Below are 1,066,102 nucleotides of genomic sequence, written 5' to 3' on the forward strand. Positions count from 1 at the left end.
CAGCCCAGTGTTTCGTTGGTTCGAATCCTGGATGCAGACATGGCACTGCTCATCTAAGCCACATGCCACAACTAGGTGGACTCACAACAAAGAATATACAACTATGTACCCGGGGGCCTTTGGGGAGAAAAAGGAAAAAAATAAAAAAATAAAAATCTTAAAAAAAAAAAAATAATAATAATGAAAGAGCTCTCACATACAAAGCCTTTGCTTTCTCAGGGGTTGCTGACAGAACAGAGGTGGAGGGTTCTGTAGGTGCTTTTTCAGTTTTGTGTTTGAAGGGACTCTTTTCTCAACAAAAAGCAAGTTCATTAATAAGTCATTTTTAAAAATAAGAGTGTCCAGAAAGTAATACTGTCATGAACTTTACTCAGGCAAGGTTTAAAAAGCGTAAGGCTAACACAGAGACTTTCAGACATGCCTGACCTCATACTGCTGTGACTCAGAATGAAGAACCATCCTCAGGGTAAGCAATTGATTCCTGAAATCGCCTGGAATCAGAGTGGAGTTGCTGGCAATGGTGTTTTTCTCCCCAGGGGGATGCTGAAGTGCCATCCAGCTCTGACTACCCCTGAAAACATGTGTTCTATCACCATGGCAGCAAGGCTGATCCTCTCATCTTGATTAAAGAGTTTCTGCTCTCAATCCCGTGAGGGTAAAATCAGCACTTCCAGGCGCAGAGTGAGTCAGTGCTTTGGGTCTCATTAGCGTTGTGTAGCCCTTCCATCTGCTAACAACCCAATTTTTTAAAAAACAAAAAACAATTAACCAAATGAGTAAAATGATGCAGCCAGGCAGTGAGAATTCCAGCAAGTAATTCCAAGTCCCAACTTTGCTTTGGAAGAAGAGAAAGTAAACTAAAAAAACCCAAAAACAACTCCAGAAAACTACAATTAACCCTTTAATTTTACATATTCTTCAAAGAGCCAGAATCACCTGGTTGTTAGAAGAAAACATCGATTAAAGTATACACAGTGCATAGAAACCAAAAACAGTCTTCCCCCTAGTCCTGAAGAATAGACAAGGTTATTGCGATGCAGAATTCCTGGTTAAATGGGCTTCTTTGGCAGCAAGCTGGAGCCAGAGGAGAGGGCGTGTCTTCCTGCCGCTGAGACGGAGGGTTGAGTGGACGGGGAAATCGAAACCCCAGTGGCAGCTTTGTATGGAGAGGAGCCAGGGAGGAACATTCTGAAGCAACCATGTGGCTTTTGGAACAGTAGACATGTTTCATTAAGAGAAGGGACATGAAAGAGACTGAGCTGGACCATAAGAAGAAAATGCAACTATTCAACTCCCATTTGACTAAGCAAGGATTCACGATCAAGTTTTCCCAGGGTTAAACACACACAGCATAGAAAATACAGAGATCAAACTAGAATTTTTTCCTCTTTTTCCCTGCCAAATGTACAGGTAGCTTTCAGTACAAATAGCTAATTGAAGCACCATTATTTTTCTTGTAAAGATGACATTCTAAGATTTAACGATCTTTAGTACAGCAATCATGACAATATTATTATGTAGAGACTATTCCCGATGATTTTGTTTCCAAAGAGAGCCTCTTGTGGGGTAAAATGACAGCAGCAAGACTACTCCATAGGATGAAAGGAGAGGCTAATAATTTCTCAGTAAGAGTTCTGAAGAGCTAGGAACATCTTTAAAGAGTCCAGTGAACACGATCTCATTGTTAAGAACTTTACAATGTAGAACACATTGGTAAAATGACAGCAAAACTGGAGGAAATAGACGTCCAGGAATGCACTGAGAGCTGAAATATACAGCTCATGTGCAACTGGAGAGCACCTTAGGGGGTCTCATAAGGCCAAAGGTGCATGGTGGATGGATCATAGCAAGTAAGTTCCGTTGCTTTGAGCAAAAGCGATCTTGATTTCTCAGAACAAAGCATTGGAAGAAATCCAATAAAGTAAACAGACTAGATTCAGGTTCCAGAGACCTCTAAGAAAATGGGGTTACTGCGGAGTAAATACTCAAATGTGAATTTTAAACTAAATAAGGACAGGAAATAAAGAGCCAGTGACTATATTTAGTCTGAAATGTGCTAGTCAATTGAATTTCACATTTCCTAAAGCGGTCTGATTCTCCTTGGGTTGGGTGGATACATGATTTCCCACAGAAAAGAGCATGGCAGTGGTCAACAGTAGAGGGTATATTAACAAGGCAAGATTGATGGCAAAATACTTGTAGAGATTATACGATTGTCTTTAAAAATCTGTGGTACTTCAGATCTACTAACAGCCCATTGTCCTGGTCAAAGGCTACCGGCCAACCTCTTTCTAATTGCCTGGGATGTCTGCCATACTTAGGAATTCAGACAAGTAACTGTTCATCAGCATTCTCTCTCTCTGCCTGCCCCTCTCCCCTTCTCTCTTTCTCAAAGTTACCTTAAATCAGGACTTCAGAGCAGAACAGATGTTCTGACTAAATCATGGATATGGAATTTGTTTCATACTCGACCTTAGATACAGCATGTTTAAAGATGAAGGAAAGAAATCCCTTTTCATCCATGAGATATATTAAAAGTTCAGATGAATAATTAGTTAATTGTCTAAAATCTTCACTTTGTTTCTTCACAAAAAGAACTATAAGCCCTCAGTGAAGCAGTTCAGAGAATCTGAGACAAGTTCAGATAATCTTTATATTTTTCTCTCTTGGTAAATGTCTAGATAGGATAATGTGGGTCAATAGAACCAGGATTAGGAGGTTTGGGAAGTCAAGTAATATTGAACTTCTACTTTGTCAAGGATTATTCTGTAGGATAGCAAATGCTTGAGTAAAAGTCAATCTGTTCTCAGATTTATCCTTTGAACTTTCCAGGGCCTTTGTTTTGTTTTGTTTTTAGTCACATTGCCATTAGATATATGAGAACCTCTTTCTCTGAAATATCTCATATCTACTTTTTACCAAGGGCCATAAAATGCCACCACTGGATTTCTCAGTTTTATGATTCCAAAGCAATCCTGGAACCAATGGACTAGAGATAGGAAGGACTCATGATCATCATCATCAAATGATCAGTGTCATTAGTTCTTTCCCAACACCATCCCCATCCAGGAATGTTCCAGGTTGGATTACCAATGAGGAGATGGAGTTGGGCACAAGATGTTTATTACCTATCACCACCTGTAAAGTAAAAGGGAGGAAGCAGGACTGGGCACAGGAAGAAGTCAGACTACAATGGAGCGCCAACAAACCTTGGCCAGCCAGACTGGAAGTTCTTGAGCGAGTGTGGCCTGTCAAGAGTCTCATACATTGAATTGAAATGGCTTGCCTTTGCATTCTTTCTCTGGTCAGCCCTTCTGTGTGGGGGCGCCCTGGGAAGGGCATGAACTTCAGTGAGGTGATTCTCTGCAGCTGAGGCAGACTTTGAAGGAGCTGACAGCTGGAGGTTTGCTGATAATCACGCCACAAGCTGAGCAGTGAGCCTTTCTTTAAAGGGGATCTGGGCAGTGCTTCTTCACGTGTATCAGAGGGGATTTTAAAATGTCCTCTTAAAAATGGTCACCACTCATAGGTCCACACAAAAACTTCTGTATGAATGTTTAGAGCAGTATTACTCATAATAGCCAAAAAGTGGAAACAACGCAATGTCCCTCAAGTAACGATTGGGTAAATACAAGGTGATCATCCATCCAGGGGAGTATCGTTTGGCGATACAAAGGAATGAAGTGCTGACAGATGCTACAACGTGGAATAACCTTGAAAGCACAATGCTAAGGGAAAAGCCAGTTACAAAAGGCAGCATATTGTATTCTTTCTTTTATATAAATGTCTAGAATAGGCAAATCTACGTGCACAGAAAGCAGATAAGTGTTTGCTTAGGACTTGAGGTGTGGGTGGAGAGAGATGACTGCTAATGGACATGGGGTTTCTCTTGGGGATGACGAAAATACTCTAAACTTAGATGGTGGTGATGTACAACTCTGCAAATATGCTAAAACCATCGAATTCACCACTTTAAATCAGTGAATTTTATAGTATATGTGAGGTAGATTTCAACAAATATGTTTTTAAAAGGGTCACCACTGAAGTAAGGTAGGCAATGTACTTCCTGCTCTCCTCTGAATATGTTTGACTAATCATCATTGACAACATTATTATTGTCATTAATATTAATAGGTACTTGTACCAGGCACTCTTCTAAAATGCTTTGCATGCATTATCTCATTTGTACATCAACCAACGATGATGACATGCTTCCCCGTTTTATCTATGATAAAATTGAGGTTTAAAGAGATTTAAGTAATTTGTCTAAGACTGCAGAGTTAGTGATACCAGAACTATGATTCAGTCTCTTTCTGCTTTCAGACCTGCTTAATGACTGTATTACCTATGTTTTAGAAATAGATCAAAATACCTGTTTTGATTTAGTGGCACTGTCCTAAAACTAACCCTGTTTGATGACATGATGATTTTACATTTTACATGCCCTGCCCTCTATGAAGTTTGAGAGTTTAAATCACCTCCTAATTATTCATTTTGATTATATTTTAATAATTAAGTTTTAATCTATTTCTCTACTTCTGGAAGCAGATTACCACTTCCTTATAATAAAATAATTATTTACTGGCATCTATAGAAATCGGAGGAGGATCAGGCAGTGGTATAAGGTTTTCTATTGGAAGATAGTACATTTTCTTTGCATGCGGCTATAATGAAGTTTACGAGGAGACAGAGACTGAGAATGGGGTGACAGTAACGTTTACACAGAAGATTGTCAGATCTGTATAAACTTGTAGACTAGTCTTTTTTTTATAGACAGTTGCGAAGCTTTGGAGGCATGGCATGGGAACATTCTTTTCAGTATGATTTAATATGCCAGGAAGTAGGACTGAAAACAAATGACCTCATGGGATACAGTCTCAAAAAAATGTGCCCTGACCACTTTACTAAAGGCCTTGGGCTATTTATCTGTGATGCTTCTTCAGTTAGGTGGGATATTAGTCTATTGTAGATTAGAAAATGTGAGTCTCAAATCCATCTCTGGTGGATGCTCCTGGCCCTGGTGCAAAGTGATATTGAAGAACTATGCATCTCATCAGGAGGAAATCATTCCAATATATACCAAGGAAGTTCATTTTAAAAATAAGACAAATTTTGATGATAAAGGTGAATAACTAATGATTTATTGGATAGAAGCCAATTTAAGAATTCAGAGATTTAAAAAGTTATTACTTTTAAGTTGTTAACCAAGAAGAAAAGAGAAAAGATGCAAATTACTGATATCATAAATGAAAGAGTGGTTACTACTACTGATCCCATGGACATCAAAAGGATAATAAAGGAAAACTATAAACAGCTCTATGATCAGAAATTTGATAACTTAGATGAAATGGACTAACCTCTTGAAAGAAACAAACTACCAAAACTCACACAAGGAGAATAAATCATTTGAATAGGTCTGTACCTATTAAAGTAACTGAATCAATAATTAGTTAACTTCCAGAAAAAGAAATCACCAGGCCTATTTCACTGATGAAGTCTACCAAACACTTAAGGAAGAAAAAATTGCAAATTTTCCACAATTTCTTCCAGAAAATAGAAGAAGAGTGCACATATTCTAACATGTTCTATGAGACTAGCATTACCCTAGTATCAAAACCAGATAAAGACACTATAAGAAAGGAAAACTATAGATCAGTATTTCTCATAGACATAGATGTAAAAATCCTCAACAAAATATTAGCAAGTTGAATCCAACAGTGTATAAAAAGAATTATATACCATGACCAAATGATTTATTCTGAATATGCAAGACCGGTTCAACATTTGAAAATCAATTAATGTGATCCATCACGTCAATAGGTAAAAAAAAAGAAAAATCATATGATCATATCAGTTGCAGAAAAAGCATACAACCAAATTCAATACTCATTTATGATAATAACTCAGCAAACTAGAGAGAGAAATGGCCTTCCTTAAGTGACATCAGCAAGATGGTGGAATTGGGAGATATGAGCCTTTGTTCCCCTGCGAAAACCAACAATTAGCTATCCATGAATAAAAATAGCCCTAGGAGGGCTCAAGAGTCCAATAAGGACGTGCAGCAACACAGTGAAGCAAAAAACAGAATAACTACTCACAAAGTATCACCGGGAAGATTGGCATAACTGAGATGTCTGGAGATGGCTAGGAACAAAGAAGAAGGGTGGGAACCCTCAGTATCAGCCATATGTCAGGTGCCACCACTGTCCCCAGTGGCCCTTCTGGCAGCTGACAGCTGTGGACTCCCCACAGCTTTCGTATCAGAGGGTTCCATAGTGTTCATCAGCATGGACCTCAGTAGCCTGCTCCATAGAGGATATCAGCAGCTTTTGCCACTGAGGAACCAACGTCCATCACTGCAGCAGACTCCTGGAGAGGCAGACATTGCAGCACACCCCTCCTCCTAAGAAGGAGCCCCTGTTGCACCACCCCAGGACAAGGGCTGTCATGCCTCTCACCCAGCCCTGCAACCCTGCACATGCCCCAGGTCCAAAGCTGCCACCTCTCTGTGGTACCTATACTCCAGACCTCAGCTCTATAGCGGCTCTGCTTATGCCCATGCTCCAGATCCGGACTCAGCAGCCACTCCATGAACACCTGCACCTAGGACACCAGAATAAGAGCTCTGTAGCAAGACTGCCCATATCCCTGACCTGTAGCCTTACTGATGGAGCTGCATGGAGACTATGCTGCTGCACCCTCTCCAGAGTTGGAACAATCAGACTCCACTCAGCCAGCACCCTCACACCCACTGGTAGGTGAGCTCTTTCCCTACCAAAAGCAGTCCATCAAATGTGACTGCTCCATCAAATGTGCAGGCAACAATGCAAGTGAATAAGAAACATGGAAAATCAAGGAAAAATGACACCACCAAAGGAACACAATTTTCCAGTAACCATTCCCAAAGAAATGGAGATCTAAGAGTTGCTGGACAAAGTATTCAAAATGATTGTTTTAAGGAAGCTCAGTAAACTACAAGAGAGTACAGACAGATAAAGCAAAATGAAATCAGGAAAACAGAATATGAACAAAACAAGAACTTCAACAAATTATAAAAAAAGAACCAAACAGGGGCTGGCTCTGTGACTTAGTGGTTAAGTACAGTGTGCTCCACTTCAGCAGCCTATGTTTGTGGGTTTGGATCCCAGGTGCAGAGCTATACCACTTGTTAGCCATGCTGTGGCAGCAACTCACGTATAAAGTGGAGGAAAATTGGCACAGATGTTAGCTCAGCACTAATGTTCCTCAAGAGAAAAATGAGCAAGATTGGCAACAGAAGTTAGCTCAGGGTGAATCTTCCTCAGCAAAAAAATAAAAACAGAACCAAACAGAAATCCTGGAGCTGAAGAATACAATGAATGAAATGAAAACCGCAATGGAGAGCATCAACAAAAGACTTGATCAACAGAAGAAAGAACCTGTGAACAGAAAGACAGCCATTTGAAATTACCCAGTTAAAAGAACAAAGAAAAATGAAAAAGAATGAAGAAAACCTATGGAATTTATGGGACAACATCCAGTGAAACACATTATGGGAGTCCAAGAAGTAAAACAGCAAGAGAAAGGGGCAGAAAGCTTATTTAAAGAAATAATGGCTGATAACATCTCGAATCTGAGGACAGACATGGACATCCAGGTACACGATTTATAGGTCCCAAAATTCAATCCAAAGAGGACTTCACCAAGACACATTATAATAAAACTGTCAACAATCAAAGACAAAGAAAAAATTTTGAAAGCACCAAGAGAAAAAAAAAAAACCCTTCACATACAAGGGAACCCCATTAGGCCATCAGTGGATTTCTCAACAGAAACTTTGTAGGCCAGGAGATATGGAATGGTATATTCAAAGTGCACAAAGAAACTGCCAACCAAGAATAATTTACCTGGCAAAGCTGTCCTTCCAAAATGAAGGAGAGATAAAAACTTTCTTAGACAAACAAAAGCTGAGGGATTTCATCACCATGAGACCTGCCTTACAAGAAATGCTAAAGGAAGTTCTTCAAGCTGAAACAAAATACATTAATTAATAACGTGAAACATGAAAGTATAAAACTCACTGGTAAAGGTAAAGATATAGTCTAATTTAGAATATTCTAATACTGTCATGGTGGTGTGTAAATTACTGTTAACTCTAGTATAAATTAAGGCAAGTATTAAAGACAACCAAAAAGACAGAAATATTAAAAATATCTATAGCTATAATAATTTGTTAATGGATACACAATATAAGAAGTAACTTGTGACATCAAAAAATGTAAAATGTGAGTAGTGGAGTAAAAGTGTATGGTTTTGTATGTAATCAAAATCATTATCAGCTTTAAATAGAGTGTCATAACTGTAAGATGTTTTATGTAAGCCTTATAGCAACCACAAAGCAAAAACCTACAGTAGATACACAAAAGATAAAGAAAAAGAAATCAAAGCATACTAATACAGAAAATCATCAAATAACAAAGGAAGACAGCAAGAGAGGAAGAAAGGAACAAAGAAACTACAGAACAGTCGGAAAATGATTAACAAAACCACAATATTAAGTCTTAACCTATTAATAATTATTTTAAAGATACATAGATTAAGTAGCCAATCAAGATATAGAGTGAGGACTCCCTTGGCCCATACCTGCACCCATGCACACTCCCATGCCAGCCATTCTGTCAGGGCAACCCTAACACAGAGTGCCCCAGGACACCCCAAGCCTACACCCACTCCAGCTCTAGCCATCCCACCAAGGCAGCCCTGGTGCAGCATGCCCCAGGACCTCCTGGCCCATGCCTGCTCTAGCTGCAGTCTTCCCACCAAGGTGGTCCAGATGTGGCATGCCTTGCGATTCCCCCAGGCTACACCCACTACAGCTCCAGCCAGTCTGCCAAAGCCACCCAGCACATGCAATCTAAACAGGGGATGCCCCTACACAAGCCCACTCCTCTAAGACCAGGAGATGTAGCTGTTTCACCTAATTCATAGAAACAAACACAGAAAGTCAAACAAAATGAGACAAAGGAATATGCTCCAAATGAAAGAACAAGATAAAACCCCAGAAAAATATCCTAAAGAAAAGGAGATAAGTAATTTACCTGATAAAGAGTTCAAAGTAATGGCCATAAAGATGTGTACTGAACTCTAGAGAATGGAGGAACACAGCGAGAACTTCAACAAAAAGTTGAAAAATCTACAAAAGAACCAATCAAACCTGAAGAATATAGTAACTGAAAAATACACTAGAAGGGAGCAGCAGCATATTAGATGATATAGAAGAATGGAACAGAGATCTTGGAGAAAAACTAGTGGAAATCACTCTATCAGAATAGAAAAAAGAAAGAATTTTTTAAAATGAGGATAGTTTAAGGGACCTCTGGGACAACATCCAGCATACTAACATTCATATTACAGGTGTCCAAGAAGTAGATGAAAGAGAGAAAGGGGCAGAACACTTATTTGAATAAATAATAGCTGAAAACTTCCTTAACCTGGGGAAGGAAACAGACATCCAGGTCCAGAAAGCACAGAGAGTCCCAAGCAAGGTGAACAAGGTAAAGATAAAGAGAAAATCTTAATAGCAGCAAGAGAAAAACAGTAAGTCACATGCAAGGGAACCCTTTTAAGAATATCAGTTGATTTTTCAGCAGATATTTGCAGGCCAGAAGAGAGTGGTATGACATAGCTAAAGTGCTGAAAGGAAAAAACTTACAACCAAGACCACTCTATTGGATAATTCACAACTGAAGAAGAGATAAGGAGTTTCCCAGAGAAGCGAAAATAAAGGAGTTCAGCACCACTGAACTGGACTTACAAGAAATGTTAAAGGGTCTTAACTTTAAGTAGAAAAGAAAAGACCGTAACTACAAATAAGAAAATATAAGAAAGAAAAAATCTCAGTGGTAAAGGCAAATATTTACTACAGGCAATGGTCAGCCACTTAAAAAGCTAGTATGGAGGTTAAAAGACAAAAGTAGTAAAATCAACTACAATAGTAGTTAAGGAATACATAAAATAAAAAGATATAAAATAGGACACTAAAATCAAACCAGGGGAGGGAAGTAAAAATGTAGTGCTTTTAGAATGTGTTCAAACTTAAGTAACTGTCACCTTAACATAGACTGCTATATATATAGGTCAATATATGTGAACTTCTTGGTAACCACAAACTGAAAACCAACAGTAGATACACAAAAAGTAAAGAGAAAAGAACCCAAATGTAACACTAAAGAAAACCATAAACCATAAGAGATCAAAAGAAGAAGAAAAGAACAGAGAAGAATCACAAAAACAACCATAAAACAACTAACAAATGGCCATAAGTACACACTTATCAATAATTACTTTAAATGTAAATGGACTAAATGCTTCAATCAAAAGACATAGGGTGGCTGAATGGAAAAATAAAAAAAAAGACCCACCTATATACTGCCAACAAGAGAGTCAGTTCAGACCTATAGACACACACAGACTGAAAGTGAAGGGATGGAAAAAGATATTTCATGCAAATGGAGACCAAAAGAAACTTGGGGTAGGGATACTCATATCAAACAAAACAGACTTTAAAACAAAGCCTAGCTGGCCCAGTGGTTAAGTGTGCACGTTCTGCTTTGGCGGCCTGGGGTTCACTGGTTTGGATCCCAGGTGTGGACATGGCACTGCTTGGCACGTCCTGTCTTGGTAGGCGTCCCACATATAAATTAGAGGAAGACGGGCACAGATGTTAGCTCAGGGCCAGTCTTCCTCAGCAAAAAGAGGAGGATTGGCAGCAGATGTTAGCTCAGGGCTAATCTTCCTCAAAATAAATAAATAAATAAATAAATAAAATAAAAAATAAAACAAAGGCTAAAGACGGAGAAAGGCATTACATGATAAAAGAGTCAATCCAAGAAGAGATATAACATTCATAAATATGCATGCAGCCAACAAAGGAGCAGCTAAATATATAAAGCAAGTATTTACAGACATAAAGGGAGAAATTGACAGTAATACAATAATAGGAGGAGACTTAAAACTCCACTTACCTCAATGGATAGATCATCCAGACAGAAAATCAATAAGGAAACACTGGCCTTAAATGGCGCATTAGACCAAATGGACTTGATAGATGTGCACAGACCATTCCATCCGAAAACTGCAGAATAAACATGTTTTAAGTGCACATGGAACAGTTTCCAGGATAAGTAATGTCAGGCCACAAAACAAGTCTCAACAAATTTAAGAAGATTGAAATTATATCAAGCATATTTTCCAACCACACAGTATGGAACTAGAAATCAATTACAAGAAGAAAAGCGGAAAAAAATACAAACAGGTAGAGACCAAACAATATACTATTAAACAACCAATGGGCCAATTAAGAAATCCAAAAGGAAATCCAAAAATACCTTGAGACAAATGAAAATGGAAACAAAACTTTCCAAAATCTATGGGACTCAGCAAAAGCAGTTCTAAGAGGGAAGTTCAAAGCTATACAAGCCTACCTCGAGAAACAAGAAAAATCTCAAATAAACAATCTAACTTTACACCTAAAGGAACTAGAAAAAGGAGAACAAAGCCCAAAGTTAGTAGAAGGAAGGAAATAATAAAGATCAGAGCTGATATAAATGAAATAGACACACTCAAAAAATAGAAAAGATCAATGAAAGTAACAGCTGGTTCTTTGTAAAGATAAACAAAATTGATAAACCTTTAGCCAGTGTCATCAAGAAAAAAAGACAGAGGGCCCAAATAAATCCGAAGTAGAAGAGGAGAAATTAAAACTGACACCACAGAGTTACAAAGGATTAAGAAACTGCTATAAACAACTGTAAGCCAAAAAATTGAAAACCTATAGGAAATACATAAATTCCTAGACACACACGACTTTCCAAGACTGAATCATGAAGAAATAGAAAATTTGAATAGACTCATTACAAGTTTAGTCATGCATTGGTTAACTACAGGGCTATGTTCTGAGAAACGCATTATTAGGTGATTTCATTGTTGTACAAACATCATAGAGTGTACCTACACAAACCTAGATGCTTGAAAAAATAATTTGAAGAAATAGCCTACTATATACCTAAGCTATATGGTACTAAAATTATGGGGCCACTGTCATATATGCAGTACATCATTGACCACAACGTCATTACGCAATGCATGACTCTAGTGAAATTGAATCAGTAATTTAAAAACTCCCCACAAACAAAAGCCCAGGACCAGATGGCTCTACCAGTGAATTCTACCAAACATTTAAAGAGTTAATACCTATCCTTCTCAATTTATTCCAAAAATGCAAGAGGAAGGAACCTTCCAAACTCATTTTACGAGGCCAGCTTACCCCAATACCAAAACCAGACAAAGATGCTACAAAAAAAAGAAACTTATAGGCTAATATCCTTGATGAGCATAGATGTGAAAATCCTCACCAAAACATTAGGAAACCAAATTCAACAATACATTTAAAAAATCATAAACTACAATCAAGTCAGATTTATTCTAAGGATGTAAGGATAGTTCAACATCACAAAATCAATGTAATACACCACATTAACAAAACAAAGGATAAAAATCATACAACCATTTCAATAGATGCAGAAAAAGCATTTGACAAAATTCAACATCTATTTATGATAAAAGCTCTCAACAAAGTGGGTATATAAGAAACATAGCTCAACATAAGAAAGGCTATGTATAACAAACCCCCTGCTAACATCATACTTACCAGTGAAAAGCTGAGAGCTTTTCCTCTAAGATCAGGAACAAGACAAGAGTGCCCACTCTCACCACTCTTATCCAACAACTGTGTTGGATTGGAAGATCAAGAAGATATAACAATTGTAAATATACATGCGCCCAACATCAGAGCACCTAAATATATTAATATGTTAAATAAGGAGAGTGAATCAGTAGTCAAAAATCCCCCAACAAAGAAAAGTCCAGGACCAGAGAGCTTCACTGGTGAATTCTACCAAACATTTAAAGAAGAATTAACGCCAATCCTTTTCAAACACTTCCGAAAAACTGAAGACAAGGGAACATTTCCAAACTCACTTTACGAGGCCAGCATTACCCTTATACCATAGCCAGATAAGTACACTACAAGAAAAGAAAATCATAGGCCAATATCCCTGATGAACATACATGCAAAAATCCTCAGCAAACTATTAGCAAACCAAATTCAACAGCACATTAAAAGGATCATACACCATGGCCAAGTTTGATTTACCCCGGGGATGCCAGGACATTGTTTCAAAATAATAAAAATCAATAAATGTGATACACCACATTAACAAAATGAAGGAAAAAATCATATGATCATCTCACTCAATGCAGAAAAGTTTGCTAAATTCAACATCTCTTTATAATAAAAACTGTCAACAAATTAGTTATAAAAGGAATGTACCTCAATATAATAAAGCCCATTTAGACAAGCCCATAGCTAGCATCATACCTAACAGTGAAAAGCTGAAAGTTTTTCTTCCAAGATCAGGGATGAGACAAGCATGCCCTCTCTCTCCACTTTTATTCAACATCACACTGGAAGTCCAAGCCAGAGCAATTAGGCAAGAAAAAGAAATCAAAGGCATCTAAACTGAAAAGGAAGAAGTAATATTGCCTATATTTGCAGATAATATGATCCTGTATATAGACCTAAAGACTTGACAAAAAAACTGTTAAAATAAACAAATTCAGTAAAATTGCAGAATACAAAATCAGTTTGCAAAAATCAGTTAGATTTTTATATGCTAACAACAAATTATCTGAAAAAGAAAAAAACAATATCATTTACAAGAGCATCAAAAAGAATAAAGTACTTAGGAATAAATTTAACCAAGTAGATGAAAGATTTGTACGCTGAAAACTATAACACATTGATGAAAGAAATTGAAGAAGATGCAAATAAATGAAAGAATATCCTCTGTTTATAGATTGCAAGAATTTATATTGTGAAAATGTCCATACCACCCAAAGAGATCTACAGATTCAATGCAATCCCTATCAAAATTCCAATGGAATTTTCCACAGGAAAAAAATCCTAAAATTTGTATGGAATCACAAAAGACCCCAAATAGGTAAAGCAAGCTTAAGCAAGAAAAGCAAAGCTAGAGGCACCACACTTCCTGATTTCAAATTATATTACAGAGCTATAGTAATCAAAACAGTACAGTTCTGGGTGTCGGCCAGTAGCACAGTGGTTAAGTTCACACGTTCTGCTTTGGTGGCCCGGGGTTCACCAGTTTGGATCCCGGGTGTGGACCTATGCACCCCTTGGCAAGCTATGCCGTGGCAGGTGTCCCACATAAAACAGAGGAAGATGAGCACGGATGTTAGCTCAGGGCCAGTCTTCCTCAGCATAAAGAGGAGGATTGGCTGCAGATGTTAGCTCAGGGCTAATCCTCCTCCAAAAATCCCCACAAAAAACAGTATAGTTCTGGCATAAACACAGATACATAGACCAATAGAACAGAATAGAGAGCCTAGAAATAAATCTTTGCTTTAACGGTTAAATAGGCAAAAACACCAGACATCTCACCAAAGAATATAGACAGATGGTAAATAAGCATATGAAAAGATCATATGTCATTAGGGAATTGCAAATCAAAACTGCAAAGTGATAGCATTGCACACTCATTAGATTGATTCAAATCCAAAAAACTGACGATACCAATTGTTGGCGAGGATATGAAGCAACAGGAACTCTCATTCTTTGTTGGTGGGAATGTAAAGTGGTACAGCCAATTTAGAAGACAGTTGGCAATTTCTTTCAAAGCTAAACATCGTCGTACCATAGAATCCAGCAATCACACTCCTATGCATTTACTCAAATGGATTAAAACGTATATCCACTCAAAAATCTGTATTAGAATGTTTATAGCAGTATTCATACCCCAAACTAGAAGCAACCAAAATGTCCTTCAAAAGTCAAATGGGTAAACAAACTGGTACATCCATACAATGGAATGTTTTTCAGTGAAAAAAGAAAAATCTATTAAATCACAAAAAGCTGTGTCTGAATCTTAAATCCATATTGCTAAGTGAGAGAAGCCAGTCTGGAAAAGATACGTACTCCATGATTCCAATTATATGACATTCTGGAAAAGAAAACTCTAGTAATGGTTAAAAAAATAATCAATAGTAGGCAGACCCTTGCAGATGGGGGACACAGTGAATAGATGTAACATAGGGCATTTTTTAAAGAAGTTTGTAAAACAATCTTTTATGATACTGTCATTGGGAATACATGACACCAAATTTGTGAAAACCCATAAAATGTTACAGTGCAAAGAATGAATCTTAATAATATAAATTTCTAAAATATCACATAGGAGGTCAGGGGATCCAAGGATGGAATGCAGAATATGACAAGACAATCTGACTGTATCACAAATGCATGAAACAACCTCACAGAAGAGGTGAGGGAAAAGGTACTGACCTTGTAACTTTGAAAAGAGCGGAGTCTGTAAGACTGAAAGCAGAAGAAACTGTGTATAAGCACTGTAATTGACAAAGTTGTTTCCTGTGGGGACATGGGTCAATAATTCTGATACCACTATACACATATACTGGAAGCAAACATTGTGTAGATGAAAAGTGGATGGTTTGAATGAGAGTTTACAGGTAAGTAAGGGGAAGAGGTTAGAATGATCCATGTAGTAATGGATTAAAGTCGGAGACCTCAGTCTGAACTTATATTTAGCCTAATGGAAGTACAGATGGTTACATATAATAGTATTTTTCAATATATGTCTATCTGTGGGTTATTATACACACACACACACACACACACACATTTCCTTGCTCTGTTAGCTGAGAGGGCTTAGAAGAAACAATACCCCAGCAGCAATGGGCATACTTGGTGCCTAGATCTTTTTTTTTTTTGAGGAAGATTAGCCCTGAGCTAACATCTGCCACCAATCCTCCTCTTTTTTTTTTTTTTTCCGCTGAGGAAGACTGGCCTTGAGCTAACATCCTTGCTCATCTTCCTCCACTTTATATGTGGGATGCCTACCATAGCATGGCTTGCCAAGCGGTGCCATGTCTGCACCAGGGATCCAAACCAGCGAACCCCAGGCCTCCAAAGCAGAACATGCGAACTTAACCGCTGCGCCAGGGGCCTGGCCCCTGTGCCCAGATCTTTTATACCATCCTCCAAAGAAAGGAACCAGAGCTCGGAGAAAAGGCTGGTTCTAGGACTGGAGCAGGAAAAAAAATAAGATGAGCATGGGGTATCTAGAGTGCCAGAAAGCAAGAAGTGCTTAAAAAAGAAAAGCCCACAATGATGGGAATGCATCAAAGGGAACGCTGGAGCCACCTGAAAGAGCTCCCAATGGCCAAAGCTGACATAATTGGATTAACAAGATAAAGTCATATTGGATTATAAACCAAGATATAAAATACATATTCCTGAGTCCATTCTGGTATGAGTAAATGAATAAATTAGTAAATGAAGAAAATAGACAAATCTCCTGTGTATAAGAATTAAAAATAATTCTTGTAGCTGTCTCCTTCAAGGAGGTGGAGCAGAACCACCCACTCCTTCAGTGTGGGCTGTGCAAAATGACTTTCTTCCAAAGGGGACAATTGCAAAACGTGGGGGAAGGGGTAACTTTATGGTGGTGAAGCCTGACAAGCACTAGCTCAGCCAGGTGATCAAGGTTAAACATCAACAGTGCTGTCGTGGTGAGATGGGTACTCTGTACTCTTGAAATGATATGACAAAAATGGCGACTTCCCTCTGGAGTCTTTCTCCCCCCAAACACGTAATTCCAGTCTAATCATGAGAAAAACAACAGACAAATCCCAGAGGGACATTCTCTGACCACTACTTCTCAAAACTGTCAAAGTCATCAAAAACAAGAAAGTCTGAGAAACTGTCCCTGTCCATAAGGGCATGAGGAGATGTGACAACTAAATGTTACATGTTATCCTGGGACAGAAAAAAGACATTATGTAATAACTAAGGAAATCTGAGTAAAGGATGAAGTTTAGTTATTAATAATGTGTTGATATTGTTCATTAATTGTAACAAACGTACCATACATTAGTACCTTACATTAGTAGGTAAGATACTAATAATAGACAAAATTGGATGTGGGGTATATGAGAACTCCTTGTACCATCTTCACAATTTTTCTATAAATCTAAAATAAGTTTTTAAGTTACTGTTAGAGAGTGGTTATGAAATCTTACTTTGATTTAAAAAAGTTGACAGAAGTACAGCATCTTTGCCCTAGTCATATCTGTTTATGTGTGTAATTATCAGCGAATACCATGATCAGCGAGAAGGCCAACCTGAAAAGTATATTTCTTGTAGCATAGCTACTACAAATTAGAGCCAACCGATAAGGTTAGGTGACATGTGACAGTTATAAGATTTTCTCAGAAAAACCACTCAATGACATACCAGCACAGTTTATGAACATTAGCATTTAGTTCAGAAGTGAAGTCACTGTCCCAACAAATTATGGTTCTTGCATCCTGCAACAATGTCCGACAAGTCCTTCCAAACATGGAGGCCTCCATAACCGAGGCTCACTTTCAACTATAGTATTAAAGATTTCCTGTTTTTCCTTGCTGTGTCTAACAACCATCCAGCCTGAGACCTTACAAAGAGATTCTTATACTGTTTCCATGAATGTTAATTGATTCTGAAACAATTCCTGCTTATCACCTAATGATGGGAGAGAGGGAGAAAGGGCGGGAGAGAGTCTGATAAGCATTTTTTCCAGGTTCAGTAGACATTACTTGATTATCTTGCATACTATCTTCAAACCATATAATAAGAGCGGTGAGGGTGGCAATGCTTATTACCCTGCCCCTTAAAAGCTTGATTTCTTTCCTCCTTTCAGGTGAGTAACATAGTGCGCAGCTATGCACTGGCGGAAACTTTCCCAGAAGAAATTTAATGCCCTCCCTCCTAAGCCGAGGCGGGATTCTGGAATCATATTGGCAGACAATGATGCCTGTCTCTGAGTTAATTATTTTATGTAATAAAGTATACGGAATAGATTCTGGCATGTCAAGCTTCTGTTCATGTATTCAATGCGACAGCCTTGTAAGCGAAAAACTATTGTTTGGCCAAATAATTTAACTGCCTTGGGCCTCAATTTCCACATGTGACAAGGGGAGCTAGTGCCAGATTACAAGGGCCCTCTCAGCTATCAGTCTGTACAGAGCTGCCTGAGGAGGACTTGAAACCCAGGACTTTTGGACTTTGTCCCTATTATTTAGCACATGGTAATTCTATTTCTATCTTTATTATTTTTCAGAAAACTTGACTTCAACTTCTTGAGTACAACCTTGCCTATCAATCTTACTTGCCCACTCTCATTTATCAATCCATTTACCAACCCAGAAAACTGCTCAGAAAGTTCTCATGTCCCATAACGCAAATTTCTACATCTTGATGATATTCTAATTTGTTCTTTGTAATTCTTAAATATCATTTTCTAGAAGTATACTCATTTCCTGGGGTGGCCATAACAAAGTACCAGAAACTGGATGGTTTAACCAACAAAAATGTATTGTCTCCTAGTTTTGGTGGCTGGAAGTCAGAAATCAAAGTGTTGGAAGGGCTGGTTCCTTCTGTGCTCTCCGAGAGAGAATGTGTTCCGTGCCTCTCCCCCGGTTTCTGGTAGCCTCAGCCATTCCTTCATTGCAGATGGCGTTCTCCCTGTGTCTTTACATCGCTTTTCCTCTATCTGTGTCTATTTCTGTTACCAAATTTCCTCTTTTTATAAAGACATCAGTCATACTGGATAGGACCCACCCTAATGATCTCGTTCATTTAATCATCTGCAAAGACCCTATTTCCAAATAGGTTCGCGTTCACAGGAACTGGGGTTAGGATTTCAACATCTTTTGGGAGGACACAATTCTACCCATAATAAGAAGGAAAAGAAATGACCTTACTCCAAATAATAGGTAAAAATGTTTCCTCCTCTATGTTTAACTTTTATAAAATGATGCTGTCATCTGAAGTTTCTAGTTGGCATAATCTCACTTTCTTTTCATATTTGCATAATTCTCTCCTCCTCCTCTCCTTTTTCATTTCCTCATCAATCTTTCTTTCTTCCTATGCAATGTGAAAATCTAAGAACTTGATGCAAACTTTTGAACCTTCTGTTTTTGTTCCAATTATCTCATTCATCAAATTAGCTTTAACCAATATGGATCATAATCTGGAATTATTTGTTTAGCAGGGATTGCTGGGAATATTGTGGTACTTACACCCAGGAAAGAGGGAGAGGTCTGAGCAAGGGAGGCAGGAATCAGCATCCACAATGAGATGAATAATGGCCAAGGAAAGGTGAGATTCTGAATCTGCAAATCCACTAACATAGGCTTGAATAATTAAGAAAATTGCTTGTAAAGCTGTGGATAAAATTTGTGTAAGTTTTCTTGGTTGTGAGAGGACACCTCCCCTACCCCAGATCCTGGCTATTATCATGGAATAAAGTTGGCTCTGGTTTGAAATTTGCATTTATGCCTATGAAATGGTACTTGAACTTACCACTAACAAGATACACATAGTACAAAAGCCAATTAAGCCTGCCAGAAAATTTATCTAAAATTCCTGGATCTGAGACGGTCAGCAATTGGCATCTCTGTGCTTAACACTTATTAGCAAGAAGGGTTCTAATGCTGGATTATTTAGACACAGAAGAGGCACATGTGCTTGGACGGCTCACAGGTCATCCCTGCAACTCCGTCCTCACCGTGGTAAACCTTATCTGAGCCTCCTGCCACTTATATATGTGATATGTCTAGAATATGACTATGTCACATGGATGGAACTGTTTTACAATTCAACAAATTTGGGAAGGAGTGGTTTTTAGCCTAACTCTTTTGAAGTCCAGCTAAAAGATATATATTTTTGGTAATCTTAGCAGGTCCAACAAGAGTACACTCTGAACCACCACTTTGTCTTCATGCATTTTTGCTCAACATCAATTGTGTTTCAGTGGTTTCTGGGACTGCAATGTCATGAGTATTATTCCCTCTCTTTTGATCCACATTTATTTTTGGGAGTTAAATGTATTCCTTATTTCTATTTCCTGACTTCATATGTATGTCTAGTCCAGATTGCATTCTAAGATTGTAAACTGCCACAGCAGTACTGCCTGAGCTGTGTTGTGCATAAAAATCACTAAGAAATTTACTTTTAAAAATGCAGGTTTGGAGTTTTTAGCTAACGAGATTCTCAATCAGTAGATCTGGAAGAGAGACCCGAGACCTGTGCCTGTACCAAGCACCTTGTGGGGTCCTGATGCAGCTCGTCCTTGGAGCCCACTTTAGGAAACCAAGGGAGAGGATGGGGACAATCCCACCTAAGATGATTTATATCATTCACGGAGATAGCCCCACGCCGGTAGATAGTTAACTAACTCTGATTGTTGACTGCTGAAAACTGCCTTGTAAGCACTCCTTATAGCCAACTTGCTGGGCAGAAATAGAATGTTAAGTAGTTCATTAGCCACTGAGAAACAGAAGGACTCAGGGAGTTTTTTCCCCAAGTACTAGAGATGGCCACTAATTCTTAGACCAAGTTACTAAAACTCCCTCTTTCTTTGGTGCATGCAATTCCTGTGACCACAACAGTTCTTATGGATGGCTATGCTCTCTTTGGTTGACAACATATAAATGGAAAGTGTTTATAGTTATAGAGATGTACTCATTTCTCCTTTTCTTTTTTTTTTTTTTGAGGAAGATTAGCCCTAAGCTAACCGCTGCCAATCCTCCTCTTTTTGCTGAGGAAGACTGGCCCTGAGCTAACATCCATGCCCATCTTCCTCTACTTTATATGTGGGAAGCCTACTACAGCATGGCTTTTGCCAAGCAGTCCCATGTCCGCACTCGGGATCCGAATCAGTGAATCCTGGGCCGCCAAGAAGCAGAACGTGTGGCCTTAAGTGCTGTGCCACTGGGCTGGCCCCTCATTTCTCCTTTTCTGCTGTCCCTCAGCATGTCACCTCTCTTCACATTTGTCTGATATCAGTTGAGGAAGATGCATTTATTTTACCAATTACAAAAATATTGCACAAGGAAAAAAAAAGTACTCCATTCAGGCCAGAAGCACTGTGCCCTAAATAAATAAATTTTCATCCAGTAGGCAATACTGTCCCAGTAGGGCTAAGGTTTCCGAGACAGACAGCCCTGTAACTCCAGCACTTCCAGTAGACGCTGGCTCTGACTCCCCCTGGTGCAGTTGAGCACCCCGTGCCCCCCTCAAGCCTGTGTAGCCTCCTACACCACTGTGTCATTGACAGTTTACTTGTCTGAATCCCATTGTCGTTTCTCCTGGAGGGTAGGAATTATGTCGAAACCATCTGTGTAGCCACAGCACTTGGCAAAGTGCCTGACATAAAGTAGGCAATGAAAAAACAATAGTCTAAGGAATGAATCGACCATCTAACTCCCTGGAAAAGCAGAGCTGGTTTCTACCACAGTCTTCCAGGAAATTCTTAGTTTCTCCAGGGGTGTCGGATCCACGCTGGTTCTCACGCCGGCAGCCTAGCCACTTCCCCACATCTCAAGCGTGCATTGCATCTACTTCACCAGATTTGTTCTAGAAGGATTGGTTGGGAAGAGATTAAAAATAAATCTAGCTTAAGCTCCTCAATGTGAAATGTCCAAGGTGAAGGGCAAGCTTAGACACAGGAAGGGGGCATGTGTGTGCGTGGGGGCAGGAGGTTCAAGGCATTCTCACAGCTTAGAAAGCTTCTGAATCTAACCCTTCACAACTGAACCCACCTATTATAGATTTGTTCAAGGCCTTAAAAACTTTCTTAAAGCCTTTTCTTTCCCTTTTTTTCACACTGTGTCCCTTCTTATAACATCTGCATTTTTATTTTTTAAAATATGAACTGGAAAAAAGCTGGAAAACGAAATATGGTGATTTGGGAGAATTTATCACTCGCCATCTCCTAAAAGGTGCTTAGTGCATCAGGACCCTGCAGTGAAACAGACATTGATCCCACCCAGAAAGGGGAAAGGAAGATCCCTTCCTCCTTAGCATCCTCATGTCCCATTCGTATCCATCCATAGCTCTCACGGCTGAGCTATTTTCTAGTTTTGATGCATTCTTGGTAGAAAAATAAGCAATGGCATTCATAACTCAGACTCTAACGGTAAATAAAAGAGTCTAATCTTTGAAGTAGAGAAGGAAATGGAAGGATTTCTTTTAAAATCTGCATGACTCTGACACCTGGTGGTTTAAAATTCTGACATACAGAGAAAAAAAGTCGTCTGAAAAACAGAAACACTGTAGAACTTGCTGTTGGATGTAGATTCTTTCTCAATAATACAAAGAGCAGAGCTCCCACAAAACTCCCCAGCACCTGGACTTTCTCCTGCTTTCTGGTCACAAGACAAAAGGGCACAATGATTCAGAGCAGAAATTTTAGAATCAGACAAAACTAGACTCGAATATTGTCTGGCCTTGAGAAAGTTATGTCAATTCTAGGAACTTCGATTCCCTCATCCATAAAAATGAAGACAAAAATACCTCACAGGTTATTGACAACATGAATAATGGATCTCTAGACAGCAGGCATTGATCACATGGAGATCAGCTAGCGGAGTGCCTGGCTCACTGTACGTGGTCCACAGAGCGGGCAGCAGTAAATTCTGAACCAATGCACAAGAGCTCCCGTATGGAGAATCAGACCCCCGCTGCCCAGGTGCTCTGTGTTACCCTTCAGATCCTTCTCTCCCACTTCTCCCGGTCTTTGTATGGATCTAGGTCACTCTATATATTTTTTTTAACTTCTATCATTTTGAGTCTTCTCTTAAGTTAGATTCTACAAAATTACTGATGTTCCACCATTTTTGACCTGCAAAAACCAGCTATTTCATAGGGTTCAACCAAAAACCTCTCCATTGGTTAAAAGTCATTGTCCATTGTTAGAGGCTTTTCCAAGCGAATAAACAGTTGGGGAAAATGATTTTCCACAGGGTGAAATCAAAGCCTTGTGGTTAGTTCGCCCACTGAACTTAAAGGGGTCTGAAGAGAAGCGATTCCGCCTATAAAATCTCCCTTTTCTATAGGCTTTCCATTAAAGCACCTGTGATTGCTTCCATTAAAAGGCTCTCTGTGTTTCACAATAAGAATTTTAGAGGAAATTATATACTATGTAACTGAGGATTTTAAAGACAGTTTTTTCTGCATGTAATCCAAAATTGCTTTCTTTTTTACCATCTATGAAATCAAGAAACAACAAAAACTGTGGTTACTGAAAATAAAAGCCTGCTAGGCAACAAGCTCACACAATACAAAAATAATCTAATGCTGGCAGAAACGGTCCCTGGGAATAGCGGCTCATTTGTTTAGAGTTCTCCTGTTATTAACTTCGGGTGAGCGGGGAGGGAGAATGGAAAGGATGCCACGGAGAATCATTAAGAACAAAACACCAGATAGCGATAACCCATTTAGCTGACAAGCCACATGATGCAGTTTGGATTAAAAGCAAACCAACATACAAAAACAAAGGAAAAATTTAAAACCACTGCTGGAGAGCAGGAAGTCCCTGAAAATCCTGGCAGATTCCTGACATCTCTACAAAGGAAGGCCATTTCAATGTTATTGTCCCAAACCAATAACCAATGCTGAAAGTGTTTAAAAGGAGCTAAGAAAATGGAAAAGAGAAATTCTTAGCTGGAAGTTGGTAATATTTGAATGAGAGATTTAAAGTGGCCAGTGTCTCTTAACATTTTGTGGCCTTAAATGCACAGATGCGTCTGCAGGGGCAGAGTCTACACACGGTCAGGCCTAACCTGAGTGCAGAGCCTTCTCTGGAACATTCTGTGCATTGCCAGAGATTCTTGATCCCATTCCTTCACTTTTTTTCTTTTCTTTTTTTTTTTTTACTGCACTCTTTTGTTCTGTCACTTACTCAAAATAATAGAAGCAGCCTTTGAACTCTAAGATTAAATTAATCATTGTGTCCACATTGAAGAGTTTCCTGAACTCTTGCTGAGCGCAGAAACCATGTGACCTTCAAAGAGTTGGCCGATGTGATGCGTCCACTGCAAGTCCAGAGCAGACTGGAGCCCCCTCTGACAGAGGAAACAACGAGGATGCTTATCTTCCCTTCCTGGGTCTTTGACAATGTCACCCTTGAGCTAAAGGGTTATAGCATCCTTGCTTTCTTACCACTTCTTTCCCTATATTTTCTCATATTGGAAAACAGGATAATAATCGCATAGGCACTGAAGGATTTCCCTGTGTGGTTATCAAGATATGCATGGGATCGGGGAAATTTTTACTTTCACACACAAAAATAGTTTAGGGATATTCTCAGTCATTAACAGAAGATTCAGAGATGTGGATCCTATCAGGCTTGCAAAATGAAAAGCTTTCAAATTGTTAGATTTATTTGATTGATAAACAGAAGCTGGAAAATCAAGTCAGATTTGCCCTTGAAGAAAGACTTTCTCTGCATTTATTGATCATTGCCTCACACCATCACTTTTCCTCTCTACAGAGAACTTTTCCCTTACTTGCCATAAAAATAATTGCCTCAAAATGAAATGCAGTTAAATCAATTGTTAAGATAGTTTTGTTTTGTCTGAATCCAACGATGCTTTAAAATAAAACAGTCAAATCTGTTAAACACAGCCATTTTAAACCAAGTCTTCTGAGATTTCTTCACAATGTTTTATTCCTCCAAACCAATTAGTTAATTTTATCGATGTCTCAGTCCATTCAGGCTGCTATAACAAATTACCATAGTCTAGGTGGCTTATAAATGCTAGAAATTTATTTCTCACAGCTCTGGAGGCGAGGGTCCGAGATGAGGGAGCCAGCACGGTTGGGTTCTCACGAGAGCCCTCGTCCAGGTTGCAGACTGCAGACTTCTAGCGTGTCCTCACAGGAAGGGGTGAGAGCTCTCTAGCTCTTATAAGGCACTAATCCCACCCATGACGGCTCCACCCTCATCACCTAATACTTCCGAAAGGCCCCATCTCCAGATACCATCACATTTGGATAGAGTTTCACCACATGAATTTTGAGGGAACACCAACATGCAACCCACTGCGATGGCTTTTAGTCACAAACACAGCCAGTTGCTGTATAACTATTATCTCCCTTTGCAATACAAGGACCAAAAAGAATCAGTCAATATATAAATAACCACTCACTCTTCTCTCTGACCAGCCACTCCCCACCCACCATAGCTGTAAGTCTTTACTCAAGTGTCACCTTCATAAGACAGTCCCTGCCCAACTGGTTCAAAATCACAGTCCGAAGTCTACACCCTAGCTCCTATTGCGCTTCCCTGATTTATTCACCTCAGGACCTTTACCATCTGCATTGTTACATATTTTATTCATTTAATTTATTTAGGAAGGTCTTCTACTTCTATGAGAGAGGGTTACCTTTGCCTCTTACCTGCGGGTATACCTCAGGGTCTAAAAGAGAGCAGGCACATAGTGCGCGGTAAACACTTACTGCGTCAAGGAAGGAGAGGCTTGGGTGATGGAAAATTTACTTTGCAGTCATCTCTGAAGCCACTTTGCTACGAATGGAATTGATTTATATATCCAGGAAAAATACCTCCTGAAAAGTCTCTGCAGGGCAAATCAAACATATTCAAACAAATAGTGATAGTAAATGTGACATGTTATTTTTAGATGTTACACACTGGAACACAGGAAAGGGCGAGATCTGTGGGGCAAAACCCATAAAAATTCTATGCATGAGTAGAGAAACTAATTCTCCAAGCTTTACGATGCTTAGAAGTCTACAATAGTGCACGTGGCCCTAACTATTACAAATGAGTGAATTGGCTGCATCTTACAATGGAGTTTCAGTTCCTTCACAGGTGACTGAAGGGGTTGCTAAAGCTTGTAAACTGAAAGCAAAAGAAAGATTTCCCTGCGCTGCTGACAGGCTCACCTGCCAGGGGTCTGAAGTTTCTGAGCTGCAGGTGCAGTTGAACAGCACAAGATAACTTCCTGTAGCTAATGAGACTTTTGCAGGTGCTTTGCATTGCTGAGGCCGCACGAAAGTCAACACCGCATCAAGGATTGTTCAAGGGAACTTTCTGGAGCCTAATTGGGCTTTCCAATACGGTTATTAAGCACAGCTATTGGCGTGTCCCCAGGCGACCTGAGCTGCCTGCTCCATACTCATTGCTACGTTCTTCGGCACTTGCTAGAGAGATGTTTACAATTTGCCGAGTTACAGAACAGAAAGAGCAGAAAAGGATTTAGTGTGATGTGTAATGGCAGCCCATGGTTCATATTTAACCTCACAGGTCTCCTCCATAAACTAGGTAGACTAGTCAACAGGCACTGGCACCGGCAGCATCTATTCTGTCCTTTATGTGGGGGACAGGGGCACACAGTGTGGCTCCCTCCCTCTGCCTTCCATTTTCATTTGCTGTTCCTTTCTTCTGCCCTTCAGTAGTCTGGGGTGTGTGGGTCATCTAAGTTCCACCATAGCTTATTGCCCATGAGTTTCTGAAGACTGTTAGGGAGTGTTGCTTTAATGAGAGAGTTATCAACATGGAATGGGGATCTCAGCCCTCAATTAGGTATCTCACTCCATTCTAACCTCAGGGAGGAAAAAAGAATTTCACAGATTAATTCACTTTCTCAAAAGAAAAATATACTCACCATACTTTCTTTAAAAAGGAGCATGCCATAGTTTGCTCCTGGAGTCAGGAGGGTGACTAGTGCAAAGGTTTGGCTCTTGCGCTCTGCAGTCAGATGGCATCACCTCTGTCGCTCATCAGGCATGTGTGCTTGGCTGTGGCCCAGTTTCTTGACTATGAAATGAGGGTAATATAAGGACCCACCACTCAGGGTTGTAGTGAGAATTAAATGAAACCATGTACATAAAGTATTTAAGACTGTGCTGGACACGTAATCTCTCTATAAACATTCGCTGTTATAATTATTGCTTGCTACACCTTTGAAAAGAAAAACCTACAGTTCTCTACTGAGTAGGAAAAAGCCCACTCGTTCCTCCTGTGAGTCTGTTTTTCTTTCCTGTAAGTCTCCTTTACTTCTCACATTGAACGCTTCATTTTTTTTTTTTTAATTTTTTGGTGAAGTTCCATTTATGGTTTTTTTTTTTTTTTTTTAAAGATTTTATTCTTTCCTTTTTCTCCCCAAAGCCCCCCAGTACATAGCTGTATATTTCTCGTTGTGGGTTCTTCTAGTTGTGGTATGTGGGACGCTGCCTCAGCGTGGTCTGACGAGCAGTCCATGTCCGCGCCCAGGATTCGAACCAGCGAAACACTGGGACGCCTGCAGCGGAGCGCGCGAACTTAACCACTCGGCCACGGGGCCAGCCCCTGAACGCTTCATTTTTGACACCCCTGGTCACCAAATGTGTTGGGGGTGTTTCCCCCATACCAGGCAGTCCTCCACACCAGCTGAGTGTCCTACAATTTAACTCAATTCTAGCACTATTTATCTGGAGACAGCATCAGATCCCACCAGACTGCCCCCCCCCACACACTTCAGACGCCTACTGCAAACTCAGGTTGTCACCTGCACTTCTGACCCACCAGCTATAGACTGGAGCTTCCAACAACCCCCCTTCCAGTTCATGTAATTTGCTAGAGCTGCTCACAGAGCTCTGAGAAACATTTTACTTACCTTCAGCAGTTTGTTATAAAAGGATATGATACAGGATACAGATGAACATCCACATGGAAGAGATTTGTAGGGCAAGGTATGTGGAAAGGCACATGGAGCTTCCAAGCCCTATCCCGGAGCACCAGTCTCCCAGCACCTCCGCATATCCACAAACCAGGACGTTCTCTAAACACTGTCCTTTTGGGTTTTTATGCAGGCTTCATCACACAGGTGTGATTACTTGACTCTTTGGCCATTGGTGATTGACTCAACCTCCAACCCCTCTCTCCTTCCTGAAGGTCAGGGTGTCGGAATCAAAGTTTCAATTCTCTAATCACTCCCCCCATACTTAGAAGCTTCCAAAAGTCACCTCATTAGCATAACAAGACACCTTTGTCGCTCTCATCTCTTAAGAAATTCCAAGGGTTTTAGGAGCTCTGTGCCAGGAACCAGGTCGAAGCTCAAATACATATTTCTTATTATGAATCCCATCACAATGTCACACTGAAAAAAATGCATTAAACTCTTCTTAACGTGAATATGTGATAAATTTAGAGTGTTAACTAATATCACAGACCCTTCTCAAGTATCTGTGCTTATGAGGCCAGAAGGAGATAAAGGATGATTATCCACAGTTCTTATTGCTTTTCAGCTGCAACCGGTCAACAACATTCTCACCAGCTTTAAAAAGTAATTAACAGGCTTCTGTTTACTTCACTATCTCTGTCTCTTTCTCTTCACCGTTGGGTTCAGGTGCAGATCAGCAGGGAAATGGTTGAGGGTCTTTCCCTGACCCAAACAGCCATTTTCAAATGACTTCAATTTAGTAGAACAGCATTTGCGGAGTACCCACAATGTGCTGGGAAGTGGGTATTTGCTGGGGCACAAACTTCCCTATTTTTCCTTTAAGATGAAGAATTTTACCCCTGTGTACACATCTGCCTGTGTTCTGGGAGATTTAAATGCAGAAGAACAGGGTCGACGTTCGTGAATGCAGGAGCTGAGGGTGAAGGAGGAGATGAGCCCTGGCGGAGACCAGACCAGAGGAGCCTCCCTTCTTCAGCTCCGCCCACCTTCCTCCCCACCCAGGAGTGGACTTTGACCTTTCCTCAGCTCTTACTCTTGATTCAAATTGGCTCCTATTTCAAAAGACTGGATCGACACCAAGCTTGATTCTCTGTACAAAATCTTGGAAGATTATTGAGGAATCCAGGCCAGAAATAAATAAAGCCTCTATTCGTCAGTTCCCATTTGCTGCAGGACTCCGGGCTGTTCAGGCACAGCTCAGTTATCTGATCCTCCCCTGACAGGGAAGAGCACGATGCCATCATGATCTGTTGACTCCTATCATTCCTCAGCCAAACAGGAAGACCAATAAACATTGCTGTTAGCTCTTCTCGAAACCAAAATCTTATTTTAAAAATCCTCATGATCGATTCGCTTCATTTTGGTGATCATTAAGTCCACTCATTCAATTGAAATGAAGGAAATATATTAAATCCTAAGTAAACCACTATGAAAATAACCACCGTGGACATTGTAGGGGCAACCCACTAATCACTCATTTCATCTACAGAGTCCTACATTTTTAACCATGGGAGAAAAGAATTCAGACATGTTCAGTAGGAAGCCATTTGTTACCTCATTCCTCATATTGCTAAGAGGGGAGCTCTATTCCCCAAGAATGAACAATTTTGGGAGAAAACCGTTTTTTTTTCCTCACCATGCTTGGGCGGGTCCACACAGCTCACAGGACACATAGGCTGCTACCACATGACAGGGAAAGTGCTCAGGGCCAAGCCTCTCCAACCACCCTGGAAATGGGTGGGAAAGTCAGTACAAAAGAGTGGGAACAGAGAAGGATGCCCAATTTTGGCTCCAAATCTATGCCTAATCCTATTGTATGTTTACTTACCCAAATAAAGCTGGTATTTGCTCCTGTAACTTCTCCCCATCTGGTGGAGGGTCATCTTCTGATCCCATCGTAAGAGGAAGATAATTAAGGAAAAATATTAACTTCCTTATACGTATACCCAGGTTCAGATTCCATTTATAAAAATTGTTTTCAAAACTTTATTTTGGAAGTGGAAATACCAATATCTCTTTCAAATGATTTGTTGAGTTTGGTATTGATCAGGGTCACCTGTGAATCTCACCAGTGATGTCAAGGTGACTGACTGTGACGCATGAGGTGAAAACCTGAGGACATTCAGAACTCTCAGTCTGTGATGAGATAAACAGGGGTGGGACCAAGTCTGCTGATGTCACGTGTGTGACTCTGAGCTTGTGTGTGATTGTCTGAAGGAAAGGAGGAACATTCATGTCATGCATTAATTAGATTTTCTAAATAAAGATTTATGAGCGACAACAGCTTCTAATGCATATAAAGCCCCAAACTGAACCTTCAACCAAATGTGAAGTCAGCACAATTGTAGGTACAATTTTAAGGTACAATAACTTAAAATATACAAACATTTTGCTGATTTTGTTACATAAATTAGTAAGGATTTCTGCAAGGTAAGGAACACAACCATAAAGTTTCACAAACATAAAGAGCCCAGTGGGTCATTAGACGTGTTAGAGAGGAAATATTCTTTCTCCGAGGAGTTTTATTAAGTTGGAGCAGATGATATATAAAATTTATTGTGCTTATAATTTATTTTACAATGTTTACATTTTGTTACTTGTAAACGTAATATATTTTTGAGGTGGAGATTTTGGAAAACACAGAAAAATACAAAGAAAAAGATGGAGAGCTAATTCTTATACTCACAGATAACTGTGTTCCATCAAGTGCTTCCTCCATGTGTGAGCGTGTGTGAGAGCCTGTGAGTGTGTGAGCATGTGCCTGTGTGTGTGTGTGAGATGCTACATGATACTGTTCCTGCGGATTCAGAGCGTGGAGCTTTGGCGAGCCCCAGAGGACAGGAACTATAGTGCTTGACGACCCCTCCATGCAAGACAGGTGGAGTTTGTAAAACCAGTTTGGCACCTAGCTCATGACTGACTTTGCAAGAACCGAACAGAAAGGAGAGGGTGGAGGAAGAGCCAGGGGGCCTGGTGAGGAGTGCTTTGCAGAAGCTCTGATGTCCTGTGGATTCCCCCTTTACTCCTCCAGCTAAGCATGTGGAGCTTCAAGGAAGCCACTTGCAAAGATAAGCAAGTGTCCTCTGAAATTTGGGAGATGGAGATAGCCTGACTCAGGCCGGAAGAGTCCAGAATGATCTGTGGTGGCAGAGCAGGGATGAGAAACAGGTCTGCTTTGGTACGGCCTGAACTTGCAGATATCAGCACAGCCAGAATGCACAAGATCCAGGTGGATGAGAAAAGGTGATTGGCCTTGAGTTGGCCTGAGAAGGACCCAATATAAGGACATGGCAGAGTGAGGTAACCCCCAAAACAGACTGTTGGTAGCTGGGGCTAAGCAGCGGGGGTTGCAAGCAGCCAGGCAAAGGGCTCCAGAGATGGGGAGATGCAGCCAGAGGGAGAGGGGGATGGAGGTAGGGCCCCAAGGCCAGTCTCACACACACACACACACACACACACACATACTTGGAAGACCCTGTCCTTCCTAATCCCCCTTACTTAGGTTTTTTCCAAACATTAGTTATGCATGTGTGTGTTTGTACATGCGTTTCTCCTTTGCAAAATAACACTTTACTTCACATGCTAGTAACAGTCATTTAAAATTTTCAACTGTATAAGTCCTGCGTATAAACACATTTTTGAATATCAGTTACTGTTTTATTTAAAAAAACCTGGTCCTTGGTAAATTATATTCTATTTTCCAACAATCTTATTTTTGAAAAGTTTGATCTTGATAGTGTCATCAGGCTTTGACTTTCGTTTCAGTGTTTGTGAGGACCTTGTTCCTAGACCACACCACAGCTGTCTGTCTCCTGTCTGCCCCCGAAACTCTTTCCACCCAGAGCTTTCCTGATCAAATATCTGCTATGGTTGTACATGGCCAACCGCATAACATCCACACTCCACAGCTTGGCAGTCAAGATTTTCCGAATTTAATTTGAAAAATCTTTTCAGATTTACTTCTCTTCATTCCCCAAAACCAACTTCCTGCATCAGGGAAACGGATCTATTCACGCTCCCTGAATATGCCTGACATGCTCCCTCCTCCCGGCTTGTGCTCATACAATTCCTCTGGGCTCTTCTCCACCTTTCTAGGAATGTCAGTTGAAAATTTTGGCCTGAAAGGAGAGAGCGATGGAATGTATTTCAGGGAAGGAGCAGATTCTAATGAAGTTTAAGTTAGGTTAGAAAGAGTTTAAGCATATTTATAGTCTAGGAGAGTGAACTGCATGTTTCCTGAGACAGAAGGACTACGAGGATATTGCGATAGGATGCTAGAAACACACGGGTCCACAAGGGAGATTTCTACATGCCAAAAATTGTGGCAGGATGAAGTAGTTTGAGGACATTGATTCCATGTATCTTTGTAAATAGAAGGGCATCCATTTAGAATGGGCAAAAAAGACCCAAAGGTTGGATGCAGACAGGTCTAAAGACTGTTTTAAAACCAAACAAAAGCTAGCAGAGCTGACCCAAGAGGCCACAAATGACCACCCCCAGACACCGTCCCTGGCCTGAATCCTGAGCACCTGTGAGGAGAAACTATCTAGTTTTAGAGTCAGCAAGAATGTTCTCATTCGAGCGACCCCTCAAGTGGATAAGGCGCTTCTAGATGGAAGTTACCTGGTTCTGACTTGAGTTTATTCAGAAGTTGGTAAGTAGTTACTTCTCCACAGCATCAGATGGTTACATGCCGCTCCATGCGGGACTCTCCCACACTGACTGGTTTTGCAATCCTGCCTCCCTGTGATTAAGAACTAATGCTGCTCCTCAGAATTACTGGGCATTCCAGCTCGTACCTGGAGATTATTAATATAGTTTTCAGCCTCCAAATACTTGGGAACAATGATTTCAAAGACAAAGCAAAACAAAAGAAATGTCACTGCAAATTTACGGAACAATTAAGTGAACCAAGTCAGATAATTACTTTAAGTTATTCAAAACAATTAAGGTCATTGGCAGGAAAAAAAAAATCTATGCAAAAGGTGGATCGATTAAAAGTCCTCAAAGGATGTGTTTGGAAAAATCTGCATTCATTCATTCATTTATTCCTTCAAAGAATAATTGTTATGTACTATATCTCAAGTACTGTGCTAGACCTTACGGGACAAAGATGAAAATTTAGAGAAAGGGTCTGATCTAATAGAGTTTAAATCTAGTTGGGAAAAAACAACAAAATAAACAAATATAGTACAAGGAGATTGTTGCTGAAGTAGAGATATGCAGGAAAGAGCACCGAGACTGCCCTGGAGGGTCAGGAAAAGCTCTGCAGGGAGACTGCATGTGAGGGAGCTCCTGGAAGCGTCTCCTGTGGGGATGGGGAAGTGTGAGCTGCAGTGGGGCGAGAGTCAGCAAAGCTGTGGAGTGGCGGGCGGGGAGGGGTTAGCTCAGAGACCAACAGCTGTTGCAATGGACAGATTACAATGTTTTTATGGTAACAAAATACCTCTCAAGTAACAAGGTATAGGATGCGATTTTATGATTGGATGCCCTGGAAAGCTCCCAAGAAAGTCATTTACTATGAGCACACAACTGAACTGGCAGCCAGGTGCAATTATTAACATGTTATTAGACATTTGGGTGGCCTTTCATTACACTGGTGGTTCCCAGTATGATGGAGCATTTAAAAGCATGCATCTGCCATCAGAGCTCCCACATTCTGACCCTACCATACCTAGCTGTGAGAACTTGGGCAAGTTACTTTACCTCTCCGTGCCTCACCTTCCTCATCTGCAAAATGGGGGTGATAAATGCATTTACCTCAACAGGAGCATTGTGTAAATAACAAGACAAACAAAGTGCTTACAACAGTATCTGGCTCATAAGAAGCTCCTGATAACTACTAGCAATTTTTCAAAGAATAGACTAGCATCTAAACAGATTTGAGCTTAAATAGATTCTCTTTGTTTACTGGTTAAACTTTAACATGGTCAAATTTTAATTTAACAACAGTCATTCTGGTCACTCGGTGAGTCTGTGTGCTGCAATCACAGCCCGTGAGAGCTGGCAAAGTTCTTCGAGCCATCCAGTCCAGAACCCCTTCCGCATTTCACAGGTAAAATCGACGTCTACACAATTTCAGCAACTTTTCCCGTCGCAAAGCTTCTGAGCTGGCAGATTTTCGCTCCACTGTGGCAGCCGCCACGGGAGCTGTTGGGCAAATGACCGATCGTCTGCCGCCCTCTCGTGGCCAATCGGGGATATTTTCTTGTGTGCAATTCTAGAAACGGTGTCCCAAGAACCACTTATTTGCAGAGGACTCACGGGTCATGTAACAAAGTTTCTATGCGTTGTCTCTGTAGTGAAGTGAAAGTTAAAACTACTCGGTGTTTTTATTTCTACTTACAAGTAGCTAAAATTATTTCCATACAAATCGTATAAGGGATTGCTCTTTTTGAGTATTTGCGGTTTCCTTGCTTAAGCACCTCGACGTGTTTGAAACTCAAGCGTTGCTTCGGTGTTAACAGTATCTTATTACCAGTATCTATTTCTACTTGGGTTTAATCATCTATATAGTAACTATATCATTTCTCTCTGTCTCTCAATTAGCATGTGATGAATAAGAAGGAGGAAAAGGTGAGGAAAGAAATTAAACACAGCCAGAGGCTGCATAGCTCTGGGTTAGTCTCCCTAACACACCGTCAATAGACTCACACATCCGCACCTACACATAGAAGTTGTTTGACACAGATGTGGACACACTATTCTCCCTCCTCTGGACCTTACTTGTTCATATAAGACGTACTTGAGATAACAGCCTCATACCATTCCACTATGCATCCTATTAAAGATATAAAATTTTTCATTTTTTACTATTTTCAAAAAAAGGGTGCAATATTTTCCTTTCTCATGGAGTTTATCAATAAATCCCTTAAAGCAGAGCGGCTGAGTCAAAGGATTTGTAAGTATTTCATTCTGAGAGACATTGCCTTTATATGTTACTTCTCACGCCCACAGGTCTGTGAATGCCCCTTGTTCCCACACTTGGGGTAACACTTGGTCTTATGAAAATTGTAGTTGCTTCCAAATTGATACGCTTAAAAATAGCATCCTATTGTTTTAATATATAATTAGTCTTTTAATTTGTGATTGTTTTAATTTGTGATTAGTCTCACCTACTAATTGTCGGTGAGGCTGGGCTATTTTCCTGCGCCTGTGTGAACAGTCTGTGCACATCCTCTGCTGTTTCCATATTAACTTGTTGACATACGCGATCTCTTTACATAATCAATAAATTCATACTTTTCCATTTATCTTTTAATTTTGCTTATAACATTTTTCCATGTGGAAATTTAAAATATTTTTATAGTCAACTGTATGGGGTTTTCTTCCACCCAGGCTTGTAGGTTTATTTCTCATCTGCAAAGATCTTCCTCATTGAAAGTAATAAACAATTTGTCTCTGCTTCCTTTTATTACTTTTACAGTTTAAAAAAAAATTACATTTGAATAAGTGAGCTATCTGTAATTTGTTTTAGTGAAGGGAAGAAATACGGATTTACTTTTATTTCCTCCCCAAAATAAGTAGTCATTTGACCTAAGACTATATAGAATAGTCTGCTCTTTTCTGGTTGGTTTGAAAGGCTATATTTATCATATGCCAAATTTCCATTTATTTTGGATCAGTTTCTCCTTCTGGAGTCCCCATTCTATTTCACGGCTCGCACTCTCAGTGGCTACACTAATACTAAACTCTTTCAAAAACAGTAGCTTCAAATAGTCTTAATATCTGGTAGGGCTCCCTTGCTACAAACATTTCTTTTTTTTTTGACCCCTAGAATCTTCTTGATTAATTTCACATGCTTGTTATTCATCATATAAACTCAACTTAAAATAAAATTCTATAAGCAATTTTATTGTGATCATTAGGAAATAAATTAATGAAGAATTGACAGCTTTACAGTATTTTCATGATTATATGTAAGACAGCATGTGTTCACCCAATTAAGTAAAACTTTTAAACAGTTTTTAATAGGCCCCGTACATTCCTTGTTAAATTTTTAACTAGGCATTTAATCTCTTTGGTTGCTATTGTAAATTATATGCACTGTTTCTTCCATTTTTAATTTGGAGATTTTCTATGTTAAGGAAAGTTACAGATTTTCTATGTTAATTTTGAAAAGAGTGACAAAATTGTTGACTAATTTTTCTTTCAGTTTGATTTCCTTTGGTTTTTCTGGTTCACAAACATATTATCTGCATAAATTGATGTTTGCCTCTTCTTTTCCAATTTTTATGCTTTATTTCTTTGGCTTTCCCCCCCAAATTTGTATTTATTAATGCTTCTTAATTCTGGCTAATAATGAAAATAATGGACTTCTTTTGGTCTTGTTTACAGTTTTAAAATAGAAATGTCCCCAGTGTTCATTATGAAGCAGGATGAATTTTGGTGTGAGGAGCACATGTCCCTTCCCCTAGTGCCCTCAATTTACTTAAAAAAAAGAAAATCTAGGTTACAAGGCAAAAAGGCATAAAGTAAGAGTTATTGCCTATAAAGCACAAATTTTAGCTAAAATTGCAGCATCGCTTGTGAACTGCATCCTAAAAGTAAATTCTTTCTAATTGCATTACGTAAACAAACAAAAGACCCCTCTATTTGTTGTACATTCATTCTTTCTGTTCTCATGTTTTTAAAAAAAATAACTTAATGAATGTATTAGTTTTTAACTGTTTACATGAGAGGATTTATAAATATTCCATAGCTGATATTACCTTGCAAAGAGTCAAGGTGACAACCTTGGGTATGGATGAAAAAGGAATGGTCTAAAACTGATGATGCCAAGGGATAGCACAGGGTGGGGGGAGGGAAGTGGTTGTGGGTGGTGTGGAGTCAGAGATCAGGTTTTCTCTATTACTGCAAATTATTGCAAAAGCTTTGCTAAAATGGGCATAACTTAAATGCTCTTCACATAAATTTATTTGAACATTTGCTAAGGAAGTGCCGTCTGTACATACGCATGTATCATTAGATCATTTTAAGGAAGAATGTATTTCTTCTGATTTTCTTAAAAGGATACAAAGATCACAAATGTATGCTACATTTTTCCAAATGCTTCTTGACCATCTATGGGAATAATCATACATTGGTTTTCTCCCTTGACCTTTCAATGTAGGTAGTTATATTAACAGCTATTAGTAACGAACCATTTTACATCTTAGAAAGAAGCCACTAGGTCATAATTTATTATTTTTTAAAATGTGTGCCAAATTGTATTTGCTATTTTGTAATTTCTGCATAGCTATTCCTTGGTGAGTTTTTGTTGTTGTTATTTGGATGTTTTGGGGGTACGCTTTGTCCAGTTTTGGTACCAATGATATACTTGCTTTGTTAAAAAAAATATTGGGAACTTTTGTTTTCTTCCAGGGCCCTGTGGCAGTCCAAATGGCATTGAAATCATCTGTTTATTGAAAGCTGAATAGAATCCATCTGTGACAGCACCTACCTCTGGGGCTTTCTTGTGATGTTAAATCCTTGATTACTGTCTTGATTTCTTCCATGGTTATCGGGTGTATTAATCAATGTTCTCCAGAGAAACAGAACCAATAGGATACACACAGGTAGATAGAAAGAGATTTATTGTGAGGAAATGGTTCCCGCAATTATGGAGGCTGAGAAGCCCCACGATCTTCTGTCTGTAAGCTGGATGCCCAGGCAAGCCAGTGGTGTAGTTCCAGTCCAAACCCGAAGGTCCTCGAACCAGGGGGCCCATGTCTAAGTCCCCCTCCAAGTCCCAAGAACCAGGAGCACTGATGTCCAAGGGCCAGAGAAGACAGATGCTCCAGCTCAAGCATGAGAGTAAATTTGCCCTTTCTCTACCTTTTTGTTCTCTTCTGGCCCTCAGTGGAATGGAAGATGCCCACCTGCATTGGTGAGGGCGGGTCTTCTCTACTCAGATTACCAATCAAATGCTAATCTCTTCCGGAAACAGCCACGCAGAGACACCCAGATACACAACGTTGTACTAGCTACCTGGGCACCTCTTAGCCCAGTCATGCTGAGAGATAAAATTAACCATCACCTTGGGATTTTCCTTTACTATCTCTTCTGTGGTAAATTTTAGTAATTTCCATTTAAACAAAATCATTTCCTTTATTCAGGTTTCTATATTTACTTACGTAAAATTAGGAAACATTTTCTTTTTTTTTTTTTTTTCTTTTTTTTCTTTTTTTTTTTTTAAAGATTTTATTTTTTCCTTTTTCTCCCCAAAGCCCCCCGGTACATAGTTGTGTATTCTTCGTTGTGGGTTCTTCTAGTTGTGGCATGTGGGACGCTGCCTCAGCGTGGTCTGATGAGCAGTGCCATGTCCGCACCCAGGATTCGAACTAACGAAACACTGGGCCGCCTGCAGCGGAGCGCGCGAACTTAACCACTCGGCCACGGGGCCAGCCCAGGAAACATTTTCTTATAACCATTTCCTCCCTGATTATTTCCCTAGAGGGGTTCTCTCCTAATTCCAGTGTGTGGCGTTTCCCCCCCACCCCCCGCCACCGACACACACACCAACAGGCAATTCTCTTGCACCAACTGGGTGTCCTAGAATTCAGCTCAATTGTGATACTATCCTCCTGGAGAGAGCATCGGATCCCACAGGTTAAGGGCTCAGTCCTACAGGGCTCCCCCTCCCCTTTCAGTGGAGAGCCCAGGTTGTCACGTGAGCTTCTGACTGACCAACTACAGATCAGGGATTCCAGTGACCTCTTTGATTTTGACCAATTTGCTAGAGCTGCTCACAGAACTCAGAGAAACATTCTACTTACTAGATCACTTACTAGATTTATTATTATGAAAAGCTATAACGCAGGAACAGCCAGATGGAAGAGATGCATAGGGCAAGGTGTGGGGAACGGACGCAGAGCCTCCATGCTCTCTCCAAGCACACCACTCTCCCCACATCTCCACACGTTCACCAACCCAGAAGCTCTCCAAGCCCCGTACTTTTGGGTTTCTATGGAGGCTTCATTACATGGCATGATTGATTAAACCACTGTGCGGTGGTGCTTGATTCAATCTCCAGCCCCTGTCCTTTGTCCAGTAATCAGCGGGGTGGGGTTGAAAGTTCCAGCCTTCTAATCACATGGTTGGTTTCCCTGGCAAACAGCCCCATCCTTAGGTGCGGTCAGAAACTCACCCGGTTCACATCAGCTCAAGTGTGGTGGAAAGGGGCTTGTTAGGAATAATAAGTCACCCATTTTACCTTTATGGCTCTGAAACCATTTCAGGAACTGAGGTCAAGAAACCAAAAATTATAACAAAAGATGCTCCCATTACACGTATCATTCAGGAAATTCGAATGGTTTTAGGAGCTCTGTGGCAGAAATGGATGAAGACCAAATACATATTTCTTATTATAAATCACAGTATCACACTCTCCATTCTCTTTTTTAGCATGGCACATTTCTGCTTTCTCTTTACCTCTTGTTTATGTTCGTGGCGATTATCTATATTATTATTTCAAAAGACAGCTCTTAGACATATTTTGTGTTTTTACCATTTTTCTAATTAATAGATTGATCCTCAAAGGTTTATATTTCTCTCAATAGATATATTAAATGTGCATGCTCTCTTAAGTTTAAGGGCTGCACTAGTTCTTATTTTCTATTTCTAGACAATTCATACATTATATTCCTGTCTGGTCACTCTGGGCAAAAGAATTATGACCCCTAGTTTAAGGCTTTAAGTTTTCCTGTGGCCTCTGCTTAGCCATATCTTGTAGCTTCCAACACGTCAAGTTTTTAGGTTTTTTGAAGCCAGACTTGAAGGAGGATTGAGAAATAAGAAACTGGGGAAACACACGTAGGGGAAAAAGAAAAAGAAAGGCAGAGAAAGAGAGAGAGAGAGATCATTAGTTAGATGCAAAGCCAGGATTGAAGGATAAATCTGTTTTTCTTGGAAACTAACAGAAACCTGAGTGGGTGCCTAGGCTGGGAGAGAGAGCCAGAAGAGAGCATTACGAGAGAGAGCAATGGGTTCTAGGGTGCATGTGGACATACGTAATTTGGGAGGTAGGAATAGGAAAGGCATTTGTGATGGTTAATTTTTTGTGTCAGCTTGACTGGGTAACGGGAAGCAGGTAGTTGTAAACATTATCCTCAGTATGTCTGTGAGAACATTTCTGGATGAGATTAACATTTGAACTGGTAGGCTGAGTAGAGCAAATTGCCCTCTCCAGTGTTGGTGTACCTTATCCAGTCAGTTGATAGAATAAAAAGAACAAAAAGGCTGGCCCTTCCTTTAGTAAGGGCGGACTCTTCCTGCCTGACTGCCTTGACCTGGGACATCAGTGTTTTTCTGCCTTGCAACTCGAACTGAAACATCAGCTCTTCTTCGGTCTGGAGCCTGCCGGCTTTAGGACTGGAACTACACCATCGCTCTCCTGGGTCTTCAGCTTGCTGACTGCGCATCTTGGGACTTCTCAGCCTCTAAAACCACATGAGCCAGTTCCTTATGATGTCTCTCTCTATATATATTCATCCTGTTGTTTCTGTTTCTCTTTAGAGCTCTAACCAATGCAGCATGCCACTGACATCTACTTTCTTATAAAACAGTCAAGGTCATCTGCTGAGCATGCGGTGGGTGAGGAAGAGAAAGCAGACTCTAGGAGAAAGAAAGAGATTTTGGAGAAGAATAGAGATGAGAATGGTACTGAACAGGGCTTGTTTCCTTATAAATAAGGCAACAAGGTATTTCTCTAGAAGACAAATGTTAAATTAATTAATTATTTGTGAAATCATTGGTTCCATATGCCTCTACTGCAAGATTATAAACTGAAGGGGCAGGGATGGTGTCTTTCAAAGATGGAGCATGGTTTACTGCAGGAGCCATTTGCTTGGGTTCTTATCCCAGCTTTGCAGTTTTCTAGCTGCATGATCTGGGCAAGTTACTCAACCTCTTTGCCCCTCAATTTCCTCGTTGTGTCTCCTTCATAGGTTTGTGGTAGAGACTAAAGAAGTTTCAAGGGCACTTTCAATGGTGACTGGCAATAGTGAAAACTCATGACCATCTTGGCCTCAATCTACCCTGAGCCCTTAGCACAATGCCTGGAATACAGTAGGTCTTGAATGTGTGAATTAGTGGATGGCTGAAGACTGTCATTCTGTGGCTCAAACCCTATGGTTAGTTGCTGCCCTACCTTGTTAATCAGCATCATTTCTGTCCTATTCTACATTTTTCCCTGCAGGTTGGGGGAAGATCCTCAGAACTATACTTCTTGGAATCCATTTCCAGTGGGGTTATGTGTTAGATCCTGCCAATGATACCTGTTTGCCCAAGGTTTGAAAAGAAAAGAGGAGGAAAGTAATTATTTGTTCAGGGGCAGCCAGGAAGAGTGCATGGACTTTGGCAGAAGACAGAGAAGGCTTCCTGCAGTTGCATCTGGGTATTCTCCTAAGAAGCATACACTTGGTTGCTGTGTGGAGCCAAACCCGCCAGCTCTAGCTTCTAGTTCTGATTTCTACACTTAGGGATATTTTTTTTTTTTTTTGAGGAAGATTAGCCCTGAACTAACATCCATGGCCAATCCTCCTCTTTTTTTTTTTTTTTTTTTTTTGCTGAGGAAGACTGGCCCTGGGCGACCATCTGTGCCCATCTTCCTCTACTTTATATGTGGGACGCCTACCACAGCATCACGTGCCAAGCTGTGCCATGTCTGCACCCAGGATCCAAACCGACGACCCATGGGCTGCTGAAAAGGAATGTGCAAACTTAACTGCTGTGCCACGGGGCCAGCCCCTGCACTTAGAGATTTCTTTAAAGCAGCAGTGGCTTCCCTGCCTTCCCTCTTTTGGCTCTTCCAACAATCGTACCATTTTCTAATTCCCTGACTCAATCTTTTCGCACTTGAAATACCTAGTGGGCTTGGGTTTTTGGACTAAATCCAATTGTTATGGGCCAAATTGTGTCCTCCCAAAATTCATATATTGAAGCACTAAACCTCTAGTACCTCAGAATGTGACTGTATTTGGAAACAGGGCCTTTAAAGAGGTGATTAAGGTAAAATGAGGCCATTTGGGTGGGGCCAATCGAATCTGACTGGTGTCCTAGTAAGAACAGGAAATGTGGACACAGGGACACCAGGGATGCACGTGCACTGAAGAAAGACCATGTGAGGACACAGCAAGAAGGTGGCAGGCCACAAGCCAAAGAGGGAGACCTCAGAAGAAACCAACTGCCAACGTTCAATCTCAGATTTCATCCTGCAGAACTGTGAGGAGATAAACTTCTGTCAGGTAAGCCCCCAGGCCGTGGGGTTTTGTTACAGCAGCCCGAGGAAACAAATACACCAATCTCAACCCCAACAGGATTGTTGGAACAGCAGACGCTCCGCACTGTCCCTCTGTCCTCCGGGTGGTAGTGTGGCTGGGGAGGGGTTCTCTAAGGAATCACATTTGGTGAGTCATTTGGAAAATTCACACAATGTCCAACTCCTCCAAAGTTGCTGCTACACCACGTCCCAGTCTAGATGAGGGCTGAGTTCTCATCAACGCTCAGGATAAACGGGCACGATGTGGAATTCGTGCAGTCGTGGTAACTCAGTTGTTCTGCACGTGCACAGGGACAGCTGCTGTGTTCACGTCCCCCTCCAGTCCAGCCCAGGGCCCTGCCAGCCCTTCTCTTCGCAGTGTCTGTGCTGGACCTGCTGCTGGAAGAGAACACTTAGTAGGGGTTGGCGTGGCTTTCTCCAATTCTGCAGTCAAGGCTGAGAGTGGAGAAAAAAGAAAACCCAAAATAGAGTATGCGTGGGAAGTTTGAAAAAGGAATGGAAACCAGAACTGAGTTATAAGCGCCAACTGAGAAAAAGAGATCCTGAACAGTCTTTCCTCAGAAGGGGAAGCAAATCCAAGGGCTTCACTGACAAGAAGTTCCTGTGAGTGCCTGTGGGAAGCGGGTCACTTTATTTTCTAACCTAGAGGGCTCAGATGAGGCCTGCAACACCTACCCAGAGGCTCTCTCCTCCCCGAAGAGGTGGAAGGTCACAAATAGGGCTCCATAACCAATGGCCTCCAAGGACACATAGGCCACCATGGCACTTCTAGCTGAAGGGAGGACACATGAGGCAGGACTTGCGGCCCTGCCCTGCCGCCTGGTGTGGCGAGAGGGTTCTGAGGCGAGGATTCTCTCTTATTTTACTATGAGGGAATTATGCTCCAGAGGAGGAACTTCCGCAAAGTCACATCAGTGTGGACAGAGCTGGAGTAGTTCCACTTCAGTCTTCCTGCAAGAGCACCTGTTTAACCGTCGTGTCATATTGCCTCACTGGAACGTTTCAAGGGCTTACCAACCAAACCTTTCCAGTGATTGAAGGATGACAAATACCCCTGTCAAATGTCTCGTCTGCCATACACCCCAGCTCTACCCAAGGATACTCATGCGTGTCGTTTACTCCAGACCACGGAGCTAGTTTAAAGCAAGGGAGTAGTTTTGTTTTTCCCAGGAAGTGTAGTATAACCAAAAAAGCATATTTTAGTTTGTGTGCAGGAGTTGGGAATGAAGGTTTTTCTTATGATATTTGAAAGATTTTCTTAAATGTTCTATTATTACAGCAAGAAAAAGTGTATTATGTATTTACTTGAGGGACTCATTCTAAGATTGTAATTCTAGCTTTAATTAGATCAGAAAGAGAAATCCTACCTTGACGAAAGGAGACGACAGTTTTTCAGCAAGGAGTGGCAACCGAAGACAAAGACTTTCAAACAACTTCTTTTTTTATAGCATAATGAAAACGAGCAGACCATGTGTATTCCATTACGTAAGAAAACCTTGTAGCGATTTTGGTTCTCATTAAATTTTGTTGAACTTCCCTTTATCTGTTTTACTCATGTGCTGTCTGCTTGCCCACACCCAGACCCTCCGTGCCGACATAAATCGAATGACACCAGCAGCCTAAGTTCATTCAATTCAAGCCTGTTTCAATGTGCTTGTCTGTATTTGCTCGTCTTTATGACTAATGCAAGTCATTTACGAGAGGAGCATCATCTTCCCGCGGTCTGAGGGTTCCCACCATCCCAGATTTTAAATACGGTTCTGTAAAGGGTGTATGACTCACTGTTCATTTTTTTAATGGGGTTTGCACACCACCTAATTAACCATGAGAAGACATTGAATACTCTCTGTTGCTTCAATCTCCTTAATCAAACCCAAGTCACTGGAAGCCCAGAGCTCCTGTTGACGGAAAGCACAGCTCCTGAAGCCCATGAGAGGAGGGAGAGCTACACACATCCTACTACAGAAACACTTTTCAACTTTGGCTCTACTTCCTTTGAAAAATTTCAAGCAGAATTGGTACTTGAATTTTGGAAGATCTTGTAAATCAACCAGGCAGATGGGACAGATCCTGTGAGCTTCCTATCTCACACTAGATAAGATTTAAATAAAGCCAATTCCATAAACCGAGCCTTTTTATTTTTGCAGTAAAAATATATTATAGCAACACTAAAGGGATTTTGTTTTTTGAAAAAAAAAAGTAACCTCTCCAAATACAACTGATTTCACTTTTGCACATTCCTGCCCTGTCTTTATTTATATTAATGTATCCATTTAATTTCTAATTCCTCTTCTCAGGCTATAAGAGATAAATAACTCCCACCCACCCAGTGAAATGCTGTTCCCAAAGGCAGGGCTGATTCTGAGAGCTAGCGTCTTATAGGAGAGAGCTGAAAGGGGCCCTGCCTCGTGGGCTCGCTGGGCTGCCGAACCCTGGCTACCCTCTCCTCATCTCCCTCAGGCCCCTGGATGCCTAGTGCTCATTTACTACTGGCCATCTCAAAACGAAAAATAAATCTTTGTTTTTCTCCCTTTTTTTGATTGGCCCCGAGCTAACGTGAACATCTGGTGCCAATCTTTCTTTTCCTCCTTCTTCTCCCCAAAGCCCCACAGTACATAGTTGGATATTCTAGTTGTGGGTCCTTCTAATTGTGGCATGTGGGATGCTGCCTCAGCGTGGCCTGATGAGCGGTGCCATGTCCGTGCTCAGGATCCAAACCAGCAAACCCCTAGGCCACCGAAGGCGAGCACACGAACTTAACCACTCAGCCAGCCCCTGTTTTTCTTCCTTTGAATGACAATAAAAGTTCTTTGATGGCAAGGACAAAATCTATTCATCCCAGTGCTTAACACGATGTTGGACCCAGCATGTTCAGTTACCAAATAAAAACAACAACAAAGGCAATTTGTTCTTTCTTTTGGCTTCAAATCTATGTTGTCTCTTTAATAATCTCGTTTCTCCTGAAATCACAGATTAGTGATAAAGAAGAACAAATCACTGTTGCCACATTTAACACTTGTACATTTTATTTAATTAAATCAGCCATTGTACACATTGCAGCTATGTATTGTTAGTGTTGTATTTTTTTCCATTAACTAATACATGCCCTCATAGATATATTCACTTAGTGTTATCACCATGGGAACAAGATGCTGATTCATCAACTGAAAATTCACTTCTTCTCACAGTATTCAAGTTTTTTGATTACACAGCAAAAATCAAAATCAAAAAAAAGGTGAATAACCATTATGCTGTTACACAGACATCATCTGCACTGCAAAGAACACAACAGAAATGCTTTTCTTGAGCTCCAGTGAAGGTTGTAACAAGAAGGCCATGGTGTGTCCCAGAAAGTTTCACCACGGGCCTCTCTCATTCTGGCTGCCAAAGAATGCTTGATTTCCTATCCAACTGCCAAAAAGTGCTAGCCTGTGAGGCTTCGAGAGTCGGCTTGTGGGAAACCTCCCTCCCAGGAAATTTTCTCTCTTGGCAACGTTCCTTGAAAATGATGAAGTGCCATTGTTTGTCCCGTTTGTTTTTGACATTCGGGGCAATGAGTCATTTTTTGCACAACAGGAAAAGACCAGATAGGAGTGGAAAACGTTCAATCCTTGGAGGATGGACTCTGGTGTGTGTGTTGTTTTTTTTTAAATTTCATCTTCATTGAATATACTTTTCTTTAACAAATAACTGATTCAAAATGTATACCGTTTATATGAATATATTTGTGAATATATATATATGTTAAAATGCTACACAGCTTCAACCACTAGAGGAATAAGGAACAGGACGTGGAACTCACTCAGATTATTAAAGTCCCTTCTTTGAAACAAACGAACAGGAAAGTGCACCAACGCACTTAAGAGTTTCCAAGGGAGTTTGGATTTCAAATAAATAAACCAAAAATTTTAACCAAAACCAAATTTTTAAGGATTTCTCAACCTTGTCTGCAAGCTAAAAAACAGACCTAGCTGAACAGTGAAAAGTGCTTGCTCAGGGTATAAAGAATGAAAACCATTAATGTGATCAGAAGAGGGGTTTTGACTGTGGTTTTGATTTTCAAACGCTACATGCACGTATTAGAGAAGATACAAACCTGGGGGAAAAAAAAGAAGAAGCCACTCCAACACGGTGAAGGAGTTTAACCTTTTGTGTAGTGGGTAAGTCTGGTTTCCAATGAGTTATCTACAGTGCAGTGGCCAGAAGAAAGTACCACCAATAAGACAGCGTGGTTTGCTTAAGCAGCAGTGAAAACTGGGGAACTACAGTAGTTATAGCTTTTTAAAATACCCTGCCAACGTGTCCAAAATCTAAAAGACCTGAAGATGCTAGAGTGCCACAGGATGCAGTGGCTAGCAACTGAGTATCTCCTTGTCTCATTCTCTTTGCCTTCTGCTCCCTCCCTCAGAGTGGCTTTAGGAGAGTCACAAATCACGGCTGGCCAGCACCAGCAATAAGTGCTTAGTTAAGACAGTTCCTCAAGGTTATTAACCCATCTTTTAACTAGGAGCAATGGCTACTCTGGAAGTTCTAAGGACGTGGTAGTCTGAAGTGCTTCTTTTGCAGTAGAACTGTGTTATCATTCGATTGTGTTAGCAATATCTTAAGTAACCATTGTTCAGCAACTCTAGAGGCCTTTTATTCCATGATGCCCAGTGTAGTTAGGATAGGCAGTGGTTTTAATTTTAATATGTTGTTCATCTGAGCATTTTAGCTATATACATACATGGATATCCCTTGGAAGGATTCCGATATCTCATCACGTGAAGAGGTCTGCAGGTGAAGTTCTTCTGATCAATGGATCTTCATGGAGCTTGTGCAGGAGCAAAGAAAAATGGAGGTGGCCAGTTCCCAGGTTAGCACAGACACAACAAAGTAGTGGATACAGCATCCAGAATGAAGGATGCTATCTTTGGTCACAAATTAGCTTACAGTTAAAGAGGACGGGGAAAAACTAAAACAAGATGCAGTGTATCTGCTGAAAGTGGAAATGTCAGGGTATCCCACTAGGTCAGTTAGGTCACTCTGCTAAAGAAATGGGAAGTTGCATATTGAGCGAATGCGTGGTTTCTGGGTTGAGAATTGAGCAGCCCCTCATTTGGCCTCTTGCTTCAAGTGCTCCTTGCAGAAATGCTGAAGGAGTTGCTGGAGGTCGCGCTGGAGGTCGCCCTGGTCTAGCGCTTCTGGTACGTCCTCCAGGTGCTCCAAGTGAATGTGTTTTCCGTGCTGGTCCTTCACCACAGCCCTGCTCCGTGTACTGGCTTTACTCATTACTGTCCTGGAGGAAAGCAGACAAGAGGAGATTATGCTCTCTCTTCACTGCTAAAAGGCAGCTACTGCCTTTGGTATGGGGGTAAGCATCCCACTAAAGTACTTACTGTCTTACCTCTAGATATTTCTACACTGAGTTATCAATGTAACAACTACAGCCATTTTTTCACGTCTTTCTTTAAACATGGCTCCCCTATCTGAAACGAGTCATGAGATGTTTTTAAAGTATTCTGAAACAAGGAGTATTTTTTAACACTTTAAGAAATATTTCAAATAAAGGCAACCAAGCTTTAATATGATTTTCTCAAAAAGTAACCATACAACCATTCATGTTTTAAGTTGCACTGATATAAAAGAGCTTGGCTCATCCTGAAATAGTGATTCCATGCATACTTTCTGACAAGCTAAAGAAAAAGTTGTTAATTTAATTTGTGTAAAACACTTTAGCTGCCAGCTTAATCCTTAGAGTCACATTCTGACTTAAACTTCCCAGACTGGTGCTTACTTGAGAAAAGGGGGCTGTGATGTAACATTATATTTTGCGCTATTATTTTCCTGTATCCCTACCTGCAAATCGTTATACTGTAATTTTCATTCTCATTTCTTCTGTCTACTCTTAAATACAATTCTTCATTCCACAAAAACACGGTGAACGTGTTTTATGTGCCAGGTACTATTAATATAACAAATAAGGAAACTGAATCTCAGAGAACTGAAGCAATGCTCCAAATAAAAAATAGCACAGTTAGTATCCGTGGGGCCAGAGCCAGAAGCCATCACCCCTCTGCCATGCATCTTCACTTAGAACCCCGGAGGGATAAGCAGTTTTCGTGGCTTTACGCAGCCTTTCCTTCTGGATTCCTAGTGTCCAGGAGTCGGAGGTTCTGCTCATGGCTGCCCTTTTCATCAGGATACCTTCCAACACCTCCATGCATTTGTTAAGGTCATCCTGACTTTTAAAAAATGACTTACTCCAGCCAGAATACTTTCAGCTCACTTTTGGACATCTCTGCTTCCTTCATCCTTCTCCTCTCACGTTCTCTTACTTCCCTCTGCCCTTTGATACCACATGAGTTATTTTCTATCTGAAAGCAAACTTAACTTTGTTTCTCTTGATAGCAAGGTCAACTTTGGTTCCAATGGTTGAAATCAGATTATATTCAGCATCCATATATCGTTTTTTCCCTCAAAAAGAGATATATCTGACTGTTTCTGCCAAGAGCTAGCAGAAGCCTTTATGGCATTGGCGTCGGGGGATCAGCTTCTATCGTAGGACGACAGGCCCTGTATGTTGTGCAGGTATATGTAGATGAAGGTGTTTATGTATATGACTCAGGAAATGGAATGAATTTACTCAGATGTGTATCGGGGAGCAGTGGGTGTGATAAAATGTCTCCAGGAACGTATAAGACAAAGTGTTGCACATCGCAGACAGAGTTTATAACTAAGTAGCTGTGGAACTTAATTGAGTTGTCTGCATCCCCGGCTTCAAATTCACCAGGTGTAAATGAGAACTTTGGATTCATTGATCTCTAAATCTATTCTAATTCGAAGATCTCATGACGCTAGGGTGTGCACGGTTTATGTGGTTTCATTGGAATAACTGGTAAAAGACTTAAAAGCTGAGAGTATAAAAAGTACTGTATCCTTCATTCGTGTAGCCCATTTACAGTTCTGTGAGCAATTACACTCTTTTTAAATTCCTAGCTGCTGCTGTTTTTCACATGTGATTGGAGGGTGGAATTGCGACAGAACCTTTAATTTTACCGTTGTAATTATTATGTTCTACAGGCTAAAAATAGCTTTGTAGAGTACTATAAATGACAATCTTTCTCTTCTTTTCAATGAAATGGAAGCACAATAGTAACTTGAATTTCCATTGTGTCTTTTCACTGAGAAGCTGAGAACATTTGATGAATACTTACAGTGCTGCTGGAGGACCAGGGAGGAGCAAGAGTCAACCAAGGTCACAGCGCTGGAGTTTATGCATCAATGGGTGATGGAGACGGGGCAGAGCAGAGAGCCTGCCAGTGAGGCCCCTCATAGGCACAAAATAAGCTGGTCACTGCTTTCATGACACTTTCTTAACTTCTCAAAGCACCTAGTTTCAGCATCACTAGATTTATTCAGTTCATGGGTATCAAACTCATGCTCATGTTATTTGCTACTCAAATGCAGAATCAAGAAGCATCTTATTTAAAAAAGCAAAAACAAAAAAACAAGCATGTACTATTCAAAGTAATAATTTATTAAGACTGAGCTGAAGGCAGCTGGTCACAAGATTAATCTGCAAGCAGTTACTTAGATTCCTCTCCCTGTGCTCCCCAAACCCAACAACACATGGAAGACCCCAGCTGGCCGGTCTCAAGAAATGAGGACTTGCTGAAACCCAGGGAGTGACTGTGTCAACAGGCCTCTCCGCATCATCACACCTTATACGACCTTGAAAGCATCCAGAGGACACTACAGGCGTGACACACCGACAGACCTAGCCCTTGACAAAAGTCTTACAAAACAGGGAGAGTGGCAGTTCCCAAGGGGTTTTAGGGCATATGTAGCGGCTCTATTTTCCTTAAAAATCAGAAAAAGCTTTCAGGTGTGTTAGTTGGCAAAGCATCACTCCATGCTAACCAAACCTTTTAATTACGGATCCATCCTCTTTCAGGATTTCTCTCTCTACTAAACTGGGGGAGTGGACTTTCATGTGGCTACCTGTGTAACTCAAAGCCTGAAGTAAGAAAAAAGAAAGCAAGACAAGACCCATCTTAAACCACAGACTTTAAAATAATCGATTACCTTGCTTAATTGATAGTCGGTATAAAAAGATATACTTGAAAGGATAAACAAAAACAATTCTTGGAGCAGATCTGAGAAGTGAGTTTTAATCACATGTCTCCCATTTGTGGGGGGATCTGTTCTGTGACTCCACAGACGCTGCTGAGTAACATCCACACTGGTTGACTTATGATTTCCTCCTCGCCTCACCCCCTCCCTTTCCACAGGGGAGACCCCAGCGACAGATATAATGAGCAGAGGCAGGAACAAGCAGCAAACACATAAGGCCCAAGTGTATAACCCAGATAATTCATCTTTTGATCATCCAAGGTCACCAGTTGTCAAAATGTGAAGAACTAGAAGTATTTAAATAAGGCATGCTTTTAATATCACAACGCACTCACGTATAATCTCAATGCATATTGTGGGTATAGAAGAGGACACACAGGTAACATTTAACTTCAAAATGTTTTATAGCAAAAAATGTTTTGTAGATGTTTGCACATGCCTGTGATCCCTTAGTTGAAACCTTCGGGGCCAAATGTGTTTCAGAATTCATATTTTTTTTCCTTTCGAATTTTAGAATGGTAATATGATGCATATACTGTATGCTCTAATACCCCAGGAGCAGGGACAGCATCCTGTAATCAAACTCATTGCTATATCAACAGCAAAACATACGAATATTCACTCTAGGTGGGACAGAAAGACTCCATGGCATAGCTCCATGTCAGTTCACATTAAGCTTTATTGCCAAATCAGCTTGCTACTAACTTGTAGCATTAGTTTAGGTTTTCAGAATTTTTGGATTTTTTAATCATCATAATAGTTTGTGGACCTGCCACTGTGGACCCATCTCCTAATTATTGGAAATCAGAACTTAAATAATTATAAATGCTTGTTTTATTTATGACTATAAAATATATCTGAATTTTCTTTAATGCCTACCATTGGAAACATTTGAGAATATTAGCTAGCAAAGGTAATTTGCAACCTCCTTCTTTCTTTCCCTTATTACTTGGGAGTGCGAGTCGCTTCTGGGACTTTTAAGCAAGATGTACAATCCTGCCCCAAACTGGATGTTCTGATTTGGATTCAGCTGAAGTGAGTCCTGATCACTGGATTTTTAACAGCTCTTGAGCTGACACTGATGAACACCATAGGCCGAGGTAATGGAACCTCACTGCACGAGTTATTCAAACAGGAGCCCTCCTCTCCTGAAGGATTCTGCACCCTCCATGGATACATATACGGAATGACACAATGATAAACCATTTTCTTTTCAAGCACAGAGCAAACAGAACATACACACACACAGAAGGACAAAGGGAGGGGTTCTATACCTCTTCAAAGTCATCTTTGGCTGAAGGAAGATCAGTGGCTAAACTAGAGTCCCCCAGATGCTTCTCCATCCTCTCTCCATGTACCATGGTTGTCTTAACAACTTTGCTGACTCTACGGCCTTCCACTGGTTCAGCCTCAAATTGTGAGGAACTGGACAAAATGCTGGGCTCAGACAAAGTCACCTAGTGAATGAAGGACACACAACACACAGTTTCTGACTGCCAGAACGTAACAATGATGAATTTGTGTATGTAAACAAACAAAGCAAAACAAAAACATCTACCATGTTATATACTGGCCTTCCAGGAAACCAGCCATTTCGGAAAAGAGAAGCAGTTAGAAAAAAAAACAACCCTATAATCAACTGGTAATGTCTACATAATGACTCTATCTAGACAGCACCCAATCAATCACTTAATTAGTCACTTAAACAAAAATTAGTCAGGAAGTTTCATGAATAAGGAACTGACTGCTCAGAGCCAGGCAGACATAACAACCTATGGATGAACTCTCTTTTCCCATGTTTAAATGGTTTGCTTTGGCATTGTGAAGATAAAATTAACCCCCAAAGGAGGAACTCTCAAAGACATGAGAAACGGAACAAGTAGATTTCTAGAGGACCTCATGTGGAACATAATAAAATTTTGAGGATGTGAACGAATGCAAAATGTTGAGAATGTCACAAACCATACATCAAAGAGAGTAAACGTGTTCCTCAAAGAGGGAAGTAAAAGAGAAAGAAAGAAAACCAGAAACCAAGGAGTTTCTGGATCCTGATTTTAGGGACTCTGAAATGGAGAAGTCTAAACAGCAGATACTCATCTAAAGGTCCCTACACAAGCTGCTGTGCTGACCAGGCACAAACACCACAGTGCATTTGCACAGCATCTTGTCCTAATGTCCTGCTTGCCCCCAAATAGGATTCTAGTCTTCTAAAATTTCACTTTTGGATTTCTGCTGTGGTCAACTGTGAATTAAATGGAAAACACAAATAAAAAGGACCAAACAAGCACAATGAGTATAATGGCTACAAATCTCCTCGATGGCTATTTTTAAATTCCACAAAATCATGGGGGAAAAAAATAAATGTGTAACTAAAAGCAGACTGCCATAAAGGGGGAGAAGGGAGGTCAATATGAATAAACATCCGCCCATCTCTTTTGAGCTCTATTTTACACTTCTCCATAAAACCAGGTGGGAGAATCAGAGGACCTCACCTCCGACAGTGCGGTGTCACTCTTCAGTACAACGCGCTTGATGACTTTGGAATAGCCATCCCCCTCCTCGACGTCCACGGGGTCCTGTGGCAATCCCTGCACTGTAATCTCTTCCTTCTCTGTGCCATCCGAGGATACATACCGCTTAATGATTTTCCTCGTAACCTGAAAGATAGTTTATTCCCGCATCCTGTTTGTGAGTGACCATACCAGGGAACTGATACATTTCAAACAGCAGGTTGCAAATCAACCATGTGAGAACACATCAGACAATACCTTCTTTACCACCGTGTGTCCGTGCTCATCAATGTATTCTTCTTCTGTGACTGATTCCGGGGGTATGTCAGGCATGTCATCTCCCTAAAGAGTTAAGAGAAAAGGGTCACTTCAGTGTTTGACACCAATTCTGAGGAACGTCTCCCCAGTGTTTATCACGTGAGCGATGTTAGAATGTTAAAGGAACTGTTGAGAAGCACAGCAGAGATGCCAAATCCTGTCAGGTAGTAAGTTTAAAAGAAAAAAAACCAACTGGTGGGTAATAACATGCTTAGGAGAAGTGGACCAAAGGCAGGTAAAACTCCAAACAAACAAACAAACAAAAATGGACAAGCGCGAGGTGAGGCGGGAGGAACTGAAGAAGCTAAGTCTTGCTCTTGGTGCTCGCTCTCTTGGAGGCAGGCTGCAGATCTCACACCACTGCGTTTCCTTACAAACACAGCTTAGGAGAGTGGAGGGGTCTGCTGTTGATGGCCATGCACGACCTCAGGAGCATGCCGCGCCCTCATTGCTCTGGGTCTATCACTCCCTAAGGGTTACGGGCACAGACCCGTCCCGGACGTGCAAGTCATTTAACAGCTGGTACCTGAATGATCACTCGCCGGCGGACAACCCTGGTGGTTACCGTCGCCTCGTCATCTGAGCTGGCCTCCAGCTCACCTAATTCCTCTGTTAGCTCCTGGTGGAAGCACAGAAGCACTGTTTCGTTTAACGTGCTAAGGACTGTCTTCACTACTGGTCTCTGCTCTAGCTCACACCGGTTTCTGAAAGTTTTATGCATGCAGGCTTTGGAGGAAAAACCGGCAGGGGAAACAAGTGCATGCTAGTCTCATACTTCAGTGGGGATAGAGCTTTTTGTTCAATGAATGAAAAAAAACATTCTGGAATTCTGAGAGCTGTCTCGCCCCCATTACTTCTTGGACTTAAACTCCTGATAAATAACTGAATGTCAACACAGAACCCAAGCAGCATGAGAAATGCCTGTGAGCCACTGCCTCCGGGCTTAGACTTGGAATGGTTAGCCCAAAGGAGGAGAAACGTCTTAGGCTTGTGGCAGAACTATCTGCAGGGACTCAAAAAAATTCCCTGTCGCTATTATCCAGCCAGTAGTGCATCCCCCTGGCACCAGGGAAGGCAGGCTCTGAATAGGATGAGACTCATTTTGCAGAGAAGCTGAGATGCAGAGGCCAGTCTGATTTCATGGGTCTGGCCCAAAGCCAGAGATGGAGCTAAGAGCATAATTTTAGATTAGAACATATGTCTGAGAGCCATATATTGAATCACTCTTTCCTAACGGAATGTTATTTTTAGAAAAAGACAACTAAATTTTCTCGACGTATTTTAAAATACTGGTTATATTTCTGTATTCTTTTCTGCTAAAGGAAAACACATAAATTCTAAACAAAATTACACTTTAAATACACTCAGGAGTCTGCTGTCTAGAAATATGATCAGCAAGAAAAGTGATTGAAATTGGATCCTCAAGTCAGGGTCATGAGAAGTTAAGGGTCAAAATAGAAAGATTTAAAGAGAGAGAATTGCATATTCATCAGGAATAAGTGGAACAGACCCGGATAAAGACCGTGGAAAACAGAATGACTTATCAAAATTTACTTACATGCAGAGAACAGATTAAACAATGTGAATTATCCAGATAATTGTTTCAATTCTATACTTCAATTAGCCTATGGATTCTTAGGTTAAATTTGGTAACTTTTAAGTCCAGACAGCATCTATAAAACATTTTTACTAGAATTCATTTAAAGCCAAGAATTTGAGAGATGAGTAATTCTGTGCAAAGACAAACTTGGAATACAACTCCATTCATGGGATGAATTCATTATTTCAGATAACCGCCAAAATCACGAACAGTTCTTATCTGCCTGGTCCTCTCCTAACTGTAGCTATGATTTTAGAGAAATCCTGCTAGCAGATGTCACACTCACAGTGAACAAAAATAAATGTAGGTCTTAAGCCCAAAGATACGTTGTATCACTTTTTTCCCCAAAGTTTTAATTCATTTATATGACTCATTCTTTCCTACTAAGATGTATATTGATACTTTAAAAATTTTTTGACATATAAAATGTTTTTAAATTCTAGGAGGAAAATATATATCTAATTTAACTTATATTAAAAGTTTAGTTCAAAAAGATTCTTAAGCTTTTTTATGAGAATCATCTAGGGAGTCATGGAAAATGCAGATTCTTGTCCCCCTCCCATCCCTGGGATTCATTCTGATTCAGGAGTTCTCAAGAGGGATCACACCGCCCCCCAGTCAATGTGCAGAAATATGAACCATTGAGACCAAATTTTGAGAATCAGTGGCCTAAATGCATTTCTTAAGATGGTCTCCACCTCTCTTCACAATGTCAAAACTTACTTAATGACAAAGGAAACCCTGTGAAGCAACGTCACGCTGCTCTCAGGGTCCTGACATATACAACCAGCAAGAAGTTTAGGTACAATGTCCCTTGTCTGAGTCATTCTGAAATAAATATCAGGGGTTCTAATTTGGAAATAATCCTTCCTCTAATGAGAAAAATTTGTTTTGGGAGATAAACACAACCCAACAGCCACAGTCTTTGTGCTTATCACCTGACAGCACAGACATAGACCTAACAAGAGTGCGGGTTCCAGCACTTTCCCACGGTTACCTGAGGCTCTGTTAATGCCTCTCACTAGTCTTCATGCCTAAGGTTACTAATTTTGAAAAGCTACATCAGGTATATTGTTTCACCTCAGGGTTCATTTTTCTTAGCAACAGAGTTTTCAATTATAAAATTAGGGATTATGGTCAAGTAGCTAGAATTGGAACTGTGTTTCAATTTTTCCTCGAGTCATTGGTTCCCGGGTTTCAAAAGGGATTGGGGGCTTCATGTGGCCCAGGTTAATTAATTTGGCAAAGCTTTTTGTTTTTCAGGGAAAAATAAGCCATCAGAGAAATGGAAACTAGGAGAAGCCTTGTAGTTTTGCTACACATGGGGAAGAAAATGGAGAAGGCAAGTCTTACCTTCTGAAAAGCTGCATCTTCCTCGAGTCTTTCAAAGGCCTGTGGCTGGTCGTCAGCAGACTCCACTATCACGAGGCTAGTTTTCCGAGGACTCTCCTCCCTCTGTGCTAGGGGCTCTTCGGGTTCCTGTACGATGGGAGAGTCACCCTGCTCACTCGGCGTCGGGGTCTGGAGGTACGGCCTCTCCTCCTCAGGAGGGGTAGTAATTTCCTCAGGCGTCTTGCTGGGAGACCCAGATGCTGCCGTAGCCTTTTGAGTCTCTGACACTTCTGTCCCTGGGGTTGTCACACTGAAATGGAAAAACCAAATTATATCACGAGAACCTATGCATTTCTCTTCCTACTGAATGAAGCTAGGGAATTAGAAGAGAAGATGGAACTCATCTTCATAGGCCGTGAGAGTCAAACAGATTTTGTAAATTTGGCCAAGAAATGAAAGTTGAATAAAAATTACATGTAAGATATAGTATAGAGTTACAGCTCATGGATCTAGCATTGACTGGGAAAGATGTATTCTACAGATAAAAATTATCCTAAAATGTATTACCATGTCCTAATCTCTACAAAGCACATACATCATAATTTCATCTCTTCTTTGATAACTCAAAGTAATACTGAAGATTTGAGGAGGTTTACATAACAAAGATCTGTAGATAATTAAGGCTTTTGAAGCGAGAATCAAAATTTGGCAAAATTTAGGAAAAGCAGTATATACACCCTATTTTAATATAGTAACCATATTGTAGACAGAGGGAGTTTCTTATTTTATCTCCTGAAAACTGTATTACTTGATAGAAAGACCTGTTGACATCGAAAGTTGTTCTACTGATAGAGTTTGGAGTTATTCCAATGCAATCTTTATAATCTCAATTTCTAAATAAGAAAATTCTCTGCCTTCTGCTCCTTTTTTCTATTTATTGCAATTCTCTGTCACTCCACAGCCATGAAATGCCCAGAGTGCCTCTCTGATGTTCCCTCTTTGCCTCCCATCCTTGCCTTTGTCCTTCTCTCTTTTCCTTACTTCTTCTTTACGTTCTCACTTAAAATCTAAAGGTAGATGGGGATAGGGTGGTGACCCTGCAGAAGAAAAGATCATTTTATTACCCATTTCACCCTCATCTCAAGTTCCAGGGAGCCCAGCACAAACCTCACTTTCACGACAAAGGCCACGCTGTGACACAATCTCCTGACACACTGCTCTCAGATTTCACATCTGCTTTTCTCATGATTGGTTTTCTTTTTCTAGACAAGTGCCATTTAAACAACTCTCTGTCTCCTTTTCTTCCCTAAAGCCCAGAACTTGAGTTCTAAGCTGCCTGTGCTCTGCAGCTTGCCTTAGCCAGAAGCTCTCTAGAAGGCTTCTCTTTATTCCCCCTCCAATCCCATCCCACCTCCTCTTAATGGTCTTTCATTCTGTGCGAATAATTTGTGTTGCATTTCTATTTTACTGTTAGCCACCTCCTAGCTTTGCTGAAATATGCGAGGGCTGAATCACCTCCAGCATCGCTGTTCATACTCTGAACCAATCATAGTACAGCGGGCACGTATCAGAAGCAGAGAAGCGAAGTGTAGCAATCTTACAGGCACTAACCATGTGGTCTACATGAAATTTTATAGTTTAAACAAAGCTTTCAAAGGCATATCCTTGACCCCCAACCCTGTGAGATGAATAAGGGGTATATTATTATCATAATTCATAGATGCAGAAACGAAGACTCAAAGGGGCTTTGGGACTTGCCCAAGGTCACAGAACTGGAGGCCAGTTCAAGCAGATCTGTGGCACACATCACCATCACAATCACGTCTCTGAAATATTTTGCTTTTTTCCGTAGCTCTGGCATTTGTTATTGGTGGTTTGTTATTCGAAAACTATCTGAGAATGATTTGTATGTGCCTGTACTTGTACACACTTGTATATGCCTGGCACCCTTGCCATATTGGCTTGTTTCTTTGGCATCACATTTGACGGGCTTTCTTTCGAAACTCACAAGTACTCCTGCTGATGGTCAGGAGGCGACTTTTCAGGCAGGTCTTGCATTTTCCCTGAGAAATCCTGTTGAACTTCCTCCTTGTGAGTCTGGGGAAGGAGCTCTGTTGTTGAGCTGTCCCCATCAGTTTTGGGGATGTAATCCTGAAAAGTGGAATAACCAACAGAAATGTCTTCCTCTGAGACGATGGGAGGCTGATCACAGGGCTCGCCTTCTTTGGAAGCAGCTTGCTCTTCTTCTTTCTGCTTCTGCTGTGCCAGGCACAGCTCCTCCTGAAGCACTGAGAACCCTACAGTGGAGAGCAGTTTAAATTAAGTATTTAACTGAAGCTCACCTATATTGAATGGGTATTTATTAAGTAACTACTACATGCCACATCCTGTGATAGGTCCATGGTTACAAAGCTAAACAACACACTGTGTCTGCCTTCAAGATGCTGATCATGCAGGGGATGAGCTTAGGCAAGGAACAGTCTGTTAAATTGCAGAGCGGCTGCGCCACAGGGTCAGTCAACGAATGTGGGGGTACCCGAGTCAGGGCTAAAGAATTAGGAGAGGAAATGCAGAGGGCATGACATCTTAAGGAGACCTAATGATAAACGGGCATCAACTGCAATAGCTGAGGCACAGAATCTAAGTGGTAAGAAGAGTCAGAGTTAATGATGATAATAATGATAGCTAATACATTCTGAATATTCACTATGTGTCAGGCACTGTTCTAGGCGCTTGGCAAGTAGTAACTTGTATTAAACAACACTCTGAGGTTAGCACTCTTCTTACAGAGGGGCTCTTACACCAGGCTAAGGCGTTTCATTATATCCAGGGCAATGATGCATCATCGAAAGATTTTTAGCAGAGGTGAGACTGACATTTATCTATTTATTTATTCACTCAACAGACACATATTGATTATCAACTACGTAGCAGGTGCTGTTTAAATGGTAGATGTATAGCAGTGAACAAGATAGAAAAAGCTTCTGTCCTCAGTGAACTTGCGTTTCTGCAGATACACATACAGTTGTGATAAATTTTAGGAGAAAAGGAAACCAGGGTAAAAGTATAGAGTAAATAGGACTAGCATCTTAGATAGACTGGTCAGGAAGGGCTCCCTGGAGGAGGTGATACTTGAGCAGAGCCCTGAATAAAGTGAAAGAAAAAGGTGCCTGACGATCTGAGGGAAGAACGCTCCAGAGTGGAGGCAACAGAAAGGACCAGGGCCCAGGAGCCCGAGAATGCATAGGGTGCCCAGGGCAGAGCAAGGAGGCCAGGTGTCCGGGGCTGATGAAAGACGGAGGGAGATGGGAGATGGGGCAAGCTCTGAGGCTCTCGTGAACAGTAACACACACCATCATTTAAATCAATGAAAAGTAAGAAGCTACAGCAAGAGACTGAGGAAGAATAGCCAGTTATACAGGAAAAAACAAAACAAAACAAGAAGCGAGGGTGCTGTGGAAAGTGAGTGAAGAAAATGTTTTAGGAAGGGATGAATTTTTCGTGTCAAATGCTCCTAAGGGGTACAGTAAGATGAAGACAGTTACCCACTGGATTTGGCAATGAGGAAACGACTGGCGAATTTTACAAGACTGTTTCCTTTGAGTGGTGATGACAAAAGCCTGACTGGTGTGGATTCTAGAGACAGTTCTAGAGAGAATGGGAAGAGAGGAAGTAGATACGGGAAATTAAGACTATTCTTCTGGGGGCCAGCCCTGTGGCGCAGCAGTTAAGTGCACACGTTCTGCTTCCGCGGCCCGGGGTTCACCGGTTTGGATCCCAGGTGCGGACATTGCACTGCTTGGCACGCCACGCTGTGGTAGGCATCCCACATAGAAAGCAGAGGAAGATGGGCATGGATGTTAGCTCAGGGCCACTCTTCCTCAGCAAAAAGAGGAGGATTGGCAACAGTTAGCTCAGGGCTAATCTTCCTCAAAAAAAAAAAAAAAAGACTATTCTTCTGAAGAGATTTCCTATAAAACGGAGGAGATACAGAGCAATCATACAGGTTGATTGCATGATTGGGTAAAGGAGCTATTTGCTTTGTTTAGTTTTTAAAGACAGGGTCCATTAAAGCAGGTTTTAATGCTGTTGAGCATGGTCCAGTTGTAGAAAGCCAGAGTGGATAATTGCAGGGTTGGATAATTAGTTGGATAAAAGGGGTCAAGATCTAGCACAAAAAAAGGAATGATGGTTTTAGCAAAGCAAGGAAATTTCAGATAGGAGGGAAGGTAGAGTGTAAATACTGAGATGCACTTAGGTTGGTACATTTTGTGCTGAAAGAATATGGACATTTGCTTATGATTATTCCTATTTTTTCTAAGAGATATGAAGTGTGGTCATCAGCTTGGAATAAATAAGGAGAAGAGAAATGTTGGAGGCTTGAAAGAAGAAGGGAAGGTGTAAAATAGAGATCAGAGAGATAAAAGGAGAAAGAAAGAGTGAGTGAGCGTGCAAACGCATGGGTTAAAGAAACTTTAATACTCAAAAGGATTGATAGGACCAACGACTGGAGGACCCAGATGGTTTGAAGAATTGATGGTATAAAAGCCAAAGAGGAAGTATAATGCTGCAAGTTAGGACCTGGAAGTAGTACAATCATTGATGATGATATAGTCTTGGTCACGAGCATAGAAATGGGTGGAGTAAACGACACAAGTATCAGAAGTGCCATCAAGGAACTGAGGAAAGGGCATCAGACGGATCATCCATGTCAATGGTTGTTATGAACTGAATGTGTCCCCTTAAAATCTAATCCCAATGTGATGGTATTTGGAGGTGGTGCCTTTGGGATGTAACTAGGTCATGAGGGTAATTAGGTCAAGCCCTCATGAATAGGATTAGTGCCCTTATAGGAAGAGGGCAGAGAGCTAGCTCGCTCTCCTTCTTCCATGTGAGGACACAGCAAGATGGCTGTCTGCATCCCAGAAGAGGGCCCTCAACCAGAACCTGACCGTGCTGTCACCCTGATCTCGAACTTTTAGTCTCTACAACTGTGAGAAATACATTTCTGTTGCTTAAGCCACCCAGTTTATGGTATTTTGTTATAGCAGCTCAAGCTGACTAAGACAATGGTGAAATAACAAAGAAGGAGCAGAATAGGGGTGCCTATAAAATGGGCAGGGAAGTCTCAGGGTAGCGAGGAGAAAAGTGTGTGATCACCAAAGGCCAGAGTCCACCCTCTAAAAAAGGAAGACAGGAGGTCCAGTTGCCTGAATTAACCATACATATAACACATAACACACACATAACACACACACACACACACACACACACAGTTTTACCTTCACTATGATCCAGTGTAATGGTCTGTTCAATTTCTGCATAGCTGTGACTCATGTGCTCCTGGAGAGGCTCTGTGCTGGTCTCCAGGAGATGAACAATATCCATTCGGTTGATCTTGGTGAGGCATTCAATGAGACTGGTATCTGGGATATTAGAGAAAAAGCATTTTACATCTGAGGGATACTCTTTTCAAAATCTCTTTCATTTAGTTGCCTTGCTAAAATTTTGATATTTGTACAGGGAACAACCGAAGCCCAATTAAGGGTCTTTGTAACAACAGCAAACAGATAAAGAAGAGGTATGCACAAAAAGGGTGACAGCATGGGCACAGCCCTAATAGCAGAGTTGTCAGATAATGTATAAGACACCCTGTCAAATTTGAATTTCAGATTAAAAAAACCTTTTTTGGCATAAATATCCCAAATATTGCATGGGATATACTTATACTAAAAAATTATTTGTTGACTACCGGAAATTTTGTTTTAGCTGGGTGCCTTCTACTTTTATTTGCTAAATGTGGTGAGCCTACCTAGAAGAATGGTCAGAGAAGGAAAGATAACTGCAGACTGGATGTAAATAAACGGGGTCTCTAGGTAGATCTTCAGAGAGACACTAAAGGGAGTGGCAAATTCAGACCAGCTGAGGGATGAGAAGCAGTTATGGTCTACATCACTTCCCATTTATTAGATGTAGTCAGAATAGCAGATATAAATCATTCTATAGAATAATCTACTTGACATTTTTTCCCCACTTAAGTTATTTGGGAGTAAGGGAAGTAGGAACTGAAGGTAATGCACTACCAATAAAACAATGACCAATAAAGTAATTGGGCCCACTGTCAGTATTTAGAAAATTTTAGGACTTTAATAACATTCCTGTTAGCAGCCAGTGCTGGTATCACTTTCCACTTAATGCTGCTCATGGGAATATAGAGTAAGACTCTTAGGCACCATGCATATTTTAGAAATATCATAGCTTGTTTTCATTTGCTTACAGTAGTACTTCAGATTGATGGCATTTTCTCTTTTGTTATTTTACTGAATTTGCAAGAAAGGGTTTGCGGAACAAGACTCATTTCCCCTCTAGCCTAACGCCTTTTACACACAGCCCCACCCACCTGTAGCATGTTTCCCATCCCTCTCCAGCCAGTACTTCAGTAGCGCATGACTCTGGTCTTGGAGGGAGTTAGGGTTCTCAATTCGAATTTGATGAATTTGCTCCTCAGTGAAATCCAGTTCTCTTGCTAATTCTAGAAGAGAAAATACTGCTCTGTAAACACAATGACTTCAACGTTTCAGTCTCCACATCGGCCTCGTGATTTTGTAAATGAAGTGTTCTTTGTATTGCTGAGTTATAGGGCTCCTTTTTCTGCTAACATATTAAAAGTAACTCTTATATGCCTTTGTTCTTCTAGCACTAATTTCAGATTTTTCCTTAAAATTGGGTATGGAATTGATCACTGTTATAGTGGAAATAATAGTACATTTGAGGTAATGATGATAAAATATGAATAATTAGGCCCATTTAATTCAAAAATGCAGGAGAGACTATTAACTCTGGCTCATACTCTTAACCAAGATAATGGAAAATAAATGACTGAAAACAGGAAAAACAGACCATTTCTCACTTTTAATCATCATTAGGTGACGGTTTAAGTACTATAAATCCTGTTTCCAGGTACTTGGATAAATATTGGTTGTGGATATAGTCTGGTGGTTGGATAAACTCCTTTCTTTGATTTGACATCACATGAATAAAAGGTCTGGGAAGCATTAATTGGCCTAGGTAAAAAGCCACAAAATTTTTCTTTAAAGTCTACCATTAACATTTTATATGGATAGTTATACATTGTGGTGTGCAAGAGTATGCATGTGTGTATGTAAATAAGATGCCCGCTTTGGAAGGCAAATTTGCCAATATCTTTCAAAACTAAAAATATGCATACTCTTTACCGAGCAATTCTACTTTGAGGAATATACCCAATAGATATACTCAAAAAAATACACCAGTACACAAGGATATTTATTGCCATTAACAGGAAACAACCTAAATATCCATCAATAAAGGTCATTGATAAAATTATGGTACCTCCGTACAGTAGAATAACAGCCATTTAAAAGAATGAGATACGCATGTCTATGCTGATGGAATATTTACGAGGAATATTAAGTAAAATTTTGCTTATTTTTAAATTATAGGCATAGATGTGGGCACTGCATATTTTTTTCTGAATACTTGAGAACGTGTTAGCAGCTACCTTTGAGGTAGGGGGCTAGAAGACCAGAGGAAGGTGTGAGACTTATTTACTTTCCATTCTACACCATTCTGTATGGTTGTATGGTTTGAGTTTTCAACAAGTATACAGATATCACATTTAATACATTTGTATACATAAAATATATTTACAAAACAAAATAAATAATTCTGAATGTTATCAATTTATTAAGTCAACCAGGGATATTTTGATGCTCTTCCTTCCCCCCAAATCCCTCAACTAAATAAATCTGATCAACATCTACAAATTACTTTAAAATGTTTAAAAGTGAGAAAATAGCTGTTCTTCTGGCTACCAGTCATTTTCTGCATTATCAATTATCTTATTTAAGGGTCCTATGAACACCTATTCATCACCAAATCTTTGAGAAACTGAAAGGAGAAGAATATTAACTTTATACTATTTCTTTCAATAAAGTAGTCACAAGTGATATAAAAGGAAGTCAGACCAAGAAAAAAAAACAGAAAGCCAGACTGACAATTTCACCTTAATATGTTAAGTCAAAGCTAAGATTTTGAAAGAGTAGCTTTTAAAACCTAAAAATTATTATTTATAAAGAAACCATATTCATTTTAGAATTCACTTTCCCTTAATAAATTAACATATATTATAAATTCTATACTTAAATATTCCCATTTCTCATAAAATTAGTGAAACATCTCATTCACATGTATTTCAACATTCATCCAAAGCAAATTTTAGTACTGAGCATGATGAAGATATCTGATATATGGTATCTAAAATAAGGAGCCCTGGTTAAATCTCAAATTAAATTTTACGACAATTACATCTAACGATGGTTTTGAAACACAGTAATCTCCCCAAAGTTTGGAAATCCACAGGTCTCAAAGGAAGGTGGTGAGGGTTGGTATATTCTCAAAATCTCCCAATCTAAAGTTCTATTATTCTAAATCCCACAGACAATAAAACACCTGCCCTGGTTCACACAGTGAGTTAATGCAGAGCCTGGATTTTCTAGTTTGTAGTTTATTTTTCTTTTCACTATTCCACGTGGTCTTCCTCAAGGAAAGAAAAAAAGGCATCTTTTCATTGTTAATGACACTTGGCTGATGCAATTACGTCATTTAAGCCCAGCAAGTTTTGTTGGAAAAAAGGGTCACTTCATTTTACCTGTCCAGCTGAAGCCAAGGTGATCAGCAATATAAGCCAGCCTTTCCTCAGTCCGTTCCTGCTCATCCTGTTGATCTATAGAAGGTCAAAAACAGAATGGCCAAAGGTTGTCTATGACAGGAGAGGAACCACAGTACCGACCATCCAAAGAAAGGAAGTCACTTGTCCAAATATTGGATGATAGCACTAATGAGCTATTACATTTTAAATCATATTAAATTGTGAGTTTGCCTGACTTTTGGAATGGAATGGGGGAATAAATCTAATTATGAATCATGAAAACCATCTGCTTCCATATCTCTTCAATTAAGACTCATCACTGGACATAATTATATAAGTTGCAGATTTCGAGTAATGGTAGGACTTTCCTGTTTAAATCATCTGAGAGAATACTGCCCAACAGAAGACAACCATCTTGTTCATTAAACACCAGAAAAATCATCACAAATGAGATGCAAAAGTGGAGTAACTGATTAGGACCTCTACTGTGGCAGTAGAGATCACTTTCAGATCATGTCCGCAAGAAATCACATCTGAGATGACCAGATTATGGGTTGATCAGACCATACTGGGTTTTTTCAGTGTGGCCAGAAATAACATTTTCCTTGGTCCTGGTGACCTTGGAAGAAAGGACAAAAGTGTATGTATTTGTCTGATGTATTAGTATCTATATACGTCTTTTGGGCAAACTTTCTGTCTGCTTACTACTAAGTAGGCTCATAGACTAGTCCCACAAACTACAATTTTCCCATTCATTTTTAAGCCCCATTAATTGATGGGTAGCATTTTAGATCATGGTATTTTTTATAACCCAAATATAAGATTAACAGTCTTTATTGTAGAGATATTGGAAGACCAGAGGCTACCTCTCAAAGCCATCTATGGTTTGCTTTTTTTTTTTTTTTTTAACTCAGCGAGTCATCATCCCCTCAGTCAACTTAAATCATGCAAAGTTTGAGTTTTTGTTGTCTGCCGCATCTAATTGGAGTACATTCTCCAACCATCTACCACTGAAACGAAAAGCATATTTTTACCTTATATTTGTTTGCTTAAAGTGTTTACCAATGTTATCTGAAATCCAATCTTTCTGAATCAAAAACAGATCCACAACAATTGAAATTTCATGATATGAGAAATCTTCTTGGGCAAATGGCTTCCTAGCAATTACAAAATTGTTAAGTACAAATTACTGTAAAGTACTCAAAGGTAAGAATAAAAAGCAATGAATCTTCATAATATGAAGCAAAACCCAATATATTTGTGTGCAAAAGCAAAAGGGCACAATTCAAGGCTAAGCCTGGGACTTCAGAACAACAAAACTCAAAGCTTGCATGGCCTGACGTGCAGTGGCTGGAGAAAGGCAACTTCACCATTGCCTGTTTATCGTGTTTATGTTTTCCATAAGCATTCTCATTACTCAATCTTGAGATTGTTTTCATAGACAAGAGTATACAGAGAAAGCACAAAACACAAAGGGCTTACACAAACACAGTAATCACTACAGAAAGCTTAAAGAAAATGAGACACAAATCACCAAATAAAACAGACATACAAAAAAACTCTATCAAATTTATGACATGCGTAGCACAGGGAATCCCAGTGGCTGGCAAATACCTTCAGCATGGTCATGGCCATTTTCATCAGGGATGCGTTCAATCAGAGTCTCAATGGACTCATCCCAAATGGGCCTTGTGTCAAAGATGTCCTCAGGAATTGAGTGCTCGGTCTCAACAGGCGGCAGATTTTCAATGACTGAAACTTCCAGGGCACTACTACTCTCATCATCTGAAACTAGTTCCTGCTCCCTTTCTGACTGTGTAAGTCTATCCACTAGCTTGGAAGCCTCATCGCTAATCTCCTCAAAGAACTCGATGGAGTTCCTATAAAGGTCAAGGAAGTGCTCCTTACTGTCTTTTGTGGGGCTCGTGTCCTCCCTGCAGGAAGATGTGGTGCTTTTGCTCTTAAATGGCAATCGGGACGCAAATATCTTTGTTCTTGTGGCCCCTTCTTCGGATTCTAACTCAAGCTCCTCTGCCTTCTCTCCGCTCTCTGTTTCTGTCTCAGTGTAACTTCTAGTTTTTACTGGACTTTTGGCCTTGGAGTCCAAAGGATCGGCATCAGATTCAGATTTGCTTCTATCATCTCGTGCTCTGCTTGTCACGTCCTGACCCTGAGGAGCCACTGTTTTCTGGAGAGATGAGTCTAGAACCAAAAGCTGCTGCTCTACTCTTTGGACGGGTGCTTTCACGGGGATTTTAGACTTTGGTTTTGTTTCATCCTCTTTACTTTCCTCATCCAGGCTGGGTGGAACATCTTCAGAAAGGGAATTCTCATCCTCCGCAGATGGAGGTGCTGGGGTTGAAGTGGGGATAGTCCTTATAGGAATTTTGGATTTGCTTTCAGTAGAAGGCACACTCTCCATGGGTGCAGTAGGGATTTCAATTACTGATTTCTGTTCCTCTGGGGAAGAATCAGGAGAATCATCTTCCCGATCTGAATACACAGACCTAGTGACTGTGGAAAAATCTAAGTGAACTTGCACAGCGGGCTCAGGGGAATCAGGGCAAGATGTCTGCTTCACACTGGACTTAGGAGGTGTGTCACTCACTTGTGTGGTGGGGAGGTCCTCAGGCTCTGCAGAAGTAGCATCTTCTGTTGATGTTTCAGCAGAGGCTGAAATTTCCATTTGGGAGTTAAGTTGAGCATCTGAAGAAGGTATTTCTTCTACTTCCTCACTCAGGTCGTCAGGAAGTAAGTCTGCCTCATCATCCACTGGTTCTTTTGATTGTGAAAGTGCTAGTGACTCAGCTGATGTCTCAAGCTGTGGAGGCTCAGCCCCAGTACTCACTCCTTTCATGTCTTCAGAGAGAGTTTCTTCGCTGGATTCTTGCCCAATTTGGAAAAAATGAAAACTTTCATCAGCATACGACCTTTTGGTCATATCAATAGCACCACTTCGGGTCATCTCAAACAATTTTCCCTCCTGAAAGAGGAATGGATTTTGCTCACTGGTTGGAGTCCCCTCTTCAGTTGGGGTCCTAGCAGGAGTGGTGTCAGGGGTGGTACCCTGTGACTGTCTGTCTACCATCAACCCAAATATCTTTTGCTCTTCCTCTTTCACTCGGGCCTCAAAGGCTTCATCATCCTCACGGATTTCACTCCAGGAATCAGAATCCACATCAGTTTTTGTGATGATGACCTTGCTTATTTTTTCACCAACAACTGCTGAAGTATTTGGTATAGTAGACTCTACAGATGAGGGAGCTCCATCTGACTGCATTTCCCACAAGGTACTTTCTTGTTTGGATTCTAGTTCCATGTTTTGGTCTTCAAAGTTAGATTCTTTGCTTGAAACAGTTCTACTAGAGGAGCTTTCCACTGCTACCTCTGCAACAGAGGACGTGACTGTAACAGAACACACTTCAGAAGAGTGAAAACTTGTGTGACTTGCATCTGTTTGGGTTTTGCTTTCCTCGCTAGAGAAAAAAGATTGGGAAGGAACATTTTCATAAGGGCTTATGGTTTGAGGATCAGAGATTTCATCAGTCTCAGCTGGGTCAGACACTGGTACATCCACAGACAATCTATCTGTTTGGGGGGTAATTGATGAGTCTTCAGTGGAAAAGTCCTTTGGTAAGCTCTCAAAAGCTTGGTCAGTTTTTGTGGCCTCAACTTTTGTAGGAGAAGAGGGAGAAACTAAGTCTTCATCTAATTCTTTTCTTTCAGATGCTAGACAACGAGGCAAAGAGGATGGAGAAGAAGAGCTTTCACTGGGGCCTTCTACTTGTGGAGATTCCAATCCAGAAACATCAAGCTCTCCTTCTGTGTCTTTTTCCTCAGCGTCTTGGAGAGGTAATGCTTCCTTATGGATAACTAGCTGCTCGCTGATATCATGAGCAGGGGAACTGTGGAGACCTGAAGAGATAGGAGTGGCTGGGCTGCTAGGACTCCCAGCCTCACAGCCATGGTCATCATAGATTTTTGGTTGATCATCATCTCTCTTTAGATCATCATAAGACATATCTGGGCCCTCAGTAGAAACAGTCTGACTGTCTTCAGGTAAATGGGATTCACAATCTTTTTCTTCTTCTGATTTACCTGATTCTTCCTGAGTATCTTCATTCATCTTGAAAGTGTACTGTTTGGAAACAATAGGTTGGAACTGTACTTCTTCAGGACTAGAATTGGAGTCTATGCTGGATGGAAGTGGGGAAGGAGGTTGCACTCGAATAACTGGCTCTGGTAAGAGGCCTGAGTCAGCACCTTTCTTCAGCTGTGTCAACTCAGGTTCACTTTCTGAGGAGGAAGAAGCCTTTCTGCTCTCTGATGTTACCACCACAGGGACCTCGCTTTCCTCCTCCGCACTCTCCATGTGTTTCGGTTCATCCACATCTGCTGAAGAGTCAGCATCCGGCTCAGAGGAGGAAGATGATTCTTCTTGCTTGGGCTCTTTTCTGTAGTCCCTTTTCTGCTTTGCTTCTTGTTCAAGTTCATCAAACGTTTTGATTTTGGTTACCATTTTGAACATTTCCTCTTCAGGTGTGAACCTCTTTTTCTCCCCATTTTCCAGGTCATCCTCCTCTGCACATTCATGAATCACAGCTGGTTTTGGTGTGCTTGCATCTGTGGCTTTGGGCGTGACCTCATAGCTAATTTCTTCAGAGCTCGGGGTGTCAGGAGAAAGGGGGCTCTTCCCTGAGCTCTCCATGAGCGACGTCTGCTCAAGACTGTCATCCTCAGCACTGCCATCCGGATCTCGGAGCAGCCGGGACCGCATAGAGGCCACTTCTGTAAAGAGTTCCGTTTTGGCTACGGCTGCAGGAAGAGGAAAGTGACTTGAGAGAATTCCAGCCTTCATCTTTGGTTCCACAGGGCTGCTTTCGAGAGAGTCACGGCAAGGGGACTCTTTCAGAGGACTCGGCTCCAGAGAGTCAGGGGTTTTGTGTGAGGAGTTATCCTCCAGCACAGGGCTGGCTTCCAGGGAGTCTTTGTGGCTTACTGCAAACGATTCATCAGCGCCAGGGCTGAAGACCTCACTATCGCGGCTAGGGAGTGCAAGTTCTAATCCTTGGGGACTTCTAACAACTCCCTGGGGCTTTGGTTCAGTCCCTGTGCCTGTCTTTACAGAAACATCAGGCAGCGGCGAGGCCTTTGTCTCATCTGAGGGCTTGGTGGTTGTGGATCCCTGAGCTTCAGTATCAGTTTGGGCCTTGAGGGCTGAACTAACGTATGTAGGCTGACCCTCATCACAGGAGGCTTCCTCAGCCAGTCCTTTGGGTGTTTCTTTTGCTAATGATACACTATTACTGTCAAGGTAATCACCTTCCTGTTTGGAGGATGTGTCTTTGGAAGGGTCTAGGGTGGCCTCCTTCAGCAGGCACTCAGCTGAGGGCTCTGTACCCTCAGTGACGGCAGCACCTGGCTCTTCAGAACCATCAGGCACGTCTTTGGTTGAGGGATGTTCTTTTTCTAAATGAATTTCTCTTGGTGTTTCTAACTTGGTAGTTTCATTTTCTTCCCTAACTGGCTCTTCACTTTTCTTTGGTGAGAAAGAAAGGCTTTCTGGGCTTGTCTCAGGGGTCTCTGCTAGGCCCTCATGCTTATAGCTTTCCTCCGAACTAATCTGAGGGGTCCCTTCCATCAGGCTGCCGCATGGAGAGCCTGCCACCCCCTCGTGCTTTGGGCTCTCAGAACTGCCGTCTAAAGCACCGCTCGGTAAAGAGAGAGCTGGAAGAAACTCATCTTTCACGTAATCTAGTGGAAACGTCGTGTTGAAAGGACTCGTGAGGACCTGGTCTAGGTGAAGTTGCGCCTTTTCCGGCTCTTCACTCAGGCGGAATTGTTGGTATTTCTCATTGTCTTCCAGTTCTTGCTTAATGACATCAGAGAAGTCAGTGGAGGCTTTCCTGTCTGGGCTGATCTGGAGATCCATGTCTCCCTGTTCCTCAGCCGGCTTTTCTTTGGGGACTTCGTTCTCTTTATGGCTTTCTTCTTCCGGTGCTGACCGAACAGGTTCCGGCGTTTTGTGGCTGACACCTTTCTCCTTTTCTCCAACTGTCTCTTCTTTCTTAAACCCTAAGGAGGAAGCACGGACCCCTCTTTTGGATTCTGAAGCTCCTGTTACCAGGATTTTCTGGCCTCGTTTGATGGTCTGACTCTCTGTTCTCTGTGTTTCTCTCTGGGTTAACATCTGCCCCTTTTCTTTTTCTACCCGAACCTTGCCTTTTTCCTGTGGCTGCTTTTGCTTTGCTGATTTGTGCTCAAAGAGTCCAGCCTTATGTTTAGATGGGTCCTGACCTGACTGGAAAGCTTTCATCAACTCCCGCACAGACATGGTCTCCTCGATTCTTTCTGTTTTTGAGGTGGGGGAGACAGGTGGTTGCTTTTCTGTTTTCCCAGAAGGCGACACAGGCAAGTGCTTCTCGGTCTTCCCCAAGGCTGACACAGGTGGATGCCTTTCTATTCTTCCAGCCGGCGATACAGGCGAGCGTTTCTCCGTTCTCCCAGGTGATACTGGCGAGTGTTTCTCCGGTCTCCCAGAGGGCGATATGGGTGGGCGCTTGTCTGTTTTACCTGAAGGCGAAACAGGTGGGTGTCTTTCTGTTTTTGTGGAAGATGACACAGGGGAGTGTCTTTCAGTTTTTGTCGAGGGTGATACAGGTGAGTGTTTCTCAGTTTTACTTGACGATGACACAGGTGAGTGCCTTTCAGTTTTTGCAGACGGTGACACAGGGGAGTGTTTCTCTGTTTTACTGGATGGTGATACCGGAGGATGCCTTTCAGTTTTTGCAGAGGAGGAGAGAGAAGAGTGTCTTTCGGTTTTCGAGGCGGGTGACGCTGGTGTGTGCTTTTCTGCCTTCAGAGAGGGTGACACAGCCGGATGTGTCCTGTGCACTATCTTTTTTGGCACATCCTCCTTGCCTTTGACTCTGATGGGCAACTTGCTTCGACCCTTCTGTTCATCTTCCACTCGTTTCTGAAGGGCCTTTACTTTGTCCTTTATGGAACCAATGGGAGTTTCTTCTATCAAAGGTGAAGTGGCCTTTACAGCGGGAACAGGCTCAGGGGCCAGACCCAGGTCTTCATCTAATGACTCTTCTGAACTACCTTTTTTAAGTTCGGTTTTTTCTGTACTAGCTTGTAAACTTTCCTCCTTTTGTTTCTGTTTTTCTTTTAATTTCCTTCTCACTGGCTTCTTTATTCCCAAGCTTGGTTTCTGCTGTTTCTGGGGAATCTGTGTCTCATCTGGGTGGGCATCTTTCCCTTCGTTTTCAGAGCTCCTGCCAACAGCTGGAGCCTGCGATGTCTCCCCTGCCATCTCCTGAGCTGGCTGCAGTTGCTCTCCATGAGGAGACACATAGGAATTGAGATCCTCAGTCAGGTAGTTCACTAGCCCAGTTGAGTCTTTCTCTACTTCCTCTTTGGTCTCTTTATCTATTCTAACTTCTACACATGGATATTCGGTGATTTCTAAAGGTGCTTTCTGCCTGGCCTCCTCTATTTCCTCATCGCTAATGATAACCCATTCCTCTTCCACTAATTCTCTCTCCGACCGAGCCCTCGGCGCACTGGCTTCATCTCTTGTGCAGGTTCCACTCCTCAGGATTTCATTCACTTTCTCTAAGTCCTCTTTAACTCTCTCAACGATTTCAAAGGGCTCTCCTGGCTCTTCCTCGGCAGCCTTCACCAGCTCCTTCACTTTGATAGAACCCGCCCTTTCAGATACATCTGTAGTCAAGATGGCGGTCATTTTGATCAAATCTTGTTTCATCTCGGAAACTTCAGAGAGCAAGTCCGGACTGGCTAGGACAGGAACTTCATTAACCAGGTGACTTTTCAGGACAGATGTTTCTGTAGATTCTGTCTCATCATCTTTGATGTGAATGAAAAACATTGAAAGTAAAATGGAAATCAAAAAAGATATTGGCAAATGTAATCAGGACTGAAACGACACAGTGTCTTTTCCTGTCGTGGTGGGAGGGACAACAAAATGGGCTGGGAATGGCAGATCCACAAGGTCTCAGGATACAAAAGCAAAGCAAGGCTAACGGAAAGAAAAACTGAAAAGAAAAAATGAGCAGGAAATAACTTGCTTAATTTTCTCACTTGTAGCACATCCACACATACAACAAAGCTATAAAAAATAACCAAGACACACACACACACAAAACCATCACAAATCAAAACAGAACGAACGCAGTGAAATTACACAGAGGTATCTCAAGATTGTTCAGATGTTACAGATCAATGTTGAAAAAAATAAACATGGGGAAAGAAAAGGAAAAAAGCATTAGAAATTGCAGAAAGTTGATTTCCGCTAGGAGAAAGCCAGTAGGAGCAAATTCAGAACACCTTCTAATGATGTATGTATATGTTTTTAATCATAGAAAAATCTGGATTTCGGTACGCTCAGTTCTGCCAATATATACAATGACAATATAAAAAATATATCTGAATCAGCTGCAAACCGGCATTTCATCTAAGGGAAACTCACACCTAACAATGAAACAAACGGTCTTGTGCTGAGAGGCATGCCCTTTCCTTGGAGCAACCTCCTTGTTTAGACACATAATGGACAGACCAAGGAGGGAAATAAAGGAAAGGAAAGGAAAACAACAAAAACAACAACTGTGATGAAACTACGTGAGTCCAAAGTTAAAATCTGATGCATGGCAACCCAAATCAGAGACAGTCACACGGGACACACGCACAGTTTATGTAAGCCAAGTTATTTCCATGCAAAGCAAAGGTGGAGTAAAACCGGTGGGAGAGGTGGCCTTGCTGAAAAGCACGGGCAGGGGGATGGGAATAAATTAGAACGAGTATGTAAAACCTTACTGTGGTGAAGCGTATTTATTTCCCTATATAAGATGCTGAATGCAGTACAGCCCGGGCCTAGGTAGCGGGGGCCTGCGCCCATGAAAAGCGAAAAGGAAAACTCAGTCAAATGCTTTCAGGATTTACTCGTGAAAAGACTGTAGGAGAGTCCCTTCAACAGAGCCAGCCCTTCTTTAGAGATTATTTTATACCTCGATGAAGATTCTTTAATGATTGTCTTTAAACCAAAAGAAAACCAAACACGAGTCTATATTTGAAGTTTTTAAAATATTCACAGCACCCAGGAGTCATTCAGGAGAATCCATGGCACTACAGGAACATAGTAACTTTTTTCTTTTTGTTTTAAATGATTGAGCCAGGTGGATATATTAAATTTTGATTTCTACTAGCTCCTATCCAAGGAAGAAAAGAAAGGGCCATGTAAATAAACACAGGAGTCCCGAAGGAGAAAGTGGGATAATAAAATAAAATCTCTTAAAAAAGAAAAAGGAATTAATGAAGGCAATGATAACTTCAGTATTTTAAATAAACAAAAGTGCCTTCTCTTGAGAGAATCAGTATTTGTTGAAGAGACATACTCTGTGAATATGCATATATAAAGATATATTTAAATAATTTATATCAATAAATATTTGCTCAAATATAAACCAATGCAGACGTCCAGAATTTCAAGGATTCTAGTCCTGAATACTGATTTAGCATGAGAGTAAGGACACTCTCCAGTAAAAGCATTCCAGTAACTTAGTAGTAAATTAAATTGTGCTAGGACTTCAAAATAAAGGGAAAAAAAGCCCTCAGGTCATTGATGGGCCAGATGACCATATTAAACATGGTTCTAAGTTTTCTCCTTTGGGGAATAGCACCCTGAAATACAGTGATTCAAAATAAATCTTAAAATGAATAAATATGAAAAATTTGAATTTTTTTCCTAAAGCATTTGGGGCATAAAAGCCAGAAAGATAGGCGAAAAATTCAACTACTTCTACACAGGAAGCCAGAGAGTCACCAGAAACAGGCCAACACACTAAAATGTTAATTGAATGTTACAGACCTGAAATGAGTTCTAAAATAGCTCTCTTAAGGTCTGTACAAACCAGTTCTCTCTTCAGTAGCTTATGCTTGGGATTTGCATATTATTTAAAATTAGCCCTGTAATGACACGCTGTTGTGATTAGCAATTTCATCCAGAAGGCTTTAATTTTTGCATTCTTGGTTCTTATTTTTTTCAGAAGGTTTTCACAAAAGTCCGTTAGACCTCAGCCCTAAACAAGTCAGTTACACTTCACCACAGTAAGGGTGGGGGATGGGGGATGGGGGGGTTGGGGGTGGGGGAGAGTTAGCGTTGGCTGACAGCTATTAAGACAGTATCACTTTCGCAGGTGCAGCCTACAAAAATAATGAGGGCTCTACCGAAGTCAGTGTCACTTGATATAAAAAGTGATACTGTCATGTCAGTGCTTGAAAAAAAATGAGATGACAATGTTATGCTAATAAATGCACAAAAACGGTAGGGTGGTCTCTAAACAAGCATAACAGCAATAGCAGGGTTAACAGGGATATCAAAAGAAAGTGAATGCTTAGATGAATAATCATTGCATTTTACTGCTAATTAGCTCATACATTAGATATATTTGTCATTTAACTGGCCAAGCTGCTTTTCTAAATACACATTAATCATTAATAAGGATAATATAAAAATATAATTATTATGGTGGTTAGTAATGGCAACTAGCTTGCATCTTAATTCATGCTTCTCTTTATTGTAGCCAGCTTTCAAACAAACTCAATTTAAAATCTTACTTTTTTCTGATGTCATATCGATCTGAAAGAAAACATACATAAATTGAATGGTTACAAATAGCATCTTGTGTCATAGCCCCTGATGCGTACAATAAGCTCATATTCATAATTACACACATTGGGAGACCCCATCGGCTAGAGCAAGGTCGGAGTAATTTGCTACAGTTCTTCCTGGGAGTCCCTTGATTCTTATCCCAACTTAGAAAAAATAAATCTCCTTTCTAGACACTATGGGTAGAAAGTCTTTCCGACGTGTTATTCCTGGGAAGATATGACTCAGGGTGTGTTTGATGTCAGAAATAATATTTATTAGGGAAAAGGCCAGGAAAAGAGGGAAGTGGGTATTAAACAGTAAGCGTCAATTTAGTTGAGAAACAGAAGGAAAGAACAAATAGCAGGCCAGGTTGATATGCTCTACAGAGGTAGTTTCATTATCGTTAATTACAAGCCAGAATGCCAAATCCTGAAAGAACACGAAGTGGATCTATTGCCCTGAACAGTTCCTGAAAATATTGAATAGAAAAACCATAAATCTAATGGGAAAAACTCATTTGAACTTAGCAAAGTTGGTTTTGTCATTGTATTGCTCTTTCAAGAAGTTGTGTAGGTATCATTTTGAAAAGCTTTGGTGATACAGCCACCAAGTGCAGGAAGGAAATTGAATACGTGAGGCAAAGAGTGACTGCACAGTTGAGGGAAAGAATGACCTCAGTCTGTCAGAAGTGTATCGTGTATCTGCTTACGCACGGCAGGATAACGAGTCTATAATCACGCCTCTTCTCCTGCTCCACTGCCAGGATATCAGTGAAAAAGTGAATTCATGGGGACTCTCTGAACTGATAAGGCCTTATATTTTAAGCTGGTGGGGACGAGGGTGCTCATTATACTTTTCTATGTTTTTGTATTTAAAATCCAACAGAACAACATTAAAAAAATAAAACCAGTATATTTGCAAACATTTAAATGTAACTAATAACAATTGCCTTTGTCTATCTTAGAAATAAAAACCAATATATTAATAGGTAAGAATAAGGAATTTTGCAATGATTTCTTCTATTTCTATACAATGTTTGGGCATTTTCAGATCCTTATAAGGGAAACAAACACATAGTTTAACTTCAAAGCAGGTATAATTCAAATGGCTACTTATTCAGGGTAAGCTCTCTAAGACCTGTTTTCTCCATCTACGATGTAGCATCTGTGATGGCACACACCTCATAGGGTGATTGTGAGTGATCAGCGCTGACGAGGTATGTGGAGCACTTAGTAAAGAGCCTACCTTATAAGAAGTGCTCATTGTCAGTAGAGTTCCGCATTATAATGTCATTACAGTCTAACGGGTGAACTACATGCTCCTTGAAGTTTTTGGAATCAGTGGTTCTCAAACTTTTTGGTCTTAAGACCAAAAAAATTACTGAGGAGCCCGAAAAATTTTTGTTAATGTTTGATATATATACATAAATAAATACCTGTATTATGAATTAAAGCTGATAAAACGATAGAACCCAAATACACAAGCACACATTCCAGAGTGTCATAGTGATGATATCACACACAATGTAGCCTCTGGAAAACTCTGTAGCTTGCGAGGATACGGGAGTTAAAAGGCAAATAATGTCTAAGTTCTATTTAAAAAAAGAGTTTTGACCTCCGGGCATCTCCAGACCAACCTTTGCGAACCACTGAGATAATAGTTTGATCTTCAGTAGTTGGTAGAGAAATATATGCTATTGCACAGAGACAGGATAACAATTTACAGGGAAACTTTACTGTTCTCTGAGGTCAGTCCACAAGATGAGAAAACAGGGGCTCAGAGAACTTACGTAAAATTGTGATGCTTTAGTTACTAAGAACAACTGTACAACCCTTCTGAGAACACAGGTAAACCACGGGCTTTTGTTAGTTATAGCCACGACAATGTCAAACAATTACCTCTTCCTCCTGTTCTTGATCTGACTCTGATTCCTGCAGCCCCAAGATGCCATGCAAGACGGGAAAAAAGAGAGCAGGAAGAGCAGAGAGCATTTAGAAGAAAAGAAAAGATTCAATACCCTGCCCCCAAACATCGACAGGCAAGCAAACAGTCAGGGCACCCTTATTTCTTCTTACTAATAGTTTACAGAAGACAGACACAAAAATTAAAAAGGCTTGACAAATGTAAAAGTCTGTAGGTTCAAGAGACAAAAGAGACAAAATTACAAATATACTAATTTATTACACCAAGGAAGTAAAATTATAAATATTCTAATTTCAGATGCTAGGTCACCAGCAGCCTCAAAGTTTGACACTCAAACTTTAATGGCATACATTACAGAAATGGAGATGATAACATCCCAGTCATTACAGATATTGGCTGAAAATGTTAAAAGCCACAAATAAGGATATGGTGAAATATTTTCAATACTTGGGCCATATTTAGGAGTTCTATTATAATAAATAGCTACTAAATTCTAAAGTATATCTGAAGTATACAAAGTTTGGCATGCTTTCTTTTCATTTTGGGTTACTCAATGAAAAGTTGTCCTGGACCACAGGGTATTAATAACTGTGTCTGATATGTCTTCATTGAGAAATATAATGTAATAATGAAGTAAACGCTTTCTTTTAGAGCACACTGAAGGCTCCCTGAAATCAGAGACAAAGCTCAAGCATCCCTCTCTATCACTTGGTGGACTGCCTGCAGCAGAACCTATTTCTTCCGGTCCTTAGGTGGCATTCGGTTCTGTGACTGACAAGTGAGCAGCCCTACCAACCCCATGCCTTCTGCAGCACTGGAGAGCAGTTAGTTTAAGCTCACTTGGGTCAAGAGACCTCTCGCTGTATTCTAATTCTTGGAAAATATGTAAATTTCCAGAGAGAGATGGTGCTTCATCTCATTTTTATCATTTAACAAGAATTCACGATGTTAAACTTGATGCTACAAGCTGTTCTCTCTGTGATTGATCTCTATTTACAAGAATAACTAATTAAGAAAAATATACCGTGGTGCATAAAAAGAAGTATAGGGAATGCTTTGCTTTGTGGAATCAAGATTTAGGATTTGAAATATATTTCTACTTCCCCAGGTCTCACCTACACCACTCACCCCAACCTCCCCAACCTCTAATACACACCCCAACAACTTGCTGCAAACTCCTATAGGCTGCCATGTGGGAGCTTTCTATTAAAAAGGGGGTGCCAGTTAAAAATTTTTGTAAATAATAAGAAAGAAGTTATCCCAACATTAAATTCTTCGATTTGATCAGGGTAATCAAGGAGTTTTGTAATGGGGAGAGGTTTGAAAAGGAAGTAATATCCGTAGGTAGACTGTGGCTCAGAAATTAATGAATTTATCTTTTTCAACAATGTTTAAAATCTACTCCTTATTTATACTCATCATGTTAAAATATCTGAAAAATTCACCTGATGCTCCTAAATATTACAGGTTATAAGATGAACAGGTACTTATTTTATCAATAAGATAAAATATCATGAGGTTGCTCAGAATTTAATAATATATAACTCGCCTGTGAATTGGTCGTAAACAAAAGCTAATGGCTCATAATATTTGGGAGGGCCAAATGCACTAGCATGGTCCCAGGAGGGTAAGTAAAAACAATAACGAAGACAAAGCCAATTATTTTATTTTTAAAAATTAGTCCAAAAAGTTAAACTTTAAATTCAAATTTTCTCTCTCCCATACCCAATATGTATTTATAGAAATTTTTCCATCAAAGTGAATTTAATGCAAAATAAGGTAGAGCAACTTTTTCCCTACTTAAATGGAAAATCATAAATTTGGCAGGGAATCAAATTTGTTTGATTTTTTTCATGCTTGCATTCAGTGTCTTTGCTTTTATTTCTTTTCAAGGCTTTGAAAATCAAATCTCACAGTGCCTAAACTGCACCCCAGCAGATTTTACAATACCTTTGTATAAACCGGCAGGGTGATGTTTAAGTTGCAGATAGCCTGATGCACCAGGCCTCTTGTGGATTTTGGCTCTTTCATAAATGATAGTCGTCCGCAAGGTTCCTGAGTCGTGTCACGTACCTTGAACAAGAAAGGAACACAGGCTTCACTCCTATCTGATGAATACTCTTTTTTTTTAATTAGATGATACTCAAAAGAATCAGGGAAAAATAAAATTCAATTGATAATGTAAAGTAAGGATTTAGAAGAGTTCCTTTTTCCTTTTCCTATTATCTTGAATGACTTAAAAAAATCATTCAGCTAAAAAAACCATTGTAGTAAAATATACATAACACAAAACTTACCCTTTTCACTGCTATACTTACCATTTTTAAGTGTACAATTCAATTCAGTGGCATTTTAAGCATACTCACTGAGTTGTGCAATCATCACTACTATGCAGAATGTTTCATTATCCCAAACAGAAACTCTGTTCCCATCAAACAGTAACTGCCCATTCTCCACTCCCCCAGCCCCTGGTAACCCCTATCCTACTTTCTGTCTCTAAAAATTTGTCTCTGCTAGGTGCTTCGTATAGATAGAGTTATACAATACTTGTCCTTTTGTGTCTGAGTTATTCACTTATTTTCAAGGCTCATTTATGTTGCAACATATATCAGAATTGCATTCCTTTTTTTTCTTGTGTTAAAATATGCTAACATAAAACTTATCATTTCAATCATTTTTACATGCACAGTTTAGTAGCATTGAGTGCATTCACAGTGTTGTACAACCATCACCACCATCCGTCTTCAGAACTTTTTCATCTTCACAAACTGAAACCCTGTTTCCACTAAAAAATAACTTCCCATTCCTCCCTTCCCCCAGTTCCTGGCAACCACCATTCTATATTCTGACTATGCATTTGACCACTCTAGCTCCCTCATACAAGTGGAAACACACAATATCATTTGTCGTTTTGTGTCTGGCTAATTTCACTTAGCATACATCTTCACGGTTCATCCATGTTGTAGCATGTATCACAATTTCATTCCTGTTTAAGGCTGAATAATATTCCATTGTATGTGTTTACTACATTTTGTTTATCCATTCATCTGTTGATGGATATTTGGGATGTTTCCACTTTTTGGATATTGTGAATAATTCTTTTATGAACATCGGTGTGCAAGTGACTGTTTTTTGGGGAGTCCCTGCATTCAATTCTTTGGGGCATATATACCCAGAAGTGGAATTGGTAGATCATATGCTAATTCTATGTTTAACTTTTTTGAGGAATCACCATAATATTTTCCACAGTGGCTGCAGCATTTTACATTCCCACCAGTAATGCATCAGGGTGCCAATTTCTCCACATCCTCACCAACATTTGTTATTTTCTGTTGTTTTTTTGGGTTTTTTTGTTTTTTGGTAATAGCCATCCTAACGGGTATGGAATGGTATCTCATTGTGGTTTGAATTTGAATGTCCCTAAGCTGTTGAGCATGTTTTCATGTGCTTACTGGCCATTTGTATACCTTCTTTGGAGAAATGTCTATTTGAGTCCTTTGCCCATTTTTGTATTGGTTTGTTTATAGAATGACTTTCGTACATCAACAATATCAGATATTAGCTTAATTATACAGCTGTTTGTGTTAAATGGATCCACTATCCCTCAGCAGTTACTGCTCAATGTGGTGATCTGACAGAACCTATCTTTAATAAGGCAAAACAATCGAACTTTCCAGAAATGGCTCAATGAAAGGCTCAGTGGAGATCTTGGGAAAACTTAATAGACTTAAAAAAACTTCAAAGAAATTTACAGACACATACAGAGAGATCACGAGGGGTTAAAAATAAAAGGCGTCATTGCTGATGGACTGTTCGGGAATGAGTATTCTGAAGCAGGACTAGTAAAATGCCGATGGAGACCAGCTGCTACCTTGTGAGGATCTTGTGAGAAGTGAGCATTAGGACCTCTAGACGAGAGAAACGACACTGGGAGAAACGGAAAAAATGAGTGGCTGGAGAAACAGAGAACAGAATTACTACTGCCTTTTTATTGGAATCTAGAATGAAACATGTATATATCACTGCCAAATTTGTAATTTGCATTAATATTCCTAAACAGAGACAACAAATTATTGGTGCATTAAAGTGTCTCTATAAATTTTTACTGAATGAATTTATGAAAGTATATCCAGTCTATAGCTCTATCTATGATAATCTCTTATTAGATTAAATGAGATCCTGGTTCTTTTTGAGAGCTTTTATTACAAAAAGTTGTCACTTAGAACTCTTTTGGTCTCCACATTTGTGAAATTCATTTTTAAAATTTAAGCATAAATATTTAAAAGATATAACAGTAAAAAAAAAAAAAAGAGAGACTTTTGGAATTTGGAAAAGAATTGCCAATTTTTCTAATTAATGAATTGGCTTTTTGTCCTCATTCTTGGTCTTAAACGCAGTCTATAACTAAAAACTAAGGTTGACTTTGAACTTCAAAAATAAAAATGATTGGTTTTCCAGGACTTCAAAATTTTACAGATATAGTTTAAAAAATCACGGGAAATGACTGAAAAGTAAATATTCTCTCCTGCTAAAGGAAGCAAAATCTTTACTTGATCTTGAATAAAATACATTATAAAATTCCATGTATATATTACCTTGACAAAGAGAGGAAGTCTGTTTTCTTTGAAGGCAAAAAAACTGAATATATGATGTTGGCCACTCTTGGTTAATGGCACCAGGTTGCCAAAACAGTCAACATAGATGGGTTTTCCTTCTAATACCTGATGAAAACAGAGAAAAATAACACAGAGTATAGTAGCTGCAATTATTACTTGTTATTTTCACAAACAAGTGTTGGTACTACTTGGAACACTAAAATTCTTTAAATATACAAACAACAATCTCTGCTGACTGACATTTTGTTTGTGACAAAGTGCATACGAGAACTCCCTCTTCTTATGAGTAAGGGGAATCTTCAAATGCACGATGCTATTTAATGTTAAAGTTCTCATTTCAACACTGTAGCATGTTATCCCCCAAAACGAATATATCTTTAAATCCTAAATTTAAATCTCTGATTAGGTAATTTTTGACATCACAATGAGCCAGGTTACTCGACTTCAATATCCAAAGGTCTACATTGATGGAAAATTCTGAAATAAGACAAAGTAATGTAGAAAAGCCCTGGATATTGTACTTTCACATTCACACAAAAAAATATACTTCCCAGATTGTTTTCTTTACTATTAAAAATAATAACAACAAGGAAAGATAAAAAAAATCTAAACTGTTATAGTCACTTACATACTTTATCAATAACTCATGATTTTTCCCAAAATAATCTTTAAGAGAGTCCTTTTCCTCTTCACATACACTGAGTCAACCCCTATAGGATAGGTCCAAACTGGCTAAAAATAGCTAATTTTGGACTTTGACCTAAATGATCAAAATGTGAACTGGTCTTTTTTTATCTATGACTCTACTTATTAAACATTATTTTAAATATGGTCTATTAATAAAGGTATAAACAACATATCAACATAATTGCTTTTAAATACAGCACCTCCACATCCCTGCTTCTGGCCACCTCTGCAAAGTTTTCCTGCTGCTCAAGGGTCTTATCCACTTTATCATCAGTCATGCAGAAACATCGCAACCTGGCTTCAATGGGGTCATGCGATTTGGCAAACACTACAAATTTGGCCATATACGGGACACAGATGATTTCTCTGTATACTTGGGATGCAAAGGTAACGGATTCCTGGATTTGTCGACAATCTATCAGCCAGAACCTAGAAAATGAAATACGGTCAGTTACTTGAAATTTAAAGTGTACCAGGTGAAAAAAAAAAAAAGGTCCTTCAACATGATTAAAGTAGGCATTAAATGCTTCTTGGAAAAAGAAGGTGAGAGAGGGAAGATGATGTGACAAAGTAAAAGTAAAGGGAAAGATAGCGAGGAGAGGCAGGAGGAGAGATGGGAAGGAAGAAGGGAGTGAGGGGAAGAGAGAAAGATGGTATCAGGCATTTACGATCAACGATTAAATACTGCATTTGTAACTTTCTTCCTTTGAAGCTCTTCTGAGTATTCAACCTTCCGAAATGTACCTTTAGTGTTTTGGAATCTTTTTACAGTGGTGTCCGCCCATATCAGACACTATGATAAATATCTCACTGGATGCGTTTCTATTTTCCTCAGTTCCCCCTCCTAGTCTTCATTTCATTTCCTGAAACTCTTTCCAATAAAATCTACCCAGCTTCTCCTCATCTCCTCATTCTTTTCCAAAAACCTCTCCAGTCACCCAGGTTGGATCAATCTAACCATTTTTAAAAATCTGCTTTTGCTCCAGAACTCCTAAATATTGCTGAATATAATTCATAGAAGAAATTATTGGTTTTGTGACTAATTTATGATTTCTAGCCTCAGCTGAGTCTGTGACGTTGCTTGGCAACTTTTTCCTCATATATCATTTTACTCAGCATAGTGACAACACTAAACCTTTATGACACTCCTCGAGCTTCCCCCTCATGTCAGGCCGTAAGAAAGATAACTCCACTGAGAAAGTAGAGGCCACCAGATGGACGTTTTTCCAATTTGCTATCTATACACTTCCAAAGGGTTATTCCAGAGCCTTGTGCTCTGAAACCTTTCTCCATCAACAGCCACCTCCTTCTCTTGACTCCTTTCCTACAATCTTCAAACATTCATGAGATGTCCTTGTCCTCTTGGCTTCTCTTTTCTTCAAATTCCTGATCCATCTCTCTTCTTGTTTTTTTTTCTTTCTGGCTTTTTGGTAAAGTGTACATAACATAAAATTTACTATTTTAACCATTTTTAAGTGTATGATTCATTGGCATTAAGTACATTTACAGTACTGTGCAACCATTACAGCTATCCATTTCCAGAACTTTTTTTTTTTTTTTGCAGGGGAAGATTCCCCGTAAGCTAACATCTGTTGCCAAACTTCCACCTTTCCCCACCCCCAAAGTCCCAGTACATAGCTATATATAGTTGTAAGTTCTTCTGGTTCTTCTGTGTGAGCTGCCACCACAGCATGGCTACTGACAGATGAGTGGTATGGTTCCGGGCCTGGGAACTGAACCTGGTACACCAAAGTGGAGCACACTGAACTTTAACCACTAAGCCATCAGAGCCGGCTCTCCTGAACTTTTTCCTCATCCCAAACAGAAACACTACACCCATTCAACAATGATTTTCAATTCTCCTCCTCACTCCAGACCCTGGTAACCTCTATTATACTTTCTGTCTCTATGAATGTGCCTTGTCTAGGTACCTCATATAGGTGGAATCGTGTAATATTTGTCCTTTTATGTCTGGCTTATTTCAGATGTCAAGGTTCAGCATAGTTCCCAGCTCTTGGCAGGCACTCAATACTCCCTTTCTCTTTATACTGATTCAACGATATTTTAGTCACTGTTTCTTCAGTTGTCTGGGAGTTAATTTATTAATACAATAACTAAAAAACTCCTGACTTCTCGGTCTGTCCTATAAGGCTTTCTCTAAACAATGTTGTCAACCAACATTCCAACATTATTTCTGAAGTATAGACCTCAAGATCATTGTTGCTATACCCCAATAACCTTTCTGCATGCTATCTCTGCATCTTTGCTCATGTGACTCTCTCTTCCGCTTTTATCTGCCTATTTTGTCCTACATGCCTCATGAGTCACCTCTTCTCAGACATCCTCTCTGAAAACCCCAACAAGAATGCCCTCCTCTGAATTCTTTTGGTGCCTCTGGTGTACCTCTCATTCAGAACTTGTCATTTTTCTCACCTTGGGGTGTGGGTGCATGAGTGGCCGAGCACACTGATGCACAGAACCAGAGACAACAATTGAGCCCTTGGGGTGGCTGGAACTACAAACATGTGCCACCACACCCAGTGATGGCTGTGCATTAGAACTGAATTCTTCATGCATTTCTATCTTTTCTTCCCCCCTAGAATAGGAATTTAAGCTTTAACCACTCTCATCTCCAGTTTTCTCATCTGTAAAACGGACATAATACCTCTTGCCCTACTTAAGTCACAAAGCTGTTGTAGTAATCAAATTAAATAAATGGGAAAATGCTTAGCTATCCATTAAAGATCATGCGAATGGGAACTAACATTAATAAATTGAGTTAGTGTGTGCATATGAAATAAAATTAGATAGCTTCAGCTTTTTAAAGATGTGTGATATTTAAATGGGTAATGTGTAAATGTGTTAGGACACCGAAGAGTCACTGAAACCTCCGAACCATTTAAGCAAACCACAGTGGGCTTTGTGTTTCTGTTATCGTTCGTTCTGTTGGAAAAAGTAGTTCAGGCCATTTTGTTGACAGCAGGAAACTGAGCATTCGTAAGACCTTCGGGGCTGGAAAAAGCGCTGGCTGCTAAAACCAGACACGGGGTCACACAGTCAAAGCCGACAATCACTGATTTTCCTTAGATTTTAACCTGACTCGTTGGACTTTATTACTGTATCATCATTATTACATTTGCTGGCAGGTCTAGTTTAAAACATGAAAGTAAATGCAGACCATATTTAAAACCAAATAAAAAAAATTCACTTTTAAAGAATGTAAGAAACAAAAGAAAACAAAACAAAAGACAGTTTAGGGGGAGGGGACAATATCATAGTGGCTTCTCTGTGCTGCATAACCATACCTGGCAGACACATTGGTTGTAAAGGAAACACATTCATTGACAAATGTTAATGGCGTAGTTCCTGTAATATCTTCCCACTGAGCAGGGGTGGTTCCACCTGAAATAATACAATTGTTGAAAAAAATCAGGCAAAACTCCAGACTCTGGATTGTAAAATAAAATCTCTGTGGTTCTGGCTGTGTTCACCAGCATATCCCATCCACCCCTCAAAATGACACACTGGAAACAAAATAACTAAAAACTATGTGCTAAAAAAATGACACATTGAAAATAAACAGCAGACACCACCTTCCAAGGAACTAAATTTAAGGGAGGTTATTTGAATAACTGCTTCAAATTACTAGGTGTTCTATTCTCTGCCTGACATTCTGAAGCTTTTATTGTAACTGCTAGGCTGTTAAGATAATTTTGAACTGTATACAGTTGATTATTTTAAAAGATCCTTTGACCAACCAAGGAGCTGAATACTTTGCTAAATTAATGAAAAGTACAAAAATTCTTTTGTTCCTGAACTTCATATTTTATGCAATTATTCTCTTATTTATTTATTTTTTTTGGTGAGGAAGATTGGGCCTGAGGTAACATCCATTGTCAATCTTCCTCTTTTACCTTAAGAAAGATAGTCTCTGAGCTAACATCTGTGCCAATCCTCCTCCACTTTGTATGTGGGATGCTGTCACAGCATGGCTTGAAGAGCAGTATGTGGGTCTGTGCCCGGAATCTGAGCCCACAAACCCCTGGCTGCCAAAGCGGAGTGTGTAAACTTAAGCACTATGCCACCAGGCCAGCCCCATGAACTTATTTTCAAGAAACAAAGTTTCCTCTCAGTTTACAACTGAAGGTTGGCAAAAAAGAGATGCTTGGAAAATATTAAGAGCTCAATAAGTCCTGCAGGGTGAATGAACAAATGAATGAATGCCAGAGGCTGGCCTCTGCACATAGGAAAATCACCACAAAGGCTGATGCCCACTTTCATTTCCACTGAAAAATTAAGCTGGTGTAGATTTAACAGCACAGGAGGAATATACAATTGAGATGAAGACAAATTTTGACTCTAAAGTTTCTTAAAGAAAGAAACGGGTTATCAAAGAAAGGTCATGGAAACTTATTCTAATAGGCCTTTAAAATAAAAATTCTTAGCAGAACTGTATAATATAACATAGCAAAACACAAAAATCCAAACACATAGGTTAAGCATGTTTTTTTAAACTTAATAAATAAATTTAAGAAATCGTTTGGTGCAAGCCCATCTGAAGACAGACAGCTAGAGTGACTAGATTAGATAGCATCTAGGCCCACCTGGTACCCACTTGACCATCTACAAGGGCAAGATGTGCCACAGACTCTTTTCAATCTTGTTTTGCTTCCATGCTATTATGTTGAGCATCATAGAAAAGTTAATCGTATATACATGGACCAAAAAGTATGGGAAAGACACCCAGGAACACTAGGTAATAACGAAAAATGAGCAACCAGGCAAGAGATCATAGGTGAAGCATGTGATTTCCCCCCACACTCACTTTAATCCATATATTTGAAAATTTTGTCATATTGATAAACCTATGGGGTAAAGTCTCAACAACTTGCTATCATAAGCATGGAAAAAATACTAATAAGAAAAAATACTACTACTAATAATAAAAATACTACTAATAATAATTAATTAATACTAAAATAAGGGTGAACATTCCTGCCAATATGAAGGAGAAACAACAAAAAAAATTCTAACAATACCTAAACAACCAGGGATGGTTATTATTCCTACCCAAAAACAAAATTTTTACTGAATGCCAGTACCATGTAGTTACTGTTCAATAGGGAAATTATCAGTCAAGTTGTGTAGCTTGAGCATAGGTTGCTTATATGGATTTTTCACCTGACACCATTTGTGATGGTATTATTGGGCAGAGACAACCAATGTTCTGGGAATGTCCTTCTGGAGTTTGGTAGTTGTCTGAAAGGTATTACAACTTCCAGTTGAAAAGACCAAAATTCAGTTAAATGTCAAAAATCTTTACTTTGTTTTTCCAAAGTTAGTTCAATAGATCAATGAGAAACACATAACCAATTCTTAGAAAAGTTTGGTTTGAACTACTGGGTATAATTATTCAAGACGCTATTTATTTTTCAAAAGCTACAAGATGATGTCTTCAATGAAAGCTTAAAGTTTGGCCTCTGAGGTATATGGGCTTGGACTGGAATCCCAACTCTGCCAAATATTTAGGGTATAATCTCAGGCAAGTTATACAACTTTTCTCAAACTTGATTTCCTTTTCAGTAAAATGGGGTTAAAGTTTCCTCATAGGACTAATGTGAAGATTAAAATGACAATGCAAATGATGTGTCTAATAGTTTGGCACACAGGCTTTATTTAGAAATATTAGCTCATTTCCCACCACCCTTCACTTCCCGAGTTAATTAGAATGTTTCTCTGAATCAATGCATATAACCCTGTAGGCATCTTATGACAAAGGTAATTTAACATTTGCAACGATCTAAGTTTCTTCTTTCAGAACATTTACTAACACAGTCCTACGTGACTCACCTGTTATGCTGCATAGTAATCTTAATGTTGGGGCATCTCCCCCAAAACCATTCAACATGACATCACTTGAAGCTTTGGGGACAGGAATGGTCATGGTAATTGGCTTGTGAAATTTTCTCCTTCTAGGTTCCAAAGTGACAATAGGGCTGAAGGTAGCTTTGTTGCCTAGGATCTTCTTAACCAGCTCGCTGTGCATAGGTTGAGCCTTTGTGAGGAAAAGAAAAGTATTAAAAATAACAACACATCATTATATTTCATGTCAAATTTCTTACTCAACGCATTGCTTTTTATCTCGTAAATCAGTTTGGGGGCTTCAAGTAAGATAACTGTGAGTTTAGTACTGTTTCTAAGCACTCCTCTAAAACTTTATAATGACAGCTTTTGCTCACCCAGGGATAAGTAGATTCTTTAACCATTTATTTCCCATTTGAAAAGCTGATTTGAAAAGGTGATTTTTTAATCACCAGAATGAAATCCATGTTGGGTGACCTTGAGTCTTAACACGGGCATACCTGCAGGCCTACGCGGATCCGCTTGGTCAGGGCCCCCTCTGGGAAGACGGCCTGCACCTGGGGCACCACCGTGCTGCTCAGCACGCCTCCCTCTGGGCCAATCAGGTTGCTGTCCTGTTTGATGCGAGACACCACTGCAAAGTACTGTGGGAAGTCGCGGGTGACGATGCGGCAGATGCGTTTCTTTTCTAGGTCTTCCGGGCTATCCAGCACTGCGGCAAGAAATGACCCATCTTCATACAGCAAGGGCTTCCTTCTGAAAGCATTCTAGCAAACTCACTGGCATGGCTAAGAGTGAACAGACGTGGCAGCAAAGCACTTTTTTCTTTTTAAATAATAGGAAAATTTTAAAAACAAGGCTATCCTAACAATACCAGAAAAAAAATTTGCAATCTTTCAAGACCCGTTAGTATTTATTTTGCATGTCTTATTTTTTTTTTGTGCAAACTAGGTTTTTCCAGGGCGCCGTGAAAGAAAAACATCTAGTTTGAGATGCAGTATTGCAGAGCTGCCTTGTAAAGGAGGGGGTTTGAGGGCAAACCTGGGATGAAAATGAACCTATTCTATTCTTGGTTCATGTGATAGGGAGGAAACTCTTTATGAACTCCCTTTCTTTGCAATTTCAAAATTAGCTCAAAAACTAGTTACTGTGGTTTTAAAAAGTAATAAAGCCCTTTCAGTTCTCAAGGGAATAGGCAGGAATAAAACCCGTCTTGAAGGGCAAGGTTTGTGTTTGTGTGTTTACTCCAGTAGGACAGTTTTTTGAGATAGTCACTGTGGATATAAAAAACGGTCAGTAATTATGAATCCAGGGTTTCAATATTCCCTGGAAACCATTAACTTATCAAACTTATCGTCCAGCATCAGGAGGACAGGACCATGGGCATTAGTGCAGATATGTAGGGCAATACAAAAATTCAGACTGGTTTAAAATGTAGAAAATTTGAACTAAGTGGATTACTGAATTTATTAAGAGATTATGGAAAGTTTTTCATTTTTAGAAATCATTTACAATTCATTACAGAGTCAGGAATAGCAACTATGTGGTGTTTTTGACTATTGAGTATAACTAGGTACCAAAAGCCAGAAGTCCTGGAATCTGATCGTGCATCACTGATGCTCTGGTAAACACTAGCATACGCTTACACAAGAATGCATTTCCAAACATAATGACTGTGAAAATACACAAATCTGAATCTTTGTTTTAAAACGAGCTTTTTACCTATGTAGAAAGTAACAACAGCAGGCCCCCGTCCAAGGACAAGATGCCAATGCTCATGGCAGTGTCAATGTCAGATAAATATCTCAGAGGAAAACATCCTAAAACTAAACGTGGGCAAAAGAAATGGTTCCAAGAAGCAGAGCAGCTAAATATTGCATGGAACAGGCTTTATCAGTAAGATTCCTGATCTTTGTATCTTGCTTGGAAGATACTGACCTATACATCTAGAGGGCATACTTTCTTCTTCCACCCACCCTGTGGATAGTGGAAGCCTGGTCTCTAATCTTATTCAATTTCAGCAGGATGCAGAAAGAAATATGAAAGCATCAGCTGTTGGTCTACTATCCACGAGCCACACCTGAAGCTACTGCAGCAATCCCAGAAGACAGAGAGACATGACAACAGCTGTGCAGCTGTGTGTCCAGCGCTATACAACATTTGGCATGCTCTTGGCATTTAGGCAAAGACCTTGCCCTATTTGTGTAGTTACTTAAAGTAGAACAGGTCTCCTGGTATTAGGACTGGACCTTGTCTCTGTGCAACCTAACGAGCCCAAGAATGAGCCACTTCCTTCTAGTCAAACAGATATTTCAACCTGTGGTAAAATGGCCCAAGCTGGATTTGGGATTTACAGAGTCTAAAGACATAATGAAAAAATAAGTTCCTTAACTATATGTGTACGTGTGTCTATGAAATTCGACCCTGGCTAACTTCCTGTGTGAATTGTATGTGGACGTTTGAATCCTTAATAATCGAAAGTTAAAAAATTATATTATCCCATGATGCACTAGTTATGGGATATGTAAGTTTTTCAATAGAAAAGCTGAGCACTTTTTACCAGTGTCTTAAATATCTAAATGTTCAAGTGAGGCATTTTTTAAAGTCACAGATTTATTATCCAGTATCAGCTTATTTTGTTACAAAACAATAATATCTATTCTATCTTGTGTCTTAGTTTTGAAAAAGTCTACACTAAAGATGGAGACATAGTATGTCTCGCTACTAAAATGAGATATTTGCTATTTAAAGGATTTTTTTTCCTGCATGCAAGAGAAGTTAAGACTAGGTAAATAAATTGTGCCTTCCATCTCAGCATCACTGGAACATGCCAGATTCCCCTAGGTCATAATGAAGTGCACTGTTTTCATGCCTCCACTTTAGAGTTCTTTGAAAACCCTCAGTATGAAGTACCTTCATCCATGCCATTAAGGATTTCATTCAATTCGTCTTCAGTGTATTCACAGTAATGCTCTTTCCAGCTGTCCCCGTTCTCACTGCGCAGGACCACCAGTTCCCTCTCCTTTCCTCGAAGGGCGGCAAAATGAGGGATCTCCACGATCACAGGCCTGTCATGGTAAGGCAGAAGGTTTAGTGTGGACAGGAGCTAACCAACAGCAAGACAAGCACCTTGACTCTGTCTGTCGCAAAGTGACCTGGAATTCTTCTCTTTCTGGGGACAGAGACAGAGTGGGCTGTCCTCTGGAGCTGTCGGCTAGCAGATGGTTGCACAGTAGCACTCCACCTCAGGGGCACCAATCCTCAGGGTCATGCTGCTACCTTAAGCCAAATGATGTTTCCCTGTGAGTGCATGTGGCATTCTGGAACTTCTCCTTTGATAAATGTAAGTAGAACACATTTAACCAAAAGAAATGTACATGCATATCTGGGATGTGTGCCAATCTCCTGAAACGTTTTCTACAAGGTGCAAAATGACAAAATGGTTTAAGAGGGAAAATGGCTCACGTGTTGCACAGTTTGATGTGTTGTAAATGAGGAGATGTCAGAAAAGTTGAAGACTTGGGAACTAAAGAGTCATGCACTCATGGTTTTTGTTTATATTTTCTTCATTTGGGGTAACAATAGGCATGTGCACACATGTGGCTTGAATCGAGCACCTCAGCAGACAGCCCAATTGTGTGCAATGCCTATTATATTCAGGATCCAGAACATGCGCCACCCCACTATTGTCAGGTTGCATTCACTCTCAGAATGTACAGAGGCTTTTGATTTTTCAGTCCAGGTTGCTTTGATACAGACTCCGAATTTATCATAACAACATCATAACTAGCACATAGTACAACTAGGCAGATCTCATGCTTTAAACGAAAATGAAGGTCACAGCACTTTAAGGGAAAAGATACAAAAACATCACTCAAAAATAAAAGTCACATACCACAAGGGTCAGAAATGGTCTACTAAAGATAGCTTATACAGAATTTAAATCATAGAGAGGGACATGTCATGGGCACAATGACAAAAAGAGAAATCATATTGCAGAAGAAGGAGAAGAATGGGGGCCAGCAGCCATCAATTTGTTTTAAGTCACTCCTACCCAAGGAATTTGGTTCCAGGAGGCCCCAGCTGAAGGATGCGGCTGACCAAACTTTCTCCCTCATTAAGTGGGGGAGGAGCCGTGGGCAGGTGAAGTTTACTGAGCACATCCAAGCAGCAGTAAAAGAAAGAACATAGGTCAGCTTCAGGCGTTGTTTCCCACAGAACCCCAGCGTCTCCAGCTGAGCAACAGGGTGAAGTGTGGTTTCACACTGCGTTTGGTTCTGCCCCTCCATTGGTCACAAAGAGCAAGGAACCGAGACCCAGAGTGTACAATGGAGGTGTGTGGAAGGAGAGCACTTGGGGGCTGGATCTGTCCCCATTTAGGTTCACTGCCAGGGCATGAGCCAAGAAAGAAAAGTAATATGCTCCACAAGAAAGACCAAGCTGTTGGGAATACAATAAAAACTCTGACTCGGTAGAGAGGCCAGATGTTTTCATGGATATTCCTTGACAGATCTGAAGATTACTAAAAAGCCTAAAAGCCTGAGCACGAGGGAGGGAAAAGGGCCTGGTCCAGAGCACAGAAGGACTTGTAGGGGAAGTGCTCCAACCATAACGGCATTTTCTGATGCAACCCAGAACTTCACAGGCTCCTTCTAGATCCCTGGTCTGTCTGATAAGAGGACACGGGAGGGGGTTTCCTTAGTTGGGAAATACAGACACACCCCTTTTCAGGTGTGAACATAATTTGGAGCAACCAGTTAAGAGTTTGCTCCAAATTACATAGCTTTAGAACATTTTCTGAATTCTAAAGCAAGAAATCCTCTCCCCAGTATGACATTGGAAAAGCAAAAGAGTTCATGATTCCTAGGATTTTCTCCCAGTTTTTAAGCACAAAGACTCGATATGACAAGACTTAAATACAATTGATTTGTTTCAAAGTATTTTGAAACTCGTCCCCGTCCAAAACTTCATCCTTTCGTCACTTTTCAGCGGTAGCTATTCATTTCTTGGGATATTGAGATACCACTTAACATAATAGCAGCCATACAAACAACAGAAGAAAGAAGAAATGCTAATTTCTGCTCAAAATTGCTAAAAAGAGCATGGCGGAAGTTAGTCTGGATTTTGTTGTCTTCATGAAAATTACGACTAAATAGACTCCCGGTGTAATTTTAAGACTCAAGGTAGCAATTTTGATAACAGAAAAGACAATCACATAGACTAAATTTTTGGATCTTCTATAAAGGCAACACTGCTTTCCAAAGTGAAGATAGTGACTCTGTTTCATAATGACATGAGGCTTTAAATTTATGTTTAGAATAGAGTAGTATTTTTTCTTTATGACTTTACCACTTAAGTCTCAGATGAAATAAAAAATACCTACCATGAGCTAAAACATGATTATTCACATTGGGAGTCTAGCAGCTATTATCACATCCAAAGAGAAAGAATAATAATTAACCTGAATGTTTAACTCATTAATGCCTTCAAAGAGAGGCATGTAAGTGTAGTCAAGCATTGAGGTGCTACTTCCAAGTTTTACACAATTTCATAGGGGCCAATCTTCTTTCAAAACGTTTTGACGTACCTTTTTCCACTCCATCCTAGTGATTTCATGTAGAGGACACAAGCTCACCGGTGACTAAGTGGGAGGTTTATCAGAAACCCTTACCCAAGGAACTGAGCACCAGAAGGTCCAACTTCGATCAGGCGACTGGCCAGGCCTTCTCCTTCCACCATTGGAGGCATTGTTGCCAGCCTATGGCGTTTGACCAGTCGGCAGGTGACTCGTGTCGGGGCAGTACATTTCCGAGGGGGAATAATGATACGGAGCCCATTGTGTCTGCATCCTCGCATAGCACCACCTCGGGCATCCACCATAAAACTAACCAGGAAACTAAAAATTAAAATAGAAGATTAGATGTGTTGTGAAATATCAGAGGCAGAGAGATAAGCTTTGTCAAGTTAATTTTTTTCCATAATGCTATGTTCCCCAAACACCTCTTTTCTATTTATATGCATAGTAGCAAAAACTTTGTCCTTAAAAGTTATTTTACTTTATAACAATGCCTTTATTTCTGTTTCATTATTGTTTCAATTTTTGTATTATTTTGAACTAGAACTAAAGAAGTCTGCTAATTCTTGTTAACAATAGTGATATTAAACATAAACTGTAAATTAATAATATGCCCAATTGACTTAGAAAGAAAGTGGAATGAAATTAAATTAAGAACATTGAGGAGTCTTCTTTTGTTACAAATGCAAAGGCTCCTGCTTCCTTCTAAGTGTGTCCTGAAAAATCCCCATATTGAAACAACATAAGGATAGAGCAGAGAGGAACGACCAAGCTGCAGTTTATCTAAGTTAACTCGACTTTTCTAAATTCCATCTTGTCTAGCTCATTTTAATACAATTCTATGACTTAGGAAAAAAAAAGATTCCCAGGCCTTCTCCCAAGATCTAACCTGTGTACATGCATCCTGCTCCAACATCTTACCCAGGATGCAGGTTTGTAACTGATTACATTTCAAAGAAGAGGAAAAGCAAAATAATTAAATGTTTTAGATAGAACCAATTTACTGGCTGAAAAGCACTTTTTCACTTCTTAAGTAGGAATCTCCCTGTCGTGCCATGCTAACTGAAACAAAGATGGGGTGGACAGGAAACAAGATTATAAACACCTTCTACTGTGTTTTGAAGTGGGAAACCCTGGGCTCATGTTGATGGAGGATATCTGTGCATCAAGATTTTCCCCAAATTATAGTAAATTGAACTATAACAGTGGGAAATCATAGCTAATAATTTAGAAATGTAAAGGGATCTCTATTATTTTTCCCAAGCTAACTGTTCATGGATCCAAGGTGACTCAGCCTGTTTATTTCAAATGTACCAAGAGGAAAGGTTTGATTTACTTTGAAGTTGTTTCCTTTGGGACAATCTTAACAGATCCTGATGCAGCTTTGTGTCAGTTCCTGTCACTTTGTTAGTCATAACACTCATTAATGTGTTGGAGGCACTCACTTTGTCAAGGAGCAAAAATTAAACCAGGCAATCTGACTGTTGTGCACATATACACAAGGACAGAAACAAACAGTGTGTACGCCCTTACACAAACTACATTACTGTCTTTCCCAGTTTTCATTGTATTTGTAAGATTTTTAGACCAAAACAGAAAGAGGAAAGCACCATATAGGTGTATTATGGATCTACTTATAGCTTCACCAGCGCAGAACTATACCAGATTCACCACACCTAGATACTGCATCCATGACAACATTTAAAACATTTAAAGCAATTTCATCAAAGTAAGTTATGGGATAGAAACACAATACATTTATGTTATTTTTAGACAAGTGAAGAAAAAATATCTTAGCATCCTCTTCACAGCAGAACACAGAGCGCATTATTAAGCATGCGATTAAACAGAAATCCTGTTGCTAGTATCAAAAACGGATGCGAAGGAGCCCAGAGTCCCTGTCTGAAGCACACCATGCAGGACGAGACCACAAGAAGAGGCATCAGAGTCCTTCCCACATGCAGGAGCCAGCCTAGACGGGCCATTCATGCCCCGCCCTATGTAACCAACAGTCCAGTACTGAGGTGTGGATGTTTCTGGTCTTTATCAAAACACAATGAGAAAATGTTGGCTGCTTTCCTACTACTAACTAGTCTTTAAGTATGAATTATTAAAAAAAATTCTTTCCTATTTGTTTTTTAAAATGTAACATTGCTCAAAAGATTGGAAGAACTGGTAAAACTTCTCCATGAATATAAAAGTTTCCATGCCATTGTATTATTTTTGACTAGTATTTTTATAAACACTAGAAAAGAGCTACTTAAGTTTTAACCAGTGCTGTTCCAAACTCATTGCAATATTTCTGACTTTCTCTAATTTTTTTTTTATCTTTTGGTTACTATCACCATTGGTGAGCAGAACAGGGACTCAGACTAGTAAGGAATTATTACAATACATCTGCTTAATATTATCAATCTTCAATACTATTTGTATCTTTTGAAGGCATTTAGGGAGTTTCCATACTCATGCTACGTGCTATTATATTTCCACTATATCCATTCCGGGGACGGCTTATAGCTTATACAATGCCTCCACCTAGAAGAGCATATAGGGCATCCTCTAGAGGTGCATTAATTGAAGTCGCTATGTTCTTGGCTGTAACAATGTTTGAGTAACTATATGTTTAATTACTTTCTCTGAGTTTGTATCATTGACTGTTCCTTTTGAAATTCTCTTTTGTTCTCATTTACTCCATAATTTCCATTTCCATGCTCCCCGTGCAATGTTTGTTACCCTAAAGTGTCAGGTGCCCTGCTAGAAACTGAGAACACAGAAAAGACATAATTGCTGCTGCCAAGATGGTCATAGTCTAAGCCCCAGATGTCACACGATGGTATCGCTTACTCAGAATCACTTACTTTCCTGGTCAATGAAAAATGAATTATAACCAAATACAAGAGTCATATACATGCCATAACGGCAGCGGCCTTGTTCTCCATATTTCTTCCTGTGTTCCCCCAAGGCCCAGCACAATGTGGATGGAGCACATAATAGGTAGTTGATAAATAATTGTTGAATAAGTGAATGAATGGAAGACTGAAAAGGGCAAGTTGTAAGAAGTTGTATATATTTCTGTCTAACAAAGAGAGAAGAAGGCTAAAGTAGAAGGCAATTTCATTTGGTCTCTGCACAACCGATCCAGTTAGAACTCATTCAAATTACTACACTCACATGTTTCAGCTCATAAAACAGCAAAATAGTTGGGAAGGAGTATCCTTAATATGAAATATTCTTCTACAGGCCTTTTCCTGCTCCAAAATGAGAGAACCAATAAATTTATTTCTCTTGATAGAGGACTAGCAAGAAATGAAAGTAAGCAAAAATCATTTGAATAGACCAAAGTAAACCATTTTCTTATGAGTGAAATTACATGAAGACAGACCAAAGATTGGGAAATCAAAATAAAAGAACTTAAAGACTGAAGCTGCAAGTAAATAAATTTAACTCTAAGTGTCTTTGTGTCATTATAGATCTGGAAAGTAATCCCTAAGTACTGCATCAGAACACAAAGCAAACTGGAAAAATTAAGGTGCAAATATGCATAATTCAGAGAAAAGAAAAATTAAATCTCCAAAGAAAATAAGCCTTTGCTTCTTTATCAAATAACCAAAGAAATCAGCACAGACTACAAACAGTGATGCTCTAGCGAGGGGATTTTCTTCAGCAAGAGAGAGAGAAAGAGATTGAGAATAAAGCGAAACAAAAAGATGTCAAGAAAGAAACAAGAGGATTGGAAGACATGGAAGAATTAAATAATAGTCATAATGAATAAAAATGTCTGTAAATTTAGCAAGAAAATACTCTAAACAAATTAGACTCAAATAATGTAATTGTAGAATAAACACCTAATAAAAAAGCCAAATACGTAAAATTGTATGCTAAAAGAAGTCTTGTCTTCAAATAAGAGGGAATAAGAGAAATAATGATTCAAGTTTATATCTAGGTACTGATGAAAATTCTTTTAGATAAAAGTTAACTAATATGCTAATCAGTTAACATGCTAATCAGTTAATCCCAATAGTTCGTAATACAAAATTGGGTACACATTTTCATTAAAAATATCAGACTATCGAAAGCTGTCATTATTTGGATTGGTAGTAGATTAGTGTACAGTTATTCTGCAATGTATCAAACAATTTCAAACAGCAAAAAGCAGATGGTAAGAGACCATGTACTTTTTTGTACCATAGGAAAAAGTGAAAGGTTGGAAGGCATGAGTCATGAGATGAATCAGTTCACATACTAGAGTTGATTAAATAAATATGACTTTCTCACCATTTCAGGGGATTAAAAATGGGACAAGATAATGCCTGCAAACATTTGGAGATGAAAGGAATTGAAGTAAAAACATGTAATTAAATAGGTACAGAGGAGATGGGATATGGATTGAAGCTCAGCTCTGTTGTTCATGAGTTGGAAGACTGAAGCATCATCTGTCAATGAGGGATAATCACGTCACCACTTACGGGTACAGTGAGGATTAAATCACAGGTGGGTAAAGCCTATAGAATTCAATAAATGCTCGTTCTCTTTCCCTGTACCCATATGATTTTTTATACTCTGAATGTCTTAAACATAATAGTACAATATCATGCAATGCCTAAAAAATAAATGGAGAAGCTAACATTTATTCAATACCTACAGTGAACTTGGAACTTTGCTAAAGCAATTTAATATACATGGAGTCTTTATTAGTTTATGAACCTAACTATTTAAATAAGATATAACAATACTACTATCACAGAGCACAAGACAATGCAGTAAGTACCATGCTCCTTCCTGGATCTATCTCTGTCTTGAGTTATTGCTCTAACCTTGGGCAAGTCGCTTAACATCATTAGGTTTCAATTTTCTCCTCCATAAAATGAGAGACTGTGACGAAATAAACTCCAAGATGGTCTGCTGGTGTTAAAATTCTCAGTACCATTTACTTGTTAACTAGGTTAGGAAGCCTACTGAAATGTTCCATTTCAGATGCTCTAGAAGAATGCCTATTTGGAAAATAAACTGCTACCACTCCAAGAAACGTATATTATTTTTGCTATGGTTATGATTTGTTATGGTTAAAACAGTCAACGAGTAGTTTCGCAGAAAATGTATACACACACTGCACTAAACATTGACTTCAGACTGTGCAGACAAAAAATACTACATAACATACTCGGCTTTAATTGCATATCTTACTCTCCAAATGAAACTCAGCAATCATGCAAAGTAGAAATTCTTGTTGAAGTTTTCTAAATTGTGAGATACAATGTTATCACAATTTAAAAAGGATAAAAGCAAAAGCGATCCACCATTATTATGCAGATGACTTGCCTACAGATTCACAGTTTGATTAGCTAAACAGGTACATGCTTCAGAGGAGGGGCAGAAAACAATGGTTCTGGTTTTTTGAGGACTACATCCTCCACCCCAAAAGTTACTCATCCTTAGGTTTACTCTTAATTCATCCAGGACCATGGGGTGGGATGGGAAGGAGATTGCAGCATTCAGAGTTAGTTCTTGGGTGAAAACAGGAAAAAATAAAGTCATCAGGGTGCTTCAGTGATCCACACATACATAGCAAGAGGGCTTTCCATGAAATCTGATTCCTGGGGTACTGTGAGAAAACCACATCATGAACTCTTTTTCCTCTATAATTCCTTTAATTCCTTCCTAACCCTTCAAATTCCATAAACTGAAAAACAGATAGAAAATGGCTTTGAAAAAAGTGGCTCAAGTTTATTAAAATCACCAAATAATTATTTACCACTCACTATGTTCATGTGTAGAAACATAATATTTAGTGTGTGTTTCAGAAAAAATAAAAGGATGGATAGAAAATTTTCAAAATTGGAAATATAAAATTGTCTTATTTGTAGACAATTGGTAGTGTCATGAGAGAGGACTGTGTAATAAAATTACTATCATCAGCAGTCTAATAAGAAGCTTTAAAAATAACTTTATCAAAGTAACATAGAAAAATGGATGTTTTAGAACATTGACCAGAATCATTCGACACCCAGTTGAATGATTCTAGTCAATGTTCCAAAATATTAAACAATTTCCAAAATATGAAAAAGATATCAAAACAATTTCCAAAATATCTAGACAATTTCCAAAATATGAAAAGTTTGCATTAAAAGCAGCAGTAGCAAGGAAATGCACTATTAATAAACTTTCAGCCTTTGGTTCACCTAGAATATAGTTTAAAAAGCCTCTGCTAAGTGACATTTAAAATCATAACCTTTAAAACAACTTTAAAGTAGCTCAACCGATTTGCACAATTGCTGGGAATAAAATTTTTCAGCTCCATGTAGCACTTTTTCTCACAAAAGAAGCTAAGTGGAGACCCATGACCAAGATAGGTGCTCACAGAGTAAGTCTACATTAATTTTGGCACAAAATTTCTCTTCACCATAGAGAAAGGGGAATTCAGCAATGGCCACAATCTGGAGAATATAAAGCGCTCTCTCTCTCTGGCTAGGTATCTTCACACTAAAGCATCCTGAGGCAGGTTTATGCAGAAGGAGATGGTAAAAGGGGAGAGGAATAGGCAACATGTTCAGAGAAGGAATTATGCAGAAGTTCACCTGCTGTTGTCACGATCAAGACATGGAGAGGTGCGGCTGCAACAGAATAGATACTTTAGCACAGAGAAAGAATGGATAAAGTGAAATATAAAGAAGGAAATCAGAGGTGACTTTCAACAGAAATATATTGCTTATATACCAATACAGTATTCATTGAAAAAAAGATGGAAATATAAATGAGATATAGCTCTATGCAAATGCTGAGAGAAGAGCAAGGGAGGAGGGCTCTGTGGTGACTCCCAGTTTAGGGAACTGGGGATGTTATAAAATCAATGGATATGGATTTGTAGCCCAATTCAATACTGGCTTGTGGGGACACTTAAAGTCTAAGTGTCCAAGAAGTTACCAAAGCTCAAGGGGCATTCTAATGAAAGTTACAAAGTCTTTGATTTGATGGACATAGTCTGTCTCCAAAGCTTTTCATTCATGCTTTTAATATGTTCACAATAATGGCAATGCCCTTTTGGGCTACTACAGAAGAAATGCACACAGAAAAGGCACAATTTAAAGAATAGCTTCAATGACAAACAGTAGCGTAAACTATGAGGCAAAGTAGGTAACATTAATTACCTACTAGTAGGTAACAAAACACTATGCGAACAGTCTGAGTGCTTTCTTCAAGATGTTCGCTCTCTGCTTTGGGAATTGCTGTCTTCCTCACTGGTCACACTGACTAATCCCCTTTATAGGCTTGCCTTTCATTCCTCTTCCACCTGAGTCTGCTCTTCCTCAAAACCCTCCATAAGTTTTCATACAGTTCTCTTGTGTTTTCAACACCTGATGATATACGAAAGGACACGTTTAATGGACCAGAAATCCGACCTTACTAAACTTGTTTTGCCACTTATAAAATAACTTTCTTCATCCAAAAAATTTACCTTCATGTACCTTAAAAAGACCTAGGGTGTTTGAAATACATGAAGAACTAAATTAACTGCTATAGGTATTTAGACAAATATTAATGTTGTCAAATGAGAAAATGCTTTGACTTCCTTGCATTTCAAATATCAACTTCCACTATTTGAGCTAATATCTTCGCATGTTTTTTAAAAATAGACTTGATGTTTTAGAGTAGCTTTAGCTTCACAGCAAAACTGCCTTCAACATGTTTTTATGAAAAATATGTCCTCTAAAACATCACTTTCTTATGGACTTCTAGTTACTATAATATCTTGTAGCATAACATCATGAATTTTCATTTAATTTTTGGTATTTGGCTATCATTAAAAAAACATAAAAATAAAGACCTTTGGAATAATAATATTTAAAATGAATCACAAAACTAGCTATTACTGGGAACTGTACCTTACATCTGCTAATTCATTATGCACTTATGAATTGGAGAAGAACCGTAAAATTCAAATTCTTACCCAAGCTATGTTGGTATATTTATAATTGGGATGCTAGAAATAACTGTTGGTTAGACTGTGAATCAATAATGCAACCTCTTAAAGAACAACAACGAAAATACTACTATCAGCCTTTCTTTTGCCAGACATTGGCTGTGTCTACTGGGCAGAACAGGTTTTTTAATCACCAATACCTATTCTCCTGTAGTCATGGACATTAGTCATTGGAAACTTAGAGGAGAGGTGAAAGCAAACACTAATACTACTTCTTGGTAGAAGCTATGTCTTCTATTAATCTAAGGTCCCTTTATAGAATCTAATGAACATTATACACAAAATTGCGACATGTGCATAAAAAAGCTAACTTTACTATCTCTTCTATCAAAAACCACTTTTTTCTTACATTTTGGGCAGATTTTGAAGTGGCTTACGAATTCACCCAGTTAATTAAAGAGAAACTTAGTTCCTTGAAAAATATATAAAAACTACTACTCAGGAACCTACCGTATAACGAATAAAACTACAAGAAATCATTGTTACATGATAGGATATTATGAACGTTATTCATATACATTAATATCACGGTGGCTTTCAAATACACTCAGAACCATTGAGTTTTCAATGGTAATTACCCATCTTATTAGAGTCATCTGTTGCACTGTTTGTTCAATACTATAGTAGAGACATTACTAGATGATAGACTATCTGATAAAGATAACAATAAATCAAACACTGCCATTATGAATTGTACCACATTGGTACTGGTATTTGAGGATTCAGAATACATTTTGCTGAACTGATTTGGAATTTATGAAAGATCTGGAAGATGTATGAGGATTGTATAAATTATAAATAAATTATAAACGTAATGGCTATGATTTATTGAGTACTTATTCTTTCTAAGCAAAATGCTACTTATATAAGCATTTTATCCCGCAAGCTCTCATATGGGATCCATAATATAACATTCGTCCTACAGATAAGTAAACTGAAACTCAGAGATTTTACATAACTTGCCCAGTGTCCTATATTGTGTGTCAGGGCCAGAACTGGAATTCTGATTGGTCAGACTCCAAAGCACGCTCTTAACCATCATGTTATCTTTCTTCTAAAGATTGTCTTTCAACTTCAAATAACAACATATAGATGCATTTCTTAAAGGTAAGGGTAGGTCTTACTTATCTATTTTCCTTAGTGCCTGGCACAAGGATTGGTACTTTGTAGAATTCAACAATATGTGAAAAATGAATACCCAAGTGAATGGAAGAGAGAAAAAATGTTTGAGAGAACTAGGTATACGTTAATTACCCAGGTCTCTCTAATAATCAAAGTTTTATTAGGCAAAGATCTTTCTTTCTAACAGTGTATATCAAATTCATATATTTGGATTATTGACACTTGCGGAAAATACCAACGCCAAGGCCCCAACAACAGAGACTCTGATGTAATTGATGTGAGTTGAGACCTGGGCATCAGTATTTTTTAAAGCTCCCAGGAGATTCTACTATACAGCCAGAGTTGAGAATTATTTAGAGTCAGTGATCATGTTTGAAGTTCACAGAAAAATTGGCTTATTAGAGACCAAGATTTTAAAGATCCTTATCTTAATAAGCAATTAATCTTTAGCCACTGGATGCTCTTGGTTCGTCATGGTTCATCATAAGCAAATAACTATAAGTACTTATATATGTATCTAGTTTTATACAATTGGTATGTATATGGATGTACTTAGTGACTGCATTTTACTGACCTTCAGTAGTTAAAAGACTTTTTTAAGAAATTCCTTCTTTAAAACAAATTATTTTGAAAACTGAAGTATTACCACAACACTTTGACTCTTTTATAAATTCAGCTATTAATAGTTGATCACATTTTGCTTAAAATAATCTTGTCACTTTGTAGGCTGGATACAGACTTCATAGACTTTATTATGGTTTCCAGATTCTGATCTATCATCCTTCAACACTCTAGTCCAAGCCTCTTTTCCTTCTTCTCATCATTGAGAAATTTAGTAGCAGATTGAAATGGTATGTTTTTTGAATAATTGATAGTTGTCAGATTTTATTTATCTCATTTTATACTTAAAAATATCAAAGTAAAGTTGGATGAGGTTTAATTTGGTTTCTATTCCCTTCAATAACTCTTGTATCAAGAATTAACTTTCACTTATATAACAAGGAAAAGAGCATTATGATTATTTTCAATATCTATATAACATTTTATATCCTATGAGACTTTAGTGAAAGATTAGACTAAGAGGTCCAAAGAAATTTTTTTTTTTAAAGATTGGCACCTGAGCTAACAACTGTTGCCAATCTTTTTCTTTTCTTTCTGCTTTTCTGCTTTTTCTCCCCCAATCTCCCCAGTACATAGTTGTATATTTTAATTGTGGGTCCTTCTAGTTGTGGCATGTGGGACGCCACCTCAACGTGGCCTGATGAGTGGTGCCATGTCCGTGCCCAGGATCCGAACCGATGAAACCCCGGGCCACCAAAGTGGAGCACGCAAACTTAAACACTCCGCCACGGGGCCGGCCCTGAGGTCCAAAATTTTTAACTATACTATCTTAGAATGCTTTCCTGAAAGGAGAATATTTTAGAATAATAAAAACAAGAAAGGATCCACTCCTCAAAATAGTTCTGAGGATTATGGATAAAGAGTTTGGGATAATAATTTAAACCAAAGTATCACATTTAGTTAGATAAAATATGGGTAGGGCTTTAAAAGTGATTAAATGAAAAAGTATTTTAAGGTTTACACATAATTATGAAATTACTATATAACTTGAAACTAAAATGTAAGGGAAAAGCCAATTTTCAAGAGTGTTACAATTTGAAACTCTTTAAGGAATTTATATTCCACATAATTAAATTCTTATACCTTAAGAACATCTTTAAGTATGTTTAAAATTATTTACTCAAAGTTCCACTTTTTACTGAGTTAAGACAAACAGGCAGCATGCCCTACGTAGCAGTGGCATATATATTACCTGGATGGCTTTTAAAGATGATTGAGAACCTGACTTGTTGCATTCAAATTTGCCTTTGCAGCATATCCCTACTTCAAATGGCATATGAACTCTTCTCCCTAACTGTGTGACTCAAACTCCTGAAAACATTATTTTAATTGCATTACCATGTGAGGAAAGGCATTTATTAAACTAGTCAGTTAATCTTAGTAAATAGAACTTTCTAGAAAGCAAATGATCCTGCACCTCTTTTTAAGATGTCTTAAAGACAAAATGTGAACAGTAAGGAGGTCATGGATATATTCTGGTTAGTTAGCAAGCTGTTCGACGGAATTCTACTAGGAATTTTAAAACAATCATCAGTTTTTCTATGCTCAATTCAACCCTTTTTGCTGGTTTGTTTTTGGAGATAGAGTCCACGTTGGATAAAGCAATGTTATTTACAAGTTTAAACAAAGGTCACTTCCCCTGTAAGCGAGCCATCAGCTAAAGCTACTGGACAAGGCTGTTATTTTCACTCTCATCTCTTTTTACCTCTTGATCTGGATACATAATATTGATTTACTCACCCTGAATGAATAGGGCTGGAAGAAAGAGCCACGTTGTCTAAGTTCTCAGTGCCCCAGCTGAGACGATAAGAATTCCTTTCTGCCTCCTTGGCTAGCGCTGACACCTAAACACAAAGAACACTGAATTTAATAACAAGACTTTCCTTCCATTGAAGCAAAATATAATGAACTGCAAAAAGTGGTACCACAGGAAGGTGTTATTACCTGGAAAAACTTTCATTTAAAAATATAAGACCAATGCATTAAAAAGGAATCTCTTATAATACATCCCTATTTCAATTATGTTATTGATATAAGATCACGTTTGTGTCATTGCCTTTGAGGAGAGCAGGGGTTCATCTATTTCCCTATATCCAATCAGCCAAAACAGATAAAATCAGTCCTAAAATTAAAATATTTCATAATAAATTTTACATCAATAACAATTGTAAACATTAAGATGTTTTTTAACTTGTACCACTCATCTTACACCTTGAAGGCATCCTACTTCGCTTTTTTCTTTATTAGGGACGTTATAAAGAAACAGATTTTTATATATAACATCCACAGAAGAATTCAGAATAACTGAAGAAAGAAGCAGTGTGTTACTTTAGAAAAACTTTGCTCATTTTAAAATCTACTGAACAGTTTTCAAGTTGTACGAAAACCCTCAAATCTCTTATCATAGTTTGTCAACAGAATTATGATAATCTTTTTTTTTTAGTGTAAAAATCTTTCTCTGGACATTTCCAGCATCAGGTAAGATTAAAAATCTCTCCAGAAAGCAGAAACGCGAAGGTAAAAAGTCACATACCTGGTGACTGGGGATCACAACCGTGTCGTCAATCATAGCACTGTCCCTCAGGTAGGAGGCATGGCTCAGGGTGTGAGACCTGTCGGAACTGAAGGATCGAAGGCTGGTAGGTTGGCAGGAGGCCATGGTCATATACCAACAGCAGGTAGGGTTGGGCGGATGAAATGAAGAGCAGAGCAGGAGAGTGAAAAAAGCGTGCTATTAGCTAACAGTGCAACTTCCAGGGGAACATAAATCACAACCGTGGGAGAAGAAAACACAGGTCTCTGTGTCGTCCTACCTCTCTGTCCAACAACTAAACTAACACACCTTTTGACTGGTTCCTACCACTCAATGGCAAGGACACAAGGGAATCCAGAAGTTAAAATTTGATACTCCTAATCTGATTCATTTTCTTCCCAGAAATGTCTGAAACCAGCAACTGTGGTTTACTTACTGCCAGTATAAGAAATTCACACTGGAAATAATTCCAGGATAGATTGCTTAAATCTGAGTTAAACGTTAATCCCCCTGAAACTAAGAAAAATATTAGGGGGAAAATAGTCTTCAGAGAGAACAAAATGAAAGCACAGGTTTCACTTTCACTCATTTTCCATTCTCTCCATGCTTCTTTCTCCTCCTCCCCAAGTGTGAATGACTGGATGTTGGTGCCTTCCCCTGGAAGCTACAGAGTGAAATGAACTGTGGCCAGATGCATGCTTCCTGCGGAAGTGGAGTTCCTCTTGTTTGTCTCTGGTGTCTCCAACAATGCTATTTCAAAGGACAGCACTGTTCCCTTTGCATGTCCTGTACGTGGTGAGTGAAGCACCAAAAGGTGCTGGCAATGAGATGCAAGAGCACAAGAAGCTGTTTCTAAGCACCAACCAAGAACACAGACACATCTGCCAGCACAAAAATAAACTGCCAGTGCACACTAACCAAAAACAAGGTTTGGCTTAAAAATGGGATTTAGGCCTTGACAATCAATGTTTTACATTTTTGATAAATCTGATTTCAAAGTTCTAAATTATATACTCAGATGGGTAAATGTGACATTTACAAAGATGAAATTTCATTCCTTCCTAATCAATTTGTACAATCAAATGACAAATAGGTTGATATCTTAAATAAACTATATTTTGTACACGTTAGTCCAAGAATTAAAGATCTGTATTCAAAATATTAGCCCAAAGCCCATAGGGGAAAATAAAGAACTCTGCAAGCTTTCACAACATTTATAGAGGCAAAGTTTGATTTACTTTAGCTAGTCAGTATTTGGCTAGTGAAGCATTGTAGAATTATGGACTAAATGTCAAGTTAGTGTATTTATTAGCAGGAACTATTTTCATCTTTCAAATATACCTAATTTTGTAAACCATATACTGTCATCTTTATGAGGTGTCAATATAGCCAACTTCAATGATCTTTGAGGAAACATCACTTGGTAGATAATTCATAGTAATTTAGCGCTTTCTCCCTCCTATTCTGTTGTAGGTTTTATGCCTAAAAACTAGACCCTGACTATTAGAGGGTAAGTGACATGAATCAACGGAGATGACTCTCTGATCCTATGTGTTTACACTATATAAATCTGGGTGTTGAAATGAAATCTACATATAATTTGGGAATTCGCTATTTCATGTTATACAGGCTTTTGGAGATGATAGAGGCTCCTGACAGGGCCAAGTCAGGAGCATCCTGGATCCCTTAGTAAACCCGTCCACAGGCATGTTAATCCTGGCCGTTGGAGCCAGCCTGTATTATGGCTGATTTTACAGTTGCACAGCTGGGTTTTGATGGTACACTTCATAAACAGGCTGTGGGCTGCTGTGACTAACCTCGGCCTGACCTTGAATTTGAGGATTAGAAATGGATTAAATTATTGGGGAAAAGGGTTTTTAATCTTAGCAAAAGCTTGCCTCAACTGAGGGACTGAACTATTTTTTTCCTGCTTTAAACCACAAAGAGAGTTAAGATTCACTTGTGTGTGTTTTGTACCAGGCAGCACTAGATTGCCAGCTCTTAAATTCTATTCTCCTTGATTTTGTTTTGAATTGGTCCACGGGAGGGAAAATAGTAGAAGGGTCAACCTCTGGAAATGATATGTCCATCTATGGGCTCAACCATCTTGCCCCATCAAGTTCTACTGGGCTGAGATTTGTTAATTACATAATCTCTATCCATGGCTTTAGAATTCAAAGATCCAGATTATAACATCACACATTTAAAGGTGCTAGATCTATAAGAATGAACAGTACAAAAGGAGCAAGAGGCATTGGGATACAAGACTAGAAATGCCTGCTCATAAAAGCAAGTGGGGACTCTGTCACCAGGTAGACCTTTAAATGTAGCACTGGGATAGCAGGCACACAGGTTTCAAAGGGAAATGGAAATTTAGCTTGGATGGGAACAAACCGAATGGTAAATAATGGTTCTTTAAATAAGACCTAGTGATGTGGTTGCCACCATTGTAAATGTCTAAACTTTGAAAGAAGGCAGCCGAGTCTCAATTTCCACTCTCAGGGAGATACCACAGGTGAGTGGATGTCTGTCTATTCTAGGAATTAGACTTGAAGGAGCTCATTTGGCTGCAAATATAAAGCCACATTTTGCAATCAATGCCTGAGTAATAAAGGTGGATTTTTGATCTCCATCTCCCTTTTCCCTGGGTCTATCTCTTAATTGGTTTTGAACCAAGAGGGCAGAAGGGCTTCGGTGTTATTTTTTTATCTTTCCTAAAGCACCAACAGAAAAGAAATACAGAGGAAGAAGAAGGAAAGAAAGAGACAAAGTGACTTACAACCACAAAAAGCAGATTAGGGGAGAGAAAGAAACATATTAGGATATGGAGACAGAGAGTAGGAAAAGTTGGAGAGACAAGGAGAATGAGTAAGTTGGAACCATGTGTCTAAATACCTCTGTCCTCTATGATTTTATTCTAGCTCACTGTTTACTGACTGCTAAAAGGCAAATTGGTTATTTCATCAATGCTTATAATTTCTAATTGCTCTTTTTTCTATGATGTCATACACTCTACTTAAATGAAATAAAGGTAGAATATCCCAGCAGCAAATTATTCTCTCTGAAGGAATAGTGAACGGCATAAAGGTGTGCAATAATTCAAGTCCTTGCATCAGAAATGTCCATCCTGATATAAAATATCACAAACACATTTAAGTACTTTACAATGGAGTTGCCATTTTTCAAATTAATTCAGAAGTCATTTAATTCAATAAATTTACAATAACACTGTCCATAGAAGTGTAAATTTTTACTTACAAATTTCAGCTAAGGGATGTGCCAAAAGTTTCATTATGGTCTTAAATTTATACTTTTTTCACTATGGTACAACTGCTTTATGGACACATAGGAGTTACTATCAAAGTCTGTAATTTCACTGGAAAGCATAATAATTACTATCTTAGTAACCTGTAATATTTAATAGACATTCAATTAATGGAGTTTTCAAACCCTACTGGACAAGTAAATATCCAAAATTTTCAATGTATTGACTTTGATACATGGAGAAGCATCTGTGGTTCGCTGTTATTTAGTGTTTTACATAGAATTTGGATAGCATTTTTAATTTGTAAGCAATAACAAAATAAAATGGACACAAAATCCAACTCATCAGAACTTGGTTGTGTTTTTATTCAATGTATCCTATATTGCCCCTACTTTTTTCCTTCTGCATCCATGTACATGTTAGGCATCAGAATCATTTCTCTATCATTCCCAACTATACATCAGCTAATTAGGTTCCTCATGGGGAAGCTTGCTAATGTTTTATCAACAACAAGGTGAAACTGTGACCATTAAGACAAAGTCATGCCTGGGGCATGTCACAGACTTTCATTTTAGTAATATATGCACCCTTTTAGCTCAAAAGCTATTTAATTTAATACATAAAAATCCTAATTTGAGAATAAATCCATAATTCTAGAATATGAGCACTCCCTGCCAACTCACACACATACACACACACACACACATTGAGCAGTGAGCAGAGAAATGTGGCTGCATCCAGGAAGGTCATGGTTTCATACTATATAATACCTACCTGGGCATGGTACTATTGAAAGCATACCAAATAAAGAAATAATGAGAAGGAAAAATGGTTACCGAAAATAGGTAACATATTGAAATGTCTAAGCAAAATAAATAAACAAAAAAACCATGAAAATGAAAGACTGCCTATAATTCTATCATGGAGATCACGAATATATCTAGTGTTCTAGAAACGCAAGTGTGGACCTGGAGAACCAACCATGTCTTCTTAGTTTCATACCCCCCGTGCTGACATGCTGATAAGTATTCGGTTCAAGTACAATCATCAGACCATAGAACCCTGCTTTATAGAAAGTATTATTCTAAATTCTTTCTCAACCTAAGTACTTTCAAAGAAGGAAAAAGGACCAAATCAAGCACTTATTCTTAAGAGAGACCACGCTGGAAATAAAGGCTTTTCGGCTGACAGTAATATGATTATTCATACATTATTATGAATTCATACAAAGCCACAAATATTTCATTTTAGTGAAATTTGAAGTCTTTTAAGAATCTCAGACTGTGAGGTCCAAATCTATCAGTGTGTCAAAACTCACCCCCTTCTTTCACCCACCTGAGCGGCTCTTCCTTCCGTACCCTGATCCCAAGAACCACCCTCCATCTAAGTCATTGAAGCCCAGGAGCCCAGCCAATCTTCTTCCTCTCCTTCACTCACCCTATGAAATCCAGTGCCAAATCTGGCCAGTTTTACCTTGCAGATATGCTCTCGATTTTTTCATTTCTCAAGTTGTCCCATGACTGCTACCACCAAGGCTGTAGTTCGAGTCTTCTCCTAACAACTTCAGCTAATATTAGCGCAATAATTTCTCAGACGGTGGCAACTGCCAGGATCAGCCCTTTGACAACTCTCCTCTCAAGTTCTTCCTCTAACTCACTGTCAGAGGGATCCATCCAAAATGCAAATATGATCCCACAGCAGTCATAGTTACCCTCCAGCAGCACTCACTAGTCTCTTTCTCACACACACCATGAACCTCTGCTCGTGATCTTATTAAGGCTTCAAACGCCCTCTCCGTCTTCCCTCACCATCGTTACTCATCATTCCATCTCAGTTTGGGCTCAACTTCTCCAGGAGCCTGAGCCTCAGGGTTCTAGCTGTACTCTGTGGGTACCACCAGCCTTGTGTCTCTCCCACCTCGATAGACTAAAAATTTAGCAATCATGTCTTAGTCATATTTGTAACTCCAGCATCTACCACAAAGCCAGCCTAAAAAGGTACTTATTACATGCATATTCAATTGTTTAAAAGAAAAACAAGGTAGGCGAGGGGGCACTGGTGCTCAATGAAAAATACCAAGAAAAGCTGGTTTTTGCTAATTACCCATTTAGAATTGACTACTCTTTTTGGGGGGGGGGGCAGGGGGGTTATTGGCCCTGAACTAACATCTGTTGACAATCTTCCTCTGTTTGCTTGAGGAACAAGCAAAAAGTGGGCTGCCAGAGTGGATGTGTGCACTTAACCATTACGCCACTGAGCCGGCCCTGAATTGACTACTCTTTAAAGTGTTTATTTCTTAGACTCCAAATAAGCTGGATACAGCTCAGAATAGAGCCAAGACTAAAACTCTAAATTTGAGATTATTGATTAGTGAAAGACGTGACACTATATGGACAACTACATGCTTAACCTAAATTAGCAGTCATACTTTTCATGAGGTACCATGGAATGTTCTTATTCAGCTTGCCTCAAAAAAATAACGCCAGTCCTGCTAGTTAGTAATAACCAAAAAATAACATGGATGTTTCGTTTCAGAATATTATAGAAACCTCCCCAGAGTTGTCGATAAAACCTGGGCTCCTGCAGATTTTTCTCAGATTGCCTTTATGTCCAGGCTCTTGTGCGATTCAGTTTTGATTCTTTTTCATGAAAAAGTCAGTTCCAACATAGCTTCCTTCTGAATTTTTCTTTTTAATCCCTCTTCACAGCATCCTTTTATTCACATACATTATGGCACTAACAAAAACCCCAAAGGGATTGGAAGTGTCTATAATTGCCACTTTATAAGACCGCCCATAAGGCAAAACTGTCCTTTTTATTTGCTTAGAGAACAATGTGGCAAATGATTAAAAACGTCATATTTAAAAGTAGAGAGCTCTTTATTTATCATGGCTCTGCTTCTTCCTAGTTGTTTGATTTTTATCGTTATTTAATCTCTCTAGGCCTCAGTTTCCCGTTCTTTAAAATGGGCACTTAAAGTTGTTAGAGATGCAGTAAGGTAACATGCCAAGTGCTGAGAGTAGTGAGGTACTTATGAAGTGTTAATAAATATGGCTACTTTTTTTATCATCATCATAAAAATGCGTTGCACCCACTTCCGGCTGGTAACAAACGTCAGTTTTGTGTGAATACCTGTCAGAGCGTCCTCCCTCTAAGCTGTACCGCAGGTAGTTCATGCCATCCAGGAACTGACTGCTGGGGAGAGAGTCGTCACCCAGTTCCTTCAGATCCTCAGGCCGAAGGTATTCTCCCCCGTCACCCGTCATTGTGTCATCACCTTGAAACAATCAGAGGAAGATGGAGAAAGAGTTGTTTGTTGGCTGTATTATCTGCTACAAAATGACTGATGGTGAAAAACATCAGCATCATAACACTGACGTCACTGAAACACTGCACGCTAGAAAACACAACACACGCAATTAAAAAGTGCTAAAACTTAGGAGAAACAATGTTTGACTAATTTTCCTATTGCTTATCAAGAAGAAATAATTACCTGAATTGTAATTCTTTCAATATCAGTCAATTTTCTTCACTCATTTCTTTACCATGATAGCTGGTTTATAGCTTATATTATTTAACTTAATTAGTATGACAGGCAGACTACTTGCTTCTATATGTAGTGTCAACAACTTTGTACCTAATGTCAAGCATCAACAGTCTCTTCATGTAATTGGCAATATTCTAAGAAATGTCTACCACTCTAAAACAAATAGGAGGAATGTTAAATGGAGTAATACGATTTATAAGATTAACAAAATATGCACATTAGGGCAAGAACACTGGAACAAAGTGAGCAGATTGTGACATTTTAATAAACAAACTGGAACTTAATTTTTAAACATTACAGAACATAAAAAGAATGTTTTCTTGGAAACTAGATGGCTCCCCAAAGGTGAAGTACATCGAAAAAAGTGAATTAGGTAACTAAGCAGTGGCAGGCAGAGATGACGAATGCTGTAGCTCACATCTGGAAGTCCAAATGGTAAGGGGACGTTCTCTGCCCTAGAACTGGAATAGCTCACTTTCAAAATAACAGATTTCAGGTAATTCAATAAATAATATCTTATTCACAGGCATGCCCTATATACCATTAGCATGCTGGAACGGAGGAATAACACAGCTGAGAGAAACTGTTTTTGATGACTTGTTAGGAGCGTTAACCACACACTGTAAGCCTGATAACCTCTATAAGGAGAAGCCCGAAGGAATGTGCTTCATTTCTATAAGGAAGGTAAATATCATGTATTTTAATCTCATTTGCTTACAATAATTCCTCTCAATCAACACTAATTTATTTACAAAGATACAGCCTGAGAGGGATACGTCTTAAACATTTCATTGCTTCCCTGTACATATGATGCTAAGAGCCTAGATATATATCAAAAGATTATTAGTGCTCTAAATTACTTAAAGCTAAAGGCAGAATGAACAAAAGACCATTCAGGAAACAGAGACGCAATTTACCCACCATTAGATTTTTGTCTCAAAATCAATGCATTTAATATTTCACAGTTATAGGGTCTCACGATTAAAATTAATTTTATAGTTCCTTCAGGGACATCATTAGATTTTTATTTAGTTTTGGCTGAATTAGGCTACAGAGAATAGCAATTACAAGTTGAGCCTTTAGAATTGGATAGACTTGGGTTCAAATTCTAATTCTGCTACTTACTTGCCAGTTAATCTTCCTGAGCCTCAGTTTCCACAACTGAAAAATGGGGATGATACTAATAATTGACCTTGCACTGATTACACGAATTAAATAACATAGAGAATGTGTAACAGAGTGCTGGAATTCCTAACTGCTAGCTATTATTTTTATTAATATAAAATGGTCAAAGTGTTGACACACCAACGAAACACGAGCTAAATTTCATTTACGCAAAAAATATTTTTTGAAAAAATGTATATATTAAAAAGAAATAAATATAATTTTACTCCACTGAAATATTTCATAAATCTAATACCGCTAATGAAAACATGAGTAAATTTTTTAAAATTAAGTTTGTTAAAGTGGTTCTCCCTGCCCTTGTGTACATTCTCTTCTTCAAAGTGTTCCCTCAGAAAGCAAGATACAACAACAATAGCATCCTATAGATACATAACAATATAGTCAAACACAAAATGCAGGGTGTTGGTCAACTTGAAAAACCAAAAAGGTTCAGAGGGGGGAGAGATCACTTTAGATGATATACTGGGTTGAGTAGTGTCCCCCCAAATTTCATGTCCACTCACGATGTGACCTTATTTGGAGATAGGGACTCCAATAATAAAGGTAAGGATATAATTAAGGTAAGGATTGAGATAAGAAAAATACTAAATAAATCCAATTATCATGTTTTTCTAAGAGACAGAGAAGGACACAGAGGAGAATGCCATGTGAAGGCAGAGGTTGGAGTGATGTATCTACAACCCAAGGAACACCAAGGATTGCTGACAGCCACTAGGAGCTGGAAGAGGCAAGAAAGGATTCTTGCCCAGAGCCAATAGAGGTTAGCATGGACCCACTTCTAACCTCCAGGACCGTGAGAGAATAAATTTAAGCCACCAAGGTTGTGGTAATTTGTTGTGGTAGCCCTAGGAAATTCCAGTGAAGCTGGAGAAGGAATCATTGAAGAAGGAATTGGAGCTGGTCATTTGTTTGGATGCAGTTTTAATGGGCAGAGATGATGGTATTTCAGGCAAGAGGCTGGTCTGTAAGGGGTCATGGAGAGCAGTAAAAATAGCGTGAATGAAAGAGTGCTATGCGATACTTATTTAGAGAACACTAAGTGGAATCGCTTGGCAATAGTAAATGTTCATGTTGGTGAGCAATGGCAGAAAGTGCGGGGAGAAAGCTGGTGTCTGAACATAGCAAGAAGATCAAGAAGCTCAGACAGTATAACATAGGCCTTGTAGTACTTATTTTTACTTTTGTTCCACCATTTCCACCTCTTGTTTAATTGGTATATCTTCACATAAGAGTGTTTGTAAGAGTCAAATGTTAGGATCCCCTTTGTTTATTTCTGGGAGAAAAAAATTCTAAGATCAATTCTAAGAATTGGTTTACCAAGACACAGGCACTATCTAGTTTGGATATAAGCCTAAATGATTTTCAGAAAAAAATACATGAGTTTTGTTAACAGTTGGGAAGACTAAGTCTATTCTAATTTATTAAAAAGTGAAGGGACTAGTTAAATGCAGGATCTGATATATAATATAAGCTATACTTCATGGATCCCTTGAGCAAGAGGCCAAAAAGATTATTTAAAACTCAAAAGTCTGCTTGAATATCCTCTTTCCCTATCCTCCACTGTCCTACCCCAACCCGCCCCCAACCTGCAAGAATTCAATGTAGCTGCTTTCTGGCATCAAATTCCTAATTCCACTCAGATTAGGGCATCCTGTCCCTCCTCAGAGTCAATTTGCTTTTGCCCTTCATCTTGCTTCTCCTAATCTGCCAGTTCCCATCACAGTCTCCTAGCAGCCAAGAGGGTCACAAGGAACAAACGTAACTCAAAATAAGCTTCAATTTCTTGGTTCTTAAAACTCCTTAATAAAATAGGGCCTACATTACAAGTTTTCTGTTTTATTCCTCTCAATTTCCCCTCTTGTCATCCCTCGGTAGAGAGAAGGTTTATAAGAGAGAAGGAAAGAGTGGAGAAAAAAGAAAGGAAGGAAGCCTCGCTGGAATGACTCTAAGGCTGAAGACAAGGCCAGTGTCGCAGCTGCATCTTGTAGAACACACAGATGAACCACCAGAACTCAGCCTTGCCCCTCTCGCGTATATGGAATCTTATTAGAAGACAGAAAGAAAGCAATCTGAAGAGCAAATTTTCATCACATGTATCAAATTTTGCAACTGGTGATGAGTCAAGGCACAATTTAAAAACCTCTGCTTACGCTGAGATCATGAGATAGGGGATGCCCGTATTTACAGTCTTCCTCATTTTCTGCATTTTGATGGTTTTGTGACAATGTTATCTAAGACAGCTGCTACATAAAAAATCCTCTCCTGGTTCAATGTTACTAAATGTGAAGTTCAGGGTTTCATAGACACCTGTGAGGGCCTTAGGTATAGACAGCCACGCTGCATAATGATATTTTGGTCAACAATGGACCACATATACAACGGTGCTCCCATAAGATTAGTACCATATAGCCTAGGTGTGTAGTAGGCTACACCATCTAGGTTTGTGTGACTACACTCTATGATGTTCCCAGAATGACGAAATCGCCTAACGATGCATTCCTCAGAATGTACCCCTGTTTTAAGCGATGTATGACTGTATCCTGGTGTCTTGATTACGTCTGAGAGAGAAATGGCCCAAAGAAGCAAAGTCCCTAAACGCTGGTATCAGGGGCCAGATCCCAACTCAATGTTAGATTTAGCTGGAAAGGCACATGTTTGGGTACTAATATTGCTGGTGCTACCGTAAAATTTCCCTCCCAGGGCACTTGTGTATAAAACATGCTATTCAGTAGTTCACATCAGCAGTGTGAGGTGGAAAACAGAAATGCCTGCAGAAATTACTAGAATATAAAATCAGTTTGGGGAAAAAATAAAATTGCCCAAGTTGGTCCATAACTAGGAAATTCTGCATACAGCTCAAAGTTTTAAATGTTTTTAATGTGCCCCCAAAATAAGACAATCATATCCTTGCCTCCCATCTTGGTAGGCGAGGTGATTTCTCCCAGTCCAAGGCTAGCCCACTCTTGCCTTTGGATCCTCTTCTTCTCCCATCTTCCTAGATACCTTGTCTGGTAGGCCCTTCATTTTCAACCTCCCCTCTCTGTCAGCCCTTTCTCTTCCACAGATAAAACATCCATCTTTCTGCCATCTTTGAAATACAATAACTTCTTCCCCCAACTCTTAGTCCTTCTTTATTTCACACTGACTCCTCTTCCTTTCATTGTCAAACCTACTAAACAGATGCTTGCTAATTTTACAAATTAACCAGTGGCCAAGAGGTGATTTCTTCTTTGGAAAACGACCCTCCTGAATTTCTCTGACACAAATCTCTCTTGACCTTCCCTCTATTTCTGGAGTCTTTCCTCCCAGTCTCCACTCTCCTTAAATGTTGATATTTCCCAAGTGACCTTTCTTCTTATTTGACATATTAGCACGTGTTTTTAAGACTTCAAGGACCACCGATATACTGACTATACACAAATCTGTATCCATCCCAGACCTCTCTCAAAAAACTCCCCATTTGTATTTTAATTGCCTCCTGGACTTCTCCACATCCTGGATTCAATTGCTTCGTGGATTTCTTATAATCATCTCAGATGTAGCATATCCAAAACAAGACTCATCTTCTTTTCCCACCTCACCCTCTGCCCATCTGCTTCTCTCTGCAAATTCCCTATATGAGCAAATAGTACAACCGCTGCCCTACCCAAGCCAATGAGGAAAGAGGGAGGAAGGAAGCTCTCCTTTAAAATACGATGTTGGATTAAGATTTTTAGCTCTTATTTGTTTGAGGTGAGTTCTATGAGACTTGGAAAGAATTCTGCACAACTCAGAGAGCTTGTGGAAGAATGGTTATACTCTAACATACGTTTTTTTTTGAGGAAGATTAGCCCTGAGCTAACATCTGCCACCAATCCTCCTCTTTTTGCTGAGGAAGACTGGCCCTGAGTTAACATCCATGCCCATCTTCCTCTCCTTTATATGTGGGATGCCTACCACAGCATGGCTTGCCAAGCGGTGCCATGTCCACACCCGGGATCTGAACCGGCGAACCCCGGGCCACCGAAGCAGAATGTGTGCACTTAACCTCTGCATCACTGGGCTGGCCCCTAACATACTTCCTTATATCAACTTACTTATTTGATGTAAAACAAATGAACAAAAGGCAAACCCTGTTTTCTTGCATCATAACAAACCTAAAAGGAACTTCCTTATTGTATCTTATACTTGGAACAACCCCTTCTCTGTCATTACCTATATATTCACTTAATAGAGTTCTGACTCCCAGGTTTTAGGACTTAACTTTTTTTTGTTGTATTCTCCAATTATTCCAATTCTGTGAAAAATCGTTCCTACTAACTGTATAGTGATGGTGTATTACTGGCTTTTTAAGTAAAGTTCATATTTTGATATCTGGAAACTACAAGATTCCTCAATGATAGTGGCACGTTTAGCTATGACCAGCCTCTGTAGGACACAGATCTCAAGAGCATGGGAATAAACCAAGATAAGCAAGTTAGCCTGAAAGGATATCTATACTTGGCTTCAATGCTATTTTGAGTATTGATACACACACTATCATTAAAATAGTAGACCTATAAAGAAAACAGGGATTGGCTAATACCTTCCAAACACATGCGGCTGCACTCTGTCCATATGAGTGACAGTAGTTTCCATGAAAACATTTTAATGGCACAAAACATTAAAGGGTTGGCAATGACAACCAGCCAAATCCCTTTATACTAATTCTTTGCACTAAAAAGTTGCTTCACAATATTCAAATATATCCTTTACATAAAAATTATTTAACTTGAATTTATTTCTGGGAAAAAAAATGTTAAGTTTTTGGCTATATCTAAAAATGGAAATTTTCTTCTCTCACCACAAAATTCTTGATCATTAGCCAGTATTCTTCTCAAATCAAGAGTTCTTATCACTAACAACTTTTAATATGTAACAGTTTTAATAAAAGTGTACAGAATGTTATAGATAGATCTTATATTATGCAACGGGCAGGTCCAAGAGGCTGTTTTATATAAATGGAATTTCTATAAACCCAGTAAATACTTTGAATGCATTAGCTATTGGAATCCTTTAACAATTATTTTGGAAATAAAAAATTATTTTTTAGTTAAATAATCACTATCTAATTTATCTGATTTATAAATTCAGATTTTCACGTAACAAGTTTGCTTAAAGTCATACCACATGTACATTGGAACCTACTTGCTAGATAGAATATTTTGTATTATCCATTTTCCCTATATGACAAAATTCTTTTTCATCATATAGGGAATAATTTTTAAATAATTTTTAAAGGTTACTTTATGTCTATTCCTAGCTACCTTAAAAAAATCACATTATAACTACTAATTTAATATATTTTTTTACCACACCTAAAATATACCTTCACCCAAGAATGATGTTAACTGCATTCATTTCAAGCTGTCATCAGATAATTTAATTGTGTTAATAGGTTTCATTAAGAGCATAAGCAATTCACGGCTTTAAGCTTCTAGGTTAATAGAATCCACACACTTAAATGCACACATACATATTTCCACCCACATTACACATGCTATTTCAAAAGAAACAGATTAGTATTAAGCAAGTTGCTTTTCCCCAGTTAAGAAAAACTAAAAGCAAACAAAAGTTCTCACTCCAACAATTTCCTCTAAAGGTACCTGAATCGCTAAGCACTTCCCCATCAATAAACTGGTCACCAAACTGTTTTAAAGCTGTTCGACATACAAGTGAAGATAAGAAAGATGAGCCCATGAAACAAAATGTAGTATGCACATATGAATGCTGAAACTAGCTGGCAAGTATTAGGATGGAACACAAAATTATTATAATAAATACTTGAAACTTCTGGCTTTGGCAATACCTTTTAATTTACTCAAAATCATACACTTGACCCAACATTTGTTCATTCTTGTCATAAGCTCTTTTAAAAGCTGAGATAATGCAACGCCTTTACCAACAGTTGATTTAACAAACTGGTTCCAAATAAGGACATCTCAGTGTAAAGTTTTTCCTTATGATTATATCTGGAAGAACCTAAAGAAATACCTTTACTAATTCTCCACAAAAGTAATTAGCATTGGGCCCAGTACCATCTTTTATGGCAATAATTTTTCAAATATATAGACTTAACTGAGAGCTGTACTATCGAAATTTGGTTGCATACTTTATGTGCTGCATTCATGATTTTTTAGCAGCAGATTTCTTTGGTCAAGAAGAGTCAACTACTGGATGGTAACTAGACTTATAGTGGTGATCATTTTGCAGTGTACAAAAATACCAAATCATTACGTTGTATACCTGAAACTAACATAACGTTAAATGTCAATTAAACCTCAAATAAAAAAAGAAAAGTCAACTACTCTAGTTGAAGTAGAGGTAGGGAGCCAGAAACCCTGCTAGGGGGACGTCTAACACAATGTTCCGTCTCCCTTGCCCCTCCCCCCAGGTCAGCCCCAGAGCAACAGGCTTCTCAGGACTTAGAAATCCACTCAATGCCTTAGAAAAGTTTTATCAATTCTAAAACTACAGGGGGCATATTTTCTGACTTAAAGAACCAAATTCTTATGTTGAATTTGTATGACTTACTGCCATGCTATTTTTAACTTTCTCTATGGCTCTTATCCTCTGGATGTAAAATATATTCTGTACATCTGAAGCAGTCAGAAAGCAGACATTTCTCAATATACCACAGATACTTTAAGGCACACTTTAGGGCATTTAATAAAAAATGTATTTAACATAATTAGAACATATATTATTAACAATCATATTATCAGGTAGAAATTTTAACACATGGCCAATCTCCAGTTTCTTCCCCTTTTCCCAGCCTTACTATTTAGTGAGACATTCAAGACAATACCGGTTGAAAACATTCTTGTTCAAATCCTCCCTCCCCCAAATGGCAAAAGTAGATCTATTGAAACAAAGGTGAAAAAGTGACTTTAAAGGTTAAGATGCTGTCATTCTCACCGACTGACCAGCCTAGTCACTGAAAAAAGAAAATGGCTTGCCCTTGTGTGAGACCACAGCAGATGTCACGGAAATTTGAATGAAAGTCTTACCTTCTTCATCAGAAACATCCAGAACCTCGGTCATCGTCTCAGGAACATTTAGCTTGTGTTTTTCAGTGATGGTCTGGAGAGAAAAAAATCATTAATGCCCAAGTTAAAAACAAAATCAAACAAAAGATCAAAAGAATCACAGAGGTAGTCCTCCTCTTTGCATCAGCAAGCCGCAGGGCCCTGAGCATCCCATCTCTTCCTCAAGTTTATTTTGGAAGCTTATTCTCTTTCAAGAACATTCATTTGTTCTCTCCGAAGATAAGTGATCATTTACTCCAGTAAAGTTGTACAAGCGAAAGTTCATTATTTTGAGTTCCCATTTGAAAAATAAATTCTTTAGCAAGGGCAAAAATAATTAGTCACACTGAGAAAGCAAATTATTTTCAGGGCTTCCCTAAAATGAACGAAGTAATGTCTCCAGAAAAAAGCTTTAAAAAGAAGCAATGAACATATGCAATTTATTAAAAACCAAGCCATTGGAGAAGTAGTTATAAACAATGTGAAAGACAAAAACTATTTGGGTGGAAAATGTAATGCATCTCTTCTGGGACAAGAGAATCAATCATCCTGACAGTGTTTCACTGGGCTGCAACTCGGGGTGTTGCTTATTTGCCTTCCGGGAGAGCACGGCAGAGTTGTCAAGTCACTGCTGTCCATTCCTGATATTCGACGTGAGGTTAAGGGACCGGGTTCTTGGAATCTGGCTGCCTGGGTGCAAGTCCTACCTTCAGCAGGTATTAGCTATGAGGCTTGGCAAGTCCCCTTGTTTCTCTATGCCTCAACTTCCTCAGCTGTAAAAGGGGGATAATACTACTACTTCATAAAATTGTTATGAAGATCAAATGAAATAATATATATAAGAGCTCTAAGAACAGTGCTTGGCATGTGTTAGTATTCAATAAATATTAGCTATTCTCCCTATTGTAATTCAATATTAAATTAATCTCAAAAATGAAGGGCCTCTGCGCTTTGTAGTTATTCAGCCACTCAAGAGACATTTTGAGTGCTTACTGCATGACAGGCATGATTTTAGACACCAGGGATACCACCGTGACAGAAAGATAAAAATCCAAATCTCATGACTTTAAATGTCACCCAAAAACAGTTGAGTCTCAATTCATATCTCTAGTTTCTGCACCGAAAATGTGTTAAGTGCATCTGCTGGCATTGTTAGGGGAACTTTAAAAAATGAATGTCTCAAAATAAGAGTAAAATCTTCAGCTAAAGCCACCGAAATACAACAAACACATTGTGTAGGTTTTTAGGCTTTGCCACACACATATTACAGACTTGTCTGAATGGCTGCAAGGACCCATCACTAATTTCTTTCTTTCCAAAAGCAGTAGAGAACTTCAAATATATTCACAGGGAAATTCAACTGATTAGTTTGAAAATATATACACATATACACGTATAATATCTGTGTGTTAAGAGGGACTCATTCAATCATAATGTGATATGCATTACTTTTCAGTGGCTCCCCATTTTCTTTAGGAAAAAAACAAAATAAACTGGTACAGAAGACCCCTGGTGACGCAGTAAGGAGAGCCAGGGTAACTTCACCTCTCACTCCACGCTACGACCATTTCACAGGTCATGCTTTCTCACGCCTCTGAGTTTTTCCATATATTCTTTCCTTTACTAGAAATATTCTTTCCCCTCTTTTCTTGGCTCATATCAGATGGAACTTCCTTGGAGAAACATTCCCTGATCCTCCCTGATGAAGTTATTTGTTTAACTGTGTTTATCTGCTGCTATGTACCCTACAGCTTGTGTATGCCACATCAAACACAACCGAATGTGTGAGTCATTAAAGAGTAAGATTGTTTCCACAGAACTCGAAACATAGTAGGTGCTTCTCAAATATATATCGAATAAATCAATGAGATAAAATTATGCAAAATTCACATAATGACTAAACAGATTTTCTTTTGGGTACTAGCACACTGAAGGAATAGGAAGAAAAATAGGACAAAGCCAAGAAAGTCACATGTTACCCAGACTAAGGCACTGTTGAAGACCAGAGTAATAAATTCAGCTCCCCTACATGTTATTTATGGTGTTTAAATAATTCCATAATGTCTTATTCACCAAAAACAAACTAGGAAAGACAAAAGCATCCACCCAAAGTTCTGGAGAATAATAGGCAGTCAATAAATATTTGTTGAATGAATAAACTTAAAAAGACAATTACAATACACCACTTTATTATTTTAATATTAATCTATAAATTTAACACAGATAAATTGCAACCTATGTTCTATATCAAAGGTTCTCAACTCAAACTGCATATTAAAATTATTAGAGGAATTTAAAAAATATTCTTGCTTGGGTCCCATCACAGACCAATTAAATCAGCATCCCTGAGGACAAAGCCCAGCGATGGGTATTTTGATTTTTTAATTTTTTATATTTTTTTGCTGAGGAAGATTAGCCATGAGCTAACATCTGTGCTAATCTTCCTCTATTTTATATGTGGGATACTGCCACAGCATGGCTCATGAGTGGTGTAGGTCTGTGCCTGGGATGTGAACCTGTGAACCTGAGCTGCCAAAGCAGAGTGCGTTGAACTTAACCACTATGCCATGGTGCCAGCCCCAAGAGGTATTTTTAAAAAGTTCCTCAGGTGGGTGTATTGTGTAGCTCAATTTGCAAATCATTTCCCTGGATTACGAAAGTGCATAAATCATAGAAAAGTGATTTGCATTTAAAATATAGGATAGAGACAGTGACATCCTATTAAACAATGACATCCTATTAAACTTTGACTTTTAAAATAAGTATCTAAGTGTAAATAAAATGACTTAAAAATGCAAAAGGATATCTACAAGAAAATCCATTTCTACCAGAAAATCCATTTTTGTAGAATTGTTCCAGAGCATCTGCCCTCCACAGGAAACATTTCCACAAGAGGATGCTCCTCCAATTGAAAATAATTGATGGAAATACTTTTTAAATGATTAAGTTATATTGCCTGACATTCTTAGTTTTTTATTTTCAAAGGCTAACAATGGGACTATATTTTCTTTGAACTTGTGAGAGTGGAAATAACTGCCTTAGTTTGGTCTCTGAATACTATCAAAGTTATTATCAGCAACTATAGGTGGCAACAGGAAAAGTAACACACAGTTATCATATTGGTCATGGACATTTTCTGTGTAGATATTAAAAATGCCCTCTATATGCAATGTAGTAAATATAGCATGCATTTGTACATGACGTCATGCTTGACCTTTAGAAGGCCATCGATAAATATTTGTTGAATGGACAACAAATAGGTCTTCCTACACATTAGTAATGTTACAAGAAATGAATATACGTTTTCCTTTTAAATAAAGTATCTTTTGAAAACTTGATTATCAGAAGATAAATATGGTTTTATGCAACTCCATCTGAATAGTATACAGAAAATAAGGATATAATTAAACGATCATGGGCATCTCCCTCTGCTATAGAATCTAAGATTCTGTGGTCAAGATTAGAAACTACTTTAAAAGTTAAAATGAGTCCTGCACCATGCACAAGTTTAACAGGATATAATTAAATCATATAATACAAACAAACAAATAGGATAAGCTAGATGGAAGAGTTAATAACGGGTTTTTAATATTTATCACAATGTGGGAAAGATGTAGAAAAAAAAGCATCCTTTAACATGCTGTTCTACAAATCATGGACAATATCTGGTCTGTTCTATGCAAAAGTAAAAGTCTGCTTTACTGACCTTTACTGAGGAATGGTTTACATCCCCTTGGTCAACCACTTCCTTTGTACCACATCCTCATCAAGCCACCAAAGCATGATGAGTGATCCTGGCTACTATGCCACCTTCTAATGCCCACACACGTTGGCTCCCATTGGTGGAGTGACAGGCCAAACTTGGTTTTGTACCCAAACCTATTTATACCAAGTGTACATGTTAATATAATTTTTGTAATAAATAGTATATAAATAGTATTTTTCTATAAAAACTAAGGTAAATGGTTTGGAAATTCTCAACAAAGGTGGGTCACCAAAAATAACTGCTACTCAATTAGGTGTGTTCAGACAATGATAACAGATTGGAAAAAAATGTGCCAAAAGTTTAAAAAGGTTTTGCACTCAGTATAGTGTCTCTTTAAGATAATACACAGAATATTATATAGATATGGATGTTATAAAATACATACACACACACAATATAGTATGTATTACTAATGTTCTTTATGCAAGAATGACAAATTAGCCTTCTGGTCAATGGACCTATGTTCAAAGAAAAGATCTTGACTCCACCTCAAAATGTGTCAAATGACTTTATGTGTATTTATTGCATTGCCATTTTAGGATTCCCATTTTAACTGACTTAAGGCATCAGATAAGATTTAGGACTTTGAATATTTACATTTTCTTAACTGCTTGTCAAAAAATTCCCCAATGGTTTAAATGATACTATAAATATAATATTTTTATTTTAGTAGTTTATTTGGTAATTTATGCTCTATATATCAATGATTATACACAACATGAAACATGATCACTTTAAAATTATGCAAATCATAGAAATAATTGATGATAGCTGATCAATAAGTAGAGGGATGAGTCATATCTCAGAGTTCTTCCAAACTGTATTAGGAGATTGAGCTTGTTGGCTTCTGCTGCCACAAATGTGTTCCTATCCCTTTGATGTCCATTCCAGCAAGTATACAATGACCGTAAGCCCAGGGGAAGGCTCACAGTCTCAGAGCCCCTGCTGGGTCTTTCAAAGTCGTCGGAAAGGCAGAGGTTAAGGAAACAAACCACAATTCCAAACTGTCTCAGAAATTTCTGTGGCAGTGACTTTTCCTTTACAAACCGCTGCCCGACCCTTCTCTCTACACAATGACTTTATTCATACTTTGAGAGAAAGAACTCTGGACGGAGCAAGAGCAAAGGAAACTTTCTCTGATGAAAGAGAACTCACTTGGCTGCCCAAATGGCACATTGTATGAAGCCAAGGATGTGAAATTCACGTTAGTTGTGCAGCTGTAGTTCAACGACTACACTGAAATGATAATAACATTAAATTTAATTTTACTAATTTTACATAATTATTAAATGGTCTTGTGCTACTTGCTTATCACCAGCAACTAGTTCCAAATTATTTTTAGTGAATCTGCAGACTTTAGAAAACGAAATTGAATAGGATGCTTTCATGAAAATCAATAAAGAACATTATCTAAGTGGAGTTTTTTTTAAGTTGAAAATTAGGTGAAAACATTTCTTTCACATGATTCCAGTTAAGCTGCTTGTAGCAAAGCCAAGAGCAGTTATGTCAGAGTGGTTAAGAACACGGACTTTGGGATCTGACAAGCTAGCTTTGAATGCTGGATCGGCCCTTCATGTCTGGCATATCTGTAATTACTAAATATTAATTATTGTTTTTAATATCCTTAATAACACCATTATGTGTGGGGAAAAAAAATAAAAATCTCTTCCCAGAGAGAGGAACTACAAAGTAAGAAGACTCACATAACAGACAGGAATAAGTTCCTATTTCCAATTCTTAACCCCAAATTCTGTTTCACAAAACGATAAAACTCATAATTCTAAGGAAAGGATCCAATCCTAAGAGAGGCAGAAAGTAAAGATAGGGCAGCACCAAAACATGTAACCAACAAATAAATAAGACCACCCATTTAGATAAAGGGGTGTTTGTTTAGTTAATATGGGCAATGATTTCTTATTACCCCTACTGAACGCAGGCATGCTACTATGTTCATATTTGTTTGTTGGCTTTTCACCTAGAAACTTGATTTCTAAGTAGAGTGGTTTTTGTTGGAGTCAGCTCAGCTAGACAGCGTAGAGAACAAGGTACCAGAAAAGCAAAAATCTCGCAGAGAGTTCTCAGAGGAGGTTTTGAATCCCCCTAGAGGTAGATGTGGTGGACATAGGACCACATGCCTCATTTCTGAACTTGTTTAGCAATAGTATTTAAAAAGCCAATTGCTCCTCTTTCAAAATATAGATCTGTATAGTTAAAGTCATTCACTTTAAGTAACAGCTGTGAGCCTGAGATCTCTTTGAAACTGGATGTGTAAGTTCTATAGTTTTGTTGATGTTAAAAGAATTTATTTTCGTACCAAACGTCAGTCTTATTCTCCACTCCCACTACATGTAAGTTGCTGGCGGGGAGGAGTACTGTTCTTCAGCAGTCAGCACAGAATCCAGCACGTATTTTACATCTAGTAAATACTGAAGGAATGAATTAGTTAATGAAATGAATGGAAGAAAAGTGGGTCAAGGTGGCAAAAAAGATGCAAGCTTGCCATCTGGTGGTAACTTGATAAAAATGTACAAACATGATTACCAGAGAATGGACAAGGTTACAAAGTTGACAGAAGACATGACTTTTAAAAACAGATGTGCTTGGCCACTAACGGCTTCACTTATCTGCGACGTACACATTCTTTCAAAGACACCACATTAGAGACATATATGTATAGATCCCTAATATGAAGATTTTCCTGGTATAAGAAATCATAGAGTAAGAAAAAGCCATTGATTCAGCCGTACCAAGTGACTCAGAAGTATAGTGCGAGGTAGTGACAAGACTTGTTTTTTTCCTGTATAATTTATTAAAGCTATACTTTAAAAACATTTTGGTGCGCTGGCCAAAGGTTCTGAAGAAAACAACCAGTGCTGTTCTCTCCCATCTAAATTCAGTCTGTGTCCTGCAGTTCATTAATAAATCATACTCCACTCTATTTAAAACTTCACATCAAACCAACTGTCTTGCATTTACCTCAATGTATGTCAACAGGGATTTGCTGTCAGCCTGAAGAATGAAATTTGTCTCTTTTTCCTCACATCTACCAAAAGAACTGAGTGTTCTAAAACTCTATGTGCATCATTCCCAGCATGGGGCATTTACTAGAACCTCATTCAGAATTGATTTGTTGATTTATGATCTTATTGTCTCTAAAGAACATCTAATGTTCTACTGTTGCTCCACTTTCCTACTTTACAAAGGGAAATTAAACAGCTGTTGTCCTTAGAGTTCAAGCTTAACGGGAAAAGTTAATGAACGCATAAATGCAAAGAGATGGCATTTCCACTGGAAGTCTCCCTCTCATGAGGCCTCTTTCAAGCTTTGCTCCAACTGAGTGGCAAGAGCATTAGCACTCATTATTATCACTTCTAGAGTTTCTCTGGCAAAGGCCAATGATGATCACTGTTCTCTCCTACAGAATCAGCATCGTATTCAAAACAGCAAAAAATTTAAAAAATTAAATATGTACTGTCATGATATAGAGTTTACCTACTAAACACATTCAGTTTTCTTTTTGAATAAAAAATAATAATCAGAACTAAGAAGAAAGTAAGGATGACCTGATCTCACGGGGACCCATCTGACCCCGTGTGAGCATAGCGTTCGGAGGTCAGGGTCTTTCCAGGGGCTGCCTGAGCTCCTGGTTAAGGTGAGAAGTTTGCTGTGGAGTGTTCCTACCCGCCAGCAGCAAGTGTCACACCCAACCACAGCAACAGCGCAGAGGAGCCAGAAAAAAAGAAGCCAGTCACAGAAAAAGGAACCAAGCATTATAAAATTTCACTCATACATTTTATATGGATTTATGTTGACTAAAGGAAGCTAAACCCCTGCATTAGTTGTGTGAATGCATTTACATCTGCATACCTCTATGCATGTTCTACAACATATTCACCAAAAGAAGTTCAAAACTAAAAGCTCAAAACATTTTGTAAGTGAAAAACTATGTGGCTTGAAAACCCACACACTGGAGCCGAAGCTGAGCAGAGCAGTCCCTCTTACTCACCGTGGTGGTGGTGGTGACCTCCTCCGTCACAACCTTCAGGGTGTCGACCACGGAGATGTAGCCCAGCCGCTTAGCAATCGCCAAGGCCGTGTTGCCATTCTGAAGAGAGTGAACGAGAGAAAGAGTGAGAACTGAGAGGGAGGACGGCGATGGGAGCCAATGAGCTCACCCGCGGCTCTGCATGAGCCAGCATTTCCTTCCAAAACAAGGCACAGCTTAGGAAAATCACTAGTTTTTACCATTACATCTGAATCGTCTTTGTAACTTCTCTAGACTAGAGCCCAGGTCACCATGGTAACACAACAAGCTGCATCTGCCTGCGCTTTCCAATAAGAAGCACTTGACGCTTTAACCCCGAGGTTGTCAAATAGCTCTACCAATACTGTATTCTGCTTAGGAAAGTACCTCTTGCACAGAGGATGGTGCCTCCAAAAACGATTAGCGAGCACCAAGAACGCGGATTCCTCAGCACAGGCCGAGCCATCTGCTGCAGGTAAGATGTCACCACAGGGGACACAGTAACATCTCTAACTACAGCTGTGCAGAGGCTCACTGTGCAGGGAAATAACACAAGCCAGCAATTCAGGCTCCCGCCCAGGCCACTCGGCATGCCGGTTTGTTTAATTGCACCGCTTAGTTTACATTTCAATGGCTCCACATCCCCAAGAGCTTTGTCTAAGCCTCGGAAACTGTGCGCCCTTAAGAAGGCCGGGCGGAGGGGTGGCCTTGCGCTCACATCTGAGAGCCAGCTGTAGTCAGAGCACGTTCCAGCGGCCGGAGTGCGGGGCCCCGCTCTCCCAAGAGACAACTGAGTCAGGCCGTACTCCCTCCCTGGCCAAGCACTCCCAGCAAGTCCTGCTGATTTCTGGAAAGGCCTTCCAGAAAGCCCGGGCTTTCCAGAGTGCGGGGGCGTACTTAAGGGGGCCGTATCTGAACTCAGCTCAGACAACGGGCGGCGTGGGCAGGGGCAGCCACGCCCCCTTACCGCGGTGGTGGCGTTGGGCTTGGCCCCGTGCTGCAGCAGGACATTGATGATGTGCGTGTGGCCCTGCTGGGCGGCCTGGTGCAAAGGCGTGTAGCCGTTCTGTCGATGACGGTGGCGGTGGACCGGGTGGAGATTTGCAGAAGGAGAAGGAAAATTAGGTTAGCCTTCGTTTGGAATTTCTTAAATCTTATTTACAACCAAATGGTCACGGATGCCTGTTTATCTGGAGCGCAGTCTCAGCAGCAGCCCGACACTCCCTCACACCTTATGGTGAGCTAAACAGAAAGAGACCAGCTTAGGAAAGAGCAAGACCGACAGATGCCACATTCTAACTGTTTGGTGTTTTCACCAATTAGCATTAAAAATGGGTATGCTGAGAGAAGATTTATAATGAGAAACAGTGTTATCAGAGTGAATTCTTCCCTGGGAAAGAGAAAGAGTAAAATGCGTTTAACTGAAAGCTGCAGAGGATCATAACACTGCTTGCTAGTCACGACCTCCCTGATAATCTTTGGGCTGGCTTTAGGGATGCTAAGTCAATGAAAGCAAACCTCAATCTTACATTCCTTTGAGAGCACAGCTTTGGCCAAAGAAGAGCACACTTAGAGAAAAGAAGGTTTCACTGGAAGCTGAGTGGTCCACTTTCAATTAAAAAGTCTTTAAAAATTAGGTTCTTTTTAACATTCTGGTCTAAACTTCCACTCAGATGAAACCCTGTAATCCATGCTTTGTGAGGCATTGCTGTCAAGGTTAGTGTGAAGCCAACCTTGCCCAGCACTCTAGTGGGGGGTCGGCATGGCACAGGTGGTTTGCATAATTACGTTAATTAATCAAGCTGCCCTGGAATCCTTGCAGGCACAACAAAATGTTAATAGCGACCATTTACTGAGCACTCGTTCTGTGCCAGGTACTGGACCTTATATTTATTGTCTCTCTTAATCTTTATTATCATTGTGAAAATGAGCGTGCTTGGGACATGGTAGGTGTTTCGTGAATAATGGGTGACTGAGTGAATGAACAAATGAGTTAATAAATGAATATTTTTCTCCCCATTTCAGAGATGAAACTGAAAATAACAGTTATATAATTTCTTCACAATCATTCTAGGTTCAGATCCTACGTACAAGATTATGATAGCCAATGGCTATCAGACTACTTTTTTATTATCTACCTGCCTCAGCCCTGATAAAAGCGTATGGATACATTTCAGACCCAATTGTCCTGGGCTGTAAGTTCTGGGTCACCCGTGCATACCTTAAACTTGTAAGAGTATGCATCCCTTTCATCTAGTGTCACTGCCACCTCGTGACCAACATGTCGACTTGCTTCTCCTGTCTACACGAAGCCTCTGTGCAAGGTGTCCAGGATTCCCTCTACGCTTTCACTGCAGCCCTTCAGTCCATGGGGATGCACCCATGTGTGTGAAAGTCTGTCAGTCCGAGTGTCCCTCGGTCTGGAACATCATCAGCTCTGCACGTCTGCTATACTCTACATCCCTACAACGGAACGACCCCAGAAAACCTGGACATAAAAATCTGAGAAATTTAGAGCTATCACAGGACTCTGCTCTCAAATCAGGTAATCCATGGACATTTGAGAAGCATAAAGTAAGTGATATTTCCTCTCCTAAAAATTCTCCCTTTCCACTGTGTTTACACATATTCTACCAACCAAACTTAATTCACCTCTTCAGTACCAGCCAAGTTAGTTCATTCAGCAAACATTTACTACCCACGGGCTATGTGCTAAATAAGAGGCGCTGTGCTCACATAAATTAATGATGCCATAGTCCCTTTCTTGCCCTCAATAGCCCACATTATACTGAGTCCTCAATGGACACTGTGGCCGGGAAGATGCCCCCCAGGCCTGATTTCATCTGACTTTTACCTGAAGCCTCGGGTGCGTGAGTGTATCTGTAGGGAAGTGGGGAGCAACTCAGAAGCTTTTACGTGACTATTCGGTTGAAGCTTAATCTTCCATCTTAGCCCCACCCTGCTAGGAACTGTAGACTCAGTTCTACAGAGTACTAGCCTCTCCCTAAACCCCTCTAACCCTCAATTTTCTCATTTATAAAATGGAAATGGCCAAGATTTCAAGTTTGGTGAAGGATCAAATATGTTGTCTGTGAAATATTTCTTTAATTTATCTAAAGTTATATGAAAATGCTAACATTATTTTTCTTTCTCATTGAAGAGCTCTATGATCTTTGTAGCATATTTTATAAAGAAAATTTTCCTTTTATATGCTGAAGTTCTAAACACTCTTTGCAAATTAATCATATAATTAACAAAATCTGGCTTGCCTCAAGCTGATGTTACAGGGTTTCATTCTAATTTTAAGCAATAGTCCCATAAAACAAGTTCACTTTTCCAAATTTTTAGACCAAGTCATGAATGTTTGAGGACCAAAGGCAACACATATGTTTACATTTTCATAGCAACCAAACAATTTTTCCGTAACTATGGTTACACATGAGATGTGATGAAGAAAACACAATTCCTTCTCCAAAGATGTCATTCTCTGTGAAAAAATTCTTGTGTTTATTAAAAGAACATTCTTTGAGGTATGTATCTATCCACTCCCCTGAAGATATATCAAAAGATATATTTACTTCCAAAAGCAAGTAAAATCTACATAGTTTACTTTAAAAAAAACTTGAAAGTTAAAATGAAATTTTTCTCTCAACCAAATGTCCATTTGAATGCAGACCACACCCCAGGGAGGCAAGTGATGTTATCTAGACAGTACGTTTGGCTTCTAAATATTATAACCATTTCAACAATCCAACACTTAAAAACATATGATAAACGTTTGCAAGTTCTGCCAAAGTCTCACTTATGCCTTGCAGGAGAATCCCTGGATTCCAATAAGAAGGTCTTGTCTGCAGTGCTTATGTGTGAGCTGAGTCAGCAAAAATGGTGCTAGGTGCTACCACCTGAGAATTCACATTTGAGAGTGTAAATAAGTCTCAAAGTGCAATTTCATGAGAACTCAAGAAGTCAGAAGCTAGGCAGCAGCTACTCTTGCTAGAGTCGGATTACAAGCTTTGAATCTCAAATGTTAATAGTATTATTTATAATTTTGAAAATAACTTTATTTTTAATTCACTTATAAATATGCTTATATAGAGACATGATTTTGTTTCGACTTCTAAAGGATATAAAAAAACTGACTCTTCCTAAACTTCATATGTTTCTAATTAGTAGCATCTTGAGTGACAACTTTGAAAATTCCTAAATGTGTTCACAGTAATTTACTTGAGCCCACTCATAGCTGCAGTTAGGGATACCTGATATATAACTTAAGAAAACAACATGCAATTACTTATTTCTTTGGACCAAGGAACCTGAGCTGAGTTATATTATGCCTGGCAGCAGTAGTTATCTTGCACATTTCTCTTCCCCTTGAAGAGAGTGCACAATTTGAGTACACTGAAGTGAGCTGTTACATTCCCACCTCGCCTTGCTGAATGCCACAGGAAAAAACAGTTGGGATCCAGTCAGCTCTGCATTATTCTTGAGAACTTCCCACCCAGGCCTTACACATTATTGCCTCACTGAGCATGACCACATGATATTCCAAATGTGAAAGAGTTGGCGGGAATGATGAGAATGTAATTTGGTGCGGTCACTATGGAAAACAGTATGGAGGTTCCTCAAAGAGTTAAAAATAGAGCTACCATATGATCCAGCAATTCCACTTCTGGGTATCTATCCAAACAAAACAAAAACACTAACTCAAAAAGATATATGCACTCCCATATTCATGGCAGCATTATTTACAACAGCCAATAGATGGAAACAACCTGAGTGCCCATCAGTGGATGAGTGGATACAGAAATAGTGGTATGTGTATATATATATTATGCTAAGTGAAATAAATCAGACAGAGAAAGACAAATACTGAAGGATCTCACTTGTATGTGGAATCTTAAACAAAATACAAAAAACTGAACTCATGGATACAGCAAATAGATTGGTGGTTGCCAGAGGCAGGGGGTGGGGGGTGGACAAACTGGGTGAAGGGGTTCAAAAGGTAAAAAGAAAAAAAAATGAAATAAAAAAATAAATTTAAAGTTTGCATTATTTTGGATGTCCTGTGTTCAGCTATCTCCTACTATTTTAGTGTGAAGAATCCTTTCCTCAGGGGTGAATAGGAGGTGATTAGAAAGAACATACATTATTTTTTATAATGAACCATCAATAAAAATAGAAAGACATTAAAAAGTATGTACTGGTAATTTTTAAATGTTTTATGAGTGAATTTAAAAAGGAAGCACTATTATTTTGGGGATATGGTAATCATAAAATGTTCAAGTAGTTGGAAAAGCATTATAGAGGTTGTAGTTTAAGGACAGATAAGATTTAAATAGACAAAAGAGGGAGCACCTTGGAAGAGGAAAGACTATGAGCAAAATGGGAAAATATTAGTTGGGAGAAAGTGAAGTATTAACAGGCTACAGTTTAGTTGTGGGAAAGTTACGGGGGGCCATCTGGAAAGTTGCATTAGGTCAGGTCCCATTACAGCGACTCAAGGAATGGAAGAGGATGAATAGGTCAGAGAACTCCTTAAGAGAGGGAAGCAACAGGATCTGATAGTGTGGAATAAATGTCAGGTAGGAAAGTGAATGATGACGGATAAGATTTTAGATGCAGTGAGTTGAGGTTACTGACTTGTAGCAACGTGGGAATCAGAACAGCATACGCAGCAGTAAGAGCGGCCCCTGACGCTGACTGCCTGGGACTGAATTCTGATTCTGCCGACTAATACTTTGTGACCTTAGACAAGTTCCTTAAAGTCACAGTGTAAAATAGAGGTAGTAATAGCATCTGACTATGATGTTACTTAAGGATTAAGTGATTTAATATACCTAAAGCCATATATAGTGTATATATGACTCATAGCATACATTTAATGGATATCAGTTTTAAAGAAATGAAAGGAATGCAGTCTGGGCTGCCTGTCTGTCTTTCCTCACAAGGGCGTCAGGGCTGGGGGAGGGAGCCAAGGCCCTGCAACGGTGTAAAGGTGGTGAGCCAGAACATCACGATGTTCTCCAGGTATCTACTGTATCCTGCAGTAAAGTTTAAATCCATGTCAGCTACCTGAACTTTGGAATAGAAGTAGTTCTGAAGTTAACCTACATAACCCATCAAAGGTTATTAGAATGAGAAGTCTCAAACAATTGTACAAACTGATATTACTTATTCAAAACTGCTTTAGAAGAACCAAAAAGAAAAAAAGATACATTTGTAGCTATGGTGAGCTAGCAAAGTGTGCATATGGCTGAACCTTTTTGCTTATGGAAAATGAAAATGAGTACAAGTATTTTACCTTGGTTTTTGCGTTGACATCTGCCCCCTGCTTCAGAAGAAAGTTGACCATTTTCACATTTCCATAGTGACAGGCCACAATTAAAGGAGTGTAACCAAGCTATAAATAATAATAAACAAATAAATTACCTCTCTAGTGGTTAATACTCAGGGGAGAGCGATTAGGTAGAATTTCATTTGCGATAAGATGGGAGAAATTCTATTTGTACATATATTACTTAGCAGATGATATAGACATAGAAATATGGATAGGAGCAGATCCCTGAACACAAGGTACTTAACACCAGCAAAGGAGATCAGATGTGTGTGACTTAATCTGACAAAGAGCTAAGAGAGAGGCACAAATAACAGGACCTGATAACAGGAGGAGAGACTGAGCCTGACAGGAGGATCTTGAGGAGGTGTGTGAAAAATGTAGCTATGGTGGGCTTGAAGAATTTAATGGCATAGAGAGGGAAAAGCTATTTCAAGACCAAGGGCATGGAGGCAAGCAAGTACAGGAAGAAAACAGCAAGCTGTCTTGACTAGCTGAAGCAATAAGGGAGGAGGGTAGACTTAAGTCTGCAAAACTGGAATCATTTTGTAAAGGGTCCTGATATCATGCTATCCATTTGAACTTGATTCCAGCCAAACTGGAGAACCATTATAGATTTATGAGCAGGAGAGAGTCATAATTAATTGAGAATGGACTCTTAAGGAGGGGGGACTTGGACTTGGGGTGACTGAATGGGGGCTACTGGGAATCATCCAAGTCAGAACCTGTCACAGTATTGAGAGCAATTGCTTTACCTTCGTGTGAGCATCCTGATCAGCCCCATTCTTGGTGAGAATATCAGCAACATTCACTTTATCTTCCTGGGCTGCAAGGTGTAAGGATGTGAGTCCGCTCTACAGAGAGAATGGAAGCCAAGGGGTACATTTGAAGAAGAAAATACATTGCATCCTCTATAATATCATGTCTTGAAAAAATCCTGGAAAATTCATAGCCTCCCCCCAGAAACTGTAACTTTTGATGGATCTTGGACTTTCCATCCAAGACATATTCTCTAAGTTAATCAACACTTGCAGCAAGTTACATTTTCTATATTGGGTACTTAAATTATGATGTAAGACTTTAAAATAACTCAGCTAATAAGCTTCCAAAAACATTCATTTCAAACCAATCTGTGCCTCCTGCTGAATCTATTTATCCAGTTAAATAATTGATCAACCAACTACTACTTCACACTTTATAACCATAGCACAGTCTATATTTTCATCAATAAAATAGCACATCAATGTAAAAAGTGTACAGAGTTACAGGAAATGCGTTCAGAATAATTTTCTCCAGCACCCAAAGATAGTATACTATTTTTTTTGGTTCCTCTAAATGGTAAATAAAAAGTAACTCCATCATTTATATATAGCACCATAAACTGGCCATTTTTATGTAAATTGCTTGGCATATATACATTGAGTAATTATTCCGGTTAGTTGAATATGTAATTAACATTCAGTAAGAATTAATAAAAGATGAAAGAATAGAGAAAGGAGGAAAAAGTGGTTTATTCTGCCATAGATAATCTAGCAGCTTTACTATATGTACAAGTAGCATCCATCAAGGAAAACTGAAATTTAAAGAATATCTTCAAAACCTAAATCATTTGTACGTTTGATAGTATTTTTTGAGTACTTTTCATATGCCAGGATGTGTTTTAGGCACTTGAATTTACCAGTGAACTGATTTCAGATATATATGTACCATTTTTATGAATTAAAAATAACACCATCAGAAACATTGCAAGATCAGTTTCATGTCCAGAATTTTCATTCTACTTAAAATTTTGCATGATTTGTTTATGAATTTCTTGTGTTTATTTTCAAATAAAGATGTGTTTTTAACAGGCAATAAACACTTACATGCCCCCTTCATAGACTGATGTTAAATGAAACATTCTACCATTGGTTTCATGGTAAGGATATCCCCAATAGGGCAAATGACCCCCTAAATGGCATGGTTTCAGTGGCCACAAACAAATCCATGCTCAGACTGTATTGACCATCTGGCTAATACACTGAATTTCACCATAAGGCTCCATCACGTTCATTCTGGTTAAAATGCAAGTATCTTTTGGAGGGCTAACTCTATCATTAGCTCTCACGATACTTTAAAACAGGATCTGTGGGACTTTGATAGAGAACAGAGAAGTGCATAAGGGCAAGTGATGTACTAGAATACTTCTGAGGGGAAAAAACAGAATAGCACGCTAAAGGCAGTCAAAACAACCTGTCTTTTTTATAGCTGTTTCCAAAGGACAGATGCTATATAATCTATTTACAAATGCTAAGAGCAATTTACAAGTGAGTCTCCAAAAGCACTAATTAACTCAACAGTGAGATGTAGAAAACATAGAATTGTATATTTGTGGAGAATCCTAAGAAACTTAATTTTCACTAAACCCACACCATGTGTTACAAAAAGCATTAAGAGATCTAAATTGTGAGCTAACATAAATATAGGCTCCCATTTTTAGTTTCTCAGCAGCTGGCTCTACTGGGGTAGATATAAGTGTAAGACAGATATAGAATAGATGAGATTGACAATAGATAGAGCTACAAATATATACGTAGAGAGAAAGACAGACAGACAGACATGTACTTGTAAAAACCTAGACATTTTTATATTTGAATAATATCTTTTCCCATATATGTCTGACTGTTATGCTCTTATAGTTAATATGCTTGCCCACAAAGGCTATTCTCTGGGGAAAGACTGACATGATTAGGGTGCTTTATTAAAAACACTGATTCTCTGACCACTACCACCACCACCATCCAAGACAAGCTGAAGATGGCTCGGAAATCTATATTTTACTGAGTTCCCTACCCCTACCCACAGGTGCCTCCGATGCTCAGCTGGGCTGGAGAACGACTGGGTGGTGGGCATGGCCCAGCAGCTTAGAAGCAGTTGTTTGGGTCAGACTCCAGATGAAACTGTCACCCCTCTCTCCTCTTTCTCTCACTCTCTCTCTCGCTCTCTGGGATGTGGAACCAGGCCCACCAGGTGCTGCAGCAATCTGGGCTGATGCTTGAACTGCGTGACATTAACTCTTGGGAGCTATGGGGTAGCCTCTTTGGTCACATATGCAGAGAAGCAGAGAAAGCAGATCTACCAAGAGGGGTAAAGGAAACTGACTTTCAGGGAAAAGTCAAGATGCAAAAATGCAGCCGTACAGACGGAGAGTCTGAGAGGCCCACTCCTCGCTTCCTTGTGGTTTCCCAGTCCTCATAAGGCTGGACTCCTTTACTGTCCTTGAATTCTGTAAGACATCTCTGTTGCCTTTTAATACAGCCCCTCTTTTTGGTCCAAGTTATCTTTGATTAGTTTCTGTTTACGTTCGTCCAAAAGACTCGACTAAAACAGGAGGTAAAAACAGAATACCTTGGTTGACATGTGGATATTGGCTCCCTTATCCAGAAGCAAGGTGACCATATCGGTGTGCCCCTCCTGGGAGGCCAGATGGAGTGGAGTTACTCCTTGTTTTGTCACAATGTTAGTCTCTGCTCCATAGTTCAAGAGTGTGGAAGCTATCTGCATTTGATTCTTCTTGGCAGCAATATGTAAAGGAGTATAGCCGTTCTAAAATAAATAAATAAGTAAATAAAACATGTATATATATATACACACACACACACACATATGAGGTGCTTACTATATATATATATATAGTAAGCTTAACAATTGCCCTAATATATACCTCTCAAGGAAATAAGAATTTCTAATCAGCAGAAAAGCTAAACACGTTAAAAGTGAGTTTGTAGTAAATCCAAATTCTTACTCGTCACGAGTTTCCATCCAACAATACCCAAATCTTTGCAACCAATGTCACAAGGCACCCCATCCTACTGTGAGACAGATAGAGACACAAAAGCCCCAAAACTTAAAGTCTCCCCCTAATATTGATTTTCTCCTGAAGAGCAGCATGAAGCAAGCCAGGTTCCTCTTCTTCATGACCATTCTTTAAACACCTGGAAATGGTGTTCCTATCTCCCTTTAGTCTTCTCTTTTCCAGGCTAAACTTCTCCATTCCTTCAACTATTCCTGACTGAAGCCCCATTGCTAGACCTCACTGAGGATGACTCGTTCTGAACTGATTCTAGTTTTCAGTGTTGCTGTTGAATGGTACTACCCGGAACCGAATGCTATATTTCAGAGATGGTTTTAATTACACAGGATAAAATGGAATTCTCTCTACGATCTTGTTATAACACTCCTTCTAATATGCTTCTGGTTCGATTGTACTTTTTTACTCATTCGACAGCTGTTTAGCGAGGACCCAGCATATGCCAGGCAGCATGCCAGGTGTGGGGGTACACAGGTGGACAAGACACAACCCCATCTTTAAGGGGTTGCATTCTACTGGAAAAGATATGAAACAACAAAATTGGCTTATATTAATCTTGTGGTCAGTTAAAATCCTGGATCTCCCCTTCGTCTCTACAACCTGCTGGCTCAAAAGCAGAAATATGAGGCTCCTAATTTTCTGTGAGAGTTCATGGAGAGGACCAGAGGAACTCGTACTTGCCTTACAAGAACCAAATTTTAGTCCCCATACTTCGCTAAGAGAAAAAACAAACAAAACTCTGGAACGAGGGTAAGTCTGGAAACTATATTGTTTCCTTTCCTTTTCTTTATCAAGCCTGGTAGAATTTTCCATGAAAAATGTGTGGTTGAAATAAAAAACAGTGGCTTTGCCATTAACTGTGACACGTTGAAGGGAAAGACAACATCATGATCAAATGCTTCTTGTGAGACAACCGTAAGAGGTCATTTTAGGTCATGTTATTTCCTGAAGTCTAGCTGCAAAGTGTACTAAAAAAAAAAAAAAAAAACAAACCCAACATTATCTATCTACTTTGTCCCCTTTGCTCCAAGCAAAAATAAGCATCTTTCAGTCCAGATGAATGCTATTTCTCTTTAAGCTGCTGAGGAAATCCAGCAGCTCTTCTTGGAAGTCTTTTCAGGGTCTGATCAGGCCCCAGATGCTCTAGGTAGTCTAGAACGTCAGAGCTGGACCATGGGCTCTATGAAGAGAAGGGCACACTGGCTTTTGTGGGGCCTGTAAGTTTAGGCATCATTTTTTTGCTACATTCTGTTTTCTTCAGTCCCGACTTTCCTCATTCCTGCAGCACAGGCTCTACAGAGGTTAGGTAAAGTATCAGAGGAAACCTACCAAGGCGGGGTAAAGTCAGAGACTCATGTGGAGGAGGACAGGGGCTTCTAACACACCAAAGCAAGCGGTCATCAAAGAGTGCCAAATTTGGCAATATAAGAGGTCTGACTCTCCAGCAGATAGTCGACCTGCAAGACCTGAAGAGCCCTCCTGCTCCATGTAGAGTAAAATTTTTTGGAATCAAATAACCAAAAAAATCCCCCAATGAAGATTATGAAAAAGTTCTGGACTCTGGTAGAAAGCAAAGTGGTTCTAGGGTCCAAAGGACCGTGAGTGTTGTGTGTGTGTTTTCGGGGGGAACTGTAGTGAATAGAGAGTCGAAAGTAGAGATGGGGCTGAGGGTTCAACCAACTAGACGCCTCTTAGAGCGGCCCCAGAGCTGAAGGACTCATGCTCACCGAGAGGCTGGGGCAGATGAGCGGGAGACACTAGAGGAGCCTCCTGAACACCTGCCCTACTGTGGGCTCTGGAGCAGAGGATTGCTCTGTCTCGTCTTCTGGACTTTGTCTGTGGCCCAAGAGTAAGGACCATACACTAAAGAGGCGAGAGATCAAGGCTACATTTGTCTCTTTGGGAAAACCACAAACATTATTGTATAATTTAGGTCTTCTCTCCCAAGTAGACTGAGAGTCCCTTGTGGGAGGAGAAAACGTGTTTTATAGTTTTTCTACAATCCTTTCCTTATACTAATAAGAGTTCAAATAAGTGTTGTGTTGGGTATCGATGAAGTCTTTTACAACTACGTTAAAAATGGTCAACCTGGAAAGCTAATGAAAAAAAATACTGGCATGTTAAGTGAGCAGGTATTTTTTATTCCATTGAAATAGTTGCTCAGTCTTCATTCTTTCATACAAACTTATTGAGAACCCACATAATATTGCATGAGACACCTCAGGGATATGCAAATGAACATGACATGATTACTGTCCTCAAGTAGTTTATAATCTAGTAAGAAGAAAGACATAAAATAAATGCAGAATTGATGAGATTACAGAGAAAAGGGTATAAAGGAGGAAGAATGGTATGTGCAATTATAAAAACTTTCCCTCCTTCTTTGACAGTTTAAATATTTTATTGTAAGTTGTATATTTGTACCAATAAAATATGCATATTTATGTATACATAGATGTATATATGTAGATGTATATGTAAGTATGTGCACAAAGTTGTATATATATTTATAATATTTTATTATATATAATGTGTTTACATACAAAATATATGGCATTATGCAGAATATACTTCTACATAGAGTATTCCATCTTACTAAGTATGTATAATTTAAATAGACATGTGAGTACACATGTAGATATTTACACAATAGAAATGGAATAATTCTCTCTCCCCTGCTCTGGGACACAGTGGACCTGGTGGTTAAGACTGCTGGCTGTAAAGTCAGGTTGCCTGAGGTCAGATCCTAGCTGTCACTTAGTCATGTGACTTTGGACAAACAAAATAACCTATTTAAATCTCACTTCTTCATCTATAAAATAGAAATCATTATAACACCAACCTCATGGGATTATTATGAGATCAAATGAGATATTTCATGTAAAGTGCTGGACACAGTGTTTGCCACATAAATGACAGTACCTGTTGTTTTATTACGTCATCTAATAGCATCAGTTTTTTCCCACCACAATACATACTTTTTCTTTCTAAATACACCCTGATATGCCCTCAATATACGTTTGCTGAATGAATCAGTGAAAGATGCAGTGATGACCTTATGTATTATACGACATTGATGTACACTTCCAGTGTAATGAGAAGGAAACCGGGAAAGGCCCTGACCAAGGGTACAAGTCTTAGCTGGAGCTGTTTCAGCAGTTGGTGCTACATAAACACCAAAAAGGCATTCCTAGCCTAGGAACTTAAAAGGATGTATGCTATAGTTACCATGGATAAAACCTTTAAAAGGCAAAGAAACAATGAGTCACTCACATAGCACAGTGAAAAATCTGAAGTCAAGGAATGAGCGAATCAAAGGGTATGTTATATCCTAACATGCTGTCTACAGGGGCAAGAAGAAACCTGCACTGCCTTTATTATGTTTCATTTCTCCAATTCATACTTCAGTCTCTAAACAACGAGTGTTGGTCACAAAGTCATCTCTACTGGTTCCTGGGCACATCCCCTTAATATCTACTGACTTTTAAAAAATCTTAAAAGGCTTTGTGGAAGCAACTGGTAGAAAGACAAAGAAAGAAAAAAGATGTCAATACCAAACATTTATTACTAGGACAGCTTGCAGTTATACCATTCCACGTGTTTAAAAAGCAGTTCCCTGCGCTGTCAGAGTATAGTTACACCCCATGTCTGTAAATCCTTTTCTGGGGTCCTCACCTTGGCAGTGGCATGAGGGGAAGCACCCTTCTCCAGTAAGAGCAGCGCCACCTTCTGGTTGTCATAATGAGCAGCAACATGGAGCGGGGTAAGGCCGTTCTGTAAAGGGTGTGTTTAAGTCTCAGCATTAATAAATAAGCGTTAGCTGCCCTGAAGCTACCAGGATGCACAGACACTGATATCGATTAAGTCCGTGTTAATTAATTAATACAGTGAATAGAAAAAAAATAATCAAAATAAATACCTAATGATTTTCATATTAGAAACTTAACTAAAACTGAAAATGACTGGTTGAGCTTATAATTAGCACACAGCATCTTTTTTTTTTGAGGAAGATTAGCCCTGAGCTAACTACTGCCAATCCTCCTCTTTTTGCTGAGGAAGACTGGCCCTGAGCTAACATCCATGACGATCTTCCTCTACTCTATACGTGGAATGCCTACCACAGCATGGCATGCCAAGTGGTGCCATGTCCCTACTGGGATCCAAGCCAGTGAGCCCCAGGCCACTGAGAAGCAGACCGCGTGCACTTAACCACTGCGCCAGCTGGCCGGCCCCCAGCACAGAGCATCTTGATGTCCACCATAAATAAAAGTCTAAAATGCTAAGTAAGAATTACTACAAGAATAATGCAGGGATTCTTCCTAATACAGGCAGGACCTGGGCCCCGTTGTGACAAGAGCACACATTTGTGGCACAGCTGTACACGCCGTCTGGATCGGTGTGTTTGTGGACAGGTCATGGACAGACATCTCCATCATGTCTATTTGAGATTATTTCATCAGTTACATTCATATTCCCTTCAGAAGAGTGAGAAAGACATCTTAAAATACAAACTTCCAAAGCTCCCAACTTGCCTGAGTTATATAACTAACAGTTTTTACTGAAAACCTTTACCTTCCCAGCGGAATCGGCAGCAGCACGGCGTTGCAAGAGAAGTTTTGCCACATCCAGGCTTCCATACTTGGCTGCCACGTGCAGCGGAGTAAAACCTTTCTGGAAATGTGAAGAACGAAAGTAAAATGCAGTATTTATTTTTGTGACTCCTAACAAAATCTTGTTTATTTGTTAACATGGTAAGCAAACTATGTTGATTCTCCATTTGGGAAAAATGCTGGAAGCATTAAGTCTCTTAGCCATAAACAAGGACTAGGGTAAAGAATGAAATTTAACATGCAAGAGTTTGGCTTGATAGACTAAACAGAAGAAATTTTATTTTAAGGGTTTGGAGACTGAAATTTTACTTTACGCATTTGGGATTTATAAAAGCCACTAGTGTCAGTAAAATGGCCCCAATTTGTGAGTGGCGGGAAAAAAAGCCTGTCTTTTTCTTGCCTCTGAAATTAACAGGATTGAGACCATAGCTGCCTTCTCTCCAATCCTTCTCTTTCTTTCTATCCTTTTTATAATACCTGAATTCCAAATTTCTTCATTTAAATTTTAGGATGTTTCAACAGCCATGGTAAAAAGAATCTAATTATTTGTAATTCAGTTGATTTGTATTTTCTGCAGAAATAGCAATGGTCAACAGAACAAAAAAATGTTTCCATGAAAAAGCACCTTTCATTCTGATTGTGACCGCCTTTCCCAGAAGACCCACACCGTATAAGAGACCAATTCCTTTTGTAAAACACGCTCTGCTTCTGGCGTGATGTTGAACTCATTAACGCTAGACTTTAAACACACTGCGGCTTTAAAGCTTTTTTAAAGACTGCTCTCCTGCACGTTTATATGTACAGAGTCAACGTTTTGTATGCCTATCCAACGCCCCTCTGTTGTTGCAGAGTGTGTTGCAGACACAGCCAAGTCCCTGGCCTCGGATCTCAAGGATGGCACAGTTCCTACACCATGATCTCAAATCCATCCTCGTGGCCGGACAGTCTCACCACATGCTCTTCTGGGCCTACGGTGGGAGCAGGAGAATTCGACAGCTGACCAGGGGCTATAAACACACAGCAACTACGCCTGGGTGAGGTGATCTGAGGTATGGCTTCTCCTCAGGACCATTGAAGCCCTCATTGTAACACAGAATATCCCCACGAAACAATATTGCCCTTGTGCAGGGTCACCACACTAATTATTTTTAACTAAGATGCCACTTTTCCTTTTTGCTTCTTTTGGAACATTTGGTACCAATAAGTCCTTGGAGGAGAGTGAATCTCCCGCTTTTTCCAAGTATGGGACACGTAGAGGAAAGATTTCCTCCTTCTTGCCTTAGTCCATGTCAACCAACACTTGTTGTTACTGCTCTCCTCCCCCACTCAGTGCACACAATGACTGGGGCAACACTCGACTTGAAGGAGAGTTCTTTGACACAAACCACGTGGTCGGGAAGAAAAAGTAAACTCCTTATCCTTGAAGTCCTGCCGGAATTGCGATCCAGCCCCTTTATAAATTTGGAAACTATTATTAGACAAAACTACATAGAATCTTTACTGTAAAATCACAAACTAGAGGTTGGAAAGCATCTCTTGAGTCACACATCTTCCTTCTTCCCCTGTGTTAATCTGAACAGGATTTCTTTTACCCGAGGATATTTATAAACACTTAAATAGCTTTCATGATGGTAAGTGAACTACTCTTCAGAACCCAGTCAGTTCCACTGCTGAAGTCCTTCTGTTTATTAGTTTCTTCCATTTTATTGCTCTAATTGACTATGGCTCCAGATATATTTTTTAAATCCTAAAAATCTTTGGAAGATAAGGAACTATGTTTTATTCTCTATTCTCTATTTCTATATTTTACATATCTGAATTTCAAGGATTTATCACCTTCGTCGGATGAGACCATCACCCAGTCTCTCTTGGGTAATTATTACTATTATTATTATATATTTGTTGCTTAGTTTATGACTTTTTAAAAATAAAATCCTTTGAACTCTTTGGATTTCAGTATTTGAATAATTACCAGTTTCTTACAGCATAACATGCTTTACAGCCACAGGCACCCAGATGAGCCTTAACTGCGGGTGGGCTGCTCCGACTGCTAAGAGGACAGGTGCCACGCCACCACTGTGGTTCAGACTTGCAAATGGGCTTCTCCCCAGATGCAGTATTTCTGCCTATTTATTTTGAGAAAATTGAAAATGTCTTTTAATGACCTGAATCACTGTTGTATTTGTGGGAATTATTTTGCCCTGTGAACCATTCACTCTTTCTAGGCCTAACGTGTCTCATTTTCCTGCTCTTCTGCACTCGTTCAATTACTCTTGCTCCACTTAGCCAAGTGTGTTCATGTTTCATTCTAAGTCACACCCAAATAGTGAATTTCAAATAGAATGTATCAAGTGGAGAAAAAATTACTCTGCCCTAGCAGGGAACTGTGAACATAAGTAGAATTCAGGCCGGTGTATATCCTTGGTTAGATGACAGTAATAATAAATAAAGTGTGACTCTCCAGCAAGCTCTGTGTAGACACTGTAAATACCCAGGCAAGAGTGTGGCTGGTAAAGATTAGAGAGCAGAACAGGGATGATAGCTGATACCAGGGTTGGGCAAATGCAAATTAAGTAAAGTGAACTTCTAGATACTACTAAAACTCTTAACAAATATTGTTCTGCCAATTTAATACATTTTCATTTTCCTTGTTAGTAATACTAGTTCAAAGTATTTGGGAATCTCCTTGGGAATACATCAGAGGTTTTATAATGGAAAGGAAGGAGAAAGTAGCCCTTGCTTTCTGGAAATCAGCTTAGTTAAAGCACCAGATACCTGTACTACAAACAATACTGGCATTCATTAGGGGAATGGAATCCAGCACTCTTTATTGAAGATATTATATGGACTCTTACAATCCCCTCTGATCATTTAGAAAATGAATCTAAAATATTCAAAGAGAAAGAAGTGAGTCAGAGGCCTAAAGGAGATGGACCCTTCTTAATGATCTGTGTAGGAAAGGAGAGGCACCCCACTTCAGATTCCTTGTGCTCCATGTTGCCATGAAGCCATTCCCCTTACCTTGGTAGCTAAGGAGTGGGCTGCTCCTGCTTCCAAGAGGACTGATGCCACATCTACCTGGCCTTCCCTGGCAGAGATGTGCAGTGGAGTGTACCCATTTGTAGTGGCCGCATCTGGATGAGCCATATGTTGTAGAAGCAGCTGGACAATTTCTGTCTTACCCAGGCGAGAGGCAATATGCAAAGGCGTCTGTTCCTCCTACAACTCAAGTCAAGTACAAAGTTAGTGCCGGGACAAACCAAACTTCACTGATAATGTATTTCACTCAGATGTTTCATGATGTCTTCTTGGCATCTCTAGGAACTCCTACCTAAAATGAAATTATTACTACTCTGCCCACAATTTATCTTATATTTTGCTATAGAAGTGACCTGTTTTGTCACAAAAATCTTCCTTAGGTTTTTTAAAAGTATGTACTTCCATGAACTCGGTCATTGTTTTCTGGCCAGACCAAAATGTTTCTCAACTCATTAAGGCTTCAGCTCTCACTTATGTTTAAATATAAACCAACTCATCGTTCTGAATAAGAAGGAAATCTAGTCCAGAAGTCCTAAGACCTAGATTTACATCCAAAGCTTTCATTAAGAGTCAGTATTTATTCCGGGAACCGTATCAAGAGAAAAAGAATGAGGAATGCTGGGAAAACTTTGTTCTTACTCCACTCAGCAAGCCAAGGATACAAATGCTGGTCATTTTGCTCAAGGAGAGACTGTGGATAAAGACGATAGTGTAATCTGATTTAAAAAGATGTTCCAGGAAACATTGCAGATGAGTCTGGGACTTGCATCCAGGACTTCAAAGATGAAATGGAACTCTGGCAAGAAGCAAATGGGGTTCACCATCTGCCAAGTGCTTTTCATTTAAAAACACAGAGAGGATATAGCTGGTATAAAGGACGGGAAGAACATGTTTGAGGAGGCTCAAGAAATCACCTGACTCTAATGTGTAGTCAAGAAAATGTTTTCAATATTAAGTAAACCAAGCAAACCACTGTCTTGTAAAAAGAAAATTGTGTACAACCTAAGTGATGAAAGAGGTATATCTTTATAATCTTCCCAAGGGCATGTCATGATAAAAGTGAGGAAGGCAAAGCTGGGCCAGCTCTCAGGGCTAAGAATGAGTGGAGAAAAGATGTAATAGAATCGGGAAGAGCTACTTGAATAAAAGCAGAATCTTAAAGTTAGAAGAAAGAAAAGTATTCGGAGGGAGCTACAGGAATAGATGAAATAGCATTGAATGAATTTCAGGGTGCTGAGGTATAAATAATAATATAATTATTTTAGTAATAGAATTGGAATTTTATAAAAATTTGTAATTTACAAACTTCCTTCATGTATGATGTATACTTGGTCCTATCCTTGTAATAGACCTGAAAAGAAGGCATAAAATGTATTATTAGACCATTTTCCAGAGGAGAATGATTAAGAGGAATTAAATGAGTTCTCCAGGATTGCCAAGGTCACTCAGCTATGAAAACAGGACTTGAATTCAGTTGTTGGATTCTAAAGACACTTATTTGCCTAAACATGCTACAGAAATAGACACAATAAAAATGGCAACTAACATAACTAGTAGGCCAAGGTGATCCTCAATAGAAAAGGAGACGCATAACACTTTAGGAGATGTACAGAGGAGAAAATAGAGGAATGCGGGAATTAACAGTTACAAAGATCAATGGATAGCAAAACAAACAAACAAACAGTAACAACAACAATTAAAAAACCAAAGAACTTGAGAATAGCTGTCCTGAACGTTTGTTGTGTCTGGGTCTCCCTTCTTGGACTTCTGCCCGGCAGAATTCGATGGAGGTGGGTATTACAAGTAACAAACTTGAAAATGTGTTTTCAACGAGTTTGGGCAATGATAACCCCTTAATCCATAGCTGAGAAATGGCAATCTCACCACTGATGGTAGCCAAGTAATTGTTTAAATTATCAACTAGTGTCCTTTAGTTCTCATACCATGGAGCATTAAGGTACTTGTCTAAAAAGAAGTTAAGAAATAATCTACCTTGCCCATTTTCTTCAACTTTTAGTACACTCCTATCCGAAAATGGAAAAGAGAAGAACATACAAATTTGATAAGAAAGTCTTTCCACCTGTAACCAGAGACATAAGATCTTTTGAGGTTTAGGTAATTTTTTTCCCTGTTGAATTCCAAAAGTTGAATTTGCTGCCCCAAGCTAAAGCTAAGTCAAGTCAAGGAAAAGAATTGGGAAAGCACAGAAGATAATATTCATGAGAAGGGTAAAAAAAAAAAAAAAAAAAATGGGAGGCAACTTGATTCCCTAGACCTCTTCCAAATATAAAGGGGCAATAATTCCTTCTTCATAAAGCATCAGTGACGGTGATACAGCCTGGACCATGAAGAGATGAGCTCAGGCTACTGTTTTACTTTGCTCCAAGGTCACCAAAATTAGGGAGACTTTGCTGAGCCCCAAACTCCTTTTACCAAGAGACAAAAATAGCAATGGCTAAGACAGAGTTAAAAGATTTGATAAAATGTCTGCTATTAGTTCTAGCTAATAGGATTCGCAGGAACCAGATCTGCTGGCAGCTAACTAAAGTTTTAAATGAGTTAAGTTTCAAGTGAGTGTAAGCCGAGGGGCCCTGTGATTGCTCAGTCCCTAAAGCAAATGCTGGACCTCCATATGGTGCCAACAGAACGTGGGCACCAGGGCTGGCCCCATGGCTGAGTGATTAAATTCGCGCGCTCTGCTTCAGTGGCCCAGCGTTTCATCAGTTTGGATCCTGGGTGTGGACATGGCACTGCTTATAGGGCCATGCTGAGGCGGTGTCCCACATGCCACAACTAGAAAGACCCACAACTAAAATATACAACTATGTACCGGGGCGCTTTGGGGAGAAGAAGAATGAAAAAAAAAAAGATTGGCAACAGTTGTTAGCTCGAGTGCCAATCTTTAAAAAAAAAAAAAGAATGTGGGCACCTAAAGCAGGAGAGCTCCCGGAAGGGCAGGTCCTGGTGGCCCTCAGTTATGTTCATGGAGGACACTGGCTGGACGAGGAAGGACCTTCCTGAGAGCAGGGTCTGGGGGCAAGCACACTGGCTGACCAAAGAATTTATACTCCTGCAGCCTCGGCTCTCCAGTCTGTCCAGCCAAGTATGACTTATGCTCTTGACTGGCGAATAGAGCAAGCTGCTTGCACATTTTAAATGAGATACTATTGTGATTATATGATTTTTTTCATTACATATTGGGAGTAGGCAAAAATATGACTTAGCCCCTTGATTATATAACCATGAGGTATTGTTTCTAAATCCGACTGAGAAGAATGCAGATTACCAGAAATCTCGACCTTGGAGCTCACTGCGGTAACTGGGCATAATTTGTGACTATCTCCTCTTTGGGAGAGAGTGGATAGCAGAGCAATAATGTTAGGTTAAGAGAGGGAGTTTTCAGGAGTGCATCATGTGCGGACGTGTGCTGGGAAACCCAGAGGTAAAATACAGCAGATAGATGGTTGTTTTCTGCCCAGTACCTCCTACCCCCTTCTTCTGAGAACAGCTTTCCCTCCTTTGGGGGAAGGGGACATCCCAGACTCCCTGTGGCTCTAGAGGGGCTGCCAATCATCTCACCCCACCTCATGTGGGGGCCACATGAATAGACATGGAGCCCAGGATTGATATTCTATCCTGGCCGTAGTGATCAGCTCAGGCAGGGAATGTGACTAATTAGAATTCAGTTGTTTGAATGAAAGAGAGAAGGGCTCTCTTTATATCTGAAATGGGAGATAATGATGTCATCAGAGAAGAGCTTGGAGAAAGATCCAGAACCAGAGGAGGAACACTCTTTCTTATCTGTTCTAACCCTTTGACCACAGGCATGTCAGCACAATCTTGACTTTTAGGATCCTAAGCCACTCTATAACACAGGGTTGTCCTGTGTGTCACAGTAAGATAATTTGTGTTAAAATGCTTTATGAATTAGAAACCACTGTACAAGTGTTAACTAAACCGAGTTCCAGGGAAACGTTAAAGGGTTAAGTGAGAATCAAAAATTCACAGTGAAAGTACAGCTTAAAATAGGACATGTGGAAAGGAGAAACCACAGCTCCTTGCTGCTCAATGTATAGTCCCAGGACCAGGGCATTGGCACCTCCTGTGAGATTGTAAGAAATGCAGAACGTGGGCCCCACCCTAGACCCTCTGAGTTACGGTCTGCATTCTACCAGGATCCCCAGTCATTTTTATGCGTCATGACCTTTGGGTAGCACCACTCTGTAAGGCTATGGTGGTTTCTCCTGTCCATAGTCAGAGGATGCTCTGGGGAAGGGATTTCAGTTGCCTCTAAGAATAGGTCGTAGAGCTGAACAAACAAACGAGCAAAGGAGGACATGAAATGTGATACTTAAATAAGGAGGGATGAAAAATTGAGATGTTTGTTTATATATGTAGACCATGAGACTAAATGTAGCTGCAAGAGAGAAGTAAAACAATAGAATTGATGGAATTTGTCTGAAATAAATAAATAAAGGTTATGATATTTCAAAGGAAAGAGTCTATAGCCGGTGGTGTTTTTGAGGAAGGGGTTTCAGATGGTATCCAAAAAGGTGTAAGGCAGTAATAATAGGTTAAATCAACAACATGAAAAAATTGGCAGAAAATGAGAAAATTTCCATTAAAAATAGAATAAATTAAAATTTGAACATTGAAAAGTATTAAGCAGTTTTATTTTGAGAGAGAAACGGGGAGCCTTTTATTATTAAATGTGGATTACAAATTATTTACCAAGATCACTATTATAATTTCTGGTAAAAATAGTGAAGTTCATGATCTTCAGATGCACTGATTGACCATAAAATTTTTTTTAAATAGCTGAATGCCAGGTAACCTTAAAAGGAAACAAGAATGGGCAGAGCACAGAGGATTTTTAGGGCAGTGAAACTACTCTGTATGATACTATAATGGTGGGTACATGTCATTATACATTTGTCTAAACCCACAGAATGTACACCAAGAGTGAACCTTAATGTAAAGGATGGACTCTTGGGAATTACGATGTATCAATGTAGGTTCATCAGTCATAATAAATACACCACACTGGTGGGGAATGCGTATAATGGGGGAGGCTGTGTGTGTGGGGGGTCAGGGGGCATGTGGGAACTCTCTGTACCCTCCTCTCAATTTTGTTCTGAACCTAAAACTGCTGGAAAAAAATAAAATCTTTAAGAAAAAGAGAAACAAGAAAAATGCCAAGGCAGGGGAGAATACAGTTTGAATAAGGAAAGCTCTAAATACATAAAAACATAAAATACCAGTGACGATTATGAAAGAACATAAATTACACTGCTTGTGCAATAGGGAAAGGCAGATAAAATCTAAAAACACAAGAGTGATGTCAAGGCTGCCCATGTATCACTGGATTCTGCATGAAGGGCTGTGGAAAAAATGCTATAAAATTCTTAGAGCCAGACAGTGTTAAGAAAGTCTGGAATGGAGTTTCAAGGTTTCTGAGCCCAATCTTCAAATTGTAATGATAAAGACCTGGAGGCAAAATGACTGGCCTGAAATGACAATTTGTGTGACTTGAGACAAATGCTTCCATTCCAATACAATACTGTTTCTAAAATGAAATCACGATTGTATGACTCAAGCTGAAGTGAGTTCTAGCTTAGGTATATCAAATATTGAAGAAGAGAAAGTGTTTAAGTACGCCATGAGAATCCCAAAGATGCTAGTGCGAAAGTTAATGGAACACGTGGAAGAAGAAGTAGAGGATACAGTACGTTGATACAAAATTACTGGTATATTTGGTGTAAAGGAAGATGTAGAAAGAAACCGGACAGTGAAATTTTTTAAAAAATGGAGAAAAAATCAACCTGTGGGGGAATTAGAAGCAATTAGAAACAGAAGTCCAATCAAGCCATCTCCAGGGCCCAAATTCCTCTATTCTGGGATAATGGAAGTACAGAATGTCTACATATGTAAAATCATATAAGAAGAACAGTAGAACTCATTATAGAAAAGAGGAAAGTGAAACAGATGAAGGTAACGCATTAAAACTTTCAGTACAATTTGTTTTTAAATAACTAGTAAGGAACGTCTGTGGAAATCTGATTGGCTTTGGTGGTCAGACATGAGTGTATAGTATCAATATAATATCTATATAGTATAGGTAAAGTTTTATAATTCAGGAAAATAAAGAGATATGTGAAAGTGCTCTTATAAGTAAAAAAAAATTAAAATGTTAGTCAATGCTGTATTTCTTAGATACTAAACTGTATATTTTTTCAAATGTCAATGTTTCTGAAATTGGGGTCTATTTTCCATTCTGTATATTTACTGTACCATTTATTTTTTGCCTGAAAAACTGTATTGAATTGATGCTTTCACTTACAGTCCCTGACCTATCCATGTCAAGGAAATGAAGATAGCACCCCTCGTAAGGATAGAACTCATGCCTACAATGAAAGAGACCCCAACACCAGACCTACCCTGGCTCTGGCATCGACAAGGGCGCCATTTCTCAGAAGGCATCGGACCACTTCCACCTGCCCCGCCCGGGCCGCCATGTGCAGTGCAGTCTCCCCGCGCTGCCGGGAAACAAAGATCGTTAAATCATGAGTAAACGCACTGCTCTAGATGGTGAAGAACAAAAATGTGCCTTTTTTGGTGACACTCAGCATTATATCCAAAGGTTTAAGAAATCTATGAAAAGGCATAATTAATTCAGAATTATTGCGTCTGGAAAAACACAGTTTTGTATCTTCTCTGTCTTCATAAGGATAAAACAAATGTTCTATTTTATTTTATTTTTTTAAGTCCGTGACAAACCAGTGAACTTACCCAAACATCCAGGACACCCTGAGGTTAGCTTCATAGTCAACCTCACATAACCTATGTTGTGTTTGGTGATACAAAGTTATCTTTTATGCTTCAAACCTGAAATCTGTCATTGTCACACTTAACTGTGTGATTACAACTTGACCCCATTTTAATGAGAAACTCTAGATGCTGAAGATTAAGCCAACCTGGTGCAAAAAAACTCATCATTTGTATCATACAAACGTCATTCCTTTCCAGAATTCAAAATTTACTTCTGAAGTAAACTACTATTTTGCATCTGCTTTGTCGTTGTGTTATGAGAGTAGACAATGACTGTTCATACAAGGAATCTGATTTGCCCAGCAGGTCCCCTATTTATTATTAATGAGCATTTTAATATAGACAGTTATTTGAGAGAACTACTGAGAGATGAGAAAAGCAACTGTTAACAGTGTCATCTGCTGACGTCATTCCCCAGGGATCTTCGGGCCACATCAAGGTGGGACACACTTATCAGGAAACGGTAGCTTAAGCTGCACCTTGAACGATGATGGTTAGATGTAGGAGAATTTTCTCACTGGGAAGACAGTTAATGACTAACTCTAAGAGAGGGGGTTGGTTGGTTTGCTTTAATCAACATAGTTTTAAACTACATGCAGTTCTGAAGAAGCCAGGGGTTCATTCTTTCAAACACTTCTGCAGTTAAAAATGAACAAGATACTGGAATAAAAGTTATTACTTTTAGTCATCACAACTATTCTAGAAAATAAGGCTGACTTCAATGAAGTAAACTATTCCAAATAAACTAAATTTATCCTAAAGTTGGTTATGGTAATTGGATAATTCTGATAAATTCCAGTGAATAATTTCTCCTGATTTCTTGCACAACAAACATTTACATCTAGAAAATGAACTTTATTTTAGTAGACAGCTCACAGTTCATTTTTTCCCAGTATTCACAGACCATTCCTTATTAAGTTATGAGAAATTTATTTCAAATGATTCGATTTTGAAAGCATTAAACTGGACATTTACTCTAATTTTCTCTTTTTTGTTGATGATTCATTTATCCTCTAATGGCCTTATTGTCTGATGACATATTTTGACTTCTGTAAAATAAATGTATCTGGAGTATGTTGTTTAATAAAATATATTATTGGAATAGTAATATTTGCCTTCAGACTTTGGGTGTATGGCAAGATTTTAGCTCTGTGGACAACCATGATTCGTGACTTGTTTTCTATATCACGGAAAACCTGCCTCTAAATAGATGAAGCAAAGATCTTCTAACTATTAAAAACAAAAAACAAATCCCCTCATCTTTACTCTATTTCTAGGTCTTATATAAGAATAGCAATTTTACTAATTTGATAGAAATGAAGACAAAAATAAATTTCCCTACTAGAAGTTAAGTTAAAGAGGCTCAGGAGTACTTACTCAATGATGAATTTATTATTTACTTTACAAGCCAAGTTTTATTAATAAGGTGTTTCAAAATGTAAAGTGTTTCCATTAGTAGTTTTAATATTTCCAATACCCTTATTTTATACTTAAATAAGTTATTTTTATGGTGTTTACACAGTTGAAATTGATGAGTTAGATATAACACCTAATCTAAAGTATTAAACACTATATTCAAAGAAAAGTTATATGTGCACACATGGTCTCTCCACCTTAAAGCAATGGTCTTGTTCAATTCTTATTTAATAGCTCTGGGGTAATCGACTTTTATTATAAATTGCCCTTACCCTTTTATATTTGTATTACCCTTGTTTATACATAAATTATAAATAAGAAATAAAAGAGAGTGGATATTATTTTGATCAATAACTCCCATTTCTTGATTGTTGGGCACATCATCTTATTCAACACCCTTGTTTTCCTTATCTTAAGCTAATTAACTTTAAGGATTGGGGAAATCCTTAAACATAATATGAAGTGTGAACTTAGCCATCAATCCATTGATTTGCTATAAGAAGAAAAACCTTGGTAATACCCACATTGTACTCTGGATAGCCCCCAAAATACTTGGGTTTCTACTCCCATGGTTGTCAGTAAATACTTTGCATTATGGATATATTACAACTCGCAGTTCAGCTTTCTAGGTTTTAAAGTGCATTTGTGAGCTTTCTGGAAAGGGAGCTTTGCAATAATAATATCTGCATGTGATTGAGTCATTGGTACACCTCACACTTGGAGTGAACTTTGACACAAAAACAAGACTGGCAAGAGAATGGGTATGCTCATGTCCAAAGCAGGTACTAAATTTCATGCCCCTCTTCTCAGTTGTTAAAACTGACTCTGCCGACAACTACATTGACTTCCACTTTGGCTGCATCAGTTGGAAAGCATCAAAGCACGACAGACAGCATTGCATTCAAAACTGCAACATGATTTCAGGCAACACACAAAGGCTCCAAGGGTGGGGTACATTGGGGTCAGGAAATGACCAGCTCTGACACAGCAAGCAGGCAGTCAGTATTCACACGGTCTCTTAATCAACCTGCGAAGTTTTGGATCCAGCTGCCATATCCTCATGTTCTAAGAATACAAAAGTTCATCGGCATCCCACGGCTAGAAAGTTAGATTCCTCTAAATATAGGGTTGCCAGATTTAGCAAATTAAAATACCGGATGGTCAGTTAAATTTGAATTCCAGGCAAACAACTAATAATTATTTTAGTATAAGTATGTCTCAACTATTGTATAGGATACACTTATATTAAAAACAATTATTCATTGTTTATCTGAAACTGAAATTTAACTGGGAGTCCTGTATTTTATCTGGCAACCCTGTATATATGGTATTTGCTTCCTGAAGGACACATCATACAAAAATCAAAATAAACAAACAAAAAAAACAACTAGGAAGCATCTGGAGGGAAGGTTTACAGTGGCAGGTGCCTCTCAAGTATTTGTTTGGAGGGGGCTGAAGGGAAAGAATACGTAATAGACAAATGAGAAGATAAAACAAAATGAAGAACTTTAAAATGACCAACTGGTGGAAGTTAAAGTTTAATATAGCGATTGTCAAATTTGGGAGTCTTTAAGAGCCTAAAGGATGTCAACATTTTTACTGTTTTAATTAATGTTTCATTTATCTTTATTTGAAAATCTGCATGTAGCCTATGTAACATTTTTTGTTGTTGTTGCAGAGAGGGGCATAACAATATGGAGTCATTTCTTAAGTGTCAAATGATTTGGAATTGGTCAGTTAAGAAGCAAATTAAAAGTAGCCACAGAATTATACAGCCATTTCATATGGATTTTCTTTGATGATTTCGAAAAAATCTCCCCTCTGAAAGATCAACCTAGGGGATTTCCATCAAGCATTGCATAGAATGTACTTGTAAATGTTATTATTATAACACAGTAACATAATTTAACATAGTATCACCATTGCTCCTGTGATCCTGTAGGCATTGAAATGAAATAAGGATAATACAGTATAGTAGGAAAGTGCACAGAGTACTTTTCTTGAAAGTTATTGGTTTGTACAGATCGCAAATAAAAAAAGGGAGGTGGTCATCTGTCAAGAAAAAAAGGATGATGTTGATTTTTTTTAAGTTCTGAGAAGGGACTAGAAATTAAACTCAAACTGACATGTTGTGAAATTACTCTTATCCTTAATGGAGTAATTAGAGATTAGCATATAATACTATTACTTTAGGACCAATAAAGTGTAATTAGGGAAATATAGACCATATTTCCGTTCTTTCATGGTTTTATGCTCCACTTGTGATTAATATGAATAGAGAGTATTAAATAATATTTAAAATCAAATAAATTTATTTCACATGGATTTTTTCCATGCATCAGAAACTTCAGCGCAGAAACAGTGTGTAAAATACAAAGAAATGAGAATATGAGAGGGAATACAAATAAAAAGTGAAATTGAACATTGTTGCACAACTCAAATGGAATGAGATACCAAAAATTAGCAACAATAGTCAATCAATTGCTTTTGAAAATATGATTCATTTTAATAATAAGCACTAATGTTTATTTGGGGAGAGTTATTCTGTGCATACTTATAAAAAATCTTAATATTCCAGTGGCCCCTGCTGAGCTTCAAATACATGGCCGCATCTTGGGGACAGCAGGTTCTCTTGCTCAGGAGAAAATCTGCATTTGATGATCAAAGTTTAAAGGGGCAGACTCCAAGATAATGAGAGAAATACAAGCAAATTGGAAGTAAAAGTCCTAATCTAGATTACATACAAGAATTCCGGGAGATCCAGTACTTAATGACAGGATGAAAGTTGTCTGAGACCAACATTCATTAAAGGATACGTGAAAAGGTTGCAATGGTATAATTATTTCAGGTAAGAGAGGACTCCACTCTAGCAAACAAAATCAAATCAAAATGAAAACTTGAAGGTTAGAAAATGAAAACTCCATGTAATTGAAGGAAGGAGAATTTGATATCAAGTAAAAATCCCTAATATTGGTCTGTCTCTGGTTATTTATTTGATATGATTGATTATGGTACTGACTTGATATTTTAACCAAAATTACCTGGAATACAATTCACTCAAGCAACTAGAGGGAGCCCTGAAGATTTTATTCCAACCAGTCATCCATTCATGTTCACAGGAGCTTTTAAAATGTACTTTGTTTCCATAAATGTATTTAAGATGCATGTTCAATCCGTGTGCACCAGGAAGCTGAAACAGTCTTACTCCACAGCTTCCATTTTATGTTTGAACACATTTCTCACCCTATTGAGGTTCTTCTCCACGAATTCTAGCAACTACTTCAATTGTTATCACTAGCACTCTTCTCAAAGCTCGGCCGCTGGCTTTGATGACATGCACACAACACCCCTGCACACTCCCACACTCTCTTCTCCTCTCGCTCTTTCTCCCTGCGGTTATTCTGACCCCAGCCATACTCACAATGTTAGTGACATCTGGAGAGGCTCCGTTCTGCAGCAGAAGGAGGACAATGTTCAAGTGGCCCATGAAGGCAGCCACATGTATTGGTGTGAGGCCAGACTGCGGAACAAAGCAACAGCAGTTTTACTCCTCTGCACGGTGAGAGCTTTGGGGCTTCTTCAGATACATACAACTTGAGTGAGGAGGACAGAGATGGGCGGAAGGAAGGGGAAGAAGGAGTAAGAGAAGCAATGTTTCGTGACAGGCTGAAACATTTTCTACCTCTGTGATAGCCTGGATTGAAGCCCCATATTTCACCAGCAGTTCCATGACTTTGATGCGGTTTTTCTTGCAGGCAATGTGCAGTGGAGTAAAACCGTTCTGTGCAAAAGACAATCAAGTTAGTTGAAGACATGCAGAAACGATTCTCACACAGCTCCATGCTGGCACATTGCAGGCAGTAACGTTACATCGTCACGTACTGTTACCATTTCTTCCAATGCTGTAGGTGTTGGAATTTGGGAAAAAAGGTGGTGGTGTGTTTCTGTAGACACTGAACTTTGCTTATATATGGTGGGCCTGCATATAATTCTGTTTGTGGGGGTTACAGAGAAAACAGAAGTAAAGAAAACTACATGGGTCTACTCTTCAAAGAAGGAAAAATAGAGGGGCAACTATCCTTTAGAAGTTCTAAGATGTTTTAAAATATACTTATTGGTCAGGTTATGAAATGGCTTGAAGACAAGAATGTATCTTTCTGATGAAGGACTATTTCTTAGAGCATAAAAACCGTTTATCTGTTTTACCTCAAAAGTCTAAGAACATGACTGCCTCTATAATAAATGTTTCTATAATAAATTTTGCTACCATTTTCTTCAGGGAGGAGATGTTGCAAATGAGCAGAAATCTTTATTTATGTTGATAATTTTTTATATCCAGAAGTTATGTATCTTATATTAAAAATTTTTTATAAAGAGTGTATATTAGCAGAAATCACTATGTTGATAATAATTTATATCCAAAAGTTATGTTTCTTATATTAAAAAGTTTTTATAACATTTGTCAATCAGATACATTTTATTTTATGAAGAAATGAGTCTTAAGTTCCTGAATATTTTCAAGAAAAGTATGGAGAATTTCTGGAATAATTGTTAGGAGATATCTCTCAGAGGCAAAGGAATGTGGAGAAGAAATCTTTAAGGCACTTTCTAACTTTTCAAACTAGGCTAATGTGTAAGAATTGTGGAAAATTACATAAAAATTTGTTAACTAGCCCCATGTTTAATCCTATGTGTTATATTTAAGTATTATATTTTTATGTGGAGAATGATCACTATATAGAGAATAGTTACATCTATTCTGCCAGTTAATAAGTTTGCATGTCCCAATGGGGTCTGATTGTCACTATTTTTCTACACTAGCAGTTCTCAGGAAAGCATATGGTCTTACTTAACCCAATGACTTAATATGCTTCACAATTTTTGTTAAATCATTTCCCCTTTATGAGCTATGTAATAAGCCAGATATAAATAGCCACATGTATATGCAGTACTTAAAGATTGCAATTATTAGATTGTGATATTTTATAAATGTACTGATCACTATCAGATTGAAAATGAGTATTTTCCTCCTTATGAGAAAATAAATATTGTCACATAATTGCACATAACTCTAAAAGTACATTTGCTTCCCAGGCAATTAGTAATAAATCGATTCAAATGGAAAATTTCTAATAAAAATAAGATTCAATATTTGATAATTCTAACAACATTTTCTTATCTTAAATATTGTCTGAAGACTAATTTAATGGACATAAACCATGTAAATGTATAGAAAAAAAGGATTTGCTTTTAGTTGGGGAATTAGGAAGCAAAAGGCATAAATTAGTACATGCCTAATACCTCCAATGATTATTGTTAGAATATCAGTGAAGCGAGGAAGATTTAATTCAATATTAGACCTTGGGAGACACAGAAGCTGCTCTAGGGGCAGCCTCTTGCAGATCTGAGCAGTTCCTGGAATGGTTTCTATAAAATGCTTCCTGAAGCAACAAGATGCTAGCATCATGTTTCTATTATCCCATGGTTGGGTAATCAGGTCAATAAGGAGAATCTCCAAGTGACGCTTCACAGGCTTAGATTTTAACTATCTTACATAATCAAATCTAATCACCGCTTTCAAACTTTTTTTCAAAAAGAGATTAATAAAGTTCACCTTTTTTACACCTTTATTCTGACTCTATATAGAGGTGTCTAGAACTTATTTTATAATTTCTTATTTTTTGATTTCTATTTTCCACTTAAAATTGCTTATCACTCCAGGTTTTTCATGTCTATCTGCAACTCGCTAGTTGTGGAAATGGTACCTTGGTGTTCTCTCAAATCTATCCTTGCTCACCATCGTTTAATAGCAAACCGTGAAGGCATGAAGTAGGCAGGCAGCTTGTGGGAGGTGACAAACTTAGCAGAATTAACTACATATCCATAACCATGCATTGCTGGTGTCTGCACCATTGGTCAATCAATGTGGGTTTGCTCGTCTTGATCTGTATTCAGTTAATGTGGACTGGGCCAGGTTTACCAGGGCTCTGGCGTTCGGATTGGCTCTCTTGTCCAGAAGGAGTTTGGTTACACGGTAGTGGCCACAGTGTGCAGCAACATGGAGGGCAGTCAGGTAGTCTAGGGTGACATCATCAACAGGGGCCTTGTGCTGTAACAGGTGCTTCACACATTCCACGTGGTCCCCCTGTGCAGCCATGTGAAGTGGAGACAGCCCATTCTGTGCATCAAAATAAAACAAAACCAAGTCCACATTTTCGTCATTACTTCCAGGTTCTGAAACTCAACAACGTCAATTCTTGATCTCTGGCACAGTTGGTAGCAGGGAAAAAAATAATTTCCATTTGACATCTAAATATAAGCAGATTATGTGTGTCAGAGAGGGAAGCTAAGAGAACACTTAATTTCATAATTATGCTATTCTTAGGTAAAACCACAAATTAATATGTCTTTCGTGAATGAATACAGAGTATGTGTGGCAATTCGATTGGACCTCATAATTATTAGGGAAATATTAGATATACAAAAACAAGCGACAGCTGATGCTTAAATTATTTTTATCCAATTCCGTACACGGAATCTATATTCAATTAATCTCTCTGCATGAATTTCTTTACTTCTAAATGGAAGAGGAGGTGGATGAAGGAGGAGGAAGTGGATGGGTCAGGGAGAGAAAGGACTTCGATCATCCACGCTGCTCTGAAATTCTATGATTCCTTTTTTCTATCATGAGAACTGAATTGGACTTGGAGAAAGTAGTGAGGTAAGAGCTAGAAAAGCATGAGGCAAATGTGCACCATGTGTCAATGATCTCCCAACTTTTAAATTTTGAGGATGATCTAAATTTATCATCATTGATACTGCTCCAAACAGCTTCACCTTATTTCTCAGAGGTCAACAGCAGGAATACAAAATATCAGGGTAATTCACTGATAATTATCAGTCTGGGTAAGATCCTCATTTTTTTTAAGTTAAATAAGCTTACAGGAAAAAATATGTAAAATTAGGAAAGAAACTAATTAGAAAAGATCTGCCCATTAAAGAGAGTGGACCGTTGTCTTTTCTTAATAGTCAATGAAAATAAGGTCACTAGAAAACCATTGTTGACCAAGTAACCAGTGTGGCAGTCATAACATTCAAAGAAGCAGAAACAGTGTCTAGAAAAGAAGCCAGAGTAGGCCCAAGGCTGAATACTCCCAACAAGGAAGGTGGTTTGAACAGTGAGGGACAGCTAAAAACAAAAGTGTCAAAATCTTAGTTGTGGTGGTTTGTGGGTGCATATGTGATTTTAAAGTTATTAGTGTATTTTTCCATGTTCTTGACATACTCTTTATTCATAATTATTGCTTATATATTGAGAAATCCATAAAATGAACTTAGAAAAGAAAAGCAGGTTGATGAGAATGTATTTATGCATTGGGGGAAGATAGTATAAAGCACAAAGTGTAGTAGAAATTCAGGCCATGGCAACATGTGGACTGGTGTGTTTCATGTTTTTCTGATATTCTACCCATCTTTAATGCTGTTTTATCCACTTAAAGATCATGTGGAAAATAAAATCTTCACTATTTAATCTTTTGTTCATTTTACAAACCCTTTCTTTCATATTTTCTGAGTGCCTACTCAGCTCTGTTTAGGTACTGAGGAGACAGCAGGGAACAGGATGGCAAGGAGCCCCTGTCTTCATGGAACTTCCATCCTAGTGTGGTGGGCAAACAATTCAGAAAGAGCAAAATGCAAATGCATAGTACATTGGAAGGCTGTCAATGTCAAGAAGAAAACCAAAGCATAGGATGGCCAAAGAAGATTGTGTATATGCATGTAATTCTGTATTGGGTGGCCAGAAGTGGCCTCACTGAGGTGAGTTTGGACGAAAGACATGATGATACTAAGAGAGCTGGTCCTGTTGATTTGAGGGGAGAGCATCTGAGGTGGAGGAGAAGCAAGTACAAACATGTTGTGTTGGGACCACACCTAGCATGACCGATTAACAGTAGGGAGGAGAATGCTGCTGAAGGCAAGTGATGAGGCGGGTGTATAAGGAGAGGAATTCAGAGGTAAGGACCCCAAGTCAGAGCAGGTGCTTTGACTTTTACTCTGAGTGAGATGGGGTGCTCTGGAAGGTTAGAACAACAAGATTACCCTGGCTGTTGTGTCGAGAATAGACTAACAGGGTGAAGAGAGAAGAAGCGAGGCCAATTAGGGCCTCCCGCAGTCATCCAGGTAAGAGTGATGGTGCTCTGGACCAGGGTGGTGGTAATGGGACTGTTGAGAAGTTGCTGAGTTAGTGATACATTTTGAAGGACGAGGAAACAAAGTTTAGTAACAGGATGTGGAAAGAGAGAGAAAGAGAAGAGTCTAGCATTATATGAGGCATTTCGTCTGAGAAACTGAAAGAATGGGATGGCCATTATTTGAGATAAGAGAGACTGCAAGGGGATTAGGAATAGGTGTGGGGGTAATATCAGGGGCTGAGCTTTTAACTTACTAAATTTGAGATGCCCAGTGGACATCTCAGCAGCAAAGGAGGGTTGACATCTACATATGGAATTCTGCAGGTACACATTTGTGTGTCATCAGGGTATAGGTAGTATTCAAAGATGAGACTAGATGAGATTTCTTAGCGAGTGAGTCAGACAAAGACACAGTGTGAGTTCTGGAAGTTCTAACATTCAGAGACCTGAGAGTGAGGAGGAACTACCAGAGGACACCGAGAAGTGACAGCTAGAACAGAAGGAAAGCCAGAAGAGTAGAATGTCCCGGAAGGCAAATAAGGAAAGTGTCCTGAGGAGCGAGGAGTAAACAGTTTTGTCAGATGACAGCAATGGGGGAGAACGTAAATGATACAGGCTCTGATGCATGTCATTGGAGAGTCGGAAGGTAGGAATCTGTAGAAATGCTCTTCTGATTGCTTCCATTTTCTCAGTGCTGTGGGAAGTGAAGACAAGGAAAGAAGTCCAAGAAATTTGGAGAAAAAAGGAAAAGTGCAGAATGGTCAGGTAGCAGGGAGTGAGAGTGACTAGACTTGGGAAATACACTGTGATTGTCAGGCAGATTAAAGGCAGACTTGAAGTTAGAGATCATGAATTTAAAACAAGCCCAGTCCACATGGTCAGGTATTTCCTGCGGTCACATTCAGCTGCAAGAGTGTGAGTTGTATTTAATTAGGGTGAAATGTAGGAAGTGAGTATGAATATATCAGGAGTGGTGTGAATAACTATGGAATTTGTGCTGGGCAGAGGTGAGGGCACAAAGTGAAGGACAGTGAAACAATGACTGACGGACCCAGCAAAATGAATGAGAGTTAGCTGAAACAGAGAAGGGGGTGGCTGGAGAGTGGGGAGGTTAGACACAGAAATTACAGAGGGTTGACAGTTACCAAACTGAGAGGCCAGCTAGAAGGATCACCTACTGCTCTTGCCAAGATCATTAAAGTCATCAGGAACTAGAATCGTGGTTCTAGAGAAGAGTCACAGTTTGCTGAGAGCTAGAATTTTCAAAGAATGAGGGGGAGTGACAACTAGATGGATGAGTATTTGCTTCAAGGAGGAACAATGGATGATTCAAAACTGGGAGTTCTTGTGGAGGGGGAGACAGAATAGTCTGGCATTATATGCCTTTTCCACTCAGGCTAGTGGCACCACTCACCAACCAGGTTAGTTCATCTTGTCTCTGTTCTTTACCCTATACATAGCTCTACTTTTAAGAATTATCTCCTTATCTATCTGAACCACTAAATTCCAAACTTCTTGAAAGTATAGACTGTGTATTATTTCTCTTGATAGTGCCTTAGTTATCAGAACACTGCCTGGCACATTGTAGCTAATTACTATGATAGCTGGATGCATGGATGAAGGGATAAATATAGTCATGTAGTCACAGACGGTTTATGCTGGATCCTTACACATGAATATTTGATTTCACAAGAAGGCCACTAAAAAAAATTCGATAAAGGTAATCCATGGTTTCCATTAGTGACATGACAATTACAGGCAAATTCTGTCGACAAGATTGTTTTATAGTTCATGGAAGAATATATCTACCTAGCCTCAATTTGATAGAGACTTTTCATTAGTTTTAACGTGGCTGGTGAGATTTTGTTATTTCCATTTAAATTTCAATCAGTTTCCTCAACAAAACTTTCCGCAATTATCTCTGCATTACCCAGCTCAAAATGTCACATTTCAAAGGCAGATTTCTCCAACACTCACAGTTTAAGTAAGAGAATGAAAATATATGATTTGAAGCCACCTTTTCACAGCCTGTGGGGCATATCTTTAAAGATTGAGTTCATTCTACACACATTTTAAATGTGTGGGCTGGTTTTTACTCCAAATAATTTCAATTAAATGTTCAGTTAAAATATTACATAAATTGAAAGATATTTGCTCATGTTGGCTTCCTTATTTTTCTCAGCTTACCCTTGTAACACCATCAGTTGATACCAACCCTGGTTGGGGGATTGAAACTGGGAGAAAATTTAGGAAGCGTCCTTTGTCTGAATTTTTGTTGTTGAAGGATTCAAGGGTCGCTGCATATCCTATTAAATAGCTCTGTGCGATTATCTTCAATTTGTGTCTCATGATCTTTTCTCGTAATCCAATGTATAGGTGGAAAATGGCAAATTGTACAGTAATAAAACTTTTAAAATACATTCTATAATGAAAACCTCCAAGAAATCAGCTCATCACGTGGGTTTTTTAAATACGGACAAGCGTTTTTCCCATGTTGAGTGTATTGATGAAATGAGACAATAAGTGCTAGATGTACTGTGCCATAGAGAACAACTTGCTTGTTTAATGGTTCTTTGTGGATGGGCTATCCTAACTCAGGCTTTCCATATCATCTACAAATCCTAATTATAATCAACCAACACCACTGGTGAGTAATTCTTTTTGCTAACATTGCCTAACAGAGAAAGATTGGAGAGCTAAAAGATTTATCTTCTATTACTAATTGTGCTGCTTTAAAAGACAATTTTATAGTATTTTATAGTCATCTCAGAGAATCATAAAAATATAGACTCACAGAATGTAAGAGAGTCTCATTTATATATAATATTCTCTTTTATATATAATACAAATATATTCAAATTTCCAACTGTAGTAAGAACAGCAGGTAAAAATATAGGAAGAACTTGAAGGTATACAACACATCTTAAAGATGCATTTATTAATTTTAAATAATTTTAAAACAGTTTGATGTATATTCCTCATTACTAGCACACAATTATTATGCAACTAGAAAATGCCTGGCTGATGCTTTGATTCCAAGAAGAATAGAGAGTGTAATAAAAAGTGGCTTAAAGCGTTGTTTGGATCCCTTCTTACCCATAATGCCTCACCTTAGTCCTTGCCAGCAAGGGAGCACCCCGTTCCAGCAGAAGTTCTACCACTTGGTCGTGCCCACTTCTTGCAGCACAATGAAGTGGTGTCAACCCATCCTGCCAAAAGAATTAAAGAATTAGGCCTGAGTTAAACTCTTTTTTTACAAAGCCAAGATTGTATCTATTGCTACCTCAAAGAGAGAGTTTCCTGAACTCAATCCTAGTGACTCAATAGGTCAGTAATAGAATTTCTACTAGTTAAATGAAAGAGAAAGAGAAGAGTGAGAGAGAAATCTTGACAGAGAGCCAGAGAGAGAAAGAGAAAGAGAGAGACAGGGATTGAGCAAGAGAGAACCCACATGTGGAGGTTCAATGTAAAAAGATCTGTTGCTGGTCCTCTGTTTGCATATTCAGGAAGATGGAAAAGCAGAGGATGCTGCATTTGTTGACCCTGAAAGCCCTACTTGCTGGGAACCACAACCAAAGATTAGATTGTTTACTGTTTTCATTTTGGATGTCCTAATACAACTTTTACTTAAAAATTCTTCTTAATCTAATTTGTACATTTATCTTCTCTCTTGAATTGTTGCTATTGTCATAAATTTTCCTACAATGCTCCCTGCTGCTCATAAAAGGGAAGAGCCATTTCTTCACATGCTTCTAAAGGTTTCTTCACATGTTTTACCACATTTTATAAACTACATAATTATTTCTCAAACATGAAAATTGTTATTAATAAATAGCATTAACACTGCCTCAAATAAAATTATATGTTATGTTATTTATAAAACTTTCTGACCTTGATACTTCATAGGTAGTTTCTGATTCCAGAGCAATTCCCAAATACCCTCTGTCTTTTGGATTTTATTTCCGTTTAGGTTGACATGGCCAGAAAACAGAGTTGGTGGGAAATATGAGGCAAAATGTAAGAACACTGAGCAAGAAGTGAGAGAGAAAATGAAATCCTGAGTACATAAGTTAGCTAGTGTTTTCAGTCTTAAGGAAAAAAAAGCAAAGATTGTCACAGGAAAAGAGATTGAGAGCTAGGCAGCAGTCAGAGAAAATGCGGGGTGCCGAGCCATTAAGAGGACTTCAGAAGCTTCTGATTTATCCAGAACTCAAATGGTCTATCTTCATGTCTCTGTTTCCAGGACCATCTTTCTGGGTTGTGCTTTCCTCCTAATAAATATAATTCCTCTGGATTACAACACTCTTCTTGATGCAGCATTCTGGGATTTCTATGCTAGATACCTTCCCTTGCCTCTCCACATCCATGTCCCACAGACAGAACTCTCTAGATTATATTTGTGGGCTACCTTGCCCCCTGGCTTCTGGTTGGGTTTGGTCAATGGGAAATGCAGCAAGATATGGGAGCGACTCCCTGAAGGCTCTCCTAATTCTGGCTGTGTCTCTTTAGCTCCTGCCAAAGCAGCCTGCTCCATACAATTCTCTCCTTTGAAGTTCTGGTAACCACTCTACTCACCTTTCGGGTCTGGGATCGGTAAGGCACCCTGTGGCCACTGGCCCCACGGATACTGCACCATCCCTTCTGCCTTCCCTTCACTCCACCCACAATGTTATAAATAGGCCCTTTAATAATCTCTATGCAAATTACCAAATTTGAGTGTGCCATCTGTTTTCCGCTAGGACCTTGACTGGTAATGATTCCTTGCTGTGTTAAATCTATTTAGCTAGTATTAAGAGACCAAGTAACCAAAACAGATCTTGCAGGTTTTTTTAATGTTGGAATTAGCATGAAAAGACTGCCTTTTCAGAAAAAAGTATTTAACTACTGCAATTGAGATGCCAAGTTATTTTAAAGTTTGCCAGAGAGGAGCCTAAAAAAGAAACTGAGCCGGCAAAGCGATTAAAATGATTATGCTTCTGTATCTTCATAACAGTACCTTGTGGTGGAACTACAGAGCACTAGTGGCTATATAAGGTATAAAGGTATTGTTTTATATGAATTAAATGAAATATTCATTGTGTAATCATGTTGAAACCTCCAACATATTCTCCGAATAGCAATAGGAAAATAGGGAGAACATGTAGTAAACGGACAAAAACATCAAGGGACAATAAGGACTAAATTGGTTCTAAATCTTACATTTCACTGATGCAATTTATCTGCCCTTATAAAGAATGTGTGAATTATATCAAATTTAAGTTGCCCATCATGCTTAATCTGCGATTTTGGATATTTTCTACAAAGAACAATATCTCGTTATTGCCCCAAAAAATTCTATCAAAGTTTTGTATTCAAAGACTTTTTTACTTAAATTTTCTTTTTCTTTGCTCTTAGGGGCAATGATCTGTTTGTTATCTTTTTTCTTTTTTTACTTAAATTCTTAAGGTGGTGTTTGAAGGTTACTTTTTTTTTTCCCTCCAGAATCCTTTTCCCTAAGTTCTCTTTCTCTCCTCACTAGAATCACTTCAAATCATACCATGATGTTGCTAATTCTTAAAAGGAAAATCAATCAACGTTAGAGGGACACCATTTATCTAGCTGGTAACCCACAGCATGAGCTTCTTACAAGCATTTCTTTCCCTACCTTTTCTTTCCTCCCTCTCTGGTTAGACTGTTCTTCCAGTGGTGCATCCCAAAGTCTGTAGATTAACATTGGCTCTGCTAATTACTAAGCTGTGTGTCCTAGGTCAAGTTACACAACTCCTCTGAAACTCATTTCTCCCTTTGGTAGTCTCATTTCTCAAATGAAGACCTCAATATTTTCTCAACAAGAAAGTCATACATACTTCATAAGTTATTAGGAAGTTGAAATAAGATGATATTTCTCGACAACTTAGCAGGGTGCTTAGAACATATGCTTACGACAATTGGTAGTCACTACTGTTTTTACTTTATTACTTCTAATAACAAGTAGCAAGTGTGATCTCTTTTTCTGATGGATTGTTTTTCATTCATTATCCTTTCATGTTTTTCATACACTTTTATTGTTTGCATTGAAATATGTATTTTAATACTTTAACCATAATCTTTATCTGGAGTATCTCCACAGTGAAATAATAAATAAATTTAAAAATAAAAAAGAATAGTGCCCTTAATAAAACTGAATTAATAATGTCATTTTTAACCAGCTATAAAGTTTCTGTTTTAACATTAAAATGAGGTTTTTTAGATACCAGAAAACCAAGGCTCTGTGAAAATGTCTCAGAGCGTCTCACTAGATCCTAGTCAATGGTGAGAATGCCAGGGAGATGCAGGATGTCCCCCTGAACGACAGTGCTGGGGAAAGTGGGGAGAAACTCTGGGAAAGATTATTTTTAATTATCCTAAAGCCTCTCTATATCTTGCTTTTCTACAGATAAAGAAAACTTCATACGTGAGAAAAATAATGGGAGGTTCGAGGAAAAACTCTTGATAGAATATACTAACTTCTGAATGTTTAAAACTAATCTGATTAGTAGGGGAAATTGAGACCTCTCTGATAAAAAAATGAAAGAATAATATTTATATTACTTTTACTTTCATATATAGAAGCTCTATTGTATTACCTAAAAGGATAGTCAAAAACAAAATAACATTTTTCTATTTTAAAATATATTTCAAAAGACAAAAGCAAACCATATTCCTTTGTTTTAGTAATGAAATATTATAGCTCCAGAACTCGCCCCACCATTCCAGACCAGTCCTTGTTTTCACTATTTACCTCCCGCTTGATTTTGCCTTTGGGAAGAAGGATATGTCTTTTAGTTATAGCCACAATTGAAAGAACCTAAGTGCTTTTAAAGTCCTGCTCCTTAGAGATGAGGAAATATTTTAACTTATGGGGGAAGAAGCTTAGTGCCACCATTCAATATTGCACCTCATCCTGGGGTGTGTTGGAACCAGCACACACAAACTAGTGAGAGCCAATTTTTTGCACATCTTTTCCCAATTCTGCATTCAGTTAAACCACACTGGTAGCTCTGATTGGCCATGAGGGAAGTATGGAGTATTTATACCATGGAAATCGGCAAAGGCAAGGGCTACAAATCAGGGCGTTTTTTTTTTTTTTAAAACCAATCATTAAACTCTTACCAACACACTGCCGTCTGATCCCTTGGGGACTGTTGACTTGAGTCTCTGAGGACAGGGACCTAGTCTGCCTTGTGAACTGTTCTATATCAAGAGTTCATAGCACCAAAGAGGAACTCAGTAACCATCTGTTTAAGGAAGGAATGAACAGAATGTCCACACCACGTATCCAATTAGAAAATCTATTTTTGCTTTATAAATTCTTGAATGAAATTCAATTTATTTGCTGTATCTAAAGGACTACTGCACTGGATGGGCTGTCTGCTAGACTGGATAAATACAGTCCAAAAAGTCCCTGTACAGAAGAAACCAAGCCTTACGTTTGATTGTCAGCTTGCTGAAGGATAAGGAGTTACTGGTAGAACTAGCATAAGCATCGATTTCTCTCCACTTCTTAGTACTCTTCTTATGAAAATACAATGCCTATTTGGAGTTAGACTTTTAAATTGTATAAGCAAATGGATGTAGGCCATGCAAATTAGAGCATCTTTTAAAGAACTAGAAAATGTGGTGATGATTAGTAAGAAAAAATCAACTGCCTCAATAATGAATGAATACTCCAGAAAAGCATTTGTAAGATCAATGTGAACCCTTAAGACACTAAGATAAGAACTTTTTCCATTTACAAAGTGCTGTCTTTCCATTGGTGCTCTCAATTATTAGAGCGCCTCAACAGAAATGGAAAGGTAACTGTAAAGGGAGACATTATGTTAGTAAGGTACTTCAAGGAAAAGATACCGAAACTCTTTCCTTTAAATATAAAGAACAAGTAAGCAAAACATGCAGCATTGTGCATAACTGTTCCAAATTCTGCATACCTACAGCATAGCAAGGGAAAAGGCGTGCTGACAAAGCAAAGGGTAGAAACCACATAAAACTATGATGCAAAGACATTGGACACCACAACAAAGATCTTGACACACAGAGCAAACTACTCCAGAACTCCCACATGATAATACGACACAGGTGCTGTGGACCAAACGTCTTAGAGAAATGAGATTAAGAGAGCAACATTTCCTGAGGTCATTAACAGCCAGAATATATAGTCTGGGGCTGGTGTGGTTTCTGGAAGCTCAAAGATGATAAGGCTTTGAACAAAAACATTTGCCAGCCTCAAGATTTGCAAGGGAACTCGATCTGATTCTGATTCCTTGGACTATGAGAACATGAAGTCTCAGAATTAAAATAAGTGAGGACAAAATATCACAAGGGATATATCCTATCTACCATCCTCATAGACTTCTTATACCATATATTTAAAAATTTTCATATTATAACAATGTTTAAAGTTTTGCTGAAGTATATCCAGGTCTGGGGATAATTAACCATGTCCACTCCAGAGAATTAACACTGAAGTACTAGTTTAATGTTTTAGCTAGTAACTGCATATAATTTCAGTAACATAATCACAAATTATTAGTACCTAAGTAATTTGCCCACCCCACTTAAAAAAAGACAAATAATAATACCTAAGTGTTAATTCTCCCACAACCTATGAGGTAGGTACTGTTATTAGCCTAAGTTCAGAGAAAGTAAGTAAACTGCCAATATCAAGCAGCTAGGAAGTAGTAGAAGCAGGATTTGAAATCAGGTCATCTGCCTTCAGAGTCTGCACTTTTAACAGTTGTTCTCTCCTGCTTATCTAATTATCTATCTGCTGGGAGTGCATAAAAACCCAGAACAGTATTTTACTTAACAAGATTGACATGAGTAGAAGTGCACTATAATAACTGTATGCCTTTTCTCCATAAGCATTATAGCAAAGCTCCTGCTTACGTCAGTACAGCATAACCACTTAAGAAAAATGATTTAGGGCCAGCCTGGTTGTGTATGGTTAGGTTCACATGCTCCACTTAGGCAGCCCCTGGTTCACGGATTTGGATCCCGGGAGAGGACCTACACACCACTCATCAAGCCATGCTGTTGCGGCACCACACATACAAAATAGAGGAAGATTGGCAAAGATATTAGCTCAGGGCCAATCTTCCTCACCAAAAAAAAAAAAAAAGAAGAATGAAAAATGATTTAGGAATTGAAAAGTTAGAAGCAAAAGATTTTCAACATGTATTAAAATATTTTACGTAAAAGCCACACTCTCATAGCTTAATGTATATTGATGAGTTTGAGTTCTTTATATTTACAGCTAACCACATGAGAGGTGTGTTAAGTCCAATCTTTGATCTTTGTTCGCAGAAAATCAATAAGCAAGGACTTGAAAAATCATCTCATTGAAGACCTAGCATTCTGTTTCTCCAGGAACTTATGAGAAAATATTAATTCCACTTTACAATGTGAAACCTCTAAATGCTGTATGAAGTTTCAATCAAATCTAAGAAAGCAATTTCCTTGAAAATTCATTGCCTATGTTTAGGACTGGTATTTTATTGTACCTACTAAAAGAATACAAGAAATAATAATGGTAGGAAAGTGAAAGAGCAGAGACACTCACCCTAGTTTTGGCATCGATCTGACCACCACGATCCAGTAGGAGCTTCACCATGTTTGTGTTCCCCCTTTTGGAAGCCACATGGAGAGGAGTGATTCCATTCTACACCATGGAAAGACCAAACAAGAGCATGTTGGGTAGGACAGGGCATGATGGTGAAGACCTTGTGTTAGAGGGCACAACGGAGGTTGTGACCTATGTGGTAATTTGATGCAAGGGTTCTAAAGTCTTAACGTCTTCAAAATTTCAGGAACAAAAAAGCACACAAACCACAAAGCACTATAGTTAAGGAATGAAAAATGGAATGAAACTGTATAACTAAGTTAGTCAATAACTACAACATAGGTATTGAATGTACACATTACAGTCAAGAGACAAAGGGAGCACTTTTGCATAATAGAAACAAAATTTCAGATTCTGTCTAGGATTGAGCCCAAGTCCAAAGTCTATCTTTCTTTCTGTAACACCCATGCACTTAAAGAATCTGGGATCTTAAAGTTGGCTATGCTTAAAAATAAAATATGCATATACATATCAATACCCAATGGAAAAATATTTCTGAAAAACACGTTCTTCAGAATAATTCAGTAGGAAAAACAACTTGAAAATAACTCAACATAGTTTCAGTGCAGAAGACTTCTAAGAACAAAGCACCGTATATACAAATTAAATTTATTTATTTTATTGGCTATCATATATCATCATCTTGACAAGGATATGTACCTCATTTTTTCTATGTCATAATTTTGCAAATATTCAAATGCTGCATTTACTGATTCATATTAAGTACACTGAGTATTATAATTATCATGTAAGTGTATTCTTTCCAATAAAAGCATACCATTTAACATATAACACAACATGATGTCTTTTTATGTATTTTGGTAAGACTCGTTATATAAGCAAATTCCTAATTCATTAAAAAAAATTCTCTGTCGAATTGTGTGCCCTATAATTATTGTTAAGACACTGTATAAATGTACTTATACATTTTATACTTAATGTTTTAACAGTTTCCAAGTTATTTATTGACTTGAAGCTGCCTATTCATGACTCATGGTGTGATCTTTAGATATAACTGCTCCTACTGAGGTCAGAATTAATATTCTCCTTAACCATTGCAAATGATTTGTGTGCTTCTGAATTTACACCTTCTTATTTTTCACTTATTGGGTCATGATGACTTCCTGTGACTTGAAGGAAAAAATGGAAAATCTAATAACTCCAGCACAGATCCAGTTAAGGAAAAAGAAATAAAACATTTATTGGTGTTCATTTTTACTTTAGTAAAATGCCCATTTATTGCTTTCTAAAATGAAAAAGTATTTGAATCCATACCCTGGCTGTGAAGTCCACAGCAGCTCCCCGGTTTAGAAGAAGAGTTGCCACGTTGACATTTCCATAATGGGCGGCAATGTGCAAAGGAGTAAAACCACTCTATGGAAAGCAAAGAAATTGAGTCAGTAAAGCATTTTACCTCCATATGTTGCAGTCACTGGATTAGTGAAGAAAATCACATGGTAACTGTCTACCTAATATGTGAGCAATACAATTCAGATAAATGCTTATAGCCTAGTGCTATAAGGTGGTAAATAAGCAAACATATAAACAGGTCAATAAATATCCTACATTTCTTGGCAACATTGTTTCTAATTACGTTAACAATTTATCTATTTATGAGATTTGTTGTTTATACAAAACCATGTTTCTTGAGTTGGTTTGGCTTTTCAGAAAAACAGAACTTGATTAAACAAGAAAGTTTCAGCCACGGGACTAATACAATTATGAATAAGAAATGTTTTCTCAAGAGAAAAAACCGAAACTTCTGTTTTTTTTGATTTTTGAGGTTTTTTTAAATGAGAAACAGCATTGGTTGGCATCGTATCTTTTGAACTATGAAAAATATTGTGAGAAATTCTTACAGAGGATGTACATTCATTCCACATCATTTAACACTGTCCTGATATTTCTATGCTCTTTAACAACTGTGTTTAGTCAGACTGTGTTACAGTGAAAAAACATACATTAAACAATATACTTGGCATCAATATGAATACAAAATAAAGAAAAAATTCAGCTGAACCCAGTTTTGAATATTAATTAAACCAAATTTCGTCAATAAAATACGATTGATATAAAATAAAATAAGCAGGTTAAATCAATTATCTGGGCATTAGAGAACTGTTTACTCTAAGAATGTTTAAAAACTGAGTCTCAAAGTCTTAAATGAAAGAAAAGTATACTTCCTTTCATTTCTTTTTCTGATTAAAATTTAGTTATAAATTTTTGCCATTTCATAATAGAAGCATATTAACTCTTATCATTCAAGTATGCAAAGACATATTATCTTTGCTCTCCATAATTTTCATTACTTAATAAAAAATTATAGGAACAATAAAGACTGTTCCTATAAAATTGGATGTCAGATCCTATAGTTCCGAAGTTATTTGTATTGTTCTCTTTAATCTGGAAATGGACTAGGATGTGCATAACATTGTTTTTAACAAATATCATCTACATTACAACCATTGCTTTTCTATCACTTGATATATAGGCTCTCGTGATTTTGTTTTGAAAATGGGCCCAAATATGCATTCAGACATGTTAGGTGACAGAAATTCCTCTGTGCTATCAGCCAAATTAGCTGCAAGTAATTTCTGGCTGCAGAGAACCAAGACATAAAATAAGAATAGTAACTTTTGATCCAAATCCCACGTTGGTGGTCAAGATGTTTTCATTTTGTGTCTACAGGATACCAAATATTCATGTCAATATGGAGGGAAAAAAATACGTCTACAACCTGGCTATTATCTTATAAAATGTCAAAATTTTATATTTTAGGAAATAATTGACTGGATGTTTTTCATTTTTATCTTGATATTTCCTGTCACCCAGACATGTCCTGAATGTGCGTCTGTAATTCAAGTCACAATTTAATTTCAGAAAAACATAGGGATTGCTGGTGAATCGTGTTCAAATTATCCAGCCATAATAATATTACTTTTCTCAATTTCAAAAGTAAACTAATTTATTGTCTGACACAGCCTCATTGACCATCCACAATGCTGCCTCGGGCTGTGACTCTTGGATCAACACGAGGCTGGAATAAGCCCCTGAGAGGAGCTCTCCCCTGATTAACACGGAGACAGAAGGCTCAGTTCACTTCCTACAGGATGATCAGGGCAGCGGCTTCCCCTCTTTGTTACTGTATTGTCCTCGAAGAAATATTTCTGATTCAGTCCCAATCTACCCTACCCACTGCTTTCAACACAATGTGGAAAGCCAATACTGCTTTCAGATATGTATCTTACACAATTACCAAAATTCACTTAAAAAATTAAAGGTATTAAAGTCAGTAATCAAGATACCAATTTGTACAGCTGCAGTCTTGAGCAATTTCACCGAGCAGTTGGCCTTTTTTTAAATCTCTGACCTAAGCTCCATGCACAGATATGGAACGGAAGAAGTGATATGAATAATTCACATATATTCACATCTCAATGGGTAAATTTGTCAATAAACAAGATATTAGTTTAGAAATATACTACTCTCAGTAAATTCGAAGTGTGTATGTTCCAAACCCCCACAGTGATCAGATGAGATGTTCGTCTCAAACTCCCCTCAACAAAGTGAAAATCAACCTACATTATTAGTCACTTGCCTTTGAATATTGGTTAATTTTTATAATATACTTTCAACAATGTTTGTGTTCATGCGTCTCAGGAGCAAAGGTCGAGAGACCACCAAACACACACACACAGACACACAGACACATGCACACACACACTATCCTGAGAGGCTTTTGCACTGAGTTTTCTTGTTGATCGACGTGACTTATCTTGGGATGTGGAAAATAGACGATTTCACGGCAAGTATTGTAAGACTTAGCAAGATAAAAGCAAATGCTTTGCTCCTGATATGCTCAATATCATTATTGATCACATACAATGTGGTTTAAAAAAATATGGAGAAAAAGGGCAACCATGAGACAAAAGGATTAAAACAGGGACCGAGAAATCTCCTTAAATTTCACTTTGCTAAACTCTAGCCTGAGAATTCTCATGAAGAGAAGTAAGTCACATCTCTTACTGGCAAAAAGCTAATAGTACAGCTCACTCAGTAAAATATATATTAATGAAGTTTCATTTCCTGCTCTACCCTAATAAGCTATTTAAATAGTTTCAATGATTAAATAATGCTTCAAATATATGTTACCTTAATTTTTTTGAACTATCCATTTGCCTCAATTATGGGAAAAGTTTCCAAATTAATTTCCTAATAATGGAAGTTCCAATCATTAGTACGAATTAGTGAGCATTTATTCTAATTGGGAAAAAAACTAAAATAAATAAAAACAAGGTATATTTTGGTTATAACCACAATACTGTACCTCGGTTGTCCTATTCACCATCATCTGAAGCAGTGTTGTGTGGGAAAAAGAGGGAAGATATTACACAGTGCAAAATGAAGGAAACAATCTTCTCACGGCAAGTGGATACACTGTTCCAACATGCCAAAATGCATTCTACCAAGAAAAGACATTCCTAATACAACACAATACAATTTTATCTTTCTAATTCTGTTTCTATTATTTCTGACTATAAATAGAATAAACAAACAGATTTCTAAAAAGCTGAACCTTATCTTTTAAAGAAAATTATCTTTAATTTTTTTTGATTACTGTACCCAATAGATAATCCCCTTTTTCCAAAATACCTCTGAAAGTACTTTATCTCTTTTGATGACCAGAAGTAATTTTGCATTATCACCATGGCCTACTTTGTCATCTCCCAGGAGGAGTCTGGCAGCGAAGAGCTCCTCTCCACAATGTGTTCAGCTTTTACCTTGGATTGCACGTCAGCATTGTGATCGTTCTGAAGCAGGAGTGCGGCAGACTTGGTGTCATCTTTCCTAGCTGCAATATGCAGAGCTGGCAGCCTCACTTTCCCTTTGGTGTCATTCTCCAAAAGGATGGCCACTGCCTGGTTGTGTCCTTGCTGGAGTGCCACAGCTAGAGGCGTAAAGCCGTCCTAGTAAAACAGAAGAAAAAAAATCTTTCATTAACTTTTGCAAGTGTGGGATTCGACGCTAAGCAATGATGTGTCTAATTTTTGAAGTAACGCTGAAAACTGGCAAGCAAAGCAAAAGGATTAAATATTACTTTGAAGACTAAAGCAGATTGTCATCAGTTATTTGCAGTACTATGGATTGACTTCATCAGATTGTTTTCTTAATTTCTATTCTATATGTTTTGAAAAACATTGGCATTCCCTAACGGAGCATATTGCATACTGGATGTGCTCAAATGTATGTTTAGAATGGAAAAATAAAAGTCAGAACCAACCCTAAGTAATGCCTGCTTATGGAAAGGAGAAAATGAGAAGGGTAGAAATAATGATGTCCAAGTCTGATTGGGAACCAAAGATATGGTAGCCAAGAGAGGGAAGTAAATTATATAATTAACTATGCAAGTTGCTAAATATCTCTGTTGCTAATTCTCTTTGTATTGATTAGGGAAAAGCAATAACAACTGTTAATGGAATGGTCTGTTACCAATTAATTTGGGAAGTCTGGGACATCATATGATCCCAAACTCCTCAGCAAATAAGGCTAATTCATTAATTTTGTACTTAGTTGAATTTTATATTATTTAGATCATTTAGATCTAAAATTACAAGTGCTAGGTAATGTGAAAAAAATCAGCTTAATTCTAAACTAAATTCTAAACTTAGAAAACAATAAAAAAAAAAATCAGTAGCACAGATCATCAGAGTTAGGAGTCTTAGGGCTAGATAGATGACCACGCTAGAAAACTTGGGAGCCATGATTTCTCTCCAGAAACAAGTATTCAGTTAACAGAAAGGTGACAAGTAAGTAGGAAAAATATATAAGACCTCCCTTACTGTACAAAAGCTTGAGAATAAGTTGCAGAGTTAGAAGTTTCCATTCATAGAGACAAGAGATGAGGGCAATAGAACGGCGCTTTCATGACTGCACTCTAGAGACAACGGCAGTCTACCTCAATCCAACTACTCTATTTGTTTTCAACAATAATTTTTAAAAAGGTAACTGTAGACTTTTGAGGGAAAATCATTTTCCTCAAACGCATTGTGTCATCTATGCACTACCACAAAAAGAACTGAATTGTTAAAATAAGAATTGAATTTTAAATAAACACCCTACTTGATAGAATGGAAGAGTAAAGTGTGTGGTGTCATAAGAGGACAAATAGCAGCCTTAACTGGGAACTTTGATTGGCACCAGTTAAGCACTCCATGGGTGAGGCAAGAACAGGCTCTCACCTACATCGTTCACGTGACTGCCCTGCAACAGTGGGATGGTTTATAACAGAGGAGTGTAGGACAAGGCATTTGCTGACAGTACAGAACCTAATTAAAAAGGGTTTAACCTTCAATTTTGGTAACATTGAAGAAGAAGGAAGAAAGTAGAGAATTCTACAAATGGTTGTGGAAGGACAGTGAATTCCCTTCCGAGAATTTAACTTTGATCTCCACCACTTGGATTTCATTCTAATCTATACTCCACAGAGGAAGGTAAATATCGAGAATGATTTTTTTCAAGTACTTCAACTAACTCTATGAAAAAGGAAACATATTAAAATTCAGTAGCTTCATTTTTCATCACTTATTTACCAATGCTAATTGCTATAATTATGGGAAATTTCAAAACTTTAAATATTCTTTTTCACACACGAGAGTCAATGCCATATGAAATGATTTCATAATTATTTGATTTTTAAAGTGGTCACAATATCTTGATCAGGAATTAATCTTTCTTTCTTTTTTTTTTTTTTTGAGGAAGCTTAGCCCTGAGCTAACATCTGCTACCAATCCTCCTCTTTTTGCTGAGGAAGACTGGCCCTGAGCTAATATCCATGCCCATCTTCCTCTACTTTATATGTGGGATGCCTCCCACAGCATGCCTTGACAAGGGGTTCGTAGGTCCGCACCCGGGATCCGAACCAGTGAATCCCGGGCCAGCGAAGTAGAAGGTGTGAACTTAACTGCTGCACCACAGGGCTGGCCTCGGGAATTAATTGTTGCAAATTGGGGCTACTAATGAGTTCAGAGTAAGTGTTATCTTTAGGCAGATTCACACATGTGCACCAAACTGTAGAAGGTACTTAGTGACAACCTAAAATCTCAAATAGTAATGAACTATAGAGCCCTATGAAGGTGTTATCTTTTACAGAATGATAGACTAAAAGGGAATGTGCAAAGCTTTGTCCGCATGCGTGTTTATTGATAATCATTAGGGCCAGCAGTGGAGGGTTAACCAAGTTCATATATGACCAGTCAGGAAAAATTCATTTTAGTTATTTAAATGATTAAAAGATGAAAACAAATAACAGGCAGACATACATATGTCAAAGCTGGGATTCAAAACCTCATATGATTCACTTGCAAAAGCCACATTTCTGTGAGAGTTTTAAATTTTCTGAGAATCACAGGGAAACATGGCCTCTGCCAATGTTATGTGCATAAAGGGGTATTTTTGGAACCAGACTGAAATGCTACAAAAGGCCAGACCGAAGGAGCCCTGAGACAGCTGAGAATGCCAGCAAGCTGAGTTTCCCTAAATCACACACTAGAAATATTAAGTCTATTTGGCAAGCAGAAGAACTCTGTAGTATAAAGATTTCTTTAGGTAAGTGATTCCACCTTTAAGGAAATAAAATAAAACAAACATAGATTTCCTTGTTTTGGTACATTTCTCAGAGGTCCTGATGCCGAGATACAGTCTCATATTGTCACTCAAGCTTTGCCTGAAGGTTTTCACAGGGTACTCATTGATAGAATTAGTGTCTCAGAAAAAAATGGTCCCAAATCATAACAATCACGCTGTAGCCTTCTGGTAAGAGTGTAAAATCTGTGTGTGCTGAATAGAGAACTTGAGATTATTTCATACTGGGCAGTTGTGTTTTCCACTCATAAGCAGGAAACATGGTCCCATTAATAGTGGTTTCTTAGAATTTCTTTTTCTTTTAAAGATTGGCAGCTGAGGTAACAACTGTTGCCAATCTTCTTTTTTGTATTTTTCCTTCTTTTTCTCCCTAAAGCCCCCCAGTACATAGTTGTATATTTTAGTTGTGGGTCCTTCCGGTTGTGGCATGTGGGCTGCCACCTCAGCATGGCCTGATGAGCAGTGCCATGTCCACATCCAGGATCCGAACCGGTGAAACCCTGGGCCGCTGAAGCGGAGTGAGCGAACTTACCACTCAGCCACGGGGCTGGACCTGGATTTTTTCTTTTTAACTAACGCGAATAAGCTGTCAGAAAGTTACTGTGATTGACTCCATAAAAATTTTTCTCCCAAAGGAACTGGAAATGGATTTAATAGATTATAATGACCTCTCCCCCCACAATGCAGGGTAGAAGGGAGTTCATGTTTATTTCACCTAAAGACTTAATTTCCAGAAAGAAAGTCATATTAAACATTAAAAATGATCAAGATAGTTTCTGAGTGACAAGAATCTACCAGTCATCTTTCACTCCAGCCCAGGAGTTTTAAAGTTTGATCATTGGAGGAGCAGAATATGAAATAGGAAAAACAAAGCCTGCATACTCTGGTTGAAAGGGGTGAGGAGAGGCATGTCCCAGTGGAACTCTCTTCCCCTTCTCTCTCACGTCACCCACTACCAACCTCCTACTCCCTGAGGCATTTTCTCCAAGCTCAAAGGCTTCTGGAGCATCCCTCAGAAATCACTGTTCTAAACAACATTGAACTTGCTTGTTAATCTGCCTAGGCAAAAATAAGAAGGAAAGTACACAGTAAGTTCTGCTTATTGGAGGACACGCATAGGAAAAGGCAAGTGATGTTCTCAGTTGGCCCATGCCAACCTCTTCTCATGTCCGGGTATCCTGAATGTTTGGATACTGGACTGACTTTGAACATTCTATTCAGCTGTCACCATAATCATAGTCACACAGCTACATGCCATAATTTGTGCTTCAGACAATAGGAACAGCTCTTTTTAGTGACATATTCCTCATAAAATTGTGCTAACACAAATATCTGTGAATTATTTCTGATCATTAAAAACTCTTCCCTTAAGGAATTGTATTGGATCCTAACAAAGGTAAAACATTGATGAATAGAGAAGGGTAAAACTTATAGTAATCTAATTTTGGAAAAGTACAAAGCTCCTCAAACCTAGAGAATGGCAAAATGATGGAAGCATGATTTCATGTAAGAATAAATGGACATGAATCACAAATCAAGGCATAAACTCCTTGAACTGTGTGCACGGGGCCATTCATTCATGGCCACTGTTGTCAACTGCGACAGTGATGGGAACATTCTTCGCATATTTTAGACAGGGTAATGGAGACCCTTAGCAGCTGGATATAAAGAATACAGACATTAAAATCAAAGAACTTGAACCTTCGACAGTCTTACCTCAGTAGCAGTGCTCTGATTAGCTCCATTCTCCAGCAGATACTTTACAACATCTATGTGGTTCTCTTGGGCAGCCATGTATAAAGGAGTAAAGCCATTCTGAAGACAAATAATAAAAAAGACACCTTCAATCATCTGTAAAGTTTAAACCAGGGCAGAATAGAAGGCAAGGAAAGAGAGAGTACTATAACATAGACGTTTGAAATGGTGAGGCATAGGACATGTCTTCACCCCGAAGAAGTAATACATATATTTACCAATTAAAACTAGACAAAATCGAAGTGAACCAGTTCCTACACACAATTCCTAAAAGAATGAGGAGAAAGGGAGAGGAAAGACGTTCCCTCATTTCCTGTCTTCATTTCAGCACCAGAGATTCACAGTTCTCATCATCGAACATTGTGTTAAAACTAAAGATCTTCAGTATCTTAACATCTACATAATTCTTAATATCTACATAATACATAGAATTATCACTATATATAGCATATATATAAAATAATATTTATTAAATATCTTCTGTATTTATCAATCCATAAACTATCTCAACAGACCACCATTATCTTGAATGTACACAGTGTGGTTAGCACCTTTAGAAGTATAAATTATTAGTCATTCCAGAATAGGCTAGGAGAGATTGCAAATCTGATTGAAAATTTAAAGAAATCTATATTTCAATGTTCTCATTGAAGTAACATTGTTTATACTCTATATCTTTGTATTACTTTTTTTAAACCATTCTGAAATTCTATCATTCATTAATTCTCACATTCATTTATTCAATTATTTACTGAAATCCAGACACTGGTAGCTGGGCCATCACACATACAGTGATAAACAAGGTAGACATCTGCCCTCATGGGGCACACACTATGATAAAATTAAAACATTAATATGTAGTCACAGATTGAAGAAAACCACTAAAATATTATAACGAGTTTAAAACGAAGTTTAAGTTGTCAAATTTTCTTTTCATTGGATCCTTTGCAATATGTAATATCTCACTAAGGAAAAAACCCACAAAACTTTGGGGACAAAAAGTGAAATTATTAATAAACTCTCAAATCTAACAATTCTCTCAAAACATAGTTGAGTCCCTTAAAAATTCAATGCAGCAATGAGAATAAGTAAAAACATAGATGATACTTCAGGGATTTTCAAAAACTTTAAAGGGGAGAAAAACAACTCTTTTCAAAAATTCTTCTATATACATTGTGTAAGTGTAGAAATATTATTCAAAATGGCCAAGATCCAGCAAAATATAAACACAGAGTATACAAGTAGAACAAGAGAAGAAATGTAAAATTTGATTATAAAAGCAAACCTGCAGGCTTCAAATGGCAGAGGAAAATTTCTAACAAAGAAATATAAGAGAATGAACTGAGCGTTTTGTAGGATCTGGATAACTTGCTAGCTGGGTAGCATGTTTTTTAAAACACACAAACAGGTGAGATCTTGTGTATTTTAAGAAGACTGAAGAGGTGGCGGAAGGATGGAATTAAAGTTTCAAGGGAAGGGAAAGCCAGTGAGGATGGTTAAAAACAATGAGTGGGTGTGCAGTAAGGCTCTTTCACGACAAGTAAAAGGCAGAGGTGCAAAAAGAGAAAAAGAACTTTTAATAGAATAAAACAATTTGCTTACATGTTTTCCTCTGATAGAATCTTAATCAGATCACGAGAAAGGGAAATAGACCGTGGTTGCCAGATCAATAAGGGAAAGGAGATGCGCCATCCTTGGGCTCCTGCCCTGGTTCCTGGGCTTTATAGGGACCTCCTCCAGCTGAGCAGGGCAGGATCCATCCAGAGGGACATGCCCACTCTGATCCTGCAGCTCCCCTGCTTCCAGACCACACCCCAGGCATGCGGCCACCAGAACCCCTGCTTAGGCAGCCCCAAGTGTGGTTCCAGTGCTTGCTCAGACTTCTTCCTTGGGTTCATCCTGCCAAGAGTCTGTTGCTATGTACACCCTGTAGTAGGTTGACTAATGGCCCCCAAATACGTCCACATCCTAGTGCCTGGAACCTATAAATCTTACCTTATATGGCAAAAGGAACTTTGCATGGGTGATAAATTAAAGATCTTGAGATGGGGAGATTACCCTGGATTATCCAGCTGGGCTTCATGTAATCACAAGGGATTTTATACGAGGGAGGCAGTAGGTCAGAGAGGAGAGAAGATACTACACTGCTGGCTTTGAAGATGGAAGGAGGCGGCATGACTCAAAGGAAAGAGATTCTCACTTGGAGCCTCCAGAAGGAGCCAGCAGCGCCAACACCTTGGTTTAGCCCCTGCAAGACTAATTTCAGACTTCCAAAATTATAATAGAATAAATGTGTGCTACTTTAAGCCACTGAATTTGTAGTAATTTGTTATAGCAGCAACAGGAATGTAATACACACCACTAGAGTTGTTTGCTAGGGAGGGTGGAAGTAGGAGATGAGCAGAGCTTGAATGTGTAGGTTGGGGTGTCTACATATTTACATATGATGCTTTGGTGGTGTGGATGGAGCCAAGGATGCGGAGAGAAGAGGGGCCAGCTGTAGGCCAGGGTCCAGAATCAGCCCTCCCCTCAGCCACCATCCTGCATGGAACTGCAAGGTTTCTCAGAAGTCTAAGTCTGGACTTGTCATGTCGTTATTATAATATATTTGTCAGGGTAGGAGGATAGGAGATACTTATTTAATAGTTAGCTTGATGTATAGCTTTTAATTTAAAAAAATATATTGTAAGTAGGCTTCTTTTACACTCTTGTCCTGGGCCCTGCAAGTTTAATGCTGGGCTATAGTGGTAGAGAAAGAAAAGGGAAAAACGTCAAGGCTGATGATGTGTAGTATATCGTGGGGAAAGGGCAGTGACAGAGAAACATTCACGATCTTGGTTAGAGCGCATCATGAACAAGTTTGTGCCTTGTGCCACAACCTGAGCATGCAAGGGCTTCCAGCAGAGTTGGAGAGGCACATATGAAGGACGATAAAAATAGAAATGCTCCATGCTACTCCCTGGGAGAGATGCTTTGAATATACCACCTCAGATTACTGGGACCACATGCCCCTGTTTGCCTGGGATAGTCAAAGTTTATGTATAGTATCGTGGAGTAATTATTAGTAGTGTCTCAGTTGGGATGATAAATTGGATGGCCGAATACTTAGAACAGTGCTGCAATATTGGTATCATTATCCCCATTTGAACTGAGGCAGCTGAGGCTCAAACACTTGGGTAACTTGGCCAAAGTCTCCCAGCTAATAAGTGAACTGGAAATGACAGACAGGAACCAGCCACGAATAGGCTTCTTCCCCTCAAGGAGCTGGGGATCAAGTGTGGTCCTCAGCCTGGCTGTGTGATAGACACTCCTGTGGAAACTTGCAAGACTGCCTACATACCACCCTGACACCAGACTGAACTGGAGTCTCCTCAAGCCGAAGCACATGCATTTTTTAAAAAGCTCGGTTTTTGAAATGACCTGGAGAACTTTGTAATAGGTGATTCAGAACAACTGAGTGGTTTTGGGCAGGGAGTACCATGACCACGTTTGCACTTCAGAAAGTTCACTCTGCTGACAACAGATGCCTTGGTTTGGGGTGGTGGGAAATAAGAACGGAAGTAGGGGTGAATCAGCTTTTGCAATATTTGCAAGAGTGAATTTACAAGATGAAAGAAACAGGAGCCAAGATAACATCTTGGCTAGGAGAAGGAGGGAGATATTTACTGTTACCAAATATATGTAGTAAGAAGGCAGAAGAGATTTACTACAGGTCCTAAAGATGTGGGAAATTATCCTTTCTTACCTCACTGATGCTATTTAACAAGAAATAGTCCAGCAGAGAATGGGAAACACGTGCTTGGGACAGGGCAAGGAGCACTGTGACACCACTGTCAGGTTTACGAGGAAGCTTTTATCTTCACACAGAGATAGGTTAACACCACAGGATTATTGGCCTCGGTGTCCATGCATCCAGGTACTTTCCAGGATATTATGTTTCTATGTTTTTCTAAAATAGCCTGGTTGCTTGTGGATATGAAAGGATATGTATTTTCTCCTTGTTGGTATCAAAAAGTCAAAGAGATCCACATCCCAGCTGACACTTGGAGAGTGTCAATGAGTACAGCATTGTCAGCTGTAACAGTAGTTCCAGCATGACCAATAGGTGCCCCTACTAACTGGTTATTAAATATTTTGAACATTATTCTTTCCATAGTAAATTATCATTTGCCCTTTATTTATACTTACTCAACAAAACTGTTTGGTGAGCCTTCACCGCGAGGCATCACGTGTTCACTTCTAGGGATTCAGAGATGAAAGGCAAAGTCTCTGTTTATGAGGAGCTCACGATCCAAGGCTGAGATGGGCAAGTCAGCAAACTATGGTACTACAGTCAGTGAACACATTTATAGTTAGTTTCCTATTTTTCAAAAAGAAGTTATGGGGCCGGCTCCATGGCCGAGTGGTTAAGTTCGTGCGCTCCGCTGCGGCAGCCCAGGGTTCGGATCCTGGGCGCGGACATGGCACTGCTCGTCAGGCCACGCTGAGGCGGCGTCCCACATCCCACAACTAGAAGGACCTGCAACTAAGATATACAACTATGTACTGGGGGGTTTGGGGAGATAAAGCAGGGAAAAAAAAAAAAAAGATGGGTAACAGTTGTTAGCTCAGATGCCAATCTTAAAAAAAACAAAAACAAAAAACTTCTTTAAAAAAATAAATAAAAAGAAATAAAAAAGAAGTTATGTGTTGGATATAAAGAGAACATAGCAGGACACAGAACTCAACTGGATGAGGAAATTATAGCCGAAGGAAGTCACTGGGAGTGAAGGCTGGAAGACACTGGGAATGATTCGGTTTGAACTAGTCACAAAAACACTGAAGTTAAGCTAGAAGCAGGAAAGGTTTTTCAAAGAGAGAAGAGAAAACCAACATATAGAGATTGTGAAGAATTCATCATGACTGGTGGGGAGAGGAGGCTGAGACAGATGGGCGTCCATCTCCACTTGCCCTGCTGAGAAGTCTGAATTTTATTCTGACGTCTTGCAAGTCACTGAAGGGTTTTAAGCAGGGGTTTGACATGGTCACATTTCCATTTGAAGGACATTAATTTGCCAGGGGTGGGGAGGATGAATTGGAAAATGACCAGAGTACACTCTGGAAGAGTAGAAAGAAGGTTTTGTAATAATCCAAATGAGAAGCGAGGATTCAAAATATGAATATAATTTTGATATTTAAAAAAGTAATTTGGTATTCATGTATTTATATTCTACTTCATGCCCTCCAAGATTAGCAGTGGTAACAGTCTACGATTTATTGATAATATTTCTCAGACTTATTAAAAAATTATAACATTTTCCTTCAAATCCAGTAGTTATGCTGCATTTTAGAGAATTCAAACACTGAAATATTACAAAAAATGTTTTTCCTATTTTCATTAGTGATATAACTGTGACTCAATCATCAGGTTTTAGCCCTTGGTGAGAATTCTTTTTGGTAATTGGATTATCTGGGAAAGCTGAATGAACAGGAGCTAATATTTTTATGTCTACCCATCAAATATAGATTTATTGAAGTTTTTGAGAACATTTTTAAAATAAGTAAATCTATTGATATTTATATGTCATTTCAAAAAAATTATAAAGAGACAATGTCAGTATGCAAAGTAATGAATGGTTTAGCATCAATGTATTGGATAAGGACCAAAACTCCAAGAATAATCATTATTACCAAGTTTTAAAGAATATTAACTTTTCAGCCTTAATTTTGCGGGTATGTATAACCTTATTCTTTCTTCATACAAGTGAATATTCATCAGTTGGATGACTTGAAATGATAGATCATATAAAATTACTTTTATCTTAACACAAGAGTCAATGTTACCATTCAATTCAGAAGGTTTTTTTTAAGGCACTAAATGTGTTCTAAAATTTTTCACCTAGGCACCAGACTAGGTATTTTGAGAGTAATACATGTAGATATTCATTGTTCCAGCCCTCAAGAGCAGGAAATATAAAGGAATTCACAGAATACACGTATAGAGAGTCATCTACAGCTCAATACATACTATAATCACTGAAAGAGAAGATAAATAAGATGCTGCCAGAGCACTAAAGAGTGATCACTTCACACCATGAAGAAGGGACTCTGGCCCAAGCACACAGATCTGAGGGGAAATGAGGATGCCTTAAGGAAATGAAGACAGTAGATCCAGAGAAAATGAAATGTTCTTTGCTGCTCTTTTCTCTTCTGGTTTCACTTGCCCCGTCCCTCAAGAGATGTGGTGTTTGTACGGGAAGTCTGACTGTGTTTGCTGCAGGCACATATTTCACTTGGGGAATTCTGTTCTCTAAGCCTAATAACGAGTCTAGTGAATAGTAAAAGAACAGTAAGGAAAATCACTGAACATGAGTAAAGCAAAGCAAGAATGAAACTTGAAAAGAATTCTTGCAGGTCAAAAATTAAAAACAGAAAAAATTCAAAGATCTCTTAGCCAGACTGGTAACATAGAAAATGTCAATTCATGCATAACACATTACCACCCAACTAAAGAGAAACCTGAGGTAATTTCATAGATCAAGCCTGAGCTAAAAGAGTGGAAACTGATTATGAAAACTTTAAGGGTGTATAAACTAATTTCTCTGTAAACTGCTCATTGTTATTTTATTTGTCATTACTTTCAGTCCTGTGCTGCTAAGTGTATTAAGTATATTTCAATGATTAAAAGAAATTGCCCTATTTTCCTAGATGAAAATGTTATAGCTAAAAGGGAACTCATCATTTTACATTTGAGGAAATTTTAGCCCAGAGACTGAGTGGACCACCAAGTGGACAGGCCAGTTACAAAGGTTGAGGTGAGAAGACGAAGTAAGCAGGCACAGCAGATGCAGAGATGCTGGGGACTCCTACCCTTTCCTTCTCATTTTTCAGGCCTTGACACAAGTCTCACACTCTCTGAGAGGGCTTATTCGGTGCCCATAACAACGTTTAGCATACAGTAGGTGTTCAATAAATATTTGTTAAATGGGTGAATGAACAAAGTAGAATAGGATCTAAGTTCCTTTTCATGCCTGTCGTGGTTTTAAAACATGACTGCAAATGCTTTGACACGCCTCCCTTCAAACAATGGAGCCTAATTCCCCTTCCCCTTGAATGCGGGCCAACTTAGTAATTCACTTCCACTGTATTGATTATGGTGGAATTGATGGTGTGTGATAGAGGCTAGGGTTTAAAGTCACTGCCTTATTGTCTCGCTCTCTCATGGATCACCTGTTCTGGAGGAAATGAGCTGCCACATCATGATGATATTCAAGCGGCCTGTGGAGAGACTCACAGGAGAAGGAACTGAGACCTCCCACCAACGATTAGCACCAACTTGTCTACCATGTGCAAAAGCACCTTAGGAGTGAATCTTAGGCCCAAGAAAGCCTTCAGATGGTTTTAGCCCTGGTCAACATCTTCACTACAACCTCATGAAAGAATGAGCCATAATGTCATAGCTTAGCCACTACTGAACTCCTGATCCAGGAAAACCGTGATGATAAATGTTTACTAATATTTTAAGCTACTAAGCTTTGGGATAATTTGTTATGCAGCAACAACTGACTAACACAATGTCCAACAAGGTCCTACATGATCTGGCCATGGCCTACCTTGCCAACCACACCTCTCACCATTCTTACCCTATGCTGCTTCCTTTTTCTTTAGGACAGGAATTCAGATCCTAGACAGTTACTTTCAAATTTTCTACTCATATAACTCTCTTCAAATGCTATCTAACCTAGAAACTCTCAAAATAAAATATTAAACATAGCTGCTCTGTTTGATGTTGACTGAGTGAGAACTATTCAGCAAAGTCTTCCCCATCCTCACACTACCAGGACAATAGTTTTTAAACTATGCTGTATTCCAAGGAGGTACATCAGGGATCCTTCTAGCAGAATGGAGAGTTTTAAGAGCTATGACTGTTTGAAAACACAAAGACAAAGCAGTATAACGTGGCAGTCATGTGTTACCCTTCTTTATAATGTTCTGCAATTGGAAAAGACATAGTCTTTGCATTAAGAAGAAGAAATGAGTGAAGTAGGTAGCTCGTATATAGTTGCTTAGATGGAGCAATCTACAGTCTAAGAGAGTTTGAAAACTACAGCTTTCAATCTTTATAAGACCCTTAATTTCATGTGCCATTTGTCAGTTTTCTAGGAGTATTACGTATACTCTCCATATCTACTGAAAGACTTATCAACAAATTACACAACCAATTCCAAATGTAGAAAATAGGAATGGTTACAGACAGCTCTGGATTTGAACTTAGCAAAAGTAGGAATACCCTTCTGACGAAGCCTTCTGTCCTTTGCAGGAAGGTCAGTGTCAAGACTAGGTTTTTTCACAGAGCAGAATTCTTCAGCAGCCTTAGCCATGACATGCTAGGAGGCTCTTCATCACACACCGGTTAGTGCTGTTTGGGTATTATCACGCTAGTTACATCCCAGATGCTGTGTATCATCTTCTTCCTTTGAATTAGCATTATGAGTGATAAGGTTGGAAAGTATCCCCAAACTATCACCCAGCTTTTAGGTCAGGATGATTCCAATTATTTCCCTAAATATATTGCAAATGCACAGCTGTAAAGCATGTAAAAAAAACCAATGGGTAGTAATTGTAGTCACAAAAATAGGCTATTTTGTGTACTCTGGGAGTCTACTTAGGGCAAAAGAAGAAGAGATAGATTTACGCACTTGCTTGGTAGATAAGAAGGCATTTTATTAATTAAAATGTCACACAAATTTTCTCAGATGATCTGAACTTGACAATTTTTTAAGAGGGTTAGGATATTATGAGTTATTTTAACCACCTTCTTCTCTCCAAATTGCTTTAAAGGATTATAGCTAAACTATTAAATGACATTAAAATAATTAATGTTCTAAATCTTTACAGGGAGGTTAAATTTCACGAAATGTTTACTTTATCATTTTGTTTCATCCCCAGGACCACACTATTAGGATCATTTAATGGATAAGTCTATGGCTCATAGTTATTCACCCAAGGACACACTCACAAGTGCTGTGATTGGGGCCTGAATCCTAAAGGACTCCGAACTCAGTGCTCCTTCCACTCCCCTCAGCTGTCCCCTTCAACCAGGATCAAATTGCCTCAGAGAACACCCACACTCTTATCTAGTAATTGGACAATTAATTAGCCTTTTTCTATTTTCTCCTAAGCCATTCACTAGAGATGAGCAGGGGACCTCTGACTAGTGACAGAATTGGAATTGTCATGACCTGTTTGATGAAGAATGTCCTAGTGTTCTCTAAGGTATAAAAATTCTTTTAGTTTTTATTTCCAGTGTGTAAGAAATTTAGGGTGGTAGTAGTGAGGAGAGAGAAGACTGCACACTTTATATTTATTTAACCCTAACAGCCAGGGGAAATAAGTAATATAGCGCTATATGACTCAAGGAAATTAACACTCACAGGGATTAAGAAGCATGCCTAAAGTTTCACACTGCTTCAAACGTGGAGCTGGGATTTGAACCCACATACAACTAATTCTAAAGCTCACGTTGTTTCTACTACATTATTCTGCCATGTGCTTTAGCAGCGAATTTGACAAAGTATTTTATCATGTCTGGGTATTTCTAGCAATCATAAACGACGCTGAAAATACTGTATTCCCATTGGGTCTACCATAACCCCTGCTTTCAGCTCTTGATGGATAAATTACCAGAAAGACATTTGAACTATTTTACATATTCCAAGTTACTCCCTCCAGTGCACCCTGTACAACAACTGAACTAATCTTCCTAAAAAGTATTTTCAACAAACTACTGTCCTACACTGTCATTTTACTGCCCACGATTGAGGATCAGTTTTCATAGACCATGGCTGAAGATCAATACCTTTTACACCCTCACTCCAGAGTCATAATAAGAACGAACCTTTAACACATGTTCTGACATTGCTCCAGACCAACTTGTCTCACCAATACTTCTACGCTCATCAAGCTCAACTGTACCTCCTAACATTGTTGTTACCAATTTTCCCATGTGGAAAGTCTTCCCCTTCAATTTCCCCTCTTATCTCTTTTTCAATGCCTGGCTCAAGTCCTCTGTGAATTTTTTCACGAACAGAGTTTAGTCAATTCCAACTTTCCTCTCTAAGACAGTCTGTTCCATACAATTTAGGAGCAAATCGTATAGGATCTTCTGTTGTTTGCTGTTGTTTTCTGTGTGTTTGTCTTGACTTTACACATAGGCTGTATACTTTTTAAAAGCAGCTTCCTGTCTGACACTGGTGGGGACTCCTCCACAGCAATCAGCACTGTGCCGAGTACACAGTAAACACCCGATGAACAGCTGCTGACTGACTAGCAGTTTACGCTTGGTTTTATTTTACTCAGTTCCTGACAATTATAGGTAACTTAGATCTATGCTTTTCTCCTTTATTCAAGTTTAAAATTTAAACTTAATAGGTAACTTATGACCACTGCATTCTACAGAGGAGTCAAGGTGGCTGGTGATGTTTTATTTACTCTCACATAACTCCAAAATGCTGAAACCATTTATCTCCATATTTCACTTTGCAAAAATGAATAAATACCTCATTAAACTTTTAAGCTAGGACTGAATAATTATATTTTTTATGTCTTTGGATTTGTAAACAAAATATGAGAAGCCAGATAAATTTTTAAAAAATCATAGAGAAAGCAAATGGATTTTAAGAGAAAAATGAAATTTTAAAAATGAACAAACCAAATTAATTTTTTAAATGGAACGCCTAAGATACAATAGTATGTGTTTGTTGATGTCCACCCAGGATCCTTCCTCTTTTTTGAAAGTATTCTGGTTTTTTCTTAATGTATCTATGCTTTCCCAGTGAAGCTGAACTCTCCTCGTCTTCTAGCTCCAGGCAGGGCATCTGATGACTGAAGCCAATCCACACATTCCATTCCCTTGGATACAATCACAGGTTCAAGATTGGGGAAGAGAATTAAGATGGTCCAATCAGTCAATACCAGGATTCTCTTTTAGAAAGCTGGGACAGACAAGTTCCCTTATCATGACTCTGAACACAAAAAGTATGGCTCTAATCTTAGGTCCACGAGGGAAGCTGGCCTAGAATAAAGCTGCACTGCAGAAATCATAGCAAAGAGGAGAGAATCTGAGACCTTGGTTATGAATAAGCCAGTGGGAGAAAAAAAAAAAAAAACCCACCAATATAGTAATGGAACTTACCTTACCTATTTGAACTTTGTATTAAAAAAAGCCTAGAAAGTCTCTTGTTTATTTATCCAAGTATGAGGTAAGTTTTTTCTTGTTTGCAGTTGAAGGCATCCTAGATGATACAGACATCTACACTAAGATATAGCTTATACTGCTGTCCTTAGTTTAAAATATTTTCCAGGAAATCTGGAGTATCACAACATGTATCACAAAAATAAAAGTATGAAAGCAAAATTAACTATTAATTTGTTAAAAATAAATTAGCCAGTGACCCTGGGACACATCTGCAGGAAAATATAAAATAGATTTTTTTTATTTTTTGAGGAAGATTAGCCCTGAGCTAACACCTGCTGCCAATTCTCCCCTTTTTCCTGAGGAAGACTGGCCCTGAGCTAACATCCATGGCCATCTTCCTCAGCTTTATATGTGAGATGCCTCCCACGGCATGGCTTGACAAGTGGTGTGTAGGTCTGCAGCTGGGATCCAAACCAGTGAACCCCGGGCTGCTGAAGTGGAACGTGTGAACTTAACTGCTGCACCACCAGGCCGGCCCCTAAAATAAATTTTTAAGAATGAGGTTGAACTACAAAAAAGTAGGTGGATCATTTTCAGTAAGGAAGTAAATTTCTCTTGCAAGTGATGAGAATTTAAAATAATTTTTTCTCTGTGAGTGGCAAATACAAAATAAGGTATTCAGTGGTAGGTTTTCTACCATTGTTATTTTTGCACATATAATGTGCAAAATATAATAACTTTTATTTAAGTTGTTAATAGAAATTGCCTTTACCTATCCATAGAGTAAATGTTTTGTTGCTATATCACATAAAATTTTATAATAATCTATATAAATGACTTTGTGTTGTATACGTAATAAATAATTTTAACGATAAAAAATAAATTTGCAGATGTTGTGCCCTGACTAATCCCTATAGAAGTAATGAAAATGTGTCAACATCAGAGATGAAACTTTAACATGAAGTTAATGAATATTTGAATATTGAAATTGGGTAGAAATTCATTTCCTGACAGATTTTCTTTAACGAAATTTTTCTAGACTTTTAAATTGCCGAACAGCACAGATTATTAGGTTCAGATCTTTAGTATGTAATACAATTTACTTGGATATATAGCAGCTGCTTTAAAAATGTGCATTTTTGAGCAACTTCAAAAATGACCCAGTGGCTTAGAAGCAAGAGGAAATGTGTCACCTCCAAAAGCAAAAATATTGACTACTGCGTATAGGTCCATGATATTGAGAAAATAAAGTCAATAACAATCACTGTGGGGTACTTTTATTTTCCCCCAATAGAGTAAAATCTGAAATCTGAGTAAAATATGAGTAAAATCATAAAACTGAAAACAATTATTTTGAATTAAGCCATAATACTAATGTAATTGGTTATTATTTTATTATTTTAAGGTTAAGTGTCATAACAGTCAAAGAATTTTGACTCTCCAGATTAAAATACTCAAAATACGCTATAACTCTTTTATTTCTCTCACATATTATGCCAAAAAAATTTTTTAAATTAATGATTAACCAAATATAATTCTTGTTTCTACCCAACTATCTTTGAGAAAATAAAATGCTACTCCAAGTCTTTAAAAACACATCTAACATCAAAATACTATATAGTTCATTTGGGCCAACTCATCTAAAGCCACACTTCTTATAATCCTGTCAACAACTGCAGCTAGTAGGCTTCACTTTGTTCATAAATAGAGAAGGTAATCCCATAGCATTTTTCTATTGCCCAAGACATGCATCCAGAAAGTCTAAATACTGGGGGGGGGGGTTAATTCATTCATTTTTAGCTTTTATTTAAAAAATTGAGGTTATGATAGTTTACAACATTGTGAAATTTCAGTTGTACATTATTATTTGTCAGTCACCATATAGGTGTGCCCCTTCACCCTTTGCGCCACCCTTCTCTCCCCTTCCCCCTGGTAGCCACTAAATACTTCTCTCTGTCCGTGTGTTTATCTGCCACATATGAGTGCTATCACACAGTGCTTGTCTTAGGAAGTCTAAATATTTAATGAGGGGCCGGCTCCGTGGCGGAGTGGTTACGTTCACAGGCTCTGCTGCGGCGGCCCAGGGTTCAGATCCTGGGCGCGGACATGGCACCACTCGTCAGGCCACGTTGAGGCGGCGTCCCATACCCCACAACTAGAAGGACCTGCAACTAAGATATACAACTGTGTACGAGGGGGAGGAGGGGGGTTTGGAGAGATAAAGCAGGAAAAAAAAAAAAAAAGAAGAAGATTGGCAACAGTTGTTAGCTCAGGTGCCAATCTTTGAATAAATAAATAAATATGTAATGAGATTAAATTATTGCTTCCTTCAGCAATGTCAATCTTTTTTTTTTTTTTTTTTGCCATTTAATGATTAGAGTACTTTGCATGCCAATCCAAAAATGAAAACATATAGTTGAAAGCATGCAAACACACAAACACACTCACACATTCCATTGGGATTCAAAGATTTTTTCTTAATTTTCCAAAGCAAAAGTTTCCTTTTCTTTGATTCTAGAATATTTGCTCTAAGTTTTCTCAGTCCTCAACAATAGTTAGAATTACAATGCTATTCTTACCTCTTGTCTGATATTGGCAGTTTGGGATACAAGCAAGGTCTCACTTCATGTCATTTTATACATATCATACCAATAGAAACTAGATCAAAGACCTGGGACTATAAAGAGGTTCAGTGCTGTCGGAGGAACAGAGCAGTGTAAGGGCAATAAAAGCTTAATATAGAACACTTCCCTTACTAAAGGTGGGTTATTCTCTGCGTTGATTTACCCTTATCTAAGCCCTTTCAAAAGTTGCTAGGGAGTTAGAGCAGGCAGTGCCCCCAGGCAGTGCTGAGACCAAGAAAGAAAATAGATCCATTAAAATAACCAGCCCCAAGCGATATTCTCAATACTTAACAGCTGCTTAATACATTCTAGTTCACAACTTGCCAAAGATATACCCTCAAAGAATAATACTCTCAATGTAATGATCCAAAAACTCATGTAGACAACACATGGGACCATTCATCACATACCCAGACTTAGTATCCTTTGGAGTACTCATTTATAATTTATATCTTGAAATATATTCACCTTCACAAAGAATTTAAGGTTACTTAAAACACTTTATATATACATACAGTTAACATATATATCTAAAGTGGAGATAAGGCTAAAGAGGCAGACCTAAGGAAACTTCAGTTGCAGAAACCTAGTGGGATGGCAGAACCCAGAATGAGCTAGGTGCAATAATTGAACACTTGGATTTTGGCAGCTATAGAAATAAGGGAAATGTGATAGATGATGGAGGTTGTCATATTTTTTAAAAAAGGAAACTTTCTGATTGCCATCTAGAATCTTGATTTCAAACAAGGGACAGAGAAGGCACGGAAGTTGTCTAAATGTGCCCGAGGGAAGAGTTCTCTCAGGCACATATATGTCAGAGAAGGAATCATCAGCAGATGGAGAGTGAGTTTTCATCCAGGGAAATAACCTTTAATTAGCATCTGAGGTGGCAAGGTTGATTCATCCTACTCCTGGAAACTATGAGTGTGACACATCCTTTCTGAGACAGAGGCTCCTTACTTTAACCTAGATGTACCTACAGCAACACTTCCCTTCAAAAAATGTGTTTGATCTGCTTAAAAAATCTGGGTGCATAGAGTTCTTAATCTCAAAATAGGAAAGATACAATTTGGACTCAAATAATTTTAAGGGAAGAGGTTACCCCTCAAAGCTCAGCTATAAAAGGACATAAATATGTCCCATCTATTCCTTATCCTCCCATTAAAAATCAGATTAAAAAATATATATATATATATATATTTTTGATAGTCCTGCCTGGATGTATTGGCTTCAAAATGTACCCAGAAACAACTAACTAAGCTGATCTGTCAGATGTGTTTTCTGGAGCATGCCTGCCCCAAACAACAACTGTCATGGGGGCTGAGATGATAATTATTATTATACTTTCAAATGAGGATGTCTTAACAGATCTAATTGCAAAAAGGATAACTCCCGGTTTGTGCTCAAGGCATTGTCATGGTATAGAATTCTTATCTTTATTTTGGCCGTGGCAAGCGAATATTTACTGAATCAGGTAAGTACAGAAACAGGTTGTTTAGATGTAAGCACCTTTAAAGGTCTAAAATCAGAATTCGGTCTGTGAATAGAAAATGCTTTCCTTTCCTGCTATTATCAGCGGCACTATTTGAGAAGGTTTGCATTGTCTGAGATTGCTGATGGCATCCTGGTAGCTTGGCCTCAAACTATTCCTAGCTAAAAAATCAGAAGGTGACAAAAGATTGGTAAATAGTTTACAAAAATTTACAGTTTTAATTATTTTCTCAGTAAATTGAAAGATTATGACAAATATTCGTAAGAAACAGTTTTGCCAGAAATTGCTTGCCCCTCACATAAAGTAATAGATTTAGTCTGGGATTTGAAATATACCAAGAAAATGTAAGGAGAATAGCTGGTTTAACAGCTGAAAGAGAAAAAACAAGGATTTTTCTAAGTAAGCAATCCTTTATCTTCAGCCTTCAAAATGTGTTTCTCATGTGTAAGAAGGGATAAAGAACAGCATATTCTTTTATTAAATCATATTTAAGTAAATTTGTTAAATAGTGGGATTAAAAATGTAAGTTATGTTAAAAGAACAGAAAATAGAAAAATTAATTATTAGATCAAGATAACAAGAAAAAGGGATGTTTTTTAGTTCGGTTGTTATAACTACCAGAAGTTAATAAGGCAAAGACTATCTCGGTGCATCCCCAGTGGCTAGCACAGTGCTTGGCCTACGATATGTGTTCAATGAATATTGTCAATTTTCTTTCTTGCTTTTGTAGGAACTGCTTTTTCTAATCATTCAGCTTCATGCTCTTTTTCCAAACCTAGGTTATAAGAAGGAAAAGTCACATATAGCTAATCCCTAAAGATGAAATTTCTGTATAATCTTTTCTCTACCTCTACCTCCAGATAATAACAGTCTCTCAGCTCCGATGGACAATCAGCCATAATTACAAATATGGTCCTCAATTGATGCACCAAACCATTTTTTACTTATTCAACAACTAAAGAAAATAACACCATTATATATAATAATTAGGAAAATAGCTAACATTATAGTCCATTTATTACATACCTGGCCCTGTTCTGAGCACTTTGCATGTACTAACCCATTTCCTCTTTATATTTACTCTGGCAGTCCATACTGTTACCCCTATTTTACAGATGGGGAAATGGGGTCACTGAGAGGTTAAGGAACAAGCCCAGGGTCACACAAATAGGAAGTGTAGAGTAGGGGTTCATACCCACTAGACTGTAGAGTCTCTCATGAAGTCTTCATCCCAGCAGGTAGTATTCTCAGATTAATTAAACTTCAATTAAACTAAATCAATTAAATTAATTATTTCATTGCCTTTCTTCTCTTGTTCAGAAGTAGTGGATCTGCCCTGCTCCTCTATTTGTCTCCACTTGCTGACGTCTTTGTCCTGCTCTCCTGAAAAGATGCACCTCAGTTGTTTGGTACTTTAACGTCAAGGTTTTATTCTACTGCTTATCTTTCCTGCTATTCGTGTCTTCAAGTCAATGCGTCATTGAAACTTAAAATTTTAAAGGGATACAATTTAAAATATTGTATCAAGTTATGTTCGGACAGCATTCAGGAGAACCTCTCGTACAATCAGATCATTAGCAAATGTCTTTTGATGACATTGTTGGTTCACGTGAGTTTCAATTCCTGAAAATACAAAATTTTAAAAGGCTGCTCTTTGCAAATGAAAGATACATACTTTCACAATGATGTGATTTTGTGACCTTTCAAAATCATTAAAAAACATTTCCCAATGATTTGAAAAGAACAGAAAATATAGTTGAAGTCGGTCATGCAAGCACACTCTGATGAAGCTCTACCCTGTGATTCACAAATCTAATTTCAGTATATTTAAAGTCCTACTCTACCGCTTTTAGATATGAAACTTACTACTTTTAGTGTTAACTGTTTAAGAGAATAATTCATTTCCTCTTTCAGACTGAAGAAAATCTTAGACAAATACCATGAAAGGACAACTCTGTGATTCATGGATAGAATTATGCAGGCAATAGGCTCTTAATAAATTAATAAATGTAAAAATATTTTAACAATTGATTCGTAGGTTCCTTTAGATTGTTTATTTAAATAATCATATCTTCTGTATAAAACAACATTTTTGTCTTTTCCTTTTCCATTCATATTCTTATTTTATTGCATTGGCTAGGGCTTGAATGCAAGCTTGAATAGTATCACTAACAAAAATCCCTTCCTTGTTACTGGCTTTAACGAGAATACTTCTAATATTTTGCCATTTAGACTGATGTTTACAGTGTTTTTTGGTATATTTCCTCTGGAAGCAGCCTGATGGTCCTAGTTGGGTAAATTTTTTATTATTTAAATTCAATCTATTAATTTAAATACATATTAGATACACCATTTAAAATAATATTAAAATATTGGATACAAAAATATGTGTAGTGGAGGACTAAAATTATCCATAAAATACTACCAATTAGTCTTTCAAAGAGGTAAACATATGCTCAAATAATAGATGTAGCATGGTACTTTATATTTAAAGAAAAGCAAACCATATCAATCCAGAACACTGATGTTTTTTAATTAGCAATTTAAAGTTGTTTCTCCATACCTTCAGCCTGTGACTTTAGACTCATTGATATCTTGTTCTATATAAGGTATATTAATGCTATATTTTAGTCACTTCAAAAATCTTTTTACTATTGTACCATAAGCAAAGATAAACAATACTTGTTAGGTTTATGATATTTTATTTAGAATTTTCCACAATTGGAATTACCCTCTAAAAGTGACTTTCAAAACTAGTATTTGGTTAAAACCACATTTTGTTAGTTGTACTTCAGTTTTCACCATCCAGAATGTAGGTATCTAAGATGAGAATTCTCATTCTTTTATCCATTAGCCTGAAGCTACAAGTGTCTCTAGGTGATCAATGTCTATACTCTAAAAGTCCTGATATTGAATTAGTTAAATGATTAAATTACTGTTGTGTCTGTGCTGAGGATAATGCAATTTCATGCACTCCAACTGACAGTGTTCTAAGGAGCGTGTGAAAAAAGCCAGTCAGAAGAACTACAGATTTCACTTTTAATAGCAATCTCTTAACCTACATCAGTGAACTGACTGTTACACTGCTCACTGTGCGAAGAACAGGCAGCAGTGGCCTGCAGAATGGCTGCTCTGGCACAAATGCACTATCACTGAGTCTGGTGATAATGACAGCTAACAGTCATTGAGTTCTCATGCCAGGCATTGTTCTAAGTGCTGCACATGGATTAACTAATTTAATGCTCAGGACAACTTCTATGAGGAAGGTACAATTATTATGATGTTCCTTTCATAGATGAAGACACTGAAGCATGGTTACATGAGTAGACAGTAGAAGAGTTTGAGAATCCAGCTTCAGAATCTGTATTCTTAGCCACTTCGCTATGCTGCCTACCTATGCAATGTCAAAAGGGATCACAGGTAATTTTAACATCTTAAAAATGTCTATTCTCTTTCATGGATTTAAGAGTAGAAATAATCAGAAGATTTCAGCTATAACACATAAATAGTTAGCTGTAGTTAACAGTCTAATTTATTTGCATACAAATTTATATTTACCATGGTCAGTCAATTACTGGGCACTGCAAATCTTCCCAAATAAGAAAGGAAATGCATACTAAAGAAATTGGTTAGAATAACGCTTGAGAAAAGAATCATAAGAAATTGCACCAAATATGAAAGTTAAAAAAAATTGTCATAATGCAGATGCTAATATTCATGTTTCAACAGGGTTACGTAATTAATCAATGTTTTGGGTATAAACAAAATCACTTTGGGTCCGTGAATTTCCTTTCTATAAAGTGGAGAAAGCAATGTCTGATTTCTGTGCAAATAAGGTAGCAAAGAGTAATGAAATAGTCTCAATAAATTCCCTTGTGCTTTTCAGAGTTTTAGACATATAAACCTAGAAAACTCCATTAAGGAAGAATAAAAATGTAATTGCTTATGAAACATCATGGTGTAGTATAAAGAGAATTTAATTGCATAGAAAGGAACTAGAAAAATGATTACTTCTGAATAAACGCATAGTAATTGGGAAGGGGAAAATTATACTTTTTGTTACATAAACTTGTGCATTGTTTTGATTAAAATAAGAATATATTCATATATTGCTGGTAAGTTAAGACAGACAGGTAGATAGATGATAGATAGAGAGATAGATAGACAGATAGATAGACAGACACTCAAATCACACTGAGTATTAACCAGATATCAGAAGACAGAGGTCATCAATAGGACTATGGCTACTTGACTCCGTGGACCTCAGATGCATATAGCAAGTGCTACAGACATGATGTCTCTAATACTCCCTTCCAGTTCATAACTACAATAATTTAGTGAAGGGCATAATACGGGGAGAATGCAAGGGACCCACACCCCTTAAATAAAGCAAAATAGTTAACAATCATCCATGGGAGATTTACTCTAAAAATAGTTAAAATACTGTTCACATCCTAGCCTCTACAACTTTTTGTTAAAACACAAAGCACAATGCTAATTTAGAAGGTCAAAAGCTTTTCCAACAACTTCAGAAAATAGGCAAAATATCAAAGTGTCCATATAAGATGACATAGTATATAGAACGTTGTTGCAAAATGCAAAGCTGTTTATTAATCAATGACATATTCGAATAAAGGAGGGAAAGAAAGGCCACCTGTAAAGTCTTTGCAGCTGGTCCAACTGTCAAATGCTAGTGAGTTTGTTTGTCATTAGCTCCAATACATGGTGTGCACCTTGAGACAAGAATCCTTTCCTAGTCAGACCAATTGAAATAGTGTAGGAATAGAAGTTGAAAATTCTGATCTGTTTAAAAGGCCTTGATATAGTTGGATATTTTGTTTTCTCTCCTGGCCTCTCTTTTTCATCCATTAAGTTCCCAGTTTCTTTCGCTGGTCTTCACACTGCTCTGCTCTCCTTTCCAATATTCTTGACTTGCAAATGCTAACTTAGATTGTCTTGCACTGCTATTCTTAAGAATCAATAAATATAATAAACAGGGAGGGAAAGTAATTCAGGACCTAAGGAATCAAAAACAACTGAACCAGTGCTTCCCACATAGATAGTAAAACAGCCTTCCCACGCCCATGCCCGTGAAGCTGACAACAAAAATAACAAAAATAACAACAGAAACTAACATAGAGTGCTTGCTGTGTGCCAAGGATTGTGCTCAGTATTTCCTTCAATCCTCACAATAACCCTAAACTTTATGTACTGTATCTACTCCTGTCTTACAGATGAGTAATCCAGGCACAGAGATGATAAGTCCCTTGCCCAAAGTCACAAGGCTAGTGGGTGGGTGATGGAGGTAGGATTCAGGATTCTAGGTTATCTGATTCTGGAGTCTGGCTCTCAACTCTGCTAAACCCAAGCCAGTCCAAGGTTAACTCAACGCTTTATTTCACGGTCTTGATTGGCTTTCATTCTAATTCTTCCAGGCTTGCTATTTTTCACTCACTTTACATTAAGGACTCAGAGACCTCTGGAGAATTACTATAACTTTTTCAATTTTTTTTTTTTGCCATATGTCCCAAATTTTCTTCATCACCTTATTTTCTTCAATACAAAAAACTTCCCATAAATAAAGTCATCCCATTTGTGACAACATAGATGGACCTTGAGGGTATTATGTTAAGCAAAATAAGCCAGAGAGAGAAAGACAAACACCATATGATTTCACTCATATGTGGAAAATAAACAAATACATGGATAAGGAAAACAGATTAGTGGTTACCAGAGGGGAAGAGGGGTGGGAGAAAGGCGAAAGAAGTAAAGGGTCACATATGTACAGTGACAGATAAAAACTAGACCACTCATGGTGAGCATGATGCAGTCTACACAGAAACTGATATACAACGATATACACCTTAAATTACACAGTGTTGTAAACCAATATGACCTCAATGAAATAATTTAAAAAATAACGAAATAAAAACTTTCCCTGCATCCTAGACCCTCTCCCACCTCTCCCAGGCTTCACTGCTTTGGCAGCCGCATTCAAGTCTAATGCTTCAACAACCAGTTACGCTGGATGACCCATAAATGTCTTCATTTCGTTCCAGAATTCTTCCGCAAGCTCTAGACCTGTAGCTTAAACGTCCCAATAAAATCTCCTCTTAGATGTCTAACAAGTACTTAAAATGCGACCCATGATCTCCACTCTCCTTTTCACCCAAAAAAAAAAAACCCCAAAACAAAACCCTGTCCTCATCCAGTGTTCTATCAGTGGACTGCATCACCATCTATACTGACAGTTAAGAGAAATCCAGAAGTCATCCTGTCACCTCTTCCTCACCTCCCATAGGCTATCAGTACCCAGTGCTCAGAAAGAGTTCCTACCTCTCTGTCAGAGCAGTCCCCTTTTCTCCAGCACACAAACCACCAGCTCTCCATGCTAAGCTAATATCACCTGTTGTCTAGAGTCAGCCACTGCAATTGTCTCCCAATAGTTTGCTTTGCATCCGCCCTGGCTTCCCTCCAAGTTGTTCTCCAAACTGCACCAGGGCAACCTTCTCCACATCCAAATCTTATCTCGTTCTACCTCCCACCTCCACCTCATATTAGGCTTAGGATAAACATCTTAAAACGAAAGCATTAACGTGGCTCACAGAGTCCTACAGGATCTGACTTCCTCTGTCAGGCCTCATATCTACCACATTTCCCCTTAATGTTTCAGCTCCCAGATGTCCTCAGGCTCCTGCGGGTACTATTTCATTTTCCTGTAGCACACTGCATCTCTTCTTACCCTGATTTTCATCTCAGTTCCTGTCTTCAAGAGAACAGTTCACTGGAGGGCATTACGCTCAGTGAAATAAACCAGAGGGAGAAAAACAAATACCGCATGGTATCACTTATACGTGAAATCTAAAAAAAAAAAAAATCGAACTCATAGAAACAAAGGGTAGAAAAGTGGTTGCCAGGGGCGGTGGGGGGTGGTACGTGGGGGAAATAGGGAGAGATTGGTCAAAGGGTACAAAGATTCAGCTATAAGATGAATAAGGTCTGAGGATTTAATGTATAAGACAGTGAGTATAGCTGATAACACTGTGTGGAATAATTGAAAATTGCTAAGAGAGTAGAACCTAAATGTTTTCACCAAAAAAGAAAGCAATATGTGAGGTGACGGATGTGTTAATTAATGTGACGGGGGGAGTCCTTTCACAACAGATACATACGTCAAATCATCACGATGTACACTTTAAATATCTTACAATTTTATTTGTCAATTATACCTCAATAAAGCTGGAAAAGGTAAATTAAAAAAATTAAATTATGAGTTAGAAGAAAGAGAGCAGTTCAGTTGTCACTTGCTCAGGCCTCCCCCCTCCCCGCATCGTTTTATCTCTAGCAGACATTAGAGAACACACATTGAATACCAGAGACCTGCTGAGGAGGGGAGGGTGGTGGGGGTGATTACTTCCAATAATTTTCTATTGGCAAGTTTTATTTAGCGTCATGTTTTCCCATTTTTGTTTCGTTTTGCGATCTTTGTCTCGAAGGGTCTTCCTGATGGGTTCATCCAGGGTCTCAGTGGCTGTGGAGTGTACACACTGTGCTGTGAGAGCTGAGGTAACCACTTTAACCATTTACTGCCACAGAAGCTTATCTTCCACTTTAACTCAGAAGGAGAGGAAAAGGAGGGTCTTCTGTATGAAATTTGAACTGTATTTCTACTAAGAGAAATTTAGAGCTATCGTTGCCATTTTTCTCTTCTCCCTATAAGTCGCATCTTACTCCAAATTTCGTTCCCTTAAAATGCAATAATATTGGACTTGGGTAGGCTTATGAAATGATAAATAAATGGGGGATCTACCAAAGATTTAGATTTGATGATGTTTATGCCTTAATTCATTCAAGTTTCAGAAAAAGTGACAACTAGCATTCTGTCTTTCCATACCACCTGTCCCCAGATAAATGAGCATAAAGTCAAAATATAAATATATTAATTTTATCTCAAAAATTGAAAAAATTACTTTATTGAAGACATTATCATGTCTTTTCAGAAATTCTGTGTACATATTTAGCAGACTAGTAATTTTGTGTGTGTGTGAGAGGAAGATCAGCTATGAGCTAACATCTGTGGCCAATTTTCCTCTTTTTCTTGAGGAAGAGTGACCCTGAGCTAACATCTATGCCAATCTTCCCCTATTTTGTATATGGGATGCTGCCACAGCATGGCTTAAGGAGTGGTATGTAGGTCCGCACCCAGGATCTGAACCTGAAAACCCTGGGCAACCAAAGCAGAGCACGCGAATTCAACCACACCACCAGGCTGGCCCTGCAGACTGGTAATTTTAATGCTGGAATTCTACTGGGATGTGAGACAATAATTCCATCCTATGCAAAATTTTAAAGACATCAATTCTCATCATTTCTTTAAGCATATCAAAGAATGGAGAATTGGAGAAAGCATACTTCCTTTAACTTGGAATGCTGAGGAACACAGATGTTCCTACAAACTTGTACTCACCCAATAAGCTGATTTTCAGAGTCAAAAAGACAACACAAGTATTCTGACTTCTTTCTTATGCCTGGACAGATGAAAGTACGTGCCTTCATCTTAACATCAGAGAATTTGTGTTACGATAGTAATTTTCCCAATTGAAAAAATCAAGAACCTTACTAAGAAAGAACCATACGTGTATATTTGGAGAAAAAAAAAAGCTGAAAACAAAACCTTTTTTTGAAATCTGTGATCACGGATTCCATTTTATACACTTTGTGTGTGTGTGACAGAACAGAATGTTCCATTATGAGTTTTTGTTTCGAGAGCCAAGGATGGCTCTATGGCCATATGGAAGCAATTCAGTGTAATGGGCATGCTGGCCAACTGTGTAGGCTTTCTTCCTCTTCACAGCCCAATTCAAATTATTTGTGACAATGGGTAAGGGCCAATGAAGAAAAAGCTATTGGATGCTACACCTGAAAAGACATTTATCCTTGCATATGGAGGGTATATGCACCTCTAAAATTCTGGGGTGTAATCAATGGTCATGAAATCTTGCAACTGTTGTTAATGGTCACAGTCTGAAACTGTGAAAGCTAATAAAATAACAGCCTAAATATGCTTGTGTTAAAAAGAGGAAAGTCTTCTTTTGGAATGAAATTTCCAGGATTGAAAGAACAAATGTCACCAACTAATTGCCCTGAGGAACTCAAGGGTGGGTTTGGAAGCATTTAACTGTTTAAGAGATGCAATCACCAATCACCCTGAACCAGACTAAGCCCCACCACAAGGGCGAGGTCTATGACCTTGGCCTTATATTTAATGCTAAGATCTCCTCTCCAGGAGGAGCATAGGCCTTATTACCATAACCTACAGTGTCTGTGGAAACATGTTTTCCATCTGAGCCTGCACCAGCGAACATCCACCTCTCCCTTTTGACTATTCATTCCCCATCCAAAATAAAAAGTCCTTGCTTCCCTTTGTTCAGGGACACCATGACTTTGGAAATGACTCCACGTGGCCTCCTATTTGCTGCAAATATACCCTACTTTGTGTAACAACTGTTTCCAGTGGAGAGTCTGATTTAACTCACCAGGAGGAAAACACACTTTGGTTTCAGTAACACAAAGAGTAGTGAGCACAAAACAGGCAAAAGGAGTCAAGAAAAACAGAAATAAATTTTCAGTAAAACATCAAGACTACCAAATCAGAGTATCTTATTTGGACTTAACCATTAAAATAAGATGAAAAGAAAAAATTCTTTCTGGAGTCCTCATAAAAGGAGTGAAACACAAGAAATTCCAAGAAAAAGTAAAACAGCGTAGACATAGATAAGAAAAATGAATCAAAAAAGACATGACAAACCACAGCTCAGAAAGCGTATTTAAGTCTTCCATGTGTTAAAAATTGTGTTTGGTGAAAGAACACTCTTAAGAGAATGGATGGCTGAGTGAAAAAGTCCCGACTACGGATGAGGCGTCACAGTGTACGTGAATCCCTTCACCTGGTAGTTGCCTACCTTTTACAGAACGCTCTTAGTTATTTCCACCATCTGAGCACTAGACCAGGAGTGAATGGATGGCGTCTGAACCAGGGACCCGGCTCTTGTGGAAGGTAAGTAGGGTCTTGGACCTCCCTAGTGGAGGCAGAAGGTGTAGAAACAGCTTTACGGGAAATAGTGAACTATACTGAGGATTATTGGAAGGTATGTTATTAAGGTATCCATACCAAACGGCCATGGGTTTGTGGCTCCATCACTAATTTGTTAGGAGATCTTGGTTTTCCTACGTGCCTCCGTTTTCCCCATATCCAAAATGAGAATAACCATCGCTGATTCACATCATCGTAAAGATAAAATGAGATTAAATAACACATGAAAATACACTGTAAGAGTGTGAGTGCAACATATCACTATTTGGCTGTACCTTTGTGGCATCTGGAATCTATTTCAACCCAGACTCAGCTCCCCAGACACATACTTCTTAAACAGGCTCATGGGAGCTTCTAGCCCATCCTTTCTTCTAATGAAATCACATTTTTCTTTCTCTATCAGGGAACTCAACCATCACAGGCTCCACTGCACAAGGTGGAAGATAGTGAGAAAGCCACAGCTGACCAGTTGTCCTGGCCCACGCACCACAGTTTCACCTAGTTTCTGCTGCACAGAGATTTTATCTATTCTGGGATCCATTTTGCTTTTTTTTTTTTTTTAATTGTAGTAAAGTATACATAACAGAAACCAGTTTGCTTTATAAAAACAAAAACCAGATATTTTTAAGGTACCCTTGCTTTATTTAAAATCATTCTGATTTTAATAATTTTATATAAGGAGAATATAATAAAGATCTAAAGGAAAAACTTTCTTAGATGAGGAACAAAAAGTCACATTTTTGTAGAGAAAATTAAAGGGGAGACATTCCTCAGGCCTGATTTCCTTGGCAGTGACAGCAAAATCTATTCACGTCTTGAACATTTCACAGAGCTATCGCACCTTGAACCTTCTGCACGGATTCTACTTCAGGAGAATCCACTTATTTGGACCTTAATATGGTTTTGGGCCAGAAGAAAAAGGAATTTTTAAAATTATTCTCCAAGGTCTGTAGTGAAGGTAGAACTGATGTGGGAACTGTGAGGAGCAGTTTTGCCTGGGGATGCAGATTATGAGCGAGTAAGTGAAATATCATTGTTTGTTTGTCATCGATAATGACAGAGTAAATGAAGATCAAAAGAGACAAGGCACACAATGCGCTGGAGACAGTGCCCGGCAGTCAGTATTATTATTTGTACTATTATTAATATTAACACCCACTGTTAGGAATGACAGGAATACATAACAAAGCTAATTCTTACAAATGAAGATCATACGTGCACATGTTTAGCCTCCGATCATATACGCACAAGGCTTTATGCCAAATCCCAAGACTATAAAGAAATGTGAGAAGAATGACCTGCTCTCCAGAAGTTAAAGACTTTGCAGAAATTGTAGATATACACTGAAAAAACAAACCTGAGATGGCTAAATTTCAACAGGCAAAAAGTGCTACAAGAATTTAAGGGAACTCATTTCTCTAAGAATATTTTTAATACTTTTTCAAAGTCTAATTTCTTTGATAATATGTAACTGGGACAATTTTTTAAAAGTCATCTCTCTGAGTCTCGTAGCTTTAAAGGTTATAAAAGTGACCAAAAAATGCCCGTACAGATAGCCAGAGCGCATCCCAGCAAGACTCATGGAAGACTGTTTGGAGGATGTTAAATGCCTAATAAGGATTTCCTGAAAGTATCTCTGTTTTCAGAAAGCAAGCAACCATCATCGAGGCAAATAGCATTCCTTAGATCACTCTAATTTGACTTCCAGCCCCATTATTCCATCAAAACAGCTTTCACTGAGGTCTTGATGAGATCCCCATGCCACTGAATCCAGGAGAGCCAAGAATCAAGCCGGAGAGACACAAGGTCAGGGCAATACTTAAAATCACACTGAGAACTGGCTGGGTGGGGCCCTCACTGCTACCACTGCTGAGCACAGAAACTTCAACGTTTGTTGACTGTTAACATATCAACCACATAATTCTATTTAAAATACTTAAATAGCTCCTGCTGGTGTTCTACAATTCTTCATGAAATAAGCACACTGCCTACCGAAATTGGCACTGTCATGTGAAGGTAAGCCTCCCGTGGATCTCGCAGTTTCTGTAGAGAATGCAGAAGAATCCACAGATGTGTACCTCTCCAGAACCTATGAGCCTGTAAATGTTGACTGAATGCTTATCCCTTCGAGCTTTCCAGAGAGTTTCTTACTTTCTTAATTCAACAAAAGCCTTAATGGTCCATTTCCAAATAACCCAGAAGCCTTCCAAAAGCAAAGTACTATGCAGCCACCAACGTTCCTGTAATAACAGACTATTCTGTACTTACCTTGCATTATGTTCTTAAAAAGATGCAGAAGGTATAATTTGAGTACAAAATTCAAAATCTATGTTGTGCATTTGGGATTCCTATGCTCTTTTTCTGGTTCTGAAAAGGAAGTGACAGTCCAACCATCATGAGCATGGCTCTTATCCATTCACCTGAGTCCACTGTTGTCACATAAGAAATCTGTATCTTAAACAGGACAGGGCCGACGAGAATCATTTATGCAGAAGGACTCATATCTACCCTCAACAGCCCTTAAAATCATGCCTTTGGAATTTACTTATACACAGAAGCAAAATTGTCAACCTGTTTTATATAAATTCCTGTATTTTAATCCTAATCATTAAATTATAAAATATCCTAAGTAATAATAATTTTTGTTAATTGGTAATGATGGCTACCTAAATTCAATATAGCAAAAAAAAGTCACTCTAAAACTTTCTCACAATATAAAAATCAGTTTGAAGCTATTTGTCAGGATTTCCTATAATGTAAATCTTAAATTGAGCTAATTGAATATAGTGCAGATAAAGATTATTTTAATCTCTTAATGATAATATAAATCTTCCTTTAAGACCTGTTATAATCTGGCATGATTATGACTATAAAGAACAGGCTCATTGACTCTGAAAGCAAATTACTGATTAAACGGTTTTAGCTGGTTCTCCTTGAAAAGTCTCCAAAGCATATAAGTTTCCAACAATCACTGTAATGACCGATGTAACTTTTAACAAGCATTTACCTTGCAGCATCTGCTACCTGTCAACTTTTATGAAATCACTATGTTCAACCAGTCAGTTGAAAAAAGTAACCAAGTTCTTTTTATAGATATTAATAGCACCAACGTATAGGTGAACTTCCCATCAAAAGGAACCTCCCGTGGGCAATTGAACTTGACCAGGCTCTCATTTCCATGCTTCTTAAGTACATAAACTATTGACTCATGCATGTAGTTGAATCTATATTTAGTGAATCTTACTACAATATTCTTATGCCAAATTTTCTCTTACATTCTCCAAAGCAGTGGTTCTCAAAGTGCGGTCCCTGGGCCAGCAGTATCAGCATTATCTGAGAACTTGTGAGAAATGAAAATTCTCAGGTCCTACCCCAGAACTGAACCAGAAATTCTGGGGTGGGGCCCAGAAGCACGTGTTTCAACAAGCCCTGCAGGTGATTACAATGCAAGCTAAAGTTTGAGCACCTCTGCTCTGCAGCGAAAAGATGTTCTCTTGCTATAAAGAAAAGTTTTTATCCCTTACTTTGGGGCAGTAGATTTTGTAGAGTCCTGTGTCTCCAAGCCCAAGATACCATCATACTTTATAGAATAAACAGGAGTTCTTTACAGATGGTACCAATTTTTTTAAAAATTTCATTTAATAAAGACTTTAGAATATGGCATATTCTTGATAAATGTGAAAATATTGATATGTATTTAACTAAAAATTTGTGTTGTAAGGGAAAAATGTGGTTATTTAAAACAGTATGATATTACAGATAAAAATGGATAATGTCTTGTCTGTTATAATTTCAACAGATTCTTCCCTATAATCAAAGTCAAAGAAAATACGGCTGATTCCAACCTTTGTCCTTAAGTATTTTATGGGTCCAGAACTCAGAGCTTGTGCCATTTCCACAACTAGAGCTGTGTCCTCATGACAAATGAATGAACAAAGTAGGTAACAGATATTCCTATATAAAGAACTTCAAGGGCAAACTGGTGAGGTTATCCCAACAAATGCATTGAGAAGGACTGGTTTATTTTCCCAATAACCCCCATGGTGTGGTCTGTGTTATCAGAAAGGCTAAAAACCTTAAAAAGTAGAGAAAATAAATGGAGTTGATTATAAAGATAGGCACCTCAATTTCTACACAAATGCATACTAGATACTAAGAGTAAAGCTTTGGGCAAAACAATATTTTCCCTCTTTTCCACCAGAAAAAAAAAATAGGGATCAAGTTTAGGGTATGATGTATTTTGATTATTCTTTTAAAATTTTTCTTAATTTCATTTTAATAACATGCATTTCCTACCTTATATAATTGTTATTCCATGCATCACAAGGCTGTGGGTCTCGAATTTTCCCGTTTCCCTTTGGGGTTTTGTAAAGCCCACATTTAGAGTGTGAAGTAACCAAGGTAGTGTGATTCCCACTTTACAGCAGATTTCCCACTGGAATGCTAATCTTTTGAGAATTTTTAAAATTTAAGGAAAGAAAATACTTTTATAGAGCAACACAGAACTTGCATGAATAATTCATATTTCACAGATGTCACTGTCATTCTGGATAAAACACTTTATATTCTTTTTTAATGCACTTCAAGACAATGATAGACTGTGCACTTGTCAAAGTTTCAGTTATCTTAAGAGGGAGGTCATGATGCATCAAAAAAATGAGAAACGTCATAGCCTGAGTTCATAAAATAATTTGGCTGAAATAAATAACAGCAGTACTTATACTAAATTTATCTACCCAACTGCTGACAAAACCCATTAAATCAACTTCACAAAGCTGTTCTAATTGAAATTTATTTACGTTAGAGGAAATCCGAGTGTAATACCTGAGACTGTGCATTGATATTGGCTCCTTCCTTAACCAGAACTTTGACAACTTCTGCTTGTCCAGCCAAAGACGCAATGTGAAGAGCAGTATTTCCCTTCTGTTTTGGAGAAACAAAGTAGAAAATGTTAGGTTTCCAAATTTTGTAGAAATTAAAAGGTACAGGCATTTTCAATTTTGCTGATTCTTTCAACTGGTTAAAACTTATCATTCTATCAAAACAGTAGCCCACCTTGGGAAGGGATAATTTTTTATGGTTAAAACCCATATAGTGTCTTTCTTTTCTATCCTTCACAATTCCAGTGTAGTGTTAAGAACATTCAAAGACTGAGTTCTCATTGAATCAAATAATTTGGGATGTGTGTGCATGAGTGTGTGTGTGACAATATCACCATTCATGTGATTTAACCAACAACTAAACAGTCCCATCCCAAGGTAAAGTTAACTAAAAAAAAACAACTTTACTGAACCATTGAGCTCATACCACCTTGCGGAGAAACCTACAGATTTTAAGTGGTAGAGAAACTGACTTAACTCACAGTTGTATTTCCAGCCACTAGAGCACATGGTTGTTCAAAATATTTGGGGAATGAAATACTACATTTTACAGAAACTATAACGTTACTGATGATTTCTACCATATGCTATATCAAAATTTACCATCCACAGGACCAAACATAAATGAAAAATAATTTAAACTTTTCATGAAAAGAAAATATAGATGAAAAGAAAATATAGAAAAAAAGAAAATTATGATGTGACTAAAATAAATAAAAGGAAAAAATGCAAAAAACAGAAATCTGTAGATTCAGAGCCATAAATCATGGACACTAGTTCTCTTTCTGTCACCAACTCACTATGGGGCCTTCAGCCACTCACTTCCTATTTTGAGGGCTCAGCTGCCTTCTTTTTAAATGAGATTTTTTTCCAGATCTAAAATTCTACAATTGTAATCTATGATGTAAAGTGAATCTATATTTCAAAATATCAATAGAGTTTAAAGGAAAGGAAATGATAAACAAGCAACCAAAAAGTAGTTGGTTTAATGAATATATTATACTAATTTGGGCAACTCAGAGGAAGCAAATAATTTGATACACATTCAAACTGATATTCTTTAAATATTCTTTTAACATTTATTTGACGTGTCCAAGAGAAATGTTAATAAAAGTGTTCATTCTGGTATTACTCATGGCTGAGACTAGCAAAGAAAAATTTATTTACCCTTTCCATACTTCTCATTTCTCATTTAGTATTGAGACAACGTTTTCCTTTGATGGTTCACAGGCATTAAGCTACATACATTCATACTCTCGGTTTGTACATTCAATCTAGAGGTTCTAGAGAAATAGCAACTTTTCATAAACTTTTTGGGTTATGACATACAATATGAGGGTTTAAATGTTTTGATACATTTGAGATTACCAAGAGAATTTCTTCAGTTGTAAAACAGAGCCCAGTTCAACATAATCATATATGCAAATATTTTAATCTATTGATTTCAAAATATTTTAAAATAATGATTTATCAACAAAATAAATGCACATACACACACACACACATTTGAAATGAAGTAGGAGACACAGAAATTTAAAATACAAGGCCAAGGGTCTGGCCTGGGATGTAGTGGTTAAGTTTGCACACTCTGCTTAGGCGGCCTGGGATTTTCAATACAGATCCCGGGAGTGGACCTACACACCACTCATCAAGCCATGCTGTGGCGGTGTCCCACATACAACGTAGAGGAAGACTGGCACAGATGTCAGCTCAGCAACAATCTTCCTCACCAAAGAAAAATGTTCATTCTCTTTTTATGTTCAAAGTAAGGAATTTATTGCATATCATGAACTTACATTTTGACTTCTTTGGAATTGCCAGAGAATTTTTGTTTGTTTTTGTTTTTAAATTTCCACTAGAATTGCTGTATACTACACTATACTGTAAGCAGGGCCAGTCCACATTTTGGCAATTATGCATGAGGTATTGGAAATCCAGGTTAACTGGCCATATTCTTAATTTATTCCAGTACTCTTTTTTCTTTCCTGCTTAGACTAAAGCCCCAGCTGGGGGCTGGAGTGCCTGTCACCTCTCTCTGCATCTCCCACAACCATATTATCACCCTCAGCCCTGGTCAGCAAGCTTGATTCTGACTGGCTGCCAGTTTTTTTTTTCAAATTAAAATTTCACCTTCTAAAGACAAAGACTTGTCACCATTGATGATATGTTTTAAAACATCTGTTGTTTCTGAAATGACTCCCCAAAGATGAGATTCAAATATATTTTAGCAAAAGCATTATCAACAAGGAAGCAACGGTTTCTAGTATACTGACCATCTTGTACATTTCTTTAAAAATGAGTCCAATTTCTTTACAAACCAAGTACAGTGACAAAAATCTAATTTTCCTTTAATTCAATCCATGATCTAAAAAATCTCTTTTCCACTAGAGTATAAAGGATTCTGTATATTCCTTTACCAACTTAAATGAATATATTAAAAGATATAACAATTTAATTAAAGCATGAAAATTACTTGCTCATTTCCACTGAGAAGCTTATTACATCAATTTATTTTTAAAATTGAATTAACTTTAGGAAAACAGGTGCTATCGTTTAAGGAGAATTATATTAATCTAGTCTCTATGTGAATCAAAGGAAAAAAGAAAATATTATACAGAATTCTTCAGTCTCATATCTGAGAAATCTCTAAATGAAACAATTCAAACTCTAAAAAGTTTAATGGAACGGGTTTCAATTTCAGTTCTGTATTGTTAAGAATCTTGGTGTTCCAGCAAACCTCTGAAATGTATAACCAGGGAAAAGAAACTTTAAATGATTTCTTCTTTTCCAGGGAAAAAAATTCTACCAGCACGAACCTTACCTTCGTGGCAGAATCCACGGAGGATCCTCTCCCCAGCAGCTCCTGCACCAGCCCCACGTGGCCCTCTTTGGCAGCCAGATGGAGCGCATTGAGTCCATTCTGAGGAGAGACAAACAAGGCCTCAGAAGTGGAGTAGCAATGAGAGAGACAGTTGCTCACCTAAGGCTAGCATATAACCGCGAGAACAGACAGACTCTGATCTCCTCATTGTTCTTTCTTTTTGTATAAGCTTGATGCTATTAAGTTCAATTCAGAGAGGCAAAGAGGTAAATATTCATCAGAAATGTGGTTTTGGCAACTTCATTCAACAAACTTTTTTTTTTAACTAAGAAACATCTAAATAGTTTTCTAATGAGAGAAAAAAAGAGCAACTCTATATTATTTATTGTGCTAGCCAGAAACAAAATTCTGTCCAGTTTCTAGACCATAGAGAGCTTTAAATCAATTTTTTAACAAATGGAAGAGAAATGTCCTTTTCATAAAAAGTGATTAAAAAGCCATAGGACAATTTCTAAAACAACATAACTTTGCAATGATAATACTATACTTAAAGGACATTTAGCATTATGTCACTAATTTGTCTTGAGATTATTTTTCAAAAATTTAAAATTTATCTTACAATCTCCGATAGTACTATAATATCTGGTTCCCATCTAGCTAAATTCCTAAAAAATTAATTACTCACCATAGCGTTGAAAAAACTCATTGAAAATTTCACTAAACATGATATCTACACATATTATACTGACATAAAGTTTGAAGGCAGATCTTGCCCTAAATACAAGGAGAACCAAATGCAGATGCAAGTTGCTATATGGTAAGTTTCCTGTTTGCGGTCATTGAACATCTTATATTTAATGATTTTCTTATGGAAAGTATTCAGGCTTTTATATTTGACTCAAAAATAAAGCATGGTGCCGGCCCGGTAGCACAGCAGTTAAGTTTGCACGTTCCACTTCAGCAGCCTTGGGTTTGCCTGTTTGGATCTCGGGTGTGGACATGGCACCGTTTGGCAAGCCATGCTGTGGCTGGCTTCCCACATATAAAGTAGAGGAAGATGGGCAGAGATGTTAGCTCAGGGCCAATCTTCCTCAGCAAAAAAAGGAGGATTGGCAGCAGATGTTAGCTCAGGGCTAATCTTCCTCAATAAATAAATAAAAAAATAAAGCAATATTTGTTTTTCTTCTTTGCAAAACGTGGTCCTGGTTTCTCACTAACAGACAACTTTGAGTAGGCGATACAGTTGTACTGTGAATACATGCCTGTCATGGTCTCTATATATTTACATGGTACAAAATAGTAAGAATTAAAGCACTTTTGAAATTTATTATTATATTCCTAGAAAATTTATCAAATGAATCAACAATATAGTAAAAACTTGAAAAAGATGGAATTTTATGATCCCTGGATTCTACCACTATGCAAATAATGTTAACTGTGTTAACTATACACAAATGATTCAACAACTAAAAATTATTTTCACTCCCTTTACCAGACCAAGGAAAGCATTACATTTTAAAGTTGTTTTCTGAGCTAATTATTCAACATCCACTCTCTTTGTAACAGGAAGCACTTAATTTAAATAGATGTAATCTACTTCACAAACAGTCAACTCATTCTGACAGACAGGGAAGAAAAAGCAATGTGGCCACAGGGTAGAAATTTTTAAGGAGATAATTAAGCCTGAAGATATTTAAGAGCCTTTAACTTCCCTGATAGCTTTTTATTCTATATATTCTTCAGCATGACATTTTATTGGTTTTCCTAAGTTGTTTACAGGAAGAAATCTTCAACTCTATATCATGAACGATCACTAAAATGTTTTGGGAGAGTGGATCCATTATTTCAGTCAGTAAGAATCAAATGTTCCAATCACTGGGAGTAGTCTAGATGGCCTAATATCGAAAGAATTTTGCATCTTAAGATGTTTATTGTAAGAAGTTGCCTTCCCTCTTCCTCAATTCCTACCTCTGCCTCCATCCGAGGTTTCAGAACCTGAGAGTTTGAAAAGATCTTTGAGACTGTTCAGGTCAGGGATTTACGGGTGCTCAGCCCCAGGCTGACACAGAGAATCTACTAGATAAATATTGTTGGACGAATGAAAGACTCTACAGAGAGCATAGAGGGAATATTTTGGTAAATATTACATTTGTAAATAATCAAAACTATTTAATATGTTTGAAAAAAGATTGAGTAGTCCCTACAGTTTATAAGCTTTCTGTATATCAGGATTTTTGTCCAAATGGGAATAGAGATAGCAGGTTTGGAGATATTTTTTTCCAGGTGCTTGAGGCCTGCCTGTGGAACAACTGGACTCATTTGCCCAGGAGTTGTTATCGTCTTTCTAAAATCTGATGCCATATAATTTGGTAAGCTCTAACTTGAGGGGCAAACATTTGGCTTGGTCAAATAACAGAATCTCTCCATGGATGACTCCGTGTTAACCCACTCTTTACAAAGTTCCTCTCCAAGACTGAAGAATGGGGAATCGTTTCATTTGCTCTTCTGCAAATCTATCTTTCAGTTTTTAAAAAAAGTTCCTTTTTGCTGACTTTTATATCCCACTAGAATTTTCCCAATAGATCAATTTTACTTTTTAGAAGTTATTTTATCTGATGTCAATGTTTATTTAACTTAAAAAAAAAGTTTAACCTGTAAATTAAAATCACATGTGGAGGGGACATGGAGGATGTCCCACCTTAAGTTCTCTGAAGCCCTTTAACCACCCCAAACAGAGCATGGACTAAGCCCATGGCTTCTGAGCTATAGCTAGTCGAAGGAGGAGAATGAAAAGGAAGAGAAGAAGAAAGCCTTGCCTCGATATGTGCCAGCGATTTCTCTCCTAGTTCTTTAATTTAATATTTCCCAATATCATGTCTCCCTTTCCTGTCATGGAAATATTTTACTATGCAAATCAGCAAATAATATATATCAGGGCTTTTTTGCCCCCCACTCCATCCAGTTGTTAAACATTTACCAGCAATATCACCAATATTAAAACATCAGCCATATTACAAATTTCGTAATGTGGGCAGCTTGTGGGATAAATCTATGGGGAATATTGTTTACATTTTTAATAAAGAATCAAGCATTATTAACTAATCATCAATCCATCATTGTTTAAAATGAATGCTCTAGACTGGCTTGAAAATGATCTCAACAGTACCATTCTGAATGTTACTTTCTACGAATTTAAAATAAAAGGTTTGAGAATGAAGATGTTTAAAAATGTGTAAAATTTTCTTTGATTCCATGAGTGATCAACTCTCTGAAGTTTAAAGGATTTACAATTCTCTTGCCAGCCTCCCCTCTGACAGATATTTCTCCTTTCACTCCACAGCATTAGCACCACCGAAAACTTGAACTTGCTGTAGAGCAGACTATGAGAACACTAGACTTCCGATTTTCCTATTTCAACAAATATCGACAAAAACTTTTAAAAAAATTGATGAAGGTAACAAGACAGTATCTCAAATAGAATAAAGCTTACACAATCTAAAAACTTACGGAATTCAAATATATACTTAAATTAAACAATTTCAGGAGAAGTTATCCTAAGGAGGACCCCAAGGCCAAACCTTCTTGGTTTACTCCACAGAATTTTCTTTTCATAAATTCATGAATGTTGCCAACCTCATTTTCACACACACACACACAAAAAAATTTAAATCTACAGAACAGGATAGAACATTTCCTTAATAATTGGCCAGCTTTCTTCTCAATTAATTACTAGGTTAAGTTAGAAGAATTTTACATGGAAAAAAATATCCTTTTGGGGGGCACAAAGTTCCCACTACAAATCACTGCACTATAGTTGCATTTGATTGAAAAAATCATCAAGAATAAGATTAAAATTTTCTATGTGAGGGAATAGTTCAGAAACCAAACTGCGCACAAGATATAAATGGAATTCAGGATATACATGTCTCTTCAAGATTTCTGTAACACCAGTACTACTCAAACTAGCGTGGTTATAAAGACACAGATGGTGGGTGAAATTCTACTCATAAATGCTGTTAAATTCTTAATCTGCCTTCTTTTAAAATGCAATGAGGGGGCCGGCCCCGTGGCCGAGTGGTTAAGTTCGAGCTCCACTTCGGTGGCCCAGGGTTTCGCCGGTTCCGATCCTGGACGCGGACGTGGCACCACTCATCAGGTCACCCTGAGGCGGCGTCCCACATGCCACAACTAGAAGGACCCACAACTAAAAAGAATACAACTATGTACTGGGGGAATTTGGGGGAGAAAAAGCAGAAAAAAAAAAAGAAGATTGGCAACAGTTGTTTGTTAGCTCAGGTGCCAATCTTTAAAAAAATAAAAAATACAATGCAATGAAATTGGGACTGCCATCATGTTATTGAATTCATGTCCTTCAGATGTAGGAAACAGAAGACAAGCAACTTTCTTTATGCTAATGTTTTGGTGTTGGAATTTCTAACCAAAAATAGATTTAATTAGCAGTTGAATACGTTGGGTAAGTGTCATCAGAAAAAGCAACTCAGCATCAACTGGACTTAAAACAAAAATGTTTTATCTTGTGAATATGAGCTTACATACAAATTAATTATGTTTAAAATGGAAAGTGATAAACAATCCCATTCAACAGTACAACTCAGCTAACTCCTCGAGAATATATCCTGTAGTTAACCCATTGGTGAGTTCTTCGGTCATATTTCCAAAAATCAAATTTCCCACAGGAGCCACACTATCAGTCTTTAGCTTACCGTAGTCAGTTAGTAATACTGGCCCACATTTCTAAGGATGTTTTGTTGGTGTTAGGTACTTTTCACTTTGTTGAGTGAGGGAGCAGGAAGGAGGCAGGCTTGAAGGGGTCAGACCCTTTATATTTGGGGGCAAATACAGGGCAGGTTCAAGTACTTTCTCAGTAGTGCCTCCCACACACACGGTGTCTGAGGCACACAGGCTCTTTCATATCAAAATATAAAATAGTGTCAGTTTCTGCATTTATTAGAACACTCATCATGGGGTCACTTAGTTCTGGCTGAAGAGTCTTCTGAGACAATTCATATACAACAGAAACATTAACTATTCCTTCTCCCAGATTACTATCAGGGTAGACATTCAGGTAGATCACCAGAAAGCAATGTACCTAGAGCATGTTATCTCTATTCCCTACAGAAATGGCTTCACTGAACTATGAAATATTACAATACGTTTGGTTTTACATAAGGTGGATATAAGAAATGTCCATTTGAGCAATATTTATGTCCTTGTGTCTGTCTTATATGGGTTCTCTTGGTTAACTATTGTTGAATTTAGTAACAGGAAAATGTTTAGTCACAGAGAAAGTCTCTATGCTTCTTTTTACTAACCTTTAATTTAGGAAAAATGCATAATTTAATGTGTTTCTCTTTTTCATACTTTCCAGGAAACATAGAATAAATTCAGTATCCACGGGAAATAAGTAACACGAGTCCTCTATTCCTCTCTTCTTTTTGCTTGGTTTTGCTTTTATATTGTTTGGTTTCATTTTTAATGATGTCAGAATCACAGGGCATGTGAGTGTGTATATGTACATGCTGTTCCACCAATACCTTATTGTAAACATTTTTTAGTCCTTTTGTATCTCAAAACAGCTCTATGCCACCTGCTATTCTCACTTAGTTTGATATATTCCCTACTTCAACGGATTTACAGACAGCAATTATACTTTGAACAATACGGCTGCTCACTCTAATTAGCTACTTAGAGACTCAACATAGTAACTAACACTTTGGAAAAACCTTAGAAGAAAATTTAAAATGATTTAAAAATAAAAAAAAATTTTAAGGGAAAATCTAAGAATTAATTAAACCTAAAAAATAGTAGGCTAAGCAGTGAATTAATATCCTCAGTATGCTTGGGAATAAAAAGCCATTGATGTTATTATCATTGAGTTAGAGAAGCCTGGAAATCTTTCCTTTAAAGGTTAAAGGTTAAATGTTTCTCATTTGATGCGACTGACTGAATGTGCTTTTTTTTCCTTTTTCTTTCTTTTGTTTTTCTTTCTTCCCTTCTGTTCTTCTTTCTTCTTTTTTAATACAGTATGGGCAACTGCAGGAATAATAACATGGTGTGGGGAATAATAAGAAACGCAATCTGGTCCTTGCCCTGCTGCTAACCAGAAGTGTGGCTTCTGCCAAATCACTTAACCTCTCTGTCCTCTAATGGTCTTATATACAAACAATAATAAGGATGACAATGAAAAGTGATGATGACTACGATAAAGAAATAAACATTTATGAGCACTAGTTATGTGCCAATCATTGCTTTAGCCTTTTTTTTTTTTTTTTTTGGAAATGAATGGAAATTTAATGAAACTGGTTTTGGGGAGGATGGGTGGGTGGATAGTTGGGGCTTTTCCAAAGAGAACTGTGGGGAGGAGCCAGCGCCCAGCCTGGAGGGAGCAGGAGCCTGGCCCCAGACCCCACCTCAGGCCCAATTTCCTCTCCTGCTGCTTCTCACGCACCACGTCCAGGTTCCAGTCTTTCCACAAGCTTTTGCTCAGCTTGATGGGGCGTGAGCCCATTCGTCTCACACATGGGGTGCACAGAGTCTCTGGGATCCTTAAAGATGATGAATTTAGCCCCTGGTCTTGCCCGCGCTTTTCTCAGATCCCTTTAGCCTTAAGGAAGGATGGGAAGTGGCCGAAGGTGCTGCCAAGATGCCATCGTTCACCTCATTGCCCAGATCCCCACAGAAGATCCGGAAGTCATCTGCATCCCACTCCAGCAGGCTGGGGTCCTCCCAGCTGCTCCCAGCTGCCCTGTGAATGCAGCATTTCAATTTCTCTGGCTTTCCTTTCTTCTTGTCCTCACCCAGGGGCTCTGGGACCTCGAGAGCCGTGAGGCCAGGGCAAGGAGGCCAGGACCACGGACGCAGAGACAGGAGCTCAGGGATGCACAGCAGGGGCAGTAGGCCTGGCACAGTGCTTGCAGCGGGAGGGGCAGGGACTCAGCCCAGGCCAAGGCATAGTCAGGGCCAGTGGTGGGCTGGGCCCTATGACTGCAGGGCCAGTTGGGGCACCCCTGTCGCCAAAGCCACCAGCGCACTAGCCTCCTCCAGCCCAGCTGCTGCTGCCACCACGGCCTCTTCTTTCTCTTCTAGGCCCAACCCCAGGCCTACGCCCAGCTCTCGGGGTGTAGCTGGCTCTTCCAGGGGAGGCCTGAGAGCAGCCATGGAGCCCAGGGGGACCCCAGGCCCAAGCCATTGGTGGCAGCATCATAGGTAGTCCCAAGGGGCCCAGGAAGCTGGGAAGGGGGAGGCCATCAGGGCCTGGTGAGAGGGCCACAGGGCCATAGGGCAGGAACCAGCTTCTGCAGAGGAAAGGGCAGAATCTGCTCTCTGTAGCCCTTGAGGGAGGAACGATAGACTCAGGATAGGAGCCCTCTGGGAACCACAGCTCTTCCCCGCAGGAACATGGCTTACCGAGCCCCTGCACTGTCCAGGTGACTCGGATCGCCAGGGCCAAAGCCAGCTAGGCCCACAAAGGAGGGCCACCCGCCATGCGAAGAACCACTGTGGCTGCAGCGGCTGCCGGGGCCTCCAGAGTCTGGTGCACCTGCTGGTAGGTGCTGGTCGCGAGGAGCTGCTGAGACGTGCATCGCTTCTACCATGGGGACCGTGGGGACCACAGGCGCAGCTCCTTACCGGAGCCCCTAGAACTTCCTGCTCAACCGGCGACATGTGCGCCTCCATTTCCTTCCCGCGTTCCTCGCCGCTCTTGCCCGGGATGCCGGCGCCAGGGCCCGGGAGCACGGATCCTCTGCCCCGAGAGTCCGGCGCTGGCCCGCCAGCCCCTGCTGTCGCTGCCGCAGCTTACTGAGCGGAAACCAACCAAAGCAGGCTACTACTGATAAGTCCTTGATACTGGCTTTATGTAAGTTAATGTTGATAAAACAATATGAACTTGAGTCTTACTCATTGACCTCTTATCGTGAGCAAGGTATCGATTGTGCTCATAGATCTGCAGTCCCAGGCAAGGTATCATCGTTGATTCTACAACTTTTGGAATAATGCTATTTCTATGTAATATCATTAAAATGATTAAATATACCAAGTAGTCAAAAAATAAGATCTTAACGCTACTTTGAAACAACCATGTACTCATGAATCAATTTTAAAGGGTAGAGTTATCTTTTTTGTTTAGCACTTCTATTAAATTTTTATAAGGCAGTATTATAACATTTTGTTTACAATCAGATTTTACAACAAGCTCTGTTCACCATTTCTCTTGCTGATTTCATGAGATATTTTGCCCACTGACTGCTTTTCTATGATCATGTAAATCTATTAGATGAAACCCAAGCTAAAATAGTCAATAAAAATTTTTATAGAGTCATTTGAGTATTAGTTACATTTCTGGCACACACAGAAAAGATAGAGTAGTCCATCTGGACAAGTTGAGGAAGAGATTCAAGAGGATACAGCTAAACACATAGGAAGGGTAAATGGTGGCATCAAAATCCGTCTTTCTGCATCTTAGTACAAATCCATAATCAATACATATTTATCAGTAAATCAACAAGCATTTGCTAGGTACCCACCAAGTGCTCAGCTCTAGGTACAAAGTTCTAAGGGAGAAGCAAAGGACACATGACATAGTTTCTTTCCCCAAAGTGCCCCCGAAGTATTTATTATTAAACAACCGAAAATCACCTCAGCACTAGCATGTACTTGTCTGTGATTTTTTTCAAATCTCTGGTTACTCTACTTTGCAAATCTTACAAATTAAGTTAAGGGTCCTCCAGTCCGTCTGATGCATATCAGAAAACTACAACCAGCTTATATAACTTCCTTAATTATACTAAAATGTGAACATTTGGAAGGAGGCAATTGAAATATATGTTCTTGAAAAATATTAGAAGAAAGAGATGGAGAGTGAATGGGCACATCAAAGGGCAAGAAGAAAGAAGAGAAAGTGAAAAATGGCCCCACCACCACCCCACCCCCGCTCTGCATGGGGCTTCGGTGTCAGAGAGGCCCTGGACCAGGAGCTCTTTTCAAGAGAAACTACATGCCCACATATAGATTTACAAATAAATGTGAAATACTCTTTACAGTTTTACTCTTCCATTAGCATCAATGACATTGGCAAAAGGAATCATCTCTACGATGGAGGGAAAAAATTGAAACTGAAAACAAAAACGACCTGTTTACATATTCCCATCCAAGTCCCACTCTTTATTCCCATCCATACTCTATGTGCACCTTTCCCACCTCTTTCACAGTGGCTGCTCTAAACTAAGAGTACTCACTGTGATGGACTGAAGGATTTATTTAGTTTTTATGAAGAACAGGAAAAGCAAAGTAAACAATGTGTTATCTTTGTCAGACACAATTTAACTGATTTTACCATGTCTTTGGCTGGTCTCCAAAGGTTTAATAAAGTAAATCAAACTATGGGTGACCCCGCAGGAAACTTGTTTTATTAGTGGATTATTCTTAAATCTTTAAGGCTTTCTTGTTAATTCTCAAATGATGAGTTTTTAATGAGCTATTTGCTAAGCCTTCAGCAATTTAAAAATATTTACAGTGAGGCTTGGAATTTGGTGGCTCATTGATCACGTCATAGGGAAAAGGCTTAGAATAAGAATGCTTTGATGATATCACTTTATATAGTCCACTTCTGGATTCCCATTTCAACTCATCTAGTGCCCCTCACTGGTAGCTCCCTCTTTGGCCAACGATCTTTCTCCCCTGTCTAGCTCCATCAATGTTTCTATCATGTAATCCACAAAATATAGAGAACAACATTAAATATGATAGTAAGTAAGCCTGGCAGAAGAAAGAGTTGTGAAAACTCTTCAAAATCTTACCAAGATCAAGAGGGATAAAGAGGTTATGCATACTGAGAAATAAACACTTGATGAATGAAAGAGTGAGAAACGTAATGACATAGATATCATTATTATACTTTATATTTTAGATCTATCACATCATTATATCTTACAGATAACAACACTAAAATGTTCAGAAGTCAAGTGATTTGCCTCAAAGATCCTTACCCCTAAAAAGAAGAAAAGCAAAAATTCAAACTTAGATCTATCTGATGTCCAAACTCATGCTATTTAAGATAAAATAATTAAGCTCTAAACTCATGTTTCAAACTCTAAATCATGATGCATGAGGAGGTCATAAAATCTACTTAATGGATTGCCAATCAATGTATTTCAAAACATGAAGTAGAGCAAAGAAAAACAGAATGTACTGTGGATGGTGAGTGTTGATTTTGTTTTTGGTTTATTTTGGGGGTGAAACTTTCCAAACATCCACATGCATACATGCACGTGTGTCTGTGTGTGTGTGCACACATGCTCTGAATTTCAAAATAAAATAAGGAAGTTTAAGCAGGATCTGAAACATAGGGCATCTTGGGGAAACTAGATGTCTTTTAAGACCAAGTAAGTAAAAAGCAACACTTACAAAGATCATTCTAAAAGAGGAATGATTTTTATGGTATGCTTATTTGAATTTTCTGAACTTAATAATTCCCACTTTAGACGAGTGTCGTGATGCAAATAAGAGGAGTGACAACGGGAGGAACAAGAATTCTTCATTTGAAATTGTTGGCTGCATCACTGTTAAATCATGTCCATAGCTGGGGTTCCAAGAGGGAGTGCTGACTGGTGCAGAACACACACTTTTGATGACACCTGAGCTCCCATCCTGTCTCTCACAGTAGCGACGCGAGTTAGAGCTTATTCACTAGTAAAAGGGCAAAAGTTCCCACTCTGCCCACTTTAGATAGTTATTTAAAAGAAAATAAAAAATAAAGTAGGTTTGTGCTATTTGAAAACTATAAAATAATGTACAAATGTAAGATATTGATGATTTCCTGGTTAGATGCAAGAAGTAATAAATTCATACGTTCCTAACTCTTGCCTTCTGTTTTCTGTCACTGAGATTTGGTTAAATATGATGAATTGAATTGAGCAGTTTTGAGTCTAACAAGTAATGTTTACCTGGGCTAGGGTAATTGTTAATTTATGCAGAAAAGATTTATTTTAAAAAGTATTTTGCATTCTAATAAAACCTGGGAAGCAGATGGGAACCTGGTCCATTTTAGTCATCCTTGTCAATAATTCAAAGAGCTGCTATTTTACTACTGAAAGTTTTAACTCTCCTAATTTAAATGTCACTTTCACATGGTCTCATTTCTTTGATTAAGTTAATTTTTATGAGAAATGATAGATAAATTTTTTCTTTAGTATTTGACTTAACATGTGCTAAAGCAAACATCATATGAAGCTCAAAGAAAGACAATTATTTGAGCTACTTATTGGAATAGCCATGCTTAAAGAGATTTAAACATTAAATTTAAAAGTTAGCAGCAAATTACTTAAATAATAGCTAAACTTATTAGAGTTTATTTCTATGTGTCAGGCTCGGTTCTAAGCTTTTAATTGCATTAACTCATTTAACCCTGAATTGAACATTATGAGTTATGAACTACCCAGTGATTCTAGCTCAGAAACTACACTCTTAAGCCCTACAATTTAAAGAAAAAAATCTAAGGACCTTGCATTGTAATCCTACTTTGCTTTCTTTAGACCTCAATTTCTCATTACCACTATTTGGTATTCTGTGGAATAGGAAATATCTCAGGCTCTGATAATAAGTCAGTAGTTAAGGAGAAAAATTATTTCCTTTAAGCCTCTAGACATATAATATCCAAATGTGTTCAAATTAGAAAGGGATTCTATAATGAATTCTAGAATGTTATGGTATCATACTCATGCCAAGCTTAGCTGGTTTTAATTTAAAGTAAAAATGGAGGAAAGGGGTTAGACTGATCCCTTAAGTTTCTCACAGTAATAAAATTCTGTGATTCTTAGATCAGATGACAAGTAATGACAGTATAATTTCCAGAAGATTTTGAAGAAAATATCCAGGAGACTGTCTTGTCTTTGTATATTTACCACTGACTCATCTGATATTTCAATCAACTCATTCAGAAAGAGAGCATTAAAAATCTGAACTTTCTCCTTCTAACCCAGAATTTGTCAAGACTGGCAAGCAGGGGAAGGAGCGTGTACCAGAATCAATCAGTAAACGTTTTTTTTTTTTAATGAAATGAGAGGAGTCTCTAGTAGGGTAGCCTGAAGTAGATGTGCCTCCAGGGGCCAAGGGTGAGATTGGAATGAGGGAGGGAAAGAGGTGCAGGATCTCAAAGGGAAGGAAGCAAGAAGGGACAATGGAGTCTAAAAACGTTCCACAGCTAACTCCCCCTACTTCTAGTGAGGCACAAGACAGGAAACAGTTCTGAACAAAATATTAAACTCGGATAAAAACATGGCACAGAGTTTTAAAATTAACATAGACCAGAGAAAGCTTAAATTCAATAATAATAATAATTGACTATCAATTATTCACATATTAAAACATTTATTGAACGTTTATTCTATGCCAAACATTCTGCTAGGAAGCAAGTCCACATTTCAAGGTACTCATACAAAAGTCTAGTGATGTTATTAGAGAATTACAATGACTTCTAATCTTTCCATTTTTTACAATTTTAATTAAGCGTAAGCCAAATTTGTCATGCTGGACTCTGGAAGTATATGGGAAAAGTGAGGAGGGAGCCATCCAACGACAAAAGTTGGCTTATAGGAGTATTCCAAGGAGCACAGCATGACTCTGCTGTCCATCATTATAACGTGATTCCTACAGATTGCATTTGGTACCAATTTCACGTCTGTCTGAGACACGCCAGCTGGCGTAGTCACTTTATCCTCTGAGAAATCACCAAATTTGGTTCTTTCCACAATTTATTGTATTTTGTGTTTCCTGTTTATCTTCCCAACAGGGCTTCTTATGGGCAAGAATCAAATCCTATTAACCTTTGTCACCTCCACACCTAATATAGCACCTAGCACAAGAAAAAGGATACTTCAACAACGTTTGTACAATGGGTGCGCTAATAAACAGCACGTACGGTATGGAGATAAACAGGAGTCTGCTTAATTCATCCAGTTACTCTGCATTTTGTCACTAAATGCAGTCAGTGTGTGGGGAAGTCAAGTACAAATATGTCCATCTCTAGCCTTTGGAAACCCATAAGGAAAGGTTCACTCTCTGAGGCTGGAGGTGGTTACTATTGACATTGATAACAGAAAAATAACCCCAAGATAACCACTGAATCTAAAACAGCTTTTCTCATCCTAGAATCCTTGGATGTGTTCTTAAAGGTCTCAGAATTCTGCGAGAATTTTTTAATTTGACATTTTCTTTTTAGTGACAATCTAAAAAAAAATTAATAGAAGTATATTCTAGATCATCTGGATAATCACATTTAGTTAACTATCATCTAGTAATTTCTTATTTTTGGTCATGTTTAAACTGTGTTGATTGATTCCAAGGGATCACTTAAGAGACCACTCAAATTTTAATGCAGTATTCTCCAACTGAAGCATGCGCAGGGGTCCAAAGACAAGTCGCCCTCTGCAAGGGGAAGAAATTGTCTTAAGAGATGGATTGTAAACATAACCTGACAAAACTTGGGTCTTTCCATCTAGAAGGCAGAATAGATGCTTGAGGAGGCATGAGTAGAACCTTCCTAAGTGTTAGAAGCTTTACTGAATCCCACACGATTACAAATTGTCTGACAGAAATTTTGATTAAATTGGAAGGAATAAACTTGTTAGTACTTGTCCATCCAGCCATTCTAGTTTGAGTGAAAACATTAATTGTGGCCAGCCCTACTTTTTCTTAATTAAATTTTATCTAGCTGCAATTGTCAGAGACATAATTTGGTCTCTTGAGTGAGTGTACGCAACACAATAGGTTTTCACATGTATCATTTGGGCCCCCCTTTGACGCAGAGAAGTATGTTGTGAAGATTATACGTATAAAGTATGTAGTACAGTGATGAGCACGTAGTAGGCATGCAATAAAGGTAACTATTATTTGATATCGTAGGTATTATCATTTCCCACTTCACAAATGGATAATTTGAGACTCAGAATGATTTAAGTGACTGGCCCAAAGTCCATGTTCATTCAATCATCCATTTATCAAATATTAATTGGATACCTATTATGTGCCAATCCTGGGTCTCATTCCTTCCAGCAGAGTACTGCCCTTTTCACTAAACAACACTGAAGCCTGAATCCTAGTTAACAAATCATCGTTTGTGAGCTGGTTCATGTAATTCAGTGCCAGCCTCCTTCCCCACTAAGTTTAATTTTGACCGTATTCCTATTGATACATTTCATGAACCTTTCTTTTTAAACCTTAATTTTCCAGTGTTGCCAATGTTCCAGGTTTCCAGTTTGTGGAACTTGCATTCCTTTCTGCATATTGCTAAATTGTTAGCTGTGAATGCAATTGGTTAATAAGGATCTGGTACCTTCTTTAGAGACACAAAAATCTCACTAACAGGAGTTGTTAAAAAGGACTGTAGAGATGGTTGATAGTTTGATGTCCAAACTATTAACTCGAAGGGAACTTGAATAACAAATCTCTTGATGAACTTCTGGTGCTTGCTTTGGATGAGAAAATACATTCTTGATTCTCATAAATTGCTTCTTTGTCTTCCTGCTTCCCTCCTCTGCCTCCCATGGGCACTACTGCTGTCTTCTCTCATTCCTCAAAGGAAATATTGCGCCATAAGTTTTCTAATAAATTTCTTTCCCAAGAGCAGTAGCATCCTTCATTCAGCCCAGCAACAACTCAGATACCCACTAAGGTACAGAGTTTCATTTCAGACTGTTTCCACTGCCCACTCCAACCTGCACAAAGAACTTTCTTCTTTTTATTGATGATAGCTTTTGGGAGGGAGGGGAGCCATGGATTACCTGCTCCAAGGTGTGCCCTTATGAGCTTTTGTTCATCCGCATTTCAGACTCCTTCATCCTACCCTGAGACCTTTCATTTGTGAGGGAAGAGGCTGAAAAGAAACGAGTAGGGGACTAATAACAACTGCCTACATCAAGTTATACACATGGACATACACAGGCTCATTAACAGACAAGTGACCCTTGATCATGCCCATCTCAACGGACAACCACTTCTTAGTACTGGACTGCTGAATTCTCTTCCACACATCTATTTCTTTCATTTCTAAGAATTTGAAGAAGTTACTATCTGAAAACAAGGTTTTATTTTCTCCTTATTCCAGGAGAGAGAAGGCCTCGAAAAAACTAGAGATCCTGAGATTTGGGTTACTCTGTTACAATCATTAAAACATGCATACACATACACTCACACACACACATGAAAAGAAAGGAGAAGAAATCCGTGAGGGCAGAGAGGGATGGGAAAGGACTGGGAAACTTCTGTAGAAGACAGGAAGACGACTGCTTAGAATAAATGGTCAGCAAAAGAAAGAGAATGTTGGACTATGAGTGGGGCAAAATCTCAGCTACTGCACAGGGGCTGGATATCGAATGGCACAAAGGAAACAACCAGGCAGAAAAATGACTAAGCTGGAATGGCAGCTACATCTCACCTTACACACTACCTGTGTCTGCTTGTAGTGTGTATCTGAAGAGCTGTGTGGAATACACATTTGGATCAAGATCTTTCCTCTGTTGACCTCCAACAGCAGAAATCAAGGTGAGACTCCAGAACTCTGCAGGCTCCAGGCTGGACTCCTCCCCATGTCTTCCCCCAGATGACTCCCACAAGCTAACCATCACCATCTGCTTGGGACCATGTGGACTAAATTTATCATACTCTTTATCCCTGTTTATGCAAGTCACCAGGTCAATCCTCATGCCTTCAAATGTCACCCCTGTATGCCTCTGTGTATCCCCTTTTCTGACTTTGTCTCTTAGAACTTCCCGTTTCCTGAAACTCTTACACTAAGTGCTCTAGAACAAATGATTGTAGTCATTAGCAACATCTCTGCATCCTAAATCTCTTCTCTAAACATTCCTCTCAAACTTCTTGCTCTAACTGAAACCTAAACCACTGCTTCCCTGAAATCTACTCAAATGGTAGATATTTACCCTTCACATCCCAATTAACCACTGGACTCGATGGAGCTGTACTTATGCTCCTGGCCCACCATCGCTCTTCCAAACTATTTCTTCTTCTCCTTTTTCATAAACTTCCAGATGATATCAGCCTGTATCCTCTAGATCCCAGCTCTCATCCCTTAAAGATTTTACCTTCTAGTTGATTGTCATTTTCTCCAATATACATGTAGGTGATTTTTCCAAAACTTTGGACTTTCGGGTTCCTGACTTCCTCTCTGCCAATCATTTGTCATTTTCTCTACTTGATCCACTTTCTTCCATGGTGACACTCTAGACCTTGTCATTATCAGTAATATAGTCTCCCTCCAGGATCTCAATTTCAAGCCTCCAATCCTTTGGCCACCATCTATTTTCTTGCCAATCTACTGATTCAACTCCAACAATCCCTGACAGCTAGAGTCTATTCATCTTTTCGCAGTGCCCGCTTCTCTCCTCACTCGGCCTAAAGTTCATGCATAATCTTTATAATCATTTTATTCATTTCCTTGTATGCAACGAATACATACAGTTTGTTTGCCTTCCTCTAACTATCTTATACATGCTGAGCTAAACCACATTCCTAGTTATATATAACTCTCCATCTGATCCCATGCCTGAATGTAGCTGCAGAAGAACACGCATACATGCTAACTGGTCACGATCCTTAAGTGGGCCTTTAATGCCACCTGGCAATCACACTCTGTTACCCTTAATCACTCTCTCCTTCACTCTCTTTGATGATTATTTCACATCTTCTCTCCTCGATCTCTATCATCTCCTCTCCCATCTTCACTCTCAGCTGATAACCTTGACTCATACTTCACTGAAAAAATAGAAGCAATTAAAAGAGAACTTCCACTCCACATCCAGCTCCCAGCACCACACCCACACAACTTCCTGCTCCTTTATCCACAAACCCTTCCATTTCCTGAACTATCCACGTTCCTAGCAAAGGCCAGTCTTCTCACTTGTGCACCAGGCCCCATCCCCTCTCATCTACTCAAGGACACCAACCAGCAATTCTCCCTTCTCTCTCTCTTGCATCATTGATTTTCACTCCTCTGCTGATTTTTTTCTAGCAATGAAACAAAAATGTTATTATTTCATATTTTTTTAAAAAAGCTTCTCTTGATTCCATTTCCTCTTCCAGCTACCTCCTCTGTTCTCTTTTTCCCTTTATAGAAAGAGTACTTGAAGTAGCATGTGGTCTGCCCATCATCTATTGAATCAACCCCAGTCAGACTTTCACCCACTACTCAACTGAAAATGCTTTTATCAAGGCACCAGGTACCATGACATTACTAAGCTGCTGTCACTTCCTCAGCTTGTTTGATCAACAGCATTTTATAGAGTTAATCATTTCCTCCACCTGAAAATAACTTTTGCTTGGCTTCCAAGACACCACACTCTCCAGATTCTCCTCCTACTTCTCTCAACACTCTTCCCCATCCTCCTTACTGGCTCCTCCTCATCTTCTTGACCTTTAAAAGCTGAAGCGCCCCAAGGCTCAGGCTTTGGACCTCTTCAATTTTTCATAAACACTCACTCTTTTGGTGACCTCATCCAATTTTATGATTTTAAATAACATTAACACTGAGGGCTCGAAAATACATCTCTCTGGTCAAAACCTCTTCTCTGAACTCCAGACTCACATCCAACTGCCTACTCAATATCTTGGGCATCAAATAGACAAATCAAGCTGAACATGTTCAAAACTCACCTGATTATTCCCTCAGATCTGCTTATCACACAGTCTTCCCCATCTCAGTTAATGAAACTTTAATTCTCATTAGTTTCCTTGTGACCCCAACCTTCATCCCTGACTCCTCTCTTTTGCTCTCATCCTACATTAAATCCTTCAACAAAATCTATCAGCTTTATCTTCAAGACAGATCCATAATCCAACCACTTCTCTCCATGTCTCCTGCCCGCTGCCCTAGTACATATAGGATGCCTCATCTCTCACCTGAAGCATTCCAGAGGCCTGCCTTCTTTCTGCCCGTGCTCTCTCACAAGTTGTCAGCTTCCATCACTTTTCTGCTAAAAACTCTCTAATCACTTCTCTTCTCACTCAGAATTAAAGCCACAGGTCTTAAAATAGCCTACAAGTGCTTCCCTGACCTGGGGGCCCTTTCTGCTCTGCCCCGACATCCTCCTTCTCTTCACCTCCGTGATCCTACTCTAGCTACGCTGGCCTTCTTTGTGGGCCTTGAGCACGCCAGGCTGCTCTCTCCCTGGGGCTTTCGCACATATCAAGCCTTCTTCTAAAATGTACCTCCTCCAAAAAGTGCAGGGCTTCCTTGCTCAGCTCCTTCAGGTCTTCTTCTGACCATCCTATCTAAAACGACACTCTGCGCCCCTTCTGCTCCTTCTCCTCCACGGCTGTATTTTTCTCCCTCTCACTTACTGCCATCTCTCCTTCTATATGTTTTACTTACTTCCTTGGTGACTGTCTGTCTCCTCTCAGGTTCTAGATTGTAAGCTGTTTGAGAGCAGAGTCTTTGCCTCTCTTATCACTGCTCCATCCCCCCAGCACCTAGGACAGTGCCTTCCGCATAGTAAAATAACAGCACACGTTTGAATAAATAGATGAACAAATGATGAGCCTGAGTTCATATTGGCAAAAGAATGCTGTGATTATAATATCTGAGATGAGTTAGGAAGAGTTGAGTGGCTGCCTGGGAGTTATATATTAAAATCCACATATTTCAGTCATAGAGAGCATTCCAGAGAATTCCCAGAAAATAAATTGTTCTCTGTTCCAATCTAAACCACTGCAGCAGAGCACTTAAGAAGACAGTCTCAGAAATAATTTGCATGAAGCAACCCCTACAGAGCAAGGACTGGTGTTAATGCCCGGAAGAAAATTAGAGAATAATACAGTCTCCAAAGGCAAACCAGAACCAGACAGCTGCACCACCTTTTGCGTCTTGTAAATGAGGGGTCAATAATAAACACATAGATATATAGCTCCATTATTTGTACATATATTTGTGCCTCATTTAACTGGTTAGAAAACAATACATAGTTCATTCCATATTCCATTAATTCCATGAATTCAATTCTCTGCTATTCCTTTTTGTTGCCATTAGAAAGTCCCAGGCTAACAGAATTGTTTTGGGCATTTTTAAAGAGAGGTCCAGACTAGATGGATCTAAATGGCATTTGTGAAAAAAAGACTTTAGTTTAACGCAACCCAGATAAACAGTAATTGCTACCAAATTGCTACTAACATGATCTTTCCTATTTGATGACACAGGCTGTGTTAATACCTTTTATGTTCTGTCCTGCCTATTAGAACCAGCATCACTCTTGCTAAAGTGGAGGTTGAGAATCAATATCCAAAGATTACAGTATTATAATAAGGGTTACCATTCGCTGATATTTATTGAATGCTTGCTCTGTTAAGCATTTTGCAAACATATAATTTAATCATCACAACAACCCTTTGACCTCAGTCTTTTTATGATCACTATTTCACAGCTGAGAAAAGTGAGTTTTGGAGAAGGTGATTGCCCGGGGTCACTCGGCTGGTAAGAGGATAAATGAGAATTTGGATTCCAGCACACACATTTTTAATGTGACCTCCAAAAATGCTTTTGTGGTCTGAGTCATAAGTATGTGAGCATATGCTAAAGTCATTGTTGGGTGTACCTTCTTGTTGCTAAAGGCCTGCAATTTGAGGAACATTAATATTATTTGGAAAATGGTGCTTTAGACCTTGCCTTCTGTTTTTGAGAAACAGGATCTAATTGATAATTTTGCATTTTTACACCTTCGCGGCAAAAAGTCAAGACCAAAAATCAGGACAATTTAAGAACCGTTAACCTTTAGTGTCATATCTAGAATTACGTCCAATAAATGATAAGTGATACCCTTTATTTTGAAGTCACTGCAGTAGAACTAATAAATTTTATACATGGTGAAAGTATCTGAACTCTCTGAGGCTTTTATCGACTTGTAACTGGCTATAAATTTTTTATGAACAAGTTATAGAGTCTATTTTTAATGTCTGGAAGTTAACCTTGTTTATAACATTATTAGATTATGAGGAAATACTGCATAAGTAAGAGAAGCATGAGTAGACATTAGTTTCAGAAACAGGAAGCAAATGCAAAGATTTAGCTTCTTTTCTGAATGTACAAGAGATGATAAGATAAATAAATTACCACTTTGATCTTTTAAAGAAAATAAAAGTTAACAGATTTATAACCATTTGGGGAAGAAAACTGAAAACTTGAAGCTGGTTTTATTTTTTTTTTTAAGAATAATATCTTCTGCCAAATTTATGAATTTTTCCCATAGCCTTTAAATGATTAGAAGCCAAATGGTATTTTTGGATTAAATTTCAAAATTCTCATGGTAGTTATGAGACCAATTTTATGAAGAAAAAAATTTTCATCCAAATATCAGTCTAAGGAATCTTAGCACGCCAACACAAGCGATATTTTTGGAAAGCCGGTGCAGCCCAGACTGCCTTTCGTTGAGAAATAACAAGGTCTGGAAAGTCCTGGTTTCTATGTTACATGTCATAAAGCTCCCCAGAAACTCGGGCTTACAAGCAAAAGAGAGGATACTTTTTCTTCTCTGCTTTCATATGCCATCATAGCTTTGAGCTTTTACATATTTAGAAATAGGAATACTTTGACTTACCAGTTGCTTCTTTTTCCCTCCTGGGTGTTCGGAAAATATTTTCTGTTCCCTATTCTATTTGACTTTTAGTAGTAATCCCGATGGTGATGCTCTTTGACTTAAAAGTTCCTCTAACTACCTACTATGTTAATCTAAGGATGAATAAAGATCTTTTTATATTAACAAAGGTAGATTAAAAATAAGATTTGAGCTTCCAGATAAAGGATACCACCACCGTACACTTTGAAGTGCAGCTCCGAATGTCTCAGGGAGATGTTCTGAAGTAGAGAAGAGGTGGACGTGGGCGACAGACAGACCTGAGTGAGCCTGGGAACATCACTGAACTGCTTGTGGGCTCAGTTTCTGCATTTGTAAACTCGGGCGAATGCCTACCTCATGACATTCGTCTGCGCTGACTGACGAAACGTCACATGGAACGCCCCAGCAGGAAGTCTGATACATAGTAGCTAATTAGTTAACTTCAGTGACTTTAATTCCCTAATCTCTATTTAATGTACATTCTTGAATAGTAATAATAAAGAACCAATACGAGACAACAACATTTACTTACTGCCTAGTAAATTCAGGTGATTGAAGAGAATCAATCTCATATTTTGTGTGGAAGTCAATTTTAACTTTTTTTATTCTTGGTGAATTATACACAGTAATGACAATTAGAACACATGCACTTTAGAAATTCCTTTCAGATTTCATAATTTAACCTACACTGCAACTCAATGATGTAAGCACTGAATGTATTGCTATTGTCCTGTTTTAGAAATTAGAAAAATGTCACTTTCTGAACTGGAATGATGTGACGAGAGTGGAGCTGGAACATAAACTTGAGCCTCTGGGCTCTAAGTTTTGTGTGGTTTCGTGACATCGTGTTGTCTTCTCACAGAAATAAATCTTCTTCCTTTTTATGATATGTTAGTGGACAGTTGGCCACTATTAGAAAAATATGTGAAGCTGCTAAAAACTTTTTGAGGTAACCCAAGAACTGAGGGTGGTCTGTAAAGCTGGTAAGAACTGAGTATTTACTGCTGAGAGACTATTTTTCCAAAAAAAACCCTAAGATCTTTCATACAATTAATACACTTGTTATACTTTAGGATGAAGTGGACTTAGTTTCACTTAGGTTAACTTCATTTTCCATGGGCTCCTTTTTTGGCATTATTTATCATAATTTTACCTAAATGATCTAATAATTTCACTGTCCATTCTCTAGCATACTGCAAATTTAGAAAGTTAATGAATTAACATTAAATTTGGGTAATATATAATAACACACTTTAAAAAACCTAAAGCAACATGTTAAAATTATAAAATATTTTATATTCCATTTCATAGGCATTTTTGGAAGATGTTCACATGTCCGTATGGGAATTTGGATGTTCTTTCTCTTTTAAAGTAACTAATGTACCTAAAGTTCAACTTGATTATTCAAAAGAGCACTAAAAACATGTCAAATAAAAAGATTTATAAGGGAAAATAAGTTTGATAAGGAATGGAGATGCAGAATATGAAGATCTTATATATTGGGATAAAGGAATTTGGCTTTATTCCATAGGTCAATGTCAAAAACTACAAAGGGCTGGGATTTTATCTTACCTACAAGCTAAAAAGCTAAACTGCTACTGTGTCACGATGCTGAATCTAGGAGACATGAGTCTCCTAGGTCAGAGACAAAGGACTTTATAATTCACAGCAAAAGCAGTGGCTAAGTGTACCAGTTCCCCACACCTGCCTCCCAATCCCATGGGAGTGATGCAAGGGACAATGGTTGATGCCTACACATGCAGTGGGGTTATATTAAAGAAGAACACTGAACTTGGGGATTCACAGCTTTTACAATAAGCAGAAACAAGTCTATTTTTCGTCTGAGAGGAGGTGTTATCTAATCCCTATTGCTCCCTGCAAGCACCACCCTCAGAAATGGCTCAGATGAAGTGCAATCAGGGCCTTTCATTCTTGTCACACCCCAAAGAATGTGCAGGGATTCTCAGGGTGACAGTAGATTGCCTTTCCCAACAGCAAGCAGCACTCCACATTTTTCAATGCTAAGAAATGCGCTCCTCTAAAGGATAAGAAATATTGCCATCAGTGGCAATGCCTTCTATGCTGGAAATCAGCAGGTGGGAATTAGAGAGGAGAGTAAGTTTAAGTATGAGAAGATATTGGGGGACTATAGATTGAACATAACTGGGCTCCATATATTCCAGGATACAAACAGGCATTCTGAAGATGACTTAGAATCCAACAACGAAATTTACCTCTTGTTAACTTAAAATTAGCCAGGATTATTCACTTTCCAGTTCACTCAGTCAAACACACACACACACACACACTCACCATCAACATTTAGCACACTATAGTAAATAGTGGAGTCCGCTAGACACTTTAATTCAGGGCGTAAAAATCTTCGTCAAAAATATAAAAATCTCAACATCCCTGGGTCCGAATAATATCCAAAATGTGTAATGTTGTCTAGTCATCATCAAACGGATGTGATGAATGAATAATGCAAACCCTTCACTTAAGCCCATAGTTTCAACCTCTTCCCATTCTAATCCATATTTTAAAACTAATTAAGAGAAAAAAGGATAAGTTTGATTTTATCCTCTTAGTTCTCTATCCCAAATTGTAATCAGTTACGCATGAGTAAAAGGCATACAGCAGAGAAGAAAAGAAGCCAGAGCCTGGAGAACTAGTTGGTGATAAATGAGAAGTAAAACATCATTCTTGGTCAACATTCCAGCTAAGGGTGGCCAAAGTCACTTCACAGACAAAGTGGAATTCCATTGTTATTTTTGACCTATCTACTTTGCCAGCAAAGTTAGCTCTATATGCAAACGTCTGAGGCTTCAAAAGTTATTAAAGGCGAGAAAATGGATTTTCATAAGTCTCAGTGACACTTTAATAAATTCAACGAGGACAAAAAATAACTTTGGGCTGCTGTAATACATCTGTGGGTAATGAGTGGTTCTTCTTTGTCTGATCCCAAGCCAGCTGCCATGCTCTCACCTGATTGCAGGTATTGATGTCTATGCCCCCCTTGAGATATTCCACGACTTTGTCCAGGTTGCCTGCTCTGGCAGCACGGAGGAAGCTTGCATTGCTGTCAGACTGGGAGAAAAAGAAAAGACTTTTAGTCAATTATTGATAAAACAAAGACACGTCGAAGACGAAAAGACAAGAATGATTATACTGCAAGGCAGAAAATATTAGCTCCTAAAAATTTCAATACTGAGTTTAAACATTGAATAATGGTTCATAGTATAAGGTAGCAACTTCACAATATTTCTAGAGAGTTATTTAAGGATATTAAAGTCAATAGGAAATACACTCTATTAAAGAATGCAAATGAACCATTAAAATGAAAATAATTGCTACTGACTTATTCTAAATCTTCAGCCACAGTGGAAGACGAATTTACACTATCCCCATATCCACTATGACCCTTTCGTTTTAGCTACAGGATGCTAGTGACTTTATACTGAGCCTAATGTCGAGCCTAACAGGAATCAGAAGACTAAAAGAAATGGGAGACGCTGGGTTTCTTCTTTCTCTCCTTCACTGTTTGGTTTTCAGATGAGTCTCAGGGAGAAGGCTGAGTAGGGGTCACTCAGCAGTCATCTGTCCTCATTAGAGGGGAATAACAGAAGGCTCCGAGGATGCTTTGAGGAAAGAGGATAGCACTACTTGGCAGGTGTGGACTGGGCTGATGCAAATTTTGTGATCCCAGTGATTTTGGAAAAACAAGATTAAATTTAAACAAGCTGACATAATACCAGACTAAAATGTCTTGGTAAAGATGATCACTCTTGATGTACACTGCTTTGTAAGTCCTTATCTCTCACCTACTCCTTTCAAAATCTGATCCGGGAAGAATTGGCTGAATTTTCCCCATGGAAGGTCCTGAGGAGAGCTGCTCGAGAGGCCCAGCGGCAGGCACCCTGCCCCTCCAGCTTGCTGCAAGAGCCTGACTTTCAAAGCTTAACACAATAGTGATGATAAACGTTTGTCAGGTTCTAAGACACTTGCATACTTTATAATTCTTCCTGTGATAGAATATCTGTTTAGAGAGAAAGCAGTAGCACGCAAGGGACGTCACTGCCCTACTAGGATGTGAGACAAGGTGTGAGGGCTCTGAACCCAACATTCTCCTCAGCAGGCCACACTGCCTCCCTCCCTCTGAGAACGCACTCAGCAGGGGCTCCTGGCACACTCTGTCAGAACTATTTATCACCACCGGTCACGATGCACAAAGATAGAAATGGAAGGACTTTCTCTGAGAGTCTCAAATATGGAATTACTTGATACTGTTAAAATGATTTACACATGGGAAGACTGAAAACCCTAGGACTAAATTAGCTCACATTTAACCGAAATACCACAATGGGTTACATGTTTACAAGTCAAAGAGATAACTGATGAAAAATTGAAGGGGATGCCTGAAATCTATACATCTGGAACTCATGCTGATTCCTTAGAAATGACTCATGGTGTGATTAATATCCCTCCCTCCCTGCACCACTCTGATGCCTCACTGTCGTCCTTCCTGAAAGCTGTGCCCGTGGCAGGTGCCCCGAGGGTATCTGCAATGCTGCAGGGACCCAATTGTGACTCATCTTTAAATGCCTAGTCTATGGAATTACTTTGCAGTTTGGGGCAAATTCTAAATTTCAGGGAGATTTTCCACCTTCAGTTTCTTGCTACAGCACTTAAAGGGGAAACATAATACTACTCACTATGTTATGTCAATATCTCACAGGAAATGTTATTTACCATAAGACAACAAAAATTAAATATTAGGTCACAGAAAGTTTGACAATATTATTTCCCATATATAGTTTTAAAAAATAAATCTATGTGCTATATCTTAACATTTGCGCCTAGAAAGTACTTCCAACTTGTATGTGAGGCATATTAATTATACGTGATATTTATTGAGTGTTTACTGCAAGCCAGGCACAGAGCTAAGTATGATATGTATAATATCATTAATGCTCACAGTAATACCATGAAGAAGGAACGATTATTATGCTCATGTAATAGGTGAGGAAACAAGTTTAGAAAGTTTCCAAGGTCACAAAACCATTCGGTGGAAAATCCACGATTTAACTCATGTTTATCAGCTTTGGAGCTAGTCTTATCTGCTCTTCTGCCTCACCCCTCCAAAGTGACAAGGCAGATGTTACTACAGATTCCTAACCTATGAGCTATAATCTATTTGGTTTCTGATAGCCATGGTTATCTGATGCCCTTGGTCTACATATTCACTCTGTAAATCATGGCACTTGCTAAATAGAGTGCTTCAGCTGGAGAGAGAATTCTCAGCTGACATCCTAGTCCTCACATTTATCACCCATGTATATACACCTAGAAAAATTAGGAGCTGGCCTGAGATAAACTACTTAGAAACATATTCATTTGGGAATGAGGAAAGAGGTGGTAAAGTACACTCTCGTGAAAAACCCAGTTGTCTGTCTCTCTGTACATGCCTAATATGATTAACCGTAGGACCTAAGATCAGGTTGCTGTATCTTTCTTGTAAAAAAAGAATGCCAAGAACAGGTAGAACAGAAGGAAGTATCTGACCCCAAAGGGATTAAGAGACACCCGGAGACACCACTGTGGAAGTTAAAGGGGGAGATGTTGGTCTGAAGGGAGCTGCAGACGTCACTGAGGAGCACCCAACAGATCCTCTCAGAGCCTTCTCTAGGGACTGGACGTGACATTAAGGACTGTTTTTGCTGTTACATAATAACATGTTTTCATCACTGGTTTTCTCTTTTCTGAATCAAACTTCTGAAGAGTAGATGCAAGTCAGAGACTTACAGCCAGTCCCTGAAATTTTAGCAAAAAATGTTCCCACTGTTCTTGAGGGGCTGGACCCAATGGAACTGTAACATCTGAGCCATCCTGCCAGGGAGCTCTTCAACAGCTGAGTCACAGGAGATTTCATAGTAGATTTGCTATAAGTTGGATTCTTCTGGAAGCATGGTAAGAGATTTAGTTTTCCCAAAGTGAGAAAATGCATTCAATGAAAGTGTGATTATAAATGGTTCATGAACATGGATTTCAAGAACAAAACTAAAATGAGACTTCAAAATTTAAGTACAGATATTGACATTATTGAAGGTCAAAAGTATAGATGTGCACAGAAATATATATTCTTCTCTCCCTGCCCCATAGACGCATGTACACACTATGCTACAACGAGGTCAATCTGGGATTAAAGCTCTTGACACAAGAGCTTAGGGTAAACAGTAGTCGATCTGGTTATCTTCGATCAACACAGAGAAGAAAGAGGATTGAGAAACTCATGGTGAGAGATGCAGCAATTTTGACCATGCTGTTTCCTTCTGAGCGTGAGAAAAGTCAGAATTTTAAAGTGAAGTATAAATAAGGGGAAAAGCATGCTTTCAAAATAGACTCTTGTCTCCTGGCTCAACCAGGAGATTTCACACATAAAAAGCACAATAAAGAGAAAATGAGGCAAGAGCAAGTCCTCTGGAGAAAGTGTCAGATGAATATAAGACCGCCCTCTTCCTGCTCTGCCGTTCTGTGTCCCTAGGACTCTCACTCCTAAAACCAATTGTACTGATGCCTGCAAAGTCGGACCCTGGACGAGGAATTCAAACACTGAGCCCCATGTATTTTAATCTGCAACAGATGGATGACATTAAAACTTGCCCCCTTTACAACCCTAGTGTGGCATCTCAAGCCAAGAAAGAAAAATTTCCTCTTAAATTCTTCTTGACACTGGTCTGTACATTTTTTTGTATCTGAATGTTAGAAAAACAGAATACTTTCTTAGCACCCAGCAGGGTGGACATGAAAGGCACAGAGGAATGTGCATTCACAGAGCTACATTATATCCCAAAGGAATGCTTCCCCAAAGGGTCTAGGGATCCACAGGGCTCCATTTTAAAAAAATTCTGTGCGTTCATTTCAATAATAACCTAATAAGGAAAATATAAGCATGTTCCAGGTCATCTAGATGGCTACCATTTAACTGAGTACAACCATGCAATTCTGGTATATGACTTTGTGTTTATAATTCAGTGCATAACAAGCGAAGTATAGATGACATATAGATGCATGATATGTACAAAGTTTTACCATGGTACAGAGAGTGATCAGAGAATCTGGTCATCATATGTGGCAGGATGGTAGAGACATGACGAGCCAAAAGAACCTGGGCACAGGGGGCTGACCCATGACCGAGTGGTTAAGCTCATGCTTTCTGCTTCCGTGGCCCGGGGTTCACTGGTTTGTATCCTGGGCGTGGAACTACAAATTGCTCATCAAGCCATGCCGTGGCAGCATCCCATGTAGAAGAACTAAAATGATTTACAACTAGGATATATACAACGTTGCCTGGGGCTTTGGGGAGGAAAACAAAAAGAGGAAGATTGGCAACAGATGTTAGCTCAGGGCCAATCTTCCTCACCAAATTTGAAAAAAAAACACAAAAGAACACAGTGCACAGTAATCAGCAGCAGCACATTAAAGCTGCAAATAAACATGAGGCTCTGTGTTATCTTTGTATGGTCCAACTTGCACCGACCATTAGCAGTGAGTGTACTAGAAAATCCACAGGGAAACATTTTTCAGCTCCCATTTTAGCTTTTAACGGATTAGGTATACATCTCTACCACAACACTAATTTCACCTCCAAGTAAATAAACAGAGCTTTAAGCGATTATCAAATGGCATGCCATTAAAATTGACATTAGCAAATTTCTCTGATAGCTTTCAGTCTTATAATTCTGAAGTAGGAAACAAAATCTTAAACATATTATAATGGTTTGTACAACATGCTAACAAAAAAAGGTTTTCTTTATATGGTTTCCCTTGAAGTCAAATTCAGAAGCATATTAAATTACAGAAATCGGAGATTAAATCTTTTTACTGTTAAACCCATTATCTATGATTTAGTTTTAGACAATTCTATCCATACTATTAGGTTGGTGTCATTTATTTGGATAATACTAATTTTGTAGTTTCATTTATGCTTAATTTGTAAAACTTTCTTTTTAGTAGTGGTCTAAGATTTTAAGCAGTTTTATGTAGTTTTATCTTTACATTTAATTAACACTATAACAAAAATAACAACACCAGAGGTCATGAACTTTGTTTATACTTTAAAAGAATGGATACATCATTCCAGTCTAAGAAGCACTCATCCGACGGTGGGAGTCAGCCAGCCGTCCTCCCAGCCCAGAGAGAGTGTGGCAGAGCCCCTCTCTTCACTGTCCCCGGCTTATAGCGCGCCTGCCACCAATATCTGCTGACTGATGAGCCCTAAGAAAAACACATGTTCCTTGTGGAATTTGAAGAATTTGTTTATTCTCTTAGGATGCAGTTTTTGCTTTGTAAAAACAGGGCCACTTACCTTCCTACCCCGAGATCCACATTTTTATAGCAATACAAAATAAATAAAATTTATCAAAATAAGTTGAGGGGAAAAACTTTAATATGAATATCATGAAATATGGAACATTTCTATAGTTCCTTGGGTCTTTCCTAGGAATGTGGGATAAGGTAAATCCACGTTCAGCAAATCGTGAGTTGCATGATCTCTGGTGTTTGTGGGTCTCAGTTTCCTTAGCAAAAATAAATGTACTTTATAGAGTTGCTGGAAGTATTAAATACAATGATTTGAAGGTGCTTAGCCCAATGACAGGCACAGAGGACACTTACTGAGTTTGTTTTATAATTGTGGTTTTTCTTGCAAATCATAAATGCAAAAAACAACAGCAAATCAAAGTACAGATGCACCCACGTGATCTTTTTAAAAATGAAGGTTGTTACCAGAGGACCAGAGTATTTGAAAATACTCTGATATTTGCAGGTGCAGGAGGACAAAGAGCTGGGTCTGTGTGGTCTGTCTCCACCAACGAAGATTTGTAGCACTCTCTGTGATATATCAATGCTTTTACTTAAATAATCATACTTTTGCTGGATTGTTTAAATAATTTAGCTCCTCTAGTAGCTCCAATTGTTATCATTATCTTGTCATAAAACAGAAATTTAGGGGCAAATGAGTACTGCACACTAGATGTACTGGAACTTTTTAAAAAGAATTCCACAAGTTGCCCTCCTCCAGTGAGAACACATAAACGACAGGTAAAACACCTTACACCACAAAATCCCACTTGATAATTTCCGTTCAGCCGCCACTAATAACAAAAACTGCTGTAAAGCAAAAGTTTGTTCCCTTTAGTTCAAACATGCAGACTAACACACATTTTCAGGTTCACTTCAATCGGTCTTTAGACTGCCACTAAATGAAAAATACTGACAGATGCTCTAATACTTAGAGAGTTAATGCAGCTTCCCCACAGATTATTTACTCCAGCAACCTATGTGCTAAGAAAATTGGTTCAGATATAGGCGTTCATGTTTTTCCTTTTAAAATATTATCTAAGATACTTATTAACAAATAAAATTGAGAATTGGGATCAGAACAATGTCTAAGTTTAACTAAACAGATAAATTATGCCTGAATATTTTAAGCAAATACCTTTTTGTTATGCAAGATCACTTGAAATGATATTTTTATAAAACAAGGATTTTTTTCTTTATCTTTATTACATTTTGACATTGATTTCCACTAGCACACTAAATTATTTCACTCATCATGCTTTCCCTAAGATTATCATCCATGAAATGTAAAAACTGCCTACAGCATACCAATTCCATCCTTTTCAAAGCATTATTTGCAATCCTCTATTGAGATTTGTGACTCCCTTGTACAATTCTTATACTTTAAAAGAGAGTAAAACTGGAATATTACACAACAATGGGAATAGGAATGAACGAACCCTATCTATATGCAACATCAACAGCTCTCACAAAAATAATACTAAGCAAAATAAATCAGACCCAAAAATGTACATCCTTATGATTCCATTTATCAAGGCTCAAAAACTGGCAAAACTAATCTGTACTGTTAGAAGTCAGAAGTTTCTGGAAAGAAAATGGAGTCTGGTTGCTGGAAATTTTGTAGTTTTGCTATCTAGTTCTGGGTGTTGTTAAATGGGCATGTAAACTTTGTGAGAAATATCAAATGAATATTATAATTTATGCATTTTTCTGTTTGTATGTTATAATTAAATGAAATGTTTACTTAAAAAAGATGGTGACACTGAAAAATAAGTTCCTAACTTATACAATGGTGACAAAAATCACTGAAGAGTAAATAGATGAAAACCTTAGTACTCAAAAGCCGTATCTTTTTCTCACAGTGGAGGCACGTTTTCTAATGCTGACTATTCATATTATGCAAGAGTTTTAATGAAAATTATATTTGCATATATTTAAGGTACTACACAGTCTATGAGACAACACAAACTACTAAATATCACAATTTTATTCTTTAACTGAAAAGAAGGGTTGCTAAGTCAAATTCTAGAGCATCTTTTCTTAGTTGCTCTGACGTCTATGAGGCTTTGTAATTATAAAAACTGCATGATTCTACTTGATCATACATTAATTATACTATTCATTTGGCATTAGTGAAATTTACTCCACTTCTCTTATCCTTTGTCCAAATTGTACGAATAATACTCCTCTGATATTCAAAATGTTTACTACTAATCCAGGAAGACCAGATTTGGTTCAGAGATCTCAGTTGTTAAATCTTCTAGGATAAACATAGGTGAAGTAAGTTGTTTGAGACAATTTTATATCTGAAAAAATTTTTGTATACTTATGTTTCTCTGACACTCACTTTTCTGAAAACTTAGTCAAATATTAATAATGTGATAATATGCTTCCTTAATGAATTAGAATTACTACCACAAGAACACAAAAAACCTAAACTAGTAGGAACAGAAACTCTAAACCAGGAAAGACAATCATCATGTACATTTGATAATTGTTTTTTGATGAATATTTTATACTTTAAATTCACTACATGATAATGAAATTTTCAAAAGTGTTTATATATATATATATATTTTAAAGAATTATTGAGCAGAAGGAATATGAATTTCCCAGTTAGCATTTCATGACACAGTAGAAGTCTGACGTGAAAAGTGACCATTTTGCTGACATTAGTTTGGCTTTATAAAATATTTCTATAACTAGGCTCATTACCAAGATGCTTATTACAATGAGATGCATTGAAACTTTCACTAAAATGGGAACTTTTACAAAGATTCGTGGAAACTTTCTTAAGCGTTTATCATTCTCAGTTTCCTATCGAACTTCATGGTGAATTGAAAATCTAAGAAACTTCCCACAAGGTAGAAAATCAAAAGGTTTTGATTGCTTGTATTCTAGGCATATGTTCTGCCTATGATTCTGAAACACCTGCGGAACTCAAAAATTCCATCATCAGATACAAAATGTCAGAGCCAGCCCTGATGGCCTCGTAGTTAAGTTTCAGCGCTCTCACTGCTCTGGCGGCCCAGTTCATTTCCCGGTTGCAGGACCACACCACCCGTCTGGCAGTTGCAGTGCTGTGGCAGCAGCTCACATTGAAGACCCAGAAGAACTTCCAACTAGGATATACAACTATCCAGTGGGGCTTTGGGGAGAACAGAAAAAATAGAGTAAGATTGGCAACAGATGTTAGTTCAGAGCGAATCCTTCCTTGCAAAAAAAAAAATTCACTAAAAAAAAAGTCAGTTTTTCCTGAATTTAAATGGGAAAATGGTAAGTTTGTAGATGGAAATATTTGTGGCTCCTTTCACAAATTTATAAATCTCTACCAAGAAAATCAGAATAATAAGAGAAACATTTTGCTATAGTTATAGGTCAGATGTAAGATTAAATAACTTGAGATTCATCTTAAAAACTTAAATGGAAGAACATTGCAATTGAATTCTTCTGATTTTTTTCAAGTGATGAGATACGCTTTGAGAGGCCTCAATTACATGAACAGATTTAAGACATTGCTGCTTCAGTTCAGTAAGTACTTTAATGATTGCTTTGGTTATTAAACTATTTATCAAGGGTTAATATTTCTTCCTAAAGAGCCTATCATCCTCCAGAGAATGATATATGACTAGGAGACCAGGATGCCCCACTTTTGTTACTGGTTCCTCTGGGTGTAGAGCTATCTTATAATATCATTGTTTAATTCCACACACAACCCCTAACACTAGGGGTTGCTTGAACTGATGTATTTGAAAAGTTCTGCTTATTTTTTTATGTTCAAAATGCTGACAGTGCAATACCAAGCAAACTATTCTACAAATCCTATACCAAATATTATAGTTTTCCCATAAAATTTCCTAATATTTTCAATAGCTAAAGTAACAAGGAAATCTGCATTTAACATGTTAACAATAAAAATAATGAAAATAATTGAAAACTTAGAGCTCCACAATAGAAGTTTAATAAGCCACACCACATCTATAAATGATTGAATTCTAAACAGTTCTCTATCACTGCTTTGGGATCTCCAACTGGTATTAATTGTGTGTAAAATAATGAAAACTTATTTTTAAAACAATCTGTATCCAAGACCTAATCTCTTTCCTAATTTCCAACTAGCTGGACATCTCTGTAAAATGTTCTGCCCGTATCCTAAACTCAACATACGCCAAATGAATATGGGTCAAAACATGGAAGAGCTTATCAAGCTTTTATGTACTGTTCACAAATTTCCAAAGGAATTTCCTTTTGGACTGTCACTGATCATAAAAGAAGTAGGTTTTATAAATGAATAACAACCAACTATAATAACATCTGGGTCAGGAGAAAAAAGACAAAGCTTTTGATATAATTGGTAGGAACAGTTTATTGAATTCTTTCATTAAGGGAGTTTCTCTACACAAAACTCTTTTCATTCCCTGACTAATCAGCGTCTTAAAATATTACAGGACATTTTGAGGGGAAAGATATATTAGAATTCATCCCACTGCTATACTTAAGGTCAGGATAAATAGACCTGAATTAGGTTTTAGTCTCCCTTGAAGGCCTTTAGAACTGTCAGGATATGAAAAAACAAACCCGAACAAGTGAAAATATATTTCATCAATTTTTTATTAGCGAGGCATCCTACAGTGTTAATTTACTATTGCCCCCTTGAGGTAAGCATCGCATTTTTATCCCCATTGGTCTGATTATTCTTCATCTTCAGACCATCTGCTCTGAGGCAGACATCACTCAAACAGAAGCAGCTTCGTGACAGAGCATAGAAGAGGTGCTGACCCCACCCTCATGGACAGCACACACTACAAAGTAGATTGCTTCTTTAGCACTGAATTATTCAGGATTGAAAAAAAAAAATGCATTCTTGCAATGACAGCTTCACAATGTCTTCTTTTATAATATGACCTCTATTTTCAAAGAACTTGCATATATTTTTCTGTCATGATACATATCCTTACATCGTTGATTTTCGTGGGGTCTGTTAAGATGCATATGGAAATATAGAAGGGCTTTTTGTTTACAACAGCCTGGAGTACATCTGTAAGTGTCAGTCAGACTGATTTTTCTAGGGAGTATCACTTAATTATAGCTTATCAACCACACACCATGACAACCTTACTCTACTTGTTTAAATGCAATTCTGAACTCATTTATACCATTTTCAAAAAAAGATCAATTCAGAGAAAATGCATAAGTTATTCAAATATTTTATTTTCATTTTTTTAGTAAAGTTCTACAATATTAATATCCACTCCAGAATAACATAGGAATTCAAATTCATTACATTCTGTATCATTTGTGGTCCAAAGACAATATTTTAATTTTCTAGGAAGAATAAACCCAAGAACTCTGTTTGTGCCGCCCTTGAAGTTTCTATTTTTTGGGGAAAATCTTTCTAATTATCAAGTGTCGGGAATTTCAGCATGATAATTATGTTGTTTATTAGAAATAATTTGTGTGTCTCTAGTCCCTTTCATTAAACTATTACGTTCATTGTCATCTGTAAGATCACAAGGGTTCATCTTTCTAATGTGCATATAATTTTTGAGAAGTTGTTTATTTACCCCATTCTCCAAAGTATGTGGGTTCCAAAAGGGCATGCACAGCTTTTAGACTCTTTTGAACATTTGTGTTTATCTACATGGACAGTGAGTGCAAACAATGAACTTTAGAAGGTGAAATTCCAATCCTAATTAAGTCAGCATTATGCTAAATGTAATATATAAAATTATTTTTACATCCATTTCCTGATCTCCATCATGCTGGCCTTGTGGTACACAGCAGAATGTCAACAAACTTTTTAAAATTAAATTAAAAAAAACTCTAAAGAATATGTAATATGCGTACCGTATAAGAAGGAAATCACGTCCCAGTTTGACTCACTGAAAAAATTACCGAAAAGATCTATAGTTGTGCCTGTCTAAAGGTGTACATATTGGAAAAATCATAGCTTCAGTTTGGAAAAAGTGGAATAAATTAGTCAAACAACAGGTTATTTTGCCAATAAATAGTTAAAATATTTAACCAGTCCTTTGCAACAATTTAGTTGAGAGTCAGACAAATACTTTTGAAGCACTGTGTGCCAAGCACTGTGTTAGATCAAGGAAGTGAATGTAGAAGAAATAAACATGATCCATCCCCTCAAAAGACTTTAAGATCTGCATTAAAAAATAATTTCAGGGGCCAGCCCCATGGCCGAGTGGTTAAGTTCGTGCACTCCACTTTGGCGGCCCAGGGTTTCTCTGGTTCTCATCCTGGGCGCACACCTCGCACAGCTCATCAGGCCATGTTGAGGCGGCGTCCTACATAGCAGAGCCAAAAGGACCTACAACTGGAATATACAACTACATAGTGGGGGGCTTTGGGGAGGAGAAAAAAAAAGGCAACAGATGCTAGCTCAGGTGCCAATCTCTAAAATAAAATAATAATGTCAGCTGCAATATGGTCCATGAATTAGAAGGGGCAAAAGTGGATCCAGAGAGATCCATTTAGAGGCAGTAGTCCAAGCAATAGACGCTTGCTTTGTTTTACAAACATATTTTATATTTAGATATAGAATAGGAACAGCAATATAGTGTTTGATAAAGTTGCTGGTGGAAAGTCAGGTGGAAAACATAGCAGGCACAGGGAACAGAAGATGCAACGTCACGGTGTTGTGAAAGAACGTAGTGTGTAGGAAACTGTAAGTAAATCAGTTGTATGTGAATTATAACGATCATGTTGGCAACAAGAAGTAAAATTCTGAGAGTCAGGCAGGGCCCGGACCATGAATGTTCTCGTATGCCGTAATAAGAAGATTGAGTATTATCCTGTAGGTGAAGGGACAGAAAAAGCCAAGATCAGATGTTGTTTTAAAATAATCCCTCTGGAACACATGGAGGATGAGTTAGAGGGGGAAGAGAAGGCAGTTGGTGAGACAATTTGGGATACTATTGCAATACACCTGGTGAGCAAGGTCGTCAGGGACAGCAATATGGGAAAAGAAGTGATTTATCATATATGTAGGGAAAAGAAGGTATAAAACTGGGGGAAATTGAATTTGAGGGTTTATGGAAAAGAAGAAATTAAAGAAAACTTGGAGACGTCTAGCTTTGGCATGTAATGAGTGACGCGTCTGATCAAGACCTGGAATCCAGGGGAACAGAAAAACCCTAAAATTGGAGAGAGCACAATAGTTTTGGACTGATTAAATTTGAAGAGCTATTGCTGCACAGTAGTGTGCTGAAAATGCAAGACTAAGAAGTCCAGGAGAGAGTGTGGACAAAGACACGGGCCACAGAGCAACTTTCACTCCTTACCGTTTCTCTGTCCATAAAACTCCTAGGAATCGGGAAATTCACCCATTAACATCTTGCATGAGATGCCAGGAAGTGCTGTTAAATAGAAATTGCAGTATATATATATACTGCAGTACATCTGTACATTGCAGTATGTATATACAGGTACATACATATATACATATGCATATGTATATACACGCAGTATGCATATATGTATATATATATACATACACACACATATATATGAGATATATATCAGTGAGACTGAAACAGAATTCTGTACAAGAGGTGTCTCATGAGCTCAGAATACTGATATCATGCAGCTGACATTTTCCCCTAAGACCCGGGCACAACTGAGATATCGCTTATATCCTCAATGGATGTGACCTGCTGTAACTTTCTAAATTTACCCTTGTGCTTTGAACTGCAATCATCAAGATGGTTTGAGCAATTCGATTCTAACTCTATACAAGGTATGCAGCTTATGAAATTTTACACTGAAATGTAAAAGATAGGATGGAAAACCGGCTAAAAAAATGTGTAATTGATTAATTACAGTACATGACACATGGCAGTGGAAAAAAGATTAGCGAATCAAGTATTGGTAGCTTGCACTGCCTTTTTCTTTCTTTTTTTTTTTTGTTTTTTTAACATTCTAACTTATACTACAAAATCCCACTGTTGGAAATCAGTCAATAAAAACCCCTCTAGTTATTACTGCATTTCAAAGAATATCTGAACTTCTTCTGAGGCAGCTTTCAAAGCACATTCTTGAGTTGTTGGGAGAAGAGCATTGGCATCAAATGTAAAGAAAGTTTTGAAAAGGAAACTCCTAATTCCAACATAACTAGAAACAAAAGCAGGGCTAATTCATCTCATGGAACTAAGCTTTGGTTCAGATGCCCAAGACCCTTTTAAAAGAAAAATCAGGCTTAAGCCAAGTTTAATGAAAAATGGAGAATTCTTACTAGTTGTTTTTTATTATCTGACTTCTACAAGAATTTGTATTAAGTGAAGCCTGTGGGTCTACTTCCCAGAGGCTTGGGATAGCTTCTCCAGAACACCCTCTCAACCTACCCTCTCTGCACAACTTTGAACACACTTCTTTACTCTGGGGTTCCCTAACACCCTGAGCATTCAATCACTCATAAATATTTGCTGACTTCTGGTGATAAGAGCACCATGTTGCACTAAGTGTTGTGCAGGGGCCCCAATTTATCTGTTTACGTGTCTATCTCCCCAACTAGCCTGGCCCTCCAGGGTAGATAGTCATGACCCACTCATCTTTGTGACTCTACTGCCCAGCACAGCACCCAACTCAGAGTAGATCAATAAATATTTGTGGAAATGAACAAAAATAAAGGAACAAGTTCAACAAAGTGAAGTTGGCCAAATAGGAGCACCAAGCAGCACTGGCCAATGTGAATTAAACTAGTGAAAAGTTTGGTGGATCAAGTAAATTTTGGCAGACTTGCTAAATTTTAAAACTTGGTGTCAAATCTTTTTTTTTTCATGCTTTTTCTCCCCAAATTCCCCCAGTACATAGTTGTATATTTTAGTTGTGGGTCCTTCTAGTTGTGGCATGTGGGACGCCGCCTCAGCGTGGCCTGATGAGCAGTGTCACGTCTGCACCCAGGATCTGAACCGGCGAAACCCTGGGCTGCTGAAGTGGAGAGCGAACTCAACCACTTGGCCATGGGGCTGGCCCCTGGTGTCAAATCTTGATTAGCAAAATTTATACTTGTTATATTAATTCACCTGAAACTCATTACTTAAGATTAAAATTGTTTTTCAAAGTCTCCTATATAATTCTATGAGATATCCACAATAAAACCAAATAATGCCTAACTCTTCCTAAGGGTGAATGAACAGAGTAATGGGCACGGATGGCCTCCACCAGTATCATTATTCTTTTACAGCTGAAGTCATGGGAAAACTACTGGACTGAGCAGTGGACTTGATGAGATAGGCTCTGGCTCAACACTCTCTGACTTTAATTAGGTTAACAGATAGTTGGCAATGATGACATTAGTAAAGAAATTAAATATAGAAAGAACAAGTATCTTATGGATACTAACTACACAGAACCATTAGTGTCCTGTTTCTTAGAAATAAGAAACTATAATTTTGCTCTTCTCTGGGGGAGAAAAAAAGACTTTATATAAAGTAATAACATAAGCTTTTATTACTGTATAAATCATACAAAGAAAAGAATTACTGACTATGCAGTATTTCTGAATGCATAACAGCATACAAGAATCCATTTCAATATCCCCAGTAGTTACAGTAAGACTAGTTAACTTTCTAAATAAAAGGGATCATTGGTATGTTTAACTTATTCTAACCAAGATATAGAGGAGAGAGGCTGTTTTCTCTTAGAATTATTAGGCATATAAACTATACTTCCCCTCAGTTATAAAGAACCTATATATTTAATTCCACCTTTACATTCTTATATAAATATCCACCTGAAATATGACATATAAAATTAAACTATATGTGTGTAAGTGGTGTGTTTGTGAATTTGTGTGTATGGTGTGTGTGTATGAGTGTGTGTATGGAGAAAGAGAGTCATATACCCACATATAACTTCCCTTGAAGGCAGAAAACAATGTCCTACAATTCTTAGAATTTCCAAATCCTAGTTAAAAGCCTACAATTATTAGCCAATAAATATATTATGATGATAATGGATCCTTGGGAAAAATATTATCATATATTTTACTCTTACGCAAAGCTGATAACAAGTAATATAAACGCAAGTTATTCTCGTTTTAATTGCTTGAAAGTTAAACTTAGAAAATTGCTATGCAAGAGCTGGGTTACTTTTGGACATATAAAAAGATAGCATTGGGACTTGCTGTGCAAAGCGGTAGTTAACTGTAGCCAATAAGACCTTGTTTGTCCAGCAAAATCAACTTAGTTAAAATGTCAAAATTTTTCTTAAATATTAACACCATAGATACTTATTACTGGTCTTTGACTAAGAACCAGGTGGCAGGCTACCTTTGTCTCAGTAAACAACAAAACTTGTGAAACTAAGAGATGTTGAGAATTTCATTTAAAAGATGTTTCGCTTGTGCCGTTTCTGATTCGCAGTCCTCTAGAGCAGGAAAGCTCCACTTCCACTTGGTTTCTTTTTCCCACATATAAGAAACATGGGGACTTTAGTAACTGAGTTTCTTTTGCTGATATCTTTTCACAGGTGTAACTATTCATTTAACCCTGATGATGTAAAGTAATCGTTACAAAGATTTAACCTAACCTAAAGCCTTTTTCTCCTGGTTATGGTTTCGAGTAAGAGAATTAATTATACGTGTTTTGATTGGGTTTACTTCACTTTTTTACCACCATATTTTAAGATAAGCAATTGTCAAAAGGTACATTGAGCAAAAAGTTAATTCTTCATCGTTTTCACACGATTCATGAATATTTATGTAGTTTTGGTGATTGCTTATTGAGATTTCTTAATATTTTCCTACAGAATATGGACTGACATACACACATTAGGATTCTACATGCCGCCTAGACTTGCTTTGTCCTTTAAGACGTCCGCCTACTTATGAGACTTGACAACATGCAGTTTGCTTTTGTGGGCATACACTCTGCTACGCAACCAGACCGCAGACTCCTTGAAGGAAGCAATAATGGTTTGCATTTTTTGTATTTCTTTCTCACGCTTTCTGCTACAATATTAATGACTAACGCTCCTGTATGCCAAACACTTTTATATTCTCATTTAATTCTCATATACCACCCAAATGAGGAAACTGAGGCTTAGTTAGATTAAACCACTTGTCCATGGATTTTTAGTAATAAATGCCAGAGCTGAGATTAGTGCCCAGTCAGTCTTACTCCATACTCCATAACCACAACTACCACGCATTACCACCACCCTGGCTCCCCGCAAAAGGGCCACATACCTTTTCATTGCCGACTGACTTATAGTAGCGTCTGCTGCTTCCTGCTCTGGGGGAAAGCTACTGTAGCCACGTTCCCGGCCCAGTGATCATGTTCTGATCTCCCTTGTTGCCCACTTCCCTTCCTTGTGTAGGGGCAAGGCCAGCGTTTGAACCATACAGCCCTGACACCTCTGGAATTCCAGATTTCTTGTCTTTAACACTGCTACCCCAAGAGTTGTGACTTTTAAAAACAAGTTATATTATTTCAAAATATGGCTGCATATTATCCTCAACAAGTGAATCTAGAGCAATGTTTCTATCACAATTGTCACTATCACCATGCAAGGAAAAAATTTTTCAAGCTCCACAGCATGGTAGGCTTCAAAGACAACATTTGTTCCTCTGTTTTCAAAGCAGCATGCAGACTTTTACTAGCTCATACTGACATATTTCCCTGAGTGGGATTGAAAGCTGGACTGCTTCCAAGATGGATGAAACTTCTCTCAGCTGTTCTTAATTAATCACCACACCTGCTAGTTAAATGTTGATTACACCTATAAGAAATGATAATAGTAATCCTATTTTCCTGGTGAAAAGGTACACACAAAAAGTCTTCTCTCCAAATTAAGTGAAAAGCTAAATAAGTGTAGAATATTAAATAAAATAATTTGTTATGAAACCTAGAGAATACAGAAATAAATACTCCATAAGAGTATTTGTCTAACACTATACAACTTTCTATGTTCTTTAACCCCTTTTTTGTTCTTACAAAAACTTTCTCTTAAAAAAGGTAGGGGGATCATTAAAAAATATATATATATATATTCTCATAATAGAACATCTGAAAATGAACGAAAAAGAAAACACAATCAGCCAGCAGCCATAACCCCATTAATCAAACTTGGCAGATTTTGATGCATTTTCTTCTAGAATTTTGCTATATACACTGTATAGTATATACACCCTGTATATGTGTGTATAGATAATGTTTCTACAAAGCTGGGGTAATAATACTCTGTCTTCTACTTTTAAAATCTAACGTTGCCAAATAACTTTTGCCTACACTATTCAAAGTTTGAAGGAAAGTCTAAATCTCCTAAGAGTTTACAGCTAGATTACAATTGTTTTTAACTTTCCCTAATCATTTGTAAAACTAGTGCATTTGATTTTGATTATTGTCAAGAATGTTGTGATAAAAAGTTTTGTACATAAGTCTTTGTTCCTGGCTTGATTATGTCCATTGTTTAAATTCCTAAAGGTGGAATAACCACGTCAAAGGATGTAGATTCTTGGCACATATTGTAATATTGCAAAACTGTCCTCAAGAGAGGCTGGATGAAAAGATACCACCACGGCTGTTTGTGGAAGAGCCTGTCTCAGCAGAACAGCATGCTCAAATTTGCTTTGTTTAATTGATGTGTATATCATTGTGGCTTTGATTTACCTGTTTCATTTTTAAAGAGTTTGAAAACTTAGTCAAACATTTATTGTTTATTACATTTTTTGTCTTCTTTGATTAGTTCACATTTTCTGTCCTCAGAGTTTCAAACGTCTTTTTTATTTTTAAAAATTTCATATAGGCAAGATAACATTTTGTCATATTTGTTGCACATTTTTCCAAATTTATTTTCTTTTTCGTATATCTTGACTTTCAGAAGTTTCAAGTTTCATAGACTAAAAAGTATAAATTTCTACTTTTGGATTTTTTTCCCATTGCTTTTATGCTTTCCAGTCCTGAAATCAATGAAATACTTCTCTTCATTTTCCTCTAGCTTTAAAAAGATTACTTTTTTTTTTTTGCATTTAACTTTTAATTACCTGAAATTTATCTTGGTAGGGGCCATAAGTGATAATCTGAAAATTTTCCAAGTGGGCAATTTTTCTCAATTGTTGAAAATTTTTCAACTCACTTTTAACTTTCTCTAATATCTCCTTTTTTTACATTTCTCTTTCCTTAAAAAGCCAGGATAACACGATGCACTTAGAACTACCTTTTCTATGCAGGTTCTATCACTTACCACAGGCTGTGTGACCTGGAGCAAATTACTGAACTCAAATAAGCCTCAGTTTACTCGTCTATAAAATGCATAGGATTATATGGATTAAATTAGGTAATATATGTAAAACCCCTAAGAGGAGAGTATCGGGATAAAAGACACTCAATAAAAGTAAATTTTAATACTTGACTCACAGAGCTATCACCAGGAGTAAATTAAATTGATACTCTGTGAATGGTATGCAGCACACCACTACAGAATCTGGCAAAAAATAGGGGCTTAGTAAATGATAGCCACAATTATTAATAATTAATATAGAATTCCCTCCTACATTCCTACATTTCTTTTATTTTCTTTCTTTTTTATTTTCCTGCTATTTTCCACATCTAAGTCATTTTTCATCCTGAGCAGACAAGACATAGTCCTAATGCCAGATCAAGTGGTTAGGGACAGTCCAGAATGCAGCCCAGGATCAATAACTTGACTGACAATGTCCAGGTGAGGCTCTGACACATGGCTCTAGCTGCATGGGCCATATTTTAAAAAGGAATGGAAGTTGGCTTGTCCATCTGGATCACTGCTTAATTCTTCAAAGAATTAACTGGTGAGTAAATACAAATCAACACCAAAGAAAAGGTTGATACTTCAATCTTCATTAATACATTATATAACAAAAGAAAGAAAGGAAGGAAGGAAGGACAGAAGGAAAGAAGGAGGAAGGAAGAAGCGTGTAGACTTACAGAATTCATTATTTACCTTCTTGGAAGAAACTGACAGCACTTAAATTTACAGATCTTTTGGAATGCATATATAATTTTAAAAATTGAAAAGACATGGAGTGAATACTTGACACTTCACATTAGTCGATGTACTAAGAAATTTTAATGAGGCCAGAACTTGTTAATGATTTCTCACATGCTACATGACTTTTTAGGCAGAAGTGGCATTCAGCCAGGATCTCGTACTGGACTTCAGTTCCAAGGAAGGATCAGATCATCCAGAAAAGCCTGCTGTTCAAGCTGGCTGATCAACAGCAGAATGAAATTCTGATTTTTAAAAGATTTGGGGACATATTTTCATAACAACGTCATAGAGGTCCTCAGTGCCTAGATTTCTGATGGGAGTTTACAAGGTTAAACAATGAATGAAAGGACTCTAGATAGGTATACTGTAGTTATTAGTTTTTGGAAGTGGAGCTTAAAATTACTCTAAGTGCTGTGGTTTAAAATTCCATTGCAATACAATGCAGACACTTTCTTACTTTTAAGACGATGCATAAGAACCTTAGGAGGGCCCCATTTGCTGGCAGAGCAGCCTCTGTTCCCATGTGTCCTGTGTGGTCTTAGTTTCTTTATTTACCACTAAATAGAATTTTGGCAATCAGCTGAATTAACCTGTGTTAGAAGAAGCTTAATAAAATGTGAAAGGTTTTTATTCTCTTAAGCACTGATGTTACATATTGAGCCCTGTCTCTTCAGTAAAGTCAACCTCTTAGAACACAGAGCAGTAGTTATCATACTTCAGTGCACTTAAGGGTTACTTAGAAATCATGCTTAATCTTGTTAAATAAATAATCTTGGCCCCCACCTTGGAGATTCTAATTCTAGAGTTCTGGAGGGAGGCTCAGCAATTCACAACACTTTAAAACACCCTAGGTGATTCTTCTGATGTGGCTGGTTCACAGAACACACTTCGGGAGTTGCTGACATAAAGGATTAACTTGACCTTTCATTCTATGTATTTATTACACAACCCAAATACTCTTTATCCCTGTGTCATCATCAATCATTTAGTTGGTCATAAGATGTAAGAATGCATAAAAAGCTGAATATGATAAGCTATTTTTTTAAAGAAATAATTATGTATTATAGACATATGGACAACTTTGTAAAACATACTCTTTATTAGTAGAAAATTGTTGAATCTTTTATTTCTGAAAAATATCCTTTTCCTTTCATAAATCTGCAAATAAAAAAATCTACACATGACAACCAGTGGTTTTCAAAAAGGAAAGAGTCACAAATTTTCTTATGTATTTCAGTTTTACTAGATGTCTTAGTAGATGCTTTCTAACTAATTTCCTTCAGAAGACCAACCACGTAGAAAGATGTGATACTCAGGTAGCAAAGCCAAAGAGACTAACTCTAGTTTTAATACACTGTTTCCGCCTGGAGAGATCCAATTTGTTGTATTTTTCCTTGATAAAATGAGACGTCTCCATTAGACAAATTATCAATCATAGAAATTTAATTTTAAGTACATGATGTGTTTATTTCGTAGAGTTGTTACATTAGAATGTAGAAATTGTTACAGTTTCAGGTAGAACATAAGATTATGCTTTAAAGCCCCCTTTTGTAACTCATTGATAACTTAGGTGGGTAAAGAGTACAAAAAAACCCCACCAAAATTTAAAATAAACAATATGTCAGCAACACTTATAATTCATCAAAAACACTGTTTCAACTCACATCTCTACTTTACTATACAACACGTGGCTTTCACATAGCTTTTAGATACAATTCCTTTGCTCAAAGACACCATTAAAACGATTACACTTCAAATGATCATTGTACGTCGTAAGATTTTTGCCCACACAAATATGATGTGAATGTAACTTTTGAAAAGCCAAACACTTAAAATGTTGACAATTAAATGTAATATAATATGCCCCAAATTTCACGAAGAAACCTTTAAATGAAAATGAACGAATCATAAAATGAGTAGATATTTCTTGCGGCATAATAAATTTTAAGTTTCACCCACTAAAAGGACATTAAATCCAAACAGCAACTGAAAGTGGATACGAAGCACGGCAGATGTCTGTGTGGGAAGGAAGCAAAATATGGTTGAAAAGACAGCTCTCTCCCCAGACTATTCTCAGCTCCATCATACATGTGACCTTGGAAGAGCCACTGTATGTACAGTGAAACTACTCTCATTAAATATAACAGAAGAAAGACTGTTAAAAATTATTAGACAGTTTAAATAAATAACTATGTTTGGTTTGGATGAACCTCACTGTAAGAAATATACAATAGACATATTATATTAGATATTGTTTATGTTGTAATTATTCCTCTTGTCACAACGTAAACTTTCACTAAATTTCTCTAAAAGGCAAGGATTGCATTTTATATACAACTTGATATAGGGAATGCATAATAATTCAAGAAAATATATGCTATTTTATATAGTAAATATGTCTTATAGAACTAATATTCCACAGCAGTAATGTGTGTGCACTTGCAGTAAGGGTACATTCCTTTTTTGAGCAGAAGGTTATAATTAAAACTTCTTAGTCGCTGAGTTCTTGAAATGTTTGAGCCATGTCTTTGGTATCTCTATCACTTTTTCATTTCACAGCCTCTGGTTTCATCTGTGGGCTGTCAGCAGCAGCTGGAAAATGCCCACAACTGGATATGCTACCTTGGGAGATTTCCTAGTCGTTCACTTATTTATATGGTCCACAAATATTTATTGAGCACCTATTAAGTGCTAGGTACTTTGTTAGGCATTGCAAAGAGAGTGGTGCTTCTGATATGCAAACCACAATCTAATTGATTCTCCTAAAATGGCCTTTGATCAGTGGTCTTTCACTGGAATAGAGTCCAAATTCTATAACTTGGCTTATCAAGATCTTGATAATCTGATCCCCATGCTTATTATACAAATTTCATGGGTTCTATACATGTCCAATACAAACTAGGTGTTATAGCCATGGGGATTTAGACACTGCTTCTCTATCATTCTATGTTACTGCGATTCCAAGACTGAATTTGTGATCTACCCATAACGCTGCAAGATTTGACTTTTCTGCCACCCTTTCAGACTGAGTTGTCATTCTTAGGTAATCCATAAGACCTTGTGATTTTTTACCACATTATATTGGGACTCCTGCTTTGTCCATCCCTGGATTGTGCTCCTTTAAGCCGAGGTTGTGTGCCTTATTGATCTGGGTACACCTAGGACCCGGCACTTAGCAGGTGTTCAGTAAATGCTTACTGAATGTATCTTCTTCCCAACAGGAACCAAGATTGTACTCTCCTGCCAAGATCTACTACAGGCTCCAACTTCTCCATTAACAGAAGAGAGATTCAAAACGTTTAACAACTGGTCTTAGTTTCTTTATTCATCATTAAATAGAATTTTGGCAGTCTTCTGAATTAACCTGCAACCAACCAATGACAACAGATGCTGGCTGTAGCGCTGGAGGAAGGTGGTCCTGGAGGCCCCTTGCTGCCAGGCATTACTCCTTTGTCTGCTCATTTTGGGGATGGAAGTGGACTGGGGAACCCTGGAGACAGGCTCCAGGCAGCTCACTCGAAGAGCAGCTTGGTGGGCTCACAGAAGCAGCTATTTAATTAGCCTGTGTGGAAGGAGGTCAACTCTAAATATTGGTAAATTGGTAAAGCTGTTGTGCTCCAGACTGGCTGAATATCAGCCCTGTGTATGAGGCATTCCCAAAACACTGGGCTGCACTGGTCCTCTGCTTCTTCAGCATCTCCTAGGTCCTCATTTCACCACTCACATTGCCACTGAAGTGTCTGCGGCCTTCTATAGTCAATTGATCACATGAGGATAAGTCCTATTTGTAAAACCAGCTTGAAAGTTCCTAGATGACAGAAGCTGTCTTATCTTCCTTCAATATTTATCTTTAAATAAATCATCCAAAAGTTACATAACTATGCCCAAATCATTTCATATTTTTTGAAATGCTTTATTAAAAGGATTTTCATTGTACTCTTGATTCTTTTTTGGGTTAATATCAAAACTAACTAAATGAAGAAAGTTTCCTTATAGCAGTTATAAAAAGGCTACTGAAGATAATGTTTACCGTATCATTTAAAGTCTCGTACATCTATCCTCTTAAACACAAAATTGAAGAAAAGTTTAACTCTCTTGACATACCGATGTGTTCCATACATAATGAATCATCTTTCTCTCACACAGATACACACACAAACACCACTCCACCTTAGTAAATAGCACTATCTTATACCCAGTTGCTTAAGCCAAAAACCCCTTCTCCTTCTCTTGTAACACCAAAACAATCCTTCAATAAAAACAAACATACGCCCTGAATCTGATCACTTGGCTCCTCCACTGTTAACACTCTAATCCAATCCTCCAGCATTGTTCGCCTCAGCGGTTTCAGGGACCACTAAATTGGCTCCCTCCTTCCTCTCTTGCCATGCTCACAAGCCATCCTCCACCAGAGAGAAAAAGACAGAGAGAGACAGAGAGAGAGAGAGAGAAAGTCAGAGAGAGAGAGAGCTCTTTCAAAGCACAGATGAGGTCCTATCATTCTCCTGACTAAAACCCTCCTGAGGTTTCCCACTGTACTTCGAATGAAACTCAAGCCGCTTTACCAAGACCCACTACATTTAGAAAGAAATCCAAACTGCTGCCAAGGTAGGCCCAGGCTCACCTCTCAGACCTTGCTGCCATACACTGTCTTCTTTGTTCACTCTGCATCAGCCACACTGTCCTGTCCCTTGACCACGCCCAGCACATTCCTGCCTCAGCTAGGCAGCACGCTCCCCCTGCCCCCCACCACAGGATCTCTGTCTTGTCACCAGGATATGACCAGCACTTAGAACTATACCTAGCTCAATAAATATTTGCCGATTGACTTACTATCTTTTGATTCAGCATAGCAGAAAAGTTCTGAATTGTGTTCACAGTGACACCAGAATTCACTGCTCATGGTGTAAAGTCACATGAAAATTTACAGAATAATGAAAAGGCTGATATAAGAAAGATAAAATTCTTTACTATAATTGGGGAAAAATGTTAAAGTAAATTAAATGAGAAATAAAAATCTCCGAGAATAAACTGATAAAAAGAGAAGGATGTACTAATTTAAAAACCAGCTAGGATAGATAAACTAAGGAATGTCTGTGACGAAACATCACATTTATGGTTTTGCTCTTGGGACAAAGCAAATTAATCTGATATGGTAAAGAAACTATAATAAAACATACATGATCTAGATGCAAAAAAAAATACAGACCGCACTTAGACCAATATGCAAATCTATAAATGATGCCATAACAAAAATGCAAACCAAGAAGAAGCACAGGAAATGAAGACATATTCCTGATGCTGTTCTAGATTGCACGTTACCAAAGCATGGTCAAGAAGCTGTCTCTCTGGAGCCTGCTAGGACCCTGCATGGCTTTGCTGACTCATGTCACGGACAGAGGTCCCCTAGAATCCAGGGCATCTCTGCACGGCATCTCTAAGAGATTCTCCTTTCATAAGTGAACTTGGACTATACATACCGCTGATCTGCATGAATGAAAATGTGTCTGAGAGATGATGCAGTTTTCCCTACTGTGATCCAAAGAAAAACTCAGGATTCTTACTAGACTTATTCTGAATCAGAATTTAAAAATAATTGAATTTTGTTCTTGACTCTCTCCTGCCCTACATGTTTCCTCCTTTTGGAACTGTCAGGCTGATTATGGTAACAGCAAATCTTTGAGTCCTTTAAAGACCAAAGTAAGAGGCAACAAAATTTCAGAGGAAAACTCTAACATATGCTCATGAGTCTTCCATCTTCTTTAGGAAGGCAGGTATTTTCTCAGTGGATTTGGAATAAGGTCTCTGGGGTAGAGTTCTCTCCCACCTGTAAAGTTTGAGTGAAGGGAGAGATGGGCTTGCGAATACATACAACAGAGAGATTGGAGTCCAGTCCAGTCCATTTTCTGAGGCTGGAGGTGAGAGTCTGCCCAGAAGATTTGCCTATTCTTTTTTCTCCATGAAATACCTCCCTGCTACTAGAGTCTTCACTGCACTAGCGAAACAAAATACAGAAATTGTAACTAGAATTTGAAATGTATTTCCAAATTGCTTTCCAAATAATTAGAAAAATTTACAGCATACCCAGGAATGTCTACCAGTCTCAATACAATCTTCTAAGACTAAGTATTATACTATTTTATTATTACAAATATTCAGTCTTAGAAGATTGGTATGATTGGTTCAGATAGAATAGTAGCTTATTATCATTTTAATTTATATCTTTCCAAAATAGAAAAATAGTAACTAAAATTAATATTTAGTGACTGAAAAATTTTGCAATTGAAACTTTAATAATAGAAAAATTTAGTAGTTGTTGGAACACAGCCAGGCCTACTTGTTTATCTATTGTATATCGCTGCTGTCGCCACAACAGCAGAGGTGGGCAGCTGCAACAGAGACCACATGGCCCACAACATCTGTAATAGTCACTCTCGGGCCCTTTGCAGAAGGAATTTGCTGAACTCTACTTTTATTAATTTGTATATACATTATAAAAACACCACATTGTTGGTCCAGTTCTAGAATTTGACATTTTTTTGGCATATTAGCTGTTCATCTTTTTTGCTATAATTGTCAAAGGTTGCCTTAAAACTTAGAAAATTATCATACTGCCAAAATAATGTTTAGTTTCATTTTCTATTTTTTTGGTATAATTTCTGTGTTTAGGTATGTAACATATCTGGAAATGATTCTGGTCTGATTTTCTTTATCTTTCTTATAAAAAACTTGTAAGCCTATAAGTGGAATTTCAAATACGGACATACAATAATATTGCTCAAGGAGAAATTATTTTTGTTTGCTTACTTCCAACACAATTTCTGACTATTGATTTATTCCTCATTGCTATAATTATCCGTAAGGATAAATGTGAGAATATTCAAAATTCTAAATAAAACTTATAAAAAAGAGTGAAGTATTAATTTACATAAAGTCCAGCAGTTGCATTACTTTAAATTATATTTTTTCCATGAGTTTAGTTCTGATTATGAATAAACCGGAAAATTTATTTATTTGAAATTTTTGGCCAAACAACACAATCAATGCTATAAAACATTTCTAAGTTTATTTCCAAAAGGAAAAAAGTGCCAAGGACCTCTGTTTCTGTTTTTTCCCCTCAAAAAAAGGATATTATAAAGATATAAGTTAATAAGTTCTGAAGCTCTTTATCATTAATTGTGATAAACATGAATGATGGAAAGGGACTAATTAAGGAAAGTATTTATCAGATGATTTAAGGAGTGAGTGACTCCAGTCTACTATAAGACCCCATTTAAAAGGAAAGAAAGATGATAGATTTTCTAAATTTGGGAAACCTAAGCTAGATAGAACCACATATTTTACTTAAGTCATCCTTGGTAGGAAGAATTAACTTTTTTTGCCCCATGGCCAAAGTGGAGAAATTCTGAGCAGAATGTTACTTTAGAAGATAGACAACAGGTGCATTTTCACTTTTACTGTCCCTTTCCACGTCACAGCAATCAGTACATGCTGCCATCTAGAAAATCTTTGACAGAAGAGATTATTCAATGATCAGCAGGTTATGAGTATGTTATTTAATTCAGAGAAATCAGATTATAATATTAAAAAAAACACTTTTTTTAGGGCCAACATCTATATTAATAGGATAAAAGGATTTTAACAAAGGAATGATATTGCTGTTGGTTATTTCTTTTAAAAAGTCTTTAATCGCTTTCTGAACTCTGAAGTTTTGAATGAATTTCTCATTCCAGCCCTTGGACCTCAAAACCATGTTGACACTTGCTCTTCTTTACCTAAAAGAACCTGTCAACACATCAAGATATCACCACTTCTATTCTCTACATTTATAAAATATGCTCTCATATTTAATTTTTAAAGCACCTCTTATTTTTACACATTACATTTTTCTTAATGACTTTTCAAAGATGAAAAAATGGAACACACTGTGTAATTTAAAAATACTGAAGGAATTTTTAACTAACATTTTAAAGAATGCCCTAAATTTCAAATTAATAAATATTCATAGAAACTATCTTTTAAATAAGGTAGTTACTTCCTAGGGAATATATTTTTGGATTGCAACTAAGCAAGCATGTAGAGTTACTAAAAAGTTACCCAAAAGTTCACCTTTTTTTTGTCTTCTCAGTCCAGAAATTGCATCAGAAGTGGCTGCTCAGAAATCTAGAGTGACTCTCCTGGTGGACGTGGGTCATTTAAACGGCAACCCAGAAGGAGAAATGCAACTGCTCTCGTTAGGAAGCTGGCCTGTGCGGTTGTCAAGGCAGGTGCTCTCCCTTCTCGCGGGGTTGCCTCCTCTCCACCTTTCTCTTTATTCCCCTGTCTGTGCTCATTTCCATTCCTGTTCCAGAATTGCTGTCCTCTTTTTCACTACAACGCTCACAGACTTTCTCTTCACTTCTGCTGACTGCAAACACTGGCTCAGCGTATTGTCTTTATTGATACGTTACGTTCTTAGTTTCTGTTTCAGTTTCGCTGTGGGCTGACAGAATTTCAATGCTATGAAATTATGAACTTCATCCAGGTCAGAGTAAAAGACAAAAAGAGTAGGGCACCACCCCAGCCTCCTCACAGACAAGCTGTTCTCACTCCTGGAAATAGAATCATCAGGCACGTACTTCCTCCAGGACCACCTCTCTGTCTCTCGTACTCAGAAATCCTACGTTGCTTACTTTCATGGTTTCACTCTGAAATAAATAACTTGTGCTAAGGTCAAATTCCTGGACCCGACAGATCAAAGATAAAACTTTATTCTCCAGAATATATGAAAATTGAATATTTCTGAAAGATTTTTGGCCCTCCTCCCCAAAAAATCACAATAAGCCTTTGTAACCATTTTAAGGAATATACCAAGACTACGTATTATTAAAATCTGAAAGTCAAGTTAAATATTTGATTGCTCAACTTTGAAGCCTCTGCACAAAATATTATTGTCATAAGCAGAACAGTATTTAAAGGCATTTTCACTGAAGTTCATCAAATATTAGACGTAAAACGCCTGTGCAGGCTCAAGCTGGGATCTGAAGTTAGCACAAGCTTAAATGCTCTGTGACCGAATGAAAAATGAACCGTATACGAACATGTAAACAGGCAGAAGAAAGTGACAGCCTGGATGGAGGTAAATCTCTGCAAGATTGCAACAGGTCACTCCATAATAAAATGTCCAGCTTTGGACAAAATTTCAAGTTAAAGAGACGGCATCATTGCTTATTCCCAAATGTCAGTTCACAGTTAAAGCCAGCTCAGAAGGAACAGACACGTGTCCCTGCAGAGTGCGCAGAGGAAGCCACAGCGTGCCACTGAACCAGAGGCAGTCAGGTGGCTGGATCACATTGGTTTTATTCTGTCAACTTCCTTCCAGGAAGTTTAGAAGTTTGACCAATGAGGTCCATTGTTGATTTTTATTCCACCATCCTCCTCCCCTCCTCGTCTGTGGCCTGGAACTTACCCGTGACCCAAGTTCTTTGGTGTCCTCGCTGTCACAGCCATAGTAGTCTGGGGTTTTATCCAGTTCCGGCATGTGTCCTTGTGCGCCTACGCTCTTACTGGCATGGCAGGACGGGCAGAGAGCTGCATTTCCCATCTCAGTTCTACAGTTCCTGCTGTCAGTGGGCCCGTCCTTGCCCTCTGTGCTGTGTCCAGGGTTCCCAGGGGGACACTAATGTGGACAATTCATCCAGATGATCCTTGGCTCCTCTGCTGGATTGCCCTACACGCCCCTCATCAGTTCTCCCCATCTGCTGGCTGGCCTGCTGGTGTCAGGGACAGCTCAAAACCCCAGCAACTGCAGGCTGCCTTCAGTGACCATTTCCAATTCAGGCGCTGCCAGTCTATTTTTACACCTACCAGGCCAGCTATGCATGTCAATGGAGTGAGGGGGGTGAGGCCGAGGGAGAGCAGGGGAGGGGGCGGTGATGTTTTGTTTTTCACCATGCAAGCAGCCTGCTTTACACACGGACTTAAGTTCCTGCTGTGTAAAATGTCTCCACATAGGAGAATTTTGCAGCACTCAATGAATGCCTTCGAAAACTTTGCTTTTTCCCCTCTCTGTCTTGCTGCTCACACAGAACACTAAATCTGCTAATGATCTCGCTTTACCAGCACAACAGGTAAAAATTATGTTTGTAACTGCTTAAACCAAGAGGCATCCACTCAGCTTACATACATTATTTTTTCATGATCATTTACAGAAAAGAATTAGCCATCCTTTCAGCATTTGAAATTCACTGGAACCACATCAATCAAAATGGCTCATTTTACACTGCTATGGATGTTTTACATTTTATCCACAGTTTTCCATTATTCGTGATTGTGCCACATAAGAGCAAACATTTTGATTCATTTATAATTTTTAATATTTTGAAAATGTTTCCCCCAGCTTTACAAAAAATACTCAAAAATGCCTTTCAACACCATACATACATACTATCTTAGGTGAAAGTTTCATAAAGATGAAGCTTCAATATCAGTAACAAGATTAAACTGGTAGCCGAGACGTATCAGGCAAAGGCTTTGTGTTGCCTGCATCATTTTTATATAGGCTAAACTAATGCTTTATCATAATATGGGAATTTCTCATCAAATCTTCCACATACTTGAACTGTGTACTCTAAGAATTAAGTCAGCTGTAACGTTTAATTATGTGTTTACAAACTCTTCTAAAAGAATGTGTTTTCAATTTTCCTATCTTCTTCTCTAAGGTTCTTACTGCGTTACATGGCCTTACAAAGTCACAACGGGTGTTTCTTCTTGAATATATGTGAACTATTTTATTCAGAATATAAGCCAAGATTTTGCCAGTTGTTGAAAGAAGGGGACTTTTTTCCTCACTTTGGAATCAGTCAGTTGATTATTTTTAAAACATGAAAATTTAATATTTGCCTTTTAATATAGAATCATGCAACTTAAAAACTGAAAGCAAGTCCTAAAAATTTTCTCTAGCCTCCTCCCTTCATTCTAGAGCTGAGATCTGAAACCCTGTACTTAACATGTGTAAAAGGAATAATTCACCACTCCAGATTAGGGAGAGACGTCCCCAGGTGCAAGATAAATAATTCTGCAGCGCTTTAACAGCACGAATTGCTTGCTGGCATCTTTCGGTCTTGTTAATATGTTACCCATTCTACCACCATGCCTTTAATTTTGTTTCCCCTCAGCCAAGCATGCAGCCCCTCCCCGACCAGTCCATCTTTACTGTCTCTTTCAAAGGTCATCTTAAAATTCACTTTCCCCTGAAAGTCTTAATTACTCCTACGTTAGTCCCTTAATCTGTTCTTTTTGAATAAAGTTGGGACTACTATCAGCTCTTACTCTTTTTACATAATATGCCTTGTCTCTCTCACTGACCTTCTCACAGATGTAAAATGCACACAGTGGTATTACATATTTGTTAAGTAAATGAATAAAAGGCAGCCACCGATCGGAGCAAAATTCATAAAGTCAATATTTAACTGGACTACACTGACCTAAACTTCTTTCTACGCATTAATAGTAACAAATTTAATAATTTTACACATTTTTAAAGATGACAAATCTTTTTTTTTAAAAAAGATTGGCACCTGTGCTAACAAATGTTGCCAATCTTCTTTTTTTTCCCTTCTCCCCAAAGCCCCCCAGTACATAGCTGTACACTCTAGTTGTGAGTGCCTCTGGCTGTGGTATGTGGGACACTGCCTCAGCATGGCTTGATGAGCGGTGCCACGTCCACGCCAAGGATCCGAACCAGTGAAACCCTGGGCCACTGAAGCGGAGCACGCGAACTTAACCACTCAGCCTTTGGGGCCGGCCCCTAAGCATGACAAATCTTTAATTTCATCTCCAGATTTTAGCCTTTGAAAAAATATTAATATTGTATGGGGTCAGGTTTTGTAGAAAATAATTCATTACAAAAGAAAAAAATGTTTATAAAGTACAGTGAGACTATGAACCAAAAAAGAAACACTGACAACTCTTAGAAGATACTTTTTCTGAATGACTAGCAATTACTCTTCTTCTATCCTTCTCTCTTCTCTTCATCCCAGGGAAATGGTCTTATTCTTTCCCTAACAGAGAACCTACCTGCTTGTGGACTGTAACATCCATGCTGCTATCCTCCAGGCTGCCCAAAATATGCCCCATAGTGGTTCTACTACAGAAGTTTAACCCCAAACAAGAATGGGAAAGGAAAGACAAATCCATCCGCCGGTGCTCCTATGATTGCCGAAATTTTCTATTTTCTGACTGAGCAGATTTAAATTATCAACCTGGAAGATATCAAAGCTGTGAAAACAGAACTTCCACTGGACAGCTTTACATTCATGATCACTCCACACTTTGCCAATGGTCTGATGCTTTCTGCCTAATCCTAAACGGGGTGAGAGGGGTCTGTGGAAGAGGGCGTAACTTCAGAAGTTAAAATACTGCTAGTTCTGTCTCCCAGTGGATAACTAAGAGTGGCCGCCAGACAGGTTTGTCACGAAAGCTTGGGGGATGTGACAACCTATATACTTAACATTTTGTCAACTAGAAGGCAAGGTTAACAAATACTGTGCAGCACCCATGCCATAATAATGTGTCGTAGACTGTTGGGATCTCTGTGGACATCTGACAAGGATATGCTTTCTGCCAGGGTGGAACAATGTCACCAGTGTTTCTCAAAAATGCTTCAAAGTCATTAGGACAAATTACTCAGAAAGCAAATATTTGCATGTTTGGCCACACTTACAGCAGGACACTTGAACTTGGTGCATGAGTTAGAAAGTGAAATTCAAAACTCCATGATGTGACATATTTGCAATATCTTCTTAAATTCCCAGGCGCTTTTACTGTTATTCTTTCATCTGAATAGCTGTGTTTCAAATCCATCAAAAGAGCACCATGATTAAGGACTGAGAATGCAGGCCAGCTTCTCAGCTATAATCTTCTGAAAGCAGCTGCTGAAGTCCCTATGACAGCAAATCTGAAAACTTCATCCACTGCAACTTCAAGTTTCACCTTTCAAATATGAAGCAATGATTAGAGAATCATCAGAACACTAACACCTTGGAGAGGAAATCACTGTCTCAGTCCTGTAACTTAACCTAGAGTTAGACCACAGCTCCTGTAGTGGAATGAAAAGACCTCTTCGCTAGGAGTAACTAATCCCAGATTTTGGTTCTACTACTAATTTACCTGTGTGGATTTGTGTAACCTTTATCAAAGCTCCGCTTTAATTTCCTCTTTTTTAAAATGAGGGCTTAGACTAGATGATTCTAGAGCCCTTTCAGCTCTGAAGTTCTTTACTTCTATGAAACAAAACTTCTTAACATTTGAACGCACATCTAACACAATGTAGTAGTTGAAGCTGAGCATCTATTTAGTTTGTTAGCATGAAATTTTTTAAAAAAGGATAAGAACCACTCGGTATCTTGCATCATGGGTCCCTAGTTCCAGGAGCTGACTATGCTCAGTAGCGTGTCCCTGGGAGATGCACAAGGGAAGATGAAAAGACCATTCTGTAAAATCTGATGAACTCTTTGTTGGTATCCAGGAGCTCTTTTCCAAGATGACGCCCCTTCTCTCTTTCTCCACCTTTCCTGAATATTAGCCCCACTGAAAAACTTGAAGAATTTTGGAAACCATACCTGTCAGTCTTCCACATCTCACAATTGTAAAACAACTTTCACCTGGAAATGGTCTTGCTCTCCAAAACCAACTTGTAGGACAGCTTCAGAGGACTTGGTAGGACAAGTTTTTGCAACTCAACTGCATAAGTCAGTAGGGGTTTTATTCTCCCTCAAATATTTCGATTTATTTGTTCTTAAAGGGCAAGTGCTATCATATTAAAAATACTGAAAAAAATATTTTGCTGGAAGTCTTTAAAGCGGCAAATTAGAAAGAAAGTTTCACTCGGAATCATGGAATTTAATTTTTCTCTCTCTTCCAAAGTTGTAAGGGTTATTCAAGAATATCTACCACACCAATGAAAAAAGCCATGTAGAGTCTCTGTTAATCTACACTATCGTGCAAAATAAACTGTCCTAAAAGGATATTTAGCTCGCACTTTGTATTTTGCAGACCATCATTCATATGTGAGATTTATGTACCTTTGCTGAATTTAGAAATCTGCTTAGATTACAATCCACTTCCCCTCTTTCCTTTTTTTTTTTTTTTTTTTTACAATGGTAGCCATAATTCAAGACTGATTATTTTGGGCTTTATCTGATTAAACTAATATTTTGTTACTCCTGTTACGTGCAAAATTCTCCATGCCAAATCACATGAGACCAAGGACAAGTTCTTCTCACTTTGAGAATCACTGACCTGTGAAAATAAAACTGGAACATTCTGTGCAACAACCGAGGCAGCACATCATTTTCTCCTGGGTTTGGGTACATTCGATATAATTTCTTCAGCTAAAAGTTAAACATGTAATGATTTTCTGCAGTTGGATCTGTTATATAATTGACCAGTCAGGAAAACTGTTGCATAATGTATAGATCTACACCGGATTCCCTCTATTAACACGTGGCATAACTTTTCTAATCAAGGTCAGTATAAATGAGTTTTACTGTTTACACTGTACACAAATGAATCAAAATGAATATTGCCAAGCTTTATGTGCCCACAAACATCAATTAACCAATTTAATTTTACATTCCTCCCAGCTATTATTTTCATTCCAGACTGCGGCCTCTTGACTTCTGGTACATAAAGGAGGACATTCTTTAATAAACAGTGCTACCAACTTGAGAAGTTTTCTAAATGCTACTGCACACAATGCCCAGCACAAAGTGGGCACTCAAGAAATGTCGTTGACTGACATTAAAGAGACTCTGAGGCAGGAAGTGTAGGGTGTCCAAAGCAAGCCAAAGGGCCATTTGACCAATTCTAAGCTCTGTCATATTGAACTGGACTTTGAAACACAACACGAATAAAACAATTTAGCCATTGTGCACTCCTACTTTTTCCGAAGAAAACTATGTGTGTGCATAGGACTCAGAAAGCGGTTAACTATGAAAGCAGGGGCTCCCCACAGGCTTTATTGCAGAAAGGGTCAAGTGATGAAAATACAAAAGCAGCAAGGGGGCTCCATGACACTCTGGCTTCACTAGTGACTTTTTGAAACCTAAGTCAGCGTTTTAGTTTACTAACATTTCTTGTAAGTTTCCATCTGTGAACCAGGGAGACAGCTGATAGAGGTGATCTGGAAAGTACTCGGTTAAGGTGATGTTATAATGAATGAATGGCGCATTGCACAGCTGTTGATCAGATAGTGGGGAAAGGTGAGTGCCCAAAGGAACAACATTCTTGGAGGAGATAACTCCTCACGGGCGGCTGAGGTGAAGGCTGACCAGCTATGTTTCATGTGCTGCATGCCACAGCTGTCTAGACCTATCTATCAAAGAGGTCACTCACCTGCTGCAGCAGCAGACACAGTGCTTGAGCATCAGGACAAGATAAAGGGGAGTGCTGAAGTGATGAGAACTTAGACTCAACCTCTCCAGATAACGCCTTCCTATTAAGCACATAGGAAACCCACCACCAAGCTCAAATGAATTACCCATGACTGAGAGTAGTGAAGAAAAATTCATTTACCATTTCCATACTTCTCAGTTCTCACTTAGTACTAGGACAATGTTTTCCTTTGGTGGTTCACAGACATTAAGCTACACACGTTTGTGCTCTCAGTTTGTACATTCATACAACATGAGGGTTTAAATGTTTTGATAAACTTGTCATTATCAAAAGAATTTCTTCAGCTGTAAAACAGAGCCCAGTTCAATGTAATCATATACTCAAATATTTTAATCTCTTGATTTCAAAGTGTATTAAAATACAAATTTCCCAATGAAAAAAACAATGCATGCACACACACACCATTTGAACTGAAGCAGGAGACACAGACATTTAAAGTGCATGGCCAGATTGCAGGCAGGCATTGATCAATCAAGAACAAATTCAAGTTCAGACTAAATATCTAATACTAGCTCAAACTGGTGCAGATATGAGTATTTATCAAAATGACCAATTAAACCTGATTTATTAAGAGGATGGTAACTGATTTCCTTGTACTACATTAAAATATTCAATGAAGTAGGTTCACCCAGTTGTGTAGCACCTACCTCAGTGAGCGGTTGTAAGCCATGGTATCATGAGTTTTTTTAAAACTGCATGTTGAGTGTGCATTCAATCAAAAATTAAATTAACTACAATTATGGAATGATAGAGTAAATTCAGTTTATTTCAAAGGCTGTGAAATCTTAGAGTGTCAAAAAGAACCCAAATTTCATAGTCCAAGTGGTAATTAATGTGGCTTCTATTTCAAGATCTTCCTAGAGTGAATTTATTCTATGCACCTTAAAGTATAAATAACTGTTTATAATCCTTCATATATTATTCATACTGGAAAAAAATATCTTGACTATATATCACCTGTTCTCCCTGGAAAATAGGAGAATTTTTAAAAAGTTTTTAATTGTGTCCTACAATTTTTTGAAGACAGAATCATTTTATAGGCAATCAAAAATCCTGGGAATATAAAAATAAAAATATTATAAAATCAATATCATTAATTCTTCTAAAACTGTGTCAGTGTGGTCTTACGTCCTCTGAGCTACAATGTTATTGGCTATATGTTCCTAAGGAATGAATGCTGGACAGAACACTGTCAGCTGTCATTTTGAACTCGAGTATTCCCTTCTGTATAATAATGAGCTACAGTAAACAGACTCTCATGCTAATGTTTGTGTGTCTTGAATCTTCAGAGTCCTAAGTTTATAAATCATGCTATGAGCTCAGCAAATGATCTTCTCTGCAGGAAGATAAGGAAGAAAGAAAGATGGAAAAAGGAAAGGAGAGAAGGAAGGAAAAAGGAAGTAAATATGATAAGAAAATAACATCTGTCTCTAAAACTGAAGGATTTTTCTCTTAAGAGCAGTTACTATAAAATATTTCTGATAAAAATGTTTTTCCTTTCTACTAGTTTTTTAGAGCTAGTATTAAACATGCTCAGGGCTTTCCTAGGTCAATAAAGAATCTCTCTCCTGGGGCCAGTCCCATGCAGAGTGGTTAAGTTCACATGCTCTGCCTTGGCAGCTTGTGATTTGCCGGTTCAGATCCTGGGCACAGACCTACACACCACTCATCAAGCCATGCTGTGGCAGCATCCCACACAGAACTAGAATGACTTACAACTAGGATATACAACCATGTAATGGGGCTTTGGGGAGGAAGAAAAAATCTCTCCCCTAAGCCAGTGTTCTCCCCAAACCTGCTCCTGGCCCTGTCCCCTGCAGCTCAACTGACTGGCACCCCATACACCATGCTGTTCAAGCTGGAAATGATGTTCTTAACATTCCCTTTCCTGTACACTCAGTCCTGAAGGGTCTACTTTTTTCCATCCCTTTGCCACTATTTAAGGTCAGGAATTCATCATTTCCTGACTGAATTACTGTAACCATCTCCTAAATAATTTCCTGCTTCGAGCTTGCTCTGTTCCAATCCATTCTCCACACTGCAACCAGAATGAGCTTTCCAAGGCTTAGACCTGTTCACGGCACTTCCTATACTCTTCACGATAAAAGGCAAAGTCTTTACTGTGGTATAGAGTCCTCTATGATCTGACCCTCCTGCCCCGTCTCATCTTTGCCTTTTCTCTCATAATTTCTTCTAGACTTTTATAAACAATTAATTCTCCATCTGGATCACCTCCCTCCCTCTCTCCATATTTACAAGACTTTTCTTGGAACCCTGCCTGGCCAACAGGATTAGGGCCTGTTGTGAACACAGAGCCATCAGAGTGATTGCTGTTCTGCGCTGTAAGCATCTTTTTACATGCTTGTCCCCTTCAGAGACTATGAGCTCGTGGTGGACAGACAGTACATTTTATCTGTCTGTTTATCACTGGTCCTTCTGAAAGTGTCTCTAATACAGCAGACACGCATAACTGATTACTGAATAAATAAACCATAAAACCTTCCTTAACACATTTAAAATGATTGGTTTTTACAAACATTTATTTCATTCATCCCCTAAATATTTATCCATCATTATATGCCAGGCTCAAATATATCATTTAAATAAAAAGAGGCAAATGTGTATTATTTCTGATGTACACACAGAAATGCTTCAATAAATCTCTGAGAATGGCAATCTGCAGCAATCCATTCAATTACTGGTAAATACTTCTCTGTTTTGTTCACATTGCTATTCTGTCAGCTCTCGTATGATTATTTTTTCAGATGTTTGATTTTGTTAAGAAATGGTCTTGGCATTCAACTTGTTGGTAATCACCTGAATATGAGGAGGAATGAAAAGAAGAACAAAAATGCAAATGGCTACAAGAGCCACAGAAGCCACAAACCAGAAGATGGTTTATTAAGTAAGGATACTACTCCTGATCACACCATGGATATTATAGCCAGGCCTAAAACCTACAGAGAGTAATCACTGCTAATGCCAGAGACATGTAGTGATTGTTCTCTAGAGGTACAAACAGATGACTCTTACAATGAATGTTCACAAGCAAACGCGCAAGCGCGCGCGCGCGCACACACACACACACACACACACCCTCTACCTCTGTGGCTTGGCCATCATGGGCCTCTAAGGTTTATGTGCGGTGGAAACCTCTTTTCATTCTGTCCTTTCCACCTGTAGAGCTGCTCTGTGTTCTTTCATTATTAGCTCCCTTTTTAATTGATGTTGACAGGTCATCAATAGGTCCCTGCCTTTACTGTCACATCTCATCCTCTTCACAGCCATCACCCCTATACGGCCAGGACCTTCTCTGACATTGCCTCTAATCTATGACACTCACTTCCTTCTCCTCCTTTCCACTGTTTTTCTTTATTTCTTCAATATGTACCTTTGCTTCTAACATCTTACCTTAAATGCAAACACTAAGCTTTTGTAGACAACACCAACCAATAATATAGCAAATTCATAAATGCAAAATACCTCACAGTTATCACCTAGAGTAAGTACTCATAGAAAAAAATGTGCATTTCCTACTTATGTCTATGATAAACAACCAATTAAACTGCACCTGGAACTCTCCAATCTTTGCCACTATTAGATCTCAGTAATCCAGATAGATGTTCTCTGCAGTGGTAGATCTTGAAGAAAGGAGCACCACAAAAATTCAGTCTTGCCTTCTTTTTTTAATGACACTTCTAATGTTTGAAATTAGAATTTCCAATTTCGAAATCCCTATGGCAATAACATTTATTTCTGACTTCCTATTTTGATAACTCATTAGACTATAAATGGCAAAGTACTAATCAGATTTTGTCAAATTTCACTAAACACATAGATCGTGTTCTATTTGTTCGACTAAGAAGTGTGTCACAACGATTTACTTTTATACTAAATTCTTCCTAAAAAAAGAATGATCAGTAAGAGTAAACGGAGCTTTCATTAACCACTGACATTTTAAAATGTCAACTTTACTGAAATATGTTCTTCCTATTTTAGTAACGTTCGATTTTAGCTGCTTTGGGGATCAAACTTCAAAGCCATTTCTGATAAGGTGGTTCTTTCTCTTTGCTCTGGACCCCGATATAGTTCAGTTGATTATCATTCCACACTGAGATAGGGAAGATCGATTTGTCTGTTACAGCGCTTCACGCAGATCCTTGACCTCATCGTTCTGCCAAGGAGAGATGGCATTCAAAGACCTTCACGTGCTGCCCACCTTTCTGGGTGTGTAGTCAAGAAGACCTCAGCAGTCGTCCTTTGCCAGTGTGCTTCGTATTTATGTCCTGGGGTTCCCTCTGTGGTCCAGTGAAAAAACGAACTTTCAGGAAATTTTAGAACTACCTCCATCTACAGTTTGCTAAACTGACTTCACATTAACCACCCATTTGACATTTGGGGTCTATGAAACCTACGTCATCTGTCCTCTACTCTCACAAGATTCCTGTTGAAGACATCTAGGATGTAGACATCTACTTGATGCTATTTTGATTGTTAGAGATGTGAGCAGTACAGGTGGTCTGAGCACTTGGTAAGGCTAACCATTCCATCCTTCTTCCTCCTATAATCTTGTTATTGGAGACCTTGATGTGGTGGAACCACATTACGACTGTTAAGAGGCTCTCCCATCCTGTTTGCTGTGTTCCTTGAAATGTTAGAAACATTTTTGTTTATCTTAATGATACACATTCTACATCACAGCTATTTTTATTGCTAGCATTATAAGGTAAGTTGGAGAAGTACAGATACAAGTTATTCAGAGTTTTATCTCTTTCTTCCTTCTTAAACCTCACTTTTTCCATTTAACAAAAGGGGGTTATAATCATTTCTGCCTCATGGTGGTGCCGAGAGATTAAGCAAACTGCTGCATCTTAAGCTGAGCACAGTGCCTGCACATGGCCTTGCTCGGGAAATGCTAGCTATGATTAGTTTTCCTCACCTTTACTCTTCTTTCACTTTTTGAATTGGATGGCCCCAAATTGTGTCTATTACTTGTCCTACCATGTAACTTAAAAGTACTACAAAATCAGAATTGTGTCACAGCATACGCCAGCATGGTTTAGAGAAAACGCATGGACTCTGGGATCAGACTCAAGGAATATATTTGCTGTGAGATTTGGGGCAAATGAATTAATCTTTCTAAGCCTCATTTTCCTCACCTGAAAAATGAGGTTAAAGATATCTACTTCAAGGGGCCGCCCCACGGCCAAGTGGTTAAGTTCACACATTCTGCTTCGGCGGCCCGGGGTTTCACCAGTTCGGATCCTGGGCGTGGACATGGCACCACTCATCAAGCCATGCTGAGGCGGCATCCCACATGCCACAACCAGAAGGACCTACAACTAGAATATACACCTATGTACTGGGGGGCTTCGGGGAGAAGAAGAAGAAGAAGAAGAAAAGAAGATTGGTAACAGATGTTAGCTCAGGTGCCAATCTTTTAAAAAAAAAAAAAAACTACCTCATTGTGAGAATTAAATGATATAATAAAAAAATCAGAAAGCCAAGTATAGAGACTACTGTTCTTATTTCTGTCTGCGTCAGTTCCTCGTGCCTGGCTGGGTCCGCGGATGCATCCCACTTGCTGCCTCCATTCATCCCTAATTTCAGAACAGATGGGTCAAACTTCCTCAGGCTTCCAGGCAGTGGTGGCTCACAATGAAGTCATCTTCAGAAAAAGTTCCGCCTGCTCTCCTGTTTTACTCATCATCCATTTAGGGGCAAGTCCTTGTATCTTTACCTATATCTAGCGACAACCAATAATTAAGTCACTCTCAAAGTATGACTTCATCTTCCTCTTCATGTTGTCACTGAAGAGGAGTAACCCTTACTTCTAAATTTAGGCTGTGTGACCAAAACCCTAGTGCCTCTCTCTGCCTAGAGGGCTGCCGTGAAGGGGTCTGTGGGTAGTACAACTTCCCAGGTATATTCATAATGTTTTTATTTCCCAGTACGGAAATTTAGTCCCATAATCAACATCAGGGGGTGGCATCATGCTGGCCAAGAATAGATGTGAAGCTCCTCTTTGCTTGATCCCCAATAGACAGCTGCTGGAACCCCTCATTGCTGTATTCCCCCTGCCCAATAAAAACCCCTATGTTGACTGTTTCCTACATGGTGGATGAGGCAATTATGTGATCCCATGCCTGGCATACCCTTCTGAGCCCAGACTCTGCAGCTAGATTGGTTCTGATGCCAGATCCCAAATGTTATCACTTAGTTCATGGGGTGCGTAGGCTGAGACAGTGCCATCGTGCTCAGGCTACAGTTGCAAGGTACAAAGTACAAATTTCAATACTCTTTAACTTAGAAAAGGTGTCTTCAATTTCACACACTTATGAAAGGATCCATCCCTTTGTTAAATCCTATTAAAATGGCCACTCCCTTAAGAACATTTGAAGGCCATACTCTAGGAAAACGGCAATACTGTAACTTCAATATATTGGAAACTCAGGGAAAAAAGTAAACAGAGAGACACTATTAAAACACACGTAAAAATGGAAATAAAATTTTGAGAAATATAGCTATATAGAATATAAAAATGTATGTCCACACATGCATACATTTATATATACAGACACATCATACCTTAAAATCGGAATTCCAAGGATGGGTTTTCTCACAGAAGAACCTACTTCACAATGAGCTAATTAGAAAAAACCCTTTAATCAAGTTGCGTAAGAGTTCATGGTCTGATAGTTGTGACATCTCAGAAGAATATTCTGTTTTTTCTTTTATATGGTAGAGACATTTTCCTAGTTAACTTTACTACTCTGTTAGGTCAAATTCTTGACCTATTTCCTCCATGGCGTTAAATGATAATTGAGCTCAAAGAGGAAAGGGAAGGGAAAAAAAAGCCTTTGAACTTTTAAAGCTTTTGTCTACACATTTCACTCTTATATCTTGCCCAGATGTGTTTTTATCCCTGAATCTTCCATGAAAATGCATGTGGTTTCACACAGAGAAAAACTGCTTCTTCAGGATATGTGGGATCACAAAGATCCCTTTTAACTCTGCTGTGCTTTAGTGCGTAGGAATGTTAGGCGGTTTTAGACTCAGTTACAATACACTGCTTGTTGCAACAGTGTGCCTTTGCTGTTCTGTTCTACAGGTTTGTCTGCACTTGAGTCTGTAAAACAGGCCTACACACCACAATCGGTTAATTAGTCTTCGAAGGCTAACTGGGCTTCACACTTCTACTCCCTTTGGCATTACAGTGATGTGCATGCTGTTAGCAGCTTTCAAGGGGGAGAAAACTACATATACCAGGGGATGATCCTTCAGAAGTTTTATAAATCATTGGCACACTGATACGTCTCACAAGGAATGGAATGCAGATTTCAGCAATGCAGCCTATATGCTTGGGTCACTGGCATGTAGGCACCTCATCACAGGAGCTTGAGTGACATTCATCAAAACAGAGCATGAAGAGAACAAGGAACGTTACTGAGTTTGGCCCTGCTTTCGGGCAGCTAAATATGCCATTAATACGCACTTATGAACAAGGATCATGGTGAAGGGGAGAAGCAGCACAGAGCAGTCATGAGAAGGTGTCACCAGCCTAACGCAGTCAACTTCATGGACCCCAGCGGAAAGCTTCAAGTCCCATGAAGATGAGGACATTTGTATTGAAAACAGTACAATTAGTAAAAAAAACTATTAACTAAAAGTTTTTAAACATCAGTTTGACTTTGAGATACAAACAGTGCATTAACGTTTAAAATTACTGGTACGATGGGAGATAAAAGATATTTCTCCATAAAATTTTTTGTCCTATCCTTCATAATGTCTTTAATTTTCTTGTTAATATATGCAGTTGAGAATAGCTGTTTGCAAAATGTTAAAAGCTCTGGTTCTCTTTCATTCCATAACAATGGCTGATGCTTGCTACGATCTAGCAGTTGCCCAAATAAATTTCTCCTTTTAAGTTTGACTCAGAAGACTAACCCATGACAAATTTGAGTTTAGGACACAAAAATGGTAATTGGATGTTTAGAATCAGTAGGTTATCTACAGTGTCTTAGGCAATGGTGACATGACATAGAAGGAAAATCAGTGGTAGTTATGGGCACAGCAAGCTGGTCAAGTCACATGACACCAGGGCATTGGGCTGTTCCAGGCAGAACACTGTTCTCATCTTGTGCATTAAAACTACAAACTACATGGGCTTAGGGAAAGAACCTCAAGTCCTCCTGGGTAAACACATTTAGTTAACACTATGTCATGTGGTCATTTATGTAGAGAACATGGATGTAGCATTAACAGAAGTACTTGTGTGGTCTCTAATCAGTGGTCAAGTGCTCTACAGAAGGTTAAAATACATGCTTAACTTACAATATCATTATACTTTTGATTATAACTAAGAATTTAGTGTCAAGTGAACCGACATTACATATCTAAATATTTTGCGAAGCTAAAATGTAGGCGGGCAAGTGAATTACTAACGGCGAAGAAAACAGAAGGAAGAATTTTACCGAGTTTGGCCATGAAGTAACAAAGTTAATTAAAATGAGAAGTTGAGCGCACCTTTGAGAAGGACCGGGGAGGGCTTCATCAGTTGTGAGAGTATTAACTGTATGTGGAGAGCAGCTGCCTGCTCGTGAAAATTATTAGAGACTCAAGTATGGCAAATAAAAGAGAAAGTTAATTCTCATAGCCAAACTGGAAAAAAAGAACAACTCAGTGGTACATTATCACCTCTGAAACAGAAGTAGCATATTGTACAGTTTCCTGCACAGATTCATGGTGTACCTTGGTGACAAAAAAGCAGAGAAATAAGACAATTACCCAAGTAATTCAAACTAATAAAAATGATAATTTTGCCCACCAGTAGGAAGATAAAAAAGGTTTAACAAAATGTTAGTGGCCAATGTTATTTTATATATTACATATTTAATGTCACCAGCAAATAAATAGATATACTTCTACCCATTATCAAAAAAAGATCTTTTAAATTACCATTTTATTCAAAATAGTTCAGGAATAAAATGGAAAAGTAAGAAAAGGATTGCATCAGTGCCAACATCATCTCTGCCAAGAGCGCAGTGTTCAGTACAAGGCAGACAGGTAATTCATACAGACCCACTTCAGATATTTGAAAAATACCACCATCATAAACAAAACACCGTCTGGTAATTTTGGTCATATCATTCAATACACTATACAGAAGTTCTTTGCATGTGCCATTTCTTTAAATATTAATTTATGTGAAAACATGCATAAATACATTTAAAACAAAAAAATGCATATGTCAATTATACTTCAAAAAAACAAAACTAAGAGAGCCGGCCCCCTGGCCAAGTGGTTAAGTTTGCACGCTCTGCTTCGGCGGCCCAGGGTTTCGCCAGTTCGAATCCCGGGCGCGGACATGGCACCGCTTGCCAGGCCACGTTAGGGCAGTGTCCCACATGCCACAACTAGAAGAATCCACAACTAAAAATACACAACTATGTACCAGGGGCCTTTGGGAGAAAAAGTAAAAATAAAGTCTTTAAAAAAAAAACCTAAAATAATTCTGTTTTGTATTTATAATTTCATGATATCTTTAAAATAAATAAATAAAAATATCATAACACCATACAAGTTATTCTAAACTCTACAAGGTAATTGTGGCTCCTAAGTTTTTCCCTCTATGACAGCTTAGACAGTTAATTTTTACTGAATTCTGTAGTTAAAAACAATTCACTAATACAACTTTTAATAGTGTGAACTATCAAACAGGTAAGATTGCTGTTTACCTTTGTGCCTTTGTATTAGTTATAACCAACATGACTTCTTCCAGATTTATAAATTAAAATTCTACTGAGAGAAAAATCTTTCCCTTCTCCATACTTATTTATCCATTTATTCAATTATTTATTTCTGTTATTATGAATCATGGGTATTTTATTCTATGAGTTATAATTCATTACTCTTATCAATTATTTTGTTGTTCAAATAGTAGGTCATTGGGAGCTTCTTCATCATTTTTTGAGTACTTTCTTACTTGAGTCAGCCATTTCTCCAAGGAGTTCTGGTTCCTTTTATTGGAAAATGATATTTAGAAAAGATCTGGGTTACATATGCTCATTGCTACTGATGCGTCATTGCCGCCAGACCCTCTCAGTGGAGAGCTGCTCTTTGTATGTATACACACACAGAGCACACATCTCTACATATTTCTCTTTCTATCTATATGTATATTAAAAACAATGAGTTTATACTGATATCTTTATAAACATTTTTAACCCTTTAAGTGGTAACTAAATATCCTTTTCTCCTTCTCCCACATAAAAAAAGGGGGGAAAGTTGGTAATATGATAACTAATATTATCTGTCTAGTGCTTTCATGAACATTATTTCATTTTAGTCCCTACAACTACTCTTTTCAGAAAAGAAAACCAAAGCAGAGGATCAGATGACCAGAATGTGGTGGAGCTGAGCAGGATTCCAACTCTAAACTTCAAACTTCTTTCACTACACCAAAACAGAAAGATAGATAATATTTTTATTTTTGGGCCTTTTGTTATAAAGTCTCTGTATTTAAGTAAGAAGGACATCATCTTGCCACCATTTCAAACTCATCATGTATAAAGTAATGCATTTTTATTTTCCCCTTGAACTGCACTTGAGATTTTTGTTTCTGTCAATGCCACCGCCATTTTTAATATCACTTAAATGTATAGCCTTAAAATCATTTTCTTCACCTTTTTTCCATTACTCTCAGTTGAGTGCTAATCTCCATCCCATTTTCCTCCCCACTGATGTGCCCCTTCAACTCTTCCAATCCAAGCCATGTTCATCTGTCTTGGATTACTTTACAGTCTCCCGGGTGACCCCACTGGCTCCACTTCCTCCCCACAATCTTACGTCATCACAGAACCTGCTGAAGTTTCTGACTTTTGCCTCATGGAGTTCAGTTACCTCTTCCTTGCTCTGAAGGCTCTCCTGGGCAGTCAGCTTTATTTCCGACTATCCACCAACTCTCATCCAGTCCTACCTCTCTAGTCACGTCCTGCCAGGCTGTTCACCAACTCGTACACGTGTCTTCTGAAATACTCTCCACCTAAGCCAACCTTAACTATCCTCCTTACACCTGATGTAGCACTGTCCTCTAATTTTTTCGCCACAGACAGTGACCTTAAACACTTATCTAGAAGAGAAGTTGCTTGAGAGAAATATATTTTTTCACTCAATCAAAAATCTTTATCACTCTTAACTTAAAATTTAGCTCATAGTAGTTATTCATTTAATAATTCTTTGATCCAAAGAGCGGCAATATTTTGAATAATATGTATTTATACATCTGAACTCCCATTGGAAATAGGGAGAAGGATTGATGGAAAATGAAGCATGATAATTTTTTCTAACCAACACAAGAAAGAACAGAAATAAATCAGTTCAATTTAAAAGAGCTCCTGGTTGACTCTAAGTGGAAAGTGTAATTAAAACTAGAAAGCACACTTATTTGAATTTCTTGATTAATAAAGTTTTATAGAATTTTAAAAATCATTGGAGTGACTAAATTGTTTCATAAGCTCTTATACAACTTACTATAGAATACACAACCCAGCAGGCTCATGTGTGGAAGCTAATTACAGTGATTAAAGAGGCGTGCATCTCTGTTATCAAGCTTCCTTTGATGGCAAAAGGTTTCTCATATTAGCTTACCACAAATTCTTCTTCCATCTTTCCAGTGCTGTTTCCTAGCATAAAAGCTGAAAGTTCAGAAATATTGCGTCTTGCGTTAAATGGCTGAGCATGAGTGTTTTATGTTATACACAAAGCCCCTTACAGGACTCGCTAAAGTGTTTGTAGTCAGAACTGGCATCTGCTACTCGGTCCTTCATCATCTGCCTTTTCCTTGTTAATGACAACTTGTGCTTTTAAGATGCCTTTTTTCTCCCCCACCCACGCCGTCTTTGATTCCCACCTCTGTGAACCTACACTGAAGCCCCACGTTTAGAGGTGACCACCCTGAACAAAAGCTCCTCATTTCCTCAGTGACCTCTGTCCTCAAAGGAGTTACTGTTTCTAGGTAACCTGTTCCACTTACACTTTATCGGTTTCGGTTGTTTCAGGATGTGACATAGTTTAATTAGGCATTCTGGCCCAGTTTGAGGTAGGAGTTGTAAACAAGGAGGAAGTGTGTACTTCTTCTGCTGGAACAACTCAGGAGATGGTTACTGTCACTGAGCTGTACAGTTGAATAGTTTGTGAATTGCTGAGGTTTCCTTTTGCGTGCTATGCACTCTTGTTCATCACAGCACCCTGGGTTTCAAAGGCATTACTGGATTGGATCTTTGTAAAATGATTAACGACACCATGATGATATTTCTCTGTGGGTTTATAAGTCGTGCTATTATCAGTATACAGAGCACCTAATAGAAAATAAGGGAACCACAATAAACATCTTCCTACAAAATGAGTCAAGTTAGTATCAGAAATATAAAGCAAAAACAACCACAGAGCTTCAGAAGATTACTTCATTTTCTATACATCCTGCCTTAACAACGTCCAGAAAATTTCAAGTACCACAACAGGAACTATTTCCTTCCATTATTTCTTCTGCCAGATAAGAGCTTACAAATACAAGACCTATTAAAGAAAACTTGCGTCATATATACAAAAATAGGCAATCTCCAATCCAACTTAATGGCCCAAATGACATTTTATTCTTGCTATTCGTGAAAGTACCTATCATCCCACGTGGTCTGAAAGCTCCTTGGTTGAAGGCACTGTATCTGGGACATAGTGTCAGCTCAAAAAATGCCCATTAAATGAGGAAAAACTTGGAAATTCCACTGAACTATCTCAATCATTTATAAAAGTCAAGATAAGCAAAAACACAATTAAAAATGGTGCAAATCATACAAGAACAGAAAGAATTGTATCACACCTCAGGTCGTCATCATTTTATAGGTGAGAAAACTAAGATCAGGTCAGTGGTCTACCCAACGTCACAGTTAGTCGACAGAATTAAAGACAGGTCTCCTGAGTTTGCCTTTATGGAGCTGTAGAAGTATCTGGTAATTGTGTATAAATATCACTTATTAAATTAGTAAACAGCTTTCTAGTATGTTGCCTGTTCTGTATAACCTTAGATCCCACATCCACCTCCACTTGTGCTGAATGTCTGGAAAGGGTTGGCAGCTAAACTTGGTTTCAGATGCAAAAGTAATATTTGTCTTTATATTAATAATAAAAATGGAGACTTAGAGTACATGTTTTTGATGTTAATATATTTTTTAAATCCAACCTAGAGATTAAATAGCTCCCCTGAAAAATAGACATTTAAAAAAAAAGCATCATTACTCACGTACAGACACATAAAGAGAGGTCATTGTCAGTCTTGATTTCACCCTTTTTTTTACACACCAACTATAAACAAGTGAGCTAAAATTGGTAATTAACAGATCTCTATACAAAATATATACAAAGCCAAGAAATATATATTAATGTGAAGTAACACTACAGTAGTCTCCCGTTATCCGTGGTTTCACTTTCTGTGGTTTCAGTTACCCACGGTCAACTGCGGTCCAAAAATATTAAATGGAAAATTCCAGAAATAAACAATTCATAGCTTTAAATTGCATGAGGTTCTGTGATGAATCTCACAAGGTCCCACCTGGGATGCATGTGACTCTTCCCCTTGTCCTGCGGATCCATCCTGTATACACTACCCACCCCCGTTAGTCACTTAGTAGCCCTCTTGGTTATCAGATCAACTGTGGTGATATCGCAGTGCTCCTGTTCAAGTAACCCTTATTTTCTTAATAATGGCTCCAAAGCACAAGAGCAGTGATGCCGGCAATTCAGATGTGCCAAAGAGAAGCTGTAAAGTGCTTCCTTTAAGTGAAAAGGAGAAAGTTCTCGACTTAATAAGGAAGGAAAAAAAATTGTACACTGAAGTTGCTAAGATCTATGGTAAGAAGGAATCAGGATTGTGAAGAAGGAAAAAGGAATTTGTCCTAGTTTTACTGTTGGACCTCAAATATGCATATACAGGAAAAAACATAGTATACATAAGGGTCAGTACTATCATCAGTTTCAGGCCTCCACTGGGGGTCTTGGAATGCATCCCTCACGGATAAGGGGGCACTACTGTATTACTCCTAACCAAATAAAGACTAGATTGATATGCTTACAATAATTGCACCTCTCATATTTCTCTTCCTTAATACTACATACATTATTTTCTATTGAGGCATCCCCATGATATAAGCTGCATAGAAATGATATACAATAATGGGACTTCTCTAGAAAAAGGCTAAGTTGGATTACAATGAAGCTCTAATTGAGGGGAGAGGGCTTTCCCTGGTAAGCTACTAATAAAATAATGGAAAATGGAAGGAATAATTCCAATTGTACATGCTAAAAAGTCCATTCCAGAATTCTGTACAACCTAGTGGAGAATTCCTTCCTGGCTGCCCTGGAAGCTGCAGTGAGCCAGGAAGAGAGTGAGAGAGCAGATGTAAAATATTCACGCAAAAAACAAAAAGATAACAAACAAACAAACAAAAAAACATTGTGATTGCAAGAAGTTGATCAGTTAGAAATATTAAAGGAAAATATCAGAAGAATAAGGGCAGATAATTCTTCTATAAGTTTCTTCATTCCTTTTTCCTCCTCTATATTCACACTATTTTATAGAATTTTGAAAAGAAACAGAAAATCTATCAAAGTCAAGTACAAGAAAGAAAAAGTAGTCGTTGACTTGTGTTAGGAGTTTTAGAAGTACTGACATCTCTAAAGGTTTGAGGTCTCCAAGGCTGCTAAGTTACCAATTAAATCCCCAGGACATTTACTTGAATTTACACAAAATGGCACAATCTGTTTAAGACGTAACTTTTAAATCACATTTTAGTGGATTTCCTTCAAACACTTCGCTGAGATAACTCCTTGATCCTCTTTGAGCTTAGTTATGTAGAACTCAAAGATGAAAAAGCCTCATTCCTGAAGATTATTCCATCAGGACAGAGAGAGTCACACTGCAGATCATGAAGCTTTACAACTTTCCCTTAAACACTTGTTTCCTCATCTCAATGCTCAGAATTAATTGGTTATTATATCGACCAATTAGTCTCATTAAACTTTCAGAAGGTTGCTGGGGTGTCCTCTAGCTACACGTGGAAAATTTTTCTCAATGGCAGTTTAGATCTGGTTATTAGATCTGTCATTGCTCCAAATTCAAAGATAGGGCAGAGTAAGGGTTGGTGAGGGGATGAAAGTATTTATTCTAGTGGCTTCCCATTCTGGTTGGAATCACCACGGGAGCTTTAAAACTGTATAGATTAGAGTCTCCTTTCCCTCCCAGTCTACCCAAGATTCTGCTTTATCACAAATGGGACGGAGCCAGATGACACTGACAAAATTTTCCATACTACGCATTTAAAATCACAAGTCACCTTTGGAGCAAAAGGATCACACTCAAATAGCTGATGATTCCACCAGCAATTTATGTAGAACTCCAAAATTTGGGAAGTGCCTTCTTTGTACTATTACTTATCTTAATCTATAGTCTGTCATTGAGTAAAATTAAGTATTCTTTGTGAAGAAGTTATTTTGAGAATTATAAATGAAAAAGGATGACATAACGGAAAATGTAAACCCCCAAATCATTAAATATGGTGTGAGTAGAATTCTTAACTTCACTGACCCCTACAATGCCTCCACAAAATATTTCCAGCATTCTTTATGATGTCAAAATGTGCTGTAAATATTATCATTTTTTACCCAAGTGATGAAAAAGTTTGATATTAAAGGTTTGAAATTAAAAGTTTGATAATAAAGGTCACCAATGAATTAATTTTGATTTTTGAAGATTAAGATATGTATATGAACTCAGATTAATAAAACAAAAACGGGGAAAAATTATGTTGGGTTGTGTTTAAAGATTTTAGATTCCAAAAATAAATTAAATCCACTCATAATAGCTTTTCTACATTAAGATTTTGTCTTTTAACAGTCTTCTTAAAAACTTATCTCAAGCCATATAATTGGGACTATTTTTTGCCACAATTCCACAAATCTGACAGCTGTAACCCTAAGCTAGTAGTTACTCACCCACTCAACAGCTGAAAGAGGTTCTTTATACTTAAGAATTAACAGAAACTCAGACTTACGGTGCTGCTGAAGAGCGCCGTTAACAGTGCAAGGCGCTTATATAAAGATAATTATTCTAACCAAGAAAGCGTTTGTGAATTGAACTAAGAAAAGGGGATAGAAGGAGTTTTCAAATGGAAGAAAATGGGTTTTAAAAAAATCATGATTCTATGGCAGCCTCCACATGTAAATAGATAAGCCTGAACATATTTATTCAGACTCAAGTGGGAAAGCAAATCCACAAAACCTTTAAGTGTTCACTTATAAGTGGGCATTAAGACATAAGAAGAGCAACTGTCCAGATAAAGCTCAAGACTGACCAATCTACCTCATGTTAGTGTGGCTTCTGGAAGTACTGACATATTGACAAAGTGGGTATAGGAAGTTATATAAAAACAATTCGATGTAAGGCCTAAAAATCGGTACCAGAATTTTCCATGTTTGAAGAGTTCTAGAATGTAAAACATTATACAGGACCATATTATTCTGCTGTGATTTGTATTTTTAATTTGTATTTGGCTTGGTGCCCAGAAATCTTTGTGTACATGGTTCTAAGTGTTGCTGCTCTCAGAGTTGGGCTTCCCTTTGGAATCAAGCTGCCGAGAGCCTAAGCAGAAGACTAAAGGACAGGAGGGGTGACTGGCCTGTCCACTCTCCTCCTACACGACAGGGCTCACCCACACACCACCAGCGAGAACAGGCACAGCCAGCCATTTTATGTTTATTTACAACTCATCTTACAACACAATTCAGAAGTTACAGAATACACTCCTCTCCGCACTTAAAAATAAAACATTCTTCCATTTTAACAAAGTATACTCATACAGAAACTTTTAGAAGTCCACATCTCTCCATGTCCCATTACAGCTTGGTGATAAGTCCACTATATTTACCCAATAAGTATTACCATTGTGATCAACTTAATAACCACATGGACATGGAGAAATTGTGGGGTAGTGTCTCCCAAAGGTTATCCTAGAAATTAGTAAGTCTTGTTCTCGCCAAGATAATAATGACATACATAAAAAAACAAAAGCAAAGAACTGATCAACCTTTGTCTATGAAATTCAATGAAAAGGACTTGGAAAAAAATTGGTTTTATTTTCTACTCAATCCCACATAAAATCACCTTTCTGTGTCAGTTTAATAAATGTAAATACACAAATACATTTTGAGGTCCTGATAAAATTTTAAAAAAGAATGATGATATATCATAGTCTATCACTGACTGCAATTACTATATACAAGGAGTGAATGTTGATTTCTAATAATTAATTTTCCACGAAATCTCATGAAATTTACCATAGAATCACAACCTTAAATTTATATAGTTTCCTCTCAAATATGTCTTTTAACTCATTCTCACAGTAAATTTCTTTTGCTTGTAGAAAGGTATTTTGGAGGTGAAGAAATTGAGGCACAGGCAGATTAATTGATTTACTTCCAGTCTACATTCAGCATAGGTACAAGACCAAGAAATCATATGACCTTTTTTCCCCAATGAATTTTGGAGCCTGAGTTCAAATCCCAACTCTGCCACATACTAGTTGCATATGATTAAGCTAGTTCTATAACTCTGAGTCTCAGTTTCTTTAATTGTGAAATGGAGAGAATTAATGCCTAATGTGTAGGACTGTCATTGGGATTAAACAGCACAGTGTGCGTAAAGTGCCAGATACAGGGCCACATTGGCACTCAATAAATATTATCATACATTTTTTTACAGGAAATATGAACTCTGTCATTTTTAATAGGATGAATTAAAATAATAGGAAGAATTCTTAAGTATTAGATGCTAAGAACTAGTCATGCAAATTGCTTTTTATGTCATATGATTCCAATGAGTGTTACAGACATTATGATGGATTGGAAAATGGTTTGTCCATGCTGAGAAATGGAGAACATATCTATTTATTTGAAAATAACTTGTATTCATAAGTTTAAATGAGGAAGACCACATAAATACATGCTTTACTTTCAAGGATGGAATTATTTTGTTTTTTTTTTTTTTTACTGATTCTCTGAAAGTTAATTATTTTTCCAAATTTAAAAAAAGTACAGTTGAGAAATAGTATGTGGTTGTGGAAAGACTATTATGCTCAAAATTGCTTTCTAGAATTAAGTCTTAGAAGTTTGTGAGAAACCGTTTTTCTGTGGGCATCCTCTTCGAGTCTAAAATGCTCAGGTTTTATTGTAGAAACTAGACATCTCGACATAAAAAGAAACGATTTAAGTTAATATATGCTAATAATTAGAACAGGAATATCCTCTTATCCCTGTAAAAAGCTAGAATATTAATGTACTCCTTTGAGTAAATAAACGTTAAATTAATTTGTTTTAACTAATCTTAATCTTGGTCCATTTGCTTAAAGCTCAGTTTTATTCTAGCTCTACCACAGTATGACACCTACACAATATACATTTGGTACATACTATATTTAAATATTAGCTATCCACATTATAGCCCAAAGAAGCCTGAACATTTTATTCTAAGGTAAATTCTGCTGATGATGAGGCTGAAACTAGGTCCCCTACTATACAAATATAGCCATTTAAAAAAACCATACCACTGAGAACTTGCTAGAGGGCTTATAGCCAAATATGCAATGTGTTTTAAGTTTACACATAATTGAAATTTACTTAAAATGTTTCATGGAGTACAACATAATAATGCAAAGATTCTTTTAATAGGAAATTTACAAAAGAATAGTAAAATGAAATCCAAATATGAGACTACCTAATTGATATAATACTCAATAATTTTTACTTCAGGAAAAATCTTTTCAAAGTCAGCTTATTTATTTTTTCAAGCTCCGCAGTTGGATTTATCTGCATTGGGGCAGGTCCCATCTGAATTTTGCGAATAAACAAGTTCATTTGCAAGACACTTCATGAGTGCTACGTTAATGACACACTCAGTCATCTCTACAACTGATGGATTCCCATATGGTTACAAAATGGCTCAGCAAATAAAGCAGAATAATTTTTAGATAACTTTCTGGAGATGGTGTTCCAGAGTGCTGCTAACAGGCAACCATCATTTTTTCATTTCTTTATAAAGTACCGTTTTATAAACCTTATGGAATGATAATGATGTAAATTTTTCTTCTCTTAAACCAAATTTCAGAACTTGCTCAAGCAGCTATGTGTGTTGGGGTAGGGGAGATGGAAATGAGAAAATAAATCTGATACAGCTTAAAAACCCAGCCACCCTTTTAGCAAGTATCTGCTGTGCTGAGTAAATACCTATGTAATGCCTCGCTCATCTGCAGTAGAAAGGGGAAGCGGTCCAATAGGTATGTTTAAAAAAAAGAGAAGAACACGAACAAAGAGTAGCTATGCCATTATTACCCCAATTTCCTCTGGTTCTAGCTTAATGATATTATCTAAAACGTGAAAGTCAGAAATGATCCCATCGTCTGACCACGTTATTAACCAATGATCTTGCCTCCTTGCTGGATTCAAGGAAAAACAATGCAGCATCCAGGCAACGGAGATTCTGAACAACTATTGGCACTTCTTCATTTTAATGATGTAGTTTTACAATTTTAATAAAGCACAGAAAAAGGAAAAAAATTGAACTAGATGCAGATACGAGAGTGAGACAAAGAGCTCTTCCAGGTGTCTGCATGGTTCTCTAGCCAAACAAAGTTACTAGGTCACACCTGGATGCTGAACAAGCAGTCCTGGCCAAGGTATAATATACTGTGTTTTGAAGAACAAAAGGTAAAAAAGATATAATCACAGGAAACTGCTTCATGCAGTAACGCTCCATTTAGAGGACTAGAAACAGAACTGCAGTAGCTGTCAAGAAGGAAGCCAGTTCCCACAATGATGGCCAATAATACTTTTGATATCACGAAAAAGAATTAATGCATCCTTGAAACAAGGTCTTGTAAAGGGCAGACAGACTGTATTAAAGTTTTCCCCGGAAGGGAAATTATAATATACACTAATTTTATTTATTTGTGTTGCCTAACAGCAATCATGTGATCTAACTGGTGGGGAAAAGTAGTAAAACTGAAATGTAACGAATCTCTATGCAGTAAGATCTCAACTCACTGTGAGTTCTTAAGCATCTTTCAAAAAATGAGGCAAAGATAACATCCCCAAAATGGAAAGGTAAACATATCTATTATGGAACCAAAAAAGGCACCAAGCATATGGATTAGTGAGCATCTGGGGATCCCCAGCACATCCCTAATCCCAGAGCTATGTTTAACAACAGCTTGCGTTCAAATCACTATTTTTATGTTCTGCTAATGTGATATGCCATTTAGCATCTTCTGAAACTATTCAGTGACCTACTTTGTTCATTAAAGCATTTACAGAGATCTTCTTCCCCGATAGAACCAGACCACTCGCTAAATGAATATTTCAGTTCCATCAAGTTATAAGATTATTTCTATTTGAAAGAAAAAAATATTTTAAAAGACAGAAACAGACAACAATTCTATAGTTTAATGTAAAGAGAATCAATATTTTTCCCCTTTATTTAACCTTAGTCTTCTCATTTAATTGCTATAGTCAGAAAAGAAAACCATAAGATTAATGATGGCAATCAAAAATAAATTAATTAAAATTAAAATTTTTAAAATTCAGTGACATGGCTCATTGCACCAGTATTCTTAGTGTGGTTTCACATAGAACAGTGTCAACCTTCAGAAGGGAAAAAAAAGAGTAAATAAAACCTGTGGTTTACTCTTAAGTAGAGATCTAAATCAAATATATAAAGTCACTGAGAAGGCGCAGTGCTAAAGATCTATCTAGTAGTAGAGATGAGGAACAAGAAGAGGGAAATACTTTAACCTTCCAAGCATAAATCAACCCCTTCCTTCTTCTATGACAAGTGTTCAGAGTGGCCTGGAGAAATAAAGCACTTGGCTTTGAGATTGAATAAAGATAATTGAGAAAAACAGAGAAAAATGAGGTGCAGGCATTTTTATCTTTGCTTGGTTAAAGCAAAGGGAATTTGCCCTGGTCAGGCATCTCCTCCCAATGCAGCAAATTTAGGCATGAGCTATAGGCTGCAAACTGAGCCTGGGGATGGTGCAGGGGAATGATGGACGGAAGGGAGGATGAAGTTGCCAGTTCTGAGGGTTTACAGTGAGCCACAGAGAGAAAGGGTTAAAGAGACGCTCCTCATACCTTTCTTTTCCGTTCCATGCGCTCTCTGGGGATTTTCCGTTGTTTTTTTCTCTCTCTCTCAAGGGTTTTTTCCTTTTCATCCAGTTCAGCCTCTCGAACTTTTTTAATAGAAGCAGCAGCATGAGCCATTTTGCAGAGGAAATCAGCAGAAGCAGTTGCCGCGGCTCAGTTTCCACTCCCTAGCAATCCAGGAGATTTTAAGAGCTAGATGGAGATGTGACTTGCCCTACCAGGCCAATGGCTGGCAGCCAGAACACTCACAAAATAATCCACTCCGCCCCCGAGCTAGGTCATAATCTTGCTCCAGCCTCTGCAGCACCCATAATTCACCACGACGTACCAAGGTCCCAGGCCAAGCGCCTCAGCAGCAGACACCTGCACACGCGCAGGCAGAGGTTTGCACCCACTCTCGGAAATGGTCCCCGGGGAGGGCGGAGCACTAGACTTCAAGCTCTTCAGCAGTTGGAAGGCCGCAAGTGCAGACAAGCATCCTACTAGTTGGAAAAAGCCTTCCTTAGACACGCATCACCAGTTGGAACGGTCTTTGGGGACTCCTCCAGACAGTCTGTGTCTTCCGACTGGAGCCAGGAAGAGGCCACCTCTGTGGATCTGCTAGGGGGTGGGTAGTTGATTGCCGCTTCCAACCACACCTCTATGCAGGGTGAGAAGAAAATGGTGCAGTCTCTCTGAAAGACTCGCTGCTGCTGCTGTTGCTGCTGCTGCTGCTGCTGCCGTGGCTACGGCTGCTCTGCTGTAGCGCATGACATGAATTCCTGCCTCTTAAATCTCTCAGTCCTTCCCTTCTCCAAGGTTCATTTAAAGAAAAGAATCAACGCTGCCGTTTGGAGAGAGGACGAGCACTGTTGGCATTACTTGCCCCTGCCATAGCAATACAGGGGTGAGCACCCCGGGGGAGGGCTGGGAGCAACCTGGTCCTCCCTGTGTCATTGACAGACCCACGTGAGGCTGCACTGGGGAGCTGCATTAAGCAGGGAATGGAAAGGAGCTGTCAGTGAGCACAGCATAATCTGGGCTCAGCTAGGTTATCCCCGGGGAAAGAGGGGGCCCCCAAATAGGGAAAGGAGGGCAGAAATAGAGGAAAGGAGAGAGAGGAGCAGGCAACAGGGAAAGCTACTCTCCATCATTCTAAGAGGCACACAGGTACACATCATTAACTACCAAAGGCTTTTGTCAAATACAAAATTAACATTAAGTAACGTGATGAAGTAAAGCAGGATCGTATTTCTGGATGTTCCTGTTTCTATACTCAATAGGGAGACGCAATGAAAAAAGAGAGGACACAACCTGTTAACTCAAGAAGATGAAATTCTATTCAGCATTCCAGTTGCATATACGGCCAAATTTTCAAAATTTTACCACAATTTTATCAAGGGCCAATAGGATGTCACTTATTTCATAATTATTCATCCCTGGACTCTGGAGACAGTCATAACACTGTGTTGCACATAGCGGATTATGGAAACCCCTGCACACATACACACACTCACTCACACAATTGTCCCATCTTAGAAGAAAAAAGTTTTGACTACTACTATAATCATTGACATTTAAACAATATAATCTGATTCTACATATTTCCTATTATTAAGAAAAAAGTAAAATAACATCACAAGTGTCCTCTTAGGAAATGATATGTTTTTGTACCCTAACTTTACAACATACCTACCTCGATAAATGAAGAATGTATAGTTTCCTTTCCTATACTGTATGAAGATAGTAAGATAGTAACTCTTCTAGGAGAGAAAATACTAATTTTCTATACTGTGGGTGGTCTCTACATGTTTTAGCTTATAATAACATAATTTACAATTTTTCTTTTCTACCTAAAATAAGTTGAAAGAGGTAAGATTAATAAAATATCCCACAAGCAAGCAAAATGCACTGCAGGGTAGTATAGAGAACCCAGCTTTTAATCTGACTCAAAAGTCAGTCAAAGGCGAGAATAATCACCGTGGCTTGGGCAGCATTATATTGGCGCCATGGTGGTTCATGGATCAGTTAACTTCCAGGCAGCAAGATTAGTTTCTTATGTATGAGAAGCATAACCCTCTCTGACTTGAACAGCTGAGAATTCATCTCCTAAAAAAAAAAAGTCAGCTTCTAATTGACTCCTTCCTCTAGAAAATCTTGTACATGTTTACAAAGAAACACACATAGACATTTAGGCTTCCTGGGAAGGAACCACATGGATTTGGGGAGAATTCTTATATCTCCTTACCCAGGTGACTCACCGCCTGCCACTTGATATAAGACAATTCTAACGTTTTCTCCTCTGAGGTACTTCAAGACGATCAGCTGTGATGGTGTCAAAGCGGTCGTTAGGAGCGAAGGTGGCTCAGGGAGAGCACCAAGACTGGAGCGCAGGGTGTCCTTAGGGCCATCTGCATTCTCTTTTCTCCTGAATACTTTTTAAAAAATGTTTACAACCAAGCAAGTCTTACTTGATTCGCAAACGTCCTTTTAACTTAGTACCACGCATCCTAATAAATTATGGCCAAGCCTCCTACGGGGTTTCCCTGTTAATGAAGGTGACTCTTGGGCTTCCTCTGGGACAACGCCCTTCCTCTATATCACAGTATCTTCTCCCCTCTGTAGACGTCCCCAAAGGAAGGTGAAAAATCACAAGCACAGCTAGAGAAGAAAGTGGGGAGTTCCTGTTGTCGAAAAAAAAAATGTGTTTATTTCATTAGCTTTAATGAGCTCAATAGACCTACTTGTAAATCGACAGAATCAATTTAACTATGTTGTCTTCTAAGGCCTGGAAAATTACACATTTTTAAATTTCAATCTGCTAACTTAAAAAGAAGTTCTTAGACATGGTTAACAGAGTCTTAGTCCCCAAGATCCCTCCATTCCATTTTTCTACAAAAAAGTAGAGAGCGCTATTCTTGAGAGCTCTTTTCGTCACTTTGTCTCATGAAGAAAAGGTAATGAGTTAGATGTTGGTTTGTTAGATGTTTAGTTTGACTGACATAAATATTTCACAAAGCACTGTGATTGCCAAATCTTTGAAAAGGATAATTACGCTACTTTGCCCACATTTTCTCATAATATCTTTGAATGCAACACAGAGAAGCAAAGTCATCGTGTTTTTACAGTTGAGGACACCAGAAGGCAAACAACTTGTTCCAGATCACCTTCCCGAGGATGGTTTGCAGTGGCAGGAGGGCCGAGGTTCGGTACTCTTAAATCAGCCCACTTCGGGAGAGGCCACCCACTCAAAAGTTCCTGCTGTGGGCTCTACCGGTCAAATCCCCAAACAGGAACTCACAGGCTAGGACGAATATTTTTAAATAAAATAACCGATCACGAGTCCTTTTTTAGTGCGCGATTTTTCATTTATCTTTTCCTCAATCATAGAACATATTGCTCCCACATGAGATGGATGGCAGCACATAATCCTTTTTGGAGCAGATCAGACATTCCTACGCAGTCGGAGTGTCGTTTCTCTACAACCAACTTATTCAATAGTAAGCTGTTGAGAAATGATTTTCTAAAATCACTCCTTCCTGTATATTCCTGTTGCTCAAACTTTCCTGATTTCTATTTGAATGGAAAAAAATCGGTGTCGATTTTCTGAGGAAAGAGAGCAGCGAGCACTCACCAGCTGACCTCTGCACAGACAGGGCACCAGGTTCCAGTCCCAGGAGCTCCCGGCCATTTAAATGATGCAGGCACCGCATTCAAGGAGTCTTTCCATCAAGCCTCCAGCGGAGAGACAACACTGCCTGAATTTTGAACTTGTAACAAAAGCTGCTTCCTTCCACAAAGCATCTTGGCCATCAATGGGATAAGCTTGTGTCTGCCTTCAAAGTAAGGAACACACTGTCGTTTACATTTAAACTTGAGAGCCAGCATAGATAGATTGCCCTTCAGAGAGGACATACTTCATTTTAAAGACAGGAGAGAAAAAGGCCATTTGCTGTCCTCAGTGTCCAGCACTCCATTGATCAGAATCCAAAGAAAATCCTCTGCAGACGTCAGGCATCAGTCAGGGCATCGTTCAATAACAACTGAGCCGGCCATATGCAACTTAATCCCCTTCTCTCTCCCCCGCCTCGCCCAGGAGAGGCAGCTATGCAATTAAACAGCATATATTGTCACTCCACCAAAAATGGAGTGTGGGTGGTAAGGGGGAAAAGAAGCAGATGCACTAGGAAGACAGTTAAAACATCACCTAATCAGCAAAAAAAGACTCTGCTCACTTGAGCTATGAGCCAAGAGTTTATGCTACTCGAGTTCAACGGTGTTTGCCCATGTTTGAGAATTCCTGTGTGTTCTGAGACTCATGAATGGTCAGGGTAAGAGAAAGCAAGCTGAACGAGGGGCTGCGTTGATGTATCACCCCCGATTTGTTTTGCCTGAAGCCAAATCCAAAAGCCAATTTGATAACATAAGGTTAATAAAGCAGAGCTTGCTAATAATATAACAGATCCTACTTTCCATTGACAACGGTCTCTGTAAGGAGATGATTTGGTTGAAGTTAGAATACCCAAATGGTGTCTTCCTTCTACTTCTGCCTGAGGAATGGAAGTAAGGACACCCCAGCTCCAAGTCAAAACAGGCAGTTCCCATAGTTTATGACGGAAAAGCAGAAGCAGTCTCAAGACCCCCACCTTCCAGCCTCTGAAATAAGCTCATAACACTTTTGATGTGTCACAGAAACTTTCCAGCTGTTACAATGGGAAGCAGACAAGGAGAGAAAAGCTTCCCTCTGGAGACCCCTTTACATAAAGAAGATAAAGCCACACAAAGTGTAGGTCATAAATAGTTAGCATTTTGTCACCAAAGACCTCAGCCCTATAATGACTGTGAGTATGGTAAGGGGATCAGCGGAGCAGCCACGTCTGCAACGGGCAGACGGAAGGGAAAGGCACAGACAGAGAAAGGAAAATCAAAAAAGCCACAGTTCAGGAGGAAAAGAGAGATACGGCCTCTCTCTCCCGGCATCAGCTGAACCCCATCCCCAACTCCATTCATTCATTCCCAAAGTGCAGGCCTAGAGGGACAAAGGTTCATGTGCATTAGCTGAGCTTGTGTAAACTGGAGTCGGCCCAGGTTTGCTCCCTGTAAAAAACTCTTCCAACAGAAAAACCCTTCACTGAGGCTTCTTAATCAAATTTATTTCTCTGTGCTCCCTTTGACAAGAAATAAAGAAATAAGTTCATCAGGAATCAGAAAAGCCCCATAATGCTAAAATCTATCCTCCTTTTAATTTTTTATATAGCATCTTAGATTGAAAGCCTCGGAATTAATCTAAAATTTGCCTTTTAAAATATTTTTTTTTAATATTTGTTTAAAATAAAAACTTTCTCACTCTCCCCACTGCATTACTGCACAGCTTCTATCTCTGGTGCCACCTTTTTCTTAAATACAGTTACTGCGGGCCTAATATGAGCCAGTCGAGAAGCACCGGGGATGCAGGAGTGAAAATGACAAAGTCTCTGCCGTAGTGGAGATGAACATCCACCATTAGAAGCGAACGATTTCCAGACATCCTGCAACATCTCCGTCACTCTGTACAATCTACAGTGAGTACAACTACGAATATTCAGATCTTGAATAGAAAGCTGTTTCCCCATCTTCAAATGCCTGGTTTCAAGTTTCAAACTATTTCTAAAAACCTTTAAATGTCTTCTCAGGGCTGCTCTCTTCTCATAAGTGGACATTTATTCAGGAAAAACATACTGATCTTGGGTAAGAAAGCCCCATCGTCTATTAGGGATTGAAAGCTTGGGGTTGAGTTTTAACTCCTGCTGACAGTTTAAAGTTGTCTTTTAAAACACATATAACTTCCCTTTTGGGTTTGTAACAGCTTTTCATAAACACTCTGGCTGTATTTCTTAGCCCTTTTACTTTGGCCAAATAAAAAGCACTGAATTGTGGTTAAAATGTGAAAATGCAATCTCAAACTTATTCGCCCTTGAAGATGTTTTTGTGTACCTTTTATCCATGAAGGAATTTATATTTTATTCTAGGAATTATATTTGTCCTCAGGATTTATATGTTAGTACCTTTAGCATCTCAAAGGAACAGCTTAATTGGTAAGGGAGAGAGAAGTTTGATCAACACGTGAAAGTTTTATATTTGCATAATGTCAGTTAGAACTGCTACTAGGATAAACAGTTTGATAGAACATGTTTTCATTAGACTATTTACAAAAGGAAAAGATTAATTTTTCTTGATTGAGACAAAACTATTTTTAATTGTTATTCTTTATGTGACTCCAAATTTAAGCCATGTGTCTTAATTTTCATGAAATAATTTATATTTGCATATAAATCAGAAAGGCTTAAAATCCAGTAAATGTGGGTTGAAATGACTGGACTATTATTCTATACATTTTATCGACCATGAATTACAGCCCTGTAACTAAGTATTCCTGGCCAGTAAATTATTAGCAAAAATATCTCATTATTTTTCAAAATTAACAATAGAAAGATGGCAAAATGTATCTTAGAGCATACCCAAATCTGCTGAAGATCAAACACCCAATCAGTGATAGATGTTTCAGATCTCCAGTTTTCCAAGCCAATGCCCTAATCATTAAAATACGGACATAAACACTTGCAGCAATTCCAACAACCAATTCCATACCCAGTGGAGTTTCTGTGCAGTGGATACGGCAATAAATATAAAAGACTTAAAACATATGTTGTTTCAATAATTCAACCATTCAAAAAACAATTCCCTTGTGGCTGCATTGTTGGTACTAAAAAATTGAAGTGCTCCAAAGTGCTCCTTTTGTATCTGTGGATGGTTAGTAATTTTTATGAAGGTATAAACTTCTGGATTATTACTGCTTCTGGACCCCATCACATTTAGTTAACCATCCACCACCACCACCACCACCCCCACCTCTGCCAATATAGAGTTTCCATGAGCTGTTTTCATTTCTTCACCAACAGACATAAGATATCCTTTTTATCGCAATCTTTGTTTAATTGACCTATAAAGAAAATCTGTTGCTAGGCAGTCAGCGTTTCTTGCTTTAGGCACGACCAGCACTTTTCATTTTATACTTACTCATGCAAAGTCATAGCCCATAAATATGGAAACCAATGCATAAAATTAAATCAAACTTTCTTTGGAAACCGCATTTCCGGAGGTAAGGCATAGTGGAGTCTTTTCTGTGACATGGTGTTTATATCACTTCTAGATCAGATCAATCAGCAAATTACTGAGCACCTACATGGACAGCATGTGTTTCCAGCTAATAGGAGCCAGGTCATCCTGACCAACCCTCCCCCAAAACAAACCAGGAATACTGAATATAATATTAACAACTTCTTAAAAGCAACAAATAGCTGACACTATAAAAAAGAATTCTAGGCAAAACTGAAGGAAAACGGAGCCACTGAAAGATGAGCATAGAAATTGCTTTTCTTTCCCGAATGTATTTCCCTAGAAAAATTGAACTTTGATGTTGAAAACTTCATGAGAAATCAAAGGCCAATGTCTACACAAGATGCAGTGTCTAATGGAGGGGTCTCCCCACAATCACCTGGGACTTCAAAAGCTATACTCTTAGGCTAAGGGTAGAATAGTAAATAATCGCCTTCCAGCAGATTTACAACCTGGGTTTTACTGCCTGGAGTTTCAACAAAGCTCAAGCCTTGAACCAGGTCTCAGGTGATCTCCAAACCACCCGTGACCACAGAGCCTGGCAGCAGTAAATACAGATCTCGGCAAGAGTCACTTTCATCCTTGACCTCAAATTATCTGCATAAATAATTTTCCAAGTACAGTGACCAGCATACAATCAAAGACAATGAAGTATACAAAAGAATAGAGAACAAACCTATACAGACTTGAGATAATGGAACTATGAACAAGGCAGTGACACAAAAAAGAAGAATTCAAACAAACAAACCAACCAACCGTTCTGGTTCCTCAAAATAGTATCACTTAGTTAGGAAGTTAAGTAATCTAATCTCTTTGAGTTCAGACTTATTTCCTTTTTTTTCTCTACCTCTCAACCAAACTATACTACTTTGCATAAGAACAGACAATAATAAATGTTAGATAAGTGAGCGATAGAAGCATCCAATGAATTGTAGAAACTATGTGTACTATAGGACTTTAGAACGCCATACATTTTATTAATAAAAGTTTTGTTAACGATGTAGTAACTAAAGGCAATTTCACCCTTAAACATCTGAAAATTCAAAAATGTCACCAAAATCTAACAGATAAATAAGATGTAACTGAAAAAATACAATAGACTATTTTCCACAAGTTAAAAGTTTTATATAAAAACAAATCTGATGGCTTGGGTAGAAACTTTAGGCAATATTCAACCCAACAAACTTTGTAACATAACATCTGCAGTTTTTACTGTTTCAAGTCCTGTGATGCACTTAGCTTTCAATGTCTTCACAGAAAGTTTTCTTTCTCCCCTCATTTCTTGAAAGACAGAGAGTAGAAGCTCTCTTAACAAACCTTTACTTAACAAGATGTCTCCATTCCCTCTAGGAATACTACTGATGCCCACCATATATTAGAAGCTTGCAGCTTACTAGTTGTTCTATACTATCTGCACATTCTTCTCCAGCTAGTAAAGTTGTATGCTTACAAGAGCCAGCTATGTTTATTACTGACCTTTTTATTCCAGTTGTACTTGTTATTACAATTATATAATTTAAATATGTCTTATATTATCTAAGAAAATATGGGTACAAAAAAAGTTGTTTTATGAAAATTGATACAAATGCTTTGTAAGGACTTGATAAAGATGAATCCCTAATAAATACTGCTGTTGAGTGATGAGAATGGCTGGAACAAATGTAAAAGATTGGGGGACAGGCTTTAGAAACATCTAGAAATCCTGCCATCAGATTTTTTTGCAAGTGTCTTTAAGTTCTGACTCCAAGTAAAAGACACCAAACTGGAAAATATAGATGAGACAATACCTATAGGTAGGTATTGTTTATTCAAAGATCACAAGATGAAACCTCAAACAGTGAAAAATTCTTAAACAAAAGGTCACGATCCAACATCAAACCATTGATAAAAGAAGTCCAATGTATATGTTTCAAGTTAAAATAAAATGCTTAAAGCATGTAAGTATTATTGTTTGAGTCTCCACTTGAACCATCTTTTCTTATTAACTGATCATATAACACAGTTTTGATAACGTTATAAAAGAGAGCTTCTTTTTGTGGTGAAGGGTCTTGAGTCTGGATTCCAACTTGGGCTCTATAACTTTGGATACATTACCTAGCCTCTGTAGTCTTCAATCTCCTTCTATATAAACGGGGGTAATGTCTACCTAACAGAACCAAGAGCAATGGCACCTGTAAAACTTGTAGTAGGTGCTCAATGAGTAGTAACTACTGTGATCACTGTTCTGAGAAAAAAAACAAAACATGAATATAAAAGCATGAAAGGGGAGGAAAGTAGACTTGTAAGACAGAAACACAGGGAATAGATGGAAATAAGATACAATTGCCCCCAAAAATAGTGTGGGAAGAAAATGCTGATCCCTTTGATGACCAACATCATTAATAAGCTCACAATTCTTCAGACTGTTTGGTAAGGATGAAATCCAACACAAAGCTTTGTAACACTGTGGAATGAAGCTTAAAGTCAGTGAACTTGTGCTATAGTCTGAATGTTTGTGTCCTCCCAAAATTCGTATGTTGAAATCCTAATGCCAATTGAGATGGTATTAGTGGGTGGGGCCTTTGGGAGGTGATTAGGTCACCAGTGAGATTAATCCCCTTATAAAAGAGACCCCAGAGAGCTCCCTGCCTCCTCTGCACCACATGAGGACACAAGGAGAAGTCTGCTCCCCTGGAAGAGGGCCCTCATTTCACCTGACCCCATAGTGGCACCCTGATCTCGGACTTACAGCCTCCAGAACTATGAGAAATAAACTTCTGTTGTTTATAAGTTACCCAGTCTGTAGTATTTTGTTATAGCACCCTGGACTGACTAAGACAACTGAAGTGCCTGAGAAAGTTTTACTAGCCCCCGTGAAACGATAGCTCTATAGTCAAATTACATAAGTGAATTCAGTACCACAGATTTACGGCAGGCCTCAATCAGAATAAAGGACATCCTACAAAAGCTCCCTTTTGAATGGAAAAACAAAACAAAGAACAGTTACCATTTGACTACCAAGTAGGCATAGTTCCAAATAGAAGCCTCTGTCATACTTTCTTTTACACATAAATTTATTACCAAAGTACAATAATAAATAGGGAGGTGATGGAACGCTTTTTCAGTCTCATAATTAGAGGGCAAAACTGACCTCATTACAGGAATAAATATAGAAGGACACAGTCAATCGGTCCGTCAGTTTGGCACACCTATGTAATACTGGGAAGAAAATGTCAAAATAAATCCCTTTTCACTCATAAGATTGGAGATAAAATGTCATCTTTCCTGAAAGAAGACAAAAACAAGACATACACCCATAGGGTAGGAGTTACAAATACAACTGAAGACAAACCCAGTACGAGGAACTTTCATAACTTGGACATCATTCTGCTTATGTATTATTCTCTGCAGTGTCAGCGTTAGGATTTTTACGGAGCGAAAGATATTTACGACTCTACCCAAAAAGAGCTGACTTTGAATTTGGAAGAGTATTTTTGGATAAATCAGAGCGGAGGGTTTCCATTAGCCTCCACAATTCACTGGGGTTCCTGCAGAAGCAGCTCAGGGGCCCTGCTGCAATCTCGAGCAGCTCCAGGGGCACCTCCTTTACATACAGGAAAACTCCATTTGAAGAAAAAGATCCGCTGCTTAAAGAAAAAAACACCAAAAAAACCCAGAAAACAGAAAACTCAAATAAGCTATACAAATTTGTTATGTGTACAAATACAAATTCCTGGAGTTTGGTAGCCCTCTGCTGGATGAGAGAGAGTAAATCCACTTCTCTAAAGCACTGTTTGAGAAACTAAATGTTTTCATAAGATTTAGAGGACTACTTTAATGCTTGCTATATACCTATCTTTTGTTCAGTGGATATTTTTCTGTTTTGCAGAAGAGAGAAAGGAAATATCCTCTCTGCCAAGCCATATAATATAACAGTAAACTAGAACAATCTAATGCAGATTATAAATTAAAATACTGTGCAGTTCACTTTTTTAAAAAATAAAAACAGAATTTGAAACAAACAAAGCAAGTAAAATTTCAGCACAAGCAAGATATTTGTAGGTTCTCAGCTGTCACATCCCCACCTAGGATTTCTCTTAACCTGATTCTAGGTTAGATCAACATATTTACAACTGATTTTTAAAAGTCATTTGTTGATGCAGTCTCAAACTGTACACTAATATGCGTTGTCAGGTCTAGTCTTATACACATTTGAGTAATACAATATGATCAGGCTTTTTGTTTAGAGTAAGAACATTTCTAAACATCATGGCAGAATTACTCTAGAACATTCAACTCAGTCTGGATGTGCAATTTCTGAAGCATGTCAGGTCCTAGAACAATGCTGTCTTTACAGAAACTGTTTTGCAAAAGAACTTGCATGTTTATATCAAACCCAACTGGAAAATTATTTGTTGTGTGTTTGAAAGTCTCAATAGTAAACCTTAAAACGAATGAGTCTCGAAATTGTCTCTTAAGATCTTGGATCAATTTCTGGTTAATTTTATTTCACACATCTTTTCAAAATCCCATCTTCCTGTTGTATCACTTAAAACTTTCTTACTTTCAAGCCTCTCTCCATACACCTAGACTCTGTCACTGGTGCTTCCTAAACCAATTGATAAGCTTTTGCCTGGTGCACAGTCTCTTCAACTTTCCCATCCTCGCAGCAGAGGCCACCTGATATATTCACTTCCAAATTCTGCTAATCCTGTCCTGAGGCAAGTAGAGATTATGAAATTCTTTTCCAATTCTCCAAAATGCAGGGCCAACTCACTTTTGCATCTCAGTTTAGATAACTAGGTTTATCCTTTGATGTCAAAATTTAATCCCAACCTAGGCTGGTAAAATGCCTAGGACTTGAGAAGTGCTACCTACTGACAAGACTGCCTGCTTCCAACTGCCATCATTCTCCTGAATATCCAAAATTCCTCTCCTCCTGAGTTTCTGTCTCCGTGCTTCACCTGTCTGCTGGGACACCACTGTCGTGCACATTGGACCCTCTCAATCTGTTGGATTATCACCTATCTCCTGGGGCCATTTTCTACTATCACCGTAACCATTGAGTACACTGAGTCTAGCTACTTCCTGTTTCCGCTGTTCATGGTCCTTAACTAGACACTGCTAGGAGGAGTCCCAAGATACCACACTTTGTTACCAAAATTATGTTCTTCACCCTCACCCATTATATTTGATTTCACTAATTTTAAACCATAGGCTCAGTTTACTTGCTTTTTTTTAATGATCCTGCCTTCTCTTTCAGTTTTTTCTCAGTAACACGTTTTTCACAGTTCTTTTCACTTCAAAACAACCGTCTAGATTTGTAAAGCTCTTTGTGATAATAATGAAGTTTTCAAAATTTTTTTAATTTTTTTTTTTTTTTTGAGGAAGATTAGCCCTGAGCTAACATCTGCTGCCCATCCTCCTCATTTGCTGAGGAAGACTGGCCCTGAGCTAACATCCGTGCCCATCTTCCTCTACTTTATATGTGGGACACCTACCACAGCATGGTTTGCCAAGTGGTGACATGTCTGAACCTGGGATCCGAACCAGTGAACCCCAGACCGCAGAAGCGGAACATGTGAACTTAATCACTGTGCCACCGGGCCAGTCCCTTTCAAAAACTTTTTTAAAAGACAAAAAGCCTGCTTTTCTTTTTGTCCTTATTTCCCACACCAGAATTCCCACCATGTCTCCATCAAAATAACAAAAATACAGTCCTTTTGAAAAAAGAACTGCAGCATTTCACCCAGGGAACAGAAACATTATGCAGGGGTTACACTCTTAGCTTACTACTGAAAAGAGGAACAGGCAGGGGGATGACAATGTGGACAGAGGAGGTTTCCCCTTCAACCTGTTCTAACGCTATCAAGTACTCATTAAACCCCAGGTTTCAAAGACCCTCAATATTTTAAAAAGTGCTGCCCAAGTCAGCATTTTGTCCACCTTCTGAGGAAAAGAATGAGAGGCATGAGGGAGGAAGGAGACAAAAATAACAACTAATATTTTTTAACTTGCTAAAATGCAAATTATAAAACTAGGCTTAAACATCTTCCTCTTGTTTTATATTTAAACAAACATTCAGGTGTGCATACATATTCCATTTCCTGAAAAATGACTAACGGATATTCTAATGCGTATACCCTATCAACTTTATATAGCTGACTTTTAAAACACTGACAATGAAAGCTAAACATCATCCTAAATGTTGATGAGTCTTATATAACGGCACAAATAATATTTAGTAATGCATTTCTAGAGATCTTATGTGCTTCAAAGGTACTAAGCACTATTTTACCTGGATTTTGGTTAGTGTTAAGCAGGATTCTAAATTATTTTAGTCATTTACCATAAATTCATGATGATGTATACTGGAGTAACGTTTGGCTATTTTCAAAAATTGCCGTTAAAAAACATCACTAAAATTCTTTTCCTTTATTTCAAAAAACATTCTCCACTTAAAAGAAATCTTTAGTCTTGGATGACACTATTTTTTAAATAGTTGGTGTTTTTGTACTATGAAGGGTATCAAATTCAGTCAATTCTTGGCCATTTAAGCATTTATTTCTTAGTAGTTAATGCCAAGTCTTCTCTTATATAAGTGTTATAAAAAGTGAAATAAGTGAAAGAAGATGAAAAGTTTCAAGTCATCTTGACATAAGCCATTTCATAGTATTTGTGTTCCACCTTAAGGCCAATTTCACTTTATGCCATGGATTACAGCAAATTAAATTGCAAAGAAAGCTCTAGTATTTGTGATTTAATCACAGCAGGAGTAGACAAAACAAGAATGTATTTACATGGGCGTTTTGAAACAGATAACATTTCATCACTGATTTTTCTGAGTAGATGAAGGTAAGTAAATTAAGTAAATATAACAAGAAGGAAAAGAAATTCTGTGAAGAACAGGACAAAATAATTCTATGTCGTGTGTGTGTTGTATTAACTTTCTCTTTTGTCCGTTTCATTCTCCTGCCTCCCCTTTCCCTGTGTCATGCTTTTGTTTTGGCCCAAAGAGAAGAGGAAAATTAGACGAATAGGGGAAAATAACTTGGGAGAGTGGAGAGGAAGAGAAAAATGAAGTCAGTCCCTGAGGACAATACAAGGTGAGAAGAAGAGGATGCCCTAGAAATGCAGTTCAGTCTAGATACGTGCTTTCAAAATACCTGGAAATACTTTACCACGTTACTAGTGACCTCCATGTTGCCAAATCAAGTAGAAATTCATCAATGCTTATATTAGTTGACCTTTTAATAGTATTTCATGTAATTGAACATTCCTTCCTCTTTTGGAAAACTCTCTTTACCTAGTTCTGGCTCTAGAATCTCCTGTTCTTCCCCCTGTCTTTTCAGCTATGCTTCAGTCTTCTCTGAGGTGTCCTCCTTTTCCTCATCTGAACTCAGCTGCTCAGAACTGTCCTGGGGTTTTCTTGCTTCTCACGCTACACATGCTCCCCAGCAGCAGAAGCTACTCCCATGGCTTTAAATCTTATATCTGTGCCAAATCCACGGTTTCTCTCTCTAGTTCTGACCTCTCCTATGAGCTGCCCATTTGATATAACCATTTGGATATTTTACAGGTATTTCTGGATCTTTCCCCCCAAACTTCTTTCTCCCCTAGGCTTCCATATCTCAATAAATAATACCCAGCCAAAAACCTGGGAATTGTCCACATTCAATCTATCCCTGAGTCTTGCAAATTCTTCTACTAAAATGTATCTTCATCTATACTTTCCCTTCATCCCCACAGCTTCCAGCCATCGCTGCTTCTCGCCAAGCCTCTCCCAACAGCTTCCTACAGCTCCCCTACCTCTACTCCACCCCTCCTCCATTCCTCTCAGAGAAAAAGTGTCAAATTATAAGTTGGAGCCTGCTTAGCAAATGTCTAAATAATTCCAATGAATTCCCACCGAACTTAGTAACAATTCCAAAGCCTTCATGATCTGGCCCCCGTTTGCTCCTCTCTCTTGACTACGCTCCAGTGACCCTGGCCTTCTCTCAGTCCCTACATGCAACAAGCTCTTCCCCACTTCAGGACCTGCACATCTACTTCCCTCTGCCTGGAATGTTGTCCTCATTCTTCACCTTGCTTATCCTTCAAATCTCAGATTCAGTATCATCACTTGCTCATAGCAGGTCCCTCCGACACTTTCTCAACCCGAGCCAAATTAGCTCGCCTTGTAAAACTCTTATAACAACTTGGGTTCTAATTCATAGCACCTATCACAATTTCTAATGATGTAGTTAACTAGGTTCTTATTTGGTTAATTTTTCCCCCACTGGAATGTAAACTCTACTAAGGCAAGCTCCAGGTGCCAAAAACACTGACTGGCATGTAATATGGGCTTAGTAACTTTTTGTTGAGTAGACGGATGAATGCCTGCATGCATGAATGATCTACTGACGACTAAGAACACTGAAAGGAATGCTGATGATTAAAAATGCTAAAGTTGTATATCTTTGGAGTCCAGTAAATGCCACTAATGACTAGAATTTGACAGTTCCCCTGGGATCCACATTGAATTTCTTAGAGAAATTAAGGATATTTCCTTTTCACAGATAGAAGTAATAGTATCTTTGCAAAAAGTTATTCTGCATTTAATCAAAGCCTCAATTTTTTGTACCAAAGAGAGAAATATCATATTCATTCATTAATGTAAAAAACTGTAATTATGACTCATTGACATATACACATTTGGAAAGAAATACATTATCATGTTATCAGTGGTATCTCTAGAATTTGGAAAAAAGTTTTTGTTGCTGTTGTTGCTGATTTTGTTTTGTTTTGTTTTTTAATTAAGTTCCATAGTCTACAGTAGGGTTCACTCTCTGTGCTGTACAATTCTATGGGTTTTGACAAATACATAATGTTATGTATCCAACATTACAGGACCATACAAAATAGTTTCACCACCTTAAAAATCCTCGCGCTTCACCTATTCATTGCTCCTCCATTTCACCCCAGAAACCCTCATGAAAACAGATCTTGTTACTATCTCTATAGTTTTGTCTTTTTCAGAATGTGATATAGTTGGAAAGAAATAGTATGGAGCCTTTTCAGACTTGCTTCTTTTACTTAGAAATATATATTTAAGGTTCCTCCATGTCTTTTTGTGGCTTGATAGCTTATTTCTTTTATCACTGAATAGTATTCCATTGTATAGATGTAGCACAAGTTTATTTATCCATTCGTATATTAAGGGATGTCTTGTTCGCTTCTAGTTTTGCATAATTATCAATAAAGCTGCCATAAGCATTCAAGGACAGTTTCTTGTGTGGACCTAAGTTTTCGCCTCATTTGGGTAAACACCTAGGAGCATGACTGCTATAGGTTTTTTTTTAATCAATTTGAATAAGTTCCCCTCTATTCCTAGTTTGCTGAGTTTTTTTAAAAATCAAAACTTGATGTTGGACTTTGTCATATGTTTTTTCCAAATCTATTGACATGATCATATGATTTTTCTTCTTTGGCCTGTTGATGTAATGGATTATTTTAATTGGTTTTTGAATGTTGAATCAATATTGTATACTTAGAATAAATCCCACTTAGTCACGGTGTATAAATCTTTTCTATACATCGTTGCATGCTATTTACTAACATTTTATTGAGGATCTTTACATCTATTTTCATGACAGACATTGGTCTGTAGTTTTCCTTTCTTGTCATGTCTTTATTTGGTGTTGGTATTAGGTAATGCTGGCCTCAAAGAATGATTTAGGAAGAGTTCTCTCTCTTTCTATTTTCTGGAAGAGACTGTAGAAAATTGATATTATTTCTTCCTTAAATGTTTGGTGGAATTCATCAAGGAAACCATTTGGGCCTGGTGCTTTCTTTATTGGGAGGTTTTTAATTATTGATTCAATCTATTTGATAAATATAGGCTTATTCAGATTATGAATTTCCCCATGTATAAACTTGGATAGATTATGTTTTTCGAGGAATTGGTCCATTTCCTCTAAGTTGCTGTTCAAAATATTTCTTTATTGTCCCTTTAATGTACATGAGATCACTACTGATGGTCCCTCTTTCATTTCAGATACAAGTAATTTGTGTCTTTTCTCTTTTTTTTTTCTTGGTAGCCTGGCTAGAGTTTTATCAATTTTATTTAATTCAAAGAACGAGCTCTTGGTTTTGTTGATTTTCTCTACTGTTTTACTATTTTCAATTTAATTGACTTTTGCTCTAATTTTTATTATATCTTTCCTTCTACTTGCTTGCTCTTCCTTCTCCAGCTTCCCATAGTGGAAGCTTACATTATTGGATTTTGGATCTCTCTTCTTTTCTAAAAATGCATTCAATGCTGTAAATTTTCTTCTAAGTACTGTTCTTACTGTTTTGTTTTGCTCATCTGTATTTTCTAATTTTTCAAAATAGATTCAACACATATTACACATAGGGGCAAATAAAGAAAGGAAATGGAAACTCTGAACCATGGCTTGCCCAAGACCACATGGCTAGCATTGATTGATCACTAAGATATGTTAGGCTTTATTTATCACTTTATTCAAATCATACAAGTATACATGTATTTATGTGTATTGCAAGAGCAAAACATCTATAGCTATTTTGCTTTTTTCTCTGAGCTAATGGCTAATCCAAATTTCAAAGTTAGCTTTCAAAAGCTAAAATAATTTACAGTGCTCAAATATCTGCAGTGTCTGATTTTCCTGAATCTGCATCTACAATTTATTTTGATTGTATCTAGATATTAATACTCCTTCAAACAGGATCAGCCTTAAGCAAAAATTAGAAAGTTTTCCATCCATATAATGTTTCCTGAAATAAATGTGTACCAAAAGCAGGTAGCTCTGAAAATGATCTAACACTAATCAATCCTGATTTATTCTCCCTTTGGAATAGGAAAAAGAGTAAACTTTGATAGGAAAACACTCCCAAGCTGTATAAACTGGGCACAATTGCATTCTGGAATCTATTATTCTTGCTATTATACCTTGAAGCAGCCAGATCTACTGGAAGAAATATAAGCTAGGACTCACTCAGAAAAAAAAATTACATGCTGAGTGTCTGGAAGTTCACCATAACCGATCTGCATGGGTGCTACTCACTCCAGCAGAGAGCCCAGCAGAAATATGCCTTTCTGGGGGCAGAATTTAGGGTAGTGAATACTTGTCATCAAAGCACCTATCAGACACAATTTGCTGCAAAGATCACAGTTAGGAAATCAATTATGTCACATAGATAATTCTACACAGCAGAGAGAGCCTGAGTGACGTACTTTGACCATAGCCAATGAAATAAAAAGGAAACGGAAGAGTGGCACTGGACAATTCTGTAACTAACAGACAGTCCTAGCCAGAAGAGAAATTAAAGGAGTGGTGATATTTTGCTATGGAGAGGGCAAATAAAACAGCCCATGTTGGCCTTGGAGGCAATTAATACTGTTTTGGCTCAAGGTCAACTGGTAGGCTAGGCATTCCAGAAAACTACTCGCATGAGCATTGTGGCAAAGTCCACTTGCTGTTCCTTAACAGCTGTTCTCCCTTCTTGTTTTAATAAGCTAATAATAATAACAATAATAATAATAATAATAATATTGTTGGGCACATGGCTGTCATAGTAAAGACGACATTTTCCAGCCTCATCTGAAGCCAAGTGCGGTCATGTAATTATGTGATGACCAATAGGATTAAAAAAAAGAAAAACAGATTGCTTGCAACTTTTGTAAATGTCCTTAAAGACAAGTCATGAATATTCCTCCCCATCTTTCTCCATTCTGCTGGACATGATGGTTAGAGCTTGAGACATCAGTTTAAGCTATGAGGTGGCAGCCTCATGGTGAGGATGGCAGAGCCACAGGATAGAAGGATCCTGGATTCCTGACCCAGTGGAGTACCTTACCAGTTTCAGAATACTCATGTTGGGCTTTATTTTATGTGTGAGAGAAATGAACTTCTATCACATTTAAGCCACTATTACTGTGGGTTTTCATTCATTCCAGGAATAAATCAATTATTTACTTAATTAATTAATCCCAATTGATGAAGAGACCAGGAAGCCTTTTGGTGAAGAACTCATCCAAATAGAAGAAGGAGCAAGTCACAGGAGATTCATGTAGCAACGAGGACGTCTTCATAAAAAAGAAAGGGCTGGCTGCTGTCACAGACAGCACTCCTTATCCTTTAACTCCTTATCAGTTCCCAAATCCTCCTCATATTAGAACTGTATAGAAAGAATTGGAATGAACTTTGTAAGACACTGGGGCACAAGCTACACTACTGTGGCTGCCCTTCAACAGAGCACAATGGGGATTGAGTTCCAATCAGATAACAAGTACCTTTGGCCCCTCAAAGACATTGGTGCCCCTGTGGAACCTGGGGCCAGAGCAGTGGGCAATGGAGGAAAAGAGAGGATATTCTCAGTCACCGTTTGGCAGCTGATGAGGTGGTTCACCAGACTTGTTCATGAGCACATGTAAGACCCCACCTGGAGACCCCCCCCCCCCAAAAATACAAGAGTGGTGAAGGGAGGCAAGGAGAGCAGGTTTCCAGTAGACTGAGATGGGGATATTGGTCATAAAAGAAGACATGTGACTATTAAACTGACTTCATTTGTATCCTTGGCTGGTGGGGCCTAAGGAAATTTGGCCGTCTGCATGTGGTCTGTATCTGCCAAGGTCTGAATTACAGTTAACTAATACAAACCCACATTTACAAAAACTATAGAGGAAAATAAGTCTGAGCATGCAGGCAATGAGATGCACGATACAAATGTATTTAGATGAGAAACTAAGGCAAAAGATAAAGGTTCCAGAGTTCCTGACCCACACTACAAAACAGAAAAAAAAAAGGCACGTAGTCATGGTGGCCCAGATGAGGTGAGCAGAAAAGTCTCAGAAAAAATGTAGAGGTGGTCCAGACGCTCATGTCTAACTTACAACTGGTCTTGACCATCCAAGTATTTTATTTTCTATAGAAGAACTATTAACACACTTATAATCAGAAAAGAATATTTACTTCAGTTATTCTCACCTAGACTCTTTCCCTGGTCCCCATCATTTTATTTATGGCTCCTGTCTTCTACTGCTGTGGACAATAGAATAATAGAGAGAAATAGTAACAAGAAAGGACATACTAAATATAGCAGTTCAAGATCTGAATACTTCCTGTCTTCGTGCCTGATGCTATTCATAGGCAAACCTCCCAGTTATCCACACTCATCCTTAAAATGGCTGCAAAGTAACAGTGCCATTGTTACATGGATCCTTAATTTTCACCTATTTAGATACAATTTCAGAGTTCTTGGAGTACTTAACCAAAATTAAAAGCTGTCAGAAAAAAAGGCACAAAAGGAAAAACAGGTACTATATTAAAGATATACTTTGAAGAAGTATCAAACACAGCAGACAGGAGATAGCCAGAGAGAGGTCAGTCTCTTCTCTTAGAAAATGGAAATCCACGTAAACCTGCCTCTGTGGAAAAGTCCTGAGCCACAATTGCATGAAAGCATCACCCCACATAGAACACTTTTTCCATATTGGGGAATCCCATGGTAAGAGGGAGGCAGGGCCCACCTCCCATCACGGAAGACCTGACGCTCCGTTTCACCAGCCCTGCCAATTAGCACCTGGTGCATGACCTCAGCCCATGTGTAATTGCTCTTCTCTAAATTTCACCTGTTGCTTTGACTCTAGCAGTGATGCTGTTCTTCAGAGACACCACTGGAGGCCAGTCATGCTACAGTATGAATTCCAGCCACACCCTAAATTTTAAAAAAATAGAACTATAGTTACGAAAACAACGCTTTGTGAGTATACACAGGTAAACGTACACAAATCTGATTTTAATTAAAAAATTCAACATAATAGTAAAACTTTTGCTGGAGAAGAGATGGAATCTCGTTCTGAGATTTCAATTAAACACCTCTATCCATCGTAGGATAACTAAATATGTTGACTATCTTGATTGTGGTGATGGTTTTATGTTTCATACATATGTCAAAATTTATCAAATTGTATACTACACTAAATATCTATGTCAATTATATCTTTAAAACTGCTAATAAAAAGAAGATAAGTGAAACCCACTGCAGCTTTAACTTACATATATATATTCAAGAGCCATACACTCCTCTCCATGGCAGTCGATCCTTTCTGGCCCTCTCAGAGCTGATGTAATTGGTTTGAATTCGTAACCAAAGAGCTTCCTTCAGACGAATGTCTGCATTTTTAAACTTTACATAAACACGGTTGCCTCAAGATTGTCTCTTTTCCAATGACTTAAAGTCTTTGTCTCAGAGATATGTTGATAAGAAAAGCCTTTATTTATTTATGAATCTGATGATGAAGCAAAACAGAATCCCCCTGGTTTTTAAGAAATTGTTTTTAAAAAAAATCACAGAGCACCTCAACGGGATATGACTTGCAGATATATTAAAATAAGCAGAAGAAATGACCTAATTTAATTTGCATTACTTCAGCATCCAATTCAATTTAAATATTTATTCAATGTGTTGGCCACATGTTCACCAGGAAAATTTATCATCACTAATTGAGAAAGAGAAACAAAGGCAGCAAACTAAGGAAGGTCTCCAAGAGTTCTGTTCATTTATAAAAGTTTCATAATACACTCTGGTCCCACATAAACACTGGCTGAGTTAATTATGAATCTGGGACAGATTTTCAGGCAAAGAAGAATCACGGTGAACTCCAAACACTTAAGTTCTTGGTTATCATAGAGTTGATATTTTGCTACAAACTGCTACCAAAAAAGGGAAGCAACAAATTTCAGTGAATTTTCAAATGCAGAGCAGACAACTTGGGTGAAGTCACTGCATTTCATTCAGTGAAGATTTGCTGAGTGCCTACAATGATTCAGCCAGTGTGCTCACATGGTGCCTAGACAATAGGGCTCTATGCAGCGAGAGCAAAGGACAGCAGACTGTTATTTGAAGCTTTAATGAATGTGTTGATACTATTATAGAAGGAGCAGATTTTCAAATAGTAAATGATTTCTTATAGAAATAACGGATCTGAGATTAGATATAGGCAATTAGGGTATATGTTTGTGGCTGAAACAGTAACTTAATAATGTAAAAGATTTTCTGAAGCGTCTAAAAGTACCCAATATAGAGCTACAAAACAGCAGTCATCTGAACACCTTATCACTAATTCTCATTGATTAAGATAACATATGCATAATAATTGGCTTTTTCCAGTTCAATAAAATCTATAAAATAGTATTATAAGCATTTTAAAGCTCTTTATATTCTCATATAATATCCACGAAAGCCAAAAAGGCTAAATGATGGGTTCAAGGTCAAAAGAACTGGGACTAGAATATAGTCTGTCTAATCCCCACGCCAGTGTTTTTTCCATTGGGCTCTTTAACTCTTGGAAAATATTGCTTCTTTTAACTTTTCAGTTTTTAAAAACCTATCTATATTGGTATAACCGCTTTAGAAAACAGCTTTGCATTACCACATAAAGTTGAAAATGTGCAAAAAAAAAGCATATTAAATATCTGTATAGGAAATTTGGGGAGAAATTTACTATCCTATTTGCCAGGTGATCAATAAGATAATATTGATAATATTAATAATCAATAAGATAATATTGATAAGATAAGATAATATTGATAAGATAATCAGGGAAACAACATCTAAAATAACCATTGCAAGCATTTAATAACCACATAATATATGCAGACAATATTCTATATACCTTACAATTATTACCTCATTTAATCCTTAAAATAGTATGAGGTAAGTATTATTATTCCCTCTATTTTACAGGCAACTAAATGAAGATCACAGAATTGACTTGTCTAGAATCAATGTAGGGTAAGTGGCAGGGAATGGAAGAAACTAAAATACAGAGTATAGTAAGTGACTTCAAGATAGCACAACTAATTTCGGGCAGAATCTACTCTCTTTAGCCCAGCGCTTCTCAAACTTTAGCGCCCACATGAATCACCGTTGATGTAAACAGTTCTGATTCCCTAGGTCCGAGCTGGCGTCTGAGATTCTGCATTTCTTACAAGCTCCCAGGTGATACCCATGCTCCTGGTCTGTGGACACACTTTAATTAGCAAGGATTTACACTATTGTTTCTGCCTATGTATCACATGACATCTTCTCTCTACTTCTTCCTTATGTTTATTAAACTTAATATTTATTAAACTCCAGTCCTCGCAGTCAAAAGGAAGAGCAATTCTCCACGGTGATAAATGCTGTATGTAGCTTTGCTATTGTGTATGGTACATACTTTGACCACATGGACTGTAATCTTGCAGCCAGATGCCATTCTAAATAAATCCAGGTATTCTAACCTTAATTTTCATCTTTGCACATTACAACATTTTTTTAAAAAAACATTGAGAATGTACACTGACTCTATTCAAACCATCTTAGAAGAGAAAAACAATGTTTAGAGTGGAAACACATGATTTTGTTTTGTAAGGAAAATACACAGTTTCCACCAATCTTTGTATCAATGGATTTTGTTTTTATCTGTCATTATAGTACCTATGATTATAAATCCTTAAGTTTCATACAGAATGTTCAAAAAATCCAGTAAAGTTTAGACACCTGCACAGGTTATTAAAATGTCTGAAGAGAGGCCTTGGTGAAAGTCAGTGGAGGCTGCGACGAGTGTCTGAGGGACACAAGCAGAGAGCGGGCAGGGCAGAGCGATTCAGAGCAGACTTGGAAATCAGACCACCAGGACACAACTCCTGTTGTCTGTGAATTTAGACAAATTTTATTCTCTCTCTCTGTCTCAATTTTCGTATTTATAAAGTGAGGCTATCTAATAAGGATAAATAAGTTAATATGGAACCCTTAAAATGTTGGCACATAATAAGCACTCAATAATGTTAGCTACTATTATTAAAAAATAATAATTATTTTTTTTGGTAAGTAAGATTGTCCCTGAACTAACATCTATGCCAATCTTTGTCTATTTTGTATGTGGGATGCCACCACAGCGTGGCTTGATGAGTGGTGTGTAGCTCCATGCCTAGGTCCTAACTCATGAACCCGGGGCTGCCGAAGAAGAGACTGCAAACTTAACCATTATGTCATCGGGCCAGCTCCTTTTCGAAACTAATTTTGATAATTTTCAAAACTATGCATGTTGATTCATTTCATCTCTTTGTTTCAGAAAGTAGAATTTCTTTTTAATCAACTTTAAAATTGCCAATTGGTATGCAAATCATAACCATACTCTGGGAAAAATTTAATAATGACAAACACATCAAAATTCATTAGATTTTTAAAAAATATATAGATCAAGTATCACGTCTTATAAAGACTGTGCCAATCCAAAATTAGATTTGGATTAATTTGACTACTATTTAGTTTGCCTAAATTCCTGAATTCAGAAATCAAGGTAATTGGAATTATAATCATTTTTCTCCATTCTTTGTAGCTTTACAAGAGAATTGACAGAAGTCAAATTTCAGTCTGTATTGGCTTGGATATCAATATGATACTAAAGATGACTGATAAGCAGTATTTTAAAAGCAGCAGGTGCGATCTGTGCTGAAGCATTACTGCCAACGTCAGGTTTTATGACATCGTTCAAAGACAGACAGAATCTGGACCACTGTTATTCAGAGCTTGATCAGGAGGCAGATAGGCAGAACTCTTAAGCTCATCTTTTCTCTTTGCACCCATACATCAGAGAGTCTCCACACTCTGTCACTGATGTACCGTTGATATGCCCAGTAGCAGCCCCCAAATTCTTTGATTTTCAAACATCAGAGGGGTGTTTGGATCCTTTCAACCATAATTCTGTCATTGTCTCAAACTCAAATGCCTAGCATATTGCCTTAAGTATGGGAAGCCGGGGTGATAGTGACCGGCTTGCACATGCCCCGTCTAAATAGGGCAACTTCTATTCAGCTTCAAACCGTTATATTCAAGTAGGAATGCTGGCTCAATATTATCAGATATTCTGATTTTTATGGAGAAACTAGAAATCCAGACTTTTGTGTAAAATCTTCTGATATTAAAATATTGACAACTAACTCAGTTTTAGAAACATCATGTGAGCTAAACAGAATACGCTGTAGCTTGGGCAGTGGATTTTCTAATCCCAAGATTTTATGGTAGAGGATGCAATTTGAGCAAACATATATAAAAACAAACCAAAAAAACAACCAAAATCCACAGAAGGAAGCTTTAAATCCCTACAATGTCAGTTACTGGAGCCACTTAAGAACAGATCACTCAGGGTTAACTTTCAAATACAGCCTTCCTAAATCACGTCCCCAAATTTGACCCAGCCTTCCCTTACAAAAGAAATCCTGGGAGGATATCTTCTCTGTAGCATCGTTTAGGTTTTCCATTTTAGAACTCATTGTAACATACTGCAATAATATTTTGAGATGCCAAAAGAAAATTAGATTTTAGAAGGAGAAAGAGTCAAGAGTAATAACTTGTTACATAAAATGGTAGCTTATCAATGACTTGGTATTTTTATGAAAGTCATATTCAAGGTTAGAATAATTTTTAGAAAGAGAGGATTTAATGGAGGACTCTCATTTCTTGGGAAAGCCTTTAGAGTAGGCAGGCATTTCTGCATTAGCCAGGACCATTCCACGTCCATGATAAGATTCCACAGGCTTCTCGGTATGAGGGTATGTGGATCTGATAGTATTAACTATCCAAAGGATGGCAAGACTTTGACTTCACACAGCTCTTACTCATTTCTTGATTCTATAGCCATGAAGAAAAAAACACAATCAAAAGTATCACATTTTATTGTATTTCAGAAAACCATTAATGCTTCTCTAAGTCTAGAAGAAAATTCTTATGCCCTAAGAACTAGAGATTATGTTTCATATCTCTTTTTCATCTATTTCAATCTATTAAAAGTTCCTTTCAACTGTAAACCCTAGCATCTTCTATAAGTCATAATAATACCTGAAATTACAGAGGGCTCTATTTATAGGTTTTCGAGGTATCTTCATGCTCTTTATCTCCTGTCAAATATCTCCTTCATAAGGTAAAGTAGGACAAAATTGGCAGACACATTTAAGAATCTAAAGCTTCATTTGCTAACATTCTAAAGTGCTTTGGTAACACAGCAACATAATACAACATATTAAAAATTAAAAACAGGAAAAAATAATGACCAATTAAATACGGTCACAAAACATTTGTACCTCCTGCCATCAAGAGAGAAAACCTATTTTCCACCCATTGAATCTGGGCTGGCCTTGTGACTTGCTTTGACAAATAGAATGTGGTGAAGAGGCACTGTGGGACTTCTAGAGCCTAGGTCTTAAGATACTTTGCATCTTCCATTTTTACCTTCTGGGAAAGCTGCCCTGAGACCACCATATAAGAAAGCCAATGGAACCCACTGAAATTGAGAGAATTTAAATGGTTGTTGTTTTAAACCATTGAGTACTGGAGTGGTTTGTTACGCTGCAATAATTAACTAGAGCAGAACTATGGCACAGAAAGATCAAATGATGTGGTTAAGCAGAACTGGGACTCATGATAGATGAAACCATGAACGTTAGAGCAAGCAAGGCCTGGATTCCAGTCCATGATCTAGTCATCCAGCTTTTGTGAGCTTCAGTTTACTCATCTGTAAAATATGATGCTAATTATGTCTGTGTAACAATTATGGCAGTTACATGAACTAATGTATAAAGATTCATATGCAAATAAATGTCTATTTCTTTCCCAGCCCAGGTCACTTGGCTTCTGTTTGATTATCTTTTGGAGACATAAAATGTTCTTCTTTTCTAAATAACATTTTGTTAAAGATTAACATTCCTAGGTTTTCAAGCTTTGTTACATAAAGCCCATTAAAACGAGACTACGATCATGCGTTTAGACACATGAGGCCAACTGTTGATGATGGTGCACTCTAACAACCTCCACTTTATGTAGGTCAACACTTCCACTTTAGAATTATGTTTGGAAATTAAGGATGACGCTAATGTTTTGTGCACATGGACATGCATATTCTAAAACACTAGTGCTATCTGTTCAGCTTGTCCCCCCACCCATTCCTAAAAGAACTGGGACTGCTGCAGCCACTAACCAAAGGCCCTGTGGCATAGCCAGAGAGGCGCCGGTAAAAAAACTCCCAGAGACCCAGCCGTGCCTCTCAGAGCACCGCCTGCTCCTCTGGAGAACCCCCGAGTCCCCGAGCTCAGATTCTACACAGCCTCCAGTTCCCAAGACAGTATTTCACCATAGTACTTCTAATTCTAATGAAGAGCATCAAGGGATAGCTGACATAGCAATTTATCAGCTTCAAACCTATCCAGTGAAAAATACTCATGAGTTAATTCTGATTTCTCGTAGAGCATACAGCGCCATTCTAGGAAGTCTAGACGCACTTCAATCTTCAAAAAGAGTACCAACGAGCTTTTGTAGACCCCACCAACGCCGCTGCCACCCAGCCAAGGTCAACCCACCCGATTCTTTGGCATCGCAGTCAAGGGCTAGCTCTTGAGCCATGTCTGCTTCAAGCTGTTTGCAGACAGATTTCCAAAGACAGCAGAAACATTTTGCATTGTGAGCACTGGGGAGAAAGAGTTTGGTTATAAGGGCTCCTGCTTTCACAGCATTATTCTGGGACTTATGTGCCAGGGTGGTGACTTCACACCCTATAATAGAACTAGTGGCAAGTCCATCGATGGGGAGAAATTTGATGATGAGGACTTCAAGCATACAGGTCCTGGCACCTTGTCTATGGCAAATACTGGACTCAACAAAACGGTTCCCAGTTTTTCACCTGTACTGCCAAGACTGAGTGGTTGATGGCAAGCACGTGGTCTTGGCAACGTGAAAGAGGATGTGAATATTGTGAGAGCCATGGAGAACTCTGGGTCCAGAATGTCAAGACCAGCAAGAAGCTCACCATTGTCCACTGTAAACAACTCTAATAAATTTGACTTATATTTCATTTTAGCCACCAAACCATTCTTTCTGCAGCTCAGCAGAGCATCTCTCCACCCCACCGGCAGGCAACATCCTCTCATCTTTGTGTTCTTGCTGCAGCTCTTTGGGGTCCACACTTTCCTAGCTCTCTCCACATCTAGTTGGATTGCAGAGTTAAATTTACGATTATGAAATGAAAAATAAACAAAACAAAGATGGCCAATGAAATCAGTTTGAAGTGAAATCTTTTGAAGCTAAAATAATACATTGTGAAAATTTATGTTCAAAACCTAAAATTTATTTATAATTTACTTTTAAAAGTTTCCAACCAAGATGCAAGATAATAGGTGAATAAATGTAAAACAGTAACAGTCATTCAAAATGTAAAATCTCCTGAAAAGTAATAATACTTGAGCAAGAAATGGTCATTAAAAGTACATTATTTATATCTCTAGAACTTAGGGAAAATCAATGTCTATGAGGAAACTAGGAAACCCATCACTTTTTAAAAAGTAAATAATTATTAAATAATACACATGTAACTTTGAGATCTCTATTTTTGCCCCCAAACTAAAAATTAAAGTAGGCTTGGAAATTCTCCCTGTTTCCCTCCACTGAGGAAATGGATAACTCATCTCCTTTTGATTTTTTTTGTGTATGTGTGTGTGTAAGGAAGATTGGCCCTGAGCTAACATCTGTTGCCAATCTTCCTCTTTTTGCCTAAGGAAGACTGTTGCTGAGCTAACATCTGTGCCAATCTTCCTCTTTTTGCCTAAGGAAGACTGTTGCTGAGCTAACATCTGTGCCAATCTTCTTCTATTTTATGTGGGATGCTGCCATAGCATGGCTTGACGAGCAGTGCTAGGTCTGTGCCCAGGATCCGAACCTGGGAACACAACCACTATGCCACAGGGCTGGCCCCTCCCTTTGATATTTTTAATTACTTGTTAACGATTTTCCCTGCTTTTAAGGAGTGGTGAAATAACATAGAGAAAAATAAAGAGTTTAATAAAGTGGAAAAAAATTTTTAATTTCTATAGAATAGAATAAGTCAAATTAAAAAGGAAAAACAGTCTGGAATGTTTTATTGTAATGTTCGAGAGATTTGTAACTTGGGACCTTTATGATTTGGTTCTAATCTATTTTCCAGCCTCATCTTTCATGACTTTCCAACATACGTCTTTTTTTTTTTTTAATCTTGTTAAACATTTGCCAAGCCTACACTATGCCAGGACGTTCCACAACCCCGGGACTGTGGCACATGCTGCTCTCTATGTTTAGAATGCCTTTCCTCCCATCTTTTCCCAGAAAACTCTTATTCATCCTTCAAATTCCATTGAGCACCACTGTCTCCCCAGGGCAGTTACGTATGCTATCCACTGCACTTTGTTCCCTTCTTTACGACGGCACCTAACACATTTTATTGCAATTTATTTGCTTATACATCTATGTGTTATTTGAATACAAGCTTCTTGAAGTTAAGGATGCCCTAGTCCCTTCAGTGTTCTTATCACTCGATATATACCTGCCACACACAGCAGCACTTATAATGTGGTCCCTGGTGACCTCTGACCTTGTCTCTGACCGTTCTCCGTCTTGCTCCCCATGCTTCACTTACTAGTCCCACTGCTCTCATCGAGGATGCCAAGCAAGTTCCATTCTCAGGCACCGTAGACTGGCTGTTTCCTCTGCTGGGAATGGACTTACCCTGATAGTCACAGAGGTGACTCCCTTACTTCTCTCAGGTCTCTCATCAAGTATCACCTGCTCAGAGAACCTTGCTTTCCTTCACTACCTCAGTTCAAACACCCATCACTCGCTATCTCCTTACTGGGCTTTAGTTTTCTTCATAGCATGTACTGCCATCTGACATCATGGATTTGTTGGTTTCTGTTCATTGTCTACACCCCCTACCTCCACTGGAACATAATCATCAGAGGGGCAGGGACTTCGTGTCATTCACAGCAATGTCCCCCACACCTAGAACAAGGCCTGCCACAGGGTAGGCACGTACTCAACATTTGTTGAATAAATGAGTGATGATTGTCTGAGATAAACTGAATGGCAACTATAGAAAACTATCTATGAATATAAACAAAGAATGGAAAATATGATTTTGTTATTTAATACAGCAATCAAAACTGTCTTCAAATTTTTATTTAATTCTAGTGTGCTGATTTTTGAATAAAAACAGAATAGTTTTTAAAACTACTTCTGAGACAGACTACTTTTATCAACTTCTGAGACACGTTTCAAAGACAGGCAAAGCGTATTCAGGGTCTTTACTAATAGAACATGGTGGTTCTTAAATGTGTTCTGAGGCAGTTTTTATATTGGTATTAAATATAATATACTACTTTGGTTCTACTATATCTTCTGATCAATGATCAATAAATATATAACATTGGACCAGCTTTTAGGTCATATAAAAGGAAAAATACTAAGTAAATTAACTTACGATATACAGGGGCCCAAAGCTAAAAGCAAGCTTTCTGGGTCCTCTGTTCTTTCCATCTTCCCTTCTACATTCAAGCAGAACTTCCAATAAACTGTTCCAGAAGATGAGAATCTATTTCTTTTAAAAGAAAATTAAAAGTTTGATAAAACCCTAGTGACTGCCTCTAGTGCCTAACAACTCTGATGGAAAGATCTTCCTTCCTCTAAACCGCTTAGGCTGCGGTCCCAGTCTGTGCTGGGGGCTCCCAGCTGAGTTCCTCACAGCCTCACTCCCTTAAGAGGCCCTCACAGAGTCGAACACTTTTACCAACTTGTCTTTGAGGTCTGTCTTCTCCATGATGAATATTTTTTGATCAGCCCAAGGGTTTTAATATGCAAAGTCACAATTTGCAACCACGGGTAACTTCCGGGCAGGCAATAAATATTGCCACTGGGAATAAAAAAAAGGCCCACAGAAATGTAAGTGCCACAGAAATCTGTGAAGGACAAGGGCTGACAACAAGGCTGGACATAAGTAATCAACATGGAAACCAACCCACATGATACGTGTATCACAGCAGGTGGGGGATGGATTTAAAGGGGCAGAGCTGGAGGTGGAACAGGGACAGAGTAAAGAGATGGTAACCATTGCAAATCTAGACATACACGTAGGTCACAATAAGCGAGGAAGCACAGAACAGGTTCAAGTTAATTATGATTCTAACTGTATTGCCTGTCTACTATAGCATCTCATTTTTTTATTGGTTTTATTTCCCAATGTTTATGACTCTCTGCGAGCTATCCTTTAAATTTTGCTTCTGAAGCCTAGATGTGTATATTATATTTTAATGTTATTTCCCAATTTTAAGCCAAATAATTACAATGCAACTGCACTTTGCATATTACACTTTAAAAAGCACTACACATCCACTTGAACTCCTACTCATTCTTCCAGAATTGATTCCAACATCACCTCCCCTGGAACGCCTTCTATAGCACCCACTGTATCCCACCCAAGACTAGGCTAGACTCTCCTCGTGGGGCTGATAAGGCTCCCTGAATGTCCTCTCTCCTCGTCTTTATCAGACTAGAGAGGCCTCCGCTTACTTTGTTTATCCCTCATGAGACAGATCTTCTTGAGAAAAGGAATCATCTCTTTTATCTCTGTATCAAACAACTCTGGGCAATAAACACTCAAGAAAGAGGCAATGAATTAAAAGGTGAAAAGTCAACTACACTACATAAAACCATTTTTTAAAAATTGTAGAAATAGCTCTGGGTTCATTTGGAAATATATTGGAGCTACAGTTTTGATGGCTTGTGCCCTATGGATTGAAAGAAAAAAGTTTAATACCTCTGCACTCTTGGAATTCTACTCGATAAATATTTAAAAGCCAATACACAAGATATGCCTGCACCAGCAAAATGAAAAACCAGCCATGCTCCTCTGTCATTTCAGTCCCCTTGGTTATTTCACTCACACGTCACCTGCATCAGTGGTCATTTTCATAGATTGTACAAACTGAAAAATCTAAACTAAGGGTTCTTTCCAGTGTCTAGATAGATATGGTTATTGTGGGTTATGGCAACAGCATTCCAGGATGGTGGTTCTCACTCATCTAACCCTTACAATCCAAAGGATTTTAAACTATTCATTTACGCTCTGAGTCTCATATTCCTTGTCCAAAACGAGGGCTAATAATACTTACTTTATCTTTCTCAAAGGGTCGTTGATGGGCCCAAGTGGCATAAGGACTTACAAATACTTTGTAAAGTACTGTGAGGACATAGCTATTCTTAATCACAGATATTTATTTTAGCATCATAGAACGTTTATGTCATAATCATTTTAATACAAAATGATGTGTCGTACATATCTTCTAAATAAAACTATCATCTCGCTTAGCAATTTTATTTAAGCAACTACAGAAAGATGGGATTTTTACCCCTTTACTTAAAAATAATCCACAGAGGAAAAAATTGGGAACAAGTGTTCTGAATTTCAGAAATCCAAGAATATCTCCCTAATCATCCAAATGGGAGTCTATTTGATGAGATAACATCTCCTCTTGTTCTAAAACAATAGTCTTAAACTTATTCCATCATGGATTTAATAGTGTTTAGTTAGTTTCTATTTTTAAAAATAGCTTTATTTTCAATACCATTACTCCAAGGACAATTTTCAGTAGCTCTTGAATACAGCAATCATAGTCATTCCTTACCATACCAGAGGAAGCTTGTTATTCGCCAAAAATTCATGCTGCACTTTCAAGAAGTATTGTTTTTGGAAAATGGCCACCCCAGTGCAGACCTCATTTTGCATTAGGTTAGATCATACGACAGACTATGGAACCTAAGGAGAAGAGACGCACGTCCCTTTCCAGCCCGGCCTATAAAATCTCCTGCACCGTCCTCCACAGGCTCACTTCCTTGGTTGGCCCGGTGGATGTCAATCCCCGGGGAGATCTCGGAAGCCAAAGGTTAGAAGAGGCGGAGTCTCTATCAACCTTAGTCTCTGAACAAATCTGTATAAATCTGAGTCCCTGACAACTGCATATAAAAGACACAAGAACTTCACCCCGACCCCACCATCGTTGCACTAGACTCTACGTGAACAAAAACTAAGCTTCTTTTGTGCTAAGCTATGAAATTTCAGGCTTATATATTACATCAACTATCAGTAATAACTCTTATATCACTGCTGAATTTAGTACATAATCTCAATGTCCATCGGAGATATATTCTTAGAAAAAAATAACCTCAATGAACTGATTCAAAATACCAGATACATAAAACAAAATACTTTAAATACTTGCTATTGGCTAGTTTCCTTCTTGAGACTGAGATTTCCTGTGGCCCAAGCAACAGTGTCACTATAAATCAACACATCTATGTTGTGGCTTTGAACTTCAATGCCCACCTGACTCTGCTTGGCCCAGAGAGATTTCTCAGTCACACAGTGGGAGGGACAAGCAGTAATGCCCCTTTCCCGCTCCTTACACCCGCACATCTGGTTTGTGCATCTGCAAGAGGACGGAGTGGAAGACTAGATGCAAGTCACTTGTGCCGTCTAACTGCAGGAAGAATTAAGAAATTATAGAAATATGCACCATCCTCTCCAGATGGGGCTGAGGGCACACGTTAGGGAGCCACTCAGACTGCTTATGCCCAGGCTGCCCAAACACGTTTGCACGTTCATCAGTGACTCGGACAGATTTTGTAGTTCTAAGCAGGACCAGTTTCACAAAGATGGCTCAACATTTATAGCAGAATTTATGCAATATTTTATTTCAAGGAACATAACAATGAAGACTAAATATATAAAATTTAAAGAGGGAACTAGGAATAAATTACTAAGGAATTCTGTCTTGTAAAATTCATAAGATGCGAAATATTTTAAGTCAGAATATTTGAACCAGGTTTGCTCTCCTCACTTGTATAATATTCTCAACTGAAGCAATTGCCCACAACAGAGGAATACTCTCATGTATGTTTCAAATATTGAAGCTGAATTAGTTTTGTAAACAGTCCAATGGATAAAATGGAGGGGGAAATTGTGCATTAAAATTGAACATGATTAATTAAGTTTTAATAATTATGTCATTTCATCATTAATAGTGACATAAAATTAATTATTAAATAAATTAATAAAATTTATAGCTATTGCAAAATCTGAATACAAATGTAACCCTATAGAAATAGAAGGCAAAGAATTCTTGTACCAAATGAAACTGAATTATTGTACACATCTGCTGCATATTTAGATGCAAAATATAGATAATGTAAATCCAACTCCATGTTAGTATAAAATGTACAATTTTTTTATATTATAGGTTTTTGTGTATTATTTATTCAATAAATATTTATTGAGCATTAGAACATGCATCCACTGTATTACTTCTAGGACCAAGTTATTTTATGGGGAAAAGGATAGAATGCAATGATTGAGTTTAATTAATTATAGGTGGAAAAGATTTCCTTGAAGAAATAACGTCTAAGCTGAGACTTGACAGATGAGGGGCCAGTTTTGCTTATTAATAATAAATAATTTTTCACCATCATTAAAAGGACTTACCGCCTATCATGTAAAATGATTTGAAATCTAAACCAGCGATGATTATGTATTCTCCACAAGTGATTTAAATAGTATCTTCAAGGGAAGTGGATTTCTGTTTAGGGTCATATCATCAGAACACCTTGAGTCCAAAGCAGAAGAGCAGGGCAAGATTCTGCTAAGAATGTTGCCATGACAGCAAAAATTTCCCCAAGACTTGTCAATGACAATACATTTTTCACACTAAAAAATAGATCTTTTTTTCTATTAAGTAATCAGCTTCTTATTACCTTTTTATTACTAAATGGCTCCTAATGTCATGCTGCTAGGATCAAGACAGCTGAAGTGGCAATTAAAAACTCAGTTAAAGGGAAGCCAGCTTTATTAATTGCTAGAAAATGCCTAGTCATTCTAGCTGGGCTCAAAGATTGTTACCCTGGAATGGAATCATGTTCTTTGAAGGAACTAATGACTATTTAGAAGTACACTCCCTTCAAAATTAAAAGCAATCAATGTACATAGGAGATTCCCACTGACATCAGTTAATGCTGAGTTTAAAAATGTAAAGTGGTAAGTGGTATTAGATATACACAGTAAAAATCTTATTTAACAGAACTAATTAAAAGAAAAGACAGTCTGATGGGCCAGCCCACTGGAGTCACAGTTAAGTTCACATGCTCCGCTTCAGCGGCCCAGGATTCCCAGGTTCGGATCCCAGGCATAGACCTACACACTGCTCATCAAGCCACGCTGTGGCGGCGTCCCACATACAAAATAGAGGAAGATTGGTACAGATGTTAGCTCAGTGACAATCTTCCTCAAGCAAAAAGAGGAAGATAGGCAACAGATGTTAGGGCCAATCTTACTCACCACAAAAGAGAGAGAGAGAGAAAAAAAGAAAAGAAATTGATGTTTTACTTTGATCAGAATCTAAGTCTTATAAGATGATAGAGTCTATATCCATTATACTGAGTGTATATTCTCGAAACTATATGGGGAGCAGGCATACCAGACTGTATACTTGACAGACAAAACTGTTTTCCCATCGAACAATTCAAAAGGCTTCACAGAGCTTTCATACTTTATTTTATTATTCCTGATTTTTAAAGTCTTCTAGCAATAAAGAATAACAATGAAAATGTCACCATTAGAGGTTAATTGTGAAATGATAGACCGGTTTTAACAAACAAAACCACTTCCGCTTCCATAAACCTCTTCCTTAGGAGAGCAACATTGACTGTTTTGCTCTAGAAATCACCTCAAAGCCCAGCTAAACCACGTGAGGGTGCACCACTCTCTGCCGTCGCAGAGGCCCACAGGCGGGTTAGCCGGAACTGCACCCGCCAGAAGCAAGACATTCAGGATGTCAGTGTGGCAACTGGCTTTCTTCTCTTAAATTAATAGTTAAAACTGCTTTATGTTTTCATCTTTGATTAGGTTTGAATATTTTTCATTTTATTGAATTTGGTTATTTGTGGTATGCTGAGGGAAAAGTCAAGACAAGGACACACATGCAACTGAAATGTTTATTTCCTCTGAACAGACCATTTTCAATAATGACACAGTGGTTCAGATAAATGAGGAGGAAAGCCAATACAACTAAATAGATTTGAAAAAGAAATATAGTTATAATCATTTTCAAGGTCACTCACTTGAAAAACATTTACTGAAATGTGCCAAGTAGTATTCTGAGCAGTAAGAAAACTGAGACAAACAAGGTGTGGTCTCTATCCTTAAGCGACTTGCACTCCAGAAGAGAAAACCAAACATAAAAGCAAGGAAGTGCAATTTAAAGATGTTGAAATTAAAAGTTCAAAGAACAGCGGGGAAGCAGCTGGCCCTGCGTGAGCGGTGCAGGGACAGCCTCACAGACAGGAGTACGCGAGCCGCAGCAAAGGAGCACAGAACAGCACTGGAAAGTGTTCACAGGTCGTGTGGTTCAGATCGTGAGTTAAGCTGCAGAGGGAGCAGGGGCAAAATCAAGCCATGATTAACTGTATCCGGGAGACAATGGAGGAAACAAAGTATATCTATAGCAGAATTACTGATTGAACAGATTCCGCTGAGACCCAATCAGCTCTACTGAAAAGACACAAACTGTAATCTCCTCCCTCCGCTTGAGTAGATGGACCAGAAAATGCGTAGGGCACTGGACCAAAAGGCAGGAGGTAGGACCCTTGGGCTCTTGGGCAGGTTCCACCTGTTTTACTATGAGAAATTTGGAAGCAAGCCAGCTTCTCCGGGTTTCAATTTCTTTTTAAAAAATAAATGGCTGATGTGAAATATTCTGCATATTATTATGAAACTGTCCTCTAAGTTTCTCTTATTTGCTACTTAGAAACCTTATTTGTATATTAAAGTACGAGTTTAAGAGGAAAGCAGCCCTACTATTCTGCATTTTTTTATGTGAATGGCTAACCCTAAAGTACTCTCTGGCAGTTGGTTCTCCTAAGTGGTTAAATGCTCCTTTCTGAGCTTTACTCAGAATATTTATGGACAAACACTGCAAGTGCTAAGCAGCAGAGACTCTGCAATCAGCCCAGCTGGGAGGTTCCAAATTTGGCTCCACTACTTACCAGTCAATTGACCTTGAGTACATCACCTAATCTTTCTAAGCCTCAGTTTCCTCATCTTTAAAATGGCAAAAGTAATAGCATCTCATAAGGCTGATGAGAGAAATCAATGAGACAAGGCATGCAGAATGTTTAACATAATGCCTAGTACATGGGAATTGTTCAGTAATTGCACTCATGGGTTTTTACATTTCTTTTCTCTACTAGATGGTAAATACAGAGAAAGCACTGGTAGCTACTTCTTGATGTGTCACCCCAGGCACCCAATCCAGAAACCGGGCAGTCATCTTTACATCTAATCTATGCTGGTTGATTTCACCTCCTAAGTATTTCTTGAATCCTTCTTCTCATCCCTGACTACCAATGCCCTCTTTGAAGAAATCCCCATCTCTCATCTGGATTCTAATAGCTTCGTTACAGGTCTCCCTGCCTGTAGTCCACATGGCAGCCAAAGTGGCTGTTCCCTAACACAAACGTTACTGTAATTCCCTCTCTTGTTCAAAACTCCACCACCTACAGGACAATGTAGCTTGGCTGTTAAGGCTCTTAGAAAATATGGTGCCTACTCACCTCTCTGCTTACCAGGCTTCAGAAAAAAAAATCATAGACTGACCTCACCTAGGGGCCAGGGAAGGTTTAATCGAGGTAGAAGGAGAATCGGAACAGTGCACTGGCCATGGTAAAACACAATGTTATTTTTCCTGCTTCAAAAACATACGAATACTGCTCTGTAAATTCAGTAATATAACAGCTAAAGAAAACCTAGCAGGACAGGCTCACACCTGGGCACTTTTCTATTCTGACAAGGGAAAAGAAAAAGTCTATCTACCACAAAGGAAAAAGTCTATCTAATAAACTTTCTGAAGCCAAAAGAAATAACTGCTGATAACTTTATGAGACTTAAGCTTAATTTTAGAAAAAAATCATGTTCACTCTGCATCCAGCCGATGCCTCTAACAGGCTGTAACACCTACATCATTAGTAACCCACTGCTTCACGTGACCTCATTTCCCCAGAGAGCACTGCTACTATTGACCAGTAGCATCCAATATGCTGATAGAATAATGTCACAAACAATTCTCAGCAACTCTGCCTTCTGGAAGGGCTGCTCCTGCCAATGACATCACAGCTTGTCAGCTCAATATGCCACTGGCATATGGGTTCACTTTAAGTGGTGATAATAAATAGCATCGGGCCATCCAGTTACACTCCATTTTGAGATCACATTACAAAGTGGCATGAAGTCCCGGGCAAGACAGGAGGACTGCTGCTGTTTACTGTCTCTTGAGCCTCACTCCGTACTTAAGAAGGAAACTAAATCACAAGAAAAATGGGAACATGATCATGTAACAACTAATATTTTAAAACTGTAGTTTACAAATCTCTCTTTCTTGCATACTTTAAAGGAGATAATCCGAGAAAGCCATTATGATTCCTATTTTAAAGATAAATAAACTGAAATGCAATTGAGATTGCCAAGGTCACTCAATGAGATGGAGCCCCCAACACATTTTGTCTGCATATTTTATGTTTTTATTGCATGAGCAGAAGCAGATAGAATGGTCCTCGCTGGTGTCTGCTTTTTATGCAGACACATTCACAATACCAGAGCAGGCCCGCTCTTAAGGAGCTTGGTCTGGGACTATTGTTCTGTGTAATGGCGTGGATGGCCAGCTGCTGGATTTGATTCAGTAGCCAGTGGTGAAAAGTGAACAACACTTGCATAGAAGCAAAGTAGAAAGCAGCCTTCCTTGGGGACAGCTTGAACTCAATAAATAGCTCCATTAGTTTAAGGCAGCAAATACGCACAGGGATACACAGCGAACTCACAAAGGCACTGTTTCTCTCTGCCTGTACTAATTGGATCTAACTTCTTTCCGTGGTTACTGGTTAATAGGACTTGGCAGATGGTCCTTCGAACTGAAGGGACAGTAAAGGTTCATTTAGCCCATCCACCTGTTCTCAAGCAGAACTATCCTTAAAACAACCCAGACTTTAAAAATTATATTCTTTAAAAGCTTTTCTTAATTATAACAGTAACATAAGCTCATTGAAAAGATTTTGGACTACACAGAAAGTTACCAAGAAAAAATAATTACAATCACTTACAGTTCAATACTCCAGATATGACCACTGTTACATTTTGATGTTTCCATCTAAATTTTTTATGTTTGTTTTTATCACTTTCAAAATTAATTTTCTTATATCCTATTTCCTTTTAACATTATATGATGAGAATCTTCCTATGTTAAATACTTAAAAAAAATATTAAGTGGCTGCATTTTGTTTTCATGTGGATATACTAAAATATGTTTACTCACGTTTCTATAGTTCAACAGTCAGGTTTACTTTGCTATTGATAAATAATGCTGCAATGATCATCTGTTTACATAAATCATTATTCAAGTGTCTGACTATTTCCCTGGATAACTTCTTAGATAAGGAATTATGTAGTGAAGGAATATTGAGATTTTACGCCTTTTCCTGCAACACTAAGTTGGTTTCAAGAACGTATCAACAATATATAAGAGGGACCCTCTACGTTCATCAACTTTGAATGCTATGTTTTATATTCGTGTTTTAATTTGACAATCCAAAAGTAGGTAAATATTTCTGAAATATATTTTATTTTATAATACATACAGAGAATGAGATTTGGCATCCTCCCTTGACAAAATCCTCTATGATTATTGGAGATAAACTGACTTGGAATATGACAAAGTCTAAAATGTTATAAACGCTTGTTGTTGTTGTTTGTCTCAAAATAGCTAGGAACAAGGCCCAGCCCTGGTGACCTAGTGGGTAAGTTCAGCACCCTCCACTTCAGCAGCCCAGACCCAATTCCCAGGCACAGACCTACACCACCCCTCTGTCAGCAGCCATGCTGTGGTCATGGCTCACATAAAAAAATAAAGAGGAAGATTAGCAGCAGATGTTAGAAAAAAAATTAGGAATAAGAAATAAAGCAAAACAGCACATGAAGGTAATTTAATTGTCTGTTGGTCACACCACAAATCCTCAGATGGAAGATTCCATGGTGTCTTAATCAAGTAACATAAATCAAGTGCATTTTTCTCCCTTATTTGTCAAAAAGATATTTCAGATTTGTCAACCTGAATATTTAAACCACCGTATCTCCTTATATACTGCAAATTCTCTTAGCTCCATTTTACGTGGAAATGCATTGAGGTCATTGACTAGTCACAGTTACAGTTGCAAAAGTTCATTGATAAACTGAGCAGGAGAAATGATACAAACTCCTCACTTTCCAAGATAAAAAGTTCCTGACATTGACCCATGCAGCAGATTTACAACAGGACAACTGTTAGCTAACATTTCTCAGCCCATTGTGAATCACCTCACAACGGTTAGGAGCATCACTTATTTTCCATCCCTCTTTCCTTCCTTCCCTCCCCCACTCCCTCCCTTTCCTTCTTCCTTTTTTCCTTCTATCATGGTAAGTAGCTAAGAAAAAAAACTTCCAGCACCAGTAAAGTCAGATACTAATTACAGGTTTCTTGTAAAAAAAAAATGTAGTGAATTATTTCCTACGAAAATGCAACATGATCAATACTAAAATATAATGGATTACATATTTCAATGCTTAGAATATGAAATCCTACAATGAAAACAAAATCATTGTCTAATACCATCTCCTTCAGAAAGCTTGCCTGACCAAGTAGATCAATCTATAGTTTACTAAGCGTAAGTAATAGGCTAACAACTGGGTTTTAGATAATTCTAACACTGGCAGAAAGTTATCAATTCCTAAGAATATAGTGCCTTAGAGCAATGTCTTTTCAAAATGTGGTCTTCTTAGCACCAACGACAGAATCCCTGGGCTGCTTGTTTCAATACACATTCCTGAGCCTTTCTCCAACTTATTGAATCAAAATCTCAGTGGGGTTTAGAATATCTTTTTTTGAACAACATCCTTAGATATTCTTTTGCTAAACTAAACTTTGAGAAAGACAGATGATTTCTGTAACTAAGCGTATTAGTTCTTGTTGCTAAGTATCAATCTAAGGGTATTTAACCAGATCACCAAATCCAATGCTATTTGAGAAAAGGAATGTTTTAATGATTATTTGTTAATATACTGCCCTTTAGATCAGAGGTGCTATTGGAAAACAGCCATCCAAAAAATCTTCTGCCATTTGGCAAAACTTCTCTGAATCATTATTCATAGTTACTTGTTTAATTCAGATTAAAGAAGTAAACAATGCTTAAGCACCCAAGCCAGACCCTCCACCTGTATGTCTCGGGTTTACTCTGGCATCCAGGTTTCCGTGGATAGCTTCCCAGGCCCAAGTCTTTCTTTCCCATCTGCCATATGCCACCCAAACCCACATGCAGTAGGATGGCAGGGGCACAGTATATGGGATTATAATGGGTTTCCAGAGGTGATTTTGAGGACGCTCATTTGAAAAGCAGAGGAAATGTTACCAAGGTTCATGGTGAAAAGATCCTATTCAGGACACGGGGATTGGAACTGGAGAGGAATACCTTGTCAAAGTTACGAGAATTTAAATGTATTAATCACACTTAAGCAAATTATTATATGGGGCTATATAGTGTGATAGACATAAAAAGATATCTGATTAAAAGAGCTTGTTGTCTACAAATACTCTTTATTGTTCACAGTCAAGTAGAAATTTAATTTATTGAAACATATGCCCACCTCCCTTAGTTGATTATAGCTATTATGTAATCGTAATTTAGATACGAAAGAAGTGTGTTTCAGACTTTAGTGTATAAACAAAAATCTTTTTTAAATGCATATTTTGATTCACTAGGTTGTGGAGCAGGGCAAGAGCCTACATTTCTTACAAACTACAGATGATGCTAATCTGAGTACCACACATTTTGAACAGCAAGGTACCAAAGTGCATTTTTAAATCTACTCCTACTTTACCATATATTAAGCACTTTCAACCATGTTGTTTGAGAGCATGAGAAAAAAACTGCTGCTGCTGAAATACCCATTTCATAAATGTATTTGCGTTCCTACTAGCTAGCTAAACTTACAAATCCACAGTAGCTTTCCCAATAGCAATCAACCACGCGCTCTTTTTCTCATAAGCATGCATTAGTTACTCAGCCTTCACAGAACTGACCCTGTCTTTCTCTTTCTTGCCTTAGACTCTCTTCCTGCATACGTCTCTCTGCCAATCAAAATTTTACACATTTAAAGTCCACTGAAATAGTACTTCCTTCGTAAGTCTTCCCTGATAGCCTCAATGATGTGTAATTTCTCCTCCCTTTAACTTCTCATACTTTTCAAATGGATAAATGATTCAAAACAGTGTACTCTGTACATCTACAGGAGCTTGGCCATAACTACGTTTCTGCTTCCTTTTTATCAGTTATTCGTTCTCAAATCTAGTTGCATATTATGCATGTGAGGAGACATATGAAAAAACTTTGGGGCCACAAGCCTTACCAAAACCAATTAAATCAAAATCTCTGGGGAGCAAGACTCAGGCATCAGAATTTTTTTAAAGTTCCCCGTGGGGATTCCAAAGTGCAGCCACAGTTGAGAATCACTGTCTTGGAAGGCTCTCGAAGAGCTCATACCAGGGCTTGTTCATAATCATTTATAATAGTACACTCAACTCAACTCAACTCAACTCAATAATTTACTGAGGGCCTTGAACACAGTAGGCACTTAATAAATACATACCAAATTGAACATTAAAATTTTCCACATTTGCACACTGGGAAGAAAAGGAAATCACATCAACCAAACTTTCTATTCTTCACAATGCATTCTCAAATGGTACACTCAATAAAAGATGAAATCCTTCGTGTAAAAAAATTCTGAAATTGCTGATATATTCCTCAACTCCTCTGCCATCAAATGTTCACTTTAGAGATTAGGATTTTCCATAAGACTGGTTCCAATTTACTTTTCTTTTTCAGAAAAGCACTTTTCGCCTCTCTTCAAGTTGAATAGATACTACGAATCATTAATGGAATGTTCAGCAGCAACCATCCTGGAAATAATCAGCTGGCACCCAAGGCAGGGCACACTTTTCGCTGCTGTCAAACAAAATTAATCACAAGCCTCCAGCATGCTGAGTAGAGGCGGCCCTGGCACCAACGGAGGGGGTGCCTCTACAGCGTGGTGGCAGTCGGTGATCAGCGGGAGAGCCAAGCTGTTTTCAGATAACACAGCAATGGGTTGCTTCTTTCCCTCCTTTTCTTTCTTCTTTTCAATTTCTAAGGGAGAACCTCCTGGCAATGCACCCAGGAGGTTTTCTTGCCATGGAAACAAGAGAACCGGTGTCTTAAAAGCAGACTGTAGGAAAGAATGCCACTCTCCTGGCTTTGTTCTGCCTCTGCAGAGGACTATAGGGAATTACTTAAAGAATTCAGGCTGAAGTCCTAGTTACACATGAATTACACAGACAAACCAGGTATATCCTGGGAGTCCTGGCTGTATTATCCAGATATATCTGTCCTAGCATGCTTTGGTGTTATTTAGGAGAGATCTAAATTGTATATGTTCAATCAATAAGAGTTAATTCATTATTTGAAAAATAAATTAACTGAGTGACATTGATGTGCCAGGTATTGTGCAAAACTCCAAGAATTAAAAGGCACAGTCTCTGTGACACAGTTGAGAAGATAGTCAGGTCTACTAACAGCACAATGGAATTGTCACAAATTCTATAATAGAAACTGTTTGAGTAGGGACATTATAATGTCTACAATTATAGCACCCCATAAATAGTCTAAACACATACTTTGAGAGCTAGAAAGGAAGGACAGCAAGAAAAATCTTGAAGTAATTGTTTTTTAAGAAAAAAAAAGAACATCAAAGAAGTCATCATGGTAATTTCTTACACTTATATTTTGGTGGAGTTCTGCATAAGGCCTTGTTATTGCCTAAGCCACTCCCACGATCTCCTGACACAGCTCAGCAGAGGTGTCCTCACCCCTCATTCCTCACCCATACCTCTAAGAAAACAGTTGCAAACGTCTTCTAATTTTGAGAATATCTCATACTCACTTTATTTAGACATCACAAAGACCAGCCTGGCAAGAAGACTGACATTTGAACACCTGAGTAAATTGGCACTTGAACTCTGTAGCATTCAAAACACACTTTTTCCCCCAGAAATCCAACTGTCTATGTTGCCTGAGTTTGCTTGTTGTAAGACTCCATATAATGAATCTCTGAGTCATCCGTCTAAGCCCAAGAAAGGGGATCTGATCTAAGCATATAAAGATCGTTACAAAAGCTGTGTTTTATTGGCCTTCTTTCTCATACCAAGTAGCCCTTAGGTTATCAGGAAGCCAGAGTCCCCTGCTACTTTCACCAATAGGGCAACGGTCAAAAGTGCTGGTAAAAGGAGAGGTTTAGTTTGTAAATGCTTACTCAAGGTATTTGTCCTTCTGTCTGCTGTCTTGGGCTCCCCAGCACTGACTTTATTCAAAATGAGGGAGGGGCAGGGTGTACCATCATCTAAACCCACAGCAGATTATAAAGCTATATGTCAATCAGTGAATCCCATCAGGGTGCAGGGTAGTGAGTAGGGAGGGCTAAACATGCTTGTTGACCAAGGAAAGAAGAAAGTTTGGCTTAAGGAGAAGGTGGATTTTGAGTTAAGTCTGGGAGGAGTTATCCTAACAGCCAAAGTAGCTAAAGTCCAGGTAAGACAGACCCTGTGAAACACAGGGAGAGTTTTAGGAAGCTCTTCTGGACTCCTCGATCTGAGTAGCAATCACACTGTGCATTTCTGTAGCGTCCTTTAAAAATAGATACTATGGCCTTCATCACGGCGAACTGTAATTGCTGTTTATTTTCTAGCCTACTACCCTGTCAGCTGACTGCCTTTGAAACCATGCCATTCTGCCAGTCTTTGCCTCTAATCTGACTGAAAAGACATCAGGCCTAAGCTTCTGTCAGCTCCTATTGCATTTAAGGTTTTGTTTTTAAATAAATGCGAGGCAATTCAGACATGTACAGTGTACACTAGAAGCAGTCATTATTTCAGGACTATGGGATGGTTGTCATCTCAATTTAAAATGAACTCAGCCTTATTCTTAGGGCTTTATCCTGTCTGTTACTTCTTTCTAAACAAATCTAACTAGACATTCTTGGCTCATAACTTCTCTGGGGTGTGACAGTCTCCTTTATCCATCACCATTACTGTCATCCAAATTTGATGTTATGATGGGTACTAAGGGTTTACCGAGCAACTAAACATAAGCATTTCAAGTGTCCCTAAGGCTTATCATCTTAGACAGAAAAGATAAAGGCAGAATGGTATGTTAATGACATATACCATAAATTAATTTAATTAGTGTCTAAGGATTTTTAAAAGACTCAGTACATTCACCGGCAGCATTGAGTAAGATCAGGGAAGTTACAAAGAGAATTAGGCTGTTGGATCTCTGAAGGAAATGTAGTTAGTCTGACTGAGCAGCAATGGCTGCTACCCAACAAAAAAGTGTTTGATTGGTTGGTCCCAAAATTGTACTGACAGGCTCGTAGGGCAAATGGATACTGTCTTCCAGTCAAACTTATTGCTTTCCTGGTGTACCAAAACCAGGAAATTAAAGTAAGTGCATTTTTATTGGGACTTGTAGGGAGTCAAAATTTGCTACCTCAAGATGTATCTCTTTGGCATGATGATTATTTTGGGCTGGTTATTTTTCAAGAAACTGTAGACATGGAAGAAGCTCTGAAAACCAAGCAGAAGTTACCCTTTGTAAGATACATTTACATTTGTAAGGGACATCTCCATCTATAAAGGTGTCTCCCTCTCTGTACCAGGAAGAGGGGGATAACCTTATCTCTAGAAACTCTCATCAACAGAAGGCAAGGACTTAAATCTGCATAATAACCTTACTCTTGTTTAAGGTGCTTTTTCTGGTAATCTCCCATAACTGACACCCCACCTCCAACATCCTCCTTTATCTTTATTGAAGATGGTATTTAAGGCAGCAGCTTTAGCCATTCTGGCGAGTTCCTCAGTTTTCCTGGGTTTCTCCCACAGATACATGTTATTAAACTTTGATTTTCTCCTGTTATTCTGTCTCATGTCAGTTTAATTCTTGGACCAGCCAGAAGGACCTAGAGAGTAGAGGAATTGTCTTCCTCCCCTACAGATTCAAACTCAGAGTCACTAAGTTTAGTCAGAATTAGAAGAAAAAATTCAAACATAGGACAATGCCATTTATACTGATTAATCCCAGAGTCAAATGCCAAGTAATCACATGCTTGAAGTATCACCACCACTCTCCTAGTTGTACACACAGTTTCATGAACTTTAGTGATGCCGACTGAGATTTTTTTTAAGTGATAAAATGACAATGATGGCATTCTAGGGATAGAGGTCAGTAGAGTACAAAGGGAAGCTGATGAACTTTGTCTAGAAGAAGAGAACACGTACTAAGACAAGAGAAATGAATAAAGGAAGCTATATTTTAATTTGGAGAATATAAGATGTAGTCTCTCTGAGAGAAAGTATGGAATTGATGTGCCAATTCTCTGCAGCATCCACCCAGGATCAGGAACAAAAGAGACAAATGGTGTAAAGACTGAAATGTGGTCTGACCCTCAACACATGAGTGAAGTGACAATGTTGACCTGAACATCCAACTGGGATTAGGATGAAGTGGGTTAGATTGTTCTGGTCAAGTGTTAAAAAGTTCACAGCATGATGTACAGCTGGATAGCCCCCATGCCTAGAGAACAAGATGAAGAAGAGGAGGAGGTTACCAGAATTAAGCAGAAAAGAGAACTTCGACAACAGCACTACTGGATGAACAGAGTCCTGTGGTCCTTGGGGGAGGCCAGAGAAGAAAGAATGAGTAGGCACTGTGGTCAAGGTAAAAGTGATGAGTTAGAGAGAGACACTGGATATTCAGCATGAGAAGGAACAATGAGTCACATGTGGTCCCAAGGTTAATGAGAAATATTACCCTTTAATGGAAAAGTTTAGCATAAACGATGATGCAATAAAGAGAAGACCAGCTCTTTTCTTGTCCTATTTAGTTTCATTTGGTAGCAAAATATCCAGCTTAAGATATCATATGGTTGTACCAAAGGTTAAACGCATTTCTTGACTTTTAAAAGACTGATTCCACCGGGCTGGCCCTGTAGCCGAGTGGTTAAGTTTGCGCGCTCTGCTGCAGGCAGCCCAGTGTTTCGTTGGTTTGAATCCTGGGTGCGGACATGGCACTGCTCATGAAACCACGCTGAGGCAGCATCCCACATGCCACAACTGGAAGGACCCATAATGAAGAACATACAACTATGTACCCGGGGGCTTTGGGTAGAAAAAGAAAAAAATATAAAATCTTTGAAAAAAAAAAAAACACTGATTCCAATATGTAAGTCTCGTGAACTTGTGCTGATCTTCTTTGATGATGAGTATTATCCCTTACTTTACTAAAGCACTCTTTCTTCTCTCTCAGTCTTCATGAGGCGTGTTGCTACTGCTAATTGTCCACTGCAGCCTGTGCTGGAGACCTGGAAGACAGCCTGCTCTAATTTGGCTCATTTGATGGTTCGTGCCAATAAATTTTTAAATTCTGCTCTCCAGGTGGCAAGGCTGTTTTATAACAAATTGCTGGCTAATTAGGGCATAAATGTTCTTTTCTTCATTTCTCCCTGACCTTGCTCATTCTCTTCTCCTCGCTGATTACATGCCCCAGCAGTGGTCTCTCCACTCCTTGTTTCACAGTCTCTTCTGTGATCTGCTTACATCACTTATTACTTCCAGGACTTTGATCTTAATTTCCAATTTTTTTAATCTGTTGAGTCTGACATCCCTTACTTAATTTTATACCTTCTTAGTATTTCCCTAAAGCTAAACTGATAGTTTATTATTTATTTATTATAAAATTATCTACAATTTTTTACTCTTAACCATGTCATTATTCTGTCTATAATACAAATATACAATCATATGAGGCATTTCTGACCATTCTCTTTATCCTCATGTGACATCACACTCTATTTCTAAAATCTGTAAAATACATTTAGGTGCTCCACTAGGCACTTTTCTAATCCATTCCTAAAAGTGTTATATATTTTTATTTGCTTTTCATCTAATATTACAAAATTGAAATTACCCAAAGTTTTTATGAGATGCCTATTTATGTGATTGACAATATATCAAATGGTAGAAGCAAACAAGGGTAACATAAATTTAAAGGACTTCCAGAGACCTCCAGAATGCAAAGTATTTAAAAATAACAAAGTAAATATTCTCATAACAATTTCCAGCATCACTTATATACAACACATCCAGTATAGACATAACTTACTGCCTCAATTTTTGTATATCTTTACAATTCTTTCACTGTGTAGGTGAAATTCACACATAAGGGCAGGAAACGCTTAAAGACTTTTTAATTGCCATTCACAGGCAATTATTAGCAGATTTGTTTTTGTTGCAGAGATGTGGCTATAAAGTTCACATCTTTCCAACACTTCAGGGAAAACTGTTTGAAGAAAAAGAAATAAAAATGCGATAGAGAGAGAGAGAGATAATTTGTTCTGGTTTTCTTTGGGAATAATTGCTCAAATGATCTCTTTAATTTGTATTTGCCCCAGGAATTAAATAGACTTATAACAGCATGCTTAGAAAATCAACTGGCCTGAGTGGCCCAGAGACACAGTGATCGTGTGACCAGTACAGAGAGGAGAACAAGTGTGGTCCGCCTGACCAGAGAGAAACATGTCACTGTTAACTTATTCTCACCATGGTCGTGAAGGCTGGGTGGAGTCTTGGACAATCAGGCACCAACAGACTCATGCCTGGGGCCACCATATGGAAAGCGCAGCCTCAGAGGCACACTTGTTAGAATCTAAGCCTGGCATTCATATGTGGAGAAATCAAACCCAGTTCTCCTAGGAGCTCCTCCACCTCCTTTTATTGTCTCCACCCTGAGAATCTCTTTCTCAGCCTTCCCAATAACTACAGGTGTCACTCCAGGACTCTGTCCCCCACCTATGAGTGACTTCATCACTTCTCACGATTTCAACCTCTCTATCTTATGGTTCCTAAAATTCTATCTGTCCTCACCTTTCCTCTAAGTGTCACACTTCAAATGCTTGCTGGACTTTTCTATCTGCATGTGTAATACAAACCTCAAGCCCTATATGTGAAAATTGGAGCCCAGGACGCTTCCCTCTGAACCGCTCCTCCTGTACTTTTGGCTCTGTCAGTTGCTAGTACCGCCAGCCGCCAAATCACCAGAGTTGGACACCTAAGAGTCATTTTTGCTTCTTGTTCCCCTACACTCCACCTCACCCCCTTGTCCACTCAATGGCTTAATCAGACTAACTTACCTTTGTTTTTCCCTTCCTTTCCACACCTACCACTACATCTTAGTTCATTTCCATATCCTATCTCCCCAGCATTATAGCTCCCTACATAAAATCTGTCTCAAGACTTTCTCATTCTCTACATTCTCCACAGGGATGGAAAAAATAAATCTGGCATGTCACCCCACTGCTTAAAGCCTTTCAAAGTCTCCTCTTTAGCTACCCAGCATAAAGTCCAAGCTCATCAACATGAGGAACAATAATCTTACTCCTGCCCACGCCTTCAGCCTCATTTATCACATGTCCTACTTACTTTTCACTTTATAATCTAGCAACAGAAAATTTACATAGTGCTCACTCACTACTGCCAAGCCCTATTCTAAGCACTTTACATACACTAACTCACATAATTCTCACAGAAACCCTATTAGGTAGGTCCTATAATTATCTCAATTTTTATAGATGAGGAAACTGAGACGCAGAGAAGCTAAGGTACCTGCCCAAAGTTACATACCTCGCATGTGTCAGAGCATGTGGTCCAGTTCCAGACTCCACCCTCTACCCTACTCTGCCCCTCCTTCCCTGGGTGTGCAGGACTGTTTTCATTTCCCCATGACATGGCTCATGCTCTACCTTCTGTCGGAAATGCTTCTGTCGCACCTGTGCCTGGCCCCCTCCTACTTGCCTTTAAAGCTCAGCTCAGTCATCATCGCTTACAGTAGCTCAGCCGTCAGAGCTTGCAGCAGTTCTTGCTAGACTCTTCCCCTTCCTCACAGGGCCTCCTGTGCTCCTAAAGCAGGCCGGGAAAATTCTGTGCTCCTATAGCAGGCTCTGTATATTCTGTCCTCCTATAGTAGATGATGTATATTCTGTGCTCATACAGTAGGCTATGTATATTCTGTGTCCTGTAATAGGTGATGTATGGTCTGTGCTCCTACAGCAGGCTATGCATAGGCTGTGCTCCTATGGCAGGCTATGCCTATTCTCTACTCCCATAGCAGGTGATGTATAGTCCGTGCTCCTGTAGTAGACTAGATATTACCTGTGTGCAGGCTGTGTATATTCTGTGCTCCCATAGTAGGCGATGTATAGTCTGTGCTCCTATGGCAGATTATGCATATTCTCTGCTTCTACAGCAGGGCACAGAATACGCCTCCCTCATTTTTAGATTTTGTATTTTGCACAGCACAGTGTCCAGCCATTAAGAAGCATTCAATAAATGTGTACTGAGTGCAGACTTAATGAATATGTGGATGAACAAAGGGCATCCCCACCAGTAACCAAGACATCTTCCTAATAAGAGTACCACAGTAAGTGAACTTTAAGCACTTACAGAATGAGTCCAGGAGCCCCTGCAGTCAGCTTACAAAAACCGTAATAGGCCTAAGTGCATATGCCTGCGTGTGTGTGTGTATGTGCATGTGCATGTACGTGTGAGTGTGGGTGTGTTGGGGGGAGCCAACATGAATCAAGGTAGAAAGGGACTAACACTTGAAGCAATACACAGACTACGCAGAACCAAGCAACTCTATGAGACTAATGTGTGCTAACGATTCCACAAATCCATATACAGTTTCCTAATAATGTTTTGATTTCAGTTACTTTTTTAGTTTGTTTTAAAGTCCTAATTTAAAAAGGCCTTAAGGTATCATAAAATATACACTGGAACCCAGGTGGACTGCAGGGTAATGACTATAGCAAAGCAGCCCTCTTTTCACAAATCACAGCTGAAAGACACCTACTGGTTTGGTAGCACCAATATGACAAATTCTCATGAAGCATTTGATTAGTAAATAAAAGGAAATTAGCTTTTGCTAATAACCTTGCAGATGAAAACTTGGTATATCACTTGGTGTTAGAAACATGGCTTGTCCTCACTGTCAACCTGCACTGCCTCTCCTTCATCCAGCAGATAAGGGGCATTTCTAAAGCTGTACCTCTCTCACAATCAGCACTTACATGCTCTTTCTCATGGCTAGGCTTTGATCGCTCTTTAAGATGGCCTCTAAGCAATAGGAAGATCAGTGTCCTAGGAGTCAGGAGACACGCAGTCTAGACTCAGTTTACATGCTTTTGGCCAATGTGCTTGACTTCTCTGTGTCTCAGTTTTCTCATATAAAAAAAAGACATTTGGATTTGGAAATTTTCAGCTAATCTCAGCTCTACTTTAAGCTACTTGCAGCTCTAAAAGTTTATGCTCTCAAAGAAAACTAGTATGAATCACACATTAAAGTCACCTGCATGCATGCACATAAACACACACACACACACACACAAAGAGAGAGAGGGAGGGAGAGCCCTCAGATATATATTGATTTTGCAATTAAAAAAACATTACCTTTATTATATACACAGGATAGGTGTTATTGGTATGTTTCTGTAGAATTTGAGAGGTACTATATTTGTTTAAATTTCAATTCTAAATTTTGTATTTGCTAGAGGTTCTACAGATGCACAAGAAAATTAATTACAATTCATGACTTAAATCATAAATAAAAGTTAGTTTACTTCTCAAAAATTTTCTCATTAGTTTGGATTTCCTCAAAATGATGGGTTCGTACTCTGCAGCAAGGTACACCAGCACAAGTTGAGCTCTTAGAGTGAGGTACGTAAGCTGGGCTGGCAGGTGGGGAGACAAGTGTTGCTGACATGGGAAAAACAAAAGGTGGCCATGTGCCTCCATGGAACATAGAGCCCCTCTTGGTTAACGCTAGCTGAATCCTGACTGGCGCCGCCTGCTGTTATGTCTATGCTCCCAGAACAGCTGGCACCTGCAGAGGGGAGACATGACTAAAAGAGGCACAAGATCACATCAGGATCATGAGCCACACGGCATTCATAGCGAGCTCAATCTGCACACAGAGATGATGAGGCAGGTGGAAGGGACCTTTGTCTAGTGTTAGACTCACAGCAAAATGCACTTATGTCATATCAAATTCTAAAGGGCTTCACATTCCTAAATAATTAATGCGGCAAAATCTCTCTAAGTTAAGTAATACACATCTTTAACACCTAAAGCAACACAGCTTAAACTGGATCGTATCACTAAAAGTTCCAAAAATGACTTTCAATGGGAAGAAAGCCATTTGCACATACCTACTGTAAAAAAGTGCTCTTTTGTGTTTATGAAAATAATCAAATTTCAGTTAACTGTTTTAGGTCAGCCCCAAAATAAAATAACATTATATTAAAAGCAGCTGAATGGAGAGCTTTCTGTAAGTAAGGTGACATTTGAGGCATCAAGTGAAATAAAGAAGCAGAAATGTATTTTTTCCATCGCAACCTAAACAAGTTCAAATGTTATTTAGTTGAAAATTAGCAAGAATTAACGTCTACTCAAAATTGCCCTGAAATTTATTTTACAGCTTTACTTTTACATTTTCATTGAGTTCAGTTGCATAATTTTAAAATATAGTAATATTTTTATATGAGACAAAATACCATTTTCCATAATTCAGCTTTTTTCCATATTTACTGTTAATTTTCAAGAATTTTTAAAACTATAATATGAAAAAATACCTACCTATAACTGCCAGCAAATGAAAATAATCTGTAATTAACATCATAGATGTATATTACTATTTATCAGTCTGTTTAGCTTTCCCTCTTCTTCCAACTGAGAAAGTGGCCACACAAAAACAGACAACGTTTTTTTGTTTGTTTTTGTTTTCTTTTTATTGCGTTCATAGTAGTTTACATCAATGGGAGATTTCAGTTGTACATTATTTCTCAGACAATGTTTTTTGATTGTGGCAAAAACAATTATTTTTACAATGGTAAAAGACACATTTGCACCATGAAAGAAATCAAACTTTGACCAGACACATGGAAGAAAGTGAACTCAAGAACTACAATACATTTTCTGAGAAAGTAATGTTGAAATCCACCTTTTCCAGAACTTATTTTAATAATGACTATTATCAAATACTATCTTATCTCTAATATTAGTGGCAGGTATGATTTGAAAGCCTTTACTAAATAATAATCCAATACTATCAATTAGGAAACATGGCAAGTTTTATGGTGTTTTTTGCTATTATTTGGTAATATTCCAAAGATAATATTTGTTATACACACGCATGCACAGATGCATATATATGAATATATACATAGTCATATATATTCCACTGGATAAGTTCTTACTAAATTTCACATTCAATATTATAATCTTAAATTCCAAGTAGATATTACACATTAGAATTTGAATTTTGGTCAGCTATAACACAGACACTTGTCATCTGTTATCGAAATTGGTATAAGCACCTCATTTCCTCAAGGTCACTTTAGGGTCAAAAGACATAATTGCTTGTCATCATGGTAGGCCTAGGGAAAATAATCAAATTAGTACTGTAGAAATAGAAGGCAAAATATTAATCCTATTCTTAAATAGCTTGGCTATACAGCCTTGAAATTACTGGACAAATAGTAAATGAATGTGTTCTAGACAGTTGCAATTGAATGGATGCAAAGGGATCACTCTCATATCCCAGAACATTCAGCATATTGAAAGATGTAGCCAGTCACATCTGCCTAAGTATCAGTCACCCCTGAGATGCAATTATTTCTATCAAAAATATTCTCGGAGTTCCATGTTGAACCACATATTCTCAGCTTACTGAATTATTCACAACTATTCACTTCTGCAATTCATATAGGATTGAATAATCTCTACTTAAAATGAGGCTCTTCTGGACATTAACAAAGGTATATAAAAGGGTGATATGTATTCATATACAAATATACAAAGAGTGGTACAGACAGTAATATAAAGAATATAAGATCCAAACTTATTGATGATTGATCATGAATTTGAGAAACATTCCAAATAGTAAAAATTCCAAAATGCACAGTAATATTACTTTTATTATCAAGGACTAAATTGGAATGTACATGATATTTGAATTATAGATCAGGCCATTCCATGACAGTGTCCACATGACCCTTGACTCCTGGCTTGGAATGTGAGACTGCCATCATAGATCATGAGATACACAGATAAAAATAGCCAAACCCACCCTAAGCCTGTTTGAATATTTGGAAATTCAATTTATAGTTTTAAAATTAATAATCCAGCTTTATACAAGAATATAAAATCTGCAAATGGCATGGTATTAAGTTTTCAGAATGAGGATAGTTCATTATAAAAACCTTCTATGACAACAGTAATAATAAAGACACTTCAAATATCCAGGCAGCTATGAGTTATAGCATGGTCATCACTGTTTTTTCAAAAATCCAAAAGTTTCTAAACCATTTCTAATAGTGTCATATCTGAGCCTCAGAATAATCCAAATGCATATGTGTAAACAGAATTTTTCCCAAACTCTTGAAGATGTTCTATAGGCAGCCTACAAAAAGTACCTCCCAATATCCTTTACGAAAATAAAAATCAATTGCTCTGCAAAGGAAAAAGTAATTCCATTACACTAATTGTCTTCACATGGAGATAAATTAAAAATGAGATTTCTTAAAAAAATAATCATCGATTAATACTATCATCAGAAAGAAGCAATAAGAAGAGGAACTTTGCTTTTCCACTGGACTCTGGCCAGTGATTCAGAAAATGGTTCCAACAGTAGTTCTTTAGCTGATCAAGCCTTCTGTCAAAGTAAGAGTAAGTTCCCAAAATCTGTATAACGTGTTGCTATTGCCCAAGAACTACCTTCACAAATCAGGTGTGGAAGCCACTCGGGGTCAGGCCACAGGGAAGTTTGCAGATGCAACAGACCTCCTACCCGCTCCCCAAATAGTTCACAGTGCAGGCGCCTACGTGGGCCACTAGACTACGGCTGATCGCGCCACGTAACAGTCCAGTCTCTCCTACTGACTGTTTAACAGCTGGACAGAGGACCCTGCGTGTGATGAGATTATGGAGCACATGATAACTTAGTGACCTTTTGAATTAGGACAAACAACGTGAACTTACTAACAAATTCCCCCTTATATTGGAGAGGCTATGTTAAGGGTGACAGCCATTTGACAAAAATAGTTGAAGAGCAGATGGAAATACTAACACATAAAGCTTCATTCTTCAGTGTTCCAGTGCTCAGACTGAGAACTCACATCTGGCTTGAATATTACAGAAGCACTGGACAATTTTAAGTAGTCAACAACTACATAAAAACCACTTTGCTATTTGGATTTATACTTCTGTTTTGAACTATATTTGAAAAGAAAAATCAATCAAAATAGCTTTTTAGATTCATTGACCAGTTAGCAAAGACATATTAGTGCAGTGAGTTTTGGACGTAAAGAAACCTCTATATCTTTCATTCTTCATCCTATTTTAATTGTTTAAAACTTTTTCTATCAGCATATATAGCACAGGGGTTTGGAGACAGGCAGAATGGTCAACTTGATCTGGGGTAACATCCAGAGCCCATCATTTAGTAGCTATATGGATTCAATCAGGGAAGCTTTTCAATCCCTCTAGACATCAATCTCCTCATCTTTAATATGGGGATAATATAGTACCAACTCATCAGACTATTCTGAAAATAAAATTAGATAATCTATGTAGAACTCAGCACAATGGCTGACACATAATATGATAGGCTCTCAATATTTTAAACTATTGCTTATTATTTATTATTGTAAAATGCTGTTCCAATAAGGTGAACTAATTTTCCTAATGAAGAATTATTCTATAATTAAACTGTTCAGCTTATTGGATAAGACATAATGCATTCAAACAAGTTTGATTTAGGTAAACTTCATCATAAAGGCATAAAGGATCTCCATTTTACTCTCATTATATTACGATTGCTACTCCTCATATGGACCTTTGACAAAGGACCAGAATTCCTTTTCATGTTGAGGAGATAAGTAATTAGGGGATAGTCTTGATACATAAATATTTGTTGATAGAATAGTCATTTAATTTTTTTAATTTTTTAATTTTTACTTTTTGCTTGGAAAGATTCACCCTGAGCTAACATCTGTTGCCAATCTTCTTCTTTTTTATTTTGTTCTCCCCAAGGCCCCGGTACATAGTTGTATATTTTAGTTGTAAATCCTTCTATTTCTTCTATGCAAGCCACTGCCACATCATGGCTACTGACAGACGAGTGGTGTGGTACCGTGCTGGGGAACCAAACCTGGGCCACTGAAGAGGAGTGTGCTGAACTTAAACACGAGGCCATCAGGGCTGGCTCTAGAATAGCCATTTTTTAATAGTATGCTTGTCTGGGTAATGGATTTGGGTTTGTACACATCTAGCAGTATTCTCAGCCCTGTCTCCCTTTGATCAGCTACTCTCTGAGGTTAAGAATGAAGTGCATGCCTTAGAGACTAAATGAAGATAACTGATTTGTGTGAAATAGTAGTGGCTAGATTAGCACTATGCCCTAAACAGCTGAGCAATTCAAACCAAAACCCAATCACACTCATCCTAAAACCTCAGTACATGGACTTATTCTGAGTCTCAGAGCAAAGCAGAGCAATGTGTTACTTAGGAATGCTTTATTAATGCTACTCAAACGTGGTTTTCAAAATAGTCCAAAATTATGAAAACAAACGGGTAATTCACATTGAGGTTTTGCAGAGTCTCTACTGTACTAGAAATCATAGGCTATGAGGAAAGTGTTGCCAATTTCTGAGTTCTTAAAGCACAAATACAAAATTCACAAAAAGAATTTTATACGTATACTTCACTTTATTCCTGTCATTTGTTTCATTTCATTCTGTAGGTTGTCTTGGGAGAACCAGCTCCCTTTGACAGAACGAGGGGGTAAACTCTGCAATGTAAATTCTACTCTAATATCAGATTTATGCATTCAAAATTACCAAACAACTATCAGACCTTGAAATCTACACAAAAAAACTACTCTGCAGTTAAACCTCAGATGAAAACCTATTTTATCCTGTTGAATCCACAAACATTTCTGCATGCCTTCTGAAATGGGTGGAAGAGGAGCTACCTACGTGACATCTCCTCAATGTCAAGGAGTCCTCACCTTGTACTATGCAGGATACAACATTACCATCAGGATAGAGCAGGACTTGACTTTCTACACAAGTCAGGAAGCTGACAACCGTATTGAAGGGCATATCAGCTTTTCTTCAGGAGATTTAAAAGAATCATCACAACCTTGAGTGTAACAAATTTGCCTTAACTCTGTCACAGGTACACATTCCCATTACATGCTGTGTGACCCAGCAATGCACAGGTGTGTGGCATACAGCCACATCGAAGTCCTGGGGCAGAGGAATGATCTGTAAGAATACACCATTATGGTACCCCTCTCCTCCTCATGCAGAGGCAGAACAGAACTGATTCCTATAGGCTGTTTTATTTATAAAGTAATTCATTGGCCATTTAAATATGAGCTTTTGAACAACTGTTCTACACAATTGATATGTGGTAAGTCCTACTAACCCTAAATTGCATAGACAATTATTAAATACATTTACTACGGTTCATGTCAACAACATACACATATCAAATTCATATGCAGACCTCGTCTTTTGAATTTGACTGATTTAAGAGGACACTGAAATGATTTACTGTGTCAACTACACGGAGAATACTATACAGTGATGCCAGGTTAAACATATCTAAAACAGGTTTGATTGAATGTGAGAAAATTAAACAGATATTCAAACCAATTTTAATAAGCCAATTGGATGGATAGTTCTAACGGCATCTCTAAACTATTGAATGCAAAGTATCTGCACGTGTTCTAGTTTTTTTCCTTCCTGGTTTTCACTTTAAAATATTGGTCTTTAGCTCTGTTGCCACCCTCATGTGCAATGATTACAATGAGACAGTGCTATAAAATGAGAGAGGAAGGCATTCTGCCACCACACTCTGAATTCAGGGCAAACACTGAGAAAACCTGAGAAAACGAATCTTTAGGGATAAGCATTATTTGAATAGAGAATTGAAATCTTGACACAGAAAATACCAAGTTTCTCATATATCATTTTCATTATGTTTGGATTTTTAAAGAAATTTTCAATAAGTTTTTAAAAGTTAGAACACCGTCATCTAAACTGGCTCAGTTTGTCACATGGAAATATTTGTTGTTAAAGACCAGCATTATAGTAAATTATTACATTATTATATTAAAACACTTATAAAAAGGTGTCGCTTACTAGTACTTGGTAAAACATTCTAGGATGGCCCACCTTTCATTTTTAACTTCTTCAAACTTCCAAAATCAACACAGATCCTAACACTTACTTCTGTTTCCATAGTTTTACATCTAAAACACCCCGTTACTTCTTTCTCTTTAACCTTGAGTCTTCTCTGAAGTGGCAGTGAGTATAATTGTCCTTATTTTATGGGTAGAAAGTCCAGGCAGCTAAGGGTAAAATGATTGGCTATGAGTCACTCTGCCTGCTGGTGAAGATGGACAAAGACCACGTGCAGAAACCTGTGGACAGACCAGCAGTGGAAAGGAGGGAAAAGTCATGAATTTCACATTCAAGGATCCGAAAATCAAACAGGACCTAGCTACTCGGAGCAAATTCAAAAGGATGCCAGCACACAAAGTGGGCTAACATATACCAGATATAATAATAACCAAAGGAGAAGAACCATTTTCAGCTACTACACAGTGGCTTAAGAGTTTCTGAATAAGTATTCTAGGTCATCATAGCCCTGGGTTAGCTATATCAGCATCTCTTAAGGTAAAAGCAGAGGTTGATTATTTGGATAGTTTCAAAAAGTATCCCTAACTAGACAAGACGCCTTGTTAATTTGGAGGCATATTTATTGGAATTTCCTATTGACTACAGAAATTATTTATAAACACGAATATACATGGGGCAAGGCTTCGTAGATAAGATGAGTGATTTAAAAGATATGTGCTGGGGGCCAGCCCGGTGGCACTACGGTTAAGTTCCCATGTTCTGCTATGGTGGCCCGGGGTTTGCTGGTTCAGATCCTGGGTGTGGACATAGCACCGCTTGGCACGCCATGCTGTGGTAGGCATCCCACACATAAAGTAGAGCAAGATGGGCACGGATGTTAGCTCAGGGCCAATCTTTCTCAGCAAAAAGAAGAGGATTGGCAGCAGTTAGCTCAGGGCTAATCTTCCTCAAAAAAATAAAAATAAAAGTAAAAGATATGTGCTGTAGGAGATGGACACAGAATAACTCCTCCAAACAAGATGGATTCCAAAATGTAAGTCTAGAACTGACCAAGGCTCAGAGCATAAGGACATGTCACAGGGAGTTCACCCACAAAGTCTATGATTGTGAACTACAACAAATCTTTCAACAGTGTCCTAATCTTTAATGTGACTTGCAATCATACAGCTAAGCTCGCGCCAGACAGATTGCCTGTGTATTCCCTTCCTTCATACTCAAGTAGTAGCCATAATTCAAGGCTCAGGGCTACAGCTCATTCACTTGTAGGGCTTAATGTTTTAATAAAATCACATTGATCTCTCACCCTTCTAAAGGCTCCTTTAGAATTTATTTTTGGAAATGCACAACATAATACTTATTATTTACAATACTTGTGAGCATTACATAATAGTCATAATATTTCTCTGGATTGCTCATTACGTGTTTTTGGACAGGAATGTCTGCTCAATCAGATTACAAGTTTGGTAAAGTTATCAACCATTGACTTTTAGACCAGCGATGCCATGGAAGCTATTACAGTGCTGTACACCCAGCAAACCAACACAGAATTGTTCAATTAAAGGAGCGTTCCTATGCGTTAGGAGAAAACACCTAAATTAAATTGAGTTAAACAAGCTGATTCTTAGAAAGTGAAGCTCATTAAGCAAATGCTAGAAATCAAAGTCTTTGTCTTAATGAGCACAAACACAAATTAGTGGGTAGAAGATGATAGTTGTCTTTGAATTAACAGAAAAACATGAATAAAAACCAGGACTGAGAACCAAGTAGAAGCTCACCCTCTAGATTTGGGTCATTAACTAGAGCATATTTCACCATTTTTCTCCAGTTTTTAAAAATTGACCGTTCCTAAAGGGTTAGCAGTATTAATGGATTTCAAAGAAAAGAAATACCCTATCATGTTTACTTAGTCTTGTGTATAAAATAGTTACTTTTTTTTAATCAAAAAAGATCATCTCATTTGGTAGCAATCCCAATTCTGCCCTTTTAAGTAAAAGGAAATTGAGATGGTAAGTTTATTTGTTGTCATGAATCCTTCCAGTGCCCACTGAGACAAAAATAGGCAGTGGTTTTGTTTCTGCTACCAACAGGAATCAGAACAGAATACAGTCAGGAGAGAAATAAAGTCATAGGCATACTTATCATTTAGTATGCTCTGAATCAGGACTAGACGGTAACAAGTACAGATAAAAATTTTAGTTCTATTTCTTTTTTTTTTTTTTAAGATTTTATTTTTTTCCTTTTTCTCCCCAAAGCCCCCCGGTACATAGTTGTGTATTCTTCGTTGTGGGTTCTTCTAGTTGTGGCATGTGGGACGCTGCCTCAGCGTGGTCTGATGAGCAGTGCCATGTCCGCGCCCAGGATTCGAACTAACGAAACACTGGGCCGCCTGCAGTGGAGCGCGCGAACTTAACCACTCGGCCACGGGGCCAGCCCCCAAAAAAATTTTAGTTCTATTTCAATATGCAATCACTTGTCTCTGTAGAAACTTCACTAAGAAGGAAAAAATGTCAAACCGTTCAGAAAAAAGTACATGAAAAAGAACCTTCCATAGAATAATTACTGAGAATAACATACTAACAGAGTTTCTCAACAGAATATTTAGAACTAAAGTTAAGAAAGTAGGATCAACTTTTTATGTTGTCTTGATTTAATACGCGTAAACCACATGAAGATACTTGTCTGCTTATGTAGTTGTTCTGTTCATTTTTGTGTATCTAGTTATTCCGTTCATTTTGGCGAATTTTCAAAGTCCAGTACATTGTCTGTATAGACTAAAAGAAATATCAACACCAACATGTCACAAAATGAAGCAAAACGAGGGAAAAGAGGAGTCCTGCTTGGAAGAACACTATTGACAGCCAGGAGAGAAATCACCTTTACATATTATTCCCAGAGATTAGAGTGAGCATTTTGGAGAATGCGATCAACTGATAAAAGACAGGAAGCAATATTGGGGCAGGGGGATATGGAGGCTCTCTCAGCAGAAGATGAAGCTGTAGGTACCTTAGGAACTTTGGAAGAGACCGCAGAGGAATAGCTTGGCCCCTGGTTTCCACGGAGAAATGGTTCAAAATGTACCATTTGTTGAATAGCAGGAAAAATGTCTATCATTTGTCTAGCACCATCCCTACATAAAGTCTCTGACTTTCCAGCTCCTCATCTACGAAACTGGGATAATAATACTCAATGAGAGTTATTTTGAAGATTAAATGAGACGGTGCTTGTGAAGCAATTTTAGGACTAGATGTAGAATAATAGTAAGATAGAAAAAAATGCTTTCTGCTGTCTTCTGTCATTGCACTGCCATCTAGACGTAAACAAACGTTAACTGTAAGAATCAAGTAATATCTAGCACACTCAATTCAAATTAGAGATTCTTCTTTTTAAAGTAACTCGGTGTTCGTAACAAAGAGTTGGGAGGCTGTTAAAAATCCCTTAAACTGATTGAGCAGGTCAGAAGTGGGTTCCAGGAATTCTATTCTTTTAGGAGGAAACCCAAGTAATTCTGGTAATTATGGTCAGCAGACAGCACTTTGTTTTAAAAAAGATATTCTAGGATTAATATCTACATGTGAAATTAGCAGTGAAAAAATCACTATCATCAAGGTGGGTAGAAAGAGATGGAAATAGAGAGACAGACATAGAAAGAAAATCATGGAATACCAGGTTGTAAGGGATTTTTCCATCCAATAAAAAAATTTCCATCATATTGGACAGATGGTCATCTTAAATACCTTCAGTGATGAGGAATTGCTGTCTTCAGGCAACACATGCTATTTTGGGTTATAAATTGATGTAAAAAAAAAAGGGCAAATCATAAGTTATTTGGAAAATTGAAGAAATGGGGATATCTTGAAAGACTTTCCAGACTTGATTGAACTAGGTAAGACACCAACGAAATTCAAATTCAATTTGACTGCAAGACTATTTGAACATCCAAATGTTGGATCTACTACCTGATTCCACTAAAAAAGCCATACATTCTGTGGCTGCTGTAAAAATAAACCTTTTAATATGTCTTTGATTCACATTTCAATGGTGCACCATTTCAATCACACATCTGGCATCACTGTCATCTCCCTATTTAGGCAGTGGCAAGTAAATAGCAATAAAAATATATATAACCAAAATATTTTGCAATGTTCATGAGGATCAAAACATCTTAAATAAATATAAGGTATCCTACAAAGCCATTTTATCTTACTATTCTGTTGAAACTAATAGTATTTATATTTTAACCTTTATATAGTTTTATAGTTATTCCACCAAATGAGGAAAACAATTATTAAGCCCTTTAATTGTTCACTTGTTTTAAAAGAACTCACAAAGCCAAGTGGCTTCAGATGGCTCTGTCTCCTGTGACTGATGCTTGGGCATTTCCATTTTCATTTATGTAAATTATCAAAGGCTCTTGTACTCTTCTAGCACAAATCCACTGCTATGTCATTGATACAAAATTGGAAAGTATGTGGTGTTGCACACTAATATGGTCTTGGATTATTTCAATCTAATCTGTCAAAATATTGTCTGGAATAATGAATTTTTACAGAGTTGTCTGGCATTTAGAATGGGCTAAAAACTCCCTTACATCAATACATTTCACATAGGTCCCACTGCTTCCTTTTAGTCCAGGATTTCAGCTGAAAATCAGAGTAGTTCCCATTTCCTCATTTCCACTGAACCCCCATCAACCCCAAATCTGCACCCTGGGCAATATTTGTTTGTGTGAAATAACTGGCCTTAAAGGAACTGTTTTGTTGAAGTATTAGATAAAAAACGTTTCTATGAATACTTCAGCAATGCTACTATCTGATTTATTTTATTTTATTGGACACTAAAGAGCATCCAATAATAAATAAATCTCCCTCTCTCCAAAAGTATCTTTGTGTTCAAGCTTGAGAAAGAGAAAAGCAGCTACTGACATGCAGGAGCTGGCTGGTACTATCAGCAAGACCTTGGTGCTCGCCTATTGAACGTAAACAATTTCGCAGGGCATCAACATCAGACCAGGCCACTCTGTGGTCGTGATGGAGCTGGACAAAAAACAGCACCACTCCCTTATCACATCCGAACACAGACGAAACACAAACATAGTCCAAGCCACAAAATACCAAACATCCGCCTCTCCTGCTAAATAAGAGACTGCCGCTTCTTTACTGACTACAGCTTTAGTAACACTTCAGTCTGTCCTCCTAGAGCTAAGATTTATTGGGAAACACAATCAGAGAAGCGTCTCCACTTTCTGACAGTACCCAATCCACAGTGAGCCCCCACTTTCTCAGACCCTTCCCCAAATTACTCATCTAAAGCCCAAATCCTATGAATCTTTTTTAACATGATTCCCCATGATGTGCATCCTCCCTCAGTGCGGTGAGTTGTAACCCCAGCATGTTCAACCACAGGTGTGTGCTGCCTTTGCATGTGGGACATTGGCAAGCTCAATTACTAAAGCCAGAATAGACATTCTTAAGAAAAGCTAAAAGGATTTTTATCATCAAGGTACTCTCTACAATTCTGATATGAAATAATCTCCCTGAACCTTTTTTCTCACATTGTGGGTTTCGTGGCAAAGGATCCTTTAGTTCTGTCCTCCAGAAGAATTACTTTTGTGAGGTATAGAATAAACAAGTGGATTATGGCTCATCTGTTAGATATTTACTAGAGGAAGAGGCGTGTTTTCAAGGAATATGATTCAGCATGTGAGCTCAGCACCCAGGCCTCAGTGAGCCTGGTGGTCCATAATCCTGGATGCTTATATAGAATCCTGTGGTGGATGCAATGCGAACATCTGGTAGAAAAACAGACAACTGTATTGAAGTGACGCGGTGTTGATTTTGCTCCAATTCTTGCTTTTCTCAGATTTTAGGCCTATTAGGGATGTTTATCTCTTGACTATTATATCCTCATCAAAGCACATTTAATGGGCTAGTTTCTAAATATGAAAATTTAAGTTGCCTGCTATGCAAAAAGATGTGAAGCGGCAATTTAAAGACCTAAGGTACGTTTACGTAAATCTCAATAATTTGTACGAAACAAAAAGTTTCCAATTATAGCATATAACTTTTGACATTTTGAAAAATGACTACTAGCCTCTGCAAAGTACCAATATTATATTCTGCCTCTCCCAAAAATATAAACAGACTTTCTTTCCACAGGGCTTATTACAACAAATAATTTCCACTTAAGGGAATAGTAATAACATCTAGAAGTTATTGCCATCAACTATATATTTAATACTGCTCAAAGATTTTTATACACATTATTTTTAATCCTGACAAAAATACCAAAGGTATATGCATTTATTCACGTTTTGCAGATGACGACCTGGATCAGAGATATTAAATGATACATACTCCAAACACGCAATATTAATGGCTAGAGCTCAGACTCAAACCCACCTATGTCTGACTTGACAAGCTGAAGGATGTTTGTGTGTGTGTGTGTGTGTGTGTGTGTGTGTGTGTATGTTTTCCTTTTAGGTAAAATTACTTTTAACCACTCAATATTCACTGTGTCTTAACAGCTCACTTAATATGTGCCTCTGAACGTGTCCACCAACACACAAACATTCAAAACTTGCTATTAATTGCTATCATTCTGACTAAGAGTTTGGAAAAGAATTTATTCCTAAAATAAGTATGTTTGAGAAAATGGAGCTTAAAAAATATTATAGTTATTACATATGATGATTTCGTCTTCTCTACCCCCTCAAATACTTTAAGATGGCTTTGGTCATGTGAATTTAGTCTCATCACTCAGAGCTTAAAATCTCCTTGAGATCATTCACCACCCCTGGAGTGCTTCTGAGTATATTGTTTCTAACGCAACACAGGGACTTCAGGGAGAAATTAAGAGGATTTTCAAATGACACTATGAATTCAAGCAAAAATTCCTTTTTTCTTTCTTTCTTTTTCCTATCTCTTGCTCTGTTTCTCTTTTCTGTTTGCTTTTTCTTTTTTAAAAAATGTTTATCAATTAACTGACACTATAAAAATGCCCTTGAGGTCTGGGGGATCCAGAAGCCTCAGGTACAAAAGGACATTCTACCAGTGTTCCGACCTGCCCTGAATTATCCTTTGCCTTTATCAGATTGCATCACTATCTCCAGGCTATTATTAAAAAATTGTCATCTGTGGGCATGCTTATTTTTATCAAATTACATGGCACCATACAAATATACTAATCTCTTGTTTGCTAACACAATGATCTTTTAAATATCAGAGGATTCAAACTGTTTTGAATTTTTTCTATTATCAGATGTTTAGTACACCAGAGATTTGTAATTTTGAAACACAATGCAATTTCAACATTATCAAAATTAAAAATACTCGTTTATTCGTGATAATTATTTCTTTAATCTGCTCATTTAAACTCCAAAACCAAACATTGGAACCATTTACATTAGAATTATACCCTATATCCTGCCCATATTATTGCTTCAGGAAATAAATGGATTTTAGGAGAATATATTTAAAAGGCATCTCTTTCAGAGGTGGGGCTCAAAGAGCTCTGTGAGGCTGCAACAGTTTACCAGAAGGAATCAGGCCATAAAGAAAGAAGTGCTGGCATTGGGTGGGGCCGAATAGTTTGCATCTTTTCCCACTGTTTCTCCCTGGTATCACTTCCATGAAAATCAGCGGTGTGGGCCTGTGTGCCAGGGTAAGAGATTCTGCGCCTGCTTTGTGTGCCCACACCCCCGCCCCATAATATCCTTAGCTGTTTATCTTAATCAATGAAAGAGCCACCACAATGTCTGGGAAAACCGTAGAGGAGGTAGGCAAGCCAAAGAAATATCACGCTGGGGATCATATTTCTCCTGTCACAACAAGCTTTTCTCCTTAGGAAGAATACAGTTAGCGTGGAAGCAGAAGGCATTTGCTGTCTAGCCATCTCAAGATTATCACCGAGCAAAAACATCTGGCCAAAAATCTTCCTTTTACTTCACGATTCACCTTGCTTAGCACTTCCTTTTAAAGTCACACATCCTAAAAATAAAATGACTCTCTCTGTACCCGGTTAACACCAGAAGCATCCATCAGTGGCCACAATCCTCAGTAACCCACATGCCAAACACACCTCATCTCTGTTCACTTCACCATGCTCCAGGCAGTGTATCCATCATGAACGGGTTCCTTTCCTAGTCTCAGAAAGCAGCCGTTGGCACCTGCCTCTTTAAAAAGCAGTGCTTGGCACTGCTATAGTCTATAGTTACTCAAACACTCCACAGTTTCTATAGCCTCACTGATATTACACACTCACACACACACACATCTATATACAGACATTCCTAATTCCGGTGATTTACCTTTTTGGGTCTTTTTCTTCTCTGACTACTGCCGTTGAACTTCTCTCCACTGTCGCTTTTCTGAGCTGCATCTTCGTTCATCATTTTGAACAGTTTGGAAAGAAAATAGCTGTGCCATTAAACCCCGCCGCCTGTACAGACCACTAGCGAGTGTGCACTTACTGGAGGAAAGCAGGAGGAGGAGGAGGGGTGGGGAAGGGGCGCGCACTGGGAGGGTAAGGACGGTGACGTTGCCATGGCAGCAGCTGCCACAACTGTTTATCTGACTGCATTGTTAAATCTGATTCAACCAATTACCATCAGGGACCGGTTACAATGAAGAAAGCCTTGAAAAAAGAATGCCGAGGACTCGAATGATTTGGGGACACTGCTGGTTGGTTTCCGACACACCCTCAATTCGATCAGCTCTCAACCCACACACAAAACCTGGGCTTAATTTTCCTCCTCAGGTACTTCAACACAGAACAGACACAATGCATACTAAGAAAACGAAAACATTCTTGAATGTGTTTCTGAACCTGAAGAGGTACATCTCAGTCGGTGAAGAGGCCACTCAAGGAAACGGAACAGCTATTAATGTCCTAAAGTGAATGTCAGAAAGTTACATTTTTAAGATGTTATTCACACGACTTGGAAAGATAATCCTTCAAAACTCAGTTTAAGGATAACTTCTGTCATAAAGCCTTGAGAACAGGTTTCCCTGCGACCAGGTGACACAGACCACTCCCTCCTCTGTGCTTCTCTTTCCACTGTAGCTTCTGACAGAGCACCTGAACACCATCACAATGCCACATTCACCCAACTGTCTCTTTTTGACAGGCCAGGAGCTTCTGAAGGCCAGGGGTAGTGTGCATGTGTGTGTGTGTGTGTGTGCGCGTGCATCCGCGTGTTTGGGTAGGTGGAGATCATTGATTTTCCCAGAACCAAGCATGATGCCTGGCACATTAAAGGCAATTAAGCAAGGTTGCTGAATATTTAAGTTAGACACTATGGGTAATACAAATATAGGAAAGTTATGGAATTAAAACATTTCATAACTGACCTTAGAAATCTTCTTAATCTAATTTTCGTTGTTGGCTGATGAATAAAACAGAACCCCTGGTCTCAAGGAGTTTATAATATAAAGTTCCAGAATTATTCTTGATAAGAAAAGAAAATAGGGCTTGTTTTTATAAGAAGAAACCCAATTTCATCTATTAGATCAAGGTGGCCATATTTGTATATTAAAACAAATTAAAATGTGAATGCAACCAGAACCCAATATGTTTTGTACAAATACACATATGCACACGTTAAACATTCAGCCCTCTTCCTAGAAAACAAACTCGAAGTATAATACACAGAATACTTAGATGTAAAAATAGAGTTAGGATGGAACCAAGGAGGTAATGTATAAAATATTCTTTGAAAATTGAGGGTGCCTATGTGAATGTGTTATTGCTATTGCTAACCTATCATTATTTCTACAAATATAGGGGCTGGCCTGGTGGCGTTGTGGTTAAGTTTGCACATTCCATTTTGCTGGCCAGTTTGGATCCTGGGTGCGGACTTAGCACCCGTCGTCAAGCCATGCTGAGGTGGCATCCCACATAGCACAACTAGAAGGACCTACAAGTAGGATAGACAACTATGTACTAAGCTTTGGGGGGAAAAAAAAAGAGGAAGATTGGCAACAGATATTAGCTCAGGGCTAATCTTCCAGTTCAAAAATTAAAACAAAACAAAACCCTCTTTAAAAAACCCCGCAAATATAGATAATTTTCAACCTGGAAAATCTACTTTAAAAATGTTTCTTACAAGAAAACCTCTACCAAAATTGGAGCTCATCTTTCCAGTAAACACAGCAAGAAAAATTCACCTTCTCTCCCACTGCTGTTGGGATTGTTCTCTCTCTGCCTTAACATCCCTAAGATCTTTGCCACATCCTCATCCAGAGGCACCTCGTCTTGCTGCCCCTCCCTCCCTCCCTCTGCTAGAGCAGACACATCCCACCAGTGATGCCTCAGATCCCACAGCCAGGACAGAGGCAATAGGCCCCTTTCTGCAAAACAAAACCCTCCAGGAACTTCTACAAAACCCTCTAGAAGCCCAACTCCCACTGTTGTCAGAACCCTCATCAAAGTCCCCCATGATATCCTCCCTCTCCTCCGCTGTCCCCTCACCCATCCCCTCACTCAGATCCCCCATGATATCCTCCCTCTCCTCCGCTGTCCCCTCACCCACCCCCTCACTCAGATCCCCCATGATATCCTCCCTCTCCTCCGCTGTCCCCTCACCCACCCCCTCACTCAGATCCCCCATGATATCCTCCCTCTCCTCCGCTGTCCCCTCACCCATCCCCTCACTCAGATCCCCCATGATATCCTCCGCTGTCCCCTCACCCATCCCCTCACTCAGATCCCCCATGATATCCTCCCTCTCCTCCGCTGTCCCCTCACCCATCCCCTCACTCAGATCCCCCATGATATCCTCCCTCTCCTCCGCTGTCCTCTCATCCATCCCCTCACTCAGATCCCCCATGATATCCTCCCTCTCCTCCGCTGTCCTCTCACCCACCCCTTCACTTATTCTCTCTCCTGTCTCCATTGTGCCCTGCATACTGGTCCTTTCTTAGGTGCAGCCTCAGCCTGGAAACTGTATTCATTTACTCTACAAATATTCATTGAATGCCTGTCATGTGCCAGGAACTAAGCATTAGGGATACATTGACCTAACCACCAGGGACATAATGGTGAACAAAACAGGCAATGTTTTTGCAGTCATGGTGCTAATAGTCTAACAGGGGAACTAGGCAGTAAACACAATAATTGTGCTAAGTGCTACGGGGACAAAAAGTAGGATAAGGAGTGATGGGAGACAGATGCTATTTCAGATAAGGTGCTGAGGAATGCTCTCTAGAAACTTGAATGAAGCGAGGGACCAAGCCAAGCAATTGTCTGGAGACAGAATATTCTAGGCAAAGAGAATAGCAGTTCAAAGGTGCTGAGATGGGAACTTTTTGGCAAACATAGTGAGGAAACTATGATACCACCAAAAGGGGAAAAGAAGGAAAAAGGAAAACTTTTCTAGCAACTGGTTCTATAGGAGAGCTGTGTTACCAACACCCTTCATTCTCCTTAGATGTCAGAATGTGCTTTTCAATCCATGGGTTTGGTGGCCCAGCTAGGAACCTAAGCATTTCTTACATGACCTCTGCAATGTAAATTGCAAACAAATGTACTTTATGAATCCATACCTTCTGATTATGTTCAGACTGCCTCTGGTAACACTCCCTTCTCTGTCAACGTCTACATATATAGTAGATGGCCCTAAATATTCAGGTTTAGGTGTCTAATTTTGACAATGAACTCTAATCTCCTGGTTGTTTGGTGTTGTTCTGAAATACGATTATAACTTCTATTCAATACACATCCTTTACAGAGCAGAAGTACTGCACAAATACTATACCAGCACACCATGGATATCAACGTCTATAATCAAAGTGTAAAATACAATCTCAGCAAGTCGATGAATTAGCCAGGTGCCAGTAGTACTACGTCCATTGCAGTGTTAGAAGGTAAATATTCTACATATAGAGAATGTCCACAAGATGTGATGGTGTTCTAAATGTTTGGGTTCCTCTTATGAAGCTTTCAATCTATTCCTCCATGCCTGTCTGCTGGGCACTCTTCACTTGCTATCCTCATAGTGCAGTTTTTAGTGGGCATGTGCCCAACTGGACTCTAAGCTCCCTGAGGGCCAGATTAATGTCTATCTTTGCATCCCACATGGAGCCTAACACATTGCATGGCATAGCATAGGGGCCAATTTGAATGCAATACACAAACCTTTTCAATATTTACCATGAGTTTATATTTACAGTTAAATTTCTAATGGGTAAATATTTCATTTCTTAGATTTTCTTTTATTTTGTGTACTTCCTGACATCTAGGAGGTATGCATAATTTCAAACAGGATTTTTTTTTTTTAAAGATTTTATTTTTTTCCCCCAAAGCCCCCCAGTACATAGTTGTACATTCTTCATTGTGCGTCCTTCTAGTTGTGGCATGTGGGATGCTGCCTCAGCGTGGCTTGATGAGCAGTGCCATGTCCTTGCCCAGGATTTGAACCAACAAAACACTGGGCCGCCTGCAGTGGAGCGCAGGAACTTAACCACTCGGCCACAGGGCGAGCCCCTCAAATAGGACTTTTTAAGGGCATTTGAGAAACTGGAGTTGCTGCAGATATGATAGCAATGATGATAATACCTTACATTTGTAAAGCATTTTATAATTTATATCATTTTTAGCTCCTAGAATGGAAGCTCCATGAAGACTGAGATCTTTGTTCTCACTTACACATCCCAAGCACTTATAATGACAGACACTCAAATATTAAGTGATTTTGTGGGATTCTCACAATCACACAGGGAAAAGGTTAATATCAATCATAGTATAGGTGAAAAACCTGAAGTAAAAAGCAGTTTGGGTGACTTGCCCAAGATAACAAAGTGAGTAAGTTACAGAGCTAAAGCTCTTTTTATTCTAAGGCCACTGTTCTTTCAATAAGTCATGGCTGGCTTCAATGAAGAGCAGCCACCTCATAAAGTATGGTAAGATGGCCAAACACTAAGATGGGAAATGCCAAGAGCAGAAACCACAGATAGACAACAGGGACCCAAGTAGAAAAAGTAAATCTTTACTGGTTTTATGTTAAGCATATTTTACAGGCCTGGGGTTTTAGAGGTGATTATATTAATTTTAACATGCCTATTCTTTTTTATTAAACCATTAGAGTTAATAGTATTACAAAATCTGACACATAATACCTTTAAAAAAATTGTAACATTATTTGAGTAGGATAAAGTTCCTTGAAGTATAGCAATTATGATCTTAGAGATAGGTTGTCTTCCAAAAGTTAGTCAGAATTGTCTGGTGTTAAAAATACATTTTTCACAGAAACAATGTTATAAATAAAGGTTCAGTTCTCTAAAGCCCTCAAAAGTCTTCCCAACTCACTCTTACTTGTGGTAGAGAATCTTAACAACTAGGCAGAGATTGATCAGCGGTTCACCAAACCATTTCTCTTTTCCTCTTGGTCAGGTAGACCACTATCATGGGTTGAACTGTGTCCTCCCAAAAGATATGTTTGTCCCATCCTGCCCCCCCAGTACCTGTGTGTGTGATCTTATTTGGGAACAGGGCCTTTGCAGATGTAATCATGTTAAGATAAGATCATAATGGATTAAGGTGGGCCTGAATCCAATGACTGGTACCGTTGTAAAAAAAGGAAAATTTGGGTACAGAGACACAGAGGGAAGACAGCCATATGAAGACAGAGGCAGGAATTGGAGCAAAGTAACTGCAAGCCAAGAACACCAGTTGCCAGCAACCACCAGAAGCTGGGCAGAGGTAAGGAAGGATCCTTCGCTACAGCCTTCAGAAGGAGCATGGCCCTGACGACCTCTTGATTTCAGGCTTCTACCCTCCCAAACTGTGAGAGAATGAAGTTCTGTCATTTTAAGCCACCCAGTCTGAGGTACTTTGCTATGGTAACCCGAGGAAACTAGTACAACCATATTTTCCAGTCACCCTTGCAGTTGGGTGCAGCCACATGACTTAGTTCTAACCCCTGGAATGTGGGTGGAAGTGTATGCCACTGTCATGCCTAGCCAATATAACCCTCCCAAGAGTGATCTTTTCTCTTTACGCATCTAGTGGCTGAGCACACAGAAAGACATAACCAAGTAGGTAGAGGAGCAACAGGTCAGTGAAAGCCTGAGTTCCTTAATCATCGTGCAGAGCAGAGTCCTTCTTTCCATTCCCTCCTCTGTTGACCCTCACTGGACCTGAGTTACTTTTTGTCAAGAGGGTTTTGTCACTGAGATTGTGGTGTTGTTTGTTACAACAGTTAGCCCATGGAAACTAACCACATCTGCTCATGTCCTCCAGGGCATACGTAGTCACATCTGCTTGGGTTGCCTGTTATATGAATGATGCTCTCAGTGCATCAAAGCTTGTAGCCCCTGTAAATGGATCCTATGTGCTAGAGCAAAGGTGCTAGTCTGAAAGAAAGAGGCCCACAAGTAATTAGAGAGGATCAAAAGAGATGAGGAGAGGAATATTGTTGATCAGGAGTAGGTAGGAGAAAGGGATGCCTGATAGGCCTATGGGATGACAGTCTCAGAGCAGCTTTTGTCCACTCCTTTCCTTCCTATCTCTCTTCCTGGATAAATCCTTTGTTTCATTTCCTATTTCAAGAAGTCATTTCTTCTGAGCATGGTGGTCTCCCTTCTCTGACCCACTGAGAATGAAAACTTACAGTGCTTGCCTATCTTATAAGCAAACACATAGCCTTCTTGAGGTTCTCTAAGGATTCTTCTTTTTCTTCCTTTTTTTTTATACATTTGTTATCAATGGGGAAACAAATATGAACAAAAGATAGCAAACAAAGGGAGAACAGTTTCTCAAAGTTCACATAAAAAAGCCCTAGTGTTTGTTGGAATGTACACAGACTTGGGCTCAAATCCACTTCTAGGTCCCAGGACTGCTCTCCTCTAGCGCCTTTTCCTGAATTGCAGGGTATTCTGCATAAGTCTTATTCTATGTTGTTTCTTTTCCATGGGAAACCCAGAGGGACTCTTTCTAACAGTTACACCTCCTTAGAAGCTTCAGTCAGGCTCACGGGCCAGGCAGGAGGCCTTTTTCATTTTTCTCTCCCAGTTCTTTATAGTTCCAACCTCAGCATCAGCAGGAAGTACTTGCTCTCCCTCCTTGTGAGCCTCTCCTTCCTCTCATCTATGACTTCCTCTTCAATTATTCACTCACTCCTTTATTCAGATATTTTATTGGGTGACTGATTACTAAAAGCTAGGCTCCCTGCTAGATGTTGGGGCTTTAGCATGAGAATTAGATAATCTTTGCCTTTAAAGAGCTTACAATCTAAAAGTGGGATGGTCATTGAACTAAGAGTGTAATGACTCTATCTGTAGGGGATGTTAAGGGTATATGGAAGCAGAAAACAGGGTCCCCACCTTAGTCTGAAAGAACAGGACAAGTTTCTGAGAGGAAGTGACTTGAATATTAGGAAGATTTGAATGATGAGTAGGAATTTTCTAAGAGGAAAGAAAGGTGTAAGGTGGGGTTTGGGAAGAATGATCGAAGCAGAAGCACCAGCATAGGTGAATGCCCTCTGGTGGGAAGGAACGTGGCATTGCAGAACTGAGACAAGACCCATGTGGTTGACTGGTAGCCCCTAGCCAGGCCTGCAGCAGTGATCCTTCCTAAGCCTTAAAGTATCACCAATTGTGCCTGTCCATAGATGGTCATTGTCCCATGCAGGTACCCACATCTGACAGCTAATCCTGATTATATAACTTGTGAACCACGTAGCAAGATGGCCCTGTTAGCTTATGAAGAATATGTACCCAAAACCAGGATGTTAAAACCAGGTGATATGGCCAGAAAAAGGCAGATTTTGCAACCATGTAACATACTTTGGAGTTTCAGGGAGGCTATTTGGAGATAGAAGAAGCCAGTCCTCACCCTGGACAGGAAAAATTCCATCACCATGAAACCAAGCACATCTCCCGTGAAGAACTGGAGAGACTGAAGAAACCACACCCAGCAACATCCTTCAGCCAGATTTCACCAGGTGTGATTTGATAAATGTATATTCTTTGTGCTTACTGCAGCAAATTTAAACCAAAACAAAGTATTCATTTTCACTGAGCCACCACCTCAGTGTCCTGTGGGACAACTACTGGCTGCAGCAAATTAAAGGAGAGGGTGGCAGGAGGAGAGAGTCCAGAGGTGTAGTAGGGACTAAAGAGCAGAGAGGCCAGTAAGACATCCCAGGATTTGGGGTTCAGACCAAAAAGCCATGTAAAGCCACTTAGTGGTTTAAAGAGAGAAGTGAGGGGCCGGCCTGTGGTCAAGTTGTTAAGTTCACGCACTCCATTTCGGCAGCCCAGGTTTCGCCAGTTGAGATCCTGGGCAGAGACCTAGCACTGCTCTTCAAGCCATGCTGTGGCAGCATCCCACACATAAGAACTAGAATGACTTACAACTAGGAGCCACAACTATGTACTGGGGCTTTGGAGAGGGGAAAAAAAAGGGGGGAGAAGATTGGCAGTAGACGTTAGATCAGTGCCAATCTTCATCACCAAAAGAAGATCATAATTATAAAGATAAAAGTGAAATGATAAATTTGGTGGGGTTTTGTTTTAAGAGTATTCTTTATAAAGAACTACTGAAGGGGAGCTAAACAGACACTGGATGTGAAGAGATACGGTTAAGAGGCTATATCAACAGTCTGGGAGAATGATGATGGTGACAGAGTGGACAGAGGCATTAGTTACTCTGTCACCATTAACAGTGCTTTATTCAGAAGTCCTGGGAGGAAGCGAGAAGCAAGAAGAGGGCAGTGGGGAGGCATCTTGCCCAAATAGTAAAGGGAAAAAGACCTCATCTTCATAAAAGTCTCACATTAGAAAGAGGCCTCAAAGAAAAGATTTTTGAAATCCATTCCATTTAACAAACGAGGGAACGAGACTCAGAAAGATTAGAGATTGTTCCCAAGATTCCACAACTAGTTAGTAGCTTAAGGAAGACCAGGCTCCAGGACTCATGCCACCTCCCTCAACAGCCTTTACATCAAGAGAAGGACCTGTGTTTCTCACGTAAATATGCTGTGTGTTCCGCCCTGGACTGGGGCAGGCTCAATAAATGTTTCAATGAGATGGATTGTCAAGCAGCAGCTGCAACAATAGACTAGGGAGGGACCTGCTTCTGCCACTTTATGCCAGTCTTATATAAGGTTTACCAAAGAGGTATTCTATTGCAAAATTTACCGTATCCAACCTAAAAAGAGAGCTTTTGGAACCCATGAGATACAATTTGAGCACCTCACTTCACCCGAGGCACATAATTATTAAAATTAGGGTAGTGATTAATGATCGTCTCATTTTTCATAAATATCAGCAACAATATTTTAGATCAAACATAGAATTTTACAGGAGAATAACAGAATGTGGGTGAGCGCACCACGCACACGTTCCTGTCTAGGTCAGTTTTATAGGACGCACTGTCACCCGCTTGCTCCACTACAGGGGCGCTCTGCTCAGTCTCCAGTGGTGTCAGTTTTTGAAAATAGCTGTTATAATTGGGTTTCCCTGTAGATACAAATGAACAGCTCATCGGGGCAGGTTGTGTCCTTGACAAACTTTTCCAGTGCAATTTAACTTGATTGCTGTAAACACTTTAAATCTTAAACTAGTTTGAAAGTAGGTTAAGACAAATGGGTTTTTTTCTTTTAATGATGAAGAGAAAGTATGTGTCCAATGATAATCAACATAGAAATAATCCAGAGTCTCCATATTTAAGTCTTACATAAATGTAAATCATATTTTTTTCATTTTGTTTTGTTTTTTGTGAGGAAGATTGGCCCTGAGCTCACATCTGTTGCCAATCTTCCTCTTTTTGCTTGAGGGAGATGGGCCCTGAGTTATCATTGTGCCCATCTTCCTCTATTTTATGTGGGATGCCTCCACAGCGTGGATTGATGAACCGTGCTAGGTCCGTGCCTGGGATCCGAACCTGCAAACCCTGGGCCACCAAAGCAGAGAGTGCAAACTTAACCACCACATATTTGTATGTGGCTCCTGTAAATCATATTTTAAAAGATGTGTAACCACGGTGGTAATACAAGTAACAAAACCACAAAGACTCTCAATGTTAGAAGGTAACTTAGAGACTGTCATATCTAGCTCCTCATTTTCAATAAGTAAGAAAATTGGAGCCCAACTGGATTATTCACTTACCCAAGGCTGTACCTACAGTTAAGTAGAACTTTGAATTAAATTCCCAATTTTCTCATTCCTCCTCCAGTGTCGATGTCTTCTAGTGGGGCATCTCTCTAGTAAATGAAAGTCTAGGAGCCCTCCCGCCTCAGCAAACACACAGGTGTAGTGATGGCTCAGTTGCTCTCAGAATGGAAAAAAAAAATTATATGATTCATTTTACACCAGGCAGAAATGTTTCAGACATTAGAAGTGGAGAGCTGAATAAGATAAAATAATCTCTTTTTTTTAATGTTGCAAAATATCCCAAGTTGAGATCAGGGTTTGCTATAACAGGACCACAGGAGGAGAAGGCAAAAGAGGATTAACTTGTAGATGAGCTTATTTTTTCACAATTTTACTCTTTGCCAAAGAATCTTAAGAATGATAGAAAAGCAGTGATAATATGAACATTAAAGCTTCAAAGAGCCTTTAAAAAAATGGATTAATCAAGACGACAGGAGTTGACAAATGAAGTCAGTTTGCTATCTTATAACTCCTGTGAGTGAATTATTAATGAATGACCACTACTATTTCTCGCATTTAGAAAAAAAGGTCAAAATGAAGATCTTATTTTCTATAAGTGCTCTCTAACTTTCAACTTCCAGTCCAGAGTGACAGTATTCCAAATATTTATTGCTGTTACAAACTACCTCATAAACTAAGTGGCTTAAAACAATAATTTTATTTTGCTCAAAAACTTATGGGCCAAGGATTCGACAAGGGCTCAGCTGACTGATTCACTTGGGTTCATGTGGGATCAAGCGAGGCAGCTAAGGCTGGAGAATCCGCTTCCATAATGGCATTCTCACTCACGTTCTCGTTCCTTGGTGCTTGTTGACCTTTCTCTCTATCTACATGGCATCTCATTTTCCAGGGCCTCTCCCCATGGCTGGGACTTCTCACTGACTGTATGCAAGTCTCAAAGTAGTTGCATTCTTCCATGACAGCTGTCTTCTAAGAGGCAGGAATTGGAAAGGACCAGGCCAATTAAGGGCTCTGCCATATTTTATTAGTCAAAGCAGTCATGGGGTCTATCTAGATTCAAAGGATAAAGAAATAGACTCCACCTCTTGATGGGAGAGGGTGGAAAGGTCACATTGCAGAAGAGCATATGGGATGGGGGAGCCATCTTGGAAAATGCAATCTGCCACAGATGGTTAGCAAGTAAAGTAGGCCATGAGAGAGATAAAGTACAAGGGCTGACTTTGCATATTATAAAGACAGGTCTTTTCCCAATGAACAGACTCTGCTAGCTAGAAATGCAGTGGTCTGCAATCTTTTTTTTTTTAATACAAAAAAGTTATCAATGTTAATTTCTGAAATGATTAACTATGTATTACTGGGTCAAACTCTACTATTGCCTCTCAAAGCAAAGCCTCTGTCAGTCTTCAAAGATGAGTTTCACGTGTCATATTTTCTGAACGTGAGCCACTTTGTCTAACAGATTCACAGGAAGGCTTTCATATTTGAGTACAGCTTCCTTTGCACCTTTTCGCTTTGCACTCTCCCCGGCCTCTCACTCACTCTCGCACCCATTCTATCCTTCTGTATAACATCAAGATGGCATCATAACCACCTTAAATTCTACAAAAGATGATAAGAAAAAAAGCTTAAAAAGGAAGCAGAAGTATATTATAGCTAAGAACTACCTTGAGCTAATGTCCAAAGAGAGACATGCAGTCATATTCATTGTTAGCTTCAAACCCTATACCAGGAAAATGATTAAACCTACATTAGAGTTGGAGGCAATATTACCAATTTGTTAAGTACACTGTAACTATAGTCCAGAATTTACTCTTTAGTGCTGATTTGCGTAAATGTTGGATATCATTTGTTATGGGCCTTAACAAAGCTATGAGTTCCCTTTGTCATTCAGTCTTCATGTGTTCTCTTCTATGTAGGCCTCACTTGTGTTTCTAGCTTAGAAATAAAACTAAAACAGACAATGTCTATTTTAATATTCAATCTGCTTAACTACCAAGAACAAATTGTGCCTTAGGCCTTGATAATATGGTGATAATCAGGCCTGGAAAGGGAGTTTCCAAATTCAAGTAGGCAGAAGAATCTTCCTTAAGGAAGTTCATCAAGTCATACATGCAAAATTTAGCAACCAAAGTATGGTGAATCCCTCCATTTTGGGCATATTGACTGTCTATATAAATTCCTACATAATATCTACTTGCCAGTTTATCCTGCACAATGTCCCAAAAAATAACTTTTTCCAGCTGTCAATTTACAAAAACATTTAGAATATAACAACGATAATATATTCAATGCTATATAGGTTGTAATGAGTGAAAGCAAGGACTATTTCACAAATCCTACCACAAGCCCCAGGATATCAATGTCCCACTTGGATCTTAGGCTGTTCTATCTAAAACTATAGCAGTCTAACTAATATACAGCATTTCAGATTTCCTTTATGCCTTGTCAATTATCAGATTTTTCCTGGGCCCATAATCCTCGCCACCTAGAAAGTTTCAAGAACTGTGAAGAGTCTGAGGTCCTACTTATAAGGTAACAAGTTAGCCTGTTACAGTTTCAGCTGGCAGAAGACATGAAACTTCTGGGTCAGAGACAAAGTACTTCACTATTCATGGCACAGCAAACAGCATGGCCATCAGCATACTTGTGTAAGTTTTGCTTACTCCCAATTCCTGAAGAGGTAATGTGTGGGGGCCACATGGGTGCCTGCACACTCAGTGGGTGTATAGAGGAGAGGAACTCTGAGTTTAGGGAACCTGAGTCTTTCAGAGTAGGTAGTAAGCATGTCTGTATGTTGCTCCACAGGGAGCCATTACCTTTATCACACTGGAGAATAAGTGTGCCTGATCTTTGCTTCTCTGTCTTCCAAGGCAGTTTGCTATACCAACATCCTTGAAAAAATAGTCTGGAACAGACAGTCAATGCCTCTGCATGCAAGATGTACAGAAATGTAAGAAACCCATAGAAATTATCTCTTCAAAAGAAAGTTTCAAGAAAACAGGTTAGGCCAGCCCTGGTGGCCTAGTGGTTAAGTTTGGTGTGCTCTACTTCAGTGGCCCAGGTTCGGTTCCTGGGCATGGACCTACACCACTTGTCTGTCAGTGGCCATGCTGTGGTGGTGGACTCACAAACAAAAAGAGGAAGATTGGCAGCAGATGTTAGTTCAGGGCAAATCTTCCTCAGCAAAGACAAAAAAAAGAAAAAATACAAGTTATCCTACAGTTGAGGAGTTAAATGCCAAACTGGCCTCTATAACAGTCTAAATTTAACTGGAAACTAAGTGAGATTGCCTGCACATTCTCTGCAGTGATACATATATGCGATGTTTTAACAGTTATCCTAGTTATAAACATTTGGAAGATTTCACACATTATCTATAGCTATATTTTGCTAGAATTACGATGGCATACAATAAGGAGCAAAGGTTGGAAAGCCAGTACATGTCAGTTGTCGTTAACTGACAACATGGCTCACGACAAATTATATAATTTACCTGGGTTTCTGTATCTATCCGAATTTGTGATCACTCCCCTACTTTTCTCCCAGATAATTTTCTACTTCTTTTTGTAGTGCTAAAAGTCCTTGAATCTATGAACCTACATTTTAAACGGGAAAAATGATGCAAAGAGAATTTAATGAGCAGATTAAACGGCCAGTGATTCAACATCAAACAGAATGTAATGTAGCTGTCTTTGTTTTCAATTTTCTTTTCTTTTTTTCCTCTGGAAAACAAAGACTTTGGAAAACATCTGAGACTACAGAACCTAGCTTTTCTCAAGGTCAACAAATGAAGTCAGAAAATAATGAGGGGAAACAGAAATGCTGACAGTTACGATACAAATTATTTAGAAAACAATTTTGGCCCTTGTGCAAATGCTGTGGAGTTTCATCCACCAGTCTGGACAGAAATAAAAAGTCTACCAGGCTTGAAACTTTAGTCACCTTTCCCTTCTCTCTTTCCAATCTCTCACACCCAGTAAATAAAACCTTTTGTTTCTACTTTGGAAAGATATTTACGTATTCATTCCATTCTGCCCCTACACCACTGTGCCACCGCTTTTCCTTTCATATCTGAACCATTTTAATCAACAGAATTTACTGTTTTGTCACCTCCAGGTTTTCTCCTTGAATCTGACCCCCACACTGTTGTACTTTTATTCTTCATAAAATTTTTTTCTAGTCTTCACTTCCTCAGAACAAAGTTCAAACATCTCCAGTTATTGCTCAAATTCATCTGTACACTCCCGACTTCAAGTGTTTTGCTCAAGGTGGTCGATAAAAAGAGATAGATAAATCAAAATACAATATAATCAGATTCTTCTTAAGGAAAAGTTACCAGAGCTTCTAGAAGGAGCATCAAATCCTGTCTTGGTGGGTCAGTGAAGAATTCCCAGATAAAAAATACCTATTCTTATTTTCTTTCTTCTCCCTAAAATCGACACCCCTCAAGTCTCAAATTGACCGTGGAGCCCTTTTCTCAAGATCACTATGCCACTTCTCTGTATTAACCACACAAGCTACTTAACTGCTTAATATGCATCTATCTTTTATGCCCAGCTAAATGCCTTGCAATGTCAAATAAAATAATCATGAATAAATCCAGGACCTACAACACCACCACCAAAAAAAGATATCCTTTGATAAACATCTTTTTATCCTGGGTGAAAGGCATTGTTGGTATTTGTTATTTCCCCACACAGATTCATAGCGGGTAGAATAGTAGAAAAGCCTATTTTAAAAAACAAGTGGATATGAACCTAACTTAGAAAAAGTGTTGGGTTCCCAAGTTTGAACACATTTGGTCCTAGAAACTATGTTATATAAGACTATGTTACCTAGAGTTCCTGGATAACTCACAAAAACCTTGGTACCGCCCAAAACAGTTTTCAATTATATCTAAATTGCCATTTTAAACATGTATAGGAAAATGAATTTCATACTCCCACAAAGATGCCAAAATGCACTTCCTCATCATGGTAGCCTAAGCAGGAAGGTAGGGAAAGGTGAAGAGAGAGATGTCATGAGGTGGAAAAGAACAAGTAATTTACTCATTCTCTACATTTGCCCAGAAAGATTGTCAATACTCCTTCAGCAAACATTATTGTGCACCTGCTTAGTGCCCGGTTCTGTTCTCCATTCCAGGGATACAATGATAATTAAGATATGATTCTTGCCCTCAAGGGTATGCATGAAAATGGTCTCTTCTCAGTGAGAACTCTGGTCCCACCTTTACTTTAACCTAGGAAGGTTACAACCACCCCCGGCGGGTTCCTTTATGTTAGCTGGAGTCTTTCCTCATTAATATGTTCTTTCCAGTAATGCTGGTCACAAAGCAGACAGTACATATTTCTTGATCAATTGAATAGATTGCAGATAAATCAAGACTACTCAGTTATTATCAATTTAATCAGAAAACTCCATCTGGTTATAAGCGAAACAAAATTACAAACAGCAGAGAGTCCTCTTCTTGACCAACCTAAAGAATATTTGTGACATAGCTAAAATTGATCTTGATTTCCCCTCTTGGTCTAATCCTCATCCTCAAATTCACCCCATTTTCAAAGTTTTCCCGTTCCACCATTCAACACGGGTCTCCGCTTGGCACAGGGAGTTGGAGCCTCTTCCGCTGGCTTGAACTTTTTAGGTAATTCCCAGCAAATTACTCATTCCATTCTGCTTGCTAATTTGGCATGGCAGCATATTCATAGGAAAATGGAGCAAGCAGGAAGAGATGGTCGCCCAGCACCAGATCTACCCACTGGGTCTGGAGACCTGACTAGCAGTGGAGGTTCAGCCAAGAAGCCAGGACACACTCTTCAGGATCATTAAGAAAGCTCTTCCCGTAGCTCAGATAATGAGGCATCCAAGGTGTAGGAATGAGACAATGTAGGAGACAGAATCAAGGCAAGTGATTACTGGAGGTTGTGGATATAGAGGTCAAGTGCTAACAACAAAGGGACAGTTAGATTGTCCCTACATTGCTGTCTGTCTCAGAATGTACACTCCAGAACAAATGGAAAATGCTCATTTAATTTACTTTTTATCATAGAGTCACATACCTTGCTGAGCTTCTTGATAATGTTGGAAGAGGGTAGTAGTAAAGAAGGCATATTAATAATACAAAGTTAACATTTAATATAGAGAAGATTTATTTTGTTTTATAAAATATTTCTCTATGTTTCCTAGATTTAAGAACTTTTTATTCCCCATCAAGACATTATAGACCTTGAGTTTTTGGTCTGCTCTATAGGATGAGTAGTCAGGACACAAGAATCCCATTCTTGGATCGACCACTAATTGGAATACAACTGTGGGCAAGTCACTTTACCTGAATCTCAGTGCCTTGATTTCTACAATAAGAAAGTTAAGCTATAGGTATGATTATCAAGGTTGTTCTATGAGCCTATCATCCTGGTATACACTCAGTCATTCTCGGCTCATGTATTACAAGATTGTGACATTATCCTTGGTTACACTGGTGGCCACAGGGTGTTCCTCCGATCCCTATTGATCATGTTTCTTAGGCCCAGATAATAAGTGTTTTTCCAAACACAAGAAAAAGGCTGTTTCATTTTTCTCAAGTGTAATCTAATTGAAATGAACCATGTGGGAAAATAGAGCAGTATTCATGATTCCACAAGGGTGCCTATGTTTTTCCTGGTACTGGAAGCTGCTTGTGGCATAGTGAATGTCAACTGGACCTGCTTCCAAAATCACTCCAAAATTTTATTTTTCTGGAGGAATTCATTGCTTTCCTGGAGAAGAATGTTTCACCTGGCTGGTAGTAGACATTTTCAGAAAACATACATCTACAAGCATTTGAGTGAGTATTCTGACTCAGCCTAGGAACATGATCCTATAAGAAAGAGAACACTACAGGGTGGCTCTCTCTTTGGATTACATAAAACAAATGAGACTCATTTGATTGTAAAAGACTACCTTCCTTCTCTCTAAACTCATTCTTAAGTCTTTCTCTGGTATCATTGACTTTGGAAAACAGAAGTTCTCTTTGGGCAATACCTCATGTCATGTTACAGCCTTACTCATTGCTAAGTGGAAGATTTAGGGATCACACTAATGTCCCTAGAGACTCTACTCCCAGAGGCCCATCAAGAACAACTTAAGATTGGGAAATTTAACAATCTACCCTCTTGGCACGAAAAGAGTTTAAAAGGGTGAAGGTGGGAATGAAGAATACCTGGCAATAGAAACAGGACTCAAAGACAAAAAGGATTGATATCTCTTCACTCTGGAATCCTTCTTATGCCTCAATGGGGAAATGGAGTTCAGTTCCCCAATGAGAAACAAAAGTGCTATGGTAGCGCTTGACATTCACAGGGTGACTTTACCTGGATTATTCTCCTTAGTCTACACCATAACCCTCTAAGAAGAAGTTCTCTTTGGTTCTCCCATTTTACATGGGAGGAGACTTGTGGCTCAGAGAGGTTAAGTACTAACCAAGGCAAACCCCAGTCCGTGGCAGAGAGGGTGCTGCATGGATCCTCTGGTTCCCATTTCCACTGTTTTACATTCCTCATATTTAACCTATGCCTTTGACTCTCCACAGTTGACGCCCGGGTCTGGGCATAGAACAATAGGTTTTCCATATGTAGAAACCAATTGGAAAAATAGAAAAAAGCAGAGATGAATTAAAAACATTCTATATGTTTTTCTCCCTCCAAAAACCACAGACACATAATTTAAGTTGAATATATTTTTCAAATAGTGTGCGTAGCCAAAGAGTAGTATAGTAAATAGAAGTGTTAATTACAGTCAAAATAATGCATTGATTCCTGTGTGATAGCATTAACACTCCTGCCAGGATGTTTGGGAAACTTAGTTTGAGAAGTTCTTTATTTCTAGAGCCCTCGACTGGGCTCGTATAGGAGTTAAAGCACAACTTGATTACACAGCAATTACATCTAATTGTGATGACTTCAAAACATGCTGTGCATAACGAGTAAATACAAATGTTTTGTTTTAGAAAAGAAAAAGAAAGAAAGAAATAAGAAAGCACACTGTGGTTTTTGCAAACCCTTGCAGCTGATGTTAAGAACGTCACTGTTTTATTCATCCTGAGTTCTCCATTTCCTAAGTAATGGGAGGAGGGATGTTCAGATGGGATTTCCCAATTCTTCTTTAATGAGAGGCTTCTCCTCGCTCCCTCCTGCTGAACCCTGCAGTTATATCTGTCCTACTCCGATAACCAAAGAACAAAAGAACAAACCCCTGGTGCACTTAAGGTTTCGTCCGTGATAATACTAAATCACCAAGTCAAACCAGAAAACCAAAAAAACAGAAACGGGATGAGGGGTCGAGGAGACTAATAATATCTTTATTTTTATTTATATTTCCATGATTGAGTAAACCTCATTTTAAGCGGTTCCTATCCCTTAGGAGGAAGTTTAAAGTCAAACCATTCCAGCTTACTAATAAGCAAGAAATCAGCCCATCTGCCCATTATTTTCAAACAGTCCCCAGGGCACCCTCTCCCCCTTAAATAAATAAATCCAAGGCAAGATGAATGGATGGCTCAGAGAAAGGGAAGTATCTCCAGAAAAGATGAAATAAAGGTAAGTTTTGAGCCAATTAATAAATTATAAAATTGATTTTTTTCTAATGCATCTCTATAGGCGTCTCAAAAATAATAATATTATATAGCTCGTCCTTTCGTTTATTTTAATTAAAATTTACAATTCATTTCGAAGAGGTTTTGGCTAACTTCAAATTACCATCACCGAGCTGGTAGACAATTCAAGTCAACTGCTAAGTATTTTTCAGGCACATAAATATCTCAAATCTTAAGGGATAATGACCATTCATTATCTCAGTCAAGCTTTCCAGGATGGTAATTTCACTATTCTCTTCGTCTCTTCTAATATTCATCACCCTGATAGTCAGCAACATATCTTTTTGCTTTCACTGAACCCATTTTCCTTCCATCTCAATATAAAAAGGAAATGATCAACCTCCCCCTCATAAGAAATAAAAATCCCTTCCTGTATTTAAAAGGATCCATATAAGTAATTTTTCAGCTTATCTGTTGTTGTTGTTTTTTTATTTTCTGGCTTGAACCATTCCCAATTTCTTAAACCTGTGCTCACGTACGATCTCCTCTTTCCTTCTTTTTGATCATCTGGATTACTTTTACACACTCTTCAGTTTTACCTTGTAGCTCCTTAAAGCACGTTGGCCATTCACAAACACGGAATTCCTGAAAACCACAGCCAGCCCAGTGCAGACACTTTTAAACAATGGCAGTGTATTGCTGACTCATATTCAGTTTGTACCAGATTTTTTTCCTGGCCTTTTCTTTCATTCTGTGCTGAGTCCAGCCCTGTGTTTAAATTATAAAGGACATCATACTTCTCTGTAGAGAATTTTTATTCTGTTTGTAAAACTACTAGAATTTTATTTCTATCTTTGGAGTCTCACCTAATTTAAGCATCAAGTACAAAACCGATGAACATATTCTAGATTCTTTTTTCCAGGTCATCTAGTAAAGATATTAAATCAAGTGTCCCCAAACCCAATCCCATTGCTCAACAAGAAAGGAACTGAGCTACAGAGACTGTAGGTTCTTGCTTCAAACACTCTCCTCTTCACAACATTTCAGCCAGGCTGGAGATGACCACTTTGCTTAGGAAACTATCAAGTGAGTCAAACATGAGACTTTCCATTCTCTAGGTGGCTGGCACCTCCCTGACAAGTTACCTGATCTTTTTTTTTTTGCTCTTATATAGAGAATGTACTCTCTTGATTTTATTTTAGTTGTAAAGATGAAATACATGCTGCCTTTTCAATAATACCTGTCTATACACTATTGTTCTGTTGCCTTTTGATGATATTTATAATTCACATAGTACACTAGATACCATTTTTAAAAATATGTATTTTTTATTCTACATAATAAATATATTTACTTTTCATTGAAAAAGTGTTCCTTAGTAGCAGATAACTCACAAAGTAAACCAGATTTTACATTTCAATTTCAAATCACCTATATGTGGAACCTCAAAAACAAAACACACCAACAAACAAAACAGAAACACACTCATGGAGACAGAGCACAAACTGGTGGTCGCCCGAAGGGGGTGGGGTGGGAGACAGGCAAAACAGGTAAAGGGGATTAAGAACTATAAACTCCCAGTCATAAAATAAATAAGTCACAGAGATGTAGTCTACAGCATAGGGAACATAGTCAATAATATTATAATAACATTGTATGGTGACAGATGGTAACTAGACATATCATGGTGATCATTCCGTAAAGTATAAAAATATTGAATCATTATGTTGTACATCTGAAACTAATACAATATTGTATGTCATTTATACTTCAACAAAAAAATTTCAAAAAGAACAATGAGAAAACCATGTAAAATTGTGTGACTATTAATTGTGATAAGGTACACATGTTTTATTATTTCCCTCACTTATAATTTAAGAATGAGTCAACAGACACCCCCATAACTCTACTGCCTTCATCTACCAGGGCACTTGGTACAATGGGTGTTTGGGCTGTCAAGGTAAATATGTCATCCTGAGGTGTGGAGGTACCGAGACAAAGCACAGGCAAGAATGCAGAGGGCTATACGGGCCAGGTTCTACCTGTGGGTGTGTAATTCTGAGCAGGTCACTCCAAATCACTGGGTCTCAGTGGGCCTCAGACCCATTGATCCTTCTGGTCGCTTAAGCTCTAAAGGTCCATCTTTTTAGAGAAACTTCTGTCACATTCATTGGCAGTATCTTTTTTAAAATACTTAAATCCCCATGTATCATAAAAGTCCTTGTTTTAGAATAATTTTGCTCTCTTAAAATATTATTTTTCTAGGAATTAATGACAAGTAATATATAATCTACTCCTACTAATATGTTAAAAGTGCCTGGAGTTTTTCCAGTTACTCTGAATCCAAGTTTTTATTTTAATCTTCTAAATTCACTCAATTGTGTTGATGCCAGATATGATCAAACCTTCTGAGGCTGAGCTGCTCTAACAGAACACACAGTAAGATGTCATTCCAAGATATTAATTTATATTAGCACAAGTACTTGAGTTGATTGAGTGTTTCAATCCCCTGCCTGAGGAGAATAGATATATTGGGTTCACATAAAGCAAAATATAAAGGAAGTGGATGGTCTTTGAGGTTTCTCTCATAACCTTTGGGTTAGCAAATCATTTTCCTCCATCATGGAAACAATGCACATTTTCCTTTGCCACAAACAGAATGTACAGACACTCCACAAGCATCATTCTTCTCACTTATTCTAGGTTTCTCACTCTAAAATCTGCTGCAAAGCAAACCTATTATCTTGGTAGCACAAGCTTGAATTCTGAATTAAGCCCCTAAATGAAAACTTAACAAAAGGTCCCCTTACATTTGGGTTATTGAAAACAAACCTGCAGCCTTCCTTGAAACCTCCAAATATAATTGATTATTCCTCCTTTGTTCTTTGCATATGTCTCTATTACTGTAGCTTTGTACTGCCCTGTAATGATTTGTTAATGTGTTCATGTTACTTCTCCACTACGTAGTAAACACCATGAAGACAGTCATGTGGCATTTTATGACTTCCAGTGCCCAGCACAGTGCCTGGCACATAAGTGGTACTTAACATATCAAACTTAACATATCTAAAATAGCTAACAAACGTTCTCCCCATTTTCCTGACTTACTGTATCTGGACTTCCCTCTGGGACAGTCTTTCCCTCTGTTCAGAACAACCCCCTCATTTGGCTCCCTCCTATGCCTCCTTCAGTTCTTATCCCCAAGGTGACTTCCCCTGAGAAACCTCTGTCCTGTTAGATCAGTTGCGTGCCCATTCCATGCTCTCACAGTATTTTGCACTCCCCCCTACCATGGCACATGTCACACTATTGCAATTGCTTAATTAGCCATGTCCCCTGTTAGATACAAGTAAACATGTGCAAACTGTTTACCATCTCCACTAAGGCATAATCCACAGAAGGTGCTAAATAAATGTTCATTGTATTGATGGCTGCCAGTCATCTATTTTAATAGCTTTACCAGAGCAGAAGAAATAAATTTGAAATAAATACATTTGAAATTTTAAATAAATAAAATGGACAAGCTGGAGGAATGCACATTTTACACCAGCATATTTTTGTTATTTTTAACATCAACTAAACTATGCCACCACATTACATGACAACAGGATAGTGTATTGTAAACCAAGTAATCAATCATTTCATCCAAAACCACCATTTCCAAATAAATCCACCAGTCTCCTCTCCTCCACAGGAGCTATACTTCAGTGTTTTTTAGGGAATTTCAACAAAAGGGCAGAAAGATTTCTATTTCTATTTTTCTCCTATATACCTCCCAGCAGAAGATTTATGTTTAATTTTCAGCAAACAACAGCTAACAGGAATTTAAAAATTTGTGAAAATGGAAGTGTGCCATACCATTCAATGGAGTTAAAAGGAAATGGCTGTAAGACGCCTGGGGACATGAGCTCTTCCTGAGCTCTTGGCAACATGATATAATGCTGGAGCCCCAGGGGCAGGATCATGCGGCTCAGCTCAGGTAAGGGCAGCCCCCGGAAGGGGACAGACAGAGTTCAGTGGAAGGGCTGCATATAAACAGGTAGAGATCAGGTTCTGCACAGTCAGCAAAAATAACCACGGAATACTCTTGGCTCAGCAGAGCCCCACAGTAATATTACTTGAAGTACAACCCACCCTTAAGGAACCAAGACCATCGGTCTAGAGACATTATTACATGCTAGAGTGACTTTCACACACAGGAGAGAGAGTATATCTCCTATAACCTGTGAGTTAGTGAAGGTATTGAACTTCTGAATATACTCTCAATACACTCAAATAATGATTCATAATTTTATTAATCATCCCATCCAGAAACTATCAAGAAATTTTATGTTTCAGCTATTCACACCATAGAGGGGTTCATATATGTCACCAGACATGCAAGTCAAAAGAAGTCACTTACCTTCCAAGATACCAGAGACAACGAAGAGAGTGTATCACCATCCAACCTGAAGCAAGCACAGATGCTCCCCATTTCTAACACATCGTTTTCCCTGAAACCAATGGATTCCTCCACTCTCACCCTGGTCCCTTTTCTCTTTGTATCCAAGCTCTTGGAAAAGCGGCATACCTCTGGAGCTTCCAGTTTCTCACCTCTAACTCCATTAACCTTCTCCAATCTGGCTTCCATCCCAACTACTGCAAAGGGCCACCCTTTTCATGGTTTCCAATAACCTCCTCTCAGCCAAATCAAGTTGCTGCTTCCCTGGACTGATCATTTTATTTCTTTCCTCCAAAAAACCAGTCAGCACAGTCCGCCATTATGAATTACTCCCTTCTCCTTGATTCCCCATTGTCCTGCACTTCCAGACACAATCCCACCTTCTCCAGCTATTGTTGTCATTTTTTTTTGCCTCCTATTAAATCTTCACTTGACTTGACTATGGTTCCGCAGCTTAGCTATTGGGCCCTGTCCTAAATGGCTGCCCTCAGAATTATCAACACTCTCAGTCCATTGAAAATATCTCTGTAGATCAAATTTTTCTAGAAAAATTCATTCCAATGAAAGTTTTGATAAAAATATTTCTGCTTATCAGTTGTTGATCCACAGCAGCAAAGCTCTGTTGATACAGTTACAAAGGAAAGAGGAGACAGTTCCTGCCCTCAAAGAACTCCACGTGGAGCTCTCTGGCACAGGAAGGAATCAGAGACGACCTAGTGGCTAGGACATGCATCACGGCAGTCCTTGCACTGGACATGGCTTCATTGTGTGACCTCATTGTGTTTAGTTTGGCCCACACAGTTGTGTTTGTGTTTTTGCTTTTGTTAGAACTCACTTTAAAAAGTCAGGAGATTTTGCGTCAGAATTCTTATTTATTACTTCTTTTGAAAACTCACATGGAGCTCACATCAGTACACGGCAACAGTAAGTCGAGCTAAACTGCAGCACTTCCCTGTAGACTTACTTTCCACATAGCAGGTCCCAAGTGTCAGCTGCCATATATCATGGCACTGGTGTTTGTGGGGTTTTTTCTCAAGAAATTTATCTTATACTCTATGTCTATCAAATGTCAAGGTGCAAAATGACCAAGAAACCAAGCAATTCTTCTTATGCCCATCCAGCTTCATTTATTTACTTAACCTGCCTGTTCCTGTTTTAATTTATATCCTTGATCTCCTAATTTTATGAATTAGGAAATTAACACACATAAAGGTGAAATAATCTATATAAATTCACCTATGTATCATTTCTCACTATTTAAAGTTACATAGCTATTAGTCATACCACCCATCCCTCCATATCTCTCAAAAACTTCTTTTCCACAAAATAATTCCTGATCCATCCCTGAGAGTGAGACCCCTTCCCCCAACCCTTAGATCCTCATAGCAATTTATATTTACAGATTTCACAGAGGAAAAGAAAGAGCTACTCATTAACCATCCACAAGAACCCAAGAAACAACATGCAAAGCTAATTACAACTGTGTAAGGAGATAGCTTCATTCATTTTGAAGGAATGTAGGGATGATTGAAGAGCAGCCTTAGAAAGTGTCACACAGATTAATTTTTAGCAAGGTTTTGAATAGAAGAAACATAATGTACCAGGAGTTTGGGGATTATCCATCAAGGCACAAAGAGAAATTTACATTTGTTTGGACAAAGAATCCAACTGGAGATGGGCCCATCAGGAAACAAATGTGTGTGGAGGGGGTGGCAGGAGTGAAGTGGTACATAAGAATCCCCAGGGAGACTCCCGAGGTCCACATTCACAACCTCTCTCGCTCTGTCAGGATTCTTACATCATGGGTATGTGTTGAGAGGGGTCAGGGATGGGGGAGCTGATGCCGATAGCCACTTTATACATGTTGCCTTATTAAAAAAAAAGAAAAAAGCAATGTGATTAGAGTGGTATCTAAGGATTGATCCTGGCTGTTATGCTTAGGATAACTGGGGAAAGGGGCAGAAAAGAGCAAAGGAAAAGAATTAGAGAAAAGAGTAATATAGAGGGGTACTTTGTACAAGGATTATAAATGTTAAGAATTAGGGAAAAAATGATGACTTTCTGAATTTTAGCTTTTGAATAATAATGAAAGAACATTCTAAGAGTAATAAATCAATTGTATGCTACAAAAAACAAGACATACAAAACTAACATGAAATATAGGGAAATTGCAGTACCTTATTCTTAATCTTGATGCAAACCTAAAACCACTTAAAAGAAAAAAAGACTAAACCACAGCCGGCCCCATGGCCGAGTGGTTAAGTTCCCACGATCCACTTTGGCGCCCCAGGGTTTCACTGGTTTGGATCCTGGGTGCGGACATGGCAGCACTCATCAAGCCATGCTGAGGTGGCATCGCACATGCCACAACTAGAAGGACCCACAACTAAAAAATATACAGTTATGTACTGGGGGGCTTTAGGGAGAAGGAGGAAAAACAAAATCTTTAAAAGAAAAGTATTTTTTTCAAAAAAGTCAAAATAGACTTTTTTAGTTTAATACCTAAAAGAAAATGTATGCTGGAAAAGATTAATCTTTAACATTTTTACTAACACAGTCTTTGTACTTTTTACGACTATCACAGGGCCTGAAATTTTGTGACTAACAAACATTTAGTACCAGTAACCTAAATTGTACTATCTTCTAGCCTCCAACGATGATTTATGTCCAGCATTCTTCGTACACTGTTTGTAAGGCTGGGAAGTGGAGGTGTATTTAAGCTTGCATAATGTCCTTGGTATCTTTAAGATACAAGCTCTACAGTCCTTACAAAGACACAGGAGAATGGCTTGTCCTGTAGTACTTCACAGTTGTCGTGCTGGGCACAGGCCACGTGACTACTGCCATAGTTACACAACTTCTGGCAGGGACGGTTTGCTGGGAGTAGTGCCTTGAGTGTCTTCCATTTGTTTTCTCTTTGGTGTTTCATTTGTTTATTTTTGTAAACCAAGGAAGATTTTTGCATCCTTTTAAAAGTGTTTTCTGGGGGCCAGCCCCATGGCAAAGTGGTAAAGCTCAGGGCACTCCCAGTTTCACAGGTTCGGATCCCAGGCATGGACCTACACCACTCATCAGCCATGCTGTGGTGGCGACCCACACACAAAATAGAGGAAGACTGGCACAGATGTTAGCTGAGGGTGAATCTTCCTCAACAACAACAACAAAAGTGTTTTCTTTATGCAGCAAATTGACAAATGAGTAGAGAGAGAGAAATCTTAATGGGGGAAAAGAAATCTGGGATCCTAAAGTTGAACAACAGGCTCTCACCTGTGTCTATCTGAGAGGATGTCTAGTATGTCAGCAATTTTTAAGTAAAATAGATTAACATATACTGTTCATTATTTTTTTTTTGTTTTTTGTTTTTTGTTTTTTTTGGAGGAAGATTAGCCCTCAGCTAACTACTGCCAGTCCTCCTCTTTTTGCTGAGGAAGCCTGGCTCTGAGCTAACATCCGTGCCCATCTTCCTCTAGTTTATACGTGGGACGCCTACCACAGCATGGCTGCCAAGCAGTGCCATGTCCGCACCCGGGATCCGAACCAGCGAACCCCGGGCCACCGAGAAGCGGAACGTGCGAACTTAACCGCTGCGCCACCGGGCCGGCCCCATACTGTTCATTATTAAGCCCAGCCTCTGCAATGGAGGAGGATGCTCTTTGGGTAAATGCATAGTTTTATGCTAACAAATTAAAGAATTCCATTATATATATCTTTTTCGGTTTCTATTCTCATTGCCTGGTTTCTTTAAGCCTGATATGAACATATGTTCTGTGTTAATGAACTAGAATATATGTAAAGTTACCAAAATAGGAGGTTTAAATTGAAGTCTACTCTTTACATAAAATAAATATTTTAAGTTCCATGAAGGAAAGGACTGTTACTTTCACTGTTGCCTTTCAAAATTATCTTCTCATGAAGGAAATTCATTGATTTTCCCCCAATTATTTATTAAGCATCCACTAAGTGCCAGGAACTGAGCCAGGTGCTGGAGATGGAGCACGAACAAACAAAGACCCCACTGTCGTGGAGCTCACATGGTAGCGCGCTAGGAAACAGAAAACAAATGAAGACGGAATATGGCCAGTGGTGAGACAAAGACAACACAAGGTAAGGTATAGAGACGGGGGCGGAGCTGTTTTAGATGAGGTGTTCAGACACGATGTCTCTGAGAAAGTAACATCTGTTCAGGGACCTGAAAGGAGCGTGGGAGTCAGCCATGGGCACATCTGTACAGAGCATTCCAGGCAGCAGCATACAGTACACATGCGAGGAGCGCTGGGCGAAGCCCCCCAAGGGCAGGCAAACTGAGTGAGGGTGGGAGGTGGAGAGTGATGGAGCTGTGGTAGCTGGGGCTGCCCATGCATGGCCAGGCTCTTGCTGGGTTAGATTATTGGTGGGCAGTGGGTGAAATGAGATGGGGGCTTAATATTTAGCTATAGAAAGAGTAGTAGGAAATGTAAGCTGTGATCTGAACTCATTCTGTTTGTTGGTCCACGCTTATGGACTGATTCACTCCTCCTTTCCTCTCCTGTCCATATTCTGAACTATTTTTGAATATTAGGCATGCCCTGGAGGTATGTACAGATTTTCTTTAACAAATCAATCATAACGTTTATTGCTTTTACAAAAATTCGAGTAATAGAAGGAGAAATCTTCCCTTTTGCTGTAGCTCCATGGTATTGATTATGCTAACCTCTTGAAATTCAGCAACACTGCTCCCATCTGGGTGAAACAAGCACAGTGTGGGAAATTTGGCTAATTTTTCAGGACTCATCATTGCATCACCCAGCCAATGAAAAGTGATATGAAGTCTCTGCTAAAAATAGCCCGCGGTTCTTATGACATTAAAGCCACACTCTCAAGGATAAGTGAATTAGTGTCAGCCACACTGATGGAAGAGGTAGCAATTATATTTTTAGTTTTTAAATTTCTCTATTGTGGTTAGCTCTAAATGAGTGAAATAGATCCAAAAATTCCACATACAGTGTGTATTGGCAGGGAGTGGCCAAGTGCCTGGGGATGTGACCAGGATTCCATGCCTCCCAAGAAGTAGGCACTGGATAAATCTCTGAACCATCTGAGTTGAGTCACTGTGAAAAGCGAAGGGTTTGTACTGGAGCCCCATCCAGCTGGAAAACGCTATTATCCTGGAACCAAACATCAAATACAATATGAGAGAGAAACGTCCAAGTGAAGAATGAGGAACTAAAGTAGATTTTAACAGAAATAATGCTTTTCCTCTTAAGCCTTAGTTTACAATCTGGTAAAACAAGCATTTCATAAATGACAGGAGCCATGTTGCTGAATTTGCCAAAAAAATACTGATCTGTAAATTTATGTGTGTTATCAAATACATATGATCAGCAACATTATATGGACATAGTGATAAGCTGCCCTGTTTTCCTTTCCAGATAGGGGAAAAACTACACAGTTCCACACATATATATTCTTGCTGGACCTCATGACTACTAAAGAATCTCAAAGATTTTATCTATTGATATAAAGTTACCCAAATGGGAAACATTTAGAAACTCTGAAGGTTTAAAAAAAAAAAGAGGGAAATGGGAGAAGAAGAAAGCTATCCAAAGACTGTTGGCCTCAAAGTGGGAAGCTCAGTGTCATGTTGTTTAAGCATTACTTTAGTTATTGTTACGAATATTTTAAAACAAAGTTAATTCTTAAAACAGTTTTATCTAAGTATCTTTTTTTCCTCTTTAGAATCCAAGCTCCTCCAAAGCTAAGGCTCAGATTACCTAAAACATATTTATATGTAACACAGATTTAACAAACACACAGGGAAGTAGAGATTGCCGTGAATACATAATAACGTGTCTCAGTCGGTAAGTTACAAATACCTGTATATACTTCAGAAAGCCATCTCCTTATAGAGATGGCAAAGTTATATTCCAAGATAATGTGTCATGACTTTTAAAAAAATCACACAAAATAGATAAAATGGGATCCAAGCCAGTGGAGGTAAACAAAGAACGTCCGAAGACTTGTCTGCTCTGCTCCTCAAGCATCCAGCCTGGATTCCTCCCCTGGCTCTGCTGTGAACACTCTTTCTCAACCCAGGATCCATCACCAGTGGCTCTCTATACCATGCCTGCCCCCCTACATTTGGCAAGCTATTTCACCACAAAGCTGATGTGAACATTACATATTTAAAGCTTATTTAAAAAAAAAATAAATAAAAGGAACGAAGCATGAAGCACACCCTAGGGGATCAATAGTTACTTAATTGAGAGTAATACTCACTATTGTCAGAATTATACAAGGCCGACAGCTTGTGGGTTCCATGACCTACAAGTTTGCAGGCCTGAAAGAAACGCTTCTTTCAACTGTATGAGTTTCTCTTGAATGAATCCCTTTATTTTGCAGACTTCTAAACGTCAGTAAATATATTGGAAGAATTTTTAAAGCCACTTTACCTTAAAAGAAACAAGAATGGAAAACGAGAGGCTACATTGGGTTCAACCACTGGAAGGGGTGGTCATCACTGTGGCTAAAGTGGTCTCACTTGAGTCATTAGGGAACCATGAAGCTGGTAAAATTTGCAAATGTTCTCAGTGCTAGTTTTGAGTTAGGTTGGGCTGAATCATATGGGCGACCTAATGATTAATTAATGACTCTAAAAAACTCTGAAAGAGCTGCATCGTTTGAAGTTTCTATAAGCAAGAGAATAAGGAAATTTCTGATAAACAAAATGGCCTTCATTTGAGAAATCAAGAATAGTTTTATAAATTGTTTGGTCTCCATTATAGGCAGAGAACTATTCTGAAACTTTCTAAGGAGCTATTGAAATTTGGGGATGAGTGAACAGCAGAGTGATGTGTCTTTTCTATTGAGATTTGTCTTAGGAAGTGAATTCACATCTTCTTCTGTACTGGAACGTTTTTTGAAAATGTTTTAAGGAACAAAAGGACAGGAAAACAGTAGAGAAAACCTAACAGACCTCTGTCTGATACTAAATTGTATCGCAATGTTCTCTTCCTCTTTTGAATGATAATAACAATTATTACTTGCCAAGTGCTTCATTGTTTAAAAAGTTTATTCACATTATCCCATTTGATCTTCTCAAGAGCCCAAAGAGGTGGGTAGGTTTATACTAGCAGCATAGGGGGATATTTCAAAATGCAAACACTTGCTTCTTTCTTCTCCTTGGGATTCTTACTTCTTCAGTTTGGAGGTTTTACCTTCAAAATGTCACCTTTTTCTGTGAAACCATCCCTGGTGACTCTACCTAAAATTACAAATCATCCCACATGTTTCACTGCTTTTTCTTTTTCCTTCTTCTTTCTTTTTCTTTTTTTGCACTTGTCACTTATCATTCCAATATATGATGTATTTGCTTTTTAAAAAATTCCTCCCCTGTTAAATAAGCCTATAAGGACGCAGCCCCTGCCCTTTTTGTCTGTTTTGTTCACAGCTACATCTCCAGCACCAGGAAAAAGGGTCTGGCACATGATAGGTGCTCAGTAAGCACTCTGCACAGGAATGGAACTAGATTCCTCTCCGGACTTGTTTCTTCCTCTATAAAGTGTTATAACAGTTCCTATCACTTAAGGTTGTTGGAGGAATTAACTCAGCTAAGGCTTGTAAAGCACGTAGCACAGTACCCGCATGCAATAAGCACAGGATCAACCTAAGCCATTATTACCTCCATTTTTCAGATAACTAAACTGAGATTTAGAGACGCTAAATGACTTTTCTAAATCATACAGCAAGTGTTTAGTGGTGTCTGACCAGGATCTGGTTTGACTCCCATTCCAGTACATTTTTTAAACAGAGATTATTCAATACCATCAATGTTACCTTCTGCACAACGAACCTATTGAAAAATGCTTTGGAATAAAATGCTTCATAAAAATAGCTACCATTTATTCAGTGTTTACCGTGAGGTAGACATTTTGCTTTACATAAATCTTTTCTGTTCATACTCATCAAGGACTCTAGATGATCTATGAGATCAATTTTATTATTATCCTCATGCTATCAATAAAAAATTGAGGCACAGAGATGTTGATAACTTGACCAAGGTCCCCACGCTGCAAAGAGGCAGACCTGGGCTCTGCTCTAAGGTCCCTCAGCTCCAGAGCCCTCGACTGCACACTGCGCTCCTGCCAGCCACACCAGGCTTCCTCCGCTTGGCATTGCTCTCCCCCTCTCCCTGCGGGGATCTTAGGGGGCTCACCCTGGGCTGACGGTGGGGGTTCTGGTTTTGAGTGACTCATGCGAGGACAGAACAATCTTGTGTGACCAGAAACCCCTGGAACATCTCGCACTAAGGATCTAGCAGGACAATGGGAATGAGCAAAGGGGAAGAAGTGTTATGCTGAAAGACTACAGGGCTCTCTGAATTCTCCCTTTGTGTATAAAAGCTTCTATTCATTGGGATTTAAGAGAAAAAAATCCCCTTTACTCTCTGTGCTTTGAAGGGTTTACATCATTGCTTCTCACATTCCAATAATTCAGCAGAAACAGCTGTTCTGCTGTCCTGCGCAAGAAGCCATGAACTGCATTCCAAAGAACATGTTCCATGCCGTTATTATTTATTAATGATACAGCGCCTGCCTTATAATAAACTAATATCTACCAAAAAGAGTAAACAGAAAGAAAAGTCATTTATTTTCTCTATTTCCCAAAGCCAAAGCAATACCCTGATTTTATATCCTTAGCCTCTAAATGAACTGCTACGTTATTCTCTCCACTTTTCAAACAAATTCGTTAAGAATCCTTTCTTGTCTTTTGGTAGAATATAGACCAGAAACATTTTATCATTAAACTGACTTCATAAGCAAAAATGAAGGATTTCTTTGTCTCAGAGGATCAAAAAATATAAACAAAAAAATCCAAGGCGGTGAAAATGGGAAATATCTTGCATACAGATTTTTTAAATGATAAATATTTAAAATAGAAAATATCTGCACAGCTGGCATCAAACTAGTCATTGAAAGCTTAACCACTTTGCCTGGTCTTCTGAATCAGAGTAAGACGAATGTATCTTTCATGCAATCAACACCATCCAGACTCTGAAGTTGGCTCCTTTTCTGTAGAGTTGCACTACCTTTATTAGATGACGGGGAACACCTCCTAGTCTACATTGAGTTTAGAAATAAAACCCACAACATACATATTTTCACTTGTATTTAGGAATACATTCACTGTTTTTCTGGATTTTTATGATCATAAACAGTTTGGCTACTTCAGATTTTAAATTAGTGATCTAACTCTTCTAGAAAATAGAAAAATGGGAGCCATCCCCTAAAATAAAATAAGGGTCCAAAATCAGATTCTCAGAAATTGTGTTGCATACCATTATAATTTTCTTATTATAGAAGAATACTTAGAAGATAGAATCCTTAGAAGGTACTTTTTATGCTCAAAATGATTATTAATCTATGTTCATAAATGACATACCTCTTAATTTCTTTTTAAGAGTGAAGCCATTCTTTCAAAACAATGTAAATAATAACATGAACAAAAATAGTTGTATCTACTCAATCATCAAAAACAAGTATAATTTTTCTTGGAATATATTATGTGTGTTTTGTTTTACCTGATTTGTATGTGTCAAAAAAAGTCAAAGGCTATACTAGATCAAATAACATTTAACTGAAAGTATTTTGCTTGGAAGAACTGACTTTTATATATCTAGGGCAGAGTTTAGATGCAAAAAGTGTGCTCAAAACTTTATTTACAAGCGTGGTTAAAGTAACATGCTCTCTGTGTATCTACTTCACACTATATGTATAGAGACAGAGAACTGATGAGAACTTTAAATATTATTGAGAAATACAAAATATTTTTAACTGGGATATTTAAAAATTTTTAAAAACCTACTGGCAGTAGATTATTAACTAGTTCTTTTTATATACGGAATCTGTAAGTACACATTATCTTTAAAGAGAAGGATGCACACACATCTTTAATTGCTACCTTAAATAAAAAGCTTTGAAATCCTATGATAAATGCTCACAAATAAGGAAGTTGCATAGTTCCCCTCAACTGGTTAATCTGGGGAGAAGTCCAACATTCAGCTTCACGTTGGATCTATGTGACAATTTAGATGAAAGTATAAGAGACCATCGCAGAGAAGTGTAAGATTAACACAAGAAATTGATATCCTTGCATGAATGGCAACCCAACTCTGTTCACTCATGTCCCAAGGAGATGGGGAAGGTGAAAAGAGTGCCTCCCACAAATTAGGCCTTCAGGACGATCTGAAAGGATGCATTTGCCTATTGATGACTGAAACAAGGTCAGGGACAACCTGGAGAAACACCTCCCGTGCCGCAGGCTCCTGTGCCTCTGTGGGATGATAGAAGGGAAAACCTTGCTGGTGCTAGAATTGGTATATTCCTTACAATTGTGCTTCGGTCAGCCCTAGCTATGGCCCTAAATAATTATCTCACTTACCACCTTTGGCACAAGTGCTAAAGAAAGCTCTCTTTAGACCCTAGGTCTGAACTCCAAATTTCCAAACTGGTAAGCTGTCAAACAGTAAAGACTGATTTAATTTATCTTCCATTCGCATAGGCTTTTCTCCCAAGAGAATATGATGAACTCCTACGACATGGATTTTCAACACAATGGTTCCTTAGAGATTTTGCTACCAAAGTAAAATCACACATTTTAATTGTAAACTGGTGTTTTGATTGATGGTCAATAACTAACATCCTTCAAAGTATGGCCCTTATTCCAAGATAGATTTAATTTCAAATTTTCTCCAAGTCGCAACCGCTATCTTTGTAAAATGACTTCCTGTCAAGTTGCCTGTGTTTTATATCATGAATTTCAGCCAGTTGCCTCAGGCTACAGAATACTGGTCTGTCAGTTTGAACACACAGACATCGAGACTGACTGACAACTAAAACACTCTTTGCAAATCTAACGCACTAAACATTTCACCTTGTTATTTTCAAGGAAAATATCCAGAATTGCAACAAATTCCCATTGTCTTCACACGTATTACTTTGAACTTCTCCTCTTTGCATGCTATTAAGTCCACAGCCGTTTGCTCGTACACTCACCACATCCAATTATTTAGAAAATGAATATTTTCAATATCTGACAATCGGGTCTGATGGGTCGTTTGACACTGAAATAAAGGTAGGGAGAAAGAGCTTCTCAGAGCAATGGGCATGGATCTCGTGGCATCATATACCATCCGCTTAGAGTGTCCAGTTAATAGGAGATTCCATAAAAACTGCATGCTGCAGCTAAAATTCAACCTTCACTAGCCAAGTTTTTCTAATCCATTTTCAAGTGCACTTGAAACAAGTGGAGCATTAAAGGTCTATACTAAAATCTTCACGTTAATGAGAGATGCAAATCTAAGGTTTGGAGGGAACCCAAATAAGATGAGCTTCTGAAAGATTTATAGTTGCAGCATACTTCATGAAGAAAGAGTCCATTAACTAAATTATAGAGTCTTTAGAAAATGTCTATACTAGTTCTAATTTCCACAATGCTGGTTTAGCTTTTCTCTTCCATGATAAGCCAAAATAGAGGCTTCAGTCTTACAGAGATTTCTCTTAAAGAAAAAGATCAAAGACTACTATGCTATACATGCAGCACACTGGCCTTCACCCTTTGTTTTTCTATTTTCTAGAGAATTCATATTATCACCCGTAGTGTTCACAAAATAGAAAACCAACCAAGTTAGAGCTTCCACACACCCAAGACATTTCTTGAAAGTGAAATGGGTGCTTGGGAAAATTTAAGCTATATAATGTACTCGAGGAATATGAAATAAGTTTAATATTTAGCTAAACAAAACAGGAAGATAAACAGCTGCAAAAGGAAACCCAGCAGCGTACACAGAGGTCAAAAATTAGCTACAAAGCCTTTTGAGACACTTTTAAATTAAAAATTAAGAGCTGTTTATTTACCATAGGTGCCCACAAAATTTCCTAAGTGGTCTGCCATTGTCTAAGTATTTCATGCTTAGAAATGAGGTGAAGGAACGGTCGAGAGTGCTAACAGCAATTCTCCTTCCCCTCCTGGAGAGAGGAGACAGGGTGGGAGGATGGAGACCTGGCCCCCAACCTGTCCAAGTTGACGTGAGGTAGGGCAGTCGGGGACAATCCGCGGTCATCCTCAGCAAGGCAGTGGATGACAGTAGCAGCTTCTGGTCCTCACTCCCTCTCCACAGCCTCTCCATGACTAGCCTCTCTGGCAGGATGCGTAGCTGGTCTCTACAAAGCCAGAATCAAGCTTCCTTTCCACCCTGCTCCCTTGGACTCATTTTCCCATTGCATAATTTTTCATTCCTTTGGGTCTTGAAAGCAGCCTTTTAAAAAACACAAACCCTATGGTGGGGAAGATGGCTCAGAGCTCTTGCCACCAGAGGCCGGAAGAAGGTATCACACTACCAGCCCACGCCTTCATTAGCATTTTAGCCTCTTGCAGCAGACCAGTGAAGAATGTGAGACCTAGGGAAGAGCATCCTGGAGCAGAGGAGAGATGGTAGGAGCTCTGAAAAGGAAAAGGGTAGTTGTCAAAAACAACATAATTTTGCCATTCCACCAAAACAGTCTTGCATTATTGTCTGGTACATGAGCTATGAGCTGCTGAGTAGAAACTTGGAGGGTGAAGAACCTACGAGAGTTTGTGCTTCCCAGATATTAAAAATGCCCATAAAAGATTCTATGGGCTTCATGTCAGATGAGGCTTCTCTCTCTCTAAGGCCTCCAGGCCCCTTCCTAAACGTCCTTAACAACAGGAAACCTGCCACCTACTAGGAAATTTGGAAAAAACAAAGCTACTCAAGGAGAATTTTCACTGCCAATTCTCTTGAAGGCTTCCATATCTTTTTTTTTCTGGAAAAGTTCATGTGTGTGTGCTTTGCTAATATTAACTTTTAAACACCATATCATGATCTCCTTATTAGTCATTTGCTTGTCTCCCCAAACCTGCAAGATGCTATGCCTCAAACCTTGAGCAAAACCTTTTAAATTTATCCTGAATTGTCTTCAACTCTCTAGGAAATAAATGAGCAAAAATTCATGAAAGTAAAAAACATGATGGACCAAAGAAAAGATATACAACTGGGAATTCAAAATCTTTCAGATTTTCATGATAATTCTAAATTCCTTTTGTGAAATGGCACGCAAATTAACAGTAGTCACTAGACTAGGTAGTTTCCATGGAAAGTGGAACATGATGCAATGTGACCCCACAACCCATATCGTTTTCATTATTCATGAACTAGAACTAAGGGCAACAAAACTGCAGGTAGCAAAAAGAGGAACTAAAATACCAATATTATGAATGACCTCATGAACATATTCCATCATAACGTTTAGTTCAACAATTGAAAACGCAGTTAACAGCGCATAGAAGTCTACAGATTAGATGTTCTGAGAGTTTGGTCATATAATCAGAAAGTTAAGACCCTTGAAATTTCAGCTTGACACACTATAAAAAAATAGTTGTTATTTATTTAGGGCTCTGAGCTAAGTCTATTCTCATCTTATCCTTAAACTTTATCACAATCTTGAAAATTAGGTATTATTACATCTTCTCAAAGATAGGAGGAAATTAAGGCTTAAAAGAGGCTAGGGATTTGCCCAAAGTCACACACTATTAGGTGCCAGGGCTATTTCTAATAATTTCTGTAAACCTGTTCCATAAACAGGATCCCCATTTACAGAAATGATATGTCCCAAATCCAGTCAATATGACAAGAGCATTGGCTCACATGTACCGGTACTAAGCACTTTACATACATTTTCTCATTTAACCTTTACAGTAACTCTAAGAGACTGTCTTATGCATTCAGGCTGCCATAATAACATGTCACAGCCTAGATGGCTTATGAACAACAGAAATTTATTTCCCACAGTTCTGGAGGCTGGAAGTCCAAGATCAGAGTGCCAGCGTGGTTGGGTTCTGGTGAAGGTGCTCTTTCGGATTGCAGACTGCTGACTTCTCATTGTGTCCTCGCATGGCAGAAGAGGCAAGGGAGCTCTATGGGGTCTCTTTTATTTTTATTTTATTTTATTTTATTGAGGAGGATTAGCCCTAAGTTAACATCTGCCGCCAATCCTCCTCTTTTTGATGATGAAGGCTGGCCCTGAGCTAACATCCATGACCATCTTCCTCTACTTTATATGTGGGAGGCCTGCCACAGCATGGCTTGCCAAGTCGTGCCAAGTCCACACCCAGGATCCAAACCTGCGAACCCCAGGCCACCAAAGAGGAACGTGTGAACTTAACCACTGCACCACTGGGCCAGCTTCTGGGGACTCTTTCATAAGGACACTAATCCCATTCGTGAGGGCTCTACCCTCATGACTTAATCACCTCTCAAAGGACCGACTTCCTAATACCATTAAGTTGGTCATCAGGTTTTCAATATATGAATTTGGGGGGAAACATTCAACCTATTGCAGAGTTACTTATTATTTCCACTTATAAAGATGAGAAAGCTGAGGCTTAGAGAAGTAGCTTCAGCTTTACATTCAGTAACTTAATGGCACAGAACCATTAAGTGGCAAAGTCAGGACTGAACCCAGTCTATTGGCCTGCAAAAGCCACGATCCTAAGCCATTTTGCAATACTGCCTTAACCTCATGTCGGTCATCAAATGAAGAAGTGAATTGTCATTTATCATAACATAAGGTTGAGCTAAACGCATGGAGAGGAGCCAGTTAATACCAACTGAGTAGTTTGTATCCAGCACTATCATGAAAGGATAGTGCTTTGATCCTAGATGACTCTCTTTTTTTTTGACAGTAATATATTCTTAGAATTAAAGATCAGAAACAATGGAAATGAAAACTTATCATGAGGAATATTTATCCTAATTCCATTTTGACCAGAACTTTCTGATTTGTAATTAGTTCCCTGAGTAGAGACATGCAAAGAAAATGAGGTGTGCTCTGTGGAAATGACTAGTCTACGTTTCTGAAAAAGCTGTATCTTCCTTTGTAAATGGTTTAAATGGTTTATAAATCCATGCCCGTGCATTTACTTATTGTGAGCCAACCACTAAAGACAGTGCGCCCCTGGGTGAACTGACAAAAAACAGAAGCAAGTTTCTGGACCAGCAAAACTGTAGATGAAACCAAGGGCCGTGAATACCCCCACAGAACGGCTCAGCCTAAACAACCACCCAGTGCTCCTCACAGCGGCTTTAAAACAGGGCTCTGCAAGGACACTCTCAGATTTGAATTCTGGCTCTGATAATTAGTAACCATGCAACCTTGGGAAGTCGCTCAACGTCACTCTGCCTCACTGTTCTTATCTGTAGAATGGGAATAAGAACAGGACCCTCACAGGGTTATTACAAGTGATAGACCCCTCATATGGTATCATAAAGCTTAAGTGAACAATGAAACTCTTGCAACAGTTCCTGGCACATGCTTTGTTCTCAAAAAATGTTGGCCATTGTTATTATCTCTTAGGTCTACAAGCAGCTCAGTCTTTATGGATTAGCCAGCCATCCTATGAAATCTTCAAAGATTTTCTGTTTTACTTTTCATTTCTGGGTCTCCGTGAAATAACAAACAAAGAGAAGGCTACTTCTAGTCCATGCCTGATTCAACCCCATAGTCAGTCAACCTAAAACCGGCTCTCCAGGTCTCGGAGCTTGACCTGGCAAAGATATGCAGTTATTCTAATTCCTTAAACTGAGTCAAATTCTACATCACAAAGTTGAAATGAAACAGTCACGCGATCTCTTTCCCTCACTCAAAAGTTTAGTGATTAAAACAAGGAAAAGTGCTGGCTTTCTGTTCCATTAAGATGGTGATTAACAAAATCCTTAAAACAAATATTCCGAATACCTCTTGGAAAAGGACGGGGCAGATATTTAGTAAACATAGAGGCTTTCAACTTCAAGACTAACCCCTGACCATTTCAATATTTTGAGTGTAATTGTGAAGGAAAAAAAAGTGTTCAAAACACAAGAGAGCCAACACGAAGACACTTTTAAAGCAGTTTAAAAATCCAATGTAAAGCTAACTTAAAAAAAAACACCACCAAGGAAAAATGCACATTTTATATCTCTTTATTTAATAATTATATACATGATTTTTACCACAAAATGTTAAAAGTAGTTAGCTCTAGGAGATTTTTAACTATCTGCTTTATGCTTTCTAAACTGTCTGCATTTTAGATAAGAAATATGTAATAAGTATAATTAATAAGTATAATTAGAAAAATAAACTGATTTTCATTTTGCAAAAAAGGAAATATGAAGAGTAATAGAATTTTTTGGAGTCCTCTAGTGTTCTGATGTCTGACAGAAACATGAAATGGTTCTTTCCCTCTCAAATAATCAATGTGTGATGATGGATGGTCTGGCTACTTTGTGAGCCCTTGGAAGAGTCAGATGGAAATGACCTTGAATTAGGTAGTGTCTGTGAAATCAAAACACTTTGAAAAACAGGCTGCTAAATTATCCTCCTGGTATGTAGATGACATACCCTGAACTAATCATAAACTACAGAGCAGTTCACGGGGATATCAGTTCTTTTCCAGAGTATGGGATTCCTGCCGTATGCTGGCGAGGATCACTTTAAAATACCACTGAGATAAACAATGTCTTTCACTTATGAATTCCAACTGATTGCACAGAAACTTTAAAGTCCTAGCAACACTGTTGCTATAGCAATGCAACCTGATTAGATATTCTTAGCAACCAGCCACAACTCACACCCACAGAGTTCCCTCATTTCTTCCAAGAAGAATAATGTTGATATTCCAATTTCTAAAATATACAGATCTGAGTGATAGACATCTATGTATGAGAGGCCTGTGATCCAGTGGAATAGCAAGTGAATAAATATTGCACCTGGGTCTTGAACACACCCTATATATAAACAATAAACACAGACAACAGTGTATTCTACATGGCTGGAAATTAACGAAGATTTCATTTGGCTCTTGGAGTATATGTAAATAATGGCAGAATCCTTGAATTTCATATTGTAGTAGCTAAAGTTTCCATGGTTCTCAAATTGTATATTCTTTCATACTGAATTAACAGAGATAATGATGAAATTACATGTTTACAACAAAGAGCAACAATTTGACATTTTGATTCTAAAGCTTTCATCGGAACAGGCATCACACTTGAAAAACCACAGGCACTACTGAGAGCGAGGTGTGGTTGATTACGAATGTGCCCAGCAGAAACATGGCCTTGCTGTCACACAGGCCTAAGCGAGAACGGATGCGAGAGACCGGTGGAGTTTTGCTCCAAAGGGCAGGATCCGTCACATTCTGAGCAGGATGAGATTTGAAGACGAAATTCTAGAGTTATCTCCAGGCTGATCTTAGGAAGATCAGATGCCTGACTGTATCTATGAAGGCTCAGAAATGACGACAGCCCAGAAATCTGCAAACATGACCCATGGCTCTATCATTAAATAAAGGATGCTCTCCTCTAAGTCCAGATCCTGAATCATTCTGTTTGATATGAAAAAGAAACCAATTACATCCTCCCCCTGCCTTGAATGGTTACATTTTAGTGCTTAAAAATCCATCTCTCTCTGTATGCAGCTTCTGCTACAAATGGAGGTGAAGGGAAGAAAGGAATTAAGGTGAAAAACAACCAGAAGCAAAGATATGCCTTTTTGTTATCATTGCCTTTAAAAGTTATTAAATATGAGCCATGAATATGATATTATGAAAATAACCATTCTCAGCTAAGCTACAGAATTAGGAAGCAGTTTTGAGGGATCTCCAAATTTGATTAATTACTTTAAAACATCAAATCTATGAAAAAATCTGCATCAAAACTTTTTTGCACATCCTGTATATAAGAATTCAATGCATCCTGAGAAAATGACCATTAATGTGCCCAAATACACGGCTAGAAGCAGCTTCATCCTAGCAATCTAAAATAACAACTTAAGTGGAAACAGCCTAAATATATAAAAATGTGGCATTAACTAAATTAATTATGGTATTTTATATCACAAAATACTCCTCCACAATCCCCTTACCTAGAATCTTGAAACCTAAATAGCACAAAAAATAAGTTTATATATAACTTATTTGGCAGAAAAACCTGATCTGACCAGAGCTCATTTGACACCAAAACCTAATTGGAAGTGAGACTATTCAGAGGCTTTATTTATGTCACACAGTGTGATTATTCTACATTTCAATGCAGAAATATTCATGTGTTTGATTATAGGGTGCTACCCCAGACACGCTGAAAATGTTACCTAATACACGTTTTTAACCATAGGATGTTTCAAAACTTCAAAAAATCCTGAATTCTAAAATATTACCACAAGAGATGTATATAAAGAATTGTGGACATTTATATTTAGTGAAAAAAGACAGGTTAAAACTGTATATACGTCTGGTGTTCTCTCTACCTGAAACACTCTCTCCCTGACTTTTACACGGCTTGTTCCTTCCCATCCTTCAAGGCTGGACTTAGAATTCTCCTCCTAGAGCTGTTCCCGTCTACCACGTCTAACGAGGATGCGTGTTGTTATTCTCCACGACACATCCTGCTTATTCCCTTCACAGCACCCACCACCACCATGGATCATCTCCTTTCTTTCTGCTCTTGCATATCTAGTGACTGTCTCTCCCACTGAGCGCCAAGAGGGCAGGGGCCTGACTTGTCTTGTTCTCTGCAGCGTCCCAGCATCCAGGGCAATGCCAGGCACCTGGTCTGGGCTCCGTATATATTTGTCGAATGAATAAATGAGTGAACAAATGAGTTTTTGTAAATATATGCACATTAAAAGATGAAAAAAAGACCCAAGGTTAACAATTGGGTGGGATGAGGCGTAGTTTTTTTTTTCCTTTGGGGTTTATCTTCAAAATTTTCTGTGAGAAAATTGTATTCCCTTTGTAATAGAGGGAACAATTTTTAATGGATAGTGTATCAGTGATCAAATTGATTCACAGTACACCAAACGCTTCTCTCAAAGCACTTATTATTTCAAAAAGTACACGACCCTCTGCTAGCAAGAATTTCTTCCGTCAGGATCACACAGTGCAATTTCCCCAAAATGAGAAACCAGGCAAAATAAAAGTGAAAGATAAAAGTAAGCTCCAGGAGCAGACCCATATTTCCTGCAATGCTCGTGCTCTCCACCATGTGTGGATTATTATGTTATTTGCTCTCCTGCCTAATTCCCAAACCAAAGTGCTACCATATCGTTCCACAAGTATAATGGGGTGTGTGTGTTTGTGTGTCCTCTCCCAAAAATAGGGCCTTGGAGAACAAGGAATCTAACAAAAACTGTGGGTTCATTTATGAAGATAGGATGAGCATTAGAAGCACAGCCTACTTCATAAAGGTAAAACATTTTTTAACTACACAATTAGGCATTTCCAAAATGGATGTATCACACCGATTTACTGTGGATTACTTCACAAAGGACACATACAACCAAATGATGAAAATTCCAGATCCAGTCCCAAGACACTGTTTACCCTCAGGAGCGGTCCGGCACTGAGCAGGAGAACGCACCTGTGTCCTCTGACCCCGCCGCAGGCTCCAGAACCGCAGGGTGCCTGGAAACGGCAGGGCATGGCAACTGCTTTTACACAAAACATTCTCAGTATGTTATTCTTCAACCTCCAGACATGCTTTCAGGTGAACTACCTCTGAATTTCCTGGTGTTTGCAGACTTTTTGCCTACTGTTTTGTATTTCCTGTAACTTTTTCAGATTAACAATTGGGCCCATTGCTTTAAATTTAGAGGTACTTCAACTAAAAAGGTGTCTGGAGGATGAAGAAACACGCTGAAAACATAAAAATAACTAATGAGTATTTAAAACAGTTTCAGACTTTTGAACACTCTGTAGTTTCCAGAATATGTTTAAACCAAAGAATAGCATGGATTTGCCATCATTTTAAGGAATCCACTTAACACCACATCCATCTCACTTAATTCCTGCTCTAATTCTAGGAGCAGCTCAAAAACAAAAACAAAACCACTAACCAGAACACTGTTCTCCTTTATCTGCATGGCTGCGTGTTTATAATCAAAAATCTGTGGTTCAGGCCTGATGGAAGAACCGGGTGCTGACAGCCGTCTCTGTGCACTTCAGTGGGCAGGTGTGTTGTATTGTCATTTAAAACACGCTCTTGAGGACAAACCAAATTCTTCCTCTGCGGCCCCTTAAGTGAGGCAGCTGAAGACCAGCAGCTGCAAGCTGTCTGCTTTATTCCCCAGCTCGTCTTTGTTAGCTCTGGTCACTGAGCCCTTTCCCCTAATGAACAGGCTGCGTCTGTGGGGCAGCTGAACGGGCCCGCTCCTATTCACCACCAAGACGTGGAGCACAGAATCATGGAGCCAAACCGCCCACAGCCAGCAAGGCCTCAATGTGCTCACTTTAAGGACTAGAGGGTCCTGGGATATGGATAATACAATTACCCCATTAATGAGACGAAATGGAAAATGACCATTTGATTCAATAATTTCCCACCTACATTCTCCAAATCGTGTTTGATACATTTTTCTTTTACTTTTCTACAATAGAAGCACCTCATTCCTTTTTAATTCACATTAAAACACCAAATACCAAAGGCCTACTTCAAGGACTCCAACTTTACAAGCACGAATCAAACTGAAATTCTTGAATGCCTATTGTATGTTTCGTAAGTGATTTTCAAATGTTAGCCTGTAAGTGGCTTATAATCAGAGGTCTAGATATTTTATCTGGTATGAAAATTAAATTTCCTGTCTAAAAACTCCAGTCCTAACTAAAACTAAAATAACATTTCCTTTGGCATATCAGAACTAAATTCTAAGGCTACACTTGCAAAAACAAACAGCTGATAATCATGTGGGGTTTTTCTCTAACTACAAATACAAGGTTTATGTACAATAAACTCCACTTAACTGCCTTTAAAAGCCAATAAAGTGTAGCACACAAGGCTTGTGCAGTGTTTGCAAGTCTTAGGCAGTTGGGAAATCCTAAAATTACAACCTGAGTTTATTTCCATTAAAAAACTTAGTTCAAAAGGAAAAACAAGAAAATTCCATTCAGGAAAAAAAAAAAAAAAAGAAAAGCTTAATAAGTGAATGGTGTAGGTACATTATTGTCGGGGTAAAACTACTATAAAATGCAAGAATTAAAACTCTACCTGATGCTGGCTCCAGAGAAGAAAAATGTGTGCTGTTCTCGAAATGGAAAGGTTTTAGAGGAAGTGACCTGGAGAGCTGGAGCTCGCGAGCCTGAACGGACAGACCTCCTCCACTCCCGTACGCTGCCTTTCCGTTTCTTCATGCCCTGTAACTGCCATATGACGGTGTGTCTCGTAGGGAGTCTGCACTCCCCTCCACTGCTGGTTTTCATTTTAGCTATGCTTGTGTCTGTATAACACGGCCTTACCTATTCACCTTTACCTTGTTTGCTTCTGTTTTTAAATCTTAACGCCATACTTCAAGGTACAAACTTCCTTGCTATCAATAAATTCAGTATGCATGTTCTCTGTTTAGCAACCCATGTCATTAAACATATGTGATGTGATTCTGCATAATATCTCTCACATCCAAGTCTTTCTGAGCTCTTTCACTTCTTTGAGTAACAGTTTTCTTCTGAGATGAGAAGAAAACACTCTCAATGAAGCACACAGGAAAAAGTACATTACTATCCACTTAGGTAGGTGGTACTTTGAGTATCCTGTCACGGAACTATTGATTATACTCAGTTTCTGAGTGTAGTTGTCAGCAAAGGGTAAATCTCTGGGGACTCTGTGGCCAGAGCCACACTTAGCCACCTGCTTCTCCAGGACAGCACAGGTAGCCATACACATGAGAGCTCCATTCTGAAAAGCTTAAAGCTTACTCGGCTCCCCAGAGGCCAAGATGAAGGTCAAACTGCTGCACAAAACACTCAAGTCAGGGAATTCCATGTATTACACATTTTTCCAGTTTTCTTATAAGTTAAAAGAAGCAAGGGGCCTGCCGGTGGCCGAGTGGTTAAGTTTGTGTGCTCTGCTTTGGCAGCCTGGGGTTCGCTGGTTCAGATCCTGGGCACAGACCCATGCAGCACTCATGAAGCCATGCTATGGTGGCATGGCACGTAGAAGAACTAGAATGACCTACAACTAGGATAGACAACTATGTACTGGGGCTTTGCAGAGGGAAAAAAAAAAAGGAAGATTGACAACAGATGTTAGCTCAGGGCCAATCTTCCTCACCAAAAAACAAACAAAAAAAGCATGAGTTTAACTGTTTTGGATTGCACATATAAGTAAGATCAGGGAGTATTTGTCTTTCAAAAACAAAAAAGAAGAAAACAACATTTGATCAAAGCATGTACCCTAAAACATATAACTGATTAAAAAAATAGGTATTTTGGAAAAGCAATCAATGGTAGACATCAGTGTATGGTGTATCAATATTTTTTTAGACCATTTACTTTCTCAGGCTAAATAAAATGCTAGCCTTTCAGTTTCAAAATAGAAGATAAGAAGAGTAACTCTTCTTTCTTCTAAATTTTCTAATTGTAAGCAATTTTTAAAGTATGAGTTTCTTGGAAAATGTATTCCTCAGATTCACGACAAAGTCTCATAAGTTTGAAGCAAAATATAGGGACACACTTTGTCCCAGTAAGGGGGCAGAAGGGGGAGGGAAAAGATAAAACTGGACCAAAAGATGGTGAAAGGAAGATTTTTTTTAAACACAAATCACTCAATTTTAATTTAAAATTACATTTATATTTTAACATAGAAAAAATGTATTAACACAGTCCCAAATATATCTGTGAATTAAATCCCTACATGCAGAATTGCTGGATCAAAGGGTATGTTTATCTGTAATTTTGATAGATATTGCCAAATTGTCCTCTTTTGTTGTACTCATTTACACTTCTACCAACAATCTATGGGAAAAGATCGTTTGCTCATATCTCCTAACACAAATTATTACCCAAGCTCTTTCATGTTTGCTAATCAGAAAGACGATCAATGATATCTCAACGTGTTTCAATGTGTACCACTCCTGAGAGTGAAGCCATGCCTCCAGTCACATTGAAGAGACACTTCTATTTCCTTTTCTGTTAACTATCTCGTCATTTCTATGACCTATTTTATTGGTTCATTTGTCTTTTTCTTATTGATATGTGAGAGCCCTTTATCTATTAGGTAAATTGGCCCTGTGTCTGTGACACAAGCGCAAATATTTCTCCCTGATTTGGAGATTATTTCTTGAATTTACTTGTGGTAACCTTTGCAAGCAGAAATATTTTTATTTATATGTAGCTGAACCTGTCATTTTTCTTTCTCATGACTTATTATTCTTAGGTCATAGTTAGAAAGCTTTTCCCTATTCCAATTTTATTAAAAAATTCTTCTATGGCTTATTGAAGTATTTCTTTTATGCTTTCATTCTTCATGTTTAAATCTTTAATTCATTGCCACTCTGCAGACTTGAGATGCCACTGTGGGGACCTGAGGTTGGCCATCCCAAGATATGTCTCTTTGGCTTCAGGATTATTTGAGGCTGATTGCTTTTGATAAACTGGGACAGGGAAGGAGGCTCTGAGAATGGAATTTGCCCTTTGTTAGGACATATTTACATTTGTAAGGTAAATCTCTATCTGTAAAGGTGCCTCCCTCTCTGTACCAGGAAGAAGAAAGGAGATGACCTTCTCTCTAAAAACTCTTAATCAATACCAAAGGCAAGGACTTAAAATCTGCATTTTATCGTGCTTCTCTGGTAACCTCCTATAACTGACTTCCCTCCCCCTCCCAACATTGGCATCTCCTTAAAGATTAAGCATCTTTCTTTAGGCTGGGAACCGATTGCGGTGCTCATCTGTGACCCCCCCCAGCCCGAGGCAACACACCTGCCACCCCGTGGCGTCCACTGAGACAGCAGGCCTATCTGCCTCCATCAAGGGCTGTGCTGACAGAGCGGCCTCATGACTGTTGTAAAAGGGACATTTCAATCACATGTGAAACACCCTGTTTGGGGTTATATAACCACTATGTGCACCTCACTTCTTCGGTGCCCTTTCTTCCTTCGGGAAGAAAGGCCCCGGGCCATGGTTCCTCATAAAGCTTTGTTTAATTTTCTCTTGCTATTCTGTCTCATGTGAATTTAATTCGTTCTCCGGCCAGACGAACCCCCATTTGGGGAGAGGAAATGTCCTCCTCCCCTACAGCACCTCAATCATACACTCAGTCCTCACATTTAGCTTAGTCTATTTCTTTTTTTTCCTTTTTTTTTTCAGCGAAAGATTTGCACTGAGCTAACATATGTTGCCACACTTCCTCCTTTTTTTTCCTCCCCAAAGCCCCAGTGCATGGTTGTACATCGTAAGTCCTTCTAGTTCTTCCATGTGAGTTACCACCACAGCATGACAACTGGCAGATGGGTGGTGTGGTTCTGTGACCAGGAAACAAACCTGGGCCACTGAAGCAGCGGTGAGAGGGCTGATCCTTAACCATTAGGTCATCAGGGCTGGCTCTCCCAGTCTATTTCTTGACCTTCTATTTTGTTCCATTGATTTGTCTCTTTTCATATTCCAATACTATACACTATGTTTTATAATATTTAAAAAATATTTAATATTTTAAATACTTAATATAATATTTAAAAATATTTTAAATATCCAGGCTAGTCCTCTCCCCCTTTCCATATTATTCTCCTTTTCCAGAGTTTTTGGTCAATTATTGATTATTTATTTTTTCATTTGAATGTTAGATTCAGTTTGTCTAGCTCAGAAAGGAAATAAAGAAAAAGATCTGTAATATTGTTTTGGGGATGATGTTAAATGTACAGATTAACTTAGGAAAAAGGTATATGATATTGAATTTTCCTATAGGAAAACATGGTCTGGTTTTCCATTTGTTCATGTCTTCTTTTGAGACCTCAGGAATGGATATAAAATTTTTTCATAAAAGTTGACACATTTCTTGTTTTGTTTATTCCCAGGTATTTTATCTTTCCTGTTGCTATTGTAATCGGGGGTACAAAGAATTGCAAGATAAGACTTTCACACTCAAAGGTGGGCAGGTGAAAATCTTAAATATTTATTAATCTGACACATTCCCAGAATATTCAAGAATATGCTGGCCATTTGACTGCAGCATTCCCTTTGGTAGTTTTGCTTCATAACTCATATTTTTCTTTATAATAAAGATAATTTTATTAATAGTCAATTATAAAGGTTCACATTATTTTTAAAGAACAGAAAAAGGAAGCAAGAAAATGCAATGGAAAAGAAGAAAATGTTCAACATTCATCTCATATCTTTACCATCACAGACATGAGCTCAAAATTTTGTAGAAATTACTCCTGTGTCTTTTGTAAACAATTGGAAAAAGTGACAAGTAAATAGTCATTATCTGGTTACATTCTTCTTCACAAGGATGACGGTTTGGGTAATGAAAATAATAGAATCAATCCTATTGTCATCACTCAGTCATGAAGACCGTGACAAGGAGCCACTGAAAGTATCTGGAGTTTTGAATTGATTTGAACCACCCACACTCTTTCACCAGAAGCTGTGTGCACAAATCTAGTTTTCCTGGTTGACTCAAAACATAACTCTATCGTTAGTTCCTATATTCAACTTTTCCCAGCTTCTACTCTCATGGGTTTTTCCATATTATCCTATATTCCTGAAAAACTTGCAACTCACTTATCAGATGACTTTCTTCCGTAGACACACTGGCCAGTGTATTACTGAATAAGTCCCTTTCTCTCTCTAGACCTGTCATCTCTGAGACCCTCCAGAAATCGCATTCCCAAATTAACTGTGCTATGATGTTTGGCAAGAAAAGCCAGAAAGAATTCCAGGAGGTTTAAATAAAATTAAAATCCACAGCCCAAGCCCTTCATGGTTGGCACTCTGACAGTGGATATGGGCTCTTTTTTTTTTTTTTTTTTTTGAGGAGGAGGAGGAATAGGAAGTGGGGGTGGGGGGAAACTTAGTATATTGCTAGAAATCTTCTACTGTTTTTGTAGTCCAAAATTTCAGATGTTCTTTAGTGAACCAAAACAGCTTGTAAAAGCACTGAATATTTCAAGAGTATACGTAGACTTTCGGAATTCTGTCCCTTCCACTGCTCTGTGAGGTGAGAGACAGAGGCAGGCCTAGATCAGTGGTGGCTCTGAGGCTGATTTTCAACAAATCAGTTAACCTCTCTGATCTCCGTTTCCTCAATATAAAAGGAGGTCATGCTGGGCCTGTCTACCCTGCGGGTGATTGTGAGAATTAAATAAAATGATAATTTGAGGTTGCTTGGTAAACTGTAAGGTGACACATAAATACAGAGTATTCAATTACAGTTACTCTTGAAACTGTCTTCCTTATCATTATTCTATTATTAAAAATTTGGGTAAAATATTTTCAACAATGGAAGAATGATTTCTTAGCATCTATCCCCATTGCAGAGGAAAACAGGAGAGGTATAATGCACGACAGGAAATTGCTTATTTTAATATTTGAAAACGTATAATGTGCACATACATAGCATTTTGTCTAATATATGTGTTGCAATACTTTACATATGTGTATACTTTATACATATACAAGTATAGAGGCATAATTTATAATTATTGTTCTTATTTCTCCTATTTTGATTTGCAATTAAAATATATAGAAAAAGGAGTATATGCAGAGATTTCTCCAAATTACTTTAGAAGTATGGTCATTTTCTGCAAAATGAAATGGGTATTTTTGAATTAAAAAAAGTGCTGGATCAAATATGTTTAGTCAATGCCACGTACTGTATGCCTTACTTAGAGACGAAAAATTCAGTGACATATGAGAGGTTCTGAGAAATCCTGCCAGAGAAATCTGTTCAACTTTATTTAACACAATTTGCCAAATTTATTTAACCATGACACTTTCATTTTTTTTTGACCAACCACTTATTAATATTTCATGAACCTCTAGTGTTCTGCATAATACAATTGGGGAAAGCTGGTCAGTGAAATCCATGTTTTAAATACGCAGCAGTCATTACAAAATAAAAGACACCAGTGCAGACTCTACACTAGGCTTGCTGACCACTTTTTCTCTCACTCACAAACATTTCAACCTAAAAGCCATGCTGGAAACCCTGGCAAGTGCGTCACGATACATGCAGCCGTGTGACTGAGATTGACCGGACAGCAGAGGGCACTTCTGGCAAATGGTACAAAGTATTACAGTTGTTAGAGACCATCACTCATTTTAGGCACAAAACCTCTTCTGAACTGTACCCTAAGGGCCCAGTGGGTGAACGGAGAATTGCACCTACAGGGAGGCAGGCATAATTGACTTCTGCTGGAAAGAGTCAGTTTGCCCTTGGCAAAACAGCCAAATGTACCTTGAAAATGGCAATCATTTATTACCACTGGATTATCTAAGATTTATGAAAAACTCAGTATGCCAGACTCTATAAAAATATTAGCCTTATCTAATGAACTTTTGCTGATTCCAGTAGCTTTTGAGAACAAAATGTGACGAATTAAGACCTTCATATTTAGGACCACAGGCTCAAAGGATGACCGTTGTATAGGTTACAATTTCCCACATGCTAGGTGATTAGACAAAGTAGTCAATGGCACCAAAGTTTTATGAAATCTGACCCCACAAGTAGAAAATCAAAGCCTAAATATTTGTGTTCACGTAAGTACCCAATAAGAAGAGAACACAATGCATTTTCCAAAAACGGGGGAGTTCTTTTGAGTCTTAGGTGTTTGACTAGAAACGAGCTCCCAAGGATGAAAAATCCAAGTGATCTGACGGAGGCATCGCCTCTGTATCCAGAGGGTTTTGAGGTGAAGAGGAGGTTGATACATTAGCCTGCATACTAGGCATTATGCGTAGCAGAGGAGCCTAGCGGAGAGGGGCAGGGGCAGAAGGAGGAGGGGGGTGACGGAGGGAGCTCCTAGATTTGATCAGTCAGAAATTCCACAGAGTAAGGATGTGTGTGCAGTTTGAAACTTACATATTCTTACTACAGGAAAATAAACTTCACCATAATCTTGACTAGAGAAGATCTAGCAAAGAATGCAAAAGCACTAGGAAAAACCTAAACTTTATGTGGATTAAAATGAATGAAATATTATGACACAAGTTAAGGGAATGGTGCAATAAAAGGAGGTATTCCTATTGCCTTCTATAAGCACAGTACATGTTTTATGTGAAAAATGAGTATATATGTTCCTTTTTTAAATATAATTTTATTGAGGTATAACTGATGTACAATAACCTGCATATATTTAAAGTGTACAATTTGATGAGATTTAACATGTGTATACCCACAAGCTATCACCACAGTTAAGAAAATGAACATATTTATCACCCCCAAAAGTTTCCTCATGCCCCTTGGTAATCTGTCTCTCCCTGCTCCTGTCCTTGTTCCCAGGAACTCGCTGATCTGCATTCTGTCACCATGGATTAATTTGTATTTTCTAGAATTTCACATAAATGGAATAATACAGTATGTGTTTGTTTTATGCCTGGCTTCTTTCATTTAGATGATTACTTTGAGATCATCTATGTTGTTGTATGTATCAATAGTTTGGCTCTTTTTGTTTACTCATTCACCAGTTGATGGATATTTGGGTTGTATCAAGTTTGTGTCTATTACAAATAAAGCTGCTATAAATATTTGCATATGAGTCTGCACAGATTCGTGCTTTCATTTATCTTGGGTAAATATTTATGAGTGGAATCGTTGGGTATGTAGGTGTATGTTTAGCTTTTTAAGAAACTGTCAAATTGTTCTCCAGATTGGACCACTTTCCATTCCTACCAGAAGTATACGAAGGTTAGAAAGGATGTGGAATCCTCACCAAAACCTCATGAAAGTAGATCATACTATCAAAAGCACAATGTATATACCACAAAGAACTTTTTAAACTACTAGAGACTTGCTAATGACAATTTGCCTTCTGAATGCTGCCGAAAGTTTATCGGTAGAGGAAACTCCATAGTTTGTTGTTGGTGCCATGGAGTTGATTCCAACTCTTGGTGCCCTTGTGTACAGCAGAGCAGAAGCCTTCCCAGTCTTTTCGAGCTTCCTCTCACTTTCCCCTGCTATAACAGACAATGTTCTGCTGCTATTCACAGGGTTTTCACGGCCAATGTTTTCAGAAGTGGGTGTCCAGGTGCTTCTTCCTCATCTGTCTTAATCTGGAAGCACCACTGAAATCTGCCCAACACGGGTGACCCTGCTGGTATTTGAAATACCGGTGGCTTTTCAACATCACAGCAACATGCAGGCCCCGCAGTGTGACAACGGACAGACAGGTAACATGATTCCCTGACCAGGAAATGAACCTGGGCAACTGGCAGTGAGAATGCAAGATCTTAATCACTAGACCACTAGGGCTAGCTAGAAACTCCAAAGCAGTTCTTAGCCAACTGTCTTATGAATTATTGACCTAGCTAGGATATAAATGTTCAAATTTTGTTAACACATCATTTTTCTTTTTGCTATTAGTTGCCACGAATCTACCAGTGAAGGGAATTATGTCTGTTTACTAAAATATGTTGCAAAAAAATGTCTTTTCCTCAGTGTCAGAAAGAACCTGTAAAAATGTTGCTGTCTCTGAGACTGTCAAAACTATTATAAGAAAACTGGTTAGATTAATATCTGATTTTATTAATGCATTCACTGTTCCATTCAGATCCAAGGGTCAGCATACAAACCTACCTAGCAAGTACTAAGATGTTCCGGACTGTCTGTCAAATGAAAATAGGTTTGTGTGCATCGATGAGTGAAGGCATGCAACTGCCCCCAGAATGGAGTGGACACGCTCTTGTTTAACTCTATACTCCTAGCTCCCACCACAATGCATGGATGGTAGAAGGTATACAACCAAAGAAGCAGAATCAGTAGAAGGTATATATTAAGAGATTTATCGCAAGGAATTGGCTTATGCAGTTGTGGGTTGGCCAGGAAAGTCTGAACTCCTCGGGCAGGCCATCAGGACAGGCAGGCTGGAACTTTCAGGCACAGGCTAAAACTGCTGTCCAAAAGAAGAATTTTGTTTTCATCAAAGAAACCTTGGTTCTGTTTTTAAAGCCTTTCAAATCGAATCAGACCACCCAGGTTGTCTAGGATAATCTCCCTTATTTAAAAGTCAGATAATCACATCTACAAAATACCTTTACAGCAATGCCTAGATTAGAGTTTGATTGAACAACTGGGTACTGTAGCCTAGCAAATGGACATTACAATGACCATCACATGAACCATGCACATCCAGGAAGTGGTGGTGGGTGGCGAGGAGGGGAGAGGAGAAAGCTGGGGCTCTAAGCGTATTCCATCCTGGGATAAAGGCAGATTTACACTAACAAGCAGTGGAACATCCCCTTCGTTGTTTACTGTGCCCCCCAAATTGGTGTCTTCTCCTCTTTTGAAGTGCCTATCACGTCATGAAATATTGATCTCCTTGGGTGCATTAGAGATGATAAACTGCACTCTCTCTGTCTGGAACAGGCCCAAACATTGATATGCAACTCTTAGATACTCTAAGACAGGTATAAAAAGAAATCCCTAGGGCTGGCCCTGTAGCCTAGTAGTTAAGTTCGGCACGCTCCACTTTGGCAGCCCAGGTTCAGTTCCTGGGCGTGTACCTACACCACTTACTGGTGGCCATGCTGTGGTTGCAACCCACATACAAAATAGAGGAAGACTAGCACAGAAGTTAGCTTAGGGTGAATCTTCTTCAAGAAAAAGCAGAAAGATTGGCAACGGGTGTTAGCTCAGGGCAAATCTTCCTCAGCAAAAAAAAAAAAAAAAGAGAGAGAGAGAGAAATCTCTCCCACAAACATGCTGGATATTAGAGAAGAAATCAACTTAGTCAAGGAATAATTACTCAGAGTGGGGTGTCGTCTAACATCTGAGACCAGGGACTTTCATACGTTGACTAATACTGAGGGACTGTCATCATGCCAGCCCTCTAATGGCCTCAAAGCTATTGTTTTGGCTCAATATCTGCATTATTTTAGGAAGTTATTAATTCAGTTTGCCAAAGTATTGTAATTTCAACAATGCCCATGGAGCTATGGAATTAAACGATAATTTTCAATTTCATCTTGGAAGGATACAGTCATGCACTGTCCAAAGTAAAAAAATGCGTGTGTGTATGTGTGTGTGTGCGTGTGCTTGCTTTAATCCATGGGTGTCAAAACAACTATTACCTTCACAATACAAAACTCCACATTCCCTTTTAAACTAAATTCTTTCCAAGATCTCTGATGAATTTCTACCATTTGGGGAAGCTGACAAGACTGCACCACAAGGCTACAGGATATTTTTTGAAACCACGCATTTAAAAATTTGTCCCACTGTGATGTTTCCTAACCTCTGATAATCTAGAGACTGACTTTATGAAAGTGTAATGAGAGCAGACGGTACAAGGTGCTGAGCCTGTCAGAGGCACACGGGCTTATTTTTAGCCCCATAAACAATTAGCTAAAATAAATATAAAACACCACTACAAATAAAAGGAAATTTGGTAGATAAATACTATGGCCAAGAGGAATCAATGAATCAGTAAGACCACATGTTTTATCATATGTTTGCGACTACAGACTTCATTTTCATCAATATTATAACATAAATTGTCCTATTAAAGATATTTATGAGTGTCTGCTATAATATTAAATAAGAATTTTTAACTTGTTTCTCATTTGAAATATGAGAACTAGATCTCTAGGGTTTTCTGTGGTCCTAGGATTGGTTTTTATCCGCTTTAAGAAAAACACAAGTTGGAGACAGGTCTACACATAAGTTCAAGTAGCATTTGTCTACACAGTGAGCAGGACCATTCCTGTGGACCTGGCACACCTAGAAAACCTGCCTCCTCCCAACAGAGATTTCGAGACCAAGCTCTTTTTCTTCCCCATCAGAATTTTGTTACCATTTGTTACCAGCAAAAGCTAATATATTGGTCTCTGGTTATCAGCTGTGAGTAGGATAAAGACTCTGACCCCCTTCTACTAGTTCACGTACCATATCTCATCACACAGGTCGGCTAATATTACCTTTCCTATTTACCTAAAGAATTTTGTTAGGTTCCAATAAGACAAGTTAGGTGAAAGAAGGTTGTAGATCATGAGGCATTGTACATATTTTAGCTGTTACTATTTAACAAAAAGAAATGCTAAAACACATCCCAAGTTAACCAGTCACTGTGTCTCCAGGTGCTGTTTCCCCATTTCCATCTCTAAATTTGGGGACAGGAAGTAACTGTATGATTGGCCTGTAGCAAATTGTTAGCTCTCCCTTAGAGAGTAACTGTATGCTTCTCAGCTCAATTCTTCTTCCCATGGATTTCCTGGATCCTTGCTTCCACATCTCAGAACCCATCTGAGTGGAGCTGGAGTAGAACATAGAATAACAATTCTACGTAACTAAGAAGCGGATCGCCTACTCAAGATACTTCAGCCATCATCCTGTAAGGATATTCCTAACATGGTCAAGAACAACAAGGACAAAGATCCACTGAGGACACTTGATTCTCACAACAATGTAAGTGCCAAGACACCAAAGGGTTTTCTCTGTTTTATTTAATGTTGCATCCTAGTTGCTGGAATAGTGCCTGGTACATAACAGATGGCCAATAAATACCCAATGAACGAATTAACCTGCTTCAAGTATGCTTCCTTAACAATTTCTAGAAGAGTTTTTTTTTTTTCACAAAGCAGCCACATATGTGTAGCTATTGCTAATCTGCAGTGTAAACCACTGATTTCTTTTCACTAGGGCACTGAGGAAATGCTAGGACATAAACTTTATCCTAATTTGGAACCCATTCCTCCTTTGTCATGCTAGTTCTGTTCTGGCATCTGAGTCACCTCTCATTTCTACATCTTATGCTGTTGCATGATAATGTAGCCACTTCCTGGACTCCGAAATGATATATAGGAAATTCCCTATTTTTGTACATAACGTATCCCTGAAAAAAATGTTACCACGTTTAGTGTCTGAAAGTTGGGCAATAGACCTGCGTGTTATAGTTGTTCCCTCAGAAATCAAACAAGAGAGATAATAATTCCTGAACTAAATTTCTTTCTGGTACTGCGTCCCACAGGGCCAAGCAATCATGCTAGTGAGGGACAACTTTCATAGGTGTCTGGGAATTGCTGACCTCGGAGCCAACTGGTCATTTCCATTCCCTGACACAAACATTTAGTAGGGTATTCCCTTCCCCAAAGACACGCCGCCTTCCAACAAAGGCAGGTGAGAAAGTCAGCATCCAACCTGAACCTGGTTAGGACCTGAAGCAAAGGATAAAGGGCTTTTGTTTATCTCCTGCCCCCATCCACCAGGAGAGGGAAGCATAGAGCTCATCGCCAAGGTGCGTGGCCACCTGAGTACAATCCAGCGCTGCCCACAGCACTGGGGAAGCGTGAACCAGAAAACTGTCCTGAATGCCAGTCTAGTCTGAACAAGTTGGGAGGATAGGACTAAAGACCCACGCAATACCTTGAAACCACGAGGTACCTGATACATGAAAACTTGAATTAGGTGTCTGCCATGCGTGTCAATGTCTACCTAGTGTGCCAAAGTGCCAGTGGAGGAAACGTGAACAGAGAAGGTTGAACGCTGCACAGCCTCGTCTGCACGCACTCGACGTTCACTCCACACTGCGGCTCCTACTTCATTACCAATTATGCTGTTACTCTAGCAGTTCTTTCCATTTGATATTTCACAAATCCAAAATACTGGAAATGCTTAACAGCGAAACGCCTTCAAAGCAGACACCCTGTCACTGCCTTCTGTAAAAATGTCACCTACAAAGATAGCTGACGCAGTCACACAATATATAGAGCGTCTCAAATGTGTTGAAGATTTTCCAAGCAGAATGTGACCAGGAAGATCCTCCCCCAGAGTCAAAAGCCATTTCTTCTAAGCATGTTTCCTTCTCCTACTGTCTCCAGTTCCCTGGAGTAAATGAAGAGAAAACCCTCTGCTGGCTACCTCTCTGGGGATTTTACAGTTTGCCAGTCTTATGCTCATGTGGGTGGCTAAAACACATGCCTTCATATAAAACTAGCATTGTAAGCACTTCAAATTCTGTAAGTTTCTATTTTTTTTAGTTGAAGGTTCTCTGCTTTAAATCTTTTTTTTTTTCAGGAAGATTAGCCCTGAGCTAACCTGTGCTGCCAATCCTTCTCTTTTTGCTGAGGAAGAGTGGCCCTGAGCTAACATCTGTGCCCATCTTCCTCTACTTTATATGTGGGATGCCTGCCACAGCATGGCTTGATGAGCAGTGCGTAGGTCAGAGCCCAGGATCCAAACCAGCGAACCCCGGACTGCCGAAGTGGAACATGCGAACTTAACTGCTACACCACTGGGCTGGCCCCTATGCTTTAAATCTTAAAGTACATTTGAATGATATATACAGACAGGACTTAATGAACTAGAAAAAAAAATGGCTATTTATATATAGAAACTATACATTTCTCTAAATGTATTGCACAGCTCAATTATAAACAGAAACTTGAGAGCCAAACTGACCTTCCTTGGATCTTGAACTTCTGATCCTATTACCCTGGACCAGAGTCTATTTCTCTCAGCAGAGCCTGGGGTCTCTGAATCTTTAGTTCTACACCCTGCCTTCCAGGGAGAGCTGTGGAGCCTAGAAGGCCCACTAGACAATCTGAGAAATGAGACTAGCAGCGGACTTCCATATCACTAAACTAAACGACAGATGTCCTCTGAAACTAGTAGCTTCAAAGAACTAACTTTAACCAAGCAGGTTCCCATAGAAGAGCTAACGTTCTCATCAATCTTCAGATGAGAACGATTTTACAAATACGGATGTGGGGCATCAGAATCGGCCACCCCAAAATACATCTCTTTGGCTTGATTATTTTTGAGAACAAAAGGCTCTGAAAGAAACTTTGACCTCCCCGCCAAGTGCCTTAAAGAATTTAAAATAGGGCCCGGCCTGGTGGCGCAGGAGTTAAGTGCACATGTTCCACTTCGGTGGCCCAGGGTTTGCCAGTTTGGATCCCGAGTATGGATGTAGCACCGCTTGTCAAACCATGCTGTGGCAGGTGTCCCACATATAAAGTGGAGGAAGATGGGCACAGATGTTAGCTCAGGGCCAGTCTTCCTCAGCAAAAAGAGGAGGATCGGCAGCAATTAGCTCAGGGCTAATCTTCCTAAAAAAAGAATTCAAAATAGAAGGGGGGGTTCCAGAAAGGAGCTAATACCATAAGACAACTGCAAGGTAATGTAAAACATGTCTCTCAGGCCACATTGTCTGTAGTTGACCCATTTACATTTCCATCTGCATGCAAATTGCCTTCCACGCCCTTGAAGTCCCAAACCATGACCCTCAACATCCTCCTTTGTCATTAGCTGAAGATGATATTTAAGATGAAAGACTCAGCCATTTTGGCGAGTTGCTCAGTTTTCCTGAGTGTCTCCCATGTATACACGTTATAAAGCTTTGTTTGATTTTCTCCTGTTATTCTGTCTCATGTGAATTTAATTCATAGCCCAGTCAGAAGGACCCATTGGTGGAGGATATGCCTTCCTCTCCTACACAGAGAATGAGGACTATGCTCAATAAAAGCTCGGGAAGAGTTCTCCTTCTTAAAACCACAACCCAAGTGCAGAAGGAGAGCACCCGGCTCTGAAAGAGCCTCCCCTAGAAGCCTGTCTGCTCTCAGTGCCTCTTCCCCTTAGAAGAATGACTGGAGAGAAGTGGAGAAGAAGACGGGCCTCGAGTTAGCATTCTCAGCGTACCAGCACAGGTGGGGGTTGGGGGTAGTCTCAACTGTAACGCAAATCTCTTACCTTCAGAATCACAATGACAAGTTTGCAGACACGCTCAATTGACGAATACCTGGAACTATATCTCAGTGGGAGTGGTTTAGGCATAGAACAGTGTTTCAAAAGGGGCTATTTTGATGGAGGCCCTTAGAAAATTTAGTAGACAGGTTAGAAATACAAATACGTCTATCTTAATCACAGCAGATATAGGAGTACCGTCTTGTTTTGAATGACAACATCACCATGATTTAAAAAGTCAGCTACATAAAAGTTTAATCATAGAATCTAGATGGTGGATAAGTGAATAACTATGCAATTACTCTGTATATTTGAACTTTTTCATAATAAACTCTTGGACAAGGTAGAGGGGAAGTGAAGCCACAGAGAGGAGTTAGTTCACGGAGCCCAGTTTCTCAGGGACCCTCTGGCTCCAGCACGTGCTGGTAACACAATGGAGCAGCCTGAATCCAGACGGTATGAATGTCCTTCCCAGGTGGGGGTGCGTGCGCTCACTCCTAACTGCTAGAATGAACTTTAATAATAATAACATTTGTGACAATGTGGGTGGACCTTGAGGGCATTACCCCAAGTGCGATAAGTCAGACAGAGAAAGACAAATACTGCACGGTACCATTTACAAGTGGAATCTAAACAAAGAGTCAAACTCACAGAAACAGAGAGTAGAAAAGTGGTTGCCAAGGGCTGGGGGGTGGGGGAAACAGGGAGAGGTTGGTAAAAGGGTACAAAGTTTCAGCTATAAGATGAATAAGGTCTGAGGATCTAATGTAAACGATGGTGCCTAGGGTTGATAACGCTGTATTGTATAATTGAAATTTGCTGAGAGTAGAACTTAAACGTTCTCACAAAAAAAAAAAAGAGATAAAAATGTGAGGAGATGGAGGGGATCCTTTCACAGAGCATACGTATATCAAATCACTACGATGTACACTTTAAATATCTTACAATTTTATTTGTGCATTATACCTCAATAAAGCTAACATTTTAAAAATAGTCAGTAACCTACTGGGATTGGATGAATTTCTGAGGCTCCACACACCCAGCCATCTTGATTCTTTAAAGAGGAAGCCGGGGGCCTGGTAATAAAGACGTGGGCTTTGAACCAAAGTTGAGATCTTGACCTTGCTACTTCCTACTGATCAAACTTCCTGATCCTCTCCCCATACATCAGGAAAACCAAGATACTAACTTCAATTTCACACGGTTGATGTAAATACTAAATAAGTAGATTTTTATAATCCCAAGCACAGTATGAACACATTGTAGAAGACCTTTCGTTATGATTCCATATTGGCTGAGCCTCTGCCCAGATGAAGAATTGTCTAGAACTTTTAAAATTGCTTTTAGGCAGTAGGATATCAAATTATCATCATTATTATTTCGTTGAGAGCACTAAAAATATAGATAAGTTCTTTTAAGCAGGCTCCGTCTTCATGAACTTCCATATGTCTCCAGTAAAGTATTTGGTTTGTTGATGACCCCAAGGTCCCGAAAGTTCCTGAAGTGTCTTCTGAATTATGAAAGTACAATAAGAGGGAAGAAAAGGGAGAGACAGCTGTTCACTCTCCTAGAACGCGGCTCCATGTCACCCTCCTTCCTGCTGTGTTATCCTCCACATATGCAGAAAGAGGCAAAGAAACAGCAGGAGATAAATTTATAAAAGGAGCTCAGTTCTTTTTTTTTTAGCCCACATTTTGCACAACAATGTTAGAAGTCTACATACTTCGTATAAATAATGACAATGCATCCATGATCATTTTTGTCACCGTCTGAATAATTATTTTATAATACATATATATGAGCTAAAAAATAACAAACAATCTAATACGTTGAATAAAATGAAATACAATGATGTGAAGAAGTAAACCCATTTTCTTCAGAAATGCATATTAAAATCTAGCAGCAATTTTTCTTCAAGATAATAAAATAGAATTTTGACTTTAAAGATGGTTAAAAATGCTGCATAGAGTTAATGAGAGAAATGAAAATGATTACTATTATTAGTTTTGTTGGGGTGGCTGAAATGCAGTGTGGGTCTGGCGCACTGGTTGCCATGGTGTATATTGTTGCATTCTTCAAACAGAGGATAGAACAGTTCTATAATCAATAACAAGGGCTGGGAGAATGAATTCTACTGCACAGATTCCAAAACAGCTTTTCAGTCCCTGCTTTTTCCTTCAACTACCAGGAGGAACCACAAAATATACACGAAACGACGAGACTTTCTAGAACTGCTTAACCAAAAAGTGTAAACAGTGTGTTCTTGGTGGTTTATTTCGAATGTGACCAGCTTTTGTCATTTTTTTCCCCATCTGCAGGGCACAGCTTCCAACAAGGAATCTTTGGTCCCATGTGAGTCCTGGTTCACATCCATGATGCCCTCCACCCTCTATGATTCTTCAAAAGCCCCTTTCCGGGGCTGGAGCCCATGTTCTCTTCAACTTTTCCCCTAGGACAGAGGCACTGGAAATTCCTCCATGACCTAAGATATTTTAGCAAAAATTTTTTTTTTCCAAAACAAAATTATTTTAAATTTCTTGTATCAGCTCAATTTTATTTTTCAAGAACATAGTAATAACTATGCGCTTTTTAAAATTAACGTTTCAAGGCCGGCCCAGTGGAGGAATGGTCAAGCTCACATGTTCCACTTCAGCTGCCTGGAGTCTGCCAGTTCAGATCCCAGGTGCAGACCTAGCACTGCCTGTAAGCCATGCTGTGGCAGGCGTCCCACATAAAAAAATAGAGGAAGATTGGCACGGATGTTAGCTCAGGGCCAGTCATCCTCAGCAAAAAGAGGAGGATTGGCTGCAGATGTTAGCTCAGGGCTACTCTTCCTCAAAAAATATAAATAAATACAATAAAAATTAAAAATATTAAATTAAATTAATGTTTCATTTGTTGAGAAAAATTCTCTGCTAATGCTACCTAGCAGATTTTCAGAATTTGCTAAATTCATATTCTTCATACAAATTAGATTATTTTGCCTTTCTGATCACGTTGTATTGATAGTTCAACATAAGATAAAAATATGACCTCTCAGTGTCTGTCAAAGTTGATCGTATTTCAAGATTTAATGTTGGAGATAGATCACTCACCTCCAACTAAACGTTTTTTCCCCGAAACTTTATGCTTCTCCTCCTGCCCCTCAATGACCACATCTCCTGCATTCTCTTATTCCTGTATCTTTCCCTTTAGAATAGATATTTTGTGAAGTTTCTTCCTCTGGTCAATTTTCTTCTCTATAATCTTTTCCTCAATGACCTCATTCTTTACCATGGCTTCAAAAATGTCCTCTATGAAGCTGCTTACCTCAGTCTGAGGAAATGATAGTTCCCAAATTTTCCCCTTCACAAATCCCTCATTGCAATATATATGTACTTTAAAATGAATATTATATTAGTTTTCTGGGCTGCCATAACAAAGTACCACGGATAGCGTGGCTTAATCACAGAAATGTATTTTCTCACGACTGTGGAGGCTGGAAGGCCGAGATCAAGGTTCCTTCTGAGGGCTGTGAGGGAAGGATCCATTTCTGGCCTCTCTCCCTTACAGACAGCTGTCTTGTCCCTGTGTCTTCACATTGTCTTCTCTCTTCACGTGCCTATGTCCAAATTTCCTCTTCCTATCAGGACACTAATCATATTAGATTAGGGCCCACTCTAATGGCCTAATTTTAACTTAATTATCTCTGTAATTACTATTTCCAAATATGGTCACATTCCAAGGTACTAGGGGTTAGCACTTCGACATACGAATTGGGGGGATGACACAATCTAGCCCATAGCAAATATTGTACAATTATATTGTATTGAGATATGATTATTCAGTGAAAACTTGCAAAATTAATACTACTTCATTGCTATTATGGGGAAGATTACCCAAGTGAGGTCAACTTTTATGTCAAAGACCAAAGAAAGAAGTGGAAGTGGATCCTCAAGTAAGAATCAAGATAGGCCCCAGCTAAGCAGGAGACAGGGACTGACCTGTCTGTCTTAGTCAAAATCTTAAGAAAGAAGATGTCAGGATTGGGATCCTGGACGGTGGGTTTTAGGATGGACATCACGTGGAGGGAGTTTGGGAGCTATAAAAAGAAACATGCCTGTAGCAGGCCCCAACTAAAGAGCAGTGAGCAATATTTTGTGTATTTAATTATCTATGTTATTATAAATTATTCTCCATTTCAAAATCTCTCAAATGTTCCGAATTCTATAGCTTCCTCTCAGTGATTGACAGTGAATGTTAATAATTCCAAAACTGAAAAGTCCAGTAAAAATAAAATGAAGTAAACATAAACAAGATTTTACAATTTTAAGAAACGATTTGCCTTTAACTCCAGCATTTCCAAACTCATTTGACCACAGACCTCTTTTTTTCCCACACGGGCTAACCATCGTTGTGTCACATTGAGAAGGGCTGAGTGTGGCAAAGCTTTGTTTGAATTTTTGTCCCAGCTGTTGTGTGAGGTCAAAGTGACAGTTGCACTGCTTCTACAAGCATCATGTTGGCAGAGACAGTTGTCAAAAGGCAGAGAAACCCTTTCACCATCCCACCCCCAAGGAAGACGCATCTTACGATTGTTGAAGGAATAAAGTTAGAACCATGGAATCTGGCCTCCTCCCAACCTTGGAGGGTAAGGATTTGTCTTTAAGGAACAGGCAGTACTTCACAATCCCAATGCCTACCTCTAGCCCTGACTCTCTTTTGACCTCACATTTTGTAGTATTTCTTTTGTTTTCCACTAAAGTTGGTATTCCTCAATATTTCTTCCTCAGGTGTAGTCACAAAAAAGATTAATTGCTAGCCTCTTAAATTCAAAATACCCCAAATAGAATTCACTGCCTCCTCCCCAGTCCCTTCCTCCTCCTGATTTATTATTCCTGTTAGTAGAACCATCATTCTATTAGCCCTCTCAACCTGAAACTTTAGTTAGTCATTCTCTACTCGATTTCTCACCCAATAAGGTGCTAAATCTGGTAGATTTCACCTCTGCAATGTCTCTTGAATTTATTCCCTCTTTTTCATTCCAAGCTATCACCCTAATCTGGGCCCTTCCATATAAACTCTTCTGAAAATAGAGAATCTGAATAAACCAATCACCAAGTAAAGAAATCTAAACAGTAATCCAAAACCTCCCCAAAAATAAAAGCCCAGGACCAGACGGTTTCTCTGGAGAATTCTACCAAACATTCAAAGAAGATTTAATACCTATCCTTCTCAAACTATTCCATATAAACTCCTCTGATATGCCACTTTGCTGTTTTCAATCTGCCTCCCAGCTCCCCTTCTCCAGCCTCTACATTTCTGCTGGTCAGTTTTCACAAAGGCAACTCTGACATTTCTGTATGTAAATCTTTGATATCTTGCCATTGCCTACCACAAACTGGCATTCAGCCTAGGATATCTTCACAACAATTTCATACCCAAACTGCTTTTCCAGCCTTATTGCTCATTCTTCCCTTACTCATATACCAGTGAGGTCTTAGGCATGCACCTCACTTGAGCACATCTCTGCCATTTTTATCTGGAATGTCCTTCCTCCACATTCTTCCCCCATATCTTCCTCCAGGTCCATCTCAAATATTTACACTCTCAGGCTGAGGTATGGTGTAGTAAAATGGTAGCACAGGTGTGTACAAGCTTTGTAATCAGGCAGATTCTTGATTCATAACTCAACTGTGACTCCTACCAGCTGTAAGCTCTCTCTAATCCTTGGCACCCTCATGAATAAAACTGGAGATAATAATCTTACTACATATGTGTTCATAAAGATTAAATGAAATCCACACACACGCACACATAAAGTTTCTGGCACATAATCATTACCACTATGATCACTGAAATCTTTCCTAATTTCCTCTATACTAAAATCATCTCTTCCAATTAAAAATTTCACTATTAAACAATTTCACTTCATAAACAGCTTTAATGACATGAATTCTGCTTTACTGTGCTTACTGATTCCTACCATCACTGCCACCCCAAACCCTAAGCACCCCAAGAGGAAGGACTAACCACATATTAGCACACACTAGAGCATTACATTATGCCTTGATGAGGCACTCAGCACATAGGCACATGGCTAGTGACCTGCAGAGTCAAGATTTGAGCCCACCCAGGGCCGGACCACACTCTGTCGTCTCACTAGTGTAAAAGGTCAGAGGACTACAAGAAATTTATACTTGTTGAAGCATTTTCAAGTTGCTAAAATTACAGTTCCAGAAGAACTAAATTACTGGGAAAATTTTAAAAATGAACAGAAACAACTCAAATTTCCATTGATTGGTGAATGGATAAACAAAATGTGGTAAATAGAATATTATTCACCCTTAAAAAGGAATGAAATTCTGACATTTGCTACAACATGTATGAATCTTGAGGACACTATGCTAAGTGAAACAAGCCAGACACAAAAGGACAAATATCTTATGATTCCACTTATATGAGGTACCCAGAGTAATCAAATCCAGAGATACAAAGTAGAACGGTGGTCGCCAGGGGCCGGGGAAGAGGAGGAATAGGGAGGTGTTAAATGGGTACAGAGTTTCAGGTTGGGAAGATGCAAAACTTCTGGATGGTGGTGATGTTCCCACAGCGATGTGAATGTGTTTGATGCCACTGAACTGTACACCTAAAAATGTTTAAAATGGTAAAATTTTATGTATGTATATCTTACCACAGTAAAAAAAAGTGGAGCAAAATTACATTGCAAATTCAGAATAAGAGGAATTTCTAAATGAATGTAATAGAAAATAAACTTCCAAAAAGGATAATAATTATTTCCTTTTTTAACAGAATCATATGGGAAAAAAACAATGAATTAATGTTTATTAAATGCTTAAAGAAGAATAAAGTCAAGGTAGATATTAGAAAAACTCATCACATTTTTAAAAAATTCAGAAAAGACATTACAGTTAATGATTCAAACTCACTTTTAAAATTTCTTTATATTTTAATATAAAACTATTCTTAAAATTCAATTCCACTCAGTACTTTCTAACAAGTTTGTGCCTTGTTGGAAACAAAAGTGTACCTTGCTATTGTTAATTTCAACAATATCCTTTGAGGAAGAAAGATAGTTGTTCATAATAAACAAAGTAATTTTTTCCATACCAAAACAGCCAAACAATTTGATATAATCGACTCATTTCTTTAAATATCACAACAAAGAATCAAGAAAGGCTTATGGATACAGTCTAATTCCTACTATTTCTACCCTTCATAAAAATTTAATTGTTAAAATAAATTTGGCCCAGTAAAAACTATTCTTTAAAATGGCAAACCTCCACTTTGTTTCAGAAAAGAAAATCAAGAGAAAGAATAGAACATAGAATTCCCGCTTTCTAGTCTTCCAAAATAAATCTAACTCAACAGAGACTTGCAAGAGTTTATTACTGACAACCCCCGGGGCTAGATGCTAGGGGTACAATGATGACTAAGACCCTTTCTCCCTGCTGTCAAGGAGTTGAGTCCATGGGGGATATAAGCACGTACTTGAATGCCTCTCCATGTTGTAGGCGGAGATTCAAAGAAGGAGATTTAACAAAAGAGGTGGATTTAAAATATAGTAGGAGCACAAAAATGTAATCATTTCTAAGTTGCTGATTCTGGAGCTCGCTTGAAGGAAAAGAAAATCACAATGCTCTCTGGTATGGAACAGATATCTTTAGAAAAAAGTCAATATCAGCATTAATATCACCTTACATTTCTAATACCACCCTAGGTTTCACTGTAAAATTTATATAGCGATTTCTCACACATTACTTTACTGGATGTAACAACCCTGCGAGGCCTCTATGATTATTCCCACACTGCAGATGAAGAAGGTGTCTCAGAGAAACAGCCGGCTCAAAACTACATAGCCAGCAAATCCCAGAGCTATTTACAACAAACTCTTAATTCCTAAACTGCTCCCTCACTAAACTTCACACCAGCATGCTCACAGGGGAAGGCGTAGAGAATATACGGATGGCAGAAAGAAGTAATGTGAACTGAAGAAATGTCAGAAGCATGTGTTGGCATATTAAATCTTCAAATTGAGAAACATCAATTAAATATACGATGGGAACAACTACTTAGGCAGCTGAGGCTCTCTGAATAATAAAGACTAAAGATTAACTCACACCACGTGCAGATTGATCGCATTCAAATGTACCCATTTACCAGTTTTAGAAAATTCTCTGAAAAATAATTAGTTGGTGCCCTAATCTAATAATCTGATAGTTTAAATGAAATATTTGATAATCATGATGTAGAGGAAGTGCCCCTGAACCATTCCACCTGATTATTGTCAACATTAAAGGGAGTCATTTGTGCAAAAAAAGAAAGATGTGCCAATCGGAAAACAGACTTTATTTGCTTCCAGTCCTGCTGCATATCATTTATAGAAGGAATTAAAATTAGAGTGGTTGATGGTGTTCACTTCCAACTCACAGGTCACATTAGATAAAACTGCCAGCCCTTCCTTTTGATTTATTCCTCCAGTTTAATTAAACCCATTTTTCTGTATTATTGAATACATCAAACAATGAAAAATCATTTAAAGTTGTGTATAATATTTTCCAAAATGTTTTTTAGGATCCAGTAAGTTTTTTTTTTTTCCTTTTGAGTTTATATTTAACTCAACTGGTCTTGACAATCTGAAAACTATGAATAGATCATTTTATTTGAAGGAGCAAGGGCATCTCCAAATTCCCCCTAGCCAAAAAAAAAAAAAAAAAAAAAATTGTAAGCAATAATCATCACAAACTTAGGAAAATTATGATTCTTGCTAAGTGAACATACACATGAGTAGAATATGCTAATCTTACACAGGTAGCTAAGTGGAAGCTCCTAAGCAGTATATTCCTTAACAAAAAGATAATGTCAAACAGATAAGAAGCCCAAGTGACTTAAATTAGATTCTCGGTGGTGGGAGGTGGGGGCAGGGTTGAAATGAAGAACAGCAATGTCGTATATGAAAAGTGCCCAACTGGGAATGCGTGACATTAGTTTCTCATCCAGGTTTACTTCTATCTAAACGTTTTACTTTATTATCTTCAAATATACTTAAGCCATCTGAAAATGAAAACGTTGGACTCGATGACCTGACACATCCCTTCCCATGACATCCCCACCCTTCTCTGACAGCCCTGCCTCCCCACCTTCACACAGCTTTTGGTCACACCTAGGTTCTCTTCCTTTCTTTTTCTATTTTTACCAAGGCAAGACTAGGAGCTAAATTGGGAAGTGGGAGAGAAGAAATAGAGAAATTTCTATGGAGTGTGAGTTCTTTATAGAAAACTAGCTAGGGAAACCAGAGCAATTTGTTAATCACTCTAAACTTCATTGTCCTCACCTATAAAGTGAAATAATAAAATTATCCTGAGGATTAACGAGATAATCCCTCTGTAGTCCCTGCTGCATAGATAAAAGCACTTAATACATTCTGGCTATTATTGCCACTGTTTATCGAGAGCAGGAGATGGAAGGAGAAAGAGGACTAGTCAGGTTCATCCATGTCCTCTCTTCCTTTTATTTTATTTCCCCTCTCCTCACAAACATTTTACAATTCCATTTCACTCCGAGTGATGATCTATACGAAATGTCAGGTAGTATTTAATTGAGTAACAAGAGACAAGCAGCTTTCTGGATTAGCACTTCATGTTGTATATCGGATCCCTCTAGCTCTTTATAGCAGACACAGGAAATTAGCAGGGTCCCCTTTTAACAGAAAACGTTTTCTTGCTAAATCTGAATTGCTTTACAATTTTGGCCCTTGTCATTGTCTTCCCACAAATGACACAATTTAACAGTGGATGCGTGGATTCTCTAGAGACCGAGAGGGTTCATGAAAATATCCCTAGGAGAGGTGTGGCCTTTTCCCCCAGCACTACGCACTGCACCCAATTTAGAAAGACAAACTCTCAGCAGATGGGGCTCCTGGCCTCTTTCCAGTACGTGATTTGAATTGTTTTTTAAAGACACCACAAATCAAAGGCTGACTAATGTCGCGAACAATTTTTATGTCTCAGAGAATCAAGTGACAAGGTCAGTGCAAGGCACCACTTTAATTATTATACTTTTTAATGATTTCCTTTTTAGAGTGTGGTAGCTGGTGGCGTAAGTAATTTGAGGCTTTCCTAAGATTATAATGAAATATTTCTTACCTTCAGTTATCTATCCAGTCAGACGGACAGTGACTGACCCCTAACAACAGTGCAGTGGCCCGTAAGAAATGTTTCTGCTTTTAATCCAGTTCCTTAATGGAGAACCAGCTACACCACACAACCCATCACCCAGAGTGGGACCATTTAGATGGAAAAACCAATGGCCAGATGTGGTCCTGTGTCTCCATTATTTAATGTCAGTCAATATCCTAAATGATGGCACAAGGAACATGCTCATTAAGTCTGCACAGGAAGCCAGGCTGGAAGGAAAGCAGGGGCCAGCATCTGAGAAAATACCAATCAGCTCGCAGTGACCATGTCTAACTGGATCCTTTATCAATAGCAACACAACAAAACTCGGCAAGGAGAGTACAGACACAGATAAGATGGAAAGCACACACTAGTCTGAAGCTCTGAGGTCGACTTAACTCTGCCATCTATTAGATAAATATATATATTTACCAGATAAATATATACATATTGCTGTTCCATACTTCACTTTGTCAACTATAAAACAGGGATAAAAATGTCCTACCACACCTATTTGCTAGAGTTTTGTGAAACTCAAACCGCATCTGCTCATTTGATTTTTAAAATAAAAACATGAAAAACATACATTCCAGAGAAAACAACCTCACCTCTCTGTTGTCCTACTCATATCGAAAGTCTCATTGAGGAAACGATATTTGTGGAAGACAGTTTGATTACTACCACCCACAGTCACCATTTGTACTATCCTACTGCCGAGGCCACTACCACGCAGTAACCCTTCCCATCCCGCCTCCCCGGCTTCAAGTAACACCTGTGCACTGACAATTCCAACACTCATTTTTAGGCCTCTTCTTGCCTCTGAACAAGTCAGTCTACCTGACAGCTCCACTTAGATGTTTAATAAGCACATAAAAGTTTTTTTTATAATAATAGTAATAATTTTAATGGCAATCATCGCAACTACAGTTTATTGAACACTTACTTCATGCCAGGCACTATGCTAATGTTTTCAATATCACTTTCCTGTTCCTTCCCTGGCAAGACTCCTCTCCCTTAAAGTTTACACTGCTCTTGGCAGAACTGTAAAAAGGGCCCATTGAATCTTGAGTAATTCTTCCACAACCCTTTGAGAAAGAACCATTGCTAGAGATGAATCAAACAGGCCATTTGAAAGTCCAATTCTCAGACTATAATTATCCTTCCTACTCCCTTCTCACCCCACCCCTGTCCCACCGGAACTGCTTTCTCTGAGTGGGTTTTCTTGTTGGTGGTGTTGTTTTTATTTTTCCTTCTTCTCCCCAAAGACCCCTAGTATACAGTTGTATATTTTAGCTGTGGGTCCTTCTAGTTGTGCTATGTGGGACGCCACCTCAGCACGGCTTGATGAGGGGTGCCATGTCCGTGCCCAGGATCCTAACCGGTGAAACCCTGGGCCACCCAGGCAGAGTGCGCGAACTTAACCACTCGGCCATGGGGCCAGGCCCTCTGAGTGGGTTTTAATGTGCATCCAAGGCTTCCATTGCAGGATCCTTTAAGAAAATACCCCTATCACATCTGTTATTGCATTTGCCAGAGGGCTGTTGTGAGGACTGTGGGATGTGTAATTCCAAGCCTCCACCCTCTGACCCCCAATCTGAAGCTCCTCAGGATAAACGTTTTTCTTTTTTTTTAAGGTACGCTTTTTGGTGAGGAAGATTGGTGCTGACCTAATATCTATTGCCAATCTTCCTCCTTTTTTTTTTTTTCTCCCAAAAGTCCCCATACATAGTTGTGTACCCTAGTTGTAGGGCATTCTAGTTCTTCTATGTGGGAGGCTGCCACAGCATGGCTTGATGAGCAGTGTGTAGGTCCATACCCAAGGATCCAAACCAGTGAAGCGCAGGCTGTGGAAGCAGAGCACACGAACTTAACCACTATGCCACCAGGCCAGCCCCTAAACCTGTCTTTTTCTTAAGAAAAACTTTCCTTCCCTGAAGGAATTGATGTGCTTCTTATTTCCAACGATAAAATCTTCTAATCTTTCATATCTTCTACTCACTTTGGCTGTCAGAAAACTTACAAGGAAATACAAATTTTAAACAGTAATTACTTTACAGCCTATGTACATATGTTCTATTTCCCACTTTGATCTTAGTCCTTTACAGTAACATCTTAAATTATTTGTCAGAAAAATTATCCAAAACTTGGAAATTGGCAAAAGAGATTACTAGATATGCTTTCAGTGCCATACCGGGCATTCTATTGACTATTAACAATTTCGTAGGGACAGAGGTTGACTTGCAGATTTTCTTCAGTAGAAATACAAATAACGTCTGTCCGATGGAACTCAAAGGTTATGGCTTATGGCTCTGTTGGACAGTAACCAGTTTTGTATCTAATTTAGCGATCTAATAAATCTAATAAAAACTAAGTGTTCTTTGGACTAGTTTTTAACATTTTACTGGTACCCTCATCAATTAATAAGATGAATGAAATCTGTGACATGTTCATTTTATATTCTCATGAGTCAGGATTTTTCCCTTTTAAAATTATACTTCAACATATTTTACATAACCATGACTTTTTAATTTCTGTTCATATTTTCCCACTTTATTATATGTATTTTGTTGTATATATTTTTTTCTTATACACATATGTTTATAGTTTAGCAGTATTTTCAAATAAAATAATATGACAGGGGCTTCAGCAAAAATAGTATTTAGGGGGCCGGCCCCGTGACCTAGCGGTTAAGTTTTCATGCTCCACTTCGGCAGCCTGGTGCCCTGGGTTTGCAGGTTCATATCCCATGCACAGACCTACACCACTTGTCAGCCATGCTATGGCAGCGACCCACATAAAAAATAGAGGAAGAGTGGCACAGATGTTAGCTTAGGACGAATCTTCCTCAAGCAAAAAGAGGAAGATTGGTAACAGATGTTAGCTAAGGGCCAATCTTCCTTAGCAAAATAAATAAATAAATAGTATTTGGAGTTAGATATTAGGCCTTTCATACTTATCACTAGTGAGACTGAATTAAAGTACTATGTGAGGGCTCAGCTGTGAAGAAATACAATACTTATTATCAAATGAAAAAGGAGGTTGCTAGTAGCTGCTCTCCATATCTACCAAGGACAGAACAAGACGATACTGGCTCACTCTACAGGGCAAAAGTCAGATTAGATATGAGCAGAGGGGTCGGCCCCATGGCCGAGTGGTTAAGTTTGCACGCTTTGCTGCGGCGGCCCAGGGTCCGGATCCTGGGCGTGGACATGGCACCGCTCGTCAGGCCACGTTGAGGCGGCATCCCACATCCCACAACTAGAAGGACCTGCAACTAAGATATACAACTGTGTACAGGGGGGGTTTGGGGAGATAAAGCAGAAAAAAAAAAGAAAAAGATTGGCAACAGTTGTTAGCCCAGGTGCCAATCTTAAAAAAAAAAAAAGACTAATTTTCAATATGATGACAAATTTGCTTTTAAAAAGTGTATATATGTGTGTATGTATGTATATATCCATTTTAAAAGGACGAGAAAGAAAACCAAAACACTAATGCTAATTTACATGACAAATGTGACTAATTTTCTAAATTTTCTACTAGTAATATAGATTACTTTTATAATGAAAAATACATATAAAAAGACTTATCCTCAAATTACATAAACAAAAATTATTTTAGTATATTTTAATTTTTTAATGAGTTGTATAATCTTTTAGGAAGAAGCAGAAGATATAAATTTAATGAAACATTCAAGACATAATTTGGTTTCATAGCATAAGAGTTCACAAGGCAAGAGAAACATATCATAGTTTCTTCCTAAAGTATTTTGCACCTTAATTGATGCAGATAATTAAACTATTATAACCGAAGATGTTTATAGATTTCAATTTTTAAAAGTTTTATACTTGGCAATGTGACGGATATCCTATTTAAATATATTAAATTTGAGGTTTTCTAAATTTGAAAATGTCATTAAAATTCTTTTTAAGAATTTTGATGGTTTTGTAAAGTTAGGCAATAAGAATTATAAAATACAGCATTGTGTTGTTTGCTATAACAGAAATATTCCAGCCAAAGTGATTTAAAATATCATCTAGGGATAAAAGGATAGTAAAAATCAAAAATGTCATGTTTTCTTCTAAATAACTAAGACTCCACAGTAGGGATATGGTTGGATAATAACACAATGCATCCATGAACATGATGCATAGGATGACTACATACAATCATGGAAGTGGTTATAAGACATCAACATCAGTAAGTGTCGATAGTTGGCTACTATAAATAATGGGGATAAAGACTGTAAAGGGTCACAAGAAAATGAAATTACGCTAGCATGCAGGTATTATCACTGGTTAAATTTCACTTTGTATGTCAAAGTAATGTTAGCTGTTTCGAATTGTAACTGTTTGATTATTGCAAATATCACTTTCTATAAAGACATAGTTAAGCTTCCATAGTTTACGAAGGTTTTTTAAGCTATATTTTTCCTTGAAGGAAACATATGAGAAGTTAACATGTTTTACTATTGCCTTCTTTTTTGCTAAGGGAGATTCATCCTGAGCTAACATTTGTTGCCAATCTTCCTCTTTTTGCTTGAGAAGACTCACCCTGAGCTAAGATCTGTGCCAGTCTTCCTCTATTTTGTATGTGGGTGCCACATACACGGCCTCTGATGAGTGGTGTAGGTCTATGCCTGGGAGCTGAACCCAGGCCACTGAAGCAGAGCACACCAAACTTAACCGTTAGGCCACAGGGCTGGCCCCTTATTACGTCCATTTTATAGAGACACCCATGGAGACTGAAAAACCCATGCAGAGAAATAGCGATTGAATTGGGAATGAAATTCAACCCTGCTCCTTCTCTGAACACTTTAAAGCCGAGTGCTACTCTCTTACTGTGGCCCACGGATTATTTTTGGTTATCAACATTTTGAACTAATAAATTACTTCTCTAGTTTCAAGTATGACTAAATTCTAAGTAATCTCACCAAAACTCACTGAACCCAAGAGCTGTAATCACCTTTGGTGCTGTGATATTTTGACTATTAGAGCTAAGAGGCAGGAACAGAAGCATGAAATAGATTGAGTTCCCAGAAAAGAGTGTTTCTGCCTTGTTCAGCATAGCTATAAAGGTGAAAGTGGCTTTAGTTTCATCAAAATCATTAAAAATTAAAAGAGTCGACCAATAAAACCAACATATACTTGGAAATACACTCGGCTTTGAAAGAGAAAGAATTAAGCCAAAATACATGCTCATATTGCTTTCAGAGACGAGTACAGCTTGAGACCACTTAGACAAGTCAATCTCCTCCAGGACAACAGTCAGAATATGCCACTGCCTATTTCAATGTTCCTGCTAGTAACTGAATACTAAGCAGTATAAAAAAATGAAATGATGGGAAACAAATTAAGTAATCAGGAAATATTCATCTTTTAGCTGAAAAAAAGCTGGGCATAGAAAGAAATAACACTTTAGTACACAAATGATTAGCAGTAACTTGCTGGTGAGTCTCAGAGTAAACAATTTCCTTTCCTATGCTGAGCGATGCCACACTAAAACCAAAGTCTAATTAAGGTTTAGTGAAGTCATGTCATTCTGCTCTTGCCATAAATCAGTGATTCTCAAAGGCATTTAAAAGTACAGATGCTGGCAGTCCTCTCCCCATAGATTCCGAGTCATTAAGTTGGAGTGGGGCTTTCGGATGTTTCCTTAATTAGTTCCCATTATCTATAGGGAACCAAAATTTGAGGACCACAAACTAGATTAGTGGTACTTAGAAGTACATTGGAAACTTTAGAAAAATTCCTAGGCCCAAGCCCCACCCCAGACAAATTAAATGAGAATCTCTGGAGAGGGGCCCAGGTATCAGTATATTTTAAAGGCCTTCAAGTCATTATTAAGGGTGGTTGGGGTTGAGAACCACTGCATCATTCTGACTTCTGGAAAGCCCTTCGATCAGCTCTGGTCATTAGAATAACGCTAGAATTTTTATCTTAAGATCATCAGCACAGCACCTTACTTAAGAAGGAGAGAAAATGGCTAACAAAAAGTCAACCAAAGACCCGTGGTCCAGCAGCCCTAAACATGACGGAGGGAAACAACACAGCATGCTCCCGTTCTGGTTGCATAAGTCACAGTCAGCAGAAAGCAAATGGTCTTCTCAACCGACAGCCCCCGCAGCTCAGCCAAGGCCCCGGTTCTCTGGCATTTTCAAGTATTTAGAAGCCATTAAAGAAATGAGGAACTTATTAAGCACATGCTTTTCCTTTCTCCATCCTGTGCTCAGAATCTACGTTTGCAGGTTTATTTTGGTAATTTTGAAGTAAAGAAGGAAAGAAGGGTTCTGTTTGGTAATATTTCTGAGATGGAAACAAGTAACTCACTCTCTATACCCAAAACCTTATTGCTTCATTCAGTTCTCCTTCCCTACCCACGCTGAAAGCAGCACACGGGAGTTTTGGTGCTGTTGTTATACAGACTCTCAGAATCCAGAGAAAGCACCCAGTTTTCTTCACACAGAATTCATCGTAAGTAGATCAGACAAACTCTTTCCACGGGCTGTCTGCTCAGACAAGAAAATGGCTTTTTGTGCAGAACTCTTCTCTGCAGCGAGATTTTTGTAATGGAATTTTATCTGTAGCCTATTTGTCTCTAGTAAGCCCACTATTAGAATTATTTGAATACTTAGTTACTTAAACAACTTACATAAACTAAACAATTTCTAATATACCTCAAAAAAACAACGCTACACAAGATCGATAGGGAACTTGAGTGTTGCAAACAGCTTACAAATCTGATTATTTGTGAAAAAGCGTCTGGTGATAAGGCAACGCGACAAACTGAGAATAACCTGAAGTCACTCCCTAAGGAAAAAATGAACTTTTCTGAACCTCGGTTTTATCTGTAAAACTAGAGTAATACCTGAATACCTGAATACCCTTGTAGGGATGCTGTGAAGGTTAACAGGAAAGGCTGGGAGGAAACTTGGGAAGCCAACATACTAAACAAATGACTCTCATTACTATAACAATGCTCAAGTTGGGGAAAACAATGGCAGAGTTAAATTTTAATGTAAAGAAGAATTATCATTAATTTATTGTTTTAAAGAATAACTTTACAAAGATAATAGTGTTTATTTTTAAATTGATTTAATTCTGGTCTTCAACTAAATACAACCTAGTTTGGGGGCCTTATGACTGCACCAAACTTTAGGACTAATGAATTCTTTTAAAATAAAGAATGTTGGGGGGGCCAGCCGGGTGGTGCAGCGGTTAAGTGCTCACATTCCACTTCAGCGGCCCAGGGTTTGCTGGTTCAGATCCTGGGTGCATATATGGCACCACTTCACAAGCCATGCTATGGTAGGCATCCCACATATAAAGTAGAGGAAGACAGGCATGGATGTTAGCTCAGGGCCAGTCTTCCTCAGCAAAAAGAGGATTGGCAACAGCTGAGGGCTAATCTTCCTCAAAAAAAATAAAAAGAATGTTGGGGATTCTAGTTCTTAAAAAACAAAGAAACAACAAACAAACAATGATTATACCTGGGAACCAGAAAAACTACGTTAGAAAATAGAAACTCAGGGCTAGCCCCGTGGCCGAGTGGTTAAGTTCATGTGCTCTGCTTCAGCAGCCCAGGGTTTCAACGATTCAGATCCTGGGTGTGGACCTGGCACCACTCATCGAGCCATGCTGAGGTGGCATCCCACACAGCACAACCAGAAGGATCTACAACTAGAATATACAACTACGTACTGGGGGACTTTGGGGAGAAGGAGAAGAAAAAAAAAGAAGAAAGAAGACTGGCAACAGATGTTAGCTCAGGTGCCAATCTTTAAAAACAAAAAGGAAAATAGAAACGCATGTGTCTGGTATAATACTCATCTATTTTCTGTCATTTTGAGTGGCTTTGGAAATGAGGTACCAAAAGATGATAATAGTATATTTTTTTAAAATACAGCAGACGTTAACACAGTTCCTTCTCTGGTTTAGAATCTACCTTACATACATTTCATCTATGGTCATCCAATCTAGACAACTTTGCCTCAAAAAGAGGCTCTGGGACAATATATGTAGGTCCTCGAGCCTAATGGCCACCTCCCGATATTCCTAACACAGATGGGCTTGATATTATTACAGGATGGCTTTCTCAGTTCTTCTCTTAGATGATGCTATTCATCTGAGTTGTTTGGCTTGGATATACAATGACTTTTGTCTCCACTTAGGTTCTTTTAAATAAATTATTACTGCTACCAGTGTCACCACAGGAGACAAGCACCATGAAGGCTCATCAGAGTTTCTATCATGCACTTTGCTTTTCTGGTTTCAGTCTATGTCAGTGGCTTAACATCAGATGGGTCTAAGCCTTGGCCTCTGGATAGCAGGAGCACACGTGATTGTTGACAGTTCTAAGGCAGGTTTCAGAGGAGGAGGTCTCTCCAGTCGGGCTGACAGCAAGGTATTCCTCATGGACCCAGCAGGTACCTGCACATGGATTTGACAATTCTCCCAATCTTCTGAGGGTCTCTCAGCCAGTATTTCTTTTACTTCCACTCTTTTTTTTTTTTTTTAAAGATTGGCACCTGAGCTAACAACCATTACCAGTCTTTTTCTTTTTTCCTGGTTTTTCTCCCCAAATCCCTCCAATACATAGTTGCATATTTTAGTTGTGGGTTCTTCTAGTTGTGGCATGTGGGACGCCGCCTCAGCGTAGCTTGATGAGTGGTGCCATGTCCGTGCCCAGGATCCAAACCGGTGAAACCCTGGGCTGCCAAGGCAGAGCACACAAACTTAATCACTCGGCCATGGGCCCAGCCCTGCTTCCACTCTTTAATCTTACCGCCAGCACTTTCAGTAGTAGCACTACTATTTATCAACAGGACAACTTGGATGCACAAAAATTCCTACTATCAACACATTTGAGGTAGGAATTCTGGTCATAAAGGCAACTGTACTACAGACAGAGACTACTCAGTAGAATAAACCACTATCTCTCTACTTATCCACACGCCTGTGTGTCCCACAATATCTTCACAAGGTTCCCAAACCTTCACTTTTTCACCTTTGCATCAATTCAATTAGGCAAACACTGATAAAAGCATTAGAGACTCAAAAATAACTTTTACAATCCCTAAGGAGGTGCTCTTATCTGCGGTAGTGAGGAGGGCTTCATTAACAAAATAACGTATCTTACAATGGAGATTTTTTTCCCAGAAAATTTGCTTCATTGGGGGTTAAGTTAGGGTTCCATTCTCCATTTCAACCTCCTTTTTTCCTGATACGATATCCTTATCACCGGACTGGGAATAAACATTTGGCTCCATATATTAATAACGTTTTTCAAGTAGAGTCAACTCAAAAAGGGTACTAAACACTTGACCTTATGTGGTACATATTAAATCTTTAAGACAAGGGCAATAATGAAATTTCACCTTAGGGAAATTTAAGAGGTCACTTAAAAAATATATATCACAAAATACAGAGTACAGACACTGTCTACCTTCCCATCCTTAGCCATTAAATTTAATTAACACTCGGAAGACTCAATATTTTTATCCACTTCATTCTCTCCATTCAATTTTAGTTTTTTCATGGATTCCACAGGTGGTAATGACTTAGGATCAATCACAACTATTTTCTTAGGAACGCCTAATATTTATAAAATGCAATAGCTGCCTTTGAAAGGAAGACTAGAAAATGAGTTATTTTAAATATTTTTATATGTTTTTGCTAACCATTGTCTCTCCTGCACTAAGTACAGCAATTGGCACATAGCTGGTGATTGAGAAGCACCTATTAAGTGAAAGAATGAATGAATAAATGCCTGTACTTGCTACAGAAAAAAAAATTATTTAGGAAGCAAGATGGCCTCCACACAAACTTCCCTAAATAGTTATATGGGTCCTTCATTTTCCCTTCTCCCTCAAATACTACTAATTACCCAAGATTAGCACATAAATATTGGTAATTATATATTTAACGTTTTATTATGCCCAGCATATTGCTACGTAAAGCATGTTTGTTTCCAGTAACTAACATTCATGACACAATAGACTAGAATCCCATTGTATCAGACTATATGCGTACCACGCAGTAAATTGGTAATTCCTTACATAATCAAGTGCACAATAACTTCACATTCACTAAAAAAATTTTTACAATAAGATGTTTTATGGTTTAAAAGTTTTTGGACTAAGAATTAAAGGACTAAATGTTTTAGTCTTCCTTGCTACTAATGTTCTCACAACTACATAATTTATAGTATATAATCGCTAAGGTTCTGGCCCTTTCACTATTAAAAACAGAACCTTAAATTATTACAGCAGTGAAAGATGGTCTGTACAATCATTAGGCCTAGGTTAATTTGATGCCTAGTTCTGGGTCAGGAATGCAGCTTATTTTTCATATCTTTTATTATAAAGGTAATATGATCTTTTTAATTAGAAAAAGATGAAAAATACCCTGACCACAACCACTATTAACATATTGAGTATTTTCTTCCGTAGATAGCTGAAGTTGTTGCCTACTTTTAATGAAGCTTAGATGATTTCAATCAAAGAATGATTTCCATCTTCTTTTTTTCACTTACATTGCCATAAATTTCATTTTTATGGCTTTGTTTCTGTTAACATAACTGTAATGTGAGCACAGTTAGTGTAACTTCATACCTCTTGCCAAAGATTTGCACTTTTCACAATTATAAACATATGTGGTCATGCAGGAGTTTTTTTTTTTTTTAACATATCTAGGATTTTTTTTTTAGGACTGATTCCTTCAAATCAGCTTCTTGCCTGTGTACATTTTCAAATTTTAATGTACATTTCCAAATTATTTTCCAAAAACATTATCCCATCTTACACTCATCCCATCAAGCCTTGCTTATAACACCGCATCTACAGAGAATTTGTGTCTACGTACAAAAAGCAGAGATGGCCAGATAATTCTCTGAACTTTTTCATTTCTAAAACCAGCATCTTTCTAGTCTAAGAAGAACTGTCTTCTTAAAGACTATATTTATATTTTGCTATTCTTATTGTTTAGAAATACAGGTTGATTAATGGTCAAATAAAATTTATTAAGAAATCAAATGGAGGGTGAACATCAAGTATTACAGGTCTAGAGAGCTGGTGCTGTTTTCTCCAGAATGAAGCCCAAAAGCCATTACCTGTTTAACAGTTTAAAGTTCTGCTTATATTTGAAATATGTATTAGATATGAGTCATCTGGGTTCCCAGTACACAATCCCTTCCATTTAAATACTTTATCTCCTTGCTCCCATGGACAGTAAATGTCATAACTGGAGTTCAAATAATATTCTGCTTTGGTTCAGAAAATAATTTAATGGAAGTGATTTTTGCCACTCTAACTCTGTAGAGGGAACTATGACTTTCAGCACTGACATATTCCTGAACTGGCCTCTGGAAAGATAGGGAGGAAGACAGGGAGGGAGGGAGGAAGGGAGAGGATGGGAGGGGGAGAGAGAGAGGAAGTTATCAATACCCAGTGGCAAATTTCATTCTGTACAAATGAATGAAATTATTCACATAGCAATAGCAATTAGGAACTGAAATCCTATTTGGGTTTAAAATACAGACAGAAGTTACTGCATTTTTCTGAGTCTATGAAGTGCCAACCTATCCCATATTCCATTCTAGTCTTTATTTATTTATTTATTTATTGCCCCTAAAATTAGCACAAAACAAGAAAGTATCTGTTTATATGACTTCAAACACCTAAAATAAAACTAAAACATTGAGATATTTGAACAGGGTGGATAAGATCTCCATGGCTAGTTCCTATGAGTTTTCACAATTTCTGAGATGCTTATTAGACCACCAAACACCTGATACTAATCCTTACCAAAATTGAAGACACAAGCTTTAGTACCAATCGAGCAAAAGAACTACCTCTAGCAGAGTGGAGAGCAGGGAAAGTCAATGATTAGACCTCTAGAGAATTCCAAAAGTTGAATTTCCCTTATAGGAAATTAATATCTGTCAAAAGGAGTCCTGTATGAGAAATGCTCGTGTCAAAGCTCTGAAATTAATGCAAACTAAACATACATAATCCTTTCAACAAACTGATGATGGGATTCTCCCCACAACCACAGGAGGAGGCCTGGGGACAGTAGGCACAGTGGTCCTTGCTGTGAACATTGCCCTCACTGGAACACCAGAAAAGAACTCTGGCCTTTGAGTTTCATATAGAATCAAACACCTGAATACAGCACTTCTTTCTGGAACAATGCAGAACAGGAACACGTGTAGCTGAGAACAGTGAAGCTGTCCTACTTAGTGGCTACTAGTTTAAAAATATGAGGGGCCGGCCCCACGGCTGAGTGGTTAAGTTTGCACGCTCCACTTCGGCAGCCCAGGGTTTCGCCTGTTTGGATCTGGGTGCAGACATGGCAGTGCTCATCAGGCCATGCTGAGGTGGCGTCCCATGTAGCAGAACCAGAAGGACCTACAACTAGAATATACAACTCTGTACTGTGGTGCTTTGGGGAGAAGAAGAAAAAAGAAAAGATTGGCAATAGATGTTAGCTCAGGGGCCAGTCTCTAAAAAAGAACAAACCACAATCCCAAGAACATTGTTTAGCAAGTTAGCAGAGGGAAACCCACATTCAACCAAAATCCACAAGTAAATAGAACCCTGCAAAGATGTGATATGATAAAGCATATTTGTTATGAGATATCAGTTTGAACTATTTATTATAAGGAATAGCTATGGTGTATTTTTCCCCTGGGTATTAAAATGCTAAAAGAAGAGAAATTACTACTATTCACTAAATCTTGGATGAGAACACTCTCCAGTGAGGTCAAGGGTGAGCAGGGCAAGTCAAAGCTGTCAGAGGCAAGAAAAGGAAAAGGAAAGTATGGTCACCATGAAAAACAGAAATCAAAATAGCATCTATGTTTTAGAAATAGTACATCGAGTTTCAGTCAATATTGTTTCTTCCACAAATTTGGAAAACTATTTTAAAAGTTATTTATCATAATTTCTTTGCTTATTGAAAAGAAAGACACTAAAAATCCGTGTAGGCTCTCAAAATAGAAATTTTAAGAAATAAAAAGGAAAAATAATCCTGTTTAAGGAGAAAGGTAGTATTTAATGATACTTTCCTGGAACTAGTTTTGCAATATCCGAGCTATAATAAATGATATGTACCTGAGGAATGGATAGAATAAACTGCATTCCTAGTTCCCTTTTTTTTCTTTCTTTCTTTTTTTTTTAGGAAGATTAGCCCTGAGCTAACATCTGCTGCCGATCCTCCTCCTTTTGCTGGCCCTGAGCTAACATCCATGTCCATCTTCCTCTATTTTACATGTGGGATGCCTACCACAGTATGGCTTGCCAAGCGGTGCCATGGCCGCACCTGGGATCCGAACCAGCAAACCCCAGGCCACCAAAGCAGAACATGTGCACTTAACCGCTGTGCCACCGGGCCAGCCCCAACTGCATTCCTAGTTCCTTCCCTGCATACAGGGAGTCCAGGTTAGGAACGGGGGGCAGGAGATTATAGCACCTCTCGGAGTTACGTTCTGGGGTCAGACACCCCTGGCTGTGAACCTCATGTTCCCCACTTCTTTCATAATTTTGGGTGAGTTGCTCTCTCTCTCTCATCTGGTTTCCCTGCTTGAAAAGTGGAGATTCATAGGGCTATTGAGAGGATTAAACGAAATAGTACCTGCAATGTATTTAGAATAATGCTTAGCACACCTCCAGTGCTCAGCCAGCGTTTCCCGTAGTGACGTTGTTGCTGCTATTATTATCTTTATTATTATAGCTCTCCTAATGTCTCTTGACCTTGGTCAAGTCACCTGACCTCTTTGTATCCCCATTTCCTAACCAGTAAAGTGAGAGTAATAATAATCTTCACACAGGTTTGTAAAAAGGGTCAAATGAGATAGTATAAAGAAGCAATTTAAGAAATAAAAGGATTACATTATAAAATTATCTCCAAGAGGGACCAGCCAGGTGTACTGGTTAAGTTTGTGTGCTCCACTTTGGCAGCCCCGGAGTTCACTGGTTCAGATCCCAGGCATAGACCTAGGCACCACTTACCAACCCACGCTGTGCCAGTGTCCCACAAATAAAATAGAGGAAGATGGGCACAGATGTTGGCTCAGGGCCAATCTTACTCAAAAATAAATAAGTAAATAAATAAAAATAATACGAATAATAGGAAAAGTCTCTCCAAGAGATATTTTAGTTTAGATAATTGTACCTGTATGCTTAGAATCTCACTCAGGAATTGAGAACTTTGTATATATATTTTATGCTTTCTTCCTTTTTTTTTTTAACAGGAAGCTCAAAGGCTTAAACACACATGTTAAGGAAGAGTAATCTCCTCAATTAGTGCAAGTTAAGGAAGCAATCCCTCTGCCGTAACACACATTAATGGCAGCTAACAATAAAACAATGCCATAATAAGCTGCACTAACACAAATTAGGGACTCAAAGAATGGTTCTCTTTCGTGGTTTGCAGTTTTCCTAGCACAATAAAGATAACTCAGAAAGCAAAGATAACGGCTATATTCAGTGGTGTGCTGGAGCTGGCTCACCCAGGCTTGCAAGCGCCAAGTGTTAAATTTTCAAGAATTTTTCAAGCCAGTTGTTAACAGTCATTTAAGTTATAGAATCTTATAATTAAATAAATTATATTAAAAGTAAAGATAAATGTACATTTCAAACTTATCACTTCCTATTTACTATGTTTCCTACATTTTATTATTATCTATGCTCTTGAGGTTATATCTACCATATCTGTACGGTAAAAATGCTATACAATACTACATAATACAATGGTGTGCTACTGTGTATCCATTCCCAAATCCATGTTCAGTGATGTCACATTGGTAGATTGAAATTGAGCACAGTGAGAATATTTACAAAACAGAAATGGACAAGTGCTACAATAAGGGCTTGATTTAGTGCTAAAGCTGAAAGAGATTTGAGTTTAATGAATATAATTTGTACACAGATAAGAAATAGCTATACATTATATTATATATAAGGTATAATGATAATTGGGAAAAGAGTTAGTGGATTGGGATATACTTCTATGTGTCAAATCATGGTTGAACTGCTACCATAGGTTGGCTACAGACACGAGTTGAGCAAAAATCAATGAAAGCATTTTGGGATAATTAATTAGCTATATAACACAAATAAAGACTATTTCCTATTTTATCATTACTTGTAAATCGTGTGCTACCTTTACACAAATTGTGTGCCTTCCTTATGAAAGTAAAATTTAGTAAAAATTTATGTAAATCTATCTATTTTTTGGAGAGCTAGTTGTCAAACATTTACCAGTACGTTGCTGGTGATTTTTTAAACTCTTAAATACAAACAGTTGTCTTTTGGAAAAAAAAACAAGCTGTAATTTCAAATAGTTAAAAAAGGAAACTAATCCTCATCCACTAGGTGGCAGTAACAAGAATTAAGAAAATGGCAGGAAAAGAAACTAGAAGGAAAAGGAATTTACAAAGAAATTACTTCACCTGTTTTCTTTACATTTGAGTCATTAAATAACATTAGAAAAGGAAATTATGACCTTTTTCGAAGTTGTCTTGTACTAGCTAGTTATCAAAATAACCTGTGTTCAGTATAAAAAGTTCAGAAAATGAATAAGGGCATATAAATTAAGTAAAATAATCCACAAAATGACTCAAGAATTAAGTACTGTGAAAATCCTTGTAAACATTTTGCAAAGACAAGATTATACTATACACACTTATTTATAATTTTACTTTTTCCTACTGTATCACACTTTTATGTCAAGAAATATGATTTTTAGTCACTGCATAATATTTGGTTGCTTGGATGTACTACAGTACATCGACTTCACATTTATTCATGGGTGTTCCACTCGCTGATAACTTTTCCCTATTATAAGCAAGACTTTGATAAACAACCATGTACATGCATCGTTGTGCTCTTGTGCACAATTTTCCTAGGATAAAATTCCAAATCATGGAATTACTTGATCAAGAGTGTGCACATCTTAAAATTTGATTCAAACTGCCAAATTCTCCTACAGAAATATTGCACTAATTTATACCTCCAGGAATAGGGTATAAATACACTATTTCACCCATGCTGGGTATTTGCAGTTTTTAATTTTTTTCAATTCAATAGGAAAATATTGTTTGTAATTGCTTCAGTTTAATTCCTATTAATTCTTTCACTCATTTACACATTTATTCAATGAACATTTGAGTCACCTGTGACCAAGCTCTAGACATATATTAGGAAAAAAACCTAGAGATTAGGTCCCTGATCTTAAAAAGCTTCTATTCAAATAGAGGCAGACAGGGAAGCGATGACACAGGAAATGACTGAGCTGAGGGGCTTTAGGGAGAAGACCTGAGCAAGAAGGAATCAGGCTTATAAAGTCTGTGAGCAAAGGGGGCAGCTTTCAAACAGACCCAACAGCAGCTAGGTGAGACTGATCATGTGATCATAGTTATGTGTATTGAACAATTGCACTTCCTCTTTATTGAGTTGTCTATCTCTAGCTTTTGTTCATCTTTCGACCATATTTATATTTTTCTTAATGATATCTCATTATATATTGAGACTATTAACCCTTTTCATAAATTGTTGCTCCATTATATAATTAGTTCTTTTAACTGTTAATGGTGCATGCCATACAGAAGTTTTTAATTTTTATATGTCCCAGTTGAGCATTCATTTCCTTTATAGTTTCTTAGGTTTGCCACCAAATTTAGAAAGGCCTTTCCCAGACCAAGATGAACATCTTTTTTTTCTAGTACTTTTATTAACTTTATTCTGCATTTTAATCTTTAATCCATCTCAGATTTATTTTTGTGTATGGTATTAAAATAGAGATCCAACTATTTTTGTTCCAAATGGTTAGCAAGATATACCAATGCCATTTAGAAAGAACTTCCCCCAATACATTTGATTATTACATTTGAAAAAGAATGTGGAATAAAACTCTTTGTTTTGGCTCAGAATTTAAGCTGAAGCCCCAAACTGAGGCAATAGGTCAGCAGTATCCACAAATACTCTAAAAGTAACCAATAGGTGCATCATCCCCACAGGAATTAAAAGATCACAAACCACAGCCAGTGAACATATAATTTCACTGGCTACAGATTCATTAAGAAGCCTGTTTCTTTGAAGGGAATTTTAGGAGGAGAACGCTCTGTGATGTTTTCCCTCCATCACACCATGCAGGAAAAGGAGGGACCAAGAGAACGACATTGGAGATGGCTGCAGGTTTTACGCAGCTGGGGAGATACCAATATCTTCTTTCAAGATGAAACCAATGAAACTAGATTCAAACAGTTAGCTAAACTTATGTCATCTTGACTTGACAGCCATCCCCCAAGAAAGCAGTTGCCTGCCGGGGCAAAAGGACCCACCAGGAAATGGTTGGAGTTGTACTGCATAGGGCAAAAGTTCAGGGATGAGAGAAACTCTGAGATAAATCCAACAGGAAATCTTGAAAGATCACCAGTGGCCTCATAAAAGAGGCGGCATCTGAATACTTGAAAGGAAGAGGGCATTTGATACAAGGACAGTACCACAAACAACGTTACTCATTATCCTCTTTGTCCACCCCAGAAGACCTAAAAGTGAGGAGACTATGGGGCCAGAAGAATGAAAGACCCGTCCTACTCCTCCTCACCCCCTGCTGATTCCAGAGTCAACCCTAAGTCAGACCTGAGCTGAAAGGAGGCTAAGTCTTTAAATTGCACATCAAAATAAAGTTTCAATCAAGAAGAAATAACACTTATAAATATCTATGCACCCAGCACAGGAGCACCAAAGTTCATAAAGCAACTATTAACAAACCTAAAAGAAGATATCAAAAATAACACAATAATAGTAGGGGACCTCAACACCCCACTCACATCACTGGACAGATCATCCAGACAGAAAATCAACAAGGAAACAGTGGAATTAAATGAAAAGCTAAAACAGTTGGACTTAATAGACATATATAGAACACTCCAACCCAAAACAGCAGAATACACATTCTTCTCAAGTGCGCACGGAACAATCTCAAGGATAGACCATGTGTTGGGAAACAAGGCAAGCCTCTGCAAATTTAAAAAAATTGAAATAATAACAAGCATCTTCTCCGATCATAATGCTGTAAAGCTAGAAATTAATTACAAGAAAAAAGCTGAGAAAGGGACAAAGATGTAGAGACTAAACAATATGCTATTGAACAAGCAATGGATCATTGAAGAAATTAAAGAAGAAATCAAAAAATATCTGGAGCCAAATGAAAAGGATAACATGCCACACCAACTCATATGGGATACAGCAAAAGCTGTATTGAGAGGGAACTTCATCGCAATACAGGCACACCTTAACAAACAAGAAAAATGCCAGATAAGCAATCTCAAATTACACCTAACTGAATTAGAGAAAGAAGAACAAACAACGCCCAAAGTCAGCAGAAGGAGAGAAATAATAAAAATCAGAGCAGAAATAAATGCTATTGAAACAAAAAAGGCAGTAGAAAGGATCGATGAAACAAAGAGCTGGTTCTTTGAGAAGATAAATAAAATTGACAAACCCCTAGCCAAACTTACAAAGAAAAAAAGACAGAAAGCTCAAATAAACAAAATCAGAAATGAAAGAGGAGAAATAACAACAGACTCTGCAGAAATACAACAGATTATAAGAGAATACTATGAAAAACTATATGCCAACAAAATGGATAACGTAGAGGAAATGGATAAATTCTTAGACTCTTACAATCTCCCAAAGCTAAGTCAAGAAGAAGCAGACAATCTGAACAGACCAATCACAAGGAAGGAGATTGAAACAGCAATCAAAAGCATCCCAAAGAATAAAATCCCAGGACCAGACGGCTTTCCTGGGGAATTCCACCAAACTTTCAAAGAGGATTTAACGCCTATACTTTTCAAGCTATTCCAAAAAATTAGGGAAGATGGAACACTTCCTAACACATTCTACGAGGCCAACATCATGCTGATACCAAAGCCTAACAAGGACAGCACGAAAAAGGAGAACTACAGGCCAATATTGCTGACGAACATAGATGCAAAAATTCTCAACAAAATTTTGACAACTTGAATTCAGCAATACATCAAAAGGATGATACATCACGATCAAGTGGGATTCATACCAGGGACACAGGGATGGTTCAACATCTGCAAATCAATCAATGTGATACACCATATCAACAAATTGAGGAATAAAAACTACATGATCATCTCAATAGATGCACAGAAAGCATTTGACAAGATCCAACAGCCATTTATGATAAAAACTCTGAACAAAATGGAGATAGAAGGAAATTACCTCAACATAATAAAGGCCATATATGACAAACCCACAGCCAATATCATACTCAGTGGGCAAAATCTGAGCGCCATCCCCCTGAAAACAGGAACGAGACAAGGATGCCCACTATCACCACTTTTATTCACCATAGTACTGGAGGTTTTGGCCAGAGCAATTAGGCAAGAAAAAGGAATCCAAATAGGGAAGGAAGAAGTGAAACTCTCACGGTTTGCAGACAACGTGATCTTATGTATAGAAAAGCCTAAATAATCCATTGGAAAACTTTTAGAAATAATCAACAACTACAGCAAAGTTGCAGGGTATAAAATCAACTTACATAAATCAGCATTTCTATACTCTAATAACGAACTAACAGAAAAGGAACTCAAGAACACAATACCATTCACAATTGCAACAAAAAGAATAAAATACCTCTGGGTGAATTTAACTAAGGAAGTAAAAGACCTATACAACGAAAACTACAAGGCTTTCCTGAAAGAAATGGATGACGACATAAAGAGATGGAAAGACATTCCATGTACATAGATTGGAAGAATAAACATAGTTAAAATGTCCATACTACCTAAAGCAATCTACAGATTCAATGCAATCCCAATCAAATCCCAATGACATTCTTTACAGAAATAGAACAAAGAATCCTAAAACTCATATGGGGCAACAAAAGACCCCGAATTGCTACAGCAACCCTGAGAAAAAAGAACAAAGCTGGAGGCATCACAATCCCTGACTTCAAAACATACTACAAAGCTACAGTAATCAAAACAGCATGGTACTAGTACAAAAACATGTACACAGATCAATGGAACAGAACTGAAAGCCCAGAAATAAAACCACACATCTATGGACAGCTTATCTTCGACAAAGAGCTGAGGGCATACAATGGAGAAAAGAAAGTCTTTTCAACAAATGGTGCTGGGAAAACTGGAAAGCCACATGTAAAAGAATGAAAATTGACCAATCTTTTTCACCATTCACAAAAATAAACTCGAAATGGATCAAAGACCTAAAGGTAAGACCTGAAACCATAAGGCTTCTAGAAGAAAATATACGCAGTACACTCTTTAACATCAGTATTAAAAGCATCTTTTCAGACACTATGTCTTCTCAGACAAGGGAAACAATAGAAAGAATAAACAAATTGGACTTCATCAGGCTAAAGAGCTTCTTCAAGGTAAGAGAAAATAGGATTGAAACAAAAAAACAACCCACTAATTGGGAAAAAATATTTGCAAGTCATATATCCCACAAAGGGTTAATCTCCATAATATATAAAGAACTCACACAGCTCAACAACAAAAAATCAAACAACCCAATCAAAAAATGCGCAGGAGACATGAACAGACATTTCTCCAAAGAAGATAGACGGATGGCCAAGAGGCACATGAAAAGATGTTCATCATCACTGATCTTCAGGGAAATGCAAATCAAAACTACACTAAGATATCACCTTACACCCATTAGAATGACAATAATAACCAAAACAAAAGGTAACAAATGTTGGAGAGGTTGTGGAGAAAAAGGAACCCTCAAACGCAGCTGGTGGGAATGCAAACTGGTGCAGCCACTATGGAAAACAGGATGGAGATTGCTCAAAAAATTAAAAATAGAAATACCATATGACCCAGCCATCCCACTACTGGGTATCTATCCAAAGAGCTTGAAGTCAGCAATTCCAAAAGTCCCATGCACCCCTATGTTCATTGCAGCATTATTTACAATAGCCAAGACATGGAAGCAACCTAAGTGACCATCAACTGATGATTGGATAAAGAAGATATGGTATATATACATATATATACAATGGAATGCTACTCAGCCATAAAAAAGAATAAAATTGTCCCATTCACAACAACATGGATGGACCTTGAGGGAATTATGTTAAGTGAAATAAGCCAGATAGAGAAGGACAATCTCTGTGTGACTCCACTCCTATGAGGAATTTAAACATGCAGACAAAGAGAATAGATTAGTGGCTACCATGGGAAAGGGGAGCATGGGGGATGGGCACAAAGGGTGAAGGGGTGCACCAGTGTTGTCATGACTGACAAACAATAATGTACAACTGAAATTTCACAAGATTGCAAACTATCATAAACTCAATAAAAATTAACTAAAAAAAATGTTATCCTATCCTATGCAAAAAATAAAATAAAATAAAGTTTCGATATATGTGGACTAGACTGTTACATGTCTGAAAATGAGACCACTTGGTCACATGAAAGTGACCAAAAAGCTATCAGATGACTTAAGATGATGTCCAGGGCCAGGAGAGAGAGATGACAGAGATTTTTTGAAAGAAGTGGTGGGAGAAAACCAGAGTTGTTTCCTGTGTGCAAGCCCTTCACTGAATCAAGATACTTACACGTTGATCATATCATTGGATTTCTTCTGGATTCTATTCTGGCTCATTGATCTGTCTGTCTCTTCCTTCACCAGGGCCAGCTTTAATGACTAATTACTGTTATTTTTACATTGTTCAAACAAATATGTTAAACTGTTCAAAACACAAGTAACAAATATTTTTAAACTGTTCAAACACAAATATTGTTCAAATGCAAATAACAACCAGCTAAAATTTTATGTCAATTCTCACAAAAATGAACCATAGATAGAAAGAAGACATAGTATATATCTATTTGGCTTCTCCAAGGTGCTGATTTCTAGTAAGAAGGCAAAAAGCAGCTCAAGCAGCCTTATCAACTGCTACTGCCCAGTTATCCAAGGCAAGTGGCACACGCTCGATCCTCTGTGATAACTTAGCTCCATCATCTCCATTTCCCATGCTTCTCTATTCTGACTTCTGATTTGGGCAGAAAAATGTGAAGAGGAAAGTGATCATCATGGGTCAGTATGTACACATTAGGAAACGCATGCAATAAAATGACAAGGGTCAACAAGGGGAGAATGGCTCGAGCACTTGGTGGGATCAGAAATTTTAAATCTCATCATAAGGTTGGCAGATATCACAAGGTTCTCCTATTTGACACACATTTTTCTCCAGAAAAATAGAACAGACGGCATCTTCCTTAGACTCGTTGACTTACCAAAACAATCCTGACTGTCGGACTTCAATAATGATAATACAGTAAGTACTGTTTCCTGAGTGCCTGCTTAGGTCTAGATGTTTTCCACACACTTGATCCTCAGAACAACCTTACAAGTTAAGAATTACAAACTCCATGTAATAAAATTTAAAAAGTAAGTTTCAAAATGACGACAAATTGCTGCAGGTGAAACAGCTATGAGTCAGAGAGCCCGGACGGGAACCCAGACATACCTCACAGACTGTGCCTGGGGTGCTTTCCATTACTTCCTATAAGCTCTCTGGTTAATTACCAAACCATTGCACCAATTGGTGCAATTAATAAATTGCCCCAATTCTTTTTCATTTTATAAATTAATATCTTGGAGTTTATCAGCATAACATCTACATTAAATATATACCTCCTAATTCTCTGGAAACAATAAAATTATAACCTTCCATTGTGCAGGTTTCAGTTGCCTTCCCTCTATGGCCAGATGCCTCCATGCTTCTCTCTGCCATATCTTAAGGGGATGGAAATATAATTAAATAATTCTAGTCGTTTTTTGGCATAACTCAGAACGATAAGGACCTTATTTGATAGCAAGATCCCAAAGCAAAGATTGTCATTAAAATTGGGGGCATATATTATCAGTTAATGAGCTACATAAAATGCCTAACCATAAAGTAACTACACTTCATTAAATCAGCCATTAACTGAAGGGCCCACACTAAGAATAATGGGGGTTAAATAACCGCTTAGCGATGGTTCCTACTCCCAAAGGGCATACAATATTATGTGAAGATAATATGGACTTAACCAGCATGCAGTACCCATTCATACAAGTGAATCACTCCAGAGAAAAGACTGCTTTGCTGTTTCTGCATTGGTTTCATATCAGTGTTAACTGGGAAAGGCAGTCTAGAAAACGTGGAGTGAGCAGAGACTTTAGGAAAAGATAATTCTTCAATTTGAAAGAAGAATTGATCCACTGAACAGAATCACCTATGCAAGTGTATCTCAACGGTAAGCAGATATCTGAAGCTGAGCCATACAACTTTGGGGAAATCACTTAACCTCTTTAGGCTTCAGTCTGCCTACCTATAAATTGGAATAATAGTACCTACCTCATAGGGCTATTGCAGGGAGTCAATAAAACCATCTGGATCTGGCTTGGTACCAGGTACTGTTTAGTAGTCAATGCTAAGAAAAAGTAGATTTTTACTGTTACAAATTCCAAAATTAGTTCTTCTGATATTGTTCCTGGTCTATAAATGGTATATAGACTTCATTTATTTATAGTTAGAAATAGTGAATAACGGACTGCTGCAACTGGTTAACTGACAATTTCACCCTCTTTGCCTTTTAATTTAAGGTCAGCCACCTGTCTGTGCCGTAATCAAAGTACAGGCAGTCTTATGTACCAGCATCCTCCCAGCTTCCGCCACGGACACCCCTTTGTGACTGGCAGCACTCAGAGCAGGGGGTAGCTAACAGCATCTCTCCGCCTGTTCATTTCTCCAGCGCTCGGGCTCGTGAAAGCCCACCCCACCCTCCAGCCCACCACATCCGGGCATCGGGAAGCCCGCTTAGCCCGGCAAGGGCTCCTTTCCAGGATGGCTCTGGTCTTCATCTTATGGGACATCACTGGTTCCCAGCCTCTGACGGAGCCCCTCTGCCAGGCCCAGGAAATAACTGGGCTTCTGTAGCAAAAGCCCAGAAAACCACTAATTCAGAGACAGTTCGTTGTTCTGGTGAGACTAGGCGCATGGCCACAGCAGAGTGCCAAGACAGTTGCTCTTCTCCTGGGGCCAGCTGAGCCAGCTGCACCACCTCTCCAGTCGCTGTCTCCTGAACCCGCCGCGGCCGCAGCGCTCAGTATCCCGCGGGGCCCAGGGTTGCAGCAAGCTGGCAGGGTATATGGATGAGCACTTGTTCTTTGATGCTAGATAGGCAAAGTTCAGTCGCTTCTGAGCTGTGCTACTTGGGAAGTGGAACTTGACCCCTTAGGGCCTGGGTTCCTCATCTGTAAAATGGGCATGCTAATACCACCATCACTTATTATAAGCACTGTATGTATGATATAACCTTGTATTTCTCAAACTAGAGTCTGTTGAACTGAATTCTTGGTGGGGCGGAGGTATCCTGTGTCTGCTCTTGTACTTATGTTGAATTATCTTACACCTTTACAAAAGAAATAAACTTCCTGAGTGATAATTTGCAATTAATAGACACTTTCAGAACATAAAACTTCAGTTTCTTAAGTCAGGGCTCCTCAAACTGCTGTTCATGACTGCATTCTCAGGTACACTTAGAGTGACTGCCACGTGGTTACCATCAGAAATGGAAGCCCTGACCCAGCGATTTATTAAACTTTTCCTGCTTAGTCACTATGACCATTTTCCTTTAACGAATTTATTACTTTTAAAATCTTGATACAAAATAGTAATTGGGAATATTTTTTCCTCTTTTTGGTTGAGGTTGGTGCAACCCACCAGTGTTTCTGGTTCTCCTCCTTCTGGACACAAGGCGGCATTGCACTTGCTTTTGGCCGATGAAGTGGAAGTAGAAGTAACATTCCTCTCTGCCAGGGAGAAGCCTTTCACAGTTGGCACACGTTTCACCACATTGCTTCCCAGTGCCATGGCACACAGCAATATTCCAGACGGCAGGAGCTCTGCCAGCCTGTGCCCCGAGTGAGGACAACGTGGAGCACAGTTCCCACCAACCCAAGATGCATGTGCGGTATGAGCAAGAGATAAATCTTTGTGGATTTAAGTCACTAAGTTTTGGGGTTATTTGTTACTGCAGTATAACCCAGCCTGTTTTGACTGTATACTTGCTTAAATATCATGTAATAATTTGTATAAAACCTTGGACATCACACTCTTGGTCTGAGAATGTTAGCTCTCACTTCAGCATTGTTTTTTGCAGGAAGGTACCCTTTTCTAAAAGGTAATCAGTGGGAATGCCACTATGGAAAACAGAATGGAGATTTCTCAAAAAATTACAAATAGAAATACCATATGATCTAGCTATCCCACTACTGGGTATTTATCCAAAGAACATGAAATAAACGATCCAAAGAGACTTATGCACCCCTATGTTCACTGCAGCATTATTCACAATAGCCAAGACATGGAAGCAACCCAAATGCCCATCAACTGAGGAATGGGTAAAAAAGATGTGGTCTATCGAATACAACTTAGCCACAAAAAAAAGTGAAAATCGTGCCATTTGCAACAACATGGATGGACCTTGAGGGTATGATGTTAAGCGAAATAACCCAGAAAGAGAAAGACAAACACTGCATGATTTCATTCCTATGTGGAAGATAAACAAACACATGGACAAAGAGAACAGATTAGTGGTTACCAGAAAGAAAGGGGCTTGGGGGGGGGGGGTGAAAAGGGTAGAGGGGCACATATGTATGGTGACGGATAAAAATCAGACTACTAGTAGTGAGCACGATGCAGTCTATACAGAAATTGATAAATAATAACGTAAACCTGAAATTATACAATGTTATAAACCTTTATGTTTTCAATAAAATAATTGAAAAAAAAATTAAAATAAAAGGTAATCAGCCCTGAGAGGGAGAGCTACCTGCATCAAATCATATTCTTCCTCAAGGCAAGGTATCATCCTCAGCAGTCCACTGATGGCCGTGTCACCATTCATTCCCTCTGCTGTCCTCTGTAAGTCCACTGATGGCTGTGTCACCACTCATTGCCTCTGCTGTCCTCTATAAGCCTCTATACGGCTTATTCTGTTACCTGCTTCAGCTCTCCTCACTGCAAACAAACTAGCCTTTTCATTTCTTTTTCTGTGCTAAACCTTAACCTAGGAATCACTTCCCAATTCCCATGTGCAAACAACTACCCTGCTCACCAAACCTCAGGAATCCACATATTCAGAGGTTCCCATCAAAGGGGGAGGAGATGGACACGAAAGAGGAAATTAGGGTTTATAAGGACCTAGCCTCTTAAAATTGAGTGACTTCAATGTGCTGTAACATTCATTAAATGTAGTCGTGATTAATAATAATTTCCCATTGTCCTTATCACAAAGAAGTAGAATGTTTGCATTTCTGAAAAATTCCAAATTAATGGGTGCTTTTACGTTTGGCAGGTCTGTCAACTGCAAAAGTCATTTGCTCCGTTTATTGACTGGAAATGAAAATACTTGTACAGGAGTATGTGGGTGAGATCATAGTAAACACATAGACAAGACATCTAATACAATGCACCATGTCTTGTCAATTAGGAAAAGGCCATAACAAAGAGATGCACACCAAGACCAAGACATCCCAGAACAGTAAGTGAAAGCCTCGTCCAGAAAGAGAAGGGGGTTTAATGGCCGATTTCCATGTAGGGAAGCCTTATACATGTGTTCTCTAGTCCTGGCCCAACATAAATAGTAGTTCAATGGACTGAAAATTCTGCAACATGTTACCACAGGCTTCTCGAATCTAAGGCCACCAAAACCCATGCCCATTTTATATAAACAGTCTGAAGTCATCTAAATTACATCTGACTTACAAATTAGGTTTGAATCCATAAAGCTTGTTACTGAATACCAACTCTGCTTTCCTAATTAAAAATTATTACCCAAGAATGCCAGAAAATAAATTAAATTATATTCTCTCACAGCAATCTTCTCTTTCCACCATCCCTACCCCACCCCGAAATGTTTACAGCAAAACAAGGTAGAGGAAAAAGTAAAAGAAATTATAGGCTCCATGTTATTAGTTTTTGGGAAACTTCATTAATCCTAACATTATCATCTCATATACAACACACACACACACACACACCCCTTTGATATGCAATAAAATTAGAAGAGTTTAGAGCTGAAAGGGTCCTTAGATGCCTAATGCCATTACTGCAAAGGTGAGGACACAGAATCCTACAGAAATCAAATCCAGGCCTGTGTGAGGCATCAGAATTGGCCACCTCAAAATGGGTCTCTTTGGCTTGATTACTTTTTAGGAATAAAAGACTGAAAGAAACTTTGACCCTCCCCCTAACTGCCTAAAAGAATTTAAGATAGAAGGCCTGTTCCCAGGACAGGCCACACCATCCATAACTCTGGGTATGGTAGACAGGAGGATCCTTGCTACACCCATTTTAATCAAAGTGCTCTCTCTCTGGTCACACTATCCATAGATGGTCAGGGAACATGTGTTTAGCAAACATTTGCTTTTCCATCGCCATGTGAATTGCCTTTCTCCCCTTTGAAGTCCCAAACCACTATCCCCAACATCCTCCCTTGTCTTTAACAGAAGACAGCATTCAAGGTGGTGGCTTCAGTCATTTTGGCAAGTTCCTCAGTTTTCCTGTGTTTCTCCCATGTACACATGTTATTAAACTTTGATTTTTCTCCTGTTCTGTCTCACATCATTTTAATCCTTAGACCAGCCAGAAGGACCTAGAGGGTAGAGGAATAGTTCATCCTTCCTTACACCTGGAACCCAGAGCACATACCTCCAGTCAAGGGCTTCTTCCTCTGGGCACAAAGGCCACAAGTGAAAATGAACAGAAAGGAGGAGAATAATGGGAATCTGGTTCTCCCAACATCTCTGATTTTTTTCCCACGGTTGCTCAGTCTTTAGAGTAAATTGTTAATTGAGGCTGCCGATAATTGAAAGTAGAAGGAGGGAAGGAAGGAAGGAGGGAAGGAGAGAGGAAAGGAAAGAGAGAGAGAAACTTCCAGTTTATTTTGAGAGAGTTCTCACAGAGAATACACTTTCCTTTCAAGTTTTACATTTGAGCCATCAGCACCTATGATCTAGGATGAGAATTAGCCACCTGCTGAGGCCCCATCTGACTGCTTAAATCTGTTCTCAGAGTTAGGGGTTCATTATGAGGCTTCGACTCTGCCATGCACCTGTTCACAGAAGTCTGGAGAAAGAAGGAGAAAGATGAAGGGCTACAAAAATGCTTACCAAATGTAACCACTCACATGTTGGGCAAGTAAAATTGTGTTCAATTTAGTAATTTGTCCTGTTGCTAATACTTTAGATTACAATTAGTTTAAAAAGCGTTCCTCCCCCCAAAAAGATAGTGTGTAAGAAATTAATGGAGGGGCCAGCCCCGTGGCCGAGTGGTTAAGTATGCACGCTCTGCTTTGGCGGCCCAGGGTTTGGCCAGTTCGGATCCTGGATGCAGACATGGCACCGCTTGTTAGGCCATGTTGAAGTGGCATCCCACATGACACAACTAGAAGGACCCACAGTTAAAATGTACAACTATGTACTGGGGGGGATTTGGGGAAAAAAAGCAGCGGGGGAAAAAGAAATTAATGGAGAAAATTATTTTCTTAATTTTATTTTATGAATAGGAAGGAATATAAAGAGATAAGCAAATAAATATAAAATTAAAGTTGATACAAATCAAAGTGACTTGTTTGGGAAATTATAAGGAAAGCATTTGGCATGTGTACACACACAAACCCATTTGTAATAACCCATTTGTATATAGATATGCTATATATTCTCTTCCATTCCTCTCAGTATCATATTTTTAAATCTCAATAAATATTTCAAAAATATCCTATACAATTGGTGTCATTCCCTCTCTAGTATACTTTGATCACTTTTCCTCATTTTTCTTACGGGAAGCACTACGCTTTAACAAGATTACCTGGGTTCAAATCCTGACCCCACTCCTTGCTTGTTGTGAGTCTGCTCAGTTTTCTTGTCTATAAGATGGGGGTGATATCATTAAATGACATGACACATAAAACTAAACCACAAGGTGCTAAGTGACTATGAATTGCTTTGAACATATCCTTAACTTTCAGTCAACAAACCTTTATTGAGCACTGACTAGGAACTGGACAAGTGTCGGATACAAAGGAAAGTAAAATCAGCAAGACCAACACAGTCCTACCCAGTGAAGCTCACAGCCCACTGGAGAACACAGTCCTCAAACCGATCATTAGTTCACTACAGCAGCAGGATGTGCTTCAGAGAGGGTTGAATGGCAGAGGAACTAAAAAAAAATCCTAGAAACAGACAATATGTTTTTTAAATAACGTGATCATAAAATTAACATGTTGATTACAGAAAATTATGAAAATAATGTAAGGAAACAAAAGAAAATAAATCTATATACTAATAATCTATAAAACACCACACATAGCAATAAAAACAACAATCATAACAGCTACTGTTTATACCAGTCACTGTTCTAAGCATTTTAGAAGTATTATTTTATTTAATCTTTATAGCAACCCTATAAAATACGTCCTATCATTATCTTCACTTTTAAAATGAAGACACTGGGGCACAGAGAAAACTTCTACCAAAATTTCTATGTGCAGTTTCCATTTTTTTCCTGTGCATATTTATTATATATTTTTTCTTTTTAACCGAATTAGGTTAATACAGTTCATATTCTTTTTAAATAAGCTTTAATATGTTTTTTGATATGCTTTTTCACTCAACACAATCACATGAACATTTCCTCACGTTGTTGACTATTCTTCTGCCATATGATTTTAATAGAGTATTATGTAAATAAAGAATATAAATATCCTAAAGACGCACTTAATAACTTTCAGGACAAAGTAGCCAAACTCCTCTGACAACTTTTCAGTATATGTTTTCCCAGGTTTTAAAAATGCCAAAATCTGGGGCTGGCCCTGTGGCCGGCCCTGTGGCCGAGTGGTTAAGTTCGTGCGCTCCACTTCAGCGGCCCAGGGTTTCACCGGTTCAAATCCTGGGTGTGGACATGGTGCCGCTCATCAGGCCACGCTGAGGCGGCATCCCACATGCCACAACTAGAAGGCCCCACAACTAAAAATACACAACTGTGTACCAAGGGGCTTTGGGGAGAAAAAGGAAAAATAAAATCTTTAAAAGAAATGCCAAAATCTTATCAACAATAGCACGAGGGGCTTGAAAGTATCTGTCACTTTCTTGCATTGATCTTCAGTTCTTAATGGGAATGCGAGCCTTAAAGTCCGTGCTCCAGAACGTAAATAAATCATCTCCCTTGACATAAGGATCCCTATTTGGCTATGCTTTCACCAAGACAGAATAGATGCCTCAGGGACAAATCAATGTGCTTTAAGCTGCCTGAACTAAAAATGCTGCTTTTCCATGCAAAAAGCAAACCAAGAAAGCGTTCAAAGACTTTTTATAGATTCCTTCACTTTGAGTTCCTTTATCTGAAATGTCCACACTGAGCTGGCATTGCAGTCATGATTCTGAGGCTGCTATGCTAAACGCAGTCCTACAACAGTTACGCAGCTGAGCATATGTCAGACAGTCCAAGCCTCAACACATTATATTAATGGGTATTCTCATTTTCTGTACAATGCCTCAGGCATTTGGAAGAGCTTTAAAAATGCTAATGACTTCACTTCTCAGACCAAATACTGAAAGTGGTCTGGAGTCAGTAATTTTTTTAAGTGCTTGGACATTCTCTGTGTATGTTCAGATAAAGCCAAATTTTTAATTGTCACCAGCTCCTCTTGTTTATGTGTCCCTGGGTAAGATTTATCCCACGAATGCTCTACATAATTATTAGGTGATTTCTACAGTCTGTAGCAAGGTTTTAGGTTCATGGGAGTATTTAAGAGTGACTTGTCAATGAATATGTATCTTGCCTTTCTCTACCATTTTCTTACTAGCAAAATAAAGAAACGAGGCGAAAACTCGCTTGGGTAACAAGCAAATAACATTTGCTAAACTAAAATGCCTGTAACTGTGTTTCTCTGGCCTGCTGATATGATTGCTGCAAATTACTAAGGCACTGGAAACGTGAGAAGACCTGGCGGACATTTACAACCTGGTGATACTGTTTGTCAAGTAACATACTGAGAATTTCTGTACATAATGTACATGCAAATATAAATTTATTATAGAAACCAACAAGAAATTGACAAGGCTAAGAATCGCCGTTTAAACATAATCCTGGGAATAAGAAAAGGAATTTTTTAGTGGGAAAACACTGCCATTTTTGCTAATAATTAAAAGCATGTTATGATAGCTGAGAGAACTCTAAGTTTTTCATAAAATTTTGTTCTTTATAATAATAGGTACAATTTGTATAGCTGTTCTTTATCATAATAGGTAAAATTTTATAAAAAGGCATATTCGCTTGCAAATATCTAAGGACACATGGGAGAATAACACTGGTGGCTAATTAGGTAGCTGGAGGACAGAGATAGGGAGGGAGAATTTTCACACTATGCCTTTTTGTACTTTTTGAATTTTGAGTCATTTTGATGAATATCCAATCTTAAAATAATTTTAAAGAATGGATTTTTCCCTGATATTACGTTTTTTAAATTCACAGTCTCTTCCAATTTTGACTTGATGAATACACCTACTAGCTTTCCCATTTTCTACTGACTAGCTTGCCATTTCCCAAGCAAGTTTAAAAATTAGCCATACAAATATTTCCACAAGTCTTAGTTTTAAAAAAAAATTTGTTTCAATTTCCACCAAATATTAGCAAACTAACTTTACAATAGGAGCTAGGATACAAAACTATGAAGTACAAATAAAACTGACAAACTTGTTTTCATATATGAACTATAGAAAATTCTCCAGCAAAAGGAAAAATATGAATAATATTTTTAATTTAAAAAATAAGAATGGGCCGGTCCCGTGGTGTTCTGGTTAAGTTTGCATGTTCCACTTCAATGGCCCCAGGTTCGCAGGTTTGGATCCCAGGGGCAGACCCAGCACTGCCGGTCAAGCCACTCTGTGGCAGCCTTCCACATAAAATAGAGAAAGACTGGCCAAAACTTTAGCTCAGGGCGAATCTTCCTCAAGCAAAAAGAGGAAGACGGGCAACAGATATTAGCTCAAGGATAATCTTCCTCATGACAACAACAACAAAAAGAAGTTAAATTTAACATTCAATTCATTTAATAAACCTTTATCGAGTTCCTGCTATGTGGCAGGCATTGTTCTGGGTTCTGGGGATACAGTAGTGAACGGAACAGAAAAATTATGGTGCTTAACATTAAGGTGTGATACTCTACTGATGAGTGGCTCACAGTGTACTAGAGACTCTAAGGTGGTACGTCTTACATCTCCCCTTTCTTTGTTTTCCATTTATTTTAACATTTTCCATCTACATCTTGCCTTCTCTAATTTTTCTTTCTTAGCTCAGCTATCTAGAAAAAATCCACTAGGTGGCATTGTCTCATTGATCAGAATAAAAAGTGACTTCCTTGTTTCCATGGGAATGTATTCTTTTTGTTTCCTTTGGTTTTGTTTTTAACTTGCTTTTTTCATGACCAAAACACAGCTTAAAATATACCATTTGGGGGAAGTAAAAAATATATAAACAGGTGAGATAAGAGAAGAGTCTGAGTTTGCTGGAACACACCACCTTAGTTATAACATAACAGGTTAAGGCATGATTTCTCACTCAACCACACCCCAACACATATGGCGGTGGGCAGACTCCTCACCACAAAGGAAGAGAACTCCTGAAGAGAAGCAGTGTGGAATGATGGGGAAAAAAATCTGGAAAAAGTGTCTAGAGAGATACTTTCAAGTTCCGGCTTTAGCTCACCTTTAACCCACCTTTAGATGAGCAACCAGGGACAATTCACCTAATCACCGTGCACCTTAAGTTTCTCATTAGAAAAATATAAGGAGTAATATATCCTTACTCCCCCAGGAGGGTCTTGTAAAGATCAAATGATTTAAAGTCTGTGAAAATGCTATTTTGGACCTATTTAGCTACGTGGTTCTAACAAGATATTTTGGCTAAGAGAAAATACATGATTTTTGGAATTATGAACATAGTAAATAATATTTTTAAATTATTTTTTAATTAGTGCTTACTATGTATCATGAACTGTTCCAACTACTTTAAAATATTAATTCATTTAATATTTTAAATTTAACACAATGAGGTAGGTACTATTCTTATCCTCAATTACAACTGAGGAAACAGGGTTACAAAGAGAAAGAATAACCTGCCAAAGCCCATACGGCTATTAAGTGGCAGAGCTCATCTTTTCCCCAAGGACCACCTCACTTCCGTAAACCACATCCATTACACGAGCTGTTTGAGGAGTTCCTGCCCCACTGAAAACATCAGAACCAATAGAACACTTGGCATATGATAAAGAACAGGAATTCTTTTCAGAGCATGACAGGGTAATGCGTATAACAGCATCATACAAGGAAATCAAGCTAATCAGACCTGAAAAGGCCTGAACTGAAAGAGACTAGAACTGTGATCATACAAATGAAGTCCATACTCATGTATCCTGTATACTTTTAGAGCTGATCCAATATAGAGCCCCCCATCCAAAGGTAAGTCATGAAAGGTCAGATTTTCCAAACCTATCATTATTTTATCCAATCCTTCAGGCCCTGTTCAGACACTTGTCAGCTCTTCAAAAACAAGCTCAGATCTATTTTTTGGGAATAAAGAAAAAGTCGTTGAAATACAAATACCTTCATCAGTAGAGTAGTTTGGAACATGATCTCTATAGAATACAGACTGTTTTGGTTTGAATTTTTGCTCCCTCACTTGCCAATTGAAATATTTGGGGAAAGCTTTTGACCCCCACATCAATAAAATAGGGACAGTGATAGTACATCTTAGGGATGCAAGAGTAAAATGCGTTATTACATGGAAAATGCTTAGAATAGGATCTAGCACATAGGAAGAGCTCACTAAGTGGTAATTATCATTGTTCTCGTCCTTCCTACTTCTCAAAACACATGAGCTCTTCACACTTAGTGGCCAAATCATCTGCATTAGTGCTATACAATACAGAAGCCCCTCCATTTACCAACTTTGAATCCACACAATTGCAGAGACAGATAAAGCCATGCTCCAGAAGAAAAGTATGTGTCATTGACGGATTGTCATTTTTAACTAGTGACAGATTAATTTAGCAACGGTCTTTCTGAGACTAACCTCTCCCAAGAAAGATAAACTTCCTCTATTTTACATCACTGCTATTGCTTTGTCATTTTTAAGTTTTAATTTCTGTATGTCTTTCCCTGTCTCCTGCTAAGAATGATTATAAATTCCTTAAGGCAAGGGTCTTGTATATTTTTATATTCTTCATAATATTGACTGAGGATTAAAGGGTGTTTGTTGTTATTTTTATTGTATGCTTCAAAAATCACAGAACTGAGAAGACAAGATGCCAGACACATGGTGTCAAAGGCAGGGATGTGGCTTAGACATCATTTTCTCCCAGGATAGAGCACTGTGCTTGCCCCGCAGTAGCGGTTTCAAAACATTTATTCAAATAAACAAAAGATGATATCATATTTACCTTCACAGTTTTACTCTAAGATTTGTGTGTGTGTGTGTGTGTGTGCGCGTGTGTGAGGAAGAGTGTCCCTGAGCTAACATCTGTTGCCAGTCTTCCATTTTTGGCTTGACGAAGATTGTCACTGGGCTAACATCTGTGCCAATCTTCCTCTATTTTATGTGTGGGACATCACCACAGCATGGCTTGATGAGTGGTGTGTAGGTCTGCACCCAGGATCTGAACCTGCGAACCCTGGGCTGCTGACATGGAGCATGCGAACTTAACTGCTACACCATGGGGCCAGCCCCTAACATTTTTTTTTTTTAAATTTTCACTTTCAAAAGTAATAAATCCTGAGTAAAAGAAAACATTTAAGATGCAATTTGGGTCATGTCACTGCTCAGCTGGAAACCCTTCAATGGCTCCCCATCTCACTAGGAGTAAAACGAAAGACCTTACAAAGCACTATATGTTATAGCACACCAACTATACCCTTTACACACGCAGACACTTCTCTGACTTCAGTTTCTACACTCTCTCCCTTGCTTACTCCATTCTAGCTCCTGGAACAAGCCAAGCATACTCCTACTCAAGACTTTGCCCTCACCGTTCCCTACATATGGAACGTTCTTTCCTCCAATACCCACACTGTTTGTTCCCACCTCTGCTCAAATGTCATCTAATCAGAAAGGCTGTCCCTGTCCATCCTATAAAAGAACAGCATCCTCCCCTTTGCACTCCTTATTCCCTCTATTCTCATATAGTTTCCTCTACAGCACCTATTACTATCTAACAAATACATTATTACTTGTTTGGTTTCTGTCTCCTTCCACTAGAATCTAGACTCCACGAGAGCAAGGAGCTTTTGCTTATTTCATTAAGTGCTGTATCTCCAGTACCTGAATATTGCCTGGCATGTAGAAAATGCTCAATAGTTATTTGTTATAAGTTAATTTTACATCATTTTTCTAATCTATGTGTTTAACAAAATATGAAGAAACAAATATAATAAATCCTGCAGAAAGGAAAGAGGTGGATTGACAGTGACTTTCAATGACTAAAAGAGCAAATGTGATGGTAGAATCCAGTGAATACCATTGACTTGACTTAAATGTTGAAAAAATAGAGATGTTGACTAAAAATTCAAGTCGAGAGGAATTAAGAGACCAGAGGGAGAAGAAAAGAACGTTGGGAGAGAGTAATGTCTTGGATAAAACAAAAAATAGAAAGATATAGAGTCGTAGGAATCAATGAAACCACAGAGAACTGGAAGGTTCTCAGAGCTCAAGCGGATCTCACCTCCAACCTCCAGACGGAAACACCTCAGCAGGGCTCTCGAGCTGGTCACTAGCTTCTACCAAAAACTTCAGCCACAGAAATAAAGACAGTTAAGTTCTTTGTGGAGAAAATTCTTGTTAATAAGTTCTTCCAAATTCTAAACCCAAACCTTCCACTTCGTTGTCCCATTAATTGGTCCCAATCCTGCCTTCCAGAATTACACTGATTCTATTTCCACAACTCTTCAAATATTCAAAAACAACTAACAGGTCCCATCTCCTCCACCCCTTGCACAAGTGTCCCCTCTTCTTGGCTAAGTCTCTCCAGCATCTCTGGCCATCCGCATACGACCATGTCCAGATGGTCATTGTCTTAGCCAATCTCCTTTAGAGCTACTGCAATTTTCCTGTTCGCTTCTTTAAAAAATTACTTGCACAAGGAAAGGCCAAAGATAAGTGATTATGTTTACATTAATAATTTGTAACTCATTTTAGAAATCACTTTCTACTTTTTTCAGAGTTCTCTCATGTGAATTACACTGTTTAATCCTCACTGTAAGGTGGTTTTGTTTTCAATTTTAAAGCTGGAAATACCGAGAATCAGAAGGGTTAGTTAAGTAACAATTTCCAATTTGTCAGAGTCACTATAAGCTTCTGTTGTTTCATTTCATGACAATTCCCAAAGCCAGAGTGTAGATCTGATATTAGAAAACCTCTCTCTGGTTTTGGTTTTATTTTTTATTGTGAAAAATTTCAGACATACATAAAAGCAGAGAGATTTGTAAAATGAACATCCATATTCTCTTCTCCTAGATATAACAATGATTAACACTGGTTTCATCTGACTTTTTTTTCCTTTGGTAAAGTACTTTAAAGACAATTCCAGGGGGGCCAGCCTCATGGCCGAGTGCTTAAGTTTACGTGCTCCACATGGGTGGCCTAGGGTTTCGCCGGCTCAAATCCTGGGTGCTGACATGGCACGGCTCATCAAGCCACACTGAGATGGCGTCCCACATGCCACAAGTAGAAGGACCCACAACTAAAGGTATACAACTATGTACCGGGGGGCTTTGGGGAGAAAAAGGAATAAGGAAAATCTTAAAAAAAAAAAAAAAAAGAACAAATTCCAGGCATCCTGGCATTTCATCACTAAGTCCTTTAATACACACCTCTAAAAATATAAGGACATTTGCTTACATAACCTTTAACTGGTATCACATCTGACAAAATTAACAATTATTTCTTAATATCACCTAATTCTCACTTCATATTCAAATTTCCCTGCTTATATCCACATGTCTTTTTTTGATAATTTTTTCATGAATCATATCCCGTAACTCCTGATCCATTCTTATTTCCACTATACCATGGAAATTACAATCAAAATGGAAAAAGGTATGCTAATAAGGGAAGGATGAAAGAAAAAATTGACTGTTGAATGATCAATTAATTGATTTTTACATTTTTCTGAACATAGGAAAAAGTAAGAGACTATCAAAGGTAACATGAAGTTGACTCATTTGATTAAATGAAGGATAATTATATTAGTGATTTTATTAAAGTTTTTTACTAACATTTTCCTTTAGCTTTACATTAGAGAAACTTTAATCTTACTTAGTAGGAAGCTACTTTGAAAACTCACAGAAAGAGATTTTTTAAGAGTGAAATTATACGTAGCAATCTGGTAAATATTTTCAAAAAGTTTTTTTCATTGGCCTTAAAATATTCTACTAAATCTGATTACAAACAAATTTTGGACTAACACAAACTCTTACATCCTTTGTAGGCAAAAAGCCACAGCTGCAGCCATGAGAATGAGGCTAGCTTGCTTCAGACTGTTCAGCATTTTGGCCAAATATTTCATCTTTATCACTCTTATCAGGCTAGAGGCTGGCCCTGCACATATTAAACAATAAATTAACACTTGTTGACAAATAACTAGTTCTTAGCAGCAGGAACACTATGATATTCTGTTGTCTTTTTAAATATGAATTAAACTGAATCTTCAGTACCTATGTTATATTAAGCAGCAATTTCCAATTTTTTAGAATCATTATAAACCTTCATTACTTGATTTTCTGACAATTCTCAAATAGGAGCGAAAATTAATTTTGTCTGTAAAAAATGTGCAATTCCTATTAAGATAATTAGAGATACCAGGATTGGGGCTATAAATCAGTATGGGATGCTCTTTGTGGAGTTATCACTTGATTCTCCAATCAAGGCATCAAGACTAACCTGCAGTTACCTCAAGTAGGGGGAGGAGCCTTTATGGAGCTTATTAAGGTAGAAATCTTTGTATGTAAAATAAGCAGTATGCATTCAAGCTTGTCATTAACTTACAACAAATGCATGGCTTCTTGAATCCCACGGCTTTATGCTGTGAGCCAATGATAAAAGGGGATTGAGGGGAAGATGAGTCTTGTAGGGTGCCAGTCTTTCTATTTCCACCACTAAGACCCCAGTGTCCATGGCCCTGCTCTCCTCAACCACTTTCCCAGACATGTCCCCCATCAGCTGCACCCAGGCTTTCTCCCTAGCGACATGCAGCATCCACAGTGGATTTAAAAGCTCTTATCATCACTGAGAGAAAAGGACTAAAGAACTGTTACAAATCATCAGACTTCCTGTTCATCTACACCCCCCCACCCCCTGCCCCGACACCTTGAAGCCTCTATGTCCTGTTCCAAGTGTGCTCTGACAAATCCGGGCAGTTATTCTCAATCCGCGCTTAATTTAGTTTCCCTCCTAAGACACTTTACACTCGTAAATGTCTGGAGACCCCACTTGTTATTCCTGTCTGTTGTCCTTTATCACGTTGAGCCTTATTCTTACATCTCTTTTTTTCCCCATTTACAGTTCAGTCCTTCCCTCTCTGCCCCTCACACCTTAACTCCCCTGCCCAGTATTCACAGGTAGCACCCCTAGACAACAATTGAACATTTTCAATTAGCAGGAAAGTGACTGTAAGAAAGTGAGCTCCCACTTTGATCAGATCTTACATCCCCAAATATTCTACCCCTCTACCCTTTCAGCACCGTCCCATTCACCAGTTTCATTATATGGGCCCAGAAGCAAAAAGTTCATTATTCTGCCAGGAGCAAGACAATCACTCAAAGAGACCCCACTTCATGAGTCAGTGACTATCACAGTCTCCTCGCTGGGCAACTTCTAGTCATTGTAAACTGGGTGTGGAGAGTTCTTCCTTCAATATCTGTCTAGGCTGCCACTTCCTGGGAAGAAATGCGACAGGCAACTATGCCAGCCCCCACCCCACAAAGGGATATCATTAGGTTTGTGGTCATCAGAGAGAGAGAACTAATGCAGATTGTTAGGATGAGAACAACCCAGGAGGAGCCTACCCCAAGTGGCAAAAACAATCGCTCATTGTAATCCAGACTTCATTTATTTCTGAGTTCACCTAGAGACCAGTCATTTGAGGTCAAGAAATGGAAGATTTCTCAGGGGAAAATAAGCTTGGCCAGCTGGCTAGTGCCTATGTTGGCCATGACAGCAACAAAAAAGAAAGATTAATGCAATGGCTGCACATGAACACAATAACAGAATGAATCCAAAAAGTAGGATGAATATTTGTCACAGCAAGCTGCTAGTTCAGGAGCTTGCCCTCCACAAAGCTCTCTTCATTTGTTCATTCTTTTTTTTATAATCCTGAAAGCAATTTGTTTTCATCATTGCAAACTCTTGTTAGAATAGAGATATGTCTATGGAATAAATAGCATGTCAATCATTTCTAAACTAAGAGATGTGTAGTAGTATAAATCAGGGACCTCCCAAAAACAGAAGTTGACTTTCACCAAAAATGGGAGCCAAATAAACTTTGACTGGTAAGCAGAAATAAACCTACTTACAGACTTGAATATGGTGCATGGTTGCCCTATTCTACCTTGAACGCAATGGAAAACCTCTTAAGACTGGGTGGCTGAAACCACAGAAATTTATTTTCTCGTAATTCTGGAGGCTAGAAGTTCAAAACTGAAGTGTTGGCAGGGTTGGTTTTTGCTGGAGCCTCCCTCCGTGGCTTACAGATGGCTATCTTCTCCCTGGGTCTTCACACGCTTTTCTCTCTGGGAGTGTCTGCGTCGCAATCTCTCCTTAGCAGGACACCGGTCATACTAGATTACGGCCACCCTAATGACCTCATTTTAATTTAATTATCTCTTTAAAGACCCTGAAATATTGGAGGTTAGGATTCCAACATATGAATTTGAAGGGGACACAATTCAGCCCTTAACAATTACTATTACTATTGTCAAAATATTCTATCTTAGATGTTTCAAGAAAAATGTATCTTTTCTTTTTTCCTTTATTATTATTATTTATCTATTTATTTATTTAGAGGAAGATTAGCCCTGAGCTAACATCAGCGGTTAATCCTCCTCTTTTTGCTGAGGAAGACTGGGCCCTTGAGCTAACATCCTTGCCCATCTTCCTCTACTTTACATGTGGGACGCCTGCCACAGCATGGCTTGCCAAGCGGTGCATAAGTCCAGCCTGGGATCTGAACCAGTGAGCCCTGGGCTGCCAAAGAGGAGCCTGTGAACTTAACCACTGCACCACTGGGCAGGACCCAAGAAAAAATTTTTTTTAAAGATTGGCACCTGAGGGGCCAGCCCCCGGCCAAGTGGTTAAGTTCGTGTGCTCCGCTTCGGCGGCCCTGGGTTTCACCCATTCGGATCCTGGGCACAGACATGGCACCACTCATTAGCCCACGCTGAGGTGGCATCCCACATGCCACAACTGGAAGTACCCACAACTAAGAATATACAACTATGTACTGGGGCGAATTTGGGGAGAAAAAAAAATTTAAAGATTGGCACCTGAGCTAACATCTGTTGCCAATCTTCTTCTTTTCTTTCTTTCTTTCTTCTTTCTTCTCCTCAAAGCCCCCCAGTACATAGTTGTATATTGTAGCTGTAGGTCCTTCTGGTTGTGCTGTGTGGGACGCCACCTCAGCATGGCCTGATGAGCAGTGCCATGTCCACCAGCTGCCCGGGATTCAAACTAGGGAAACCCTGGGCCACCAAAGTGGAGCACACGAACTTAACCACTCGGCCATGGGGCTGGCCCCCCAAAATGTACATTTTTATGGTTGACAGTGAAAAGATCTCACAGTGCCATTTGTGTTTTCTATCATAAGTGTTAATGACATGAGAGTATATTATTTTCCTATTTAAAACATTTCCTAATTGTATCAGAGTAGGAAAATGAAAGGCACTTCCTCTGTCAATTATAATTACTTCAAAAGCTAGTTCAAAGAAAACAGCAACTGTTTTAGCCTGAAGTCCAGCGTATTATTCTTTTCTCTATATTTGCACTATTTAAAAATGCAATTATAATCGTTATTTTAAGACTAAATATATTGTCACAGATGATCATACCTTTAACAAACACTTTTTTCTGATATTTCTAAAAGTGTACATATCAATTTCTTTTTCAATTTTTTTTAAACAAAATGATCCTCCAAGACTATTAGAAAATCAGAAAATGCTTATAAACTTTACAGGCTAATGGCACACCAGGGCTTTCCTAATTAAGTATGGAGAGTATCTAGAGCCAGCCCGCTATTAGCTCTGATCATTTGGTATGAGAAAGTTTATTGGTCTGGAAAGCAAGAGGGGATATCTTTGAATAGTTTCAAGAGCAAAGTCACATTTCCACACAACAGGTCAAAGAAATAAGCACAATTTACACATAACTCTGACATATTTTGCCTGTTGCCACGGTAACAAGGAATGTTTCTCCAGTAAATGCAATGAAGTTTATGACCATAACTTACTCAGCAAAAAACATAAAAATGATTATGATGAAATCAATAGCTGCAGGAGAGTTGATTTTTGTCAACAAATCTGCCAGAATAGATTTTTTAAAAACAGCCAGGGTAGATGATTCTATACATTTTTTCTGTGTGATATCTGAGAATGAATCACCAATGTGTCATCTCAACTTCTGAAAGAAGCAGTGATGGGCAAGGAGGAGATACATCCCATCTCCAGCTCCAGTGGTAAGTAGTGATGAGCGAGAAAACAGCCACTGCTTGAAAGAGCAGTCGGTATAGAAATATCCCTGATGGGAAATCCATTCCAAAGGCAAAGTCATGCAGGTATTTATAGTGTGAAAGCACGATTTTCAAAAAGGTAAAATCATAACTATCATTCCAATAGAAAATGTTGGACGTCAAAGATTTTATGTAGCTAATTAAGGAGGAGATGAGTAAGATGTTAAAACAGGTCCAAAGAAGAATCTGAAGAACAGACTTATAGACGTTGAAATGATTTTGCTAATAGATGCAAAACTGGTTAATGGCCTAGATGGTAATAAAATATTGTGTTTGAGATTATATTTTCTATGTAACAGACATAATTGTATTCATACTGGATAAAATTTACTAGCATCTCTATGGAAAAAATCATTTGCAGTACTATCAGTTTTCTACAAATTAACTTCTACCTCTACAAAGCTGTCAAATGGCCTAGAAAGAGAGTTGAATATGAAGACCCTTACAAAACCAGATAATTCCCAGAGGTCTGCTAGACAGCCTCCAGCACTCCACTGAACAGACACCCATGAATCTCTTCTGCCATTTCAGATCTTTGACAATTTATCCTGACATAATTGAATCAATCAATTTGCCTGCTCTTTGCCCTTCTATTTCTGGCATGGTAGAACCTCGGACAATAGACATGAAAAAATCAACATGTGAGAAGACAGCTCATGACAGGAAAATATCTTTTCTATTAGAAAAATGTATATCGTCCCAATTTTAAAGAGTAGACCCTGAGCTGCTCTTTCAGAGTAAGCAACGCGAGGACCAGCCTGATGTCTTATCTCTTTGTATCCTCAGTGACTTGCATCTACAGCCCAGTATTCTCTATTTGGGCTACACGTCAAAATAGCTAGAGGGGTTTTCTGTTTTAGTTTGCTTAAATATAGTCACTCTGACCTTGCTGAACATATCAGGTTCTCCAGGTACAGAATGCAAGTCTCTGAACTTTTTAAATGATTCTGATGCACCCATGGGGGAGACACACTGATGACTGAGTGAAAGGAAAAGATTCAAGGAAGTTATTTCTGAAATTGTTGTGTAGGGTCCAGAACACAAACTAATGCCTGACTTTACATGCAACTATTCTGTTAAAAGCAAAGAATCACCATATCTTCTTTTCGTGATGACTACAGGTTTCTCCCTTAGCTGACCATAGTTCCATTCAACTGTGGAAGAATGGATTGATTACCAGAGAAGTCCAGGAAAGAAAATCATTTCATGTTCTATAACTTTAATTAAATACTTATTATATTCTGTACCAGCAAAGTCTTCTGAATAATCTCTCAGAGTTCTTCCAAGTTTATTCCACTCAAGTAGTCCCAAATGTTTATAGTATACTTGCACCATTTGATTTTATTAGTTAAGAATTCCTTTGAGGTATTACTCTCTCTATCATTGGGTATTAGGAAGACTATGCCAAGTTCATATTGGCTGGGATCTGCCAGATTTAAGCTATTATTTTCTTCCAATCATGTGAAAATTTTCTTTCAGAATATAATTTATATAGTCAATGGGATCTACATTGGGCAGATACATCTTCTGTATTAGTGATAACAGCACACACATTTTTAAAAACCTCATAAAACTTACCATGGCAGATGGAAAACGGATGGTTGTTATTAGTCTAAGGCTTGAGTGGTGGAGCGACGCAGTGGATCCCAGTTTCAGGGTAGCAGGTATTTCTGCATTCTTTGTTTTTTTCCTTCCTCACACATTTCAGAAAAAACTAGCTTTTATCATATCCTATTGACAATGATTATTTTCATCGTAATATGCAGCAACATTTGGAATCAGTAAGCTTTAAAAAATGTAGTTTCTGATTATAAAAGGTAATAAATGTTCCCTGTAAGAAGAATTTTAACTTAAAGAAAAAATTGAAGATAAATGCTAGGTATCCAGATAAAACCACTATTGACATATACATATTTCTTTTGCATGTTTCTATGCCTATGGATAAAACAGTTGAGAGCATATTGGATACATTTTTTCATCCTGAATTTTTTTTTAAATTGGCACCTGAGCTAACTGTTGCCAATCTTTTTCTTTTTAGTCTCCTCAAAGCCCCCCAGTACACAGTTGTATATTCTAGTTGTGAGTGCTTCTGTTTGTGCTATGTGGGATGCCGCCTCAGCATGGCTTGATGAGTGGTGCCGTGTCCGTGCCCAGGATCTGAACCAGTGAAACCCTGGGCCGCCAAAGTGGAGCGAGCTAACTTAACCACTCAGCCACGGCGCCGGCCCCCAACCTGAATATTTAAGTTAATAAATAATGAGCATTTTTCATGCTATTAAAATTTCTTGTAAAAATTACTTTTAAATGGCTGCATAATATTCCGTTTCATGGAATACCATAATTTATTTAACAATTTCCTTATTATTAAATATTTTGATTGTTTTTCATTAAGAACCATTATAATAATACTAACTCAGCTTTTAAAAAGCTGTTTTCTCATCAAGCAATAGCCAGAATATGCACTAGCTGTCTAAGATGAAGTGTCATCCATGGATAAACAACTCAAATTTTCTGGAGACGTTTCAAGAAATCTAAAAAGTCCTTAGTTTTAAAATGTCAACATACACTCACCTTTTAAATTAATTTCAAAATCATTTTTACATATCATCTTTTCATTTTTTTACACTAAGACTTATAGAAGTATCTTTTGAGTCATTAAAACAGAAGTGTGACTAAAATATTTCAAAATTGGAAGAACTATTATTTTTAAACCTCTACTGAATTTCAGAGATCATTTCCTTTTGGTTTGAATCAAATTCCAAGAATTTGGGCGTTTCATCATATTCCTTTCCAAAATCCTCTTTCCTCTCTATGCCAATAAAGCTTAGCAACACAGCAAAAGTGACCAATTCTTTTTTTTTACAACTTACTCAAGAGATTGCTTGATGTTAATATTTTGGTTCCCATTTGGTTCAAATTTCAGGACTTGACCCTTTGGGGTATTTAAAATGAACATACTAATTTTAGAGCAGTCATGAATTTTTTTTGCTTAATATCTAATTCATATTTGCAAAAGACGGTCTTTTTCTTCCTCCCTCAAAATATCTAGCTCATGTTATTTTCCGCAAACCTCATGTGGTATTTGAGCTTGCTATTTGGGGGGATTTTATTAGCTCAATGCTCATTTAAAACAATATAGCAACAATTAGCTTAATAATCAGCCTCATTCCAAAAGTAATTCCATACAAAATAGAGTTTAACATTTTAGTTAGCAGCTTAAGTACCAGTACACAGTACACAGAACACAGTACACAGAACTTTCCACTAAAGCAATTGTTCTGGCATTTTATTGGAAAAGGCAAAGAAGCAACAACATTAAAGACATTTTAAATAACTCTTCGATATTATCCCTTACAGCATTTATTTAAATTGTTGGAATGTAAATAAATTGAATTTCTCTGATCTTTAGTTTAGTGCTATGTGTTAAGTGGGGTGGGCTTTGAATGTAGCGCTATTAAATGCCAAAACACAAAAATGCTAAAAACAGAAAAATGTGTTGACTAGGGTATATTGATTATTGAAACTGCACCTCCATTTGGAAATACAGATCTTGTGACATTTAAATCTATGCCTCTCTAACAATAAATTCAAAGTATTATTTTCTTTGTAGTTAGAAAAATAATCTTAGCATTATGTAAGAATTTTTTCCTTTCCTTTTTTTTAAGGAGCATTAAAAACAACTTCTTGTGTATAATACTAGAAAAAAAGGAGACAACCTCAAACAAGGACTTTGTTCCCTCTGCTACTGAATCTTGGGTTTTGCTAGGTTGGTGTCGGTGACAGTGAATATTGGAGGTCATTTTTAATCGTAGCTGTTTTTCAGGGTTTGACCATACTCATGTTGACCATACTCATACAATGTTGAAATGCAACAGTGGTAGTGAACTGTCTGAAATGATTAATGCATTAAATCAGTATCAAACTTCAAGACCTTCCTTTTGATAGTCCAAGTAAGCTCTTTATGAAACCTCTGCTCTAAATAAGTAACTCAACCCATCTCTGACTCCATCATGCCAGGCTGAACAGTCTTTGCTACCATCTTGAGTATTCCCAACCAAAACTACATTATTTAATCTGTACTTTGGTGTTGTGACATAATAGAAAACCTATATTTATTTGTCTCTGCCACCAGTTCCAGGCACAGAACTCCTGATACCCTTGTAATTCCCTAACGATAAGAGCACTAGGAGAATCTTCTGTTCCAAAATTTGGTTCCTGACACAGAGCTCCTAAATCCTGTGGGATTTCCTGAGTCATAGCTGCGTCTTTTGTTCTAAAGAGGTGATTCTTACTGGGATCTTGGATCAGAGCTGGTCACCAGAAAAACCTGCCATGATTGGAAACTTGGAATTTTCAGCCCCACTCCCCATTCTCCAGAGTGAGGAGATAGGCTAGAAATGAAGTTAACAATGGATCATGCTTATGTGATGAAGCCTCCAAAAAAATCCCAAAAGTGGGAGGCTAGTGAACACAAGGAGGTGCTGGAGGAGTGGTGTGCTGGGACGTCTCCACTCCCCTTCCCACATATCTTGCCCTACACATCTCTGTCATCTGGATGCTCATCTGTATCCTTTATCATATCCTTTTATAATTAACTAGCAAACAGTAAGTAAACTGTTTTCCTGAGGTCTATGAGCCACTCTAACAAATTAATCGAATCAGAGGAGGGAGTGTGGGAACCTCCAGTTTAGAGTTGGTCAGTCACGAGCACTGGTAACAACCTGGGCATGCCACTGGCATCTGAGGGGTGGGGGCGGTCTTGTAGGACTGAGCCCTTAATATGGGGGAATCTGATACTAGTTCCAGGTAAACAGTGTCAGAACTGAATTAAATTGTAGGACCCCCGGCTGGTGTTGTAGAACTGCTTGGTGTGGGGAAAAAACCCACGTATTTGGTGACAAGAAGAGTCTAGTCCAGTGAAATCACTAGAAGTACCTGTGTGAGTACTGAAGGAGAGACACACAGGAGGAGAAGTGAGTTTTTCCTACTCAAGTATCTTTAAATTGAGTCCTCTTTTACTTCTTTCTATCACTTTACTACAGAGCATTAATTAAGAACATTGCTGAAGTTCAAAGTTTGCAAACATACATCCTAGTTGGGCTAAGTCATTTGAAGAGGATCTCATAGTTGGTGAATATTTCTTGTCAATTATTCTATTTCATCTTAAATATGGCTCATAGGGATAGTAAAGAATCCAGTCACAAAACTAAATGTGGCAACATGAGCATGTCTAGAACCCTTGGGCTACACGAAAAAGAGGATTGGACAACCACACAAGAAAATTACAGAGGTTAGCACAAGGACAACTCAAGTGCAGCTCAATACAGATTTACTCAAAAATGGCTTTCTCTCCTCAAAACTCCCGAAGATAAGAACCAGTCTTCCCTCTCTAACTGTCCAGTTAAAGGAAACCAAGGGTTCTAGAGATTGATGTATTTGGACACTCCCAAGATCAATTAGAATAGCCCAAAAATTTCATTAATTAGAACATTTGAACTAAAAACAGCCTTTGAAAATCATCCAGCCCTACTTCTTCATTTAACAACTCAGGAAACTAAGGCCCAAAGATGTTGGTCAGTTGTTCATGCCCACAAGATTAAACAGCACTGGGGCTGGCACTAGCACACAAGTCTTCTGACTTCCAGACTAGAGTTCTGTTCCTTCTGCTGCCTGTCAGATGACGGTTTCCAGGCAACACATTCAAAGGACAAATGAAGTAGAGCTGAATTGCTGTGAGTTCTAAGCACTATACATAGGAGAGGATGCTGTTAGACATTTGACAAGGAACAAGTAATAAATTCTTCTCAGCTGCCATGGTAACAAACATTTAAACACAGAAACAAATGGAGGAAAATGCAAAAAACGTGGAATTGTATTTTAAATTCACTCTTGAAAATTGGATAAAAATTAGAGAAACACTATCTCACGTTTCTCAAAATACCTTTACTGAACTCTGTGTCGGAGTATATAACAGCAACTATAAAAAGAATTAAAGAAACCTGACGCAGAAAATTTTCTCATAAGAAAATAATACATAGAATTATTCATTTGGACTAATCACCAACATAAACTCTGATAACATGATGTCTTTAAATAAATAAGATTCTCTGAATATTTCTTAACAAGAAATCCCTGAGCTACACAAGCTAAAGTTGTAACTTAAGGTTGAATTTTAAATATAAAATTTAACAATTTTATATTTGGCATTTAAAGCAATTTTTTTTTTAAGATTGGCACCGGAGCTAACAACTGTTGCCAATCTCTCTGTTTTTATTTTCTTTCTGCTTTTTCTCCCCAAATCTCCCTAGTACATAGTTGTATATATTTTAGTTGTGGGTCCTTCTAATTGTGGCATGTGGGATGCCACCTCAGTGTGGCTTGATGAGCAGAGCTATGTCTGCACCCAGGATCCAAACCAGCGAAACCCTGGGCCACTGTAGCGGAGCACGTGAATTTAACCACTTGGCCACAGGGCCGGCCCCTAAAGTAATATTAAACAGAAAGTGAGGGAAGTAGAATGGAGAATTCTTGATCCTTAAGTATGTGTGTGTGCAATAAAGTATAGTCAGAATTAAAGCAAATCTACAAAGTAAACATGACAATTCGGTTAAATAAGAACAGAACAGACCATCTTTGAAGGCAGTATGAAACTCTATCACACTCTATCTATGAGGAAAGTAAGCAAATAAATGGCTTCTCTGTGCCAATCTGCACATTATTTATAACTAATATGGCAATTCCTTCAAAAACCCAAGAGAATTTAAAATACTAATGATGAAATTATATTATTTACAACTAAAATAATATATAATTGTTAGTAATCAAAAATCCTTGAAGATTATTTTACTTTGTCCAGATTTTAAAAGCATAGATTTTAACAAAAATAAAATGTATCTTGTCTCTTTATTGTTACATTCTATATCCTCCATACATGTGTGTAATATTTTGGAAACATTTATTACTTCTTCACTAATTGCTTTTTGATAGGGACACATTTTGTCTAATTGTGGGAAGGCTGGGTGTAGACATCGGCATTTCCACTTACGTATCCTCAGAACACGTCCCTCACCAGACACCATCTCAGGAGTTGTTGCCAGCACAGAATGTATTTTATAAATATATGTGAAAAGAAAACTGAGCTGAGTCTCCTTAATATTAGAAATGCAGACTGACTCTGTGTCTTACAAAGTGTTTTGTGGATGTTACAAACCATACAAACACAGCAGTGAAAAACATTCTGGGCTCAGAGGCAGGAGATGTGAGTTTTAGACCCAGCCTTGCCACTCACCAGGCAGGTGGAGAACCTTCTGTAGTACCTAAAATAAGATCATTGGACTTTAATGATCCCTTCCCAGGAGACCGAAAATTCCATAATTTTATTATTCTACTCTAAAATATAATAAATTTTATTAATAGCTGCATGAGGAAAAACTATACCCAGACGCATTAATTAAAGTGATATTTATTCTTGTCTTGACAAAATAATTTTTTCATTAGGATGTTCAATCTTCATTGATGGCAGACATTATAATGCATTTAAAGTTCTCTTTGGGGCCAGCCCAGTGGCACAGCAGTTAAGTTTGCCCATTCCACTTCGACGGCCCGGGGTTCACCTGTTCAGATCCCGGGTGTGGCCCTACGCACCGCTTGTTAAGCCATGCTGTGGCAGGCGTCCCACATACAAAGTAGAGGAAGATGGGTATGGATGTTAGCTCAGGGCCAGTCTTCCTCAGCGAAAAGAGGAGGATTGGCAACAGATGTTAGCTCAGGGCTAATTTTCCTCAAAAAAAATAAATAAATAAACTTTCTTTAAAAAATTAAAAAATTTTTAAAAAATAAAGTTACCTTTGTATTTCCCAACTGGAACTTTAGTCTGGCAGCACTTACCTACAGTTGCAAACATTAGCAAGATACTTAGTAGGACTACAGCAAACAAACAATTATTCCCTATTACAGAATATCGACAAAGTGCTGGTTTATGAATTTTCTACTTGTTATTTTTTGCTAAGAGAATTAGATTTGGTAATGCCCTTATTTCACTGTCTCAGGAAAAATAAAGAGAATGTTGAAAGCTCTATGCATTTCAATGCAAATCAAAACCACAATGAGATACCACCTCACACCCATCAGAATGACAAAAAATAACAAATGTTTGAGAGGATGTAGAGAAAAGGGAACACAAACCCTCCTGGTGGGAACGCAAACAAGCACAGCCTCTATGGAAAACAGTATGGAGAGTTCTCAAAAAATTAAAAATAGAAATACCATACAATCCAGCTATCCCACCACTAGGGATTTATTCAAAGAAGTTGAAATTAACAATTCAAAGAGACTTACACAGCCCTATGTTCACTGCAGCATTATTCACAATAGCCAAGACGTGGAAGCAACCCAAGTGCCCATCAACTGATGAATGGATAAAGAGGATGTGGTATATATATACAATGGAAAACTACTCAGTCATTAAAAAATGACAAAATCATTCCATTTGCAACAACATAGATGGACCTTGAGGGTATTATGTTAAGTGAAATAAGCCAAAGACAAATACCATATGATTTCACTCATATGTGAGAGATAGAACAAAAGATGGACAAAGAGAACAGATTAGTGGTTACCAGAAGGAAAGGCGGTTGGGGGTCAGCATAAGGGGTGAAGGGGCACCTATATGGTGACTCACAAATAATGATGTACAACTGAAATTTCACAATGTTATAAACTATTATGACCTCAAAAAAAAAAAAAAAGCTCTATGTATTTCAAACTGTTAGGATTTAGGTGCATTAAAAATAATTCAATATATATTAAAATTAGCATATACATTAATTATCCTCTTTTGGCCTTCATAAAATAAACTAATTGTTATTTCCTCACCTGAAAGGCTGGACTTCAAGATGTTAATATCATCAGTGAGTGGGCTTATGCTGAGTTTTAATTTATTTTAAAATATCACTTTTTTTAATATACATCAAAAACATAGGTAACACAAATAAAAACACCTATGATAAAGAAATGAAATCTGACTGAAGCTAATGGAAGTATAAACAGAAAAATAACGAACTGCTTAATGCTATTCCCCACCTCATACAGCTCCTGCCAGTCTTCACCGTCACCTACAAATTCATCTGACAAAAAAGATGCTTCTGCCAATTTTTGGTATGGAGCTAAGGCTAGAGGACAATACTAATATGTATATCTTAGTATACCAAGAAATTTCCACTAAGCTAGGAAGAGTTCCATTTTAGTCAGCCCAAAAGCGTATTTGCACATAGAACAGGATAAAGAAAACTTTATTAAATACAAAGTGCAAAAAAGTAGAAATTTAATAGAGAGCATAAGCAATCAAGGGTCAATTAAAGCAGAGCATATTGCTACCCCTGATTAGCAGTATATAGACTCAAATAATTATGCAGAAATGATGACATGCAAATACCAATCCCAGTTCTGGAGGTAGCCAAGTAAACAATGGCCAAATAAACAAAAAGCTGGGAACATGGGAAAATAAACTGCCACGGAAAATTTTAACAATTTTTCAAAAACAGAAAGTAATTAGCATGAAAATTAAAGGATAAAAAGATTAAAGGGTACAAAAAGTCATTTGCAATCCAAAACCAATGCTTCTGTTGGCATGCCAAACCACATAGATATAAAACGTGAAACACTGAGAAAATAGCAGATAATGTCAATTGCTCTGCTGTCATGCCTTTTGATTCTGTTTGTTAGAAGGTGGCGTAACCTTCAGGCTAAGAGGCTTTGAAGGAGAATGTAAATGGTATCAATTTATTCCCTACAGAATCCTTTAGGAACAATGGCACCACTAACATTCAAATCATTGTATTTGCAAATTATATTCCCTCACATATGTTCCCATGTATGTCCCATAATGTCCCATATGTCCCATAATGACTGTAGGCTTTGTCATTAAGACAGGCCTGGGTTCAAATTTAAATACCACTTTAAGGTGTCTAAACTTGAGCAAATTATTTGATCTCTCTGTTTCTTATAATGTACATTTCACAAGTGTATATTAATAATGCTCCCTTAAAGATTAGATGCGGAGATTCAAAATTACACCCACAAAGCATCTGGCTCATAAAAGATCCAACTCTACTAGTTTGTAGTTACTTGGAAAAATGTCTTAAAATAAATTATGTCCCTAAGCACAGTGCCTTATATATAATGTTTTTAAACTAATCTTTAACAGGCAAAAGACTCTAGTCATTAAAAAGTCTCCTATTTCCAGGAAAAAAAGCTGCTCAAGAAAGGTTCTCAAGCCTGTTAGTGAGGTTGCACCCAACTCATGCTACAGTCAAGGACCGCCAAATCCCACCCACAGCAACTGATGAAAGTGACCCTCCTTATCAGTTAGACAGTCTCTTATCAAATTGATTCCACTTACTAATGAAAGAAAGCAACAAACACAACTGTAAATCTTTGGATGTGAACATGGAAGTGAGGTGGTGAGCATTAAAAGCACTTAGTGGTTTGGTCTGAACAATACTAAGTAGCGTGCAAATAAAGAGGCACAAGCAGATTTCAGCTTTAAAATATGATGCACTTAACTTTCAATTAACCATTACTGAGTAATTAAGCAAGAATTTTCCCCTTTATAATTGAGGAGTCTTGACTGAATTTTAAAACTCCTTCAATTTTGCACAAGAAAGCCAAGATTTTTGAATCTGTTTCTCCTTGTTCTTCAAAGAGGAAAAATCACCTTCACTTGGCAAGAAATGCACCAGCCATGGTGGAGGCAGTGCTAGAAGTTTGATTTTCTGCCACGTCTCTCAGGTACTCCCAGTCATGCGACAAATCTGGGTGATAACTCCATCATCTTTTATCCCTCCTTGAATAAATATCCGATGACGTCACTTTCCTGCTTGTGCTCTGTCAGGTGCTCCACATAATCTGAATTATGCTGGCAGGGAAGGCAAATACAGGGAATTATCTTCACTCTCCCCTCCCTGAATCCAGGGTAGCTCTCAGCCACAATCTCCCAGGCACTCTATTCCACTGAATTTGAGTCTCAGAGTCCTTCTTAAGACTGTTCCAGAAGCCACTTCCAATCAATCAGAGATAGCCCATGAAAGAAAACCTACCTATCTCCTGGATATACCACTAATCAGAAGAATGCTCTGCTCAGAGGAGGGTCTGAGCAACGGACTTACAGTCAGAGGAAAAAGAGGTTGACCATGCCAGTCCAAGCAGGCGAAGCAACTACAAGCCCCAAACCCTCCCACGTTCCAATCCTGGTGGCCAGATAATCCTTTTTATGTAGATGATGCCGCAGAAAACTAGGCTGATACCATTGACAATCAAATTATATAATTATCTCCCCGCTTCTTCTGGTCTCATCCTTATGTAAAAACCTTCTGGTTAATATTTGGTTCCTATATAATTTTATTTGCCTATAAATTTAGAATACTAGACTCATGTTGGCACTTCTATTCAAATCTTATGTGATGATACACTGGAACTATTTTATACATCACTTTTGTTGAGGTCAGTTAACATGAATTCACCCCAAGAGATTTTTCTATTCTTGGTGTGCTGACAAACTTAATTCCTGGGCCTACAAAGTAAGGATTCAAGGTAGAACCATGATGAATTCCCCAAGATTCACGTCATCTAATAATATATCTTAACAACCAAACAGTTGGAGTTTATTGCCAAGGCTACTTCTTTCTCACCAGAACCTCAACACGTAACTCATGGAAGAAAGGTCCCTCATGATCTCAGCCCCACCTTTTTTTCCCACTTTTACCTCTGATGTGATCAAACAGTTAGTACCATCAGCAGGAGTGCCACCCATGGCAGTGCTGTTGGTGGAGGACAGGATGTTGCTTCAGCATCAAATCTAAAGTCATGAAACAAAATCTAAAATAGTGGAGTGAGAAACAATGCTGGAAGTTGTGAGCATCGAAAGCTTACAGAATTACCCTGGATGTTATATGATATGGGAAGTGGGATTAGACACAAGAGAGTTATCAGTGAAGAGACTGTCATGAGTTCTGTTTTACTGTGGTGCTTGGTGCTTTGGCAGAATGATGGGAGCTTACAGCAGTTGGGTGACTCTTGGGCCTCCCCACTTAAACCCATCTTGTGCACAACCCTGAGCCTACCCACCCTCAATTACTTGCTGTTCTGGAATTGCCATAGTCCACACATTCCTATGTCTTTGTACATGCTCTTCCTTCCTTTTGGAATATCCATTGGCCTTTACTCAAGCCTTGCCTCCTCTCTGCTCCCATAGCATTTATGACATTGGCATATAAGAAATCCCTATATATTTCTTTTATGAGTATAAATTCCTTAAAAGCAGGGCCTAAGTCATCTTAATTCCGCTGAAGTGCCGTTCAAACAGTACTTTACATACAAGGAGATTTGCCATGTGATTATTGAATTACTCATTAAAACACATTGAATGGAACTCCCGGGGCTATTATAATAGTTGAAGATGTTCTCAGAAACACTCATTTATTCATTCATATAACACATGTGTAGCAAAGTTTTTGTTTTTCACTTTCTTAAAGTAAAATGTGCCAGACCTTGTGCTAGGAATGTGAGATACGAAAGTGACTCGGTCTTGGCCATTAAGGAGATGATGGTCTTGGCAGAAAGTTGACACTTTTTCTCTCTGTCACATTGCTATCCAAATGGCCACAAAATATACATAGACGAGAAAGGTTTAATTTAAATATTTAATAGATTAAGGGAGAAATTTTAATTTATGCATTGGTTATTCATCAAATCTTTATACATCAATATCCTCTGCCTCATAATTGTAGTTTAGTTATAGAATTATAATGTGCATCAAAGGTGATTTTGATAAATAATCCCACATTCTCCTATTTTCCATTACTGAGGCTCCCGGACCTGCTCAGTGATAAGGATGCAACAGTACATTTAGTGAATTAACCTTCAATAACCAAATTAAAGGCAGATTTTTATTACTTATATCCATAAACTATTAGGTTAAATGTTGGCCCATTTCCTCTTCAAAACCACATGAGAACACAAAAATGCTACAGATTCATATGACTGGTTTATTAATTTAGGAATTGTAACATTTAGAATCCACAAGCCAAAAATACTGTCTGATCTCGAAAACAAATATATTTACTAGGTAGTTTAACAATAACTTTCTTAACTTAATGAAACACACACATCTTTCCTCAATGCAGCATCTGAAGACCACTGAAAAAAACCAAAAAGCATACAGAAAAGTAAAAAATTTTGCGTATGTTAATTTTTGATGTTCTAAGTATAAAATTCTGTGATAAGCAAATGTTATACTAAGTTATACTAAGTATACTTATACTTAATAATTATACCAAGCACAGTCATGTGCTCACAAACACAACTGCAAAGCCTAAAAGATGAAAGCAAACACAAGACTGAAACCCAACACAAACTGAAAAATCATTCATATTACCTTGTTACCAGTTTTTAAAACACAAACTCTTATTCAAGATACACTCCATCCTATATTTTCCTTTGACAATTTTAACTTATCCTTTCAAAAAAATCTCTTTGGAGTCTTATTTTCCTGTCAGGTCTCATGTTCTCGATAAAGATTTCTTTTGATCAAGTTCGACATTTACATTTGTTTGTTTATCCCAACACGTTACTGAGCGCCCATCAGGAGTTTCCAGGCACTGAGGATCCTGAGGTTAAGAGAGCAGATAAGGTCCCTGCTCCTAAGGAACTTTGTCTAGAAAACACACCAGGAAGTAGAAAGAGCAATAATAATTGGAGAAGAAATCGAAATCTAATTTCTGTAACTCAATTCAATTCAAAAGAAGTCATAAACTTATTATCTTGGGAAAATCAGAAAATATGGACCCTAAATTTACCAGTAAACTTTAGTGTAATGTATTTTCCAGTAAGTATTCAGAAGAAGGCAGCAGCCCCAGAAGCACTGGCCATTATCATTTATATTGGACTCTGTTGCATTAAGCTTTCCAAAAATAGAATTCACATCTTCCTTCATGTATCCCCAACAGATTTTTCCTCCAATGGAAGAAACATTAATGTTCTTACCTTGACTACCATTTCAACTGTGATACAGGAACTTGAATTTAAAAATCAGGGGTGAGACTAGCTCTCTAAGGCCCCTTCTAGCTCCAAATGTCAGGAAACAGCAGGTGCCACTCCCTGCCCCCCTAATCTGAAAACACATGTGCTGGGGCCTTTTCCGAAACCCTCAAGTCACAGAAAGAAAAGTAAGCAGGTATGGAAAAAAATCACACTAGATGGTAGTTCACACTAGATACCTTATGCAATCATATGTAATTTTACCATGTGCTAATTCTATAAACGACTGGATGCAATGAAGGTAACACAAATGGGTATTTCATTGTTATGTTTACATGTAACAGTTACCTATGTATTTAGAAATATAGGGTACAGTTTGATTTCATGATTAAATGTACAAGTTTTGAAATCAGACAGATATGGATTTGAAGCCCAGCTATGCCACAATTGACGTGACCTAAACAAGTTATATAACCATGCCAAGCCTCAGTTTCCACTTCTACACAATAGGAATACTAAAAATCTACCTCAAAGTATCATGCACCTGAGGTCGTTAGCAGGAATTAAGCACTAAAGCTGTCAGCTATTACTGCAATAAAACATTTCCATTGAAAAGAACATAGGATAAATACCTGCGAATAGTTCCCTAACATAAGAAAACATAGATACAGAAAAAATATCTTGAAGATGTTACTATATCTAAAATATATCTTGAAGGTGCTATTATATCTAAATTTCATAGCAAACTGGTCTCATTTTTATAAGCTTGGCTCTCTTTTCAAACAACTTCTCAATGGTTTCCAAACAGGGCTTTCAAGCTGCTGAACAAAAACAGGTACATCTGTACAACTTTAGGATGCATGTCTAACATGTTTACAGATGAAGCCAAGTCAGATGAAGAGAATAGAGGGTATGAAGAGATTTTCAAAGCATTTAAAGAATTCAAGGTATTGAACTCAAATACAGACCCTATAATCTAACTGGGTAAAATTCAAGAACATATATTTTTAAAAATGCATTATTCAAAAATTAATTCTGATAGAAAACAGTTTCAGGAAAATAAGTAAAAAGTACAAAGTAAAATCAATTTTTCAACATTAAAACATGCCATTTCAAAGGGGCTAACATTGACTCGATAAAGTGCTCATATGATGTACCGGAAAGTCTCTGTGTCTCACTTTCTCATTCTTTCTCTCCCTCTCTCTCTCCTTTCCTTCTTATCTACCTCTTTAGTTTCTAGAATAGTAGAGGTTGTATTTATTTTTGAAAACTTTTATTAAGGATGTATTCTATTGAACAAACTTCTCAGTTTCTAATTGCCTTGCTTAGAAAGTGGGAATGATAATGACTTCACCTATTCAACAGGGAAAGGCATTATTCTGCTCAAAAGTCTTTATGATAAGCTTCATTTTGCCAAAAAACTTTATATCGCAGGAAGATACCCAAATGCCAATTACTGGCATTTCATATAAATATACAACATTATATAAATATTTAATATTCAAGTAGTATTTAATATAGCACTATTCTAGTGTTACTAATAATTTGGATAGTTACAATTTGAACATAACAACAATAGATGTGAACTACGTAGAGTGCTCCAACACACAAGCTAATATTAGTTCTTTTTCTGCTATATGGGCAACCTGAGCCTATGCGCTGTGTCTTGTTCCAACCATTGATTGACATACTACATCAGAAAATGACAGATCTGGAAGAAACCTTAGAGACGTCACTAGATTTTCAGTCCAGTACTTTTTCCCCCTAATCATGTTTTCCTAGATGTAGTTATTTCTAGAAGCTGGAAAATATTTAATTTACAAATACATATCTCTACTCCACTTTTGGTCACGTGGCTGACTTGCCCTTGATAATGTTAAAATAAATTAGGCTGCTTACAAACTCAGTCTTCTGGAAACCATACTACGGATCAGCGACCATCCAGCTCTCTTCATTGCGTGATATTTTCCATGTGACTTTTCTAGGAATACACATTTTGTCCTTTGGGAATCCCCACTTAAAAGATGAATAATTTTTCATGGGAGGAAATGAGAGGGATAGAAAAAAAATCACAATATATACCTCCCCCCGCCAGAATAAATTGGCAACTAAATGGTTTTCCTTACATTCGATATTACACAGTGGAATTTTGCTTGGAAACTCTGAAGTAGGAATGAGTGGTTTATAAAGCAATGCTTTTATACCAGAATATCAGAGTTTTGGGTCACGTGTTGAAAGAAAATAAGTATATTTGGAAGCACTTGGTCCTCATAACTGATTGCTCCTTTTCTCCAAATTTATCTTATTAGAAAAATTCAACTTTTTTCTGAGTCACAAGTATTGTGCCCACATAACTGTAAAATCCCACACCCAAATTTTTTAACAACAAAGATGACACAGTACCATAACTAATTAAATAGATATACTCTAGCTAACTCACCTCAGATATGTAAACTATTTTTCTAGCTAACTCATATTTTATTTCCAGAAAATTCTTTCCTTTTTTATCTGAATAACTTGGCAAAACAAATTATATAGAGACAACTTTAGCTTCTTTTAAGCGTCATTGACAACATAGTAAGTAAAAGAATGGTGTTAAATTTTGTTTAAAATTATACTAATGTTATACATTTTTTACCACAAAGAAAACAATACTGAATTTCTACTCAAGATTCACATGGTACAGGGGTCAGCTCCGTGGCCAGGTGGTTGAGTTCTCGCACTCTGCTTCAGCAGCCCAGGGTTCACGGGTTTGGATCCTTGGCACGGACCTACCCACCACTCATCAAGCCATGCTGTGGCAGCATCCCATGTGGAAGAACTAGAATGACTTACAGCTGGGATATACAACCATGTACTGGGTCTTTGAGGAGAAAGAAAAAAAAAAAGAGGAGGATTGGCAATAGATCTTAGCTCAGGGCCAATCTTCCTCACCAAAGAAATTTAAAAAAGAAGATTCACACAATATATGATAAAAGCAATGGCTTTTCTCAGAGGATGTTGAGACACAGTCCCCAAGTGTGGGATATTTTGTAAAATGCACTAACTAAAATAGATCTACTCTTGGAAATGTTGTTTATTTCCAAGTCATTGACGGAACACTAAACATTTGTGTCTAAATTTTGAAAGCAAATATGAGAATCATATTGTTCACAGGATCAATCAATCAATCACTCGGTTGATCTGGCCTCAAAGACACACAAGCTCAGCCAAGAGCACATTTCCAATCAACTTCACAAATATCCCCTGAGCAAAGATAATGGATCTAGGACCACATAAAATTGAATATGTCTAAGAGACTATGAGCATTTTAGCCCATGTCATCTATGTAATCTTAATCTGTGGATGATTAACTATAATAAACTAATAGTTAATCTAAAATGAGAATCCCTGCCACTGTTCCTTACTTTGCCACATTATACACTTTTAGTTTCCATCAAAAAATATGAATATAAATTTTTTTAATTTTAATATAGTGCTTCTATAATATTTTATGTTTGCTAATACTTTGTCATTATTTTTTTTTTTTGAGGAAGATTAGCCCTGAGCTAACTACTGCCAATCCTCCTCTTTTTGCTGAGGAAGACTGGCCCTGAGCTAACATCCATGCCCATCTTCCTCTACTTTATACATGGGATGCCTACCACAGCATGGCTTTTGCCAAGAAGTGCCGTGTCTGCACCCAGGATCTGAACCGGTGAACCCCGGGCCGCCAAGAAGCGGAATGTTCAAACCTAACCGTTGCGCCACTGGGCCACCCCCGTATTTTGTCATTATTGTTCTTCCTTTTTTTTCTCTTGCTAACCAAATTTTGTTTATTCATTAAACTTTTCACCCAGTTGATGGTCTATAACTTTTCTAGATTTTCTATAACTTTTCTAGATTGTTTTATCTCTCATAGATTTCATTAAGCAGAAAATAATGATAATAAAAATAAAATGTGAAATACTGGTCAGTTAAAGAGCATTGCAATTAAAGCACTATTCTTCAGGGTTCAAAAAAGAAAAACATCTATATATTTACATATGTAAATATATAGATACATAAACATGTATATATACACACACAATCTAGGAAGCTTATAACGATAGTGTAAGAGTTCATGCATGCTTGTATTATAAGAAAATTTAAATTAGCCATGTTCCTAAAGGATTTAGACCATCTGGAATTTTAATGTAGATTTATAGTAAGTGAAACTGATGGACCCAAATCAGAAGTCTACATATGTTAGGAGAGGGGAAAAAAACGTAATTGCTAACTTTTTCCACTCACTAACAATGGCTAATGATGGATTTTGTAACTCCACCACGTATATTTTTTTTCTCAAGTGGATATTTCTGTGATTCCCTAACTTCAGTCCTTCCGGAGGAACGTTTACAGACAGAAATAACTTTATGTCAGTGCTATTCTCACTACACTGTCCTCAGGCTACACCTTCTGCAAAGGCAACCAGAACTATAGGATGAGTTCTTAGCCTCACTGTGTCAACAGAACTGCCACATTTTTTCAGTTGTCAGTATTCTTATTTTGAAAAAGAAAAATTAATCTTCTCTTCCTCACCCATAATTTCCAATGATTCTCATAATAGTCATGTAAAATAAGCAAATCAGTTCATGTTTTGACAGTCATACGGTTAGTCAATAGCAAAGTCCGGACTAGCAGTCTTCCCATTATGTTATTCCCTTTAAAATATATACATATTCTTTTAAATATATATATATATATTTTAATACATACTCATTGAAAACAGATCCAAACAATACAGAAGGTATTTATAAAAAGGAAAAGTCTCCTGTGCCCACTCAGAATCCTGTTTGCCAAAGGCAGCCACCATTAACAGTGCAGTGTCCTTCAGACATTTTCTACGGCTATGCAGATATTCACGACAGAAATAGATTCAAGCATGGTGTTCTACATCTTTCTTTTCTTTCTTCCTTTTTTTTTTCTTTACCTTGGCGATCTTTCCACCTTAGAACACGTAACTTTATTCAATTTAAAGAGCTATCTATCCACCAGTCCCCTCTTAAAAGTGGATGTTCCCTTTTAATTTTTCTATATTAAGCCCATAGAATATTTTGTAATGCTCCAACTGTAACGGGAAAATTTTATAAAATGTGAAAATCATGGACTTACATTTCAAGTCAGTCAGTCCTCTCCACTGTTCTGTATGATTTAATTTTTGTGACAAAATACTTAAAATATATATATTTGAATTTAAAACACCTGGTAAAAGTTCTTGATATTGCTATAATAATTTGTTCTGAAAGACGATTTCATCACTCAATTCATATACATTCATATAAACAAACATAATATAAAACATATATTATTCATTAATATTGATATATACAGCATGTTTTCATATATGCCAATATTTTCCAGAAAATATTCTTTCGAGACAAACTCATCTATACTGCTGTGTAGCTTGTTTTTCTGTAATGTATATAATCCGGATCAGTAAACATGTTTTTTCTCATATGAATACATATTTAGAAAACTGATTGCATTGACTGATATCATAACGATGAAACTATAGCAATATAGCAAGAAAAACAAAAGATACTGAAATAGTTTTTTTAACTTAAAAATCAAATGGCAAATAAACAAAAGTCTTCAAATTATAAACCATATGGCTTGGGCTTCTGTCAATTATGAGAAATTATTTTGGAAGCACCAACGGGTATTAAAAACTTTTTTGAAAAAGGCTAAATATAGGTTTTTCTTTCAACCTTTTTCAAACATTGCTTCTAAAATCTCTTAGCAGTTGTCTTCCCAATATTACCCTCTTTTTAAGGTAAAAAAGACAAAAGATAATTAGTTCCTCTGGAAGTCTCTATGTTTGCCTGATTGTGCTGAGTAGAAATATGCATATTTGCAGATCTGCCAAGTTCAATCCATTTTGCTGGAGAATTCCCAATGCATTGGATTTTTGCCAAACAACTAAACTAAGCTGGGTTGTTGAAAGTTCTTTTTATCCATCTGCAAAATTTCACTCTCTCCCTCTGCTGGCGGCCACAGACACCCTTTACAGATATTGGGTTTAGACATGCAATGAAATGCACATTTGTTCCCTTTAAGCGTTACAACAATGAGTACTTCAGTATCCCCTTCTTATAAGTATTTTACTTTAGAGCTGCTCTCAGTAACTGGACTTCACCACTCCCTGTGGAGATGAATAAAGCTTTTCTGTGAAAGGCTCTTCCTATAAGATTTGCAACTCTTACCATTATTTGGAGAGTTCAGAAGCACTTCTAAAAGCTGTAAGCATTTTACAACGCTTTCTTTGCATCACTGAACAGCCCTGGCTGATGAAAGCAAAATGGAAAGGGCCAGAAGCGTGCTGAAAAGAGCACGGTCCTTTCTGTGGGATCAATATTTCCAGCTTTAGCCCATAATCAGGGTGAGGGCCTGCCTTGCTCATATGTGTTGCCTCTAAGCATGTGGACTCAGACATTGCAGATCACTGGGATGCATGTAAGTTTGCGCAAAAAAAGTCTCTCCAACTTACCCAAGAAGAACATACTTACTCTATTGTTTATTTGTTTGCAAAATTTTAAACACTAAAGAAGATGGTTAACAACAATAATTAACACAAATTTTGCTGTTGTACCCCTGGTTACTTATGTGACCAATATTGCAACTGTAACAAAAAAAGTTACTAGCACTGCTAGAATTACAATTAATTTATACAAAATAAATGGAGGAATTGTGGGAGAGGGAGGCACATTTTGCTTTGAAAAAGTAACAATTTGCTCATTAGAGCTTCACTCACTTTATTGGATACCAACCCTTCCACATGGTCTCTGTTGTAGACTGACCACACAGTGAGGACGGGCTCCAGGTGTGGTACAGAAAAACTCATCAGAGTGAACACTTTCCAAAAAGTCTGTTCTTTTCTTTCAGAAAAATTATTAGTACTTTGGTTTATTGAGTTTTCATTTTCTCCTTTTTTTCACAGTGGGGGCAGAAAAGGAGGTTTTATGCCAATTGTAAAGCTTTAACCAAAACCAAAACATAACAAAACAGGAAATAGGATGAAACGAAAGAAGCTTCTTTTCTCCAGTCACAAGAACTGCATGTAAACGATAATTACAGTAATATAAGGATAATATATCTATCTATTAAATTTAGCTGAGACAGAGAGACTAGAAAGTTCCCATTTGATCTGATGGTTAGTAACACAAATGGATTAAGATGAACAAATCTAATTCTATCATTACTCCAAATTGTGTATGTTCTTCAAGAAAAAATATTCCTGAAGACACAGAGTTTGAGAGTTTGAGTTATCTAAATTTAAGCAAATCATGTTGTAATTATTGATCAGAACAAAGGGTTAATATTCCATCCCTGTAGGAAATGTCTCAAACATTACATTTGATTTACACAAAAAGATAAGAAGTTGGCACTACAGAGTATAAAATTTTTTTTGACATGACAGGCAAACAAAAATGTACATATTATCAATAATAATGCCCATGCAGGGCATTCTACTCCCTAACATCTGATCTCCTAGGAGCCCTACATATTTAAACACGCTTTGAAAAAACTTCTAAAAACTCGAGACTGTAAATTTTATATCTGGCTCACATGATGTCATATTTAACGATTACAATTATTCTCATTTCCCTTTGTTACTTGCTTCTCTATAACCAGAAGAAGATCTCGTATACCAGTAGATACAGATCCTAATGTACAATTTGGGGATTTGCACCTGAATAGAAGATGTCAGGGACACAGCCCAGAACTAAGCTCCTTCGCCTTTCCCAGGAAATGAATCTGGGAATGAAAGGAAAAAGCTCTCCCAGTCAATGGGCCAGACTTCCAAAGAAAGCGACACTGCCGGGAGTCCTCAGCCAGCAGGAGCCCTTCAATATTGAAAGCTCTTGGTGGCATAAGCCCCAAGTGGCCTGCGCCCTGCAGAGATAGTCCGCTAATCACCATAGTATTTAGAGGGAGGATCCTGCAGAGGCAATTAAAAAGGAAGTAAGTTCCAAGGATACAGGCTCTCATTGGACTCTCAGAGCCACTTCTTTTCCCAGTGAGTCGCTGGAGGTCTTCAGTTCTTGGGTAGCACTCTCTGGGCTGGAGCAACAGTCCTCTTCTTGCTATATGTCTAACTGTTTTGAACTTTGCCTTCACAAGTTCAGCCACTTCTAATCCCAGCTGGCTGTTGGGTCTGCCACTGCAAGGCCACTTTGGTCTTGAAATAAAATGATCTGTATCTAAATTTGGGCTCCACCACATTTGCTGTAATTTACTGTGTGAGTTGGACAAGCTACTTAACCTCACTGAGCCCCCATTTCATCGAACATAAAATCAAGTCATAATGTCTACCTCATGGGGTTGCTATGACTATTAAAAATAAGTCAAGTAAACTATTTGGTATTGTATGTGGCACAGATCATATGTTCAATACTCTCCCCTATTGTTTGACTTTATAATTCTATTAGCAAGTCCTACATACTCCAAGTTAGACTGCTTTTGACCATTCCCTCTATCTACCTTACCCATGCTCTAGTTTCCAACAGGATGCTGTTATTTTCTTGACAACATTCCATTTCATGTCTATAGATACTCTCAGCCCTAGGCAAAGTCATATCCTAACATAAGAGCAACACCTTAGTAATTTATACTACGTACTTTCATGGCTGCTCAAGGTCAAGGCAGATAAATCCCTCCTGCCGTATCATATGTCCATCCTTTGAAGACAATAAAGAAGAGTTCTACACATGAGCTTAGTAAAGGACTCCTCATTTGCAAACTTTGATCATCCTGACCAGCAGAATTAATTAAATGGAATGCCTGGCTTTCCAAAGCCCAGATCTGCAACAAACTTAGCAATGGTTTTTATTGACCAAAATTGCTATCTATTATCACTAAAATTCGCAATATAATCATATATTTTGGGTCAAAGTAGATACTAACCTGCCTATTTTATTATAGAGGAAAAAATTATCTTCAAACCACAGTTAATTTATCTTAAGAACTTTATAATTTGATGAAATTCAGTATAGTTGTGATCACCTAGAACTGTAATTTTCAAACAACTCTCCACGGAGGTTCAACAGTGATGTCTCAGGGGACCTACCTGAACACGAGATGAGAAGGAAGGGAAAAAGGGAGAGTAGGCAGGGTCCAGGTCCACCATGCAGACTGCAACCAGAACAGGGCTCTTTTTATCTTTGTTTACACCACACCAGATTCTATTTCTCAAAGTGGTCTTGCAGCAAAAAAAAAACATTTGAAAGGCCCTGAACAAGAAGATCTCTTCAGTCTTGTAAAGAACTTTACGCCCTCAGGTAAACACTCTCAAAAATCAAAACAGGAATAGAAATTTAGAGTTTCTAGTTAAATGGGCATATGAACATTCTTATAATTCAAAGTCAACAAACTGAAGTCTTTCATCTTCTGGGCCGGTTTAGTACTTTCACAGTCTAACTCTACTGTCCAAAGGACGCTCGCCAGAGTAGGAGGAACATGCCAAGCTAACGACGCCTGAGAAGGGACAGCAGGCTCTCTTCAGTCATGGCAAACAGGACATAAGTTTTTGATTAAAAAAAGTAAACTTTTCTTCAAGGTCAAATAGTGTTAAATTTTGCCATGAAAATACTAGGAGACAGATACCGAAACTCAAGACCTGAGAAAGTAATAGTCAATATCTTCCTTATCCCATTCCTCAAGGCAGAATATCTCTGATTTCTGATTTTCAGAAAGTAAATTCATACATATAGTACACTTATAAAAATATACATAATATTTGTTCATGAAAATTAAGGAAAAGACCACACTTAGATGAGTGTCTTCAAATATGGTTCTATTTTAATTCCGTGGAAGAGGGTACTTAATTATTAGGTTTAAATAAACCCTCCTACCACCTAACGCATGTCATCATCTACAATGGTTAAAGGTTATCATCAAACTGAAAGCTTAAGACCACTGGCAAAATTCAGGGAGTTTGATGACACTACAATTCCCAGTCATTGATTAGCCAGCCTAGTCTAAAAACACTGTCCCTAATGCAAATTTCCCTCTCCCATCTCCACAAATACTATTTCAAACTTTTCTCTTTCCTCAAATCCTTACCAACTATCTGGCCACTCCCTCTTCATAGAGAAAATTGCCGGTATGCCCCAACTTCCCCTGCCAAGTCTATAAGCCTACCTGCATCTGTACGTATTCTACTGTCATTGCCTTAGTTACGTTGAGGAGGTATCCTCCCACCAGCTATGGGTAACGCCTCTTCCTGCACTGCCCACTTCATCCTTTCCTTCCTTTTCAGAAACACACACCTTTAGTCTCTCCACTTCTTCTGCACTGTTCCCGTTAACATTTAAACGTGTTCAAGGCTCTCTCCCATTCCAACATCCCTGTCCAGATATGGGATTCTCTCTATTTTTATTCACAGACAACATTTTCATAGAACTCTCTTTTTTGCTAACCTCATCTCCTTACCCATTATTTATTCCTCAACCCATTCCCATCTGGCTTCTGTCCCCACCATTCCACCAAAACGTCCCTTGCCAAAGTCACTAAGGACAATTATGTGGAAAATCCAGTGGGTTTATTGAAGTCTTCATCTTCCTTGACCTGTCAGCAGTATTTGGCACTCCCAGAGAACTCATTATTCTCTCCCTTTTTTCAAGTACCAGAGTTGGTTCTCTGTTCGTTATCATACTATAATCTCTACAAAAGTCGTTTCATTTATTCTCACAGCCTTAGTAACCAACTGCAAAACAATGATTCCCCAAATCCACCCCAGATCTCTCTTCTGAGTTTCTAAGACTCATCTATTCAACTGCCCATTTAGCCTTTACGCTTGGAAGTCTCACTGGTATCTCAAGTGAAGCAAATTGTATCACAATATGTTAATATAACAAAGACAGGGTAACATCTGCCCTTCCTAAAAATAGCCCGAGCTGATTAGTGCTCTCTCATTGTCAGTAATAATAAAATTGTCTAATTCTCATTTGACACTCAAAAAATAACCACAAAGTAAAGAAAATTTATGCTAACTAAATGATCATCATTTAGAAGAGTATGAACTTTTTGGTGTAAAGCTATTTCCCCAACTTTTTTTCAAACTTCTCTTCAAATTAAGTCTCTTCTGAGGCACCTGCCCTGAATTTCATAAGGGCCTTCAGGAAATTTCTAAGCAAAATCAGAAATTTTTTTTAATTGTGATTTTATACAGAAGTCAAATAGATTTCTCCTCTTTTAGTACTCTCATGTATCTTTTGTTCCTTGGAATAAATTGTCAATTTAGTATAAAGGGACAATACTCACTTTATTGCACCTAAAATATCATTGGTCTTTTGCCTGATTGCCAGTGTTAATGGTGTTGCACAGCTCACCCAATAGTTCATAATGCAATTGTTTCCCCTGTGACCAGATGTGATGGTTTCTATAATATTTTTAAAATTTCTTCTTGAAAAGAAAGAGATTCTTCCAGACAAGAGTCATGACTTTTAAAAAAAAATCAGATTTCCACAAACTATGCATGTGATAGATATCCAGAACTAAGAATTTTATATTCTATTATTCCTTTAAGTGTATTTCCTTCTTCCTTCCCTCCCCTTTATTTAATTTTTTTTCATATAAATAGAAACTGCAAAATTCTCCACACTGATGCAACCTATTTGAATTATCCAGAATCAAATTGCCTTATTGACCAGCTTAGCGTGATCAATTTTATGAGCAATTCTAAAGACAGTGTTTTGATCACAGAAAACAAACCATAAGACCTTAGAGAAAATAGACAGACAACCTTCATGCCCAATTCCAATGTATTCATTTTGTCTACTGCATCTAATTGCTCTGCCCCATTTCACTCTCTCCAACAATGCATATGTTGACAAAATGGTAATTTATTTATCTTCCCATTGCCAAATAACATTGACAATAATTTCATAGACAACAGAAAGAAAAGTCCTATTATATATTACATTTCTCATAATTAAAATATTATTAAAGCTATATCACCTTTAAATCTATTTACACAAAAAATTGTTTTTACCAAAATAGTACTTTGCTATATTCCAACCTCTGTCTTTTTATAGGATTCCTTTTACAGTAATATTAAAATACCAAAAGTACCTTTTGCAACATGGTTGTCATTTGAAATATCACTTCTTCATGTCCCTGTTCAGTTACTTACCTAAAAGAACAAAAAAAAGAAACATAAGTTTGAAAGCATTTCAATACATCATTAAGAAAAGTTTTTTACATCTGTAATAAAAATAGGTTTGTAGTAGGCACTGATAAATTACTCCATAAAAAAATTGTCACTCTACTTGAGGGTATTATGTTGAGTGAAATAAGCCAGACAGAGAAAGACGAACTCTGCATGACTCCACTCATAGGTGGTAGTTAACATATAGACAAAGAGAACTGATCGGTGGTTACCAGGGGAAAGGGGGGCATGCGGGGAGGGCACAAAGGGTGAAGTGGTGTACCTACAACATGACTAACAATAATGTACAACTGTAATTTCACAAGGTTGTTAACTATCATAATCTTAATAAAAAAAATTGTCACTCTATTATAAATGCAAAAGAGCAAACAAAAAGTAGGCAAATATTTCAAGAGCTCAGAAAAGTAGGCAAAATAGAGTAGATGAAAAGACGGAAAAATAGTATATATAAGAGGAAGAGATTTAAGAAATTATGAGAATGTCCATCTACTCACAGGGAACTTTAGTCTGAGATAGTCAAGATAATTGCAAATGAGATAAAATTCTTGTGTTCACACTTGAGAATTTTTTACATTGGTTCAAGCTGAGTATGCCAAACAACACTTAACCAATACACTCTGGTTGATGCTTTAGTTATATTCTATAGGAAAGTTTACATAGTCTATATTAAAACTTTTATTGTTAAAACATTATAAAAATAGTAAAAGATTTGAGGAACAATAAAAATCACTCATTTCACTACCTGAACTCAATAGTTTTTATTTATTCATGTTCTTTCTCCTTTAAATCTATGAATATGAATAGGTACTCATTTAAAGAGGTGACTATAAACCTAGCATGAATATGAGTATGTACTCCTTTAAATCTAGCACATATAACACACTATAAATACAAAATATTATATTCTTTCTTTATTTTTTATTACTTATAATTATTTTTCATGTTACTGCCTACTGTTCACGCATGTCAATTTAATGTCTGCAAATTTGTGCATTGAGCTGCTGTTTCATAATTTACTTATCCATTGTCTTTTTAATGACAGGTAAATTATTGTCAAATTTCTATAAGTAATAATTCAAGTATATGTGTATACGTAGCTCTTTTCTCTCTTTTCAGTTCCGCTCATCTTTAGTCCTAATTTTTGCTGATTTATGTGCATCCCTACATCTGGTAGGATAGATCCTCCTTCGTTGCCCTCCCTTTTTTTTTCAGAGTATATGTTTATATCACGCCGATGTCTTTTCCAATTGAAGTTCAGTATCAATTTGTTGAGTTTAATTCCTTAAAGTCCAACGAGACTTATTAGGATTGCATTCAGTCTATAAATAGATTTGATAAGAATTGACAACCCAACAACTGCTTGTCACTCATCTATCCCTTATTCAAATCTTCCCTTTCATCTCCCAAAAAAGTATTCCAGTTGTCTTTGTATGGTTCATGCACACCCCTTGCTAAGCTCATTGAGAGGTATTTAACACTTCTTCTTGCAATTGTCAACAAGATCTTCTTCCTTGTTATACTTTCTGTCTGATATACATTAATACCATTAATTTCTGCACTTCTGTGTTTATTCTCTTTAGAAAGTTTATAGGCCCTTTAAAGTTTTTGAATTTCTTGATTACATAACAATTTTTAAAACTATAAGGAAAATGCACAAATTCTTCCTGAGTATACCTATTATACAAGTTAATATAATTACGCAGACAGACCATGATATGCAAAACAACCTGGAGTTGATGGCAGTGAGGACCATCAAGATGACTTACTGAGCCACATTCCAAAAGTAGGCTTTGATTTTTACGTGTACATCCACTTGGAAATCGTGCTGCCTCACACGTAACATTCAAATATTTTATAACTTTGCATTAAAAGTGTGCATGTATCATTTTCAGAGACAACTTACTACACAATGATATCCTTTGGCTTTCCTCAGAAAGCTATTTTAAGTGTGTTTGTGTCCCATGGGAGAAAAGGTCAAAGGATGTGAACTGCGGTTTAACAGGAAGAGCCTGGCTTTGGAATCTTACCGTCCTGGCTTCAAGGCCTGACTCTGCCACTTGCTAACCACAGGCCCTGCGCAAATTGCTTGAACTCTGAGCTCCAGTTCTCCTCAGGAAATGAGGTGACTCGGAGGATTAGAGATAGTAGGTAGGATGCAACTAGCATAAATGTGTCACTCAACAATTGGTAGGTATTACCGTTTATTGACAGAAGGCTATATCTAGACTTAATTCTAAGCGTTTTACATACATTAATTCATTTAATCTCACAATAACCATGTGAAATATTTTGTATATTTAGTCCATGAGGAATGGGTTCAGAGTCTATATTGAACAAGTTCACAATAATCAGTGCTGATCCGGGATTCTAACCATGTCTCTCTGATGCTAAGTCAATGTTCTCTCCACTGTGACATCCTGAATTCCATTTTCATTCCTTTTCCCTTCTAAGATCCAGCTTTTCATAATATTCTAAAGACTTCCTCGGGGCCAGCCCGGTGGCGCAGTGGTTAAGTGTGCACGTTCCGCTTCGATAGCTAGTGGTTCACGGGTTCAGATCCCGGTTGTGGACATGGCACCACTTGGAAAGCCATGCTGTGGCAGGCATCCTACATATAAAGTAGAGGAAGATGCGCATGTATGTTAGCTCGGGACCAGTCTTCTTCAGCAAAAAAGACGAGGATTGGCAGCAGATGTTAGCTCAGGGCTAATCTTCCTCAAAATAAACAAATAAATAAATAAAGGTTTCCTTTTAATTTGAAATGATGGAAAAGAGACCTTTCGAATTTACTTTAAAATCCAGTGAATAATGTCTATAATCTTGAAACTGTCATTAAAAACCATCTATCATCTATCTAACCCAAAATACCTTTTCCAACGTTAGTTATCACTACTTTCCTTTACTCATCCTACAACCAGACCAAATTCCTTGCTATTCTCCTTTACATACATGCAAAATTTGATTTCACTTTTTTGTCTCCATGCTGTCTCAACATAATTCACTGAAAAACTTTTCATTACAAAAGAAATAACTCTTTGTACTGGTTATTTTCTAGGCACGCCTGAGCTCCCATCTGTTCCCTTCTCTTCTCTGCCCTGCTCTTGTCTGTGAGTTGACCTCCACAGACTGTTACACAAGCGCCCTTACCCAGTGGCTTTGGGTTTTGCCAGTGGGACTCACCCAGCAAGAGATACCACAGTGGAATATGGGAGAGATTAACATTAATGTGTATGTTCTTCATGTTCCCTCCCGGCTTTGACATTCTGGCCATGCCTGCACCCTTCTAGCACTACAGCTTCCATTAGATGGCCCCTGTTTACATGTTAGGAACACAGTTTCCTCCACCTTGGTCCTTCAGGTCTAGCCTAAGGGAGATGATGGGTGCCCCAATGTACTTCACCATGCCTTGATGGTTCCCTTAACCTAACTCACTTCTCTTTAAACTGTCTCTTCATTAAAGTCTCTTCAAGAATCCTGGCTGAGTGTCCCATCTATTCTTTCTCATAAAAAAAAGTGTATAAAGTACAGAGAAAAATACTCTATGTATAAGCATATAAAGTAAAGAAAAAGATATTCTTGGAACAACCAAGCTTAACAAGAAACATATTACTTCCAGAATTGCTTTATATATGTACACAGAGTTATTGTCTTAAAAATTATATAATATTGTTTTGGAACTTGCTTTTTTTGTCCTCATGGACCTTGGCCATGCCAGTATATACAAACTCACTTCATCTTTTTAAATACTTCTTAGTGTTTCTAGAATATATGCACAAACCATATATCTATTTAATCAAAGAAAAGACATTTTTTCCATCCCACAATATCCAAAATTAGTTTAAAATTTTCTTAGTTTTCATTTATATCTTCAAGTGCTCCGTTCATAATTCTTCTATGAAGGAAACTTGAGGGATGATGTTTACTTTGACTCGCATACAAAAGCACTGTCTGAAATTGCTGACCGAGGAATGTTAAGTTGGACAGGCATCTCGTCTCACAGTCAAACTGTAAGAAAAACTAAGAGATGAGCGATGCCTGCAGCCTATTACTTCTTCTCCCTTTTACAATTACCATTTATTACACACCTACAATATGTCCGAAGCTACACTAGCTTTCTCACGTATATTATCTATTTATTCTTCATGACATGTAAGAAAGAATTAAGTCCCTTTTACAAGAGAGAAAACTAACCATCACAAGGCTGAGTAATTTGCCCAGGCTTTGTATGTACCAGAGCCAGGATCTAGCCACCTCCCAAGTCTTCTTTTTCATTGTCTTGCTGCCTCCTTTAAAAGATTTGGTTTATTTACAATTTACTTGATATCAGGAGTTTAGAAAACTTTTTCATGCCAAAGTTGTGTTATATTATACGAAGTTTTGCTAAACGCTCATTGCATTGCATCACACTACATCAGATTTTCTTGACATGTGATTTGGCCTAAAGTTTCATTAAGCCATTAAAATACTGTAATGTTTCCACTTTATCCTCTCCTACTCTTCAATGTAGGTTACAACTTCACCAGTCATTAACATTCAAGCCATGAATGGTTACGAAAACATGAAGGACTCAAACACTACAGCGTTAGAGATGTTCCAATGACTGAGAGGCCCTAAATGAGTGCCCCTGGACCAATTACAGCAGAATCACAAGGGTGCTTTCTAAAAAGTCCTAGAGCCTTGAGCCTCACCCCAGTATAATTTGTTAAGATTTTACGCTTTTTAAAACTTCCCCAAGATGATCCTTTTGCATATTAAAATTTGAGAAAATAAGACAAGAATGATTGCCTTGTTCCAGTGGGCTTTGGACCAGCAGTATATCAGCATCACCTATGAACTTGTAAGAGATGCAAATTCTTATGCCCACCCCAGACCTTCTAAATAAAAACAGATATTCAGACACTTAAATCAGAACCGTCGTTTCAAATTGCCTTAGAATAGTGTTTGTAACCATAGAGATCAGATGGTTAGTATAATACTTTTTTGAAAATGTCTTTCTATAGTTCCCTTTGTTTGTGATGAACAAGCCTCTCTGTATCTTAGTATCAATTTGGAAAGTACAACATTTAGGCATTCCTAAGAAGTTTCCATGGAAAAGATCAATCAAATTGAAAGAAGAACATCGCCTCTAGATGTCAAAAGAATAGCACAAGTTCACAAAAACCTTGGCCAATTAAAGTCTAAGACAATAACATCACAGAATATTAATTGTGGACCAAGTTGCTGCCCAGCTTGTACATTAGTGAATGCACTAACCGGGATGTGATCCGCCGTCTTACACAACAACCAAGAACCTAAGGGGAAAATCAACGCTGTTCATTGCATGCTGAGCAAACTGTTGCATCTGACATTTAGAACTGGTTGCACTCAACTACTTTTAATTTTAGTCCCAATTTTAATAGACAAAACAAGAGAGCTACTGCATGAAGTCCTTGTTCCAGGTCCCGTTGGCTATTCTGTTGAGCCTTTGAATACTCTGAGCTCCACCAACAGAACACACATTATTTCCTTTTGAAACTGAAAACCAGTTCCTGGGCCTTTGCATCCATGTTCATTCTTCTCTAAGAGAATCGAAAGCAACGTACGTGCTCTCCTCTTCCCTGTGAGGCTGTAAGTCTCCTCTCTTAATGATGCAGTGTCTTGGGCTTAGTTCATTTTAAAATGCACTTTCTTGGCCTCCTTCAGCTCCACAATTCAATTAGATTCTCCCGGCCTCTGACTGTGAATAGCTTTCCGTGCTGAAATATATCAGACCTCCTATTTTTCTTCCTTCAAGGCAGAGTATTTTGCTTTGAGATTGGCAAAGAAACAACACTGAAAACCATTTGCAGCAAATAAAATATTAACTAGACAGACATGCTCAGCAGCAGTTTCTCAACATCTCTTTCCTCTCTAAACTTAATAGAAAACCCCATATGAAGATAAAGACTCACTAATTTCAATCTTATCTTTCTCCTAATTTTAACAATTACTTAAACAGGAAGAATAGGTACAGTAGCTTTTCCTCATGTTTTAGAATGTACGTTTCCATTCCTACTTCATAGTTATCCAGTCACAACCGACTACTAAAAACCACATATGAACAACAAGATGCATATTTAGATGACCGAGTAGGAACCCCACAGGCTAAAGTGGTAGGTCTGAAACCTGCAAACCAACTCCCCACAAAACTACACAGTATCGCCAGTGTGCAAGCCATTATTTCAGTGCTTTCCAATCTATTTGGAGATGACATAATTAAACAAAAAAATATAATTATTAATAATAATAACCTATCACTTATAGAGTGTTTCCAAGTACAAAAAATCGTATTGACTACTTTACATACATGATCTCCATTACTATTCAAAACAACCCCGTGAAAATCATCCTATATTTACATTCTATAGGCAAGGAAAGGGAGACTCTGGGAAACGAAGAGACCTATCCAAGAACATATTGCTAATAAGTGATTGGACTGAAAATCCAATCCACGTCTTTCCAATTTATGAAGCCTAGGTCTTAGCCACAGTCGGTTTTATAAATCAAAGCAACGTAAACTAAGTGGCAACGTAAACTAAGTAAACTAATACGCTGGATCAGGCATTAAATGGCTGGCGCTGTGTAATCTTTACAGAAGAGATGAAACTTAAGCTGACCTTTGAAGTAGTTAAGAACAGAGAACAGAAAAGGAAATTGGAAGGAAGGAAAGGAAGGGAAAGAAAGACCCAAAGGAGAATGTCAGATGAGTTAATATTGGCCTAAGTAAAGTTACAGAGCAAGACTTCTCAAGGCAAGTTCAAGAGACCAGTCTGGCTACAATAGAGTTAACAGAACAAAAAAATAAAATGGAAAGTGTGAGTGAGGGTCAGATTTCACAGGTCTTAAATGTCAAGCTATGCAGTTTGACCTTGATCTCTAGAATATGACGAGTCATACTTTAGGTTTTTTAGTAAGAATGACATGATCAGAATGGAGTTTTAAGGAGATTCATCTAGCAAGTGGGCAGGCTGACTTGCACAGGGGTTAGAAAGAGATAACTACAGGGAAAATAATGTTCTAAAGGACCTGACAATTGCAAAACACCCCAAAGCTTAAGAATTATATCCTAGCTCCTAAAGACCAAATCTGCATCAGTTAAACCTCTTGGACTTAGCAGTGAATGTCTTTTTTTTCCACCCCAGGTCAAGTCTAGGACTAACACTTGCAGAGGCTCCAGCCACTAGAATGTAAGCTGCATGAGAGAGAGATTGTTGTTAATTGTTTTAATTGTTGAATGCCTGTGTCTAGAACAGTGCCTAACATGGAGGAGACACTCAATAAATATTTACTGAATGAAAGAATAACCCAAAATGCCCAACCACGTAAATGGCTAATCCTAGGCCTAATGCTATTAAGTGCTTAGGTAGAAAACTCTTTTTTTGGTGAGGAAGATTGGTTGGCCCTGAGCTAACATCTTTTGCCAGTCTTCCTCTTTTTGCTTGAGGAAGATTGTCTCTGTGCCAGTCTTCCTCTATGCTGTATGTGGGACCGCCATGACATGGTCTGATGAGTGTGTGTAGATCCATGCCTGGGATCGAATCTGCTAATCCCAGGCCACCAAAGCAGAGCATGTGAACTTAACTACTATGCCACCGAACTGGCCCCGGAAATACATTTTCTATACAGACCACCACTCACCCATCCCATATATATTCATATATAGGGGAGTGTGACATAAATCACACTCCCCTATATATTAATATTAAACAATACCTCATTATAACCAAATGCAATCTACAGGCTTGTTTGGGTCCCGATTTGAACAAATCAACTGTACAAAAGGCAGGTCTAAGACAATTAGGGAAATATGGATATTAGGTATTTGGTATTAAATTTTATTAAAGAGCTATGATAATGGCATGGTGGGAAAAAAAGCCTTACTAGTTAGAGGCATAATGAAATATTTACAAGTAGAATGATATAATGTCTGGTGTTTGCTTTCAAATACTTCAACAAAATTGAACAAAAAAAATGTGAGGCGGGAGAGAGACGAAGCAGAATTAGCAAAATGATGATTTTTGAAGCTGATTGTATACATGGCAACTCATTATAGTATTCTCCTTACTTTGGCCCACGTAAAAAAAATCCAGAAACGATTTTTTTAAGAGCCTCATGAAATGTGGGCAGCAAAACAAAAACAAACACCAAAATTTTAGTCTACACATGGAGATGTCCACCAGATACCACCCAAATATGCTTATCCTCATTCATTCATTCAGCACATGCTTATTGAGTAGGCAATGTACTGGGGTTACTCGAAGGTGAAGGAGACACAGTCCCTGCCCGCAGAGATCTCATAATCACAAACGGGAGGCAGGATGGAAAGCTAATGATAGCAATCCGGAGTCATTGTGACGCGCTGATATAGACAAGTTACAGTGGGGCACAAGGGACACAATTAAATTTAATATTTAGAAAACTCCATCTGGCTGCAGGGTAGTTAATGGACTGAGGAAAGCAGGGAAAATGAGGACAGGAACTGAGGCGGTAGCACTGAAACTAGAGAAGAAGGGATGGATACAAGAAATGTTAAGGAAGTAATATAATTCTCATACTACTTATAATTTACTTTTAATAATAATAAAATAGCTAGCTCTATTGGGTGCCTACTTTGTACCCAGTTCTGCAAAGAAGATCCTGTTTTTGATCTTGTCAAACATGCTGATGGCTAAGAAAATGGTGTTTTTATGGGCCAGAGGAGGAAAAAAAGGAAACTATATGTGCACGCACACAGTAGTTAGAATGTAAATACTAATTAACAAGATGAGAAAAAAATTTATGGAGAAATAGATAAATAAATACTATAAAAATCATTTTGGATGTCACTAAGAAAATACGTACACACACATTGATCTATGCAACGGTTTTTATTTAAAGCGAACTCCTTTTGCTGAACTCAGTATGTGATATTTAGAATCCAAACACTGCAGAATATATCCAGTTACTCAGGTCACATCTGTATTCTGTTAAGGAAGTTAGTTCCCTAACTTCCACTAATATCAAAATATGTGACAGGATATTCAAGGAACCACACACCTGAATGATTCTCCGTAACATTTCTTTCACTCAATTTTAAATAAAAAATAATGAGCCTGTGCCCACAGGAAAGGCTTCGCAGCCCCATCGACCTGGGTAGAGTCAGGCTAGAAAGATGCAGACGAGGGTTAGGAAATGCCTTTTCCTTCCCTGAACAGGGTGTTTGGAAATGTTGAAAGTACCTGGGACGGCCACATCTTTAAATGTCTCAGAGACTGGAATGAAATATCTGAGTCGACAGTCACAATCAACAGGGTAACAATTCCTTCATGGAGCTGACACTTCCCAGAGAAAAAGACCATCTTCTGTTTCCTCCCTTTTTATTTCCTGGTGTGTCAACGACACGAAAAAAATTATCTCCCTGGGAGAGTGGTCTGAGTAAGTCATGAGCTTAGATATCTTCGTTAGACAGGAGAAGAAAAGCAAATGGATTATTTCATTCATTTTCATTATACTGAAGGCCATTTCCTCATGATCTTTTCCAAATTAATTTCCAAATCTAGAATCTAGAACTTTTACTTGAAAAGACAGTCAACAGAGGTTTAAAAGTAGTTGGCTCGAGTGGAGAAACTTGACAAACACTATTTCAGCCAGGTGACCAAGGTTCATACCAACAGTGCTAATCATATGGATGGTATTATCCTTGATATGATGTGATGGGAACAGCACCTTATTCCGTGATCTTCCTCTCAAAAATGTATAACCCAGTCTAATCATGAGAAAATATCAGACAAATTCCAGTAGGGGGGTATCCCACAATATACCTATCCAGTATTCCTCAAAATGATCAAGGTCATCACAAACAAGGAAAGCCTGAAGAACTGTCACAGCCAAGAGGAGACTAAGGAGATAAGACTTTGTAATGTGGGATCCTGGAACAAAAAAGGAACATTAGGTTAAAAACTAAGAAGATCACAAAAGGGGCTGGCCCGGTGGTGCAGCAGTTAAGGTCACACATTCCGCTTCTCGGCAGCCTGGTGTTCGCCAGCTCGGATCCCGGGTGCGGACATGGCACCGCTTGGCAAAAGCCATGCTGTGGTAAGCGTCCCACGTATAAAGTAGAGGAAGATGGGCACGGATGTTAGCTCAGGGCCAGTCTTCCTCAGCAAAAGAGGAGGATTGGCAGTAGTTAGCTCAGGGCTAATCTTCCTCAAAAAAAAAGATCACAATAAACTATGGATTTTAGCTAAGAATAATATAAACAATAACTATAATTAATAAAATGTATTACTAATTGTAACAAATGTACTATTGTAAGATGTTAACAGTAGGTGAAATGGACGGGGAGAGGTAATATGTGAATTCTCTGTACTATCTGCTCAATTTTTCTGTAGACATAAAATTGCTCAAAAAAGAAAATCTATTAATTTAAGAAAAAGTTGGCTTCTCTCAATGAAATAATTCAAAACGTATTCTTATCTTTCCTATTTATGTTTCATAAATCCATACTATGATTAGATAGTCAATCTCTGTTCTTTTGAGATACTTAAGAGGAATATACATATTTTCTCCATTATCCCAAAATAGATTTCCCAATCTCAAAAAGGAAATATGAAGGAAACTAGCTCTTATATTATTCTTGGAAATAATGAGAATAAAAGGCTCTTCCAGAGACCAGAGGCCTGACACCTTCTGGAGAGGCATGCTGCTGTTGCTAGCTGCAAGAGCGAGTAATGGGAATTGCACTGCGTTGGTATTAGAGATCCCAAACAGATGTTCAACCCATTGATCAAAAGATGTGCAGTATGGAGAACTGAACATCCATCTGTCTTTTCCCACAAGAAGACAGAACATCATCAGTGCGTGGAAATTGTTGGGTTTACAAAGACCCTTAAGAGATCATCTGCTCTAATCCTTTCATTTTCACAGATGAGGAAATTTTAACAGCCAGCTAATTTCTGATCAGCAATCCACTTAATACTTTTTTGAAGTGTGATAAATAAAGAGGCTGATCCTAAGCGGTTAAAGAAAATCAGCCTCTTTTCTTTATAATAATGTAGGCAAATAAATTTTACTTAAGACAGACGACATTTTCCACTTGAACTCCTAGTATGGAGAAAGGGCAAATCAAAAAAGTAGCAAGGACAAAGACAAATAAGAGGCATTGAACAAAGAGAACTGGTAAACTAGGTCAATGAAGATGAGGCTGATGGGAAAATCCAGGAGAGGGAAGAAGCCTCTGTCATGGGGAACTAGAAGCTACAGCCATACAAGGTTTTTGGAGGCAGATACAGTTTTTGTTTTGCCTGAACGAAAACTTGAATAACCACTGCCCGATCTCTAAAGAACTGGCCACTTCCTCAGTGAAGCTATCAGCGCAGCTCAGCGACAGGGGACTCTAGCCTTGGTTAGAAGAGAAGTAAGACTTGTCAGAACACCGGCTGGGAGAGTGCACTGGAGAAGGGAAACTGAGAAGAGGAATTCATGACTGAGGAATCATCTTCCCCTATAACACAAGAGGGTGCCCTTTATTGGCATGTCTGTGTGTAGTTAATATGCTGAGAACACTCACACTTGGAGGTAAGAGGTCTGTTCTCTAAAGAACAGTTGGACTGTGAAGTCAAACATGATTCAGTGGAAGGGGCTTTCCTTAGAGCAGGAAAGGGGCCATGGCCATGATTCCAAGTTGAATACAGAGAGAAGCCCCTAATAAGGTCTCAGGTTGGTGACAGCAGAAATGACAACTGACAAAGCAGGCAGTCTGAGCCCAGCATTTACTGAGTTTATCCAAACCAGCTCCATAGCAGCAATAAAATCTTGGCCAAAAGCTCTTGAATCCCTTTCTCAGCATCTGAGATGTCATAATGTCTTTCTCTACCTCAAGAAAAGGGGCACCAGCACCCAGACATGCACTTTTCCTTTCTGCGAGAGAAGAGAGGTCTCAATAAGCTGCGAGGTTTCTGCTCTGTTCCTCAGTCCTGTTTTCTCCTCTCTGTCTGGTTCTGCTGAAGGTGGTTTTCACTTTCTTTCCAATGCACGGATTTGGCCTCTCAGAACTATTACTTGCTTAGACAAGGCAAAAGGCTTGGCAGCAGACCGACTGTAGGAGAAACTCATTCTGCACTGGAGAATAGGCCTCTGCTGAGGAAACAACTGTGCTCTAGACAGAACTTTTTCAGTTCATAATCGATACCACACATGGCAAAAGAAACAACTTCTGCAAGTACATGGTACCTCCTTCCCCCGTGGCAGGAAAACAATGTACAAATAGCTAAGCTCTCTAAATAACCCCCGAACATAAATTAGTAGGAGCTTTACTGCACGTCCAGCAACCCTGTGGACCCTTTAAAGCATTGTAAAGAGAGCCCCTTTTGCTCCGTTGGAGTTTGGGCAGAGCGGCCTGGAAGTGAAGCAGTAGGGCGATGAGAGAATGAGGACAAATGCTTCCACTGTGCGGCTTGCCGAGACAAAACAAGAGCTCGATTCACAGATGCAACACAATTTGGGGCAATGCAGAGGCCACCATGCAGGGGCCACCATGCAGAAGCTATAACGCAGAGGCCACCACGCAGAGGCTGCCATGCAGAGGCCGCCATGCACCAGCATTGAAACACAGACTCCTCGAATGCTTTCACTTCGACGCATACTCTGAGCCGGACAGCTTTCTACCTTGTTCCTGACATCACTGCCAACCAACAAAACTATTTTTAAGCTGCTTTTGTTCTTATTTTGATTTTGGAATTCACAAATACTGAGGGAGATAGACTTGATATCTTGCCTGGTTGGTTGTTGTTGTTGGCATTTTTTAAACATAGGAGTCTTGCATTACTTTAGTTTGGGGACACATCTGGGGAGGGTGTTAGGCAGAATTTCAAAGTAACTGAACTATGTGATGCAATTGTTGATGAATTAAAAGTGTTCCTTTGGGTTCTTATGGTGACTGTATCACTTGTCTGAAAAATACAGAAGTGCCAGCATCCGCAAGCCCTCGTGTTATGTGAGCATAATAGGAAAACTGTGACCTCAATGGAGCATTTAAAAAATCTATTTAATTCTCCAAAGAATAGACAATGATAACTTTCTGCCACTCTGGGGAGGAATCGATGGCATTCTCCACCTAAAAGTTCCTAAAATTGATGGGGAAAGTAATGCTGATCTTCGCTAATGAATGAAAATTCCTTTTGCAAATCCTGCTTTGAAAGATTATTTTTTCTTTTAAATTGAAAATAGGCTTGCCTATCCAAGTCTGTGAAAGAGAAGAGTAAAAGGCTTTATGGTGAGTGTATCAAGTTTCCCTGAGTACTGTATTGATGTCATCCACTGCAGCATTAGGCTAATATACTTGTTTTCAGTGCCGTCTGTATTTTCACCCAGACAAATGGAATATGACAGCAACAATACTAAGTGGCTCAATACTTATCACAATAAAAATTTCCATTAAGAAAATATGGTTACGAGTATCCAGGGTAACTAAATTATCCTTAGGTCATTTACCAGCACATTGACGCTTCATTTCTAAGCATCTCCATTGGGAGTGGCCTTATAAAACTACTGCACAAAATGTGTCTAAGGCACCAGCATTCTGATGTCACCAATGGTACATTGAGCCTATTAACCCTGCCATGCATTTATTGAATTACTAGAAATTTTATCACTTGTTAGTCATGGAGACTGAGGAAAAAAAGAAATATTATATACCAACCCTGGCATTCAGATCCTGCAGCGTCATCGTATCTATGAGCTCTGCTGTTCTAAAGCGTGTTGCATTGGTGCGACTCAAAGAATCCACAGCTAAAACATGAGTATAACAAACTTCCCTCTTGTTTCCACGCCTATGAAGTCATGCTGGAATAACCAAGGGATGGCGGAAAAACTGGGGTAGTGACTTAATCCAAGAGAACATCCTGCTTCCAATGAAGAATGACACGGATCTTTGAGTATTTGGGTTTTACTGTGTTTCGCACATTTCACTTTTAAGCAGTTGTGGAACATTCTATAGCACACCCAGAGAAAAATAAGTAGCCAAAAAGATTTTGTGTCAGTCAGTAATTTCAATCTCCTTAAAAAGAAAGGACTAGCAGATGCCTTCTAACTACATAAATGCATGGAGTCCTCCTTCGCAACTAGACTAAACTTTTCAAAGATAGAGCCAGGGTTGTATTCACCTCTGCATGACTGGAGCCTATTACATGTCTGGCACATAGTAGGTGCTCAAGAAATGAAGGGATTAGGTTAGAAAAATAATATGCTTATAAGTAGTCAGCTAAGACATCTTGAATTGGGACATCACAGAGCTTAGAGACTAGGAATCAGCACGACATGGTGGAAACTGCACAAGCACGGGGTTAGACAGGCTGGTGTTTGCATCCTGATTTTGCGATTTCATTGTACGATAATGAATAAATAACTCAACCTCTGTGGAGATTTCCTCCATCTCAAAAAAGAGAAGAATCTCACAAGACCATTATAGAATAAAGAATATACGCAAAATGCAGAGTTTGGTAAATAGTAATTATTATGATAATGTTTCCTGAGTTTCTTTATAGCAAGTTAAGATTTAAGGTGCATTATTATTCATATTCACAAGAATAATATCTCACACCTATAGGTAAATGCACTTTTCTAAGCATCTTGTAAACATTGTGATATCAACCCAGTCAACAACCGTAGGAAGCAGTATTATCTCCATTTTATATCTGAGAAATTTGAAGTTCCTATTCCTAGGCATCTTCACAAGATTAGAGTTAGAATATCAGCATGGGCTCTTAAAGAAATGTAAAAACAATTAACTAAAAAAATTAAATATTTATCCAAAATGTAGTTGAAATGAACATTTTTTGGATATATGTTTTAATGAGTAACTTGTAAAAAACATAAACAAGATATTTAAAAAACATGCAAATGTATTAAGATGTACCCTCTCCTGACCTTTTGCAACAGCATAAGTAGCTAAATATGTGAAGCCAAAATAGTATTTCAAAGATTGATATTAAGCGTAAAACCACTAAAGCCCCAGACCCTATGAACTCAGGACTCAAAGAAATAAAAAGAGAATGAGAAAAGCAATTATGCTTTAAAGTTTAACCTCACTACCCTTGGAGCATACACATCAATCATAACCTTGACTGAATCCTTGCTGCTCCGACCATGTGAACATGGAACACTGCTATTTCCTGATGGCAGCACACCCAAGGGTCAGGGCTTGTAACTAGGACAATGTCAGCATTCACAGCAAGTCCATATCTTTGCAAAGCACTTTACATTCACAAAGAGCTTTCAAATACTTTACTTCAAAATTCGACATGTCAGATAGTTGTGATGATCCTTAAAAATTATAAAAGCTATCATTTGTTGGATTTCTATGAGCAAACGTTACATACGTGCATACACACAAGGCGGCACACACATACATCATTCTAATCCTTTCAAGAGCCCTATAGAGTAAATATTATCATCCCTAGTTCTCCAGTGAACCAGCTGAGGCTGCTTGCCCAAGGGACTTGCCCCAGATTAACATAGCCTAATTTCAAGGACCAGATTTTCCTGCCATGCAAGAGCTATTTCTCTTTTCCCAGTAAGTAATGTCAATAAAATCTTTGTGCAAATAACATTTGTTTGAGGGCCCCTTCCATTTCCACCCCTTCCTTCCAGCTGGATCCAGAAAAGTTTCACTGGCCCAGCATTGTCTAGAACTCCCAAATCCTGTCTGAGTCTCCCCTCCCAGGAGCTCCATGCAACTTTTCCCTGCCCAAATTCCCATCCTCCCACTGCCATCATCAAAACCTACCTAACCCAACTCTATGCTTTTACCTCTCTCTCCTTTTTCTTTTTTTTTTTTTGTGAGGAAGATTGGCCCTGAGCTAACATCTGTGCCCATCTTCCTCTATTTTGTACGTGGGATGCTGCCACAGCACGGCTTGCTGAGCAGTGTGTAGGTCCACACCCGGGATCCAAACCCGCAAACCCCAGGCCACTGAAGCAGAGCGCATAAATTTAACTGCTAAGCCACCCAGCCAGCCCCTCTCCTATATCTCTTTGAAATACAAATTATCAAACATAAATGGATGCTGGTGCATTTTATTCCTCTAGGATTTAATAAATATTTATTGAGAACTTATTATGTGATAATTCTGGAAAAACAAATGCTTCAATTCTAAGGACCAATGAAGCTACATTTATCTTCAGACAAGTCTTTGGATGGCACTCAAAGTAGTTACAGAGGTCATTTTCTCTCCCCGCATATAACAATTGATAACATTCATCAAGCGGTTACTCTGTTTTACACATATTACCTGTACACGTATTACCTCATTTAAAACAAACATTGACCCCATAAAATAGGTACTAATAATAATATTGCTGTCTTCTATTTGAGGAAACTGAGGCACAGGGATGAGGCATTTAGACAGAAATCATTTGGCTAGGGAACACTAGAATCAGGGTTTGAACTTAGCTCCGTCCTGGGAGCTGATACTCCTAGTAAGCTATACTATCTCTAGTTGGGTTTTATTGTTCATATTTAGGGCATACATGCATCCTAATTTGCCTGTGATAATTCTGGAGTAATCAACAGTGCCCCCATTCACTCTCAAAAGTGTCCTTCTTTGAAGAATAAAGTTATACTGTCACCCTAGTTCCAACAAAAGAGTCATTTTTACCTGGACATGGCTAGAATAGAAAACAGCACAAGATTATTAATTTAGTAGATGTTATCATTACCAGATAAAATAATTCTATAACACATTCACTAAGACACACACAGGGTATGGAAAGGAACGAAAACCAAAAAACTAGGAGTCAATAGACCTTGATTCAAGACTGGGCTCTGTTACTGGTTAGTTGTGTGTCACTGGGCAAGTCACATAACCTCTTCGACTAATTAATCTCATCCATAAAAGTGAGTGAAAAGCACCAACTCCCAGGGCTGAGGAGAAAAGCAAATGAGATTACACAGGAAACGTACCTGGACTTCACACGTGGAACACGATAAGGTCTCAAAAAGATAGGTGTTCAGTTATTCTTTGGAACCCAGTTTCTCTTACTACACATGATTTTTCTACTGCAAATGACAATGAGTTCTTAGAGAATTAAACGGCCTTTGGATAGGCATCTAACATTACAGAGCCAATAGAAATTTATGTCATGAATTCCCACTACAATCTTTATTCTTCAGAGTTATAGCATTGGGAATTATGTATGAAAATGAACCCCTTTCATAAGACATTCCTCGAAGGCCACGCAGTATTCTGTAGCCCGAGGATCTAGTCATCGTAGGTGGTCTTACCATGTAAGCTGAAGTAGCAAAACCACATCAGGCTCTTGGATTTTCATTTTTATTCTAGAATCTGGGACTTCAAAGACCAAGGAGCTAAATTTGAAGACTCATCTTGAGGGAACAGGAAAGGAAATCCCAGAGCAGCAAGGTAGGATGGAGCTCTTTCCCTTTCTCTCACTGTGAAAGAATAAAACTATTTGGCAAGGAAGACTATGTTTGTACCTCCTGTACTGTGTTGAAAGAAAGAAAAAGAGGTAAGGAAGAATGCAAGGGGTCTGAATATATTATAAACCACTAGACATTATTAGTTTAATGTTTCCTAAGCCTACTTAATTATTTATTTCATCTTTTAAGTCTCTCTTCATAGCACAGTTTTGCTAGATGGTAATAAGGCAAGATGCTAAAGAACGATGTATTTTCACTTAACAAGCTATGAAAGAAGAAATAAATTTCAAACGGCCCTCAACTAAGAAAACATCACAGCCCCACAGACCTCTGCAACCCCGAATCCTTGAGGAATGTGGATTCACCCAGCTCTAGCTAACATTAAATTGTCGGGTGATTGTGCTTCTTTAAATTCAAATAATTCATGCCAATTACGTAAGTCACACGACTCCCTGTGGACTTAGCAATTCCCTAACAGCTGGGATGTGAAATAAAGACCATACACTGAGTTCTTTTCAAGGATAAATTAAAACATAAACCTATTGGATCATGACATGCTTTACTAGTAAATAAAGAAAATATCATGATATACTTTCATTTCTCACACTAACTTTGTAAAGTAGAAATAACTGGTCACTTTTAAAAATAAAAAAAAAATCAGGAACCCAGTAAAAAAAATTGGGGTGGGAGACAAAAAGAAAGAGCTAAAAAATATAATATGATAGCCAAAATATCTAAAGTGGAACATACAAAACAGAGATAAGTGTTTATTCTGGTCTACTCAGTGTAGCTCTGCAGAACTGTGGGCTCCTAGACCCTGTGTTTAGAAGGATCAAGACGGGCCGTGTAGAGCACACATCCTGAAATGTGTATAATAGTCTGTAATATTGTATTACAGAAACAACATCATGCATCACTCACCCCAAAGAGAAAAGAGGCCAACATCTCCCAGAAAAGAGATCACTAATCGTAGGCACAGTGTTCAAGTGAATTTAAAGTTTATCTTTTTGAATGAGTACTTCAAGAGAAATAGCAGTCATAGAATTCAAGAATTGTAACTGTAAATAGTATCTATTAAACAAGCTTTAAAAACTGGGGAAAAAAATCTTATTTTAAGGAAACCTTCATAAATGGAGATTTTAAGAAGAGAAATATGTCATTTATAGGAGAGATAGAAATTGCAATTCACAATTTCGTAACACCACTTGATGTTAGCTGGTTGATAAATTTATATCAGTCAAAGGGACCAAATATAAATAGGGGTTTATGCCCTGATTCCTTTTTTCCATCACTATTAACAAACCTTCCAGAAAACCCACCACCGTTAATCAGGTTCAGCGTACTGGGGTCAGCATTCTGAGTCATCCTCTTTGTTTGGCTGTCCTGACATGATACATGTTGGTACCACAACAACGACAGCTGACAACTACTTTTCCTGTTTGAAAAGACTCTGCCATTCAACTCGGACCAAAAACATTTGTCATGTTGTAGGCAGTAGATTAACTAGAATCAAACCAAGCCAGCGGTAGTGCCAGTGCCAGATTGAAAGAATCTGCTGGAACAAAGACTGGATTTATCTTTCTGAGCGTTGCTAGTTTGTTTCTCTTTTGGGGGGTGGGAAGGTCAGAGGTTAGAAAACAGACAGAACTCCCTTTCTGTAGGCAGTCCTGATATTTTCAAAAGAAAATATCAAAATTAAAATAATTTAGAACTGTTTACCTTGCCAAAATCCATCCCCCCCAAATTTTGTTTTGTTGTTTTTTTGAGGAAGATTAGCCCTGAGCTCATATCCACCGCCAGTTCTCTTTTTTGCTGAGGATGGTTGGCCCTGAGCTAACACCCTCGCCCATCTTCCTCTACTTTATATGTGGGACACCTACCACAGCACGGCTTGACAAGCAGTGCATAGGTCTGCACCCGGGATCTGAACAGGCGAACACTGGGCCACCAAAGCAGAACATGTGAACTTGAGGACTGGGCCACCAGGCCAGCCCCCAAAAATGTTTTCATGTTGAGAATTTATCCTAGTTATATTTTAAAATGCAAACCTTTGTTTATTTTCAGAATGCAAAAAAAATCTTCCTCTTATATTTTTTGTTTGAGAAAAGTTTTACTAATTGTACAAAATATCAACTTAGAACTCTGACTCTGTGAACCACTCTAACTTTCTGGAGCTCCTTTTTCATCATCTCTAGTGACTAGATGATCCCTTGGGTCCACTTTAGCTATAGAATATGATGACATTAAACACTGTTAACCACTTCCACCTTCTACATAACTAGATAATTCCTCACCAATCAATTTTTAATTTGTGAGTTGTTATCAAAGGGACCATAAAAATAGTCAGTGTGATATGTGTAAATAGCAATCAAATCTACAGCTAAAACCCGCTTGAAAGAAACTAACAAATAAAGGAAAAAGACTATGTACTCTAATTTTGGTTAAAATATAGATTTTAGTTAGCAAGCCTTATATTAAAACTATAATTCCCAAGAAAAATTATTTGAAAACTCTGAAGGCTCTTCTTGACACACTCAAATGGTTTAAAATAAATTATCACAAAATGGTAAGATGTGTGTCATATTTATGAAAGTTTGGCCAAATCCAGTGAATGTCAGACATTTAATGCATATTTATTGAAAATTTACTATGTGCCAGGAATTGTTGAAAATATTGAGGCTACAAAACAAGGTCTCTATCCTCAAGGAGCTTACATTTTAGTAGAGAAGATAAACAAATAAATGTATATTCAACATTCTGGGATAAAAACAATAAACAATTCTATTTTCCACTTATACAAAAAGGGAGAAGATCAATCACTTTAGCCTGCTAATTTGTGGAAACCTCTATGAAAACTCATGATCTATGGGGGCTGGCCCCGTGGCCGAGTGGTTAAGTTCGCGCGCTCCGCTGCAGGCGGCCCAGTGTTTCGTTGGTTCGAATCCTGGGCGCGGACATGGCACTGCTCGTCAGACCACGCTGAGGCAGCGTCCCACATGCCACAACTAGAGGAACCCACAACGAAGAATACACAACTATGTACCGGGGGGGTTTGGGGAGAAAAAGGAAAAAATAAAATCTTAAAAAAAAAAAAAAAAAAAAAACTCATGATCTATGATAACATTGAGGAAGATTCTCCATGCATACATATAGGTACATGAGTAAATACAAAAATTTCAGAAAGTGGATATTTTCAAAACAGGAAAAATATGGGACACATACATCTTCTACTCATATATTCAAAAATAATTATTGAGTGCTTACTATATGACTTTGATGGGTAAATACATTAGTAACTAAAAAGATAAGAAAATACAACCCCGGACCCCAAGCAGGAAAATAAAATATGCATGGAGGTAACCATAATATAACTATAATGTCACATAGTTAGGTACCATGGGAGAGACATCAACCAGTGAGAAGTCAAAAGAGAAATAAATTATTTCCGGTTGGAGGAATTCAAGGAAGCCTCTTGAAAACTTCCTACAATTTGAATAGGACCTTGAAGGATGTATTAAATATTAACAAAAAAAATAATGGGAAAATGCACTACAGGCTTTTTGTGGGCTGGCAACATGTGGGTTATCTCAGGTACTGTTTCTTTGACTGCATTTTTTTTCTTGATTATGGGTCTTATTCTGCCTCTTAATATGACTAGTAGTTATTTTACTGTATGGTGAAAACTGTGGGTGATACATTGTAGGAAGTCTGGATTATGTCATCTTCCTGTAAAGGGTGTTGAGCTATTTTTCTGGAGGGCAGTGACATTATTTACAGATCCTTTTGGTCCTGTTGGGATCAGTTTCACCTTCTTTGTTAGGACAAGTCTATTTGTTTTGAACCTAGACTTAAAGCATAGCTCTTAGCCCTTACTCCACACACTTACTGGAATGTGGCCTTTTTGGGATCTCAGCTGAACACTCAAGGTATCCGATGTGGTGTCCCTATTCCAGCTGGGCCAGAACTTGAACATCTCCCAGCATGGTACAAGCTCTGTATCACGTTCACCTCTCAGCCCTGCAGCAGGCAATTTCTGCTAGGCCTTATGGAGTCTTGTCTTATACATGTGCAGGTCAAACTTTGGACAAGGATGCACAATGAGTCCCCAAGATGACTTCTGTGACTCTCCTCCTCTTCTCCAGGCTCCCGTCCTACAAATTTCAGCTGCTGCAGATGCTCAAACTCTGATCTCCACCTCCTCGGGCCAGTGAGACTGTGCTCCATTTGGGCTCCACCTCCAGGTGCCACAGCAGGAAAGGGTTCCCAGAAAGAAGCTATGGCCCACCTCACGTGTTTCCTTCCCTTTAGATATCCAAAACATATTATCTCAAGGAAAAAAATGAATTCCTTGTCTCAGTAAGGAATAGATGAGTATCAATATCAACAGAAGCTTTTGTTGTTATTGTCTTTTTATAGAGACTCTAGCATGATTATGGACAGGGAAGGAAGTCAATGGAGAAAGATTAAGTGAAGACATAGAGGAAAAAAGGATATTGAGACCAAAAACCCAAATAAAAATGTTTTAAAACTTAATAAAAGAGTAAGAAATATTGTATTTTGATAGTAAACATGCCAACCTAAAAAGTATTTATCCTTCTATGTTCTCAGTACAATGCAGAGGGGCATTAGAGGGAGCATGATACATGGTCTCTGCTCCAAGTTATAATCAAAAGAATCAAAGCTCACACATCTGAAATAACAAAGGATTAATTCACACTTATCATGTGAAAGAGACTGAAGGTACTTAAAAGAATTTGGAGGCAAGGGAGACACGTGAGGGCTAGTGAAGCTGGGAAAGTTAGGAGGGAGAATAGAGGGATTAAGCTGACTTTGGATTATAAGATAGAACAGAAGATATTTCAGGCAAGAAAAAAGGTGAGCAAAGAATGTGTTAGCAAATATGAACACAATGCACTTCTGTGATATTCAAACAACCTGATTAGATGGTCGTGAGAGAGGCACCGTTGCATAACTAGAATGAAGTCTGGATCTGGGCTGGCAAACGCGTGCGGGAGGGCCGAATGCAGCCCGTGAACTAAAAATAGTTTTTATACTTTGAAACGGTTGAAAAATATCTAAAGGACAATAGCATTCCATGACATGTGAAAATTATATGAAATTCAAATTTCAGTGCCCACAAAGAAAAAGAGAGCACAACCATACAGACTCATTTACATATTATCTATGACTGCTTTTGGTGTAAGACCAGAGTTGAGTAGTAACCATATGACCCACAAAACCAAAAATATTTACTATCTGGCCCTTTACAAAAAAAGTTGCCAAACCCTGGTCTAAAAAATCAAACTTTTGATCTATTCATTATCCACTGGCCAACAAGTTTAATAATTTCAATCAAAATAGGCCAGTTTGTTTCATTTTTGTGATAAGACCACTAGAGAATTTTAAAGACTACAAGTTTACACTGCCTATCTCTTTTTTGAAAACCTTTTATCAAAATTTCAAGTTTTTCTGTAATTACTTACCACAAGTATTGATAGAGCCTAAGCTACATTTTCATAATCACTCAGGGGAATTCATGAAATGAGATCAGATTTGGTTGAAACTTTACAGAATCATTTTTTTAATCTCTTGAAAAAGACTCAAAATATAAGCTTACCCTCCTTGCCTCCTTATCTCAAACCATCAGGTCCAGGTGTGGGTTGGTAAATTGAAAAAGCTAGAACTGGCAATCATAAAAAAGATATATAAATAACTTAAACATTTTATTTTTTTTAAAGATTTTGTTTTTCCTTTTTCTCCCCAAAGCCCCCCGGTACATAGTTGTATATTTTTAGTTGTGGGTCCTTCTAGTTGTTGTGGCATGTGGGACGCCACCTCAGCATGGCTTGATGGGCAGTGCCGTGTACGTACCCAGGATCCAAACCGGTGAAACCCTGGGCCGCCGAAGTGGAGTGTACAAACTTAACCACTTGGTCACGGGGCCAGCCCTTAAACATTTTATTTTAACTTGATCAAAAGCACACGGATTCACCATTTTGTTGAGTAGGGCCAAGGCCCTTTGTTTGATGGCATGTCTGCAATATGGAGTTCCAAGTCCTCTGCCTAGCATGAACCCCATCCTCAACGGACAGTCTCATTTCATATTTCAGCTTCTTTAAGTAGAGGGAAAATGTCAAGCCAAATGTGAGGCAAACTGAATACAGATCCTTCAAGATTTTTGATAAAATTCTCCCTAATCTTTTAAAGATTCCTGGCCCACTTTGACACCCCAAGTCCTAACAAAGCATTCTACTTTTCATAGAAATAACTTTTTTTTCAAATATGTTTCATCTGCCTATGTAATAATTAAGTTGCATAATTCTAACAGCAAACACAAGTGGAAAGAAAGACAAGTGACTGCGAGTGAGCACAAAACTCCCAAGCAAACCGGATAGCGGTCACCAGCCACATCCATTCAGCACATCATGGCTCCATTCAGTGTGTTCTCCAGGGGAAAGGAGCGTACAGGTTAAGCCAGCCTGGTGATTGCATGAGCACTTCGATTGTATTCTGCTACAAGGCTAATAAAAGCTTTGTATCCTTTGTACAAGACACTGTTATTCTCATGGAATTTATCAACAAATATTTTTCATATTCTCAGGATTCCTAAAACTACATTAAACACTCTGCCTATATTAAGAGATGAAATCAACAGAATGTAGGTTTCTTATTTTGCTTTGTTTTTTATTCTTTCAATTATTGAGGCATTAGACCTGATATTCTTGATTAACTCCAATTTGGATCATTTCATTTTGCCTACATAAATTTTCCCAAAGTTTCAATTAGATATGGCATTCTTTGATTTTGATCCTAAACCAACATTCTTATTGTTCTGAACCATTGAACAGCTGCCACATTCCATTCCCCAGATGAGGTTTCCAACCATTCCAAATTAGTAAACATCATTCAGAATTTGAGCCTGAAAATACATTTTAAACTACTAACAGATATTTCAGCAACTAAAAAGGGATTTAATTTTTTCTTCTTTTGTAAGTTGGTAATCTTAACCCTAACATTACTGGGAGTTACTTCTGTATATTTTTCCCTACATATGGGACTATAAAAACAATTCAAAGGTCAAAAGCTTAGACAAAAAAATGTCTTCATTCACAGCAGCTGATACATTCAAATATTCATTAAACAACAATATACAATTCCATTAGTTATTTAAAATTGTTCTCTAGAATATATTTGATAACATAATATGTTCATGATGTAGAAAGTAATGTAAGACTTTAAAATGTGTGGCATATTTTCATTCTTATAAAGGAGAATGAAAATTCAGTTTATACTAAAACATTTAGTGCTTATTTCTATGTGATAAGCATAGTCGTGATTTTTACTATCTTATTTTAGCTTAACTGTACATCTAATTCTTAACAATAAACTTTTGTAACAAGAAACAAACAACTGGAACTCTTCTCTAGGAACAGATTGTATTATCCCATTTCCCTCTCAGTCTAGGGCTCCAAGTGAAGCTGAGAGGGACTGAGTAAGGCCTTTCCTAATTCTGTTGATCTCTTTGAGGGAGTTACCAAACCCTGGTCTAAATAACCAAACAGAGAAAACAGGAAAAGGAAAGAGGATCTGAGGATACAGAAAGGGGATGCTCTGCTCAAATTTGTATCTTAACATTAAAATGAAGGAGCAAGCATTTGTCTTGTTTTTCCCCTACCTCAACCAAAGACTACAAATCTCGCTTTCAACCTATAAAGCTAATTTTTCTCATCATGGTCAGGAGCTAGTTTCCTGAAGCAAAATGATGCTTGGCTGTTAGCATTTCACACTTGGCACAGTGGTGTCAACTTGATATACCTCAGCTGATCCTGCAGACAGAGCTCTGAAACCCGCAAACTCTCTCATCAGCTACTGCCAATAGATAGAACCAGTTTTCTGCACTGCTGGGTGCCCATGCTCATTGACTTTGTAAGGAACTGGTATATTAACTACAACAAAATAAAATGGAGTATTCTTCACAAGCCCTACACGAGCACTTTCAAACAGAATTTTCTGTAACGAAGGGAGTGTTCTATATTCTGCCCAGACAACAAGCGTGGGGGGAGGCATTGCACAGGGGCATGGGGAAACTCTTGGGGTCATGGATAGAATCACCATCTTGATTGTGGGGATGGTTTCACGGTTGTTTACAGCCCAGTTTGTAATCCATCCCTCCCAACCCTCCTCTCCCTCCAGACAAGCATCATGTACATTCCCATCACCTTCCAGCTCCAATACATCCATTTCTACGTCTGTTTGTTTAATCCTTTCCTGCAGAGTTGGAGGAAGCAGGACGTCTAATCTCAAAATTAAAGCCTACACCTGTGCCCTCCATCCCACATACACTGTTTTGCTTGCTTTTTCAATGGCTTCCATTCCCCTGGTTTCCTCCTCCTCCTCTTTATTTACCTCTGTAAATAGTTTCAACATAAATAAAAACTCCCTAATTTATCTTATTTTGAGAGTGTCAGCTTCTTTCTATTGGAATTCTAATTGATATGCTGTCTAATTTCAAAATATCCCCACAGTATATGCAAAATACATTGATGTAAATTAACATGTTTCAAAGCATATAGAAACTCCAAGCGGGATTCCCTGTTTTAAAGACGGGACACTGATTATCACCGTGGTGAAGCCCTTAAGCTGCTTTCTGCTCAGGTTATATATTGGCTTCCTATTTATTCAAGCTACAAACTTATCTGAAAAACAGCATTGGCAAAGGACTGGTTATACTCATTCAAAACACCTCTTTAAACTTCTGAAAAGACATTAAATGTTCTACGGGAAAAAAATCCCAAACATCCAGGGAACATTTCCCATTTGCTTTAATGATGAAAGCAGAAATTAAAAGTAATTAGAGAGTTGAAACATAATTTCTCAGGATGGCTTTCATTCCTCTAAGCATCTCCTGCCTAAAATTCTAAAAACAAACTAGTTTTCCTGCCTCTGGTCTCTCAATTTTTCAATGCCTAGCTCAGACTGCCATCCAACAAATAATTGCTGAACTAAATGTGCAAGTATTGTTCTATGCCCTGGGAATGCAGCAGATATAATAATATTCATTCCTTCCAAAAATCTCCTCTCTCTTCTTACTGATTACAGAGGAAAGTCCATACCCATTGGCAAGGCAACCATTATCTTTCATAATCTGAGTCAAATTTATATCCAGGGTCATTTCCCACCATTCTTTTAGGTCAGTAGTTGTCAAACATTTTGCTCTTAGTCTGTTCACACTCTTAAAAGTTCTTGAGGACCCCAAAGCTTCTGTTTATGTGGTTTATATCTGTCAGTATTTACTATATTCAATATTAGAACTGTGAACCTTTAAAAATGTTTATTTATTGAATAATTTTTGCACATGAAATATTCTGCAGGATAGACCATACATTATGCCAAAAAATAACTCAATAAGTTTAAAAAGAATGAAATCATAGGAAGTATATTCTTCAACCACAATGGAATGAAATTAAAAACCTAGAACAGAATAAAATTTGGGAAATTCAACAATATGTGGAAATTAAACAACATATTTCTAAGAACCAATGGGGCAAAGAAGAAATCACAAGGGAAATTAGGTAATACTTTGAGATGAAATAAAATGAAAATACAACATACCAAAACTTATGGGATAACAGGGGCAAGTTTACAGCTGTCAACGTGTTTGCTAAAAAAAAACCCAAAAAAACTCAAGTCAGTAACCTAACCTTTCATTTTAAGAAATTAAAACATAAGAGCAAATGAAACCCAAAGCAAACAGAGGAAAGGAAATGATAATGATTAGAGTATAAATCAGAGAATAGAAAAAAAAATGAATAAAACCAAAAGTTGGTTCTTTGAAAACATCAACAAATTAACAAAATTTGAATTAGATTGATCAAGAAAAAAGAGAGAAGAGTCAAATTACTAAAATCAGGAATAAAAGAGGAGACATTATCCCAATATTACAGGGAATAAAAAAGAATTATATGGAAACACTACAAACAATTGCATGCCAACGAATTTGATATCTAGATGAAATGGAAAAATTCCTAAATAGACACAAACTACTGAAGTGACTTAAGAAGAAATAGAAAATCTAAATACATGCCTAACAACTAAAGAGAGTGGAGCAGTATTTTAAAAACTTCACACAAAGAAAAGCCCAGGATAAGATGGTTTCACTGGTGAACTCCATCAAATGTTTAAAGAGTTAAGTTCAATCTTTCAAAAACTCTTCCAAAAAATAGAATATGAGAAAACACTTCCAAACTCATTCTCTAAGGCCAATGTCACCTTCATACCAAACAAGACAACGCCCTCTCAAGAAAACTGCAAATCAATATCTCTTAAGAATACAAATACAAAAATTATCAACAAAATACCAGCAAACCAAATCCTTACCATGCAAAAAGGATTATACATTATCACCAAGAGTGATTTATCCTGGAAATGCAAGGTTGGCTTAATATCCAGAAATCAATTAGTGTAATATGCCATATCAATAGAATAAAAACAAAAACCACATGATCATCCCTATCGATGTAGAAAAACCATTTAACAAAAAGGTTTTATTATAAAACATTTTTATAATAAAAACACTCAACAAAAAAAGGAATAAAAGAGAACTTCCTGAACCTGATAAAGGGCATCTATGAAAAATTCCCATACAGAATGGTGAAAGCCTGAAAGTTTTTCCCGTAAGATCAAAAGTAAGATAAGCATGTCCACTCTCATCACTTCTAGTCAACAGTGTACTGGAAGTTCTAGCTAAAGCAATAAAGCAAGAAAAAGAAATAAAAGGCATTCAGATTGGAAAAGAAGTAAAACTATTCCTATTTAAAAATGACACAGTATTATATATAGAAAACTCTAAGGAATTCACACATACCCACACATACACACAAATGCATACACACACAATTTAATGGTAATAAATAAGTTTGGCAAGGTTGTAGGATACAAGATCAATAAACCAATAGCACTAATATTCCTATATGCTATCAATGAACAATTCAAGAGTAATTAAGAAAGTTCCATTTATAACAGCATCAAAAATAATCAAATATTTTAACTTGATTATTTTATTAAATATTTAAATTAAGAATAAATTTAACCAAAGAAATGCAAGACTTGTACACTGAAAACTACAAAACATTGTTGAAAGAAATTAATGAAGACCTCAATAAATGGGAAAACACATGTTCATGGGTTGGAAGCCCTAATATCATTACATTGGTAATACTACCCAAGTGATCTACAAATTCAATGGAATCCTCATTAAAATTCCAACTGCCTATTTTGCTGAGATGGATAAGCTGACCCTAAAATTCATAAGGAATTGTAAGGGACCCACAATAGACAAAACAATACTGAAAAAGAACAAAGTTGGAAGACTCACACTCCCTAATCTCAAACTTATTACAGGACAGTGTGGTGCTGGCATAGGACAGACATATAGATAAATAGAAAAAATTAAGAGTCCAGAAAAAAAACCATGTGTCTGTGATCAACTGATTTCCAACAAAGATTCCAAGACCATTCAAGGGGGAAGAATATTCTTTTCAAGAAATACTACTAGGACAACTGGATATCAAAATGTAAAAGAATGAATTTGGACCCGCACCTTACACCGTATACAAAAATTAACTCAAAATGGATGAAAGGCCCAAATATAAGAAATAAAACTATAAAACTCTTAGAAGAAAACATAGGTATAAATCATCATGACCGTGAACCATGCAAGGATTTCTTAGATATGACATCAAATGTACAAGGAACAAAAGAATCAACAAGTTGGACTTCATTAATATTAGAACCTTTGTGTGTCAAAGGGCACTATTAAGTGCCCTTTGTATTAAAAGGATCTTTTCGGACACTATGTCTTCTCAGACAAGGGAAACAATAGAAAGAATAAACAAATGGGACTTCATCAGGCTAAAGAGCTTCTTCAAGGCGAGGGAAAACAGGATTGAAACAAAAAAACAACCCACTAACTGGGAAAAAAATATTTGCAAGTAATACATCCAACAAAGGTGCAATATCCATAATATATAAAGAACTCACACAACTCAACAACAAAAAATTAAACAACCCAATCAAAAAATGGGCAGGAGACATGAACAGACATTTCTCCAAAGAAGATATACAGATGGCCAATAGGCACATGAAAAGATGTTCATCATTGCTGATCATCAGGGAAATGCAAATCAAAACTACACTAAGATATCACCTTACACCCATTAGAATGACAAAAATATCTAAAACTAATAGTAACAAATGTTGGAGAGGTTGTGGAGAAAAAGGAACCCTCATACACTGCTGGTGGGAATGCAAACTGGTGCAGCCGCTATGGAAAACAATATGGGGATTCCTCAAAAAACTAAAAGTAGAACTACCATATGATCGAGCCATTCCACTACTGGATGTCTATCCAGAGAGCTTGAAGTCAGCAATTCCAAAAGTCCTATGCACCCCAATGTGTATTGCAGCATTATTTACAATAGCCAAGACATGGAAGCAACCTAAGTGCCCCATCAACAGACGATTGGATAAAGAAGATGTGGTATATATACACAATGGAATATTACTCAGCCATAAAAAAGAACAAAATAGTCTCATTTGCAACAACATGGATGGACCTTGAGGGAATTATGTTAAGTGAAATAAGCCAGATAGAGAAGGACAATCTCTGCATGACTCCACTCATATGAAGAATTTAAAGTTGTGGACAAAGAGAACAGATTAGTGGCTACCAGGGGAAAGGGGGGGTGGGGGATGGGCACAAAGGGTGAAGTGTTGCACCTACAACATGACTGACAGACAATAATATACAACTGAAATTTCACAAGATTGTAACCTATCATTAACTCAATAAAAAATTAAAAACAAAAAAAGAAATTGAAAAGATAACTCTCAGAATGGGAGAAATCAGAATGGGAGAAAATATTTGCAAATCATATATCTGATAAAGGTCTAATATCCATAATATATAGAAAAGTCTCAAAATGCAATAATAAAAAGACAAACAGCTCAATTTAAAAATAGGTAAGAAATTTGAATAGACATTTCTCCAAAGATGATATAAAAATATCTAATAAGCACATGAAAAGATGCTCAACATCATTAGTTACCAGAAAAATGCACATCAAAAACACAATGAAATACCACTTCACACGCACTAGGCTGGCTACAATCAAAAAGTCAGATATTAACAAGTGTTGACAAAGATGTGGAGAAATAGGAACCCTCATACTCTACTCTGATGGTAGAAATGTAAAATGGTACAGCCTCTTTGGAAAACAATCTGGCAGTTACTCAAATGATTAAATATGGAGTTACTATATGACATAGCAATTCTACTCCTAGGTCTGTATCCAAATGAAATGAGGACATATATCCACAGGAAAACTTGTACATGAATGTTTATAGTAGCTTTATTCATTATAGTCAAAAACTGGAAACAACCCAAATGTCTATCAACTGATGAATGAATAAACAAAACGGTGCATCTATACAGTGGAATATTATCCAGCCATGAAAAGAAATGGAATACTGATACATAATAATGTGGATGAACCTTGAAACATTATGATAAGTGAAAGAAGTCAGACACAAAAGGCCACATATTGTATGATTTCTTTTATATGAATGTCCAGAATAAGCAAATCCACAGACACAGAGAGTCTATTAGTGGTTACCAAGGGCTGGGGGGAAGTGGGAATGAGGAGTGACTGCTAACAGGTAGAGTTTCTTTTTTGGGGTGATGAAATGTTATGGAGTCCTATGGTGATGGTAGTTGCACAATTTTATGAATATTCAAAAAACCACTGATTTGCACACTTTAAAATGATGAATTTTATGGTATATGTGTTATATATCAATTTTTAAAAAAATAGAATCTATAAAAAAATGCAAAAAAATAGGGAAAAACAGAGGAAATAAATGACAAATTAAGAGTATTCATCAGAAAAATGCTACCAAGGAACAGACAAAAAATTTGATCAAATGTATTAATGTAATTTACAAAAAGCTTTAAAAAGCAATTGCCTTTATAAAATAAGAGCACAAAGTAGAAATACAAGTGCTTAGAGAAGATAAGGAAATACGTTCAAAGGAGATCAAACATGAACTGGTAGAGTTCAAGAAAAAAATGCAAAAAAATTAAAAGACCTCAAAAAATGGAAATCATTATGAAAGCAGAGAGAAGTACGTTACAGACAAAACATAAGGTTTTTCAGAGTGTATTAAAGGAGAACCTAGAAATCTAGCATGGATCTGGGAAATAGCTAAACCCGTCAAAATACAAATAATTTTTTTAAATGCATTAAAAGTAAATTTGTAATAATTATGGAAACTTGGATTTACCTACAATTTATAAGCTTTAATACAAGGAAGTAACTATTCTGACACAAAGCAACACTGACAAACCACCACAAAAGATTATCAGAAGACAACACAGAATTGTGAGGGAAAGGGAAAAGACCATGACATGGAGTTTTCCTTTAGCCATAATTCACTTTTAAGAAAAATTTAGCATTCACCTTCAGGACCACAGCATACTAGTACCTTCTCTTTAAAAATTAATAATAAACATGAGGAAAAATATACAAAAAGTTTACACCGCTGTTAACATAAAAAATTAACTGTCAATTTGGGGGTAGTTGGATGATAAGTGAACCTTATTATCTTCATTTTGCTTGTGTTTTATCATTTTTATGCAATAACCAAGTCTTATAATAAAATAATTAAAAAGAGCAATGCCATCTATTAACCTTAGTTTGTTATGTAAATGTAACTATGGTTAAGGTACCCAAGGAGTACTCAGTTTATATCATTCTTATTCTGTAGTTTGGGTTAGTCACTAAATCTTTTTATTGTCGTTATATAATCTCACATCAATGGTTCCCTCAGGTATATGGCTAAGATCTTAACTGGGTCTCTACTACGATCCAGATTTTGATGTTCTTACCTCGCGGCAGGATAAGCTACGCCACTATATCACGCTACTGTAAGCACTTTCCCTGCGTAGGGTTTACAGGGGGTGGCAGGGCATGAATTACAGTCACAAAGCGGATGCCCAATAACTGATAGTTAAGACTATTTAATTCTCCAAAAGATAATTTTCCCTTCTGCACCACATACTGTGCCTCAATTAGAAAATAGTTATGGCTCGTATTTAAGAAAACAGCAGTGCTGACTCTTATTAAAATAGAATGCTTCGTAAGTGTAGCAAAATGATCTGCCAAAGAACTAAAGTAAGGCCAACATGTGGGTGTTTGCATGTGTGTGTGCAATTAATCTTAATTTCCCACAAAACTTTATTAGATAATTGAAACATATTGCTATGGAAAATAACAGGGTGCTTAATTTCTTTAAAACTTGGAGCAATGATTTTTTGGAATGAATATGTTAAGAAACCCAGTAAACCATTCCTACCAATAACAGATTTTTTATGAAGTTGCAAGAAAGTTTGTGAAACTCATCCATCCTTAGTATTTCAAATATGTATGTCAGGAAATAACTCTTAGGTAAATAACAATGTTTTCATTTTTTAAAGGTTATGGTGTGTAAATAGATTAGATGTCTTTTAGTATTTTCTATCATCACATCTCATAAATTCTAACTGCAGCAAAACTTCATTCCTGTGATTCATCGGGCTCTCCTCCACACCCCTACACCACATTTTGTTTTGCTCTAACCGTTTTTAAGTAGTTTATTCATTTATTTTTCATGGGTGAAACTTGCAGTAAATAGAATGAGATTACTGCAACAAAATATATCCTTTTTATGTGGCATATTAATGCTTCTCATATATCCAGCAATCTTTTCAAAAGAGATCTTTTTAAAACCTGAATCAAAAACCATACACACGGGCTGCCCTGGTGGCCCAGTGGTTAAGTTCACACGTTCTGCTTCGTGGCCCGGGGTTCGCCAGTTCAGATCCCAGGTGCGGACATGGCACTGCTTGGTGAGCCATGCTGTGGAAGGCGTCCCACATATAAAGTAGAGGAAGATGGGCATGGATGTTAGCTCAGGGCCAGTCTTCCTCAGCAAAAAGAGGAGGATTGGCAGTAGTTAGCTCAGGGCTAGTCTTCCTCAAAAAAAAATAAAAATAAAAATAAAAAAATAAAAACCACACACAAACATTCCCATTGAGACCTGCAGCTGTGAGTTTGGTATAAACCAAAACTCATCATAACTGTAGCAATGGTTTTGACAAAGTTGGGAGAAAATGAAAGGCGGGAAGGTTAATTTCTTTAACCTTTTTTTGGTCATGCAATTTTTAAAACTCTCAACATTAAGTTTCATGACTGGCGATATTGCTTTTGGAGGATTATGACTTATAATGTGGAGCCAGAGTTCTCCCTGTTACTTTGACAGCAAATGAAGACCCACCCCACTGGACGGATTGGAATAATCCTAATGCACAGGTCTCAGCGAATGCCATTTCCACGGCTGATGAATCCCTAGTTTCTACTCCTAACAGCCACTCAGATCAAAGTGCCGTCAGCATAGTATTTGGTTGCTTTGATATGATTTTAAAATACAGTATGAGTTAATGAATAACTTTTGGTCAAATAAACATTAAACATAGATATATATCTTGGAGTGTGGACTCCAACACTGTAATCACCTGTTGAACTTACATGTTTTTCTCCCTTTTCCAAAACCCTAATAGAAGATATCATCCACTTTTTGTATTTATAGGCAGTACCTAATGTCAACAGTCACAAGTGAGCAATTTGATTGCCTCGGAGAATTAACCTATAAAAATCAGCCCATAGTGCAATGTCACCTCAATGAGGCAGAGAATCGGAAGTTAAAATAAAGAGAGGCAAGGTAAGACCTGTGGGATCAGGGGGTTTTGTCTGTGTTGTTTCCTACTGTACCCTCCCTGCCCACATCAGTGCCTGGCATATAATAGGATCACCACCAATGTTTGTTGAATGAATGAGTGACAATCTTTGAGATCATGAACACTTTGAGACCTCATTGATGATATGAACACATCTAAAGCAAGAATGTGCTATTTTGAATTGGAATTCATCAGCACTGGAGGAACTCAGAAGGGAAGTCATAGATCAGATGTTGGCAGTGTCCTTGAAAAACAAATCTTTAAAAATCCTTACCAACGTCATAAGTAACTCAATGAGAGGAATCCTTTCACAATGTATACATATATCCAATCACCAAGATGACACTTCAAGTATCTTACAATTTTATATGTCAATTATACCTCAACAAAGCTGAAATTTAAAAAAAATTCTTGGGGTTGGCCCCATGGCTGAGTGGTTGAGTTCGTGTACTCCACTTTGGTGGCCCAGGGTTCGGATCCTGGCGCAGGCCTAGCACTGCTCATCAAGCCATGCTGAGGCGGCGTCCCACGTGACACAACTAGAAGGACCCACAACTAAAGCAAATATACAAATATGTACTGGGGGGCTTTGGGGAGAAGAAAGAAAAATAAAATCTTTACAAAAAAATTCTTACCCTTTCATGAAAATGTTACTGGTCCTTCCCAAAATATCACAATGTCACAGCGATAAGAGATGGCACTGAGACTGAATGGTGGATCTGGTTAAGGGATATTTTGATCTCATCTGGAACAAAATCTTTTTTGAATACTAAATGAATGAAATATGTCCATTTATTAACCAGAACCCTTATTTTAGTCTTTCCCTATTATTTTGAATCTGATTTCTTGCTTCTACAAATAATATTTGGCTGCTCTCCATAACACCCTACCCACTGCCTGCTTCTTCCTCCCCTGACGCCACATGCAGACAGTTCTCCTGGCTGCATGTACTACCACAGAAATGTCAGGCTCTGGGGACCACTGACTGTGCTGTCTGTCATCTTTTATTAATTCTTTTAATAACAGTATTTTATCATTTAATTCTTGACCTCCTTTTGTTTACAAATATTTCATTATTTTCTTCATAATACATAAAATGGAGCTGACCAGTTATAGCCATTACCATATCAAAAAAATATAAACAACGATACTCTAAAGTTAGAGGTTTTCCCCCAAATTATGTAACAGTAAAAAAAAAAAAAGGATTTTGTAACCTTTAAGATCACAATGAAATCTCAGGCTATTGAATTTACTACATCTTATGTAAAATTAGAAATTATTAATTTTTAATTTAGGAGTAATACATGATCACTAAATTTTTTTAAATAAGAATACTTGAGGGGCCGACCCTGTGGCCGAGTGGTTAAGTTCGCCTGCTCTGCTTCGGTGGCCCAGGGTTTCACCAGTTCGGATCCTGGGAGTGAACATGGCACCGCTCATCAGGCCAAGCTGAGGTGGCATCCCACATGCCACAACTAGAAGGACCTGCAACTAGCATATACAACTGTGTACTGGGGGGCTTTGGGGAGAAAAAGCAGAGAAAGAGAAAAGGAAGATTGGCAACGGTTGTTAGCTCAGGTGCCAATCTTTAAAAAAGAAAAGGAATACTTGAAAAATAAAAAACTTTACAATGCCAATACCCACACATAGCTACTGTTCCTCATAGCCTTTTTCTCTAGTCAAAGACCTTTTAAATTTTCATAGTTATAATCACACTGACTATATAGAAATTAATATCTCTTAAAATCCTTTTTTCAAAAATGAAATACAGCATGTTTGGGAGCAAAACAAGGTAACTTCTCAACGTTTTGTTCTACAAAAACCATAAACGCAGATGAATAAATTATGAAATAGCAAAGTACTTAATCAATTCCAAAACCTTTACTTCATCACTAGCGGTGCACGTGTCATATTTTATGTATAAAAACTGTATTTACAGGAAAATTCAAACTCTGGAATTCCCTGAATCTTCTAGAGTAAATGGCTTTCATTTAATTTTTTATTCATAGGAAAAACATTTATCTCATGTCTTAAAAATGCTTTGTAAATTAAATATACAAAATAATTGCAAAGAAAAAAAGTAGTTAATCTAACAACACAACTATAAGCCATAAGACCTCACATTTGAGTATCTGATTAACTAATTTCACTGCCATCTAATTTGAAGAGAAATAACCCTTCTCAAAGGATTTAGACTCAAACCAGAGTCTATAAACATTTTTCCCACTAGTTTTGTTTCTGTGCTTTTCTTAAAATCCCAGAAAAACAACTGGGACTCTGGAATACAGCTGCCCTTGTCAGCATTCCAAAAATTAAAGCTCTGATCCGCCTTGGCCAGCAGCACTCCAGAAATAATGAAGCCCAGCTTTCACAGGGAAGATCAGCGTGTTTAAAAATGAAGCTTAGAACTGTTCTCATTGGACAAACCATCTATATCTCTTTGAGAAATCAAAAAGTAATAACTGGACACTGAACAATAATGAAATAAACTACTTTAAGGGAAAGCACTGTTTCTTAAATCTGTCACACACCACCATACTAAAGTTCTTTGTTCCTATTTTTGAAATTAAGGGCCCAGCAGTTTAACGCCGGTGGGGGAGGAATGATGATCGCCAACTTTTCCTGGGTGTTGAGCACATGCCAGATACTTTGTTTATAGCCTTTATCCCCTTTCACCTTAGGAGGACTATTATCATCACCTAAATTGAGATGAAGACACTGAAGCGGAGAAGTTAGGTAGCTTGACCGATCACTCAGTTAGTAAGTTGCACACTTCAGATTTGAACCAAGGAGTCAAGATTCAACTCTGTGCCAGGTTCTGGCCACTCTTAAAGAAGAAGGAAGATTTCCCTTTGTTCGTTTTCCATATGGCTGTGAGTCTCCCATTCTTCCTTCTTTTTCTCTCCCCACCTTTTTGTTTGCTTGTTTTTAACAAAGAAGAATTATCTCGATTCACATTTGTGATAAAATGTTGCCACCCTGAAAGAGCCACATTTCAAATCATTGTACCCAGTAAGGACGGGGAGCCTTATCAGGTTCCTTGGGACACTAACAATGCCATTAAATTTCATCGAATCCTCTCAATAACCCCGTACTACCTCATTTTATACATAAGCTCAAGCAATTTAAGTAACTCCCTTCAAAGTAAACAGCTATTTAGTGCGCAGCTGAGCTTACGGACGGCTGAATCTGAAGGCTACCTATTATTTCCTCCAGACTCCATGCTGTTTCACAGGCTAAGACCCACTAGGACCACCAAGACTACAGTAAAGAAGACGTCTGAGGCGACCCTCAGTAAATCAGCGTGGCCACATGTTTGTTTGGGTCTCACTCTAATCTCGGTGAGTTAAGTATGCACAGCCTTTGGGACAATCCTGAATGCCTCAGAAACGGATTTACAAGTTCCAGATTTCAAGGAATTCCAACCTAATTAGTAGTCCATCTGCAATTTCAACCTTTCCTTTCCCTAATAAGATATAAATCCAAGAGCTTGAGTGTAGCCCGGCTAATTAGGTCTTTGTCAAACAATAGTCCTTTTCTTTAAATCTGTGCCTTCTCACCCAGATGATAAAAAGCTATTTCAGTTCAAGACTTTTACTTAATTGGTTTGCGCCCTCACAGGGACCTCCTGGGCTCCTTCTGCATGTCCCACATCAGAGGGTAGGGAGAATTCTTTGCCTCCCAGCAAAGCACAGTTCTTCTAAGATTTATGTGTGGCTTTCATGTCCACCCATTGAATGAAATCTAAAGGCTTCACTCCTTTTAGCTTCCACTACCTTCCCTAAGGAAAGCACAGCTTTGGAAACTTGTGCATGTCAAAGGAGTTTGTTTACCATTAGAAAAGTCCAGCAGAATTAACAGTGAAGCAATTCTTTTATACCCTTTGGCAGCCTCTGTGGCTAAGGACCCCAAATCACAATAGCCCGAGTCACCCAACCTTGGAAAGCAAGATTACATCCAGAAAATAGTCATTGTAACATCTTTCCCCTTTAAAATGTTAACATATATTCTACCAGTACTTATTAAACCCACATAATTAAGCAAGCCCCTAATTTAGCAAGTATTGCCTTGTTTCCTGAAACACATGGCGACAAAATTTTAGACCTCAAGATATCAGTAATCACTTTTTCCAACCACTTCATTTTTCCAGATACTTAATCTGAGGCCCGGAGGGCTCAAATGTCATTTCCAGTGAGTAGCAGGGTGGGCCCAGGACCCAGATCTTCTCAATTATTTTCTAGTGTTCAAATAAAAAACAAAAAAGAAAAAGAAAGAAAAAAACCTCTGTTAAGAACTTGGGTCACATTAAATGGTAAATCTGGCTCCAAGAGACTGTGGATGAGAAAGTGACTGGGAAGGAAGTGCAGTAAACGGCACTTAGTCACATAAATGTTTTCTTCTCTGAGAGGCAGACACTGTAATAATGGAAGGCTGACATGAGTCTTCCTTTCACTGGAGCTGTTCCCCCCATTGGGTGGATCAGATCGGCCGGTATGGAACAGCACCCCCTTATTTTGTAGAGAACGGTCACTCTATTCCTGGCACAGCAGCAATCAGCCAGTGTATTCACATCTGCCAGGGAGCAGACAAATCATGGAAACCAAGATAAATTAAGTAAGCAACTAAAACTCCATCTTTTTAATATTATTGTTATTATTATTTTTCAAGTAATGAAGGTCGTTAATTCAGGAAAACAAATCCCTATGTATTAGCCCTCTTAACCATAGAACTTGAAATCAGCCAGGTGAGAGGGGTCCCCAGACAGAGTCTGTGGCCTGGGCAGGGCAGTCACAGATAAGTAGCCATTTGGCTGCCCCCATGCACATTGCACATGTACTTGGTCCTCAGCAGAGACTTTATTAAAGAGACTCCAGGCAGCAGAACACAATTCTGGCTTCCACCCACATAACCTGACAGCAAGGAAGAGACAACGAAGGTGCAAGCTTAGGCCAACACAGCTCTGAACAAGGAGGAGCCTGCTGAGGCCAGATAATTCGGGAAAACAGACATCTAACTGGGCCACCTCTCCTGACCCTTTCCCAAATCCAGGAAGCACAAAGTAAGAGTACTAGGAGTTTCAAAGGCCTGGTATTTTAATGTAAATATGGAAACAAGTGATCATAATTATCTTCTGTAAAACTACAATTCTTTGAGAGAGTACAACTAAGAAACACGCTAAGTTCTCTCTTCTACTTTGCCCAGGAACTATTTAGCCAAGTGACAATTTCACCCTTGGCCAGACGTATCTGTCTACCATTTACTTCAAAAGACTTCTACGTGGGCAGAGGGATGTTGTAGTTGTACACGGGTCTTAATCTACACCCTGAGGACAGTTAAATCAGCTTTTCCAGGGGGAGGGGGCTGGCATTGGACAAACCCTCATCAGCATTCAGGAGTCTGAGCTTCTGAGGTTGCTTGGGCAAACAATTCAAACATCTCCATCTGACTCACTCTGGGCAAAAGGAGTCATTAGTTAACACAAGGCTCTTAGACACAATCCCTTACTGGTGAAATGAGGGGTCCTCATGCCATGGGGACTGGCTGGAAATAGCAGATGGACAGCTCTGCCCTGCACGGCAGATAAGCACCTGTCCCGGCCAGGGGCATAGCAACCTTGAGTAGCTCTTAGGACTAGAACATCATTTATTCCTGTGTCTGTCACATAACAGAGGACTCTTGTCACCTGATCCAACTCCAAGGTTAGGAACCCTGCTGCCAGAACATCCTAACATTTGCCTCAGAGGAACCTGCCATATGCTGGGTTGCAGGAACGTACGAGAGAGAGTGCAGACCAGCAGCTGCATTCCAGGGCGCACGACTGCTTTCGGGCTTGCTCACTATTAGACGCATGTTTTGGGACACAATTTGGTCCAAACATGCTTTCATTGTGTCAGCTCACATGGCAGTGAAGTTGTGGACGGGACAGAAGACAGCCCTCACTCACGTCCTCTGCTCACCGAGGCGACCACTTCACCAAAAGGAACCTGAGAGCTGTGGACGGTCACCCTCTCAAGAGAGATGTAACATTGGACCCACCCCTGCCCACATCTGTCTGTGTTTGTTTTCCCTGAACAGAGAGGAAATTAAATGGGAAATTTCCCACACTTCCGTCTCTTTCTAGAACAAGGTACTATAAAAGTTGTGAATCTTGGGGACGGCCCCGTGGCCGAGTGGTTAAGTTCGCACACTCCGGTGCGGCGGTCCAGGGTTTCACCAGTTCGGATCCTGGGCGCGGACATGGCACCGCTCATCAAGCCATGCTGAGGCTACATCCCACATGCCACAACTAGAGGGACCCACAACTAAAATATACAGCTATGTACTGTGGGGCTTTGGGGAGAAGAAAGAAAAATAAAATCTTAAAAAAAAAAAAAAAGTTGTGAATGCTGCATTTACTTCTATAATTCCTAGGTTTGCTAGCAAAACAATAAAACAGGAAAGAGAGGATGATATATATGGGTGACATGTGATGTTGGCGGCTGTACCTTGATGGAATCCACTGACTGCCGACAAGAGGAGCCCCGTGGGATTCCGGGCTGACTGGCAGCTCAGCCTCGGAAGGGTCAGTCAGCTGTGAACTGCACACCACTTTCGGTAAATAGGATCCTTCGGGCCCTTTGCTTTTGGTTTTGTTTTCAGGCTTTGTCAGCTTATACATCAAGCCTTTTGCTGCTACTTTTTACCAGAATCCATTTCTGTGAAGAAAAATATTACGCGGAGACCTATGCTGCCAGTGTGGTAATTTACTGAAAATACTTGCGTGTGTGTGAATTTTTAATCTACACTGTAAAAGTGAGTGATTAGCATTTGCAGTATGTAATCATGAATCAATACTCCAGAGGTTTCTGGAGTACTTCAAATATCCTTCTCAAAATCTACACCAGGGTGCACGCTGCCCACTTCCCCCCTACTCAACCCCCCCGCATACTGCCTGCAGCCTTCAACTTCACACACACACACACACAAACTACACCAGAAGCTTTATTAATTAACACAAGGGAGGTTTGAAATAATGTTTCCTTGTAAAATGAGTGGAGGAATGTTGAGCCCCACTGTCCCCAGGGGACAGCACACGCAGCGTCTGAAGCCCCATTGGTACTGGGTCTCTCCTGTCCTAGGATGCTTGGTCATCTCATCTCCCACAAGCTTAGCTGCTCCTGCCATCAGAATTTCGTGTGTTTGCCTCAGAGTGAGGTTTTCATGGGCAGTGTTGGTAAGAGCACAGAGAGCCCGAGGACAGAGATCGGGGGAACTCCAGGAACAAGTGTTGGAACCTTCTGGCCTTCTGCTCATAGTGTTTGGAGGTACAGGAATATGTGGTCTGAGACTTGCTTTCATTTTAACATAAAGACTTCATGAGAGGGGATCAGAAGCCACTGAGAGTACTCTCCAAAAGAGCCTGACAACTGTTGAAGGGTCAAACAACTCTGGACTGTGTGCATCACACAATCCGAAGGGAAGAAGAAGATTACGTACCTGCTATGTGGAGGGAAGGTTGAGAAAAGAGAAACTTTCAAGGAAGAACATAAGAGAGTAAATAGTCTCTAGATCATCTTTGTCCTCAAAGATGTTACAGCCACAGTCCTAGACAGAATCATTTTGCCAGGTCGGTCTTCTTTTCTAATTTTCTCTTTGTTTCAGTCAATACGTGAACTAAGGTGGATTGTGAAGAACAGGGATCTCGATACTGTTTCTGTTACTACTACCAAATTTGCTCTTAGAGATTAGACACAACTTTGGAGTCAAGCAGATCTGAGTTCAAATTTCCCTTCCATCACTGCAGATTCCTGAACTTCTCTGAACTATGGTTTCCTCCTCCTTCGATCAAAACACATTTAATAATATGTAGCTTGCAAGGCTGTTGCAGGGACTTAAAAAGATGAAATATAAAGAGCACCCAGAAGAATGATTAGCATATAGTCTGTGCTCAAAACACGACAGTTTTATTATTTTTGCTATTGACCTTATTTTTGGGAATAATACTATTGCTACTCATTAGGAGCTCATATCCATAAAAAGGCTTCCGCTTAATGAGGGATGCTACAAGTGAGGAAGTCAGTGACACCTATAAATAATGTACCACACTTCCATGAAATAACAGTCATCTTCACTGCCTGGAAGTAATAAATAAATTAAAATTCTGATTTCACAATGTGACAAGAATATGACGGGGATCAAAATATGCAACCCCAAAATACACCACTTTGGCATTAGTATGGCGTTGAGCTGACAGCAACTAAGAAGCAGGAAATGCAGAAAGAGGTCTCCACCCTCCCCCATCTGCCTAAAAGCAGGACCTAAATGTCCCTTTGTGAAGATGTTCACTCTTCCCACTCCCTTACCAGGAGGAGGAAAACAGTCATTACCAGAGACAAAAAGACGACAGTGAGATAGGTCTGCACAACCAAACCTTACTAAAATAACCCCCGTCTTTCCATTAGTTTCCCCATATATTTATCTTCCCATAATTTACTGCCCCTAGAAGCTCAAATCCCCTTTTTTTTTTTTGCCTCATCACTTCTCCACAATTTATTCCTCCTTGTTAAAATGGTATATAAGCTCTGAAGATTAACTGCTTCTTTGGGTCATTTCTTTCCCATGAAGGCCTCCATGCACATAAAAAATAAAATGCTAACATCACATAAAATGTGTATGACTTTTCCTCTGTTAATCTGACTTGTGTCAGTCTAATTTGCATATCCTAGTGATGGAACCTAAGACGGTAGTGGCAATGTTTTTTCCCTTCCCTTTCAAACGTATATATGTTTTGAAACTAGGAACTACTCTTAATTTTAGGGGAGAGAAGTAAATAAATAGCTCAAAAGGGCACTTAGTGCTATTCCTTTTGAGTTAGATCTTTGCTACTCATCCAAAGACCAGCAGAATTAGCATCACCTGGGAGCTTGACAGAAATGCCAAATCTGAGGCCCTCCCTAATGCAGATGTACTGCGTCAAAAACTGCATGCTAACAAGATCCCAGGTGATTTGTACGTACATTAATATTTGAGGCGCACTGGACCCTCACTAGCCATATTGCTCCACATTCCTATTTAATGACACACAAGTCCAATAGCTCAGGGTGGTAACATTCCATTATTCTGTTTCTAATCAGTAGGAGGTGACTAAGTAAACCATTGCAGTGTAGAAACATGTTATTTCTCTTTTAAAACCCAATTAGAGTCTTGCACAATAAATATCTTGGTGCCAAATTCCAGGCAAATATATTCTTGCAAATTTAAACAAGATATACTAGAGAATACTAGATGAACATTTCCTAATGGTTTTTGAATATGCCTAAGCCAAATCATGAGCATCTGCTTTTCTGTGCTATGGCCATTGTAGGCGAGAATACATTTTACATAACATGTTAATGGTACACAACTGACTTGAGGTTTCCTGACATTAAAATATTAATGCTCCATAAGTCTGAGGAATACCTTCCTCCATTTCTTAAAAAACTAAGAAATTTATTTATTTCTTTTGCATATTGATTCTCTTCTTCATAAACTTTAGACAGGTCCTCTGAGCCTTCTTCTCAACTGTCCCTCAGTCTTGGTCCCCGTCCTTGTTGGGCCTGGATAGCCCAGTTTTAGCAAGAATCCTGATCCCTCAGTTTGAAGAGAATCCCCCATCCTCAATATCCAATCAAATTCCTCAGCTCTCACCCCTGATATCTGGTCACCCTGGCTTGTCTTCAGCGAGAATCCTGTTAAGTCAGTTCAGCAAGAATCTCCCTGCCCTTAATGTCTCCTCTTAGTACTTTTCCACCCACTGACCCCTCACTCTGCTCCTTGGCTGTAAGTCTCGAGCTGTCTTTGCTGTATTGGGAGTTGGGCCCCATCTCTCTCCCCTATCACAATAGTCTTGACACCTTTCACAATAGTCCTGAATAAAGTCTTTCTTACCATTTTAACAAGTGTCAGAATAATTTTTTCTTTAACAATGCACTTTTAAAAAATTCTTATTAAGAGGCAGCCAGAGCACAGAAACATTGGCAAGAACCATAGCTTACCCATAGAGAGCTATAAAACACTGGGAGCAGTTTGTTTGAATAAAATTTATTTTATTAAAAGTATACTTGAGACTATTCAGCTTAACAAGTGAAGTTATGCAAGGCTGTAATTTCACCCAGAACGTAGATAGGGATAATGAAAAGAAAATCAAACATCTAAAAAAACAGCCCAAAAATGTGAAGTCCCCAAATATTAATGATCTATTTTGTTTGGAGAACAGAGGTCCAGTGATCCTGCATTAATTCACCTCTTGGTCAGGTACCCACATCTAAGTTTCACCCACACTGCTCGTGAAACTCAAATTAAGTCCCAGAAATGAGATAACATGAGACTCTTCTCACGTCCCTCAAAAGGCCATGAAAATGACAACAGGGCAGTCCAATTCCAAAGGACCAGGCTCTCTAGGTCACATCAAGCTATCTCATCCCCCCTGGGGACATTTTTGAAAAGACCTCTAAATACTCTCAAGTCTGAAAATTAACAAAGTAGGTCAAAGCAGAGGCACTCATTAAAGTGTGGATAGATGATAAATAAGACACTTTCAGGCCACTTTTCTAGGGATTGCCCAGGTTGAGTGCTTCATCATCCACATCTGTGTTTCCCAAGGCCATGTTCTGCAGAACACCGGCCAATGAGATGCTCCCCCCAAAAATGGTTCCGTCATCAAATAAACTTGGAAAAGAGTGCGTGCTCAATCCTCCCTGTGTCAAGACTCACATGCTCATCAGCATATGAAAGATTCTAATCACATTAGCATATTACTGGTTCCGAAAGTGCTGAAGGAAAGGAGCCTGCATAACTGTCCAGTCCAGGGTTTTCCCAAACGCAATTGCCACAGACCCTCTTCAAATCTCACAACGTCAATTGCTTGTTGAAACTGCTGAACCTCATGGGGAAGATTTCATCTTCTTGGGGAAAGAAAAGGAGAAGATGGGAAGGGAGGGGTGTGTTTTATCAGTGAAACTTATAAAGGAAAGAATTAAGATAGGGCGTCACCACGCCTCCCCCCCATTCCCCCTCCACCACCACCATCATCACCTTCTCATCACTCAAAACACAGGATAATGGAGAAATTTTGCTTTTCCTTTAAAAGTGGAGAGCACACAGGTAGAGTGCAGCCATCCAGAAGAGCCCCTACTGGCCACGGAGTGAGAAGGCGAGAGAAGAGCTCCACTGGGACACACAATGGAAGAGGAGAGGCCATTTCAGCGGGCCCATGGGGCTGGGGCGGACACCTGTTCCTGACAGGGCCAGGAGAACCCAGACTGGTTGCTGCAGCTCACAGATAATGCCCATTTATTCAGAATGATGAAACACCACAGAGCGCACAGAAGAACAGGAGTAGGACTGGAGAAAGCAAAGAATGGGGAGGGGAATCAAGGTGATAATTGCAGGTGACAGGGAGGTTAAGCTCAGGGACTCTGGAGCCAGGCTGCCTGAGTCTGAACCCTGGCTCTCTCACTCTTCAGATGTGGGATCTTGGACAATCGTTTAACTCCTGTCCCTCTAGTTTTCTCGCCTATAACCATACTTACCTCATAGGGTCATTGGGAAGTTAATGCATGCAATTCACTTAGGGCAATGCCTGGCACACAGTAAGTACTAGATAAATATTAGTTATAACCATTAGAGGTATTTCTGCTGTAGCTTGACATACGCATTCTGAAAAGAGAGGAATAGGGGTACCTCTCAAAACCTACGCACCCTGTCATCAGAGCACTACCAAAAACCGTGACTCGTACAGCTTAAACTGCCTAGGCGGCAACTCCACAGAGCTGAAAGCTGTCCCAGCAGATGCTTAAAATGTGCGAAGATAATGGAGGGGAAATGTTGGCAATACTTCAGTCTGAGAGGCTGATGGGTGTTGAGAGAATGCAGATGGACGCAGAGCCCTGGGCCAGTGGTGCTGCCGGAGCCACAATCCCAGGAGGCAACCCAACCCCTAGGGACCTGCACGAGGCCAGGGGCACATCCTCTGGGAAGCCAGCCCCACGTCCAGGCACTTGTGGTTTTTTTCCCCAAAGATTAGCACCTGAGCTAACAACTGTTGCCAATCTTCTTTTTTTTTCTCCTTCTTTTTCTCCCCAAATCCCCCCAGTACCTAGTTGTATATTTTAGTTGTGGGTCCCTCTAGTTGTGGCATGTGGGACACTGCCTCAGCATGGCCTAATGAGCAGTGCCATGTCCACGCCCAGGATTCGAACTGGCAGCACCCTGGGCCACCGAAGCGGAGTGTGCAAACTTCACCACTCGGCCATGGTCCCGGTCCCAAGGCACTTGTTTTTAATTTCCACAAAATACAGCAGAAAGTGCTCCTGCTAACAGTGCAGCTGAACTATTCCAAGGTCTCTACTGCGAGAGAGTATTAGGAAGCTGACCGTCTCCACACAGCTAAGCCACATCCTGTCATGGAACCTTTCTTAGTACTAAAGTTAATATTTTGCTGCCCATTTTCCTGAGTCTTTTGTCATTCTCAGTTAACTTATAATGCATGGGAGAAGAGAAGTAAGATATATCAGCCCCCTTGTAATAGATTTTCCCATTTTAAGATGAGGAAACTGAGGGAAGAGTCATTAACTTGCCCAATGTCATCCAGCCACACAGAGCCCAAGTTCATGGTCGGTGCCCAGATCATGGACAGCCTGTCTTAACCAATGTATTTATAGGATTAAAAAATGGAACAACATAGTCAACAACTGTGTTGTGTCATTAGGAACTTAACATTTAGAAACAAACTAAAACCTTTTTTATGGTTTGGCAATTTGTCATCAACCTAACTCTCTAACACTCAGTCAGAAACACAAATACAGAAACGGAATAACCAAATCAAATCACAGCCCCTCACCTCCCATTCTACCCGACTCCTCCCACACTGAACCCATCTCTGGCACAATGATGCACCCATTCCCTGTCCCCACCTCTGTACTCTGATCCTAAACTGAGACCTCAAGACACAAGTTCATTATGACTCATTACAATGTCCTGCTCCCGAAAACACTCTTCCTCTTGTAATCCCAGTTTTGGGGAATCACCTGTCCCACTCTCTAAGGCCAGAACTCTTTGATGCCTTCCTAGAATCCTACCTCTTCCGATCACTGAATCATGCGGATTCAACCTCACATTCCCACAGTATTGGCCCTTATCATCTGTCCTGCAGAGGCTACGACAGTGTCCCAGCTTAGCTCCCTGTCTCCCTGCCACCATCTATGTAACTACTACCAAATGACCTCCCTAAAACACAATGCTATCACGTCACCATGGAAGGCATGTCAGGCCTCCATTGTCTGGCCTGCATTATCTGCAGACTCCCATCGCGTGTCTTCATCATACTAAGCTGTGTACAGGTCCCTGAACATGCCAGACTGGTTCTTACATTTTCTGTCCTTCACTCATGTGTCTCCCTGTCTGAAGGACCCTCCTCTACTCCCAGGCCCCACCACCTCCAGTTCTACAATTTATAATCACCTTCCTAGTAACCCCCTGCTGAATTTATGAGATTCTGCATAAGAATGACTTCCTCTGTCTTGCCTTTACAAACCCACACTGCCCTCCACTCCCCAACCTCTGTAGAAGTGCCCATTCCTTCCTTTGGGTCCCCATTCTCATTCTTGGCCATATACAGCTCTAGCAGAGCCCCTGTAACACTCTATTATCCTTATCTCCTTACAGATACCTCCCCTCTACTAGACTCTAGGCTCCCTGAGAACAGGAACCGTATCTATACCATTTCGGTATCTCCTGTACCTAACATTATTCCTGGCATGTAGTTGAGGATTATTAAATGCTTCTTTACTGAATGAATGAATGACACTTATGAACGTTTAAGGTATTTATTTCTACACCATCTTGTGGCCATTCCTAGAAATGGCACCTTCTCCAGAACCCTGAAATCCTATGAATTAAGAAATATTCCCAGTTTCCCCTAGATTTCTCCCTGTTCTCAGCTGTCCAAAATACTCATAGAGATGGAAAACTCAATTGATTAGCTAACTTGTAATAGTTGTTCTTCTATCAAAAGGAAGACTTTTCTTTTTTGCTTTTTCTCCCCAAATCCCCCCGTACATAGTTGTACATTTTTTAGTTGTGGGTCCTTCTATTGTGGCATATGGGACACCACCTCAGCGTGGTCTGATGAGTGGTGCCATGTCCTCACCCAGGATCTGAACTGGCGAAAACCTGGGCCGCCAACACGGAGCACGCGAACTCAACCACTCGGCCACGGGGCTGGCCCCTAAAAGGAAGACTTTTTTAGTAACTGAAATTCAAGAACAATAGAAGCTTAGGGAATCAACCTCTCAAGTTATTTTGTATTTATTCAGGGAAACAATTATGTGGATGTAAGTAAGACAAAACTGCTTCTTTTAAGACATTCTTTTAGGAAACTAAATTCTAGTAGATATGTCTAGAGTGTTAGTTGGCTTTTCTAGCCTATGTTTTATGCTATTGTGCAAAATCAATTCAAACTTACCATTATACACAAAGAAGACAAATCAGAGTCATTATAAATAACATTTTATAGTCCAAAATGAGGGGTCCACAAAGCAGCTTTAAATATTACATGTAGCCAAATGTTTACTTTTAAAATCAATGAGCCCAGATGACGACATGTCTTTTCTCCAAATTCCTGCTTAATTTCTTCCAATGCTTTCTTGATTGAGGCCACGTGTTATCTTGAGAGCTTTTTTTCCCCTGTTGGTATTCCATTCCAATACCCTCGCTTGGAATTCACCAAAAAAAGGGGGCTTATAATCCAACAAAAAATGCACCCAGAGAATCCTAAGTATGATACATGTGAATGCCTATGCATTTAGAGAAATTCCTAACTAGGAAATATGGCAGAAACTTCGTGTTGTTTTTTTCTTAAAAGACTCACATCTTGGCCTAGAAATTTAACTTCAAACATATCAAATGACTCACGCTGTTCGAACTTCCTCTACTGATCAGTTCCACTGATTATTCACTATGTGTTAAGCCCACACTAGACGTGCAGGGGAAGGAGGAGGGCAGACATAGGAAGTATAGGAAATCCTCCTGACCTCAAGAAAGTTAATCGGAAAGACAAAACCAAAATATAAACAATTTGAGTATAATAAAATAGTGATTTTTAAGTACAATAGCAGAGATGTTGACTAGAGTAGACAGACAGCAATCTGGGAGAGATGAAAGTTGAATTGGAAATTTAAGACTATGAAGGGTCAAGGGGATGTTCTTCAGGCACAAACGTCAACCTGGGCAAAGAAGCAACAGCAATGGACATGGTGTGTTCCCCAAACATCATCTCTCTACAGCGCCCCTTACATGCTGGAGTATGTTGTAAAAGAATATAACGGGTGAGGGAACGGAGAGACGTTTAAATGCCAGTTTGTATCTAATCCAAAATAACACAGATTTATGAACAGTTCTTGAGGAAGCAAACCAGAAGCAAAGAACACTTACAGACTGGACAAATCTATTGAAGGGGGCTAAGGGTCCATCATAAGTTAGTGGTAGCAATATTGGAGAATGGATAAATAAAAGAAGGATTTTATAGAAAAACAATGATAGTATAACATTCAACTTCATTCACATGAGAAAAGTCAAGTCAAAGGTGATGCAAAGTTCTAGCGTAACAAGAGCAGTTGGGGAAGAGAGCTGTCTTTGAATGTGGATCTGAAATGAGAGTGGGATACTGATAGAGATATCTGGGGTTGGGGCGGGGAGTGTTTTTCCCATTCCTGACGTTTCCTCCACGTGGATGAATGTCCAGCAGTGTAACCCCTTGGCCTCACTCCACCTCCTCACTCCCTCCTCCCCACATGAGGTTGACTGGGGAACCTGGGAGAAAAAGCTAGACATGCAGCATTTCTCCTTCCTTTTCTCTTCATCTTTGGGCAGCAAGCGCAGGAGGAAGTGCACTCTGCTTTGCTCCACCTGTTTAAGTTTTAAAGTGGACTGTTCAATTTTACATTCAGCATTAGGAAGTCAATTTTTCACAAATATAAGTCACATTTTAGACTTTCAGCTCTACTAATAACAAAGATGGTATTTTGGTTTCATCTGCTTTACTCCTAGTCCATCCATTAACTGGCTCAGATCTTGGGTGTGGAGGACAAGTACTATTCATTGGTCCCCTAAAACCTCACTAATGTCCTTCAGGTAATGAGATCATACGCAGAGATGCTCATCTGAGAAATATCAACATATAGGTCATAGTCAAAACTGAACTCCCTAGGAATAAGAGCAGAGGAGGGGAGACAGAGAGAGGAATGACCACAGAAGTGTCGCTAAAGCATTCTAATGCATTCCAAGCAAAAAGACCAACACAGGCAAAGTCAGGAAACTATGGGCCACTGTGAGAGAAAAGCAATAACCCTATTTGACTAAACTATAAAGTGTGTGTAGAGAATGGGAAAAAGGAACAAAAGATAAAGCTGGAAAGGCAAGTTAGATCCAGATTTTAGAAAAATTTAGACATTTCTGGACAGCAGTGCGGAAACCTTAAGCATTCCAAACAAATCTATGACTAGACATACACTTCTTCAAGAAGCATAAACTAGAGGCAGCTTAATGACTAGCTTGGAAAGGTAAAAGATAGCCAGTAAGGAGAAGAGAGAGAAATCCAGAGAGGAGTCATAAACCAGGCATGTGCAGAGGAATGGGGAGAGAGAGAATGAATAAGACTACTACAGAATGGTGTGGTCTCAGGTGACTGTTAATTATAGGGGACAAGGGAGAAAAGAGCAAGATAATTTCGACATTTCAAACCTCTGTAACACAAAGACTGGTAATGTCATTAAAAGAAACAGTGAAGTTGGATATGACACCAAAACCACAGGCAACAAAAACAAAAATAGACAAGTGGGACTACACAAAACTTAAAATCTTCAGCATAGCAAAGGAAACAATCAGCAGAGCGAAAAAGCAACCTAGAGAGTGGGAGAAAATAATTGCAAATCATGTATCTGATACGGGCTTAATATCTAAAATATATAAGGAACTTATACAACTCAACAAAAACAATAAAATCCAATTTAAAAATGGCCAAAGGACTTGAGTGGACATTTCTCCAAAGAAGATCAACAAATGGCCGATAAGCACATGAAAAGATGCTCAACAACACTGATCATTAGGGAAATGCAAACCAAAACTACATGAGATATCACCTCAAACCCATCAGGATGGCCACTGTCAAAAGAACAGAAAATCACAGATGTTGGTGAAAATGAAGAGAAATTGGAACACTTGCGCACTGCTGTGGGAATGTAAAATGGTACAGCCATTATTGAAAACAGCATAGAGTTTCCTTAAAAAATGAAAACTAGAATTACTGTAAGACCCACCTATCCCACTTCTGGGTATTTACCCAAAAGAATTCAAAGCAGAATCGTGAAGAGATATTGCACACCCATGTTCATCACAGCATTAGTCACTATAGCCAAGAAGTGGAATAACCCAAATGTGCATTGACAGATGAATGGATAAAGGAAATGTGGTATATACATACAATGGAATATTATGCAGCCTTTAAAAAGAAGGAAATCCTGTCACATGCTACCACATGGATGAACCTCAAGGACATCATGCTAAGCGAAATAAGTCAGTCAGAGAAGGACAAATACTGTATGATTCCATGCATATGAACTACCTATATAAAGTAGTCAAAATCAGAAATAGAAAGTAAAAAGGTGGTTGCCAAGGACAGAGGGAAGGGAGAAGAGAGAATTATTGTTTAGTGGGTAGTGTTATAAGGTGAAAAAGTTCTAGAGATCTGTTGCACAATAATGTGGCTATAACTACTAAACTATACACTTAAAAATGGTTATGATGGTGAATTTAATATTTTTTTATTATTAAAAAATAGACAAGTAAAAAAGAGGAATTTGTTTGGGGGTGGGGGGATACGACGTTGGGCTTGATTTTGTCCCATATATACACACCCTGCACCTGGTGCTAAAGTGTCCCCTATAAAAACAGCAGATTACGTTGTCAACTCTGAATGCTTGAATACATCAATTTGTCTTACATGTCACTTTTTTGGGACTGTGCCCACTTTAACTTTGGCCTCCATACAGATGCTCCTGTAAATCCCTTACATGGTTCAATAAACATGGACTATGAAACAACATTCTACCCTACTGATGCCAAAACAAAACGCTCCAGGATAAATGCAATTTTGCAGATTGTTTCACAGTCCAGCAGTTGCCATTTCATGTTTAGAATCAGAAGATTGCTCCTTTTTGTTACAAAATAGCATATGCACGGCCATCAAACTCTTGTTCCACTCCTTATGGGAAGGGTGAGTCAGAGCCAAGGAAACTGATTGACCCTCATTTTTCTACTGTGAATCCATTGCAATTCAGCACAATGCAGTTCAATTTAACAGACATTTATTTCATGTCTACTTTTGCCAGACGATAAGAATCAAAGGTGAGTAAGTCAACACTCCTACCTTCAAAGAGCTCAAAGTCCAGCAAGTGAGACAACCAGATACATAAATAAATATAATCATAAAAGTTCTCTAGGGGCCAGCCCGATGGCACAGCAGTTAAGTGAGCATGTTCCACTTCGGCAGCCCAGAGTTCGCCAGTTGGGATCCCGGTGCGGACATGGCACCACTTGGTGAGCCATGCTGTGGTAGGCATCCCACATATAAAGTGGAGGAAGTTGGGTACGGATGTTAGCTCAGGGCCAGCCCTCCTCAGCAAAGAGGGGAGGATTGGCAGCAGTAAGCTCAGGGTTAATCTTCCTCAAAAAATAAATAAATAAAAATAAAAGTTCTCTAATAGAAGCATTATCAAATGCTATAAAAACACAAATCGGGGAAAAGCACTTCCTGTGGTAGTCACACAAAAAAAAATACAAATGTAGCATTTGAGAAGGAGAGGAAAAGAATTGACACTTTGAGGCTCTCCTCTGGCCTGTGTACTCGATATAGTTTCTTTTATTAAATCCATTTTTCTGATGAGGAAACTAAGATGAGCTCTTCATCCAAGCCCGCCTGGGTCCAAAGCTCATGTTCTTTCAGGAGAGTAACGGTGCCCCCAGTGAACAACAGAGAGACATCACTTATGACCAAAGGAACAGGAGCAAACACAGACCCACCAGTGCCTGCCACACATGAGAGGAGTGATTGATGCCATGCAACTAGAGCAAGGAAAATGATGGAAATACTGGCTAAAGATAAGCTGGGAGAGTCAGCTGGGCCTGGGTTATGAAAGGTCTTCTAATTACTAGCAAGTAATCTGAATTAAAATCCTGTAAGCCAGCAATTTTCAACTACACTCTAAGCACAACGCCCATACAAGAAATTTTGCAGGTTTTTTTTATACTGGGGAATTTTGAGTAAGATTTATTTGAAGAAAGAAAAAGCTTCCATTTCTAAAAATCATCTTTAAAGAAAGCCCACAGTAGTAAATGGAGAATGAGAATAAAATGATCTCCTATACGCTTTAGAAAGATAATAGGGTGGCTGTGTGGATAACAACTTTTAGGCCAGAGACCTCTCAAGAAGCTTCAGAAATAAGATAACACAGAGCCTTTGGGGATCTAGCTAGACAGACAGTGGTAGAAAGATGAACTAAATAATTGAAATATTTAGAGCTGGGTGAAAAATTTGCTGTAGGGAATAAGATATAAAGAGGAATCAAGAATGACTGAGATTTCTAGTTCAAGCAACAGAGTACTGATCACTAACTGAGACTGGGAAAGTGGTGGAGGAGAAAGCTTGAAGAACAGAATTAGTTCAGATTTGCTTGGTTTTGACATGTTGAGTTCGAAGTGTCTGCAGGACACACAAAAGGAGACATCCCATGTTAATGTACTCAATGGGGGGAATCCTTTCACAATGTATACGTATATCAAATCATCATGATGTACACTTTACATATTGCACAATTTTATATGTCAATTATACTTCAATAAAGCAAAATCTTTTAAAACATTAATGAACCATAAAATAAAGAAGACATCACAAAGTAGACATATCTATGAATCTGGAGCATCAGGGGGTGGGGCTGAAGATATTTTAGCAGAGACCACTAATTTTTCCCCCTTCTTCCTTGTAGTTATTAAACTTGCAGTTTTCACAGAGTCCATGGCCACTCATTTCTCAGCCTCCCTTGAGACTACATGTGGTCAAGCTGCTGGAAGGAGCTTAGCCTCACTATGACTAATGTGGGAGTCATCAGCTCATAGTTGAAACCTCAGGATGAATGAGATCTTCAGGGAAAAAAGGAGAGAAAACTTGGAGGAGCATGATAATGAACAACAATCTCTAAAAAGTGAGGAAAAATGAGACCAAAAAGAAACAGTCACAACAGAGGTAGGAGGAGATCAAGAGAGAGGAGACAGGAGGCTGGTTTAGAAAAGTAAAATTGGGCAGAGGAAAACTAAGATGGAGACTAAAAAGAGGCTAATGAATTTGGTGACATTGGCTAGAACAAAGTCAGTGAAGTTGTAGGGGCAGTCTGCCTATTAAAAGTTAACAGGCCAAGAATATACAGTGGAGAAAAGATAGTCTCTTAGATAAATGGTGCTGGGAAAACTAGAAAGCCACATGCAAAAAAATGAAAGTAGACTGTTATCTCATACCATACACAAAAATAAACTCAAAATGGATCAAAAACCTGAAGATAAGTCCTCAAACCATCAAACTCCTGGAAGATAATATAGGCAGTACACTCTTTGACATCGAACTAAAAAGGATCTTTACAAATACCATGTCTTCCCAGACAAGGGAAACAAAAGAAAAAAATAAGCAGGTGGGACTTCATCAGACTAAAGAGCTTCTGCAAGGCAAAAGAAACTAGGATCAAAACAAAGAGACAACCCGCCAACTGGGAGAAAATATTTACAAATCACATATCTGACAAGGGGTTAATCTCCATAATATATAAGGAACTCACACAACTGAACAATAAAAACACAAACAGCCCAATCAAAAAATGGGCAGAGAATATGAACAGACATTTTTCCAAAGAAGATGTACAGATGGCCAACAAACACATGAAAAGATGTTCAACATCACTAATCATCAGGGAAACGCAAATCAAAACTACACTAAGATACCACCTTCTGCCTATTAAAATGGCTATAATCACTAAGACTAAAAATAACGAATGTTGGAGAGTATGTGGAGAAAAGGGAACCCTCATACACTGCCGGTGGGAATGCAAACTGATGCAGGCACTATGGAAAACAGTATGGAGAGCACTCAAAAAACTAAAAATAGAACTACCATACATCCAGCTATCCCGCTACTGGGTATCTACAGAAACAACTTGAAATCAACAATCTAAAGCAGCATATGCACCCCTATGTTCATTGCAGCACTATTCACAACAGCCAAGACAAGGAAACAATCCAAGTGCCCATCAACTGAGGATTGGATAAAGAAGATGTGGTATATGTATACAATGGAATATCACTCAGCCAGAAAAAAAGACAAATTCATCCCATTTGCAACAACATGGAATGACCTGGAGGGAATTATGCTAAGCGAAATAAGCCAGACTAAGAAAGACAAACACCAGATGATTTCACTCATATGTGGAACATGAACAAACACATGAACAAAGAAAACAGTTCAGTGGTTCCAGGGGAAGGGGGGTGGGAGGTGAGCACAGGGTTGAAGGGGAATGCTTATCTGGTGACAGTCAAGAAATAGCGTACAATTGAAATCTCACATTGATGTAAACTATTACAAACTCAATTAAAAAAACAGGTATGTATTTATAAAAAAAAAAACTTAGGAAGGAAGGAAGCAGATACAATTGAGGAAGACTACTGTTTCAAGAAGTAGAGAGAAGAGAGATGAAGAAAGGTATTTTGAAGGTCAGGATTACAGTTTCTTGTATAAGCTAAATAAAACCCCTAAATGTGAGGCAAAGTCAAGTCGTGGCGACTCAAAGGAATTAGAAACCAAATAAGAAGGCTTACTTACCACCCTAGATCTGGCTGGGTACCCCAATCAGCACCAACATGGGAAGTCAGAAGGAAGGAAGGAGGTCAGGGTAAATTTTTATCCTAGCCTCAAAACCCCCAATATTAAGACAACATCCCAAGAAAAACCCCAAGATTTAAAAATAACTTTTGGGAATCCACATTTTTGTAAACTCTTCAGTAAATTTTTGCATGTTGACAGGTATTTCCAAACTGACATTGGCAGTGGCTCAGTGACATGACAGCAATATAAAATCCACAAGGGTGCATGAGAAGGGAAGTGAGCGGTGGTTAATTTCCCAGAAGACACGCTATTTCCATCAGTCACATCCCTGCAATGACAACACTCCCATCCAGCTTTCCCAACCCCAAGAGAGGGCTCCAGGTGCATTCCCTTCTTTAATTGGTTTCTATTCTCACACCTTCCTTTTAAGTCATCATTTTCTGGAATAACTGGTATCTGTGAATTCTCACTAGACTCCATTTCCTTCTACTGAAAAGGAACTTAAATTGCAATATAAGGAAGATAAATGCTCTATGTTTAACTGAATTTTCCCTGTTGTTTTATAACTAGTCCTATTTGCTGCATTCTGTAGTTATATGTACAGAGAAAAAGAAAAAACACCTAAGTAAACAATGTTCATCAATATTTGAGCCCCATCTTCAGGTAATTGATTATATTAATTGATTACAACGTATTTATTCTAACCACCAGGCAAGAGATTCTGCATTATTCCACATTCTTTTCTTTTACCTCCTAGCAAAATTTTATACTTAGCACAATAATTGCTAAACACGGATTTTGCAAAAAATGTTTGATAGCTCTTTTGCAATTTTATTAGCATAATGGGATTTCATGAAACTCTGTTTATCCCTTTATACAGGTGCACTCCTTATTTAGGTTCTGCCATGATGGTGGAAATGCCATCAGTATAAACGGAGAGTAATATGCAAGATTTCTCTCTGAAATGCACTGCTGTGTTTAGAGTAAACATGAGTTGAATACGTTATTCTTTATACTACACAGTGAACTCCTTCTGATATCCCATGAGAAGAATTTCTTTCTGGTCCAAGTTCCAGGGATAACTATGTTTCACGTGAGCAAATGACATCATAATTTTCTAGATACTGAAAATCAAATAACTAACTGCTTCCTTCATAAACTTCTAGTAAGCTTAGCACCAAATCAATGTCCTCCCCTTGCAAATGCATAAGATTTTATGGCAAATATTTTTCAGAATGAGGCTCACTCTTAAATCCATTTTACTTTCCAACTTTATCTTTCCTTTGCCTTAGTTATCCTAGCTATTTTCAATTTAGATTTTCCTTGCTCTGTATATATCTCTGGGAGTTTTCCTCAAATTTTAAGTACGGAAGGATATAAATGGATGGATCAACTGATGGATGATTGAAGTGTACACCTGATACTGCTAGAATTTCCATCCTAAGTTAATGCATTCATTCACTCATTGAGTCATTCATTTGACGAGCATGGGTCCAGTTCCTGCTAAAGGAGAAGCATTGAGCCAGGCACCAAGAGGGACCTAGTGATGGCTCCTAGTCTCAAGAACTTTCTTTTGGGCAGATAAGCCATGACAGGAAACTAATAATGTATGATAAACTGTGATCAGTATCATAAGGAAGGGACAAAGAAAGTGCAATGAAAATCTTATCTGACAAAGACACATTGCCAACCTATGCTAAGAGCTGTCTAACCGTGAACTCAGCAGAGGAGCTAAAGCTGTCTTCACACCATTGTTGGGAGCTCTCAGATGAATCAACATAAGTTATCAAGTACCATTCTGGACCACTTTAGAGGAAACATCTTCTCAAAATAGGGAAAAGGTGAATACAATTTTTTTTTTTTATTAATGTTATGATAGATTACAACCTTGTGAGACTTCAGTTGTACATTATTGTTAGTCATGTTGTGGGTACACCACTTCCCCCTTTGTGCCCTCCCCCCAGCCCCCCTTTTCCCTGGTAACCACCGATCAGATCTCCTTGTCAATATATTAACTTCCACCTATGAGTGGAGTCATATAGAGTTCGTCTTTCTCTGACTGGCTTATTTCGCTTAACATAATACCCTCGAGGTCCATCCACGTTGCTGCGAATGGGCCAATTTTGTCTTTTTCTATGGCTGAGTAGTATTCCATTGTGTATATATACCATATCTTCTTTATCCAATCATCAGTTTCTGGGCATGTAGGTTGGTTCCACGTCTTGGCTATTGTAAATAATGCTGCGATGAACATAGGGGTGCAAGGGACTCTTGGGATTTCTGATTTCAGGTTCTTAGGATAGATACCCAGTAATGGGATGGCTGGGTCATAGGGTATTTCTATTTTTAACTTTTTGAGAAATCTCCATACTGTTTTCCATAGTGGCTGTACCAAAGGTGAATACAATTTTTAAAGAAATTAATGTATTCCTGGGGCCGGCCTTGTGGCCAAGTGGCTGGGTTTGTGTGCTCCGTTTCAGCAGCCCAGGGTTTCACCACTTTGGATCCTGGGCACAGACATGGCACCATTCATCAAGCCATGCTGAGGTGGTGTCCCACATGCCACAGCTAGAAGGACCCACAACTAAAAATATACAACTATGTACCAGGGGGCTTTGGGGAGAAGAGGAAAAATAAATCTTTAAAAAAAAAAATTAATGTATTCCAGTCCTGTGAATCTGAGATAGTATTCACAATAATAAATTTTTCTACATACCTTAAAAAACATCAAGATATTATCTTACTTTTCAAAACAACTTTGTGTTATAGTCACAAAATTCTTGTATGCATGTAATATTATTCTAAATATTTATTTACAGAAATATAAGTTATTCTTAATGTCAGGTTTTGAATTATGAAAGTTGGTTGCTTTAAAGTCTAAAGAAACTAAGTTCCAGATACACAGTAGAGAAAGAAGATTAAACAAAAAAGATGTTACTTAGGAAATATTTAGAGTGAGCTCCAATATACCCATATACCCATTTTATGATTTTTTCAGGGCAATACAGTTAAATTTTAGAATGAAAGACCAGGGGCCAGCTCCATGGCCAAGTGGTTAAGTTCTCGTGCTCTGCTTCAGCGGCCCAGGGTTTCACCGGTTCCAATCCTGGGTGCAGACATGGCACTGCTCAACAGTCCATGCTGAGGCAGCATCCCGTGTACCACAACTAGAAGGAACCACAACTAAAATATATACAACTATGTACTGGGGGGCTTTGGGGAGAGAAAGGAAAAAAAAATCTTTAGAATGAAAGACCACATTAAGGACAACACTCCCCAAACATAGTACATTGGTATCCTTTAGAAGATCCTTAATAAGCATTCTTAAAAAAAAAAAACATTTCATTGTAAAAGACATTTGGAATCACAGACAATAGCAAGAATTCTCAGCACCTTTTCCATATGCTAATATGCATTAAAGATGAAGGTGGGTGGGATAGAACATGCAATATTTTTCAATCTCTTTTGACTGAGAACATTATTTAACATAAAACATCTCTTAACATTTCATGGGCCACTAGAGCTCCAGTTTCTTCACATCACTGTCGGGTGTTCTCAGGTAAACCAAATGTGAGACCTTAACGGAGCGTCTGGTATTTGGATGATAAAAAAAGAAAGGATAGTTGAGGGAGAAGTGCTAATTTCACGTGAATTTCTCCCACACAAAATCTCTTAGCAAATCACAGTTGACATCTCTGTGGTAGGCTAAATAATGTCCCTTCCCCAAAGATGTCTCATCCTAACCCCTGGAGCCTGTGAATGTTACACCATGTGGCAAAAGGGCCTTTGCAGATGTGATTAAGCTACGGACTTCGAGATGGGGGGATGATCCAGGTGCGCCCAATGTAACCACAAGGATCCTTATAAGAGGGAGGCAAGAGGGTCAACAAGGGAGAAGGTGACGTGATGACAGAACCAGAGGTTGGAGTCATGTTCTTTTTTTTAAAGATGGGCCCTGAGCTAACATCTGTAGCCAATCTCTTTTTTTTCTTCTCCCCAAAGCCCCCCAGTACCTAGTTGTATATTCTAGTTGTAGGTGCTTCTGGTTATGCCATGTGGGACGCCACCTCAGCGTGGCCTGATGAGTGGTACTAGGTCTGCACCCAGGATCTGAACCTGCGAAACCCTGGGCTGCCGAAGCAGAGCGCGTGAACTTAGCCACTCAGCCACAGGGCTGAGTGATGTTCTTTGTGTATGGGATCAGGAGCCAAGAAATGCAGGCGACCTCCGGAATTTGGAAAAGGCAAGGAAACAAATTCTCCCCTAGAGGCTTCAGAGGAACCACAGCCCTGCCAAAACCTTGCTTTCAGCCCAGTGAAACCCATTTGGGACTTCTGATCTCCAGACTGTAAAGTAATAAATTTGCGTTGTTTTAAGTCACTGAGTTTGTGGAAATTTATTATAGCAACAATATGAAACTAATATAATATCTTAATAGTTAAAAGTAAAGAAATTACTCTTATGAATCATAACTCTAGCTTTCAGAGGTTTAATCTATTGTTTTCTTCAGTGGGAATGTTATTTTAAGAGAAGCACCAGATATCTGTTGACATCAAAAATAATGTGGGGTAAAGGGTCATTCACTTTTTACTTCAAAAATGTCTTCTCCTATTGAATTTTTTATAAGAAGTACAAATTATCTTTAATGGAAAATAATTAGTTTGAATTAATATAAATAATTTGACGTTGGATATTCAGTGGGGTCTATAGTCATTCCTGACCTGTGAGAAGTTCATAGCCAGAAATAACCATGCCCTTCAGTAAAGCTACAAGTTGACACAACCAGGCAAGAGTTATTTGTTAAGTGGGAGAATAAGTATTTATGCACCGGTTAGAATGGCTATAATTAAGAAGACAAGAAATAACAAGTGTTGGAGACGATGTGGAGAGAAGGGAACTCTCATACACTGCTGGTGGGAATGCAAACTGGTGTAGCCACAATGGAAAACAGTATGGAGATTTGTCAAAAAATTACAAATAGAATTACCATATGATCTAGCTATCCCACTTTTAGGTATTTATCCAAAGAACATGAAATCAACAATTCAAAGAGATTTATGCATCCCTGTGTTCCTTGCAGCACTTTTCACAATAGCCAACATGTGGAAGCAACCCAGTGTCCATCAATGGATGAATGGATAAAGAAGATGTGGTGTATATACATATACAATGGAATATTATTCAGCCATAAAAATAGACAAAATCTTGCCATTTGCAACAAGATGGACGGACCTTGAGGATATTATGTAAGTGAAATAAGCCAGACAGAGAAAGATGAACATATGAACCACTCATATGTGGAAGATAAACACATGGATAAGGAGAACAGACTAGTGTTTACTAGAGGGGAAGGGGGTGGGGGCAGGGCAAAAGGGATAAAGGGGCACATATGTATGGTGACGGATAGAAGCTATGGTGGTGAACACAATGCAGTCTATGCAGAAACTGATATATAATAATGTACACCTGAAATGTATACAATGTTATAAGCCAATATGACCTCGATAAAACAATAAAAAAAGAATAAGTGTTTATGCAGCAAACCCATACCCAAGAATTATTTGATCAGTAAGACAATGTTTTGTGGGTGTAATTCTTCTAACGAGGAAGCCAGGAACAAGTCTAGGCTGCCAGGCCACTGGGCAAAATTCCCAAGAAATGGCAGGCCCTTTTGCTCCTCGTTCTACAGAAAAAAAGAAAGTGATCTCATTTTCCACCAATTTCCTTCTCATTCAAGACACCTTCAGATCTGTTTGTAAGCCAGGTCTCTGTCATCCGGTATAATATGTAAAAAATGTTAAACAGCTCCTAAAAAAGAACCCCAGTCAAGGAACTCTTCATGTCAGAAGCTCAGATAGAATTCAAACGTATTTTCCCTTAACATTTTTTAAGCTTGTTAATAATTATCCACATTACTGAACACACAACATGAAAGCCTTTAGATAGCCAATCTGAAATTAAAACCAACCAAAGAAATTAAAAAGTGGTCAGCTTTCTAAATACACACCGCAAGGTTGTTTTGTTTTGTTTTGTTGGCTTTTGCATCATACACACTTGCTTAAAGACAAGATGTTGTGGGTTCATCTCTAAAGACAGAACACCCCATCTTCATGTCAGGGAGTGACGACGACCAGGTCTTCTGTAGAGGGGTTTCCATATGTGTCTAGATTATAAGGTAACAGCAAAAAGAAGCATGTAATTTCTTCTCTACAACAGAAGAAACCAGACCTGAAGTCATTTACAAGGGCGGTTGACAGGGCTTCCAGAAGTGTTCTTTACGTGGCCCATGGGGAGGGAGGGCATTGCTTGGTGAAGAGCTGAGAGCAATCAGTGCTCACGTAGAACAGTGGGAAAGGTGCGTACTTCTGCTGTGACCATTTTAAACGATGATGCTTCTGAGAGGCAGTTGAATGCAGAGGTGATGAGCTTGCATTCTACTCTACGCTTACCCATGTTGGAGTCCTGGCCCTGCGGAGTGACTTTGAGCCTTACTTAACCTCTCTGTTTCTTCATCTATAAAATGAGGATGCTACTACTAGCGCCTACCTCATAAGGTGGTTAGGACTGAATGAATTAATACATGTAAAGTGCTTAGGACAGCACCGAGGCGCAGCAAGACACTGTGCATGTGTTTGCTCTTATGGTTTTATCTCTGCATACTTCTCACCCTAAACAAGTCCTCATAATATTAGCTGTCAGCTATATTCTCCCTCTTGGACATCGTAGGGGCTAAATTATGGACCCTCTAGGGATATAAGCCCTGGGCCTGTATCCCCCCCAAGCAGTACTCCCCACCTAACCCAGAATCTGTCCCTTAATCTAGGACTGTGACTTTCTGGAGGAGAGAATTCACACCTTTCCCAGACGCTGTTATATCAGCACTTCAGCCGGCCCCCTCCAGAGGAAGCTCCTTCAAGCCAGGCAAGGGTTCCCTTCCTGAGGAGCCTCCCAGAAATATCGACGCTGAATGGACAGCTCTCTCTGTGGGATGCAGTGCATCGCACGCTGGCTGTTACTCTCCCTATTAACCACCTCACTCCTGCCATGCTCTGGGCCAGTGCACAAGCATCATCTGATGAAAATGCAGATTCCTAAGCCTATCCCAAGATCTGGACTCCGCAGCTGAGGAAGGGTCCCAGGAGAGGCCACAGAGCGCACTCTGGGAAATGCTGCCTGTTCCAGACAGAGATGCTTCGCCTGGTGCCAGCTGTCAGACCAGGACCACGTCTTATTCCTCTTTGTACCTCCAGCACACAGCACTAGCTCTAGCACATCATAGTTGCTCAATAAATTAGTGTTGCATGAATGAGTGAAAGCAGGAGGAAAAACTCTTGTCCTTCAGAGATGGAACAACAGCCCATTGGCCAACATACAGAGGAGTGCAAAACTAGCGGAGAAAGCACACAAGCAGGCATTTTTAAGAGGTTTCCCCCTGAAGGACTCCCAGGTACAGAGAATGTGAGAGACAAAATTTCAGCCATTACATTTAATTCTCTTTAAAGTCTTCCATCAATCAAAAAAAACTATACCCAGGATGAAGAGCAGACATGGGCCATTATTGTTTAAAGCCGGCTGGTGAAATCTAACTTGTCATGGATTAATCATAAGGTAACTGAAAAAAATAAGCAGTCTTCGTGTTCTTGATCATTTTCCTCCACTTTATACTTTACTTTTAATTTAAGTAACAGAGCAATTCTGTGAGAGTTTGTGATGCTCCAAATTTCAATGAATACACCAAATGACATTCATCTTAATTAAAACCATACTTTAATATTTGATAACATTCATTCAAATTCATCAAAACACTTAGCATCACCACTCTTTGAAGACTCAGCACACGTTCATGATATCCTTCTATCGAAGCAGACAGAACAAACATCACTAGAATGACCAGAAATATCTCTTGTTTTCCAGGCTGTTACTAAAACGCATGTGTGCTCCTTCAGCACATTTCATTGAAAAACAGCCTGATCCTGAACATCAGGGAGTCAATTGTTCTTTTCCAGTCTGCAGTGCTGACTCGATGTTATTATCTTCGGCACATCTTTTCAAATGACTTAACCTTTCTGCATTCTGCATGTCTGAAAACTTGGGATCAGTGCATGAAAGTATAGTGCTTGTCAGCTATAACACAGGAACACAGGAAGAAGAAATGGGGTGATGCTGAGAAAGGCCAGCTTTATCCAATCACTTGGATGACGAGATGGTGCAGAATGTCTCCTTGCTTCATGGTGCTTCTGAGAATTGAAAGGTTATAGGATGAGAGCAGAAAGTAGGAGAGGAGATGCTAGAGGCCTGAAGTTCATAGAGGAAAGAGGAAAAGCTGACCATGATTTGATAGGGGAAAGTGGAGGAATAAAGCTAAAGCCAAAGATGTTACAAAGATGAGGAATATATGGGAAAGAGAAATACGAAGAGGGCAGGAGAGAGTGTACTCATGAGTTTCTAGAAAAAATAATTTAACGTAACTTTCAGGCAAATGCTATTTAAAGTAACATTTGGGAATGTTCATTTGTCATGATTCTATTTAGTTTTAATTCCCACCTGAGTTTAGACAGAGTATAGGAAGTAACACAGACTTAGAGTCACATCAGGATAACTTTCTAATCCTAAAATGAGCTGGAAACCATGGATGGGGCAGGGAGAGCGTGGCAGCAGAGGGGAACACTCTGTTCCACAGCTCACAGAGTTGCTTGCATTCTACCTGGTCCCTTCTGGACTGAGGCAGCTGAGAAGTGGGCATTTCTCAGTATGCAGCAAGGCCTCCGGGACGGGGAGCTGTGACCCCAGCAATTCCAGGTGGCTCTCCATAAGGCTAACAGCAGAATGACAGAAGGACCACTTCCAGCAAAAAGCTCAGGGCAGCTAAGGTTTGTCTTTTTTTTTTTCTTCATTCCTGAAAACAGTCTAGGAGAAAGAATAACCTTCACTGCTGCTCAAATTGGAGGAAAAACAAAGGAAGGGAGAAGAGTAGCACTATTAAGCATCTATTTGCCAGGCCCTGTCCAATGGACTTTGCATGTGTTATTTCATTTAATCCTCAAATATTAACAAAAAGTTCATCTTACTGAGCACTTACAACATGGTAGGCACTGTACCAAGCATTTTGATAGATTATTCTATTTAATCCTTAGAAGAGTCAAGATACCAGATGTCATCATTATTCCCAATATATGAACGAGGAGAATGAGGCTTGAAAAGGATAAATAATTTGCCCAAGGTCATGTGATTAATAAATGATCCAGAGTTAAAATACAGGTCTGTCTGACTCTAACTCTCATATTTATACTAAATTAACATGCAGAACGTTAAAATGTCAATAATTACTCTTCTGTTAAAATATAACTCCTAAAATTCCATAGTGTAGTATTCATCATAAATACGTAAGTATATGAGAAAATACAGTAAGAAAAAATATTTAAACAACCCAAGAGATAGAAAAAGAAACATGCCAAGTATCCATAAACAGAGGACCAGTTAAAGTCTGGTACAATAAAATGCTATGTGGTCTTTACAAAGAATAAACCAACTGTACTTAGGCTAATAAAGAAGTTGATGAGGGGAACCTCAAAAGAAGTGGAAGAATTAGAAAGTATTTTGCAACACTTAATGGAATAATGGACTGAGGCAATGATAACCACTGGATGCCAAAAACATTAGGTGAAATGTGGATGGGAAACTTTATAATGGGCAGATCAGGCTGACGCCACCCAAATCCTCCGCTCAATCTTAGAATCACCCGAAGTGAAACCAGAAACACATGAGCCTCCTGAGATGACACAGCAAGAACACAGCAAGACCACCTAGGAAGGATTCTTGCCCAAAAATATTCAACCTGAATCTAATCAAGCCTCAAATACGAGGGAAAGAGGAACAAGTTGAACAGCACTTGGAGGAAACATTCAAATCAAGAAAGTAGGGTCTTCTGCAGGATAAATAACCTTGTTTCTTGAAAAGATAAATATGCTTTTTTTCTTTAAAGGAAGAGAACTATTAAAGTTTAAAAGAATGCCATATGTGGACCTAATTTGGTTCCTAATTTAAACAAAACAACTATAAAAAGCCATTTTTGAGAAAATGAGGTAAATTGGAAAACAGACTAGGTTTTAGATCATATTAAGAATTACTGTTAATTTTCTGAGATGTGATAACAGCATTATAGGGATTTTTTTAAAGTCCTTATGTCTTAGGAATACAAACTGAAGCTTCTATGGGTAAAATTACACGATATCTAGGATTTATTTTAAAATACTCCAGAGAAAAAGGGGGAGGTATAGACGAAACCAGAATAGCAAATGTATTTCTTATTATGAAAATTTTTCAACATACACAACAGCAAAGAAATAATATAATGAATCTGCATTCATCCAACTTCAATATTTTGCCAGTCTTGGGTCAAGCTATTCCTCCCACACATCATGTTTTCTTGTATATTTTAAAACAAATCTCAAACATCAGACAACATATCATTTACTCATAAATATATCAGCATGCATCTCTAATTGATAATAAAAAATTATTTAACATACCCACTAGGCACCGACCACACCTAAGTTAATGATACATTACATATTATACATTAACACAAGTTAATGATAATTCATTAATATCATCTTATACACAGTAAGATTGGCAAAATACTGGTATGCATGTTGAAGCTGGATAATAGATACCCGGGACTTCATTATACATTCTAATTTTGTTTTCATAATAAAACATTTGTTTAAAGAAAAAGGTAACTTTGTACATACTGATATGGAGCAACACCCAAGACATATTAAGTGAAAAACGGCACAGAATAGTGTATGAAGCATGCTCCAATTTGTGTTTTACAAGATAGATATAGATACACGTATATATAGTCACGGGATATAACCAGAAAATACACATGGAACCAAAAACAGCAGTTGTCTCTGAGGAGGGGAACTCAAGCCCCAGGGAAGAAGGAAGACTTATTTATCCTTTTGTACCTTTTGAAATGGGGACAGTATATTATATATTCAAAAACATAAATCATTCATAAATTAAAAGGAAAAAACAAAATCTACAGCCACCTGGGTACATGATGTATCATCAAAACTAATCATTAACTGTGATGATCAGTCACGGCTTACACTAATCTAACTTGGTGTCCTCCCAGATTTATCTAGGAAAATTGCCCTGATACCTCTAAACTCAGAAATCCCCACCATGTGTCCAATCCAATATTCCAGTGTTCTGGGTTTTGGAGCTACTATGCTCTATAAGATTGCCTCTTTAGCTTGCTGTCATCTCCCCCTACCTAGCATCACCTATTTTGCTTATTCTGATTCACACATTTTCTATTTCGGTATTCCAAGACTTTCTTCAGTAGAGCCAACCCTCTCCGTTAACTTCTTTGATGGTTCAAAGTGAATGCAAGACCACCTTTCAATCAGCCCCATGTCCACATGAGACCCGCCTTACAATCCAGCTGCTACAGATCACTTTCTGTCCTTCCAACCGACATGTCCCAGCTAAGTATTGACTAACTAACATATGCTGGGCCGGCTACTTTTAAGGGGATTTGCCTTTTTTAAAAATTAAACTTTAAATAATTTAAACAGATTCGTATCTAATCACAAGTATATAGTTTTCTCTTTATAGCAATAATTTAGATTTAACTGAGGCAGCATACCGGGATCTTACAAAGCACCAACACATTTCATTTTCTTTTTCTTTTTTTGTTTTTTCTTTTTCTTGGTGAGGAAGTTTGGCCCTGAGCTAATATCTGTTGCCAATCTTCCTCTTTCTGTTTGAGGAAAATTGTCACTGAGCTAAAATCCGTGCCAATCTTCCTCTGTTTTGTATGTGGGATGCTGCCACAGCATGGCTTGATGAGTGGTGTGTATGTCTGTGCCCTGGATCCAAACCGCAAACCCTGGGCTGCCAAAATGGAGTGGGCAAACTTAAGCACTATGCCACCAGGCCAGCCCCAATACATCTCCTTTTTAAATATTTTTTCTAAATTTCTTCTTTTCAACCCCAAATGGAAAATGAAGCAAGAGCATATAACAAATAGGAAACTATAGAATGTTATTCCCTGTGTGAAATTTTAGAGCAACAATTATTTTTAGTAACATCTCAGCCAAATGTTCTTACAGGTCTTAGTTTATTCTGAAATTGAATACTGTACAATATCAGAATGAGGAGTTTAAAATTCTGCAATATTATTCTAAAAGTAACTTTATAACTAGAAAGAATATGATTTTATCTATTTCAACAAAGTTTTAGTAAGCATAAAATGCACAATATGGAGAAGCAACAGCCTTTCCTGACAAAACAATACTTATGTGACTGTGAAAGGATGCAAAATCTACTTTTCAACTCAGCTTCATTCTTCAGTAGGCATGGTTTAATATTGCCTTTATATAAAACCCAGTGATATTAAGCAATGAGGAAAAGCTACGAATTGCAAAGTGGATGTTCCAACACCAAGATGAGAAAAAGATCTAATCAAGTAAAACTTTCTGGAGCATATTTTTTCATTAGCACTTGAAAACCACATTTAAGGGTGTACTTTTAAGTGCCACAAACAAGAGCCCCAACAATGGGTGTTCTGAATGGCTAGCATGAAAGGATTTTTGACATTTCTTTGCCAAAAATCAAGGCACAAGCAGTTCAGTTTGGATTAGATTTTGTTTTCTGGTTTTTGTTCTGTTTTTCCACAGTGTATTCTGTTAAAATGTCAAAGAAATCCAACTTTGAAGTTTCAACCACTAAGCTTACACCTTGAAAGAGCTGGGCCTCACGGTGGATGGCAATTTTGCAAACAAGCAACCTCCTGTAGCAGCCACTGTGCCCAGTTCTGGGAAGACAAAGGTGAAACTCAGCCCTTCTCTCAAGGAGCTTAAAGAACTCTAAGCTAAGTGGACAAATGCCTACTCAGGTTAGGGGACATGAACTGATGCGCAAAAGGAGGAAAATGTCACAAATATGATGTTGGGCTTTTTCAGACTTCCAGTATTAGCGTTCTGCGAAATATTTTAACAGCGCATTGTTACACTTTAGGAAGCCCTCCAACGTTGAACAGCAAGTTAAATTGACTATAAAGCTACCATGTTTTGGATAAAGTTGAAAGAACTATGCTTTTAAAAACAAGGTCCTGTGATACAAAATTTTGTTAAATGATGGTATTTTCATCAGGAGCTTGCTATGCGGACTGCCTTCTAGATCCTTAAAGTAGAACCAACAAGCAGGTAAGTAGCACACGTGAGCATTTCCCATATCTTTTAACCATATCACACCACAATTTATTAACTTAATGGTATCCAAAATAAAGGCATTCTCTCCTCCCCTCACCAAATCTGTGTGTTGTATGTAAATAAAAGGTCTTTGTCACAACCTTTATGTCTGTGTACACAACTCTAAAGAAATCTATAGTTGAAACAATAAGCATAATTACAAGAGATAGAGGTTTAGACTTAGAAAGACCTCGTTGGAATCTCAGCTGACAAGTCACATGCTTTGGTACAAGTTCACCTTACCACCTGTGAAATGTCCATAGATAAACGCAGTGTTGGTAAAGGGCCCAGCATACGGGAAGTGCTCAGCATCTGGAGTTGTTATTGTTGTTATTATCATTACTACTTACAACACTTCCCCGAAAACCAGTTTAATCTGATGCAAAAGGCACAAACCAAATGGGGTAAGATCAAGGAATAAGAGACTAACAATGTCAGCGAAATCCGACACTGTTTGTTTTCAACTGAGGACACTGGAGAGTCTTTTTCTAAATCAATATACACAGAACTACTTTTCTACCAAATCTTCTCAAAGACTGTGTTGTCGTGATATTTTCAAGCGTGGCGTTGTACATCTTCATGACTTCTTTTCCACGCTCAAGACAAAGGACCAAGATGTGCTGAAGACCCACATCAAACCCAAAGCCCAAAAGACAATAAATAAACACAGTTTTCACAAGGAAGCTCTCCGTCTAAACAGCTTAGACAGTTGGGCGTAAATTAGGTTTAAGAGATTGTTCTAAAAAATCAGCATTAATCAAAACAGACTGGAGTGTAGAAGCTTAAATTTATGGTCAGAAAAATCAATCTATAACTTCCATTGACCCCAAGCAGTAATCTCAGATTTCACATTGAAGCTGGCAAAGTTACTAGCACAGTAAACAGTAGCATCTGGCTCTCATGTGGGATGGCGTATACAATGGACTGCTCCATAACTTCAGTCTATTCTAGACATTTAGATGGATGGGCTAAGAGCCCAGTGTGTTATAATAACCCTGATAAGCTTTTGGCTCTGGCTGTGAACACATTAGCATTAACTTAAATCTGTTGCTTTGTTTACAACAAGAGATATTTGCTTGTGCTTTCTGCCTAAATGGAACCAGTTAAAGGCACCCAGGACCTTAAGGAGTGAAATTTACACCGAGGACAGCAGCTTTTCACCGTATCAAGCGTCTAGAGAACCACCTTCTTTGCATTTCCTCTTAGTTACATCTTTTTAAAATAAGTGTTATCTTTATTTGGAGTCTCTGTTTCTCCACATTAGGAACATCAATGCCTAATTTCCCTTTTCTGTTTTGTTTTTTCCCCCTCCACAACCTGAAGCTTAAAATAAGAAATCAGCTAGAGGGTTCCTTGAAGATGTCACCATTTAGAAATGTCACACATGCAGCCATTTGTTTCCGAGCTGGAGAGCACAGGCTCTTTAGAACAGTGTTCCAATTATTCTTGTTGAAACTACTCAAAGCTACCAGAACTAATTTCTCCCAATATATCACTATAGTTTAACGTCTAGAATGAAAAGATGCCCTCACTGGACCAGTAGAAACTGGTTGTTTCACATTAAGGATATAATCAGAGGGCTTCTGTATTGTAGTCAAGGCTTCCAAAAAATGTAATTAAACAACACCCAATCTAATTATGTGTTTATTGCTTTTACAAATAGCATCAACATGATGAATTACATGTGACATTTATTCATATTTACACTGATTTCAAGCAAATATGTGAATGTCACCCTGACCAAAATTAGACTGAATAATTAACAGATGGGCATTCTAATACCATTATGGAACAGCATTATATTGCGTTATCTTTTAAATCTCGTTACATTCATAAGTAGACATTTTAATGTTCTGTATATTCTATAAATCAATCAACAAGTATTTTTTTGAAAATCTCTTTTGGGTCTAGCAATAATCTAAAGAGAGTAAGTTAAGCTGAAACTTTTAAATTAAGTATCTCTTAAATGGTTTTAAATATGTCACCATGAATAGGGCCTGTGTAAAAAAAGAGCATTAATATGACTCAGAAAACTACCTAAATGGGAAGAAACTTCTAAATGTTCTTGTGGTATTTGATTTTCCATAACTCAACAATGATCCTGATATTAATTAGAGTGGGCCACATCCCCAGTAAGGCAAGACTGGAAAATTAGTGATCACCTATCTGAGATCTCATCGCAAGAGCCACAAAAATATATACATGCTACTCCCCTGAGAACATGGAACTTAATTTTCTTTTTTTTTCTTTTAGGAAGATTAGTCCTGAGCTAACATCTGCTGCCAATCCTCCTCTTTTTGCTGAGGAAGGCAGGCCCTGAGCTAACATCCGTGCCCATCTTCCTCTGCTTTATATGTGGGACGCCTGCCACAGCATGGCTTCTCAAGCAGTGCCATGTCCACACCCAGGATCTGAACCCATGAACTCCAGCCCGCCGAAGTGGAACGTGTGCCCTTAACTGCTACGCCACTGGGCTAGCCCCTAATTTTCTTTTTAAGGACTTTCCAGTCTATTGCAACATATTCTTAGGAAAGTGAAATTGCAGTGATTTTACTAGTAATAACACAGCTAAACAGAATAAAAAATAACCTGAAATTGAAAAACACCGAATTTTGTAGGAAAATACTCTCTCCTTAAGTTTCGTGATTGCAGAAGGTGCACTGAGCTGGAAGGCAGGAGATCTGGGTTGTGGTCCTGACTCTGTCACTCATCACATGTACAACTCTGGCTAGTTTTCCCCTCTGTAAAATAAGGGGATGAACCGTCAGTCCTTAAGGTCTGTTCCAGCTCCAAGTCCCTCACTGCATTTGCCTTTCCTGAAAAGTAGAAATCTGGAGTATCGATGGCCCCTCTGCATTAATCATAGCCTGCTGAAAGTGATGGTTAAGACAAGAAGGAAGCACAAAGACATTAAACAGAGCTTGTGTGCATGAGATGGGGAAATGAGTAATTTCCTTCCATTTCTTTTCATAGTACTGTATTAATTTCCAAAGAAATGAAATTCTAAAATTCTCATAAATGGACATCTCTACCCTAAAAAGCAGGCGGTGTGTGCTTACAGAGAGAGAAGGGCTCCTCGGTTTTATGACCAAGCAAGGGCATCATTTCATCCGGCTTTCCTTCAGAGAGATACAGTGCTTGGCATGTGGCCAAAAAGGGGGGTGTGGTCCAGGGGCTGATCGGAGAAGGCAGAGAGAGAGGGCTGGGTCAGTAAGAGTACCTCTGAAATCATTCCTCACACTCTGCTCACCTGCTTTCCCCCAGCAAGTACCAGCTGCACATCCTGTGCCCTTTGTCAGCTTCTCCGAAATGGCCAACAAAATTCTAAGCCAGAAAAGGGACTGTTGGCAGCATAAATCTAGCTTCACTCAAGAACATGGAAGGAGGACAAGGCGGGGTGGGGCAGGACGGAGGGAATCTCCATTTCATTTGGCTCGCACTCTATTTCACAGGGCTCAGAGGATGAATTAGAACCCTCTCTGCACTTACAGCTCGTGCAGTTCAGTGGAATAAAATGGCAAGTTGAATAATCCACGTTCACAACAAAATGGGTGGGGCAAGCTCTTGTCTGTTGTCTGAGGTTCTGGGACTTAAATCATCTATTGCAAAACGCTGTAAAAGAGAATAGACCTCACCTAAGCATACTTCCTTTGCTCCCATCCCACCGTCTTTCCCACCCAAAAGTTTCTGGAATGCTTAAAGGGTTCTGGAATCAGTCTTTGGCCCCAAAGCCTACAGTTTGTGCAGAGACTCACAGAAAAGGCTAGAATTATGCCTTAAAAAAACAAAACAAAATAAAAGAATATTTTTCCAATGCTCAAAGACATAGCCTAATTATTTAATATTTGCTTATTGTCTTTCAAGCAGACATCCTACACCTTGGCCTCAAATGTTCATAGAAAAGTGCCAAGGCAAATAAACAGTCTGTTCTCCTAAATTTCCCTTTACGGCCCCTTCCGACCACACACGCTTATTTTCAGTCTCTAAATAAACTTAGCGCTATACTCCTAGAAGGAAGAGTAAGGTGTTATTGGATTTACTCCCTTGCTCTCCAAAAAGGCCACACCTAAACATCGCAGAGGCGAGGCTCTCTGCAGCTGCCTGGGTGCGGGAATGCGACGCTTGTTACCAGCAAAAACCAAAAACGTGCTTGGAAACCTGTACCTCCCGCACTTCTCCCCATTCTGTAATTGGGCTTCGGAAGCAGGAAAGACAATTTGCTGGCTGGGCACAGGGAGAGAGAACTCCATCATGCTTTCACTCCCGGCACCTGTTCTGCCAGCTGACACCACCTAACATAAATTAGACCATTAAGAAAAGGCAATATATTAACGGCACTACAATTTGCCAGAAACTACCCCAATCTCCATGCTCCTCACGGCTGGTTTAGCCTGCTTTCTCTCCCACCACCTATTCACCCCAAGCAGAAAAGGGGTGGCAACCACGAAAAATTTCTCCGGCACAGACACAGCCAGTATCTTAACACAAGCAGGGATTCCGACCGAGGGCCACCACCCTCTTTCCCGTGTCCCTGCTTACCATGCAGAGAACACCAGGTCCTCTCAGGGGTCTGGGAATCTGAAATCAACCCACTTTAACCATATCTAACAAATCTGCCCTAAATTACAAAAATAGAAAACGCAAATCAGAAAAACACATCACATGGAGTACAAACCAAAATAGGGGCTGGGGGACATTTGCACATCAGTGCTGCCTATGACCTCCAGGATGGCATGTAAAAGAGACCTGCCCAGCCCAGATCTGGGAGAGTGTTTGACAAAGGGCTTCCAGGAATCCCCATCAACACCAAGGCTTCCTCCCCGCTTCCAAAATGCTCTGAATAAGACCTTCTTTAAGCACTTACTGGGAGCAGCAGCTTCTCTCTGCAATGTGCCTGTGAGTCACGCAGCAGGAGGGGCCCGGGAGCGGGGCAGATCCGAGAGCCCCCAGCTTCCCTGCAGGCTGAGGTCTATGAGACAGCAGCCCAGGAGCCGACTTTCCCATTCCAGCCTCAGACTGTAATCCATGTGCTTTCGGCGGGCCAGTCCCAGCTGCCCACAGAGCACCACATGATCCGCTCTGACATCACATCAGCCAGACATGACAGCCCATCCGCAGCCTCTTTCACACTCACAGTTGCATCATTTGGGTGCCCTGGGCTTGCATTTAAGCCGGTGGTACCGAGGAAGGAACTGTTGTTTTCTCACAAAAAAGAAATTTTTTTTTTGCCTGATTCCCTCTGTTTCTAGCAGAAGGAAAAAATAAGCAAGAAAAGCACTTGGATCTGTAAGCAGCCAGAATTCATCAGATATATGGGAAGTAACTGGAGTTCCACGCCTGGTCTGGGAAGGTGAAGAATGAACTACTGTCAAGATGCCAATACCCTGGGAGTGATTTCATCCGCCAATCACTGCCCCCGCCTTGTGTAGATTATCCTTATATAGGTGTGTGTGTGTATATATATATATCTATATATATATATATATATAGACAGACAGACATTTAAGTCATAAAATATTGGTGGGTTAAAAAAATAGATTGGTGGGTTTTGTATGGATTTTATTTAAACTAGTTACCACTGATTTTAGTTTTCAGATGTTCTCAGGGAGTAACCACTAGACTCGGTGCCATGCACAATAATTGCACTGCGAGGGGATTCACATACAGTCCAGCAGAAATAGACTTACAGACCTAGACAGACAGACAGGTGAGTAGGCAGAAAGTCGGGACCATCTATTCATGCTTGCGCTCATTCATTCAGTAGCCGTTTATTGAGCACCTAGGAGGTTCCTAGCACAAAGCGGGGGATATTAGAATTGGGGCAGGGAGATATTTGAGCAGTGTGCATAGTTTCAAGTAAGATTTCTTTTTATTGGCACATGGTTTCTAATTTTATTTCTGTGATGTCAAAAAAGTAATAGCTTTATCAAAGCTCCTTATACATAATATGTTCTGTATCTAATACTGAATCTGAAGGCTGATAGTAAAACATGTTTTATCTTAATTTCATTATGATATATAGTAATAAATGTAACCTTTAAGGAAATAACAGCCAAAATTACTGAGCTTTTATGAAGCAAAATCATAGCAAAATCAAGTTAGGCAGCAAGGACCTCCCTAGCCGAGAGGAGAATTCGCTTTCTTTGTCTATTTTAACTGCATTACTTCTGGGATTTTGGTTTATCAACTGTATTTCAGATGTTTATGTAGAAACAGGATCTTCCTGACCAGCTTATAAACCCACTGAATGTCATGCACCTTGGTATTATTTACAGTTATTTGAACATAATAGGTGTTCAATAGGTAATGAGAATAAATGAAGTGACTCAAACAGTTTTATTCTTTACATGGCTTATTCCCAATAGAGATCAAATGGAAATTAGTTGCCCCATGGAATCTCATATTGAGTTCCACAGTCACAGGCAACCTGGTCATCTAGTCAGGGGAAAATATCACAAGCTTGATACATAACAGAGATGACTTTAATATTATATATAGAATGACAAATAGATTATTAGATTAATAATTATATAGACTAATAGATTATTATTAGATTAAATTATTTCCATAACAAAGAGGCTACTAGATACTATTTAAATGCATAAGGACATAGTACAATCCCGTTTAAATGCAAAGAACAAAGACAGCCAGGGGTTTTCATTATTTTGTGATTATTCTGTGGGAAAGAGCATATTAATAAAGTAAAATACAAGAAAATGAAAATGATACATTTTTCTACTCGGGAAGTGTCTTTTTGTTTGGAGTTTCTTGGCGCTTTGCTCATTTTTAACTTTATAAACATAATTAACTTTGAACATTTTAAAATAACACTTCCCAGAAATGTGACTCTACCAACACCCCACTTAGTGATCTTCTGCCACGATCGCTTACTATACAGGCTAAGTAAAGTGGGAAATTTGGTCTCATAGACAAAATGCTGCTTCCAAAATCTATACAGCTAATCAAAGTTTAATATTCAAAGACAGCTACTGCTAAAACGCTAGTTCCAAGTACCACCATGCTGTGTCTCCTGGACAACAGCAACTGCTTCCACTCTGTCCTCTACACGGCAAACAGAATGTTCTTCTGAATCAGACAGAATCACGCTTTTACTTAAAACCCTTCACTGGTTTCCCTTCTCCTTTAATTCCATACCATGGCCTCTAAACCCCTTCAATAATAGTGCACAGATGTTTCTCAAATGGTTTTCCTCTCTAGCAAGAAACATATTGAACATTACTTTCCCTGGCTGAGTTATTGTTCTTTAAGCAATTAATACTTATTTTCTGTAATTGATTTATTTCCTTAGGATAGATGATCAGAAATGGAATTATTGAGTCAAAGGATGTGGTCTGCTTCCTAAGTAATAGTGTTGAAGCTAAATATATAGTCTTCCATCCTAAAACTACAACTCCCAACCTCCCTTGCAGCTAGGGGTGGCCTCGTCAGCAGAATTCTACCTCTCTTGCTTAAAAGCAAATTGCTTGTCCTAGACTTCTTTCCCCTTCATGCAAGCTGGAACACAGACTTGTCTGTGACCTGCCTTCAACCACACAACTTTAACACTTAGGAAATGGCAGAACAAGAGAATGGAAGGAAATTGGGCCCCTACATGACCACAGAAAGCAGAGCTGCCCTTCCAACCTGGCCCACTCTCCCTGGTTGTATGAAAGAAAAACAAACTTAGGCTCTATCCTAACTAGCACAAGTGGTTGCAACGTTTTCATATCACAACTGAATTCACATTGCCCAATTACTTAGCAGAAAGCCAAAAATCAAGTGACGTTTCCACCAACGTAGACAAGATTACAGTTTTACTGCATTCTTGTCAACACTGAAGCTTATTACTTTTAAAGAAAATCTACTAATTTGATAAATGAAAAAATAGTATATATTCTCTTTATTATTAGGAAGTTGAACATGATTCAGTATCTATTATTCATTGGTATTCCATCTTTTGAGAATTGCCAGTTCATGTTGTTTTCTATTTTTATTGGATTTTTAATGTTTTTCTTGTCCACTCTGCTGAGCTTCATAGTTTCTCTTTCAATTCTGCTTTGGGAAACATGTAAAACTGTTTTATTGTCATCAAATACGTAATTTTTCTATTGTAATTCGTTCCACTGAAACCTTTCCGAATGCCCACGTTTTGAACCGGAAATAGCATTCCCCACTAAAAGGAATCAGGGCTCTTTGGGGAAAAGGCTGATTTCATATCTGAGGCAGAGAATGTATAAGGGGAGCTTAAGACATCGTCTGATGCCAGAAAGCAAGGAAACCATTGAAGAGCATTGGCATCATGTCCAAGGACGTAGGAATCATGTTGGGGAGACTCCCAAAGGCCAACTTCGTGAAAGCATCTGTTCTGGTTACTGCGGCTGTGCAAAAAGCCAGGCCAAACTTAGCTAAAACAACATTTATTCTTCTTCAAATCCTGTCTGGGCAGGGCTCTGTGGGTCAGCTGGCGTGCACTCCACTCAGCATCACGTGAGCGCCTCAAAAGCTGGAGCCTGAAATGCTCCGAGGGCTCACTCACTCATTCACACGTCTGCTGCCTGGACTTGAACAGCTAAAGTGTGGAACAATCAGGACCCCTTAGTCATCCTCCTGTATCTCTGTGTTGTCTTTCCATGTGCTCACTCCAAAGTGGTGGCTTCCGGGTGACTGGATTTCACTAAAAGCACCAGTCCCGAGAGACTGCTGGGCAGAAGAAATGGAGAAGAGTCAATATCACATTCTAAGAAGAACATGTGGGACCAAATATATCTGTGTAGCTTTCCTTGCTAATACAATCTGTCACAGCATCATGAGGAATATGATAACTGACTGATGCACTTGAATATATAAAATCCTAATGAGGGGCCAGCCCAGTGGCATAGTCGTTAATCTTGGCTCTCCACTTCAGCGGCTTGAGTTTGTGGGTTCAGATCCTGGGTGCCGACATACACACCATTCATCAAACCAAGCTGTGGCAGCATCTCACACACAAAACAGAGGAAGATTGGCACAGATGTTAGCTCAGGGCCAATCTTCCTCAACAAAAAAAACTAATGATACTCAACATAGAAAGAAAAAAACACATTTGCCACATATTAAGATGATGGTTATACCAATTCTTTATTCAAATATTGGTAAAGAGAGAAGTTTAAGTATTAACTCTTTCTTTACCACGTGGAACTCTATTTCAGAATAACAATTAGCTCCAGTTGATGAGGGGAAGCTCTTCTTGACAGAAGAATCCTAATTACTGAATGCAGAAGGACTGACAGAATTGGAAAAATCATCATTTTGCACCTGTAATGGAATAACTGGTTCAGGCAAGAATCAGCTATGGGTGCTAAAAGCATTGAGTATAAAGTTGACAAGGACTGGATAATAATCTGCTGCCAAGCTACCAATGCAGAATATTTACTTGTCTCAAGGGGAAAAATCATAACTCTGCAATGGAGAGATGTGGCAATTTTCACATTAACCATTAATCTAGCGACGGAGTTTAGCATCATAAAAAGTAAAAGAATGAGGTATTACGCAACTCCTGATATGATACAATATAATGATCACAGCATCAGCCATGAAATATTCTTGACAAGAGTGTTTTACCTGACTTTAATCACCACTGAGATCAAAATCTCCAGTTTACAGAAATTACAGTGGAGAGTAAACTAAAAGTTACATAAAACAGGAAGAAAACAATGATATACCCAGAAGGTTCAATTCTACCAGGAATTGACCCAGTCTCTTCAACAAGAAAATATAATGAAAAAAGGGAGAGCGGGACTTTTCTGGACCACAGAGCATGAAGGGCCATAACAGCCAAATGGTAAGGGCCATGTAGGTCATTGACTGGATCCTGGCATGAGCAAATTAGCTCAACACAAAACACTCTTGGGGAACAACTGAGGAAACCTGAATGTGTACTGGGTATTAAAAGACACCAGGGAATTATTTTTAATATTGTAGATGGGATAATAATATTATTGTGCTTAGTTAGGAAAATATTCTTATTTTAGAGATGCATACTAAAGAATGCGAGGGTAAAACAACATGTCTGAAATTTACTTCCAAATTCTTTAAAAAGAAAACAAATATGGAAAAATGTTAGCAATTAGTAAACCTACTTAAGGAATACATGGGGATTTGTCGTACTATTCACTCCATGTATTTTCATGTTTGAAATGTTTTATACAAATCATAATAAAATAGAAAAATTCTTCCCAAGTCCAGGAGTTTTCTAAATATTCACTTCTAATTTTTCTAATTTTTATGGCTTGATTTTTTTTAACCAATTTAAGAATTTAAAAGTCATCTGTAAGGGTTGTTTTTTTTGAGTATTTTGTCTATCTTCAATTACCAAACCAATTGTCCTAGAAAATTTTTTTTAAATGTAGCTTTTATTTTTATTGATTTATTTTTTTGTGTGAGGAAGATTGGCCTTGAGCTAACATCTGTTTGCCAATCTTCCTCTTTTTGCTTGAGGAAGATTGTCCCTGAGTTAATATCTGTAGCAGTCTTCCTCTACTTTATTTGGGATGCCACCACAGCATGGCTTGATAAGCAGTGCTAGGTCCATGCCTGGGATCCAAACCTGTGAACCCAGGGCCGCCAAAGCAGAGTGTGCAAACTTAACCACTACGCCACCAGGCTAGCCCCTGTCCTAGAAAATTTCTTAAATAATCCCTCAGTTGTTATACCTCTTTTGTCTTCTATTAAATTATCGATATATTAGAACCTATTTCTGAGATAACTATTCCATTGATTTGTCTATACTAGTGTTATTTTAATTTAATCATTATAGCTTTATGTAATAATGAAACAACTTTCTCTTTTCAATTTTTAAAGCCATTATTGCCCATTTGGCTTTCCAAGTAAATTCTGAAATTTGCCCCCAAACTCTAAAAGAATCTCACTTTTTTCTTTATATTTTCTATTGGGTTTTGAATAAAATTGAACTGGGTAGCATTATCATTTCTACAATACTGACAATACTTAATCTCACTCAAATTTTAAGAGCTCTAGTTTTAATTTTTCCTCATATTGAGTCACAATGTGCTTTCTTCAACTTCCCCAACCCACTATTTTAGTTCTCCTCCCTGGAGTGATATAAAATTCATGTGCTCCTTCTTCCAAATTACTGAAGAGAGCAATTAAGCTCCCAGTTTATACAGCCATTTCTTTTTTTTTTTTTTTTTTTGAGGAAGATTAGCCCTGAGCTAACCACTGCCAATCCTCCTCTTTTTGCTGAGAAGGGCTGGCCCTGAGCTAACATCCGTGCCCATCTTCCTCTACTTTACATGTGGGACGCCTACCCACAGCATGGCTGGCCAAGTGGTGCCATGTCCGCACGTGGGATCCGAACCGGCGAACCCCAGGCTGCAGAAGCGGAACGTGCGCACTTAACTTCTGCGCCACCGGGCCGGCCCCTGAAGCCATTCCTTATTTCACGTGATTTTCCATTATCCTCATTGTCCTGCTACCCACTTCCAAACATGCTTCACTTTGTCAATGCTTCCTCTTGAAATGCGGAACTCGGATCTAAGGACTCACGAATGCAAATATAAGTGGTCTGAGAAGCACAAAGAAGTGGTATTGTGCCCCTTATTCTGAACCCTCAGCTGTTCCTAATGCAGTCTAGATTTTATCCACTTTTCTTGGCAGCCCGCTACACTACTGGATCACAATGAGCTTGCAGTCAACTAAAATCACTAGAACTTTTCCACTAAATTGTTCTTAAAATAGATCTTCATTTTCTGAAACATAAGCAGATGAATGCTGAATCTATTTGTATACATATGGTCATATGTATCCTTGTGAAATGTCATCTTTTCAATATCGGTCCATCATTTCAGCCTGGCCATAAATCCTAATTCTACCTTCCAAAGCTTTAAAACTTAGTCATCTGTAAATTTAATAAACATGCCTTTTTCTGACCTCCTGCACAGAGTCCGACAAAGAGCAAAGGACTAAGTTCTGTGACAAAATAATCAAATGCTGCCTTTAGGGGATTGCCCAAGGTTGGGATCTTCAGATTGCCTTACCAACTAGGAGGCCTATGGACAACAGGACCAGGTTATTGGATCTCACTTGCTCTTTGCAAACCCAAACTGACTCCTAGTGATTACTTCTCCCCAGTCTGAGTGCTCACAAACCACCTATCTTAAAATTCATTCTAAATTTTGCTGAGGACCAACCAATTGTATATCGAAATCCAAAGTTTATCCCCTTTCTAAAAATATGGATAAAAATCACCCATCACCCAGAATCTCTGCCATTCTCCAGCATTCCTCAAAGAACAGTGACTGTGAATTGCACCTGCAGGTATTTTCATTGTTCTGGTATATCATCCCTAATTGTGGTACCCACATGTACTTTCAAGAAGGGGTTTGCATACGTGTTTGTATTCTCAACCAGATTTTAATATACTTAAGAACAGCATTGAGGGCCAGCTCAGTGGCACAGTGGTTAAGTGCGCATGTTCCACTTTGGCAGCCCGGGGTTCTCCGGTTCAGATCTCGGGTGTGGACATGGCACCACTTGGCACGCCATGCTGTGGTAGGTGTCCCACATATAAAGCAGAGGAAGGTGGGCACGGATGTTAGCTCAGGGCCAGTCTTCCTCAGCAAAAAGAGGAGGATTGGCAGCAGATGTTAGCTGAGGGCTAATCTTCCTCAAAAAAACAAACAAACAAAAACGAAAAAACAGTGTTGAGTCACATTCAGTTCAATTCAACCCACATTTAATGAGCGTCAGGTATTTTAACAGCAACTGTGATAGGAGACGCAGAGAGACAACAGAGAGAACAGAAGCAGGGGTGTAGCACAGCATAGTGTGTGCAAGGACTAGAAACAGTTCTGCCCTGCTGGCCTGAGAGTTACGGAGGAGCAGGAAATGAGGATGAAGGGTGTTTAAAAGACACCTCAACCAGAGAGGGCCTTGGAAGCCATGCTAACAAACTTCAGCTTATAGGAGAAAGTTGGGAACACCCACCCAAGAGCCACCCACTCGTTTTGTCTGCCCCGCTCAATCTTAAACACAAAGGTACAAAGAGCTACATGTCTACTTTGTCACAGTCCCTGCCTTCTTGTCTTACACTGCCACTAGAATATTAGCTCTTGGAGCACTGAGCCTTTGTCTGCTCCTTTATAACAGTCTCCTCTGTGCCTAGATCAGTGCCTGGTGTACAGGAAGCATCAAAAAGGAAACGTTGGTCTGAGATCTCAATAGATGCAGAAAATGCAATACACAAAATTCAACGTCCTTTCATGATAAAACTCTCAACATATTAGGTACAGATGAAATGTGTATCAACACAATAAAGGCCATATATGATAAACCCACAGCTAACATCATACTCAACAGGGAAAAGCAGAAAGCTTTTCCTCTAAGATCAGGAACAAGACAAAGGTGCCCACTCTCACCACTTCTATTCAACGCAGCACTGGAAGGCCAAGGCAGAGCAATCAGACAAGAAAAAGAAATAGAAGGCATCTCAATCAGAAAAAAAGAAATAAAACTGTCTCTGTTTGCAGATGATATAATCTTATATATAGAAAACCCGAAAGACTCCACCAAAAAACTGTTAGAAATACAAACAAATTCAGTAAATTTACAGTATAAAAAAAATACAACGAGTTGCGTTTCTATACACTAACTACAAACTATCAGAAAGAGAAATTAAGAAAACAATCCCATTTATAATAGCATAAAAAACAATAAAATACTTAGGAATAAATTTAACCTAGAAGGTGAAAAATCTCTACACTGAAAACTGTAACACATTGATGAAAGAAACTGAGGAAGACACAAATAAATGGAAAGATATTCTTTGTTCATAGATTAGAAGAACTGATATTGTTAAACTTCCCCATTTATTTTTTCTTGTCTCAATGAAAACTAGACCAGGTATGTGTACCGAAGGATGTCTTGTTCCAGGCTATGACTTAGCTATGTGACCCTGGGCCAGCTATTCAAACTCTCAGTGCCTATTTCTTAATTTGTAAAATGTCCATACTATGCAAAGCAATCTACAGATTCAATGCAATCCCTATCAAAAGTCCAATGGTGGGGCCAGCCCAGTGGCACAGCAGTTAAGTTCGCACGTTCCACTTTGGCAGCCCAGGGTTCACCAGTTCGGATCCTGAGTGTGGACCTAGCACCGCTCATCAAGCCATGCTGTGGAAGGCATCCCACATATAAAGTAGAGGAAGATGGGCATGGATGTTAGCTCAGGGCCAGTCTTCATCAGCAAAAAAGAGGAGGATTGGCAGCAGATGTTAACTCAGGGCTAAACTTCCTCAAAATAAATAAATAAATAAAAATTAAAAAGTCCAATGGCATTTTTTACAGAAATAGAAAAGACAATCCTAAAATTTGTATAGAAATACTAAAGACCCCAAATAGCCAAAGCAATCTCAAGAAGGAAAAACAAAGCTGAAGACATTACACTTCCTAACTTCAAATTCTGTTACAAAGCTATAGTAAAGCCGTATGATACTGGTATAAAAACAGATGCATAAATTGATAGAGAGCCCAGAAATAAACCCATGCATACATGGCCAACTAATCTTTGACAAGGGAACCAAGAACACGCAATGAGAAAAGAATAGTCTCTTCAATAAAGGGTGTTGGGAAAACTGGATATCCACATGCAAAAGAATGACACTGGAGCACTATCTTTTACCACACACAAAAATTAACTCAACATGAATTAAAGACTTAAATGTAAGACCTGAAACTGTAAAACTCCTAGAACAAAGCACAGGGAAAAAGCTCCTCGACATTGCTCTTGGCAGTGATTTTTTTGGATATGACACCAAGAGCACAGGCAACAAAAGCAAAAATCAACAAATGGAACTCCATCAAACTGAAAAGCTTCTGCACAGCAAAGGAAACAATCAACAAAATGAAAAGGCAGCCTATGCAATGGGAGAAAATATTACATGCAAACCATATATCTAAGGGGTTAATATTAAAAATACATAAAGAACTTATACAACTAAATAGCAAAGAAACAAATAATCCAATTTAAAAATTGGCAGAGGACCTAAACAGACATTCTTCCAAAGACATACAAATGGCCAGAGGGTGCATGAAAAGGTGCTCGACATCAGTTAATCATGAGGGAAAGGTGAATTAAAACCACAATGAGCCAACACCTCACACTTGTTAGGATGGCTTTTACTAAAAAGACAAGAGATAGCAAGTGTTGGCAAGGATGTGGAGGAAAGGGAACAAACTCCTGGATTCTTCTGGAAGGACGCAGCATCTTGATATTCAGTGCTGTTGCCACACACCCCTCTCCTGACATACATGCGTACACACATTCATTAGTATATACACACAAAAGAACACTACCAGAGCTCCTCCTTTTAAACAAAGTCTTGTTTCAAAGACTGTAAGATTGGCCATGTGTTGATGATTGTGGAAGCTAGGTGATGGACACACGGGGCTTCATTATACTATTCTCCCTACTTTTGAATATATTTGAAAATTTCAATACTAAAAATACTTTTTAACTATTTGAAAAGTTACCATGTCATTTAGTCACCAAACATCCATTATACCAAACACTACTAAACAATCACGCCGAGATGACTAAGACATGATCTCTATCTAGGGTTACCAAATAAAATATGCAGGAGGCCTGCCCAGTTCAATTTGAATTTCAGATAAACAACAAATAATATGTTTTTAGTGTGAGTATATTCCATGCAATGCTTGGGATATTTATTCTCTCACATTTCTGGCATTGAAAAGCCTGAAATCAGTTTCACTAGGTTGAATCACGGTGTGAGCAGAACTGCATTCCCTCCCAATGCAAATTTTCTAGGAGAAAATCTGCCTCATGCCTCCTCTAGATTCTGGTGGCTGCTGGCTTTCCTTGGCTTATGGCTACATCACTCCAATCTTCAAGGCCAACATCTTCTAATCTCTGTCTGCTCTGCCTTTTCATTGCCTCCTCTTCTGCGTCTGTGTCAAATCTCCTCCTGCCTGTCTCTTATAAGGACACTTGTGATGGCATTTAGGGCCCACCTGGATAATCCAGAATAATCTTGACATCTCAAGATCTGTAACGTAGTCAGATCTGCAAAGACCGTTTTTCCAAATAGGGTCACATTTAAGTGTTCCAGGAATTAGGACCTGATATCTTTGGGGGTCATTATTCAGCCTACCATAGGGGCCATGATAGACATATACCAAGGGACACTAGAGAAACAGAGAGGAGATGACAGTTCAGTTAGGAAGGAGTGGGAAGAAGAGGCAGATGTCAAGAAAGGCTTCCAAAATCACTGATGTTGGAGAACATAGATTACTAAAGCAGCAGTGATAATGACACCCAGTAATCAGACCAACCAGAACAGACATCAGCTGTAAATAACTACTGCAGACTCCCAGTGAGTACCAGTTGAGCATCAGTCTTGCTAACAGGTGTAAAGCTGGAGGCTTGCTACAGGAGAATAAATAAGAAGCAGCAACTGAATGACAAACCTTCTTTACACGTGGCTCCTAATCTACCACTTAGGGAAGCTAGAAGGCAAGAAGACTTTTCCCTGTGTAGTTTGAAGAGAGTAGCCCCAAAGCTCCTACCCCACTGCCAGTCATTGTTTTTCTTTCTATGTCTTCTACCTTGCTCTTCAAAACTTCCCCACCCCTTCGATTATTTTTTGTCAACCCCCAATTTACTCAAAATTTGTACTCAATAATTTTGATTTAATTATTTTTTCATAGAATAAAGTGCTTTGTGGAAAAAAATTCTAGCAATATAAGATTATATGAAGTAATAATTCCCCTCTCCTCCAACTAACCCCACTTCCCAAAAATAAGCACAGTCACAGACATATCAAGACCTTATCTATATGTATATAAGCACTTGTATATTTAAATGAACAGGAAGGAGCAATCACTTAGCTGTTGGCAAAAAATGATAATCAAAACAATGCTACTTCTGTTTGACAAATATTAATGTACAACTGAAATTTCACAATGTTATAAACTATTTAGACCACAATTAAAAACTTTAAGAAAAAACAAAAAACAATGCTACATCAGCCCAGTATGCTCCCAAAAAGCAGCAAATTATGTGCCCCTTCCTGTAGGATTGTGTGATCCAATCTCACAGGAAATATCTCTAATTCATAAATTATTAATTCTGTAGTGCATCCTAGAAGAAGATTGGCAATAGAGCAACCATCAAAACATCAACAACAAGAATTTCTCCTAATCTCCCCCTAAAACTTTCACCCTAATAGTCTTCTTGGCTGTCACACAGACACCTCCAATATAAATTATCTCAAACTGAATTTATCATCTTGCCTAGGAAATTGCTACTCACCTAGTAGGCAAGCCAGAAACCAGAGAGGTACCCTTTCCCTCCACATCATAGATCCCCAAAATGGTCAAATCCTGGAAAAGAGCACTGAAATTTATAAACTTCCCTCCATTCCTGGACTGGTACAAAAAACTCCTGAGTGCTCTCCCAGACTCCCGTCTTCCCCTCCCCTTACCCATTCTCCACATGCAGCTAGAGTCATCTTTGCAGAACACAAGTTTCATTCTGATGCACCCTTTCTTCAAGCTCTTTAATGAGTCTCCATTGCTCACAGAACAGAGTCCTAAAGAGGGTTGACAAGACCCCAGATTAGGCAGCTCCTGCTTCTCTCTCTGGCTTCATCTCACACCCACACAATCTGGTCTCAAACCACGCTTGCCTTTTCTCCATTTTCTTAAGAATGCATTGTATCTGCTGTTTCTTATAAGAAAGAGCTGTCCTTTTCCTGCTTAGCTAATTCCCGTTCACTCCGTAGGTGTTCATTTAGTTATCGGTTCCTCTCGGCAGTCTTCCCCAGCTCTCTCAGTCTGAGTTAGGCGCCTCTTCTCTGTGCTGCCTCAGCACCCTGTGCTTTCTCTGTCATTTATTATATTTCTCAATTGTAATGGCCTATTCACTTGTCTTTCACCACCACTGGGCCACAGATCACAGACCTTTGCATTCTCAGGATCTAGCATAGTACCGAGGACACAGTTGGATCTCAATAAATTATTGTTAAATTTGCTGTTAGCGCCAACTGATTCTGACTCCTAGCGACCCTGTGTTCAGCAGAGTGGAACCCTGTCCATCTTTTTGTCCCGTCCTCTCACCTTCCAGCACTCTATCAGACAATGCTCTGCTGCTATTCACAGGGTTTTCATGGCCAGTTTCTTCAGAAGTGGGTGGCCAGGTCCTTCTTCCTAGTCTGTCTTGGTCTGGAAGCTCCGCAGAAACCTGTCCACCATGGGTGACCCCGCTGGTATTTGAAACACGGGTGGCATAGCTTTCAGCATCACAGCAACAGGTAGCTGCCACAGTCTGACAACTGACAGATGGAGGGTGGGGCAACTGCCGTGAGACCACCAAATCGTAACCACTAGACCACCAGGGCTGGCTAATGAAATTGGTAAATAAGTGGAACTAAATAGACAGAAAGAGTACCGCAGGATCTTCAGCAGCAAGGCACTGTGCGTGAAGGCTCAGGAAGGCAGTCCAATGCATGGCTTGCGTGTAATAAATCAAATGACAGCATGATTGTTTACAGCATTCTCTTGACTTGGGCACAAGACAAATAGATCCCATCCAAAAAAATGAGCCCATTCTTCTCTCTACAGGAAGAAAATCAGACTGTGATTCAGTTGCAAATAGATGTCCTCCTTATCCTTCCGCATTTATACAGAAAGCAGAAGTCGTAACGTAACAGCAGAGCTGGCTGATTCCTCTGGGCTCTGCGTGTTTCTGCCGTTACTATGGACCAGCGAATAGTCCTCACTCTGCAGGTTCAGAGCTCAGGGTTATTATTTCACTCAAAAGAGGAAAGTCAGTGAGGCAGACTTTCTCAACAGGGCTTGTTCATCTGAACACAAAATACAGAACATTATTTGACTGATTATTTCTCAATTCTTTCAAGGATGGCAAATAACTAGTACCATTCCAGATGTAAAGAGCAGTTAATTCATTACATACAATGGATGCCTTATAGCCGTGAGGACTTATTTCATTCCCAGAACTCCAGAGGGCTTGAAGCTCATGAAGTCAACTCTCTCTATATATATAGTTTATATATATATATATATAAATATATATATATATTCACTAATTTGTAAAAGAAAATACATGTGTCACCAAAACTAGAATACAGTATCATTACTAACAATGAAGTGGCTTGAAAAATATGGACTTTAGAGCCAAAAGGATTAAATGCTTTTAAAGGGTACTTTAATTGAGCTGTCATATCTTGGTGACTCATTCTTCCTCCCTAGAAAGATAACAGGCTGTGAGTTCTTTGAGAGAAGGAATCACATTTGTCTTGGCTTCACTTTTTATTGAAATTCAAACTCCTAACAACTAACATACTGCATGGCACATACTCCAGTTAATTGACTGAATGGATGGATGAATGAATAAATTGTATTGTAATACTTCCTGAATTATTTTCTATTGGCATTTCATTTCATATATGATGTGTGGATTCGTAGTCATTCATTGAACAAACACCTACTATGTGCGTGGATCCTAAGCTAGGAAATGAGACAGGTTATGCATTGTATGTCACAATTCATGTGCTTTCAGATTAATCTACTACTTCATACCCATTAGTATAACATTATCAAAAAACCAGAAAATAACAAGTGTTGGTGAGTACGTGGAGAAATTGGAACCTTTGTGCACTGCTGGTGGGAATGTAAAATGATGAAGCTGCTGCAGGAAACAGAAACATTATTGCCAAAAGATGAAAGCAACCCAAGAGTCCATTGACAGAATAATGGATAGACAAAATGTGGTATATATAAACAATGGAATATCATTCAGCCATAAAAAGAAGGAAATCCTGACACATCTACAGTACGGATGAATCTTGATGACGCTATGGTAAGTGAAATAAGCCAGTCACAAAAGCACAAATACTGTATGATTCCACTTATATGAGGTATCTAGAGTAGTCAAATTTATAGAGACAGAAGGTAGAATGGTGGTTGCCAGGGGCTGGGGCTGGGGAGTTATTGTTTAATGGGTATAGAGTTTCAGTTTTGGAAGAAAAAAAAGTTCTAGAGATGGATGGTGGTGATGGTTGCACAGCAATGTGAATGGACTTAATGCCACTGAACTGTGCACTTAAAATGGTGAAAATGGTAAAGTTTATGTTATATATATTTTACCACAATTTTTTTTTAAGATTTTATTTTTCCTTTTTCCCCCTAAAGCCCCCTGGTACACAGTTGTGTATTTTAGTTGTGGGTCCTTCTAGTTGTGGCACGTGGGACACCGCCTCAGCGTGGCTTGAGGAGCAGTGCCATGTCCGTGCCCAGGATCCAAACCGGCGAAACCCTGGGCTGCCGAAGTGGAGCGCGAGAACTTAACCGCTGGGCCATGGGGCCGGCCCACCACAATTTTTTTTTAAAAGATCAACCTCGTTGTTCTTTCTTATCCTGTCCCTGGATCTTGACATCGATCTTAAGCATCTGTAGATCTTGTTCATCTTTCATAGAGAAAAATAGTAATCCACTTTACCTGAGCATCAGGACTCTAAGCAACTGTGGCCAATCTTGGATTACTTCACCTTGGAATGCAGGACTAGTTATCATCATGTCAAGTCTGAGTGATACATCCAAAGGCGAGGTTTCTGGAAATTGGATTCAGTTGGCTTTGCACTGTTTGGAGTTAGAGCTGGGGTTAGAAATGGAGCACAGTGGAGAACAGTAATCTGGACCCTTGTCCTACATTTACTGGAAGGTAACATCCACAGATTACACGGCTTCTGTAGTAGCCCAATGCTCTCTGTTCCCACTCCAGTTATTCTCCAGTTTAGTCTCCAAGGAATCCAAAGGAAGTAGAATTGGATTTGTAAGGAGACAGGGAGGGCATTCAGACTTGTGCAGCACGTACCAGACACTGCCATGGGTGCTTGACAGTGATTGTTTCATCTGATTCTCATGACAAATTATTATCTTCATTTCACAGGTAGACAAATTAAGGCTCAGAGCAATTAGCATTTCCCAAAGACAGGATGCTTGCAAGTCCTAGGACTAGGATTCAAACTTAACGATTTCCTGACTCCGCAGCCCAGGCTCACTTTATTGCTCTGTCTCACAGTTGCCTACAGTCAATTTCTGCCACTGGCTCCTCCTTGGAAAGAGCTTTGTTACCCTCAGATCACAAATCTATACCCAAATCCTCATGTTGGCAGGCAAATAAGGTTCCTGGCAGCAAGTTCATTCTTTGATGAAAGCACTTAAGATTGATTCCCAGCTAGAATAATTAGGGGCGACAGAAGAAAGTGATTCTTATCTCTGCATTCAGCACCTCTCTTGGCCCGAAAAGGAAAACAGAGCCATGAACTCATTGATGAAACAAATTAAACCCAATTCCTGAAAATTACTAAGTATAAATTCAGCCTTGGATATTGTACTCCCCTGCAAGCATAAGAGGCCTTGTAGGCTTAATTATACTAAAATTGCATTTCCAGGAGTTTTTGTTATGGTATTGGTTTTCCTTTATTGGCTAGGAATAGACAAAGCAATAAACAAATGAGACAACTACATACTCGGCTTTGATTAATCATTTAATTAAATATCTTCTAACAAATGACCTCTTCCAGACAAGAGGAGACTTGTCTATCAAAATCCTGTATTGAATACATCAAATTCTTATAAATTAAATCTTAATACACAGCAACTGATTTTATAAGACAACCAAGTAAAAAATCTGTGCAAATAAACTATTAACTACCTGAAAACTTTCCAAAGGATTTTCATGACTTTTTATAGCTTGTCTTAAAATGAAATTCACTTTTGCCAAAGAAGCACTTGAAAGCTCTCTTTTGCATTGTTAAATGTCTTCCAACACATTGGCCTGGGGTGGGGAATCAACAATTTGTCACTCTATAAACCACAACTGAAATATGATGATACTGGGGGCGGGAGAGCTGCTCGTTACTCAGTGGAGGAAATAATCTCATTTCTCTCCGAGCTTCACTTTTCCCATCTGTGAAAGATGGAATTGAACAAAATTATCTCTAGAGATATTTCAGTCTTTGAGTTTCTATGATTTGGTTATTCAGCAATATGATAAATCAAAATATAAAATATTTCCTATCTAATTCTTAGTAAGTACTGGCATGACAAGATAAAATTCTTAACAAGGAGTTTTCAGGGTAAATAATAATGATAAAAACTACTTGTCTTATAACTAGTTTTCTAAGTAATTATTAGGTAACTAATATGCCTTTAATATAATTAAATTCTTTGAACAAAATATAAATATTATTCCAGCCTTTCACATCATAATTTTGATATGAACCACTTTAACACCTTAACTATTGGCTCATTTGTGACTTGTTTTAATTCCTTGGACAAAAAAAGTTAATCAATGGTATCAAAAGATATAAAAACGGGCCAGCCCAGTGACGTAGTAGTTAAGTTCACGTGTTCTGCTTCTATGGCCCAGGGTTCACGGGTTCAGATCCTCAGCACGGAACTACACACCACTCATCAAGCCATGCTGTGGCAGCGCCCCACATACAACAAATAGAGGAAGATTGGCAGAGATGTTAGCTTAGGGACAATCTTCCTCAAACAAAAGGAGGAAGATTGGCAACAGATGTTAGCTCAGGACCAATCTTCCTCACCAAAAAAAACCCCAAAAAATAAAAACTGATTTAAAAATTTTCTTGGGGCTGGCCCAGTGGTGTAGTGGTTAAGTTCGCACATTCCTCTTTGATGGCCTGGGCGGGGTTCACTGGTTCGGATCCCGGGTGCGGACATGGCACCGCTTGGCAAGCCATGCTGTGGTAAGCGTCCCACATATAAAGTAGAGGAAGATGGGCACAGACGTTAGCTCAGGGCCAGTCTTCCTTAGCAAAGAGAGGAGGATTGATGGCAGATGTTAGCTCAGGGCTGATCTTCCTCAAAAAAAAAAAAAAATTCTTATACTAACTACAGCAGAAAAAATATTTGGTCTGCTACAAGATAAATAAGAAACATACAGATGCTACACAGCATATAATTTTCTGCCTTCCACGTAGCTGGTTTGCTTCTATTTTAGAAACAGGAAGGGGCCAGCCCCGTGGCTGAGTGGTTTTGCTGATTTGGATCCTGGCACAGACATGTCACTGCTCGTCAAGCCATGCTGAGGTGGCATCCCACACAGCAGAACTGGAAGGACCTACACCTAGAATACACAACTATGTACTGGGGGGCTTTGGGGAGAAGAAGAAAACACATTGCCACAGCCGTTAGCTCAGGTGCCAATCTTAAAAAAAAAGAAAAAGAAACATGGAGAAATAAAGAGCCAAAAGGAAGGAGAGAAATAGAAAAGTTTTGCCCTGATACGAAGGAGGATGTGAATTTTATTTGCATGATATCCTATTCTTTTGTGGTTGTTTTGTTATAAATTTGATACATACTTATTATAGAACGCTTTGGAAAAGAGTGCATTATTTTTAAACTTACCATCTGTTACCTCAAAACTAAATTTTTTTGAATAACATAAACTCATCATTCCTTTTGATCCAAAATTTAAGGTATTTGGATATTCTATCTAGGCAGATGCTGATGTTTTCAATTCTCATATCTAACCAAGTACAGGCAGCTCTAGAGGTAAGAGTTTTTCTTAACCTCCACCTCGATTTTCCAACACCTATGACTTTAGTTCCTAAGAAACTTCCTGAATAAGATCAAATCTTTTTACAAACGTGCGCCCTGATCTATGCCTGTCTCCAAAAATCTAAGCTTTTGCTTATTCCTTCTGATTCAAGAAAACTGAGATCATCAGGTCAAGTCTCTCCTAGTCTGAGGATCCCCTTTACAACTTTCCTGACAGGTAACTAACCAGTTTCTTTTATTTTTTTTTAAAGATTTTTTTTATTATTTTTTTCCCCCAAAGCCCCCTGGTACATAGTTGTATATTATTCGTTGTGGGTCCTTCTAGTTGTGGCATGTGGGACGCTGCCTCAGCATGGTCTGATGAGCAGTGCCATGTCCATGCCCAGGATTCGAACCAACGAAACAGTGGGCCGCCTGCAGCAGAGCGCGCGAACTTAACCACTCAGCCACCGGGCCAGCCCCTAACCAGTTTCTATTTAAACTCCAAACACAGAGTTCCCCTGTTTTCTGTCCCCACAAAATTCTTATGCCAAAGCCCTAACCCTGTGTGGCTGTATTTGGAGACGGGGCTGCTAAGGAAGTACTGAGGTTAAATGAGGTTATAAGTGCAGAGCCCTGATGCAATAGGATTAGTGTCGTTTTAGGAAGACACCCCAGAGCTCGCTCTCTTCCTCCACTGAGGAAAGACAAGTGAGGACAAGGGAGAAGGCAGCCATGTGCAAGCCAGCAAAGAGCTCTCACCAGAGACGGAATCAACCAGAACCTTGACCCTGGACTTCCAGCCTCCAGAACTGTGAGAATACACATTTCTCTCATTTAAGCTGCCCAGTCTATGGTATTTTGTTACAGCAGATGACTAATAACCCTGCTTCACAAGGTGACCAGTTCCGCTCTCAAACAACTCTAGGTGTTAGAAAGTTCCTATTTTAAGCAGAAATCTGCTTTCTGCAACTTTGACCCAATAATTCAGCTTCTGCTTTTTGGGGCTACATGGAATAAATTTAACCCCTCTTCTCAACTGAAAAAAATCAATGAAGAGTCTCAGGCATTTTAACAATTCTGTCTTATCCTTTAGGTCCTGTCTTTCCTAGAATGTTCTAATTTATCAAAACTCTCTTTAAAACATGGGAGCTAGAAAGACTCCTCAAATCCTCTATAAATGTGAATAATACAGGGATGCTATACTTTGCTAAATTAGTTCTAATATGTAGCATTTTCCTGAAGAAAAACTACTTTCTATTTCTGCCTACCCTTAAAAACGTTTAAGAAGGGAACAACCAACGAGGCTACACATCTAGGAAGAAAAACCTTCTGTAAGCCCCCTCACCCTGCTCAGAAATCAACAAGGGAGACTTCAAGAGCAACTGGCTGGAGACCCGATGCTTCACAAAGATAAACGAGTACATCATGAGGCCAGATTATTTCTATTTACCTCAAGGTCACTGTGGACAAAGAAGCCATTCATTCCTTCTCAGGAGGAAAATTCATGTATGTTTATCACCTTTCTTAAGTCCAAAATGTCTAAATCAGTCTCCTCTTATTCATTCTTTTTTCCTCCAGGGACAAACTAAGTAGACCAGTGCCCATTTACGTCTGTTCTCTCTACTCCATCAGAAGAGCAAAGAAGCCTAACCCTTTGGTGCTTGGGGAAGTCCTCAGTGATCCCTCGCTGTCACCATCTTGGGGAACTCTCTGGTGCTGCTTCCAAGGATCAAAGAGAGAGATTTTTGCCTTCAAGTCCTGCACCTTTGGGTTCATGTCCTCTCCCACCCCTTATTTTTCCTTCTCTGATTTACTCCACCTGCTGTGGTCCATAACACAGATATCAAAGGCACAGATTTGCTACAGTGTAGGGGAAGCAGGGAATGCAACCCATTGCACCTGAGATAAATCACGGGTGAGATTTAAAGCTTTCGGCGGTCACTGTTGTCCTTGTTAGCCCACTATTGCTTCTCCCCAGCTCCCAAGCTCAGAATAAACTCAACTCTAAATTTAATAAATATAAGTATTTTCATTTGTGCATTCCTACAGCCGGTTGAAAGAGTTTCCTTTCTAGGCCCCTCCCCACCTTCTTAGTCTCAAGTCATAACTAGTTCCCTGGTGGTCACCTCACCTGCTTACTTGAGTGGTATCCTCTATGCTCTTCTTTCAAGGATCCCGAGCAAGTTAGTCATCAAGTACAACCTGCTAAACCTCCATTTAGATCTTCCTATTCTGGATGCCCTTCTCCCAACTGTCTTTTGTCTTTTTATATCTTTTCCAGTCTTCTAACGCTTAAGGATTTTCTAGTAAGCATGAACCCCAGGCAGCAGCTCACCAAAGATTTGGAGTTTTCTTCCTCAAGTCTGCTCTGAGCCCTTTCAGAATCTGCCATCTTACCACAGTATAATATCAGAGCACATTCTATATGCAGTGACTTCTTAGTGAGAGTATTGTCTTATTGCAAGTAGATATGTATTACCTTTTCTTTAGAAATGAATGCGATTTTTAAAAAATTGGCAAAAGGCACAAAATCATAATCTACTACATAGAATTCATGCCCTAAACATGTTGAATGAAGTAAAGACACACCAAACATGGCCCCTGCCCTCAGAGATTTTATACCCTACTTAAGATGACTTAATATATAATTTTAATAATTAACAAATAATACTAGTCGGCACATGATATGTGCTCAGTGAGGATCCACTAAGACTCCTAGATGGATGATGTCCGTAGACAGCAATATTTTGGGCAGGCTTTGCCTAACTCATTAATATTTTGGCTGAGTAGAATCAGAATATGTGTAAATTCATATGAAACACCCTACATATAAGAGAATAGGTGTCAGCAAAGGTAGAGGGGTGGAAATACCTTGGACACGTCTTAGACATGTCAGTCCCAGGCTCATGCAGAAAATCTCATGCCTGCAACTGAAACTGCCTACCCACAACAGTGGTGCTACTCTATTCTTGACTCAGAAATGGTCACTGATGGGACCAAAGTGAGCCTGACCCAAGGGCAGCAACTCCACACTCTTGACCCATGGGGTGGTATGATTCAAAGGACTCTTCCTACTGGGGCAATGGAAATTAGTCCAACCAGCCTATCTCCCTCCAGGATGTTACATTGGAGAATACAGAGAGAATTGAACAGGAGGAAGAAAAGACAAGAGCAGTCACTCAGAAAGATACCAGAAGACCAAGTCTAGGTCCTGGGTATTTACAATAAACTCCATTCTCTTAAGACTATCTGAGTGAATCTCTTCCTTGCAACCAAAAAAAGAAAGGATAATTCAATATATTTTAGGAAAAAGCAATTCACGAGTCTGCCCTGAATGAAGGGCTTATCCACGGTGTAGGAGAAGGTAGGTTTAGAAGAGTAAAGTCTTCCCATGTGAAGAACTTTGAATACTAGCCATATTTTTTCCTTTTAATCTAATCTTACTTTAATTTTGCCACAGCACATTTGACAAAACCTTAAAAACAAAAGAACACTGATCTTGAATTATTAAATTAATTTAGTTATTAAATTAAATTTTATTTTTTTTGGTGAGGCAAATTGGCCTTGAGCTAACATCTGTTGACAATCTTCCTCTTTTTGCCTGAGGAAGATTGTCACTGAGCTAACATTTGTGCCAGTCTTCCCCTATTTTTTGAATGTGGGACACCACCACAGCATGGCTTCAGGAGTGATGTGTAGGTCCACACCAGGGATCCAAACCCAGGAACCCTGGGTGAGCCCTGGGGCACGAAAGCAGAGCACGCAAACTTAACCACTAAGCCACCAGGCTGACCCTCAAATTAAATTTAATTATTTGCAAGAGATACATGTGACTTGAAAAGCATAAATAAAAATGTTTGATTTCAGGGGGCTGGCCCCATGGCCGAGTTGTTAAGTTCACACACTCCGCTTTGGTGGCCCAGGGCTTCGCCAGTTTGGATCCTGGGTGCAGACATGACACCATTCATCAAGCCATGCTGAGGTGGTGTCCCACATGCCACAACTAGAAGGACCCACAACTAAAAATATACAGCTATGTACCAGGGGCTGTATACCAAAGGAAAAATAAAAAATTTAAAAAATCTTTAAAGAAAAAATGTTTGATTTCATACCTATTTGTCACAGGTGACCAAAGGCATTAGAAATTCTAGTGGTGTGTTGACATAGTAAGCACATGCTCTCTAAATTTTTTCATATGCAAAAAAGATGTACATCTCCCACTAAAATCAGATACAAGGAAAGGATGTCCCCTCTCACCACTTCTGTTCAACATTGTACTGGAAGTCCTCGCTAGTGCAGTAAGGCAAGAAAGGGAAATAGAAGGTATACAGACAGATTGGGAAGGAAGAAATAAAACTGTCTTTGTTTGCACAAGACATGATCATCTAGGTACAAAATCCAAAAGGATCAACAAAGAAACTCCTGAAGCTAATAAATGATTATAGCAAGGTTGCAGGATATAAAGTTAATATACAAAAGTCCATTGCTTTCTATATTCTAACAGTCAATAATTTGGAATTAATTGGAATTTGTTAGAATTTGAAATTAAAATCACAGTAACACAGGAGCATCCAGAAAAATGAAATACTTAGGTATAAATCTAATAAAATATGTACAAGATTTATATGAAAAAAACTCTGATGAATGAAATCAAAGAACTAAATCAATGGCGATATATTCCATCTCCATGGATGAGAAGACAATATTGTCAAGATCCACTGCAATCCCATTCAAAATCCCAGCCAGTTATTTTATGGATATTGACAAGCTGATTCTAAAGTTCACATGGAGAGGCAACAGACTCAGAATAGCTCCCACAATATTGAAGGAGAAGAAAAAAGTTGCAAGACTGATGCTACTCAACTTCAGGACTTACAATAAAGCTACAGTAGTCAAGACAGTGTGGTACTGGTGAAAGAATAGACAAACAGATTGATGGAAGAGAAGAGAGAGTTCAGAAACTGATCCGCACAAATATAGTCAATTGATCTTTGACAAGGGAGCAAAAGCAATACAATGGAACAAATACAGTCTCTTCAACAAAGACACTGGACATCCATGTGCAAAAAAATGAATCTAGACATAGACCTTACAGTCTCACAAAAGTTAACTAAAAATGGACCATAGACCTAAAAGTAAAATGCAAAAACTATAAAACTCCTAGAAGAAAAACTCTTAGATGACCTTGGGTATGTCAACACCAAAGGCACAATCCATGAGAGAAATAATTGATAATCTGGACTTGATTAAAATTAAAAACTTCTGCTCTGCAAAAGACAATGTCAAGAAAATTAGAAGACAAGCCACAGACTGGGAAAAAAATATTTGCAAAAGATACATCTGATATTGGACTGTTATTCAAGATATGCAAATAATTCTTAAAACTCAACAACAAGAAACAAACAACCCAATTAAAAAATGGGCCAAAGACCTTAACAGATATCTCACCAAAGAAAATATACAGATGTCAAATGAACATATGAAAAGATGCTCTACATCATATATCATCAAGGCAATGCAAATTAAAAAAACAAGATGGGCCAGCCCCAGAGGCCTAGTGGTTAAGTTCAGCACACTCCACTGCAGCAGCGCGGGTTCAGTTCCTAGGCACGGACCTACACCACTCATCCATCAGTGGCCATGATGTGACAGTGGCTCACATACAAAAGAGAGAAAGATTGGGAACAGATGTCAGCTCAGGGTGAATCTTCCTCAGCAAAAAATAAATAAATAGAAAATAAAATAATAAAAATGAAAATAAATAAGTAGATTTGAAAAAACAAGACACCACTGCACAACTATTAGAATAGCCAAAATCTGGAACACTGACAACATCAAATGCTGGCAAGGACGTGGAACAAAAGGAACTCTCATTTATTGCTCATAGGAGTGCAAAATGGTACAGCCACTTTGGAAGATAGTTTGGCAGTGTCTTAGAAAATTAAATGTACTCTTACCATACAATCCAGCAATCGTGCTCCTTGGTATTTACCAAAAGGAATTGAAAACACATCCACACAAAAACCAGTACATGGATGTTTACGGCAGCTTTATTCATAATCGCCGAAACTTGGAAGCAACCAAGATGTCCCTCAGTAGATGAAGGGATAAATAAACTGTAGTATATCCAGACAGTGGAATGTTATTCAACACTAAAAAGAAATGAGCTACTAAGCCATGAAAAGACATGGTGGAACCCTAAACATATATTGCTGAGCAATATGACATTCTGGAAAAGGCAAAAATAAAAAGATCAGTGGTTGCCAGGGATGGGAGGAAGGTGATTCAGCAGAGCACAGAGGGTTTTTAGGGCAGTGAAAATACTCCGGATGATATTATATTGACATATTATTACATGTCATTATACATTTGTCCAATCCCATACAATTAAAGTGTACAACACCAGGAGTGAATCCTAAGGAAAACTGTGGACTTCGGGTGACTATGATGTGTCAATGTAGGTTCATCCTTAGCAACAAATGTACTATCCTAGTGAGTGATGTTGATAATGTGGGAGGCTATGCATGTGTGGGTGCAGGAGGTATATGAGAAATCACTGTACCTTCTACTCAGTTTTGTTGTGAACCTACAACGGCTCTAAAAAAATTATAATTTTAGGGGCAGGCCCCATGGACTAGTAGTTAAAATTCCATGTGCTCCACTTCAGCAACCCTGGTTCACATGTTCGGATCCCAGATGTGGACCTACTCCACTCATCAGCCATGCTGTGGAGGCATCCCACATATAAAGTAGAGGAAGATTGCCACAGGTGTTAGCTCAGGGCTAATCTTCCTCAAGCAAAAAAAAAAAAAAGAGGAGAATTGGCAGTGGATGTTAGCTCAGGGTGAAATTTCCCCATACACAGAAAAAAATTATAGTTTTAAAAACAAAAAAGATGTACTTCAACATCCACACTTCATATTGCCATATTTTTTTGCATACACTGAAGAAGAGATTTTGCAAGCCAAAATATTTTGGTCAACATTGTAAAAAGTTTACAGGATATCTCCAAATAAGATTGATTTTTCTTGTGGTTGAATTTAAATATTAAAGGCTTTATGGTTCCAACTGGTAATGCATGATAACTGGTCTGCTTTAGAAGGATTTTTAAAGCAAAGCATAAGTAGCAAGAAAGTTTAAAGGAATAAGATGCTAAAATATTCTTTCTTGTGTATAGTAATATGCTTTAAAATTCTTTTAACCATAATCTTTTAATTGAAATATATTCCTTGGCTCTGTCTGACGTGAAGGCTGGGATAAAAGCTGAAACTTTTTACAAATAATATTCAGAAAAAGAAAGCAACATCCAGTTTTCCAAGATAGTCTCAGGTAAGAATCTACCTACAATGCAGGAACATTGACCACTGAGTATTGCTAATATTGAAATAAGAGAAAAGCTGGCAATTAAAAAGCACCACCAAATGGTAACAATTTATTTTCCAATGTCATTCCAGCACCTATTACCCCTTTCTACAAAGGTGTGCACCAAAAGCACAAGAGCCACCGCAGTATGGCAAAGACTGACCTCAGTATGCCCACTACTAACTATTGAACTCAAGCTTCCCTCTCTCTTTTAGGTGAGAAAGAGTCACTACTGCCAAGAGACTCAACCACGGAGGGTCACTACAAAGGTCGTTCATAATCCAGACTGAGGTACAAAGACATATTAGGGATCAAGGAGAGGTAGCAAAAGAAACACGGGAGAGTGGACAGCAAAAAAGATAAATATTCCCGCCAACAATCCAGATGTACAAACTCTTCCATCATTTTCATCCACAGCCCCAAGACTCTTGAAGATGGATTTCTCTCTAGAGCAAGCAGCTGTTTCACCAAAGCTACGCCGAGGTCATTTCTATAAGATAATATACTGTTATTTTGAAGACTTCCTCTCTCCTCATATTTTTGCTTCTTTCCCTCTTGTTTTATTTTATTGCCCACAGTGTCAAACTGAGTAAACATTTTTCAGCTTAACCACATTATCTGCTTTGTCTTTCTATGCACGCTTCCAGTTGCTCTTAAGGGGAGCTATATTTTTCTGTAAGAACAGATGAAATGTAGTCTGTCATGAGAATCAGTGAGAACCATCTGGAATATCTGCAGGGAAGACCAAATAAAATTCAATCAAATATGTTCTAGAAACAAAAGAACATTTTTATCCACTAATTTTAAAGTTTATAAGTTGCCATTGTTGGTAGGAGTTTATCCTTTTAACATACTCATATGAGTACGCCATATATATTTGTGGGAGCATTGCTTGTTATAACAATAGACGGGAAACAACCTCAATGTCTATCAGTAGGGAGCTGGTTAAATAAAGTGGCTTACCCATACAATGAATGGAAACTATGTAGCTAATTAAGAGAAATGAGGTGGATCTAGATTTCTGAAATGGAAAATGCTCCAAAGAATAATGTGACACTGAAAATAAGTGAAAATGGAAGTTTAGCTCTAATTTATGTATTTTCAGTATTGTATGGTATGCCAGATTATGAGCATGTTACAATATATTTATAAAACATCTCAACATAAATGTATCTCACAAACATTAAGTTGAGGGCAAAATGCAAATTACTAAAATACTAACAGTATGATCCCATTCATGAGAAAGTTAAAACATGAGAAACAATTCTATCTACTGTTAGGGACACATACATATGAAGTAAAAGCACAAAGAAATGCCTCGGAGTGATGGCAGTTATTATCTGGGGGTTGGGGAGAGGATATAAGGACGAGGTATTGGGTTAAACCATGGGACATTGCCAATGTTCCACCATTTTTGACCCACAGAAACAACAATGTCATATGGTTCAACCTGACATATAAGCGGTCTTTAACTGTGTAAAATAGATTTTCTTTCTTAAGCTGAGAAGCAGATTCACCTGGGTTCAGATAAACCCATGTGGATCCCCCACTATTTATCTCTGTGATCCTAGACAGGCTATTTAACCTAATTTCTTCATCTGTAAAATGGAGATGATAATACATATCCCACAGGGGTAGAGTGAAGATCAAATAAGTTAATATACGTAAAGCACTCAAACAGTGTGTGGCACGAGTAAGCACTATTTGATCCAGCTACTGTTATTTTTTTATAGCTTTTTGTACGGCTGGAATATTTTATGAAAATATTTTTCACTTCTTAATGGAAAATTGCAAATATAAACAAAAGCAAGGAGACTAGTATAATAAACCCAAACGTACCAATTACTTTGCTTTAATAATTAGCAAATGATGGCCAATTACGTTTCACTTCTGCCCCCATATTAGATTATTTTGAAGGAAATCCTAGAGTTCATCCCTAAGTTTGCCATCATGTGCCACTCCTATGAACGAGTGACGCCCACAATGTCCTGTCGTGCCTATGGCTTCCTTTATGGAGTCACTCCATCTCATACGTGGTCTTCCTCTTTTCCTGCTGCCGTCTATTTTCCCAGCGTTATTATCTTTTCCAAAGAATCCTGCCTTCTCATGATGCACCCAAAGTAGAACAGCTTCAGTTTGATCATTTTTGCCTCCAGTGAGAGTTCAGCTTTAATTTGCTCTAGGACCCACTTGTCCATCCATAAGCACTTCATTGTATATCTTTAAAATATAAGGACTTTTAAAAACTCACCAAAAATACCATTATCACACTATAAGAATTAACAATCCCTTGATATTATCAAATATTTAGTCACTGTTTAAATTTCCTTGCTTATCTCATAAATACTTACAAGTAAATTTTGCTTTGCAGTAGTTATGAGCATACAGCTTGCTGAATTTTTACAAAGTGAACATACTCATGTAATCAGCCCGCATCTGGAACAGAACGTTGGATTTTGGGGGTTTTTTACAATTTTTTAAAATCAGGATCCAAGTAGGTTCATATTTTACAATTGGTTGACAGTCTTTTTCACAGTAAATTTTAATTCTTAAATTAACGTTGAAATGATAAAGAATATGAGCCTATTTCTACTTTTTAAACAATTTGAATATTTTCCATTATTTCTAAAAGGATACACAAAACACTATTACCACTGGCAGTGGGAATGGAAGTCAGAAATCCAGTAAGGCAAGTTTTACTTTTCATTTTTTACTCTTCTTTAGTGTTTACCTTTTTGCCATATGTTCATATTGGATTTACTTAAAGAAATATTGAAATAAAATAAAATTTGGCAGTACGGTCTTTTGAGGCACTACCATCGAACAGCATTTTAAAAAAGGAAATACCATTGAAAATTTAAAACAGATTCAATTTATGGTCATTAAAGAATAACAAACACCGAGCAACCTCTTCCGCAGCTAACTCAATATAGAGACGCCCTTTAGAACTCCCTTGTTTCTTCATGATCATGATTGTGTTCTACCTTAACTACCGTGCTTCTATGACCTGGGTTTCCACTCCTGGGTCTAAATTGAAATGAAAGTGTCTTAATGGTGCGCCAGCAACAGAATTGGAAAATCTTTAGTCTGGGATATTGTAGTTTTGCAGCCCTTAATGGCATTGTCCTTGAGTGGAGATGCACACGAAAATTCATTTCCTGTCGGCCTCTCCGAGGCTAATGGGCCTTCCAACTGCAGAGCTTTCACTGACTTCAGCCACTCACTGCAGGAGAGGGGGCTCTGGGAGCACAATACCATCTTCTGGCAGAGTTCCTGGGAGAAAGGAAATTTTGAAGATGCACTGCAATAAAGACAGCATTGATAAATGGGGGTTGTATATCACACAAAAGACGATATAGAAAATTTGCACAAGAGCAGGCTTCCATTTCTGACCACTTTGGTGAAAACTAGATTTCCCTAGAGGTCCAATTTGATATAAAGAATAGGTGATTTAAACTGGCTCAGCAAGTCAGAAATCAGTGGTAAGTTCTAGTGTTGCCAGTAAAAGATGATGTTGAGAGGTCAAAGTTGTTATAAATTCCGTTTCCCCCATATAAAAACTTAGCAAACCAACAGATGTAGTTCCAGGCAATGGTGTGCTGGGTGGTTATCTGAGAGTCAGCCACTCCCACATCCTGCTCCCACCACCCCCCAAAAACCAAACAGGAATGCTCCAGCTAGCAGCTCTGTTGCAGGCTGGTATCTATTCTCAAAGGTTTGGTTCCATGACACAACTATTGCAAGAGAGCAAGGAAAGGACAGGGACCCACTTCAGAGGAGCCAGACATGATGAAGCCCTTCAGCAGAAAAACCATGGGTTCTATTTATCCCTGTCTCCCCAGCCCTTAGCGCTACCAGAAAATTAATTGCATCCTCCACAGATGTTCATTGAAGTTACGGTTGACTGGAAGTCATACTATTTCAGGATCTATGTTCAGCCAGCCCTTGCAGTAGCAAGGTGCTGATGAAATTTTAACTTATATATATTTGTGATATCATTTTGTCACAATCTATCATTTTGAAAGCATTTTCGTATACAGAGCTGATTTCTTTTTTTACCGCAATCTTGAGAAGGAGTTAGAATAGTTATCCTGATTTACGAAAGCTGACCGAGACTACAGGGGACTCCCCTAAAGACATTAAGAGAGACAGGAAACAACGATGGGTCTCAAATAGTTATACTACATCCAATGTGCTTTTCTCCCTACCTCATGTTTGTTGAGCTATCAAATTCTAGCACCCACAGAAAAGAAAAGGGTTGGTAAGAGCCACCCTGATTGGCTCTGCAAGGTCTCACTGGTATCCATAGGACCTTGTGTGTGACCAAGTCTTGACCATCCTAGAATCAACTGTGGACTCAGACCAGCACACACTTTGTTTTCACTATGTTCTGATGAGAGCTGGGGACTAGGAATATTCGTCTGGAAGTAATAAGCAGGATCAGAGGTGACTGGAGGCAAGGAGAGCAGTTAAAGGGCCACGAAAATAGCCCCAGAATAAAGTACTTTAAAAAGAAAAGACGTACAGGTCAATAGCTGATACATCAATAGGTGATGGTAGGTAGATATATACATATAAATTACAATTTCTCAATTCTGAAATATATATCTTTTCATAGTTAATGTTTCTGAAATAAGGATGCATTTTATAATCAATGTGCATATTTAACACAATGATATCTTCTTCCTAATACTAGAGGAGGGAAGAAATATACACGTAATTTCTATCGCCTAACAACTTCCTTCTTTTAATTTGAAACTTTAGATCAGAGAGCAGTTGATCAATAAACTAAATTTGATTATCTTATAGTCTACTCATATTTTTGCCTCACTATATATAATCTCTCTGAGAGCAAAGGCCCCCTCTTATTGATCTCTGTAATTTCCCGTAACACCTAATACTTCTTGATACCTAGAGTTCAATATGTCTTTGCTATCAAGTATTGTTAAAGTTATATGCATGCAATTAGCAAAAAAATTGTCTCAGCAGGTGACTAATCTCTAACAAAATGAAAGAAACTGAGAAAAGTAAAACTGTTGAACGTTTCCAGGCACTAGATGCATCCATCAGACTAAGAGGAGACATCATCTACATACCTAAACATCAAAGAGAACGGTGTCAAAAATTAAATTTCTGCTTACGACATTTTAGTAGAAATTCTCTATCATACAAAAAAGAATATTAATATTCACCTCACTATATTTTGACTAGAATAATTTTTGAAAGGAAACAATTTGAGGCAATAGTTAAATTATGACACAACCGTATACTAGAAGATAGTGCTGCCAATGAAAATGAGGTTTCCAAAAGGACATTGAATGACATGGACAGATATCCACATTATAATACTGAGGGGGAAAAAGCGTGACACAAAATTAAATCAGTCACTTGATTTCAACTTTCTCGACATTGACGGAGTTCAGAACATACTCCCCCAAAATACGGTGACTTGGTATATTGAATATTTGAAGCTGAAGGAATTTGAGAAATAGCAGGTGCAGGAAGGGTACCCTGACCTCCTATGGGTCCTGAAACAGATCGTAAGACCCTCATGTGAGAGATGCCCTCCCTGTACCCAGAGGGGAGAAGCATCCTTCTCTCTGAAGACAGACGGACACCGAGAGCAATCTCAAGGAACAGGCATTGCTAAGTGTCCCCAGTGTACTACCCTTAGCACAAACCCTGTACTCCTATCACGTTTTTTCATGACTGTTCTTCATCAAATCTAGTATAAAAACACTCTGGTTTGACCATTTCTTCAGGTCTTCATTTTCCTATGAAGGCTCCTGTGTCATGTAAAACTTCAACAAATGTGTATGTTTTTCTCTTGTTAATGTGTGTGGCTTGTTTTTTTGTTTTTTTGTGTTTTTTTTTTGAGGAAGATTAGCCCTCAGCTAACATCTGCTGCCAATCCTCCTCTTTTTGCTGAGGAAGCCTGGCCCTGAGCTAACATCCGTGCCCATCTTCCTCTACTTTATATGTGGGACACCTACCACAGCATGGCCTGATGAGAGACGCCATGTTCGCACCCAGAATCCGAACTGGTGAACCCCAGGCTGCTGAAGCGGAACGTGCAAACTTAACAGCTGCGCCACCGGGCCAGCCCCCTAACGTGTGTTTTGTCAGTCCAGTTTACAGGGCCCACCCAGAGAACTTAGGAGGGGAGTGGGAAAAAGAATTTTTCTCCCCCTACAATATAAATGCAACTAGAAAGAAATATAGCTAAATCTTCATAGTGGTTATTCCTCAAATACGAGATTATGGATATATATTTTAAAACTAATTTTAATACTTTCCAATATGTTTATTAACAGAGCTTTTAAAAAATTGACTTTGAGGAGTGAGTTCCCCACTTATGTAAATGTGATTTTGCTCATTGAGTCTGCAATACGCATATTGCTGGTCAGCTGTAGTTTACACCTCAAAATGAAACGGTATATGGAAACAGCTTAACCAAATCAACAAGAACATATTATACTAACACTCGCTGAGTTATTTTTGTTACTGATATTATTTTCATTTTCCTCATAAGAAAAATTAAATTTCCATTTTTAGAAGCAACTCAGAGGAAGTCTCAGATTATAAATTTGGTTTGGCTTTTTTATTCAAGGAGTGGGTTAAGCAGACCAGTTACTGAGAGGACGAGCCACTGAGACCTGTGTGAAATGGAGGACTCCCAAATGAAAGCCATTCAGGGATTACAGAATGAGGAGGATCCCCAAAAGACCAAACTTCTGTGATTCCCAGCATTCTCTCTCTTCCCAGTTCTCTTCTGAGACTTCTTATCTAACTGTATACCTGACATGTGCATATTTAACGTGAAAATGTATGTGCATGAGGGACATATTTAATGTACAGTTATTTTTTGTACAATGCAAGGGAGCTGTAAGATATATCTATAGGCATCTCTCACTAGCTCTTCTTCTTTCACTTCCTTCTGAATCTGGACACTCCCCCAAACCCCATCCTCAGCCATCCTCTTTCACTGTATGTTTCTTTAGGCTGGTGCTTCTCGCAGTGTGGTCCCCAGACCAGCAGCCTCAGCTGCACCTGGGTATCTGTTGAACCTGAAAGTATGGGGCCCTACCCAGACTGGATCAGAAATTCCAGAACTGAGGCCCTGCTACGAGCTATAAGAAGGGCTCCAGGGATCCTGATGCATGCTGAAGTGTGGAAAACCCCTGCCACAGGGCAGTCTCATCCATCACCACAGCTTCAGTCCTGTAGGGCTATGACCAGAAACCTATACCTGCTGGCTCTGACCTCTCTTGTGAGCTCCAGATCTGAGTTCCCATCTGCCTGCTAATCTTTCTATCTGAAGATCCCCAGCATTCTCAGACTCAACAAAGCAATAAGCTTCTACCTTCCTACTCCTCTCCCTGACCACCTCCATCCTACAGCCCGATCCTTTTCCTACTCTCCATCTTAACTAATGATGGTCACCTGGGTGTCAACCTAGAAATCCTAAAAATCATCCATTTGGGTTGTTCTCTTCTCTTCCTGCCCCGTCTGGTCACCAAGTCCTGACTCAACCACAGCAACGTCTCTTCTGTCCTACTCTCCTTTCTTACTCTCTCTGCCAGTTCTGCAGAGAATCAGCAACCAGTCTACTGACTGCCAGTGGACTCCCACACAAACCATGGCTGGCAATTCTGCTGGACAAAACCCACGAGAGGGGAAGAAGCTGTCGGGAGACTATGTTGGATAGCAATACAAATCCCAGGCTGGAAGTCTCAAAAGATTATTCTCCTGGGACCTGATTCTCTCTGTGATCCTGTTGCCTCAAATAGTATGGAGCTATTTTTCCAAAATATCCATCTTGTCTGTTAAATCTCTTCTCAAAAACTTTCAGAACATCCTGTTGCCTATAAAAAGTTTCAACTCTTTAAAATGGCACTAAGTTTTAAGCCCCGCCCCTCCTGGGGTGGTATGGTGCCACTCCACACTTGCATGCATGCTCCTCCTTGGATCTGGATCTCTCTCCCATTGCCACCCCTCCGTCTTTCCCGCTTCACTTTGTATCCTTCAAAGACCAGCTCAAAGGCTACCTGTCTACTAGAACTCATAAATCAGTCCTCTTTGTCCTCCCCGTGGCATATTCCTTACACCTTTACGAGAGCTGCATTTCTTCCAGGCATATAGTAGTCAGTTACTTATCTGACAAAACACAGATGAGAGCTCCTTCCTGAAAGGCATGATAGAGGCCTTAATCCATTTTTATCTCTTATACCACTTGACCCACTTAGAAAGCACTCTACTATGGTCTGAATGTTTTTGTCCTCCCGAGATTCATGTGTTGAAACCCTAATGCCCAATGTTATAGTATTAGAAGGTGGGGCCTTTGGGAGGTGATTGGGTCATAAGAGTGGAGATTTCATGAATGGATTATTGCTTTTACAAAAGAGACCTCACAGAGCTCCCTAGCGCCTCTGGCCATGTAAGGATCAACGAGAAGCTGCTAGTGCGAAACAGGACCCCCACGCAACCATGCTGGCACCCTGATCTTGGACTTCCAGCCTCCAGAACTGTGAGAAATAAATATCTATTGTTTATAAGCTACCTACACAGTGGTTTTTTTTTTTTTTTTTGAGGAAGATTAGCCCTCAGCTAACATCTGCTGCCAATCCTCCTCTTTTTGCTGAGGAAGACTGGCCCTAAGCTAACATCCGTGCCCATCTTCCTCTACTTTCTATGTGGGATGCCTGCCACAGCATGGCTTGCCAAGCAGTACCATGTTCACACCTGGGATCCGAACCCGCAAACCCCGGGCCACTGAATCAGAAGGCGCAAACCTAACCACTGCACCACCAGGCTGGCCCACCACAGTGCTCTTTTGTTATAGCAGCCCAAACTGGATTAAGACACACTCAATAAATACTCTCTGAGTGGAAATATATATTGTATCAATTACCGCAGAAAGGTTAAGCCAACCTGACCTAGTCATGTTGGCACAAGTTGAAGGCATGAAGGTGTCTCTCCTAGTTTCTCCAGGGCAGGGGCTGTCACACCTGGCTGGTGATGAAAGAAGACGGTTGAGGATGGACCTTGCAGACTGCCCAGCTTAAGAAGGAACGAGGGAAGAGGAGCTACTGAGGGTTACTTATAGGTCTGTCATAGAATTCTCTCACATTGTAATAAAAATAGTTTTACATTAAGTATGTACACTTTTCCCCCCAAATTAGATATTATCTAGGTAGAAACACAGGAGAGCAGTAAGAGGGACTACCTTTTAGTAAAGGGCCCAGGGGTAAGTGGGAGGAGAGAGGCTCTTACTTTTCATTTTATACCTCCAACACTATGTGAATTTTCCAAATATGTACATATTTTCTATTTTTTCTTTAATGCCAATATGGGTTATCTAAGTAGAAGAATACAGACCAATTTTGTGTCCTTTTTTCTATTTTTCTGGTTTTTTTTTTTAAACCTAACATATTGTTTTAAAATTAAATTAAAATACAGATTCTAAGACATGGTTACGGAGGTTCTCAGCTGGCAAGTCTGCCGTGGGAATCTGCATTTTTTCCCAAAGATCCTCATGTGATTCTGGCACAGCCCAGGACTCGTGCTCCTCGGTATGTTAGCCTCCTACCCCTTGACTAGAGGTAAACGGGTGGATCGGCTCACCAATTTCCAAATGTAACAAAACGAGAAATGGACTTGAAGGCATCACCTGGCCACAACAGGCACACCTGGAGCACGAAAGGACTGCCCAGCGAGGGCCTGGGCCTCCCTCTGCAGAGGACACTTCTTCCACCGGGTTATGGGGTACTAGTCCTGAGGCTGCATTTGCCTCTTGTGCCTTCTTTTCCCCTCAAAATAGTTCTTCATATTCATGTAAGCCAAATTTTAGGAGAATAAAATATCGGCTGGCCAAAAGGAGAGGGTAATCCGGTTGTGATGCATCAATGTGGGGATGGCCACGTTGGTGCTGTCTGCAGCGTCACTTCTCTTCGGCAGAGGAGGTCGAGTTGTGGAGGCCCCTGTTAACTATGCTGAGGAGCTGGAACTTCATTCTGCAATAAAGCACTTTTCAGGGCCCGGCCCCGTGGCTGAGTGGTTGAGTTGGTGCGCTCCGCTGCGGCAGCCCAGGGTTTTGGTGGTTCGAATCCTGGGCACGGACAAGGCACTGCTCATCAGGCCGCGCTGAGGCGGCATCCCACATGGCACAACTAGAAGGACCTGCAACTAAAATATACAACTGTGTACTGGGGGCTTTGGGGAGAAAAAGGAAAAAATAAAATCTTTAAAAAAAGGCACTTTCAAAGTGTGATGACCAGAGCATCAGCATCAGCACAGTGCTGGGAACCGTTAGAAAATGCAATTCCTGGGCCCCACCCTAGATCCACTGAACCAGAAATTCTGGAGTTGGGGCTCAGAAATCTGCTTTTAAAAGCCCTCCAGGGAATTCTAACGCACGTACGTTTGAGAACTACTGACATAAGGGACAGGTAGTGACTGGTGGTTTAAAACAAAGAAATGATGTTCGTAGATCTGTGATTTAGAAAGATAGCTCTGATGGTATAAATTAAACAGGAAAACAAAGGAAATCAAACATTTTTATTGCACCTATAATGTATCAAGTACCAGGCACTTTATGGGCTTTTATGTCTTGTGTGGACAGAAGGTCAATGAGGCTATCTCTGCCCGGACCCCCCAAGGGCCCTCAGTGCAGTTCTCCCAACAGGGCCCCTCAAGCTGTGCAGCTCCCACTCTGCTGGGCCAGGGACCACTCTCTGATCTCTCTGTCCCATGCCCTTCTCTGACTCTGACATTCAAGGTCCACAATCCCCCTCTAATGGCCAGAGCTGGCTTGCATAGACCCCGGGGGGCACATGGGGATGATGCAAACAGTGTCTGCTGGGACTGTGTGTATCTTTGGGGCTGTTGCCACAAAGCTCTGGAGTTCCCCAGATCAGCAGGGTAAGTCAGCACCAAATTTCAGTGTGCAATCCTCCCTCCATCTCCTGTGTCCCAGGGCCACAGGCAAAGAAAAGACGGGTGCTGGCTCTGGATGACTCTCACCACGATGGTCCTGAGGTCACATTTCTCCCCAGAACATCTCCTCACTTCATCACTGAGGTGGATTTATTCCAACATCCCACTCAGCTTTTTGTCCATGAGAGGACACCTGTAGATTTTCTTTCAGAAATGCTGACCCAAACAGTAAAGCTGCTGTTCTTGTAGAAAGTACGAAGATTTAAGGCTCTGCAAGTCATCAGCAGAGGCATGCTCAAGAGGAGATACCACAGGGCCGGCCCCATGGCCAAGTGGTTAAGTTCGCGCACTCTCCTTCCATGACCCAGAATTTCACCAGTTCAGATTCTGGGTGCGGACCTAGTACCACTCATCAAGCCGTGCTGAGGTGGCGTCCCACATAGCACAACTAGAAGGACCCACAACTAAAATATACAACTATGTACTGGGGAGCTTTGGGGAGAAGAAGAAAAAGTTTTTAAAAAAAGAGGCGATACCACAGAGACACACTATCCCAAGCAAGGTCTGCTTTAGTGACCTGCAGTGACCCCAGTGTTAGAGGCTTCCACAATCTGCTCCCAATGCTGGTGCCTCCAGATCTCTGCTGATGCTGAACTGTAACCCTCATTGGCATTGGCTACAGTGAAAACTGCTCCCCTCCCATCTAACCAGGGGTATTGTGAATGGAGCATGAGCCCTTGGGATGATACCCTCTCCAATGCTGCATGAACAGACAGCACAGAAACTGTAGCCGGCTCACCCAAATTGTATACCCACACTCTTCAGAGCTCCTGACTGGAGCACAGCTTCGGAGGGCTAAAACATCTCTGGGGTTGTGAGTCAGAAGACTGCCAGAGAAGGGAGAAACCAATTTATGGGGATCTGCAAGGCTCATAGAGAAACTGAACCAGCTTTGCTGTGATTTGATGTGGAACTTGATAAAACAGGGGGGCGGGGAGGGCGGGAGAGGGAGGGGTGGTAACCTACCCGGTGCAAAGACTATTATAGTAATCCAGAAGAACGATGGTTAGGTTTTGAATCATGCAGCATTAGTGGGTACTGATGAAGAGAAAGAGTTGAGTCTATTGCAGAGGAAGAATGAAGAGGACATGATCAACTGCACAAAAAATAAAGGAAACAGAGAAACCAAGGATAACTCAGAGTCTAACTTAGACAAGTGCAGTAGCTTGACTGCCTTAAAGGCCCCAATTAAATGGCTTCCCCTACCCACACCATTTACCCTATACCCTGTGCTCAGCTATGTGACATGCTTTCACCAATGGGACAATAGCAAGCTGAAAGCAAGCAGCAACTTGGAAAAGCTCTTGAGGATTTCTACTCCCTTTTGCTCCTCTGTGATCACCATGAGTATACTCTCCAAGCTTGCCTGAAAACACACTCAGGCAAGCCTGCTGGAGGGACATGAGAAACATGTGCGCATGAGGGACACATGAAGGAGAGCCCAGTTATCCAACTAAGGTCATCTTAGAGCATCCTGTAGCCCGCCGACCCTCAACACGTGGAAGCCCAGTCAAGGCTCAGCAGAGCCATGAACCCAAAGGGCAGCTGACCTCATAACGCATGAGTGAAACCAGCTGAGACCTGTGAGTCATGACAATAACTGTACTTCAAGCCACAAAGCTTTTGGGGCGAGTTGTTACGCAACCTTATTATAGCAGCAGATAACAGAGATAGTAAGAAACCAAATGGTTCTCTTTTTACAGACTTCTGGAACAGAGTCAGGTCATGTGGGTAGAGAAAGATAAGTTTAGGTCTAAACATCTTGAGTTTGAGATAATTACAGGACATCTGGGTAAAAACATCCAAAAAACAGATTGAAACACAAGTCTAGAACCCAAATAAAATTTTGAGCTGGCAACAAAAATGTGCACCATCCACAAAATTGATCTCAGAGAGCACAAAGAAGGAGATTTAAAAAAAAAAAAAAGATCAAAATAAGAAATTTAGGGAAACATCATTTAGAATAGAAAACAGGTAGTCTCTCCTGCCACAGGAGAAAATAATATTGCAAAACATAAAGAAAAAGAACTTCAAGAAGGAAAGCATGAACAATAGTACCAAATAATTCTGATTTCAATTAGGATGAGGGCTGAGAAATGCACGTGCCCGTTGATTACGGAGCAATGTCAATGCAGGTATAAAGGACGATATATGAAGTCAAACATCCCTTTCACCCCTGTGACCTCCACCCCTTCAACAACAGCCACTCAACAAATCCTGCACAGCAACTCCGTCTTCCCAGTTTCCTTCTTCCTCGCCCTCTCCCTGTTTCCCACCCCTTCGTTTTCCCCTTCTTGCCTTTCGAGCCTCACCCCCCTTCCCCAGAGGTATTTCAGACCTTGGAACAGGATTGTGGTGATGGGAAAGGGATCCCTGGAACTGGAGTATTTGATTGCCTGGGTGGGGAATCCCAGCCTTTTTGAGCAATTAAGTCCTTTAAAAATTAAAAATACTCTTAGTATCTGTTAAGGTAACAACAATGGCCAAAAATGCTATCAATAAATAGACGTTTAATTTTAACAATAGCATCTACATATTCATGACATATCCAGAAGGAAAATTTAGTCTATAAATAATATTTTCCTGCTGCTCATTCCCTTCGCTCCAGAGGTGAAAGCTAGGAATATATGGTCTAGAACATATATTTTAGAAATTAGATTAAATTTAGCATCTTAACTCATACTACGCTGAATTGTTCTTCAATTATTTTATTACAAATTTGACACCACAAGTAGGCTTCAAGAAATACTTGTCGAATTGAATTAAAGACTTCAATCCTATTTGGAATATTCCTTTAGTTTATAGTTTTGTAGTAAGAAAGAGATGATGCTCTACATCATAAGATATTCAAAATATGCGAATAATGTTTGATGTTTGATATCATATATACATTTAGAAACTCTGCACATGGTACAGATGATGATGATTGAATGTTTGAGTGGTATTCGGTACTGGGTGGTAGGTTTGAGTAGTAGACATGTGTGTTGTTTGTTTATTTGCTTCCTGCTCAGCATCCATCCCCTCTTCTTTGGAGGAAAGCATCTGGTTCAGGTGGCCTAACTCAATTCCTGCCTTGAGTGAGGGAGAAGACACAATCCTACCCAGCCCATCAATGTATCCCATCTCCGCTGGCCACAGTGATTGGTTTAGGTACAAGCAGGCGATGCAAATGACTTTAGTAAGATTTAAGAGTGGGGTGGAACTGTTAGGAAAACAAAATTCTCCTTTCTGCTGGACTTTGGGGTGAGGGATAGAACCCCTGAATTGCTAGGCACCATCTTGAGAAGAGAGCCCACCAGAAAGCAAAGACAATATCCAGAGAAGAAAGCCAAAGATGAAAGGAAATCAAGTTCCAACAATACCATTTAAGCCCCTGGGTCCGTAAATTTCTGAATGCAGATGCCCACGTACTTTTCAATTAATAATCCAGCGTGAACTGAGTTTTTGTCACTTATAATTAAAGGAGTTCTAATAAAATAGTTTACTTTTGTGTAACGTGTGTGTGTATGTGTTTGCGTGGCAAAATAGTCTACTTTAAAAGGTCAAATTTCAAAATTCATTTGCTCAACAAATATTTATTGAGCGACTACCATGTGCTGGTACACCACATCCTATCAGTCAACCAAGAGTAAATTAACTAGGATTGGCTGCACAGTGTTTTTCAACATGGGCACTATTACCGTTTTAGGCAAGGTAATTCTTAGTGGCTCAGGATTATTGCAAGTAGGGAAGACTATTTAGCATCCCTGGCCTCTGGCCAATATATATGCCGGAAAGGTCCCGGTCACTGTGACAACTGAAAGTGCCACACATTTCCAGAAGTTCCCCTAGGGGGCAGCACGACTCCTGATAGAGAACCACCAACTGGGGGAAAAGACCCAGACGATGACATCATAGAACTAAGATTTTAGACCTGTCAGGCATATCCTGTCTAAAAGACATGTCAGAAGTACCTATTAGGAAACAAAAATAGAGTAGGAAAAGTTTCCAGAAAGCAGAACAGAGTGGTATCTACTATTAGACGGTAAAAGGCAAATTAGGGTTTCCATGAGTAGAAAGAAATATCACAAAATAGCAAATGATTAAGGACTAACAGAAAAAAATGCTCAAAGTCACCAGTGGCCATGAGGAAGATAAAACAAGCTAATAATAAAATAGAGCTTCGATCTGACAAATTCACAAGGACAACATTCTGCAGACAGTTGGTCTTCCCTCTCAACAAAGCAAGGTCACAAAAAGGACGAGAGTTGGGGGTGGTGAGGACTATTCTAGATCGAAAGGGACCTAAGAAGCAAAACAACCCAATGCAATAAATATGTGGACCTGTCTTGGATCCTGATTGGAACAAATTAACTGTAAAAGACATTTGGGAACAATTGGGAAAATTTGAGAATAGATTGTATCTTAGATGATATTAAGGAAATGTTGTCAATTTTGTTGGATATTGCTATGTAGGAATATCTTCATGTTTTTAGAGATGTATAGTTCAATATTCAGGGGTGAACAATCATCTATCAACATGTCTGTAAGTACTCTAAAATATCTCAGCCAATAAAAGATGAAGCAAAAACAGCAAAAGCTTAATAATGTTTTTAAAGATTGGCCCTGAGCTAACATCTATTGCTAATCTTTTTTTTTTCTTCTTCCTCTTCTCCCCAAAGGCCCCCCCAGTACATAGCTATATATTCCAGTTGTAGGTCCTTCTGGTTGTGCTATGTGGGACACCGCCTCAGCATGGCCTGATGAGCGGTGCCATGTCCACGCCCAGGATCCAAACACGCGAAACCCCAGGCCACAAAAGCAGAGTACACGAACTTAACCACTTGGCCACGGGCTGGCCCTGGAAGCTTAATAATTGTTAGAGCTAGGATACTGGGTTAGAGATTCAATTTCGCACTTTAATAAATACTCTCTTTAATTGCCTTTTAATTATTTTGTTAAAATATTGCTGGATATATGGATTTTCACAAAATCCTATTTCAAAAAAATCCTATTTTTTTCCTACTTTTCTTTATGTTAGAAAAATTTTCATGATAAAATGTCAATTAAGAAAACTAGGGGCCAGCCCAGTGGCACAGCGGTTAAGTGCACATGTTCCACTTTGGCGGCCCAGGGTTCATCGGTTCAGATCCCAGGTGCAGACATGGCACTGCTTGGCAAGCCATGCTGGGGTAGGCATCCCACACACAATGTAGAGGAAGATGGGCACGGATGTTAGCTCAGGGCTAGTCTTCCTCAGCAAAAAGAGGAGAATTGGCAGCAGTTAGCTCAGGGCTAATCTTCCTCAAAGAAAAAAAAAAGAAGAAAAGAAAAGAAAACCAGGGGGCTGGCCCCATGGCCGAGTGGTTATGTTCGCACACTCCACTTCAGCCACCCAGGGTTTCACCAGTTTGGATCCTGGGCTCAGACATGGTACCGCTCATCAAGCCATGCTAAGGCAGCATCCTATATGCCACATCTAGAAGGACCCACAACTGAAAATACACAACTACGTACCGGGGGCTTTGGGGAGAAAAAGGAAAAATAAAATCTTTAAAAAAAAAAAAGAAAGTGGAATATAAATATATAAAAGATCATCATAATTGAAGAAGTTTCTGATCCAGATAAGAATTCAATACCATGATTATTAATGTGATTTATTACCATCCCATTTTACAGACATGGCTCAAAGATATTAAAGACTTATCTGAATTCACAGAGCTAATTAACCACGTAGGTGAATCATAATTACAGGCCTCTGACTCTATGTTCAATGCACTTTTCACCTCAGGTGACCTCTGACCTGTGCTTGAAGAATATAACTTTAGCAACTGTATACAGAATGAATTAGACTAGAGAGTCTTAAACTACAAATGCCTGGGACCCGTCAAAAACCTAGTAAATTGTCGTCTTAGTCCCAGAATCACTCCAGTCGATTCTGATCTTTGGGAAGAACTGAATTAGACTCATTGGTTCTGTGTAGAATGTAGAGAGAAGAGAAAGAAAGGTATATTCTTGAGAGTCTGATGCACCCTGGATGGGCTGAGGGGAGCAGAATGTGGCAGAAAGCCCCATAGGTGATCTTGATTCATGAGACCACCTGTGTCAGCTCTATGGCGAGGACCACTGAAGTTGAAGGGATTGATGGTGGGGTAAAGGAGACCAGTTAGAAGATACAAGCAAAAATCAATGAGAAATATAAAGAAACACAGAAGCAAATGGAATAGAAGAGGCAACAGATTAGGGAAATACAATAGAAAAGAGATCAATGGGACCAGGAACCATCTGATTGGATGAGCATAAATGAAGTCAAAGATGAAGCCAGTATTTAGTGGCTGTATAATGGAAGGATGGTGGGGGGGAAATAATCATGAGACCTAGAAGGAGCAAATGTGAGAATTACATTAAATTTTAAGTGTGACTGAGATATCCAAGGAGAGATAAGACAACCAGTTTGCACCAATCACCAAGCAAGCTAATGGAAATGTTATATATGCATCTCTGGAGAAATAAACCTAGAAACACGGATTTAGGAATACTCTCTATGAAAATAGTAATTAAAGCATTGGTAGTAAATGAAATCAGTAAATGTAAGAATGCTGAATGTAAAAGCACAAATCTTGCACTGGAAGAAGCCCTTAGCGCCCCTTGGCCCTTAAGGCTAGATTCTAAGTGTGCAGACAGACTTGGAACACCCTCCAAGATATGCTCCTGACCCATCTCTTTAGTGTAGCTAAAACCTGCCGTGGTCATTTCACCGTACCGACCTTTCACCTCAATAAGGCCGAAACTAGATTCATCAACTCTCCCTGCAAGACGACCTGCTCTCACATTCTCGATTCTAGAGTCTGGTCTGTCTTCAACGACAATGCCAGAAATGTGGAAGACTTCCTTGACTTTTCCCTCTCTGGCAGACATCCAGGCAACACCAGGTCCTTGAAGTCTATCTACTGAACCCATCCTGTCTCGCTATCACAAAGGCAGCCAGCAAAGCTGGGCCTCTAACATCTCTTACATCTTACTGTCCCAAAACCCTCTTAACTGGGATCCTAGCTTCCAGTCTTGTCCCTGCAGCCATGGAGGGAGAACCTCCCTCAACTACAAATCTGATCCTTTCACTTGCCTGTGTAAGACTTACCAATGGCTTCAAATTGCCTTTAGGATAAAGTAGTACACAATTAACACGACCATTAGGTTTGGCTTCAACTTTAAGGCTAACATCTATTCATTTATTTTAGGTCTCAACTTCAATATTACCATGTTCTTCCTTGGAAGTAGTTAACTCATCATACGTTATCGTAACTGCTTAACTGTCTATCTCATACATTTCACTAGAGAGTAAACTTATTGAGAGTAGAGACTGAGTTTGTCATTCCTAGCATAGTACCCTAACATAGGCACTCAAAAACTATCGGATGGATGGATGGCCATGGAGTGTTCCAAACCTGCCAACCTCTCTTTACGTTTTAAATGTATGTTTTACATGCTGTAACTTCTGCCTAAAAGGTGCTTATACAGTCTTAATTAAACCTTTTTCAAACTCTTTCACCTTCCTAAATATTTTTTTAAGTTTCAACTCTAGCATCACTACCTCAGTTCTCACTGCTCACATTGAGTTTGCAATTTCATAGGACCCCACATATTATAAGCCATACCAATATATATAGCATTGAAATCATACTGCATTGTAATCAGTTGTTTGTCTTTCCCACACTAGACCCTAAACTCATCTTTACACTTACTTATTTTTAAATGTGTTATTGAAGACTAACAAGGTGCACAAATTATAATGCGGGTCTTGATAAATTTTCACAAAGTAAACGTATCCATATATAAGCATTCAGATTAAGAAATACAACACAAAGGCACACAGAAGTCATTTTTCAATCTCCAAGGACTAATATGGTGCCTCTCACCTTCGCTCATATACTCACACACACACTAAATGAATGAATGCATGAATAACTGATTCAGAGAAGGACCAGTCAGAGGGATAACAATGCAGTTAGGATACTGATTCACAGAAAACAAAGGAAAGAGCTTCAAGAAAGAGGAAAGACTTAGTGCCAAAGAGTAAAGGAGGGTTAAAAAATGAATGCAAACATGTTGGACAACTGGTGATTGCTGATCTCAAAAAAAAAAAATGGAAAACAGTTTTGAAAGAGAAAGCCAGGATGCAGGGAGTGGATTGCAAATAGTTGATAAGGGACTAGGGACAGGGGATGTGATTTGGGTGATGAAAGAAAAAGGACACATTGATAGGATCAGGGAAGGATTTTAAGGAGAAAAAAAAAAAAGCCTGCATAGCACTGTGGTTGACAGTGAGAACTCTGGAGTCACATTTCTCGGGTTCAAATCTTCACGTTGCCAAATACCAGGTGTATGACTTTGGACCTGTTAACCTCGCTTGTCTGTGTTTCATCCAGTTCCTTACTTGTCATATGAGCTTCACAGTAATACCTCTCTCATACGGTTGTGAGGATTCAAAAAGTGACCACATATAAAACACTGAAATAGTAAACACTCAACATTTTTCATTGAAAAAATCTCAGTGGGCAGATAGGCATTTGGAAAAAAGAGAGGAGTAAGAGATAAAGAAGATAAGAGAGAGACGGTAATTCAGTGGAGAGAAACTGGACCAGGATCATGGAGATGGGGAGTCTTGTCTCGGCTCTGCCATTATCTAGTGATGAGATTCAGAACACACTCCCCCAAAATATGGCACCTTGGCATGAATATTTTAAGCTAAAGGAATTTGAGAAATGGCAGGTGCAGGAAGGGCTCTATGACCTCTCCCGTCTCCCCTGAAATAGGTCTTAAGACCCTCATGTGAGATGTGCCCTCCCTGTACCCAGAGGAAAGGAGCATCCTTCTCTCTGAAGACAGAGGGATGCTGAGAGCAACAGGCCTTGCTAAGTTTCCCCCAGTTTATTACCTCTAGCTCATACCCTTTTGTCCTATCCCGTTTTCCCACAACTTTCCACTCTTCATCAAACCTACTACAAAGATGCTCAGGATTAACAGTTTCTTTGGGTCTTCATTTCCTTAAAAAGGCTCCTCTGTCACATAAAACATATTAAATAAATGTGTATGCTTTTCTTTTGTCAATCTGTATTTTGTCAGTCCAATTTACAGAGCCCCAGCCAGAGAACCTAGGAGGGTCGTAGGAAAAAGAATTTTTTCCACCCTACACTGGGAAATCATGAAATGTTTCTGAACGCATCTGTAAAATGGGATCACCATAACCTACCCCATAAGGGTACTGTAAGATCAAAGGAGACAACGTGTGCATGAGAGATTGCGTGTCTCTCGTTCATGTAGGACGGTAAGTAGTCTAAGAAGAAAGAAATGCAGAAACAGCTGATCGAAGGAGCTGGCCAGACCAGCTCCCTGTAACCACATTCAGATCAGGACTAGATGGAGAAGGTTTAGTAGACCTAGAGAGAGGCTGTGGCCCAGTGACCAAGGAGAGCCTTGGAGAACAAGGCTGTGCCAGAACCCAAGAGACGTAGCTACTGGGGATAGTGTTGCCTCTTCACCTGTTTCCTTTTAGAACGGAAGGAAGCCAGAGCGGAGTCTCAGCATCCCCAGTGGAACGAGAGGCTGGACGTACCAGGGGCACTGGGAGTGTAAAAGAAAGGTGACCTCCAGTGAAAGAGAAGAGAAGTAGGCTGAGAAGCTTGGTCCCAGAAATGATTGCAATTGTCATTGGGGTCAGTTCACGAGATAAGTTGTTAAGTTGTTATTTTAATAATGTGACACGAGCAAGGTTCCTCTGGCTGACTTAAGAGTCAAGATTCCCTGGAACTCATGAAATCAGCTCCAGGGGCTGCGTCTGGGTTCTCCATTACTGGGACGAGGAGCTACTGATCAGAGGGAATTGGGAGTGGAGTCGAGACCAGGTGGAAGACTCGGGGAAACGCCTCAGGGAAAGGAACGATTGTGAACACTAAAGGAATGATTTCTTTGAGGGAAAATCTCCTTGTTTGCCAGATGACAGCTCTAGTCAAAGTGTAGAGAGAACCCTTCGGCTAGTGAACCCTGCATTCCAGAAGCCTCTGTGGGGTCTGAGTTATGGACAGTCTTAACTCCCACAGGCAGACTCAAGTAGGAAAAAGGCGAGATGTTTCAGTGGGCCTGGATCTTAATGTCTGTATCCTAAATAAAGTAATAACTTATATAAAAGGTTTTCTTAAAAAGTTTCAAGAACAATTCATAAAGGTGAATGAAAACACCCCAGAGTCCCTCAGCAAGGACCCAAATGAAGGCTAACAGTTACATAGTGAAAAGAGCGGAAGAAACACAGAGAGAGAGAGAAATGTCCAGGCCCTTTCCTTTGGGAGGCTAATTCTTCTTGCCTTTATCTCCCTTTAAGTCCCAGCCTCCTTTATGTATTATAGTTCTGAACTCAGAGACTGGCAAAATCTCCAAAATTTCTTAGCAAGTGCCAAAAGCCTGGTTGAAATATCACTTCTCCACAGCCCTCCATCACTCTCTGTCTCCTCACACCTAGCCTAGGAAACACAGTAAGGAATTCCTAGGAATTACAACAACCTGGTGTTAAAGTTGTTTTAAAGTCAGCAAGTGCTTTACCTACACATTTCATTTAATACACAAAATAAAAGTAATAAATAGTAAACTACTACTATCACCACTTTACAGACGAGAAAACTGAAGCCCAGCGAGGAAAAATGGCAACAGTCAGAGTTGGAGCAAGTGCTCATACTCAGTCTCCAGACGCTGGATCCTGTGCCCACGGCCGGGGCAATGGCAAACAGGGGCAAAGCCTGATCTTGAACTAGAACCAAGGTCTTTCTAGAGTTTTCAACTGGATGATTCTGCCTTGCTTCTTCAAAAGAAACCCGACCAGTTATCTGATACTTTGTAACTCTATAATCTGATTTCTGGGACCAGAGAAAATTCCACTGCACTTATCTTTTGAATGCAGCAGACTCCTCCCTCCCAGGGGCAATATTCCCTAATTATCGAAAAGCTATAGATAAAAGAAACTATGTAAATTATCACTCCACTCTGTGTGTTCTTGATGTCCTCCTGATTTGATATGCTTAGCTTCCTAGATAAAATTTCCGTGGCATTCAGCTCCAAACAGTGTGCCTTGAAACCTTTTGAGAATTGTAACCCACTGATTCTTTCTTTTCTTAAATGAATTGAATATTCATCAAGTTCCAATAATGTTTCTAGGAATTATTACTTTATACTAATCCAAATTACTACTTCCATCCCATTAGTTGCAAGCTTAATTTTCTCCTAATGAAATGTTGCATATGCATAGAATTAACTGTATCAAACAGTGGTGAGCTTTTTCAAAACTCTTAATTAAGGATTTCACCGTTCATTCCTACCACTAGAGGGCGCCAGAAGTTCAGAAGCATAAACGTAAAAAAATAGCATAGTTTTCAAGCTGTTACACAATTCAATTCTGAAGTATCAAAAACCAAATAGAGTACAAGTTACGGTGTCAAAATATTTAGAAAATCTAACTCGTGGCTTAATTTTATTCTTTTCCACTAAATATTGTTAAACTGATTTTAAAACATTGCCTCTAAATATTTGAAATTCTTTAAAAAGAATCAACAGAATAATATTATCAAGACTTGTTGCAATTTTAAATTAGAGATTACTCTCCTTAACCAAATAAATCACCTCACTTTATTAAGAGTGCAGATTTGAGCTAATGTTCCCTCAACTTTCCTTGCATCCCTAACGTTTCCTTGCATCTTTATGTTCCAATGGTTTATTTAATCAAAAGCTAAGAAAACATTTTTACTTGAGTAATAAATTGAATTCCAAAGAAACAGACTAGCCCTTAGAGGTCTACGTCTTCAATCTTTCAATGCACTGATTGACTGGGGTGGCTTGGCTAGATCTCTCCCCACTTTGGTGGGATTATTCCCTTTACCTGGAGTGTCCTAGCCCAGCCCAGTAAATTCCAGGACCAGCTAAAGTGTTGGTCCAGCTTTCTCCAGCACCCCATCACCTAGGCAGAAATGCATCTTTCCTCCCTGTGTGCTTCTCTGTACTCCTACAACCCTCGGAGAATCCCATGCAATCAAAGGAAGGAAATGTTTCTTAAGAACATATGTGACAGGCACCGGAGGCTCAGATTTTTCCCTTAAGGAGTTTATGTCACGGGGTTCAGGACATGCTACCCCAAAATATGGCAATGTGGCATATGGAATATTTTAAGCTGAAGGAATTTGAGAAATGGCAGGTGCACGAAGGGCTTTCTGACCTTCCTCTAAAGCAGATCATAAAACCCTCCCGTGAGAGGTGCCCTCCCTACACCCAGACAAAGGAGCACCCCTGTCTGGGAAGAGAAGGGGACACAGAGAGGAATCTGAAGGAACAGGCCTTGCTAAGCTTCCCCCTATTTACTGCATTCACTTCATACCCTTTGTTTCATCATATCCTTCCAGAACTTTCCACTCTTCATCAAACCTAGCATAAAAACACTCAGGTTGAACCATCTCTGCAGGTCTTCATTTCCTTATGAAGGCTCTGACGTCATGTTAAAATTCTATTACATAAACTTTTCTTTTGTTAATCTGTCTGTTGCTACAAGGGTCCCCCTTAAGAACTAAAAAGGATAGAGGAAAAAAATATTCTTTCTCCCCTACAATAGGTGATAGAGTGAAATGAGAAAAAAAAATACGATTACATGCAAAAATAGGTGTACAGTCATGGCAGAAGGGTAGTAGATCAGTAAACATCGAGTAAGCACTCACTACTGAAAGAAATATTTGCAAGCACTGTCTTTGCACTCAACTTGGAAGAGAACTTTATTTTTATTAACTGAGTACGAACTGCATTTATTAGCCACTGTGGAGAAACACACAAAAAAAAATAAATGGGGACTGGCCCCTTGGCCAAGTGGTTAAGTTCGCACACTCCGCTTTGGCGGCTCAGGGTTTCACAGGTTCGGATCCTGGGCATGGACATGGCACTGCTCGTCGGGCCATGCTGAGGTGGCATCCCACATGCCACAACTAGAGGCACTCACAACTAGAATCCACAACTATGTAGTGGGGGGCAATGGAGAGAAAAAGAAGAAAAAAAGAATAAATGACACAGTTTCTAATTCAGGATATTTCAAGCACACTGGGTGAACGAAACGTGTACACCCAAAACTTCAGGACGTTACAAAAGCAATCTACATTCAAATGTAATGAATTTACTATGAAGAAAATATATTCATGTTCAGAAAAGAGAGGAATCATTTATAAAGAAAGTACACACAATAAACTTATCTAACGCACCTTTGACTTCATATATCAGAAAACAAGGAATCCCATTAAGTCTAGAGGAGACAGCCTAGCTTTAAGAAAATGGAATTTGAAAACTATTTTCCTCCCAGCTCTACACAGAACGAACTGGAATTGGAGTTGGGTGGGGCTGGGGAACTAAGCAGTCAGAGCTCGATTTATGGCCTGGAAGGCAGTGGTCAAGGGACCTGGGGGGACCTGCAATCTTGCCAAAGTTAGTTAACCTTCATCATGTTCCAGTTTCTTCATTTAAAAGATGAGAAGTTCATATTACATGGTCTCTAAGGATCCTTCCAGCCCCACCATGCTGCGTTTTTATGGTATCAGTTCCTGGAATGGGAGGGTTGACCCTAAAAGACATTAGAATCAGGGACTCATTAGGAACTTGACAACAAACTAGATATGGAGAAAATGAAGAGAAGAGAGGAAACAATTCAAAAGACACAAAAGTGTCCTCCCCCAATAGAAGATCCTCTCCCCAGAGGCAACAAATAACATCAGTTTCTTGAGAATGCTGCAAGAAATGGTCTCTCCATTTACAAGAAAATAGGTAGACCTTGCTTTTGTAATATGGAAAAAGAGGGTTTTGTTTTTTATTTATTTATTTATTTATTTTGAGGAAGATTAGCCCTGAGCTAACATCTGCTGCCAATCCTCCTCTTTTTGCTGAGGAAGACTGGCCCTGAGCTAACATCCACGCCCATCTTCCTCCACTCTATATGTGGGACGCCTACCACAGCATGGCTTTTTGCCAAGTGGTGTCCGCACCCGGGATCAGAACCGGTGAACCCCAGGCTGTCAAAGCAGAACATGCGCACTTAACCGGTGCACCAAAAAAAGAGGATTTTAAAGAAAATAAATAAATAAAACCACCTCCGCTTGCTTTCTCCCCTAGCCCCTTTGCACTGGCCTGTCACTGAGTCCCCTTTTGGCTTGCTGAAGGCTCCTGCAGCCAGAAGCCAGTGCTGCACTCCTTCCTCATTCAAGGGCTCGCCGAGTTCCCAGGAATGTTGGAAGGACTGAGGGGCCTTCTACCCTAAATACATTTTCCAGTCACTGTCCTTAAGGAGTAGAAGACATTTCCTTCTCTTATTTTAAAACTATCCAGAAACTAGTGACTCATTTTAGAAATCGTTTCTAATAAAGATGATGTTACATAGATAAATAATGTAGAAAACTTATGAACAAAATGGTTAGGAAATAAGAAGAGTTCCACTACATATAGAGATTGGCATGGTCAGCCAAGGTTGTACATCAAATAAGGGGGAAGAAACAATGCTAATTAACTGCCTTCTGAGTAATTATCATTTTACTTGTTATGCTCCCAGTCTTTCTGAATTGCAACAGCTTCACTTTTGTCTATTTTTGTTGATTTAAAGTTAAGGCTCTGATTCCCTTCACTGTTCCTAAATAGCGGGAACAGTCCTGAATAATAGTGTTGATAAGGAGATATTGGAAGGGCTACAGTCATCCATATCTATTCAATAAATATTGATGAAGAACTTACCCCATGACCTTAGAGAATCTAGCCTGTCATTTTTTTTTTTTTTTTAAGATTTTATTTTTCCGGGGCCGGCCTGGTGGTGCAGTGGTTAAGTTTGCACATTCCGCTTCTCGGCGGCCTGGGGTTCGCTGGTTCGGATCCCAGGTGTGGACATGGCACCACTTGGCAAACCCCATGCTGTGGTAGGTGTCCCAGCTATAAAGGAGAGGAAGGTGGGCACAGATGTTAGCTCAGGGCCAGTCTTCCTCAGCAAAAAGAGGAGGACTGGCTTGATGAGCAGTGCCATGTCCGCGCCCAGGATCCGAACCAGCAAAACCCTGGGCCGCCAAAGCGGAGCACGTAAACTTAACCACTCGGCCACAGGGAGGCCCCAGGCCTGTCCTTTTTAAACTGTAGAAATCAGGCCTTCATAGTTTAAAGAGAAGGCCAAAGTCACTAGGTATGCTAATGTGCTAGAACCCAACAACTTGCCCACGGGCCACTTGAGTAAACATCCTCCAGTGCATGGTGGGACTGGATGCTGACAAATTCACGATGAGAGAATGCTAGAACCATCATCCCGACAGAATCAAATCACATCTATAAACCTCAGTCACCCAAAGAAGAATCCAAAGGATTCTAGGAATCAGCTTTGAGAAGTACTGATACATACATCTCTCAATTACATAAAGCAATAACCTTAAGATTAACATTACTCTTATTTCAATTCAATCAACATTTATTCTGTACCAATATCACTCTGCAGGGCTTATAGGATAGTTAAGAGGGTAAAGGAGAGTTGTTCTTGTCACAAGGTAGATCCACTGGTCCACCATCAGACTCAAAATCTTAACAAAGTAAATATTAGCTATGTTCAAGTTGCTGATGCGCCTTTAAGTTTTCAGCTTGGAGTTTTCCCACCTGTGGGTTGTCAGGACACAAGAGTTTCAGGTAATGAGTTTTCCTCTTTCTCCCTCCTCCTCTGTCTCTATTTGTAGGGGTGCCCACTGTTACCGTGTTAGAATTTGTCATCAATTCAGTATTTCACTCCCACAAACCTCCACTATTGGTTTTCTTCACATGACCCTTACTCTCCCTTCTAGTACTTTCCTTTCTAGCAATTTTCTCTGGCAGCTTTACGGCAGAGACTACGGACACAGCACATGCGGTGAATGGTTGACACAGGCTTGCAGACCTGGGAACCGGGGAACTTTATGGACTCTGCAGGTGGCGGCTTCGGCCAACGTCTGCCTGAAGAAAAGCAAGCTCAGCGCACCACATTTTTCTGAAAGAAAGTAGAAATCCATACTTTCATATGAAGCCTTTTAACCATTGGAAACTAATTAAAAGTTTATAACATAATACAGCCCGAAAAGCCCACACAAACAACAGAAACATAACATGGACCCGATTCAGCCCCCAAGGTGACAGTTAGCTGCCTCTACTTTAGATTTACAAGAAGTGTTAGATTGACCATAGAAATGTAGAACCAGAAAGGATTTTAGAAATCATCAAGTGCAAACACTGTTTTATGGCAAAAAGAAACTGGGGCTGTGGCTCCAGTGGAGGGGAGCCAGTGTCAACTGGGGATGAATTACCATGCCAGTGAAGGGAGCAGAATGTGCCACCCCAAAGTATGCCCCTTAAGAAACAGCAGACAGAGGAGCTCTGAAACCCAGTAGAAGGCAGAAAACACGCATGGCGTCAAGGCCCTGCCCTCAAGCTGCTCAAGTGGGAGAAAGAACCTGTGAACACTGGAAATCAGTTTTATCAATGCCCATGCAATGACAGAAACTGTACCAAGTGCAGAAACAGAACAAAGAAGGAAATGGTCAGCTCTTGGATAGCCACTTAATGCCTGTCACCCCAACCCAGGTCTCTTGTTTCTCCAGCCTCAAGCTCTTCCCTCTACACCACACTGCCTCCTGGTCCCCAAAATCAACCCCAGCCCCTCCCTCCAAGGAAATGTAGCGCTGTAAAATGAGACCAGGCTTGCAAATATGGAGGAAAGCTGCCAGCATTTAGAATGCCATATAGCAGTGTCAGGCAACCTGTGTAAGGAAAGAAACACTGGGCCTTTAATTTTAAAACTATGGTGGCGCAGTTAACACAGCGCTGGAAATTGCCAAGAGGCAATCTAGTTCTGGTTCAGCCATTAACCAGCTAAAGGACTAGGCAAATAAGTAAACCCACGAGGTTAGACTGGAAGGAGACATCAGGGGCTGCCGGCTTGGTGATTCTAAGACTTTTTATGACAGATTTCATTGAGTTCAAAGAAGAAAGATACCATTGTGGACAGGAAATGTCAGGAAAACTTTGTCGAGGAGCTCCGGATTAGATTAGGTCCTAAAGGATGAGAAGGATTAAGTAGCAGGGGGAAGGGGTGGAATGAGAAGTGGGGGAGGAGGAAGCAGCTTTAGCAAAGATGTAAGGACAGGAATGCACCCCAGTCCTGCTAAGGTGTGGAGCAGTTACTCCGGATGGCAGAGATCTTATCTGTAAAGTAGGAAGTCAGGGTCATCTGCATAAAGAACCCCAAAGGAGTTGTTAAGGATTTAAGAGGTGGGCAAATTTTTGGACCTTTTCTTGTTGGGAATGTGCTGAGGTCTCAAGAAGGGATGTTTTAGCTGGGAATGAGTTACTTTTACTATCAGTACAAAGAAGGGGGTAAGTAGTTTGGGGCGTGCTCTGATGTTTTCGCTACCATTCTTAGGATTTAACCAGAGGCTAAATGACCACTGAAGCCAAGACTTCTCATACACCTGGCACTGCCTGATCTCCACGCCCAGGAACTGTAACTTTTTTAGGAGACAGAAATTCAGGAGAAGTCAACCTTTCATTCATTCCTCAGTCTTCTACTGAGTTCTGTACTCGACAATGTTAGGAACCTCACTCTGTGTCCCTTGCTCTCATCAGATTACTAACATCACTCTGCTTTTTACCATCTTCTTAGACCCACCACTCCTCCTTGAACAGTGTGCGCCGGTGCCTGCAGGGTGAGACTCCACTCACCCAAGGACGCAGGGTGGAGATGAGGATGAGGCAAGAGAGGAGCTTGCTCTCCGGGTCATTAAATTTTGGGCAGTTGGGCCTCTTGGTTCATTCTAGGCCCGGCCTGGAGTATACACACAGCCTTTTTCTCCTGCTCTTCTGAGCAACATTCCCCTGGGTCAGACTATCTCTTTCCTACCACTGCCTTTACTTCCCACCAATGCTGTTCTCAGTAACCTTCCCACAAGCCTGGGCCCTCACTTCTCAGAGCTCCACTGTGTGTTCCTTCCCTCTGGCCCCAGGCCCTCGCCTTCCCAGAGCACCTCAGACCATGCTGGGCTCAGAGGGCCAGTCTTGCTTCATTTCCTGAGATTTGAAAGATTGTACAGGCAGGTGGTCGAAGGAGCTCCAGAGAAATCCCCAAGCACATAGATACATATGAGGTATTACACACACACGCACGCACACATGTGACAGTAAACAATAAATCTGGTTAAAAAGCAGTGTCCTGAGATTTTTGCCCACAGCTATGATAACTCATCCAGATCTAAAAACACCAAAGTCTGAAGGGTGATTTTTCTAAACAAAGAGGTGGACATTCCTACTTCGTGAGCGGCTGTCTGAAGGACTTTGTCCTTCCTTGATGTGTTCAATCACAAATACACGAGGACGAGGCAGCGGGTCCTGGGGGCTTGGTATATAACCACTGACTCCCCCTGTAATTACGCTTCAGTTAGTCTGAGATTTACCCCTCAATATCCGCTTCCCTTAACAGAAAGAGAACATTCTTACAGATAAAATCAAACCTAGTAATACCCATGCCCTATTGCATGGAAACACACAGGTGCTTATTTGATCTGTTTGGATTTTTCTCATTCATGATCACTATGGTAATAAAAAAGCTAGGTTTGGGGCATTTTTCTCGAGTTTCTAAGTCAGAAATTATAGACGTAAGAAAACGATGTTAGAAAGTGCCTGAAATGAACACCTTTTATATTCTATGATAAATCTCAATGTCAAAAATTTGCTTCCCTATTATCCAGCGCCATCCGGGAACATCATAGTGCAGTCCAGAAAATACTGCCATGATCGTTCTCAATCCAGCGACTCTATTCAGTAGCTGCCCATTTGGCTCACGAGCTCTGCAGGGTTGGGGACAGCTGACTTTGGCAAATTTTAGAGTAAACAGCCCATGCTTTTCCGTGCATTTTATGGATGTAACATTTTCTCCTGAATTCCAAAGTTTATTTTGGTCCATAAACAAGTTCTTGCCATTAATATATATGAATCTATTTTTATACCTAAGTGCAAAATCACCCAAGAGGGTTTTTCCCACCAGAAACTTGAAATCCTCACATATCCGTTACCAATGACATCCCTGGAGACTTTACAGAAGTGATAATTGCTGAAATGTGCAGGGGTCATAAAAGAACCAATTAGAGGGGATTTACATTGATGAGTCAGTCCAATGCCTTTATTTTAAAGAACTGTCCCTGCTTTTAACTGCTATTTACTAGGTTGATTACCTGCAATTCTTGTTTCCAGTAATTCCAAGTATTTAAAAACCACGGGTGTGTTTCAAAATGTCCTCCAACCAAGTAGGTTCAGTTGCCTTGCTTCAGGGGACCATAAAACCTGTATGTGAGTATCTTGTATTCATCCATTCTCAGAACAGATCCAGGACAAAATTATGTTGTGAGAAACTTCCAGCCCCACAGCAGCAGAAGTTAAAGGGAAGGAAATAAAGTCAAAGAGGAATGTGTTGTCTGTGCTTGAAATTAACATAACCTTCCTTATCAGTTAAGCCTAAAACAAAGATAAAACAAACTAGAAAGAAAGGAGATTTAAGGAAAGAAGAATTCATCATTGTGAACTAGCCCTCTCCAGGGATTAAGGATACCTGGTCACTCACATTCCTGAAAGAAATACATTGCATCAGGCATTTATGAGAATGATCTCTATATTTCCACAGCAAGTTCAGGTCTAGCAAGTCTGAATTAGATCTACCACCACTTAGGGGTCTTGGGTTTTATTTCCGACTTGTGCCACATTTACTCTATAAAACCCACCATGACCATTTTAATTTGCTATCTAACAATTATGCAGTAAACACGTTTATGTAAATAAGCACAATTGGTATTCAGCTCCAGATTAAAAACTGGTTTTTGCCTCAGGAATCTCTTGTAAATTAGTTTAGAAACTTGGGAGCAAGATAGTCTTCCAGAAGGGCTTTCAGGGTTCTACATCATACAATATTAATCACCACATTTTCCTGAGGTACTGAAGATATTGAATCACTTGGAGGATGCCTTAACCAAAAAAATGTAGGGCACAAAAACAGCTTTTACTACATCTCAATAGCTAATGTAGAACTCATTATATTCCAGGATGACAGCCAAATGTTTTCATCAACTAAAAAATTAGTAAATACCTATATGATGACATCTTTGGGAACTCTCTAAAATAGAGAATTATTAATCCATTGTGCGGGGATTAGCCTGATAACATCAGCAGTTACCAGCATTTAGAAATCCTTATCAACTTCTACCTTTTATCTCACAATTAGGATTTCTCCTTTCAGACCCTAGAACACTGGAGGATTAAAGTCTGTTATATAATATAAAGTCTACTGTTTCTCTGTCCTTACGTTCTCCCCACTTCTTCCACCTTCCCAATATTCAGGGGGTAGCTGGATCCTGATAAGTAAAACCAGATATTAGAGAACCACCTTTAAAATCCATCACTTTAGAGTGAAATCAATTTGCTTCACTGTCAGCACTGAACAGTTAACTTTTAGTTCGAAACATAAATCCACTCTTAAATTCAGTGCTTTTATGTAAAACTTTGCTTCCCGCCTCCCCCAACAGTTCCGAGGAGAAAACAACCACCTTCCATCTTCTCAACAAAAGGTATTCACCTAACCAATTTGCGCATAAATCACTCATTTTCACATGCAAATGTGTCAGCATTTTGCACATGTGAATGAGATCTTTACATTTAAAGTCCAGTGGCAAGGCTTTAGAGAGCCCAGCCGGTGGTCTATGGATTAAGATTTCGTTTCTAATTATCATTTCCTTTTGGTGCTAATGTGTTTGTTCCTTGTTAGTGCCGCTCACTGGCCTGGATGTAAGCCAGATTCAAAGAAATTCCTTTGATTCTCCTGGTTTCAAAGATACAAAAGAATTTCCCACTTTGAAAAATCCCCAGAGAGTTTTGGGTGAAGAATGTATCACCTCAGGATGTTGATACCCTTCATTATAACTTATACTCTTCGGAATTCCTCAACCTAGAAGATCTGGTTACTGTTGCTCCCTTCTTCTGGGAGGGTGTAAAGGTAATGTCTGCTGCTATGAGTCGGAGGCCAGTAATTGTGCTCAATTCCTGAAATAATCTAATACATATTGAGATTTGTTTTAGGGATTTTATAAATATGTAAATACAGTTATAGACCTACCTACTGCTTAAAATTGCATATTTGAATATATTTGAAGCATTTGCAGAAAAATAAAATCATGTCTTTTTTTATCATTGAATAATAGGAACAACTTTCCCAAGCTTCATCAGGCTTTCCCTAGTGAGCATGATTAAAAGTTAAATTAGTACATCATTTAAAGCTATTTTTAAGTTAAAATGTTTGAAATACTTAAAGATTAGTAAATTCCTTTAGATTAATATGTCAAGTATTTGTCCCTATGTTACAAATCTTCAGATGAAACTAAATATTATTTAATACTAAAGCTTGTGCATAAACTCAAGAGAACATCATCTATCCGCATCTTTGCAATAGGAGAAAAACAATGATGTCTTCTTTATTCAGAAAATCACCTATGTTAGGAAGAGGTAGGTCGTCAAAGGCATTTTCTGGCCCCCAAGTTAATTCTGCTACCCCCATAATTCACAAAGCGTTTTATTTGGACTCTCCTTTTATTTGCATCATACGTAAGAGCTAAAAAAAGCAGTGTTAACTAAAATTAAACACAAATAATGTGCTCTTTAAATATATTTTTAAAACTACTCAAGATTCTTAGCATTAATATACTCTTAAGATTCATATAATTTTTTAATTTTCTTAATTCGTATACATTTTAGTGATCAATAAAAGCTTGCCATATATGCTAATTTAATTGTCATCCCAAATATGCATAATCTTATCTTAAGAACTTCCAAAACATTTTAACAGCCACTATATCATTGAAAATGTAGTACATTCCTTTAAAGGGCTGAAGTGAGGACTAAGGGTGGGTGGGAGGACAGGATTAATACTGAATGTAAAAAAAAAAAGCAGTATAGCTTTCATGTGTGCATTTATATTTGATACATGTGTGTCATGACCTGTACAACAGGTGAATGTACATAATATAATTTTTTTAGAATTAGGGAAGGAGTGAAAAATGAAGGAAGGAGAAGACTGATAATTTGACTACCTACTTGTGAATGTAATAAAGAAAAAATATGATCAACCAGAATCCAAGAATTCCAATCCAACTAGGAAAAATTATTTGCTCACATGTGACACACACAAAAAGGCCCTAAAAGTCAGTAAGAAAGAGAAAAAAGCACAGATAGAAAATGGCAGACTATGAACAGACATTCACAAATAAGGAAATATAAATGGCTAATAAACTTACAAAAATACGTTAAATCTGATGACAAATGAATAAATGTATGTTAACTCAATGAATGTGTTTGGGCTATCAGGTTGGCAGAGATTTGCTGAAACAGACACACTCATATTCTTCAAGCAGGAATGTAAATTTGTGCCATATCTGTAAAGGGCAATTTGGCAATGTATACTGAAAGTCAAGAAGCACGTAGTCTGACCCAGAAATTCTACTTCTGGGATCTCATCCTAAGGAAACACAATAGACAACATGAAAAACTGGAAACAAAGGAAATGTCCCAAAGAGTAGAATTATCCATTAAATGTAATACTCTGTAGCCATGAGTAATGTGCTATTTTATCCAAGATGTTCAGTGAGAAATACAAGATGCAGAATAGTATACATCTACGTGTGTTGCTTTAAGTAACAGACGTAAAAAAGCTGGAAAACTGTGTGCTAAGGAGGTTATCCTTACTGAAGAGAACTACAGAAGTCACGTATTTTCCTTTAACATAGTTCTACAGTGTTGGAACTATTGTAAGTATATATTATGCTTTAACCAGAAAATATATTTTTTAAATAAAATTCAATATGTAGAACTGAAATAACATATGTAAATAATAAGCGAGTAAACAGACAAAGCGAATCATATCGGATTCTACCACAGTGGGCTTGTCAGATATCAGCTAAGGAGACCTGCCTGCACTTCATGTTTCTGTCCCAAATCGAAAAGAAAGACGATAGAACACCATTAAAAGACTGGGAGAGCAGCCAGTTCCCTAAAAACAGTGTTATTGACCAAGCAAAGTAGTGAGCTGATAGAGGAAAACATTTGCCTTTACAGCCTGAGGAAGATTAAAGTTCCATATTCTCCATGCAAAGAATCAGAGTCAACGCCTGGGCTTTGACCTGACTTGGAAGCCGCGGCAGATCTGAGAAGGAGATGTAGAATGTGGATGGAAATCCCCAAAATCTGTTGATGCATTGTTGGAATGAAATTTTGGATCATTTTGGGGGGCTTTTCTTCTATTTTAGTTTTACTTTGTTTTAACAAGAAACAAAGTAAATCTCATCATGTTACTCCTCCACTTGCAAATCTGTTACCGGTAACCATTGTTCAAAGGATAATGCACAAACTCCTCCTTATCAAGGCAAACAAGACTCTGAACATTCTGGCCCTAACCCACCTTAACCAGCCTTATCTAGGATCTCCCCACACCACACCCCACCTACATACACACACACACACGCAATTCAGTGAAAAGCTTGATGAGGACGCACTGCTAACATGGAGTGGACTTCATCTCCCTTGTGAAGCCTTCTTCAAGTTTGTGTAGGATTTATTTTATTTATTTATTTATTTATTTATTTATTTATTTATTTATTATTTAGGAAGATCAGCCCTGAGCTAACATCTGCTGCCAATTCTCCTCTTTTTTTTTTTCCTTTTTTCTTTTTTTTTCTTTTTGTTTGCTGAGGAAGACTGGCCCTAAGCTGACATCCGTGGCCAACTTCCTCTACTTTATATGTGGGATGCCTGCCACAGCATGACTTGACAAGTTGTGCCATGTTTGCACCCGGGATCCAAACAGGCAAACCATGGGTCACCAAAGCAGAACGTGGGAACTTAGCCACTGCACCACCAGGCTGGCCCCTGTGTAGGATTTATTACACTTTATTTATAGTGCTTATTCTCTGCTCTAAACAATAACCTACTCAAGTAAAATGGCCAAGGATTTAGCATCTAGTACCTGGAACACTGTTATTTCATAACTGTTTATACCAATAAGTAAAAAAAGTGCTTTGAGAAGGGTTTGCTTTGTTGTTTTTGTCTTTGTTTTTTTGAGGAAGATTAACCCTGAGCTAACATCTGCTGCCAATCCTCCTCTTTTTGCTGAGGAAGACTGGCCCTGAGCTAACATCCGTGCCTATCTCCCTCTACTTTATGTGTGGGACACCTGCCACAGCATGGCTTGCCAAGTGGTGCCATGTCTGCACCTGGGATCTAAACCAGAGAACTCTGGGCCGCCAAAGTGGAATGTGCACACTTAACCAGTGTGCCACCAGGCCAGCCCTGAGAAGGGTTTTGAATCCAATGCTTACTTGAAAGATTCACAAACCAGGGGCCGGCTTGGTCGTGCAGCGGTTAAGTGTGCATGTTCTGCTTCTCGGTGGCCTGGGGTTCACCAGTTCGGATCCCGGGTGTGAACATGGCACTACTTGGCAAGCCATGCTGTGGCAGGTGTCCCACACATAAAGTTGAGGAAGATGGGCACGGATGTTAGCTCAGGGCCAGGCTTCCTCAGCAAAAAAGAGGAGGACTGGCAGTAGTTAGCTCAGGGCTAATCTTCCTCAAAAAAAAAAAAAGGATTCACAAACCAGCCATTTCACAGGAAGAATAGTGAAATCCAAATGGAACAGAAAACAAAAAACATAATTATAACAAAAAACAAACAAAAAATTATAATTATAAAATTATATCCAGAACAAAATCTGACCATAAATGCTTAAAATAGGCAACTCCACAGATGCCGGCCCTCATAGATCTGGCTGTGCGCGTGATAGCCTGACTGCTCCACCACCCACACCCCCCAGGTCCAGCCCTAAGAGACAGTGTGGACAGGGCAGGCTTTGCCTGATCAAGGTGGCCATGTGAGGAAATGGAGGCTCTCTATCTGCTTAGGGCCAAGTGTAGGAGCAGGACTCGTGGGAAAGAAGAAGCCTTACTGGAAACTGCCTTTTTTTTTTGAAAGATTTTATTTTTCCTTTTCCTCCCAAAGCCCCCCAGTATATAGTTGTATATTTTTAGTTATGGGTCCTTCTAGTTGTGCCTTGTGGGACGCTGCCTCAGCGTGGCATGATGAGTGGAGCCACGTCCACACCCAGGATCCGAACCAGCGAAACCCTGGGCCGCTGAAGCGGACGGCGCGAACTTAACCACTTGGCCACGGGGCCAGCCCCAGAAAGTGCTTTTTGACAGAGGAAAATCCATTGATTAGGGAGAAGCCTAGTGGGTGCAGTTGGACAACTGAATAAAAGGGAGCTGAGCTGATCTCTTTCTCCTGGGTGCTTATGCCTGGGTGAGAGAACGAAGCTGGGTCCCTGGATACAGAAGCACATGATAACCGTTGTTGCTAGGGAGAGAGTGGTTGTTGTATGTGATAATGATCCTTCAGAGAATAATGCTTTTGCCCCTTTGGTAATAGCCGTTTGTTTCCACTTCTCCTCTTTATTTTCCCCCCTCATCAGAAGCTGGACTACAAATACTGACAGCTAACCACAGTAAAAGGAGCAGGTTGGTGGCAAGAATTTGGAAAATGGAATAGCCAAGCTAGAAAAACCAGTCTGCAACCAAGATTTTTATTTGTTAAGAATAGTTTTTCCCAAGAAAAACATTATTATTCATACAAGATGTATCTTGCTAGACACTGGGGATAAGATGACTAAGATGTAGTCCATGCCCTCAAGGATGTTACAGATGTTAAAACAAAGAAGTGCATTAAACCGTTAGAGGCAGAAGCAGCAGCAATGAAAGTCTGTCAAGGTGGAGGCAGGGCACAAAGAAGGCTGGTTTGATTCAACCCCGGAGACTCAGAAAAGGCTCTCATGGAGGGAGGACTCTTGAGATGCATCTAGAAAGAGAAGTAAACTCCATGGTTGGCCAGGAGGGGGAAGGCTTGGAATCCAAACAAAGGAGTTAAGATGAGAAGCAAAAACTGCGTGGCCCATTCAGAGACCTGGGGCTCTGCTTAGAAGGGACCAGCCAGACCACGGAGGATCTTAGAAGCCTTATTAAGAACTTGGAGTTCATCTTAAAATCAATGAAAAGTCATTGAATAATTTCAGGTAAGGGAATAACAGGATCAAATTTGAGCTTAAAAAGATCTCTCTGGAGGCAGAGTCAAGGATAAACTAGGAGTGTGAGATAGAGACAGGCTAGTAAGAGACAGGAGAGTAAGAAACGCAGAAGAGCAGAGGGGACACGTAAGAGATGCCACCTGCCCATCCTAGCTGGGGGAGAAAAAACAATACTGATAAGGATTAAATTTTAATCTGTTGTCTTAGTATAAAAATGTTGTATTGTATGGCTCTTCTCCCAGCCCTAAAACTCAAACCAGACTCTCCTGATAAATCCAGAAGAAAGCCTGCTGGTGTTTTCCAGCCCTGCAGGAGCATTAATGCTAATTATGTATCTAAAGTAGACCGTGTTTCTAATTCAGAGCAGACAGTTACCATTGTCGAAAGAAGTTAATAGAGAAACCACTGATTACAAAAATTAACCTGACATTTATGTGGGCTTTCTTAAAGCTAGAAAGAATCCCCTAGGATTAACAGTCATCCAATCCATTTGGAGTATGTCACATTTCCCACATCCTTCTGAAGAAAATCTAATAACACAAGCTCATGATCAAGAGATTGAAGATTGTCCTCCTACAGTATCTATCAGTCAATAAATCTGTCAAAATTGTTTATTGTAAATAAAATATTTTAGATACAAACTTTAAAAGTTATGTAAGAATATATACATATATATTCACTCATCAATATTTACTTAGCCCCAATTAGGTACAGGGGAAATAAATAGTGAAAAATGAAACACAATCTCTACCTTTGTGGAATTTACACTTGAAAAAAAGAAAAGTTTAATACAGTCTCATATTTTCTGAATATAAAATATTACATCATAAAAGGTAAAATTGAATTCGTCATTTTTTTCACTAGCATAGCTTTTGTTTTGATTGTACATTCAGAAGTTACTTGCAACTTCCGCCTACCTTTCTTTTTAAACAGTTTAGAACTTGATTTACTATTTTTAACATGGTAAATGACATTTGTTACTTCTTTCCCATTATTAATGCAAGAGGACAATCTGGGAACTACAGAAAGTATTAACAGGGAAATAAGAAACCATCCAAACTATTGTCAATGGCAAATCTTGCATCTTCTCCTTCCCGTTCTTTCCCTCACCCACTGCAGCCAATTCTTCAGGAAGTCTATCAGGTCTGTCCCCTAAACATGTTCCATACCACCCACTTTTCTCGGTCTCCATCAATAGTCCTCTAATCCAAGCCATCATTATCTCTTCCACAAAGGATTGTACCATCTCAACTAGCCTTGCTATCTCTTGTCACCATTCCATCTAATCGCCACACAATAGCAAGTGATTCTTTAAAAACATAATTCAGACGATGTCACTCACCTACATATCTTTTAATGTGGTGACTGATCACCAATAAGCAACTCTTTAGAGAAGTTCTTCATCATGACAATGACCTTCTGTCCAGCATGATAACTGCTGCAGGTTTTCTCTACATAAATTTCCCATGGAAGTGACCCTACCCCCCTCCCTTCTTGAGTGTTATTCTGTCTCATTTCAATTCCTATCTCATTATTCTACATTACATGAAGTCTGAAAAGGATTCAGCTGCAAGGTATCTCAGAGGTCATAAACTCCAGAGGTTTTTCATTTCGTTTTTTAGCAGTATGACTCAAATGAACAGTTACACAGCAACCCAATACATAAAGTGATATGAAATGTATTTTCTTAGGATAAATGTGTTACATAAATTCAAATCTATAACTTTTGTAAAGACACAGTAAGTTATCTTCGAAGATAATAACTTGGAGCTTGTTATGTGCTTGGCTCCACTTGGTGGGCAGAGCATGCTTGGTGCTGATGGGAGCCTGTGAAGGATCTCTTCTGAGGGCTTCAATTTTCTCAGTGAATCCAGAAGCAAGGCCATCAGCTGAGGGAGTGAAAGAGGAGATGATAGAAGTTTAAGAGAATGGAGAAATGAAATTTTGAAATGGAGTGAGAGAGTGAATGGTCTAAGACGCTGGTTTATAAAGTGTGGTGCCCAGAACAGGAGTACCAGTATCACGTGGGAACTTGTTAGACATTACAAGTTATCAAGCCCCACCCAGATTTACTGAATCAGAAACCGTGGCGCCAAGGTACTGCTGGATCTCTTGTTTTAACAAGCTCCTCCAGAGACAGTGATGCGCGTGCTGAAACCCAAGTCCACAGGATGCGGAAGGGCAGTAACATTTCTGGACAGTGTTAACAGTCCCTTGAGGTTCAGGGTTATGAATCTAAAGGGAAAGTGGGCACCATTGTGGCATTTTTTTCTTCGACCAAATTTAACTGTAGAGTACAGGCTTGAAGTAAATGGAGATTTTAATTTAACTCAAATCAGTGGTTTCCAGTCATAGTTCAATACATGCACTTTTTTTCAACGTCTAAAAATGAAACAAATATATTTGAAAAATAAAACCCGAACAACATGTTTTTCATTCCTCAAGCAGAAACACAGTAGGAAAGCTAAACCACCAGATCTAACCCAACCGCCTCATTACACAGGTGAGCTGCCTGCCTGGATTAACCCTGCCCCTCTTTTATTCTAATTGATAAGAATTCCTACTTTGAATAGGAAATTGGACAATGGACATATTCAACAATGACAATGATATTTTTAATAAGAAATATTTTTCTGGAGTCTTCTTAGCCTACCTGAATTAAATCAGCGGTTGTCTAAAATTTTCCTCTCCTAACAAGGGAGAGGACAACATAGATTTATCAGAAAGAGTGCTTAGGGGGGAGGTGGGAGGAAATTGCTACCCTCCTCTCCCAAGGGAACATCAGGAATTTGGTAATTTGGAACAAGTGGGGCAGGCAGAGGTGACTTTTAAAAGCTCCATCCCATGCACATTGGCGTCTCCCTCTCTGGAATCACTTGGGTATTTTGCTGATACCCTCTAGGTCGAAGGGTCAGTCCCTAGAGCCCTGCGTGTGGAACGCACACCTCTCTGCGAGCTGTTTTGTAAGCAGGTGCCCAGAGCTCCCTGCTGGGCGCAGTGAAGCAGCAGGGCCAGCCCAGCTCCCGCCGCGAAGGAGCCGAGCACCGCAGGCACAGGCCCGGCTGCTGGCTCCGCGCTGGGTTCCTTCACCTGGAACGCTTCCTCCCCCACGCCTTACCATTTTAAGTGCCTCACATCATTTAATATCCAGACAAAACAGATTTTCCTTGCCTACTTTAACTCTGCTTCTCTCCTTTCACTGAACTCCTACAGAATGTATTATTTTTACCTCACAATTCAGAATTCTCGTGAACCCAGAGATGAGGCTAAGATTGCTGCTAAATGCTGCCGGCAGAGAGCCCTTAGCCCTCAGAGCACCCATTACACCACGAGTTGATGGAATTGCTTGTTTAATCTCCTGACATACCCTCTATCGGGGCAAGGATCCTGTCCATTTTGTTCAATTGTGTATACCCGGTTCCTATTCCAAGGTCTGGCACAGTATAGACGCTCAGCAAATGACTGTGGAAATAATGAGTGAATATTCTTTTATACAGCAAGGGTAGCCAAATATTTCCATTAGATGAACGGTGTGAGGGTCGGCAGTGGCCGAGTGGTTAAGTTCCTGCACTCTGCTTTGGGGACCAGGGGTTTTGCCGGTTCAGATCCTGGGCATGGACATGGCACCGCTCATCAGGCCATGTGGATGTGGCGTCCCACATGGCACAACCAGAGGTTCTCACAACTAGAATAGACAACTATGTACTGGGTGGGGGGAAGGAGAAAAGAAAAAAGATTGGGGAAAAAAAGTAAATGTTAGATGAATGGTGTGGCAGTCTGATACACTCTGGGGCCTCAGTGAACCATACCTCCTGCTATTTAGATCCTGGGGCAGTCCCCTCTTCTTGAATCTGACACACTTTAACCAACGGAATACAGAGGAAGTTACTCTGAGACAGTCCCAGACTTCAGAAAGCTTAACAGCTGCCTCTTCTTTGCCCACCTGGAAGCTAATCCTCATGTACATAGTGCAGCCACCTTGAGACCACCAAGCTAGGAGGAAGGCTAAGTTATCTATATGCTGAGGCCACACGGAAGAGAACGGAGAGCCCAGCTGACAGCAGAAACTGAGGAACTCAGCTGAACAAGAACTAAACCTCTCCCCGAACCAAACACGCGGGTAACAACCAGCACCAACTTCCCAGTCACGTGAGGGGGCCATCTTAGAATGGATCATCCAACCCCAGTCAAGCTGCCCAGCTGATGCCGTGGGGAGCAGAGACAGGCTGCTCTGCCATGTCCTGCACAAACACAGAATCAAGAACAGATGAATGATTGGTATAGTTTTAAGCCACCAAATATTGGAATGGTTGTTATGCAGGAATTGACGACTTAGATAAATGGTCAACAGATAATAATTCAAATTTCATAGAAATAATACATAAACCCTATAGATATGTGGGATGCCTACCAGAGCATGGCTTGCCAAGCAGTGCCATGTCCACACCCGGGATATGAACCCTCGAACCCAGGCCTCCGAAGCGCAACGTGCGCACTTAACTGGTGCACCACCACACCAGCCCATAAACCCTATATATATATGCATGTGTATACACACTATGTCCATATATTCTCTATATATGTATATACTCTCTCTATATATAGAGAGATATATACACTCAAAGATTTTCTTCAATGAAAGGCAGCAAATTTACAGAGAAAACTTGTATAATTTCTGGACATAGAATAGTCTGATTTCTTATTAAATCAAGCATTATGAAATATTACCACTTTTCGCTTAGTCATGAAAAATAACTAACGTTTATGAGGTACTTACTATGTGCTTGGCACATTGTATGCATCATTTAATTCTCACAGCAGCTCTCTGCTATACATATTATCCCCAGTTTACAGATGAGGAAACCGAGCGTTAGAGAGATGAATGAAGTAACCTGTCCAAGGTCAGACAGCAAGCGGGATTCAGAGCCAGGATCTGAACCCAGACAGTGCATCTTCAGAGCCCAGGATCTTAAAAACACCAGAGTGCCCTTTTGAACACAGCCACCACCCAATCACCAGAACCATTTAATTCTGCTCCTTAAAAGAAGAATTGCTGTCTTGATTCTCTAACCACTTAAGTGCCTATGAGTGGGATGGCTCAGTCACCAATTTTACCCATAAAAAGGATTTGCAGAACGAGAGTTAACCTTCTCAACATTCAGCACCTGCGGAGATGGTGTGATTACAAGGAAAAGCCCGTCTGACCAAAAATACCTTCTCCAACTGGTTGATGCCTGAAATCTGCCATCACAGAGGGCAAGTGACAAATGACCTGCCGCATACTTCTGTATGTCCAATTCTCTGGACTCAATTTCTTCATCTGTAAAATTAGAGAACTTTATTTTTTAAATTCTATCATTCTATTTTTGATTTCTTTAAGGTAAACTTAGCAGCTATGTCCTTAAGTGAGGTAAAGGATTATAAAACATCATGATTTAATTGAAAGGTACTGGTAACACTTGGGTTTATTTCTATTCTGAAATGTAAAAGAAACAGTAGGATTTGGGGAACATTTAGCACAAATGACTCCGAGACAAATTATCTACATTAAATCTGCCAGCAAAGTTAAAACTGGTTAGAAAAAAAAAGACCTGAGAATAAGAAATCTTACATAAATGTCCCTCATGGTCTCCACAAGTATGTATGGCATGTAGTTAAAGCATTCTATGCATAGGTGAGATTTGAAAGTCTGGCTTTACTCATTCAACACAAATTTATTGAACGCATTTAATGAAAATTTTTCTGTACTAATCAATATGAAGGATCAGAAAATGTACATGACAACATCTGGTAGCTTAAAATCTGGTAGAAAAGAAAAGATATATACATGAATAACAAATGTGAATAATTACAATAAAGGAAAATAGATATATGAAATGTCAGCCACAAAAAGACAAATCCTGTAAGATTCCACTTATGTGAGCTATCTAGAGTAGCCAAATTCATAGAAACGGAAAGTAGAATGGTGGGTTCCAGGGGCGGGGGGGTGGCAGAAACGGGAAGTTGTTTAATGGGTACAGAGTTCCAGTTTTGCAAGTTGAAGAAGTTCTGGAGATTGGTTGCACAACAATGTGAACATACTAAACACTACTGAACTGTGCACTTAGAAATGGTTAAGATAGTCAATTTCATGTTATGAGTTTTTACTGCAATAAAAAAAAAGAAATAGAATATAAACACCACATGAACCGTACAGACAGTAAGCAGTGCAGGGGTTCCAGGAAATGAAAGACCCATTGCTGTGACTGAGGTGAGTGTGAGGAAAGCCTCCCTTTTGGAAGTAAGATTGGTGGCAGTCCTTGAAGATGACTCGAATCTTGGCAGGTAGAGATGGGAAGATGGAAGAAATGAGAAAAACTGGGGAGGCGGAAAAGGCCACAGTGTGTTGAGGATAGGAAGAGACCCACTCTGATTTCGCACTAAGTAATGTGCACAGAGAAGAAATGCTTAAAGAACCACAATCCAGGGAATTTTAAATTCATGTAGTTAGAGTTATATTTCCTCTGTGCATCATTTCTTCGTAATTGAGACAACACATGAGACTGCCCTAGGGATTGAACTTTTTATTGCTTCAATTTTAGATTGATAAGAACACGTTATGAGGTATCATTAGTAGTAGCTAATAACAGTAATGATTTAATAAGTGTAATGCAATCTAAGACATTTCACAAATAAACAAAAATTAAGCCAAACTGGGCAAAATGCCCAGACTACTTCCTACACACACCAACTAAGTACTATAAAAAGTGAACATGGAAACAAATGCCTCCCAATAATGGTGGTTACTTTTGGGTGGTCAAACAATAGAAGACTTTTCTTTTCTTTTCTGTATTACTTTTTATTTCTATGTTTTAAAAATAAGCATGAACATCATTTATAATGGGAAAACATTTAACGAGATAAGCTGCTATTACAATAAATTACATTGGAAAATGAGAAAAGCATTCCTTGAGATCCTGAAAGAAAAATGATGGAGATCTTCGACAAAGTGAGGGGACAGTTATCTTGGTCACATTCCCTCGAAGCTTATCGGATCCCTCTCTCCATCTCTGTATTACCAAGCAAAGTGAGGATTACAGCTACTTGGTGGCAGATAACTTGTCTTTCATTGATTTTACACACTCCTAACAGAGTTCTTCCCAGTACACTTTCTCAGTGAATAGTTCTTGACTATTAATGACTCTGAACACAAAAGATGGAAAGGGACTAAGCTATCCCTGGGGTACACTTTGGCCCTGAGCTTAACTGAAAGAGGGGAACAGCAGGGATGCTCCAATCACTTACTATGCTAAGGAGAATGTTATATATAACTTCTCAAGTTCCATCAGTGAGCCAATCTAGGGTGTCAGTTCCCTCCCCAAAGAGGAGAAGATATGGCATCACTTCGTAAGGAGAGACAGTGAGGAGACTTACAACTGAACTCGCACTCCCTGACCCTAAAGGAAAGCAATTTTACCAGATTCTTCTATTTCCTTCCACAGATATTCTGTACATATATATGCAAACACAAATGTTACACACATACATATCACATCACATCACATAACTGGTCTCTGTCTCCAATTTTCCAATTTCTTTCCACCCCCAATATATTCTACCTATACCCATAGCATTAATCCTTGTTGATTTAAAGATTTTATTTTTCCTTTTTCTCCCCAAGACCCCCCAGTACATAGTTGTATATTTTAGTTGTGGGTCCTTCTAGTTGTGGCATGTGGGACGCTGCCTCAGCGTGGCCTGACAACTGGTGCCATGTCCTTGCCCAGGATCTGAACTGGCGAAACCCTGGGCCACTGAGGCAGAACGTGAGAACTTTACTTAGCCACGGGGCCAAATCTTTGTTGATTTAAATTGAAGTTGAACTGTTGAACTGAGTCAAAGAAAATTTCATTTATTGATTCAACAAATGTCTAATTTGAGTTAGATACTGGGTCTATACTAGTGAACAAAACACATAGGGTTTCTACCCTCACAAAGCTTAAAGTCTAATTTGCAAACTCATAATAAGCTATTAGTCTAAAACCTACCTAACTTGTGTAAAAAGTAGGTACGCGTACAAAACAACTAGAAGGAAGTTACCAATGGACTCAAATGCTTAATCACTGGCAGATCTATGGGCTGCATGTGGAGCAGATGCTGGGTCTTCGAACACCAGGGCCAAGAGACAGAACTGGATAGGCTTTGGTTAAGTAATCATTTTATACCTGGAAGACATTTTAGATATAATCATATCCAAATTCTTCACTTTTTGGTGAGGAATCTAAGTCTTAGGAGGAATACTAAGTGCTATTTAGAAGCAGAGAAAAACCCTCTGAACACAAAAGATGGAAAGACACCAAGCCATTCCTGGGGTACACTTTGGCTATTTAGAAGCAGGTTTAATCCAGACTAAACCATATTGTCTGGTGTGGGTGAGGACTCATGCAGACGACTTCTAAGCGTACGTTCCAACCTCCAGTCACGAGGTTGCGTTCTGTTTGTAGAAAACACTGTAAGGGGAGAACACCTCTTTGGGAGCAATCAACAGTAACAATGCAAAGAGTTTAAGACCATGAACTTGAGAGACTAACTGTAGACATTAAAATCCCTACTCTGCAATTACTATCTGTGTGACCAGGGCAAGTGAACTTAACGTCCCTGGTCTCAGTTTCTGCATCTGTAAAATGGGAATGATAGTGGTAGCCATTTTACGGAGTCATTGTGAGAGTAAAATGAATTGATACCCACATTGATGTGATGGTAAATGTTTAACAATGAGCCCGGAGGTGGGTACGGTTGATTCGTAGCATTGTCAAATTTCCTACCACGGCCAATTTCAAGTTATCAATGTCAATCAGCTCACAGAATTCCTGATATTTTAGCAATAGGCTCTCTCAAGCTGGTACATGGCACACTACTGTATGGAAAGCGTTTATAAAAGTGCCTGGCACTTGGTAAGCACTCTCTCTCTATAAAACATGTGGATATTAGTGACTATATATACTAATATATGTAACAGCATTTCCTCTGATTTTGGATTGTTCAAATACACTATAATTTTCAGAATAACTAAATTCACAGTGGTGTCCAGAGGGGCCCTTCTTGCCAGGAGGCCCCAACAGAACATACAACCTAACTAAAACAGTACGTTTACTATGCAAATGCAACTTCTAGACAGATCCCCCAATGTCTCTGCCCCTTCTAATTCGGTTTCCACTCTTAATTCCCTCCAAGACAGAGTAGAGCCACTCACTGCAAATGCATGAAAGATTCTCATTTGAAAGACATTATTAATGATACATGATTTAAAATTTCATAAAATTTCATAACAATTAATTGAATGTATCCCATGTGCTTTCCTTACAATATCTCAGTTAATCCTTACAGCAACCATATTGGGTGGATATTATTTTTAAGTGAAGAAACTGAGGTTCGGAGAGGATTCATAACTTTCCAAAGGGCATATATCTAGTAAATAAAATAACATATACTTGAACCTGGTCTTTTGAGGCTAAATCTTTTTTTTTTTTTAAAGATGGGCACCTGAGCTAACATCTGTTGCCAATCTTCCTTTTTTTTTTTTCTTCTTCTTCTCCCCAAAGTCCCCCAGTACACAGTTGTATATTCTAGTTGTAGGTCCTTCTGGTTGTGCTATGTGGGACGCCGCCTCAGCATGGCTTGATGAGCGGTGCTAGCTCCATGCCCAAGATCCGAACCAGCGAAAACCTGGGCCACCAAAGTGGAGCACGAGAACTTAACCACTCGGCTACAGGGCTGGCCCCTTGAAGCTAAATATTATGCTCTCTCCACTATCACATATTATGCCATAATTAGAAGAGGTTTTTTTTTTCAGTTCCATGTAAAAATTTGGGTTAAACAACTTATCTAAATACTATTTTAACAATAACTCTCTATACTATGTACAGTGTATATAACTCTCATATACTGCTACAGCTACTATATATTGAACCATGTATGTATTATTTAATTTTATATGTAAAGTCCAAAGAATGCTATAGCTGGGTATTTATAAACCCTGAGAAAACTCACCTTAGTATATATTTACCAGTGAATTACCTGTGATTCTGAAAGCAAGAAGGCTTACATTTTGATTTTTGTACTTTTTAATTTACTTTTGCAATAATGGAATTCTTCAAATAAACTTAATTTCTTACTCTGAAATTATAAACACCATATTAATTCTGTAACTTGGGGGCTGGCACCATGGCCGAATGGTTAAGTTTGCGCTCTCCATTTAGGCCGCGGCCCAGGGCTGCCAGTTCGGATCCTGGGCATGGGCATGGCATGGCTCATCAGGTCATGCTGAGGCAGCATCCCACATACCACAACTGGAAGGACCCACAACTAAAAATATGCAACTGTGTACCAGGGGGCTTTGGGGAGAAAAAGGAAAAATAAAATCTTTAGGGGGAAAAAAAAATACCTTTATAATTCTGTAACTTGAAAATTTTGGAAAAATACTCCTTAGAAGAATGTCAAGACAGGGCAGAGTGGGGAAGAATCATACTGAATACAGTTTAGGGACTGTGTGCGCCAACATAAACGTTCATCTGTTCCCGTGTAGAGCTATGAGAGTGAAAACATATGTGATTTAGGTCAGTCTGCTTTCAAACAAACCGACACTATGCTTATAATTACAGAGAAATATAAGACCCATATTTTATTCATCCCAGGATGCATTTATGCATACTCACTGTTAAACCTGAAACATGATCTGTCTACCTCCACCTCTCTGAGACCTCATTCTAACACTCTCCGCCTCGCCTGCTCAGCTGGAGCCATGCTGGCAATCTCCTCGTTCCTGGAACACGCCAAATCGGTCCTACCTTTGACCTCCTCGTTTGCTCCAACATCTGCCTAAAAGGCTCTCCCCCAGGTGAGGGCTCCCTCCTTCCCATACTTCGGACCTCTGCTTGACTGTCACTCATCAGGGGGCTCTTCTCTCACCACCAAATATAAGACGGCCATCCACACGCCCCACACCCCCGGTGCCCCCACTCCTATTTGTTTTATCTTTTCCATAGCCCTTATCACTACCTGACAAGTTATTTATTTATTTATTTATTTATGTATATTTTTCAACTTTGGTAAAATATACATAAAATTTACTCTCTTAACCATCATTAAGTGTACAGTTCAGTAGTACAAAGCACATTAATATTGTTGTGCAGCCAATCTCCAGAGCCCTTTTCATCTTCCCAAACTGAAACCCTATACCCATTCAACAACAACTCCTATTTCCCCCTCCCCAGCCCCTGGCAACCACCATCCTACCCTCTGTCTCTATGAAGTTGACTACTCTAGATACCTCACATAAATGGAATCATACAGTAGGTGCCTTCTGTGACTGGCTTATTTCACTTAACATGATGTCTTCAAGGTCCATCCGTATTGTAGCATGTGTCAGAATTTCCTTCCTTTTTAAGACTGAATGATATTTCATTGTTTGTATAGGCCACATTTTATTTACCCATCACTCTGTCGACGGACACTTGCATTTCTTTCACCTTTTGGCTATAATACTTCTATGAACACGGGTGTACAAATATGTATTCAAGTTCCTGCTTTCAACTCTTTTGGTTACAGACCTAGAAGAGGCACTGCTGGATCATATGGTAATTCTATTAAATTTTTTGAGGAATCATCATACTGGTTTCCACAGCAGCTGCACCATTTTACATTCCCACCAGCAGTGCCTAGGGGTTCCAATTTCTCGACATCATCCCCAACTCTTATTATTTTCAGCCTTTTGATTGTCTTTATTTTCTATTTTTGCTCCCTACTAGAATAAAGCTCCATGGGGGCAGCAACTTCCTTTTTGTCACCATTGTATTCCCAAATCCTGTAACACTGCCTGATACATATTAGGTATCCAAAAAGTATTTCTTTAATTAACTAATGATATCTTAAAGATTTCTTTTATCTTAGCATAACTTTCAAACTGAAAAGATAAGAGAATAGTTATTGCAGGAATTATTACATAGACCATCTCTAACAGATTCCCTCAGACGTTTGAGTATAAAATTGAGACTCTTGATTCTGTTGGTGATATTTTAAAATTTAAACCCAGATGTAATTTCAGTAATGTAATGCATACATCACATCAACTGAAGAATAAACTCCTTTGAACACATTCTCAGCAATTGTCAAGGAGCACTTGTTTGTTCCTGTGATCATCATCTAAACCGTGTTCTTTGCTGTTAGGTTCTCAAGGAATGCTCTTAGATGATAAGGCTTTTGATCACCATGGAAACACTAACCACGACGTTTCTATCAAACCCTTGCAGAGAGAAGTAAACAGAAAAACAACCTTAAAAACCACTTTTCCTTCCATTGAGCTAGATAAATTGAACATAAGATTCAGTCTTTAAGCCTAACAGTGGTAAATATACAGTAAATTAACTGCAGATACATGAGGTCTAAAATTCAATCAAGTTCAACCAACAATATCAATGTAGCAGATATTGTTGGTTGGCTACCTGACACCTTTTCTCTAATTTTCCCCAACCATTGGTTGGATGACAATGAATCCAGCCCCATACATGGCATCCTGTTCCACATTGCTAGGGATTTCTCTCTAGGGGCAAGCACATGATCCAGTTCTAATAATGAAAAGAAAGGAAGCTTTTTCAAGAAGACTTCTTGGAAAGATTTTCCTCCCTGAGGCAAAAAGAGGTGTTTCCAGAGAAAGACCTGGCAACCACTTGCCACCCTCCCCCTAACCCTGCTTTCTGCTTTGGACATAACATGAAGACACGATGCTTAGAACTTGGCAGCCATATTGTGACCAAGAGGGATGACATAATTAACACCTGAGGATTGCAAAGCACAAGGATCAGAGAAGCTTCAACCACTGATAATATTATTGAGCCACCAAACCAACAATCCTGGGAATAACTTCTGGCCTCCTTGTTAGGTAAACAGTAGATGCCTTTATGGCTTAAGGCACGATTAGTTGAAATGTCTTAAATGATGCGTATGTATGTGTGTGTGTTTTAGGTAGACTCTTCCATTAAAGAGCTGTGATTCTAGACCACAACTTCATCATCTGCAGAGAGAGAGACAGAGACTGTTAGGTGATCCAAACTTACAAGCTTCGGCGGCCAGCAGTAAGGATGAGTCAAAAGAGAGTTGAAGACCAAACACAAGATAAACTGCAACTATGTTATGTTTGCTGGAGCTGTCTGCCAGCCTTGAAGCAATTCAGAGCATACCAAATGGTGACAGCTGGTCAGAAATCACTCAGATAAGATGTCTGAAGGGTCAGGAATCTGTGGACATAAAAGTCTCTGATGTTTTTCACTTCTCTTCAAGGAGAAACTCACCATTGAGATCACTCTAGATGCCATGGGTTTAGATCAGTGTGATCCCAGGTGATTCACTTACTCAACGACTTGCTTTTGATATCTTTTCTATTAATGCTCATAATGCCACTTCCATCCCACCTGCATATGAGTTGCTACCTAGACACAATAAATCCTGACACTTTCATTTCAGGATTTACAATTTCATTGCTACTTTCCCCTTTGAAAATGAGCAATAGCTTTGGAATCATTTCCCCTCCTTTCCACTTCTCCCACTCTCCAACTTGGAAGCTCACAGCTTTTTTCCAGATGTACAGGGACACTGTCTTCCCCAGGGCAGCCAAACTCCTAGTCAGCTCCAGGATGATAAAGGGTCTCTATTATCTCCGTCGCAATGGCAACCCCAGTTGTAAGAAGCACAAAAGAACTCTCCATCTTCTGTCCTACCCTTCCTTGAGCATCCTTCCTCCCACCCTATCTTTCATGTACCCAACTGTTAGAGTGGCCTGGGAGCGTGGGCTTTTGAACTTGAGGATTCAGGGATTCTATTTTCTCTGCAGCAAGAAGAGAGTAAAAGGCGCCCATAGATGCTGGTGGGGGTGGTGTGGGGGATTTTCCTAAATGCTGAGATAATCCCCTGGTACTTTTCAGAAAAACAACAGGTGGGCAAACCTTCTGAACATGGACCATTTATACCCTTCATTCTTCTCTAACAGTCCAGCCAAACGTAAGTTCTTTTTCAGTATATAATGGCTTTTCCATTTGCCAACATGTCTCTATAGACAACAAATATTTGAGTTATCCATTACATAATAGTGTTTTGAAACACTTTAATTCTTAAAAGCAGATTATGAAACCAAACTCTATTTTTTTCCTTCTATCTAGTCCGCATAGGTGAGACTTTTTGTGGGTTGGGGAGTAAATAGTGAGATCCTTTTAGACAGGTTAGGCTTGAAGGACCTGCAGGATAAAAAGGAAAAGGTTTACAGAAGTCAGATGAAAATATGAAGTCAAGAGGGGGGCTGGCACCAGGATAGCGAGGGAAGAAAGATCCACATATGGGTGGTAATGGAGGCTACAGGAGTGGACGATTGGCCTGGGCAGAAGTATAAGTATATATTTATATTTTTATCTAACTTTTATGGAAAAATATACGAATATTATATTTTTATATAAATATAAAAATACGAGAAGGAAATCAAAGACAGAAAGCAGAACCCTGAGAGACACTAATACATAAATAATAAGTGAAGGAAGAAGAAGTCAGGGAGGAGAATGATAAAGAACTGCCTGGGAAACACTAGGAGGAAAACCACAAATGAATCACGACAGCAAACAAGGCTTTTTTGGATCTGGCTCTTGACTGACTCACCAGTCTCATCTCCTGTGACGTGTGCCAAGTACTCTGCTCCAACCGCTCAGAACTGCTGACTACTCCCTAAAACGCAATATGCTTTCTACTTCCATGCCTTTGCACCTGCTATTCCCCTGCCTGGAATTCCCTCTCTATCTTAATCATGTTGCAAAGTCTTACTCTTCCTTCAAGCACCAGCTTCCTTTGGAGGCCTTTGCTGAATTCTCCAAGCAAACAAAGGCCCCCGCTGCACTGGATCATACCTCCATCACTGTGTAGTTTGTTTTTCCACTATCCTATAAGTTCCACGAGCACTGATGTTTCACTTCTGTATTTGGGGTGCTTTCATGTCTGTATTTCCAGGCCCTTACATGGCACCTGGCATGAGGATGTGGTATTATACGCTCTGTTTAAGGACATGGGCTCTGATCCCTAACACAGGTGGGTATGAATCCCCTACTCTGCCATTTACCTGGCTGTGTGATCCTGAGCAAACTACCAAGCCTCAGTTTCTCTGTCTTTAAATTGGGATAATTATTGTACCTATCTCATAGAATGCATGGGTGAATGAAATGAGATAATACATGCTAAGAGCTTGGCACAGAGCTTGGCACACACTCAGGCTCAGTTAAGTGTGAGCATCATTATTTCAGAGGGAGTTCAATATAATTGCTGAATATACGAATGGTGCTCTACAGTCCTATGGGGAAGAATTTCAGGAAGGAGGGAAAGGTCAACAGAATCAAAACTGCTGAGAAGACTAGTAGGATTAGGGCTGCGAGTTTTCTAAATTCTCAACCAAGGCATCCTTCTCCCTCCAGCAGTAGGATTTCTTTTTCTTTCCTTTTTTTTTTTTTTTTTTTGAGGAAGATTAGCCCTGAGATAACATCTGCTACCAATCCTCCTCTTTTTGCTGAGGAAGACTGGCCCTGAGGTAACATCAGTGCCATCTTTCTCTACTTTATATGCGGGACGCCTGCCACGGCATGGCTTGCCAAGCAGTGCCATGTCCGCACCTGGGATCTGAATCAGCGAACCCCAGGCCACCAAAGCAGAACGTGCAAACTTAACCACTGCACCACCAGGCAGGCCCAACAGCGGGATTTCTTTAACCTCACCATCAGGCTCAACTCTGCCCCAGTCACTACAAAATCAAAGATGAAAAAGTTGGGAAAAAAAGAAAGCAACTCCTGGACAAAGTCCTAGAATAGGCAAAAAGAGTGTGATCAAGGTCAGGATAATTCTTCCTCTGTAACAGGAAGGAAGCAAGCGAGAATACAGGTGTGAAAACACGCTGGTTATAGGTGGAGGTGTGTTCCTGGTCTTTATAACTGAAGAAGGTAGCTATAAAAGAGGCATTCATAGATAAAACATTTTGTACTCTCAGATGAAAGAATTGTCACTGATACAATTCAAGCTTTTATCGAAAATAGAGATAAGATTTTCTAAGTTGGCATACAAGGTCTCTTATCCAATTAGAAGTCTGATTTAGTCAGCAGCCTTGATACTCTTGTACATTTTACCTACTTATATTTATAAATGTGTGTTTTATTAAAGTAAATATTTATTCATTGCTGTCTAAATAAATTATATGAGCACTTCTAACAAATACTTGATAACTATCATGGATAGGTAATAGCACTAAATGTATTGTTTTGTTGGATATTATTTCTAGCTCAATGGTGTAAATTTACAGAACAAAAATTTTTCCTTATAAACTAGCATTATAAAAGTGATCAGCCTACATAATGTATGTTAAATATATCTATTATTCTTAAAGTTACAAGTTCACACAATTTAAGCAATATCACGATACCATGCATCTACTATTTTCCTTCATGTCCATGATTATCAGCCATTACATAGGGCAGCAAATTAAATCACATTAGCATCAAATAAGATTAATATGCAAATAATGATAATGGGCCTAAAACAAGAAAGTTATCAACCACAGCACAGACACTGCTGGGAAAGAACGCGGGATTCCGAATGTGATCAGGCTGTCCTCAGAAGAAAGGAAATCCAGACCGGACCGAGACTTCCTAGTGAAGAGGCACAGAATTCCACAGCAAAACCCCACTGGACAATATTCATAATTGCAGAGATATGTTTAACTTATTGTATCTTTAAACGTATTTTTCCTTCTATACTGTGAGTTCCGTTATTCTCTATAAATTCTTCTATTACTTCCATAAAGTCCTGAATTAAAGACTTTCTTCCAAGCATTGTTATAAAAAGATATGTGGTCTAACACTTGGATGTTAGTCAAGATTCTGGTGCTCAAATGAGCCAAACCAGATAAGCAATACATATTACAATGTTCATTTTTTCTGTGTTCCACTTACACAAAAGGACCCTAACCAGAGCTATGATCTTAAATCTATTATTGTTCAGCCTTTGAAATAGATTATTCCTTCAACTAAAATCCCTCCACGCAGCAACAGCTCCAGAATTTCTATTTAGAAGGGACTTCAGGGAGGCAATGTGACAGGAGCACAGGAAGATTCTAAGGGATCATGGCATGAAGTTATTTCTGCAGAGAATAAACATATTGTTTTTCTTGGATTTTACGGTACAGAATTGATGAAAACAGCAATGTTTGCTAAAGTTACTTTTATTCACATCTTAGTTAAGATTGCGGCAATATGGCTTATCCATGATTAGGTGACGATAATGATGCTGATTTTATTTGAAGGTAGCTTTTCTCTGGGGATGGGAGGCAGGTGGACAATAGAGCCAAATCCTAGCAGGGGTGTTCCCTCTCTACAGAATAAAGACCAACCTCTGGGAAACTGAAGACTCTCCGTGATGCTATACCAATTATCTTTCCAACTTTATCTTTCCCTAATCACTCCTCATCTCCTACTCTGTAGCTCACTGGGATTGATTACTAACCGTTCTGCCTACTCTCCAATATTTTCCCGTCTCTCTGTGTCTCTTCACGCTGTTCATTCTGGATCTCAAATGCTTTCTAGCCAATCTCTACCTGTCAAAATTAAATCCATTCTTCAATACATATCCAACTCGAATTTCAATTGCTTTCTTCTTTTATCTGCCTTCCATGGTTTTTGTTCTCTATTATTGTACCTACCATATTCTATCTGAACTATAGTGAGCTGGGTACACTATTTGATTTCATCTTCTATAGGATTGTAAGATTCTTGGGAGCATGGATAGATCTAATGTCATTTTTAGGAAGAATTTTGCAAATGAACCATAGCTTATTTTATGTAATCATGGCTTATCTTTTGAAAAATCTGAGGAACTTACCTCTTAAAATGACCATCAAGGGGTATACTCCAGGCAACACCTGAACTTTAAATTTGGATTCTCATTTTAAGAGCTACTTTCTATTATGTGCAAGTGAAAATGTAAAGGAGGGTTACATTACTAGTATATCTTCTATCAAATGATAGCTAAAATTGAAAACGTGATTGTTGACTGCTATCTTCTTGTTTGAAATGCAATAAAGTTCCATCGGTTCAAAAGCAAATAATTACTCCTCAGGGCCTTCTTCAGACTGCCATTCACTTGCTGGGTGATCCTGAGCAAACTATTGAGACTCTTTGTGCATCCATTTAACTAATCTGAAATCTAAAATATGGATTATCTGCTTTCCAAGTTGTTACACATATTAGTCATTAAGTGATGGTCAAGAATTATAACGAAAGAGGGAATCTGAAAAGTGAACAGAAACGGTACTTGTTAATAACACCTGGAGCTGAATAATCCAAAGTGATCTAAGGAAAGAACAGAGTGAAATGAAGAAAAATCTTCAGCCGAAGTATGTAGAACCCATTATGACTCACCACAAGATTATGACGGCTCTTTTTCTAATATGTTGACATTTAAGCATGTAACATTTAAAAGTGGAGGAAATAAAGATTTGCAAAATATAAAGCTTGATTGGCAATTGGATACCTAAGACGAAAATTGATGTAATTCAGTTTGTTACTTGGGGTTTTCTACATTGTTGAATAGAGTACTCAGAAGTGTAAAAAGTAGCCTTTGATACAACAATTTTTACTTCTGGGAATTTATCTATCAATACTTGTGTTCAGGGGCCGGCCCCGTGGCAGAGTGGTTAAGTTCGCCCCCTCTGCTTTGGCGGCCCAGGGTTTCGCCAGTTCGATCCTGGGCGTGGACATGGCACCACTCATTAGGCCATGTTGAGGCAGCGTCCCACATGCCACAACTAGAAGGACCCACAACTAAAATATACAACTATGTACTGGGGGATTTGGGGAGAAAAAGCAGGAAAAAAAAAGAATACTTGTTTCATAGACCCATATATATCCAACATATTCTTAAATACAAATGTATAAGATCTTCACTGTAGCAAAACACTGGAAACAACCTAAATGTCTATTCATGAAGAAAGACTGAAGTGAATTATGACACACGTATTTAATAAAATAATATGTAACCAAATAAAAAATGAAGTGTGTGTACCAAAATGGAATGATGCTGGAATGAGCAGAATAAATTTTTATGAAAGAGGCAGAGTATAAAGCAATGTGTATAGTTCCTCCCATTTATGTAAACACAAGGGGGAGGGATATGTACACAGATAAATTTTCTATAAACACAGGATATTTCTAGACGGAATACATAAGCGGTTGCTTTGCGGGTAGGGGATTGCAGAGTTTGGGTGTGGAGCGAGGTTTACTTTTCAAATATATCTATCTATAAATATATGAAGTTATTACGATATTCTTGTATGACTTCTTCAATTTAAAAAATACAATAAAATTATCTTTATAAACTGTTAGAATAATGGTCAGTTAGCTAACCAAGATGCTTAGAACACAAACAAGTCAAATCAAAATTACAGGGTTTTTCACAATAAAGTACGCCTCTGTACTATTTTATTGTTTACAAAGTACTTACACAAGTATTATGTCATTAGAGTTTAGTAATGGCCCTATGAGACAGAATGATAATTACTCCCCTTTTGTAGATTACAAAACTAAGAATTAGCGGGATTAAATAATTTATTTACTCAGAATTACTCAAATCGCACACAGGACAGGTGGGCAAGCCTGATTTCTGACTTCTATGTCTACTCCTCAGGAAAACGTCTCTCCTTCTAGTGCTGTCCTTGGGAAAGGGAAGAGGATGATATTTATTCAGCATTTATCATACAATAACAAGAGCTAAAATTATTTAGTTACCAAGTGCCAGGCAATGAGCAAAATACATTGTGTGCATTATATTATTTAACCCTTTCACTATAGGCAGCGGATACTGCCATGCTCCCCATTTCATAAGTGAAGAAACTAGGCACATATAGGTTAAGGAGATTGCCTAAAGTCACATGGCCAGTAAGTAACTAAGACTAAACTAGACTTTGCACAAGACATGTGGATACCCCACCTTCACTGTCAAGCTCTGGCTACACCCTCCACGAACAGGCATCCTGGAGTCAGGGGTGCACCCACTGGCCTCACAGTCTGCCCCCTGGAGAACAGGTGGGGAGCAAAGGCCTGTTTCAGCCCAGGAAGGAGACTTGAGGCCACTGGGCAGGAAATCCTGGGTCTTGACCACCCAGAGCATAGTTTCGAAGATGAAGTGCTGGCCCAATGTGAGCAAGACCCCTGGCCCCAGGCAGTCCTCACTCGGTGGGAAAGGGTGGGGTCAGACGAGGCCCACAGTGGGAGGCTCTCGAGCCTCTTCTGTTTGGTCTAAGGGTGCTACTGTGGGCCCCTCAGACTCCAAGGGCAGAACCGGAGTCCAGCACTATGGAGCAACTGAAAGTCAGGTAAAATGCAAAAGAACCATGTTTGCATATAGTAATTTATGAAGATTCAAGTGCAAAAATATTTCCTCTGAAATGCTGATTTAACTATTTCTTGTCACCTCCTGATCCAATGACAAAAATAGTGCTGAGTGTACAAGCTTACCTTGTGTTGACTTAGTTCTCATGCTCTGTGGTAGGTCATATTTTCAAAGGTGGCCAATATCCCTCCTACATGCTATTCTTACAATGTAATAGTGATATTCAGCCCTCTGCACAGAGGAGTGGAGTCTGTGTCCTCTCCTCTGGAATCTGGGTGAACCTCTGTGACTGCCTCAACCAACACACTACAGCAAAAGCAAGGCGAGGTCATAAAGATGGCATTTACTTCTGCTGTGATTTCTTGGGACTCTTACTCTTAGAACCCAGTCACCATGCTGTCAGAAGTATCTGCATGGAGAGGACTCATATGGGTGTTCCAGCCACAGCCCTAGCCAGCACTGGCCACAAGACACATAAGTGAGCAAACACGTAAGTGAGGATTCCTGCCCCAGCCATAAAGTCACCTCCAGCCTTCCAGGAACCCCAGCTGACTCCCAAGGTCCTCATCAAGCCCTGTTTAAATTGCAGATTAATGAGCAAAACACATGATTATTGTTTGAAACCGCTGTGTTTGGGGTGGTTCATTATGCAGCAATAGATAAGTGAATTTTATATATCCTTGCAATAAAAGCTAGGTTTATAGACTATTGAACTCAAGGCTGTATGTGTCACAAGAACAGATAATGAGCTCCTTAATATACCATAATCTACTCATATAATAACTCTTTGTAAAAACATGAAACGCTAATCCTCTCCAAAGCCTGCAGTGAATGAAGCTTACCGTCCCGATTTATTTCTCATCTTACTGCCTGTATTTAACACAGCTGATTTAGAAACTGTCTTCCTAAAGCCTCTGGAAATCCTGTTTTCTTCAAGTAAGGCATCCAATGTGACATATTCTCTTGTCAGTTTTCCATTTGTTTTCTTGATATAGTTTTATTGTATTTCACTCTCATAAACAGCTTCCCTCCCAGACATGAGGACCTGCCTTGTAACTTCATATGATGTTGAGACTGCAAATTATTTAAATAACATTTTTAAAAACAAAGCCAAAAGCATATTAATGTCATTAAGATTTTCTAAAAATTACATGATACATACTTTCTTCTAAAACCTGAAAAAACTCAAAATATCTAAATCCAGAAGAGAGAGTACAGAAATGGACTCATGGCAATATGTCAATTAATTTTTTACAAAGCGGCAAAGGCAATTTAATAGATAAAGCATTTGTTCTTTTCAACAAATGATGCTGAAACAACTGGATATCCATATGCAAAAAAAAAAAAGGAACTTTGATATATATGTCACAAAAATCAACTAAAAATGGATGACAGACTTAAATGTAAAACGTTAAAACTATAAAATTTTTAAGAAAAAATATGGGAGAAAATCTTTGTGACTTTGAGTTAGGGAAAGAGTTTTTAGTTACAATAAAAGCACAACCCTTAGATGAAAATACTGAAAATTGGACTTCCTCAAAATTGAAGACCTTTGCTCTGAGAAAGACACTATAAAGAAATGAAAAGACAAGGAATAGACAAAGAGAAAATATTTTCAAATCGCATATCTATCAAAGAACTTGTATCCAGAACATAAATAACTCTCTAAACTCAACAATAAGAAAACAACAACCCAATTTAAAAGATGGCCAAAATATCTGGACACTTCAACAAAGAAAATGTAAGGAGGGAAAATAAGCACAGCAAGAGTGTTCAACATCATTAGTCAATAGATAAATATAAATTAAAATCACAATGAGATACCTCTGTACATCTATTAGAATGACTAAAACAAAAAAATGACAATACCAAATGTTGGCAAGGATGAGGAGCAACAGGAATTCTCATTCATTGTTGGAAGGAAGGCAAAAACAGTACAGCCACTTTGGAAAATAGTCTGGCAGTTTCACATATGATCTGGCAATCCTATTCCTAGGTAGACACCCAAAAGAAATAAAAACTCATGTTCACATAACCTGTATATGAATGTTTAACAGCAACTTTATTCATAATTGCCTCAACCTGGAAATAACCCACATGTTCTTCCTCTGAATAGCTAAACATGGTACACCCATACAATGGAATACTACTCTGCAAAAAAAAAGAACAAAATATTGATGAACACAAGAAGTTACATAGATATTAAGGGCATTATGCTGATTTGAAAAAAAGTCCATTTCAAAAGGTTACATTCTAGGGGCCGGCCTCGTGGCCAAGTGGTTGAGTTCGTGTTCTCTGCTTTGGTGGCCCAGGGTTTCTCGGGTTCAGATCCTGGGTGTGGACATGGCACTGCTCATTAAGCCATGCTGAGGTGGTGTCCCACATGCCACAACTAGAAGGACCCATGACTGAAAATATACAACTATGTACCGGGGGGCTTTGGGAAGAAAAAGGAAAAATAAAATCTTTAAAAAAAAAAAAAGGTTACATTCTGGATGATTCCATTTACGTGACATTCTTGGAAAGGCAAAAATATAGGGGCAGCTCAGGGGCTGCCAGAGTTTGGAAGTGGGAGGATTTGTTTGAACAGTGGAACCTGCACAAGGGAATGAATGTTTCAGGGAGATAGAAGCGTTCTGTACCTAGATTGTGGTGGTGGATACACAACTCGAAGTATTTGTCAAAACTCATTAAACTGTATGAAAAGTGAATTTTACGGTGGGTAAATTTTTTTTAAATTTTAAAAATCTAAACCAATGATATGAATGCATCACTATATTCATTTCTTGCCTTTTTCTCCCATCCTTTCACTGTCTAAATTAAATTACCCTCTTTTGTAACTCAAATTCTTTGTGTAACATGAAAATTCAAAATATAACTCATCTTGACAAGCACAAAGAATGGAATTAATATTAGAAGAAATTGGAAAACTTGAAAACGTAAGCCTATTATTTATTTATTTATGCCTTTTCAAGAAGACTCTCATTAACCCAACTCATTCTCAGAATTATTTTCGTCAGGATCATCATGGAAACAGCAGGAATAATTGAAGAGATCTCAGGGGAAGCAAAAGCTGAATAAGGGCTTTAGTCTCTCCTCTCAGCAGCCTCTACCCTGAAGAAACGCTCTCTCAGAGAATATAGGAGTGAAAGAGGAATTCAAGTTATTCTCATTTGATGAATTAGAGGAATGAAAAATTATTTCAACGCTGCTGTAAATTCTACAGTTAATTTCAATGTAACCTAAAGGAGAATGCTTACAGATAGCTCCGAGTAGCAGGAGTGCTAAGAGGAGCTGGCTCAATAGTCACAATGTCTGAAAATTAAAACAGGAAGACAATAAATAATAGTGATTGTGACATAAGGCATCATTAAGACCAAGTTTTAAATCTCTGATTTGCAAGTTACTAGCCATGACCTTGATTACGTATCTTAGTTTCTCTAAACCCAAGTTTCCCATTTGGAAAATGGGAATAACAATATCTCCTCTGTAGGACGATTGTGAAAACTGTACCCAGCTTAGCATCATTCCTGCCTCATTGTAAATATTTCCTTATTACCATGTGGGAGGTCTCTAAGTTCCTACAGCAAACAAAGAAGGAACGTTGGTTTGCTGCCAAAAATGAAATGACACCATTACCCACAGATCTTGGGGAAGGATGGATCATGAAATAAGAAAAAGATGCTAAATTTTACTGGCACTAAATACAAAGGATGTCTTATAGCTCTCCAATTCTCAAAGCAATCAATGCCTTGGAAATTCCCATGGGAGCTCATCAGAAAGATGTAAGACCCAGAAAGATGCTAGCAAAGTGTCTTAACTTGCAGATCTCAATGAACAGTCATTTAATTAATCGATTTAAATTATCTGGCAATGGCCAGAGGAATTATATGGGTCTCTTAACATACATAATATATGTAGACAAACTATTTAAAACAGTTGCAAAACTACCATTTTTTTTTTTTTTTTTGGAGGAAGATTAGCCCTGAGCTAACTACAGCCAATCCTCCTCTTTTTGTTGAGGAAGACTGGCCCTGAGCTAACATCCATGCCCATCTTCCTCTACTTTATATGTGGGATGCCTACCACAGCATGGCTTTTGCCAAGTGGTGCCATGTCCACACCCGGGATCCAAACTGGCGAACCCTGGGCCACCAAGAAGCAGAATGTCCGAACTTAACCGCTGGGCCACCAGGCCGGCCCAAAATTACCATTTCTTAACCTTGTCTTTTACGAAGTCAGAAAATGAATGAAAATGAATCAAGAATAAACACAGGATGAAATCCAAGAAATTCATCTTTCTAGTTTGGTAAATAATTTGACTTAGATGTTTAAAAGAGTAGGTGAAATTTCTGTCCTTAGTTACCTTGTATATAGAATAAAGAAGAGATAACAGTTTTCTTAAAAGAGGAAAAAAATTAAATATCCATTATCTTAGGAGCCTGAGCAGACAGAGCATATTGATAAATTTTTCTCTCCCTTAACATGACAGAATGAAGTTGAAGGTCATTTTCCCTGACCTTCTCATTTTTGGAAACTCAGATTTTAACTATACTGTAAAGGCACTGGACTGCTTTAGCTATTTTGGGCTATATCAGCATTTTCCAAAAGGTTAAAAAAAAAAAACCTTTGTCCAAAAGATCAAATTGTAAATAATATATATAGTTTCTGATTTGTAGTTCTAATAACATATTAAATAACTAAAAGAGAACAGAAATACATCAGATGGATGCAAACATGAATTCAGTCATACAGTGACTTTTTAGATATATGCAAACTTATCTCTTTTTTTTATTTTTAGGCTCATTATTAGAGAAATGATTAAAACAAAAAGCTGAGAAATAAAGATTTTTTTAAAATAATGTGGAAAGGACACCATAAGCAATTCAAATTTCAAATGCTTCAATGCTTGTCTTCATGAAAAATATCTACACCTACTAATGGAGAAGATTTTTGTCCTCTTCATTTCTGTGTCTTTAGGGCATGAAACATTATGCTGAATAAATGAATGTTCACATAGCATATTTTCATTGAAATTAGCAGTTAAATATACTAACTTACCATTTATATTTACCAAAAGCCTTTGTAAAATATTTTTATTTTTAAATTTCCATTATGCAATTAAAATTATGACCAATAAATTTATCTGTTGCTAAAATCCATGCAATGTCTTTAATTAAAATTTTTCACTCCTTTGGACGTCTGTCCTTTTTCAATTATACTTTTTCTCAACCATGGTTTAGAAAGAGGAAAACAATTCAGATTTTAATTCAATTCTAATTCAACCCAAAATTGATTTGAAAAAGAATTACTAAAGAACAAGCAGAAACATTTCCAGCAAACAGTGATCCAGTTGAAATACACTGGGACTAATGCCTAAAACATTTCACCGCTTTGCAGGGAAACACTGTTAACACTTTTGTTTTTGTATTTCTAATTTGCTCAGAATCACTGGCAGGCAAATGGTGATGCTGCAGGCAGAGGCTGTCAGTACTTCTGCTCCACCTGCCTGGATGAATCAGGTAGGCTGGAGTGACCAATAATTCCAGCAACCTATTTCCACATCCTATGCAAATTAATGCACCAATCACTAAAAGAGTGCTCTGTAAGGTCACATAAGGAAAGTCTGAAGAGAGGACACCAGTCAGTTACTTGAGTGTTGCGGCATTAGGTCATTCACATGGCTTCTAATTATGAGGTCCTCTAAGTATTGTATCTACTCTGCAAAATAACAATGACCTTTCATGCAAATTTTTTCTAGTAACTATTCTCATATATACTATTTTAGATCAACAGAAGTGTTCTTCATATAGAATGAAATTTCATAGAGATTTTGAGTGCACATATTCTACTTAAATTAACATATTTTACGTCCTCAAAGCTGATATATATATATATGCATAAATATTTATTCAAATAGATATAAAAATTATTTTTTGCATAGGATATGATTTCTCTCATATTGCAACTAGCACTAATTTCACCTTTATTCTTAGATGCACGCTACAACAATTCTTCAGGGGAAAAAATAGCTCCAAATGCAATTCAGACTGCATTGTCATAAAATGAGAGTCCTGCATCCTGTAAGGATTTGCAACCCTAACAATTTCTTTGGGACACAGAGTGCCATAAGAAAAAGTAGTACACATTAAATTTTAGTCATTGCATGAGAAATGCACATAAACAAAAGGCTGTCCCTAAAATAACACCACCTATACAAATTAAAATTCAAATGTGGCAAAGACCTTGGTAAGTGTCAACCAAATTTTAATGTCATGTTTTCACAAATTCTGAAGCCCCTGGTGTTCTTCAAAATTTCCACACCGCCCTGAAGAAAAAGACCATTCTGCTGGCCATTATCTTCCTGCAAAGATAGTCTCCATCAACCAGTTTATCCTATTTCTAAACAGGAATCTAATTCTCTTCAGTAAAGAGGCTGCCTTCTTGCAATCAGCGATCATATCCTCACACTCCTACACCACCCTGAACCGGGAAGGCTGACACTCGCGTTACTACTGCGATAACCTAAGCGCTAATGCTGGAGTTCCTGGCACTGGCAGCAGGAAAAAAAAAAAAACTCTTAGATACCAGATCACAACCAGATGGAGTACTCCCTTGTTTTAATATTACCATACAAACAGAAAACAGGGCTTATTCTACCAGCCAAAGAAATGTGCATTCCCCCTTGCAGTGTTGGGGAAAACTGCGTCTCTGCGGACGGCGGGCGGAGAGCAGCAACACATGTTTCTCGTACTCCTTGTCTGCTACAGGGCTGCAGTTGTTGGGGTAGCTCTGCCTGAAAGTTGAGAACTGCTAAGAAACCTCTAGACAAGGTTCCTTCTCTCCCCTGGGTGGGACGTGAACGCCTCCAGCAGCGCCTCTCAAGGCCCTCAGGGGATGTGGGTCTGGGGAGCATCCCCCCGCCACCCCGCCCGGGCACCAGGGGTTTCTTCTAATGGTGCAGCTCCGCAGTGGGTCATGTGACAGCTGGGTGTGTGCCTCTGTGCGCGGTGGGGGGATGCGTTTGCGGGCGGGTGTGTGTGTGTCTGCATGTGTGTGTGCAGAAGTTCACGTCTGGTTTTGGAACGTTGTGTGTGTATTTGCGTGTGTGTGGGGGGGGGGTGGGTGTGTGTGTGTGTGTGTGTTTCTGCGTCTGGGTGTGAAGTGAGATTGAGAAGAAGAGATCCAGCGAATGGTCCTGGGCCAGGCGATGCGGCCAAGGCAGCCCGTGTCAGTCCCCCTCGGGGGCCAGCCTGCGCCTGGGGCGCGCGGTCCCGGCCCCGGGGGGGGGGGGCGGCCGGCGGGGCGCTGCGCCCCTGCCCACCCTGGGCACCCACCTGACGAATCCGCGGAGGGTTCGGCGGGGTGCAGGCCCCGCCCTCGGGGGCCGGGGAGGTGGGAGAAGCCATCTTCCCGGGCGCCGGCTCGTCCGCTGTCACGCCGGCTCCCCCGCGGCTCCGGCCGCTCCCCGGCCTGCGGCCCGCGGCCCCTCTGGCCCCCGGCGCCTGGGCCGCAGAGAGCGAGGGCGGCTGTGCCCGGCTGGCCGGCCGCGGTCCCGGCCGGAGCCGCTGCCCTGCCCGCGCCCGCCTCCTCCGGGCGGGGCGGCGCGACCTTGGCCGCGGGCTGGGCTGGCCGGCGGGCCGCCGGGTGGGCGCGAGCGGGCGGCCGGGCTCGGGCTAGCGGCGCGCGGAGAGCGGAGGCTGCTGCCCTGGCCGCCGCCGCCGCCGCGAGAGCGATGAGCTCATGGACAGCTCCAGAAATCCGGCTCCGCGCCCGCCGCCGCTCCGAGGGGTGGGGACGCGCAGGCTCCCGCGGGCGCGCCGCATCGCGGGCACACGTGCCCCGCGCCCGCCCGCCTGTTCCCATTCATGCCGCACACACGGCCTCTCCGCGCTCATTGTCCCTACGCGTGGTGACAGCCACCCACCCACGCTGGCCTCCGCCGGCACACAGTCTTTGTTCTGCCAGCCACTCCCTGTTGATAAGGAGGAATTAATTTATGGGGTGAACACGGTATGAGATGCCGCTGCGACTGCAACTCCGGGCAGATGTGGGCCAGGGAATGAGACACCCTAAGCGCTGTGTCTTTCAGCGTTTGCCTCCTTTCTCCGTTCCAGCCTCTCCCTTCCCACCTCCTTCTCTATGAGAAAGCATCTTCCAGCTATCCCAGGGTGGTGACGGCCCCCCGCTCACCACGACCCAGACCACGCCTTCTGTAGCCCTGTGAAGGACCTAAAAGACACGACCAGGTTTGGGGACCTCAGTCTGTGCAAGGACTGAGGTGATCCCTGGAGCACAGGGGCCATCCCTGTTTGCATCCCTCTTTATCTCTTGAGGATATAGATAAGAGCTACCCTTGACGGAGTACAGACCACTTTCCCAGACCTGACGATTCTGACCCCCTTGATTGGTTCTGCTGCCCCACTGAGGCGGGAATTATGGCTTTTTACAGATGAGAAGATGACCCTCAAGAGATAATCGTTTCCTCTCACGGCTGAGTTTTCCCTTTCTTGTGGATCTCCATACAAACATGCTCCCACCTTGAGGAAACAAGTTAAACTTTCCTTTACCACAGACACGCTCCCCGACCTCTCCTCCCCGCAGCTAGCATTCATTTCTCTACACCTCTTCTCAGCAAGATCTTCTAGGGGGCCGGCTCCGTGGCCCAGTGGTTAAGTTCACGCACTCCGCTGCGGCGTCCCGGATTTCGGATCCTGGGCGCGGACATGGCACCGCTCGTCAGGACAGGTTGAGGCGGCGACCCACATCCCACAACTGGATGGACCTGCAACTAAGATATACAACTATGTATGGGGGTTGGGGAGATAAAGCAGAAAAAAAAAAAGATTGGCAACAGTTGTTAGCTCAGGTGCCAATCTTTAAAAAAAAAAGAAAAAGATCTACAAAGTTTCAGCGTCTCCAGTGCCTCTCCTCACGTTCTCCATTGAACCCTGTCCATTCAGGCTCTCCTGCATCTACTCCACCTAACTTCTCCTGACAAGGTCCCCAGGGACCCCGTGTTGGTAAATCTGAGGATCAATTCTCAGTCCTCATTTGGCTTCACCTCTAAACACTTTTTTTTTTTTTTAATCACTCCTTCCTTCTTGAAAATGTCTTCGTTTGGCTTCTGGACACCATTGTTTCTCAATCATCTTACCTCACTGGTTCCTTCTCGTCAGTCTCCTTTGCTGGTTCTTCCTCACCTTCCAGACTCTCAACTTTGGAATGCCAAAGAGTTCACTCCTGGACCTCTTTTTCTTCTCTGTCTATACTCACTCTGTTCTTGGTCTCATACAGTTTCGTGGCTTTAAATAGAATCTGGATTCTGATATATATTCCCAAATGCGTCTCCATCCCCACTCTCCCTCATTCAGTTGAAACTCCTTTTGCCAACTGCTTCCACCTCTTTCTGGATATCTAGGAGTTTCAAATTTACCGTGTGCAAAAACGGGGCTCCTTTTTGTCTTCCTCTCCCACATTAACTTCTCTGATACAGCTTTTCCCAACTTTCAGATGCTGAGGACAAAAACCTCAGAGGTATTCTTTGTTCCTTACTTGCTCCCGTGACCCTCATTTGATCTAACAACAAATCCTTCATACAGAATCCAACCACTTCTATATTTCCACTACGATCTCTCTAGTCCAAGCGGCCATCATCTCTCATCTGTCTGATAGCAAGAGTCTCTAACCAGCCTGCCTTCCTCCACCCTTGCTCCTCACAGTCAACTTGCAATGGAGAGACTAGCCGGTGCTCAAAGCCCTGCTGTGTCTCCCCATCTCACTCAGAGTCAGAGCCGAGGCCTTTCGACCTTTCAGTGTAAGACACAGTCTGTGTAACCCATCGTCTGTTCCTGCCCACCACCCCTCTAATCTTGCTTCCAGCCGTCTCCTCACCTCTCCCCGCATAGCCACACTGGCCTTGTCTCTACTTCTTGAGCATTCCAGGCCTCCTCTGGTCTCAGGCACCTTGCACCTGAACCATCCTTCCTTCATATCTGCGTGGATCATTCTTTCACTTCCTTCAGGGCTCTGTGCCAGTATCACCTCATCAGTGAGGCCTCCCAGATTACCCTGTGCTTTGGGTGAATTGTCTCCCCCAAAATTCATATGCTGAGTCCTAACCCCCAACACCTCACAATATTTGGAAATAGAGTGGTTACAGATATAATTACTTAAGATGAAGTCATACCGGAGTAGGGTGGGTCCCCAGTCCAACATGACTGGTGTCCTTATAAAAAGAGGAAATATGAACATAGACACACACACGGGGAGGATGCCATCTCATGAAAGCAGAGATTGGGATGATCCATCTACAAACCAAGGAATGCCAAAGTTTGCCAGCAAACTACCAGCAGCTAGAAAAGTGTGGCATGGAGCAGATTCTCCCTCACAGCCCTCAGAAGGACCCAACCTGCCTGCATTGATCTTGGACTTCCAGCCTTCAGAACTGGGAGAGGATAGATTTGCATTGTTGAAGCCACTCAGTTTGTGGTACTTTGTTACAGCACCCTGAGAAAACATATTGCTGTATCCTATAAAACACCGCTCCCTCCTCATCTCACCTTGCAGTGTGTCCCTCTTGTACGCTTATCACTGTCTGACAGAGGTTATATTTACCTGTTTGTTTGTTGATACTCACCCGTCACTGGAAGGTAAGTTCCATGAGGACAGGGATGTGGTTTTGTTCACTGTTTTTAGACACCTAGAACCTCCAGAAGCTTGAATAATGCCTGACACATTGCTGTTCAATAAATATTTGTTGAATGAAGTATCTTTGTCAAGGTTATTTAGAAAATTGGAGAGCTATGATTGAACTCTAGTTCAAATCTTAAAGCCCAAACTCAAAACCATAACTGGAACACTATACATACAGCAATTTCTCAAATATGTGGATTACATATTCATGTTTAAATGTGAAAAACTATATGAAGCTACGTCATAAAACCTGAGTTTTTTTCCTTCACAAGCATTCTCAAGCCATCCAATGTGACGATTTTTATGGTGGCAATGTAGTATGGTGGTTAGGATGGTGAACTGAAGTCTGTTACTACCTTGAGATCCTCGTTAATTAATGTTTCTATACTTTAGTTTTCTCATCTGTGAAATGGAAATAATAATAGTTCTTACTTTACAGGATCGTAGTGACTATTAAATGAGGTAATGTACATATACATTATAAACACTTAATAATGTAGTTATCGCTATTTATCTATGTAATGTCATCTACCTAAAAATAGGAGGCTGAGGATAAAGGTCGTTAAAAAAGAAACTCTTTACTTCATTTCAGAGAATCCAGGGAAATTTAGTGAGGCAAGTAAGTGACAGTAATGCTGCTATGGCTCTGTGCTGTTCCACCTCATGACTGGGCACATGGAAATCCAAATCAGAGTCCTCAGTCTCTAGTGGCTCAGGGTGCTTCATTCAAATTAACAAAAAGTGAACATATCAATAAAGGTTTCAAGTAGACAGAGAGGTAAAAAAGTAGATGTAGATATTGAGATTGACAGATATGGATGGATATATCATGTAATTTTGTAAGTAGGAAAATATTCCCATCTTTACTTTCATAAATCCTGGTGTCACTTGTCACTTGCCACAACGGTGAAGAGTGATTCCAGAAAGTGTTAGCTGGCTCCCGTGGGTTAGGTAAAGTCCCTAGAATAGAAGATATTTAATACACAACACATCTCTGTTACATTATCCATCCCATCCATTCATCCGTATACGCAAATACTCAAAGCCTGCTCCAACATCTTCATTCCAATCTGGATGCAGATTCTCACCATCAACCAAGTCACTAAACTAGAAACTTCAATGTCATTCTAGACCTCCCTACATCTCTCACACTCCAAAATCTCTCCAAACCCTGTGAATTCTAATATGGTAATGTCTTGCTTCTTTCTCTCCATCCATATCCATGGCTTTAGTCCAGGCTTTCAGCTACTCTTAGTGTATTGTTGTAGTTTCTTAATAATGGCCTTGCAGAGCTTTTTTCTATCCTGGAACATCTTGCATAATTCAACCAGAGTGTCTTCCTTTTAAAAAATTCTCCTGTTTCAAAAGCCCTGATAGCTTTCTATTGCCCTCACAATAAAATCTACATTCCTTCGCTTTGAAGTAAAAGCCCTTCTTAATATTAACATACTTTTTGTGTTGAGGAAGACGTCCCTAAGACTAATAGCTTTAAAAGGATGAAAAGGAAAAGGTTGATAGATTATCCTACATAAAATTGTAAAACTTCTTTATATTAAAACTCATTATTATAATTCGTATGAAAATGTATAATATACATATATGTGTGTACACATTTATGTGTATGAAGAGAAAAAAATTAAAAGCTTAATGACTCCAAGAAGAAATATTTATACACTTTTTATGGACAGAGAGTCAATATCTGTAATATACAACCAAGATAAGCACCTTGTTAAAAGGGAGGAGGGGTTTCAAGAAAACTCACAAAAAAAATAGTGATTTCCAATGAGCAGGTGGAAACAATCTTTAGCCCCATTAGATATAAAAGAAATGCAAATTCAAATGACAAAACACTATTTTCACTTATGCAATTGGCAGAGAAAAGATTTCAAGTAATGAAAATTCCCCCAGAGCTTCAGAAAGAATACTCGACATTGTTCATAGGCAGGTAAACTGGTACAAACTCTCTGAAGGATATTTTGTCACTCTGTACAAAAAAGACTTAAAAATGTGTGTAATGTTTGACTTGGAAAATAATCAAGAACATAAGAATAATTTTTCATTGCAGTATTCTTTGTAATAATTGTAAACAAACAATAACAACATTGTTCCAAACAAACATTCTAAAAGACGGAATTGAGTACATACGTGATGAAACTTCCACATATTAGGATGTATAATGGAATTCTGTTCAGTCATTCAAATAATACTGTAGGCAAATATTTCAGGTAGAGTAGTTTTCATAATAAAATTGTTTCAAGTTATTAGTTTTTTTTTTCTTTTAGTGTCCTTCCCAGTCTTTCCCACAACTGGCCTTTTGAGCCTGTTTTCTTCTGCTCCTCATTCACGTTCTTTTCCTGCACTCTCTTGTCCTTGAAAGCCAGCCTTGCCTGAGCCTGTGGCCTCACACATGCTGGGTTCCATCTGCCCAGAATGCCCGCAGCTCTCCCCTTCACCTGACTAACAACATCTCTGCACCCTGCAAGACCTAGGTCAAGAGAAAGCCTTTCTGGACTCCCTCCCATAGACTAGGGTTTTGGTCTTCGTGCCCCCAAAGTAATTTTTCCCTAGTTCAGTGTTAATACTCACACATCTGTAATTTGTCTGTCTACGCAGTTGTCTCCCCAACCAGACTATCAGCTCTCAAGAGTTAAGACTGGGTTTTGTTTTTCTCTGAATTTCCATTGCCTAAAGTAGTTCCTGACATTTGGTAAGTATTCAGTAAAGCTTGTTATTTAAAGAAGAACAGGGGCCAGCCTGGTGGCGTAGGGGCTAAATTTGCAGACTCCACTTTGGTGGCCTGGGGTTTGCTAGTTCGGATGCCACGCAAGGACCTGCACACCAGAAATTAAGCCATGATGTGGTGGCATCTCACATACAAAATAGAGGAAGACTGTCACAGATGTTAGGTAACCACAGCTACCTGACTGCACTGAGATTCCACCAACTGTGTGTGTGTGTGTGTGAGAGAGAGAGAGAGTCTGTGTGTATGTGTGTTGTATAAATAATTTGGAGAGACCATTATGTATTGAATATGAAGCAAAGAAAAATAACCACATAATTCCTAACAATTCTCAGAAAAGTCAACTCTTCTCAGAGCTGTATTCTTTGTTTCCTCAAAGACACTATAACTTCTTATAGAGTAATGGAAATTTACGTATAAATTTGTATGATCTTAGATTTTCTTAGATACACAAAACTCCCCAAATAGTATTATATACAGCATACCACATATATGTTAATAAATATATTTAAAATATGCATTAATTAGCATTTCAATCAACCTTCAAAAAACACAGGGCCCCCAACCTCTCAAATGTCTCCAATTATCTCCTGATCTCTATTTCATAATAGAGTATTTCATAATACTCATTACCATCATTACTAGAATTAGGCTATTTGTGCAGGTCCAAAAGTTGAAGGTATGTATTTTGGTATAACAAACTTGACTTTGAGTTTGGATTCTGTCTCTTGTAACCTGTGATGTTGGGCAAGTTACCTCTCTAAACCTCATAGGCTGATGTGTGTGTGTGTGGGGTGGGGGGTGAGGGTCTAAATGGGATATAAATCGTTATTATTGTGTCTGGGAACTCAATGAGTGCAAAGAAATGTTAGATATTATTTTTCCTTAATCTGAAGTTCCACTGTCTAGAATTACTCTTTCATTCACAGGTTTTTATACCTATCGCTCACATTTGATCTTCAGAGCTGCTATGTGGAGTAGCAGGACAGTGTTATGCTTACGTTATAGATAAGGGAAATGAGACCCAGAGAAGTTTAGATCTATGACCAAGTCACGTGGCTAGTATGCGCTGTTTCCAGCGCCCTCGTCAACACTTGCTGCTGAATTGTACTACAGCGGAGCTTTATTAAGACTCACAGGTGTCTTCTGACTCTGACTAAAAAGAGTTTTCTTTTTTTTTTTTTTTTCCTCTGAGGCTCAATTTTCCTCTACCTGCTTTTTCCTGTTGCTCAAAATGAACTGAAGACTTTGAATAACATGATGATGCTTCAATTTGTGACCGCACTAGATCATGTGAAACACTGAATCAACTTTCTAGGAAGCTATGGGTCTACCACTAACGTGCTGTCACTCCATCCCTTCTGATGTTTATCAAGGGCCACATTCCAAAGGATCAAATATATGTGATAGCACATTGTAAATGGGAAATGCCATGGCATACAAGTGTCGCTTGACATTATCCTCAGCACACCACCTGGTTGTAGTGTTTGTAATTAACTTATTTTTTCCCCTCCTCTCCCTCCATATATAACTGGAAAGAAGCTAAGGACTTATCTTATTCATAATGGAAAGATAGTTTTATTACAGTATAATTGTCATTTTAGGTGGGATTTGTAATCTAAAGACCCTAGACCTTGCTTTCCACACTATACCCTAACTAAGGTTTAAAAAGTCTCTCTAGGGTTTCAAGACAAAATTGAGAGGGGTAATAAATCCCCAAAGAGAAGTGGCCTCATTCCCAAATAAACATATTAAACCAATATACATAAGGTCCAAAACAACCTCAAAACCAATCAACTAAAAGGATAGGATTTTCAGCTACACAAAACAAATCAATAGACTGAAATTCATGGATTCCAGCTTACAGAGATCTTGACCCAAGTTCTATTTCACATTAAGTATAGACTGAATGTCCAGAAGCTGACATTGAAGACTTCACATTAGGACTCCTTTGTTCCTCTCCAATTTTATTTCCTATCTTTTCTCTGCATAAACCTTTTCTCAGCTGAACCAGTCTACTCTTTCTTAAATAAATTCCTGCATTTATTTCTGCCCTCTAGCCAGAATATTGTTAGATTTCCCTAGACTTCTGAAATTACCTTATCCTGTGATCATTTATTAGCACTTACTGTCACTTACTACTATTACTTAATAGTTATTCAGTTGGATTTTTTTTGTAAAATTTTAATTATAAAGGTAATACACGTTCATGGCAAACAACATACCAATGTTACAGAAATATATCAAGTGAAAAATGAGTCCTCCACTCGCCCATTCCTCATGCCCAGAAGTAAACTACTGTAAACTGTTTTCGTTTGTCCTTCCAGAACTCTTAGCACATACATCTGCAAAGACATAATCAGCATATGTTGGGGATTGTATTATACAAGCTACTTGACAGGGTGCTTTTATCACTTGACACTATAGCATCCCTCCATATCAGCACATATAAATCTACTTCATTTTTAAATTTTAATATAACACTTGAGATCTACAGACAGCTTTTTTAACTGATACATCATAATTAAAACACAATATGATGAGCTTGTATTGATATAATGAAACTATAGATTCTTGCCATTATTTTTTGTTAAACAGAAGTTTTTATTGAAATAATGGTAGGTTCACATGCAGTTGTAAGAAATAATACAGCCAGCTCCCTTGTACACTTTGCCCAGTCACCCCCATGGTAACATTTTACAAAGCAATAGTAATATCCCCACAGCCAGGAGATTGACATTGATAGAATCCACCAGTCTTATTCAGATTTCCCCAGTATTACTCATTTGTGTGTGCAAGTATTAAGTGCTATACAATTTTGTCACCCATGTAGGTTCATATATCCACCACCACAGACAAGATATTAAACAGTTCCAACACCACAAGGATCCCCGTGTGGCCCTTATATAAACACCCCCTCCTTAACCCCTGGCAACATTTGTAAAATGTTGTCATTATATAAAACGTTATATAAATAGAATCATATAGTATGTAACCTTTTGAGATTGATTTCTTTTTCTCAGCAAAGTTTGCTGGAGATTCATACAGGTTCTTGCATGCATCAACGGTTCCTTCCTTTTTATTGCAGAGTAGTATGACTTGGGATCTTAATACCATAAGCAACATGTAGCACCACAGCGTCTTCTATCACAACAAATATCTTCTATATTTAAGAAGTCAAATATAAGGAACTCTATAAAAGTCACGTATTGTGTTATGAAATTAACATAGACCCAGCCTTGGAGTCAGGAATGCAATGGTAACTTGATGAATGATGAATGAATGAATGAATGAAAAATGATGAATATGTTCCTGGGTGAGGCCCAGGACAGTCTTTCCAATAGAAAATGTATCAAGTTAGGAAACACCTCTGCATTTGTACGTGTTTAACCATTTGGTCAACACAATTTACTTTGACCTTAAGAGACAAGAACAGTAATCTCAGGTTGAAGGAAACCTCCAGAAGATTTCTGACCTTCTCCACTGGGATATTTTCCAGTTCATCTGGGGCAGCATGCCTGGTACATGAAGAGCTAATGCGAAATCAGCTATCTGAGTAGGTCAAAAGTGTAAAGTCCTCTTTTATGGACTGGCTCTAGTGTTTGAAACAACTTCCTGTTAAAGGACAAGGAGTATCTTAGTGAATTAAGATAATATCACCCATTCAGAGCAGTTAGGAAAATGTGAAGGGAAAGGAAGACTGAGAAAAACTACAGATTTAGGACTCATTAACCTTGCAACTGCTGAAACAGCTATATAAAGCGTTTCAGAAAATAGGAAATAGTACTCTGTCAAAAAGCACTTCTCTGAAACAGGAAACCAAAATGGAAAACAACTGTACAAATACGTAAGAATTCCACCATTAAATAGAATTTATTTCCTTAGAGATGTTAGTTCTTGGTGAAGTAGTACAGGGAATATAAACAGAGGAAATAATGTTAGACATAAGTTTATAGATGAGAAATGCGCATCTGACACTTTATGGTTTTTGTCAATTAAAATGTGATCTGAGCATCTGTAAATAGGAGCAGAATATTCATAGGCAACTAAGAAAATTTGAATAACAAATTTCATTGGTTTGCAGATGGCACATAAATGTGACTTTGTAAAAAATAGACCAGAGAGAACAGGAGAGAAATGGAAAGTAACTTATTTCAGTAGCAGAGGAAATAGTGTTATTTTCCTATTTCTGCTAAAAGTGCTTTATATATTAGCTGGTTTTAAGATAATCTTGATTTTTTTCAATTTGACATGCAGGCAAAGTTTCAGTTTGTGTCCTTGAAATAGTTTCTTTCCTTCTATCCATCCTTTTTTTAACCATACAAAAAGGGACATGGAGAATAATACCACTGAAAGACGAGGACAAAGATAAAACATCCTTTAGAGGCCAACTGGGCAGGCCTAGTGTCATCTCAAACTCAGCTTGTCCCAAACCAACTTCAGCTCCTTCTCTGCTTTCTCGCAGTTAAAACCAGAAATTCAGGCAATATCCTAATTTCCTTCTTCTCTTCCTCCAATCGTCCCCACATCAGTCATGAAATGCCCTCTGTACTAACTTCTTCTGAGTCAGTCTCTTCTCTTCCTTTGCAGGTGCCACAATCTTTTTTTTTTTTTTTAAAGATTGGCACCTGACCTAACATCTGTTGCTAATCTTCCTTTTTGTTTTTCTTCTCCCCAAAGCCCCCCAGTACCTAGTTGCATATTCTAGTTGTGAGTGCTTCTGGTTGTGCTATGTGGAACACCGCCTCAGCGTGGCCTGTCGAGCAGTGCCATGTCCGTGCCTGGGATCTGAACTGGCGAGACCCTGGGCCACCGAAGCCCAGCGCGCGAACAAACCACTTGCCACCGGGCCGGCCTCTCTTTCTTCGCAGTTGCCACAATCTTATTTCGGGCTGTCACTGCTTTCTGTCCTGTTTTACTGCAGGGACTTCTTGACTTGCCTGGTCTCTCCGACTCTGATCCTGTGATCTACCCTAGAATGATCTTTCTAAACAAAAGTCTAATGAAGTGGCATTTCTGCTTCCACTCCTTCAAAGTTTCTGCGTGGTGTTCAGGATAAAATCCAAACTCTAGTTTAATGCACAAAGCTCTTTACAATCTGGTCCCCGCCTCTGGCTCTCGCCTCAGCATCTACCATTGCTGCACACGGCACTGCACACAGCGCCCAAAGAGATCTTGCTATTTCTCACCACCTTACCTTCAAACGTCCTGCTCCCTATGACTCAAATGCTCTTCCCTCATGTCTACAAAACGCAGCTCAAGGTCACTCTTCTGGGTTCTGCCATCTCTGCTCTCACATCAGTCTAATTTAAATTCCTCTGTTTCATGCTCTTATTTTGCCTATGTTACTCATTCATTCAGTCAACAAATATTTGCATGTCCACTGTGTGCAAGGCGTTATGCTACACTGTCACTGTGCTATGATGATTTATGTGTCTCTCCTCTCCACCTGAATGTAAACTCTCTGGATACTGGATTTAACTTGAATACAGTGTCTAGTGGATGGATGGATGGATGGATGGATGGATGGATGGATGGAGATTTTTAAAAATAGCTCACAGTGTTCCTTGAAAGCACCAAAAAAAATTTTTACCTTAATCATTTTCTGTAGAAAAATTTCTAAGATGTGTTATAACCTCCCTGACTTCTGAAAAATGACTAAGAGTGTTTGAGCCTACTAAATGGCCTCCTATTAGTATTCTTTGAAGAACTTAAGTTTTCTTTTTTATTTTTCTGTTTCTTCCTTGTTGACATTTGCTGCTTATCACTGTTGCTGATACACAACCTGAGGCAGCTGTGTTTCCTCTAACGCCATTCTGATCTGACACAAGCTTGGAAGACATATCATGAAAATTGCTGTAACTCTATGCAAAATACAAACAGATTCAGAATGAGGCCCTGAAGACCCTCCTGTGAGAATGGTCGTGAACTCCAGGGTGCTGGACTTTATCACAACTATTTTTGCTTACTCAGAATACTTTCCTCACTTCATGACTCTTTGGGCTCTGGTTGGAAGTGGTATTAATGTGTAAAATTAGTACTTTTTCAAAAACTAAAATCCACCAAAATACGAATTAATATTTGAACATATGCCTATTTAGGAAACAGTGGTAAGACACGGTATTGTGAAAAGGCAGATTATAAAATGAATTCATTTCGATACCTGGCCCAGTCTATGGTGCTCTCTAGTACACGATGACACGAAAAGAGCGTCAGCTTTGGAAATGGATAAACCCTGGCCGAAATCCCTGTTCACCTTTGGATAACTTAGCCTCTCTCCATTCATTTCATCTATGAAATCCCTAGCCTGAAAAATGAAGACAAAAACACTCTTCTTACTGGGTTATTTGCAAATAGATTAAGATAATAATTTAAATAGTCAACATTAATGTATTGCACATAAAAATTTGTTGAGAGTAGCTCTCATGGTAGGTGGATTGGCTACAATAAACTAAAATTTTTAAAAAAGATAATTTTAGAGTAGTTGCTTATCTGGCATTTTCTCTTGCAGAAATGAGCTGCTCCAAAATAAGATAGGTGTATAGATCAGTCTTTAGAGAAAGAAAGCTAAAGTCTCAATAAAATGATAGATCATTAATGTTTTACTGGACAAATCTTGTGATCCCTTTTAAATGTGTGCTCTCAGGGCCTCTTTCGAGCAACCTTGTGACCTTTGCTAACTTATGATTACAGCCTTGCTCAGCCTGCTGTCATGAGGTCTCCTCCCCTCTGCTCTATTTGAGTGGCAACAAGCTCCTCTTCCCCCACAGACCACCAGGCCATTCTTGGAGAGAGTTTTACCTTTTAAATTCTGAATCTGTGCTAAGCACTTTGTATTCGTTAACTTTTTAATCGCGTGAGACAGGTACTGTCTTTATTTTTCTTTTTTGTTATGTTTATTTTTTTCTTGAGGTATAATTGACAAATAACACTATATTAGCTTCAGATGTACAACATAACGATTCAATATTTGTATATATTGTGAGACGATCACCAAGACAGGTCCAGTTAACATCCATCACCATACACAGTTACAAAAGGTTTTTATCTTGTGATAAGAACTTTTAAGATTTACTGTCGTAGCAACTTTCAAATATACGGCACAGTATTATTAACTGGAGTCACCATGCTGTGCATTCCATCCCCAGGACTTATTTCTTTCAAACCTGGAAGCTTGTATGTTTTGACCGCCTTCACCCAATTTGCTCCCCACCCCCAAACAGGAAGTTTCATGCACATTTTACAGATAGGAAAACTGAGGCAGAAGTTTAAGCCTGTGTTGTTCAATACAGTAGCCACTAGCACGTGCGGCAATTGAGCACCTGAAATGTGGCTTGTCTGAATTGAGATGTACGGGTGAATCACACATAGGATTTCAAAGACTTAGTACAAATTAAAAGAATTAAACTATCTTACTAATATTGTTTTATATTGATTGTATGTTGAAGTAACATTTTGTGCATATTGGCTTAAGTTAAATATATTATTAAAGTTAATTTCATTTGTTTCTTCAACTTTCTTTAACATGGCTACCAGAAAAGTTAAAATTACTTGTGTGTCTCATATTCAGCTTCAGTGGGACAGCGCTGGTTTAAGCAAGTTGCCTGAGATCACCCTGGTAGAATCAGAGGCAGGGTTAGAACCAGATGGTCTGGCCCAGAGCACAGCTCTGAATCTGCATAAAGCACGCATTTCCTCCCAGGCGCATAGTAGGACCACAATTCAGTGAAGGTGGATCCTCTGGTCTTTTTCCTTCTCTGTTCACTAACAACATATCCTTTTCCCACACCTTTGCTTCTGCCTGAAGTGCACATTAAATCAAGTAGATCTAGAAAATACAATAACAACCTCTTCTAGATGGAGAGCCCACATGTACTGAGACGGTCCTCTTTTTGCTTTAACAGTTTTAAGAAGCCACAGTTACTTAACTCACAATGTGTGAAAAGGAAAGTCTTGCAGTATAACTCGATGTATTTCTGAATACAGTGGACTACTTTACTCATGAACAGTAGATGGATTTGAGCCACTGGGTCAATATTTAAAATGCTTAAATTATACCTGAATTTTCTAGCAATTATCTCAAACACAGCATCATGCTCTTCAAGCTGGGAATGGCTTTGGGACGACTGCCTCCACGGCATGCCCTCAGTAAGTAGGTTGACTAGAAATATTAATTGCCTCTGTATGGTAGCATTATGGTGAATTATGTTTAGTGTACAATTTCTGATGTGTAATCAGAGCTGTGTTTTTGAGTTGATAAAAGTGTAGAGTCCCAAACTGAAGAATTAACATAATCATAATAATTATTCTTACATTTACTATGTCGCTTACTGAGTGCTTATCTCTAAATAGAGATAGTAATAGTACTTATCTTAAAATATTGTTTTAGAGATTAAAAGACTTAATCCGTGCAGGGGCCAGCCCAATGGCGTAGTGGTTAAGTTCATGAGCTCCGCTTTGGCGGCCCTGGGTTTGCTGCTTCAGATCCTGGGTGTGGACCTACACACTGCTCATCAAGCCATGCTGTGGCAGCATCCCACATGCAAAATAGAGGAAGATTGGCACAGATGTTAGCTCAGAGACAATCTTCCTCACCAAAAAAAAAAAAAAGATTTAATATGTGTAAAGATCAAAACAGTGTTGGCACATAGTAAATCGACAGTAAATGTTAGCCATTATTTTTATAGCTTATTGTTAAACTTTGGCTCATTAGCTGATTTAGTCTTCAGGGCTCCTGTAAGAGAGAAGTGAGGTTCAGAAAAGTTAGATAAGTTGCTGAAGTTTACGCAGTTGATGGTACAGCTAGACTACATGCAACCCATCTGACTAGAGCCAATGCTCTGAACTACTCTGCTCTGGTTCAATAAACATCTTTCCGTGGCTTTCTTAATTGTGCAAATAAGGTAGGCTCATCATAGAAAAAATTAAAATATAGATAAGCAAGGAGAAAAATAAAAACTGCTTATAATCTAACTGGCTCTGACCTGTTAACATCTTTGTTAACTCTTCCAGATTTTTTTTTTTGAGGAAGATTGGCCCTGAGCTAACATCTGTCGCCAATCCTCTTTTTGCTGAGGAAGAGTGGTCCTGAGCTAACATCCGTGCCCATCTTCCTCTACTTTATATGTGGGACACCTACCACAGCATGGCTTGTTAAGTGGTGTGTAGGTCCGTGCCCAGGATCCAAACCGGTAAACCCCAGGCCGCTGAAGCAGAGCATGTGAACTTAACTGTTACGCCACTGGGCCGGCCCCCAGATATTTTTCTACTGATTTAAAGAAACACAATCATTTGATTTATTTAATTTAAATTAATAATATATTATGAATATTGTTTTAATGCCAATAAATATAATCCTAGTACATCTTTTTATGGCTGCATAGAATTCTACTATATGACTAAATTATTGATTCAGTTACGTATTTTTGGCCATTCAGATTGTTTCTAATTTTTAATTTCATTATGACCTATTGTAAACTATGCTGTAATGAACATCATTCTAGCTGGATATAGCTGAGTATTCCTACACTTCATTAATTACAGCCTTCAAATGCACCTCCAGCACTTCAAAATGTATATTTTTGTATACACTTTGGAGCTTTAGATACAAATTTGAAAGATTTTACAAAATTATACTCCCATGAGCAGTGAATGCACTTCTCTCCATATATTTATAAACAATATACATTGATTTTTAAAATAACTTTTCCGGTTTGATAGGTGAAATACTGTACACTGTTTTAACTGGTATTTCTTTGATGACTAGTGAGGTTGAACGTATTTTTTTCATATTTTCATGAGGGCCTTTGATGGGGAGAGCATCCCAAAGTGTTTTTCCCACTTACACGTGTCCTTGTGATGATAACAACAGCTGGTATTTGCTGAGCACATACTGTTTCAGGCACTATGCCAAGTACGTTACAGATATTATCTGATTTAATTTCCACAAGCAGCCTACTAGATACCTGCTACCATTATGTCCATTTTACAGACCAGGATGTGGAGGTTTGGAGAGCTTAAGTCGCTTAGCCAAGATCACAAAGCCAGCGAGGAGCTGAGCTGTCTCAGAATACGTACGTTCACAGGGATCATATTATTCAGTCCATCTAAACTGCTGAGACAACTGTATGGGGTCTGCTCTGTGGAGCCAGTATTTCCAGGTAATTGTTAAGACAAGCTGCAGCCAGGAGACTGAAGCCAAGTTTCTGATCCCCAGCAGTCAGATTTGTAAAGACACAACCTCAGAAAAATGTTAAGCAGTCACTGCTGCCTTATTTCTTCTGTCATAAGCTATACTTCATTTTCAATATAAATTAATGTTAGCTGATATATTAAAATACTTTTAAATGCCTCAAACAAAATATTCCTAATTTGCTGGACAATGTACAATACAGTACCTTGCATACCATGTCTAGTCATTCTCATCGTACAGCTCAGTTTAACACATCACTTTATAACATTAGGACATTCTGGAACCTCTCAGCTTTCAAAATTAAAGCTACAGAAGAAAAGAATTTAAGATGCCCTTGTTACAAATCTTTGAGATAATTCACAGGGGAGAATATAGCCTTAATCTTTTGACAGTTAGTAGTTGTGTTTTAATTTTCAAAAAATATTTTGTGGACAAAATTTTTGAAATTTGTGAAAAAACAACAAGAAAATCCCTCGCTTTAACGGAGCTTATGTTCTAGCCAGGGGATGGGAGGGGAAACTGATGTTACAGATAAATAGATATTATTTCCAGTGGTTTAAGCAGCTAGAAAGAACGACAAGCAGTGTAAGGGCACTGAGGACGACAGGAGAGTGATGGATGGGATGGTGCTCTTTGTAACGGGAGGATCTGAGAAGCCCTCGCTGCTATGTGACATTGGCACAGGGACCAAATGGAGTGATGGAGCATGCCTTGCAGTTATTTTAGGGGAGAGCATTCCAGGCGAGGGAAAGGCAGGTGCAAAGACCTAAGGCAGGAGCAGAAAGCTAACAGGGCCAGAATGGAGTGAAGGAGGTAGAAGATGAGGATGGGGGCGGGGTGGATGCAGCGGGCCTGATAGGTCACTGGAAGGACTTTCTATTTCATTTTGACCGACACTGAAAGTCCTTGGAGGTTTTAGAGCAGTGGAGTGATCAGTTCTGAGGCACTCTCTTACTGCTTAATGGACAATAGATTGTCGGCAACAAGAATGAAAGTAGGGGGCCAGTTAAGAGGCTATTGCAATTGCCCAGCTGTGCAGGTCTGGCAGCTCAGACTAGGATAGTGTCTGTGTGGGTGAGGAGAGAGGTCAGATTTGGGTTATTTATGAAGGCAAGGCTGACAAAATTTGAGAATGGATTGGATGTGAGATGTGGGGAAAGATAGCAGTTAAGATAGCAAAGTGGCCTGAAAACATAGGACTTTGTCTTGTTTCATTTATTTGTTCTTTCATTCATCCTTTCATATATATATTTTTTTAAAGCTGGCACCCGAGCTAACATCTGTTGCCAATCTTCTTTTCTTCTTCTTCTCCCCAAATCCCCCCAGTACATAGTTGTATATTTTAGTTGTAGGTCCTTCTGGTTGTGCTATGTGGGATGCCGCCTCAGCATGGCCTGATGAGCAGTGCTCGGTCCGCGCCCAGGATCAGAACCAGCGAAACCCCAGGCCCCAAAGCGGAGCATGCGAATTTAACCACTTGGCCCCTGGGCTGGCCCCTCATATACATTTTTATCCAGCATTTCTGCAAGCTGACAGAATGCGGTAAATGTGCTGGATGCTGGAAAGGCAAGGGAGAGAAACCTTTCTGTCTAGTGGATTTGAGAAGCACATTTTTCAACAACTTTTTTTCCTAATTATAAAACTAATATTTGCTGAAGATATTTTCAGAGGAAAAATTAAAATCCCCACCAAGGTATTAAAGTCTTGAAATTTTAGCATATATTCTTCCTTGAACTATTTAACATACTTAGTAAGGTTTCTTCCTGTGTTTTGATTTCTAATTTATATATTGTCTAAGATATACGTAACATAACATCCCTGGGATCATATTCTATACAGTGTTTCACACTCAATATTTCTTCACTCAACACAGTTCCCTTAGCATGTCATTTAAAGTTTTTAAAAAGAAAATACTTTTTTTGAGGAAGATTAGCCCTGAGCTAACATCTGTGCCCATCTTCCTCTATTATATATGTGGGATGCCTGCCACAGAATGGCTTGATAAGCAATGTGTGGGTCTGTGCCCGGGAACCGAACCAGCAAACCCTGGGCTGCCGAAGTGGAGCGCAGGAACTTAAAGGCTATGCCACTAGGCTGGCCCCACAGAAATATTATTTTTAATAGCTACACATTACTTCATTTTATGAATATACCAGACTTTTCTTGACCATTCCCATGTATTTGATTTATTTTCTTTGGGAGGAAAAACCCTGGAACTGGAGTTTCTAGGTCGAAGCATAGAAATTTCTTGAAAGCTCTTCAAGAAATTGTTAAGTAGCTCTCTTGAAAATATCAGTTCTGTACCTAGCAGCAGATCACGAGCACTATCTTCTCATTGGACCCTTGTCCACATTGAGTGGTAATTGTTTATTAAACTTCCAATTTTCAAAGCAAAAAACCAAGAAAATGATTTTAGAATATTTCTTTAATTTGCATTTCTTTGAATACTTAAAAGTGTAAATATTATGTCACACTTACATGTCGTAGTTTGTCTGTCATTTGTTTTTGTGTTCACATCCTTCCTGGGGGTTTCCATTGGGGTGTGCAGGAGCAATTATGAGACAAAGTGAGCTGGAGATTAAGAAGATGGGGGACCCCTTGGGCTAAGGATGCTTTGGCAAGGGCAATGCAGGTTAAAGTCAGCTCTCTCTTCAGTTTCTCTACCTAGGACCTTGATAGCTTATCCAAGGACGGCTCAAGCTACCCAAACTCACTGCTGTAAATATAATTTATTTATATAAATAAGGTATATAGCTCACCAGCAACTGAATATATGTGTCCTATTGGCAGGTGGCTATATGTCTAGATAATCCCATTGACTATATGTCTAGATAATCAGTATAATAATAAATTCAACAAGTACCTATTAAGTGCCTATTATCTGCCAGCCAATATGGGTAAGTGATGAGTGTTACACAGATTATCCCCTCAAGGCCTTTACAGTCACATGAAGAACAATGGACTCCCAGACCGCTAACTGTAACACACACACAGAATGAAGGAGCCACAAAGACAAGGCTGTGAGAAAGTGGCTTGCTGAGAACAGACGGGAAAGGGGAAGTAGCTGGTGTTTGGCTAAACCATTGTGGAGTATCCTCCACAGAGTATGACTCTCTGATGCGCCTCAAACCCCTTGTGCTTCCTCTTTGAGGTCTGTAGGGTAAACGTAAAATTCTGGCCTTTCCATAGGCTTCCTGGTAATACCACTATAGCTAATGCACTGCGATATCACTATTTCTCATTTCAATGTCCTTTTTACAGCATCGTGTTTTATGTTTAGAGCTTTGAGTGCATTGTCAGAGTGCTGGCCACATCTAGAGGGGCAGGGCCGCATCATGACTTTCATGGGGTTGAGGCACTTTTACTGTCATGAGCTCCTTCCGCATATTGAAACTATATTTTACAACTGTGTTGGGATTAAAAAAAAATTAATATTATATGCTAAAATATTTTCTTCAATCTGAGTCATTTTTTCTTTTGATTTTAAAATAAATTAAAACATTTTTTCAGGCCCCAAAGAATAGCGTGGGCACTAGATATTGTGCCAGCCATCCCTAAGGGAAAAGTCAGCCCTGGCCCAGCCCTGGTGGCCTAGTGGTCAAGTTTGGCACTCTCTGCTTCAGCGGCTTGGGTTTGGTTCCTAGGTGTGGACCTACACTACTTGTCTGTCTGGGGCCATGCTATGACAGCAGCTCACATACAAAAAGAGAAAGATTGGAAGCAGATGTTAGTTCAGGGTGAATCTTCCTCAGGAAAAAAAAAAAAAAAAGAAAGAAGAAAGAAAAGTACCTTTACCAAGTCACTAATCTCATCAATAGCCAGTTTCTACTCAGGGCACCTTCTTTTTTTTAAAGATTTTATTTTTTTCCTTTTTCTCCCCAAAGCCCCCAGGTACATAGTTGTGGATTCTTAGTTGTGGGTCCCTCTAGTTGTGGTATGTGGGATGCCACCTCAGTGTGACTCACTGAGCGGTGCCATGTCCGAGCCCAGGATTTGAACTGATGAAACCCTAGGCTGCCTGCAGCAGAGCGCTGGAACTTAACCACTCAGCCACGGGGCCAGACCCCAGGGCACTTTCTTATACACAGCCAATCCCACTTGCAGGTGTAGACCCCCAGTAGTCTTTTTTTTTTTTTTTTTTTTGAGAAACATTAGCCATGAGCTAACTGCTGCCAATCCTCCACTTTTTGCTAAGGAAGACTGGCCCTGAGCTCACATCCGTGCCCATCTTCCTCCACTTCATATGTGAGATGCCTGCCACGGCATGGCGTGCCAAGCAGTGCCATGTCCACACCCGGGATCTGAACTGGCAAAACCCAGGCCGCCAAAGCAGAATGTGTGCACTTAACAGCTGTGCCACAGTGCCGGCCCCTCCCCCAGCAGTCTTAATCAAAGAGTGTGACTCCTCTCACCCTTCAGAATGCCAAGTGCCTGGTCACTCAAAGAGGGTTTGATGAATAAATGAACAGGTGAAAGAAGTGAGGTAAGAGAGTAAAAAGAGCTCTCGTTTGTTGGTACCTATTTATGTCAGATGCTGTGCTAAGCACTCCATTACTAATCCTTAAATAATCGTACCAGACAGGTACTGTTATCACCCCCCTCACCCCCTCATCCTCCTTTTACAGATGAGGAAACTGAGGCAGAGAGAGGGGAAGCAACTCACCCACATTCCTGCAGGGATCAAGCGGCAGAGCTGGACTCTGAACTCTGCCACTGGTTACCTGTGCCCAAACCCAAACTCATTCTCATATAAAGTAACCCCTCTGGCTCCACCATTATTATTTTTTTTATCTTATATTGTAGTTCTATTTTTATTTTTTTGGTACTGTTTTCCATAATAGCTATACCAACTTACATTCCTATCAACAGTGCACAATAGTTCCCTTTTCTCCACATCCTCACTGGCATTTGTTATTCTTTGTCTTGTTTTTTTTGAGGAAGATTAGCCCTGAGCCAACACCTGTCTTTTCATCTTTGTCTTTTTGATAACAGCCATCCTAACAAGTGTGGGATGATATTTCATTGTGGTCTTTATTTGCATTTCCCTGATAATCAGTGATATTGAGCATCTTTCCATGTACCTGTTGGCCATCTGTGTATCTATTCAGATCCTCTGCCCATTTTTCAATCAGATGGGGTTTTTTTTGCTATTGAGTTGTACGGGTTCTTTATATTTTGGGGATAGTAGCCCCTTATCAGATATAAGATTCGCAATTATTTTCTCCCATTCAGTAGGTTCCTCCACCATTATTTTTTGAGTGGTAATTTTTTAGGTAATTTTTCCCTTTAAAAAACAAATTACAGGGGCCGGCCTGGTGATGCAGCAGTTAAGTGCGAGCGTTCTGCTTTAGTGGCCTGGGGTTCGCCAGTTCGGATCCCAGGTGTGGACATGGCACCTCTTGGCAAGCCATGCTGTGGTAGGCGTCCCACGTATAAAGTAGAGGAAGATGGGCACAGATGTATAAATTACATTTATAAAAAACTTTCTAAGTATTTTTTTGAAAATAGGAGGAAAATCATCCCTAATCACACCCCCTAAGTCTAATGTCGGTATTTCGTATATTCTTTTCCTTGTACTTTGCAAGATGCCTGCATATTTTTACATAATGAAATTATTAGGCATAATCTATTGTCTATCTTGCATATTCAGTTTTGGCTTTTGTCTACATGGTATTCAAAAGGAACGTTTATAACGATTGTATAGCAAAGTGTATGCATCTCAGTTTCAATAACTATTCCTCTTGCAGGTTCTTCCAATTCTTCCTTATTATAAATTGCACTGAGGGGCTGGCCCCGTGGCCGAGTGGTTAAGTTCGCGCGCTCCGCTGCAGGCGGCCCAGTGTTTCGTCGGTTCGAATCCTGGGCGCGGACATGGCACTGCTCGTCAGACCACGCTGAGGCAGCGTCCCACATGCTACAACTAGAGGAACCCACAACGAAGAATACACAACTATGTACCGGGGGGCTTTGGGGAGAAAAAGGAAAAAATAAAATAAAATAAAAAAATCTTTAAAAAATAAAAATAAAAAAAATAAAAAATAATAAATTGCACTGAAAGTGTGTTCCTTTTTTTGGGTTATAATATTATGTCAAAATTTCAGATTTGAATGGTTGCATCAAAAATGATGAACAAGGGGCTGGCCCTGCAGCCAAGTGGTTGGATTCGCATGCTCTACTTTGGTGGCCCGGGGTTTCGCTGGTTGGGATCCTGGGTGTGGACATGGTACCACTGGTCAGGCCATGCTGAGGACCTACAGCTAGAGTACACAACTGTGTACTGGGGGGCTTTGTGGAGAAGAAGAAAAAAAAAGGAGGAATGTTTTGTATAACATCTTGAAATTCATCTTCATTACATCTCTCTATTCAATATCTGTGTAACATAACTTGAACTTGGTGAACATAATAATTTTATGGAGGCCTAAGCTTCTGAATTTTCAGTCAAAAATCCCACAAAAAAAAATCTTTCTCAAATTATTTGATTGACATGTAAAAAGATATCTATTTAAAAATTTTTATTAGTATGGCTTTACTATTTATTTTATTTCAAAAGTAACACACGTTACTTTTTTTTTTTATAAAGATTTTATTTTTTTCCTTTTTCTCCCCAAAGCCCCCCGGTACATAGTTGTATATTCTTCGTTGTGGGTCCTTCTAGTTGTGGCATGTGGGACGCTGCCTCAGCGTGGTCCGATGAGCAGTGCCATGTCCGCGCCCAGGATCTGAACCAACTAAACACCGGGCCGCCTGCAGCGGAGCATGCGAACTTAACCACTCGGCCATGGGGCCAGCCCCAACACACGTTACTTTTAAATGTGTATTTGACATTTTTAGAAATAGAAAGATAGAAGTAGGAAAAACGGTTTACTCATTTTCCCACATCCCCATCACAGTCACTGATAGGCTCTTACTGTATCTTTTCCAGTCTTTTTTTATTGCTTAGATTATTCTTACTTATTTTTTTTAAAACTTATTTGTATTCCTACTATAAACACAATTTTACATCATGACTTATTCACTTAACATTTTTCCACATAAACAGTCCTCATAAACACAGTTTTTTAAGGACTGTAATGTTGTGTGGAATGTTCTTGGCCATTAACATGATCTACCTTGACTCCTGGTAAGCCGTCCATCAGAGCTGATCAGGTTGATCCATCAAGTTAAATGGTTGTCTTGGTCCTCGCTTAGCAGCCCCTGGGGCTCCACTGAACAGCCTTGTCCAAAGAGCGGAGGCAGGCTTGCGGAAGCGCCCATGATGGACCCCCTACAGATTTTCCTCAACTATTCGCCTATGCTTTTGAGTTTCTTTAATTCCATATTGGTGCTGCATCTGTCTTTACATAGCCTTTCCAACTTATATGTTAGTAAATCATCATATATGCATATTTTAAAATTAAACATAACCTTCATCTTCTTTATTAAAGAAGCAATACCTGTTCACTTAAGAACGTTATAAAATAGACAAGAAGAAAAAGGTAAAAGAAATCCAAGAGCTGTAATCCCAGCAACAAGGCTAACTCCTGGCAGACACCATTCTACATCTTCCCTTTTTTTCATATGCATATGTATGTATATATGCCCTTTGCAGTTCCTCTGCACGTGTCTGTATTATTTGTCATCAACAATGGAGAAAAAAACCTAATTTTTCATCTTGGAAAAAATACAAAAGCTGCACCCTTGAACTGAAGTTTCGTATTCCTGCGATGTTTTTCTCAAAGGGACTTAGGAAGCCTTACCTATTCAGTTCAGGGAACAGAAAACAAAGTGAGAGAAGGTTGGCGCTGGATGTAAAAGAAAGTAGGGAAAAGTAAGTCAAGGTCAAGGTCGGAGAGGAAGGCTGGGTCTCTGAGTCCCTGGGTCCTCAGCTGCTGTTGCTTCTCATCTTGCACCTGGCCCCCTGCCGAACCGAGTGCCTGCCCTTTACCCGCCTCCTCCATCCTGCCCTTGAGGAGACAACACGGAGATGGGGAAGCCTAAACTCGTGCTTGCCTGCGCTAACCCTGCAGTGCGAATGCCCACGCCGTGCCCCTGGTACTGAGTGCAGTCTTAGGGTTTCTGGTGATCAACATTGCCTTAGGAGACTGCCTTGTGTTTGGGCAACATTCTCACCTCCATAAAAGAAAACCATGGGAAAACACAATTTAAATAGTTTAACTATGTATAATGTTCCAGAGAATAATGAAACTATATACAGACTGCGTGCTTGATATTTACATTCTATTTTACAAAATGTCACCATTTGTGCTGGTAAAACATGGACTGTAATGTCAAATAAACTCAAAATCTTACTCTGACTTCGTCACTTATTAGTTGCGGGAACTTCATCAAGCAATTTTAATTCTCTATGCTTCAATCCCTTTAGACAAAATGGAGCTAATAGTCCCTAACTGCAGATTTAAGTGTTGAATGAAATATTATATTCAAAAAGACTAATACAGTGCCACGCAGACAGTTTTTTAAACCTTTATTTCTTATCACAGCTAGAATGGTGTCTCGTGTATCTTTTGCAACTGAATTAAATAAATGAGCGTATATAAACATGTGTTCATTCTTTGCCAGGCGTCTGAGAATTTTTGCAAGGGAGAGAGAAAGCTCCTTAGTCTTTTAATGCTGGAAAGTGGTGCCCAGCACTGCCATTCACTCATGCATATCCCCGGGTATGGAGTCTACTTGGGTGCATGCCAAAGAAAAGTAAGGGATTAAGAATCTGAAAGAGTGGCCAGTAGGACGCAGAATCAGGAATTTTCCAGCATGTTGCCATTGAGCCTGAATTACTGAATTGACAGCAAAATTACACAGGACTTTACATTAGCCATGAGCTTCAGAGACTCTCAGTATAAATCTGACTGAAGCAGAAAATTTAGGAAGGAAAGAGAAGAGAAATAACTGCCCTGCATCATCCTAGAATGAATGAACTTACGATCCAAGAGGAAAGAGCCACTCCATGCACATAGTGGTGAATGAATACGAAGGGCTAAGAGTTGGTCAGCACTTTTTTTAATGATGAGTTAGCAATGATGGGTTCCCCTCTAATGATGGGTTTACAGTAAGAATAATATTTTTAGAACAAAGTAATCTGAAACTTTTCTCTTTATTTCTTATTTTACCTCTTGTCACTAAAAGAATAGTTTCATTCTCACACGACCAGCAAAATTCAGGGCATTACACGGCTGGTCTTGTCTGTAGACAGGGGAACAGAGGAAAGGAGGAGGTTTCAAAAAGACATTCCCTGTCTAAAAATATCTTCCTCTCCCTGAAATTCTATTTCAGAATCTGCTTGTAAAATGCTTGTCACAGTGCCTGCACATATTAATTGTATAATGTGTGATGGCCATCTCTATTCCCATTATAATATACATAATATTACTTATTGTCATTCCTTTATTTTCTCTCTACAATTTTGTAGTCCTGGAAAGGACAGTACTTTAGGATGTTTTAGACCATACTGTCCCACTCAAAACCCTCCAGTGGCGTCTCCTCTCCCTCAGAATCACAACAAAATTTTTTTACAGTGACCCCCAAAGTCCTATATCCTCTCACCTCCAGCTCCATGCTCAGCCTCATCTCCTACCTCTCTCCCCCTCAGTCACTCCATACCAGCCATGTTGGCTTCGTACTTTTCCTGAGAATTGGAGGGATCCTCCTACTTTAGGGCCTTTGCATCTGCTGTTCCAGGGCTTGAAAGCTGGATTGCTCCCTACTTCATATCCTCCAACTCTTTACTCAAATGTCATCCCCTCAATAAGACTAATCCTGAGTCCCCTATTTAAAATGGTAATATCCGCACAAGCACCCCCCCCCCCCTTGAACTCCCTATCTCCCTTCCTGGCTCTACTTTTCTCCATAGCATAATCGCAATCCAATAGAGTGTATACATATTTATGTATTTATTGTCATCTCCCTCTACTAGAGTGTAAGCTCAACAAGGGCAGATAGATTATTTTGTTGCTGAGGCTTAGCCTTAATAACCGCACAATAAATATTTGCTGAATGAATAAATGAATGAATCATATACATTGCCATTTTTTAGTGGAAGATCTAAGAAAATTTTTTATTTTTTTTTGTGAGGTAGATTGGTCCTGAGGTAACATCTGCGCCAATCTTCCTCTACTTTATATGTGGGATGCGGCCACAACAAGGCTTGATGAGTGGCATGTAGGTCCATGCCCGGGATCCAAACCCACAAACCCCAGGCTGCCAAAGCAGAGCATGTGAACTTAACTGCTACACCACTGGGCCAGCCCCAAGAAAATATTTTAATAAAAGCACAATCATGAGAAGAGGTCTAAAAATCAGGTGGGACACCACCAGGGAGATGAAGGCACAGAGTGGAGAAGTTTTGGAGGTCTGCAGATAAACTTGTCTACTCAATCATTGTGCAGAAGGCCAGCCCTCTTCAACGGGCCAGAAACAACACTGCATTGATCCTGGCAATTGAGGAAAACCTAAACCTCATCTTAGAAATTCCACTGTGTATCAAAACCCTTTGGTGGCCATTTCTCATTCATATTAATAGACCTCTCCTTTTCCTCTAAGGTCAGTGGAGCCAAAAAAAATGACTTCAAGGGCCCTGAAGGGAATGACTGACTAAATATAGTCACATCGTACTGTAAAAAATAGACTGTAAGTCTGCCAAAATTAGATCCCATAAACAGGGAACACATTATGTTCTTCCTGATTTCAATCTTGAGATAGGAAAGTTTAAGCAACTAAGATGCCCAAGTCTCTATTTTTCATATAATAATCAAAAATTTCTAATGAACTGATATTTGCACCATCCTTTCAAAGTGCAACCTGGATATTTAAAGGCAGGGACTACGTGACTCCAGACAAAAATATACTGTATCACATTGGAAGCTATGTATGCTTCCCAGCTGCTGCAAGAACATTTGTCATGTGGTGACAGCATTCTTCTCACTTCTGATAGCACGCACGCTCTCGAACCAGTGCCCACGGCCTCTGCTAGAGTTTCCGTGTCTTTGTGAAGTCAACTTTCAAGAACCATTTGAGAACAGAACAACATAAGGAAGGTCTGAAGTCTACTCCTACTTTTTCAAAGCATTCCAAAGTTAAGTAGACTCTGATCCACAGAGACTACACTTCAATGATGTGCAGTGTGTGGCCAGAGGTGTGGTGAAAGCAGACACTTCTTCAGGCCTGCGCGGGATCTCACCCCTGCGGGATTAAACATCAGCTTCGGATGCCAAGCGAAGCAGAGTCATCAAAACTTGCTCTGGAAAACTTTTAATTATAGCTCTCTCTTTCTTGGCATAGGCAAGTTAGACAGGAAGCAGGGATGGAGGGAAATTCTGTTTTAAAAGATGGTGGTCTTTTTTACATAGAGGACTTCAGGAAAGGAAAATTAAGTATAAACAGAGAGGGGTATGTTGGAAGCTGACAATAGGTTAGTTCACAAGGGAATATGATGTGAGGCTTAAGCAAATCAAAGAAGAGGCCAAATGATAGGGAAAAATTTGTTGTATGAGATAATAATATCCTTCCATGTAGTTAGCATCAGATAATCACAGAAACAGTGGTCCTCAAAACAAACCGTGGTCCCTGGACCAGCAGCATCAGCATCACCTGGGAACTTGAGATGCAAATTCTCAGGCTCACCCCAGATCTCCTGAGTCACAAGCTCTGTGGGCGGAGCCCAGCAAGCTCAACAAGCCCTCCAAGTGACTCTGATGCCCATTAAAGTTTGAGAAGCACTAACTAGTGGATCTCCCGCCCCAGTGCGGTAGCTCTCCAAACTAACGAGCATCCGAATCATCACCTGGTGAGAGATCGCTCCCTCCAATGCCCTGCGCAGAGCAGGCTCCTCATCAATTCTTGTGGACTTGCGGAGGAAAGGAAAGGCCGGGAGAGGAGGGGTCTACTCGTAAACTATACTGAAGAAGCTGAACTCCTCAACTTCCATCACTCATCTCCTACATCTTCATTTTTATTATACGCAAATAAGTTTACAGAAAAACATTAATCTCTCACATTATTTGCATTGTATGAAGCAAATGTACGTAACATTTTACCAAGTTGAAATCAGCGTATATGTAATATTTTGCGGTACAAGGTTTTTGTTTGTTTGTTTATGCTTTACGTTTACCTATAAAGGATTTGAGGCTACTACTTTTTTCACTTGGTTTATGTACACACTCGTATGTATCAGTTTAACCCATACACTTGTCATTTTTATGCTTTACAACCTTTCTGTGAGTTTCCTTCTCAGCAGAATAAATATAAAACAAAACAACTAATTCTGATTTTTATGACAAGCAATGGTAATAGCATTTGAATCTGCTACAAAAGACATCATTGAGCGCTATCATGTGCTAAGTTCAGCTCAAATAGAAAAACAAAGATTCAGGGGCCGGCCCGGTGGCGCAGTGGTTAAGTGCGCACGCTCCGCTTCTCGGCAGCCTGGGGTTCGCTAGTTCAGATCCCGGGTGCGGACATGGCACTGCTTGGCACACCATGCTGTGGTAGGCGTCCCACACATAAAGTGGAGGAAGATGGACGCAAATGTTAGCTCAGGGCAACCTTCCTCAGCAAAAAGAGGAGGGTTGGCAGCAGATGTTAGCTCAGGGCTAATCTTCCTCCAAAAAAAAAAGAAAAAGAAAGAAAGAAAGAAGTGATCAGGATGGGAAGGCTCCTGGAAGAAAATTAATTTTTGGATCAGCATCAAGAGGAAGTGATGGTATGGACTGACAAGAGAGTAGAAAAGCCATTCCAGGTTTGGGGACTGGCTTTTCTAAGGACCGAAAGAAAGGAAGCAGCAGGTCATGTGCTGGGTGCTATCTGCCAATTAACTTGGCTCAAGAAGAAGGTCATGTTAGGGAATCACAAAAGATGAGGCTGGAGAGTTGACAGTGAGCCCAGGAGGCTAAGCTAAGAGATACGGTAACCAGTAAACAGGGAATTTTGAAAGATTCACAGGTGAGAGAGTGATGTGATAAAACCAATCAAAAAGGTTGACATCCAAAGTGAATACTGATGTAGAAGTAAAATCTGTGGGTTTATATGGTTGGCAATACAAACCATTTAAAGCAAGAATTGTTGTGCATAAGACGTGTAAGTTATCCACACTGTTATGTCTTTCTCCCATTGTTTGGCTACCTAATGTGCTTTAACAACTCTCTGCCCTATTTCCCCCGGCATCACAGTATAAAACAATTCTAATGTAAATTCGTGCTGGAAAAAATATTCTCTGACTGACATACCAAATTCTATCATGCACGAGTAGTTCAGGTTTTCTAGAACCAATGCCAGCACTGTATTTCTGAAGCCCCTCTGCTTGCATTGAGCTGTAAAGGCTGTGCTACTGAACCTTAGTAAAACCAGCAAAGTCCCTGCTTGCAACGTCCTTTGCACAGGCTGTCAGCTTCATTTAAGGCAACTGCCTCTATACTCACATTTCACTGTCTTTAACTGGAGCAGTAACAAGGCTGAAAATAGCTCTTAAAAATCTTGATAATTTACATATGCCAAAGATATTGAATAAAAGGGGAAAAGTGATGCTATACTGCCCAGTACTAATCTTTTTTTTTTTTTGAGGAAGATTAGCCCTGAGCTAACCGCTGCCAATCCTCCTCTTTTTGCTGAGGAAGACTGGCCCTGAGCTAACATCCATGCCCACCTTCCTCTGCTTTATATGTGGGACGCCTACCACAGCATGGCTTGCCAAGCAGTGCCATGTCCACACCTGGGATCAGAACCGGTGAACCCCGGGCTGCCAAAGCAGAATGTGTGAACTTAACCACTGCGCCACCGGGCCAGCCCCAGTAATAATGTTAAATTCTATTTTTTTCTTTTTAATTTTAATATTCCACACGTACAAGAAGCTATCTATAATTGAGCTATAATTGTTTACTTTGGGGTCCGCATAACACAAGGATATTGTGATGGATTTAAGTCGAGAGCAGAGTTGATGCATAACAAACCAGTGTGGGAAATTTGCCAAGGCTTGATGGCACAGGAAGTGATGATTTTTTTTTTAAACTATTTTTTTTTAAAGATTTTATTTTTTTTCCTTTTTCTCCCCAAAGCCCCCCAGTACATAGTTGTGTATTCTTCGTTGTGGGTTCCTCTAGTTGTGGCATGTGGGACGCTGCCTCAGCGTGGTCTGACGAGCAGCGCCATATCCGCGCCCAGGACTCGAACCGACGAAACACTGGGCCGCCTGCAGCGGAGCGCGCGAACTTAACCCCTCGGCCACGGGGCCAGCCCCAGGAAGTGATGATTTTGAAGCAAAACTTTCCCCAACCTGTCAAGGACTCTAAGAGCTAGGGAAAGCAAGGTATTGAAAAGCTGAACCCACGGATTTAGTTCAAGTTGTTTCAGGGTCAACACTAACCTTTTGGCCAAGGTTGTGTGAAGTATTGAGAAGTGAGTCTGCGGTTTGGGAGAGTTAGTCAACAGGACAGTGAGAAAAGAAGCGTAAGGATTCCCCACTTGATATAAACCAAAGACTACCTCCAGGTGCGCTCCTCACTGGCGGATGCTTGTCGCTCTTGCATTTTCCCCCTATTCCAGTTCCTCGTGTGCTCCCGTGGTCCCCTCAACTGTGGTGGAGTCACAAAATACGTACATTTACCTTCAATAACAAACATTACAAGCTCGGAAAGGAGAGAGGGAGAAGAGGGAGAGAAGCCAAGAAAAGGAAGGAGGGGGAGGGGAAGAAGGAGCGTGTGATCATTCAATTAGTGTGGGAAAGTCCACTTACTTGGGAAGTGGGAGGATGCTCTCCCTGACTTATTTTCCCACATTCTTCTCTGAGTGTGAACATCGAGGTACACTCGAGTGTGATCTAGCATTTAAAGATTCATTTGTCATGTGACACGACCCTCATATACATTGTTGTCCGCCTGAGGGAACAGGGACTACTTCTAACAGTGGTGGGAAAATTGTCTCTGTTGAGCTTAAAGAATGAATTTTTCCAATGAGACATATTCCTGGGGGATTTTTTTTTCCCCTAGATAAATTTGGCTATTAGTGGTGTTTCTCTTAGTCGTTGGCTTTAGCACCTAACCCCAGCATTCAGGGCAGTCCACTTGTCCGGTGGCTTTGGGTACATAATTGAACACTCTAGGCTTCTGTTTCTCATCTGTAACATAAGAAACGCTTACCAGATGAAGGTTGTGTGTCTTTCTTGCACATGAAACTTTCATCTGTGATCATTTCGAGTGCAGCCTCCCTTCTCAGACCTGTGATGCCTGCCTCCGAAAGAAGCTGAACTTTTGGAACCCTCTGTAGAAATGTTCAACCCATTCAGCCCATCCTCGGGTTCCCCAAGCTTATGGGAGGAGAAGAGTGGTTTTTAGTTGCTTCTTAGATCACAATGGCAAGTATATAGGGGGAAAATTATTTAGTATTGCAAACCTGTATTACAGAGATTAAAGAACTTTTCTAAATTAATTCTCAGCGTAGATTTGTGACTGAGTTTTTTGTGTTTCCATTATTGATTGTCAATGGAAACTGTTTTATAAGGAAAACATAAGAAAAAACTTAAGTAAAATAAGAAAAATAAGGAACTTATACAAAGAACTAGATAAGAAGAGATTAAAGACATAAGAATGAGAAAAGAAAAATGAATTTAAAAAATAGGTCAAAGAAATGTGCAAAATATCTCAGAGAAGAAAGATTACACCTCTTTGCTTACAGGGCTATCAACAAGCATCTATTGCTGTTTTTCACTGTGCACTTCAAAATGATACTGATTACTGTGGGACCTAAACATTCTTTAAAAATGTTAAATAAATTTTACAAGTACTGTGGCATAGAAAGATCACTCTTCTCATATCCCTTTCTAAGAGACTGTTGTCTTTTTTATATAAATACTAGTTAGTATCTGTTAGTTACTGGTAATTGCAATATAAAAATAATATCTTTAATATAGATTAAATATGTTAAAAGGAAAGACTAAGGATTCTATTCTGATTCTGAGAGCAATGAACAATCATAAAGCCCTTGCTCCATGCCAGGCATTGACCCAAACACATCACGCCACTTAACTCACTGAATCCTCCCCACATTCTCCAAAAATAGATCCTATCCAAACCCTCATTCTACAGCGGAGGAAACTGAGGCATAAAGAGGTAAAGTAACTTACCAAAAACATGTAGCTACTGAATAGCACGATAGAGTTTTGAGTTCAGAATCATAAACATCATGTAAAATTCCCTAATTATTCTACCAAGATTGCTGTCTATAGTAAGAAATAGTAGGAGAACCCAGGTCTATGGTTAATACACTTCACCCATGTGACTTCATACAGCTCGGCCTCTCAAACTAACAGAGAAAGATGTCTGAATTAGATAAAACCTCACAATGAATAATTGAAAGTATTACGTTCTCTATTTTGACACATATTGTTTGGTAATACTTTAAGACAGACTAACAAAGTACAAGAAAGTGTCACTAAATAGGAATAATTTGAAATCAGTATCATAATTATATGTAAATGGATTTTTTTTAAGTAATCAAAAGTAGTTTATTCTCTTATGATGATTAAAATAAGCTTAGTCTATTTATAGTCTTTTATTAAAGGTATACAACGTGACTATTGATTACATGTATACATTGTGAAATGATCAACTACTATATATATATATATTTTTTTTTATGGTTTTTCTCCCCAAATCCCCCAAGTACATAGTTGTATATTTTTGTTGTGGGTCCTTCTAGTTGTGGCATGTGGGATGCTCCCTCAGCATGGCTTGATGAGTGGTGCCATGTCCGCCCCCAAGATCCAAACTGGTGAAACCCTGGGCCACTGAAGCACAAACTTAACCCCTCGACAACAAGGCCAGCCCCTAAATGATCAACAATATTAATCAACAACAAGATCCTCAGAACCTACCACCATGTAACTAAAAGTATATATCCTTTGACCAACCTCTCCCCATTTCCCCCACCCCCAGCCCCTGGCAGCCACCATTCTGCTCTCTGTTTCTATGAGTTTGACTTGTTTATATTCCACATATAAGTGAGATCATACAGTATTTGTCTTTCTCTGTCAGGTTTATTTCACTTAGCATAATGTCCTCCAGGATCATTCATGTTGTTACAAATGGCAGGATTTCCTTCTTTGTGACTGAGTAATGTTCCATTGCATATGTATGCTACATTTTCTTTATCCATTTGTTCATCAACGGACACTTAGGTTGTTTCCGTATCTTGGCTATTGTGAATAATGCTCTAATGAACTTGGGAGTGCAGATATCTCTTCGAGTTACTCATTCCATTTCCTTTGTATATATACCTAGAAGTGGGATTACTGGATCACATGGTAATTCTATTTTTAATTTTTTGAGGACTCTCCATACTGTTTTCCATAATGGTTGTACCAATTTTCGTTCCCACCAGGAGCGCTTGAGGGTTCCCTTTTCTTCACACCCTCCTTTTGATAATAGCCATGCTAACATGTGTGAAGGGATATGTCATTGTGGTATTGATTTGCATTTCCCTAGTGATGTTGATCTTTTTATGTACCTGTTGGCTATCTGTATGTCCTCTTTGGAAAAATGTCTATTCAGATCCTCTGCTCATTTTTTAAGTGAGTTTTTTTTTTTTTTGCTATTAAGTTGCATGAATTTCTTATATATTTTGGATATTAACAGCTTATCGGATTTGTGATTTGCAAAACTTTCTCTCATTCCATACGTTGCTTTTTCATTTTGTTTATTGTTTCCTTTGCTGTACAGAAGCTTATTAGTTTGACATAGTCCCACTATATGTTGATTTTTGCTTTTGTTGCCTGTACTTTTGGTGTCCTATTTAAAAAGATCATTGTCAAGACCAATGTCAAGGAGCTTTTCCCTGTGTTTTCTTCTAGGAGTTTTAAGATTCCAGGTCTTACATTTAAGTCTTTAATCTATTTCAAGTTAATTTTTGTGTATGGTGTAAGATAAGGGTCAATTTTGTCCTTTTGCATGTGGCTGCCCAGTTTTCCCAACACCATTTGTTGAAAAGATTATCTGTTACCCATGTGTGTTCTTGGGACCCTTGTCAAAGATTACTTGACGGTATGTGCATGGGTTTATTTCTGGGCTCTCTATTCTGTTCCATTGATCTATGTGTCTGTTTCTATGCCAGTTCTATACTGTTTTGAACACCATAGCTTGTAATATAGTTTGAAATCAGGGAGCATGATGCCTCCAGCTTTGTTCTTTCTCAGGATTCCTTTGACTATTCAGGGTCCTTTGTGGTTCCACATAAATTTTATGACTTTTTTTCTATTTCTGTGAAAAAGGCCATTGGAATTTTGATAGGTGTTTCATTGAATCTGCAGGTTGCTTTGGGTAGTATGGACACTTTAACAATATTAATTTTTCCAGTTCGTGAACATAGGGTATCTTTCCATTTATTTGTGTCTTCAATTTCTTTTATCAATGTGTTATAGCTTTCAGTGTACAGGTCTTTCACGTCTTTGGTTAAATTTATTCCTAAGTATTTTATTCTTTTTGATGCCATTGTAATGGAGATTGTTTTCTTAATTTCTTTTTCAGATAGTTTGTTGATGGAGTACAGAAATGCAATTGATTTTTGTGCATTGATTCTGTATCCTACAACGTTGCTGAATTCATTTATTAGTTCTAACGGTTTTTGATGGAGTCTGTAGGGCTTTCTGTATACAACAGCATGCCATCTGCAAACAGAGATAATTTTCTTCTTCCTTTTCTATTTGGATGCTTTTTATTTCTTTTCATTGCCTGATAGCACTGCCAGTGCTATGTCGAATAGAAGTGGCAAGAGTGGGCAACTTTGTCTTGTTTCTGATCTTGAAGGAAAATCTTTCAGCTTTTCACTGTTGAGTATGATGTTAACTGTGGGATTATCATATATGGCCTTTATTATGTTGATACCTGTTCCTTCTATACCTAACTTGTTGAGAGTTGTATCATGAAATGATGTTGAATTTTGTCAGATGCTTTTTCTGCGTCTATTGAGATCTCAGACCGATGTTTCCTTTTGGATGCTTCCCATGCACCAGGCACTGATCTAGGCACTGGGAGGACCTGGTTTGAAATCCTAGCTCTATTTACTCGCTATGTGGCCTTGGATAAGTTTCTCAACCTCTCTGATGTGCAGTTTCCTAGTATGTAAAATGTATCTACCTCATAGGATTATTATAAAAAGTCTGAGTTAGTAAATGCATAGTGCTTCTCACAGGGCCTCGCACAGTTAGCACCTGTGAAGATTAGCTTTTATCATTAATTAATACAGAGATGGATAAAGTAGAAAGTGAAAATCCACACCCCAGCCTACTCTGCAGACACAACCATGTGAACAGTTTGGTTTATATTTGTCCATCTTTTCATATGCATATACAAATTTTATATCCATATGTATGCATATAACTATTTTATATAAGTGGGACCATTCTGCTCTTCAACTTGCTTTTTTTTTAAGATTTTATTTTTCCTTTTTCTCCCCAAAGCCCCCCGGTACACAGCTGCATATTCTAGTTGTGAGTCCCTCTAGTTGCGGCATGTAGGATGCCACATCATCGTGACCTTACAAGGGAGCCATGTCCGCACCCAGGATCTGAACTGCCGAAACCCTGAGCCGCCGTAGCAGAGCGGGTGAACTTAACCACTCAGCCACGGGGCTGGCCCCATCAACTTGCTTTTTCACTTAACTATATTTATTTTATACTCAGAAAGAAATGGATATCCACTATATATTCTACAGAAATAAATAGACTATCTATAAATTAAGCAGCTCCCCATCCACGCTCATAATCAAATATGGATAGGGAAATGACTTCCAGGCCACCTGGAAGACTGAGCTAGATAGTTTCTGGTTACAGAGGTAAATGTGTAATAGAGAATATGGTCCATTGTTAAGCTGGTAAATCTGTTTTTTCACTGACATTAATTGAGGTCAGCTTTTCTTCTTTAAAAGTAATCTAAGAGAATTTGATCTATGATATGTTAAAGCTGAGACTAATGCCAGATCCATCCAAACCAAAATATGTCCATAGTGGGCCTGGCTCGGTGGCATAGTGGGTAAGTGTGGACCTACACACAGCTCATTAAGCCCTGCTGTGGCAGTGTGCCACATACAAAATAGAGGAAGATTGGGACAGATGTTAGCTCAGTGACAATCTTCCTCACCAAAAAACAACAACAAAAACAAAATACGTCCATAGAAGCAGAGAACAGTCCTCAGGACTAGAATCCTGGGTAGGATCTGTGGGGAGTGCCAGTGAATAGCACGATGTGATCAGAAGATTACAGACAGTTTATTCTTAGAAAGACAGTGTTTTTAATCAGATTGCTAAAACACTGAACACACAATTGGGAAGGACCAGCATGTCTGAGTACTCATGCTGGCGTGGATAGAGAGCAACAGTCCAGCTGGTGTGCAGAAGGATCACAGGTGTATTCAGAACTAAGAAAAATTTATAGTGCCTTAGAAATGTCTAATAAGTTGTCCCTTCCTTCCAGTTTCTCTTATTTCATGTTGAAGGTGGAAAGTTAGGTTCTTGAAGGTGCTAGGAGGGAGACATGCCCAGATGACTTCAGTAGAAGACACAGATGCCAGCTCCTCAGCCACTCGGCCAATCCTGCCATGAAGGCACCCTCTGTTGAACCAGCGCAGGGGCTCAGTTTGCTGTGAGAGATCTACTCCCTGACAGAGAAGAGGGTGCTGAGTCCAGTCGCACACTGACTTGATGGGATTTGATTCCCAGCCTCCCTAGAACCTCTTGGCCTCCCCCAGGTCTGACCCACACGTCTGCCTTTGGCTCTGGTCTAGTCAGTCCTGGTCACGGTTGCGAGGTAGGTTCTTGACATGCATGGCACAAAGCATGTCAACTTTTAAAGATTTTTAAATTTTTTCCTTTTTCTCCCCAAAGCCCCCCGGTACATAGTTGTATATTCTTCGCTGTGGGTCCTTCTAGTTGTGGCATGTGGGACACTGCCTCAGCGTGGTGTGATGAGCAGTGCCATGTCCGCACCCAGGATTCGAACCAATGAAACAATGGGCTGCCTGCAGCGGAGCGCGGGAACTTAACCACTCGGCCACGGGGCCAGCCCCACAAAGCATGTCAACTTTACAGGAAGGGCAAAAACAGATTTTAGAAGTATGTAGCAGGCCCTTATTAGGAATTCACGGGCCACCTCCTTTGTCCTCTACCCTTTGCCTGCTATGAACACTTCCAGGAATTTATCCTAAGCACACATAAATAATTATAACAATCAACAAATAGAAAACTAACTGTCAAGCAATAATGGATTGATTAATAAGTTCTGGTAGATAACATCGTGGCACACCAATAGCTATTAAGAATAATGATGCTATTTTTGAGAGACGGACGGTTGATGAATGGTTACCATATGCCAAGCACATGCTGGATGGTAGAGCATATCACCACCTCTATACAGCTGATTAAAATCCTGACTGGGGGAAAGTAATATTTATTGACAGAAAAATTTTTACAATACACTATTCAGTAAACAGGAAGTGATGAAACAGTGTAATAATATGTATAGAATTTTGGTGACTTCCTTTTCTTTTTTGTTCTTACGTATTTCCTAATTTTTCCCTCAATGAATTTGTGTTATTTATGTAACTGAAGTATAACACCAGGGGAAAAAATTTTTTAATTAAAAATTTTATATATTTTTCATTTCTTGAGATAATTCAAAAATACATCTTCATTCCTTTATTTAGTCTTTCCTTCTTACTCTTTATCAAATTTTTTGGCTTTTTTTCCCCTTAATCTAGAGACATGGCAAATAGTTGGTTTCCTTAGTAATAGCAACTAAAGCTCCCAAACATTCTTTTCTTTTTGTTTTTTCCATTACTTTCTTTTAAAACTGTTTGGATTTCCTGAGCAATAGATATGCATACTAATTATTGGTCCAATTTTATTCTAGGGGTTTGAAAATGATGACTGCGAAAATGGCCCGATTCAAAGTTTAAACCAACAATTTTAACAGCTTAAATCAACAATTTTAAGTGGGTCACCAGTTCCTCCTAGAATTTTCAGACACTTTAACACTGCAATTTAAGTCCAAGGGCCGATGTCTTATTGCACAGATGTCAACAAGGGTTCTCATATTAAACATGAAGATTGTATTGGAAGGATTCTTCAACTTTCTATTCATATTTTTTAAATTAAAGTAACGCACGTTTGTTAAAAAATGCAAACAGGACAGAAAGACAAAGTAAAAAAGTCTCTGTCTTTACTTCAGTTCTTCACCAGAGAGATGAATGTGATCAATTTCCCGTGTATTATTCTAAAATGTGTTTAATGTATATAATGGCACATATATGATACATGCTTTTTAAAAGGAGATATATCCTCTTTAATATGTTTACCGGAGGGGCTCATGCTGTATCACTGACTTGTAACCTCTTTTCTCCCTTCCAATTGTTAACTGCTGCAGAGTATTCAATTGTATAAATGTACCACAATATAAACAACTAGTCTCTTTTTGATGATTTAGGGTTTTTCTTTTAGAAACAATCCTGGAATGAGCAAACCAATGACACAAAAGAACATCTGAATGTTTGATTCTGTTTATGTAAAGCACAAAATTGGGTGAAACTGAACTATGCTGTTGAGAGTCCTCCCTAGGTGGAGGGGATGGGAGGGAATGGAAGAGGTTCCCAGGGTGCTTATGATAATCTGTTTCTTGAGTTTGGTGCTGGTTACACACGTGTGTTCCTTCTGGAAAATTTCCTCAACCTTTAAACTCTAAAGTACAGTTTTCAGTACGCATGTTGTACTTCCATAAGAAGTTGGAAAGATGGTTGTTAGTGCAATTGCTATTGGTAGGAATGAACACTGTTGCTTTATGCAACATGAAGTGATAAGTTATGTTACTTTTATGGAGTTTTAGCTCTCGTGCTTTTGCATATTTCAATGGATAAATATATAAGAGTTGCAAATATATGACTGACACATTATAACCTTACACTCTTCTCCAGAGTACAGCTCTAGCATCACAGTTTCAACAGCACAGCAATTTGGGGGAAACCCAAGTCCCGGTATTCAGCCTCTTGCTATTATTTCATTATGGTTCTCATTTGTCCAACAATCTGTAGGACATTTCCACTTAGAACTCCACCCCAAAATTAACATAGATTAAAAATTTACAATCACACTCCCACCCCATCGGCCTACCTTCTGAAAATCAACACTCATCTTAACCTTTTTTTTAAATCAACTGCTGTTCTCTGCCATCTAGCCCAAAATCTTAGAGATAGCTTTGGCTCTTCCATTTCCATTGACATTTATATCTGATCAATCACTGAGGATTGTCAGCTCTTCCTCTGACCCAGGCCTGGCATTCATAACATCCTTTTCATTTTCACTGGACTCCATTTCTCTATGACTGAAATATTCTAGTGGTTTTCTAATCTTATTTCACTGATACCTGTTTCTTCTTCACTTTGAATAGTTGACACATTGATGTTGGTTTTATTAGACTGATATTTCATGGTAACTTTCCCTTGGTTAAAGTCTTCAACGGCCTATAGGGCAAGCCTTGGGTCTGACATTTGAAAATGTCTGTAGATGGGTCCTTATCAACCTATCCCATTTTTCATCTTTTCTACTTCCTTTTTACCAATCTTCTTCAGCTGCTGAGTTTCTTGGCTGTGCTTCAAACACACCAGGCAAGTTCCTCCTTCAGTATTTTTACATGTGCCGTTCACTCAATGCTACTTCTATAAGAGAATTAGTGGGGTACATGCTCAGCTCACAACCTTTGCCCTCTTTAAGAAATTACTCCCCAAACTGTAGCCCTAGTGTGAGTATTCAATCTACTCCTCTTGCCACAAGTGATTGATCCAAGTATGCACCTGAGTCAAGCCTGGTCCATCAGATTCTGTCTCCTGGGAATTGGGAATTTTGAACTGAGAGTTCATGAGCCTGGAGAGCATTGTTGCTGAACCAACTGAACAGTTACTTGAGTAGCCTCTCTAAAAAGTCCTGTTGTCGGGAGGTCCAGAGCTGTCCAGGCTCCTGCACTTCCTAAGGCTTTATTATACATCTATTTCTTCCTCGGATTTCATGAGTCTCCTTTGTATTCTTACAATGATTTTTTCCTTTGCTTAATCTAATGCAGTTATTTCCTGCAACCAAAATAGTACTATTTCTTCCTCATTTGCTCTCGCACACTTATTCTGTAAATACGTTGCTGGGTCCCATATTGACCTATTCTTACTCTGATTGACAGGTGAAGAGAAGTGAATCAACAATCACTGAGTGTTTACTTCACAAGCCAGGCAAGTCACAGCACAGCACAGCACAGCACAAAAGTTCTGGAGTTATTCTTGCATCCTGTGCGTGGCCCAGTAGCATGAGGACTATTGCCCCAAGTATGCAGGAACAAGGGATACCTACGCACCTGGAGGGAATTCATGACTTGGGACTAATTAAGACAGTGGCCTTCTCAGATATATGACTGGAGATAAATGGGTCCCCAGAACCTGGTATTGCATAAGCCTGCAGAATTCTGACTCAACTCTAAGAGAAAGGGAGAGAACCCTAAATTGACTGAGATTAAGAACCTTGGTGGGATGTGGGGCTTGAAACAGAGATTAAGTTGAATTATAGAAAAATAAGGCTATATTTCTTGCACACCTTAGTCTGTGAGTTGAGATTTATATTGCTGCAGAAATAATGTATTTTGTTACTTTAGGTAAAGTGCTATAAGATGTACATTATTTGACCATACCTATTTGGTTCAAAATCGAATTTATCAATTGCATAATGAATTCACTAGTTAACCCACAAGATAGTTGGGTAAGATAATATTTTTAAACATCCATCCTCTTTTTGTACTTATCACTTTATATTAAAATAAGGATTAGGCAGATATGTGTTTGAATGGTTACTTTGTAATTAATTACACAAAATGTTCTTCAAGTATAGAAAAAAACACTCCTTAAATCTTGACAATTTTTATTTAGTCACACCACTAGAGACTGATGGAAATACAAATCCAGACCTATTCCAGTCAAAAGATAACACAGCAAGCTTATCGAATGGATTCAAGACGTAGCTTTTATTTTCCTGGCATCAGCTACACCTTTGGTAGCCATATAAGTGTTGTGATATTCTCAGTCATTCTTTCAGTAACTGGGAGTCAGTATAAGCTATTTCCATAAATACTACCATGAATTCCAGTTGCACTGTGCTTCCTCCAAGTCAGTGCTGTCCAACTGAAATATAATGAGCCACATAAGTAATTTTTAATTTTCTAGTAGCCACATCAAAAAAGTAAAAAGGGGCTGGCCCAGTGGTATAGCAGTTAAGTTTGTGTGCTTCGCTTCGGCAGCCCGGGGTTCGCCAGTTCAGATCCGGGTGCAGACCCATGCACCACTCAAGCCATGCTGTGGCAGGCGTCTCACACATAAAAGAGGAAATGGGCACAGACGTTAGCTCAGGGCCAGTATTCCTCAAAAAGAAAAGAAAAAAAAGAAAAAAGTAAAAAGAAATAAGTGAAACTAATTTTAGTAAATTTTATTTAACCCAATAAATAAAAAATACAGACATACTTTGTTTTATTGTGCTTAGCTTTATTGTGTTCGCAGATACTTTTTTTTTTACAAGGCCCTCCACCAACAAAAAGATTATGACTCCCTGAAGGTTCAGATGATTGTTAGCACTTTTTAGCAATAAAATATTTTTAAATTAAGGTATGAATATTGTTGTTTTAGACATGCTATTGTACATTTAATAGACTACAGTAGAGCATAAACATAACTTTTATATACACTGGGAAAACAAAAAATTCGTGTAACTTACTTATTGCAACATTCACTTTATTGCAATGGTCTGGAACCGAACTCACACTATCTCCGAGGTGGGCCTGTATTACCATTTCAATATGTATTCAATACGAGAAGATTACTAAAGACATAATTGTTTCACCAAGTCTTCAAAACGTTGATATATATTCTACACTTACAGCATATCTCAACTCAAACAAGCCACACGTGTACTGGATGGTGCAGAGCCAAGTAATTACAAATTACATTGTTAAAGAGAAAATCTATATAATCTTTGGGACGTCATCATTCTAAAGAGGTATCCATACTTGCTTCTATATCAACCCCTACAGATAATTCCAAGAATGAAACTCATACAGAAATCTGATTATAATATTGTTTATATTATTATAATACTGCCAGTACATGCTTGGCTTACTTCTACGCACATGAAAGGACTGGCTTTGTTTCTTTAAACACATCTTATCTCTTCCTATGAGGACAGTAGAATTCCTTTCTTATATAAACATATATATGCTGAAATCATACTTGTCAGATTCCAGATTTTGTTCACTTCAAAACAACTGAAATTATATTTTTAACAGACTTTTATCAAGTAAGGAGCATTCACCGAAGACTGAGCCTGCTTCCTGCATCTTCAACATTCTATGTTATCAAAGTTTGAGATCTTTGCCAATTTAATAAATGAAAAATAGTATCTTCGTGCAGTTTTGACTTGTTTCTCCTACTGTGAATGCAGTTTGAGAATATTCTCGCATGTCTGAGAGTCATTTGCAGTTCATTTTCTGTAAACTGTTTGTAGTACATATTCTTTTATTTTGATATTTGCCAAATTTCCTTTCAATAAAGTTGTATCCATTCACAAAGCAGTATATCATGTAAGCCCTTCATCCCATGCCTGAACACACTCCATAATATCAATCTTTTCTATATTTGTCAATCTAATGAACCAAAAAAAGGGAAGGGTGCTTCATTTTATTATTTCCATTTCCTTGATTATTAGTGAGTACGTGCCTGTTCCTCGTGTTTATTGGCCATCTGTACCTCCTAATCCTTGCCCATTTTTCTATTAAGTTGCTTAACCTTTCCTCATTGATTTGTAGAATTAAAAACAACACACATCACTTTTCTTAAGAATAAGCCCTGTTTACTCAAGAGAGAGCAAATCTAAAACCTTTCAGTAGACACTTGGAATATAGTTATGATTATAGCTGTCAACTATTGCTACTACTGCCCTATAATAGGAGTTGAAAAATGGCAGGGAGGCAGACATTGAGAGACTCCTGTTATAATTCTCGTCCCTGAAGTCCCTCTGGTCTATATTAGGGATCATGCCCCTAGGTTTGGCTCACCTCAGACCTGGACTACTTGTGATAATTACAGGAAGGTTAGTTGTTTTGTTTTGTTTCCTTCAGCAGTGCAAGGAATGCCTCCAGTACAAAACACAAAAAGCTAAAGATCCTTGTGGGCTGGGCTGCCACATATGGCGTGCAGATTGTGCACCGCACAACTCCAAAACACCATTCCCACTGTAGCCCATGCAAATTCTGCCGCAGCACAAGCTTGTGTGGCCGTGTGAACGAGGCAGCCTCATGTGTGGGTATGCTAGCTTTACTTCATGGAGAGAGAAAAATAAGGGAGCGAGTCGGTGGCAACTTGCCAAGACACCTATTTTTGGTAGTAATAAGCTGTTGTCACCCCAACCAGTGAGGCAGCCCACTCCTCAAATCTCTGGCCCACAGAAGTGAATCGATTCCTGATTGTAAGCCTCCCACAGGCATAGAAGGGGCAGCCAAATCATGCCCTGAATCCTGGACAAGGCTGACAGAATTAGGAATGGGTTTGGAGACCAAGAAAATGGACCCCATGGCTGTCCGGAGTACTTTCTTGACATTCCGATGAGAGATTAAGATGCCAGGCATGTACATAAAGGCCCCGTAGGGTCAGTTCTGGGAAGACTTTAAATGCTACAGTTTGTGATTTTCTGGAATAAAATGAGAGACCTCAGTTATATCTCAGGCTGACTTCTAGAAGATCTGTTTTCTTTTTCTTGTGTTCACAGCATCTGGTTCATTTTATTTTGTTAAATCGAAATAAAATGTTTTAACTTCATTTATGAAAAACAAACTCAATACTTTTAAAATTTAACATTTTAATTGGAAACAGTTCATATGGAATGGTCTGTTCAATGGAAGCTCAGAGAGGCAAAGTACAATAAACAGAATGAAATATCACACATACGTTTCTGTAGAAATCAACATGAAAGGATATCCAAGATACCTAAAATGGAAAAAGCAAGCTACAAAATAATAAGTACAGTGAGAGCCCACTGCTAAACATTTTTTTCTAAACTATATATTTATATTTTTGCAAATGATATTGTTTTTGCAATATAAAAACAACAAAATTAATGGTAACATTTATTTACCAAATCACTTTGAGGTTGATTTACGTAAGATAATATCAACAAAATGAAAAAAAATGAAAAATTGTGGTATACACTGTACCTGTTTCTAGACAAAAGTCTTATTTACAAGTTAAGAGAAAAAGGTACGTCTTTTAATTAAATGCAGGTTTTAGAAATACATTCATTACACATTACAACCATAACAAAAATGGACTTCCTAAGAATGGCTCAAGTATCCAGTGACACCTTAAGATATGAACCAAAATTGTTTCTCAATCATATTCAGAAAACCTAATGTGTTTACTTGCTTGTTGAGTCTTTTCGAGTCTAATCTTTTCAGCTTTGGTGATTAACTATAGAAAAAGAAATCAGAAATTAGAATGTATTGGACATCCAAACACAAAAAAATTAACTACGACTAGAAAAATTTCACAACTATCAGCTTGAATAAAATTTTTTAAAAAGGGGGAGAGGTAGACAAATGAGATAAGTTGAGGTCAAATCAATCACAGAGAGAACTGTCTACATTACAGCTTATTAAGTACAATACGTATTAAATCTTCGCATTATCAAAACCCCTCCTACTGTAGTTCCAGATTACTAAAAATTTTTCAATTAAAAATAGCCACTCCGTGCTGGCAATTTTTTTAACCTTTTAGGAGGGTTCAGGACCCACATTTGTTAGTTGTTTCACATCCCCGTGGGCTTGAGTATTAATTACCAAGACACTTCTTAAATGATATGTGGTCCTTAGTAATTACATTGTGCTTGAGCATTCATGTGTTATTTAAAGAAGACACCATATTTTGGGCTGAATGCTACACAAAGGTTTGCTTATAAATTTGAAAATTAAAATATTCCAAATAAGGATCTGCTACTAAGAGTACTTATTTTTTATTACATCTTTACATAAATACTTGAATATTTTTAAAGGAGGCAAATGAAATTATATGGAATGCAGAAGACCATTTAAAATGTCTAAATTTCCCAAAAGCTTTCTTGATGGAAAAAATCGAAAATATCTTCTTTAGTTTTGGAAGAAATGAAAACTGGGGCTGGCCCCGTGGCCGAGTGGTTAAGTTCGCGCACTCTGCTGCAGGCGGCCCAGTGTTTTCGTCAGTTCGAATCCTGGGCGCAGACATGGCACTGCTCATCCAACCACGCTGAGGCAGCGTCCCACATGCCACTAGAAGGACCCACAACTTGGAATATACAACTACGTACTGGGGGGCTTTGGGGAGTAAAAGGAAAAAAAAAAATGAAATCTTAAAAAAAAAAAAATGAAAAGCTTTTTCTCTTAAAAATACAGATTCTAAAGAGCATTCATTAAAATAGTTTCTCTTTTTTTCCCCAATTATTTTCTTGAGGTTATAATGGTTTATAACATTGTGTAATTTCAGGTGTATATTATTTAAAATAGTTTCTTCAGGGGCTGGCCCACTGGCTGAGTGGTTAAGTTTGCGCGCTCCACTTCGATGGCCCAGGGTTTCGAAGGTCCAGGGTTTCGCCGGTTCGGATCCTGGGCACAGACATGGCACGGCTCATTAAGCCATGCTGAGGTGGCGTCCCACATGCCATAACTAGAAGGACCCACAACTAAAAACATACAACTATGTACCGGGGTGCTTTGGGGAGAAAAAGGAAAAAAGTAAAATCTTAAAAAAAAAAAAGTTTCTTCAAAGTGTTTGCTGACTGACCATTGGCAGGAAGTCACTTTTGGATTAAACTAAAAGATATTCATCAGTGAGGTGAGTCAAAATGTATTTAAAACTCTGTCACACACATGTGCTGTTCACAAATTTTAGAATTCTGCCTTTACCCGCTGAATATTGACATATCAGTAATTTGTAAAGAAAAGACCATTTTGATAAACAAAAAATCCAAATATGCCTTAAAAGCTAAAGAGAAATGAGAAAAGCCTCATTCTGTCTCCAGCAGCTGTTATCTAATTTTACCAGGGTACTCAAAGTGAAGGGTACACTACAAAGATTTGGCAGATCTTTCCTTTTGTTTTATTGATCTTTTGTGAGTCTTAATTTATCTATACTTGATTTTTATATGTAAAATATCATATCTAGAAAATAAAATTTTCCTTTATCCCTTCCTTTTTTTGTCTTGTAATTCTGCATAAACTGACCGGGGCTTAGGAAACTGTCCCCAGTATCCTTTTACTCTGTAATGTGAAAATTAAGAAACAGGGTTTTTTATTAGTGCTTTTCCTTTACTCCATTATGGACCAAATACAATACTACTGTGGAAACGTTGGACTGTCAGGTCAATAAAGTATTTATTACAAACTTTTGGCTGCTAACTTTTTCCTAGTCCTTAACTTCCAGTACTAAGAACCTGTTTCTAGTACTGCAGCGACACCAGCCTCCTTGTCGACACTCTCCCCTGCAGCCCTGCGCCTTCTGCTTACTCTGCCGGGAGAGCTGTGCATTGGAGCTCTCCTGGGTGGCTTGCTCCCTTCCCTGAGGTCTGCTCTAACGTCCCTCCACAGAGGGGACTTCCCAGACCACCTCGTGGATTTAAAGCTATCCCGCAATACCCTTTCATTTGATTTTTCTGCACAGCACTTGCCATCGCCTGATCTATAGTTTATCTGTAAGCTGCATGACAGCAGGGGACTTTGTGTCCCATGCCTGTATCCCCAGTCCCTGGGACAGTGGCTAACACAAAAGGGCATTCAAAAAACATTAATTAAATGAATTAACAAAAAAGTAGGTCGACAAACTAACTAGGGTCTACCCTCTCCTCTGAGGCTGTACAGTACCTACTTGGTGTGGTTTCCATTTTTTCATTTTGTGAGATGAGCCAACTAGCTACCTCCACAGGTTCCCTAGGATCCTATACTTTCAGATGTTTCTGTTTATCAAACAAATCTGATGGCAGAAGTAACTGAGATCAGGATAAGAACGCTCAATGACAGACCTACTCACTGTATCCCAGCCCAGTTTATGAAATATCCCAGGCAATGTTTATTTCCTTGCCTCAAATTTAACTTACAGAGACGGGATCTTTCTGAAAAACAAAATGACTAATTCCTAGTTTTAAAAATATATACAATTTAAATGAAATTCCACACCAATTAGAAGGATAAGTATTAACGAGGTGACTGCATTTCCATTGAGTTTTGGATTAACGATTTTAACATTTAAATCAACCCAAGTGGACTTTTAAATTAACACCTCATTGACCTGAAAGAGTCCTTAGGAGGGAGGGAGGCCTCCCCACCACAGCAAATTGGGTCTGTACTCACCGAGAGTTAACAAAAGACCAGTAGGAAACCTCCCGCTAAATCACCCTAAATCCCAATGAATCCTGGGTGATGCAGGGCTGATGTAAAACACTTGATTTTTAAGTTAAAAAAAAAAAAATTTATAAATATGACCCCAAATCAACAGACAGGAAGTATGTCTTTTCAAGTGCTAACCAATCATTAAAAAAAATGCATATTTTTTAGATTTTTCTGATTTTATAATATGTATTTTAAATTTTGGTAACTAACATTGGTTATTATGTGCCCTATTTTGTTCTAAGCACTTTAAGACATACTAATCTTTACATAATTTGCTTTTAAAAGAATAAACTTGATAGCTTACTGTCAACAATAATTATTTGATAAATTACTCAATATAATTTAAAATAAAATTATGGAAAGAGAGGCTTGCTTTAAATTATTTAAGGTATTTAAGCTTGTTTATATCACTTGTTGACTACCATAGAGAAAACGGAATAAAGCTTATCATTGCCATAGGGAACATTAGCATAGTCTCTCCATCTTATCTGTGGAGACTCATATCTTTAAAAACTACACTCTAAATACATTGCGTTTTTACTACTAACACAATCTTTAAATAATCATTTACAATCAAAATACAAAACACAGCAGCCAGAAATGATTGTTTAAATTATATCACTAGTCAAAAAAGGGAGAAACTCTTAAATTAAAATAAGTATTCTCTCTTGATCTAAAATGCAGTATAGTATATACCATGTAAACCTTTGTCACGTATAGCAAAACCAACGTTATTTTAGGACTACCCATTACTGACTTTCAGAAGATATTCAACCTCCAAAAGAAGTTTAGGCTGCAAAACAAAACAAAACAGATACGAATTGATTACCTTCTCAGTGCCTCTTTTCTTTTCACGAGGCTGATTAAGTTTGGCCTGCCTATCTACCAAGATCTTCTGCCAATACCTCTGTTCGTGATCACCTTAAAAACAAACAGAAACAGATCACTGAACACCAGGATACATATGAAGAAACATATTCAAGGAATTACACTCTTAATAAGAAAACTAGAATAGTTGTCTGATTAGATTTAATGCTACCAGGTAATGAAAAAAATACTAGTTTCATAAGCCAAACTCAGAAAATATAATATAATCACTGCACAACAAGAATTGTTAAAAAAAAGATCCTATGAAGTTTTACCAGACAGGATCTCGAGCTTCCAGCACTGTTTCTTTTTCATTTCCGTATACGCCTTTATTACCGCTTGGGCGTCCGCAGGAGTTTTAAACCTAGCATGGCATTCTGTGTCTCCTTCCAGCAAATCAACATAAACAACTTCTGAGACTGCGGCCAAAGTATCCTGCATGAGAGTTTAGAAAGACTGAAAATAAATAACAAAAATCTTTTGTAATAATTCTAAAACTATTCCAATGGCTGTGTCAGAATGTATTATATAAATAAGTCATACGTAGCTTAAAATGAGGAGTAACTATTCTACATCAACAATTTCTTCTGAAATAAGCACAAATGCTCTTAAGAATCGACTTGGAGAAAGCTGAGAACCAATTTACCACCAGCTCTAATCATCATGTACTTTCTTTTATTCAAGCGCATCCTCGTGATCCTAACTGGAATGGGAACATTGCACAATGAGACCAGATCTGTAGGGCAGGATGTGCAAACACTTCCCCCAACCCCAAATCAAGAAGAGGAGTTCCAAGTCTGGGCGTAGTTGGAATAAGGAATACAATTAAAAACAAATGAACAAACCCATGACGAATTGGGGGAGGTGTGCTTCTACTCACCTGTAAAAAATCACATATGTAAAAAACAGTCAACTTTCTATAACAACTCATGGAAAAAAAAGCTTCATGGAACTTACAAAAATCCTAGGTTGGGAGTGGATCTATGGACTATAGCTCAGGAGCTCTGACTTTCTGATAAAATACCTAAGCAACCTGTTCTACACAAGTTGTGGTCACCCAGCAAAGAAAAGTTTTATCTAGAATGCCTGCTGTGAGGGCAAATTAACGAGATTCCTGCATTCCTAATCATTTTTTTGGTCACAGCAGGTTCTACAGTATATACAATGCAATTATGCAGGAATGTTACACTAATTCTTAACTCATCAACTGCCATTCATAAAGCTTAAGAAATAATTGGAGATTCCCAATGAAAAAACAGCGTTTTATCCATCTCATTCCCTTTAGTTTTAACCCCAAATTTCAAACCACAACTAATTTACTTTCAGGTGTTCGATTTTTAAAGTCTGAATTACAGAAAGAACTGAGCAAGATCTAGAAATATTATTTCATCACAGAATAAGAAAAGTTTATTAGTTAATAATACAGAATAAGTAGTAAAATAAGTAGTAAAAACACGTGAGTCTGTAGAAGCCAGGGACTAAGTCTTATGTCATCCCAACACTTAGCATACTGCCTTTCACAAAATAGGCACTTAATAAATGAAAAAATTACAAAAGAAATGGAGAGAAACATACTTGCCAATTTGTTCCATTTCCCTAATTAATTAGTACTAAGTTTAGACACAAAGTGAGAAAAATAATCGGTATCAAGTTGATGAAATTTGAATGTATTAGTCACTGGTAGTAGTGAGTTTTGTAATTGATTTATCAGACAGATTAGATGACTACAATTCAGAAGATATTTACTACATATCCATTATAATGTCAGGCTAATCTCCAGATTTAAAACCCTTCTTAGAATGACAAATTAGCCTGGTAATGACATGGCCAAGCCACAGGCAGCCCCTGACCATCATCATAGCTGTTTTTGTTCCAGCAAAATGTAAGTAACTACTAACTTGGTTAATGCAATTATCTTATGATTTTGATGATCATAAATGAAGAATTTGTAATTGTGATAATAAAAGCTTTACTTAGATAATAAAAGCTCTTTATAAATATAATTAAATCCCTATCAGTCACTCCAAATAACAAGCTTTGAGCAATTCTTCTATTAAAGCTTGCAATCTGACTAACCACAGCAGCACTTACATCCTCAGTGTTTTGTCCTTCTTATCTGAAATTGTATATTGCTATCAGACTCTGAAACGCAAGCTGGTAATACCAATTTGGGATAGACCAAACCCCTTATCAATATCATAAAGAGAACCTAAATTTATGTGTGAGTGACAGCTACATGATTTTCGGATAGGGTTTCAAATAGAGAGTGCCCACAGATGATTACAGGGGGCAACTTCAATGGGTACGCAAGTTAAAAATGTAACTGGTTTGAGTCTGTGCAAGACAAAAAGAACATACTGCATGGTGCTGAGTGTCAGTATAAGAATTTTAAATAGATTTGCTTTGTTACAGAACATTCTACATAGTTTTTAAAAAAGCACCTCACCTAAATGGGTGACGGGAAGGGTAAATAAGATAGGTACTTAACACAAACGACTATGTCAGTGAGAAAGAAATATTGCCGCATTGGTACAAAATGCTGTAGAAGATAAACCATGAAGTGGAAAAGAACAGTATGTATAGCAACTTGTAGCAAAAATTATGGAGAACCGTGAATTTATTTTTGCACATGCATGTAGATTTTTGTAGCTTTTCAAAATACTTTACACTTTCCTGTAACTGTTCCAGTTTTTTTAAATAATTGGCATGGTTTGAAAAATACCAAAATTTTTAAAAATAAAAACTAAAAAGACTCTTTTCTCCAAAAAACTCTACATTTCTGAGAAAACAGTTTCAATTCCCAAGAGAATTCATTAACCAACAAAAATAAAATAAATCCATGGTAAGTGAAAAATATGCATACTATCCCTTTTATTCCATTAATAGTTCTGACCTTTTTTTAGGTCAGAAAATCTTTTACAAATCTACTGAGAGTTAAAAGCTCTAATGAAAACAAATTACAAATTCTGCAGCTTGCTCCTAAACCAGACAACAGCACATGACTACAATTTTAAAATAATTTCAGACCAACTCTAATGTTCATTAAATCTTTTAAAAAGTTCAGGCTCTAAGTAGTTTTCCAAAATCCATGTTTTTCTCAAAACAGAAAAAGTCGTCTAAGAAATTGTAGGGGAGGTGAACACTGGCAAAGCATTTTACTGTATCTACTCCTTTCGTTATAGTGACTACAGTATGGTTTCCTCATTCAGCTACACACCAACCAATCCTTAGGGGCAGAAATAAAAATAAGCACAAATGGCAGTTTTTCTATAGAAGGACTTTTAAGCTGTGCTCACTGTAAATCTGCTCCAGTGAGGAATTTCAGCGTTTACATTTTGCTTCAGGGCAAACGAAGGAGTCCCTACGGAATCAAACCTTACAAGCAGTTTGCCACAGAGGAACGGACTCTAATTTGATTTACTTCCTTCTCCATATTCAAAACATTTTCACACGGGGAAGTTTTGAAGAGGAAAGAGGGACAACCACCCTGGGGACTCAAAAGCATTACCTTGACTTGCTTCCTGCCAGGCAGAGGCTCCGTGCTGACGATCTTCACGATGACGCCGCTCACAAACTGCGGTCCCGTGGCAGGAACCTTCTCCTGGGGACAGGGCGCTTCACTGTCTGCTGTTGATTTGAAAAGGAAAAGACCAGAAATAAATCTCTTACACTTAATAATTTAACACTCAGCAGGCTCACTTTAGAATAACAACGATTTCTTAGGCTGATTTAAATAATTAATTTAGATTTACTTAATCTAAAATTTAATTGTAAAATAATTAAGTAATTAAGAAAGTTGTGTTGTAAGTCATATGCTTATTGCAGATTAACATGAAACAAAACGTCAATTACGCTAAATGCAAACTGTTACTGTTCCGTAGAGCATTTGTAAAACCTTAAAAAAAGAGGCCCCCTTTCCCCAAACCAACCAGCAAAGTACTTTACTTTCTAAAGTGAAGAAATAAGATAAACAGGCATAGGATAATATAAGAATATTCTGTACTCATTGTTTCAAATGAGAAAATTTTTATTTTCAATTCATAAGAATTTAAAATATATCCTAGTATTGAAGATTTCATAAGAACCTTGTTTTATTTGTTCCTGCTTGTAATACTATGGAATAAAAGTAGAGGTGAGAAATTACAATCTTTGTTTCTACAAATTTGCTCAATTCATAAACTAGGCACTCATTACCAAATCGAATTAATAGAGAAAACTTACGTGATTAAAAAAGATACTGTTTAAAATAAGCCCTGCAAATATTCTTATATCAAGAATAAATCACACATCTGGACTTGATAAGTCAATAACTGTTCTAATAATGACCACTGTATAGAAAGTTTTTTAAAATTAAAGTTTATCCTGTCATAACTCAAACTGCTTTTAGTATATAAGCACAATGTTACAAAAACTATCATAGCGATGCTTACTTTTTCCATTTTTCATTCCAGACTTATCAGGTACTCCATGGTCTGTTTCCATTTCTGACTCCAATTTTATTTGGGATATTGTTTTTTTTAAAGAAGCCATGCTGGCTTTTTGCAATGCTAAATACTCTTTTTTCAAATCCATCCATTCGCTCCTGTAATGAAAAAAATGTACTTTTGAAATAGTGACAAATTACTAAGTAAAAAGTAAGTATCTGAACATAGACATTCACAGTGACTTGCAAGCTCTCCTCCCCACTCTTCTCCCTTTAAACACACACATTCACACACACATTCCTGAGTTCTAAGTCCATCTAGCAAACAAGCAAAGTTACCCCAGCCCCAACATTCAGATTAAGTGTTTTAAATTTGCCAACTTGATTCTTGAGTATGCTTCAAATATCTGAATTTATAAAAATAAAAGCTTTGAATTAATTAACTAGGAACATTTACTAGAACAGCCAGCCATCTCTGGGTGAAAGAAAGGAGAGACTAAAATTTAAAGATTATTTGTTAAACTGCTTCCAATTTGAGAGAACATTCCTCAGTATTTACTTGAGTCAAAAGGAATTTCTAAGAAGAAAAAAACACCCCATGGAAGCGATTTATTTATTTACATACATTTAACATGTAGATGTTTCTTCAAATAGCTAGAGCTCCTCCAGATAGAAACACAATGCCTCTCTTAGCTCCCCAGGAGCACTCATTGTTACCCTAATCTATGCCATCAAACAAGCAGATGGGGGATTTTTTTTTTAAAGAGGAGGATATCTTGTGGTAATGGTTTTAGCTGTTAACATTGACATCTGTATACTTCAAAAAAAAAAAAGTATCCAGACCCACCCAGGATCATACACTCCCTGGGAGCTGATACATTAGAATAACAAAAGGCTCTTGTAATGATTCTCTGAGATAAAAAGGCAAAAGGAATTCAGGGGTTAAGATTAGTATAAATACAAGTGCCTGAGGTCCTTGCCTTTTAACCTTCAAGAGGAGAACAGGACTCTTTGGAAAATATGATCCAGGAAGGTTAAGAAAATCTCTTCCAAAGGTATGCGATTTTGCCTTTTCTCCACCTTGTTCTCACCCCTCGAGTGGATGGACTCTCTTTAACTTTAACATGGACGTGCTTTCTGTGACTTGCAAAATAGTAAGTGCTTCCATGTTTTAGTAGAAGTGAATCCAAATTATTCCTCTGGATGCAACATGGCAATCCGGCTAACAGAGGTCAAGGGGATCCCCTTTGCTTTAACATGGGGGTACCTGCTGTGTAAAGCAAAAGTAAGTGCTTCCATGTTTCAGTGGAGGTGTCTCCAAACCGTCACAGTTATTTTGACCCAAGATTATTTTCTAAACTTATTTTACAGGTTAAAGAATGTTTCTCATTACAAGTTTTTCTAAGATTGGGCTCCCCACCACTTAAACGTGGATGTACTTGCTTTGAAACTATAAAAGTAAGTGCTTCCATGTTTTAGTGATGGTAGGTCTTCCTTTTACAAGACTTCAAGAGTACTTTATGTAACTGCTGTCTCTGGTGTAGTGACTGTGCCTTTTAAATCTGTTAAGGAACACCCTCTACTTTAACATGGAGGCACTTGCTGTGACTTGAGAAAAATAAGTGCTTCCATGTTTTAGTGTGGTGGTTCCTTTTTAATCCTCAACCGTGTTATACCCACACTGTGCAGAGACCTTGGGCATATGCCATCACTGTTGCTAATATGCAACTCTGTTCAATACAAACTGGAATTGCACTTTAGCAATGGTGACGGAGTGTGTCAACTGCCAACAATTACCACTGACTTACTTTGATAGCACTCTTAGTGGTATAACTTCTTCTCCCATCTTATGCCTCTCTTTATGCTTTTTCTTATGCTTCCTTTTTGCTTTTAAGAGGGATCCATCTTTTATATCCCCAGTATCCTTTTCCTCTTCAGTAGAGACTTCTAAATCTTAAATATAAAGTTAAGAAAAGACAAGTTAAGGAATAAAAGCCTTAATTATGTAAGCCTAACCTTAAAGTTATATAAAATACCTTTGTTTTCTTTGGAAACTTCTGAAGCTTCTTTTTGAACGTCACCTTTCTGAGCCATTTTCTTTACTTTTGCTCTGGGAGTTAGGCATTCCGCATCTTCGGAGCTACTTCTCTTCCTCTTCCCTGTTCTGATTGAAGGTAAGCTGGATGTTTCAGCTTTTTCCCGTTTTTTCTTCTTCTTTGAGGGTGGCTTTTGGGGTTCAGTAATCTCTACTTCGGAGCCCTCAGATGTGGTCCTGGATCTTTTCATTTTACAGGCGGCCTCCTTGCTTGTGTCCATATTTGACTCCTTGGTCTGCACGTTGTCTTCCTTCTTCACTCGGCCTTTTTTCTTCTTTTTCTTTTTCTTTTCTTCTGTAACAATGCTATCATTAATTTTAATTTTACTTCCACTACATCTACTTAAATATTAAGCTACTCACCTGATACTCTAAGGGCAGGAATGGGCTTATTTTTCACTGTCTTAGGAAATACACCAGGTTTTCTTGGTGCTTCTTCTGGTGGGTTGTTAAGAAACTGAAAAGAAATCAGCAAAATTTTGTTACTATTTCAAACACTTGCTAATTTTCTTTTTTTCTTTTTAGGTTCTGGACCTACCTCAATAGCTTTTGCTGCTTGTTCTTTTGTTTCAAATTCCACAAAGGCAAATCCCTTTGGATCTCCAGTAGACTTATAATGTGGTATACTTATATAAACAACATTGCCACATTTCCCAAAAACTCTCTCAATCCAGCTGTGATTAACGTTTTTGGGAAGCAACTCCTATAAATTGATAAACTGGATTAGAAGCAGTATTAAATACATTAAGATTCTTGTTCAGAAGGCCATTAAATTTTTAGTTGAATGTTAAAATGTTTGTCTTTTTTTTGTATGTGAGAGAAAGGGGTGTGAACAAGCATGTGAGAAAGAAATGCATGAGACAAAAGAGGTTGAGAGATATGTGAATCTGAGTGTGAGGGGGGAGACAAGGCAGGTGGAAGGGAGCCGTTTGAGAGATGTTGGTGTGAAACTGAGAGTGGGTGTGCAGATGGAGACTGAGAAAGGAGTGTAAGACAGGTATGGTGTGTAAACAGCCGTGTCGATGAGACAGAAGTATCAAAACGTTCGTCATTCTTTACTGGGGACGTGGCTGTAAGGTTTTTGTAGGAAAAGGCTTACCACATACACTGTGCGCTCATCCTCATCCTTCGGTCTCTCACCCAGAGGCTTCTTTCTCCTGATTCTGGTGCCTTCTAAATCCAGCTTTAAAATGGTATATTAGATTAAGAAACTAAATTATGTAGTTACATGATATATAATACAGTCTAATAATTCTTACCTCTACAACAGCTGAACTTTTCAGGGCTCTGGCTATTAGCTTTCCATCAGTAGTCAATTTTTTCATTTTGTTGAAAGACACAAGAAGTGATATGTCAACGTCTAATGGAAATGCCAAAGGGAATAAATATAAATAGAAGCCAAATCAGTGGTACAAATGAAAATTGGGATGAATTTAATCTGCCCTTATATGTAGGTGTAGTCCATTAAGTTATTTGGTAAAAAATTCACTCATATTTAAGTCTTAGCACAATTTAACACATTAAACTATTAAAGGGGTTTTTGGACTAGGTAAAATGTCTTGTCTGAAATAACTGCCTAAGTACACATAACACATGCTTATATCCTCATCTCTGAAATACACAATACACTTCAGAATAAATTTGGCATAACTGCTTTGGTCTGCAGTTGCTAGAGTCCTACTATGTATGAGTCTCTAGAAAAAATAGTGTCATAAAGGGCACAACAGTTTATCTGGAAAATACTTAATATCTAACGGATGTATCATAAAATTCTATATGTACATATATAAAATAGTGTATATTATATATTTCTAAATATACTATATAATACTATATAATGTACTATAACATACTGTATATACTACATAGGATTTTACTTTATATTTTAGAAGTTAAAGGGCAACACACAAAAATTGGTTCCGTTACATACTGAAGCAAACTTACATCCATCTCTAGATTTTTCTATCTGCTCTCGAAGAAATCTATCCTTGTGAAGATTTGCATCTCCAAACCAGAAGTCCACTTGCTTAGCAATATCTGCAAGCACCTGTTTAACTCGAGACCGTTTCTTTTTTTCTACGTCTTTTTTCTTTTCAGTGCTTTCTTCTTCCATTGCCTTTTCCTGATTTCCACTTTCAGTTTCCATTCCTATGAAATGAAAAATGGGTGAATATTTAAGTCACCACGAAATTGGTGGTAATATTAGCACTAATTTTTAAAAGAAAAATATTTAGATGAGCCTTAAATCTAAAGGGATAACGGACTCAAATTTGGCTGCCAGAAGATAAACTTTTCAGAGGAACTTTTCCCAGACGTTTTCTACAATCAGCTGAGGAAACTTTCATTGGCCTTGTGGTTTTAAAATTTTTTTAGCTTTTCCCTGTTCACTTTTCATTGGTCTTGTTTTCACTTTTAAAATAATTTACCTCCTATGCCATGGGTCATAGCTTTAGTTTTTTATGCCTTTTTAAACTGCAGGACCAGATTATCCTAGTACAGTATAAAATCTATAACTACATCTATAGCTCACCAAACTACACCTTCAAATCGTGCGTCAAAATGTAAGATTCAGGGACTCAGACATTCTTCATCTCAAAAAAACCTGAAAAAGTCACTCATTTCTTAATACTACAACCTCTAATGAAATACTAATAACTTGATTCTTGATTTTTAACAAGGTTAATTTCTGCTCACCAGGAGCAGAATTCAACTGGCAGGCTATAGGACAGGCCTTCTCTTTTCAGGCAGCCATCCCATCCTGGTGTGTAATTCCTAGGCAGCAATGCCCAGCCCCTCCTTCCTTAGGTGACTTTGCAGGGCTCTTCTGTGCTCTCAGCTCCAGTCATACTGGTTTTCCAGCTGCAACTAAAACTCAGCCAGCAAACTCTAGACGGAGGGCCTCTGGAGCCTGCTTCAAGTCCGCATGCCCTGGACAATACAGCTTGCTCCCTCACTTGCTGAAGTCTTGCTCAAATGTCACCTCAGTGAGGTCTCCTCCCACAACCATATTTAAAACTGCAAATCTGGAGACAAACATACTGTATCTCTCCTGCCTTATCTTCTCCATTGCACTTAAATCACCTTCTAACATTAATATATAATTTGTTTATTCTTTATCCTTCTTAGAATGTAAGATTGATGGAATCAGAGATTTTTGTCTGTTTTGTTTATTGATAGATCCCCAGTCCCTGGCAAGTAGTCACTCAAAAATTTGTTGAATGAGTTGTGCCACCTTAATCAAACCACTAGAGGTACGTACACAAAACCGAGTATATGAGCCTGGGATGAGGTGGGCCTGCCTGAGAATAACCTCAGTCTCCCGTAATACGGTTTTCTGGGAAAGAGGAGAGTGAAGACAAATGGGGAGTTGTACCTGTGTCTCCTGGTGAACCTGGGTGGGAGCCACTATTAGCAGGCATTGGGCCTATGTGACCAGAGTGACAGAGCTGACTGGTGGGCAAAAGGGGTAAAGCTTTTACCTATCAAGGTGACCTAAAACACTGTGCCCTTATCTGTGGAAGCCATACATGTCTGCTGTAGGTAAGGGGCACCAAAAAAAAAGGGGGGGGGGTGGATTTGGGTTAATTGCTGGATTTGGCTAAGAGCTGGGGCTGGATAGGCTGGGCCTCCAGAGGAGATGAGGATGTTGCCCCTACTGTATCTGCTGCCTCGTATCCTTCTTTAAAGCTCAGTAAACACAGTATTAGATTAAAGCCTACTCATGTCTCCTGAGTCTGTCAGCTAGAATCTGTCACTGCAGTGATGCTGCAGAAGTGACAGATAATGTGTTTCAAAGAGACATCTACTAAGAGAGCACAAAGCCACTGATGCATTTCACTTCAAATCCCCAACAAAACTTGCATCCTCACCAAAGGCAACAGAAGAGTATTTTGGCATTTATTTAGAACAGGTTTCAGGTGATCAGACAAGTACCAACTTTGAAAATATGTAATTCATGCAGTATTTATTTAGATGATGCTAGCATAACACACAAAATGGGGTTCCACGGCAGAAGTAATCAGGAGAAAAGCAAGCAGCTGTCATTTAACGCCACATAACCACATTCCTCACCTCATACTCTCACTTCAACCCATCCTGTCAGGCTTTCCTTCCCGCCATTCTAGCGACTCTGAAAACAATGGTCGCCACTGCCTGCCTGATCTCTCAGCCGCTCTTCTAGTTGATAACTCCTTCCTTGAAAACATTTTCTTCATTTGGCTTCCAGGAGAGTTTTCCTCCTTCTCAATTTCCTTTTCGGGACCCTCCTAGTCCGCGCTACCTTCCTGTGCTGCTGAGGACTACATTCAGTCCTGAGTGCCCTTATCCACACACTCATCCTTGCTGAGGCTCCCTGGCTTTCAGCTCCTCAGCTCTATGCTGATTTTTCACAGATCTGCGTTCTCCAGCCCTGACTTCTCTCATCAGCTGCCTATTCCAATATTCAACTGTCCATCTGACAGCTCCTCTTGTTCACCTAAAGTCAATCTCAAGCTTAAAAGGGCAAAAATTAAGTTCCCAAATTTTAACAAACCCATTTTTTGCCTAGTTTTTCCTAACTCAGGAAATACCAATTACAAAACTGCGAAGATGTCAAAAACCTTGAAATCCTCCTTAATTCTTTTCCTCACACCCCACAGCCAATTCATTAGCATTTCTATTAGCTCTAACTTTAGGAAAAATATCCTGAATATGAATACTTCTCATTTCTTCATCACAACCACCTGGTCCAAGCTACGATTGTGTTTTGCCTGAACTACTGCAAAGAGCACCCTAACGTCTGCTAGCTTCTATTCTTCCTTCATTATCAATTCTCCAAAAAACAGCCAGAATAATCATTTAAATATGCAGATCAGATCACGTCAATCTCTTACACAAAATCCTCCAAAGGTTTCTCATCGAACTCAGAATATAATCCTTCCTCTGGCCTACTAGGCCCTATTTGATCTGGCTTGGGGCTCTCCCTCTAACTTCCTCTCTTAGAATTCTTTCCAGCAGGCTCACTTCAACCACAACATACCACCTTTCCGTTTCTTAAACATGCTAAGGCCATGCCCATCTCCAGGCTTTTGCTCTCGCTGCTCTCTTTACCTTCCCTGCCACATCTATAGGGATTAATTCCTTGTTCACTCAGGCCTCTACAAATGTTACTTTCTCAAAGAGGCTTTCTCTGTCACCCAACGTAAAATATTCCCTCCCTGGGGCTGCCCTGTGGCCCAATGGTTAAGTTCCAGGTGCTCTGCTTAGGTAAATGTTAACCGCCAATGTTAACCAACCCCCCCCGCCCCCCCCCCCCCCCCGCTACCCCCAGTCACCACTTTCTATCCTTGTATCCTCTTATCATAACCTGGAATTACAACTGTATTGTCTGTGTACCTCACTAGAATGTAAACACTACGAGGGCAGGAACTTTAGCTTGGTCACGATCTAAGCATCTGTTGAATTAAATAAATAATGCATTTAAAAGGATCTTAAAAACTGAAGTGTTAAGCATTTAGGTTCTTTTGTAAGGTGGTAGAATTATAAATGAAACACAAATGTAGCCTATGCTTATCACTAGAGCAGGATCCACTGCTAACTTTTCCTTCTGAAAAAGTACAGACTATAAAGGCCAGATTACCAGCTCTCCAATTCCTTTCCTTGTCAAAGCTGCCACCTAAGGAAATGGTGGACAGAACTGCAAAAGCACAGAAAGTCACAATTCTGGAAACCAGACTCTTCCCATCATTTTCATATCTCAGTCTAGACCTCTCCCTCATTCCTTCTCCTAAGAATTATTTTAGTGGCTTGGAGAATTAAGCTCAGAAACTCCTGCCTAGTGCGCGTAACACATATCTGCAATTAGCAATCTTAAAAAATATGTGTAACCATTATTATTTACTATCATTTACCAATCAGTCACTGAGTCCTATCAATTCGACCTTTGGACTGGCTCATATCTCCACCCACTGCTTTCTATAACTACTGTCACTATATCATGGGAACAGTTTATAAACTGTTCTAGAAGTCACCCATCCTTCACAAAAGCTGTGTAACTTACCTAAAACACAGACAATTTTGTGACTGTGATGTTAAAACTTTCAATACTAAAAATTCCTAGCCTCTTCTTGTAACATAGTATGTATTTTTAAAAAACTATTAAATGAACCAGTGACATCTAACTGGCTTCTAAACAGGGGCTTCAAACAAAGAATACGAGTTACTGTGTAACCATGACAGTTACTTTACATATATTGTTTTAAATCCTCACAATCCCACGAGGTGGTTTCTTCCAACTTCTTGCAGAGGCTCAAAGGTTAAGCAACTTGGGCAAAGTGAGCCAGGTAAGGAAGCTCAGGTATGTGTGACTCCCACACTGCCTATCTTTTGGTAGAATCTCTTGCAAACTGTCACCATGCATTCTATGTTCTGATTCAGCAATTATTAACCTGAAGTCCAAGGGATTTTGGGTGGGTTTCAACAATTCTTGTGAATCCCATGATACTCTTAAAAGATAAACTTTAAAGAAAAGGTAAAATCATGACTATCATACAAATATAAAGTGAACACATATTAAAGGTTTTATTTAAGTAATTCATCAGGGAACTAATGTTAAAAGTCAGTTCAAAGAAGAATTCAAAAACCAGACACATACAAATACAAGCAATTAGGAACGTTGAAATCCACTTGTTAATAAATGCAAAACTGGCCAGGGCAATAATTGCAAAATTAATTGCAAGGCTAATTTCCATTATTATCGTTTACTACAACGTACACAATTGTAAAATAACGGCAACGAAAGGCAGAGATAACCTGGATGAGGGAGCTAGACAAGACAACCAGTATTTCTTTTCCTGGCCATTTCAAAGTCTTTCACAATTTTTCCCGACAAAATTATACACAAAATATTTTCACATGGACGTGCATTTTCCTGGGCGGCTCATCCACAGCTTTCATCACTTTTTTAAAAGAAATGGTGTGCCAAAAAGATTGAGAACCATTGTTCTAGTCACAGCCAACTATTCAACGGTACCCGAGAACTTTCCTGCCTGTGTGCCTTTGCTCTGAATGAGTCTTGTCTTCCTTGATTTATAAACCCCTACTCAATCTCAAGGCCCAGGCGAAAGTGCACCTTATGCTCTGCATCGCTTTCCACCACCACGTCTCCCCTGATTAACGGCCTCCTCATCTGCTTTCTCTTAAGTACGTCTATTAACGCACTTGGTACACTGTATTTAGCACTTATTTGTTAGCTCCCTTCCATTGAGGACAAGGACTAGAGTCCTGAAAAAGAAAATGACTTAATTTTACAACACAAGTAGTCACACTCGCTATCCATTGGCCGCCACATCTCAAATTTGCGAAGCAAGGGAATTTCCCTTCTGACGTCTGCCCTCTCGGCACCCGTCCTTCCGCATCGACGCCGCCAGGGACGCGGCGGGCCCCAAACCTCCCAACGCCGGACATCACGCGCCCCCAGTCGCTGACAACTAGAACTACAAGGGCTGCCAGAGGACTTCTGCGCGTGCGCACAAAGAATCAGGACGGGCGAACCGACGGGTTGGTGGGAGGGGGCGGGGTGAGAGGGACGAGAGATGACAGAACGGACTGCATGAAAAACGACTGAGGGGAATTTACACCTCACCCAACCTGAGCGACCCTACGGTCCACTCGAACTTACTCCGTTCAGTGCCCAAAATACAGAGCCAGGGACTGCGTCCTTCAGCCCTGTCCGTCTCCCGATCCTTACGGTCGTGGCTGTTTCTGCGTCATAGGAGCAGCGACACGGCTCTCCGCTTCGTCTCGTAAAAGACCGGGCCGGAGGCGGTGCGCCGTTGCTTACGTCACAGGCGTGGGCTGGCTCGGGGGCGGGGCATCGGAGAACGCGGCCCGCCAAGGAGGCTCGCAGCCAGGGGAGAATTTGATTGGCGATTTGAAAACGGCGGTTTTGACTGGGGCGCTGGGGGGGCGGGCTAAGTATTGGGTCCTGGTCTGGTTGCGGTCGCGGGTTAATGACGTCACAGACTTTCGCGGGGGAAATTCGAAAGTGGATTTTGTACAGTGGAAAAGTGAAGTGAACTCTTTCTCGGGGTTTCCGGAGAGTGGGGCTGGATAGGCAGCGGGATTTTAGCGAGAGGCGGCGAAGCTGATTTGGGGCAAGAGGACGAGAGAATGTGCTCTGACAGAAGCGGACCGGTAAGGGTGCTGCGTGGAACCGGGATTGGGTGGCGACAGTCACAGCTGGCTCGGACTCCCTGTGGAAAGTGGTGCCTCGTCTTCACCACTTTCCCAGCCCTGGCTTTGCGGTTCCCGCATACGTGTGAGGACCAGAGAGGGTTTTGCTGTTTGTTTTTATGACTGACAAAGGGTCGAGTCTTCATTGTCACTTGGTTACACAGGGTCATGGTAATTAGAATCTTGGCAAATGAAATATGGGCTTCTTTTTAGTTATTTGCACTGAATGGTGTCTCAACACAATCTTGGGTTCGTGACTAGAAACTGTTAGACCTGTGAACCACTTTGGGATGAGAAAGATCCTGCTTGTTCCAAAACAAAAGGACCAAAAACATCTCGTCATACCTAATGGGAAGAATGGCTCACGTTTTAATGAAAGCACCTAATTTTATACATAAATGTATAAAGCAGCAGAATAATGTGTGTGTATATATATGTGTGGAGGTCTGTATGTCTGTCTGTAATTATATAATTATCACAGAACATCTGAGGTCTCCACACCACTTTAAAACTTTCTTGGCACGTTAAACTTTTACCTTTCAGAGGTGAGTCAGCGCTTGAATTGTTTGACAGATGTGGATAGATGAAGACTTTCAGAAAATGTTTTATCCTTGCACACTTAAATATATGATGCTGTTGGCTAAAACCATTTTTCCTGTTTAATGGTAAGAAAGGCGTTTTGACTTTCCTTTGAAGGTAGAAATTAGGGCTCTTCTAAATATTTTTAAATCCAGTTAACTTTTCCTTTTTTTTTGGAGGTCTTTTGAAGTTGTAAATCTCACAAGTATTATCTCTAATTTAGAAAAACAATGGGAAATGTATTTTGCAATTCCTAAATAGCATGTAAGTAATCCTAAATTAGTAAATACCAGATTCCTAATCTGTAAATTGTGGTGATAATATCTACTCTTCAGGATTATGAGACTGATGAATATTATATGTAAAGTATCTAGTCCAATTCCTGCCTTGATGTAGTAGGTACTCAATAAATAGTCATATAATGTAGTATTTGTGAGTATGAGCACCAGAGTTTAGGCAACTTAGTTTTCAATTCTGAATCTGCCACTTATTTACTTTATGATTTTGGGCAAATTACTTACCTATTACCTTAGTTTTATTTTTTGTAAAATGAATATGGAAGATAGTATCAACACCATAAAGTCGTAAGCGTTTGAAGCATTTTAACAGTGTCTAGCATATAATCACACAGAATAAATGATAGCTATTGTTAAAAGGATCTAATATGAATAACTGCCACATGCCAAGCACTGTGTCTGCACCATGTAGTCTCATCTATATAGAGAGAATGTCCAACTCACTGAGTGGCTGGGAGCAAGTTGCTCTAACAACAGCACTGAATGATGTGTTTCGCTGGACCTCTCTGTTATCTTCTTGGCATTCATTAGGCATCTAACAATTTCTGTGGGCTGGAGGGGAGGGATATAGGATATGGGAATTATATTTCTGAAAGGCAATGCCTTTGTAGGTCTGGGTCTTTTCCTGTGAACTATGTCATGGGGCGTTAATTCATATCTCATTTGCCTACTCCTTACCCCATGCTTTCTCCATGTGACAGCCAGAGTAATCTTTGTAAAACCCAAGTCAGGTAATGTAATCTTATGCTTCAAATCCTGCCATGGCTTCCTATAGTCTTCATAGAAAGTCGGGACAATTCAGCCTAACATAGAAGGCCCTCTGAGTCCTATGACTGCTCACTTTTTCAGTCTTATCTCTCACTCCTCACTGTCTTACACTTGACCCCTTAACTGTTCTACTTGAGTTCCTTGATCATGCCTTGCTTTGTCTTCCACAGGCCTTTGTACATATTGATTCATATTTGCAAATACCTTCCCTGGCATCTTCCCTGGGTTAATGGTTATTTCAGTGGACAGCTTAGACATTACGTCCTTCGGAAATGCAGTAGATAGAGTTGGGTATCCCTCCTGTGCTTATTCCTGTCATATTTTCTTGTAATTCCTGTTTGTCACCGTTATACGAAAATTCCTTGAGATTGGGGATAATATTTTGTTCATTTTACTACCTTAGCCTAGCATAATGTCTGGCATGTGGTAAGTGCTAAATAAATATTTGTAATTTGTAAATATTATGTAGGTGGCCTATTTTATCTATTTTATGTGTATCAAGGAGGAATTGAATCCAGAATTGCAAATTACAGCTTTCTTGAATCCCCCCAGGTCTTTTTGGGCCGTCTTCTCAACCTTGAGCATGTATCCCTATCACCCGCAGGGCTTGTTAAAGCACAGGCTAGTTCCCAAGTGATGCTGCTGCTGCTGCTGCAGAGAGCATACCTTTGGAACCACTGCTTTAGGAAAAAAAGTGATCATTTTCTTTGGCATCTCTGTTTACTTCTTCAATTCACTATCAGTGATTTTAGATTTCCAAAATTGCCCACAATAACAGTTTTATCCAGTAGCATAGGGTAATACAGTACTAGTGGCAAGGATATTGAAAAGATTTTTCCTTGCAGAAGTATTAGAACGTATATTTGGTTCTAGATGTTCTGGTATATTGGCTTTAAGATGTTAAAGGAAAAATTTAAAACGCAAAGGGGCCATCTTGTGGTAACCATAGCAATTCAGAAAACTATTTTTTTTGAGGAAGATTAGCCCAGAGCTAACATCTGCTGCCAATCCTCCTCTTTTTTGCTGAGGAAGACTGGCCCTGAGCTAACATCTGTGCCCATCTTCCTCTACTTTACATGTGGGACACCTACTACAGCATGGCTTGCCAAGTGGTGCCCTGTCTGAACCCAGGATCTGAACTGGAGAACCCCGGGCCGCTGAAGCAGAACATGCACACTTAACCACTGCACCACTGGGCCAGCCCCCAGAAAACTTAAAAAATTGCAGCTTTTTCTATAAGGAACCAAACATGGGGGGAGGGGGTGAATCAGTTTCTGATACATATTATGGCACCTGGAAAAATGTTTGCAGTGTGATACTTATTTTGTATATTTTGCTTAGTTTTCTCTACTTGGCAAATTCTTTTTCCATAGTGTGGTGTCGCTCTTTTCTCGTGTCCTCAGGGGCAGATAATTTGATTACCTCTGTGCTTCCTTTTTTAGTTACGTGCTCTTGGAACTCTTCAATTCCTCTCTCTGGTCAAGAGTTTGTGGGGAAAACTTGTATTTGATACTTATTCTTTTCATGAGGGTTGAAGAGTCCTTGTCATTTTTCATTTTAGGTAGTATAAATAGTTGAAGACGCACTGATTACTTTCTGGACCAGACTGGTTTATAAATTCTGAACAAATGATGGAAAGCCAAGAATTTACCGTAAGTCTGCCAGTTTTCACTATTTCCTTTTTTCTTCTTTCCTTCCTTCCACATTTCATAAATGTCTTGCTAGGGTTGCCAGATTTACCCAAAAAACCCAAAAACAAAACCTAAAAGTAGGACACAGTTAAATTTGAATTTTAGATAAACGCTGAATAATTTTTTAGTTTAATTATGTATGTCTCAAATGTTGGCCTATATTTTATCTGGCAACCCTATCTCTTGCCTACTATTCACGTTTGTTATACAGAGTTCTTTGGAACAAATTCTTTGGAAGCTTGGCACCAGGAAGTAATTTCTTTCTCTTGACGAACTGGAATGCCTCTTCTGTCTAGATCAGTGGTTCTTAAACTGTTTGGTCTGTTTAGGACCCTGTTATACACTTAAAAATTGTTAAGGACCCCAAAGAATTTTTGATTATGGGGCTTCTATCTATTGATGTCTTTCATATGAGAAATTATAACAGATATTTAAAAAGTATTTATTTATTAATTCAAAAAAACCCATTACATTTAACATAAATTACATTTTTTAATGAAAATAGCTACATTTTCCAAAATAATAACAGAAAAAAACTTTGAAAAGACTAGCATTGCTATACACTTTTTGCAAATCGCTTTAACATTTGACTTAATAGAAGACAGCTAGTTCTCAGTTGTGCTTCTGCTTTCAGTCTGAAATGGAATCTTGTAATATTTCACATACGTAACCCTGGGAGGCTCCACTATGCTTGCCTGAAGGAATGAGAATGACAAGGCAAATAACATGATGAAGATAGTTTTGACCTCACAGACCTCTGACAAAGTGCTGGGGACCTCTAGGAGTCTCTGGACTACACTGTGAGAACTGCATAGATCATGAGTACTGTGTAACCCAACACATTTTTTCTGTTCCCACGAATGACTAGGAAGCTCAAAATTATTTCTGTTGCTCAGTTAACTTTTCTGTTTCTTCCTTAGATTTTTACCTCTCCTTCTTCCCTCCTTTACCTTGTACTACCTAGTTTCTTTCTTTTTTTTGGTGAGGAAGATTGGCCCTGAGCTAACATCTGTTGCCAATCTTCCTCTTTTTGCTTGAGGGAGAGTGGCCCTGAGCTAACATCTGTGCCCATCTTCCTCTCTTTTATATATGGACACCACTACAGCATGGCTGATTAGTGGTGTAGGTCCACACCTGGGGTCGGAACCTGTGAACCCAGGCCACTGAAGCAGAGCACGCCGAACTTAACCCCTATGCCACAGGGCTGGCCCCAGTTTTTTGTTTTTTTGTTTTTTTCTTCTCCCAAAAGCCCCCCAGTACATAGTTATATATTCTAGTTGTAGGTCCTTCCGGTTGTGCCATGTGGGACACCACCTCAGCATGGCCTGATGAGTGGTGCCATGTCCACACCCAGGATCTGAACCAGCAAAACCCCGGGCTGCCAAAGGGGAGCACATGAACCCAACCACTTGGCCAAGTGGCCGGCCCCCACAGTTTTTCTTTATTGAAGTTTTCTTGTTATTGTTATGATATCTGCTTTTATTTCCATAAAAGATGTCTTAAATATTTTTTATACGTAGGAAGGTTATAAAAATGTATAACACTTAATACATATAAATAGAAACCATTTCTTTACTTTTGTACTTTTGGAAATTAGGTACTATATACTCATCAAAAGATGAAGAAGTCAAAAGTGTGGCAGGATGGAATTCTGAAGATTACTCACTTAGGAAACAAAGTAAGTCTAAGGTATTGGTTCTTGCCTTTTGATTGAATATTACGAAAACTGTGTAGATAATAAAATTTTGGATGTGACCATAAGTTGACATTATGTGAAAACAGAAGTTGTTAAATGATTTCCATATCACAGTGATTAATTTGTGCATTATAAAGGTTCAGTGAATATTATTTAATTTGTTTTGATTTTTTTTAATTCAAATTAGATTTTCCATGAAACCTTTTAGGCATTTTGACCCATTTTTTCTTTGCAGGCAATAAGAGTTTAACTGCATAGAAAAATCTCCCTATTAAACTATATTTCTAACACAATAACGCTCATAGTGAAATGGTACATAGAGAGTTGACAAACCACTTTAGAAAAGCTGCTGATTTCTGAAATTATGTATAGAATTCTCCTCTTCTATTTTCTGATTTTCTTTGAATCTCTTCCTTTGGTTGTGATATGATCCTATCAGTCTTGAGAGAATCATATACTAGGTGATATTTCACTCTGTTAGATATGGTGACCGTCTCCATCTGCCAAATTTTAGTGTTCTCCTCTTATCACTGCTCGTGACCCTGTTGAGCACTCTTGCCACCCCCATTCTTCACAATGCCTCTTCTTCGTTTGACTTCTGTGACACCACCCTCTCCTGATGTTGCTTCCTCATCACTTCTGAGTATTTTCTTTGTGCTCATTCTCTTCCCAAACTTGAAGTTTTTACTTAGGACTCGGTCCTGTGTGCTCTTCAATTATTAGATGTGTAATCTCGGCAAGTTATTTAGCTTCTCAAGGCCTCTAGTCTCTTCTTTGTAAAATGGGAGAAATGATACTTCATAAAGTTGTCCTGAGGATTAAATGAGAAAACACGTAAACCCCTTAACAAGGTACGTGGCACATTGTAAGCATTCAGTGAATGGTAACTGTTATTGTAGTTTTTGTCTTCAAGGGAGTTTTATCTAAGCATAAGGATTATCATATGTACAGAGTTATGCTTAGGGATCTATGAGATTACAAAGGTGAGACATCAAAATCTGACTCTGGTTCAGAGAAGTCTTTCCAGATGAAGAATTTTTTTGGAGTGTTTTGTTTTGTAAACAAAATTGATAGGTTGGAGGGAGGGGAGCTGAAGATGGTGTCATAGCTGTAACAACAAGGAGGTATGAAACAGTAGGAAACTTTGGGGAACTATAAGCAATTAAATATGGCTGGAATGAAGGGCCCGTGCTGGGAAATGTAGAATAGACAGCTAAAGAAGTAGGCAGGAGCCATATCACAAAGGACTTTGTGAGCTCAGCCTGAGGAGCCAGTGAAGAATTAGGAGCAGAAGAGTGACGTTATCATGTTTCTATTTTGGAGAGCTCACTTGGTAAGCAATGTCTAACATAACTCTTAAGTTATGTAGGATGAAAGTCAGATTGGATTTAGGAAGACTGTCATAATAGGGAGGCTACAGAATAATGTAGCCAAAAAGTGATGGTGGTCTGACCAAGCAGGCATTGGCAATGACAATGGCAAGAAAAGAATATTAGAAATTGTGAAAATATTATAGCATCTTAAGGTCTTGGATATGAAGGCAAGGAGGATCTAGGGTAACTTCCGGGTTTCAGTATTATACTTATGGTGCTGAGTTAGGATATCTCAAAAAGAAAAGCAAGTTTAGGGGAAAAAGTGAAGATTTTGAGTTCAATTTTGAACATACCGAATTTGTAGTGTCATAGAAACACTCAAGTAATTGGCTACAGGGATCTGGGAAAGAGTTCTGGGCTACTGATATAGATTGAAAATACTTAGCATTTAGATGAGATATTGAAGCTCCTGGAGTGGATTCCTTCATTCCTTTATTCAACAAATATTTTTTGAGCACCTGTTCTGAGTTACCCACTGTTCTAGGGGATGCAGCAGGGAACAAAACAGATAAATCCCTTGCTTTGTGGTAATAACATGGAGGAGACAGACCAGTAAATGAATATGTATGTCTAGTGGGTTAGGCAAATGACAAGGAGCAGAGTGAGCAAGGGTGAGAATGGACATAAAAGGTATTATGTGGGCCTTATTGGTCATTGTAAGGAGTTTTGTTCTTATTCTTTGGGAGCTGTGGAGACTTTGGAAGTATTTCAGCAGAAGCATGACTGATAAAGGATGGCAATATAGAGTGTAAAGAATAGAGGGAAAAAGAACCCTTGGAGGCAACAATTTTTTTTAACAGCTTTATTTTATTTATTTTTTACCTTATTTTTTTTAAAGGTTTTTAGTTTTATTTATTTTATTTTTTATTTTTCCTTTTTCTCCCCAAAGCCCTCCAGTACATAGTTGTGTATTTTAGTTGTGGGTCCTTCTCATTGTGCTCTGTGGGACGCCGCCTCAGCATGGCCTGATGAGCAGTGCTAGGTCCGTGCCCAGGATCCGAACCCGTGAAACCTGGGCTGCCTAAGCGGAGCACCCGAACTTAGCCACTTGGTGATGGGCCCGGCCCTCTAACAGCTTTATTGAGATATAACTCACACACTTTTCAATTCATCCATTTAAAGTATATAATTCAATGGTTCTTAGTATATTCACAGAGTTTTGCAACTATCACCACAATCTAATTTTAGAACATTTTTGTCATCCCCAAAAGAAATCCCATACCTGTTAGCAGTCACTACTCAGTAGCCAACTCCCAGCCCTAAGCAACTACTAATCTACTTACTTTCTCAATAATTTGCCTTTTCAGGACCTTTTACATGAATGGAATTACACAATATGTGGTCTTTTGTAATTAACTTCTTTCATTTAGCATATTTTCAAGGTTCATCCATGTTGAAGCATGTATCAATACTTTATTCCTTTTCATTGCTGAATAATATTCTTTTGTATGGCTATATCCCATTATATTTATTCATTCATCAATTAATGTACATTTGAGTTGTTTCTACTTTTTGGCTATTATAAATAATGCTGCTATGAACACTTGTGTGCAAGTTTTTGTGAAGACATATGTTTTCATTTCTCTGTATATACACCTGGGAGTAGAGTTGCTGGATTATATGGTAACTCTATGTTTAATCTTTTAAAGAACTGCCCAACTGTTTTCTAAAGTGATGGGAACAGCAATATTTAAGGGGCTAGTGAAGAAACTGCTATGAAAAAATGGCTAGAGAGACACAAGAAGAAAGCCAGAAAGTGATAATCACTTTAGCTTCTTTTTTCTCCCTTATCCCTTTCATCAACAAGTTTTATTCATTATACCTCGTAAACAGTTGTCTTATTCCAGGGTTGATGAATTATTTAAGGCACTAATCATCTCCCCGTCCTACATACCACATCATTGCAATAATCTCTTTACTGATCTTGTCTCCTGTTTTGCCCCCTCTAACGCATTCCAATTCTTTTTTCTTCCTAGTTCAATTCCCAGATCCTCCTGGTAGAGATTAAGTTCTTGAATTTTTTTATGTGTATGCCTTTGCTTTCTTGCAGGGACTGAATAGATGCTTAGTAAACACTTTCTAGTTTAAGTTAAAGTGGGTAATTGTTTCATTATATGATTTGCTTATAAACAATTTTTGATTTGCTAGTGAAGATGTTTAAGAAAAGCAGAATTATGCTCTGTTCCTTTTTAACATTTATTTTGTTTTAATATAGGCAATTTTATATGATGACAAAGGAGGCTGTTTGGATAGTATATTTCTTAAGTGCCTTGAGGTATTTTAATGTTTTTATCTTATTTTTAAGTATTCTTGAAAAAATCTCTTTACTTCCTTTATGAATATGGCTAAATAGTATGGTCATGGTACTAATAGTTATAATTACAGCTAGTATTTATTGAATATTTATCATTAGCCAGACCCTCTGCTGAAAGCTCTTAGATATTGTTGCATTTATTCTTTACACAGCTGTGTGATTTTTATGCATGAGGAGTGCAGTGCAGACAGGTGAAGTAACTTGCCCAGCTCACAGAGCTGCAGTGGGACGGCTGGGATTTGAACCCAGGAAGTGACTGTTGTCTAACTCTATTCCATGGTTTTGGTAGGCAGAGAACTACAGTGGGAAATATTTTGTGAAATTATTCCTATTTGAAATATTTTCTCAAATATTTATTCTGTGTTTTTCCCCTGTTGGAAAAAAGCAGGAAAAGGAACTAAAGGCATATTTTAGTGTAAAGAATAAGGATATAAGCATTGGTCATTCTGGGTTCATTTCCCACTTTCAAATACTTCCTAATTAAGCTAACCTCTCTGTCCAGCTTCTCTACTGTAAAGTGTAGACCATAGACGGACTTTATTTGGTTGGTCTGAAAATTAGAAATAACTTATGTAAAGTGCTTAGCAGTTTAGTAGAGTGATTCTAAAAGTGTTAAAATGCATATTCTTCTTATCATTGTGTTGATTTTGGTCATAGTATTTAATCTTTTTAAATTTTATATGACATTAATAGCGGTTGTGGTAGTTTTGTATCTATTAAAAGAGGGTTTGGGAGAAGCACTGTCTTAGTAGAGGTTTAATTGGGAGTAACAACTGTGATTATTTCATTTTAAATAATTTCGTTAGTAAAGACTAAGCATGTATCTGTGATATACACAGATTTCTGTATTATCAACTAGCTTGATAATCTTATTTTTATACTGTCATCAAAGATGGTGGCAAGTGCTATATTTTGTTAATTAAGGTGATTAAAATGTTTTTTGGAATACGACTGTTTAAGCAACTGTAATAATTTCTAATAATATTTAATTTGTGATAATTATGAGTATGTATCTAATTCACATTAGTTTATAAAGATATATAATTGATACTTAATAGCTCTAATTTAAAAAATTTCATTTAGTTGGATGGATTCTGAGTGAACTCCTTGAGAGGAGGCACAGTTTTCTTGCTTGCCTTTGTAGCCCCAGCATATAAGGAAGGACCTCATATAGGTCTCCACTATGTATTGCTGAATAAACAAATTAGTGACTTTTTTTTTGTTTGGTTAACAATTACCATTTTTTGTGCTTGTTGATAGTTAACTAGTGCATCATAATAAATAAAGAATTGATTGATTCATTCATTCATTCAACAACTATTGAATATGCATTGTGTCTTGCTGGTGCTGGTGACCTTACTGGAACACACAAATAATCAAATAATTAGACTTATATGATTTTGACATTTATTCTTTTCAACTTAGGTGAAGCCTGGAGATGACTTAGAAAGTGATCGATACTTAATCACTGTTGAGGAGGTTAAAGTTGCTGGAAGCATCGCTGTTAAACAGGATGTCACTAAAGAAGCACCAGAGTTAAACTCAAGGAGGTTTATATCCTCTGGCCGGTCCCTTGGATGTCAGCCCGCTGGTTTAAAAAGGAAGTTTACTGTAAGTTTCTCTGTTGAAAATAATAAATCAATATGTATTTATAAAATCGTTTTAAGAAGTAGTGAATTGTGAAGCTGTTGTAATCTGTCATTAAATTGGTACTTCATAGTCTATGCTTAGGTAGAAAGTACGTAAACCCTGATTAGAAATTCTTAATACAAATGAGTGTTTGCCTTTTAACTTAGCAAACTTTATATCTTTTTTTTTTTTTAAAGATTTTATTTTTTTCCTTTTTCTCCCCAAAGCCCCCTGGTACATAGTTGTATATTCTTCATTCTGGGTCCTTCTAGTTGTGGCATGTGGGACGCTGCCTCAGTGTGGTTTGATGAGCAGTGCCATGTCCGCACCCAGGATTCAAACCAACGAAACACTGGGCCGCCTGCAGCGGAGCGCGCGAACTTAACCACTCGGCCATGGCGCCAGCCCCAGCAAACTTTATATCTTAGTTATTACTTTACTGTGCAAAACAAACACACTCCTTTTTCTTTTTTTTTTTTTTAGCCTGTTTCTTTCACATTTTCTTTATAGGTAATGGAACAGCTAATATTTATTTTAATATTTTTAGGGTTTTCAAGGACCACGTCAAGTGCCAAAGAAAATGGTTATTACAGAGAACGGTGAATCAGCTGCATCACTTGAGGCTAAGAAACCTGGCCCTGCTTTCCTTTCTCCAGTCTACAGCTCACCTTCTTTGTTTTCTACTGTTGGCAAGAGAGAGATAAATAATATGCCAGCAGACTCGGAGAACACTGTCACTTACAAGAACAGAGAGAGAAATGGCATACCTTTTTCTTCAGTTGTCTCTATTCCATCCTTCAAGATTAACCCAGAAATGCTGTGTGAAGAAAATTATTTTTGTTCTCCTATGAGTTCTGTAAATAAGCAGTCAGATTCTTTACTGACCAATGAGGCCATGAAAAGAGATAGTTTGGCATCTCACTGTTTAGGGGTTTCACAAAACATCAGAAGCACAACACAGATATTAGCTCTTCTGAAGTCCAAATCAACTAGTATTTGTAAGGAACTAAATTCTGAGATTAAAGAACATTTCCCTCAGATACAGCCACAAGGAACTATAAACATTCCTAATAAACCAAAGTGCTTAGTGGAACGGGAAGAGTGCGCTGAGGTGAAGGGCACAGAAAGGTTACACCACCAGCATCAATCAGAAAATACCATGAGAAGTAAAAGCCGGTGGGCCATGTATGTATCCTCACAGAGTTCAGCTGCACATTCTTCTGCTGAAGATGGAAATGGTAGAGAAAGGAAACCCAAGTCCCAGGGAGAGAATATAAATTTAAATTTGAGAGAGCTTTTGGTACAAAAAAGGATACAGTTCTTTGAAACATGTGCTGAAAAGGGGAAAAAATATAATGAAGACAAGCCAGTAGATAATAATGATCAGTCCTGGGATCAGGAAGTAACATTGGAAACGCCTTCATTCTGTGAAAGCAACAGCTTACCAGTTTCCTGTAGCAATGTAGAAAGTGACGACTTATCAGGATCAGACATTCAGGAAAATGATAAAATACCTGTTCATCAGAATGACCAGATGTGTGTAGAAGGGTCAATTCTCATTAGAGAAAATGCTGAGGAGGTAAATATATGTGGAACACCAGAAGAGGGGTGTAAACAACCAGTGTCGTATCTGCCAGAATGTGAACATCTGCAAGTGGCATCTTCTCTAAATAGCACTTCTAGGATCTCTGATAATACGACTGACATGTTTTCTAAAAGTCATACTGACAATGAAAGTCTTACTATTCATGAACCTGTCAGTAATGTAACACAACCACTTGTGGAGGTGACTTTTGACCTGAACAATTTTGAAACCAGTGACACTGAGGAGGAATCACAGGAAAGCAATAAAATTTCCCAGGATTCAGAGGGTTGGGTAAGGGAAACTTGGGTTAATGATGGCAATTCAGGTGTTCGGAAGAGATGTGAGGATACGAGCCATGAAGAAGCTGACAGTGAACGTGTGCCTCTCTCAGCGTCTAGTGGGAGTACACCTACAGAGGCGTTTCCTGTTGAAGAGGCTCTGCCGTCACACTTTTGTGGTAAAATTTGTGTAGGTTTTGACACAAGACCTTGGGAAACTGGAAACACTGGAAGAGAAATAGAGGAGTGTAGTGACACATTAAGCAATTTTGACTCATCTTTAGAGTGGACTGATGATGTATACATAAATAATAATGAGGATGTGAGTAAATCTACCCCCAAGGTCAGAATTAACTATGATTTTGTTTCACTTCCAAATAAACCTAAAGGTATAAATACAAGTTTACATATTCCTCATTTTTTAAACAAAGCCACTAATCAAACTCCTGAAAATAACCTATTTTCAGAACAGGCTCAGCCGCAGCCCTTTATTATGGTAGGCGACTTACACAAAAATGATGAACAGGTTTTACCCTCCACCTCTAGCAGTGACATCAGTATCCAACTCTTGGGTGCCAGTCAGAATCACTCTGAAGAACGTATTGCACTTGATAAATCAAATTCTCTAGTTTCTGATTCTTTGTTTTACCCTCTGGGAAAAAAGCATTCTATTTCCAAAGACACAGAAGCACATATTCCTGAATCTGAAGATTTGGGGAGGATTAGAAGTTTATCTGGTGACCATATTGAAGTAGACACTGCTGGAGAAAGCAAACAATACTGGAATAGTCCTAGAAATTCTTCAGAACTTTCTGGATTAGTAAATAACATTTCGCTTTTAAAATCCTTGTCTGAACACACTACAGCTTTAGAAGGCTTGGAAATATTGAAAAAGAAAAATACTACCTTTAAGCAACAGGAAACTCTGCAGACGTATGCGCCGGATAGCAGTCCCGAAGGTGAGAACTGCATGGTGTTTTGGATTGTTCTCTTGTAGCTGAAAGGATAAGAAGATATTTGCTTTGGAGGCTGTGTTAAAGAATTGCATAGTATTTAAATGGGATTTTACCATGTACTTGGTAAAATCAGTTCTAATAGAGGATAATATCCTTCCTATCACAGTCCCTTAGTCCACTTCCAGCGTATCTTTCTAGAAATATCCCATGCATATATAAACATATATAAGTACATATAAGCAAATGTGTGTGTGTGTATTATAATCCATTCTTATCCTATGTTTTTGGATACATGCTAGGATGTACTTTTTTTAAAAAAAATCGTTAGTTCATATTGATATCTCCAATTGCAATTCTAAGCCACAGGATTCTTCCTCTCTCCTCCATTCGGTAACTGTGTTTCTTTACTCCCACAGTGAGAGAGGGCCCTGGTTCCCAGCATCAGTATATTTACTTCAGTTCTATGATATACACCAAACAGTTTCTAAATTGTTACATCCATATCACTACCAGCAAAAAACTTACAAATTCGTAAAGTTCACAGATCCTTTGCTGGTTTTTTTTTGGCTTGTTTTTAGAATATATCCTACTCAGAGTATACAGCTAGATAGAGTAGTATGTTCAAAAAACTTGGGTTACGTTTTTTTTCTTTAGTGTGATTATGTTATCATTTGATTTAAATATAGTTAAGTTCATTGTTTATATTCAGTATGAGGGCTTTTTTGCCCATCCTTTTTGATTTATTTTTATTTCTGACTGTGTAAAATATTAACCTAGTTCAAAAGTCAAAGCTATATAAAAACATGTGCTCAGATGCCCTGTTTCTACCTACCTGCTGCAGGTAACCAGTATATCATAACTGTGTTTCTTTTTGCAAAAATAAATATCTCCAGGGGGCCGGCACCTTGGCTGAGTGGTGAAGTTCGTGCGCTCCGCTTCAGCAGCCCAGGGTTTAGCTGATTTGGACCCTGGGTGCGGACATGGCACCGCTAGTCAGGCCGTGTTGAGGCAGCGTCCCACATGCCACAACTAGAGCGACCCACAACTAAAATACACAGCTATGTACTCGGGATTCAGGGAAGAAAAAGCAGGGGAAAAAAAAAAAGAAGATTGGCAACAGTTGTTAGCTCAGCTGCCAATCTTTAAAAAAAAAAAACTCCATGTATAAATTCTTATTTCCTCTTATTCAACAAAGGCACCATACTCTGTACATTTTTTAGCTCCTTCCTTCTTTTCTCTTAATAATAATAATAATAATCCTGGAAATCACTTCATTGTAGTTCATAGGACACATCCTCATTTTATTTGTTTACAGTTGTGTGATAATCCACTCTGTAGATGAATCATCATTTATGCAACCAATCTCCAATATTTTGCTATTACAAATAATGTGGCAATAAGTAACCTTATGTATCTATATCTGTATACATATATGGGCCTTTGCGTATTGTTGGAGGTGTGTCTTCAAGGCACATTCCTAGCAGTAGGGTTGCTGGGTAAATGTGTGGCTTTACTAGACACTTCAAAGTTCCCGCCATTTCTAACTCCCACTAGTAATGTGTGAGGGTGCCTGCTTCTCCACAACCTTGCCAACAGAGTATGTTGCCACGCTTTTGAATTTTTACCAATCTAATAGATGAGAAATGGCATTTCAGGGTATTTTAAATTTATATTTCTATTATTGCCAATGAAATTGAGCATCTTTCCATATGTTTCAGCATCGTTTCTGTACGTTTTTTCGTGAACTGTCTGTTCTACACTTTTGTCCAGTTTTTTATTGGCTGTTGGTCTTTTTGTTCTTCTTGATTTGTAAGTTCTTTAAATATTGGAGATCTTAGCCCTTTATCTATGAAAAATGTTGCAAATATTTTCTTTCAGTTGTCAGTAAGTCTTTTGACTTTGCTTATGGTATGTTGCCAACAGCATTTTTAAAAAGAAAAAGGATAGTATAAACACATTAGTAAATATAGTAAATATTATATACTTACAAATGTGAATGAAGAATGTACTTGATGCTACTTGCAAAGAAAAGTTAAAATTGAACTCTTATTTGAATATCTCAAGGGATTCCTGAAAAAAAAAGAATAAATTATTGTGCCTACTAAAATGTTTCTTTAAAATGTTAAATTTTATGGTAGTTCTTACAGTTTATTTTCTAAAAATTAAAAATAAGGAAAAAACTTTAATGAAAAACAAGTATGGGTAGTATAACTATGTATTGTCGTATAAGGATATAGATTCATAACATGAAAATTTAGAAATTATAGAATCTGGTTTTGGGAAATCTACTCTTTTCTTGTCAAGTTGGAAAAGAGGGTTACAGTTGATTCTCATTATTTGCGGTTGTTATGTTCTGTAGAGTCACCACAAACACCGAACTAGTGAACTGTGAGCCATTGCTTTTTGGGGAAGTACAGAGTTCATTTCCTTCAAACTTCTGGTCAGAACATTTTTATCAACCAATCAGTACTAAACCTTGTTTTATGTGTGTTTCTATTTAAAGACCTCATTTGATATATATTGTTGATTCGTTAACATTGAGCTCACGGCCAACAGCATACACCTCCTGCCTGAGAGAAAGTCATCTCATACACATCCTTTCTCCATAAGGGGCCTCACAGCCTTCTCGCACTTAGGAACACCAGACAGCACTGTGCTTAGGGAGCATTTTAAATGGCAGAGTCACCAACAAAAAGCCCCAAAGCACAAAAAAATGTACTAAATAGGCCAGGAAAAGGATACTTGCTTAGAGTATGAGAGCTCAGGAAAGCAGTGTCGCCTTGTTCTCCCTCAGCTGGGAATGTGTGTGTCAGGCAACTCGTTTTTTGTAGCTCTGTGTGTCTGCGAATGACCTCAGAAACAGGATATGGATTTGAAGGTTCCGAATAAATTTTAGCTAATAGGCGGAATCTGTGAGTAATGTGGATTAACTGTATTTGTTTTCTGATAGAAGTATATTTCTCTAGGAAGGATTAAGTTGGTTTTCTTGAAACAATCTGAGAAAATTGAATCTGTTTATTGGGATATAGGAAATGACTTCATGTAGTTTAATACCGAATTAGAGAAGAATCAGTTTTCCAACGAATTTAGGATGTGTGAAAGTGTTACAAAACATTTTCTCGGGGCCAGCCCCGTGGTGTAGTAGTTAAGTTCTCACTCTGCTTTAGTGACCTGGGTTCACAGGTTTGGATCCCAGGGTGTGGACCTAGCACCACTCATCAGCCACGCTGTGACGGGCATCCTACACATAAAGTGGAGGAAGATTGGCACAGATGTTAGCTCAGGGTGACGCTTCCTCAGCAAAAATACCCGTTTTCTCAAGTATGTTCAAGTTTTTGTGAGATCATTGAATATATCTTAGAAATATTAATTTAGAATTTTTTTTCTTGAGTAAAGGCAAGAAAGGAAAAAACACCAATTTTCATTCAGTGCCTTTTTAAAGCTATTTTTAGAACAACATGAAGTTTCCAAATCCACTTATTTTTATTTATTTATTTTTTTGGTGAGGAAGATTGGCCCTGAGCTTACATCTGTTGCCAGTTTTCCTCTTTCTGTTTGAGGAAGCAGTTTATCTGGTTTATCTTCTGTGGGCCTCCCTTTCTGCTTTTTCCCCAGCGCCTGGCATGCTGTGCTTAGAAAATAAATTGAAGTTTTTTCCCCAAACCGTAGTCAAATGGATTTAAGAAAGACTCAGAAATAGCATTAAGTGCTTTTTCCTTTTCCATGTTTGCACACAGCAGCAGTGTAATGGTGGTCTTGGCTTTTTTGCTACTAACAGTTTATATTTCATTTTTAGCATTTCTAGTATAGGCTGTTAGCTGTTGACTCAGTATTTATTTTTTAATTAGTTTAAAAAAAAGAAAAAGCAAAGGAAGCATTCCTAATGTTGACTTAGAAAGTAATCAAAAAGGCTTTCCTTTTTTTTTTGTTTGTGAGCAGGATTGGCCCTGAGCTAACATCTGTGCCAATCTTCCTCTTTTCTGTGGGATGCTGCCACAGCATGGCTTGGTGAGCGGTGCTAGGTCTGCGCCTGGGATCCAAAACTGCGAGCCTGGGCACCAAAGCCGAACACTTGAACTTAACCACTTTGCCACTGGGCCAGCCACGAGGCTTTCTTTTTTTTTTTGAATTTTTATTGTGAAAATGTTTGAACAAACACAGAGCTAATACTACAATGAATCCTCAGATACCCACAATCCAGATTCAGCAATTTCAAGACTTTGCCTCATCTTAAAATTTAAGTTGTATTCCTTGTTTCAGTCAGTTTTAGAAATGTTCAAAAAAATTTTAGATCACTGCTGTCTTTATGAATAAGATCATTTGATTTTCTCCATTATAGCTAGGAAACTGTTGCCTACAGTTGTTTCACAAGCTATACCAAACTCTCCTCATCCGAACCAGGCTTCTCAACAGGTATATGTATTTTTTTCTATCAGTATATTCTTTTATTTCAATATAGAATGTCCTGTAATTTGTAATGGGATTATAGTAATACAGAAAGTCCAAGCTGTCTCAGTTCATGACCTGCCTTGTATCTCAGTAATTTTTTCATTGCATCCCTTGGCCAAAAGAAATACCTAGCAGTTCCATTTATTAACTAGTTAGTAGTATTAAATAGCTTAATGGGCTGGCCCCATGGCCTACTGGTTAAGTCGGGTGTGCTCTGCCTCGGTGGCCCGGGTTTGGTTCCCAGGTGTGGAGCTACTCTACTCATTAGCAGTTATGCTGTGGCAGTGGCCCACGTGGAAAACAGAGGAAGATTGGCACAAATGTAAGCTCAGGATGAATCTTCCTTAAGCAAAAAGAGAAAGATTGGCAACAGATGTTAGCTCAACGAATCGTCCTCAGCAAAACAAAAAAACCCCCCCAACTTAGTAAGTATTATGTCATAGTAACTTAGTAAGAATTTTATTTTTATTTTTTCTAGTTTTATTGAAATAGAATTGACACATAACATTATATCAGTTTAAGGTGTATGACAATCATTTGATATATGTATATGTTGTGCAATGATTACTGTAAGCATTTTTTTTTTTTAAAGATTGGCACCTGAGCTAACAACTGTTGCCAATCTTGGGTTTTTTTTTCTGCTTTTTCTCGCCAAATCCCCCCAGTACATAGTTGTATATTTTGGTTGTGGGTCCTTCTAGATGTGGCATGCTGCCTCAACGTGGCTTGATGAGTGATGCCATGTCCGCACCCAGGATCCGATCCAGTGAAACCCTGGGCTGCCAAAGCAGAGTGCACGAACTTAACCACTCAGCCATGGGGCTGGCCCCTACTGTAAGCATTTTATTTTTAAATAAATACAGTTACTAAGGGAATTTGTGCACTTGTTGGGCACTGCACAACTTCTCACACCTTGGAATAGATTAGTTTTCTTGTTCCACGTTGACTTTTGCATGGTAATTAATTTTTATCATAGCAATTTTCAGAAACCCAGCTTCACAAAGATATGATGTCATTGATAGAAATGACATGAAATCTGATGTTGAAACTGAACTGCCTTGAGCTATTAGTTCATTCATTGTCCAACAGGTGTTGAGTGACACTGTATAGTTCCCTCAAATTTAAAACATCTTGTGGAGCCCCTGTTGAGTTCTCTGTGGCACGCCAAAGTACCTACTTGCACAGTTTGGGAACCGTGGTAATAATATAAGAAATAATAGTACTAAGTAGGATGAATTGAAGTTCTAGAATAGGTTATCTAGATTACTGTTTCTCAGTGGGGATGCCACCAGCATTTTGGAAGGACAGTTCTTTCATTATATGACACTGCTCTTTCTAGCGGACATATTTGGAAGAAAAGAAAGTGAAATGTTTCACTTGCCCCCATTTTGTATCTTACTCTATTTTCCGTGTTACCAGTCTTTTTTTTTCTCTTAATAAGCTTGATCTTTTTTCCTGTTTTTTTAGGAAGATTAGCCCTGAGCTAGCTACTGCCATTCTTCCTCTTTTTGCTAAGGAAGACCGGCCCTGAGCTAACATCCATGCCCATCTTCCTCTACTTTATACGTAGGACGCCTACCACAGCACGGCTTTTGCCAAGAGGTGCCATGTCCGCACCTGAGATCCCAACCGGCAAACCCTGGGCCGCCAAGAAGCGGAACGTGCGCACTTAACTGCTGCGCCACCGAGCCAGCCCTCCTTTTTTAAATACAGAAAAAAGTGAAAAAAAATAAAAAAAACCCTGCCACCCAGACAAAATTATTATTAACATTTTCAGCCTTTTTGGGCCTGCTTAAAAAAATATGGTTAGATTGATGTGTACAAATAGTTTTTTATCCTTTCCCCTTAATAACACATTGTCTTTCCTCACGTTATTAAAAATTTGCCTAAAAAAATATTTTTCCTTAAATATATCTTTTAAAGGTTATTTGCCATTCCATCCTATTGATATCCTATGCTTTGGACAAACAGTTCCCTATTTTGAACATTTAGATCATTTCCAGGATTTTGCTATTATAAATAAAAGTTTAGTAAATGTTTTGCACATAAATCATTGTTTACATTTTAAGTTATTTCCTTAGATTTGATTCCCAGAAGTGGAAGTGATATCTTGAAAGGCTAAGAACAACTTTCTTAGGTCCTTGATGTATATCGTCAAATCTAAAAATCTTACGGTTTTACAACGTGAATATTTATTTCACTTCATATTCACCAGTACTGTTAAGATCTTTTTAAATTCTTGCTAAGTGAAAATAGTGTTTAATCAACATTTAGTTTTTATTTCTTTGATTATTAGTGATGGTGTTCTTAGATTTCTTATGTCTAATAGAAATTTATATTTTCTTTTGTAACTTACTATTGTCTTTTGGTTTACCTTATATTAATGTTCTGTTTCTAAGATTATGAAAGAAAATGAAGTTGAACAAAGTGAACCACTACAGTCTTTGCAGGTGAGTTAACTTTTAAAATGTAAAGTAGCCAGAAATTATATTTGTATATATAGGTATGGCATATAATTTTATGTTTGTATTTTGTCAGTTTTCAAACTCATTTGTAACTAGTTACCCCTTTATATTCATTTAGATGGGCCTGCTGTCTTTTGTATAAATGTCTTGTGTGGTCAATAGGATTTGCTTAAATAGCAAATCTTTTATCATAAAGCTAACTTTGCAAATTTATAAGCATTACCTAATACAAGAATTGTCATTGACAATTGCAGCTGCATGTGAAGCTCTATTGCCTAAAAGAGAACAAAACAAAACAAAATCCATTTTGTGATGGCTCAACCATTTTTCACCCTTATATAATAAGATCAAATGTATAAAATGATAAACAATCAGCAACTGCATAATTTAGCTTACAAATGATCACAATCTTACTGTTTTTCTTTCACTTGAAAAAGATAGGGTTTAAACTTTTTCAAGTATAATTATCACAAAGTATAACCTGTAAATAAATATTATCATTGTTTTTTCCTCCAGAGTGAGTTACCATTTAAAATAAATGTCATATAATGTCAAATAAACATATTTTAAAAAAATCTGTTGAGGGATGGCCTTGTGGCTCACTGGTTAAGTGTGCAAGTTCTGCTTCGGCGGCCCAGGGTTTGCCACTTCCGATCCTGGGTGCAGACATGGCACCGCTTGGCAATCCATGCTGTGGCGGGTGTCCCGCATATAAAGTAGAGGAAGATGGGCACGGATGTTAGGTCAGGGCCAGTCTTCCTTCACAAAAAGGAGGATTGGCAGCAGATGTTAGCTCAGGGCTAATCTTCCTCAAAAAAAAAAAAAAAAACCTGTTGTAATTTCACAGTAATAAAAAAGGTCTTAAAATCTTTCTCAAAAAAGTTATTTAAATCTTTTTGGCATTATTATACGAGTATATTTGTGTGTTTTAATGACTTTCTTACTACAACTCAGAGACAACTTCTTCACATACATTAGTGATAAGAGGAACTTTCAAAACTTTAAAGTTAGGGTGCTCTTTCAGGATACACATAATGCCACCTCCACCTTATTTCTGTAAGTATAATTAGCTACACATAGCCAAGGAGCTGTTCCAGCAGAGAAGGTACTATGCTAATTGATTTTTTAAACTCACCATATGAGAAAATTCTAATTCTAAAATATGAGTTGAATGTTTTCAAGAGCTACTTTGTTGGCTTATATATAGTGTTATTAAAGGAAGGTGACCATTATTTAAAGAAATATACTGCTTTACCTCTTCTGTCTATTGAGATTTTTTCTTTTCTTTTTTTTTTTTTGAGGAAGATTATCCCTGAGCTAACGTCTGCCTCCAATCCTCCTCTTTTTGCTGAGGAAGACTGGCCCTGAGCTAACATCTGTGCCCATCTTCCTCTACTTTATATGTGGGATGCCTGCCACAGCATGGCTTGCCAAGCGGTGCCAGGTCCATACCCAGGATCCGAACTGGCAAACCCCAGGCTGCTGAAGCGGAATGTGCGCACTTAACCACTGCACCACTGGGCCGGCCCGTCTCTACATTTTTTAAACATAAAAAAAATTGTTTTCTGCAGTTGAATTCAGTTCTAAGTCTGTCCAATTGATATTAGAAGTTATGGTTATTTTATGTAGTCACTTGAACTAAAAATGAGTAGCTACTGTTGTCTATATCTTCTGTTTTATGGTTGCTAGAAGATGATTCATTCTTTATTTTTTAAATTTTTTTTTAAAGATTTTATATTTCCTTTTTCTCCCCAAAGCACCCTGGTACATAGTTGTGTGTTTTTAGTTGTGGGTCTTTTTGGTTGTGGCATTTGGGACGCTGCCTCAGCATGGCTTGATGGGTGGTGCCATGTCTGCTCCCAGGATCCGAACTGGCGAAACCGTGGGCTGCCGAAGCGGAGTGCACGAACTTAACCACTCAGCCACGGGGGCTGCCTCCATCATTCTTTAAATACACTGTTACACTGTTTACAATTTTTCCTTTGGTTTCATACTAATTTTTGAATTAAATAATCTGCATTAACATAAGCATTAGGTTTGATGGGTGATTTATTATGTACCCAACAATTTTTCTAGTGTTAAAAGATTCAATTGACATTTTAGAATTCTTATTTTCTAACATACTGCGTTTTACATTGATTAGCTTACTACCTTATGTGCTGGAGAACTGCTTTGCCAGGGTAGCTTCTTATATGTGTGTGTGGAGAGAAGCAAGATGGAGATAGCAAGTCTGTCTTCAAAGGACAAACATGGCTTTAAGTTCTGGGAGCATTTTCCCAGGAAATTCATGAACCACCTACAGAACTGTTTTAGCTAACACACTTATTGACATTGTATTCTAGTTCTTTTCCTTGGGAAGTGAAGAAGAGACTGCTTTTCTGGCTGTTATTCCTAAACAAACAGAGAGAAAAACCTGCGACCCTAAGGTAAAATTTGTGAAGAGCATTGATTTTCTACCCCCTTGTGTTTTCCTGCTGTTTTTATACGACTATCAGAGTTCATAGGCAGAAGGTGAGTGAGCAGAATGTATTGACCTGGTGTTAAGAACAAGAGAAACTTGGCGTTGAGCCTTCTCTCTGTCAGCAATGAACTAGTAATGCAGTGTATATACATAGATGCCCCAGGGCTTGGACACGAAGATGTGTAAAGCACAGTTAATGAATGTTCTGTGGAGGACAAGCTGAAGCTCTTTATAGCCTTTAACTTACTATCGTCTACTCCACACTTCTCCCTCTGCCTGGAAGTTTAGAAGCACATGTAACCCGAGCTCGCGGTAGTGCTACCTGCTCCACATGGAAAATGGATAGAGACAACAACACATAAATGGATGGCTTTTGTAAATAGTGATTCTATTCCTAAAACCCAACAGACCTTTGGAAAAGATCTACATAGAAACTTAGGAAACAAGGCATCTGTTTGCTTGTGGAGAATGTGTATTCCCCATCAAACAAATCAGAAATATACAGAGTCTTTACGAGTTGAGACTTTTTTTATTGAAATGTGTATGTTTTAAAATTCAGCATAATATTTTCAACAAAAGTCCTGTATAGAGGACGTTTTAGATTTGATTTTCCTTTCAAATGTGTGATTTAGAATCTTCGTTTTTAAATAAATAATATTCAGATTTATATTCTTGTCATTCTGTTAATTTATCATTTAGCAATAAATGCATGCTTCATGTACATTCCTTTAGCTCTATTAGCAATCTTATTTTTCCGCATTTTGGGTCGGCTTTGTTACCTTGTGTGGAGTAAAAATCCTAGAACCCTCAAGGGGGCAGCAGAGAACGCCATTTGCCACCCGAAAGCAGACCAAGTCTCTGAGGGGATGAGAGCACCTCTCTGAGTCACACTTCTGTGTGAACCCTTAGGCCTTTGTTCTCCGAGCAGTGGGATCATGTCTTTGGGGAGGCAGAGAGCCCGCCAGCCCTCTTGTGTTAAGCCCAATAGTTTACGAAACCCTTAAACCAAGGCGAATGCTTCCTGTGCTCCTTCCCTTTTGTCCCTCCCTGTTATGTGTTTATTGATGGCCTCCTGTATGCCGAGCACATGTTAAATGCTGGTGCTGCCCTGATGAAACAGAAAGGTCTCTGCCCGCAAGGAGCTTACAGAGCAGTTAGTAGACAGAGAAGAAGACGTCATGGTGTATGTGCTGTCTGTAATGGAAAGTTGTGTCATGGACAGTGGAAGCATAGAGAAAGGAGCAACTGTGTCTTTCTGGCTTAATCAATCCATTATTACTACACTTTTTATGCTCATAATAAAAAAAAATCATACTTATTAATGTTGAACTTGAATTCAGTTAAATCAATACAGTTTAAATTAGCTACCCTTAACATATGTTTTAGGATAATAGGAGTATTTCCTGGTTTTCAGTATTAATCCCTTCGTAATTACTTACATTAAGTAATATTTAACAGAAAGCTGAATTATGTATTATTTTCTATGTGTATCTACATCGTGATTATATATGTCAATATATACTTATGCAATACTCATTTTTAATAATTTACCTGTAGCCTGTTGAGTTTCAAGGGCACCAAGTAAAGGGATCAGCTACTAGTGCTGTGCTGGTCAGAGGACACAGCTCCCAGCTAGAACACAGTCAGTTTCCAGAGAGTGCTGGGTATGGCAGCTGCATGACGGACACTTGTTTTTTGACATCAAAGTTGCCTAGCACTTGTATGCAGATTGACTTCTTGCAGGTAAAAATATTTCCATAGTTACATCTTGCCAAGTCATTTTCTTTATGTCAATACTAAACTTTTTAAAGAGAGTATATTTAAATCTTTGCACAGTTGTAACTTAAAAAGGAATTTAGTAAATTGACAAGAAGTATAATATCTCAAATCAAACTAAATAAGGCAAAAATGTTTTATTTGAGAGATTTGCTGCCTTTTTAGGATCAGGAATTTAAACGATTGCTTTTCCCTTCAGGGAAGACTAGGAATTCATGACAAGAGCAGATAGGCAGATTACATACAGAAAATATGATTCACAGCTAGTAGGTTTTTTTCCCTCTAATATTCCTCCCCCACCCCCCCAAGTATGGCCCCAAGTACCTCTCATTACTATGAAATAGAGGTCATGGAGACAGAATGATATACACGTATTTGAAATAGTATCTGTTAAAGAGATTTTAAATTTTTTTCTTTTGTATTAAAGCATAAAGCACATACAGAATAAGTGCACAGCTCAATATTTACCACAAAGTGAACACACCCATGTAACCTCCACCCTTAGGAAACAGTATTACCGGCATTCCAGATGTCCCCCTTCTGCCCCCTTTCAGTCAGTGCCCCTTCCATTCTCCTCAAAGATAACCACTCTCTTGACTTAGAGCACCAAATATTAGTTTTGCTTTTAAAACTTTGTATAAATAAAGTAATACACAGTGTATTTTTTGTGTCTGGCTTCTTTCATTCAGTATTGCAGTTTTGAAATTCATCCGTGTTGTTGCCTGTGGCTGTAGTTTTTCGTTTTCTTTGCTAGTGTAGTATTCCACTGTATGAATATGGCCCCGTTTATCCGTTCTTCAGTTGTCTGGGGTGTTTGCATTCGGGGGCTATTACAGATAGTGTTGCTGTGAACATTCGTGTACTGTCATGAATGTGTACACACAGGACACACTTCTGTTAGGTATACTTCCTAGCAGTCACCAGATAGGCCCATCTTTACTTTTAGTGGATGATGCCAAAGTGCTTTCCAAAGTGGTGGTTACAGTTTACGGTTCTCGTCCCCATCACTCTACGTCTTCAATACTTGGTGCTGACAGTTTTTTGTTTTGAATTTTAGCTATTCTGCTGGGTGTGTAGTGGTATTTCACTGTGGTTTTAATTTGCATTTTCCTGTCTAACAATGAGATTGGGACGTTTTTATATGCTTATTGGCCTTCCCTGTATCCTCTTTGATGAAATGTTTGTTCAGGATTCTTCCTCAGTTTTTAATTTGTGTGCTTGTCTTTTTAATTGATTTTTGGAATTCTTTATATTTTGGATATATACTCGTTGTAACTTGTATACTTTGCAAATATCTTCCCCAGCTCTGACTTATCTCTCACTCTTAATGATGCCTCTTGACGAATGGAAGTTTATAATTTTTTGTTGTTTTGGGGGGTTTTTTGGTGAGGAAGATTCACCCTGAGCTAACATCTGTTGCCAAACTTCCTCTTTTTGCTGAGGAAGATTCGCCCTGAGCTAACACCTGTGCCAATCTTCCTTTTTTTGTATGTGACCCGCTGCCACAGCATGGCTGCTGACAAGTGGTGTAGGTCCATGGCCAGGAACCAAACCTGGGCCGCTGAAGTGGAGCATGTTGATCTTAACCACTAGGCCATGGGCTGGCCCCCAATCAGTTTACTTCTTATTGGGGCTCTTGTAGTAGGTACTTTGGTTTGATTTTTCTTCCATATTGCCAAGTGTATGCTCTTTCCCCATCCTTGTAATATTGTATTGTAATTCAGGGTTACCATTGTTTCCTGGTTTCATCAAAGATAAAAGATGTTTCTGTTTCTCATTTCCTGTGTTTTTTGAGAGGTTCTCCACATTTAAAAAGAAACTCAGGTCCATTCATTCATTTTATTTCTAATTATTTTACGTACATCAGTATGGTCATGTTTTATATCCTGAGTTTATAAAAAATGTTCTAGGGCAAAATGGCTAGACCCACCACAGAGATAAGAGATTTTGGAGTGAGTTTGACAGTTTACTTGCACATAGCAGTCTCTGAACTTTACAAAATATTCTGTATTTCATCAATTTCTAAGATACTATTGCTGATTATAAGAAGCACCATTATATTATATATCAAGAGAGAAGAGCAGTCAGTTAACATTAGACAATGCTTCATCACTTAGGCTTTTTTATTTTAAAAAATTTTCTTTTATTGTGCTAAAAAACACATAAAATTTGCAATTTTATGTATATCTTAACCATTTTTATTTATTTATTTATTTATTTTATTTTTTAATTTTTTTTGAGGAAGATTAGCCCTGAGCTAACTACTGCCGGTCCTCCTCTTTTTTGCTAAGGAAGCCTGGCCCTGAGCTAACATCCGTGCCCATCTTCCTCTACTTTATATGTGGGACACCTACCACGACGTGGTGTTCCAAGTGGTGCCATGTCCGCACCCGGGATCCAAACCGGCAAACCCCAGACCACTGAGAAGTGGAACGTGCGAAGTTAACCACTGCGCCCCCGGGCCAGCGCCATTAACCATTTTATGTGTACAGTTCAGTAAAGTGAAGTGTATTTAAAATGATATAAAACAGATCTCTGGAACTTTTTCACCTTCACTTAGATTTTTAATGTTATATTTATTTTGAAAGAAGGCTTGTAGACTTGTTTGGACATAGATTTCTATTGTGTGTCACACTGGTTTGTTTTCTTGCCTTTCTGTGAACACATACTTTTTTGTCCAATGCTAAATCATAGTGTAATCTTTTTGAAGACATTTAAACAGCAAAATTATTTAACATATCTAATATTAATGCACAAACTCATATTTAAGCGATTATATGAACAGTATGACTAATTTTCACGTAATTGCACTTAACGCAGGCAATCACAACTATGTCACAACTGTTGTCTGTGCTAGAGAGAGGTAAAAATGCCATCGCTTTTACAGCACATCCCTATTTCAAAGATGTTAAGATGTGAGAAATATGAGTCAGAAGAATTGATGGAAAATTATGTACTTTGCTTTCCCTGAATAGAATTGGCTCCATAACATATTTATTTCTGTTTTTCTCTCTCAAGTTGTAACCATAAACTGTATGTATGTGTGTGTGTGTCTATATATATATAGAGAGAGAGAGAGAGAGAGAGAGAGATAATAAAACATACAGATAGACAAAGATATAGGTGTGCACACACAGTTTTATTTTTTACTAAATAAACTGGTAAATGGATCTTTGTTATCTAGTTCCCAGATGAAGAAAACTTTCCAAAAGGAAGTACTAGCTTTAACATTGAAGACAATTTTCAAGTGATGGCTGAGTCTAATAAGGGTTCAATTGAAAATGATTGTAAGTAAATTGTGAGTAAAATATAACATTAAAAAGTTATTTGACATTGAACAAACTGTTATGTAAAGACCATGCTTTTTTTCCCCACAGCAATTTTAGATTTCTCTTCTAAAGATTCAGAATGTTCATATCATCATTTGGATTATAATTTTAAATCAGCAGAAAGGACTTCATGGAAAGCAAATAAGGTATAATAAACAAAGTTTTAACAGTTGAGAGTGAAAAATTTTGGTAGTCTTATAAGAAAGGAATCTATCAAAAACTGAAAAGATAAAAATCTTGAAACTGGATGATTTTTCAAAATGGATCAAGAAAGTTTATCAACAACTAATATTATTTTAGTGATGAAATGGCAGCGTAATTTCTGTTAGAATAAATAACAAAATGCAAATACTGCTATCTTCTTTGTTATTCGAAGATATCTTGATTTTTGCAATATGACATGAAATGAAGAACATGCATAATTAGAAAGGAAGAAATAGAGTTAGAAGAATCAAGTAAAAATAAGAAGTTTAAGAACTTTGTAAAGGAGCTGAAAACAAGATAAAATTGAAAAATTAATAGTTTTCCTAAATCAGTTAGAAAATATAATAGAAAAAGAGTCCCAGCAATAGTAACAAATGATATGCAATACCAAGATATACTCTTAATGAGAAATGTGTGGAACGTGTGTGAAATAGACAATGAAATTTTACTGTGAAATATAAAATTCACGAGTAAATAGGAATTCAACAGTACTTATTGAATGCCTTCTATAGGTCAGGAACTTGTGAGACTTGGGTGCAGAGTGATGGACAAAACAGGTATGATCTCTGCCTTTTAAGGCCAGCAGGGGGAGAGAGATATTTATCAAGAGAAGAAATTGCACTGTAGGAAAGCTGTGAAAGTACTCTGAAATCACAGGGGAAATCTGCCTTGTGGGTGATTAGGAAGGTTCCTGCAGCTATGGCAGCAGTGAGGGAAGAACATAACATGCAGAGAAACAAGTGTAAATACCCTAAGATTGGAAAGGGTTGGGTGAGAACGTGAAAGAAGGCCAGAGCAGCCAGCTAGTGATGAGTGACACGGAAAGTGGCAATTAAATGAGATGGAAAAGTGAGCGGGACCAGACAGAAGAGTCCTGCAGGTCGGGTGAAGAGCTTTGATGTTGTTCTCTGTTTCACTGGGAAGTGACTGAAGGGTTTTCAGCAGGAAGTCACCTGACTTAATTTACATTTGTAAAAGGTTTTGCTGGCTGCTGTGTGGAGGATGGATTCAATGGGATGGGCACTGCCGCAGAAGCGGGGAAACCAGTTAAGAGGAGCCTCAGATGGTAGTGACTTGAAGTAGGGACCGTGCAGTGAAAGTGCAGCAGAGTTGATAAATAAGTTTCAGATAAATTTGGGAGGTAGCAGCATGGATGTTGCTGGATTGGGTGTAGAGAGAGTGGGGTGAAGGACAGGGAGGAAAAAGACTCCTGGCTTTCGAACTTAACCGTTGTGTGGCCTGAGGTGGTTTGCACTGAGTGGAGTAGGATGGAATGTTAGTCTACTAGGGTTGCCATAGGAAAATCCCATAGGATAGGTGCTGACCCAACAAATTTATTTTGTCACAATTCTGGAGGCTAGAAGTCCAAGATCAAGGTTCTGGCCAATTTGGTTTCTGGTGAGGACTCTTCCTGGCTTGCAGATGGCTGCCTTCTCACTATGTCCTCACATGGCCTTTGCTGGGTGTGTTCACATGGAGAAAAAGAGAGAGAGACCTCTCATCTTATAAGGACACTAATTCTGTCAGATCAGGGCCCCAGTCTTAGGACCTCATTTAGTCTTTATTACCTCTTAAAGGCCCTGCCTCCAAATTCAGTCACACTCGGTGTTAGGGCTCAACATATGAATTTTAGGGGGACACAATTCAGACCACAGCAGGGAGGAACAGGTTTGGTGAGTATATAGGAACAGAGAAGGAGTGCCTGTGAGACAGTGAAGGAGAGATGTTAAGTAAGAAGCTGGGTACATGGGTCTGGTTCAGAGGAGACGTGTGTATAGTCACTGGCACGTAGAAAAATTTACAGCTCTGAAAATGGATTTAAAGAAAGTGTGGGAGAGGAGTGTGTTATATACCATCCTCAAGAATTGGGAAGGGGAGAGGGTAAGTTATGTCAGTTATTGTGGAGACATCCAATAAAATGAGACTGAAACATGGCCATCTGGCGATTTGGAGGTCGTTCGTGACCTTGTCAAGAGCAGTATCAATGAAACAGTGAGGGTAGAAACTGGTTTAGGGTGTATTAAGTAGTGAGTGAGAGGTAAGAAAGTGGAGTCAGTGTGTGTGGAAAACTCCCTAGAAAGATTAGCGTATTTAGTCAGTCTGTTAGTCACTCATTTATTAAATATTTTTTAAGCTACTACCATGGGCTGCACTGTTCTTGGTGCTAGAGGTTGGCCTGTGAATGAGCAGGTGAGGACTTGCCCTTGTGGAACTTACATTCTAGTGAAAGGAGACAGACAGTGAACAAGTCAGCATATAGTGCCTCAGAGGGTTGTGAGTGCTGTGGAGAACCTGCAGCTGTGTGGGGGTAGAGGGTGCAGATGGGTGTGGAGTTCTAGTTTGTACATGTAAAGTAAGCCCTCTCTGGTAGCATGACGTTGGAGTAGAGAACTGAATGAAGCGAGAGAGAGCCATACAGATATCTGGAGGAAGAGCATTCCAGGCCCAGGGCACAGCAAGTGCAAAGGTTTTGAGGTAGGAGAATGCTGGCCAGTTTGTAGAACAGCCTGGAGGTTGCCATGGAGTGAGTGAAGGAGTGAAGGGAGAGGTGAGAAGTGAGGGCAGAGAGGAAGTGAGGGGCCTGATCTTGCAGGGTGGCTCCAGGGACATGGTAGGAGCCTTCTAGTTCTCTGGGAGAGACTGGGAACCATTGGAGTTGTAAAGAGAGGAGGGAAATGATGGAGTTTACATTGAGAGAGTACTCTGGCAGGTTTGTAGAGACTGTGCTGTGCGGAGAGGGTGTAACACTCAATAACGATTGCCTGTTGTTATTTTTATTGACGGGGCAATACAGTCTAGACTGCCTAGGTTTGAATCCCAACTCTGATGCTTATAAGCTGGATGGATTTAAAAAATTTAATTGCTTAACTGCTCTGTTTCTCAGTTCCCTCACTTGTAAAATGAAAATGAGAGTACCACCTCATATGGTTGTGGTAAGGATCGAATTAGTTAAAAAATAGAAAGTTCTTGGAAGAGTCCTGGGCACACAGTAAGAATCGATAATAGAGCAAAACTATTATTACGTGATGATTGAATTGTAATTTCCCATTTGTTTCGTCGTTTCTTCTACTAGACTGAATTCCTTGAGTGCAGGGACCATGGGTATTCATCGTCTCATCCTTAGCTCCTAGCACAGCACCTGGAACCAAGTGGCTAGTCAAGAAAATGTTTTAAAATTTATATATAAACTTTTTATCTGTATTGTGACTTACTCAAAAAAAAATACACAAACACGTCTTAAGTTCAAACCATTCAGAAGAGTACGACGTTACACGTAAAAACCTTTCCCCCGGGGGCTGGCCCCGTGGCCGAGTGGTTAAGTTCGCGCGCTCCGCTGCAGGCGGCCCAGTGTTTCGTTGGTTCGAATCCTGGGCGCGGACATGGCACTGCTCATCAGACCACGCTGAGGCAGCGTCCCACATGCCACAGCTAGAAGAACCCGCAACGAAGAATACACAACTATGTACCAGGGGGCTTTGGGGAGAAAAAGGGAAAAACAAAAATCTTTAAAAATAAAAAAAAAAAAAAATAAAAAAATAAAAAAACCTTTCCCCCGTATCCCACCCCCATTAGAAACCACTCTTGACAGTTTGGTGTGTATTCTTCCAAACTTGAATTCTTTTATTCTATTCTCATCCAAATATGTGTATTAAATGTGATCATCATATTAGATTTTTAAGGTGATTAATTTCTAGAAGCAGCAACAAAATTAAGTACTATTCTAAGGAGAATAACATAGTGAATAATATGACTGGTCAGGTCTGGAATATATCAAAAAAGTTCATTGCATTTGGGAGCAATGTCTTGAAGTTTAGGTCAACTATAGATAAACCCTAGACCTGAGGACATAAGAGAGAGTTGTTCAGTCCTTGGGTCTGCAGGAAGTTTTACCTTCACAGCTTCTAAATGTGAGGTCTCATTTAGCCCGAGCCCCTTAGACTGGAAATTGATCTTCAGGACCACATCCCCATAACCCAGATCAATCCAAATCAGAATGTGGCCCATTTCAAATAAATCCAACAGGCTTTGTGTTCTGCATTTCACTTTCTATTATTATTGATTTAAATGGTTTATTCTGGGGGCTGGCCCAGTAGCACAGCGGTTAAGTTCACAGGTTCCACTCCGGTGGCCCAGGGTTTGCTGATTCGGATCCCGGGTGCGGACATGGCATCGCTTGTCAAGCCATGCTGTTGTAGGCATCCCACCTATAAAGTAGAGAAAGATGGGCACGGATGTTAGCTCAGGGCCAGGCTTCCTCAGCAAAAAACGAGGAGGATTGGCAGCAGATGTTAGCTCAGGGCTAATCTTCCTCAAAAAAAAAATTTAAAAAAATATTTAAATGAGTTTATTCTATCCTGTGCCTTTTGGAAGAATCTTTGCCCCACTATAGCTCTACGTAATCTGCTTGAAAGCATTGTTTTTACAATATAGATTACTAGAATTCATTCAAAGTGAGGGAGAAAATGCACTAAGAAGATTCTGATCTATAGCTTTGTTTCTTCTTTCTGGATAGGTGACATCACCAGAACAAAAGATCTCAACATCAAGTCCTGTTTCTACTTTTTCTTTGAACTCAAGAGATGAAGACGTCATGCCAAAATTCTCTGAGGAGTCCCTGAAAGCAAGAACTTCACCTGGTGATCTTCACTCTCTCAACTTAGGCAGTTGTTACCATATTGCTCTAATATCTGTCTGTCTGCGTAAAATGAAGTTTTTTATTTGAGAGATTGTTACTAAAAATATTTTGGAACCAGGTTTTAATTTTCTGTCAGTGTTGCTTGATTGACTTGTTAGAATTACGACCTAAGACTTTATAAAAGAATACCATTGGCTTACCTACTGCTCTGCTGCCTTCCCTGGTGGTCTCCAGAGTTTATTTCCAACAAAATAGAAACTCTGTCCAGAGGGTACATTATTATAAAATAGGGAACCGTAGCATTGTCAGATAAAAATTTTAAGCTTATATTGTTCCCATGCGATGTTATTCATTCATTTATTCAACAAATATTATTGCTTTTGCATTTTTAAGAATATATCTATTACTAACGCAGCTGACAGATAGAAGGAATTATAAAACTCAGCCAAAATCTGCCATAAGATGTTTACCAGAATTGAATTCTTCTCACATACCAAAATAAATCAAATAGATCAAAATTAAGTCAATTTGAAATAGATCAAAATAAAGCTAAAAATCATTTTTACTCTGAAGGTCAACATATTAATTCATGAGTGTAATAAATATATAGAGGAAGTTACAATCACATGGTCAAGTAAATGAACCATGAACTTCAGTCTCTGGGGAGGGAATATAAAGTTGAGAAGAAAAAGCTAGTTTTGGGTTCTCGTCCTGACTCTGCTAATTGCTGGTCCTGTTACCTCTAGGCCTTGGTAATCTCATCTGTAAAATGAGAAAGATGAATCCCGTTTTGGCTGTAAAGTACTTTGAGAACTTAAGTGTTATGTAAATATAATGTAGTAATTGGGGGGGCGGGGTGGGGCAGGAAATCCTTAGCTAAGGGGGAGAAGAAAAGAGAATTTCAAATTCGTCAACTTTAAAAAAGTGTCAGAGTGTATTAATTAAAGCTTTGTAATCTTTATTTTTTTGAGACTAAAACTAGTAAATTTTTTGTTTGTTTTAAAAAAGGAAATAAAATTTTGTTTGCTTTTTTTTGCAAGGCAAGTTGGTACTTTTTGCATTTTTGTATAGATAGCCACTGTTTTCTAGAGCCTGGGTGATCACCTTTTTTTTTTTTTCCAGTAATGAGAAAATCCAGTTCTCTGGAGAATGAGAACCTTCAAAGGCTGCCTTTAGTAAGTAGAACCCGAGTTCCACTTGTTACCTTGCCACCTGCTGATGGGCAACTTGACTTAGATTCTTGTTCACATGGGATCGACGGTGACAGGCGAGAGTCTTCTGGTTCCCTCATGTTCAACCTGTGTCACGCGTCAGCGGTTCTTTCTTTTAGCCTTGGGCCTGAGGACCACAGTGAAACTTCCTCCTCTAAAAAATCTAGGGAAGTGACTCCAGGGGATGTTTCACTTCTCGATAATATAAATACTCAAAGCAAGTGGCTGAAATATCAGAATGTACCCCAAGGCAGCTTGACTACTCCAAGTAGAGTTGATAAGAAAGTGACAGATGGCTTCTTTGCTGTGGCTGTTCCCGGGATGCGCTTTAGTGACGCGGGTGAGAGACAGGGTGGTGCTGTGAGTGGGCGCTCTGTAGGCCCCGTGCATCTGCAAATGATGAGAGGCGTGCTTCACCAACAGCAGCAGGAGTCTAGCAACCAGGATTTGGCTTCCAGAAGGGAAGCACTTTCTCTGAATTTAAAGCAGATTTTTAAGACTGAGGAAATTCAAAGTGTGTTAGGAAAGTCTGCCTGCTCCATCTACAGTGAAACAGGAGATTTACAGGTGAGAAAAGGTACCAATGTCTCAGTGCGTTGTTTCCAATAGTTATTGTCAGAATTTCAGCAAGAGCATTACCAAAATCAAGCTACAGTCACATCTTCTTTAACTTAAAATCTTTCCTAGTAGTTGTGAAGATTAAGTGAAATTACGTATTTGAGTGAGGGTGTCTGGTGCAGTCTCTGGCACTCAATAGGTATTTAATAAATTACAGCTCTGACTGTGTCCACCACCACTTCCACTACTACAATTCTGTAATTGTTTCCATTCTTCACTGTTGGCTCTGTTTTGCTGATCAGATCATTATTTGGGTAAAGGTACATCTTACTACATATTGGTTGTGAACAATTCTTATTATAGTTGTAACCAGAAATAGAGATCCATTCATATGAGTTAAGTTTTTCCTAGCAAAAAGTATTTAACAACTAATTGAGTGGCACACAGGAAAAGTCAGTCTAGGGGGCCGCCACGTGGCTGAGCGGTTAAGTTCGAGCACTCCGCTTTGGCGGCCCAGGGTTTCGCCGGTTCACATCCTGGGTGCGGCCGTGGCACTGCTTGTCAGGCCACGCTGAGGCAGCGTCCCACATAGCACAACCAGAAAGACCCACAACTAGAATATACAACTATGTACTGGGAGGATTTGGGGAGAAAAAGCAGAAAAAAAAAAAGAAGATTGGCAACAGTTGTTAGCTCAGGTGCCAATCTTTAAAAAACAAAGAAAAGTCAGTCTTATTTATGATTAATAGTGCCATGCAGAGTCATTCTTGCCCTATTTGGTTTCTCACTTAAAGTTAGAAAATGATTTTCAAGGATTCTGGAAATCGAAAGGAAAGTTTATTTTCTTAAACATGTGTATAGAAAATAATTCACTCATTAGTAAACAGTATTTTTCTGGAGTTATTATAATGACTTGAATTATTCCATTTCAGGAAATAAATAGCTCTGAGCTATGCTTCCCAAGTGGGCAGAAAATAAAATCTGCTTATCTTCCCCAACGGCAGATTCACATACCAGCTGTTTTTCAGTCATCTGCTCATTACAAACAGATTTTTTCATCTTGTCTCATAGGTATGACTGTTATCTTTTCATTTTATTATGGTTGATCGCTGCCTAATATAAGTAGTATTGCTGTGAGAAAGTGTAATATCTTATATTGTGAATTTTCATATTAAATTATCTACTTGAGATTTGTTCTTTTCCTTGTGTTTGCTCCAGTTTTTGACAGTAAGTTATATTCTAGTTTCGGATCAAAATTGAGTTTTAAAAGTGGGAAATGATAGTATTATCTTTTTCAAGTTATAGTTTTTCATTTTTTTTAAGCTGTAAGTGTTACAAATGGTTTTGTTAAGTTAAGTAGGAAATTTTAAGTATGGTGCATAATTAGTTTTGATGGTTTGTTTTATTGCACAAGGGCAAAACTTCCTTTTAAAAATGGATATTTTTATTAGGTTGTGGTTTACTCTGTTAAAAGGTTTTCAAATTTAGCTAACAAACAGCACATATGTGATACAAACAGAATTATTTTGTATTTAATTTTCATCTGTATCTATCTTTCTCTTTTTTATAGAACATCTAAATATATTGCTGTTTGGATTAGCACAAAGGTTGCACAAAGCTCTTTCAAAAGTTGACATATCATTTTACACGTCATCAAAAAGAGAGAAACTGAAAAATGTGGAAAATAATGTGCCATCCTGCCACCATCATCAACCTGCAAAACTTGTCATGGTTAAAAAGGAAGGTCCAAATAAGGTATTGTTTCCTCTTCCCCTCTCGTTGCCCCAGCAAATACTTGTCTTATGAAAAGTTAGGTACCTATTGCTTGATGACAAGCTTAGTTAAAGAGTGAGTCTTGATTAGGAGCCTTCTACTTGAGCAGTTAGTAGCTGACGTATAGTAAACTCTCAATAAATTGTTATTGAAAGATGATCTGTGTTTGAAGATAGAAAAATGATTAACCTTCATGTTGCTTAGGAACTTATTGTGTAGTAGTAGATGGAGAGAGATACACTAAAGGAACTTTTATATAATACTGTAATGGATAAAGTAGGAGGGATATTCCCAAGTCACAGTGAGAACACTGAGAAAGGATCATATCCCAGCCTGAGGGCTTAGAGAATGCAGAGATGAGTCTGAAGGAAGTGAAGGTTGAAACTACTCTACTGTGTGATCCCCAGTACCAGTAACAGATAAGGCCAGGGGAATAGAAAAGGATGCTGATTTAATTTTTATTGCTGAGAAGTCAAGTTAGTAAAATATATATTGATCGATGGTTTGTACTGATTTGTAAGACTGTACGTTCATTCATAATAATAGAATTTTCTTCCATTGTTTGCAGCATTCTACATCATCATTAGTTGAGTATGTAAATTTGGATTTAAATTTAATTGTCAAAAGCGAGAATTCATAAATGATATAATCATAGAATCAAATATTATAGAGTCACTAAGTCTTCTTTTCTTTTTAAGATTATTTGATGACTTGGTTGTCATACTCATAGTATGTTGTCGGGTATAAGGGTTAGGTTATAGAGTAGAAAATGTGTTGTTATCTGAGTTTTGTTGTAAAAAAACTATACTTGTGTGTATCCTCATGTGTGTGCTCATGCACACTTGTGTGAATGAGAGAAAAGGCTGGAAAGAAATGGAAAAGGTGTTCCTGCTGGTTGTTTCTGGGCAGCTTTCAGTTGTCTATAGTGAACATTTTAAATCAGAAAAACAGTGAATTTTATTTTTCAAATAAGCTTATATTCTCAGAATAATGTAATTTTTTGATAAAGAGAAAATAAGTGGAAAAGAAGGTGGTTTTAAATTTTAATTTATTGTTTAAATTAATTAAGAAGATTAAGTTGTGTAGTGACTAATTTATTGGAGTACATTAATGCCAAGCAGCCTTTATAAACGTCTTGACATACATAATATAAAAACAGTAAAAAATAAAAACATTATTTTTCTTACTAAATTTTTCTATCTTTTTCCCCTTAGGGTCGCCTCTTTTATACCTGTGATGGAGCCAAAGCTGACCGATGTAAATTTTTCAAGTGGCTTGAAGAAGTGACCCCAGGATATTTAACACAGGAAGAATCTCTACCTAGCGTGGTTTTAACTGATATAAAGAGTATTGGCTTGTACTTAAGAAGTCAAAAGATACCCCTCTATGAGGAATGCCAGCTTTTGGTGAGGTATGTTGTATGGTACCAAATAATTGCCTCTAATTATATCAGAAAATAGTAACCTCACAGAATTATCATCAGTTTTAAAAGAGATTGAGATAGGAAAAGTATCTCAAAGATAGAGTACCTCTGTTTTTATAATTCTAAAATGGGAATAATCCCCTAGAGCTGTTTTTGGCCCCCTCTAAACATCAAGAAGTGTCAGCAATGTCAGGGTAACTGGCAGGAATACTATTTTTCTAACAATTTTTGTATATAGCCACAATCCTAAGTGAAACCCTATTGAACAAACCACAAGAATAGTTTTTAATCAGTGCAGGATAATAGGTAGTTGTCCTTCACAAGCCTGAACTACACAGTTTATAGGATAATAGAATGCTGCTATTTGGAAATATGTCTTATAAAAGTGGGATTACCCAAAAGAGTAAATATAATGAGCATTTGCATGCTAATTTAATAATAACAACATTTATTAGGAGCTTGTATATGCCAGGGACTCTTCCAAGCACTTTATATTTATTTTTTCAGTTCATCTTCATAATCTATAAGATATGGAAATAATAGGGATAATTTATTATTCCAATTTTACAATTATAGAAACTGAGGTACTCTATCTTTTAGATACTTTCCTGTCTCTATCTTTTTTAAAACTAATGATCATTATATCAGGGTTGCTGTTTTCTTCCTTTGACACAGTACATCTTTATTTTGTATACATGTATGAAATTATATAACATACACCCTGTTTTTCTTTTTGTGCTGTATTTTAAAATTTAAAAAAAAATTTGTACCTTCAAACTTCCATTATAAAATAAATAAGTCATAGGGATGTAATGTGGAGCATGGTGGCTATAGTTAGTAATACTGTGTTGTGTATCGAAAGTTGCTAAGAGAGTAGATCTTAAAAGTTATTATCATAAGAAAAAAAATTTGTAACTGTGTGGTGATGGATGTTAACTAGACTTATTGTGGTGATCACTTCACAATGTATACATATATCGAATCATAATGTTGTACACAGGAAACAATGTTATATGTCAATTATATCTCAATAAAAAAGTTTGTATCTTAATATTCAAAGTTATTTTTGTTTTTTATTCATTTTGCAGAAAGGGATTTGATTTTCAAAGAAAACGGTATGGCAAACTAAAGAAGTTTTCTACTGTAAATCCTGAATTTTATAGTGAATCTAAAAGCAAACTCTATCTTAAGCTGAGTCGGAAGGAAATTTCTTCAACTTATAGCAAAGGTAAGTTGATCTGATCATGTTGTTGACTGAGTCTAGCCTTGTATCTCAGTTATATACAGCTCTGTAAATTCTTTCTATTGAAGAGATTTTTTTAAAGTACGGTTTAATAGTATATATTGTTAATTACTGTATAATTAATTAGACTATTTGTAAAAAGCACTTTTTAAAATTTTATCTTCTTAAGAAACTTTACTAAAGGCTACCAAAAACTTTAATTTTATTTAAAAAGTCACAGTAAGTTCTTGGCATCATATAAATCAGTATATTGATTCAACTGTACTTTGACCAATATCAAAAATAAACTGAAGATGTAATGAGTTTATTGATAACTGCTGTCATTGTCTGCACACTTTGATGACACTGGACCCCAAATTTTGTATATTTGAAAGTAAAATCCTTAAAAAATTCTTTTTCCAAGGACCTTAAGTACACTAATTTAGGTTAATCATTATCTCTGGTTTCATGACCTACTCTTGCCATTGATCTTTACCTAGTTTGCTTTAGTTATTTAATTAGTTATTTTAAATGATATAAGTGTGAGTCCACAAACCAAGGCAAAATTCAGTACCTTTATAGCTGCCTGAATTTAATATAAAGTAACCCCACTGATGGTCTCTCCTAACGTAAGGTAGTTAGCATTTTGATCCCTGTGTTCATTAACATCTTGCTTTCCTTTGTATAGAGGTGTATATAAATGAATTTCCAAGATCGTGTTTCAAATTTTAAGTTTTTAGGTTTTTTGGTTTTTTGTGAGGAAGATTGGCCCTGAGCTAACATCTGCTGCCAAGCCTCCTCTTTTTGCTTGAGGAAGACTGTCCCTGAGCTAACATCTGTGCCAGTCTTCCTCTATTTTGTGTGTGGGATGCCTCCACAGCATGGCTTGATAAGTGGTGTGTAGGTCTGTGACCAGGGTCCGAACCTTTGAACCCCAGGCCACCGAAGCGGAGTACGTGAACTTAACCACCATGCCACGAGGCCGGCCCCAGTTTTTAGTTATTTCTTTCTTTCTTTCTTTAATTTTTAAAAATTTTTATTGCAGTAACATTGGATTATAACATTATATAACTTTCAGGTGTACATCGTAATATATTTCAAATTCTGTGTAGATTACATCGTGTTCACCCCCCCAAAGACTAATTACAATCTATCACCACACACATGTGTGTAATCACCCTTTTTTTCTTTTTATTAAGATTATGATAGTTTACAACCCTGTGAAATTTCAGTTGTACATTATTGTTAGTCATGTTGTTTTTAGTTATTTTTTAACGTTACTAAAATGATATAATTCTAGATGTAATCTTTTGGAATTTATCTTTTTCACTTAATAGTATATTGCTGCAATATATACGTATTATTGATGTTGGTCTAAAACCTAGAGTCTAGATTACTTGTTTGGATTTCTGTCTAACACTTTATTTTGTGAATATGCCACAGTTCATTCATTCACTCTTCCATTGATGGTCATTTTGGTTTCCGCATTTTGCCATTGGGAACAGTATGCTCTGAATCTTCTTATACTCTCTTGTAGATGTGCAAGAGTTTCTTTCAGATATAATCCTAGGAATGAAAATGCTGTGTTACAGGCTGGGAAAATGCCCCATACAGATTTAGGCTGTAGTGCCAAACTGCTTTCTACAGCGGTTACATCAGTGTGTACTCCTGCTGTCATGTGGCTCCGCCTACTCAAATGCGTGTGAAGGGTCTCATGGTGGTTTTAGTTTGCAATTCTGTGCTCACCAGTGATGTTAAACAGCGCTTCATGTGTTTGTTAGCTATGTACTCCTTCTTACCCATTTTACTGTTGTGTTGTTTGTGATCTTATTTATAGTTCTTGTATATTCTTCATGTTAATTGTTTGTTGATCATATGTATTTTGACTGTCTGCTCCCAGTTTGTATCATGTCTTTTCACTTACTTTAAGGTATCTTTAGATAAACAAGAATTATTTTTTAATATAGTCAGATTTATTAGTCTTTTTTTCTTTTTATATTGCTTTTTGTGTCTTATTTTAAAAATCTTTCCCTATGCTAAGGTCTAAAATTATTCACCTATATTTTCTACTAATTGTCATAAAGTTTTGTTTTTTACATTTTTTTTTACTTCTTTAGAGTTTTTTAAGGTTTTCGTAATGGCATAGTACATGAGAAAATCTTCAATCCCTTTGGAGTTTTTTTGTACATGGTATGAGATATGGACCCAATTTCATCTTTTTCTCTTTAATTAACAGTTTTGCTAGAATAATAATTTTTTATTGATTAATCTCTCTTTCCCTCTTGAATTGAAATTCTACCTCTGTCATATAACCAAGTTCAAAATAGTATAGGTCTGTTTCTGGAGTCATTAATTTTATATTGTTGTTCAGTTTGTTTATCATTGTGCCAGTTCTACACTGTTTTAATTACTGTAGCTTCATCCATGGTATGCTTTCTCCCTGCTATTTTATTACTTTTTGGATCTTATATATTGAGGTTATTTTATTAGGTGCATATATATTTTAAATTGCTATTAGCTTCTTGAAACTTTTATCATTATTTAGAGACTCTCCATCTCTTATAATAGTCTTTTCTTAAAATCTAGTTATTAATATAGCTCTGTGAGGTTTGTTTTGACTAGTGTTTGCTCAATAAGTCTTCCAATCTTTTCATTCCAGCTTTGTGTGTATCTTGTATTATAGGTGTGTCCCTTATAAACAGCTTATGTCTGAATTTTAAAAATTTGACTGACAAATGGAATAAGTCCAATAGTTAAATTTATTATAATAATAGATATACTTGGGTATTTTTCTACGATCTTAAGTTATTTCTGTTTATCCCACTTTATCTATGATCTTTTTAATCCTTTCGTTTTTTAAAAAAATTGTTAGTTAAATCTTACCCTGCAATAAGACAAGAACTTAGAAAGTACTCACATGGCTTGTTTTCCCCCTTTGACCTCTTCCTTCACTCTCCCCACCCCCAGCACGTTGATGTTATCTAGACTAGTGCTTCTCAAAGGTGGTCTGCAGGCTGGTCTGGTCCACAAACTGGTACTGGTTCCCAGAAGGAGGTGAGGAGCTGCTCCCTAAATGCAAAGCGTTTGTGTCGCTAAGCAGACTGTTCAGTTGTGTTTTGCTTTGTTTTCTCTTGTTTTGTTTGCAGCAAGACTCTTGAATGAAGGAGGCATTATGATTTGTTGAATTACATTCTAGCACGAGCTTCTGGTTGCAGACCACTAACAAACTGTTCAGGGCAGGCTGCTTTAAGTAGCACAATTCTAAAATGTAAATTTTGGGTTAGTATGGATTTATTTTCTATCATTTTTTTGGATGCAACTACTTTTTAAAAGATGACTACAAATATGTGCAAAGTATTTAATTACCTTTATTTCATGTATTTCTTTTAGCAGCTCCTGGATTTTTCTCTCTTGTTTATGTATTTCATCAAAAACTGTTTGGAATGTAGGTCTTTGTATAGTAAACCTCCCGAAGCCTTCAATGTCTGAGAATATTTTTATTATATATTCATATTTGAATGATAGTTTGGTTACATATAAACTCTAGGTCCTAGCAGGTTTTGTGGTGGTGGTTTTTCTTTTTTGTTTTTTCTTTTAGCAAATCTTAATTTAGTCTTTCTAAATTATTCACTTGAGTTTTCTTAAAACGATTTTTTCTTCATACTCATATGGTTCAAATAATACATGTTAAGTTATATAATTATAATAACAAATACAACTGTGGTATAAATAAGTTTTAGAATAAATACAATTGACTTTTTGTAAGTATAAATTCAACTGGTGGTAGAAATAGTGCACAGGTATTCTGGAAGTAGCCTGCTAGCCGTCAGTGCTCACTATACTGTGGAGATGGGTAGGCCCGTTATACAGAAAGAAAGGAGAACACTCATTAATCTGAAGCGTCAGTCAATTAGACGTCCATTTAGAGAACTTGTATTCTCCCATCCGAGTGCTAACCAGGCCAAACCCTGCTTAGCTTCTGAGACCAGACGAGATTGGGCAAGTTCAGGGTGGTATGGCCATAGACAAGAGAACTTGTATTCTGTCCATGATTGCCAACTTTATTTGAGCATGGAAACCATTATATGGCAGAGCATCTTTTTAGACTAATATTCTACCTTGGGTAAGTCTGATGTAGCTATAAAACTGTTTTATAAGAGAAAGATGAGTTACAGTTTGTCTTCTTTGCTTTATTTACATTGGTTTTTTGTTTGTTTGTTTTTTTGGTGTGTGTGAGGAAGATTGGCCCTGAGCTAACATCTGTGCCAATCTTCCTCTGTTTTTCGTATGTGGGATGCTGCCACGGCATGGCTTGATAAGCGGTGTCTAGGTCCACACCTGGGATCTGAACCCGTGAACCCCAGGCCGCCGAAGCAGAATGTGTGATCTTAACCACTATGCCATTGGGCCGGCCCTGACATTGTTTTTTTTTTAAATAATTATAAAACTAACTTTAAAAACATAAAACAAATAGAGTTAAAAACAAGGAAATGAAATGTTATTAGTTCGGATGGAATCTTGTAGATGATAGTAACCAATTTTGTTTTTTGAGAAATAATGTAAGAGTAAGCATCTAAGAAATCCATAGTAGGTTGGGATTCAGCATAGTTCTGGGTCCTTTTGACAGTGTTTGTCGTTTCAGATGATCTCTGGGTTGTTTCAAAAACCCTAGACTTTGAACTGGATACTTTTATTGCATGCAGTGCTTTCTTTGGACCGTCATCTGCCAATGAGGTGGAGCTACTACCTTTGAAAGGTTACTTCCCCTCTAATTGGCCCACTAACAGTAAGTATTACCATGGCCATGTTAATTTATATTAAAAAAGAATGATAGACATGAAGTAGGCTGTGAGCAAGAGTGCTAACTTTGTGTGGGATTGTTTGATTAAAGCCAATGAAAACATTCACCTCTACTTCCTACTGTTGTATACAATGTGTTCCTGAAAATGCATGTGAAAGTTGGATATATGAACATTTCTGCAGTTCAAGTCCCAGAGGGCTAACACTAGAATCAAATCTTGACCCCTCACTTAATATTTTTGATAAAGTTTTGTTAAAGTTAAATTTTACACGATATATACTTGATTTTTAAAAATGTAAACATTAAACATATAAATAAGAATTTCTCAAGTAATTTCCTACATCAAATTTTGATTCTCTTGGTTTATTGAATTCTCTTGGTTTGTTATTCTAATAGGGTACATTTAGTAGCAAATCATTTACTTTTACATTGAGAACATCTTGTAGATTTTGCAAAAGATTTTGCAAGTTGTTGAGCAGGAGGGTATGATTTTTATTTTGAGAGTAGTTTATCATCTGCCTTGAGAAATCCTTTTGGTTTTTTAGTGGGGAGGAAGAGTGGCCCTGTTGCCAATCTCCCACTTTTTACTTGAGGAAGACTGTCGCTGAGCTAACATCTGTGCCCATCTTCCTCTATATTTTTTGTGGGATGGTGCCACAGTATGGTTTGATGGGGGGCCAGGTCCGTGCCCAGGATCTGAACCTGTGAACCCTGGGCCGCCAAAGTGGAGTGTGCAAACTTAACCACTATGCCACCGGGCCAGCCCCTTGAGAAATTCTTAATAAGACAGTATAGGCTACCAGCTTTATTTTTCTTTTAGTAAAGAAGGCTTTAATAAGCTGAATCCCTATGCAGTTCTATGAATCCATAGACTTCTCTATACATTTCAGTCTCTGGAATAATTTCTTATGGTTGAATTTGGTCCATAACTAATTAAAGATACAGCATTTAATGACTTATTTCAAGTATTTTATATACATTTTTAACTTTTGATTTTTTCTTTGAGAACTGAATAAACCTAATCAACCAGCTTGAGTCCAATAAGAGCCTAATTAAGTGAATGTTTGTCACTTTTCACATGCATATTTTCATATTTGCTGCATTTGTTTCCTGACCAACATCAGCATTCTAACTTTTCCATATATTTCTATAAGGTAATTGAGGAAAAAATGCAAGAAAATGCTCAAAAACTACACAAGTGCCACTGTACAGCACAAGGTGCTACGCTGATAAAGGAACTGCTGCCTGTCAAGCAGCACACCACGCACTAACTCACAACAGTTGTTTTTCTTCATCAGCGGATGTGTGGAAGTCCAAACTTGATTTAAGTTATACAGTTTGTGGGTACCCATATAAGAAGTATGAAAGAGCAGTTAGTATTGTAGCTTAATGGATAAAGGAACTCTGTGTGTACGTGAGGGTTTATTTTATGTCATGCGATTCATTCAGTAGCTGAACACTGCGTTAGTCTTTTTTAACGGTCCATTTTACTTACATTAAATGTTCATTTTCTGCATCCTCTCTATAGTGGTGGTTCATGCACTCTTGGTTTGTAACGCTAGCACAGAGCTGACCACTTTGAAAAACATCCAGGACTACTTTAATCCAGCTACTCTGCCTCTAACACAGAGCCTGTTAACGCTGTAAGTCATTATTTACCTCCAGGTCTTTGGTATTCCAAAATGGTGACTAAATGTGAATATGAAATTGCAGCAAAAGTGTATTACATAAATTTTTGCCAAAACATTAATTATCTTTTAGAGATTATGAGATTACTGTGGATTACTAGTTAAAAATGAAAAGATAAAGGGAAATATGCATCGTTTGCCATCACTCCATCCATCCATCCATCCATTTATTTATTATGATTGAGACTAATAAATGTTATTGCAAATGTTTTCCCTTTGTCAAGGAGTGATTTCTTAAGGATCTTTTGAGTGTTGACTTTATTTTTCTATTCATCTGTATTTTTCTGCTGCAAATTATTTAACATTTAAAAGAATCATTTTGCAGCTTGAATTCAGTATGTATATTGATACTGATTTTATCTCTTGACATAACCTTTATCTCATTTTTAATTTCTCAAGCACTATGCCCCCTTTTTAAAAATTGGTAGTGATATCATATTAAATTCATTAAAATGATAGAAAAAGTCTAGTTTCTAGTTTGGAATGTTATGATCTGTCTTGTGGTATTTCATTTTTCTCAACATAATGAAGTCCTAGGTAAAAAAAAGTTTCTTTCTTTTTGAGGAAGATTAGCCCTGAGCTAACATGTGCCACCAATCCTCCTCTTTTTGCTGAGGAAGGCTGGCTCTGAGCTAACATCCATGCCCATCTTCCTCTGCTTTATGTGTGGGATGCCTACCACAGCATGGCTTGTCAAGCAGTGCCATGTCTGCACCCAGGATCTGAACTGGCGAACCCCAGGCCACCAAGGCAGAACGTGCACACTTAACCACTGCGCCACAGGGCTGGCCCCAAAATAAATATCTTTATGATTCCATTATGTTATTTATCTGCTTCCAAATGAATTCACGCTGTATAGAAATAGAAATAAAACCAATTTATTTATTGCAGTTTTACCTGAAATAGAGGCTGTATTAATTATCTCAGTTTTATATAATAGAACGTGGCTTTAAAGTCAGTACACCACTTATTAGCTGTGTGCTTTTTAGGAAAAAATTTAATGTTTCTGCATCTTGATTTGAGATAATTAACTACTTCCTAGTGTTGTTGTGAAGATTACATCAAATGCCATGTAAAATGCTCGCATAGTGCCAGTGCATAGTAGGTATTCAACAAATGTTAGTTCTCTTCCTTTCTACCCTCCTCCAAATTGGGGTTTATATCCATTTGCGCCCATGAAAAAATCTTCTGTGATGCTTAAAAAGTGGAAGCAAAGTTATGAATAGGTTTACTCACCTTTTTCAAAAGCCCCTCATTTTTCTTTGATTTTATTTACTGCCTTTTTACTAGGTCTTCATCAACTACAGTTAGCAACAAGAGAGTCAATAAGAGAAAATTTATCCCACCGGCCTTTTCGAATATCAACACAAAGTTTGAACTCCTCAGCCTAGGAGCAACGTTGCAGTTAGCTAGTGAGTTAATTCAGGCACACGAGTTAAACAAGGACCAAGCTACAGCTCTAATTCAGATAGCTCACATGATGGCCTCACACGAAAGCATGGAAGTGGAGGAACTGCGAACCCCTACCCTCCCTATCACCATCATACATGGTAAGAAGCAAGAAAGAAACAGGCTAGTAAATACATTGTTATATAAGCTTTTATAACTCAGTTGGCTTGTTTGTCATTTCCTAGTCAAACAAGATTCCAGAATAACTCTAAATAGATTTTTTGAATCTGAACCTGTTTTGGTAAACCATTAGGTGAGAGCAGAACTGTCCACCCTAAATGGGAGAATGGGTAGGGTATCGATGAGTGAGTCGCATTGCTCATTCGTATCCAAGTGCCCAGACTTGATTTAGATGTCTACGTGTTGCTCTGTTAGAGTGGACTTCAACTCTGACCAGCAAAGCCGTGTATTTCCTATCAGCTCGCTCTTCCATCCTTCACAGCAGCTGTTCCAAACCTTCCTTCTTCTCATAACCCCATCGTTGCCCCTGCTCCACTCTCTGAAATTGGTCTTACCTCTGGAACACGAAGTGGAGTTCATAACAGCAGCTCCTTCCAATGTGCTGCCCTCCTTCTCAGATTTGCCTAAGTTTGGACCTCTGTTAGCCCTTTTGGTTCTCCCAGTGAAGGAGCTTTGCTTTGTCCTCTTCAGAGCTAATGCCTCTGTCTGGATTCTCTCACCTCTTCAGCTCATTTTCTCTCGCCTCCACTCCAAAGCTGATCTTGCTTTTTGTACTATTTTGAGGATTTACATCACATCCACCTTGTTGACCAATCTAGACATCTGGGTGTCATCCTAGATTATTCTTTCTCCCTGGACTAAGTGACTTTTGCTTAATCCTCCTCATACTCTCTTACTGTTGACCTCCCCCCATGAGATCAGTCCCTGAGATGTTTCCCTTCTAGTGTCTGCCTGTCTTTCATATCGATTCTCTCTGCTCAGTTCACTTGCACTGCCACTTAATCCAAGCCTCATCGCACCTCCATCTAGCCTAGTGGGCAGAGTGGGGGCTCTAGAGCTAGAATCCTGCATTTTTATCCTGGCTGTATCATGCATTAGCTGTATGATCTTGGGCAGGTTGCTTATCTCTTAGCTTTAATTTCCTACTCTGTAAAATGGGTTGATAATAGCCTCTGTCTCGAAGGGTTGGAGGATGAAGTGAGTTAACGTTGGTGAAGGGCTTGGGACAGTGCCTGGCACAGGGCAGGAGCTTAGTGAAGTTAGCATGTTTACTGTTAGGATTATCTCACACAGCTTTCTAATTGATCTACCTTTACTTTTACCTTTCTTCATGTTTTCACTCAAGGAATTTTTCTAAAACACAATCTGATTAAGTCAATTCCATTGCTTAAAATCCTTCAGTGACTTCCCCTGGCCTTTAAGACAAAACTCCAACTCTTTAGCCATAGCAAGCAGAGCTCTTGTGATTTGTCCCCTTGTCTACCTTGTCACCTCGTCTCTTGTCTATTCGCCACAGGCTGTGTAGAAATACTTAATGGCCTCGTGCGTTGTCATGCCTCTGCCCAGAAGGACCCTGTCTTTGAGCAGACTGGCTATCTTATTCTGGAAGACTTAGTTCTGCTGCTGCTTATCTTTAGGAAGCATTCCCACCTCCACCAAAGCAGGGAGAGCTGTTCTTTCTCTGACACCGTAACGGTGTTATTTAACATATTATTTATCATTGTTCCTTTACTTTGCCTATCTTCCTAAGTAGCCTAGGGTCTCATTAAATGTGGAGGTCTTTTGGTTATTTATTTATTTATCCTTTGTGCTGAGCACACAGTGGCCACTCAATTAATGTTTTTTGAATAAATAAATGGAGAAGAGAGGGAGATAGATGAAATATTTCTTGTGCTTTCAGAAACTTAATTATGATATTGCCTTTATTTTTTTCTCCTCCTTCAAAATAATTAGGTGTTTTTGGAGCAGGAAAGAGTTATTTGCTGGCAGTGGTGATTTTGTTTTTTGTACAGCTATTTGAGAAGAGTGAAGCTCCTACAGTTGGAAATGCAAGACCATGGAAACTTCTGATTTCTTCTTCCACTAATGTAGCTGTTGACAGAGTACTTCTTGGGTAAGTATGACAAGTGTATTTAAGTAGCTAATGTTTAGGTTATTGTTGAGAAAGGCAATCCACCATAGGCCCTGAGTGTCCATGCACACTTTTGCTGGGTATGCCAAAAATGCATGGCCTTTGTCTCTGACTCAAGAGGTGGTATCCAGAAACAGTAATAGGCTAACTTATTAGTTTGTAAGTAGGATAAAATAAAATACCAAACCTGACAATTTTGGCACAAGGTTGGGATACTTATGTAAAAATTTGAGTTCAGCCAAGAACATGTAGAGCTGAAGGGTGTGTTGTTGGAGGAGGCAATAAGCCCTGGGATGCTGACATACCCACCGGGATGCTAAAGACGCAAGGCCTTGAGTCCTCTTACCCAAGACATTTCTCAGGGTTGTGTTTACAACAAGCAACCTTGACTGATAAGGTCATGTCTCCCTCTGGGACAAAGAGCAGGTTTGCTTACTAAGCCCCAAGCTTAGTGTTCCTTTCCTATAGCTCAGCCCACTACATGTGCAGGCATCCATCTGGACCCTCTGCCTCTCCTCATAGGATTTGAGGACCAAGAGAAACCAATGCAGATATATTGATGCTTATGCTGCTTCCTGTGCCATGAGTTAAAGTCCTCTGTCGCTGACCCAGGAGCCTTGGAAGTAGGCTAAAATTGCAGAACCAAATTGTAGGTCATTCTCTTGTCCACCTGCTGTATGAAAATATAGTGGTAAAGTAGCTGAACAATTTAATTAAATTATGTGTTTGGTTTCAATAAGAGGGATCTAAAGAAGGCAACACAATCTGTTTGCAGGGATACAATTTTTGTGATTGTGTAAGATTTTATTAAAAATACAAAGAACTATTACATAATATTTTACCAATATTCCAGTGTTTAATGATCTGAATTTCAGCATAAATGATGAAGTTTAATTAGGAGAAATAATCCTTTACTTATAAGTGGCTTTTTAAAAATTAACTTTTATAATTACATATGTTAATACTTACGATAGAAAATATGCAGACTATACAGATAATATTATATTTCTTTACAAATTTTTTATATATATACACACACACACACATTTTGTTTTTCAAACTTGGTATTCAACAGTATATATTGTTTTGTGTCCTGCTTTTTTTACTTAAAGATTATTTCTCTATATCAAATCATCTTAGAAAACATAATTTTTCATAGCTCTATTATATGCAATGATTAGCCTTTTGTTAAGCAATTTTTTTTTATTGAGGTCATAATAGTTTATAACATTATGAAATTTCAGTTGTACATTATTTGTCAGTCACTATATAAATGTGCCCCTTCACTCCTTGTGCCCATTCCTTCCCCTCTGGTAACCACTAAACTGTTCTCTTTGTCCATGTGTTAGTTTATCTTCCACATCTGAGTGAAATCGTATGGTATTTGTCTTTCTCTGTCTGGCTTATTTCGCTTAACATAATACTCTGAAGGTCCATCCATGTTGTTGCAAATGGGACAATTTTGGTTTTTTTTATGGCTGAGTAGTATTCCATTGGATATATATACACCACATGTTCTTTATCCATTCGTGAGTTGATGGGTACTTGGGTTGCTTCCATGTCTTGGCTATTGTGAATAATGCTGCAGTGAACATAGGGGTGCATAAACCTCTTTGAATTGTTGTTTTCAACTTCTTTGGATAAATACCCAGTAGTGGGATAGCTGGATCATATGGTATTTCTATTGTTAATTTTTTGAGAAATCTCCATACTGTATTCCATAGTAGTTGCACCAGTTTGCATTCCCACCAGCAGTGTATGAGGGTTCCCTTTTCTCCACATCCTCTCCAACGTTAGTAATTTTTTGTCTTGGTGATTATAGCCATTCTAACAGGTGTAAGGTGATATGTTAGTGTAGTTTTTTGGGTTTTTTCCTGAAGATTTTATTTTTCCTTTTTTCTCCCCAAAGCCCCCCAGTACATAGTTGTGTATTTTTAGTTGTGGATCCTTCTAGTTGTGGCATGTGGGATGCTGCCTCAACGTGGCTTGATGAGCGGTGCCATGTCTACACTCAGGATTTGAATCAGTAAAACCATGGGCCGACGAAGCATAGTGCACAAACTTAACCACTCGGCCATGGGGCTGGCCCCTTAGTGTAGGTTTTTTTTTTTTTTTTTGAGTTAATGATAGGTTACAAACTTGTAAAATTTCAGTTGTACATTGATTGTCAGTCGTGTTGCAGGTGCACCACTTCCCCCCTGTGCCCACCCCCTACTTCCCCTCTCCCCTTGTAGCCACCAATCTGTTCTCTCTGTCTGCATTTTTAAATTCCTCATATGAGTGAAGTCATACAGAGATTGTCCTTCTCTAACTGGCTTATTTCACTTAGCGTAATTCCCTCAAGGTCCATCCATGTTATTGCAAATGGAATGCTTTTGTTCTGTTTTACAGCTGAGTAGTATTCCATTGTATATATGTACCACATCTTCTTTATCCATTCATCTGTTCATGGGCACTTAGGTTGCTTCCATGTCTTGGTTATTGTAAATAATTCTGCAATAAACATTGGGGTGCGTAGGACTTTAGGAATTGCTGACTTCAAGCTCTTTGGATAGATACCCAGTAGTGGAATGGCTGGGTTGTATGGTAGTTCTATTTTTAATTTTTTGAGGAATCTCCATACTGTTTTCCATAGTGGCTGCACCAGTTTGCATTCCCACCAGCAGTGTATGAGAGTTCCTTTTTCTCCATAACCTCTCCAACATTTGTTACTATTAGTTTTAGATATTTTTGTCATTCTGATGGGTGTAAGGTGATATCTTAGTGTAGTTTTGATTTGCATCTCCCTGATGATTAGTGATGTTGAACATCTTTTTATGTGCCTTTTGGCCATCTGTACATCTCCTTTGGAAAAATGTCTGTTCATATCCTCTGCCCATTTTTTGATCAGGGTGTTTGTTTTTTTGTTGTTTAGTTATGTGAGTTCTTTGTATAGTTTGGAGATTAACCCCTTGTTGGATAAATGATTTGTACGTATTTTCTCCCAGTTGGTGTCTTTTTGTTTTGTTCCTGGTTTTCTTTGCCTCACAGATGCTCTTTAGTTTGGTCAAGTCCCACTTGTTTATTTTCTCTTTTGTTTCCCTGGTCTGAGTAGACGTGGTATTTGAGAAGATCCTTCTAAGACCAGTGTCAAAGAGTGTACTGCCTATATTTTCTTCTAGGAGTTTTATGACTTCAGGTCTTAGCTTCAAGTCTTTGATCCATTTTGAGTTAATTTTTGTGTATGGCGAAAGATGACCTTTATTCTTTTGCATGTGGCTGTCCACTTTTCCCAACACCATTTGTTGAAGAGACTTTGCTTTCTCCATTGTATGTTCTTAGCTCCTCTGTCGAAGATTAGCTATCTGTAGATGTGTGGTTTTATTTCTGGGCTTGCAATTCTGTTCCACTGATCTGTGTGCCTGTTTTTTGTACCAGTATCATGCTGTTTTGATTACTATGGCTTTGTAGTATATTTTGAAGTCAGGGATTGCGACACCTTCAGCTGTGTTCTTTTTTCTCAGGATTGCTTTAGCTATTCGGGGTCTTTGGTTGCCCCATATGAATTTTAGGATTCTTTGTTCTATTTCTGTGAAGAATATCATTGGAATTCTGATTGGGATTGCATTGAATTTGTAGATTGCTTTAGGTAGTATGGACATTTTAAATATATTTATTCTTCTAATCCATGTGCATGGAATATCTTTCCATTTCTTTATGTCATTATTGATTTCTTTCAATCATATCTTATAGTTTTCACTGTATAGGTCTTTCACCTCCTTGATTAAATTTACTCCTAGATATTTTATTCTTTTTGTTGTGGTTGTAAATGTGATTGTATTCTTGAGTTCTCTTTCTCTTAGTTTGTTATTAGAGTGTAGAAATGCAACTGATTTTTGTAAGTTGATTTTGTACCCTGTAACTTTGCTGTAGTTGTTGATTATCTCTAGTAGTTTTCTGATGGATTCCTTAGGGTTTTCTATGTCTAAAATCATGTTGTCTGCAAACAGTGAGAGTTTCACTTCTTAATTGCCTATTTAGACTCCTTTTATTTCTTTTTCTTACCTAATTGCTCTGGCTGAAACCTCCAGTACTATGTTGAATAAGAGTGGTGAGAGTGGGCACCCTTGTCTTGTTCCTGTTCTCAGAAGGATGGCTTTCAGATTTTCCCCATTGACTATGATGTTGGCAGTGGTTTTATCATATATGGCCTTTATTATGTTGAAGTACTTTCCTTCTATATCCATTTTATTGAGAGTTTTTTTTTATCATAAATGGATGTTGGATCTTGTCAAATGCTTTCTCTGCCTCTATTGAGATGATCATGTGGTTTTTAGTCCTCATTTTGTTAACGGTGTATCACATTGATTGATTTGTGGATGTTGAACCATCCCTGTGTCCCTGGTATCAATCCCACTTGATCATGGTATATGATCTTTTTGATGTATATTGCTGTATTTAGTTTGCCAATATATTCACCAGCGATATTGGCCTATAATTTTCCTTCTTTGTGTTGTCCTTGTCTGGCTTTGGCATCAGGGTGATGTTGGCCATGTAGAATGAGAAGACAGAAGTGTTCTGTCTTCCTCAGTTTTTTGGAGTAGTTTGAAAAGGATAGGTATTAAATCTTCTTTGAATGTTTGGTAGAATTCTCCAGAGAAGCTATCTGGTCCTGGACTTTTATTTTCGGGGAGGTTTTTGATTTGTGTTTCAATCTCTTTACTTGTGATTGGTCTATTCAGATTCTCTATTTCTTCTTGGTTCAGTTTTGGGAGGTTGTATGAGTCTAAGAATTTATCCATTTCTTCTAGATTGTCCACTTGGTTGGCATATAGTTTTTCATAGTATTCTCTTATAACCCTTTGTATTTCTATGGTATCCATTGTAATTTCTCCTCTTTCACTTCTAATTTTATTTATTTGAGTCTTCTCTCTTTTTTTCTCAGTGAGTCTGGCTAAGGATTTGTCAATTTTGTTTATCTTCTGAAAGAACCAGCTCTTTGTTTCATTGATCCTTTCTACTGTTTTGTTTTTAAATTTCAATTTCATTTATTTCTGCTCTAATTTTTATTATCTCCCTTCTGCTGACTTTGGGCTTTGTTTGCTCTTCTTTTTCTAATTCTGTTAGGTGTAGTTGAAGATTGCTTATTTGAGATTTTTCTTGTTTGTTAAGCTAGTTCTGTATTGCTATGTATTTCCCTCTTAGGACCACTTTTACTACATCCCATATGAGTTGGTATGGTGTATTTTCATTCTCATTTGTCTCCAAATATTTTTGATTTCTCCTTTAATTTCTTCAATGATCCATTGACTATTCAGTAGTGTGTTGTTTAGTCTCCACATTTTTGGCCCTTGCCCAGCTTTTCTTCTTTTTTTTTTTCTTGAGGAAGATTAGCCCTGAGATAACTACTGCCAATCCTCCTCTTTTTTGGTGAGGAAGACTGGCCCTGAGCTGACATCCATGCCCATCTTCCTCTACTTTATATGTGGGATGCCTACCACAGCATGGCTTTTGCCAAGCGGTGCCATGTCCGCACCCAGGATCCAAACCAGTGAACCCTGGGCCACCAAGAAGGGGAACATGCGAACTTAGCTGCTGCACCACCCAGCCGGCCCCCTGTTCTCTTTGTCTACATGTTTAACTTCCACCTTTGAGTGGAGTCATACAGAGATTGTCTTTCTCTATCTGGCTTATTTCACTTAACATAATACCCTCAAGGTCCATCCATGTTGTTGTGAATGGGACGATTTTATCCTTTTTATGGCTGAGTAGTATTCCATTGTATATATATACCATATCTTCTTTATCCAATCATCAGTTGATGGGCACTTAGGTTGCTTCCATGTCTTGGCTATTGTGAATAATGCTGCAATGAACATAGGGGTGCGTGGGACTTTTGGAATTGCTGATTTCAAGTTCTTTGGATAGATACCCAGTAGTGGGATGGCTGGGTCATATGGTATTTCTATTTTTAACTTTTTGAGAAACCTCCATACTGTTTTCCATAGTGGCTGCACCAGTTTGCATTCCCACCAGCTGTGTATGAGGGTTCCTTTTTCTCCACACCCTCTCCAACATTTGTTACTTTTTGTTTTGGTTATTTTTGCCATTCTAATGGGTGTAAGGTGATATCTTAGTGTAGTTTTGATTTGCATTTCCCTGATGATCAGTGATGATGAGCAGCTTTTCATGTGCCTATTGGCCATCCGTATATCTTCTTTGGAGAAACGTCTGTTCATGTCCCCTGACCATGTTTTGATCAGGTTGTTTGATTTTTTTGTTGTTGGGTTGTGTGAATTCTTTATATAGTATGGAGATTAACCGTTTGTTGGATATACGATTTGCAAATATTTTTTCCCAATTGGTGGGTTGTTTTTTTGTTTCAGTCCTGTTTTCCCTTGCCTTGAAGAAGCTCTTTAGTCTGATGAAGTCCCATTTGTTTATTCTTTCTATTGTTTCCCTTGTCCGAGAAGACGTGGTGTCTGAAAAGATCCTTTTGATACTGATGTCAAAGAGAGTACTGCCTATATTTACTTCTAGAAGCCTTATGGTTTCAGGCCTTACCTTTAGGTCTTTGATCCATTTCGAGTTTATTTTTGTGAATGGTGAAAAAGAATGGTCAATTTTCATTCTTTTACATGTGGCTTTCCAGTTTTCCCACCACCATTTGTTGAAAAGACTTTCTTTTTTCCATTGTATGCCCTCAGCTCCTTTGTCGAAGATTAGCTGTCTATAGATGTGTGGTTTTATTTCTGGGCATTCAATTCTGTTCCATTGATCTTTGCACCTGTTTTTGTACTCTTTCCAGATTTTTGCCACTGTAAATAATATTGTGACAAAGATCCTTAAACATCAATCTTTGTCTTTCTTTCTGATTCTTTCCTCGGGAAAAAGCCCTAGGCCTAGTATAAAAGATATGAACATTTTTAAGCTTCCTCATATGCTTTGCAAAATTGCCCTTCAGAAAGGTTCTGCCAGGGTGCACTCTGCTGAGTAATCTAAAAAAGCAGCTGAGGACATTTTTTGATTCAAGTCAATGAAGAGACATGGAGACTAGACAGGCAAGAACTTTAGATTGCTCAGCCTGAGATGAAAATTTAGCTGTAGACTATTAGAAAAGAAAAAATCAAGTAGAATGAAGACGGAAGGTGAGCACTGAAAGTTAAAAGGCAACAAAACATTCAGTAGAGATTCTTTAATGCTTAAACCTCTGATAAGGACTTGAGTAATGTGAATGTGTAATTAGCATATATAGCTCAACTGTGTATAGGCTGGACCACATATTTCTTCACACTGAGGTAACGTTTACCTGTGCATGTGGACCATGTATTCCAATTGTAATGGACAGGAGAGGATACAGAGTTTCTTGAGAAGAAATGAAACATACTTTTTACCCTATGGTAGCAGTACAATGAGGCTACTGCACCCTTTATTATCACAGAATTAACACAAACTGGCATTGGGAAAAATGTAAACTAGGTTTTCAGACTAAAAAGTAGCTGACTATTCTCCAAGATGAGGACTATGAAAAATGCAAAAATTGAAACCTATTCATGTATTGACATTGAACAAATTGCTTCAAAATTATTTAGGAAAACTATGTTTGGGGAGCCATAGTTTCTTTAGTTTTCTGGCTCTTTAATTCCCATTTGAGGTGGGAGAAGACGTTTTAGAGACTGGATGTTCACTGAGCTCCTGCTCTGTTCCTCGCCCAGAGCTGGAGCTGTAAGATCATAAGAGGGAAGGGCAGGTGAGGGCTGCGGCATCAGCAGGCCCTGAGTGGGGGTAAGGCATGTAGAAGAGCCGTCACAGCCTTTGCAGGTAGACACACTTGCCCAGATTTGAATCACAGCTGACTCCACTTCCTGGCTGTGTGGCCTCACTTCTGAGTTTCAGTGTCCTCTTTAAGATGAGATTTAGTGCAGAGCTGTAATGATATTAAACGAGATAGTGCACATAAAGAGGCTAACACTGTTCCTAATAAATCTCGATGCTAAATGTATGGTAGCTATTGCTTTCATATGTCTTTAGGGGCAATTTGATTAGTGATAAATAGTAACATCAGTATTTTATGAACATTTAATGAGCCCTCAACATAAGATAATATGTATTTAAAAATTCTCTATAAAATGCATTATATAAAAAAGTCTTTTAGCTACATTCCATTTACTTTGAGTTTTGGCATTTTACATTGAATTATATAACTATAAAATATACTGTTACACGAAATTAATTTTCATAACATAAATATTATATGAAACCTTACTTTATATTCTTCTTTCTAAATAATCAGAATCTGTTTTACCTTGTGTTCTTTAAAGGCTTCTCGGTCTTGGATTTGAAAAGTTTGTCAGAGTTGGAAGTGTTAGGAAGATTGCCAAGCCAATTTTACCTTATAGGTAAGAATGCTAAATTCTGGAAGTTGCTGAATGTTCAGAAAAGTATAATAGTTTTATGTAACTCTTACCCTAAAATTGGTTTTTGAAGAAGAGTGAAGAAAGCCTTATCTTTTTTTTGGTTGACTTAGAAAATCTGTGTTTTACTTTTTATGGTATTATGAAAAATGGAATAAATTATATAATTCTGTTTTTAGCTTGCATGCTGGCTCAGAAAATGAAAATGAGCAATTAAAAGAACTACATGCATTGATGAAAGAAGACCTGACTCCTGTGGAAAAAGTCTATGTGAGGAAAAGTATTGAGCAGCATAAACTGGGAACCAATAAAACCCTCCTGAAGCAGGTGAGGGGCAACAGCTTCCGTTGGTTTCTTTATCATTTATATATGCTATTCAGATTTATTTTAGTCGTGTTGATGGAGGATATTTCCTTTAAATTACCACAAACGACTATGATAGCTTAGATTTAATGTGCATGTCTATCCAGTGCTTGTTATTTTATTGTAAAGCATTCTTTAAATTTGTGAACAAATCCAACTCACCATGACTGAATCACATCCTTTCTCCCTTTGTCTGTTTGATTATCTTTTAGTAAGCTTAAAGAGGAAAGGGAAGAGGTAGGAATCAACTCCTGGCAAATTAAATGAAACTTGGCTTTTTTTTCTCTGGAAGAAATAGAGGAAGAGAAAGTCTGACCCTGGGCAAAATATCCAAGTGAAATTTGTCTTTAATTTAGGAGAGCTCCTAGAAAGCCAAGCCTTTCAAAGTCTGTCTATATCCAAGAATATAGGAGGCTCAGACACTTGCTTCTGTATTAGGAGCCAAGACTGGACATACAGGATCCCAGGCTATAACAAGTAGCATCATCCCCTTTATCAGCTTCTGATCCAGGGCAGCTTGGGCATCAGCTGGTAGGGGAAAAGAAGCCAATTAGTAGCTTCCTCCCATGAAAGGAGAGCATGGGGAAAAGTAAAGGGATGGAGGGGAAGAAGCTTGTTGGCTTCTTGGACCATGTGGACGTTGGTCATTTTCTGCAAGAGATTCAGGAAAATCAGCATGCTTGGGACCCTCTATTGGTCAGCTATTGCTGAAATAATGCTGCTTAACAAATAAAATCTCAGTACTTTAAGACAACAAACCTAGGACTCTACAGATCAGTTGGCATGACTCAGCTTAAGGCTATGGGTCAGGTCTCTCATTCTGGAACAGTTGCCTGTGGCATGATGGCCTTCTCCTGATAGATGGCAGAAGTGCAAGAGAGCAGGCTAGGTCACACAAATGCATTTAGAGCTTCTGTTCATCTCATGTCCTCTAACACTCCATTTGCTATAAGAGGTCATATGGCCACGCCCAACATCGTGGGGACAGGGAAATATACTCCACCTATTTCTCTGGTGGGAAGCACTGCAAAGTCACATGGCAGAGGGTGTGGATGTGCCACACTCTCACAGAGAGGAAGGGGAAATTGGAAATATAACCAGTCTGCAACATGTCCTTAGAAGGCTCCAGACTAGCTTTCTATTATCTGAGTTACAGAGTAACTGACTCTACTCCCTTCTTCCCAACCAAATCCAGAAGGGCTTGGTTTGACTGTGTTCAATTAATGCCAATTAGTCATTTATGTAAACTATTTACCATTTTACTCACTTATCCAACACAATAGTGATATGTAAGAATTAATGGTTTCTTTGATAACTTTCTAAGTGAAAGCTGAGTTACCATAATCTGCTACTCATTGGTATTGCCTGTTCACAAATGAAAACTCTTAGAGGAAACTTTTTTTACAGGTTTTCTCTAACAAACTTCCAAGGTCCGGTTAGACCTGACACATTGCTAAAGTGACATATCTTTACAATGAAACTTATTTTTAAAGAAAAAGCTTATTAGTTCTTTAGGTTTTCGTATTAGATATTTAAGTGAAAAAATTGCTTCCTGATTCATAACTCTAGGGTTCTCATTCTAAGGTTGTTTTTGTCAGATACAGTTACCAGAAATTAGATAGCGGATGGTATTTGAGAGTAGTACCAAGAGCAGTGTATATTGCTACAAGGGTGTCCTTTCCTGGATCGTTTTAGAAGAACCGAATTTTTAAAAACTGTGGAGTTTCTAATATAAATATGGCATTAGGATTTTTGTTTTTGTTTTTAACAAAGGAAGGGAAACCTGACAAAGGTCTTATATGTGATGAATATTATTTATTATTAAAGAAAATAATGTGTTTAGAATATTTTCTTGTTTCACAGGATCTGTGGAGGCAGCATTTAATTTGTAAAGCATATGTATGTGTGTGTGTGTGTAGATGTGTGCACAGACCATTAGTAGACTGTGCAGTAGACTGCTAGGCCGATGCCCACATCCACTTAGAAAATTCATCGATTTTCCTCTTATTTATGTTTAGTTCCAGAGATAAAATATTAGCTTTTATCAGGCCTTTTGCCTTGAGACTTAGAAGATTCGAATATACTTACAGGCTACAAGTCCACTTAAACTTACTGTTGTTCAGAATTAGTTAGCCATCTTTATCTTCTTAAATAAGTCAGAATACTAGTGTGCTTGAAGTTTAAGCAAAGGACCGTTCGTTAGCGTGTTCAGTGCTCCTTGTGGAGAGCTCTGGCCTGTGTTGATAACAATGCATGTTGTGTTTATTCAGCCTCATCTAGAAGGATAAAATGTGTACATTACCTTAATGTTTTAAAAATCCTTGATATAATACTTTCCTTCCGAATATCAAAATGTGCCTTTTATTTGTTCTTATTAATGGGCTTGTGGCCTATATTCTGTGATTTCCATTTCTAATGTGGGAGTAATGAAATGTGGAAATAAAGTGACCCATGATTTCTGATTGTCACTAATTAGGCCTAGCTCATTTCTGATTTTAGCCTGCAAGTTCTTTGGTAAAAACATTCTCTTACCTTTTTTAATGGTTGTTAATCAGTACCATTCTTGTAATAAAGGTTCGAGTAGTTGGAGCTACCTGTGCGGCCTGCCCGTTCCCGTGCATGAATGAGCTTAAATTTCCTGTGGTTGTGCTGGATGAGTGTAGTCAGATAACTGAGCCGGCCTCTCTCCTGCCTATTGCAAGGTAACCTAAAAGATTCTTTTCCAAAGGGCACTCAGATGTCACAATTATTTCAAACATTTCCTCAGCTTAAACTCTTACCATACTTTTGTGAAAATTTTTAGCAATTCAAGTACTAAACTTATTTTTTAATAGAATGCAGAGGGAAATTTGGGGGGGATTCAGTGTATCAAAATTTTGTTAGGGGGCCAGCCAGGTGACGCAGCGGTTAAGTGTGCACGTTCTGCTTCAGCGGCCCAGGGTTTGCCGGTTCGAATCCTGGATGCGGACATGGCACTGATTGTCAAGCAATGCTGTGGTAGCCGTCCCACATAGAAAGTAGAGGAAGATGGGCACGGATGTTAGCTCAGGGCCAGTCTTCCTCAGCAAAAATAGGAGGATTGGCAGATGTTAACTCAGGGCTAGTCTTCCTCAAAAAAAAAAATTAAAAAAAAAATTTGTTAGATCACGGTTTAGATATTTGGATCACATAACCCTGAAAGCCTTGATAGCACTAGTGCTAGGATTCTACTGGAACCCTGCAGATTTCTCACCTGGATTAAAGGTCCTCTTTAGTCATAGTTTTGAGAATCTAACTCTACTGAAGAATGTGCTTCAGTTCCCTTACCTTGATATAATTCCAGTGTTTAGGTTCTGAAAATAATGTAAGATTATGAAAGGATATAGAGTGTATAAAGAAAACTCAGTTGAAAATGAAAATTTGTCTACTAAAATTGAGAACACCATGCAATATTCTAAGCTGACTCAGCCAATTGAAACCTTGTACTTCTAAAGTATCTCTTACGGAGGAATCCTAAAGGTGGGGAAAGAGTAAGAGACTTGGACTCAGTAGGCCTGAGTTCTGGTGCTTGCTCTGTCCCAGTTAATGAGGGAGTAGGGTACCAACGGTCATGATTCCCCCAGGAGTTGGAAGCTTCCTGCATCGTGGGGCTTTCACTGTTTAAACTGGGACAGTCCTGGGCAAACCAGGATGAGTTGGTCACCCTACTCAGGAGCCAGTGTGGAGGAAGGGTGAGGCCCTGCACGAAGGGTGGAGGCGTGACACTTGTGGAGCACCTACTCTATACTAAACACATTGCATGCTTGATTAAATCCTTCCAACAGCCATGCAGGGTGGTATTACCTCCAGGTTACCAATAAAAATACTGAAGCCCGGAGAGATTAGAAAACTTGCTGTGTCCATGGAATACAACAGAGCTGAGATTTGGATATAGGTTTTTCTATAAAACTTTGACTTTTTCCCATTATATCCCACCTCTATTTAGAAAGACATTTAGCCTAATTTACTGAGCCTGAGAGCCTAATTTACTTCATCTCTAAAGCAAGGCTTTAAGCCAAATGACTCCTAAGAAAGCTTCCAAGTCTAAAAGTTTATTGATTCTAAAAATCACTGTTTCTCAAAGTGTGTTCTGTGAAATACCAATTCCATGCAGGGGCGGGGGACACTTAATAGGTTTTATGTGGAAAAGAATAAAGTTATGTAAAGGATTCTTTACTGCATAACTGTTCAAAGCCTTTTAATACACTTATTAGCACTACTAAGCCTTGTTAGTTCTCAGAACACTTCATGGTATTCGAATTCTTTGAAATAGATTTTAGAAAATAGTGCAATAAATGATGTGAATGCATGCTTTTCTCATTGCTTAGATTAATTTTTGGAATTCTGTCTTTAGGTTTGAGTGTGAAAAGCTCATTCTTGTTGGAGATCCCAAACAGCTTCCTCCTACTCTTCAGGGTTCTGATGCAGCTCATGAAAATGGATTGGAACAAACTCTTTTTGATCGACTTTGCTTAATGGTAACACTGCTAAATTCATATAGATTTATCATTTATTGTTTATATATTGTGTAGATTCCAATTTCTTTACATCTTCACCAACGCATTTTTTTTTTTTTGATAATAGCTACCCTAATGGACATGAAGTGGAATCTCATTGTGATTTCCCTAGTGACTAATGATGTTGAGGATTTTTTCATGCACTGATCATTAGAAAAACGTCTATTCAAGTTCTTTGCCCTTTTTTTTTTTTTTTGAGTATTGGCACCTGAGCCAACATCTGTTGCCAGTCTTTTCCTGTATTTTTTTCTTCTCCCCGAAGTCCCCCAGCATACAGCTGCACACTCTAGTTGTAGGTCCCTCTGGTTCCGCTATGTGGGACACTGCCCCAGCATGGCCTGATGAGTGGTACCAGGTCCATGCCCAGGATCTGAACCAGCAAAGCCCTGGGCCACCTAAGCAGAACACATGAACCCAACCACTCAGCCATGGGGCCAATTTTGAATTGGGTTGTTTATTGTGTTGTTGTTGAGTTCTAGGAGCTCTTTATATATTTTAGATATTAATCCCTTATTAGATATATGATTTGCAAATATTTTCTTCAATCCTATAGATTGTCTTTTTGTTTTCTTGATAGTATCCCTTGATGCACAGAAGTTTATAATTTTGATGAAGTTCAATTCATCTATTTTTTTCTTGTGTGGTTCATGCTTTTGGTGTCATGTCCGTGAAACTGTTGCCAAATCCAATGTTGTGAAGATTTCCCCCAGTGTTTTCTCCTAAGAGTTTTATAGTTTTGGCTCTTACATTTAAGTCTTTCATCCATTTTGAGTTAATTTTTGCGTATAGTATAAGGTAAGAGACCAACTTCATTCTTTTCCATATAGATGTCCAGTTTTTTCAGTGCCATTTGTTGAAAAGACTGTCTTTTCCCCATTGAGTGGTTTTGGTGCCCTTGTCAAAAATCAATTGACTATATGTGTGCACGTTTATTTCTGGGATCTCTGTTCTATTCCATCAGTCTTTGTGACTTCATTACTTTTTATGTACCACAAGTTCTTATCTATTCATCATTACTATTGTTTTGATGCAATAATCTAAATCAAGCTATTTTTATAAGCAGAAAATTAAAATAGTACAGCCAAAAGAATTGTAAAAAATTTTTTGCCAAAAGAAAAATTTTATCATTGTTGCTAGTTTAAATTGCATTTAAGGAGTTATTTTGCTGAACTTTCAATAATCCGTAATTTCTTAACAGAGGAAGAAAAACTGAAATGAAACTAAAAAAATTATTAAATCTCAAGTAAATATTTTTTCACCCATAACAGATATTATTCCCTAAAAATCCCTCTAACAAGAGATTTTGGACAGACTGGGTTGATTTCTCTGCTCTGGGAGGAAGAGACATTAGTGCTCTCATGCTTTTTTCCCCTCTTTCTCACCCCCTCCCATGTTCCTATTTTGTTACATATATTGTTATTATTTTTGTTCTACAATCAGAATTTGTACAATTATTTAGAATCAGTTCTGTATTTAAAGATTCAGTACTTAGCTTCTTCATTCATCTGAGTGCCTTGGACTTCGTCATCCGTTTATTTTTTTCAGGAATGGCTCATAGATGCTTACCTTCCTGAATTCTTTTTATGTTTAAAAGATCTATTGCCTTTAAATGTAAATGGCACCTTGGCCTATTGGATAGTTGCATGGATGATTACTGTGAATTCTAGGGCCAGCCTGATTACTTTTCTACCTGGATGCAAGAACTCTTTCTATAACCTGTGACTGTAAAGTTGATAAATTTACTACAATATATGTGGACCTGGAGTGTTCTGTATCTCTTCGTCCTGTAATATAAATTTTCTCAAAGTGGAGATTCTGTTCTTTGTTTCAGGAAAGTTTTTTGTTCCATTTGGTGGGTTTTCTATCAATGTCTTAGTCAGCTCAGGCTGCTATAACAAAATACTGTAGGCTTAACCAACAGACATTTATTTCTCACTGTTCTGGAGTCTGAGAAGGCCAAGATCAAGGTGCCCTCAGATTCACTTCCTGGTAAGGGCTGTCTTCTTGGCTGTGCCCTCACATGGTGGAGAGAAAGAAAACTCTGGTCTTTTCCTCTTATAAAAAAGGCACTAATCTCATCATGAGGACCCCACCCTCGTGACCTCATCTAAACCTAATTACCTTCCAAATGCCCCACCTCCAAATACCATCTGGGGTTTAGAGGTTCAGCATATGAATGGGGGGCATAAACATTGAGTCCATAACACAGAGGTACCCCAGTTATTCTTATATTGGGTGTCTTTATCTGTCTTCCATTTGTATTACTTTAATTTCATCTGCATTATCTGTGAAGCCTTTTCTTCTATGTCAGAAATTTTATTTCTGTTCCCCTTATGTTGAGTGTGAAGTTGCATTCAGTTTTGAGTTGGGTTATACTGAGTTTTGTGATGAAAATTCTATTTGTTTTTTGCTGCTTGTAGTTTATCAGTTCTTTAATGATATTTTTTTAGTTGTTTATTCTTTAGGATTGAAATTTCCCTTTTAATCTCGTTATCTTTTCATCATCACACCTTTGAGATTTTGTTTCACTGAATCATATTCTGATTGTATACTAAAGCTTGAAAACTTGTGGAAAATTTCCTTCTGGTTCTGGCTATATTTTTGTCTAGGCTGTGTTCTACATGTATCTGTTGCATTGTCTTCCTTGACTTTATTAATTTTGAGGCTCCATAACATTTGCACAGTTGCCATTCCTCTTTCATTTCCTGATGTTCTCTAGTGGGCATCTCTCTCAGATTTGTGTTCTGTGTTCTCTCTGTTTTCCCAGTACCCTGAAAATATGCTGGTGGGAGACGAGGAGGGGTGGGATTGGACTAGAGCTCAGTAAGAATATGTGCTGTCTGCATTAGCTTACATGGGCTCTCTCACTTCTAAGGTTTTGTTAAATTCGCTGCACCAGAATTCGCTCCACATGGTTGGCAGTGTTGTCCCTTTCCCAGATGAGGGATGTTCTGGAGCCTGAGGTGTCCCATCATTTTGATGTTTGGTCCTCAGAGCCTTCACTTCCACCAAAAACCTCTCAGTTCACTTGCTCTGTTTCATTTTCCTTCTTAGGAGCCATTTCCATTATATGACTTCTGGAGAAATTAGGAATCTCGCTACACTGCATTTCTCCTTTCCACCCCAGAAACTTGTTTCTTTCTTGACGACAACCACATTTTAAAGTTTATGTCATTGGGTTGGCTGTAAATCCTTCTTTCGGCCTGGCTGCTGAACTTTTCCTTTGCTGTTGTTTTTAGTGTTTGTTGTTGTTCCTTTAGATATTGGAGAATGGATTCTGCAAGGTGGCTTTTCCTGCCACCTTCTTAATTCGGAAATTCTCCCTACGTTGAGTTTCAAGTGACAGTGAGATTTTAATTGAGTTCTACTTAATTTTGTGAAGACCCAAGCTCTCAGTTGTCTTGAGCTTTTAATTGTAATTGAATTGCAAAACTTTCTACCCCTTCCGTGATAAGTCACTGTCCAGGCTCCTTTGAATCAAACTTTTTTAATGACTTCTTAAAAATCTTAATTTAAAAAATTATTTAAATTCTTGGGTCTGGCCTTATGGTTAAGTTTGGTGTGCTCCACTTTGGCGGCCTGGGTTCAGTTCCTGGGTGCAGACCTATACCTCTCATCAGTGGCCATGGTGGGGTGGCAACCCACATATACATTAGAGGAAGATTGGCACGGATGTTAGGTCAGGGCGAATCTTCTTCAAGCAAAAAGAAGATCGGCAACAGATGTTAGCTCAGGGTGAATCTTCCTGAGGGAAAAAAAATCTTAAAACATTTTGAATAGGTAATTTTGTCACATGATTCAAAATTTAAGCAGAACCAAAAAGTATAGACAGTGAAAAGACTTCCACTCCTATCCCCCCAACTACTCAGTTCCTCTCCCTAAAAGCAACCGTCATCTTTTTCTTGTATCCTGCTAGCAATAATTTATGCCAATATAAGCAAATACATAAAATACTTTCCCCCGTTTTACAAATGGTAGCATATTATGTGTGCTGTTATGCCCTTCGCGCTTTCACCTCTCTGTTGTCGATGACTTTTAAAATATGAAGTAGACTTTTTTTTTTAAGATTTTATTTTTTTCCTTTTTCTCCCCAAAGCCCCCCAGTACATAGTTGTATATTCTTTGTTGTGGGTCCTTCTAGTTGTGGCATGTGGGACACTGCCTCAGCGTGGTTTGATGAGCAGTGCCATGTCCGCGCCCAGGATTTGAACCAACGAAACACTGGGCCGCCTGCAGCAGAGCGCGCGAACTTAACCACTCGGCCACGGGGCCAGCCCCTGAAGTAGACTTTTTAAGGGAATTTTAAAAGGACAAATAAAGGATAGACTAAAAAGTGATTTAGTTACAGAATGGAATAATATAAAACAATTAAGATGAATGAACCTGATCCATATAGAGAGTTCTCAAAAACATAGTGGATGTTGAAAGAAGCAAGGTACAAAGGGAGATTTACAGTAAAATATCCTTATGTGAATTTCAAAAGCCCAACAAATAATATATATTATTCATCAATGTGTGCCAGTGCAGTAAACACGTAAAACTCACGTGGGATGCCGTAAAAAAAAACTCGGCACTGGGGCTATTTCTGGGGAAGGTGGTAAAAGACAGGAGAGGGAGGGGCTTTCGCTTTGTATGTCGCATTTTATTTCTTAACAAAAGAGAGATCTGAAGCAAATATGACTAAATACTAATGTCACATTTTGTTTTTCTGTATATTTGAACTAGTTCAGAATTAGTTAAAAGCAAAAGAAATGAAAGTAATACCTACTACTCATGATAGAAAGTATGGAAACTACAGAAAAGTAAAAAGGTAAAAATACATCTATAATAACCTCACCACCTCCAAGAGAAAACCCTTTGTAATATTTCAGTGTTTTTTTCTTCCAGCTTTTATCCTAGGGGTGTATGTATGTATCAGGTATATGTATTTTTATATATTTTATGTATTTTATGGTGTGTGTGTGTGTGTTATATATATGTGGAATATTAAAAAGCCAAACTCAGAAACTAAGAGTAGAATGGTGGTTGCCAGGGGCTGGAGGGTGGGGAAATGGGGAGATGTTGGTCAAAGGGTACAAACTTCCAGTTATAAGAGGTGTAAGTTCTGGGATCTGTTGTACAGCACGGTGATTGTAGTTAATAATACTGCGTTATATACTTGAAAGTTGCTCAGGGAGTAGGTCTTAAATGTTCTTACTACTAAAAAGAAATGGTAGTTATGTGACGTGATGGAGGTGTTAGTTAAGGCTGTGGTGGAGGTCATTTTGCAATATATAAATGTATCAAATCAACACATTGTACACCTTAAACTTATACAGTGTTATATGTCAATCATATCTAAATAAAACTGGAAAATATGTATATATGTATTTTTACATAGTTGAGATCATACCGTTAATATAATTTCTATCCTATCTTTTTTTAACTTTACATTATAATAAATGATGTCCCTGTGTTATTACTAGCTTTGTAATCATTCACTGTTGTCATAAATATGTTTAATCACTGAATATTATGTTGTATGGATATACCATAATTTAGTCATTTCTCTAATGTTTTTGGGTTTTTTTTAAGATTTTATTTTTTTTTTCCTTTTTCTCCCCAAAACCCCCCAGTACATAGTTGTGTATTTTTCAGTTGTGGGTCCTTCTAGTTGTGGCATGTGGGATGCTGCCTCAGCATGGCTTGATGAGTGGTGCCATGTCCATGCCCAGGATTCAAACGAGGGAAACCCTGGGCCGCCGAAGCAGAGCGTGCGAACTTAACGACTTGGCCACAGGGCCAGCCCCTCTCTAATGTTGTTTTAAGTTATAAACAATGATCCTTTGAGCATTTTTATACCTAAAGCTTTTTGTCAGAGGTTTCCCATGCCCACCGACTTCAACTTATCCACATACTGTTGCCCTAAAGAGTACTGAGGATTGATGTTTTTCTTGCATGTTTTTCCCCCATAGAAGATACATTGTCTATGTGATCATTAATCCAACATTTTATTATGTATCATTATTATTAGAATATCTTGTAGCTATTCAAAATGTTGAAACAATACTACGGAACATTTTGCGAATAAAGAATGTGCTCCAGAAGAGCCCTAATGTAGATGGGACTTGACTTTATGAGGGCTTAACAAAATTAGAAACTTCTTTGAAGATTCAGAATGAAACATAGCTTGTACCCAAGGAGGAAAGTTAATAAATGAGTTATCAACAACACTTTCTAATGCTTTTAAAGATTCTTTTTCAATTAGTGTTAGACCAACTCCGCATAGATTATGAAAGCATAATGTTAGGTGCAAACTTCTTTTATATTTTATAATTTGGTGGTGTAATAATAGTTTACCAGGAATATTTTTAGTAATTTTTAAAAATTATTTTTATTTACAGTCTGTTTTATCATGGTTGTAATTCATTTACTAAGAGCAAAATATGGCTTTATTTTTATTTATTTGTTTGTTTATTTATTTGCTGGGAAAGATTTGCCCTGAGCTAACATCTATTGCCAATCTTCCCCTCTTTTTTTCCCTCCCCAAAGCCCCAGTACATGGTTGTATATTCTGGTTATAAGTGCTTCTAGTTCTTCTGTGTGAGCCACCACAGCATGGCCACTGACAGACAAGTGGTGTGGTTCCACGACCGGGAACTGAACGTGGGCCACCGAAGTGGAGTGTGCCAAACTTTAACCACTAGGCCATCAGGGCTGGTTCAATATGGCAATATTTTTAAATTTTAAAGTACTTTTTTTTCCTAAGAAAAAAAATGCTGTTTTAATTTTTTATTTTTCTGCATTTAACTTTCTAAGGGTCACAAGCCAGTTCTATTGAGAACCCAGTACCGTTGTCACCCTGCGATCAGTGCTATTGCTAATGATCTGTTTTATGAAGGAAACCTCATAAACGGTGTTTCGGAAACAGAGAGGAGCCCTTTATTGGAATGGCTACCAACGCTGTGTTTCTATAATGTCAAAGGACTGGAACAGGTAAATGACATTAATGCTGATGAGAGTCAACACGGTTTAGTTTCCTGGTTTAATTTCATTGTTGTTTGTATGATTTCCTTGGTCTTTCCATAGCCTTTCTGGGAAACAGAATTTAGGGTCTGTTTCTTATTCCAGATTGAAAGAGATAACAGCTTTCATAATGTGGCAGAAGCTGCTTTTACACTCAAGCTGATTCAATCACTGATTGCAAGTGGAATCTCGGGCTCTCTGATTGGGGTGATAACATTATACAAATCCCAGATGTACAAGGTTTGTATTACGTATTATGATATTTATCATCTATTAAATATTATAATTTTATATTACAGTATTTGATATTACATTTGTAGTAGTTTGGTTTGGTGCTTGAAAAACTTTGGGGACTATAGTTAATATATTAAAAAAGAAACATTCTGATTTTTGTCTGGTCTGGGTTTTTTTCTGTATAATTAAATGTAAACCTAACAAGGTTTAATTAAATTCACTTTACAGCTGTTGAGGCAAAAATGCAAATAAACAAATTAGAGGGAAGAAAATGTGGTGTATGCTTTGTGTTTTGGGACAGATGGGATTGAATCTCTGTTTTCCAGAATGTTCTTTCATTATTATTACATTTTATCAGTAAATCAAAGATAGATACCAGATATTAATATACACATGAGCCAATTACTTCTAACCAGTTTTTTTTTTAGTATTTTTCATCCGTTTCATTATTAGTTTATCAACTCTAAATTAGCATATCCAAATGAGTTCCCCAGGAATAGATAAGTCATCACTTTTGATTTTGTGTCATAATTTATATTGTCATCTAGTTGTTTATCTATCATTTTAGAAACTATCTAGCTAAATCTATGTGAGTCATAAAGAAAATGAAAATTATCCACTGTTTGTTAAATTGAAATGGTCACTGCGAGTAGGTTCAGGGCTTAAGTTCTTCATGGTCTCTGCACTGCCTGATCCCTGTCTTCTTCCCCCACAGCTGTGTCACTTACTGAGTGCCGTGGACTTCGACCATCCTCATCTTAAAGCTGTGCAGGTGTCCACCGTAGATGCTTTCCAGGGAGCTGAGAAGGAGATCATTATTCTGTCCTGTGTAAGGACGAGACAAGTAGGATTCATTGACTCAGAAAAGAGAATGAACGTTGCATTGACCAGAGGAAGGAGGCATTTGTTGATTGTGGGAAATTTAGCCTGTTTGAGGAAAAATCGACTATGGGGGCGTGTGATCCAACACTGTGAAGGTAAAATAAAAATGTGTTGAATTCAAGCATTTTGAATTAAAACTGACTTTTAGGTTAGTGCTTGGAGTGGTTCATGTAGGAACAGCTCCGAATTTGCCACTGTGGGAGATGACTGAAATGATAAATTGGGAACCACACTAAAGTATAGTTGGCTCATATTTTCTATCTTTTTAAGGAAGGGAAGGCGGATTACAACATGCAAGCCAGTGTGAACCACAGCTGAACCATCTCCTTAAAGATTATTTTGAAAAACAAGCAGACGAAAAACAGAAGAAGAAGAGTGAAAAAGATAAATCCAAAGATAAATCTCATTCACAAAAGGACGTGGTATAGATATTTTGTATTTATATAAATTCAAATTTATTTTACACTGTACATTTTTTATATTTTTACTACCCCAAAACACTTGTTATCGAAAAAGGTAGTTCATGATAGTTAAATAACATTAAAGAAACACATATAAAAAATTTGCTCTTCAAAAAAGTATACATTACTTATATTAAAATAGGCAGATGTTGAAGATATAAAATCTTACTAATAAAATTAAATTTTTTCTAAAAATTATGGCTTCTGTTTGCTAAGGAAATGAATTTGCAAGGGGCAGGACAAAGCCTTCCTGTGGAATGCCAATGTTACTTCAAAAATAAGTGACTATCTCGGGGTCGGCCCCATGGCCAAGTGGTTAAGTTCGCGCGCTCCGCTTGGTAGCCCAGGGTTTCGCCAGTTTGAATCCTGGGCGCCGACATGGCACCGCTCATCAAGCCATGATGAGGCGGCATCCCACATGCCACAATTTAGAAGGACCCACAACTAAAAATACACAACTATGTACCGGGGGGCTTTGTGAGAAAAAAAGGAAAAATTAAAAATCTTTAAAAAAAATAAATAAAAATAAGTGAATATCTCAAAAGCTTGTCTGTGAGAACGTGGCTACACAGTTATACCAACACACTCTTTCTGAACTATAGCTCTATCAGAATCTTTTAAAAATAAATATAATGCCCTGTCATTTTATAAGTAAAAACAGATTCAAAATAAAACTTTAAAGAAGTACAAAAGGAAGAAGAAAAACACTGAAAGCTCACTGCTGGAGACGGTAGGGCTCCACACTTGGCCGTGGTCAGTACCCAGCCCCAGACCTGGTAGAGCAGGTGCTCACTAAGTTTCTGTGGGATGAATGAACAAATGAATGAATGAAAGACGTCCTTTGGTTCATTTCCTTCTAGTCTTTTTCCTGTGCGTTTACTTGCATAATAGTTATTGGTATATATTTTTTAAAATTTGTATTATAAAAAGAATACATTCTCCTAGAAAATTTGGAAAATACAGAAGAGTATACAACAGAAGGCACCTATAGATCTGCTATCCAGAGATAGTCATTGCAAACATTTTGCTTCTGTCCCTTTTCTGTGGTGATATTCTGTATGTATATATGTAAATAAGTTAAACCATTTGTCATATGATTTTTAGACATTATTAACAAAGGAAGATTTATTCATCCTACATGGAAAAATGGCAAGGACTTGACTATAATTAATATCAATGAAATATTTGTCTTTCCCAATTAAAAAAATATCTCAGTGACCCAAGTCACTCAGTATTCATTTAAAAGATGCCAAAAATTGCTTACTTGAATTACTTTGCAATAAAAAATGACCAGTCTACCTCTATAAAACTCTTCTTTTATGTTTGGGAGAAAAATTAATCCAACAAATGAACAAAACTTGTTTTGTAATTCTCCAAGCCTTGTCCCAAATGTGTCCTTGATTGTGACAGCAGTAGCTCTTTAAAGCATTCATCCACCTGTGAAGTGAAAGTTATGACTTTCAACAGTTCCTTACACGGGTAAGGAGTCCTCGAAGGAAGGATTACAGAGCCACGCTTTACCTTTGAGCTGTACAATCTGACAATGCATATTTAAAGTGGATTCCTGAGTTTTGCTGCCCAAACTTCCCTATTTTTCATTTCTTAATTTTGAGTCAGTTCTTGGTCAGCTGGAGCTAAGTCTCAAGTAATTTTTTTTTCCCAAGAACAGTATTTTGATGATACATCTTCTGAGGCTCGGTGTATCTGAGGACATCTTTCTGTTCCCTACACTTATGAGTGCTATCTAAGCACTAGGGGGATTGCCCTTGGCCTCCCTTCCTGTTCATTGGGATGACGGTTGAATTTCCATCTCATGTCTACAACTGATGGCAGACAGATTTTGCACAGCTCCTGGTCTAACTCTTAGTTTTCATCTAACTACTCAAAGACTCTGATAACATCTTCTGCACTTGTGCTTGTGCTATCATTAGTTCCTCCCTCCACTCTGCCTCTCATTTTGTGAGTTTTCAAGAAATTTGCATTTCTGCAACGATGTAGGAAGAGGTCTTGATGGTGTAGAGCAGGATTTCTCAACTTCGGCTCTCTTGTCATTTTGGGCTGGATAACTCTTTGCTCTGGGGGCTGTCCTGTGCGTCATAGGATGTTAGCAGCATCCTTGGCCTCTGCCCACTTGATGTCAGTTGCATCTTCCCCCAAGTCATAACAACTAAAAATGTCTCCAGACATTGCCAAATATTGTGGTATAGAGGGTAGGCCCAGCACCCTGGCAGGCTCAGAAAGCAGCAACTGCACTTACAAGTGTGGCTGTCCCTTTCCTGCTTGGGATCAGTCTAGTATTTTTGATCCAGGCAAGTTAATAGAGGAGAGCAAAGGGCCTTTTTATTTTTAGATGGGCATGCCCACCCCATTTCTAATGGCATCATCCAGGCAGTCCACAAATTATGTTTTCAATCCAGTCTATCATCCTTGCAGTTTATGACTGTTCCTCCAAACTCCTGACAACAGGTCAGCTCTGAATGTCAAACGTTTATGTGTTGCCATAGTTATTTGTATGTGACAGTGCTGAAACCTTTTTAAACAGGAACACGTTGAAATCTTTAAAAGAGCTTCCCGTTCATTCAACAATATTCTTGTCTAGAACATGGTAACAGGTACAAATGTTATGGCATAGCAGGTGGTTAAGAGATTGAGAGATTGGTTGAGAGAAGGATGGTATACTGCTGCTGCTGAAGGGTAGCTATATCTTAGAACTTCATAGCGAATTTTTGTCAGTTTCTAATTTATAGTATATTATAATTAACAAAGTTCTGAAACTAGTTAACAGAAAACAACATTGGTGTTGCAGAATTGCTTCTGGGCCAACTCAGTTTTTCCAGCCCACCTGAATAATTCAAAAGTGCACAGTAAGCACTTTTTTACACCAGGCACTTTAGAAAGAAAAAGGAGTCACAGTGGTGTGGGGGAAAAGGGGAGAAGATGGGAGTGGCTCAATCTCTGCTCCCTTGCCTCCCCTGTTCCCTTGGCCCAGAGTGGAGATTCACAGTTCAGATTTCTTCTCTGAGTGGACATGACTTACAGTGGATATGGTGCTATTGGTCTTTTTTCTCTGGTTCTCTTTCCCATCCTGGAGAGAGACCTATTTGAATTGGGTCACAGAACATCATCGCAAGGTGTAATGTCAGCTGCAGCAAGTCTGGTTTACATGCAGGGGTCAGATCTTACACAGTGCTCTTGGGCCCCATCCATCAGAACAGAAGAAGTCTTCACTCACTCCTTCTCGCAAGACTCTTACAACAGAAATGGGGTGAGGGACGGTTAGTTCTTATTTCCTTCAAAGACCCCGTAAGAGGAGCCAGGGATCTAGTGACTCATCTATTTTATCTTTCTTAAAGATTAATAAATCAAGACATTCTTCTGATTGGGTGGTGTCGACCACTGTAGAGTTGACTTTGGTTCACGATACATTTTGAGCAAAAACATACTATCAGAACCCTGAATATCAGTATGGCCTTTATTTCTATTTTCAAGAAGAAAAAGGCCATAACAATATATAGAAAAATCTCCAAAATCCAGGCTAACACTGACTCTTTTTCATCCCAACTTCCAAGTTTGGTTAGACACAAACTGAATTTTAAGGAGTATTCTATTTAGTAAACAACAAATATTAGAATTTCTCATGATTTTACAATATACTCAAAGTAATAAGCCAGTTTTATATCTAGAGACATCACAAATCTATAGATAACAATAATATTAAAACAGTGTCTCCCATCCTATGTTCAGTGATAGAATTAGATAAGAAGATTTTCTAGGGGCCGGCCCTGTGGCCAAGTGGTTAAGTTGGCGCACTCTGCTTAGGCAGCCTGGGGTTTCGCCGGTTTGGATCCTGGGCACAGACATGGCACCATTCATCAGGCCATGCTGAGGCGGCATCCCACATAGCACAACCAGAAGAACCTACAACTAGAATATACAACTATGTACTGGGGGGCTTTGGGGAGAAGAAGAAGATGGAAAAAAAAAAAGAAGATTGGCAACAGATGTTAGCTCAAGTGCCCATCTTTAATAAAAACAAATGTTCTCTAGATTTTTACGTACAGAAAAAGTCTATTAGTTTAAGCATCGCATATTGAAATAGAAGGAAATTTCTAGGCTTTAATGCACTCATCATTAATTGCCTTTGCTTTACAGGGTATGTGTGTGAGGTTTTCTCAAGGTTCTTTCACAAACATTACATTGATCCCCAGTGAGGAGAACACGTGTTTTCCCTATTTTATAAATGAGGAAGCCAAGATCAGAGAAATTGAAGTGACCCACCTAAACTACTATAACTAGTACAAGGCAGAGCTGGAACCCAGACAAATCCAGCTGAGGCTCTTCTGCTGTACTGCACAGCCTGCATGGTGAGTCACTTCAAATTACCAAAAGGTGAAAGTCACTGAAACCACAAGTCCCGTGATCATCTTTGACCCAACCAAACAGACTCATTTCCTGGTAATTTACCTGGGTTAATTTATTATGTAACAAGTTATTCACAAGGTATTTGAACAATCTATGCTTTCCTGGCAAATATATCTTACTAGAAAAATGGGATTGTTGATTTCTCTTTGAAGGTCTACGTTTGCTACTAGAAGATCCAGTCTGCTACCTAATGCAAGAAAAACTTTATTAACAAAAATGCCTTAATAGCTGAGTTGGTGATTCTTAAATTTCTTATTAACAAAAGCTGGTTACAAAATAATGTATATGTTTCATACTCTGCTCTGCAGCCAAGCCCTGTCCTTAGAAACATACATTTCAATATTTGAGTTACTTGTGAAAAATCACAAATTAAAATCTGAGATTATGAAGCCCAGCTTAAAACTTCACAATAAAATGTAACTTTTGGTAATGTTCTTTAATACTTGAACGAAAAGAATGTTTGCTTTGGCAATGCTGAAGCAAACCCCAAATGCTGCATGCTCTTGACTATGGTTTAATTTAAAGACAGCTGTGAAATAGCTTTATACTAATTTGATTTTTTTATATTAAATAAGAATGAAATGGAAATTGGTGATTTACTCGACAGATATTGGACCTTGAAAATTAAATAATTGTTCTAAGAACATTAGCTCAACGCTGATTTGAAATGCCTGCTTTGTAATTAGTCATGAGTGAAATGTGTGTTCAGTTCAAGTTGTGTTTTTGGTTTGTATTCGCATGACTTGATCATAAAGTAAAGGAAAAACACAATCCAAATCTCTCTGCAGGCCCCTGAGTTTCTTTCGTCCTGAAACACTAGTTAGGTTGATTTTTTTTTTAACTCTTCCGTTAGTCTCTTAATTATTGGTTTTCTTTACTATTCTACTTTCTAATCAGGCAAATCTGGTCCTGATAATAGAGTAAATGAGGACGTGTGCGTGTGTGAGAAATCCGGAAGCAGTCAACTTTCAAGTCAAAGAACTAGTAGAGAAGATTTCCTAAGTGGAAGTTTTAGGGTACCTTTTATAACAAAAACTTCGAGTACATTTATTTTATAGACTGAATTATGAACCGATTCTTTGGTTCAGGTGAAGTCAGTGCATTCAGTGAGCATCTCCTCTGTGGCTGGCCCTGTAGTAAATGGAACGCAGTCTAGGTCAATCATCTGGAACACGTGTGTGCAGCTTCTTTTATTTGTCAGCCCTGGCATGGAGTATAGGTGAACTGGTCACATACTACCCACCCTACCCCTACCTGGGGCAAGCTAACACTCTCTCTGGTGGAGAAACTTGGGGGAATTTTGGGGGTAAGAAAAGCAGCCTTTGACCCTTCTTTTGGAATGTGTACCTCTAAACAAACCAAGAACTAACACGGCCGTGATGTTGCTGGGAGCTCAGATACATTGTCTCCTATATCCTCGGGTTCCTTATCTTCAGAGTTAGTGTCAGGGTTTGGAGTGTGAGCGAGAGGCCAGTTATTTGAGGACCAGGTAAGACAGTGAGAAGGAGGACAGGGATGGATGGGCATGGGGGCAGGTAACTGGTAGGGAAGATACATGGTTGACAAATTCTGAGGCATGAAAAGATCTCAAGTTTTTCAGCACAGATGGGGGTGGGTGGCGTGTGTCTGTGTGTGTAACCAGATCACATCTCCCATCAGTTTGTGGCTCCCCTTAGGAATCACAATCTCTCTCCAGTGTTTTGAATGGGTAATGGAGACGTCACGTGCGTCAAGAATCAGGGCATTCAGCAAAGTGTAACGAACAGCAGTCCAGGGAAATTGCTAAGTCTCAAGATTGTTGTATGAGACTTGCATTTACATGCTAGGCATACCACAAAAGCAAGCTCACTGAATATAAGGCATCAAGGACACAGTAGACAACATATCACAAAGGAACTACATACACGACTTTAGTGCCACTGGCTCTCAGAATCACACTGTGTGTGTATAATCTCTGATCCGCACCAGCACAATAGGTGCTCAGTAAGTGTTTAACCATTGAACGAAGTATAAAATCTAGAATGTCCAGCTGATCTGTTTCCTTTCTTTAAAAATTGCCTTCTTTTAAAACATTTTCTTCTATATTTTTAAACAAATCAAACTGGGCTTTTTTCTCTTACCCTCTAGTATTTGTTCATATGTATGCCTAATGTATATACTTGAAGAGTGAATACCTCACTTTGTATTCTGTTTTTATTCATTACATCACGTCTAATTTCTTTTTCCTTCTTTTTTGTTTAAGGTAATAACACATACGGTTCAATATTCAAGAGAACAAAAGGGAATGATGTGAACGTCTTCCTTCGTCTTGTGTCCCCAGCCACCCGCTGTCCTTCCCCAGAGCCAATCGATATGTAAGCTTCTTGTATTTCCTTCCAGAAATAGTTTACTTACATACAAGTCAACACAGATAAATGGTCTCCCCCTTTTCATGGTAGCCCACTATACACACTTTCTTGTACATCACCTTTTTCACTGAACAACGTATCTTAGAGCTCATTCCTTGTTGTCGATACTTCTAAAATGTCACCTGGGACTAGTCATCACCCTAAATTACTCCAACATGCCGCTGATCACAGCCTCTCCCTCACTTCCCTACACACACTTTCTGGCTTCATCATGATCTCTCATCTCCCAGCTCTTTACTATTCTGCCAATCTGTCAGCCTCCTTTTATCTTTCTTGTCTGCCTGGATGCCACTCTCAACGGCCTTGGTGCACTGCTCTTTGCTGCAGTTTTTTCCAGCTGAAGAAATTCTAACCATGGATGAGTCTAAGCATCCTTTTCCATTTTCTTACACCTGGACTGCTGGGTGCTCTAGAGAAAATTATACTAATGTGCAGATGGGTGCCACAACACATTTGTGATAACTGATCTCACAGGTCCCACAGGCCCAGAAGTTATATGGCCCTAATAAGCTCTTCAGCTCATTGTCTCCAGTCACTCTTCCCACCAGAATGATTTTCCTAACCTGCAAAATTCCCATGAAGTCCATCCCTCCTCCACCCCAGGAACCACTTATCCACTCTGTCACCATTGATTAGTTTCGTCTGCCCTAAAACTTTGTATAAATCAAATCATGCAGTATCTGCTCTTTTGAGCTTTTTACTCAGCATGTTTTTGATGTGTATACATGTTATTACATGTATCAGCAGTTTGTTCCTTTTAATCCTGAGTGATATTCTATTGTATGACTATACAATAGTTGTTGCTGTTTTAAATCTATTCACCGGTTCTTCACTTCTAAGATAACTTCATCTTGTCTATTTTCTCTGTTCTCTCTGAAACTCCTCCTGGTCAGACGATGGACTCCTGGACTGATTCTCTGAGTATCTTATCCTTACTCTTGTCTATATCTTTGACTTTTTTCCTACACTCTGGGAGATTCCTTTGAATTTATTTTTTTTTAAAGGACTTAATTTTTTTAGAGCAATTAGGTTTACAACAAAATTGAGAGGAAGGTACAGAGATTTCCCGTATACTCTCTGCCCCGACACGTGCACAGTCTCCCCCATTATCAACATCATTCACCAGAATGTTGTTGCCAAGGATGAACCTACACTGACACATCATAATCGCCCAAAATCTCTAGTTAAACTTAGGCTTCACTCTTGGTGCTGTACATTCTAATTCTATGGGTTTGACCAAACGTATAATGACATATATGCATCATTATAGTATCATACAAAGTATTTTCACTGCCCTAAAAATCCTCTGTGCACTGCCTGTCCCTCTCCCCACTACTGGCAACCACTGATCTTTTTATCGTTTCCCCTTTTCCAAAAAGTCATTTGGTTGGAATCATACAGTATGTAGCTTTTCAGATTGGCTTCTCTCACTTAGAAATATGCATTTAAGGTCCCTCCATGTCTTTTCATGGCTTGATAGCTAATTTCTTTTTAGCATTGAGTAATATTCCATTGTCTAGATGGACCACAGTTTATTTATCCATTCACCTACTGGAGGACATCTTGGTTCCTTCCAAGTTTTGACAATTATCAATAAAGCTGCTGTAAACATCGTGTGCAGGTTTTGTGTGGACATAAATTTTCAATTCCTTTGGGTAAATATCAAGGAGTGTGATTGCTAGATCTTATGGTACGAGTATGTTTAGTTAAACCTCCAAACTGTCTTCCAAGGTGGCTGGACCACTTTGCATTTCCACCAGCAATGAATGAGAGATCCTGTTGCTCCACATCCTCCCCAGCATTTGGTGTTATCAGCGTTCCATACTTTGGCCATTCTAATAGATGTGTGGTTGTGTAGTGATATCTCATTGTTGTTTTAATTTGCATTCCCCTGATGACAAATGATATGCAACATATTTTCATATGCTTATTTTCATCTGTACATTTTCTTTGGTGAGATGTCTGTTAAGGTCTTTGGCCTATTTTTTAATCTGGTTGTTCATTTTCAAATTGTTGAGTTTTAAAGAGTTCTTTGTATATTTTGGATAATGGTTCTAGATGTGTCTTTTGCAAATATTTTCTCCCAGTCTGTGGCTTGTCTTCTAATTCTCTCGATAGTGTCTTTTACAGAGCAGAAGTTTTTAATTTTAATGAAGCCCAGCTTATCCATTATTTCTTTTATGGATTGCACCTTTGGTGTTGTATCTAAAAAGGCATCATCATACCCAAGGTCATCTAGGTTTTCTCCTACGTTGTCTTCTAGGAGTTGTATAGTTTTGCATTGTACATTTAGCTCTATGATCCATTTTGATTGAGTTTTTGTGGAGAGTGTAAGTTATGTGTCTAGATTCATTTTTGGCAGGTGGATGTCCAGTTGTTCCCACACCATTTGTTGGAGAGACTCTCTTTGTTCCATTGTATTACCTTTGCTCCTTTATCAAAGATCAGTAGACTATATTTGTAAGGGTCTATTTCTGGGCTCTCTATTCTGTTCTCTCTTTGTCTGTTCTTTCACCTATACCACACTGTCTTGATTACTGCAGCTTCAGAGTAAGTCTTGAAGTCAGTAGATTCCATCTTCCAACTTTGTTCTTCTCCTCCAATTTTGTATTGGCTATTCTGGATCTTTGGGCTCTCCATATAAACTGTAGAATCAGTTTGTCAATATCCATAAAGTAAGTTGCTGGGATTTTGATTGGGATTGCATTGAATCTATAGATCAAGTTGGAAAGAACTGACATCTTAACAATATTCAGTCTTCCAATGCATGAAGATAGAGTATCTCTCAATTTATTAAGTGCTTTGATTTTGTTCATCAGAGTTTTATAGTTTTCCTCATATAGATCTTGTATTTTGATAGATTTACACCTAAGTGTTTCATTCATTTGGGTGCTAATGTAAAAAGTATTGTGTTTTTAATTACAAATCAATTAATTTTTGTACATTAACCTTGCTATAACCATTTATTACTTTCAGTTTTTAAAAATTATTTTTATTGGGGCCAGCCCTGTGGCCGACTGGTTAAGCCTGCGAGCTCTGCTTCGGCGGCCCAGGGTTTCACCAGTTCGAATCCTGGGCATGGACATGGCACCATTTGTCAGGCCATGCTGAGGTGGTGTCCCACATGCCACAACTAGAAGGACCTGCAACTAAAATATACAACTGTGTACTGGGGGATTTGGGGAGAAAAAGCGGAAGAAAAAAAATATCTTAAAAAATTATTTTTGTTGAGGTCTTAGTAGTTTATAACATTGTGAAATTTCAGTTGTACATTATTACTTGTCAGTCACCACATAAATATGCCCCTTCATCCATTGTGCCCACCCCCCAACCCCCTTCCCTTCTCCTCTGGTAACCACTAAACTGTTCTCTTTGTTCATGTGTTAGTTTATCTTCCACATATGAGTGAAATCATACGGTATTTGTCTTTCTCTGTCTGGCTTATTTCACTTAATACCCTCAAGGTCCATCTATGTTGTTGCAAATGGGACGATTTTGTCTTTTTTTTATGACTGAGTAGTATTACATTGTATATATATACACCACATCTTCTTTATCCAATCGTCAGTTGATGGGCACTTGGGTTGCTTCCACTTCTTGGCTATAGCAAATAAGGCTGCAAATATGAGCCTAGTGGTGCATAAGTCTCTTTGAATTGTCACTTTCAAGTTCTTTGGATAAATACCCAGTAGTGGGATAGCTGGGTCATATGGTATTTCTATTTTTAATTTTTTGAGAATTCACCACACTGTTTTCCATAGTGGCTGCACAAGTTTGCACCCTCACCAGCATTTTCCCTTTCTCCACATCCTCCCCAACATTTGTTATTTTTTGTCTTGGTGATTATAGCCATTCCACTTGGTTTAAGGTGATATCTTAGTGTAGTTTTGATTTGCATTTCTCTGATGATTAGTGATGTTGAACATCTTTTCTTATGCCTATTGGCCATGTGTATATCTTCTTTGGAAAAATGTCTGTTCACATTCTCTGTCCATTTTTTGATCAGGTTGTTTGTATTTTTTGTTGTTCAGCTGTGTGAGTTCTTTGTATAGTTTGGAGATTAACCCCTTATTGGATGTATGATTTGTACATATTTTCTCCCAGTTGGTGAGTTGTCTTTTTGTTTTGTTCCTGGTTTTCTTTGCCTTGCAGAAGCTCTTTAGTCTGATGAAGTCCCACTTGTTTATTTTTTCTTTTGTTTCTCTGGTCCGAGTAGACATGGTATTCAAGAAGATCCTACTAAGACCGATGTCAAAGAATGTACTGCCTATATTTTCTTCTAGGAGTTTTATGATTTCAGGTCTTACCTTCAAGTCTTTGATCCATTTTGAGTTAATTTTTGTGTGTGGTGAAAGATAATGGTCTACTTTCATTCTTTTGCATGTGGCTGTCCAGTTTTCCCAACACTATTAATTGAAGAGACTGTCCTTTCTCCATTGTATGTTCTTAGCTCCTTTGTCAAAGATTAGCTATCTGTAGATGTGTGGGGCTTTTTGGTTTTTTTTCTAAAGATTTTATTATTCCTTTTTCTCCCCAAAGCCCCTCAGTACATAGTTGCATATTTTTAGTTGTGGGTCCTTCTAGCTGTGGCATGTGGGACACTGCCTCAGCATGGCTTGATGAGTGGTGCCATGTCCGTGCCCAGGATTTGAACTGGAGAAACCCTGGGCCGCCGAAGCAGAGCGTGCAAACTTAACCACTCGGCCACGGAGCCAGCCTCTAGATGTATGGTTTTACTTCTGGGCTTTCAATTGTGTTTCATTGATCTGTGTGCCTGTTTTTGTACCAGTACCATGCTGTTTTGATTACTATAGCTTTGTAGTATATTTTGAAATCAGGGATTGTGACACCTCCAGCTGTGTTCTTGTTTCTCAGGATTGCTTTAGCTATTCAGGATCTTTTGTTACCCTATATGAATTTTAGGGTTCTTTGCTCTATTTCTGTGAAGAATGTCATTGGGATTCTTTTTTTGTTGTTGTTAAAAGGTATGCTTTTTTTGATGAGGAAGATTGGCCCTGAGCTAACATCTCTTGCCAAATCTTCCTCTTTTATTTTTTCTCCCCAAAGCCTCAGTACATAGTTGTATTACCTAGTTGTAAGTCCTTCAGTTCTTCTATGCGGGATGCTGCCACAGCGTGGCTTGATAGGAGGTGTGTAGATCCGCGCCCAGGATCCAAACCAGCGAACCCTGGGCCACTGAAGAGGAGCACGTGAACTTAACCACTATGCAGCAGGTTGGCCTCTGTCATTGGGATTCTGATTGGGATTGCATTTAATCTGTAGATTGCTTTAGGTAGTATTGACACTTTAAATATATTTATCCTTCCAATCCATGTGCATGGAATATCTTTCCATTTCTTTATGTTATCACTGATTTCTTTCAACAATGTCTTATAGTTTTCATTTATAGGTCTTTCACCTCGTTGGTCAAATTTATTCCTAGATATTTTATTCTTTTTGTTGTGATTGTAAATGAGACCGTATTCTTGAGTTCTCTTTCTCTTAGTTTGTTATTAGAGTATAGAAATGCAACTGATTTTTGTAAGTTGATTTTGTACCCTGTAACTTTGCTGTTGTTGTTGATGATTTCTAGCAGTTTTCTGATGGACTCCTTAGGGTTTTCTACGTCTAAAATCATGTTGTCTGCAAACAGCGAGAGTTTCACTTCTTAATTGCCTATTTAGACTCCTTTTGCTTCTTTTACTTGCCTAATTGCTCTGGCTGAAACCTCCAGTACTATGATGAATAAGAGTGGTGAGAGTGGGCACCCTTGTCTTGTTCCTGTTCTCAGGGGGATGGCTTTCATATTTTCTCCATTGAGTATGATGTTGGCTGTGGGTTTGTCATATATGACCTTTATTATGTTGAGGTCGTTTCCTTCTATACCCATTTTATTGACAGTTTCTTTCATAAATGGATGTTGGATCTTGTCAAATGCTTTCTCTGCATCTATTGAGACAGTCACGTGGTTTTTAGTCCTCATTTTGTTAATGTGGCGTATCATGTTGATTGATTTGTGGATGTTGAGCCATCCCTGCATCCCTGGTATAAATCCCACTTGATCTGGTATGTGATCTTTTTAATGTATTGCTGTATTCAGTTTGCCAATAGTTGTTAAGGATTTTTGCATCTATATTCATCAGCGATATTGGCCTATGATTTTCGTTTGTGTTGTCCTCATCTGGCTTTGGCATCAGGGTGATGTTGGTCTTGTAGACTGTGTTAGGAGTCTATTTTACTCAATTTTTCGGAATACTTTGAGGAGGATAGGTATTAAATCTTCTTTGAATGTTTGGAAAAATTCTCCAGAGAAGCTATCTGGTCCTGGACTTTTATTTTTGGGGAGGTTTTTGATTTGTGTTTCAATCTCTTTACTTGTGATTGGTCTATTCAGATTCTCCATTTCTTCTTGGTTCAGTTTTGGGAGGTTGTATGAGTCTAAGAATTTATCCATTTCTTCTAGGTTGTCCAATTGGTTGGCATATAGTTTTTCATAGTATTCTCTTGTAACCCTTTGTATTTCTGTGGTCTCATTGTAATTTCTCCTCTTTCATTTATAATTTTATTTGAGTCTTCTCTCTTTTTTTCTTAGTGAGTCTGGCTAAAGGTTTATCAGTTTTGTTTATCTTCTCAAAGAACCATCTCTTTGTTTCATTCATCCTTTCTACTGTTTTTTTTTTTTTTTTTTGGTTTCAATTTCATTTATTTCTGCTCTAATTTTTATTATTTCCCTCCTTCTGCTGACTTTGGGCTTTATTTGTTCTTTTTCTAATTCTGTTAAGTGTAGTTTAAGATTGGTTATTTGAGACTTTTCTTGTTGGTTAAGGTGGGCCTGTATTGCCATGAATTTCCCTCTTTGGACCGCTTTTGCTGTATCCCATGTGAATTGGCATGGTGTCTTTTCATTTTCATTTGTCTCCAGATATTTTTTCATTTCTCCTTTAATTTCTTTAATGATCCATTGGGTGTTCAGTAGCATGTTGTTTAGTCTCCTCATATTTATCATTTTCCCAGCTTTTTTCTTGTAATTGATTTCTAGTTTCATAGCATTATGGTCAGAAAAGGTGCTTGATATGATTTCAATCTTCTTAAATTTATTGAGGCTTGCCTTGTTTCCCAACATATGGTCTATCCTTGAGAATGTTCCATGTGCACTTGAGAAGAATATGTATTCTGCTGTTTGGGGATGGAGTGTTCTACATATATCTATTAAGTCCATCTGGTCTAGTTTTTCATTTAAGTCTGCTATTTCCTTGTTGACTTTCTGTCTAGATGATCTATCCATTAATGTAAGCAGAGTGTTGAGGTCCCCTACTATTATTGTGTTGCTGTTGATTTCCCCTTTTATGTCTCTTAAAAGTTGCTTTATGTACTTTGGTGCTCCTGTGTTAGGTGCATATATATTTATAAGTGTTATGTCTTCTTGCTGGAGTGTCCCTTTTATCATTATATACTGTGCCTCTTTGTCTCTTATTACCTGTTTTATCTTGAAGTCTACTTTGATATAAGTATGGCAACACCTGCTTTCTTTTGTTTGCTATTGCCTTGGAGTATCGTCTTCCATCCTTTCACTCTGAGCCTTGTCTTTGGAGCTGAGATGTGTTTCTTGGACGCAGCATATTGTTGGGTCTTCTTTTTTAATCCATCCAGCCACTCTACATGTTTTGATTGGCGAATTCAACCCATTTACATTTAAAGTGATCATTGATATATGAGGGCTTAATGCTGCCATTTTATCACCTGTTTTCCAGTTCTTCTGCCTTTCCTTTGTTTCTCATCCCATGTATTTCAGACTTCTAATTCAGTTTGGTAGTTCCCTATGATGGTTTTCTTAGTTTTCTCTTTATTTATTATTTGCGTCTCTCTTCTGATTATTTATTTAGTGGTTACCATGAGGTTTGTATAAAAGATGTTATAGATGCCTTAATCCATTTTCTGATAGTCTCGTATTTCCTTAGACTAAGTCAATTCCATCACTTTTCTCTTCCCTTCTAAGTTATTATTGTCACAACTTATTCCATCTTTTTTTGTGAGTTTGTGGTTAAAATGATAAGATTATATTTATTTTTGATGTTTTATTTCCCTTTATCTTTAATGTTAAAATTGTTTGCTAACCTGTTCTGATAGAGAGCTGCAATTTTCTGATTTTGTCTACTGATTTATCTCCTTGCTCAAGGCTTTGTAACCCCTTTCTTTCTTTCTTTCTTTCTTTCTTTTTTTTCAGGTATGAGGGCCTTCTTGAGCATTTCTTGTAGGGGGTTGGGTCTTGTGGTGATGAACTTCCTTAGCTTTTGTTTATCCGGGAAAGTTTTTATTTCTCCACCATATGTGAAAGATATTTTCACTGGATAGAGTATTCTTGCTTGAAAGTTTTTGTCTTGCAGAATTTTGAATATATTATTCCACTCTCTCCTAGCCTGTAAGTTTTCTGCTGAGAAATCTGCTGAAAGCCTGATGGGGTTCCTTTGGAAGTTATTTTCTTCTGCCTTGCTGCCCTTAATATTTTTTCTTTGTCATTGACTTTTTCCAGCTTTACTACTATATGCCTTGGAGAATCTCTTTTAACACTGATAAAATTAGGAGTTATAATGGTTTCTTCCACTTGTATTTCCAGCTCCTTTCCCAGGTTTGGGAAGTTCTCCACTATTATTTCTTTGAACAAGCTTTCTGCTCCATTCTCCTTCTCTTCCTGCTCTGGAATACATATACTCTTTATGTTGCAATTCCTAATTGTGTTGGATATTTCTCAGAGAATTTCTTCATTTCTTTTTAGTCTTAGTTCTCTCTCCTCTGCCATCTGAAGCATTTCTATATTTCTATCCTCCAAGCTGCTAATGCTGTCCTCCACAATATCAACTCTGTTATTCAGGGATTCCAGATTTTTATTTATCTCATCTATTGTGTTTTTCATTTCCAAGATTTCTGATTGGTTTTTCTTTACAGTGTCAATCTCTTTTTTGAAGAAGTTCCTCATTTCATTGAATTGTCTATTTGTATTTTCTTGTAACTCATTGAGTTTTTTTATGATAGCTATTTTGAATTCTCTGTCATTTAGATGATAAATTTCTGTGCCTTTAGGATTGACTTCTGGGTGCTTGTCATTTTCCTTCTGGTCTGGAGTATTAATATATTTTTTCCTACTGTTTGATGGCATTCATTTGTGCCTCCGCACACTGATAGTATTTGGTTGCAGCTTTCGCTTGATGCCACTATGTGGAGGTTAAGAACTGTGTATTCTGAGCCCACAACTATCTGTGGCTCGCTCTCTCAGAGCTGCTGCTTTTCTATTGTATGTGCAGGTGCTCTGGCCCACCAGCTGAGTTGGAGCACCAGGCGGGGGAGGGGTGCTTTCTTTCCCCTGCACAATCCCAGAGGTTTCTTGCTCTGACTTTATCATCTCTCTTCTGGGGTGCTGGCTTGATGAAGACATCCCGCAACATCTTAGCCACCTCTGGAGGGGCATTCCCACAGGCTGTGAGGGGACTTGGAGAGCAAACGTGTTCCTGCAGAGGGCTAATCCTCTCCTCATCCTCTCAGAGCTGTGCACAGTCCTAGGGTTGCTGCCATTTAAGAGGGAGAGGAATTCCTTTAGCTCCTTCCACTTCCTCCAGGGGTCCAGGACCTCCACCTTCAGGCATATGGCTGCGTGAATCTCTCAGACATCTTTTGTGTTGTGTGAATGTCCTTTGTTGCTATATGAATGTCCTTTTTGTTGTCTCTTAGAGGGGCGAGTCTAAGGGAAGCGTTCATTCCGCCGTGATGCTGACATCACTCCTCTTCAGTTTCAGTGTTTTTTGTCCATTCTTTCAGATTTTCCACCTAGACAGTCATGACATCTGTGAACACAGACAGCTTTTTATCTTCTTTCCCAATCTGTATACCTTTTCTTTCCTTTTCTTGCCTTAATTGCATTACCAAGGACTTCCAGTACAATGTTGAAAAGAAGTGGTGAGAGGGGACATCCTGCCTTGTATCTGATCTTAGTGGGAAAGCTTTGAGTTTCTCACCATTAAGTATAGTGTTAGCTGTAGGTTTTTTGTGGATAGTCTTTATCAAGTTGATAAAGTTCCCTTCTATTTCTAGTTTACTAAGAGTTTTTATCATGAATAGGTGTTGGATTTTGTCACATGCTTTTTCTGCATCGATTATGATGACCATGTGATTTTTCTTTCTCAGTCTATTGATGTGATGGATTACATTAATTGATTTTTGAATATTGAACTAGCTTTGCACACCTGGGATAAATCCCACTGGGTCATGGCATGTAATTCTTCTTACACTTTTTTAGATTTCATTTACTAATATTTTGTTGAGGATTTTTGCATCTATGTTTATGAGAGATATTGGTGTTTTGTTTTCTTTTCTTGTAATGTCTGTCTGGTTTGGGTATCAGGGTAATGCTGGCCTCAAAGAATGAGTTAGGAAGTATTTCCTCTGCTTCTCTCCTCTGAAAGAGATTGCAGAGAATTGCTATAATTTCTTCCTTAAATGTTTGGTAGAATTCACCAGTGAGCCCATCTGGGCCTGCTGCTTTCTGTTTTGAAAGGTTATTAATTATTGATTAAATTTATTTAATAGTTATAGGCCAATTTAGATTGTCTATTTCTTCTTCTGTGAGTTTTGGCAGACTGTGGCTTTCAAGGAGTTGGGCCATTTCATCTAAGTTATCAAATCTGTGTGTGTAATATTATTCATAGTATTCCTTTATTATCCTTTTAACTTCCATTAGGTCTGTATTGATGTCCCCTCTTTCATTTCTGATATTAGTAATTTATGTCTTTTCTCTTTTTTCTTAGTTAGTCTGCTTAGAGGCTTGTTGCTTTTGTTGATCTTCTCAAAGACCTGGCTTTTGGTTTAGTTTACTTTATTGATTTCCTGTTTTGAATTTCATTGAATCGTGCTCTAATTCTTCTTTTTACTTTTCTTCTGCTTACTTTGGATTGCATTTGCTCTTCTTTTTCTAGTTTCCCAGGGTGGAAACTAGAGTATTTATTTTAGATCTTTCTTCTTTTCTAATGTATTCATTCAATGCTATAAATTCCCCTCTAAGAACTGCTATTGCTGCATCCCACAAATTATAGTAAGTTGTGTTTTCATTTTCATTTAGTTCAAAATATTTTTTCTCTTGAGATTTCTTCTTTGACCTGTATGCTATTTAGAAGTGTGTTGTTTAAAATCCACATATCTTGGGATTCTTCAGTTATCTTTCTGTTATTGATTTCTAGTTTAGTTCCATTGTGGTATGAGAGCAGACACTGTATGATTTTTATTCTTTCAAATATGTTAAGGTATGTTTTATGGTCCAGAATCTGATCTATCTTGGTAAATGTTCCATGTGAGCTTGAGAAAAATGTGTGTTCTGCTGTTGTTGAATGAAGTAGTCTAGAGATGTCATTATTGATAGTGTTGTTGAGTTCAACCATGTCCTTACTGATTTTCTGCCTGCTGGATCTTTCCATTTCTGAGAGAGGGGTGTCAAAGTCTCCATTTATGATAGTATATTCATCTGTTTCTCCATGAAGTTCTGTCAGTTTTTGCCTCCTGTAATTTGATGCTTTGCTGATAGGTGCATACATGCTAAGGATTATGTCTTCTCGGAGAATTGTCCCCTTTATCATTATGTAATGCCTCTCTTTATCCCTGGTAACTTTCATTACTTTGAAGTCTTCTCTGTCTGAAATTAATATAGCTACTCTTGCTTTCTTTTGATTAGTATTAGCATGGTATATTTTTCTCCAACCATTGACTTTTAATCTATATGTGTCTTTATATTCAAAGTGGATTTCTTATAGACAAGTATAATTGGGTCATGTTTTCTGATCCACTTTTATAATCTCTGTCTAATTGGTGCATTTAAACCACTGACATCCAAAGTGATTATTGACATAATGGATTAATATCTACCATATTTATTACTATTGTTGCCTTTGATATTTGTTTCTATTTTTGTCTTCCACTCTTTTCTTTTTGTGGTTTTTATTGAGCATTTTATATAAGTCTATTTTCTCTCTTTTCTTAATATGTTATACTTCCTTTTTTACTTTATTTAGTGGTTGCCCTAGAGTTTGCAATATATATCCAAGTCCACTTTCAAATAGCACTATACCAGCTCACAGGTAGTATGAGTACCTTATAATAACAAAATAATCCTAATTCCTTCCTCCTATTCCTTGTATCATTGCCGTCACTCATTTCACTTATATATGAGCAGACATAAGCATATATATTAATAAGATATATATGTAGGCACACATAACTGAATACATTGTTGCTATTATTATCTTGAATAAATTATTATTTGTTAGATCAATTAAGAATAAGAAAAACAATGGGGTCAGACTGGTGGCGTAGTGGTTAAGTTCACATGTTCCGCTTTGGCAGTCTGGGGCTGGCAGGTTTGAATCCTGGGTGCGGACCTACACACTGCTCATCCAGCCATGCCATGGTGGCATTCCATGTACAAAATAGAGGAAGATGGGCATGGATGTTAGCTCAGGGCTAATCTTCCTCAAGAAAAAGAGGAGGATTGATGGTGGATATTAGCTCAGGGCTAATCTTCCTCAAAAAAAAAAAGAAAAAAAAGCATAGACATGGAAATCAATGGAAGAGAATAAGGAATCTAGAAATAGGGCTACACAAATAAGGATAACTTATTTTTGACAAAGATAATTCAATGGAGAAAGGGGAGTTTTCAACAAATGGTGCTAGAGCAATTAACACCCATTTGCAAGGAAATTAACCTTAATCCATACCTTGTACCATACACAAAAATAAGTCATAGACCAAAATGTAAAATGTAAAACTACATAACTTCTGGAAGAAAATCCTTGGCGTCCTTGATTTAGTTAAAGATTTTTAAGATAATATGCCAAAAGCACTATCTATAGAAGAAAAATTGATAAATATGACTTCATCAAAGTTTAAAACTTCTACTTTTCAAAACAAACTGTTAATAGAATAAAAAGAGAAGGAATATACAGAGAAAATATTTTCAAACCATATGTCTGATAGAGGACTTGTTTCCAGAATATATAAAGAAATCTCAAAATTCAATAATAAGAAAGCAAATAACCCAATTTTAAAAATGAACATGGGGGTCAGCCCCAGTGGCCTAACGGTTAAATTTGGTGTGCTCTACTTGCGGGCCTCAGGTTCAGTTCCTGGCACAGACCTGCACCACTCATCAGTGGCCATACTGTGGTGGTGTCCCACATACAAAATAGAGGAAGACTGGCAACAGATGTTAGCTCAGGGCCAATCTTCCTCAGCAAAAAAATAAATAAATAGAAAATAAAATGGACAAGGGCTTTAAAGATACTTCACCAGAAAAGACATAGGAATGGCAAATAAGCACATGAAAAAAAATGCTCAATCTCATTATTTGTGAAGAGAATGCAAGTGAAAACCACAGTGAGCTACTACTACACATGACAAAAACAACAAAAACAGAGACAAAAACAAAACTGACAATGCCAAGTGCTGAAAAGGATGCAGAGCAAGTGGAACTCAAATTCTGCTGATGGGAATACAAAATGGTACAATAACTTTGAAAATAGTTTAGCAGTTTCTTACAAATACACACTTAACCATATGAACCAGCAATTTTCCTCCTGTCCCCATGTGAAATGAAAACTAAGTTCACACAAAAACGTGCACGTGACTTTTTATAGTGGCTTCATTCATAATTGCCCCAAACTGGAAACAACTGAAATGTCCTTCAACTTGTGAATACATAACTGTGGTACATCCACACAAGGAAACACTACTCAGCAATAAAAAGGACGAATTATTGATACTCACAACATGAGTAAATCTCAGATGCATTGCACTAAATGAAAGAAGCCAGACTCAAGAGGCTACATTCTGTATGATTCATTTACATAACAATTTGGAAAAAGCAAATGCAGGTACAGAAAACAGGTCAGTGGTTGCTAGGCATTACAGGAGTAGAGAGGGACTGACTGTGAATGAGCTGGGGGAAGTTTAGGGGGTGATGAAACTCTTCTATATCTTGATTGTGGTGTTGGTTACAGGTCTGTAGGCATTTGTCAAAACTCACAGACCTGTACATGAAAATGGGGTGATTTATTTTATATAAATTATACCTCATCTAAAATAGACAAGCAAATGACCAATACACCATTTTTCTTCTAAGATTCAGCTACGTGCTTTTCTAAGTTGGGGTTCTACTTCCCTGCTCCCCCAGGGAAATGTTACCTTTGCCTCCGCATGATTCCACATCCACTCAGCTACTAAGGGCATTGAACCTTCTCATTTTATCTCAAGTTCTCAAAACATAGGAAGGTTGTCATTAGTGATGGTTAAACTGAAGCATTCTGCTTGCACTTGCTCAGCTCGGCTCCAGTTACACAATCTGCTGGGTATTCTAGGTGTCCTATCTGGAATTATGAGGGTCCACATAAGATGTTCCCTGGTTCACCTTCTTCTGTGACCAAGATTACCACCTTTAACTACCTAGGAATCAAGGTAAGATTGAGAGAGAGGCAAATCTCCCTCTCTCTGGTACTTTCCCCGGGTTCCGGAGTCTGGAGCGTGTGCTCATTAGATTCAGTTGTGAGTGACAGAAAACCCTAAACAAAAGGGGTTCAAACAAGTAAAAATTTATTTCTCTCATGCACACAAATTTGGAAAGAAGCAGTGGAGAGCTGGCACAGCATCTCTGCTCCACCGTCTCCAGACTGTGCTCTTCTTCCTCATGAGCCAAGACAGAGATCCAAATGTCACACCATGTTCCAAGCAGCAGGGCAGAGGAAAAGGAGGCAGCAGGGACGCTTCTACCTTTAAAGACGTAAACTGTGAATACCACATCTTTTTACCTCTCATCAGCTAGAATTGGGTTTGTACTGACCACTCCTAGCTGCAAGGAAAATGAGAAATGTAGTCTTTATTGTAGGCAGCCATGTGCCCAGCTAAAAGATGGGAGTCATATCTCTAGAGAAGAAGGAGAAAATGGCTAGTAGAGGCCCACTGGCAGTCTCTGCCACAGCGATGTTGCATTAAGGACATTCCCATTCAATCTTGCCAGGGTACGTCTTTGTCCTTGAATGTCTTGAAGGACTGAAGAGGTGGCATTTCCATCAGTTCATGGGGTAGGTCCAGTTTTGATGTGGAACTATGGATCTAACGGCAGGTGTCTATGGGGATACAGGGTTCGTTGTGGCCACTGGTTACATGAGATTTTAGTGCCCTATTTGCATTTATGTTAGATTGTGTTGGCTCCAAGTGTGTGCTTTAATAGCTAATAAAAAAATAAGGCAACTTAATATATACTTTATTTGTTGACTCTAATGGCAGCCAAATGACACTGTACAAAGATTTATCAATACATCTAAAATAGAAAAGTGGTGGGCACCATCATACAATACCTGACGTGATACTAAAGGCACCAAACTGGAAATTTCACAGTGACTGGTTGAATAAAATTTGCATTGTGGGTCTTTATGTAGTTAAAAAGAAAAAAATATATATATGTATATAATCTATCACATCAATTAATATTAATTTGGATGCAATTGCCTTTATAGTTGTGCCTTTTTTAATTTGTAAACTTTGTTGGTTTTCATGGTTGTATACAATATACAAACATAAGGAATTTATACCAAGATTTTGTTTGTACATCTTTAGATAACATCATCATAATCATAGCCATGGTCTACCCTGAGTGGACCACAGAGAATCTTTTCCTTTTCATAAGCGTCAACACATTACTCAAGGAAAGGACACAGGCTTGGAACTGTCAAGTCTGGGTACACATTGTGACAGGTCTAGACTGCAATAAGGATCTCCATCTTTAGGCAACGGGTGACCTTGGGCAATGGTTTCCTCATTTGTGAAAATGGTAATGACAATAATGTCCTCCTTGGGATTTGTGGAAGACGAAACGAAATAATATACTGAAAGTTCCTACCTGGTACGGTGCCTGGCTCACTGTAGGTCTGCTTCCCTTCTGCAAGAAGCAGCTCCTATTTCCTTGGTTTTCATCAGGTATCCAATGAAATAAGTCTTTAGGAAAGCACTCCAGAAAATGGCACTGCAACCGAAACATATGGGGAAAGACTAAGTGGAGAAAAAAACTGCAAAAGAAATTGTTCCTTCAGAAGACAATTTGTCAAGAGCACTGATGTTGACCTGCACAGCTGTGGATTTTGTATTGTCCAGTCAATATTAATCAACGCAGAGGAGGAGGAGGAAAAAGAGATGGTCCTCATCCCTGTGGATGCCATGTTGACCTCCATTTTGACTCACTTCTCCACAATGACTAAATTCACCCTGTGTTTTATACTTACAGATTTATTTCTTCTTAAATATTGAGTTAGAGAGAATCTCCAGTTGCTAGCAAATTGTGATTGAAATCACTATCTAGGTATTCTTTCTTAGCCAAATGCTTGGAAGCAAGAAATGTATTACTGACTTCATATTAGACTGCATATATATATATGCTTTTATTTATTATTATTTTAAGATTCTGTGTGGCTTAGTATATGTCATCCCTATTTTGTGAGGAAAGAAAAAAGCACTTTGAGCTTTTGGGGTAAGAGGGAAGGAAAAGGCTGTTATTTAATAAGACACTACTCCTTAATTAGCTTACTTTAACAAATCAATTGTTTCCAAGCATCAGCATGGAGAAAAGTAAGCATTGTTAAGACCAATTTCATAAGACTGAGAGCCCAAGGGAGATTTGGAGAAGAAACCAAAACCCCATGTGATTCTTTGGGAGCGGCCAGCAATTTATCCTAAGAAACAACGCACTTAGCCCCACAACAACTTCCTTAAACCTCCGATGACTCATTTCTGAGAAATAGTGTGGATCTCAAATCCAATGTAACTCAGATAATTTGCAGTATGGGGGGGGGGGGTCACCAGATTCATGGAAATAATAAAATTGTATTTTCCTCTAAATTTTAGTGGCATATTAGATTCTCTCCAGATGGGAAATCAAAAGAAAAGGAGAAAGCTATGTTCTAGTTAGGGCATTAATAGGAGTTCAGGTTCGAGTTAATGTTGACACAGAGTTTTATTTTTTATTTTTAGCCTATTTTATTTTTTCAGAATTTCTTAGTAGACATTTACCATGAAAAACTTTAGAAAATATCTCTTCATTTCTTCTGCACAATATTGCATTGTGAGATTATTCTTTTTCTTCCTTCAAGAAAAAATGAACTTGCAAATCCTCAAAAATAAAAACTCTGCAGAAAAAGAGAATTTGCTGAGAAGAATGCCATTATCCACTTGCAAATCCTTGCCTTTCTCTTATTCTCTGTCCTGCTGTCTCCTGCACAGTCAACAATACAGCACAGTTTCAGTGGGGTGATCGGTGCTGCAAGAGGGCAGAGGGAAACAGACCCACAGTCGCCTCCTTCAGGGGGAAGACAGCTTCTGTCGACAGAGAAAGCCAAAGCCTCAAAGCAACACTCAGAATTAAACATTTTCTGGATCCTGATTGTTTTTAACATAGCAGCTTTAGATGCCGTATTTTCAAGCACGGGGATGAAAGAGGACAGGTTTTAATCACCGCTGAGGACAAGTCAAGAAGAAACATTTAGGAATGATTAGACACAAAAAAATTCCTGTTAGCAAGTATTATTAAATAAGGAAAAACATTACTTTAAAACATTGGTAAAAAAATCTTTCTTTGGGAATCCATCAAAGCCCTGTGAGGTGACCTCATCCCTCTGGGAAAATTAGATGTGATTTACCCAGAATATGGAAATAATAGCACTGAAGAGCGTTTCTTTCTCTGGTCTACCCCAAGAATGGTGATTTAACAAAAATTAAAAATTTAGAATTAGCATTGAACGTTTCGGTCCTGTACAACAATGTTTATATTATAGTTCAAGAACAAGTTTTTTAAGTGTTTGTTTTTAAGTTACAGTATCCCATGTCAACCCAAACGGTCAACTTCCAGGGCCTGGATTTCAACTGTGGGTGAGTTCTGTGATGTAACTCACCCCCTTTAGCCATCTCTGATCTGGAACTTACTTCCAATCTCTGACGAAGACTGCGAAAGACCAGGCACTCTCCAGAAGACCAGCGTTTTTAAATAACAATCCTTGATTACAAATGTTCCAAAATTTACTCGGAAAACTCAGAAGAAAATTTAAATGACCACTCCCCAATGGCAAAAAGATAAGTACTATGACTATTTTTCTCTCCAGGATGTATGTGTTCCTGTTTCCCTCCAACCACTCAGATATATATATATATATATATATACACATACATGGTCTACAAACTGGGGTCACACTAAGCATCATATCACGATTTTCAGAAATTAAATATCTGTCATAAATATGATTTTAAAGTCTGCGGGACTTTTTATTTGTTGCGGCAGTACTGTAATTTATTATTAGTCTCCACTGTTGGCAAATGTGGGCAGCTTAAAAGAGTCACAGGGAAAATGCTAAAATTTAAGTCCTTAAGTTACCTTTGACACTTAGGAAAGCACAATTTACCTAACCAAGTTAAGGACAAGTAAATTTTAGCAGGAAAGAGATGAAAATGGGGAGCAGAAACAGGAATTTGGGCGTCTGGATCCAGGGCATGAGGCCTAAGGCAGCCCCCTCCCCCAACATTTTACACACATGCCATCTAACTAAAATGAGCATCAAATTCCAACTCGGAAGAGAAGAAAAAATACTGGGGGAGCCACAGCAGTATGAGAGAGAATCTGGAAAGGGGCTCTGGACGCGTGAGGACAAACATTTATCTGTACCACAGGATACAATGTACAGACGCGGTATCCTCCCCAGGAGCGCATACGAGGTCCTCTTAACAGTCTGGAGTCCAGGTCTTTTCCCCGACCGAGTCCTGGCGTCGCTTCCAGCTGTGGAACAGCGAAGTCCTCCCAACGCAAGTCCGGGGCTAGGCCGGCCGCTTGTGGACCTCGGCTGCCGCAGGCCGCCGCGGAGGGTCCGGCCTGCCCGTGCGCTGGGCTCCGCGGCGGCCGCAGGTGGAGGCCCGGAGGGCGGCCCGGGGACCCGGCAGAGGGCGCCAGGCCCTCGCCGCGCGCCCCGCGGACGCCCAGGTGCGGCGGGCGGGGAGCGGGAGCCCGGGGCGCCGCCGGCCGGAGGGGCGCCTCCTGCAGACCCCTCGGCGCTCCGGCTCCCGCGGGCCTCGGCCTCCGTAAGATCTTGTTTTGTGTTTTGTTTTAAAAGCCTCCTCCGCCCCCGGACTGCTTGAAGGCGCAAATGAGAGAGGGCGGCAGGGGAGGGAGGGGGACATGGAGAAAAGAGGCGCTGGGGACTGAATGCCTTCTTTAAATTACTGCTGACACCTCGGTTCCAGGCCCCTAAAATCTCAATCAACAATCCATTAGAACTCAACAGGAGTAAAACGAAATCCTCGTTTAAGTGTATTTATCCGATCTCCTTTCTCTCTTTCAAATGCTAAATCCATTTCAGCATATGCCCCCTTCTTTCTCTCGCCTTTCTCTCCAGACTGGCAGCCCGTACCACTCTTGTAAATATGAAAGATGCTAATCATATGACATATCACGTCTCCGTCGGAGCCGGAATAAAGCCTTCAGATTTGGGATCATTGCCTCCAGACAACAGCTTCATCAGCCGGAAAGTTGGTTTTTTTCTCCTTTCCTTCAACTCTCAATCCCTTCTTTGTCTAGAGGAAAATGCAGCCGACTCGAGCCACCCAGGCCATATGGTTCACTCTGTATTTTCTTAGTTGAATTCTGAATTGTTTCTGTGACTTGCGAAGTTTTTTTGGAAGTGCGTATAAAGACATAGAAGAGCTACTTGTGCTGGGAGCGCTGCCCGCGCGCCGCGGCCGCCCCCTCCCGGCCTGGAGTCCCGACCCCGCGGCGTCCGCCAGCGCAGCATCACCCGCGGGACCGGCCGTCCAGGCCGCGGCCGTCTGCTCGCTGGCGGGGCGCACTCCGCGCCCCGCACGGCGCCTGGCACACAGTAGGCGCTTGAGAAATATTTGGAGGAATGAAAGAATGAATAAGTCAGCTCTTAGGGTCGCCCCCAAATGTTTTGGGCTCTAAAGTATCCCTTTGGATCTCTGAAAATAAAACCTAGCCTCGTGCTCTCCTGACACTCTCATTATATTACAGTTTTTTTGTGTCGATGCAACACACAGTTTTCTGATTTATGTGACTTTTTTTTTTTTGGTCTACTTATTTGAATGTAAGCTCTCCACGGGTAGGAATGATGTCTGCCTCCTGCGTGGCATCGTTCCCGGGGGTCGGTACAGGGCCTGGCATACACTGGGTGCTCATTAAGTGTATTTGGAATGTAGGAAGGAGGGATGGTTGAACGAATGAGTGAAAGTAGTAAACTGATATCCTAGTCCCCAAAGGTACAGATTAAAGAATGTTCTCTGCTAAAGTTTGGAACTTATTTATCCCCCAAGTTCAGCCTTATATCAGCAACAACAAACAATAGCTTTATTTCCAGAAGAGAATTCAGTGTTTTGGGGGGTTTTGCTTTTTCCTTAGTGGAGAAGAAAGGAAAAATCAGTTTTCAGATCTGGATCCATTGCTCTCAATAAGTTTTGTGTTTTCCAGGTTCAGGACTGTCCTGCGAGGGAGCAGGCTGCCAAATTTCCTTTCTCTCCGTCTAACTCCTTATACAAACCCCAAAGGGCCCTTTCACCAAATCATTAAATTCTGCAGAGGTGGTCAAGCTCGCACTGCTTTTCATGAGACGGAGAAAGAAAAGGGTCCTTGAAGTTTAGAAGATGCCCAAGGAAAACTCCTTGAATGACATCAAAAGAATGAGTTTCCATAGCTGTTGAAGCACGAGGGCCTTGTATCCGCACAAAGGGGGACCGGGGCACCGGGACGGGCCCACCGCTCTGTCCCAGGACAATTGGGTCACTGAAATAGGGAATTAATTACCATTGGAGAGTGGGCAGCCCATTCACCACTGGCTGAGTTTTATTAAACGCCAATATAAATAACAAAACAACTCTTGTGGCTGCACTATTCCTACACGCCAAAGGAAGGATTATGCTGGGGATTAACATCTTAAAGTCTATGAGACTTTCTGACTCAAGGCTCGGAGCTGGTAATCGTGTTTGTCTCCTGGTTCAGCGATTAGTGCTCTCTTTCTTGCACTTTCCCCTGGATAGCCAATGTCCCTTTTTGCAGGCACAGAGTGTTGCGTGGGCGGGGGGCTTCTCTCCCTAGTGGGCCCCCAGCCCCCCATTCACGGGCCGGCTGTTCTTTTCCCCTCACCTGAGGAAAACAATCAGAAAGCTGGCTAGGATTGGCAAAATCTCCTGCAGTGATTTCTTTCCTTCGTGGGAAAGGAGAAGGGCGCTTGGGCAGCGGGTGGCACAGGGGTGAAGAGAAGCGGGCGGGGCGCTGCGTTCCCGGAGCGGGTGGGAGAGGGTAGGGTCGGCGGAAGGAACCGAGCCTCCTAGCACCTGCCGGGCAGACTTCGCCGCCATCAGGACGACCTTGTGCGTCAAGCTCAAGTCCCCGAATGTTTGGTCTGCGGCACCAAAGCGCGCTGTGCGGCCTTGGGGCAAGGGTGGGGGAACGGGGCTCGGCGCCAGGGACCGACCCTGCCGGGCTCGCGTCTCCGCTGGCTGATTCCGCCGCCGCCACCAGCCGCCGGGAGCGGGCGGGGCGGGGCTGGGCGGGAGGCGGCCGCGCGCCCGGGCTCCGACCTCTCCAGGACTCGGGGGACGCCGAATCCTCCCCGGACAGGGTCCGAGGGAAAAGCCAGGGTGAGACTGAGAATTCCGTGCAGGGCTCCAGTACGAGGTGGGGCGTGAGTTTACTTGGTTATTTCTCGTGGCTTCCTGGGCTCCCCGAAGGGGACGGCCCCAAACTCCGAGCTCCCCCAGCGCTCACCGTCACAACGACGAACTCTGGCTTTGCGAGGAGCCCCCTGCAGGGGGAGAGCGGATCCTTCCCACCGCGGCCTCCCCGGCTCGGGAAACTGGGTTTCTAGCCCCCAGCGGAGAACTAAAGATGTTTGGGATTGGCTAACTTTTCCTCGCCATCTTTCCGCCTTTCGGAGAGGATTAGGATTTAGGCTACAAAGCCCCGCTTGGCAGGCACGTCACCCTGTCCCTTGAGCAGAGCGGAGACGCGCCCTCCCCTAGCCGGCAGGGTGGTTGACTGTGAGTCGGGAGACAGGCTCGCTGGGCAGGCAAACTTTGCTCTCGTTCTCTCCGGGGACAGCGCCCCCCACCCCCACCCCCACCCCCACCCCCACCCCGTATTCACCTGCGAGAGTAGGAGTCTGGCGCGGGGACCATTTGTCCTCTTTGGCCCCTTGTGGGGTCGAAGTGTGCATGGGATGTAGCCTATGGCCCCACAGCAACACCTACCCTAAACTTTAGGGCTTTTGGGTCGTCTCAAAGTTCAAGCTTCTTAGGAGGAACAAAGACTTTCTAAGGATCTCTTCCCCTTCACCCCTCCCCTCGCGTCACTTTCCTCTCGCCACACGCACTCGGCCCCTTTCTTTCTAAGGCTTGGGGATGAGTCTAAATCATTGTGCTCGCATTTCTTGATAACTGCCCGCTTTGAGCTTTTGTTCTCGTAAGTAGGATTGCACACTGAAAGAGGGGCTGAAGATGAACAGTTTGACCCTTTGGGACAGTTCACGCGGTGGACAGCAGCGGCCCCCGGTCCCCTGCTCACTGATGCTATTCACACGCTGCCCTCCCCCTCCGCGCAGCATTTCAGCCCCGGTTCATCTGGACAATCTTTTAGACCACACAAGTGCCTCTTGAATTTATTTAAGTTAAAAGAGTGCCAGAAGACTCCAGCTAAGGATATTTGGTGTTGGTCACGTCTTTGCAAATCTGAGTACAAATCGAAATTGCTTTCTTTCAGCAAAACCGAGCAAAATGCTGAACAAACAGATTTCTGCAACTGGCCGTGAACGGTTGGTTTCTGGATCACACCAGCGTTGTTATTTTGTTCTTAGGGTTGTTTCTTTTTTGAGGTAATACTCTTCATGGTGAGAAATATTTCCAGAAGCGTTCTGCTATCAAGAGTGACGCTTCAATACACACAACCAAAATTCCAGAATTCCAAGATGACAGAGAGGGTGGTTTTTTTAAATGCCTGTACTTTGCACAGTAATCTAGCATACACTCCAAGAAGCCCTTATTTTAAAAATAAAATTCTATAAACTCCATGATATCTTTATATTTACATAGAGATTGACGTGTCAATGTTAGAATGTGTTCACAACCTTAAGTTTCTTGGCATACTTTTTCCTTTTGAAGGAAATTTCTGGAATCAGGAATGTGCAATTTACCCTGATAATATTTTACCATTACTAAATATCTGCACAGGATACACTTAAATACGCATTATTAAATCCTCACTCACAGGCAGCCTAGAAGGTCTGGGTTTTGACAAAGGAAAGTGTGTACCCTTTCAATGCATCATAAAAACATAAAATCTTGGGAGAACATAAAAACTGGGGAGTCAGAGGCCCAAATACTGTTAACAATCAACTAAAGAAATCCATTGTGTGTTTGACGAGCACTGAGCATTAGCCCCAGCTTGATCTTGGTGTTTGTTCAGGGTTATACAAAGCTCATCAGGTTTTCCTTTAAGCCTCGACTTAACTGGATTCCAATTCTGTTCCTCCTCCAAATATATTTTATCATCAAATCAAGCCGGCACTTCCTAGCCAAACCAAAATTTTGAAACCACCTGTCCGAAGAGGTCAGTCTGTGCTGATGCTAACAGAAACCCTCCTTTGTTTTCTATTACACTAATCTATTGGCCTGTCTTTCTTTGCAGGCTCCTCCTGCAGTGAGATGTAGTTATCTAAAGACTGATACCCCACGGCTCCTGCCATCAGTCCAGTACTTATTTTTAGCAGTCTTTGATCCTTTCCTCAGAACCCAGTCTTCTCATCCTCTGTTTCATTCAAATTAACACAAAAATCCTGCATCCACTCCCACATGTTCCTCAGTCTGTACCAGGCTAGCCAAGGCCTTGGAGGGTTTTCTTTTAGGGGATCGTGAAGAGTATTTACTTGTTTGTTTGTATCAGTGGCCACCACCTATAAAATAATGCTAATGGGTCCATGCAACCAAGGAAAGCAGTTCTGGTGTCTGTCACTACTGAGCAAACTCTTGTATTAATTTCTGATTCTGCAGGTTCATGACACAGAGACAGAGACCCAAAGAAGTGGGAGCAAGGCAGATGCTGCATTCCAGAGAGACTGTCTCTTCTTTCTTTTGAAATTTCTGCACCACTAACAAATGAAATCAAGCTGTTCTGAGAGGATTGAGGAGGGAACTGGGGAAATAATGCTTTTAAATTTAGCGAATTTATTTTAAAAGGGGAGGAGATGCAAAACACAAATATCAAGTAGCAAAGTGAAAATCGTGGAGGAAAGTCTGGAGGTTGGAGAGCAGAGGCGGGTGACAGTCTCACAGGGTTTAATTTCCATTTTCTTTACTTTGTGCCTTGCGATCCTGCACGTTACCTCTCTGCAGAAAACATTAAAGCCATGCCAGAACACTAACAACCACTTTCGTCGTCCTCTTCTCTGAAATACAACTTGTTTCCAATTCCTACAAACCGGATGAGACAGAGAGCTGCACACAATGTTCTTTTTCTCTTTCAACTCCTAATATTCCACTTGCGCCTTGCTTAAACTTAATTTGCAAACAGGATCTCAAGGGACCCTCTCCAGTCTGCTGGAGTTCAGATCCATCCCCACTACTCACGCACGGTCTAACTCTCGGCCCAGCACATACTTCTGGGGGCTCTGGTTCCATCTTTGGGGAAAGTCAGCCACGTCGAGAAGACGGTGGGCGTGAGCGTGGGGAGGAGAGAGGGAGGGCGGACGTGCAGTTCAGAACAAGTTTCCTCTCAAGTCCGGTAGCCCTTCAGCTTTTTTCCTATTGAAAAGCCGGAGAACCGGGAGGACCGGCAGCATGTCCCTACAACGCCGCCCAGCGCGGAGCAGAGGTCACGGAAATGTCAGCACAGCTCCTTCACTCACCGGAGCTGCAAGTCGCCCGCTGCTCCTGCTTTGCTCGCCGCCGCCCACGCGGGAAGTCCCTGCCTACCACGCTCTGCCGTAAACTGGGGTTAACCCGGGGAAAATACCACCAGTGTCAGTGCCCGGGGCCTCAGTTTATCACAGGTAAATTGAGGAGGTCCCTTTCAACTCTAACATGTGAGTGCTTTTATTCTCACAGCCTCTAAAGGCCCTTCAACTGCCCTCACCCCATCTCCTCGTCCAAGAGACGCCTCTGTGAATCCGCCAACGTCCTCTCCCTTCACCCTCTCCCGTTAGTCTCCCTCGAACCCAAACACGCTTGCCCAGGGTGTACCCACCGCTCCGCACCCACACCCCAGTCCTCCCTTAACCGAATGAAAGCGTTTTAAAATCGTTTACTATTTGAGACAGCTCCTAAGAGGCTTTGCCAAGAGACGCCCGGCAGCACCAGAGGTCTGCTGTCCCCGGGATGCTGACCCCCATTAACTAATTCCTCGGATCCCGACGTCCGGGAGCGAGGGGGACCGGCAGCGCCGGGTGCAGTGCATGCGCGCGCGCCGGGCGGGGTGGGGTGCGGCCACAAGGACGGGGGCGGGGGCGGTCGCCTCGGTCTCCCCACCCGCCCCCAGCGCCCCGGCCCCTAATGAGCCGCTGAAAGGGAGCGGGCTCCGGTGCGCGTGGCTCGCAGGCCTCCCGGAGTCCGGGGCGCCCTGATTGGCCAGCTGCGCCTCGCGACCTCCATTCATTAATAAATTAGCGGCACGCTCCAGCCGAGCGCGAGCCACCAATCACAATGGGCAGCGGCGGCGACAACAGCCGCAGCTTGAGCCGATGCCGCCGCCAGGGCTTCTGCCGCTGCGACCGCAGCCTCGAGCTCCAACAGGAGCTTTAGAACCATTTTATGCTGATTAGATAAAGGGGGGAAAGAGAGGCGGGGGCGATGGGAGGAGGATGGATGGCAGGGCCAGGGGAGGGGGGACGTGGGTGAAGAAAGAGAAAGAAATGAATGATGATAATGCAATGAAAAGAGTAAGCCGGGGGAGGGAAAAGCGGGGGAGAAGGGGAGCGGCACAGGGGGGAGGAGGAGGCGGCAGCCGGGGGTGGGGGGAGCTGGGGGCCCCGGGGGCAGAGCTGATTGTTTTCTTGGTGGTATATAAGGGGTTTTAAGGAGAGTCGTGTGCCAGACACGCAGCCACTGAACCACAAGCAGCTTCGCTTTAACTGGAGTGCCCGGGAGTCGCGTGCCAGGAGCCGCACGGCCTGGGACTGACTGACAGACAGACACGCACCACCACCACAACACACGAGACCCAGGCGGGTCGCCGTGGCCGCCGGGGCTCTTGGCAGACTCGCGGGTCGGAGGGCCCCCGCGGCGCCGCGCCGCAGTAGCGCCAGGCCCGCTGCTGCCCGGCGGGGAGAAGGAGGCTGCGCGGCGCCCCCGGCTGCGCGCAGAAGCGCCGCGCTCGCCCCAGCAGCAGCGACGCCGAGGCGCACTGAGAGCGCGAACTAAGTAAGTTCCCGGCTGCGGCTGCCAACCTGGAAGGGTGTTTCCCGCACTCTGTCCCAACACCTCCGATCGCCCTTGGCTCGCGCAGAATCTTTGTCACCGGGCCGCAGTCCCTTCCCGGGCGGGAACACAGCCGCCAGGGCGGCGCGCAGAGTGCGGGACCCGGCTGGCTGGCAGCGGGGTCACAGCCACAGCCGGGGGCGCTCCTGAGCTCGGAGAGCAGGGGTGGGGGTTCCTTCCTAACTGTTCTTCCTTGGCGAGGTTCCGAGCCAGTCCTTTCGGGCGCCTTCGGGAGAACGTCCCGGTGACACCAACAAGGCGCCTCTGCGTCTATACTGACACCTCGTTTGGTTCTTTCTCCCTCCCTGCTTCTTCGGTAGGATGTTCGTCAAATCCGAGACCTTGGAGTTGAAGGAGGAGGAGGACGTGCTGGTGCTGCTCGGCTCGGCCTCCCCAGCCTCGGCGGCCCTGACCCCGCTGTCGTCCAGCGCCGACGAGGAGGAGGAGGAGGAGCGCGGCGCGGCGGGCGGCGCGCGGCGGCAGCGAGGGGCGGAGGCCGGGCCCCGGGCGCGGGGCGGCTCGCCCGCCGGAGCCGAGGGCTGCCGGCCCGCGCGGCTGCTGGGTCTGGTGCACGAGTGCAAGCGGCGCCCCTCCAGGGCGCGGGCCGTCTCCCGCGGCGCCAAGACGGCCGAGACCGTGCAGCGCATCAAGAAGACGCGGAGGCTGAAGGCCAACAACCGCGAGCGCAACCGCATGCACAACCTCAACGCGGCGCTGGACGCGCTGCGGGAGGTGCTCCCCACCTTCCCCGAGGACGCCAAGCTCACCAAGATAGAGACCCTGCGCTTCGCCCACAACTACATCTGGGCGCTCACCGAGACCCTGCGCCTGGCCGACCACTGCGGGGGCGCCGGCGCAGGCCTGCCGGGGGCGCTCTTCTCCGAGGCCGTGTTGCTGAGCCCGGGAGGGGCGAGCGCCGCCGTGAGCAGCAGCGGAGACAGCCCGTCACCTGCCTCCACGTGGAGCTGCACCAACAGCCCCGCGCCGTCCTCCTCCGCGTCCTCCAACTCCACCTCCCCCTACAGCTGCACTTTATCTCCCGCCAGCCCCGCGGGTTCCGAGATGGACTTTTGGCAGCCCCCGCCTCCCGACAAGCACCGCTACGCACCTCACCTCCCCATAGTCCGGGACTGTATCTAAAGCCGCCATCTCTGCTACCCGGGCCAGGCCTTAGTGGGTTTCCTTTCCTGTCCCCGACCCAGCCCTCCTTCCACCCACCCCTCTCCTGCCCCCACTTTCCACGCCCTGGAAACCATCTCACTTCACAGAGCAGATGTAGCCGTTCTGATTCCTCGGTTGTTGCCTTCCTTGGCTAAGGGTTTCCTTCCTTCAGACGGGCTCTAATTTATTGAAGGCGTGATGGAGCTTATTGTCAAAGAGGATGGTGGAGTTTGGGGGGCGCTTCTTACGGCTAAAAGGATGCTGGGAAGAGATGAAGGTGGCATGTCTGAAGAGTTTGCAGAGGGGCCTGACGTTCCTCGCCTCTCTCTGTAACGCCAGAGGACTCGGAGCAGTTCGTGTGAATCTCCCAGGGGGAATGCAACTGGTTCCTGTGATCTCTCCAACTTTGCTTCTACATAGAGATGTTAATGTCGAGTAGAAAGAAATGTTATCTTAGCATCTGAATGATTTTATCGGTAATAATATTATCCACAGATTTGCAATGGCTGGCATCTGCTTTCTTCCCATTGCTGTCTGCGGGCTGTGGGAATTTCACCTGTCAAACCAAACTTGCCTCTGATGTGCACTTTGTTCTGTTTCCCAGATTCGTCACAATGCCTATTGTCCCGTCCTTCTCTTTCCTTTTTCTTCTCCATTTTGCCATCTGTCTCTTATGATTTATAAGGGGAAAAAGTTGTTTTGTTAGAGGACCAGGTTAGAAGTCATTGTATAATTTGTAGGCTTTGTAATGACTGAATGCAAGCGTGGAAATTTAGGCTGAACTCTCTATCAAAAGGAAAAATGTGGAGGAAAAGGGAAAAATCAGGAGGGAGGATTGCTTCATGCATTATTTATCTCGACCTTTTAGGGGAGAAGGAACTTCCCCATTCTTTCAAGGGACTAAAAATAAATCAACAGACTGAGAACCTAAGCAGACACGGAGCATTATTGGGATCAGCCACACACGTGTTCCTTTCTATTTATTATAAAGAAAATTTCATGGGAAAAATATGTATTTTTTGTATATTCCACAGAGTTTATTCTAGTATGTATTTACGTCTTGGAGAACAAGAAAATTGCTCTTGTGATTAAACTATAAATAAAATATCTAATTTTCATAACTTTTGTATGTTGTATTAAAACTTTTTCCTACTTATATGGTTTTAGAAAAATGAGTTGTGTTTTTCTGAAATTATCCCTCTATCAGATTGAATAGAGTCCTTGTACTTTTCACCAACATCTATGTGTAGAATTTCACTGACACATAAGGTCAAAGAAATCACAAGAAGCAGAATCATACCTGAGACACAAACACTGACATAAGAGTGTAACCCTCAATACAAACCAAACTTGGTTTTTAAGAAATCAATTTCTCAGCAAATAAGATTAGTATAAAAAAAAGAGAGGGAGATTTTAATGATAATTAAGTTGCGATAAGCTCCAAAGTTCAGAAACCCTGATTTTAGAAAATAATGAAGTTGAAATTTCTTGGAGTGTGTAGAAATTTGGTTCTTATGCTTCTTTGAACTTCTTACTCCCTTAAACTGACCAGATTGGATAGTCATCACTAAGGGCCCCTTCCAGCTCTAACATGTGTGATGTCACTGAGGGCTCATAAATTCATCATTGGAAGCTGATTTTGTATCAGCTATTCTAACAAGTTTGTTGTTTGAAAAGCACAATCCCAGAGGAAGAAAATATTCAGAGGGAGCTGGAATAAAATAGTATCTGAAAGAAATAGCTCAGCTTTCCAATTTTGTCAAAATAATTACATAGAACTTCAAAGAAAAAGTGAAAATGGTTTCCTAATCTTCAAGATACATAACTCTAACTTGCACCTCAATCTCCAAGGCAGAAATGAGTGACATCTGACTGGCCTTGGGTGAAGACGACCAAGTGAAGCTTGACCACGTCCTAGGTCTAAGCCCCTTGGAGGGGGGCATGGATTTCACTTCTCATACCAAGTTTAAAACTCTCATGCTACAATTGCTTTGCTTGCTGGCTTGGCTTTTTTAAACACTAGAAACATAAATGTGAATATAGGAGAAATACCACTTTCTTCTAGTGATGACGATGCTGATGATATACGGCTCTTCTTTGGGAAACTTGCGAAGTCGCAGTCCACGGCACAGGTCTGTGGAGGCAAACCCTCAGGTGCTCTTCCAAGACTACGGGAAACCTCCTCATTTGGTGAGGCGATCGCGTAAACAGGTGACCCTAATGGCCTAGTTAGGCATGGATGTGGAGATGGTCCAATGATCACAGCTTTGAGTAAGGGTATACAGCTAACGACTTAACCCACAACCTAGCTAAATCTCGCAGCCACCCCTACAGTTTCTCCCGGTCTCTGGGCAGGCGCTGGTAGGTCCCCCTACACATCAGCACCACGTCATACATGGCAGGAATTCCGTCTATCATCTGTGATCTACACTCAGGCTTTGCCGACTCCATCTACAGCAGACCTTATTTTACACTAAATTGACGCAATTATTTTTTATGGCATCTTATCTCTTTAAGCGGTTAAGAATGTTTTTTCTGCCTGACTTCGCGCTGGGAATTGTCCTCCCCACCCCACGGCAACCTCCACAGCCTGTGGGCCGGGGCCCTGTCGTCCTCTTCCCTCCCCCGCCATAATGAAAACTACAGGGCGAGGCCACAGCTTCTGCAGGGGGGGCGACAGTCGCTCTTCGTCTTCATCCGCTTCCCTTCCCACCCAGTGCCCGCGCGGGGAGGGGCCGGGCTGTCTGCACCAAGCCGGCTCGTGCGCGACTGAGCCAAGCCACTCGGTTTCTGGCAGCTCTCTGATGAAAAAGTTTCAAACAAGGCCCTGGAGATGTTCTTCCCATGACACTTCACAGCGCCAGAGTTTCTAGATCTTTCCAGCGCTGGAAAGGTGCGCAGGTGGGTCCTGTCCTGGTTAGAGACGCGGCCTCGGCGCCGCCAGGGCCCGGGCGCTGGTTGTATACATTGGTTCTGCACTGCCCAGGCCTTGCTAAGGCTTCTTTTCCCCTCTCCAGATTTTAAAGAAGTCCATTTGAGGGTCAACAAGCGGCGGGCAGCAGAGAGGCGGGCTGCCGACCGCGGGGCGCGCCGCGCGCCCGGCCCCGGCCCAGCCGAGTCGGGGCAGGAGATGGGTGGCGAGGGCGAGGGCATGGGAAGGCCGGGATTGAGCCCATTATCCGTGCAGGGCATCCAGGCCCAAGGCCCGCTCCAGCCGCGCCACGCTGAGGTCCGGGGCGCAGGGGCTCCGGGCTGCCTCCCGCCGGGGGCACCCCCTGCATCGCACAGCCTTGGGCAGGTTGTGACTCTGGGCACCGACACCTGGAACGCGTTAAAAGCGCCTCCTCCTCATCCCACCCTCCCCCCGCCCCGGGCTCCAGGCGAGCTTTGAATGTATTAATTAAATAAAGCGGGCAGTCCCTGAATCGCGCCAATGCAGGGCGCTCCCGGGAGCGTGAAAGTCCCGGCCTTCGAATCCGCAAAAGAAAATGTGTGAAAAGAGAATTAGTGAAATTAGGTTAGACCAATAAAACGTGAGGGCTCCTCAGCCCCTCCCGCTCCCCCAGCCCGGGGCTAGAAGGGCTATCTGGTCTGATCTATTGTTTCCCGCCCTGGCAGGGGGCTCATTGTGTGATAAATAATTCCCCTCCATTTTATTCCTAAAAAAAATGGGTATTTGCATAATCACTGCTTTGATGTGGCCAGAAATCGGAGGCTTGGTGTCCCCAAGTCCGCTATTGGTAGCGAAGCAACAAAGCTCTAACCAGATCTTTCACTTCGCGGATAGTGTGGGGCAGATTGTCCGAAACGGCGGCGTTAAGCTGCTGCCTCCTTTTTTTAAGGATCCACTTTTAATGATTAAACTTAAGGAATGTCCCAAAAAAGGAGGGAGGGGGTGAAAGACGAGGTTCTCACCCCGCTCCACCTCTCCCTGTCCTTCAGGACTCATTGTTCACGGCAGTTTCTCTTCCAAAGCCCCCGGGGCGGGCGGGGGGGCGCTGCGCCTCCCTCGAGGCCTCCCCACGTGGCTCGCAGTGGGCCCCGGCAGGGGTCCGCCCGGCCCGGGAGGGGGCGAGGGCTGCAGGAGTGGTCCTCTTCGGGCCCCCCGCCCCTCCGCACCTCGTTTTTCTTTTCCCCGTTTTGTTTATCTAGCCTGGATGGGTTCGTCTTATGGAAGAGGACGCCTAAGTGAGCTACTCTTTGGTCCCCGAGTGGAATCCGGGTGCGGGGGGGGGGTCTTTGGGAACGCATCCTGGGGGCAGTTTCAGAAGGTTCCCGATACGAGAGAGGAGCAAAGAAATTCAGTCATCCGGAAAGCAGAAGGGGAAAGCCAGTGTGGCCGGAGCTATTATTTCCCTGCAAGGTGGCGTGAGTCGGGAGGATGGAGTGGGAAAGAATCCTGATGGTGTGTGCGCTACAACAAACGACTTTTTTTTCTCCGGGTGCCAGGGTGGCGGGAGGAGGGAGGGCGGTGGGAGTGCTCCTGTCTGCTCTCACTCGCACTGGGCGTCTCCAGCCACTCAAGCGCGAAGAGGGGAAAGTCAACTTGGATTATTGACTATGAACGACACGTGAAAGGCCGGGGCTTCCTGAGGACCCCGACAGGCGCCTGCTCCGTGCTCCAGCTGGGTAGACCTCCCTTGCGGGAGAGACGCAGGGATCCCGGAGGGCTGGAGGCGGGGAGATGCCGGCGGGAAAGGAGGAGGATGGGAGAAGCACCTGCCGGTCCAGAGCCGCGTTCCTTCTCCCGCTCCCTTGCCCCCGCATCTCGCCGAGCTGACCCCCGGCCATTCTTCAGGTGTGCCACCAGCTTTTGGATCAGAGAGCTTCAACAGTGATCAGCTCATTATCAATTCCCTTTTTACTTATCTTTTCCTTTTGCTTTTCAAGGCTGTAACTGCATAAGCATTAGGTTTTCTTCACGTCAAGTTTGTCACAAAAGTCCTATTTCTTATAAAAGGACTTGGGATCCCAGATTCCTCCCAGTGGAAGCGTGCTTTCCAATTGGGGTTGGACTTTGCGGGCCGCGCTTTAGATTCACGTTACTTAGTAGACACTGAATTCCAGGGATGTAGGAAATCATGAGGCAAAAGTTAAAGTTATAAAAGTTAAAATTATTTCAAAGGACACATCTCCAAGAGAGGCTGTTTGGACTGAAGCTGGCCTTTCAAAGATTCAACAACGTGTGTGTATCTTCCTGATCTTCTCGAATTGTAGAGCCGACTGTGTCACCAGTGTTCTCTTCCTTTCTCCTTCCTTTCTAACGATTCCATCATCACCTTCTCTTTGTTCTCTTCACTCCAGTACCTGGAGGCATACCTGCGCGCATTAAACAATGGAGCAAAGAACCAAAACCTTTCACCTAGTTTATTTGATCCAGCAACAATTTGTGATAGTGCTGAAGTCCATGTAAAATGGAAATAGGCACCTTCAAAATAAGCAGAGAGAACTGGGGGCTGGTTTCCATGGCAGCAGCTTGCAATAAAGCCTAATTCCTTGTGACAAAGAGGTCATCTTCCTTTTCAAATGTGTTTATGATCCCTTTGTGCATTGTATTTTGGCATAAAAGCCCCTCTACACTGTCAGGGCTCCCGGGGCAACTCTATGACTCTCGAGGGGGTTTATTGCCTCCTTGGTATAAGCATAGCAGAAAGAAGCCGAACTAGTGCCAGGGTGACAAAAGAGTAACCCCAAGGGCTTGCCATTGCTTTCTTTCTGCAATACATAAATCTTGCTTTGCATTGAAATAATTAAAAAATGAGGGATTCTGGGATAACTTTAATTTGATTTTGTGTTTTTTCAACCTTTTACATCTACGGAAACAACCACATGCAAACAAATACAAGAAAATTGATTCAATGGGAGGATATACTTAATTTATTTTCTTGCCTTACTTTCCAGATAATTTTGGAAAAGAAATCAAATGAAGTAAACTTTGAACATGCCTTTGAAAATATATGGAGGAAAGTCTAACCATAAACTTTAGGAAAGTGTTGTGTTAATGCATTAATACTTCTTTCATATCATGGTACCTAAAATATGATGAAAAATATTTTTTTGAATCAAACCTAGCTAAGCTAATAATATTTTCCTTAGCTCTTAGAATTGCTGTGGCAGCAGCTTGGAAATAGATAAGAAAACATAATTTGCTGGGAGAGCAGTAAAGCAAATCAAAAGTTCTGAGTTCAAGTCCAGTGTTTTCCATAAATTAGATGGAAATAATTTCACCATGTCTGCATGACAGCAGCCGTGTGCACAGACAGGCCTTTCCAGTGGAACGCTCCTTGGCCTCTGCAAAGGAAACTCGTGCCATTTTCAGTGGACCTAGGACAGCCCATCTGACAACATCTCAGTCTGGGAAGTATCAGACTGTAGTGGAAAACGAGTTTTATTTTTCTGTGAGCAAGTAATTTAAAAAGGGTTTCAGTTCTACTTGAATGAAACTGTTTTGGAATCTTAGACTCTTCTTCTCTCCTACACTGGGGAGAGTTTTCTGCACTTCCTAGAGTTTTTTCAGAGCAAAATGGTCTAACCTACAGAAGGTGAAGGCACTCATCAGTGGGACACACCTCACCTTCCTGTCCCTCTGATCTCTTGGACACTCCTGTCTTCCATGACAACATGTATATGATGGTAATGCCAATAATCCATTACAAAGCAGGCTGGAGCAAATCCTTATGGTGGCAGCTTCTGGTCAGAGCTCTCCAGATAACTGCTATTTCTGTATCTTTTCATCTGGAAGAGACCAAAGTTCAATTTTCTTCAATAGCTCCCTTTTCCTACCACAGCTAAATAAGTGATGTTACGACATCTTTGATAAGGGACTAGAAGGAAAGCATTCATAAACATTAGACTTCTCAACCTTTTTGTATTCATGGCACACTTTCGAATTTTAGAAATTTTGTTAGTGTATTTGAAGGGATTAGGAGTCTCAAAGTGGTCTTCAGCAAGGCAGTTACGAGGACACCACACAGTCTCCTCACTGTGTAGCACCGAACCTGTAACACTCGGTCATCAGCTGTTGTGCTTCAGCATTGTATCATTGAGTAGAACTATTTCTTGTCTGGACGGTGCCTCCCATATCCACTAGACAGTATTCCTGCGTGTTCCAGCAAACATAATTTCTTTGGTACTATCCTTACACAACACTGCAACTCTTATTCAAAGCCTGTTATTTCATTTCATTCCATCTGACAAAGCCCTTCTGCTGGACATTGAGGAGGATGTCCCTAGATGCCACCAATATCTGATGTTATAACCATTCTTGGCATGCTCAGTCCCCTTACAATTGGGTAGGGCCCCATCTGCTGTCTATCTTCTTCTTGTCTTAAGATGGTGAGGCCAAAATATTAAAGCTGGTTGGGCTTCTGAGTGACCATACAAACAGCAGTGGTCCTACTGAGTCACCTAAGCTCACAGTCTATGTTGCATGAGGGAGAAAAAAACGTATGAATTAAAAGCCACTAAAACTCAGTGGTTGTTATTGCATCATTGCAGCCTATTCTGATTAATATAGATGTATATTTATTTGAGGATTGTATAACTTATTTATAGCAAAAAAAAAAAAAAAAAAGTCTTCTTGACCGAAACTTGGTGGCTTACCTCTGAAGAGTTTGAAGATTGTATTGTAAAAGCCATTTTTATTTTTGGCCATGCAAGAAAGCTTTAATACTGCGAAGTCTATAGCTATCCTCAAAGCAATTTTTAAAAATTGTCAGGGCCAGCCCAGTGGCGCAGCAGTTAAGTGCGCACGTTCTGCTTCAGCGGCCCAACTTTCGCTGATTCGGATTCCGGGTGCGGACATGGCACCGCTTGGCAAGCCATGCTGTGGTAGGCGTGCCACATATAAAGTAGAGGAAGATGGGCATGGATGTTAGCTCAGGGCCAGTCTTCCCCAGCAAAAAGAGGAGGATTGGCAGCAGATGTTAGCTCAGGGCTAATCTTCCTCAAGAAAAAAAAATTGTCTTAACCGTTTTTAAGTGTGCAGTTCAGCAGTGTTAAGTATATTCACATTGTTGTACAACGGATCTCCAGAACGTTTTCATCTTGCAAAACTGAAACTCTATACACATCAGACAACAACTCCCGTTTCCCCTCCCCCACAGCCTCTGGGAACCACTGCTCTTTCTGTTTCTATGAGTTTGACTGCTTTATACACCTTATATAATAAAAGCCCTTTTTATTTTTAAAGCGTGTAGTTTCCCTGCGCCCATTTTCCTCTATCTCATTTTAATAAACTTTTTTGTTTCTCCACCCTGCCTACGTAGAAGTAAGCATGCATTGTTTTATCATTCACCACACCTAGCCTTTCTGCTATCTTGCAGGAAATAGTTAATAATATGGAGCTGTACTCTTCTTTGTATAGTGTTATTGACTGATGGAGGGCAAATTTGCAGGAGGGTACCCCTTATCTCGATACTTGTCCCTCTTGAATGAAGCAATCTATTCTTGAGAGAGCCTGCAGGTAATTATGTTTTTGCCCCAATCTATCCAGAATGCGCTCGAGATGGTCTGATAAGCTCTGGAGGCCAGTTTGAAGAGCAGATTGATTCCTGGGTCACCACGGATAAAACCCACCATGACAATGTCATTTGATCCTGTTGTACCCAAACCTGTAAGGGGACAGTCTGGTTAAACTACACATTTAACTGAAGTGCTATCATTAGTTTATTAACATAGAGTATGTGATCAAGCGTTTTCATTTTGGTGAAGCCAGAGTACTGGCTTGAGTCAAGAGGCTGACTTCGTGGTGAGAGTCCTTTTGGTTACTGAGTGGCTGTATGACCACGAGAAAGTCTCTTAGCGTGAGAGGCCTAAGGTCAGACTAGATATTTCCAAAGTCTCTCCTAGCTCTGATTTTCAATGTTTTTATGAAATATAATAGGTTTGCTTTTAGCAACACTTTTGGACAAAACCTAACAATTTTATCTTGATATATTTTCAGAAAGATTTATTTTTAAAAGAGCCGTGTTGATTTTCAAAAGATACATGGAGAAACCAAATTGTAAGTTGCCTTTTATAAGCGTGTCTTTAAAATGAAAACTGGAAGCTTGAAGAAGGCAAGTGACATGCCCCTCAAGCTAGGCTGATATTTACCACTGACATCTAACACTTGTCACGCACCCTGAATCCGATCTTGTTTCAGTTCAGCCCTTGCACTGCACAGAAGCCAATCGTTTTAGGTGGGGGAGAAAAGCAAACCTTTAAGAAAGATTTCTCCTTTTTCAGCTGCTTCCTGGCAGAGGATGACTGTTTTGTTTATTCAGAGACTTATATTCCTTCATCTGCCTCCTTTCTCCTTCATCTTTAAAGGTGTCTCTTGATTGGGTATCATGGATCTATAAACATCACACAAGTAATTTAAAATTGTTCTTCTTGGGGGGAAAACAGATTAAGTCTCAGCTCTCCATGAATAGTAGCTCTACTCTCTCCTTTTTAATAAAGAAGAGTTAGACTGGACCAGTGCCGATGGCATATTTACCTTCATGAGCAAAAAAAAAAAAAAAGAAAAAAGAAAAAAAAGTTAATTACTGCTCGGAGCAAGTTAGTCCGGCTGTCCTGAGCTGTCTTTTATTAGTTGTCCCCTTCATTAATTTCCTTCACTGGATTTGCTGCTAATAGCTGCCTGGTCCCAGTCAGCTCAAAGCCGCATCTGTGCCATTGAGCAGAAAAGTAGGAGCCTGGCCAAAGGGGGGTGAGATGGGCTGAGGGAGACGCTATTTACAAATCAACTCTTATTAACATGATGGTCTGGTCTGCTGAGGAGGGGAGAGGGTGGGCCCCGCAGCAGGGAGCTGAGGAGTGGAGGACAGAGGGTAAGATCCAGCACCAAGCATGGCGGCTGGGAAGTTTGCTTCCTTCTTAGGAACTAGTGTTCTCCTAGCATGATCTTAGAATAGTAGTTTTTTCCCCAAAGGCTGGATGAAGTGTACTACTCTGTCACTGAACTTCATGAAATGTAACGAAAGTATTGATCTTTCAGTAAGAAGGTTTGATTTTCCTTATCTGATACAGAGACTTTGAGAGATCCATGTGAACAAATGATCTTTTTCCTTTATAAGCTTATAGCTTATTTTTAGATATTAATTCAGTTAGAGACTATGTATTGAAGGCATATATGATTTTTCACTCTTTTTCCAGTGATGATGTACTCCACTTTGGAAATGCCCAGCCACCTTTGTTTTTCTCACACTTTTCAACAAATAAGTATACTATCTTGTTAACTTATTTTGTTTATGTTGTCTCCCCTTATTAGAATGTAAGGTCCTGGAGGACGTGTGTATGTGTGTGTGTGTGTGTGTGTGTGTATGTGCTTTATTCAATGCTGCTATCTCCAACATCTGTAACAGTGCCTCCAACACACACAGTAGGAGCTCAATAAATATTTGTTGAGTTATTGTTGAAGAATGAAGGAATTTTTTTTTGGTGAGGAAGATTGTCCCTGGGCTAACATCTGTGCTAATCTTCCTCTATTTTGTATGTAGGAATCCTCCACAGCATGGCTTGATGAGCAGTGCTGGGTCCACCCCCAGGATCCGAACTCATGACCCCCGGGGCTGCTGAAGCAGAGGATGCAAACTGAACCACTACACCACTGGGCAGGCCCCGTGAAGGAATTTTTAATAGACAAAGAACAATCAGTTCCAAATTGCTGTTTATATGCATACTCAACTAAGACATATCTCAATGACCCTTTTTTTCTTGCTAAGAAGAAAATATGTAGCTTGTTCAAATGTTAACCCTTCTCCCAACCTCTGTCATAGATGGATGTGGTCATAGATGGGTCTGCCTAAACAGTCATATTTCTTCTTTATACGATAGTTCATCTTTTCAAGCTGCATGGAGACTCTGCCAAAGCTGAGAAAAGCATACTTGCAACAATATTGCCAGGTAGATGAGGTGGGAGTTAGGGGTTCAGAATATATTCTATATGAACACAATAGCTTGAAGAGTTAAGAGGCAATAGTAATGCCTTTCTATAAGTCTTGTAATATACTCAAACTTCCATTCACATTGCTCTATCACAATCAAATAGGAAAGTTAAATTTTAATATTACATGCCTGGGCTTGGGTTCAAATCCCACTTCTAATATTTATTAGCCCTATGGTCATAAGCACCTGATTTTGGCCTTAGTTCCCTATTTTTAAATAGAGTTAAATGAGCTAATACATGTAATGTACTTGGCACAAAGTCAGTCCCCCCAAATGGCTGTTATTTTAGTATTTTCTTGAAACAGATGAGTAGTAAAGGTACATAGTATTTTAAGTATAAAAATTATACAGGCTTTAGATTTTTTGTTATTTCAAAAATAACATGAGTTTTAGTGACATATCAAAGGAGAATTCAGGTTAGTAAAATTCTAGGATAATTGTACCTTCCATTGACTTCAGAGTGGCATTATTTATAGTTAATAGCTATAGTTAATAGAATCCTTTGGAGAGGTGAAACAAAATACTTAATCCTTTGATAATGTATGATGCAGCAAGAGAGGAGCCTAGGTAGTGTGTTTCGAAAATTAAAAAGCATATGCCCTTTGAACCAGAAATTCTATTTTTAGGAAGCCATCCTATAGAAACTCTCTCGCTCTCTCTGTCTTTACACACACACACACGGATGTTTATTATAGTGTTGCTTGTACGATAGAAAGTTTGGAATCAATTTAACTTGTCATCAATAGGGAATAAGTTAAATAAGGCATGGTACATTCACGTGGTGGAATACTACACACCACCGTAAAAGGATGGGGTATTGTAAGTGAACTGACTTGCCAGGTTGACCAGAAGCTCATCTTCCACTACTGTTCCTGCTAATTGGCTCTCCAGGAAACATTGATGGTTCTATTGTCTTCAGTCATGGCTGATCATCAGAATCACTTTGCTATATTTTATAGAGTCCTACCTCCTTCTTCAGACTTATAGGATGAGACTTTTTGAAGCTGGAGCCCAGAATCTGTATTTTTTTTTAAAAAACTAAAATGATTCTGATGCAGTCAGCTTGGCGCCAGTTCTGGGATCAGCTTTCAGGAAGTGTGGAGTAAGACAATAAAGACGAACGTGGAGGATTTTTCCAGATGGCCTTGGTTAAAGTGTATGCATATAATTTCGGAGGGCTCTTTTGCAAGGGGGGCTGTATTAGCTATGGGAGTGCCTTACGTTACGTTATTCCTGGGGAGGTCTACCTTGGGCAAAATTGGGAAGAGGTAAATTGTCCACAATATTTTAATAAATGAAAATATCAAGTTGTAGAACATTATGTATGGAATCATCCAATTTTAATAAAAGTAGCAACATATTTTTTTTATATCCACATGTTCATATGAGCAAAGAAAAACATGAAAGGGTGCACAACAAATAGTAATAGTAGCCACTGGGGAGTGGGATTTGATGGTGGGGTGAGGGAGGCCCTTTTCCTTTGTACCGTATATGATACAACAGAGTACGAAATTTTGTAAGTTTGTATCACCCAGGTAATTAAAAAGAACCAATAAACACATTAAGTATGGTTGAGACAAGGCTTTAAGGTTCTGTTAAGGTGCATATTTGTTTGGCACATGCCAGACTGGGATTTGACTCCATTCTTCCCCTATTGTGGTCTGCCTGCAGATGCAAAATGGATTCCCCTGCCCCATCCAAAATTTGGATCTCAGGACTGATGATGTCACACACGCACCAAAAGGGCATGAAAAGATTATTATTCATGTAATGAGCCTCTCTGGGGAGAAGGCAGGCTCCCAAGCAAGTCTAAAATATCTTGAAAGAGTGGGCTTAGGGTTCCATGGTGTTTAGAGGGAGAGAGCTTTTCATGGGTTGGGGTTTGCATGCTTTCAACTTCCTGCTGGTGCCAAAGGAGAGAGCACCTGGGCTTTCTGGTGAGCTTGTCCGGACGTGGGGCAGAAAGGTGAGGGGGAGTGGTGGGGCTTCAAAGCTGTCAACAATCAAACATCAAAAATGGAGTCAGGCCCTTTATTAGATTCCCAGTTTGATCCACAGACTCAATAATCTCCCCATTAAAATCCCTCTGTATCCCTGATAGTAATCTACGTTCTGAAGTCTACTTTGTGTGATACTCACGTGGCTCCTACAAGTTTCTTTTCATTAATGTTTGGTGGTATCTCTTTTCACTATTTTTGATGTGGTTGGATTTAAATCTACCATCTTTCTAGTTGTTTTCTCTTTGTCTCATGTGTTCTGTGTTTCTCCTTTTTCCTTTTTTTTTGGTTTTATTTTTGATTGAGTACTTTTTATGATTCCATTTTATCTTTGCTGTTGACTTGTAATTATATTTCTGTTTAATTTTTTTCATAATGCTTGCTCTAGGATTGACAATATCTATCATGAATTTATCAGTCTGTCTTCAAATAACATCATTTCACTTCATATATAATGTAAGAAACTTACAATAGTTATTTGTTACATTTACGATTACAACTTTTGCTTTGCGCAATTATCTTTTTACGTGATTAAAAATGAGAAAATCATTTTTATATACACATATACATTTATTTATTTATCATTAATTATTTAGTAAATTTTTAACATTTCTGGCACCCTTCTTTAGTTTTTGTAGATTCAGGTTTCTGTCCAGTATCATACTCCTACATGAGGGAATTCCTTTAAGATTTGTTGCAGCATAGTTTTTCTTGTGATGAAGTCTTTCACTTAATGTTTATTTGAAAGTCTTTATCATCATTTTTAAAAGATATTTTCATTGGGTATAGAATTCTGTTTAACTTTTTTTCCTCCAGTAATTTAAACATATTATTCCATTGTCTTCTGGTTTGTATAGTTTCTGACAAGAAATCTATACTTCTTATCTTTACATGTATGTGGTTCTTTTGGTATCTCTACACAGCTCTCAGTGGCTCTCCCTCTCTCTTTTTGACTTTGCATTTCATTTTATATGGTAGATACTAATTTATCTTCAAATTCACCAATTCTATTTTCAGCTGTGTTCAGCCTGCTGATGAGCCCATCTAGAGAATTCTTCATCTCTGATAATGTTTTTTTTATGTCAAACATTTTCATTTGACTTTTTTAATAGTTTCTATGTCTATGCTGAAATTCCCTGTCTGTTCATACATGTTATCAATCTTTTTAATTAAATCCTTTAAATATTAATTAGAGTTATTTTAAAGTCTCTGACTGATACTTTCAACATCTGAGTCATTTCTTACTCTAGTTCTGTTGATTGCTTTATCTCTTAAGAATGGATTGGTGTTTTCCTGCTTTTAAAAGTATCGTATCATTTGAATGAAGGCTTGACATTATTTGTATAAAAACAATAGCAGCTGAGGTGAATAATATTTACATCTGGAAATGGGCGTACTTCTTCTTTTTTTGGGCTGTCATGTTGAGAGTTGAGTTAGTCTGGTCAGAAGTTCGGCTGGGTTTGGGTTTCGTTGTTCTTCTCATTTTCTTCACTGCAGTGAAAGCTTACATTCCTTCAGTGGTGGCTGCCGTTCTCCATGCTTAGAGTGGAGTGGGCCTGGGTCAATGCAGGGTTCTTTTCCCTTATAGCTCCTGCTCCATCTTCAGCTTACTGTACTCCCTGTATGCCTGTACCACAGAGGGGTCTCTTTCCATGTCTTTTGTCCTCCTCCAGTTGTCAGCTACTGATGCTTATTACTGTGTGCTAGGCTCATGATGGGGAAGAGAAGATCTTTATTTTCTTGGTGTGGCTTCAGTCTTCAGCAGACTCTCTGTGCCTGATTCTCAGGAACAGTGCTTTCTCAGTGTTGCTACCTCTTCTCCCAAAGCCTGCTGAATTCTCACTTGTAGGTCATGGATAGAAAGGATTTCCTGTCTATTCCCAGAAGTCGTACACCTCTCCTTATCTCAGGGCAGGATCCTGAGTCCAAGAGCCTTTCCTGCTTTTCCTCAGGAACATCGGGGCTTTGCTTCTATTTGTATCCTAAGAGCAATAGGTTTGACCCTTCCTCCAGTAGTTTCAGACTTTTTTGCTTTTTATGAAAGGAGGATCCAGGTCAGTGGGTGAGTTTTCATACCTCTGCCCCAGTGGCAGCCAGAAATGTCCTGTATGCCCATCCCACTGATCACCTCCTGCCTGCCTACTCTAGTTTGTCTGTAGTTTTTCTCATGAGCTTCCAGTGGAAAGGAGCTTGTGAATTAAGGCAAAGTCCCCTTGTGTTTTGGACTCTCAGCTATTCCAAACTAGTACTTTAGTCCACACTTGGCCTTTAAGAATTCATTAAACTTTTAGCTGATTTCTTCTTACTGGCTTCCATGGTGGTCATCTCTTTCTTCTGTGCTCTGCCAAAGGAAAAAGAGTTTGTGTTTCCTATATCTTCTTGGAAGAGCTTGCCATTCTTTGGAACTTAGTTCATTTGATTGCCTTGTAACATCAGCTCTCTTATGGGCTCCAGAAAATCTGTAGATTTTCTAGCTTTTTCTGGTTGCTGAGATGGGTGCCATGTTTCTCTTCTGACACTCTACATCCTAAGTAGGAGCAGAACTCTGGAAATTTAAACTTGAAAGACAGAAAGGAGCCAATCAGGGAGAGTGGCTAAGTTATATTAATGGCAAATCACCAGAGCAAAGGTTTACTAACACAGTTGTGGGTCTATGTCTGCTCTAGGTCTTGGATTTTCATGTGAGAAGACTTCCCTTATTATCTCACGTGTACCCAAATGAATTCTCCTTAAAGAAGTGTCCATTCCTTCCAACTAAAAACCTTGAAACGTGTATGAAACCCAGTATCCCAGAATCAGGAGGAGTGAACTTGAATTGCATGGTAGGCAGAATTCTAATGATGTCCTCCCAAGATTCTCGTATCTTGATTATTCAAATACTTATCTAGGTAATGCTGTAAAGGGATTTTGCAGATGTAGTTAAAGTCCTAAGCCAGTCGAACTTAAGATCTGGAGATTATCCAGGGAGGGCCTGACTCAATCAGGTGACCCCTCTTAAAGTACAAAGTTTTCTACGGCTGGTAGCAGAAGTCAGAGATTGGAAGCATGAGAAGGATTCAGTGGACTGTTGTTGGCTTTGAAGGTGGAGGGGCCTCTGTGCTAGGACCAGAGAGTGGCCATGAGTAGCTGAGAGCAATCCCCAGCTAATAGCCAACAAGGGAATGGGGACCTCATTCTACTACTGCAAGGAACTGAATTCTGCCAGTAATGGGAACGGGACTGGAAAAGGAGCTTGAGCTCCAGATGAGAACAGAGCTAGCTGACTTACTGATTTTAGCCTTGTGAGATCCTGAGGGGAGAGCTCAGCTACACCATCCAGGATTTCTGACCTTTAGAACTGTGAGGTAACAAATGGGTGTCGTTTTAAGATGCTAAGTTTGTTACGCAGCAACAGAAAATTAATACACGTTGATTTCAGGTGCATGGAAGCCCCTGGAGCTGTGCAGTGCTGCAGCCCTGATCATAAATAATTTTGTGATCATGTATCACCAGAATAAGAGACATTCGAAAAGGCACTTTTTCATGATCAGGATGCAAGATTCTTCATGTTGAATGAACTTATAGCAGAAGTTGAACCATAGAAAACATGGAGGAAATAGCATGAAATAACACTTGAATGAGTGGGGAGGTAACTTTGCAGGAAGCAGATTCTATCAGTAAACAAGAATTAACGCAACTTGAGTTCATAGAGGAACTAGCCTTAGCTCAAGTGGAAGACAAAACTAAGGTTGACAACAGTGGCTCTGCTTTGGTTTAGAGAATAAAATATGGTGGATAAATAATAATGATGATTCTCAAAAGAACAGCAACAGCAACATGTATGGGACATCTACTCTGCACAAGGCACTGTTGTAGCAACTTCTCCTGTGCTCTTTCTAATTCTTACAAAACCTTTGAGGGCAATACTATTAATCTTCTTTTAACCGGTTGGTGGTAATGAAGAATGACTCTGAGATTAACGAGGATAAAAACAGGAAAGGAGGGCAGCATTTGGGTACAGAAGTTGAAGTGCCTGTATTAGCTTTATGATGTGCCCTTAATCTCAGTAATGCTTATCGGCTCTGGCTAAAGGAGAACCCATGCTCTTTAATTCATGAAACTTGAAAAATACCCTTCTTAATGCACTTAAAAACACCTGGTTTCTGAGTCAAGGCCAGTAAATTAGATCTTCTTTATCTCTTTTTTTTTTTTTTTTTTGAGGAAGGTTTCCCCTGAGCTAACGACTGCCAATCTTCCTCTTTTTGCTGAGGAAGACTGGCCCTGAGCTAACATCTGTGCCCATCTTCCTCTACTTTACATGTGGGACGCCTACCACAGCATGGCTTGCAGAGCGGTGCCATGTCCACAGCCAGGATCGGAACCAGCGAACCCGGGGCCACCAAAGCGGAACATGCGCACTTAACCGCTGCACCACTGGGCCGGCCCCTATCGCTTATTTTTAAAATAGTTCATGCTTTATCTGAAGCATATTACGTAATAATATATATAACGTGGGTTAGCAACATTTATTGACTATCTTAAAAAGTAGATTACCAACGCATTTTTAGCCACACGGTAGCATAGTGCTCTGGAGATAATCATGCCCGTGGCTAGAGTCCAAGAACTGACAGTAATCAGTTTCCCCAGAGTTATCTGATTGCAGACATATAAAATAGTGATAAAAATCAACATTAATACAACACTGGAAGCCATCCTTATTTTTACCAATTTTAATTCATGTACTACAAGTAGTTTAATTTTCTTAATTAGAAAAACACTAAAATCAAAATCATGGAAAATAAGAGAGGACCGAATCTCCCTGAGTGATGAAGCACTCAAGCATTTTTACTTTTTCACCCAGAGGAAAAAACAAAACAAATAACAAACAAACAAAAAAACCCTGTCCACCCAGCAGCTAATCCATTTTCCACACTCATTATCATTCAGATGAGTCTTTTGTAAGACAAAGATGTCGGCATAGTATTTTTCAGTGTCTGAGAACGCCTTTCTTATTTGGATTGTACAAATAAAGAGGACCCTCTGGATCTAATTAAGAGATTTTTCACCTGCCATCATTCATGCATTCATTCAGTTCACAACCATTTATGGAACACGTGCTCTGTGCACGACACAATGTTAAATACTGTATTACACCAAGAGTTATACCACAACGGACCAATCATAAAACTACACTCTTAATTAATCTTGTGATTTTTAATGATTTAGTTCTTTCGTTCAACAAGGTCTTATTAAGAACCAAGTGCTAGGCCAGGCACTGGGACTTACGAAGTGAACTCACAGTCTCTGCTTTCACGTGCTCATAGCCTAATGGGGGAGGCAGTTACAGAAACTCGTAATTACTGTGCAATTGAGGTCCCGCCATAAGGGTTTGTGACTGTGTAATGGAACCCGCCTGTGTGTGTGTGTGCGTGAGGTGTGTTCGTGTGAATGAGCACGTGTGTGTGTTACTAGGGGGGAGACGAGTCAGAGAAGTTCTCTCTTGGGAGGTGACGCTTGAGCTGAGTCTTGAAGGACAAGTAAGAGCTTCCCAGGGGTCGCGGGGGACGCTATGCCAGGTGCAGGACGGAGCCTTGGGAAGCATAGTTGTGGGAGGGCATGTGGTGTTTGGGAACTGCAGTCAGGAAAGGCTGGGAGGGTGTGGGACCACATGGAGACAAGGCTGGAGAGATGGAGAGTGAGAGGATCATGTTTGAATATTAATTACGTTGAACTTTCCCATGTTATTTTGACTTAAAGAGCAAATTGATATGGTTTAAATAATATTTCAAGGTGACACAATAATGATGAATGAGCATCAGTAAACAACCACGTGAGCGGACTCTATTACTATTGTTGTTGTTGTTATTATTTGCATTCCTCTCTCCCCACCCCCATCAGAAATCGCTGCTCCCCAGGACCAAGGCTGTTCCACGTGTCTGGGGGAGATTCTGAGCTTACATGCAGACACGTAGTCTTGGCCACCGAAGCTAGTGAGTGTGGGACTGGGAAAGTGAATTCGGCAGGATTGCGTTGGGGGAAGAGCTTGGCTAACAACGATAATAAAACCCTATTCTTTACTGAACACCAAAATGTGCCAGCCACTGTGCTAAGTCCTTCACATGCCTTGTCTCTGATCCTCACTATGCTTCCAGGGTGTCTTTTTAGACCCACTGTCCATGTGGAGACTCTAAGGCTCTGAGGGGTCCCGTGCCTCTCTTCTAGGAAGTGGCAGAGCTGTGACTGTGCCAGACACTGCCCTTCCAGGAGGCCTAATGCGAGTGACTGTAGGTGGAACCAGAAGAGACCTGACCACCAGCTGGTGTTTAAAAGTTAGTGCCCAGAAGAGGAAAGACCGGAAAGTGGGCATAGCCCCACGACGACTTACTCCAGTGTCGGAAGTCCTTGCTTTTTCATTTAATCTTTTTGGCCTTAGGGATATGGGAAGGGAGAAGAGGGGAGGGGGTTGGGGATATATAGGAAGCAGTTTGGTAATATGGGAAGAAAAGCAAAGGCAGGGAGCTCTTTCCTCTCCAACTTCCTTGGCAAGCCAGCAGCTGGCTCTGTCATTTAACTCTTTGTTTACTGTGGCAAGAACAAAGCACATTCTGCTCAGTGATGTCCTTCCCGCCAGCAGTTACATAGCAGGGGGGAAAGCTCTGTAGATATCATCTGATGCAAACATTTTCCTTGATTTATGCCCCTAAAAAATGTGCATGGAAAGGAGTACGTAATCAAGAAAATACAACATCCAAATGTGAAGCAGTTTACTAAGGGAGTGTTGTGAACTGGGAGACTTTAAAGTTAGATGTGCCCATCACTCCGGGGTGGCTGTCCAGAGGAGATGCAGCAGTCCCCTGCGGCCTTGTGTCTCGAAGCCACCCAGCACACTATAACAGGCAGTGGGAACAATGCCTTGGGAGCCACGTGATCCATGAGCACAGCATCTCATCTATTATCCAAGTGGCCTATTCTAGAAACCATCTTTCTGGTGTGTCTTTTCATTTGTTTCTTCTGTCCCACATGCTGAGAGTGATGACAAGGGTCGTTTCTAGTTAATGCTGTGGACAGTGCACTCGAAGTGACCTCTTCAACTGAGAAGCAGCCATTCACAGTCTGGATTTTTAAACAGTTTTCTCCAAAAAAAAAAAAGTAGATATATTTCCTTACAGGTCATCCTTTTGAATTTAGATTTAGGTGCCTGTGGCTGTCTGAGTCTTGCCTCTTTTCATAAGAAACATGATTTTGTTGGGATTGAAAGAGAAAATAACTCTAGGGTTATTTTGCAGGGGTAGAAGAGAAGCCCTTTTCCACAAAGCAGAGTATATAATTAATCTTTCCAATGGAAAAGTACTGCAAGAAATAGGCACACGTCTTAGCAGAGTCTCCTCTCTTTTCTAGCAATTGCATGAGTCAGCTGTACCGAACTATGAAATGCTTCCTGAAAACAATGTTTTCTTGATAACTGGACTGATGTTTTAAATTTATAGAACACTGACTTTCCTCAAGTGCCTTTTTCAGCTCATCTTTGTAGTATTTGAGATACACTCTGGTTGGTAGATGATGGGTCTAATCGCAGCATTTTGAGCACATCTTCAAAACCATCAAGGGAGTACAGCAGTTGCTACACCCCAAATGACCAAGCACTTAATTCATCTTGATCTGCATTTGAATTTAAGTTTTAAGTGCTTGGTGACAAAGTCTGGCATTCTCCTGACATCCAGGGCAATATGGAGCTGTCTATCTGCCAATCATTGGCTACTATGTAGCCACTGAACAATAAAAAAAAAAGTTATTGGCCTATGAAGGATGGATCTTTTTGATTGTTTGCATTTTCTCCCTGCCCTCTGGTAACCAAGAGCTGAATATAATAATAATGTAATAAAAGCTTGTACCTGGCAATGCAGTTTTAGAGATGCCAAGTTTAATTCGCCTTTATATGTGATCATGTCGTCTCAGGATGCTTAGGAATAAGCTTTGCTTGTTGGGTGTGTGTCCTTGCTCAGCTCAGACAGTGCAGAGGCTGTGCTGCCAGGATGGAGGGATGGGATGATGCAGGAGGGGAGGAGCTCAGGTCTATGTATTTTGCGGGAGGTTGTTGAGGTCATGCTGAATTATGGAGCTCTCGCTAATATCCAGCTCAATCTCGGGTCATCTTCTTTGGTGCTTGTGCAAAAGTCTTAGGACTTTGGTATTTTAAATTGCCTTTGTCAGAACAATTTATGGCTTTGAGTCTCTGCACGAGGCATGTTTCAAAGGCTCCTGAGCTCCATTGCTCTTAACCTTTATCTATAGCCATTGAAGGATCTTGCTAACGTGTCTCTGGCTGGGCAAAGAGGCTGACGACTCAGATGGATGCCTGTGTGCTGGTCTGTCCGGAGCTGGCTTCTGCACAAACATGCCCCGGAGGCTGGGGAAGGATACAGCTGGCCAGAGGCTCCTGTCCCTCATCTACCATCCTCTCTGATGCAGGTGGCTCAGTGACTGCTGTCCAGCCCAAGGGAACACTGCACATGATCCAGGTGCTCAGCCCAGAGAGAATGTTCTCTATTGAAAACATGTTGGGAACACAGCCCTTCAAAGCCAGTCGCTGTGGGTCCTTCTGTTATTTGGAAAAGACCATGTCAAATGTCTAACAAAAGTGTTTAAACAGTCCCTCTCCTTTTTGGTGATTTGTGTAGGAAAAGAGGGTTAAATCTGGTGTCTGTTCTTGGCAGAGAAAAATTACATATTCCAGCGCTGTCATTTACTCCTACAGCACACTTATAGAACATACAGCTGGTTATAGGTAAGTAATGTTTGAAAATTTAATTAAAAACAACAAAATAAGGCATTCTTTGGTTTTAAATCCCTTTGATCAGAAAAATGATCTGTATTTTAAGAAAGAATTTGGAGTGGCAAAGTATGGGCAAAATGTGAATAATGAAGCCATTTCTAACAACAGTGTTGCCTAAAATTCAACAGAACCTAAAAGAAAACACAGAATTCTTTCTCCTTAACATGCGTCAAATTGAAAATTACTTTTAAAAACAAATATGCCGCTACAGATTCAGTTATTTTAAAAATACTGTTTTCTGCAATATGGTGAATATTTGCCTCAGCTTGGTAAATTAAAGCTTCCATTGTGAGCTCATTTCTGTGTGAGATTCATTTAGCATTTTATTACTGTGTAGACCACACAATGGAGTAACAGTGCTAATAACTCGATCCTGTAGCTGCAGGACTTGCAGCCTATTCTCATGAAGTGAACTGCCCCAGGGCCAGTGGCTGCTCATTTATTTCACCATATTTAAATCAATTGTGGAGGCAGGCAGACAATAAATTGTGTGTCCATCTCTGGTAATAAAATTGGCACCTCAAACAGCAGAGGCGTGTACAAACGAACAGCTCCCCTTTCGGGACCGATTCTTCTTTGTACCATCTTCTGCAGGGAGGGTGCGTAGACGTAAAGTAACTTTCCTTTTCTGTCTTCTTGTTAAATTCTCTATTTTACCTCCGTATAGTGGAGACCAACTTTTTCAGCTTCTGTCAAGCCCCCACTTACTGCTTGAGGGGAATTCTTTTGTCTGAGCAGCGGAACAAGATAACCGACTTAATCTTCCTAGGAACACGTGAGTCGCCATGTATCATTTTAATCTGCAAAACGCTAGGGCTGAGTAGTGTCGCATGCTGATTTTACTTTTCTATGAGAAACTGACTCCCTGGTTCAATGATGGATTGCTTGTTCTCTTTAAACAACAGTCAAGATGGTGAATGCCCCCGGGTGATAGACAGAGTGTGCAATGGGAATGGGGGCAAATCTGATGGCCCGGTTCAAGTTCACCTGACAAAGCTGGAGCAGTCTGTGAGCAGCATTCGAGAAGGGATTATTCACACTGGCATTATGGTTTTGAATGCATTTTTCTCCTTGCGCAGCTGCAAAGCTCCCTCACACTGAAGGTTTATGCACCATAATAAAGAGATTTATTTTTTCTCTCTCTCTCTCTCTCTTGCTTCTTACACTTACACCTAGTTTTACTGAACTGTTCGGACAGAGGACGTCTGTATGTCCAAACTACACAGAACAAACATCATCTTCAAAACAATAGCAGTGCTGAAAGAGTAACAAAAGTCTGACATTTGTGATGTCTGAAGAGACAAAAATTAAGTCTCCTTAAGTTGAACTCAACTCCTGAAGCTTAGTTTTTTATATATTGTCATTTCACAATGCTACACACAAAAGATTAAAATAAAAATTAATTATTTACTTCATAAACCAAAGAATGATAATGGAGTTTTTATAAAAGTTATTTGAAAATTTCCCAGTATCCATTTTGCTGTGAGAAATAAACATTAAAGAATGGGGGGAGGAAATTAGAAAAGTTTAAACATGAGAGAGCAACAAAATTTTCCTTATAAATTAGAGGTGGACTGAGAAAATTTTGTCTTTCTTTCCTTCCAACTTTCCATCCTTCTGTCCATCCAATTATCTACCCACCTCCTGCCTTGCTGCAGAATAACTCTCTGAGGACTGAAAAGCTCAAAAACACTTTACTTCTGTAATGGAGACAGAGATCCTCACTGCCTCTTGCCTTATGTAGCAAGAGGTAGTTGGCCGATGAGGACTTATCGAGCATATAAAATGCATAGCATTGACGTCTCATTCATCTACTCACTTGTGCACATGAAAATCAACTAAGCACCAACTGTTAAGCTGACATGATAATAAGCTAGTGCTGAGGGCGCAAAGAGGCACAAGCTCTGTTTAGGTTGGTGAGATAGTGTCATCACCAAGACAGCCTCCAGTGACCCCTGCCTCCAAGTGTTCTTGCCCTTTTAGTCTCCCCCACGTTGCACCAGGGCTAGTCTGTGTGACTAATAAAATATAGAAGGAGTGATGGTATGTCACTTCTGAGGCTAGGTTATAAAAGACATGGTGACTTCTACCTCTCTCTCCTTGGATTTTTCACTCTGGCTGAAGCCAGCTGTGATGTTGCGTGTACAGGCCACATGGTAAGAAACTGAGGGCTCCTACCAACAGCCAGCGTGGAAGAGGCCTCTGTCCAACAGTCATGGGAGAGAGCTTGGAAGCAGACCTTCCAGCCCCAGTCAAGCCTTCGGATGACTGCAGCCCCACTGACAGCTTGACAGCAACCCCAAGAGAGACTCTGAGTCAGCACCACCCAGCAATGCCACGTCCCTGATCTGCGGAAACTGCAAGATAATAAATAAATGTTCTAAGCCTCTAAGTTTTGGGGTAATTGTCATTCAGCAATAGATAAATAATACAACAGATAATTATAATTCAACTATAGTGTAGATAATGACACAAGTGTATAACAGCGTCCATGATAACCGTGCAGTGATAGGTGCACAGTTCCTTTGGGAGATCAAAGGAGGGATAGCTTACCTAGGTAGTGGAGGGGAGGGAATGGGAATAAACGATACCACAGAGGATGTTTTGAAGGAGGTGTTGGTTGAGGTGAGTCTTCAAGGATGAGAAGATGTAGGGGTTATGGTCCCTGTAGGTAAAAGAAAAACATGAGAACGTCACCAAGTGACAAAGCATCTTGTGGGGTCAGGGGTGGGGAGGAGGTGGGGTGGACTACACGTCGACACCATGAGTAGTTTCTGGAGAGTGTACTACGAGACTGGGAGCAGTGATGGGCTAGAGGAGAAAGCCCTATATGCTCATCTAATAATGTGCACTTTCTATCGGAAAAGAGAATCACTTGAATTTCTTATTAAATACTATTTTTTTGATATAAGTAATGCATGCTTATTGCAGAAAATTTGGAAAATATAGATTATAAAGAAAATAAAATCCACTACCACAAATTCACTAGCCAGGGAAAAACACAATGAACGTTTCAATGTACTATATATTATTTTTTCTATTTACATATACATGTATACTGAAATTGGGATCAATTCTATAAATGCTATTTTATAAATTTTTTTTTTACTTTAAAGTTTATATATAATTAAATATTTTTGAAAATATGCAGTTTCAATGGATGAATAATATTTAGCCATATTGATAAATTAGAATATATAAAACTATTCCCCTGCTCTTGAAAATTTAAGTTATTTCATTTGTTACTACCATAAGTAAGGTTATGATAGAATACTTGCATACATAAACATTTGTTCATATTTCTGATTATTTCCTCATTAGAGATTTGTAGAAGTAGAATTATTGGGTCCTGGAATGGAGATTAGATATTGCCAAATTCCTTTCATAAAGGGTGTCATAATTTATGTTCTTATCATCAGTTATAAGAGAGTTTCTTCCAATCTTTCCAGAATTAAGTATTACTTTTTAGCATATTTGCAATTTGATGAGTGAAAATAATATTTCTTTTTTGTAAATCATTGTTCACCTCCTTTGCCTATTTTTCCTTCTTATTTGTTTGCTAGTGTTTCATGGTAGGATTTTTTTTTTCCGGATGTACATCATATTTCGAATTCTGTGTACATTACATCATGTTCACCACCCGAACACTAACTATAGTGCATCCCCTCACATGTGACCTTAATCACCCCTTTTGCCCTCCCCCCTCCCCCCTTCCCCAATGGTAACCACAAATCCAATCTCCAATGCTATGTGGTTTTTTTGTCGTTGTTTTTATCTTCTACTTATGAGTGAGATCATATGGTATTTGACTTTCTGCCTCTAACTTATTTCACTCAGCATAATACCTCATGGTCCATCCATGTTGTCACAAATGGCCAGATTTCATCATTTCTTATGGCTGAGTAGTACATCAGGTATAAATACCACGTCTTCTTTATCCTTTTGTCTCTTGATGGGCACCTAGGTTGCTTCCATGTCTTGACTATTGTGTATAATGCCACAATGAACATAGGGGTGCATGTATCTTTATACCTTTGTGTTTTCAAGTTCTTTGGATAAATACCCAGCAGTGGGATAGTTGGATCATATGGTAGATCTATCCTTAATTTTCTGAGGATACTCCAAACTGCTTTCCATAGTGGCTGCACCAGTTTGCACTCCCACCAGCAGTGAACAAGGGTTCCTTTCTCTCCACATCCTCTCCAACACTTGTTGTTTCCTGTCTTGTTAATTATAGCCATTCTGACCGGAGTGAGGTGATACCTCATTGTAGTTTTGATTTGCATTTCCCTGATAGCTAATGATGTTGAGCATCTTTTCATGTGCCTGTTGGCCATCATGGTAGGATTTAAAGCAAGTTGATGACACGAGATTTGTTTTAAGAGAGATCGCCATTGTCTCAGAGGAGGATGTGGGGCAACGGCAGAGTCAGAGATCCCATGGACCTCAATTAAGGTTCTGTTCGTAGGGACAGAGAAAGAGTGATTTTAAGCAGAGTAGACTGAAGGACTCAGTGGAGAATTTCCACTCATCTCCACCTACACACCTGTTCATGCCCATGTGCATTGCACTCGGGCCTCTACCTCCTTGCCTGCTGCTATGGGGAAACTATCCATGCTTTAGTCTAAAGCCATTCCCTCCATTGTATGCTGGATTCTATCCCTCTCACCTACTTCAGGGCATTGCACCAACAATTCTCCACTCTGTTTCCCCTATACCATCATTTCTTCAACCTCTTCTGTAACTCTCCCATTACTATGCTGTAATTTTCCCAACTACAAAAAATCTCCCGTATCTCTCTTCATTCCACTTCTCCCACTCTCTACCATGCCATTTCTTTGTTCCCTATTGCAGGAAATCTCACAGTGTTCCATACGCTCTTCCTCCAATTCTTTTCCTCTCTTCTCTCTTAAACGCTCTTGTGTGGATAGACTCTAAGGTAACCCTCAGTGAATCACACCCTGTATAATTCCCTCCCCTTGAATGTGGAGGGGAAATTGTGATTTCCTTCTATCCAATAGAATAGACTCTTAATTAGGTTATGTTACATAAGACTCCTTCTTGGCCTACTGGAAAGGAGAGAGATGGTCTTGAAGAAGCTCAGCCAGTGAGAGGGCCTGTGAGAGGTTCCCATACCAAGAAGCTGCTGATGGCCCCCAGGAGCCGAGAGAGGCCTCCAGCTACAGCCTGTATGAAAATGGCGACCTCAGTCTTACAACTGTAAGGAGATGAATTCTGCAACAACCTGATGAGCTTGGCAAAGCATCCTCCCTTTGTCAAGCCTCCAGATGAGAAAATAGTCTGACTAACACCTTGATCACAGCCTTGGGGGACACTGAGCAAAGAACCAGCTAAGCTGTGCCCAGACTTCTGACCCACAGGAACTGTGAGATAATAAATGTGTTTTGTTTTAAGCTGCTAAGTTTGTGATAATTAGTTATACAGCAGTAGAAGCCTAACTACCTTTCCGTTCAGGCTATACCCCCAGTACTCAACTAGATTTGCTCAGGTCTCCAGGGTACTCCACATTGCTAAATCCAACACTTTACTCACAGTCCTATCTTACTCGCCTATCAGCAGCATTTGACACAACTGATCATGCCCTCCTTGACTCATTTTCTCCACTTGATTGGGAGGTTCCCTCTCTCATTCTCTTTTTCTCCTTCTAGAACTCCCACTATTGATGTTAGATCCTCTTTTTCTCTCCTCCTAATCTTTTATTCACTCTTTTGTATTTTCTATCCATTTATCTTTGTGCTACATTTGATTAATGTCTTCACATTTACCTACCAATTCAATAATCTATTCTTGAACGATGCCTAGTCTGCTGTTTAATTTTTCTGTTAAGTTATAAATTTCAGTGACAATATTTTTCATTTTTGAGAAAGTCTGTTTGGCTCTTTTTAAACCTATCTGGTCTTTTTTATATTTATACAAAGCTTAAAAGTATTTTTTAAAAAACTAATACTGGATATTTATTGTCACTTTTTGTTTGTTTGTTTTAAAGATTCGACCTGAGCTAACATCTGTTGCCAATCGTCCTCTTTTTTGTCTTCTCTCCAAAGCCCCAGTGCTTTTCCCAGGTTGTATATCCTAGTTGTAAGTCCTAGTTCTTCTGTGTGAGCCATTGCCTCAGCATGGCAACTGACAGACGGATGGCGTGGTTCCACCACTGGGAAACAAACCTGGGCCACCGAGGCAGTGAGAGCACCGAACTTTAACCACTAGGCCATCAGGGCTGGCTCTTTATTGTTACTTTTACACAAAATATAAGTGTAACAACATTAAGTAAAAGTAAATGTGTAACAACATTAAGAGGAATGATAGCCAATGATTTCTGGACAGTGATTCCTCTTGGGTAGAGGAAGAGTCGAGATCAGAGATGGATCCATTGGAGGCTTCAACAGTAGTGTTACATTTAGTTTCTTAAGCTACTTGTTGAGTATGTGAGTGTTGATGTAAATAAGTAACAAAGATTTAAAAAATGTAATTTCCTGCAAATTCTTCTCTGTAGTACTATTTTTGCCCTTTATAATATAGAGATGTGCATTGTTTCAAATCTTTTCCTCCTTTCAAATTCCTGACTTGGCTAGCCACATCTCACTCAGTACATATCCTAGCTTTTTGACTTCACAAAGAAAAGTGTGCTCTAGAATATGCTTTCCATCAACTTCTTTCTCTACCACCTCCAATTTTCAATTTCTTCACTCACTGTTACTCCATTTCTTTTATGTTGGTAGAGATACCCATATTTCTTTGTAAATGTAAATATGCTGACCTTTATTCCTGATTTCATCTTCTACAACAAGGGTTGACAAACTTTTTCCATGAAGGACCAGATAGTGAATATTTTTTACTTTGTGAGACATACAGTTTCTGACACAACTGCTCAACTCTGCCATTTTAACACAAAATCAGCCAAAGACAATACATACCTGAATGAGTGCAGCTGTGTTCCAATAAAACTTTATTTACAAAAACACATGGCAGCAGGATTTGACCCATGGGCCATAGTTTGCTGTTCCTTATTCTATAACATCCAAAAGGTCATTCTGTCAGTTAATGGCTCCTTTTGCCATCAGCAATCTCTTTTCACTGTCCTCAGTCTCTTGCCTAATACACAATTCTATCTTCCACAGGAATTTACACTGTTGAACATTCCTTCTTATATTCTCTTCTGATTATTATTTTTTTATACAAATCTTGGTTTTCATCATTTCTACCTACCCATTCTTTGAATTTTCCTTGGTATTTTTTCCTTTCTATGACCTTACATTAAAAAATTTTTTGTGGCGATTTAAAAACATATACAAAAGGAGAAAAACTTTTATAATGAGTCCTCTTGTACCCATTTCTCTATTTCAACATTATCAAGAAAGATCCAAGCTTTTTTTACTTCCTCTTCCACTTTTTTTTGTCTTTAGTATTTTTTTAAGATATCACTTCACTAATTTTATCTAACACCGGGTCCACAATAAAAATCCATGATTTTCCCAAAAGTGTTATTTTATCATTGATTTATTGTCCCGCTTTTAGTGATAAAATTTACTGAGATATAAGTTGCATTAGCCTGATTCTTCCATTACAAAGTTCCCCATCAACCATTCTCCTAATCGTTTCAGCAGCTGTCAATGATTTTTCCCCAGGCCCATTATTTCATTAAGGGAGGCAACATGGTGATTTCTTAATTCTGTCATTCCTTCTATGTTAATTAGATGGAATTCTTCTATAATATTCTGTAGGAAAAAAACTCTTCATGTTTCTACATTACTCACATACATTACTACCACACTCACAACGCTTCTGACACCACATTTATGGGTTTTTTTCCCCCACCAACCAATTCTCTCACACCAGCTGGATGTCCCATAATTCAATCCAGTTCTGGCACTGTCTACCTGGAGTTAGCATCAGATCCCAAAGGTTAAGGGCTCAGTCCCACAAGACTGCTTGTACTTCAGATGCCAATTTCAAGTCCCATATTGTCTCCTGTGCTTCTGACTGAATGGCTATAAACTGGAATTCCTATCACCCTCTCCTTGGGTTTAATAATACGCGAGAATGACTTACAGAACTTGGGGAAACTCTTACAATTTGGCCCTCTGTATGTGCTGGTTCTGCATCTGTGAATTCAACCAACTGCAGATCAAAAGGCCTATGATGGTTGCATCTGTATTGAATATGTATAGACTTTTTTTCTTGTCATTATTTGTTAAACAATACAGTATAACAGCTATTTACATAATATTTACATTGTATTAGGTATTATAAGTAATCTAGAGATGATTTAAAGTACGTGGGAAGGTGTGCGTAGGTTATACACAAATACTACACCATTTTATATAAGGGAGTTTAGCATCCTCAAACTTTAGTATCTGCAGGGGTCTTGGAACAAATCCCCTGCAGATACCTAGGGATGGCTGTACTTCTGTTACAGGTTTATTATAAGAGGATGTGATGCAGGATATAGATGAACATCCAGATGGAAGAGATGTGTAGGGCAAAGTATGGGGGAAGAGGCATGGACGCAGAGCTGCCGTGCCCTCTGCAGGCGCTCACCCTCCCAGTACCTCCATGTGTTCAGCAACCAGAGTCTTGAACCCTGTACTTTTGGGAATTTTAAGGAGGCTTCATCACGTAGGCATGATCAATCATTAATTCAATCTCCAACCCTTCACCCCTTCCCATAGGATGGGAGTAAGGCCAAAAGTTCCAAGCATCTAATCATGGTTTGGTCTTTTTGGTGACCAGTTCCCATCTTGAAGCTGTCTAGGAGCCCCCCCAGACTCACCACATTAGAACAAAAGACACTCCTGTCACCCAGGAAATTCCAAGGGATTTAAGAGCTGTGTGTCAAGACCCATGGTCAAAGACCAAATATTACAGCAAAAGACACTCCTAATGCTCTTAGCAGTTAGGAGATTACATGCGTTTTAGGAGCTCTGTGCTGAGAACCAGAGTCAGAGACCAAAATGTATATATTTTGTATTTTTTCACAAGTGTTGAATAGAGTTGGGGTAGTGAACAAATTTATTTCCTTTCTTAAACGGAAAATTTTAACTGCTTCACTGTTAATTATGATATTGCTGTTCTTTAAAAAAAAATTTTTAAACCCTTTATCAGATTCAGAAAGTTTTCCATTATGCCTAGTTTGCAAAGAATTTTTTTTACCATGAATTGATTTTCAATTTTATTAAATAATTTTCCTACGTCTTTTGAGATTATAATATGATTTTCCCCCTTTATTTTGTTAATAAGATGAATTTTTTTTCATTTCTTTAATAAATATGTTTTAGTTTGGTTTCTTCAAGAAGCAGATGCCAAGAACGGGTTAGACATATAGATATTTTGGGGGGTAAATGATGGCAAAGTCTAAGTGGGAGGGAACAGGAGTATGCAAGGAGGCCAGCATGCAGGGCTGACAGCCATGAAAGGAGAAGGCAAACAAGGAGGATCCAGCAGGAAGAGGCTCCGACCACAGCACAGTTTGAAGAAGGTTTTGGTCAGCCCACTGGGAATACTGTGTGCAGTCACCTGTTAGAAATATTCTGAGCCTGGTATCCTTGCCTTGCTTAATCATTGGCTGAGGGCACACTGGCGGAGCATGACTTCATTGTGAACACAGTGGTGGATCCAGAAAGCTGGGGGTGTTGGTCAACTCTGCTCCCCACAGCAAGAGATCTGAATGGTGCTCATTTTCTCCAATTGCAATTGTGAGCAGACATGTGCAGTAACCCCAAATTGAGAAAAGTAGAACAATCAAGTATTTAGAACCTTCATGTATGTATGTCAGCCACCAAGACTTGCGGAGGTAATGGCTAAGGGGGAGAGAAATTTAGCACGAATCGTGGAGGAGGGAGAGTGAGTACCAGTGCAGCCCCAAAGACTAACTGCAGCAAGGGAGTATCTCACCATCTCCCTTTGGTAAGTTCCTTTCAGAAGACCATGGAGCAGCTGCTCCCCAAACCTGTCGGAAGAAGCTGACCTGTGTGGTGCAAGTGGCAGACTGTCGTGACCATTAGAATGCACCACTGTTGCCTCATACGTTTCACAAATGTCAATGCACTAGAAGAGAATATGGAAGGATTAAAAGTGAAGAAACCCTGGGGCCGGATCCGTGGCTGAGTGGTTAAGGTTTTGCGTCAGCCATGCTGTGGAGGCGTCCCACATACAGGGTAGAAGAAGACTGGCACAGATAGCTCAGGGCTAATCTTCCTCGAAGGGAGGCAGGAAGGAAGGAAGGAAGCAATGAAGGAAGGGAGGAAGGGAGGATGGAAGGAAGATAGATTAGGGGAGATCTACATATGACGTGTAACCTAGAGGCCATAAAACAAAAGATTGATGAGTTTAGCTATATAAAACAAACCCTGCATGGAAAAAAGTTTCATACAAAGTCAAATGTCAAAATACTAAAGAAAAAAACCTGGAGCTCATATCATCAAGGTGTGAATTCTTTAATATATGTAAAGAACTCCTAAATAATTAAGAAAAACACTAGTAGTATGTGTCTTGATAGATAGTGAAAAAAGCTCCGAAATCTTGATGCCACAAACCACAAAAGTTTATTTCTCATCTGTCTTTGTGTCCATCGTGGGTCATGGGGCTCTTTTCCATGTTGTCCTCACTGCTGGACTTACGATGATAGGCAGCTGCCTCCTGATGTGGTCTTGCTGGTGGTGGTAGAGGAAAGAGACTCTGCAGGGTCTTGCACTGGCAATTAAATATGGGCCTGAAATGACTCTTGATTCCTCTCACAAACCAGTGGACAGAAGCAGTCGCATTGCTCCACCTAAGCCCAAAGGGAAAAGGTGACACAATCTGTGTGCCCAGAAGGAGAGGAGAACCTGTGTTCAGTGAGCAGCACCTAAGCTATGGCATGGCCACTCCAGAAGGTCTATGACTTATTTAGTTTCTCAGTTGAAGGTCTTGTCAAAGAAAGACGATGACATATTTCATTACATTCCACATGCTGGTTATTAAAGAAGTAAAAAATTCCTCTCTTTCCAAAATTGGTAGTGATGTCTTTCTGACCAACAGAGTGAATCTGGGGATCTGTGAGGTAGATGAGCCCTTTTCCATTGCCAGTCACCCAACCTAAAAGAGAGATAAAGGTGTCTGAGAATTAAATCCTCTAGAAATGTCAGTAAAGTGTTTCAGCAAAACAAACATTATATATATATATATATACTTAAACAGACACTTTAAAAACTTGGCCATCCTGTGGTTTATGTTTGACAAATTTTTGTTAAGGTATTTGGTCTTGCATATTCCAATTATTGGTTTAAGAAGGAGAATTGAATATTGGGTAATTGTTTGTCAAATATGACATACCCTGACCACCATTTTTCAAGGAATTAGAGAGCAATAAAATGGACTTAGTATAATTACTAAAATCACAATATTGAATATTTCTTTCAGGATTCAGAAGTTTCTTTAGTGCCTTATTCATTAATCTGTGTATTCATCTGTTCATTTCACAAATATTTACTGAGCACACGCACTGTACAAAAACACTGTTTTGGGTGCTGAGGATATAGCAGTGAACAAGTGAGTCAAAAATCTCTGTACTCATTGAGCTAACATTCTTGTGGAGGGGACAGATGAATTAAACAATATAAGTAAGTGAAACATGTAATATGAGAGAGGTTGATGATAAATGCGTGGAAGGGGAATGGAAAGGCCTTGGAGGATGGTCATAGAATCATTTCTAGAAATAATTGTAATAAATCTCGCTGATCATTTAAACGAAGTCTAGAATACTGGCTAATTCTGATAAAGAAAATACTAGATGAACTGAAACAAAATGAAAATATTAATGCGGATCTTAAGTCAGATTCAAGCACATACAGCTTCCTGTTCCATAGTGATCCCAATTATGAAACCCAAGATCACACTTGTAATAAGGGTAAAAGGCTGGAGAAAAGGACGTGTGAAAAGATTCGGAGACATTAAAATGTGATCATAGGTAACCGACATCACTCAAATCCACGTGAGGGAAATAAAAAAGGTGTTATGGATTCGCTCTAGAATCACGCCCAACAGAATCCCTATCTTCTCAGTGATTACTTGACACCTTAGACACTGTGGAAGCTTTAGACATTTTTTCAGAGATCTTTTGCCACATACAGTAAAATTGATAAATTTAATTCCAAATATTGGCCTGTGCACTGAACAATCCAGTAAGGAAAGATTGGTGGAGCTAGTTTGAAGCCCTCACATTTACATATAAATAACACTAAAAGTAAAATGTAATTTCCAGTTTCACATACCTTGTAAATCGACTACAACGTCTCGATGGTTGGAAAACTCATATGAAAAATGGCCGTAAGCCAGGCCATATTCTGTGGCTTTGTATTCTGTTTTCACCACTTTCGTGTTATTGGATAATTTTACGAATTCTCCCAGCATATAAGGTTCCACACTGACACATCCCTTTATTGTCTTGTCCTCTAAAATCTGAAAAATAAAAACAGGAGGCAGTATACCATAATGGTGAAGGCCATAGGCCATGGGGTCAGGTAGACCTCGCTCGGAACCCAGGCTTTGCCACTTAGGAGCTTTATTACTTCTCTGGATTTTGGTTTCCTTATTTGTAAAGTGGGTATAATAATAGCTATCTTAAAGAATTGTTGAAAGGATTACATGAGAAAATGCATGTAAAGTGCTGAACATGGTATGTGGCACATAATAGAACCTAAAAGTACTCTCCTTCTTTTATTAAAATGTGCACATAAAAATGAGGCCATGAAGTGCCCTACCCCAGGGGCTAGCTGGCCGGGGCATGCAGCTGGACCATGCACGGGGACTCGGGGTTGGAACGTCAGCTCAAGCATTTCTGTGCCCTGTGCTGGACTTGCGGAGTTGTTACAAAGGTCAGAGTTAATGCTTGTTAAACGCCCAGACTGCTGCTTGACATAAAGAAAAGGTGCAAAATGGATGCAAGGTATTGTTATTATAAGTAATAAAATATGGGTCTAAGAACGTCTTTGGCCAAAGTAAAAAAATCCTTTAGGTGTGAATGAGCTAAGGATCAAACACCTTTGGGGAAGCGGGGTAGCCTTAATCCAAAGAAGAGAAAAGCCAGCGGGGATGGCTGCCTTTACATATTTAAGGAGACATCTTAGTGAAGAGAGACTGGTCTCAGTGGTGCCAGAGGCAGAACTGTAATCCACACATCCAATAATGTAGAAATTAGAGGAAGACAGATTTGGGTCAAATCTAAGAGCTCCAACAATTAGAATTATTTGAAGGTAAAAAGGTAATAGTAATTTTTTCTTACTGAAGGTGTTTAAGCTATGGCTTGGTAACCCCTTGGTTGTGAGGAGTGGGGACCAACAGATATTAAACAAGGCATTTATGCATCATGTTGAGAGGATAATCTGTATTAGATATGATCTTAGGGTTCTTTCTCTCTCTCTGAAAGTGCAGAGACAATACAAAGGAAAAGTATACTAAAAATGCTAACTTGACCATATAGGACCAGAAACCAGGATCGACAGATATTTAATCTGATCTAAATGACCTAAATGATCTAAATGATGTATTCGGGGTACAGAGGTCACATTTCTTACCTGTCTGTCTAAGTAGATGGAGCAGATAAAGCAGAAGAAGGCAGGCTGGTAACTGAGTTTATTGGATTTTAGCAGAATGATGGTGGAGGTGGATGGATGGTAGGTTGGCAATAGAAATCTAACCTAATACATATTTATAGGCCTGTTTAACTAAACCCTTGCTTTCTTTAATCTCACCAGTAATATTGTGGATGGGAGGTAGAATATCTGTGTTGGAATGTTTTGCTCATAGAGTCTCTTGTTAAATTCTGTCACATAGTGCTGTGCAGTCATCTGCCTCTCCACATCGATGAAGTGGTGCCAGAGCTCCTTCGGGTCCTTATATTCTTTCCCAACATACCTATGAATGGAGAAAACCACACAGAGAAATGAAAAGTGATCTTACGATAGAGTAAGAGAGAGGGGATCAAAAGAGGTGTGAAAAAACGCTTGGAAGATATTACTCTTTTTCTGCCTTACACAGTTACTATTAATTATCTTGACCTCTCATGACTCACATAATTTTGTAAGAGCCATTGGAACAATGGAACACAATTCATCTAGCTGACTGGTGGTTAATTTTATGCGTCCTATTGATTTGGCAACAGAGTGCCCAGATATTTGGTCAAACATTATTCTGGGTGTTTCTGTGAGGGTGTCTTTGGACGAATTTAACATTTAAATTAATAGACTGAGTAAAGCAGCTTGCCCTCCCTAACGTGAATGGGCCTCATCCAATCAGTTGAAGGACAAGATACAACAAAAGGCTGACCTTCTCCCAAGTAAGGTAGAATTCCTCTTCCTGACTGCCTTTGAGCTGGGACATTTGTCTTTTCCTGCCTTTGGACTTGAACTAAAATATCTGCTCTTCCCTGGGTCTTGAACCTGCTGACCCCTTGGGACTAGAGCTATATCGTCAGCTCTCCTGGGTCTCCAGCTTGCCAACTGCAGATCTTGAGACTTATCAGCCTCTATAATTGTGTGAGTTAATTCCTTATAATAAATCTCTGTCTATATGTGTTTATATATCCTATTGGTTCTGTTTCTCTGGAGAATTCTGACTAACACACTGACCTGGGACAACATCGATCATAAAGAGAAAGTGTCCAGTTAATGTAGCAGTTCACCAGACTTCTTTGGTACGCCAAGGGAGCCAGTGTGGGGACTGGAAATTTCAAGGACTCTGGGGCCAGATCTTTCACTACCTACTGCGTGACCTTACATAGGTCAGTTAATCCATCAGAAGCCGCCTTCGTTCCCTTCCTTTTATGATCACTTCATCTCTCCAAATACTTGTTTTCCATCTTCATCTATTATGTGCATGACACTCAGCTAGTGCTGAGTGTTTTGAAGAAAGTGTGAAACATGATTTGTATATTTCATGGGCTTATGCATAGTTGGGGACAAAGATACAAGGCAGTAAACAACTAAGTGTTTAAGGGAGCAAAACAGCAATTACTACACTGCAGTTTACAGTTGCTATAAGTTGGTGTGAATTTATGAGTAATTCACTTGGGTCCAGAGTGACCTCCAAAAATCAAAGGGAATTGTCACAGTCATAGACCTCAACCAGAGAAAACTCTGCAGAAATTTCTGAGTCCGACAAGATAAAGGAATCCAAGTTGGCTGCAGTTTTGGCCATTCACACTCCTGGGATCAGAAATTGCTGTGGAGACAGCTGGGTCTGCAGAGGCTTTGAACCAGTTCAGAACTTTGAGCAAACTCTGTGGGTGCTGGTTCAGCGTCTCCTGGACATTCTGCCAGAGGATCATCAATCCACAAACAGATGTCGTTCCTTCTGGCATCTTGCACCATTTTGCTGGGATCATTTTTCTTTGGTAAAGATTTGCTAGCAGCAAATTCTTTTTTCTTTGCTTTGAAGATTGCTTCTCTGTCCTTGGTTCTGAAGTTTGGCTACTATGTACCTAGAAATTAATTTATGATGGCCTTCCTTCCTTCCTTCTAGTTTCTTCTCTCTTTCCCTTTCTATCCTACTTGGGATTCACTGTGATTCCTACATTTGAAGATTAATGTATTTAGGCAATTCTGGAAAATTATCAGAAATTATCTATTCAAATAGTAATTCCTTACTCTTCGCTTTGCTACCTTTTTCTGATCAGATGTGTTGGACCCTCTCACTCCATATTCCACGACTCTTATTCTCTCTTATATTTCCCCTCTCAGACCCTCCATGATGTATCCTGGTGTATTAGTTTCTTAGGGCTGCCGTGACAAAGTGCCACAGACGGGGGGGCTTAATTAACAGAAAATGATTCTCTCTCAGTTCTGGAGCCTAGAAGTCCAAGATTAAGGTGTCAGCAGAGCCATGCTTCCTCTGAAAGTGCCAGGGAAGGATGTTTTCCCAACCTCTCTCCTAGCTTCTTATACTTCCTGCCTTGTGGCAGCATAACTACAATTTTCTCCCTGTCTGCATGTCTATCTCCAAATTTCCTCTTTTTATGAAGATACCACTCATAGCAGATTAGGGGCCCACCCCACTCCAATATGACCTCATCTTAACTAATTACATCTGCAATGACTCTATTTCTAAATAAGATCATGGTCTGAGGTACGGGGGTTAGGACTTCAACACATGAATTTGGGGAGGGGCACAGAGATGTTAAGAAACTCTTTCCACCCACAACACCTAGCTCCACCACGTCAATGAGTGACTTGGGGCAAGTTTCTTAACGTCTCTGTGCCTCAGTTCCCTCATCTGTAAAATGGGGATAATAATAATATCTACCTCACAGTGTTTTGTGAGGATTAATTAAATTATTATATAACTCACTTAAAACAGGGCCTGGCACATGATAAGTCCATTTACATGTTTACTACTGTTATTATCATCAACAACTTTTTCAAGAAATGTAGTTCTACTGTTTAAGATTCACCCAATTTCTCTCTCTGTCTCTTTTTTTTCTCCTCTCTTCCTATTTATTTCTTACATTACTTGCATTTGGGTAAAGAACAGGGTCTACTTTAAATTAAAATTCTTGACTTACAGATTTTTTTAAATGCACAGATAGTGTAAAATTCAGCCTCAAACCCAATGAGGACCACCTGTGGTCACTAATTTTTCAGGTGAGTTTTTGCTTAAAGTTGTCATTGAGAACTAAGGCCAAACAAGAAGTTTAGTGGGTCTTTGCTTCAGTGGGGTGGGATCTTTTAAGATAGCCTTTCCCCTGAGGATATAGCCACTCCTGAATCCCTGCTTTCTATGGGTCTTCTCTGAACTCGTTCCCTTCCCTGTGTGACTGTTGTCTCTGGCTGCTCCCTCGTCCGCCCCTGCCCAGGACTCCAGTGGAGGTGTCTCAGGAGCTCAGTGGTCACCGATGTCCCTGCCCAGGCTTCATCTCTGGCCTCAGATGACTTCCTTGCCTTTTTTGCAGGCTCACTCATTTACTTAAGAGTGGCTTTCATAGTTTAGCTAGACTTTTTGCCAGCATTTTTACGGAGAGTGTTTAAGCCTCTCTTGCCTGCCATAGCGCCAGCAACTCCATTTTTCTTGTCTTTACAATTGGGATGAGAATGTTTCCCTAATGGGTTTGAGATCACGTGTATCTATGCAAAATGGCTGACACAGTGTTGGTCAATATGTGGTAACTGTTATTAATTAGCTAATGAGGAGAAGGAAGGAGTAGAAATCTGAAAACACAAATTTTGGCCAACTTCTTCACCCCTTTCAAAATATCACAAATGATTAATCAATAGAATGGCAAAATCAGCCCATTTGACATGAAAGATGTGGGTGTTTTAGAGCAATACCTCCCCAGAGTCTCTTCTTGATGGAGATAATGAACCCAGAAAGCATTTCTCTGTCTGCCTTTCTTCTTCACATTCAGGTAGTCCCCCAGGTACACAGCAGTTTCCTGGGCTGTCCACAATTCAGAATTCTTCGAATATTTTAACAAAAGAGCATCTGGAAAAAAGATAAGATGAAAATGGATCTTATTTTCAAAAGGATGTTACAATTCATGAACAAAGTTGAAGTGACATAGAACCTAACCCAGCTCATCTGAAATCATCAACTTCTTTATCCATTTTCTCAAAGTTCAGCCTCTTCTATGACTACTAGTAAGAGGTTAGTAAAGTCCAATCACCAAGCAAAGCTTTGCAAACACAATGAAGATTCACAAAATCTCTTGTTCGTGATGGCAAGGGCTTAAGATAAGGCCAGAGTTTCTGCATGAAAGTAGTGGAAATTAAGAGCTTTTCAAACAGCAAACTCGAAAGACCATCTTGGAAGAACTTATGTATGCTTGCAGCTCTTCTAATTGTCGGGGCCCCAGATGATGGAGGGTACTCCCTGTGCCAGATCACACAGATGGAAATAAATTACATAATTCTCCCTCAGAGGTTCCTGATGACTCCAGGGATCCTGAGTACATATTAAAGTGCACCCTAATTTTCTCTTACTTGTTTTGCTTAAGTTGGGGAAGTCCAGGAATTACTTGAGAAAATACAGCTACTGTACAAAGATGCAAACTCAACTGAAAAGGGAAAAGATCAGAGGAAAAAGTAAGACTGGTCTCCACCTCAGAGAAAGGAAGACAGTGCTAGCAGGAAAGCATCCCTTTGAGTGGAAAGACCAACATGAACCTTGAGGAGGAAATGCAACATGGTGGGATCCAACTTAAAACGAACAGAACAAGGACGGCCTGTGTCTAGGATGTGATAATGGATGCACGAACGGGAGAATTGGGAGACGAAGATCTTAGAGTAAGATAAAGGGGCAGGGGATGGGGGATGGAGGTGACTGGGGCTGGGGGAGATGTAACCAGGGCTGGGCAACTCACTCAGAGAAGCTAGGGATGGAAGCGGAAGGTGAGCTGCGTGCACACACAGGAAGGGCAATGAGTTGGGGGAAGAAGATAGGAGGAAATGTATAATTTGTTCTGTTTCTTTGACTTTGGGCCTCACTTCCTCCAAAGTGGTTTTTCACCCATAAGTTGGCACACAGATGTAGCGGTAAAGCAGTTACCTAATGCTAAGAACTGTGATTCTGAACCTGCAGAATCTCACAGTAAATAGGGAAACCCTATTGGTAGAAAATTTTGCTTCTTTTGATAACAGCCTGATCTGTATTTCAGTCTGACTTCAAGGTGGCAGGCAAAACACTGGAATACTTTGAAGCAGAAGTTCTCAAGACTGGCTTTATACGAACTCAGCAGAGAGCTCTTAAAAAACACCGATGCGTGGACCCATATCCAGACCCATTAAATTGGAATCACCAGGATGAGGCTCTAGCAAGCCCATTTTTATCAAAGTTCTTTCTTGAATCTCATTGTCTATAGATGACCCAGAAAACATGTGCTTGTCAAACATTTGCTTTTCCGTCTCCCTGTAAATTGACTTCCTCCCCTTTGGAGTCCCAAACCACTATCCCCAACATCCTCCTTTGTCTTTAGTCAAAGATGGCATTTAAGGTAGTGGCTTTCACCATTTTGGCAAGTTATGCAGATTCCCTGGGGTGCTCCCATGTATACGTGTTATTAAACTTTGATTTTCTCCTGTTATTCTGTCTCGTGTCAATTTAATTCTTAGATCAGCCAGAAGGACCTAGAGGGTGCAGGGATAGTTCTTCCTGCCTTACACTCACAAGGCGTAACAGGGGCCTAGGTCACCAATGAGCTTTAAATGATCTACATAACAAGCTCTTCAAAGGGCCTCAAACACACAGAGATGCTTCCTGAGGCTGTAGCTACTGAGAAGGTGGCACTTACTGTGTGCTTGGTGGAGTTGACTGGGCTTAAACACTCCCGTATTCTCCAGTCTCTGGAGCAGCCAGTCATGCCTCACCCCTGCCAAGAGTTTTTCAAAGTCTTCAGGCTGCAGGGTGCGAGCCTCAGGGATCTCTTGCCTCATCATTCCTGGCAATGAAACAAAAGAACTTCCACTGGAATTCAGAAAGAACCATGGATTTTCCCCCTCAGAAGAACCGCTGGAAAATACAGGTGATTTCAACCACCACACTGAGGACGAGTTGGAGTTCTGGCTGCAGTTGAGCACGTGTCCAGGTTCCTTTCCTTCCTCGGTGGTAGTGCAGTCTTCGCCGAGCACAGGGAAGGGAATGTTGTTGCTTACAGAGCAATTGGGGGTCTCGGCTCCCTGACCATGCGGCTGCCTCAGAGCACCTAGTCTGTGAGAGCCACGTCCACTCGTGGGGCGAACATCTGTGCTGTCGAGCAGTTGGCCCTTCTCATCCACCGTGGAGGCATCAGGGTCGATGCCCAGCTCTCTGACTGAGCCACCACTTTCTCCTGAGTCCAGATTTTGAACAGGCCAGTGAGGAGTGAAACCTGCCATCAGGGGACTTTTGCCCAGAGGATCATCCATGATCATGTGAGAGTCTAAGGGCATATCCTTTTCTCTCTCTGCTGTTTCTCCTTCTGGGTCAACCCAGGAGGGGCTGTCTTTAAATGTAGGGCTTGTACCTCTTTTGATTTCTCCTCCCTTCTCTTCCCCATGCCTGTCTTTGGCATTACAGCTGATTTCTGGAAACTGATCAATTATTTCAAAGGTTTCTTCTTCTTGGATTGAAGGATATGTGGCCATGTTCTTGGGCCAACCAGAATCAGAAGAAAATGAAGAAGCAGAACTAAACGAGGGTCTGGAATGAGCAGAAGTATTTCTGGATCCCATATTTCTGACTTCCTGCATACCTTCTGGAGCTCCTTCTAAACGCCCTGCACCAGAGGCCAAGAAAGTGCCTGTTGTGCTGTGAGGAGGGAAGGCTGTCAAGGGCATGTGTTTGTGTGGTTGATTTTGGGAAGACTCTAAATTGTCATCCTTGGATGTCACATGGAGAGAGACACTCTGAAGCTGTGAAGACAGTGAATGCACATCTCTGCTTTCCCCATTCACCTCCAACTCTTCAGACAGGGCAGTGGAACACTGAGTGTCCACAAGATGTTCTTTGCTAGGCTCTTTTCTGGCTGACCTATCAGCAGCATGATCATTCACTTCCTCCCAGCTCGCAGATGAACTAAACTTTGATAACTTGCTCCAGGAACTGGAGCTCTGGCTGTCACTCAGAGACTTGTTCAAAACAGCTCCCCCAGCATCGCTGTGGTCTGGTGCCTCAGCCTCAGCCTCAGCATCTTGGTCCAAGGAGACTCGAAAAGCCGCAGAATGTGTCCAGTTTCTCCTTCCTACTCTCCCAAGCCTCTCTTGACCATTCTTAGCCATTTGGGAGGAAGATATTCCCAAGCCTTTTTGAAAACGTGGTTTGTCCTCAGTGGTACTCACCGTATCTATGTTTTTTGTTTCTGTTTTTAGAGCAGTGATACAGACTCCTGTTTCTGTATATTTCTGTTTATTTTTGTTGTTTCCACAAGTGCTTTCAAATACTTCACACACTGAAGTATGGTGCTGGGAATAGGTTTGAAGGATTTTTTGGAAATCCACCTGCCCATGCAAGAGGGGTTTATCCAGCCCACACTTGAAGCCCTCTGGAACATAAGACTTGTCATCTAACTTTGAGAAGCTTTGAACTTGCAAACGATCCTTCACCTGGGTGATAATAGACATGATGTCCTGAGAGAGGGCTTCTCGCTCCGGACTTCTGGAGGAGGTGCCGAAAGTGTACAGCTTTCCCATGGCTTCACGACAGAGCTGGCTCGCTGCCTGCACCACCTCCGCCTCCCCATAGAGTCTTCGGTGCACCGTGGTGAGACCAAAAGCAGCTCTGAGAAAACTGTGAAGCTCCTGCTTTCCAGCAACCGGCTCATCACATCTCTTGGTGAGGAGGCCAATTTCAAAGGCCTCTTTGGCTTCACACAGATAGAAATTTTTCATTTCTGGAGGACAGTCATTAGAACTACTGTATGACAACAAGCACGTGCCACGAATATTCTGAGGAAAATACCAAACACAAAATCAGACATTGAATTGGAAACTGGAGGTGAATGGGGAAAACCTTTCCATTCCTGGAGGACAGTCATTAGAAATATAATACAACAAATATGTGCCACAGATATTCTAAGAAACATGCACGATCAAAAACTGAGTTAATGACCTGAGGTCTTTTTGGTGAATCAGGAGACGGGATGTTTGTGACTGGCTGGCATGAAGGGGAAGAAATCAGCTTTAACCACAAGTCTACTGTGGCCCTTATACTTTTTGATCACAGACGATGGATTTGTTGCTGGTGGTGGTTTTAGCAAACAGAGTCTACACAGGGGACACGGACATAACAAGTGTCTCTATGCAAATAAGGTTGCTACATATAAACACATCATTCAATAGCCAAAACAATAGAGTAGTGGCTTCCAAACACCTCTGTGCATTTGAATCACCTGGGCAGTATCTTAAAATCAAAGATTTCTGGGCACCAATCGCAGATATTTGCATTTAGTGGATGTAGGCTAGAGCCCAGGATTATGTACTTTGAAAAGGCTCCTTGGGTGATTCTGATGTGCTGGGGAGCCATTGTTCTAGAGCCGATAACATCAGGCTGAGTTAACTTAGCTTTCACCAGGATGTGTCACCCTGACTGCTAAGACCTTTCCCTCCACGTGGCCTGATCACGGTTATCCACTGATGTGCTCAAAGCCTGCTTTAGGGTGAGACCTTTCCCTCCCGGTGTTGTGTCAAGGGGGAGAGGTCCAGCGAGGGCAGCCCTCTGTTTACCACAGCGGTGAGCACGAAGAGGGGCGTGTAGGGACTAAAGGCGGCTGCCAGCTTGCAGGCTTCCGCGGCTGACAGCAAGTGGTGGGCAAACTCCTTCAGCAGGCCCTGCGAGGAAACAGAAGCCAAGTGTAGTGTGGACAATTATTTATCCATTAGCAAAAGACAGGCTAGGAGATGCCTTTGCTGTTCTGTCAGGACTCTGAGGGATACCCGGCCCCTCATTATAACCATTTCAAAACAGTGCCAAGACAGAGTAAGTCAGTCCAAGGACCCCAGGGCGTTGGCCATCCTCTCCCCCAGCACCCACACACTATCCAGCCCCACCCCCACCCCACAGAGGCCCAATATGTGCACAAGTTCACAATGCCCGCCAGTGCAAAAGAATTCAGACACGTTTCTTCGGAGGATTGTGGCAGCTCTTTGTTCACAGGAACTCTGCATATTTTGCAAGCAGATTGATGATTTCTGCATTGTTCTTGGCAAAGAGCCCTTTGATTTACAATTTCACAGCAATTAAGACTCATTCATTCATGCTAGAAATATGTATTGAGTACTGCCACGTGCCAGGCACTGTTCTAGACATGAAGGAGAAAGCACACAGTGGGCCTGCAATGAGCTTACTGTCTACTGAGGGGAAGAGATTGGCCAATACACAGAATAAGTAAAATGCATAGTAATTGAGATGGCGATAAGTGCTCCAGAGGAAAATAAAGTGGGGAAGCGGTCAGGGAGGTCCAGGGTGGGAAGACAGTTTGCACTTTTAATGATCAGCAGGGACAACGTCACTGAACGAAGGATGTGACCCTTTCCCTGTGTTTTGGTCTGAGCAAAAGCACCATCTTGCTAAAATTCAGATTACTAGCAGCACGTTGTTCATGTTCTTGTGCTACACTAATTAGTATTGCCTACAGTTACAAATGTCAGTTTGGTATTTAATAAAAATGGCAATATTGATGATAACATTAAAATCGCAATTTCAGTGCAGTGCAGAAAGCAGTTCAATGTCTGTGCCAATGCTGTGGGCTGGTCAGAGACCCGAGTTCTGCTCTCAGGTCTCTCTCTTACCGGTCGTGCAAACTGCAGAGGTCACTTAATTGTCTGGACCTCAGTTTATTTTCTTCTAAAATAGGAACAATGCATTTAGCTCCACTTAGCTGGTAGGATTTTATGTGGCTCGTACACATATACACGCAACCTTTCTGAATTGTAAAGCCATGTATAAATGTTAGTAATCCTTTTTATTAAGGATAAGAGCCTGGACAGGTGACTGATGCTCTGATTTGAACAGATGGGAATTAAAGTTTTAAAATTATTACCCCTTTGCCTTATCACTGAGATGGCTCACATGTGGAAACTGAATTTCAGGATAATTTGAAAGGAAATAAGTGGGATTCAAAGCATTTATCACTTTGATGATATTCTTTCATTCACTCACCAGTCACTTTTCAGTACCCTCTGTATGTCTGCTGCTGTGATAATAAAGCCAAATAGGACAGCATAGGAACTGTCCCTGGGATTGCTCCCATTATCCAAAGAGGGGAGACACCACTTCCCGACCCCGGAAAGACAGTGGGATTGGCTAACCAACCTCTGAGAGAATGGTGGCAGCTTTGTAGGTGATGTCCCTCGGCCCCCTAGTTTTGACAAGTGATAATTACCAAGTTAATTTGTGGATTGTTTTTAAACTTTTCATAATCTTTCTTGCTCATGGAAACAAAGATGTCTGCCAGGATGCCTAGTGATGTGGAGATACCCTGTAAGGAAAAGACAGACGAAACAAATCAGGACTCCATCTCAAGGCGTAAAGGCAATAATTAGCTCTCCATATGAGCCATTGCTTATTATTATAATTATGACACTAGAAATGCTTTTAAACTAGATACCACGGGGCATGAAAGATCATCACATCCTGAGGACATGGACCTCAAGTAAACGCAGCCATTTCTTAGTTGGGCCTTGCTGGATCACCAAAACTAACCTACCACACTGCCAGGGCTGAAGAACTGGCCCAGCAAGAGTCCTCACATCCATTCTGTCCAAGTCATAAAAGGACAGTAGGCAAGAGTGCTGCTAACACAGCTCAGGGAAAGGTGACAACCCGATGCTTCAGGTCACGAGGAGAAGATACCCACAGAGATACAGAGAACGAAAATACCAGGTAGGAAAGCGAATACTGCCTCTCAGTTTCTTGAATAAAGATGCTACGTGAACAATTAATTGATGTCTCTGCTCACTCAACTCATGGAAAATGACTTTACATATGAGCTACTTGGCCATCTCGACTTCACTATGGAGTCGGATAAAGGCTAAATATACGACGAAATAGATGGACAAATGGATAGTAGAAGTAAATATATAAATAGTTGCAATATATAGATAGTTACAAATGAATTTAGAGACACTACATGTATGCCAGGAGTCCAGCAGTGAGCGAGGACAGAGCGAGACACAGGAGGAAGTTACCAAATGCTCCTCGTCCTACGCCCACATAGACTCAATAAACACAGGACAACAAAACTCTTCAATGATAAACTGAATTGTGCCATAAGGAGATAAACATCCACACACAAACATAGGAAAGGAGAAAAAAAGCACTAGACCAAAAACCAACCTTTTTATCGGGCTGAGGAACTGTCAGATAGCCTACGATCGAGGCCCACGTTAGCTCTGCCGCTTCATACCACATCCCTGAAAAAAAGGGGGAGATGGAAAAACCGCCAGTATCTGTGCTCTTGTGTTAGAAAACAGCTTTGCAAACTAATACAGGAAGAAGATGCATTGAGCTGTTAGGAAAGTTGAGGGCGGGATTAGACTGGCAGCAATCAACAGACAACGATCTGCAGGAGTATCAGCAATCTGTTTTCCAGTTGGTTTAATACAGACGCGTTTTCCCTTTCACAGGGAAACAGTAAGAATTATTATAGATTATGCAAATATATATTAATATATACATAATTATCTCCACTATTTACACGATTAATAATTATCATCCTCTGTTAAAAATTTTCCAACACTTCAGTTTGGATTTTAAAGTATTAATTATATGTATATAATTCTATAGGAAACTAAGGGAAGTGGGGATTAACAATTTTAACCAGACACAGTAAGAACATTCCACAGTAAAGTCTCGTAGCCAGACTGTGCCAAGGAGCCTTGAGAGGAGCTAATGTTTCATGCCGGTACCTAGCTTCTGCAGAATTTGCCCTCTGATCTGTATGCAGACCGCCTGCACCAGGACCTTGTCACTTTCATTTCTGTACAGCCAGGTACCTACAATAAAAGAAGGGGAAAAGAAAAGCATTTTTGGCCTTGAATTATTTAAGAAATAGTCTGTAAAATAAAATTATTTTCGTAGAAGCTGTCAGGAGCACACATGATACAGATTCGAGAGACGGTCTCTTCTCTACATTTAGAGCAAGGTCCTTGCTGTAACCTGCAAGCCTTCACGGGAGCTCTCCTGCCTGGTCTCCAGCTCTCCCCTTAATACACGTGCTCTGCATGCCGCTTCATCTGTGTTCCTGATAGTGGCAGCCGTCTCTGGCTTCCTGGCATCTGCACTTGCCTCACCTCTGCCCGGGACCCCTTCCCTCTGGCTCCTGAGGAGACCTGCTCCTTCTCCCACTTCAGGTCTCAGCCTCAATGCTATGGCCTCAATGGCCTCTGCGGGTTGATTTACCTACAGTCTTACCCCACTGTCTTGGGGTTGCCTCGTGGAGGGTGGGATACATCCCGTTCACCCCAAATTGGTTTGGATATGAAAACTGATGACTCCACATAGGCACCAAGAGGGTGTGAAAAGATTTACTACTCACACAGTGAGCCTTTCTGAGGAGAGCAGGGCAGGCACCAAGCTGGTGTGTTTGACTTGAATGAAGAGAGCAGTGAGTGGCTCTGGTTTTTATTGTGACTAGAGTGTGGGGCCAGAGTAAAGGTTCCCGCAAGCTGAGCCAGGGTTTACTGATGAATCAGCCCGTCCAGATGTGGGGCGAAAGGCATAGGGAATGCTGAGATCTGAAAGCTGTCAGTGGTCAAACACCAAAAGTAGAGTCTAATTTATTATTACACGTCCCCCCCGTTATTCTCTGTCACATTACCCTCTTTATTTTCTCCCTAGCCTTTAATCCTACTGTATGTGTGTGTGTGTGTGTATGTATATGTAGGGTGTAGAAGATGAGAAGAGTGCATATTGTAGGTTAGTGATGGTGGCCACAAATGAGGGGTGTGTGGTCATGATTTATATTCCAGGGGCTGGCCCCGTGGCACAGCGGTTAAGTTTGCATGTTCTGCTTCGGTGGCCTGGGGTTCGCTGGTTTGGATCCTGGGTGCGGACACAGCACCGCTTGGCAAGCCATGCTGTGGTAGGCATCCCACATAGAAAGCAGAGGAAGATGGGCACGGATGTTAGCTCAGGGCCAGTCTTCCTCAGCAAAAAGAGGAGGATTGGCAGCTGTTAGCTCAGGGCTAATCTTCCTCAAAAAAAAAAAAAAGATTTAAATTCCAAACGACCTCCCCACTGGAAACATCTACAAGTTTCTTGGAGCTTGGGACCTTACATCCAAGCATATTGAGCTTAAGAGTCTACTGGAAATTGTGTTCAACTGATCGGGAAAGGTGTTGACTTAAATGCCCAGAAATTCAGACAAGATATCTGAAGGCTTAGATGATTTGTTACTGAACGATTAGGACTTGATTCCTTTTACATGTGATTAAATATTGAAAGAAATCCGTTTCAAAATAAGTTCTTATTGAAGTTCTTATGTAGCAAATCAAATTTATTTCCCAAATCATTTAAATACATAAAGCCATATGTGTATTCTTCTGAACTCAGAGTCTTATTCCCATTCAAAATTCTTCTCAAGTTCACTACTGAGCCCTTTCTGAGGCCCAGAGAGCTACCTGCTTTAACACTATGGCTCATTAGATAACAAACTACAGTGAAGCGGGGAAATATTAGAAGCCTTGATTGTTTTTGTTTTGGAGTAGAGAAAATGGAGACACAGAGAAGTAAGCTGCTTGGCCAAAGTGACTTCATTCATCAGTGGCAGAGCCAGTCCCAGGTCGTTCTGTGAACGGCTAGTTACAGTGTCCTTTACGTCAGTAAATTGTTCTTAAACTAGGACGCTGCTGGGGACAGAGGCAGAAGGTCGTGTGAAGATATGAAAGCTCCTTACCTGTTGCTCCGTTGTTGCTGATCAGGCTGCCCAGGATATACTCTGCTTTCAAAAGTTTCCCTGAAAACCAGCAGCCACACGCCACACAATTAGTTTGGAACATGTGTTTTAAATACCACGAGGAGTTCACGCTCTGAGATTAACACGTTTTAACAGGGACCATAACCTCTCTTGGAAACATTCTATTTTAGAGTTTAACATCAACAAGTACATCATTTATAAAAGTGAGAAACAAGATGAATTCAGGAATTGGCAAGGTGGGAGTTGTACAGGATCTGAAATGGCAATTAGATTCATATATATAAATACATAAACTCACTCTTGTGAATAAATAATTCATTCATACAGAGTAAGGCTTGAGAACTCAAGGCAAACCTTGTAAAAGGCTGTTTCTCCGTTTGTGAGAACCGCACCTCAAGAAGTGGAACAGAGTTGCCCATGAACAGGACTATTTACAGAATTATCAAGAAGGGATTTTGATGGGGGAAGGGGTAGGGTGGGTCTTTCTAAACTTTTCACTCATGTTGGTGACCACCGCATAGGAGGGGCCTAATCTATGGACAGCTGTTGTTCTCTAAGGAGGAAATGCAATAATTTACCCTTTTATCCATCCCTTCTTCCAGGTGCCTCTAGGCCCTACCTGACCTGGCCCCTGAGACTTCTTTGGCATCATCTCCAGCATTCTTCCCCCGACTCTCACTCCCTCTTCTTTGGGGACAGTGGCCTCCTTGCTGTCTCTTGAACCCTCCAGGCTTGTTCCCATATCAGGGTCTTTGTACAATTATTTTAGTCTGGAATGTGTCTCTCCTAAATATCTCCAAGGCTTGCGCCCCCTCTTCTTCAGGTCTTTGCTCAGATGTCCCTGTCTCATAAGGCCTTCCCTGACCAGCCTAGTTCAAATTGCACCCACAGACATACACCTGGCTGTGGTAGGTTGTGTTTCCAAAGGAGGTCACGTCAATATCTTCCATCCCACGTGCTCTTTTGTAAGGTGACCTTGCCATTCCTCCATCAAGAAGTGGAATCTAGAGTTTATTTCCCTTCTCCTCGAGTGTGAACTGGCCCTGTGACCTGTTGTGACCAACGGAATGTGGCAGAGGGGACACTGTGTACCTTTCTATTCTGGGCTTTAAGAGATCTATAACTTCTACCTTCACCACTCTGAACCCAGCCACCATGCTGTGAGGAAGCCGAAGCAGCTACAAGGAGAGGCCCAGGCAGGAGAGAACTGCGGCCCTCACCTGAGGGCCCAGCTGAACTCCTGGCCGGCAGCCAGTATCACGTGCCTGCTGTGGGTGCAAGACCACTTTGGACCTTCCAGCAGTCTCACCTTCTCAGGCGACACTACTTAAAATAAAAGAATTGCCCAGTTGAACTACAAAATTATGAGAAGTAATAAATTATTATTGTTTTAAGCCAGTAAGTTATGGGGTGGATTGCAATACAGCAATATGTAACAGAAACTGGGTGCCTAAAGCGGGATACAACTGTAGCAGAAACAGAGCGTCCAGCACCGGCTGAGGAACTGAGGGTCGGGTGCAAGCTTGAGAGACGTTGAGGAGACTGAAAGGGCAGTGAGGAAATTGTTACTGGAGGTTTGAGAAAAGACAGCACACGTTATATAGTGGTGGAAAGTTGGGCAACATGGTCTCCAGTAGTAATGGGGAAAATAGAAAATATAACCAATGAACTTGTGTATCTAGAAAGGAGATACTCAGGAAGAGGCTGAAAGTACCAAACTGACCTCTGTTAGCACCTAGGATGCAGTGTGGGAAGAAAGGGGCACTAAAGAAGGAACGATTTGATTTTTAAGAAGGATTTAGAAGAAATATAAAAGGCCCAGAATAGCCTTTCCAGCCAGTAAGACATTTTCAAAATAAAACCTAGGGATAAAGATCAAATCCGGGGTAATGGCAGTAAGATGTAGCCAAGATCAGATCAAGGGTGTGGCTACTAAACCCTTTGCCAAGACCTCAGACCCTCTTGACCAGGCAAAAGAGCTCCTAAGAATCTTAAGGGTTCTGTTCCATAGCACCTTGATTTTCAAGCCAGGGTAGAGCTCACAGATAATTGTAGGCATGGCTTTTGTCTAATTCAATGCATTGAAAGGCTATAACGTATTTAAAGGAATTGCATCAGCTTAGTCTAAGAAGGGCAGTGATAGCTCAAAATGAAACCCAACTGGGACCCCACCTTTCTATGCGCATGGAGCAGGCTGAGAAATGTTCACAAGAAATGTCCCATGGAAAAGGAAGGATGACTAAGAGGACAAGTCCAAGAGCTGAGGGGACCCACTCCCAAAGAGAGGAAGGGAGTCTTAACGTCCCCAGAAGGAAGACTTGGGACATATGTCTGGCTGGATTTTAGATGACTATGGACATAGTGACAGCTGTTGGACTCTCATGTCCCCCCGTTCTGGACAGGAGTGTTCAAAGCTATCTCCCCATTTTATGCTGGTTGTGTTGGAGGGTAGAAAACTTGACTTTTAGTTCACAAGTCTCTGTGCCCTAGAAGCAGCACTTGAGAAGACTTGTCTTGTCTGTCCCTAGACTTGATTCAGAGGACGAGATCCTGAACCTAGGGCTGGATGCCTTCACGGGATGACACTCAGGGTGGGGTAAGACTAGGTCGCACGTGGGAGGGATGTGAATTGTTGTGGTCAGAATGCAAACTCTAAAACAGTAGGGGGTCTTGTCCATTTCATGCACCGCTCTGTCGCATGTATCTCTCTAACAATGCTTGGCACATAGCAGATACTCAGTGAATGTCTGTTATTCAACCAAACGATATTTGAAAGTGTCAGGGACTCTGCTAACAGCTGGAGATGGAACGACGAACAAGGTTGAGTCCCTGCCTTCAAGGTCATAATAGTAAGAGCTACCATTTATGAAGTGCATGCTATATGCTGGGCATTGTTCTAAATTACAGTAGTCCCCCCTTATCTGTGGTTTCACTTTCTGCAGTTTCAGTTACCTGAGGTCCAAAAATACTAAACGGAAATTCCAGAAATAAACAATTCATAAGTCTTCAATTGTGTGCAGTTCTGAGTAGCCTGATGACATCTCTCGCTGTCTTGCTCCATCTCTCCCGGGACATAACTCATCCCTTTGTCCAGTGGATCCACGCTGTATACACGCTACCTGCCCTTGGTCACCTAGTAGCTGTCTCTGTTATCAGATTCACTGTCGCTGTATCGCAGTGCTTGTGCACAAATAACCCTTATTTTACTTAATAATGGTCCCAAAGTGCGAGAGGAGTGATGCTGGCAACTCAGATATGCCAAAGAGAAGCCATAAAGTGCTTCCTTTAGGTGAAAAAGTGAAATTCTCAATTTAAGGGAAAAAAAATCATATGTTGAGGTTGCTAAGCTCTATGGCTAACTTTTATTACAATATATTGTTATTATTATTCTATTTTATTAGTTGTTGTTAATCTCTTACTGTGCCTAATTTATAAATTAAACTATCGTAGGTATGTATGTGTATGAAAAAATATAGTATACTATATTTATTATATAGGGTTCGGTACTGTCCTCGGTTTCAGGCATCCAGTGGGGGTCTTGGCACATATCCCCGAGGATGAGGAGGCACTACTGTATACACAGGACTTTTATGATCTTCATTTCACAGATGAGGAAATGGGCCCCACATAGGCTGGTAACATGACCCATCCATCTGAACAAAGCATGTGAACTCTCTCTTGCGCTAAGCTGCTTCCCAGAGTCACCAGTATTTAAGATCAGTGTCCAACATGACAGTTTGGTAGAGGCCTGTTTTCAGCCATGCAGGATATAATTTTCTTTGCTCACAGTCTCTTTCTGTCCTCAAACAAAGCAGTATTTCCAATTTCCTACCTTTTCCTCCCAATTTTTTAAATTTGCTGAGCTCCTCCTTTCTTTCCTCCCCTTCTCCCTCCTTCCCTTTCTCTCTCTCTCCCCCTCCTCTCCCTCCCTCCCTTCTTCCTTCTTTCCTTTCTAACTTTCTCTCTATTTTAAACCACATTGTTTTACACTTTTTGGTAGTTGTTTATGATCTGTCTCCTCCCCTAACTTGATCTACTTGAAAATCATGAACCACGTCTTGATCATCTTTATGAGTATCTCCAAGGCCTACTGTAATTCCTGCCACACAGAGGCTTTCAACATATATTTGTCAAAAGGAAGAAGAAATAAAATCAGCATTGGAAATAATGAGTTAGGGTCTGATTAAAATTCATTCATATGAATGTATTCAAAAAGAGAGCAATAACATGAAATACCTGTGTGAATGCATTTTATCAAAGCTCTCTCTTCTTAAAAATTATTTATTTATTTTTTTTGAGGAAGATTAGCCTTGAGCTAACTACTGCCAATTCTCCTCTTTTTGCTGAGGAAGACTGGCCCTGAGCTAACATCCGTGCCCATCTTCCTCTACCTATTATGTGGGACGCCTACCACAGCATGGCGTGCCAAGCGGTGCCATGTCTGCACCCAAGATCCGAATTGGCGAATCCTGAGCTGCCAAAGCAGAACCTGCACTCTTAACCACTGCACCGCTAGGGTGGCCCCAAAAGTTATGTTTTCTAATCAGATTTTGCTGATACATAAGGATGGGCATTTAAACATATGCTGATACTGTATTCACCCACCGTGCTGAATTTCTTAATTCTAATAATCTGTGGATTTCTTCAAGTTTTCTATGGGGGCAATCATACTATCTACAAATCATCCTAATTTTGTTTATTCACTTCGAATCTTCATACCTCTTGTTTCTTTTTCTCTTCTCACTGCATTGGGAAGGTTTCCAGGTCAGTATCGAATAGAAGTGGTAACAAGATGCGTTTTTTCTTGACTTGCTTTTAAAAGGAATACTCCTAACTTTTCATCATTAGTTTTGCTGAAGGTTTTGGTTGTTTCCCTTTATCTAGTTGAGAAAGTTCCCTCTTGTGCAATTACCAACTTATTGCCTTTCAGGTCCAAATGCACCTTTCATGGCCTGCTTTGCGGTAATGGGTCTGGACCTTGTAAGCACTTCTCCTTTGCCAGCTTTGTATTAGATGGTGTGGAAGGACCCATGGGGAAGGTGCTTCTCTTCCTGAGTTTGTATGCTTCTCTTGCCAGGCTCTTGCAGTGCATACAGCTTCTCCAATGCATGCTTCCTGCAGTGTTCCTGGCTTCTCCTGTGCCTGACTTACTGCAACACGGGCAGTTTCTCCAGCACCCAGCTGCCCAGTGTGCAAAGGTCAGCAGCACCCAGAGGCAAGCAGCTCCCTCCAGCATCCTGTCAAGCGACTTCACAGTGGCGTGTTGCCAGTAAGGCACCTCCCCATGGACGTCTCCCCCTGGCATTCCATAAAGGCAGCTTTGTGGTAAGTTCCAAGTCACCTCTCTGGGGATGGCTTCACCCAGAACCCAAGAGGGTGGATTTCCAGTGAGTTCTGTGGCCTGGAACCTTGACTTCTTTGCCATCCAGTGAGCCATGACTATGCCCTCTCCAACAAGGTCTGGATCTCAGTGCAGGCGTACTTGGGTGTGGGGTTGGGAGCTCTTTCTCAGGCGCTCTAGCTCAGTCCAAGGGATAGTGGCTGCTCCTTAAAACTACCTATCCTGTATTCTTTAGAGTTCTCTTTACATCTCACTAGCCATCCCTCATGACTCTAATCCCCTGATACAGTTAATAATTATATTAAACTTTCCTTGCTCAAATTACGGTGTGATTTCTGCCTCATGATTGCACCTGACTGATAACATCTTTAACTCCAGTTTGTAATTTTTTTTGTTTTGGTGAGGAGGATTAGCCCTGAGCTAACATCTGTTGCCAATTTTCCTCTTTTTGCTTGAGGAAGATTGTTGCTGAGCTAACATCTGTGCCAATCTTTCTCTATTTCGTATGTGGGACGCTGGCTCAGCACAGCTTGATGAGCAGTGCATATGTCTGCACCCAGGATCCAAACCTGCGAACCGTGGGCCGCCAAAGCAGAACATGTGAACTTAACCACTACACCACAGGCCAGCCCCCAATTTGTATTTTTAACATAACTAGGTTTAAAATTTTATAAAATACTTTTCAAATCAATTTAGGTGAACACATATTAACTATCTTTATGTATCTGGAGTAAACCTTACTTGACTGTAATGTATTATTATTAATCTAATATAATGCTGATCAATTTGCTAATATTTTAGGATTTTTGCATCTTATAAATTATATAAGTGATATTGCCCTAGAATTTCCTTTTCTTTCTATCTTATTTAGATTAACCTGTGCATTTACCAAATTCTGTATTCACCATTGCTTTTTGAATCCCCCACTCTGACTTTGAATGCCTTCTGTGTTACAGACACCTTAAAGAAATCTTTAATTCACCATATTGATGTGATGGGAGAAGACTCTGCACTTGCTCAGTCCTCCACGTTGACAGAATTGGAAGTCTGAACCCGTATCTCTGATTGTGCCTTGAAAGGTTTTGTCTCCTAATTTCAGGCAAGAGTGAGCTGGGCAGGCCAGGGCATCCTCTCTTACCTCTGAAATATCATTACGCTGAAAGCTTTGCCCTTTGGAAGGTGTTCTGAGTGGACACCAGGAAGGGCTGGGTCAGAGGGGACAACAGGAAGACTGTGCTGTCCCTCACGTTACCTTTCTTCCTCGTCCCTGCCCTTAAAGCATCATGGATCCCTCTCATTTCTCCCGCCCAGGAGCCCCCAATGCTGGGCCTTGAGAGCCTTTCACTGTGCCATCTTCTCTTCCCAGGACACCCCCTGCTCTAAGCCCCTCTTCCTCTGAGACCCCCCGTGCAGGCAGAGGCTCAAGAGACGTCTGGGGCCAGAAGCTTACAAAGAAGCCCTCAACTCCGAGGCTGGGTTTGTCTTCTTGTGGCGCTTCTGGGAGTGCCTCTGAGGAAAAGACAACTCCAACTGTCAGAGAGTAAGATCTAGAACCTTTGTCTTAGACACGAGACGTGTGAGCAGAGGAGAATACTGCTCACGATGACATCGAGGCTTACACCTTATCAGGAGAAAAGCTCTAGCCCACCTTGGTTAGAGACACAAGAGAAATAACAAAACCAACCAACCAACCAGCTAAGATTACTTTGTATCAAAGCAAAGCTAGCAACATGCCTGCTTACCGTTTGATCTCGACTTCCATGTCACCCCACAGCAATTCTGTATATCATAAAACAGGCCGCACTGACTCTGTTCCACTTGACGAGAGTCAGCATCAGAACTCTGCTTGTGCACGCCTGGCCCTCACCGTTTGGCCCCGCGTCGTACCCCTGCGGCTCCATGCTCTGCTCACACATCATTGCCATCTGATGCCATCAGAAGCAACATTAGCTGTTAGGTTTCCCTCATACCCCAAACATTATAAAATGTCCCAAATGAGGGACATTTAAAGGAAGAAACTTTTCCCTTAGTTCAACTCTGTCCCTGAGTTCCTCTAGAAAAGTAGTAATAAGATGCGGGCACAATTTACGCACAGCCGCAAGAACTGGAAAGAGAAGGAACTTGGGTTTTTGAACGTTAACCTCCAGAAGCCCATTTCTCCCATGTCCTTTTATCTCTGCCCCTCTCTGCATCCAGCAATTGTCCCATCTAGGATAGTTAGTACAGTTCCTTTTCAAGGAAATGCAGTAAAGATATTTTAACCTCTTAACGACCAGAGCTGTTAATAACAATAGCGAAAACCAATTAAAAAACTGAGCCAGTCCTGATTCTGGGAGGAGCAACTTCCCTTCTGTTTTTGTCCTTTATTCCTTCGCTCTTGGAACTGAGACTACCAGGCCACACAGTTGCTAACCCTCATGGTTATCGGGAATTTAAATAATTCATGAATTCCATGGAAGTGGACTTCGCTCTAAGGCATAGCAGGCCCCTCTCCCCTCCAACCCCTCTACATTACGTCCTAAGTTAGAATGTCAGCCTCCTTTTTCATTTCATTCAAAGTGACAGAAGGAAAAAAAAAAAGATACTTTAAGGCCTAATCAGGTAGTGTACCGGTGTTCCAAGCGATGAAAGACCCCTCAGATTACTTCAGTGGGTTTGTCAGCTCTATTGTTAGCATAGTCAAGTGGCCCTACAGAAAGGAGACGGGGAGCTAAGAGAAAATAGTAGAATTCTAATCTGCTTTCTAAAGGCTCTTGGTCAGAAGTAGAGCAATTCAGATACCCCTGTTTGAAAGCAGCAGGACAGATTTGTTAGAAGACAAAAGCTCCAATTAGTATTTTCCACACCCTTTCACAATTTTCTCTAGCGCCCCTGGCTCTGACGCGCCTCGCGCCGGGGCCTTTGTGCGCGGGGCGCGGGGCTCCCGCCTGGTCCAGCGCGGCCCGGCGGCCGGGGCGCGGCGCTACCTGCGTTGACGGAGACGCGCGCCTGGCGAATCACCAGCTGCGGAGCGACGGGCGCGGCGGGCTGCAGCCGGTGGAGCCCCTTGGCGACCTGCAGCAGCGGCCGGGAGGCGTCGAGCCCGTACAGGAGGCGGTCGCTCAGGAAGACGATGGCCGCGGCGGTGGCGCCGTCCCGGGCGAGGATGGACGCTCTCAGGGCCGCCTAGGGGACATGGGGACAAATGAGCCCGCGAAAAGGCGCCCGCGGGGAAGACCAGGTCCTGGGGCCCCGCTTAGTCTGCTAGGTGTTTGTATGAAGACAGGGACAACCAAACCTCGAGCTAGGAGAAGACACCTGCTTTAGGAGGCGACTGAACCAAAAGGAAGGATATAAGGAAGAGTCCGGCTCACTGGTGGGACAAAGTAACATGGCTTTCATCTCAGCGTCCCCATTACGTTTCCAAAATCATATGAGGGCTCAGTGCATATTTCTTGTTTTTAAAAAACTCAAACAGCACAAAGTAAAAATTAAAGGTGCCCCTTATTTTCTCGACTCTAACTTATCTTTTCCCATCCCCCCCACAATCACTCTTCGTGATAATGGTTTTGGAGAGATCCTTCTAGAACTTCTTCTACCCTTTTTTGCATACTTAGACGTTGATTCCTTGTCTTGTCTTCTCCCTCCCTTTCTCCTTTTCTCTTTCCTTCTTTCTTTTTCTTTCATCTTTCTCTTTCTTTTTCTTTCATCTTTCTCTTTCTTTTTTCCTTCCTCCCTTCCTTTCTTTCTCTCTCCCTCTCTCTCTCTTTCATAAAGGAGATTACACTTGGTTCTTTCAGTCATCCTAACATCTAGGAGAACTTTCCACATCAGTTCATTATACTCAGCTTCATTTATTGTCTGCATTTTAATTAGGAAAAATATAGAATTTTAGGTAACATTTTAAATTTGATTTATATGATCATGTTTAGTTAATGAATAAAGTAAGAAAAAGAAGGAAACACATAAAATGACAGCGTGACATAAACAGTGAGAAGTAGAGATAAATGAGGCAAACTTTTATGGAAAGACATCATCTTTTGGTCTCTTAAGGTGTTATTCCAAAGACATTCAAAGTCTTGCAGCTAAGAGCATAAATGAGTTTACCACCCAGTAGTACTTTCTCCATTTGCGAAACTAAATCAAGCAGAGTATTTTCTGGGCATGTCAGCTCACATGTGAAGCCTAGAAAGCGTTGGAAGCATCGCCCATTTTCCTGCCACAACGTTACTACACAAACACTGCTTTCCTCACCATATTACTCTATGTACTAACACTTCCTGGGCAAAACTAGGTGCCAGGGACAGAGCTAAATGCTCCATACGTATTAATTCATTGAATCCTCGCAACGATCCTAAGAGGGAGATTCCATTATTGTCCCCATTTACAGAGAGAAAACCTCAGAATCATAGAGGTTAAATAACACGACCGAGGTCACATGACCTGTGATTAAGAGCGAGGATTTGCTCAAGACCCATGTGGTAGAGGCCTATCTATATTAGGAAGACTGGAGGCCTTGGACATCAATTATCTGATACTTACAGTAACGTTAGTAGAAGCCCTATATGCAATCGATAGTATTGCAGTTGCTGGGCTGAGCAGGGGTTAATTTAACCAATTGAACGTGAGAGAGGGTGCATTCAAATTGGGAGAGAGTAATCTCTACTTTTCAAAAGAGCTAGAACGGCTCTTCAGAGTTTTAATTTGACACTTGCATGTCTATAAGTAAAACTGGCCTAAACTTTTACATCTGGCCCATTTGAGGGTTCCATCTATGGTACTTATTCACATGATTTTATTTCTGAGAGATATCCATCATCCATGTATCTATGTGTCTGTGTGTCCATCTGTCCAATGATAGATAGACAGATGGTGATCTGCAGCGCTCATGGAGAACGTAACATTCATATTTATAGGTGTGCATCAGCAGTCAGGAATACCTACTAATCACCAGCACAATAACCCTTCTCTTTTCAAATTGACGCTTTCTTAACTTGTTGAGGCTTTTTACCTCTTACCGTGTTTATTAAGTCTGGAAAGTGATAATTTGCACTTGTATTTATCCTTTTGTTCTAAGCCAATCACTGTTCCAATTGTGATAGAGATGCCAATTGTTAGGGAGGAATATCTCTTCTCTCTTCTTGATGTTTCCCTTCATGTGAAGGGAGCTCAATGACTGGAGCACTCCTGGCCTCTCTCCACTCTTTGCCGACTCTGCGCCAGGGGAGGTGGAGTGACTAATCTGACTGGTCATTGGGAAGAAGAAACTGGGCATGCATGGCTTAGCTCTTCTTTTTTCTCTTGGGAACAAACTGTCTGAATGAAACAGGGGTTCTTCTTTAGTCTTCTGTATCATAAGTCTTATCTAGAAATGCACCCTATGTGGGATGTTCTGCTTGGCCCAGTAATTCCTGTGACTAGTTGGGGAAGTCTACGTAATTCTGGGGTTCATCCAACAGACCCCCATGCTCTAATATGAAGCTATATCTTCCAATTTAGCCTTTATCAGAATTAACGGTAATATTTAATCTCTTGTCTGCCTAACTCTTGTGTTATATTTCTCAGTTTGCTCAGAGTCCAGGAGGGGAAGAGAGGTATTATTTATTGGATACTCCCCAAGACCCAGACATTAATCATTGCCTGACACACATAACCGTTTCTAAAGGAAACTGCTCTGCCCACAGCCCCTGACTTTGAAACAGCCATGGATATGTGGCTACTTGACCTTGACCCCATCGCCCAACCCCAGTGGCAGCTTGATACTAACCTAAGAGTAGCCACCTGAGACCTGGCCCCATGACTCTGTGGCCAGACTTGAAAAAATGAATTTATTAATCTGAACTAAGAAACATAGAAGGAACTTGCCAGTTGTTATAGGATGGAAAGAAGCAGAAAGTAGAGTGTAGCTAAGCCACGTTTATGGGCACCATCAGAATGAGGATCCAAGAATGATGGCCCTGAATCCAAATCCACCTCTTTGCGAGTGTCGTTCTTAGAGTTACAGATCTCCTTTATTGTCCCATGTGTATCTTTATAATAGTGTACACCCCATTTTATGAGTTTGCTTGAGTGAGCCTCTGTTCCTTCCAACCGAAAAAGCCTAACTAAAACTAAAATGCTCAAAACCTTATTGAGGTTTGTCAAATAAACCACCAATCTGAAAAATGCGTTTTAAGGTGAGAACAACTTAGTCATCTGACATTCATAAAATGTAAATTTCATAGACAGAGAAGAAAATTGATGGATTTGTGTATGCTCAGCTCTCCTTAACAAGGCCAGTGCCTGATCAAGAGTCCTGCCTGTGCCTGGTACTCATGAACAGTCTTTGGGTTTGCAGCCTCAGCTGCTGTCTGCAGAACTTACAGCTTCTGCCATTACTAGGCTCCCTTAAGCTTTTGTGTGGAAAGAGTAACCTTATTCCTGTCGTCCTGCTCAGGGCTGTGTACTTCGGAGGATACTCAGCAAGCCACCGAGAGTCCCCTCTCTTTGAGGTTGCATGTTGGTGCATGCTCGACATCTGCTCTCTGTTCTCACAGGTACCCCACTTCAGCTCTGGGATAACTGAAGTAGCTACTTGGGGTGCAATGCTTAGAGGCAGGCTGTTCTCCCGAGGCCATTCTCCACCCTTTCCTCCATGATCATAATGGTTTCCATCTTTGTAGCACCATCTAGTTGGTGAAAAATATTCACACACATTGTCTTATTTAAATTTATAGTAACTGTAAAATCTAAGATAAGAAAAATGAGGCTGAGAGTTTAAGTAACTTTCCAAAATCACAAAATCAAAAAGGTCAAGGTCGGGAAGGAGCTCCAGGCTCTATGTTTTTTATTTTGGTAAAAAATACATAACATAAAATTTACCACCTTAACCAGTTTTAAGTGTACAGGTGAGAAGTCTTAAGTATATTCACAGTGTTGTAAAACAGATCTCCAGAACATTTTCGTCTTGCGAATGTGAAATTCTATACCCATTAAACATCAACTCCCCTTTTCCCCCTCCCCCAGACCCTGGTAACCACCATTTTACTTTCTGTTTCTATGAATTTGATTATTCTAAATATCTCATATAAGTGGAATCATACAGTATTTGTCTTTTTATGACTGGCCTACTTCACTTAGCATAATGTCCTCAAGGTTCATCCTTGCTATAGCATGTGACAGGATTTCTTTCCTTTTTAAGGCTGAATAATATTTCATTGCATGTATTTACCACATTTCGTTTATCCATTATTCTGTTGGTGGACATTTGGGTTGCTTCAACCTCTTGGCTATTGTGATAGTGCTGCTATGAACATGGTATGCAAGTATCTCTTTGAGACCCTGCTTTTGGCTGTATACTCAGCAATAAGACTGCTGGATCATATAGAATTCTATTTTTAATTTTGTGAGGAGTCTCCAAACTGTTTTCTATAGAGGTTGCACCATTTTACAATGGAACCATGCACAGAGTTCCTATTTTCCCATATCCTTGGCCTACACTCGAGGAACTCAAGGCTCTTAAAGGTCAGTTTTCCTTCTGCTTTCTCCCCATGGTCTGACCAAGGTGACTTTGAGTAGGGCCAACTCTGGGGATAAGAAGCTGGGTCTTCGGAGCTATGGCTGAACTGACCACTCACTATGTCCAAACAGTGGCTCTAAGGAACCCAAACCCCTTATTATTATGAAAAGATTCTAAGAAAAAAACAGGGACAAAAGTAGAGAGAAACAATTGAAAAGAGTGTTCTGTTATGTATTTAAAAAGAAGAGAAAGGAAAGAAAACTTCCCAGGAGATGGCCTTTAATTTCAGTGTTTTGAAATTCTTTAGTGAAAGTTGGTGCCATGAGAGCAACTGACGATTCAGTGACGAGAGTTGGAATTTTTAGGGATAGCCCCAACTGGGCATGCCTCAGACGGAGCTGTAAGGACACTTTGCAAGTCCTGTGGACCCTCTGTGAGGTAGTCCTCCTGAGTTGAGGAGATGGAGCTTCTAGGAGTCTGGGGAGGCCAAGGTGGCCAGAGTTCACAGGGCAGAGCATCAGAAGGAGAGAGCTGCACAAAGCAACTTGTCCAGAGACTGCAGAGGGTCCCCCTTGAGTCTTCAGCAGAATAGTGATCGGCTCACGTAGGGAAAGACAGCACCTGAGGCTGGGGGAAGAACCACCTGAAAGGAGCAGAGGAAACAACCTCAGGCCTCATGCAGCTTGTATTTCCACCAGCCAGGGTAGCAGGCCTTGTCATTCACAGGGCGTGGGGTAGAGTATTCAGAAGGATATTACTCCAGTAGTGACATGAAATTAACTTTAGTGTAAGAAAGCTTTTAGCTCAGTCTGAAAATTTAGAAGCAAGTTTGGAAAGGATCAACCTATTTTCTAACTTGAGTGAGTCCCAGAACAAAACTCAAGAATATTAATAGGCACATGAGTTATCCACTATCCTATAAGGTGAAATTTACAATGTCTGGCATCCAGTCAAAAATTACTGGGCATCAAAGAAGCTCATATTACAGAGAAAAAAAAAATCAGTAGAAACTGACCCCAAAATGACAGTTATTATAACTGTATTTCACAAGTTCATGAAGGTAGAGTAAAGATTATGTGGAATTAGAGACATGGGGGATATAAAAAAAATGATCTAAGTGAAACCTCTAGAGGTAAGAGAATATAATGTCTGAGAGGAAACCAGAGGTATCTGAGTTTGTTTCTGAGCTCCACCATTTACTTGCTGTGTCAAGTTACTTAACCTCTCTGAGTCTCAGTTCCCTCATCTGGGAACTGTGGGCGATGTCTATTTGCAGTGCTTTTTCAGGAGTAGAGGAAATGTGGGTCAGATGCTCGGCACAGAGCCTGGCACACTGTGGGCGCTTGATCAATGACACGGAGCCCTACGCAAAAAAGGGAAAAAGTCAGTCCACGTGTGCCCACTCTCTTGTATGACAAAATAACAACAAGCAAAAAGACAGGCTCCTGAAATAAATGTCAGTGGCATTTTCAATAGCGTAAAAAGGAAATAACAGATCACGCATAGCACATCTCTGAGGCTTATCTCAGAAAATGGCTAAACTCATTTCTTTTAAGCCCTCACCAAGGCTGAGGAGTGATGTTATTAGAAACTGGTGAAAAAGAAGGAAAATGAGCTGTATGGCAATTGGCGAAGGAAGTCTGGTTCCTGAAAGGGAGTCTGCTCAGCACGCACGTGCGCGTTGCTTCTGGCTGTCGCCAATGGAGGAATGCCTCCCCAGCACCTGTAAACTGATGCTGCAAACACCCCATTCTGCATCCCGCACGAACACGCCGTATATTTGAGCAGAGAACATTGCCTAATCTATTTTTCGCCCTTCTACTCTTAATAGATTGGAGCACAAAAGCCTGAGAGAGGGTGACCTGCCAGACAAAGGCCCTTTGAGTTCCTTGGAAAAGTAGACTTGGAGGAGGATGGAAGGAATCCAAGTGGCCCTATTATTTCCACTTGCACTAATTAGACATTTTTCTGTCAGCTATTGAGCACTGCTGAGAGGCCAAACTCACTGAATTCATTTCTAAAGTGTTTACAGAAGTTTGCATCTGTTTGTGTCTCTTCAGGAGGAAAATAAGCACTTCAATAGCATTGTGGAAAATCTAAACGAAGCATCCTATTCTGGAGGACCTGGCATCCCCCACAGCTGCATAATTTAACTCCGTTCAGGGCCCGAACCTCTCGCATCTCTCTCCAAAACCTAACGATGCAAAATGCAGGGAAGTCAACTCAGGAGAATCTTTGCTTTCTTGTCATTGTCTTTTCTCGCCCTCTTTTGAGGCGGTGGCGTGCTGCGCGCCTCATGCAGTTTTCGGTGGGCATAGTTCCTGCTGCCCCCTCTCGTGTTTCTCCCAGCACTCTGAGAAATTAATACCCACTTTCATTTGCTGCCAAGCGAGGGGATAGTAATTCCTCAGCAGCAAAGCAGAATACATCACTCTCCTGGGAATCTCCCCCAAATGGACACCGGGGGAGCCCTAGTGACTTCAGAAGGGGAGAATGAAAGGCGGGCAGAGTGTGTGGTAGGGAGGGACTCTAAAGGGAAAGTTTCCCTACGCGGTAAAATGTGCCTGGGTTATGCACACTTAGATTAACATGAAAGGGAGCTCCTCTCCCTCCCCCCACTCCCCAAAAAAGAAAGAAAAAGAAAACAACACAAAAACCCCAACCCACCAACTACATGGGCAGTGCCTTTGAAATGCATATTGGTCGACATGGAATTTGATTCAGGATTCTCTTTGTTTGGGGTTTCAGGCCCACGACTGACCCACCATCACAGAGGACTCAAAAATATGATCTTTTTAGGTAGTGTCACAGTAACAGAATTTTAGGGTTGGAGCCAACATAGGATAACTCAAGCGAAAGCAGGACCAGGAATTCTCTTCCTTTATCTTTCCTCAGAGGCTGACTTCAAGGGAATATGGTCCAAGTAGTCACCAAATCGTGTTTTTCTTGTTGAGCGATGTTTAAATAAAAATATATGGATGTAGATAAGGGAGTGTGCTGGATTTCTAAAGAGACAGGCTCACAGATGTGTACACGCGCGTACACACACGCCCCATGGTTGTTTTTTTCACATCTGTTTTCAGGATGGGAAATATGGGGTCTAATTGAGTTTGTGGCACAAAGGGAACTTCATGGCTAGGAAGCTGAGTCAGGTGGTAAAGGAATTAAACTCCACAATGAGATTTCAATACACAGATGATTGAAAAAATGCTAAAGAGTCTTTTCTAAGAGCTTTTGCTGAACAGCAGCAAGGAAAAGCATGTGCTGTTTTCATGGTCCCTTGCTTTAGCACCAGCCCCTCCCGGTGCTGAGCATCAAATTTGGGTCCCAGCTATGGGTTCAAAGCCGCGATGTGTTCACAGCAATGACAATGGCAGCTGTTCTCAAGGGGGGCTGGGTGAGGGGACTCAGAGCCGAAGCCATCTGGCATTGCAATTGGCAGGAACAGTGTAAAGGGAAATTATTGCTGCATAGCAAATTGGGAGATTGGAAAAAGGCAGGAGAAAGAGGGGGGAAGATGTCCTGAGGTGAGGAATTAGCAGAATAAACAAATGAAAAGTGATTGACGCCTGCATAGTTATGCATCAACAATAAAAGCAGAGTAAGAGTCGAAGCAATCAAACCAGACCACTGAAGGTCAATGGAAGACCAGGCATGGCACGCTCCATGTTTGTCCACCCACTGAAATGTGAGAAGGAGGAGAGAAGAAAAACTGAACTTTCGTAAGGTTTATGGCCAAGGTCTGTTAACATTTCAGGGGCATGTCCTTCGTTTTACCAGGGAAACATGCAGATTCAAGCACTTCTGGCAAATACAAATAGTCTTTTTCTCTATCTTGACACCTAAAGATAACATTTTGGATCATCTCGCTCTCTCTCTTTTCTTTTTTTGGTGAGGAAGATTGGCCCTGAGCGAACATCTGTTGCCAATCTTTTTTTTTTTCTTTTCCCTGAAGCCCCTCAATGCATAGTCGTATATTCTAGTTGTAAGTCCTTCTGGTTGTGCTATGTGGCACACCGCTTCAGCATGCCTTGACAAGTGGTGCCATGTCTGTGCCTAGGATCTGAACTGGTGAAACCCTGGGTCACTGAAGCAGAGTGCATGAACTTAACCACAAGGGCACAGGGACAGCCCCCAATCTTCTTCTTTTTTGCTGAGGAAGATTGTCATTGAGCTAACATCTGTGCCAATCTTCCTCTATTTTATGTGGGACACCGCCACAGCATGGGGAGCAGTGTCTGGGTTCACATCTGGGATCTGAACCTGTGCACCCTGGGCCACCAAACCTGAGCATGAGAACTTAACATCTAAGCCACTGGGCTGGCCGCGGGGTCATCTCTTCCTGCTTTCTCACTCTCCCTCTCTCAAATCTGCCATCAATGGAGTTGGCTGTTTGTTAGAAGAAAAAGAAAGCAGTATCAAACAGATAACCACCAAACTAGGGTCCTGGTGAATTTCATGCCCTGGGAGTCGGGGACCGCATGCCTCACCTCTCCTCCAGGTTGCTATGGCCACCATGACTCCAGTCATCATTCCTGGTGATTTCAACATCCACACTGAGGATTCACTCAGCACACTGGTCTCTCTTGCCACGGCCTCCTTGTCCCATGATCTTGTTCTACACCCAACCTTAGTCACCTGCTCCCATAGGCAATCATACTCTAGAACTCACCATTTTGGCAGCATCACGATCTCAATTTAAGCATTTGTTTCTCTGATCTTTATTTCATATTCTTCCAGCTGTTTTCTCAATAGCCCAACGATTTTGTAACCCTTTGGAGACAATCCACACAATCCACTGACCCTACTACGTTTTGCTGTGCCATTGATCCCCTAATATCCTCACTTGCCTCTTTAAATTCCATGGTACGTCAACATAATGACTTTTTAAACAGCATTCTTGACTCCTTTGCCACTCTCTGCTTCTGTCTTATTTGTCTGGAAATTCCAACCATATGTATTGTTAAGAGAAAATTAGAATCACCTAGGGGATTTTCAAAAATCCAGATGCTCAGATGGCACCCCAGACCAGTTAAATCAGAATCTCTGCAAGTGTACCCAGGCATCGGTTTCTTTCAAGGATCCCCAGGTGATTCCAATGTGCAGGCAGAGTAAAGAACCCCTGAGCTAGCCTGACCTTCCGCCTCTTTCCCCACCCCTCACTCTCTCCTCCCTGCTGGAGGTGGAATGAGTGTGCTGGGAGTGGCAAACCTGGCTCAGACCTTCCTCTCATCTCTCTTCAAATCTTCCGGCCTCCAGAGGGTGCATTCTGGCCTGTTCTCCAATAAGGGAAGGGGCCTGCCAGCAAGAAGATGGGTCTGGAGTGAAGAATTTTCCAACCCATTTGTCTGAATACCTAAAGCTACATTCTCCTATCCATTTTAGAATAATAAAGGTTGTTCTTTTGCTGTCTTTCAGATGATTCTAAACACAGGGGGAGAAGATGAATGGTATTTATTGTCACTTTAAATCCTCAAATTATATATAATTCTCTGCCTAACCCAAGCTTCTACCCAAGCAAGTGAATACGGCTGGAGAAAAACAAACAACCATGACACTTTAAATTTATGACCATAATCTGAAGTTGGCCTTCAGCGTGGCCTGGCAATCCCAGCTACATTTATACCTTGTGCTCTCTTCTTAAGCTGCCACAACCCCCTTAACCTCCTCACTCTCAGCTGATGACCTTGCTGTTTATTTCACGAAGAAAACAGTGAGTGAGAAGAGACCTTCCTTATTCTCTTACTGAAATTTACCGATTGGACCCATGTTCCTGCATACCCTCCTACTGGTAGATTTAAGGTGAAACCTCCACTTAAATACTCAATTCTGTCTCTTCTTGTTTACTCCAGGACATTATGCCTGTAAACACCCTCTTTCTCTTCTGCATCATTAATTTCCTCATCTCTACTGGATCATTCTCATTAGTACACAAACATATTGTAATGTCTTCCATCTTAAAAAGTCCTACCTTGACCATACATCTCTTAGTCTAGTCAGGCTGCTATAACAGAAATACCAAAGACTGGGTGACTTATAAACAACAGACATTTATTTCTCACAGTTCTGGAAGCAGGGATGTCCGACATCAAGGCACTGGCAGATTCAGTGTCTGGAGAGGGTCTGCTTCCTGGTTCACAGACGGCTGTCTTTTCTCTGTGTCCTCACATGGCGGAAAGGGCCATGGATCTCTCTGTCACAAGGGCTCCACCCTCATGGCCTAATCACCTCTCAAAGGCCCCATCTCCTAATACCATTACCTTGGGGGTTAAGATTTCATCATATGAATCCCACGGGGGCAGGGGGGACACAAATATTCAGTCCACAGCAATCTCCTTCCAGCTCCTGTCCATTTCTTTGTCCCCCTTCACAGCCAATCTCAAAAGAGTTGTCTAAACTCAAGCCAGCCCTGATGGCCTACAGGTTAAAGTTTGGCATGCTCCACTTTGGTGGCCTGGGTTCGGTTCCCAGGTGCAAAACCACACCACCCGTCTGTCAGTAGACATGCTGTGGCAGCAGCTCACATAGAACTAGACGGTCTTACAACTAAAATATACAATTATGTCCTGAGGCTTTGGGGAGAAAAAAAGAGAGAGGGAGATTGGCAGTAGATGTTAGCTCAGAGCGAATCTTTCCCAGCAAAAGCAAACAAACAAACACAAAAGGAGTGGGAAATAATAAAGTTGTTCTTTAAAAAAAAAAAAAAAGAGCTGTCTAAACTCACTGTCTTCATTTCCTCATATCTCACTCTTTCTCAAATCTATAGCTTTCATCCTCAAAACTCCATGATCCCATTCTTTTCAAGGTTGCCAACAACCTCCAAATCCAACGACCATGTATTAATCCACATCTTATTCAAACTCCTAGAAGCATTTGACTGAGTTGATCAATCCCTCCTTTTCTATTCATGTGACTTCTGGCATGTCACACTCTCCTGGTTTTCTCTCTACTTAAGGCTACTCTTCCTCACTCTACTTGCTGGAGCATCCTTCTCTTCCCAGCCTCTGAATGTTGAAGACCGTAGGACCCAGTCCTGAGGCTGCTTCTCTTCTCTAGGTACACTCTCTTAGACTGTCCCATGGTCTCAAGTATCATTTCTGTGGATGAATCCCAAATTTAAATACCTTCCTGAGTCTCTTTCCTGAAATTCACAACTGTATATGAAATTGCCTAGACAATAGCCCAACTGGGATGTCAATTAGGTATCTCAAACTTAACATGTTTGAAATAGAACTCTTTATTTTCTCTTCTCCACTTGCTTCTCCGTCAGTGTCCTTCATCTCAGTTAATGAAAACCCATTCATTCATTTGCTTAGAACAAAATTAGTTTTGACTCCAAGTTTGTGACTCTTCTCCTTCTCTCTTATTTTACATCCAATCCATCAGCAAATCCTGTTGTCTCTGCCTTTAAAATACGTACAAGACTTGATCACTTTTCATCTCCTCCAGAGCAACCACTTTAGTCACAGCCACTACCGTCATCTTGCTTGACACAAGCAAGCACTTCCTAACTAGAATTTCTGCATTCGCCGCCTCGGTCTCCTTGCTCATCCTGCCCCCCATTTCTCACGGGGCAACCAGAGCGATCCCTTTGAAATGTAAATTAAATAATAACGCTAATTCCCTGCTCTCAACTTCAACATGGCTTCTCATCACATTTAAAATGAAATTTAAATCTGTTATCATGGCCAACAAGGCCCTATATAATATTTCCTCTGACGACTTCACTGACCTCTCCTCGCATTCTCATCATTTCTCACGTTCTCCAGCCTCTCTCCTCATCCTCCAGTAAGTCCAGCATGTGCCTTTAGGCCTTTGCACTTGCTGTTTCCTCTGTCTGGAATGCTCTTCCCTCAGCTATGTGTATGGTTCCCCCATTCAGATCTGGACTCAGTCACTCTTTCAAAGAAGTCTTTTCTGACTGTTCCTCTAAAATAGTATTATCCACAATCACTTGTCCCTTGAGTCTGCTTTATTTGTCTTCATAGCACTCATCACCCTCCAATATTAAATTATGTATGTTTTTCTGTTTACCTGTTCATTGCCTATCTTCCCACCGAAATGTAAGCTTTTCATTTACACTGAAGGACAATGCTGATGCACCTTGTCTTGTTTCCTGCTGCATCCTCAGTGCCTTGGGGAGCGGCTCAACAAATAATTGTTGAGTAAATAAAGTAGCTCACGGTTCTCTAGGTGTCTCCCCGATTCATTTACTTTCCCATATGCATGCATGGCTGACTTACTACTGCTTCAGCTTTTAGATCATGATTTATTTGTTACATAAGGCCTAAGTGAAAATATTGATAGGTCAAAGTTTTTTCAGGAAGTAAAACACCAATTAATTAATGAAGATCAAAGCAGATGATAAGGAAGACAGAAGGGATTTTGTTTTCCAAGCTAGCTTGCTCTAAAAATATAGACTTTCATCATTGGGCATAAAGTCCATATTTTTATGAAAACATTTATTAGTGATGCCAATGTCATAATTAGGTGCAGTAACAAAGAAGTGTTAGAGAAGTCTGAGAAATTGGGATTCTTATTCCTTCTTTTCTAACTATGAAAATGCCTATAAAATCATAGCAAAACTATATTTTCTTAGAGGGACTTTCCATTGGAAATAACCATAAAATGAGAAGCAAAATCAGAAGTCTGTATTAGTTGATGTAAAACTCTGCTGTGGGCAGAACTAACTCATTTGGGGCCCATGAACTTAATCTCACAAATAAGGGGAAACTCATCATTGCAATTCACCCTAATAATAGGGGAAAACTTTGCACTTGAAAGTTTATAATGTAGCAAATGATTCTTGGCACATGGTTTAGTGGGAATTCATTCATTCATTCAACAAAATATTTATTGAGCATCTTCTAGATGCATCTGATAGACATTGGAGATACAATAATAACAAAGACAGACACAGTGTTATCTGATCTGTAAACATTTTGAAGATGAAAATCCCCACCTAAAAGGACTGGGTAGCTAACAGAAAATATAGAACAGATTAATGTCAGAGATGGCAACGCAAATTTAATATTTAGCCCACAAGTATAGGATTCTATTCTGAGTCAATGAATTGTTTGCAAGTCAAAAAGTCAACTCTTCCTCCCAGAGGAAGAGTTATCTGATGGAGAACAGGATGCAGTCTTCTCCCATATCCCAACCACCTGAGCTCCTGGGGAGATGCCCTTCCTCTCTAAAGAGTACCAAGTCAGGTCAAAGGCAGAAGTCCTTCTTATCTAATATAGAGTTTAAAGATATTTGTAACTAGTGGTGGGGTGTTCCTTCGTTTCCTGGGAGCTAAGTCCACTCTATGTGGATATTACTCTTAATAATCAGTGGGTTCCATCAGGGGTTAAGGCTATGAAGTCTCAGGCTGGGCCCCAAAGGCACTCCAGGGAACAATCCAGAATATTGGCTCACCACTATCTGAAGCTTCTTCCTTCTCAGTGTCTGTCAGTGGTAGCAGAGGAAGTGGCTAGCATGACAATCAGTGGCCTGCAGTCTGGGGTTCTCCAACTACATCATTGATTACCTCTTCCTTTTTTCGAAAATAGGGGTGGTGTGAGCATCTGGAGGTATTGGGGCACGGGCTCTCAGGGAGAAGTTCAAACTGGCAGATTCACTATCATACTATTTGAAATGTTGAGTTGTTTGTATTGTTTGCATTCCAATTGCATTGCATTTGAAAGGTTGCCTACATCTGTTAATGGACAGTCCTGAAAAGACACCACAGTCATTGTCTGATGTCCTGACAGCAAAATTCAGTTAGAGGCTTGATTCCTCTATTTGATCTTAGCATTTATCTCTCTTACCTCATAACTATAACAATCCCATCTGGCAGTAAGCCATGTCCTTTTGTCAATTAGCTTATAGGATAGCAATAGCTTCTATTTATCGAGTGCCAGGCACTGTTCTGAGCCTTCCTGTGTTATCCACTTACTTAATCCTCCAAACAATCTATGAAATAGGTATGGTTATTACCATCATTATAGAGGTAGGAAAGTGGAAGCCAACAGTTTAGATAAGTTGCCCCTGATGACAAAGCTAATAAAGAACAGCCCTGGGATTCAAACTAGCCCCCAAGTCAGCTTCTTTAACTTCTACCTTTACTGCCTTAATTTTAATGGTAAAGCCTGTCACTGTTACCAAAGCGATACAGGAGAATAGCAGCAGATACATAGTACAGAGAGCGCTGTTTGGGCCCTCGGGATCCCGTTGTCCGTAGGGATTTTTACTTGTTTTTAAAGTAATAATTGTCACTGAAAGGATTAAGAGCTTACTTATGCCTGCTGGAATTTTAACAGCTATGCATACTTAGGGAAAGAAATGGAACTGCTTTGTCACTTTAGAATCTTACAATCCAACAGAATCACATTCACCTAAGGACAGCAGAAATAAATGCTTAATCAATAAGAGTTAGCCTTGCTTAATGAAACCTCCTATAAAAAAAAATCCCAGACTACGAAACTAGGAAGTGCCAACTTAAGGAATGGTTATCCACGTCACAAAGTAGTCTTCATGATTCACTGTAATATTCTTCAATCATGAGCTTCCATAATTTATTTAAAATATGGCTCAATTACAAACGTGTTAATAACAAGCTACTTCAAAGGGGGAGTAAAACAGTGGTGAGTCAGCCAGGTTGTACGTTAGAATCAATAGTGATGTCTTATTAATACGGGTTCTCGGATCTCGGCAGAGATCTACTAAATCTGAATCTCTGGGTAGCGGGACCTGGGAATATATATTTGTTAGAAGCTGGCCTTCTGCCCGCTCTCCTGCCTGCCCTTCCCACCCCAGCACACACACAGCCCGGGAAGCCTGATTCGCTCAGCCCCTGGAGCAGTACTGGGATTCTCTGGCATCAGTCACTGAAGCCATGAACAGGTCTAAGTTATGTGCATTTTGAACATATTAGACAAAGATATGGCCGTACTCAAAGAGTGAGGAGAAGATGCCACAGTCTTGTGCTCAAGGTCATAAAATGGGAGGGTCCCTGAGAGAAGATTAGGAGTCTGACACCTAAGCCCTTTGAAAGTTCTACGTGATAATGACTCCAGAAGGCCCAGAGGTTTCCATTTCTTATACGATGCCAGAGGGAATAATTCATGCCTCTGACGATAAGAGGTTTCCAATGACCATGAAAGAAACATATCTTGCTTCCGGTCTTTGCAAGCTGAATAAATATTAAAAATTCCAGAATTGAGTTGGAAATACTTTCAAAATGTGACACATTATCCGTTGATATGGAAAAGAAGCCAATTTGCTGAGACTATTCTCCTGAGGAAGTTGGTCAGCTTAGTTACTGGAGGGAGATTTGGGGAAAAGTGGAAAAAAAATGGGACTTTGATTGCACTGAGGCACTACTTGATTTTGGGTTAGTTGCTTAACTTTTCCTTTCAACTTTCTTATATATAAAATAAGGATAATAATATCACATAGATTACTGAGAAAATTAAAAAAATATATACGTAAACCGGCCAGCACTTAGCAGATGCTCAATAAATCACTCATTATTTTGACAATAGACTGAGGGTAGATCTGTGGAATCAGTCTCTGAGATCTAAAAATATAAAGAAAATTCAAAAAGTTTCCACTGAAGTTTACCAATGAGAGAGAAATTGTTAGCTTTACTGACACTTTAAAAAGTGGATGGACACCAGCCCCTTACTTTGCTTGTATGTCCAATGGTTACTGATCACAGATGGAACAGGAGGAACTCCTCCTCTTGGAGAGGCTGACTATGAGAACTCACTCATTCAACTGTTGTCAGCTTAGTGTATTGCCCTTTATTTATATCCAGTTAAGTAGATTTACAGATTATATTATTTACAAATCACAGATACTACCAAAAAGTTCATAACAAGAGGGAGGAAGACTACAAAAATCTCACGGCAGAGTTCTTTAAAGAGTCGTCAAAGGCAAAGAGTTTAGACATGTTTCTTTTATAAACAGACAAGTGCTGGCTTTGTGCAGTGGCAGTATCGCAGCCAATGAGGTTTTTTGGAGGCGCGATTACTGCTAATTGAAACCGACAAATGCTCCAAATTTGCCAACCTTTTCTGTGATGACAAGTGGCTGACAACAGTATGCCATCCAATAAGTATTTTGAAAAATATTTTTCAGATGATGAGATCTGGAAGTGTTTTCATCATTGTGATTTTCTTACTAAAAATAAAATGTTACATATAAAGAAACCTCACACAAATGAGAAACTTTAATCTTGTTTAAAAATCTTCTAAATACAGAGTTTGAATGGGTTTTGATATCCTTTGTTAAAAAAACAATGTCTTCTGGGGCCCGGCCCGGTGGCGCAGGGGTTAAGTTCGCACTTTCCCCTTCGGTGGCCTGGGGTTCGCCGGTTCAGATCCTGGGTGCAGACATGGCACCGCTTGGCAAGCCATGCTGTGGTAGGTGTGCCACATATAAAGTAGAGGAAGATGGGCATGGATGTTAACTCAGGGCTGGTCTTCCTCAGCAAAAAGAGGATTGGCAGCAGATGTTAGCTCAGGGCTAATCTTCCTTAAAAAAAAAAAAAGTCTTCTGATTACCTTGCAGAAACGCACAATTGGCACTAAGGAAGGTTGAAATTTGCAGGTTGAACTTCAACAAATGACTTTTCATAATTGGTGGGTGGATTGAAGTATGAGTAGCATGAATTGGTAATCACAGCTGACCTCTTTTATTCGGATCTACAAATCTTTGAGACATCGTTTTTCAACTATTACAGCCATTAAAACTAAGTATTGAAATAAACTGTGCTGGCCACATCTTCAGAGCACTGTGCTAAGCCAAGATTTTAAAAACTAATTAAACATATTCAATTACAATCTTAATATAAACAAAGAGATTCTCATGCCAATAATGTAATTTTAAAAATTATTTTAGGGGCCGGCCCAGTGGCGCAGCGGTTAAGTTCGCATGTCCCGCTTCTCAGCGCACCGGGGTTCGCCAGTTTGGATCCTGGGTGCGGACATGGCACCGCTTGGCCAAAGCCACACTGTGGTAGGCATCCCACGTATAAAGTAGAGGAAGATGGGCATGGATGTTAGCTCAGGGCCAGTCTTCCTCAGCAAAAAGAGGAGGATTGGCAGTAGTTAGCTCAGAGCTAATCTTCCTCCAAAAAAAAAATTATTTAAAAATATTCACTTAATCTTTGTCTTATTCTTAAAAGTCTATGCTATAGAAATATATATCACACTAATGCATAGTACATGCATATAATTTATTAAGTAAATAAATGTTCATCAGGGTGCTTGCTCAAGTTTGACTGATGAGCAATAAAAAATTTAAAGATAACTGATTCAGAATGATCGATCAGTGGGGAGAAGGCAAATTTTTCTTTCGTGCTGTACAAACACATCCTAAAAAAGAGAGGACAAATTCCGAACATCTATGAATTTGTTGAGCTTAAAACTTTTTGGTTTCTGCCCCCTGAGGCAAGTTGGTTTAATAAGAGGGTGGGTGATTCCACATCAGGAAAGGATGTGGCAGACGGAGGGAGGCGCACGGAAGGCAGGTCTGGGGTTACAGTCCAGCTTAGCCACACTTGGCAGCGTGGCTTGGGAACGTCTCTTCAGCTTTCTGAGCCAAGCACTTCATCTACAGAATGGGCACAATCAATCCTATTTTGCAGGGCTGTCATCAAGATGATATGTTGTGAAGAACGTATCAGATTGAATCCTATGACAGTGCCAGCATCTGAGGTTTGTTGACATACAGACACAACTCTAATGTTCAACCTAATATAAACAGTGTCAGACATATGGAGGCCTATATTTAGAGATAATATTATTATTTAAGCTCCTTTTTTACATAACATGTAAGAAGTGAGAGGGGATTAGGAGGCACAAACTTTTAGTTATAAAATAAGGAACTATGAGGATCTAATGTCCAGCATAGGGAACCTAGTCAATAATATTGTAAGAACTTTGTATGGCGACAGATGGTCGCTAGGTTTATTGTGGTGATCGTTTTGTAACGTATATAACTATTGAATCACTATGATGTGCGCTTGAAATGAATAGGATATTATATGTCAATCATCGTTCAATAAAAATAAATAAATAAAAAGACGTGGGAGGTGATGTTATCCCTACTTGCTGACAGGACTGAATAAACACGTCCCCAGGATTCACCATTTTCTGAAGGTCATTGCTATCTTCTGTCTGCCCAACACTTCAACCTGTTCGTCTTGTGCATTTTGAGCTGGGTTGCTGTGCCCGCTCCTCTTAGTTGGATCAACTCCTCCGAGGGTCGGCGTAGCCTCTGGGCCTCGTTATGGGGAGACAAGAAGTTCACGTCGTGGGTTAGCCCTCATCAAAGGGGTAACTCACATGCGTGATTCTGTGGAAACCAAAGTTTCGTTGGTAGAATTATAAGGACAAGTCACCATTTAATTGATCTTCCATTGTATTGAAAGTACAGTTATTAAAAGGAGCAGTTTTTGGCACAGTTTTAGAGCAGGGTTTAAGTCCTTGGTGATTTTAATCATCTTCTATCTTTTTTTTTTAACTTTTTAAAAAACTTTTTTTCCTGCTTTTTCTCCCCAAATCCCCCCAGTACATAGTTGTATATCATAGTTGCAGGTCCTTCTAGTTGTGGCACGTGGGACGCCACCTCAACATGGCTTGATGAGCAGTGCCACGTCTGCACCCAGGATCGGAACCAGTGAAACCCTGGGCCGCTGAAGTGGAGCGCATGGACTTAACCACTCGGCCACTGGCCGGCCCCAGGCAGCTTCTATCTTAAAGTCTTAACATCCATAGGCCTTAGGGCTACTATTTGTCCTTCAAAGGCACCATTCTCTTGGAGCCTAATTCTCACTTATTTAATGAAATGTATTTTTGATGAACATTTTGTCTGCCTCCTTTTCAAAAGAAGAACTATAATGTCCTGCAGAGGAAACTAAAGTTTTAAATGTTGATAAGTGGAATTATAAAGTTTCTGTCTTAATTAATTCTGCTTTGAGTAAACACGTGGCATCACATTGACAGAGGGGCAGAGGGCGGGTCAGGGCAGCAGGGAGGAGAGGATTGGACGAGGTGGGGCTGCTCCAGTCCTACACCAGCCCGTGGAAAGGACGGATCTTGTGGATTCAGGGAGCACAGGGGGGCCCAGGGTCAGGACACCTGGGTGGTGGTCCTGCCGTTCCCGCTCACCGCTGTGGGACTTGCGATGAGCCATCTCTTACTCTCGCTGCATTTCAGTTTCCCCATCTGTCAAATGATGGGCTTGAAATAGATGATCTCTAAATTTCCCTCTACCTTTGATGTTCTATCATTTGATTAAAAAATAACGTGTTCCTGAATATCAATTATACAGATATGTACGTATGTGTATTCCATATATGTATATGTGTGCGCACGTGTGCTAGTGTGATCTCCAAAAACAGGACAGCAGAACCATGATACTTAGCTTATAGCAGGCCATCACACAGGAAGAGAAAAGATTCGGAAACAAGCACATTGCGTTTCGAATCCTCACTTTCTCAGTGAAAAGATGCATGTCCACATCATTTAGTGAATGACCTTGGCCTCTCCCTTGTGAAGATGTGTACGGTTCCATATCTGCACTTGCTCTTAGAGAAGTGGCGCAGCCAAGCCTCATCCTCCTCACTCAGGTGTTCGAGCGTTTGACCCTGTCCAGATTTAAAGGCAAGTGATCATCAGACACTCTCCTCTCTCTCTCAATTCCTTTCCTTTATATTGTGAAGAATCAAAGAAACATAAAGAAGAAAAGTAACTGGTAATCCTACCACTTTAATGAAAATGCTCATCCAGATTTATTTAGAAGATTTTATTGTTCAGGATTAGCATTAGGTGCTTTTGTAAGATACATATGTTACTTTATTTATTTATATTAGCAATGTTTTTTGGTGAGGAAGATTGTCCCTCAGCCAGCGTCCATGCTCATCTTCCTCTGTTTTATGTGGGACGCCTGCCATAGCATGGCTTGACAAGTGGTGCTAGGTCCACACCCTGGATCCAAACCTGTGAACCCCCGGGCCACCGAAGTGGAGCGTGAGAACTTAACCACTACACCATTGGGCCGGCCCCTTATTTATTTTTTAATTAACTGAGATCCCCCTACACCCAACCCAGGGATTTAAGCAAGAAAAAGTGTCAGATTGCTATCTTAGAAAGATGGCTTTGGTTGCAGCGTGGAGAAAAGCTGGCAAGCCATGGCGGTGATGGGTACTGTCTGCCAATCTATTTCTGGGTCTCCTCCTTCTGAGCACATGGTAGAATTGTGTTTCCCTGCCTCCTTGAAGGGAGCTGTGGCTACATGGCTTACCTTGACCCATGGCCACTTCTCCATGGAAGTATACAGGCGCCACTGAATTGCGCCCCTGTGCAATTCATCATTTCTCCATCTGCCTGCCATGGCAACCAGCAATATTCTCAATGGCAGATATTCCTTCAAGCTGGGTCCCCAAGGGAGAGTGACATAAAGCAGAACTTTCCTCTTCCCCCTCAGATGGACACATAGCAAGAGGAAGGAACAAAACTTTATTGCTTTAAACTCTAAGATTTTGGAGTTGTTTTTTTCTGCAGCCTAAGCTTACTATTCTTACTGATACAGAGGACATGACTGGAAGTAGGGAGAGGAGTTGTATATAATCTAGCACAGTTGCCGTAGGGTTGGAGAAGTGAAGATGCATTTGAGGGGCCGGCCTGTGGTGCAGTGGTCAAGTTTGCGTGTTCCGCTTCAGTGGCCTGAGGTTTGTGGGTTCAGATCCCAGGCGTGGACCTACACACCATGCATCAAGTCATACTGTGGCGGCATGCCACATGCAAAATAGAGGAAGATTGGCACGGATGCTAGCTCAGTGACAATCTTCCTTAAGCCAAAAAGGAATATTGGTAACAGACCTTAGCTCAGGGCCAATCTTCCGCACCAAAAGAAGAAGAAGAAGAAGAAGAGGAAGAAGAAGAAGAAGAAGAAGAAGAAAAGATGCATTTGAGAGATATTTAAGGGTAAAATTAATGGAGCTTGATTACCAATGAGATATGAGGGTTGAGGGAGAAGATAGAGTTAAAGACGATTCCTAGGTCTTGACTTGGATAACTGCGTGGTCCATGGTACTGTTTATTGATACTATGATCACTGGAGGAGGATAAAATGTGGTTGGTGGAGGGAAAGCGAGTTGCGAGAGGACAAGTTCAGTCTTCAACCTGTTGGACGTGAGATATCTGGGACACCCAAACGGAGACGGTTAGTTGACTGCACTGCAACCCAAAACTGAAGTAAGAAGAGTGACATGTTTTTTCCCATCTACTTTCTCCAGTCATGTTTAAGGATGAAATAACATAGTAGACACTAGAACCTCCTTTTTTTTGTCTTTTAGAAACTATTTTTGCTGAAATGGTCCTTTGAAGAAACTCTGTTCTCGCCTGTGGACTGCGGTTCCTTTTGCCTTTTTCTCTATAGAGGCAGAGGATCACAGGCTGAGAATCTTGAAGTCATTTGAGAGCTTTCTTACTTCATTGTCTTCCACATGTGCATAAGCTGGCTTCTACTTGGTGTGTCAGTTTTCTGTTGCCATAACAAAGTACCACAAATTGGGTGGCTTAAAACATAGAGATGTGTTGTCTCAAAGTTCAGGAGGCTAGAAGTCCAAAGTCAAGGTGTTAGCAGGGCCATGTTCTCTCTAAGGTTCCATGCCTTTCTCTTCGCTTTTGGCGTTGCCAGAAATCCTCAGCCTGTAGCTGCATTACTCTGACCTCCGCCTCTGTCACTCACGGCCTGCTCCCTGGGTCTCTGTGTCTTCACACAGCCATCTTCTCACAAGGATGCCAGTCAGATCGGGTTAAGGGCTCACCCTACTCTAGTCCGACCTCGTCTTAACTAATTACATCTGCAATGACTGTATTTTCAAACAAAGTCTCTTTCTGAGGCACTGAGGGTTAGGACTTCAATGTATTTTGCTGGGGGACAAATCAACCCATAACACTTGGTGAGACTGGGGTAACCCCCAAATTTCAGGGCCTTCAACAGCCAAGTGTTTTGGTTGTGGTTCACATTTCACACTGGCGCAGTCTGGCTCCATCTCTGAGACGCTGCTGCTTCCTGTTGCCCTGTCCAGGATCCAGGCTGAGGGAGTAGCTCCTATGGTGTTCATGAAGCAAAGAAAAACTTCCAACTGCTGAGCTACACAATGGCTTATAAAGCTTCTGCTTGGGACTGGCATATGTCATTTCTAACCACATTGCATTGTCTAAAACCGTTATATGGCCAAGCCTGTGAGAATTAGAATATGTCTTGAGCACCTGCCCCCTTAGCTGGTCAATAAATAGGAGGAACCGTTCCAACAAGCAGCCTTTGACAAAGAGTTGCCCTAGCTCTTCATTCTGGCAGTTTTTCTAGAACATGAACTAAGTCTTCTATTTCTTTTGCATTTCTCTCAATGTCTCTATCAAATGTCTGGCACATGTGAACACTCAAAGTGCACTCACTTCAATTTTTGCATCCTGATGAAAAAGATCTCAGCTATTAAAGCCCCAAAGCACAGAGTTAAAGATGAAAACCTCACATGAGAAAATCAGTTGGTGAAAGAATCATAATCTAAAAAACACCTGTTACTGCTTTTGAATTCTCTATTATTAATATGAAAACCGGCGCCTGAAGTAAATGGTTTTTAAATTAGTTTTAAGGACATATTTTAACCCAGCGCTTATTCATAGAGGGAATTTTATTGTTCCCATAGATGTATCTCATCTCGTACCTCTTCCTCACGTCCTTAAGCCACATCTTTCTTCAACCGGACATTTCATTTCCTAACAAATTCACACTTTAGTTATCTTCTGCTAAAGACCCTTTTCCACCTCTCTGCTCCCAGGTTAATCGCACTGCATGTTTTTAAACCATTTCCCTGAAATCTTGTAATGACCAACTCTTGTATTTTGCCATGTTTATTTATGTTTTAATTCTTGGCCTGTTAATATTTAAGTAGTCCCAAAATAAAAATATCGATAAGTTAAAGGCAGCAAGATTGTCTGAAGAAACGTATTAGAAAAAATATTCTGAAAACTGAACTTATCAAACCTTACTCATCCACAAAGGTTTTTCACCCACGATAGCATAAGAAAACAACTAATCATTTATTTTTCTGGTCTCTTGTCAAATCCCCGCAAGGTCGCACAGTTATTTCCAAAAATATTTGTGGAATAAAAGTTATCAGGTTACTCATTTTCACGGTTGTAAAGTTGGAAAGGAAATGGAAAAAATATCCTCATGCTGAGCCTGCTTCGTCTCCTTGGACTGTCCTTGCCAACCTATAAACTTACCCTGTGTCTCCTGCAGAGGTGAGGCACCCAACTCAGACTCCCTCCCTGCACAGAAACAGGGCTGGGGAGAGCTGGCCCCCACCAGCATCAACACCCCCAACTCTGCAGGGGATGCTCAAAACCAGCGTCTATCAGACACCTCTTCCTGGCCCTGCAACCCGGTCAGCTCCCAACTGCCACAGACATGCAAAGGCAGACATGCCCTTCATCTCCTGTTTAAAAGCTTTATTTTCATATTTTCTTTTAGTTGTGTAGAAATTGTCCTTTTTAGAAGTGTGGCAGTTGCTGAAAAAGTTACAAAAGGTGGCACCCACATGGAGGCTGGTGCCTTCACTCCCTGGTACCTCAGAAGCAAGGACGGGTTTCCTGGTTGGAATCCACCGCGCCCGCCCGAAACCAAGCTGAACCGAAGCGAAGGCGGAATGCCTCCAGTACTTTCCGAAAAATCCATCAAAGGTTTTGCTGAATGATATTTATAAGGGCCGTACTGTTCTCTTTCAGAAACTGAAATGCCCTTCTCCGACACTTGAAAAAAATTGCTTGTGCTTTTCATCTTTCCCTCTGAGAGTGTAAACATTGTTTTGAGTGAAAAGAGCTGAAGGAGCGCTTACTTTCCCTTGAAATTTTATTTTTAAATAAGAGAGGGAGAAAATCCTTTTTCTGACTAATACTAATAATACAGGTCAAAGTGTCAGGAGATATACAATTAAATGGAAAACAAAAAAGGTTCCCCCTCTTTTTCCCACAGTACAATGGCACTGGAATATAAATTACTGACGAGGATGGAATAATACTTCAAAGCCGGTGGGGCAGGCAGCGCAGTGTTTACAAAGTATTTTCTACAGCGCGAGGAGACGTTACAGACGATGGTAACCCATGGACTTGAGGGTGTCACTGAATAGTCTAAAACTAGCATGAGGTAGGATTTCAGGATTTTATAGCCTGTGACCCCGCGATATGCTTTGTTCCACAGGGCAGCTGCAGTTATCAACAGATGTTTCAGCAATAAATAATTGGTATCGTCTCGGGAAGACCCATCTACCTGGGGAGAGGGCATAATGCCCGAATGCTGCCCGGCCATTACAGCCACATTAATCTCCCATCTCTCCAGGTTTCTCGGGGCGCGTACTGCAGGTGTTTTTTCTGGGAGAGAGCAGACAAACTCTCTCAAGTCAGCAAGCTTTGTGTGGAGTGTAAAGGAGGCTGGCCCCTGCCATAAATTTCTGTCTGTGGCCACACACCAAAGGAGAAAAGACTGGGGGTGGGGAAGGAGGAGAGAGGCAGGGAGGGAGGGAGGAAAGGGGGGAGGCAGTGGAGAAGAGAAAGCAAAGCACAAAACACAGATCATTTTCCTTCAGTTCAGCCTAAGAGAGTAACATTATAAATGACCCTTCATTTCACCAACTCGGGCACTGAGCACAACTCTATGCTTAACTGAGCTGTTTTTCATGGAAATAACTTAAAGTCACAGCGCTTACACTCCAAGTGAAATGCTCAGTTTAAAAATGGAGGGGAAACTTTTAATGGGAAGGATTCATTTGGAGTTTAAAAAAAATCATGGAAAGTTTAGATTTATGAAAAAACAATAAGAGATAAGACAACTGAAAAGACCAACTCAGCAGCCTTTAGCTATTTTTTATGTGAGAACAGAATCTCACAATTAATTGATTATTAAAACACGGTCATCCGGCTTCAGTAAAGTATAATATTGAAAGTAACGGATAATGGGATAAAAACTGATCATGGAATTTACTCGTGATGCTTTTGACAAGCTAAGATTTTAAAAGTAGCATGAGTTCACAGGGTGCTATATTTCTCTCTGTTTACAAAACAGAGTGGCGTAGCGATTGTGCACTTGGGGTCTGACACAATAGCCGAGCATTCTGAGAGTCTTCAGGAGGTGTGGTTGCTTAATTTACAGCTTGCTGGGTAAGCTAAATAAAACGATGCTCCCAGTTCTAAAAGCTCCCAGGTTAAATACATTAGGGGCTAAAAAAGCCTAATGGACTGATTCTTAGAGCTGCCACTGAGTGATCTTGTAAGCTGGATGCAAATTTCTGTGCCTCTATTTCTCCCCCACGTTGTGAGATCCGTGCAATGTATAGAGGGAGAGTAGACGGAATAAAATGGACTCTTAAAAGAGTCTAACAACTATGAGCAGCTTGTCTCCCAACTGACATGAAGCCCCAAATGCAGCAAGAAGAAGGTTTTGAGAGACCGTCTCCAGTTTTTCAGCAAATGTCACAACCAGCTTTGAGCGCAGGCAGGGGCGTGTGGTGACTGAAGGATGGAGGGATGGCCTCTCGGCCTAGACTCGGAAGTCAGAGGAACTTTCTAAGCGCCAAAGGTCAAAGCAGGGGTCCCTCCCTCTGGGAAGCTGTCCTGCTCTCACCTTTCTTGGAAGCCTTGTGAAGTTCTTAGGTGCCATGAGCTGAATCACACAGGGCTTTCCAAGCAGGCGAAGCCACTACTGGCTCTGTGGCATTGGCCCCAGTCTAGATGATGGTTGCCAGCATTGATGGGACAGAGACTTCTCTGGTTGTCTCCTGCAGCCCTCACTCTGGAATCTCCCCTCCGCCTCCCCTTCTCCACTCGCATCCCTATCAGCCCCTCTGACCTTCCCCCCTCACTGGGCACACTGGTCTCTTCTTTAAGACAGCAGTTCTCAAACTCCAGCACGCATCACAATCATCTGGAGGGCTTGTCTAATGCTGACTGCTAGACCCTCACCCTGAGTTTTTGATCCAGTAAGACCTGTGGGGGCAGGTGGTGCAAGAATCTGAATTTCCAACAAGTTTCTAGCTGATGCTGGTGCCCTTGTCGTGAGGTCTCCCTTTAAGCCTCACTGCCTCGAGCTGCGCTGTCCACCAAAACAGCAGCCCCAGCCACGTGGGGCTGTGTATATAGAAATTGATTAAAAATAGAAATAAAACCAGAAACTCAGTCCTGCAGTCATATTTGCCACCTTTCAAGTTCTCAAGGGCCACATGCAGCCAGGGCCTGACGCATTGGGCAGCGGAGATAGAGAACGTTTCCACCATTGCAGAAAGTTCTACTGGACAGCCTACAGCTTGCTTCAGAGTAAACAGGTCTCAGGGCTTCTACCTGTGCTGTCAAGGTCTTCACCTGGGGCTTCCTGAGGGAGAATTGTCAGTGGGACAGAGGAATGGGCCCCACAGGAGTCACAGCCAAACCACTCACTGGTCTGTTCCCCTGGGAGAGCTAATCTCCCTGCACCTTGATTTCCTCACCTGTAGAATGGGGGTGATAAAGGTAACAATCACTGGGGGGCTATTTTGAGAATTAAGGGTGGTGATGCTTGTGCAGGCACCCTGCAAGCTGCATAGAGATGTACAAGTTACAGTCATTATCCCATCCATCCCAGTGCTCCGCTAATACCAAGCATGCTTATTGAAGCCCCCTGGCTCTCCACTGCACTCTTCCAAGGATCCGATTCTCTTTGCCTGCAATTTCCAGTCTGCTTCACCCCAGTCTGTTTGGGAGTTTTTGGGGGGGATGGGTGGGAAAGGTGGGGGTTTTACTGTTTCTAAAGATACTGTTATGTGTACTTAGATCAGGGGATCCCTCCTGAATTTTTGTTTTGACAGGTGAAGACGATATCTATACGATATCTATACATATATCTATGATCCCAAAACACATTCCCATGTAAACTGATAAACTAAAAATTGTAGGGTATTGTCACTGCTTATAACGCCTGGTCTCCAGACAAATACATATTTTTATGTGAGAAAAAATACATATAAGCTGTTAGACTCCCTTCCTTGACAAACATCTGAGAGAATGTAGGTAAAAAACAATGCTACCAAAAAGGACAGCGGCACTCCTTGGGGCATCCCCAGGGCCTAAGCCTGAAATCCAAGCCTAAATGCGAGGTCAGGTGCTATTCTTGGGGCCCACTCTTATCGGGGAGGAGGTGTCCGTTTGATGAATTTGCAATAAGAGAGTTGAGGCATAAGCGCCTCAGTGACTCTGACTTGATGCTCCCTGACCAGCCTGCATCGTGAGGAGAAGAGGATCCCGGGTCTGGGAAGGGACATGCCAGACTTCGACAGCTTAAACAGCAAGTCACGTTGATGAAACAGGGGTGAATTTATTTTTTAAGCTACCCGACTTTTAGAAAGGAGCATTTCAAAATAAAAATGCTATGAGGCAAGGCAGAATCACACTACTGCTCCTGGCCCACCAGGGATCCGTAAATAAGTCAGGATGACAGGTTGCTCCATAGACCCACTGACCACCCTTCTTCACTTTTCCTTGATTTGGCTTTCCAACAGACGATCTCATGGGCAAGCAACGCTTTCTAAAAGCTATTTCCCCCACATCAGTCAATCTGGCAGAGCTGACCATAAGGGTAGGGGCTGTCTGATCCTTCAAAGAAATTTAATCTATTAGACCACTTAGAGGCTAAACGCCTCACTTGGGGGGAGTCAGAGGCACAGGTGGTGTGGCTCTTCCTACCAGTAACGGCTGCAGCCCGGCGCCAATCACGTCCTGCAGGTTTGTTTTGTCCTCTGGGCCCACGGCTTGTTTGTACTGCCACTTTTCAGGCACGAAGGGCCACTTCATTTCCTTTGCCTCCTGGATCAGGGTCCTTAACTCGCTGGGGAGTGAAGCTGAAAAGGTCAGAGTTCAGGTAAGGAAATTGCAGTCAAAGAAAAGGCAGTTGAGTTACCAATGTTATGATGAAGCACCTCAGCAGCCAAGATTTTTTTCCTCCCTCTCGCTGGCTGCTCTAAGCTGGCGGTTCAGACTCACAGAATAATAGCGCAAAGCTATCTGTCAGGGTGGCCCCCTGGTCTGCTGTGCCCTACAGGTAAATTGGGGTAGTCAGGCATTAAGAAAGGGTTTTGGCAGGAAGTAAAGCACTTCCGTGACTATGTCTGCATGAAGAATCAGAGAAAGGAATGAAGGAAATATTATTCTCCCTGTAAAGTGAGAAAGGGGCTGAGATGGATGGCATGTGGGGCTTGTGGCAGGTGGGCGACGCAGAGTCAGTTTGTACGACCTCTTTTTACTTCTCCAGGATCGCACCTCGCCTCGTACTTTCACTGTGGACTACATTTGAATATAGACCTTGAATACAAAAACCCAAATGAAACTGGAAATGGGTATCAATTTATTCTGAAATGACTTTATTTCACATTGTAGACATATTCAGTCTCTTTATGGGCACCAAGCCTACTTAAACAGGTCCACAATCTCCTATCCAAACTTAGGAAACCCCAAACGCTCTGGAAACTAGAAGGTTTTTTTCTAGAGATTGGCACTCAAACCAGCCTTGAATTGACTGGAGGCTGTTTATAGTCTTCTTTGTCCTACTTAGTGATATTGCTTAAAGGTTTTGCTGCAAAAATTTTAATGTTTGCCTACAGATGCTGCCCCAGCTTCTGCTGGAATGTGAATGCAACAGATAGTATGTGCACCGTATTATCTTCCTAACATTTGAAAAATTCTGAATTCTGAAGCACACGTGACTCCCAGGGTTCTGAATAAGGGATTATGGACCTGTATATATGACTGCCAGCTACAAATCTAGGTGCTTTTTTTGCAGATATCTCAGACTCAACCTATCTAAAACTGAACTCGCTACCTTTTCTCTAAACGTTTCCCTCTGTCTTCTTTATTTTGAGGAATGCTACCATTCTCTGAGTCACCCAAGTCTAAAACTCGGGAGTCAGTCTGGACTTTTGCTCTCTCTTCCTCCCGAAACCTAACTGGTTATCAAATCCTGTGGATCCTAAAATCCATTCCCTCCTCTGCATTATCCACAATTCTTGTCTGAATCACTGCTTCCTATCTCGCCCCACCCACTCCATATTCCACATTGCTGATCCCTGTTTTGCTAAAAATAAGATGGAGCAGACCATGGCCCTGCATAAGGTTCTCCAATGGTTTTGCACACCCCGTCCTTGCTGTTTGCATTGCCCTCCCTCAGCCTCTCATGACCAAGCTCAGGCCCACTGAGTTTAGCTTTCAATGCAGCCATGGCCACTTCTTGTCAGCCTGCCATGACCTCCCAGTGGGATTGAGATGCCCTTCCTGAGTGCTCCCAAGCCCACATGTGCAGGCGCCTTTCAACGTCCATCGCACTGTTCTGTAGCCACATCTGGCCTCTCATGGGCTGCGAGATCCCTGAAGACAGTCATCATGTCTTATCACTTTTGTAAATCACACCATGATGAGTAAAACAAGGATTAGTCTTATGTCTACATGAGACATACTAAATAGGGCAAAAAAGAGATGTCAGAGATAGTGAAAAACTAAAAGAAGCGAAGGGAGAAATGTAAGGAAATCTCCTGATGGGGAGGGGCTGCTTGGCATTGAGGGGATATCATATGGGCCACACCAATAAGGGATCTGGACTGACCACTGAGGATGACTTACAAATATCACCCTGAAGTCATCCCCCCACCCCCATTCAGCAGCTCAGAGCTACTGAGCACCTGTGCACAACAGCACTCCTCCAATGAAAGCAGAGCTGCGGGGTTAGGGACCTATGTGCTCACCATCTGCTGGAAAGGCTGGCTCTCGTACCATCACTGACATAATTTCAACCTCTGAAAATGTTTCCAATGTATATATAGGGAAAAATTGTTAAATGATATTTCTAAATAGGTAGGAATAGGATGACGATTCAGTCCTATTTGCTTAGGACCGTCCTAGGTGGTCCTAGTGTACTTATTAAGGCACTCCTGTTTGCCCTCAGAGGTGTCCCAGTTTGACTGATAAATTATTCCTTCACTCTGTCTATGAGGGTCAAGCTCAGGAGTCAACCGAGTAGTCAAATGACAACAGAAATGTGATTTCTGGATTCCTAGAAATTCACCATACTTCGGCACTGAGTAGTTTAAATATTTTCAAATTTCTTCATAATGATGGAGAAAATCTATTCTTTACACCCGAGTTTTACCTCCTCCACCCCACCCTCTTCCTAAGGTCACGCCAGGATGTGGATACGCCACGGGGCATACTGAAATAGAAGATGCCTCTGAAACACGTTTTGAAAATATATCTATGTTTGGATTTCATTTCCTTGTCTATCTCTGAGGAACTTGCTAGGGGTAGTCACCCATGCTGGCAAGGACAATTTCTAAGGGAAAAAGATGGGGTTGAGAGGAAGAGGGGAAAGGATAAAAACCACAGTGTCTGTGTCGGAGTCTGCTAGCTTGCCCTCTGCCATAAACGACCCTGTACTAATGTGTTTCTCTTGGAGCACATGTGGTGGTAGCTGGTGGTGACACCACCTGCCCCCGGAGCTGCTCAGAAACCACCTGTGTTCGGGCTGAATCCAGTTGTGCCAGTAGCGCTCGGTGGACCACCCAGCAGCCAGGGGATCGTTAATGCTGTGACTATCTGTGGCTCAGCCTAGGAGTTTCCTCCCTGCCTGTGTATGGGCTTCAGCCAATGCCCTCGGTCAGCCCTGACTGGGCAGAGCCACCTCTTCCTCTCTGAGCACTTACTTCCCCAAGCAGCTTACCTGAAGGCCCGTGGCTAACTGAGTGATTTTGCAGCCATGATTTGCCTTCTCTGGAACTAAACTGATTATTTCTCCTAGTCTGTGGCCCTTGGGAAGAAAATGCTACCCGACTGGGGGCTCAGAGTCTTCACTGGAGACACACAAAGCTTAAAGGAATTGGGGCTAAAAAGACAAAGGATGCGATGTAGTAAAAGGAAAAGAGAAAAACTTCAGTGGAAGTAACAGAACAGAACACACTGCCTCTGGGGAGAAATAGGACCAGCACTCGAGCATTACTGGGGGTGCTGTGTACCTGCTGGTACCCGACAAAGGGCTGACACCCGCCAGTGTGTGCTCAGGATGACCAGCACGTGTAACTGGCAAGTCAAGTCACACACTGGTGTATGTGGCTAGTAAAGAAAGAAAATACCTAAATTCAGGTGGTGAAACGACGGCGGGACACAGGACATTTTATCTTGAAAGGAGCGCAGGCTACATGAATGACAGGTTACAGAAGATTAAGACTTCTATAGGCACCTAAAAGCACCTGCATATAAGAACATGGGAAAAAGAGAGTCCAAAACCTTCCCCATCACATAGTCACAAGGACAACAAAGGAGATGCGGAGTGGATGTTTTGTATGGGAATCTTACTTCTGAAAAGAAAACAAATCCCTAAAAATACAAGAGGAAAATGCTAAAAGCACATAAAAGGGATGCACTTGTAGAAATGCAGGAAAATTTATTCAAATGCTAAAAAGAAATCTAAGGAAAAAAGATTGCCTCTCTAAAACTGGCTAACGAAGAAATAAGAATTGCTTTAACCTTCTAAACTCTGTGACTGAAACTTCCTAAACGATGACTCATCTGAAACTATGAATGGCACAAACTATGAAATGAGCAAAAAGCCAAGTTCTTAAACCCTGATACTGATGCAGAAAGTATTTATCAGTATGAGCGGATTTATTTTACGAACGGCATGTGAATATAACACGAGAAATATATTGATGATTAAAAAAAAAGAGATTGGACTGATGAGATGACATATTTATGGAAACCGTAGAGGTCTATGGAAACTGATGAGGCACAAAAGCCTGGTTTGTAAAAAAGTACGTGCCACCATTCAGAAGTTGCTTCAATTTTTTAATAATTGAAATTTACGTGCACCAGCCCACTTGGACCCTTTGTTCTTCTTGAACTAAACTGTTTCTTGTAGCCTCATGTTTACTGAAGCCTAAAATTAGAACTGACAGCAATTCACTGCAACAAAGTGGGCTTCCTCCCCTGCCCGTCCGCCCGCAGCTCATGTCCCATTCATGCCCTAGAAATCCACTCATCTCTCGGTGGTCATCTGCCAAGAGAAGAAAAATAGGGCAGAGATGAGAACGTGTCGTTCAGGCTGGGGAGAGGAGAGTGAACCTGCTGGCTGCCCCTCCCCCCAGTGCCTCCAATCAGGACCTCACCTCTGCATCGCTGGTCCTCGCTCTTATCCACCTCGGACACATCTGACGCCTCCAACAGAAGCTGGTCCAGTATTTGCTTGCACTCTTGCAGGAGCACAACTACAGCTTTCTGATTATTCATGATGATTAGCCTCCCCTGATGATGAGTTGAGTGTCCCTGGGTCTACGGTGATCAATTACCAAGGAGAAGACATCGATTCTCAATAAAAGAGTCCCTTCAAGGCCGTGGTACCTGGTGAACAAAAGAGGGGGAAAGATGATTAACTGAAGCGTCATCAATTATCTGTAAGACTCAAGCAGGGAGAGATAATAGGGCAAACACATGAAAATACATGACAGCCCCTGAGGACTTTATTAGGGGAGTGCGTGAAATGACTCCAGGCCTGGTCTCGATGGGCAGCACCTCGAAGGCATCGGAGAGCAGAAGGGAGAGGGTCCTGGTGCAGACCCCGTTATCCACGGTGAAGTCAGTGGAATTGCACGGAACCAAGTGAAATTAGCATACCCTATGACTTATGTATCTTCTGCCTACTTCACATCGGTGCCTCTGGATCCCAATGGCACCACACTTTCTGCCTCTCTGGACGTCTAGAGGAAGCATCTGTCTAACAGCTCTAATATTCAGACACAAGCACATGGTAATATGAAGTTTACCTCTCATAACCCACTCCTGATTTCCCCTGTGCAGTATTCTTTAAGGTATTTAGCATCATACAATTTGGACCAAGATAGGCAGTGACAGATGCCAAATTTAAAGCTCTTCACTGTCAGGCACAGTGTTAAATAAAATACAGAAATGATAACCCAGAAAATCCAGTTTCCTAGATCTATCATATGGATGGCCCTATCATATGAAGGATGGATCTACATATGTTCCCATCTAACGTATATATCGCTGAGAGATTTCTTATGTAAATACAAGTATATTGGAAGGCACTATTGCAGTCAATTTTAAGTTATTGCAGTTATTTTAGGAACAAAATCACTCACTGACAGTAAAAAAAGGCCTGACAAATAAATGCCAAAAAGTTATTTGATTAACAAGTCTTTTTGTCTTTCTTTTATTAAAGAGCGTACATTGTGAACAAAACAAAGGAAGCTATTCTCTTTCTGAGTTTGCCAGAACAGATAGTGGGGCTGCTGTCTGGTTTAGACCCTCTTGTAAGGCATGTAGAATTTTATTACCAAAGCAAGAGAATCTGAAAGGGAAGAAAGTAATAATTATATGGATGGCTCTACTCCTTCTGTCTCCTAGCTTCTCCATGCAAGGAAGTAATCATGGAAAATATTAAAGTAGTGAATTATTGTGTTGGTGTTGGAGTAAAATGTGCTTTACTACCCAAAGACTTCACTTTAAGAAGTTGGTTTTGAATTTGAAACAGCAAGAAAGGCTTTTTTTCTATCTTTCTTCTATTCTATGACTTAACAGGAACAGAAAATGAAGGATAAGCTAACTGTGTTATCTAAATTTTGTATTTTGCGTTCTAGCCTGCCTGATACATTCTGTATGCTTTGGGTTTTAAAGCACATGTACAGGGTCGGCTCCATGGCATAGTGATTAATTCTGGCATGCTCCACTTTTGTGGCCTGGGTTTGAGGGTTCAGATTCCAGGTGCAGACCTATACCACTCATCAGCCAAGTTGTGGTGGCAACCTACATATCAAATAGAGGAAGATTGGCACAGACGTTAGCTCAGGGCTAATCTCCCTCAGCTAAAAAAGCCAAAAACAACCTCCCCCCCAAAAAACAAGAAAAATACACGCACAAACACACACACGCTTTACACAGAACTGCCAAAGCAAAGTTTTAGGAATGCCCCAGGCTTGTTTCATTAAAATAACCACGTATTTGTTGATGAGGAACACAAGCAGGGTTCTCGAATACAAAATCCTTGTTACTTGAAAGAGCATTCACATAAGTGAGATCGTGAAGAGTTAGTGCTGGAAGAATTTGAAGATAAGTATAAATTTAATCTCTTTTCTGGTTAGGTGTTTCAGAATGTATTCCTGCATTCATTGGGTTGTTGGGCTAAATGGATTTCAACGTCGCTTTTAGCTCAACTGTTTATAAGTCAATGTTTTGTGATATAAGGTGGCCATTAGCTTGCCTTTCTCACTAAAGAACCAAGCAGTAAGGGCTGATCAGGGAGCTAAACAGGGGACTAGAGTGAGCAAGAGGCCATGTAGCAATGACATCCCATTCCCACCCTGCCTGCAGCCGGGGGCTAGAATGGAAAGTTAGTGTGGAGACTGAGAAATGCAGTTGGTTGTTGAGAAGGTTAAGAATAAACTTTGCTTGGGACAAGTGTGGGTGAGTGGGACACTCATTTTTCTTCAAATCCTAAATTAGAGTGAGAAGGGGATTCTCATTCCTGGGATCCTTTTTTAGGACTTCACATAGAAAGAGAGGTAGAATAAGAAAATAAGAAGAGCTCATGCACAAAGGAATAAAACTGCATTATAATATAATTTTAACAGCACATCACCCATCCGTCTAGAGGCTTATAGGAATGTTTTACTGGTTCTGTATCATCCTCCTAAGGTAGGAAGCAGTCTTCTGTTATACTGGCAAATTGAAATAAACTTTAACTGCTCCGTTTCTATAAATGTTTTAAGCAGAGACAGTATGTAGTAACGAAAAGAGAACCTAGAAACAGGAATACTAGTACACATAATAGTGCTCAGCAGACATTTGTGGGCTAATTCCACTTCATTCTCTATCTTGTACTATTTATGACACCTCTGAGATTCACTTTTCCCATCTGTTGTTTGAGAGGTTGGTGGGAACCGTTGTTAAGATCCTTCCAGGTCTTCAATTACGTTCTCAAAGCTGTCCTGATAGACTAGGTTGTCTACTGCTGCATTTATTTACTGCAAAATTCCTGGCTCTTTTGAGAACACAAGCATAATACTTTTAGATATAGTTTTCTCTGTGGTTTAGAAATGTTGGCTTGAATCTTAGAGGTTGATTACTAAACAAATATACATCTTTGCTTTTGTTTCCTCACTTGAAACCCCAATTCCTGGTGTACCAGATCATAAATGTCTTCCTTTTGTCGAAGTGCTGTGAAAGAGAGAGAAGATGTGTGGTTTTGTGAGGGTAAAGGACAGGACTCGACTTAACCATTTGGGTAAGGCTGGGGCAGGTCAAGGGGCCTTTCCCCGAGGATGTGACACCTGAATTAAGGTCTGAAAGAGGAACAGAGCTTAATGAACTTAAAATGGTGGGGAACAGCCTTAACATAGAAGGAACCACAGAAGGAATGAAAGAAGGCCAGGGCGGCTGAACTAGAGATAAAAGGAGAAAATTGATAGGCAGTGAGGTTGGAGGGGTAGGCAGGGGCTGTACAGGCCCCTGCATGCCAGGTGAGAAATTTTGTGTTTACCCTCAGAGTGCTAGGAAACTACTAGAAGCAGGAGTAACGCGGCTAGATATGCATTTGGAAAAGATCCTTCTGTTTTGGCTGTAGTATGTACTGGAGGTGGGAGGAAGAGGGTGTCTGGTGACTGTGGGTGAATCTGTTAGGTACTTATTGCAATAATCCAGGTGAGAGATATCAGGAATTTGGACCAGGACGATAGTATTAGAGAAAGGGAAAATTGGACAGATTTGAGAGCAGTTTGGGGGAGCAAATACAGTATTGGTGTTGGTGGATATGAGTGGTCTTAAGGATAAATCCCAAATTTCTGCCTCACCAAAGCTCAAAACCCAATGGATGATGCTACTTTGGGACAGGGATCATAGAAGAGATCTTCTAGGGAAAGACATAAATACATCTTATATTTTGTATTTCTAGCAATAAAGAAAGTAAGGAAGATAAATCACACTGTCCAAAATAAGCAATCAGACTTTAACCAAGAAAGTCTTTTTAAAAGGGCAGAAGAATGTCCACAGTAATTAATGTTTGGTACTTGTGACTCCCCAGAATGTACTGAAGATGATATTCTTTATACTTTTGAAAGTTATAGCATTTTCCCCTTTCCCTGTAGAATTTAGGAGAGACAACAGGAAGAAAATACTGTAACATGAGAAACACTTTGGAATCCAACCATCTGTCCAGACTTGTATGCTTCATTGTTAGCATAACAGAGGCTGGAGCCCAGGAAATTTTCCTTCAGGCAACAGGACTGCTGGAAATTTTGGTCAGCTTCACTTGTGAAAGAATCATTTTCAATTTCAACACATATCAGTTTTTGCCCCCCTGAACTGTGGCACCCTGTGAGCTGTACATTATTTCTAAATTGAATAATGGAAGTTTCCCAATACTTTTTGTAATCTATGGATCGTTTTTTCTATTTTAAAGTCCCCCTCATATATATTTTCTTAAAAGTCAAATAGAAAGAGGCCAGAAAAAGCAATCAAACATACAGACAACAGAATAACACTAGACACCCCGCAAAGTAGAATTATGCACTCCCTGAGACACACACGAACACACACAGCCGAACGGCCATGTGGTCATACATTCTGTATTTGATTTTGACATATGTATGCTTTAGTTTTATTGATGACCCAGAATTTAGCTGAGTGGCTGAGCTATATATAGGACAATTGATAAATCAGCCATCATTAAAAATAAAGAAATCAGGAGATTATTCAAAGCCCCATTTCTTTTGGCCTTTGTGTTTTTTTCACTGGACAATTAGTCCCTCTATTAGGGGGTGAATGAGAGAAAATAAAAGAACTCCAAAGGTAGGCCATGGTCTACCGGCTGCCACCTCTGTAATATCCACCAGCAAGCTAGTCAGAATCCCTAAGCATGAAGATGTGGGCAAGCATAAAGAAGTATAAGAGATGGTCTGTACTATCAAGGAGTTTACAATATAATCAGAGGAATAAAAGATAAACACATAAAAAATGAACTATAGAAGGCATATTACAATTACAATTATATTCCAAAAGCTCAACTTAAGTTATCTTTATTGGAATTCAATTAATGGTTGGTTATATTTATAAGCAAGCTCACAGAGCTCATTTAATTCATATGTACATGAATAATTATACTAAAAATAAGTTTTTATCTACATTCAAAATCACTTATCATATTGTTTTTGTGAGAAAATGTATTCTGGTCTCCTATATAGAAGGACAAGAAGATGTTTCTTCAATCAGACCCCAGCAATGACAGTCCAACCTTTTGCACCCTTTCATCCTCCCCTGAGCAACCACAGACAAATTCTGACCCTATTGTCTCTTGTACTGATTGGTGGTGGAAGTGGAGAAACAAAAGGAGAAAGGGAAATCTGATTGGAGAGTAAAACAACTATGGGGCTTGAATAGATATTTTTGGGTAACAGCCATTTGTTAGCATTTTAACATTGCATAAAAAGGGAGAAGGAGAAGGCAACTTCTAAGTCACCAAAAACATAAAGTGTAGACTTCTATTTCTAACAGTATGGAAGACCATAAGCCCTGACCAACACTTCTGCTGAAAACAACTGAGAATGCTGGGCAAGCATTTAAAAACCTCTAAAATGCATCAATGGAATGGCAAGACATGAAGGACTACTCAGAAGACAAAAACCAAGTAAAAGCTGAAACGCAGGGCCAGCCCCAGTTGCCTAGTGGTTAAGTTCAGTGCACTCCACTTTGGCAGCCTGGGTTTGGTTCCAAAGTGTGGACCTACACCACTCATCTGTCAGTGGTCATGCTGTGGCAGTGGCTCACATACCAAAAAAAAAAGAGGAAGATTGGCAGCAGGTGTTAGCTCAGGTCGAATTTTCCTCAGCAAAAAAAAAAAAAAAAAAAAAAGCTGGAACCCAGAAAGTTAACCAACACAGAAGCTAGCATCTTCCTTGAATGTATTTGCCAAACACTGTGTGCTGAAACTTTGGTTTTCACTATCTTTGAGTGTGGGAGGATCAGAAATAAAACCAAAGGCCTACCAAGGTGGGAAGTATAAGAGGAGACTGCCTCCCTGAATAAAACTGAGATCCTAAAAGGTTGCACTACAGTGTAAGTGTGGGCTAAAAATAAATCCTCATTGTCTCCCCCAACTTCCCAGGAAAACTGCCTGTGGCAAAACATGCTACTTCATGGAGGAAAAGAAAAATTTTTCCTGAGAATGTGATGCCACATGGTCCACAAAACCTCTAGTTGATGATTATTTTAAAGTAAGTTATTTTAAAATAATCTTATGTTCTACTTTTCTCAGGCAACTGGTGGAATGAAACGTAATCTCCTCTAAAGGAATCTGACTTCAATCCAAGCTTCAAATAATTCCCACCTATAAAATACTAAGAAATACGAGCTCCTGGTCAAAGCTCACAAAATGCACAAGGTAAGAAGAAGCAATGAGTGGAAGCAGAAACAACAGATGGTAAAATCAGACCCACAGAGACTTTAGGCAATGGAACTATCAGATATAGACTATAAAATATACGTGTTTTGAACTGGAAGTGTATTTTGAATGTATGAATAAAGAGCAAGAAACTATAAAAAGGTACAAACAGATTGAAAAAGAATTAGAAGAATTTATAGGAATAAAAAATATAATAATTAAAAATGTTAAATTCAATGAATTGGATATATTTGACAAAATATAGCTCAGGCTGAAAATAGAATTTTTGAACTGGATGATAAATTGGAACGTATCACCTAGAATGCAACAGAAAAGACAAAAGAATGGAAAATACAAAAGAGAGGTTAAGAAACAGGGGAGATTATTGGAAAAGGCCTAACATATGTCTAATCAGAGTCCTAGATTGGAAGAAGAGCAGGCAGCAGAAGAAATGTTTGGAGAGATAATGACTAAGAACTTTTAAAACAGAAGAAAAACAATAATCAAAATACTCATAATCGCCAAGCAGGATAAATAAACAAAAATCCATATCTAGAAATATAATGAAACTAGGGAACACCAAAGACTTGAGAAGATCTTTAAAATAGCCAGAGAGAAAAGACAGATTACCTTCAAAGAAATAACAATGGATTTATTGCTGGCTACCTAAAAGCAACAATGGAAAACTAGAAGACAATGAAAGCATATCTTCAACATGCTGGGGGGTAAACTCTGCAAAATAAAAATACTTAAAAATAAACATCAGTTGTCCCTTACTAAACAAATCTCTAAAGTATATACTTTAGATGGAAGGAAAGTGATCGCAGATGAAGGGTCTGAGATTCAAGGAGAAATAGTAAACAACAAAAGTGGTAAGTTATTGGTAAAATATAAACAAACATTGATTACATAAAGCTACAACAATAACAATGTCTTATGGGTTAAAAAAAATACACAGACAAACACAAACAACGTTTATGTCAGGAGGAGAGTTATTGACCTTAAAGTGTTCTAAGGTCTTTGAATTGGTCAGGAGGAGGGGAGACATTAACTTTAGACTGTGATAAAATTTCTAAGATAATCCCAAAAAGTTGAAATAAAATATATAACTTTGAAACTAGTAGAAGGAAAAAAGTGAAAAGAAACAAAACAATCTAAAAGAAGACAACAAAAAAATAAAATTAAGAAATAAAGTTCTAAATAACTCACAGGTCAAAGAAATCATAATTATGGAAATTAGAAAATATAATGGAATGACAAATACTACATATCAAAATGTGTGGAATTCAGTCAGAGTGGAACATAAAAAAGTAAGTGTTAGGATAAATATGAAGCACATAATAAGATGGTGAAAATAAATTTAAATATATCAGTAATTCCAATAAATATAAATGAACAAAATGCTACAGTAAAAAAGACATAGACTAGATTAAAAAAATAGCTACATGGATTTAGTTAAAGCATAAGAATACAGAAAGATTAAAAGAATAAGCTGGAAAAAGATACACCAGAAAAAAAACTAAAAGAAAGCTGGGATAGATAGCTTTATCAATATCAGCCAAAATAGACTTTAATACAAAAAGCATTAGCAGAGATAAAAAGTCCCTTTACAATGACAGATGGTTCATTTCACTAGAGAGGTATAGCAGTTCTAAACTTGTATGCACCTAGTTGCATAACTTCAGTGTATATGAAACAAGAATTGAAGGAATCATAAAGAAAAACATGTAAATACATAATCATATTGGAAAATTTAACACACCTCACTTAGAAACTAATAGATTAAGCAGACAAAAAAAAAATGAGTAATGATATAATTGATTTGATCAACACAATTAACAAACAAACTTGATCTTACAGATGTTTATGAAGGAACATACCCAACAATAGCAGAATATACATTATTTTCAAGCACACCTGGAACTTTTATAAGAATTTAACAGCTACCTCAGCAAATTTCAAAGATTAATATATACAGATAACATTGTATGGCCAAAATGCTATTAAGTTGGTGATCAATAACAAAAAAGATGACTAGAAAAATCCTTATATAAATGAAAATTAAGAAATCCTCTTCTAGGGGCTGGCTCTGTGGCCGAGTGGTTAAGTTCACGCGCTCCGCTGCGGCGGCCCAGGGTTCGGATCCTGGGCGCAGACATGGCACCGCTCGTCAGGCCACGTTGAGGCAGCATCCCACATTCCACAACTAGAAGGACCTGCAACTAAGATATACAACTATGTACGGGGGGGGGGGGGGTTAAAAAAAAAAAAAAAGAAATACTCTTCTATAAAAACGACAAACAAACACATAGAGACAGAGATTGGATTGGTGGTTACCAGAGGGGAAGGAGGGGCAAAGGGGTGGTTAGGCACATGTGTGGTGATGGATTGTGATTCGTGTTTGGGTGGTGAACATGATGTAATCTACCCAGAATTCAAAATATATTATGATGTACATCTGAAAGTTATATAATCTTATAATACAGTGTCACTGCTATAAAAACAAAAATTAGAATTAAAAAAAAAGAAATACTCTTCTAAATAACTAACAGGTCAAAGAAGTCACCATTATGAAAATTAGAATATATTATAATGGAATGATAAAAATTATATACCAAAAGGTGTGGAATTCAGTTAAAGTGGAATATAGAAGGAAATTTAAAGCCTAAATTCTTATAACAGAGAAAAAAACATGGAAAGTTAATGAGTTAAGCTCACATAACCAAAAGTAAGGAAATGAATAGAAAAAATAAACTAACAGAAAGTATAAGAAAGTAAATAAAGGTAAGAATAGAAATCAATGAGATCAAAAACCAAATATTAATAGGAAGATCAACAAAATAAAATTCTTTCAAAAGACCAATGAAATTGACAAACTACTGGCAAATTTGATTGAGAGATAAAGAGAAATAAATAGAAACAGAATTAGAAATCTTGGGGGAGGCATTACAGATGCTGTAGAGATTTTTAAAAAGCTAATAAGAGAATATTAGAAACATTTCATACGAATATATTTTAAAACTTAGATAAAATGGGCAATTCCTGTAAAAATATACCTTACTTAAAAGAAAGCAAGAAGAAACAGAACACATATGATCTTATAATCTTAAAGAAATTCAATCAGTAGTTGAAAAATCTTCAGAAAACACACCAGGAACATATACTTTTACCAGCAAAATTTTACCAAACATTCAGTGAGCCAATACATCCAACCTTGTGCAAAATATCCTTGAAATCAGCAAAAACATGGCTAAAAAATGCAATTGAATAAAAATATACCATTAACAATGGAATGAAATTTTGTTATAATAAAAAATAATATATATGCATTTATGTATATATAAAGTATTTAAGAATAATTCTAATAAATATGCAAAACTTTTAGAAAGATATCATAAAACTTACTTCATTGAAAGACATTGATGAAAATCTAAATACATGAGGAGGTATCCCACGTTAATGGCCTGGAAAACTCAATATTATTAACATATGGATTTTCCCCAAGTTAATCTTTCTTTAACGTAATTCCATTCAAAATCTCAACAGCTCTGAGTGTCTTTGCACATCTTTGTGTGTAACCTCACAAGACGATTCTAAAGTTTAGGTGGAAGAACAAAGTTCAAGAATAATCAAGACATTCCTAATGAAAAATAACAAGGGAGGAGAGAGAGAGTCACACCAGGTGTCAATAATTAGTATAAAATTACATTAAATGATACAAAAGCTATTGACACTAGGATAGACAAACTGACCTTCTAAATAAAAGACGGAGTCTAGCAAGAGACCCACATACACAGGGAAACTTGATTTATTACAGAGCTCAGTATACGGCATTGAGTCAACTGTTATTTTAAAATCAATACTACTAAGATTAAAGACTTAAATGTGAAAGACAAAACTATGCAACTTCTAAAAGAAAATACTTAAAAAAGCATATCTTCATGGCCTTTGGTTAGGCAAGAATTTCTTAAACACTTGCAAAAAAAGCAAGTCATAAAGGAAAAGATTGATATATGTAATTAATTGGAAAGATGAACTTCTGATTAGTAAAATGGCACCATAAAGAAAGCAAAAGACAAGTAACACACTAGGAGAAAGTATTTGTTACATGAGTAACTGGAAAAGAATTTCCATCTAGAATATATAAAGAATTCCCGTAAATCAATGAGAAAAGGACCAACTAAATGGAAGAAAAAGAATGAGCAAAAGACTTGAACAGACACTTCACACAAGGAAGCATGAATGGTCAATGAGCATACGAAAAGTGTCCACCCTCATTAGTAATCAGGAAATACAAATTCAAACTACAATGAAAAACCATTCACATCTTTTTTTTTCTTTGGTGAGGAAGACTGGTCCTGAGCTAACATCCATTGCCAGTCTCTTGAGGAAGATTGTCCCTGAGCTAACATCTGTGCCAGTCTTCCTGTATTTTGTACATGGGACATTGCCACAGCATGGCTTGATGAGCAGTGTGTAGGTCTGCGCCTGGGGACCGAAACCATGAACCCCAGGCTGCCGAGGTGGAGTACACAAACTTAACCACTACGCCACCAGGCCGGCCTCCATTCACAACTTTTTGATTGGAAAAAATTTTAAGTTGAATAACAATTGTCAAGAACAGTCAGGGTTAGTTAATCCCATCCACCACTGTTGGATCCTACAGTTTGGCATTTTCCCGTAAAATCAAAGATGCACACACAGTATGACCCAGTGTCTTCTCTTAGATATATATTCTAGTTTAGAGAAACTCTTAGACCTGTGTCTAGGGGACATGCATAAGAATGTTCACAGTGACACAGTTTGTAATACCAAGCAAACAAAAGGGAACAATCCATATGTCCATCAATGGGAGGATGGATTAGAAAATTGAAGTATATTCAGACACTGGAATAGAATAAGCAAATAAATGAATGAATTACAGTTATGTATAACAACGTGGATGAATCTTAGAAATATAAAAAGCAAGTCACTGGGGTTGGCCTCATGGCCGAGTGGTTAAGTGCGCGCGCTCTGCTGCAGGTGGCCCAGTGTTTCGTTGGTTCGAATCCTGGGCGCGGACATGGCACTGCTCATCAAGCCACGCTGAGGCAACATCCCACATGCCACAACCAGAAGGACCACAACGAAGAATATACAACTATGTACCGGAGGGCTTTGGGGAGAAAAAAGAAAAAATAAAATCTTAAAAAAAAAAAAAGAAATATAAAAAGCAAGTCACAGACGAATACATGTATAAACAATATTATTCATAGCTAACCAATATTATTATTAATAATAATATTAATAAATAATAATATTAATATTATTACAGGGTACAAATATATATGGTAAAATTACAAAGAAAAGTAAGGGAATGATGAACTAAAAATTCAGAATGGTGGACTTACTGAGGGGAGACTGAAGAAGACGGGAGGGAGGTGTGTGCACACCAGAGACTTCAAAGTAAGTGGTACATCCTTTTACTTAAATTGGTTGATCTGTGGGTATTCACCATGTTCTGTGTGTATTACATCTATTTTATAATTTTTATCTATCCGACATTTAACGAAAAAATTAAAAAGGATAAAATGGAAAGCCAAGTCAAGGAGTATTGCATCAATATCTAGGAGTATTGCAAAATAGGTAATAAATATCAGTTCCTGCCCTTAAGATTGGAAGCAGTGATTCCATTGAGAGACAGTAAAAGACAGAGCATTTCCGAGCAAGGAGGGGCACTTGCACAGTGATTTCTCAAGGGGTAGGATCTGGAATAGTTGAAGGTGAAAGCCAGGAAAAGAAATCTAGTTGGGGACTGAGGGGAGCAGAGATTTCAAGGAGGAGAGCCTCACCTTGTGTTGGGAATCCATGAATAAGCAGAGGCTACTGAAATAATTGATGAGACAGGCAGTTTGAAGTATTGGTTTAACAAACACTAGATTGCCAAGAAATTCAATTTATCTTTTCATTCCATTTATAAAGAAAATGAAGGAGTGTGCTACGATTTTGAAAAAAGAAAAACAGATTTTAGGGAATTCTATAAGTGAAAATGAAGTTCTTTGCTATGGCTCTTTCACATCAAGATTTCCAGGCTGAGGGCCACACCTTGTTAAAATGAGAGATCAGAGGCCAAAGCTGTCCCTTCCCTCAGTCTCTCTCCCCCTTGGGCCCCACCCTCTCCAGTCCCCAGCAGCTGAACCTGTTTATCAAACTTGACTGCGCAAGAAAGTGCAATGAGAGTGTTCCGGGTCACGAATGGGTTACCTGCCCGCCTCAGGAAGAAAGAAGAGGAAAAAGAAAGGGCCATCAGTGAGGGGACGGCTGCTCATTCTCTCTGGCTACGGTTACCCACTCCATCAGCCATGGTGACATCTGACGAACTATGAGTCGGGCCCCCATGGCTAGAAGAGCCACATCTCAGGTCAAGGTGAGTCAAGCTTGCCATCTGGTCCTGCTCAAGGCCCCTGTACTTATGACTTCCAAATGGTCCTCCCAGGAGAGTTTTCTTTGCATTTCTGCATCCCAAATGAGAGAAGAGTACTCACATATACTGACTCCATATGTCCCTAAATCCAGAGCCGTCATCATACTGGAAAGCATTCATAGAGCAGGAAAAATTATTTTATAAACTTTGAAGGGCCTTTAATCTGAGGAGTATCCTCTGGGAAGCAGCTATTATTCACCCAAACTCTAGGTAAAGAATTTGAGCCATGAAGAGGTGTGAAGAGGCAGAAGGAGGTTGAGTAACTTGCTGAAAGACCCAAGCAGAGATCACAATAAGAATTCAGGGGTTCTGACTTGTCCTCAAAACACAGTTGGCTTCCCATTAAATAGATATCAAAGTTCTGGAGCAAAGCACAGTAAGCATCACTTTGCTGAAAGAGACATAGTTCTTCTTAAAAAGAGAACTGTCTTTAAATGAAGAAATGGAGTAGTTTGTGCTGCATCAGAGGAGGCAACCGAAATGCTCTGTTTACACCTGCAGTCAGGATGGCAAAGCTGCTGTCTCCAGGGACGAAGTAGGCGCCAGTCCAGACGATGTGCGGTATGTATATGGAAAAGGCGTGCAGCATACTATGATGTAAAATTGCCAGGGCTGTGAAGCATTATATGCTTTTGACGATGCCAGCAAATGTGAGGATGAAGGTTAATTTTGAAACAAAATATTTCCCAATCTGTATTTATAATTCCCACAGCCAAGAAAGTTATTTTGCAAAGAACCATGTAGATTTTGAAGTTAGAGACAGCCCACAAAGGAGCAGTCTATTTTGGAGAAAAGGGACGAGAGGGTTCTGAAATTGTTGGGGGAGGAAAATGAAGATATTGATATGAAGAATCGCAGCTTTGCTGTCTAAGTCATCCAAAGGCAGCCAAATGAAATCCATGCACTTTGCAGTCAGGGTTCTTGGGTTTAAATTTCAGTTCTGCTATTTGCTGGCTGAGCAGCCTTTGGCAAACATGTCTCAGTTCCCTCATCCGTAAAAAAGGGACAATCATAGCACCAATCTCACAGCGTGTTACGAGGATCAATTGAATTAAAATATGTAAAACACAGAGAACATTGCCTAGCACGTGGTAAGTGCTTTATAGCTGTCAGTTACTGATATCAATAAAACTTTCAAGAAATAAAATTTCGTTTTTTAAAGGGTCATCCAATTTCTCCTTAGTTTACCTTATTTGGACTCGGTTTCCCTGTTGGCTTCATCAGTGTTTATGGTTTTTAGGAAGAAAATCGCTTGGCTATGCAAAGTCTTCAGGTCCTTGCTATTTTTCCCGTATAAAGCCAGGTCATAATGGGATTATCCCCTGAATAATTCTCCAGATACACATTCAGTTGACAAATAGAAACTCTGTTAGAGAACTGAAATATTATGACCTGTTAGACATTTGCAGGAAGAAAGATGTGAGTTTTACTTGCTTTTAAAAAACCTTAACCCCAGGCCCCTTGGTTCCATCAGCTGTTTGCCTCCAGCACACAGCCGCCCCTCTGTCTGAGGTGTCAGAAAAGCGAGCTCGCAGTGGGGAAGGAATGGAGCGTCCACTGGATTACAGATCAGAGACACCTCCAGCCCCTCGTCTTCTTCACTCTGAGACACACAAAGTTCTTTACTTGTTTCATACTTAAAATATCCGGGGCCCCTGGGGGCGGCCTCTAGACCGGGATTGGCCGACCACACTCCCGGGCTGACATAATGCAAGTCCACCATGTGGCCATGTGATTCACATAGTGTGTGGGTGTCACTGGCAACCATGGGTCTTGGCAGGGAGCCTCCTGCTGGCCTGGGAACAAGGACTGTGGACTTGCGTTTCCCCAAGTGGCAGGCGACTGTGACGGAGAATTGCTCGGATAGCCGCACTCTTCGACTGCCCAAAGGCAAACGTATCATTCAGTGGGGCAGACACCCTCACGCCAAAGCACTGCAATGCAGTGACCACTACAGAGGGCCCAGCGGCAAGGGGCTCTGCAGGACGAGGCGGGCACGGCAGGGTTTTACTACTCCTGTGGGATCTTAAGGGGGAAAAAACGTCTATAAAGAAAAGATGGCACATTTAAGTTTTTGTTTACTTACCTCTTGATGCGGCTCCTAAGCAGTATATGCAAATGCAGAGTCCTTAACATGGTTCATCCTAGCCAAAAAGACTTGCTCAGAAGCCAGGCCTACTTCTGCTCTCGCGGTAACCGGCAGGCAGCTTCCGGGCCGTCATTGCATCGGGCTGACTTGGAAAATGAGGACAGTTTCAGAATTTCAGGATTCTACACTTTGTGTAAGAGTTCCGTTATTGAGTCAAATGCTGCTCAGTCACGGAGCAAATGTGCTCAGCGGGTCAATCACCTGATTTGGGGGATAACTTTATGGTTTTTCAGCCACTTCACTCACTTTCTTTGGTAGCTCCTGGAGCGGAAGGGCTCTCATTTGCTCCTTTCTCTAATAAGGAGGATGGAGATCTGAGACTCAGTGTTAACTCTATTCTTTGCTTTTAGCTAATGAAGGAATATTTGCCAGTATAGAACTAACAGTGATACAGAAGTTTTTTTTTAAACGAGTAAATCAAAAGAGGCAGTGAAATACATTAGCTTTTACAAAACTCGTTACTGGCAAAAAATAATTATTTGTTTCCCACCATTTCCTTAATGCTTGGCCTTCATAACTAACTTAGAGGTTTAAAATATAAAATAATATGTACTGTATTTGAAACTCCTGAAAGGTAGTTAAGCATTTACTGAGTATCCATTATATACTGTTCTTGACACTTTTAAAGGTTACCAAGAAATAGAATAAACAGTTCCAACCCTCAGAGACAACCTCATTGGGAAGTAAAGTAAATATGTAACCCAACCCAAGAAAAATTCCAAAGCCACAGTCCGACCCACAGGATGAGTTTACTTAAAGTTAGACAAGTTGGAGAATTCACTGGATCCTTCCCACTGTTACAGAAGGAAAGGCATGCATATTGGGTCTTGGCAAAAGAACACAGAAGAATTGGGGTGATTATCTTGCTTTTATAAGATCACAGTGAGGATGAGGAAGGTAGCAAGGAGCATGGATCCTGTTCGAAGAAAGTGAGAAGTTCGGTGATTTGTCCAGTTCAAACAGCAACTGACAGGGATTATCTGCAAGAGTTAGACCCAAGCTTCTAGATGTCCATTCCACTGTGGTTTTACCACTCTGTGTCCTGGGTCCTTTGGGATAAGAAACCAATAATCACACTGAAAACCAGGATGTATTTCTTTGGTAGATTGTTGATTCTATGACAGAAATGTAAATTCTGGTCTGTTTAAAGAAACAACTGTTGGGCTTGAATCTCAAATTTTAAAGCACTGAAATAATAATTGCTGTGTTTTTCCTGGGGAGAAAGTATCCTGATTTTGACCTGATTCATGCTGTGATATAATTCCAGAAGGACCAATGAAGGGGGAGGAAAGAACTGATGAGGTCTCAGTGGCGATTGCATTATAGATTAATACTGACAGGGACCAAGTTCGGCTCCTCCCAGGAGGCCCCAGAATAGTCCACTGAGAAGCAGGGTCATTATTTATGAGCACAGTGATTTTTCCCATTACAATACACATTAATTACTTTAAGTGAAACATTCTTTTTAATGATAGTAAGCTTAAAAATTAAGTTCTGTACTGTAATTTTTTAAAATTTCAGCTATGTATGCAATCCTTTCTTATTCTTTACACTGCTTCACACAGCAAGTTTGTCTTGCTCTAAAATCAAAATGGGAAAATAATATACATTTATTTAAAAAGCATTTCACATATCAAAACCTGCAAGACCCCACATGGGGACAGAATGGGCCAAATGAGTGGTCAGTAGCATGACCCCAGGGCAATGTCATTTCCATCCGGTTTATATAGTGGCCTTCCATGTATAATTCCATTTGACGCTGATAAGTTTAGAAAACACTTATCCAAATGCATCATTGAAGGTGGGGTAAGAGTAGAATAATGATGCAATTTATATTTTTCAATAAAATGGCAAAATCTCATTCTAGGAAGATACCACTACATACCACAAAACATACCAACCATGTAAATCCACCATGAAAGTCATCACAAAAGACTATTCACAAAATTGTTGTGTTGCGGAAGCAAAATCACTAATTTGTAAGGTGAGAGCCAAACAATCAACTTCCTTTAAAAAAAGAAAAAGAGTCCCCGTTTTCCAACTGCTAAAATTAAGTCACAATAAATGATATTAAGGAATTAGTGTTACTTTTTCCAGAAGATAATAGTTCTGTGGTTATGTTAAAAAGGAGTTCATATCTTTTTAGGGAAACACTGAAAGATTTACAGATGGAATTATATGAAGTTGATATTTGAGGCATGGAGATGGGGAGAAAGTAAGAGTATAAATCAGGCAAGATTCGCGATACATCATTAAATACTGAGGCTGCATAAAGTTCCATCAGGGGCCGGCCTGGTGGCGCAGCGCTTAATTTTGCACATTTTGCTCCGGCAGCCTGGGGTTCACCCGTTCAGATCCCGGGTGTGGACATGGCCCCGCTTGACAAACCATGCTGTGGTAGGCGTGCCACATGTAAAGTAGAGGAAGATGGGCACAGATCTTAGCTCAGGCCCAGTCTTCCTCAGCAAAAAGAGGAGGATTGGCAGCAGATGTTAGCTCATGGCTAATCTTCCTCAAAAAAAAAAAAAGTATATTAGATTTCTTATACTGCCCCCTCTACTTTTGTACACTTCTGAAATTTTTCGTAATAAAAAATTTTTAAAGATTTTGTTTTGAGGTCTGTAAGCAAAAAGGAATGGTCTTAATGAACTCCAAAAAACAGGAAACAACCATTCAGCAATTATTTTAAACCTGCCCAGTCCCCGGTTTAGACAGCCAACAAAATTGGGCTTCGGTTCCCTCATGCGACCACTACTCTGTGAAGGGAAGCTGCTGCTTCATCCCATTCCGTAATTAAGGCCAGACTGTGACTGCGGGCGTTTGGAGCGTCTGCTTAATGAGTTAGCAACAACACATTGTATTTTTTGTCAGAGTCCCGTTCCACCTACATCCCCATCATGTCATACTTCTCGGCCACTGTGCTGCATTTCCCTGTTAGTATGTGCTTCAAAATCACAACCGAATTTCAATAATATCTTAAGCAAAATGTAAACAAAAGGTTAAATGTGGTGCAAAAATAATCATACCAAATACTTCAAAGCCATTAGCACGGGTAAACGAGCACTGTCTATACCACACGAGAAGCACGCCCCCTCTTAGCACTGCCTTGGGAAATCGGGCAACGACTGTGAATGAGTAGAGGAGCTGTGCCTGCTTTTACCAAAACTATGCAGCACACTTGTATTGTTCTACTTCCTACAGAACTAAAAAGTGAAAGAGCTTAAAACACAAATGCCAAACTGTGGGAAGAAAATCTCCAACTTCATCTCTCTAAAAATTTTGTAAATATGAAAAAGTAGTCTGATGATTTGAATGCTTAGAGTTTTTGAACTAAGTTTAGTGTTTTTAGTCCACAGTTTGCTGTCACAGACACCACCGAAAGGAGGGGTTGGAGAGGGAAAGCATCATTGGTCAAATACGTCTATACTTCAGGTACTGTGCTAGTTAGCCCAGACGCAAAACCTTACAACGTAGGCTTTATTATTCCCACTTTAGAGATGAGAAGGTTGAAGGTAACGGAGATTAAGCAATTTGCAGAAGGTCACATACTTGATAAGGGCATATTTAGATTTTTCAGAAGACCTTGACCCCATGGGTGAAATTTTTGAAACCGTTGGCCTTCCAGCCTACTGACACAGTCCTGAATATTTCAATGTATCAATACATAGAAAGATGGGATTAATGGAAGTCCTTTTAGGTACTCTTAGACTTCCAATACAATAATTCTATAAACATATATGTATATATCACATACGTACTCCTCCAATTTACTAATGCATCCATTTCCACCCAGCCTGGTCCAAAGAAGGTTAATCAAATTCCATAATTTCCTCTAAATATACTAGCAAGAGACAGCTGAAAAGTCAGAGACTAATTCAACTGGTCACTCCTGCTGTTTCCATGGTGGAAAGACAATTGCTTACAGCTGAATTCTCTCTAGACTTCAACTAGCAGTAATTCAGGCCACAACACGCTCTGCTGTCACACTCTTGTCTTCCCCAAGTTAGGGGGAGTTTTGCCTCATAACGGATAATTAAAGACATGGCAGAGCCACTTGCTGGGATTTCTCTCTTTCTCTTTTACCTCTTATAAAAGAAGAAACTTTAGTTTAAAGATTAGATTTTTTTTTTTCCTTTTTCTAAAGTGGGGTATACCAACTGGCATCGGCTGTATTAAAATCAGGAGAAGCCTCCATCAAAAAGCCCCTCTCGGAAGGCAGGCTTTCTTGTTAATATGCACCAACATGAAAGGCTTTCTTTTCATCCTATACAACTACAGTGTGTGTAAATTGCAGGGGGCTCATTGGCATAAATCTCGGCTGCGACCTCTGAGGTAAACTGGATTTACATTACTTTCTGACAAGAATTAAATGAAGGCCTTGTGGATATATGAACAGCCTTCTAGGCTGCAACAGATGGGCATGAATGTGCTCCCTAGGAAAACTATCAGTGACATCTGTGTCCTCCAAATTCTGGTGGTCTCAGCCAATTAACAGGGAGGAGGAGAGGTGGGGGTTGGGAGGCCGCTGCACAGCCCCCAGCCAAACCCAGGCAGAAGTGTTTGTGTTTGAAGATGGGATCAGGCTGGCCTGCAGCCGCGAGGTTAGCACTTTATTGTTATCATTCAAATGGAGAATGTGGCTTACAAGCTATTTGTATACCCCAGTGAGGATAATATGATTTTTCTCATTTGACCGGAGGAGATGGCCCTCTCTGGCAGCTGATATCATGTTTCAGTGCAGTCTCTTTGAGACCGGGGTTTACTTTCGTCTCTTCCAAGGCAGGCTGATGGGGCTGCTGCCTGCTAGTTTATGTGCTGCGTTCACGTGCCACAAAGCAGGTGAACTCTAGGACAATACAGAGATCTTTCCCCAAAACATTCTTCCTCAAAATCCACGTCTTTCTTCCTCCAATGTGGTATTTACTGATTTCATGACAAAGTTGAAATCAAGGTTTCCCGGTTAAAACAAAGTCCAGAGAAATTACATCGGAGATCTTTAATCAAGTGATGGAGGATTCCTTGAAAAGACAGCACAGTGAACCAAGAACCCTACCATCTGAATTTATCGGATATTACCACATCAATCCTCCTGTGTTTAACGAGCAGGCAGAAGGAAAACTGGATGAACCCAGGCAGAGGACACGGTCCCCCTTGCACTTCTGTCCCACTTCCTGCCCTGTTTCATCCCATTTTCTTGGATTGTGTGGAACAAGTGGCCAGGACTGGGGAGCTGAAGGATGGGAGGGGAGACAAGAACTAACATTTCCTTGTTCAGTACCAGGAGCAATGAGGAGAGGGCTATTTAGGCATTCCAGGCCCTATGTCTTCTAGGCTCTAGCATGAAGACCAGAGGCTTCCATCCAAAGTACCCAAGTCTGGGTCCACTACTTACTGGATGTGAGACAACAGGCAGGTTACTGAATTTCTTTGTGCCTCACTTTCCTAATCTGTGAAATTGAGCTAATAAAAGTATCTACCTCTTAATAAGGATGAAATAACCTAACACATGGGAAATGCTTCTGACATTGCTTTGAGGGCTGTTTTTATCCTGACATTATGGAGAGCAGTACTGAGGGCCCATAGGTAGAGTCCTGAACCCCTAAACTAGTCTTTCAAAATGAAAGGGATTATGTGCTATCAGTTTTTGGAAATTCAGAAAACTGACTTTTCAAAAGAAACAATGTTTATTGCTTTTAGAAACCTAAGGTCACACTTTAAAATTACGTATTTCCATGGGGCTGGCCCCGTGGCCGAGTGGTTAAGTTCGCGCGCTCCACTGCAGGCGGCCCCGTGTTTCGTTGGTTCAAATCCTGGGCGTGGACATGGCACTGCTCACCAAACCAAGCTGAGGTAGCGTGCCACATGCCACAACTAGAAGGACCCACAACGAAGAATATACTGCTATGTACCGAGGGGCTTTGGGGAGAAAAAGGAAAAAAAAAATCTTAAAAAATAAATAAATAAAATAAAATTACGTATTTCCTTTCGTGGATAAGATCTTGAAATTATGACTTGGTAAAATGAACTCACTAATTAGCAAAAGCATCTGGATATCTCTAAGGTATAAAATGGTCTGCTAAGAGGCTAACAAAATAATACAAATAAAAAATGCATAAGTAAATAAAAGAAATTAAGCCATTTGTTCTCACCTCCTTTTCCTGGCTGCAGAAATGGAAGTGAGTAGCTTGTTCTGTCCAAACGTGTGGTCACTATGTGTGACGTTTCAGAAGACAGTGGTTAATCATTGCAGTTTGGACGTGAACTACCCCTTGGTCCTAGATGTTGTTTAAAACACAATAAGTCCACGTGACAATTGTTTAGAACCAGAACAACAGCCAAAGGAGGACCAAAAGTGCAGGTGGGCCTTCCCAACCAGAGAACCTAGTGCCCAGTGGGAAACATTCCTCCTGACATGTTTCTAAAGCAAATTTTCACATAGGAATTCTTATCCTATTGTTTTCTGCTCCATATGACTTTCTAACTATCCCGTTATAAGAACTTTAGCCAGCTGAGCCTCCGCACAATGTAAGATTGCTTCTAGGGGAAGCCAAATTGTTGGTCCACAAAGAAGTCCCTTGCTCTTTCTCCACAGTCCTCGTTTGCTGGCTTTTGAAACCCGTGGACTCTATGGTGAGGATGAAAACAATTACCGGCACAATTTTCATAGAAATTGTGAAGGTTTTATCTTGTTTAGGCTGCAATACCAAATATAATTTTGTCTTCTCCTGTGGGTCGTATCATCCTTCTGTGGAGCGATGAACAGCAGAGGGGCCTTTGTCTACAGAGGGACTCAGAAGAGAATTGACACGAAACAAAAGCACCTGTTGTTCCGTTCTTGTCGTGGCCACAGAAGTGACCAGTTGGCTGCATTTTCTCCTCTCTCCTTAGGCTTTCCCAACACTACCGTCTCACACAGCATTATCGGACGTAAAAGGAGAAGAATTGAAGAGAAGATCAATAAATTTAAAAGCTCTTTAAGGAAAGACATAATGAATTTGGTACAGCACATATTTTTAGATCAAAGATGCCTTTGAAGTGACAAAACCCTAATCCATAAACTACTGAAGCACTTCCTTTCTCTCCCGAACTGCTTGTTGTCAAATAAAATGGAAGTTAAGGAAATTATCTTTATCTGAAAATAGCCAAAAGAAGCCATCACCTAATGACAGCCTTGTCACAAGCGACAATTGGGGAAATTGTCAGGAAGGCAAGGCCTAACAAGCAGGAGTGGGCTTGCTGTTTGCACTAATCTGGCCATGCAGCCCCCACACACAAGCCCAGTCAGCTTGCTGTGTGAAACAAGCTAAGGCTTTGTCAGTGGTAGCAGGGCCTGGAAAGAGCCCTCTTTCATGAATATGTATGACCATCCCTCGGTGTCTACAGAGACAAACCCTTCAAAACTGAGGTATAAAACACGCGCACACACCATTGACCAACAAACACTGAGAGAACCTAAGCTACTTGGTTGAGTGTCGTGAAATGCTGGTAACTAATGAAAGATCACGCGTTGGAAACCCAGCCACAGGCACTGGGTTCACTGTGTTTGCTGGGATCTTTATTCCCCAGCAATTGAGATGAAATCTTTGGAGAGATTTCAGTCTTTCCGAACCATGTGTATAGATTCCAAGATGCTACACACAGTTACATGGGTTGCAAATCACAGCTTTATAATGAATTCACCTTCCCAAGGCCAAATATGTTCTCAAATTCTAGATCTGTGAAAATAACTTTAATATTAATTGAGTACACATGCAGTTTTAAGAAAGTGATCAAATCTCATATTGGCTTCCTATGGAGTATAAAAGCACTATATGGAAAATTATGATAAAGATACAGCATTTTCCAATATTGAGCAGAAGGACATTAGACAGACAAAACGTAAAAACTGCAAATAAAAATTTTAAGGTGAAATGGGGGAAACCCTGCAAGCCTTTTGTAATCCTAAAATAGTGTTTAAAAAACCCATGTTATATGTATATCCTTTTCCACAAAGATGAATTATTTCACATCCACCCCTGGGCATAGATGTAGTTAAGATATTTTTGAATGACTGAACTTTGGTTTTTCTACTGACTTTGTAATTAGTTTAAATATAAATATGCATGTATATATATTTAAATTCTCTTTTTATAGAAGCAGATACTTAAGGAAGAAAAGTATAAGGTCGTTTCTTTTATACTTTTTCTTCTGATATGATAAAGTTGGGTTTCCCACTGTGCAACAGACAAAGCTTAGTTTCGAGGGTTTGCGATATTACGCAATGTTTGCCGTAGACATTTACATTTCATTAGCATATCCTACTCTACGTGAAATCCAGCGCTGAATGCTCCCAGCGCTGGGCTAATCCTCTGTAAAGAACTACGGGCTGTCTTACATGTGGCCACAGCAGCAGCCGTGTCATGGCTGCATCACTTTGAAGACGATGAACAGACTTCTCTTGTGCGTCCGTCTGTACCCAGCCTCGTAGCCTTGTAAACCGCTGCTTTCTGTGCTGTGAAATCCTCCTGTTTTCATCAAGGAGAATCATGAGGAGGCTGAAATCCGTGCTACTGCTCTGAAAGTGGACTGCGCTTGAAGAGGAGAAATTATGCTGATTTCACTTTTTCCTAAGTGTCTATCCACAGTCTTTTCAACTAAGATTAAAATGAACTCTATCCAAGTATTTTTGGTCCGTTGATAAGGATCAAGTGCTAACTACATCTTCTGTCTGGGGAATCTGATCCTGGATAATCGGGGAAAGAGACTCAGCGAGGTCACAGGTCTTTTTGCTTGTATTCGTATTTTTATGGGATGTTAAACATTTAGATGCAGTAATTCATAGGCAGCTTGCTTTACTACAGAGGAAGGTGACTCAGCTGACAGTATCCAACTAAACCGCAGAATAGAAAATCCAGTATTGAATTTCAGTAAAGTGTAACAAACTAAAAATTATACAGCATTGCAGAAAAGGTCATATTTTTCAGTTAAAAACAAAGGAAAACAAGTCCATCATCCTACTGATGATATCCCCTTAATAATGCTTAGATTATTTTTTTAAAGGAAAGTGCTATGCTATAAACAAAACTGGTCTTACTTGTTTTTCTTATTTTATGGTAATTAATTTGTAAAAAGAATCGGCTTATACATTGTAATTTTGAAAATCATTATTTGGTAAACGTTGCTATTGCAGATGTCCATCATACCGCTTAATGTTATTTTACTTAGACTACAGAGTAAATTCTCCTGTGATTAAAGCAGGAGACACTTCGATTTTCATGCCGAACGGGTGTATTTCTTTTTATTAGATTATGAGGATCTAAACCTCACTTTATTGTCCCTTTTTGCCTTTACTTCCGGGAAACTCAGAGCCAGATTTTGTCATCAGTTCCCTGGGTGTCCTTCACCTAGATAACCCTGTACAAACCATCTAACCCACGTCCTTCAGTACTTGGTCCGCATTCTTTACCCTTGGTGTAGTACTGGACACATCTATGTGTCTCATTATAGCCAATTTCAAATATTTTTGGAAGTGTGTGCAAGTTGAAATACAGCCCATGATAGCGTTCCTTTTTTAGTTTAGCCATTTTCTTCATAAGCCTAAGCTAGAAAAGCTTTGTGGCACAAGGGAAAGAACTCAGAGTTTGGAGCCAAATAGGCCTGGATTTGTTACGTACCTACTATGTGGCAGGCATTATTTTGCCTGCTCTTCTGGGGTGACTAAGCCGTGAGGCAGGTGACCCATTATTTCTCTTGCCATGGGCCACTTCGGCACTTTCAGAAACTAAAAGAAAACTTTGCTATAAGTTTTCATGCGGTCCCTCCCTTTGATGCTGGCCATACCTAAATTCGGACAGAAGTCTCATTTATAGTTAGTATAATTCTCTGCTTGTTTTTGTACTACAGTCATTTCCAGGGTAAAACACACTCTGAAAGACTTTATTGCAGTCCTCCAGACATTAGCAAATACCTTTCCTGGCGGTGTCCCTCCTTCAGTGTCTGTGCCGCTTTAAGAGTTATAAAAGCACCTCTGTGCGATTTTCCTATTCTCTCTGTGCCTCTTCCTGATCGTCTCCTTACTGTCACCTTCTTCCCGTACTTCTAACTAAAGGTAGGAAAAGAAGTCGAGAGTGGGCTATGGTTACAATTGTCTATGATATTTTACTCAAAAACTGTCTTCCTAGAAAAAAACACTAGGGATGAATATACTTAAGAATAAAAAACGACATAAAATAGCTTATTAATCAAAATAATTTTAAAATTGCATACCTTCAACTCTTATTCATAATAAGTGCATGAAGGTGTATTACTAGCGAACATTTATAAAAATTAATAATATAGTAGGCCCAAAAGAAACTTCACAAATGCCCAAAAGGAAAACATTATTTGACCGCAATGCAGAAAAGCTCTAAATTAATAACAAAAAATTTAAATGTGTAATTAGCCCACTTGAAAATTTCCGTAGTGCTCACAAGTCGTCTCACTGTCCTTTTCCGATCTGTCTTCGAACTTAGGGGATGAAGCCAAAACTCTACTCAGAACAAAATCCACAGCTTGACAATTTTTTATAATAGAAATGAATTGTATAAACTGTGCTTTCATCTTAAAGAAAAGGAACAACAAACTAAGTCTTAGGGAAGCAGAAGGAGTGAATAAACATAATTTTTGTTTTTTTTCCTAAAGATTGGCACCTGAGCTAACAACATTGCCAATCTTTTTTTTTTCTCTGCTTTTTCTCCCCAAATCCCCCAAGTAGATAGTTGTATATTTTTAGTTGTGGGTCTTTCTAGTTGTGGTATGTGGGACACCGCCTCAACATGGCCTAATGAGTGGTGCCATGTCCGTGCCCAGGATCCGAAACCTCAGGCCACCACAACAGAGCGCGCGAACTTAACCGTTCAACCATGGGGCCTGCCCCGAAACACGAAAATTTTAAAATAATGATTTATAAAATAGTACATGAACCAAAATGGTAGTTATTTGAAAAGGCCAATAACTTGGTTTTTAGGAAAATCTAATGGGAAAAAAGAAGAAAGAAACCTTTCATAATGGGAAAAGTAGTATAAACACCGTTAACAGTTAAGATTTTAGAAACATGAGACTATTATATACAAATCCACCTAAAAAATGTGAACACTTGCATAAAAGTGTTTATTTCCTAGGACAATTTTGATATACTCTTGAAACCGAAGAAAAATCTAAGATCTAATTAAGACTAAGTGAAAAAAAATTTCTTTTATTTCCAAGAAAGTTGCCAGGATCAGATGATATCATAATTTCCACCAAATCTTTCAGAAATGTGTGATTTCCAGGATATTAAGATTATTACAGAGGATAGAAATATATAAAAGACATTCCCAGTTTATTTTATGAGGCTGACATAACACTATTGTTAATTCCTGACCAAGACGATGGAAAAAAGATAACTACAGTAGACAGAGATGTTGCCCACCCATATCTCCAAAATGTAAACTGCTATATATAAATTTAATAACTGGATTCGAGCTATAAGAGGAAAGAAAACTTTACTGATGTGAATTGAAGAACAACCAACCAAATAATATTCGTGGATTCAAAGACTAACTATTTTAAAGACGTCGTTTGTTCCCAAATCATCCATACAATTCTACCCCCTTATCTGCAGGGGTTACATTCCAAGACCCCTATAGTGAATGCCTGAAACCTCTGCTAGTACCGAACCCTGTATGTACTGTGTTTTTCCTATATACTTACCTATGATAAAGTTATTTATAAATTAGGCACAGTAAGAGATTAACAACAATAACTAATAATAAAATAAAATAAAATAATAACAGTATACCATAATAAAAGTTACTGCAGACCTTAGCAACCTCACCATGTGATTTTCATTTTCCTTATTCAGTAAAGGATTTTTACCTTTTCTCTTGAAGGAAGCACTTTACAGCTCCTCTTGGGCTTCAGTATGAATGGGCAGTATCACTACTCTTGTGCTTTGGGGCCGTTATTAAGTAAAGTAGGGGTTCCTTGAACACAAGCACTGTGATACAGCGACAGTCAATCTAATAACCTAGACGGCTACTAAGTGCCTAACTGGCGGGCGGCAGATACAGCTTGGATCCTTTGGACAAAAGGATGAGTTACCTCCCAGGCTGGACAGGAGGGAAGACGCAAGATTTCATTGTGCTACTCAGAACGGGGCACAATTTATTGGGTTGTTTTATCCGGAATTTTTCATTTAATATTTTTGGACCACAGTTGACCGCAGATAACTGAAACCACAGAGAGTGAAACTGCAGTTAAGGGGCACTACTGTCCCTCGAGTGAATCTAGTTAAAAACATACCAACAGGATAAATTTAGAGGTGGTAAATGTTTAACAACCAGTTCTCCAGTTTCTAAACGACACCGTTCTGAGTCTCACTTTACCCACTCTGTCAGCGAACCTGCTCTCCATCGTCCAGATACTTTCTTATCCATCCCCACTGTGTGTAGGTTATGCAGATCTACCCAGTGTTAAGATTGTAAAATAAAGACCAAACTAAAGGTCAATTTTATTGTATAAGTTAAAAAATAAAATAAGGTAAATAAAAATAAAGCTGATATATGTTGTTTTTCAAAAGAATAAAGAAAGAGGGAAGGAAAGAGAGGAAAAAAAAGGAAAAGAAAAATAAGAATTATGGACCGTCAGTGTCTTCCACTTGAAATGGCAGGGCTGAGGCAGCCAAGTGCCAAAAGCAGAGTCTGACCAAGCTATCCCCAGAGGAGCAGGCTTACACAGCAAAAAAACCCCCCCCCAAACATGATTTTTTTCCAATTTATATGAGCAGAAACCAGGGGAATATGTGTGAAAATGACTTCTGAAATGCTAGACCAGGGAGGAAGAAACGAACATGGCTCCTTTGGGTCAAAATTACTAACATGAGTACATTTACCAGAGATTCTGGACTCGTGCTGGTTCCAGTAGGTGGGATTGGTTGTCATAATTTGGTCAGAAAATAGCAAATATGTCAGATGCCTCAGTAAGACACATATGTGACTGAGGATAAGAAAAAAATCCATGAAAGTTCAGAGATCTTCTCATTCACTGATGTTTCAGCGAGTCTAGAGATCTGGCAGACACTGAGGTACCCTCTCCAAAGAGGGAGATGACTTGCTTCACCTTGTGTCCAGTTCCGTGAAGAAAGAGGACACACATTTGGTGGGATTTTAGTATTACAGAGGAAAAATGACATCCCATTGGTGTTGCTCCTTCCTACTTCTTGAATAAACCATAAGTCTTCTATATTTAAGAAAGGCCCAAAGCAAAAGAATATTCTTCACCGAGTTTGCTTTAAAGAATAAGCCACTCTTGCCGCTTAGATCTTGTGACTCAGGAAATCTAATGTACACAAATTGTCAGCGGCAGACCATCGAGCCTATGGAACTCCCAAATAAGAGAATAATAGTACAACCTCTAGAATTGAGAGTAAACCCATATCTCTTTGACAAATAACTATTTTCCTTGAGAAACATCTCCTGGTTTTTACTGTTGGGTCCTGGTAGAGACTGAATATCTGGCCATGGAAAATGAACTGATGATGAGACCTGAGCTGTCCTTCCCAATTAGGTGCTATTTGATTGACCTATTTTTAAATTCGGATGTGCAGAGCAGCTCTCCATCATCAAGTTGAAGTGGCATACACAAGATCACACTCGAGCAAGTTCTAACGGCACAAGAAAGTTTCATGAGCAAATGGATCCAACTCTCATGGCACCTAATTTTGCTGTAATGTCACCTCTCCCTAGACGCACACATAAAGGGGATTTCCCTATGGGCAGGGAAGAAAAGATTTAAGACTGATTTACTAATGATTATGCATAATATACTGGCACTAGCCATAAATAAATTGATGCAGCATTAGAGCTCTCCTCATTGTTAGCCATCAGAAAGACAAATTAGGAACAACAAGCAGAACTTTGAGAAGCACATCTAATTGCACATTTTGCCTAGAAGGAAAAGTACTCACAGTGAAGATTTATACATAGATCCTAAAGGTTTGAAGGTGAGCTAGTTGAAAGGAATGAGGTTGGATGGCAAGGAGGTTTAGTGTAGAAGTGCATGTATGGACTTCTCAAAAGAGGTGCATGATGTGAGAATACTTGTGCCCCACGTGAGTGCTCACCAAAAGACTCACTGCACAGGACACTCTCAGTGATCAGATGGGTGAGAAGACCAGCACTGCAAAGGTCGGCTGTCCTCTTTCCTCAGAATGACTACTATTCCTCAATGAGCTCAAGAACAAAGCAGCTCTGGTGACAGAGATGGAGGTTATCCATTGGCTCAACCACAATAACTTCCCGTTACCAAGGCAGAGCTGGCTACCACCGCTATTGAATGCCTCAAATGCCAGCAGCAGAGACCTATGCTGAGCCCTCCGTACAGCTCCGAGTATGGGGGATGGAAGGGCATGTCCAGCCTCCTGTTGACTGATTATATTGAACCCCTTTCATCGTGGACTTGGTAGCAGTTTCTCTCACTAGAATGGATATTTGTTCTGGATATAGATTTGACTTCCCTGCGATGCTTCTATTAGCTATACCTTCTGTGGAATTAATGAAAGCTTAATTCACCCTCAGTAATCCATACCACATTGCTTCTGGCCAAGGAGGCTTTAAGATTCCCACAGGATTCACTGGTCCTACTGTAACCCAGGAGTAGCTGGTCTAGAAGGCACTGCAATAGTCTATTGAAGACTTAGTTACAGAGCCAGCTGGAGGACATTGTATGAAGTAGGGAGGCTGGTCCAGAGAAAATGGTATATGCTCCAAATCAATAAGCAATATATGGTGTTGTTTCACCCAAGGACAGATCACATGGGTCCAGGAATCATAGGGGAGAAGTTGGAGTGGAACCTCTCCCACTGCCCTCCTCTCTTTACTGACAGTGCAGGAAGGAAGTTATCAATCTAGCCTCATAACAGGTTTCAAAAATGGCATTACGGGTAATATTTATATTGTTTTGCTTGCATGGCAGTGTATATGTTCATACATTAACCTATTGCTTTTTTCCCCCTCTCCTTGTCACTTTGTTATTTCGTATAGGGCATATTGATGGCAGTTACTTCTATAGTTTAGCCCATGAATAACATGTGTGTAGCTTTCACAAAACTATCAAATGTCTTCTTCTTTCTCTTAAGTGTCCATGCAATAAATTCTTTCTAGAATTAAGTCCCAAGAATAAGTGTGCATTTCCAGATGAATTTGTAAACTTCCCTTTACCGACGGAGAACTGCACGATCTGGCACGTGTCTCTTTTGAACTGGGTGACTGGAAGCTCAGAGCGACCCGTTAAGCCCATTATAATGATTTACTCACCTCAGGTTTCCAGGACGTTGCTTTCTTCCTTCTAAACGGTTTCTGATCGGTGCTTTTCACTTTAAGTCTTCCTGCACTGGTTTATGTACATGTTAATAGTGCATGTCACTTCCACTCCTTTTCATATGTACTTAAGTAAATATATAAGTAGATAGATAAGCCCTACCTTTAGTGAAGCAGTTCATGGCTTCCCTTAGCAGCCACACAGTGGCCTGTCCATTCAACCAGCAGTTATCGAGTGCTTACCATGTGCAGACATGACCATCCTATACTCCCCATCACTGTGCACCATCCACAGGTCCTCGACTATCTCTATTATTTCATGTCAAATGCCCCATTGTCAACTCTATGGGTGACACTGGGGTGACATGTGACTCCTCTTATTTGCACTATCTTTTGGGATCTTATATCTGATTGTTCCTCATTCTTGCCCTGTTGGGTCTGCCTTTCACCAGCGGGTGTCCATAAATCCAAATCCACTCAGATAAGATCCTACAATTTCTGAATTTTCTGACAACTTCTCTATTTATCTTAGAGTAACCACAATCTTTTAGAAGCTTTTAGAAGCTACCTGAAAACTAGGGTTACTTCATCATGAGAGCTAGGGACTCTCTTTGTTTTGAAATAGATGAAGATGTGAAATACATGAAATGGGGCACGGGCAAGGCTGTCGGCTGGACACAAACATTGTCATCTCTGGCGAGATGTGTTCTCTACTGGAAATAGTGAACAGCACGTTAGTTTATGTCAACCTCTTGAGAGGTTGGTTGGTAAAAAAAAGTGGATTGGGCTGGACACAATCTACTGTTCTTTTCTTCTCTACCTTAGGAATCAATCTGTCTAATATAGGTACAATTCCTTATAGGTGGTTGGCTGATCTTCCTTTTTTTTTTTTCTAAATTGGTCTTTCCTCCTTCCTGCCTGCTTGTTCTTCTCAAGCACATATATTTACTCTTTAATTCATTCAGCATTTTCATAAGAACCTGCTATGTGCCAGACACAATCTGTTTAAGGATAAACAGACAAATATGCTACTGTTTCTTGACTCTAGAAGCACATAGTTGTGGGGAGGCCAATGTGTAGACAATAACTACAGCCTTGTGAAAAATGACAGAGCCAAGGCACCATAGAAGTCTAAAGATGTCCCTTCACCTGACCCACAAGCTGAGAGGCACTTTGGGGACAGTGACCCTGCTTTATAATGCAGCAAAAGGTCATCAATCTATCATGTTGGGTGAGTTGTGGGCCTTTTCAGAACTGAAAGAACCCACAAGACATCTCAGGCTACTGCAGGACCCTTTTTGGAAAGTCACACTAATCTTCCCACAAACTCACAGATTATATGTAGTTGTGATCTGAGCGGGTAAAACTAGTAGCCCAAAGTAGAAATTTAAGGACAAAAAAGTGTTTCTCCAGTAGGGCACACAGATTATACAAAGTACCAGAGAGTTCCCTTAGGAGGCCTGAATGCCCAGCGCAGTAGTCTAGAAATCTCTGTCAGCCAGTGAAATGATGTCAATAAAGGATAGTAATTGGTCTCTAAAGGATTGCCTTGGGGAGTGTACAGAACAAACACTCAACAGTGGCAATCAGTGAGCAAGGGAGCATATAATTATTTATATAGATCAAAAGATCTATATAAATAATTAATATATATAAGATCAAATTATACTTTGGACACGTACCATGGGTTCAGATAATTAAATAGTGTTACCTACGGATATTCTGAGAAGATAACATTTCTGCACCCCTCAAGAGACTTACAAAAAATCCCTTCATGTTCCCCACTTGATCTTCCTTTCTCTTGTATCAGTGACCAGCAGCCAGCTCGAATGCTCAACCAAACACTTCTACCAGAAGCTAACACAGCCTGTCTCCCAACAGCACACGCGACTGAGGGTGGACTCACTTCCACAGACAGGTTGACAGTCCCCTTGGAAGAAGGAACCCCGTGTGTCAGCAAAGAATTCTTTTGGCTTGGTGTCGTTTACAGCCTTTATTAATGTATCAATTTTATTTAGTCTTCCTGTCAACAAAACAAAAACCACTGCTTTCTTCTCTGGGTAGCCATGGCTTAGTGTCACCCTAGCCAAGTTCGCCATCTACAGGTCACACAGTTTACAATTGCTTTTAAGGTCTTGAGAAGATTGCATGCCTCAAATTTAAGGAGTTTATGCCGCTGCTGGCTGATACCACAAGTGATGGCTATCTACTGCAGAGTTATTGTCTTGTTAGATATTTACTGGAGTCTTCTTTTACACTTCTCTACCACACAGGGATTTATGTTAAAAAGGTAATAGCAAAGGAGAGCTAATAAACCCAGATCTTCCTCGACTCAAGATTGGGTTACGTCCTGATAAACTCGTAGTAAAAGTTGAAAATATTGTAAGTTGAAGACGCGTTTAACTCACCTACCCTACCGAACATCCCAGCTTATCCTTGCCTCCCTTCAACGCGCTCAGAACACTTACATGAGCCTACAGTTGGGCAAAATCGTCTAACGCAAAGCGTGCCTTATGATAAAGTGTTGAATACCTCATGTAATCGATTGAGTACTCTACTGAAAGGGAGAACAGAATGGTTGGGTGGGTACAGTAGGGTTGTCCGTGTGTCGGTTGCTCACCCTCGTGGCCGCAGGGCTGACGGGAGCTATGGCAGCCGCCACTGCCCAGCATCACGAGAGAGGATTCTACCACACGTTACTAGTCTGCAAAAAGATCAAAATTCAAAGTACAGTTTCCACTGAATGTGTATCGCTTTTGCACCATCATAAAGTCAAAAACTCGGAAGTCGAAACATGGTGAGTTGGGAACTGTCCGTGTATGTTTCAGTGCCATTTCCCAACTTTAAAAAAATTCATTCTCCCTTCTGGTTAACATAAAGATAACATGCTTTTCATTAATGCTTGTATTACAAAGCACTAACAATCTTAACCATCCCTACCCTTTACTGAGCACTTTGCTGGTACCACTGGCCTAGGAACTCACAGTCATTATCTAATTTAATGGGGCAAATTTATGAAATATTATCATTCTCATTTTGTGCATGAGAAATCTGAGGTAAGAGAGGTTAGGCAGCTTAACTAAGGACATAGAGCTAGTTAGTAAGTCGGAGAGCTGGTTCGGAGATCTGTCTCACTTCAAACCTGTGCTCTTGACAAACCCAGCCTCCTGCCGCCAAGGATTTTATTTTCTATATTTCAGACGTAGAAGGCTTGCCTGCAGCTCCTTCAGCTCCTTCCCCCGTTGAGGGCTGCATGGACCCTCCCAGGCAGGGGTTGCGCCCCTGTGCTTTACCGAGCAGGAAAGAAGAACCTTTCTTCTCGACGTGCTGTGTGGTAACTGAGGGCGCAGCCAGGAGCTGCAGAGAAGTCTCCTGCATCCCCAGTTAGTCTAACAGCTTCTAGAGGTCAGAGTGAAGCTGTGACCTGCTCCTCCTCTTTCTGGAGTTCAGCTTGGCAGGCAAGTGTCTCCTGATGAGACCTCATCCTCCCCGTGGACTTTAAGTCACATTCACTCAACAAGGCCCAGGGCGGGCGCCTCCCTCCAAGAGAATCCTCAAGTTGGAGTTTTTGTTACATTTTTCTCCAGAGGTTACCTTTTAAGAAAACCATCAAGCTTTATTTTGGGAGGTAATTTTTAAATTTTCGGTTGAATTTGGGTTTCTACTCTTTTCCCTGTCCCCAAAAAGGTGAGATTCACTTAGGCAAAGTGGAGGCTTTCCCACGTCTGGAATTTGGTGATTTCTGGACACGCCACCAAGAGGTCTGGTTTGCATAACGAACCATAGCTCCCTGGGGACAAGAAGACTTTAGAGACTGACGACTGGGAACCTTGGATTAAGAGATTCTTAGGTTTAATTTAGCTGTTAGGAACGGAACACACCCAAACTAGCTTTAGCATAAAGGGGAATTTATTGGATGGACACAGGGATATCTCCTGGACATAAGGACAGGAAATGCAGAAGATCCTCATGAGGCATTAGAGCCAGGAAACGGAAAGCTGTAGGAGGCAGTAGTAATTTCTCTCTCTCTCTGTGTCTCTCTCACACTCCACAGTCCGATTATGCATTCCATCAAAATTCACGGAGTGCCCACTCTCTGTCAGGTGCCACGCTAGGCGAAAGGGTACAGAGGTGGCAGAACAGACAAGGTCTGCTTCATTCCTCCTGTAGAACATCCCCATCTGACCCACTTGACATAGCTTTACGTGCCCTCCTGATTCAAGCCCTCGATCAAACATCTCAGTCTCAGCATCCTTAGTTCAAAGAAAGTCTCAGCACAACCCATGACTTGTTACCTCTGGCATGGGCTTTCCACCCCCGGTCCAATCAGGTTTAGCAATGATGACTCTGGTGGTGGTGATGGGGGGGGGGGTGGGGTGGGGGGCGGGGATCTGCATGGGACAATCTCGGCCACGAGGGAAGACTGCAACAAATTCTGTGAAAATGGGATGGTAGTAAGGAGGGTCTGACTGGGGAAGGCAATGATGGTCATCCCTACTGGGAAGATTTTCAAAGACAAGAAGGATGATGAAAGTTTCCACAAACTTGAGGACAGAAAAGGAAAGAGCCTCAGGAAGGCTGAGAACTCACTTTGAGGTCGGGAAGAGTTCCCAGACATATGGCCTATCTGGGGACACAGGTTTGAGTCTGAGTGAAACAGAAGGTTACTCCAAAGCCCTCTAACCTCGCCTCAGGGAACCTGGGTGACATTCCTTGGGAGGGGAAGGATGGGGGTGGGGCATTATGGATCTTAAAAACAAGGCTTTCCTTGGAAGATCTGAAAAACTTCTAGCTGCTTAAAAGTTCAGATTCTCTAAGGTTGCCTGAAACATTTGAACCCTGGAGAAAAATCAGTCTCTGATTTCGAGAGCAGCAGATGGAGAGCAGAGACCCACAGCAGTAGCTCGTAAAGGCTGGAAAACATCCAGAAAACATGGGGAGTGGGGAGGCTGAAAGTTGAGACATGCGACAGTAAAACTTTGTATGACTGTAGCCCAAGGTTTTTAGCCACTAGGGCTGATGCGGTCCCGAGAAACAGGTGTTAGAATCTTCAGTGTGAAAATAAATCCCCTCAGGACTCTGGACTTCCGACCTGGATGCCTCAGGTACGTAACTTTTCACTCAGACAGGATATCTCAGGCTAATTCCTTTCCTTCAAGAGAATCCTGAGAGGGGAAGACGTTTCATTTGTTCAACTACAAATTTCTAAGGAAGTGTTTAATTCTGATCAAATTTGTTACCGTAATCTACTTTGATTTGTAGCTTAACTTACCATTTTGAGAAAGTAAAAATCATTTCTGGTAAAAGCTCCCAAATGGGCATAATGTCTAAAGTTTTTTTAAAACTTTCAATGAAATTTGGTATGTGGCAAAAGGCTGTGGATGTGAAAAGCTGCAGTTGCTGCAGTTTTAATTGAGCTGCAGGAATTGCCCCGGGCTATTTGGACTTGATCAGCGATTATTCTGCACGTGAGTCCCAGACTCACTTGCCCCGGGGTAAGGCCTTTAGAAACTGCATTGGTTACAAAGCCGGGTAGTCTACAAAGTCCTAGTTCTCAATGCGCTTCTGAGTCTACCTCCTGAATCAGGTCTGAAATCTGGAACTTTTCCGTCGGGGGATTCACCCTGTTTGACATTTTTCAGTTGCTCGTGGTCCCCCTTCTTCTCATTAATTAATTTGACTTGACAAATATTTATTGAACCCCTCTGATGTGCCAGGATAACCATAATTCTTACTCTTATGGAATGTTTTTGAGAGAAGTAATCCACCATGGGCTGCGGACATGTCTGCGAGTTCTGGCTGGGTGCGTTGAGAATGCCAGACTAATCTCTCCTTGCCAGGGCTAGTTATCAGGATTGTATATGCAGCCATCTTGAAGGACAAGGTAATGTCCCTCTGGGACAAAGAACAGGCTTGCTATAAAAGCGGTGGATTCCTCAAGCTCAGTGCTCCTTGGCTGCAACACAAGCCCCCTCACATCCACCTGGACCACTCAGCATCGCTCCTTTGGGACTTGCAGGACGTGAGGAGCTGATGTCAACATGATGCTCATGCTGCTTGCCGTGCTCTGAGTAGTAAAGCCTTTGTCTTTGACCCAAGAGTCTCGTGTCTTCTGCCAGCAACCACGAAACAGTAGCAGGCTAACTTAGGAATTTTGAGGAAAGTAAAATAAAATCTTAGACCATGAAACTTAATCTTAATTTCCAAGAATTCTATCATCCCTAAATAAGCCCCTTGCAGAGTGAAATTTTATGTAATTCCCTAAAAATCTGTCTTAACTGAAATAGAACAAAGGCAAAAATGTCAATTTTATTTGACATAAATTTGTTTTTTTACTTTCTACGTTCTCCCATATTTTTAGCCTGCATATTATGAATTCCATGCTCTTCAAAAATAAAAATCCTTAAAAATTAAGGTTTGTGGCACTTGTCTTCCAGGAATGCAAATTAACCAAAGTTTCCAGGTTTCTGCTGTGTGCAAGGGTCTGCAGGGGCTAGAAGGATGAAAAGACACAGTCCCAGCACTTTTAGGGCTCAGGGTTTAATAGAGAGGACAAACGCGGACGTGTATCAAACACAAGACTGAGTGAGATCAGATGTAGTTGAATTCCAAGCAAAGAATGGGCAAAGAGTGGAGAAGAGGAGATTAGGCTAATTTATTGTTTGTTCAGAAGGCCAACTATGAGCTGAACATTGAAGGATGGGTAGGACTCCAACAAGTGGGCAAATGGCAGAGGCAGGGTCTGGGGAACAAGGAATGAGGTGTGAAGAGATGCACTTCAGACAGGAGGGGTGAGACAGAGACACATCAAGAGCAAAGGCACAGGAGGACCCTGCACATCATGACTGGAGTCAGCAGGTGGTCCAGGGTGTCTGTAACACCACTAGGAGATGATGAGTTCAGACCAGTCCTGTCTAAAGTGCCCATGGAACCTTGTAGAGAAACACAGCTCTCCACACAAGGTGGGAAATGTGAGTTCAATTCAGGAGACAGATTAGAACTGGGGATGAACTGAGGAATCATCCACACGGGGGTGGTCATTGAAGCCACTACATGAGATTAAAGGAGGCAAAGGTAGGAGATGAAGACATGAACTTCTAGAGAATGTCTCTACCCAGGAGCCAAATAGTGGAATAGGGATCTGCACAAGAAGCAGCTAGAAATTTGAGAACCAGGAAAGTAGAGACGTGGCACGGTGCACAAGTTCTACACAAAGCCCCAGGGTAAAGACTGGGTAGAGGCAACTAGATTGGGTTGTTGGGAAATTCTCATTGCTCTTGTAAATAGGTGTTTCAGAAGAGGACAGATCAGAAGAAGTTGATGGATGCATGTTAAACAGGAAATGAAAGGGATAAATATAGACTGCTGTTTTGAGAAGCACTGCTGTGAAGGGAAGGAAAAAGATAGAATACAGTCTCAAGGGAAATGAATGTTTCATAAGAATCATTAGATTTAAACATGTTTGTAGGCTAAGGAGAAGATGTTATAAGGCAAAAAAAAAAAAAAAAGAAAGAAAGAAAAAAGATGAAAGAAGGTGGATATGAATAATGAGAAAAATTCCAAAAGAGGTAAAAGGGGGTTGGTTCAAGAAAACAGGAGTGGGCTTGCATACAAGACAGAGCATTGTTCCTCTGAGGCAGAAGGGAAGGAGGAAAGAATGGCCAATGATTTAGAGAAAATCTGAGAGTTCCCCATGGATAGCCCAGTATCCTACGTCAAACAGACGGAAATAGGGGAGGTTGGGGGGATGGGAGTGAGTTTGGCTTGAAAAGAGGGAGCCTGGATTGAAACAGGAGCTATGGAGAATTGAAAAGACAATCAATTAAAGAGGAATAAAAGAATCGATGAGCATCTTTGAGAGCCCAGCTATGGCTCTTCAGTAATGGATCCCATCAGAGTCAGCTGGAGATAGTGTCAGCTCTGGCCTGGAGAGATGATTCAGCCCAGATCTGAGAACTGTATACAATGGAGGTCAAAGGAACAAAACACAAGTCTAAAGTGCTTGTAAAAACATAGATAACCTTTTTGGCTCAGGGGTCTAAACTCAGAGGAAGGCCATAGGGGCTAGACGTGGGCTCATAGCCTGGGCAAACTGGGAATCGGGGATGTCAGAGATGCCAGTGAAGACGAATGAAAAGATGAGGTAGGGGATTATGTTTACACAAGTGTTTTTCAGCTTTGGGATCTAGGGGTCAGAGTGGATCCAGTGAGGACAGATGCTCAGCTGCCGTTGGGGCTGACGTGGCGTCAGTCAAGTCGAGACGGTCAGGGAGGCACACTTCAGACTAACAACGTGTTTTACTGCTGCATATCAATACTCAAATACTCTTTTGCAATGTTTTTTTCATAAATCTGTAAGTGTTACCTTATCCATTTTATTTCTTGTTAAAGGAAATACATAATATAAATGAGTATTAATAACTTAAAGACCAGTTGTTCTTGAGTCCTATTTTCAATTTCACTTAATTTCTAATTTTGGGAATGAGCTCAAACTAATTTATTTGGGGCCCTGTGGTAGAGTGTCCTTCTATAGCCTGGAATATTCAATACCTGGTATAATTCTAAGCACATACGAGGTACTCAAAAAAATATTTGTTGTTAAATGTTTACAAAAAGAGATATTGGCTGACTCTGGTCAATCTCTCTTATCACTTAATCCTATGCATTGTTTACTGTATATTTGATAAGTTCGGAATATCTCTTTTTATTTCAGGAATATCGGTAATGTTCAAAGAAAATAAGATTCCTTTTACTGTCTCTGCAAACCTAAATTCTCTGCTTATGCTCTTGAAGTGACAAGAAACATGCTTACTTTTAATTCATCCTCTAATGTTTTCCCTCGAAACTGATGTCAAGTTTTCAGAATTTCTCTTAGTGTCCATCCTCATCAACCTTAACAGAAATTTCCACAAATTTATTACCTTATTGTAGTATAAGGACATCACATCATCAGATTTTCTGGAAATTCTGTGACAACGTTTATGTCATAGTCTCTGGCTCAGAAAACCAGTCAGTTAATTAAGACGTCAGCTCAACAAAAGTTTATGTCAGTCACCTGGTCTTTACCGCCTTTCTGCAATTTAAGGGCCTGTAAATTAGTTCTGTATCGTCTCACTGCCGCCCTCTTCTGGTGGCATGTTATAGCACAGGCATAAGAGGGGATCACTTTTAACGAGATGTATATTTTTACTTACTAATGAAAACAAATGTGGCACTCTACAGGACAAAAAAATCTAAATAAATTACAAGACTTATTTATGACCTAAGGAAATTGAAAACTTCTGGGAAACATTAAAATATTGATGCATATTATTTACCTGACCAATAATCTTTTTTGAAGTCCAGTAAAAATTCATTAATCTCTTTGAATTTCATTATAGAAAAAAGTTCACTAGTCTGTTGTCTCAACATCTATGATGTTTCAATATAACAACGATAAAAATCACACTTGTACTATTTATGGAGAGTTTGCCAACCAAATTAATAGTATATAGCATTGCACAGCATATTTAAGCTACTTGGAAGAAAAAAATCTATGGAACTATTAGAGTATTTTAGAATGACTAAACATGTGGAAGAAATACTGATAATCCAAAGGAACATTATCTATTTATGAAATGCTCCCCAATCCTTCACCTGCAAATAATGCAGTGTCCTGAACACATCCGTCACCTGAGGCTTCGTTCAGGCTGTTCTCTTGACTCCTACCGTATTCTCACCACACGTCCTACATTTGACGAATTCTGTCAACTTCTCCTCATAAAGAAGGCCTGTGTTCTCTCAGTCTCTCCTGTTGCTGCCTGTCCCAGGTCCTCTCCATCACCAGACTGGACCATTAGCCTCCAGACTGGTCTTGCTGCCACCTGTCTCTTTCCCTGTTCCCACGCTCCATCCTTCTCGCACTGCCAGATAGCCTCCTAAAAGCAAAACGTACTGTGCCACTTCTCTACTTAGAAATGTCTGCTGGCTTGCTGTTGCCCATAGGATGAAGTCCAAGCGTCTGAACTTGGCATGGAGAGTCCACCTGCTGTGCTCAGCACTGCTGCAACACAGCATAGCTCCTGCCACCGTGCGCTTGCCCTTAGGACCCTGGAATCGTGCCCCCCAGCACTTGTTTGGCACAAAGCTCTGCCATACGTCAGCTGCTTGACTGTCTCCCAAGAGACTGGGATTCCTGAGGGTGATCAGTGTCTCCTTCATTCTCTTTCAAATCCCTAGCACACAGCTGGAGCTGGCTGTGACCAGCACACAGCAGAAGCTCAGAGCAGGTTTGTGAGTGGATAAATGAACAAACGAACAAATGAACGAATGAATGCTGCTTTCCCCATTTTTGCCTAATGAAGTTGTCAGTTTTCAAGTCTTAGATTATAATGCCACCTCTCTAGAGCTTCTCCTGACTCTCATCTGGCAGAATTCACTGCTATCACAGTTTTTTGCTCACATTTCGGTTAGCGGCGTGTACCCCATCTCCTGTGCCAGGTCGTAAATGTTGAAGGCAACCTGGGAGGTGGAGCTCACACCACTTCCCCATGGGAATGATGCAAAGCGAAAAAAGAAAGTGAAAGCTCAAGGGACCATAAGTAGACAAAATAATCTTGAAAAAGAAGAACAAATTTGGAGGCCTCATCCTTCCTCATTTTGAAACTTACCACAAAGCGATAGTGATCAGAACAGTGTGGAACTGGGATAAAGACAGACACATAGACCAACGGAATAGAACAGAGAGCCCAGAAATAAACTCTCACATATGTAGTCAAATGATTTTCAACAGGGTGGCAAAACCATTCAATGAGGAAAGGACAGTCTTTTCAATAAACGATAGTGGGAAAATTGGATATCCATGTGCAAAAGAATTAAGTTGGACCCTTACCATAAACAAAAATTAACTAAAAAAAAATAAGAGCTAAAACTATAAAACTCTTAGAAGAAAACATAAAGGGAAATCTTCATGACATTGGATTTTGCAATGATTTCTTGCACATGGCATCAAAAGCGCAAGCAACAAGAGAACAAATAGATAAATTGGACTGCATCAAAATTAAAAACTTCTTTGCATCAAAGGACACAATAAACAGAGTGAGAAGGAAACCCTTGGAAAGAAAAAATATTTGCAAACAATATAGCTAATAAGGAGTTAATATCCTGAATATATAAAGAATTTTTACCACTCAACAACAAAAATATACACAACCTGATTAAAAAAATAATCAAAGCACTTGGATAGATGTTTCTCCAAAGAAGATACAAATGGTCAATAAGCCTATGAAAAGGTGCTCAACATCACTGATTATTAAGGGAATGCAGATAAAAATCACAATAAGATACCATCTCACACTCATTATGATGGCTACTATGAAAAAAAACCCCAGACAATAAAGTGTTGGCCAGGATGTGGAGAAATTGTGGAACCGTAGCACACTGTTGGTTGGAATATAGAACGGTGTAGCTGCTATGGAAAACAGTATGGTGGTTCCTCAAAAAATTGAAAATAGAGTTAAGGTATGATCCGGCAATTCCGCTTCTGAGTATATGCTCAAAATAATTGAAAGCAGGGATTTGAAGAGATATTTGTACACTATGTTCATAACAGCAATTTATAATAGCCAAAAGGTGGAAGCAACCTATGTGTCCATCGACAGATGAGAGGGTAAACAAAACGTGGCATATCCATACCAAACAATAATGGAATATTATTCAGCCTTAAAAAGAAAATTTCAACAAATGCTACAACATGGATGAACTTTGTGGACATTATACTAAGTGAAATAAGCCAGTCACGAAAGGACAAATATTGCATGCTTCCACTTATATGAAGTACCTAGAGTGGTCAAATTCATAGAGACAGAAAGTAGAATGGTGGGTGCCAAGGGCTGGGGAGGGAGGAATGGAGAGTTACTGCTCAATGCTACAGAGTTCCAGTTTTGCAAGATGAAAAGAATTCCGTGGACGGATGGGAGTGACAGCAGCACAATAATGTGCAAGTAAATTAACACCACTAAAGTGTACACTTAAAAATGGTCATGATGGTCAATTTTATGTGTATTTTACCACAATTTAAAAAATAAGTGGAAAATAAACAGAAAGAAATACACCAAAATATTAAGTCTTTGCCTCTAAGTAATACTTTTTGATTATTTTCCCCCTTCTTTTCATATTTTCTACCAAAACTATGTATAACTATATAATTAGGAAAAGAGTATTTAGTTCAAAAGTCTCATAATGAAAACTTACCCCAAAATCTGTGTTCACTAGATTTAAATCCACTTCTGATTTAGAAGAACTTTCTAGTTAGGAAAAAAACACATTAAATACAGAGGACTTTATTATAATAAGAGAATAGGCAGAATAAGGAATGATCTCTACCCTTTTTTTCCCGCATTATGCCATAGGCATTGTTTTATGCTTGCTATCAGAAACATCCGGTCAAGAAAAGAGGAAGTTCACATTCCTGAGTCCCACGTGAGAGTGAAGTTACAATTGGTCATCACTGTCCGTTACTTTAGATACACAAGGGGGAGGAATGTCACATCAAGGCAGACCAGATGGTGTCCAAAGTGCTTGACAAGGGAAAAATTTGACACGGGACAAATCTCTTTTGGTCTTGACAAATAAAAATGGCAAGCAATAGGATATATTGGAGAATATGAGGAAGCCATTTGGTATAAACCTAATTCAGCCTGACCTTGTCTTTCCAAAAGGGCCTGACTGTGGCATGAGTGAAAGAAGTGCCACCAAAATATGTACAATGTTTTGCTAAATCACTTCTGAATACACCTAGGCATCTCAATTGAGAGGCAAAAATCAGACTGCTCAATTATAGTCAAATTACAGCTAGTTAAATTTTGAAAACTTACACTTTTTAAAACTTTGTCATTATAAATATTATAACTATGCAGAGAAACAATGATATCAAAATATTTATTGTGCTTATGTCTTAGTGGGACTACGGGTAATCCTTTCTTTTTTGTCATATTTTTTCTCTAAATTTTCTACAATAATACTGTTTTGCTCTCAGAATGGTAAAATGCTTCAAAACTCTAGATTCCTAAAAAATATATCAGAGATATCTATGGCACAATCTTCAAGACTTTTATGCTTTAAATACTTCTTGATTGAGCCTATGGGCTCAAGCATCCAGTAGGCTGGTAATACCTCTCACTCGAAAGCCAGCAGCCACCATGTATGAAGAAGGAAGTCACAGTGAAAGAACAGGAAAGCATCACCTATTATACAATAGATAGATTTCAGAAGTCCCACAGTGTCTCAACACGGGCATTCCCCCGAGTCACAGTTGTCAGAGGAAAAGCTTTTTAGGCTGCAGCTGCATGTACACAAAGTGAAAGGCTGGGTGGACATGAGGGAACCAAGGAATCTCCCTGGCCAAAGTTTTTCCAAGAGCTGTATCCCCTCAGCTCACCCTGTCTGTTCCCACTCAGCCTCTTCTGGATGCACTTCTCTCCTAAGAGTTGGCCTTTCCTTTCACTCTCCCAGAAAGGTGGAGTCATGAACTGAGGAGATCAGGAGTCCAATATGGACATGGTGAGAATGTGATGCTTATTGGATACCAAGTGCAGATATCAAATAAACAGTTGAAAATATGCATCTGAAAAGTTCAAGAGAGAGGTTTGGACTGGAGATAGAAATTTGGTGATTGTCAACCAATACGTAGTGTTTAGAACCATGAACTGAATGAAATCGCCAAGGAGTGGATTTAGATGGAGAAGGGAAGAGACCCCGAGACTAACATAATGGCGTCTAGAAGAGGAGGAGGAACCAGACAAAAAGGCTGAGAAGGAGTGATCAGTAAGGCAGGAGGAAAACCAAGAGAGTGCCGTGTCCTGGAAGGCAATGGAGGAGGGAGGGTCTGTGTCACATGCTGCTGGAAGGTCAACTAAGACGAGGAGTGAGAATTGACCATTGCATTTAGCAATGTAGAGTTTATCAGTGACTTTGACAAGGAAGGTTTCAGTGGAGTGGTCTGGCAGGTATGTCATCTCACTCAAAGGAGAGGTGACCAGACGATCAGTACAGTTCTAGTAAATGACTGGAATCAGAGATGGAGGAAGTAGATAGCGTGAGGTAGAGTCACGGAATCATGCTAATAGCTTAGCATAGTGTAGGGGAGGAAGACATTTCCTCTACCTTTTGTGGGTTTGTCAGGCCGGAGAACGAATTAAATTCACATGAGACAGAATAGCAGGAGAAAATTAAACAAAGCTTTATAACATGTATACATGGGAGAGGCTCAGGCAAGCTGAGCAACTTGCCAAAATGGCTGAAGCCCTCACCTTAAGTATCATCTCAGCTAACGAGAAAGGAGGATGTTGGGGGTGGAGGGGGAGTCGATCATGGGAGATTACCACACAAGTACAGTAAGCAAAATGCAGATTTAAGTCCTTGCCTTTGGCATTGATTAAGAGTTTCTAGAGAGAAGGTCATCCCCTTTCTTCTTCCTGGTACAGAGAGGGAGGCACCTTTACAGATGGAGAGTTCCTTTATAAATGTAAATGTCTCCTAACAAAGGGCAAGCAAGTTCCACTCCTCAGAGCCTCCTTCCCTGTCCCAGTTTATCAAAAGCACTCAGCCTCAAATAATCCTCATGCCAAAGAGACATATCTTGGCGTGGCCAAGACCAGTCCCCCACAATAGCAAAGAGGTAGAAATAATAATTATTACCATTTATTGAGCAAACGCTGCTAATAATAGTACCTGACTCACAAAACTATCGTGAGTATTAAATAAGATAATGTACATAAACCCGAAAGCAAAAAGACTGCTGTACAGAACGTGCACGTGCACAATAAGTATGTATTAATGAATAATGGATACCTATAAAGTTATTATTAACTATCATTATATAGCTTTGGTGAATAGATTGAGAGTGTCATTTAGGGTGGGGAGGAGAGTCCTACTTCCTTGGCTTCTTAGATCTTTAAATACTGCCTGTTCTTGAATTCCCCGCACTCTGTGATCTGTTCACCTCATGTTGGATCTCAACTGCACAGTAAGTCTCCTGCTGCCAGGCGAGGGCTCTTTCCATTCATCGCATACTTGGAGACCTGGGTTCTAATCCTGGATCTGTCATAAACCAGCTGTGTGAACTTATGCAAGTCCCCTCTCCCTGCTAGACCTTAATTTCTTCATGTCTAGAATTAGGGGGTTTTGTTAAGTTCTCTAAAGTCCCTTCCAAACAAACACATGAGTAAAGAGAACAGATTAGTGGTTCCCAGAGGGGAAGAGCATTGAGGGTGGGCAAAAGGGGTAAAGGGGCACATATATATGGTGACGGATAAAAATTAGACTACTGGTGGTAAGCAGGAGGCAGTTCATTACAGAAACTGATAAATAATTACAGAGACCTGAAATTTCACAATGTTATAAACCATTATGACCTTCATAAAAATAAATAAATAAATAAGTAAAATTTAAAAATAGTCCTAATAGACATCCAAAAAAGTTTAATAAAGCATTTCTTTATCTATCAAATATTTTGTATGTTCTATATTTAAGAAATTTGACAGATTGTGTTATCCGTTGAGCTCCATAGCCAAGGACAGGTGAAGTTCAAAGACACTGCACTGGTTCAGAAAATATTCACTTCTCAAACACATTAGTGTAACACTTCCAAAACTTTAGCCATTTACATGCTGCCTTCACAATTTTTTACCAAAGCTGCATATTGCCTGTAATATTATTTATTTAATCATTTCCTTAAAGTCAATAGTAAATTGGTTCACTTTCTTTTTACTTAGCATCTTCCTGAGTAGTAATATCCATGAAATCATAGGTTTTACAAGCTAATTATATTTTTATTTCACATTAGACTAAACGCATAACTCTAGTTTTCAAAGTTTGGACGTGTGTTACCTAAAATCAGCAGTTGGTATAACATACTTTGGGAAAATTGCATTCACATATAATGACTATCTAAGCTACGATTGTCTCTTTCTGTTCTTCAGACATAGCAGAATGAGAGCACAAGATAATATTCTTCCTTTTCAATTTGTCTATCCCACAGAACTCCACAAACAAAGCAAATCACAACACATTGCAAAAATAGATGCCACTGTCAATAACAAGAAAGAAAGAGTCCCCATAGAGAGAGGCAACAAACTCAGTAACAAAAATACGGAATGAGTTCACAACAAAAGCTGGAACGCACGTTCTTGTAAGAGTTTTTCAACCTGTAGACACTTAAAATTTCAGGAAAGAAAAGCATTTACGATGAAGATTTTATACTAAAAAGCCATTATTCTCTAAAATAAACTAAAGGACAATAAAGGTAGTACATGTGCTGTGTTCGGAGAAAGTGGCCAGTGAAATTCTTTTGGAACAGAAGGAGCCATGGGATTTCAGAAATATTTGGAAATGCACACACTTAACCTTAAGGAAAATTCCAGGTTTTAAGCCCAAACTGAGATCACATAGCACTTAAGGGGAGATTGTTACAGCTTAACATGTCAGGCAAGCTCATTACACAGTATTATTTTTATATGAGACTTTTTAATATCCATCCTGACTTACTTATGGCTTTTTTATTTTAAAATATATATTTTTTAAGTTTAATTATCGGCTTTTTACTCGTGCAAGTGGAGGATACAATAAAATTCCTGTTGGGAGAAGAACTGGGAGGACTCATCAAAGACTCGAAAGATATTTGAAGCAGAGAGTAAACTATCGTGAGAATAATTTTTAGTATTTTGTTTCTCTTGAAGCTGCAGATTGACAGAGTTTGGAAGGAGGAAGTGGGAAGAGAAAAGTAAGTTATTTTGGTCAGTGGATATAAAGACTTAGCATTTGTTTAGGTCTGGAGCGTCTCTCAAGCGGTAAATTAACCTACACCCACCAGCACCCAAAATCATACACACTGTACAGACATGTAATTTGCTGACACACCACCTAGACTTAGGGGCACAGAGCTTCCCTGGTACAATTACTAGTGCTCTGGACAGTTCAGTCGTATCTCAGGCCAAGGAGGAAAGAGGAGAAACGACAGAGCACGGAGATTACGCTGGAGCATCATGTATAGACTTGTAGAGCAACGGTGAGTACGTGTAAGGAATTAAAAAGGTTCTTAACCATGAGGTATCAGCCAACCAAAGGTAGGTATTGTTTCTCACAAGAGTACTAGCTGCACTAAGTCAAAAGAAAAGAAAAGGCAGGGGAGGTAGAAGCAAATACTAAGAACAGAGGTGCCATTATGTTGTGACATCAAGTCCCCTCTCTTCTGATCCTGCGTCTCTGCACCCTCACCCAGCTTCGAATCCCAAACAATTCTAAAGGCTCTAATTTGTGGCTTTCCAAAGCAATCGAGAGCCAGAAGTTCAAATGCCAAAATTGGTTAACGAAAGGACCCTTTGAAATAGAAGCACAAAGAATTTAATTTTTTAAGTGCTTTCTCTCTACGGTTCTCCACACCCAGAATTCCTGCCAGTTCTTCTCAGATGAGAAAAATAATACTCAAGCCTTATCTGCCTGTTTCCTGGCAAAATTGTTGAGGCCATCACTAAAGAGATAGATTTCTGTTATCACTACCTATGTACTCCAGGCAAAAGTCGTAGGGTTGATTTTTCACACAAGTAATCCTGGCTCCTTTAAGGCTTTAATCAAACCTCAATTCAGTGACAAATAAAGCCAGATGTTCACTAGCAGGTCTAGCTAGCCCCGTCACGTAAGGACTTTGTTATTAAAACCTTCTAAAAGCTGGTTCCTTTTGTCCTCTTCATAATAACCTAAATTTAATGTTGTAGGTAGTTCCCTGCCCCCGCCTGTCCCCTTTCTGTGGAGTTTCTAGAAGTGAAAATATTCTGAAAGTTTTAAATTTATTTAAATATAGGCAAGATCAGGAGGTGGAAACAGGGTCACAATTTAAGAGAAAATCCCTCCTCATACATCATGCCTTCTTTTGTACCCACAGCTACTGCGTTTTGTCATTTAAAGGTGGACACTCACCTGTATCTTGAAGAAGAGGAAAGACACTTTTAGATCAGCAAATCTAACTCTGAAAAACGTTCATTCTAGCACCACTTCCCTGAAATGTCCTGTTTCTTATAAACGGCCTCAGTTACAGGAAGCAGGAATTTGAAAGAAAACCAAGCCTGTCACTATCTCGGAATATGACTGTGTAATTCAACACCCACCGGGACTTTCAGTAGTTCCCACCACAAGACACACCCCTTTAGGAACCGCTTTGGTGAAAGGTATTACCACAGAAAGTATCCTTCTTTTAAAGAAAGTGCAAGAAAATCATGTTTGGACTAAGTCAGAAAGGAGATTCAGTCCCCTCAGAAGCAGGGAAAGACAATGTCAGTAAGAAGCAATAGCATGACATTGTTTAGATCTATTGCTAAAAGACACACTCATGTTAAGGCTCCATTCAGCACTCCATCTATTTTAGAATTAGAGTGGAAAAGCGAGCTGTTGTCACAAGGACACATATGCTAAGAGGCTTCTTTGAATTGAAAAATGACGTTAAATTTTTCCTCATAGAAAATCTCATTAGGTGGATTGGTTTGACACGAGCACTGTCTACTTGTGTTACATGGTGGACACCGTCCATTGATTGAACAATTGAAATCTGCAGCTACAAATTTTGACAAAAAATATCAAAAGTACATGAAAAGATTTTTAAATCTTTGATGACATTTTCTTGGAAAAGTCATTGAAGTCAACAATATTTTAGTTTTCTCAATTCTTTCTGAGCCTGCTGGGTTAGGGAAGTGTCCTCCTGGGGGAAGGAGGAAGAGATTTCATTAGTAGTAATTTGATAAGTCTGGGCAAAGCCTTTGGGGTATATTCCCCCAAAACTGGGAAAGTGAATGAATCTAATAAGTGGGTAACAAATCCTTTGGCAAGTCGAATGGTTTGCAACTCTACTTTCCAGCAAAATAGAAAAAGGAAACACTCAAGCATTCAGCCACTCAGTATTTATACTAGTACTAGAGTACTAAATACTCAGTATTTAGACCACTTAAAAAATTTTTACCATAGATCATACATAATTCTTAATATATGACCTTAGAAGAAGCTCAAATAAGCAAATGACTTTGCTGTAACAAAACTCTTTTTATCTCCAGTTGTTTATGTGAAGACTTTCTCTTTTCCATGTATGTGTTTTTGTGGGATGCTGTTTTATTCCAGCTGTCAGTAACGTTCATCCATGAACCAATTTTTTAAAACCTCATAAATCTCATTGAGAAATGCATTTTCCATAAAATTTCATTCTGTTTAATAGCTATTCATCAAAATATATCATTTATTTTTGACTTTATAATCCATTATGAATTCATAATTCTTGGATAATTCCTTATTTTTAAAAATTTAATGGTTAAAATGTATGGCTAGAGGAAATAAAAATGTTTAATTTCAGTATCCACATGTTTATATTATAAAGAAATATGATAAATAAAACTTTCAAGCAAATAAACTACTTAATATTAGGAGAAAATTCTATGGAGGAAGTGGAATGGAAATAGATGTTTAAGGAGATAAGGGAATAATATAAAATTTCCAGTTGTTAAACTTGTACATATACAAGAACTTGTATGTGTGTTTTTAAATGGATGACAGGGGGCATCAAATCACTAGCACGTATAATTTTTATTGGATACATCTAAAGAGTTATTAAATATCTGATTTATATCCTTTGCAACTATTTAAAGTTATGATAAAAGATGAATAGCAACTTTAAAATGTGTGAGACAGTTATTGTTTTTGTAAAATTTTGTTTGAGGGTAGGTGAGAAAAATGTTAGAAATTCAGTGCTTTAGAGGAAGGACTGAATATTCTAGAGCCTAAAAGAGGGCACTGGATAGTTGGGAATGTAGAGAGAAAAAAGGGTACTGACAGTGCTACCATTCTTATGGAGGAATACAATAAGGAGACTTTCATCTTCCGTACCATTTGGACAAGAGTTAAGTCTGTCTCCAATAGGGAGGGATTCCCGCTAGAATTCCCAGAGCCGTGGAACGTAAAGATGCACTGTCTCATTTATAATCACAATGTTGAGCTTTAGAAAGATTTCAAAGATAAAAGTTCCTTGAGATGGAAATCTAATAACACAAGCCTCAACTATTGTCAGTGATTGAGATGTATACCCTAGGTATTATAATATGGAACATAAATCGCTGAAATAAGCTGATATCATTAATTCATTCAAATAGCACGTTCAGAGCATTTATTTTGTGCCAAGTGCTCCATTGGTGCCCTGGATTCAGACTGACCACATAAGCAATACCCTCAAGGCAATCGCCGTGATAGATGGATTGGTGGAGATATGGCTAGAGATTAGCTGGAAAAGTAGGAGTTAGCTCATAATATGAGAGCTCTGTGTATCATTCTAAGGAATTTGGACTTTTGTCTTGAAAACACCAGGGAGGGGCCAGCCCCCGTGGCAGAGTGGTTAAGTTTGTGCATTCTGCTTCAGTGGCCCAGGGTTCACTGGTTTGGATCTTGGGCCCGGACCTCTGCACCCCTCATCAAGCCATGGTGTGGCAGCATCCCACACAGAGGAAGTAGAATGACCTTCTACTAAAATATACAACTATGTACTGGGGCTTTGGGAGGCAAAAAAAAAAAAAAAGGAAGATTGGCAACAGATTTTAGCTCAGGGCCAATCTCCTCACATACACACACACAAAAATCAGAACTGAAATCTATTAAAAAAAAAAAGAAAGCACTGGGGAATCATATAAAAATTTAAGGAATATAGTAATAAAATAGTGTAATTATTTTAGAAAGAACACTCATCGTAGTTAGAAGGTTGGATTATGGAACAAGGTTTGTACCCGGCAGAGATCATGGTAGTGGATGGATTAGAAGGCAAGACTGGAAAATGAGTTGGAAGACTAGTGCAACGGTCTGGAGAGAGGTGATGACTGGGCTTAACTAATGAGAGCAACAGTGGAAATCAAAAGGAAAGGAAAGAAATATTTGTGGGACCCTGTGGGCCTGCAGAGGTCACACCCTCTTGAAGCCAGCCCTTCCTAAAAGCCAAGTAGGCGAGAGTGATGGAGTAACTGGGCCACATTTCAGTGAAGTGGGAGCGGTCCACGGTCCTAAATGATGCAGAGAAGTAAGTGAAGGAGGATGAGGACAAAAAATGTCCATTGGCTTGGCAAGTAGGTCAACGGTAGTTTTAATAAGAACACATTCAGTGGAGAGGTGGCAGAAAGCAGATGGAGTCTTTTTAAAATCCTGGTAAGATAAAGAAGTAGAGTAGAAAGAGAATCTTTCCGTCTAAGCCCGGCTTAAACAAAATATACAGGTGGAGCCTACTTTTGGAAGGGGTTACCCTCCTTCCGAAGGTCCTTCAGTGTTGGAGCAAGACGATCTCAAGACCACCTTAACCCTTTTATTATATAATTAATTACATAATAAACTTGAAGGCCACAAACAGCAGGGAATAGTGATATTTCTGTGGGGATAATGGCCAGAATGTCATTCTGGAACTTTCTTCTCGGAATTATGTACCTAGTTGGCAGCACAATGATGGTAAACATAAAGAGAGAATCAGAGACGGAGGATAGAAAGAGAATTTATTCCAGGTATGGCATTTCTCCGAGGCAATATTTTCTATTTTATTTTACAAGAAAATTAAATTATTGTGTTATAAATTGAATAATGCATATCTTCTGACCCTCATTAGTAGTATAAAATGCTATGTGTTAGGATGCTAGCAATTCACCAGATTTTTGAAAATTAATGAAGGAGCACTAGCAAATGAAATCTAAATGCTTAAATATAATATTAAAGAAGGGAGGTTTTTGGTTTCGTTTTCTTTTTTACTAAAAATTACACCGATAAGGAGCATTGTTTGACAAAGCTTAGACTCAACAAGGGAAAGATGAAGTCACCTGGTTTGGAGGACATGTGATCGGTAGGAATAAGGCCCGCCCTATATCCGCCCTTCTTTTCCTGCTTACACAGCATCTGGCTCTCATAATGGGTGATGGGGGCTCCAGGACCAGCATCTACTGGGGACTCTCATAAATCATTGAGGTTCTCCAACAAAAAAACTGTATCAGTGATCTATTGTTGCATAACAAATTACTTTAAATTTAGCAACTAAAAACAGCACTCATTAAATTATCTACTCCATGGACCAAATGTAAAATATTTATAAATGAAGATGCATCTTAAATGTCTATAAATGGTGGCATAACTAAAGCATAGATGTTATAAGTATTTAAGAATTCAGCGGAAACATAATAAAGCTTCTATGATCTACAAAAAACCCCCAGCACCCATGTATTATGTCAAGGCTTCTGCCAGTCAGAAGTGTGGGCACCTGAGAGCTGAGAAGGCTGCAGTTCTCATCTGAGGCCTGGGGCCTCCTTCAAGTCCCAGTCAGGTTGTTGGCAGAATTCCAGTTGTAGGACTGAGGTGCCCATTTTCTTGCTTGCTGTTGGCTGGGGGTCACTCTCAGCTCCTAGATGCCACCCGCAGTTCCTTGCCATGTGGTCTCCACAGGCAGTTCCTGGCGAGGATGTCTGCTTCCAGGACAGCAGGCGTGTCTGTCTCTGACTTCCTGAGGGGCTCAGTCCTTTTGAAGGATTCACATGATCCAGTCCAGCCCAGCAGGATAATCTCCCTTTGGATTAACTCGAAGACAAGTAATTAGAAACCTAATCACAGGAGTGTTAGCCCATCATATTCACAGGTTCTGCCCACACCAAGGGGAGGAGATTACACAAATTGTGTACACCACGGGGGGGCAATCTTGGGGGCCATCTCAGAATTCTGCTACCACAACAACGTTGCCACAGCTGTCTCCAGGGAGGGGCAGGACAGATGGTCCGAGACAGACTGACCCCTCCTCTCCCTCCAGCCTCCAGATGCCCTGTCTCTGGGCCTCCAATGTTCTCCTCACCAAATGACCACTATCTTAAGAGTCTGAGCTTTATTGCTATCCTCCATTCTGTGAAAAATATTGAGGCATTAAAGCACTAAGTGAGACCTTTCTCTTGGGAGACTTCTCTTACTTGCCTCTTCTTGAAAAAGCTTTTTTGGTGTGTAACCATAATGCATGCCAATGAGACAAAAGTCCAAACAGTTTGAAAAAGTACATAGCGAAAAATAACTCCCTGCCTCCACCTTCTGCCCTCTCTCTTCCAAATTCTTTTCCTGAGATTAACCAATGTTATCTGTTCCATGTCTCAGATCTCTTTGCAGGTAGTACATGCATTTACAGACATGTTTATTCCACAAACGGTAGGACTTTTGTTCTGCGCTTTGGTTTTTTCTTGAGTGGTGCATCCGACAGATCTTTCCACATAGATCTAAATTGTTTTAACTGCAGTCACTTGACTCCAGGCCTAGGGAGGAAGAGAAGTCCTCACTAACTTTTCTTCATTCCCATCCCAACACTTTGGGTTTCCTCCTGTCTCCCATTTAGGAGACTTTTATGGAAAAAGAGCTAAGAGAGATGTCACAGGGGATTCTGAATGTTTTCACAGGTCGACAGCATCAGCGGTGATGGGGTACCCCTGGGCTGAATGACTCGGAATCTGAGCATCTGTGCTGGACAATATGGAGATTTAGATGAGCAGGCATCCAAGGGGTTCGGAGCACATTCAGCAGAAGGCGAACATTCTGTAACCCCATCACCAGCGAGCAACACAAACAAGCAACACTTTTTCATTTTTTTCTATACTGTTTAATCATATTACCACAAATTAGCATCCTCTGTTTTTGATTTTAAGTGAAATATAATAGGCTTTCAGGTACATCAGTTTAATTATTTTTAAGATTCTTAGCACGGACAAATATTTTTATAGTTCCAAACAACCAAGTAACTGAATGAGGAATCGTGTTGTGACCCATGTCACGGGGGTGGGGGTTGGCGATAGTAAGGGGAACAGTTACTGAAGGGACTTCACCAATTGAGTATGAGAGCTGAGACAAAATTTTACTTTATTTTTTAACATTAATACAATTTGGAAATTTCAAATTGTTCAAAGCTAGATGACAATATATTGGGTTGTCAGCATTTACATTATTTTTAAATTAAGTGATTCATCACTGATAGTTCAAACGGTAAATCCCTCTTTTTTTGTATCAACAATATACACACCTAGAGTTTTCTTCTGTTTTGCTTTGATAAACAATTCTACCCTGACTTTTGGGATACCATTTCTCTGAATGGTTCCTTTTAATCTCTTCCTAAATTAGCAGTTTAGGAATAGTACTTAAACCTTCCAGAAAGCACTTAGCTTACGTCTGCATCCCCAACAACAGTGACAGCCTTTGGCTATATCAAGTGAAGTTAACCCAGTTTAAAAGCCACCCAACACCTTTGTTAAATTCACAGGAAGGGAGTTTGCTTTAAGAGACATTAGCAGCCCAGGAGCAGTTCTGAGCACAAGAGAATGTTTTTGCCACTTCCAGATCAAAGAATGGGTTTGTCAAAAAGACACAAGCACACTGAAACCAAAAATAAAAATAAAATAAAATAAAATTGTTTTCTTCCTTTTCGAAAAGGAAATCTGCAAATAAAAGAGCCTCAAAAGTGATTTCCAGCAGGCGTGTTCTCAGCAGCAGCCTGGTGATGGTAGTACATACTGGAAGCTTTCCTTCCACAGCCTGGTGTTATTTTGGATGAAGTGTTTTCACACAGCCTTTTAGCAATTCGCTTGTTTTTAGAAAAATCATAGCCTGAGGTGAGAATATCTGTATAACTCCTTCCTGTAATCTCTAGTACACTAGTCCTAGTGTGTTCCTTCAACATTATCAAAGAATGATGCTCATGTCTTTCTATAAATGAAACCATTACTTCGTTTGCTTAAATTTTGACGTTGAATAACAAGGTGGTGTTAGTGCCATAGAGTTGATTCTGACTCCTGGCGACCCTGTGGACAGCAGAGCGGAACCCTGCCGGGTCTTTCTGCGCCATCGTCTCCCCTTCCAGCACTGTATCAGACAACGCTCCGCTGCTATTCACAGGGTTTTCATGGCCAATTTTTTTCAGAAGTGGGTGGCCAGGTCCTTCTTCCTAGTCTGTCTTAATCTGGAAGCTCCACTGAAACCTGTCCACCATGTGTGGCCCTGCTGGTATTTGAAACATGGGTGGCAGCGTTCAGCATCACAGCAACACGCAGCCACCATAGCGTGACAACCAGCAGCCGGGTGGTGTGGTTTCCTGAGCAGGAAAGGAACCTGGGCGGCGGGGGTGAGAGCCCCAGATCTTAACCACTAGACCACCACGGCTGGGTTAAATAACAAGAAAACAAGTAAAAGCTGTAGTAAAATTGTAAAATAAACTCTGCATTTAAAAATGTTTTTGGCAGTTTTATACAAACAGAAACAGAGATTACTTTGCCTAGTTTAGGTATTAGTGATTTAAAATTGCTTCTTTTTAAAATATCCCCAGTGGATCCTGAGGAAACTCAGAAAATTGAAATTACAGACAGAAATGACCAAATTTCTTTTTGGTTCTGGCCCTATCCAAACTTTTAGAAGTTTTCCGGGCCTTTTGTCAGTTTTCACCAAGTCAAGGTGATCAAGGTTGCCAATGTCTGTGCCTCAGTTACTACTTTGAGGGGAAACAAATGGAGCAGGCAACGTAGCCACTGCCAGAGTCCCCTCAAGCCTCAAGGAACAGAAACTTTTCAACTGTGCGCTCTTGGCTATTTCTCAACGTCCACAAACCATTTTCCGTTTTAGGACCCTTCACTTGTAACCAATTGTCAGTCAGAGGGAGAAAATCACTATTGATATTGGATTCTGATTGACACTGAAGACATTCAAAATCTCGTTTGGGTCATTAGGAAGCCATCTTGAGGGAAACAGAAAAACGGAGTAATCTTCAGCAGCATGAATTTTAGCAATTGTTGTATTTTCTCTATTAGTGTTATTAACAACACCTAAATAGTCCTTGGCAGTTTATAAAGCATTTTCACATCTTAATTTTAAAAGTTAGAAATGAGAAACTCCACTTTGGGTAGTATTATTGTATGAGTTTGTTGGTATTGTCAAATTCCATTTCTTATCTTCCACCCACTCTAACGTTCTTCAGCTGAAAGAAGGTAACACTGGCTGTGTCTTATTTCAGAGAAGAAGCTATAAATGTTGATTAACGAGTGAAATTGCAGCTTTACGGGAATCTGCCTCACTTGTAGGTGCACCTTTCTTGCTTCCTTCCTCATGTTTACGGTTCTTGATTATAGCTCAGTCGGAGAGTTCAAAACTTGACCCCTCCCCAGAACTTCTTTATCAGATGGCGAGGCAGCAAGCCGTTGATGTCATTTTATTGCCAGGGAAACTTACTCATAAATAAGCCCTCTGCTGAAGTCAAAGGCAGAACCCAGACAAAGGAGCGGCTCCCATCCGACGACGTTTACCAGAACTGGCGGGCCGTTTCCCAAGCGCTGAAGTAGGCGGGCCAGTATGACCTCAGTCAATGCCAGCTTTGTCCCCCCTCCGCCATTCTCAATCCTCTTTGTCTTTACTCTCCCTCCTGCCCTCTTTGGGCTCTCTCCACCCTCAGTTCATTCCAAACCTTCTTCCTGAGGCAGAAAAACAGTGTCGCCTTATTCATGCTAAGCTGTAAAGGACTCCTGGGAGGGCGAAGTTTCCCACTGCACCTAGTACCAGCCTTCACTTGTGGACCCCCAAACCCCGGGTGTCGAGTGAGGAAGCCCCCCAGGTGGACCGGGAGGGAGAGGAAGCGCACGGGCTGCTGGGTGTCAGGTGGGGGCATCCTGGGCAGCGGCAGGCTGATTTGGAGCTCTGGAGCAAGTTCAAATCCTGCCTCTGCCCTTGCTCGCCGCAACCCTTACCCACCCTCTGGGCCTCAGTTTACTCATCTGTAAGGGAGACCTACTCTCCTGGCCGCGAGGATGAGATGAGATGACGCGTGCCCTGCACCTGGCTTGCTTGGTAGGTTGGTTCAGTTTCCTGCCTCCTCCCACCCGCGTCCCAGGCCAACACTTGGGGCGGAGGGGAGTGGGGTTCGCGCTTAATGCTGAAGCGACTCCATTCACTTTTCAAACTCTAGCTGGTAAGTCACGCCCTCTCGGGAACAGCCTCCTGTTTGCGGAGGCTTGGCCTCCGCTGTCACTGCGCAGCATCACACGGGCCGGGAGCGCGGAGGGCGGTCCGGGGCCGGGCCTCCGGGGCGTGGGCGCGGCGGCCCGCGGAGGAGACAGGCGGGCGGAGTTCGGCGGGCGCGCAGTCCCCGGCGGTGAGGGCTCCCGGGAGGCGAGCTTGGCAGCGCGGGGAGGACACAGCGCGCATCGGGCCCCGCAACCCTGCTCGGCGCGTCCCCATCGCGCCCACCCGCGTCCCGGTGGCTGCGGCCGGTCCAGGCGCCCCCGCGGAGTCGGTGCGGACGTGGGGCGCGTGCGGTGGCCATCCCCCACGAGGCTCCGCCAGCTCGCCTCCATTAGCGACGTGCAAAGCGGTTCTGGGAAGTTCACAGACTCGGGGACCCAGGTACCTGCGGACAGGGTGGGGGGTGAAGTGGGGACTGTCTGTTCTGTGTGTCGCCCAAGGGGGAAGCTCCGTCAGTGAGCGTCTCGGATTTTCTGGGAAGAGTCGTCGCCCGCTGCTCCTGCCGGCGGGACCACCGCGTGGGCGCCCCAACAATGATAGAGTGATAGAGGGCGAGATCCCAGCTTTGCAAAATACAGAAATATTTATCAACGGTGGGGGAAGCGCCTAAGAGAAATAGTGGAGACGGGGCGTGTTTTCTTTGTGCTTTTCTGTGCTTTCCCGGGCGTTTTCCTAATCGAAAAACAAGAATTCCGCTTAGAGGGCCGCCCAGCGGCCGAGTGGTTAAGTTCGCCTGCTCCGCTGCGGGCGGCCCAGTGTTTCGTTGTTTCGAATCCTGGGCCGGACATGGCACTGCTCATCAAACCACGCTGAGGCGGTATCCCACATGCCACAACTAGAAGGAGCCACAACTAAGAATATACAACTATGTCCCCGGGGCGGGGGGCGGGGGGCGGGGGGGGAGGGGGGCTTTGGAGAGAAAAAGGGGAAAAAAAAAAAGAGAATTCCACTTAGGAGGTGTCGCTCACAGCCTGCCTCGCCATCCTCAACGCCCTTCACCCTCGCTGCCCGAACACCTGTTGGGGACCGGGTTCCCTGGAGCGTGGTGTTCCTCTTCTGCAGAGGGTGCCCCTGGACCTGCCTGGCTTGCTTGAGGCTGGTTCATTAGGAAAATACAGTCATCTGTTGTTTTCTGGGACTTTATGCAGTTTTCAGATTGAAAGGAGCGATTTCCCAAATCCTCTGGAAGCCGGAATCCACGCTGACCCTCACGGCGGATGTCTGCAGCCACCCAGCAGCTGGGCTTTGCGGGCCCGATTGGGTACCGGTCGGTCTGGCACCGCGTCTGAGAACAATTGGGCTTTCCTAAGGGTTTCCTCCGGCTGTTTTGGTTCTCACCGCTCCTGCTGCGACACCTGTTACTTTGGTAAGTATCGATGCTTCTGAACAGCAGCGGTCACAGATGTCTTCACAGTCCCGCAGGGAGATGAGTGGTGACAGGGTCAGGCAGGAGGACAACTGCGTCTTCTGCTGTGCTTTTTTCTTTTCCCCTCCCCTTAGCTCAGTGCTGGGTGTTGGTCAGGGAAGAGAGCCTTTGATAAAATAGGAAACTTCCACTTGGAACAGGGCAAAGACATACTCTCTCGGGAGTATCAGTAGGGTGGGGGGCTGAGGAGAAATGAAAGTAAAAATTTTAGAGGGATGCCTCCCTTAACACATCACCCAGAGCAAACTTCATTGTTACACAATGGAGCTTGTGTTAAAAAACAAATTGAAAGCATGTGAAACCTGTTGGCATGCATGATGACCCAGGGGCACCAAGCTTGCTGTTGAAGTGCTTGGACACCTGTCCCCTTGTAGCAAAAATCTCTCTTTTTGTTCATGACAACTGAAGGCCAAACAGCCTTCTGCAGGGGGAGGGTAGTATGTCTCTTCACTGGCTCTGCAGGGCCTTGGGAGGAGTGGCTGGTGTGTGTATGGCAGGAGTGGGGGATGGGAGTGTGAGCCGGGGTGGAGATGATGTTTTTGCACCTAACACCTCTGCACACTTCCACCCTTCCTTCCTTTGAGAGGAGTCAGAAGCCGACCGCAGAGTTGAGTGCTTCTCTTCCGGGTCTGAGGTCCCGGCTTAGTGTGTCCTTCTCGGGTCCAGCACAGGAGGGGTTAACTCCTCTTCTGCCCCTGGAGAGCGGAGCGCCCAGGCCATCTGTGTTAGCTTTCTGTGATAAAGGTCCTGCTAGCAGAGCTCGTTTTCATTTCTGTATTTCTTTATCTGTTTATTGTGGTTCGTTTGTTAACACAGATATTCCTGCATGTCAGACATCATCACAGTGTTTTCCAACTTTCTGATGTCAGATATCACAGTTTACCACTTTAAAGATACTTGGCTAATATCCAACTCCATTAATTGCATAAAAATAAGATGGTTTGTGATTTTGTAGAGAAAATATTTGTTAAATGTTTGAAGAGATCTTACGTGCACGTGGTGTAAAATCCCAAAGGCACAGTTGCAGTGAAGTCCCCTCCCGTTTCCCGGTCATTGGTGGCCGCTGTTGCCAAAAGGTAGGCTCATTGGTCTTCTGTTTCTTTGATAACTTGTACAAACAGATTTGAAAAAGCTGCTTTTGAGCATTTGCATGCTAGTAATTAAAAAAAATTTTTTAGTTTATTACTTTAGTTTTCTGTTAGTTTACGTCTTTTCTGTTTTTCTGCTGACCTCTCAGAAATGTCATAGATTCAGGCCATTTTGTAGAGGGACCCTGCAGCCTTGGAAATGAATGAATAGATTAATTTCTAAGTTCCTTGTGTTCAGAGACCATGATTGACGCAACTTGGGAGCTCCCCAAACAACCCGCCACAGTTACTAGTGACTCCTAGGTCCACGCTAACATCCTACACCCAGGCTTAAGGATAACGGATGCTCTCGGTAACCTGGAGCTTCAGAGCCCCTTCCTCTTAGGAGGCAGCAGGAACAGTGTATTTCCCTCCCCAACACTAGATTCTAGTGGCTTGCTGGTTTTAACGCACCTCTGTGGCCCTGTTCTCCACAGGTTAACTGCTCTATTTTCTGAAGTAACTGGTAACAGGGAGCAGTGTTTGCAGTGGGTAAGAGAGGATACGTTTCTGTTCTGTTTGAATCCTGCCTTTGACACTGGCTTCGTGATCTGTGCTACTTAGCTGAACCCTCTGAGACTCAGCTCCCTCCTACGTGAAGGTGATTCGTAGGGTTGTTGTGAAGATTAAGGAAGACAGTCCGTGTAAGGGGCAGCACTGGCCTGGTGCAGGATGGCCCGTGGTGATGGTAGCCCATATCACTGTCAGGTTTGCAGTCTGTCATACTTTCACAAGACGGGCCACTGCACATGGCCGGTGACCTCATGGCCTAGGAAAAGATGACCTACAGGAAGAGGGGTTGATTTCTTGCCCTCATTACATGTCCTTTATGGCGCTGGGACCGAGGCTGAGCTGCTCATTTTGGGGACTGGCAATGTGGCAGAAGGAAAGAAGAAAGGCGAAACTATGCAGTGGCTTCTGAAGCTTCTGTTTGGAAATAAGCTTCCTTGTCACTTCCATTCGTGTTTCATTGACATGGCTGTCAACAGAGTGGGAAGTATCATCTTTCTAAAGGAGCAGAGCCGTCGGGGTAGGCCTGGTAGGGAGTGGCAGCAAATATTTGATAGGTACAGTCTCTCAGTGTTTGTCGGAGGGTCCCAGTTATGGACTGGAAGTCCATGAGACCCTGAGAGACGATGCACATCAAGACGCTCATAGCCACTCATTTATAAACCAGTGTGCTAAATTTTTTCCCTTGCAGTGGATGCTGTATCTGGGTACCAGCCACAAGAGCCTGTTTGAGGCAAACTTTTCATGGTGGCAGATTTGCTCAAAAGACTGAATCCTAAACTATTAAGTTATACAAAGAGCACAAAAACAAAATTGGGTGTTACCAAAAGACTATGTCCAGAACACATCACAGAACTGTGATTATCCAAAGTCCAAGAATGAATTAGAATGAAGGCAGTGTACCCTAAACGAGGCTGAGATCATGGACAGATTCTTGCTCTTCCTTTTAAAGCTCTTTACTTGTTAACAGCTAATTCTTTTCTTGTCACCCGCTAATTGCATCATCTAATGGTTTGTTATATTTTCTTTCATGCTGTCTGCTTCTTGAATAATGAGACTTTATTATCATCATTGAAGAATCTTCAAATCACAGTGTAGGATGGATTAACCAAGTCTACCCATTGTGTGTTTTCTTACTGTCTTCGGTTTCATAGTAATTTTTACCACCCTTTGGCCAGTGTTTTGAGGGTTCCTCTCACTTTTCTGCTTATAGCTGGATATCTCTTGTCTGCATAGGTAATGCAATATGATGCAATAATGTCCAAAAAGAATCTATTATGAAAGTAAATTTAAAATTAAGGATGTGTTTCCAAATCCATAAAAAAAGAAATTTTGCTTTGCTGTGTCGTTTGTTGAATAGTTGAATAAATTGAGAGTTTGATTTTTAGCAGCATAACTTTGCAAAATGGAAGGAAAGATTGTATCTCAAAAGTAAACATCAGCACACAAAGAAAAAGAAAGCATTTTTTAACCAGTTTACTTCTGACACCAGCATCTGTTATAGATGGCAGACAGAAAACCATGAAACTACAAATTAACTTCACTTACCACTACTGATCCCCAGGGGCTGGTCCGGTGGCCGAGTGGTTAAGTTCACGCACTCTGCTTCGGCCACCCAGGGTTCGAGGGTTGGGATCCTGGGTGTGGACCTACACACTGCCTATCAAGCTGTGCTGTGGCGGCATCACACAGAACTCGAACGACCCGCAACTAGGATATACACTATGTACTGGGGCTTTGGGGAGGGAAAAAAAGGGAAGATTGGCAACAGATGTTAGCTCAGGGCCAGTCTTCCTCACCAAAAAACATACCTTAAAAAAAGAAAAAGCTTAAAAAAAAGACTATGGGTCCCCAAACCCCAAATACAGTCTTTGAGGAATGCATGGGGACCCTCAGCATCGTTCTTTTGGTATAATTTCCCCACCACACTAGATTAAAGGAATTCTGTGCAGCTGTTCAAAAATGAAGTAGGTTTATATGTGTAGATGTGGGGAAAAATCACCTATTTGTAGTATTAATTGAAAAAATGCAAGATCTAGAACTAAATACAGTATTCCTATTTGTGTAAGAAATTGTTTTCTCTGTGTGTAGAAATGTATGCGTATGTGTGTGTGCACACGTGTAGTTATCTTGTATAAAGACAATTTCTGTAAGGATCAAAGCCACTGAAACAGAACATTCGCACTGAACCGCTGCGCCACCGGGCTGGTCCCTAAATCGTCACTGTTTTTAACCCTTTACCTACTAGAAATCTAAGCAAGGATATAAAGGATAATTGTTGTAATTAGTTGTTTACAACTTTTTCATTTTTTAATTTAATCAGGTTTCACAGTTCATAATACCTCTAGTTGTAAGTCAGTTAATAAACTGTAGGTTTTCTTTATGTGTATATCCTCTGTGGGCATTCATACCAAAGGAAGTCTTTATTCCTGATTTTAAAGTATAGCTGTCGTGTTTTCTCTGGGCCCAAATCACTCTATTTAAATGAGAAAGGCAGGGAAGTTTCTTTATGCTCCCCCCAGATCACTTGATTATCAACAACCATTCCTCGTTATTGTCTGGATTATATGTATGGTTTTATTGTCAAGCTAGAAATGAAAAATAGGTAGGCAAACATAATACACCGCTTCTCATGGGGCTTAGTATAAGGTTTCACATATCTACTAGTTAATGGAAAGTATTCTAGGTATGGTTTTCTTAAAGTTCAAATAACTCACCTATCAGAAGATTTTTGTCAAATTGTGAGGATCAAAGCCCTCAGGGCCTAGAGTGTGGGAGTAAACTAATGTGCAGGTGTGATTGCCGCAGGTGGGTCTGGTTCTCGGGCGCATCATGTCCAGTTTCGAAGACGCGGACACAGAAGAGACGCTAACCTGTCTCCAGATGACTGTTTACCATCCTGGCCAGCAGCCAAATGGAATATTCCAATCAATAGGGTTTCATAAGCGGGAGAAACTCCCCTCCAGGGAAGAGGTGAAATTTGGCCGAAGTTCCAAAGTCTGTAATTATACCTTTCAGGACAGACAGGTTTCCCGAGTTCAGTTTTCTCTGCAGCTGTTTAAAAAGTTTGATAGCTCAGTTCTCTCTTTTGAAATTAAAAATATGAGTAAGAGGACCAGTCTGATTGTGGACAACAGGACGCTGGACTTCCTGCATAAAGTGGACCTGCCCGACAGGTGCATGATCAGATTCGGAGACTATCAGATCCTGATGGAGAAGGAAGATGGAGTGTCGTTAGAATTTTTTGAGACGGAGTTTATTTTGTCTCCAAGATCACTCTTGCAAAAAAACTACTGGCCCCCACAGAATCCCATACCTGAGTATTGCCATTCTGTATGGTCTTCCTCCCAAAGCACTTCTCCTATGGAAACGGACGAAAATGAACTGTGAACACAGAGGGCTAAGAGGACAATCATGAAGGACGTAGAGCTCTGTAGACAACGCTTTCTAGACGCTCCGCTTACGAAGTGGTGTGCCGGTACTGATCGGTCCCCTTCGTTACTGTGGTATGTTATTGTTATCTGCTGTGCTGGCAAATTTGGGATCTGGTATTTTACTTTTGAAGTCTGTAAATTGTGTTAGTCATCGATTTGGTCTCCTGTTGCATTCCTGGATGTATGAAGAATTATTTTAAGGGTACAACTGTGAGGGTTATTGTACAAGAGATCTCCTTTGTGATGAAGGAAGAGTGTTCTCAGAGTAAGGTTATATTATTCTCACTTTATGCTTGACTTTAGTCCTATGCTTTAATTTTGTTTGTAAGGAACTCTCTCTTGGTTTGGTCATATTATTTCACAACGGTCATTTGTTTTCAAGGTCAAGACTACGGGCAAGTTGTTACTAGTGTTGTAGCCTGTTGGTACTTATAGTACCAGTGTCCTGGAACACAGCATAATGTTTTGGAGTATTGTACATGTGTCGTTGTGTTTTTAATATGGGACGATTTATTTGAGCAATAATACCTTGATTTTCTATGATTTTCTTTCTATAGAATTGTACTTATTCCCAAGAATACAGTTCTCTTTATGTATACACAGCATCTAAAACCAATAAACATTTGAATGTACCACTGTGTTTATGATCATCTTTCAGGTTTTTTACCAAGTTTTAAATTATTTGATTTTTATGTACAACAAATTTTTAAATTCCATGAATTCAAAGCTTTAACAGCATCCATGCACATCGTAAAGTTTCCTTCTGCAAACATTTCCCTTGAAACTCTTTCTGAAGAAAGGAGACTACTGTTCTTTTTCTTTTTTTAAATTTTTTTTTGAGGAAGATTAGCCCTGAGCTAACTGCTGCCAATCCTCCTCTTTTTGCTGAGGAAGACTGGCCTTGAGCTAACATCCGTGCCCATCTTCCTCTACTTTATATGTGGGACGCCTACCACAGCATGGCGTGCCAAGCAGTGCCATGTCCACACCCAGGATCCGAACCGGCGAACCCCGGGCTGCTGAAGTGGAACATGCACACTTAACTGCTGTGCCACCAGGCGGCCCCAGGAGAGAACTGTTCTTGGACTGCTTTACGGGAGGCATGCGGCAGGCCTCAGGCAGAGGCCATGCTGGGGGCTGTCACACCTCCAGCTCTGCCCCCCAGTGCATACCGGCTCCATTCTCCATTTGTTCCTCACTCCCCATGGTGGCACACGGCCACCAGTGGCTCCCAGGTTTTGCACGTTATTCATCAGCCACCGAAAGAGCATGATCTCCCAGTTCCAGTTCCAGCGAAGGGGCAGCTTCGGTCAGGTGCCCACCCCTCTACCAATCAACTCTCCTCAGGTTAGGTTAAGTAATGGCTGCTCCAGGCAGTGACCACATGGATAGGAAAAGCATTTTCTGTAAAACTGGCCACAGTGGATGGGGGTGGAGGCAAACAAAAGTATTAGTGTTTGATATGGGGTCCTGTTAGCTAAGTTGTGAAACTCAGTACACCCCTTAAGGACTCATTTGTCCCAGGAAATTGATTTTTCTTGGGCTCTTTAAGTAGAGGGGCGTATTAATTGGTGCCAGTGTTAGTCATAGGCAGTCTTCTAGAACCTGCAACTTTATGACAAGGTGGTGCTTTTCAATGGTGAAATCTCATATATCATGATTATATAAGCGTATTCTAGAAGATTCTGTCTCTACTATCTAATGCACGGACTGACTTGAAGCAGCATTACCTTTAGGCTCTAACATGCATGGTCACGTTTGTTTCAATATATCTTGTAGAAAAATTAGCTCTAATCTTGCTACCAGGAGCTAACAATTGTTAACAGCATGTGTATGTGTGTGTGTTGATGTAGTAGCTGCTTCCATGTTATCTTATGGCCCTGTCTGCTTTTTTAGTTCTCTAAAAGGGGTTTAATTCCTTATGGTAATTATCTGTTAAACTATCAGGTGTGGGGGCCAGCCTCGTGGTGCAGTGGTTAAGTTCGCACGTTCCGATTCTTGGCGGCCCAGGGTTCCCCGGTTCGGATCCGGATGCGGACATGGCACCTCTTGGCAAAAGCCATGCTGTGGTAGGCGTCCCACGTGTAAACGTAGAGGAAGATGGGCATGGATGTTAGCTCAGGGCCAGTCTTCCTCAGCAAAAAGAGGAGGATTGGCAGCAGATGTTAGCTCAGGGCTAATCTTCCTCAAAATAAATAAATAAATAAATAAATAAAAATAAAATATCAGGTGTGGTTACTAGTTTACTAACTGGACCCTGACTGAAACAATCAGAGCTTCTATTTCAGGTGGTGATCAAGGATGAGCACTATGAAAAGTGCAATGGAATGTGCTGGGCTGCTAGTTGGTACTAATGGTGCCCAAGGGCATCATCACTCATCATTCCACTATTCAGCCTTCGTGAAAATATTTATCTGTCCTTGTATCTCTTAAGCAATGAATTCAGGGCCAGGGACCCTGGTGAAAAAAATGGGAAAGCAGTGATTTCTGCTCTGTTGCTGGTGTCAACATTTGTTGCTAAAACAGAAAACTTCTGAGGTTAGACAGTCAAGATAAGGTGAAACAGTGGAACTTCACCTTTGGTCAAAGTGCCTTTTTATAATATCATTTTTGATATCATAAAACAACTTTTCAATCATCCGAAGTTAGTTTAGCCAGATTTTTTCTAACAGCTAAGCAAAAAACCCCTAAACCTCAAGAAACCCTCAAAAATAATACTGATCTAATTCCTATAGACAGGAAGCATGTGTAGTGTCGAGTGTGGGCTCTGAACCCCCTGCCTGGGTTTCTCTACCATTTCCTGGGGAATTTGTCACTAACTCTGAGCTTCAGTTTCCTCTTCTGAAAAACAAGGATTCAAATAGCGTCTCCCTCATAGGGTTTCTGTGAAAATCGCCTGAGACACAGTATGTAGCATCCTTACCACCGTGTTACACATGGAATGTTATTGTGAATAGCACTGAGCAAAAGCAGTCCTTATGTTTAATGGTCACATATAAAAGATTATCGAACTACAGAGGACATTGCTACATTTGGGTGTCAGGAAAAAAATCTTTAAATAATTTGCAATATTAATAAAAATAATGTATTTTAATATCAATTTCCTAATTTAATTTCACTTTCAGCTTTAATATTTCCTGCAGATACAAGAATCAGATATGGGAAATCTGTGTTTTTCATTGACTTCTTCTGTGATCTCCTTTACTGTCAGATAATTAACCAGAGGTACCAAGTAAATGCTATATAATTGATATAAAGTCTTTTTTAGACATCTGTGTTCTTAAATTATGATTAGAACATCTTTACGTAAAGTAAAATAAAATTCTGGCCTCTACCAAAAAAACGTATTTCTCTAATTACTGAAAAAAAAAAAGCAGGTGTAATTCCAGGTCATACCATTTTAGAAGTTCTAGTATTTTAAATAAAACCCTCACATAACTCCACATTCCCCTCCAGCTACCCCATTTTGTGCTAACAGCGACTTTTTAAATAGTCTACTCTGATCATTCTTTATTCTTCACTTGTTATGATACTCCATAGTTTCCATTTCTTCATTTGTAAAAACAATACCATGCAACAGTCTTCATGTTCCCAAGCCAATTGGCCACCTGTCCTTTTCTCTCAACACCCCCATGGCACTTGATGTCACTGACTCCTCTCTTCTTGGCTCCTGTGACATCACACTCTTTGGTTCCTTGCGTTCCTCCTGTATCTGCTTCTTTTGGGCATTTCTCTACCCATGACTTTTAAATGTCAACACTTAGTTTGCCTATATGCCTTCTCTGCCTATATGCTTCCCCGAGGTGATCTCAGCTAGCATGACTTAACATACCATTTACCTACTAATGACCCCTAAACTTCTACCTAGACCTCTTCTCTGAGCTGCAGACTGACTCCGTTACCCACCTGACATCTTCAGATTTCTCATAAAACCTCAAATTTAACTTTCCAAAGCAGAACTCTTAATTTCCTCCACTCTCCCAGACCTGTTCCTCCCACTACGTTCATTAAGTCAGATACCAAGAAGTTATTGTCAAGTGTAGTTGCAGCTGCTAGGTTGGCTGTCACAATTCCATAGATTTGGCCAGAAGGGAGACAATGAGCTCAAATAGATTTAGACAGTTTATTACTCACACAAGCAAAAGTAAGATCAGCAGTCAGTGTTCTGCATCCTTGATCCCTAGGGATGTCCCTAGGATGACACTGAACCAGGGTGGCCGGATGACCTAAGTGGAGGGTAGCTCTGTCACTGAGGAGCTAACTCTAAATTCCAACCCAGCAGTTGTATCAGCCTCCATCTGTATCTGAGCAAGCGTGAGGTGGAAATCCCACGCCTCACCAAACCAGGCAGTTGGATGAGAAACTGCCTCATGGCAGCCTTCTCCAAGATGGGGATGCAGCTGATAAATGGCCTCGTGACCGCTCCTCTAAGACTGCCTGTCGAGGCATTTTCCAGGGAGGATCACAGGGCTCTCGGTAAAGACTTGGGTCAGACTATGGTTGAGTGTTGCTATGTGGGTATATACAGTGAGCAAGGTCGCCAGGATACCACACTGGACGCATTGCCTACAGTAGTCTCTGATCCCACTCCTTCTTTTGCCCCCATATCTAACCCATTTGAAAATCTTCTGGGTTCTCTCTCAAGTTAGTCTGCTGTGCATTCCTACAGCCATCATCATCCCATGCCACAGCATGTCCTGCTAGGAGTACCATATGTCCTCTCTTGCCCTCTTACAACCCATTCTCTACACAGCAGCTAAAGGAGTTTTTCAAAAATGCAAATCTGATCACCGTACATTCCAGCTTCCAAAATGTCAGTGGCTTCCTTTTATATATCAAATAAAACTCACTCTTAGCCATGGCCTACAAAGCTTGCATGATCTGGCCCCTATCTACTCCTCCAATGTCATCTCATGGCACTCGCCCTCCCTCCTGCTCAACAATTGGGTCTCAGCTCAAATCTCAGAAGACTCCTTGACCTGTCAAAAGTAGCCACTCATCCCCAGCGACCCTGCATCCGATCCTCTTGTATTTTTCCTAATTGTGATCAGTGGTTTTCTCATTTATATGTTCACGTGTTATTGTCTGTCTCTCTCACCAGAATGTAAGCAAAGAGCAGGGACTTTGTATGTCTTTTTACTACTGTGTCCCTAACACCCTACCAGACACAGTAGGTTCTCAAATATTTGCTGAATAAATAAATGTTATTTCTAGTGTTTTTTATAAACATATAAATCAAGAAAATATCCTTTTCTTAGCAGTTAAAATACAAGCATTTTCAAGTTTAGTTCTATCCTGTGCTTTCCTAAGTCACCCCTTTTTGTCTTCACAGCAGATTTAGTAAAATAATTATTTTATAAGTTAGGAGTCAGAATTATTGCATGTTTATGGAGTAAAACTAGTAATAATCAAATAATTTATTATTTTTAAATGTAAAAATGTGTTTATTCACAATCCTTGAGAAGTTACCATTCCTTCAAAAAATTCTTTATGAACAAAATGCCAAGAAAAATTACAATCATAGCTTATGCCAAACCAAAAATATACATCTGATGTATACAAACTTTAAAAAGCATAACACAGGCAATGTGAATATAGATTACCTTTAAAATATTTCCAATGACACAGCTACAATTTAAATTATGTCAGGAGACAGAAATAATAGCATTACATATATATTTACATATTTAAAGTGTCATATTTATTTCTACGAGATAAAAAAGGAAATGAAACTACAGCTGTCATTGCCTAGTAGTTCAAATATTGCAAGGGCCACATGATTTTTTTTTTAAGTACAGCAAGAACTTTACATTTCTATTTATATCTGGACCTTCCTATGTTTTTGAGAACATGCACTGTCATTGCTGCAAGAAAAAGAAAAGAAAAAAACACTAAGGAAAAGTTGAAAAACAGTTTGCTACTAAAATCATACTCAATCCCCAGCAAAATCAAGACAAGCAATTAGGGAGTGTCTTGTGTCCTTGGCCTTTTACATTAATATGTAAAATTTAGAGAAAAGAAGAGTTAATGGTCTATCACAAAATGCAGTTATATATATTGATATACTTAGTTCCATCCCATTAAAGCACCTTGTATTACAAGGCAAAGGAAAGCTTAACAAAATCAATGGATCCTTTCATACCAGAAAGGATTTTATTTACTTTGAAATACCCGTATTACCTTTTTAGGTTTTCCTTTCTTAATAAATCATGCACAGAGAATATGTTCTGTGTAAAATCTTCCTTAGACCATTGATTGGAAATATAGAATTAAAAAAAATGACAGCTAGAAATTTGGTATTTCAATTAACAAAGTCAATATTCATATTTATAGTGGCATGTAAAAGGAAGTGAAAAACCTAAGTATATATATTTCTTAAATATTATTTTTGATTACCAACTTTAAATATCCAAACTGAACACTTTTTTAACATATCCTATCCTTTGTTCAGACTGAATCAACATTATTATAATAGGATATGCAGTAAGTGCAGAAAGAAACGGATACTTCAGCATTTCTTTAGGGTCATCTTTGTGCTTACTTCTAGATAATAAAATTTAAATAAGTCACAGGAATAAATAATGCTGGAAAAGGGAACACTATTCTCAATCTGAAGCTGGCAGTCCCTCATGCTCCCTTCACATCTGCTGAGAATTAACACAAACAGCCTTAATATTTTTACAGTTAGCTGCTGAAATAGGCTTAAGAAAGCATTCAAAGTAAAATCAATAAAACTTTTTAAAAAGTGAAAACTACAAACAGTAAACAGGAATGATATAAAGAAAAGTTAAAATAAATTTAATTGCTAACATGACAGAACCATTAAATTGTTTTGAAAAGCAGAAGGCAGATGAAGCAATTGCACTTGATTCTGTAGCAATTCCGACCAGCCTGCCATCCCCATCCCTTTCTAATGCGCACAGACAACACAGTTTCTCACCTCCGTCTTACAAGAAGGCTCAGCACAACCATTTATACATTCTAGTTGGTTTTTAACATTTGGTCATAACGACGGACAGGGTCACACAATTTTACTCTATCGTTTCTGTTGATCTGCATCAGATTGCTTTATGCAAGAATCAGACAGTTCTAATACAGGATTTACAAATCCAGAATACTCAGAATTGCCATTATCATCCATTTCAGCACTAACAAAATCATTCTCCCACTCTAGGCCGTTGGAGTCCTCAGAGGCTGACGTCGGATTACTTCCGGTCCTCTTGCTGCTGGATTTCAGTGCTGCCCGGAGAATGTCTTCCTCTGTTTTGGAACGTTCTCTCATTGGAAGCATTCGATTCATTCCTATTATTTGCGCAGAATTATTAGAAATGTCAGTGAAGATTAAAAAAGCTAATTAAAAGACTTCCAATTTAACAATAGAGTTTTTATTTAATAATCAGATTTGATCTGTGAATTGACTTAAAGAGTCAGTTAAGAAGGGAATTCCCCTTAAGACGGGGAACTGTTGGGGTCTAATACTAGAGTGTGCCTTGGAGAAAAATAAACATTAATACTCACAAAAGGACAGTTTTTTTTTTTTTTGTAGTTTTCAAGATATATTTCAAGGGAAATACTAGTGATTTATTTAATTATAAAATTAATGAAATAATGATTTTACAATCTATATATCATCAAAGTGTAGTCATTAAAAAAAAGCCATTTCAAAACACACGGTTTACTTTTATGCAATCATCAAACAAGTATCAAGCATATACTGGACTAGATACTGCTGAGGAAGAAAGAATATTTCTCTCTGTTCCTCTTTTATTTATTTGCATGCTTCTATATATATGCATGTGTATGTGTATACACCCACACAGGCAAGCAAACAAGTAATGTAAATTCAAATATTAATAATAAAATATCATAAATAATAAAACCCAGAAAGAGGGTAAAAAGTTTGGATGGGAGATAAAGATCGAAGGCTTGAATGAGTCCAGAAACGTGAATGATGAGAAGAAAGGAAGCTTGCAAAGACTTGGGGGAAGACAGTTTAAGCAGAATACTCCAGGACCCGAGGCCAGAATGAGCTTTGTATGCTGAAGGAATAGAAAAACAAGCCAGATGGACTAAAGCATCATAAATGTGGGGAGGGAAGGATGAGATGAGGGCCAAGAGGGATGTATCGTCTTTGTAGATAGATCATTGTGTGAAGTTTGGAATTTACTTTAAGAGCAGTTGGGAATTCATCGATTGGGATGGTCAAAAGTGGCAGTGGCATGATCTGACTTGCCTTCCTACAAGTGCATTCTGATAGTACAGCTGGAAGCAGAGAAGTGGTATTTAAAAACTATTATAGTACAGGTGAGAGAGAAAAGTGTCTTGAACCAGATGGAAGTAGAGGAAGTGATGAGACTTGATCAGATTCTCATACTGCATATGTGTTTTGAAGCTGTTGGCTATAGGACCTGCTGATGGACTGAATGTAAGATAGAAGGAAAGAATGGAGTAAACAATATTTTCTGTGTGTTAGTCTGAGCACCTCAGTGAAAATATATTTCAAACCACTTAGAAATATTTTTCTAACATCTCCAAAATTTTTGAGGAGCAATTATTTGTAACATTCTTATCTGCTACATTATACTTATCTGCCTGGAATGCTACCCTCTCCCTGTTTGTCTCCCATCTCTTTCATCAACTAACTGATATTCCTTCTTCATGACTCAGTATAAATATATCTTCCTGTAGATTCACAAAAGGACAGTTTTGATGCAACACTGAGCATCTACTAAGGTGAAATTTTTGAAGCGCCATAAATAAAGCAGAATGGATGGAGGACTTCAATTGCTATTAGTCTTAAATGGCCAAATCAGTGTGTCTGCCAAAGTCCTTTCCTGCCCAGAGGACAATTTCATTTCCCAGAGATAATATAACTCTAATGCTAATGCTAACAACATATACCTTTCCAGCATTTGCTAGGTTCCAGTTATGTTGTTTGCACTTCACATACATTAGCTGATTTGATCTTCAACAACTCTGCGAAGTTACATACAGTGCTGTCATTATCCCCCATTCTACGGTAAAGGAATGTGATCTGGCCAAGGTCACACAGCTACAGAAGTGATGGAGCAAGAATCTAAATCCATTCAGTCTGGCTCCGAAGTCGGTGCTCTTCTGTTATTCTGACTCTACCACAACAGAATAGCGACAATTCTAGGGAAAACTGTTCTGGATCTAATTCTGAACAGAAAGAAATTGGTCAGTACAGTGAAAGCATCAAAAATCTTGGAAGAAAAAAATGTCGTTTTGGTAGAAGGAAGAGAGGGATGACAGAAAAGAAACTGGAATTTATAAGTACAGAATCAACATTGGTAACAGAATTAAAATCTAGGACTAGAAAAGAGACTATAACATCCCTAGACACATTTAATAATTTTGTTTTCTGACCTTAAAGAATCAGATCCTACAATAATAAAAGAACATTTAAATTTCTGAGCACTGTTGTCTGTCACTCCTGAAAAATGAGAAAGACTCAACCCAGCAAAGCAAGTTATCCCTATAGACGAGATAAAAACATAGCTGGATGCTAATATAACTTTGTGGGCTTGTATCCAATTGAGTAACACTATGTCTAAAGGAAGCTGGACTGCACAGCAGTCTATAAACAGATTTCTAGTGGGCTGTGTCTTCTATCTCGTCTAGTTTAATAGTTCTGTTAATGACTTGCATAATAACCTCAAAAGTCATTTTATCAGCATACAGCGTGGATGCAGAATTAGGAATTGAAAAACCTGAAAGGCTTTGTTCAAATTGAACAGATGCTAAAATAAAAATAAGTTTAAAGTCTGCTAACTGGGATCCAAACATGCAATAATCTAAATACAGGATTGGGGAAACAGTGTTAGCTGAGAAGACGATTTAAGGAAGTTGATGCAATCTTTGGTAAAGTTATTCAAGGCCACTGTATATCTGTTTTTTTACTGACAAAACAAATAGCTTGTTTAGAGGATCTAAGGTCCATTCCATCTCAAAATTCTATGAAATACTTAATGCTTACTATTGTTCTTAAAGCCCTATGTTCTGTAATTGGTTCTTCCTTTTTGGATTACTGATTTCTTAAAATGAAAATGAAAACTTGGGCCTTATTCAGTGAAATAGACTTTTCTTTAAAAAAAATCCACATTTTAGCTATAATTTTGAGTACTTGCCATGTGCTACATCCTGTGCTGGGTGTTTTATATAAATTTTATTTAATTCTCACAACATTTATTCATTCATTTGTTCTAATATTTACTGACTGCCTGTTATGTGTTGGGCATTTTTAGACCCTGAGAATACAACAGTGAATAATCATCCTTTAAAGGAGGTTGATTATTCCCTTTTTGTGATGAATAAACTATGGCTGAGAGAGATTAAGAAATCTACCTAAAGTACTACAGCTACGAAGACATATCAGCTAAAATTCAAACTCATGTGTGTGTTACACCTTTTGTACTACCAGAAAGACTAACAAATTGTTAACTTACAATGAACCCAAAGTTAACTAAATTCGGCTTTACGTTGCCCACAAGGGGGCAGTGATTATTCTTATTGAGCAGTATCATGGGCTGGATTACAAAAACCGTAAAATGAGAAATTTACACTCAATTTTTTTTTTTTAAGATTGGCACCTGAGTTAACAACTGTTGCCAATCTTTTTTTTTTTGCTTTTTCTCCCCAAATCCCCCCAGTACATAGTTGTATATTTTTGTTGTGGGTCCTTCTAGTTGTGGCATGTGGGAAGCCACCTCAGCGTGGCCTGACAAGTGGTGCCATGTTCACGCCCAGGATCTGAACCAGCGAAACCCTGGGCTGTCAAAGCAGAGAGCACGAACTTAACCACTTGGCTACAGAGCCAGCCCCATCATTCAATTTTTAAATCTCCAAAAACATTAAGAACTAAGCAACTTTCTAAACAATTTATCAACAAATGATAATCACTAATATAATAAGAGTCTAAGAAATTTTTATGCTGATTTTTCAAGGCCTTCCAGTCATTTCAGTTTAAATAAAGTAAAATACCAAGTAGATTTCTAGAAATTAACAAAGATTGAATTAAATTAGGTATTAAATTAACTCAGGTAAAATTGTGAATATGAAATACCTTCTTCATCTTCCCACTCTAGATCTAAGGATGTGCTGTCATCATTTCCACTAGTTGATTTAGTTTTGGTCATCAAATCACAACTGCTTTCTGTATTTGGTGTCAAAACTGTAGCATCTGATGAAAGTCCTACAATATACACCAAATACAATTAAATGTGGCCATGTGTACTCTTTTACCACAAACATTTATTTTGCAGTAATTGTCTCTCTCCAGATATTATTATTCCCTTTAACATCCTAAGAAACAATTATTGAAATCATTACATTACTAAGTTTCTGTTAGGAACAGTATGAAGGGCTTTTTTTCCTTTCTTTCGTTTTAATTTTTTTGTCATCTAGCACAGTAAACATGCAAATTTAAATGAATTATAAACTTCTCAAATATGATGAACTCTAGGTAATATTTTTTTTTTTTTAAAGATTTTATTTTTTCCTTTTTCTCCCCAAAGCCCCCCGGTACATAGTTGTGTATTCTTCGTTGTGGGTTCTTCTAGTTGTGGCATGTGGGACGCTGCCTCAGCGTGGTCTGATGAGCAGTGCCATGTCCGCGCCCAGGATTCGAACTAAAGAAACACTGGGCCGCCTGCAGCGGAGCGCGCGAACTTAACCACTCAGCCACGGGGCCAGCCCCGTCTAGGTAATATTTTTAATAGTCAATTTCAAAGAGGGACAAAAGAACAAATGAAAAAATAAAAATGATAAAACAAATAAAGAGCAATCTGTATTTTCAAAAGGAACCACAACTATACTTCCATTACTGGAAAGCATAGGAGTTTTGACTCTAGAAACTTGGAGAACAACATTTTAATCTTATAAATCAGTTTGTAATAAGTAGATTAAGTACACTTTTGTACTATTTCCTCCCATCTTCTCTTTTTGTGGGAGGGGAAAGGTGGGTTCAGAAGAGAAATGGAAAAAGGAGTGCTTGACTCCCTCTATGGATCTACAGAAATAGCCTGAGATTTTTCTTTGCTCCAACTCCTTTTAAAAAAGGAAAGATAAAATTGTATAATTATGGACTAGTTAATGACCTATCTGGGCAACACGAATTGAAGGGTAGGAAGTTCTTCTATAGAAACAGAGCCAGGATCTCCAATTATCTGTTTAACGTAGCATAAAGTAAACTTAAAACCTACACAGATATTTTAAAAGACTTACTACTACTTCGAAAAACTTCGTACTGTGACTTTATATTTCTCAAACAAGATTCAAAGTCGTCTTCTGGTCCCGAACTGTAATAAAAGTGAAATAAATTTTTTACATATTCACAGTAGATGCAACATAATGCACGCTTAAGTTAATGAAGGCATTTTGGCTTGAAGGTCTATCCAACACAAATTCATAATCACTGTACAACTGAATAATCTAATGAAAATAGGTCTTAATTTTCTTAATGCTAACAGTAAACTAAAAACAGTAAGATTTTGGTTAATGTTGAAGTCAAAATCCAAAGCTCAGCCATAAGCCCAACTTCACAATTTACCATAATGACGCATGAATGAGGTTCTCTGAGTGAGCAGGAAACACTCGTGGAAAGGTGACATCTGAAATGTGTCTTCCCCAAAATGATCACGCATAACTTTATAAAACAAGAGAGGGGCTAAGGCAACCACAAAGGACCCGGGCATAAACAATGCATCAAGGCATTCAGTGTGCTGCTGCATGATCTTCTATATGGAAGATGTGGCCACTCTTAAAAATGCAGTAAAGTCAATTCAAATACATGATCACTTTCCAACATAAAGAAAGCAAATGTGCTCAGTATTCTTACAAGACAATGTCTTTGAAAAGCAGTACTATTTTAGGGAACATGAATGTGGATACGTGTACAAACATCCAGGCGACCTGTGTTCTCTTTGGAAATAACGTTTTCTACCACAAAGGGAGGGTTTACCTTTGATAGTCTCCATTGCTTGAAGGGTGGTATCGCTGCACAACTCTCTGCCTTTCTTGCTTTGGAAACATAAGGCAATACAAAATCACTCTGTTATAAAATTATATTTTTTAAAACCATTCATGCAACACTGAAAAGGATTTTTTTCTAGTTTCTAGAAAAATAAAACTTAAAAAGTTATTCTATTTTAGTCTTTTTCCTTAAATGCATCACTGCTCCCTTCTAATTATGAGTAGAATTTCTCAGTTTCTGATCCTTAAGCGGTCAGAATATTCATACTGTTACTAAAAATAACTTTTAAAACAAATATATATTGGTGTACTCAACATTCATATTACACCTAAGAACTTCTAATAACTGGAAAGATGAGGGGCAAGAAAGAAATAGCTAAAAACAGTAAATGAAGTTCTATTCTGGGTGAAATAAGTAGCAAGAAAACGAAAGATCTAGAAGACCTGGATGAGTTAATTCAGAAATAACAAAAACAAAGGATTCAGAAGACTCTGTCAGAGTTGTGGCTCTGACAGTTATTAGCTGTGTGTCCCTGCATGTCCTTCACTTTCTGTTTCTTCATCTGTAAATTACAGATGGCTGTAATACTAATACTGACCCAGCAAACCCACGGCGCTATTGGGAAAACCAAATGTATGTACAGGTATCTGAGTATCTTTGTGGTTAGTGTATGTTGTATACACTTGTTATGTGTTCCTATACCAATATTTAGTCAGGGAAGAAAAAACTCAAGAGAACTCAAACAGATGCTGCATATGGAATGCTTCTGGTCTTTAAAAGGTGAGCAGTAGAGAATTTATTATAGTAAAAAGAGGTGTCTAAATTATACCCAGAAAAATATTATTTCTTAGTAGAAGGTTAATTTTAAACTTTCCCACTATTTAGAACTTACTATAAAAAAAAAGATACTCCCCATATAATCTAATTAATCTGCTGAAATACCAAAAAGAGAGAGAGAGAGATAAAGGGCACAGGTCACATTAGAAATCACACAGCAATATAATACACACGGTTTTTCAGTTTCTCTAAGTTACAACAATTACTATGTGACATGATCAGTTAACACTACCGTGGCGAGTTCACACAGGCCAAATACAGAGGGAGATACTAAGCAGGATACTGGCTAAGCAATCCTGTGCCTGAACTCTGGCTCCGCCATTTATTAGCTGTAGGATCAAGCAAGTTACTTAACATCTCTGTCGCTTGGTTTTCTCATCTACAAAATGGGGATTAAAAACACAACCTATCTCCTAGGACTGCTGTGAGGATTAAGTAAGGTAAAACATGTGAACTACTTAGAACAGTTCCTGACGCTTAGCCAGGGCTCCAGAAATGTCTATGATTAACAGCTGTATGGTATTATGGTAATACAATATGAGCATATGGCACGAAAGATATGATAAATGTGTTGCCTTCTCTGATAATATGCCAAAGATTTCTCAAGACTCAAACTCCCAATCTCTTAAAGACACAAGAATAAAGAAAAGAAAAATACACTATTTCTATGGAGCAAAATTGCCCGGCTTAGCAATTCTAGGAAGTACAAGGAATTCTAGCAGTTCAAGGAACTGTTAAAACAAAAACTCAAAAATGCTATAGAAATTATATTTAAAGGCTGGTTTTGCAATGTTTCCATCTAAGAATATATTTATTTTCCCAAAAGAAGTCTGGGTTTTGGAAAACTAAATTTCATCTTTGGGATAAACAAGAATTAGCTTCTGCTAAATTAAAGCTAAACAGCATTCAGTATCAAGCACATGATTTGATGTTATTTCTGGCTATGAAAGACCAACTAATTTGCCTTTAAAATTCCTAAGAATATATGCATCAATACATTAGTGGTTAAACAAGAAGCCCTTGATTTTAGGGGGAAAAAAGTGCCAACTAAGCTTTGTCGGAAAGAATCAGGAGAAGAGCAGCCCTGACGTGCGCGGGGGCCTCTCCCTCACCTCCAAGAGCTTTCGCTGCTTTGCTGCCCTGGCTGCTTCACGCTGTGCAGCGTATAAAGCTTCTTCTTCTAGTCTTAACTTCTCCTCTTGTAAGGCTAACTGTGCATGAACAAAACAATAAGGATTAACAAAAATCAGAACCTGTCTAACTGCTCTAAAAATAAAATGTCTCTATTTATAAAATAAAAAATAAATTATTAAAAAAATGATCTCTACGAAGCATAACAGAATTGAAATTTTTGTGATATCTCGTTTCAATTTCTCTTTTTACAAAATAATTCAAATGATATCAAATATATTACAGAATTTTTCAGAAGCTGTAGTAGCCTCTAATTTGCATAAAGATAAAACTGTTTCTTTCTTTAGAACATGCAATGACCTTCATTCTCAACAATTGTTCCAATGCCTATCACCCTGACAAGTTTAATGGTTTTGGTTCTGGTAACTCCAAGGTCTTTAAAACTAAGGCCAATCATGTCACCGTCCACCACAGTGCAGGAAGCTTTCACAAAGTCCACACCTCATTGATGCACATGTCCTGAATTTTACTATCAGGCTATTAAAAAATTACTTTACAATTACTTTACATTTAAGTTCTTGCCATTCACTACAGCATCCAAAATGCTTTACTGATAATCTATTGTATATCAAATCAAACTGAAAAATCAAATTTCAACACAATTTTTTTCTTTAGCCTAATATTAGCATCTTTTGTGTAGCTTAAGTTAATGCTATTGAAATCACTAATTGGCACTAAATAGACTATTTTTAAATGTATAATGGAATATGAATGATTCTATTTAGTTTAGTAAATAGCAAAACTGTAATTACAGGCCATTTCCATAAATATATTAAAATAAATATAACATTTATGATCATTAGAAGTACCTGATTCACTTACTAAGAATAAATAAATGCAAGACAAACAAAAAGACAAAAAAAATACTTATTGTGAAATAGAGTAATTTTTTAAAGTTGGTTTTAAACACAAAGGTGGATCTATCTTGTCAGAGTCCCTACTTGTGAATTAAAAAATTATTTTTATAAAATGTATTATCTTTATTTTGGGGCAGCATCTCATTTCTGATAAATTAAAACAAGTTATAATAGGGTGGAATAACTTTTTGACTTTTAAATCATTTCCATCTGTATATATCTAACTATAAGTCCAATGACTGATCATATGCAATATATTATTTAATGACAACTTTCCCCTATAAACAGAGGTTTTATGATAACATATATGTAAGCAACATAAAAGACTATTTACCTCTTTTTGAATTTTCATATCAAGATCTTTCTGTTTTTCAGCAATAGAATCATAATGCCTCTCTCTCAGGTCAACAATTTCTTCCTCAGTAAGAGGCCTTACAGCGAAAAATGAGGGAGAAAAAGAAAGAAAATAAAAAAAAACTTCTGATGAATCCAAGTCCAAATAAAACACTCATAAAACCAGTGAAATTCTGAAATTTTACTGTAAAAAATGTATTAAAGCAATTTGATGCTATAATATCAATTGTGAGAGTGAAAGAGCATACATTCTAACATGATATAATTTGGGATATAAGTTGAATAAGATGATGTATTCCCAGCGTATTTTTTAGCACTACAACTTTTAAGAAATGTGGACTGCATTTACCTTCACTTTGGCTCTGCTTCAGCCATCTGACCATATCCCAAAACGTTCATCATAAAATAAAAACTTCAGTAAGCTACACTGCCACCCCAGCCCTCACACCCTCTGGGACCCTCAATGCTCATTCCCACTATTTATCCTGCTCAGTCACTCTGGCCACCCCAGGCCCTTGATCCTTCCCTTTCCTCCCAGTCTATCCATCCTGATCCTCTCCTGGCCTCACTTCACCTAAACTAACGTGGACACCATGGCAAACGTGAAGTATTTTATCATCAATATGCTCCCTTTCTTGCACTCCTATCAATAAGTCTTACTCTCCTAGCTTACTCACTCTCTGACCTTGGATCATTTCTGTGATTAGCCCTTTCTGCTGAGAGCTGCTAGAGAAAATCCAACATCTATTGGCCCTCAGGCCCCAGCAATAACCCTGTACTTATACATGGGCAACTCCCTCTCACATCCTATGTTAACTACTTCGAAACCTTCACATACTCCTTAAGTTCCTCATTTGAACTTTTCCCTTAGAAGTTAAATTCTCCCCACTTTGAGATATGGGGAGCATCAAACATCAATTCCCTCAACTTCTTGCCACTCCTCCTCCCACTTGAGTCTGCCCTTCCTCTTCTTCCCTCTGCCCTCTAAAGAGGTGGCGTTCCTTAACTCGTTCAAGGCCACCTGCTACACTGATACTCTTGATTCATTCACCAGTGATGCCACCTTCCCTCCGCCACTCCAGAGAGTTCTCTGGGATATTGCTCCATCACTTAGCACCTCTCTTTCATCTTTAGCCTAGGATTCACCTCTCTTCCATGTGAAGTAAGAAGGGAAGAAAGAAAAAAGGAAGAAGGAAACATTTTCATTCGACCTATATCTATCTCTAGCTACCGCTCCCTCTCTCCTCGTTTCAGCCAAAATTCCTGAAAATTAAACGCATATTGATAGCACATCTAGCACTTACTATGTGTCAGGCTTTCTTGTGAGTGCTTTACATATATTAACTAACGTCAGTCCTCACATCAACCCTATAAGGTAGGTATAGAGATCATACATATGAGGGAAATAAGCTGAAGACAGATTATGCCCAAGTAAGTCACTTAGTTCCTAGGCGGCAGAGCTAGAATTTGAACCCAAGTAGACCAGCTCCTTAATCTTAACTACTGTGCTTCTTCGACCTTCTGTGTCCTTACCTCCCATTCTCTACTCAACTCACAGTAGTCCACCTCCACTTTCATCGCTCTAATAACTCTAGCAAAGGTAAGTGATGGCTTCTATGTTGCCAAACACAACAGACAGTTTTAAGTCCTTATCGTATTCAGCTTCATGTGACAGTGCTGACCATCCCCTCCATTCCGTCTGTCTGCCCACCTCCTTCCTTGGCTTTCCATGCTCTCCTGGTTCTTTTTGTCCATTGCCTCTTGGCTGTTTTCCTCCTGTTTCCCAACCTCAGGCAGGTGATCTTGATAATTATCATGGTTTTAACCAGATCCGTGTAAGCTAACGTCTCCTACTTCTGCTCCTCTAGCCCTAACTTCTGCCTAGGGCTTTTGCTTTCTTTCTTTCTTTTTTTTGGTCTTTTGAGATATAACTTACATAAAACAAAATACAAATTTTAAGTGTTCAGTTCATTAAGTTTTGACAACTATACACTCATGTAACTGCCACCCAAAGCAAGATACAAAGCATTTCCATCACTCCACAAAGTCCCCCTCTGCCTCCTTCCAGGCAGTTCTCCCACTTTGTTCATGCCATTTCTTCTATCTGGAATGCTCTCCTCCTCTGGATAGTTACCACTTACCAATCCTTCAAGTATCAACCCAGGTGCATCTCCTTAAAGAAGTCTACCTGGACATACCTCCTCTTACACATTTTGGGCAAAGGGTTTCTCCTCTAGGTTTTCCTTGTGTGTTTATAACTGCTATTTAATCGCTTTTCCCACCTCACATTGAAATTATCATCTCCACGGACTATCTCCCATACCAGGATATTCTTTCTTCTAATGTAGAGAACCACGTCTGCTTTTTTTTTTTTTTAAGATTTTATTTTTCCTTGTTCCTCCCCAAAGCCCCCTGGCACACAGTTGTATATTTTCAGTTGTGGGTCCTTCCAGCCATGGCATGTGGGACGCCACCACAGCACAGCCCAATGAGCGGTGCCATGTCCATGCCCAGGACTTGAACTGGCAAAACCCTGGGCTGCTGAAGCAGAGAGCATAAACCCAACCACTCGGCCATGGGGCTGGCCCCTCATGTCTGCTTTTTAAATCCCAGCGTTCAGCACAGTGCCTGGCCACATGAGAGTTGTTTAATAAATCTTTGCTAAACTAAGAAAGGTAAAGAATATACATTGAAAATATGAAACAGTATACGAAAATATTCTCTTGATATTAAGAACTCTCTTTTGACTTAGATGGTTCTTTTTCAAGTAGCTCATGTAATTTAAAAAAATATAAAGAGGCTGCTTAAATAAATTAAGAGTGTCAAGGTTCTAGTTACTATTGAAAGATAAAAAATGTTATTAGTAAAACAAGTTTTAGAATGTCATAAGGAAGGAAAAGGGAGATAATGTTTAAAAAATTCAAGGAAATGTATTTATCAATATTAAATTTTTTTTTAAAAACTAAAAATACATAAAAACTTAGGTTCAACAGGAAGAACCTAGGCACTTATGTACATTAAATTCTTCAATGTTTGAAACAATCTTTGGAGATATGTTATTATTTGCCTCAGTCTTAGAGAAAGAGAAAACTAAGGTCCTGATGTTTAATGCCTCAAAGCAAGCAAATGACGGAGCCTGGACTCTCAGAGGGCTTCTTATAGTTCACATAGAAGTTGTTTTGTTCTTTTTTAAAAAATGGTCTTACCTATGACTGCTTCCTGGGCTTTCCCCCTGTACAAAAATTAATTAAACAATTAAAGAAATTTCATTAGCTGAATTCTATTTAAGGCAAGCCAATAAAATTATTTAATCACAATATTTTCTGCTTATCTCTTTTTATCATGGTAAACAAATTTCATTATTAAAAGTGTTTTAAACAAAACGCCTTAAAATTTTACTATTTCTCCAAGGCAAAATTTAGTTTAACATCTGGCTTAACTATATAACAACTAATTGCTGGACATTTCTTAATTTTTTCTAACAAATATGTATTCTATACGAAATGACCTTTTGGGGTCAGGAGGTACTAGACAACATATTCTCTATGCCCTCATCATTTACAGTTGATCCTTGTTATTTGCAGATTCCCTATTTGCAAATTCACCTATGATCTCAAATTTATTTGTAACATCAACACCAATACTCCCTGTACTTCTGTGGTCATTCTCAGACTTGCGGAGAGCACCAGAAAATTTGAGTTGCCCAATAGGTACAGTCCCAGCTGAGGGAGAACACAGTAAGGCTCTGCCTGCTCGTTTCAGCTCTCGTGCTGCGTCCTCGTCACAGTCTATTTAGCACCAGGTCTTCTGCATTTGCGTGCTCTTTTGTTGGTAATTTCACTGTTTAAAATGACCTCCATGTGTAGTGCTGTCTAATGTTCCTAATCCGAAGAATGTTGTGATGTGCCTTATACAGAAAATACGTGTTAGATAAACTTCGTTCAGGCATGAATTATAGGCTGTTGACTGTAAGTTCAAACTTAACAAATCAGTAATATATATTAAAATAAGGTGTCAAACAGAAACGTGAAGCAAGGTTATCTACTGATCGGTTGACAAACATGTTGTGACCAGAAGCTCACAGGAACCTAACTCTGTATTTCCCCAAGGAGCAATGTTCTGGTAGTCACTAATTCAGCATTCACTGCAATTTTATAGAACTTAACTACCACAAATAAGAAGAAGCAACTGTGTTTGTTTTCTTTCACAGGGTGATGAAATTACCTACAGTTTTTTCCTCCAAAGCAAACCATAACTACTTTCAAGACTAATTTGGATTTAGACATCTTTCTTACACATTTAAGCTATTCACATCTGATAGTTAAAATATATGACTAAGTAACAACAGGAATAAAATTCCAAATGGCCCAAAAGAATGTAGGAAATAGCACTACAAAACAGGATGATGTCCAACTAAAACAAATATGAAATATGATATGAGAGTGGGAAAGACTGGTTAGCAAAAACAAAAACAAACAAAAAACTCAACCAAACAAAAAGCACCTTAGGAAAACACATGAAACCACAAATTCTTTTAAAAAGCAGATGATGCTGGGAGAAAGAACTCTTACATTTAGTACTTGTCAGAAACTTAAAAAATATCATGTTAAGCATTTGCTTACACTTGTTTTAAGAAATACATGGAATTAAAGTGACCTTTAAAAAGGGAAAGAAACTAGGTTCTATGAAACGTTAAAATATTTGGGAGAAATTTTACTGGGAAAACAAAAGGCTAAGAGTTTCCCAAATGTGTCCTACCAGATGGTAATAAATATGTATTACTATTTTCAAAAAGAATTTATACCCAAATTAATTTGGAAATGCTTGGTTGAACAAGTTTAAGTAATTTTCTTTAAAAGTTTCTTTAATAGTTCTTCTCAGAACTGTTAAATATGCTAATTTACACTCAGACTAGTATTGTGTACTTTGCACAAACTCATATAATTAGTTGAGTGAAGTTGGAAATTAACATATAAACTAAAAGTCTTTGAACTATATCAGTGCATAAGAAATATACACCACATTTCCCTAATTCTAAAAAGTACTTTTTTTTTTTTTTTCCATATTTTAACATTTCTGTACTTGGGATGCATCTTAAAATTGATTAAGGGGCCAGCCCGGGGGTGCAGCGGTTAAGCGCACACGTTATGCTTCGGGGGCCCCGGGGTTCGCCAGTTCGGATCCTGAGTGCAGACATGGCACCACTTCGCAAAGCCATGCTGTGGTAGGCGTCCCACATATAAAGCAGAGGAAGATGGGCATGGATGTTAGCTCAGGGCCAGTCTTCCTCAGCAAAAAGAGGAGGATTGGCAGCAGCTGTTAGCTCAGGGCTAACCTTCCTCAAAAATAAAAAAATAAAAATATGGTTAAAAAATTGAGTTTTAGATGAGATTAAATACAAAAAGCCAACACAAGGAATAACTGATAAAAAAGATAAATGGGTAGTCAAAAGTGATTGTAGAATAAACATGTATAAATTCTACCTTCAGAAATCTATGAAAACTATGGTTAAAGAATGGGTCTGCTCTGGATTGCTCAGGAATTTTACCTACCTAATGGCAAATGGTTAGAAATATCCCTTTTTAAATGCTATAGAATTCTATAAAATGCTTAAAAAACCTGCTATATCTATCTCTCTGATATAATATATGTAACTGATATATGCAACTATCTATAGTATACTATATATGTATATAGTATTATAAATGTTTACAGCAGAAAATTCTGAATTATGTACTAAAATAAATTAGTAAAAGAAGAAAATGGTAAGGGACTGAAAAGTAAAAACAAAAACCAAAGAATAAAAGTTCTAAAATAGAAGATAATAAAATAAAAATTTTAAAAACAGTTGTTAGAACTAATGAGAACGAATACAGGTTTTGCACTACTGTGGAAATACTTACCTCATCACTTTCTACTAGATTCTCAAACTGAAAGAACAAGAAAGTAAGTGTTAGGGAGAATATTTGTCTAAGGCACATATCTCACAAAAAATTGTCACTTTTTCACTTCAAAAATAAAATATCTTTATATTTTTAAGATAAGTCGTGTCTTTTTCAACATTAGTTCATTTGATATATTCAACAGTCCAAAAGATAGCCAAGACAAGCATATAATTTATGACTTTATATGAAAAAGAAAAATTAAAGCAATTTTCTACATAAATAAGAAATTTATAAACTAAAACTTTCACCTGATTGAATATTTCTTATGGTGTTTCAAACCGACACTGCCGGAATTTTCCACTTCACTTGTGTTCAGAACAAATTACTTAATGTCATAAGAGGAAAATTACTCAAGAAACAGGGACTGAAAAGATACCCAAATAAGAATTTCTCTCATAATGTTTATATTTATTCATCTATTCATTCATATAACTATTTACTGAAAATCTACTAGATGGTAGCTGCTACTGCTGAGAGTCTTTCTAGAGATACGTGAACAATTTAATCATAACATGATGAATGCTATTATGCCAAATGACTGAAAGTCATTGCTATTATTAAAATATTTGTATTTTAAATATAAATAATTTGATAACCACTTAACAGAAAGGAAACTGTTTTATTGTTAATATTGTTTTGTTGTTTAAAAATGGAGAAAACAATGAATCCAAAAGGTTTAGAAAATACAAGAACCTAAAGAGATGACTTAAAACTGTCTAAACTTATTATCTTGAACTTATTTTTTGTATTGGTTTGTGATTTTTTTTAAAACTAATTCCTAGTTCACATGCTTCCTTGTTTCATAGAGAAGGCAAGGAAGCAGGTGTTCAAGTTTGAAGGCACACAGCAGAGGACTGGATTTAGGTCCTGCCACTTACAGGTTGTGGAATACAGCCCAGCTTCTTCACCTGTCTAAGCCTCCACTTCTCACCCGTAAAATGAGGTGACTGCCACCTATTCACTAGAATCGTCACAAGAATCACGTGCAGTGACATTCATCAACTGTGTGTGGGAGCAGCCGGTACACAGTAGGGACTGAGTGAATGGCAGAGTCTATTACTGTCTTTTACATAGAAAGAACAAGCAACTCAGTGATTCATCCAGCGCAGCTGCTTAAAATCAACCTGCTGCTCTGATTCAGCTACCTCTGCATCGGGGCAGGCCAGCCACCTGTCTCTAGAATCACTGCTTACTGAACCACGACCGATGGAAGAGCACGCTCTCCCTGGGTTGTGTAGGATGGAAAAAAAGACGAAACAAAAAACAAAAATACCACTTCATAAGCGGAAATAGCAATTCTATTAGAAAAATAGGACCTTAATCTTCTGCAAACTTCTCCCTATTCACCCCTCCCCACACCACCCCAATTCTTTCCCTCTTTACTAGCAGCAATAATATTGAAATATAAATAGTCCATACTAAATTTAGGTCCTGATCCTTCCCCCTTAATAAAAAACAAAGTTGTTCCTGAAGGTACTTTTATCCAATCAGATTCATGACTCTACTTACCTCTATGGTTAAGTGCTCACCTCTTGAGCATGTTCTAAAATACCTGGATCTGGGGAGAAAAATAACTTTAAAAATCACAATTAATTCATTTTTTCCCCTTCTTCTTCTTCTTCTCCTCCCCAAAGCTCCCCAGTACACAGTTGTATATTCTAGTTATAGGTCTTTCTAGTTCTGCTATGTGGGATGCTGCCTCAGCCTGGCCTGATGAGCAGTGCCATGTCCGTGCCCAGGATGCGAACCAGAGAAACCCTGGGCCGCCCAAGCGGAGCATGCGAACTTAACCACCTGGCCTTGGGGCAGCCCCCACAATTAATTCTAAAACTGAGTTAATATAGTGGCATTAAAAACATTTCCTCAAGAGCAACTTTAAATTCTCTAACATATAGTATCTTACATTTATAAAAAGGAACCATCAATACAAATAGTCCAGATTTTTAAACTTAGCTATGAGCTTAAAAGTTTAGTCAACAAAAATTTCTATTAGTACTAATATTTACTAAACCTGTAGTATGACTTTGTTATATTTACTACAGAGAGAAAAATACAATTAAGTTTTAAAATGTATTATTATTTTTACTGTATCAAGAAAAATATCTTGTTAAAATACTGATGTCTTAAATAATGTATAAAGAGTATGTTCTGAATTTTGTTAAACATGCAAAACAACAAAAATCTAAAAATATATATTCCAATATGCTAAGAGTAGTTCTCTCAAGATGGTGGGATCCCATGTGTTTATACAAAGTTAGGTGCTTTTTGTTCTCTTTCCATGCCCACACAAATGAAAGAAAAAGAAAAACCATATACACATCAACCAAATAATCCATTACATTAATTTTCCCAACTAGGGCCAAATATTGACTTTAAATTTATCTTCACAATGTATACATGTATCAAGTCACCATGATATACACTTTAAATACCTTACAGTTTTGCCAACTATACTTCAATAAAGCTGAAATAAAAAAATTTAATCACTTTTCCATTCCTACTAGTGAAACTTACATGTACTCAAATAAGCACCTGTTTTTTTATATATGCTCCAAAGATATATCCATACTCTGTGAAAGATGGTATAGGACAGAGACAAACTCCTTTACTACTGGAGATACCAGGAGATTCTAAGACTCACTTATAATGTGGTTCCTGTTATGGCTGCCTAAATAGATGGAGGAGAGGACTCCCCATCCCTGATGGGATCCAAAATCACACTGAGAGTTCCTAACGCGTCAGATTTCTTGGAGAGAAAGCACTCCCTCAAGAGCTGGGAAGAATCCCGGGGTTAGGATGGGTCAAAATACTCCGTGAGTATCAGGTGATATGCGAGTGTGGAGGGGGCAGATGGTTCAGTAAAAGAGAGTGCTATATTACCATGAATAAATTTTTGTTATCATAAACAATAAAAAGAGCAATGAAATTATAGGTGCTATTTTTCCTGGTATAATCTTTCTTGGCTAATGGATGCAAAGCAGTTTTACTGCCCATTAAGAGATCACTGGGGCACTGATGATGCCTCGAGCAGAGGCAGTAGAGGGTGAAAAGTGCAGGCTCTCAAATACAACCAGAAGCAGCTCAGAACAAAGTAACCAAAGCCTCACCCAAATAAGAGATCATTGCTAAGAAACAGAGGACTTGGTATTGTTGTTCCATAATCTAAGAGTTCATGGAACATATTCAGTATAAACAAAATACCCTGAATTCTCTAAGCATCTAGGGCCCCCATTTTTATATTTTCCCCATTTCTCACACAACAAAAATGAGTTGAGCCTTCCAGCAGCCCTGCGTCCTGTCATTAGGATTCATGCTTAAAGTGCTATATGCTCTCGCCCTGCAACCATCACTCTCTTCCCTCAATGAAGAATCTGTCTCTGATGAATTTACTTCCCCTTGCAGGTATAACTGAATAATGTAAATAAAGTTCAGGAATACTAAGTATCTCAGTACAAGCCATCAGTGTGACTTCACTGCTGAAGCAAAGCCTAAAGCTAAGTGGTACACTGTCCAAACCAAGGGAAGCAATTGGTGCACTACACTTATATTCAAGAGCAGAGCACTGCATTCTGTGCCAACTATACACAGATACACAGCTAACTTTAGTAGGTGGTCAAGGTGCTGGCTCTTGGTAATGTCTCCCATTTCTGCCCCCTCTATACATACCTACCAGCAGTGAGGACAATCATGCTCTTGCATGACTCCGACTCCCTGATTATCTCATTATCTGACCAAGACCACAGCCATCCCCCAGACCTCATTTGATTGGTGCAGGGTATACGGAAACTGACCAGAGAGGGACAATATCCTCCTGAGAGCTCTACAGAGCTGCCAGGGGTTTCTGAATCTATATTCACTAAGCACCTCCATCCCATTATTCTGCATTCATAGTGAAAGAATGTCCTTACCTGAAGATACAAGCACTATATAGTTCCTGGACAGTTATAGTTCTTGTTTTCACTTGCTAAATTTGCCTTTTGGTTTTCTTTCTTTTTTTTTCTGCTTTTTCCCCCCAAATCCCCCCAGTATATAGTTGAATATTGTTTTAGTTGTGGGTCCTTCTAGTTGTGGCATATGGGACACTGCCTCAACGTGACCTGATGAGCGGTGCCATGTCCACTCCCAGGATCCGAAAAGGCAAAACCCTGGGCCACTGAAGCATAGCGCATGAACTCAGCCACTTGGCCATGGGGACTGCCCCTGCCTTTTGGTTTCCTATATCCAATTCACTAAGACTGAGGGCGAGAGCCTGGGACAAGGTGAAATCACCGTGTGGTTGTTCAGACTAAACTACTGTGAATCAATGGGACAACAAAACTAGCCACAGGAAAAATCACAGGACTGTCTCATTCCAGTCTCCCACGTTCTGTGCAGTAACATTCCATAACGGTATACACATCCTGGTTGAGAATATTTTCTTCAAGAACGAAGTTTTAGTTGTGTGTAAGGGAGCACCACTAAAAAAGAGCAGAAGAAAACAAGATAAAGAGAAATTGAATCATAGTATAAAACTAGCAACTTGGTACCAAGTACTTAAAGTACATTTTCAACAACCTTCAATAAAAGTTAAATCTTAGAAGGAAGGATAAAAAACAAAATCACTAAAAGCAGCAATGTCTATTGCAAAGGCCTGGCTCTTGATTACTGCTGCTTAGTTTAGAGAACTAACATTTTGCTTTCTTCAACTTGAAAAAAAAGTCAAGATTTTATTGACATGAAGTTTCCAACTATATATGATACTACAAAAAACAAAGTATAACAACAAGCTATTACTATAATGGAGAGCAAAGAGAGACTCATTTACTGGGTACCTATAATGGGCTAGGGTTTGTTTTTTTTTTAGGAAGATTAGCCCTGAGCTAACATCTGCTGCCAATCCTCCTCTTTTCGCTGAGGAAGACTGGCCCTGAGCTAACATCCATGCTCATCTTCCTCTACTTTATATGTGGGATGCCTACCACAGCATGGCTTGCAAGCAGTGCCATGGCCGCACCCGGGATCCGAACCAGCGAACCCCGGGCCGCTGAAGTGGAATGTGCATACTTAACTGCTGTGCCACCAGGCTGGCCCCATGGACTAGGTTTTATATGTAGTATGAGCTTAATTTTTATATGTATCCTTTCCACAATAATCCTATGAGGTACTGTAATCTTATAGGATATCTGCATTGTCCAATATGATAGCCACTAGCTGTGGCTACTGAGCACTTGAAATGTGGCTAGTCTGAATTGAGAAGGCTATTTCAAATACACACTGCATTTTTAAGACTTAGTACCAAATAAAAAGAATGTAAAATATCTGACTCCAATAACTAGGCTCTTTTCAACATATAACCATGATCAAACATAGATAAGTCTCTTTCAGGTCTTCCTCAATTCTTCCTCCCTCCAAGTTCAACAGAACCAGTTCTGCAGTTGGAAACACCGCTGTGCACCTTCCAACACCGTGTGTCCAGGTGGGAATTGAAGTGTGCTGATTTTATATGTAATGCTGCTTGCAATATATGCTTTAATATACTCTTAAAAGAAAAAATAAGTTTGTACTATTCATAAAGCATTTATTATATTATTCCTATAAAGTTTTTCACTAAATATTGGGGATAAATAAATCTGATGACACTTAAAATTAAAAGAAAATCTGGTTAACACTGTCATCATTAACTTCTTAAGAATCTAAGAATTGGGGCCGTCTCCGTGGACGAGTGGTTAAGTTCGTGCGCTCCGCTGCGGCGGCCCAGGGTTCGGATCCTGGGCGCGGACATGGCACCGCTCGTCAGGCCACATTGAGGCGGCGTCCCACAACTAGAAGGACCTGCAACTAAGATATACAACTATGTACCTGGGGGGTTTGGGAAATAAAGCAGAAAAAAAAAAAAAAAAGATTGGCAACAGTTGCTAGCCCAGGTGCCAATCCTTAAAAAAAAAAGGATGATTGGCAACAGATGTTAGCCTAGGTGCCAATCTTTAAAAAAAAAAAAAAAAAGAATCTAAGAATAAAGGAGATTGGCCATCCTACATTTGTAGACCTACTGTTAGCATATAAGTGGGTCATACTATACAAAACTCCCAAAATTTACTAAAAACACCATAAAGTAAATCAGTACAGAACAATTTAAGATTTTTCTATTATATAAACATAATTGCTTACAAATAGGAAGCTAAGAACCACACTCGTTTCCATATTTGTAACATTTGACTAAAGGTATTGAACCTGAAATTAATCTTATTTATAAATGATAACGTAATTCAATGAAAAAACTCCCAAGTTCATATGGACCAGAGATACTCAGAGGAGTGAATGTTGGCGGCATTACAGAAAACATGAGAAAATGGCAACAGTAAATCCAGGGAGGCATCCATCGCCCACCCTTGGGCAAAAATCAATATAATTAATGTTATTATTACTGACAAGAGACTATACCTCTGACAGTAGAGATAAGAAAGAAAGAAAAGGTATGGGTCCCTGAACTGGACACCATACATAAAAATGCCTCCAATGATATGTGTTTAGTGCTAACAGCTGTTCTGCTAAAGCAGTCATTCTCAGACTTTGGCACATAACAATCACCTTGTTAAAAATGAAGATACTGACCACACCTCAGGTTGATTTACAGAGCCTGGGTATTACACACTGTTCTGCTCACCTATTTGTCTAGCCATGTGCCAATACAACAGGGTTTCAATAATTAGAATGTATTATCTGATAGGCAAGTTGCCTTCCTCAAAATTTGCAGGCCATCTTTGGTCCTTTGCTCTTCCATAAAAATTGTCGGAATTAGCTTGTCAAGTTTTAGCGGAATTGTTGGAATTGCACTGAATTGAGATCTTTCTATCCATGAAGACGATATTCTCCTCCATTTATTTTTAGCTTTTCATTTTTAAATGTTGTTTTAGTCTAACACATCCATTATTGATTTAGTCCTAACTTCTTATATTTTTCATTGCTAATACAGACAGTAATTTTTAAAATATGTATTCTCTGTTGGTGTATAGGAATACAATAAAATTTTAATACAAATATTAGATAGCATTGCACATTAACAGATTGGAAAAATATCTGATAATACCAAGTGTTTGGAAGTAGAACAATGAAAATCCACTGTTGGTAAAAGTATGAACTGGTATAATTACTTTGAAAGTTTGACATTTTCTAGTAAATAAAAAGATGTGCATGAGCCATGACCTAGGAAGCCCACTCCTAGGTATATATACCTAAAGAATCTCCTGTAGGGGCCGGCCCTGTGGCCGAGTGGTTAAGGTTGCGTGCTCCACTCCTGCAGCCCAGGGTTTCGCCAGTTCGAATCCTGGGCACGGACATGGCATCATTCATCAAGCCATGCTGAGGTGGCATCCCACATGCCACAACTAGAAGGACTCACAACTAAAAATACACAACTATGTACCGGGGGCTTTGGGGAGAAAAAGGAAAAATAAAATCTTAAAAAAAAAAAAAAAGAATCTCTTGTAGATGTGCACAAAGAGACATTGATAAGAATGTTAACTGAAGTTGTTTGTAAAAGCCAAAAACTCGAAATAATCTAAATGTTCATCAACACAAGAATAAATTAATTATGGCCTATTCACATAATGAAACACTACACAGGAGTAGAAATGAATGAGTCAGAGCTACCTGTATGAAAATGGGAATACTGAATGAATATTCCAGTTAAGAAGCACTACCCTAAATCAAAGACTTAATGTTCACTGTATTTAGAGTGACTACAGGGGAATAAACCCATCATTGTTTCCTTCAATTTAGAGGAGTAAACTTGAGTCCACAAAAGCAGCTGCTCCTGCAAGTGCCAGGAACCACGTGAATCCAAGAGAAATCAGTGGGGATAAATGCATAGAGAGTGAATACATGAATAATGTATGCAATTAATCTTGAGTCTAAGCAAGAAATGATGACAGCCTGCACTAGAGTGCTGTAAGAGAAATGGGTAGATTAAAAATGAGAGACGATGGGGAGGAGTGTCAGAATCCCAGTGGAGATGTCTCAGTAAAGGAGCAGGAGTCAGGATGGAGGTACAGGAGAAAAGTAAATGTGGCAAATCCAAGAAGGAAGACTTAAATGCCGGGGGTGAAAAGGCTAAAAGACAAAGTGAGGTGACAAGCCTGGAAGAGTCCTCTAGGAACACACCAGGATCACATCAAAAAAAGCTGAGTTGTGAGGAAAATGGTTAAAGTCACATCACGTGTGCATTTTACTTTCAGGAACTTAGCCATATACCCTGGGGGAAGGAGGAGGTGAGAAATAATGTGGGCAACAATCCACCATTCTATTCAAGAATGTGTGTATTCAGGTGTATTAATTGTGGTGAAAGTTGAGCTGCTGAAATAGTTCCACAAACAATGATTTAAAGAAAACAGAAGTCTATCTTCCCTCTTTCTAAACAGTCTAGATCTCCCCAAAGTCATCCATGGACATTCATTTACACATAATCCTTATGCCCCCGAGAGCAGTCTCAAAGTGAGGTAAACTAAGTTGCCGTATATCCCTTCTACTACTGCTGCTGATGTGAAAGTGGACTCAAACATGGAAAGGATAGAAAAGAGGGAGGAAAGACAGGCTATCCACTCTGAGCAATGGGGCACGTAAAGGAATTTGGAAGTCTGAAAGTAATGTGGTATAAAAGTGGAGACTCTTGAGCATATATTTATCAGTGTTATCAAGGCAGATATCAAGACGATCTTTTATTAAGGATAAAACCAGTTTCATCAAGAATAGACTGAAAATGCAGTATTTTATGCTTCTCTATGTTATTTTGCATAGCAGGTAAATACTCTTTTATACCAAAGTGACTTACGTTAAAGACAAATGAAAAATTCCCACAAATCCTACAATGGAGTTTTCCTTTTCTTCATATTCTTCTGTATAATATTTGTTAAAATTAAACAGGAAAGTCTTTTCCTATATCTTCTGTTTGACATTATAAATAAATGACGAAGAATCATGGTAAATTGTTCCAAAGTCTATTAAAAATTAAAAGCTTCCCAAGACTCTTTTTCTGAACAAAAATTGGAAAGGTTACAAATCAGATGCCTGGCAAAAACTGTTACAGTGAAGATGATGGACACGTTGTTTTTCAATTAGCATCAAATACTTCAATGGAGCTCTAATCATTTAAATCTCAAAGGACGATCCATCAACAGATTTTCCAGGTAGAGATAGCATCAACATAGGTGGTAATAATAAAGTAATAATATTTACTGTTTAATAAGCCCCTCCCTAATGAAGGCAAATTTAGTAAGAATGGATGTTCAGAAAATGTATTTTATACCTCAGAAGAAAAGAGACAAATCTTCTTGCTAATTATGTTAAAGACAGAAAACATGGGTTAAAAGAACAAGTCACTGCCCTTTAAGAGGAGCCTGATTTAGAGGAAACAGTAACTAGAAGGGATCTTAGAGGTCTTTTAGTTTTTATCATTCATCCTCTCAATCTGTGTGCAGCAACTGAAATTGTTGACCACCCACTTCTTTGAAACTGTCGCCACTTATACGTCTGTGATACTGAAGGTTCTAATTATTCTTACTTCCCTGGGTTACTGAATGACAGACACAGCTATGTATTTAAAATACAAAAGTGAATGTATTTTCCCAAGAGGCTTACAGTCTAACAGGAAAGACACACAGGTAAATTAACAACTACCATGCTCTGAGAAGGATATATTCAGATGAGGAGCATCAAAAATCAGCCAGAGGAGGAATCAGGCCCCAAAGTAGTGGAAAGGAATGTTTCAGGGAGCAGCGGGTAGCAAAGGCAAAGGGGAATGAAAAAATCAAGACCATATTCACTAATTCTGTCCACAAGTATTTACTGAACATCTACTACATACTAGGCATGTAGCTTGGAGCCGAGTATTCAACAGCAAGCAAAAACAGGCATGGACTCCTCCTTCCTTTACACTGACAGCGGAAGACAGACATTAACCAAATAATCCTACTATTTCAGGTATAATTATAACCTGAGGAAGTGCTGAGAAGAAAAGGAAGACGGTTTCTTTTCTTTCTTTTTTTTTTGTGGAAGATCAGCCCTGAGCTAACATCTGCTGCCAATCCTCCTCTTTTTGCTGAGGAAGACTGGCCCTGAGCTAACATCCGTACCCATCTTCCTCTACTTTATATGTGCAACACCTACCACAGCACGGCTTGCCAAGAGGTGCCATGTCTGCACCCGGGATCCGAACCGGCAAACCCTGGGCCGCTGAAGCAGAATGTGTACACTTAACTGCTGTGCTACTGGGCCGGCCCCGGAAGACGGTTTCTTGATGGTATGAGGATTTATCCCTGAGGGTACGAGATGCTTTGGGAAGACTTCTGTAGGAAATAAACTTTGAGCTGGCATCCAGAAGATGAGTGAGTAGGAGTTGTCCAAGCAAAAAGGGAAGAAACGGATTCAAGTAAAGTATGACACAGATGAGACCAAAAAAAAAAAGGAAGGTAAGGAATAGATAATGCAAGGCCTTGAAAGTTACATTAAAGATTTTGGTGAATATCTTAGAAGTACAGTAAACCAGTAAAAACTTTTAATCTGTGTTTGTATCCTAGATTTGCATTTAAGATCACTCTGGCTCCAGAGTGCAGAATAAACTGACAAAGGTCAGGAACAGATATGCGGAGACCAGCTGGTAGTCTATCGACTCAGTCACAAATATTTATTGAGTGTCTACTATGTGGCAAGCAGTGTCAGGGCACTGGATATGTAGGAATACACAAATCAAAGTCCCTGACCTCATGAAATTCATACTCTATTGGGGGGAACAGACAAAAGACAAATAAACAAACACTCAGAGTCTATAGTCATGGAGTGGAAAGTGCTGTGAAGGAAAATAAAGAAGTGTCAGAAAATGGTGAATGAGGAGGAGTGCTATTTTAACACAGAGTACTGGAAATCTAGGCAAAAAATGACAGCTTGGACTAAGGTGGCAGTGGTTAGCGAAGTGATGGATTGAAAAGCTATTTAGGAGACACAAAAAAATTAGGTTTTGGGGATGACTAGAAATGTGGGATGATGGGGAGTAGTGTCAAAGATACTCCTAGGTTAGTGACTGTATGCATGCTGTTCTTTAAAGAAAGTACAGTAGAAGAGTCGAGTCTAAGTTTGAAGAACTCCAGCATTTAATGACTGAGGTGAAGAAAATGAACATTCACAGGAAGATAGATCCATTTAAGGCCAATACCAGGGAGGTAGATGGAAAATGTAGGGACTGTGAAGTCACAGGAGTTAAGGGAGATGTCAACAGCATCTAATGCTGCTAAAAGATCACGTACAGTAAGGATTAACAGTACCCACTGGATTAGGATGGATGTTTTAATGTTATGATGGTGGGGGAAGGAAGGGGAACAGTGACAGGGAGAGTGAACATTAGCTTGCTTTGAAGACTGAGCAAGAAGTGAGGAAGTGGAGATATCAATACTAGACAATTCTCTAAGTGTTAAAGGGAAAAGACAGGAGGTAGGGTAATAGCTGGAGGGAGATGCAGAGTCTACATAAGGTTTAGTGTTTGTTTCTTTTTGGTTTTCAGATTAGAGAGGCACAAGCTCAAATGGGTATTGGCAAGAGGGGAGAGCTACAAATATAGAAGACCAAAGGATCTCTACTAAAGCGAGGAGGGTGTAGAGGTAGGAAAGATGTAGGAGCCATTCGGAAGTATAATCTACGGACTTGACAACCTGGATTTGGAGGTAAGTGAAAGGGGGGTTTAATATGATTCACAGGTTCACGACTTAGGTGACTATACACTGTCTTACTACTCACAAGGCAGGACACAAAGTAGTAGAAATGGCTTGGGCTTTAAAAAAGAGAAAAAAGAAAGAGGAAAGGGTTATAAGAAAGATGAGCTTAACTTTACAAACTGCATTTGAGGTTATGTTTGATACCCAAGTGGAAATACTTAGCAGGCAATTAGGTATTTCAGAGCTCAGACTGGGACAACTGAGCTCATTAGCATGCAAGCAGCAGTCAAGTCAGGTGTTTTCGTGCCATCACCCAGGGAAAGTACATTAAGGAAGGAAAATATATGAGGGAAGAAGAGAGAGGTTCAGAACACAGCCCTGGGGAGTCTTAAGGGTGTAACACAGAATGTTCAAGAAACTCAAATCCATTTAAGTCTACTACTGTTTTCCTTCCTAACTTCTGAAATTTCAACAGAAACATCTTACACCTGTATATTTTTCAAAGCTGACAAACATGTAGAAAACTGAAATGAATCTCTCAATGATACTACTTATTACTATATTTTAGCAATATATATTGCGATAAAATATTTTTTAAATTCTTAGTGCTCTATATAGTATCTCTTTTTTTTAAAAAAAAAAGTAAGCTAACATAGAACTGGTAGGATGTGTGTTTATGTGAATGAGTGGTGTTTTTGCCAAAGTTACGGAATTACCTAGAGACCAAAAAAAACATATAAGAGAATACACTGTTTTCTAGATCTTACAAGTTCATAAAATATTCTCTGGCTATTCATTCAATAAACATGAGACACTGAGAGTGGAGAGAGGGAAAGATAAGACACAGTCCCTGACCTTGAGGATCTCTCAACCCATTTCATGGTATATACCAGGAGTCAGCAAACTATGGTCCAGGGGCCAAATCCGGCTCAATGCCTGTTTCTGTAAGTAAAGTTTTATCGCAACACAGTTACATACATCCATTTGTTTACATTGTCTATGGTTGCTTCTGTGCTAAAACAGTGTTGAGTGGTTACAACAGAGACCTTATGGCCTACAAAGCCTAAAATAAGTATTATCTGGCCCTTTACAGAAAAAGTTTGCCAATCCCTGATATACATCAATTTAAGGCTACAGAAAATATTATTTCCTCAGGGAAATAATACTGTCTCGGGGGTTGGAGCAGGTTTCACAGGGAAAGTAATATTTAAGGATAAGTAAAAGGTGCAGCACCAAGAAGAGGAAAAGAAGAATAAATATCACACATAAAGGCACAGGATGTGAGAACACTGTATTTTAGGAAACAGGAACAAGGATAGTCCATCTGGTATATAGGATATTGGACAAGTGAAAGAATGGCAGAGAACACTTTACTGGTTTCCCCCTGCCTATGCTGCCAAGCTCATGTGCACAGGGAGTAAAATCTACAATTTTAAATTCTATACTCTAGGGAAAATATAATTAGAAAACATAATTAGACTGGTAAAACAGATTAAGGTTATCTTGTCAGGAGTTTAAAGTTGATTCTACTCTCATTTGGAAGGTTATCATTTATCAAAAAAGTTTAAATTTTAAGATTTATGAATAAGTTTTTTGAAATTAGAATAGATTCAGTGTTTTCCTTTTAATGTGATTCTCACTATTTGCATTGACATGAATTTCTGAATGAGAGAACAAGAGTGACATTACAACTCTTCACCCAAATGCAGAACTGCACATAATCCTGAGTACACAAATGGACGTTATGTTGCACACTGAATGCAACACAACTCATCAACTGTTACAGAAGGAAAAAAAGGCTGAGCAATATAGATGCAAAAAACAGGACGCAGATGGAAGTCGTTAAGCAAGGGAATGGCATGATCCAGCATGGGTTTTGCAAGCCTAAAATGACAGGAAGGGAAGATGGACTGAAGTGTGAGAGAGACAATAGGGAGAGCAGTCTAGAAGCCAGTGACCACGTGATCTGAAAGACAAACTTTAAGGTAGAAGTAAGGGAAGGAAACGTTCAGTATGTATTATGGAGAGACTGAAGAGCTGATTAGAGAGAGGAACAGGACTATGAAGTTTGTAGCTTAGAAAACTGTGAATGGAGCTGTTCAGTGAATTAGGGAATACATGAAGCAGGGAAGAAGAAATCTGGGAGAAAGAAAACACACTATTTGAGATACTGTTTGGAACAGATTAGATATTTTAGATAGGTTGGTTTGAGAAGCCTTGGCACAGCCAAGTGTATCTCTTCAGCAGGCAACTGAAAATACCAGGCTGAACCTCTGAGAAGGTCTGTTCAGAAGATGTGAGATTGGAAATGGTGGTGGGTGAAATCACAGGAATGGAAGAAATTTCTTCAGGAGTCGGTATATGTGTGAAGGGAACTAAATACAGAAGAGAAAAGACAGAGGAAAATTCCAGTAGTGGGAATAGGAACAGCCAGGACAGGAACATGAAAAGAAGAAGATAAAAGAGATGCTGCAGAGATCAAGCGCATAGTTTCAAGAAAAGAAGAGCTTCTCACAGAGAATAAGAAGCCAAGTTGCTGAGACACAAGCAAAAGATGTTCCGGTGACAAAGTACCAGATAATGCATTGAGAGAGCGAGCAACCAAATATTTATCTACAGAATAAAAAGCCACGAGCTATTAGTGGTTAAAGGTAAAAGCTCTGAATCAGAGGGACCTGGGCTGCGATCCCACCTCCACTGCCTTGGGCATGTGACACTTTCTTTCAGTTTTCAACCTATAATGTATGTAATAGTACTTACCTTCCTCACAGGACTGTGGTGAGGAACAAATAAGATAATGTACTGACTTGAGTGCCTGGCACATAGGAAGTAATCGAATGTTGGCAGCTATTATTAAAATCATTTTTACCACGTAAGGAAACAGCAAATTATTGTAAACTATTGCCTGAAGGCAACTTTGCTGCTGGAGCCAAAAAGGCCAACAAATGTGAAATATCTAGAAAGATACAAAATATGATCATACTTTTATATAAAATTATAGTATATCTTAACTGGAACCAGTGTGTGGAATTACACAAGATAAAAATAGGAATTAAAATACAGCACAACAAAACATAATTGGGTCTTCAGTTTCAGCAAGAAAAAACTAAGAACACAGTGTCTATACAAAAGATTTCTAGTACTGCCCAAAAAAACAGGGGAACTGACCAGCAGATGGAGCCCTCTAGAATGTGTTGGTAGGCAAAACTCCCTATAGTGAAGAAAGATGTCTAAATTTTATTCCTCAAAGACATTAAACTCCTTCTGCATTAATCACCAAATAACGTCATTAGTAGCAACGTTTCTGACATCCCTCAACACTGATATTGATATTTGACTAGTCCACAGATACTCTAGAATATAAAATCCTAGAATTCTCTAATATTCTATAAATTAAAAACTTGGTAATTCTGGCTTTGAAATTAGATCGTGGAAAGTGAGTGGTCTAACTCTGAGATGGCCCTGGGAAATCTACAAGGCTAGGAAACCAGGCCCTGGATCATATAGCACTGTTGCAACGTCCAGCTTAAAGCAGCCTAAGAACGCCCAGGATTCTTCTACCTGTGGTCACTACAGTGACAAATACAAATCATATCAAGTTTTTGTAATTACTCTTAAACTTTTTGGCCTTTACATAAACTACTAGTTAACTCTCTTGACCTATACCTGAAAGAAAATCAGAACTACTGGGTGATTAAAAAAAAAAAAGCAACTAAATGAGAGGCAAAGTTTAACCTTATTCTGCAAATAGCAATGAACTATATGCATCTGTCTCTGAATGTTTACTAGAAGCTCCCAAAATAATACCAAACTGAATCAGAAGATTCAAGTAAAGGAACTGTCCAAACCTACATTTATGGATTAAAACAAGCAGGATCGATATCACCATTATATGGTTTTAGATGAGTGTTCACAACCCACAGACTTTCACTGCTGCGACAGGACTCGTCTGTTCAAGTTTTGTCCACAACCAGAAGATACAGATCCAACCATGATGTTTTTATGGCCTATCTAAAGACATTTAACACTCACAGTGACTCACTGATTTCCCCTGTCCCTTCTCTATGCTGCAGAAAGTAAAATCTACAATTTTAACACTATAAGGAAAACATAATTTGTAAAGTCACCCTAAAAGAACAAAACAAAAATCCCACAGACGCCACACAATGAGGTTTAAAGTCAAACATAAATGATTTTTGCTTACCCAGTTAGAGTATGGGACCCTATTTTTAGAGTTAGAATTTAACACTCACCAACTACAAATGAAATATTAACAACGCCAAAGATTTTGTGGCATCTAGTCCTTAGGAGAGCCTATTTAAGCCACTTGATTACATGGGTGCATCCATACAGAAAAATTAGAAGTAAATTAGATGACTCTGGTTGACAAGATAAAACAGCTGCCAGGTTTGCCTGTAGCAGCCCTTAAGTCAGGGAAACCAAAATACTAAACTAGGGACAAAATCTTGAAGTCTTTACTTTTTCATTGGAGGGACACTTAGGGTACAACCTCACCTACTCTGTATCAGAGAGGTGACACAATACCCGATGACGAATGAGTGAGTCATATATATTGTAAGATCTGCATCACCAAAAAATCCAAATTACAAATCACTTGGCTTCAATTTGTGTAGGCTGAACACCTTATTACCTAATAATGGTTAAAGAAGACACTTTCTGAAAACTTAGCAGCTGTTTCAGAAAGTGCAAAATTAATGTCTTATTCCTTACATAAAGTGGCTTGGTTCAGATTTCCAATTCTAAGTCTGAATTCTTGGGAAATATCTAACAACAACAAAGCCAACTTCAAAAGGATGTGTTCTAATTCTTTCAATACCCTATGAAATAAAAAACACAAAAACGGAATAATTATTAAATTGTACTATTCTATGGCTGGTCTGAGTAGAAAAACTTATGCATATCCCAGTTTTAACCAACAGAAGGGAGGTTCGGAAGGACTGTGATTTCCCTCATATTACAAAGCTTGTGGGTAGCAATCAGGGTAGCGCATTCCTCTCGAAATTCCAAAAAATTAATATTACAAAGCTACACACTGCCCCTCTTGTTATCAGTACCAAGAATCCGAATGCCCACTGGAAACCCTGTAATTCGGCACGTCTTTGTACATATCAAAGAGTCACTCAAATGTCTGAAACCTTATTTTACTCCAGCATTCAAACGACTACGAGAAATGGCTCTGAGGCATCAACTTTTTGGAGCCAGATTCTCACCTGCTGTCAGAGCCAGAGAGGACCAAACAGGGAGCTACCACCCTTGGCATGAAACCCCAGCTCCGCGCAGGGTGTGTCCGGGTTGCCGTGGAGCCTGTTCCACGGCCCGTCCGTGGGAGGGTGCCCAGGCTTCCTGGCGATGAGGCCTCCCGTGACTCTTCCCCGCGTGACAGCGCGCCCCGGGGAGCCTGGCGGGAGCCGCACCCCGCCCCCTTCTCTAGCTCTCTCCCGGGGCGGCCCGTCCCGACACGGGCCTCCACCACGACCACCTGCCCGGCCCCCATGCAGCCCCCCAAGCCGCCGGGGGCCGGGGAGCAGGAGCGAGCGGGAGCCGGGCCCTCCCCCGGGGGCTTACCCGCCGCCGCCTGCCACACGCTGCAGCCGCCCCGCTTCCTTGCGGAGCAGCCCGAAGCACTGCGTCCAGCAGCAGTTCCCCATCGCATGCCGCCCGGGCGCCGCCGCTCCCCCTCCTCTCCTCCCGCTCCGAGCCCAGGCCCAGGCCCGGCAGCCGCATTCGCGCGGCACCAGCCGAAGGGGGGTTCGGGCACCGAGGGCGGGCCGGCCGGAGCGCGGCGGCGTGAGGGGCTGGGGCGCCGGGAGGGACCGGCGTCGGAACAAAGGCAGTGGTTACTCCAGCGGCCGCAGGGTCGCCGCCGCGCGACGGAAGCGCGCCAGGCTGCGGGCTCCCGAATCCCTCGCCGTCCGCATGGCCCCTCGCTCCCCTCAGCCGCTCAGCCCGACGCCAGTGACCGCCTCCAGCCGCCGGAGGAGGCCAGTCCCCGCAGGTGGCGCGCACAGGCCCCGCCCTCCCGCGCACCCGGCCGGCGCCTCGCCGCCGACGCCGCCACACCCCCGCCTCTCCCGGGCCCCCATAGGGCGCGCCCCCGGCGGCCCCGCCTCCTCCGGCGACTGGACCTGACGTCACTTCCGCCAGCTGCGGGGTCAGCCCCGGTCCCTGCAGCGGGATGCTTCCCGGGAGTGGGCGTGTGTTTTGTTGGACCTTGACCCGGCTGGGAAATCTCCTTTTCTCCTTGCAGTTCGCGCCGCTGTGTCCCGAGCGTCACTGGTGTCGCACCGTCAGGGCTCAGCCTTCGAGCCCGTACCGGAGGCTTGTGAGCGGCTCACCTGGAGCCCCGGGCCGGGAGTCATCGGGTGTGAAGGGCGCTCTCTGGGCGGCGTGCGCTTGGATTTCGTTAATACGGCACCTAAGTGGCAGATAGAGTCAGGGACCGATGGAAGTTGTTTTGAACGCACCGAGAATTTGTTCTCCTCCGGCTTCTAGTTTGCGTTTCAATCCCCAAACTGTCAGTGTTGTAGGGAGACTTATTAATGGTGCCCTACTGGCCTCATTTTGTTTTGCTTAAAGTCGTATCTTCAGATAATTTAGGATGGGGGGGTTGAGGTCCAGAAGAAATGAGACGGCTAGGGTTTTTCAGGGACACCAGCATTACCAGTCCAAGCGCGCTGCCCAGAACCGTGGCAGATGGAGGAGAGAGCTACTCTGACGCGTCTTGGTCTTCGGCGCCCTCCTCAAGCGCTCCTGTAAATCTCGTTTTTTGTGTGTAGTTGGCCTTAAAATCAGGTATAAGGCGTGGATTAGTAAACGCCTAGTCCAGTAGGTAGATGGGATGCTTTGGTTTACTAACCAGATATGTCCATCTTTAGCCTGTGTTCCTTAACCTAGGAAAATTGTTACATTTATAGAAAATTGTTAACGATAAAGTGTTCATTGGGCTACTCATTTTCTTGCTTCCTGAAATCTAGACCGACCTGGGTTTCAATCTTAGCACTGCTACTTAGGTAATTTTGACCTTATTTGGCTGTTAGTCATTTTTGTAATCAAGTGCGTAGGGATACTTTTGGCCCAGTAGCCTGCAACCTGAATGTTGGTGGAATGACTGAATGACTTCCTGAATAATGACTTTGTTTCCTTTCCCCCTTTGAGCCCCTGGAATTAGGCAAATATATTCATAAAATGGTCTTTAAAATTCAACTATAACTTTTAAAGAATCCTGTGGATATTCATCCTATGGAACACTATTCAGCAACAAAAAAAACATACATACTATCCACACTCGCCTTAAATGAATCTGCAGGAAATTATACTGAATGGAAAAGCTAACATATTGTATAATTCCATTTATATAACATTCTAGAAATGACAAAATTATATCCAGAAATGACAGATCATGTGGTTGCCAGGGGTCAGGGAGTGGGGGATGGATCCTTTTGGTGATGGGAAACCTGTTATCTTGGTTGTATCAATGTCAATATCCTGTTTGTGATATTGCACATAGTTTTGCTAGATGGTATCATTGGGGGAAACTGGGTAAAGGGTACATATGGTGACTTCTCTATATTATTTTTTACAACTGCATTTGACACTATTATCTCAAAAGAAAAAGCTTAATTTAAAAAAATGCAACTGTACACACTTGATGGACATTTTCTTTTAGGCATTCTTATAAACCTTTATTAAAAGTAAATCTGATCTGAGTTAAGGATATGAATAATCCTCAGAATCAATACAAATGATTAAAAAATTGACTTTATGAATCAAAACAATGCAAATTAAAACACAACGAGAAGTCGTTCACTTGTCAGATTGACAAAAATTTACCAATGAAATGTTCAGTCTTTGCTTGGAACCAGTGCAAGGGTCCAGTGAAATTCTATTCTGAACTGTTGGGGAGAAACTCATTCTGAAAAGTCATTTGAAAATATTTATCAAGAGTCAGAAACAAACTAAATGCTCAAAAATTGAAGGATGGTTAAATTTGCTGCTATATTCTTATAAATATTATATAACCATCAGAAATGTTTTTTGAAAAAACTTTAATAACAGCAAAATGCTGCTGAATAATGTTGTGTGAAAAAAATCAGGTAGAAAATTATATACATTATGTGTTCCAAATCATGTTTAAAACAAAGCATCTACATTCTTACATATACATATACATTTTTCTTACACATATTCCTAGGAGAAAATAAAGGCTAGATGGTAAATATCAAAATATTAACAGTAATTATCTCAAGATGTGGATTTGGGGAGATTTTTTTCTTATACTTCTCTGTTTTCTCAATTTTTTTTACAATGATCCTTTAATACTTTTTAAAAAAATTTTTTGTTTAATTTTTAAATTTTTCCTTCTCCCCAAAGACCCCTAGTATGTAGTTGTATATTTTAGTTGTGGGTCCTTCTAGTTGTGGCATGTAGCACACTGCCTCAGCATGGCTTGATGAGTGGTGCTAGATCTGTGCCCAGGATCCCAACTGGCAAAACCCTGGGCTACTGAAGCGGAGTGCATGAATTTAACCACTCGGCCATGGGGCCAGCCCCCACTTAATACTTCTGTAGTCAGAAAAAAGTATTTGTTAATCTGGCCTATCAACAGAAAGGATTAATTGATAGCCAGTTCAGTTAAGTGTGATAGGAAATGCAGACATTTAGAAAGTGATGAGAACTTGAATGCAGATTATAATAAATTGAGTTGAGCTACTTAATTTTTTTCTAGAAATGTGTTAAATTACTGAGCTGATATTAAGAGTTATTGGAATTTATCCTGCAGTATTTCACCAAATTGACATCAAGAATCTTATCTTCACTGTAATGTAGCTTTAACATTTTTTGTACATTCAGTTGAGTGATGGTCTGCTATCAGTCAGAATTAGTGGGAAGAAATCCCATAACTGGAAGAGATGTTTGTAAGGCAGATGAACTCCTTCATTTTGCAGGTGAAAAAGAAGACTCCTAGAAGAATTGCATGATTTGCCCAAGGTCATACAATGAATTAAAGGCGTAAAATGAAGAAAACTCAGGTCTCCTGAGAGCAAGGCATGTGCTCCTGCCGTGGTACAGTGTTGCTTCCCGACTCTACACTGGGCATGGATATGAAATCAGTGAAGACAATAGTCAAGTGTATTCTGATAAGACTTAAGTGTTTAATTCATTACATGCAGAGCATCCATTTATATGGCAGTGGGCCAGGCCGAATATTCAATATACCAGTGAGAGACACACAGATTGTCAACAGTCATGGCCTCTTAACATCAGCTAGCTGGAGAGACCCCACCTGCCCACCTTCGGGTAACAGGCCCTTTCTCCTTCCCCATCCCTTTCATAGTTCCCTTCTCTCTAGTAGTTTATTCTGAAGTCAAAGGAAGAGTTTTTCTCATAGGTGCTCTGGAGTCAATCAGCATGCAATCCGTACCTCCAACTGTCTTCTAGATTATGTGGGTCCAAATTTGAATCTCTTTGCTTAGAACTCCTTCTATGTCAGCTAGTAGTCACTTTGGGTTGTTTTGAAATCAATTGCTACTCTCATGTTCTAGTGGTTAGGGGGCCCCCGCTAGGGGAAGAATTCTGTGCCCTCCATGACCACACTGGTCCAAACATGGACATAGACTCATCCTTTTAATTTATTGGAGCATAGTTTAGATTACCAAAATTTGCGCAGGATGCTAGATATGACCACTGTAACATGGAGATAATGAGACAATAATAACATTTACCTATGGCTTTGTTGTCAGGATAAATGATTAAACACTTAATCAAGTGCTTAGTATAATATAAAAGCAAGTTCTTAGTGTAATATCGTTACAGTATAATTCCTATAATGTATTATATATACTATGCTATAATTATCTATAATACCATAAATGTAATATAAATATTAGCTGTTATTATCCACAGACTGAAGGGGATTTCCATCACCAAATTATTCTTTGCTTTGTAGTCCATCCCTTGCATCCTGTGAAAAACACTAGCTTTTTCAGAATTCTACCTCTTAGACGTGCACTCAGGTGCACTCCACTCTGCTACTTGAAGTCGGGTTCTGTGAAAGTGGGCCTACGTAGAGGAAAGAGCTCTCCAGCTCTCAGGCCCTTCTGTCCCACCGTCTGCCTCTTTCCAGGATGGTTGGAAATGAGAATATCCACTGACTTATGGGGAGGGGAGACCTCACCGCCTACCAACTAGGATGTTTGTCCTGGGAACCAATAGAACAATCTCATCATGACACAATAATTCAGTGTCATTATCGTTCCTAAAGTCTTATTTATTCAGCCTTAAGTAATACTGTGTGAAAGACCAATAGTGCGGTCCAGGTTTCACTTGACCCAGCATTGCCTAGCTCTTTTGTACATATTTACCTCTTTGCGAAGTCAAGAGGTGAGTGCACCAAGCCTCGTTAGTGCTCAACAATGCCTTAAACACAAGCATACTGCCATAAGAGTAAGTAACACTCTGGGCACATCACGGCTTAACTTCCTACTTAAAAAACAAACATTTCTCCAAAAAAAAAAGTCCAAATGAACCAACTCTGCCTGCAATGCAAAGAACCTTTGCACTATTGTACAGAGTGGTTTAGCTCCTTAAAATTACTGCTGGCAAATGGCTTGATTTCTGCATTGGTCCTTTACTTTACATTTGTGTAACTAAATAGCTAAACGGACCATTTAAGTGATTTTCCAAGAACAAAGGCATGCAAAGATGTGCTTAAAGATAAAGGGGAATGTAGAAGGGGAAATTGCTTAATTTTTGGCTCAATCACCAGTGCCCCATTTATTCTGACCTTTGGGAGTGTGATGATCTTTGTTAATTGGTCAGTATCACAGAGTACAATACACACTAAGTGATTTGCTTCCTTATTGGCTCACCCAATATTTACATTTCACAAAGACAGAGATTAATAAGAACAGTTATATGATTAATAAGCAGTGTTTCCACCTGGTGGAGTTTGTTCCAGATCTCTCTTTCCTGGTCAGAAACCGTACTAGTAATGTGAACAGGGAAAATTTAACACAAGGAGTCATTAAGGAGGTAAGTAGTGGTTAATGCTAGAAGGAAACTCTAAGGTCTAACAGATATAGCTACTGCAGGGGGCAGCCACCAGCCTGGGACTGAGGAAAAGTGAACAGGGAAGGAATTTAGACATTTAGAGGAAGGCCCTACAAGGTAGACACTGAGACCTCTGAGGACAGGGTGGAAGACATAGAAACAGGCTGCCCCTTCACTGTGGTAAAGGAGAAGGTAGGTGGAAAGATGCCCACCCTCAAACCCACCTCTAGGGGTAGGGGCAGTCACCACTGAAGCTGGAGGGGTGTGGCCACTGTGGTAGACACTGCCAGGACTCCTTCCTGCTGATCCACTTGCCACCATATGGAGAACAGAACAGCAGAAAAAGAATAAATTGCTTCTTCCAGCCTGGCAGTGTTTCTCCAGTACCATTATTGGAAGATCCCAACATAGAACCTGCCAGGAAAGGGGAAAGATAGTCTGCAGAATCCAGTTCTAGCATCAGAAAGCAGGGCAAAGAGGACAGGAGTTAAAAAGGATTGTTAATATTGATGTGATCTAGGTTAGAAAAAAAGGCTTGTCTTCTTTCTAGTTAAGGAGTTGGAATTTACAATAGCCTCAGAGTCTTGGAACCGCAGGCTGAGAAATTAACACAGAAAGTGGTTGAGGCAGTGATGCCCTTGAGATGTCTTGCAAAGCAAGAACAAATTCACTCTAGGGGGGAATATACCTTCCATCTTGGTTGCACAAGATTCCTATAGATATAAGACCAGACTGAAAATGAACCTGCAATCACATATTACAAACAAACTACCATGACACAGGCAGACACAGGAAGAGTGAAAATAGAGTCAGATAGACACTGTAAAATAAGCATGTTTAAAATAGTTAAGGTCATAAAAAAGAAAGCAAGGAAATGCAAAAGAATAGTTAGTTAAAATAAAACGACTAATAGGAATGAAAAAGACATTGAAATTAAGCATTAGTGGAGAGATTTCTGCTTCCAGTTAAGATGCGGAAGGACATGAAAGACACGTGGTAACAACAAAAAAAACCTCAATAAAATTAAAATCATATTTTTCTATACAGTTAGCAAGAAGGGATGAAGAAAAGAAAGCCTGGATGAACTGATTTTTAGAGAGAAATGAGGCATTCATGAATGAACAGAAAGACTCAGCAGTTTTCTACTGGGGTAGGCACCTGGACTAAATATGGGCAGCTGGAGAATTAGCCTGCCAAAGATGGAGATGAGGAGAAACCAACCAAGATGTAGACAGCCTGTGGGCTTGTGGGATGCACTGGAATCTGGAAGAAGACTGCAGTAGATTGAGTTTTCCAAAAATGGCCTTAATAGTATCTCCCATCCTACATTCTTTTTCCAAAAATGTGACATTTGCCTCCCTCCCATTGAATGGTATTGTCCATGATCCTTGCTTTGAATCTGGTCAAGTTTGTGACAATGGCGGAAATAATGATATGTGAATTCTGAGGCCAAGTCATAAAAGGTGATACAGCTTCTGCCTGGCCCTCTTGGGAGACATGACTTTGCAACCCTGACTGCAATGTAAGGAATCCACTGCTGCTGTGCTGTGAGGAAGGGTCATGTGGAGGTGTTCTGGATCATCCCAAGCTGAGTTCCCAGCCAGCAGTCAGGATCAACCAGCAGGTGTGTCATTGGAGCCACCTCTAGAGGATTCCTGCTCCCTGCCATTGTGTCACCTTCAGTCTGAGCCACATAATCCCTGAATGTACTAAAATATTTTTGTTTCAAATAGTATTGTTTTATTTCAATTTAAATGTCTTCATTTCAAATGTTTAAACTGCTAAATTTGGGGTAACATGATGGAACAATAAATAACCAGAATAAGCTCCAGATTTGAAAATAAATTACTCACCTTGACAATTCTCCCCTCCATGTATACCACTCACACCCAAATATTGCCAAGAAAGCAGCAGTGGAGGAAAGCCTGGACATAGAGATCGAACACATATTCCTCTGCATCCTCGCAGTGCTTGGATTGTGGGCCCTATCAGAGTTGAGTCTAACGATGAGCCAAAATTATCTGAAGGTAACCCAACCTCCTCTCACCTCAGATTTTTAAAAAATTAAAGACAGAGTTAATGCGTTGGTAGTTAGGCTAATTATGGGTGAATTAAAGCTAAAAAACCAAGTGTGACTTGTGTCGATGAAAATAATCCATAACCAATCCATAAATGAAAATTTGGGTGAGTTTATTCTGAGCTTAAATCTGAGGATTATAACCCAGGAGAGTCTTTCTGCAAAGGAACAGAGCACTCCAAAGAAGTGGGGGTATACAGGGTGGTTATATACCCTCAAAGAGTATGTTTCACATATGATTGAAACGTCTCTTTTACAATAGTCACGAGGCTGCTCTGTCACCACAGCGACTGATGGAAACAGCAGATAGGCTTGCTGTCTAAGTGAAGCCCGCAGGGTGGCAGGTCCATTGCCTCGAGCTGGGCGGTCACAGATGAGTGCTGCAATCAGTTCCCAGCCTAAAGAAAGATGCTTAATCTTTAAGGAGATGCCAACGTTGGGAGGGGGAGGGAAGTTGCACCTTTATCTCAAAATGTCTAAGCAGATATACAATGCATGCTCAAGGGCCGCAGTCAGGCCCTTTTGGAAAAAACAAAGTCAGGCCGAATTAGGTTTATACCAAATGGCTTCCTCGTATACTCCAATATATCCTATTGCTTGCCATTTTTATTTGTCACTTGACTCTGTTCAAAGTGACTTTTGGAAGAATCTGAATAGTCACCCTTGCCCTAACTGAGGAAAGGGCTTGTACTCTCTGGGAATAATCAGAACAAAACAAAAATTACACTTAAGTTTTCATTATTGTTTTACATAAATGTCTATAAATTAATTTTTTAATGGACGTGAAAATAAGCAGAAAAATGAGACCATAATCAAGAAAAAGATTAGTCAATAAAAGTAGACGTAGAGGGCTGGCCCCGTGGCCGAGTGGTTAAGTTCGCGCGCTCCGCTGCAGGCGTCCCAGTGTTTCGTTAGTTCGAATCCTGGGTGCGGACATGGCACTGCTCATCAGACCACGCTGAGGCAGCGTCCCACATGCCACATCTAGAAGAACCCACAACGAAGAATACACAACTATGTACCGGGGGGGCTTTGGGGAGAAAAAGGAAAAAATAAAAAAAAAATCTTTAAAAAAAAAAAAAAAGTAGACGTAGAGATGACTCAGCTATTAGACTCCATTAACAGGAACTTTAATGCAACCATTATAAAATGTAAAAGCATATACAAGAAAACATGGATATAACAGGTGAAGACGTAGCATTTCAGAAGAGAAAGAGAAACATCAAAAAGAAGTAAGCAAATTTTAGGACTAAAAATTGTATTGAAAAATACAATATCAAAAATTTAAAAATGTATCAGTTGAGCTTAAAAGCAGATTTATAGTTCAGAAGAAAAGATTAGTGAACTTGAAAATAGTTCAGTAGAAATTAACTAACCTGAAGAGGAAAGGATTAGAAAAAAAAATCAGAGTGTTAACTGCCTGTGAGATAATATCACGTGGTTCAACACATTTGTGCTTGAGGTCCAAAATTTGGGGGGGAAGGAGTGGGGATTGAGAGAATTGGGTAGAAAACAAAAAGTATTTAAAGAAGAAATAATGGCAAAAACACTATTTACATTTGATGGAAAACATCAAACCACAGATCCAAAAAAACTCAACAACGGGATAAGCACAAAGAATCCACACCTAGGCATGTCATAGTCAAATTGCTGGAAACCAAAGATAAAGAGAAAATCTAAACATAAAAAAACCCAAAAACATCAGGCAAAAAAACGACTCACTACAGAAGGACAACAGTAAGGACTTCCTCTGACTTCTCAGAACAAACGCAAGCCACTGGAATATCTGTAAAGCACTGAAAGAGGAAAAAACTGTCAACCTAGAATTCTATATTTAGGGAACATATCTGTCCAAAATAAGTCAAAATAAGGACATTTTCTGATAAACACAAACTGAGAGAGTTCAATGCCACAAATTTTTATTACAAAAATACTACAGGAAGCTCATTAGGCTGCATGAAAATGATACCAGATGGACATTCAGATTTATAGGGAAGAATGAAGAGCACTAGAAATGTGGATAAATATAAACCACTATTTTTTTCTTAAAAATTTTAAAAGGACAAGTGACCTTATAAAGCAAATAGAACAACCACGTACTGTGGGAGTTGTAGCTTGTACAATTAAAATATGTGATAATAACGGCACAAAGGAAGGGAGAAGTTAAGTGGAAATATACAGTTGTAAGATTCTTCTATTATCAGAGAAGTGGTTTAATGTAATTTCAAGATAGGCTATAGTAAATTAAGGATGAATGTAGTAATCCCTAAAGCAGGATTTCTTAATCTCAGCATTATGGACATATTGAGCCAGGTAATTCTTGTCATGGGGGCCTGTCTTGTGCATTGTAGGATGTTTATGGCATCGTTGGCCTCTACCCCCTAGATGCCAGTCATCCCCACTTCCCCACTGTGACAACCAAAAATTTCTTCAGACTTTGCCAGTGTCCCCTGGGTGTCAATACTGCCCCCTGTTGAGAACCACTGCCTTAGAGCAATCACTAAAAGACACACAACAAAGGAAATACACACACACACACACACAAATAGAAGAGGTAAAAGGAAATAAACAAAGAACTCAATCCAAAAGAGTTGCAGAAGATGAGAAAAAACAGAAGGAAGCACTGATGAGATAAATGAAAAACAAATCACAAGATGGTAGATTTCAACCAAACATATAAATAATCACCTTAAAGGTAAATGGGCTGGGGCTGGCCTGGTGGCATAGTGGTTAAGTGCACACGTTCTGCTTCTCAGCGGCCTGGGGTTTGCTGGTTCGGATTCCGGGTGCGGACATGGCACTGCTTGGCAAAAGCCATGCTGTGGTAGGTGTCCCACATATAAAGTAGAGGAAGATGGGCATGGATGTTAGCTCAGGGCCAGTCTTCCTCAGCAAAAAGAGGAGGATTGGCAGTAGTTAGCTGAGGGCTAATCTTCCTCAAAAAAAAAAAAAAGTAAATGGGCTAAGCATATCAATTAAAAGGTAGGAACTTTTATTCAAACTGGATTAAAAAAAAAAACCTCACTGTATATTATTCACAAGACATGCACTTTGAACTAAGGATGAAAAAGATACAATGATACAAACACTAATCATAATCGTAGAGCCAGTGTGATTATATTAATGTGAAACAAATTAGATGTCGATACAAGGAGGACTACCAGTGATAAAGAGGGATGTTTTATTATGATAAGCTGGTAAATTAATCAAGAAGACATAATAATCCCAACTTGTGCATGTACCTAATAATTGGCTCTGCGAGTCCCGCTGCCAGGCTGGGGAGACCATGGGGAGGATTGCTGGAGTGCCCTGGCTCCCAGCCCCAGCTGAGCTCCCCGCTGGCAGCTGGGACCAAGGGCTAGCTATGTGAGTGAGGTCATCCAGGCCTTCCAGTGCTCCAGCATCTTAGCTGATATCATGTGAAGCAGAAGAACCACCCTGTCACCTCACAGAATTGTGAGGAATAATAAATTGTTTTAAGCCACTAAATTTTGGGGTGGTTTGTTATGCAGCAATAGATAGCAGAAATAATACCTATATCTGAAAAATCTAGAACTGGCAATAAAAGCATGTTATTTAGTGATATGAAAGTTATGACTAAAGGAATCAGTAAAAAAAGTTAAAGTTGTTGCCTCTTTGATATTTTAAACCATTTGCATGTATTACCTTGATACAAATAAAATCATTTTTTAAAAGAGAACTTATGAACTCATAAGAAATTCTGAGAAAGTTGCCCAGAATTTACTATATAAGGAGGCAATATGAAAGAGAGTTTAATAGACTGGGATATCAAGTGGGCAGGTATAATAGGAGTTCAAGAAGGAGAAGCAAGAAAGAATAGGGTTTGGAAATATTCAAAAAGATAATATCTGAAGTATCATCAATACTTGATTAAGATATGAATCCTCAGTTTCGGAAAATACAATTCTTGAGGAAAATAAATAAAAAGAAATCCATATCTAGACACATCATATGAGAACTGAAAAACATCCAAGTCATAAAGATCTTAAAAAGAAACCAAGAGAAGAAATATAGTATATTTATAGGAGTGATGACCCTCAACAGACTCTCAACAGCAACAGTACAAACCAGAAGACCGTGGGGGCTCGCCCGGTAGTGGAGCGGTTAAGTTTCGGTGGCCTGGGGTTCACAGGTTCAGATCCCAGGCGTAGACCTAGCACCGCTCATCAAGCCACTCTACTGTAGCATCCCATATAAAATAGAGGAAGAAAGTCAACACATGTTAGCTCAGGGCCAATCTTCCTCACACATACACAGAGAAAAACAACAGAGGACCATGGAGTAATATATTCAAAGTGCTGACAGAAAATAAACCAATACCCAGCTAAAATATCCTTTTATAGTGAGAGCAAAATAAAGGTATCTGCCATATCTGCTATCTAGAAAGTCACACAACTTTGGCCTTTACTACGGTCAAGATATTGGAATCCTTTCACACTGGTTGGTAAACAGCTGCTACCCCAAGCCCTCTGGGTGTCCCTTAGGACCCTCCCTCCCATCTCTCTAAAGTCCAGCAACTGAAGGTTAATGCCTGGCATGGAAAGAGGCTCTCAGGACCTTGTTCTGGCCCTGTGATTGGTGTCTATTTTGACTGGTTGGGCTCTGCCTGTCTGCCAAATCCTGCCACCCAGGCACTGCCATTGGATGTCCCAGAGAACCCCCAAAGGACCCACCTTTTCCTTGCCTGAGCCTATGACCTGGCCCTGGTGGGGGGAGGGGGGATCATTCGGGCACCACTGAGGGTGTGTGCTGGTGCCTGCCACCCTACAGGCCTGCACGCCAGGTTGCTGTGTAGCCCGTGTGCTAGCTCCCATTCTATGATGTTCTCCTGGCCAAAATGGGCCTTGATTCCCCTGGTAGCAGTACTTGTGCCCTGGGGAGCAAAAGCCCCGTACCAGTCTGGCTCCCTTCCCAGTGCTGTGGCCACTTGCTAAAGCCTGACACACATTCGGATTCACCGTTGAATGGCCACTTGTGGGAACTGTAACCTCCTTAGGACCTTGACTCTGAGAAAGCCGTGGAGAAAGAGAGAAATCAGTTGATAGCAGTAACCTTTGACCCTGGGCAGATGCTGCAAGTTCTTCTAGCACAGAAAGCATTCTATGACAAACATGAGGCCGTGGAGGATGGGCAGACCTATATGGGTGGTTTGGAGCCAGACGATGCCCTTTTCATTTCCCAGTTGATTTTCGGTTTTATTTAATGGGATGACTTTGTTAAAACCCAGCTTGCATCCTCCATCACAGACACACAACATCTGTGTTTATAATAAAAATGAGAGCTAAATTATATAGTGCTTGCTCTGTGCCGGGCATCACTGTAAAGATATAGTAACACATTTGGGTAATAGAATTATCACCATCAAAGGGAGGAAAAAAAAAGCCACCAGTGTCAGGGGCCGCCTTGAGAGATGTGATTTAGCCAGTCTAGTCTCAGGACCCAGCATGGGTATTTCAAAAAAGCATCCCAGGTAATACTAATGTTCTGTCAGGGTGGAAACCACTGCTCTACAGCATCGGTGGGCAAGCTCTAGCCTGCAGCTGCCTGTTTTTGTAAATAAAGTTTTATTGGAACCTGGCCATCCTCATTTATCATGTGTCGTCTGTGTCTACTTTTTTCCACAACAGTGGAGCAGTTGTTGCAAGACCATATGGCCCACTCAACCTAAAATATTTTCTATCTGGTCTTTTACAGAAAAAGTTTTCCAAGCCTTTCTCTACAGCACTGAAAAATGCATGAACGAGTACTATAATGATATTTTTTTAAATCTCCAATAAAAATTTTAATGAAATAAAACAAGCTGCAGAATGATATGTACAGTGTAATACAATTTATCTGGAATTCCAGCCTACCTAGTACTGCCTTACAGGTACTGGTTTGTGTAGTAAATGTTTTTTTTTTTTTTTAAACCACAAAGGAATGATAAGCACAACATTCAGGATAGTCCCTACATCTCGGGAAGGAAGAAGGGAAGTAAGATTAGGAAAAAGTAGAAGAAAAGGAGAGAAAAAAAAAAATAGGCAAAATGGTAAGATTGGCCAGGACCGAAGGATGGGGGCGTACAGGTTTATGTTATCCTCTGTACTTCCCTAAATGCTTCAAAAATTAAACAATTAAAGAGTGGTGGTCTTAAGGCCTTTTGGATTCTACCTGTAGTCCATTGCAATGAAGTACTTCCAAGTATTTCCAAGTGTATGAACTTGTTTCATTCTCACATTAATCCAGTGAAGCAGGTTTTAGTGTTAACTCCACGAGGGTAGGCACTGTATCTGCACTTGCTCACCACTGAATCTCCGGCAACTAATGCCCTGCCTGGAACTTAGTATATGATCGCGAAATCTTTGCTGAATCAACAAACTAGTGAACAACGAATTCATTTGTAGCCATAGCAGCTCAGTCAGGCAAAGTGGCTCATACGGAGTAAAACTGTTAATTCGTGGAAGAGCGAGCATTTGAATTCAGGTTACTGACAGCTAGCCTCCTGTCGTTTATAATATTCTAAGTTAGCCTCTCCTCTCCTCCTTTTCTATAATCTGTTATGCTTTTGAACCAATGGCCTTGACAAGAACCATTAGCAAGAAGAGAGGCGATGAACTCGTCCCTAGCACTTTCCTGCAATTATCCGAAACACAGTCTTGAGAAGATCAAGTTAACGATTTGGAGTTTGTAGTTGTTGGTCTGGTACCTATGAGAATGGGCATATAGCTTGGTTCACTGTTTCCTATGGGATTGACATGTTTTATGGATTTCAAATCTGGGAAGAAGGGCTAGGGTCACTGGTTAAATAGGATGGTTGCCTAGAAGGTGCATTGATTTATCTCTAAGACCAGTATTAATACTATTTCTAATGTGATTGCCTTTGCAAGTCATTTACTGAGTGGAAAGGAAGCATGCCACCAGCCTCCTCTTTCACGCTGCTATTGTATCATTTTCTTTTTCTTCTAATAATTACGGATATGGTGGTAACACTATCACCCTCACCATCCACACCAGCTCTGCCAAGAACACAAACACAGTTGCATAGCCCTTAGAATCCTAAAGTACTTTCAATTGCTTATTTCATTTTTCTTTCTCAATGAGGGAAATTAGGTTTACAGATGAGAAAGCTGAAGTTAAAAGAATTAGGTGTCATCCATGTTCGCAAAACTAACGTGTGGCAAAGTTATGATTTGGGCCTAAATATGATTTCGAGACCATTTTTTCTTTGTGGCTGTGGGAGGCTAACATCAAGCTGGATGTGGGAAACAAAAGCGCAGGTCTGAAACAGTGCTTATCCTGATCTTGGGAGATTGGTTGACTGGTTTGCCTTTCAGTTGGTTTTTAGGCTTTGGGTTGGTTATTTTTCTAGTTCTGAGTATCTCCTGAGTCCTAAAGCCGTGTTGGGGTTTTAAGCCAAGGCTGGATTTCCAGATGCGAGTGTAGTGTCTGTCACACGTCCTGGCCTGTACACACTTGCTGATGAATGGGTGTTTACTCCACTGTAGACTTCTTTCCAATGCGTGAGCGCGAGGTGGTTTAGACCTGTGCTGCCAGGGCTGAGTCTAAACCAAATGGCTGGGTGAGGGAAGGGAACATCAGCCAGTTCATAGAATGCATTTTCCCTAGCCATATAAATCTTCACTTGTGCGCATAGATTGTAGCTATATACAGTACAGAATATTTTACTTGCTATTTCTATTAACATAATAGACATGAAAGCTACTATTCTAACATAGGGCATTACATAAATATATCCATTCATTCACGGGTCTACAAAACGACACGAATACAGTCATTAGCTGCATAACGATGTTTCAATCGAGGACAGACCACATATACAATGGTGGTCTCCTAAGATGAATACCATAGAGAGCAGGTGTGTAGTAGGCTATGCCATCCAGGTTTGTATAAGTACATGCTATGATGTTCACATAACAACAAAATCACCTAACAATGGGTTTCTCAGCACGCATCCCCGTCATTAAGCAATGCATGGCTGTATTTTAAATGGAGTAATAGATAAGGAGGTATATTGAGTTAATCTTCTTTAACTACATTATATTTGAAATTTACACAAAGTAAAATACGAAAGTCAGGACCTGTTCAGATTTTTGTCAGTAGGGAGGAAAATATTTTTAAATGCAGATTTTAAATTATCACTCACTCTCTATGGGAGGCTGGACTCTTCCATGCTTTTTCTTTCAGAGTGTGGAGACCGTGTTGAGTACCGGTAGCCATCAGAACAAAAGATTCAGTGTTTTTTCCAAAGTCAAATTGTTTGGTTTACTCCTGCTCTCATTTTTCAGGTCTTCTAATTGGTATAAATTGCATTTCTTGTAGCTGGATTAAAAGACTTTTAGAACTATTTAGACTAGAAATTAGCAGCCAATTACCTCATTTCATAGTAAGAAAACAACACCCAGAGGGGTTAGGAAGCAGAGTTGGAACTAAATCTGAAAGTCCGATTTCAGAGAGTTAACCTTGACCTTCCTGAACAGTTCAGTTGCTAATTCTTATTGAAAAATTATTTTGAAATGTTGGATTGATCTAATTCTTTCAAAATCCACTGCTAACTCCTCACTCCAAGCATTTAATACCCCTAGATATCTACAGTATTCTAAACTGGACTTTGTGCTTCCAGTTTCTTTTTACTCCAATTCATCATATTTTTGTTTCTGAATTATTTTACTCCTGGCTAAGTACCCTATGTAGTCTTTAAAATTTTTTTAAATAATCATGAAATATTTTGTCTTTACAAAATAATATTATCTTAGATCAGGAAATACATTCTGAGAGGGAGATTTCTGCTCAGGGAGTTTATTGGGACGTGCTCTCGGGATCAACACCCACAAGAGGAGGCAAGAAAGTAAAATTGGGAGGAGGGAGCAGGTGAGCAGCTCTGGAGACCAGGCCTTACACTCCTGTATCTGCCAGTCATGGGATGCAGGCGGCTTCTGTGGAAAGGACAAGGCCCTGGGAGAGGTGACTGTTTTTGGTTAAGGGTAATTCCCGGAGAGGACTCAACTGGGAACTGTGAGCTGCTAATTATTCCAGAAGCTGGGGAATGAGTGCCCTACGTCTGAACAGACATCTGAGTGGCACACCACAGTGTCCACTACAAATCATATAATATATAAATAAGAAATGCAAAGAATAATGTGTCATGCCCCCTCCAAATGTCCACATGCTAATCCTTGGAACATGTAAATATCTTACCTTATATGGCAAAAGGGACTTTGCAGCTGTGATTAAGTTAAAGACTTAGAGATGGGGGGTTATCCTGGATTATCCATGTGGGTCCAGTGTAATCACGGGGGCTTTTATAAGAGGGAGGCAGGAAGGTCCAGAATCAGAGGAGATGGGATGACAGAAGCAGAGGTTGGAGCCATGTGGCCACAAATTAAGGAATGTGGCAGCTTCTAGTTGATGGAAAGCCGAAAAACATATTTGCCCCTAGATCCTAGAAGGATCTCAGCTCTGCTAACACTTGGATTTTTGCCCCATTAGACCCATTTCAGACTTCTGAACTTTAAAACTGTACGATAGTAAATTTGTGTTGTTTGAAACCACTAAATTTGTGGTAATTTGTTACAGTAGCAATGAAAACTAATGTGCCAGTGTGAGAACCCCACATTAAGCAACACAACATGAACCATGGCCCTGAGAATACCTGTGTACCCCTCTCCAATCACATCCCTCTCTCTACCAAAGGTCACTACTGATCTGAGTATTGATCTTATCATTTTCTCACTTTTCATTGTAGTTTTACCATATAGGTATATATTTCTTACGGTATATTGTTAAGTGTTTATGTTTTTATAGTATTCTGACATTGTTTTATCGCTCAACATTGTGTTTTTGAGATTCATCAATGTGAATGTGTGAAGCTGTGGTTCATTTATTTTTACTGCTGTATAATTCTAGTTTTATAAGGATGTGGCAATTTAGTTTTCCTCCTGTTGGACACTATTCTACCTTCTCATGCTTGACTTACTCTAGCAAAATTACTGCAGATTGTCCTCCAAACAGGTAAGGGCAAGGTCTGAGGAAAAGCAGGTCAGGGGTCAGTGTGGTATTGCAATCTTTCCCTTTCTGGTTACCTCACTGTCTATCCTGGCAAATGAATATCTTTCTCATTTTCATGACCTAATTTAAATGATAAGTTCCTAGATGATAGGAATTGTGATGCTAAACATATGTTTTATATTGTACAATGTATTGCTGGTGCTGAATAATTGTTAAATAATAATAGCAATAAATGTTATGTACTACCCCCATGTAGGGGTCAAGACCTTTTGGTTGCAAACAACAGAAACTCAACTCATACAAGCTTAAGTACAAGACGTATTTTTTTGGTTTGCATATGTGGAAATTTCAGTGGTGGAGCTGGAGCTTTAAGGCACAGGTAGATACAAGGGTTGAAATGATGTCCTTAGGACTCTTTCTCTCTCTCCATCACTGAGATTGCCCTTCTCTGCCTGACCTCATTCTCAGAAAAAGAATACCATAAGAAGATGCCTATTGTTGGCTTCAAATCTACTTCATCTTACCTGTCATTTTTCCAGAAAAAGAAGACATCCCCTTTCCTCCTAGTGACCAGATAGGAAATCTCTGATGATCTGGAAGTATTTTGATTGCTTTTTTTTGTCATGACAGTCCTACATGCTTTACGTGGACTGAAAATATGAATATGGAACGGGTGAGCGTCTGCCATAGGAGAGGCTGCTGAGCAGAAAAGGTCCTCCACCGCCTATGTCAGAAAACCTTCCCAGCTTCAATGTATTTAACACCACGCTTAATGTGAAGATGCTGAGATCTTAATCTAAACAAAGGTAATCCTTTTAAGCATGGATTCTCACAATCATAATGTTGTGAATATTACTTAGATTTATAACCTATTATCTGGCTACATTTCCTCTTTGGGACTCAGAATGTTCTGGACCTGTGCTTCAGACAGACTAGCTACAAATAGGTTCCAATGCCTATGCCTCCAACTCTATGCCAATGGTAAGTCCAGGTTGTCATCTGTGCTTCTGATGGACCGGCTATAAATCAGAGGTTCCCCTGACCCCCTGTTCAAGTTCGATTAATTTGCCAGAGTGGCTCACAGAACTCAGAGAAATATTTTACTTACAAGATCACCATTTTATTGTGAAAGAATATAGCTCAGGAACAGCCAGACGGAAGACATACACAGAGCAAAGCACAGGGAAAGGGCTGGAGCTTCTACGCCTCCCCAGGTTGTCACTCTCCCGGCACCTCCACATGTTTACAACCGGGAAGCTCTCGAAACCCTGTCCTTTTGAGTTTTCATGGCTGCTTCATTACACAGGCATGATTGATTAAATCATCAGCAGTGGCGATTGATCTCACTCTCCAGCCCTTCTCCCTTCCCCAGAGGTTGGGGGGTAGGACAGAACGGTCCAGCCCTCTAATCACGTGGTTGCTTCTCCTGGCACCCAGTTCCCATCCTTAGGTGGGGTCCAAAAGTCACCTCATTCACATAGCAAAGACACCTTTATCACTCTCATCACCTAGGAAATCCCAAGGGTTTGGGAGCTGTGTGCCAGAAACGAGGTCGAAGACCAAATGTCTATTTCTTATTAAAAGTCACAATATCACAGGATGGGTAATAAAAGAACCAACCTAAAGCAATGTTGTGAGGATTAAATGGGTTAATGATATCTGTAAAACATGTCGAACAGTCCCTGGCACGTAGCATTGCCGTAGACTGCTGGCTGTCAGTCACTTGACTCTCGGTGCCCAGGCTAGGCACGACTCTTTCAGGGAGGCGTCCCCTCACCTTTCAGACTCGGCCAAACACTGTCATTTGAGGCTCCTTGCTCCTTTTTTCATAGCACTAGTCACAGCTATGTTTTTACATTTATTTATGCGATTTTTTTTCATAACCTAGATGTTGGCAGCACAGGTGTTTCTTTTATTCTTTTACTTTAAACTGTGCGTATACCTTTAAAAAATTTTTCCCATCAAACATTTGCCAGTTTTACTGAAGTACAATTGACACACCTCAGCTGCACAATTTCAAGTCCAATTCTGTAAGCTTTGACAAACGTATGCAGCTGTAAAATACTGCCACGATCCAGCCTGTCAACGTTTTGAGTAGACTTACTTCCCACTGATCTCGAAGTCTCCAGAGGCGTTTTTCTTACTGCTGGAGCGCTTCTCCTGGGAGGGTTTTCAAAGAGGCTCTTTATGACATGAACATTCTGATGCTTTACATGCCTGAAAGTTTCTTTGTTTCAGCCACACACGTAGAGAATAGTTTAGTTTTATGTAAAATCCTAGGTTTGAAGTTCTTTTCTTTCAGTATTTTGAGAATATTGCTCCGTGTTCTTCTTCCATGCCAGTTTTATTCTCGTACCTTTTATGTGATTATTTGACTAATGTCCTTCTCCACAACTAGACTTTAAACTCTGGAAAGGCAGAGGTCGTGTGGCTTTTACTCAGCCTTGTATCCAGTATAGTGGCTTGGTTCCTAATGCGTGCTTGTTAATGCTTGTTGAATGAATAAAGAAAGGTTCAGAGTGAGGCAAGACTGGAAAGATATTTGGGATAGTGTTTTGGATAGCCTTGAATGCTGGTTGAAGAGTTTGTATTTAATAAGGTAAGCAATAGAGTTACGCAGGGTTTTAAAACAGTGTAGTGTAAAGACACAATTAGAGCAGCACTTTAGAAAGATTATTCTGACAGCAGCGTGTTAGACATGTTGGAGTATGGGATGCTAAGAGTCATGGAAACCAATTACAGCGCCATGGCAACAATATAGGCTAAGTAATGAAGGCCTGAACTCAGATGCTGGGTGTAGGAATTGCACATTGAAGTCATATTTGAGACAGGACAGGACTTGACAAGGGTAGTGAATCATTCTAAGATGATTTGAAATTTCAGGTCTGGATAACTGGGAGACCGTGTTCTGTGAACAGAAGGAAGATATTTCAGACAAGCAGATGGTGTGGATGAGGCATATCTTCTGAGTTAGGTTTTAAATGATTTCATCTGAGGTACTGTTGGGATGTTCAGATCAAGAGGAACAGGAAAAAGCTGAAAATGTGGTTGTGGAGCTCAGGACAAAGGTCAAAACTAGAGACACGGTCTTAAACAGGGCTGGCCAGCTATGGCCCAGGGGTATCCAAACTGCTACCCACTTTCCTACAGCCCACAAGCCAGGACTGTGTTTTAGGTTTTTAAACGCTGAAAAAACAATCAAAAGAATAGTATTTTGTGATGCATGAAAATTATATGAAATTCAAATTTTAGTGTTCATAAAAATAGTTTAATTGGCGTAGAGCCACACTCATTCATTTCCGTATTGTCTATGGCTGCTTTTGTGCTACAAAAGCAGAGTCAAATAGCTGCTTCAGACAGCGTAAGGCCTGCAAAGCCTAAAATATTTACCATCTGGCCCTTTACAGGAAAAATTTACCACTGTATACATACCTCGCTGGGTTGTCACCTGTTGTCACTCTTTCATAAAGCAATTTGACCAGAAGACCAAAAAATGATAATGGATGTGTTAAAATAACAAAATTATGGGTTTTTTTCTTATTTTACAAATTCTTTCAAGTATTTTGAGGACATGGATGGTTTTTCTTAAAATATATTTTATGGAAAATTTATTCAAGTATTTCAGGCAAAAGTAAATGTATTTACTGTTTGAATAAAGAGCAAAATTCTAGGGTTATAATAAAAATTGGAGCACTTTGTTAGGTCCTACCAAGCAGGATTTTTCACAAACGAGGCTGACTGTGAGGCGTAGAGGAAGAATGAGAAACTAGACTCTACTCGTTCAGCTACAGGGAGGGGCTGTGTCATAAATGGGCCAATTGCCTCTGATTAAAGGCCCAGGTCTTGGCTTTGCAGCACAGGAATTCAATTTTTCAGTTATCTGGGAGTTGGTTTTTGAATGCATTTCTTCTCAGTGAGAAAGGCCTCTTGGTACACCAAAAACCGAAAGTGGCTGGGTGAGCCTGTGGAAAGTCATCATCAGACTAAAAGAGTCTCTTACTATGAAGACACAGTAAGGGCTGGCCCTGGCAGCCTGCTGGTTAAGTTCGGTGCGCTCTGCTTTGGCAGCCAGGGTTCTGTTCTCAGGAGCGGACATACCCCACTCGTCAGTGGCCACGCTGTGGTGGTGGCTCACATACAAAAAGAGGAAGATTGGCAACAGATGTTATCTCAGGGCGAACCTTCCTCAGCACACACACACACAGAAAAGACACAGCAAGTCTGACCCAAATGTTTGAATTGGTCAGCCAAGATACCCTCTGCTGTGGTATCTTGTGGATAAATACTGGTAAATCACCGCTCTTTGACTCTCTTATTTTAGACCCCATAATGATTATTACTCTTCAGTTACATAGCATGACACCATTGTAGACAAGAATAAAAAATATCAAAAGTTATCCTTATATTTATTCTCTCTGATAAAATTAAAGAGCAGTTATAGTCTTTCTGATAGAATTTGGGGGAACACTTTAGCATTGTAAATGTCAGCTCAGAGAATGAATTTCTTTTTTTTTCTTTTGAGGAAGATTAGCCCTGAGCTAACATCTGCTGCCAATCCTCTTCTTTTTGCTGAGGAAGACTGGCCCTGAGCTAATATCTGTGCCCATCTTCCGCTACTTTATATATGGGACGCCTACCACAGCATGGCTTTGCCAAGCAGTGCCATGTCTGCACCTGGGATCTGAACCAGCGACTCTCAGGCCGCCAAAGCAGAACGTGTGCACTTAACCACTGTGCCACCGGGCTGGCCCCTGATTTTTTTTTTTAAACATCCAACATTTACCCTTTTGTTTTTTGGAAGATTGGCCCTGAGCTAACATCTTTTGTCAATCTTCCTCTTTTTGTTTTTCTCCCCAAAGCCCCAGTACATAGTTGTGTATCCTAGTTGTAAGTGGTTCTAGTTCTTCTATGTGGGATGCTGCCACAGCACGGCTGGATGAGCAGTGCATAGGTCTGTGCCCAAGATCCAAACTGGCAAACCAAACAGAGCATGTGAACTCAACCTCTCAGCCACGGGCCGGCCTCCAGAGAATGATTTTTATTGATCTCTTCTCCCATATTCTGGAGAGTCCATCCTTTTTAGGTATTACATTTTCATACGTTCAGCTTATAGTGGGTACTTAATATATATTGGGATGATTCTTTAGCTGTTTTCTCAAAAGGTAAGACTTTTCTTTTTCCTTTTAGCATGATCAATCCCATAGGCGATAAATGTCACATCTTTAAAAAATACAATTTTATAGGGTTTGAGGTATATACAATTTTTTCAATAGAGTGACTTGAAATACATTGTGATATTTTCTATGGTAATTTTTTAGCACAGTTTTTGGTATGATATAAAATCAGCTGGAATGGCATAATAGTATGCTTTCTATGTTAGACATAACAAATTTGAGGGGCAAGGGCGGACAATATGAAAGAATCCAGAAATCTATTGGAAATGTAGCATTAGACCTGTGGACAAAGGTCAGGCCTAGAGACACCAGTATTAAGATTCAGGGCAGAGCAGCAGATGAGGTCAACAAGAGAACTTGTGGAAATGGACGAGGAGCTGTGTGGTGTGAAGGTGAGATATATAAAATTATCTGCCACAGTGTCTGGTGCACACTGTGCACCTTACGGATGGTCTACACCACCGAGAATGGATTGGCAATTGAGGAATATTCGGGGTGCAAAGAAAAAAAAAAGCCAGCAAGAGAGGTTTAAGAAATAGGAGAATCTTTTTATTAAGGGCTGGAGTATTTCATAAAATTTCTTTGTCATTGGGATCCTTTCTCCCAGGATTGAAATCTGTGCAAGTATCTGTAATAGCTGGTAATAAAAAGACTCAAAGTTCATCTGGCAAGAAAAATAACTTCTGTACACTGAGTGAAGTTAACAACATTGGCCAACAAGAAGACTGCTAAGTGCAGAGGTCATGGGATGCAAGTGCAATAATTATGGCTTATGAGTTAACTATTAGGAGAAATTCCTCACTACTGTTTCCAATGTTCGTCTGCTTTCAGAGGTGACATCCTTTACTTTATAAACACAGTTTATCAAAGACTATTCTATTTTAGCATATATATTAATTATAAAGCAATTTCTAGAATATGAAACCTAATCTCTAAAGTGTTTCAATCTTCAGACAATTGTTGAAAAACTTTTTATTATGGAACTTTTCAAACACATATAGGACTAGGAAAAAAAAGAATATGAATTGCCACCTGCCACTACTCAGATTTAACAATTATCAGCATTTTGCTGGTTGTATTTCATCTATCACCCTGCACATCCCCCCACTACAAAAAAATGCTGCTCCCATCCAAACACTCAGAAAAAGCGAGGTAATCTACAGAATGATAACTTATCGAGCCCATCAGAGAGATCTGAGATTGTAAGGCAAACAGATAAATTCTAAAGGGTGACAAGTCCCTCCAAGGAGAAATGGTACATACAATCTGTCTCACCTTTCACAGAGCACAGAAGGAAAATGTTGCCACCATAAATTCAGGAAAAAGAAAGCAGCTAAAGTTTTAACAAATCCTTAAAGGCTGAGCGTGGGCTACCGTGACAGTTTAGGATCTTTGGGAATACTAGAGTCCTTGTTCATTTGTCAATTCTTTTCCATTGGCCTCTTCCTGGTGTTCACAAGAAAGACTGGGTTCAGGATATCCAGGAGACCTGAGAGCATGCCCCTCGGTGGGACACAGACGTGGAAGTCTGTCCACTTTATAGACTTTTCTCACACGCAGAGCAAAAGCTGTAAACCGCTGGGGGAGGGGCAGGAAACACTTCTACTCCCTCCCAGAGTCCAGGCAAAGGTAAAATACTGCTGAGGGAGGGGTAAAAGCAAAAGGAAAAGCAGGAAACCTCTCTGCCCCAACCGTGAGTCTTGCACTGAGTAACAAGAAGAGCACTATCCTTCTGGAGGAGGGGCAGAAAACTCTCTCTAGTCCAAAACGCCCAAGAATTTGATTCCTGGAGCAAGGAGGGGCAAGAACACTGGGAAAGCCCATACCCAAGGCCCTGGGCACACATGGCCTGTCTAAGGCTGAGAATGGCCGAGGAGAAATGAAAACCTTCTCCATCCCACCATAAGCTACCCATCAAGTAGGAAACAATGACAGTCCAGTGCTGAGGAAAAAGGAAATAAATAGCAGGGTGGTAGGTATAAAATTCAATCATATAAATAAGTACATTAAATATAAATGCTTCAAACACCCCAAATGGATGGCCGACATTGTTAGACTGAATCTATAAACAAGACTCAACTATATTTGGCCTAAAAGAGACATCTAAAGCAGTTGGTAGAGAGAAATGTTTAGCATTAAATGTCTTTATCAAAAAAAAGAAAATTCTCAAATCAATGGTCTAAATTTTTACTTTAAGAAACTAGAAAAGAAGAACAGAATAAGCAGAAGGAAGGAAATGATGATAAGAAGAGAAATCAGTGAAGAAAGAAAAAGAGAAAGATAGATCTTTCTCGATTTACGATGGGGTTATATCCCCATAAACCCATCATAAAATTTGAAAATACGGTAAATCAAAAATGCATTTAATACACCTAACCTACCGAACAGCCTAACTTATCCTAGCTTACCTTAAATGTGCTTGTGACACTTATATTAGTGTGCAGTTGGGCAAAACCATCTAACACAAAGCCTACTTTATAGTGAAGTGTTGAATATCTCATGTAACTGACCGAATACTGTACTGAAAGTGGAAACAGAATGGCTGGATGGGTTACAGAACGATCCGTAAGTCTGTTGGTTGCTCACCTCGTGACTGCACGGCTGTCTCGGAGCTGCAGCTCTCTGCCACTGTCCAGGATCAGGAGAGAGTATTGCATCCATATTGCCAGCCTGGGAAAAGATCAAAATTCAAAATTTGAAGTATAGTTTCCACTGAATGCGTATTGCTTTTGCACCATTGTAAAGTTGAAAAATTGTAAGTTGACCGATCGTAAGTTGGGGACCATCTGTACAGAGAAAGTCAATAAAACAAAAAGCTGGTTCCTTGAAAAGATAAATAAAATTGGTAAACCTCCAGCCAGACTAATCAAGAAAAAAATTGAAAAGACACATATTCCAAATATCTGAAATGAAATAAAGGATATCACTACAGATCTCACCAACATTAAAAGAAAAATAAGTGAATGTTTTGAACAAGTTTATGCCGATAGAGTTGATAACTTAAATGAAATGGAAGAATTCCTTGAAACATCCAAACAACCAAAGTTCACTGAAGAAGAGAAAGTAACCTGAATAGTCCTATCTATTAAAGGAATTGAATTTGTAGTTAAAAACCTTCTCACAAAGAAAACTCCAGGCTCATATGGCTTCACTAGGAAATCCTACCAAATATTTAAGGAAGAAATACACCAATTCTACTCAAACTCTTTTAGAAAATAGAAGAAAAAGGAACACTTCCCAACTCATTTCATGAGACCAGCATTACTCTGATTGCAAGATCAGACAAAGACGTTTCACGAAAAGACAATTTAAGACCAATATACCGCATAAACATGGATGCAAATATCTTCAGCAAAATATTAGCTAACCAAATCCAGTAACATATAAAAAGGATAATACATCATAACCAAGTTGGATTACCCCAGGAATGTAAGCTTGGTTCATATTTACTAATTAATCAGTGTAATTCACCCTATCAATAGACTAAAAAGGAAAATCCATAGATCCTTTCAAAAGAGGCAGAAAAGAGTATTTGATAAAGTTTAACATCCATGCATGATAAAATTTTTTAGCAAACTAGGAATAGAAGGGAACTTTCACAACTTGAAAAAGAGAGTCTATAAAATACCTACAGGTATCATCATATCACCATACTTAATAATGAAAGAGTGTGGGGCCGGCCTGGTGGTGTAGCGGTTAAGTTTGCACGCTCCCCTTTGGTGGTCTGGGGTTCAAGGGTTTGGATCCCAGGCATGGACCTGGCACTGCTCATTAAGTCATGCCATGGCGGCGTCCCACATAAGGTAGAGGAAGACTGGCACAGATGTTAGCTCAGCAACAATCTTCCTCACCAAAATAAATAAATAAATAAATAAATAAATAAATAAAAATAAAAAAATAATGAAAGAATGAATACTTTCTTGCTAAGATCAAGAACCAGGCAAGGATGTCAGCTCTCACCATTTCTATGAAATCCAAAATCTTAGATGGTGAAATAAGACAAAAAAAAAAAAGTAATAATAGGTATGTGGATAGGCAATTGGCATTCCCTGTCTTTATTGAAAGCTGATACGATCATGTCCCTAAAAAATCCCAATGAATCTGCAAAAACGTACTAACGTCAATAAGTGAATTCAGCAAAATTTCAGGATATAAGGTCAATATACAAAAATCAACCAGATTTCTATATATACTAACAACAAGCAATTGGAAATTGAAATAAAATTAGCTAATTACCAAAACAACAAAAACTATGAAATACTTAAGGGTAAATCTAAATCTACTTTATTTTCCTCCTTTCATCTTCTATCCCTAATCCCATTCCTTCCCCTCCATAGACACTAGAATCAATGTGTGTAATACGTGTCCTTCCAATACCCCTCCTGACACTTTATATATATATATATATATATATATATATATATATATATAAATGTCTCCTTGAAATATACTATATATATGTATATTTCCTTGGAAAAATACACTGTGGCCTTTGTGCATCTTTAACATTTTTTATATGATTGGTATCTGTTATGTGCCATCGCCCAATCCTGGCATTTCAATCTGGCCTAGAGTACACAAGTGAGTTCCGACAATTCAAAACTCACAAAAACTACAGAACAAAGCAAAACAGGATACAACCCCAAGAAGTTCAGGAAGTAACTGAGAATTGCTATAGTGGAAGAAATATACATATATTTGTTATTTTGTTTCTATTATACCCCTGGAAGATATTTGTTATGTATTTTTCTTAGAATTAAAACTGTTTTGAAAAATTTCTACTTTAGTACTGTACTAAGAAGTGACTGAAATACAATTTTGGCTTCTTTTTCCTTTTCAAGTGAGAGCCTGGGTTGGTTCTCAGGATTCTGGGTTCGGTTCTCAGCGTTGCCTGTGAGGACAGTGCAGAAACACTCAGGAACGTCCCATTCTGCATTTAGCAGGAGCTGCCACCTGCAGGCAAAACACGAAATAAACTCACTGGTCCTTTTTTCTTTTTGAATGGGATTGAATTCATTATCAGTACTTACTTTTCTTTATTTGAAATAATCTGGCTCCCCCTTTCTCTTACCAATTTACCAGTCTTTCCTGCTTTTCCTTTGTTGTTAGTTTTCTTAATTCCCAATTGTTTCATTTGTTCTTTCGAGCAACGTCATCCTCTTCACTCCTTTTTTAAATTTTTTTAAGATTTTATTTTTTTTCCCTTTTTCTCCCCAAAGTCCCCCGGTACATAGTTGTGTATTTTTAGTTGTGGGTCCTTCTAGTTGTGGCATGTGGGACGCTGCCTCAGCATGGCTTGGTGAGTGGTGCCATGTCCGTGCCCAGGATTCGAACTGGCGAAACCCTGGGCCACCAAAGCAGAGCACACGAACTTAACCACTCGGCCGCGGGACCTGGCCCCCTCTTCAGTCCTTTATTCAGCTGTCTTCTGTTACACCAAAAGACACACGAGACGAGATTTCTAAATGATAATCATTGGATTTAGGAATTCAGTTTTTTAGATTGTTTAGTATGTAAACAGCCCTAGGTCTTGTCATACGTAAACATTATCTATCTCAGATTTCAGCCTCCAAAGATTAGGGATATGCTTATTTAACTGGTTTTTTCTTCCATGACTTATTTTTTAAGTCTTAGATTCAGCTTTACGAAGTTTCAGTTTAGCATGAATTCAACGTAAAGTCGTGAACTTCTTTTACCATTTCTCTTCCTCTCCGGGCTTTCTTGAGATTGAATTGCCATCATTAATTCTTCCTCAAAGTTTCTTCGTCCCGGAGGTTATTTTTCTTTGGGTCTACAATGAGATCACAGTTAACTGGGAGTCAGCATGAGGCTGCACTGACTGGATTTAAATGTTCTAGTGTTAGTTGCATTTATTTACTCTTGAAAGGGAATATCTTAATTTCCAATAAGGATAAAAACGTTTGCTTAGGACATAACAGAATTGTACTTTTAAATATTCAAAGTGTTACCAGTATGAGTTAGTCACTTAACGCTATGCTATGCTGGATAAAAAATTAGTCCGCACATTTTAATGGCTTAACACAAGTGTTTACTTTTCATGCCCAACATGGTATAATGATGGGACATCTTCCTTCTTGTAGATCCACCAACTGCAACACGTGCTGTTCAAGATTGCTGCGGAATGGGAAGAGAGGGCGAGGAAAAGGCAACTCAGCTCCTGTTTCAGCATGGATGTGCCATTTATTACTTCCACTCACAGTTTATTGGCCAGAACTTGATATATGGTCCCAACCTAACTAACTATAGGAAAGGGTGTGAAATATACAGAAGTACATGCGTATTTGATGAGAATTAATAGTCTCTGTCAAATTGCTTTTATTGTTAATCCTTGACTTTTTCTTAAAGAAATAGTGATATATGAAATAGAGAGAAAACTTTCCAGATGAAAGAATTAGAATCCTATCATAGAACTTCCAAAATTAGTCAAGTGAAATTTGGAGCCAAATTAATACAGGCATGAGGTTTATTTTTAATGCTTTAATTATACTCATGCTGATCAATTGGTTTCAAAGGGGATTGTGGAGACAAAAATATGTCCACAAATTCTCTGCCATTCCTCTCTTCTAAAGGTGGAGCTCATGCCTCTCTTCCTAAGTGCAGGCTGGACTTAGAGACCCACTTCTAATGAATAGAATATAGTGGAAATGATGATGTATGACTCCCAAGACTAGATCATTAACGGCATTGTGGCTTTCTCTTCGTTCTCTCTCTTGGGTCACTGGCTTTAGAGTAAGCAAGTTGACAGGTTTTGAGAATACATCAAATAGCTCTGTGTGCTGTGAGGAACTGAGGCCTTCTGCTAACAGCCACATAGGTGAGCTATTGTAGAAGTGGGTCCTCCGGTCTCAGTCAGGCCTTCAGATGAAGGCGGCTCCAGCAACTGCACGAGAGCTCATGAGCCAGACCAACCAGCTAAGCCGCTCTGAAATTCCACACCCACAAAAACCATGAGATAATGTGTTTTTGTTTTAGGTCACTATGATTTGGGGTAATTTGTAATGCAGCAGTAGATAACTAATTCAGTATTGTAAGATAAAGTCTACTGGCATAAAAAATTTCCTAGTGAGATGCTAAATAAAAACATTTTAATTAACACTTTAACACTTTTAATTAAAACCATGAGTACTCCATGTGTGTAGGGGAGGAAGAGGGAAGTAAGGGGTCAAGAGCTGTTCTTCAGCAATTCTACTGTCCTCTTACAATATCATATTAACAAATAACCAAATAACTCAGGAGAAAAACCAAGAGGATTTAGATGTTTTCAGTGAAATATTTCAATAACACATACAAATTTAATAACTACAGTATGCAGTATATTGAAAAGGATTCTAATTTTAAAATCAGTCATCATAATGTTTAGTTTATAGTAACTAAAATACAGATTGCATAATCTGTGTGTAAAATATAGAAGGAGGTGGATTGATGGATATTAGAAATCAGACTTTCGTCATGTTCATATAAGCTGCCAAAGACTAAACCTAACCCTACCCCAGGGGTCAATAAACTTGACCAAGTTGATACACTGACCTTGGGCATGGAGCTCATGATGAAATTTTAAAAAATAACTGATATATAATTCATATACCATAATATTAACTTCTTTAAAATGTACAATTTAGTAGTTTTTAGCATATTCACAAGACTGTGGAACCATCACCACTAATTCCAGAATGTTTCTATCACCCTCAAAAGAAACTCTGTACTCATTAGCCATTACTTCTTATTCTCACCTCCCCTCAACCCCCGGCAACCACTAATCTGCCTTCTATCTCTGGACGTTTCAATAGAAATGTCATCATCCAATGTGTGGTCTTCTGTGTTTGGCTTCTTTCTCTTGAGCATAATGTTTTCAAGGTTCATCTATGTCGTAGCATGCATTAGCACTACATTGCTTTTTATGGCTAATATTCCGTTGTGTGGATATACAACATTTTGTTTAGCCATCCATCAGCTGATGGACATTTGGGTTGTTTCTACTTTTTGGTTATTATGAATAATACTGCTGTGAACGTTCACCTGTGAGTTCTTGCGTAGGCGTGTGTTTACATTTCTCTTGGGTATACATGTAGAAGTGGAACTGCTGGGTCATATGGAAATTCTACGTTTAACTTTTTGAGGAACTACTGAACTGCTTTCCAAACCACTGCACAATTTTACCTTCTTATCAGCCATATGTGAGGGTCCCACTTTCTCCACGTCCTCACCAACGTGTGTAGCGTGAACCAGTATCTCGTGATTTTCATTTTTATTTTTTAATGACTGATGATGTTGAGTATCATTTCAGGTGCTTATTGGCCATTTGTATATTTTCTTTGGATAAATTTCATAATGAAAAACTTAAAAACTTTCTCATGTCATCTATTCATCCAAGACTTTAGCAGGTATAGATATGAAAGTTTTAAAGATATTTTGTGCGTGAAATTATAATTTGTGCGTTATTCTTATATTCGCTGCATCTGCTTCTCTAGGGCCAGTCCTGAGTAGGTAGTATGCAGAAATTAGCCATGTTAAAGCATTTGGGGAGCGCCGCATATTCAGTTTTGTACCTCCTAGATACCCAAATATCCAGGGGTAGGGACCACTTGGTTCAAGTATTTTTACCAAAACCTGGTGGGTCAAGATGTGGAATTAATGAAGAAGACAAAGGAGGTTGGTTGACAATGAATACTGCTTAATGAGAACTATATTTAGTTTTCTATATTGTTGACTTAAGTGAAATTATGTGCAAGTACTAATACTATAACGTGGGAATATTGATATTACTGGTTTTATTTATTTTGATTCATTGGTTACTCATTATTTTTTCCATGTTTTTACAGAAATTTAAAAATGTGAATTTTTGTGATTATAAGATTAATATACATTTATTGTAGGAAATTTGAAAACTATAAAATACAAAAGAAAAAAACAACAACCAGTCTCTCTCTTTCAGAGATGACCACTATTAACATGTTGGTATGCATCCTTTTATATATTATATATATGCATTTAAAAATTATTTACTTTTTTTAAAATATTTTATTTTTCCTTTTTTCTCCCCAAAGCCCTCCAGTACATAATCATATATTTTAGTTGTGGGTCCTCCTGGCTGTGGCATGTGGGACACTGCCTCAGCATAGCTTGATGAGTGGTGCCATGTCCACAGCCAGGATCCGAACCAGAGAAAGCAGAGCTCGGGAACTTAACCACTCGGCCATGGGCCAGCCCCAATTATTCACTTTTTTTAAAGAACTAGTTAATACATACACATAGAACAAAATAAAAAGGTTCAAAAGGGGGGCCAGCCGGGTGGCATAGTGGTTAAGTGCGCACGTTCCACTTTGGCGGCCGGGGTTCACTGGTTTGGATCCTGGGTGTGGACATGGCACTGCTTGTTAAAGCCATGCTGTGGTAGGTGTCTCATGTATAAAGTGGAGGAAGATGGGCACGGATGTTAGCTCAGGGCCAGTCTCCCTCAAAAAAAAAAAAAAAAAAAGGTTCAAAAGCATACAAAGTGAAATGTTACTTCTCTCTCCCCTGTGTCCCAGTTTTCCTACCCAGAAGCAACCTCTGTTATCACTGTATGGCATAATCTTCCAGAGATACCTCACACACACACTTGCGTGAGTGTTTTAAATTCCTCCTTTTTAAGGTATTGGTGAAAATTGTAAATCATGATGGTTTAAGACAATGGTTCCTTTCTCGTCAAATATGGTTTATTTTTCTTTTTTGTTTGTTCCAATTCTATTGAGCCTATCCTCTTCCTATTATTTTATAGAATTATCAGTCTCTTTTTGTATGTTCCAAATTCACTTTGACTATTGAACTTTTATAACTGGCCTTCCTAAGAAAGTTTCCTTCTGCAGTACGCTCTGTAAAAGATCTCTAGTCACCCCACAAGGGAACGTTTTGCCTCTCATGGTGTTTTGTTTTTTTTTTTAAAGATGTAATTTTTTTCCTTTTTCTCCCCAAAGCCCCCCAGTACATAGCTGTATATTCTTCATTGTGGGTCCTTCTAGTTGTGGCATGTGGGACGAGCAGTGCCATGTCCGCGCCCAGGATTCAAACCAACGAAACACGGGACCGCCTGCAGTGGAGCGGGCGAACTGAACCGCTTGGCCACGGGGCCAGCCCCTGAAGATGGTGTTTTAAATTTTGTTTCTTTTGGCAGAAAGAGTAATTTCTTGATGGAGGCTTAGCTAACAATGGATTTTTCCCTGGGGCAGAAACATGAGCATCATTATCCTGACTGTGCAATACTATTAACACTTTCTAGGGGCTTAATGTTTAACGACTTCACTCTCAATATCGTGTAGCCTACAAATATACAGAGAAATTGCGAATATTTCTTCTTTTGTTTCTGATAAATTTGACTTTCTGGAATTTGTTCCTGATACTTTACTGTGAAATCTTTCTGAAGTAGAGTTAAACTGTTTCTGAAATAAGTAAGCATTTTCTACTCCTTCCTTCCTTCCTTTCACTATTGACTATTTCATCCTTTCACAATATGAGGATTTTTACCCACAAAATTAATTTTCTCATTGTACCATTTCCCTTACCAGTAGTTTAGTTCTGTAACATTTGATCATCTGTGATGGTGTTAGAGAAAATGAAATTTCTTGACAAAATTATTAGATGTTCACTGTCTGGCTTAGAAAAAACAGATCATCTAAATATTTGTTACAATTTTAAAATTTTCTCTTTAAAATTGCGTTTGTCTTTAAAAGACATTTGTCTTTAAAATGTATAAAGACAATCATATTTAATGCATCCTTAATCTTTATCACGCATACTAAGAAACAAAAAATTCTGTAAGCACTCTCCCAGCATATCACTGAGTTGTAGACATTTTTTCAGCTGTGATATGAAGGCACAGGGGAGGTGTGTAACAAGCTGTGACCAGGAGCCTCGAGACCTAGGTGGTAACCTCAGATCTGGAACAGAGGAAGCTGGGTTCACTTGGGCAAGTTATTTTAGTAACTTGAACCATACTTTCCTCACTTCTAAAATGATGCAGCTGAACTAGATAGTCTCCAATGTCCCTCTCAGCTTGTAAGGCCATGATTTTAGTTCAGAAAGATTGATAGAATGAGAAAGAAAGATCCCTGGGGGGAGAGATGCAATGACTAATGGCAAATGAAGCTCAAGGAAGTTTTTCTTCCCTCCCCACAGCCCCAGTACACAGATGTATTTTCTAGTTGTAGGTTGTTCTGGTTCTTCTGTGTGAGCTGCAGCCATAGCATGGCAACATGTGTGTGTGGTTCTGCCACCCGGCTGCCAAAGTGTTTGAGCACCAAACTTTAACCACTAGACCATCAAGGCTGGCTCTGAAGACAGATTCTGGGTCATCATATTTCTTTGCCTACCTTTGTTGGCTCAGTAGCACATAGCTCAATAACAGTGCACCTTTCGGTTTCTATCTGCCTGTGACTCTGAAGTGAAGGACCTGCTCTTAATCTCCCCGCCTTTGACAGACTCAGCTCAGGACTGGCTGGTAGGGAGTCAAGACTGGGTCTCACTGAGCTGTTAGGAGGTGGCAAACAGCAAATCTGGTGGAGTTCAGGTAATACAGACATAAGCAAATAGGTCAAGGACTGAGAAAATAATACCCATCTGGTATCGGGCATTTATAAGAAACCAGGCTCATTATCTCTAGTCCTCAGAACATCTCAACAAGATATAACAAAGAGAATGGAGAGGTCAGAAATTAGGAGCTCGGAAAGCTAGGATTTAGACCCAGGTTTATTTTGCTAGAGAGTCCTTGCTCTACGCTGATTTATGCAGCTTTATGAATGTGAGTGGTTCTGGGCTCACAAAAAACCAGATGCAGATATCCCGTTGTCTCCCTACCTGGTGATACCTGTGTCTTCATTCTACATGAGGAGGGCAATGGCTCCTGGTTCCAGAAGTGCATAGGAGAGCAGCTAAAACTCTAACTTCTAACAGTAGGTGAGGAAACTAGGTTAGTGTCTCCAAGGACGGTAAGCTGGAGTCTAGGTCTGCAAAGTCGAGCCTGGCGCTGGAGTGGGCTGGGGCCTGGGGCGCGGAGCCAGCCTGGTACTGAGATAGCTTGAAAGCCTGGGTCTGTGGTGGTTGGCCTGGCGCTGGGCCCAGTTGGGAGCCTTCGTTTGCAGGGGCTGATGGAGAGCCCATGGGGCCACAGGAGCCATCTGGGACTTGAGAATTGGCAGGCACAGGGGTGAGCGGGAGACTGATGCTGCAGGAGCTGCCTGGGGGCTCAGGAGTCACCTGGGGCTGCTGGAGAGAGTAGGCACTGGGGTGAGCCAGGGGCTTGGGTTCACAGAAAACCACAGGGAGACACCTAGGGCCGAGGGAGGCAGCCTGCTGCTGGGGCGGGCTGGCTCTGGGGTCTCCAGTAAAGTTGGGTGCTCACTCACTCTGCTTCCACGGGGAGGGTGTCACTCTCCGTGCTCAGGAGCCCTGGCTCCAGGGAAGAGGGGTGGGATAATGTGAATCTCTTACCTATTCCTCAGTGCGTCTTTTCTTCTTTCTGTGCTTCACCCAGGTGCTGTAATCCATCACCTGGAATCCTTGGCTCTTGTGAAGGTATTTTTGTGCAGCATAATTGTTCAAATGGATGTTTCTAGGGGGGACAAGCACTACAAATTCTTATGTCAGCATTTTGCTAATGTCATTCCCCCATATAACGCATGCGTCACTTAAGGACTGGATATGTTCTGAGAAATGTGTCGTTAGGGGAGCCTGTTGTGGGAACATCATAGAGTGCACTTACACAAACCTAGGTGGTGTAGCCTACTACACACCTAGGCTAAATGGTACTAATCTTATGGGACCACCGTCACATATGTGGTTTGTTGTTGACTGAAACGTCGTGATGTGGGGCATAACTGTAGTATTCTAACTTCATCATTTTCAACCACAAAACTGAATTTACAACCTATTTTTATCTCTTGCTATTGCTATTAAAATTTTCATGTTTACTTTTGATATAACTAGATTGGATATAACTAGATTTATTTGATATAAACTAGATTATAAACTCTTTGATAGTAAGTACCAGGCCTTATAATTTGTTTCTTAGAGCGTGCAGTGCCTGCACTGCTTTGCAGATCATGGGTGTTTAATAAGTGTTTGTGGACTGAGTGATTCAACAGAAAAAGCAGACCTCCCAAATCTTGCCAAGAAACTAAAACAAAACAAAACATCTCAGTACAGAAGATAAATGCCATGTGAAATCACAAATCATGTCCCAAAGGGTTCTTTCTTTTCCGTATGCAAATACCTGGATAACATATAGATGAGAAAATTTTGCTTTGACCGTTGTTTTGAAAAAATGTTGAAAAAAGTTATAAAAACTTCTAAAAATCTGTGTTTAAGCTTGTTTTTAATGTTTGCAGTGTTTAAACAAGTTCTACACAAGTTTACATGAAAAGAAATGCGAGAAGCAGTGATAGGGTTTGGTGGATAGGCCATTACCCTGAGATTTAGCAAGTCCCTGGAGAGCTGGGCCAGGTTTCGTTTCTGCTGCCACACCTAACTCTCAGGCTATCCAGAATGTGGCAAAGTCTCGCTGAGCGGTCTGCCAGGCACTTTGAATTTTCCCAGAGGGAAGAATTAAGACTTAAGAAATAAGAATTTTGGTCCTGATCTTTACTTGATTAGTTAGATTAAAACAAGCATTATTGCCAACTTGAGGGAAAAAAACCCAGGACTGCTCCAGCAGCTGACCCAAGAGGGCTTCAGAAGGCACCTGTCCTGGCCTTGGTTTGGAATTATTCCTCTCCTGCCTGGCGTCCTGTTATGGTGGGAGTGGAGGAGCAGCAGGGGTAGGGGACATTCTGAAGACTGTTTTCGGGGATTCCAGAATTTAAACTTTCATTACTGATCTCAGGTATGCAAACAGTTGAACAAATAACGTGTAAAATTTAGGTTCAAAGTAATTGGCAGTTCAAGTAACAAGTTCTCAGTTCACATCGTTTTGCATGTTATATCTGACCTTTCCGTGACACGAAGCTTATTTTCCCAACAATCAATTATGACATCGCCTTTGGAGCACTTCGGGCCCCATGGCCCAGGTGCAGTGTAAAGAAAACAGCTCACCATCTGGGTCTTATTATCCTTTTTGTCATCCAGGTATCAGCACGTTTTCTCACCTGTGTTCAGGCCTGACCACTCATGCAATTTTTATAGTAGCAAGTGAAAATAGTTGGGAAATTTCCATCTCGAAAGCCAACACTTCATGGAAAACTTTGAGAAGCATTTTATTGATTGATAGAAACTCAGTTTATTAACATTCTTAGTATGTATTTTTCCAACTTTTCTATTTCATTAAATAGACTATTCTTTAAAAAACCACTTTTCCGCCAGGCAGGGAACAGGTAGAAGGCAGAGAAATGTAATACACTGAATGTATAAATTAGCATAGATTAAAAATAAGCCTTTAATTATTAGTGCATTGTAGAAAATAAACTAAGCAAAAATGGCTAAATAGAAACAATGACCACCACTCAGAGATCACCACTGTTGACACCTTACTATATCTCCTGGAAAGTGTATATAAAAAATTAAATAAATATAATAAATATTCATAATAAATGTATATATAAATTTAATATATAAATATAACCAAATTAATTTAAATATAATATTTAACGAAAGTCAAAATGTCTTTAAACCCTATCTGATAATGTTTTTTACCTTTTTGAGAGTGAAATTAAATTAGCATTTACAAACAGGAAACCAGGGAGCAGCCTGGTTCTTATAGGGCAGGAGTCAGCAAGAGACTGCAAGTGCCATTCCTTTTTCTCTGTTTTGTCACCTGTTCAATGTACAGACATTTTTCATAATCACCATTGGATAGGTAGAGTAACCGACCTTCAAAAAGTAAGAGAGAGCATCCTGGAGATATTCGGGCAGAAATGTTTTCAAATTCTCACGAGCCAGAAGATCTCGTAATGAGCGGGGAACAGGTGCTGCTGTCAGAAGCAGTTATCAAACCTTGTAAGCCTTACACTCCGGAAAGCACCCAGCACCTGTTCTTTTCCCCTGAGAGGGCCTCTTAGGGAAGTGCAGATATATTGAGGATGCCCCCACAGCCAGGCGTGACAGCAAACGGAGGTTGCCAGGCTGCAGGCCCCGCCCCTGCCTCATGCTTCCTCTTCAGGGTCCTCTGAGGCCACAGGGCCACACTGATACCAACCTGGGAAGCAGCCCTGGAAAGACTTTTTAGGATATTTCCAGCCTAGGGACTCTCCTGGGTAGACTGGCTCCAAGGCTAAGACGCTTCTTGGGGGTCAGTGGGGAAGGGGGGCAGTGTTCCAGTTTGGTCTGTCCTGAGCAGATCAGAATACTCAGCAGTGTGGAGGCTCTTCAGGACCTCTGAGCCAGCAGGCTCTCTGTCGCTGTCACAGCCTGCCTGCTTCCAGGGCGTGCTGGAGGCACAGCCCACACCCAGCCGGAACCTCCAGAAGCATGGGAGTATATGTCAAACTCAAAGGCTCTCTTGAGTGTGAGCTAAATTCCTTTGTATTAGGACATTTAGGTTCCTATTCTTTCCCCCACCCCTGGAACATTGTGAAACAGTCAAATGCTCACACGGAAAGTTACAGATCAATAATTTTTCGAAGGAGAGTGAGTTAACATGAATTTTAAATTGCTGTAAAATAATGTATTAAAAAAAGAGGATGAGAAAAAGCAGAAGCCATTAGAAACTCATGTTGGCTGATAACACAAATTACATTTATAGTAAAGGGGATAATACCTAGTTACTGCCTGGCTAACAGTTCAGGTGGAATTTGTTAAGTTACTCTTTTAAAAAATACACTGAATTTTAGAATAGTTTTATATTTGTGGAAAAGTTGCAAAGATTGTACATAGGGTTTCTGTATATCCAGTATCCAGTACCTCTTATTGTGAACGTCTTAAATTTATGCTTACAGTATAGTACATTTCTCACAATGGACCAATATTGATACATTATTAATTAAAATCCATATTTTATTCAGAATTCCTTAGTTTTCCCTAATGTCCTCTTTCTGTTCCAGAATCCTTTCCAGGATGTCACATTACAGTCAATCATCATGTCACCTTAGACTCCACTTGTCTGGGACAGTTTCTCAGACTTTCCTTGATTTTGATGACCTTGACAGTTTTGGGAAGTACCAGTCAGATGTTTTGTAGAATAATTCTCAATTTGGGTTTTTCAGCTGTTTTTTCCCATGATTAGCCTGGAGTTATGGTTTCTGGAGAGGAAGACCACAGATGGAAAGTAACATTCTCACCATATCCTGTCAAGGGGCAGTGCTGTCAGCATGACTTATCACGCATGATATTAACCTTGATGACCTGGCTGAGGTGGAGTTTGTCAGGCTTCTCCACTATACAGTTACCCCCCTACTATGCTCTTTGGAAAGTAAATCCCGAGTTTAAGGGGTGGGGAGTTATGCTCCACCTTTTGGAGAGAGCAGTATCTACATGTTATTTGGAATTCTTCTGTATGGGAGATTTGTCTATTCTCCCCCCTTAATTTATTAATTTGATCATTTACTTATATTAGAACTCAGGGATATTTATTTTATACTTTGGGTTACAATCCAATACTACTTTACATATTTTCTTGCTCCAATTATCCCAGCTTTGGTCATGGGGAGCTCTTTCACTTGGCTCCTATACCCCATCTGTGTGTGTGAGTGTGAGTGATATTTCAGCACTTCCTTACTTTCTGGCACTGCAGGATATCCCAGGCTCATCTAGTCTATTCCCTGCCCAGCCCTAGAATCGGCCACTTCTCCCGAGAGCCTGGGCTCCTGTTTTTAGAGGATGGTGTCAGAAACAAAGGCCTGGTGCTGGTATGCTGGTGACTTCTGGGGTGTTTTTACTTGTGGGTGCTCTCAGCTTGGAAATATATGAGTGTATGCTGGAGTGGAGGAAAGACTTTCCCTTCACCCTCCTAGATTCGATAGCTGGGCCTGTGAAATAAATTGACAACAGGCAGATTAACAGGAACAAATTATACAAATTTATTAATCTTCAATATTACATGCACAGGAGCATCACAGGAAAAAAAAAAGTGAATATTCCCCCAAATCAGTAAGATTTGAGAACTTCTATACCATTAGAATGGGGAAGGGGAGTGGGGCTGTAGGCAATTGAGGGGACCGTACCTGATTTTTAGGAAAGATGATGGGCTCTTAGAAGACTAGATGGGAGGTACGATGGTTTGTGACAGTTTGTCTGGCTGTGGTGTCGACTTCTAGTCTCATCTCTTCCCTGGTTGATGAGACTCCCGGGGAGGGGGTTGATGATGATCGAATTCCTCTTGGAGGACCTGTCTTTAGGCAGATAAGGGGAGTCCAGAGACAGCCTCTCCCTGCATTCACTGTTTTTCAGGTGCCTTCAGCTCAAAATAATCAGTGTTCCAAAGCGGCATATTTTGGGGTGGCATGTCCTAATCTCCTTCAATCCTAACCCTTTGTATAACACATATCTACTTATTCCTATATTTACCTATCTGTGTTTATATTAAGCTAAACATGAGTTCGTACTGATGTTCCTAGCTCTGTATTTTTTTTTAAGGAAGTTTAGCCCTGAGCTAACTGCTGCCAACCCTCCTCTTTTTGCTGAGGAAGACTGGCCCTGAGCTAACATCCGTGCCCATCTTCCTCTACTTTATATGTGGGACACCTGCCACAGCATGGCTTGTC

At 39.3% G+C, this 1,066,102-nt stretch overlaps 7 protein-coding genes, 2 long non-coding RNA genes and 3 pseudogenes across 77 annotated transcripts; 6 read left to right on the forward strand and 6 right to left on the reverse strand.

Annotated features, from left to right (window-relative positions):
- Positions 1–44,909: 44,909 nt before the first annotated feature.
- ANK2 (ankyrin 2) lies at positions 44,910–664,072 on the reverse strand. Of its 50 annotated transcripts, XM_070609315.1 has the most exons (52): positions 572,786–572,985; positions 498,361–498,421; positions 238,898–238,999; positions 215,280–215,378; positions 212,403–212,501; positions 182,155–182,253; positions 177,579–177,764; positions 177,125–177,148; positions 174,073–174,171; positions 172,738–172,836; positions 166,271–166,369; positions 160,949–161,146; positions 158,651–158,749; positions 158,390–158,488; positions 153,162–153,260; positions 146,707–146,904; positions 143,648–143,746; positions 142,751–142,849; positions 138,613–138,810; positions 135,981–136,079; positions 135,193–135,291; positions 129,859–129,957; positions 128,874–128,972; positions 121,084–121,156; positions 119,680–119,733; positions 112,456–112,600; positions 106,059–106,161; positions 105,266–105,369; positions 100,380–100,415; positions 93,901–94,125; positions 92,284–92,382; positions 91,143–91,297; positions 88,730–88,941; positions 88,218–88,422; positions 85,673–85,769; positions 82,568–82,796; positions 81,660–81,785; positions 79,015–79,137; positions 77,040–77,072; positions 75,108–75,129; positions 66,084–72,341; positions 64,470–64,544; positions 62,181–62,312; positions 61,063–61,206; positions 57,789–58,077; positions 55,802–56,090; positions 53,375–53,467; positions 52,789–52,872; positions 52,513–52,677; positions 51,295–51,477; positions 49,813–49,904; positions 44,910–47,183 (listed from the first exon to the last, which is right to left on the reverse strand). In XM_070609315.1, exons 2-52 carry the CDS (start codon positions 498,379–498,381, stop codon positions 47,000–47,002), a joined length of 12,441 nt encoding a protein of 4,146 aa, XP_070465416.1. In that variant the 5' UTR covers positions 498,382–498,421; positions 572,786–572,985; the 3' UTR covers positions 44,910–46,999. The 50 variants fall into 50 exon arrangements, with proteins under 50 accessions (XP_070465416.1, XP_070465417.1, XP_070465420.1 ...); XM_070609316.1 differs by lacking the exon at positions 177,125–177,148 and having other exon boundaries at positions 572,786–573,126; XM_070609319.1 differs by lacking the exon at positions 119,680–119,733 and having other exon boundaries at positions 572,786–572,981.
- LOC139078936 (RNA-binding protein 42 pseudogene) lies at positions 221,439–223,269 on the reverse strand (annotated as a pseudogene).
- LOC103549620 (peptidyl-prolyl cis-trans isomerase A pseudogene) lies at positions 322,504–322,914 on the forward strand (annotated as a pseudogene).
- A 43,955-nt stretch (positions 664,073–708,027) lies between the features above and the next one.
- Positions 708,028–726,779, reverse strand: LARP7 (La ribonucleoprotein 7, transcriptional regulator). Of its 2 annotated transcripts, none has more exons than XM_008527399.2 (13): positions 726,643–726,779; positions 720,930–721,133; positions 720,245–720,345; positions 720,085–720,168; positions 719,524–719,688; positions 719,349–719,442; positions 718,927–719,277; positions 718,699–718,843; positions 716,898–717,049; positions 715,976–716,094; positions 712,743–712,902; positions 712,430–712,521; positions 708,028–708,655 (listed from the first exon to the last, which is right to left on the reverse strand). In XM_008527399.2, the coding sequence occupies exons 2-13, from the start codon at positions 721,129–721,131 to the stop codon at positions 708,575–708,577; spliced, it is 1,746 nt and encodes a 581-aa protein (XP_008525621.1). In that variant the 5' UTR covers positions 721,132–721,133; positions 726,643–726,779; the 3' UTR covers positions 708,028–708,574. The 2 variants fall into 2 exon arrangements, with proteins under 2 accessions (XP_008525621.1, XP_008525620.1); XM_008527398.2 differs by having other exon boundaries at positions 718,927–719,280.
- A 7-nt stretch (positions 726,780–726,786) lies between these two features.
- Positions 726,787–797,966, forward strand: ZGRF1 (zinc finger GRF-type containing 1). Of its 8 annotated transcripts, XR_011537279.1 has the most exons (31): positions 726,787–727,157; positions 730,401–730,491; positions 732,128–732,208; positions 735,815–735,874; positions 737,339–737,524; positions 738,090–740,364; positions 744,701–744,774; positions 747,210–747,260; positions 749,618–749,701; positions 751,294–751,479; positions 754,697–754,799; positions 754,890–754,987; positions 759,559–759,682; positions 760,804–760,856; positions 762,383–762,521; positions 763,021–763,205; positions 764,438–764,634; positions 765,735–765,874; positions 770,511–770,654; positions 772,198–772,312; positions 773,648–773,907; positions 775,721–775,880; positions 784,199–784,276; positions 784,471–784,618; positions 787,229–787,356; positions 789,027–789,150; positions 793,915–793,999; positions 795,988–796,164; positions 796,300–796,434; positions 797,144–797,405; positions 797,581–797,966. XR_011537279.1 is itself a non-coding variant. In XM_070609371.1 (30 exons), exons 2-30 carry the CDS (start codon positions 730,468–730,470, stop codon positions 797,736–797,738), a joined length of 6,579 nt encoding a protein of 2,192 aa, XP_070465472.1. In that variant the 5' UTR covers positions 726,787–727,157; positions 730,401–730,467; the 3' UTR covers positions 797,739–797,966. The 8 variants fall into 8 exon arrangements, 7 of the variants coding, with proteins under 7 accessions (XP_070465472.1, XP_070465466.1, XP_070465468.1 ...); XM_070609371.1 differs by lacking the exon at positions 793,915–793,999 and having other exon boundaries at positions 759,559–759,709; positions 760,804–761,459; XM_070609365.1 differs by lacking the exon at positions 793,915–793,999.
- A 6,468-nt stretch (positions 797,967–804,434) lies between these two features.
- Positions 804,435–825,523, forward strand: LOC139081843 (uncharacterized). Its single transcript, XR_011537282.1, has 3 exons — positions 804,435–804,547; positions 818,992–819,088; positions 824,059–825,523. It is a non-coding gene; the product is annotated as an uncharacterized lncRNA (long non-coding RNA).
- LOC103555669 (uncharacterized) lies at positions 819,207–824,073 on the reverse strand. 2 transcript variants are annotated; one of them, XR_011537281.1, is made up of 4 exons: positions 823,345–824,073; positions 821,693–822,136; positions 820,530–820,652; positions 819,207–819,400 (listed from the first exon to the last, which is right to left on the reverse strand). It is a non-coding gene; the product is annotated as an uncharacterized lncRNA (long non-coding RNA). The 2 variants fall into 2 exon arrangements; XR_011537280.1 differs by having other exon boundaries at positions 821,693–824,073.
- A 5,561-nt stretch (positions 825,524–831,084) lies between the features above and the next one.
- On the forward strand, positions 831,085–833,357 carry NEUROG2 (neurogenin 2). Its single transcript, XM_070609373.1, has one exon. The coding sequence runs from the start codon at positions 831,458–831,460 to the stop codon at positions 832,274–832,276; it is 819 nt and encodes a 272-aa protein (XP_070465474.1). The 5' UTR covers positions 831,085–831,457; the 3' UTR covers positions 832,277–833,357.
- A 31,111-nt stretch (positions 833,358–864,468) lies between these two features.
- On the reverse strand, positions 864,469–970,753 carry ALPK1 (alpha kinase 1). 5 transcript variants are annotated; one of them, XM_070609374.1, is made up of 15 exons: positions 970,623–970,753; positions 937,294–937,442; positions 922,464–922,695; positions 918,004–918,158; positions 889,722–889,920; positions 881,394–881,453; positions 879,406–879,492; positions 878,834–878,910; positions 877,881–877,976; positions 876,223–876,327; positions 873,315–875,445; positions 871,357–871,510; positions 867,787–867,949; positions 866,308–866,494; positions 864,469–865,132 (listed from the first exon to the last, which is right to left on the reverse strand). In XM_070609374.1, exons 3-15 carry the CDS (start codon positions 922,582–922,584, stop codon positions 864,933–864,935), a joined length of 3,735 nt encoding a protein of 1,244 aa, XP_070465475.1. In that variant the 5' UTR covers positions 922,585–922,695; positions 937,294–937,442; positions 970,623–970,753; the 3' UTR covers positions 864,469–864,932. The 5 variants fall into 5 exon arrangements, 4 of the variants coding, with proteins under 4 accessions (XP_070465475.1, XP_070465476.1, XP_070465477.1 ...); XM_070609375.1 differs by having other exon boundaries at positions 937,294–937,438; positions 970,623–970,739; XR_011537283.1 differs by having other exon boundaries at positions 864,475–865,132; positions 867,610–867,949.
- Positions 906,197–906,273, forward strand: LOC139082103 (U4 spliceosomal RNA; annotated as a pseudogene).
- Positions 970,754–978,876: 8,123 nt separating the features above from the next.
- On the forward strand, positions 978,877–986,850 carry TIFA (TRAF interacting protein with forkhead associated domain). Of its 5 annotated transcripts, XR_011537289.1 has the most exons (4): positions 978,877–979,041; positions 979,466–979,547; positions 980,870–981,087; positions 985,593–986,850. XR_011537289.1 is itself a non-coding variant. In XM_070609383.1 (2 exons), exon 2 carries the CDS (start codon positions 985,617–985,619, stop codon positions 986,172–986,174), a length of 558 nt encoding a protein of 185 aa, XP_070465484.1. In that variant the 5' UTR covers positions 980,950–981,087; positions 985,593–985,616; the 3' UTR covers positions 986,175–986,850. The 5 variants fall into 5 exon arrangements, 1 of the variants encoding a protein (XP_070465484.1); XR_011537290.1 differs by lacking the exon at positions 979,466–979,547 and having other exon boundaries at positions 978,881–979,041; XR_011537288.1 differs by lacking the exon at positions 978,877–979,041 and having other exon boundaries at positions 979,074–979,547.
- A 4,784-nt stretch (positions 986,851–991,634) lies between these two features.
- Positions 991,635–1,026,188, reverse strand: AP1AR (adaptor related protein complex 1 associated regulatory protein). 3 transcript variants are annotated; one of them, XM_070609380.1, is made up of 10 exons: positions 1,025,658–1,026,165; positions 1,009,903–1,009,951; positions 1,008,352–1,008,378; positions 1,005,655–1,005,680; positions 1,002,429–1,002,525; positions 1,001,159–1,001,257; positions 999,198–999,256; positions 998,462–998,535; positions 997,302–997,430; positions 991,635–993,520 (listed from the first exon to the last, which is right to left on the reverse strand). In XM_070609380.1, the coding sequence occupies exons 1-10, from the start codon at positions 1,025,738–1,025,740 to the stop codon at positions 993,255–993,257; spliced, it is 909 nt and encodes a 302-aa protein (XP_070465481.1). In that variant the 5' UTR covers positions 1,025,741–1,026,165; the 3' UTR covers positions 991,635–993,254. The 3 variants fall into 3 exon arrangements, with proteins under 3 accessions (XP_070465481.1, XP_070465482.1, XP_070465483.1); XM_070609381.1 differs by lacking the exon at positions 1,001,159–1,001,257 and having other exon boundaries at positions 1,025,658–1,026,188; XM_070609382.1 differs by lacking the exon at positions 997,302–997,430.
- Between the last annotated feature and the right edge of the window lie 39,914 nt (positions 1,026,189–1,066,102).

Source organism: Equus przewalskii, chromosome 2 (assembly GCF_037783145.1).
Source record: "Equus przewalskii isolate Varuska chromosome 2, EquPr2, whole genome shotgun sequence".
Lineage (NCBI taxonomy): Eukaryota > Metazoa > Chordata > Mammalia > Perissodactyla > Equidae > Equus > Equus przewalskii.

Coding starts and splice junctions, on each gene's coding strand:
- ANK2 (XM_070609312.1), bottom strand. CDS start 361,746: ATGATGAACGAAGATGCAGCTCAGAAAAGCGACAGTGGAGAGAAGTTC. Junction 85,770..88,217: donor ATTACTATGCAGCATAACAG/GTGAGTCACGTA, acceptor GTATTATTTCAG/GTGGAACCACCCCTGCTCAG. Junction 82,797..85,672: donor ACAACCAATGTGTCTGCCAG/GTATGGTTATGC, acceptor TTCATTTTCTAG/GTTCTGGCTGATAGATTGTC.
- ZGRF1 (XM_070609371.1), top strand. CDS start 730,468: ATGATGGAAAGCCAAGAATTTACC. Junction 770,655..772,197: donor CTCTAATTGGCCCACTAACA/GTAAGTATTACC, acceptor TCCTCTCTATAG/TGGTGGTTCATGCACTCTTG. Junction 772,313..773,647: donor ACACAGAGCCTGTTAACGCT/GTAAGTCATTAT, acceptor CCTTTTTACTAG/GTCTTCATCAACTACAGTTA.
- TIFA (XM_070609383.1), top strand. CDS start 985,617: ATGTCCAGTTTCGAAGACGCGGACACAGAAGAGACGCTAACCTGTCTC.
- ALPK1 (XM_070609374.1), bottom strand. CDS start 922,584: ATGAATAATCAGAAAGCTGTAGTTGTGCTCCTGCAAGAGTGCAAGCAA. Junction 889,921..918,003: donor CCGGGCTGCAGCCGTTACTG/GTAGGAAGAGCC, acceptor CATGTCCCCTAG/GCGGCCCTGAGAGCGTCCAT. Junction 877,977..878,833: donor TTCCTCAGCCCGATAAAAAG/GTTGGTTTTTGG, acceptor TTTTCCTTACAG/GGTATCTCCACATCACTAGG.
- AP1AR (XM_070609380.1), bottom strand. CDS start 1,025,740: ATGGGGAACTGCTGCTGGACGCAGTGCTTCGGGCTGCTCCGCAAGGAA. Junction 1,008,379..1,009,902: donor GTGAGCACTTAACCATAGAG/GTAAGTAGAGTC, acceptor TTGTTCTTTCAG/TTTGAGAATCTAGTAGAAAG. Junction 1,001,258..1,002,428: donor ATATGAAAATTCAAAAAGAG/GTAAATAGTCTT, acceptor GTTCATGCACAG/TTAGCCTTACAAGAGGAGAA.
- NEUROG2 (XM_070609373.1), top strand. CDS start 831,458: ATGTTCGTCAAATCCGAGACCTTGGAGTTGAAGGAGGAGGAGGACGTG.
- LARP7 (XM_008527398.2), bottom strand. CDS start 721,131: ATGGAAACTGAAAGTGGAAATCAGGAAAAGGCAATGGAAGAAGAAAGC. Junction 720,346..720,929: donor AGAAAAATCTAGAGATGGAT/GTAAGTTTGCTT, acceptor CATTTCCATTAG/ACGTTGACATATCACTTCTT. Junction 718,844..718,926: donor AGTTTCCAAAGAAAACAAAG/GTATTTTATATA, acceptor TTTATATTTAAG/ATTTAGAAGTCTCTACTGAA.